This window comes from Pan paniscus, chromosome 1 (genome assembly GCF_029289425.2).
Source record: "Pan paniscus chromosome 1, NHGRI_mPanPan1-v2.0_pri, whole genome shotgun sequence".
NCBI lineage: Eukaryota > Metazoa > Chordata > Mammalia > Primates > Hominidae > Pan > Pan paniscus.
In genome coordinates this window covers 148636961-149635000 of record NC_073249.2, presented here as the reverse complement: position 1 = coordinate 149635000, position 998040 = coordinate 148636961, and the positions used below count along the sequence as shown (strand labels likewise).

General features: G+C 39.2%; 9 protein-coding genes, 2 long non-coding RNA genes, 1 other non-coding gene and 4 pseudogenes across 60 annotated transcripts; 9 read left to right on the top strand and 7 right to left on the bottom strand.

Annotated features, from left to right (window-relative positions):
* The first annotated feature begins 24935 nt into the window (after positions 1–24935).
* Positions 24936–305454, top strand: AK5 (adenylate kinase 5). Of its 3 annotated transcripts, none has more exons than XM_008959931.5 (14): positions 24936–26083; positions 30646–30832; positions 37579–37674; positions 41281–41450; positions 41556–41669; positions 84125–84316; positions 156187–156277; positions 162839–162915; positions 228378–228420; positions 231501–231545; positions 263746–263909; positions 267015–267131; positions 281055–281246; positions 304090–305454. In XM_008959931.5, the coding sequence occupies exons 1-14, from the start codon at positions 26024–26026 to the stop codon at positions 304156–304158; spliced, it is 1617 nt and encodes a 538-aa protein (XP_008958179.1). In that variant the 5' UTR covers positions 24936–26023; the 3' UTR covers positions 304159–305454. The 3 variants fall into 3 exon arrangements, with proteins under 3 accessions (XP_008958179.1, XP_003807833.1, XP_063463281.1); XM_003807785.6 differs by having other exon boundaries at positions 37507–37674; XM_063607211.1 differs by lacking the exon at positions 24936–26083 and adding an exon at positions 26879–26893 and having other exon boundaries at positions 37507–37674.
* On the top strand, positions 165526–165587 carry LOC112438392 (U7 small nuclear RNA). The gene has a single exon (XR_003026820.1). It is a non-coding gene; the product is annotated as a U7 small nuclear RNA (small nuclear RNA).
* LOC129398678 (uncharacterized) lies at positions 222016–228370 on the bottom strand. Its single transcript, XR_008626550.2, has 2 exons — positions 228006–228370; positions 222016–227935 (listed from the first exon to the last, which is right to left on the bottom strand). It is a non-coding gene; the product is annotated as an uncharacterized LOC129398678 (long non-coding RNA).
* A 4532-nt stretch (positions 305455–309986) lies between the features above and the next one.
* Positions 309987–431830, bottom strand: ZZZ3 (zinc finger ZZ-type containing 3). 7 transcript variants are annotated; one of them, XM_003807787.7, is made up of 15 exons: positions 428692–428831; positions 387006–387139; positions 386872–386934; positions 384928–385083; positions 377526–379081; positions 330128–330266; positions 327595–327742; positions 327392–327507; positions 326613–326684; positions 325143–325244; positions 324390–324485; positions 321558–321710; positions 313812–313946; positions 311561–311661; positions 309987–311264 (listed from the first exon to the last, which is right to left on the bottom strand). In XM_003807787.7, the coding sequence occupies exons 5-15, from the start codon at positions 379028–379030 to the stop codon at positions 311120–311122; spliced, it is 2712 nt and encodes a 903-aa protein (XP_003807835.1). In that variant the 5' UTR covers positions 379031–379081; positions 384928–385083; positions 386872–386934; positions 387006–387139; positions 428692–428831; the 3' UTR covers positions 309987–311119. The 7 variants fall into 7 exon arrangements, with proteins under 7 accessions (XP_003807835.1, XP_008958176.1, XP_034823845.1 ...); XM_008959928.5 differs by lacking the exon at positions 386872–386934; XM_034967954.3 differs by lacking the exon at positions 386872–386934 and having other exon boundaries at positions 327392–327504.
* LOC134731076 (uncharacterized) lies at positions 428639–442606 on the top strand. Its single transcript, XR_010113141.1, has 2 exons — positions 428639–428826; positions 432228–442606. It is a non-coding gene; the product is annotated as an uncharacterized LOC134731076 (long non-coding RNA).
* On the bottom strand, positions 441389–507240 carry USP33 (ubiquitin specific peptidase 33). Of its 5 annotated transcripts, none has more exons than XM_055117099.2 (25): positions 506995–507231; positions 490809–490987; positions 487008–487139; positions 486768–486821; positions 486269–486331; positions 484657–484809; positions 481440–481542; positions 479728–479797; positions 476003–476116; positions 475245–475323; positions 473682–474099; positions 471009–471149; positions 468722–468834; positions 467401–467573; positions 467208–467302; positions 466549–466582; positions 463993–464038; positions 463264–463444; positions 461132–461258; positions 459996–460165; positions 458581–458662; positions 457120–457228; positions 446764–446866; positions 443261–443329; positions 441389–442871 (listed from the first exon to the last, which is right to left on the bottom strand). In XM_055117099.2, the coding sequence occupies exons 2-25, from the start codon at positions 490848–490850 to the stop codon at positions 442714–442716; spliced, it is 2829 nt and encodes a 942-aa protein (XP_054973074.1). In that variant the 5' UTR covers positions 490851–490987; positions 506995–507231; the 3' UTR covers positions 441389–442713. The 5 variants fall into 5 exon arrangements, with proteins under 5 accessions (XP_054973074.1, XP_054973075.1, XP_003807831.1 ...); XM_055117100.3 differs by having other exon boundaries at positions 467208–467278; positions 506995–507204; XM_003807783.5 differs by lacking the exon at positions 490809–490987 and having other exon boundaries at positions 506995–507240.
* Positions 507241–519411: 12171 nt separating this feature from the next.
* Positions 519412–522268, bottom strand: LOC100980909 (actin, cytoplasmic 2-like; annotated as a pseudogene).
* Positions 522269–525648: 3380 nt separating this feature from the next.
* Positions 525649–622275, top strand: MIGA1 (mitoguardin 1). 8 transcript variants are annotated; one of them, XM_008959923.4, is made up of 16 exons: positions 525651–527010; positions 530524–530632; positions 548649–548826; positions 550595–550731; positions 554283–554409; positions 558747–558880; positions 560118–560241; positions 588283–588383; positions 603891–604009; positions 604267–604339; positions 604993–605079; positions 606182–606280; positions 608850–608984; positions 611298–611351; positions 615733–615849; positions 617580–622275. In XM_008959923.4, the coding sequence occupies exons 2-16, from the start codon at positions 530534–530536 to the stop codon at positions 617796–617798; spliced, it is 1803 nt and encodes a 600-aa protein (XP_008958171.4). In that variant the 5' UTR covers positions 525651–527010; positions 530524–530533; the 3' UTR covers positions 617799–622275. The 8 variants fall into 8 exon arrangements, with proteins under 8 accessions (XP_054973073.2, XP_008958171.4, XP_008958173.4 ...); XM_008959922.4 differs by having other exon boundaries at positions 525652–527010; positions 530519–530632; XM_008959924.4 differs by lacking the exon at positions 525651–527010 and adding an exon at positions 527032–527241 and having other exon boundaries at positions 530519–530632.
* LOC100980575 (nuclear speckle splicing regulatory protein 1-like) lies at positions 589371–596394 on the top strand (annotated as a pseudogene).
* An 8387-nt stretch (positions 622276–630662) lies between the features above and the next one.
* Positions 630663–648472, bottom strand: LOC106634987 (putative uncharacterized protein NEXN-AS1). The gene is made up of 4 exons (XM_063606007.1): positions 648437–648472; positions 636504–636552; positions 633550–633568; positions 630663–632246 (listed from the first exon to the last, which is right to left on the bottom strand). The coding sequence occupies exons 1-4, from the start codon at positions 648470–648472 to the stop codon at positions 631391–631393; spliced, it is 960 nt and encodes a 319-aa protein (XP_063462077.1). The 3' UTR covers positions 630663–631390.
* NEXN (nexilin F-actin binding protein) lies at positions 631478–689119 on the top strand. Of its 8 annotated transcripts, XM_003807779.7 has the most exons (14): positions 631486–631574; positions 659642–659720; positions 661157–661348; positions 661551–661629; positions 661716–661864; positions 668786–668827; positions 670012–670209; positions 670314–670490; positions 672907–673095; positions 676846–677043; positions 681038–681259; positions 687247–687432; positions 687684–688041; positions 688123–689119. In XM_003807779.7, the coding sequence occupies exons 2-14, from the start codon at positions 659694–659696 to the stop codon at positions 688134–688136; spliced, it is 2031 nt and encodes a 676-aa protein (XP_003807827.1). In that variant the 5' UTR covers positions 631486–631574; positions 659642–659693; the 3' UTR covers positions 688137–689119. The 8 variants fall into 8 exon arrangements, with proteins under 8 accessions (XP_008958162.1, XP_003807827.1, XP_034784817.1 ...); XM_034928926.3 differs by lacking the exon at positions 668786–668827; XM_063607189.1 differs by lacking the exon at positions 681038–681259 and having other exon boundaries at positions 631524–631574.
* Positions 689120–689275: 156 nt separating this feature from the next.
* On the bottom strand, positions 689276–725117 carry FUBP1 (far upstream element binding protein 1). Of its 21 annotated transcripts, none has more exons than XR_010113129.1 (23): positions 724969–725096; positions 724457–724631; positions 715512–715602; positions 713755–713793; positions 712883–712922; positions 712305–712357; positions 712136–712207; positions 711948–712005; positions 710327–710489; positions 710128–710226; positions 709904–710005; positions 709512–709614; positions 709320–709420; positions 708828–708969; positions 708024–708184; positions 705602–705753; positions 705441–705520; positions 701812–701940; positions 700492–700566; positions 694382–694527; positions 691759–691805; positions 690731–690867; positions 689276–689494 (listed from the first exon to the last, which is right to left on the bottom strand). XR_010113129.1 is itself a non-coding variant. In XM_055117070.2 (23 exons), the coding sequence occupies exons 2-23, from the start codon at positions 724574–724576 to the stop codon at positions 690837–690839; spliced, it is 2064 nt and encodes a 687-aa protein (XP_054973045.1). In that variant the 5' UTR covers positions 724577–724631; positions 724969–725113; the 3' UTR covers positions 689276–690836. The 21 variants fall into 21 exon arrangements, 13 of the variants coding, with proteins under 13 accessions (XP_054973045.1, XP_063463250.1, XP_063463253.1 ...); XR_010113130.1 differs by having other exon boundaries at positions 712305–712354; XR_004664318.3 differs by lacking the exon at positions 724969–725096 and adding exons at positions 692682–692781; positions 714609–714671 and having other exon boundaries at positions 689276–690867; positions 724457–724590.
* Positions 724755–767303, top strand: DNAJB4 (DnaJ heat shock protein family (Hsp40) member B4). 3 transcript variants are annotated; one of them, XM_024927056.4, is made up of 3 exons: positions 724755–724865; positions 758689–759257; positions 761655–767303. In XM_024927056.4, the coding sequence occupies exons 2-3, from the start codon at positions 758823–758825 to the stop codon at positions 761886–761888; spliced, it is 669 nt and encodes a 222-aa protein (XP_024782824.1). In that variant the 5' UTR covers positions 724755–724865; positions 758689–758822; the 3' UTR covers positions 761889–767303. The 3 variants fall into 3 exon arrangements, with proteins under 3 accessions (XP_024782824.1, XP_063463265.1, XP_003807829.3); XM_063607195.1 differs by lacking the exon at positions 724755–724865 and adding an exon at positions 725053–725191; XM_003807781.7 differs by lacking the exon at positions 724755–724865 and adding an exon at positions 744026–750962.
* Positions 767304–786764: 19461 nt separating this feature from the next.
* LOC100986479 (omega-amidase NIT2-like) lies at positions 786765–791300 on the bottom strand (annotated as a pseudogene).
* On the top strand, positions 790927–883598 carry GIPC2 (GIPC PDZ domain containing family member 2). Its single transcript, XM_055116977.3, has 6 exons — positions 790927–791931; positions 825963–826148; positions 840284–840464; positions 864515–864621; positions 871006–871087; positions 880740–883598. The coding sequence occupies exons 1-6, from the start codon at positions 791692–791694 to the stop codon at positions 880889–880891; spliced, it is 948 nt and encodes a 315-aa protein (XP_054972952.1). The 5' UTR covers positions 790927–791691; the 3' UTR covers positions 880892–883598.
* On the top strand, positions 836782–837443 carry LOC100980223 (translocon-associated protein subunit gamma-like; annotated as a pseudogene).
* Positions 883599–998040: the final 114442 nt, after the last annotated feature.

Sequence of the window (998040 nt, the reverse complement as noted above, 5' to 3'; positions counted from 1 at the left end):
AGACAATTCTTCTTGCAATGTGGCCCATGGAAGCTAAAATGTTGGACACCCCCAAATGGAATATTATTCAGCCTGTCATTTGCAACAACATGAACGGAACTGGAGGACATTGCGTCAGGCACAGAAAGATAAATTTTGCATCTTCTCACACATATTTGGGAGCTAAAAATTAAAACAATGGAACTCATGGAACTAGAAAGTAGAATGATGCTTACCAGAGGCTGGGAAATGTAGCAGGGAGTAGAAGAAAGACTGGGGATAGTTAATGGGTATAAAAATATAGTTAGAATGAATAAGATCTAGTATTTAATACCACAACTGGGTGACTTTATTTTTTTTTAAGTTCAGAGGTACATGTGCAGGATGTGCAGGTTTGTTACATAGGTAAATGTGTGTCAAGGGGGTTTGTAGTACAGAACATTTCATTAGCCAGGTATTAAGCCTAGTATCCATTATTTAGTTTTCCTGATCCTCTCCCTCCTCCCACCCTCCGAGAGGCCCCAGTATGCATTGTTCACCTGTATGTGTCCATCTGTTCTCATCATTTAGCTCCCACTTCTAAGTGAAGACACATGGTATTTGGTTTTCTGTTCCTACATTAGTTTGCTAAGGATGATGGCCTCCAACTCCATCCATGTTCCTGCAAAGGACATGATCTCATTCCCTTTTATGGCTGCATGATATTCCATGGTGTATATGTACCACATCTTTTTTATCCAGTCTATCGTTGATGGGCATTTAGGTTGATTCCATGTCTTTGCTATTGTGAATAGTGCTGCAGTGAACACACACGTGCATGTGTCTTTATAAAAGAATGATTTCTATTCCATTGGGTATATACCCAGTAATGGGAGTGCTGGATCAAATGGCATTTCTGTCTCTAGGTCTTTGAGGGATTATCACACTATCTTCCACAATGGTTGAACTAATTTACACTCCCACCAACAGTGAAAAGCATTCCTTTTTCTCCACAACCTTGCCAGCATCTATTATTTTTTGACTTTTTAATAATAGCCATTCTGACTGACGTGAGATGATATCTCATTGTGGTTTTGATTTGCCTTTCTCTAATGATGAATGATGCACAACTGGGTGACTTTAGTCAACAATAATTTATTGTATATTTAAAAATAACTAAAATAGTAGAATTGGAATGGCACTAATATAAAGAAATGATGAATGTCTGAGGTGATGGATACTCCAATTACCCTGATGTGATTATTACACTTTGTATGCCTATATCAAAACATCACATGTACCCCATAAATATATATACCTATTATATACCCACAAAAATTAAAAATCGATTTTAAAAAAAAAACTGGTGCAGTGGCTCATTCCTATAATCCTAGCACTTTTGGAGGCCAGGGTGAGAAGATCACTTGAGATCAGGAGTTCAAGACCAGCCTGAGCAACATAGCAAGACTTTGCCTCTAAAAATAAAAATAAAAAATTAACCAGGTATAGTGGTAAGCACCTGCAGTACCAGCTACTTGGGAGGCTGAGGGAGGAGGATCACATGAGTCTAGAAGTTAGAGGTTGCAGTGATCTATGACTGCACCACTGCAATCCAGCCTCAGCAACAGAGTGAGACCCTGTCTCTATGAAATTTTTTTTTAATTTACAGAGGTATCTGCACTTCCATGTTTATTGCAGCATTATTCACAATAGCCAAGATGTAGCAGCAACCTAAGTGTCCATCAATGGATAAATGGATAAAGAAAAAGTGGTATATATACACAATGAAATATTATTCAGCCATAAAAAAGAATGAAATCCTGTTATGTGCAGCAACATAAATGGAAGTGGAGGACATTTTGCTAAGTGAAATAAGCCAGACTCAATAAAATAAATATTGCATGTTCTCATTCATATGTGGAAGCTAAAATGTTGATATCAAGAAGAAATAAGCCAGATTCAATAAGACAAATATTGCATGTTCTTATTCACATGTGGAAGCTAAAATGTTGACATCATGAAGATAGAGAGTAGAATGATGGTTACCAGAGGCTGGGAAGGGTAGGGGCAAAGGGGATATGAAGAGAGGTTGGTTAATGGGTACAAACATACAGTTATATAGAAGGAATAAGTTACGGTGTTTGATAGCACAGCAGAGTGACAAAAGTTAATAATTTATTGCATATTTCTAACTAGAACAGAAGATTTGGAATGTTCCTAACACAAAGAAATGATAAATGTTGGGGGTGATGATTATCCTAATTATCCTGATTTAATCATCATGCATTGTATGCTTGTATCAAAATATTACATATACTCCATAACTATATACAATTATTATGTATCAATAAGATAAATAAACAAATAATAAAATCAAATTGGAAGTAAGTGTATATTTTCCAAAGGGAAATGGGGGAGGGGGTATGGTGGAGGTACTTCAGATATCTGAAAAGACAGATGTCCAAAAGCAAAAAGTAGTGGAGAGGTGGTAATTAGACCAATTTAGTGGACTGGCTAAAGGTTCTTTTATGAATGTTGTTGGCAGTAAAGCTAGAAAGCTCATTAGTGACAGAACACAGAAGAGCTTACATGTAAGACTGAAGATTTTTGTTTATTCTCCTGCAATATACAAACATGTTGTATACTGTATATATACATGTTGTATATACAAACATGAGGGATCCGCACAGACTAGGAAGTAAGGAAGACAAAGAACCAAACTACCATTAATGTGAGGATGGTGTGCAGTAGATTGCGGGCAGCAAGGCAAGTTCGTCTGAAGCCTTTTCCCAGTTAGAGAGAGGTCAGGTGAGAACTAGTCTCTATCAAGTGGAAGTTTCATCAATCAAGTCACATCTAGAGTTGGGACAAGAGACTGAAAAACAAATACTCTGTGAGACACTTAGACCCAGAGCCAGGCTAGAACACCCAAAATCTATTTACCCATCTAAAAAGCAAGTTGAAATGTGGAAACCAAGGTGTAGAGCCAAAACAGGGTAAAAGTAACCGAGAGATCCAGCCAGGTTAGACAGGGCAGAAGGAGGCAACAGTAGGAAATTCCTAAGTCAGAGTGCAACTACTGGGCTAATAGGCTGCCACAGGCCCTTGGGGAGAGTCAGAATGCAGATGGGGTTGCAAATATAAGAGATATTTCAAAATAATAATGCATGAGATTTGATGACTGTTAGAAGCCAAAAGCGAGAATAATTGTCAACACCGTGACCAGAAAAATGGGGAGGAAAGTGAGAGTTAGTTTTGAAAGGTGGGGAGAAGATGAAGAGTATGTTTTTGGACACGTTACTTTGAGGTGATGATAGGTCCTAGTAAAAATGTCTTCATGGTCATTGAAATGTGAGATTGGAGGTCAGGATGGTAACCAGGCATTAGTTTGTATAGATATACCACAGGATCGTATAGAAATGCTTGAAGTTTCAAAAAGACAGAGGGTAAGAAGGGAGAACAATCAAGAGCCAAAATCAGAATCTCACTGTTTGGGACAAAACAGAGAAAAAAAAGTAGAAACAGAGAAAAAAGAAGCGACTGAAGTGACTGAAGAGGTAAGAAAAAACTTAAAGCAGACTGATGAAAAAGGTAGGAAGAAAATTAAAATAGATGAATGTAGTAGAACCTGGAGAGGAATATACAAATGGCAGTGTTCACTAGGTCAGAGTAGATGCCGTGGGATAATAGCTTCAGGTACTCACCAATGTGTCTTCCAGTCCCTTCTACATCCTCATCCTCTGCCCATTCCCCAGCACTTCCTCACATAAGTAGCTCCCACTACTTGGTCAAGACATCATTGCCTCCAGGGGGCAGCAGAAAGAAATGGTCAACACTCATATTTTGAATTTCAAAGTAGGCTCTTGAAGTTAATAGGTTTTTGAGTTTTAAGAGACTGAGCTGTAGAACTGAGGTCTGGGATTTCTTCTTATAAAGAGCCAGAGTAATACGCACTTGCCGTCCTCTCAGAAGTTTCAAGAGCAGAAGGAGAAAGCTTAGTCCCTGACAGGTCCATATGGAAGGTCTTTTTCCAGCCCACTCCAAGAACTGGTCTTCGGGAAGTGTGGTGGATACCAGGCCCACCATAAAACTTTGGGGGATTTCCATAAAGGAATTTGTGTCTGCTTCATATCTGCAACTCTGAAAATGAAACACAGATGACCTCAAAGAAGTGCTTTGAACACAATGAGAAGAAGTAGTGGGACAGATAGCCTGATGGCAGCTCTGGGTTGTTCATAGCCCCAAAGAGGGATGAGGCTGACCAAACCTTCCCTTCACTCCAGAGGATAACTTATACAAAGGAAACAGCGAGAGGCCCAAATATCTTATAGTCCATGAAGACCACATCTGAAGATACCAATGTGGACTGTGCAAATAGGAAACCAGATGCAGACCCAGTGTATGTGAGCATGCACAATTACCAGCCACCTCAGTAAATTCCAGAGCAGAATTCTCTGCTTATCCAATGCCATAATGCCATATGCGATGCCCCCAGTCCCTGCCCCCTCGCTAAAAGAGATGCCATCCTGGGAGAAGGGAAGAAAAGAAAGTGCTCTGAACTGGACTACATTTAAACCTAAATAATTGGGAAATTACTGTGTTCTCCTGAGTTTACCTCAAGTAACAAGATAAAGCTTTCTGCCATCAGGAGGAAACAGGAGCTAGAAGTAGAAATGAAATTTAGTTATGGGAAAATAAAGTGAGTTGCCATTTTTGCACACATGAATTTGTGTCTGTGAAACTTGTATCTGCTACACATACAAGCCTAACAACTATTTTGATCCATGAAAAATCACAATATTCTATTTTTGATACAGACAAAAAAAGGCAAAAAATGCTAAAAAAAATTAAGGACAAAATTGTGCTTAAGCAATATGTAACAGTGCTGCAGCATTATATATAAGGTTACGGGTGTTGGTGAAAAATAAATTTGCATTCTGTTGTATATAATTGATACTTTCACTCAGTTTTTTATTACTGCTCTTCCAGCGATGGCTATAAAGGGTAGCAAATATCATTTGTACAGCTTAAGTATATGAAATACCATTCAATTTCTATTCTATGAATATATAAATGGAATCTCCCAGAAACAAGTCAATAGAATGTTTTTGAAATTACTTGAACAAAAGATCAGTTTTTACCTCAAAATATCATATCGTGGAAGAAGGTGCTTTTAAAAATTTATTCATTATTTCATCTGAGGGATGTAAGTAAAGTGTAGTGTAATTTAGACTAATGAAAAAAGCTTTATAAAGAAAATCTAACTCCATTTACTACTCTGAATTAATGTCATAGAATACTTATTAAGATAAAAGGAGCAGTGTGCTACTTCAGTGTCAAGCAGTGTTAGATTTAATCAATTTCAGATGTATACAACCCTGGCTTTCCCAGGCACCCCAACCAGATAGCAGAGAGGCAAGGGGGTGAGTATAGCAAAACTAGGTAATGAATGTAATCTTTGGTGCTGAACTTTTACCCAGCAGAATTACTGAAATTAATCGGTTTTGCACTGCAAAATTTCTCAGGAACCTCAACTCTCTTCTATTTTAGTGTTAATTCCTTTATCAGACAGGGGACTTACAGAGAGGTTCAGGAAGTCTTTGTTCCCCACCGTTTGCTCAAGAGTTCTAGTCTTACCATGCCATTATCAATCTAGATAGATCCCATCTAAATTTCTGATTAGTCCTTTCAGGTGTCCATTACAGAAAACCCATAATGGGTATGTGGATTAGTTCTACTTCTAGGTGCTTCCTATAGTAGACAAAATGTATTAACCCTAAAATACAAAAGGCATTTCCACTGCAGAAACCCAAAATCCATTCTCTGGCACATGCCATGATTCATGATTTATCAAAGCCTAGAAAGCTCATGCCTGCCAGGGGGCTCTCAGAATAAGACCACCATGCTCTCAGCCTCTACTTATCCAATGGCAAGAGTAAGGAGTGGAGGCAGAAAGACTTATGTCCTCTTGAACTCACAGTCCAACATCAGCAAACTCTTATTTTCTCAGTCTCTTCTGTCAACATTTCTCTCACCTTCTTGCTTTACTGTAAACTTGGCTCTCCCCAGAGCCCTCTCATGTGGTAGCTGTTTTTCTTTCATATTCTGAAAATATTATGCCTGCAGGTAACACAGAAGTAGACGTCCTCCTTTTTTCACTCCAAATAATTCTCTTTTCATCCTCCCTAAAACTCTCTAACTTTGAATCTCATATCACCTGACTAGACAATACCATTGCCTCTTCTTGTTGCAGGCATCCGCCAGATTTCAATTACAGCTCATGGTCACCCTCTTCAACATTATTACTGTCTTAATTCTTAGTGATTTCAAAATCCACATAGATGATCCTTCCAATACTCTAGCCTCTAACTTCCTTTACCTCCCCTTCTCCAGGATCCTGTTTATCACCACCATTGCTCATTCTTATGGTATATCTTAGACTTTAAAATTACCAAAAATTGCAACTGTTCCTTAACCTAAATTTCCACCATCCGTCTTCCCACCGCCATCTATTTACCTTCCCTCCCCTCCTATCCCCTGCCCTCCCCTCCCCTCCCCTCCCTTTCCCTTCCCTTTCCTTCCCTTCCCCTCCCCTCCCCTTCCTTTCCCTTTCCTTCCCTTCCCCTCCCCTCCCCTTCCCTTTCCTTCCCTTCCCCTCCCCTCCCCTCCCCTGCCCTCTCCTCCCCTCCCCTCCCCTTCCCTTCCCTTCCCCTCCCCTCCCCTCCCCTCCCCTTTGCTGACAGTCTCACTCTGCATCCAGGCTGGAGTGCAGTGGCACAATCTCTGCTCACTGCAACCTCCTCCTTGTAGGCTCAAGTGACCCTCCCATCCAGCCTCCCAAGTAGCTGGAACTATGGGTGTATGCCACTACACAAGGCTAATTGTTGTATTTTTTGTAGAGACAGGCTCTCACTTTGTTGCCCAGGCTGGTCTCTAACTCCTGGGCTCAAGTAATCTGCCTGCCTTGGCCTCCCAAAGTGCTGGGATTATAGGCATGAGCCACCACACTGCCACTATTTTTCTTAGAACCCTGTCTCCAAAGGTAAGATTTCTGACCATGTCAAAGCCAACAATCTACTGACTCTGCCACCTTTTCACTTTCCCTCATCTCATCAAGGTCCTCACAGCCCTCTTCCTGTAACTTAACGTCTGTGTTCAATTATTATAATCAGTTCTCTTGTATTCATGCTTACTTCATCATGCTTCAGCATACAGCTTACATGCTTGGCTAAAGCCTAAACCTTGTTAAATCCAACTCTTGATTGATAACATGGTCACATCCCATATCGAATCCATTATCAAATATGTCTTCAGAATATAACCTAAATACAACTGATTTTTATCACCTCCACCATCAACAGCCTGGTTTTTATCACCTCCACCATCAACAGCCTGGTTTTTATCACCTCCACCATCAACACCCTGATCTAAGCCACCATCATCTCTCTCTGGATCATTGTAATAGCTTCCTGGTTTCTCTGCCCTTGCTCCCTAGACTCTGTGCTCCAAACAGTAGCCATAGTCAATCTGTAAGTCAGATCATGTCATTACTCTGCTCAAAACACTCCAATCACTTCCATCTCACCCAGAGTAAAAGCTAAAGTCTTCAGAGTGACCTACAAGGGCATATCAAACAAATATTTGCAGTAAGTAAATATTTGTTGAATGAATGAACATGTATGCATAACGGACCATTCAAAAACTCATCCATAGCATCTGGGGATGCCTTCTCTGTGCTCTCCTCCCTTCAAGGCTAAGAACTGCAGACTCAAAATGCATCTGACAGGCTCAAAATTGACATCTGATATACCCTCCAGACCATTAGTGGAATTTTTTTTTTTAATTCGACTTGAACTCTGTGAGGTCAAGATTCAAATGTTTACTTTTATAGCCCTATCACTTAACATGGTGCCTGGCTCAAAGTAGGCATGCATATATTTGCTGTGTACACTGCACAATAAGATATGTTGGGGAGGAAAGGATCTATATAGAATTGGCAAACCTGCCCAGAGTGGTTGGAGAAATTTAGGAACCAACATTACATAAATAAATCCCTGTTGCTACTCCTCCTAAAGAGTACTGCAAAAAACTCTCACCTGAGAAAGATCTTCATCAGAAATTAGCAACTGCAATTTGAAGGGCCTACCCCTATGAATTTCCCATTGGGATCCACATCTGAAATTCTAGTCTGGTTTCTCTGTCCTTGATCTTTTAATCTGTGTGGAACTTCTTCCAGTTGGCAGTACAAAACAAACTTCCTGCACGTCAGTGTCAGTTGCTTTAGAGGATAACTGCCTACTCTTTTGGAATGACCCATTGGCTTCTCCAAAATGAATTTCATCTCTGTTACACAGTCTGTATTTTAAACCAACCCATCTTAAATGAATTCCTCTCAAGTGTGATGCAATATCGCCTAGGTATTTTTGTATGATATGGTAACAGAGACAAATAGATAGAAACTTCATTCTATTTACATAAAATAAAAGCATATGCTTTTATATTTATAGATACTTTCTGTAAAGAAAAATAAGACCTACTAATAGTAGGTACCCTTTCGCAATGGGATAAAATGTTGGCATAGAAGGTGAAAAAGTAGAATTTTCTTTTTCACTTCTATATCTTTTGAAATTTTAAATCCTTGAGTCTATATTCTTGATTTGTTAATTTTTTATTCAACAAATATTTATCAAGTATATAATGTGGGCAAGGTGCCTACTTGGCTAGACCAAAAGATAACTATCATTCAGCAGAAAATATAATTTCAACAATAAAAATCACTTAGTGTACATGGACACTGGAATGTTTGAGAGGAGAGGAAGAAATCCCAGGATACGAAGAACAAGATTCTAAATTCAGTTTAGCAGAAGTTCCAGAAGCCAATAGATGTTAGTGAATATTTACCTGCTGCCACTGATGTGGGGTAGTAACTTGAATTTCTTCATTCACCCTTCACAGTGACATGGAATGTCAGGCTAGCATCTAGCCTGTGCTAGACCACATGCTGGATTCTTCTTTTGACCTAATAGAGTAAGGGGCCACCTGCTGCTCCAAGGAGGCAGGGGGACTCATGGTTCTCCTGCAACCAAACCCCGCTATTGCGTCCCCTTCAGCTTTACTGGGAGTTTTCACCTCCTGCAGATTCTCAGCACACTGGGCATACATACTATATCAGCTGGATTTACACTTTTCTTTTCCCCTAGACTAACACACAGAGGGGAAGGTCAAACTCTCATTCAATGGTGCCTTCTCCCATTAAATCCTCACAGCAGGTGTGCAGAGGAGCTCAATATCATCCCTCCCAGCCACACTTAGTGGTCACTTCTGCTTCTCAGCCTGCATGTCCTTGCTATCTGAACTCCTCTTCTCCTGCTAAAGCCCCTGCCTAGAGTTCTCTTCAATTTGGGAAGAAAGTTGTATTATTTGTATATTTTGAAAATAGCTTAAATTAAGAAAAATCCTGAATTAATCTTTATAGAAATTCTGCAGATGTACTTTGTTTCTGTGTTGCCTTGTCCACTGGTCTCACTGAAGCCACTTCACAATAATAATAACAGCTAACATTTAATGAACACCAATTCAAGCTTTGCATGTATTAACTCATTGAATACTCACAACAACTCTCTACAGTAGTACTAATTTTATCCGCATTGTTCAGATGAGGAAATTAAGGTATTGAGAGCTTGAGTCACTTGCCAAAGAGCATACGTGACTTGCTATAAAGGGCAGAGCTGGGATTTAGATCCCATCCATCAGACTCTAGAGTCTGCCTTCTTAACTAGTATACACTGCTTCTTCTTATCCAAAAATTAAAAAGAGATTTTTCTAAGAATAAAAAATAATGAAGTGGACTTTAGTTCATTGCAGGTTTTTAAAGTAAAATTTTGGCCAGCTAGTTTCTATTCCACATTGGTTAAAATACAATGACATATATATTACAAAGAAATTAGTAATAAAAGATCCCCAAATCCTGCACAGGGGTGCAGGACAGTTTTCTCGGTGAAACTGCTTTGCGAAATTGGCACAGAGAGAAGGGTCTGGTCTGGCAGAATCATGGCTCTAGGGCAAAGAAAGATGGGCAATACCACCCATACCCAGCCCAGAGGAGAGACACCAACCTGGGGCAACAGGGGCTGTACATGAAGCTGAATGATCTATGGAGAAGAAAGGGTGATGAGTGGGATGTAGAAACAGGATCTTGCTATGTTAACCAGGCTGGTTTCTAACTCCTGGCCTCAAACAATTCTCCTGCCTCAGCCTTCCAGAGTGCTGGGATTACAGGCATGAGCCACCATGCCTGGCCTGGAACTTAGCTTTTTACAGGGAGAAGGCCATCCAATAGAAACTATAAACAACAAATTGTCAAACTGTATAGTTTGTTAGGTAGTGATCAGCAGTATATAGAAAAATAAGACAGGAGAGAGGAATAGGAAGTTCTGGGGCAGTCAGGGAAAGGAGGTTTACAGTTTAAAATAAGGTTGTCAAGGAAGGGAAGGAACCACCGAGAAGAGGACATTAGAGCAAAGGCATGAGGAGGTTAGGGAATAGACCACATGGTAATTTGAGGGAAGAGCAGTCCAGGCAGAAGAAACAGCAAGTGAGAGGCCCTGAGAAAAGAACATACCTGGGGGGACCTGGGAATCACAGGGAAGCAGAATAAAGAAGGCAGAGAAGGATGGGAATAGTAGGAGATAGGTCATGAGGTTAGAACAAAGGAGTGGAGAAGTATAGTTGTGTGTGTGTGTGTGTGTGTGTGTGTGTGTTTAAGGGTGGGTTACATAGGGCACTTTTGGCCACTGTAAAATAATTTTGGGTTTTTCTCTGATGTGTGATGGGTTTTGAGTAAAGAATGACAGGATTGGACTTAATTTTTGACAGCACCACTCTAGTTGCTGAGTTGAGAATAGAGGCAGGCAGCAGAAAGTGAAAGCAGGGAGACCAGCAGGAGGCTACTGCAAAAATGCAGGTGAGAAATGATGGTATTTGGATCGAGGTGGTGGTAATGATGACGGTGAAGAGAAGTTAGATTCTGGATACGTTTTGAAGCTACAGTCAACAGGATGTGAGTGATCAAAGAAAGATTCAAGAATAACCCCAAACTTCTGGCCTAGGCAACTGGCAGAATTCACTTGCCATTAACACAGGTGGAAAAAACTTCATAAGGACTAGGAGAAGAGGGGATGATCAGGAAGTTGATTTAGGAATATTAAATTGGAGGTGCCAATTAGACTTTAGAGTGGAATTATCAAGTAGGCATTGTATACAAGAGTTTCTGTAGTTTGAGTAAATGTCTAGGCTGAGGACATAAATTTCTAAAGACTAAGGGCATATAGATGGCATATAAAGCCATGAGGCTGGATGAGATCACAAAGGGAGTGAGTCCATACAGAGAAAAACAAGGTGTCCAAGGGCTGAGTGCTGGTGCCTTTCACAATTAGCAGTCAGGGAGATGAAGAGGAAGCAATGAAATAACAAAAAAGGAACCATCAGTGAGGTAGAGAAAAATGTGGGATGTATTATTCTGCTGACACTTGAGTTTATTGCTAATTTGAGTATTAGACTTCCACATGATTCATATATTGATAATGTAAATCAACAACTGATTCTGAACTCCATCTGATTTTTTTCATCTGCTTTTAAAAAAGCAAATATGACACAAAGACAAGGTGAGGCAGAGCCTATAGCTAGACAGCACTCAGTGCTCATAGATGAGTGGGGAAGAGGGACTGACAACAGAACATTTGAATTTGCAGGTGTCTCAGAACATCCCGGAGTATGATTGCTATAGTTGTAACATAGAAGAGAGAGTCATTGTAATCACAGGCAGCAGAAACATCGGGGCAGTATTGAAATTGTGAGTACACATGATTAGGAGATCAGATCTGAACTAAGAAAATTCAGACAGAAATATTTTTATTTAAATAATAAACGATAGATATCTAGGTATAGGAAATATCTGGATGCTTTACAGCTTCTCTATTTTCATATCAATGGTGTGGGTTTGCATACATTATGTCATCCTGAATTAGGAAGCTTGAATGATGTTTTTGCTGTTTTTTATTTAATGGATGTTAGTAAACATCTTTTTTGGTGTAGAGAAATGCTATGGATAAATAGGAAAAATAAATTACCAGAACAAAATCTCAGTATCCTTTGTTATTTATGCGATTATAGAATTGGTAAATTATACTATTTTAGGAATACATTCTTGTTATTTGTTATTCTTTTCACAAATAGCCTGTTTTCTCCATAATTTTTCCATCTAGACATGTACCTATTCAGCTCTTTAAAAGGAATTAAAGTAATTTTTTGATGTTTCAGGACAAAATACTCCTACTAGTTTGGAGGAGAACTGGGAGCTAAAAATAATCTAATTGGCAACCTTTTGAGAATTAAATAAAAAATTCTCATCTCTCCATTTCCACTGTCTAAAAAACAAGTGTCAAGGATTTCATTAATGTCTAAAGTTTATTTTCACATTTTATTTTTATTTATTTTCCTATGATTTATTAAGGAAGTATATTTTAGCTTAAAGATTCTACAAAGTAATACCAATAACAAACAGACTTTAACCTCAGTGTGGTTCTTGGCAATGCAGGCTGTCTATAATATATAGTAGGAAAATTGGCTAAGAGATTCATCAAACCTTATTCATACAAAGCAAATAGTAAGCAGGGACCAGAGATTCTGACTTCCCTGTTACAGAAAAAGTAAGACTTGCGGGAAAGGTGGGGGAAAAAAGAAAAAGAAAAGTAACACAGCCACAGCATATAGTAATCATACTAATAGTAATTGCCATTGTTTATGTGTCAGGAACTGTATTTGAACTCTATGCACGTTATTTTTAATCCTTATACAATCCAACAGGGTAGCTATTATTTTATCTTTTCTAAAGATAAAGAAATTGAGGCAGATAGATTAAGCAATGTGCCCAAGACCACATACATAATAGGTGACAGAACTGAGAAATGAAGCTGCTCTACTTCATTTCAAAATAGGCTCTATCATAGATCGTTTTTCTGCATCACACTACTTCTACAATACATTGCTTCTTAAAACAATGTAATTATTCAGACTTTTTGTGATCCAATTTTTTCTTTACTCAATAATAATGTGTAGGGAGTCAGAAATCCAGACTTGAAAACCCAGCTATACAACATCAATATACATACTTTATTTTGTTTATGACCGTTCTAGACTTCCCCTGAACCCCTCATTCATTGTCTTAAAGCTTAGTGTCATATAATCATTTAAATACCCATTTGGGTAGTACTCAGTCTTAGATAAACATATATCAGCTCTTAGGCGGCCTTCCCTTGCCTCCCTTCCTGAAATCATCATCATGTGATGAGGGCAAGATGTGGCCTGGTGAGGATGTGACAGAAAAAACTTCTCAGACACCAGATCCTCTGCCTCCTCTGGTCTGCTGGATGCTGTCCTTTGTTTAGCTGTTGCTTGACCTAGAGCTATTAGAACCCAAGATCTGAAGCTCATACAATTCATGATCTGGAATCTACTGGCTTAGTTAGGGGTCAGTCTCCCCAACTAACTCTGCCTCATCTCAGGGAAGGGAAAGGGATGAATGTATTCTTACTAGACTACCCAGGGTTACTGGATTGATGCAGTCTTTCCTGGATGTAACCACTGTGCTCTTTTATGACTGCTTCCACCAGTGTGGTGGCAGAGTTGTTGTCCCCTTTCTGTGATTTTCACCATTGATCCAGCTTCTGACCTACTGTCTCAGTATGGGATGAGTGGGGACCCAACAGACTCAGATCCCTAAAACTCTCCATGGTCACTGGTGGTACTTTGTGAGACTGGGCCTGCTCAGTTGGAGAATACCTATTTAGCATGAGGCTACATCCTTTTTATGCAGGGCCCCTTCCTTTTATGCTGCAGCAATCCCCAGCAAGCCTGTGCTCCCTCCCATCTCATAGACTCTCTGCTGTATCTCTTGGGAGTAGTGAGCTTGCAGGGAAAGTTCTTCTCTCAGACCACCTGGCTTACTACAGTGATACCATCTCTTGCCAGTGATCTCTCCCTCACTCCAATAGCCCTAGGGCAGAACAGCAAGCCCTGGGTCAGCAGACAACCACCAGGATTTGAGATGTCAGACTTTTCTTTTTTTTTTTTTTTTGAGATGGAGTCTTGCTCTTTCGCCCAGGCCGGACTGCAGTGGCCTATCTCGGCTCACTGCAAGCTCCGCCTCCTGGGTGCACGCCATTCTCCTGCCTCAGCCTCCCGAGTAGCTGGGACTACAGGCGCCCGCCACCACACTCGGCTAATTTTTTGTATTTTTAGTAGAGACGGGGTTTCACCGTGTTAGCCAGGATGGTCTCAATCTACTGACCTCGTGATCCGCCCGCGTTGGCCTCCCAAAGTCCTGGGATTACAGGCGTGAGCCACTGCACCCGGCAGAGATGTCAGACTTTTCTTCTGCCAGCCCCTCCGCAAACTTTAGGAGGGCATCTCTTGGCCTCCCTTCCTTCAGCTTCAAGAAAGGGAAGCATTTGAGTGTTTCCTTCTTTCCTCCATGAAAGAGGAGGAGATAATCCCTAAAACACTCTACTCTCCCAGTCCCCCGGGGCTTCTTATCTTTCTCACTGGTAAAGATCATCAGTTCAGTTTGGCTTCTTTCACCTGGGAATAAACCAGAAGTCTCTTACCAAGAACAGGGCCTCTGTTAAAACTCAGCACTACAAAGTTCAGTAATTTTATTCTCAATCAGGTGTTATCTCTTATAACCCCACACTATTTGTCACCTGGAGCTGGAAAAGGTCTCCCATAATACTTCACACTGTCCTGTTAGTCATCCAAAATGATGTCAAGTCATTTAAGATTCAAGATATTTTATTCATTTTTCTTCAATTCTTAATATAACTGTGTTTTTGTTTGTGTTTTTTTGTTTAACAGATTTCTTTCATTTCCCTTCATGTGGTGGTTTCCATTATGGTCACTGAAAGTTTGAAAATTTATAAAATAACTGCCTTCTGATCGTTACTGGTATTTTTTAAGGAATAATTTTAATCAGATGCCGTTTGTACAAAACAGTTTTTCACAAAGCAAGCACAGATCATAAAACTCAGGTGTAAAAGAGATGTTACACATCAGCTGAACCAAATTTCTTCTTTTACAAATGAGAAAACTAAGACTCAGAGGGTTAAGTAATTTGGCCAGTGCCATATTGCTAGTTAATTAGCAGAGTTTGGTCAGGACTCCCTAGTCCTTCAGAACACATATAAATCTTGTGGCTGGAATTATTTGTGTAATTATGAATGTATAGTCTGACTTACTCCACCCCCAAACACACATACACACACACACTTAAGCTCTTTCCAGGGAGGAATTATCTGTTTTGTTCTCTGCTGAATCCCCAGTGCCTATCACAGGCTCTTGAATATAAATATCTGTAAAATAAAGGAATGAATGAATGAGTGGATATATTCAACAGATATGTGTGCAGATACTACTATTATGTAGACAGCAGTGCTTGGTTTGGGAGATGTAAAGATGAATAAGACAGGGTCCAGAAGAGAGGCAGACACAGAAACCAAGGGCACAGGAGCCCAGGGGAATGATTCATTCTGGGAAATTGTGTTTCTTCTGGTCCTGCGTTGGGAAGACAGCTCTAGGGAATATGTATAGAGAGCTGCAGCCCTGAAGACCTTCATCACCTCCTGCAAGATCCAGCACATAGATCTCCACTCAAGACCTTGCACACTATTTCCTCTTAGACAATTGCATATTGCATTTCTGTTCTGTTTTATTCTAGAAGAGTGGCTCATAGTAAGTTAAAAATATACCAATGTGTCCACAATTTCAGTGGAACAGATGACTCACAGTTCAAATCACATGAAGGGAAATGATTATAAGTCAGCTGTGAACTTATTGGTTCCAGAATAATTTAAGGCACTAGCCTGCCTAGTTCAATGAAGACACTGGTGGAATTTTTTCCATATGTGGTTCATAATCACATGTAGAATTGATTTCCCAGTCTCCTCAGGAGCCTTTTGATGTTGCTATGTGGTGCTATAACATTAGAGAGGCTATGTAATAGGTTCAATATTTTTTCCATCAGTGAGGGCAGTGAAGGAGAGAGATGAGGTTCGTTCTTTTCTGTGTTCACATTCAAACTTCCAGTCATGGGGTCGTGAAGAAGGGAGTGCTCTCAGCTCATAATAGCCACTCAACAAATTATTACCAGATCCTATTTTCCTAACAACTAATGAGAAAGTGGTATGTGCCACTAATAAAGAATGGTGAACACTTCCCCAGGGGCATAAGTTATGCCCATCTATTAGATTTACCTTCTCTCTCCAGGAGGATGCCCAGGTTGGGCACTCCACCCTATGACTGAGGTAAAGGTGAAGGTGCAGCTGCTAGATGTAGAAACGGTTAAAATAGGAAACAAGTTTATATCACCAGTTCCCTCGTGCTAACATGGGTCAAGTATTTCAATGTGAAATGTCTCATATAGAAATTTAGCAGTGGGCAATGGCAATCAGCAGACTGTTTTCCAAGGGTCATTTGGGTAATATAAGCCTTCTGTATAGAGTAAAATAACTAAGAATGCTGGTTAAATGAAGATAACAGATAAATAAAGAAAAAATGCATATCAAATCTTAGAGAATATCGGAAATATGCAGCAGAGATATTCAATAAAAAATCTTTTGTTAATAAAAGATATACAATTCTAGAGAACCTGGAAAGTAAAAAATAAGTTCTTTGGCAGTATTAACAACAACAAAAAGGGGGTATTTATGCTATATAGTGTGTTTTGGCTGGTAGAGAGAGATAAACTGACCAAGATCTTGAAATTGAATGTCTAGAGGTGCTAAATCAACAGTGTTTTAAAACTCCTGCTAATGACCAATGCAGAAACAATACAAGAAAGCAAACAAAAAGACCTTTTGCTTCAGTGCACAGAGTATGAAAGTATATCTGTGAATTGGGATTAATACGGTAGAGTTGTTCACAGAGTTCATTGGAATCATTTGTACATATTCATATGTAAACTCATATTATACATAATTCAGAGTAGAGATGATAGTTTCTCCTGTGAGAGGAGGTAAGATTAGCAGTATCGGTGGACATATAAAACTATCTGCAACTGTCTACTGGTTTGGTTCCAGTACCTGTGCTCCTTGCCTAGTTGTTGATGACTGCCATGAAAGTGGCGATAGTTCACCATAAAATCATATTTACTCCTCAGAGAGCCTAGGCATTTAGTAGAGATCAATGACATTTACTAATATTTGCACAAACACAGAAAGTGAAGTTATTTTCGTAATAAGTAATTTAAATTATTACATATTCTCAGTCCTTGAAATCAAACTTTCTAACAACAATGAGTACCAAATTGCTTCTATAAATAAATTTTTTATGAAGATTCAACATATTTGTTGGATGAGTGGTCTAATGGCATATGAAGCAAATTAGATTACAGCGAAATCCACTCTTTATTCAATAATTAAAACATTCCTAAGCTGTAGATGCTAACATATTTTCAAGCATTCAAGACTTTAGAGATATGGTTCAAACAAAAATAAGCCAACAAACCCATGTTTACTAAGAACCAGGGTAACAAATACAGCTTAAAAACACCCACTTTGAAGTTGCACATAAGGACTTATATCAGCTGGTTTTTATATCTGGTTCATTATCACCATTTCTAATTTGCTTTAGAATCAGCTTCCTGAAGAGAATGAGAAGGTAAATGTGGGGAAGTAGAAGTAGCAAGGGCTGACTGAGGGCTGGCCATGGAGAAAACTGATCATCCCTTTTCCACACTCCCTTAGGTTCTTTTCATTTCAAAGTGAAGATTGCATCAACACATCTTTCTCAAGCTCAAATGACAAACTATTGCTACAGTTATAATGTTTTTGATGCACTGATATTAATTACCATTCTTATTCTAGTACTCCATGTACCTTGCCTCATAAAAGCATATTTTTAAAAAATGCTACAGGATTTTATGGGAAGCAGTTATTTCATGATGCAGAAGCCAAGAAAGCTTTATGAAGAAGATGATATTTCAACAAGATCCTTGAAGCAGGAAGAATTTAGCCACGCAGAACTGGGGAGGTATTCCAGGCAGACAGACTACTCAGAGCATCAGACAAGTGCACCCAATCAATTCAACATGCATTTACAACGAGGGAGAGGGAGTAATGGTTAATGAGGATCAGGGTCTTCCATGATAGATTAAGAAATTCAGTAGGCAATGAATTGGAATTTGGAGGCTGAGAATTAGGTTTAGTTTCAACTCTGCACTTACCAGCTCAATTAACCCTCACAACAATTCAGTGAGCTAGGGATTAATATGCTCATTTTCATAAAGGAGAAAACTGAGGCTTGGACTCGTTAGTAAATTGTGGACATCAGATAGCTGAGTAAGAATGAGACAAGGCTAGAAATTATGACTCCACAGCCTATGCTGTTTCTACTCTGTTTTTATAGTCTCTTTAGTTTAGTAGCCTTTTCCTTTGGGGAGATCATGAGCATTTTGCCACACTGGCTATGACTTTGTTTCCTAAAAACCTAGCACAGTGCTTGGCATATAGTATGTGATCAATAAATGTTAGCTAAATGAAAGTATGGATATCTAGCAACCCATTGTCACGGCAGAACTGGAGCACAGAAAAGCCAAGGCTGAAGATAAACAGGTAAAAACGTTGCCTTCTGAGAGGCCATTGGTGTAACTATAAGATAGATGAGTTGAAAGGTGTTTAGAATACATTTAAAAAGTATTTAACGAATACTTCAGACTGAGCATAAGAATACTTTTTCCTTTTACTCTTATCAAATTGTAGATATGAAATGCCAGGGTGATTGTCCCCATGAAGCCACCAGGGCCATGTTAGGAAACACCTTCTTTTGAAAGTGGGTGCTCAGGATAACAGAGATATACAAAAACTTCTCTTCTGCTTTCATAAAAGTGACAGAGACGGGAGATAACCAAGGATCCCCGGTGAAATCCCACCTTCAAGCCTAAAACAGCCTGAAGGCTGACAGACCAGACTGCCGGTCCCAGATGAAACCCAGACCCAGAGGGAGAACTGCCCCTGTTTACCCACCTTTTCTCAACTAATTCTTTCTGAATAGTGCCCACATGAGCACTGGGGGGATGGGGTGGAGCCACAGGAATCCGTTCCTCGCGCAGCAGGGAGGAGCCTGGCCTCTTCAGCTCATGGGTGGTGGCCTGGCGTTCTGTTCAATCTGTGAGGTGGGAGCCTATTACCAGGACCTCTTCTTTTTTTGCTGAGAGCTTTCTTTTAATAAATTCTGCTCTTCTCACCTTTCAATGTGTCTGCATGCCTAATCTTTCCTGGTTGCAGGACAAGAACCTCGTTTTAGCTGAACTAAGGAGCAAAAATGTCTGCATCAAAAGTAGTTCCAACACTGAGACTTCCAACATTTCATTAGCATGAAATAATCTTAACAAATAGCACCTTCCAATTTCTGAAAATTACAAACAAGGATATTGTGGAAGACAAGAGGAACACAATACAACATTTCCTTAAAAGGAATATGCCATGGGCTTGTGTTATATTTTCTGGAGGTGAGATGATTAATGACCTCTGAGAATCTATTTGGAGCTTGTAATTTGAAAATAGATTAACTGATGAGAAGGTTTGTTTTGATCCAAATAATGGAAGTGTAACAACAGGCTAGTTTTTAGAAACGGCACGAACAAGCTCATAACAATCTTTTTCTGTCCTAATGATTGCGATTCTGTAAAACTGGTGACCAGGGACAGCTGGATGGGAAGGACACCTAGCACCAATTATCAGGGATTAGTAGGCACTCTATTTGTTTGATTTAAATTGCATCCTGTTTGTTAGCTACAGGCATGAGAAATAATCGTGAAGGCAATTCAAATACTCGAGCACAAATTCTAGTCATGAATAGAGAAACTTGGGTCTATAACTTGCTGCAATTAGTCTTCTTTTCCCCAACATCTCAAGATTAGTTAATGTTGATAGAATTTGAAAATGATAACCCTAGAAAATAATGGAGCAAATACATTTACAAATTCAAAGCACATCAAGCAATGGGGCTGCATATGCTCACAAAACAGAAGTAATATTTAAATGTATTATAAATTACTCAAATCATAATTTTAGAGTATTTATTATGTACATGATAAACTGCGTAAGGGTAAACCATGAAGACACATTTTTGGGTCAAGGCAGATGAGAAACACAAAGGTACATAAATAAGGAAGAAGGCAGGATAGAGGTACAAGTAACATTCTAAAGAGGATAAAGGAAGAAATCACTTAAATCCATTAGGGCTAAATAAAGATGGCTTTTAGAGAGAAGGTTGTCTTTAGATGGAGCCTTGGAGGTATGGAAATATTTGACTAAGTACAAAACAGGAAACTAATTGTATTTATCAGGTTGGTGCAAAAGTAAATGTAGTTTTTGCCATTAAAAATAATTGCAAATGGCAAAAACTGCAATTACTTTTGCACCAATCTAATATTTAAGTGTAAATAGCCATGTGACGCTAGTGAGTACCATAATGGATGGTGAAGAAAATGGTGGCCACTCAACATTTTTGCACAAGAGAGGGACATTCTTGGAGAAATGTTTTAGTATTAGTTTTCCTCTGCACAATCTAAAATGTTGATTTATTTGGGGAAGGGACCTCTTTAACTTAATCACCACTCATATATCTCCAATAGATCTTTAATTTTATGATTTCATCTGATTAGAAAAACAGTGTAAATGTTAATTGTATTGCAGAAGGACAATTAATAGAAGAAACGTGGTTAAACAGACTAGCTAAAAACAGGAACAGATGGTAAATTCTGGTAAGTTTTAAAATTTTCCAGCACATCAACATGAATGCCTTGTGACTACTGAGAAAAAACACATTTTATTCCTTGGATGGAAAGATTTTATCTTACTCATCCTAGGCTGATTAGTGTATGCAACACTAATACATTGTTCATGAGACATATAGTAAAGACAAAAATAAGCAATGTAAACAACTCAGAAGGGCATACTGGTCCTGATACATATGTATGACTTAGAAATTTTAGGCCTCTAGGCTCAACAGAATTGCTGCTTGTCAATAATGATAAAAATAATAATATAATAAAAACTTAAATGTGTTATTTGCATTCTGTGAAAACAAATTTTAAAAAATCTGTTTTAAAAAATAATCTGTTAAAAATGATCTGTTCGTTTTTCTCCTCCAAAAGCTTTTAGTTCTAAGCATATGTTAGAATATTTCTTTAAATCAAAACAATAATGTTTCTCTCTGTATTTTACCTGCAGCTTTGAAACTTAGAGGGTCTTTGGAGTTCAAGTTGCTCCCTTATTTATATCTATCATAGCCAAGTTAGGATTACTGGTTGATAGATGAAGACTAGATTTGATGGAATTACAGATTTCGCATGGGCAGGTAAAATATTCGTGCAGAATGGACACTGAAGTTCTAAAACATTTAAGTTGCAAGCATATCCTGAAGCAAGTGTAAATTCCCCTCTTCCACTTGCACAGAGGTTGTACAATGTGTGAGTCAACCTAACATGTAGGTTACCTTTAGAGCTCAAATGGCTGCTATAAGCCAAGGGTTGCAGATGAAAATGAAGAAATACGGTCAGTAAGCAGTAGGGAGAACCTACCATCTGCCAGACTCCCTTCAGAGCCAGTTGTCCTGTTGCTTCTCTGGGTTGCATAGAGTTCTTTACCATCTAACTATTAAATAATTTTGTAAGTTAGTAAGCCTCTTGAGGCCAATTAATTGTCTCCACACTATCCTCAGGCCAAAAACCATGAAGTCATACTTGAGGATTTCTTTTTCTCTCATATACTACATCCAAGCTGTCAAGAAACCCTATTTGTTCTATCTTCAAAATATATCTAGGATTTAACCAGTTCTCATTGTCTCTGCTGCCAATATTTGAGTCCATGCCTTCGTCACCTCACACCTGAGTCACAATAGCCTTCCAAGTGTTCTCCCCACTCCTACCTTTTCTCTCTTACCTATACCTAAACCAGCAGACAGAGAAGCCTTTTAAAATGTAAGTCAGATCATATTAGTCTTGGCTTGAAACGTTTCTCTAACTTCCCATTAGAGAAGAACTGACAATGGTTTACAAGGTCCCAAGTGCTTTGGCCCCATTCCTCTCTGTTCTTCTCCTTCCTCACCCTGTTCCTGCTACACTCGCCTCCTCGCTGTTGCCAGAAAGTGCCAGGAATCTGCCCTTGCTAGGACATTTGAAGTGGTTGCTCTCTCACTTTCTCAAACCTTTGCTGGAATTTCACCTTCTCAATGAGGGCTTCCCTGACCACTCTGTATAAAACTGAAGCCAGCCTTCTAGTTCTCCTTACCCTCCTCTACTTTTTCTTTTCCCATGGTATTTATCACCATCTAACAACAATTTCATATACTTGTTTATTATATCTGTTGCAAATTATCTCCTGCTCCTAGATAAATGCTCCATGCATGTGTTTTATTCACCTACGTGCCTGACAGCACAGCAGTGCCAGCGATGCCTGGCACACAGGAGATGCACAAGAAATATCTGTTGACTGAATGAATTATCATAAAACACTATTTTCATTGTGACTCGTAAATCATGTATTTATACACCATTATATTTCTAGACATTACGAAGACATTGCTTGAGCTAGATTTTCTCAGCACCTAAACATACTCCTACATGGTAAATCAGGAATCTCTATATATGGCATTTACTCTTTCAAGCCATCATGGTGTAATTTTTAAAGACTTCAACATATTTGTTTTTTAAAATAGAAAGTTTACTTTTTCCTGCTAGGGTACCTTTCTAAATTTCTTTGGCTGAGTCCTAAGCATTCTATAGATACAGCTATAGATATTTTATTCCTCCATTCATCTGTACCTATCATGACTCAGGGAAACATTCCCACCAAGAGTCTGAAGGATGCCTAGCCCTTTGGAAGTCCTAGTCATCATCCCAATGGTTATTCCTTTTTCTTTTCTTTTCTTTTCTTTTTTTTTTTTTTTTTTTTTTTTGAGACGGAGTCTTGCTCTGTCGCACAGGCTGGAGTGCAGTGGCGCCATCTCGGCTCACTGCAAGCTCCGCCTCCCGGGTTCACGCCATTCTCCTGCCTCAGCCTCCCGAGTAGCTGGGACTACAGGCGCCCGCTACCACGCCCGGCTAATTTTTTGTATTTTTAGTAGAGACGGGTTTTCACCGTGTTAGCCAGAATGGTCTTGATCTCCTGACCTCGTGATCCTCCCTACTCGGCCTCCCAAAGTGCTGAGATTACAGGCGTAAGCCACCGTGCCCGGCCCCTAATGGTTATTCTTACTCCCATTTCCTCAGCTGCTTCCACAGAACAGACCTGGAGCCTCTGCCCCCTTGTTTCAAATCAACAACTCTGATTTTCGTCATCAATTATCACTAACTGATATGTTCTTGTTTATGTCCTTTTTTGTATTTTTTAATCACTATGTGATGTTGTCTATGCATTTTTATTTGCTTATTGTTCATCTGCACTTCTTACACACACTCTTCATAGAATTTAAGTTCCTTGACAGCAAGGATCATGTCTGTTATTCACTGCTATATCTCAGAACCTAGCACCCTCTCTCAAGGCGTGATGACAAGAGAGTCTATCCGAAGACATCCGACATGCAGTAACCATTTTGATTCATTATAGCTTGCAGGAAAGCGTTCCCAAATAAACAAAGGGCCAAGGGCCATGAGCCTTCTATATACCCACACATAGAATTTCATCACAGGGAATGAGAGGCCAGCTTTCCCACAGCAAGGATGTATTTAGTGTTCCTTGTCCTTTCTCTTTCCTCTCTTTTGAACCATTAGCTTGGCTTTTAAGCATTATATCTCTCTCACGTAGCCCCTCCCTACAAAGCCACAACTTCCTTTGCAAAAGTAATTATGAACATCTTCCTCTTTCACGCATCTCTCTCCACCCTGGCACACACCAAAATACACTAATTGTCTCTGCATAAGGCTACTTGAAAACTTGCCGTATCACCATTTACTACATTTTTCAGGCTATCTACAATTTTTAGTGCAGTGCAGTCTTTCTTATCCATTCTCTTTTGACAAGCAAGTTGCCAACACTTGTCCGGTAACACTAAAGTACACTTAGAATTATGCATTTCTTCAAGGGAAGACAGGTGAGCCATGCTCTGCCAGATTCTTGTCTGCAAAGGATGACCTTGAAAAGTCCTGGAGAAAGTGGCCTTTTCATTCCTGCGTGTTCACCTCCACTGTGCCTGCTCACAAAGGAAGCCTTAATGCCACGGACCATTGTACTTTTCAAGCATCATTGCATAGGGAAGAGACACTGCCTTCACTACTGCCATAGCCAATCTTAAATAAGCTAAAGAAATACTAGAAGTTGGGACTGTAAGTGAAATGGCATATTCTAAGGGCAAAAACCAATTTCCATGGAACTGAATTACCTGCCTCGTTTAAGGCAACCATATGACACACGGGTTCACAAGTGCTAAAACTTCATTTACTCCCTCAGGTAAAACAAAGCTGCAGCTGTAGTTAAGGCTTGAGCTGCAGTTGTTTCCGGAACAAGAAATAGAACCAAGAAAAGATCTGCAAAGATGCACTTGAAATGGACATTCAGACTCTATAGTTTTTTAAAGCAGTGGCAGCGTTGCTTCTTTCTCCAGCCAGACCCCAGATACCAGTGCCTACCAAAGTGTCCTCTCTCACACACCCTCCTACAGTGTTAGGCTTTGTGGGAAGTTAGAGATCATATTCTCCGGGGGCAAGGACTATCTCCCAAATAGGCAATGTGAAGACATCTTAGCAGGGAATTGAGTCATCTTGGGAGCTAGGAGGAAGATGGGTTACACCTTGACAATGGTCTGCAGCAGGAAGATCCATTAACCATTATGCCTTAGCGCACCCACTCATACTCACTCATATTCCCCCAGGGGTGCTCTGATACGACACTGTCCACGGACTGCACACTCTTCAGGTCTAATTAATGATGCCCACCCTCCCCACCTACTAAACACATTTGCAATTTAAGCATCTCTAGCTCTCCACTACCACCCACCTTTCTCCTCCACTGTCCCTTCTTCTCCATGGAGATAATTAACTAGTTGACTACTTATTAGTCCTTCAGTTGATTAGGATTTCAGGCTCACACTAAGGCCTTATCCTAAAGTCTGTAAAGATTTGTGACACCGACAGGGTAAAAATTCGAAACCAGCTAGCAAAACTTTCCTGAAGGATAGAGATACTCAAGATCTAAAAATTATCTGAAGGGTTGGATTCCACACCATGAATCCCCTTTTCCCCCTTCCCCACAGCTCCCTATAGTGAAAGATCGGTAACCTTAGGAATAAATGATAAATCCTGTGACTATTAGGTTTTTCCTGGGAGTTCCTCGGGGACCCGGAGGTAACCGTGTATGTGCGTGCGAGTGTGTCTGTGTGTGTACAAGGTCCGGAGAAGCGAAACCGGTCGCAGGTTCCTACAGACCCCGACCCTGTTCCCTTGGCCACCTGGTCCCCGGTAGCTGCATCCCTGGGCGGCGCACGCAGTGGAGCGTCGCGCTCTGGCGCCGGTGCCGCACCGAGGGGTATGACTACGACCCCTTGCGCGTGCCCGCCCCCACCTCCGCACCTCGCGCCAGCCCGCGCAGCGTGACCGGCAGCCGCCGCAGACCTGGCTCGGGGAGGCGCGGAGCGCGGCGCGCTGAACCGGAGAGGCGGGCCGGCTGCTGCCTTGCGTTCGCCACGCTGTCCTCCCTCCTCCGCTCCCTGCGCCCCACCCCTGGCGGCCGCGCTGCCTGGCAGCCCGGGAAGCCGCGGCACAGCTGCTCGGCGCCTGCAGCTCCTGCTCGGGGGCTGGAACCGAAGCGGGGGCGGCGGGAGCGCGGAGACCACAGCCCCCGGGGAGAGGCGGAGGGGGTCCCTGGCCTGGGCGGAGAGGCTGAGCTGAGTGCGCGTGAGAAAGAGGGCTGCACCGCTGCTCGGCGCGGACTCTGCCAGCCCCAGCTTCAGCCCCGGCTCAGGTCGCCGCAGCCCGGGAGCCTCCCCGCTTGCGCCCCAAGGCACGCGCGGCACAGCCATGAACACCAACGATGCCAAGGAGTATCTGGCCCGGAGGGAAATCCCTCAGCTTTTTGAGGTAGGGCTAGAGCTGGCCGACGGGCGGTAGCATCCGGGGACTGCATCTCAGGGGTTCGGGTTGAGGCAGCCGCGCCCCGTCCCACCTTCCCCACACGGGGCATGTAATGAAGGGGCTTGCAGAAGCGCACTCGCCCGCTCCCCCGAGGGTAGTCGCCTTTCCCGCGGGTTGCCAGGGTCCTTGTCAGATGGCTGGGCTTAGAAGCCTGCATCTCACAGATCAAGTTTCAGTCTTCCAGCAGGGTTCTGAAAGCAGCCTGCTGCCATCGCGCCCCTCGGATGTGGACACCCAGGGTGGGCTGCAGACCGCGGCCGGGCCGCACTCTCTAGGGGCGAGGGCCAGGTCAGGTGGCTGCACTGTCGCCCAGCAGCGAGTAAAGACTCGAAACTGAGGGAGCCAGAGCCCTGGTCACTCTGCTTGTCGAGGGTCGGAATCCCTGGGGGAAAGAGGAAATGTGGACGAAGGCAGCCCTCCCTGGAGACAGCTTGGAAGAGAGGGATGAAGATGCAAAAAGCAAAACCCAACCTATCAAGTGCCACCTCCCCGGTGACAGGCCCCCAGCCTTGCTCTGCGCTTTCGCTGAATGAACTCCTGAGCACGTTTTTTCCGTTGCCTAGGAAGGGTTGGGCCGCAGGTTTCGCCAGTGCTCGACAACCCACCTGGAGATAGCGGGTCGGGGAGGGAGCTGCGAGGGGGGCGGACTCCTGTTGCTCAGTCTTCAGACCGCAGCACAGCATCATCTGCACCGGGACCCGGGAATGGGGGGACACTTGGAGACTGAGAGAGAGGAGGCTCGAGGAATGAACCTTGGTCTGTTCTAAGCCACAACCCCTGTCTCAGGTCGTTTGGCTTCCTTTCCTTCTCTTTGTATTTGAATTTAAAAACATTCCTGAATCTCAAGTGCTTTTGCTTGAAGTAGGGGGGAGGAGGAGAAAAGAATAGAAGCAAGCCAGGCTTCCTAAGCGAGCTCTGAAAGGGGAAATCCATTCACTGCAAACCTCGTTCCCCATTTCTGAAAACGGATAGACTGATATCGTAAACTAAAGGTCATGAGGGTTTTTCCCCCCGGTTTGGGGGATTTGTTCTGTTAAAAGGAATTTTAAAGCACCACTTGAGAAAATAATTTTGCCTCAGTTTCCCTAAACTATCTTTAAAATGGGTTGCCATAATTACAGATCTTCTTTTCTCTCACCTCTATAAGCCACCGTTTTCAGGTCATCTGAAGTCAAGATTTCCAGGTAAACCACTCACTGAACTCAAGCGTGGTATGTGAAGCCCAAATCTAGCAAATGTGTTACTCCTGCGTGAAAATAATTAGGTGGTGTTGCATAAGGACAGGTCTTGAGAATATGTGGGAATCTTAAGAGTTGTTCTTTTTTTGTTTTTATTTTCAAAAAGTAAATATGGAAATTAAGAGGGGAAGGTTTTTCTCACAAAGATTACTACTGAGATATATTTCATTTCTACGCTTCTAAAAGAATCATTAAAAACATCTGTAGGAGGACCACGTGATTGCAAAAATTCCTACATAGTACATCTTTTTTTCTTTGTAAATGTGGGTACTGTTTTTCCTCCTTGGTGGAAGGTAACCACAGAGAAGTTTGATAGTTTATTAAAATCTACACTGTGCATGCAAATAAGTTATGGCAGGCCTTTTTGTTAAGGTTTTATGTTTTTTATTTACTTTTCTGCATATGAATGAGATAAATAATGCACACCTAGAAAAGGAAGTCAACTTGCTTGGGTGAAATACAGTAATGGACTTAGATTCACTTCTGGACAATGAGAAGATGGAAGTAGACTGCTGGTGACCTCCAAAGGCTACATCCTTCAGTAAGACGAATCTGTGCTATGTGCAGCTCAAGAGGGAAGGAAAATCTGGCAGTTCTCCATGTGATTAGTGTAGACTGTAAAACTAAAAACTTTAGGTTTTTAAAATGGATTTTGCCCACCACAATATTCTAGGTGTACAAAGTTTAACAATTAGCTGTCTACTAAACACCAAGACATTGGCCCCAGCTGTGGATTTTAGACGCTATTATAGACAAACTGACTGATTATTGTATTGACGTATTGTCAGACAAGTAAATATATCTAACTGACCTTTTCAGATTTTTTCCTAATTTGAGACATCATGTAAGCTAAATGGAATATGGGATATCTCTGGTACGTTCATGTTTGAAATGTGTTTCCAGTTTTAGACTTTTTTAAACCCACTTTCTTATTATTTTGTCATGAGTTCTTAATTCTGGCTAACCTTATGGTGTGTATATTGATCTTGTAGCTTACAGCAGAGATTTGGCAATCAATTTGAATACTGTGGAAAGTCAAATTAGATTATTCAAGGTCTCAAAGGGTTCACTCAGAGACTGAGCAATAACATGTGCTGGTTGTCTTCAATCCCTGATAGTGGCTGGCTATTAGAAGAAAAGATTTGAATTATCCGTGAAGGAATGGAGCTCATTGTCCCATTTTAAAATCAATGCCCTTTGGTGAACCAGTATTGTTTAAGGACGCTGGAAATGTATATTTTCAGAAAAGAGTCATTGAGAGTGTTCACCCATTTCAGGCAATAGTAGGGATAAAAAGAGGGCATTTTGCAGAGGGCACAGAGAATCTCATGTTTTCTTTTATCTCATATCACGTTTCTGCAACAGGTACAGAGAAGAACATATGGGTTTTGGAATTGGAAACATTGAATTGAAATCCTGGGCCTAGGAGTTTCTAGTTGAGTAAACTAGAGCCATCACTAATATCTCTGAGCCATGATTTCCTAATCTATAAAATGGGGATAATAAAGTCACACAGGGCTGAGAATGCACTGGGTATGCAAATAAATATATGACACAGAGGCTTTTATTTATTAATGAGGCTAATACTGGCTTGGCATATGGGAAGAATGTGAGAAGCTCAACTGCAATGTGTGTGTATATAGGACAGATTTTGACAAACAAACTGAATTGGATGCCTGGGTAATTTTTTCTGCTCCCTCTGCAATTGAACTTGGCTGATGGAGGTGCACACTCTAGCTTACTCTATTTAGGATTTCAGAAAACAAATGTACCTAGTGAGAATTGCCTACCATTCTGAGGAAATTACACAGGAAATAATTGAAAATAAAATACTGTATTTAAACAGATGTCAGCCCTTCAAAGGGTGTTTTGTATACTAACAATGTATATTGGTAAGAATAATCCTTTATGCATTTTCCATGAAATACTCTAAAGGAAAATATTTTGCACATCAGTCCAGCTTCCAGGAATCAGCATTTCCAAACTGGTAGCATTTTTAGAATCTAGTGCCAGTGACACATCAGACACCATGAACCAAAAAAGTAATAGCAGGATCATGCTTTGTTTCTTTTCCCCTCTGGAATCTCAGTGGATATCGTAGTGACTTACTCTATGTCAAATAGTAATTTTTTTTTTTAGTCTCAGACCTAAATTTTTTTGAGTCTCAGTTAGACTTGAGCTTTGAGGGATTTTTTTTTTCCAATTGGAAAACAGTTAAATATGCACCTACCAAATGCCAGGGAAAGCATCAGTATCTGGGAACTGAAAAATGAATTAGACTTACTCTGTGTTGTTGAAGAGCTTATAGTTTAGAAGAAAGGCTATTGCATAACCGAATGGTTTCAGTATAAATGACAAGTATGATGTTTTATGCTGGATACCATGGGAACACAGAAGAAGGGGTTCACAGACAAACCTAGGGATTCAGAGAAGACTTTCTGATAGTAATAATAACTAAAACCAACAAAGTTTATTGGGCACTTACTATGTGCCAAGCACTTAATATGCACTGTACAAATATGAAATTATTTAATTCTTAACTCTATGAGGTATTTATTATTACCCCCATTTTTTAAAAGAAGAAACTGAGGCGTAGAGACATAAAGGGTGGGTAGGAGTGAGATAAATAATGACCAGGGGCATTTTCACATGCTGCATTTTATCTCACTGTGATGAAGTGAATGGCTCTTCCATTTTAAACTATCTAGTTGCCTGAATTGCTTAAGAGGCAGAGAATGCTGAACTGAAAACTAATTAGGCAAGAATTTAAGGGATTATCTTAATGACTCCATCAGATCGTAATTTCAACTCTAATTGTTTATTAAAAGACAAATGCAAAGGACAAAAACAACCAGAATTCAAAGATGAGCCATAATACTATTTTAACAAAGGTGGGTGGGGTCACGTGCAGTGGCTCATGCCTGTAATCCCAACACTTTGGAAGGCGGAGGTAGGTGGATCACTTGAGGTCAGGAGTTCGAAACCAACCTGGCCAACATGGTGAAACCCTGTCTCTACTAAAAATACAAAAAGTAGCTGGGCATAATGGTGTGCACCTGTAATCCCAGCTACTCGGGAGGCTGAGGCAGGAGAATCACTTCAACCAAGGAGGTAGAAGTTGCAGTGAGCCAAGATTGTGCCACTGCACTCCAGCCTGGGCAGCAGAGTGAGACTCTATTTCAAAAAAATAAATTAATTAAATTAAATTAAAGAAAAAACAAAGGTGGGTTTAAAAGATATTTTATTTGTACATATTTTGTTATATTTCAGAGCCTTTTGAATGGACTCATGTGTTCTAAGCCCGAAGATCCAGTAGAATACTTGGAAAGTTGTTTACAAAAAGTAAAGGAACTGGGTGGCTGTGACAAGGTGAAATGGGATACATTTGTAAGCCAGGAAAAGAAGACCTTACCTCCACTAAATGGAGGACAGTCACGGAGATCCTTTCTAAGAAATGGTAATGTATATGGAGAATAATAGACAGTTTTATAGTTATAGCAATTCTCTTTAAAACATGCCATATAGACTATACACAGTGATTTCATTTTTTGAGTTTACAAATGCCTGAAGTCATTGGATCACGATTAATTTTTCTCTGCTACTAATTCTAATCACTTCCATAAAAAGACAAACAAAGTTACCTACCGTTGTCCAACAATTCACTAGAGGCTTAATGAAATTTTTTATTACTGACTTTATTATTTTGCAAAATAAATTACATTAGCAAACCATACATACATTTTCCTTAAAATTGCAGATAAGATTTCTCCAAATAAATGAATAGAATACGGGTATAATTGATAGTTATTACATAGCAGTTCAGCATTTTTTATTAGCTAGAAAGAGATTTGGCTTACTAATATTTCCAAGTTCAGAGTTCATATTAATGCATCTGCATAAATGCATGTAAAGTTTATACTAGTGATAAAAGAAAAACTTCAGCCAAGTTAAATCTAAAGGGGTTTAAGTGAGCAATGAACAATTCACGAATTGGGCAACCCCCAGAAACACAGCAGATTCACAGAGAAGCCAGCGCAGCCACGTGGTGGAAGAAGATTTATAGACAAAAAAAGGGAAATGACGTATAGATATCGGAAGTGAGGTACAGAATGACTGGATTGGTTACGGTTCAGCATTTGCCTTATTGAACACAGTTTGAACACTCAGCAGTGTATGAATGGTTGAAGTACAGCTGCTGGGATCAGCCAAGACTCAGCTATTGTTACAGGCGCATACTCCTAAGTTAGGTTTTCAATCTTGTCTACCTATTAAGCTAGGTTGCAGTTTGTCCACAAGGACTCAAATATAGAGGTACAGAGTCCTTCTCAGGCCATATTTAGTTCACTTTAACACTAGTTAATTCAATAAAAGTGTATTAAGCATCTACTGAATGCAATGTATTAATCTAACACATTAATCTAATCTAGGCATTTGGGTGCTATAAAAGGAGTTGGAGAAGTAAACTTGTTTAAATTTTAGGAGTTGTTTAGAACTAAAAACCGCAGTTCATTAGAGAAGATTTATGGTGTTTTGATCTCTTTCTGAAATATGTGTTTATCAAAATTAGGGGTTCAACATGAGCCAACCAGCCTTTCAGGCTCTAGATGAATTTGAGACGTATAATAGTATGTGCAAATTAGAATCAGTTCAAATCAGGGGGAACTAAATTCTGTTCTAGTGGCCAAAATCATTATATTTTCAAAACTGAAACCATTCTCAAAAATTGTACAACAAAAGGTTTATGCTATACAGACAGAACCTGAAATGGAGACAATTCTATCTGCAATGAATATAAGCAGGAAGCATCTTAGTTGCTTAACCTTATTAGTCATGACCTACATAGATTTTATTTGAATGCAGTGTGGGAAAAAGCCATAGTGTGCTAATTTTCAAGGAACACAAGCAAAAGAAGGCAAACAGAAATAGCTTTTCCTCAGAAACATCTCTAAAGAAAAGAGTCCTTCACCATTCATGCAGAAGTCAATGATATGACTCTGACCAAATTTCCCACTGCTGCTGAGAAGTAATGAGATGTCTGAAACTGCTATTTAAAACTAATTTTAGAAACTTTCAAATGTTATAACGGACCAAAAAACAGAGAAATAGAAAATTTTTGATGGGACTATAAGGTAATAAGATTAGCATTCTGAGTCTTAGAGAGCAATTAATCCCATTAACATACACGGTCTCTCACCACTGTCCATCTTACATAGGCAGGAGGTAAAATAACACTCAGCACAAAATAGCCATGTGGTTACATTCTATGGGAAGTCCTAAGGTAAGGTTGTGTCTTTATATACTTACTAAATCAAATTCGCACCAAATATTTTTATTTGACCCTTAGAAACCTTACAATACCAAAGAGATTTTTCTCTTACCATACAATCTATTCATAGACCCACTTTCTGGTTTGATAACCAAGATGAGTCCCAGGTATAAAGTTCACGCTTTGTAAATCAGCAGGATTTCTGGTTCACTGAGAACAGCCTGGTACACAGAGTAGCAAATGAGCAGAATTGGAGTTTAGGACTCCAAACTGTGCAGACACAGCTTAGATGTGCCCTCTTTGTGGGCACCAGGTACTCATGGTTGTATCTTTAGCCAGTTGCTGTTGCAGCACACCACTTAATACATTACTGCTTTAGTGAATAAATGATATTTTTGTGGGCTTGAACAGTTCATACACATCCCCAGCATATGGGAAGCTTACTTCCCAGGGTGTCGTCATACTTAATGTCTGGCTCCCTGTTAAATACATACCCCATACTTTTGTTACATCAAGGGGGGTAAATATGGGGATCTACTTTCTAAACCTTAAAGTACTAATAAACCTCAGGTATACATTTTAAAAATTAAATCTAAGAAGTTATGACATCTACTTAGTCAGAAAGCTGCTCTGACTGGGTGTAAAAGTGACTGCAACAAAATGAAATCTTGATGCTTCTATTTGATACTATGATTGTACACAGAAGATAGGCATGTGTCAATAGAGAATGGTAAGGACTGTGGTCAAACTAGAGAGAAGAACTAGAGAGAACAGTCATTGTTTAAAAACAGTCAAGTACACCTGTAGTCCCAGCTACTCGGGAGGCTGAGGCAGGAGAATGGGGTGAACCCGGGAGGCGGAGCTTGCAGTGAGCTGAGATCGCGCCAGTGCACTCCAGCCTGGGCGACATAGAGAGACTCCGTCTCAAAAAAAAAAAAAAAAAAAAAAAGTCAAGTACAAATTTTGTAAAAATGTCCAGCTGAACAAAACACATCTGTGGGGCTATATTGGGTACACAAATTGTGAGTTTGGAATTCCTGATCTAGCAGGATAAGCTAAAACAAGAATGGAAAATGTAGGCTTAATTTTCATTAAAATAAGATTGCATGTTAATTTTAGGTTCTCCATACCTACTGATACTTTACCAAAATTCCCACACAGGGATCTTTTAGTTAATCATCAAATACAAACTTTTCGTATACCTATGGTGGTAAGAATGTTGCATCACACGGTCTTGTATCTGAAAGGTATGCTAAAAAACGGAAAATGATTTCTAAACTGGTTGGTCCTGTAATAATACAATTCTGTTTCATGAAATGCTTTCTTCATTTGTGCTTTGAAGGTTTTAGCTATAATGTGTGGAATAGTTTATTACATTCAACAAAATTGCTAACTGCCCAGTATCTTAAAGCATACTGATTATTTCTAGAAATGAGTGATTCATGCATTTTTGAAAAAATATTGCCATAGCTATGTTAATGTGTTATTACTATGAAAAATTATTCTGTGAAATGAAACATTTTCATCATCTAATCAAGTTACTTTCCTAAGTTAAAATATGATAAAGCAAGGATTAAATTATTGGCTGACTGTCTTTAAAGCATTAAATATGAGGTAAGCATCCCTTTCTTTCTGCCACATGCATACAATTGAATAATTATCTGTGAATAAGAGTTCTAATCCCATAACCCCAAACATTCATAGAGCCTGTCTTCCAGAATATCTCATTATCTTATATTCAACATGTCCAAAACAAAACACACTATATTTACTTCAAAACCAGCACTTACTTCTTTTCCTGTTTCCATGAAGTCAGCCAATAAGTCAGTTGGGCAATAAATTAACCATTTATTGAGTACTACTATGTGTCAGACATTCTTTTAGGACTGAAAATACAACCACCAGGAAAGAACAGACATGGCACCTTCCTTTGGGGACCTTACAGTCCAGCAGTGAAATCAAGCAGTAGAAATATAAGCAGGAGCACAATGGCACTATAGGAAAATCATAGGTTAAGGAATTAACCATGTTAACAAAGGGCTGAATCTAACCTAGCTTGGGGTTCAGGGTCGGCTTCCTGGAAGAGGTGATGTGCTTATACTTGGAGCAGAAAGCTAAGTGTGTGTTAGCTAGAGAAGGATGAAAGAGATTGTACCAGGGAACAGAGAAGAGAATTTCCTGAGGCAGACAAAGAGGCTGTAATTTGGTCAGGAATGAGAGAAGTCCAATATTGCTGGAGCAGAAAAGAGAGAGCAGAAAGATACTATATGAAATGCAGTATGGTCCTTATCCTTTTAGACTTGAAACCTGGAAATTGTTTTTGAACTGTCACCTCCTTTCATTTCTCATATTCCAACCCTAATCATATCCTTCAGATGTGGCCATCCATTTCCATTTCCCCTGCTGCCACTCTAGCCTAGCCTTCATTTCTCATCTGTTGATTACTTTAACAGCCACCTAGCTGCTACTTTTTCTGCTCTTAGTCTTTCCCTGCTCCAATTCATTCTAACTAGCAGATTAACCTTCCTAAAACATATATTTCATTTCATTGTTTCCTTTCTCTTACCAACCCTCCCCTGCAAATCCTCCACTGGCTTTCTACTAGATTAAAGCTAAACCCTTTACCATGGTAAAGGATTCAGGGACCTCCACATTGAACCACGCTCTGCCCACCCATTTTATCTTCTGAATTTTCTCTATGGGAAACTATTTCAGTAAGACGTTCTTTTTATTACTAATTCAACAAATATTTATTGGACACTGACCATCTGCCAAGCACAGTTCTAGATCCCAGGGATACAGAGCTCCAGACCGTAGGTAAGGCCCCTGCTCTCATGAAACTTATAATCCAATAGGAGAAGACAAACAATGAATGAATGGATAAATGAAAAAACTCTCAGATGGTGAAGTAGATGCTGTGCAGAGCATTAGAGTGATGTCCCTGAGACTCACTAGGAGGCTGCACTGGATTAGGAAGTCAGCAAAGTCCTCTTGCAGGAGGTGGCCTTTAAGGTAAAGTGTCAATGACAAGAAGCAGTCAGCCATGGGAGCAACAGGGGAAGAACATTTCAGGCAGTTGATTGTGGTGGCAAGCATGGAAGCAGGTAGATCAGTAAATAGTCTATTGTGATATTCCAGGTAAAATATGATAATGGCTTGGGAAGAGTTGTGATAGTAGAGATGGAGAGAAGCATATGCATTTGGTATATGTTTTGCAAATAAAGTCTTGTGAGTAGATGTGCAGAGAGAGGAAAAGAAAGTAATCAAGGATAATGTTTTGAATTTTGTCTAATGTTGGATGAACTGATTAAATTTCAAGGCAGAATAGGATACTGTTGTTGGTGCTTTTCCTGGTGTAGCCCTTCCCAGCTCTTTCTAAAAGAGATCTACTCTCATCTGCAGACTACCCAGTGCTTTTCATGAAGCTAAAATGAATCTAGTGGGTCTGTGGTCAATGGCCTTATTTATTGTATCAACAGAGAATGGAAAGTTCTAACAGATCAACATCCCTGGGAGGAGATGTGAGCCTTATGCCATGCTAAGATACAGTAGTTGTCTTAGCAGAATTCCTCATGGAAGGGCAGGTGGCCTCCTGTTTGCTTTGTGCAAGTGCCTTTTGGGTAGTTAGTGCTTCTCTGTGCCTCCTGGAATACTGACCCCTGAGGTGAAGAAGAGGGAGCCATAAACTATATATCAACAACAGGTCGAGACCATCTCCCTGGTTTGGACTTGCCAGCCCTGTCTTCCGGTCCTTTTGAGTGTCATTTGAATTTCTGACTCAGAGTCTTTGTACTGTTCCCACCAACTGTGTTATATTTCCTGCATTTCATCACCTGTGCTTGTCTTTCAAAGTTCAGGTCCTGCCTCCTTTGCAAGTCCTTTCTTACCACTGCAGCCCAAATGTAATTCATTAAATTACCGTGGTGCTTATCAGAGAGATATTCATTTTAACACTTATCGTGGCTGGTGTTCATACAGCTATAAGATATAAACATATAAGCTCTAGTTTATAAGCACTGAAGGGACAGGACTACATCTTATTCTTACACCAAATTACTCTTAACACACTAACGTATTGGCATGTTATAAACGGCAATAAATAGCAAATATTTGTTGCCATTGTAGATACAAACTTAAACTTTTACATCTTTTAATCAAGTAGATTAAAAATAATAAGTAAATTGATAAAGTAAAATTAGATGATGTTACAAGATATTCCAATTGTAGGAATTGTTTGCACCCTCCTACTGACCGTGACAGTACCTTAATTTTTTATTCATTATGCCACCAAGCCATTCCATTGGACCACAGTAGCATTTCTGGGTCATAGTAAGCAGCTTATCTATATTTGTTGAATGAATGAAATACACAATATATAAGCATTAGCTTTATGGACAGACAGCTGCATATGCTTGTGAAGGTTATGTACTGCATAATTCCAGAGAGCACCATTTGCAGAGGCCACGATGTATACAACCTACCAAACAAGACTAGGCAGTATCTGAGAAGGTTCCTCTTAGGGCAGAGGGCGGCAAAGTTTCATGAGCCAAGTTCATCTCACTGCCTGTTTTTATAAATGAAGTTTTATTGGAACACAGGCACACTCATTTGTTTATTATATTGTTTATGACCGCTTTCATACTACCATGGCCAAGTTGAATAGAAACTGCACGGCTCTCAAAGCCCAAAATATTGACTATCTGACCCTTTACAATAAAGCCTGCTGACCACTTAGGGAGACTTCTTCCAGTTAAGAAAAAAACAAACCCATTTAATTTTAAAATTGCTTTTACTAATTGTTTAAGTGTGAAGAGTGTTTTATTATGGTGTTTTTTCCTTTTCAAAGTTATCTTACTCTTTTGCAGTAATGCCTGAAAACTCAAACTTTCCATATCGGCGGTATGACCGGCTCCCTCCAATCCATCAATTCTCCATAGAAAGTGACACGGATCTCTCTGAGACTGCAGAGTTGATTGAGGAGTATGAGGTTTTTGATCCTACCAGACCTCGACCAAAAATCATTCTTGTTATAGGTATGAGGACAGAAAGCAAAAATTCTCATACCGTTGCTACCTTTGTTTATATATTTACATTTCAAAAAAGTAAATCATATATTATATGTGCAAAGAGTTGGATAATGACAAGCAATAGAAACAAAAGCTCAAGGGACAATAAATGGAAATATTCTTAGTATAAGTTTCAATAAAATAGAAATTGTTATAATTATATAATCTAATGCCTATTGCATTTTCATAGATTCCCAATAAAAGGTCATAGAAATTCTCTATAATGAATCGAAAGTAATACCTTCAAGATTTATTGTCCTGTGGTTTTATTTATTTAATCTTGATCACAGATAACTGAGCCAATTGAAGTTTTCTGAGAGCTGAATGTGGTGGTAGTCCCAGCTAGTAGGCAGGCTGAGCCAGGAGGATCCCTTGAACCCAGGAGTCCAGCCTGGGCAACCTAGTGAGACTCTATTTCTAGAAGAAAAAAAGAAAGTTTTCTAAACATGATGTGATTTTTCCCCCTTTAAATCAACAAATTAAATTTTTACTCACTATTAACTTTAGAGGGAAAAATAAATAATAATATATTGGTAAAGATTCATATAAATGAATCTTCTTTATGGCAAATTGGCACCTATAATAAATCCAAAGTTTCACTGTTAAAAGACAAACAAATCTAATAGAATAGTGTTTTACATAGCACATAACATCTGAGTATTAACCAAAATAACAATGATAATAGTTCATTTTAAAAGTTGCCACTATGAATCTTATGTTAAATATGGAATTATCGGCCCCGTGACATTTCACAAGGAATAGAAAATGAAAATGTTTTAAATATTTTTGAAAAATTCCTTTTTGGTCAAGGAGGGAGGATCACTTGAGCCCAGGAGTTTCAGACCAGCCTGGTCAACATAGTGAGACCCTGTCTCTACAAAAAAATTTTAAAATTAGCTGGGCGTGGTGACACACACCTGTAGTCCCAACTATTTGGGAGGCTGAGGTGGGAAGATAGCTTGAGCCCAGGAGTTCAAGGTTGCAGTGAACTCCACTGCACTCCAGTCTGGGTGACAGAGAGACCTCATCTCAAAAAAAGAAAAAAAAAATTGTGGCTATTTTTGCAAAGTCTTTCTCAAAATCTATAACAATCATGAAGAGACCTGTGAACATGCAACATGTAGTCATTGTTTTCACATTCCAGTTAGAATCACCTTTCACAGAGATGACCAAAAGCAAAACTCTGGCATGAAATATTCAAAGCTGTTCTAGCCGGTTGCATTAACAGAGTGTCAAATTTATGGAGACCCCATGCAAGGAAGTAGTGCTTCAGAGGACATAGCAATGTTGGCAACTAGGACAAAAGCATGCAAATAAACACACCAAGCTATAACAAGAATTTAAGCTCACCAGACTAGAAGGAATGACATTTGTACATTTTAAAGTGAAATGAAAATGAAATTGTAAATATATCTACCTTGAATTGTTAAAAACAAAATTACAGAAACAGAGTTTAAAGTCAGTTTTTGAAGAGTTAAAATATTTTTATGGCTTTATGGTAGCCGCTGTTATGCCATAAACCTCTATTCTTGCAAGTGGAATACATTCTTTTTATGCTTAAAACTTTCAAGTCCTTACATAGAAGACAAGGAAACACTTAAATAAATGATAGAACTACAGATGAAAAATAATCGGGAATTATCTCATCATTTTATGATGAGATTTGTATGTGGACAGAACACATTCTTTCTATTTTGTTGTTCTTGCTGCTAGTAATAAAGTATTGGTCATTATTAACAGGATGAACAAATGGAAGCTCGATTGTTCATGAAAATGGTTTGATAGCAAATTAATCTTGTATAAAAGAGCACAAATATTTTTTGTGTGTACTATGAATTTTATATGAAAATGATTAAAATATTTCAATAAACTAAGATCTTCGGAGAATATGTAAATACTCAAATCTCTCCTACTTCACATTTCTTTCTATTCAGTGAAATCAACTTGTTTCCCAAAGTTATGATTCTTGTTATAGGCTTACATGCTGTGTTGTAACATTTTATATATTACAAGAATGATGAAGAACCAATAAGTGTAAATAATTTCAAGAGGATTGAAACAAGGGAAGAAAGGAGAGGGTGGATCTTAGGTTGTCTGAGAGAATTGGGACAATTTTATGACTTTTATGGAATTATAAAATAATTGTACCTGAACCTTACAAATTTGTATTAGTTCCAACCTAAAAATGTGAGAGTGAGGTATAGATGCCCACGTGGTTTCTCTTCCAGCACTGCAGAATTTTTTTAAAGCTGGCTCTCTTGGAACAGATATGAATCTCTCTTATGTTAACGTAATCATAAAATTTCAGTGAGATGGACCCTAATATTTATAAGTTTTAGAGATAAGTGAACAGAACAAAATTAAGCCCATTCTGGCTTTAGACAGAAGTAAAATTAATTTGATAGAAATATTCAGTAATTAAGCTCATCCAACAAATTAATGGCAGAGAATATCTCTGTCAATTGTGCCAATCATATTTTTTGTTGTCTACTATTGCCTCCATTAGTTGACAAAAATTTTTTTTTCTTGAAAGTACAATAACATTCTCAATGTGTCTGAATTTTTTAAATTAATGGAGTATATAATCTCTTAGTTTGGTGGTTGTGATTAAGTGTGGAAATATAGTTTCTGAAAGATACCTGATTCTTCAAGGAATAAATCAGTTTGAATTTGCCAATGGAATTGGTCAGATAATTTTTTTATTTCAAGCCAATTCATGATTTGCCCATATATTAGTAGGTTAAAGCAGCTATTTAAAACCAAAACTTACTTTTGATTTAAAAAATAATCTCATAGAAGTCTTTAATCCATTTTAATTTTATTTTGCATATGACAAAGAGATAGAGATCTAGTTTCTTTCCTCTGTATATGGATATGTAGTTTTTCCAGCATCATTTATTGAAGAGACTGCTTTTTACACAGTGTGTGTTCTTGGCATCTTTGTGGAAAATGAGTTCACTGTAGGTGTGTGGATTTGTTTCTAAGTTCTCTATTCTGTTCCATTGGTCTATATGTCTATTTTTACATTGCGTAAAACTCTAGAATTCAAAGGATATAAGGCAAGGACAGGCATGAGCAAACTTTTCAAAAAAGATTTAAATAAGCTGTGTAAATACTGGTAGGCCTTTGTCTAAAAATAATGGTTACATTTCACCGAATTACACATTAACTCTGTTGGCATGGAATCTATTATTGTTATTTTGATCATTGTTTTTTATATTCCACAGATTTTTCTTTGATTACAGAGGGAAAAATGTTAGATTTTACATAGAAAAAAGTCAAGATTTCTTTCAACTACACTGTTCAAAAAATTTTTTAATTAGCTATTTGCTCAAATAGGTAGAGGAAAAACCTGTATCTCTTATTTAATACAGTTGGTCAAGACAGTTCTTTCCTTGACGAAGTCTCTACTTGCTTTACATTCAAAGGCAGCACTGAGAATGCCACAAATGGAACTGTTAACCACCCTGTCTTGGTGACACAGAATTTGCATCCCAGATGAAGTAGTAGTTGTATAAAAGGGAGGTCCTTATTGTATCAGAAGATCACAGTTTTGCCTGTTTTAAATACTAGGTGGTCCAGGAAGTGGAAAGGGTACTCAGAGTTTGAAAATTGCAGAACGATATGGATTCCAATACATTTCTGTGGGAGAATTATTAAGAAAGAAGATCCACAGTACCAGCAGCAATAGGAAATGGAGTCTTATTGCCAAGATAATTACAACTGGAGAATTGGCCCCACAGGTACTGCTGTATAATTATCTTTTATTCTGCAAAATGTTTTCATACCGATTGAGTATACTAAGTTTAACTGTGGGTTTTTTTTGTCATCCTTTCTGTTTATAAAAGGAAACAACAATTACAGAGATAAAACAAAAATTGATGCAAATACCTGATGAAGAGGGCATTGTTATTGATGGATTTCCAAGAGATGTTGCCCAGGCTCTATCTTTTGAGGACCAAGTAAGAATGTCTCCTTATATTTTAAATGAACTACTTTTTGCTTAAAATTTTGGGAATAAAAACAAAAAGACTTCTTGGAAGACTTGTGACGCTTTTGAATGAATTCTGGTCTGAAAACAGGCAAATACATCAGTATGGGTTGGCAGAAGGTCATTTCTTTGGCAAACACTTAAAAATTAAAGACAGTCTCTGCCAAAAGGAAAGATAACTAATAATAGAATTCATTTTATTGAAAAATGCAAATCTCTCTAAAATTTATTTCAAAATACTTTTCGTACAATTGTTTTTTATCTTGAATTACTAAGAATAAGCCTTATTCAGTACTGTCCAGGGATGCAAAACATTACCCTGTACTTATATTCATGCCAACTAAGGAAACTTTCTTCAGGTTGTGAAATACTGAACCACCTACGTAGATTAAGATAGGGTTCAGTTGCCAAAATTTGAGTAGGCTATGCCTGCTCAACCCCCAACACATCTGTTTTAAAGGAAAATAAATCAATTAAAATATTTTATATATCTATTTAAGCTTTGAAAAGCTTATGTTAATTGATTTTTCATTAAAAAAAATTAAGGCTGGACTCAGTGGCTCACGCCTGTAATCCCAACACTTTGGGAGGCTGAGGCGGATGGATGGCTTGAGCCCAGGAGTTCCAGACCAGCCTGGGCAATATGACGAAACCCCATCTCTACAAAACACACACACACACACACACACACACAAAATTAACCAGGTATAGTGGCGCACACCTATAGGCCCAGCTACTCAGGAGGCTAAGAGAGACTGAGAGGCAGGAGAATCACCTGAGCCCAGGACGTCAAGGCTGCAGTGAGCCAAGATGGCACCACTGCACTTAAGCCTGGGTGACACAGCAAGACCCTGCTTCAAAAAAATTTTCTTTTAATTACAGAAGTAATATATGCTCATACAAATTTTAAGTCTATCTGTAAAACGTGAAAGTCCATCAATACCCTCCCATTCCGCTGCTCCTCCTTTCCTGAGAAATAGGAGTACTGTTAGGTTTGTTATATATTCTTCCAGACCTTTTTCTATACTTACATGCATACATACATGTATGGACACATGTGCACATGCTCATATACAAATGCATTCTAAATTTTTATAATGACTTTTCCAAGTTATATCAATGTTGAATGAGAGTATCTTTTTCTACAGACCCTTTCCAACCAGATACGATTCATGTTTAAAATTTTTGCAAACCTGATAAGTAAATGGCATTTTGTGTTTTAAATTTGCATTTCATGGGTTACTATTAAGGTTAAGTATATTTTCATACACTCATTGGCCATGTGTATTTCTTCCTTATGTGAATTGCTTGTTCTCCTTTGCCCATTTTTCTACAGACTTTTTAATCTTTTTCTTATTTATTTCAAGGAGCATTTAACATATTACAGATATCGTATTAAACAGTATTAGGTAAAATATGATGTCAGTTTATGCATCACATGAAAGAAGCCTGGAGTTGGGCAGTTCACGGCCAGGGGTAGCTTTACAAAACATTTTTTTGAATGTTCCCATTAACGGTTTTGGATCACCTATTGTGCTAGAATGTCTGCCTCCCCTTCTTAGGTTTCCTCTCCCACCATAAGTCCAGAAACTCTGGTGCTCAGTCAGCTTAAAGGCTTGGTTCTAATTGTTCTGGCTTTGAAGAGAGAAAAACTGGAAAATATCTGATGAAGTTTTGTTATTGCTGTTGCTACCACATTATATTGCTGTTGAAAGCGGGTGCTATGGCAGCCATTCCATGTGATTCTTGATTATTGGTAGAAGTGTGATAGGCAGGGAGGCAGGCATTGCCACCCAAACCTGGTTCTCCCACCCACATATTGAATGTGCTAAACTTGGTAGGTACAAGCAGATGAAGCTACTTGATTTTTTTTAATTGCTTTTTAAACATGCTATGTTGAATATCTTTCTTTTTTGTTGAATCATAACTCAGGAAGAGTCCCTGGCTTTTCTGGTGACTTAAAAAACATTAACAAAATATCTCATTTTCAGCTCTTAAAAAGTCCAGTCCAATCTAAATCAAAACTTTAATTTTTTATTCACTTTATATATCTGCTGTCCCCAGCTTGGACCAGATTCAGACTCAGAAAGCTAAGGTGGTGTATCAGAATCCTGAAATTCCTACTCATGTGACTTGCAGTAGGTGGGAGAGGGAGGGAAGAGAGGATTCCCTCCAAAAAGCATAACCCTCTGGTAACTCTCTGGATACCTGATCAATCTACATCTTCTCTTATATAGCCTAGTCACGGGTAACAGTACCAATTTGGGGTCTGTTAGCAAATTCTATAGGATGGTCTGTTATCTCTATGTAGAATGAGCAGTAACTTACATTTATTGTTTTCAACCACACTTCTGAGGCTGAAAAGTTCCAATTTAACATCTTCTTAGGTTGACATTCCAACAGCCTAGAGGTTCTTTGCCACTGTGGGCAGTACAGAGGTGTCTGAGGTCAATGTCATCTTTGCTCATCCTGCGGGAGTTAAGCGGGTGTGGAGGCAAAGCTGAAATGTTTATGTAAAGCAGTGTCAGGGTCAGCCCTGATTATTCTACACCCTGTGTAGGCTTAAACTTCTGGGGTGTCTTTTTTTCTGCTACCACTTCTGAGACCAAATGTGTGGGGTCTTCCACACCAGTTCTCCAATTCTCCAACACCAACTGGGTGCCTAAGAATTCAGTTCAACTTGGACACTATCCAGAGTTAGTTCAGACCCCACAGGTTAAGAGCTTAGTTCCACAAGTCTGTTCCTGCTTCAGACATCAGTTGCAAGTCCCAGCAACCACCTGTACTTCTGATTGACAGTCTATAAATTCAAGGTTTCCATAACACTCTCCACAGGTTGTATAATTCACTGCAGTGACTCAGAACCCAGAAAAACACATTTAGTGGTTTATCATAAAGGATACAACTATATTTTTTATTATACTGCATCTCCTCAAGGTTTTGCTTTAACTTAGTTTTTGTTTGTTTGTTTGTTAGTGCAAATGTAGGCACATACACACATGCCAACATTTTCCCCAAGATTTCCTTACAGATCTGGGGTGTGAGAAGAGGTGAATTTCTGGTATCAGCCATATATGCGTGATGGTCAGACCACTGTAACAAAAGGGCCTAACACTTAAATGGCTTTTAGGATGAAGAAGTGTATTTTTCTTCTTTTGGAATAGTCTCCATATGAACAGTCCAGCTTGACTGGGCAGCTTTTTCCTTGAGGTCATTTAGGGACCATGGTTCCTCCCAGGTTTTTCTGCCATCTCCTAGGACACTGTCACTGGCCGCGTGGTTGAAAAAGTGTTGTCATCACATATGGGTTCCAGCTGGAATGGAAGGGGAAGAGAATGTGAAGGTCTGAAGTCTCAGATCTGGAAGTGACATCCATCGCTTCTGCTCACAAGGCATTGCTGAGAATTTAGTCCTGTTGGAACTGAGAGGAAGGCCGGGAAGTAGAGCCCAGCTGGGCAGCCAGGTGCCTGGCAGCAATGCTATTACTATGGAAGTCTGGGAGAACTAACTAGCATCTTCTCCCACAGTTTGCCTCTCTGGCCATGCAAATGCTCGCCTGCTCCCTTCTTCCCACACATACAATGTACTCACTCACTCCCCAAGTAAAACAACCAGAGTCCCATCATTTAGTTCAAAAGTGGAGAATCTCTACTCTATATATAGTTTTCTTCATCAGATCTAGCTTTGACTTCTCATACTCAGCCACCTGCAAACTGAACTTCACGTTATCTTCCTTGTCTACCACTAATAAAGAGTGGAGGAGCAAGCCCAGGACAATGAAATAAAGGCTCCTATTCAAAAAAGGAAAGTTTGAGAATATACACAGTACTCACTGAACCATAGTGAATCCTGTTAGGCAGGGATTGCAAAGGTCCTTGCCCTGGCAGTTCCTCTGAGAAGTTCTTCCTTGTCCATTATCTGCATGACACATTGAAGTAGTATATTGGAGACTAATATGCTATCCTCTCCTTTTTTTTTTTTTCCTAAGTGACAAGATCCTTCTCTGTCAGCCAGGGTGGAGTGCAGGGGCACCACTGTAGCTCACTGCAGCCTCGAACTCCTGGACCACACTCAGCTAGTTTTTTAAAAACTTTTTGTGGAGACAGGGGCTCCCTGTGTTACCCAGGCTGGTTTCAAACTCCTGGCCTCAAGTGATCATCCTCTCTCAGCCTCCTAAGTGCTGGGATTACAGGTGTGAGCCACCGCAACTGGCTGAGACCTATTTTAAGTTAAAAAAAAATGCCTTTTTTTGGCTAGAATTATGTTTATTTTGGTAAAAACTGTTTCTTTCCAAATTTGGTAGATTTCCTCTCAAAAAGAGGAAAAAGCAAAAAGCTTCCGGTCCGTGCTAGTAACTATATCATAAGTCCTTTTCCAGAGATAGTTATTAAGCTGCTTTCTTTTTTATCTTCCCGTTTTTCCTTTTTCTGTTCATTTTTATAGATTGAGGGTACAAGTGCAGTTTCATTACGCAGATATATTGCATAGTGGTGATTTCTTTGCTTTCTCATTTTAATGACAATTAGCTTGAGGCCATCTAAAACAGCAGGCTTGGGTAGAAAGGCAGCATCCTTAGTCTAGGTTTTGCTTCAGGGCTAGGTGCCCTTTTTTTTGGTGGTAGTGGTGGGTAAATGGGAATTCTTTCTGCAATAGCCTAATCTCCTGCTGTTTGGAGGTATACAGGCAGTTGGCTTTTTTAACCTTGTGCGGTCTTAAATTAGTGGATACTTTCTTTTTTCTTCTATCTGCTCGCAAAGCAGTCAATTCTTTCTTGAGTTAATCTATTTCTTGTAATATGTTGATAACGCAGCAAAGAGCAGTCAGCGTACACAGACACTCTAGCTCTTTCCAGCCATTTCTTTAGCTATGGGCTCCATTGGAACATGACCTGCTTCCCAAGTTATCACAGTAATAATGATGTTATGCAATGACATAACAGGGGTTATCAACTTTCCATCCTAAAATGTCTGTGCCCTTACTACCCAAGCAAATCAATGTCACATGTTTTAGTTTTTTTGATATAGTAGCATGCCCCCACTTATGTAACTATTGGCTGTATTATTTAGAGTAAATCCCAGGTGCTATAATAGAAAGACACAATGACACAGTAGCATAATACAGAAACTTATTTCCCTTTTATATAATGGATGGCCTCACTGTGAATGAGGGGAGGGCAGTTTCAGTCCTCACATTCATGCAGAGATGCGGGGTTTTTTCCAGCTCATTGTCTTTCCAACTCTAGAGCAACAGCTCTAAAATTTTTGGTCACAGGACCTCTTTACACTTTTTAAAAATTATTAAGGACCTCAAAAAGCTTTCATTTATATGTGCTATATCTATTGACATTCACCATACGAGAAATCAAAACAAATTTTAAAATATTTGTTAAGTCCTTCAAAATAACAATAAATCCATACAAGTTAACCTGAATAACATATTTTCATATTTTTAGAAAAGTAATCATATTTTCTGAAACTTAAAAAGTGTTGAGAGAGATATTGCTTTATATATTTGCAAATCTCTTTAACTTCTAGCTAATAGAAGAGAGTTGTATTCTCATATCTGCTTTTGTATTCAAACTGCTGTGACATCACACTTCCTGTCGCCACTGCGAAACTCCACTGTACCTTTGTGAGAAAGTGGAGTAAAAAAGGCACATAATGTCATAGTGTTAGTAGGAAAATAGTTTTGACCTATGACCTTCTGGAAGGGGTCTTGACGATCCTCAGAGGTTTAAGAGCACAATTTCAGAACAACTGCCCTGGGACATTGTAGACATCTGCATGTTGAAAGCTAGGTCACTGCCATGGCCAGGTTCCAGCTGATTGGAAGGGGAAGAGAGTGCAGAGGATCTATGCTCAAATTCTTTTTTAAACTTTTTTTATTTTAACTTTTGTGGGTACATAGTAGGTATATATATTTAAGGGGCACATGAGATATTTGGATACAGGTGTGCAGTGTGAAATAAGCACATCATGAAGAATGGGATATCCATCCCCTCAAGCATTTATCCATTGAGTTGCAAACAATCCAATTACACTCTTTAAGTTATTTTAAAATGTACAGTTATTATTGACTATAGTCTCCCTGTTTTGCTATCAAATAGTAGGTCTTATTCATTCTTTCTAACATTTTTTGTACCCATTAACCATCTCTGCCTCCACCCCCTGACACATCCGCAACCCCTTATTACCGACCCTTCCTGGCCTCTGATAACCATCCTTTTACTGTCTATCTCCATGACTTCAATTGTTTTGATTTTTAGATCCCACAAATAAGTGAGAACATGTGATGTTTGTCTTTCTATGCCTGTCTTATTTTACTTAACATAATCACCTCCATCCATGTTGTTGCGTATGACAGGATCTCATTCTTTTTTATGGCCAAACGGTACTCCGTTGTATATATGTACCATATTTTCTTTTCTTTTCTTTTCTTTTTTTTGACACGGAGTTTCATTCTTGTTGCCCAGGCTGGAATGCAATGGCACAATCTCGGCTCACCGCAGCCTCTGTCTCCTGGGTTCAAGCGATTCTCCTGCCTCACCCTCCTGAATAGCTCAGTTTACAGGCATGCACCACCACGCCCAACTAATTTTGTATTTTTAGTAGACACGGGGTTTCTCCATGTTGGTCAGGCTGGTCTCGAACTCCAGACCTCGGGTGATCCACCCGCCTCTGCCTCCCAAAGTGCTGGGATTACAGGCATAAGCCACCATGCCCGGCCTTATGTACCACATTTGCTTTATCCATTCATCTGTGGATGAATACTTAGTTTGCTTGCAAATCTTAGCTATTGTAAACAGTCCTGCAACAAACATAGGAATGCAGATATCTCTTTGATATACTGATTTCCTTTCTTTTGGCTATATACCCAGCAGTGGGATTGCAGAATCATATGGGAGCTTCATTTTTAGTTTTTTGAGAAACCTCCAAACTGTTCTTCCTAGTGGTTGGACTATTTACATTCCCATAAACAGTGTACGAGGATTCCCTTTTCTCCACATCCTCGTCAGCATTTGTTGTTGCCTGTCTTTTGTATATAAACCATTTAACTGGGGTGAGATGATATCTTATTGTAGTTTTGATTTGCATTTATTTGATAATCAGTGATGTTGAACACTTTTTCACATGCCTGTTTGCCATTTGTATATTGTCTTTTGAGAATGTCTATTCAAATCTTTTGCCTGTCTTTTGATTAGATTTTTTTCTATAGAGTTGTTTGCACTCCTTGTATATTCTGGTTATTAATCCATTGTCAGAGGGGTAGTTTGCAAATTTTTTTTGCAACCCACCATTCTGTGGGTTGTCTTTTTACTTTGTTGCTTGTATCCTTTGCTGTGCAAAAGCTTTTAAATTTGATGTGATCCCATTTGTCCATCTTTTCTTTGGTTGCCTGTGCTTATGGGATATTGCTCAAGACATTTTTGCCCAGACCAATGTCCTGGAGATTTCCCCCAGTGTTTTCTTTTAGTAGTTTCATAGTTTGAGGTCTTGGATTTAAGTCGTTAATCCATTTTTATTTTATTTTTGTATATGGTGAGAGATAAGGGTCTAGTTTTATTTTTCTGCATATGGACATCCAGTTTTCCCAGAACCATTTATTAAGGCAGAAGAGACTGTCTTTTCCCAATGTATGTTCTTGATACCTTGTTGAAAATGAGTTCACTGTAGATGTGTGGATTTATTTCTGGGTTCTCTATTGTGTTTGATTGGTCCATGTGTCTGTTTTCATGCCAGTACCACGCTGTTTTGGTTACTACAGCTCTGTAGTATAATTTGAAGTCAGGTAATGTGATTCTTCCAGTTTTGTTCTTTTTGCTCAGGATGGCTTTGGCTATTCTGGGTCTTTTGTGGTTCTATATACATTTTAGAGTTGTTTTTTTCTATTTCTGTGAAGAATGTCATTGGTATTTTGTTAGGGATTAGATTGAATCTATAGATTGCTTGGGTAGTATGGATATTTTGACAATATTGATTCTTCCAATCCATGAAAATGGAATTTTTTTTCATTTTTTGGTGTCTTCAGTTTCTTTCATCAGTGTTTTATAGTTTTCATTACAGAGATTGTTTGGTTAATTCCTAGGTATTTAATTTTATGTGTAGCTATTGCTCTAGCTAGGACTTCTAGTACTATGTTGAATAATGATGGTGACAGTAGGCATCCTTGTCATGTTTCCAATCTTGGAGGAAAGGCTTCAGTTTTTCCCCATTCAGTATGATACTAGCTGTGGGTCTGTCCTATATGGCTTTTGTTATGTTGAGGTATCCTCCTTCTGTCTCCATTTTTTTGAGGGTTTTTGTAATGAAGGGATGTTTAATTTTATCAAATGCTTTTCAGCATCCATTGAAATGATCATGTGATTTTTACCCATCATTCTATTGATATGATGTATCATGTTGATTGATTTATGTATGTTGAACCATCTTTGCATCCCAGAGATAAATCTCACTTGGTTATGATGAATGATCTTTCTAATGCATTGTTGAATTCAATTTGCTAGGTTTTTTTGTGTTTTTTTTTTTTGAGGATTTTTGCATCAGCATTCATCAGAGACATTGGCTCTTAGTTTTCTTTTTTTTGATATGTCTTTCTCTGCTTTTGGTATCAGGGTAATACTGGCTTCATAAAATGACTTTGGAATTATTTCCTCCTCCTCTATTTTTTGGAATGGTTTGAATATGATTGGTAGTAGTTCTTCTTTAAATGTTTGGTAGAATTCAACAGTGAAGCCATCTGGTCCCAGGCTTTTTCTTAACTGGGAGATTTTTTATTGCAGTTTTGATCTTGTTACTTGTTACTGGTCTGTTCAGGTTTGGGATTTCTTCTTGATAAGTGGCATGCATCTCGGAATTTGTTCATTTCTTCTAGATTTCCCAATTTATTGGCGTATAGCTGCTCATATCAGCCACTAATGATCCTTGAATTTCTACAGTATCAGTTGTAATGTCTTCATTTTCATTTCCAATTTTATTTATTTGGATCTTGTCTCTTTTTTTTCCTAGCCTGGCTAAAAGCTGCAAATATTTTCTTTGTCAATTTCATTTTACTTTTCAAAAAACCAAATTTTTGTTTCCTTAACCTTTTATTGTTTTTTCATTTCAGTTTCATTTATTTCTGCTCTGATCTTTATTTCTTTTCTTCTACTAATTTTTTTTGTTTGATTTGCTTTTGCTTTTTTAAAATTCAGGATGCATCTTTAGATTATTTATTTGAAGTCTTTCCTGTTTTTTGATGTAGGCACTTATAGCTATAAACTTCCTTCTTAATACTGCTTTTGCTGTATCCCATAGATTTTGGTATGTTTTGTTTTCATTATCATTTGTTTGAAAATTTTTTTGAGTTTCCTTCTTAATTTCTTGATTGACCCACTGGTCAATCAAGAAATTATATTTGTATAATTATATAATATATCACATATATTTGTATTTTTTCCGGAATTCCTCTTATTATTAATTTCTATTTTTATTCCATTTTGGTTAGAGAAGATGCTTGATCTTATTTCAATTTTTTAATGTTTTAAGACTTATTTTGTGACCTAAAATATTGTCTGTCCTTGAGAATGATCCATGTGCTGAGGAAAAGAATGTGTATTCTGCAGCTCTTAGATGAAATGCTCTGTAAATATCTATTAGATACATTTGGTCCATAGGTGCAGATTAAGTATGAAGTTTCTTTGTTGATTTTCTGTCTGGAAGATCTTTCCAATGCTGAAAGTGAGGTGTTGAAGTCTCCAATGCTTCTTCTGTGTTCTCCCTCCCCTGGCACCCAGAGAAGCTCTCAGAACTACACCGCCACTTCCAGGGATGAGGGAGGAGTGGCATCTGCAATTTAGGACTGTTTTTTCTATCTTGTCAGTACTTCTTTCAGCAATATGAAGTTAAACCCAGGTACTGTTAGTGCTCACCTGGTTTTCGGTTTTCATGAAGGTGTTTTTTCTATATAGATAGTCGTCAACTTGGTGTCTTTACAAGAGGGACGATGGTGGAGCTGTCTATTCTGACATCTTGCTCCGCCTCAGGTGATGCTCAGTTTCTTAAGTCCCAGACACATCATTTCTCATGCTCCATTGATGAGAATTTAAGTCACATGGCTTTATCTCGACTGTAAAGGAGGTGGGAAATGTGATCAAGTGGTCAGTCATGGGTCTCTACAGAGCTGTTATCATGGAAGAAAGGAAAACAGGTTTTGATAGACAACTAGGAGTCTACCACAAGCCGCTTGCTGTGCATAGTGCCATTTTTCCTTACTTCTCAGCCCAAGAGCTGGACTCTCCCAGTCCCCAGGCCTGTCATTTTAAAAGAAGAGGAGGAGATAAGACTGTACTTATCTACCATAGTAGCCACCTGGCCCTACTTCTTGGCTTTGTATAGTAGTTTCTCCAGGAGATGGAGCTTGCAGTGAGCTGAGATAGCGCCACTGCACTCCAGCCTGGGCGACAGTGAGACTCTGTCTCAAAAAAAAAAAAAAAAAAAAAAAAATCTTTTTCTCATCTTTTGGCCTGATTGTTTAAAGGTTAGTGAGGGGAAAGGAATCAAGATGGGCAAGCATGGGAAGTCTAAGATCTTTTCACTGCCAACTAAACATGCTGCTAGCCAAGATTTCACTAGATAGCCCAGAGTCCACAGTGACAACCTAAGCGATGTGTTTTTAAAAGGTTATAGAATTTCATATTTCATGGAATGGGAGTGAGGCGAAAAGGTGGATTTCCATAGGGAGGTTTTATTAACCAAGCAGTAAAGCTGAAACTAATAAGAGCTCCATGACGTTATTATTGAAAATGGAGTTCAAGACCAGCCTGGGCAACATGGCAAAACTCCATCTCTGCAAAAAATACAAAAATTAGCTGGGTGTGATGACGTGTGCCTATAGTCCCAGCTACTCGGAAGGCTGAGGTGGGAAAATTGCTTGAGCCTGGGAGGCTGAGGCTGCAGTGAGCTGACATGGTGCCACTGCACTCCAGCCTAGCTGACAGAGTGAGACACTGTCTTGAAAAAAAAAAAGACAACCGAGCACCACATGTTCTCACTTATAAATTGGAGCAGAACAATGAGAACACATAGACACAGGAAGAGGACCAGCATACACTGGGGCCTGCAGGGTGGTGGGGTCGGGGGAGGGAGAACATTAGGAAAAATAGCTAATGCATGTGGGGCTTAATACCTAGGTGATGAGTTGACAGGTGTGCAAAGTACTATGGCACACTTTTACCTATGTACCTGTGTAACAAACCTGCACATCCTGCACGTGTCCTGGAACTTAAAATAAAAATAAAAATTGAAAAAAAGAAAGAAAATGAAGGAGGGAAGTCTATAGCAAATCTATAAACACACACGAACACTCAAATTGATCGTGATTAACAATATATTCAACTCTCTGGTCCCAACTAATTTTCCAGTTTTATATACCTGTCTACACGTTCGACATGCTGTACGACTTCCTGTTTTTCACAGTGATCTGCTCCTGCTCTTTCCTCAGTGCTATTTATATAATTCTATAACTTGCTTTTATCACTGTGCATTCTGTTTTTGAGCTTATCTGTGTTGATACATATAGACCTAGCTCATCCTTATAACGATTTCATGTTACACTCTATAAATACATTATATTTTATTAGTGAACTTTCATGTTGCTTTAAAATTTGTTTTATCATCAGTACTTACCTTTTTATTTTAGGTTATCTGATGGATTAGAAGTGTTTCTGTATCACTATTTTAATTTGCATTCTTCAAATTACTAGTGAACTGAAACATTTAGAAATGTGTTTTTTGGCCACTTGTATTTCATTTTTTGAGAATTTCTAAAACATAACCCTGCCCCCACTCTTTTCTTGTTAGATTGTTTGAGTTTTTAAAATCGATTTGGATGTTCTAGATACTAATCCTTTGCTACATATCTTATAATATTTTCTTTCATTTATATTTTTTCTCAGTCATGTTCGAGATATGTTTTGTCCTGCAGAAATTTTAAATTGGAATTGGTGTATTTTTCATTATTTTCCCTTTGGCTTTTGCATTTGGATCTTAAGAAAGTGTTCCCCATAGTCTCATAAAAATCTTCTATAGTTTTCTAGTTATTTTTAGTTTTGTTTTAAAGGTCCAGGTATTTATTCTATGTGCACTAATTCTTTTGCATAGTGTGAGGTAGCAATATAACTTTATTGCATGTTTTGAATGGAAATGAAAAATGTATTCAGTGGTCCAAAGAACGTTTGTTGACTTGCGCATCTTTTCCTTCATTGAAATGACTTATTCCTGTATAGACACTGGTCTGTATATGGTTTCTCTATTCAGTTCTTTCGTCTGTTTATATATTTCTGCACCAATATCATGGTTCCAGTTGAAGAAATCTAAATTATATCCTGATATCCAAAGAACAATCCCACCCCTTCTGTTTTTTTGTTTTTTATTTTTTTTTTCTTTTGAGACAGAGTCTTACTCAGTCGCCCAGGCTGGAGTGCAGTGATGCGATCTCGGCTCACTGCAAGCTCCGCCTTCCGGGTTCACGCCACTCTCCCGCCTCAGCCTCCCGAGTAGCTGGGACTACAGGCACCCGCAACCACGCCCGGCTAATTTTTTTTGTATTTTTAGTAGAGACGGGTTTCACCGTGTTAGCCAGGATGGTCTCAATCTCCTGACCTGGTGATCCACCCGCCTCGGCCTCCCAAAGTGCTGGGATTACAGGCATGAGCCACCGCACCCGGCCCTGTTCTTTTTTAAGTTAGGTATGCCTATACATTTATTCTTCTTTATAAATTTTAGTATCAGTTTGTCAGATTCTGCTGAGATTTTGATTTGAATTTCAATATAGATTATATTATGTATATAGATTAATTTTAAGAGAACTCACATATTCCCATCCATGAACATTGTCATGTCACTCTGTTTATTCAAGTCTAGCTTTATGTTCTTCATTAAATAAGGTTTTATAATTTTTCATATAAATATCTTGTATGGTTTTGTTAGTTTTGTTCCTAAATATAATCGTTTATAGGTTTGCTACTATTGTGAATGAGCTACTTTTTTCTAACCAATTCTTAACGCTCCATCTTTATAGAATTATTGTTTGTGTTTGTGGGTATGTCTGTTTGTCTCCCTAGACAGCCTTCTCTTCTGTTCTCTTTACGGCACAGCTGACTCATTCATGTTGTAAACTTCCTTCTTTTCTTCTTCCCTTCTTACCACTGCCACCTTCAGGACCCTCACACCTGCCTGCCAACTTAGAACATTCCTTTACTACACTGAGTTCTATTAAATGTATGTTGATTTGAAGTGGCAAATAAATATTTGTGTCATGGGTATTCAGAAAAAGGAAAGATCCAAGTGGCTGCATAAAAAGTGATCTTGAGTTTAATTTCTGAGATTCTTATTTCTCAGCTCCTCATATAAATCAATAGAGTTAATTATAGCATCAGCGAAGTATAGTAGTTTGACTCTCATTCAATGTGTACTACTGGCTAATTTATGGGCCCTCTTGAAGCCTCGGTGTTTGCCTTTCAAGAATGAGAATAATAATGTCTCACAGGATTATTGTGAAGATTAAATTATATAAAATATCTATAGTTCTAGTACAGTTTGTGGCTCATGGTAAACACTCAATAAAAGAAAGTCGTTATTGTCGTTAGACCATATTAAAGATAAACACTCCATAGATTTATAAGGAGAAGAGCCAACTCTTCCCTTTCTTTTGTCAGAGCTTTTTCCCCCTGATACTGAATCCATTACTCATTGTCAGAGGCTTTGAAGGCAGAAGAACCAGGTTCCTTCTAGGGACTGTTTTTCAAATTGGTTGATGAAACCCTTAGAGGCCACTTTGAGGTGTTAAAGGCTGCCCAGAACAGTTCTGATTTTGTTCTGTTCTGAGGTTCCATGTAAGACTTTGAAGAAGGTTTTCAACTGCTAAGAATGGCTGGAAACCACTCTAGTGATCTGTCAGCTGGAGTCCTGGGACATTCACACCGCTGGGCAAGAAGCATTTAGAAGCCCACTAATGAGCACATCCCATTTCCCTCATCCCTTCCTCCCCTACAGCTCCTGAAGCAAAAAAGAAATAATAATTCATTATTTGCGGCCAGAAGGGATGATAATCCAGAGTTCCAAAATAAGTCCATGGTAGCAGAAGTAATATTTAGGAAGTACGTGCCAAGTGCCAGGCACCTAGCTGTGGTTTAAATACATGATTATAATTCACGTCAATTCTGTGAGGAAGTTGTTGACAATCCCGTCTCTAAATCAGCATTGGGTGGTCTCACTTCTTCTAGGTACATGGATATGGGTTGAGTTGTATGGTCGCTGTGCCCTTCGCCATAATCTTCTATCAACTCTGCCTTCTAAGAATTGGTTCCTAAAGCAATCTAAGGCTGGACATGGTGGCTCATGCCTGTTATCCCGGCACTTTGGGAGGCCGAGGCAGGTGGATGACTTGAGGTCAGGAGTTCAAGACCAGGCTGGCCAACATGGCAAAACCCTGTCTCTACTAAAAATACAAAAATCAGCCATGCGTGGTGGCACATGCCTGTAATCCCAACTACTTGAGAGGCTGAGGCAGGAGAATCACTTGAAGCCAGGAGGCGGAGGTTGCAGTGAGGCAAGATTGCATCACCACACTCCAGCCTGGGTGACAAAGCGAGTCTGTCTAAAAAAAAAAAAAAAAAAAAAAAAAGTCCCTTAAGCAATCTGGTTCATTCACATCACCACGGATGCAATCAGCACAGACAACCACAGAGCTGAGGTGTTCTTAAATATGCATCTTGGTTTTATATATTTAGTGTAACCCAAAGTCCCTCCATTACACGTACTGTCTTTTTTTTCCATCCAGTTTTTCTTCCAGTTTTTCCCTCTGAGGGGTTGATCCCACAGTGCTGCCTTCTTCCCTGTCCTAATTAGGCTTGTATATTCACTTCCATGTGATTTTCATGTGAGGAGTGGTTTGGTGTCCCCAGCTGCCTTTTAAGAACCTATGCAGACCTTCCTTCATAATGATGCTGGCTAGTTCTCTTCCAAGTGTGTACCAAAAAAATTATTTCTGTGACCCCAAATGTTGCAAAGATCCAGACTTCTTCTTTCTATTGTATTTATAGACACTGATTGATGTTAAACTGATCTGATTTTTCCACCATTTCTGTATTTTTTTTTCTGTTTTTGGTACAAGCAAAGTATATTGTTTCTACAATAGTATTTATATTTGAATGTATACATTTTATTCCTGATTTTTATCATGTTATCACTTTACTCCCCAAGATTAGCTGTCATTATTCCACTTTACAGGTAAGGAAACCAAGGCTCAGATGATAACTTGCTTAAAGCCACCAGCAGGCAAGAACAGAGCTAGGCTTCCAATCTTGGAGGGCATACAGACTCTAGACCACTAGCTTTCTCTAACCTTGAGGTCACAAACAGGCAGCCCTGAGGCTGAATGTGGGCTGCAGACAATTTTTTAGGTGTGCACCAAATTTTAAAATTGGGAGGTTACCAATTCAAAAGCAGACTTTTGCTTTTCTTGAAAATTTTGGAGATTTGGCAGCTTTGAGTCTACATTCCTACATGTGTGTAGTGTCTGTTGTTAGGCAAGGTAGGTGCTCCCCAGTTCACAGCAGCTTCCCTCCCTCCCTAGCCCGGCCCTCTCTCTCCTTTCCATCACCAACCTGGTCCTTATAAGGCGATGGAGTCCATACTCTACAGCACACCCTGTCCTCCCCTGTCTCAGTTATGGCCCTCTGCTGGCAGAACTGGGTTTGTGGGTTTGCTTTCCGTACCCTGTGGTACCATGGCAGCTGCTGCCGTGATTCTTAGGATCCTGTTACTTCTTTTACTTCTTTTTCAGTACAGCCTACGCCCTCAGACAAAGATGCCTGTGCAGTCAGATCCTCTCCCTTACGCTGCTCCCTGCGGGGTATGTCCAGTCCGTCAAGATTCCCCCTAAAGACACAGCCTGTAAGAAAGCAGAAGTCTTTGCCTCTGCCTGCCACATATCTTCCGTGAGGCAATGAAGTACAGAGCTGGCTATTTGCTTGATGGACAAAGGGGAAGAGGGGGAGAAATAATAAAATAATTGTAGTCATAGTAATGACAATATTGAACATATATTGAGAATTTGCTATGTGCCATTGTTCTGAACCCATATATGTTAATATATTGATGTTAATCCTCAAAACAATCTTATGATATGAATAGAAGAGTTGTTCTAATTTTATATGTGAGGAGATGGAGGCTACGTTTTCAAGGAGGCTGGAGAATCTGCTCCAAGTCACATGTATCAAGAGGCAGAGGTGGTATTTGAACCAGGCTAAGAAGGTCCTGAGGCTTCAGTCTTAACTACCACCTACTTTTTTAGAAACATAGATTAATATGCCGGAATATTCTCTAGCTACAATTGTTGGGCTTTTATAACCTAAAATCAACTCATACTAAATGAATCAAACAAACGACAACCAAAAAAATAAAAAAAAAAAAGACCAGGAGAATGGACCAAGAAATACAGATGATATAAACACAATACATTTAAAGATATTATTTTTTGTACTTTTTAATGTAGCTTAATTTTTTAATTGATACACAATAATCATATATTTATGGAGTACAGAATGATGTTTCAATACATATAGTGCATGGTGATCAGATCAGGGTGATTAGCATATCCATCATCTCAAACATTTATCATTTCTTTATGTTGGGAACATTCAATATCCTCCATCCTCCTTTTAGCTATTTGAAACTATATATTTATTGTTAAGTATAGTCATCCTACAGTGGCATAGAACACTAGAACTTATTTATTCAATCTAGCTATAATTTTGTAAAGGTACTGTTTAATTCTAGCAGTAGAATAAAGTGAATGGGAGAGAGGCGAACACCTGTAAGGTCCATAGTATTCCAGATTATGAAATGACACAGGTATCTCAGGAGAAGATGAGAGCTTTTCACATAATCATTCCAAGAAGTTTCATTTAACAACAGATATTTATTGAGATGCTATCATGTTCTAGGCTATTGTACTTTGTCCTGGAAACACAAAGATGAATGAATAATGTACCCTTACGGTAAAATACGTGTACATATAATCATGCATAATAGAGTATAAATACATACAATGATTAGCATATGGTCTCTCATTTTTTTAAACTTTAATTTCAAATAGACAACACATTTAGGTAGCTGAATATTTTAAGGATATAAAATTACATACACTGGAAACTCTCTCTTATTCTTGTCTCCAGGTACCTTCCCAGAAAGCAGACACCTTATCCTTCCAGAGATATTTTATACAAGGAAGCATGTGTATAGATTCTTGCTCTCACATTTTTGTTTTTTTCACTTAACACATTTGGATATTATTCGCCATACTTTTTTGGTCATGCATACTACCAGTAAGTTATTTGAGCCCTTAGTATACATTAGAAAGTGAATTATAAAACATACACAGAGAATATTTAAGAAGGAGAAATGAAGGTGAAATAACCAATAATTTTAGCAATTTATATTCTATTTTAGTATAAAAATGATTTTATCTCACTAACATTTTAAGCACAATGTGATTTAAAATGAAACTACTTTGAAGAAACTTGGTTAAAACTTTATGAAATAGGATTCAAAGATTTGATTAAAAACTTTATGAGACAGGATTCAAAGGTTTGATTAAAACTAAACTGATTGGATAGTGATACTTGATTTTATTTGTTGTTTTGTCACAAAAAATAAAATGTGTCACAAAATATGTAGATCCTATGTAGGCGACAGGTGACTGATACAGTGGGCGCCACAATGTCAGTCTTTATGCCGAAGACTGGTGAAGCTTAATTTATTCTGCTTGTTAAATTTAAAAAGTCAATTTGAACAGAAGATCTAATATTTCTTTTTGCACCCCAATTTATCATCTCGAGCCATCCTCCTGGATGTGTGCACCCTACTTAAGGAATCCCGGGCTAGGGAATCGAACATGTCTGATACCAAACTCTCAGCAATCTTGTGGGGAATGACTGAAGGAATGGTTTCTTTAACACAAATTCAAACTCCTGTTGAAAGCAGCAGTTCATGGTGGTGCTTTTGTTTTCTAAGGTGTGAAGTATGCTGTTTATAAAAGTACTGATGCTTGGTGCTAGCAGACACAAAGCATTTTTACTACGATCATAGTGGAGTGGTCATGATGGGAAGGGACTTTAAAGCCCCCATGACCTCCTAAATGCCACTCTTACTCAGTTGCATTCCTTCTGGCTTCTTGAGTAAGACAGAAAGGACTCCAGGAATTGTGCTTAGGAAGGTTGTGGCCCTGGAGCAAACACAGCCCTTGTGAACTCCATTTGTCATGCATGCATTGTGGGATGAGAGACTGAGGCCTGCTGAAGCATGTAGAATGACTATCTGTTCATTTTTTTTCTTTTTCTATTTGTGATTTCCTCTAGGATCTGTAATTTAGCCTCAGCATTGCCATTTAAGGAGTCTAAAATAGAGTAAGTTCTGAGTTTGAGTGAGTGAGAGTGGATATATGAAAAATTCTCAACTAGATAAATATGGTTTTTAAAAAACGTTAGAGATAAAAGAAAATTAACCCTCAGAGGGCTATCATCCTACTTGCATAGTGAATTGATTTGACAAACTCATAATTTGATTTGCTGTGCCTAAGGGAGACAAATTTGATTTCCTCCTAAGGGAGAGTGATTTAATTTTAATTATGCAATATGTTTTCTAAGCATTAGCACTTTCATGAAAATATTAAAAGAAAATGTTGATGCTTTCTCCTGGAACTAATGACTTAGCTTGTTTATAATTATTTAATAATTAGGTTTTGAAATTGATAATATGTTAGTAGAAGATGATTATTCATTTATTTTTATTGCAATTTGCTGTGATGCTACAAAAGACCATTAAAGTTAAAAGGCTGATGAGATATTTATAATTGCCTTATGCCAAGCGGAGAGTCAATATCCAAACTTTGTGTAAAGATAAAATTAGAGTCATCTTTGATTTTGCCATGTATATCAAGGCATGGTTGCTGCATAACGAATCAACCCAAAAACTTACTGGCTTAAAACAACAGTATTTATAATTTCACGTGCTTTATATGGGTCAGGAAATCAAGAACTGCTCAGCTGATTGGTTTCAACTCAGCATCGCTTTTGAGGTTGCATTTAAATGGTGATTGGGATTGCAGTAATCTCAAAGTCTTCTCAATCTGTATACCTCATGCTTGGTTTGGGAAGACTCCAGCTGTTGAGTGCTGGAACAGCTGAGGCTCCTCAGGCATCTCTTCTCATCTCTCTGCATGGAAGTCTCAGGGTAGCTGGACTCCATAGCAGCTCAGGGCTCTAAAGGCATTAACTTGAGAGAGCCAGAAGGAAGCCCTATCACCTTTTGTAACCTAGCTTCAGGAGTCATACAGTGTCGCTTCTATCACTTTCTATTTGTTAAGAATGAGCCACTGAGACTGGCCTATATTCAAGGGGAAGGGAATTAGAATCCACTTTTTTTTAAAATAGGAGGAGTGTAAAAAAAACACTTGTTGACATGTTTTAAACCCCCACACCATAAAGCTCAATAAATAATAAATACCTGCCCATTTTTCACTTTGCTTATATGTGTCCCTTCCCTTAATTTTGTTTCTTGCTCATCTTTTCATGCCAGGTGTTCAGTCCCATCTATTTGAACTTTTAGAGTCTTCTCTTAACTACCTTCCCTGTCCTCATTCTTTCCACATCTAGTCTGTCTTGTGTCCTGTGGCCAGACTAATCTTTCTGAAAGACCACTGCCATTAGTTCACCCCTTTGATTGAAAACCTTTCATGACAATTATTGTCCACAAATATGTTTCTCCTTCTATGGTTTGATTCAGAATCAAGTACATGTCTTGTTAAAAAATGTGTATTGTCCAGTCTCCCTGAGAGAATTACTGAATTAGAATTTCTGGTGAGCGGAACCCAAGAATCTGCAAGTTTACAAATCAGCAACTTTTAGTAAAGTTTATTCTTAAACACATTAGCATGCAAACTTTAGTCTATAATGGCACACAGCAAAGATTCTCAGCCATAAGCATGTTGTCATAGTTATGAAACAAGTGGTCTGTTGCGAATAATAGTGAAGCACTGAAATTGGAGCACATCCATCATTATCCCAATTGTATTAGTTCATTCTCACACTGCTATAAAGAAATACCTGAGACTGGGTAATTTATATAGAAAAGAAGTTTAAGTGGCTCACAGTTCCACAGGCTGTACAGGAAGCATGGCAGCATCTGCTTGGTGTCAATCATGGTGGAATCTTAAAGGGGAGGATGGCACTTCACATGGCTGGAGCAGGAGGAAGAAAGAGAGGCGGGGAGATGCTACACACTTGTAAACAACTAGATCTTGTGAGAACTTACTCATTATACAGGAGCAAGGGAGGATGCTGCTAAACCATTCATGAGAACTTTGCCCCCATGATCTAATCGCCTCTCACCAGGCCCCTTCTCCAACACTGGAGATTAAAATTTGACATGAGATTTGGGCGGGGACATGATTCAAATCATAACATCAGTAATGTCACCTTCACTAGTCTTCACACTTTCTGACTGGAAGAGAAATTCCTTAGACTATGAGGAATTTCAAGTAAGATGGGTTCCCAGTATTAATGTCATTAGGTGCATGAGTCTCCATGGAATCACTACCCTAAACAATCTGATTTGAACAATCCGATTTGAGCAGGACCCGGCTTGTTTTACCAGTGTGCCTTCAATACACTTTGTTCTTGCTCCCTCACTGCTTGTCTCTCTTCAGTGGGTCTTTTTTTTTTTCTGCTTGTCCAGTCTCTCCTTCTCTTGGACATCTTCCTTTAGGACCCTAAGCGTTGGAGATTTCTGTCTACTCTCCACTTCTTCAGCAAATTATGTTACAATTTACAATATTTATATGATCCTTATCGTATAATGCTTTATATTGCTAATTATTAGTTCATCATATTGCTGTGTCAGGTTCCAGCAGGAAAGCAATGGCATACTCAAATAGGCTGAACAGAAGAGTGTTTAATAAAGGTGTGCATAGGACATGAGGAAAAAATGGAAAGGTATGCGTGGGACAAACAACAAAAGATAGTTCAATACTACAGGGCTGCTGGAAGTGGGTTCTGTTTCCATCCCAAGGCCTATAGGTTCAAGGAGGAGGAGTAGTTACTTGAACCTAGAAAAAGACAGATGTATGAAGAAAGGTTCCTTATAGGGGCCTTGACCTTTAGTAGAGAGAGGTAGCCAGCTCATGATGATTCCACAGGATGAGAGCCAAGGGAATAAATTTCAAGACTTTCCTTTCCTCCCTTCCTCTGATCTCCTACTGATGCTTACCGTTGGTCAAAAACAGCTGCAAGCCAGAGATCAAGAGAACTGATTTATACATTTCAGAAGAGTCATCAGGGCACAGAATTGGGGAGAGAATGGTAGAGTAGAGCTAGAGGGGCAAAGGGAAAATGGATAACACAATCAGATTTATTAAGGGCTGAAACTCTTTTATCTACTTTTTGTATTTCTCATGGCTCTGCAAGGCACTGCCCACAGCAGTTGTTCAATGACTGTGTCTTCATTCTTTTATGCCAGCACACACTGGTTTGATTCCTCCAGAATGCCTCATAAGGATGAGTGACAAAAGGCTGCCCAGTGGTAACATTTTGTATTTTCTGCACCAAGATTCACTCAAACATAAACTATTGTATTTCCTTAATTTCCAGGCCCAATTTCCTTAATTTCTTTAATAGAAAAGACCAGTTTCTTGAGAAAATGCAGAGACAGTTATAATTTGGATATCTTAAGTAATTGCCAAAAATATAAATTCAAATTAAACTGGCTGTCATATATGTTGGAAGTCCAAGATACTATTCTCAGATCCTACTGATTTAGTCTCACTGACTATAAGCACATTGCATTCTGTGAAGAATGATTATGTGTACAAGTGTGCCCCACGTTATGAGAAAAATGTTAGAGATGCTGAATTTCTAAAATGAACAAACAGGGTAATTGTTTATTCTACAGAAGGTGTATTAGTCCATTCTCATGCTACTGTGCAGTAATACCCAAGACTGGTAATTTACAAAGAAAAGAGGTTTAATTGACTCACAGTTTTGCATGGTTGGGAAAGCCTCAGGAAACTTAAAATCATGGCAGAAGACAAAGGGAAAGAAAGGCACCTTTTTCACAGGGTGTCAGGAAGAAGTGCTGAGCAAAGTGGGGAAAGCCCCTTAGAAAACCATCGGGTCTCATGAGAACTCAGTATCATGAGAACAGCATGGGGGTAAATGCCCCCATGATTCAATTACCTTGCATCTGGTCCCTACCTTGACACGTGGAGATTTTGGGAACTACAATTCAAGATGAGATTTGGGTGGGGACTCAGCCAAACCGTATTGGAAGGATTTCTACCATAACGGAAAGATTAAAATGGGATTTTCATTATGTGGGTAGAAATAAGCATACTTCATTTTTACAAGAGACACTTTTTAAACAATTAAAACGCAGATTGAAAGTAAAGGATTAAAAAGGTATAACCAAGCCAGGTGCGGTGGCTCATGCCTGTAATCTCACCACTTTGGGAGGCCGAGGCAGGTGGGTCACCTGAGGTCAGGAGTTTGGGACCAGCCTGGTCAATATGGTGAAACCCCATCTCTACTAAAAATACAAAAATTAGCCAGGTATGGTGGTGCATGCCTGTAATACCAGCTACTCAGGAAGCTGAGACAGGAGAATTGCTTGAATCCGAGAAGCAGAGATTGCAGTGAGCTGAGATCATGCCATTGCACTCCAGCCTGGGTGTTGACAAGCAAGACTCTGTCTAAAAAAAAGGTATACCATGAAAACACTACACATAAGAAAGCTGGAGTGATGTTACTGACATTAAAGTAGACTTCAGACAGAGTATCACCAGAGACAGAGGAATACTCCATAGTGGTGAATGCATCAATTCATCAGAAAGACATACAATTTATAAATGTGTATATACCTAATAAAAAGTTTCAATATCCGTGACTCAAAAATTGATAGAAATAAAGGAAGAAATAGACAAATGCAAACTCATAATTGGAAATGTTAACAATCTTCTCTCAGTATTTAATATTAACAACTAGGCAAAATACCAGTACAGACATAGAAAATCTAAAGAACAATAGACATGTCTGGAACACTGTATCAAACAACTGAATAATGCACAGTGATTTTGAGTGTGTATGGTACATTCACCAAGATAAACCATTTACTAAGCCATTAATACAAGTCTCGGCTGGGCGTGGTGGCTCACTCCTATAATCCCAGCATTTTGGGAGGCTGAGGTGGGCGGATCACCTGAGGTCAGGAGTTTGACAGCAGTCTGGCCAACACGGTGAAACCCCATCTCTACTAAAAATACAAAACAGCCAGGTGCGGTGGTGCCGCCTGTAGTCCCAGCTACTCAGGAAGCTAAGGCAGGAGAATCACTTGAACCCGAGAGGCGTAGGTTGCAGTGAGCTGAGGTCTCGCCACTGCACTGCAGCATGGGCAATAGATAGAGCGAGACTCCGTCTCAAAAAAAAAAAAAAAAGTCTCAATACATTTTAAAAGCTTGATGTTCTTTTTGATCATAGTAGCAGAAAAAGCATTTGACAACATTGAACATAAGTTCATTAAAAACCCAGCAAATTGGGATTGGAAGGGAATTCTCCTCTAATAGGGAGCATCTACAAAAACCTATATAGCTAACGTCATACTTAATGGTAAAATGTTGAGTGCTGCCCCCTAATATTGGGAATTGTGAGGGTGTCGGCTTTTACCATTTCTATTTAACATTGTTAAATAGAAGTAGTAAAAATTCTAAATAGTGGTCTGAGAAGTTCTAAATAGTGCTCTGAGACAAGAAAAAGAAACAAAAGGCATAATACAGGAAAGGAAGGACTAATATTGTCTATATTGTTGAAATACATGATTGTTTACAAAGAAAATCCTAAGGAATCTACAAAATGTGTACCAAAACTATTAGTTAAATTTAGCAAGGTCATGGAATACAAGGTCAATTTACTAATCAATTGTATTTCTATATATTAGCAGCAAATTTTTATGTACTATGAAAACAGGGTGAGCCGTGTCTAGCTTATTATTTAACTTTCCATGATGATTATTTCCTAAAATATTGACTGAGAAGAATAATATCTTTATTTTTAAAATAGCATTGTTTGAATACATAGTCATGGGTATTTGTCCAAATACGTGGATGGGATAGAGGGTGATATGCTTATGTTTGCATCAGAAGAATGAATAGTGACTAATTTACTAATGTGGTGAGTAGCCCTTGATTATAGGATTTAATCTGTTTGTAGTCCTTGGTTCTTTTTTTCTTCTTTTTTTTTCTGTGAGTCATGGCCTAAAGAAATTCTTTCCCTTCATTCTTTAACTAATGGTTTCCATGAGTACGTTGATTCATAGAAGAGTAACTCAAGCACAAATTTTACCGGCTACTTTATCCGGCTTCAGGTGACTGGTGGTTCCTCCCTCTGGGGGTTGCTGAGTCATTGCAGAGGAAAGCAAACCTAGGCAAACAGAAGCATTTTCTCAATCAACTGATGCCAAAAGTACAGCTTTACCATGTGGAGATTCTTGGGATTTTAAAAAAAGCAAAAACAAAGACAAAAAAACTTTAAAAACGGTCTTTGAACTAAAAAAGATTGGTAGCTACTGATCTCATTTTGTAAATGAGAAAATTGAGTCCCAGAGAGATTAAATGACTGGCTGGAATTCACACATCTAGTTAACGTGAGAGCTAAATTACGCACCTTACTGTCTTTTCTCCAGTGCTCTCTCCACCCAACTATACTATCTCCCTAAGCAATGAAAAAGGTCGGTCTAGTCTCAAAGGACTGCGGTTTAGATTCAAAAGATCCTGTCTGAAGTTAGATCCCAAAATGCTCTGAGCAGTGGACAACATATTAAAGTGAATTTTTAATTTTCCAAATGCCCTATTTTGTAAGAGAGAATGCATTTAGTTTCACAAGTTCTGCGCTGTTTATTTCAAAATCTTTGTTTTTCTTTTCTTTTTTTTTTTCTTTTGAGACAGAGTTTCGCTCTGTCACCCAGGCTGGAGTGCAGTGGCACAATCTCGGCTTATTGCCACCTCCACCTCCCAGGTTCAAGCAGTTCTCCTGCCTCAGCCTCCTCAAGTAGCTGCAACTACAGGCATGCACCACCACGCCCGGCTAATTTTTTTTGTATTTTTAGTAGAGACAGAGTTTCGCCGTGTCGGCCAGACTGGTCTCAAATGCCTGACCTCAGGGGATCTGCCTACCTTGGCCTCCCAAAGTGCTGGGATTATAGGTGTGAACCAACGCACCCAGCCTGTTTTTCTTTATAGTCATCTCCTTATAACTGTTTCCCATGCATGTAAAAGAGTTTTTAAATAGCATATTGTCTGCTTCTTTTCTGCTGAGTAAATAAATTTGCATTTAAGAAAACAATTTTGAATTTATATAGGAGAAACATCTCCTTAAAAGTACCATAAACATTAGAGCAAATTATTAGAGCCAATCATTGATTCTTCTTGTCTGAAAAGTTTTAGGAATTCTTTAATATTATTTTTGTACATATAAACACTCAATATTTACTGAATGAATGATCGAAATGAACGAGCAAATGAATAATTAGAATGAATAATGGTTTAAAATCCCTAGCAGGCCTTTCCATATCTGAACTTCTTTGCTTTCTATTATAATTTAATAATAAGCCTTTTGGAAATTAACTCAAATATATTCCACTTGAACTACCAAATATTCTAATAAATATCATTCTTCAGTCAGTGTGTGTTTATGTATGTGTATGTGTGTGCATACATACACGTGTGTGTAGATAGATATAATACACACACAGAGAAAGAAATAGAGGAGAGAAATATTTGGAAAGGGTTTCCAGTTCAGATTAGTTTCTGTCCAAATCACTCATACATTTCCAAAAATAAGGAAACAATAAAGCACCAAATCAATAATCTAAAAATATCCTGTGAGAATGATTACATTTCAGTGCTCTGGCTCCCTGCTGGAGCAGAAGACCAGGGTGAAAGCAGCTGCTGCTGCTGCTGCAGCCAACAGAGACTCAGAAGTCTGGGTTCAACTCAAGGCACCAGCACAATTTGAAAAGACCCGTTCTTATAATAGCTATTGCCTTGTAGAGCCTTGGCAATCTACCCATTTACTAATGAGAAAGTAGGGTGAAGATTAGCCTGCTGAAAATGCCGAACATTAAGAAATGGCATGAACAATGTTAGGAAATAACTTCTCTGATTTTAATGAAAAATGTCTCTTCTGTCCACCACTGCTTTAAAAATTCAATTAATTAAGTGTGGAACATATTTTTAAAAAGTTCACCACCATTTGCGTGTGTGTGTGTGTGTGTGTCTTACTCATGGCTATAGAATAAGACTAAAACTAATTTTCGTGTATGCCTATAGAGCCACCTCATTTATGTGTATAAACCAATGGTGGCAAAAAGATTTCATCTTGTGTACCACATTCAAATTGCAACGACTGCCTAACCCAGTATGCTGAGAAGGATTCTGAAGCCGTATCTAAAGTGCAGTGATAATTAGTAATGATGATTCTCTGCTCATCCCAGATATAAACCCACCTGAATGGGGCCACACCCCCCAGGATGTAGACCGCAGAGTTAAACCATTTGAATTCTCATCTCAGATGTTCTAGAAACTCTGAATCTACCAAGACATTTATTAGATCTTTATAGGGAAAAAAAAAAACCTCTACCCTCCTCCTGGAAGTAGGGTTGTAGTTAAAGGGGCATGGGGCGAGATGGGGAAATTGTTGAACAGAGACTGTTCCTGATTGTCTGAAGGAGACTTGATTTCATGTATTCTGCAGATCGTTTCATTGGGTAGTCTCTCGGCTTAGCTTCCTCTTCTGGATGTGATGGTGGCTACCAGGCCATCAGCCTCTAACTTGAAGCTTGAATTCATCATTCTCTGTTACATCAGAGCAATTTAGAGCTGGATGCCAGATTACGAGCTACTTTTTTTTTTTTTTTTTTTTTTTTGAGACGGAGGCTTGTTCTGTCATCCAGGCTGGAGTGCAGTGGTGCAATCTCGGCTCAGGACACTGCAACCTCTGCTTCCTGGGTTCAAGCAATTCTCCTGCCTCAACCTCCTGAGTAGCTGGGATTACAGGCACATGCCACCATGCCCGGCTAATTTTTGTAGGTTTTTTTGTAGGTTTTTTTTTTTTTTTTGTATTTTGTATTTTTTGACGGGGTTTCACCACGTTGGTCAGGCTGGTCTCAAGCTCCTGACCTGGTGATCTGCCCACCTCGGCCTCCCAAAGTGTTGGGATTACAGGCATAAGCCAATGCACCTGACCGCCACTTTTTAAATACAAAATGCAACTATTATATTTCTGGTAGTAGTAGAATAAAATCTCACTAATGAGTGATAGAAAGGTAATTTGATTATATCATCAGGGTTTCTCACAGACCCATTTTTGCCTGCCAGGACACAACCTTGGATGTAACTCCTTATTTTCTTCCTCTCCCTACACAATTTTACGGGAAAAGCAGAGTCCTAAAAAGTTGCTGGGGAAAGACAACATGCCATATGATCATGTGCTGCTCACGTCGACCACAAGTTTCCAGACCTCAAGGCCCTCTTCTCTACCTCTGTTACACCCTGTGCTGGTCTCCATTTTGGAACTATATTCCAATATAGTGAAACTTCCATACAATTCCACTGTATTGAAATAACATTTTATGTGTCTGCTTCTACAATGGATTGGGAGAACCTTGTGGGGAGGGACTATATCTTGCCCATTTTGCATCTCTTTCATCTGGTGTGGTAGTTGGCTCATAGCAAATGCTTAGTAAATGTCTGTTGAACTGAAGTGGACACCTATCAGTGCATTTCCAGGTGGTTTTAGAACCATACTTGTCAGAAAATGTTTAAAAAGAAAAAGAAAGGAATGAAGAATAGTGAGCTAGTTTAACCTGTTAAAGGTACATATTAAACAATTAATCAATGTTTATGGATTGGAGTGGAAAAATGAGTGATTCTTCCTTAATGTTTCTTATATGTAGGATGTGCAAGAAAAATTTGAGAACAAGATGCACTAAAGATATATTATCAAATTATGGCTGGACTTTAGGTGTTACTTAATGCCTCAAATATTGGCTGATGATATGTTTAAATTATTTTTTCATTACCAATATGAAAGAGCAGAGTTATTCTGAGATAACTCTCTGAGATAAGCAGAGAGATCTGGTTAAGACCTAATGAATAGAGTGCAATACCATCACTCCTCCATCCATTAATAACTTAATAGCCTTATGAATTTCTTTGGAGACAGTCTTTGTGTTTGAGTGCTAAGAAATAAATGTGGATAAGTGTGAAATAGAACTATATTAAGCATGAATCTTCTTTTGAAATGTTAGCTTCTTTCAGCTACGTAAATCAAAGTGACTTATTCCTAAAAAAAAGATACCAGTTTGCCTTTGGAATAACACCAAAGTTTTTTTTTTAAAGTACTTTCATGTAAGTTTCAAATGGAAATCTTTAATAATGACATTTTGTGTCAAGTTTTTAGTCTATTTTCCATTCAGTAGGTTTGTGCATGAAGTATTAATGGTGCTATCACATAATTTCTCACTCTTTTGTATTCTCCCATTATCAGTTCACATTTAATATACTCTGGAGTTTTATTTTCCTCCAAGAAATGCTTTTAAAAGATTTGAAAATGTGCTTCTTCCTTTAAGAATGTCTAAATCACTTTTCTAATACTTCCTTTGAATGGATGCAATATGTCTGAAAGTATAAAATCCAGTTGTCCAAAGTAGGTAGATCAAGGAGAAATAACACTGTTATTTCTTTTTTAAATGAATACAATGAAACTAAAGATACATATTTTTAGTTAGCTCCAAAATTTTTTTGAAGATTAATTGCTATGCAGATTAAATAGGAATTTGGACCACATGATCTTTAAGGATTCTTCTCAATCTTTGCTTCCATGAATTCATGAACATAGTAGTCAATATAAGTCAGGATTGTGTTCACATACCAATAACAGAATCTCATGGGCAATCATTCCTATAGTCAATATCATGAATTTAAATGTTAAATGTTTGTAAGGAGGCAGGTAGAGAGAGCTGGCTTAGAAGTTTGCTAAATGGGGCAGGGTGCAATGCCTCATGTCTGTAATCCCAGCACTTTGAAAGGCCAAGGTGGCAGGATTGTTTGAGGCCAGGAGTTCAAGACCAGCCTGGGAAAACCAGGAAGACCCTATCTCTACAAATACATAAGTAAATAAATAAACTGGGCATGGTGGCATGCACCAGTAGTCCCAGCTATTCAAGAGCTGAGGTGGGAGAATCACCTGAGCCAAAGAGTTTGAGACTGCAGTGAGCTATGATTGTGCCACTGCATTCCAGCCTGGGCAACAGAGCAAGATCCTGTCTCAAAAAAAAAAAACACACACACACACACAAAGAAATTTGCTAAATGGTGACATTAACAACATGCTGAAGAAAGTCTCTGCAGTGATTTTTCTTGGCTGAGTCTGGCAACATCGGCCAACATTATCGTCCAGTCATTTGACTGCTTCTTAACAGACACTGTTTGCAGTTTATTCAATCATGCATTACATGCACTAGTAATGAGGAATCCATAAACTGATCACCATGAACCAGGCAGGCATAGCTCACCCCACAGGTGTAGAAACAGCTGATGTATTTTTTAACTTTACTCATTTGCCTTCGTTTCTCCCTCCCCTCCAATTTCAGAAAGTTATTTTGTCTTATTGCAGTGCTGTTTGCCTAGTGTTCGCACTTATGGTCATAAAGATCATGTTTTACATTATATATTATTTGCCCTCTATTCATAAAGGGCACATGATTATAGACAGTTCAGGCTCATTAGCTCTTCCAGATGATCTGTTTGCCTCTAGTTTCTCCCCATCCAGTCTGCTGCCTGCACTGCCATTAGCACTCTAAAGCACAAAATAAAATATATTACTCCCATGTATATGAAACAAAACCACAGCTGCTTAGCATGGGAGACAATGCCAGCCCATCTAGTCTCAGTCTACCTTTCCAGAACTTCACTTCTAGCTCATAATAGGATCCTAGTAAATACTAGCTGAATAAATGTATAAATAAATGAAATAGATGCCTGAATAATCAAGTTAGCAGTGAGGAAAAGACATCTTGGGGAAAAGAAATAGCTTTGTAACTTTACATTCATTTCCTTATTGTCAACCTGGTATATACTATTCATTAAAACTTCAGGCCAGGTGCAGTGGCTCACGCCTGTAATTGCAGCACTTTGGGATGCTGAGGTGGGCAGATCACGAGGTCAGGAGTTCAAGACCAGCCTGACCAACATAGTGAAACCCTGTGTCTACTAAAAATACAAAAAATTAGCCGGGCGTGGTGGCGGGAGCCTGTAATCCCAGCTACTCAGGAGGCTGAGGCAGGAGAATTGCCTGAACCCAGGAGGCGGAGGTTGCAGTGAGCCGAGATCGCACCGTTGCACTCCCAGGTGACAGTGTGAGACTCCATCTCAAAAAAAAAGAAAAAAAAAACTTCAACTTTTTCCTCTTTATTAAAGTCCTATATCTTGAGAGCCTAATGTACCCCAATCACTCTTATTGAAATGAAGATTTGAGCCATAAAAATGAAGCCACAGAAATGTATGTTTCATAAACTAATTTTAATGATATATTTTTGAATCCACTAACGATATACTCTGTTCAGCAGATATGATTCATTAGGCTTCTGAAAGGACAGAGTAACTTAGTAACTAACTTATTTACTAAAGTAGTAGAACAATATGCATTTGGGGCTGTAAGAGATTACCACAGGATCATGGAAATTGATAGTGTCTTAGTTCCTTTTATGCTATTATAACAGTACCACAGCCTGGGTAATTTATAAAGAACGGAAGTGAATTTGGCTTATGGTTCTGGAAGCTGGGAAGCCTAAGAGGCTGTTGCCAGCGTCTGGCAAGAGTCATCCCATGGCCGAAGGGTGGATGAGAGAACACAAGACAGCAAAGGGGGCTGAACTCCCACTGTAATGGTATTAACCCAGTTGCCTCCCAAAGGCCCCACCTCTTAATACCAATACAATGGCAACTAAATTGCCAACACGTGAACTTTTGGTGGACATACTCAAACAATAACAGATGGAGCGCAGCTTTTCAACAGGAAATGGCTAAACCACCAAAATAAAGTTTCATATACTAGTTGTCTCCCTCAGTGAAAAAAAAAAAAAAAGCTTTTCTTTTTTCATTTTCATGGTTAATCATATTGATACACTTTGGATTTTTATTGTTGTTATTATTTTACTTTTAAATACCCTACAACTTCACTAAGGTCCCATCTTGACCACTCATTTCTGTGTAGAAAGTTTCTTATAATATAAAGAAGAGGTTAAAACACACTTTCATGGGTCCCATTTCCAGAGATTCTGGTTCAATAAAGCAGAATGGAGCCCATAAATTTGCATTTTTTAAATGGGGTGTTTCTGTGTTGCCCAGGCTGGTCTCAAACTCCTGGGCTGAACTGATCATTCCACCTCATCCTCCTGAGTAGCTGGAATTACAGGTGTGCCACTGTGCCTGGCCATATGAATTTGCATTTCTAACAGGCTTCTAGAGGATGCCTGAACAAGGGCAACTAGTGCAAGGACTACCTTTTCAGAAACAAAACCATTCCTTTGCTGTGAAACTTTGTTATCAAATCCAAGGGGAGTCCCAAAATGCTATCTGAACCACATGAAGAATTCCTTTTATCTGGGCTGGGGATAGCCTGGAGCCTGGGACCAAAGCTGACCAAAGCCTCCTCCAATCCTAATTTCACCCCTAGTCTCAGGTTGCCCTGCTATTGTCACAAAAATGTTGATTCAGGCAATGCTAGTGGAGAAGAAGCCAGGAACTGGAGCCAGAGAACCATGAACTCTGTCAGCGCTTAGCTGCCCAACAGAGGTCTTCTGAGAATTAAGTCAGGCAGATCTCACTAGCTGCATAGAAAAAGCAAGTTCAAAATAGAAAGATGAGCAGCAGACAGAAAGAAAGATGGATATTCTCCAGCCTCTTGGAGATAAAAGAGAGGCAAACCATACCTCTGCTCAGAATTGTAGCAGAGTGAAAAGTCTTTCTGACCAACTGTAGACAACTATTTTCTCCTCAAAAATGAAGAGAGGGAATGAGGTTGGTTATACGTGTGGCAAACATCTCCTGTGCAGCTGACATTTTCTTACTCTTAATGGAGTATTTTAATAATAAGAGTGTTTTTCTCTATTTTAAAGCAATCTATTTTATCAAACTTTTCTTTTATGGTTAGAGTTTTCTAGGTTCTGTTTGACAAATCCTTACCAACCCTAAGATATAGAAACTATTTTCTTATGTATTATCTTCTAGACTATTTATCATTTTGTCTTTCACATTTAGATCTGAAAATCCATCTAGAATGAATTGTTTGCATATCATATAATGTAGGGAGTCCAGAGTCATTGTTTTCCGTATGGACATCCACTTTACCCAGTACCATTTGTTGAAAAGACTGTCCTTTTCCCTACTGCATTGCAGAGCCACCTTTGCCGTAAATCAGACTCCCATATATTTGGGCAGTGAATCTGTCTCTAGGTTCTCTCTTCTGTTCCAGTGTTCTACTAGTTTTCCTTACAGCAATACCACACTATCTATTGCTTTATTCTTTTTCCTCAAGATTGGCTTGAAGATCACCTTGGTTATTCTTGATCTTCTGCATTTCCAAATAAATTTGAATCAGCTTTTCAATTTCTGTATCCCTCCCCAGAAAACCTGTTGGAATTTAGGGATTACATTGAATCTACAGATCAATTTGGGAAAAAATGACATATTTTATGATATTAAGTGTTCCATCCATGAATATGGCACATGCCTCATTTTAAGTCTTCTTTAATGTCTACCAAGATTAGTATAGTGTTTTTGTACCATCCTTCATTAGATTTTCCCCCTAGGTAATTAAATGACTTTTTAAAATTTAATATTTTTATTTCCATTTTAAGTTATTTGTTGCTAGTACATAGAAATAAAGTTGATTTTTGTATATTAGCCTTATGCTAATATACAAAAATATAATATGCTAATATACAAAAATATAATATAATTATGCAGACCATGCTAAATTTGCATATTCTAATAGTTTTAAATTTTTCATTTTTATATATACAATCATATCATATGCAAATAACGGCAATTGTATTTCTTTCTTTCCAAACTTGTGTTTTATTTCTTTTTTGTGTCTTATTGAACTGTCTAAAATCTCTATTACAATGTTAACTAGAAGTGATGATAATGAGCATCTTTGTTTCAGTCCCGATCTTGAAGGGAAAGGTTTCAACATTTCCCAATTAAGTATGATGCTTACTATTCATTTTTTGTATTTGTTCTTTATCAAATGAAAGAAGACCTCTTGAATTCCTAGTTTGATAAGAGTATCATGAATGAATGTTAAATATTACCAAAGCTTTTTCCATATTTATTAATTTATTAAGATTATCAAATGATTTTCCCCTTTATTCTATTCATTTCATAAACTACAGTGCTTGGTTTTTGAAAGGTAAATCAATTTTTCACCCACAGGTTAAATCCAAATTGGTCATGATATGTATAATCCTTTTTACATATTGACAGATTCGTTTGCTATATTATTAGAATTTTTGTGTCTACGTTCATGAGTGAGATCAGCCTAAAATTTTTTTTTCTTCTAATGTTGTTCTCAGGCTTTGGATTATGGTAGCCTCATAAAATGAATTGGAAAATATTCCCTTTTTTTGGTATTTTACAGAAGGCTTTTGTTAGATTGGTTTCTAGTACATTTCACCAGTGAAGCCACCTAGGTCTATGGTTTTGTTTTTGTGAGAGTTTTGAATTATGGATTTAATATCTTTCATAAATATAGAACTATTTAGACTTTCTGTTTATTCTTTTGTCAGTATGGAGAAGTTGAGTTTTTCTAGAAATCTGTTCTTTCTTTTTGAGACAGGGTCTCATTCTGTCACCCAGGCTGGAGTGCAGTGGCACCATCATGGCTCACTGCAGCCTTGACTTCCCCAGGCTCAGGGGACCCTCCCACCTTAGCCTCTTGAGTAGGTAGGACTACAGAGCACTATCATGTCCCACTGAAATCTGTTCATTTTATACAACATTTCCAAATTGTTTTCATAAAGTTATTCTTAATATCCTCTTTTAGCATCTTAAACTTTATAGAATATTTAGAGATTCATTTATTTTCATTTGCAATATTATTTGTGCCTTTTCTCTTTTTCTTCATTAGTTTTACCAGGGATTATCAATTTTATTAGTCTTTTCAAAGAACCAACCCCTTAGCTATAATATGCTTATTTTATATTTTATTAATTTCTACTCTTTATCTTTTCTTCTTTCTACTTTTTAGTAGACCTTAAAAGGTCTAAATTTTTCTTTTTTTTTTTTTTTTACCATTTTGACACAGATCACTGATTTCAACCTTGCAAATGTTTTAGAATGTCACAATTTTGTTATAATTTAATGTAAAATATTATTTTTTGCCATTGTGATTTTTCAACCCAGGAAATATATTATTAGTGTGTCATTTAATTTCTATACATGGGGATTTTCTAGTTATATTTTTATTATTTATTTATTTATTTATTTATTTTTATTATTTATGCAGAGCTTATTTCTACTATAGCCATTGATGATTATATGATTTCAACCATTTCAAACTTGTTGAGGCTTCCTTTATGGCTCAGAATATATTCAACTTTTATGACAACTTCTCTGTGTGTTTTTGAAGACTTTATCCTCAACTGGATGGTTGCAGCGTTATAAATAAATGTTGGTTTGTTAATTGTGTTGAAATATTCTATGCTCTAACTGATTTTTTTGCTACTTATTCTATCAGTTGCTCAGAAAGATATATTAAAATTTGCTACTATGATTGTGGATTTGTGACTTTCTCCTTTTAGTTCTGTTCAAGTTCGGCTTTAAATACTTTGAGCTAGCTTACTAGATCATGCAAATTAAAAGTTATTGTTTCTTCCTGGATAATTAAACCTTTTATCATAATGACATGGCACTCTTTAGCTCTAGGTAATACTTTTCTCCCTACAGTCTACTGCTGTGTTTGATATTTGTATAGTTTTACGAGCTTTCTGTTGTTTACTGTCTTCATGGTATGTTTTCTCATCCTTTTACCTTTAGCTTTTTCGCATCTTTAAAGTGTACTCTGTATCAAACACCTCTGAGGCCCCACCTCATAACCTCTGAGTCCACCTTTTACTTAGCCGTTTTTGCTGTGACTAGCTTTGTGCCGGTGTAATGCGCAGCAACTCATGGTGTATGTTTGGCTTTCTGCCCTGAGGCACACATGCACAGGAGAACTCAGCCTAAGACACTCTTATGAACAGCAAGTAGTTGAGTTTTGTTTTTGTTTTTATCCAGTTCATATTTTTTTAATTAAAATATTTATTCTGTTCAAATCTAATGTAATTACTTATATACTTGGGTTTAAATCCAATATTTTACAATTTACCTTCTATTGGTTCCACTTGTTTTGTGTTTCTTTCCGCCTTTCTTACTTTTTTTGAATTAAGCAATTTATATTTTTAAATCTCCACCCCCCCATGCCAGTTGATTGTATCTTATGTGACAACTTTTTTTGTGATTATTCTAGAGCAGGGGTCAGCAAACTATGGCCCATGTGCCAAGTCCTACTGGCTGCCTATCCTCGTAAATAAGTTTTATTGGAACACAGCCATGCCCATTATTTTGCTTATTGTCTGTGCTACTTGCACGCTACAAGACCATATGGCCGGCAAAGCCTGAAATATTTGCCATCTGGTCCTTTACAGAAAGAGTTTACCCGCTCCTCTTCTAGAAATTATGGCATATTATCATTAACTAACTTATTAATGTCTCATAGAAATCAGTACTTTTACAGTGGTAAAGGTACAATTCCTGAACAAGTAAAAGATTTTAGAACAGTTGAACTTCATTTACTGCCTCATGATTTATGTACTATCTTTATTTGTAAATACTACAAGACACTTTTACTATTCTTTTATATGGTTAATATTTATTTAGGTTTACCTACATATTTACCATTTTCATTGCCCTTCGTTCATTCTTCTGGGCCAACTTTCTATCCTGGATCATTTTTCTTCTACCTAAAGAATACTCTGTGATGTTTTAATTACTATAGAATTTCTGATGACAAATTCTCTCAGTTTTTGTTTGTTTGGAAATGCTGTATTTAGTCTTCAGTTTTGAAAGATTTTTTTGCTGGATATAAAAATGTAGGTTGGCAGTTATTATATATCAACACTTTAAAAAAATAGTGTCATTGTTTTCTGACTTTCATTGTTTCTTTTGAAAATTTAGCTGTCAGTCTAATTGTTGCTTCTCTGAAAGTAATCTCTCATTTCTTTTTTGGCTGCTTTAAAGATATTTTTTGGTCTGTCTAGGTTTTCAATTTTACTATGATGTGCTTAGATCTGAGTTTTCTGTTTATTATTGTTGGTTTTTGTATTGCTTCTTGGATCTGTGACTTGATGGCTTTTGTCAGTTTGGAAAATTCTTAGGTATTATATTTTCAAATATTGCTTCTTCATTTTCTCTCCTTTTCTAGAGCCTTCTAACCATGTCTCAGGTGTCTCTTTTGCTCCTTTCCATATTTTTTCTACCTTTTTCTTCTTTTGCTTCATTCTGGATTATTTTCTTCTGACCTGTCCTTTTTGTTCTCTTTTCATTTGTCTCTGTTAAACACATTCAACCACCTTAACGCAATAAGAGTTTGAGAGTATCCTAAATGAAATTTAGTTATCTAAGGGTGGTTCACACATACTCTGATGGTATACCATTTTGGAGTCCAACAAAAGCCTGGGGGTGGGGTTTGGTGTGGTTACTTTCTAGAGCCTCTTCCCCTGGGTGGGCCCCATATACCACTTTTTGTCCCCTAACCCTGTGGTCTGTTGAAAGCTCTGCCCAGAAATTATCTCCATGTTAAATGATAGCGAAGTCCAGTTGTCTGTCTTTTTTCCTTTTTTTAGAAAGTTTTTGTTTCAACTGTGATTTTCTCTTTTCTTTAGTACTTTACTTTCTGGTTTCTGACAGTTCAGCTTATCTGAATTATGGAGTCTAGACCTTCTAACACTTCTTCATAAAGAATAGGGCAGTCAAAAGTACTGACAGTTAAGAACAAGGAGCATTAAAATGAGCTCACTTTGCAGTCTGACACAATGAATATGTCTTTGCTTATACAAAGGCAGTCACAGGTTCTTTTAACAGAACAGTCATTCAAGTAAAGGCTTTAAAAATGGACAGAGGAAGATTGAGTTGTCTGTGTAATGAAAGAAGAAAAAAAGACTGAATTTGTTGATTCCACAGGAGAAACAATATCAATAATTTGAAAGTTTACTTCCGTGTAGACAAAAGTGATGCCTCAGTTTTTTTGGGGTTTTTTTTTTTGTAACTTATTTATTCACTCATTCAATCAGCACATATTTTTTGAGAACATACGCTAAGGAAAAGGATGCAAAGGATCTTATGACCACTGTTTTGTTTGCTGATACTTCTCAACATTTCACAGTGAATTTCTTAAAAACTTTCTGGGGTCTTCACATCTTTTAAAATAGAATGATGTCTGCTACTAAAGTTTTGGGAAAACATAAACAATTTAAGTATATTTTCCCTTTAAAATGGAGCACTATTGGAGAACATCAGGCCATAATGTATGCAGGGGTTACAAGGAATCCCATGAGCATCCTTATGGCTGGGGTGGAGCAGTCAGCTGATTACGCCTACCCGCTGTGGTGATCTTGGCTATTTTGTATTTTAATTTTTTTTATTCCCAGTCATATGTTAATTATCTATTTATCCAGGCTTAAAAACAGTGGAAATTTACTTCTCACAGTTCTGGAGGCTAGGAAGTGCAAGATCAAGGCACTGGCATATTTGGTGTCTAGTGAGGGCCTGCTTCCTGGTTCATAGCGGTCTTTTCTCTGTGCACTCACATGGTGAAAGGGACAGGGAATCTCTGGTTTCTATCTTATGAGGGCACCAATCTCATTCATGCTTTTTTATTTATTTGTGTATTCATTGTATGTTTTTTGGTTTGAGGTTACCATGAGGCTTGCACATACTATCTTATAACCCTTTTTTTTTTTTTTTTTGAGATGGAGTCTCACTCTGTTGCCAGGCTGGAGTGCAGTGGCGTGATCTCATCTCACTGCAACCTCCGCCTCCCGGGTTCAAGTGATTCTCCTGCCTCGGCCTCCCGAGTAGCTGGGACTACAGGCGTGTGCCACCACGCCCAGCTACTTTTTGTAATTTTAGTGGAGACAGGGTTTCACCATGTTGGTCAGGATGGTCTCGATCTCTTAACCTCATGATCTGCCCACATCAGCCTCCCAAAGTGCTAGGATTACAGGCATGAGCCACTGCACCTGGCCATAACCCATATTTTAATCTGATAACAACACTGTTTGCATAAACAAACAAGCAAGCAAAAAGACAACTAATAAAAACTCTATGCCTTAACTTCATCCCATTTTAAACTTTTTTGTTGTTTTTATTTATATCTTATGTCTTGTAAAGTTATCGTCGTTATTATTTTTGACTGGTGCATCATTTAGTCTTTCTACTTAGGATAAAAGTAGCTTACACACTGCAGCTACAGTATTATAATATTCTGTGGTTTTTTTGTGTGTGTGTACTTACTATTGCCAGTGAGTTTTCTACCTTCATATGATTTCTTATTGCTCATTAACTAACTTTTCTTTCTGGTTGAAGTACTCCCTTTAGCATTTCTTGTAGGACAGGTCTGGTGTTGATGAAATCTCTCAGCTTTTGTTTGTCTGGGAAAGTCTTTATTTCTCCTTCATGTTTGAAGGATATTTTTGCTGGATATGCTATTCCAGGGTAATGGTATTTTTTTCCTTCAGCATTTTAAATATGTCATGCTACTCTCTCCTGGCCTGTAAGGTTTCCACTGAACTAGTCATATGGCATTAATTTATACCAAGGAAAGACAGCAAATTAATCACAGTTATAACATTAAATAGCTTAGCAGATTCATTTCAAGGTCATCTTTTTCAGGCCTGAAGTTGCATTTATTGATCAAAAATCTTATGTATTCCACTCAATTTTTCTGTAAACCTAAAACTGCTTGGAAAAAGTCTAACTAAAAACATACATAAACAAAATGCAATTTTATTCAAAGTATTATAAAACCACATAAATTTCAAGCTGTCGCTAGTGTTTCAAAAGCCAATACCTGTAGTAAAAGACAAAATATAGTGATGATTGTAATTGTTGTAGTAATCCCACATAGGTAGAAGGCTATCCATGGCCTTACTGTGTCAAGGAAAGAGAAGCACTTACATTAACAGACTAAAATAAACACAAAATGTATTAAAGTAAAACATTTCAGTGCAAAATGCAAAAATTTAAAAATGCAAGTTTTTATCTGCATTCAATGCTGAGTTAGAAGTTTTTTCTTATATTTTAATATGCGTTATCACCAAACCAAGCACAATATATCATTTTGTTTGTCAAAAAAATTTCTTATGTAATTTATTTAAAGTAAATTTTAAATTATATGTTTTATTATAGTGGCTGAAGCTGGATGTTACTGATAATTATGTTAACTATGAATTTTATAACATAATATTTGATAAAAATAAAAGCTTTAACTTCAGGTAATCTCTTTATCATATGTCATACAAATACTACAAGTGATTCTCTAATTTTTTAAGGTTTCTCAAAAATGATTTGCATGTTGTTTAAAAATTGGGAAATACTAACTTCTGAGTTGGGAGTTTATTCCTTACTTTGCAGCGGGGAAAACTGAGGTTCAAAGGGATTGAACAATTTGCACAAGGACAAACAACGAATAGAAGGCAGATTCTAGATTCAAACTCAGTATTGTCTGATTCTACAATCCATGCTCCTAATCACCTTTCCTAGCATACGCCTGTGCTTACACAGTGGCAATGAGAATTGAAGACGAGACGCCTGAACAATGTTTTCTTTTTCTTTTTCTTTTTTTTTTTTTTTTGAGACAGAGTCTTGCTCTGGTCACCCAGGCTGGAGTGCAATGGCACGATCTCAGCTCACTGCAACCTCCGCTTCCCGGGTTCAAGTGATTCTCCTGTCTCAGTGTCCTGAGTAGCTGGGACTACAGGCACATGCCACCACACCCGGCTAATTTTTTTATTTTTAGTAGAGACGGGGTTTTGCCATTTTGGCCAGACTGGTCTCGAACTCCTGACCTCATGATCTGCCTGCCTCAGCTTCCCAAAGTGCTGGGATTACAGGCATGAGCCAATGCACCTGGCCATTTGAACAGTGTTTTAAAGACAAAATCAATAGGCAACAGTGATAACTTGGATAGATAGAAGTTTAGATGGGTAAGGGTTAGAATAGATACTAAGTCTTCTAGCTAAGAGATTTAGGAAAGGAGTGTTGCTACAATAAAAATAAATAAGTTGAGGTTTTATTTAGGTGGGAAGTTGCTGAGATTAATTTTTGGTCTTGCTGAGTCACAGGTAACATTCAGATGTAAATAGAGCTGTCACATAGACATTTGAAAACATAGAACTGGGTACTATTGAAAGTCAGTGCTGACAGTGTAGATTTGAACTTTATCAGCAAAAGGTAGTGGTTGAAACCAAAACAGTGGAAGGGCACTGAAAGAGTGAGAACCTGGAGAGGGAAGAGTATGATCTAAGCCTTGGAAAACACCCCCACTTCAGGGATCTGAGGAGGAACAAATGTGAGCAGAGGACAAAACAACAAAATAAAAAATAAGAAGTTAAAGGAGAACCAGGACCACATAGAATCATGAAAACTAAGAGATAGTAAATGTGGCTAAAATGTATTGAGCACCTGCCATGAAACATACATGCTGTGTATTTTATATTATTTAATCTTCATAATAACTCAAGGAGGTAGGTTCCTGTATCTCTATTGACAGATAAGGACATAGAGGTTTAGCAAGATTAAATTATGTGCCTGTCGTTCAGCTAGTAAGTCCTGGGGCAAAAAAACTGGAATCCATGTCTTCCAGCCTCCCAAGTCCATTTTTTAACTAGTGGTCTCCAGAGTGCACAAAGCAAACCACTGTGATATGGGAAAAAAATCATTAAAATTACAATGATAGAATCCCATCCTTTAAAAATTGTATTTTCATATATATATTTTACAATGTGCATTCTGCACTAGTATAGTAATACATGCATATCATATGTACATGCATAATTTGTAAATTAATAGGTAATTGCGGTGTATGCTTAAAACATTTACTAATGTGAAGAGGCAGTAAAACACTTTGGAGATTATTGCTTCAAACCACTATGCAAACTGTCTTTTTGCCTCGTCCCATTCTCAGTTATAAGCTGCATTCACTTCATGTAGTCGTGCTATGTTTTAAATGCAATGCTAGTTCTAATTTAGTTAAATAGAAACTTTTTACTTCATAGGTTCTTTTCATCCTACTTCTTAGTATTTTCTGAAATTTATGAAGACCTTTGGGCCTTTTAGTGCTTTGTGATAGTGAAAGGAACAGAGGCCTTAGACCAGACAGACTTGAGTTCAAACATTAACTTTTACTTTACTGACCATGTGATCTCAGACAAGTACTTAATTTCTCAGAGCCTCAGCTCATCTATGAAATGGAGATAACATTTACCTTGCAGATTGTTGTAAAATTTAGCAATATCTTTTTTTTTTTTTTGAGATGGAGTCTTGCTCTGTCACCCAGGCTGGAGTGCAATGGCACAATCTCAGCTCACTGCAACCTCCACCTCCCAGGTTCAAGCAATTCTCTTGCCTTAGACTCCTGAGTAGCTGGGATTACAGGTGCGTGCCACCACCTGTAGAGACGGTTTCACCATGTTGGTCAGTCTGGTATTGAACTCCTGACCTCATGATTCTCCCGCCTCAGCCTCCCAAAGTGCTGAAATTACAGGTGTGAGCCACCACGCCCAGCCAGCAATATCTTAAGGAAACAGCATTGGGCCTGGCATACAGTAGATAATTTTTAAATGGCACCAAATAGTAATAATAACAATAGTACTTGTTTGCTGCAGAGAACATCTGTGGCCCAGTAGTTCCTCCCATCTAAAATCAAGTTGCATATATAATATTTTTAGCAAAGTTTGGCTGAGACTGTTCTTAATTCAACTTGGAAACTTATTTGAGCATATATAAAAAGTGTTGGCTACTGCATATGGCCACATGAGTTAGAGAATGCTATTTACATGGACTACAGTGGGAATGGCTGCTCCTGGCCTTGGGTAGAGCAGCAGCCCTGGAAATACACTGTCAAAAACATAGAGGGCCAAATATACGGCAGCCTCCACAGAACAAAAGGAAATGAATGCAGCTGCCCACACATGCATTAGTTGGTATGTTGAATGCCTCTCTATTTGTTGATGCTCTCCACAGATCTGTACCCCCGATTTGGTGGTATTCCTGGCTTGTGCTAATCAGAGACTCAAAGAAAGATTACTGAAGCGTGCAGAACAGCAGGGCCGACCAGACGACAATGTAAAAGCTACCCAAAGGAGACTAATGAACTTCAAGCAGAATGCTGCTCCATTGGTTAAATACTTCCAGGAAAAGGGGCTCATCATGACAGTAAGTTAGCTCGACTTTTACAAGTCCAATACAAGAGCGCTCTTTCAGATTTCTCATTAGCCCATGTTCTCATGTAGAAATCCTCTTTACCTTAAAAAGTGGCTTTTGGGGGGTACAGAACCAATGGAAAAAAATGTATCATTTTGACCTGATTTGCCTTTTTAAGCCATCATGTTTTTTAAAAAAACTTTCATTTTAATTTAGTTGATTTTTATGAAAGAAGATAAATTTTAACCTTGGCCAAAATTCTGTAGTCCTCAAGTAAAAAAGTGTTTTAAAGTAACTGTCTGGGTGATTGTAAGCAATATTTGTCCAGTCTCTCCACTCTTCTGTCTGTCTTTGGAAGCCTAACAAGATTGATAGACTTATAACCACACAGTTGATGTGGGGTTATAATAGATTTAAGCGTTGTTTGTCATAATGTACTACATAAAGAAATGAGATTCTGACTTCACAGAAAAAGTTTCCTAAGGGTTTGACTTGTCATAAAGAAGTGATAATGTATCAAAATGGGAGGTAGTCACCCTTCTGCTCCTTTGATACAATGCAAATATTAATGTTTTCCTAAATTTTTAGTTTGTTTTATGGCTAATGATATTCAGTGTGCCAATGAAAGATGACACTGAATCATTAGTTTGTACAGTTTTTAGAATCTAGAACATTAGAGGTGAAGGTTCAGCTAAATTTATGATAATCACAACATCAGATTCCAGCATTAAAGCGTAGAGGAGACAAAGAGGATAATGGGTCATCTGAAGAAAGCACTTTATGCAAGAGGACACTAAAACCACAGCAGCTGCTTGACAGCTAGATGGTGGCAGACCTTGGCAGAATCCTCATCTCAGCCCTCGGGCCCGGGCCAGTGGACCAAAGAGTTTTGTGTAATTGGGTTACAAGCCTCTGTAGAGAATCTAATCAAAGCGATGCATGCCCATCCCAATAAAAAGCACATAAAGACTTTTTTTCACAAATTTTAGGTAAATCAGCTGAAGCCCATCCAGAGAGCTCCTGTGATCTTGACAATTCCTGGGTTAAAACTCTCTTCATTAGACTAGGATGCCCTTAGGCCTGAAAGAGACAGACATGACATTTGAAGAAGAATTTCTTTGCAATCTTTTTAGCACCATAAAGAAATATTTAACGTGATTTGCTCTTTGAGTCAAAGTTGTCATGTCGCAGAGTTGTAAATCTGATCTGGAAATTGTTCACAATGCCAGGGTTCATATTTTGATCTAAAGCAGGCATTGAGTAATTGAAAAGATTTGGGAAAATCAGGTTGGATGCTTCTGTGGCTATGTTTTGTTGGGGTTATTGTTTGGTTTTTGTTTTGTTTTGTTTTTTTGAGTTGGAGTCTTGCTCTGTCGCCTGGGCTGGAGTGCAATGGCGTGATCTCAGCTTACTGCAACCTCCACCTCCCGGGTTCAAGCGATTCCCCTACCTCAGCCTCCCAAGAAGCTGGGATTACAGGTGCACGCCACCACGCCCAGCTAAATTTTTGTATTTTTAGTAGAGATGGGGTTTCACCATGTTGGCCAGGCTGGTCTTGAACTCCTGACCTCATGATCTGCCCACCTTGGCCTCCCAAAGTGCTAGGATTACAGGCTGTTGTTTGTTTTTCTCACCAGTTACCAACACTAACTTCCACATTGTATCATAAAAAAAGAAATTTGCCCTACAAACCAAACCCCAACTGTAAGGTGCAGGGCCAGATTTAATTGATGTTTGTAAGGCTCAAAGGTGTTACCAGAGTGTCTCTGATTACTCCCTGCTTGTCACATTCGTCATCACAAGCAGAGCAGATTTCTCAAATGAATGCGGAGTGGATATTGTTAATTTACTAATATTTTGCATGGAGGTGAAATGCCATTGCCTCTAATTGAGGGAGTCAGTAACAATGTGGATGACAGCCTGTAACCTCACTGCTAAAACCAAATGAGCTTTAAGATAAATGCTTCTAATTACTGACAGAAAACTTGCCTAGTAAAGTCGCCTTTTGGAAAGCAATGAATGCAAACACAGGCTAAGCTCTGGGGAATATAATTTGAAAAAATTTGACAAAGAAGCAAAACATGTGTCCTCTTTTAGAACCTGGATCATAGTTTACTGCTGGAATTAAAATATATTTGGTGACACTTCTGCTTTTAAAGATGAGTTAAATAACAAAAATGATCATTTGTATTAATAATAAGCATGTTAAGATTTTAATAAAAATCTGGGGGTTAATAGATCAAACCCAAATATTTCCTTTTCTCTGTAGTTTTTTTTTTTTTCCTTTTCTCCCACCTGCCCCTCCTGATTCATTCATTACTCATTCAGTAAATATTTACTGAAAACCAGGATACTCTGCTAGGGGACGGGGTGCAGAGCTAAATAAACAAAGGGTAAGGATCTTTATTTTGGCACTGACATATTGCAGACACCTAGAACAGTACCTTCTCACTATATAGTAAGCTCCAGGAAATGAACAGAGCTTGCAGTGTGTGGAGAAAGAGACATTAAGCAATCAGTTATTAAGTGTGATGACTGTTGAGTTATGTGTGATAATTGTGATGGATTATTAAGTGTGAAAATGTGCAGGGTGTCCTCACATATGTCATGCACTGTTTTAGGGATTGGGATTCCCTGTGATGAATAGAATAGACTGTCTCTACACTCCAATAGCATTAATCACTTATCTCTGCACAAAGTTCTTAAGGGCCACAGAGACCATGTCCCTGTTTAGTCCAGTTGAGAAACTTCATGTTGGTACCCCTCTTCTCTGGGGCTTTGGTGTCTGAATCCTGTCACTTGGAATCTCAGTTCCGTTGCCATTTAATAATTTCATGATGCCCTACAAGGTATAGCCTCTAGGACTTGATCTCTCTATCTCTAAATTGGAGACAGTGTTACCTACCTCATAATATTGTTGTGTGGGTGAAATGAGAGAATATGTGTAACATGGTAGATGATGGTAATGCAGAGAGTGTGTTTTAAGATGCTCCATGCAGCCGCTTTGCCTGATTCAGATTCCAGCTGCACCACCTACCACCTGTGTGACTTCCTGCAGGTTACTTATCTGCTCTGCAACTCGTATGCCTTACCTGTAAAATAGGTATAATCATCAATCCTGCCTCAGTGTGATTATGAGGAGTAAATGGATGTCAAGAGCTTAAAACGGTGTCTAGAATGTTGTAAGGGTAAATGACATGATTGATATTATTGTACAGTTTTTATATTTCTTTGTCTTTCTTCCTTCCCCAACAAATGCTCATCTTTTAGAATCTACAGTAACCACTAGCAATTCTGTGCCCTTTGAGGGAACTCTGTTGCCTTTTCTCCAATACATAGGTTATTGAAGAAATCCAAAATGAATAGGTTGTAAAAACTTTAGACATAATTCACCTTTTTCTTTAAAAGTGTCTATTAATGAGTTATAAGTTTGACTCAGTGTCTTCTTTAGATTCTACATTGTCCGTGTAATCAAGCTACATAGTGGCTGTGTCTGAATAGTAACAGACATCATTCCACTCTTTTCTTTTTTACCTCATTGACTATATCTGTTGGCATATTTGACTAGAGAACAAACCCAGTTTGACTGAAAAGAAAGCCTAATCAGATTAGCCAAGAAAAACATGCTGTTGCTTGAATACTGTATCTTACTGACATAGTTCCCATTACATGGACTTCTTCATTTTTGTTCTTGTACTATACATGTCCATATGCAGTCATGTGTGCAAATATGAATGAAAATAATATGAAATCTTAAGGCTAGTATATTAGAAACTTCTTCATAGAACTTTCTCAGACATATTTATATGTTGTCTTTAACTTACCCTGAGGTTGGATGTAATTTCTCAATACATCTTTTACTGCTTTATGCTTGTGATTAAAGATTAGGATGCTGTGAGTTCCCAATGTTTGGCAGAAGATTTTTCTTGTAGTTAGTTTAGATATTGCTGGATCAAGGAAAGCTACTTTTACTATTGCTGAGTAAGCTGTGTCTCTTGACATTTTGGAGCACTTGGACTTGAAACTGTATAACTCTTGAATAATAATTTCCCTTTTATAGATTTTTACAGTTCCAAAAAATGTCTGTTTCATGATAATTTTTAATCTTTCTTGTAAAAGTTTTTTTTCAACTAGTCTTCATTTCAATCAGTCTCACCAAGTTGGAACACTTTTTTTCTTTTTTTTTAATTTATATTTATTGTACATGAATAAGTTCTTTAGTGGTGATTTCTGAGATTTTAGTGTGCCCATCACCTGAGCAGTATTTACTGTACCCAGTGTGTAGTCTTTGATCCCTCATCCCCCTCAGGAACCCTTTTCTAAGAAACAGAATTAATTAAGACAAGTCAAGTTTTTGTAAGTTTGATGAACTTTTTAAAAAATATATGCAATTTTGTTTATTTTTAAAGAAAAAGGTCTTCTTAAATTGTGCGGGAAAAAAAAGCTCAGATGCAATGTATATGTTATTTTTTCCAAAATGCATTCAAAACTTTGTGCCATTAGATGTTCTATTCAGCCAGAAAAACATGGATTTCACCAGGGAAATGGATATACACTTGTGTGCATTGAAAAAATGCTACTGAATATTGGTAATAATCATTAAAATCCATATTTAGCTTTAGACTGTGAAGTAAACAAATAGTCATTTTCCTTCTGGACTTTTTGTAGGAGTATAACTTGAAATCAGAGGTAAGCTGTGGTCACAGGATGTATGAAGAGGCCTACTAATTCATACGCAGGTTTACCAACTAAATCTCTTCAGCTGGGAAAGGCAGAGGCTGAAAAAAGGTTAAAATCAGGATTATTTATTGTTCACCAATACCAGGTTTCCTGGGAAGTGGTCAAGGAATGTGGGAAGGGCTACACTGGTATTTAGCAAGGCTGTATAGACCAATGTTTCCCTAATTTTAGTACTTACTAGACCAGAAAAAATATTTTTTAAGTAGGGGTGAGATTACTTTTTAATTTTACGAAGTGAAGGCATTAGAAAAAAACTCCCAATACTTGCCTTATTTTTCTAATTTTGCTGTGGATTGGGAAACACTCATCACAAACCAGCATCAGTGCTGGGAAACGACTGACATAGAGAGCACAGGCCTGTCAAACTACACCATTGTTTATTACCAGACATTGTCCCCAAGTCCCAGATAACCCCATTCACACTACAATTGCTTCATTTGCCCCATATCACTTCCTTCAAATTTGAGAATCCCCGCATTATGCATTTCAAATTTACCACTGAAACTATGCACAGTTGACCCTTGAATAACGCAAGGATTGGGGTGCCAGCTCCCATGCAACTGAAAATCCATGTATAACTTTGACTCCCCACAAATAGAACTACTACTAATAGCCTACTGTCAACCAGAGCCTTATCAATAACATAAACAGCTGATTAACACATATTTTGTATGTTATACGTATTATATACTGATTCTTACCATTAAGTAAGATAGAGAAAATATTATTAAGAAAGTCACAAGGAAAAGAAAATATATTTATTATTCATTAAGTGGAAATGCATCATCATAAAGTTCTTCATTCTTGTTATCTTCACACTGAGTAGACTGAGGAGGAGGAGGAAGAAGAGGGGTTGGTGCTTCTGTCTCAGAGTGGCAGAGGTGGACCAAAGTGGACCATGCCCTTCAAACCCCTGTCGTGAAGGATCCACTGTAATTCCCATCCCATCAGATACTCCTAGCCAAAGGAAAAATAATAGGAGTAGTAAAAGTTAATTTAGAGAGAACTGCTGAATAATTATTTGTTAACTGACTTCACATTTCATAGGAACCAACACTAACATTTAAAGTATAATAATACATTTATCCCTAAACTCTCGACGTACAGCCATTGGTTAATTATCACCAACTCCACTTAGCATCACTGCACATATGGTGGAAATGGAAAGAAAAATAACCCAAAGGAGAAAAGAATTTTTTTGTGGGGGATAGGGTCTGGCTCTGTTGCCCAGGCTGAAGTGCAGTGGCGTGACCTCAGCTCACTGCAACCTCTGCCTCCCAGGTTTAAGCCATCCTCCCACCTTTGCCTCCCAAGTAGCTGGAACTACAGGTGTATGCCACCATGCCCACCTAATTTTTCATATGTTTTGTAGAGACAGGGTCTCACTTTGTCCCTCAGGCTGGTCTCGGACTCCTGAGCTAAAGCAATCCACCCACCTCAGCCTCCCAAAGTGCTGGGACTACAGGATGAGCCACCACACCCAGCCAGGAGAAAAGAAAACTAAACAGCATAAACACGTATCAGCAACCCACCTAAACATAAGAAAAGCAAACAAACATTTGATAACAACTTGCCCAAACAAACCCATTCTCCTAAAATTACTAGGAAAAAAATTCTGTTACAGCTTCTCAATAGGTAAGGGGTTGATGAGTTTGTAATGTGTGACATAATGAAGCTGTATTTCCTTTGAGTACCATCACTTATATCCTGTTTGAGCATCCATTGTCATGTAACCAAAAGCTCCCACTAATTCCTATTTCTGGATTTAGTGACTAAGAAAATAGTCGAGGAAGGGTTTTTAAAGGTTAATAGGAAAGGCCATGGAAGTATTCTGGAAGATATTTACTTAGGTGACAATGATATCTATATTCACATGGATATATGGTCCCCTAAATTGCTTTTCAGTTGCCAGAGTGTGTTTAAATTAAGTAAACAGTGCCTTCTGGCACAAAACCTGCTGCTGATAGAACCTCAGTGAGAGCCCTGAAGCAACATGAGAAATACCGTATCCATTTTTGACTGGAATAAAGAGCAGCTTAAAAGGAATCACATCCTCTGGGCAACAAGCACTTATCAAATCTTAACTGTGTGTAGAGCTGCCAAGATGGTGCCGCTCTCAGAAAAGTCCTGTTGCTTCCCTAAGGAGCTTGCCATCTCTGGGGATTACCCAGTGTTGCCCACTTAATTTACCTATTTACATACCTATCTGTAATTTTGGTTTTAAAATATCCAGAACTAAATTGAAAAGTGAATCTGATTACTTTCATATACTGTCATTATTGTGGGCTCTAAAACCTAAAATACCGTGATCACAATTTCTCTTTCAATCTTTTGGATAGAAAGGAAAATAAAAGCACAAAGATAAAGCCATTTGCTCACAAAATGGCAACCCGCATATAGCAAAGTATATCATCCACTGTCCTGGGCAGCAAATTCTGCTGGTTCCTGAACAGCATCAAAACAACAGGAAGAACAAGCAGATACCACATTTATAGCTCATCCTGGCAATCTGTCTCTGTCATAAGCAACGCCCTGACTCACAACTTTTCCATCCCCAAAGCTCCCTCACTTCCAGTCGTCTTCACACCCCGTAGACAGAAAGCAAACCAAATGACTCAGCAAATGCATCTCTCTCGAGTTTGGAAACTGCTGCTGATTATATGGCAGTCCTACTGTCAGCATCGGATGAGAAGAGCTCTTGCACCAAAAATGCAATATTTTATTGTGATGTTTTATACAGGTATTAACAGGAAAAATAAGGAAGAACTTTAAAAATGAACAACTTCCTCCCCCAACAGAATGTAAAATATTTTTCTGTTGATTTTATTATTACCGACACTCATAAAACAGGGTCTGAAGAGCCCCATGAACAATTTTTTAATCATCTTAAGTAAAAAGCAAGGCTCTCACATGATAACTATAAAACAAATAATGTGGACAAAATCGAGATAATTCAAGTGAAGACATTTGGAGGTTCACATTAAGAAAATTCTGTGTGTTCTCATTGTTCAATTCCCACCTATGAGTGAGTTTTGTCCTTGCGATAGTTTGCTGAGAATGATGGTTTCCAGCTTCATCCGTGTCCCTACAAAGGACATGAACTCATCATTTTTTATGGTTGCATAGTAACATGGCACATGTATACATATGTAACAAACCTGCACGTTGTGCACATGTACCCTAAAACTTAAAGTATAATAAAAAAAAATTCTGATTCCAAGAACTATTACTGACAGGTCTATCTACAAATACTCTAGTTAAGGTCTGTGCTATTTCTATGGGACTGTCTTCAACAATAGCTTGTCTTTTTAATTTTTTTAAAGCAAAAGAAAACAAATTACTAAATAGTTGGTAGCTGAATGTCATGTCATACTAACAACTTCCTATAAACTGCTGTTTCAACCCTACAGGTTCTATATGTATACACACCCACACACCCACACACCCACACACACACACATATTTTTAGCTGGTTGATTCTCCAGGAGACACTCTGTGATCAGAACAATAATGCTGACAATAATGTCAACAAATATTCCAGACTTCAGAGTTAGGTCTTCATTTACTTTGAAATGTTTTACTAAGACTTACTGAGAACATGTGTAAGAAAATAATACTTTTGGTAATGTCCCTAGACTAAATTTTTTTCATGTTTAAGGCCAAACTAATTGGAATTAATCAATATCTTTTAAAGAGACCTGGCACTATAGTTAAATTAAATGTCCCCCCCCCCCAAAAAAAAGAAGACAAAATAAAAGAAAAAGAATAAGCATTTAAGGCTTGCCCGTCAGGAAAATACAACAAAATATTATGAATAGATGGTGCCTTAGGAAACAATAGCTAACAATTCCTGAATGCTTAATACGTGCCTAGTACTATTCGGAATGTTTCTGTTCTCACTTATAAGTGGGAGCTAAACATTGAGTACAATTACCTATATAACAAACTTGCACATGTACCTCTGAACCTAAAATAAACATGAAAAAAAACTAAAAAACAAACAGAAAGTGTTTCACATACGATAACTCGTTATTTCTCACCTAATCTTGTTGGGGCAGATACTATTATTATCTCCATTTTGTAAATGAGAAAAACGAAAGCACATGAAAGTGTAGCCTACCAGGATCCCACAAGAGCAGTGGAGTCTCAACCCAGATCACACTGCTGGCCCCAAAGGCTGTTTTGTGATCATTCTGTTGTTCGTTCATCAAAATGCTTTCTCCAGGCACTTGTCATTTGACAGGCATCTCTATGCAGCTGTAATCTCTTCATTTCTGTTTTTTAGAAAAGAATAAATGGGAAAATTAATTATATTGGTACATTACATTGAGAAGTTTTTAAAGTAATTTTTGCTAGGTAATAGATGTAAAATAATTAAAATAAATCATAAAATTGATTAAGCACACATTAGAAGTGAAGAAATTATACTACAAATGGCCAATTGTTGGACCTTGTATTTTTGTTTATCTATACTACTATCTCTTTCTTACCTATCTCCTTCTTGCTCAGTCCTACAAATCGAACGTAAAACCAAGGCTTCAGTTCTGGGACAGGCAAAGCACTGTCCTTGTCTCCCTTAAGTCTTACGTTCCATTTCCCCATTATGATAGTCCTTTTATAGTCATTCATTCAAACCATTTTATTGAGGGCCTATGTATTCATGGCGCCCTTTTCATCAGACAACAGTGATCCTCCTTTTACTCAACAGCTATCTGTTGACATGCCTGATCATGACATTTTCCCATATCCAGGGTACCACAGCAGGCACTGCAAGGAATACAGAGATGATGTGGAGCCAGATCCTGTCTTCAGGGAGTTTGTGATGCAGGCACAGAGATGATAGAAAGATAAATAACTTGAACTCAGCTGGAGAAGGGGTACGAGCCACCACACCGAAGTAATAGAACAGGCCAGGAAGAATAAAGGGCAGGGAGTGACTTCTTCCTGGAAAGATTAGGGAAGGCTTTCCTGGAAACCTTGACCCTTGAGAGGCAGGAAAGAGTTGGAACCCAGAAATAGGAAAGAAGGGCATGATAAGCAGACACGTGTAGAACAGAGTAGTGAGAAGTAGAAACCAGGGGACAGAGGTGCTGTCATCAAACTGAGCAAGGCACTGAAGTGCTAGGCTAAGGAGGAAGGGTTTTTCTGTTGGCAAGGGCCACACGGAAAGGCTTGGAGCATGGGAGTGACACAGCTAGAAATATTAAGCTGGTAGCTGTGTGTGAAACAGTGAATGGAGGAAGCATCTGGAAGAGGCGTGACAAGGGCCTGGACTGGAATAGTGACTGACACAAGGTTTTATTTCTCCTTAGGGCAGATTGGCAACCATCTGGCATGGATGGCAAACATGGGAGTAATTGAAAAAGTTCTCTGAGGGAAAATAGCACTCAAAAATCACCTGCATCATAGGCGTAACATACATTTTCCCAGTTTAACCATTTTGGTTTACCCTTTGGATAGTGTTCATGGCAAGGCTGAAAGGAAAGGAGATAGGGAAGGAAAGAGAATGTAATCAGGACTCTGACAAGCTAAAGCATTATCAAGTGACATTAAAATCCAAGCAAAGGGAGAGTAGAGTCAGTTGAATCACCAATTTTTCTTTCCACTAATAACTGTTTCAAAATAGTTCATTAAGTAAATTAATGAATTAATTCAATCATTATACATGGAACCATTTATTTTCATGGCAGACAGCCCTGCACATCTTGCAGCAGTGAGGACATAATTCCATTAAAGCACTGTGCAATAATTGGTCTTCACCAAAAATAAAAGGTTTGTTTCATTACAATAAAAGAATAACTGGGCCGGGCGCAGTGGCTCATGTCTGTAATCCCAACACTTTGGGAGGCTGAAACGGGTGGATTGCTTGAGGACAGGAATTGAAGACCAGCCTGGGCAACATGGCAAAACCCCATCTCTACCAAAAATACAAAAAATTAGTTGGGCGTGTTGGTGCACACCTGCAGTCCCGGCTACTTGGGAAGCTGAGGTGGGAGGATCACTTGAGCCCAGGAGGTGGAGGTTGCAATGAGCCATGATTGCAGCACTGCACTCCAGCCTGGGCAACAGAGCAAGACCCTGTCTAAATAAATAAATAAATATATGAATAGCTATGGCTTAAATAAACAGGTTTATTTGATGTGTGTAAAAATATGTTCAGAGATGGACGATCTAGGAGTGGTACAGTGACTACATGGTGTCATCAAGGACCCAGGCCCCTTCTGTCTTTCTGTTCCAACATCTTTAATGCTTTCTCATAGTGACAAAATCATCCAGTCTACCTTCCACACAGAAAAAAGGTGAGATAGTAAAGGTCTGGGAAGCCACAGCTATTGCCTTTCTTTAGGAAAGCAAAAGCTTTCCCATAAACCCCCTCTCCCTCCCTCATTGACTGGCACCTGTATCTCATTGGTCAGAAGCGGAGCATGTGTTTCCCCTACCTTCAGGGGAAGCTGCAAAATGGAGTTTTTAGCTTTACAACCTCTGATGTAGAAGAAGATAAAGGAGAAAGGAGCTAGAATAAATGAGTGAGCCAACCTACAATAACCACCAAAATGTTAAAAATAATCCTTTTTTCTGTTGGAAAAGATACGTAAAATACATCTGCAAGTAATTCTTTTTTTTTTTTTTTTTTCTTGAGATGGAGTTTCGCTCTTGTTGCCCAGGCTGGAGTGCAGTGGCGCAATCTCGGCTCACTGCAACCTCTGCCTTCTGGTTTCAAGCAATTCTCCTGCCTCAGCCTCCGAAGTAGCTGGGATTACAGGTGCCTACCACCATGCCCGGCTAATTTTTGTATTTTTAGTAGAGACTGGGTTTCACCATGTTGGGCAGGCTGGTCTCGAATTCCTGACCTTGTCATCCGCCCACCTTGGCCTCCCAAAGTGCTGGAATTAAAGGTGTGAGCCACCATGCCCGGCCCATTTGCAAGCAGTTCTATGAAAAACGGTTAAAATAGAAAATGTGCTTAATAATATTAGCTACTTTTCAGTAAGCACTTTCAATATACCAGACTCCTTATTCATCTTATATCTAATTCTTCCAACAGTGTTTTAAAATTAATGAAAGAAACAGAGGCCCAGAGAGGGTCAGGAACATGCCATAAAGCCTGAAGCCAGTAAACAAGGGAGCTGAGGTTTGAAATAGATTCTATGTTAGAGGATCCCTCAGTTAATGATAGGGAATTCAACCAGAACTTATGTCCAAGTAGAGTTAAACACCCCTCTCAAAACAGCCAGAAAATATATTGATAATGCCTGTTAATGTGAACCTGCAGGTTTTTGCTGTTTGAGAAGCAATGATACCTGTTAAAAGGTGAACTGAGGCACAATAAAATTTGAAAGAGTTTATTTGCACAAACAGCGACTGATAAATTGAACAACTCCAAGCTGGAAGTGGTTCAGGAGATCCAACCAGGGAACACCAGGGGAAGGCTTTTCTAGGGCAAACACAGAAGGAAGTAAAGAAAAGAAAATATTTGATTGGTTACTGTTATACAGTTGCCTTATTTGATCTATCTTGCTGGAAAGTCCTTAGTTAGATAAGTTATTTGGCAGCTTCTGATAGGTTAGTCTTAAGTTTCATTTTTTCTTTAATACAGGCATTTACAAGAAGTAGCACAAGTTTGGTTTATGTTTGCAAATTGAGCAAAGTTAAGGTCACTTATGAGACCTAATTGGCTTTATCTGCTCAGAGATTCTTCAAGTCTGGTCTCCATTTTAATTTACCTTTACATACTTAACTATTTTTTTTAAAAAAATAAGAAATTTGTTTCTAAGAGATGTGAAGAACTAACATACTGTATCCAGTGCAGCGCCAACTGATTTACACATTTTTAACTATTTTAATCACTCACCTCTGTCATGTAGGTATTAAAATTATTTAGTGCCAGCCAGGCATGGTGGCTCAAGCCTGTAATCTCAGCACTTTGGGAGGCCAAGGCGGACGGATTGCCTGAGGTCAGGAGTTCAAGACCAGCCCGGCCAACATGGTAAAATCCTGTTTCTACTAAAAATACAAAAATTAGGCAGGCATGGCGTTCCATGCCTGTAATCCCAGCTACTCAGGAGGCTGAGGCAGGAGAATCGCTTGAACCCAGGAGGCTGAGGCGGGAGAATCGCTTGAACCCAGGAGGCGGATGTTGCAGTGAGCCGAAATCGTGCCACTGCACTCCAGCCAGGGCGGTAGAGCGAGACTCTGTCTCAAAAAAAGAAAAAAAATTATTTAGTGCCTTGTGTGTGCCAGGTGTTTCTATTTAGATTATCTCATTTCAGGTAAAGATAGGGACTTGCTACCTTTTCTCAGATAAACTCTAAACTGTGCAGTCTTACTCTTGCCTCACCCAGTCTGCGTCTCACTCTGACATTACTCCTTGATCCCAGTCTGCCCTGCTTCACCCTTCAGACTCAACTGCTGTTGTCTTCCTCACTATAATGGGCTTCCCTTGTCTGTCTTTTTGCCTCCCACTCAGCTGGCCTCTGGAGGGCCCTTCCCCAGGCACAACTGCAGGATGCTTCCATCTAGTTTAACCCAACCTGGCAGGTGGGACACAGGCAGGTACGCAGACACGCGGCGTGTCTGCCGCTGCTCTGAGGGAGCCCATAGAGAAAAGGGAGGAAAGGAGATCAGTGAGTGGCCTCATTGCATCTGACCATTGTAATGATAGGAGGAAGGATGTACAAAAGGCTGCAAGAGGGAGTAAATTGCACCTGCCTTTCCATGATAACTCTGGTGGGACTGGATGAACTTGACACTCTGGAACAGAGATTATTCCATGCATTCAAGAAGAAATGAGGCATCTGAAATTTCTAAGTGGAGTTACAGCCGTTACCAAGTTCAGGATTGGAAATGGGAGTAAGTGGTGGGAAAGACAGAATCAAGAGATAAGCAGCCAGGGAAGGAGTGGGGAATAAAATAAATTTTATCTAAACCATTCTAATTTCTTGTTGCTCTCTCCCTGCTCAACAACCCCACTGAGGAATTTAATTTAGCTCAGTATAAAATAATCTACAAATATATTCATTCATCAATTTCTTTTTAGGCAATTATTCTGAGATTTCTAGCTAATGGGGGGGGTACTGAAAGATGTATGAAAATGTTGATTTTTGGCTTTAAGAGCTCCTATATGAAGTAAGAAAGCCAACTCTGAATTTAAAGGGATGTCTGTGGAAAGGAAGCTTGAATGTGTGTAAGTTGTAATGTGATGCAGGCTATTCTTTTCAGTAGTCCACTTAGTAGGGACTGTGCAGCCAGCGCAGTGCCAGACTGTAGTGGGTGCTTTGAATTATTTGTTAACTTAATGCATACATTAATGAATTGGACTACATCCGTTCATCCTAATAAGCTGAGAGTGAACAAGAACTTGTTTAGACTTCGTTCACTAGGATTGAATAAACAGCTTTTCAGTAATGCTTCAAATTTGAGCTTTCAAAAATTCATGCTTTCCACTGTGGCCTAGTCTCTAACCATTGCCAATTCACAGGTTATTTGAAGGTGTCAGCAACCATGAGAGATTTCTCAGAAAATACCACAGAGTGTTGCTTCAAAGAATTTCCACAATTGCTGTCAAGTTCAAGATCAAGGAGGAAAAATAGAAGTAATAGATTTTTTTGTAAAGAAAAAATCTTGTATCTTACCTGAAAGTTTAATTTCAAAAGATAAATAGTGCTGTGTATTATAAGATATTATTTTTCCTCTATTCTGAAACTTATGCTTAAAATCACTTGATATATACTTGATAATGTTTATTTTTTGTTTTTTTACCAAAGCTTTATTTAGAGTTCATATGTTCATGACAAATGAATTCTAGCAGAAGCCCAAAAAGATGATATGGTCTCATACAACTGAATGATTAATGCAGCAGTAATTTCCAACTAAATTCTGTCTGTCTCAGAAGATTTTGTAAAGCCTTAGGTGAAATCCTTTTGGCTCAGTGAGCAGTTGCTGGATGACTGCAGCGTACTTGTGATTGCTGGCTCATTTCATCGGTTCAATCTGAATTCTTAAAACAATGAAATTTGATATTAAAAATATCAAGTAGTGCATTTTCTAAAATCCCATGAATAGGTAATTCCACAGTTGTACTGCTCCACTTCATATTCTATGAAATGATAGCCCTACTTTAAAATTGTAAGAGAAGAGACAAAACATAGGAAACTTCAGTTATCTCAAATTTTCCTCTCTTACTTGTAGTTGTTCAAAATGGCATTCTCTGCAGCTAAGGACTTTTCCCTCTCCCTGCAGTCCTGATCAACCTCATCACCCTGTCTTGACCTGGATTCTTCTGGGAAGCCACCCTGATGGGGACAGATGCCCCCATTCTGAGGTCCCATAACACCCCATTTTGAGTCCATTCATGGCAATTATGTTATTTTATAATTCTACTTCTTTATGATTCTACCATCTTTCTGCTATAACTTTGTCTTTATAATACCACTGTCTGCTCTCCTTTTTATAATTCTGCTGTCATCATCAATATTTTATTTCCAGCAGCTGGCTTGCAGCCCATAAATTCACCTTCAATATATATTTACTAAATGAATAGACATTACTGGACTGTGAATTTTTTGATGACCCTCATTAAATACACACACACACACACACACACATATATATATACACACACTTAATATATATAGTTAATATATGTGGGGGAAGAAAGAGCAAAAACAAAGCCTGAAAAAATGTTTCCACTTGAAAACCATTTTTCAAATCTTCTCTGCAGTTGATCATAGGTAACACCTTTTAAGATCTCTAGTCTTTAAATTGCTGTAAACATGCTTTGTTTTCATTTTAAGACTTAGATCTCTTGGTTAAACTGCACATCAAATTTTGACATTTTTTGCTTCTACACTCGCATAAAGTAAATTGAGATTCTTCAAATAATGCAAATTTCAGAAATAATGTGTAATGTCACTGAAACAAAAGCTCTATAAGAGAAAGTATTTTGACTGAATTCTTTACTATTGTTTCTCAATCTCCTAGAACACTTGGTACATAGTAAGTGCTAAATAAATATTTGTTGAGCAAAACATAGATTTAAACCAACACCCTAATCACAACCTGGATTTGGAAACATAAAGAGAAGAATCTAGAAAAAATGAACAGGACCAGACAAGTGAAAGCAACTCTTGTCTATCAAAGGACAAAAACAGGGCTGGTGATTAAAAACTCAGAAGTCAGGGGCAAACAGATCACAGTTCTAGGCCATTCACGAGTTCTTGACCTCTTGCACAAGGTTTTGAAACTCTTAGGGCCTCAGTTCTACCATCTGAAAACTGAATCTCATAATGACTGCCTCTTAAGTGGGCTGTGAGGACTGAGTGAGAAAAGGTAATTAAAGAACTAAGCACAGTGCCCAGCACAGAGAAAGCACTAACAAGACACAGATATTCTTATTATTTTGATGAGATTGGCCTTGGTACTGTCCAGAAGAATTATTAGTGCTATGGTAGCCATATGTGCTATGTACTTTCACATACTGATTCTTTCAATGTATTGGATTTCTGACAAGAGAGAAATTCCCATAATCCAGTGGTATTTTTAAAATCTCAGGAAAGTGGCTCCCACAGCGCCTATGAAATCATGAGCTGAGAAAAGTGAACACAGCTTAACAGTCAAAAGAAGTGTTGCCAAGCCTGTCACCAGCTATAAAAGCCCTTCAGAAGCTATTTGATAAGCTCTTGTGTTGATTTTTTCTCTCTTCTGTCTTCTTCCGATTTGGCTTCCACTGTCTATTGATTTTTTTCCCTTCTCTCTCTTTGAGCATGGTCTCAGTAGACACCAAGGACATTGGGTAGGACTGCCAATTTCATATTTTGTTCATGCCTATGTTATTCACAAACCTTCTCAATTTTTATTATATTCAAATAAACCTTATGCTGGTGAAATGTTGCAAGGGACTCAATGATAAATATTACATTAAGCAAAATGTACTTTGGTATGGTGATCCAAGGGCTGACTTTGAAGTCACAAAGACGAGGGTTTGAATTCTGGCAAGTCTCTTAATCTCTCTAAGATGAAATGTCCTCATCTGTAAAATGGGAATGAAGGTAACTGACTTGCAAGATTAATTAAGGATTATAGATAATATATATAAAGCTCTCATATCACATGAGTGGTGAAATAAATTATATCTGTGGTTATTAGTGTAATCTATAATAGCATATACTCCAAAACATAAATGATCTAATCAAAATATGTGCTAAATAATGACAAATAATACCTTACATTCATTGAGCACTTCACTGAGCTGGACAACATCATGCAAATATGTTTTAGGAAGATGATAGGTACCTGGTGATCAATTCTCTTCTACTGCATGCTCAGTTATATCTAAGATATATCTGTTCAAAGTGATGGATTCCATGAGAAACCTGAAATCCAGTTCTGAGAGCTACTCATTACTTTTCAAAATGACTAAATCAGAAGACAACACCAACAGCTACTTATTTTAATGAAGACATTTTTCAGAAGAAATGTCAACCACAAATCTGTCTTGGCAGTTGCACGCCATGTTATTTTCTATCATTTTACTTTTCAACATTGGCAAGCGGGAGCTGCCTGAAGGATGAGCAGCTTTCAAGTTTCTATCAAGAGGAGGAAAATGGAGTCTGTTTACTTCTGTTTTTAGTTCTTTCTATCTAAAAATCTTACAGTTCCTTTTTAAAACATGTAATATTTATGGAGAGTAGTGTGTGTGTGTGTGTGTGTGTGTGTGTGTGAGAGAGAGAGAGACAGAGACAGAGAGATCAAGCGTGTGCTCATCTATGGGTGGGTGCTGCTGAGGGTCAAGAATGCAGAAGAATGTAAGAAGAAAGTAAAAATCACCCATTATTCTGAAGCCCAGAAATAACCATTGTTATCATTTTGAGTCTTTTTCTGTGCAGTGTTTTTCTATGATATTTTGACAGTATGATGGTTGAAATCATATTGTACTCTGCTTTAAAAATTTTTTTTTTAATTTATTTTTTTTTATTATACTTTAAGTTTTAGGGTACATTTTTTAACTTAAAATTATTCACAAGCATGTTTACAAGGCATCAATTGGGCAATTTATTTACCCCCAAAAGCCTCAGTGGTAATGACCCAGTGTTTCTACTTCACAGAGTTGGCATGAGGTTCAAATTAGAAAACACGTGAGAACCCTTTGTAAGTCACTTACAGAACGCACAAATGAAATTATTTGTTCTCATCTCCATGTCTTGAGGAGTCAAAAGGTCCCCATTAATTAAGCAGCTGCAGAACCCTCTGCAGATCACTCTGAGGATCTAGAAAAGACCAAGACAACTATTGGTCTGAGAGTTTACAGAATGATCCCAGAGATAAAGCCAAAACATGAAAACATTAAGGAAAAAAGTAGAGGCTTAAACTCTCCTTTTGACACAAGTAGAATTTTGTCTTAATTACTTAAAAAGATTATCCAATACTGAATTCCTTCTATCCTTAGCTCTTTCAATTTGAAAATGAGTCATGCTTCAAAAAATTATTTTTTCTTACCTCAGACAAAATTATAATTTTACCTGCAATAATGTGATTTGTCAGTTGAATAGTAAGTTTCCTATCCCCTGAAAAAAAAAAAAAAAAAGAGGAAAGAAAAAGCCTATTTTTGTAAATTCAGATTATTTATAAGGATTGGTTTAAATTAAAACCAGTGTTTTTACTGAGGAAAAAAAACTTGAACTAAAAAAAAAAAAAAAAAGAAGAAGAAAAGGAAAAGAATAAAAGAATTACAGGCAGTGCATGGTGGCTCACACCTGTAATCCCAGCACTTTGAGAGGCTGAGGCGGGCGGATCACGAGGTCAGGAGATCGAGACCATCCTGGCTAACGCGGTGAAACCCCGTCTCTATTAAAAATACAAAAACTTAGCTGGGCATAGTGGTGGGTGCCTGTAGTCCCAGCTACTCGGGAGGCTGAGGCAGAAGAATGGCGTGAACCTGGGAGGCGGAGCTTGCAGTGAGCCGAGATTACACCACTGCACTCCAGCCTGGCGACAGAGCGAGACTCTGTCTCAAAAAAAAAAAAGAATTATGAAAGAGAACCCATTAAGATTCTATTAATTTATGTTATAGAAAAAATTAAAACTATTTGTTTTCACCACAAGCATAAAAAGAATATTTTTTCATAATTAACATGTTACTATGGAAAATCCATATGTAGTATGTTAATGCCTGGAAGTTAAAATGGTTTTTATATTTTTTCTTATCCTTTTCTACAAATTTTTTATATGTATTCTGTAAACTTTTTTGTAAAAATTTTTCTGTAAATTTTTAACATGTATACTGTTGATAATCTGAAAAAAATGGATAAAAATGGTTTAAAACAGCATATACTTCAAAGTAAAACATAACAGTAAGCCAGGCAGCTGAAATAAATGAGGAATGGGAGAATTCAGCTCAAACAGACAAAACATAGCAATATGGTGTCTGCAGGAAACCAATCAAATATTTGCCATAAGGGAAAGTGCATACATAACTTATTCAAACTTTTTATAAATCCTCTCCCTATGTAATTCGCTAGCTTTACTTCACATTATTTATTTGGTTTCATAGTATGTCAAACAGCTGTCAAATACAATGGCAGTGTTTTTTCCTGCCTTCATGAAGTCTACCAGGAATATAAAATATCAGAAGTTGTCCAAAGTTAAACAACTTTGTCAGAGCCAGGAATTGAATTAATAGGCCAAGGGACGAACCTTGAGTTAGCTGGAGCTGAGAGATAGATTGGTAAGGGACCAAGTAGAGTTTACCAATACTCAGAAGAAGATGAAGAATAACACAGGAAAAAAGGTCAAATGAAGCAGTCAGCACAAAGAGAGGGAAATGGATTTTCTTAGGGGCCAGCCCATAGAAAGCACTAGGTTGTTTTCCCATTCATTAATTCGATAAGTATGCATTACCATTGGTGAATAGATTAGAGTTGAATAACATTGACTAGAGAGCAACAAAACATCTGAGCCAAAGCAACATCTTAGGACTGATAGAGGAAGAAGAGTCGGGGAGGGGAAGAGAAGGTGGTCAAAGATGTGAGAGAAAATGAGAACTGGGATATCATAGATGCTAATTTTAAAATGTTCCAGGGAGAGAAATGTCAACTGTCCAAAGTTGCTTCTCTGAGAAGTCAAGCAAGATGAGGACAGTAAAAGCCTGTTCATTTCAACAGCTGGCAGGAAGTTTGTGAGTTTTATCATCTATTGCTTGTTTGGTGGATTGACAGAGACAGAAACCAGGATGGAGTAGGCAGAGAAGTTAGGGGGGGTGGATGTCAGAAAATGGAGTTGGATGAGCAGATGCAGAAGACTAAAGACATCTGACTGCAAAGGAAAGAAAAAAACTAAGGCAGCAGTTAGAAGGGGAAAGGAGGAATGGAGAAAAGAGTTTTTGGTGTGTTTGTGTGCTTGTTTTGGTTTTGTATTACATTGGTTTTGTTTTTGGGAAGGAGAGACTTGAGCATGCTTCAGTGCTGGATGAAGGTACACATTTGAGAGGGAGAGACTGACTTTTAATCTGTGACTGTAAGCAGCCTTGTTGAAAAGTCTAGAATAGATCAAAACCAGCAATTCAACTAACTTCAACGAATATGCATTGTTCTTATGGGCCAGGGATCAAACATGAACAAGATAAACTCCCTACCTTTTAGAAGCTATAGTTTGGGGAAAACTTGCTCATAGGAAGGATATTCAGGCAATGGGCAGGAGGCCACATAATTAAAATGTGACAAAATACAGTCCAGAAGAAAATTACCAGAAAAATAAAGACCAATGCAAGCCCACAAGCCACCACAAACTCTCCCTTCTAGCTTGGCCTCCTAATGCTCCCTGTCCAGTTTTCCCATCCAAGCTTTGCTGCTCACTTGAGATGCTCTGGCTCTTCTATTCTACCTTTCAGATCCTATATTTTACCGTCATTCATTATTTCACCTATTTTCCCTGACTACTCAAGCCTCTACCAGTCTCCTCTGTTTCTAAATTCCTTTACTACTTAATGTTCGTACCAGACATTTTGGTTCTTAAGTATTTCCTGAGAGGCAATGTCGTATTAAGGGAAGGAGCTCTAACTTTGGTCTCAAAGTGACCTGGTTCAAATCCAGCTTCTATCACTTACTACCTGTAGGACCTGACAAGTACTGTATTTAGTTTCTCCATCTCTAGAATGGACAGAGAAGTTTACTTCTGACGGTTACTATTAAGACTAAGTGAAATAATATGTATAAAGCAACTATTAAGACTAAATGAAATACTATTAAGACTAAGTGAAATAATATGTATAAAGCAACTTATACAAAGTTTGGGCAACTTATACAAAGTTGTGTGTATCATGAGCCCGGTGTATTAGTCCATTTTCATGCTGCTGTTAGAGACATACTGAGACTGGGCAATTTATAAAAGAAAGAGGTTAATTAGACTCACAGTTCCACGTGGCTGGGAAGGCCTCACAATAATGGCAGAAGGCAAAGAGGAGCAAGTCACATCTTATGTGGATGACAGCAAGCAAAGAGAGCTTGTGCAGGGTAATTTCCATTTTTAAACCCATCAGATCTCATGAGACTCATTCACTATCACAAGAACAGCGCAGGAAAGACACCCCCACCCCCGCCATAATTCAGTCACCTCCTACCGGGTTCTTCCCAGGACATGTGGGAATTGTGGGAGTTACAATTCCAGGAGAGATTTGGGTGGGGACACAGCCAAATCATATCACCCTACTCTACTGTGGCATCTTGGGTAGGTGACTTACCATGACTGTGCCCCAGATTCCTCCTTATAAAAAATGATTCCTAATTGGTATCCATCTCATAGAGTTGTTGAGAAGAATGGGGCAATAAGAAGAATGAGGGAATACACATATGGTGCTTAGAACAGGACCAGGTTCTTAGGAAATAAATGTTTGTTGGATTTTTTTTTTTTTTTTTACTGCCATTATGTTATCACAGTAAAGGATAGTTTACTTAAAATGTTTGCAACTCACCCTCAAGCAATATTGACATTCTTATTTTCAGATCATTTCACTTCAGTGAGCACAATGTTTTAATTTTTAAAAACGTTTTTGCATTCTTTTGATTTTTCTCTTATGTGGTTTAAAAAGTGGGCTTTATTATATATGCTTCATCAATTGTAGTTCAATACTTTAATACTTTAAAACCGCCATTATCTGTCCAAGCATATATTAATTAAATGACCTGGTCATTTAAATATATGTCATTTAATGTCACAACTTATGAGCCACTGGAAGGATCACTATGGTATCAACTAATCTTTCTTCATAGCCTATACTTCCTTATTGTATACCAAAAATCCCAAACGATTATAAATAATTAAGACTCATAAAGTTACACATTATGCAAATCACAATCACTTTTTAAAAGCACCCCAACAGAAAACTTTCTCTAAGCAGGACATGAAGCATCAGTGCACAGAAGAAATAGAAATAATCATCAAACAAATTATAAAAACTTGTTTTACAAGTCATCAGAAAAATCAAATCAGTAGTAAGACTCCATGTTTATATGTGTCAAATTAAAAGAGATTGCTTTAAAGCATAATGTTCAGTGTTGGCTGGTAATATAAATTGTTGCCACTTTGAAAAGTAATTTGGTAATATGAATCAAAATCCTTAGCCATGTGCATACCCTTTGACCCAATAATTTCACTCTTAGAAATCTGTCTTGATGCAATGACCATAGATAAGGATAAGTGTTTATGAAGAAGAATATTCAAACACATAATCACTTCCTTGGTGATCTCATTTACCCTCATGTTTATAGACATCCCTACACAATGCTGACTCTCAAATTTATATTTCCAAGCTTGACCTCTTCCTTGAACTCTGGACTCCTATATGCAACTACCCATTGACATCTCCACTTGGATGTCTAATAGGTGTCTCAGGTGTAACACATACAGACTGACCCCCTGCCTTCTCAGCCCCCAACACATACAACCCTATGCTACTCCCAGTCTTCTCCATTTCTGTTGGTGGCACCTCTATCCTTCTACAGGAGTCTGAGCCAAAAGCTTTGTGATCTTTTTCAATAAATCCTACTGGTTCTTCCTTCAGAACATATCCAGAATTCCACTGCTTCCCACAGCCTCCACCACTACCACTCTTGTCCAAGCCACACCATCTCTCTACTGGATTCTTGCCATGGCCTCTTAACTGGTCTTCCTGCTTTCGACCTTGCCCTCTTGCAGTCTAGTCACATAGCAGCCTAAGGAAACATTTTTTAAAGTTAATAAGATGATGTCACTTTCCTATTTGAACCCTTCAATGACATTCACTCTCACTCAGAATTAAATCCAAAGTCATTCCCATGTCTCAGGAGGCCTTCTGTATGATGTAGTATCCTGTTCTCTCTATGACCTTATCAGCTCCTGCTTTCCTCTTTGTTTATCCCACTTCTTTCAGTGTCCCCCCCGCTGTTGTTAGAGGCCCCATGCACAATTCCACCTCAGGGCCTTTTGCTGTTCCCTCTGCTTCTATGCTGTGCCCTGATAGTCACATGACTTGCTTCTTACTCTCTTCAAGTCTTTGTTCAAATGTTACCTTCTCATTGAGATCTTCCTTGACCCACTATTAAAAATGCAACACCCCTTAACCACACTCCTGATCCTTCCTACCTGCTTTATTTTTCTCCAGGACATTTATTACTTTCTAGTATACCATTTCATTTATATTATTCTTTGTCTACCTCTTCTGGTTAGATTGTAAGCTCCATGAAGGCCAGGAGGGATTTTTTTTGTCTGTTTTATTCATTGCTGTGCAATGCCTAGAGTGGTGCATGGTACGTGGAAAGTGTTCAATAAATATTTGTTGAATGAGTTAATAAATTTACAAGAGCAAAAAAAGGAAATAAAGTCCAACAATAGAATTGTCAATTATATCATGGTACATTCAAACAATGATATGTTAATGGACATTAAGAATTAGTTTTCAGAGACTTTTAATACCATAGAAATGTATGGAACTAAAGATTATCTTAACACATTATACTTTTTAAGTTTTATTTTTTAATTGACATATAATAATTGTACATATTTATGGGGCACATAGTGATATTTCAGTACATGTAAGGTGCAATGATCAGATCAGGGTAATTGGGTTTTCTGTCATTTCAAACATTAATCATTTCTTTGTGTTGGGAACATTAACTATCTTCCTTCTAGCTATTTGAAATTGTATGGTATGCTATTGTTAACTATAGTCATCCTGTAGTAGTATGTAACTCTAGAACTTATTCTTTCTATCTAGCTGTAATTTTGTAGCCCTTAACAAATCTCTGTATCATCCCCTTCCCCCTACTCTTCCTGGCCTCTAGCATCCTTTGTTCTTTTTACTTTTGTGAGATCAACTTTTTCAGCTTCCACCTATGAGTGAGAACATGTAGTGTTTAATTTTCTGTTCCTGGCTTATTTTACTTAACATAACGTCCTTCAGTTCCATCCGTATTGCTGCAAATGACAGGATTTCATTATTTTTTGTGACTGAATAGTATTCTATTGGATGTGTATAGCACATTTAGTTTATCCATTCGTCTGTTGATGAACACAGGTTGATTCCATATCTTGGCTTTTGTGAATAGAGCTTCAATAAACATGGGGGTACAGCTGTCTCTTCAGTATACTGATTTCTTTTCCTTTGGATAAATGCCCAGTAGTGGGACTGCTGGACCATACAGTACTTCTACTTTTAGTGTTTTTGAGGAGCCTCCATACTGTTCTCCATAGTGGCTGTACTAGTTTACATTCCCAACAACAGTGTATGGCCTACCCCTGTTTTTGCACCTTCACCAACATTTGTTGTTTTTTTTATCTTTTGATAACATTCATGCTACCTGGTGAGATGATACTTCATTGTATTTTGTTTTGCATTTCCTTGATGATTAGTGATATTGAACATTTTTTCATATATTTGTTGGCCATTTTTCTTCTTTTAAGAAATGCCTGTTCAGGTCAATGGCTCATTTTTAAATTGGATTGTTTGTGTTTCCGCTGTGGAGATGTTTGAGTTCCTTGTATATTCTGGATCTTAATCTCCTGTTGGATGAATAGTTTGCAAGTATCTTCTCCCATTCTGTAGATTGTCTTTTTACTCTGTTAAAAAAAATTTTCCTGTCACCTGGGCTGAAGTGCAGTGGCACGATCCTAGCTCACTGCAGCCTCAAACTCCTGGGTTTGGGCAATGTTATACTTTGTTTCATCTTGAAGGAAATATAGCAAATTATTAACTCTGGTGTTCTGTAGGTCAGCAGTCCCCAACCTCTTTGGCACAAGGGACCAGTTTTGTGGAAAACAATTTTTCCATGGGGTTGGGGGATTGTTTCAGGATGAAACTGTTCCACCTCAGATGGTCAGGCATTAGTTAGATTCTCATAAGAAGCACACAACCTAGATCCCTTGCATGTGCAGTCCACAATAGGGTTCACGCTTCTATGAGAATCTAATGGCACTGCTGATCTGACAGGAGATGGAGCTCAGGCAGTAATGCTCCCTTGCCCACTGCTCTTCCTGCTGTGCAGCCCAGTTCCAGCAGGCCATGGACAGGACCAGTCTGTGGCCTGGGACTTGGGGACCTCTGCTCTAGGTGATGTTTCCAAGAGGTTTCTTTTATCTCTTTTGTAATTCTCTTTTATTTCTAAATATGCACATTGCTTTTATAATCAGAGTTTTCTTTCAAAAGCTATATAATTCATGTTTCTTTTCAAAAAAACATATAATGGCACTGCTTGGGCGATGGGTGCACCAGAATCTCAGAAATCACCACTAAAGAACTTATCCATGTGACCAAACACCACCTGTTCCCCAAAAACCTATTGAAATAAAAATAAGAAGACTGGAAAAAATGTAATGGAAATTAAATCATAATAATAATTATAGCTACTATTGATAAAGGGTATCAGAGACTTTATGCACAAGGGCTAGGTCTTCTATGCCCATTATGAAAGAGACAGAAAAAAACAAGTTTTATAGTCAGGTCCTACTTAGTTTCTTTAAGCCTCTATTTGCTCATCTGTGAACTAGCCTAACAATACCCCCAGAGAATTTCTCTGCAGATTAAATGAGGTTAGGCATATAAAATATTTGGTCCAGTGCCTAGCACATTATAAGCCCTTGATAATTTGTAGGTGCTATTCCTATTTTTGTTTTGGTTGCCATCATTATCTCCCATATGTTTAACAACCTTTAATTATAATATGGATAAGACTATTATATTTATAGAGATAAAATAATTTGTCCAAGTTCACACAGCAAGTGAGTGATAGATCCAGAATTTGTTTCATCCCTGCCGAGATGCAAAGCCCATGCCTGGTCTCTCTACCACACCATTCTACCTCTACCCCAGGAATAAGGGTTGCAAAGCTTTATTTTCACAGTGAGCACCAAAGTGTATGGTATCAAGTTATTCGTACTCAGCTGCCTTATTTTTGACATTCTCCTCTGGATGAATGTGTGAACATGAACCATATGTCTTAGAGTTAAACTTTCAGGAAAGAACATGTGATTTTCAACTTGTGGACAATTTTTAGTTTATAGTATCTCTACTCTTCAGTAAGGTCAAATCATAATGACAAGAGGTTGTCACTGGGCTAAAATGCTGGTAAATTACTCAGTGACTTAAAATTCGCTTTTAACTTATATATACCTTAAGCAGAAGACTTAGTATTTTTTCCATCTTTAAAATAAAGGTTTTTGACTCATATTAGCCTTCACCCATCATTGTTAAATGTCAACGGTCTACCTGTGAATAGTATCATCTTCACTTCAGAAATGCCAAGGCTCTGAAGCTATTTTCTGTTGGTCTTTGTTTCCGAAATTAATCATTCTCAGGCAAACTTGTGAGGTGTATTAAAGGAGGCTCTTTATTTCTTCCAATTGAATCATGAGTTCATTATTTAATAGTTATACATGCATCCTTAAGGATTAATATAGTATATGGGTTGAGTATCCTTTATACAAAATGCTTGGGACCAGAAGTGTTTCAGATTTGGGGTTTTTTTGGGGGGAGGGTGGGATTTTGGATAATTTGCATATACATAGTGAGATATCTTGGGCATAGGACCCAAGTCTAAACATGAAATTTATTTATGCTTTTTGGATTTCTGGTTTTTGTTTTTTGAGACAGGATCTCACTCTGTCACCCAGGCTGCAGTGCAGTGGAGCAACCATGGCTCACTGAGACCTCCCAGGCTCAAGCCATCCTCCTACCTCAGTTTCCCAAGTAGCTAGGAGCACAGGCATGCACCACCACACCTGGCTAGTTTTTTTGTTTGTTTGTTTTGTTTTTTTGTAGAGACAGGTTTTCCCTATGTTGCCCAGACTCATTTATGTTATATATATATGTTATATATATAATATATATGTTATATATAATATATGTTATATATGTTATATATATGTTATATAATATATGTTATATATGTTATATATATTATATATGTTATATTATATATGTTTTATATATGTTATATATGTTATATATTATATATGTTATATATGTTATATATATGTTATATATAATATATGTGTTATATATGTTATATATAATATATATGTTATATATATGTTATATATATGTTGTATATATATATACACACACACACACACACCTTATACACATAGCCTGAAGGTAATTTTATGCAATATTTTAAATAATGTTGTACATGAAACAAGGTTTGTGTACATTGAGCCATGAGAAAGCAAAGATGTCACTATCTCAGCCACCCATGTGGACAATCTGCGGTTGTTGGCATCACCATCATTCCTGACTCTGAATTCATATGCTAATGATAAGCAATCATTTTCTTACACTTACTCACACATAAGGACTTAATGGTAAAAAATATAGCATATCATTAATACAGTGAAAAAATAATGTGTTCCGTGTAGCTAAGCAGCACAGTAGCATCACCAGAATCCCTGTACGGGTTGAGCCTTCCTAATCTGAGTATCTGAAATCTGAAATGTCAAGTGTGGAATTTTCCACTTGTGGCATCATGGCAGCCCTCAAAAAGTTTCAGATTTTGGTCATTTCAGATTTTCAGATTAGGGATGTTCAACCGGAATATATAATCTTAATTTTATGATCCAGCTCCATTTAACAATTAAAGGTGGTTATGTATCACTCCTTAGTCAACCTATAATATTTGCAGTTTATGTCAAGTCTACCAAATGCTTGATTTATTTAAATGGTGCTCATTCATCCTTATTAAAACCCTTATTCAAAATGTTTGAGATGATGGATATACTGATTACCCTGATCTATTCACCATAAATTATATGTATCAAAACATCACTATGTATGCCATGAATATGTACAATTATTATTTGTCAGTAAAAAATAAAATTATATTTTAAAATGTTTTATTAAAAAATTATATTCAAAGGAGTTTTTGTTATCCACTTTACAGATCAGAAAGCTCAAGTTCAGGGAGGCTAAATAACCTTTCTAAAATCAGACAGTCAGTGATAAAGCCAGGCTTCAAACCAAGATCTGTCTAATTCCAAAGCCTCTGCTCTCCCCAGTCCACAAGCTCAAAATTATTGAGAAGAGTATACATTTTTATCAAGATCCAGTTTTAAAATATAGAGAAATATCAAACATTTTAGAGAAGTGTTGTATTAGAAAATTGTTTTTTCTTATGAAAGCAGATGCTCCTATTATTTTTCCCTAATTTTCTTCTTCAAATAAATAATACATACTACTCTCTTGGAATGTTGTAGGTTTTCCCAAATTATTCATAGTAATACAGTCCTCTGTTGTCATCTTGATCTGCCATCACATGTATTAATCTTTTTGTCTCCTGTATCAACTGATCATGAGAGTTATATTAATTATGGCCTCTTTATATAATCCGAAGATAAAAATGGGACCATACTTCCTTTTGCATTATATACGTTATAGAAAAATGGTAAATGTGAATTCTTTAAAATAAGAATGTACAATATTAGAATTACTTGTATTATAAAGAAATAGTATTTTACTTTAGAGGTAACCATTGCTTTCTAAAGGTAGGAAACATTTGAGTAGTTTCAAAAAGTGTTTTGACAAAAGCATTAAGGATAAATTTGTCATAAATTATTAAAGGAAAACAAACAAGTTTTAGAGTTAAGAGTGGAGTCATGCCCTTCCACAAAACGCACTTTAATGCCGCTGCCAATAAATGGCATTTGCAATATGGCATTTGCTATTAATGTGAGATAGCAGTTATATCTGCTTTGAGAAAGTCATATAATTTCTCCATGTTGCTTTCCTTCCCAAAGCAGCATCCAATGTTGTAGGGAGGAACTTTTCCCCGCAGCTCCTGTTCTGTCCTTGCAGAACAAGTCCAAAGTGGCAGGAGCTGCCTGCTGTGAGCCTGGGAGTAGAGACTAGACAGGTGTCTTCTAGAGGGTTCTGATCCCACCCTGCTGGTCCTCACCTGCTCACTCCTGTCCCAAGCCACGGGTACACAGCTTTTGTTTTCACACTTCACCTCCAGCTCCGTGGAGAACTCCAGCAGTGAGCTTGGCTGCCCTAACACTTTTCCCCGTAAGTCATTGAAAAGCTCAAATCTCAAAGCTGAAAGGAAGCAACTAACAGACAAACTCTGTCTCACAAACTCACACGCAACCTCAAAGCCCTACAGGCTCTCTCAAAGTAAACTTTCACACCATGCAGAAAAAACTACAAACAGACTTGAGGGGACTTGGATCACAATTTATTTTCCAACTTTTTGCATGATTACTAGATAATCCACCACATTTTAATGAAAGGGGTTTAAAAACTTTAAAGATGAAAATAAAAATTAAAATTAAAAAAAACTTTAGAGATGGATCAAGATTCTCAAAGGGGACAATGGATAGAATGGAATGGACATGACATTCTTCCTCTTGGCTGTTCTCCCATTTAGTACAGTCTCTTGTACTGGAAAGTCACAGAGAGTGGAAGGAAAGAAGTCTTTTACCGCACTGTGGGTAAAAAGTGAGTGCCAGACTCCAACCCCAGCCCAGTCCAGCTGGGCAAACCTGCCAAGCAGTGCCAGGCCAGCAGCTTGGGAACCAGATTCTGGGATCCTCCATCCCAGCTGCACATAGCTTCCAGACAGGCCAGGGCCTCCTGAATCATTCAAGTGCTCCTGAAGTTATTCTGGCTGTCCATTGCTATCCTAAGTTGACAATGAGTGCCGTACTTTGTTCTACAGCTTCTTTTGAAGTCTTTCTTACCAGTTATGCTTTCTTCTTTCTAAATCATTTATGTGTGGCTGGATGTCACATTTCATTACCTACTGACTCCATCCCATGCTGACCCAGAGAGGATGTGGGTATGAAAGGAACTATAAATATTTACACTCCCTTTCCATTTGCATGTCTTCACACAGTTAAGGCACATCCCCCTTGCAGTCAGAATTCTGCTTAGGCTCTGATTCATGGTAATGTGCTTTTATTCCTAACCACAGTTCTCACATGACCAGGACCCCTTCTTGGCACCATTTAGAGTCTTCCAAGGATATATTTATATGGGTTATTTAAAGGAGCAGTCCCACGCTGTCCAGGAGCTGGTTATCTAGTCTATCTATTCTGTATGCAAGAGGACAAAGGGGCTCAATATTATAATTTTCCCTGAAGCCAGGAGATCTCCAGGTGGAAGGAGTACTTTACAGCACTGGAGGTGCTATTTGGAAAGGGGGTTTCAACCCAATGACACTATCAGGCCTGCTGGTAAGTCCTTCCCTATCTTGAGTACCTTAATCTGGTTAATTTTTTTTTCTCATGGCCACCCACCTCACAGGCATTTAATCATTCACTTGAGAGTATAGTGCAAAGAATGTAGGCTTCCAGGTTGGGAAGATGTAAGTGCTGACCTCTGACTCAACTGACACTGGAGCAATTTACTGTCCATCTGGGTCAGCCTGCTTCTTTACAGGCAGAAATGAATAACTCCTCCTCTACAGGTTATTAGAAGGACTTAAAAAGATAAAGAGCTTGGCATTTAATAAATGGAAGTCTCTATGATTTCACTATTCCATAGATAGTATGCAGACTAAAGAATAATGGAGGGAAAAGAAATTAATAGTTATTAAGTTCTGATACTTATTAACACTCCTTGGAAAGATCCATCATGGGAGAAGGAAGAGGGAAGGAAGTAACAGAATTAGGTGATTTGATTGGTCAAACTGCTTGACCTCTCAGAAGTGATCTGTAGAAAGACTTGCACTTCCCCATGAAGGTGTGAGTTCATCTGAACTTTGGGGTTTCTTTTATCTGCTTCTGATTTTGTTTATCAATCTTTTTCCCAATTCTTACTAATGCAACATGTGCTGTTAGCATGTCCTTATCTTTGGTAAACCACTTCAAATAATACCACATACTTCTCATACATTTTTAATCACTGTCACTTACCAGACCTTGAATAATAACACTAGATTTAAAACAACAAAAAAATTCCTTGGAAATGTTACAGTGAATTTTAGAAAAGTGCTTAATGAAAATCTAACAACAAAAATTGCACAACAAATAGAAATGGATGCCATTTTCTCTTTCACAGTAAGTTATGAAAATGCAACCATTAACCCAATCATGATAATAATTTTTATGAGCCCTTGAACACCAAAATTTAGACATCCAAAGACTTCCCACACACCACTCTCACCTTTTTAATGGAAAAACAGTTATTACATTTCAACACTCCAGGAAATTAAAAGAAGAGGCATCTTCAACAAACTAGGCTTGTGGTTAAATCTCTATGTTTAATATTCTGAAAAAGAAGTATGACTCTTAGTCATTCTTAATACATTTAACTTACAGTGTCAAAATATCAATGTTTCCTAATGAGCTTCTAAACCTTGTGTTTTCTTTGATCAAGAAGAAGTATCTACCAAATCACTTTGGATATATAAGGACTCAAAATTACTCATGCAAAAAGTAGTATTGGGTAAAAGAGACTGGGAAGTCTTGTAGTCACCTGAATGTCACAATTTTCAAACACTTTGGTGTTCTTTCTAAATAAAATGTGTGTGTGTATGCATGTGTGTGTGTGTGTGTACATGTGAGATGAAAGCATCTTGTATATATGAGTTAGTGCCAAATATTTGTTCTTAGAATTTTAATGTGAGCATTGACCAGTGACAAATCCCACATAAACACCACTTCAGTGGCTGCCTTGTATTCTATTATAGGGATCTATGTCATTTGTTTCACCATTCTTTTATTCTTTGATGTTTAGGTTTCCAAGTTTTTAACCATTATAAAAATGTGACAAGCATCTTTTCTTTCTTTATGTCCACACTTTTAATTATTTTTTTGGAATTGTGTCTAAGAAGGAAATTTCAGATTATTTTTTATCCTCTTGATACATATTGCAAAATTACTTTCCAGAATAAGCTTGTAACCGTTTATACTCCCACCAGTTGTGTAGGAAGTTCCCACTTCATAACATCCTTGCCAGCATGGGCACTCTCATTTAAAAAAAAATATTTTACATTTGAGGCATAGACTTCAAAGATGAGAGTCTTAGATGCCATTTAGTGTAACCTTTTATTCAATAATTTGTCCTCCCAATGCTCTAACCGTAAATTCCTTGAAGAGGATTCCATGTTATCTATTACTATAATCCCCAATTGCTTACATATATTAATAGTAATACAGTAATATTTGCTGAGGTAGTGAGTGAATATGTGAATTAACATATGATTGAGGCCAGCTGCGATTGCTCATGCCTGTAATCCCAGCACTTTGGAAGGCCGAGGCGGGTGGATCACTTGAGGTCAGGAGTCGAGACCAGCCTGGCCAACATGGTGAAACGCTGCCTCTGCTAAAAATACAAAAATTAGCCAGGCATGGTGGCAGGAGCTTGTAATCCCAGCTACTCGGGAGGCTGAGGCAGAACAATCGCCTGAACCTGGGAGGTGGAGGTTGCAGTGAGCCGAGATCGTGCCATTGCACTCCAGCTGGGGAGGCAGAGCAAGACTCCATCTCAAAAAAGAAAAAAACAAAACAAAAAACATATGATTGAATAGATGTCCTTAACAGATAGTCATCTAATTGTGAGATCATTATTCAAAATTTAACTGTGTACTCCCTGAAGTAAATTGTAAATTTACTTTTGCTTTTGAAGTTACCATATTCTTCATTTTTTAAAATTATTGTGAAATCTTAAGCATTACACTGTAATAAGTATATCAGAAAAGCCTACTTAAAATATTATCCTAACATCAAAAATTGCCCAAGAAACTATATGTATGCCTTTCAGCCCATAAAATACATATATGGAGTAAATGTGTCATTTCTGAGATTTTCATTTAGAACACTGTCATTTCCCAACGGAATTAATTCTAGCTCATAGTCTGTAAGAACTCACCTGAAATTAGATTGGTATCTCAGCTTCTTTACTGAGGCATGTACCAAAAACACAGAATTAAGTTTTAGCCTCTTAATTTGCACCATTCTCAGTACTATCTCATAATAATTCAAAGTGGGTTTTTTTGTTCTCTTGGCCAAGCAAAATGCCCTTGGGCTTGCTTTTACTCTTTCTCTTTTACCTTACTTGATAGCAAAGTGTCCAATTAATTCTCCAAGTAGTTATCATGAAATCCTCCCAAATAGAATTTCCTTCAGATTGAAGTTCTCATTGCATTTCAGTTCAGTCCTTTTATGCCAATTGAGGTAATGCTTTTTTTTTTTTTTTTTTTTTAAGAACCAAGAGAAGGAAGCCCAAAGGTCAGGTTTAGTAATACCCCTTCCAAATATGTTTTATATTCCTGGGTCTCTTTTTCTATAAGTACGACTTTGTTTTAAAGAAAGAGTATATAGTAGAAAAACTTAAAAGTTGTCATTGAGGCTGAGGTGGAAAGATCACATCAGGCCAGTAGCGCGAGACCAACCTGAGAAGCACAATGAGACCCTATCTCTACACAAAATGTAAAAATTTAGCCAGATGTGGTGGCACCTATTTGTAGTTCTAGCTACTCAGGAGACCAAGGCAGAATGTTGCTTGAGCCCAGGAGTTCAAGGTTACAGTGAGCTATGATCTCACCACTAATCTCCAGCCTGGGCAACAGAGTGAGACCCTGTCTCAGAAAAAAAAAAAAAAGAAGAAGAAGTTATTGAAAAATCAGTTAAATATTCACTACAGTTATCTGATTTTCTGATTTGTCCATTTTAATTATATTAGTAAATGCATTCTTACCAAGCTCTTAAAATTAATTATTTTCCTTTTGACACGGGCCTATGTACCCTCAGTAACAAGGTCACCATTTATTCTGTGCTTATTACATGCCAGGCAATGAGCTAAGTGACTCATATTTATTATCTCATTTAGTCCTCTCAATAACGCTGTACTATAGGGTATTATTAGTTTCACTTTATAAATGAGGAAACAGGCTAGAGACACTTGAAGATACTTGGCCAAGTCACTGAGCTGAAGAGCAAGAGTGTTTTAATTGAGTCAAGCCAGGTCAGACCTTACGCTCATGATACTTGGAGGTAACACAGAGTAGTGCAGATCGTCAACCTAAAGCAGGAATTACAAAATAATTTTATCTGGCATGCCAAACTTGATCAGTAGCCCATTTACGTGCTGTGTTGAGGCAGGTGAACAATTTGAGTTCTATCAGAAAGAGTGTCACATACTGCAGTAAATGCAGGAAAAGGACATCAGGGCATGCATGCTGGGGATCTGCCATCCCAGGCCTAAAAGAAACAATATCAAGTGGAAATAAGAACAGCCTCAGAGCTGTACTTCCCTAGGTGCTGATGCTCCATGCCCCATCTCCTACCTTCTCCTTGGGCTTTGTTAAATGTGCCAAGAGATTTTCTTTTTACAATCTATAGGTTACAAATGTTTTGATGGACTGGATCTTCAGCTATTCTGCAAGTCTTCCTAGGTCCCTGTCTAGGAGTATTTGCAATATGTCATCTGTAGAGCTGGGAAACTGAATCATCTTAGTGCTGCACTCGGCCCTTTCCTCCTACAGCCACACAATAGAATGCAGCTCTTCAGAGACGCTGTGATAATCAAATAGATTCAAAGCATTGGTTGTGTATGGGAGATAGTGTAGTGCAAAGGATCATGGTTTGGAATTTGGAAGCCTGCGACTGACTCTTCACCCTGCCACTTGCTACATGTGTAACCTAATGACTGAACATCTGAACCCCTGTTTTCTCATCTGTGGGAATAAATAAATCATGTTAATATTTATTTCCCTAGGCCGCTGTGATGCTTAACTGAGAGAATGAAGGTACAAATGTATTGTAAACTATCAAGACCTCGTTATTAGAGATTGGTGTAGTAGCTAATGCTGATATTTTTAAAATGTTTAACAGTTTCTTATGCAAAATACAGCAGTAAAATTTATACTGCAGTGTCGAACACATTCAGCACAGCTTCAGACTCCTGGCTGTGCGTGAAAACTCCAAGAGGATACCACTGGTTTATGTCACTTGAGACTCCAGACATTGAACAGTAATTAGGGAACATGACAGTAATTTGATTTAAAGTCTGCAGCCACAGAGTTCAGGCTCCATCCCTCTCTCCATCATTCTCCCTGAGTGCAAATCCAGAGGGAGGGCAAGTAGGTCGAAGCAGACTCTGATGGTGGTTACTTACTTGCCAGAGATTAGAGAAATTGTGCCCACTAGGTCTACAGTAGTGCAAAACCAAGCCAAAAAGTGAGCACTTCAGTGCACTCAATGCCAAAAAAAAAAAACAAAAACAAAAACATGTCTTACTTTTTTTGTCATTACTGACTTCATGAGTAGTGCATGTAACTATTTCTATGGGTCTTCTCTTTGATTTTTTTTCTCTTTGATTTTCAAAAAGAACCATTAACATTTTAATGTTATATTTACTGAGAGGTTGCACGATATCAGCCAAAGTAAAAGGGATATGGATGAAATAAGAAATACAGAAGTCTGGCCAGGCACAGTGGCTCATGCCTGTCATCCCAACACTTTGGGAAGACGAGGTGAGAGGATCACTTGAGTTCAGGAGTTTGAGACCAGCTGGGCAGCACAGTGAGACCTCCTGTCTACAAAAAGATAAAAAAAATTAGCTGATCATCGTGGCTCCTTGGGAAGCTGAGGTGAGAGGATCACTTGAGTCTGAAGGTTGAGGCTGCAGTGAGCCAAGATGGTGCCACTGCACTCCAGCCTGGGCAACAGAGTGAAACTCTGTCTCAAAGAAAAGAAAGGAAATACAGAAGTCTCACTTTAATCATTAAGTCACACCATTAAATAACACTGGTCCGTACTAAAGCTGAAATAAGCAATTATATGACTCTACTTGAATACTTAAATAAATATGACAATAATTTGCCCCAGAAGGATGAAGCAGCTCCTCTCCCATCTTTTGTGGGCTGTTTCTCCCCTCAGATTCTGTGTTGTCTTTCTTGGTTTCTCTCTTGACTCTCGTCATACTCTTTATGGAAGCTCGAAACACATATACCAGACTCCCTGTCAGTGGGGTCCTCTCTACTTGGGTGTCACACAACCAACTGAGTTTAACACAGTTTATCCAAGACTGAATTTATAGTTTCTTCCCATCCCCAAACATGCTTCTTTCCTATGTCCCTTACCTCAATAAATGTCAACACCATCTCCTAAGATGCTTATGTCAAAAACCTCAGTCATGCTAGACCACCCTCTCTCACTTAGGCCCAAGTTCTCATCACCCCAACCTCTTGATGTCTCTTCAGGTCAGCCCCTCCTCATTAGTCCTGCTGCCACTGTTTTGATTTAGTCTCTTCCTCCCTCCCATGCCATCTTTTCTTGCTGACATTACTACAATAACTCACTGCTTTCCCTTTTTCTAGCCTAGTCCTTTCCAACCAATATCCACATGCTTCATGGGCAATGTGTATGATCATGTCACTCAACTGCTTAAAATCCTTTAGTGCTTTCTTATTGTCTCTTGGGTAAAATGAGGATCTCTTAGCATGACACTTAGGGCTACTCTATATGTTATCTTCTGACTGTATAGAAATACTAATGGTTCCTTAAGCGGGTGATATAGTTCCATACTTCTGTGCTTTAAGAGATGTTCCTTTACATGCCTTGTTTCTTTTTTTATTTAATTTTTCTTGTTATCCTGTTAGCATCCCAGTATACCTTTGCATGCCTTTTCCCCTAGGAGAATGCCCACTGACTCTTTAAGCCTTAACTTGAATATCACAATCTTTACGAAACTTTTCTCCTTTGTGTTCCTATAGCAACCTGTAAATACTTCCTTGATAGCACTTATCATGTTGTTTTATTATGAATGTTTTTTTCTAAACATCATGAGACAATTTTATTCAAATTTCTTATATGCATCTCTAACATCGGGTATATGTCATCATAAAAGCCACTCTTTAAGTTCTCTTAGTTTTCCAGAATGCATGAACCTGACTTCCACGTAAGCTGTTTGAGACACAGTGCTTTAAAAATCCATGTAGGGTGTTATGAAAATTTTATCCCAAGTCTTGAATACCCATTTGAATAACATTTAATTTTTTTCATTCTTCTTATATGTGCATATTGATAATCTCTGCAATGTGATGACTTACATTGTAAGGTCCTTACACTACAGGTGAAGCAGTATAATAGTATTTTTTTTTTAGATGGAGTTTCGCTTTTGTTGCCCAGGCTGTATGCAATGGCACGATATCAGCTCACTGCAACCTCCGCCTCTCGGGTTCAAGTGATTCTCTTGCCTCAGCCTCCCAAGTAGCTGGGATTACAGGCATGCACCACCACGCCCAGCTAATTTGTATTTTTAGAAGAGATAGGGTTTCACCCATGTTGATCAGGCTGGTCTCAAATTCCTGACCTCAAGTGATCCACCCGCCTTGGCCTCCCAAAGTGCTGGGATTACAGGCATAAGCCATCGCACCAGGCCAGTATAATAGTATTTGAAGGCAGACTCTGATTAACTAAAAATTCATATTAAAGCAAGTTTGGATTAATAAAAAACCTGGAGAGAGAATATGTGAAAAAATATGCAGATGGAACTGAGAGAGCTCTCCAGGGAAGATAAAGGAGCTATTAAGGTAACAAGAACTAAGGTTGATGCAATTAAAATGTCAGGAATGCTTACAATCTCTAGGCTGAGGGGAGTTTTAGATAGGCAGGACAGCAAACTGCCGTCAGTCTGAATAGAAAAGAGGTAAAATAAACAGTATTGGAAGTGGGTTATTATTCCAGCTGTTATGTTTGAGATGGGCCTGCTTTCATAATCTTGGAGGTCTGGGCAGAAACACACCACAGCAGGCACAAGAGACAACATGCTGGGTTGCTGCTCTGTAAAAATCATGTTTCCTAATCCTGCTCCCCAGGCCCACAGTTTTGTGGCCAGAACCTGTCATGTGTTCTTTGATCTTTGTGGGTCTGGGGTGATCCAGCATGAGAGGAACCAGCGGTTGAACAGGAAGGAGCACTGTGTGGCAGGGGTCCCTTGCTTTGGGTAAGCCCTGGCAGAAAGCTTCCGATGGCTGTCTTCCCCATAGATAAATACCTCCCTTGCGATGGATGCAGTTGGCATCTTCAGCACCCCTTCTGGAGACTTGCCTACTGTGGTTCACAGAGCACATTAATCATCATCATTATCGCAGATCCCAGAAAGGAAGAGGCTTTAGGTTTCTTGCTTCCTTTCTCTGCTGGTAGCAGGTGACAGCAGAATTATTTATCCTTTGGACTTAGGAGTCCCATAGATTAGCGTCAGAGATTTGGCCTAGGACTCTGCACAGATTTAAAGGGCCACTGGTTGTTGTATTTAGTGTCCTTTGTTCCTAGTAACCCAGGTAACCTTCATGGTGGCAGTATGATCCCCTGATACTGCAGGAAATGTGAGGGTGAAGGAGCATGTTCTGTGTTATAAATTTATGACTTAATTAGTTACTTTCTTAACATCTTAGGTAGGAATTTGGGCTTAAGCAGGGCACATCTATCTTTAAAGAATACACAAGTTTTCCAAGTTGAAATTTGAAAGTAAAATAAATGTAAGGAACAGAAACAAGAGAGATTACATACTTCATTACTGCTGTTTGATCTCCATGCTTTCATTGCTTGGTAATTTTTCTCAGATTTTAACTTGTATATAACATGAATCTAACAAACATAAATAACGTATCTGGGTCAGTATTTAACATATACATTTCGTAAAGGTCTTGAAAGCCAATGGAGTCTAAAACATGTTTGATTATTTATTGTAAGAAGGCTGGATTTTAAATCTGCTTCTGTAGCATCTCAACAGCTTGCAGGGTTCCAAGGAACTCATAATTATTAATGATAAATCCCGAAGTGTCCCACTGAGCCCACAGAGTAAAGAATGCTTGAGTAAAGAATACTATTAAGAAGGCAGACACTGAATGAGCCAGCTGAAATGCAAAGACACGAGAGTGCAATTTCTCTTTGGCATCCTCCTCGGCAAGGTGGGATGCCAGAAACAACTGCTGAGTACACCATCACGCCAGCCCTGGAGGTTGGAAGGATAATGGGGTGACAGGCAAAACCCAAGCCTAGAGCCCCCAGAGCAGTAATAATAGCTCACGTTTATCAAGCACTTGCTGAGTACCAGATTCTGTGCTAAGTACTTTATAGCCAATCCTCTCAAAACACCCCCATTTTTGAGACTAGAAAGGGTAGGTAACCGCCTCAAGTCACACAACTAGTTAAGTGATAGAGCCAGGACTCTAGAGCCTGCATTTCCAACCAGTTGCACTCTACCATTCCCCACATTTCATCTGGAGGAGTCTCACTCAGTTCCTCAAATATTTATTGACATTTACAATGTACAACACATGTGCTATGCCCCAGTGGAAAACTGTGAACATATTTACTGATTTAATCAACAATCATTTATTAAGCATCTTCTCTGTACCAGGCACTGTGCTAAATAAGCACTGGGGAGTGCAAATATGACTAAGACATGATCCCTGACCTCAAGGAAAGTATAGACTAGTGTTGGGCACAGACAAGTCACTCAACAGTCCTGGGTACCATGTGCTGTCAAGATGTGTGCCGCAGAGACAAGGCCATCTAAGAAGGTCAGAGAAAGTCTCCAAAGAAGAGGTGGCCCTGAGCTGAGTCATGAAGGGAAGATAGGAATTAGCTGGGTGAAGTGTGGGGACCAAGGCATCCTAGCCAGAGAGAGCATGGAGGTGAAAGTGTGGCATGGTGAGGAAACTCCATTATGGCTGGAGTTTAGAATGAGGTAGGACTTTGAAGAAGTGACTCTGAAAATCCTAACTCCACTTTTCATTTTAATACTGTTAATGCTTTAAGCTTGAGGGTCTCTCGGAGCATTAATTCTCTCTTTCTTAAGCAAAAGATTCATTTTAGCACATGCTATAGATTGAATGTTTGTGTTCCCCCCCGAATTTGTACATTGGAACCTAGCATGTAATGGAATTAGGAAGTTGCTTCCACATCAACAACCTTTGGAAGGGGCTAGAGAGACCTTTGGGAGGTGATCAGGTAATACCCAGATGGCTCACTTTACCCTTCTACCCTGTGAAGTTATAGCAACAAGAATGTTTATGAACTGGAAAGAGGGCCCTCACCAGACACTGAATCAGTCAGTGCCTTGATTTTGGACTTCTCCTCCACCAGAACTGGGAAAAATAAATTTATGTTGTTTGTAACGGACCTAATCTATGATATTTTGTTATACCCAATGGGCTAAGACAGCCCAGATTCCAGTCACTTATTTATTTCTTCAACAGATATTTAACACAGGCCAGCTATGTACAAGACACATGTACAAGACACCATGCTTGGCACCAAAAGAACAAAACATGGTCCTGCTTTGAAAGACATCGTGTACAGGAGGGCAAGACAGACATGCAAACAAGCAGTAGCAAAATATTACTTTACTAAGTGCTCAATAGTGGGATATCCTTGACTTCACAAGGGTTTGCTTAACAGGTCTGAACAAAGGAAATCTGAACAATTGTCTTCAGCTTATAAATATTTGGGGTTCCCAGGTAACTCTATCTTATCATTACCACTCTTCTCCTACTATTACCCACTAGAGCATTCAGAGTTCTCTATTTTGTATATTCAGCTAAATTATAGAGACACTTATTTAAAAGTAACTAACATCTTACTAGGTGAAATAAATTCCACATTGACATGGAAGCAACCCTAATAAGGACGCTAGATAGCATGAAAATAAACAAAGTAGTAGATTAATGAGAAAAAACTTAAATGCATTATTGCTTGCCAGACCTCCTCCGCCATGCACATGCCACACCCCTCCACCCACCCTCTGCACAGGGAGAGGCTGCACAGGTCAAAGGTGGTTGCTGCATTGCCTGGAGATCTCGGGCAACCATTTTCACCAGTTCCTCCATGAACTTTTATAAAAAAGATTTTCAGACATTCTTTTCATTAAGAAATCTTTTTCTGCATTAAAAATGATATTAAGTCCTTTCAATCTTTTTCCCATAAAAGAACCCAGATCCTTTTACATTTTCTCGTAAGACCCATTTTATAATCCTTTAATTTTTTTTTTTTTTTTTTTTTTGCTTATTTCTGTTTATAAATTATGCTCAAAATGCAAAACTGGAGCAAATGATATACCAGATTTAAATATTGCCATTTCCACTAAAGATGTAAAACACTTTTTTAAATTTTTCATTTGTTTTAGAGACAGGGTCTCACTCTGTCACCTAGGCTGGAATGCAATGGTATAATCACAGCTCACTGCAACCTCAAACTTCCAGGCTCAAATAATCCTCCCATCTCAGCTACCTGAGTAACTAGGAATACAGGCACGCACCATCATGCCTGGCTAATTTTTAATTTTTTATAGAGAGAGGATCTCACTCTGTTGCCCAAGCTGATCTCAAACTCTTGGCCTCAAGTGAGCCACCCGTCTCAGCTTCCCAAAGTGTTGATATTACAGGCATAAGCTACTGCGCCCAGCCTAGAACACATTTTTGTATGTTTTTATTCTATTTTATCCCACCAACCATCTGTGGATTCTTGGGCAAGTCATTAACATCTTGGGGCTTTGGTTTCCTCAACTGCTAATAAAGAGTTAACATGGATACTAAGTACTGTCTAACAGATCTTCTAGCCTTCAAACCCTATAGTGATGGATGTTATTGTTAATAATAATACTCTTTCATCCAGAATCACAGTATTCTTGAGACACCTTTCATCTTGAGCCTAAATACTGCCAAGTTGATTGCTAAAAGTAAAGCTTGTTCAGACAACCCACTTATGGTCCTAAATAAAAGAAATACAAAGAGAACAAATGAATATGTTCACAAATTCATTTGTTATACCTAAATAAAGTGTATCCCTAGAACATAGTTTAGTACCATATTAGAAAAACCATTATTATGATAAATGTCAGCAGAATGGTTCAAAAACATCATAATGAGTATTTGAATAGATTGCTTTAAAAGACATTTGATTAAAGTCGTACATTTTTCTGGAGTTTTTGAAAAGTAAAGTTTAAGCATAAAATTACTCTTAAAGTAATATTTACTGAAAATTAAGAGTCACTATACTTAACAAAAATATATTACACACATTTCCAAACAAAACAAGAGTACATTTTAGTGCACTCAAGTTATCTATATTATTAAGGATTCCTGCCACTGTGAGAAGTCATAAAAAATGGGGGATTAACACAGGAATAAAGAAAGACAAAGATTACCATTTGCAAACCATTTATGGTTAGGAAATCCAGGGTAATAAACTAAAAGCTATGTGTGATGATCTAGAAAATCTAGTAAAATGATCATAAAATGAACAATAATGAAGGAAAAGAGATGCCATTCCCCGTATCAAAAAAATGCTAAATATCTGCTACTTATGCTAATGTGGCATTCTCTAGCACTGAATAAAAAATATTATGAAACCTTCATGGGAAAAGCAAAGGACTATTTGAGTAAAAGCCAATGTACTTCTTGTTTCTGACCCTAATGTTGAAGAACCGTCAAAGTTACTACAATTCCAATTAAAATATCAAAATGTAATATCAACATGTAAAGAACTTTATAAAATATGAAATATAGAGATATGTTAAATCAAGTGTTTTTAAGTGATAATAATGCTCTATGAAATGAGTAGCTATCAACATAAAGAAAAATAAGCCACAATGAACTCTAGTTGAATGAAACAGTTAAATATATGGGGTTTTTCAATTTAAAATGTAATATAATTGCTCCAGTTATTAAGGAAAATGTATTTCCCTTCACTATTGAGCAAATAGAAAAAGGGTGGATGAATTTCATTATTAAAAGATTAAAAATATGTTATATTAGAGATATAATAAAACCACCATGAATATGACAGTTTCTTCATATCTAAATTTCACATTTTTAAAAAAAGCCATAAGCATAATAGCAGGCCCTTATTCTACAGATGGGCACGAACAGACATTATTTAGAAAAAAGTTCATACTTGGCTGTTAATCAGGGAAATATTAAGTAACTCAAACGTGCAGTACCACCTCACAACTACTTAAATTATCAAAAATAAAGAAACTCTACAGCGACAGAGCTGTAGAGTATATTCATACATTGCAGGCAGCAGTGTTTTACACTATGGTTGTAAAAGATAGTTGAAAGAATGTAACAAAATCTTTCAAAATCCTTTTTATGTGCAATATTTCTAGAACTATGTAGTGATGGTGATAATTATATCTACTACACTTACTGGAAAACTAAATTAAGCCCTGCACTGGACACTTCATAGATATTATTTCATATCCTTACTGAAATGCTACAGGTGGACATTACTGACTGTGTTTTAAAGATAAGGAAATTGAGACTCAGAAAGGGACTCAGAAAAGCTACATAAGTCGATCAGATCAGAGAGATTCAAGTCTTGGTTTACCCAAGCTCTTTCTACCACCCCATGCTGCCTCTGAAACAGTGCAAAAGAAAAACAGAAGAGAAAATAAGGAAAAAGAAAGATGAAGGAAAATAAAAGAAATAGGACACCTTTCTGAACTAATCCACATGCCTCATAACAGAAACTAGAAATAATTCAATGCCCAACAGTCACTATGGAAGTGAGTTCAAAGTATATAATAGCATCTATCAAAATGGACACACCCCTCGTATGCAGCAATACTTCTAGGATTCGGTAATGATGACACTACTACTACTACAAATGATAACCAATTAGTGAATAGCAGGACTGAGGGTTGTTTGGTAGTCGTGGAGTGAGAGGCAGAATGGTATAGTGGAAGTACATCGCATGGGTGCAAGTCCTAGCTCTGCCCCTTACTACATGTAGAACAGTAAGTTTAACTCTTAAACTCTATTCATCAACAGCCAAAATTTGTTGATTAATATATTGCTATTAAGTGGGTGAGATGCTCAGGACAGGGCAGTTTTCTTCATGTATCAGTGACATTTTGGGTAGTCTGACTTCATGAAGGTAAATTGAGACTTTACAAAGTGTTTTTTTGTTTTTGTTTTGTTTTGTTTTGTTTTGTTTTTGAGACGGAGTCTCGCTCTGTCGCCCAGGCTGGAGTGCAGTGGCACAATCTCGGCTCACTGCAAGCTCCGCCTCCCGGGTTCACGCCATTCTCCTGCCTCAGCCTCCCGAGTAGCTGGGACTACAGGTGCCTGCCACCACGCCCGGCTAATTTTTTGTATTTTTAGTAGAGAGGGGGTTTCACCGTGCTAGCCAGGATGGTCTCGATCTCCTGATCTCGTGATCCACCCACCTTGGCCTCCCAAAGTGCTGGGATTACAGGCTTGAGCCACTGCGCCCGGCCAGACTTTACAAAGTTTATAAGTGTGTGTTTCTGTTTCTGTCTTCTCCCCCTTCTCTGCACCCCTCTCAAAATAATAAATATTTTGGCTACATTTTACTATTAGGCATCAAATTCCCACTGTTCATAAATATGTGTGGTCAACGAAAAGGCCTTTTGAGGAAAGCTTTCAATATGAATGCAGGTGCAATATACACAACAAAAAGCAATGAACCTGGAAGAAATGGAGGTAACACAGGAAATGCGAGAAAACATTAGCAGCAGTCTAGTTACATCTTCAGAGAAATATGAGAAAGTAGTGTCACCACAGAACAGGAACAGGATTCCATGAGAGAATGAATCATGTAGTAGAAAAGAGTGGCACAATAGTATTTAGAGATCACAACCATAGGAGGTGAAAAGTGGTATAAGAGATAAATCCTAAAACTGAGAAATCAAGAAATAGCAGTCAAATATATTGTTTATAATGGCAATAACTTCCAGCGGAAACAGCTAAAATAAAAATGAGTTTGCCTGCAAGAGAGTAGACTGCTATTTTTCATGAAGCCTTTTGATATCATATTATCTTTCTTTTCAAACTCTGTGTATATATTACTTTGATTTAATTATTTTTAAATTTTTAAGAGGCTTGGAATAGTCATAACCTTGCTTAGTATAATAGTTGTGTTCCTGGCAATCACAGAGTAATTTTTAATAAATCAATATTAGTTTTCTTTGAGCCCTTAGTAAATCAAATACATTATTTTAGGCTGTGTGTGAAATTTAGAGACTTGCAAGAAGTCCATTCCTTCCAAGAGTCTATCATTTATTCAGGATGGCAATATTATAAGGCAACATATTCCAAATATTAAATAAGAGTAACAGACTGACACTGTCTGTCTCTGGACTTAAGGGTGGAGATGATGTAGGCTTCAGTTCATGGAGAAGGGGGCTAGAGCTGAGTGTTTAAAAGAACCTTGTGATTACACAGAGGAGTGTGGAGGACTTTGGGGTGAAAGGGAGCACACAGGAGCAGAGGCAGGCAGCTCATATGACACTGTGAGATGAGTAGTGAGCCAGGTTGGCAGCAGCATAAGATATGTATTGAAAGGGTGGGGGAAAATCATTATGAAAGGGCAGCCTGAAGATACCATGTCAGGGGCGGATTTTATCTCATAGGAAATAATAAGTCCCTGAATGTCTTGTATGTGTCGCAAATTTCTGGAGTGTATGATAAAAGCTGTTACATATGTATAATGTGTAGTGATCAAGTCAGAGGTATTCAGGGCATCCATCACCTGAGTACAATACATTTTTGTTAAGTATAGTCATCCTACTCTGTTATCAACATCATTTAATTTATTCCCTTTATTTTAACCTATTTCTCTTCATCCTCCCCTCTCCCTGCCTGCGCTCACCCTTCCCAGTCTCTATTATCTATTTTTTTCACTTCCTACCTCTATGTGTTCAAATTTTTTCTCTCTCACATGTAAGTGAGAACATGCAATATTTGTCTTTTTGTGTCTGGCTTATTTCACTCAAGATAACGACCTCCAGTTCTACCCATGTTGCTGCAAATGACAGGATTGCATTCCTTTTATGGCTGAATAGAATTCCATTGTGTAAATATGCTACATTTTCTTTGTCCGTTCATCTGTTCATGGATGCACAGGTTGATTTCATTTCTTAGCTATGGTGAATAGTGCTGCACCTGAATGTTTTTGAGCAAGATATAGGCAAGATCAGCCTGCTGGTAATATGTGGCTTGCTGTGACCAGAAGACTAAGCCAGAAGTCAAGAAGGAGTTAAGCAATTATAGCAACCTTTCAGCTAGGACATGAGCATGACTTTAACTTGAACAATGGCATTGGCAATGGAAAGGAGGAATATTAGAATGTTAAAGATACAAAAACTTAGGGATACACAATTTTTTCATCTCTGAGGAACATTAAATATTATTTTACCCCAATTGTCACTGTAAATTTCTAGAATGTCATTATAATCAATCAGAGCTTTGACCAGCATGAGTTAACCACTATTACTACTAAGTTGACAAGGCCAAGCAAAGAAACTCAAGGTTTTAGCTTACATTTAGAGCATCTTCGTGACATAAATACAATTCCCATTAGGCATTCTGAAATGCAAAATATTTTTTAAAGTAACTTATGGATGCTTATCACTGCTTTCCTAAACCCCAATCATACTCCCAGGCTGGAAACCACTGACTGGACCTAGAACGTCTTCATTTATAGGTGAAGAAGCTTAATCACATGTGTCTGAAAACATACTCCAAGTGATGAGCAGCATGGAGTCAAAACAAGCCTCTTGCATCTTGCTTAAAGTTAGCTACATTCTGCTGGGAATTAACAGGACTTGGTATCTGATTAGTAACATTTTTAGGGAACAACTGAATCATTTGAAAAGCAAATAATCATCCTTTCATTTATCTTTTGTTTAAGACTGGCTTTCCATTAGTAAAGGTTTGCTCAGAGCAATGTAAACCATTATTTCTGTGTTAAAATTGGCTGCTAAAACCACCACCTGGATACTTTTGTCTAACATTGATTTCTCAGCTGCTTATTTTCTTATTATCCTGCCATTTTAAATGACAAGCATTACTGTTTCTTGATCCACTATGACATAATGCCATATTAACAATCATATTGTTTGAAAGTTCCATTGTCATGCACATATATAAATGAGGCTTTAAGAGACTCAAGGTTTGAATTCCTCTTATTCTACTCTGTAACATTTTTTCTTCCATAATTCTGCAAATACAATATCACAAGTGTTGGGCATTAATTGCTTATTCAGATCAATCTCACTGGTCTCCGTAGTGACATGCATATTTTATGATACAAGTCAAGCTGCTAGATTAACAGATGTTTGTCTTTAAAGGAAAGGAAAAGTGAAACAGCAGTCACAGCATCTCTGTCCCTGTATGCATTCAATGTTAAATGCTACATTTAGAGAACAAATTAATAGGTGTATTATCTCTGAATTATCATCACCCCAAGCACTGTCCTCTGTCAGTAAGTTATTTTCAGCATTCAGGTAGTCTTTACCACTAAATCTTTAACATCTGAGAAACCCAAAGCCATGTAAAAGAACCTGGTCGTTCTTTTGGTTGTTTTGTTGTTGTTGTTGTTTTTGCATTAAGCGTTCCTCATGTATGGGAAACTATGATAATTCAGAATGAAAAACATGGGAGAAATACCTTTAAAATGTTATCAGCTACATAAAGCCTGACATTTAAGAAAACTATTATGCTCTACTGAAAACAATGTGGGAAGCATAAGCTCTACGGAAAAAAAAAAAAAAGATTAATTACAGCCTCGAACTTTCTCCACTTGGCCAAAAGGAGAATAAGAGAATGTGAAGTGTGAAAGCTCTTTTGACGTGGTGACTGGAAGGGCTGCTGTTGCAATGGACAGTCTGAATCACAGACCGCAAATGAAGGAAGCAAATTCAGAATATCAGAGAAGTGGAGGAAAGTAGAAGAGAAGAACCAGGAGACTGGATGGAAGCAGAGCTAGCTCCGAAATGAGAACTACCCTGTCTGGAAAAAAGAAGGCTTACTGATAGCTTGACGCAGCATAATTAAGGATCAGTGAAGCTTACAACGTTGAGAATAGTAACTGACTTCTTTGACTAGAGAGCAGCCTGAATTGGAGGGGACTGTACTGTGGGACCCTGTGAGGTATGAAAGTGGATATCCCAAGGCTGCCTTTCTGATGTCTCCAGAGAGAGACTGTAGAATTACTTTGATGTGATACACTATTGGTAAAAGCCAAGACCACATCTGCCTGAGAAAAGAAAATGGTGGAAATGAGGGAATAGAAACATTCCATTTTCAAACGTGTAGTTAAGATGTTTGCAAATTCTTGTCCCAAACGCCAGGAAAGAAAGTGGATGAATCAATGGCTACTGCAAGAATAGTTTCTGTGCCTTGCTAATAGGGAAGAAGGAAGTATCATTATCTGGGCCACTGAGGCTGTCTGAAACAGGAGAAATGCTGGATTACATAAGTTAAATACAGAAAAGTGACAGAAGGATGTAGTGAGGAGGAGAAGATGACTGCAGAAAAAAGGAAGATGGAGGAAATGAATACAATTTTAGCTTTTCATAGAAACTGATAGTGTGATTAATAGGAAATTTGTGAAAATTTGGGAGGTTAAATAATTGCAAATTATTTTATGCATAATATGACACCACAGTGTCTCTAAAATTTGTTTTTTAAGGCTGGGCACGGTGGCTCATGCCTGTAATCTCAGTACTTTGGGACGCTGAGACAGACAGATTGCTTGAGCCCAGGAGTTCAAGACCAGTCTGGGCAACATGGTGAAACCCCATCTCTACAAAAAATGCAAGAATCAGCTGGATGTGGTGGTGAATGCCTGTAGTTCCAGATACTTGGGAGGCTAAGGTGGGAGGTTCACTTGAGCCCAAGAGGTGGAGGCTGCAGTGAGCCATGATCTCACCACTGCACTCCAAGTTGGGCAACAGAATGAGACTCTGTCTCAAAAAGAAAAAAAAATCTTTTTTTAAAAAAGAGTATAATTTCATGGCAGGCAGACTTCAAGCCTTTGGTCTGTCCAAATTCAGGAGTGAGAAGAGGGTCTCAGCTGGACATTCAAGGTCTATTTTAACCCTGTAATTCTGTGATTTGGTGAAGAATCACCAGTTATGAAGGATAATTAGCCATTCAGTAAGAGACCTGCAGAATATTAAGAAATTCATTCTGTTCATTTCTGACATTTCTACCCAGGTAAAATCAGTTATGTTTAGTTTCTTTAAAAAGCCACATAAGCACAGTTCTAATGGTGTGAAATCCCTGTACCAGGCATTCATCTATAATTATTTATAATTGCATTATTTGTCATGGTTTACAAAACACAGATGCAAAAGTTTTTACTAGAGCACATATTTCACTATGTGAAAATTATTTCCCTAGACTACTGCATATATGGTGGATGGCCTCATTACTCACTATCAGTAAACAGTTAACTGATAAAAATGTTATTCTGGACACTCAGGTGAGAGGGGAGAAGCCCATTTTAGCTCAAAGTTGATGATGCTTACGACTTACCCTTACACAGAAGGACAAACCCAGACCACTTGTAATGAGTGAATGAAAAAAGGCAATAGGAATAAACATGGAACCAGGGAGATCATCAAAATCACCAATCTGTTTTAAAAAGTAGAAAGGATTTTATTTCAACTTTGGAAGAACATAGGAAATAAAAGCAAACACAAAATGTTTAAAAGTTCTTAAATAATATTTTTGTTCAACTTAATTTACATCTTTTTATGTATATAATACTATATGTAGAATAGCATGATTTTTTATGTTTAAAGATGAAGGAGCTCTAAAAAAGCTAAAGTAACAAAGAAAGGCAGAGGCACCTTAATAAGAATACTTAAAATGTATGTGTACAATCACTTTGGAAGAACAATAGATTATTTGTGTCTATGTATTTTAAGGAAGCTGTAGAAAGATTTGGTTAGCCATTATTTATTTACTTGAAACCTGTATTGCTATCAAAATTATTATCAAAATAATCCATGGACAAACATTGTCTTGGGTTAGATCTCCTGGCAGCAGACCCTCTGACAAGGTCTGTTGAGGGAGTTCTCTCAGAAGACACCTGTCATTGAGCGAAGGGAAAAGCAGAAGGGAGGAAAAGGAGTCAGACACAAATAAATGGGTTCAGGAGAAGTCTAGCCTCAGCCTGGTTGCACGGGCAGGTAGGATGATTATGGAAAGAGCCCCAGGGGTTGAGTCCTGCTCCCAGACAGCACCCATTAGCTAAGAGCAGTCCTCCAGAGAAGGGTGCAGAAGTGAGCTCTTAGCTCTTAGCTGCCAACACTCACAACAGCTGAGGCATAGGCACATCAACCTGGTATACATTTATTTGTCTCTCTCAGTACTTCATGCAAAAAATATATATATATATACATATATATGTGTGTATATATATATACATATATGTGTGTGTGTATGTATGTGTGTGTGTGTGTATATATATATATATCCTCAGGCTGTTGTTGCAGTATCTGTCCATCCCAAGTGTTCAATTAATAGCTAATGGGTGAATGAACAGATGGATAGGTGCTACAAAAAAAAGACACTGAAGAACCAGATTCTAAGAAATAAATCATAATAATAACCAGCATCTAGAAAACATTTCCCATGTTCAGACACACTGCTTGGATTATTTTCATCAGGTAGGAATTGTTATTATCTTGATTTTATGCCTGCAGAAACTGAGATGGATGTTTTCCAGAGCCACATGGCTGGAGTGACATCAGAGCTGACACATTTAACTTCTTCGTTACACCAAATGCTCAGAAATCAGGAAGGTGAAATAAATGGGGTGAAACAAATATTGATAACTACTTATCCTGAGTCATTTATAGCTTCATAGAGTGGCTTTGTTTTCCTTTTAGAAGATAGAATTAACAGCTGCATTTTCCTCGTTCTATAACAAATGGACAGGTATGTAGACTCCAACATACTCCTTGAATAAAAATGAGAAATTCTAGAATCCCTGGATCATGCAGAGTACTTGAAACATCCAGAAGATTCTCAGTATTTTTGTCTCTGCTATATTACAGACTAACCATTGACTGTGAACATATATAATTATACAATCTAAATTGATTATGTTTAGGCCTGCCTGTAGTTTAAAATATACTATGAGTATTATTACAAGGCATGAGATTAAAATGGATGTTAATTTTTCAGTATTCCTCCTAAGCACAAGTTTCCAAGCCCAAATCTCATGAATGGAATGTGAAACAGCCTCTGATGCATTTGAGGCCTTTCTAATGAGTTGCTTAGCTCTTCTTCAGGGTAATTACTGATTTGTTCTGTGCTGTATATGAGATAACTGACTTAAAGTTTAAGCCAAAATCCCTCTGTAATTCACTTGACATATTAGAGAAAGAAATAAAATAACACATTTTAAACAAACACTAATGTTTTCTTAAAGTGAGATAAGTATCTGGCTACTTGCAAATCATTAAAAATTATGTATCTGGATTTTAGAAAGAGAGAACCTATATTGGTTTCTCTTCAGTGTGTGCCCCGGGAGTTGTGTTCAACTCTCTCGGCTGTCATTCAGCTGTGTTAATTGTGACTGGCAAACACAGAATCCAAATCCGCACATTCATAATAATAGTTCTGACTCTTCTGACAAGACAGCTAAGTAGGTCATGATTTTATGCCAAAAGGAAATGGCCTTTTGGTGGCCAAAGGAATGATTGCTGGGTTTTTTTTTTAAATATAATTCTTGGAAATCTATTCTGCAATCTAGTGTTAATGTCATTGTTGTGGTTTCTCATTCCAAATTCATCACTTTGCCCACCATGTCCCATTTTGCCCTTCCAACCAGGACATAGTAGTGGGATTTCCTTTAAAATATTTTATTTATTTATTTATATTTATATTTTTGAGACAGGGTCTTGCTCTGTCACCCAGGCTGGAGTGCGGTGATGTGATCACAGCTCACTGCAGTCTCAACCTTCTGGGCTCAAGCAATCTTCCGACCTCAGCCTTACATTTAGCTGGGACTGCAGGTATGCCCCACCACACGCAGCTACTTATTTTTATTTATTAATTAATTTATTTTTTGTACAGACAGGGCCTCACTATGTTGTCCAGGCTAGTAAAATCTTTTAAAACTGAGGAAAGCATTTTGTGATACTGTAACTATAGTTATTACTACTTCAGAGTAAACACATCAATCTAGCTAGTTGTCAGGGCATAATTTTTGTAATATCTTTTACTTCTTTTGGAGGAAAAGCCATTGAGACAGCAATTCATTTATTCACTTGCAGGGCATCTCCTTTAAGTTAGTGTCTGCTTGATTCAAAAGCGATTATGGAAATGTGAAAGCTAGGCACAGATTGGGACAATTTGTTGCTATTGTGGCTTTTCTTTTATCATTGTTATAATGGTATTTATGAAATAAGTGTAAAACGGGATTTTTAAAAAGTAGTGATCATGAGAGCTAAGAAGTTGTCAGAAAGATATGTAAGTCATTTTGGCCTTAAAAGAATTTATCCCACCTCAAATACTTCCAGAAAACGTGATTCTACATAGACAACCACTTGCCACTTCCCAGTGTGGTAATTGGCAACACTTAGATTTACTACATGCAAAGTTCTGTACTAATAATGGATTTTCTACCTTTCAGCATTCCATACCCACATGATACTATTTTCTAGATGAGGAAAGAAGCTTAGAGAATCAGTAACTCCTCCAGAGTCACATAGCTAGTAAGGTGTGCCTGGGATTTGATCCAGGTGGTCTACCTCTCCACCTCATCACTTCCCTTGAGTGTGACCTGTGGTCAAAGAGAAACAATGCATTATTGTTGATATTATTAAGAAACTGATTTATCAAGCCAGATTTTAAAATAATGTAAATCTTGGCCAGGCACAGTGGCTCATGCCTGTTCATCCCAGCACTTTGGGAGGTTGAGGTGGGCCTATCACTTGAAGTCAGGAGTTCGAGACCAGCCTGGCCAACATGGTGAAACCCTGTCTCTACTAAAAATACAAAAATTAACTGGCTGTGGTGACGTGTACCTGTAGTTCCAGCTACTCGGGAGGCTGAGGCAGGAGAATGGAGTGAACCCGGGAGGCAGAGCTTGCAGTGAGCTGAGATCATGCCACTGCACTCCAACCTGGGTGACAGAGCGAGACTCCGTCTCAAAAAAAAAAAAAAAAAAGAAAAAATCTGGTGAATCTGAATGTGTGCTTTGTGATTCATAAATTCTTGTCAGATAAAGAGTATGTGGTGGGGCAGCCACAAACTCAAACAAGGATCTTCATGGGCCTGGAATATTGTGGGCTCAAATTCTCTCTCTCCTATGACACTTTCTTTAATCCTCATTCCCACTTACTCCACAAAACCTTCTTAATCCTTCTTCCCTCTCTGAGACCAGTTAATCCTTCTTTCTCCTTTGATCTCCTACTGTAGTTCTCTATACAGCTCTGTGACAGCCCTTATTTTGCATTAATGTTAGGGTTAAGTAAAAGTCTCCCTCACTGGATTGTGGACTCTTTAAAGGCAAGAGTCCTATTTTACTGAACAATGAACTCTAGTGCATGGCATATAGTAGGTGCACAACAAGTTTTTGTAATGAATTAATTAATATAAATGGCCACACAGTAATGTCACTTTCTCACTCATCTCTAATGGAAGTTCCTACTTGGACAGGGAGAGGACATTCATAAAAGGTCAAAACATAATCTATATTATATGATACTAGAGAAAAACATCTTTTCATACTATCCGCAACAAATGTATGTACTCAATAAATATTGGTTGAGTCATAATCAACTGTTAAAAACTTCCAATGAGCTTGCGAATTCAAGAATTTACTGGGAAGTTTACCAAAAAATTAATTGTAACTCACATAGCTTTTAAGAGACACAGGATCTAAGAATACTCAGGACAAGAGACCTTTAAATTTGCACTCCCCTCAGTAATTTTAAAAGTGAATATGAGGGCCCTCCTCTCCTTCAGTTGTTCCTGCAGTGAAAGAAGATCACTTTGGGAGAGTTCAAACATGATATTGATCTCCTACACTGCTGGGAGACATAATGGATTCTTTTTTTTTAGGATAAGAATGGAGCTTTGTTTGGAAGAAAATGGGTCCTGCAAAATGTGATAAACTTTCCAAATATCCTACAAAGTCTCTTTGTCATTTTGTAAAAGTGGACATACTGCCTTTGTTTTTGTGTGATCAAGTTTGACTTATTCTGCAAAGCCTGAGGGCTGCATTTAAAATTGGCATTAATTTTGTTTTTCACAGGCTTAGCTTTTTTCCCTGAGGCTTCTAACAAATTCTAGTTGGCTTCTGTCTCTATTATTGACCATGTGTACCAAGTGGAATATTGTCTATAAAAATTTGAAGGCATCTGTTGCTTTGCAAAGACTATGTGCCTTTTATGCCTTAGGTAAGCTTATCAATTCCAGTCCCCTTTAAGAGGAGGCTGACCATGCCCATGGTTGCAGAGGTGAAAATATAAAGAGAAGCAGACGTGGCTTGAGGCAGCAGAAGGCTAAGAGGCTCTTCAGAGCCTGTGCTCACTTTGTCTTTGAGTGAAGCTGCATCTTTGCAGAACAGCATCTCTCATTGCAAATGTCTTTGGAAGGCTCAAGCATATTTGAAAAAAATAAAAGAGGCATAACTAAACAAAACATAACCTCAAACAAAAGTGATAGAGAAGGTCGAGCCAGGACACATATAAACAGGCTTCGATGGGATGAGAAGTTATTCGAAGGCCTCCAAATAACTGTAGGAAGCCAGAAAGAGCATCGTCTATTTCTTCTCAGAAGGATAATCCCAAGATTCTTATCTATATCCCCTGACTCACTCCTCTTCATCCCCTCTATCAGCCCAACTCAACTACTGCCTGAAAGATCTATCAATACCATTCTTACTCAACAGGATCAACAATAGGCTATACATGATTTTGAACTTGCTGAGTTCATAGGTCATTGATATGTGGCTAAAAAATTATTTTTCTCTATGATCCACAATTCAGAAAATAAAATGTAGGTATGGATGGCAGGTAATCTCTTTTTCTACATGTTGCTTCCTGTCAAAGCCAATTCTTCTGCCATTTTAGTGGAAGAATAAGAAGAGTAACTACCCATAGAGTTGAGTCAGCTAAATTCACATAAAGTCTTAGCATCAAAAGCATTTATAAGGATTTTTAAATCTATTTGCATATTTTCTTCCTCTGCCCATGGAGGTAAATGTCAATTCCATTATTATAAATCTGATTTCCAGTCTCATAATTTTCTTTGTCTCTCCTGCTTCATTTATACTTTTCCTAAAACTTGGGGAAAAATTGTTCAATTACACAAAGAGCCCAGTAGCCCAGTGGCTATTAAGTTGTTAAACAAGCCCCCATTCTGTTTTCATTCTGTAATTATTTCTTAAATCAAGCCTGTCATAGCCATCTTGCTAATAAGTTAATTATCCTGAAACAAAGATCAATTTGGTGTTTTGGGAACTTGGCACAAACAATACTAACACAAAGTTATAGACCTGGGAATAGTGAGTAAGGGAAAAAATGAGGATGGTTGTTTAAGTGGCTCTGAATTTGGAAATGACCCTCAAGCTAAAAATAGGAAGGAAAAACAAATGAATGTGGGATAACTAGGAACATAGGATTTGTTCTTGCAGAGCTGAAATAGCTTAATGCTTAAGAGCACAGGCATTGTAGTAAGACAGATTTGAGTTCTTATCCAAGATGTGTTCTTCCCTAATTGTATGACCTTAAGTAAGTACTTAGCCCTTCAAATTCTTTCCTTGGGAAAGTGTTACGTTGTGATTGTTCTGGGATTTAACTGGGATGTTTGCAAGATGCTTTGCCTATTACCTAGCATATATAGTAAATGCTTAATAAATGGTAACTCGTGCCATGCACATGAGCCCACCTGTCACATTCCTGTGTGCACAACACAGCACCCACTCACTACAGACACATGCCCGGGGATTTCTGGTAGAGAATAGTCAGCTACCAGGTGTTAAAATCCCAAGAAAGCCTTCAAATAACTGTAAGAAAAGGACAGCTCCCCTTCTCAGAATAATCCCCAGATTTTAAGGCAGAGGCACCCTCATCTTCTTCAAAGAAGTTACATCTTTCTTACCTTCATTTCTTCTCACGGCACTTCCTCTCCCTGGTATGCCCTTCCTTTCCTTTCTTCACCTGCTTAGTCTCACTTGTTCAGAACCTCCCCGAGCCCCACATTGCCACACGTACCCACCGCCTGGCCCCCAGGACCTCCAAGCACACCTCCATCACAGCCCTTCCCACAATGAAGTAATGATTGTCTTAGCAGTCTCTTAGGGCTTCCTCCGTCATGAGGGCAGAGATGTTGCCGTGTTTGACTGAATTAAATTATTTCCCCCAAGTCATCCTTACTTTGAGTCCACTTCTCCAACAGGGGGAAACATTAGCACAATTTTTCTAGCAGCTACTTTACTATCCAGAATGATTGTCCACTAATCCAATTAAATTTTTTTTATAAACATTAAGCTTCTCACTACTGGCAACATTAAATGTGTGTATTAACTAAAAAGAAATTTGGGCTGGGAGCACTGACTCACATCTGTAATTCTAGTACTTTGGGAAGCCAAAGCAGGAGAATCATTTGAACCCAAGAGTTCGAAACCAGCCTGGGAAACATAGTGAGACCTTGTCTCTACAAAAAATTTAAACATAAAAAATTAGCCAGGTATGGTGCCACGTGCCTGTAGCGCCAGCTACTCAGGAGGCTGAGGCAGGAGCATCACTTGGGCCCAGAAGTTAGAGACTGCAGTAAGCTATAATCATCCCACTGCACTCTAGTCTAGGCAACGGAACAAGACGGTCTCTAAGTAAATAAATAAATAAAATTAAAATCTAAAATCCAAATGCTTTTTCAACTTTATTAGTGGTATCTCTCATCATAATGTCCTGTCTTCCTACTGCAAGATGCATTCCCCTTAGTTTTCCGTCTTCTAAGCTGTTCTTTTTGATTCCACTTGATCTCTATTGAATCTTACAATAATTATGAACTGACCATATTTGGCCATGGTAGTTAACGTCAACATTGCAGGAGATAAATTTTTTTAAAGGATGAATCACATGGACTTAAACAAGTAATAATAAAAGGAAAGAGAAGGAAAAATAATAAAAGAAAATAGAATGAGCCTGATCTTCCCAGGGCCTAAATTAGCCCCTAGTCACACATCTGTTTCTCAGGCAGCACAGCGGTTTTTTTTCAGGCTTTCAGGGTACCACTTAGAGCTCTGTAGCAGGGAGACATTCGAGCATTAAAGAGAATGGAGCCTGTAATTAGGAGAGGTACCAATGTCACATGAGGCTGAAATTTGACTTCTGAGGCTCTAACGAATTTCTTTAGTTTGGAAGCTTTCTTGGCAAAGCTTTAAATCTCAATGCCACTACTTTGTAGTTTTGCAAAGCCTCAAATTGCTGGAATGCTGGGAGGAGAGAAGAGAAAATAGAAAGGGGAAAAGGGTATGTTAATTAATTTAATTTTCTGGTTAATTCAGCTTGACGAGTATTTGTCTAACTGCTGGGCTCAGAATGCTGTAGGTGCAGTAGAGAAAAAATGAGAACTGCACAGTGTAATTCTTGCCTAGAACAAGCATATCATTTTTCTCCATTTTCTCCCTTTAACGCTTTCTTTACCAAGTCATTTCAAAGTATTTTAGTCCTCACTAGTGGTTTAATCAGTACGGAAAAGCCAATATGATTTAATCTTGCTTCCATGCATCTCCAATGATCAGTCTAATACCTAGAACAAAGTAGGTGTTCAATATATCTATATTGAATTGAATTGCATCATGTAGGTGGTATACGAGATTGGGTCCAATCTATATGGATCTCAAGAGATATTCTAAAAGTTTATTTATTTGACGAAATCTATTAATCACCCTATTTTCTGGGCTACAGATCCCTTTCTTAAGCAACTTTTGATTGAGAAGCAATGCATTATCTAGTCAGTATCATCTTAATGAAATCTTAAATCCTCTTGGTATTTACTACATTGGGGTTTATTTCAGCTACCCCCATTAGAAGTAAGTGCTTTCTGCAGCAACTTAATTTTAGAAGTGTTCTGTCATAGTACCCAAAGATTAGCGAGCAGAATATTGGGCACTTGATATCTGCTCATGATCTGGACATTGGTCAAGCTAAGGATGTTTGCTCTGGGGCTGTACCTGAATCTATAAAATTTAGACAATCGGCCACTGCAGCCACCCTCCCTTCAGCTAAAGAATTGTTCCGAACCCCGATTACCACCACTGACTTGGATTCTTTTCTCTTGGGCCCTTTTCTCTCAACCACAACCTCCTGCATGGCCTGAAACCGAGCCTCTCCCTTCTTATTGTTAGTGGTCTGGCTTTGAATCGACTGTCTCCTAATTAGACAACCAGATCAAGGGGCTCTGGGAAAGGAGTCTGGAATGCTTTCTCTCAGTCAAAGGGGATAGGGGGCCAAAGCCCTGGTTGGGCTGTGAGGGAGGGGCAGCTAAGCCGGGCCCATGTATGTGGGTGCTGGTGGCTGGAACTCTGGGACAGAACCAGAGCAGCTTCTTTAGGAAGTGCCAGACCAGACATGGCCCATATCAGAAATCCATTCTCCCATCTCAGAGAGGCTCTTGGAAGGAGGCTAGGCCCACTCTTCCTTTGATTCCTGAGGGAGACCGAATAGTGATGAGAGGAGAAAAACAGAATCCATGCTAGATGACCTCAATCCTCTCAGCAAACTAAAAGGCAGGTTTATTTGCAAAGAGGTTTTAGAAGGCTGCTGTGGGGTGCAACTAGAGTCAACAATAGACAAAGAGGATTGCTGGGCAGTAGCCAGTTTCCCTGTAGCTTTAAGCTACCAACCCACAGAGACCCATAGGAGTTGGGAAGTCATCTGCCTCTTGCAGTCAACTTTGCCTGCCCTTGCTCCTTCTGATTTCCTGGCCAGTCTGCAGGAAGGTTCTTCTGCCAACAACCACAGCCACCCAGCAAGGTACATGCATCATGCAGAGAAACAGAATCACCTACTAAGGTCCCCAAATGGGGAAGAAGATAAAGAATATTTCAGTATATTGCATATGGACCTGGCTTGGCACAGTTTCTGAGGATTCTTGGGGGTCCATCCTAAGACTACTTCCAAAAGCCCTGCTTTGTTCTGCAAGTGCCCAGCTAAGATCTGATCCTGCCAGCCTTGGCATCTGCATCTGTCTGATGCAGACAGATGTGGATTTGGATCCTGGCTCTGCAATGTAGTTACACAACCTGGACAAGTTATTTAATCTCTTTGAGGCTCAGTTTTTGAATCTTTAAAATGGAGATAATGTTTTATAATGTTATTGTAGGAATCGAATAAATCCATATAAAATCCAAGTGATAAATTAAAATTGATAAAAAATATATAAAGAAAACCTCTAATGCAGTGCGTGGCACATAGTAGTTGTTCAATAAATGGCGTTACCTGGTGCTCCTGTTGTTGAGTGCTGATGAAGATTCCAAAAAATATTCTCTGAGCTAATGTCGTAGGAATAATCAAAGTTATCTTAAGTTAACCTTCTCTGCTAGGTTTCTATAGCAGAATAAATCAAAGTCACTATTACATTGTTAAGCTTCAAGTTCAAGGAGTTTTTCATAAAACAGTTCATAAATATCACAACAATTTTCTCTAGTATCTCTTTATTGTGTTGACTTTTTCCCCACAAAGTTCTCTGGGTGCTGCCTATATCCAGTGAAATAAAGATTCTGTACAGAAGGCTTAGAAAATAAGCGTTTTACTCAGATATACACAGCCTTCAAGTGTTCTGTACTCATCCCTTTGCATACCAATCATGTCTGTTTTTAGATCTGTCTTCTTTCATGATTTGTCCTTCTTTCATTCTGTTAAAAAATAAAAATAAAAAAAGTATGTTCCGCCGAGCTTGGTTCAGCAGGGCTGTACCACAGGAATTCTCATCAAAACATGGGACTGACTCGACTTTCTCAGAGAATTGTTCCCACCCATCTCACTCACCACGTCCACTTAGGTGTTTCTCTTTCAAATTTTGTAGTTAATTATGAGGCTTTACAAATATGGTTCTGCAAAGTAGTCTCAATGGTTGTTACTCCATTGCTGATAACTTCACTCCAGGAGCCATGAGTTTTTAAAGTTTATTACTCTTTTAGTGCAATCTTCAATTTTTAGTTGAAGAAAAACAAAGTCACTGCAAAGAGAACACCAATCAATCAATCTTTTGGAGGGACATCTCCAAACATATAAAAGAAATTTTGAAGGGCCAGTTATTTGCATGTTGAAGGAGCTTCAGTAACAAACAAGAAATGCCATTGGTGGAGAGCCTGCTTAATTGAAATCTCTTGCATGAATCAAGGGAGAAGTAAAAATTTCAAGAAGCTCATTTGGTTCTTAGAGAATGACACTTATGGGATATATAACACTGAAACAAAACAGCCAATTTATTTCCCCATCAAGAAGGAGAGGAAAAAAATGGGAGACAGACCTAAGTTTAATCAAAAGCAGAATCTCAGAGGAAAGATTGAACTGGTACCATCCCTTTTCAGTCCATTTAGGGTGTCTCATAGACATAACATTGCTCATTATGTGGCAAGCCCTATCTCCATTGCAGTTTGAAAATCAGAGCCAAAAGAAAATAAAAACAAAAACTCATTTCCGCCATTAAAAATGCAAACCATGATTATAGTTTTCTCCTCAGATGGTGCATAATTCTCCTCCCTCTGCTATAATTCCCTTTCCTAATCTAGATATATTTTGTAGACTTTTGAAAGTTGTTACTGCATTTGTTATTCAAATTAAAACATGTGCTGTGAATGAACTAGGGAATTTGGTGAGCATTTCATTTTGAAATTTCCAATTGACCTCTCTAGCCCTCTTATATTAAATGACATAAAACAGATTATGCAGACCACATCCTCTGCAAATTCTGTCCTTAGGAATAAGAAAAGGATTTTCTTAAGATTCCTAGACATTAAATGACAATTACCTAAAACATAGCATCCATCTAATCACAGAATTTCAGAGCTGTGAACAACTTTAGACATCATCTGGTCTATTGTCCTGCAATTATATCTCCCTGGATCCTTTTCTGACCCATGAAATGTAAATAAATTTTTATTCCTAGAAACTCATCACTCTACCTATGCTACCACTGCAGCACTATCACTCCTGCTACCCTTTGTATTTTGAAGTTAACATCCAAGGTTCTTGTAGCTGAAAACTTTTTCATTATTATTATTATTATTATTATTATTATACTTTAAGTTTTAGGGTACATGTGCACAACCTGCAGGTTTGTTACATATGTATACATGTGCCATGTTGGTGTGCTGCACCCATTAACTCGTCATTTAGCATTAGGTATATCTCCTAAAGCTATCCCTCCCCCCTCGCCCCCACCCCACAACAGTCCCCGGTGTGTGATGTTCCCCTTCCTGTGTCCATGTGTTTTCATTGTTCAATTCCCACCTATGAGTGAGAACATGCGGTGTTTGGTTTTTTGTCCTTGCAACAGTTTGCTGAGAATGATGGTTTCCAGCTTCATCCATGTCCCTACAAAGGACATGAACTCATCATTTTTTATGGCTGCATAGTATTCCATGGTGTATATGTGCCACATTTTCTCAATCCAGTCTATCATTGTTGGACATTTGGCTTGGTTCCAAGTCTTTGCTATTGTGAATAGTGCCACAATAAACATACGTGTGCAGTGTCTTTATAGCAGCATGATTTGTAGTCCTTTGGGTATATACCCAGTAATGGGATGGCTGGGTCAAATGGTATTTCTAGTTCTAGATCCCTGAGGAATCGCCACACTGTCTTCCACAATGGTTGAGCTAGTTTACAGTCCCACCAACACTGTAAAAGTGTTCCTATTTCTCCACATCCTCTCCAGCACCTGTTGTTTCCTGACTTTTTAATGATCACCATTCTAACTGGTGTGAGATGGTATCTCATTGTGGTTTTGATTTGCATTTCTCTGATGGCCAGTGATGATGAGCATTTTTTCATGTGTTTTTTGGCTGCATAAATGTCTTCTTCTGAGAAGTGTCTGTTCATATCCTTCGCCCACTTTTTGATGGGGTTGTTTGTTTTTTTCTTGTAAATTTGTTTGAGTTCATTGTAGATTCTGGATATTAGCCCTTTGTCAGATGAGTAGGCTGCAAAAATTTTCTCCCATTCTGTAGGTTGCCTGTTCACTCTGATAATAGTTTCTTTTGCTGTGCAGAAGCTCTTTAGTTTCATTAGATCCCATTTGTCAATTTTTGCTTTTGTTGCCATTGCTTTTGGTGTTTTAGACATGAAGTCCTTACCCATGCCTATGTCCTGAATCGTATTGCCTAGGTTTTCTTCTAGGGTTTTTATGGTTTTAGGTCTAACATATAAGTCTTTAATCCATCTTGAATTAATTTTTGTATAAGGTGTAAGGAAGGGATCCAGTTTCAGCTTTCTACATATGGCTAGCCAGTCTTCCCAGCACCATTTATTAAATAGGGAATCCTTTCCCCATTGCTTGTTTTTGTCAGGTTTGTCAAAGATCAGATAGTTATAGCCATGCGGCATTATTTCTGAGGGCTCTGTTCTGTTCCACTGGTCTATATCTCTGTTTTGGTACCAGTACCGTGCTGTTTTGGTTACTGTAGCCTTGTAGTATAGTTTGAAGTCAGGTAGCATGATGCCTCCAGCTTTGTTCTTTTGGCTTAGGATTGACTTGGCAATGCAGGCTCTTTTTTGGTTCCATATGAACTTTAAAGTAGTTTTTTCCAATTCTGTGAAGAAAGTCATTGGTAGCTTGATGGGGATGGCATTGAATCTATAAATTACCTTGGGCAGTATGGCCATTTTCACGATATTGATTCTTCCTACCCATGAGCATGGAATGTTCTTCCATTTGTTTGTATCCTCTTTTATTTCGTTGAGCAGTGGTTTGTAGTTCTCCTTGAAGAGGTCCTTCACATCCCTTGTAAGTTGGATTCCTAGGTATTTTATTCTCTTTGAAGCAATTGTGAATGGGAGTTCACTCATGATTTGGCTCTCTGTTTGTCTGTTATTGGTGTATAAGAATGCCTGTGATTTAAAACATCACTATTTCAATTTCAAAACACTATTTAAAAATCCCAAAGCCAAGAAAACCTAATGTATGTAAGGGCTTCACAATTTTTTCACTACTGACATTTTATGAGATGGGATAAATCTTTGTTGTGAGGATGGCTGTCCTGGGTACTGTAGGATATTTAGCAGCATCCCTGGCAAGTAGCCCCCCGACCCCCTGCAAGTGTGACAACCAAAAATGTCTCCTGCCATTGCCACGTTTCCTTGGGGGACTGGGGATCGTTTCTGCTTGTTAAGTATCAACATATGTTGTTTATGAAAAACAAGTGAGAAAAAAAGATTGATGATCTAGAAGCCAGTTCTCCCTTCACCATACACACAACCTCTCCAACACTGAATGTCGTCATTTTGTAAAAATCTTTACCAATTAAGTGGCAATTATGATAATATTCAATCAGAATGCTCTTCAGGGTTCAGTGCCATAATATTTGCTAAAAGAATTAAAAGAAAAGTCCCATGCCACTCTGGAGCTGTAGAAGTGAGATGTTGTAGAAAATGAAATCTGACTTAATTCTGTGGTCCTGATATGAGAGTAAACTGGCTTCAGCAGCATCTGCGCCATCCCATGGCTGAGTTGACTATATGAATGTTATCTTCATTCCTCATGGCTCTACGTTTGTATGTCCAAAGCTTAAGTGGTCAGTTGAAGAATCTACATGTGAATAGCTAGTACATGGTAGTTATTCAACAAATACTTGTTAAATGATTTTATGAATTGTGCTTTATCTTTTCCTCTTGAATTGGACAATCAGCCATTTTAGTCTATGCTGGAAATAAAAATATTCTTGTTCAAATTACTCGGAGGATATAAGACCCCCTAGAACGTCTCAACGTTTCTTATATTCCTCACTCTACATCCCCAGGTTTTAAAAAAAATGTGTATGTGTTTGAGAGAGGGAGAGATCATATGCATGTATGTTACAGAAGCAATAAAAAATATATGGGACATGGTCTCTCAGCCATAGGGTCTCAAAGAGAGAAATGGAAGTGACAATTTGTGTCAGGCTTTATGCTGGGATATTAAATAGACTATCTCTGTAGTCCTCACAACAATCCCTTGAGGTGGATATTATCACCACTATTGTATAGATGCTGAGAAATAAGTTGCTCAAAGTCAGACAGCTGCTACACAGGAGAGCAGAAACTCCAGTTAAGCACTAGCTGTGTTTTCAGCTGTCTGAGCCCGGTTTACAAGCCTCCCATGGCTCACTTGGCCTCATGTGCCCCCCTTGGCCTCGGTTGCTTCTTGAATGGAGAGCTCTGTCTGCTACTGCCCTGACTGTCACCGCATATCCTAACCTTGGTGATGGCCCCAGCCAGCCTCTTCAAGGTTGAGGGCTGGACCTCATCATTCTCACCATTGTGGGATCTCCTGCAGAGCCAGTACCTAGACCCCAGCAGACCAGACTTACAGAGGCGCTGGCTCCTTTCAGCACTTCTAGATTCAGGGGCTGTGCTGCTCCCTGAGCCCTGGCTTCCCAGTGGCTGCTCAGAGAGGCTGGGCAGTGCAACCAAGAAGTGGGGGGACCCAACTCCCCCTAGGAAAACTTGGAGCAATGAAAGACAGGAGACTGGAGGAACCAGCAGCTGAAGTCCCCTCGCTCCCTCCCCCTACCAGACTGGCCTGAGATAGAGTAGCTCCATGTAGCCTTTCTGGAGACCATGTTGCCGGCTGTGTTTATTAATGAAGCTGGGGTGCAGCTCATAACATTGCCCTCCTTCTTTGCCTTACTCCCCTTTTCCACTTCACGCTTAATGCCCACACACTGTTAAAATGTTAACTGGAAGTTTTGCCTTAGTTTCCATTTTCTAGGGAACCCTGGCTAAAACATAAATCTTTAATTTATAAAATGACAGTGCTGCTGCCCATCCCTCAAAAGTTCAAGGAAAAATAGAAACAAAACCCCTGTTAGTAGATATTGCCCCAGACTGATGATAACTAACAGATATCTGAAAAGAAAAACAGCCAGCATATGTAGATGTGAAAAGCAGTGCATTGAGATGGCACTCACTGTACCTTTGTGGCCACCTTGTATCTGCCCTAACACTACCTGCTTTTCTCCCCTTGCTTTTAGACAGGAGGGCAGTGTTAACACATACTGGAGCAGAATGGCTGTATTTGTCTCACTGTAATGACCATATGCCACGTGGTAGGAGGAAGGTGTCAGTCATCCCAAGTTCAAGTCCTAACTCTTCTGCTTATTAGCCGTATGACTTGAGAAGGTCATAAAATCTCTGGGTAAATATTTCCTCTCCTATAAAGTAGAAATAAGGAGGGTCAGAGAGCGGTAGGGGAAAGAGGAGCAATAAAGAAAACTTTGAAGGAGCAGCCATTGACTTAGAAGGAAATCCAGGAAAACATTTCTGTCCAGGAAGCATGAGAAGAAACTTTTTCAAGGCAGAGAGAGCTCCTGATGTTTCAGAAGCCCCTGATAATTCAAGACTTTGCTGAGGTAAAACCATCTGGTGCTGAGAATTTTTTTATTTCTAAATATCAAACAGGCCAGGCATGGTGGCTCACACCTGTAACCCCACACTTCGGAAGGCCAAGGCAGGTGGATCACTTAAGGCCGGAGTTCGAGACCAGCCTGACCAACATGGTGAAACCTCATCTCTACTAAAAATACAAAAATTAGCCAGGCCTGGTGGCATGTGCCTGTAATCCCAGCCACTCGGGAGGCTGAAGCAGGAGAATCACTTGAACCTGGGAGGCGGAGGTTGCGGTGAGCCAAGATGGCACCACTGCACTCCAGTCTGGGCAGTAGAGTGAGTGAGACTCCATCTCAAAAAATAAATGAAAATAAAACAGAGCCTCTAAAAGAGAAGACCCAAAACAAAACAATCATAGGCCTAAATCAGCAAGATGGAAGGTGGTAATGACTTCACATAATTAAAAAGTTGGACTTGATTTTATTCCACAGATCTTGTTATATAGAAACAACCAGCTATGCCTTGGGATCAAAATCCAGAGAGATCAAATAGAGATTACAGTGAAGATGAACGAAAGGGAAAGCAGAAATGGAGAGAAGGAGGAAGAGAAGCAGGTGAAAAGAGAAGACAAAAAGGAGAGGACATGGAAAAGGAGCTGGAAGATGAACAGGAAAAAGAAAGGAAAAGGGAAAATGAGGAACAATAGCTCAAGAAAAGACTAGTCAGCAAATCCCTCATGGACACTCTCCAGGCAAAGTTTAAATTAAACAAGTACCCCACAATACAAGAGAGTCTAGCACTCTCATTTGAATTTGGCGTGACATATAAACAGATAAATCAATGGTTTTGTAAAAAGAGGAAGAAATACAATAAAGAAATGTCCAAGGGAAAGCATAAGAAAAGACATAAGAGATGGGGTCTCGCTCTGTTGCCCAGGCTGGTCTTGAACTCCTGCCCTCAAGCAATCTTCCCACCTTTGCCTCCCAGAGTGCTGGGATTGCGGGCATGAGCCACCATGCCTGGCTGAGATGTTTTATATAACACCATTCTCACCAATAAATCGAGTTCTGAAAGGATAAACAGGAAAATATTAACCATCGTTAATTCCGTGGAGTAGAACTAAATGAGGGAAGTGCAAAGAGTTCCTGAACATTCTATTTTTACCCTACTGTGGATTTAAAGCTTTTATAATGGACATTAATTGATTTTATTTAAGAAAAAAATAAAATTAGCAACCTCTGGGAAAAAAAAATACAGTAGAAATAACACTGTCTGCCTCACCTTTCCCAGGGGTTGATGTGACACAGTGAAAGCACTTTGAAGCATTATACAGATGTGCTTTAACAATACAAAGGGAAGTAGGGAAGTAACTTTCTAACTTAGCTTTTCCCTCACTAGCTTTTCCCAAATAATGAAATAGTTCAGTAGGAAAATATAAAGGAATAAATTACTTAAATATTCTGAAATATCTTCAGGATAATAATAAATAAGAATAAAAGCTAAAAGATTGAGACTTCCACCTCTCACCAAGTTGAAATAGAAAAGACTGGATTTTTCTCTTCCACATGAAACAGTCAAAAAAATAAACAGAAGAAAACCTATTTAAGAAAACAGTTTTCAAGACACTGGACATCAAGCAATGAAGTGGTCCCTGGTAGAAGGGAAACAAATGCAGTGAGCCCTGTGATTGCTTCAGAGCCTGGAGATGTTTCCAGGCCATGGTGCAGGAAAAAGGAAACCCTTTGGAGGCTGGTGGACTCCATGAGTTGAGGAGATGGAACCGAGAGTCCAAGAAATGAAGGTGGCTAGAGTTGCAGGACAAAAGTATCAGAGATGAGAGAGATACACAGATAACTCTGGAAATATGCAGAGGGCCTAATCAGATATTCAGTGGCCACCTTGTATCTGTCCTAATGATTTCCTGTTTTTTCCCCTTGCTTTTAGACAGAAGGGCTGTGTCAACACTTACTGGAGTAGAATGGCTGCCTTTGTCTTACTATAATGATCATATGCCACCTGGTAGGATGGAAAGTGTCAGTCATCCCAAGTTCAAATCTTAGCTCTTCTGCATGCACATAAGGAAATTGCCTGATGCTGAGAAAAAAAAAAAAAAAAACATACAAAAGGATTAGAGAAAACAGTACCTGGTGCTCACACCAGGCTTGGAATAGTGCCAGTGTCCTTCAGGCAGACTGGAAAACTTCATAATTCACAAAACATGGGGAGAGGCTTTGCTCAACAGTGGGGAATAATTAGCCCTAAACACTGCTCTGATCCAACCTAACAAATCTTAAAAGCAAGACCTGAAAGATGAAACTGTTTCCAAGTAACTAAACTGCATTCCAGAACAAAGCTCAAGAATATTTATAGAAATACAAAAATATCCAGCATCCAACAAGGTCAAATTGTCAATGTCTGGCATCCAGTAAAAAATTACCAGGCATGCAAAGAAACAGGAAAATATACCCCATAATGAGGTAAAAAAAAAATCAACTGAAACTGACTCAGAACTGACACAAATGTTACAATTAACAGAGAAAGACATTAAAAGTAACTGTAATTTTATTTCAGATGTTCAAAAGCTTAAATGGAGACATGGAAAAATTTTTTAAAAGGCTCAAATCAGACATTTAGAGTTGAAAACTACAATGTCTGAGATGACAGATATCCAGGATGGGCTTAATATATCCACACGATGGAATACTAATGAATAATGAAAAGGAATGAACTAAGGATATAACAACATTGATGAATCTCAAAATAATAGTACTGAGTGAAAGAACCCAGACAAAAATAGTTGCATACAGTATTATTCATTTTATGTAAAAATCTAGAAAATGTAAAATAATCTGTGGTTACAGAAAGCAGATAAATGGTTACCTGGGGAGAGGAGAAGGAAAAGGAATTCCAAAGGGGCATGAGGAGTCTTTGGGGGGTGATGGGTAAGTTAACTATTTTTATTTTTATGATGGTTTCACGGGTGTAGACATATATCAAAACTTATAATTTGTTTTTTTAAATATAATTTCAACTTTTATTTTGATTTGGGGTACATGTGCAGATTTGCTACCTGGGTATGTTGCATGCTGCTGAGGTTTAGAGTATGATTGACGCCATCACCCAGGTAGTGAACACAGTACCCAATAGATAGTTTTTCAAACTTTGCCCCCCACTTTCCCTCCCCTCTCTAGTAGTCCCCAGAGTCTGTTGTTCCCATCTTTATCTCCCTGCGTAACCAGTGTTTAGCTTCCACTTATAAGTAAGAACATGAGGTATTTGGTTTTCTGTTCCTTTGCTAATTCACTTAGCATAATGGCTTCCAGATGCTTCCATGTTGCTGCAAAGGACATGATTTCATTCTTTTTTATGGCTGTGTCTTATTCCTTGATGTATATGTACCACATTTTCTTTATCCAGTCCACCATTGTTGGGGACCCAGGTTGATCCCATGTCTTTGCTATTGTGAATAGTGCTGTAATGAACATATGAGTGCATTTGTCTTTTTAGTAGAATGATTTATTTTCTTTGGATATATACCCAGTAATGGAATTCCTGGGTCAAATGGTCAAAGAACCTGTTTTAAGTTCTTTGAGAAATCTCCAAACTGCATTCCACAGTGGCTGAACTAATTTGTATTCCCACCAATAGTAAAAACATTTCCTTTTCTCTGCAGCCTCTGCAGCATCCATCTTTTTTTGTCTCTTTAATAATAGCCTTCTGACTGGTGTGAGATAGTATCTCATTGTGGTTTTGATTTGCATTTCTCTGATGATTAATGATGTTGAGCATTTTTTCATGTTTTTTGGCCACTTGTAAGTCTTTTTTTGAGAAGTGTTTATGTCTTTTGCCCACTTTTTAATAGGGTTATTTGTTTTTTGCTTGTTGAATTGTTTAAGTTTCTTATAAATTCTGGATATTAGACCTTTGTTGGATGTGTAGTTTGTGAATATTTTCTCTCATTCTGTAGGTTGTGCGTTTACTCTGTTGGTAGTTTCTTTTGCTGTGCAAAAGCTCTTTGGTTTAATTAGGTCCCACTTGTCAATTTTTAAAACTTATAATCTGCATACTTTAAATATGTGCAGTTCATTGTATACCACTTAGAACTCAGTAAAGTTATTTTTATTTTTGTTTATCATGTTATCTATTTTTTTCTTTTTTAATTTTTATTTTTGGTTTGGGGGCACATGTAAAGGTTTGTTACATAGGTAAACATATGTCATTGGGGTTTGTTATACATATTATTTCATCACCCAGGTATTAAGCCCAGTATCTAATAGTTATATTTTCTGCTTCTCTGCCTCCTCCTACTCTCCCGCTCAAGTAAACCCCAGTGTCTGTTGTTTCCTTCTTTGTGTTCACAAGTTCTTATCGTTTAGCTCCCACTTACAAGTAAGGACATGTGGTATTTGTTTTTCTGTTCCTGCATTAGTTTTCTAAGGACAATGACCTCCAGTTCCATCCGTGTTCCCACAGAAGACATGACTTCATTCTTTTTTATGGCTGCATAGTATTCCATGGTATATATGTACCACATTTCCTTTTTCCAATCTGTCATTGATGGGTATTTAGGTTGATTCCATGTATTTGCTGTTGTGAATAATGCTGCAATGAAGATTCACGTGTATGTGTCTTTATGGGAGAATGGTTTATACTCCGCCAGGTATATACCCAGTAATGGGGTTGCTGGGTCAAATGGTAGTTCCGCTTTTACTCTTCGAGGAATTGCCATACTGCTTTCCACAATGGTCAAACTAATTTACACTCCCACCAACACAACCTCACTACCATCTGTTATTTTTTCACTTTTTAATAATAGTCATTCTGACTGGTATGAGATGGTATCTCACTGGGGCTTTGATTTGCATTTCTCTAATGATCAGTGATATTGAGCTTTTTTTTATATGCTTGATGGCTGCATGTATGTCTTCTTTTGAGACATGTCTGTTCATGTCCTTTGCCCAATTTTTAATGGAGGTATTTGTTTTACTCTTGTAAATTTGTTTAAGTTCTTTGTAAGATGCTGGATAGTAGACCTTTGTCAGATGCATAGTTTGCAAATATTTTCTCCCATTCTGTAGGTTGTCTGTTTACTCAGCTGGTAGTTTCTTTAGCAGTGCAGAAGCTCTCAAGTTTAATTAGATCCCACTTGTCAATTTTTGCTGTTGTTGCTATTGCTTTTCTTATCTTTGTCATGAAATCTTTGCCCATTCCTGTGTCCAGGATGGTATTGCCTAGGTTGTCTTCCAGGAATTTTATAGTTTTGGGTTTTACATCTAAGACTTTAATCTATCTTAAGTTCATTTTCATATATAGTGTAAGGAAGGGGTTCAGCTTCAATCTTCTGCATACGGCTAGCCAGTTATCCCAGCACTATTTATTGAATAGGGAGTCTTTTCTGCATTACTTGTTTTTGTCATAGTAAAGCTATTTTTAAAAACTAAAGAGACAAATATGTGTTAACAAACCACTGAAAAACTCGGAAAATAGAGAATTCATAAATATAACTATGTCATTTTAAAATATTTAAAATTTTGTAAATTTTAGAGAATTATAAAATAAATATTTAAATCTATAATTTTTGTTATATCTAAATCCATAGAATCCACAGACCACATCTATAATATTGTATCTAGTATAGTATCTGAAATTTGGTTTGGAGGTTTTGTTGTTGTTGTTGTTTTTGGAGACAGAGTCTCAGTCTGTCCCCCAGGCTGGAGTACAGCAGCGCCATCTTGGCTCACTACAACCTCTGCCTCCCGGGTTCAAGTGATTCTCGTGCCTCAGCCTCCCTAGTAGCTGGGACTACAGGCACATGCCACCATGCCTGGCTAATATTTTTGTATTTTTAGTAGAGATGGGGTTTTGCCGTGTTGGCCAGGCTGGTCTCAAACTCCTGGCCTCAAGCAACCTGCCCACCTCGGCCTCCCAAAGTGCTAGGATTACAGGAGTGAGCCACTGCACCCAGCCTCTTTGTGTTTTTGTTTTGTTTTTTTTTTAACAATAAGTTTAGAACATCTACTGTTTAGAACTATATATTTTCATGTTTTTCAAATTAGAAAAATGAAGTCAGAAAGCCACAAGATAAATTTCAGTTAGTTTTTCCAAACGTGCTCCATAAATTAAGAAAATATTACACTTTTTTTTAAACCATAAGTGACTGTACATTTATTCCCTAATACTCTTCTCTGTTCGATAGGAGGTCTGGGCTTAAAACCCTCTAAATGTCTGATTAAAGACTCAAATGCTTTAATTCCTGTTGTTCTGCTTCATTAGAGATACAGTTGTGTGATGGATGCTCATTATATTTTTGAATTAACTAATTTGTGTATTCTCACATTCCAAACTTGTCTGTCCTGATTTCCCCCAGTTTGATGCCGACCGCGATGAGGATGAGGTGTTCTATGACATCAGCATGGCAGTTGACAACAAGTTATTTCCAAACAAAGAGGCTGCAGCAGGTAAGTCACTGTGTCCTTTAGACAACGGTACGCCGTGATCACCTGCCAAATGTCTGGGGCTTTGTATTAATGGTTGAAGCTCAACAAACTGCTGCAAGTTTTGAAGGATGACAAAGTCTTATACTTTCTGGTATAAAAATAAAAGTATAAAACAGAGTAGAGAGGAAAGGCTATAAATCTGTTCCTTATAGTTGCTGCTTTTCTTCCAGTCATTGCACATGTAAATTACCAGGTAGTCACAATGTAACATAGGGCCTATGTTACTATAATAGAAAAATATCTAACCTAACCCATACTTTGTACAATTAAAATTTACAATATCTCCAGGACCCCCTAACTCATACGATAGGTTTCTCTCCCTCATTGCCTGGAAAAAAGCATCCCCTCCAATCTGGTAGCCACTCCCATCCCAACCCACAGCTCCTGTGTGACCCTACCTCTTCTCTTCCTAAGTGCTCTTGCCCGGAACTTTGACTTTGGACTCTGATGTAGAGTAATCATACCTCCTAATGTAGGCAGTACTCATGGTTCTGTCCTGACCCCCTTCTCATTCTCTCCATACTCTGACCCTGAGTCAACTCATTGTCACAGGTGGCTTCAACATCAATTCTATGTGGATGACTCTCCAATCTTAGTCTCAGTCCTGACCTTCTTTCTTCTGAGTAATGATCTCAAAGGGTAAAGACCAAAAGCTTGGGGCCACAAAGAAAAAAGGCTAAACACTTAACATTTTAAATCACTATTTGAAGCCACCTAAGAGTAGCTTCAAAGAAAGACAGAATTACAAGGGTAAGGTGGTAGTCTTTCTGGGCAGACCCACAGAACACAGATAACCGATGTAAACTCATCTGCCTAACTTTCTGATGAGATTATAAAAAGTTGGCCTATTGCAAGAAAGATGAAATATTGAGAATCATTTAAGATTATGAAAACATGACTACTGCTGCTCTGAAAAATACTATGACTCTGTGCTTTTCAAGTTAATATTTTATTTAGAAGATGCTTTAGAAGTGACTACCTCTAACGACAAATATCTAACTGCTAGATATCCCCAGTTTGCTAATACAGTGGAATGGAGGGGCTGATTTAAGCCACCCCTTCTTTGGGACACCTAGCACTTCGTGGCTCGCTAGCGGTGTTTCTCCACTAGGGAGCCTTGTGCCCTGCGGTGATGCAACTGTGCTGGTTTCTGTACCAATAGGAAACCGCCTGAGGACACGTGCTGTGTCCTCATTCTCTTAAGGTCCCCTTGGTAAAGTGCATAGTGCCTGAGCCTTAACAGCAGTTTCCAGGTGTCTACTTTCTCCTCTCTATACCTCAGAGCTCATAAACAGAAGACTCTGTGCTTGCAGCCTCAACTCCCGCTAACTCTTCCACTCCTGAGACCCCCTGAAAGCTGGCTTCTGCTTCAGCCTTAGAATAAGTTTGTTTTCTCTAAAACAGCCCTTGGTGAATAAAGTGCAGTAAACTAGAAGTAAATGGTGCCTCCCCTGCAGGAGGCAGATACTGTGTAGCTCCAGGAAACTGTCGCTGTTAAGGAACAATGGTGAAATCTCCTGGCTTATAAATGTTGATGACTCACCCAATAAATAAGTCATATCCATGGCCTCTGCTCTGTGAATTGTCAGCCTCCAGGTTTGGTCCCTCCACTGTTTTTTTCTCTCTCAACTCTCTTTCTGCAGAATCTCAGCTGCCCCACAGCTCCCATATCGCCTCTTATGAATGGCATCCAATTCTCTTTCTCTCACCTTGACCTTTCTCCAGGGAGCCAGGCAGAAATGTTCTTGCCCTCACACTCCACACTGATCATCATTCCACGGGGGCACCTTGGGAGTCCAAACCTTTGTCTCTATTCCCACTGCAGTCACCAAACGCTTTGTCATTCCTCATCCCTGGCCTCTCCTGTCTGTCATGAATGTCCTGCTGCCATGGGGATCTTCACAGAATGCAGCTCTAATCATCCTGCCTTTCTGAAAAAAACAAAACAAAACCTTCAATGACTCCTGCAGGCTGGCCACGAGTACCCTTAGCACAGAAGAAAGCCCCAAATCCTTTGCTTTCCTGCAGTGGTCCTGTTACTGCAATAACATCCCCTCCCCAACGTCACTGGCACCAGCTTCCCCCAGTTCTCTGAATACCTCAAGTTCCTTCCTGCCTTAGGCATTTTCCACCTGCTCTTCTCTCTGCTTAGAAAACGCCTCTCCTCATTTGCATCCCTCTCACTCTCCCAACCCCATAGAGCCCCATCCTGCACCTGGCCAGATTCTACTTTGCGCCTCAGAGTAAACGTGGTGATTTTCTCAAGGATACTTTCTCAGACCCCACCCCAGACTAGATTAGGCCCTTGAATAGCACCCTGTGACCCACAGGTGTACCAGGACTTTTCTTAGAGACTACCATTGCTCTGATCGTCTGCTTCTTCAAGGCCTGTCTACAGTGTCTCCCCCTCAGTGAAGCCCTCCACCCACACTTCTAGCAAAGCCATCTGGCTGCGTCACTCAACTGCTCTGGGCCTCCATCTCCTTATCTATAAAGAGGGGATAATAATAGCAGCTACCCCAGAGGATTGTTCTGAAAAATAAATGGTTTCTGTATGCAAAGTATGTGGTTGTCACATTGAAAAGACTATCTATGGGTTCCTGTCTTTGCAGCAGATTTGAGGGCTCATGGGGAGAAACCACATCTTACACAATACAACTTTCCCCACTTTTCCTGGATCTACTTCTTCTCTCTTCTCCTTCTCTGCCCTCCTCCGTGCCCCAACCCTGTCCTGGAGTAACTGAAAAACTCCCCACTTCCCCTTCTCACCCAGAGCAACCCACTAACACCCAGATCCCTCAAAGAGTTCTAGTCCCAAATACCGTCAGAATATTTTTCCAAGTAAATACAGTGCTCTTCCTACACATTGTAATGAACACTTTCCATGCCTGTGGAATTCGAGCTGGCCTCTCAGTGCTTAATGCAGGTCAGGCACTTATAGGAGACATTTAATGTTTGTAGTGTGGATCAATGAGAGCAAGACCTGTAAAGGTAAAGTGGAAGTGTCCTCTCATTTTTAGTCATTTGGTACATATGCATTGAACACATGTACCTTCTAAGTTTTGTTCTTAGATTCAGAGATGAAACACAACCCTTACAGGTTTAATTTTCGTTAAAATTAAACTGTAACGAAACTGTTAATGAAAATTAAACTGTAAGCTACGCTGTAAGGGACAGGACAAGGGAGAAACTGCTTTCCTCAGAGGGTGCAGTTTAAGGGTTGGAGGAGTTTTATTTACAGACACCCTTCACTGCTTAAGAAGCCCTGCAATTGTAGGAGTGTCTTTATGGGGTACTCAAAGTGGAAGGAGGATTTTCCTAAAACTTTGAGTTAAAGATCCACTAGGAGGAAAAACGTCTGTAACGCTGTCCCAGAAAGTAATATGGTTAGCCTCTGGTACCTCTAAAGCTAATTTGTATCACCTTCCCACTTAAATTTAAGGAGCCAACCTGAAAATAATATTTCTGAAGGCCATTCTAAAACTAGCAGCACTGGGTGCTTCCTCTAGGGTTCTGTATTTCAGCGCATACCTTTCTCTGTCATCTATAGAAATAATATTTTTAAATCTGTAAAGAAATTGAAAAATTCAAAATGGGGGAAATGAAAGCTACACTATCACTTTTTCGTAACATCGTAATTTTCCTGTCTTTTTTGAGTAACAATATCATTGCAGTTGTTTTATGTGTTAAATTATCCAACGAAAGAAGGCAGTAATGTGTACATTTGTCTATATTTTCCCTCTATTTTTTGTGTCAAACCTTAGAGTGTTATTAAAGGTCCCATTTTCAGCAAACCAAGAAACCAATGCTAAAAGAAAATGAAAGCCATTCAATCATTATCCAAGCTGATAATGATATCCTTTGTCTGTTGCCTCCTATGATATATTAATACTGTTGCCAGGAGTAACAATGTTTCAAGAAATTTCATCCCTAATGATACAATATAATTCCTGTTGAAAACATCTTATTGCAACAGAGGGAGACTCCGTCAAAAAAAAAAAAACATATATTTTATTAGGAAATCCAATCTCTTCTTACTTATAAGCATGAAGCTTTCTTTTAAACAAAGGTATTTTCATTCTACCATTGCTGATGATAGTTTTCTAATTATCTTGCTCCGTTTTCAAGTATTAACATGTAATATCCGTTAACTGAGTTGTTTAAGAGCCTTTCACATTGTCGTTTTTGAAAACAACGGAAAGAACACTTTGTAATTAAATAAAATAAGTAGGACATGGGTACTAAAAGCAGCTATATGTTTAAAAAGATTTCGTGTTCAGATCACAGTACTCACTCCACATGAATCACTCTAAGTACAGGTGAAGCAAAGGTATCATTTGAATCCAATAGCTATCACCACTTCCACCAGTCAATAGCAGATAATAATCATATTGTGGAAGTAAAGAAAGCCAGCTAAAATTTGTGTTATCTTTAATGATGCTGTCAATAGCAGCCACCTAGAAGGGAGCATTGATTGTTACCAGCTTGAATGAGACTCCTTAATTCCACTTCTGATTCTTCCATTTCCACAGCCACCCTATGACCTGCGTCATCATCAACCATTCACTGTTCCTCATTTTCTCAGCACATAGACTTGACAGCATGCTCCTCCAGGTCCTTTCCTGCAGAGCACTGTAGCGAAAGAGGGTCTGTATAAACCCATTTCGATTGCCCTTGCTTAGAATTTGGAGTCAGCATGGTGTGTTATAAAGAGAAGTAGGAGCTACTGGCTCTGCCTTTGGTCTCAGGCACTTTCTACATGACCTAGGCCAAGTTTTTTAACTTCTCTGCATCTCATTTTCCTCTTTTCTAAAATGAGAAGTGGGATTCTGTGAAATAGACGTTGAAAGTAATGGCAAAAACCACAATTTCTTTTGCACCAACCTGATAGTTCTAAAATGTCTATTATCTTATAATGGGAAAAATACATATATAGATTTTTTTTATTTCTGATACTTACTGCCTCACAACATAAGTGCAAACTGACCTTCAAACTGGGCTTTAAGACGGCTGAGTATTTTGGCCCCAAGATACACCTTACAAAATTCTTTATTTGAAAAAAATACCAAAAGTACAAAGGTAGAAAAATTATGTATAATCCCACTAAAGTTAAAATACATATGTAAATTAAAGTTTCCCACCTCTACCTTCTAATCTCTGTTAATAGTATGGTGGGTAGTCTTGCCAACTCCATTCTAGCAGCCTTCTTATGAACAGTGGTCTGGCAAGGGCTGTGCTGACAGCGTGACTACCATCACCCAGGGTTGTTCTGAACACACTTATGCAACTGCAACTCTTCATGGCAACGCTATGATTACTTTTCCAAAATGGTTTGATGGTTTAGTATGTCCATTTTGAAAAACTTTATCATCCTGTAAAAAATGTAAAGATATAAACACAGTAAACACTGGCATTACTGCTTAGAATTTAATCAATTTGGTAATGGCTATTACTTTGTCAAGTTGGTAGACAGCAGGGACAATGATAAGAGAAAAGAAGGGGGAAAAAAGAGAAGAGATGAGAAAAGACTGTGTAAGGACATACCCCGACTCATTTTGAAAGAAAATATGAAAGCAACATCGGGGACAGGTCTATATCTGAGAAGTGTATGAGATGCTTAACATTTTTTACAAATTTATATTCATTATGCATTACTCATTGGATATTCTAAGAATTATTTGCCAAGGCCAAGTTTACAGTGAAACAATGTTTTTTCACAGGATATATAATATTTTATGGGCAGCACTGAATTCAGTCTTTCTGGGTAGTTAGATGATATATATTTCCTAGCAGGAAAGAGTTATTAAATGAGAATGATGAATCAGTTGTGCTTCAGAAGTCCCATTGTAAAAATTACCAGTTTAAGTCTGAGCCTTGGGGATTAATGGGTAAGTGATTTAATGAAACCTGTAGTACCTAAGGGAAATAATCTCTCTATTCATACATTAAGTTAACCCGATTTTTCTTACCTTCAGCAACTAAGGTGACCCGAAGGCTTAAGGAAAAACTCGAGTTCTCAGGGAGTATGCAAACTTAGCCCTTCCTATTTCTGGAAACCCCTTACTCTCCTCCCACTCTGTACTTTGCTCATGGTGTTCCTTCTACTTCCATTATTATTGCAAATCCTGAAACTGCTCCCCCTCCTGGACAACCTGTATTCACCCTCAAAATTCAGGATCATAGATTAGTACCTAGTGAAGAATCTTAACTCCACCATCACCTCTACTACTAATCAGAATTAGTATCTCACTCTCTTGGGTTGCTGAACCTTTAATAATAACTCTTGTTGACAAATTATTCTTCCTCACAGTATTTTCTTCTTCTTAAGGATGCAGACAGTGTCCAGAGTCTCTGCATTTTGAATCTCCAGCAAAACATTGTACCTGGCAGATGAGAACAGTCTAGAAATGTTTGTGAATTTAATGTAATATAGGAAAATATGGAAACCTAGTGAGAGACTGTTTGCTTTAGAAACATACATAGACAACCTCCATCCACTTATCTTTTCTTTCCTAATCTTAGGTTCAAGTGACCTTGATCCTTCGATGATATTGGACACTGGAGAGATCATTGATACAGGATCTGATTATGAAGATCAGGTAATTAAAATCTGAAAATAGTTCTCTATTTAAATGTTTTTAAGTTGAACCTTTGTAAATGTTTTATGAAAATTTGAATTATAAAAACTCATTTTGTGAAATATATACAGATAACTAATAACATATTACATGATAAATTACAGTAGTCTACAGCTTTCATTCACTAAGTTTGGCTTTTTTGGCACTCCCTTGTCCAAAGATTCAAAACACAGTGAATTAAAGAAAGGTTTATCATCAAAAGTTAACATGGGATAAAAATGAGGTTCTCTTGCCCGAGAATTTGCCTGTGTCTCTATGCCTTCCCACTAATAAACTAATAATATTTACTGAGCATCAGCTACAGGTTCAGGGCTCTGCTATTTTATCGCTAACTGTATTAGTCCATTTTCAAGCTGCTGATAAAAACATACCCAAGACTGGGCAATTTATAAAAGAAAGAGGTTTAATGGAGAACTCACAGTTCCACATGACTGGGGAGACCTCACAATCATGGCAGAAGACAAGGAGGAGCAAGTCACATCTTACATGGATGGCAGCAGGCAAAGGGAGAACTTGTGCAGGGAAACTCCTGATTTTAAAACCATCGGATCTTGTGAGACCCATTCACTATCACAACAGCACAGAAAACACCCGCCCCCATGATTCAGTCATCTCCCACTGGCTCCCTCCCACAACGTGTGGGAATTATGGGAGCTACAAGATGAGATTTGGGTGGGGACACAGAGCCAAACCATATCACTAGTCTGTGGAAGGGAATGATGAACAAGGAAAGCATAGCCAAGAAGTTAAATACATTTTCTCTTTGAATAAAACTGAAGACATTTATCTGGGTCATTTTCCTCTCAGCAGAAGAACTCTCTCTGCTGCTATATTTTAATGAACCAAAATAGTTGGCAAATGAGCCAACCCCCTAATTAGGCTTTATTTTTAAAAAAGAAAAATGTCCAAAACTTTCTTCCGCCTCTCATCAGTGCTCCTCAGCAATGGCTAAAAGCCAAGTGAACATGTTCTTGGGGGAGGCTTTGTTCCCATCTTTAACTAATATTCATCACAAATAAAGCAAACAGATCTGACCAGTGTCCATGTGTAATGGCTGGCTGTATATTTCATATACGTATTCAGGAGCTATTTTCTTGAGTATAAAGTTCTTTCCTTATAGCACAAAGCAAGGAGATGATGTTGGCAAGTGCTATAATAGCTACACATGTTTATAGTAATTTTTAACATCTATTAAGCACTTATTACATGCAAAACGTTGTGCCAAGTTTCTTATATTAACTCAGCAATTCTTCACAACATCTCTAGGAAGTAGGAATTATTATCTCTATATCACAGACAAAAAAAAAAGGACTAGAAGAGTAATTTACCCAAGGTTACATAAATAGTTTCACAATAGGGATGTGAACTTAGGGCACATTCTCTAGCATACCCAAGACTGGGCAATTTACAAAAGAAAGAGGTTGTACTGCCTCTGCCACAATGTACTGCCTCCCATCCTAGCCTCCAAAGACAGGTCATTCAATGATATGTATTGGGAGCCTTTTCAGTTGCTGACCCGTAAGACTCCAGCAGAGGCTAATGCAAAACAACCACTTACAATCTAAAATTACAGACTGCACAAAGAAATGATTCACAACAAGGAAGCCAGCTAGTTAAAGAAATGGAAGACTCCACACCCCCAAGAACTAGAAAGAACAGAAAAATCTAAAAGAAATCATAATATAAGGATATTCAAAATATTGAAAGGGAAGATTAGAAGCCATGAAACAAATACATGAACAAATGGAAAAGAAGAAAGAAAAAGGGAAGAAACAGGCATTGTAGGCACACACAAAAATATTGTCAATTGAAACAGATATTCAATTAACGGTTGAATAGTAGACTAGATGCAGCTAAAAAGGCACTTAATGATAGAGTAGAGGAAATTGCCATAGAATAAAACACAGAGCTAAATAGTTGTCAAATATGAGAAAGAACTTAGGAGACATTGAGGATAGAATGATTGGTTCAACATATTCTAAAAGGAATTCCAGAAAGAGAGAATGGAGGTGATGGAGCCGAGGTTATTTTTTAACAGATAATAGTTGAGAATTTTACAGTTATTTTTTAACAGATAATAGTTGAGAATTTTACAGAGATGAATAAGACAAGTCCCAGTCCCAAGATGGAAGGAACATATCCAGTCCTGAGCAGGATTTTTTTTTAATCCTCATCTACTCTTTTTTCATTTAATCATTCAACAAGTATTAATTGGACACCGACTGTGTGCCAGTTTCTGTTTAGGCACTTAGAATATAATTACATAAAAGAAGCAAGGGCTCTTGTGGCAAGGAGCTTACATCAGAGTGCAGAAGACAGAAAGTAAACAATAAACATAGTAAATTAGTCAGTTTTCTAGATTGTCAGAGGTGATAAACTCTATGAGAAAAGAAAGTAGAAAAGGTAAGGGGGTTAGGAATGCTGGGGGAGGAACAGATTACCACATTAATCAGGATGGTCCATATTAAATGGTATGCCCTCGTTAAAGAGTGAGATTTGAGTAGTGACTTAAAATATAACGTAAACCAGCAGAAGATGGAAGAGAAAACTAAAATATTAAAAGTGAAAATATAGTGTTACAGCTCTTTTAGAATTTGTCTAGCAGGCTTTCTAGTTTTTGCTGGAAAGCCCAGAAAAAAAAATTCTTTTAAAAAATTAAAAAGTGAAAATGCAGTTACTATAAAGGAATGACAATTTTGTTTGCAGCAGATTAAATGAAACAAGAACTTGCATTTATTTAGCACCTACTCTAAACCAGGAATGTGTTTTATGGTTTACATGCATTATTGCTGATCCTTACAATAACTCAAGAAGTAAGCTCTGTTAATCCCTAATTTGAAGCCAAGGAAATTGAAGCTCACAAAAGTTAACTGACTTCCCAAGACCATAAAGCTAGCAAGTTGTAGAGTCAGGAATCAAACTTTGATTTGCCTGGCACCAAAATCTATTCTCCACTTTCCCCACTCCAATAAAGCCATTAACAAGCTCACTAGTAATCTTTTGCCAATTCCAGTTAACCCTTTTTAGTTATCTTTCTTGACCTTTGCTGCATTTGACACTGTAAACTAGGGATCACCACACTTTTTCTGTAAAGGACCAGGCAGTGTAAATATTTTAGGCTTTGTGGGCCCATATGTTATCTGTTGCAACTACTCAAACTCTGCCATCGTTGAGCAAAACAGCCATAACAATATGTAAACAATGAATGTGGCTTTGTTGCAGTAAAACATCATATGTGGATACTGAAATTCAAATTCCATATAATTTTCATGTCATTTATTTCTACCATTTAAAAATGTAAAATTCATTCTTGCTGAAAGGCCATATAAAAATAGGCAGCAGAGTGGATTTGACCTGCAGGCCATAGTTTGCTGACTCCTGTCGTGAACCATTCCCCCATTCCTGACATTCTTTCCATTAGCTTTCAACATTTCTAGAGCTTTTAATACTTGTCTGTGTGCTTCATATTTATTACCTCATTTTATCCTCAGACAACTATATTATTATTATCCCAATTTTACTGATGAGGGATCTGAGGCACAGAGAAATTAAGAAGTTTACTCAAGGTCACATGGTTGGCAAGAGGTAAAGCCAGGATTCAAAAGGTAGAGCTAGGATTCAAATCCAGCTGTGTGACTCCAGAGCCAGGCACAGGAAAGATAGGCTAGGTTATGCTGGTATAATTAATAAAACTCAAAATCTGAGAGCTTTCCTTCCAGAGTTCCTTTTACATGTGATCTCCAAAGGGATTATGGATGGGAAGGAGAAGAACTTGAGGAAGATGCACCTGCATTTAATTGCACATTACCTCATCTCACATTCAGTAGCAACCCTAGTCACTGGCTCTACCTAGATGCAAGGAGGCTGAGAAATGGAGCTTATTTATATGCCCAGGAAGGGAGAGATGGGTTTGTTGAGCACCAAGCCAGTCTCAGCCACAAAGCTTCTGCTCCTAACCACAGGCTGCAGCACCTGCCTCCATGTGATCCCTCCCTCTTACTTCTCGCTTCACTCGTTCTTGGTTTCCTTGCTGAACTCCTCTCCATCAGTCTATTATTTAACTGTGAACACTCCCCAGCATACTGACCGTGGCCCCTTCTCTCCTAACTGCACATGTTCTCCTGTGAGAGGCTCAGTCACAGCCATGGTTTTGACTTCACTTAGAGCTTCCTGGTGAGCTCCTGTTGCATATGTCTGACTACTAAGTAACACCAGTTGGATTTCCCATGTGCATCTTGAATTCAACATGTCCAAAACCACGCTCACCATCTTCCCCCACAAAATCTGTTCTTCCTTCTGTTCTTCCTATTTCTGTGAATGATACCACCATTCTCCAGCTGCCCAAGCCAGACACAAGGGCGTCTTCCTAGCCTCCTTCCTTTCTCTCTCTTCCTACATCAGTTTGATCAAGAAGCTACTCAGTTCTCCTGTGCAGGAATTGCTTCTCCCACTCCACTGCCCATGCTTTGGTTCACACCCTCAGCCTTCCTCCCTGGGACCATAGGGCCAGCCTCCTAATCAGTCTCCTTCCCTCAGTCTGCTCACCCATCAAATTATCTTCCTGAAAGCACACACAATCACGGCATTCCATGGCTTAAAACTTTTCTTGGCTCTTCATCGATTTCAGAATTAAACTGGAAGCTCTTAGAAGATTCATAGAAACTTTCAAATCTGAATATGACCCCTACATTTTTCTCCGAACTCTTCCATTGCCACTTATCAAAACACACTGACTGCTCCAGCCACACAAAGCCATTCTCAGGTCCCTCAAATGGGTCATGTTTGCACAGTCCCTTTCCTCTATATGGAAGTTTCCTCAACCCTATTGCTTCTGTCCCGTGTGACCTCTACTCATGCACCATCAGGACCAAGCTTCCCCTCTAGGAAACCCTTCTCTTGTCTCAGGTTTGGTTCACCTTCTCAGGGGGCCCGTGATACTCTGTGTTGTAATATTATCTTGCATTTCGGGTACTATGTTCTGCTCTCTGTATCCTCAGTGCCTGCCACGGAGCCTGGCATATGGCATATGCTCAATAAATGCCCAAGAACATGAATTCCAGTTCTTCTACTTAATGTGTGATGTTTTTATGCCTTACTGAGCCCCTTTTGAGCTTCAATTTTCCCTTCGAGAAAATGGTGGTGACAACCCCACTTAGAAGTACTGTTGGCTGGGTGTGGTGGCTCACGCCTGTAATCCCAGCACTTTGGGAGGCCAAGGTGGGTGGATCACGAGGTCAGGAGATTGAGACCATCCTGGCTAACATGGTGAAACCCTGTCTCTACTGAAAATACAAAAACAAAAAATTAGCCGGGCGTGGTGATGGGCACCTGTAGTCCCAGCTACTCGGGAGGCTGAGGCAGGAGAATGGCGTGAACCCGGGAGGTGGAGCTTGCAGTGGGCCAAGATAGCACCACTGCACTCCTGCCTGGGCAACAGAGCAAGACTCCGTCTCAAAAAAAAAAAAAACAGAAGAAGAAGTAGTGTTGTCAGAGGTAGGGAGTGCAGGGTACCTTGTACAGAACAAATGCTGCATAAATGTGAGTTCCCTACCTTCCCTCTTTCAAATATGACTGAACTTTTCAAGATAGCCTTCTATAGCTGACAGAGGCCACCACTTCTTCAACTAAGTGAATGCCAGTTGTCTGAGCACTTCTGATTCCTGGACTGGCATGTGAGGCACTTAGAAGTTGCTGCTCTATCCTAACAACCAGTAAAAAGCTGAACAACTGAAAATAAACAATCACTCTTAGATCTGTCAGAGAAGTGAGGTTACAGGACAAACCGTTACCCCAAAGATTGGAGAGACAATCAGAGAATCACAACTTACCCAAACAGAAACCCTCAAGCAGAAAGGTCTGTAGAAGCCTGTACCAGGGCTGGAAACACTGAACAGTGATAATAGCTGGAGGTTCAGTGTGGACAATATGAGAGTTAAAAATCCCAGAGAGATCCAGTCATGGGACCCCACACTTCTGTAAGTTTTACCTCCAGGAGCTTTGCCAGGTCCTCACAGTGAATATCTGGAAAAATTCCCCTCAGTCTTCTGGCCGTGGGAGGAGAAAAAAAAACACTTTGAAATATGCTAAAGCATTATGCTCCTTAACAAGGCCTGCCCTCAGAAGAAACTACTTTACCAGGGCATAACATTCCTAGAGCAAGAGAAAACCCAACTCTAGCCACCTTTAGCCATCCTGTCCCACCCAAAGGGAGAAAAGTATCGAAAAACACTGGCAGAGTTCACAGTCCAGGGCCACAGGCTCACCAAAAGACTGAGACCTAATTATAGGACTGTAGAACAATTCCCCGGCCCCATACTTTATCACAGCATTACTAAAGGTTATTTACTGTGGTTCCTTTTATTCAGTATATCAGGTCCATCTGTCAAGGAAAAATTACAAGGTATGTCAAAAGGCAAAAAACATGATTTGAATAGACTAAGCATCAGAACCAGTCATATATAGCAGGAACGTGGGTCATCAGACCAGGAACATTTTATTTTATTTTTTAGAGACAGACTTTTGCTGTGTTGCCCAGGTTGAAGTGCAGTGGCATGATCATAGCTCACCGCAGCCTTGAGCTCCTCAGCTCAAGCAATCCTCTTGCCTCAGCCTCTTGAGTAGCTAGGACTACAGATGTACACCACCATGCCTGGCTAATTTTATTTTTTGTGTAGATGAGTCATGCTGTGTTGCCCAGGCTGGGAATTTTTTAAAACTATGATTAATATGCCAAGGACTTTAATGATAATAAGTAGACAACATGCAAGAACAAATGGATAATGTAAGCAGAGAAGGAAATTCTAACACAGAAGCAAAAAGAAATTCTAGGGATCAAAAACACTGTAATAGAGGTGAAGAATGCCTTTGATGGGTACATTTAATAGACTGCACATGGCTGGGGAGAGAATCTCTGAGCTTGAGTATATGACAATAGAAACTTTCAAGGCTGAAAAACAAAGGGAAAGACTGAAAAAACAGAACTGAATATCTGAGAAACATAGGACAGCTACAAAAGATGTAACATATGCATAATGGGAATACCAGAAAGAAAAGAAAGAGAGTAATGAACAGAAGCAATATTTGAAGCAACATTAACTGAGAATTTCCCCTAGATTAATGAACAACACCAAACCACAGATCCAGGAATCTCAGAAAATATCAAGCAAGATAAACGCCCCAAAACAAAAGGCCTTTATATTCAAACTTCAGAAAATCAAAAATAGAGAAACAAATCTTGAAAGAAGCCAGATTTTAAAAATGCCTTACCTGTAGTAGAGCGAAGATCAAAATCATTTTTACTTTCTTTTCAGAAACTTTGCATGCAGGAAGAAAATGGAGTAAAATATTTAAAGTGTTGAAAGGGGAATAAAGCACCAACCTAGAATTCTGTACTCGACAAAATTATCCTTCAAAAATGAAGGAGAAATAGAGACTTTCTGAGATCAACAAAAATTGGGGGAATTTGTTGCCAGCAGACCTGCCTGGCAAGAAATGTTAAAAGAACTTCTTTAAAGAAGAAAAAATGACATAGGGCCAGGCGTGGTGGCTCACGCCTGTAATCCCAGCACTTTGGGAGGCCAAGGCAGGTGGATTGCTTGAGGTCAGGAGTTTGAGACCAGCTTGCCCAACATGGTGAAACCCCATCTCTACTAAAAATCCAAAAAATTGGCCGGGTATGGTGGCACACGCCTGTAGTCCCAGCTACTCAGGAGGCTGAGGCAGGAGAATTGCTTGAAACCAGGAGGCAGAGGTTGCAGTGAGCCAAGATCATGCCACTGCACTCTGGCCTGGGTGATAGAGCAAGACTCTGTCTCAAAAAAAAGAAAAGAAAAGAAAAATGACATAGTTCAGAAACTCAAATCTATGTAAAGAAAGGAAGAGCATGAGAGAATGAATAAATGAAGATAAAATAAAGAAATTTTTCTTCTTCTTAATTGATCTAACAGATGAGTGTGTTCAAAATAATAGCAACAATATATTTAATTATATATACTTATGATTATGTATACATGTTTATGTGTAAGTGAAATAAATGAGAGCAATGATACAAAGAACAGAAAGGAGGAATTAGGAATGTTTTGTTATTACAAGGTACTTGCACTACCCATGAAGCAGTAGAGTGTTATTTGAAAGTGGACTTGAAATAGTTGCAAATGTTTATTGCAAATTTCAGGACAACCAATTTAAAAAGTGAGAAAAGAAGTATATGTGGTATGCTCATAAAGGAGAGAAAAAGACTCATAATGCTCAAATAAAACTACAAAAGGCAGAAAAAGTTTGCAAGACAAAAATAGGAACAAAGAACAAAAGCAACAAATAGGAAACAGTAACAAATATGGTATATATTAATCCAAGTATATCAATAATCACTTTAAATTTCAGTGATCTAAGCACACCTATCAAATGACAGAGATTGTCAGAGTGGATCAAAAATCAAGACCCCACTATATGTTGTCTACAAGAAACCCACTTTTAAGTATAAAGACACATATAGATTAAAAGTAAATAGAGAAAGCTCTACCACGCTAACGCTAATCAAAAGAAAGCAGGAGTTGCTATATTAATTTCAGACAGAGCAGAATTTAGAGGAAGGAAAGTTATCAGAGATTTTTTAAAGCATTACATAATGATAAAGAGGTTAATTCTCCAAGAGGACATAATAATTCTGAATGTGTATGTGCCTAACAACTAAGCATCAAAACACGTAAGGCAAAAACTAGTAGAATAGCAAGGAGAAATAAGTGAATTCACTATTATAGCTGGAGACTTCAACACTCCTCTATCAGAAATGGACAGATCCAACCAGAAGAAAATCAGTAAGGTTGTAGTTGAACTCAATAATACCACCAAACACCACCAGTCAACTGGATATAACTGGCATCTATAGACTGCTTTATCCAACAACAACAGAATACACATTCTTCTCAAGCTCACATGGAGTATTCACCAAGACTACATTCTGGGTCATAAAACATACCTTAACAAGTTTAAAAGAATATAAATCATACAGTGTCTTCTCTCAGAACACAGTCAAATTAAACTAGTATTCAATAACAGAAAGACAGAAAATCCTCAAATACCTGGTGATTAAACAGCACATTTCTAAATAACACTTGGGTCAAATAAAAAACCTCAAGAGAAATGTTAAAATATTTTGAACTAAATGAAAATGAAAATTTAACAAAATTTGTGAGATGCACCAAAAGCAGTGATAATGGGGAAATTTATACAATTGAATGGATATATTTGTATATACATTGAATTCATGTATTAGAACAAAAGAAAAATTAAAAATAAAAGCCTCCACTGTAGAAAACTAGAAAAAGAAGACCAAATTAAGTCCAAAGTAAGCCAAAGAAAAAAACTAATAAAAATTAAAGCAGAAATCAATGAAATTATAAATAGGAAATCAAAACAGAAAACTAACAAAACCAAAAGCTGGATCTTTGAAAAGATCCATAAAATCAATGAGCCTCTAGCCAGGCTAACCAAGGAAAAAATAGAGAAACACAAATTATTATCAGAAATAGAAGATGGGAAATCACTACAGATCTCATGGACATTAAAGGGATAATAAAGAAATATTATTAACAACGCTATGCCCATGAATTTGATATGAAATGGACCAATTCTTTGAAAGACACAGCCAAAACTCACACAAGAAGAAACAAACTATCTGAATAGGTATATATTATTAAATAAATTGAATCAATAACTAATAATCTCCCAAAACAGAAAGCTCTAGGTTCACTGGTGAATTTTACCAAACATTTAAGGAAGAAATCATACCAATTCTCTATCAGAAGATAGAAGCAGAGGGAATATTTTCTAACTCATTCTATGAACCATTCTTTATATACCAACACTAGACAAAGACATTACAAAAAAAGAAAACTGCAGACCAATATCTTTATAAGTGCAGATGTGAAAATCATCAACGACATATGTAAAAAGCCTACAGCTAACGTCATACTTAATGATGAGAAACTTGAAGCTTTCCTGCTTTTCTGCTAAGAAAAGAAATAAGGCAAGGATGTCTCCTTTCACCATTGCTTTTCAGCATTATACATAGAAGCCCAAGCTAATGCAATAAGACAAGAAAATAAAAAGCATATAGATTAAGAAGGAATAAATAAAAGTGTCCTTGTTCACAGATGAACACATAAAATGGGAACTCACTTATTACAACAAGGACAGAACCAAGCCATTCATGAAGGATCTGCCTCCATGACCCAAACACCTCTCATAGGCCACATCTCCAACAGGGGAGGTCACATTTCAACATGAGATGAGATGGGACAGAACCTCCAAATCGTATTAATGACAGTGGCTGTTTAGATATAGCACCAAAGGTATAATCCACAAAAGAAAAAGTGCATAATCTGGACTCCATTAAAATGTAAAACTTCTGCTAATGGTCTGAGCAGAGTGTGTAGAGTTGCTGAACCCACACACTAAATCTGAAAATGACACCAGATTGACAAAGGTCACACCAAGGAAAATGTGTGCTGCTCCTCTTCTCTGTGTACTTTTTTGTTCATTGAAAATACCTGCTCAACACAGAGAAAACTATCACTTAGGTTCTCAAAACCTGAAGCCACACTTCTGCAGCTTCAGCTATCCAGAAGAACAACTGCCCCATCAATAAAAGTACTGACTTTTTCCCATAGGATGAAAAACCAAAACCAAAAACACTGATGAAGGTGATAGCCCAGGCCTTCCACTCCATTATTAGACTTATTTGTACGTTTGTCCATTCAACCAGCTTCAAAGGAGGAGGTGTGCAGCTTGTCTTCAGGTTTATGCTCTATCCAAGTTCTTTTTTTTTTTTTTTATACTTTAAGTTTTAGGGTACATGTGCACAACGTGCAGGTTAGTTACGTATGTATACATGTGCCATGTTGGTGTGCTGTGCCCAGTAACTTGTCATTTAACATTAGGTATATCTCCAAATGCTATCCCTACCCCCTCCCCTCACCCCACAACAGGCCCCGGTGTGTGATGTTCCCCTTCCTGTGTCCATGTGTTCTCATTGTTCAATTCCCACCTATGAGTGAGAACATGCGGTGTTTGGTTTTTTGTCCTTGCGATAGTTTGCTGAGAATGATGGTTTCCAGCTTCATCCATGTCCCTACAAAGGACATGAACTCATCATTTTTATGGCTGCATAGTATTCCACGGTGTATATGTGCCTTTTCTTAATCCAGTCTATCATTGTTGGACATTTGGGTTGGTTCCAAGTCTTTGCTATTGTGAATAGTGCCACAATAAACATATGTGTGTGTGAGTCTTTATAGCTGCATGATTTATAATCCTTTGGGTATATACCCAGTAATGGGATGGCTGGGTCAAATGGTATTTCTAGTTCTAGATCCCTGAGGAATCGCCACACTGACTTCCACAATGGTTGAACTAGTTTACAATCCCACCAACAGTGTAAAAGTGTTCCTATTTCTCCACATCCTCTCCAGCACCTGTTGTTTCCTGACTTTTTAATGATCGCCATTCTAACTGGTGTGAGATGGTATCTCATTGTGGTTTTCATTTGCATTTCTCCAATGGCCAGTGATGATGAGCACTTTTTCATGTGTCTTTTGGCTGCATAAATGTCTTCTTTTGAGAAGTGTCTGTTCATATCCTTTGCCCACTTTTTGATGGGGTTGTTTTTTCTTGTAAATTCAATGTGCCAGACTCTATATGAGGTGCTGGGGATACATTGATGGGCAAAAGATGGCACAATTCCTGCTATCATAGAGCTTATAGTAGAACTAGACAAGAATAGAATAGTCAGAGAAATAAAGTTAAAACTGTGAAGTACTTGGGAGAATAAGTGCATGGTGCTGTGTGTAGATGTGGTCGGTGAGGTGAGGAAAGTCTTCTCCAGGATGGCGTAGATCTCCTGACCTCGTGATCCGCCCGCCTCGGCCTCCAAAAGTGCTGGGATTACAGGCGTGAGCCACTGCACCTGGCCGGCAAGAGATTCTTGAATTGAGATCTGTAAGATTGGTCATAGGTAACCAAGTATGTATGAGAACAGGAAAGAATTGGGGAGAAGAGAAAGGGATGTTCAAAAAGAGGAAATAGCAGGATGAAGCAGGAAGAAGCATGGCATCCAAAAGAAGACCAGGATAGCTGGAGTGCAGATGAGCCTGGAAAGTAGGGCTTTGTAGAGCAGGTTAGGGGTTTTGACTTTATCCTCAGAGCAATGGGGAACCTTGAAGAGTTGGGGTTTTTGAGGAGGGAGGAGAGTGTGTTGACATAATTATATTTGTGTTTATTTTTTAAAACATTTTTCTGGCTGCAATGTGGAAAACACATTGGAGAAAAGCAATCTATGGAGTTCAAAAAAAAAAAAAAAAAAAAACAAGGCATCTATGGAGTCCAGAGTGGGAGGCTGCAGTGGTCCAAACAAGAGTTGATGGTGACACTGGAGTAAAAAAGGGGACAGAGAGAAAGAGGTGTATTTGAGAAGAACTTGTGACGAAAATCAACAGGACTTCATGTTGGAATGGATATGGGAGCCAACAGGGGGTGAGCTGTTGAAGATGACTTCTGGGTTTTCAATTGGTACAGCTGGGTAGACAGTGGTGGCATTCACTGAGAAAAGAAGAGTTCTGTAAAGATAGGGCATGAGTGTAATTTTAGACATGCTGAGTTCAAAGTGCCTTAACATATCCAAGTAGAAAATTTCAGTGAGCAATTAAATATATAGGTCTGGTGTTCAGAGGAAATATCTGAGCTGGAAATACAAATTTATGAGCCTTTTTAATATAGATAGAACTTGAATTTGTGAGTGGAGATGAGATAGAGAAAGAAAACAAAATTGAGAGGAGAAGAGACTCTATAGCTGAACACCAAGGAAATTTAAAGTCTTAGTAGAGAAAGATGAAAGAGCAGAAAGACGTAGAAGAAGCCATTAGAGAGATACGAGGAAAATCAGTAGAATGTGGTGTTCCAAAAGCCAGAGAAAACAGTATTTCAGGAGGCAGGGAGTGCCAAATGTGGCTGAGAAGATAAGGAAGAGAGAGACTGGAAAATAATCATTGAATATAGAAACACGGAGGAAATTGAGAACTTTACAAAGAGCTATAAAGTGAAGACACTTAAGCATGTTTTAACTCACAGGGAAGATCTACTTGTTTGTGAAAAGGAGAATATACAAGTATAAGAGAGAGGAAAGTCTATCTGAATGTGGTAGGACTGGGTTCTCCAGCCCTGGTGGAGAGACTGGCATGAGACCAAAAGAGTCTCGTGTGGGTTAAGACAGAAGGAACGTTGATAGGATAGGAGATGGGTTTGTATATTTAATGGTGGGAAGTCAATGAGTTCCTGTAAGATGACTTCCAGAGGCAAAGCCATCTGTTGAGATTCCAGGGTTTCAAGAGAGTAGAAGCCTGAACTGTTGTGAAATCTAGCAGGCAATGTGCTAAGGAAACACAACAGGATTACCAAGCATTTCTTTGATATTAGTGAATTGAGAGCCCATTTGACATTAGTGACTAGAAATTTATTTCAACGAATCAATCATTTTCATTTTTTTTCATTCCTTTAGCAAATGTTTATTGGGTGGCCTTAGGTGCCAGACACTCTTGTAGGCGCTATACTGAGTGTTGTGGAATTCTAGCAGGACACAGAGAAGGTCAGAAATTTGGTTCACACAGTGATGGAATTTTAGCAAATATGTGGTTCAGAAAGGCAGAGAGCAAAGCATTAGCAGAGTATAAGTGGTAATGAGCTGAGGATTCTAAGCAGTTTAGGAAGGAAGTGGGTAGAGAACAGTTAGGAGCCAATGCCCAAAAGCACTAGAAGCATATTTGACTTCTTTAAAAATATAACCCTATGTCACTCTTTTAAATCAAGAGTGCTATCTCTTGATTTAAAAGAATATTTGATCCTAGCAAATTGTGTCATTCTAAATAACAGAGAGGGAAGTTCTCTAACAGAAAATGATATTTATTCAGAAATGGGCATTGCAATAGGAATATGGGTGCCATTGTAAACTATGTGTGTATTCAGGGAGGTAAAGGAAGAAAAAGGTCTTGTAAGAAAAAAATGAGGAGGATTACATAATAGTTTTGAGATAATTATCCTTGGCTACAAGGATAAGTAACAAAGGTGGTGTCAGTCCAAGTTTGGACAGGCAGTTGCTGGGCAGATGTCCTCAAAGAAGTGTTTTCTGTGTAAGGTTGTGATGGCCTTTGTGTGAAGTTGTAGTTTTTGCAGAATCTTTTGTGGTAGTTTTGTTATCAAGAACTTGTGCGTGAGAATCCTCCCTTTATGGGCTTCCCAAGCACTGTTTTTCAGCTGTTTTTGGTTTTGTTTTTTTCTTGTTAACACAAGTGACTCTATTTTGATTCTGATAACTTTCACATTTCCCGCCTTTTGATCAAGATCTTTTTCTGAAAGTATCACCATTCAATCATCCTGTAGTTAGATTTTCATTGTCCTTTGGTGCCAGGATGTGTCCCAGATTGTTGGTCTGGTCCCATATCAGAAGAAGTGATTGGTGAGTAGGAATCTGTGTCAAAAGCATTCTAGCCACATTTGAGCAACAAGGGAGGCTTGGAGGAAATGGCTCTCAGGCTAAGTCTACCTGGAATTTATCGCTATCTTCAGTTTTGTCTATTCCATAGTATTTTGGCCACAATCTCAAAGCACTGGGCCAGCATTATTCTGTTAGGAGTTGTACTTCTGCAGAAATTTAACAAGCAACAGGTACAAGTTTTAAAAACAAAAATATAAAATAAAATTAATAGTAATATGGTAAATCCAAGTTTGTATAATGGTTTTGAGCCATGAATCCAGTCTTAAAGACAAACAATTGAATAAAGCAAATGACCATTGAGAATTAGATGACATCTGTTGTTACTGTGTGACCCATTTAAAAAATTCTGTGGATATGGGCCTCAACTTCCCCAGAGGAATTTACCCAAGTATAACATGTAGTATTAGTGGAAGTGTAGACTTTTTTTTATTTAAACAATAGATACCTAAGAGGTCATGTTCTTTTAAGTTATGAGCAGAAGCTGCTGTTTGTGAAATCTGAATTACATCATTATCTTGCCAAAGAAAAAGGTAAGCATAAGAAAGGAAAAATTAAGAGGGGCAAGAGTCTCATTTTGATGGAGTGTCTTGGGAAACGCTGCCTATAGCATGAAGCCATCAACTTCTCTTGGCTTGCAGTTTGAATTATCTGCTATGGTATCAGGTGGATTGGTGAACTTTCTGTGTGGCACAAGACTTGTCCTTCTTTTTTCGGGTATGAGACTTGTCTCTTGAAATTTATATCAAGTTGTCTAGCTTCAGCTTCTAAGGCGGCAAGCACAGAGCAGTTTTTGCTCTTAGTTGGAGAGTTGCAGCCAAATATTGAAGAAAATTAGGAGAATTCAGGTTCTGATCAGATCTACAGGTAGAAGAGAAGAACTTGAAAACAATGCACAGGGGCACAGCCTAATAATAGGTGTATTATAGTTTTTTTCTTTAGAAACATAACATTTTCTCTCTATAGTCATCCTTATTTTTACCAAAGATAATCACAGTAAGACTAATTTGTTTGTAAAATATGTTTAGTTTTATCAAATTTTGCCAGCAAGAATAGTGATTTGGCCATACGGTAATCTCAAACTTAAAAACTTCTTGAGGGTAGGAAGCCAAACCAAAGCTGACTTCAGACTTTATCTGTAGTACCTATAAACAATTTAAATATGACAATTTAGTCAAAACTTTGGTGATAAAACCAATGTTTCCACTTGTATCCCATAATAAAGAGAACAGATTCTTATCAAACTTAAGTAAACAATCATATTGTCATGAATAGTTTTCCCATTTTGGAGGGATCAGGTAGGAAGAAAAAGTAAATGCTTTCATTTTTGTTCACAAATGTTTACTTTACCAAGCGGCTGTAAACTATAGATGGCTTAAGACAAAAAGTTTTCTTCAATCTGGAAAACAAAACATTGAGGAAAAGAACCAGCAATGTTTCAAATAAATAGGCTATAAAATTCTTTTTATCAGTTCATTTAATTTCATGTAATTAATTCTTGTCCTGCTTGAGCTTGATTATTAGTTTCATAAATTTATTAGTTTCTTCATTAGAGTTCTGAAAATTTTTATTTAGTACATAATTTTTATTTATTTTATTATCTAATAATTTTGATCTTAAAGTTATTAGAAACTTATATTTAAGACTACTTCTTAGAGTCTTTTCCATGAATCTGATTGAGTATGTCTTTAGAAAAGAACTCAAACCAGTAACCGTGGATGACAAAAAGATAGAAAACAACCATGGCTTAAAATCTGATGAAATCAGAAAAATAGAGTGCAAAGCAAAAATAAATAAATAAATAAATAAAATTTGATGAAAGTTCATGATAACCAGAAATTGACAAGGAAATTTGGTTACTTTGCGGCATACAACATAATAAAAATTCTGACTGATAGATTAGATTTCTAAGAGTTTTATATGATCTTAGAACATTCATATCAATAACATACTCATAAGTGTAACTGAAAAAAGATCTAGCATCACTTATCGTTTGACAATGCTTCCCATACAATTTACTAAATAAACATAATCATTTAATATCTCTATAAGATGAGAGATACAGTCTTTGAGGCTCTCCAGGGCCCAACTGGAAAAATCACAAAATTAGTTTTAGGTCAGAAAGATTAAACTTAGAACTTGATCCTAGGGAAAACTTTCAAAAACTGTCAAGAGGCTGAAAACACTTGATCAAAATTGGATTACAGAAAGACTTCAAAAACAATACAGAAAGTTCCATGGATATAAAACAAACCAACAAAAATCCTTAACCTTTCCAAAGCTCAGTTTTCCTAAATAATCAAAAAACATAATAAAGACAATGTGAAGCACAGGAACTTACAAAAATCTTCATCTTAGGCCAATTACCAAAAGGGGGAAAGAAAGAAAAAGCTTCCTGCAATATAATTGCTTCTTATTGGAAGCCCGTTTAAATAACCTGGAAGTCTAACCTGATGAAAAACTACTTGAATTTAATCAGACACAAGAAGAGTGGGTCCAATGGTATGAGTTTACATCATATCATAGAAGAAGTAAACAAGAAAACTAGTACCTTGAGCAGAGGAATACATGGCTCTTTAAAAAAGTGAAAACGTGAAATTGCCTGGTTAGATGGAACAATTCAAACATATCAAGAAAAACCAAGATTGCAGAATCAAGATATACTGGAGGGGAACATTGCTCTTCTAGGGCTTCAAGACAAACATTTGAGCATCAGGTCATAACAGCAGAGCTTGAAGTAGAGAAAAAAGTTTCAGGAGCTGACGAAAAAGTTGAAGGAGCGAGTTATCAACCTAGCCAAGCAAAAAGATGTATCCTCTCAAGGAGGGACAGGAAGAGCAGAAGGCAGTGTTGTATGACCTCAAATCCTGTGCTGCAAGATACATCAAAAATTGTACTTCTGAGATATGAATCTGAAAAGCTTCAAGAGGAAAACTTTACCTCAAGAAATGAAATTACCATCCTAAATGAAGAACATAGCACTTTTAATTTGAAACTAGGGAAAGTAAATAGACTGTAAAACAGAGGCTGGGCATGGTGGCTAACGCCTGTAATCCCAGCACTTTGGGAGGCCGAAGCCAGGGGATCACAGGGTGAAGAGATCGAGACCATCGTGGCCTACATGGTGAAACCCCATCTCCATTAAAAATATAAAAATTAGCTTGGCATGGTGGCATACACCTGCAGTCCCAGCTACTCAGGAGGCTGAGGCAGGAGAATCATTTGAACCCGGAAGGCAGATGTTGCAGTGAGCCAAGATCGCGCCGGCACTCCAGCCTGGTGACAGAGCAAGACTCTGTCTCAAAAAAAAAAAAAAAAAAAAAAAAGCTGCAGTTTAGAAGATGGCTGAAATTTTACAGAATTAAAAATCAAAGACTTTCACAAATTTTACTAAGAGCAGATTAGTACTTCAAGAAAACTCTGTTGTTCTAATATAAGGAACCAAAATCTTAGTTTTATATCTTAGTTGTAAATTAAGTTTTAACTTATAAACTAAGTTATGTATATAATCAAAACTTAATCCTTAGAAAGATATACATAATTCCCTTTTATTTATAGCAAACTTGATTACACACACAAAACTCCTTTTATAAAATTCATCCCTCAAAAACCTTTCATGATCTGCACAGACCTTTGATGGCATGCTTAAGCCGTTAGTTTTGTCCTATACATTTGCTTTTTAAAATAACAAGTCACCTTAGGATAAAAATTTACTTTCCTTGTTCCCTTATTATTTTGAAAAATTATTCACTTCTAACATTCCATGCCAAAAATACATCTTCACACTTAAAACTTTCTTCACATCTCTGTTTCCTACTTACTGGTTCCTTTCTGTCTTGTTTCTATTTCCTTTCTAAATTCATATTTTGAAACAATCTTTAAATAACCTCTAAATTAGACAAATTTTTCTTTTTCTCAACAAAGAACATATTTTTATCCCTTTCTTATAACTTCTCCTCCCAAAACACATTTTACTTTTATTGGTATGCTTTGTATACAGAATTATATATATTAATTAAAATTCAAACTCTTAGTAACATTAGTTTCTAATGAAAGTGTAGGAAGCAAGAAATTTTGAACTGTTCCATATCAGTATTTTATATATAAGAATGATTTTATAATTTTGGAAACATGTTTCCTCATAATTTTAATGTGTATTAATGAACCCAAATATATTTGTTTTTCTATAAAATTTAAGAAGCCAAGAACAAACTTATATTTGTGTTCAGCAATTTGTTTCAATATTTTATCTTATTTTGAAATGACCTAGATACTTAATGAGTATCTGTTACTTAATTTAACATAACTTTAAAATTTTAAGTTATCAAAAAGATTTTTTGAAACTAAGAAGAATTCATTTATAAATGATTATACCATTTACATTCACCTAATTTGTTTATTTTTAACAATTATAACTATATTACTTATGAAAACTAAGATATTAGACAAGACTAGTAATTATTTCAGGCTAAGTCCTTGTTAGCCGTTTTTACAGGCTGTGACTATTAAGCATTCCTCATCCAACTAAGAACCATAAAGTTAAATACTTCAGTATCTTGCCAATAACTCAGAAAATACAGCTGCTTTCATTAAATCAACAATATTAAATTAGTATTACTTATCAAGGAATTACATAAACAAAGATCATTCTCTTTTTAGGATGGATTCATAGTTCTATGACATTCATGTCAAACACTGACTCCTTAAAATATCTAGCAAAGATAAATATAAAACTGCCTGACCAGTAAACGCAGGCACAAATCTTTGCTGACAATTCTTAAGACATTTCTATTTTTATTTTATCAACAATTTTAAAATCAGTTTACTTATCAAACATTTACCCAAGTCAGGTGAACTTAAAAACTTTGAGGTGGCTATTATGTTTTTGATAACATACTTGATTGAAGTGCTTAATTTTTCCCTTCAAGTCAATTAATTAATTAATTAGCTCTTTGATATATTTTGGTAGAAAAATACATACATGCAACATAAAAACATACAGACAACATGAATACATCGAAGCAGATTCTTTAGCTTTCATTTTGAAATGTTAATCATGAGACAGCAAAACACAGTAATTTAAACTTACCAGTTTATAAAAGGACAGTTGAATCCAAATTATATTTCTGACAAAATGGGACCTGTTCACATGGCTAAATTTTATTTGCCCTGATAGGTGATCTTATGAAGGCTGTGGACCAAAGCTTTGGGTAAAGCAGTTTCCACAGCAGTTTGATTTTTAGAAACCTCTTTTTATCCTTCAAGTTTTAAATTGGTACAGGGGTTAAATATTCAAACATTTGCATTTTAGATAGCACCGACTGAATTGTGTAGAAAAACAAAATATCCCAGTGGCCTTGAATTCCGGCAATAAATTTATCTTTTTATTTGTTTGTCTGATTTACTTGATTAGTCAATGCAGGCAGGAAAGCATTTTAGAAAAAGGTATTTAAAGGGTTTTTTTTTCCCCCTCAGCTTTTCCTGGCTCACATACAGCAGACAAAGCAAAATTTTTATGTCAAAGATACCTTCTATTATTCCCCTGAGCTCAAGATTTCGACCTGTTTGATCTGAGAGCCTAACTTTTGTAAACCTTAATCTAGTTCTTTCCTTCTTAGACTATCTAGCTTTTAATTAACTAAAGCAATTGTTAAATCACCCTAAGCAATTGCTAGTCAATCAAAACTAAATTAACATTTCCAAAAGGGATGACTCTTAGGTATACTGGATAGCTTGTTGGCTGTCATGGAACTACTGTAATTTGAAAGCCCTCTCTTTTTTTGTTATCTTGGCTGAAATGCCCTTTAAAAAACTTGTAAGTAGCTTTGGAAACTAGCAAAATTAGGTTATTTTAATACGAGTGAAAAAGTCAGCAGATTCAGAGAAGCAGAGAGGGGGGAAAAAAATGAGAAAAAGAGAAGTTGAGAGCCTCTACATACCAGCATTTTGTTTAAACCCTATATTTGGTACAAAAAAAAAAAAAAAAAAAACAAGCTTGGGGAGTTCAAATAATGCCTAAGACGGCCATTGGTTTAAAAACATGCATGAGGAAAAACCATGTAGCTGGCTGGAGTCCCAGAAAAACTGGCATGCCTTAATGTTTGAGAATCTCGTTTTGTTTCTTATTAATCTCTTGAGAGAAAAGAAATCTATGCATTCTATCAGGGAATGTCAGGAGTTTGGTATTTTAGATAGTGGCTTTTAATTGGCCATCTCACACCTACCACTTTGTATGTTTATTTTTGCTCTGGGAAGATGTTCAAAAGCAAGCAAGAAGAGAAAAAAAGTACAAGATTCAAATTATTTATAGATGTGCATAACCAGACCAAAATGAAACCAAAATTAGAGTGCTCACAAAAATGTTAAGCCAGGCATGCTAATCAACCAAAATATCAAACTAGGCATGCAGACCAAAAGTGAATTCACCAGAAAAGACATGCATCACAAGCAAAGTACACGTTCTATAAAAACCAGAGTACTCGAACCAGAAGAACATTGTCCTTAAACCAGAAAGGGCTTGCCAGAAAAGACAAAAGTTTTTATCATTCCAGGGGGAATGCAAGGTCCATTATTAAGGTGGCCTTACAATCAAATCAGATCCCAAATAATGTCCAAAAAACTCACCAAAGGGAGAGAGTCAGAAAATCTGAGAAGAAATTCTCCAGGACCAAAAAGGCGACTCGTAGAAACGAAGAGCACAAAGGGCTCAGGTGATACTGCTCTCCATTTCAGGGGCTGATAATCTATCTAAGGTGAGCTGACTTAGATCTCACTTCTGACACCATTTATATAATCCTAAATAAGAGAGAGAGAGACTCTCTGAAAGAAAATAATATTTATTTGGGAATGTACATTGCCATGGGAATACATTTGCTGTAGTAATCTATGTGCATATTTAGGGAGGCAAAGGAAGCGAACATTTTCTAAAGGAAAAATGAGGAAGATTACATAATTTTTATTCATACATATTGTACATATGGGGAACAGGTGATATTTTGGTGCACGCATACAATGTGTAATGATCAGGTAATTAGGATATCTATCACCTCAAATATTTATCATTTCTTTGCATTGGGAACACTACAAATCTAGCCATTTTGAAATACACAATGAATTATTAACTATAGTCACCCTACTTTGCTATCAAAAACTAGAAATTATTATTTTTATCTAACTGCATTTTTATACCCATTAACCAACCTCTCTTCACCTCCTCTCCCTCATCACTCTTCCTAGCCTCTGGTAACCAACATTTAACTCTCTGCCTCCATGAAATTTACTTTTTTAGCCCTTGCATATGAGTCAGAACTGTGATATTTATCTTTTTGTGCCTGGCTTATTTCACTTAACATAATGTCCTCCAGTTCCATCCATATTGCTGCAAATGACAGTATTTATATAAAATTTGGCCATAAAAAAGAATATGTATGTACATACATACATATATGTATGTATGTATGTACATACATACATATATGTATGTATATCTCATTTTCCTTATTCATTCATCCATTGATGGACACTCAGGTTGATTCCATATCTTTGTTATTGTAAACAGTGCTGCAATAAACTTGGAAGTGCTATATCTCTTCAGCATACTGTTTTCTGGGGTTTTGTATATCCTTTGTTCTTGCTTTCTTATTTATTGTTATTGCAGTTATTGGTGGGTTTTTTGTAGTGATAAGCTTTGATTCTTTTCTTTCTCTTTGGTGTATCTATTCCACCAGTGAGTTTTATACTTTCATGTTTTTTCATAATGATGATGATGATCTTTTTGCTTCCAGGTTTAGGGCTCCCTTGAGCATTTCTTGTGAAGCCAGTCTAGTGCTGTTAAATTTTCTCAGTTTTTGGTTGTCTGGGAAAGACTTTATTTCTCCCTCATTTCTGAAGGGTAGTTTTGTTGGATATGCTATACTTGACTGACAATTTTTTGCCATTCTTTGAATATGTCATCTCATTTTCTTCTGGCCTATAAGGTTTCTCCTGAGAAATCTGCTGTTCCTCTAATAGGGATTCCCTTATAAGTAGCTCTATGCTTTTCTCTTACTGTTTTTAAAATTCTCTCTTTGCCTTTGATTTTTGATAATTTGACTATAGTGTACTTTGGAGAGGACTTTTTGGGTTGAATCTGTTTGGGGACTTTTGAGCTTCCTGGATTTGAATGTCCATATATCCCCTCAGACTTGGGAAGTTTCTAGCTATTACATCATTAAATAGGCTTTTTTACACCCTTTACAACATCTTCTCTTTCTGAAACTTCCAGAATAAAAATATTTGTTCACTTAATGGTGTCCCATAAGTCTTGGAGGCTGTCTTCAGTCTTTTATCTTTTTTCATTCTTTTTTTTTCTCTAACTGTATAATTTATAATGGCCTATATTCAAGTTCAGAGGCTCTTTTTTTTGTTTGTTTTTTGTTTTTTGAGACAGTCTCACTCTGTCACCGAGGCTGGAGTGCAATGGCATGCAATCTCAGCTCACTGCAACCTCCACCTCCCAGGTTCAAGCTATTCTTCTGCCTCAGCCTCCCAAGAAGCTGGGATTACAGGAGCCCACCATGCCCAGCTAATTTTTGTATTTTTAGTCAAGAGGGGGTTTCGCCATGTTGGCCAGGCTGGTCTCCAACTCCTGACTTCAGGTAATTCACCTGCCTTGGCCTCCCAAAGTGCTGAGATTACAGGCGTGAGCCACCGTGCTCAGCCAGAGGTTCTTTGTTCTGCTTGATAAAGTCTGCTTTTTAAGCTCTCTATTGCATTTTTTATTTCATTAATTGAATTCTTCAGCTGCAGGATTTCTGTTTGGTTTTTTAAATGATATCTCTGTTGTACTTCTCATTCATATCATGAATTGTTTTCTTGATTTTATTGAATTGTCCATCTGTATTTTCTAGTACATCATTGAGTTTCCTTAAGATAATTATTTTTTAATTCCTTTTCCATCAATTCATTGATTTACTTTTTATTGGGGTCTCTTACTAGAGAGTTATGTTCCTTTAGTGATGTTAAACTTCCATGCTCTTTTATGTTTTATGTGTCCCTGCTTTCATGTCTGTGCATTTAGTGGAACAATCACCTCTTCCAAACTTTCTAGAGTGGCTTTCATAGAAAAAGACTCATCTACAGTTGGGTCCTGGTGTGCTGGTTGGGAAAGATGTGGTGACTCTGTTTCCAAGTAGGTGCCATTTTATAGTCTCTCTGCAGCTTCTCTGGCTGTGTTGAACATCAGTAATAACTGTGGGCACCTCAGTGGTTTAGGCTGTAGGACTTTGTGGTAGCTGTAGTGGCAGTGTTTATTGTTAATATCCTCAGTGGCAAGGGCTTCCGGGGTCTTCCTATTCTTATTTTCCCCACAATGGGGACACTTAGCTGAGAGGATCCTTCTTGATGTCAGGTCTGACACAGCCTAGAAGCAATTGCAGTGGCACTGGTCACAGAGGCAGGTGCCCAGAGTGGCTGTGGGGCCAGAGTTCTGTGCTCAAGATCTCTCAAACCTATTGTGACACTTGGGTATTGGGGTGCAGATTTGCTCTCTGTGGCAGCGTTGGAGGTAGGTTGTTCACAGAGCCAGAATCTGTGACTCTGAGGTACCCCTAGCAGCTTGGGTCCAGGAGGTTGGGTTGTAGCTGTGATTCTGCCCTGGGAGGCAGGGCACAGCCCTGGCCTGACTCCAAGAAATAAAGGATACTCTGGAGGTTTTAGCCCAGGGCACAGGATATGGCTGCAATTTGGAAGCCTGAACCAGTAGGGCTTGGTGGCAACTCGGGTCCCTAGACATGAGGCACTGTGTAGTGGTAACAGATGGGGAAAGGTATGACAGTGGCTCAAAACTCAGCTTAGGGATGTCAAGCCATGGGCAGGGATGATTCAAAAGCAGTTTAGACTCAGGGATGAAGGACTGCCATGGCTACTCGCACCCAGAGCAAGATACACTCCAGCAGTAATTCCATTTCCAAGATGGTGTGTAGGGCAGTAGCCATGTGGGCACAGAGGGTGGGGCTCCTTCTCTAGAGGGAAGAGAGCTATATGGACTCCAGGCAGCTCCTTCAACTGGGCTTAAGTGCTTGTGAGGGCTGCAGAGGACCCCAGTGGTAAGGACTGTAGGTATCCAAGGTGCTGACAGGGGCTGCTGCGATCCTCTTGCTTACTTTTTCCCTATGGAGAGAAGTTCCTCCAGGTTCCCAGCTTATCCTAGCTGGGGGATAGGGTGGTGGAAGTCAGGTGTTTCCTTCTGTTCTCTGTGTGACCATCCTGAGTTTCTGTGCTCCCCAGAGTTTCTGTTATTGTTTGGATGTACTTCAGTGCCCTCCTTCAGTTATTTTTATTAAAATGTAATTATTTCTTCATTGTTTTATCTGTCTTTGTTGAGGGGACAAGCGCTAAGGACTTCTAGACAGCCATCTTGCTGATGTCACCATCTGCATAATTGTTTTGAGATAATTATCCTTGGCTGCAAGGATCAATAACAAGGATGGTGTCAGTCCAAGGTTGGATGGGCAATTGCTTGGCAGATGTCCTCCCAGAAGCATTTTTTGTGTCAAGTAGCAATGGCCTTTGTGTAAAATTGTGGGGTTTGCAGAATTTTTTTATTGTTTTATCAGGCATTTGTGCATGAGAACCCTTCCTTCATGACCTTCTCTGTCTCCATTTTTCAAGGTTGTTTTTAACACAACTTACTCCATTTTGATTCTGACAACTTTCACACCTACCGGGATTTAAAATTAAATTCTGCATCTTCTGACTTGAGATCTTCTGTAATAATTAAACATTAATTTCCTGCCACTGAACTCCTAAAGCATTAGAGGCTCATACCTTAAGTCTTAGCACTTGATTATACATGTTGAGTATCCCTTACTCAAAATTATTGAGACTAGAAGTGTTTGGGATTTCAGATTTTTTCTGGTCTGGGGTGCTCAACTGGTATTTAATTTTATACTTCATTGTGTACTGACTCGTATTACTCCCTAACTGTCTCCTGTATGCTATATGCATCCATTACAAACAAGAGCATGGAGTCTTAACCCAGATAGACCTGAATCAAATTGCAAGGTGCAAGATACTTAACCTCTTCAAGCCTGCATTTGTCTGTAAAACTGACATAACTTGCAGACTATTTTGATTAAAAGAGATAATCTATGTAAAAGCACCTAGCACAGTAGACCATCCAGGAAGTATTTCTTCTTCTCTCTTTCCTTCTTGAGAGGGAGGGCCTATCAGTACTTCTTTTGTGTCCACTGCACTGTGACAGGGACACTGTAGAGATCCAAATAGATTTAATGAATAAAATAATAATGCCTCATTCCATGGCCAGAACAGAGTTTACTGTGGGGAGTCTGTGTGTGTGTGTGTGTGTGTGTGTGTGTGTGTTTGTTCAACTGAATTTCCATAGTGATATTGAGCTTCTAAATCAAGAAAAATATTTTTTTCTAATTTATTTTTTAAATATTTTAAGTAAACTTTATTGTATATGTCTAAGGTATACAACATGATGTTAAGAGATACATCTATATAGTAAAATAAGTATTATAGTGGAACAGATTGACACATATGTCATCTCACATAGTTACCTTTTGTCCTCCCCACCCACCCAAGACATGAGCAGCTATAAGATACTTATTTAGAAAAAATCCTGACTGCAGTACACTATTATTAACTATAGTTCTCATGTTGTACATTAAATCTTTTCACTTATTCATCCTACATATTTGCTACTTTGTATCCTTTGACCTATAGCTACCCATTTCCTGTCCTCTCCCTGCCACTGCCCAACCCTGATCCTAGTAACTGCTATTTTATTCTCTCTCTCTCTCTCTCACTCTCTCTCTAAATATGTCAGATAAGTGGTATATATATATATACCACTTATGTATATATATATATAGTATATATATACACAATATATGTATATATAGTATATATACACAATATATGTATATATAGTATATATACACAATATATGTGTATATATAGTATAAATATATACTATATATAGTATATATAGTATATATATAGTATAAATATTTATATATTGTATAAATTTATACAAATATATGTATATATTTGACTTTTCTGTAGAGATTTGGGGGGGGGGGTCTCACTTTCTTGACCCCAGGGGTCTTGAACTCCTGGACTCAAGCAGTCCTCCCACCTTGGCCTCCCAAAGTGCTGGGATTATTAGGTATAAAACACCATCGCTGGCCAATATCTGATCTTTATTTAAAGATTCCACATATAAGTGAGAGATCATGCAATATTTTTCTGTGTCTGGCTTATTTCACTTAGCAGAATGTCCTCCAGATCCATCCATGTTGTGACAAATGGCAGGATCTCTTTCTCTTTTACAGATGAATAATATTCTATTGGTATATCTGGATTGTTTCCATATCTTGGCTATTGTGAATAATGCTGCAATGAGCATGGCAGTACAGACATCTTTATGCGGTGGCGATTACATTTCCTTTGGGTATGAAAGGAAGAGATTGCTGCATCATATGGTAGTTCTACTTTAAATTTCTTTAGGAACCTCCATATTGTTTTTCATAATGACTACAGTATTATACATTCCCACAAACAGTATACAAAAGTATTCCCTTTTCTTCACACCCTCACCAACACTTGTTATGTTGTCTGATAGTAGCAATCCTAACAAGTGTGAAGTGGTATCTCATGGTGGTTATTATTTGCATTTTCCTCATTATTAGGGATGTTGAGTACCTTTTCATGTACCTGTTGGCCATTTTTAATATCATCTTTGGAGAAATGTCTATTCAAGTCCTTTGCCCATTTTGTAATCAGCTTATATATTTTCCTGCTACCAGAGTATATGAGTTCTTTACAAATCTTGAATATTAACCACTTATCTGACATATGGTTTGCAAATACTTTTTCCTAATCTGTAGGTTAACCTTTCATACTTTATTTTTTTGAGACAGAGTCTCACTTTGTCACCCAGGCTGGAGTGCAGTGGCATGATCTCAGCTCACTGCAGCCTCTGCCTCCCAGGTTCAAGCGATTCTCCTGCCTCAGCCTCCTGAGTAGCTGGGATTACAGGCACCTGCCACCATACCTGGCTAATTTTTGTATTTTTAGTAGAGATGGGGTTTCACCATGTTGGCCAGGCTGGTCTTGAACTCCTGACCTCAAGTGATCCACCTTCCTCGGCCTCCCTAAGTGCTGGGATTGCAGCCCTGAGCCACCACGCCTGGTCAGCCTTTCCTATTTTTTATTGTTTCGTTCACTGTGCCGCTTTTTAGTTTGATGTAGTTCCATGTATTTATTTTTGCTTTTGTAGCCTGAGCTTTTGGTGTAATATACAATAAATCATTGCCAAGGCCAATGTCAAGATCTTTTCTCCTGTGTTTTCTTTTAGGAGTTTTATTATTTCAGTCTTACTTTTGGGTCTCTTATCCATTTTGAGTTGAGTTTTGTATCTGGTGTAAAATAAGAGTCCAATTTCATTCTTTTGCAAGTGGAAATCTAGCTTCCCTAGCACCATTTATTGCAGAGACTATCCTTTCCCCATTGTGTCTTTTTGGTGCCCTTGCTGAAAATTGGTTGACCATATATGTTTGCAATTATTTCTGGACTCTATTCTGTTCCACTGCTCTATATTTCTGTTTTTATGCCAGTATCCTACTGTTTTGATTACTATAGCTTTGTAATATAATTTCAAATCAGGAAGTGTGATGCCTCCAACTTTGTTTTTCCTCTCAGAATTGCTTTGGGTATTCAGGATCTTTTGTGGATAAATACAAATTTTAGAATTGCTTTTTCTATTTCTGAGAAAAATATCTTTGGGATTTTTATAGGGATTGTGTTGAATATATATATTGCTTTAGGTTGTATGGCCATTTTCACAATATTAATTACTCTGATCCATGAGCACTTATTTGTATCCTTTTAATTTCCTTCATCAATATTTTATAGCTTTCAGTATACAGGTCTTTCACTTCCTTCATTAAATTTATTCCTAAATATTTTACTTCTTTGATGCTATCATAAATGGGATTGCTTTCTTGTTTGTTGTTATTGTTGTTGTTGTTGTTATTGTTCAGGTCATTGGTCAATAAATATTACATTTAGATGAAGCATGTGTTAGCTTATATTTGTAAAGCCGATTTAAAATTAAAATAGTGCCATTCCCAAGGCAGTATATTTCAGTAACACAGTGCTGATTATAATTTGAGGACTTAGCAAGTTGTAGCTGACACACTGAGTCCTGTTCCAATAGGTAAGTCGAGGGTTTGGGGCAAGTCCTATGAGGATCAGCTGGAGCCGGGAAGCTGGAATGGCCGGGTTTGCCTCCTGGCTCTGCAGGAAACACTTGTGCTTGATGTTGAAAGTCATTGGTGGTCTACTGCAAAAATAAGAACAGGGATATTGAAGAGGAACAGAGGTCAAAAGGATGTAAGTCCAGCTTTCCCCAAAGACTGAAATAAAAATACTTGCCACAGTTGGTTCAGGCAGCCAGCAATTCCTGGCTATCTCCATTGGCCCTGGGGCCTTAGGGCTAATTGATTCTGTAAGAAGAAAGACAAGTTCCACTTTTAAACCTCATAAATTCATATGGATAAATTTTCATCATTCTTGACTAAAAAGTCAGAAATGTCCTTCATAGCTTCAGTATAAATATTAAACAGTGTCAGTATATCACTTAGGTTGCCAATTCTGAGCAAGGAATTCAATAGATTTCCACTCTGAAGACATAAAAGTGAATGCCTCATCACTATGCATAGCTGGCATGCTCTGTCACAGGAATATAGGAGAAACCTTTGCAGAAGGAAATGAAAACTCATAGAATTATTTATTTCAAAGCAACAGGATATACTCTAGGGTTAGAAAACATATGAAGGACTGATCAGTAGAGACTGTTTTCTTTTTAAAAACCCTGTTATTCTAGTCAGACAGGTATTATAATTAATTTCGTGGCTTCTCTAACATCTTATTAACCAGATGACCTTGAATGCCAAGTAATTCTGAAGGCAAGATGAAATCATGTGTGATAACACAATAGTATCACTGCCTAATAAAGAAAAGGAATTAGAACTCAGGTGTAACCCATCATCTGGTATGTCTTGGAGACTTAAAAGACAGGAAACTGTTGTTAATGAGAAACCAAATAACCTCCTGGGATTATTGTGTATTTACAAAAGGGTTGGGTAGTATGCAAAAACCTGGAAACCCAGTCTAAAAGCAAACATAGGCTTATAGGCTTATGCAAACTTAAATGTGGGTGGTAGGAGAGAGATGTGATGAGGTTGCCCTTTGTTCCTCATAGGTAGTTGCCAAGGAGCAGAAGTTACCATTGTCTAACCATTGTCCATCCAGGCTTAGGGCACCGACGAGCATGGAAGGGAGGCTGACAGGGGGCTTAGGGCTGCTCAGCTGAGGCCTACAGGTCCCCCTCGACATGAACAGCCTGGGCACTGTGGACAGCGGGTTGATGGCAGTAGGAAAAAGACATGCCCTTAGGTGGAAAGGGGCGGGTCCTGGTGAAGCCCCACCTTCACACCAGGGATGGCCTGAAGCATGGGGGCCAGGCTGCCAGTTCACAGACTGGAGTAAGAACTTGTGGTGCTCTTTTCAGGCCCATCCATGGCTTCCCATGGGCCAATCAGCATGCCCTTCTTCCCCTCCAAAGCCCATAAAAATCTCAGACTCTGCCAAACTTGGGCAGACGATAGGACAACCTGCCTGCAGTTAGGAAATACCCACTCTGGGTCTCCTCTCCGCTGAGGGCTGCAGAGACATTGGGATGACCTGCCTGTGGACAGCAGCTACCCACTCCAGTCTCCTCTCCACTGAGGGATACAGAAACATCAGGACAACCTGCCTGTGGATAGGAACTACCCACTTCAGGTCTCCTGAGAGTGGTATTGTTGCTTAATAAAGCACCTCTTTGCCTTGCTCACCCTCCAGTTTTCTGCATACCTCATTCTTCCTGGTTGCAGGACAAGCACTTGGAACCCGTGGCAGGACTGAAAGAGCTATAACACAAACAGGACTGAAACATGCCCTTCACTCACCACATTGCAGACAACAAGAAGGAGGGAAGAAAGAGAGAAGAGCTGTGGCCCTCTGGGGAACCCAGACTTAGGAACTCCCTGAGCCAGGGCTGTAACACCCTCTTTGAGACTCTGTGGTTCCAGTGTCTCCGAGCTTCCAGGTGCCACCATGTTCCCTGGTGCCCACAGTGGAAGCCACTTGCAGTATGCCTGGTCCAGCCACAGCAGAGAGCTGGCAACAAGAATTGAGGTTTGGGAACCTCCGCCTATATTTCAGAGGATATATGGAAATGCCTGGATGTCCAGGGAGAAGTTTGCTGCAGGGGCGGGCTCTCATAGAGAACCTCTGCTAGGGAAGTACGAAAGGGAAATGTGGGGTCAGAGCCCCTACACAGAGTCCCTACTGGGGCACCACCTAATGGAGCTATGAGAAGAGGTCCACTGTCCTCCAGACCCCAGAATTGTAGATCCACAGACAGTTAGCACCATGCACCTGGAAAAGCCACAGACACTCAACACCAGCCCATGAAAGCAGCCAGAAGAGGGGGGTATACCCTGCAAAGCCACAGGGGCAGAGCTGCCCAAGACCATGGGAATCCACTTCTTGCATCAGTGTGGCCTGGATATGAGACACAGAGTCAAAGGAGATCATTCTGGAGCTTTAATATTTGACTACCCTGCTGGATTTCAGAGTTGCATGGAGCCTGTAGCCCCTTCATTTTGGCCAATTTCTCCCATTTGGAATGGCTGTATTCACCTAGTGCCTATACCTCCATTGTATCTAGGAAGTAACTAACTTGCTTTTGATTTTACAGGCTCATAGGCAGAAGGGACTTGCCTTGTCTCAGATGAGACTTTGGACTGTGGACTTTTGAGTTAATGCTGAAATTAGTTAAGACTTTAGGGGACTGTTGGGAAGGCATGATTGGTTTTGAAATGTGAGGACATGAGATTTGGGAGGGGCCAAGAGTGTAATGATAGGGTTTGGCTATGTCCCCACCCAAATCTTATCTTGAATTGTAACTCCCACAATTCCTGCCTTTTATGGGAGGAACCCAGTGGGAGGTAATTGAGTCATGGGAGGGGTTGACATGCCCTGGAGACATTTTCCCCATTGTCTTGGGGATTAACATTCGGCTCCTCATTACTTATGCAAATTTCTGCAGCCAGCTTGAGTTTCTCCTTAGAAAATGGGATTTTCTTTTCTATTGCAATGTCATGCTACAAATTTTCCACACTTTTACGCTGTTTCCCTTTTAAAACTAAATGTCTTTAACAACACCCAAGTCACATCTTGAATGCTTTGCTGCTTAGAAATTTCTTCCACCAGATACCCTAAGTCATCTCTCTCAAGTTCAAAGTTCCACAAATCTCTAGGGCAGGGGCAAAATGCTTCCAGTCTCTGCTAAAACAGCAAGAGTCACCTTTGCTGCAGTTCCCAACAAGTTCCTCATCTCCATCTGAGCCCACCTCAGCCTGCACCTTGTTGTTCGTATCACTATCAGCATTTTTGTTAAAGCCATTCAACAAGTCTCTAGGAAGTTCCAAACTTTCCCACATTTTCCTGTCTTCTTCTGAGCCCTCCAAACTATTCCAACCTCTGCCTGTTACCCAGTTCCAAAGTCGCTTCCATATTTTCAGGTATCTTTTCAGCAATGCCCCACTCTACTGGTACCAAATTACTGTATTAGTCTGTTTTCACACTGCTCATAAAGACAAACCCCTTCTAACCAAATGAGAACACACTTAAAATGTCCAGTTTTTCACTGAATATTCATACTCTTTAAGAAATATCAGATGCAACAGTTTTTATTAAGTGCCTATCCTGTGCCAAGAGTTCTCATGATCTGGTTTAATCTTCACAACAGTAAAAAAAAATTATCATTATCCCCAAGGTCACACAACTAATAACGTCCTCACTCTAAGTTCATCACTTTCCAATAAGGCATGCTGCTGCCCCAGAATCTATAATAACTATCCTCAACAACCTTCTGCTAACCCCCTCAAAAAACTAGCTTGATCTTAACATCATATTTGCAATCATGTAAGTTAATTTCTTCACAGGTTTGTAAAATGAGCAAGTTATATAAACATATGCCTAAGATTGTAAGAAATGTCAAGTTTGTGATTGCTTGTCTTTCAAGCATAATACTCTTTGATTTCCTTATTTTGTTAAATTTAATAACTTTTTTCTTATTTGTAAAAGCAAAACTAAGCTGGTGCAGTGGTTCACACCTGTAATCCCAGCACTTTTGGAGGTCGAAGCAGGAGTATCATTTGAGCCCAGGAGTTCAAGACCAGCCTGGGCAACATAGTGAGCCCTCATCTCTAAAAAACTTTTTTTAATTAGCCAGGCATGATGGTATGTGCCTGTAGCCCTAGCTATTCAGGAAGCTGAGCTGGGAGGATCACTTGAGCCTGGGAGGTTGAGGCTGCAGTGAGCCATGATTCTACCACTGCACTACAGCCTAGGCAACAGAGAGACCCTGTCTCGAAAAAAAATAAATACATAAAGACATAAAAGCAAAAGTACATGCTATGGAAAATTTGAAAAAAAAATACAAAAAGTATAAAGAAGAAAATTAACATTGACATTATGAAGTATTTCCTTGATTGATAGACATTTAATAATGTTATAATCAGATTTTGCATTTAATAATATAGAATTTCCCATGTCATCAAATAATTTTTGTAAACACATTTTAATGGCACTATAAAATATAATTTTATAGGAACACCATATTTATTTTCATCATTCCCTTATTGCAGAACACCTGTTTTTCCTTTCATCTTTTCACTGTTATAAATAATGCTGCCCTGGCACATCATGGCACATAAACTTTTCCTAAATCTCTGAATATTACTCTAGGAGTAAATAAGGACCAAAGCGTATAACAGATAGCATTTTCAAACCCTCTGAATCTCAATTTGCACATGTAAGTACTTGGGTACATAGGAGCTGCTTAATAAATAATCTTGAATGAATAAACATGACAGTAACGTCAGTCTCTCAGGGTTGTACTTGCAGTTTTCCAAATCATTCTCTTTCTCTCAACCATGCTTTTGTATATTCTATATTCTGTTGGCGATTGCCTTTGCACCATTTCACCTGGTTAACTGGTGCCTGTCCAGAGAAATCTCTCCTGACAAGACCCTCCTACCCCAGGGACCTGAAATCTGTAAGGTACCCACTTGAAGCAGTCTGTGCTTACTGAATTAATCATGTGGAACAATCACATGTTTCTACCTATGTCTGCCTGCCAGACTGTGAGTTCCTTGAGGACAAGGACTATGTTTTATTTCTTTATTTATGTACTTTTCTCAGGTGCAGAAGGCCAAGTTAAACATATCTTTCGGTTCAGGGAAAATTGCCATTATTTCTGTGAAAGTCCATTTCGTATTTTCCCCCTTTGATATATTACTTTTTAATTTATTCTTTTTTGTATCCCCATAATCATCTTCCATTTTTCTCTCCTGCACAAGCATCCATTATAATGCAATTATATGTATCTTTTTGTTTGTATGTATTTTCAAAATGAGCTATGTTGTTCCATATATGTGTGTCTTACTTAATTTTAATGAATCGACATACTTCTGTATCAACACTTGTTCATGACTGGCATATCTTTAATTTTCAATAAATGCCTGTGGAATTATGAAGAAAAAAGGATAGCATTGCAATATTCTCCTTCTTTCTTATCAGATATACTTTAATAATAAATCAAGGATTATTGATTGGGTAAAGGACTCCAAAAAGGAAGATTTTAAGATAAGGCTGTTTATTTAAATGTTTGGAATAAGAGCTGTCAGATTGGATCCAATTTAGTCCCACATGACTCATGATGCAGAGTATATTAAATGCTAAAATATCTGCAGTCTGTTGATCAATAAGGTAGTTCTCCAAAATGCCAGTCACCTATGTGGCCAGGCTAGATTAAACGGTACCACAAGAACATGCATTAGAACCTCTCATGCTTTTCCATGGAACAAGTTCACTCCACATTCAGTCCTTCATTCAGCCAAGCATAGATAGAACAAACAAGTTTCACTGGGCCTGGCTGTCTGCTAGTGCTTCCATGAGCTTCTAGAAACAACAATATTATTCAAAACATCCAAGAGTTCTTGTAATTTCCAAGCACACATGCTTTCTTAAATACCTACAGCCAGAGCCCAGAACATATCCATTTATCTTCCTATGTTTCATTTGATCTCATTTTGTCTGTGGAGGCAAATGTGTTTTTATTAAAAAGAAAAGAAATTTGTGGACACTAAACTAGGAAACAAAATTAAATAGATTGTATAAAATATTTCATACAGACTAAAAGCTATAGAGAATGATATAACAAACATCATTTATCCACTGCCCAGCTTAAGAAATAAAACATTGCAAATAACTGAAAACCTCTGTGCATCCCCTCTTTAGTCACATTCCTCTGGCCTGTCCCCAGAGATGTCCCCGTTCTGAATTCAGTGTTTGTCAATCCCATATTTGTCTTTCTATTTCTGCTGCATGTGTAGGTATGTCTCTAGAATGTGAGTTCCCAGAAAGCAAGTACTTTTCTCTGTTCACTGATACATCACCAGCACCTAGAGCAACACATGGCACATGGCAGGTTTTCAAAAAGTATTTATTGACTGTTGAATAAATAATGTATTCGTAATAATGTCAGGATTTTTTCATATTTTAACCCCTTATAAAGTGTTTCATATTGTATATATCCTTCTGCAACTTAATTTGTTTGTTCAATGTATGCTGATAATGTAACTTGGCTCCATTCATTTCACTGCAGTATAGTATTCCAATGTAAGATTAGAAGACAATTTATTTATCTGTTCCAATGATGGGCATCTAGGTTATTTCCAATTTCTAATATTGTAAATTTGTTGCAGTGAATGTCCTGATACTGTTTTTTTGCTCCATTGTGTAAGAGTTTTTCTATATAAACAGCAGGGGAGAAAGTGGGAAGGGACTGACTCTTGCCTGTACTATATTTCTTCCTCTTCTAAATCTCTAGGTGAATGGGAAGTTGGGAAATCAGCTCAGCCCTCTGGGCATCAGCTTCCTCACAAATAAGATGAGGCCAGTTGGTCAGCCAATCTTTTAATGGGTTTATGTATCTTCAACTTTATTATTAGCAACAACGGTATAAGTAGTTAGGAAAGGACTAATTTCCTCCATGTAAACTTTCTGTATTTTTCTGAATCAGTTTCATTCCATAGCCCTATTCTTATTGGTAAAGGAACTTTCATTCTCAGTCATTGTACAGGGAGCCCCTTTTTCCTCTTCTCCAGGGTCTTAATAGGGTCTGGAAAGACTCACCTGGTCCAAAAAGTTTGAGGAAGAAGCTTCTAGTCTTCAGCTCTGTAGGGTCAACATGAGATGCTTATTGTTCAAGCCTGTGTGATCCACCCAAAAGTAGGCTGCTCTACTACAGCATCCATGCTGCTGTGACCGGATGGACCACAGGACAGTTGAGACCCCAGCTAGATATCTGCCAAACCCAGAACTGTCAGCAAGGGAATAGGGTTCAGGTCTTCTCCATTTATAAACTACCAACCCCTCTTTACTCTGGAATATTCTCACTCTCCTGGCTGGGATAGACAGTGTTGGCTCATTCCACTCCCCTCAAATCCTACTCCATCTTGGTCAGTATTACTCCATCCACCCCAGGAGCCCAGAGCCTAGCCATTCTCTCTCTCTCTCTTTCGTGAACCAACAGCAGGAAAAGAAAAAGATATGGTTACTTTCTCATCACATATCTAGCTAGCTTTATTTCTAGATATTTTAATTATTTGTATTTTCATCAGCTTTATTTACTCTGAAAATGATTGCATTCTAACAAAATATATTTAAATTCTGTAGACCAGACCATGGCTATTTTGTTTAATTTATACTTTCCAAAGAGAATTAATAGATTTACCAAAATAGGAAATTAATGTTTATCACCAAAACAAATCATTATCAGGCAAAGTCAAGTTGAATATATAACACTTATACCCGCAGCTCTTCACAATGGAAAAGTTTTAACTGATTTCATCTGGCACACAAATAATTTGATGACATTAGTCTTACACATTTTCTTGAGTGGGTCTAAGTTGCCATTTAAATGTATATGTTCTCTCTCAAGTTTTTTTTCTTTTGCGGAGTTTAGTTCATAAATTACAATCCTTATCAAGAGTTAAAACTTCAAGTGTCATCTTCTCTCTGGACAAAGATGTTGAGCAAGATAGTTAATCATGTTGCCTTTCCTTTTTTGCTCTATGATAAGAAGCTTTTTCCACTATCCAAGCAATGATGATTAACAGCTCACTTTTGCTGAGCACTCAATTTGGGTCAAGTATTAAACTGAGTGTTTCACATACTTCTTTATCCACACCAGAGCCCTATCTAGCGGGCATTAGTAAGCCCGTTTCATAGATGAGAAAACTGAGACTCTGAGTGTGAAATTACTTGGCCAAAAACATCTAGTATATCGCTAACGCAGGAATTGAACCAAATCTCCCTGACTTCAAAACTGCTGTAATCTGAATGATTGTTTTCCCCCAAAATTCACCTGTTGAAACCTAATCACCAATATGACCATGTTGGGAAGTAAGGCCTTTGGGAGGTGATTAGGTCGTGAGGGCAGAGCCATCATGAAGACATGAGTGCCTTATAAAAGAGGCCCCAGCTTGCCCCAGCAAGCTGCCTTGCCCATCCCACCATGAGAAGGAATTCCACCATGGCAGGCAATGTTTGTTGAGAAAATGAAGAGGGGAAGCCCCTAAAACAGCAAGTAATTCCTCAATATAAGTTTTGAGATTTAATAGTGAGGGCACAGCCAGAAGGCATCATCTATGAACAAAAAAACAGGCCCTCACCAGACACTGAATCTGCCAGAGCCTTGAACTTCTACTTCCCAGCATCCAGAACGGTGAAGTATAAATTTCCATTGCTTATAACTCACCTAGTCTATGATGTTTTATTATAGCAGCCCAAACAGATGAAGGCAAAAACTACTGCTCTGTACCCAATAGTCATTACCCTAGCTGCACATTAGAATCACCGGGTGAGCTGTAAAACCTCCCCACGTTCACGCCCCACCCCCAGAGATTCTGAGAATGAAGGCTGAGCAAAGTTAGGTTTTGAAATCTCCCCAGGTGATTGTAATGTGTGTCTGGCATGAGACCCACTGTAACTAGCTAGGAAGGCTGACAGCTGAAAGGGATCAAGTCTTCCAGAATAGAGCAGATCAAAAGCACCAGGAGTGGTGGTCTCCAAAATGTAAGAAAGTATGATTTTTAAAATTCATTTAAATGTGAAGGAAATGTGCTAATTCATGAAAGTAACCCATAAAATCAGAGAAGAGTACCTGAAGTGCCTAGGATTGTGCAGTTTCCATGCAGTTATTCAGCTCGGATTTGTCCACTCTAAGGCAATGTCTGTTTGGAGAAAATGAACAGTGGAAGCCCCTAAAACAGCAAGTAATTCCTCAACACTAAGAGTGAGATTTCATAGAATTTAGAGAACTGTAATGATAAAACTCTACTACCGCAGTTGTTTCCGCAGCTGATTGAGCCCTGTGGCAGATTTTATCTTTGTTTTTCCACCTGCTTAAGGACACTAGTTTCTGATCTCCCAGGAAAGTGGGAGTAAACCCCACCCTGACTGCAGCTCTCACCTCAGCATGGAGAGGTTTCACTTGGCATCTGCCTGAATACAGATGTCTCTGAAGGTTAACAGCCTGTTCTGGTGTTACACCTTGCTAGAGAAGAGAGCCATCTTGACCTGGATACATTTCTCCATCTCCAAGCTTGGGCTGGGGCTCAGGGGGAGAGTAAGAAATGACTGGGCAGAGAGCATGTGCCAGGGAGCAAGAACAGCACCTTCGAAGGCACAGACTTAAAAGAACGAGGATGGGCCTCAGTTCCAAGTATGGAGACCAGCTGTCCCAGCTTACCTGGTAAAATGCCCCATCTTAGGAAACCTCTTCATCCTGAGCAAATGGGATGGTTGGCCACCCTAGTTCCAAAGAACCATGCAGAATGGGGAAGGAGTGACGTGCAGGGCATCACTGAAGCCTAAAGCCTGCTCTTCTCACCTGCCCCATGCAGCCTTTTCTGAAAACCAATTAACTCCTCTGTGTGGGCCTGGTTGAGCCTCATTCTAGTATCTGGGGTCTGTTGTCTTCCTCTCTATGCATCACTTCACTTTTCTGGAGCACATCCTGTAGTAGTTTCCTAAAAAAAAAAGAAAAAGTCAATGGGAGGTACATTTTCTAAAAGTCTTCCATTGCAAATGGCTTTATTCTTTCCTCATAATTCTCTGACAGTTTGCCTGGGTTTTTAATCCTTGTGTTCGCAAATCAGTTTTCCTCCAACATTTTGAGCCACTGTCTTCTGCCTTGCCATATTGTGGTCAGGCGTTGTTCTGATTTTCAGTCCCCTATCCTTGTGACCTGTGCCCTCCTCTCTCCTCACATTCCTGGAAGTTTTAAAGATCCTGTCTGTGTTCCTGGTGTTCTGAAGTATCCCACTGATGTACCTTGGTGCAGATCTTCTTTCATTCACTGGGCTGCACACCTGGTGTGATCTCTCAATGTGGAGATGCAGGTCCCTCGGGCTTGGGACATTTTACAGTTGGTTTTTATTCTTTGCTCATTTTCTACCCTCTGCTCTTTCTGTTCTTGCTTTTTAGAATTGGATATAAGGCTTTCAGAATTGATTCTCTCCTTCTCTACCTAAATTTTCTCTCATTTTCTACCTAAATTTTCTACTACCTTCTGCTTGCTGCAGACTTCCTTAACTTCACCTTCCATCTGTTCTATTGAGTTTATTTCAGCTATCATAGTTTTAATTTTCAAGAGCTCTTTCTTTCTTTAACTGTTCCTTTTTCAAACCATATGTTTTTAGTTTTGTGGGTGTAATATCTTCTTGTATCTTTCTGAGAATAATGTTTAAATTGCTTTCTAAATTTTCTTTGTCTGTTGCATTATTTTTGTTTCCTTTGGATTTTGTTTATTGGGACCTCTTTCCTTTATATTTAAAAGTTTTCTCCTAAGTTTTGAGATTCCTGGCTGCCCATTTGTATTCGTGTGTGCCTGGGGGCCACTGGAGTAGGAGGCTCAGCCAGTGGTGGGCTTTAGTCCAGCATATTTAGGCCGTCTATTAGCTTCCTATTTGCTATAACAAATTACCACAAACTTAGTGACTTAACACAAGTTTATCATCTTATAGTTCTGGAGACTGGAAGTCCTAAAGTCAAGATGTCAACAGAAACCAGGCATGGTGCCCAGCCCCTGTAGTCCCAGCTACTCAAGAGGCTGAGGCAAGAGGATCACTGGAGCCTAGGAGTTAGAGGCTGCAGTGAGGTATGATTGTGCCACTCCACTCCAGCTTGAGAGGCAAGATGAGGCCCCATTTCTTAAAAAAAAAGGGCAAAACAAAACAAATGTCAGGGGTGGTTCCTTCTGGAGGCTCTAGGGGAAAATCCATTTCCTTGCCCTTTTCAGCTTCTAGAGGCTACACACTCCCTACTTTATGGCTCCTTCTGTCATCTTTAAGGCCAGCCTTTTCAAATCTCTCACTCCTCTCTTGTCCCCTCTCTTCCTTGCTTTCTCGCACTGCTTCTTTCATTATGTCTCCTCTCTGACAGTGACCCTCCTGTGCACCAAACCTGAGTAGTCAGTATCATCTCCCCATCTTAAGATCCTTAACTCAATCACCTCTGCAAATTCCCTTTTGTAATGTAAAGTGTATTCGTCCATTTTCATGCTGCTGATAAAGACATACCTGAGACTGATCAATTTACAAAGGAAAGAGGTTTAATGGAGAACTCACAGCTCCACATTACTGGGGAAACTTCACAATCATGACGGAAGGCAAGGAGGAGCAAGTCACGTCTTATGTGGATGGCAGCAGGCAAAGAGAGAGCTTGTGCAGAGAAACTCCTGTTTTTAAAACCATCAGATCTTGTGAGACTCATTCACTATCAGGAGAACAGCATGGCAAGACCCACCCCCAGGATTCAATTATCTCCCACCAGGTCCCACCATATGGGAATTATGGGAGCTACAAGATGAGATTTGAGTGGGGACACAGAGCCAAACCACATCATAAAATAACGTATTCACAGCTTCTGGGGATTAATACGTGAACTTCTCTGGGAAGGGGAGTGGCATTATTTAGCTTACCACAGGCAGGGACCGGTCATTCCTAGTAGACCTCCAAAGCCAGAAGAGAGAGAATTTGCTGTCTTTTTCTAAACAGGGAACTTCTGGTATCTTGCCCAGGGAGCAGGATCCTGGCTGTTGGTTCCTCACTGCACAGGGAGTTGGTGGTCTGGTTGCCACATAAGCACATTTTAATCTCATTTTCAGCCTCTGGATTCCCTCAGAGGTCCTGGGACCTGGGGCCTTTGTCTTCCACATGTATCCTATGTGGAAAATGTCCACATCACACTTCCACACTTTTCTCCGAAGGACTCAGTCATCTTATTTTTAAATAGATCTAAATTTATTGCTGTCTTCCTTAAAACCCTTTTAATGGCTTCTCACTGCCCTTAAGATGAATTTCAAACTCCTTACATGGATTATACTTTTCTAAATGGTTAGGCCCTTGCTCACCTCTCCAGCCTGTAACAGTTTTCCAAGCATTCTTTACGTCCCCTGCTGCAGCCAGTTTTGGGGTTTGTCTTTGCCAATTTATTTCTCTGTGTGCCCCACCACCACCACTACCCCAGTAGACTGGAAGATCCACAAAGGCAGAAACCACTGTCTTCACTCATCTGTTTAACCCAGTGGTTCTCAAGCTTTAAGGAGCATGAGAATCATCTAGAACACTGATTAGAACACAGTCTGCTGGGCCCCATCCCTACAGTTTCTGATTCAATAGGTCTGAGGTAGCCTAAGAATTTGCCTTTGTAATGAGTCCTCAGGTAATGCCGATGGTCCAGGGACCACACTTTGAGAACCACAGATTTAACAAATACTTATTAAGCATTATCTTGTTCACCTCTATACCCCAGCAGCTATCATAGTATCTGGCCCATAGTAGAGCCTCAGTACATGGCGGCTATCATTATTATCATGACCAATAAAAGGAGTTAGAAAAGGAAGTGGGAAGAAGAGCTACTGTGTACATTTTTCTAGAGTTTCTTGAACTAGAAAATAGTTGCTTAACTGTGACTTCTGAATCATTAAAATACATTTTATAATATTTTAAAGAAATGCAATTTATAATCTTTAATCTAGTATAATGCAAGTACCAAGAAGAAACACTGACATTCATTGAAACCTGTCAAGGCTCTAGATCTTATGGTCTTAATGAGCAGAACAATCACTTCAGGCTCAAAGTACATCTGGTATCTCAGAGATATGACACACTTCCTGAACTTGCACAAGAATGCAAATTTCATTAATAAAGGAGTCACTGAGGCATCAAGACAAAAATAAAGAGTATTTTAAAACACAAGACTGTGTCCAATCAGTGCTGATAAAGTGATTCAGACCTCACAGAATGGGTCACCATAGTCACAAATTAAGCAAAGGTGTAGATAAGAGATTATATTATTGCTAGCTTCATTACAAAAGATGAATCAAATGAAGAGCATTTAGAATAGTAGCAAACGTCACAGGAAATACACAAAGCAAGACAAAGAAGGAATGGATATTTGTATATAAACACATTCCTTCCTCATTCAAACAGATCTGCTATTGAATCCAAATTAAAATTAGAACACACATTTGTTTGTTCATAGACTTTGGCTCCAGTAAAAATGAAAGAAATATAATCTCCACTGTCTTTTAGAAGTTAATTTGCCAGTCCTGAGAATGCTCTATATTTCAAATTCGTTTAAAATGATTCAGAAGGACAATCAAAATGTTGTATGCATACACAATGAAATACTATTCAGCCATAAAAAAGAACTAAATCCTGCTATTTGCAACAATATGGCTGAACATGGAGGACATGATCTTAAGTGAAATAAGCCAGGCACAGAAAGACAAACACCGCATGATTTCATTTTATGTGGAATTTTTTTTTTTCTTTTTGAGACAGAGTCTCACCCTGTCACTCAGGCTGGAGTGCAGTGATGCAATCTCGGCTCACTGCAACCTCTGCTTCCTGGGTTCAAGCTATTCTCATGCCTCAGCCTCCCAAGTAGCTAGGATTACAGGCACGTACCACCATGCCTGGCTAATTTTTGTATTTTTAGTAGAGACAGGGTTTCACTGTATTGGCCAGGCTAGTCTTGGGCTTCTGACCTCAAGTGATCCACCTTACTCAGCCTTCCAAAGTGCTGGGATTACAGGCGTGAGCCACCACACCCAGCCTGTATGTGAAATTTTTTTTTTTTTTTTTTTGAGACGGAGTCTGGCTCTTTCGCCCAGGCTGGACTGCAGTGGCGCTATCTCAGCTCACTGCAAGCTCTGCCTCCCAGGTTCACACCATTCTCCTGCCTCAGCCTCCCGAGTAGCTGAGACTACAGGCGCCCACCACCGCGCCTGGCTAATTTTTTGTATTTTTAGTAGAGATGGGGTTTCACCGTGTTAGCCAGGATGATCTCAATCTCCTGACCTCGTGATCCACCCACCTTGACCTCCCAAAGTGCTGGGATTACAGGCGTGAGCCACCGCACCCGGCCCTGTATGTGGAATTTTTAAAAGTTGATCTCATAGAAATAGAAAGTAAAATGTGGTTACCAGAGGCTGGGGTGGTTAGTGGGGAGGGGGGAATGGGGAGATGTCAGTCAAAGCATATATAATGACAGAAAGAATACATTCAAGAAATCTATTGTGGCCGGGCACGGTGGCTTACGCCTGTAATCCCAGCACTTTGGGAGGCCTAGGTGGGCAGATCACGAGGTCAAGAGATCAAGACCACCCTGGCCAACATGGTGAAATCCCGTCTCTACTAAAATTAGAAAAATTAGCGGGGCATGGTGGTGCGCAACTGTAATCCCAGCTACTCAGGAGGCTGAGGCAGGAGAATTGCTTGAACCCGGGAGGCGGAGGTTGCAGTGAGCAGAGATCACGCCATTCCACTCCAACCTGGGCAACAGGGCAAGACTCTGTCTCAAAAAAAAAAAAAAGAAAGAAATCTATTGTACAGCATAGTGACTATAGTTAGCAAAGATATATTGTATTCTTGAAAAATGCAAAGAAAGTGGATGTTAGTGTTCTCACCACAAAAATGATAACTATGTGAGATGATGTATTTGTTAATTAGCTAGGTTTAGCCATTTCACAATGTATATATACTGCAAAACGTGTGTGATGAATACATACAATTTTATCTGTCAATTTAAAGTGTTCTAGGAACATTATTTGAAGAATGAAAAGTTTTCTTTATAGAAAGATAAATAGTAGTCTTTAGAAAAACATTTCTGACTTTATGCTTTCTAAAAAGATTTCCTATTTTTCCACAAGCTCTTATCCTACTCGAAATTCATACACAGGAGAGCCAATGGTGTATATTATACACACCATAAACTTTTAGCATTACAACTTCCACACAAGAAAGTGATCAGGCCAAGGAACCCTCTCACTGCCTTGATCCAGCGAGGCTGGGCCCGGCATGTTGTAGATGCTTAACAAATATTTGTTGGATAGATGGATGGATGGATGGATGGATGGATGGATGGATGGATAGGTGAATAGGCAGATGAATGGATGATTTATATGTGAGTCCTGAATTTTCCATTTAAATTTTTTTACTTGAGCAATACATATTCATTTTATAAATATTATAAAATATAGATATTTAAAAGGAAAAGCATCTATAACCATGCACTCACATTTAAGCTATTTAATATGCTAACATCTTTTTATTATAAATTCTTGTGAATATATACAGTTTTATAAAAATGGGATCACAGTATATCCACTATTTAGTTACCTGTCTATTCACATAATATGTTATGAATCTCTTTCAGTATTAATACATATGCTTTCTCACTATCATTTTTAATAGCTGCATAAAAGTAGGAAAAATAAAATAATTTGGGTATTTTCTGGGCTTCCTAAGCCTCAATTTCAAAATTATAATCAATAAATATGGTGGTACTGTTCCCTATACTTTAAAACAATAAAACCGAGTTTGTTGAAAATACCATTGAGATAGCTAAGAAGACAATTATTACTGATAACTTGAACCCTGCTTTACTGGAGAAAATAATTTGTCTCAATTCTTCATAAAGTGGAAGCTCTGCAATCCTTAAAGTTATCTTAAAATTCATTCTAGCTTATTGTGACTAGCTTGATTATACCCCTGCTGCCTTATTTGCAATTTAGTACCAAATCTTTCTTTTTATGATGTGCAAAGAATCTAGATTCTAATGGGATTCTCATAAACATGGATTACTTGGGTATGGATTAATGAACCATTACAAATAAATTATAGAATTTATAGACGTTGGAGGGGGGAACTTCTTCTCTCCTAATGTTTAAGAAGGGCCCAATAACAAGCACCCCAACTCCTCCCTGACTGACTTCTGAACAACTGAGAAGTCTCCAAATAATCTCTCCTTCTCTGGGGAGGAGTAAGTGAGGGATCAGAGCACAGCACAGTTAGTCTGATCATGATCAGCTTGGTTCACATTGATTTAGAGCTTTATGGTTTTTGTACATCTCACTTAATTCAAGAAAATGTCAACGTGTCAATTCAACAAGCACATACTGAACATCTACTAAATGTCAGGCACTATGCCAGATTCTGGGGTTACAAAACTTAATCAAGATTTACCTAGTCCTTGCTTTCAAAAATCTCAGTCTCTTGGGAAAGACAGGCAATTTTAAAACATTCCTTCACTATGTGAGTGTCTTGGTTAAGATTCTTTAGGTTGTAAGACACAAAAACCTGTTTAGCTTTAAAAAAAAAAAGGTAAATTTATTGTAAACCTATGGAGACCTCTCAAAAATCCAAGAAAGAATGCATCTGAACCCTAGGAACAGTGTGGAACTGGGTGTGGAAAGGTCATTAAGAATTTCCCTCCGTTGTGTGTCTGTTTCCCTCTATTTTTCCCTTATTATAGGCCTGTTTCTTCCCTTAGTTACATAGTAAAAGCATCTACCAACTGGTACAGCCCCCAGCAGGGAGGCCAGTCTCTTTCAGTCTGAATTCCTAGAGAAGGATGCTCATTGTCCAAGCTTGGTTCAGGTACACTCCTCATCCAATCACCTGTGGTCAGGCTCACATGATAGGGGTAGGAGGGGTGCTTAAGCAGAGTCCAATAGGTATCCAGTATATTGAGAATTATAAAAGTGCTATGGGTTAATGAGGAGGGAGCCACTTACTCTGCCTTCTACGTTCAAGGCACTATGAAAGACGAAAAGTTGAATAAAATACACAACTAATTCTGACATAGGACAGAGTATTGTTGTAGCACTTTTGCTTAGTTCAGCTGAAGACAGGGTCCTTTGTCCCACAGCCATGAAAATTCAGGCTTGCAGACAATTTGAATGGTAAGACAGTTTTAATGGGTGAAAAGGAAGAAAAGGGGGAAACAGGGACTCTCTCAAGGCCAGAGTCCCCTGCTAGAACGCTTCCCACCTGGCAGGTTGAATCCCAGGTTCCACACAGGAAGAGGAGGGGCCAGGCTCCTTTCTGCTGCAAAGGGTGCCAACTTCCCCGAGGCTCCACCCCAGTGCGCAGGCCGGTTGGAGTTTTTCCGGAGACCTCCTCCCACCTGGCTGTTTCAGTACGATGTGACGTGCACAGTCACAGAGATGTAACATGCTCAGTGAACACATTGGAGGGGAGATTGGTTCCAGTGGGGGAAGAAGAGTGACTTGAGTTCAGTCTTAAAATGAGTCTTTTAATCAGATGAGTTGGGTAGGTAGCTAGGCAGATCATTCTAGGTGAAGATGATAGGCTGAACAGAAGACAGGGCATATTGAGGGACAGCCGGGAGGATGTCTGGGCTCATCAGTGGCAAAGATAAGCCTACGGGATAGGCCGGCCCAGATCAGAAAGAGTTTTGCATACTACAGTAGTGTAAAGTCCCTGGCAGCCTTGGAGCAGAGCGATAACATGGAAACATGACATTGCCACTCATGTGGAGAATGGACTGAAGTGGAGAGACTGGTTTCAGGGATGCTAGTCAGAGGGCATTTTAATTATTAGGCCAAAAGAGATGATGGAGGTGCAGCCAGGGGAGAAGCAGGGGGAATAATGAGAGAAGAGAGAGATTTAGGAGAACAAGGGAGAGCGAATATCCAGTACCTTTTATCTAATTCCAGAATTAAATTCTGATGGCAGACTTTGGGAACTCTTTGCCAAGAACCAGGGTGCTAACTCTGCGGTTGCTCTTGGAAAGAGGGAGCAGCCTCTTCCCTTTGCTTCTCTGCTTCTCACTGTGCTTGCCCTCCTGCTCTGCACACTGCTTAAATATTGTTAGCTGGTGCAAGGTTTGAATCCTGATGAAATTTCCAAACCCTCTCTTCCTGGGATATAGTTTTCTCATTCATGAAATGGAAGTGCTGCCACTTCAGGGTCCTGTAAAGAGATAATGCTGATGCCAGGCCAGGGAAAAAAGCAGTACTCAAGATCACCTTTTTTTAAAGTTCACTGCAACATTCAGTAGATGAAAAATGTGTAGCTGTAATTCATTGAAGGCAATGAGTAGTCTGTTCTTGAGTTACCATGGCAACTGCTCAATTAAGTGAAAAAAATGAAAAAATAAATATACTACAATTTCTCTTGAGCTTAACATCCTTTAAAAAGAAACAAAAGAAAGTAATATGCTTGGTGAGATATTTTCCCCAAAGCTTTCCTAGGACTTTGCATTTCTTTGCTTTACCTCTTAACCGGGACGTCTTATTCACCTGCTGCATACTGGGCTGAATGCTAGAGTTGTTGTTCATGGTTGGGAACACACACACCTTAAATTTTCCCCTCAGAATGCTCTTTGGTAATGTTTCCTTACACCGATGCTTAAACAGAATTCTGAGGTGGTGGAGTGGAGCCTGTATCAGAAGGGTAAGTGGGAGTAGTGGCTGGGTTCTAGCACTGGATGTGACCCCAAACTTTCTTTGTAACTTTAAACAAGCAATATGACTTCTGAAAATATGAACAATAGCTCCTGCCTTGACCGTACTAAGAAACAAATGATATAATGATAACATCTTACATTTGTACAAGAATTTACAAAATTCTTGCGATCATCTCATTTCCTCTTAGTAGCCACCCTCTGGAGTGAACATTGTTCTTCCCACTTGAGACAGAAGGAAACCTCCAGGCCATGCTTTACACAGAATCTAGAGTGATCTTTTTTAAAAAGCACAAAACTGATCATGCCACTTCCCAGCTTCCAGCCCTCTAATGTCTTACTTCTCGTTGCTCCTGGGATAAAACCCGACTCCCTCACCATGGCCCGTGAGGCTCTGCTGGAGTCCTCTGTGCAGCGTCTTCCCAGCTCTCTGAGCCCCAGCCTCACTGGCTTGCTTTCAGCTTCTCTAAGGCATGTGCTGCTCTTCCTGCAGCCCTTTGCATCCGCTGGTGCTCTTCCTGGGTCATGCTTGTCACTCCCCACCCATTCACCCTTCCTTTTTCTTCCCTTCTCCACTTGCCCAACTCAGAGTCTACTCCTCAGCCCAATCCAGATCAGAGCTCCTGTTTTAATCATCCTAGAACTCTATACTTCATATACACCCATGTTCAACATACATTTACTTATATCGTTACCTAATATCAGTTAGCTAGACACTAGACTTCATGAGGAGAGGGACCATGTTTGTTAATCTGCCATTGCACCCCCAGTCTGGGCACAATACCTGACAGATCAGGACAGATCACACCCTCAAAGCTGAATAAAGACCTCATTGATGTTAACAAGAGTCCACAGCAGAATTTGACCCAAACCTAGTGACTTAGCCCATTTTGTGCTGCTGTAACAAAATACCACAGACTGGGTGATTTATAAAAAACAAAAATTTAATCCTCACACTTCTGGAGTCTGGAAACCAAGATCAAGGTGCCAGCATCTGGTGAGGGCCTGTTTGCTACGTCCTCACATGCTGGAACACAGAAGGGCGGCAGAGAACCCACATCCACAAGCCCTTTTTAAGAGGGCTCTGCCCTCATGATCTAAACACCTCCCAGTGGTCCACACCTTCTAACATGGTTGCGCTGGGGATTAAGTTTTCAACACATGAGTCTTGGAGGGGACCAAAACATTCAAACCATAGCAACCATAGCACCCAGGGTAGGGATCTAGTGCTTTTGCCAACATCCCACACTGCATTGCAGGTAGCAGAAATGAAAATATTTTCCATGTATAAAGCAACATATACATGCAAGACACTGAAATTTAAAGAAAATACAATAGCTTCTATGGGACCACATTAACTTAGATGTGAACATGCATCAAATTGTAACTCTCCCTGAATTGTAACATACTCCTGCACAGAAAGTAATATCAAATTGCCTCTTTTATTCATTCCTGGATAGGGAAAAATGTATGGAGTCTTTGGAGTTCAGTCCCCTGGGTCAAGGTATCAGCTCTCTTACATACCAGGTGTGAGACATTGGTCCTTGTGTCATTCCCTCACCCAAGCCTCACTTTCTTTCCTTGTAAAGTGGAGGCTCCTAATTTCTCCTTCATGGGTTTCTGTGAACAGACTCACACAATGAATGCATTCACAACAATGAGAATTTCTCCTTCCACCCCACAGACTTCTGTTCTGTGCAGAGCCTGCTGCTCAGTAATAAGTAGAAAATGAATAGGAAAAACACTTCGGAAATCCAAGGCTGATGATTTGGAAATGTGCCTTTGTGAAGCTGATGTTCAAAGATAAAAACTGTTTTGAGCATAAAATAGTTATTTTACAGTCCACTTAGTTCTCATATGGTAATTTCATACCTGATTTTTTTTCTAAAATAGATACTAATGTGTCAAATCCATGGCATAATCTTCTTCATATTTACTCCTCTTTAAGGCTTTTAATTCTTCGATTTTAGTACACATAAAGAAAAGCCATGAAGAGGCATTGATGACAAGTATTGATTCCAGCCTATGAAATATTCCCACTGTCCTTTAAAGTTTTAGGTCTTTACAACCTCAGGGGAAGGAGGAGAGGAGGCTGCTCTGAATTCATACGGTATATCTGAGAGGACCAGCCCTGTCCTCTCTCAAGGTGGACTGGTTTCAGAAGCAGTGAGCGTGCCCTGCACTTACATCATCCCTTCCTCATCATCCCTCACCCGGTGCTCACAGCAGTATCATCATGTAAGCACAGGAAAGGAATGGCTGCTCTATTAGGAGTCAGTGAAGGCTGAGACCAGCAGCAGCAGCAGCTCCAGAATGTTTACAGAAGAGGGGCTTAAGTGCTGGGGTAGGGTTAAAGGGGGTCTTAGAGGACTGGCCTGAGGCCACTTTAGTACACCAAGCCTCTTGGCTTATAAATGGAGGCATGTTTATTTGAACTCTTGAGGGGGTGGGAGATGTGGTTGCAGTGTCTGACTGATACCATTGAAGCAGCATTTGCAAAAGCAGTAAAATTCTGCTTTGCTTCTTTTTCCCTGTACTCTCTTTCCTTAACATTTAATATGGAAAAAATTGATAAACCTTCACCTCAAGTCAGGCCACTGCTAGCCCATATGGTACTTTTGTGCAGATTAGAAAAAGATCCCCGTCTTGGCAGACACATCAGTGAGACACACAGGTTGGTAACTGGATTCAGTCCCTACTCAGCTCCTTAGCCAGGAATATTTGTGAAGTGCACAACTATAGAGCTGTACCTGGCAGCCGTGCCTCAGAGGCAGGCCTGTGGCTTCAGGCCCCAGGAAAGGGCTGCCTTCACTCAGTGGCAAGGGTCCAGCCCTGGATTTTGAATTTCCCAGCTTTTAAGAGTTAACTCTCATGCTTGCTTTTCTGACCTGAGCCTCTTTCATTTCTGCTTTTGGCAGTTTTCTTTTTTCTATACCACATTATATATGATGGACTTTCAGAAGTAGAAAAGAGCAGGCCGGTTTCCTTGGCTCTTCCATCTATTTGTGTTTGGTACTTGGTTGAATGTGTGCTTTTCCAGATGATGTCACCATGTCTTTAAATAGTCCTCAAATACTCTTTGCTAAAGGCTTTTCAAAAGACAGTAAAATGTTTCTCTTTACCTGCTTTGGAGCTTAGTACTGTGATTTTAAGACAAACAGGAGCTATAAAGGCTGGCTTTTGAGTTCAACATGTTTCCAGGAGGCACAGAGCTAGGCTAGGTCACTCTAGAAACCAACCTGGTAGCTATCTTCTGCATTGTCTTGGGGAAATTATAGCAGACAGCCAAAATAGAAAGGGTAAAAGTCCTTGGGCTAAAGGATTTTCGAATATTGTTTCAAAGTAAGAAGTGCTGCATATGCAGTTAACTGTTGCTGCGTCACTGCCTAGATCTTAATGGCTTAAAACAACATCCATTTATTATTCCTCTTGGTTACTTTTGGAGGGAGGGAGGGTTGGCTGAGCAGTTCCACTGATCTAGGCTGGGCTCTATTGATCTCAGCTCACTCACACATCTGCAGTGGGATGGACAGTTTTGTGTGTCAACTTTGCTAAGCTATTGTACCCAGTTATTTCATCAAATACTAATCTAAGTGTTGCTGTGAAGGTGTTTTGTAGATTTGATTAACATCTACAATCAGTTGACTTTGAGGAGAGTTCCTCGATAACCTGGGTGAGCCTCATCCAATTCATTGAGAAGCCTTAAGAACAAAAGTGAGGTTTCCCAGAGGAAGAAGGAATTCGGCATATGGCCCGCAGTGAGAGCTCTTGCCCAAGAGTTTCCAGCCTGCCTACCTGCCTTACCTAACCAGCCCCTACAATTGTGTAAGCCAATTTCTTGCAATAAATCTCATAGGCATAGACAGCAACATAAATAAACAACAGGTTCTGTATCTCTGTGGAACCCTAACTAATCCATGTGGTCAGCCGCTGGGTCAGCCAGAGCCTTGCTGATCTGGGATGGCCTCAGCTGGGATGACCCAAACTGTGCTCCATATGGTCCCTCATTTTCATGTCCTCATGACAGTGGCAGGAGCCTAAGGGAGGAAATGGAAGCATGCAGGATACTTGAAGCATAGCCGTGGAACTAGCATACTGTAACCTCTTCCTCATTCTATTGGCTGAACAGCAAGTAACAAGACTGGCACAGGTTAAAGGGTCGGGGGAAAATAATCACCTCTGGATGTGAGGATCTACAAAGTGACACTGTAGGAGGCAAGAATGCAAGGAAAAGTGAACATCTGAGGCTACAGTTGTCATTGATCTGCCATAGACAGTTTGGTACAATGGTGCAGGAAAGGACAAACATCGGAATGTTTTGTAACTTCCAATATGCCTTTTTCCTCTCCTTAAGGGAGTTAAAACTATGAAGTAAAATACTCATAGTCTTAATTTTCTCACTTACAAATAAAGGATAATGAAGCTTACCTTGTGGTGTTAGCATGAGAATAATGAGATAGCTACAAAAGCGTCTGTTGCACTACCTGTCAGGAGCTCAATAAATAATGCATCCCTGGCCGGGCGCAGTGGCTCACACCTGTAGTCCCAGCACTTAGTGAAGCCAAGGCGGGAGGATCACTTGAGCTCAGGAGTTCAAGACCATCCTGGGCAACCTAGCAAAATCCTGTCTCCACAAAAAATACAAAAATTAGCCAGGCATGGTGGTGTGTGCCTGTAATCCCAGCTACTCGGATGGCTGAGGTGGGAAGATCACTTGAGCCTGGGAGGCAGAGGTTGCAGTAAGCTGAGATGATGCCACTGCACTCCAGCCTGGATGACAGAGTGAGACCCTGACTCAAATAATAATAATATTAGTAACAACACATCTCTTTACCAGCAACACTTGAGCATGTACTGCATGTAAGAATAAAGAAGACAAAATCAACTGGAGGCACAGGACTGGAAATTTTATTTAAGTGTCTTTGTAGAATCAATATTCATAGGTAAAAACTCTGTTCAATAGAAAATATTTGTTTGACAAATAGTTTAGTCTTATGTGGTAATTCCAACAAAGTTTTGAATTTATAGGCAAAAAACACCTTATGAGCACAAACACAACCCAGTCCCCATAATTTGTCTTCATGATTTTGAATTTTCTCATTTTAATGGCACATTTAGAATATATATATATATATATATATATTTTTTTTTTTTTGAGACAGAGTCTCATTCTGTGGCCCAGGCTGGAGTGCAGTGATCTTGGCTCACTGCAACCTCTGCCTCCTGGGTTCAAGCAATTCTCCTGCCTCAGCCTCCTGAGTAGCTGGGACTAAAGGCGTGTGCCACCATGCCTGGCTAATTTTTTTTTTATTTTTAGTAGAGACGTGGTTTCACCGTGTTAGCCAAGATGGTATCAATCTCCTGACCTCGTGATCCACCCGCCTCAGCCTCCCAAAGTGCTGGAATTACAGGCGTGAGCCACAGCGTTTGGCCTAGAAGGCATATTTTTTAAAGCTGGTGCCCAGGTTTTGGAATCAAGCAGACCTGAATTCGAACTCTATCTCACACACTTTCTAGCTCTATGATTGAGGCACATCCCCTAAGCCCTAAGACACAGCTTTAGATCTGTCAAATGGGGATAATACCTCCTTCAGTTGGCTGCTGTGGTAAGCAAATTAAATAATACAAAGTAAATGTAGTTATTGTTATTGTAACCATATAGTATGATGACAGAAACATTCATTCAGGGTTTATAGTGCACTGACATGCTTTCTAAATTGTTTCCACTGCCCACTTACTTCACCTGTTCATGCTTTTCCCCACTGCAATAGTACTGACCTTTATTAAACTAGCACTTTGGGGCTGGTTAGAGACCTATCTTCTGCAACTGGAGTAGTATGGAGTTTCATCTAGAAACCATAGAACTTGTGGGTCTTAAAGCCTATCCCCAAAGATATCCAATGCAAAGGAAGTATCTGTCATTGGAGTGCCAAAGGACGTATGGAATGCCACATAAGGTGGCATTAACACCCCACAGCAAATTAAATTGGTAGTAATGAAGATAAAGTCATCATAATTAATAATGAAAAAGCAAGAATAGCAGCAAAATGCATCCTTCCTGAAAACTGTTAAGATTGCCAGTTTCAGTATGTGTACACATTCTGTAGGAGCATTGAACATTGTCGGCCTTGTACAGTGGCCAGATTCTTAAGAGAATGCTGAATTGGAGTTCTCCAAAGCTCTACAAACATGCCGAGTTAAGTTATGGATTCCAAATATTCTTAACCCTTAATAACTTATTTATTAGATTAATGATAAGTGCCTTTTAAATGTAAGCCAAAAATGAAATTGTATATACTCATACCAGTATTCACCCAAGAAAGGATTTTGCAATTGTGCATAAGTTAAGCAGTATTCAGTGAACTTGCTGCCTGCCACCTGCAAGTAACCCAGCTAAAATTGTCATAAACAATTAAAAATGTTATTTTCTTCCTTACCCACATTTTAAAGGTAGGTGATCCCAGAGTTGGTCCAGCAGGGACACAAGGTCACATGGGGCCCAGGCAGTTTCCCTATTTCCATCTGCCCTCCTTAACGCATAGGGGATGCCTCCTTTTGTGGTCGCAGGGTGGCAGTGGTGGATCCAAACGTGGCATCTCACACAACCACTTGTAAAACCAGAATGGGAGAGTGAGGCTGATTCTCCCATATGTGTCTCTCTTTTTTAATAGAGAAAACCTCTTTCTCCCAAAGTCCCCCCAGAAGATTGCTTTTTCACATCCTCTTGGCCCTGATTTGGTCACAGACCCATACCCATAATGCAAGGGAGGATGGAAATGCAAGGATCTGGCATTTTCTGCATCCAAAAAGAGAGGTGGGCTCTACCTGCAAGAAAAGAAGAGGAGGGAGGGAGGGCCGGGCACAGTGGCTCATGCCTGTAATCCCAGGACTTTGGGAGGCCAAGGCAGGTGGATCGCTTGAGCTCAGGAGTTCGAGAACAGCCTGGACAACATGGTAAAACACCATCTCTACTAAAAATGAAATTTTTTTAAAAAGACTGGGCGTGGTGGCACACACCTGTGGTCCCAGCTACTGAGGAGGCTGAGGTGAGAGAATCACTTGACTCTGGGTAGCAGAGGTTGCAGTGAACTGAGATGATGCCACTGCACTCCAGCCTGGGTGACAGAGTTGAGACCCTGTCTCAAAAAAAAAAAAAGGGAGGAAGACTGAGGAAGACTAGGCATCTAGAAGTGTCTGCCAAAGAGGTCACTGAGGGAGGAAGAAGAATGGCCCTTGGCAGGGCTCTGGAGCCACCCATTCCACCTTCACCAATAGTAGCCCCCATTCATATCAGTCTAATATGTTACACTTCCCTGTGAGATTGTGTTTGACCAAAAGCTTCCATGGATAAAATCATTTGCAAATCTTGATTTTGGCACACACTCAAATACCTAATAAACTCAGTGACTCAAAACTGACTGCTCCCCATTCCATTCCCAGCACCTGGAACAGTTCCTAGCATGTAGTAGAAGTTTGTATGGATTTCCTATCATTGCCATAGCAGATTGCCACAAACATGGTGGATAGAAGAGCACACATTTATGATCTTACAGTGCTGGAAGTCAGGAGTCCAAAATAATTTTCACTGGGCTAAAATCAACGTGTCAGCAAGATTGCAATTCTTCTGGAGGCTCTAGGGAGAAATCCATTTCCCTGTCTTTTTCAGATTCTAGTTGCCCACATCCCTTGGCTTGTGGCTCCTTCCATCAGTGGCATCATTCTGACCTCTGCTTCTGTTGCCACCTCTCCTCTGACTCTGACCCTCTTGACTCTTTCTTAGAAGGACCCTTGTGATTGCGTTGAGCCCGCCCAGATAATCCAGGATGATCTTCCCATCTCAGGATCCTTAACTTATCCACATCTGCAAAATCCCTTTGGCCATGTAAGGTAACATATTCACAAGTTCCAAGTATTAGGACATGGACATCTTTGCTGGGGGTGGGAGGATTATTCTACCACAGAACTCAGTAAATATTGGTTGAATTGTTGCATGAGCAGTAGAATCTCAGCATTGGAAGCTTCTTGGGTTTTTTTTTTTTTTTTTTTGGTGTTTTGTTTGTTTTGTTTTGTTTGAGACAGGGTCTCTGTTGCCCAGGCTGGAGTGCAGTGGTACGATCACAACTCACTGCAGCCTCAAACTCCTTGTCTCAAGCTATCCTCCCACCTCAGCCTCTCAAAGTACTGGGATTACAGGCATGAGACACCATGCCCAGCCTCAGAAGCTTCTTTAGACAGCACCTAATCTAACCTCCTACACGGTCTAAGAATCTCTTGACTGCCAGATAGTTACTCTGCCTCCACCTGAATACCTCTGGTGCTGGGATCTTCCAAATCTACCCTTCCAGGATTGGACAGCTACGGACATTAAACATTTAGACCTTTCTAATTGCCTATGCACTGATATTACTTCTGCCCTTCTTCCTTCTGGAGAAATCTACTGATTGTATCTTCTCTATCACTATTTTTACTATATTTTGAAAAAAGAAACTGTCTTCTTATATTCATCATTTACAAATCTTTACTTAGCACGTCTCTGTTAGTCATTTGGGTGCAAAAAGATAAAAGACAGCCCCATCTTTGAGAAGGATTTTGGAAAAACGAATTCTACACATATGTAGTTAAGTAGCAATACAATTAAATGAGATCATCTACGTAAAGAGCTTAGTGCTGTCCCTGGCATACAGCAAATGCTCCAAAAATGCTCTTGTTGCTCTTCTTACCACTCACACATGCTCTGAGCCAAATGGATGATTCATGGGGAGTTTGGTGAGGGTAAAGTGACTGGCAAAGGCTCAGGGAGGAGGGGAGGTGGAAGAAGGGGCAGAATGTAAACAAGCTCAAGGCAAAGGGGAAGGCATTCCAGGCTGGACAAACAATAAGCAGGGGTCCAGAAGGCAGATTAAACGGGTCAAGCTCTGGGGAAATTAATGGACTCATTTGTCTCATGTGGAGTTTATCTTAACTAGCTTGGGCAAACCAGCCAGTACTTTATAAATATTGTCAATAGTAGCTATAGATAGCAACTGCTCAGCAGTCTCTCCCAAATGTCTCCTCCTGAGCCCTTCTCAGGCTGGTAGACTCAGAGTAAAGCCTGTCACCTCAGGCCCCCATATTGTTTCTAATGGGAAGAAGACTTCTTTTGACCTGCCTCTTTGATTCCCAACTCCGACCTGGATATCATCTTTCATTCCTCCCTGGCTCTATGTCCCACTGCCACTAACTAGCTCTGTCTCACTTTCCACTCAGGCTTACCCTCTAGAGCCTTGGGGATTGAACACAGACATTCATGTTGAGGAATAATGAAAGCAGGAGAAGTAGGGCCCAGGTCAGACTGTAGGCTTCGGAGTGGTTGATGGAAAACTGTTGCTTCTATGACAGTGATGATCAAGAAGTGCTTCAGGCTGCAGGGAAAGCATTAATTAGGGTACAATGTGACCAATGGAGGAACTCAGAAGGAAGAGGACTGGAGAAGGAGTTGTCAGTCCCTTAAGCTCTCCACTGGCTCACCTCATCTGGACCCACCTTCCCCCAATCTTACTTCCTTCTTAAAGAAAGGTGATGTGACAAAGGATGATGCCTCTGGGTGATCCTTTTTCTCCCTGAAAACACACAAACACACATATAATGTGTTTTATTCTTTTATTTATTTATTTTTGAGACAGAGTCTCTTTCTTTCACCCAGGCTAGAGCACAGTGGTGCAATCACAGCTCACTGCAGCCTCAAACACTTAAATTCAAGTGATCCTCCCACCTCAGTCTCCTGAGTAGCTGAAACTATAGGTGTGCACCATGTCTAGCTATTTTTTTAACTTCTTTGTACAGACGGGGTCTCACTATGTTTACCAGGCTGATCTTGAAGTCCTGGCTTCAAACAATCCTCCCACCTCAGCCTCCCAAAGTGCTGAGATTACAGGTGTGAGCCACTGTGCTCAACCTAGTGTGTTTTATTCTAATAATAAATCTGATTTTCCATTTTGCTAGGAGTATGTGTGTGTGCATGTATATATATATATATGTGTGTGTGTGTATTCTATATACTCCATATATAGATATATAAAGGCTCCATATATAGATATAGAGAGAAATATATATATTACTCAGGGAGGTGGGGAGGTAGAAGGGGCAGAATGTAAACAAGCTCAGGGCAAATGTATATATATACATATATATTATATATATACAAATATATATTATATATATGTATTACTCTCTCTGTATATCTATATATGGATCCTGTATATATGTATGGCACCTAATAAAAGTTAAGAGACAAGCCAGCGTGCTCTGTAATTCCCAGTGACTGAAGCTCAGCTTTGCCATTTTATTTCTGTTTTACAAGGAATTAGAAAACAAAGAGGTAAAGGTCAAATAATTCCTTGGCAAGACTAGTCAGATGTGACTTTATGGCCAACATTAACTTTACATGAAATTAAAATGGGAACTTTGCCCCTTCCTTTAAACCACCTGACAAAGCTCTTCTTAACAATGGTGCTACATTTGGCATCTGAAGACAAGATCAAAGTGTTTCATAATCTTCTAGCAGAGAGTTGAGTTGAACACGTATTTGAGATGATGAGAAAAGGAACTTAGAGAAAAACAGTGAGAAATTTTTTTTCTTTAAAATTTCTTATTAGAGACACTAATATTGCAATTTATATGTAAGAGAAGAAAAATACCATTTCTCCTAGAGAACTAGGTCTGTTAAAGCAGTTTATATAGAGAAACTGCAATTTAATACCACTGGAAAAAGGTTAGCCTAGCATCCACCACATTTTTTTCAACTCTGTTTACTCAGTTATACAAGTACTTTACAGCAAGCAGACCTCTAATTGTGTAGTTCAGTGAATGAGAAATGGGACTTGCTGCAGAATAAATTCTGGGGTGTAACTAAATTACACACCATTTCCCATACTTTTTTTCTTTCAAATTGCCCATTACTTTAAATGAAAACATGCTTTAGAAAAGAACTGTAACCACTCAAAATTTCTCAAGGACCAGTCTCCCTTCTCCCTGGTGATAAAATATACTTATGTTTGTATTTTTCAACATTCTCCTGCTGAAGTTCCAAGGGATTTCAAAACTTCATTCACAGTTTTCCAGTAAAACCTGTAAAATTCATTTTCAGATCATTGGTTTAGCATGATCCAGCTTCAGCTCCACTTTTAGCAAATGAATCCATCTTCGTTTCTATTCATATGACACCAGGAGCATTTCTAACGATGCCCCTCCCTGCTCACCATACTCCGTCATCCTGCACTTATGTATCATCTCACGCCAGCCGGGTCAGCCGGAGGAAGGCAGAACATGGGCTTGGGGAATTGGGAAGCCCGACCCACCAGGGCATCCTGCACAAGTTGCATAAGCTTTCTGAGCTTCAGTTTCCTCATCTGAAAAATGGGAAACATCAAACTTGCCTATTTCCTAGTTTTTTTCTGAGATCAGATGAGATTGCACATGCTGAAAACACTCTAAGTACTACTGAAATAATAGTTCCAGTAATCATTTTCTAAAATTGTTTAATGTGTGAGGTGTTTTGCTGTTTTTTTTTAAAAAAAAAAAAAAAAAACAGGTATAAGGAAAGTGCAAAAAAATTCATTTTCAGGTAAAAAGATGGGGAAATAGCCTCATCTATTTTTGATTGTTCTTTTTAGTGTGTGTGTGTGTGTGCGTGTGTGCGTTTCTGAGACAGGGTCTCACTCTGTCATCCAGGCTAGAGTGTACTGATGCAGTCATGGCTTACTGCAGCCTCAACCTCCTAGGCCCAAGCCGTCCTCCAGCCTTAGCCTCCTGAGTAGCTGGGACCACAGGTGCACACCACCATGCCCAGCTAATTTTTTAAATTTTTTGTAGAGCAGGGTCTCACTATGTTGCCCAGGCTAGTCTCAAACTCCTGGGCTCAAATGATCCTCCCTCCTTGGCCTTCCAAAGTGCTGGGATTATAGACATGAGCCACCACATCTGGCCTGGTTGTTCTTTTTAAATTATTATTCCATCCTATTAAGATTCTGCCCCTCAATGAAGTGAACCCTTCCAAGAACTTACACGATATTTTTTTGCTCCACCTCTATCCCCACCACCCTGCTATTACTTCCTGTAACCAGAGAGAAGTCACTAGACCAATTTAAATAGAAATCTAGGAAAATCCTCATATGCTAGCATTTCATGGTTCATGATTCTTCCAGAATTTGAGTTATTCTGTTTAGTACTCATTGAGGTAAGAAAAAATTAGAAAAGACTGCTCCTTACATTATCTTAGAGACTAAGGAATCACTTTTAAATCCTTTTTTCTTTTTTTTTTTTTTTTTTGCATTTTGAAGTTATCTATGTTCAGTGTCAGAAAAACAAAGTCTCCTTTTTTTGCAGCATTCATTTGTGAATTTTAGAGCAAGAAATTAATCTTAGCTGTAACATTTTAATGTCAAGTAAGCCCCTTTCTCATAACCCCATTTGAAGTTACACATTTTGCTACCATGAAACACACATGCTGGTTAATACAAACAAGTTACTCTGAACTGGGAATACACCCCCAAAATGACCTATTACTTCTTTCTCCTTCTCAGGAGAACTTTAATTTTGTGGCCTCCAAAAGCATTTTTAAAAACCAAAACGGTTTAAGGAAGGACGGTGGGCATATCTGAATACATGATTGTCATCTCCAAGAGCAGTAAGAGGATGCTGCTGAGGAAGCAGAGGTTAGTGTCAGAGAGCTGACTTCAAAGTTCAGCTCACCTCTTGTGCCATGGGAAGCCCAGGCACATCCCCATCCTGTGCTCCCTCAGAATCTCAACTACAAGTTCCTCATCCATGAGGTTGCAGTGAGGGTCCATTGAGATCATATCTGCAAACAGGCTTGCAAGCTGAATTGTTTAAATGTCAGCTTCTTATGATGAGGTGATCTGTGATATGGTTTGGCTCTGTGTCCCCACCCAAATCTCATCTTGTAGCTCCCATAATTCCCACATGTTGTGGGAGGGATCTGGTGGGAAATGATTGAATCATGGGGGCGGGTCTTTCCTATGCTGTTCTCATGATAGTGAATGGGTCTCAGGAGATCTGATGGTTTTAAAATTTGGAGTTCTCTACACAAGCTCTCCTTGCCTGCTGCCATCCACGTAAGATGTGACTTGCTCCTCCTTCTCTTCCGCCATAATTGTGAAGGTGCTTCAGCCACGTGGGACCATGAGTTCTCCATTAAACCTCTTTCCTTTGGAAATTGCCCAATCTCAGGTATGTCTTTATCAGCTGTGTGAAAACAGACTAACACAATCTACTATGGCAATGCCACAGAAATTGGTTCTGTCACCAGGAGCAGTCACTATGCTGTAATCAAACCCAGTTGAAGAAGATAGTTTCTTAAAATTGGTGAACCCATCTGTGAGACTAAGTTGTTCTATTTTGATCTCCCTCATTTAAAATTCAATAATTCAAGGAAATGGAAATGACTAGACATGAATATCTTAAGGTGGTGATGATAGGCACCCTGATCCTAAAGGAAAGCACATACATACCCCAATTAGCCACTCTTCGTACAAATGATAGTACCAGAACCCAGCCTTGCAAAAGTAGTTTTTTTTTTTTTTGCATATACACCTACACAGGGAAATAAGGTTGAATGTGGGTTCCTTTTGCCCTCCTAATGGGTCTTGATTGACTGGAAGATGAGGGACAGAGACCAAAGCAAGTCTGTAATCCAAATCTGCAGTTTTCCATAGCCACTAATCCCACTTTGAAATTTTAAATGTGTCCCTTCAATAGAATTCTAGATTTCTCCTCATCAATTACCAACATATTACCCAATCTATAGCATCAAAATGAGGTAGCAACCTGAAATTGTCTTTCTTTTTTTTTTTTTTTTTTTTTTTTGAGGCGGAATTTCGCTCTTGTTGCCCAGGCTGGAGTGCAGTGGCATGATCTCAGCTCGCTGCAACCTCCGCCTCCCAGGTTTCAAGGGAGTCTCCTGCCTAAACTTCCTGAGTACCTAGGATTACAGGCATGCGCCACCATGCCCGGCTAATTTTTGTATTTTTAGTAGAGACGGGGTTTCTCCATGTTGATCAGAGTGGTCTCAAACTCCCAACTTCAGGTGATCCGTCTGCCTTGGCCTCCCAAAGTGCTGGGATTACAGGCGTGAGCCACTGTACCCAGCCTGAAATTGTCTTTTGGTGTTAGTGGGTTTGCTGCAGCTTCTCCCACCTTAACAGTATTAATCACAGCATTGCAGGCTGTGCCTTGGCGCCCCATACATGTGAGTCTTAAAGGGCACTTAAATCAAATGTGTGACTATATTTATACTCTCTCTCTCTCTCTTTGTCAGTTCAGAAGATTTAGTATCCCACTTCATGTATCTCAAAACCTAGTTTAATACTATGGAAAGTCACCTATGTCCCGTTGTGCACACAAAGCCTAACTCCATAATTCAGACTTCAGGTGACAAAGGGTGGACTAGATGGAGCCTCAACACAGAAAAAGGCCAGAACACAAAGAGGCACCCACAGACACTCAGAGTGGTGGCTAATGGGTTGAGTCTTCTCAAGTGATGCCTCATTGAAGAGGAAGCTCCAAGGCGACTGAGCATAAACACCTGATCAGACGTCTCCTGAATAAGGCTACAGCCTTTGGTTCCTTGTCCAAGTGACATTCTGAAATTAATGCCTTTCATGCAGAACACACCCAACATTTGAAAAGTAACAAGATTTAGTGCTTACAGGGGCTGTTTGGTATCTTTTTCACCAAAACCAGAAGTGTTTCCCATTCACCCCGAGTGTGTGTGTGTGTGTGTGTATAAGATGCCAGATTAATTTTGTTTACAAAATATTCACATTGGAACCATGAGGTTTATTGAGAGTCCCTGGTTACACCCTCCAATCAAACATCTCATTCACCTGGGCTTTCATGTCAGTGCACCGCATTCCTGGTGAGAGTTGATGACAGTTGCATCTATGTCCCAGCAGCCTGTTCACTATTGATGAATTAATGAAAATAAAGCTGGGGCTCATGTGAAACATTTGAGCAAGTGTAATAGAAGGCTGTGAATAAGAGCTGTGGATACAAATAGGTCAGACTCAGGAAGCCTGGCAGAGGTCAGATGGGCCCTTTTACAGTGGGATGCACTGTTTCAGGAATTCACATTAACCACGATCAGACTCCCCAAACATGATAGCCATGTAGAAGAAAGATCTAATACAGCCTAGCCTATAAGGTGGGTATAAGTCTGATAATCTAACGATAATATTAAAAATTGAGGGAGAGGACTCCATGGTTTCCTCTCAACATTACCTAGATAGATTCAATAGCTGTTTGACAAACAATAAGAAGATTTAGATTAAACAATCCTTTTCCAGGAAATACTCTTGAGCCTGTTCTATGCAGCTGCACCTTAGGCAAACTTATTAATTGCTTCAAATAGGTCCCTGTCTTAAATCCAAAATTCCCTGAGAATTTGGGAACTCCTCAAGGTCCCTGTCTTGAGGAGTAATTGATATTTTTCCCCTAGAAGCAGAGCCTGAGACAAGAATTCTCATGCAAGTGCGTTATTAGGGAGCCCTCTGAGGAGAAGCAGGATAGGGCAGGGGTAAGAGCTAAGAAAAGATGTGGTCCTGGCTCCATCCTAACTTCAGCCTGAGACCACGGTGAGCTCTGGGGCCCGGCTTGCACCATGGATTCATCCCAGCTTGAGGCAGGGAGCCAGACTGTAGTGGGCCCTTAGCAGCAGTTCGGTGGATGGGTGCCTGGCCAGGTGAGCAGAGGAGAGGGGATGCCCCTACACTGATGAGACCAAATGCATAGCAGCCATGCAAAGTGGTAAAAGAAGTGGTTCTCGTCCCATCCTGACATCACTAAGGACATGACGGCATGGCCATGGGCCCTTCACATGACCTCTCTGAACATCAGTTTCCTCATCTGTAAAATGGAAGAGTGGGTGGCAGGATTGGATTAGGTGATCCCTAAACTCCAAGCTCTGAATTGAGGTAATTTCAACAAGGGAAGTGGTGGAGAGGCTTGTTGAGGAATAATTGATGTTTTTTCTATTCACAGAAGAGAATTCATTAATGTAAATGTGTCCCTGAATGACCACTCTGTTAATAGCTCTTCTCTTACCTGGAATAGCACTGAATGCACAGGCAACTCTAAGAAGATGAGCAGTAAAATTTCCCTGAAGGCATATATTCTAAACAGGACGGCAAGAATCTGTCTTTAAATAAAGTGTTCTGAGGGCGGTTTACCTCAAGGGAGTGTTAATACAACCAGACAACCTCATTTAACTGACTCAGGCATCAAAGTGAATTAGAGGCAAGAGGCCAGCATAAAGCACAAGCCAGAGGCTGTCCCTTCAAAATGGTACAACCTCTGTGGGGAGCAGTTTGGCAAAATTTGATCAAAATTATAAATACATTTACTCTTTGACCATGCAGTCCCCTCTCTCGAAATTTAGCCTGCAGTATGAAATGATATTTATGCCAATTTACTCACTGTGCCACTTTTTCCAAAAAAAGTTTGAGACTGGAAACTACTCACTGATCCATCAATAAAGGACTAATTAAACAACAACAATTATGGTACCACACATACAATAGAATGCTGTGCAACTGATGGTATTTGGTACTGAGAACATTCTGTACTTATATGGAAATTTCTCCAGGATACATTGATCAGAGAAAAAGCAAGTGGAGGAGCAATGTATTATAGAATAGTATTATATCGTAAACACATATGCATGTATAATAAAAGTATAATGCTTTTGTATAAGAAATGGAGATCATAATATCTATTTATGTTCACATGTATCCCTGGATATCTAGAAGTCATTTTTGTTTGCCTCAAGAAAAATCTGTATAAGTGGTTACCTATGAGGGGTGACAGAGTGGAGAAATGATACAGGTGAAGACATAGGTGAGAGTGAGAGTTCTCACCTAGTGCCTTTTTATAAAATGTTTTTCTGAATTTTTTTCCAACCACCATGGGCTACTCCATAAGGAATAGAGCATCTGTTTGATTAAATTATTTTTTAATGAAAACTTTAAGGTAGGAATCAATAAAAACTGATCACCCCTACTTCCTTTATTTCATGCTTTGGTTCGGGGATTGGCAAATTATGGCTAAACAGTTGCCCTGTAGGGGCCGGGCACGGTGGCTCATGTCTGTAATCCCAGCACTTTGAAAGGCCGAGGTAGGCAGATCACTTGAGGTCAGGAGTTTGAGACCAGCCTGGCCAACATGGTGAAACTCTGTCTCTACTAAAAATACAAAAATTAGCACAGCACGGTGGCACATGCCTGTACTGCCAGGTACTGGGGAGGCTGAGGCCCAAATTGCTTGAACCCGGGAGGTGGAGGTTGCAGTGAGCCGAGACTGCACCACTGCGCTCCAGCCTGGGCAACAGGGCGAGACTATGTCTCAAAAAAAAAAAAAAAAAATGGTAGTTGCTACAGGGGACATGTTGCTCACAATGATGAAAATAGTTACTATCTGGCCCTTTACAGAAAACTGTTTCCAACCCCAGCTTTAAAATTTGGAGTTACTCATAAAACCGCTGTGATCACACCTACCACTAAGCTTCTGATACCAAAGGATTTTGTCTTCTTGAAGTCAGCCTTCCTGTCCACAGATAGTTTTTGCACTTAAAAAAAAAAAAAAAAAAGAGGTGAGATACTGTACTGGTTAAGAAGAGAGCATGTACTTGGGACAGATGACCCAGGTTTAATTCTGAGCTCTGTCCCTCACTACCCTGTCACCTTTGGAAAGTTAACTTTTAGAATTCTCAGTGTCTTTGTCTGTAAAATGTTGTCCCTCATAAAATTGTTTGGAAGTGCCTCCCTCTTACAGTTGTTTGGAAGTTCAAGTAGGCCAGTGTTGCCAAGGAGTTCAGCAAAATACCTGCTGTTATTATTGTCTAATATTGTGATTTTTTTAACAGGGTGATGACCAGTTAAATGTATTTGGAGAGGACACTATGGGAGGTGAGTTTTCCTTACTGATCAGATCAAAGTTGTCATTTTAGTAACTTTGACCATGCCTTTTTAATTAAACATCAACTTAAGAGATAAAATATTAACAGCATCACTTTTTCCTTGGCCAGGGAGCATGATTAAGAGTAGAACTCTTTGGGTCTTTCCTGCCTCCATCCATGTAAAGAACCAAAGGGGTGCATTACTAAGTGATGCATTTCTTAACTGCCCAGAGAACATGATTCCCGAGAGGCTCAGCGAAAAGAGGATGCTCTACTCAAATATCTTTGAAACATGCTTAACACCAACTCCCCACTGGAAGATCCAAGTATATAATAGCATCCAAAGCTCCCACAAGTCCTGCAGTAAAGAGTTGTTAAACTTTAATTCAACATTCATTAAACATAATTGAAACACAAAAATATTTTTCCTGCCTGGTAGTTACTATTCCACGTGTACCTTTGGAACTCAACCTACCCTACACCAGGATTATACTGCTTTGTAATTTTTGTCATATTAAAAGTTTTGCAAATGGCCAGGTGCGGTGGCTCACGCCTGTAATCCCAGCACTTTGGGAGGCCAAGGCGGCCGGATCACTTGAGGTCAGGAATTAAAGACCAGCCTGGCCAATATGGTGAAACCCTGTCTCTACTAAAAATACAAAAAAATGTAGAAAGGCATGGTGGTGCACACCTGTAATCCCAGCTACTCAGGAGGCTGAGGCAGGAGAATTGCTTGAACCCAGGACGATGAGGTTTCAGTGAGCCAAGTTTGCATCATTGCACTCTTGGCGACAGAGTGAGACTACGTCTCAAAAAAAAAAAAAAAAGTCTTGCAAAAAGTAAAAATTCCACCCATAACTAGCTATGCATGTAACTGAAAATAGATATGATTATGTGAATTTGGGACTATCCAAAAAAGAAAAGGTTCATAATTGTCCTAAGTAAAAATACCTTCTAACATATCTACCCTGTAATAAAAGTTATAATATAAGTCATGGAAATATGTTTATAGTATTGATTCTAAACACATATAAGTAAGTGATTTAGCTTTTTAAATAACCCCAGCTCTAATCCTGCACAGATCCATGAGCACAAGGTGGTGGGTAAAGTGTCATTTGATGATAATGGCAAGAGCAGTATGTGAAAATCACAGTCACCAAATGACATCTTGGTGATTCATGAGGAGAGGTACAAATATATGAGCCATAACTTAGCTGTCACTTAGCTAAGTGCAAATAATCAACTTGGTCTCAACTGGATAGGGGATGATTGATTGCCTAATAAATTTTCTCTTTTATTCTAGTGATAAAATTAACACATACTATAGAAATTTTTTAAGGTATAAAATAAGAGCCATTTAAAACCTTATGACTTATAAATTATCATGGTTAACATTCTGGTACATTTCATTCCAATGCATTGCCTATATATCTATTTTTACATAGTTGAGAATGCATATGTATATATAAGTATCTCCAAGTGTTTTGTATATATCACAACATAAACATGTTCCCATGTCATTAAAAACTATATACTTAATTTATAATGACTACATTAGATGAATGTCATGTACCATCATTAATTTTAAAACAACTATTTTTAAAAACTGAAATAGGATACAATCATACCAAAAAAAAATCACAATAATAACCAGGACCATTTTCCTAGATTGCAGATAGGCTCAGAGTTCCTCAGCTTCGTAAATGTAAACTCACAGGCTGGAGAACCTGAGATGACCATCTGGTCCCACATGTTAGGAACACCAGTGTATCTGCCTTTAATAGAAAACTCCAAACAATGTAAGGTGTTTCCTGTCACCATGGGTTATTCTGTAAAGAGACTGGATTTGATTTAAAAATTCTCTTTGTTTGTTTGTTTTTTGTTGTGGAAACCATATGGTTTCAACGATCCCAAACTTACTTCTATCCTCTGTTTCCAGCTCTTTCTCCTCTCTTTGTCCCCAACCCAATTCATCATGCCCCATGCTCTCTCTTTCTCTGGTAGAGTTGGGGCTTCACTCAGCTGATTGTGAATTCCTACAAAATGTGGTATCGTGCATATAAATGAACTACCCCAATTTCACTAAAAAATGTTTCCTGTCAGAATAATGATCTAACTTTCAAAAGTAGTTATCTACAGAAAATATGAACTGCTGTTACTCAGATACATTTATTTTAAAGGAAATTTTATATCACTACCTTAAATGTAAAATAACATTATTTGCTCTAAGTGAAACTATTTTTTAAAATATTATTTTCCAGATACTCTACTTGTGTTTTAACCATCTGTATATAAAGGAAGCTTAGCAAATGTTTTAAATGTGAAATAACACCAAACTGAGATAGTTAGGATGATTTAAAAGTAATTTTTAAAAATAGCTTTCTTTGTGATTCATGCTATTAAATGACGTAAATTTTTGCCACCAAAAGTTGATCGTGCATGTTAAAATAAAAATACATTACCAGGGTGGGGGAATAAGACTGAAATGAGCAGGGCACGGTGGCTCACACCTGTAATCCCAGGACTTTGGGAGGCCAAGGCAGGTGGATCACTTGAGGCCAGGAGTTCAAGACCAGCCTGGCCAACATGGTGAAACAACCTCTTTAATAAAAATACAAAAAGTAGCCAGGTGTGGTGGCATGCATATAATCCCAGGACTTTCGGAAGCCAAGGCAGGTGGATCACTTGAGGCCAGGAGTTCAAGACCAGCCTGGCCAACATGGTGAAACCCCCTCTTTAATAAAAATACAAAAAGTAGCCAGGTGTGGTGGCATGCCTATAATCCCAGCTATCCAGGAGGCTGAGACAGGAGAATGGCTTGAACCTGAGAGGTGGAGGTTGCAGTGAGCCAAGATCGAGCCACTGCACTCCAGCCTGAGCAACAGGGTGAGACCATCTCAAAAAACAAACAAACAGAAACACTGAAATGGTCATTGGTGCCTACTAATTGTAGCCTATTCACACATTTATTCAACTTCAAGCTTTTTATCAAATAAAACTACAAGGTTTGGGTTTTTATATAATATGAGTAAAACCAGGGCTTCGGTACAGTTTTTCTTGCCAATAACTTAAGTTATTCTTATTTTAAAGGTTTCATGGAAGATTTGAGAAAGTGTAAAATTATTTTCATAATTGGTGAGTAACAGCCCTTGCATTTTCTAACAATACAATTGCTAATAATAAGAATTTGGTAGTGGGCCAGGTGCGGTGGCTTACACCTGTAATCCCAGCACTGTGGGAGGCCAAGGCGGGCAGATCACGAGGTCAGGAGATCGAGACCATCCTGGCTAACACAGTGAAACCCCATCTCTAGTAAAAATACAAAAAAAAATTAGCCGGGCATGGTGGCGGGCGCCTGTAGTCCCAGCTACTCGGGAGGCTGAGGCAGGAGAATGGTGTGAACCCGGGAGGCGGAGCTTGCAGTGAGCCGAGATCGCGCCACTGCACTCCACCTGGGTGACAGAGCGAGACTGTCAAAAAAAAAAAGGAATTTGGTAGTGAAAGAGACTATTTATTTCTCATCTTGTTTTGAAGTCTTTTTGGTCAAAATAGTACCCCAAGTTTTCCGGTTATTTCTTTCACGTATGCAGTTTTATATTGCTTTGGGATTTGTATCTTTTCAGCATGGAAAAAGTAGGGCTTGAAAGAATGTCAAACTTCTGAGTTTAGCTCTACAATAACAAAGTGCATTAAAAAAGTAAGAGGTTGTCATGTATTAAAATCTAACACACATCTTTTCAGTTTAAACACTGACCCCCTCCTTCCTAAACTGAATGCATCAATTGCCTCATGTTCAAATATACCTCAATAGCCAGATCCTGATTCTATACAGCAAACAGTAAAAACTATCTAATTTGCTCTTTGCTCTAGTACAGTGAAACTTATTGATGGATTAATTGTGGGAGAAAATGTGTTCGAGGTTTACCAACATTTTCTGAGCACCCACTATGCTCCAGGTTATCTCAATTAATCCTTATACAATCCCATTACCTAGTCTATTCCTATTACATATCTATTACATAGACAAGAAAAATGAGACTCACAAAGGTTAAGGAATTTGTCCAAGATTATGAAGCTAATGAGTGTGTGAGAGCCAGATTTCCAGTTTTCCTCATGGAAATAAAGGGAACTAGTTGTGCAGTAGTTTAAAATGCACAAAAAAAGGACAAATATTATCCTTTCAAAACTTAGTACTTTTTCCTCTAATCATTCAAGTGCCTCAGAAAATTAGTACACCTACCTGTACATTTTCCAGAAAATGTCTATTTATATTCAGAAATAATGAAAAGGTCCACACCTCCTCAATGAGTGGGAAAAGAATGGTTGTCAACACTACGGAAATATAATCAGATAAACTTAAGACTCTTGCAAGTTAAGATCAGAGTGCCTCCTTGGAAATCTCTGGGTAAAGTTCCCTCATTGTTAGATGAGGAAACTGAGGCCCAGAGAAGTTAAGGGGTCTGATCACAGTCATTCAATTAACTGGTATCAGGGAGGGGACCAGGGTCTCTGACTGTAGTTCCTCACTCCAGGCTTCTCCCTCCTCCGCCACTCAGTTGTGTTGGTTGTTAACCTGAACGCAAGCTGTCTCACACATTCAGCCATCTGACACATGCTTATTGACTGTTGGACCCCTGCTGGGCAGTGAGGAGTCACAGAGCTGCCATCTTAGATGAAGAGAATAATGGATATATCATTAAGATTGAAAAGTATTAGGAAGGAACCAAAGAGCTGAAATAGGGAACAACCTGGGTCAAGTGTTTGGAGTAAAATTAGGTGATTACTTTAGAGAGGGTGACCAGGGAAGGCTTCCCTAAGAATGTAACATTTAAGCAGAGAGATAAAAGGAGAGATGGGCCCCGTGAAAGGATGAATGGGAGGTGAGAGGAGGCAAAGAGAACAGTATGTGTCAAGCAGTAGGAATTCTTGAGACCTACCTTAGGTCCAGTTGTCATCTGCTTACCTCTAGCTGACCTTAACTGTGGAAACTGGGTGGACTCTTCCCACACTTATTTTACGTTTTTTTCAGAAAGTAAAACTATATATTGCTTATATCTCTTATTGAAGAGTAACCCAATGTCATAATTGCAAAGGAAAATTAGTTGTGCTATAGATTACTAAAATTCCCTTTTCCACGTAAGTTTTAATAATCAATTTTCCTGGCATCCAGACCATACACAGAGTCTTATATTTTCTATTCAATCTTTATATTAGGAGCCAAGTTAGGAAAAGGGGAGACCCTTTAAACTTGACAGCTAGGAATTCACAGTAGGAGCCTGTATTAGTCAGCGTTCTCTAGAGGGACAGAACTAATAGAATACATATATACATATAGGAATTTATTAAGTATTAACTTACGTGATCACAAGGTCCCACAACAGGCTGTCTGCAAGCTTAGGAGCAAGGAGAGCCAGTCCGAGTCGCAAAACTGAAGAACTTGGAGTTTGAGGGTAGGAAGCATCCAGCACGGGGGAAACATGCAGGCTGAAAGGGTAGGCCAGTCTCTCCTTTTCACATGTTTCTGCCTGCTTTGTATTTGCTGGCAGCTGATTAGATTGTGCCCACCAGATTAAGAGTGGATCTGCCTTCCTCAGACCACTGACTCAAATGTTAATCCCTTTTGGCAACAGCCTCACAGACACACCCAGGATCAATACTTTGTATCCTTCAATCCAATCAAGTCCACACTCAGTATTAACCATCACAGAGCCCTTTATTATCACATAGAAATCTGTGTTTTTAATAATGTGGTCCAAAGAAGCTTCCAAAAATAATACAGTATGTTTTGTGGTGGTTGTTACTGTCTTGGCAGTAATATTACTTCAGATTTATCCATTGTTTAACACTCACAGTTGAACTGTGAAATGCGTTGTCAAATGCCACTTCCTTCTCTCTAGGCATAACTAAAGACCTCACCTGTTACTAAGTCCTGTGCCCTTCAAAATGTCAAACAGCACAGTAGAAGATCTTTGGAATTAGACAAAGCTCGAGACCTCCAAGGGTCCACAGACCACCCTCTAAGAATTGCTGCACTGAGCAAAAGATTTTTCTTCTATCTAACAAAACTCTCCTGTATTTCAATTTACTGATCAGTCACTCTTCTAGTAAAAGAGATTTCAGCTTGCTGTTTGGGCCATAGAAGGTACAAAGCCACTGTGATACAAGGGAAAATGACTGCTCTTCTTCTACTGTACATACTGGACTCTGAGAATTAAGGCCTTAGTTCTAAATATGTCCTTGACAGGTGGCAGAATGGTATTTTGGGACTGCTTTATTGTAAGTTAATTTAACCTTATAAAAATATTCCAGATGTCATAGACACACCCATAGCTGTTTTGATGAGTTCACTTTCAGTGAAACAGAGTGGTTTTGTCTATTTGAGAAGATGACTGGATTGTCACTTTTCAAATTATTGTCTTGGCATATACCCGAAAAACACTGGGGCTGCAGTATTAGCCAGAGTCTAGGTTGACATCTTCACTATTCGCCTTAAGACAAAATTAATATGCCTAAAGCATTCTTCCCCTGTTTTAACATATCCATTAGATCCTTTTTGTCCACAGAAAGGTCCAGACTTCTTAGACTGGCCTTCTGGTCTTTCCCATTTCCCACCACACTCCCATGTCAATCTTTGGCTCCAGCCACACCTGCATCCTTATTATTGCTTGAGCTTGTCGCACTTTGCCAGCCCTTTCACTTGAAATGTCTTCTCCCCTATTAATCATGCCCCAAGGTCAGGGTTAAGTTCTAGCTCCCCGAGAACTCCGCTGTAATCACCATCCTTCCTCCTCTGTGCTCCTCCTCCCTTGTGTCTACATCATTCATTTGGGTACTACTTAATGACTAGAACAACAAATATTTGTTGGAATAATGAATTCTTTAAGAAGCAGTGTGGTCTGTTTCCATAACAACCAAAATTGCAATTGGAATTCCTGGCCTAGAACTGACAAGCAGCTTGTTGCTGCTGTGGCTGTTTCTTGCAGGATGGTTTTCATGTTAATTAGGAGCCTAATCAGATGCTCCTTTCTCCATGAAGCTGCTACCCTCTCACTGAGAGCAAGCAAAAGCAACTTTTCCCCTGAGCTGGTGCTGTTTCTTGCTCATTTGCAGGGCAGTAGTCACAGGTGGGAGCAAGTGATAGCCCTGATGGTCATCTGAGTGGAAAAAATGTTCAGGGCAAGTGTACCATCTGCACCAAAGGGGAAGGTGGCAAGGACGGACCCAGTCCACCCTTTGAATAATGTGTGACTATACATTCTTGTTCCCGAAGAAAGCAGCTCAGTAGCTGTTTATAAAGAAATACTTTTCAAAAAACAAAGAAGGGATTCCCACAGGGTAGGACCAGATGATCGAAAGGATTGAAAAAGATTCTATGGACTTCGGTTGTTCACATACAAGATATAAGAACCTGCACTGATATACAAGACAGGAGCTCAATCACTTCTGAAAACTGAAAATTATTTGGAAAATGGAAAAATATCCTTTAAAGGGCCTCATTATGTCCCACTAACAGGTTCCTACAGTTTTTCACAACCTTTCCTGGTACATTTCTTTCCTTTTCTCTTTTTTTTTTTTTAATCTCTTGATCATTATTTTGCTATGAGCCCATTTATTCTGGCGTCTTTTTCCCTTCTCCATTTTTCATTGCCTGCCTATGCCCAAAATGTGACATAATCTAAATTCCTACTAATTTATATCCAAAGCTTGGGTAGAAGTGCTCCAATTTGGGAAACACATCTGACTTTTCAGGTGAGGTATGGTATTAACAACATAATGATCAAGACATCATTCAAAGGCCATAGCTTTCAATGTGTCAGGGACACACGTGGCCTGGTGTACATTGGCATTGATGCTGTGATAAACTGTTTTTAAGTAGTGAACTTTGGGAGGTATTTTAGCAATATTTTATGTTAATTTGTGCATTTTTAACCACTACAAAAATAGTCCTATCTATTTTCCTAAGGAAAACTGGAGAAATAAGAATTTTTGCTTGAAACTCAATATTGCAATGCCTGGCACTATTTCATTATAGCCATGTTGCCATTTCATTATTGCCTTATTATTAAAAAAACATGAATTGAATTTTTTTTTTTTTTTTTTTTTGAGATGGAGTTTTGCTCTTTCTCCCAGGCTGGAGTGCAGTGGTGCTATCTCGGCTCACTGCAACCTCCGCCTTCTGTTTTCAAGTGATTCTCCTGCCTCAGCCTCCCGAGTAGGTGGGATTACAGGCGCCTGCCATGGCGCCCGGCTAATTATTGTGTTTTTAGTAGAGACGGGGTTTCACCATGTTGGCCAGGCTGGTCTCGAACTCCTGACCTCGTGATCCACCGGCCTAGGCCTCCCAAAGTGCTGGGATTACAGGCATGAGTCACCGTGCTCAGCCATGAATTGATTATTTAAAGTATCTACCTGCTGCTTAACATGAGCACTTTTGATGGAATTGACCCACGTATTTGGTTAAATTAAATATGAAAGAACTCGGATTATTTTAACTCAGTGTAGCTGTAATAGCAGTCAACATTTATTGAGCAGTTAACACGTACCAGACACTACATAAAGCACTTTATAATGTTATCTTATTGAATGCTCCTATCCATCCTCTGGAGTAAGCACTATTACTCTCCTGATTTTTCAAGTAAGACATTAGGGAGTTCAGTTATTAGATACTAAGTGGTGGATCTGGAGGTTGAAAGCATGGATTTTTGCAAAAAACACTGCCTGTTGTTTTTGTTTTTTCTTGAAGTGACAGGCTTTATTTATTTTCAAGAAAATTTCTGCCAGATTCTCAAGTCTGAAAAAAACCACAGTTTGTTTGTTAGATGCTCTTTCAGAAAGTAGATACAGTGTTCACTTTTAAAAGCAACTGATTCAGCTACTTAAATAATCACACAAGTGCTTTTCCCAAAACAAAAGCAAAAACCATAGGTGTGCTAAAGGGCCTTATGCGTATTTCCCATTTTGTCACACAAAATATTAAAATGATGTGTGCTTAAGGGTAAAAATTAAATAAAATGTGTCTTTTTTACTGCTTCATCAAGGGCATTCTTATGTAACATTGGCATTTTCTTTCTTTTCTCTGTTTTTTACTGTGAGTACATGGTAATGAAGCACACAACTAGTACAGCAGGACTAATAACACTGCTGCCGTGCACCACAGGTTTACAACCATTGCTTCTGCACCACCTCCGAAATGCTAATAACCTCTTAGTGTTATAATGAATATAGGGGACCTCTAATGTCTGTGGACCACACTTTGAGAACCACCACCGTGGGGTTACTTGGGGGTTGGGGTGGGTGTGTTGAGCACATACGTAGGACAGAGAGAAACCCCAGATTTAGCACTTAGGGATCTCAAAGGGAAAAAGTTCCTTGTGCCTTTCCAAGCAAATAACCTCAAAAATGTGAGGAAGATGTCAGGGGGAAAATAGTGCATCTGCTGAAAGCCCTGTTTCTCTGGGCTCCTGTAGGCCCGGAAAAAGTTCTGAGTGTTTCTCTGTGCCCAGTAGTGCAAGGGATAACTAAAAGGAAAGTCTGTGCACTTGTCAGAAGAAGACAAAGAGGACTGTAGCAGGAGGTCCCAAAGCAGGGGGCTGGATGGAAGGTGGAGGGGGTACAGCCTAGGGGAGCAACAGCACCAGGAAGAACGAGAACTGAAGGGAGGGCAAAGAAAACCTGCAAGGTGGGAGAATGGCCCTGACATGGAGACTGAACTTTGAACTGGACTATCAAGGTTATCAGAAATCACTGGATTGGACTAAGAAAACCCAGACTGGATTTGATTGTGTTTCCACTCTGAAGTGAAATCGGGCAGCTCATGAGCTAGGGGCAGGTGTGATGGTTAATTTTAGGTGTCAACTTGACTGGGTTAAGGGATACACAGCTAGCTGGTAGAGCATTATTTCTGTCTGTGTCTGTGAAAGTATTTCCAGAAGAGATTGGCATTTGAATCAGTGGACTGAGTAAGGAAGATCCACCCTCACCAGTGTGGGTGGGCACCATCCAATCTGTTCTGGCTCAGCTAGAACAAAAAGGCCGAGGAAAGATGAATTTGCTCTCTCTCTTCTGGAGCTGGGTCATCCATTTTCTCCTGCCCTTGGACACCAGCAGCCCCCCCCCCCCCAGGTTCTCAGGCCTTTGGACTCAGACTGAACTATACCCCCCCACCTTCCCTGTTCCTCTGCTTATAGAAGGCCTATTATGGAACTCCTTGGCCTCTATAATGGAGTGAACCAATTATCATAATGAGCCCATATGTATATATGGGCTTATAATGGGAATAATAAGCAACAGGATATATACATCCAGTCGCTTCTGTTTCTCTGGAGAACCCTGACACATACAGCTGGGATCACCTACAAAATAAGTTGCCATCTGACTCTCCAGCCTTTGGCCTGGCCCAACTGGAGCACTGTTCCAGCTCCAAACACAGGCACCAGATCTCCACAGTTCTTTCTCTCCTGAAGGGATGCAGACACAAGGGCCTCTTTCACACTCTTCCAGGCCCGACACCTGTATTTTCAAAGTCCAGGCCATTCAGGATGGTAGAGTAAAGAAAAAGAGACATTGGACTACTTTCCAAGAGAGCCTCAAATGCATTTACCAACTAATGAGATATCTTCCTAATGTTGGAGAAATGTGGGCATTTTGTGGTGACAATGAACCTACTTAATGATACAAACCTTTTCACTGCAAAAGGGCTCCAAGTAATGTTGAACTAGAATGCAATGCATTCTTCATTTAATCAAAGCAAATTAATAAGCCTTTATCAAGGGCTTATTATGCTCAAAGAACCGTGAAATTCAAAAAGACATAAAACAGCCCTTGCAACACTGCATGACATGGCAGGAATTTAGGACTCATCTAGAAGGGCAAATTACTGCTAAACAGAAAAGAGCCCAAGTACATGAGGTTACCAGTAAAGGGAATGGAGGCCTCATACTCATTGTGTCTCTACCCATTGGTTGAAATCTTTGGAAGCACTATTAATTCACCAGCTGAGTCACCTGATGAAGTTTTAGGTATCTGGCCTGTTCACTAAAGGCTAAGTGTATTCAAGGAAATGGCCAATGTTCCTTGTCTGTGTTATCCTGGTTACTGATTAGCAATTGAGTTAAGGGACTTCTCCAGGCTGACTCACTGAGAGCCTCTTTTGCTTGTTTAGAGAGCCACTCTGAATGATCAGGGGGCAGTAGCAGATGCTGCAGGATCTAGCAGGCCCCAGCACTGGAGAGGAGAGAATACCCAAAGTCTTGTGTTTGTATCCAAGTTCTGTGTACCCTTGGGCCAACCCCTTATCTCCTCTGGATTTCTTTTAAAATAATAAAATCTCTGTCAACTCCAAATTTGAGCGACTAACAAGTTAACACATTGTTAACTGTTCTCTTAATTGGAAACTTGTACAACAGAGACATAGCCCAAGGAAGTGAAGCATGAAGGCAATTAAATAAGTCAAAAACCCCATCCTCTAGCCTAAAATATTCATTTTTATTACCTAATAGCAAGATTAAAACTAACATATACTGGTGACTTACTGTGTTCCAGATACTGTGCTGTCTTCCTATGCATTATCTTTTTTTTTTCTTTTTGAGACGGAGTCTTGCTCTGTTGCCCAGGCTGGAGTGCAGTGGCTCTATCTGAACTCACTACAAGCTCCGCCTTCCAGGTTCACGCCATTCTCCTGCCTCAGCCTCCCGGGTAGCTGGGACTACAGGTGCCCGTCACCATGCTCGGCTAATTTTTTTGTATTTTTAATAGAGACGGGGTTTCACCGTGTTAGCCAGGATGGTCTCAATATCCTGACCTCGTGATCTGCCTGCCTCGGCCTCCTGAAATGCTGGGATTACAGGTGTGAGCCACCACACCCGGCCCCCATATGCAGTATCTTATTTAATCCTCACACCAGTCATCAGCACTCATATTCTTCCCCATTTTACAGGGAAGAAATGGAAGAAATCAAGGCTCAAAAAGGTTAAATAACTTTCCCAAGGTTACACAGTTAATAAGTGACAGAATTGAGACTCAGACCCAAGTTTCTCAGACATCAAAGCCCATGCTCTAAAAGTGTCTGTAAAAGCAAGGAAACCAAAATGTAGGTGAAGTTGTGGGAATATAGTGGGTGAGAGATGTTTGCCATAATTATTTGAATAAGTACTGCAATTTTCTGTTTTACTTTGCTCCTATGTATCTAGCCATTGGTGTCTGAAAACAAAGGTCAAATACGATAGCAAGTGAATATTAATGACAAAGACCTCTGTCTACCCCAGCCATGTTTCTCTCAAGTATGTAAAATTCCATTTTAACTTCAAAACAGGAAACAATTTGAACCCATAAAAGTACCCTAAACCATCACTGAAAGTACAGTGATTTTAGAATTTATGCTATGTCTTTTACCGTAAAGAAATAGCATAGGCACTTGTTTTGTGAGCACTGCCAAAACTACTTCTGAGGGCCATTGGCAGCAATCAGCAAGTGTTTGAGCGTGTGATGCTGGGTGGGTCTGAGGGAACCTGGTCATGCTGAGATTTTCTCTGTGGGTGGGATGGAGAAGCTCCCCTGTATACTGATCTCAAACAGTGGCCTAGTATGGAGGTGGAGGGGAAAAATCCTACACAAGCAGATATATAGACTTAAAGGGGGGTGCTTAAACTCCCCACATGATAAAGATATTCTCTCTCTGCTATAGTACATTCATCCATTAGGTATATATGGCTTTGGGTGAATTTTGTTAGTTCATTTGACACATTTATTGAGTTTCTACTATATATCAGCAAAATGGCAGCCTAAGGATACAAAGATGAAAGGCAAGGCTTCCCAGTCTAAAGGAGCTCATGTTGTAGGGAGGAAGCCAACAAATAGCACAGCTTGGCACACGCAATGGCAGAGGCACAGGCAATGGGGAGCAAGACTGAAGTAGGGATCAGAGTTGAGAGAGGAAGTCGGAGCTGAGTCCAAAAGAAGAAAAGGAATTGGCCAAGTGCTAAGTGGGAAGAAAGTGGGGGTGAGTCTAAGGCAAGGACTGAGGGAATGGTGTGTGCAGGAGGCAGCCTCAGAGATGAGATGGATGGGAAGTGGTAAGAGCAGAGCTGAAGACAAGGCAAAATCTGGATCATGAGAGACTGTGATCCCAGGAGAGATAGTATGAACTTCATCCTGTGGCAGTGAGGTGCCATGAAGGCTTTTACTCAGTGACACATCATCAGCTTCCAACTTCAGATGGAGCACTCTGCCAACCAGGACAGGAAGCCTAGGCTTCAGCAGGAGGTCAGCCAAGGTCATCAGAATGGTCATTCAGGTAAGGAAAAAGGAGACAGTTGAGGTCAAAAAAGAAAAGCAGATCCAAGAGATTTAGGAGGCAGAATCAATGGACCATAAAGATCCATTATGGGAACAGGTGAATGAAAGGACATGAGCATGTCTCAGAAGCAGCTGGTTTAGACAGCCACATGGATGGAAGTGAGAGGTGAAGCCAGCTGGGCTTCTGGGTTGGGTGGGGACTTGGAGAACTTTTGTGTCTAGCTAAAGGATTGTAAATGCACCAATCAGCACTCTGTGTCTAGCTAAAGGATTGTAAACGCACCAATCAGCACTCTGTAAAAATGCACCAATCGGCATTCTGTAAAATGGACCAATCAGCACTCTGTAAAATGGGCCAATCAGCACTCTGTAAAATGGACTAATCGGCACGCTGTAAAATGGACCAATCGGCACTCTGTAAAATGGACCAATCAACAGGATATGGGCAGGGACAAATAAGGGAATAAAAGCTGGCCACCCCAGCCAGCAGCAGCAACCCACTGGGGTCCCATTCCATTCTGCGGAAGCATTGTTCTTTCGCTTTTCACAATAAATCTTGCTGCTGCTGATCACTTTTTGGGTCTGCACTACCTTTATGAGCTGTAACACTCACTGGTGGCTTCACTCCTGAAGGCAGCAAGACCACGAACCCACTGGGAGGAACAAACAACTCCGGACGTGCCACCTTTAAGAGCTGTAACGCTCACTGCGAAGGTCTGCGGCTTCACTCCTGAAGTCCCCGAGACCATGAACCCACCAGGAGGAACAAACAACTCCGGACGTGCCACCTTTAAGAGCTGTAACACTCACTGCAAAGGTCTGCGGCTTCACTCCTGAAGTCAAGCAACACCACAAACCCACCGGAAGGAAGAAACTCAGGACACATCCGAACATGTGAAGGAACAAACTCCGGACACACCATCTTCATGAACTGTAACAGTCACCACGAGGGTCCGTGGCTTCATTCTTGAAGTGAGTGAGACCAAGAACCCACTGGAAGGAACCAATTCCAGAGACAGAAGTGCCATGAAAAGAGAAGGAATTTGCAGAAGAAATAGAGTTTGAGAGACAGATGAGTTTAGTTTTAAACTTTTTTGTTTGCTGTTGTCAGCCTTTCTCACCCAGGCTGAAGTGCAGTGGTGCAATCATGGCTCACTGCAACCCCGACTTCCCAAGTTCAGGTGATCCTCCCACCTCAGCCCCCGGAGTAGCTGAGACTACAGACATGCACCACCACGCCCGGCTTATTTGGTAGAGTATTTTGTATTTTCACCATGTTGCCCAGGCTGGTTTTGAACTCTTGGGCTCAAGCCATCCACCTGCCTTGGCCTCCCAAAGCACTGGGATTACAGGCATGAGCCACTGCACCTGGCCAGTTTTAAACATCTTAAGATTGAGATGCTTATGGGATATCCAAGCAGTGATGTACATTAAACGAGATTTTTCACAGCTGACACCAAAAATACAAGTTCTGGCTATAGACACAGATGTGAAGCCATGTGTGTGCAAGAAGTCACCCAGTGAACTTAGGGAGGGTGAGGCTGGAAGAGAGCTAAGACCTGAAACCTTCCCAAGAGCCCTGCCAGAGCCAGAGGAGAAGAGCACAGGGAGGAAAGGGGGATATCTAGAGCAAATGGCATCACAGCAGGCAAGGGAGGAAAATTTTCTTCTGGGAAAGGTTCACTAAAGTATAATGAAAATTGTCTGTGGGGTTTGGCAACAGGTGAGTTATTGGTGACTGGTGACAGCCGTTCCAGAGGAATAGGAAGGGGTAAAGCCAGACGGTTACGGGTGACTAGGAAGTAAGTAAATGGGGATCTGTACAGACAACACTTTCAAGAAAGTTGACTCTGAAAGAGTCTGAAAGAGACTGTTTAAAGCAAAGTGAATATTCAGGGTGGAATATTTTTAAAACGAGAGACTCAAGGTCATTTTTATAAAGAGGGAGGCATTACAGGCTCTAGTCAAAAGCAACACTACATGAGTTCGAATGTCGGCTCCTACATGTACAGCTGTGTGACCTTGGGCATCATCCTTCCACTCACTGTTCCTCAGTTTCTTCACCTGTCATGTGGAAGTATTGATTGCATCTAGGTCATGGGGTTGATGGGAGAGTGAAATGAGTTAGCACATGCAGCAGGGCTCCTAGTGAATACAAACATTACCTGTCACTGTAGGTACTCTATGCAGAGTGAAGGGAGACATCCAATGAGAGGGAGAGAGTCTTGAGAAAAGGAGGATGAGGATGGGTTCAGAAGTGAATTGGAACAAGGAAAGGAACAAGATGAGGAAACCGTAACAGAAGTTTAGAGGTTAAATTCCTGTTTGTTTCCTCAATGTTTCTTCCTCAACATTCCTTGTTAAAATTAAACACTCCCTAAGGGACTGAGCTGTTAAGTGGTGTTTCACCTACAACCAGCTGTAGTTGGCTGAGATCAATCAGTTGAAATGAGAATGTGTCTCTGAAGCCCTGGGCTTAAACTTGCCTATATGCTGCCATTTCCTCTAGCTGACACATTCTTGCAGTTGTTTACAACAACCCAGCCCTGTAGGAGACCATTTTACCATAGGAGATCATTTTTTGCCTTGAAGAATGAAGCAGAGTAACAAGCCAGTGATTAAGGAGTCAGTGACTATTTTGGCCCTCCAAATGTAACACTCACAAAGTATTTCCTTTCCAACTTGCTCCAGGCTCCTCTGAACCAGGAGTCTGAGTGTTTTCTTAGCTGCAAATGAAAACATATTTAAACCAACCATCAGGTGGTTAAGGCAAAAAAGGACTCTTTCCTCTTGTAACAGAGTGTAGCTGTTTTGCTTTACTGTGACATGTTACTGCGACTCAGGTGATATTTTTTCTCATATTTGTCTGGGGCACTGACTCTGAAGATGTTCCTCCTGGTTCTGCCAGGCTGCAGGGAATCCCTTCAACTAGGAAGTGGATCACGCGTTACTGCCACGCATCCACCCATCACCACCGGCCCAGCGACCTTGGTGTAAAGTGCATTGAACCTATTTGGGCCAGTTGCGTATGACCCTGTTTGGACTATTGTAGTCAATGCAGGGAAAGCTGGTGGGGAAGAGCCACAAGCAGAACACCCTGGTTTTTTTGGAAGTCCTCAGCATGGTCTGGGTGGAGCCGTTGAGGCGAGCACTGAGACTGCCTCTCATTCCAACATCTGCTGTTGAGAAAGGAAGAGAATGTTCAGCAGTGAGAAACCTGGCCGAGGCCAGCCATCAGACTCCTAGAGAGACCCCCTTGGGAACCTCTTCAGAGGACGATTTGCTAGAAGGCAGTGATAGCCAGTTGATTGGAGGGTGACCTTTACTAAATCTCCTAGATGACAGAGACCATGCCCTTTTTCCTTTTTCTTTCTTTTTTTTTTTTTTTTTTTTTTTGGTTTGCTTCTGCAGCACCTATCAGGATGCCTGGTATTTAGTAGGCATTCAGTATATGTCTTTAGAATGAATGAATGGAAAATGATGAAAGCTCAGATTAAGTTACTTCCCCCCAAGTTCCTCAAACTCAGGTGTGACTAATACAGACCCATTATCAGAAGCAAATGTACTAATCTGTTTTCCAGTAATAACCATCTCAGAGCCATAATGATAAGAGCAGAGGTTTGAGGTAAAACAATGAGGCATGGCTATTTTTAAGAACCAACCGTAACTAAGAAACTCTTCCTCTGGTCCTGAAGGATCAATGCGGAGTCTTTATAAAGTCCTTATGACCCCTTCCCACAAAATAAATAAAACCAAAAAAAGAGATACAGCTTTTGGTAAATTTGGCTTAGTAAAGTAGCACACGGTTTCCGTATTAGACTCAGGTTTTAGTCCACCATTAGGTAGCTGGCACCATGAGGAAGCAAAGTCAAAATACGAAACAGATAACAGTTACATTGAGGATACAGGTCCCAAATGTCACCATCCTTCAAAGAATGGAGTGTGTACTGGAGTTGATGTGTTGATAAAGTGTCCATTAAAGACAAAAGAAGGCAAGGCACGGTGGCTCACTCCTGTAATCCCAGCACTTTAGGAGGCCGAGGCAGGCAGATCACCTGAGGTCAGGAGTTCGAGATCAGCCTGAGTGAGCAACATGGTGAAACCCCGTCTCTACTAAAAATATTTAAAAATTAGCCAGATGTGGTGGGTGCCTATAATCCCAGCTACTCGGGAGGCTGAGGCAGGAGAAACTCTTGAACCTAGGCGGCAGAGGTTGCAGTGAGCCGAGATTGCACCACTGCACTCCAGCCTGGGCAACAGAGCGAGACTCCATCTCACAAACAAAAAAAAATAAAATAAAATAAGCAAAGGCTGAATTATCCATTGTTGTGATAAGTACAGTGAAGTTCGTTTTTTGTTTTGTTTTGTTTTGTTTATGTTCCTACCCATCCCAGAACCTATAATCTGTTCAGTGAAGCCAGAATTCATGCTTATGAAAACTTCAGAGCCCATACAGCGCAGTGTAGAATTAACTGAAAAAGAGCCACTTGGTGAAGGTTACCAGAGGTGAGAGGACAAAGAAACCACAATGGTTGGAGTCTCTTCCTAGAAAAGCTGAGAACCGAGGGGAGTCTCAAAGAATGGATGGGATTCCCTAAGTTTGAGAGAGGGCTGAGGAGAGAGGGATTGCAAGCAGGGAGATTCCAAGTTAGGAGCAAATCACAGCAGTAGGGCTATGCCCCTCATAGCCCAGGAACGGGAAGGAGATGGGCCAAACCTTGAAAGGCCTGGATGCATGAATGTGATGTTGACTGAAGACCAGTCCAGAGCTGGTGAGCAGGGCAGGCAAGGAAACACCAGGAGGACAACTGCCCTCCACGAATTCTCCCATATACAGTCATGCATCACTTAACAACAGGGGTGCATTCTGAGGAATGCCTCGTCAGGCAATTTCCTTGTTATGAGAGCATCCTAGTGTGTACTCACACAAACCTAGACAGTGTAGCCTATTATGCGCCTAGGCTATATGGTATAGCCTATTGCTCCCAGGCTACAAACCCATACAGCATGTTACCATAACAAATAGTATAAATACATAGTAACACCATGGGTAAGTATTTGTGTATTTCAACATAGAAAAGACACAGTAAAAATACAGTGTATTATAATATCACGGGACCATCCTTTATGCAGTTCATCATTGAGCGAAATGTTGTTATGCAGCCCTTCTCCTTTTACTTTTTTCTTTTAATACTGCCCATGAATGTAAGGGTGGAAGGATGCAAATATAGAAAAAGGTTTACATTTAAAGTAGTGGCTGAGGTCAAACAAAATTAGAGCCCTTGTCTTCTAGTCTTCTCCAAAGAAGAAAGAATCCTGAACTAAAATATTAGCCCCAGCACTGCACAACATCACTAGATAGTGTAAAATCAGAGACTGTGCCTATTTCACTCACTCCTGTTTGGCAGGAGGAGCACAGAACTCAAAGAGAGGTTAGTCTAGCTTAATTCCCTAATCAAGTCAAGAAGTGAGTCTTGAACATCACTGACAGATAACTATCTAGTCTTGACTTCAGTACTTTGAGTGTCAGGATATTCACTATCCTATTAATAATAGATGACTAATAACAATTGCCCCACTTGGAACTCTGAATCAGTTAGGATTTTGTTTGGCTGAAAGTTTTTAAAAAAATAACTGCAGTTAAACAAGGTAGAAATTTATTTTATGTAAATTTTAGGTACAAGCAGTCATAGCAGTGGTATGACATGCTATGGCCTCAGAGACTCAGGTTCCCTATATTTTTCTGCTCCTTTGTGTGGCTTCTCCAGAGTTATCTCATGTCCCAAATGGTTGCTGAAGCTCCAGCCCTTATGTCCTAAGCCCATTAAAAAGGAAAGAGGAAATGGGGCAGAAGAACTTGCTTCTTCCCTTTAAGGACCTGCCTGGAAGTTGCATTCACCAGTTCCACTAACATCTCATTGGTCAGGAGGACACTTTTACCTGCAAGGGAGGCTAATAAATGTAGTCCGTATTTCAGAGAGCCTTGTGCCCACAATAAAAATCATGAGGTTTAATTTTTTACAAAGAAGGAGAAAATAGATATCATGTTTCTATGACAGAGTCTAATGTAGGCCTCCTCCTGGAAAATCCAGGAAAAGTGGATTTGGCTTTAAAAAAAAAAGTTTTGGTTTTTAATCTTCCCTGGTAGGACCATGCTCACCAAAACAATAGGAAGAAGATGCTCATCTGTGGAGTGGCTGTTACCAACAATGTCCATGGCGGCAGCAGAATTTAGCTGCACCTCCCAGAGGCCTACAGTTTACTCTCAAAGTGAGAACATAGCAAGTAGGCAGAAGCTGCACCCCTGCTTTTGAAGTCCTTATTTTGGAGCTGCCCAACAATCCCTCTTGGACTACTCACCAAAGCCCCAGGAATGCCACCCCCTCTCACACCCTGCTGTGGTATAGGTGAACTCAGGTGGCACTGTCCTAGCCTTGAGCCCTAGTAGAAGACGCTGGCTGCATCCACTTGGTCTCCCCAGCAGAGGAGATGGTGTGTTTCTATTGGGCATCTGTTGTCCACAGGAAAGTCTTCCTAAGACTGAGTCAAAACCTGCTCTGTCAGAAATTCCAATATTTAGGCATTTCTGTCTGGTGTCCTAGGCTCTATATCTAGTACATAATTAAAATCACCTATCAGGTTTTTCACCAAAGATAAAAATTGCTGAGAGTTAACATTGTAACATGTAATTAAGACTACTAAAAACCGTCAGTTTCACATGCCAGGCCTGTGAGGAAGTGAAATGTGCTTTTAGTAAAAGATTATAAGAAGATACGGGAATGTACATTTTTGCCTAGTTTAGAGGGCTAAAGGATTGTTTTAAATTAGATATGATAAACCTAAATGTTTGAGCAAGTTTTGGAAGGTTTGTGAAAAATTAATTGTAAAAGAGATTCTGTGTATGAACATATTGGCTAAATTTAAAGGGGTATTATTCAGTTTTTTCCATGCTTTTGGAATAAAGCACAACATGGTTTTCTTAGAGCATGGATCTGCTCTTTAACAAGAATTTGTAAAGGGTTATAAAAGGTTTATGAGAAGCTCACCTTATGGTTAAACTGATTAAGACTGGATAGATTTGTTTATAAGGTTTTATTAAAAATTGGGGTGGAGGCCGGGCACAGTGGCTCAAACCTATAATCCCAGCACTTTGGGAGGCCGAGGCGGACGGATCACCTGAGGTCAGGAGTTCGAGACCAGCCTAGCCAACATGGTGAAACCCTGTCTCTACTAAATATACCAAAAAAATGAGCCAGGTGTGGTGGCGGGCGCCTGTAATCCCAGCTACTCAGAAGGCTGAGGCAGGAGAATTGCTTGAACCCAGGAGGTGGAGGTTGCAGTGAGCCGAGATTGTGCCACTGTACTCCAGCCTGGGTGACAAGAGACTGTCTCAAAAAAAAAGAAAAAAAAATGGGGTTGAAAAAAAATTTTCACTGTTTAGTCTAGTCCTGCCATACAGAGAAAATTAGCTTTCTCTCCACCCTGCCAATTCAAACATTTGAAGACATATACACTTTTCTTGTGATTTATGTCTTCATCCAATTAAAAACATGCAGCTTTTTCTGTTGTAAATTGCAGGTTCCTCAAGAGCAGAGTGCTATCTTCTTGTCTCTGTGTCCCCAGTCCTTACACTGCCTAGCGCATTTGGATTCCTCACATTTTCTTGTGGAATGAATGAATAAATTCTACTTTTATTATTTCCCCCTAAGTCATGTCTCTTTAGACACATGCAGCCCAAATCTCTCCTAAAACAGATTGGCGAGAACATTTTTAAATTTAAGGATTTCTTTTCTTTTTACAAAAAATAATACATCTTCATTCTAGAAAACGTGTATCAACAATAACAAAATCACAAACAGCCCAATACCTGGGAATGAATACTATTAGTATTTTGATTTATATTCCTCTTAGTTTTTTTCTGTGTATATATATATATTTTTTAATATACATTTTTCATCAGAATGAGATCATATAATTTAAAAACCTACTTTTTATACTTAACAAAACCTCATGGGCATCTTTCCAAGATAGTATTCCTGAATATGCCATGTCATTTTTTAAAGTTCTTTTGTAATTCAACCGAAATACAAAAACAGAAAAGTGCACAAGTCTTAAGTATTCTGTTTGATGAAATTTCACTAATTGGACGCATGTGTCTTACCAAGATGAAGATCAGAAAATTGAACGTGACCAGAACCTCAGAAATCTCCCTTGTGTCTCCTCCTCATCACTGCTCCCTGCAAGGACTACCATAGACATTTTTTAACTTCCATAGATGGAATCACACTATATAACTGTATATATTATTTTCTAGCTGTCTTCTTTCAGCTCATCATTTTAATGACTGCATCCTATTCCTTTATTTTGCTGTAATAGAATTTATTCAGTTTATACCTATGATTGTGTTGTCATAATACATTATTTTTTCAACTTTTGCTTTTATTAAAAATTCTGTGATGAATATCTGTGTCCTAAAACAGTGATTTTTTTCTCTTACGGTAAAATTCACAGATATGAATTAAACTTTTAAGATTTGTTTACTTATATTGCCAAATTGCCCTTCAAAACAGTTGTGCCCGTTTTATGTTCCCATCACAATGTGTAAGACTTCCAGTTTCCGTGATGTGGTCTAGAATTGAACATAAAACCTCAGATGTAATCCAGCTAACATTTGCCCTGAATGTCTCACTTCCCTTTACTGTGCACAAATAGACTGCAAGCACAGATAATCTCGAAGTTCTCTGACAAAGACAAAAGTTAGGGTGATAGTGCTGGAAATGACCTTGGAACAACAAGGTACTTATTTTCCATCAACAAGCTTATTTTCAGATGAGAATCCAGAAGCCCAAAGAGGTGAGATATCAGAGCAGACAGATTCCCAAAGAAAACCAAACTAGAAAACCACATGTGGGAAAAAAGCAGCAGAGAAACAAAACAAAATGTGTCTTTAGCAGTTACCTATGGGGAGCGAAACTATCTTTCTTCTTCTTTTTACTTTTCTGAATTATCTAAATCTTCAGTAAGGAGCATATATTTCTTTCCCAGTGGAGAAAAAAGTATTTCTTTAAAACAAGAGGGCAGACATGGTGGTGCACACCTGTAATCCCGGCACTTTGGGAGACCGAGGCAAGTGGATAGCTGTAGGCCAGGAGTTCAAGACTAGCCTGGCCAACATGGTGAAACCCTGTCTCTACTAAAAATAAAATAAAGTAAAAAAAAAACACAAAAATTAGCTGAGCATGGTCTTGCATGCTGCATACCTGTAATCTCAGCTACTCAGGAGGCTGAGGCACAAGAATCACTTGAACCTGGGAGGTGGAGGTGGAGATGGCAGTGAGCCAAGATCAGCAGCCTGGGCAACAGAGCAAGACTCCATCTCAAAAAATAAAATAAATAAATAGAAGGAAAAATAGAAAGGAGGAGGTAAATTTGTAATTTCCTATTCTATACACTTAATATATGCCTAAGACCTAGTACAAAGTAGGCTACAAAGTAGGAAAAACGGTGTGTTTAAAAATCTGGAAGAGGCAGGGCACTCTAGAACAATGAATTCCAAGAATTCAGAAACCCAGGCAAGCAGAACCTGAGTGAAGTGACTTTTGAAAAGCAGCTCTGGTCTGTCAATTTGGAAAAATAAATGTGCTTGATGAGCTGGGTCTGGAACAGGCCCTGGAGACCTCTGGGTGAAGAAACAAAGGATCGGTGTTTGGTTGGTTGGTTGGTTGGTTGGTTTTTTTCATTTTTGGGGGGTTTTTAAATTTTTCTGTAGATTCATATTCAGCTGAAAGGACAAGCGATTTAATGGTGTTTTCTTATGAGCAGTTTGGAAATCTTGTCTGTGTCTCTGTTCAGAGATGGGGGTAGGGTGAAGATGGGGTTAGGGTGCTGTGAGCTGTAGGAGGTCACCAGCTTCATGGGGTAAAAACATTTCAGAACCACCACCAACAGGAACCAGGAAAGGTATCTGCCCTTTCCTGTCACCTGAGACCTGAACCTTCCTCATTTTCTGTCCGTGTAAGAGCTGGAGTCATGGCATTTGGTTTCAGAGTCTTAATTAATGAGGGATTTCACATCTCGCTGTGGCTATGGTTGGTGTTGGCTGAATGAATTGTAAAATCATAGAGTGTTAGTTAGAACATAGATGAAATCACATCCCTAAAGTCTACTATTCATTGTTAATAAGTGGGCCGGGCACGGTGGCTCACACCTGTAATCCTAGCATTCTGGGAGGCCGAAGCGGGCAGATCACCTGGGGCCAGGAGTTCGAGACCAGCCTGGCCAAGATGGCGAAACCCCATCCCTACTAAAAATACAAAAATTAGTTGGGCTTGGTGGCACAAGCCTGTAATCCCAGCTATTCTGGATGCTGAGTCAGGAGGATCGCTTGAAGCCAGAAGGCAGAGGCTGCAGTGAGCCAAGATCACACCACTGCACTCCAGCCTGGGTAAGAGGTTGAGACTCAGTCTCAAAAAAAAAAAAAAACAACCAGTTAATAAATAATGGGGCCTGATAAGGTTGCCAGATTTAACAAATAAAAATACAAGACCCATAGTTAGATGTGAATTTTAGATGAACAGTGACATGGCCTTTAGTCTAAGTCTCATGCAGGATTTGACTGGGTGTCCTGTATTTTATCTGGCCACCTGATGGGGCCATGATGAAAGCCCAGCTCCCAGTGACCATTCCAGTCAACTGCAGGCTGTGCAGTGCATTTCCCAAAGGAGGTCTGTCTGATTTCCAGAAAGACAGGCCAGAAGTGCCCCACATATGAGAGGCTGTAGAGTTTAATGGTACCAGGACACAGTTGGCCCTTGGCATGGTTTCTTCATCTTGTTATAGGATTACAAACAGCACCTGTTTCAAATAGCTGTTGTAAGAATTAAATAATTACAAATAGAACACATAAAACAGGTATTTATTAGATAAAATATCAAGCCAAAAGTATTGTGACTTTTATCTGAGTAGTCTGCAATGACTTCTCAAACATATTTGGTCTCTCAACTATACCACTGGTGCAAAATAGGCCACAGTTCCCCTACTATTCTCTCCAGCTTTATGCTGAGAAAACCAAAAATTCCCCTCATCTGCAAGAGAGAGGTATGGCCCTGATTTTGATAAGGCAATAAGGATTTTTATTAACCATCATAATAATTATTCATTCATGATAGAACCATTATCTTAGCATTATTACATTGTAAATATAAAAAGAAAAATCAACAAAGACTTCCTGCAGTGACATTGGAGAGTTCACAGCAAATTGCCTTCCTTAAATTATCTAATCTAGAAGTTCCAAATCAGGCTAATCATCAGAATCACCTGGGGAATTATCCTTTTTTATTATGAAAATATTTCAAACATACAGCAAAGCTGAAAGAATATTACAGTGAACACTTGTATACCCACCACCTAGTCTTCAATTAACATCTTACTACAAGCTGAGTATCCCTACTCCAAAAATCCAAAATCCAAAATGTTCCAAAATCCTAATCTTTTTGCATGCCAACGTAATGCTCAAAGCAACTGCTCATTGGAGCATTTGGGATTTTGAATTTTAGGATTTGGGATGCTCAACTAGTAAGTATAATGCAAGTATCCCAAAATAAAAAAAAATTAAAATATAAAACACTTCTGATCCCAAGCATTTCAGATAAGGAGTGCTCCAACCTGTATATCTTGTCTTATTATTTATCTGTCCCTCTATTCATCCATCAGTACATCTCTTTTTCCTGTACACTTCCAAGTAAATTGCAGATGTCTGTACACTTTCCCTGGGGAATTTTCTAAAACTATAAGTTCCCAAGCCTCAGCCCAGAGATGTACAGATCTGCTAATTCAGGAATTTTTCCAAACAACTCCCCAGCTTCACTCTGGTAACCATGCTGATGGAGCCCTTATTAGCCGAAACATTATCAGTCTCATGGCAAAGGGAAAAGACCTGGCACACCATGTGCGGGGCGTAAAAACCTCTGCTCCAAACCAGTACACATCCGCCTCTGCCCAGATTTCATTGACCAAAGCAAGTCCCTTGGAACTCTTAACTTCAAGAAGTTTGGGGCAGGCTGGGCACGGTGGCTCTCGCCTGTAATACCAGCACTTTGGGAGGCTGAGGTGGGTGGATCACCTGAGGTCAGGAGTTCGAAACCAGCCTGGCCAACGTGGCAAAACCCCGTCTCTACTAAAAATACAAAAAACAGCCAGGCCTGGTGGTGGGTGCCTGTAATCCCAGCTACCCGAGAGGCTGAGGCAGGAGAATCACTTGAACCCTTGTGGCGGAGGTTGCAGTGAACCAAGATCATGCCATTGCACTCCAGCCTGGGCGACAGAGCGAGACTCCATCTCAAAAAAAAAAAAAAAAAGAAGAAGGTGGGGATGAGTAACCCTTCCACAGGCACAGGGAGAAGCACTATGGAAGGAAAGCTGGAATATTTAAGAAAGTAATACAATCTAACACAGGAAGCCACTCATTTAATTCAGCTTCTTCACTTTACAGACAGAGAAGCTAGCACCCAAAGAGGCAAAGTGACTCTCCCAGAATCACTCGACTAGTTCAAAGCAGGAGTGGTCAAGAGCCAAGGTCCCCTAATTGACTTTCTTGTCATGTACAGGGTTGCCTCTGTGAAGCTCACAGATGGTCCATCATTCATTCATTGATATACTATACACAGGCACTGATAAATAAGGCACGGTTTCTGCTATCAAGACATTCCCAGTCCCATTTAAAGTTTTTCCATATAACCTTCAGCTGACCCTGGCATATTTCCACATATTCACCAAATAACCTGAAGCAGTCAGTGCATTTCAGAACTAATAAAGATGTTGTCTTTGAGGATAAAGATCTATTTATCTCAATTGTTTTCGGTCCAAGAGTGTCAGTTCCCAGCAACAGCCTGCTGAAGCTTGGCACAGTGATGCAGCTGTTCCCAGATGGAGAAGGTTTCAACTGACCCATGGGCCCAGAATGGTTGAGGATCATTCTTAGGGCACAGTCAGTTCATGATCTGATGGATAATAGTTTTTCTCAGAAAAGAGTCATTCGGTCACAAAAACCTTAACCCAACATAGGGACCTATTTTCATTTAGGGAGAAAGAAATATTTCAACAGGCAGAAATATGATAGATTTCTAAAATATGAAGATTAGAAATAAGATAGTTTGATTTGCAAAAGATATTTGATCCTCTCACAAGCTGTAACTGGGAAGACTATGCACCTTTAAAGGTGTTAAAACAGTACCACGATATAAAACTGCTGTGTCCAACCTTTGTAAGCTCATGGAATTTTACTGGGAGTAAGTTAGAAAGAGTTAGAAAGACTTTTAAACATCACCAACAGTAGCTGCCTCGTTTTGCAGATAATAATTATGATGTTTATTGTGTGTTTCACTTTGCCGGCTACCAATCCAAGAGATTCACATGCATTATTTTGTCCTCACAACCAACAGGTATTGTGACCACCCCCATTTTGTAACTGAAGAGGTTGAAGCTCAGAGCAGATATGTGACTTGATCAAAGTCATCTAACCAGATGGAGAATGGCCTGAGGTGTGAACCTGGAACTCAAGCCCTTGGGTCCAGTGATCCTTTTATGTAAAAGGAACAGAGCTGTCATTTTTGTGGGGCCACAGGCTCCTGGACACTGGCTCTTGTTAACAATTGTCTGTGACACTGGGCCAGGTTCTGTGGGGATGCCAGCCTAAGTGAAGTGGTTTCTGCCCTCTGCGAGCTTCGACCTGGCAAAGAAAGGAAGAGAGCATGAGCAAACTGTGTGTGCTAGAGGCCAGAGAAAGAGAGAATTTTGAGATGTTGGTCGTTGGTGTTACAGAGTCAAAGGTATCAAAGACTAGAAGCAAGCCAAAAAGTAATATGACAAATATGCAATCGCTGTTGAACTATAAAAGAGCAATTTCAGAGTGTGATGAGGTATGAGATAGTTTCCAAGAGGATAGGGAGTCAATAAATGAAGAGGAAATGGAAACAGGCAGTTTTCCCTGCTAAAAAAAAGAAAAAGAAAGAAAGAAAAAGAATACAAAGATAACTCAGAGGACACACGCAATGGTAGAAATATTTTCATTTGGACTAGGGAGAACCGAGCTGATGTTATACAGAAGAAAAGATGCCAACTGAGAGAAATATATTTCATATGGACAAAAAAGAGAGCGTCAAGTTCTTGGAACAGGCAGGAGAGGATCCATTTATCATTAAATTTTTTAGTCTTTCAGCTGCTATTATAAAGTGTCTATTATATTTCAGGCACTGTGTTTGTGCACCATGACGAGCAAAGCAGACCCAGATCCTATACTCAGATACCATAGAGCCTAATAAGGAAGACAAAATTTTAAGTAAATAATATATATCATACATATAAACTAGATACATGTATCTGTACATACATATGCTTTATCTATTAATATATTTTATATGTATATAATTTCCCTGCTTTGTCTCCTGTAAAATATAATATATATATTTACATTATATATATTTCTATTTTATTTATATTCATATTTATATTTTACAGGAGCCAAAGCAGGGAAATCATATATATAGTACCACAATAGCTGGTAAAATAGTACCACAGTATAAAAAAAGCTGCGTCCAACCTTTGTAAGATTATGGAATTTTACTAGGAATAAGCTAGAAAGGTTTCTAACCATCACCAACAGTAACTGCCTCATTTTACAGATAATAATTCTGATCCTTATTGTGTGGACTGGGGAAAACTGAGCATGACGTTACACAGAAAAGAAGCTGCCAACCAAGAGAAATAAATTTCATCTGGACGAAAAAGAGGGTATCAAGTTATCTGTAATATATGTATGTATTTTACGGGAGCCAAAGCAGAGAAATTAGCCTTAAGCTAAATGGCATAAAGTTTCCAAACAGGATAAAGAAGGATGGAGGGAAAAGGATAGAAACATCAATGTTTTGAAAATGCTGAGGAAATGAGACAGTCTTCATCTTAGTGAGTAAGAGGGTTAAAAATGTTAAGAGTGAGAGGAATGAGGATGTGTTGAAGGACAGTGGGAAATGTTAGCATCCATTCATGGACATCCAATTGATGTCCAACTTGATACCAGGAAAAAAGAAGGATATTTGCCAAGAAGCATTAAAAACTATTATGAAGTTAGATAGCATGACTCAGTTGGCTCAGTTTTTGGACTCTCTCAAGGGAACTCTTAGCAGCCCAGAGTAGATGCAAATAAAGCCTATGGTGGCCTGGGCAGGGAGAGCAGGCTGATGGTGACACGGCAGGTTCCATAGAACTGAAGTAGGGCAAAGGATTCAAAGTTGCTAGAAAGGGGCTGGCGTCCAGCTAGCTAGGGAGGTAAGTGGAGCTCAAAGGGAATGGGCCAACCCTGTGAGGTCATAATGACAGCAAGGAACAAGTTGAGAAGTGAGGTCAAGGGAAAAGTGAAAGGGAGAGAAAGATGCTATCAGAGTGGGAGAATAGATCCAAATAATGAACGCTCAGTTTCAGCTAGAGCCGCAGGGGGCTGAAATTGGGTTAGTGATGAAGGTCATTGGTGCTGAGGAGGCTTAAATACCTCTCAGACTGGGGTGGAATAGGAATTAAAGCCTGGAAAGCTTTGCTGATAGCAATTAAACCCAGACAATACTGTTCTCTCTGCTTTGAAACTTAGAGAAAATAAACGTTGAGTTCTAAACTAGATACGTATATCTTCACATACGCTGTCACATATATACGTGTGTGTGAGAGAGAGAGAGAGAGAGACAGAGAGAGAGAGAGAGATCGTGCACACATGGGTATATCTTAAGTACCTGCAAGTGGCCTGGAAGTCTGGAAGTAATGGCTAGTTCCCAAATTCATTACTGACTTTGGATTATGTTTAATTTAAACCTTGATGTGCCAGACAACGTAACTCAGGAAGAGCTATAGAGGTGTATAACCCCCCTTCATTGTAAATAGCTTTTGCCAAGCACCAATATTTTAACAGAGAGATGGGAATAGGAACATTTTTGTTGACATTTGGGGGAATGGGACAAATTTCAGAGACTTTTTTTTTATTATACTTTAAGTTTTAGGGTACATGTGCTAGTTCAACCATTGTGGAAGTCAGTGTGGTGATTCCTCAGGGATCTAGAACTAGAAATACCATTTGACCCAGCCATCCCATTACTGGGTATATACCCAAAGGACTATAAATCATGCTGCTATAAAGACACATGCACACGTATGTTTACTGCGGCACTATTCACAATAGCAAAGACTTGGAACCAAGCCAAATGTCCAACAATGATAGACTGGATTAAGAAAATGTGGCACATATACACCATGGAATACTATGCAGCCATAAAAAATGATGAGTTCATGTCCTTTGTAGGGATATGGATGAAGCTGGAGACTTTTCAAATGTAGACTTGACAGAGCTTGGCAACTGATCAGGTATGGGAGATGAGGAGGGAGACCCTAAAGTGGAATGAGGCAGAAAGTTGGTGATTATTTCCCCCCATTTTACAGATAAGAAACTAAGATTCAGAGAAATTAAAAGATTGCTCTATAACCACGTGACTAGTAAGTGGTGGAACCAGTGTTGATTGTCAGATCACCCATCCTGTGCCCTTCATGATACTTCATACTCCTCCACTTCCACCCCTGTGCAGATGCAGAGCCCTTTCATGCTCCAAGTTCCATTACTGAAGACACCAGGCTCAGCCTTATGCCATCTTTCCCACACTTTCCTTGTGCTGGCAAAGGTGATTAATTACCCTTCCCCTTCCTAAGGAGTCCCAGCCAGTGCTTCTGCGATGGTGTTTACAGGCCCCACTCATAGAACCTATCACACTGCTGTGATGATGGTTCCCCTGTCCATCCTCCCCACTAGATTGTGACCTCTCTGATGGAAAAGACCCAGTTCTGGGTCTTTTTATTTCTAGTGCTTAGCAGTGTCAAACCCATTCTAGCTGTCCAATAGATGTTTCTTTAAAAAGAGCTGTGTTAATTAACTTCATGCTTAATTCCAGGTAACATCCTGGAGTTAGTAAGATGCAATAAAATGTCAACAAAAGTCATTTTAGGCCAGGCCCAGTGGCTCACACCTGTAATTCCAGCACTTTGGGAGGCCGAGGTGGGCGGATCACTTGAGGTCAGGAGTTCGAGACCAGCCTGGTCAACGTGGTGAAACCTTGCCCCTACTAAAAATACAAAAATTAGCCAGGAGTGGTGGCACTCGCCTGTAGTCCCAGCTACTCGGGAGGCTGAGGCAGGAGAATCGCTTGAACCTGGGAGGCGGAGGCTGGTCCTTATCTTAAGGAGTCCAGCTCAGGATGCTGAATCCAGGAGCTATCTCACAGGAGAGGATTGCTCCTGTCAGTACAAAGCAAACTGGAAAAGGTGACCCACGTGGGCATGCCGAGGTGATGCAGATGGTTTCAGTTCTACTTCTCAAAGAACACCAGGTACCGAAGAGAAGGCAGACTTAGACTCCCTGGGCTGGCAATTCCCATGCAGTCTCTCCCCTCCCTTCCTTCTGTGGCAATGCTGTCGAGACCTGTAGGGAAATGACTTACTCAGATGCAAATTGGGCGTTCACAGTACATGCACTTTTCACAATATATAGCACCTTTGGCCTCACAGGGAACGCTTTTTACATTTTTCCACCTTTTTTTGAGGTATTCACAGACAACTTCAAAATAGAATCTCATATTCCACAATCTCTTTGTGAATCATATCACGTGGTATGGTGTATGGGCTTGTTCAGGGGTTCGAGCCTTGGGTAATGGTACACTAAAAATGAGTGAGATGACAGTAAATGTGACAGCTCCTGTCTGTCATCAGTCATCTTGCCACCAGAGGACACGGCCCACTCATTCTGAGATGTGGTTCCTCAAAATATCTTTTGCCGGGTAACAAATTATCCTGGAGGGATATCAAGGCCCCATTGTTTTTTATTTAAAAGTCATAAGTTAAGACCTCAAAGATATGTCGGTGGCAGTATATGAAAATTTATGTTTCTACCAGCAGTTTTTGTGCTTTCACTGCAGTGATAAAATCACTTTGTTCTTCAGTTTGGAGCCAAGGGAAGAATCAAGCTATTGTGTAGATTACTTAAAATTCCACAGTGCCTGCGCCATTTGGCCAAAGAATGCTAAAAATTTGCAGCTGTTGCTCCCACGAAAGTTTCTAACTGTGGCAGCGGCTGCTGTTCAACACACAGCTGTTGTTAATTTGAGCTGAAGATTTTTAATTGCCTTTGTGTCGAGATTTATTAAATAACATTTTAGAGGAACAAAAACTGTAATAGTCATATTAGCAGGATGCTAAAGGAAGAAAATAATTGGAACATGGCATTTTTGCCTTGTAAGCCAAGTCTGAAAATATCTTTTCCACATGGAGGGCTCCCAACCATCCCAGGAAAAGCATTTCCAGGTAAATCCAGCCACAGAAGCCCTGATGGCCTTTTCAGGAGCTCAGCCACTTGCACCCCTTAGTCATTTACCTGGAAGCACCACTTCTCCAGAGTGGCCACCTTGTTCCCACACTCTCCATTCCTATTATACTGAGAGACGGGAGGCATAGTGCTTACAGTAAACATAGCATTAGCTGGCAGTTGGCTGCTTCTTTAAGTGGTCTGCATTATTTTGGGGAGCCTCCATAATTGCTGTTTTCCTATTACATCCAGCCCATCCCTGACTCCCTGACAATACTATGAGGGGTCTGACCTCCTCCCCATTTGGCTTAGAGCAGCTGTATAGATGAGCAGAAGATAGAAAACTCAGACCTTTCCTGGATTTTCTGGCAAGGCAAAGAAGGGGGAAGGAGGGGCCCTTCTATTACAAAGGGTCAACAACTAATGTTGTCCCTTAAGAGGGAAGTTGCCAACCGCACAAAGAAAGGAGTTTTAAGTATGAAAAAAGGCAAACCAGGAAAACCGCAGAATGAGTTGTAAATCCTCATTACCATACTAAAATTTCAATCATGTTTTGCATGCTGATGGTAAATGTTTCCTTTTAGCAAGAAAACTTTGTCAGGCATTTATGGTGCACTTACGATGTGCAAAGTGCTGTGTGATGTGCTCAGGGCACCCAGAGAAGCTTGCAGGGCCGGCGACCAGTGAGGGAGCTGCAGCCCAAGAGTAAGACAGGCAGGGAGCACCCGGCGCTGTTTACAGCATTGGCTCCAACAGAGCTGAGGGTGAGAGGTCTGGCTCCTGCCAGAAGGGGGAAACATGTAATCTGGACCTAAGGGCTGAGGAAGACCTTGATCATTAGAAAAAAGGATGAATGTGACCGGGCACAGTGGCTCAGGCCTGTAATCCCAGAAGTTTGGCAGGCTGAGGTGAGAGGATCACTTGAGGCCAGGAGTTCAAGACCAGCCTGGGCAACATAGCAAGAGACCCTGTCTCTACAAAAAATCTGAAAATTAGCTGGGTGTGGTGATGTGCACCTGTGGGATCCGTAGTCCCAGCTAACTCAAGAGGCCAAGGCAAGAGGATTGCTTCAGCCCAGGAGTTTTGAGTTCAAGGATGCAGTGAGCTGTGATTGTGCCACTGTGCTCCAGCATGGGGACAGAGCAAGACCCTATCTCAAAGAAAAAAAAGAAAGAAAGAAAAGATGAATGGGTAAAAAAATGTGCTAGAATATAGAATATTATTCAGCCATAAAAAGACAGAAATCCTGCCATTTGTGACAACATATTGGAAGACATTATGCTAAGTGAAATAAGCCTGGCACAGAAAGACAAATACTGCATGATCTCACGTGTATGTGGAATCATAAAAAGTCAAATTCATAGAAGCAGATTGTAAGAATGGTGGTTGCCAGGGGCTAGGGAAGTGAGGAGATGTGGTTCTGGAGACCTCATGTACAGCATGATGGCTACAGTTAACAACACTGTATTGTATACTTGAAATTAGCTAGAATAGATGTGAAATGTCTTCAGCACCAGAAAAAAAAAAAAAGATTATGTGAGGTGGAGGTTTATTAACTTGATCGTGGTAATTATTTCACAATATATATGTATATCGAATCATCACATTGTACATCTTAAATTTATAGTTTTATCAATGATACCTCAATAAAGCTGGGGGAGAAAACAAAGAGAAGAGGAGGAAGGAAGGGCCTTTCAAGCTGAGGACCAAGAAGAACAAAAGCGTGGTAGCCTGGAAAAGTCTGTGTGGGCATAGGAGGCCATTGAATGCTATGGAGGTGGGAGTGCCCTCCTTTCCAGGCACATGGAAAGCATTGAAAGTCCAAGAATTGTGTTAGTTGGACATGACAGTGCTGGAGGAGGGTAAGAAATGGGGAGAAGGGCCCGGCACAGTGGCTCATGCCTGTAATCCCAGCATTTCAGGAGGCTGAGGCGGGTGCATCACTTGAAGCCAGGAGTTCGACACCAGCCTGGCCAATGTAGTGAAACCCTGTCTGTATCAAAAAATACAAAAATTAGCCAGGCATGGTGGTGCGTACCTGTAATCCCAGCTAATTGGGAGGCTGAGGCAGGAGAATCACTTGAACCTGGGGGGTGGAGGTTGCAGTGAGCTGAGATCACACCACTGCACTCCAGCCTGGTCGATAAAGCAAGACCATCTCAAAAAAAAAAAAAGAAGAAGAAGAAGAAATAGCGGGGAAAGATGCTGGAGTGGTAAAGTCGGACTAGATTCTGGAGAGTTGGGGTGCTGCTGTAGGGAATTTGAATTTTACTCTGGGAGCATAGGAGGCCATTGAGTGCTATGGAGGTGGGAGTGCCCTGCTTTCCAGGCACATCATCCTGCTAGCAAGTCTGTGGGGCTCCAAAGTCCCTCCGATTCTGACATGCGGAGGTGGAGTGATTGCCATACGCCAGGCGGAGAAGATGAGGACCTGAAGTGTGGCCAGGTCAATGTGGCCACAGTGGGGAGGAGAGAAGGGAACACCTCTGAGAGTCAGAGCCCAGGCTTCAAATCCTAGGCTTGCTACTCACTAGCAGTGCAGCCTAGGCAATGGATTTAACTTCTCTGTGCCTCTGCTTCCTCATCTGTAAAATGGGAATAATAACAGTGCATGCCTCTTAAGGTTATTTTATATAACCTTGTACATAATACCTAAAATGTTTAGAATAATGGCTGGTACAGTAAGCGCTTGATAAAGGTCAGCTATTATTATTATTTTCAGATGTAAAATCCTATGACATACTATTATGAAAGGGATATGGCAGATACTCAGAATTGATAATAGCTAAGGAAAAAAATAAGATAATAAAACATATTGAGGGACATTCTACAAAATAACTATTCATAATCTTCAAATGTGTCAAGGAAACCCACAGAAACTGTTCTATACTGAAGGAGAGCAGAAGGACATGGCAACTAAAGGCAATGTGTGATCCTGAACTTGACCCATTGACTTCAGAGGACATTATTGAGTCAATTGGGACAATTCAGTTGAAATTTGGAGGGGTCCAAGGATATCATTATGATGGAGGATATGCTTGTTTCCTTGTTTGTAGGAAATGACACTAAAAGGTTCTGGAGTAAAGAGGCATCCAATTAGCAACTTATTCCCAAGTGTTTCTGAAAGTTCTTTGTCCTCACAACCCTTCTGTAAGTTGGTGATTGCTGAAAATAAAAACACTTATTTTTTTAAATTAAAAGCTAGCATTTGTTGAGCATTCACTAAGTATCAGGAATTGTGGCCAGTGCTTTGCACATGAGTGGGTTCGGTTCTCCAAGGAAACTTTTCTGACTTTGCATCTCTACCAAAACGGAGCCAAGTACCCCTCCTCTGTGCCCCGATAGTAGGCTGTACTCATCTTCACTAACTGCCTGTGACCATGGGTTACAAGTGGTCTATGAAAAGTAACTGCTTGTTTTTCTGTAACACCTGCCCCCTCCCACTTCATGGATAATCTAAGCTCTTTAAAGGCAAGGGCTGCATCCCATTCTCCACTTGCATCCACCACTCTCAGCACAGCTCCTGGTATAGCAAATCTCAAGTTCCCAATACATGCTTAGTGACTGGAACACTGAGGCTTGCTCACCATGGTGACTACCATTAAAAATGAGGCACCAGACTTGGAATGCATGTCTGACACACGACTTCTTTTCAAGGTGGTCCTGGCTCTGGCAAAGGCACACAGTGTGAAAAGCTGGTGGAAAAATATGGATTTACACATCTCTCAACTGGCGAGCTCCTGCGTGAGGAACTGGCATCAGAATCTGAAAGAAGCAAATTGATCAGAGACATTATGGAACGTGGAGACCTGGTGCCCTCAGTAAGCAACATGGCCTGACCCACATTACTGCCTTTCCTGTCTGGGGAGACCTTTGGGGTTTTTGTAATGAATCTGAGCTGCTGGAACTAAGAAACCCAAAGAAACAATAGCTGTATATTATTTCCCTCCTTTGCAGCAATCCAGATGCAGGCAGGTCTACAGCAGACAGACCTTCTACCCAACCAGGTCGAGCTGGCCCAGGCTCCTTCCATCTTGTTGCTCTACCAGGCCCTCAAATGTTGGCCTAATTTCACATTTTTCCCCTAAATTCATCCCACTTTAGAATTGGAAAGGCTTCAAGATACAAGTGAGTGTGGTGCAGCAGAGCCTAGAATTAGAAACCCCCAGAAAATATAAAATAATCCTTTGGTTTAGTTCTGGGAGGTATGATTATCTTGAAATTTGGTATCTTCTTGTGTAATTTAAGAATATCCCCTTTTCTATCTTTTTTCTTCTTAAGTCACCATCCATCTCTAAGAAGCTGAATGGTAGGGATATCAAGAAATATTCATCCCTGCCACACTGGGTCCCATGATAGGCTCTGTAATGAGGGCCGTATGATACAGTCTCTGTTAGCAACAGAGCTGTCTGATTCCTCTATAACCAGCTGCACTCTGTTTCCCACCTGGAAGCCAGAATGGTCCTCATGAAAGGAAAACAGACCATTACAGCTGCCACTTAGCTGGCCTCCTGGAGCCCACTCTTTTCCCTAAAGTCTCCTCTTTTCACAGCAGCTGTTACCAGAAAGGGGTCCCAATCCAGACCCCAAGAGAGGGTTCTTGGATCTTGTGCAAGAAAGAATTCAGGGCAAGTTGTAAAGTGAAAGGAAGTTCATTAAGAAAGTAGAGGAATAAAAGAATGGCTACTCCATGGACAAAGCAGCCCCAAGGGCTACTGGTTACCCATTTTATGTGTTATTTCTTGATGATATGCTAAACAAGGGACGGATTATTCATGCCTCCCCTTTTTTACCATATAGGGTAACTTCCTGACATTGCTGTGGCATTTGTAAACTGTCATGGCGCTGATGGGAGTGTAGCAGTGACGACAACCAGAGGTCACCCTTGTTGCCATCTTGGTTTTGGTGGGTTTTACCCAGTTTCTCTACTGCAACCTGCTTTATCAGCAAGGTCTTTATGACCTGTGTCTTGTACTGACCTCCTATCTCATCCTGTGACTTAGAATGCTTAACCTGGCAGGGCGCAGTGGCTCATGCCTGTAATCCCAGCACTTTGGGAGGCCGAGGCAGGTGAATCACGAGGTCAGGAGTTTGAGACCAGCCTGGCCAACATGGTGAAACCCCATCTCTACTAAAAATACAAAAAATTAGCTAGGCACGGTGGCGGGCACCTGTAATCCCAGCTACCTGGAAGACTGAGGCGGGGGAATTGCTTGAACCTGGGAGGCAGAGGTTGCAGTGAACCAAGATCACGCCTCTGCACTCCAGCCCAGGCAACAGCGTGAAACTCCATCTCAAAAAAAAAAAAAAAAAAAAAAGAGAATACCTTAACCTTCTGGGAATGCAGCCCAGTAGGTCTCAGCCTTATTTTATCCAGCCTTTATTCAAGATGGAGTTGCTCTGGTTCAAACACTTCTGACACAGCCAGAATGATTTCTTTGAAACATTTATCAAAGTGTGTTATTCCCTTCCTCAAAACCTTCCAATGGCTGCCCGCCGCACTTAGGATGAAATCAGAGTCCTTTCTGTAGCTCTGGCCTCCAGCTCCCTCTCCAGTGTTATTTCCCACCACTCTCACCTTGCTCACTCCCACCCACCACTAGCCTCCTTGTTCCTCCCACAAGTCAGCCTGTTCCTGCCTCAGGGCCTTTGCATTTGCTGTGTCTGCAGCCTGATGCTCTCCCTTCATACAGTCACATAGTTTGGTCCTTGACTTCATCCAGATCTCCACTTCAGTGTTACACTTTATCAGATGCCTTCCCTGACCACCCTATAGAAAGTAACACCTCTAGCATTCTGTACCTCTTTGTCCTGCTTTAATTTTATACCTATCAGTTATCTTCGCTGACTCTTCATTATATATTTATTTGTTCATCTATTGTCTGTCTTCTTTATTAGAATATAAACTTCATGAGGACTTCATTCACAATTATCTAGGGATAGATTCTAACCACACTCGCAATGGCCGCATTCCCCAACCCCCTGCCAAAAGCCAGAGAGCCCACGAAAAGGGAATTCCTCCACTGGCAGCTGATTGCGTTTTTCCTTTACCAATTTCCAGACTCTGGTGTATTTCTCCTACTTCATTTACCATAGCACTTGCTAAATACAAATTTTCAACAAAGAAAGTGATGTTACTTGAAAATGCTACTTTACATCTACCTAAAGTCTTTTAAGTCAGCAGATGTCAAATTTTATAAAATATTTACTGGAAAAAAAGTTAACAGTAAGATACCTTTTTTTTTTTTTTTTGAGACACAGTCTCGCTCGTCACCCAGGCTGGAGGGCTGTGGCAGGATCTTGACTTGCTGCAGTTTCCACCTCCCGAGTTCAAGCGATTCTCCTGCCTCAACCTTCTGAGTAGCTGGGATTACAGGTGCCCACGGCAATGCCCGGCGAATTTTTGTATTTTTAATAGAGATGGGGTTTCGCCATGGTGGCCAGGCTGGTCTTGAACTCCTGACCTCAGGTGATCCACGCACCTCGGCCTCTCAACATGCTAGGATTACAGGCATGAGCCACCGCACCCGGCCAGTAAAATACTTTTTATACCATGTTTTGTCTAGTTTTAAATTGCCATTATGCCTAATTCATGGAGTGCTACCATATGAAATACAGCTACCTTACCTCATCTAATCTAAGATGCCAATATTTTAAGACAGATAACTGGTAAGAATATACCAGTAAGAAAAAAACACTAACAATTAAACTATGACTCAGAACTGATTATAAATACCTGCCAATTTCATAGATATTAAAATATGGGGTGGAGGTGGAAGAGTGAAATGAAATATGGTCAATTGCTGTCTGCTGTTAACCTTACCTGAACCTTCCTCCCTCCCTCAGTGGATGACTGAAGGAGACTTGGGGTACTTCTAGTGTTCTGTGAAAGAGCTCAGGTCCTGACCACTCTCGCTTTGCTCCAGGGCATCGTTTTGGAGCTCCTGAAGGAGGCCATGGTGGCCAGCCTCGGGGACACCAGGGGCTTCCTGATTGACGGCTATCCTCGGGAGGTGAAGCAAGGGGAAGAGTTCGGACGCAGGGTGAGTGGTTGTTACGGGCATCCTTCCAGAAGAAAAATAGGGGACATCATTGAGGTTGGGTGATAATTCAAAGTCTATTTCTTTCCCAATTACATTAATGAAAACTTTAAGGGGCAGAAACTTGACTCAAACTAGAAATTTAAAAAAAGGAGTAGATTTATTGACTTAAGTAACTAAAACACCCAGCAGTGGTTTAGATTTGGTTGACTCCAGATATCCAAATGTGTTCATCAATTGTCTGACTCTCTCTCTCTCTCTCTAATTCTCTTTCCTTTGTGTTGGTCTCATTTTCTTCCTGATCAAGGCTTACCTTCTACCATCTAAGTGGCTTCATAGAAAAGTGTTTCTGTTTCCCAGTGGGTCCAGCAAAAGACCCAGAGTTGTGTTTCCTTATCCTGGATTTGGTCACAGTCCCATCATCACTGAACCAATTACTGAGGCCGAGAGGGAAGAAGAGGGAATATGCTGGCTGGCCCAGCCTGGAGGACCAAGGAAGGATGGGAAGGGAGGAGGGAGCAAGGGCACCACACCTGAACCACACAGGGAAGGAAAATTACCCCCAGGAAAAGTAGGGCTGCCCTTACAAGAAGACGGGGGAATGGGTGCTGGACAGGCAGAATCAGAACTACACACCACCCTCCCACTATCCTCCCACCATCCCACCTCCCTGCCCACCCTCTCCTAGTGAGGAGGGTGGGTCAGGGATACTCACAGGGGAGCAGCACTAAGTAAAAACCATTGTGGCTGCCACGTATTGAACCCACTCTGGGCCAGATCCTGTGCCCACACTTTACAGAGAGTACCTGTAATCTTACAAGTCCAGGCAAGAAGGGTACAACTGGCCTCATTGTTAAACAAATACTGACTTGAGAACTTAAAAGAAATTCATATTTATAGAGATATCTCTTCAGACTAGTTTTGAAACATTTTTCATATACAGTTTTCTCGTTTTTTTTTAATAACCTTTTTAGATAGATAGGGGAAGTATTGTCCTCATGTTAAAGGTGATGAGTGAAGCCCAGAAAGGGTTAATGACTTCCCCATGGCCACACAGCTGGTGACAACTTACTGGTAAGTGCCAACTGCTAGCAGGACTAAGATTTTGCGGGACCCATCGCCATCCACTTCTAGTAACATTGATTGAGGTGAATTATACTTGTGTGTCTCTGGGGGTTTACTTTGACCTCCTTCTGAGCCTGTTTCATTTAATTTCCTTAGTGTCAAAATACTTCAAGCTAAATTGCTCATCTTCCCCTACACTTCCTACATGAAACTAGAGTCAAAGAAAACATGTCTAGGTCTAGTTGGCATGGGTGGACCCTGGACCCATTCTGGCTGTCCCTCGACTCCAGAGCTTCCATCAGCAAGATGGGGGTGGGCAGGGAGAAGTGGATTTGCAGAGCAGAGCCCCATTACTGTGGAAGTTTTAGGCAGTTCTTGATGGGGGACACTCACATGCCCAAGTTCTAATGAGCTTTTTCCCATGAAAAAAATCACTTCAAGAGCACAAACCTCAATATAAATTAACTAGTTTTTTACAAGATGGAATTGGGAGCATTGTTCTACTTTTTAAATAATTGTGGTAAAATAGACATAACAAAATTTGTCATCTTAACCATTTTTAAGTGTACAGTTCAAGGATGTTAAGTACATTCATATTGTTATGAAACCATCACCACCATCTTGAGAACTCTTTTTATCTGCTAAACTGAAACTCTACCTACTATTTATTTTATTTATTTTTATTTTTGGAGACAAGGTTTTGCCCTGTTGCCCCGGCTGGAGTGCAGTGATGCAATCATTGCTCACTGCATCCTCAACCTCAAGGCCCAAGCAATCCTCTCACCTCAGCCTCCTGAGCAACTGGGACTGCACCACCACACCCAGCTAAACTTTTTGATTTTTTGTAGAGATGGGGATCTCACTCTGTTACAAGGGCTGGACTTGAACTCCTGGGGTCAGGTGATCCTCTCACCTCAGCCTCCCAAAGTGCTGGGATTACAGGTGTGAGCCACCGCACCTGCCTGAAACTCTACCCTCTCCCTCCTTTCCCCAGCTCCTGACAACCACCATTTTTCTTTCTGTCTCTGTGAATTTCACTATTCTAGGTACCTCTTATTTCACTTAACAAAATGTCCACAAGGTTCATTAATGTTGTAGCATGTGTCAGAATTTCCTTCCTTTTCTGGGTCAAATAACATTCCATTGTATGTATATGCCACATTATTTTTATTCATTCACCTATCAATAGAGACTGGGGTTGCTTTCACTTTCTGGCTATTGTGAATAATGTTGCCATGACTACGTGTGTACAATATCTGTTCAAGTTCCTGCATTCGTTCTTTTGGGTATATACCCACAAGTGGAATCGCTAGATCATATGGTAATTCTATTTTTAATTTTTTGAGGAGCCACCATACTACACATATACATACATACTGCCAGCCATAGTGGCCACACCACTTTACATTCCTACCGACAATGCGTGAGAATTTCAATTTCTTCTCACCAACACTTGTTATTTTATGGGTTTTTTTGATAGTGGCCATCCTAATGGGTGTGAGGTGGTATCTTATTGTGGTTTTGATTTGCAGTTCTCTAATGATTAGTGACATTGAGCATCTTTTCATGTGCTTTAAATGAAGTTGTTTTCTTTTTGTTGTTGTCTAGTTGTAGGAGTTCTTTATATATTTTGGATAGTAACTCCTTATCAGATATATGACTTACAGATATTTTCTTTCATTTGATAGGCTGTCTTTTCACTCTTTCGATTGTGTCCTTTGATGCACAAAAGCTTTTCATTTTGGTGTAGTCCAATTTATCTATTTTTACTTCTGTTGCCTGTGCTTTTTGTCCTGTACAAGAAGTTATTACCTAATCCCCATGAAGCCTTCCCTCCGTATTTTCTTCTAAAAGCTTTGTAGTTTTAGCGCTTATATATTTAGGTATTTTGATCCAGTTTGTTTGTTTGTTTCTTTGTTTGTTTGTGACGGAGTTTCAGTCTGTCGCCCAGGCTGGAGTACAGTGGTGAATCTTGGCTCACTGCAACCTCTGCCTACCAGGTTCAAGCAATTCTCGTGCCTCAGCCTCCCAAGTAGCTGGGACTACAGGCACATGCCACCACGCCTGGCTAATTTTTTTGTACTTTTAGTAGAGACGGAGTTTCACCATGTTGCCCAGGCTTGTGTTGAACTCCTGGCCTCACGTGATCCGCCTGCCTTGGCCTCCCAAAGTGCTGGGATTACAGGCGTGAGCTACCATGCCCAGCCTTGATCCATTTTGAGTTAATTTTTTATATATGGTGTCAGATTATTTTGCATATGGATATCTAGTTTTCCCAATGCCATTTGTTGAAAGAATATTTTCTCCTACAGAATGATCTTGACATTTATGTTAGTCCGTTTGCATTGCTATGAGGAATACCTGAGGCTGGGTAATTTATAAAGAAAAGAGGTTATTTTGGCTCATGGTTCTGCAGCCTGTACAGGAAGCATGGCATTGACATCTGCTCCTGGTGAGGCCTCAGGAAGCTTCCACTCACAGCGGAAGGTGAGGGAGAAGCCAGTGCATCACAAGTTGAGAGAGAGATGGCAGAGGCCCCTGATGCTTTTCTATAATCACATCTTCCATGAACTTAGAAAATGAGAACTTAGTCATTACCACGAGGATAGCACCAAGCTGTTCATGAGCAATCTGCCCCCATGACCCAAACACCTCCAACTGGCCCCACTTCCAACACTGGCGGTCACATTTCAACATGGGATTTGGAGGGAACAAATTCCAAACCATATTAGCATCCTCGTGAAAAATCATTTGACCATATATATGTGAGAGTTTATTTTTGGACTGTCTATTCTATTGGTCTATATATCTGTCTTTATGCCTGTACCACATTCTTTTGATTACTGTAGCTTAGTAATAAGTTTTGAAATCAGGAAGTGTGAGACCTCCAGCTTTGTTGTTCTTTTTGGTGATTGTTTTGGCAATTCAGGGCCTCTTGAGATTCTATATGGTTTTAAAATGATGTTTCTATTCCTGGAAAAAAAATTAGGATTTTGATAGGGATTACATTAAATCTGTAGATCACTTTGGGTAATATCGACATCTTAGCAATATTAAGCCTTCCATGGATTGTTTTAGATTTTGTTTATTCTAATCTTCTAGCCAACGTCTAGGCTGTGGATAAGTCCCTAGGGATACATTCTAAGTAATTGAGGAACAGGAGTATTTTTCTTACACCACCTTAGAATCAAGGCCTGTGCAGGGCTGGGGGGTTGGAGGGGAAAGGAAGAGGAAGGTGTGGTACAACCGTTGAGAAGCTTCCTGTCTATGAGGATTGGCAGTTGTGTAAACACGACACTAACATACAATTGTAGATGTGTAATAACTGCTGCAGGGTCAACAGTGTTTCAGGCTTTTCCCACTTACCTTGCCCTTGAACTTAAGGTTAGAAGAGCTCTGAGAGACCCTCCAGGAAAGTCAGGACAGGTCCTGCGCGTGTTTGGAAGTGATGGGAATAAAAGTCTTTTTTTTTTTTTTTTTTTTGATACGGAGTCTCGCTCTGTCGCCCAGGCTGGAGTGCCGTGGTGCGATCTTGGCTCACTGCAAGCTCTGCCTCCTGGGTTCACGCCATTCTCCTGCCTCAGCCTCCCAAGTAGCTGGGACTACAGGCGCCCGCCACCACACCTGGCTAATTTTTTGTATTTTTAGTAGAGATGGGGTTTCACCGTGTTAGCCAGGATGGTCTTGATCTCCTGACCTTGTGATCTGCCCTCCTCAGCCTCCCAAAGTGCTGGGATTACAGGCTTGAGCCACCTCGCCCGGCCAAGTCTTTTTTTTTTTTTTTTTTAATTGCTCTGAGAGGTGGTAGAACATTCTTTTGAAACCCTCAAATGATCGAGGACAAGATGTATAGTAAATAAATAAGGTCTCTCTCTCTCTCTCGGTCAACAACAAAATTAAATTATAATCCTTATTCTTCTTTGGGGAATTTTAAAATTGAGTCTGAAGGCAAACCCCAGAACTTAGGCCTATGGGGTTCCACACCATTTTGAGCAATGACAGCCCTGGAGCTTCCCAAGGTGGAATCATTAAAGCATGTCACTCATGTACTCTGGAGTCAGAAAATCTAGGTTTTCACCTGTCATTTATTATGGAGATAATAATACCTGTTAACACCTATTTAAAAGGTTTTGTAAACATCAGATCATATAACATGCATAAATGTCTTCTAAGCTATAAAAGTTTATAAACTATTATCTAGTTTAGCATCACTCATTTGTTGATCACACCTCATACAAGCCTCTAAAATTCCTGCTCCATCACCACTTCCTCCTTTGCTTAAAACCCAATTAGGGTGAGCTCAGAGCTCTACGCAGCCCATTGGTCTGTCCTCTGGCGTAAGTATGAATTCAAATGGTCCATGTGATCTTCCCTAAAGTAAAGCAAAAAACTTCCTCTCCCACTGTGGTCCCCGTTCAGACCGGTTTTAGAATGTGGCAGAGAAGAAGCCTAACTAGAACTAAGGAACAAGAAAGTCATCAACATGGTGACTGGACAGTTACACTCAATGCTAAAATTCATGATTCCATTTCAAACAACACACAGGTGACACATTTCATTACTGAGCATATAACCCTTAAGTGAGATTTTAGACATCTACAAAGATGATTTGTTACATACTGCTAGGAGGAACTTACAGAGACCAAGAGTGACATTGATTTGTCCCTGGGTACAGTAACTTTAGAAGATTCTAGTATCAATTAAGCAGGTGTGCAAGAGAACACATCCAGCCCTCCAGAATGAGCTCCTGCTTTAAACCTGACCCGATGGCCGGGCACGGTGGCTCACGCCTGTAATCCCAGCACTTGGGGAGGCCGAGGCGGGCAGATCACCTGAGGTCAGGAGTTTGAGACCAGCCAGACTAACATGGCGAAACCCCATCTCTACTAAAAATACAAAATTAGCTGGGTGTGGTGGCACATGCCTGTAATCCCAGCTACTTGGGAGGCTGAGGCAGGAGAATGGCTTGAACCCAGGAGGCAGAGGTTGCAGTGAGCCAAGATCGCACCACTGCATTCCAGCCTGGGCAACAGAGTGAAACTCCATCTCAAATAATAATGATAATACTAAAACCTGACCAGATGAACAAAGATGCTACAAACGCAGAATGAGCTACTGTTGACTCCTTAATGCCCTGCAGGGCCCTTCATTTGTAGCTCCCCTCCAAATTACAAGCAAGAAATTCATTTGAAATTTGACAAAGACAAATGCAGACATCTGATTTTCCCCAGAGATTCAAAGTAATCAGCTTGGTTGAAAGCATAGTATTTCCCCTAGTGCATCAGGCCTGCAACTATGTTTGAGGTCCATTCAAGCCTGGAGAGGTTTTAACCAGCCCGCAAAAATCTCACCAGCCTTTCTGTGTCACCGAGATTGATGCGTCCGATGCATTGGACCATCAGTTCCTTTAAAAATTCAGTTAGTTAGGCTGACACTTGCATACCTGTAGCTGAGTTCTCCGAGATACAAGGTCCTTTGAGGATTTCCTTGGACACTGCATATGACATCGCTAAAAATCAAATGCAAACTAATGTCCACAGCTTAAGGGTAAGTCTATGTGTGGTTTCTGTTACCTTCCTATCTTCTATTCCCCAAGCTGGTTTTATTCCTGTTGAATTACAACCTACACCTTCAGTTTACAGAATGATTACTGGGGGAGGGGCTGTGTATATGTACATGTATGTAATGCATGTATGCATGTAGATGTGTGTAACGAGGCAGAAGGAATATTAGGGAGGAGGAGTCAGGGTTTCTGATCACCATCCTCATTCCCCACTCCAGCTGAGAACCCCTGGTTATAGTGACTCTGGTGTGAACAGGCCTGTATTTGGAGCCTGGCTTTGTAATTCATTGGCTGGTAAGCAAGTCAGCTAACTTTGTAGATCTCCGTCTCCTCTTCTATATAATGTTGGTTGGAAATACATACCTCAGTGATTGTTGGGAAGATTGGATGGGATCCTTGACAAGTGCCTTTACACATTTATAAGCCTACATATGGTGTTCAATAAATCTTTACAGTTTTTTTTAATAATGTGTATTTTTTCTGACTATAAAAATTATATGGTATGAAACAATACACAAAAATATAAAACAAAGAATAACTAACCACCCAGTGATAATACCTATTAACATTTGATGTATGTTCTCCCCAAGCTTTGTTCTGCCTGTTTTTGCTTAGTTAAAATCATACAGAACATAGGAATAGTAATTATTTTTTGAGTAATTACAATGTGCCAGAAACTGAACTTGATGCTTTACACATTTCATTTGATTAATTTTTACAGTACTACTTAATAGGTGTTAGGAACCCCATTTTATAGGTTCTTTTTTTTTTTTTTTTTTTTTTTTTTTGAGACGGAGTGTTGCTCTGTCCCCCAGGCTGGAGTGCAATGGCGTGATCTCAGCTCACTGCAACCTCCGCCTCCTGGGCTCGAGTGATTCTCCTGCCTCAGCAGCTGGGATTACAGGCGCCCACCACCACGCCCAGCTAATTTTTGTATTTTTAGTAGAGATGGGGTTTCACCATGTTGGTCAGGCTAGTCTTGAACTCCTGACCTCGTGATCTGCCCACCTCGGCCTCCCAAAGTGCTGGGACTATAGGCGTGAGCCATTTTATAGATTCTTACCGTCTTGAGAAGGGCTCTGTGCTTAGCCTGACTCCCTGGTGTGAAATCGAAATGCTTTCCAGTATTAAGCCAATCTCATACTCAACACTAGCCAAATTAACCACATATTAACAGAAGTCATATTAACAAAAGTCATATTAATGGAAGTCATATTAACAGAAGTCATATTAACGGAAGTCATATTAACAGAAGTCATATTAATGGAAGTCATATTAACAGAAGTCATATTAATAGAAGTAGAATGCATGGGTTTGCTCTTGGCTTTTCCCTCCCAAAAGACTCTTAGCTGAAATTCTGCCTTTAGCCAGAATATGTACATAACTCTTGTGGAGGTGGGAATGATGGCTTCACAGTGATCCCTCTGCCTTACTACTCTCAACTATCTCATGACACTTCATTGACAGAACCAGTGTTTCTGTTTATAAGTGTATTCTAATCTTCAGAATGAGCTCTTAACGCACACACACGTGCACATACGCACACACACACAAAGTTTGAGTCTGGCCAAGGGAATGTCCAGTTGGTGTGTTCTAGTTGTTTAGAATTGTGGGGAGCCCTGGAGGCCACATAGGATTTTTCACTTGAGATGTTTCTGCTCTCTTCTGATTCCCGGTTCACTGCAGAACTTAGAGCTGCGTAATGGTGTGTGGGGGGAGAAGGTATATATCAATTGAGTAGTATTACTACCATTAGGGTTGTGTATTCAGGAATACTGGAATGACCCAGATATTCCTCCTCTAGTGAGGTTCCCCCAAGGGGACATACCTCAAGGTGAGAGCAAATGAGAAATAGGCATGCCACTTTCTTTTCAGCCAGGGCCCTTTCCTGCCAGCGCAGGGAGACTCTGGTAAACATGCTGCAGCATGCGACTTAGGCTAAAAGCCTGAGTGAGGCCGCTGACTCTTTCTAGACCTAAATCTGACCAGTGGGATACTTTACAGGTCAAAAGGATGACTATGTTGCCAAGCCCACCTTAAATAACATTAGCTCCCATTTATGTAGTGTTTGAAGTGAGTCAGGCGCTTTACATGTACAAACTCATTTAACCCTCACAATAGTCCCATGAGTCAAACACTGTTATTATCCTCATTTTTAAATGAGGAAACTGAGGCATACACCAAGAATAAGATAGTTGTTATTCTCAACAAAGAGAGTTCCTGGATGGCATGGAGAGCTCCTGCCCACTGGTAAACGTGGCCTAACCCCCATTCTGACTTAATCAGAAGAAAACTAAGGTGGAGGTGGAGTCAGAGGGCAGGAGGGCAAACTTCTCCTCCCGCTCCACTTGCTGGAAGGACCAAAGCAAAACCATGATCACAGTCCACAATGCTCATGTCCTTGTGCTGGTGGGCTGCCCTCATGCCCTGAGGGGTGCAAGGATGAGTGTGGTCCTGTGTCCGGAAATGGTGGGTTCTTGGTCTCACTGACTTAAAGAATGAAGCTGTGGACCCTCGCGGTGAGTGTTACCGTTCTTAAAGGCAGCGTGTCCGGAGTTTGTTCCTTCTGATGTTCGGATGTGTTCGGAGTTTCTTCCTTCTGGTGGGTTCGTGGTCTCGCTGGCTCAGGAGTGAAGCTGCAGACCTTCGCGGTGAGTGTTACAGCTCATAAAGGCGGTGTGGACCCAAAGAGTGAGCAGTAGCAAGATTTACTGCAAAGAGCGAAAGAACAAAGCTTCCACAGTGTGGAAGGGGACCCCAGCGGGTTGCCACTGCAGGCTCGGATCTGGCCCCACCCACATCCTGCTGATTGGTCCATTTTAGAGAGCTGATTGGTCTGTTTTGACAGGGTGCTGATTGGTGTGTTTACAATCCCTGAGCTAGACACAAAAGTTTTCCAAGTCCCCACCAGAGTAGCTAGATACAGAGTGTGGACACAAAGGTTCTCCAAGTCCCCACCAGAGTAGCTAGATACAGAGTGTCGATTGGTGCATTCACAAACCCTGAGCTAGACACAGGGTGCTGATTGGTGTGTTTACAAACCTTGAGCTAGATACAGAGTGCCGATTGGTGTATTTACAATCCCTTAGCTAGACATAAAGGTTCTCCAAGTCCCCACCAGACTCAGGAGCCCAGCTGGCTTCACCCAGTGGATCCTGCACTGGGCCACAGGTGGAGCTGCCTGCCAGTCCCGCGCCCTGCGCCCGCACTCCTCAGCCCTTGGGTGGTGGATGGGACTGGGCGCCGTGGAGCAGGGGGCTGCGCTCCTCGGGGAGGCTCGCGCGGCGCAGGAGACCAGGGGGAGGTGGGGGGGAAGGCTCAGGCATGGCGGGGGCTGCAGGTCCCGAGCCCTGCCCCGCGGGGAGGCAGCTAAGGCCCGGCAAGAAATCGAGCACAGCAGCTGCTGGCCCAGGTGCTAAGCCCCTCACTGACCGCGGCCGCCGGGCGGGCCGGCCGCTCCGAGTGCGCGGCTCGCGGAATCCACGCCCACCCGGAACTCTGCGCACGCGCCTGCAAGCGCTGCGCACAGTCCCGGTTCCCGCCTGCGCCTCTCCCTCCACACCTCCCTGCAAGCTAAGGGAGCCAGCTCCGGCCTTGGGCAGCCCAGAAAGGGGCTCCCACAGTGCAGCGGCAGGCTGAAGGGCTCCTCAAGCGCGGCCAGAGTGGGCGCCAAGGCGGAGGAGGCGCCGACATCGAGCGGGGGCTGTGAGGGCTGCCAGCATGCTGTCACCTCTCAGTCCCACTAGATCCCAAGAGACAGCAGAGGCGGCTTCTGAAAAATAAAATAAGTGAGTAGGCACCCCACCCCACTCGCTCCCTTTCCCACGGCCCCACCCTCCTCTCCTGGTTCCATTTGGCCCACTCAGCTTCTTGCCCAAACCTCATTCTGAAGGTGCTGGCTCTCTCCATCAGGGTGAGGTCACCAAGCTTTGGGGTTACATATATCTGCTTCAGGCCTGTCACTCACTAGTCCCTAGTGACCTTGGGAAGGTTAACCTCTGAGGGCCTCCATTTCCTCATCCTTAAAGTGGGAATAATCATACTTCCCGGCAAGGGCGCCAGAGGGCTTATGGGATGGCTGTTTGTAAAGCCCTTAGCACAGTGAAGCATAGCCAGCTGCTGAAATGTTGCTGATGGCATCTCAGCAGTCCTTCCAAGGGCGCTTGTGCTCTAACTAAGGTCCCCTGAAAACCAAAGGCCATGGAGAATCCAGTGATGCTGGTGCCAGAGCCCCAGGGTGCCAGCAGGGTGACGTTGGGGGCAGGCCAATGTCCCCAAGTCTCTGATTCATTCAGCCAAGGGCAGAGTTCTCTGCTCGCCTGCTTACTTGATGTTGAAGACTAACCACAGTCTGGTGAAAACAGAGCAGAGCTAGGAGCCAGACAGCTACTCCAAGGGACTTTCTAATGATACATAGCGAAGCATTTTGAAAAAAATTAAATAGTATCTCATTGAAACATTTCAAAAAATTTTAGGTATTAAAAACAAATGGTTCAGGTCACTTCCAAATAGAATAACTGATCGATAGCTTTTTATATAGGAAGAGAGTGCTGATTCCAGGAGAGAGAGGTTAGGTCAAACCCCCTAGTTTTGGCACAGGAAAATGGCTTGTCAGAGTAGCTTCTCAAACTATGATGCTGTGAAGACTCACTTAGGGATCTGGTTAAGATGCAGACTCTAGGCTGGGTGCGGTGGCTCACACCTGTAATCCCAGTACTTTGGGAGGCTGAGGTGGGTGGATCACTTGAGGTCAGGAGTTCATGACCGGCCTGGCCACCATGGTGAAACCCCATCTCTACTAAAAATACAAAAATTAGCCGGGTGTGGTGGTGCACACCTGTAATCCCATACTTAGGAGGCTAAGACAGGAGGATTGCTTGAACCTGGGAGGCAGAGGTTGCAGTGATCACATCACTGCACTCCAGCCTGGGCTGCAGAGCGAGACTCTGTCACCAAACAAAACAAAACAAAACAAAACAAACAGATTCTGCTTCAGCAGGTCGCATGTTGTGCCTGAGAGTCTATATTTCTAACAAGCTTCCAAATGACATGCTGCTGGTCCGCGGGCCACACTTTGGGAATCAGTGTGGAAGAAAAAGCTACCTCTCTGCCCCGTGCTTATTTTGGTCTAAAAGGTCATTTGCTGCCGGCTCCTGCTCAGTGACATATAATCTCTGTTTGTACCTGTGTCCCTGAACTATCTTTCCTGTCCCCACGAGTGGCCTGAAAATGACCCAACAATTGGAAAAATCGCCTGGCTGCCTCATGCAACCCTAACCCAAAGTTGTTTCAGGGAGAACATTAAGCCGCCTCCCAAGCTCGCCCTCTGCTGGTAAACAAGGGTCATTTTTTTCCTAAACCCTCACCCAGCCTTTCTTGCTGCACAAATGCTCTTTTTTTTTTTTCCTTCCAATTAATACAGACAGAAAAGTCGCATGACCTATTCCAGAGGTTTATTGCACTGTTGTCGATTTTGGAGAATGTTTCCACTCTGTTCCTTAAAGTACACCCCTCAGAGGAGGTAGATAAATGTTTGACCAACACTGTCTGGCAACTCACGATATTGTGAGTTCTCCATATTGCCTAAACATCCTCTTCTTGACTGAACTTTGTTCTCATCCCACCCCACACACTTTCTACGGTGGTGGCAAGCCTTCATTTACTCACAGCTCGAATGTGGCAAGGTCAGGGGGAGTAATGGTTTCCTTTGATCCAGGGTTGGAGGAGGATGCAAAGTAAGCATGTCCCAGAGACAAAAGAACATTTAAGAGAAGGATATGGAGATGGGGAGACTCATACCACAGATCATACCACCATCACTCATTCATTAAAACATTTCTTCATCACCTACTGTGTGCAAGACTTGGGACTAGGAGCAGAGAATTCTTAATCCCTGCACACAGGGAACCTAAGCCTCATAGAGGAAATAAGCCTAACAGTGAATCGTTAGTGAGTGTCTGCCGTATGCCAAGGAGCATACGTACGTTACCTTATTTAATTTTATTTCATCCTCACAGCAATCCTATGATCATCCTCATTGTATGAATGAGAAGACTCAGATGCAGAGAAGTTGAGTCAGACTTCTAGTTAATGAGGAAGTCAGTTTAAATGAACAATATGTAAGTCTGGCACAGTGGCGTGTGTGTGTAGCCCCAGCTACTCCGGAAGCTGAGGCAAGAGGATCACTTGAGTCCAGGAGTTCAAGACTGTATAGTGCCCTATAATTGTGCCATGAATAGCCATTGCACTCCAGCCTGGGCATCAGAGCGAGACCCCATCACTTACAAAAGAAAAGAAAATAAAAACTTTAAAGAACAATTTGTTATTATCTCTCGTGGTTCTGGAAGTTATGGGGCTCAGCGGGCTGGTCCTCACTTGGGGTTCCTTATGCAATTGCACTCAGACAGTGGCTGGGGCTGAGATCCATGTCTGGAGCCAGGGCTGGGATATCTAAAACAGCTGGGGGCTGGTAGGGCATCTCCGTCCACATGGCCTCTCCACATGGCTAACTTGGGCTTCCTCTCAGCCTGGCAGTCTCAGGATAGTTGGACATCTTAGATGGCAGCGGACTCCCCACTGCAGCAAGTGTTCCACAAAACCAGACAGAAACTGCAAACTTTCTTGTGACCTAGACTCTAAAAGCATGGACATTATTTCCGCTACAGTCTGTTGGTCAAAATAGTTACAGGTCAGATTCAAGGTGTTTCTGTGTCTCAGTGGGAGAGTAGCTTACAAGTAAAGTGAGATAACGAATTGATGAAGCCCATCCTGGAGACAAGTCATGACACCAGGGTTTGACCCTAAGCAGCCTGATTCCAGCCCCTGTGTGCTCAAGCATTATGCCCCACTCACCTGACACAGTACAGGCACAGCCACAGAATGCCACCTGTGGCTGTTATAAGATATCACAGTGGCTTGAAGGAGAAGTGATTAGCTGTGCCTCAGGTGGTCAGGAAAGGCTTCACATTAGAGGAAACACCCCCTCACACATACATACTCCTTTCTTCTCAGTGCAGAAGAAGACAGACAGTGGCTGCAGTGGGTGGCATATACGCGTCTGCATCACGTGAGGTGGCCTAAAAGCTGAGGGAAAGAGACAGCTCTGAGGCAGTGTGTGGAAGGGAACTGACCTGGAAAGGGGGAGCTATGGAGTCCAGTCCCAGCTGCACCACAGTGTAATGCTGGGACCTTGAAGGGAACCAGAAGGCCAAGAAAGGAAAAACCAGAGGCCCTGGGCCTTTCCAGAACATCAGCAGGGTGAGGTTTCTGACTGTGTTGTGCTCCACTCCCATCTCCAGATTGGAGACCCACAGTTGGTGATCTGTATGGACTGCTCGGCAGACACCATGACCAACCGCCTTCTCCAAAGGAGCCGGAGCAGCCTGCCTGTGGACGACACCACCAAGACCATCGCCAAGCGCCTAGAAGCCTACTACCGAGCGTCCATCCCCGTGATCGCCTACTACGAGACAAAAACACAGTTACACAAGGCGAGTCACTTCACTTTCTCCTCTGAAATGAGCTGCTTACCTTTTTTTTTTTTTTTTTTCCAAGAAAAGAGAAAAAGCTGAGAACATTTTATTTAAGGGATCTGGGAATTAGAACTCTGTGCAGCTGCAGCACTGGGGCCAAAAGGCCCAGCACAGTGGCTCATGCCTGTAATCCCAACACTGTGGGAAGTCAAGGCGGGTGTATTGCTTGAGCTCAGGAGTTCAAGACCAGCCTAAGCAACATAGTGAGACCCCTGCCTCTGCAAAAAATTAGCTGGGTATGGTGGCACATGCCTATAATCCCAGCTACTCAAGAGGCTGAGGTGGGAGGATTGCTTGAGCCCCAGAGGTGGAGGCTGTAGTGAGCTGAGATTGTGCCACTACACTCCAACCTGGGCAACAGAGCAAGACCCTGTCTCAAAGAAAACAACAAGAATTTGGACCAAATTATGAATCCCTTACTCTTCACTTCTATTTCAATCAAAATTAAATATCTGTCATATAGACCATAAAAAGGTGGTCATATAATTTTCACAGATCCCCTTATAGTTGCTGAAAACAACTCCTTTTTCCCAAAAAAGAGAGAGAGGGAGAGAGGAAGGGAAGAAGGCAGGGAGGGAGGGAGGCATGGATGAGACATAGGCTCTGCCACTGACTCTGGACTGTGAGATTATTCACTAGAGCTAAGATTCAATGACTTTGAATTTCTATAATTTTACATCATTCACATTGGTTCTTGGCTCCTTTGCCTCAATTTCTTGTGATAACCAACATTTTTAGAAGAAGCTGCTTATGGGGCCAGGAGAGCAGGTAATTAAGTAAAACAATGAAGATAGTGTGAGGAAATGAGTGTATCAACCTAGTGATCATGAGCTCTCTGCTGAGTCACCATCCGTTTTATGAATTTGGGAAAACTGCCCAGTCCTCATCCTTCCACTCATCCCATAACTATGTATCAGGCACCCATAGTCCATCAATTGCACTAGTGGTTTGGATGCAAATAAATAAGATTCTTGAATCCTTGCAAAGCTTAGGGTTTCAGTAGGAGAGAGAGACAAATGTGTGATCACACAATGAGATCAAAGCAAGCACAGAATGTGTGGCAAGGGCCCTTTCCTCCAGTGTAAGGGGAAAGGAAAGGATCCAGGAAGGTGGCCTGAGGAGGACTCGGCTGAGTCTCTGAAGTGGGGGTGCACACCACTCCAGAGAAGCCCCAAGTGGAGAAGGTCAGGAAAACCAAGTAACTCCACGAGGCTGTGACATAAAGTGCCAAGGCAAAGAGGGATAAGAGATGGAGATGGAGAGGCAAGCAAGGACTAGATCAAGATGGATCATATGTAGGAGCAAATAATTGTCCTGTGAGTGATGGGAACTACCAAAGGGGCAGGAATAATCAGGATTTCAATCTAGAAAGCTCAATTCATCATCCTTATGCGGAATGGATGCAAGAAGGTAAGGCTAGGAGACCACTGAGAGACTAGAACAGTATCCAGGAACAAATCCATAAGGATGACAGAGTGAGCTTTTGTCCAGGAACAAAATCCTGAGGACTCGAACCGGAGAAGGGAGAGTGGGATCTCTTGCTGTTCACAGGATAAGAGACATCATCAATAAATAACAAACCTGTCTCTGAGGAAGCTACATTACTGATTCCTTGGGGGGAAAACCATTGATAATGAATTCTTATCTTCTAACTCTGTTAATGGTCCGCTTTCCAGAATCCTAAGAAACACTGGGTATAGAAGTCTGAAAGATGCCTCTGCATTTAACTGAGTGTCAAATATGTGGCATGAGAGACATCATCCCCTACTTCCGCATCCATGGCCATTGCTAGTTGATCCCAGCACTGTTTCTCAGTAAGCAGGTGTGGCCTGAGAATGTTTGTCAACACAGCACTCCGGGCAGCTACTGCCAATTAATAGGACTTGATGTGCAACATGAGACTTATTTGTTGTGCTTTGTATAACCTCTGGCTGCCACATTTTTAAAATAAAGACTTCGATCTTTAATAACAGGGCCAAGTGCAATGGCTCACACCCGTTATCCCAGTTCTTTGGGAAGCCAAGACAGGAGGATTACTTGAGTCCAGGAGTTTGAAGACCAGCCTATGCAACATTTCGAGACCCTGTCTCTCCAAAAAATGCAAAAATTAACTGTACTTGGTGGTATATGCCTGCGGTCCCAGCTACTTGGGAGACTGAAATGGGAGGATCACTTGAGCCTGGGAGGTCAAGGCTGCAGTTTGCCATGATCGCACCACTGCACTCCAGCCTGGGCAACAGAGCAAGACTGTCTCTCAAAAAAAAAAAAAAAAAAAAAAAACAACAACAACAAAAAACATAAAACAAGCAAAAGTGTTTTTGTTATATAAGAGCAATGTCTTAAGAATTCAGGGCTGCAAAGGCCTTTCCAAAATTAGATTGTCTAGTGATTTCCACCTTTTGAGCAGCCTGGAACATACACAGAAGTTATCCAGGTAGAAAGATTTCTTCCATCTGGGCACGGTGGCTCATGCCTGTAATCCCAGCAGTTTGAGAGGCCAAGGCAGGCTGATCTACTGAGGCCAGTAGTTCAAGACTAATTTGGCCAATACGGTGAAACCCCATCTTTACTAAAAATACAAAAATTAGCCGGGCATGGTGGTGCACGCCTGTAATCCCAGCTACTCGGGAGGCTGAGGCAGGAGAATCACTTGAATCCAGGAGGCGGAGGTTGCAGTGAGCCGAGATCGTGCCACTGCACTCCAGCCTGGGTGACACAGGGAGATTCCATCTCAAAAAAAAAAAAAAAAATTCCTGGTGTGGTGGCGCGTGCCTGTAATCCCAGCTACTCAGGATGCTAAGGCAGAAGAATTGCTTGAACCCAGGAGACAGAGGTTGCAGTGAGCTGAAATCGCGCCACTGCATTCCAGCCTGGGTGACAGAGAGAGTCCCTGTCTCAAAAAATCAAAAAAAAAAACAAAAAAAAAAAAAAAGAAAGAAAGGTATTTCTTCCACTTTTAAGATTTGTAAAGGTGGGAAAATTCCTAAGTAATTCAGGATTTAACCACTTTTAGAGTTGGAAAATCCCTCTTAGCTCTCTGTTGTATTATTCCAACCTGAATTCTACAAACTCACAAATGACTGCTCATGAGTACAGGATTGAGTTCTCAGACAAATCTGATTTCTGGAATCTTCCTTAGAGCTTTCTAAGTTAGTGGTGTCCAAAAGACCAGATTACAACACATTTAGAGATCTTCATTGGCTTTTATTCATGATTCTAGAATTGGGCAGACCTCAGGACCAGAAAAATGTTTGAAGAATAAGCCACATGGTCAAGCAATATTTATGTTTAGAAAACAGAAGTGAGGAACTGAGGTTAATTAGTTACAGCCTTATGTGAATCAGCTGGCTACCTACTATTGACTTAAGCTCAGCTGCTGGAACTACCAAAACTCAGCCATCTGTTACAGTGTGTACATCCAAGTTGTTTGTTTCATTTAGCACGGATGACTCCACGTTGGTTCGGTCTGTTGGGCCCAGAACGGGAGCCTAGTCCAAACCAATGGCCTCCTACAAATTTTATTTAATGGTGGAAAAGAGGTTTGCAGTCCCCTGGCTCATCTCTTCAACTTCCCCTGCATTTTGGAGATGCTGGCTGCTGGGTGCATGGTGAGGTAACATTATGATCCACTGCACAAATATGTAAAACCTCTCCAGCCCGGACTGCAGAGCAGCGTGAGCTTCAGCCTTCAGGACTCCCAGAGAGCCTCAGGGAGGCTGCTTCATCCCACTGCCCCTGCCCAGGGCCATCCCCTACCCACACAGCTGCAAAGATGAACAGTCCCCCCTACACATCTAGCACAGAAACAGTGTGTGCTGGGCCCAGGAAGCTGAGATTTGTCTGCAGGTACCTGTGGGGTTTGCCAGTAGCTAGGGTGACAAGAGCGGGGACTGCAGGAGAAGCAGGGGAGGGGACAGGATTGTTTGCCGCTGGAGAGGGAGAAAGCCGCTGGCCCACTCTGTTGTCTGGCCTCTGGGTTTTTGCCCAGTCCTCCTGCATCAGCTTAATCTCCCTTGGTTTCTAAGTAACAGCTTGTGGCCTGTTCCTGTGATGCTGTTTGGATTGTTTGCCCCTCCTCCCTGTTGTTTTACTGGACCCAAGACAGGGCTGCTCACCCAAGAGGACCTCTGGGTCACTTAAGGAGCTTTCTTAAAACTAGGTGGGGCTGGTGAATGCACTTCAAGAAAGCAAGTGAGATGAATCAGCAGTTCTGTGAGATTTATTTAGGAATTAAAGCCACAGTGGGGGCCAACCCATGCAGCCCACAAATAGGCCACAAGCACCGCCCTCAGGCCTCTACCCAGCAATGCTGACATTGAACCCATCAGCTGACGCCCTCCATCCCCCACTCCATGACAGTCAGCCCTTTGGCCACCAGCTAGCTAAGGAAAGTGCAGCAAAATTTCAAACAAAGATAATTTTTAAAGCAAAGCAGAATTTATACAGCCACTCCCTTATTCTTTATGTCATCATAATGCCATCCTTGTACAATAAAGTTAGAACTTCTTGTAACGTGCACACCAGAGATGGAAGTATACGTGATACAGGTGTATCCCTTTCTGCCTGTTTTCCTCCCTCTCATAAAGCAGAGGTTTGCCCTGCATCTGAGAAAGAATTAGAACAGAACTTTCCTCCATTTCATCCCCCACCTCCCTACACTTGGGCCAGGCAGCATTCACCAGTCATGGCACTTCCTACCAAGTCTGAATGCTGCCTCAGAAACTTGCTCAACACAGCAGTATGGACCATCACCCCCAACTGACTAGAATTAGCCTACAAGAAGAAGTTTTCTTTCACCTTAGTGAGATAATTTATTATGGCATAAGTAACAGAAATGTAGCATTTGGGGATGAAAAGCACAGCTACCAGCCAAAGACTCCCTGGGGGATGGCGGGGGGAATATGGGCCTGTGCATCAGAAAGCCCCAGGCACACTTTCATCAACTTCGGTGAGTCATTTTACTGCTTCACCTCTCAGTTCTTCTTCCTAAAGTGGATAGAACACGATCTACTAGAATTGACCAAGTCTATTATTATAAAAGTAACACATACTTGCTTTATAAAATATAGAAAACTGGTCAGGTGTGGTGGCACATGTCTATAATCACAGCAGTTTGGGAAGCCAAGGAGAGTGTGGGTCACTGGAGCTTAGGAGTTTTTTTTTGTTTGTTTCTTTTTTTTTTTTTTGAGATGGAGTCTCGCTCTGTCGCCCAGGCTGGAATACAATGGTGCGATCTTGGCTCACTGCAACCTCCACCTCCTGGGTTCAAGCCATTCTCCTGCCTCAGCCTCATGAGTAGCTGGGATTACAGGCACCCACCACCACACCCAGCTAATTTTTTGTATTTTTATTAGAGACGGGGTTTCTCTTATGTTGGCCAGGCTGGTCTCGAACTCCTGACCTTGTGATCTGCCTGCCTTGGCCTCCCAAGGTGCTGGGATTACAGGCGTGAGCTACCACGCCCAGCCAGGAGCCTAGGAGTTCTTGACTATCTTGGGCAACATGGCAAAACCCATCTCTACAAAAAATACAAAAGTTAGCCAGGCGTGGTGGAACACATCTGTGGTCACAGCCACTCAGGGGACTAAGGTGGGAGGATTATTTGAGCCCAGGAGGTTGAGGCTGCAGTGAACCAAGATAGTGCCACTGCACTCAACGGGCGAGATCCTGTTTCCAAAAAAAGAAAAAAGAAACAAAGAAAATATAGAAAACTAGGTAGTCCCACCACTCAGAGGCAAACACTGTGGAGCGTTTTCACCACATCTTTTTGCTGTGAATTTTAAAAACATGATTGTGATTGTAGGTAATACTGAGCCAGACTCTGGTTGTAGGTAGCAGGTGCCAACTCCCGCTGGCCTAACCTGAAACACAAAACTTCATTATAAGGTTAGAAGACTCAAGGCTGAGGCACAGCAGGCCCTAGAAGGCGTGTGGGATCAGGCCTAAAAGGCTCACAGTGCTCCCCACTGCTTCACAAACACTGTTTCCTTCTCTCTAAGCTGGGTTTTTTTTCTTTCTCTGGCTTACAAGCCAGAATATGCCCACCTGACAGCTTTCGCATTTGCACATTACCACGGCACTCTGATTCCCAGCTCCAGATTCCTGAGAGAAATGAGGTGGTTGGCCTTGCTTTGCTCATGGTCTCCTTGGCCCTCTTAGCTATGGACAGGCAGCTGGGGTCACAGGGAGCTTTTTTGTTTTTTTCTGTACTTTATTGAGTGCATATGGTATGTGTGGGACACGACACTTGGTGCTGGGGACACAGCAGTCAACGTGACAAAGCCCCTCACTGAAAAGAGAAAAACAGGCCAGGCACGGTGGCTCACACCTGTAATCCCAGCCCTTTGGGAGGCCAAAGCAGGCAGATCACAAGGTCAGCAGTTCGAGACCAGCCTGGCCAACATGGCAAATGTCTCTACTAAAAATATAAAAATTCGCTAGACGTGGTGGTGCGCATATGTAGTCCCAGCTACTGGGGAGGCTGAGGCACGAGAATTACTTGAACCCGGGAGGCGGAGGTTGCAGTAAGCCAAGATCACGCCACTGCACTCTGGCCTGGATGACAAAACGAGGCTCGGTCTCAAAAAAAAAGAGCAAAACAGTATACAAGAAAATAAAGCAACCGCTAACAAGTTCTGTGGATAAAACAAAACAGAATGCATTGTTGGGAGTGAGCACCGTGGGCAGCTGTTTGGAAAGTCTGAGGAGGTAGCATTTGAATTAGGACCTGACTGATATAAACATGGTTACCTGGGACTCTTCCCTGTGAAGCAGATGGAGGACAAGGAATACCCAGAGAGAAGGGCTCGTTGTGAGCTGAGAGAAACCACAGAAATAGCTATCTCAAGTGGCATAGGCAGAATTGTATCAAATGATATTTAAAGCCTCTTTTTTTCCTAAGTATAAGTAACAACTACACATTGTTTAAAAAAGAAACAAACTAGAAAATTTAAGACTACAAAGGTAAACATTAAAATTATTGAGAATTATTCCACCCAAAGATAATCACCAATGAACATTATGATATATTTCCGTACATTTTGGGGTTTTTTTTTCCGTTTTTTATGTACATTTTGTTCATGGCATAATTAGCCCAGAAACACCCCAGGCCATAGATGAAGAGGGCCTGGTAACAGATTATTTCTGTCCCTGCGTTATTTGCTACTCTTAACTGATTAAAAAAATAAAAAGAGAGCCCAGTGACTCATTAAACATGAGTTTTGCAGACACAGAAAATCAAGTTCCTTGGCAACTCTGCTTTTGTAGAGGAGATAATAAGCTTTTTTCCTCAGCGATTCTGCTGCTGCAATGTCTCAACTTTGTAAATAGTTTGACCGTTTCCATTAGGTCCTGAAATGCAATGGTCCTCATTGTTCAGGTCACCATGCTGTCAGGAGAAGCCCTATGAATTGAGGCAAGAAGAGTGAGAAGTTTCTGCAGTTTCTGGTATTACTGAGGAAAGTGGAAGCAGAAGGTACCATAAGGTCACATTTCACCGCTTGGTTGCAAAATCTACTGGGTAATTCATAACTGACTGGATCCCCAAGTTTGGAGTCTAACACAAGTAAAGGAAAACCCAAAATTACTTTTATACCTTGAATTCTCTGTACTAAATTCTTAATTTTGATTCTTCTTTCAGTTGGCTAAAGTAACTCAACTAATTTTTAGTTCAATTTCTCAGTGAATATCTGAGAATGCCATTATAGTGGCTTCACACACAAATGACAGTTTCACTGGAGATAATTTAAGTCATAATAATTATTTTTCTACCAAAAGTCAGTAAACATTGCTCTGTTTTTTTTTATTGTTTGTTTTGAGACAGGGTCTCTCTGTGTTGCCTAGTCGGGTTTGCAGTGGTGCAATTACGGCTCATTGCAGCCTCAACTTCCCTGGGCCCAAGTAATACTCCCACTTCAGCCTCTCAAGTAGCTGGGACCATAGACATGAACCACTGGCGATAGGGAGCAGTCCAAGTTTTCAGAATTCTTGTGACTATTCTCATTTATGGGGGTCTTTAGGAGTATTTTAGTAGGAAGCTGGGAAGCTGTATTGGGATGCTGGCCAGATTCCATGCGAGGTAAGAGCAGGGACAATGGAGGGAATATTTTCCATCTCTGGTTAGTTGAATCTGCAGGTGCAGAACTTTGGATACAGAGAGTAGACTGTATATATTTATGTGTGTATGTGAGAGTACATACACACACACACACACACACACACACACACACAGTCATGCATCATTTAACAGTAAGGATACGATCTGAGAAATGCATCATTAGGCAATTTTGTCATTGTGCAAACATCAGAGTGTACTAACACAAACCTAGATGGTATAGCCTACTACACACGACAGCCTGTCACTGTATTGAATACTGTGGGAATTGTAAGACAATGGTAACCATTTGTGTATCTAAACATATCAAAATATGGCAAAGATACAGTAAAAATACAGAATAAAAAATTTCAGTGGTAAACTTGCTGTATAGAGTGTTTACCATGAATCCAGCTTTCAGGACTGGAAGGTGCTCTGGATGAGTCACTGAGTGAATGTGAAGGCCTAGGATGTTACTGTATACTACTGTAGGCTTTATAAACACTGTACAGTTAGGCTATGCTACATTTGTAAAATATTTTTCTTTCTTCAATAATAACTTTGGCTTACTATAACCTTTTTACTTTATAAGCTTGTAAAATTTTTTCACTTTTGACCGTTTCATAGAACTTAGCTTAAAACACAAACACATTGTACAGACATACATAAATATTTTTTCTTTATATCCTTATTCTATAAGGTTTTTTCTATTTTAAAAAAAATCTTTTTTTTTTTTGCTTTTTAAGCTTTTATTCTTAAAAACTGAGATGGAGACACACACATTCGCCTAGGCCTGCCTACACAGGGTTAGAATCATCATGCCACTGTCTTTACCTCCGTATCTTGCCCACTGGAAGGTCTTCAGGGGCAGTAACATGCATGGAGCTGTCGTCTCCTTTGATAACAAGGCCTTTTTCTGGAACATTCCTGAAGGACCTGCCTGAGACTGTTTGACAGTTAGCTCTTTTTTAACAAGTAGAAAAAATGCACTCTGAAATAATAATTGAAAGTATAATACAGGAAATACATAAACCAGAAACATAGTCATTTATTGTCATTATCAAGCATTGCGTACTTTACGTGATTGTACGTGCTATACTTTTCCAACACCGGCAGCACAGTGGATTTCTTTACACCAGCATCACCACAAACACGTGAGTAATCCATTGCGCTGTGACATTGTGATGGCTACCACATCACAAGGCGCTGGAAAATTTTCAGCTTCATTATAATCTTATGAGACTGCCATTGTATAAGCAGTCTGTCATTGACCAAAACATTGTTATCAGTGCATGACTATATATACCCACACGCCCGCAATTAACAATGCCCCTCACAACCTTGCCTCCCTCAAGTAACCAATGTGAACAGCTTATTGTGTATCCTTCCACCTCTCCTCACTTCCTCCTTTTCCTCCTCCTTCTGTTCTCTTTCTCTCTTTCTTTTCTTCTTTCCTCCAGCCCCTCATTCTTTCTCTCTGAAATCAAACTTTTTACTACGGACACACACACACAACCATGGTGGGGGAGGGCTGATTTCATGCAAATACTCCCAAACTGTACGCATTTCTGTGAAACACCTCCAGGTTAACACATCACAATATTGTTTTCTTTTTAATAGCTATATAATATGCCACAATATAGATATTCTATAGTTTATTCAACTAGGTTGTTTCTAGTTTAGTTTGGTTGTTTTTACCTACTACTAACAACGATGCAGTGGAAAGACATGCTTAATTAGATTTTTTGCTAGTAGGAGCGACTGCTGAGCTATTTTAAGCAAAGGCTGATTTTTTTTAACTCATTCATTTCTACTCCCCTGGCTCTCCATGTTGCCCTGGGAAGAGTTCTTTGAAGTATAACAAGTAAAACAAGGAGCTTTGGAATTTCCCAGCTCCTTGATGCTTAGCCTCTTTTAGCAGTGCCCCACCTTCACTGGGGGTGCCTATCGGTTTCAAGTCTGAAGCGTCCCTGCATTTCATCTGGGCCTGCCTTGGTTGACAACTAGAAACCTAGATTTAGATACAGCCCTCCCTCCTGCTGGTGCAGTGAAGAGAAAGGTGTGCCTGAAGGAGAGAGTGACTTAGAGGAACCCTAAGGTTCTATCCTCTCACTTGACAAATGAAGCATAAATCTTCCATCTGGCTCTGAGAGACTTAAGAGACTTTTTCTTTATGACTCTGCTTAAAATAGTCTTCTCTCCACCCCCTTTCCTTCCTGATTGTCAGACCTTTACCAGATTCCCGCAAAGACGTTTTGATTCAATGCAATACTGTTTGCACCCCTGCGGTCCTGCTGAAATGAGTTGTGCTTGCTGCGTGTGTGTCTCCTCCCCAAACAGCAAGCAGAAGAGAATTCCAGGCCCTTTTGACTCATCTGTACACACTCTTGATTTCTTCCTCTGTGGTTGCTATAATCACATAGCAGATTTTGCCTTTGCCCATGTTAGGTCACCCCCTTCACTGAGGTCCACTTTAACTCAGAACCCCTCCCAGAGTCTCTGACATGAATTCTACCTGCAAAGAATTGGCGCCATTCTATGTAAGGTCTTTGACATGCTCAGCAGACATTTACTGGGCATCTCTAAGGTCCAAGGCATGCCACTTAATGTTGGGAATTCATAGGAAAAAGACATGTGCTTGTAATCCCAGCACTTTGAGAGGCCGAGGAGGGCAGATCTCTTGAGGTCAGGAGTTTGAGACCAGTGTGGCCAACATGGTGAAACTCCATCTCTACTAACATTACAAAAATTAGATGGGTGTGGTGGTGTGCGTCTGTAATCCCAGCTACTCGGGAGGCTGAGGCACAAGAATTGTTTGAACCCATGAGGCAGAGGCTGCAGTGAGCTGAGATCGCGCCACTGCACTCCAGCCTGAGCGACAGTGTGAGACTCTGTCTCTACACAAAACAAAACAAAAAAGACTTGTGAAACTCTGTGACACATGAAACCCCAGAGAATTAGTAGGCGCCATAATAGGATCTACAGAATGCTCCAGGCCTTTGGGAGCACAGAGCTCGGGCCTGGGAAGGCAAGTAAATGCTTCAGAGAAAAGAGGACATTTGAGCTGGGTCCTAAAGGATGAAGAGAAACTCAAGCCAGATGAAGGAGAAGGAACAAAGCCACTGACACATGAAAGCACCAGGAATGCTGGCCCAGATGAAGTGCCAAATAGATGAATTAAAGTCGTGGCAGATGAGACTAAAGAGCAAGATTGAAGCAAGTGGTGAAGGGCTTTGAATCCATTCATTTATTCATTCTTCCTGCATTCAGTAAATTTGCTAGATCAGCACTGTCAAAAGAAATAGAATGTGGGCCACATGTATAATTTAAACTTTTATAGTAGTCACATAAACAAAGAAAAGTAAAAAGAAACAGGTGAAATTAATTTAACAATATATTTTATTTAACCTAATGTATCCTAAGTATCATTTCAACATGTAATCAATATAAAGTTCTCTTTTTTTTTTTTTTTTTTTTGAGACGGAGTCTCACTCTGTCGCCAGGCTGGAGTGCAGTGGCATGATCTCAGCTCACTGCAACCTCCGCCTCCTGGGTTCAAGTGATTCTCCTGCCTCAGCCTCCCGGGTAGCTGGAAGTACAGGTGTGTGCCACCACGCGTGGCTAATTTTTGTATTTTAGTAGAGACGGGGTTTCGCCATGTTGGCCATGATGGTCTCAATCTCTTAACCTCTTGATCTGCCCGCCTCGGCCTCTCAAAGTGCTGGGATCACAGACATGAGCCACTGTACCCAGCCATAAAATTCTTAATGAAATATTTTTACATTTTTTTATGAACTATGTATTCAAAATCTGGTACTTAGGGCTTTACCTCAAATTTAGTTGCTAAGTTTCCATAAAAAATACTGGAACTATATTTATATTTCATAAAATTTACAGTTGAAAAGTAGATTTCACATACCCAAGTCATTCCAAATATAGTTCTTAATTTTCCAAAAATTGGGTCAAATGCCAGGTTTAAATTTTAGATTAATTTTAATTAAACAGTATTAAAAATCAGTTCCTTTCTTGTGCTAGTCAGATTTCAAGTGCCCAGAAACCACGTGTGGCTAGGGGCTACCATATTGCATAGTTCTAGACTACCCAAGGATGTTTGGACTGAATACTGAAAGTACTCAGTTCTAGGAGGGAAGCACTGAGTAACTTTAAACAGGAAAATGATTGAGCAGGTGTTTTAGAGAGGTCATTTTTAGAAAGGATGTTTTTTTTCATATCTGCTAAAAGATGTTATTCAAAACTTTAGGCAGAACGGAGAGGAAGAGAAAAGGAAAAACAGTTACTTAAAACGTTTAAGTGGACAGACTGCACATACTATGGGAAGTCCTAATTATAGACAGGCCATTAATGTGCTGATTATAAGTCATCCTTATATTTTTGCTGAAGTTTGTCCTTAAATCTCTCTAAAGTCAATGTATATATAGTCCTCCTTCTTTCTATGGCTTTGATAACGAGGAGAACTGTGTGGCCTGACTGGATATGTGAACTGGATGACCCCCGTGAGCAGTCTTTTACATAACCCCGACTTTTGAAAACTGCATTTGATTGTTTTCCCCAGATCATGCCCAGGTTCTGCACACTGAGGTCTACCTTGCTGAGCCGCTGCCGTTATCCTCTGGCAGTGAGGGATCCCTGTGGTGTGAGGCTGTGTCTTGTTTAACAGGGGACATTGTCCCAGAGGTTCCATGGTGCCAATACATGAAAAATAAAATGAAACTCAAGCAATGGTTTCAACAGTGGGGGAAAATTCAGGAAAAACACAACTAGACATAGGCAATGTTTGGACCAGCCAACCGTTTTATGATTTACAAATCCATGGAACTAAAGAGGAAGAGTAAACAAAATGTGTAATTCCCAAAGCAGTGTAATTGCTTTCCTCATTTAGTCATATGTTCTGTTGACTGCTGGGTAGAAATATTATCACTGACTGCTCTACTTTTCCTTCAAGAAGTCAGGTAAAAAAACTCAGAAATTTACTATTTCCTGTTCACTTGCTTTTAGCTTTTTTTTTTTTTTTTTTTTTTTTGAGACTGAGTTTCATTCTGTCACTCTGCTCACTGCAACCTCCGCCTCTCGGGGTCAAGCGATTCTCCTGCCTCAGCCTCCCGAGTAGCAGGAATTACAGGTACCTGCCACCACACCCATCTACTCTTTGTATTTTTAGTAGAGACTGGGTTTCACCATGTTGGCCAGGCTAGTCTTGAACTCCTGACCTCAGGTGATCCGCCCTCCTCGGCCTCCCAAAGTCCTGGGATTACAGGCATGAGCCACCGTGCCTGGCCTGCTTTTAGCTTTTTAATAAAATATTTTGCTACACTGGTCAGAACATCACTTACTGTGGGATTTTTATATTATGTCTCAGACCAAAAATGGTAAATTCTTTTTTTTATGCTTATTTCTTCCTTAAAATTTTTAACTTTTGTGGGTACATATTGGGTGTATATATTTATGGGGTACGTAAGCTACTTTGATACAGGCATGCAGTGTGTTAGGATCACGTCAGGGTAAATGAGGTATCTATCACCTCAAGCGTTTGTCCTTTCTTTGTGTTATAGATAATCCAATTATAGTCTTTTAGTTATTTTTAAGTGTACAATAAGTTATTGTTGACTAGAGTTACCCTCTTGTGCTATCAAATACTAGATCACATTCATTCTATCTACCTAAATTTTTGTATCCATTAGCCATTCCCACTTCCCCCTCTCCCTTCCCAGACACTGGTAACTATCAATCTACTGTCTGTCTCCATGAGTTCAATTGCTTTAATATTTAGCTCTCAGAAATAAGTGAGAACATTCGAAGTCTGTCTTTCTGTGCCTGGCTTATTTCACTTAACATGACCTCCAGTTCCATACATGTTGTTGCAAATGACAGGATCTCATTCTTTCTTATAGCTGAATAGTACTCCATCATGTATGTGTACCACATTTTCTTTTTTCTTTTTTTGAGACAGGATCTCACTCTGTCACCCAGGCTGGAGTATAGTGGCACAATCATGGCTCACTGCAGCCTCAACCTCCTAGGCTCAAGTGATCCTTCCACCTCAGCCTCTTTTATTTATTTATTTTTTTTTTTTTTAAGGGACAAGGTCTTACCCTGTTGCCCAGGCTGGAGTGAGTGCAGTAGCTCCATCACAGCTCATTTTAGCCTTGAACTCCTGGCCTCAAGCCATCGTTCACCTCAGCCTCTCCAGTAGCTAGGACTACTGGCATGTGCCTAGCTAATTTTTTTCTTTTTGTAGAGACACTGTATTTCCCAAGCTGGTCTCGAGCTCCTGGGCTGAAGCAATCCTCCTACCTCAGCCTCCTAAAGCATGGGCAGTTTACAGGCGTGAGCCATTCCATCGAGCTGGTAAATTCTTGAAGTCAGAAGCAAATCTACTTACCTAGTTTCTAACTAAATTAAATACATTAAGACCTCATACATTCTGATTTTGCTGACTCAGAATTGCAGATCTTTCGGAGAAAGGTCACGATGAAACTTACTTTTGACTGTTCATGATAAAAGAGGGTTACTATAAATTTAATATTATAATAATTGATTATAGAGGAAACACACCCTATGTTGCAGGACGTATTACTTTTAAGTTTACACAATTACTGAGGAAGTCTCATTCACAGAAAACAGTCAGTAAGCTGATTGTGCAGGATTGTTCTCTGTTTGCTAAGGACATTAAACACCAGCACCTTTATAAGCTAACTGGTTTAAATTTGCTAAAGCTCTAAGCACGAAGAAAAGTTCCTGTAACTTTGAAAGCATTTAGTAAATTGGTTCTTTTCCACTTCTTTTGAGTTGCAGTTATATACAAAAAGATAAATGCCACTTATTCTCGTAAAATACTCTACACATGGGAATTAGATGAGCAAAGAGAATCTACTTTGAGACTTAGGAAGAGTCGAGCTAACCTGTAGAACGAAAGGAGAAATTTGGAGAGTAGACAAAAGGCTTTGTTCCCACCCAATTCAACTGGGCTCTCTTTTCCTCCTTAAAAATATACTTCAGGCCTGGGGCAGTGGCTCCCACCTGTAATTCCAGCACTTTGGGAGGCCAAGGCAGGCAGATCACCTGAGGTCAGGAGTTTGAGACCAGCCTGGCCAACATGGTGAAACCTCGTCTCTACTAAAAATACAAAAATTAGCTGGGCGTGGTGGCGCATGCCTGTAATCCCAGCTACTCGGGAGGCTGAGGCAGAATAATTGCTTGAACCCGGGAGGTGGGGGTTGCAGTGAACTTAGATCATACCATTGCACTCCAGCCTGGGCGACAAGAGCAAAACTCCATCTCAAAACAAAACAAAACAAAATTGCACTTCAGGAATCCAGGCCTTTCCCAACACACACACACACACACACACACACACGCCTTCTATAAGACAACAGAAATTGCCTCACTGACTTTATTCTCAAAACTTGGCATCTTGGTCCTAAGGAGGATCTCAGATAACTTCACAGAGTTTTCTAGTCACCCAAGTAAAAGACTGCTTTTCCCATCTAGAAAGCCTTATCATTTGATTTTGTCTTTAAACCTGCCCATATCTTTGGGCTCCACAGGGGCAAGCACTACAGTATATGACTCTGACTGGTTGGCAATAAGCAGGTTTTTAATTTCATTAATAAACCCCCATATTTAAGCCACACAACAAAATGAGGAGGGGGATTGGGGTTGGAAATAGAGGTGGGCAATGGTCCACTGAGAGTTCTGGGACCCTTCCGAGCTCTCCCCAAAACATTAGCTCTGGCCTGATTGACAGAAAATAACTAGCACTGCCCTTGAGGTGCTGTGTGCTGAGTCCTCTGTGCTGAAACCAAGTCGCCTTGTTTTTAGAAGGCAGAATCCCTTCTCCTTCCATAAAGCCCAGACTACAGAAAATGGGCTCTAAGAACATGTTTCTTCCCCCACAACAGTTCATTTCTATGAGGAAAGGAAGAGCAAATGTGGGAATAGAGGATACATTCTTTTGTTTACCTTTTTTGTTTTTTGCCTTTCTACCTAGAGCCAGGCACGGGGGGATACTACGCTGAGTAATGACCTCGTGCTCATGGAGCTTACTGTCTAGCTGGATGTTGACAAAGGTTCTCTGCTGACCAAACTTTAGTCAAACTCTTAAACCTTCTCCTAGGCCCATCTGTGCACTTCCTCGTAAAACCCAGTTTTAGCAAAGAACTCTGCTAAATCCCTTTAGCAAGATCCCCTACCCTGAATATCTGATTGGGGTGCTCATCCTCCATCATCCCCAGGTGCTGTCTGATCATATTGGTCTGTCTTCAGCAAGAGTCCTGTTAGGTCGGTGTAGCCAGAACTTTCCTTACTCCTGATGTTATTACCTCTTAGTAATTTTCCATCCACTGACTCCCAGCCTGCTCTTTGACTATAAATTCCCACTTGCCCACGCTGTATTCAGAGTTGAATCCCATCCTCTCCCCCACTGCAAAATTCTGTTGCCATAGTCCCTATACCCATCGTAATGGTCCCCAATAAAGCCTCCCTTACCGTGCTTTAACAAGAATCATTGAACATTTTTTTTCTTTAACAATATACAAATACTTGGGTTAAGACTGGGTTTTATCTGGCCAAGAAGTGAAAAGTTAAATGTTGCAGTGAATTGCAACGAGTTAATGGCCACTGTGATAGTCAGTGGGGAAGATAATACAGAAAGAGCCTTTAGTTCACTGTGATAGTAAAAGGCAGAAGGTAATAGAGTGCATTCAAAGGTTGTTGTAATGAGCAAATGTGTTTTTGTCAGAGTCTAAAAGAAATCCTGGACAAGGATCAACCCAATTTATGTGAGTGTAACACTGGCATTATGTTGAATGACCAAGTTATCAATTATGAAACACAGAGGAAATAGAACATAATACATGTGTTCTTGGCCAGGCACAGTGGCTCACACCTAAAATTTCAGCACTTTGGGAGGTTGAGGTGGGAGGATTGCTTGAGGTCAGGACTTCAAGCCCAGCCTGGGCAACATAGCAAGACCCCATCTCTACAAAAACATACAAAAAATTAGCTGGGCATGGGGGCACACGCCTGTAGTCTCAGCTAATCAGGAGGCTGAGGCAGGAGGATTGCTTGAGCCCAGGAGTTAGAGGTTACAGTGAGCTATGATCTCACTACTGCACTCCAGCCTGGGTGAGAGAGCAAAACCTTACCTCTTAAAAAAAAAAAGGGTTCTTTAAAAAAATTTGTATATTAACAGTGTTAAAAGGCACATTACGAGTATGAGAAACATAGGTATGGTTTTCTTTTGAAAAGAAGATAAATTTGAAAAATCATATATAAAGTTGGGAATGTTAAGTAGTATTGGTTGCAGAAGACAGATTGGAGGAGAGAAACGTTTCAGGGCCAAGGAGCAGAAACAGACCATGCTAAGTCAGTTAAATGCAAGGGACTGGTGGAATTCAGCAAGAGGCTGGAGAACAGATAAATAATGAGGAAGATGCTGCAAAATATCAACCACTTGGTGAGGACAAGAACGGGCCCTAGAACACAGTTGGGTTCGTACAGATGAAGCAGAGGGCGTAACTGAGGCTGAAAAGTCCCACTACACATGTGCCTCAATTAGGTAGTGATATTGTAGTGAGAAAATTCACATGCATTTGAAGTAGATGGTCACTTGGGATCATTCCGTAGGCTAATTATATTCCTCTTCTGGGGAAGATATGGAGCTGATTTGGGGCAGTTTGTGCCAAAGACGAAAAATTGGATCACTAGGGTGAAGAACTTACATTATGCACAGAAGAGTTGTATTTGAGTCTGTCCTCATGGAACTTCTTGGGGACCCGTGACAGACCTGATGCATTTTCCACTGATATGATCATGGACAGTGTAAATAATAAATCACGTGTTTGTGGATTTACACCTTCTTACCCATCCCTGCTACAGGGGAGGAAACTTGAGAAGGGGCGGGAATGTGAGTTAGCAACCCCTTCCTTTCCTCCCTCCTCCCAGCGTTTGATAAGGTGAGGTCAGGTGACTGTACAGTGGGCTGTGGGCAGAAACAGATTTGCTGAAAAGAGATGAGGAAGGCAGATATCCCAAGGCATGTTTGGAACATTCGGGTTAAATGCAGCATAGCATTATTCAGCAATAAAAAGGAACGAAGTATTGATATCCACTACAACATAAACGAACCTTGAAAACATTATGCCAAGAAACCAGTCACAAAAGACCATATATTGTGTGATTCCATTGATATAAAATGTCCTGAGTAGGCAAATCTATGGCGACACCTCATTCCAACCTATTTTTCCAGCTTCCTCTTTTTCTCTGCCTGCCCCCATCACCCCATGCAGCATTTGCTCTGTCCTCAACAAATGACCCACTGTTCACTGAAAAATCTATGTGCTTTCAGATCTCTACACCTTTGCCACCTTTATTATCTTCCAGTACATGTCTATTCTTCTAGGCCCAGCTTAACTGGCAACACCAAACTAAACAGAACAATCCTGACACCTGCTGAGAGGAGCTCATCCCCACTAAAAAGTGAGCTCAGATTTGGAATAGCGTAGAACATCCAGGCTGGAACCAGACCTGGAGGTTATCTAGTCCTAGTTCAGTCCCTTCATATGATAGAGGAGGAAACTGAGGCCCCAAGAGGATGAATGGCCTGTCAAGTCCTGAAGCACACTGAGGGCAATCCCAGGCACGCCTCATACAGGGCTCTTTGCCTTGCACTTCAGCCTTTCTGCAGTTTTTTTGTTTTGTTTGGGTTTTGTTTTTGTTTTTGTTTTTTGAGACGGAGTCTCACTCTGTTGCCCAGGCTGGAGTGCAGTGGCGCGATCTCGGCTCACTGTCAGCTCCACCTCCCGGGTTCACGCCATTCTCCTGCCTGAGCCTCCCGAGTAGCTGGGACTACAGGCGCCTGCCACCATGCCCGGCTATTTTTTCTTTTTTTTTTGTATTTTTAGTAGAGACGGGGTTTCGCCATGTTAGCCAGGATGGTCTCCTGACCTCGTGATCCACCCGCCTCGGCCTCCCAAAGTGCTGGGATTACAGGCGTGAGCCACCATGCCCAGCCTCTGCAGTTATTTTTGATGGAACAAATATTTATCAAATATTTGCTGTGTACCCATATTTTATGATGTCAGCCCATTCCTTAAAAACTCTTACATGGGCTGGGCACCTGTAATCCCAGCACTTTGGGAGGCTGAGGTAGGCAGATAACTTGAGGCCAGGAGTTCAAGATCAGCCTGGCCAACATGGTGAAACCCCATCTCTACTAAAAAGACAAGTGGCCAGGCATGGTGGCGCACACCTATAATCCCAGCTACTCGGGAGACTGAGGCAGGAGAATCGCCTGAACTTGGGAGGCAGAGGTTGCAGTGAGCTGAGATCGTGCCACTGCACTCCAGCCTGGGTGACAGAGCAAGACCCTGTTTTAAAAAACAAAAAACAAACAAAAAACAATTCTTACGTGGTTCCTCATTATCGTCATGCAATAGGGTACATAAGCCTCTTCATAGCCCAGCCTGTCCCTACAATTCCAGCTTCACTCCTTGCTACTCCCCCTCATATCTGGCCATCCACCATTTTGAACTGGTCAGCATAGTGTAATGTAGTCAACACGTGCAAAGACTTCAGAATCAAAGGCCTGGGTGTGAACCAGTTCTCTCCACTTACTTAACCACATTATCTTGAAAAAATTTAATTCATCTTTCAGAGCCCCTGTTTCATCATCTGTAAAACTGGGATAACAATACTTCTAAGATCATTGATAGGATTACTTTGGTTATTTAAAAAGCATTTCTGTGCCATTACTAGTAATACTTATCATTTTAAATGATGACAATTATTACTTTCCTCAGAAAGCTTCTCTGCCCTCCCCACATTATGGAAGGTGCCCTTATAGCTCCTGTGTTTATCTCCTAACAGTGTAAATTCCTGTTGAATGTTCATCTCTACCACTGAGCGTGAGCTCTTAGAAAACAGGACCATTGTTTCTCGTTCAACTTGGTTAACTGCAAAACATTGATGATAACCAGGAAATGCTTGTTGGTTGAAAGGAAAAGAAGAAAGAAGTAAAGCAATAAGCAAGGTGCTGTGGGGGCCATGAACGTGGCAAAGGCAAAGCCCCTACCATCCAGATGTAGAACATCTAGCTGGACAGACAAATTGCAGATTGCTGTCTTTGAGTCTCCTGTAAGGATAAAGTATATTTATGAGAGGGGAAAAAGAACTTTAAAAAAACTTATTTTTTCCTTATTGTGGGCTATATCATACATACAGGAATGCATAAAAGTAGTATGTAGAGTTTGAGGAATAAAATGAACACTCAGGTTAGCACCATGCAGGAAAAGAAATAGAAGAGAGTTGCAGAAGCTCCACCCTCCCCATATGTCTCCCCTGTCACAGCTTCCTTCCTCTCCCCAAGAAGTAACTCATGTCCTGGATTTCATGATAATCATTTCCTTGCTTCTCTTTATGACTTTATTGCCTATGTATGGATCCCTAACCAATATAGCTTTGTTTTTGAACCTTATATAAACTGAACCATACTGTATTCATATTCTTGAGACTGGCTTGTGTCTCTCAAGTTTGTGAAATTAATCCATGTTGAAGATAGCTGTGGTTCTTTTTCTTTTAATTACTATAGTATTCCATTATATGACTATGTCACAATTTATCCATCTATTGCTAATGGACATACAGGATTTTTCCAGTTGGGGAATGACAAACAGTGCTTCCGTTAATATTGTTGTATCCATTTTCTCCAGTATCTGAACATGCAGCATTCTTTTTGTTGATATTGTTGAGAATTCATTCTACCTCTGGAAGCAGTGAAAGCCCTAGGGGAAGAAAAATTCAAACTAGTTTGCACAAAGAAGATTTAAATAGGTAGACAAGAGTCTCAAAGTGTGCTTGAAAATGTGTGTTTTAAAACTTTGTGTTTCTCAAAGTGTGCTCCAAGATGGCCCACAACAAAATCATGTGGAGAATTTGTTAAATATACAGATTAAAGACCCAGCCCAAACCCACCAACCAAGACCCTCTGCAGTTATGGCCTGGAAAGCTGTGTTTTAGCAAGCTTACCACCCCCCGCCCCCCACATGACTCATGTAGATCACCAACCCTCTACCTTTTTTTTTCCTTTTTTCGTTTGTTAGCATTTAGTTAAGCTCCCTCCTTGTGGCTTCAAGCCACCAGAACACAGCCTCCCTACCTCCCCCCACATATACACCCTTAATCTTCTCCCAGCTCTCCTGCCGAAGAACTTGGCCTTCGTGACAGCAGGCTACTTTGGGAGTTTCCCTTCCTCAGAATTCTGCAGTAGCCCATCGCACTCCATCAATGATGGGAGCAGCTCCAGCCTGTTTTATTTATTATTATTATTTTTTTGTCAGCGTGTGATTACTCATGTCTCCTGACTGACCAAGGTCCACATTTGTCAAGGTCAAGAGTTGGGCAGAAGCTCTGGTTTCTCTTTAAGAGGTAATGCCTCATAACCAACTTTACCAAAGTAACCTGGGTGACACTCGTGGAAGTTGATGCACACCACCAGCATTTCCCTGGCCTCCCAGGTGCTTCCCGTGCTTGGCCAGGCCTTTACTTTCTGTAGATGATACAGGTGTAATGGAACAAATCTCAGCGGTGGGTGCAACGTTAGGAGAGGAGAAGGGGCAGTACTTTCGTGCCCAGAAAATCAGCTTCCCTTCATATGTCCTCCTTGGGCTAGCATGCCAACAGTCTCCAAGCGGACTCTACCTTAGCACACCTACACACTGCGGTCCTAGCCTTTTGCTTTCTTCTCCACATCTCTCTCCCTCATCCCTCAATCTCTCCCCATTCCCAAATGCTGCAGAACACTCAGAAGTCTCATTTTAAGTAACTCCGAAGTCTTTCCATGACCCCTAGCAATGTTTTACCTTAATAGGCACTTATTGTTTTAAATAGACTTTCGTTTTTAGAGAAGTCTTAGCTTCACTGCAGAATTGGGCATAGAGTTCCCATATACTAGTTACACTGCTCTAAAAATCCTGTACTCTACCTACTCATCCCCCCCCCCCCGCCCTCTGTTCATCGATCATTGATCTTTTTAAACCTGCCTCCAGTTTTGACTTTTCCAGAATGTCATATAATTGGAACCATACAATATGTACCCTCTTCAGAGGAGCTTGTATCACTGAGTAATATATATTTAAGTTTAGCGCTGAATATTCCCCTGTCCATCTGGATATATCAGTTTATCCATCCATTAAAATACTGAAGATCATCCTGGGTGCTTCCAAGTTTTGTCAATTATGCATGAAGTTGCTGTCAACATCCATATGCAGGTTTTTGGGTAGATGTTCAGGTTTCAGCTCATTTGGGTAAACACCAAGAAGTGCAATTGCTAAAAAGTATGGTAAGAGTATGTTCAGTTTAAGAAACTGCAGTGTCTTCTGAAGTGGGTGTACCATTTTGTGTTCCCACAAGCAATGAGTGAGAGTTCCTATTGCTCCATGTCCTCGCCAGCATTTGGCGGTGTCAGTGCTTTGGATTTTGGCTAATAGATGTGTAGTGTTCCTTCATTGTTGTTTTAATTGAGACACCTAGTTTTAAAACTACTCTTCACTTTTTTCTCTGTGTTTTGGGGGGGGGGTCTTGTGTTTTAAAATTTTGCAGAGCAAATTATGAGCAAGTGATAGTGATCTTTCATTATTAAACATGATTTACAAATATTTCAGACTAACTCTCTTTTTTTCCTTTTAAATACAGATAAATGCAGAGGGAACACCAGAGGACGTTTTTCTTCAACTCTGCACAGCTATTGACTCTATTTTCTGAAGGCAAAAATGCATGTTAGAATGGAAACAGAAAAACATTAAAAAGTTCATTCCTTAACACAATGTTTCAAGTTAGTTAAACCTTTTGTGTCACCCCCCCTCCCCACCAACCACCACCCCCTAAATCCTGACAGCACTGTTTGCTTCCCAGCTAGACCTGTGTGAGAGGTGTCTGGAAATCATGCATGGTGTATTTGGGACTATCAACCTATTCTCCACACTTCAGACAACTGTCTGCACTCACAGCACGCACACTTTGTATCATGCAGGCCACACTCAGAGCTAGTCAGTACATGAACAGTGGTGCAGTGCCAGTCTGTGTCCGTTGTGATCACAGGCCTTGCTAGACCCTGATCATCTGGTTCTCCTCTCATTAAGCATCCCTAACTCCCAGTCACACCTTCCTCTCCCCAAGATTTACATACTGTTCCCCAATGGAGGCCCCTGGCATAGGGGACAGCCCTGGGCATCTTCCTTTGGTGTCTGGTTGTTTTGTCAACTCTCATCCACTGGTGGCTCAGAGCCATAAGGTGGGTTATTACACAATGCCTTGTACATGATATAGAGGCATCAAGCAAGTAAAACTTGACAGAAATTTTAAAATATGAAGATGTATAGCTTTTCCAAGATGGTAAAACCCAGGTTAGTCATCAGTAACATTCTCTATTATTATTTTTTAGAAACTTGGAATACTGTCATTATGGCTAAGAGAACAAATCTGATAAATTGTGTAACCTAGTCTCTTCTCTACATGGTGATGCATTTCAGCAATTATAAATTAATATAAATGACCAAAAGTAACTTAAAAGCATGAGATATTTGCTATTTCATTCATTGGGCACATATCAAATTATAATTTTGATTTTAAATGGTCACCCATGTATTTGTTGCCAAGCAAGTAAAAAAATACCATAACAAACCTGATGTGGGTGGGAGGGGCATGTCAGTAAGTGGTGTGTTCAATGTGTTTGTTTCATATGGGCCCTTTCCAGGAGTTTGCAAACCTTGTCATACCCATATGCAAAATTGTGTTTCCTTGCATTAAACTAGTGAAGTTTGGGTTCTCTTTTGTGCTATCAGTTGTAAAATCAGAGCTTCTTATATATTCTACTGGAATAACTGCATCTTCCACTCAGTCACTACAAAAAAGCATAGTTTCAGTTTGCATGAATTTTTTTTTTTTTCTTCAATGGTTGTGCAGATAAGGATCCATTTCTGGGATAGAATTGTATTTTTTAAGTCTTTTTTTTTTCTTGAAATGGATATGTACAAATAAAATAAATGGAAGACAGGATAACTCTTTTTCTATTTATTTGTAACTCACATCATTCTGGAAAGCATTTGAAGCCTTATTCCAAACAATTAGAAGCGAACACAGAAATAGTCAAGATTTACGATACGCTTATATGGTTTTAATTTTAGCTATAGATCAGTTTTGAGTTATTACAGAGAGAACTCAATGTATTCATGATACATGGTAACTGTCATATTTCCTCTTTCTCTAGCACTCATTCTGAAACAGAAATGTTAGTGTTTGCTAAAGAAGAAATTAAATTTCTTTGGTTACAATTATGCCTCTATTAACAAAAAGGGGCATGTTCCCACAACTCCCAACAGTTGTCAAATACTTTAATACTACCCCAAGTTGTCACACTCTCTATCGGGGGAGCATAATAAGTACTTGAGCAAACTGGAAAAAAAAAGGTTACAGGATGAAAATCATCAGTTGTGCCAGAAAACATAAAATGACTCTTTGTAGGGATTGACATTCTTGAAACACATACCATATACTGGCAGACACAGTCCATGCCTAGCACAGCTCTGACTGCACAGGTAAGGAAAATGAGACAGCAGAGGGGCAGAAAGGTCCAGCCATCTTTTACAGGCTTCTACGGCTGTAGCTGACAGCCACCTTGAAAAATTTAGCAAGGGTAAATGGCTTTGCCCCTGAAGAGTATCTAGAAGTGCAAATCAACTCTTCTCTAGAACACATTACTGATTTGAATGGCTTGAAATGATATCACTACTTTAAAGTCATAAGATTTTAATACTGGAAAAGACCTTAGAGGTCTCTGTCTAGCAAAAGACCTGTGTGTATGTAGAAGACATCAGAACACAATCTAAACTCCTTTACAATGATGTGTATTCAAGGCCACATCTGAGCTGGCTTGTGCCCTCTTCGATGCCATCAACTACTACTCTCCTCTTGCTCATTTGGCTTAAGCTACTCTGGCCATCTTAATGTTGCCAGAACAAGCCACGGTCTACTGGCTCAGGGCCCGTGTGCTACTGCTATCCTTCTGCCCCTTCCTACAGATTATTCATGCAGCAAATTCCCTTGCTCTATTCTGGTTTCTATTTGAATTTACCCTGGCCAATAGAGGATTTCTTTGCTTATTCCATCTAAAATGGCAGACTATTCCCCATTCTCCCATTATTATTTTTCTCTGAGCGTTACTTATCTTCAAAGCATTTATCCCTGCCTGAATTGAAGTAATAGTTTTTATTTACTTACTTATTGCTGGTCTTCTGCATTAGATTATAACCTCCATAAGGACACGGCTTGGTATCTCCAGTCCCACACACAGTAATTATTATTGAGAGCTAACATATTTAACATACTCTCTGCACCTCCAGTTTTCTCATGTATACAATGGAGAACATAATAGTAATGAACCTCATAAGAGGAATTGAGGATTAAACAAAAGTTAGTAAGACACACGAATCATTTACTAGCTCCTAATGTGCAATGAAAGGTAATTCTTTGTCAACACTTACTGAGTGCTTCACTTCCACAACTGGGACTAAGACCCAGAATTTTCACTCCAGTGTCCTTTCCATTACCTTGCTTTTTTTTTTTTTTTGAGACAGCGTTCTCCCCCAGGCTATTATGCCATGGCACCATCTCGGCTTACTGCAGCCTCAACTTCCCAAGTTCAGGTGATTCCCCCAAACTCAGCCTCCTGAGTAGCTGAGACTACAGCCACGTGCCACCATGCCCAGCTAATTTGTATTTTAAGTAAAGACAGGGTTTTGCCATGTTGCCCAGGCTGGTCTCAAACTCCTGGGCTCAAGCAATCTACCTGCCTCGGCTTCCCAAAGTGTTGGGATTACAGACGTGAGCCACCATGCCCAGCCCCATTACACTACTCTTAAAAACATGGAAGAGAATCAAGATACACAGCCTATCTAGGGTCCCACAGAGAACCAAAACCACCTCTGCCACCCAGGGTTGAATCACAGCCTTCGGGTAAGATAGAGTCCAATTCCCCTGTCCTCTCACAGAACTGTCAAGATGACCTTCTGATGCAAGGCCTCTAAGGATCTCACAGACACACTCAATCATAGGTGGTGTCTCTTAAGTTCCTGGAGGAAAAAAATGTAAACTCACCAAAATGTTGGTCATAACAACCAACACATATTTATTGAGAATCTATTAAATGCCAGGCCCTAGAGATACAGACAGACATGGATCGTCTCTGTTCTCATGGAGCTAAATGTATTATAACTCTGAAAAGTCTAGTTAACTAGCTACATTAACTGTAGAAAAAAAAAGTTGTATCTTTTTTCTGGGATCATATAAATAGAAGAACATTTTTCATCAAGAAATAAAAACAGTTTACAGCCTAAATAGGACAATGTCTTCATAAGCTTGTAGAAAACCCTACTGAAATCTGAAGACTTCCAATCCCATCCAGTGCATCTATAGATGAACAACAGGCTTCAAACTTCAATATCCACAATAAGAAATAGTTTTATATAGCACACAACACTTATATTTATGATTGAAAAAGACATTTCACAAAACAATATTTATCTTTATTACATGTGATGTACCATTTTCTCTATTTCATTTTTTCAAATGTTCATACCTAGTAAATTTTTGTGTTCTGTGAATCAATTTAAACAAAAAGGGGAAGGGGGGAAAACAGACAAGGCATACTATTAGGTTAAGTGAGAAGCACCCAACATGCATAGAAGAAAATCCTACCCAAGGCAGGAAACACAAGCCTTAGTCCCAGCTTTGCCTGAGACTTTGCAAGCCTGGACATATGCTCAGGTTTTTACTCTTAGGAAGCACACCACGTCAGGAAAACAGAATGTAAGGCAACACCTGCACACCTCCACTCCTAACACCTAGTGTTGCCTGACACAAGGGGAAATTCCTGCTCAGGAAACAGGATAGTAAGGCAGACGCTGACTCTGAAGTAATCTGCCTAGGTTAAAATCCAAACATCACCGCTTTACTAACTATATGACCTTGGGCAGGTTAATTAACTTCTCTCTGGCGAGATTTCCTCATATGACAACAGGATAATAAATGACCCTGCCTCATAGAGTTGTTAAGAATTAGTTATCATAGCTTGCTTGGCACATAGTAAACACTGTATCAGTGTTTTCTATTATTATGCATCACACAAAAGGAAACCTCCTCTACCTAAATCTTACAGCAATGGTTTTAGATATTAAAAGTTTCTTAAGATGTGCAAATAACTTGAGCACAATGTATCAGGAAATAGATCTTATCTACTGAATACCACTGAATAAGCAATGCTTTAGCAAGTAGGTCTTTTACAGTCTGTTTTAGCTTACAGTCCAATAATTCTATGTAGGCAGATAGTAGCCTACTGGCAAATGACAGCTCTGCCCATTATTCCTGCAACTCTCAAATTAAAACAATAACAAAACACTACCTACTACTATCTGAACTTCAGGGCCTTTTAAAGCCATGGGAGCTATTTGCCTGGAGCTGAAAAATGCAAAACAAACACATCTTCTGCTCAAGCCGAAAAATCTTCTTAACTCAAAAATCTCAAAAAAATGTTTGCCCTTGAAAAATGCATTCAAATGGTTTGTCTATTCCATTTATATAACAATTGTATCACTCATATCCCTCTTCCAAAGCATACATCATACTTTATGGAATTTTTGAATGGATCTGAATGGCTTTCCAAAACTAACTGGTATTATTTCTACACAAACATAGAAGTTACCATCAAGCGTTACTATCTTGCCTAATTACAAGTTGAAGGCAGATCTTCTGGCATATTCACAAAACATTTAATATAAAAATGCCCAGAATGCTAATGATTCCCCTCTTCACCCACTAATAATTCCAGGGTGAGAAGTTAAGCTCAAGTCCATTTACTTTTCCTTCCGTTATGATATATTATATCTATATCATCAGTGATCTTTAATCAATATATTACTTTAAAATTCTCATATTTCTATATTTAAAATTCTATTACTTTTCTCAATTAAAAAAAAATCAGGGTATGATTTTGGTACCCTGCTATGTACTGAAGAGAACTAGTAAATAATGTTCCCTTGATTTAAAATAGGAAAAAACAGGTGATTCTAAAAATTGGGTCAAAAATAACAATCAATCTTAGAATATTTATACTATCTTTTCCTATAGTTAACAGTAATTTCCAGGAAACAAGGTGATTTTTCAAAAGCCATCTGTTTAAATACATGGGGGCTTATCTTCATGAGACACAACTAGAAAAAAAATTTTCAACTTTAGTTTTCACACCTGAGCATTAATAATTGCCTTTTTCTTTAACCATGGTCCGTGTTTCCTTTTTGTAAGCTAGTTTAATTTAGTGTTTCAGCACACACTGAGTAAAAAACTTTACCATTTTTTACAGGGTTGCTTAAGATCACCCTCTATTCCATAATATATTCCTTATTCTTCATAAACGACAGAAAGAAAACTCTTAAATATGTGAAGCAAACCATTTTAAAAAATACCAATTTCTGGTTTTAACACTGGTAAAAAAAAAAAATCCAAAATCTAACCAAAAGGAAGTCACAACAAGCATTCTATAATATAAACAGACAGTATCCACATAGTTTATTTCTCACAGTTCTCCTGACAAATGAACATCATTCAAGAACATACTGTATACACAGATAAGAAGAAACATACAAAATGTTTTAAATGATGCACAACAAAATCCAGCAGTATAAAAGAATGCATGTGAACCCTTGCTCACTGTGCAGACTAAATTTAATCACTTGTTTAAATAGTAATAAAAATACAATCTTTTATGGATCTTGTGCAGACTACAAAAGAGGGAAATTATTACCATATATATGATTTTTATATTAGGCAGTTTTCTTTGATGAGTTGTACTGACAACTCCAAATACAGAGGCAGAAGGCTGTGTATTTTAAAGGAATTAATGTTGTGAATTAGAAACTTTACACAGTTACTACCACTGGCACTTTTCACCATAGTTTGTACACATCACATGATCATCTTATATAACATTACATTTAAAAAATATATCTGAGTGACAATTTTATAACATTCACACACCATGAGCTGGTTAAGGAAGCAATGCCACAGTTGCCTCCTGTAGTGCTTCACTGTTGGTAATTAAGGACAATTCATTGTGGTTAAGAAATTAGATATCAATATGATTAAGCAGCTCCAATTTACTAAAGGCCATCAATGACCACCACTGGGACAGTGAGTTCTTTTAAAGTGTATATCCTAGAAGCAAACACCATCATTGGTTAAAACTTTGTCTAAAGAAGTCAGTTTCTGTGCTGAAAACTATTTTCACAAAACTGAAGGCTACTAAACTGTTTTAATATAAATACTTTGTCTTCTCATTATCATATTTATGACCAAGTTCTTTGAAACCTTTGGAATTTACTCTCTCTTTAATGTGTGCTCTCATTCCATCTCACCCATTTAAGATCACCACCTAAAACGCAGTGGTGAAAAATTCACCAGGGAAACCTTTGCTCACCAGGAATGTTCAGCTGCTGAACAGTGATCTAGAGCCACAACGGTGCAGAGCTGTACTTGACGAGAACACTCAGGAAGCTCTCATGCTGTGAGTGTCATTTCTGGGAAAGCAGAGAATCTTTCCAAACTGTGCACATAATTAACAATGATACCATTGCTATGTGTTGAAGAGGACTAGTAAATGATGTTCTCTTCCATGTCATCTGTTTGCTGGAAAGTAGTTTGGGTCAAGGTAATTGTAACTGGTGCCCTGAGACACACAGTAGTCTCTGTCTAAGAATGTCTCTGACCTATAAATAGGTTCTAATTGGTGATCTTCCTTGTGAATATCTGTTTCATGTAGACTGTAAAGAAAAAAAGACACACATCATTACATGGTAGTGGATGCATTTTAGTCTGTGTATTACAAAGCTTCCTCACAGCTCTCCCTGTTTAAATCCATTAATCTATCAAAATCTCTAACGGAAAGTTACTTGACATGTGGTATGATTACAGAAAAAAATTAATTGCCTAGAACAACAAAATTTAATTCACTAAGTGTGGGTATTAATATTTTCTATGTTTGGAAATCAAATTCACTAATGGCTGAGAAGCTCTTTTCTTGTCTAAGTTGAAGACTGACAATGAAGAAAACACTTACCAGTCTGAACAAGAATCACAGAAATCCAAAGACATTTCTGGAGGACAATCCTGGCAATGCCACCGAACACCCTGGATGGGTTCTATGCCACAGTTATCACACTATAACAGATTCAGAGAGAAAATGTATTAAGTTATACTGTTCCACGATCTTTTTTATTTTCCACAAGGAAACACATGATGTGCACACAGACATCTTCTCTTCTCTCTCCATGCACAGGACAGTAATATAACACACAAATGGTTATCTGTTAGAGACAATTTCTAGCAAACTAGGTAAAATTCCATCCACTCAATATCAAGATATGGGTGAGTGAGAGGAACATTAGAAGGGATAATCTTCAATCAGCTTAAATTTATTTAAAAATTTTTAAAAGTAAATCATCTCCAACTTGGGTGTTTTGTTATTTGTAATCATCTACTTGAAAGGTACCTCAGACCACTGTATGATGACTATGGTTGAGAAACAGAGAGTTAATACCATAGTTAAAACTATCCAAATACTGGTTAAGGAAGCAATGCCACAGTTGCCTCCTGTAGTGCTTCACTGTTGGTAATTGATACAGAATTGTTTTAGCAGGTTCTCTTGGCTAACATAAACCCAGGCAACAATGAAATTCTGTCTAAACTTTTATCTTATTGAATCGCTCTCCCAAAGCCTAAAGACTCCTAATAACCAATGCCCATCATGTCAAAAAGGCAGATCTAGCTCTTTCTCAGCGTGGTGGCATTGTGACAGTCCTCAGTGTGTTCTGTGCACTTTTGGAAATCAAAGGATCTATCATTTCTAGTTTCTTTGATCATCTGGTCAACTATAGTGGCTAATAGAATGGCAAACAAGCCATGGCTGGGTTTTGCAGCAAAATTAGGAGAAGTGAAGCAAGTTTTTCTGAAAGGCCAGAGCTGCCAGTTAGGAAAATCTCTATTGGAGAAGCATGGTCACTGAAAGATCAAGAGGGAAAATCATTTAATATAGTATGGTTACTGGCTACTCTAGAGGATCAAAGGTATAACTTTGTTTTTAATTTGGTTTACCAGTCACAGCACACATCAGTACTTTCATGTGCACCCACCAACACCACCAAGTTTATGGTCTCATTATTACTTCCTCCAGTCCAACCAAGTCAATTCTAATGCCTAAAGGCTTCTCAAACTTGCCAATCTTTATTTCCATGGCCACCAGTCAAGTTCAGGACACCCTCCTCTTTTGTCTAAATTATCAAAAGAATCTCTAACCAGTTTCCTTGACTCTAGTCTTGCCTTCCTCTAATTAAGTTTCCATACTATGGCCAAAATGATGAGGGGAAAAGCTGGTCAGTTCCAAACCCACTGCTTTCCTAAAGATCATCACCCCCAATAGTTTAAGTAACTAGAATGATTCTTTCCAAAACGTAAATGTCATGTTACTTTCTGCTTAAAATCATTCAATGGTTCCCCCCACCAACCTCTCAGGATAGTGTGAGCTCCTTGGCAAAATTTATAAGGCGGTGCAAGCAGCCTCTAACTACTCTCTAGTATGTACTCTAGCCACGCTCAACTATTTTGTTTAACTTCTCTAAATTCCTTATGAGAATGAAAACAGAGTAAGGGCAAGAACTGAGTCTGTCTTGTTTACTGCTGAATCTCTAGCACTTAGAAAAGTGACTGGAACATAATGTGTATTACAAAATTCTGCAGAATGAGTATATGCATTTCTATTAGCCTCTCAATCAGGAAGGGAAAAAGACCCATTTCTGACCCATGAACAACAGCAACAAAAAGAGAAACGGCTAAACAAAAGCCCCTCACATTTTACCTCAATTGATAGCTACCTGTATGTCTGTCTTCACTCTACTAAATAATAAACTCTTCACATCAGGAACGATGGCACCACTGCTTTGCATAAATGAATGGGATAAAAGATAACTTTTTCCTACATGCTTAGCAATTCTGGAGTTTAACACTACAGAAACCACTTTAAAGTATCTCTTATCACCCTTTTAAAATTAAATGAATACTGCAGCCTGGCCAACATGGTGAAACCCCCATCTCTATTAAAAATACAAAAATTAGCTAGGCATAGTGGCACACACCTGTAATCCCAGCTACTTGGGTGGCTGAGACACGAGAATCGCTTGAACCCGGGAGGCAGAGGTTGCAGTAAGCTGAGATCACGCCACTGCACTCCAGCCTGGGCAACAGTGAGACTCTGTCTCTAAATAAATAAATAAATAAATAAAATGAAATGAATCCTAAAATTAAATAGAACTTACCTTAAAGCCCACATGTTGCACAAATCCACTTTCAGCTTGCATTTGCTGAAGTTTCTGCTTCTTTAACTTTTTAAACTGTAATAGTTCTTTATATTCAGGTAAATTCCTATACATGATAGGAATACTTTCGTCATCCTATCAAAAAAAAAAAAAAAAACAAAACAAAAATGTTGGTTTGGTAATTAAAATGAATTAAGTGTAAGTAATACTGATACAGAATATTTTTCTACTGATATTTTTCATTTTTAAAATATCTCTTAGTACTCATAGAAAATTAGTGCTGTTATTAGCAGTATTTTCCACTAATGCTTTTGGACGGTTTTTTTTTTTTTTTTTTTTTTTTAACACAACAGTAATTCTGAATTGTAGCAGACTACTTCAATGCAGGTAAAAGGGAAGCATGGCCATGATTACCACCTCTGTCACACACTATTGCAAACCCAATCCCATCTTTATATTTTCACGGTTACTTGAGTGACTTGTAATCTACTTCTCCCTCATTTAAGGAAGTTCCTCTTCTCCAATCTAACAGATTTTTACATTTGCTCCTGTAAACATGACACTTTCTTAATAACAAGCAAACCAACCTCTGCTCTTGTTTTTTGCTCTGTACTCCCAATGATCAAAGTAGAACATTTCTCTCCTACCCAACAAGATGAACTGAGTTACAAAGATGACTATTTAGAATGGACTGTAAGAGACATAAACAATAAAAATTATATAAATGTATTAAGTAGGCTAGGTGCAATGGCTTATACCTGTAATCCCAGCACTTTGGGAGGCCGAGGTGGACGGATCACTTTAGGTCAGGAGTTCAAGAGCAGCCTAGCCAACATGGCAAAAGCCTGTCTCTACTAAAAATACAAAAATTAGTTGGGCATGGTGGCATGCACCTGTAATCCCAGCTACTCGGGAAGCTGAGGCAGGAGAATTGCTTGCACCTGGGAGGCGGAGGTTGCAGTGAGCCAAGACTGTGCCACTGCACTCCAGCCTGGGAGACAGAGTGAGACTCCGTCTCAAAATTAAAAAATAAAATAAATGTATTAACTTGAAGTATCCCTTAATAAACTGGCCTTCAAGGTATAAAGTCTATTTATGATTCCGAACTTTTAGATACATATGTTCGGGACCATCCCCCACCTCCCAAATTGACAAGTAGTTTTCTACTCAAAGTATTAACATGCAAAATTTGTCTATTTAAAATTGCTGACAACACTGTGGTTCATCATCCTAGACAACTTCAAGATTATCACAGATGCCCAACTCGCTATTTCTGGCCTCTAATCTTACACTGATTCTACTGAAATGATCTTCATCTTCATTCCTTCTCAGAGTCTCCCACTCCAACAGCCATACCTTGGACCTTGCCTTCAACTATAAGTGTTTTACATCCCAAATATTAAGCTTAGATTTCCTACCTCCACTGTTATTCCTACTTCTCTCATGTTCTCACCCCAAATAATCAGCTTATTTTTTTAACCTCATTGAAATTTCTAATCACTATTCTGCTTCCTATTCTCCCAATTCATTTGTGCTCTGCCACCCAGGTTCCATTTCTTTTCTTTGCTACCTCATGACTGATCCCATGCTCACTTATTTCCTAAAAGCATCCCCAATTCTCTGATCCATGTTCTGTAAATTCCCAATCCCGGACCAGACAAGCCCTACCCCACCCACTCCTCCTGCTACATTAGGTATTAAGTGCTATGTTTATTTTATATCAAGTAAACAAAAGCTTACACAAAGCAGCCCAAGTCAGAAATCTAAGTGTTATCCTCAGTTTTTCTTTTTTTTCTTTTTTTGAGACAGAGTTTCACTCTGTCACCCAGGCTGGAGTGCAGTGGCGCGATATCGGCTCACTGCAAACTCCGCCTTCTGGGTTCACGCCATTCTCCTGCCCCAGCCTCCCAAGTAGCTGGGACTACAGGTGCCTGTCACCACACCCAGCTAATTTTTTTGTATTTTTAGTACAGACGGGGTTTCACCGTGTTAGCCAGGATGGTCTCGATCTCCTGACCTCGTGATCTGCCCGCCTCAGCCTCCCAAAGTGCTGGGATTACAGGCACACCACACCTGGCCTATCCTCAGTTTTTCACTCTGTCCTATATCGAATGTAACAAATCCTGTCATTTCTTAATACTTTCTACAATCGCTTTCAAATTGGTCCTCTAGTATCCACCCCCTCCTTTGCCCCTACCATTACTTAAAAGTTCCCAATGGTTTCCTGACTATCTACAGCATCAAGTCCAAAGTCTTTGGCTGAATAAAAGATTCTTTACAATTTCACACTTCATCTATCTTATCTCCCACTTTTTCCTGTTATTTTATTTTTATTATTTTATTTTATTTTTTTTTTTTTGAGAGAGGGTTTCACTCTGTCACCCAGGCTGGAGTGCAATGGTGGGGCTCTCTGCAGACTTGACCTCCCAAGCTCAAGTGATTCTCCCACCTCAGCCTCCTCAGTAGCTGAGATGACAGGCGCACACCACCAAGCCTGGCTAATTTTTTTTTTTTTTTTTTTTTTTGTAGAGACGGGGTTTCGTCATGTTGCTCAGGCTGGTCTCGAACTTCTGGGCTCGAGTGATTTGCTCATCTAGGCCTCACTTATTGCTGGGATTACAGCATGAGCCACTGCGCCTGGCCCCACTATCCATTTCAAATTCTTGTCAACTAAAGATGTTTGATGATTGTTATTACCATACTATGTCACCACTGAGAAAGACAACATTAAGTAATGCTATACACTAATAAATAAGTGACCCGAATAATTAGATAATATAGTAAGAAACGTCTTAATGAAATTTACTTAATTCAGGTATTTTGCGAATGCAAAGAGTGTAAACACTTTTAAATTTTTAGATTTGCATTTAAATGCTAAGGATATTATTAAATGTGATCAGCAAGGCTAAGATTAAGAAAAGTTAAATCACCTCACACCCAGTAGGTGGCTACTACTGAAAATAAATAAATAAATAAATAACCAGTGTTGGTAAGGATGTAAATAAATTGGAATCCTTATGCACTGTTGGTGAGAATGTAAATGGTACAGCTCCTATGGAAAACAGTATGGTGGTTCCTCAAAAAATTTAGCATAAAATTACCATACAATCTAGCAATTCTACTTCCCAAAAGAACTGAAAGCAGGATATTTGTATACCCATGTTCACAGTAGCATTATTCACAATAGCCAAAAGGTGGAAGCAACCCAAGTATCCATCAACAAATGAATGGATAAACAAAATGTGGCATACAATATTGGGAATATAATGCAGCCTTAAAAAGGAAAGAAATTGTGATACATGCTACAAAATGGATGAACCTTGAAGACCATACGCTGGGTGAAACAAGCCAGTCACAAAAGGACAAATACTGTATGCTTCCACTTATTTGAGGTATGCAGAGTAGTCAAATTTATAGATACGGAAAGCAGAATAATGACTGCCAGAGGCTAGAAAAAGGGGTGCTGGGGAGATGTTTAATAGGTACAGAGTTTCAGTCATGTAAGCTGAGAGCTCTGGAAACCGGTTGCACAATAATGTGACTGTACATAGCATTGCTGAACTGTATACTATAAAAATGGTGAGGATGGTAAATTTCATGTTATGTGTATTTCATCAAAATTAAAAGAAAAAATTTTTAAAGCCTCATAGATTTCCTAATCATAATCACTTTAAACTTACTTAAAGGGGACTAATATCAAATGGAGCTAAAACTGTATACAGATTTCGAAGCCACGGGTAAATAACATGTAAGTAAGTGTTCTATCTATTGCTTTTTGAAAAGAGAAACTAAAATCTATAAACTTTTCCACCAGATGCTTCATAAATATACATCTTGAGTAGCTATTTTAAAGTGATCAGAATAATTTGAACTGGCACTCATTTTTAAATAAATAAACTCAACAACAACAAAAATTACATCAAATCTAATCCACTCTACTATATTTTGCCAATTTGTCAAACTGTACCTTTGGGTTTTGTTTTTTTGTGGGTTTTTCTGAGGGTTTTGGGTTTTTTTGTTTTGTTTTGTTTTTTGAGATGGAGTCTCACTCTGTCTTCCAGGCTAGAGTGCAGTGGCACGATCTCGGCTCACTGCAAACCTCTGCCTCCTAGGTTCAAGTGATCCTCCTGCCTCAGCCTCCCGAGTAGCTGGGACTACAAGCATGCACCACCATACCTGGCTAATTTTTGTATTTTTAGTAGAGACGGGGTTTCACCATATTGGCCAGGCTGGTCTCCAACACCTGACCTCATGATTCATCTGCCTCAGCCTCCCAAAATGCTGGGATTACAGGTGTGAGACACTGTGCCCGGCCTTTTTGTTTGTTTTTTTAAGACAGAGTCTCCCTCTGTCGCCCAGGCTGGAATGCAGTGGCGTCATCCAGGTTCACTGCAGGCCCAATTTCCCAGGCTCAAGTGATCCTCCCATCTCAGCCTCTTGAGCAGATGGGACTTCAGGAATGCACCACCATGACAGGCTGATAATTTTTTCTTTTTTCTTTTTTGTAGAGATGGGGTCTCACTATGTTGCCCAAGCTGGTCTTGAACTCCCAGGCTCAAGCGATCCTCCTGCCTCAGCTTCCAACGGTACTAGGATTACAGTTGTGAGCCACCACGCTTAGCCAAATTGTACTTTTTTTAAGTACTCCACCACCACTCTTCATCTGGCCAATTTTTATCCATACTTCAAGTACCATCTTCACTGTCACCCTCTCAGGTCTTCCCCTGAAACTCTCAATCTAAATTAAGTACCTCTTAAATAATTATGTTAGCATCTCTTTTTCCTTTGAAGCATTTTTTAATTTATTTTTTTGGAGATGGAGTTTTGCCCTTGTTGCCCAGGCTGGAGTGCAGTGGCACAATCCCAGCTCCTGGCAACCTCCGCCTCCCGGGTTCAGGCAATTATCCTGCCTCAGCCTCCTGAGTAGCTGAGATTACAGGCATGCACCACCATGCCCAGCTAATTTTTTTTTTTTTTTAAGTAGAGATGAGGTTTTACCATGTTGGCCAGGCTGGTCTTGAACTCCTGACCTCAGGTGATCTGCCCACCTCAGCCTCCCAAAGTGCTGGGATTACAGGTGTGAGCCACAGTGCCCGGTCTGAAGTACTTTTTTAAATGTGTGATTTACTGATGTGATTACACATTTATCTCCTCCCATAGACTAAAATTTATGAGCACAAAGATCAGACATATTTTGTTCATAACTATGTATCTAATCCCTAGCAAAGCCTGATAAATAGTAAGTTTAAATAAATATTTCTCAGATGTACAATTCTAATAATCACAAAGTATGAAATTATACACAAATGCTGTTTAAAACACAGCAATGATAGTAGTCATTTTTCAAAAGACAAGTTTAAAAGGAAATTTAAAAATTTTTATGAATAGTTATTAAGGTAGTTTGATGCCAAAGTATACAATCAGTATTTGATTAATCTAGCTATAGAACAAAGGAGCTTACTTTTATTTGATAACTTTTCATTAAAATATCCTTTTCCAATTCTATACAATCAGAGTATTAAGGAAGATATAGGGTGATCTTTATGTCCTTTTAAGCAAGGAATCAGAATCAGGTTAAGTATTGAGAAAATAATTTCAGGAATAGTAAATAATAAAAAATATTAACAGCAACAAAAAGAAATCCCTATATATGTAAAGTAAAATAAAGTGAATTAACCTAAATTAATATCCAACCATGGCAACAGTGAGAGGGATTATTTATTCCAAGATAATTTAAAAACCAATTTGACTTTACTTCTGTAGTGGGATATATATCTATAGATATAGATATAGATATATAGATTTATATATAGATATATATAGATTTATATATAGATATATATAGATTTATATAGATATATCTATATATATGGCAAAATAAAGAACTGAAAAACAAACTGTTTTCAGGAACCATATTAATAGTAGTGTTGGTTATTAATATATTCTGAGATTGTTCTGGGCAGTGTGAGACAAAGGAAGTTAAGTATTACATTGATGTCATTGAGAACTATGATTTTTAACCCGCAGAAAGGAGATACATATTTAAGATCGATTAGGGTAGATAAAAGTCCTAGAGTTCTTAAGTTGAATTTGCAATTAAAATATGAACTTAATGATGTCTTTCATCCTTAAATAAAATAAAAATGTATCATATTTCCCAGCTCTGTCCATTAACAGGCCTACAAACAATGATGAACCCAGCAGCAAGTAACATTCCTACAGTCAGGATATAGTCTCTAAATACCATTTCCCAGTAAAAAGAAGGACTGACTCTGGGTCTGAGGCAGGAAATATACAAGATGAGCCTGGACTTTCCTTGTTAAAAATGGGTATTAAGCTATTAAACACTATTAGAGTCTTATCAAAAGAACTTATAAGCCAACTTAAATAGGCTACAACAAACCAAAGATGGGCCACTTTGAACACTAACAAAGGCAGTAACATCAATGAATTGAAATACATTAAATACATTTAGGGCCAATAGTTCATAAGAATACAAAAAATTTTTAAACCTCATTGGTCATCTTTGAAGGATATGAGAAAATGAACTCATTATTTTAAAAACCAGAAAACAGGCCAGGCGTGGTGGCTCACGCCTATAATCTCAGCACTTTGGGAGGCCGAGGCAGGCAGATCACGAGGTCAGGACATCCAGAATATCCTGGCCAACATGGTGAACCCCCGCCTCTACTGAAAATACAAAAACTAGCAGGGCATGGTGGCACACGCCTGTAGTCTCAGCTACTCAGGTGCCTGAGGCAGGAGAATCACTTGAACCTGGGAGGCAGAGGCTGCAGTGAGCCGAGATTGCACCACTGCACTCCTGCCTGGGCGACAGAGCGAGACTCTGCCTAAAAAAGAAAGAAAAAGAAAAAAAAGGGAGAATTGAGCAATTATCTCACCTTTTCTGTATGTACCTCAGAGTAACCAAATAGTTGACTAGGGGGCAGGGGGATTACTTTTAGAATAGTCCATCAAGTAAATGAAGAAATGATAGCATAATCACTATTCTGTAACATCTAATGAATTAATCAATTTAGGCAATGATCAGTGGCTGTTATGCCAAAAAAAGAGACAACCAGGCTGATGAAAGTAAACGTGAAGCAGTCCTGCCTACCCTAACAAACAAATACATCTGAATCTCATCAATGCTCTTGACCTACTATGAATTTACAGGAAGTTCAGAAAACAGAGGAACAGATTAAATGACAAGAAGATGTAATCAATAAAATCCATACTGCAAAATTCTATAAGACAAATGAACCAGTTCTTCAACAAAAACATTGGGAGAGGGAAAAAAGGAAAGTGAAAGAGGGAGAATGAACCTATTGTGATTTATGGGCTTTATTTGGATCCAAACCCAAATGAAGAAATTAGAAAAAAAATCATTAACAGTGACTATATATTTCACTGTATAACAAATTACCTTTTATAAACATGATAATTATATTGTGTAATATCTGGGACTTGCTCCAAAATAATGCAGAGCAGAGTTGAGGTGGGTAGGGAGGGAGTAGAGATTAAAATAAGGTAGCTTCATGTTGATAATTGTTAAGGTTCATTATACTATTCTCTCTATTTTTGTATATGTTTGAAATTTTCCTCACAAAAGTACATTACTTAAAAACTATACATTTGACTTGTTCATTAAAAGAAACCAACATTCTCTGAAGAGTGGAAATAATTAGAAAATCCTACTCTCTTCTATACCTTGATGTGTATAACAACTTGATGTGTATAACTTACTGATGCATCTTCAACAGCAGTGTTCATGTGGCTATGAAAACAAGATCGGTCATCATCTTCATCCATATACACTGGCGGTTCATGTGAAGTCATGAAAGTGGAAGGCTTAAAGAGATGCTTATTAAGAGGGTGCTGTCGTCTGCTTGTTGAAGACTAAGTAAGAAAACAAATTTTTAATTGGGACAGTGAAAAATCATTACAAGAAACAAAAATATAAAAATACAAATGTTACTTCCAACAAGTCTATCAGAAGAATTTCACTCTATCCTTTAGCATACTCTTACGTTGTTGCTTTTTCTGTTTTCTGTGTTTTTAAAGCATAACTAGCTTTAAAAAAATCTTTTTAAATGTAGGGGAAATACCCCAACAACGGTAAAATGGACCACATGTTTAATATCTAGCTTATATTTGTATCCTCAGCATTTATCATACTCTTGGCAGTCAAATGCTGGCTGCACGGAATTCTTATGATCATCTTATAGAAGATCAGACAGGATGAAGTGGCCTATGCCAGACATAAAACTATCCAGTAAAAAGTAAAAGGAAAATTTCTATAACATTATGAATATCTGAAAATACTTATCTAACATTGATTGACTGCTTATTCTATGCCAGGGGTGTCCAATCTTTGGCTTCCCCGGGCTACACTGGAAGAATTGTCTTGGTCCACACATAAAATACACTAACACTAAAAAAAAAAAAAAAAAAAAAAAAAAAAATTTCTTGTAATGTTTTAAGAAAGTTTACCAATTTGTGTTGGGCCACATTCAAAGCTGTCGTGGGCCACATGTGGTATGTGGGTCATGGGTTGGACAAGCTTGCTCTATGCCAATGTCATTTAATCCTTACAACATTCCTATAACGTAGTTATCATCACCTCTAATTTAAAAATGAGAAAACTGAGGACAGGGAGGTTAAGTTTCTTGTTCAGTGTGTTGCAGCTAGATAGTGGTAGAACCAGGATTATAAACTAGGCCTATGTGGTGCCCAAATTCTCACTTTCCACCACTATGCAGCCTGCCTGTCTTGATCAATAGCACAGTCACAAAGAACACCCTCAGCTACATGAAGAACCATCATTTCACCTGTTTCCAAATTTAAACTCTAACAATGGCAAGCAATCATTGTAAATATAGCTGTACTAGATCTTCACAGTCAAAATACAGTACACCTAAGGGAAAAAAACACATGTAGGTTCTCCAGTATTCCTTTTGTTATCATTATCCAGTGTTAATGATGAAAACATATGGTTACATCTATAAAATTAGCTTAGAAATTAACCATGAAAATAAGAGCTCTTACATTAAACACAGGTTAATGTAAGGTTCCAATATTCCACAGTTATAGGATGAACTCTACAAATCTACACAGCTTGTGCTATATTTGGTGGGAAACCCAAAATATTTAAAACAATTGGCAAATTAAAACAAGCTTCCAAAGCTTGGTTAAAAAAAAATTTTTGTTAATGTGTAAAACATGAACAATATTCTTAATGTAAAATTACATGAAATAGCTTCAGTATGGAAGGGTAACAGCACTAGATATACTCTTAGCTTCTCTTTATGAGAAAGATGTCAGTGGTGGGGAGGGAAAAGTAACAGGATAACTTATTAAGAAAATTTAAAACAGCCAATTAGGTGTCTTTATTTTTTGCGATTACAAGAAATTGGCTACTTTTTTTTTTTTTTTTTTTTTTTTTTTGAGACGGAATCTGCCTCTGTCGCCCAGGCTGGAGTGCAGTGATGTAATCTCGGCTCACTGCAACCTCTGCCTCCCAGGTTCAAGCGATTCTTCTGCCTCAGCCTCCCGAACAGCTGGGACTGCAGGTGCGTGCCACCACACCCGGCTAATTTTTGTATTCTTAGTAGAGACGGGGTTTCACCATATTGGCCAGGCTGGTCTTGAACTCCTGACCTCGTGATCCACCCGCCTCGGCCTCCCAAAGTGCTGGGATTACAGGCGTGAGCCACCGTGCCCGGCCGAAACTGGCTACATTTTAATGTAGTGTCCTGTTTGGGAAAGAAACAGTAGCTTCTCCACTGTAGAAAGCAACAGAGAAAAGTGGAAAAAGTGTGGCATCAGAATGAGAGAGAATCAGTGGTTCCCAGACTTAGCAGCTAAGCACTAGATAATTCACTCAACATACCTGAGGGCCCAGTTTCCTTACCAAATAAAAGGTTATAGAACAGTAGAGTCTGGCTCAGAGCCAATATAACAGCTAGCTATTAATATTATGTCAGTAAAGTGAAGATGATAAGACTATTTATATTTCAAGAATTGTAGAAAGGATTAAATACAATATTTTATTTTTTTAAAGATATGGGACTTCACTATGTTGCCTAAGGTGGACTCAAACTCCTGGCCTCAATTGTTCCTCGTGCCTCAGCCTCCCAAGTAGCTGGGACAACAGGTGCACACCACTGTGCCTGGCTTTAGAATATCATAATAAACCTTTCTATTCTTGGATTTATGTAGCATTATCTACAAAACAGAAATTGATTTATTAAATTTATTAAATGATTGATTTATTAAATAATCAAATATCCTAAAAACTTTACCCTCACAAAGGCCTTTCTAACATATTTTGAATCTAAAATCTTTCAAGTAGCAGTCATTCACATTACTCCAAAGAAAATAATGAAGAATCATGAATTTCACTGAGCAGCAATAATGGAGTCCTTACCCTCCACTTTTGCACAATATAAGGAAATGCTTAGAATGAACAGAAGTTTTAAAATACAACACTATTCTGTCAAATGTGTAGATTTTTACATAGCAATTCTTACTTTAATAAATTTAATCTACAGTTTACTTTCATGTATTTTCTTTTACCTTTTTGGAGTATATATATAAGTTTGGTGTTCTGCCTGGTACTGGAATGCCAGCTTTAGTTAGCTTTATGAAATACTTCTGTACTCGGCTGGCAACCTAAGGAAACATGACAAGTCTTTTAACACAATGAGATGACATACAATACCTGAGTCGTTTTTAAAAATTAAAACGTACATGAGTATCTAATGAATGCTAAGAATTCAATACTCATCATGAATCTAGAATTAACAATAAACTGCCACCAAATACACATATATTTTAAAATCTAGGCCAAACAAAAATTATTCAAGTAAATTTAAATTTGATTCTAAAGCTAAACACATATTTCAACTTGTGAACACTTACATTTGTAGTATAAAAACACATCTATTAATATAGATGGGAATATGAAGGAGTAAACTGCAAGATACATTTTTAGAAAGACAACCAGGAAACACTAAGGCAATGAAACAAATCTGTTTGCTCAGTATAACCAAAAAGTATACAATTAGTATATTTAGTAAGCATTCAAGAGAAACTAAGTCCATTATATGTTCATTTTTTAATATTTCGTAACGATCCAAAGCAGAAGTATCTCAAGTTGTTTCTGAAATCAACGAAAATATATACAATTTTTTTAAAAAAACACCACATACTACAGCACTCTGTAGCTGAAAGTGTTATGGCAGATCGCCCAATGTCAGCTGCATTATTCTCCTTTATTAAAAAACTACCAAAAGCATACCAGCAATCTGCAGTCATCTCCTCAATTACCTGTTTTGCTGTCCTGTTGCCCAATTCATCTGCTATCTTCTGCCAGCGTCGAGATTCTACTTCTTCAGGAGGGTATTTGATGAGTAGCTGTTCCAGCTTTTTCTAAGCCATACCCAAGACCAAATTTAAGAAAATATGTATTTAATTTTAAATATTGAATTTCTAAATAAATACATTCACATTTCATTTCAAAGTGTAATACTCTCTCCCACCTTTGGGGGTTACATAATTAGAAATCCTCATGGTAGGAAAAATTTCTAGTTAGAAACTTAAGACTTCACAGGGAACAATGAAATTAGAGAATAAACTTATGAAAGAGCTTAGAAAAGTTTTCTATTCATGTAAGTAAAAATATCTCATAAGAAAACAGAAAATAAGTAAACAAATTGGTAGATTACACATTTTAGTGATTTCCACTGAAATCACTAAATCCACTGAAATCCAAGAAAAGATGGACAATCTTTTCTTACTTTTCTTTCCCCTACAGTTTTAACAAAAACGTGTAAATTCACTTAAATTTTGACTATTAAAAGAGGCTTTTCCTTCTTTTGTATGGTCCTTTATTCAAATATTTGATTTTAATATTCCTTCTTGTCTCCTATATCTTCTCATAGTCCTAAAGATGCAGAAAAATCTGGATGCTTGAAATAAATAGATTTCCCAAAGCTTTTTATAAACTGTTAAACGTATATCTGTGGGGTTAATAGCCATATGAGACAAAGATGTGCCTCAAACTTCACCCACTAACAACCCTAGCCATTAGCCAAAAAACAATTCTAACTGTATGCCAAAACTGACTTGACTTCCTCACCTCCCTTCGACAACAAAAATAAGAATGCACTTTAAAGCTCAGCTTTACTGGCCTCAGGTTTTTCTCTCTCCCAAAGCTACATTACAAAAACATCTATTTTATTCTATCCACTTCTACTCCCCTCTCAAAACCCAGGTTCCTTCTTTTAAAATTATCCCCAAACAAAAGTTTACACATTCTCAAAATCCAAAATTCTTGACGTATGCAAAAAGGTATACAAAAATAAGCCTAAATATTTAAAACTCATGGCTAACAGGCATCACATACAACAATATACACCTGACTCAAAATACAGGCTCTTTTCTTTTTGAGATGGAGTCTCACTCTGTTGCCCAGCCTGGAGTGCAGTGGCATGATCCTGGCTCAATGCAACCTCTGCCTCCTGGGTTCAAGCAATTCTCCTGCCTCAGCCTCCCGAGTAGCTGGGATTATATATGCACACGCCATCACACCCGGCTAATTTTTGTATTTTTAGTAGGGTTTCACCATGTTGGCCAGGTTGGTCTTGAACTCCTGACTTCAAGTGATCCACCCATATCAGCCTCCCAAAGTGCTGGGATTACAGGCGTGAGCCACTGGACCTGGCCTCATAATACTGACTCTGATGTTAACTGTTTACTTGTTTTTTTAAGCCTACACGATTTTGAAATATCTATTACCTGTTCTTCAACAGTCCACAATTGGTTAAATGTTTCAGGTTTGGTATCATCACACAAGCGTCCTCTTATCATCTGCACATAAGACAAGGCTTTTGTCAGAGAGAAAATAACAACATCTATCCTTTGATATAGCCAAATAACACGCAAATTGTGGAATTTTTAAATTAATTTCAAAATATTTGAGTAAATTTGTTTTTTAATGTATATGCTTTTTTTTTTAACTGTTTACAAAATGCCTTCACATTATTTTATTTTGTTTGGTTTTATACTCTCAGCAATCCTGTGAAATACATAATAGTACTGTAACTTCATTTTTTAAAAAAGGGAAAGGAAATGTGGGCTCAGAATTGAAAAGTAACATGTCCACTGAGGTTCATCTAACTAAGAGTGGCAAGGCCAGGACTCAAATCCTGGTCACATTTCACTACACACAAAGGAACTACTATTTTTAGAGTAAATACTATGTGTCGGATACTGTACTAGGCACATTGCATATACTACCTATTTAACCCTCACCAACAACCCTACAAGATAGGTAATATCAACTACATTTTATACAAAAGGAAACTGCATCTTAGAGACTTCAACGTAAATGATGTCTGAAGGTTCACGGCTAGTAAGTTAGGACTCCAACCTAAGTTTTTCTTAATTTCAAAGTTCTTATCTCCTTTATCTTCCAGTGAAAGACTGCTTTAATTTTAAGAACACAAACCAGCAAAATGTTAAATTGTTTTGTCTAAAATTCAAATTCTCCTACTCCAGTATTTCACACTGCTTACCTGAGGACGACTGCTTGAGCCTTCTGGACCATCACTCAAAGGCAACATAGAATATGAAAGGGACTCTCCATCCTTCTTAGGATCTAAAGGACTTTTTGGTCTAGCAGGTAAACCTACTAAAAAATAAGACCACATACAGAACTGTTAAAGCAAAACATTGCCAGATATTTTTCTACTTAAATTCTTATCATATGATTTCTTACCTTTATCAAAAACTAGCTTAACTCTTCTAGTATGTCTTTTACGATTTTTAAATTCTCTTTCAAAATTCCCAAGGCTATGGGTATATTGGTCCCATACGATCTCAGGCAATTGAACAACTCTCTGTGGATATGGAAGCCCAATATCAGCCTGGAGGCAGGGGAGAAAAAACAAAATAAAGTAAAAGTCTAAATTTAATTAAAGAAATAATCCACCACAGTCAAATTTTCAGATGACTCCAAATCCAAATAATCAATGGGGCATTTCTATTCATGTTTAAATCCAAGAGACAATAAAGTTAATTAATATAGTCTAAATATTAAATGCTAAAGATGATAAGTAAAGAAATGAATTTAGCAAAACCTAAGTACGACTTCTAGTTGGAGGGTAGTGTCTTTTAAAATAATGATAGTAATATAAAATAAAACTAACAACCCATAAATGTTCTCTGCATTCCATATACCAATATATATCACCAGTTTCATTAATATGAACTAGGAGGAATTTTTTATATGTCCACTAAAACAAACATGTTACCAGTCAACAACATAACTAATATGATAAACCTAAATAAAATAGGCAAATTGAGTTGGCATGAGCAAACCCAGAAAAATAGAAGAATCAATCTTTTAAATTAAACCTAGTAGGAAAATTTTTTTCCAAAGAACACAGGACTTTCATGGTAATTTTTTTCTTTTTTTTTTTAAGTCCCAGACACTGATAACCTCATGGTTATTAAAATATCTTAATTTAATATATTTCTGTGTAATTGTATAAAAAATTATTAAGATGGTCAACATCACATCTTTATTTCTGAAATAAAGTGAAAAGAAATTCCATTCTAGGCTGAGCGCAGTGGCTCATGCCTGTAATCTCAGCACTTTGGGAAGCCGAGGCTGGTAGATCACTTCGGGTCAGGAGTTCAGACCAACCTGGCCAACATGGTGAAACCCAGTCTCTACTAAAAATAAAAAAATTAGCCAGGTGTGGTACAGTGCATTTGCAGTCCCAGATACTCAGGAGGCTGAGGCAGGAGAATCTGTTGAACCTGGGAGGCAGAGGTTACAGTGAACTGAGATCAGACCCCACTGCACTCCAGCCTGGGTGACCTAGTGAGATTCCATCTCAAAAAAAAAGAAAAAAGAAAGAAATGAAAGTCCGTTCTAAACTAAACCTGAAAGTGAAGAATCAGGAAATAATCAACTGCATGCAAATCTAGTAAATATGCCTAATTGCATTTTTTGCCTACCCGGGAAAGTAAATGAAATGAAATTAAGGTTAACAAATTTTTCATTAGTAAAGTAAAAATTTCGTTTCAAATTTTTACTTTACTAACACCATCTGTTTTAGTTGAATCCATTGTAAATAACCATTATAAGTCTTATATCTTTTTGTACCAGTAAATTATTTAATAACAGCAACGCAGAATCAATAAACACTTAAAGGGGCCTCATTTTAACACAGAAGGTACACCAAAATTCTAAAAACCTTAGAAGTTTTAACAAATCAACATATAGGCTCTATATCTATTACGATATTCAATGTTTTCTAAAAGCATGAAGAGAGAGAAATGTTTACCAACTAAATAATATACCTAGGAAAATTCAAATAATAAATTAACACAACTAGTGAAATAAAGTCCCCAGGGCTGCTCTCCTAACACCTGGTAGACCACTTTTGTAACTCACTAAAAACAGGTAACTCATAAAGATACTAAAGTTGTCATACAAGATAAGGTTTCGTTTCTTTTTTAAGAAGAGGATTCTTTTTCATCATTTTTCAGTTTTAATCTTTTCATACAATGCTGATTAATATTATAACTCTCAAATTTAATGAACAATTAGTGGGTCCCTATTACAGCACAAATGCACATCAAGATCATCTCCATATTTACACACCAAGAAACTCATTATAAAAACCTGTATCGCTTTTAAGTGGTTAAGTGTTAAACACGAAAGTTCTGTTTTCAGAAAAACAAAATTATGGAGAATTTTCCCACTTAAAAAAAGCATTTTAAAATTAAGTAAAATTTATACTTCTTCCTCATGGACTTGGCTATCGTAACTCTAAAGATATTTAAAACAGATTTTGTTTTGATCACCATTGTTTTCTCTCTCAATATGCACAAAGGTACTAGTGTGCAAAAGTAGCCCAGAAACAGAAGTAGTTAATCAATTCTGAAGTACTTTTTTCTTTTAGCTTTATTAATCCCTAAGTCCTGAAACAGAGGAGGAAAAATACTCAAAGAAGGGGAAGATAACAGGAAAAGCTAGAAAAAAAATGGCTAAGGAATAGGACAAGTTCCCATACAAATATCCAATAAAAGCTTCTAGCTATTTTCATTTGGATATATTTTATTGTGTGCCTGGTGGAGGTGGAAGAAGTTGGTATCTTGCCTTAAGTAGTACGGCTAATTATAGACGAAAAAAATTAAACATTTTAAAAAGTATATACCCATAAAAAAGAATTAACCAAATTCTCTTAAGCTATTCCCAAATAGATCTTAGTAAATCTTAAAAACAGTTCAATGTATACCTTCTTCTGGAGTTTTTCCACAAATCCAATGGGATTTTTCAGTGCTTCTCTCTGGTGCCTGCCTAAACTTTCAAGGTCTTGGACTGCTTGAGAACGCTGAGCCTCGAGTACAGCAATCGTCTGTAATAGTCTCTGATAACTACAGAGACAAAGAAAAATATTTCACAAAAATTTTCTAGTAACAACAATAAATAAAAACTGAGTTCAAGCCATGATCTACTATTAAGTCACACAGTCTTTTAAGAGTTACCTGAAAGAGTTTAGTAAAACATATTACTGGGAATAAATGAGGTCTTCCTGAGTTACGAAGTACCTACAGAAAATAAGAGTTAGAGAAAGCAAAGCCTTCTTCCCCCATCTTAAGTTTTTAATTCTTGAACCTGAACAAGTACCAAAATAAAAGAGCATTTTGATCTTCCAACAATCAAAGTCGTTAAGAAACTGCTAGATAAAAAAAAAATAATTAAAATGATAAAATCTTAATACTAGGAGGAATCACTCAATTCAAGCACTTGGTTGTACTCTGTTGAAATAGGGAAATCTGAGGTATGTTTTCTCGCCCAGAGACACATGACACTGTCACATAATTCCAATGTGATTTTAGTCTCATGATTTCCATTTGCTCTATTATACCCTCCTTCCTATTTTAAAGATTTACTTTTCCATCAACAAATCTGTTGTTTTTTTCCTCTGCATGAAAGATAAAGACAAATGTTCAATTCTTAAGTATTAATCATTTAAAGAGAAGAAAGGCCATAAAGATATTTATACTTTCCTGCTTGCAAAGGTCCATTTGGCACAACAAACATATAGTTTTACCCACACAAATATATTACATGTCATTATCCTGAAATCTCACTACAATACATCTATTCTAATATTCTCCCTGTTTAAATTGTCCTGCCTCTCTAATATTTAACTTCACATTATCAATATACATAGAGAAATACATTAAACCCAAAGCTCCGAATGCTCAAATACATTTTGCAAAACAACTCAAGGAAAAGTCACTCCAAGTTCACTTTAAAATAACTGGTTAAATCCTTAAAGTATAAGCAAAGCACAATTTTTCTATATGGCTTCAGATAACTTTAATTTTGTTTCCTACTAGACTAAACTCCATAATGGCAAGTTCATCTGTTTTGTTCATTGTTTTGTTTAGCTAGTATGCAACATACTTCCCAGCACATAGATGTTCAATAAATATTTTCTAAATGAATAGATATTCTGCGAATCTTTTAAGTTCAGAAGTAAGCAAACAGCAGAAGTATCAAAGGTGAAATACTGCAGTTTTGAAGTTCTCAGGCCATCATGGCAACATGATGTTCTCTATCAGAATACTTTTCACAGCCTCCTCTCTAAAACAAATCTTATTCTTGTTTTCAAGTCCTTGTTAACTAATCCTTGATGAAATTTTTAATAATTAAGGTAAAACTGCTAACATTGAAGGGCAAGACTCCTCTCCAGCTAGAGATATTTCATTTAAAACTAGAACTATGAGTGGGAAAGGTAGAGCTATACTGAGTCACTACTGGATAAATTACAGAGGGTAAATCTAAATTCACTTTCACTAAGCCTTCTTTTGCTTTGAGGTGTATGCAGTGTACAAATACTGTCTCAGCTGGCTGTTTCTACTAAGCAGGCTCACACAGGCTCAATCTTAGGGTGATGGTAGTGATCTGAATGCTAGAAGCTGTCCTCTCTATACAATACTCTTAACTGTCATATTTCACCTTCAGAATTCCTATCCCACCAGCTGAATACAACCAAAGACTTATATTGCCTCTATCCCTGTTTTAAGCAGGAGTTACACACTTCGGTATCACTTTAAAAACAACTGTGAATCTATTAAAACTTCAGTAAATGCTGTAGGTACAGTAACAACTAATAAGGCACAAGTAAAAATAGGGTTACAAAAAAACAAGCTTGAAAAAGGTGCTACAGTCAATTACACTGGCAGCCGTCTTTTTGTTAGTTTTGGAGCAAACAGACACTGGGAAGAAGGGCCTCTAATTTGAAGCCAACGAATTACCACAATTTTACAGTATGTAAATTTTTCCACAATAAATCTGACTTAAAAAATAATTCCAACAAAGATGGCAAATAAAGTACAGTTCTTCAATTCTGCTTCCATTTAGTTAAGAAAAAATGATTATCAGATTGGAAGGCCTATGATAAACATTGGTAAAGTCTTCAAGCTCAAAATAATGAAGACTCTAAGAAAATAGTAAATTCAAGTCTTCTATCCCAGATAATTGGAATTATTTCCCAGCATACTCAGACACTGCACCAGTAAGATTACCATATATATCCATGAGCAGATATGGAAGAAATTATTTAAACAAAACTGGGGTGACATCTAAAAAACAGTAAATATAGACAAATCTATTTTCAATCCTGCTCACCCACCTACACAAGCAAACTACAGAAGCTGATCCAGGCATAAATCCAAGGCAAGATTCAATTTTTCATTAATTCAACAATTATCTACTTAGAAAACAAAGCATTATCCTAAAAGCATTAGTAATTATCAAGATAAACCAGGCATGGAGTCTAAGTGTAATAGAGGAGCTACAATTATACCACGGAGGAACTAGATGAAGTACAAATAGGGCTGGATGGTTGTGTTGCTGGGGATGGAGGATGGGTGTATGAGGGTCCATCATACTAGTCCATCTAGTTTTTTTTATGTTTTAAATTCTCCACAATGAATGTTTAAAAATCAACTCCAACTTTGACCCTTTTTTTTTTTTTTTTTTTTGAGACGGAGTCTCGCTCTGTCGCCCAGACTGGAGTGGGCAGTGGTGTGATCTCGGCTCCCTGCAAGCTCTGCCTCCCGGGTTCAGGCAATTCTCCTGCCTCAGCCTCCTGAGTAGCTGGGACTACAGGCACCCGCCACCACACCCGGCTAATTTTTTGTATTTTTAGTAGAGATGGGGTTTCACCACGTTAGCCAGGATGTTCTCGATCTCATGACCTCGTGATCCGCCCGCCTCGGCCTCCCAAAGTGCTGGGATTACAGGCGTGAGCCACCGCACCCAGCCCTTTGACCCATATTAATGGGGGAGGTGCCGACTGTACTACTCCTTCTGGGCTGATCAGATCGCAGCTGTCACTGCATTCAGCTACGCTTTAAGAAAGACAAACAGGTTCATAAATAGACAAGATGGATGAGAAACAATGTAAGATGAAATAACAATACAGTTGGCCCTTGAACAACACAACACAGTTTGAACTGCGTGGATCCACTTATACACAAATTTTCTTCTACCTCTGACATCCCTGAGACAGCAATACCAACCCCACCTCTTCCTCCTCTACCTCAGCCTACTCAATGTGAGGACAATGAGGGTGAATACTTTAAGGTTGGTCCACTTTCACTTAATGAATAGTAAATGTATTTTCTCTTTATTTTGATTTTCTTAATAACATCTTCTGTTTTCTAGCTTACTTTGTTGAAGGAATACAGTATAAAGTACATGTAACAGACAACATTTGTGTTAATCAACTGTTTATGTTATATAGTAAAGCTTCTGGGTCAACAGTAGGCTATTAGTAGTTAAGTTTTAGGGGAGTCAAAAGTTATACGTGGATTTTCAACTACACAGGAGGTCTATGCCCAATCCCTGTGTTGTTCAAGGGTCAACTGTGGTGTCTAACATTTACTGAATGCGTACTACATGCCAGACAAATGTTGTATTTTAAATGTAATAACTCAATCCTCACAATAAATTTATGAGCCCAGTACCAACATTCTTAATTTTAAAGATAAGGAAACCAAGCACAGATTAAGTAACTCCCCAAGATCATACAAGGTATTTATGGTGGAGCTGCAATGTGAGGAATGGTTAAAGACCCTGAGAATATTTAGTCAAGAAATGAAAACCTCCACTAGAATACCATTTCCATTTTTACTTAACAAACAGCTATGCAGGAAAAAAAAATAGACTTGTTTTATAGAGTATAAAGGGTCAAACCAGGAGCAAATTGTGATAAAGACACAATATGAAGAAAAACCTTGTCTCAGTCAAAACTAATAAAAGATGGTAGGATAGCACCCAATCACCATAGATGTTCAGACAGATATTTAAAAGAAATTCAAGCACTAAAAACCTGAAACTCTTTAATTCCAATAAATATCCTACTTTTACTTTTGCTACTCACTGAACCAAGCAAGAGAATAGAATAACTCAAAAAAAAAAAATTACACATATTTTTGCCTGGATAAAATCATAGTGATACCTTTTCCGTAAGGATAGCTTTGTATTAAATCTATTAAAATTATTTGTTATTTATGTCTAAATCTAAATCTTACACAATGCTAACAACAGTGAACTTACTTGTGTCAAAGAATTAGGGTTTTCTTATTTTCGCCTTTTGAGACAGGGAGTCGCTGTGTTACCCTGGCAGGTGGGCAATGTCAGATCATGGCTCAATGCAGCCTCTACCTCTCGAGCTCAAGCAATCCTCTCACTTCAGCCTCCCACGTAGCTGGGACAGGTGTGTACCACCATGCCCAGCTACTTTTTAAATTTTTTGTAGAGAAAGGGTCTTGCTGTGTCGCCCAGGCTGATCTCAAACTCCTGGCCTCAAGCTTTCCTCCCACCTTGGCCTCCCAAAGTGTTGGGATTATAGGCGTGAGCCCCCACACCCAACCAGAACTGTTTTTACTTTTACATCTCAAACAGAAAGACATTTTAGCTTTATATATTTGGCCAAAGTATAAATGCCCCTTCAAGTCCTTATCTAAGTTATTTTTACTACTTTTCAATATCCAAGTCCTCTTGAATTATTTACATTCATGAATATAAAAACATTTATATGAAAGAGTATACAGGTAAAAATCCTGACATCTGAAGAGAACATCAAGGAATTAGCAATCTGGAGGTTGATTTTATTTATTTATTTATTTATTTATTTATTTATTTATTTATTTGATGGAGTCTCACGCTCACCCAGGTTGAAGGGCAGTGGTGCAATCATAGCTCACTGCGGCCTCAAACTCCTGGGCTAAAGTGATCCTCTCGCCTCAGCCTCCCGAGTAGCTAGGGCCACAGGTATGCCACCATTCCCAGCGAATTTTGTTCTCTGGGGTTTGGTTTGGTTTTGTTTTTTTTGTAGGGACAGGGTCTCGCTTTGTTGCCCAGGCTCGTCTCAAACTCCTGGCTTCAAACACTCCTCCTGCCACAGCCTCCGAAAGTGCTAGGATTATAGGCATGAACCACTGTGCTCGGCCTATAAGTTAATTTTACTGTCCAATTTCTAGGCAGTAATATTACATACACAATAATCAGGGAGGGATGGAAGGAAGGCATGCAGGAGGGAGGCACAGACAGGCAGACAGAAACAGAAGGAAAGATTTTATATTCAACTGCATCAGAATCTTTTTTAAAAAACTAGATTTCCATTTCTACTGTGGTAATAACCCTTAAGATTCCATGGGCATTTGTAATCTAAAAAAACTAATGGAGAAACATTTTTAAAAATCCGTATCAAGGACACTCTGCCAAAATATCAGCCTGATTCTTCAAAACTCATTAAATAGTGTCATTAAAAACAAAAAAGAGGGCCAGGTGCAGTGGCTCACGCCTGTAATCCCAGCACTTTGGGAGGCCAAGGCAGGCGGATCACCAGAGGTCAAGGGTTCGAGACCAGCCTGGCCAACATGGTGAAGCCCCTGTCTCTACTAAAAATACAAAAATTAGCTGGACATGGTGGTGCATGCCTGTAATCTCAGCTACCTGGGAGGCTGAGGCAGGAGAACTGCTTGAACCCGGGAGGTAGAGGTTGTTGTGAGCTGAGATCATGCCATTGCTTACTCCAGCCTGGGTGACAGAGCAAGACTCCGTTTCAAAAAAACAAAAAGAGGGACAGCTATTTTACAATAGGAGTCTAACTAAAGTTTTATTGGAACATAGCCACACTCATTTGTTTACATAATTTCTATGGCTGCTTTCTAGCTATAATGACAAACAGGAGGAGCTGCAATAGAACCACATTATCCACCAAGCCTAAAATATTTACTATCTGGTCCTTTAAGAAAGTTTGCCAAGCCATGCTCTAGATTAAAGGACACAAGGACATGACAAGCAAATGTAATGCATAATCTTGGGCTAGATCCCCCCAGGGGGTTAAACAGCTATAAAGGATATTTTTGCAGATAAATGGAAAAATTTAAATATAGATTGTGCAGTATATAATTTTATTGTACCAATGTTAAATTGCTGGAGTATAATAATGGTATTTAAAGTTATACAGGGAAATGCCCTTCTTTTTAGGAGATATTTGCGGAAGTATGAGTGATGAGTCTACAACCTACTTTTAAATGACTCAGCAATTTTAAAAGTACATTGTACCAGATGGGAAGGAGAATAAGGGTAAAAGGAGAGAAAATGCATTAGAAAATGTTAAATTGTTAACAACTGGTGAATTTAGGTGAAGGTTATGCAGATTCTTATCATATTACTGTTTTAGTTTTTCTAAGTTTTATACTTTTCCTAAATAAAAACCAAGGAACAAAAAGTCTTCATTATACTTTGCTACTCAAAAAGAGCAGCTTGATTTCCCTACGAACACTGAGCCTCATTAAACATACTGAAAACAACCAGAGGACATAAGGTGACGTAACAATAAATATATGTATGCAGCACGCAAAATTTTAAAAATTATTTAGTGAAATAAGAGCTGTATAATAAGATGCTTTCTCTTCCTTAATGAAGGGCTCAAAGAGTTTACAGGAAGTGCAAATTCAGTAACTCACAAATAATCTCCCACTTTCTTTCTCTTTCTTTTCTTTTCCTCCCTCCCTCTCTCCTTCTCCCTCTTCGTTCTTTTCTTTCATTAGAGATGGTGTCTCACTCTGTTGCCCAGGCTGGAGTACACAATCATAGGTCACTGCAGCCTCAAACTCAGGGCTCAAGTTGTCCTCCCACCCCAGCCTCCCAAGTAGCTGGGACTACAGGCGCATAGCACCATGCCTGGCTAATTTTAAAAACATTTTTGTAGAGACAGGTTCTTGCTATGTGGCTCAGGTTGGTCTTGAACTCCTGGCCTCAAGGGATCCTCCCAGGTCAGCCTACCGAAGTGCTGGGATTACAAGGCATAAGCCAGGCCCATTCACTTTCAATAAAACTCCAGAAGTCAATGGTGATCAAAAGCCTTTTATGATATTCTGTGTTAAGACATAAACTAATACCTCAGCTCCCAATAATATGTCTTCCAGGTATAAAGATCAACTCTGTATTGAAAATAAGTAAAACCCTGAATTTAAAATGAGCAAAGAAAAAAACAGGTACTTGTTTATTTCAGAAGTCTGGACAAATCAGCAAGATACTAAGCCCAAAATCTAAGTGAAAGAATAAACTGACAGGGGCAAAAGGAGAACTAAAATTGCTTTTGGCTTGAGGACAGGTACTGAACCATGCAAGCTTGAGCTCAATTTTCTAGACTTCACTTGGCCAAGGAACGTAAGACAAAGCCACCAAGATAGATAGTCTCTCCCCATTAAGCTGGGACACTATCCCTCACTCCAACCCCCAAGGAGAGTTGCCTTGGGACTGAGGAAAGAATACATATTTACTGCCCCAAATTATATTAGCTGGGTGGTCCCCAAAACCTCAACCCATGACTACAGTTTAAGTCAATGGCCCTGGACTGGGACACAACTCCCTCCCACCTCCAACCCTGAATCAAGATACCCACAGAAGCAAATGCAATCCTGTCTAGAGAAATGTGTTTTCATCCTGGGCCTCAAAGATAATCCATAAGTAATTTTCCAATGAAAGTGAATAGCTCACATTAAAAAAGTTTCGCTCTGTCCCCCAGGATAGAGTGCAGTGGCGTGATCTCAGCTCACTGCAACCTCCGCCTCCCGGGTTCAAGTGATTCTCCTGCCTCAGCCTCTGAGTAGCTGGGATTACAGGTGCACACCACCACGCCTGGCGATTTTTTGTATTTTTAGTAGAGACGGGGTTTCACCATGTTGGTGAGGCTGGTTTCAAAATCCTGACCTCAAGTGACCTGCCCACCCCGGCCTCCCAAAGTGTTGGGATTACAGGCGTGAACAACCGTGCCCAGCCTGCTCACATTAAAAAATTATCAAGCATGCAAGAAAGCAAGACACAAAGAATAAGAATAAAAGCTGAGCTCAAAAATATTTATGAGGTATAGGAAACTACAAAAATTGAGCATGTAGCTTCTAAAAGGAAGCAAATAAAATATTTAAAAATACAGTAACTAAAACTAAAAGCTCAGTCGGTTCAAATTTTCACTTCTGGAAAACACAGACGAGGCAAATTCAGAACAAACTCTTCCCTGAAGACAACCAATATAAAGCTGGAGAAAATATTTGAAAGTTCTTAAAAGCATCAAAGAGCTAACAAAATTGTGAGTTATTACGAGGTAAAGATCCACAAGAAGATGGAAACCAGAAAGATAAAACATGTTTTTGGGGCACTTTTGCCTGGAGCAATTTATTGATCCAGAAGAGAGGACTGAGAGGCTGAGCAGTCCTTTTGACAGCTTAAAACAGTAGAAGATCAGAGTTGGAGTCTAGGGCCTATCAAGAGAGAACTTTGAAACCAGCCCAGCCCTTGGGTTGGGATCCTGAAAGGCTATACCTTAGAACTAAGGGTGAACAGGAAACAAACAGCTTTCTCAGAACAGACTAGAATATCTCAGTTTGGAATTAATTAGTAAAGTTGAAGATGTACATATCCTAACATCCAGACATCCCATACCTAGGTACGACCTCAAGAAACTCTTGAATATACACAGTATAAGACATATGTTCATAGCAGCCTTATTAATAACCCCAAAGTCCATCTAATACGAATGCTTAATATAGCAATGAAAATGGACATCTATTTATATAAACACATACAAATATCACAAACATAATGTATCACAAATGAACAGATACAGTACGGTTCAAAAGCATGAAAAACTAAACTTTATTGTTAAAAGGATACACATATAGGTGGTTAAAAGTTTTTAAAACAGCAAAGAATTATTTTCTCAAAAGTAAGACCATATTTACCTCTGGGAAGAGGAAAGGGGCAAGGTATAACTGAAGAACTATTCCTAGGAGACTTGTGAAGTGCTATCAATATTTTATTTCTTAACCTGGATAGTGATTAAACAACTATAGGCTATTTGATTTCATAATTACTCTATAACTGTGCATAAATACTTCATTAGTCTTATATGCATAAGATATTGCACAATTTTTTTTAAGGGAAAATAACTTTTCTAGGAAGAAAATGTTACAAAGAGATCACCTGCACTCTTTAGAACTAAGATTCACTTAAGAGTCCTAGTTCAAGTCCCAGCTCTACCAGCAACTAACCATGGAACTTCATTCAAGTCATTAAACCTTGGGTCTTGCTTCTTTGTCTTTAAAATGAAAATGGACAAAATGGATAATTGCAAAAGCTTTTTTTCTAAGCAAAACATTCAAGGATCCTAAGATACTTGTACCACTCAGGTCACTCATTACTATATATTCTTTCTGAGTTGTAAATGGATTCCATTTATGTTGTATACACAAATACAGCATTAAGTCTCCACTTTCTTCATACAGAATCGTATCTGACAACTGGGCTTATTGGCTCTGCCCACAGCTAGAAGTATGCAAAGTTACTGCCTTCAAAGAGGAGAATATTTAAAAAGACCTATGTGATAAGTTTCTCCTACTTTATAGTGTCTACTCATGAGGCATAATAACTTTTCTCTCACAAAAGTCACTTCTAAAAGGAAATTATCAGGAACATTATGGCTGGTTTATGAAGAGACTGGCTGTTCCCTAGGTCACTAAACAGTATACTGCCTGAAGGCAAAAATTTTTAGGTACACCCATCCCTTTAGTTCTTAAAATGAATGTCTTATTTTATTATATTGTGTGATTTTTTAAGAGGAAAGCCATTTTTCTACATCTTTAATACTGTCCCATAGCATAGTAAGGTTCAAGAAACAGAAAGTGCTCATAAAAATGAAAACAGAAACTACAAAAGAAAATAAGAGCTGAGTAGTTATACAGATGGATGACTCTTCAATGACGACAGTTCAGATATAGTTCTAGACTATATTTAGAACACTGTTTTAATATTCTGTTTATGACATCTTGGGAGTTCTTTAAGTATGCTAAAGGAACATACAAGCCTCAATTCTTTTCAACACTTAACACTTAAATGAACACATAAAAAACAAACTTGCCAAATTTATGAACATGAAGCTGAGAAGGATAGCAAATACTATAGATTAAAAAAATCAGGATTAAGAAATAACAGGCAAGCTAGAAAACTAGACCAACAACAAGATAACATTTAACTACATAAACAAAAAATATGGCATTGAATTACAAAACAACCAGATAAGTATAGGATGGTATGAACTTGCCTTGACAGGCCCAAAAAAAAAAAAAAAAAAAAAAAAATTGTGGTCCTCTCAGCTGGATCATTAGCTTACTATGAGGCAAAGTATAAAGTGCTGCTCAACAAACATTATTTGTAATATTATCTTGAACGTGCATCAACCCATTCAAACACTTACCATGCACATTCACTGTATGTTCTGTTACATCAACCATTCTAAAGGAGGCACATATAACCAACATGCAGCACTACCTTCAAGATCATTACAATTTAGGGAAGAAGATGTGACTGTGTGAACAGTAGTTGTTTATTTAAATACTGAAAAATAAGAAAGCTTATAAAATTCTTAGTGAATTCCTAGAATTTGCCAGAGTTTTAATGATTAATGTACTCTAAGAGAAATACACATATGCAAAATTTAACTAGCCATGATGAATGCATAAGCATGTTATGAACAAAATGATCATTTCAGGGAGATACAAACAATGCATCATATAAGAAGTAAAAAGCAAGTTGAATTCTGAAAAATAGATGGGATTTCAAAAGGAAAGGCAAAAAGAGGTTAAGACATTCTAGACAGAATATCAAATATTACACCTTATCAGGCTTTTAGTTTCCTCTTCTACAAAATAGGAGACTCTCTAAAATCTCTGTCCAATTCCAGAATCCCCAGGAAGTAGAGCATCTATATATTTTTTAAAACTCCACAGATTATTGTGAAGCATGCCCTTCACAAATTATTGTAAAGTGTACCATTCTAATGCAATACGGAGTAAATGCAAGTTTTAAACAATTAAACGATGATACAAGCAAACATTTGCATTTGGAAGGCTAATATGATCACAATGTATAAGATAAACTGGAGAGAGATGAAAATGGCAAAGGAAACTTCAAAGAAAACTATGTAGCTGACGTATAAAATTACACTCTGAGCATCCTATTTAGCACCGAAGTTGTTAACTAACTGAAAAGCAGAAAACTTAAAGAAGAGGGTATACTGAAAAGCAAAAGAGGGTATACTGAAACTGCATTCAAGATACGAATACTTGCTACGTAGAAAAGAGAACAGACCTATTTCAAGTCATCCCACAGTCAAATCCAAATCACTGGGTAGAATTTCTGGGGAGGAATTTGAGGCTGAATACCAAGTAAAGAATTTCTGTTATAACAAACAATGGTATGTGCTACTTCATAAGCTAGTGAATTCCCTAGAACTAGATAAACTGAAACAGATATTGAATGATTGACCATCAAAGGATGCTGCAGAGAGGTGGTATATGAGATGAAAGTTTGGATTAGACTTTAATCAAAGTTATTCTAAATCAATGTTTCTAAAGATACTAGGAAAGAACATTAAAAAAATTTTCTTCAGTCTAAAAGGCTGCATATACTTTATGATTCTCATTATATGACAATTCATAAAAGGCAAAACTACAGAGACAATAAAAACATCAGTAGTTCCTAGAAGTTCAATGGGGTTGGAGGAGGATTGCATACATGAAGCAAAGGGAATTTTTTTTCAGACTGGTGAGGTGAAACTATTTCATATAACACTGCAATGTTGGGTATATAATACCATGCATTTATCAAAACCCATAAACCTTTTAAGCACAAAGAATTAACCTTAATGTATACAAATTTTTTAAAAGTCATTTACAAGTTCAGGAATAAAAGAATCTGACTATATTACGAATGTCTCAAACAACCTCACTGAGGGGCAGGAAGAAAAGGCGCTGACCTATGTAATTGGAAATGAGTGGCATCTGTAAGACCAAAGGCAAGAGGAACTGTACATAGCACTGTATTCTAGTTGATAGAGTTTTTCACAATTCACAATTAACAATTCTGATACTGATGTCCATATATAATGAAATTAAATAATTAAATAGTTGACAGGTGGCCACGATTGCCACTTCTGGAGTGGAAATGTACAGATAAACAAGGGAAGGAGGCTAGAATGATCCATGTGGTGATGGATTAGAGTTGGGAGTCATTACATGAACTCAGGTTTAGATATGTGCATATACATGGGTTCATATACACAATTTTCTTGCTCTATCAGCTGAGACAGCTAAATAAAAGCAACAATGCCCCAGCAGCAATAAGCACATTTGGCACTCAAATTTTGGTTTTCTAATACCATTCTCCAATAGGAACTAGGGTTCCCTGGACAGATGGCCGATTCTAGAACTAAGGGAGGAAATATACAAAATGAGCGTCAAGTATTTTATAGTGTCAAAAAGTAAGAAGCACTCAAAAAACAACAAAAAAAGACATCACCTTGATGGGGTTATATCACAGGGACACAAAAGCCAATAGAAAGGTTCCCAACAACCAAAAGCTGGAACAATTTGAGCAACAATAAAGCAGTACCACATTATAATCCAAAGTATAAAACAACTGTCAGTCCACACTGATATAAATAAATGAGTAAATAAATACATGAGGAAAAAGAGAAAAAGTCTCCCTTGAAGAATTCCAAATAACTTATGCAGACACTCTGCCCTCAAGAATAGGGAACGCAGCTCCCCATTCCTTCAGTGTGGCCTGTGCATAGTGACTTCCTTCCAAAGAATACAGTATGAAAAGGGGAGGAAAAAAGAATAACCACAGTAGAGAAACCTGACCAACACTACCCTCAGCTGGGTGATTAAAGTCACATCAATAGCAATAAATCTTATTGCTAGTATGCACCCTGGTAGCATGTGATAGAAATGGCATTTTACTTCTATTGTTTTCCTTTCAAAAACCCATAACCCCAGTCTAATCATGAGAAAAATATCAGACAAATTCAAATAGAGAGGCATCTGTAATACCTGACTAGTACCCCTCAGAACTGTTCAGATCAACAACAAGGCAAGTCTGAAAAACTGCTCCAGCCAAGCGAAGACTCAGGAGACATGAAAACTAAATGTAATGTGGTATCCTACATGGGATTCTGGAACACAAAAAGGACATTAGGTAAAAACTAAGGAACTCAATAATGTATAAAGTTGAGTTAATAACAATGTTGATTCATTAATTGTAACAAATGAACCATACCATACTACTGTAAGATAGTAATAATACAGGAAATTGGGTACAGAGTATACAGTAACCCTGTAATATGTTCTAGATATTTCTGTAAATCTAAAACCACGCTTTTTTAAAAGTCTATTTTTAAAAATAAATAAATACAGTTGACCCTTGAGCAACAACAGGGGTTAGGAGCACAGATGCTCCCACTGCAGTCTAAAATACTTTTGACTCCCAAAAACTTAACTACTAAGACTACTGTTGACCCAGAAGCCTTACCATATAACATAAACAGTCGATTAACAGATATTTTGTATGATACCTATAATACATACTATATTCTTAAAATAAAGTAAGCTAGAGAACAGAAAATGTTATTCAGAAAATCATAAGGAAGAGAAAATATATTTACTACTCATTAAGTAGAAGTGAACCATCCTAAAGGTCTTCATCTTCATTATCCTCACGTTGAATAGGCTGAGGAGAAGGAAGAGGAGGGGTTGGTCTTGCTGTTCCAGGGGTGTCAGATGCAGGAGAAAATTTGCACATAAGTGGACCTGCGCAGTTTGAACCCATGTACTGTAAATATAAATTTATCAACCTTCCTTGTAGCCACTATTGCTTTATCTTGGAACAGCAAATGAGAAAGTATTTAGTTAAGGTACATATTTAAGATTGCACCAGTTGAAATATCACAATTTAAGAGATCCCATCTGATTAATTTAAAATTTACCTTTTTATGTTAGCAAATTTATTGCCATTTATTTCTGGTTAAACATTAAGACATAGTGCAATCACGCCACCAGTTCCGGAACTCACCAATTTGTAAATAATTCTCAGCTGCTATCTAGACTCAATGGAGAGATTTATTTGAAATACCTTTTTAGATATTATCTCTATTTTACTTAAGAGTGACAGTTGCTAAAGCATTTCCCATGTTGTAAAACCTTTCTCAAACAAATCTAATCTTTAGACCTACTGTAGTTATATAACTTTAGCTATTAAGTAAGTACACTTCTACTGTTTCAATTTTAGTGCTTTAGCACAGTAGTTAAACAGGCCCCGTTATATCTGGCACAGCTACTATATATTCTTAATACATTCTGATGAGGAGGCTGGAGAGACGACAAATTCAAGGACAACAGTTCCTTCAATTTAGTAATGGTAGTCCTTTTATAGAATCATATTAGACCAACTTAAGCATTTACATGACAGTGGTTTTTAAAGAGTATTTAAATAAATAAATAAATAGTAAAAGTAGTATTTAGGTATATGAGCATCTGGTAAAGGCTCAGTTTATATAAATTTTAAAATCACAAGACAAAATTAAAACTTGTAAAGAAAGTATTATATAGCTATTTGCTACCTTATAATATTATTCATTATACTTTTACAATTCTATTAATTTTATTCTTTATACTGGTATTACCTAACTTATACGCTCATTCCACAAATATTTATTGAATATACATTAGTTATGATTACATATGTAATCATACTTATACTTGATGAAAAACCCTTTGAAATAGGTATTATTACCACTTTACAGATGACATAAACAAAATTCAGAAAAGTTAAGTATGGGTGGAAGATTCTTGCCATACAATTCTTTTCATAATATAATTATTTACAAATACTAATTTATCTGTAATACTGAGCTCAGATTTTATACATTGGGACAGTTAACCTACATCTAAAACTCAGAAATGATCCAAAACCTAAATGAGACCTTAATTTCTTGCCTTACTTTTAAATACAGCAGAACAAGTAAAAAAATTAGTCTGTTTAACAACTCTTCCTGCTCTTATTCATCTGCTAGTACAAATACTAATTCAGTAACAGAATACAAAGGCAGAGAAAGAAGAGTACTAGATTTTTTAAAAAATTAAATGTATATATATCAGAGTAGACAATCTTCTAACAAAACATGTCATCATAATTTAAAAGTTTTTATAACCTCAAACAATTGTACAAAAACACTTGCCTCTTTCCAAAAAGTCTTCATTATATATGTTATCTATGTTAGCCCTCAGAAAGAAGTATATTTTCTAATGTGTTTCAGATGTTATTTTCTTTTGCATGAAAGGTTTCATCAACAATCCTGAAAATATAGCCATTCTTTCAATGGCCTCTATTACAATGGTTACCAGGTTTCTCTTCCCAGAATCTATCCTAATTTGGAAGGTAGACTACATCCACATTAGAGTGCACAATATGTATATGTCCCTACAAGACTTAAAAAAAAAAAAATCATGTTTGACAGCTAAGCTGTATTTTCCTTGTTTTGTTTATTTGGCTTAAAACTGTAAGAAAAGATTAGCCACTTGGTGTGGTTTACATAGAAGGCTTAAATAAGCCAAACATATACTCAGGCTAAAGTAAAGATGTTTAATATCTTTTTTCTTAGTTCCAAATACCTGAAGAACCAGCAAGATTTCACCCATTTATTCATTAATTCATTTTTACCTATTAAGCTAAGGTACGGTACTAAGCACTGGAGATATTAACAGTGAACAAATAGACAAAGAACTTTTCCTAACAGGGGATATCAGTCAAAGGAGAAAGCTGAGAAAATTATATTTATTTGCACAGTTAAGTAAATAAAATACGAGGTGTTAAGTGCTAAAAAGAGAGAAGCACATAATTTAGGAGGGCATCAAACAAAAATCTCTAAGGGTCAGGGGTGGCTTCCCAAAAGAAGTTCAACAGAGATCAGGCAGAAGAAAGAGAATTAGCTAAGAAAAGGTAGTAAAAGGGAAAGGGTTCCCGGGGTTGTTCCAAACAGAAGAGATAACATGCAGAAACGTTTTTAGGCAAAGCACAGGACTTTAGGACCACAAACAGGTTTGGCGTGACTTGGAGTGAAGAAAGAGTTGAGGCTCAAGAGGAAGAAAGGAATCAATTACACAGTGCTCTATAAAACCAAAACTGTACTCAGACTACACTAACTAGGACGGAGTTTTAAAGACAGGAATCAATTACACAGTGCTCTATAAAACCAAGACTGGACTCAGAATAGACTGAGTTTTAACCTGAGTTTTCAGTCAGACTAGGATGGAGTTTTAACCTGGAGAATCACAATAGTTTTGCATTTTACAAAGATCATTCACATCAGAACAAGAAGAATGGATTAGAATGGAACAAGACTCTAGAGGAAGACCAATTAAGGAGCTGTTGTGATAATCCAAGAGAAAGTGGACTGTATTAAGGTAGTGGGGATGGAGACAGAAAAGGTAAGTAGGGTGAATTTGAGAGCTTTGTAAGATAGGCCCTATAGAACTTGGTGACTGTCTAGACAAAAATAATACCACAGAAACTGGAAAAATGTTTCAAGAAGCAGGGTATGACCTACCAAACTGACTACTAATGAAGAATCTAAGGTAAAACAATGAGATGTCTCCACTGGACTTCACACAAGGAAATCACTAGTAAGTCATTTCAGCGGAGTGATGAGGGTCAAACCTAGATTTCAATGGTAAGAGTAAGTGAAAGATGAACAAAACAGAAATAGAAAATAGAATCAAGTTATTCAAGAAATTGCGATGGAAAGAAAGTAAATAGAACAGTAGTTGCAAAAGTATATAGGATATAAAAAAGAGGATTTTTTAAATAAGAAAAAATTGTATCATGTTTAAATGCTGATAGGAACAGGGCCAATAGAAAGGTTGATTTTGAAAAATCAGTGAAGAGTAAGAATACAGCAAGGTCCCAAAAGGGATAGGACCCAATTCTCTGGCAGTAGGCTTAGCTTAGAGTAAAAGAGAGAAAGAGATCCCTTCATTTCCCTGTTTAAAAGACGGTTTACATTATCATCATCATTTTGCATTGAAAATTTAGTACTTATAAGATACTATGCTAAGCCCTTTACAACCTCTAGGAGTCCTATAAGTATTACTGCCCTCACTTTATAGATTAGGAAACCAAACTTCAAGAAGGTTAACTAACCTTGCCTAAGGTTTCAAGGGTGGATTTGAACCCACCTAAGCCTGACTGCCAAGAGCATAATCAATAGGCTATATACTCTCAGGAAGGATGGGGACAGATACAGACAAATTAGGTTTGGTGGCAAGATGCTGGCTGAGGAAGTTCCGCTCTGCTAATCTGCTGAATGAGGATATGGCAGCTTTATGAAAGTGAAAAAGATTTTAAATAAACATAAAGAAAAAGCTGGTTAGAGAAACATGGAAGGTACAGGGCACCTGAGAGGCTCCCAACTATAATTGGAAACCATGCATTTAGAGTTGTAGCAATATGCAGAAATATGTGATTTTTCCTCAACAGGAGCAAAGACAATGGGAGAAAGGAAGAAAAACTGTTGGCAAGAAAGCTATGCACTTAAAGAACAGACAATCTAAGCCACATAAGTAAAGGAAGCAAGTATAGGTAAGGGGAAATACAGAAAAGGTGCAGCTGTAACAAAATAAATAACTTCATGTATTCTCCTATGTATTTATCTCTCAATTATTACTTGTCCACCTATTCAGAGTAAACCAACAGCAGTACAGAGTGCATATTTGTTTGATTGATAAAATTAAAGAATCTATAATCTAAACCATTGGCGTTGACCAAAGGTAATTACTCTAGCACTGAAATATTATACTTGGAACCCTAAATCATAATGCCAGTGACCAACCAGAATTTCATTTATCATTAAGAACACTAAATAAGAGAAAACAGATGCAGGTCCAGACACGACCATTATTTTTATGGATTTTTTTTTTTTTTTTTTTTTTTTGAGACTGAGTCTTGCTCAGCTGCTCAGGCTGAAGTGCAATGGCGTGATCAGGGCTCACTGCAACATCTGCCTCCTGGGTTCAGGCAATTCTCCTGCCTCAGCCTCCCCAGTAGCTGGGATTACAGATGTGCATCACCACATCTGGCTAATTTTTGTATTTTTAGTAGAGACGGGGTTTCACCATGTTGGCCAGGCTGGTATTGAACTCCTGACCTCGTGATCTGCCCACCTCGGCCTCCCAAAGTGCTGGGATTACAAAATGAGTCACCACGCTCGGCTACATGAGTTATGAGTATGATGAACAGGGTACTGCAATTTTTTTCACTCTATCTTCAAGGCAGTTTTAAATTAATTAGTCAGACCTAGGACTCTGAACTTAAATAAAAATTGCCATATCTAGCAGTGAAAAAAAAAAAACTTCTGAAAACCAGAACATACCTATTTCTTTAAGAACCTGTCAACTTTTTTTTTTTAAACAGAGTCTTGCTCTGTTGCCCAGGCTGGAGTGCAGTAGGATACGATCATGGCTCACTGCAGCCTTGATCTCCTGGGCTGAATCAATCCTCCCACCTCAACCTCCCAAGTAGCTGGGACTACAGGCGCAAGCCACAATGCCCAGCTATTTTTTGGATTTTCTGTAGAGTCAGGGTTTTACCATGTTGCCCAGACTGGTCTTAAACTCCTGGGCTCAAGTGATCCTCCTAACCTTGGACTCCCAAGTGCTACGATTATAGGAATGAGCCACCATGCCTGGCCCCAACTATTAATACAATAGAAATCATACCACAAAAAACCATACCTGTGTTTTCTTTGCCTCAATAATTTTCTTCCAAGCAAAGTGAAGATTGTATTTCTCTTCCACCTGCAAAAGTAGGGTCATGGGAATCTCTTAAGAATAAAAGAAAAAGCTTCTAAGGGTCAGGTTTCCCAAAGCGGTGTAAGGACTAGATTACGTGCATGAATATCCCCAAGATGCAAAGTTAAACATCCGGGTGCCCATTTCCTGTCCCTAATCTACTAAAACAATCTCTAAATGCAGACCTAGGAATCTACATTTTTAACAGGACAAGGCAAAATTTTTTTATACTCAAGGTCTAATACATAAGGTAAGTTTTATATAAAGATTATGAGCCACTGATTCGAAGAGCTTCTTAAAAAAAAAAGAGGAATATTTCAGATCTCAGATCTTATTTCTGACATAAAACTTTTAACAACAAAATTATTATTTCCGACAACAAAATTAAACTAAAATATCAAGCAGGCTGGGTGGAGCAGCTCATGCCTATAATCCTAGCACTTTGGGAGGCTGATGCAGGAGGATTACTTGATGCTTGGATTTTGAGACTAGCCCAGGCAACATAGTGAGAACCCATCTCTACAAAAAAAAAAAATTTAAAAATTACTGGGTATGGTGGTCCACACCTGTAGTCCTAGCTACTCAGGAGGCTGAAGTGGGAGGATCGCTTGAGCCCAGGATTCAAAGCTGCAGGCTGCTATGTCTCCAATTATAAGTAGCCACTGCACTCTAGCCTAGGCTAGAGATATTGTAGTGGGACGCCATTTTAAAAAAATTGGTAATAGAGATGACTGAGGCTTCACAGATTAATTAAATTAGATTCTCTAAGGCAGGGCTAGGCATTCATATATTTTTATAACATCCCAAGTGATTCTAATGTGCAGCTAGATTTGAAAACCACTACACTATATCATTCTTAAAAAGAAATAGATTCATTAAGAATTACTAGTAATAGAGAACAAACTGCTATTCATAAGTAAAATGAAAGAATGAAATAACTCTAAACATTAAGGTACAAAGATAATATATAATTGCAACACAATTTTTTAAAAGTATTTGCAGGCTAGATTTCTAAAATCTTCGTAAATCAAGAAAGTAAGAATTACCAGCATCATCTACTAGAAGTAATATTTCTAGTAAACTACGTGAGAACAGGCAACTCAAGCATCCCCTATGTTCTAAATCCATTCCCTTAGATCGATAACCTTGTTGAATGGCTGTATACTTTTGAATGTAAACATGTTTAAATTAAGGCTTACCACACCTCAAAATATTTCAATAAGCATTTGATAGTATCAGTTTACACTTAACCTATTCTTTTTCCTTTTTTTCTCTGCCACTGTAGTGCAAAATACACTTAACCACATTCCAAAGTTTCCTATGTTGTATCTGATTAAATTTTCTAAAAGAATGCTTGTCATTGTTTATAGACCAGCTCCATTATCCATTTATACACGTATCCCCGCCAACACACAAATTTTTTTTAACTGCAAAGTGTAGGAGAAAATTTTTCACTTAGAAGATTTTGACTGAAAAAAATCCTAAAGAGGGGCAGAGCAAGATAGCCGAGTATAAGGCTCCACCGATGGTCCCCCCAAAAAGGAACACTAAATCTAACAACTATCTACCCAAAAAAACAGAACCTTCATGAGATCCAAAAATCAGGTGAACACTCACAGTACTTGGTTTTAACTTCATGTTGCTGAAAGAGGCACTGAAGAGGGTAGGAAAGACAGTCTTGAGTTGCAGATGCCACCCCTTCCCTATCCCCCAGCAGTGACCACAAGGCACAGAGAGAAAATCTATGATTAATGAGAGAGAGGGCACTCATCATGAGACTACATCAAATTCCGTACTGCCATCACAGTAGAAAGCAAAACCAGGCAGCTAACGCCCGCTCACACCAGCCCTAGCCAGAGGGCAATTGTTCATTCAGTTCCAGCAACCCTGGCCACCTGGACTAAAGTGCTCTGGAGCATTAAATAAACTTGAAAAGCAGCCTAGGCCACAACTGCAGTTCCTAGGCAAGTTCTAGTTGTCAGCTGGGCTCAAAGCCAGGAGACATGGGGGGCATGTGACCTACTGAGACTCCAGCCAGAGCAATTAAGGGAGTGCTTGCACCACCCTTCCCCTAACCACAGGCAACACAGCTCGTGACCCCTTTCTTTCACTTGAGGAAAGGAGAGAAGAGTAATGAGGACTTTGTCTTGCATCTTGGTTATAAGCTCAGCCACAGTAGGATAGGGAAACAGACAAGGTCATGAGGCCCCCATTCCAGGCCATAGCTCCCAAATAACATTTCTAGACACACCCTGGGCCAGAAAGGAACCCACTGCCTTGAAGGGAAGGAACCAGTCCTGGCAGCATCCATCACTTGCTGACTAAAGAGCCTGTGGGCCTTGAATAACCAGCAGTGACACGCAGGTAATACATCATGGGCCTTGGGTGAGACTCTGAAACGTGCTGGCTTCAGGTGAGACCTAGCACATTCCCAGCTATGATGGCTATGGTGAGAAACTCCTTCTGCTTAAGAAGAGCAGAGGGAAAAGCAAAGTGGACTTTGTCTTGTACCTTAAGTATCAGCTCAGCCACAGTGGGATAGAGCACCAAGCAGGCTCTTGGGGTCCCCAGTTCCAGGCCTTAGCTCTTAGATGGCATTTCTGGACTTGCCCTGAGCCAGAAGGGGGTCCACTACCCTGAAGTGTTACTCCCCAACCTGGCAGCATTGACTACAAGTTGACTGAAGAGGCCTTGGGTCTTCAGTGAAAATTAGTGGCAGCCTGACAGTACTCCCCACGGGCCTGTGGTGATGGTGGCCATGGGGTGAGGCTCCTCTGCCTATGGCATGCAGGGAAAGGTGGGAAGCACCATGTCTCGTGGTTTGAGTGCTAGCTCGGCTGCAAGAGAATAGAACACCAGGTAGATATCTAAAGTTTTTTACTTCAGTCCCTGGCTCCGGGATGGCATCTCTAGACCTCCCCAGAGTCTCAGGGAACTCACCGCCCTGAAGGGAAGGACACAAGCCTGGCTGGGGTTGCTACATGAATATAAAGCCCTAGAGCCTTGAGCAAACATAGGCTGTAGCCAGGTAGTGGATATAGCGGGCCTTGGGTGAGACTCAGTGCTGTGCTGCCTTCAAGTCTAACCAAGCCCAGTCCCAGTGGTGGTGGCCACAGGGGTGCTTGTCACCCCATGCCCAGCCCCAAGCAGCTCAGCACAGAGAAAGACACTCTATTTGAGAGAAAGTAAGGGAAGAGAAAAAGAATCTTTGCCTGGTAATCCAGAGAATTCTTTCAGATCTTATCCAAGACCACCAAGGTAGTATGTCTGTAAGAACTACAATGTTACTGGGCTTGGGGTGCCCTCTAATACAGATATAGCTTAGATCACAACACTCAAGTCTTTTCAAATACCTGGAAAGCCTTCCCAAGAAGGACAGCTACAAACAAGCCCAGACTGAGAAGACTAAATACCTAACTCCTCAATGTCCAGACACTGTAGTAGATGTCCAAGCATCTACTACAAGCATCAAGCCAACACAGGAAAACAGAACCTCACCAAATGAACTAAACAAGGCACCAGGGACCAATCTTGGAGAAACAGAGATATGTGACCTTTCAGACAGAGAATTCAAAATAGCTGTGTGTCTGTTCTCATGCTACTAATAAAGACATACTCGAGACTGGGTAATTCAGACAGGAAAGCGGTTTAATTGACTCACAATTCCACATGGCTGGGGAGGCCTCACAATCATGGCTGAAGGCAAATGAGGAACAAAGTCACGTCTTACATGGGGGCATGCAAAAGGACTTGTGCAGGGGAATGTCCATTTATAAAACCATCAGATCTTGGGAGACTTACTCACTACTACAAGAATAGTATGCAGGAAACCATCCCCATGATTTAATTATCTCCACCTGGCCCTGCCCTTGACACATGGGGATTATTACAATTCAAGGTGAGACTTGGGTGGGAACACAGCCAAACCATATCAAACTGTTTTGAGGAAACTCAGAGAAATTCAAGATATCATTGAGAAAGAATTCAAAACTCTATCAGATAAATTTAACAAAGAGATTGAAAGAAAAAGAAACAGAAATTCTGCAGCTGAAAAATGCAACTGATATACTGAAGAATGAATCAGAGTCTGTTAATAGAAAAACTGATCACACAGAAGAAAGAATTAGTGAGCTTTAAGACAGGCTATTTGAAAATACAGAGAGGAGGCCGGGCACGGTGGCTCATCTGTAATCCCAGCACTTTGGGAGGCTGAGGCAGGCAGATCACGAGGTCAGGAGTTCGAGACCAGCCTGGCGAACATGGTGAAACCTTATCTCTCCTAAAAATACAAAAATTAGCTGGGTGTGGTGGCACGTGCCTGTAGTCCCAGCTGTGGGAGGCTGAGGCAGGAGAATTGCTTGAATCTGGGAGGCAGAGGTTGCAGTGAGTTGAGATCATGCCACTGCACTCCAGCCTGGGTGACAGAACAAGACTCTGTCTCAAAAAAAAAAAAAAAAAAAAGGAAGGAGGGAAGGGAAAATACACAGAGGAAACAACAACAAAAGAATACAAAACAATGAAGCATGACTACAGGATCTGGAAAATAGCCTCACAAGGGCAAATCTAAGAGTTATTAGCCTTAAAGAGGAGGCAAAGAAAGAGATAGGGGTAGAAAGTTTATTCAAAGGGATAAGAACAGAGAACTTCCCAAACCCACAGAAAGGTATCCAAGTACAAGAAGGTTCTAGAAAACCAAGGAGATTTAGCCCAAAGAAAACTACCTCAAGTCATTTAATAATCAAACTCCCAAAGGTCAAGGATAAAGAGAGGATCCCAAAAGCAGCAAATGAAAAGAAACAAATTACAACATAGCTCCAATATGTCTGGCAGCAGACTTTTCAGTGGAAAGCTCACAGGCCCAAAAAGAGTGGCATGACAAACTTAAAGTGCTGAAGGAAAAAAATTTGACCCTAGAATAGTATATGCAGTGAAAATATGCTTTAAACATGAAGGAGAAATAATGACTTTCCCAAACAAAATCTGAAGGATTTCATCAACATCAGACCTGTCCTACAAGAAATGCTAAAGGAAGTACTTCAATCAGAAAGAAAAGGACATTAGTGAGCAATAAGAAATCATCTGAAGGTACAAAACTCACTGGCAATAGTAAGTACCCAGGAAAACACAGAATAATATAACACTGTAACTGTGGTGTGTAAGCTACTCTTAAGTAGAAAGACTAAAAGATGAACCAGTCAAAAATGACTATAACTTTTCAAGACATAGACAGCACAAAAAGATATGAAACAATAAAAAGTTAAAAAGCAGAGGGACAAGGTTAAAGTGTAGAGTTTTTTTAAGTCTTGTTTTTGTTTATTTGTTTATGCAGGCAGTGTGAAGTTGTTATCAGGTTAAAATAATGGGTTAAAGATAGTCTCTGCAAGCCTCATGGTAACCTTACCTCAAATGAAAAAACATATAACACATACACAAAAAATAAAATGGTAGAAATTAAATCACAACACCAGAGAAAATCACCTTCACTAAAAAAAGACAGGAAGAGAGGACCACAAAACAACCAGAAAATAAATAACAAAATGGCAGGAGTAAGTCTTTACTTATCAGTAATAACATTAAATGTAAATGGACTAAATTCTCCAATCAAAAGACACAGACTGGCTGAATGGATGAAAAATAAACAAGACCCATGGATCTGCTGCCTACAAGAAACACACTTCACCTATAAAGACAGACATACACTGAAAATAAAGGGATGAAAAAAGATATTTCCTGCCAATGGAAACCAAAAAAGAGCAGGAATAGCTATACTTTTATCAAACAAAATAGATTTTAAGACAAAATCTATAAAAAGAGACAAAGAAGGTCACTATGTAATGATAAAGGGGTCAATTCAGCAAGAGGATATATCAATTAGAAATATATATGCACTCAACACTGAAGCACTCAGATATATAAAGCAAATATTGTTAGAGCTAAAGAGAGAGATAGACTCCAATACAGTAACAGCTGGAGATTTCAACACCCCACTTTCAGCATTGGACTGATCTTCCAGACAGAAAAATAAACAAAGAAACAGCAGACTTAATCTGCACTATAGACTGACCAAATGGACCTAACAGATACAGAACATTTCATCCAATGTCTGCAGAATACACATCCTTTTCCTCAGCAAAAAGGTCATTTTTGAGGACAGAATATGTTAGGTCACAAAACAAGTCTTAAAACATTCAAAAAAACTAAAAATAATATCAAGCATCTTCTCTGATCACAATGGAATAAAACTAGAAATCAGTAAAAAGAGGATTTTGGAAACAATACCAACACATGCAAATTAAACAATATGCTCCTGAATGACCCGTGGGTCAATGAAGAAATTTAAAAGGAAATTGAAAAACTTTTTGAAACAAATGATAATGAAAACACAACATACCATAACCTATAGGATACAGCAAAAGCCATGCTAAAAGGGAAGTTTATAGGTATCAGTGCCAACATAAAAAACAAAAAACTTCAAATAGATAACCTAAAATGCATCTTAAAGCAAGAGCAAACCAAACCCAAAATTAGAAGAAATCATATAGATCAGAAGTAAATGAAATTGAAACAAAGAAAATAATACAAATGATCAATTTGAAAAGACAAACAAAATTGACAAACCTTTGGCCAGACTTAAAAAAAAAGAGCACTCCAAATAAAATCAGAGATTTAAAAAAAAAAAGCAGATATTACAATCAACACCACAGAAAGTCAAAGGATCATTAGAGCAACTAATTGCTCTAATTTGAAAATCTGGAATAGATAAATTGCTAGATATAATCTGCCAAGACTAAGCCATGAAAAAATCCAAAACCTGAACAGACCAATAACAAGTAACAAGATCAAAGCCATAATAAAAAGTCTCCCAGTAAAGAAAACCCTGGGACCCAATGGCTTCATTGCTGAATTCTACCAAACATTTAAAGATGAACTAATACCAATCCTACTCAAACTATACCAAAAAATAGAGGAGGAGGGAATACTTCTAAATTCATTATATGAAGTATTACCCTGATACTCAAACCAGACAAAGACACGTTAAAAAAAGAAAACTACAGGCCAATATCTCTGATGACTGTTGATACAAAAACCCTCAACAAAATACAAGCAAACAAAATTCAACAATACATTAAAAAAAAAATTCATCATGGCCAATTAGGATTTATCCCTGGGATGAAAGGATGGTTCAACATATGCAAATCAATGTGATACATCATATCAATAGAATGAAGGACAAAAACTATGATCATTTCAATTGGTGCAGAAAAAGCACTGGCAAAGTTTGACATCCCTTCATGATAAAAAAAAAAAAAAACTCTCAACAAATTAAATACAGAAGGAATGTACCTCAACACCCTCAATACAATAAAGGCCATATACGACAAGCCCACAGCTAACATCATACTCAAGGGTGAAAAGTTGAATGTTTTTCCTCTAAGATCTGAAAAAAGACAAGGATCCCCAAACCACTTCCATTCAACCCAGTAATAGAAGTCCTAGACACAGCAATTAGTCAAGAGAAAGAAATAAATAGCATCTAAATTGGAAAGGAAAAAATTAAGTCGTCACCATTTGCAGATGACATGATCTTATACATAGAAAACCCTAAAGACTCTACCCAAAACACTTTTAGAATAAACAAATTTAGTATTAGTAAAGTTGCAGGATACAAAAATCAACATACAATAATCAGTAGCATTTCTATACACTAACAATGAATTATCCAAAAAAGAAACCAGGAAAACAATCCCATTTAAAAATACCTACCAAAAAAAAAAAAAACCCACACGCAAAAAAACACAAAAACTCTTAGGAATAACTTTAACCAAGAAGGTAAAAGAACTCTACGCTGAAAACTATAAAATACTGATGAAAGCAACTCAGGAAGATAGAAATACATGGGAAGAATTAATACTATTAAAATGTCCATACTACTCGAAGCAACCTACAGATTTAATGCAATCCCTATCAAAATTCCAATGTCATTTTTCATAGATATAGAAAAAACAATCCTAAAATTTGTATGGAAGCACAAAAGACTCCAAATAGCCAAAGCAATCTTGAGCAAAAAACAAAAACAAAACCCAAAGCTGGAAGCATCACACTCAATGATTTCAAAATATACTACACAAAGCTCTTACAATCAAAATAGGATGGTACTGACATAAAAAACAGAAAATGAAATAAAACAGTGCAGAAATAAACCCACGTGTTTGCAGTCAATTGGTCTTTGACAAAGGTGGCGAAAACACACAATAAGGGACAGTCAGTTCAATAAACGATGCTGGGGAAACTGGATATCCACAAGCATAAGGACAAAATTAGACCTTTATCCCATACCATATACAAAAATCAAATGAAAATGAGTGAAAGACCTAAATATAAGACCCAAAACCATAAACTAGAAGAGAACATAGGGGGAAAGTTCCTCAACACTGGTGTTGGCAATGATTTTTTGGGTAATACACAAAAAGCTTAGCTACAAAGGTAAAAATAAATGAGACTAGCTGAAATTAGAAAGCTTCAGCGCGGCAAAGGAAACAAACAACAAAATAAAAAGGCAACCTACAAAGAAGGAAAAATGTTTGCAAATCAAATATCTGATAAGGGATTAGTATCTAAAATTTAAAGACAAATAATCTAATTTAAAAATGAGCAAAGGAGTTGAACAGATATTTCTCCAAAGACATAAAAATGGTCAATGGGTATATGAAAAGGTACTCAACATCACTAATCATCAGGGAAATGCAAATTAAGCCCACTATATGATATAACCTCACACCCATAAGGATGGCTGTTAGCAAAAAGACAGATGATAATAAATACTGGTTGAGGGTATGGAGAAAGGAAACCCTAGCACACTGTTGGTGGAAATGTAGATTGATACAATCATTATACCAAACAGTATGGAAGTTCCTAAAGACATTTTTAAAAGAACTACCATATGACATAGCAATCCCTCCTCTGGGCATTTACCCAAAGGAGATGCCCAGAGGCATAAAGATATCTGCACTCCCATGTTCACTGAAGCATTATTCACAATAGCTAAGATATGGAAACAACCTAAATGTCCACTGACAGACAACGGACAAAGAAATGTGGTACATATATACACAATGAAATACTATTCAATTTTTTAAAAGGAGATACTGCCATTTGCCACAACACCAACAGACCTAGAGGGCATTATGCTACATGAAATAAGCCAGACACAGAAAGACAAATATTGCGTGATCTCATCTATATGTGGAATATTAGAAAAGAAAAAGAGCTCTAATACGCAGAGATAATGAAACAGTGGATACCACTGGCAGGGGGGTGGGGAAAGAGAATATGAGGAGACATAGGTCAAAGCATACAAAATTGTAGATACCTAGGATGATCAAGTTTAGAGAGCTAATATACAGCATGAAAACTAAAGTTAATAAATTATATTAGAGATTTTTATTAAGTAAGCAGATTTCAGTTGCTCTTGTCACCAAAAAGGTAACTATATGAGATGATAGATATGTTAATGTGCTTCACTATAGTAACCACTTACTACCTATATGTATCCTATAGCATATTACTAACTTCAAATCTACACAATAAAATTTATTATTTTGTAAATAAAGTGTCTGATAGTCTTTACTTCCACCAATTCTTTAGGTTGTAGTTGACACATTTTGCCTTCAGTAAATCATTTAAGACATCATATAGATGTTGGTAACTTCTTCATGGATTATTAGTCTTTAGTATGAACCACAGAAACACTAACAACATACAATACAGGGATTACTCTTCCATTTGCAGAAAAAATGTAATCATAATTGAGATTTCTCTGAAAGAGAAATTTGTTTTCATTTGCATTTAGTTGAGTTACACTTTCAAATCCTAACCACACAATTAACCTGTGAAGACTAGGTCTTAAAAAGCAAGATATTTACTACATTATTTATTAGAACCAAGATAAATAAAACTCATTATTCTTCACTGCTATTCCACGCCTTTAAAAAAAAAAAAAGCATCTATTTTTAAACCCTGCTTCTCAGGTATCTATAATTAAAGAGTTTCTTGGTATATGTTTATATGGTAGGTAGAGACTGAGGAACCAAAATGTCTCATCTCTAGTGTTGCTATGCAATTGTAAGGAAGAGAGAGTAAGTAAAGAGACTTTTTTAAAGGAGGAAATAAATTAAATTATCCATTTATTAGAATAAAATAAAGACATCCAGCCAAGGACCTTTCTCTTTTCTCCTGACCTTCTCCATTCCTTGCCACACACATACCAAGAGTGCTATTCCTACCTGATAAACTAAACAAGTTATATCCTACATATTGACTTTTCCCCTAGGTCGAATATATATTAAAATTTGAAAATCTAGGATCTCTTTAAGCATAGTCTATAATACATTTTTAATATATCAAAAATTTCAAAGGGCCCTTAGACTGAATGCCACAATAACTTAATAACAAATACAAAACAGTTAAAGCTCTGCAGTGCTACCTCTGATGCAGACTGCAAGACATCTTTTTAAAAACATAGCAAGCCCTACAAAACATAGCTATAAACAATAAATAGAAAATTATTTTAAATGCATCTCTCAACTAAGGTCTTCCAGTAATACATACAGATTAATGACATGACACTAATATAAAATATTTTTTAAATATGCTTTTTAAACATATGCAGATTGCTATCAAGACTTAAACACAACCCTTAAATTACTTTAGCCACAGAATGTTTCTGACAGTAGCTTATCAAGACACATCCAATGCTGTAAAACCCGATGCCTCTCCTAAGCCGACTCTAGTGGAACAGCAACTACAATGCCACGTAATCATAGAGTAACAAGGCTAGAAGTTACCACCTCAAGGATAAACACAACCTCTTCATCTCACAATTGAAAAAATGAAGTTCAAAGAGATTGACTCCTTCATGATTACCCAGCTAAGGGCTAAGACCCCCATTAACGTCTCTTGATTCTGTAGCTTAGTTCTGTTTCCTCATCAGCACAAGAAAACTAAAGTTGGTTTCTTTTTAAATCCCCTATAATATCTTTATGAGACTAAATTTTGTTTTTCATTATGTAAATATTTTCTAATTATATTACAAGACAAACTCAGTGCAAAAATGTAAAACATGAAAAGAAATAAAGTTCCAATAATCCTAACACTATATATCACTTTTTTAAGCTTTGAGAAAAAATAAATTTTAATAAGTTTAATATACTGTAAATCAATATACAGGGGAATATGTTACTAGATAAATTTCTTGTTCTAAAGGTTCCAAATCCCACACAGTATTTATCTACTTTCAAATCAAAACAGGACTTCAGGTTCTAACCATGGTCATGAAACCAGATGTTAAAATCTATTTCTAATATTAATGAAGAAAATATAAATAGAACATTCATGTTTATGGCCATACCAACCCGAATGTGCCCAATCTCATCTGATCTCAGAAGCAAAGCAGGGTCAGGAGTGGTAGGCTTTAAAAAAAAAATAAAAATTCATTCTTCAGAGAAGCATTAACTGAATGGGGTAGCAGGAGTGCAGATGACACAGTGGTGGCAGCAAGAGTGGAGGAATCCAGAGCAATCACTGCCTCCACACTGGTACAACTGCTCACTCTTTTCTCTATGCTTTTACAATGGATGATCAATAGACCAAATAATTCAAGGAAGCTTTCTTCCTACCTAACAACAAAAATGGTGACATCACAGTAAATGAATTTTGGATAGCCAAGGGTCATTCAAATTTCAACAGATGCAGAATTACAAAATATAATCAAAGAAGGTTATCAATAACTGTATGAATTCCCAGAATGCTTTTTACCAATATGTTTAGAAAAAGACACACAGAGGGGAAAAAATATCCACAAAATATTCTGAATCTTTAAACAAGTATGACAACGGTTAAAATCAACATGGAGAAAGTACATCATAGAAACAAACTTGGCATCTAGCTTCAAAAATCTCACAATCTAGGAAAAAAGATGGTTAAATTAACAGTCCACTAAGTGTTACATGCTATATGGTGCGTATGCACAATGCCTATGGAGTTGCTCTGCTAGAATTCTTTAGAGCCAAATTTATGAGTCACATTTAGTTCAGGTTAGTGAGGCATGAAAGGACATAAGTTTCACTACTTATAATTTCATTTTTGACAAAAAATATATTTCTCCATGTTACATATTTCTGCATAATTAAAAATTCTAGTAAAAATTAAATATTCTTTAAAAGGAATTGCCACCACTGAGGATATTCTGCAAACTGTTCCAAAAGTTGAGTTCCAAATATATTTTGAACAACAAGGATTGAGTCCAGTAAAGTGAGGCACTGATTCTTATAAAGAGGAAAACATTCTATTTGGTTTTATTTTTTAGATAAAGCTTGGTAATTCAGTAGTGCTACCTTACAGGCATATGCTACCTAATGTAACCACTACATAATTCCTGTGTGTCAAAGGGCCCCCCCACCACACACACACACACACACACACACAAAATTAACTAGTTTTTCTTTTTAATCACAATTTTAAAAGGAAATAACCACAATGACATGGAACACACTGTGTATAATGTTTATACACATTATACACTCTGAGTTATTTTTATCTAATAATTTGTCTCTTAAAGAATTCTCATTAATTAGTCAGACACGCTTCTTACCCCTGCTCTTGAGGAAATCATGACTCTTTCCCCCCTCAATCGTTGATTTTTCTTTAAATGCCAAATGTTCATACTTACTATCATTAGTGTTATTGGCTTCATAGTTTCTGAGTATAAAGAACATTAACAAGTTTCTAATGCCCAAGAACACTCTAGTGCTCTTCTTAGGAACACCTGCCACATTTAAAATGTCAGTGCAGTTTTAATAGATGACACCATTTGCTTAAAAGCAACCCAAGTTATTTTCAAGACTGTTAAGTAAATGTCCATTGAACCCTGTAGTTTCTCTAAATGTGTTACTAGGATTCTGTAACCTATATACTTGAAGAGAATCTGGCACTGTGTTTAAAAACTTCCCCTAAATGCTGAAGTAAAAAATTATTGAGCAATAGGTGGCTTTTCCTTATTAAAAACAACAATTTTCACACTTTTTGCTCTATGCATCTCTACTGGTAAAAAATTAAAATTGTCAGCCGGGCGCGGAGGCTCACGCCTGTAATCCCAGTACTTTGGGAGGTCGAGGCGGGTGGATCACGAGGTCAGGAGTTCAAGACCAGTCTGGCCAATATGGTGAAACCCCATCTCTACTAAAAAAAAATACAAAAATTAGCCGGGGGTGGTGGCACCCACCTGTAGTCCCAGCCCAGGAGGGAGACTGAAGCAGGAGAATCGCTGGAACCCAGGAGGCGGAGGTTGCAGTGAGCCGAGATGGCGCCACTGCACTCCAGCCTGGGAAACAGAGTGAGACTTCGTCTCTAAAATAAATAAATAAATAAAATAAAAATAAAAATAAAAATTGTCAGGCATGTTCCCAATATAGGTATACTTACTTATAAACTATATGTTCTACTATACTTAAATGCATTACAAATATATGTTATAATGTATTTCAAAAAACCCAGACATTCTTAAAATGAGCAAAAAACCTCTAAATAGTATTTTCTTCTGTCTCCCAATGGATGATCTTGTGCATACCCTGGTATGCACATAATCCCCCCACGCTTTAGTTTCGTCTGTCTGTGGTAAAAATCACATAAAATTTACCTTTTTAACCATTTTAAAGTATATAATCCAGTGGCACTTAGTACATTCACAATGTTGTGCAACCATCACCATTATCCAGTTCCAAAACATTTTCATCACCCCAAAAGGAAATCCTATACACATTATGCAGTCAGTCCTCATTCTACCCTTCCCCGACCCCCTGGGTAACCATTCATCTGCTTTCAGTCTCTATAAATTTGCCTCTTCTGGATTATTTCATATAAATAGAAACATATATGACCTATTGTGTCTGGTTTCTTTCATTAGTACAATGGTTTCAAGATTCATTCATATTGTAGCTTCATTCCTTTTTACAGTTGAATACCATTCCATTGTATTGATATACCTTGTTTTGTGTATCCATTCATCAGCTGATGGACACTTGAACTGTTTCTACCTTTTGGCTATTGTGAATTGTGCTGCTGTGAACATGTGTGTACAAGTTCATGTTTAAACACCTATCTTTCATGATTTGGAGTATACATCTAAAAGTGGAATTGCTGAGCCAGGCGTGGTGGCTCATGCCTGTAATCCCAGCACTTTGGGAGGCCCAGGTGGGTGAATCATTTGAGGTCAGGCATTGGAGACCAGCCAAGCCAACATGTGAAACCCTGCCTCTACTGGAAAAAAAAAAAAAAAAAAAAATTAGCCAGGCGTGGTGACAAGCACCTGTAGTCTCAGCTACTTGGGAGGCTGAGGCAAGAGAATCACTTGAACCCAGAAGGCGGAGGTTGCAGTGAAACAAGATTGCACCACTGCACTCCAGCCTAGGTGACAGAGCAAAACTCCATCTCAAAAAATAAATAAATAAATGTGGAATTGCTAAATCATATGGTAATTCTATGTTTAACTTATTGAGGAACCACCAAACTGTTATCCACAGTGGCTGCACCATTTTACCCTGCAACCAGCAATGTATTAGTGTTTCCATATCTCATTTTATAAACAATTAATTGACCAAGAGTACAATTTTACCCAAAAAGCTAAATGGTCTATAATGGGCATGTTTTGGCAGCCTACCAACCTGCCCACATACCTTTTTGCTGGAAGATATACCCTTGCTCTAGAAGAGTAGATCAATGCAGCCTTTTTTTTTTTTTTTTTTGTCCAATAATCCCACCCCTGACAATTGATAATTCAGCCAGGGACGGACTGACGAAGGAAGCCAATCTATTGGATAGTCAAGAACCAGGTTCTCTTTAGAGACTGTGATGAGGCTCTGGGAATAAAATGTCATATAAAGTTGGGATCATGACAAGCACAGTAGGAAGCCAATGCCATCTGCAAAATGAAATTTCAGGGGAAAGGAAGAAAGTGTGCAAAAAACATTAATAAAATAAGAAAAACTAGCCTGTACTGTACAAAGACAAGCAGTGGTGAGAGAGTATATATAATCTTGAATACTGACAGGTTATAATTTCATGAGGTCTGCCTCGAATTTGTTTTCTGATCATGAGTATTCACAAGATTGTTTGCTATCATTTATTTAAAATAAACCCCTTTGTTGTTTGAGATACTCCGAGTGAACTTCTGATTCCTGCAACAAGCTGCAAACAAGTTCTGATTACCTTAACTTTATTGTCCTTGTTAGTTTTAAATAGCTTAAAGAAGTTATTTACTAGTCACTGAATTTAAGTAACTTGTATAGGAAATTTTAGAACAATCTGTCAGTGTTTTTTAATCACATTATTATAGCCTTCAAAAAACGGTCTTTTTCCCCTGAAGACTCAAAGATTCTTATGGGAACAGACCTTAAAAGATGACCTTTTCAATTTATCCCTAGGTTCTGCTTTTCTAAATATATGCCACAGAATTCTTGAGTTTTCTCTCTTAAAATAGAAAGCTAAATGCAACTATATTATAGCTAACAGAATAAAAATTTCACAATCATCTAGAAGAAAACCCCTGACAACCAGTCAGATCAAGATTCCCTTGATATTTCCCTACTCCAGAATTTTAGATTACCTATTCTATGAAACAATCCACTGTAAAATCTAAAATGTTTACCTCTTATTCTAGTATTACAAATACATAAAAGTTTCATATAACAGAGACAAGTTAGTATAACTTCTAGTTAAAAACTAATACTGTAACAAACAACATACCTCAAATATAGCCCAAACTACATGTATGTTAAACTATATGTAGGCTATAATTTCATAGTAACTCCAAAGACACAGCACATGTCATTTTAAATTAATTGTAGCATCTACTCAAAATTATGAGTTTTTACCAAGAAAGTTGAGTACTATCCTCTACTGAAAATCTTTAATAGAACAGACACACATAAAAAGGCAAGGACACATATTTTCTTTCAAGTCCTTCAATTCAGTAAAGACAACCACAATCAAATTCTTAACCACTCTGTAGGCTTCTAATGCCTACTGGCAAAACTCTAGATTGTAAAATTGTATTTACAATCATATAAAACATTCTGATAATACCAAACATAAATTTATTTTATAACACAATGACTTCTCTTTGGGAGTCTGGTATTATTAAAAACTGAACCTACATTTCTTATATGACCATGTAAAAACATGATTTTGCCACTAGGTAACAAACTCGGACAACTCATCTGTAAACATGAGACTCCTCTTATATGTCTCCACATAGCTGAGTTAAATTAACCATATGAATGATGATATCGCATATTTATCTTTTCTTTCGAAAATTTAAATGTTAAAAAAATCACTAACACTATATAAAATTCAGAATCTTGAAAGTCAAATAATGGTATTTAAATTTTTCTACTATGAAAAGCATGCTAAATTTTTCTCTGACATTTTCAAAGCAGTATAATGCTTGAAATTTCACCACCGATACATCAACCAACCAGACAGACATGATTCTCTCAAAGAGCTTATGGTCTCTTGTACACATTTACAGGCAATTATAACTACAACATAGCACACAAGGAGCAACTAATAATCAGTCCTGAAGATAAGAAAGATTTATCAGAGAATATGATGTCTAAATTCAGAAAGGCTTTGTAGAAGTAGCACAATAACCAAGAAAACAGGGAAAAGGTAGAGCAGGCAGTTAGGCATATGAGGAGGGCCTAGAATGAGAGAACATAATTAAGGAACTAAGGAAATCAAGATTCAATTGGAATAGAATGTAGAGTGAGAGGCAGACAGTAAAAGACATGTTTAAAAATCATGCAATGATTCATTTTAAAGAGTCGATTTTATTCTAAGACATTTACTCCAGCTACAGTATAAGAGTTCATTGGCAAAGTAAACTAGCACCACAGAAAGCAAATAAGGAAGTATGTTAAGTAATCCAGAAAAGAGATGACAGTGGCCTACATTAGAAAGAAAGAAAGAATGAAAGAATGGAAGGAAGAAAGGAAGGAAACTGAGCTAAATCAGTAAGAACAGTAGGAGAGGAAGGTGTAGTAAACAAGTAGTTGAAGAATACTTTGCTTTTTCTGGATTGGGCAAGTAAAAGACTCCACCAAATTAAGGAAAAAACATGAATATTCAATGTGAGTATGAAAGAAGCAGTAAGTTCAGTTTCAGACATGTTCCATTGGGTATACTATGGGACATGGAAATGCAGCTATCTACTAAATGGTCTGATACTCAAGAATAATTTAAGCTGGTGATAGGCATTTCAAAATTCATCAGTATATAGATAGTAATTTAAGCCACAGCAGTGAGTGGGAACACCCAGAGAGAGGATGCAAAGGAAGAACAAAGCCAGTAACTAAAGCCTAAGCAGTGCCAAAAATAAGGGCAAGAACACAGAAAGAAGTGAGTCCAAAACCATGTATATAATACACTAATTATAACTACAGAAATCAAAATAAAGTTTTTTTGTAGAAACAAAAGCTTAGCATCATACTGCCAGCGAAAAATAATTGGAAGGCAGTTGTAGAGTTCCTCAAATCTAGCCCAATCACCTTGATTTGGTAAATAATTTAAAAATAAAGTTTAACAATATAGTGAGATTCTAGATCTAAATAATATAAGCATCTTGAAAATAAAAACATTATCTAGTTATAATTAGTGTCTCAAAAAAACACTACTGGCCAGGCACAGTGGCTCGTAACTGTAATCCCAAGACTTTGGGAGGATCACTTGACACCCAAAGCTCGTGACCAGCCTGGGCAACACAGAAGGAGCCTGTCTCTACAAAAAAATTAAATAAAATTAGAAGGCTGAGGCGGGAGGATCACTTGAGCCCGGGAGGATCACTTGAGCCCAGGAGTTCAAGGCTGCAGTGAGCCATGATTGTGTCACTGCACTTGAGCCTGGGTGACAGAGTGAGACCCTCCCTTTAAAAAAAAAATCCAGTGAAGAAAGAGTTTGGGAAAAAATTTAATAAAAATTTAAATTTAAATTTAAGTTAAAAAAAAAAAAAAAAAAAAAGTCCAGGCATGGTGCTTCACACCTGCAATCCCAGCACTTTGGGAGGAAAAGGTGGGCAGATGGCTTGAGCCCAGGAGTTTGAGACCAGCCTGGGCAACATGACAAAACCCCATCTCTACAAGAAAATATAAAAATTAGCCACATGTGGTGGTACGCACCTGTAGTCCCAGCTACTTGGGAAGCCAAGGCAGGAGGATTTCCTGTGCCCAGGAAATCGAGGCTGCGGTAAGGCATGATCACACCAGTATACTCCAGCCTGGGGAACAGAGCAAGACCCTGTCTCGAAAAAATATAAATAACGATAAAATAAAAGAAAAAAGAATATACTTCCAGTTTTTATTGTAATCTTATCTGACATCTTACACTTTTTCAATCTCACATCTCACATGTTAAGACAGTAACATGATCCTTCCCTCCAACTAAAAGTTTAAGCATAATCGTAATTATGTTTTGAGAACCTTTAGTTAAAATATATGAATGCGTTAATAACTGAAGGGTCGGGTGTGCTGGCTTATGCCTGTAATCCCAACACTTTGGGAGGCCAAGGAAAGAGGCCAGGAGTTCAAAACTAGCCTGGGCAACATAGTGAGGCCTTGTCTCCACAAAAAAAAAAAAAAAAAAAAATTAGCCAGGTGTGGTGGCACACACCTGTAGTCCCAGCTACTCAGGCAGCTGAGGTGGGAGGATTGCTTGAGCTGGAAGGGCTGAGGCTGCAGTGAGCCTAGACTGTGCCACTGCACTACAACCTGGGTGACAGAGTGAGAACCTGTCTCAAAAGAAACAAAACAAACAAAATAAACTAAAAGGAATGATAATGTAAAACAAGTGAAAAATAGCAAAAAAAAAAAACCCTAATCAAATTTTTCCAACACAAATGGTAAAAATTAAAGTACAAGGAAAAATAGATTTCTCCAAAATACTTTACATTTAAATTTATTTAAAAAGAAAACCATCTACTAGAAACTGGATTGCAAAAGAACATATTCACCATGGCTTTATTAAAATATTATACAGCAAATCTGGTACAACAAAAATCCTTGAAATATCTATGAAAAATAGCTAACAAATACGTAATTTCTTAGACTCTTAGAATTACCATTTGAAACCTAGTAAAAAAGTTTCATATCTTTTTGTATGTCACCTTCTCTCTTTTACCCATCCTCAAGAACTTTATCTCACCAGTAACCTAATTTTTATTTCTGTTCCAACCTCAGCAATACCTAATCATAACTAAAACAAGTAGGTAGAAGTTACCGTCATTCTTCAATTAAAATTCCTACTGTTACAATTTCTGACTTCAACTTCTTTAAAAAAAGAAGTTGCTGAAACTATTTTTTAAGGTATAAGTAAAAGCTCGCCCACAGTAATCCCCGGATAATCAAACTGCAGGCTTGGGTTTGAGTATTATAGGAAGAAAACATACCCAGTGCATACTAAAATTACATCAGAGACATCCACTTACAGTCATAACAGAGTAACTGACACAGAATGGCCATCCTGCCATCCACAACTACAAAACTGGAGAAAATATACAAATAATAACTATTTCCAAACATTAGACAACAGACAGCATGTAACTGTGATCTGTGAGAGAAGGCAAACAGATGAAATATGCCCTATTATCACCCTCTCTTTCTACTTAGAAGTACTGTCAGTACTATAGAACAGGGAGGTGTGTTGCTGAGCAGAGAGACAGAAAACAGTTTGGGGAAGCTGAAGCGGCTAGAATTTGTGGGACGGAGTATCAAAAAGGAAGAAGCAACACAGAAAGACAAACAATGCTATCTGCATAGAGGTCCTCTTGAGTCTGGCTGAATATAATGCTGCACACACATAAGATGAGACTCCACAAACCAAGCAAAGAACAACTACCAAGGAGCTATATAAAGAACAACTAACAGTGTCCTCATAAGGCTAGAAACATTCATGATTCTATCAACCATAGTAAATTACCTCTTTAAACAAGATATCACTAAGACCATACTATAGAAGGCTAACCGAGATCTAGAGAACAGGCTACTCTGTACTTCCCCTAACAAAGGTAAGCATAAGCCTTAACAGGACCAAGTTTATCCCCAAATTAACTGCCTGTCAGAACAAATGTCAACATTTTTTAAGGAAAGAAAACAAAATCCTGACCCTCAGCAACATATACACAATGTCTATAATCCAATTCCCAAGATTAGTAGACATGTGAAAATTCAATCACAGCACACCACAGAAAATCTTGCCTGAGAGGGTCCTGCACAAATTATTAGTCTCTGGCCACATTCAGATTTTCCCTATGTTAAAATCAGAGAATAAAGAGACAAACAAAAGCAGCTTTCCACAGTAAAAGAAATAAAAGTTAAACAAACAAAAAGATTCCACTGAAAAGTAAGACCAAAAAAAAAAGAGAGAAGTAGATCACAACACAGATCTTCCCATTTATTACTATACATTACAATATCTGATAACATGAAACAACAGAAAAAATAGCATATATGGCATACTCTTCTTACTAATATGTAAAAATACAACATTCCTAAGCCTACTTGTGAAATAATAAAAAGTAAATATATTGGTCTCTACTCCCAATTCTGGGCATAGAGCTCCTAAAACTCTTGTAAATAGGGATGCTAGAAAAATCTTTGTTCCTAATAGTTGGTCTTTGATCCCAGTTCCTGACACAGAGCTCCTATGACCTCTACAATTTCCTGAGTGACAGGAGTGCCTGACACAGAGTTCCTGAATCCCTTAGAATTTCCTGGATGATAGGAGACCCTTTTGTTCTAATAAAGTCACTCTGGGTGGAGTCCTGGGTGGAGGATGGTCATTACAAAGAGCAAGCCATCATTACAACTTACAAGCCCCAACCCTTGTGTGCTCTGGGGAGGTTAGAAGAGCTGGAGATTGAGTTAATAATCATGCATGCCTGAGAAATGAAGCTCCATTTTGAAAAACCCCTAAAAGACAAAGTTTAGAGAGCTACTAGAATGGTGAACACATCTACGAGCTATGAGGGTTGCTGACCCAAACTCCACAGGAAAAAAAGCTTCTGTGCCTGGGACCCTTCCAGACCTTGCCGTACATATCTCTTCATCTGACTCTTCATTTGGATCCTTCGAAATATCCTTTGTAATTAATCAGCCGTAATAAGTAAATTGTTTTCCTGAGGTCTGTGAGCCACTCTAGCAAATTATCAAATCTGAGGAGGGGGTGGTGGGACCCTCCAATTTGTAGCCAAGTCAGACCGAAACTGTGGGTAACCTGAGGACCTACCATTTGTGATTGGCTTCTGAAGTGGGAGGCAGTCTTGTAGGATGGAGAGCTTAACCTGTGGGGTCTGCACTAACTCCAGTTAGTGTCAGAATATTGAATGGAATCATAGGACATTCAACTGAGTCAGAGAATTGGTCAGTGGGAAAAACCACCACAAATCTGGTCACAGAAGTGTTGAGTGTGAGTAGAGAGAAAAACAGTTGAGGTTTCCTATAGATCTGGTGTCAGAAGTGAAGTACTGAGACAGAGTGAGTATAGAAGGAAAAAAGTTGGGTTTTCTGTACACTTCCATAAAAAATTACCAAAATTAAGTTTCTGCAACTAAAAGCTAAGCTTCAATTAGTGTCAAAATTGTAGATAAGTAATTGTTTTAGATGGGGTTTATTGCTAAGTGAGTCTTTCTTACCATATATGAGGAAATAATTATTGTTTCTCTGTTCAGAATTTAGATCTGGTAACTTACATGAAACACAGCCCCTAAACCGGAAAGCATACAAACAAGAAAACACAATCAAACATCCCACACACTAACACATATTCATTCAAAGATAAACTCCTCAATGTATCAATCACTAAAGAATCATGAGACATAATTCTGACAAGTGTTATTCTGATATCCAATTTCAGAGAAAACTAAAAGCAGTCAATTAGAAGGAAAGTCTTAGTTACTAAAGGAAGGTGACTCATGAAAGCCAACAAAAATGAAGAAAACAATAAAAAAGTCACAGAACTTAGAACACAGAAAAGAAACAGATTATAAGAACATAAAAAACCAAGTAGCCCAAAATCATTTACCACAGGAAAAAAACAGACCTATTCTGGCAATGATGCCAGAAAAGTATTACTTCATAACCTCTGTCAAAAAGATGAACCTAAATCAAAAAGAAAAGGTTAAGCCAGGCATGGTGGCTCACACCTGTAATCCCAGCACTTTGGGAGGCTGAGGGGGGCGGATCACTTGAGGTCAGGAGTTCGAGACCAGCCTGGTCAACATGGTGAAACTCTGTCTCTACTAAAAAAAAAAAAATACAAAAACTAGCCGGGTGTGGTGGCACGTCTGTAATCCCAGCTACTCAGGAGGCTGAGGCAGGAGAATCACTTGAACCTGGGAGGCAGAGGTTGCAGTGAGCTGAGATGGCACCACTGCACTCCAGCCTGGGTGACAGAGGGAGACCCTGTCTCAAAAAAAAAAAAGAAAAAAAAGAAAAGGTTAAATTATACTTGGGTACAAATATACTTGGATTACAGCAGAGAATCACTTTTAGATACCATCTACAGTAGTTGAAACAAAACAAGTTGGTATTCAAAGGAAAAAGCGAAAAATTCACGTAATGTTTTGGTTAGTCAACAGCTTACTCTACTTACAAGCAAAAATTACATATTTTAGAGCAGCAGTCCCCAACCTTTTTGGCACTGGGAACTGGTTTCATGAAGGACAATTTTTTCCACAGACTGGGTGATGGGGTTGTTTCAGGATGATTCAAGCACATTACATTTACTGTGCACTTTATTTCTATTATTCTTATTATTCCATTGTAATATCTAATGAAATAATTATACAACTCACCATAATGTAGAATCAGTGGGAGCCCTAAGCTTGTTTTCCTGCAACTAGACGATCTCATCTGGGGGTGACAGGAGACAGTGACAGATCATCAGGCATTAGATTCTCATAAGGAGCGTGCAACCTAGATCCCTCACATGCATGGTTCACAATAGAGTTCGTGCTCCTATGAGAATCTAATTTCACTGTTGATCTGACAGGAGGTGCACCTCAGGGAGGAGCAGCTGTAAATACAGATGCAGCTTTGCTTGCTTGTCCGCTGTTCACCTCCTGGTGTGCAGCCCAGTTCCTAACAGGCCATGGACTGGTTGGGGACCCCTGTTTTAGAAAGCTACCTCTCTCTTCCCATTAATCTTTGTGCCAGACCAGAGGGGTAAATCCGGCTATTATTCTACAGCCTTTTCTGGTGAGTTGACAAGGTACACCAAGCATGAGTTTTCCTTAGTAATCTTTGACTTTAATACACCTACCGCATTCTAAAATACCCCAGAGTATTCTTTTCAAATTATTCAAATCCTCTATTTGAAATCAAGCTACAGCCATAGTTTTATTTTACCAGTTTATTCTTCACAAATAAGACGTTCTTTAAAATAATGAACATGAAAGTATTTCATTCAATAAATAAAGCAAAGTACTTACCTATAATGCTGATTCTGTAACAAATAAAAATCAGATAATCATGACTACAATTACAGAACTTAACCTCAGGGTAAAGAATTCCTGACAACTGAGTCCCCAAGATCTGCTCCATGAGGGTTCTCAACATAGAAACCCAAAAGTCCATGAAGTAAGTCCTCACTGGATGAGATAACCAAGTACAGTTCAAACTAGTAATTAAAAGATAGAAGTTTGATCCTATTTAGTAATTCATTATATTACTTAAAATTAATAATCTAAAATTCTTAATTACGAGTTAGGAAATGGGGACTGTATAACGGTGCCTATCCTGTCTACTTTCAAACTGTCATGATAGTCAAATGAGAAACTAATGAAATTGCTTTGTAAATTACGAAGCACAATACAGATGTAAAATTATCTTATTCAGGGCAGGATGACTCCTCTAGTGATTTTTAAGCAAGATCCTGGAGTTTTTCTGGCCCCTTGAAAGAAATTACTTTGACCGACAGTAAAAGTAGACTCTCAATAAGTAAATCTCCAAGAACTGATTAAGATTTTCTCTATGCAGCTTCCAAAATTGATGAAAATATCAAATGTTTGTTTAATCAACTATGAAATAAGCATGGTGCAATAGGACATATTATAATTATTTACTATCATTAACGTTTTCCAAAAACCAAGTTTAACACAATTCTTAGAAACTCTTAAACGTGACTTGAAAATAATATTCTCACCTGCAGAGTACCTGAGCAACACTCTTAGATGAGCAATAACTATCTTACAGGTTCATTATCTAGAAACTTAAGAACTGATATAAATGTTAGCAATCTGTTATCAATGAGTTAATCTTTGTAAGATCTCAAGAATCTAGAATCCCTAAATTTGACTTTTCACCCCCTTATCTGTTCATGAAATGTTATAATACCGAAGATCCTCAAATGAAGATACCCAAGGTCTTTTAAACACAAATTTATTTAAGTAATGTTGCACAATGATAATTCAGAGGCAGCTGACCAAAGCACATTTTCATTTAGAAGTTTATTTTCCAGTGATTACGTTTTGAATTGGAAGAAAAGCTCTGAACATTAAAACCTAAGACCTAAAATCTTCCACACTTGTGCTTCCTAGAGCCAGACCTTCAAAATTTAGAGATCTGTTTCAGTGCTCCTGATTCAAAAATTAGCAAGAGCTCAATTCCGAAACAGAAAAGGCAATCACAGTTAAGTAAATAATCTCATTCAGTGAGGCTATTTAAGCCTAAAAAGAAATCATTAGGTACTGTATTATCTAACACTTTAACAGATTCTATCAACCCTGAAGATCAAAGAGCCTTCAGATAAAGAATATTTATTTTGATCCTCCACCCCTAATCTTTCAGAAGGCATGTCTAATAAAATAATCCACAGATGGAATCTTGCCAGAGAAAAAGATATTCTCTGGTCCCTTTCTCACAGTGGGGTTCTCCATTTGGAAAAATAAATATATAAAAGCACACTGTGGATTTATGCGCTAGAGAAGAGGGACGGCATCTAGAGAGGCATCAAGCTAGTACCCAGAACATCCACAGATTTGTTTCCCTGGTCTAATGCCTAATTTACTATAAATCACATCTAAGACTAGGATTCTACACAATACTTTCGCAAACATTTACAAGTGATCAGATGACCTTATATGGGATATCTTTGCACACAAGACAGATAAACTATAAGCTGAACACTAGGATAGAAGGCTGTTGATCACTGTTAGGTTAGAGGAAAAGTTTCAACTAGAATAACACAGAGTTATGTCCTCCTGGCTCTAGACAAAGAATTATGCCATGCTCAGTATCTTCTATTAACAACTTACTTTTAAAACTGGCTATCAAGAAGTATTCATTCCCTACTGGTAGACATATTCATATTTAGGCTGGGCAATGCTCAACCTCGGTTTCAAAAAGCAATTACCTGGAGAACGTTTCTAGCACAGGGAGAATAAGGAAGAGAAGTAACATTTGACAAGGTATGTACATATGTGTGTACAGGAGGAGAATAAACCATCTCCTTCAAGTGCCTTTTCTTAAAACCCAAGTGCTTTTTAACATCATTTTTCAAACTGCCAGAAATTTACTTGAGACTTGAAAGCACTAGACAGGTGTCATGATGCTACTTTTAGCAATGGCAACTTGGATTAAAAAGAGCCAACATTATATCCAACCATCTCTTGGCTCTAGACAATGAAGGTATGGGGGAGGAAAGAGACTACTGAAAGAGATTAGATCTGACATGATCAAACACCCTCTCCCAATTTTCCTTAAATTAGCTCTGAGATGCTAATCATGATACTCCATCTCATTTCTGATTTGCTTCCTTTGAAAAAAAAGAAAAAAGAGAAAAGTCTCAAAAGTGCGATCCTAGCCAGGTACAGTGGTTCATGCCTGTAATCCCAGCACTTTGGGAGGCCAAGGCGGGCAGATCGCTTGAGCCCAGGAGTTCAAGATCAGCCTGGACAACATGGCGAACCCCTGTCTCAACTAAAATTACAAAAAATTAGACAGGTGTGATGGCGTGCACCTGTAGTCCCAGCAGCAACTTGGGAGGCTGAGGTGGGAGGATAACCTAAGCCTGGGAGGTAGGTCAAAGCTGCGGTGAGCCATGACTGTGCCACTGCACTCCAGCCCGGGTGGCAGAGTGAGACTCTGTCTCCAAAACAAAAAACAAAGAAAAAAAAAAAGTGCTGTCCTTCAAAAGATCTGGAGCAAGGCAAAAAGGCAAGAATCAGTAATTTTTTCCCCAATGTCACCCAATGAGGCATTAATTTGAAAACACTGTTCTAACAAAGCAACTAGCATCCAAATTCCAAAGGAGTCTCTATATCTTAAGGAACGCATGAAAAATAAACATATAAAAGCACACTATATAAAATGTATAAAAGCACCAATTAAGCTGTATTGTTCTCATCCTCAAAGGGTTATGAATGTGGAATATCAATGTTATGACTGTATCTTTAGATAACTGTTTTATGTGAACATCATCCTTCAGAATTATTATCAGGCAATCTCTTACAAAAAGTAATACTGTAGTGAATTACTAGAAAAAAAATTTCCACAATCAATAACGAGTCAAGACTAAAACAATAAAAAGCAAAGAACAGAACTAACATATATCATTTTATAAAAATTCACATTTCTTTAGTTTTTGGCATTTTCCTAAGACATATGCTCTCCTTCCCTGCACTGCAGATAAACAGGTCTACTTTTAAAAGCTGATACTAGGCCAGGTGCAGTGGCTCATGCCTATACTCAATACTTTGGGAGGCTGAGGTGGGAGGATCAATCGAGCCCAGGAGATTAAGACGAGCCTGGGCACCATGGTGAAAACCTGCCTCTACAAAATACAAAAAAATATTAGCCAGGAGTGGTGGCATGTGCCTGTAGTCCCAGCTACTTGGGAGGCTGAGATGGGAGGATTGCTTGAGCCCAGGGAAGTCAAGGTTGCAGTGAGCCATGATTGCACCTGTGTACTCAAGCCTGGGCAACAGAGTGAGATGCTGTCTCAAAAAACGAAAAACAAAAACAAACAAACAAACAAAAAAACTGACAGTATATATGAACAGCAGAACTCAACTTATTTCTAATACAAAAAAAACTTCATTTATGAGTTGTTTTGCTATCTAAAACTGGACTTCAAATATTCCAAATACTCGAGACTCCTAACATTTTCACAAAATTGTAAAATGCTCAGATGACATGAACTATCAAATACAATATTAAGATAGTGTTTCAAAAGAAAGCAGAAGAAAACTTTTCAGAAGAGAGGCCTATGCTGAAAGACCACTGTATTACCATATACAAATCTACACTATCTACAATGCATGGCAAAAAAAATATTATGTCCCACAACCAGGATTTGATACTTTGATCTGACACATACCAGGGTCTGGCAATTGTCACAACAAAACCACTAGAAATGTTCCTCAAATCAAAGTATTTAGGTACAGTCTATATAATCTGATTGTGATGTTAATTCAAAAGCCTACCCTGTAGCAATAAAGGTAATTAACTTATTACATAAGTCTGTCTTTTATTGTTGCTAATCATGATATTTATGATGAGCACTGTGTGTTCTAGTTCCTTTCAGGATTATCTAGACATAGTAAGCTCCAAATCTTTTGTGTTATGGCCCTGAATACTTTATAGGAAATCTAAGCAAGTAATATTGTGAAAAATTTGGATACAGAATTCTTTATTTACAACAGTGACTTAGCAAAGGTTGAGAGCTGATAATATTTTAAGATACAGTCTTCCTTTATATCTAGTATCAGGAAAAGCTATGTCAAATGTTTTATGTAAACTATCCAGTAGACTAACCCTTGCTAATATGCTAATTACAATATACTGTCATAGTGTTAATAGTAATATCCACTTCTCTAAGTCAAAGTCAAAGATGATGCATAAAGCACATTTTTTAATAAAAGATTTTAATTGGGAATTAAATGTAAGTAAGATAAAAGTAGATGTCAAGCCTGCCAGACTTCACATATCTGGATGATGTCTAAGCACTCATTAATTGTCCTGTGCTATCTAGAACTATAAATCAAAGCATACTGTGGTAACTCAATGTGTTTCCATTGTATAAATTAACTAAAAATGATATAAAACATATTAAAAAAACAAAAACACTACCAACCATGTCTTTTCTAATTGAGACATGAAATATCAGAACTGGAAAGACCATGTTGTCATAGAACACACGTGGAAAGTTGAGTTTAAGTCTTTTTTTGGAGTTTTTCTAAGAGTTGAGAAAATCATATTGAACCTAAAATTTTAGTGAAAACATTAATTTTGGCTGTAATAAAAACACTATGAATAGATACTGAAAAACTTGGGGAATAATAAACAAAGCAGAATTCATGGTTACCATATTTACACATACTCTTTGTTGTGTTTCAGTGCCACATGATCTGATTCAAAGTAATAAACATCAGGATCATCATCTTCCTCTTCTGTAATGTGCTGACTGGCACTCTCTTTGGCAGATGGCAAATGTCCAATATTGAGTCTTGCCTCTGAGGGTGGTTTACTTACTCCTTCACTTCCATTATTTTGAGAGTCACAACATATCCCTTTTTCATTTTGAGAAATTTCACCAGGATTTGTAGGAGATTGACTTACATTATCACTAACAGTTGCATTTGTTTCATTAGGACTAAGATTATTCTCCTCAAATTGTCCATTTTCTCTGTAAGGAGAACTGTTTTTAGTGGGACTACCTCTGGTAGGGGCTGCCCTTCGTGGTGAGGTTCTCAGAGTATAACGATGTTCTTGAGGTTCTGATAAAGACATCATTTGAGCTGAAACACAGTCTAGAACAGGAGATGGTTCAGGTTCTCCAGAGGCTGGCATACTCTCAAGACTTGTGTCCAGGTCGTTATTGGTGTTTTCTTTACACTGCTCTTTTGAGGCACTGCTATCTCCCACCACATCTACTTCCTCCTCAGAATCCCTTAAAGATGACTGAGTTTCAGAAAAGGGCCCTGTAGCTGGCTCAGTAGTCAGCTGATTAACATGTTCCACAGGCAAGCAGGCAGTTACTATTTTGTGGTCCTCCAACTTGACCTGCACTTGTGAATTTGTGCAAGGCACGTTATGGTCTATATAACTGTCCTCCTTCCTACTATCAAGGAACATTGAAGTTTGGGTATCCGTATCCCCATTTTCAGCTACTGATTTTTCCTGTAACACATAGGAACCAATGCTATTTTGTTTAGTGTTCCCATCAGGCTGACAGTCATCACAGTTTATAACAGCTGAATCACTGTCATCAACACCATTGACAGCCAAATAGCCTGTGATTTCTTCAACTACTGCAGAATTAAGTGGCCCTTCCTCACTGACATTCACCTTTTTAATTTCCCTTTTCTCACAATCATCCAGTATAAGACATCGACAAGCTCGTTTAGTCCCTTGAAAATCTGCATCATTGTCCACTACTGTACTCCTCTGTTCTACTGACTCCTTGTCTGATTTTATAGGAGAATCTTCTTCTGAACTGTTTGGTGCTTCAGATCTAAGACAACGCTTAATTCTTTTTAAAACTGGTGAAACAGGTTCTGTTTGCCTTCTCTCACAATTTTCTATAGCCTGCCTTTCTATGTTATCCTTTTCTGAAGAAGAAAGTCCTCTTTTCCTAGGGCTTACCCATGATTCTCGGGTACTCTGCTGTTTTAAATCAGTGGTTCTCCCATTATTATTTCCTTTCTGAATTGGCACAGGCTCTGGTCTCTTCTTTGGTGATCTTGATCGTACTTGAGAATTAGAAGAGATTTCTTCAGGATGCGCAATGCTACGATTCCTTAAAGTTCTACCACAAAAAGATTCATCCAAGCCGTTTAACCCCACTGTTGATCTTGTAACACGAGTAGATCGGGAAGCAGCCATACTATGGCAAGTCCCTACAATACGGTCATCATGATCCACTCATTGGGAAACCTTCAAAAATGTAAACAAAATAATGAGAAAAAGGTAATAGTTAATATACCTAGAACGAAAGTATAAAGCTATAACTTTTTAATCCAAGTATACTTGGACATTATAGTCTATAACTATCTATATAACTGCCAATATTAAATTATGTGATAAAAATTCTTTAACGTTTCCAATAATGATATAAATTATAGCTAACAAGCATACAGTACTTAATATGTTCCATGAGTCTTTCTATATGCCTTACATACATTAACTCACTTAAGTCTCACAACAACTCAGATAGGTGCTACTATCATCCCTACTTCACGAATGAGATTAAAGCACACTCTGAATATTCTATCCAAGGTCACAACTCTAGTAAGTAGCAAGGCAGGGCTCTAGAGACCATAACTGCCTCACTGTGTATCTGCCTCTCAGGCATAAAACACCCAGAAGAGATCTATCCTAAAGATGTGATTTCATTTTGGTCATTAAAATAATAATCTTCGGCCGGGCGCAGTGGCTCACACCTGTAATCTTAGCACTTTGGGAGGCTGAGGCGGGAGGATCATGAGGTCAGGAGTTCAAGACCAGCCTGACCAACATGGTGAAACGTTGTCTCTACTAAAAATACAAAAATTAGCCAGGTGTGGTGGCACAAGCCTGTAATCCCAGATACTCAGGAGGCTGAGGCAGGAAAATTACTTGAACCAGGGAGGCAGAGGTTGCAGTGAGCCGAGATCATGCCACTGCACTCCAGCTTGGGCGACAGAGTGAGACTCTGTCTCAAAAAAATCAATCAATCAATAAATAAAATAATAATCTTGAACTTATATAGCAGCTATCTTTCAAAAAACTATTCCAATCATTTCTCCTGTTCTTTCAAAATGTTTCTGGTATACAGAAAGGCAGGCTCTTTTCTTTTTAATTTACTTTTGCTAAAATGAGTTTCAGATCAAATCCCTTAATAACTAATAATCTGGCATCCAAAAATTTTTTATTGCAGTATAATTTTTCATAACTAAATAGACAAAAATCACAATGCTAGCTTGCATTGGCTAAGAACAAAACAAAGCAAACCCAAGACTTCCTAGTCTCTAGAAATAAAGCCATAAATTAGCAAGTGAAAGGGAGTGTTCCAAAGACCAGAAAAGAAAATGGGGAAGAAGCCTCTGAAGCAAATACTTACATTTAAGAAATCAAGACTACTCCTATAATCCCAGCCTTTCCTTCTTTGAACTCCTGTGTATAGCATATGCCAGTGCCAGTGTTAATGTGTGGTTTGGGAGATGAACAGGTATTCTGGTGTGGATGCTTGAGGTTTATATGACAGAAATGTAAGGGATATAGAAAAATGCCTTGATTGATCCATTTGGGTAAACTAGTGATTTGGTGATATTTTCCAGAGGCTCTCCCATCAAGCAGAATAAAGGAGCTGTTAATATTTGAAGTCTCTATTCCCCCACTCCTCTTCTGTTTAGTTTTCACAAGGTACCCTGTCATTTTATTTCCTAACTTTGAATGAGATGCAGGATGATTAGTTAGAGAAAGAGGCCAGTGGTGGCAATAGTGCAAAGTTTCACAGTCCCTTCCTCCTGCCTTTGGTCATCAACAGTCTCCCTTCTCATGTAAACCTCCAAATGCCATTCTGACTCCTACCCCTAAAAATCAAACACAATTTCTCCTTGCTTCAACTAGAACTATCTAACAGTGGAAAGTTTGGAAGAATTATAGAAGACACAGCAACATGCTACCACATATAAAAAAGAAACACTACAGGAAATAATCTCCCTGTTCCTGCCCGCTGACAAGTGAATTAAGTGAGAAAGTACCCTGTAAAATATTTAAGTTGGCTGAGTTTAGTGTTGTCTCAAAGTATGGCATACTTTTAAATTTTTAATTAACAATTTTTTAAAATCTTATAAGAATCACAAAACTAGCCCTGGAATTAAAGCATGGTTATTTGTTCTACAGAATTTCATAGCAACCAAGTGAACAATAAGTACAAGACACTAATCAGAACTTAGAAACACATTTCTTACAGTAGTAAACTTTCATTGTTTGGGGGATTCATTAAAAGAACAGCTGACATTTAATTCTCGTTTGCTAATATATTATCATGAAGATTACAATCTGTTTCTTTCATGGGTAACAAACACTGAGTGTCCCATAATTTTCCACTTTTAATTGTAAAACATTTAAGTTAAACTTCAAATGATGTTTTAAAAGAACACAAACTGGCCAGGGGCAATGGCTCATGCCTGTAATCCCGGTACTTTGGGAGGCCAAGGCAGACGGATTACTTGAGGTCAGGAGTTCGTGACCAGCCTGGCCAACATGGTGAAACCCCGTCTCTACTAAAAATACAAAAACTAGTAGGGCATGGTGGCACATGCCTGTAATCCCAGCTACTTGGGAGGCTGAGGCAGGAGAATCGCTTGAACCCAGGAGGCAAAGGTTGCAGTGAGCCGAGATCGCGCCACTGCACTCTAGCCTGGGCAACAGAGCGAGACTCTGTCTCAAAAAAAAATAAAAAGAAAAGAACATAAACTGAAATGCATGAAAAGCAACTTATTTGTTTCATGTATCCAAATCTGGCACTCTAAAGGGTTAAGATTACTTATTTTTAAATATTAAATATGTATGTAAATGCACAAAAAAAGCATAAGGCTAAGTTAAATTTAATAACTAAAATGCCTACAAAATCTAATACATATTATCTTTAATGTAAATTCAACTATACTCATAATTTATGGTTCAAAAATAATACTGACAATAGAAATACTTTATAAACACACAAAAGAATCTGTTAGTCTTTACTTTTTAAAATGCAATCCCAATTAAGGGCATACAAACCTCTTAAATTATTCCAATAATAAGACTTCCTTAACCTTTTCTTTCCACACCAATCTGAATGGGAGCAAAATTTGCCAGGCAGTACAAACTTCTCAAAGAGAGACTATTTTGGATGAAATGAACCTATTATTAGTAGTACTAAAAACCTTTTTTTTATACATATATTCTTTACTATAAAATATCACCTATAAGCTGATCATGGTGGCTCAGGCCTGTAATCCCAGGACTTTGGGAAACCGAGGTAGGTGGATCACTTGAGCCCAGGAATTCGAGACCAAACTGGGCAACATGGCGAAACCCTGTCTCTACTAAAAATACAAAAAATTTATCCAGGTGTAGTGACGCCTGCCTGTAGTCCCAGGTACTAGGGAGGCTGAGTGGGAGGATCACTTGAGCCTGGGAAGTCAAGGGTGTAGTGACTTCTGTACCCTAAAAATGCTTTTATTTCACTCAATAACTAGAACAAAACCCTAGTTCTAGGATTGTCAAATTCTGTGCTATTGGGCTGTATTGAAAGAGAACTTGTTTTATAACAAGGATCCTTGTGGTACCTCAGGCTCTTGCAACTCAATCACGGGCATCTCCTGGAAGCTTGTTAGAAATGCAGAATACGAGGCTCCGCCCCAGACCTACCAGCGAATTAGGCTCCTAGGTGATTCATGTATGTATTAGGGTTTGAGAAGCACTGCCTTAGGCTAGTGAACCCAGACAGAATTCTAATAAGATAATAGTCATCAAGTTTCAAACTAAATTAGAACTATTTATAAAATACCCTTTAATTTCTTACTGGATCCTAATAATAAAAAAAATGTATAAATAAGACCAAGGAAGCACCAAATGGAAGACTATAAAAAAATCTTACCTGAAATTAACGTGATGTGCACTTGAGGTAATAAACTGGTTAAAATTATTAAGATCAGAGTTAAACAAAATTTTGCTAATCTTCCCTCTGATCATTTTTTTCTGTTCTAACCTTTTTCTTCATATCTTTTCTATTTTGGATAGGCATATATAAAGGTACACACTTTCTATAATTATCTAATAAACTGAGTGCAAAATTCAGTTAATAAAAAGGGACCAAAAATGTCTAGATTAGCCAGGTGCAGGGGCAGGGAAGTGGGGGCACCTACAGTCACAGATACTCAGGAGGCTGAGGCAAGAGGATCACTTGAGCCCAGGAGTTTGAGAACTGCCTGGACAATGGTGAGACCCTTTCTGTTAGAAAATAAAAAATAAAAAGTCTGTAGTATCTCAACCAAGTCTCAACATTGTTTTGCCAAGCTTAGCAAAATATTATAGACTAAAGCAGTTGTTTTCCTCATTTTAGCTGCATCGCAAAATGTTTCTTAAGAATACAATAAAGAAGCTTAGAGTACAAAATTATATTTCTGCCAAATATTGTTAAGGAATAAAAATGAATTTATTTACAAATTATCTCAGGAAATAACCCTGTTGGCTAACAAAATAAGAGGTATATGGTAAAAACCTTAGCCAGCATCCATCTGAAATTAGAAATGCAATCAATCTAGTTTTAGAAATAAGGGAAGCCATTAATTAACATATTCATATGGGCAAAACGCAATCTAACTAACAACTACACTGGAGTTTTTCCTATATGTTATCTACCAAATAATGAATGGTCGCACTTTCTAGAATTCAGAGAAAAAAGAGTGTGGTCAGTAACTAGAATTAACCAGACTCCCTCCCTCTCTTCCCCACCTTCATAAATTCTCATCCTCTTGGAGGCCATATCTGAGAAGGACTAGTCAACCGAATTTCAACTTGTCCATTCATATTAAGCCCTCAATCCTACCTATAATTTCACATATCCTACCCACATATTTGCTGCTGAATTGCCCTCTCATAAATTTGAATCTACTGTTACCCAAATATAACTACAGGATTCTGAAAAACACTCTTTGAAGCATTATCAGCTACATTTCAGGTCATAAATTTCCAGCTCCTATGATCATACCTGTAGAACTGTATGAATAAGAACTAAAACAGATAATAATTATAAACAAAAAAGGCCCACCTAATGACACACTTCTCCAGCTATTTACTTAAGAGAAAGAAATTTCAAAAAGATATTTCAAAGACCTTGCCTATAAGCTTTTGTTCCTACTATAATCACCAAAGTGGTACAGTTTATTTTGGGAATTGAGCAGCTGGCAATCTTCCATCACACCAATGGTCCAGCTGATATTTATTATCATAATATTTAGTTTTATTAAGTGAAAAATTTTTAGTAAACTGGTCATGGTACCAGAATATATTCACATAGACAAACCAAAGTAAAAGGAAAAAAGAGCAAATGCAACTGGAAAGTGTAACCAATATGATTCTTTTTCTAGTTGTCTAAACATAAACTATTTAATAACGTTGAGGCCATGTTTGTCATATAATTATTTTAAGACAATACCTCAGCAGTGCAATTACCACCATATCTATAATGTTAAAAGTAGAAGAGTAAAACCTGGCTGGTAACCCACCCATGCAATTCAACTTAAGGTTCTTAAATAGTCACCTCTTTGAAGTCTGGGAACTCTATTATGCATTGTTTTACATAAAGAGACTTCTTATTTCTTTCCCATTAAGAGAAACTGATATATGACAGATGGTCAGTAGGTAGGTAGGTAGGTAGGTAGGTAGGTAGGCAGGCAGGCAGATAAGCGGACAGTCAGACAGACAGACAGACAGATAGACAAAAGTAAATGAAAACACACTTTAAAAGACAATCAGGAAAAGGAAGTCAAGGAATTTCACAATGCCTCCTGAGTAAAAAATTCCAACATAATCAGTCACTTCATTTATACCTCATTGAAAAAAAAAGGGAGGGAAATATTTCATTCCTAACCCATTCCCTGCAGCTCCATACTCCTATAAATAGCCAGCCAAACTACAAGTTGCCACCCAGAGGATGTATGGAAAAATAACAAGTCTCCCCATCTCAAAAAAAAAAAAAAGAAGTCAAACTATAGTTGTCTTCACTACTGCAAAACTAAATAACTTACCTGTACAACCAAAGATCTATCATTGTGGAAATATAATCTCTTTTCCTTATATCCTGAAGGAGTTGGAGCTATGATCTAGAATGGAGCTTAAGCATCAGGGTTTCAGACTCTCTCAGCTTCAGCCATGAAGAATACTAGAACCTCCTAAATTTCTTTCTTTAAAATAAAATAATGAAAAAGAAGGATTAAAGAAGACGATGAACTTATGCTAATAGATTTACTCCTTCTATAATAAGAAGAAATACAGGTACAGAAACTGTTCATAGTGACATCTTTCATGCTTCTCGGTAACTCTGTAGCCTCAAGAATACTAAGAAACTGAAATAGGATTTTTAGAAATCAACAAAAGCAAACCAAAAAGATACTAAAATATACCAAATCCTTACAACTCAATATTAGTTTGAACTGAGTCAAAATGTGACTTGCTCTTTTCTAGACATTGCTCTAAGGCAGTATTTTTTTTTTTTTTTTTTTTTTTTTGCGGTGATAAAGGTTGCCCTTGATAGCATTTCTCATAACAGAATTTATAATATCATCTCGTACTCTTGTCCTAGAGGACTTCCCAAATTCTCAACATCAAGTATACATAACCATTTAGGTTATGCATAAAAGAATCACACAAATAATCAACCAAATCTTCTATACCTATAGGAAAACCTTGATGCTTATTCAAGTGCTACAAAATTCAATTACAAAAGGACATTTCTATTATTTTTGGCATATGTATTTTTAACAAGAACAAGAACAACAAGGATTTTCCAGTTTTAGTACCCAATTAGCCAGACAATTTAATTAATCTAATTACATTCCATTTCTTAGAACAGTCTGGTTAATTTTTACTATATAATAATTTATTATGATATCCTTTTCAAAGAATGTACAGGCCAGGCGCAGTGGCTCGCACCTGTAATCCCAGCACTTTGGGAGGCCAAGACAGGTGGATCACAAGGTCAGGAGTTCGAGACCAGCCTGGCCAACATGGTGAAACCCCATCTCTACTAAAAATACAAAAAATTAGCTGGGCATGGTGGTGTGCGCCTGTAATCCTAGCTACTCAGGAGGCTGAGGCAGGAGAATCACTTGAACCTGGGAGGCAGAGGTTGCAGTGAGCCAAGATCACCCCATTGCACTCCAGCCTGGGCAACAAGAGCGAAACTCAGTCTCAAAAAAAAAAGAGAGAGAGAATGTACAATCTGCTAAATGGGTTACTATGAGTGCCCATCTGAAAACAAGGAAGAGGACTAAGAAAACGACCAGCAGATGTTTATGACAGAAACTGTCACTTTATTATAAGCATAAAACTAGATATTATAGTAGTGATACATTTTGGGGAAAGCATTACAACTTAAAGACTGATATAATTACAAAATCTTGTAATTACTAGGCAGACTTACTGCGTAATAAAAATAGGTTACTGTTCTAGTCAGCTAGAAAGGGAATAGGGATAATAATATCTAATATCTATAGATGCCACCTCTCCCAAACATGCCCTGGAAATGCTTTAAAAAGCACAAGGTAGGAAAATTGTCTAATAACCATTTAATACTACAGTACATTAAGAAATGTTCTAAGTTAACATGGGGAGAAGCTCAGTGAAAACATGATCCTACATAAAGTAACCCTTGACTTGAAAACCCACTCTTCTTATAACAGACTCCAAGTGACAACTCCTTTGTACCAAACACTGAAGCCTTTCACAAACATGGCAAAACATTACGTTTTACAGTGTGTGATGGTAGTAGCAATCATCAAAAGCAAAGAACATCTACAACTTAAAGTATATCTCTGAGCATACTGGAATGTGCCCTAGTAGCACTCTATCAAGTTCTAATCAACCACATAACTACTCTATTTGAATAGAGTTCACTATAGGAAGATTATCCACTACGATATTTAGCAGGCAAGAACATCTGCAACTGTTATTTTCACAGAACTGATACTTACAGCTGAGCTCTATCAGCATTAAGATAGACAGGATCCTGCAGTGTTTCTTAAAAGCCTGATACACTGAAAAAGAAACTTCAATTACTTCTAACTAAACCCCACATGGCCTTAATTAAGATTACATTATTTCTTACCTTTTAAAAAGCGTTTCGCCTAGTATTTGATCCCCATGCGTCTGTATTTATCTGTCATCACTGTTAATTGTCCATGTTACACTGAGACTTCAGGTATTATTTATTTATATGGTTGTACTAGAATAACTTGATATCTGTGAAGAGAAACCATAATATAGTCACTATAGATGTGTTACCGTTTACAAATTTGTGAATAAAATTGGTAACATTTCCAAACACTTATATAGCACACTTCATTTTCTACTAAACTTCACAAGTAATTCCTTACATTTAGCTGTGAAATATGTGTCTTCAACAAACTAAGATGATTGGCTAACACTTCCAAGTTCTTCTCAGAGAGTACCCACATACAAATATTCTAAATTTAATTCTAAACTTAAACCCTTACAAATTGAAGAGCTCCTCAGGTTCCTTTTCTTACTACCAATATAGACATATGTCATTTTCCTTAAGTCTATAATTACTCTCCATTAATAGAAAAGTACTTTTTTTGTGTGTTTTATATTTTAGGGAATAAATCTATAATGCTTAAAAATGAAGTAAAAAAAAGATAATGACTGTCCTTTAAATGTCACTTTAAACATCTGATATCTTTCTTAAGTAATTTTGGAAGTAAACAGAAAATAAATGTTATTTAAAATAAACTGACATGTAGGTATACAAACATTCCTTAAAGGTAAGCTTCTTAAAAACAGACTTGGTTGATGGTTACAAGTCGGAGAAATAGATCTACACACTTACATTGATAACCAAAAGCACTGTACAGAATTTTAAGTCATTTTAACCAGCTTATCAGTGAAAAAAGAGCTACAAAAGAATGTTCATTCATACATATCAAAGAAAGCAGCGTATGAATGGCATTCCAAAATGTTTCATCATGCTGTACCACTCCACTACACAGTAAAAAGAGTACAAATCTACGTGGAAAATACAGATAACCTAGCGAGGCATGGTGGCTCATGCCTGTAATCTCAGCACTTTGGGAGGCCAAGACAGGAGGATCCCTTGAGCTCAGGCATTCGAGACCAGCCTGGGCAACATAGTGAGCCCTCTTCTCTAAACAAAACAAAACAAAAAAAAAGAAAATTAGCCAGACGTGGTTGTGTGTGTCTGTAGTCCCAAATACTTGGTAGGCTGAGGTGGGAGGATCATCTGAGCCCAGGAAATTGAGGCTGCAGTGAGCCATGATCGTGCCACTGCACTACAGCCCAGGCAACAGAGTAAACCCTATCTCAAAAACAAAATTTTTTTTAATGAAAATGCAGATAACCTTACACATGCTTTCTGGATAAAACTTGTTATTAGGGGTGTCAACCATTCAGATATTCTCAGTGAGAAGTTTCATTAACAATAGAGCGATTAAGAAACATCTATCCTCAAACACAATTCCTTATTCACTTGTTTTCAAACATTAAAACTATATAAGTAACACCATAAAAAAATTAACACTTTGGGATGCCAAGGCAGAAGGATCGCTTGAGCCTAGGAGTTTGAAACCACCCTGGGCAACAAAGTGAGGCCTCATCTGTACAAAAAAATAGAAAAAGGTAGCCACATGTGGTGGTGTGCGCCTGTAATCCCAGCTGCTAGGGAGGATCCTTAGAGGGGCAGTGAGACCTGATTGCATCACTGCGTTCCAGCCTGGGTAACAAAGAAAAAAAAAAAAAAAAACTGATCTAAGTATTTTTTAAGTTTAAAAATTGTCATGACCTCTCTTGTAACAAAAAAGCAAGGAAATTAAACTAGCCAAAACTCTTGTAGCCCCTGTATTGTGTTCTTCACCTCATTCAATATACATTTCAAACTTAAGCATTCTGCAAAACTGTTATATGCTTTTTGCAGCAGAAACACTGTTTTGAATTATGACAATACACAGTAATTTTTTCATTTGAATTATTTAACTACAGTTACTTACTTCTAGAAGTTTAAAAAACAGCATTTTGTCTTTTAAAAAGCATACAAAATAGAAAACAAACTATCTAAGTCCTATTCCTAAAGCCATCTTATTTATTCCCTTGGAACAGAGCTTTGCTTGTTTTCATGTACTAATAAAATTCATTCACTATTCAAGCATTCCAAAGCAAACCCAAAACCAATCTTCACTGAAAAGAATTACTTTTCCTACTTCTTGCAGTCTTAACACTGGTACTACTGTGTTAAATAGATCACGTGATCTCAGATTCACAGCACACATGTAATCACTTCAAAAGACTACGTAAATCTCACTAGAAGATACAGCCCTAGTGATATAACCAGGGTATAAGCCACACAACTTACTATTAAAATAAAACAATGAAGTTCAAAGTTAAGCACAATCCCTAAATTCTCAGGCAAATTATTTTTTAGTTTTATAAGAGCTTGGAAAAAATTCAAAAGGAAGGTCATAGAACAGAGTCATATTTATTACCTGATTCTTCACTTGTTGTAAGTGAAAGTATCACATATAGGCACTATACTATGATTTTAAATGATCTTATAAGAAAGAGACATTCAACATCAGTTGTAAAAAGCATAAAGATATGGTCAAAGACAGAAATAACTTTCTTTTTTTTTTTGAGACGGCGTTTTGCTCTTGTTGCCCAGGCTGGAGTGCAACGGTGCAATCTCGACTCAATGCAACCTCTGCCTCCTGGATTCAAGTGATTCTCCTGCCTCAGCCTCCTGAGTAGCTGGGATTACAGGCGCCTGCCACCACGCCCATTTAATTTTTGTACTTTTAGTAGAGATGGGGTTTTGCCATGTTGGCCAGGCTGGTCTCAAATCCTGACCTCAGGTGATCCACCCACCTTGGCCTCCCAAAGTGCTGGGATTACAGGCATGAGCCACCACGCCCAGCCCAGAAACACCTTTCCTAGACAATTAAGCTTTCACAGCTACTTGTTATAAAGAGCTGAACCAAATTTTCATTTGGTACAATAATCAAAGAAGAGTACATTTTCTGCTCAGAACCACATGTTCAGTGTCTTGGATGCCTTCTATAGATTTTCAAAGATAAGCCTATTTCACAGCCAATAGAAAGACAATAGGAAGAATACAGGATTTGGTGGAAGGAGACAGAAATGTGATTCTCTGTCATCAATAATTATTTCACCATGAGCAAGTCACTTTGCCTATCTGTACTTTATCTATAAAATGAAACACATAATACCTGCCTACTACCTCTCAGGGTTATTGTGAAGTTCGAAAGAGATCACATCTGTGAAGTACTTCAGGTTACTGACTCCCAAATTTTAGTGTGTCTAAGAAATCCCTGGACCCAATCACCTCATAAATTCAGATTCAGACGGCCTGAAGACAAATGCATAAATTTTCATTTTCAATTAAGCACTTCAGGTCATTCCAATGTATGGGCTCCCAGTGATGATCATACTTTGAAAAAACTACATCAGTTTCTTCTAAAACTTTAGTGTTCGGGCTGGGCACAATGGCTCACGCTGGTCATCTCAGCTCTTTAAGAGACCGAGGCAGAAGGATCACTTTGAGGCCAGGAGTTCGAGACCAGCTTGGGTAACTTGGCAAGACCCTGTCTCTACAGAAAAAAAAAATGCACACAATAAATTAGTGGGGCATGGTGGTGTGCACCTGTTGTAGTCCTAGCTACTCAGGAAGCAAGAGGCCTGGAGTTCAAGGCTACAAGCTACAGTAAGTTATGATCACACCAATGCACTCCAGCCTGGGCAACCAAGTGAAGCCCTGTCTCTAAAAAATTAACTAATTAATAAGTTAATTAAAAGAAATAAAACTTTAGTGTTCATAAGCATTAAATCTAGGTACATGTTTAAAATACAAATTTCTAGCTGGGCGCAGTCACACATGCCTATAATCCCAGCTACTTGGGAGGCTGAGGGAGGAGGATCGCTTGAGTCCAGGAGTTCTAAGTTGTAGTGCACTATGTCAATCAGGTGTCTGCATTAAGTTCGGCATCAATATGGTGACCTCCGGGGAGCAGGGGATGACCAGGTCGCCTAAGGACGGCAGAATGGGCCAAGGTCGGAAACAGAGCAGGTCTAAACTTCCATGCTGATCAGTAGTGGGACTGCACCTATGAACAGCCACTGCACTCCAATTTGAGTAAAACAGACCCTGTCTCTTAAAAACAAAATGAGAAGAAAATGAAATAAAATACAAATTTCTAAACCTCATTCTTAAAAATTCAGATTCAGGCGAGGCGCAGTGGCTCACGCCTGTAATGCAGCACTTTGGGAGACTGAGGTGGGCAAATTACCTGAGGTCAGGAGTTCAAGACCAGCCTGGCAAACGTGATGAAACCCTGTCTCTACTAAAAATACAAAATTAGCCAGGTGTGGTGGTGTGTGCCTGTAATTCCCAGCTACTCGGGAGGCTGAGGCAGAAGAATTGCTTGAACCTGGGAGGTGGTGGTTGCAGTGAGCCGAGATCACACCACTGCACTTCAGCCTGGGCAACAGAGCGAGACTCCATCTCAAAAAAAAAAAAAAAAAAAATTCAGATTCAATAAACTTGGAATGGAGTATACAATCTTCATTTATCATCATTTAGGAGATTCAGATGTAAATGAGTTATGATACACCCTTTTAGAAATCCTAAACTAGATTCTTCCTCCTAAATATTTCTCAAATTGTTCCTACCTCTGTAGTATCATCACCCATGACCAACCTTAGGCTCTCATTTGAACTAACCCAAATGCCTTCTAATTAGTCTAAGTTTTTTGTTTTTTGTTTTTTTTTTTTTTTGAGACAGGGTCTCACTCTGTTGCCCAGGCTGGAGTGTAGTGGCTCAATCACCGCTCACTGCAGCCTTCGACCTCCCAGGCTCAAATGATCCTCCCGCCTCAGCCTCCCAAGTAGTTGAGACTACTGGTGCATGCCACTATGCCCAGCTAATTTTTGTATTTTTTGTAGAGACAGGGTTTCACACCATGTTGCCCAGGCTAGTCCTGAACTCCTGGGCTCAAGTGATCCTCCCACCTCAGCCTCACAAAGTGCTGGGCTTACAGACATGAGTTATGTCGCCCAGCTCTGCTTTCGTTAAGTCTTATCCTTTAAAAATGCATGCTCTACAGAATGATATGTCATTCTCCTACCTAAAATTCTTCCAAGAGACTTATGCTTCTTGCCAAGATAGAGTAACAGGGATGAAACTTATGCTCCCACCTGAAACAACTAAAAATCTGGACCAAAAAAAGTATGAAAATTATTTCTGACAAAAGAAACAAGACAACACAGGACAGTGATCAATGAAAGAGAAAAAATAAATGAAGTAAAGCCTACAATTGTCCCCAGTTTACTTACTGGAGAATTTCTAAGCTGCAGAGAAAGGAAGGTGTCCCAAGCAAGCTCAGTGGTTTTCTGGAGTTAAGATAATGAAGTGAGGAGTTTAGGGGAGGCCAAGGTAGCTACAGTTTCCCAGAACATAGTACCACAGAGGAGAGAGTAGAAAGGAGAGGCAAGATCTCAGATAATCTGCAGGGGACCTCCTTAAATCTTGAGCTGAGTATTGATCAGTAAAACAGGGAAAGACATCCATAGGCAAGGGTATGCCAGAAAACATGTAATAACTGAAGGGTAAGTGGTATGTAGTTCCTAGTTTATAGGGTTACTAATGTTTGTGGTATATATACTTCCACCATAGCCACTTTCAAGCTACCGACATATCAGTGAATAAGAATCTGAAAAAAATACATGGCAACACATTATACATCACATAGTGTTTCTACCATAAGGACATAATAAGGCTGGCTGCAGCAGCTCACATCTATACTCCCAGCACTTTGGGAGGCCAAGGCAGGCAGATCACTTGAGGCCAGGGGTTCAAGACCGGCCTAGCCAACATGGCGAAAACCCATCCCTACTAAAAATACAAAAATTAGCAGGGCTTGGTGGTGCACACCTGTGGTGCCAGCTACTCAGGAGGCTGAGGCATGAGAATCGCTTAAACCCGGGAGGTAGAGGTTGCAGTGAGCTGAGATTGCACCACTGCACTCCAGCCAGGCCAACCTAGTGAGACTCTGTCTCAGGAAGGAAAAAAAAAAAAAAACAAAAAACAATACCCAATAGATATAAATTACCATGAATGCACAAAAACAGTAATATAAAATAATATAATTATATCAGGTAATGAGTTTTGAGCATTTACTACCTTTGTTCGTAATAAGTGATTTAATTATGCTTATATAACTTAATTATCTTAAGAATTAAGCCAGCTCACAAACTTCCTGATATTTTAACAATCGGCTCTCATGAGCCAGCTCGAGCATAACACCACACGTGGCTCACATATAGTCAGGAATAACTGGTTAACCTACTAGCCACAGTAGACAACCTCATAATTCGTGGGACATGAAGTACAATGCTCAGTACCACACTGCATCAGTAGTGGTGCAAACTGAGCTCTAGACTAAAGACTATTCTGGTCTCACCTAACAAAGATGAAAAGCAAGCCTCAAAAGGATAAAGCCATTTCCAGTGAACTCCACTGTGTCCCAGAACACAGGTCAAGAATATTTATGGGAATTAAAAAAAATCCAGCTCCAAACAAGGTAAAATTGAGAATGCCTGGAATCCAATCAGAAATTACCAAACAGGCCAAGTGTGGTGGTTCACACCTGTAATCCCAACACTTTGGGAGGCCAAGGTGGGCGATTGCTTGAGCCCAGGAGTTTGAGACCAGCCTGAGCAACATGGCAAGACCCCATTTCTACAAAAATTAGCCAGATGTTGTGGCACATGCCTGTAGTCCCAGGTTCTTGGGAGGCCGAGGTGGGAGTTTTGCTTGAACCCAGGAGGTTGAGGCTGCAATGAGCCACGATCATGCCCCTGTACTCCAGCCTGGGTGACAGAGTGAAATCTTGCCTCAAAAAAAAAAAATCATATAAAGAAGCAGGAAAATATCACTTAAAATGAGAAAAAGCAATTGACAGAAAAAGAACTGTACATGACAGTCACTAGACAAGAATACTAAATCAGTTATAACTGTAGTTCTTATGTTCAAAGCAGTAGATGGATATATTAAGCAAGCTAAGTAGAGATACGTAAGTCTTTTTAATGTGAATTGATTCTTCTACTTAAAAAAACACAGAGTTTGGAATGAAAAATATGCTGGGATTAGACACTGAAAGAAAAGGTCAATCAATCTGATGCCATAGCAATAGAAACCTAACAGAGAGAAACAAGAGTGGAAACAAAACCATGAATGAGATATAGAATATCATCAAGACGCCTAAAACATGGGTAACTGAAGTCCCCAAAAGACTGAAAGAGAAGCAGAAAAAATACTGGAAGAAATGATCCCAAACTTTCTAAATATGATGGAAATGACGAATTCACAGATCAAAGAAGCTCAATAAGCTAGGCATGGTGGCTCAGTGCTGTAATCCCAGCACTTTGTGAGGCCAAGGAAGGTGGATCACTTGAGGTCAGGAGATTGGGTGGGGTTCAACATAGTGAAATCCCATATCTACTAAAAATACAAAAATTAGCCAAGAGTGGTGGTGTGTGCCTGTGGTCCCAGCTACTTGGGAGGCTGAGGCACAAGAATCACTTGAAGATGGGAGGCAGAGGCTGTAATGAGCCGAGATTGCACCACTTCACTCCAGCCTGGGTGACAGAGTGAGACTCCATCTCAAAAAAATAAAATACAAAGAAGCTCAATAAACCCAAACAAAAGAAACATGAATAAAACTACAGTAAGCCAGCTCATAACCAAACTGCTTAAAAATCAATAATATAAAGAATATCTTAAAAGCAGAGAAAAACAACACATTACAGGCACAGAGAGAAAAATAAGAATGACAGCAGACTTCTCGGTGGAAGCACATGCCAGAAAACAGTGAGGTATATCTTTGACGTACTGAAAAAAGTTGTCGACCAAAAATTCTATACTCAAAAAAATGTGTTTCAAAAAGTAAGGTGACATAAAAATTATTTCAAACTTAAAATAGTAAAAAAACTATCATAGACAGACATGCATTATAGGAAATGTTAAAAGAAGTTCTTTAGGCAGAAGGAAAAGACACTAGAATGAAGTCTAGATACATCCAAAGGAATATAGAGCACCAGAAATGGTAAATATGAAGATAACTATAAAAAACTTTTCCTGGCTGGGCGTGGTGGCTCATGCCTGTAATCCCAACACTTTGGGAGGCCAAGGTGGGTGGATCACCTGAGGTCGGGAGCTTGAGACCAGCCTGACCAACATGGAGAAACCCCATCTCTACTAAAAATACAAAATTAGCCGGGTATGGTGGCGCATGTCTGTAATACCAGCTACTCGGGAGGCTGAGGCAGGAGAATCACTTGAACCCAGGAGGCAGTGAGCCGAGATTGCGCCATGGCACTCCAGCCTGGGCAACGAGAACAAAACTCCATCTCAAAAAAAAAAAAAAAGCTTTTCCCCTTAGTTTTTAAACATAAATAACTGATGAGCAAAAAAATACCAATATACTGTACAGTTTATAACATAAATGGGAGTAAATGTAATAGCACAAATGTGGGAAAGGGGACATACAATGTAAGATTCTTATACTACATGTAAAGCGGTATGTAACAGCACTTCAAGGTATGCTAAGATAAATTAAGATGTATATTATAAATCTTAAAACCACCACTAAAAAGCAGATGAACAGAGAAAAAGTAATAGTAAAAAAGCTAACAAAAGAAACAAAATAAAAACATGTTTAAAACACTCAATCCAAAGGACAGCAACATAAGAGAAGAAAGGGAACAAAAAGCATATAGAAAAAATAAAAAGCCAATAGCAAGGTGACAGATTTAAACTTTATCAAAAATCACTTTCATACAGCCATTTCAACTATAAATAGTCTAAAAATAGTTTCAAGCAGTTTAGTTATTTGGAAGCAGTTACTTGGAAGGAATAACAACAAATGAACATTAAAAGATTCAAGTCATTTAAACTGTGACCACGATGAAATTAAATCAGAAATCAGTGATAAAAAATACAACTCAAAAATCCTCAAATACCTGGAAATAAATAACATGCTTCTAAATGACCCATAAGTCAAAGAAGAAATCAAAGGGAATTAATGCAGCATATCAAAATCTCTGGGGAGCAGCAAAAGCAGTATTTACAGAGAAATCCAAAGCAGTAAACATGTGTTAGAAAAAAAGGAAGGTCTCAATGATGTCAGCTTCTACCTTAAGAAACTAGAAAAAAAAAAAAGGATACTATAATCCACAGAAAAAGAAGAAAAAATAACAATGAGCAGAAATCAATGAAATAGAAAACAAAAAAGCAATAAGAGAAAAATCAATGAACCAAAAGCTGATTCCTTAAGAAAAATCAATAAAATTGACAAATCTTTAGACAGACTCATGAGGAACAAAATTATCAATATTAAAGAAAAAAGAGATGTTGCTACAGATTCTATAGATGTTTTAAAAAGATGGTTCTATAGATATTTTCACAACAAGGGTACCAAAACAATTCATTGAGGACATAATAATCTTTCCAACAAATGCTGCTAGGACAACTGGATATCCACCTACAAAAGAATGACATTGAACCCCTACCTCACACCATATACAAAAATTAACTTAGGATGAACCAAAGACCTAAATGTAAGCACTAAAATGATAATGTTCTTGCTGAGCATGGTGGCTCACCCCTGTAAACCCAGCACTTTAGGAGGCTGTGGGAGGAGGATAGCTTGGGCCCAGGAGTTCACGACCAGCCTGGGCAACAAAGAGAGACCCCATCTCTACAAAAAATAAACAACATTAGTTGGGCGTAGTGGTGTGTGCCTGTGATCCCAGCTACTTGGGAGGCTGAGGTGGGAGGATCACTTGAGCCCAGGAGGTTGCACTGAACCAAGATCACGCCACTGCACCCCAGCGTGGGTGACAGAGAGAGAGAGAATCTGTCTTTAAAAATAAAAAAACACTAACAAATCTTTGTGCAAATAGGTGCAAATCTTTGTGACCTTGGATTAAACAAGTTTCTTACATATGATGCTAAAAGCATAACCAACAAGGACAAATGTGTGATTCCAATTACTATGTGAGTTTATCTAAAATTGTCAAATAAATAAAAACAAAAAATAGAATGGTGGTTGCCAGGGACTAAGGGAGGGGGAAATGTCGCGTCATTGCTTAATGGGTACAGAGTTACAGTTATGCAAAATGAAAAACATTCTGGAGATGGACCACAGTGATGGTTACACACAATGTGAGACTATATTTAATGCCACTAAACTGTAACCTTTAAAAATGGTTAAAATGGGGCTGGGCACAGTGGCTCAGGCCTATAATCCCAGCACTTTGGGAGGCCAAGGCAGGCGGATCACAAGGTCAGGAGACAGAGAACATCTTGGCCAACATGGTGAAACCCCGTCTCTACTAAAAATAGAAAAAATTAGCTGGGCATGGTGGCGTGCATCTGTAGTCCCAGCTACTCTGGGGCTGAGGCAGGAGAATCACTTGAACCTGGGAGGCAGAGACTGCAGTGAGCCAAGATTACACCACTGCACTCCAGTCTGGGCGACAAGAGCAAAACTCCATCTCCAAAAAAAAAATAGGTTAAAATGGTAACTTTTACGTTACATATATTCTGCCACAATTAAAAAATAAAAATTCAAAAAGCACAAGCAACCAAAGAAAAATACAGATAAATGGGGATCATCAAAATTAAAAGCTTTTGTGCTTCCAAGAACTCAAGAGAATAAAAAGATAACCCATAGAATGGGAGAAAATATTTGTAATCATCTCTCTATCTATAAAAACCCTTACAACTTAATAAAAAGATAAACCTAATCTAAAAATGGGTAAAAGACTTAAACAGATATTTCTGCAAATAAAATATACAAATAGCCAATAAGCACATGAAAAAATGCTCAATATCATTAGCCCTCAGGGATATGCAAATCAAAACCACAGTGAGATACTTCACACCCACTAGTATTGCTATAATAAAAAAGACAACAAAAACATGTGTTGGCAAAGATGTAGAGTTATTTGCACCCTCATACATTGCTGGTAGGAATGCAAAATGGTGCAGCTGCTTTGGAAAATAGTTTGGCAGTTCCTCAACAAGTTAGACATAGAATTACCATATGACCCAGAAATTCCATTCTTAGGTATACACCCAAAAATAAAGGAAAACATATGTCCACACAAAAACTTGTACAAAAATGTTCATAGCAGCATTATTCATAATAGTTATAAAGTGGAAGCAACTTAAAGGTCCATCAACTGCTGAGTGAATAAACAAAACAAGGAATATCATATCAACACAATGAAATACAATTAAGCCATAAAAAACAGTGAGGTATTGACAAATGCTGTAACATGGATGAACCTTAAAAACATTATGCTAACTGAAAGAGGTCAGTCACAAATGGTTACATACTGTAAAATTCCCATTTATATAAAATACCCTGAATAGGCCAGGTGCAGTGGTTCACACCTGTAATCCCAGCACTTTGAGGGGCCTAGACAGACAGTAGGATCACTTGAACTGCAGGAGTTCGAGACCATCTTGGGCAACATGGTAAGACCTTGTTTCTACAAAAAATTAAAAAATTAGCCAGGTATAGTTGCACATGCCTGTAGTTCCAGCTACTCAGAAGATTGAGGCAAGAGGACTGCTTGAGCCTGGGAGTTTGAGGCTGCAGTGAGCCACGATTGTGCCACTGCACTCCAGCCTGAGCAAAAGGGCAAGATTCTGAAAGAAAAAAAAGGCAGGCAGGCAGGCAGGAAGGATCCAGAATAGGCAAATCCATAGAGACAAAAAGGAGATAAGTGATTGCAGAGACTGTGGGAGGGAGGAAATGGTAGAAAGTGAGTGCTATAGGTATGGGGTTTCTTTTTAGAGTGATGCAAGTATTCTGCAATTAGGTACTACTGATGGCTGTCCTATTTTGTAAATATACTAAAAATCACCAAATTGTATACTTTAAAAGGGTGATTTTTATGGTTAAGTGTATATCTCAATGTTTTTAAAAGATAAGAGAATCTGCCAGGCACGATGGCTCACGCCTGTAATCCCAACACTTTGTGAGGCTGAGGTGGGTGGATCACCTGAGGTCGGGAGTTCAAGACCAGCCTGACCGACATGGAGAAATCCTGTATCTACTAAAAATACAAAATTAGCCAGGCGTGGTGGCGCATGCCTGTAATCCCAGCTACTCGGGAAGCTGAGGCAGGAGAATCACTTGAACCTGGGAGGCGGAGGTTGCGGTGAGCCTAGATCGTGCCATTGCACTCCAGCCTGGGGAACAAGATTGAAACTCTGTCTCAAAAAAAAATTAAAAAAGATAATATTACAAATAACTTCATGTCAATAAACCCAACTATTTAGATGAAATGGACACATTCCATGAAAAACTGCAAATTCCCCAAAACTCACTCAAAAAATTATTTCTTAAATATCCTTAAAGAAAGTGAAGCTAGGCTCACGCCTGTAATCCCAGCACTTTGGGAGGCCAAGGCAGGCGGATCAAGAGGTCAGGAGGTCAAGACCATCCTGGCTAACACGGTGAAACCCCGTCTCTACTAAAAATACAAAAAATTAGCCAGGTGTGGTAGCAGGCGCCTGTAGTCCCAGCTACTTGGGAGGCTGAGGCAGGGGAATGGCGTGAACCCAGGAGGCGGAGATTGCAGTGAGCTGAGATGGCGCCACTGCACTCCAGCCTGGGCGACAGCGAGACTCCATCTCAAAAAAAAAAAAAAAAGTGAAGTTATAGTTAAAAACTTGGCAAAAAATAAATTCCAGGCCAAGGTGAGTTCACTGGTAAATTTTAACTATGCCACTTGATATACATTTAAGGAAAAAAATAATCCTAATTCTACCCAAACTCTTCTAGAAAACTGAAGAGGAAGATTTCCCAACTCATTCCATGAGGCCAGCATAGTCTGATTTCAAAACCAGACAAAAACATTACAAGAAATTTGAACTACAAACCTATATTCCTCATAAACATAGATGTAAAACTCCAAACAACTTTTTAACAAACCAAATCTAATAATATTTTTAAAATAATACACCATGACCAAATGATGTTTATCCCCAAAATGTAAGACTGGCTTACATGTACATAAGGTTGGTTCAATGCAATTCACTCTATATTAACAGACTGAAAAAACAAAACCGAAAAGAAAAAATAGGAAATAAACATAACTGGCCCTTTTGACATCAGGCCTTACATATTGCCTTATGTTCGGTACCCACGCCTCTCCATAGATAGATGGATATCTTTTCCATCTCTATGAAGCTTACTCCTTTTTCTATGCTTATAACAGAATACCAGAAATTGGGTAATTTGTGGAAAATAAATTTCTTCCTTTCTTTCTTTTTAAATAGAGACAAGTTCTATGTTGCCCAAGCTGGTCTCGAACTCCTGTACTCAAGCAATCCTCCCACCTTTGCCTCCCAAAGTGCTGGGATTACAGGTATAAGCCACCACACCCAGCCAAGAAATTTATTTCTTACTGTTACAGGGGCTGAGAAGTCCAAAGTCAAGGAATTGTCTCTGGTGAGAGCCTTCTTGCTCATGAGGATTCTCTGAAGAGATTTGAGGTAGCACAGAGCATCACAAGGTGAGAAGGCTGAGCAAGCTAATGTGCTAGCTCAGGTCTCTCTTCTTCTTCTTATAAAGCCACCAGTTCCCCTCCCATGATAACCCATTAATCTATTAATCAATTAACCCATTAATCCATTCATGAGGGCAGAGACTTCATGATCCAATCACGTCTCAAAGGCCCCACCTCTCAATAGTGCCACACTGGGGATTAAGTTTCAACATGAGTTTTGGATGGGACATTCAAACCATAGCATATGATAAGCCAATAAAAGAGTTAATATTTATATAATGTGATCAAGTAAAGGGTTTTTAAGATCAAAATTAATTTTCTTCTAGAATTACCTTTACTTTGATTGGGTTTAGTCAAGTTTAAGCCCCTTCAGCCATGTGAAGACACAGTGAGAAGATGGCCACTTATAAACCAGGAACTGGGCCGTTGCCAACACTTAATCTGCCCTTGGACTTTTCAACCTTCAGAACCATGAGAAATAAATGGCTGTTGTTTATTTGCTACCCAGTCTATGGTTTTCTGTTACAGCTGCCCAAACAGACTAAGACAATAGCTAATGAGACAGACAAACAGACAAGGCAGATAGATAAAACTCTCCTTCAGGTAGCAACAAATAAAGCTGAATTTGTCAGCAGTAGAGCAACAGAAGCAGAGCACTAATATGACATCATTTAAATGTACTGACTTAGCTCAGCCTGAACCAGACAAACACCCTGGACTTTTCAGTTCCATAAAATCCCTTTTTGATCTATGACTTAGAAGAAGAAATGAGATGAGAAGGCACCATATATCATTCTTAGGTCCAAACCAGCTTGTTAAATCCTGGAACAGACTAACTTGAAAATGATTATTGGACTAGCAAGACTGATTCATTTCAAGATACATTAGTTTAGCACACACAGTGTACTATGTACTTATCATTAAGACATAATCTCAGCTCTGGACAGCCATTCATCTTCAATGGACATTCATAAATGAAGCATAAATAATTCAGCAAGGCCTAGGTGAAATGCCTGATGTAAAGATCCATCTATATATTTAATTTTTACAAATGTTTCCCTTTCATCAACTTACAGTTTTCCTCACAACGATATATTTTATAGCTGCCTAACCATATACTGCATTTTGAAAATGCTTACAAAAAAATTTAATTCTTGGCTTGCTTTAAATATTTTTTAAATTTGTCAATTAGTTAAATTTAGGAAAAAAGTCAAAATTTCCATTAATTTTATTTAGTGACATTTATCCTTAAGGATGTTATTTAATGTCAATTTTTTTTAAGGCCAGTGACAGGTAATAAATAAATGACTACTTAATCCTCTCTAAAAGCCATGTTCCATCTGTCTTAAGAATGCTCAATGGTTTCTGTCAACACAACAATCAAAAAGACTAGGAAAAGTCTTAAAAGCAAATAAAATAATCTAAAGGAGACGAATCAAGGTAAAGATTCATAATGAGTTAGGATATTTTACCATTTCTCATGGGACAGAGTCCTCCCTGAAATATCTTTTGATATCAAAGTCAAGGTCTGAATATCAAAATATTGAGAACTTGAATCTTATCAGATATGCACCATTGCTCTAAATTCTTGCATTTGTACTGTCTTCAGAGGGCACAAAAATTTTTACCAGCGTATTAACCAACCTCTAAGCTGGATTCTCCGTCACCTCTAAGAATCTACAGGACAGGTAAAGCAGTTCCCAAGCTAGTTTCAGTATTTCAAAATCCCTAAGTGCCATAACAGATCATATATAGTTGATTCTCATAAAGTTGCCATGAGCACTGAATTATCAAATACTCAATACAAGGGAAATTCAGAGTGAAGTTCCTGCTAGCCTCTGACTAAAACACTTTCAACAGCCTAACAACACATATCCTTGTTTTATCTGTACTTTTATTTAAAAACACTTTTATTTCTTTATTTATTTACTTACTTTTCGAGACAGTCTCACTTTGTCGTCCAGTGGTATGATCTCGGCTCACTGAAACCTCCACCTCCCGGGTTCAAGCGATTCTCATGCCTCAGCCTCCTAAGTAGCTGGGATTACAGGTGTGCACCACCACGCCCAGCTAATTTTTTCTATTTTTAGTAGAGATGGGATTTCACTGTGTTGGCCAGACTGGTCTCTAACTCCTGGCATCAAGTGATCCACCCACCTCGGCCTCCCAAAGTGCTAGGATTACAGGCATGAGCCACCGCACCCAGCCTAAAAACACTTTTATACTGCTGATTCATAAACACGGAACTCACAGTCAACAGCACTACAACTTTCATCACAGCCTTCTTGCACTTAGGAACACTATAGACAGCACTTTAGCACTACACTTAGGGGCAATTTTAAACAGTGAAACCACCTCTAAAAACAAAAGTGGGAAAGATGTAGCACTAAGTAAATAGACAAGAGAGCTAGAACAAGGCAGCAGAGAGTCATTTTGTTTAACCTCATTTGGAAATGTGTACATCAAGCAACTCAAATTTCACCACTCTGAACATGTCCGCAAATGACTGCGAAAGTGCCAGACATATTGATTTGGGGGTTACAAACAAATTTTAGCCAGTAAATGAGTTCACAAACGTGGAATCCAAGAATAATGAGAACAGACTACAGTCATCCCTCAGTATACGTGGGGATTGGTTCTAGGACCCCAAGTATAGGTATCCAATAAATAATTGTTAAATTATTTAACAAGCATATAGTATCCAATAAATGTCAAATGAATGAATAATTATACAAAATACAATAATTTAGACACATCCACAATATAAAGTACAAATATAGCTTACCCCATTTCAACAACCACTTAACATACTAGTGTAGGTCTGGGCGCTGTGGCTCATGCCTGTAATCCCAGCACTTTAGGAGGTCAAGGTGAGTGGATCACCTGAGGTCAGGAGTTTGAGACCAGTCTGGCCAACATGGCAAAACCCTGTCTCTACTAAAAATACAAAAATTAGCCAGGCTCAGTGGCACACACCTGTAATCCCAGCTATTAGGGAGGCTGAGGCAGGAGAATCGCTTGAATGCAGGAGGCAGAGGTTGCGGCGAGCTGAGACTGCGCCACTGCATTCCAGCCTGGGCAACAGAGCGAGACTTTGTCTCAAAAAAAAAAAAAAAAAATACACAACATACTAGTGTATTCTCTTCCATTCTTATTTCAACGTGCATTTTTAAAATCAGAATTCACACAACACACACTTAATTTGGCATCCTGGCATTTATTCCCCACTTAAGCCACATAATTAAGGGCTAAATTGTCTGGGATTTTTTTATTTTTTAGAGATAGGGTCTCACTCTGTCACCCAGGCTGGAATGCAATGGCGAGATCACTGTTCACTGCAGCCTTGATCCCCCCGGGCTCAAACGAACCTCCCAGCTTAGCCTCCCAAGTAGCTGGGACCTATAGTCCTAGGTGTGTACACTACCACGTCTTGGCTTTTTTTTTTTTTTTTTTTTTTTCTTCTTTTTAGTAGAGACAAGGTCTCCCTATGTTGCCCAGGCTGATCTCCAACTCCTGGGCTCAAGCGATCCTCCCGCCTTGGCTTCCCAAAATGTTGGGATTACAGGCGTGAGCCACACCGCCCAGCCTAAAATTGTTAATGGCCATATAAAAACTGTATAAATAGTTTATAATTTGACCATTTCCATTCTGTTAGGACATTTAAGCTGCTTCTGATATTTTACTATTTATTATTTAAAATGCTGTGATTAACATTCTTGTATACTCTATGTCTGCATTTGATTATTACCTTAAAACAGACTTATTGGGTCACAGCATACAAATGTTTCCATCCTTGAAGGACACTGTCAGGTGGCTTTTAAGATAAAGCTTCATTTGTTAAAAATTCTAAATGCATTTTTAAATGACTATGCAAGAAAGTTCATTAAAATATACTTCTTTGGGAGGCCGAGGCGGGCAGATCACCTGAGGTCAGGAGTTCGAGACCAGCCTGAACAACATGGAGAAACCCCATCTCTACTAAAAATACAAAATTAGCCGGGCGTGGTGGCATATACCTGTAATCCCAGCTACTAGGGAGGCTGAGTCAGGAGAACTGCTTGAACCTGGGAGGCGGAGGTTGCGGTGAGCCGAGATCATGCATATATATATAAAATATATATTTCTGAATCATACTTTACATAGAAGACTTAATAGGCTTTACTAATTTGCTATCACTCAATGTAGCTTTAAGTGTTTTAATATTACTAATGAAAGAAAAATGTTTTAGTTTAACTAATTCGATTTATTATCTCATTGAATTTTTCTAATATACTTAATCAATTTTTAAATTTAAAAAACCAGTTGATCCAGGTGTGGTAGCTCACTCCTGTAATCTCAGCACTTTGGGAGGCCAAGATGGGTGAATCACCTGAGGTCAGGAGCTTGAGACCAGCCTGGCCAACATGGTGAAACCCGCCTGGCCAACATGGTGAAACCCCATCTCTATTAAAAATACAAAAATTAGCCAGGCATGGGGGCACGTGCCTGTAATCCTACTCAGGAGGCTGAAGCAGGAGAATCACTTGAATCTGGGAGGTGGAGGTTGCAGTGAGCCGAGATCACGCCACGGCACTCCAGCAGCCTGGGTGACAAAGCAAGACTCCATCTCAAAAAAAAAAAAAAAGAAAGAAAGACACCAGTTGAATCCTATGTTTTGATTACCCAAAAAAAAAAAAAAAAAAGTTCCTTTTAAAGTATTACTAGAGGAGTGAGGATTGGGGGAAGGCAGAGCTCAGCTGTTGTGGGTTTGTTTGTTGTTGTTTTTTTTTTTTGAGACAGGATCTCACTCTTGTCACCCAGGCTAGAGGGCAGTGGCAGGACAATAGCTCACTGCCACCTCAAATTCCTGGGCTCAAGCGATACTCCTGCTTTAGCCTCCCAAGTAGCTAGGACTACAGGGGCTTGCCACCACACCCAGCTACTTTTTAAATTTTTATAGAAACAGGGTCTCACTATGTTGCCCAGGCTGAAGTGGTACTCCTGGCCTCAAGTGATCCTCCAATCTCAACCTCCCAAAGAGCTGGGATTACAGGCATGAGCCACTGTGCCTGGCTGACATTTCATTTTCTAGCAGGTAAAGAAGAGTATGCCTCGTTAGTGAGAGGTAAGTTACTTCTCCCCTCCCCAATATTTTTTTTATTGTGGTAAAATACACATAACATAAAATTTGTCATCTTAATCATTTTTCAGTGTATGGTTCAGTGTAATTCAATACATTCATAATGCAATTATCACTACCATCCATCTCCAAAACTCCATTTTGTAAAACTGAAACTCTACGCTCCTTAAACATTAACTCCGCATATCCCCCACCTCTAGCCTCTGGCAACTACCTTTCTACTTTTTGTTTCTATGATTTTAACTACTCTAAATACCTCATATATGTGGAAACATACAGTATCTTTTTGTGACTGGCTCATGTCACTTAACATAATGTCCTCAAGGTTCATCCATGTGGCAACATGTCAGAATCTCCTTCCTTTTTAGAGGTAAATAATATTCCCTATGCATATACCACATTTTGCTCATCCATTAATGGACACTTGGGTTGCTTTCACATTTTAACTATTGTGAACAGTGTGGCTACGAACACAGGTGTACAAATCTCTCTTCAAGACCCGGCCTTCAATCCTTTCAGGAATAACCCAGATATGGAATTGCAGAAGGCCACATTACTTCTATCCTATTATTTTAGGCCCCAACTCTCAGACTGCTTCTCTCTACACTTCATACTACCATCATGACCAAATTCAAGCTTTCTACCATTCTGGACTAATTTCTATTTCTTCCAATTATATACAGAAATAGTTTATCTAAAAAGAATCACACATTTATGAACACACAATCAACACAAACATGTATTTTTCATTTATAAATATTTTTCTAGGAAACTTCAAACCCAAATTCCTAATTTACTCTAAGTGCATTTGTTACCCTAATTTGCCATCATTAAATTGAGCTTTAATTGCTTTAACGCAAAAAAAAAAAAAAAAAAAAATCACTGAATGCCCTTTATGAAAATCACTCAGAACACCATACAGTTAACAATGGTACAGAGGCCAGGCGCAGTGGCTCATGCCTGTAATCCCAGCACTATGGGAGGCTGAGGTGGGCAGATCACGAGGTCAGACCTCGAGACCAGTCTAGCCAACATAGTGAAACCCCGTCTCTACTAAAAAAACAAAAATTAGCCAGGCAGAGTGTCGGGTAACTGTAATACCTGCTACTTGGAAGGCTGAGGCAGGAGAATCGCTTGAGCCCAGGAGTCGGAGGCTGCAGTGAGCCAAGATCACGCCATTACACTCCAGCCTGGGCAACAAGAGCAAAACTCCAACCAAAACCAAAACAAAAACAAAAACAAAAACAATGGTACAGAAAAACCAAGTAAATTTCCAATGCAATGACTAAAAGGGCCCTCAGAAGTTATTTAGCCTAGAAAACATACCATACTGGCTTTTCTGACACTTAGCTGCCCTGTCACAGAGGAATGATTAAGGGCATTGCAGTTAGATACCTGGTAAAAAATTACAACCTCTCTGAGGAGAGATTAACTACTTTTCTCTTCCATGAAAGAAAAAGGCACACCAATCTTGAATAATTATCATTCCATATCAGATTATGGAATGTCTGGCATAAAGTGGGCACTCAAAATTGCTTTCTTTTTCCAAGTTAGAGGAGTCTCTTAAATCACAAGACACCCCCTTTTCATTTCTTGATTATAGTTTCAAATTGCCAACAAGGAATTTGTTTTGTTTTCCAGACAAGGTATTGCTCTGTTGCCCAGGCTAGAGTGCAGTGACACGATCATAGCTCACTGCAACCTTGAACTCTTGGGCTCAAGCAATCCTCCCACCTAAATCTCCTGAGTAGCTAGGACTACAGGCACAGCCATGATGCCTGGCTTTTTTTTTTTTTTTTTTTACTTGGTTTTTCTGTACCATTGTTTTTGTTTCTGTTTTGGATGGAGTTTTGCTCTGTCGCCCAGGCTGGTACAGTGGCGTGATCTAGGCTCACTGCAACCTCTGCCTCCCAGGTTCAAGCGATTCTTATGCCTCAGCCTCCTGAGTAGCTGCGACTACAGGCACACGCCACCACACCCGGCTAATTTTTGTACTGTTAGTAGAGACGGGGTCTCACCATATTGGCCAAGCTGGTCTCAAACTCCTGACCTCATGATCTGCCCACCTCAGCCTCTCAAAGTGCTGGGACTACAGGCATGAGCCACCGTACCCAGCCTGGCTTTTTTTTTGTAGAGACAAGTTCTCGCTATGTTGCCCAGACTGGTCTCAAACTCCTGGGCTCAAGGGATCCTCCTCCCCTGGCCTCACAAAGTGCTGGGATTACAGGCATAAACCAATGCGCCTCACCCAACAAGGTATTTTTAAACATGAAGCAAAAAAACTTAAGATATCACAAATATGGAAGGGTGGGAAATTTGAACATACCCTGTAGTGACTAGTATTGGAAGTATCAGTGTACTCACCCTGAATCTAACCACAAGAAATTCAAACTGAGGGACACTAAATACCTGGCCTAATCTCTTAAAAAATGTCAAGAAATTTGAGGCCAGGCCGGATATGGTGGCTCAGGCCTGTAATCCCAGCTACTTGGGAGGCTAAAGCAGGAGGATCACTTGAGTCCAGGAGGTCAAAGCTACAGTGAGCCAAATTCATGCCACTACACTCCAGCCTGGGTGACAAAGTGAGACCCTGTCTCAAAAAACAAATACATAAAATAAAGAAATGTGAGGCCAGGTGCTGTGGCTCACGCCTGTAATCTCAACACTTTGGGAGGCCAAGGCAGGAGGATCCCTTGATCTCAGGAGTTGGAGACCAGCCTGGATAATACAGTGACGCTCCGTCTCTACAAAAAAACAAAACATTAGCCAGGCATGGTAGCATGCACCTGTAGTCCCACCTATTCGGGAGGCTGACGTGAAAAGATTGCCTGGGGCTGGCAGGTGGAAGTTGCAGTGAACCATGATCACGCTACTGCACTCCAGGCTGGGTAACACAGTGAGACCCGGTCTCAAAAAAAAAATTAATAAAAAAAAAAAAATTTGACTAACTGTTCCAGATTAAAGGAGACTGGAGAGACATGAAATCAAATGCAATGTATGATCTTCGATTTTAAAAAGCTATAAAAATAATTATTAGGATAATTGACAAAATTTGATTGTGGACTGTAAATTAGATAATGGTATTAATGTTAAGTTTCCTAATTTTGATCACTGTAACTGCAGTTAAGAGAATATCTTAGTTCTCAGAAAAAAAAAGTCTGGTGGTATCCTGGATCTAATTCTACTCTGTGGAACAACTCATTATAGCCCTGCATTACCTGAAAACAACTGTCCCCTTCCCTCCTTCACTCATTCCTGTCAAGTCTTCCTTCTCCACAATAAGCACTCTCAATTCCTTCAAAGGTTCTCATGGGTTACCCTCCTCTTGACATATCTATCTTTTCATTTACTTTTCTTAAAGTGTAGCTTTCAGAAATAAGGCCAACATTGTAAATGTGTCCTAACCAACATGGAATGAATATCATATCCCTTATTATGGACAAAATCCTATTACTGCAGCCTGGTAGTTCATTTGTTTTTTCTTTTTTAAGCAACTCACCAGTTGGATGTCTGAGACTATATAAAACTAAACTCCTAATAATATACAATCAATAAACCCTATTTTTTTTTTTTTTTGAGACAGAGTTTCGCTTTTGTTGCCCAGGCTGGAGTGCAATGGCGCGATCTTGGCTCACCGCAACCCTCCACCTCCCGGGTTCAAGCGATTCTCCTGCCTCAGCCTCCTGAGTAGCTGGGATTACAGGTGCGTGCCACCACGCCTGGCTAATTTTTGCATTTTTAGTAGAGACGGGGTTTCATCATATTGGTCAGGCTGGTCTCGAATTCCTGACCTCAGGTGATCCACCCGCCTCAGCCTCCCAAAATGTTGGGATTACAGGTGTGAGCCATGGCACCCGGCTAATAAATCCTACTTATTCTATCACCAAAATGTCTTGGGAAAAAAAAAAAAAAAACTATCTACTCTTTCTGTTCTAGTGTTATTGCTCCAGCTCAGGCCATCATCATTCTATTTAAACAACTGTAGTAGCCTAATTAATCTCTCATTCCAATCTACTCTTTATTTGCCCACAAATATATCTGTCTTAATAAACACTGTCCTGAATCTGATTTTTCAGTACCTTAAAGAAGAATGGGGAGGGAAAGAAAGGAGATGACTTTCTCCCCTCTTCAATTCCTAGAAAACTCTTATTCCTCAAAGGTTGATTCAATGATCCATCAGAATTAACTACTCTCTCCTTTGCTCCCATAATGCTTAATAATCCTATCATAAAATTACAATGTATAGTTTGATATATCTATATTCCCCATTCAATTATAGGCTCCTTGAAGGAATAGAGCAATACATTTTTTATTCTCTTAGTACATACAGTGCCTTAACATTAATTGAACAAAATTTTACTCATATAACTTTTTCTATCTGAATTCCATATTTTTTTAATTCCACACTTTTAAGCAGCTCACACTATAGGTTTCTGCCTGTAGTTTCAGACAGAACTTACAAGTTGTTTTAGTTATCCTTGCCAGCTAAATTGTTCTGACATTTTATAAGCACAACTGTACATTTATTCAAAACATTAATGAAAATATTAAAAATGGACAACAAAAAGTACCTTTTTAGATACTTCTCTCAAAGTCTGACATTAATTCCTTCTAACAGTATTTAAGAAAGTTTATTTTACACTATTAATGAAATGTTCTTAATGCTGATGAGCTAAGCCTGTACTTCTCTGCCTCTTCTCCAAGGCATACCTAGGAAAACAATCTCCAAAACTACTGCTTTCCTTTTTAAAAATAAGACCTTATGCTGTTTCTAGTCTTCTGGCATACTTTTTGTTACAACAAATTAACAAAAGCTATCAATACCTCTCAGTTCCTTAATGTCTTTAAATGATCTAAAACCTGTGCCATCGGCCAGACAGAAAATGGATTCCTGGAATCCAATCAAGTGGTGAAATAATCTGGGTGAGGTTTACAAAACTTGATCTGGCAATAGAGTTAAAAAGCAATTACAAAACAATTACAAAAGGTCTTAAACTTCAATTCAGAAGAAACCAACATCAACTTAGAGTTCCACTGTTACCATACAGACAATTTTTACTAACAGTTCATTATGTCCATCTGTGCCATGAGAAAAACCACCTAGACAAAGACAGCTTCCAAGGCCAATGTCAAGCTGATAAACAGCCTGTCAAGAGATGGTAACTGAACTGTGGACATAAAGTATGTCACAGGAATCTCAACTTGCTGAAGACAGCAAAACTGTTCCCGAAGGTAAGTGACTGCCCAACGTCCATGATTAATTAGAATACTGAAATTACGTATATCAAACTCATGATACTAATACTGTGTGGTTTAAAACTATCCTAAATATTTTTAAGTTCCTATAGACAATGATAGTTTCTAAATTTAAAATAGTAACTGACTTCACACTTATGATTTTAAGTTTAAAAGTGTATGAATATTTAGCTTGGTTAATAAGAATATTGGAATGTTTAAGAAAATTTGTGATTCACTGTAAGTCTTATTCATTAAATTTAAAATTTTTATATTTACCAATTATAACTCAATAAAGCTAGAGAAAATATAAAATTTTAAAGTTTTAAAGTATTTGGGAAGCCAGGTGTGGTGGCTCATACCTGTAATCCCAGCACTTTGGGAGGCCGAGGCGGGCGGATCACCTGACGTCAGAGTTCAAGACCAGCCTGGCCAACATGGCAAAACCCAGTCTCCATTAAGATAAAAAAATCAGCCGGGCGTGGTGGCACACGCCTGTAATCTCCACTACTCAAGAGGCTGAGGCAGGAGAATCGCTTGAACCCAGAAGGCGGAGGGTGCCGTGAGCCGAGATTGCGCCAGTACACTCCAGCCTGGGAGAGACAGCGAGACTCCATCTCAAAAATAAATAAAGTATTTGGGAAAATCCTACTTGTTGAAATTTACTCCACAAGGAATAGTGCTTAAAAATAAAACAGTGTATCAAACGTATATACGGAATGTAATTAAGTTAAGCAGCAGTAGCAGTGGTAATAGCTAATATTCACACTGCAATGTTCCTAGGGCTCACAACCTTGTTCCAACACTTTACAGTATAAATTCATGCATTCTGGCACGTTGGCTTATGCCTGTAATCCCAGCACTTTGGGAGGCCAAGGCAGACAGATCACTTGAAGTCAGGAGTTTTAAGACTAGCCTGTTCACCAACACAGTGAAACCCTGCCTCTACTAATAATACAAAAATTAGCCAGGTGTGGTGGTGCACACTTGTAATTCCAGCTACTTGGGAAGCAGAGGTGGGAAGATCGCTTAAACCCAGGAGGTAGAGGTTGCAGTGAGCCAAGATCGTGCCACTGCACTCCAGCCTGGGCGACACAGAGCCAGACTCCATCTCAAAGAATAATAATAATATAAATACTTATATGGACTAAACGTGTGTGTCCCCATTCATGTGTTGAAATCTCGCTAAATAAATAAATAAATAAATAAATTCAGCAAGTATTCACTGACCATCTCCCATGAACTAGGCTTCATTCCAGGCTCTAACAACTGCAGCAAAAAAAACATAATCCCATCCTTCATGGATATTATATTCTTAGAAGAGACAATAAATATCAGGTATGATCATTACTATTAAGAAAAACCAGGGAAAGTGAAGGAAGAAGATACTATTTTAGGTAGTAAAATGAGGTTCACACCAAAGAGCACCATTCACATTGAAGTCTATGTAAATGATGTCCCTTAAAAACTCCCTCAGGGAAAACCTTTCTAGCTGAGGTAACATTTGAACCACAGAAGTGAGGGAACAGGCCATGAAAATATTTGAGAAGAGTATTCTAGGAAAATAAAACAAGTATAAATGCCATTTTACTCAAGGATATTTTAAGGGAGACTTACTGTTCAATTATAATTACTAGGCTATTAATCAAAGTCCTCTCTCACTCAGAAAAAGCATTCTTAGTTTATAATGTGCTAGTTAATAGAATAAGAAAATATATAAGTTGAACCTGAAGACAAGTTTTTACATTGATGATTTTAATTACTCAATATTATTTTAGAAAAGCAAACATTGTAAACAGCTCTACAACCAAAAGCAGCCACTGACATCAATAAACTCAAACTGACACTTCACTGCTCTAAGTATTTTACTGGAATTGGAGCTCTAAATTTCTTTAATGAAAGTAGATGCTTTTTATCATGTAACATACCAAGGAATAAAACTTTGTCTTTAGACAGCTTTTTTTTAACCGTCTCCCTTCCAGTATGAAAACCCTTCTCCTACACTTAAAGTAAAACAGAATTTGGGTATTTCTCATTATTTAATGTTATCTCCCTAATCAAAAGGCTTCTTTCTTCTTTATTGACTAGCCCTTTTTATTGTCCTTAAGCATTTTTACAACCCTTACCTCATTCCAGCTCTATCTAGCCTACCTACATTCCTAATTATCTTCTTTTTTTCCTCCCCATTTCCTCTTCATACATTACATAGATTGTGAATGGTCTATTAAGTGAATGAAAGAATGTTTCCTAGCCCTAAACACTACTGTTCACATCACTTTAAATCCTATCAATAAGTCAAATGATTTTTTAAATTAATCTTATATACCATTAGTTAAATGGGTATTCTTTTTTTTTTTTTTTTTGAGAGAGAGTCTCGCTCTGTTGCCCAGACTGGAGTGTAGTGGCATGACATTGGTTCACTGCAATCTCCACCTACTGGGTTCAAGTGATTCTCCTGCCTCAGCCTCCAAGTAGCTGGGATTACATGCACCTGCCACCACGCCCAGCTAATTTTTGTATTTTTAGTAGAGACACAGGGTTTCGCCATGTTGGTCAGGCTGGTCTTGAACTCCTGACCTCAGGGGATCTGCCGACCTCAGCCTCCCAAAGTGCTGGGATTACAGGTGTGAGCCGCTACACCTGGCTAATGGGTATCCTTGATATGTTTTTCTTTTGAAAAAATTTACTTATGAGGAAGTCATATTAATTTCTTTAGATTAGTCATGTTTTTCTTCCCCAATGGAATTTTTTTTGTAATTTAAATAACAGGTTTCATTTTTAAGAGCCTATCAATATTGATTGCTTAAACTATCTGTGGTCATTACCAGTTTCTTTTCTGAACTTTCTGAAACCTGCTTTTCTGGGAATTGCTACCTAAGGTAAACTCCAAGACAGCATAGAATGATCACTGTCTTTTGATTCCCATCATTTCAATTTCTAGCTGGGAGGCATGGAAAACCATGGGCTTTGGAGTCAGATATTTGTCAGTTACTAGCTGTGTGACAAACTTCTCTGAGCCTCTGTTTCCACATCAATAACAAAGAGCACTTACTGAGCATCTATTTTATATCAAGTACATTATATACTCTCTATATAAGTAGAAAGTACCGTATCTATTTACAATAAGGAAAACAAAGCTTAGAAATAAGTAACTTGCTTAAAATTACAGAGCTCATATGATCGCACCACTGCATTCCAGCCTGCGTGACAGAGCAAGACCCTGTCTCAAAAAAAAAAAAAAAAGTTACAGTGCTCTCAGTGCTAGAGCCAGGATTTAAATCAAAGTCTATCTGATTCCAAGTCCATGTTCTTTTTACCACACCACAAAAAAATGACTATAAGAACAGTCCATTTGCCCAAAACAGATGTTCGATAATGGTTAATTCTATATCTAAGTGTTCTTCCTTGTTGGTAAGAATCAATTTCATATCAGCAATTCTCTTCAACTTTTAGGAGATTAAACTACCAGCAAAAACAAGAATTTATCAGAAGCTCTGATCTTTATTATTAGTGAATTATTTAATTAATCAAAACCAAAAACTGTATCAAACTATGCCAAACATATTCTTCAGATATTTTTGTGTTACAAAAAAAAAAACAGCCTTATGCACAATGATATCCTAAGTCAGCACACTGTGTGATTATTCATCCCCAGAGTTCTTAAAACACATAGCTTGTAGAGATAAAGCTCTTAAAAGAAAGTGTCATTCTTGAGAGGCATTCAGATCAAGACAACAGAAACACACAGTAGTTTTCCAGAATCCAAATAACCACCACAGACAAGAATTCTGAGGTTGTCAGTATCATCATGGAACTATAGATATTAAGTTTCTCTTAATTATCTTCTCTTTCTCTTCTCCCCATTTCCTCTTCATACATTACATAGATTGTGAATGGTCCATTAAGTGAATGAAAGAACATTTCCTAGCCCTAAACACTACTGTTCACATCACTTTAAATCCTATCAACAAATTAAACTGATGTTAAGTGAACAGAAATTAAGAGCTAGAATACCATTAAACTTTCTTTCTCAGTTTTTTTTTTTTTTTTGAAATGGCGTCTCGCTCTGTTGCCCAGGCTGGAGTGAACAGGCGCAATCTCGGCTCACTGCAACCTCCGCCCCTCTGGGTTCAAGCGATTCTCCTGCCTCAGCCTCCAGGGTAGCTGGAATTACAGGCACCCACCACCATACCTGGCTAATGTTTGTATTTTTAGTAGAGAGGGGGTTTGTCCATGTTGGCCAGGCTGGTCTTGAACTCCCGACCTCAGGCGATGCACCCACTTCAGCCTCCCAAAGAGCTACTATTAAAGGCGTGAGCCACTGCGCCCCGGCCTCTCCATTTCTTAAAAGTTTAAAAAGGTTTATAGATTAAAGTCTATAGGTTGGTTTTATTACTAAGAACTTCTAAAATGCACCAGCTGATTTAAAAAAAAAAAGAAAAGAAAACGGTAATAGGCTGAAGGTGGGAATGACTTAAAACAGGTAAAAGAGATCATTTTGGTGTGACAGAAATGTTCTAAAACAGGATTGAGGTAATAGTTGCATGGCACTGTAATTTTACTAAAAAGCACTGAATTGTGCACTTAAAAAGAATTAATATGACTAAGAAATTCCCCCAAAAAACCTATTAATATAATAAATATTGTGACCCTCCCCCCATATTACTCCCTTGAAATTAACACCAGCATTTAGGTCTATTATCAAGCAAATCTCCATGTTTTACTTGAATTAAACTCCAAAGCATAATTTTAGTACATGGGAGCCTCCAGATACTGAATTGCATTGTTGTCCTCTTTAATAAACCAATACAGTCCTTGAACGTACAACATGCAATTTTTTTTTTGGGGGGGGGGGCAGAGTCTCGCTCTGTCACCCAGGCTGGAGTGCAATGGCATGATCTCGGTTCACTGCAACTTCCGCCTCCTGGGTTCAAGCGATTCTCCTGCCTCAGCCTTACCGAGTAGCTGGGACTACAGGCACACTCCAGCATGCCTGGCTAATTTTTTGTTTTAGTAGAGACGGGGTTTCGCCATGTTGACTGGGCTGGTCTCGAACTCCTGACCTCAGATGATCCGCCCACCTCGGCCTCTCAAAGTGCTGGGATTACAGGCATGATGAGCCACTGCACCTGGCCTAGCATGCAAATTTTTACCAGAAACATTAACCAGTAAGAGCTGCCTTACTGAAATTACACACAAAAACAAAATCTATTAAGGCAACAAAGAGTTTGGATGGATAACAACACCTTGATGAACAGACTTATATGAAAGTTATCAGAATCAAACTGGAGTAGTAGTAGTGTTTGTTCTGTTTTTTTTTAAACAAAACAAAACACCCTGACAAACAGCCAGGGAAGGCTATGAAGGAAGGGCTGTCATGCGGGTATGCGTGATAAAAACTATCACAAAAGACTCTGCAAAAACTACAACCTTATACAAAACGTGAAACAAAAACAAGCCAGGTGCATGGTACATACACACCTATAATCCCAGCTACCCAAGAAGCAGGAAGATTGCTTGAACCCAGGAGTTTACATCTAGCCTGGGCAACACAGTAACACTGTTTTTTTTGGGGGGTGGCGGGGGTTGTTTTCTTTAAAAAAAAAAAAAACTTCTGTGAGGACATCTGCCAGCAACTGCCGGTCCAACCTCAGAATGGAGGCACTTTATTGACCCTTGTAGCCAAGAATAATTATCTCAAAATAATTATGAAATCCTCCTCATTTTTCCTTTAAAAACTTTGGTCTTCTTTTACCTCCCTGTATATGCACATGGTTTACTGTAACAACAGAATTCCTACTGCAAAGCCCTATTCCCAAATAAACATTATTTTCTTTTAGAAAGCCTCTGTTATTTAGGTTGACAAGATCAAAGTATTCAAACCACAGCTATTTCCACTTCTGATTGTTCTGATGAATATAAGACTTGAAAGAAAATTCAAATGTCACTGTAAAATGTGATACCAAAAAAATTCATTAGAATATAATCTATGGCACTGGAACAAGGAAGGACATACATGCACACAAACAGTACTGAAGATACATATGAAGATAGCACCTCAAACTCCAAAACTCCACAGTTTGAGTGCTTAGGTTCAAATCCCAAACCCTCCATTTAGCACCTGTGCGACACCGAGCAAGATATGAAACCCCTCTGCTTTGATTTGCTTATTTATAGAATGAGGGTTACAGTAACCCTCTGTATAAGGTTGTAGGGAGTACTAATAATGAATAGAGTATCTAGCATGTATCTGGCCCACAGCAAATGTCCAATAAATTTTAGTTATTAGTATTACTTCTATAAGAGTTTTTAAAATCACCTAAAGCAGCTCTTTTCAATCTTCAATATACATACAAACCACCTATGAATCTAGTTACAGTAGTTCCCTCCCCACATCCACAAGCGATACATTCCAAGATCCCCAGTAGATACCTGAATATGAGGATAGTACCAAACCAGATATATACTATGTTTTTTCAATCTGATAACTGAGATGGCTATTAAGTGATTAACCAGTGGGAAGCATACAAAGTATGGACACACTGGACAAAGGGATGATTCACATACCAGGCACGACCAGAGGGACAATAAGAGATTTCATCAGGATACTCAAAAGGGCACACAATTTAAAACATGAATTGTTTATTTCTTGAATCTCCCATTTAATATGTTCAGCCGAAGGAAAGCGAAACTGAAGAGTGCAGTAGAGACTACTGTAAAATGAGATTCTGATATTCAGAATCTGTTATATGAGAGCTCCGAGTGCAGTGTGAAATTTGAATTTCTAGTAAATTCCCTGATAGGTGCTAGGGAACTATAAAGTTACAAGGATGGTTGTCAAACTTTAGCACACACCAGAATCCTCTAGTGGTTTAGTTTAAAACACATATTTCTGGGTTCCATCTCCAGAGTTGGAGAAAATCTGCATTTGTAAAATTCCCAAGTGATGCTCTGCTGCTATGCCCAGAACCATATACTGTATTGAGAACTATTGATCAAAGGTTCTCTCATCTAGGATATGTAACAGAATCACTTGTAGGGTTTTTGTCTGTTCATTTTGTTTTTTAATGCAGAAGTCCTGACTATACCCAAGTAGTGCTACTCAAAGTGTGGTCTCCTGACGTACTGAATCTGAAACTCTAAGGGCAGAGCCCAGCAATCTATTATTTAAAACAAACAACTTTCAGGCGATTATGATGAATGATAAATACTGAGAACCACTGCCATATAGCTACAAATAAATCAAAATATCCTTGGTGAAATTCTCTTAACTACAGAAAGAGAAGTAGCTACCCATGTGCTTGGCTTAGGTCAAAGTGGAAAATGCTCTGACTAGTTCACTAGGTAGAACAGCATTTATTCAAATTTAGAAGTAACTCTATAACCATTACAAAAGTTAGTTCATCTCTCCCCCATTCTTCAGGAGATAATGTTCCCCTATTGCATGATGTTTCCCCAAAGTCAGACATTTAAACTCTCCAGATTAAAAAACAAGTGTTTTTTTTTTAGAAAGTAGGCTAAAACTTTACAATCATTTAATTTCCACAAAAGCTCAGCAAATAAAAGATGACTGAAGTACAGGACTGCTAAGTATACACGTTACTCTTAATCATGACCAAAATACCTAATTTCAACAACTATTGGCCATTTATAATATTCTGGCCCTAACACTTACTGACTGAAATAACTAAAATTCACTTAAAAAAGAAATTAAGCATATCATCCAGGCATATCATAACCATAGGACTTATATGAAAGAAAAATTATGTGCAGGAATACAGTCATAAATCTTTCACTATGACTTTCCTTAAAATTAAGAAAGTGAAATGAGAGGAAAATACAAAAGGAGAACTCCTGAGAAGAAAGTTGCACTTTACGGCCAGGCAGGGTGGCTCACGCCTGTGATCCCTGCACTTTGGGAGGCTGAGGAGGGCAGATCACCTGAGGTCAGGGGTTCGAAACCAGCCTGGACAACGTGGAGAAACCCCCGCCTCTACTAAAAATACAAAAATTAGCCAGGCATGGTGGCAGGCGGCTGTAATTCCAGCTACTCGGGAGGCTGAGGCATGAAAATTGCTTGAACTCAGGAGCTGGAGGTTGCAGTGAGCTGAGATCGCGCCAGTGCACTCCATCCTGGGTGACAGAGTGAGACTGTGTCACACACACACAAATAAAAGTTGCACTTTACACTTGAAGCTAGCTTGAAAGGGGTTAATAAGCAGGTAAGTCTCTTAGCTGATTCCCAATTTTTTACCAGCCTATTTGATTTTATAATCTACACACCACAATGTTGTACTGTTCATAAATATAAAAGTTGTACTGTTCATAAATTTAAGTATTTTGAAAGTAAAGTGGCTTAAACTTAAATTGGGATCTTTTTCTTGGTGGGGAGGCTCACAACATGCTTTGAAATAACTGAAGATACTACATGGTATCATAAAAATTAGAATGGGAATCACTGCTTGAGGAATTCAAAGAATGAAAAGAAAGCTACCAAGTCATAAGATAAAAGTCCAAAATGCCATTAGCTGGCCAGGAATCCTGTACCATAGTTTTTAAAACAAAATTTTTAAGTAGGAAAAAAAAAAAAAGCAGCTGAGGTACTGCATAAGCCATCAGTGACATAAATTTTAAAATATACTGTTTACCCAAATAGCAATAAAACACAAAAAAGGTCATTAAAACACAAAAAAAGGTCTACCACAGAGTTTAAAACAAAGAAGGCTTTTATTTGATGTCCCCTCCTAGGAGTTCTTGAAAACCATGAATGCCATGAGAAAAATGTCTAAGTGTTGAGATCTCAAGGTACAAATCAGGTTGAGTTATAGGATTTCTCAGGTTACTCGTATCAGAACAGGATGAAGACACAATAAAACAGCTGAATCTCACAAACATTGAGCAAAAAAGGCCAAACACAAAAACAATACATACTGTATAAATCCTAGGCTCAAAAGCAAATAAAATAATTCTGTGGTACTAGACATCAAAAGAGTGATTTCTCTTGGTGAGGGGTGGCACCTAGGGACCATTAATGACCGGAATAAACACACAAGTTTCTGGAGTTCTGACAGTGTTCTTCTTAGTGACGATTACACCAGTGTGCTCACACTGTGAAAATTCACTGAGGTGTACATTTATGAGAACTTTCTGTGTGTATTATACTTTAATTGTATTTATCTTTACTTAAAAAGAAGGAAAAAGAGGAGATTTCTCCTTAGGAAAAGACACATTGGCCGGGTGCAGTGGCTCACACCTGTAATCTCAGCGCTTTCGGAGGCCGAGGTGGGCAGATCACTTGAGGTCAGGAGTTCAAAACCAGTCTCCCCAACATGGCAAAACCCCGTCTCTACTAAAAATACAAAAATGAGCTGCACATAGTGGCATGTGCCTGTAGTCCCAGCTACTCAGGAGGCTAAGTCAGGAGAATTGCTTGAACCCAGGAGGCAGAGGTTGCAGTGAGCCGAGATCACGCCACTGCACTCCAGCCTGGGCAACAGAGTAAGACTCGGTCTCAAAAAAAAAAAAAAAAGAAACATTACTGCAAAAACACCATAAAAATCTACATATAGTGAAGACAGTTCAGGTAAGAATTATAGGTTTGGGGTGGAGAGTGGAGAGTTAATATAGAGAAGTATTACATCCCCAATAATCTATGGAAATAAAAAAAATGTAAATAAAAAAAAGAGAGAAGTATTACAAAGTTCTTCAAGGGCTATTAGTGTATAAATCTCACACACACCCCTTTGCCAGGAGAAATAATCTTGGTAGTTCCCTCTATAATACAGCCAAGCCACCTAAAAGCATTATTTCATTTTATTTATGAAACACATCAATCTGCTTTCCAACGGGAAAGTGTGTAACAACGGCAGGATCTATTTTCCTTTAACTTCTGACCAATTAAAAAAAAACTTTAAAAACTAGTAAGGAGGGTAAATAGTGCCAGAATATAATTAGCAACGCTATTTCCTGGACAATTTCAGTGACATTTTGAAAAAGCAACTCATCTCTCATGCGGCAGCAGAATTCCAGTAGGAAAAAAAGGTGTTATGTTCCAATCCCTTTAAATCTCACCATAACCCAAGATAGAAGGAAATTACATCACATCGAATTGTTCATCTTCAGTTCTCTGTAGGTGTTCTTCAAGCACAGGACACACTTTTTTTTTTTCAAATATTTATTATTTTTTCACACTCAAAGTTACTTAAATCTGGCTTTTCTTACTAGCATTATTGTAACCAGAAAAATCTGTAAACAGAAAACATTAAAGCCATTTAATAAAATTAACAGCTTTGTAGCCAACACAATTTCAAAATGTAAACAAACATAAATACCTTTTTTCAATTATTTTGAGATCACAAATTATTTCATAACAGAAAAAAAGGCATCATAGTAAACAGTAAGCACTCTCAGTATTAAAAATGCTCTTTGACACAGATACCTTCCTAAAGCTTACCTGAATGTCTTATGCTATTAAATTTCAGTAAATGTATTATATTGCTATCTCAACATTTGAAGAAGAAAGGTATTGTGATTCTGTAACCTGAGTCTTACAGCTGTTAAATGAAACTTTTTCATTAAATATATTAGAGGTATATGATATCAAGTTGTATACTGCTGTTTAACACTTTAAGCATACATCCTAAACTGTTAATCTTAGGAGTTAATTTCTCTAATTCCCCAAAATCTGCCAAAGTAGTTTTACTCCTTACAGTCTCTAGTACTATACTTGTTGGTTGGGGGTTTTTTGACAAGGGTCTCACTGTGTCACCCAGGCTGGAGTGTAGGGGCGCAATCTGGGCTCATTGTAGCCTCAACCTTTTGGGGTCAAGTGATCCTTCCACCTCATCCTCCACAGTAGCTGAAAGTACAGGCGCACGCCACCACACCAGGCTAATTTTGTGTATCTTTTGTAGAGACGAGGTCACACTATGTTGCCCAGACTGGTGTCCAACTCCTGGGCTGAAGCGATCCTTCCACCTCAGCTTCCCAAAGTGTTGGGATTACAGGCATGAGCCACTGTGGCCAGCATAGTACTTTTAAGTAGTTTCACATTTTATCTCTGTTCAAGAAGGGGGAAATTTTCATTTAATGCAACTAAATTATGTGGTATGGAAAAATCTTATTTCAAATTCTGGCTGACAAGAAAAGGAATTATAAAACATTGTTTTGTTAAAAAATAAACTTTATTATCCTCAACTTACAGTAATCTTAAAAATAAATAAGGAAACAAACACCACAATAAGAAAGCCAAGGCAAAAGATATTAAACATATCACAGAATCATCTAAAAACAATATGAATGTTCTTAAGGCTTGGGGTAAAAATAAACAATTTAAAATAAAAATGATTAAAATGTAAAAATGAAGCATAACAAAAAAATGAGAAAAATTTAAAAATTAAATAAAGCATTATTTAACAGAGTTGAGAAAATTACCAATTTGGAGGAAAACATTTAGATTCTCATTTCACACCAATGCCAGATGAGGTAAAAACTTAAATTTATTTAAATCCAACTTAGAAAAACTAAACAAACAGAATTAAACCAATATTGTTTATTACAGTTCTGAAAAGGGAGGAATTTCATAAAATCAGCAGAACAAAATTATATCAAGATGTTTGGGCCAGGCACGGTGGCTCACCCCTGTAATCCAGCACTTTGGGAGGCCGAGGTAAGTGGATCACCTCAGGTCAGGAGTTCCAGACCAGCCTGCCTAACATGGTGAAACCCCATCTCTACAAAAATACAAAAATTAGCCGGGCGTGGTGGTGTGCATCTGTAGTCCCAGCTACTCAGGAGGCTGAGGCAGGAGAATTGCTTGAACCCGGGGGGTAGAGGCTGCAGTGAGCCGAGATGGTGCCACTGCACTCCAGCCTGTGCAATAGAGCAAGATTCTGTCTCAAAACAAACAAAAAGATGTTTGACTGCAATAATGTTAAAATCTATTTATCTTCAAAGTTCACAAGATAAATACATCTATAAACATGCTTCACCTCAGTAATTAAATAAATAAAGCACAATATGTCATACACCCCCATTAAACCTTTATAAAAAATGTTAAATGTTGATGAGTATAGGGTAACAATCACTTGAAAGGAATACAAATTTATCCCTTTTGATTAATATTGTTCAGTATGTTTTAAGAGCCTTCAAAATGTACCTAAAAAATCAATTCTGGCAATATATACAAGAGAGAGATAATACTACATACAAGAAACATGTATAAATATGTTCTTCACATAGGGGAATAACATATGTTCACTGCACAGAACATTTTACAATCATTTATAATGATAGTTATTAAGATGCATTGTGAGAATGGGAAAGTGGTACCTAACAGTAGGTTAAAAAGCAGGACATGAAATTAAATGTTTTTACCCACAAATACATTAAAAATATACATTAAAATAATGGAAGAAATATATCAAAATGCTAATAATTGTTATATTAATTCCCAAGATCTAATTCCTCAAACCAGCTTTCAAAATCATTAAAATACATATACACCCCTTATACACAAGTCAAAGACTATCTACTTTACCACTAATGGAAGCATAAGGTTTAAATTAACATAGTAAATGAGACAGAGGCCAGCAATGCAACGAAAAAAACTCACTACAAAAACCTGGCACCTTAGGACACTTGAGCTAATAGACTCAATACCAGGATTCAAAACTATACAACTGAATCATATGCATAGGTCATTTACTAATTCTAATTATCTGCCTTACTATCTTCTCCATTAGCAAATGTGCTAATCTTTAGGCAATTGGTTGTTCATTACTGATATCAAATATTAAATGTAATAGAGCCTTGTTTGGGAGTAATTCCTTGAAATATTAAGTAGAAAGATAAATAGGTTAAAATAATAAAATAAAACAAAGGAAGTTCCATACACGATAGCACCATTTTTATTTGGTGTCATCTGATAAGGAGAGATCTACAAGTAAATTTTCCAGAAAACTGAAACTTAACATTTAATTAACAGAGTTTTGAAAATGGTTACTTTTATAGCAATCTCAAAAGACACCAATTTCTTACTTCCTTAAACATAGTACACAGAATAAAAGTTCATTATTAAAGTTATCATTGTGATGCATCAACTTACTAGGCTGCTCTATGATACTGTCATTCCTTCAGAAGTTAATGATTATAGGAGTGTATGTCTTTATGTAATGGCCTTAAAACACTATTCTACTATAGTTCCACCTACTTTTTAATAGTTCTTCCTTTTCCCCTGTAGATGACATTTCAGCTGCCAATGTCCCTAACTCCAATGGCCAACACTGAAGATTTTTATCTGTGGACTAATTCCAATTAGTAGTTTCCTAATAAAGGCTAATGGCTTATTATACTTGGTTGCAGTCATTTTGAAGGCTTAGAGATTTTTTTATGTCCAGGATTGCTGTTATGTTTCAAATGGCTGAGGTCATTAGCAATAAATGTCAGCTGAATTACTGACTCTAACTTACAGATATACTGAAGTTCCAAAACAACAGTAATAATAATATCTGAATAGTTTGATTAATCACAAAGTGATATTCTCCTCAGGGCAAGTTACTCAACTCACTCCTCTCTAATAAGACAAAAATTACCTACATAAATGATAAAAATCAGCTGAAAAGAAAAACTGAAAGGTGAGAACGAAAGGGTCAAACAAAATAATCAAGACTTTGGACTTTGGGAAATATTTACTGAGAGTGGTTTTCAGAGTACAATTACAGTGGTTATCAGAGCATTAACTACAGAAATTTGCACCAGAGTATATACCAAATCTCTAGTAAATACTAGTATAAAAATGAAACTCTTCTAGCAACTATTTCTTGTAGGTAACTCCAAACTGAATTTTCATATGAAATTTAGGTGTTTTTATTTTATTTTTGACACAGGGTCTCACTCACTCTGTTGCCCAGGCTGGAGTGCAATGGTGCAATCACAGCTCACTGCAGTCTCAACCTTCTGGGTTCAAGCAATCCTCCCTTCTCAGCCTCCCAAGTAGCTGGTACTACAGGCGTGCACTACCAGGCTAATTTTTTTTTCTTTTTTGGTAGAAACGTGGTCTGACTATGTTGTTGCTGGTCTCAAGCAATCCTCCCACCTCGGCCTCCCAAAGTGCTGGTATTACAGGCGTGAGCCACCAGGCCCAGCTTAAGGTAACTTAAAGTTACAGGTCTGTGGAAATTGGCATGGTGTCAGACCTTAAGGAAAAAATTCAAGTGAGAATAAATCAGTATTATTATCACTGTTACTAGTTTCCTCTGATCACTGAAGTTCATTAGCTCTCATCATTTATATGACCGTAATAATTGAGAAAAGTGAAAATTAAATTTCTTGGTTATTTAAATTTTACTCAACCAAACACAAACCATGTAAAAATACATTTTTCTTCTTCCTTGGATTTTTCTCAGTATATTTCTACCAAGTACCTCAAATAATTTCGTGTCTGTAAAAGGCTGGTATTTCCCAAGACCCATTATTGAAAAGTTTATAAAACAAAAGTTCTAAGAACAAGGAACATATATTATTTCATAGATCAGATACACGTGGACTATTAAAGGCCCAGTTACCAAGCTAAACTTATGTAGATACCTTTGCAAAGGCCATTGTAGAACTGTGACCTTCAAACTCATTGTCATTTTCACAATTTCCCACTTCTAAAAATAATAATAAAACGTACTTAACAAATGTTATTTAACAGAATAGCTTTATCTAAAGTAAAGAATTCACAAGGTTTCAATTAAGTATAACCTTAAGCTGCTGACTTTTATGACAGGAAATATCTAGCAATTCTGTGAATAGACCCAGAACTATCTAAAAAAAAAAGAGGAGGAGAAAGTTGCCTCAAATACTGACTCGGGCTGTCCTCCAACTATTATGAGCCTGACTATTCTTGCACCATGGCTCTTGCCTCACTGTCAACCTTCTACATTCCTCTTTTCTCCCCAACTTGTCCAATTCCATTTCAGTATCAACCTCTACACTCCCAATGTCCCCTTTTCCTCTTTCCAACATCATACCTCTCAACACTCACTTCTATTCCTCAACATTTCTACTTGCACTGTTACAACAAAAAACCACATTGCCCAAAGAGTGGACAATTCTCTTATGTGACTGGTCTGATAAATATTATTACTGGTAGGTTTGGCGGGGGGAAATTACAAAAACAACACTTACAAAATGATAGCCGCTTAGCAACTTCAAGTATATATACCTTTGTTTGTACTAACTACTAATGTCTACCACTCTCCAATTGAGATCACTAAGTTGCATGGTCAAACTATCATTTTAATCACACTGATAAACTTTTAAAACGTCTGAAAAACTCCTATATAGTTAGGTTACAGTTTAGAATATATAATATATAAAGTTAAATACATAACACACATTAAAGATAAAAATATAAAACTCAAGTGATAAAACATTAATTTATTTAAATCTTGTTTTACATGTACTTTCTTTCTGTGCAAAGCTACCAAGCACAATAAATCAACTTTACTGCAAAAATAACACTGTTACTTGTGATATTTTCACAAGATTATACTACCAAAAAAATCAGTACAAACAAAAAAAAATCTGTGTAAGTATGCATACGTAAGTCTTGACAAACAGGCATATATCACTAAATAAAAATTTAATTTAGTTAAAAATGTTTACTGATTGCCAATATTGTGTTGGTACCCCATTAAAACAACACTTTCTCCCCTTCATTTAACAAACAAAAACTAAACCAAAATATGGAAATATCTGGAATGATACACAGCAACCACAAAGGCTGGTTACAGAGATTTAAGACTGAGGAATGGAACTTTGCGGTACCGTGAAACAAGCACTGTGTTACTCTATACTATATACCTCTCTGTATTATGTATAGGAAAAAAAAAAAACACTTTTGTAGTTTTAAAAAACAAACTATGAATGAATTAACTAGTCACCTGATTCGTTTTGTAATTAACTCCCCACTCCTTATTTAGTACTGCAACTACTAAATAAAATCCAAATACTACTTAAGAATACGAAAACACAAAGGTATACTGTAAATTCATTTCTGAGACATTAGGGAATTGGAGAGAAATATTAAATTGATTTCAAACTCATTTAAGAAAAATAAAGCTCAAACTCTGATGCCAAAATTTATGACTTTGCTCTTTACTAAAAAGTTCACCTGAGGCCGGGCGCGGTGGCTCACGCCTGTACAGTGCTGAAATCCCAGCACTTTGGGAGGCCGAGGCAGGTGGATCACTTGAGGTCAGGAGTTTGAGACCAGCCTGGCCAACATGGTGAAACCCCGTCTCTACTAAAAATACAAAAATTAGCCGGGCGTGGTGAAGCGCGACTGTAATCCCAGCTACTCGCTACTCGAGAGGCTGAGGCAGGAGAATCGCTTGAACCCGGGAGGCGGAGGTTGCAATGAGCCGAGATCGCCCCACTACACTCCAGCCTAGGCGACAAGAGCGAGACTCCGTCTCAAAAAAAAAAAAATCACATGAAACAGTCTGTTACCTTAAATAAATAACCTAAAACAACCATCCCTAAACTTCAAAGATGGCAACCTCAGTAGCACAGTAGTAATTAAAACCCTACCGATAACTGAGTTAATAGGCACGTACAAAATGATGAAAAGCAGGATTTTATTCTGACCACAGGTGTTGTCAGAGACATAATGGGCCCTCCAAATACTGCCAAAAGTTACTGAAAATACGAAGTCAGGGTGATGAGTAAATGACACCCAGAGAAAATAGATGGGAGGAGTTCTGTTTCAGGAGACTGGAGTCAGGTACTGCAGCAGAAAACGCGACACAATAGTTAACCGGTCTGGAATACTTTAGAAAATGGCAAGAAGGGAAAAACTGACAGGAACATCTTAAAGTAACAGGAACGGTATCCAATGGAATCATCAGGTCTGCGCGAGCACGGCTCCCGGACTTCCAGTGAGTGGGACAGGGTGGAACTATCACTGCGTGGGGAGAAGGACCTGGCTGAGGGGTGCATATGCTTTTGCAGGTGGTGGAGCGCCCGCAGGGGGATGGGGAGGGCAGTGTTGCCTCAATGGGGTTACTGTATTCCCTTCAAGACTATGGGAAGCTGATGCAGCACGTATCCCGGCACCAAGAGGCACTCGCCCCGGGCCCCTCCCTAACGACTTGCCTTGTAGAAAGAGTTGCAGGTCCCAGGCCCCCGGAACCCAAGGCTCCGCCATCCAGGACAACTGCTCTGCCAACGAGGTCCCGCGAGAATCGAGAGATCTCGCGATACAAACCCACTCGCATCTCGCGAGCTTCCTCTAGACCCAACATGGCGGTACAGAAAAAAATCAGTATTTCGGAACTTAAAAAGCACTTCACTAACGGAGTAGTGAACATTTAAAACAATGAGACAGTAGGAAGTCTTTCCGCTTTATACGTCTCCTCCTTTCCCCTTGTACAGAAAAGCAGAAATCTTAAAAACCTCCCATTACCACGGTTATACTACATAAACAGAGCGCAGTGCGCTGCCCCAGGCAGCCTCCCTGTCACGTGGAAACATTTTCGGCGTGCCCGTCACGTGGGCCGCTACTGAGCGAGCGCGCTCCCGACGCCCTCCCAAAAGCCCTCCCCGCCCCCCTTTCGCCCGCGCACACGTGCGCGCGCACCCCCGCCCCACGTGGGGGCTTCGCCGTCGCAGCCGTCGCAGTCGTCGCCTCCAGCCCACCCCCGCCCGGTACTTGGCTCTAAATCCGGGTCCCAAGCCGATCGTTTGCCACCCCCATTCCCTCCCCCTTCATTCTCCCTCCCCCGTGTCTGGCCCTCACCACGTGTCCCGAGCTCTTGCTCACCTTTCACGCGGGGTCGGACGCAACGGGCCACCTGGGGAGGCGCCGCCGCCGTGGCCGCTCTCCGCCCCCGCCACGGCACTTGCTCGGGTGGCCACCGCTGCAGGAAGCTCGATAGCGGCGCCGCGGCGCTTCCAGGTGGGTCCCCGCCTCCCGCTCCTGCCACTTCCCGCAGCACCAGCGGCTCCTTCCGGTCCCCTCCTTTCTCCTCGTTGGGACTGGCGGGCGGCGGCGGCGGCGACCGCTGCTGCTGCTGTTGCTGCTGCTGCAGGCGCGCTCACTACACCGCCTGCTGGTAACCGCGGCCCGTGCAGCGCCCGCGGGTCGGGCGCCGCCGAGGCCCTCCCCGGCCAGTCCCTGCCCCTGGGCGAAGTTTGGTCTTCCGAGGGCGGGTTGCAGTCCATCCCTTGCAACCGTCCAACCTGGCCCTAGCAGAGGAAAGGCGTCCTCGTAGCTCCGCCATTGGAAATCGGCTTCATCCTGCCCTTTGTGGCCTCCTGAGAGATTTGTAAACCCCACCTCCCTTAGCACTGTGGTCTCAAGCCAGGAGAACATCCATACATGTATTTATGATCATTCTTCTGCCTCGCCTCGTTCACCTCTGGCTTTCTGGCTGGTACCACAGCACGCAGGCTCGAACCACTTCGGGCCTTTGCGCTTGCCGATTTCTCTGGCAGAACATTTCCTCCAGATTTTTTTTAACTCCTCGATGTTCGATGCATATTTCAGGTCCCTTCTCAGAGGGCTGCCCAGACCACTGTATCCAAAAAAAGTACACCTGCACCATTGCTTTAACTCTTCACCTGCTTTTATTTCTTCATAACAGTTACAACTTCCAGACCTTATTTATTTGTCAGTATCCTCACCACCAGGAATGTAAAATTTTTAAAAGCAGGGACTTAGTAAACTGTTTTGCTCATTGCTGTATCCCCAGAATTGTGTCTGGCACAAAGCAGTGCTCAGTAATATCAAAACAGATCTACCAACTATATTGAGCATGTAGGAAAATAAAGCCCAACACACATTAATGAAGATAAATAACTTCATCATTTATGAGCTGTGGAAAAACAGCTAAACCTCCTTCCGTGGCTATAAAGATTATGTTCCAAAAATATAAAATCCAGTGGTAGAAGCCATTAACTGGGGCTCTTCTTTGACAATTGTCCAGTGCTGTTTCATTACTTTTGTTTTCCTTTGCAACACTATTTTTTTTCGGGTAAGTGGATACGTGTTGTGCCTTCTTTTATGTTGCTAATAAAAGTTATTAAATGTTTTAAACGGTGTTTTGTATTTTAGCTTTGAGTTCAACTCAAAGTAACATCTACTTCAAGAAAAAGGGTTACATGTTTTTAACACATCAAGTATTTATTGAACATACTAGTGTTTTTGGGTGGCAGTATGTCAAAAAAAACGGGGGTGGGGGAGGCCGGGCGCGGTGTCTCAAGCCTGTAATCCCACCACTTTGGGAGGCCTTGACAGGCAGATCACCTGAGGTGTCAGGAGTTAAAGACCAGTCTGGCCAACATGGCGAAACTTCGTCTCTACTAAAAATAGAAAAATTAGCCAGGTGTGGTGGCACACGCCTGTTATCCCATGTAATCCCAGCTACTTGGGAGGCTGAGGCAGGAGAATTGCTTGAACCCGGGAGGTGGAGGTTGCAGTGAGCCGAGATCGTGCCACTGCACTCCAGCCTGGGCGACAGAGCAAGACTGTCTCAAAAATAAAAAAGGAAAGATAAAACATACTTAGTGCCCTATACTAAGACTAGAGATACAAAAATAAACACGTTTCCCTACCTTGCTCTTTCTACTTATAGAGCCAAATTCTATTATAATAACCATACTTAGCATGCTTTTGATCCCTATGTGCCAGGCCAAATGCTGTGTACTTTTCTGTGTTACCCTATTTTAGGCTTCTGACAATCCTATGAGATATATACTATTTGTGGTAGGCCTTGAGATGTACTTTTCAGACCCCACTTCAGGAATAAAGAACTGAGCTGCTGCTGCCAAGAGTCATACCCACAGCCAGCCATCGGTTGTCAGCCCCTTTCAGGCACGCCAGTGTCACAGAGTCATAATGTTCTCAGAGAGGCCACATCCAGTGACTGATCAATGCAGGGATAAAAGGCTCAGCCCTCTCACCTCCATTTGGTACAATTCTGATGGATTTTCTCCTCCTGCAGAACAACTTGCAGGATCAGCTAAGGCATTCCATTGAGACTTCACTAAAGTCCAACTTCTGCCCAGTTCAGCTTTTCTTCCCTCCCACAAGTGATGATCCCAAGAGCATTCCCTAATAAATCTCCTGCACACTAGTCATGTAAGAGTGTGCTTCCTGGGAACCCAGCCTGTAATATTATTTGTATTTTTCTATTGATAAAGCAAGTAACTTGCCCGTTTGAACTGCAGAAGTTTCTACGTAGATACATAAAGTACTGTGGGAGGGGAGGAGGGCTTCTGGGAAGGGCTTCTTACAAGGATTGGCATTTAAGTTACAGGATGACTTTGCTAAGAAGAAAAAAATAATTCTTGGCTGAGGGAACTGCATGAATGAGTATGTGAATGGGAGAAAACTACAAGTAACCCCAAATGGCTGGACTGTAGGGTCTTCGGGGTAATCCCTACAGGATAAGGAGAAAGCAGTTCATGGATGGTAAAGAGGGTAGCCAAGAAAAAACTCTAGGCCTGAGAATAACTCTTAGCCAAGTGGAAAGGGATGGGAGCCCCTGAGATCCTCAATTAAGAGTAGGAAAGAGAAGCTTCATTGCTCCTGGAAAAGGGAACCACTGCCAACCTTGCTGGCAAATACCACTCCCTAATTACGACATATATATTCCTACATGGCCTTTGTTATTTTTTTTTTTCTTTTGGAGACAGGATCTCGCTCTGTCGCCCAAGCTGGTGTGCACTGGCACAGTCTAGGCTCACTGCAGCCTCCTGTGTCCCTTGTAGCTGAGATACGCACCACTGTGCCCAGTTAATTTTTGTATTTTTTATAGAGATGAGGTTTTGCCATGTTGCCCAGGCTGGTCTCAAAACTCCTGGCCCCAAGCTTCCACCCACCTCAGCCTCCCAAGGTACTAGGATTACAGGCATGAGCCACCACGCCTGGCCCCCTTTGTTATTTTGACCTAGGATCACATTATATTGAAGATGGAAGATACATTAACATCAACTAATTCAGCAGTTTGTACAATATTTTCTGAAGCACTGGAAATTTCTTGTATACTCATATTCTTATGCCAGGATCCAATATTTGAGCCAAATAAAACAGGACCTGGGAGGAGGCAACCAGCTGACATTTTCCTCAGTCCCTTACCACGACACATAAGATGCTACCTCAGAACACACTTTGAAAATCATTGATGTAGTTCATTCTTTCAACAAATATGCCAGGTGCCATACAAGGTGCTAGAGATACAGTGGTGAACAAAGCAAGCACAGGCCCTACTCTGACAGAGCCCACAGTCTAGGGAGGGAGGCTGACATTTAAAATATTATCACATAAATTCAAACGTTAGTACCATTCATGAAAAGTGCAGGTCACTCGTCTGGGAAGTGAGGAGCGCCTCTGCCCAGCTGCCGCCCTGTCTGTAAAGTGATGAGTGCTCCTGCCTGGCCGCCCAACTGTCTGGGAAGTGAGGAGCGCCACTGCCCGGCCACTGCACCATCTGGGATGTCAGGAGCCCATCTGCCCGGCCCGCACCGTCTGGGAAGTGAGGAGCACCTCTGCCCCGCCGCCTCACCTTCTGGGAAGTGAGGAGCCCCTCTGCCCCGCCCCCATCCCGTCTGGGAAGTGAGGAGCACCTCTGCCCCGCTGCTCCACCATCTGGGAAGTGAGAGCACCTCTGCCCCGCTGCTCCACCGTCTGGGAAGTGAGGAGCGCCTCTGCCCTGCCCTCCCCCCGCCACCCCACCGTCTGGGAAGTGAGAAGCACCTCTGCCTGACTGCCCCACTGTCTGGCAAGTGAGGAGCGCCTCTGCCCAGCTGCCGCCCCGTCTGGAAAGTGAGGAGCGCCTCTGCCTGGCCACCCAACTGTCTGGGAAGTTCGGAGCGCCACTGCCCGGCCACTGACATCTGGGATGTCAGGAGCCCATCTGCCTGGCCTGCACCGTCTGGGAAGTGAGGAGCGCTTCTGCCTGGCCCCCACCCCCTCTAGGAAGTGAGGAGCGCCTCTGTCCAGTCCCCCCATTGTCTGGGAAGTGAGGAGCGCTTCTGCCTGGCCCCCACCCCGTCTAGGAAGTGAGGAGCGCCTCTGCTCGGCCCCCACCCCATCTGGGAAGTGAGGAGCGTCTCTGACCGGCCCCCACCCCGTCTAGGAAGTGAGGAGCACATCTGCCCGGACCCCACCCCGTCTGCGAAGTGAGGAGGGCCTCTGCCCGGCCACCACACCGTCTGGAATGTGAGGAGCCAGTCGGGGAAGTGAGGAGGGCCTCTGCCCGGCCGCCCCGCCCCCACCCCTCCTTCCATCTGGGAAGTGAGCGCCTCTGCTGGCCGCTGTGCAACCCTCCAAGTGTGAAGTGACAGCCTTGTGTGTGCTCTTTCTGCCCTCCCCAAGTTTGCATTTTCGACATTAAAGTTTACTCTTTTTTTTGAGACGGATCGCTCTGTCGCCCAGGCTGGAATGCAGTGGCGCGATCTCGGCTCACTGCAAGCTCCGCCCCCCAGGTTCACGCCATTCTCCTGCCTCAGCCTCCCGAGTAGCTGGGACTACAGCCGCCCGCCACCACGCCTGGCTAATTTTTTGTATTTTTAGCAGAGGCGGGGTTTCGCCGTGTTAGCCAGGATGGTCTCGATCTCCTGACCTTGTGATCCGCCCACCTCGGCCTCCCAAAGTGCTGAGATTACAGGCGTGAGCCACCGCCCCCGGCCTTAAAGTTTACTTTTTAATTAAAAGTTTTAAATTGGAGAATATACAAAAAAAAAAAGCACAGGTCACTATGAGAATATGTCCATATGCCCAAAAGTACATACATGTTCTAAAGTACTTCTGAGGAAGCAACATCCAATCTGAGATGAAGTATGCATTCACTACTTCTAAAGTGTGAATGCATTTAGGAGTTGGGCAAAGGTGGGAAAAACACTCCAGAGAAAGAGAACAGTTGATGCAAAGCCCCCTACATGGGATGGAAGTTATTATTTATTTACTACTACTACTTACTATTGCCTGAAAGAAACCACTGTTTTTTTTCCCACGTATATAAAATCTAAGATGAAGTCATATATCCTAATTTCTTTCATTGGATCATAAGCTTTTTTCTATGTCATTAAATATTCTTCAAAAACCCCAAGAACTGGGCCAAGCATGGTGGCTTACACCTGTAATCCCAGCACTTTGGGAGGCCAATGTGGGAGAATCACTTGAAGTCAGGAGTTCAGGCCTAGCTTGGGCAACATAGCAACATCCCATCTCTACAAAAAATATTTTAAAATTAGCCAGGCTTGGTGGTACACACCTGTACTCCCAGCTACTCTGGAGGCTAAGGCAGAAGGATTACCTGAGCCAAGGAGTTTCAGGCTGCAGTGAGCTATGATCATGCCACTGCAGCCCAGCCTGAGCAACACAGTGGGACCCCATCTCTAAAAAATAAAAATAAACCCTGATAAATGATTGCATAATTTATTTAACCACTTTTCTGTTTGGGGGCACTATCATGGCATTATGATTGGTTTAATAAGTGCCCTCATGTCCAAACGCAGTATATGTCCAGATCTTTTGGGGGCTGAATCTCTTAAGATTTGGGTGGTTGAATTAGTGGGAAGTGAAAGGAGAGTCTAGGATTGGGTGACCACGGAGATGGAGGTGTTATTGATGACCACAGAAAATACTAAAGTAGGAGCAAGTTTAGATGGGGTAATGATGTGTTTCATTAGAGTATACTGAGTTTCAGGCAACCCCAGTACATGAAGAACTAACTAACTAAATGAAGAACCCAAGAGTCAGTTAGATACATGTCAAGGATGCTGGCTTCAGGTCTGAGCTGGAAGTACAGGTTTGTGAGTCTTTAGCTTAGAAATAGTAACTGGAACCTGAGGTTTAGATTTGGTTACCCAGGGAGAGCAGAGTGAGAAAAACAAAATCAAGAACAAAACCCTGGGAAGCACTGACATTGTTGAGGTCAAGGAAGAAAGTAAAAACTACAAAGGAGAAATGAGGGACCAGAACTGTAAAGGAAAACTGAACAGTGGTAAACAAAAACCAGTGAGGAAGAAATTTGAAAATGGAGTCCTAAATGTGAACTTATTCGACAAATTTACCAGGAACCTATTTTGTCTCATACATTATGTTAAACACAAGGGGGTGAACAAGACAAAACCTTTTGGTGCCTACTGTCTGGTGGGGAAGACATTGCTGTACATCACCAAAAAGGCCATATTTTTAATAATTATACCTTGCTTCTTTCTAAAAAGACATTTAGCTTACCCAAAAAAATCAGTATAATAGGTAAAATACAGTTCAAAATAATTAAAATGGGAAATTTAGGGCAAAAAGAAAATAGAAACAAAAATGATGCACAAAAATACATGCTTGGTTGGATGCACTGGCTCACACCTCTGTAGTCCCAGCACTTTGGGAGGCCAGGCTAGAAGGATTGCTTGAGCACAGGAGTTCAAGGTCAACCTGGGCAACATAGTGAGACCCCATCTCTACAAAAAATAAAAATAAATTAGCCAGGTGTGGTGGCGCATGCCTGTGGTCCCAGCTGAGCCTGAGGTGGAAGGACTGCTTGAGCATGGGAGGTTGAGGCTGCAGTGAGCCATGACCATGCCACTGCACTCCAGCCTAGGCAACACTGCACAACTGTCTCAAAATAAATAATTTAAAAAAAAAAAAAAAACAAAAACCATGCTCTAAGGTCCTGAACACTTGCTTTAAGCTTTGTAGCAGATGTTGTAACAAGGAAAAACAAAATCAGTTATAACAGGTTCAGTATGCCTAGGGTAACAAATATTTTGCCCACAGGAGGCATTACTACTCCAGGACTAAGACTAAAGATGAATTTCTCTCAGTTTCTCACAACGACAACATCATGTGAAGAGTATCCTTAACAGCATCTTTCTAGTAAATCCAACAGTTAATTTTATAGGACTCCTTATTACAACATCTCTCAGTCTAGGCTGAAAGCAATTCTGTGGGCTTGGAAGAGGTAAACAGCATATCCTAGGTAGGAAACTCGTATAGTCTGTGTGTGTGTGTGTATGTGTGTGTGTGTGTATGTGTGTGTTTCAAATTAGCATGACTTCAACCCTAAAAACCAGCATTTCTGCGTACATTTCCTAACAAGGTTGTTCTCCTATGTTACTGGTTATCATACTCAAGAAACTTAACATTGATATATTACCTAATATCTAATACATATTCTATATTCAAATTCCCTAAACTGTTCCAATATTGTTCCTTAGATCTTATCTTTCCCAATCCAGGGCCCAACCTAGGATCACACATTGCATTTAGTAGTCATGTTCTCTTAATCTTCATCTAGCCTTTTTCTGTCTATCGTAACACTAATTTTTTAGAATCCAGGCAAGCTGTGTTTATAAAATATGCCTTTAAAAAAATTATCCTGGCTGGGCGCGGTGGCTCACGCCTGTAATCCCAGCACTTCGGGAGGCTGAGGTGGACGGATCACCTGAGGTCAGGAGTTCGAGAGCAGCCTCACCAACATGGCGAAACCCCGTCTCTACTAAAAATACAAAGAAAAAATTAGCTTGGCATGGTGGCAGGTGCCTGTAATCCCAGCTACAGGAGGCTGAGGCAGGAGAATCGCTTGAACCCGGGAGGCGGAGGTTGCAGTCAGCCGAGATCGTGCCATTGCACTCCAACCTGGGTGACAAGAGCAAAACTCCATCTAAAAAAAAAAAAAAAAAAATCCTGAGGGCTGGGCACAGTGACTCACGCCTGTAAGCCCAGCACTTTGGGAGGCAGAGGCAGGTGGATCACTTGAGGTCAAGAGTTTGAGACCAGCCTGACCAACACGGTCAAACCCAGTCTCTACAAAAATACAAAAATTAGCTAGGTGGGGTGGCGTGCGCCTATAGTCCCAGCTACTCAGGAGGCTGAGGCAGGAGAATCACTTGAACTGAGCCAAGATCATACCACTGCACTCCAGCCTGGGCAACAGAGTGAGACTCTGTCTCGAAAAAAAAAAAAATTATCTTGAGTAAACAGACAACCCATAGAGTGGGAGAAAATATTCGCAAACTACGCATCTGACAAAGAACTAATATCCAGAATCTACAAGGAACTCAAACAAATCAGCATGAAAAAAAAATAATCCCAGCAATAAGTGGGCAAAGGACATGAAGAGACAATTCTCAAAAGAAGATATACAAACAGCTAACAAACATATGAAAAAATGCTCAACATCACTAATTAGCAGGGAAATGCAAATTAAAACTGCAATGACATACCACCTTACTCCTGCAAGAATGGCCATAATTAAAAAGTCAAAAAACAATAGATGTTGGCATGGATGTGGTGAAAAGGGAACACTTTTACATTGCTGGTGGAAATGTAAACTAGTACAACCACTGTGGAAAACAGTATGGAGATTCCTTAAAGAACTAAAAGTAGAACTACCATTTGATCCAGCAATCCCACTACTGGGTATCTACCCAAAGGAAAAGAGGTCATATGAGAAAGACACATGCACATGCATGTTTACAGCAGCACAATTCGCAGGTGCAAAGATATGGGACCAACCTAAGTACCTGTCAACTAACAAATGGATAAGGAAAATGTGGTATATGGGCACTATGGCTCACACCTGTAATCCCAGCACTTTGGGAGGCTGAGCCAGGCAGATCACCTGAGGTCAGGAGTTCTAGACCAGCCTGGCCAATATGGTGAAACCCCGTCTCTACTAAAAATACAGAAATTAGCTGGACGTGGTGGCAGGCACCTGTAATCCCAGCTACTCGGGAGGCTGAAGCAAGAGAATTGCCTGAACCCAGGAAGTGGAGGTTGCAGTGAGCCGAGGTTGCGCCATTGCACCCCAGCCTGGGCGACAAGAGTGAAACTCTGTCTCAAGAAAAAAAAAAAAGGAAAATGTGGTATATATACACCATGGAATATTACTCAGCCATAAAAAGGAATGAAATAATGTCTTTTGCAGCAACCTGGATGGAACTGGTATTCTAAGTGAAGTAACTCAGGAATGGAAAACCAAATGTCATATGTTCCCACTTATAAGTGGAAGCTAAGCTATAAGGATGCAATGGCATAAGAATGATATGGACTTTCAGAACTGGGATGTAAGTTTGGGAGGGACTGACGGATACAAGACTACATTTAGGTAAAATGTACACCGCTCGAGTGACTAGTGCACCAAAATCTCAGAAATCACTGCTAAAGAACTTATCCATGTACCCCAAAACTATTGAAATTTAAATATAAAAAGTTATCTTGCTTCTCTTCTCTTCATAGATTCAGATTCGACATTTTTGACAGGACTCTTACATAGATAATGTTGCATCCTTAGAAATTACACATTTTGGGCCTAGCACGTGGTGGCTCACGCCTGTAATCTCAGCACTTTGGGAGGCTGAGGCGGGTGGATCACTTGAGGTCAGGAGTTTGAGACGAGCCTAACCAACATGGTGAAACCCCGTCTCTACTAAAAATACAAAAATTAGCCAGGCATGGTGGCATGCACCTGTAGTCCCAGCTACTCGGGAAGCTGAGGCAGGAGAATTGCCTGAACCTGAGAAGCAGAGGTTGCAGTTAGCAGAGATCACGCCACTGCACTCCAGCATGGGCGACAGAGAGACTCCATCTCAAAAAAAAAAAAAGAAATTACACATTTTGAAAAGGAGAAAGAGAATGATGAATTACATCACCGAGTGCCAATTATGTTGTATATATTATATATAATACACATAATTATCATAATCCTATGATTAAGTGTGGCAGCCATGAAGATTGCTGTTCAGACCTCTCTTCCAGAAAGCACTTGCTGCGCAACTGAGAGGAAGAGGGTTGGGTAACAACCTCTGTTAGCTCCATCAGGGTCAAGCTGAGTGTATTCTCCTTTCCAGGTAGCCACTAGTCAGTGACAGAACAAGGCCTAGTGACAGTACAAGGACCTAGTCATTTCTGCCCAATGCAGGGCTCCTCCAATGGGTAATCTTAGCTCCATATTGCCTTATGGAGACCTGGCAGAGAATTTGTCAGGTCTGCATCATTCTGGTTACTCCTCCTGCTCAGTCCTGTTTCTCTCATTTCTTTCATCTGTGTTATTCCCCAACAAATCACATGCATGCATTAACACTATCTCAGTGTCTGCTTCCTGGAAAGCCCAAACTACAACATTCTCATTTAGCAAATGAAGAAAACTGGAAATCAGAGAACTTTAAATATTGTTCCAAATCATAGTTAATATAGCTACTAGGACTTGAATTTAAACAAATGGACTTCAGGGCCTCAAAAGTAATCACCTTCATATTATAAATCAAGACTCTTTTTTCTTTCTTTTTTTTTAGATGGAGTTTTGCTCTTGTTGCCCAGGCTGGAGTGCAGTGGCACAATCTTGGCTCACTGCAACCTCTGCCTCCCGGGTTCAAGCAATTCTCCTGCCTCAGCCTCCCGAGTAGCTGGGATTACAGGCGCATGCCACCACGCCAGCTAATTTTGTATTTTTAGTAGAGATGGGGTTTCACCATGTTGGTCAGGCTGGTCTCAAACTCCTGACCTCAAGTGATCCACCCACCTTGGCCTCCCAAACTGCTGGGATTACAGGCATGAGCCACCACGCCCGGCCTATAAATCAATAGACTCTTAACACATATAGGCTCTCACTAGCCTTTGATTGCAATTTTCCTAATTCTCAGCTTATTTCCAGGAAAATCATCCTTAGAGAAACTATTTATTTTATCCCACATCTGTCAACACATAGATCAATTTTTAGCTATGAGTCTATGGTATTGCTAGACCTTTACTTAACATATTGTGTATTTTGGCAATTATAATGTAAAAAAAATTGGCCGGTCATGGTGGTTCACGCCTGTAATCCCAACACTTTGGGAGGCCAAGGCGGGTGGATTGCTTGAGTTCAGGAGATCGAAACCAGCCTGGGTGACATGGCAAAATGCTGTCTCTACAAAAAATACAAGAATTAGCTGGGTGTGGTGGCATATTCTTGTAGTTCCAGCTACTCAGGATGCTGAGGTGGGAGAATTGCTTGAGCCCAGGAGGTCGAGGTCGCATGTGAGCTGAGATTGCGCCACTGCACTCCAGCCTGAGCGACAGAGTGAGACCCTGTCTCGAAAAAACTATTAAAAAAAAAAAAAAATCTATATATATATATATATATATATAAGCTCTTAGGGACCAGTATCTTTATCTTTTTATATATCCCAATAACAGACACTACTGATATGACTGATACCACAACCAGTTTCAAAGGAATTCATTGGGGATTACATTATGGTAAATAATTTTCTGACTACTAGTCTCAATTTAAAATAGGCTCTTTATTATATGAAGCCATGAGTTGGAGTCCTGTATCTGCCACTTCTTTGCTGTATGACTTTGGGCAAACCATTTAACCTATATCATAGAGTTGTTAGCAGGATTAAATATAAGGAAATAACTTTAGTAAAATGACTGAAACATTCTAAGTTTCAATAAATAACAATCATTAAAATCAAATCTTTTTTGATTAACCACTAAATACTAGACAATACACTAAATTCTGGTGATTCACAAAAAATCAGTAACATTCAGACCTTGAGGAAGATCATAGTAGAATCATATTTTACTATATATTTTTTAAAACTTCAAATAGATCTTAAATGGCTGCTTATTAAAATTCATTTCATTAGACATCAAAATTTTACTACACTGACTACCAGCCCAAGCAATAAAGTCAGACTTTACAAAAAATAAAACAAATTATCCAGGTGTGGTGGTGCACACCTGTGGTCTCAGGTACTCAGGAGGCTGAGGTGGGAGGATCGCTTGATCCCAGGAGATGGAGACTGCAGTGAGCTGTATTCAACGCCAGGCACTCCAGTCTGGGTCAAGAGACCCTGTCTAAAAAAAAAATAAAATAATAAATAAAAACCAACTTTACTACACTGAATGACTTGTTTGCATACTTCTGATTAAGAAATAACAAGAGGCCGGGTGCAGTGATTCACACCTATAACCCCAGCTTTTTGGGAGGCCGAGGTGGCTGGATCACTTCAGCCCAGGAGTTTGAAACCAGCCTGAGCAAAATAGCAAAACCCCATCTCTACCAAAAAAAGAGATAAAAATTAGCCAGTCTCATAACCCAGTCTCAAAATAAATAAAAATTTTAAAATAAACTGGCTGGGCACAGTGGCTCACACCTGTAATCTCAACATTTTTGGAAGCCAAGGCAGGTGGATCACCTGAGGTCAGGAGTTTGAAACTAGCCCAGCCAACATGGTGAAACCCCATCTCTACTAAAAATACAAAAATTAGCTAGGTGTGGTGGCTCATACCTGTAATCCCAGCTACTTGGGAGGCTGAAGCAGGAGAATCACTTGAACCTGGGAGGCGGAGGTTGCAGTGAGCCAAGACTGTGACACTGCATTCCAGCCTGGGAAAGGGTGAGACTCTGTCTCAAAAGAATAGATAAATAAAATAAAATAGGAACAGCAAGAAGGTATTAATATTAACCAACTTTGCACCTTTTACCTTTAACATCTATCAAATAAATTCAACATTCAAGTTTTACATTTTAAAGACATTTTTATTGAGCTAATTTTAACAACATTGCTTTAGCTGGTGACAGCTGCCCCAAACCAAAACAAAGCCATCATGAATGCTATTCAACATCCTCAATGTAATCCAGTATGTTTTTGTACTTGGAATATAGTTAAACTTTTGACATTACATAATCAAGCAAATAGCAGTGCATACTATATTATTCAAAAAGACTTTATCTATTTCATTTAAAAAATCAAGTTGCAAGTGGCCTCAGCTTTATCAACAATCGTAGTGACACATTCCACACTTCATGCTCTCAAAATAAAAAGTGCCCTAAAACTAACTCTAAGTTTTTTAGTCACTGACATTAATACTAACCAGGTTACAGGAATTGAAGTTTAACATTGTACAATATAAGCGGCAATAAGTTACTGATATCTGCTGACAAATTCCACTCAAACTAAATATATCCTTGATACATTCAAAAAGACATTTTGTAAATTTTAATAAGCTAGTGTATATGCTGCAGTGCAAAAAAAGTGACACCCTAGTTTCCTGAGCTTTAGGAAATTAACAATTTTCTGACTACTACTTTCAACTTAAAATAGGCTCTTTGTTATATGAAGCCATGACAAAACTATACAATTAAATTGGGCTTTTGGAGAACTGAAAGACTGGTCAGAGTTAGGGTGATTTAGGACAATGAAAAAGTTTTCAAAGCAAAAGTATTTACAACACTACAAAGGATACTATGGATCTGCATGTAGTACAAAGATTAAAGATAACCTACTGATTTCACAATTGTCCCTCCTCTTTCAAAAATATTACACTGGGCCAGGCGCTGTGGCTCACACCTGTAATCCCAGCACTTTGGGAGGCCGAGGTGGGTGGATCACCTGAGGTCAGGAGTTTGAGACTAGCCTGGCCAACATGGTGAAACCCCATCTCTACTAAAATACAAAAATTAGCCGAGCATGGTGGCAGGCGCCTGTAATCCCAGCTACTCGAGAGGCTGAGGCAGGAGAATCGCTTGAACCCAGGAGGTGGAGGTTGCAGTAAGCTGTGGTCATACCACAGCACTCCGGCCTGGGTGACAAAGCAAGACTCTGTCTCAAAAAAAATTACACTGAAAGACTTTATGGTAAGTATTTAAAACTAAATATACCAACCTGTGGTATATTACACATTTTAATATATTCTTCCATAATGCCCACTAAGAAGAAATAAATGGGATAAATGATGAAAAAAAATAAAGCAAATAAACACGCTTTTAGGAATGTTTTCGCATGTGTACATGTCAGGGCACATGAAAATGATTCCTCATTAGAACTCTCTACATCCTAAAAATTACAAAGACCGAGTTTCTACTTCAATTTTTTCTTCTGCTTGAAGTATATCTGGATCAACATGAACAACCGGAGGTCGTAGGATAACTTCAGGCCCTCCACCATAAATAGACTGCAGAAAATTCCATGTTTCTTCAGAAATCTGGCCAGAATCTGCTCCTTAAAATTACGTAGAAGAAATAATGTTTACAAACCTATATATTCATATTGCAAAAGCTTTCATAATGTACCCCCCAGCATGAATCTTCTCGGGATAATTGAGAACTTCTGGAACATGAATCTGCAGACTACCAGCCCATATTGTTATAAGCTGAAACATATGGCTTGTCTTAAAAAGTCAGAGATGCTTTTGCTTTGCTCTTAACAACAGCCTTAAGACCTTTCCTCAGATAAAAAAAAAAGTGGCTGCTTTTCATTACTTGCCCTAGTTAATGTATGGATTACATTCTTCAGTTGAATAAAAAAGTACCATAGATGACTAATGATAACATATTTCTAACAGTGACAAATCACTCACAAGTAAAAGCTCAAATACGAGTCAAACTTACCTTGCCTAAGCATCACATTACCACATTTAGTGACTGCAATCTTAGTATTGTCAATAGGACCTGGAGGATCTAAAGGAAAAAATATCAAAATGTATTTTTCAAAGAAATGTAACAAAAAATTGCATAATTTTATGCTTGACAAAATTGTGACCTATAACTACATTATCAGACTGGTTATTTCTCAGGCAAATTATTATAGTTAATTCTTTTTTTTTTTTTGAGATGGAGTCTTGCTCTGTTGCCCAGGCTGGAGTGCAGTGGCACCATCACAGCTCACTGCAACCTCCGCCTCGGGTTCAAGTGATTCTCCTGCCTCAGCCTCCTGAGTAGCTGGGAATACAGGCACACGCCACCATGCCCGGCTAATTTTTGCTTTTTTTTTTTTTTTTTTTTTTAGTAGAGATGGGGGTTTCACCATGTTGGTCAGGCTGGTCTCGAACTCCTGACCTCACGATCTACCCACCTCAGCCTACCAAAGTGCTGGGATTACAGGCGTGAGCCACTGCACCTGGCCTATGGTTAATTCTTAATGTCTTCTCCTGAGCTTCTTCGTTTTTAGTTCTTAGTTCCCCCAAAACAGAACCAGGAAAGAAGGTAAGAGAGGCTCGTTCACAACCATCACAGTTTAACAGAAATGTTTTGTTTTTTTTGTTTTTTTTTGAGACGGAGTCTCGCTCTGTCGCCAAGGGCTGGAGTGCAGTGGCATGATCTCGGCTCACTGCAAGCTCCACCTCCCAGGTTCACGCCATTCTCCTGCCTCAGCCTCCCGAGTAGCTGGGACTACAGGCGCCCACCACCACGCCCAGCTAATTTTTTGTATTTTTAGTAGAGATGGGGTTTCACCGTGTTAGCCAGGATGGTCTTGATCTCCTGACCTCGTGATCCACCCCCCTCGGCCTCCCAAAGTGCTGGGATGACAGGCATGAGCCACCACGCCCGGCCCAGAAATTATTTTTTAACTCTCCATTTGGGGATTACAAGTCAAAATGTACCACTAATGCTATAAAATAGCAATTCCTTTGTAATTTGAAAGAAATTATACAATTAATTTGCTTCAGATTATCAAAGTAACATTAAAAACAATAAAAGCATTATAAAAGAAACCGTTTAAATACATTCTTTTTAAAATTTAAGGCAAAAGTGAACTGCATGGTCATCATCAAAAGTTGTAAAAGCAACTTAAACAAATTTACAATTAAAAAAACCCAATTAGAAAGCGGACAAAGAACATGAACGCTTCTCAAAAGAAGACATTTATGTGGCCAAAAAAACATGAAAAGAAGATCAACATCACTGATCATTAGAGAAACACAAATCAAAACCACAATGAGATACCATGTCACGTCAGTCAGAATGCCAATTATTAAAAAGTCAAGAAACAGGCTGGGCCCAGTGGCTTATGCCTGTAATCCCACCACTTTGGGAGGCCGAGGCAGGTGGCTCACTTGAGATCAGGAGTTTGAGACCAACCTGGCTAACATGGTGAAACCCCATCTCTACTAAAAATAGAAAAATTAGCCAGGCATGACAGCGGCACCTGTAATCCCAGCTACTCAGGACGCTGAGGCAGGACAATCGCCTGAACCCAGGAGGAGGTTGCAATGAGCTGAGATCACGCCACTCCACTCCAGCCTGAGTGACAAAGTGAGACTCTTTTTCAAAAAAAAGAGAGTCAAGAAACAAGAGATGCTGGCGAGGCTGTGGAGAAATGGGAACACTTTTACACTGTTGGTGGGAATGTAAATTAGTTCAACCATTGTGGAAGACAGTGTGGCAATTCCTCAAAGACCTAGAACCAGAAATACCATTTGACCCAGCAATCCCATTACTGGGTATATATCCAAAAGAATACAATTCATTCTATTATAAAGACACATGCACACATATGTTCACGGCAGCACTATTCACAATAGCAAAGATAAGGAATCAACCCAAATGCCCATCTATGATAGACTGGATAAAGAAAATGTGGTAAATATACACTATGGAATACTACGCAGCCATAAAAAGGAAAGAGATCATGTCCTGTGCAGGGACATGGATGGAGCTGGAAGCCATTATCCTCAGCAAACTAATGCAAGAACAGAAAACCAAACACTGCATGTTCTCACTTATAAGTGGGGGCTGAACAACAAGAACACAAGGACACAGGGAGGAGAACACACACTGGGGCCTGTTGGTGGGGGTTGAGGGATGAGGGGTGGGAGAACAACAGGAAAAACAGCTAATGCATGCTGGGCTTGATACCTAGGTAATGGGTTGATAGGTGGAGCAAATCGCCATGGCACATGTTTACCTATGTAACAAACCTGCACATCCTGCACATGTATGCTGGAACTTACAAAATAAAAATAAATTTTTTTAAAGGTGTAGAAAAGCCAGATACAGTGGTGTGCACCTATAGTCCCAGCTACTCAGGAGGCTGAAGCAAGAGGATCGCTGGAGCCCAGGAGTTTGAGGCCAGCCTGGACAATATAGAGAGAACTCAGTAATTCAGCACTTTGGGAGGCCAAGGTTGGTGCACTGCTTGAGCCCAGGAGTTCCTGGGCAACACTGTGAGACCATGTCTCTACAAATAATTGTAAAAAATAATTTTTAAATTAGCCAAGTGTGGTAGTAGATGCCTGTAGTCCCAACTACTCAGGAGATGGAGGTAGGAGGATTGCATGGGCTGAGAGTTCAGGGCTGCAGTGAGCGATAATCATGCTGCTGTACTTAAACCTGAGCAACAGGGTTAAGACCTTGTCTCTATTAATTTAAAATTTTAAAAAGTAAATACATAAATACAAAAAGCTTTAACTAGGCATATTGTTGCAGCCTTTTTCACATATCAGAATCTTTTTTTTTTTTTAAAAGACAAAGTCTTGCTCTGTCACCCAGGCTGGAGTACAGTGGCATGATCTCAGTTCACTGCAGCCTCCGCCTCGTGGATTCAAGCAATTCTCCTGCCTCAGCCTCCTGAGTAGCTGGGATTACAGGTGACTGCCACCACACCCAGCTAATTTTTGTATTTTTAGTAGAGACAGGGTTTCACTATGTTTCAGGCTGGTCTTGAATTCCTGACGTCAGGTGATCCACCCACGTTAGCCTCCCAAACTGTTGGGATTATGGGCGTGAGCCATCGTGCCTGGCACATATCAGAATATCTTATTTTCATATTATTAAATATTGTCATACAATTTTACTTTAAAAGTCCACTGTATTGAATAAACCATACTTTAAGCAACCTCTTATTCCTTATAAAGATTTCTAAAATTTTTTCAACATTAAGATCACAGATTTACTTTGTTCAGTTCTCTTATTCCTGCTATAATTCATAAAATAAGTTTAACAAAATTTACAACCAACAGAATATAAACTAGAACGTAAGATCCCTGAGGACAGGATCTTTTTCTCTTCTGTTCAATAGTGTAATCCCAAGTGCACACAGATATTCAAGAAATATTTGTCAAACAAAAAAACAAATAATTTACCAAAAAAAAATTTTTCAGTCAACCACTTACCTCCATCTTTACCCTTCACAAAACTTTCCCATTCTCTAAACCACTGCATACTGATGCAATAAAAAGTAGCTGGAGAGTCCTCTTTTTGGAACGCTCTGTTAAGCTGCAAGGGGGAAAAAAAACAGTCATCTAATATCTAAAACTTGCTTTATGGCAAAACAATACCATCATTCCACTTCAGTGTTTGATAACTCAGCACTTTGGGAGGCTGAGGCAGGAGGAGTCCTTGAACCCAGGAGTTCCAAACCAGTCTGGGCAACATCGTGAGAACATCTCTACAAAAAAAAAATTATTATTTTTATTTATTTATTTATTTTTGAGATAGAGTTTTGCTGTTGTTGCCCAGGCTGGAGTACAATGGCATGATCTGGGCTCACTGTAACCTCCGCCTCCCAAGTTCAAGTGATTCTCCAGCCTCAGCCTCCCGGGTAGCTAGGATTACAGGTGCCTGCCACCGCACCTGGCTAATTTTTGTATTTTTAGTAGAGATGAGGTTTTGCCATGTTGGCCAGGCTGGTCTTGAACTCCTGACCTCAAGTGATACCTGCCTTGCGCTCCCAAAGTGCTGGGATTACAGATGTGAGCCACCACACTCGGCCTACACACAAAAAAAATTTTTTTAATTAGCTGTGTGAGGTGATTTGCACCTGTAGTCCCAGCTACTAGGGGAAGCTGAGGTAGGAGGATTACTTGAGCCCAGAAGGTTGAGACTACAGTGAGCCGTGATTGTGCCACTGTACTCCAGCCTGGGTGACAGAACAAGACCCTGTCTCAAAAAAAAAAAAAAAAAAAAAAAAACCAGTGGTACAGTAAGATGTATGCTAACTTAGTACTAGAATACGTGGTAGCATCTATGAATAAACAATTCTAGGTTCTGTCTCAAAATTTAACAAGTATACATAAAAGGGGCATAAAGACTGGGTAAATGAAGATGGTCAAGACAAAGTCTTCAAAACAATAAATACGCCACATATTTATTAAAAATCTAATGTGTAAACTTTATGTACACATACTATATCCACAGTCTATACTTTTTGTTTACTTAAGATACTGGTAGACAACTTGCTATTACCATGCTGCAATGAATGAACGATCTTGTACATGTCATTTCACAAGCAATATACATAAATGTATAGGTAAATTCTAATAAGTGATGGGACAGTCCCTGAAGACCAATTCCCTCTTCCAGCCCTCAGGCCTAAGGAATGGGTATATGACTCAAACTATACACAACTCTGTCAGAAATAAAAATCTTCAGAGAAGTGACCTAATGGTTAGAATGGAATCATTCCAATGTCAATTCAGGTAGATACTCAGGGCTACCTTAGTTCTCAAACTTTTGGAGGTCTGGTTTTTCAATTTTTATTCTTAGTAAATTTCTTTTTTGCCAGGTTAGCCAGTCTGGCTTCTACCACTTGCAATTAAAAAAAAACCCAAGTGAGAGAAAAACTGATATAGAAAGAGAAGCACAAGCAAAAGAGGCTTGGGAAAATTAAGAGTATTTGGAATTAATCTAATTGTAGTAGTGCGTAAGTAGTGTGTAAGTAGTGTGTAGTAGTGTGTAAGTAATTGCCCATCTCATGATGGGCAATTCAATCCATGGAACACACTACCTGTGGACAAAGACAACCAAGTTCAGATTATATAATTCCTCTAATCAAATTAATCAAAACCCTGTAATTATTCACAGATACCCTTATAAAAATAGCCCAGAAGTACCTCCATGATCTCACCCCATAATCTGACCTCATCCTTCTTCCTCATTTTTCACTGATGATCATACTGGCCACTTTGTTATTCCCAGAACCAAACAAATACACCTCTGCCTCACAAGCCTTTTGCACTAACCCTTCTTTTTGCAGGTATCTGAATGACTATCTCCCTTACCTCCTTTAAGTCTTTGCTTAAATGTCATCTTCTCAATGAGGCCTATCTTGACCACCCTGTTTAAAACTCCAACCTGGGCCGGGCGCAGTGGCTCATGCCTGTAATCCCAGCACTTCGGAAGGCCAAGGCAGACCACTTGAGGTCAGGAGTTCGAGACCAGTCTGGCCAACATGGTGAAACCTCATCTCTACTAATAATACAAAAATTAGCTAGGCATGGTGGTGGGTGCCTGTAATCCCAGCTACTTGGGAGGCTGAGGCAGGAGAATCACTTGAACTCGGGAGGAGGAGGTTGCAGTGGGCCGATATTGTGCCACCGCACTCTAGCCTGGACAAAAAAGCAAGACTCCATCTCAAAAGTAAAATAAAATATAAAACTCCAACCTGACTCCTCCCCCTCACCAGTGTAATCTTGGTGCCTCTAATTCTGTTCAATGTTTCCCTTTTCCATTGTACCTATCACCTTTTAATATAACATATAACATATTTATTAAATATAAGCTCTGGCATCGCACAGTGGCTCACTTGAGACCAGAAAATTCAAGACCAGCCTGGGCAACATGGTAAAACCCCATCTCTACTAAAAATACACAAAAAATTAGCTGGGTGTGGTGGCACATCCCTATAGTCCCAGCTATTCATCAGGAGGCTGATGTGGGGGATCTCTTGAGCCTGGGAGATCAAGGCTGCAAAATTAACTGGGTGTGGTGGCACATGCCTATAGTCTCAGCTATTCATCAGGAGGCTGATGTGGAGGATCTCTTGAGCGTGGGAGATCGAGGCTACAGAAAGCTGTGATCATGCCACCGTGCTCCAGCCCGGGCAAAAGAGCAACAACTTGTCTCAAAAAAAAAAAAAAAAGAAAAGTATATATGTGTGTGTGTATGCATATATAAGCTCTCTGAAGGCAAAGATCTTTCTGGGACACAAGGTAGCTGCTTCAATGGAACAATGAAATGGAAAATGCTGTGGCAGTCTCTGATGGTTAACAAAGAAATTAAGGCATATTTGTCTCAAGGCATGGAATTAAAGTTCGGGCTTTCTGTGATGTGCAACTTATCCCTAGAGAACTGAGAGTTCTAAAATGTCATATCAGACTGAATCTGCCAGATGCTGGATTCTAACAACCATTAAATTCATACCACTACCATGTTTGAAAACTTTCAGGACTTACTTTATCTTTGGTATTGAGAAGTTACTTCCTATGTGTTTAGGTAGACGCTTTTTAAAATTTAGTTAAGCACAGTTACCTCATTAATTTAAGGATGTGTTTCTCTCTAGTTCTGGAAAATTTATCTAAATGGTTACTCTAAATGTAGTTCTCACTCTGTTCTCTTTTAAAAAATACATAATAGAAAAACAATGGATCCTATAGCTATCCAACATGTCAAAACTTTTCTTCCTTCTGTTTATCTTTTTGTGCTTCACCTTAGGAGAAATCTTTCCGCTATATCTTTCAGCATACTCATTTCCTCTCCAGTAGTATTTATTTTGCCATTCAATCAACCCATCTATTGAGGTTTTGTTTTGTTATTTAGGATACAATATCCTTATGTATCTCCCTGAATATCAATCATACTTCACATGGTCTACACTCACTGCTCTACCCAGGCAGATACCTTTATGCTTGCTGCCTGGTACAGTGCAACAGGCAGAATGCTAAGGTCATCATCCATATCTGTCACTTCCAAAATTAAAGCCCACACAGTCATTTCCTGTGGCCCTTGGCTTGCTTCTTTGATCTGATCCTATCTGCTTTTTCAGTTTTTCAGAAACTTCACTTAGCTTCCAATCCACTAAGGGCACCTATTTTTATATTCCAGTGTTATTTCTGTTAACACAAATGCTTTGTTTAAAAAAAAGGGGGGGGGGCTGAATAAAACAAAAAAAAAACCCTAATATTATAGAATAATAATAGGTTTGCACTTTTTAATTTTTTTTTTTTTTTTTTTTTGGGACAGAATCTCACTCTTTCATCCAGGCTGGAGTGCACTGGTACGATCTTGGCTCACTGCAATCTCCACCTCCCCAATTCAAGCGATTCTCCTGCCTCGGCCTCCCTAGTAGCTGGGATTACAGGCGCCCGCCACCATGCCTGGCTAATTTTTGTATTTTTAGTAGAGATGGGGTTTCACCATGTTGGCCAGGCTGGTCTTGAACTCCTGACCTCAAGTGATCCGCCTGCCTCAGCCTCCCAAGGTGCTGGGATTACAGGCGTGAGCCACTGAGCCCAGCCAATTTTATTTATTTTTAAAGACAGGGTCTTGCTCTGTTGCCTAGGCTGGAGTGCAGGGTCATGGTCATAGCTCACTGTAATCTCCAATTCCTAGGCTCAAGCAATCCCCTCTTCTCAGCCTCCCAAAGTGCTAGCAAGGCATAAGCCACCTTGCCCAGCCCCAGATTTGCTTTAAAAAAAAAAAACAAAAACAATTTTATTAAGGTGTAATCCTCCCACTCTTCGTATGGACTTTAATGGTTTTCTGTAAATGTATAGTTGTGCAACTGTCACCACAATCCAGCTTAGAGCCCTCCAACACCCACAAAAGCTGTCCTGCACCAGTTTGCAATCAATTCCCCTTCTCAGCCCTTGAAATCACTAACTGTTTGTCTCCACACTTTTTCCCTTTTTAGAAATTTCATATAAATGAAATTAGACATTATATAATCTTTTGTATGTCTTACACTTGGCATAATGTTTCTAATATTCATCCATGTTGCTTCATGGATCAGTACGCCATGATCTTTTTACTGCTGAGTAGCATTTTATTATACAACTATAACACATTTTGTTTATCCATTTGTCAGATGATAGACATTTCAATTGTTTCCAGTTTTGGGCAATTATGAACAATACTGCCATAAACATTTGTTTACATGTTTTATGTTAACATAAATTTTCATTTCTCTGGAATGAATACCTAAGAGTGGGATTGCTGGGTCATGTACTAGGTGTTGAACCTACAAGAAATTACCAAACTGTTTATCATTTGGCAAACAGCATTTTGCATGCTCATCATTGATATTCATAGGAATTCCCTAATGACTGACACTGTGTACTTTTTATGTGCTTATTAGACCTATTTTCTTAACGGTAATTCCTATCCAAATTTTTTGCCTATCTTCCAATTGGAGTATTTGTTTACTTATTGAGTTGTATGTTCTTTTTATATATAGTCTGGATATGAGTCCTTTGATGACACGTGATTTGTAAACACCTATAACTTACACTGGATTTAGGTCTACCTTCCTAACCCAGTGTTTTACCACGTACCACTATTCTTGGACTTTGTGAATGACTCATTCGTAACCATAATATCCTACATTGGCTCTGACCATGGAAGTCATTTTACACAAAAGAAATGAAGAAACAGGCTTACTTCCATAAAATTCGCTGATCTTACCATGCGCTATCATGCAAAAGATGTTGGCCTACTGGACTTAGTTTTTTGTGTGGGTGGCAACACTTTGTGGGTTTGGTACTATCTTACACGATGTAGTATATGCTCCAAATTAGAAACCAATATATGGTGGTTTTTCCCATAACTGGAATACATAAACCTAGGAGTCAGGTAAAGGAAATAAGAGAGCTCATCTACTACTACCTACTGACATATTCACTAAAGTTTTGCTTCCCATACTCACAACTTCGGCCTCTACTAAATGTGGAAGATTTATATCCCAAGGGAACACAACAACAATTTGACTGGACTAAAAGTTGAGACAGCCCCCTGGCCATTTTGAGTTTCTCATGTCACTGAATCAGCAAGCAAAGAGGAGGTTACAGTACTGGCTGCAATGACTGACCCCAGTTATAAAGGGTAAATAAAATGAATACTACATTACTACATAATAGGAACGAAGAGGATTATGTTGGGAAACCAGATTATACCCACTGTGTTAGTTTCAGAGGGATGCTATAACAAAATGCCACAAATTTGGTAAATGAAAAGGTATTTATTCTCTCAGTTTTAGAGAACAGAACTCCAAAATCAAAGTGTCAGGAGAACCATTCACCCTGCAGAGGCTCTAGGGGAAGACTCCATTCCTTGCCTGTCATGCTTCTAAAGCTTCTACCTTGCAGCTGTATCATTCCAATCTCTGCCTCCATCTTCATGATTTTCACCTCTTCTCTGCGTATCTCTCTGCTGTGTATCTCTGTGAAAGGTCACTTACTGGATTTAGGGCCCATTCAGACAACTGAGGATGATCTCATCTCACAAATCCTTACATATGCAAATACTCTTTTTTCAAGTAAGGTCACATTCACCAATAAGGTTAATTTACAGAGATTAGAGTATGGAAATATCTTTTTGGGAACCACCATTCAACCCACTATAGGCACCATTTAGTATTTCCATACTCAGAGAGAGAAATTTAATACAGACAAGACTACTAAAGGTTCAAACCCTTCAGAAATGAAGGTCTGGGTTATTTTATGAGGTAAATACATTCACAACCAGCCAGGGTATTGGCTGAGAACAGAGGAAATAAGAAATGGGTAGTGATTAGCTATAGATACATATTTCTTCCTTGCTCCACGTACATATTTATAAATATTTACCAGATGTTGAAATAACTACCAATTTATTTTTTTCCTTTCATTTGACTACTATAACGTTACTGTTCATTCTTTAGATTACAGACCATAACAGGGAAAAGTGTGACTATACTCTCTGAACTAAAAGATTTATGAACATCATTTAGAAATAGGTATAGTGACTGGTGGGACTTTGGGTCTCCCAAATATGGGGAAAGGGCAAATGCAACACATACTGGTGCAGGAGCTAGTTGTATTACATCAGGCAGAAGCATGATATTGTTGCTACTGTTGTTTGGTTGTGTAAGTGCATATGGGTGCTGAGTTGACAAAGGGGTAGGCTGTGCTGTATTATCTGTTAATGAACATCATTTTCATGTATTCATATACTTCCTTCTGTGAAGACAAGCCTACATTTTGCAGGATCCATTGCCAGTAGTACGCCAGACTATATATAACCATGATATATGAAATATATGAAAGGTATAAGAGAAAGAAAAATGATTTTCCCCTCTGGTGGCAGCTTTGGGCAGGCTTGAGGCATCCACAGATAGCATAAGTAGGGTTTTGCCACCACTTCTAAGCATCTTCCAAAGAATCCAATCTCACTTAGTATTGTACACAGCTAACATCTTTAACAGCAGCATCCTGTGTCTTCTGGGCATCCTCTTGAATAATTCACTTGGGTCCTGATAGTAGCAGTAGCTTCTCAGGTTTCTGAGCACTGCCATAGGCAGACAGCTGAAATCGTTTCCAAGGGCTTTATGCAGTTTTGAATTTTTTAAAACTCTGAAGCAATCTGAAACTTATAGGAAAACTCCAAGTATACAAAGAAATTTTCTTTACCTAGTTTGATTTCAGAATAAGTTGCTGAACAGATGTTCCTTTCCTCCAAATAGTTTGTTGTTTTACAAAATGTCCCTCAATTAGGGTTTGTGACTTTCCTCATTTGAGATTCAGGTTATCCACCTGTGTACCAAAGAAGTGGTGCCATGTTCTTCTAATTGTATACTATTCTGGCACATAATTTTGATTTTGTTTCATTTCTTTCTTTTTTTTAAGATATAAAGTCTCACTATGTTGTCCAGGCTGGTCTTAAACTCCTGGGCTCAAGTGATCCTCTTGCCTCCGCCTCCTGAATATCTGGAACTTACACACCAGCACACCCAACTAATTGATTTGTTTCATTTCTAATGATGCTCATTTTATCTTCATCGAGATGGTGTCAGGATTCTCTGCTGAAAGTTAGTCTTTTCCCTTTGTAATTAATAAGTGTTTAATGAGGGAGTTAAGTTGAAATGATATAAGCATTCCAATCCTCATCCTTTCCATTTATTCATTCATTTATTTATACCAATATGGATGCAATATCTCCTATTTTATTTAATGAGGTTATATGTTACTGTAATTTATTTTGAGGCTAGGCACAGTAGTTTATGCTTGTAATCCCAGAGCTTTGGGAGGCAGAGGCAGGAAAATCACTTGAGGCCAGGAATTAGAGACCAGCCTGAGCAAGACAGCAAGACACTGTCTCTACAAAAAAATTTATTTTTTAAATTAGCCACACATGGTGGTGTGCATCTGTAGTCCTAGCTACTCGGGATGCTGAGGCAGGAGGATCCCTTTAGCCTAGGAGTTCAAGGTTACAGTGAACTATGACCAGCCACTGCATTCCAGCCTGGTGACAGAATGAGACCCTGTCTTTTAGAATAAAATTTAGAAATATATAGATATATATAGATACATATCTATATATCTATATTTTATATACATGTTTAACATATTCTGTATATATAGAACATATTCTCTCTATATATAAAGCTACATATAGATCTATCTAGATAGATCTATATATATATGTCTCTGACAGCTAGGTATGATCAATCCTACTGGAGTAATCAATAGATTGGAGTAATCAATCTATATATAGATATAGATATCTATATAAACATATAGACATATATATATCTGAGAGCTAGGTATGATCAATCCTACTGGAGTAATCATTGATCCAAGGCACTTTCAGTGAGAGTTAAGAAATATCAAGTTTCTATACATGCATACACATACACACACACACACACACACACACATGTCCATATTTACTCAGCTATTATCATGAGTTCACAAAGATACCCATAACTCCAATCCAATAACAACACAAGGTAAAGTTTAGTTTTCTCCTTTTCCATATTTGAAACTTCCTCATCTGACAATGAGAAACTTGGTACTCATTACACTTATGTCCTGATCATTTTCCCATATGGAACCAATCACTCACTGCCACTACCACCACTATGCTGTACCCTTGCAGCCACCAATGTCAGGCCAACATGGGCATCCCTTCTTATCCTGCCTGGGCTCTAACACCCTTGATTGGGCTCATGCCACTCACTATACAGAAATTCTCTTTACCCTCTGTGGTTATAAACACCATTCTTGGCCACTGCTTCTCTTCCATCCACAATGTGGTACCCTATTCCACTTTTAGATTTCCTGAAAGTCAGCAGTGGTCTTCTTGACCTTCACTGCCCAGTCCTTTCAATAGTAATGTACATCTCTCATTCCCTATATTCTGATTCTATTCAAAATACTTAGAATAGCTTCTATTAATCAAATCCTGACAGACACAGTCATTAGCCATTATTTAAGCATTGATGGAAAAAACTATTTTTAATATTCAACTAAAGTTTGCTTCCTTAGATTCAAGAAGCAAATGAAGCCCATGTAAAATAAATAAATCTATACCTGCATCTTTTTTATGTAAAATTTACTTTACTTTAGGCAAGGGCACAAAAAAAGCCCTGAATCAATGAGGAAAAGCAGGAGTGTGTGTGTGTCTACACATGTACAGGAAATGAATAATACAAAACATACTGGACATCTTATTTTGATCTGCTCAATATCTTCTCCACTGCTTTTACTAAAAGAATCCCAATTTTTTTCTTGCAGTATTACTCCTCCCCGTAATAGTGTCTCAGTAGATTTATGAATAAACGTGTCTCTCAAGTGATCCAAATTTTCAATTGTCTTAAATAGTTGGAGTTATGTTACTGACAACAGTACTGCAGAGACTTCTTGCTACGTCAATAATTGGAAGGGTACTAGTCCTTGCCCATAAAACCTGGTTGTTCATGCTTTTGATTTTATGACCACACTTTCTGTTGCTTACAATTAAGGGACACCTCATAATATGCTCAGTTTGTGAAAAATGAGTATATTTATAAGCCCAGGAGTCCCTCAAAAAAACAAAAGAATATTATATCTCACAAAAGAATCAAAGTAGTACATGCAGTCTGGATAGACTACAGACAACACTAACTTAAGGAAACCTGTAATTTTCCATTTCAATAAGATTTCTGCCAGTGCCAATACATTAAAAAAAAAAAAAAAAAAAAGTATTGTCAATCCATAAAAGCAAAAACCCACAAAGGGGCCAGGAGCAGTGGCTCATGCCTATAATCCCAGTACTGTGTGGGGCCAAGACAGAAAATCACGTGAGGTCAGGAGTTCGGGACCAGCATGGCCAACATGGCAAAACCCTGTCTCTACTAAAAATACAAAAATTAGCCTAGCGTGGTGGGGCATGCCTGTAGTTCCAGCTACTTGGGAAGCTGAGGCAGGAGAATTGCTTGAACCTAGGAGGCAGAGGTTGCTGTGAGCCAAGATTGCACCACTGCACTCCAGCCTGGGCGACAGAGCAAGATTTTGTCTCATAAACACATACACAAAAAAAAAAAAACACACAAAGGGAGAACATAACTCAACAGAACTGTAGTGAACTGCCTGAGGTCATTCACCATTATGCACCTAGAACACTTGAAATCTATTACAACTCTTTCATCCAATCATTTTATTAATATCATATAACTCTGATAATTGTCAGGTCTTCATCTTTATCCTAGATCAATTTGAAAAGCATCACTTTTTTACCCGAATAAAAATTTCCAATTCAGTTTTTCTTCTTTTTTCAATTTTTTCCGCCTCAATTTGGCAAGTATGACAAATGTACAGATGGTTGACAGCTGGTCCTCCACCATACCTAAAGCATGAAAAATTTAAGAATTAAAACTATGGCAATCTTAAGAAAGCTTATGTTCTAGGAAGTTTGTTTCTAACATTTAAGTCAGTGGCCAAATACCCAGTAAAAATAAATCTTCTTAATAAAATTCTCAAAGTAATATAAAAATCAAAAATCATATAAGGACTTGTTATTATGTTTATTAAGGTCAGTGACTTTATCAGTTTATTGCTTAACCTGCTTTATCTATATTTCAACTTTCCCTTATTTCTGCTCCAAAATGTTAGCGCCAACAACAAACTAAAAGAAGTGGTTTCAAAAAGTATCATACAACATATAAATCTTAGTTACACATCACAGTCACAGTCAAGTTTTCATCAGATGAAGGCCTCCCCTGGCCTCTCAAGTAAGAAGCATTCAATGTATGAATTATTTTTAATATTTAATTAAAGAAAACATAATTAGTAGGAAAATTGTGGTGGAAAATGTTTTAAAATAAAGGTCAGGAGTTGCGAGACCAACCTGGCCAATGTGGTGAAACCCCGTCTCTATTAAAAATATAAACATTAGCCAGGCATGGTGATGTGTGCCTGTAATCTCAGGTACTTGGGAGGGTGAGGCACAAAATCGCTTGAAACTGGGAGGCAGAGGTTGCAGTGAGCTGAGATTGCACCACTGCACTCCAGACTGGGCGACAGAGCGAGACTCCATCTTAAAATTTTAAAGTTTATGATGTTAAGGCCAGGCCCAGTGATGCATGCCTGTAATCCCAATACTTTGGACTTTGGGAGGCCAAAGCAGCCACATGGCTTGAGCCCAGGAGTTCAAGATCAGCCCAGGCAACATGGCAAAACCCCATCTCTACAAAAAACACCCCAAAATTAGCCAGACATGGTGATGCATGCCTGTGATCCCAGCAACTCGGCAGGCTGAAGTGAGAGGACCACTGGAGCCTAGGAGGTTGACGCTGCAGTGAGCCAAGATCGTGCCACTGCACTCCAGCCTGGTTGACGGAGCAAGACCTTGTCTCAAAAAAAAAAGAAAAAAAAATTTACAATTTAAGAGTAAGATACTCAATTGTGGGAGTATATACATATGTAAAATTTTAGTGTGGGGATATGCAAAATATTTTAAACAAGGTACTTAAATTACCATAGCATACCTTCACAGATAGATAATTAGAAAAAATTAAAATTAATTATCTAGACTATGCCACAGTAGCTACAAAGTCTTCCTACTCACACTTTAGAATGAATAAGTGAGGGAAAAGAATAAACACATAGCACAAGGAGCATCTCTGAAATAATCCAATCCCCTTTTAACCAGTTTAACCGACTTTCACAACACTGTATGGTCTGATTTAAAAAACAAACCTGCTATATAGGTTATCCCAAATGTTCTGAGGCAGCATCAAAACCAGGTCTTCAATATAACCAGCTTTTCTTGGAGGAACACCTAAAAAAATATATAAACATATCTGTTTCATGCTTTTAATTATATTCCTTTCAAACATTAAACTCATTTTTTTTAACAGTAACTAAATGACAGATCAATCATCATTTTTTTTTAAGTGGAAGGGTCTTGTTCTGTCACCCAGTCCAGAGAGTGCAGTGGCATGATCGTGGCTCACAGCAGCCTCAAAATTCCTGGGCTCAAGGGATCCTCCCACCCCAGCCTCCTGAGTAGCTGGGACTACAGGCATGCTTCAACACACCCAGCTAACTTTTCTTTTCTTTTCTTTTTTTTTTTTCTGAAGAAACAGGCTCTCATTATGTTGCCCAGGCTGGTCTCGAACTCATGACTTCAAGTGATCCTCCTGCTTTGGCCTCCCAAAGTGCTGAGATTAGAGGCATAAGCCACTGTGTCTGGCCATTTTTTTGAGTCAAGGTCTCACTCTGTCACCCAGGCTGGAGTGCAGCAGCATGACCATGGCTCACTGCAACCTCAAACTCTAGGGCTCAAGGAGTCCTCCTGCCTCAGCCTCCTGAGACAATGGGATTACAGGTGTGAGCCACTGCACCCAGCTCAATCATTATTCTTACACTCTCTCTCCCAAGAAAGGTAATTATAAAGCATTTTTGGTGATTGTGTTTCCTCAAGATGAACATACACCTTAAAATTTCTATGTCCAATACAGGTATCCCTATCCCTTCTGGTTTCACTACAAACATAATTACCATGAATATCCCATCTTCAACCTTGAAGTTTAATTGGCGTCACACAAAGGTCCTATTTATTGTAGAAATAAACATTAACACAGCCAATCTCACAAGGGCCAAAGTTATATTTAATTATGAGGCTTTTTTTTCTTAAATCCCAGATACATTTCCATACTTGGGAAAAAAGCCAGCTATTCATTTAGACAATGGGGTTAAGAACCACCAATATAGTCGACAGATAAAATCACCAGCACAGGAATGTCTCAGGTAGGAAAAATGATGTATAATAGAGGAGCTCACTGTAATGTAAACAGCTGTTTATGTATCTTACTCTACTATGAAATTAGAGCTTTCACAGAAGAAAAAGGATTTTTAGTGTCCTTAGGCACTAGTAAAAAGTTTAGAAAGCATGTACTCAGTAAATATATGTTCAATAAAGAAGCTAGAGATTACCTACAATTAAAAAGGAAGGGTGAATTTCTGAAACCATATGGAATTAAAACACATTAAGTTTGAATGCAGGTGGGGAAATGGGAAATAAGTGGGAGAGGAAAATTCTTGGCTCTCCTAATTTGCAAATTATTTTACAGCAAACTTCTACCACCGGTTTGCATTACAGGATTTCTTACCTCCATGAATACAAAGAAAGTCATTATTTGAAATAGGGCCAGGTTCGGCAAAGGTCTTAAATTTATTAAGCCACTGTCGAGAAATATAAAACTGAAGGAGGCTTGGTTCCATTATGTTCAATAAATTTGATATCCTTCTCCTCTCTTTCTGTGCCTCTTCGCTGCTCTTCCTATTAAGGACAATGATTAGTTAAATTCAATATGCATTTTACTACATTACCAGTAGATGGATTTTTCTTCTTATTAGACTTAACACACATATTAACACTATCTTTATTAGGTCTTGGGAATTTCAAGAGAAATATACTTTGTATTATCCACCAAATACATTATATACTCTTAGGGATGAAACTGTATCTTACCTACAGGTATCCACATAACTACTGGAACACAGTAAGCATTCAAATGTTTGTTAATAAGATCAAGCTAAATAATTAATCTGCTTCTGTTTCAGAAGCTAGCATCTTCTTTTATAAGATGCTAAAAAAAACCAAGTATTTTTATAGTAATACTTTCATTATTAGCTACTTTAGGAGAAAATTTGGTACTTAATTCAGACCATCAATGCCTAATTTTTAAATTAAACCTAATCTTTCTTTTTCTTTTTTTTTCTTTTTTTTTCAGATGGCGTCTCACTCTGTTGCCGAGGCTGGAGTGCAGTGGCGCAATCTAGGCTCACTGCAACCCCCACCCGCCGGGTTCAAGCGATTCTCCTGCCTCAGCCTCCCCAGTAGCTGGGATTACAGGCGCCTGCCACAACACCTGACTAATTTTTGTATTTTTAGTAGAGACAGGGTTTCACCATCTTGGCCAGGCTGGTCTTGAACTCCTGACCTCGTGATCCACCCGCCTCGGCCTCCCAAAGTGCTGGGATTACAGGCCTGAGCCACTGTGCCCGGCACTAAAATTAATCTTACTAAAACAAAATATATCCCTTTGCTCTTCAAGTAAATGATTTAGCATTTTCTGAACAAAGAATCATTCTACATATACAGCCTTTCACTGTATTTTACTGTAATGAAATAGGAGGAAAACAATTCCTAATCTTGACTCAGCAATCCATTAGAATGTCTTAGAAGTCACTGATAAGCCCAAAATGGGAGATGTCCTTTCGCATCTACAGTTATTTCCATTACCTATAGAAAAGAACGTAAGCTTCTGCATTTTGTACAGTAGATTCTGAAACTTCAGTGACACTCTGATCATCAAATTCATACCAGAGATTATTTAGATTGTTTCGGCAGTAGGCTATATAGTGTCCACCTGAATTTGAGGGAAAAGAAGTCATTACAGTAATACAAAAACAACAGAAGAAATGAAGATAAACTTTTTATATTTCCAGTGCCTAGCACAGTAGCTGGAATATAGGAAGAATTATGCTTGTATTTTTTTTTTCAATTTGCACGCTTGCCACCATTCCTTCATCACCTGATGAAAGAACATGTAATTTTTAAAATTTTTTTATTTTTTAATAGACACAGTCTTGCTCTGTTGCCCAAGCTGGAGTTCAGTGAAGGGATCACAGCTCACTGCAGCCTCAAATTTCTGGGCTCAAGCTATCCTCTTGCCTCAGCCTCCTGAGTAATTGGAACTACAGGTGCACATCACCACACCCAGCTAATTTATTTTTGTTTTTTTACAGATGGGGTCTTGCTATGTTGTCCAGGCTGTTCTCAAATTCCGAGCCTCAAGTGATCCTTCTGCCTCAGCCTCCAAAGGTGCTGGGATTACAGGCATGAGTCATTAACACCTGCGGGGGTCTGTCCCACAGACCCTGACCCAATGACGGATGAATAAAGTACACTGACACAGATATTCTGCTTTGCCAGTCTGGCTAAGCATCTGGGCCACTTACAGACTCCAAGAACAGTGCTGTAAACAGTTGCAGACAGCAGCCTCGACGAGCCAGTGAGACTCACATTTATTCAGTACAGATTAATTGACAAAGCCTTGAGTCAACACCACTAGACGGTAATTGATATTGCAAACCTCCCCAGTAGAAAGCAATTAAGAACCCGGTAAATCAAAGGTTAGTCTTAGGACCACATGGGTAAACAAGCTAGTGAGATAAACTCCCCACATTCCTTTTCTACTCTAATTTACTTAACTAAGGGGACAAGGCTGCCTTCAGCCAAGTACTATATGTAAAAACTCCCAGCCCTCCAGAAGGGTTTGTGTATATTTTCTAAAACTAAAATTTTTCCCACCAGCCTGACTGCGCCCCCACAAACACCCAGCTATTAGAAAACATATTATTTTTTTTATTTCTATTTTTGAGATGGAGTTTTGCTCTTGTTGCCCAGGCTGGAGTGCAATGGTGCAATCTCAGCTCACTGAAACCTCCACCTTCCAGGTTCAAGCGATTCTCCTGTCTCAGCCTCCCGAGTAGCTGGGATTACAGGCGCCTGCCATCATGCTTGGCTAATTTTTTGTATTTTTAGTAGAGACGGGGTTTCACAATGTCGGCCAGACTGGTCACGAACTCCTGACTTCAGATGATCCACCTGCCTTGGCCTCCCAGTGCTGGGATTACAGGTATGAGCCACCACACCCGGCTAGAACACATAATCTTAAAAAATCCAGTATAAAAATCATGTTAGGGCCAGGCATGGTGGCTCACGCCTGTAATCCCAGCACTTTGGGAGGCCGAGGCAGGCGGATCACGAGGTCAGGAGATCGAGACCATCCTGGCTAACATGGTGAAACCCCGTCTCCACTAAAAATACAAAAAAATTAGCTGGGCGTGGTGGCAGGCGCCTGTAGTCCCAGCTACTTGGGAGGCTGAGGCAGGAGAATGGCGTGAACCTGGGAGGCAGTGGTTGCAGTGAGCCAAGATCGTGCCACTGCACTCCAGCCTGGGCAACAGAGTGAGACTCTGTCTCCAAAAAAAAAAAAAAAAAAAAAAAAATCATGTTAATGCCTTATTAACTGTATACAATTTTCAATATTGGAAACATCATAGTAAAAATATTTAATTGCATAAAATTATCTGACATGTTTTTAATAATTAGCAGTAACATCTGTTTTTAACGTTTTTTCTTTTATTCAGATATTATTTAAAAGATTAATTAGGATGTTTATTTATTTATTTTGTAGAGATGGGGTTTCACTGTGCTGCCCAGGCTGGTCTCAAACTCCTGGCTTTAATTAAGTGATTCTCCCACCTCATTCTCCCAAAAGGCTGGTATTACAGGTATGAGCCACCACGCCCAGGCTTATTTTAATTTTTTTTTTAATCTAGGAACAATTGTTAAACCTATATACTTACTACTTGCAGTTCCATGATGGCAAATGACTGACAGAAGATCATATGTCACAATTTGAGCTGGACTATCCTTAGCAAGAAATGGCTGAAGATCCAAGCCTTCTAGCGGAAATGAAACATGGGTACTGATTTTGGTGGAAAACATTAGTTCATGTCTGAATCTTTTAAGGTGGATGCATAAAATCTAAAAGAGAATAAAATTCAAAACTAATTTGTCAATACAGAAAACAAAAAGCATTATAACAGGTAAAACTTAGTGACATTTTTATTCAACAAGCAAGAAACCGAGGTGTTCAATCAAAATACAATTATAAAGTTATTTAGATTTTCATTTAGTTTTAAATGCTAGATAAAGCAGTCTATTCAATATATACTGAAGTGTCAAGGTTAAGTATTGATCTGCAATTATAACCTGCTTCCAGAGATGTTAAAAATATGGAAATGGTGAAACATGGTACTTTCTAAGTTCACTGCTATTTGTTTTTCTAATTTTACACTTTAGACCTGGCAAGATCCTGCAAGTATGATTAAACTTTGTTCAACACAGCACATTGTTAAAGGGCACTTACGGTATTTAACTCAATATTTTAAAACTGAATAATCTTAAAAAGGCATGCATAGCAATCATTCAATTCTTCAACCAAGCAAAGAGAATTTATTACTACATTTTGTTACATTAATACTTTATGTTCCTACCACACAATATAAGTTGAATTAAAATAATGCCCATACCTCAGGAAACTTTTGTACTTTACAAAACTTCACTCCATTTCTCAACCTAAGGGGAGAAAAGAGAAAATCAATTAGTCTACAAAAAAACTTAGTATATTTAAATTTGCAACAAAAATCTTTTAGAAAATGCAGAGATCCAGCCTGGCAAACATGGTGAAATCCCGTCTCTACTAAAAATACAAAATTAGCCAGGCATGGTGGCACATGCCTGTAGTCCCAGATACTCAGGAGGCTGAGGCAGGAGAATCACGAATCCGGGACACAGAGTTTGCAGAGAGCCAAGATCGCACCATTGTACTCCAGCCTGGGCTAGAGTGAGACCCTGTCTCAAAAAAAAAAAAAAAAGAAAGAAAGAAAGAAAATGCAGAGACAAAAGATATCAGACTAGAAATACTTGCCACTGAATTATGTTACACGTATACATTAAATATCTTAATCAAAACACTGGAGTCCCTTATTGTAAAAAATAATTTAAACTGGCCAGGCGCAGTGGCTCACGCCTGTCATCTCAGCACTTTGGGAGGCCAAGGCGGGCCGATCATAAGGTCAGGAGATGGAGACCATCCTGGCCAACATGGTGAAACCCCATGTCTACTAAAATACAAAAAATTAGCCGGGCACGGTGGTGCACGCCTGTAGTCCCAGCTATTCATGAGGCTGAGGCAGAGTAATCACTTGAACCCAGGAGGCGGAGGCTGCAGTGAGTCAATATCATGCCACTGCACTCCAGCCTGGGGACAGAGCAAGACTCCATCTCAAAAAATAACAATAGTAATTTAAACCAAGATATCAGTAATCAAAAATTTAGAGAGCTGTATAACTCTTTGATGAAAATTGTTTTAACAAATGTGCTACTGTCTGTGGTGTGGCTATGCCTTTAAAACATCTAGATATTAAGTAAAACCAGATAAAGCAAAACCTCAGTTTTATAAAATTTGTAGTTCAAGTCAACATATCAAACTCTTGGCCAGGCACCGTGGCTCACGCCTATAATCCCAGCATTTTGGGAGGCCAAGGTGGGCAGATCACCTGAGGTCAGGAGTTTAAGACCAGCCTGACCAATATGGCAAAACCCCATCTCAACTAAAAATACAAAAATTAGCTGGGTGTGGTGGCGGGCGCCTGTAATCCCAGCTACTCAAGAGGCTGAGGCAGGGAAAATTGCTTGAACCCAGAAGGCAGAGGTTGCAGTGAGCCGAGATCACACCACTGCACTCCAGCCTGGGCGACAGAGCAAGGCTCCCTCTCAAGAAGAAAAAAAAAAAAAAAAGTCTTGGCCGGACACAGTGGCTCACGCTTGTAATCTCAGCATTTTGGGAGGCCAATGTTGGCAAATCATGTGAGCCAAGGAGTTCACAAACAGCCTGGGCAACATGACAAAACCCCATTTCTACAAAAAATACAAATTAGCCAGGCATGGTGGCATGCATCTGTAGTCCCAGCTACTTGAGAGGCTGAGGCAGGAGGATCGCTTGTGCCCAGGAAGCTGAGCCTGCAAAGAGCTGTAATCATGCTACTGAATCTTCAGCCTTGGCGACAGAATGAGACTATGTCTCAAATGAAAAAACAAAAAACAAAAAACCTTTATTCTTACATGTGGAAAAAACGATAAAGGATGGTTATTATTATATAATCAAAATTAATATACATTTGACAGATCTCTACTTTGAATCTGGAGGTAGATGCAAGGTTCTTTTCCATCTTCACTGTTATCTTTTTCTTAGTATGCTTTGCTTTACAAGGAACAATCCCTTTCCAAGCCAACTTCCTTTTCAGCAGTCAGCTAGGGCTTCAAGAACAAAGTGATACTTTCTCCAAAAGTAGAAGTCAGCTTTTTCATCTTTATCAACCAAATAGTATACCATTCCTTTCTGTCATGTCATGATCAGTTGCAGATCAATGTTTCCTTGAGGTTACTGCCAAGAACTAGAAGTCTGTATTATCCCAGATCTTATTAGCAAGCCGTTGCATTCCTATTACAGAGATTGAGAAGAAATTTCCAGTTCACTTTGCCTCACAAATAGCTGCTTTTCACCAAGTCTTCCAACACTTTTTTCTGACTTACCACTAAGAAGCATTAAAAGTCTAAATTGATTACAAGACAGAAAAAGGCAGCTGGTAGTAGATGTAAACAAAATCAGACTTTAGCTGTCTTTCTCGTATGCCATCGTTAACAGCAGATAACATCGAAGTTGGTATAACCTTTAGGAATTTTATGTGGATATGAAACTTTGTACCTTTCACTTCCTGAATCTAGCCTGTTAAAATGGTAATTCAGAAGAAAATATTGCCTTATTTAGGAATACGTTTTATGCAAAATCACATACAGATTTCATCCCTCAAAATATACTCTCACATCTTAATAAGCCTATTAAATTTGTCAAATTTTTACCTCACATTTGTTTCACAAAACAGCTAATCTCTATTATTACTAGGATAAACCTTTCTGGCCTATATTTTTCTAAATACAGTGGCAAATTTAACTCCACATACCCAATTCTAAAAACCAAGAAAAATACACAACATGCAATTAAAAGCACTGTCAATGTCACTTACTTTTTGCATTTTTCACAACTGTACATATTGTCACCTGCAAATAAAACAGATCTGGCATTGGTTTCAAATTAACAGCAAATTGCTTATTATGGTCCTGTAATTATTTGATTTTGCCCCATGCTGACCTCCCAGCACAGAAAAACAAGGTTCCATTTTTTTAATCTATGCTCATGAATCAGGTTACTGTTTACCTTCCCCTCCCTTAAGTCCTGCCAACATTGAAGACCTACCTCAAATAATATCTTTTCCATTTATTCATTGAACAAAACTTACTGACTGCCTGTCATATGTCCAAGCAAGGTGCTAGACACACAAAAATAGTGAATGACCTTAAACGATACGGAGTAGTTCACAATTACAGACACACAAATAAGTCCATTATTTTGGTTGAGTTTGCCCTTCTATGGATCTCAGAACAGCTTTAAAACATTTCACTTATCATTTGTCTTATACTACAGGAATTCACATGAATTCCTTCAGGATGTGATTTTTCTTGTTATATTTATATTATCAAGGTAGACACTAACCGAATGCCAATATGTGAAAGTACTATTAAGCTGTCTTAAAACTTAGCTTTTATGAATACATTTTATTATTTAGTCCCACTAGTATTTTAGATTTACCTACAAAAATTTAGCCATAGATATTATATTTCTTACCTTTTAGTTCATCTCTGGCAAAGAAGGCAGCAAGACAATCTTGCAAGGTTACTACTGGACCCCAAAACCAGCTAGGGACACATGAGACAACAAACCTGAAACATCATTGATAGAAAAAAAAGGAAGTGTTCTGCCAGTACAGCAGAAACAGCAGTTTTAACAATCATGTAATACAAAGAAAATAAATACATACCTCTTCACATATTCCATGAAAAAAGCTATCCACCCTTGTGGAGCATATGCTTCGCCACATGATCCTGCTTTGACTATAGAAGTTGGATGACTTGATGAATGCAGCTTAGCAAGGTCTTCCTTGCCAGGAATTGGCAAGGACAGATCTTGAAAGGTCTCGAGGGTTACAGACACCTAAAATTGTTTTGTGTTTTAAAAATGGGATGAACATAATGCAGCAAAACATTTCCAAGGTTAGATTTTAGACTCTAAAGATCAAAGCATGTTTAAATAAGCAAAAAAACAAAAAACAAAAAACAAAAAAAAACACGCAAATTGAACTGCTTTCATAGTCATAATAGCAAAAAAAAAAAAAAACAAAAAAACAAAAACAAAACACACTTGTTCTGTACCAGGTATCTTCACATAAGTCCTGTGCAATAGTATTAGCATCCCCATTACAATCACAGACACTGCAGCATTAAACACCCCAAATCCAGCCACTGCATCTTGAGGTCCAAACTCTTAAGCACTATTGTATTTATTTCTGAAAATTGACCTTTGATGGTAGTTTTAAAATGTTTTTTAAAAAGGGTGAGACAAAATCTGGCATCTAATTTTAAATAGCTAAAAACATGCCTGATAATTCCACTTAAATATTTAGTACCAAAATAACCTACATTAAAACAACCCGATTGAAAGTTCTTAGATTTGACTTGAGATTCTAACACAATTGAAATCTTCTTTTTGTTTTTCAGATGTTATTTCATATTCATCATTGCACTAAAGTAAAACTGTACTTAAGAAAAGCTCAAAGAAACTTTGAAGGATTGAAGTGTTATTAAAAAATTCATGATGATTTTAATGTATGCCTTTGTTATTGTCTATGAATTTGATACTACCTTTAGTATCTGAGTCCCATCCTAAACATGGAAAAATATTTACAAACCATATATGACCAAATGTAAGAGATACATTCACAGCTTTGTACCTGTGAATAAACAGATTCCCAGTATACAAATTTCATCAGCCTGGGAGAATATGCAGGTGTTACCAATTCTTGTTGCTGAGCAACTTCTCACCTTTATATGTAACCAAAATAGATGACGAAGGATAATATGTGCCTGTCCAATGATGGGTCACCATCCTTTAAACAGGATGCTGCTACTTCCAAAAAAGTAAATTCTACACCTAGAATCAATTTGTGTTGATGTAAACACAATAAATGCATGTATGATCATCAATAGCAAAGAGAAGGAATTAAACTTTTCACATCATCTTGTCACATTTTTAAAAATCATTTGACACGAATTTTCTGTGTATTCTAATACCCTCATACTCACCCTGTCACAAGTCAGACACTGCACTGAACTAATGATTGTTCCATCAAATATGTCTGAAATAACACTTCTGTATTTCTTGTGCTGTTTTTTTCTCTTTGGAGATGCAGACTGAGCTAGGATTGAAAAACATTTAAAAAAAATCAAAGCAGCTCCTTTAACATTTTTCTCTGGAATCTTTTTTTGTCTTGTCAATCTTACTTGTATATCATCTCTAGAATCCTTAAACTGTAAAAATTACTGTGTTGAAAATTTTCAAAATACTCTTCAAAAGAGCATAAGTATTAAAAAAATAAAAGAAACTAAGCAGACAAGGCTTAAGATATTTGTTGTTGTTTTTGTTTTTTTGTTTTGAGGTGGAGTCTCGCACTGTTGCCCACACTGGAGTGCAGTGGCGCGATCTCGGCTCACTGCCAAGTTCTGCCTCCCGGGTTCATGCCATTCTCCTACCTTAGCCTCCCAAGTAGCTGGGACTATAGGCGCCCACCACCACGCCCAGCTATTTTTTTGTATTTTTAGTAGAGACGGGGTTTCACCATATTAGCCAGGATGGTCTCGATCTCCTGACCTCATGATCCACCCACCTCAGCCTCCCAAAGTACTGAGATTACAGGCGTGAGCCACCGCACCCAGCCTGTTTTTTTTTTTAAAGTATAAATGATCCTTGGCCACCATAAATGTACATATGAGAAAATGAACAAAATTCTAAATTAGCACAAAACCACAAATGCTTCATCACTGGGATGTTTACTTAAATGTTTTACAAGTCAAAAGAAGAGGGGAAGAGGTTAGAAAGTGAGGGAAAGATGATGAAAGTCATCATCAAGCTAAAGATGAAATAGAAGGGGTTCGGTCTCCCTATCCTGACTTGAGAGCAATTCTGTTTTCACTTATTTGTTTTTGTCTCCAAGTAAGGCTTTATTTGAAGAAAAGATTCTATTATTTAAAGTTTTTAAGAGTTCTTTATATATTTCTGGATACATGTCCTTTGCTAGCTATATGATTTATAAATACATCCAACCTTATCTTTCCATTCTCTGAATGTCCTTTGTCAACAAAAATCTTTAATTTTTTTCTTTAATGGATCATGCTTTTAATGTCTTTAAGAACTCTTTGTCTAACCCAAGGCCATGAAGACTTTCTCCTATGTTTTCTTCTAAGAAAACATAATACTGGAACTCCCATATATACCTGGAAGGAATACTAAATGGTAGACACTCTGGTAAAAAGTCTGGCAGTTTAATACAACTATAAGCATTAAACAAACATAAAACCCAGTAACCCCACTTCTAGGTATTTGTCCTAGACAAATGAAAAAATGTTCTTACAAAAACCTATACATAAATTTTAGAGCAACATTATTCATAATTGCCAAAAATTGGAAACAATTCGAAAGTCCACCAGTAGGTAAATAAACAGTGGTATACCCATAAAAAATGAGATATTAGGCCGGGCATGGTGGCTCATGCCTGTAATTCTAACACTTTGGGAGGCAGAGGCGGGCAGATCACGAGGTCAGGAGTTCGAGACCAGCATGGCCCATCTCTACTAAAAATACAAAAAATTAGCCAGGCATGGTGGCATGCACCTGTAGTCTCAGCTACTCGGGAGGCTGAGGCAGGAGAACTGCTTGAACCTGGCAGGCAGAGGTTGCAGTGGGCCAAGACTGCACCACTGTACTCCAGCCTGGGCGACAGTGAGACTCCATCTCAAAACAAAACAAAAAAAAAGAAACATTACTTGGTAGTAAAAGGAACAAACTATTCAGACACGCAGTAACATATCTGAATTTCAAATGCATTATCCTGAGAGGCAAACCTGTTTCAAAAGACTACATATGAAAAGATTTTTAAAAATCAAAAGACTACATACTATATGATTCCATTTATATGACATTCTAGGAAAAGGCAAAACAATAAGAAAAGAGGATCAAGGGTGCCAGAACATAGGAATAGAGAAATGATCTGATTACAAAGTAGTACTATGCAGGAATTCTTTGGGGTGTTAGAGCTGTTCTGTATTCTGTTTGTGGTGGTAACAAGAATCTATGCTGCAAGTGTTAAAATTCATAAAGCTCTATACAAGAAAAAGTGAATTCAACTGTATGTAAAATTTTAAAAGCAGAGTACCAACACACAAAATTTTTAATCATGTCTATGTAAAATTACGCTATCAATTTTAAAAGATCAAATCATATTTCATAATTAACACTTTAAATTATCAAGTACCAAAACCATCATTTTAAACTAAGACCCAAAGCAAAAGAGACTGAATAAGAGAAACGTTTTACCTTTTTTGTGTGGTGGTGCCAATCCTGGCCACAAATTGCCTGATTTAGGAGGGCTTGCCGATAAACGTGGATTAACACCTTCATTTGATGGAAGGATCTGTGGTGTAGACAGGTCATTCGAATGGACATCAGTGATATATTCTGTAAGATTTAAAATTTGCATTATTACCTTAAATAGTAAAATTATTCTAACTGTCCAATAATGTTAAAGGTTTCTTAATTTGATATTTTGAACACAATCATATTAACAAATGTCAAGTTAAATACTTAACAAAGTGCTTACTAAGCAAAATAACAGTAATCTTCTACCCAGAAATCCAACTAATTTTTGTTCGTTTGTTTTTTTGAGACAGAGTCTCCCTCTGTCCCCCAGGCTGCAGTGCAGAGGTGCGATCTCAGCTCACTGCAACCTCCGCATCCCGGATTCAAGCGATTCTTCTGCCTCAGCCTCCCAAGTAGCTGAGATTACAGGCATGTGCCACCAGGCCCACCTCATTTTTGTATTTTTAGTAGAGATGGGGTTTCACCATTTTGGCCAGGCTGGTCTCAAACTCCTGGCCTCAAGTGATCCACCCACTTTGGCCTCTCAAAGTGTTGGGATTATAGGCATGAACCACCGTGCCCAATCCCAACTAATGTTTATAACACATGACTATTACAGGCAGTTTAGGAAGTGAGCAGTGGAAATACAAAGCCAAAGAGGATCTTGTTTGTCCAAATATAGCATTAAAAAAAAAAAAAAGAGGCTAGGCTGGGTGGCTAACGCCTACAATCCCAACACTGGGAGGCCAAGGTGGGAAGACTGCTTGAGCCCAGGAGTTCAAGACCAACTGCGCAACATCATGAGACCCCCATCTCTACAAAAAAATCTAAAAATTAGCTGGGCATGGTGGTGTACGCCTGTAGTGCTGGCTACTCAAGAGGCTGAGGTGGGAGGATCACTTGAGCCCAGGAGGTTGAGGCTGTGGTGAGATGTGATCATGCCACTGCACTCCAGCCTGGGTGACAGAATGAGACCCTGTTTCAGGAAAAAAAAAAAAAGATATTCAGGACAGGTTTTTAGAAGTTCTAAAACCATGTGAAAGAAAAATCGATTATTCTCCCAAACTAACATAATAATCAAAATCAAGAAATGTAGGTATAAAGTAATCATAAGTTATTTTATCTTACTATAATAAAAAACACACCACTTCATCAGGAAAGAATCTTTTTTTAGAATTAAATTATAAGATGAATCAAGAAAATATAAGAGCTACCTTGATTGTTTGCTTTGGATTCCTAGTGCCTAACATATTCCAGGGCAAGGGAATGGGCTCAGTAACTATTTGAGTGAAGAAAAGAGAATTGTTCATAAGAGATCTGGAAAGGGGATGTACTCAGAAATTTTTCCAGATAATGCAAAATCATTTTTCACACAGGCATTTCTCAATATTTCAACCATGACTAAATCAGACTGCATAATATTGGGAGTGAAAAAACAACTCACTCTAGGACTTTCTGAAGGGAATAAAGTTAATGAGATTTAGATCGGGAGTTGGCAATTTTTTCCTCTAATGGACCAGAGATTAAGTATTTTAGGTTTGTGTGCCTTACAGACTTCGCCAGATTTTTTTCATCAAGCCCTTAAAACACCTAAAAGCTCAGACTCCTGATTTAGGTCATCCCCTTGTTACTATGTATAAGAACAAACCTGTTACAGAGCAATAAAAGATGAGTATGTCCCTAATCAGGCTTAACTGGGCTTTTGACAAGAAAAGCCTGGACAGCAGTCAAAGCTAAGTCTTTCAATACTGATACCTGACATATTTATTCACTAACAACTTCTACACAAGATCAGTATAATTAAGGAGCCTAACACTCCTAGTCTTCCCGATTAGAAAGCATCTGTGCACTTTACCCAAGTGAACCACAAGTCTTCCTATAGTTAAGAATATTTCTCAAGAAGAAATTTTGGATTCATTCAAATACCTAAATAAATTGCTTAGTTACTCTCACTCTTCAGTAATTACAGAAAATAAACTTTTTTACATTACATGTCTGCCACTTATTTTAAGATCACATAATTTGAACCTCTAATGGCCCAATTTTGTGTGCTTTGGAAAACTACATACCACATTTTAAGCCAAGGTAAGTTAACTCTTGAAGAGATAAATTACAAAGCAATTCAACTTTCATTTGGCCACATGCTCTTTCTCAAAGGAACACTGACTAGTATCATGGCATAATCTATCACAGCAGGGCTCACTATAGTTAATTCAATTTCTACACTAAAACACATCTGATGTGACTCCAATGACAACAATCTAAATCTACTAGTGTATATAATTAGAAAATTGCAATTTGGGTTATTTGCTTTTTTCCAGGATCGCAACATAATTTGCTTAAAATAAAAGAGAAAATTCTGGGGAGCCCAATTTTTTAGATTACTGCATGACTACACAAAAGACATCTGATGAAATGTTTACTTCAAAAGGAGGATTAATTTCTTATATAATTAAATGACCCAAAAAATTCCTTTTATCCTCGGGTTCTATAATTTTATGACTAATACTCACATGCAAATACTGCTAAACTATAATTCTAATTAGAAATACCCAAAGTAACAATTATTTAAACACCCATGTCTACAAATGAAATACTATCATTTTCATGAACAAACTACTAAATTGTCACCTGAAGCTCTGCTGTGTATTTGCACTTTGACAGTTTCCTGGTTGTTTAAGTCGACTGTTTGAGATATAGAGTCTCTATCTTTATCAAATTCGCCTTCAGAATTTACTTTATTAATCTTATTGCACATCTTCTCTTTTTGCCAATCTTTTGACATTTCTGAATTGTTTTCATCATCCTGAATTAACATTGTTGTTTCATTATTATCTTCAGAAAAGCATCTAGAGCCATTTTCATTTTCTGCTCTATCACTGTTGCTACAAGATTCACAAGACTGAAAATCTACATCCGACTGGCTCTTGTCTTCTTCCATTGTCTCCTCAGTGGTTATGGTTTGCGGATCTTCTTCTACTTCCATGACTTGCTCTTTCAATTCTTCATGAAGCAGATCCATTAAACATCGAAGGAATTCTTGAGCATCCTAATATATCAGCAACATAATGTTAACCACTTCATTACATGTGTATATAGAAACATAAGGGAAAATATACAAAATGTCATTACAAACTTATATATGAAGGTACAGCACTATATTGAGCAAATACCAGTTTGGAGAGCATAAGGCACTAGATAAATGAGATGCATTAACTTCCAAAAAGTTATGTAAATAAAAGTTTTCTTTTTTTGAGATGGGGTCTCATTCTGTTGTCCAAGCTGGAGTGTTGTGGCATGACCACAGCTCACTGTAGCCTCGATCCCCCAGGCTCAAGCAATTCTCCCACCTCAGTCTCCTAAGTAGCTGGGACCAGATGCACGTGCCACCACACCTGGTTGATACATATTTCTAAATTATTTTTAGAAATGAGGTCTCCCTATGTTACCCAGGCTGGTCTCAAGCTCCTGGGCTTATGCAATCCGCCTACCTCGGCCTTCTGAAGTGCTGGGATTACAGGCATGAGCCATCACGCCCAGCCAGATAAAAATTTTAAAAAACTAAAGATGATCTGAAGATCAACTTCCGCTGGATGCAGGGGCTCATGCTTGTAATCCTAACACTTCGGGAGATCAAGGAGGGAGGATCGTTTGAGTCAGGAGTTCAAGACCAGCCAGGGCAACATAATGAGACATTATCTCTCTTAAAAAAAAAAAAAAAAAAGGCTGGGTACAGTGCCTCACGCCTGTAATCCAACACTTTGGGAGGCCGAGGAGGGTGGATTACCTGAGGTCAGGAGTTCAAGTCTGGCTTGGCCAACATGACGAAACCCTATCTCTACTGAAAACACAAAAATTAGCTGGGCATGGTGGCACACATCTGCAATCCCAGTTACTCAGAAGGCTGAGGCAGGAGAATCGCTTGAATTCGGGAGGTGGAGGTTGCAGTGAGCCAAGATTGCACCACTGCACTCCAGCCTGGGCGATAGAGCGAGACTCTGCCTCAAAAAAAAGATAAAGATAAAGGAAAGTTGAAAAAATATAAACAATAAACATGAAAAAGGGTTACTATTCTTGGCAAAAGAAAGACACAAGGAGTGATGACCCCAAAAGATAAGTAAACCCAAAAGAAACATAATGGCATTTTCCAAATTTATTTAGATTAAAATTACAAATGAAAAGCAATAAACTAACCTGCTGAGAATACCCCCGAAATGTTGGATTTACAGTTTTAATTCCTTGAAACAGAGTAGTAGGCACAACAGATCCTGGCCTGAGCAAGAAAACATTTTTAAAGAGCAATTTTTGTTATTTTTAATTTTCATTTTAAAAATTAACAACCAATAATGCAAAGTGTTAAATAAATTGAAAATTATGTTTCAAAAAAATCATTCAAAACTGCCTAATATTATGTTTCACAGGCACATCAGAACACCTTATCCTTGATATTTTAAGTGATATTTTACTGCTATCCTCCCTCAATTAAATGATTATGCTTCACCCCATGACTTTTCAAAAATGCGAATTTCCTGAATAGTTCTAAAACAAAATTATTAACATATTACAGCAAACTATGATCCTAATGCTAAACTTTAGAACAAATAAACATAAGCAGGAAAATATTCATATAGTATTTAGGGTCTGATTTTATCATTGTGAGAATGCCTGCTCCTGAATACAAAACTCTAAAGTTCCAGTAATAGCAGCTTTAACATTCCAACACTATATACTATATCCAAATACTTGTAGACTTCTAGGACACCTTCATCTGCTTCTAAACTTCTATGACACCTTACATTCAGCTTCAAATGTAACATGCCTCAAACAAAGCTGTCTCTAATCTATCTCTCTTCTACTTTTTTCCGGCTCCATAAATGGACCTGCATCCTTTAAATATTTATAATATTCATTTAAAAGTTTAATAAAGAAGAAGAGTATATTAAGTTACATACCTGCTTTTATGCCACAGCTCTGTCATTAGTTTGAGATAACTTTTACAAATGGCAGGTTTCTTATCTGTTCGAGCTAGTCCTCCACAATCAAGAAAAAACTGTGTCAAAGGTGGGCTAATTTTAAAAAGAGAAAAATGTTAGAGTGGAGTCAAAGCTAATACTGATTATTTCTAGTCATTCAATTAACTGACAACACATATATTCCTTTAGCCGTTATTTCTCTCTTTGATCCCTCTTACAGCTTCACTTTCATTCCTTCATAAAGAGCTCAATCCATTCAAATCAGATTTGGCCCCAGCATATCAAGAGTCCTCCATGCTGCCAGATACACTTTTCAGTCCCCACTCAGTAACATTTGCCACAGACAACCATGCCCTCACTCTTGAACAAACATTCTCAGGACTATTGTAATGCATTTTCCTACTTTTCCTCTTTAGCTCTTGAAACTCCTTTTCCCTCTCTATTGCTCTTTTTGGCCTCAGACATGTAAACGTAAGGATTCCTCAGGACTTGATCCTATGACATTTCCCTATATACTTTTTTCCCCTGTGCGATCTAAAATTTTCAACCATGTTCCAATGATGGTCAAATTTATATAAAGTCAACCATGTCATCTAAATTTCAGATTTATATGAAATGCCCAAACTAAACAGGATAAAAATTTAACTTTCAAGTGAACCTGCACTTCCTCCAGCCTTCTACATTCCATTATTTCGTATTAATATTTGTTGGTGGCTCAAGTTAGCAATTTATAAGGAAGTATAGTCTGTCTGTCGTGAGTGTGATTAGCTTGAGGGAAACTCCATAAATCTATTTATAGGAAACTGATTAGGCAAAGGACCAAATCCTGACCTACATAAACCAAACCTCCTATGAAGGCAGTTAGATAACTACTAAGCCATCTCTTTGCCAAGTGTAATCTTTTTTTTTTTTTTTTTGGTAGAGACAGGGTCTTGTTATGTTGCCCATGCTGGTTCCAGAACTCCTGGGCTCCTCAAGCAATCCTCCCACCTTAGCCTCCCAAAGTGCTACAGGCATGAGCCACCACACCCAGCCACCAACAGTGTAATCGTATCAGTCACATCTTTTTCAATGAAATCAGAGGAATTACAAAGTAAATCGGTGGAAGCAGTATTGTGCAGTAATAAACAAAACATCTACAAAAACAAACATACACGTAAAAATCTCAGACTCAGAATTTTGTCCCTGCCAGGCATGGTTGGTCACGCCTGTAATTCCAATACTTTGGGAGGCCAAGGCAGGACATGACTCAAGGACAGGAGTTCAAGACCAGCCTGGGCAACATAGCGAAAACCCATCTCTACAAAAATTTTAAAACATTATCTGGGAGCACTGGCAAGCACCTGTGGTCCTAGCTACTTGGCAGGCTGAGGCAGGAAGAACCCTTGAACCCAGGAGTTCAAGGCTTCAGTGAGCCATGATCGCTCCACTACACTCCAGCCTGGGTGACAGAGTAAGACCCTGTCTCTAACTTAAAAAAAAAAAAAAACCAGAATTCTGCTAGTACTTACTAGCTGGTTATATCGGCAAAGTTATTTAAACTTCTGTGTCTGGTTTTCTTATCTGTATAAAAATAACAATAGTATCAACCTACAGTTCTCTTATCACAGGATTGTACTGTTAAACTTTGAATCTCCTCTCCCTTTCTCTAGTTACTCTACCCACATCCTATCAATCAATCATCCTCCTAAAAGTGTTTATCTCCAATTCCTTCACTCTTTTCCTACCACCCTAGATGATGTAAACTACCACTACTTCTTGCCTAAATCATTATCATAGTCTCCCAGCTGGTCTTTCAAATTCCACTCTCTTCTCCCTCCAATTCACTGTCCACATAGCAACCACAGTAATATTTTAAAAATATAAGATAGATTATTAGCTACCCTACTACACAAACACTTCAATGGTATCGTACTACTATGAGAATAAAGACCTACATCTTTAATGTGGTCTACATAACCTAGACCCATGTCATTCAGCCCTATGATTACTGTACCCCATCACACAGATTTTCTTCCAGTTCCTCAAATGTGTCAAGCTCTTTCCCATCCCAAGGCTGCTTACAAGGAGCATTCTGCTAGGAATGCTCTCCCCATCCTTTCAAACAACCAACCGATACTCATTCCTCAAGTTTCAGAGTAAATGTCTCTTCTTTTTTTTTTTTTCGACGGAGTCTCACACTGTCACCTGGGCTAGAGTGCAATGGCATGACCTAGGCTCATTGCAACCTCCACCTCCAGGGTTTACACAATTCTCCTGCCTCAGCCTCTCGAGTAGCTGGGATTACAGGCACACACCACCACACCCGGCTAATTTTTTGTATTTTGAGTAGAGACAGGGTTTCACTATGTTGGCCAGGCTGGTCTCGAACTCCTGACCTCATGATCCACCCGCCTCAGCCTCCCAAAGTGCTGGGATTACAGGCATGAACCACCACGCCTGGCCTAAATGTCTCTTCTTTAACGTCCGAGCACAGTGGCCCATGCCTATAATCCCAGCACTTTGGGAGGCTGAGGCATGCGAATCACTTGAACCCAGGAGTTGGAAACCAGCCTAGGCAACAAGGCGAAACCCCATCTCTACAAAAAATTTAAAAATTAGTCAGGTTTGGTGGCATGTGCCTGTAGTCTCAGCTACTCAGGAGGCTGAAGCAGGAGGATCACACAAACCTGGGAGGCAGAGCTGCAGTGAGCCAAAATCGTGCCACTGCACTCTAACCTGGGCAACAGAGTGAGACGCAGCCTAAAAAAAAAAAAAGAAAGAAAGAGAAAGTCTCTTCTTCAAAGATGTGTTCTCTGATCACTTAATAAAAATTAGGTTAACTTTATTTCACAAGGTTATGAAACATAAGAAAACTGAAGGCAAAATATTTATGGAGGTTTATGTCTAAATAAAAATTAGATTATTTGGGGAAGAAGTACAGCTTTAATATACCTAATACAAAATACAAAATTCAAAATGCTCCAAAATCCAAAACTTTTTGAATGCCAACATGATATTCAAAGGAAATGCTCATTGGAGCATTTCAAATATTGGATTTTTGGATAAGGAAAGCTCAACCAGTAAGTATAATGCAAATAAATACTCCAAAATCCAAAAAAATCTGAAACACTTCTGATTCCCAGCATTTCATATGAGGGATACTCAACCTGTAGACATACGTTCAATCTCCAATCACTGCTCTATAATTTAATCCAGGGGAAAGGGTAATGTCAAAGTCATTGATTTCTGAATTTTGGTCCAGACTCAATGCATCTAATTTCAAGGGTAATATCACCTGACTCAATGCATCCAAACTTGAGTAAAACCACCTGACATATCTATTTTGTAAGACTAAGATTAAAAAAAAAAATCTAACTCCTTTATTAAAGGCTTTCCATCTACAGAAAAATATAAAATATTTTCATAAGATCTCTGAATTACAAGTGATCTGAATAATTAGCTGACACTCATTTTCTAGATGTAAGAAACAGTAACTTGCTCAAAGACACACAACTACCCAGGGTTTACACAAGGACCAGCAGCCTCAAGAAACTATGGGTATACATAGAGTAACATCGTTGGGACAAGAATGGGTTATGTCCCAAACCAGATTCTTGCCTGTTCTACCTTGAGTTAGTCAACTACTATAGTTGCATGGTTTTCTGCTCAAAAAATAACTTTAAAAATTATACAAACAAAACAAAATTAATTTCTCTATTTACCAATTAGAAAGAGCCTGCAAAGCTGCATTCATGTAACAAGTATTTCCAATATTTTTCAAACCTGTAAGACCTATTAAGAAAAAATATACATGAAGTCATCATTCAATAATGCAAAACGACTCAATTTTAGGGGTCATTAATATGGTTCCCAAATTATATTAAGGACCATGGAAATACACTATAGCAACTTGAACAATTCAGAGAGGTCACACTTTGGGAAGCCTTACAATCACCAAAATTTTGAGTTTTACATAAATTCAAGGATTAAACAGTTCAAACTTTGAAATTTGCACAGGAAGAACAGTCTTTCCTATTAACATTTAAGACTATGTGTTTTTAAAAAGCATTAATTGAGACTTTTACATTTCTTATTATAACTAAAGTTTAATTATTTTGAGAAAATTAATGACAATGCAAAAAAACTCACGTCATGATAAATGATAAGCAAACACCCTTTTCCTTTCCATTTCAATGTATTGCATTGAAAGTAGTACTTATGCCGGGCGCAGTGGCTCACGCCCGTAATCCCAGCACTTTGGGAGGCTGAGGTGGGTGGATCACGAGGTCAGGAGATCGAGACCATCCTGGCTAACATGGCGAAACCCCGTCTCTACTAAAAATACAAAAAATTTGCCAGGCATGGTGGCGGGTGCCTGTAGTCCCAGCTACTCGGGAGGCTGAAGCAGGAGAATGGTGTGAACCCAGGAGGTGGAGCTTGCAGTGAGCCGAGATTGCACCACTGCACTCCAGCCTGGACAACAGAGCGAGACTCCATCTCAAAAACAAAAAGAAAAAAAGAAAGTAGTATTTATTAGGTTGAACCATAGGAAACTGCTGACAATCTACAAAAATGGCAATTTCATATGGTTCAAGCTAATATTAAAACAAGCCATTGAATGACTGTTATCTCTTCCATATATAGTCAAGTTCACTTTCATCAGTTTACTTTCATTATTAAAAGATGAAACAAATACTACAAAAAATTATAAATGCTATTTGGATTTGGAGCAAAATGAAGAAAATTTAAAATTCTAAAAATCTCTAAAACAAGACTGAATTACCACTTATTGATAAGTATCCAGTAAAATTAATAGTGTGAGCTAAATTAATGGGTTAAAACTGGGAAATACATAAAATATTTATAACTTATCTCTAGTCATGTTAAGCTTAAACCAAAGTGTTAATTTCCAGATAATTATCTAAATATACATTCAATATACCACTAGTATCAATTATAAAACAGAAAATTTTAAGCTTATACTAAGAACAGTGGGCCTAAAAGAATATGAAAAATCCAAATAGACTGGTTCTCAATTTAGGGGAAGAAGGGAGAAGTGTATCACCTGATTCTTTTTCCAAATGTTTTCCCCGGAACTTCTGCTAAGGGAATACCTTTATACCTAATACCTCCCCATTACTGACAATAGAAAAATGAGAAACACTGTTCAAACAGACCTCAAAAGGCAAGTTAAACAAAAAGATCATAAGGCTCAACTGCAAAAGAGTAAGTAGGATCCTACCTTTGGTAAACTGACACCAGAGAAACCAAAAGTTTGTTTTGCAAATAAAATTTTACTAGGCCAAATTTCAGAGTCCTTTTGTTTTAATTATCAAGCCCATTTTACCTCCACATTTTGAAACTTTTACATTATATGGTTTTCTCAAGAAATGGGCAGTGCCATACAAAGAAGCGTTACACAGGATTAATTTACCTCTTGCCCTAAGTTCATCTTCTTCATCCGCTTCTATATCCAGATCATCAAATACGGCAACCAGAGGAGTTTTTAATGTTGTATTACTGGGTATTTTAAAATCCTTGATAACAAAAAAAGATAGCACACTTGAACAAATCCTTAAGTTAAAAAAAAGTTTTAATTGTAACTTATATAACATCTATACCATAAAAATTATTGAGATGTTATTTTAATAGTGGAACCATAAGAATTTGTGGTATTAGCAATTAAACTTATATTTATATTTTGAAGGAAATAAAACCCTAGGGTAATAGCATGTCAGTCCCGCTTTATTAACATATATATTTGAGTTAAAAAGGCACTTTTTACAACTGAATTTTCTGAATTAAAACTCCACAATAACTGCAATTATGTGACAGTAAACCATAGCTAAAAAGATCTCCGAAGGATACTATCCTACACTGTCTTCTCAGATCTAATTTTCAATAGGGAAAAAGGCAAAAGTTTTTCATCATAACACATTATCTATAGACTTCTACAATCTCTCCTGATACTTATTACTGTATTTACTTTGCACACTTTTTTTTTTCCGAAACAGAGTCTCACTCTGTTGCCAGGCTGGAGTGCAGTGGCACGATCTCAGCTCACTGCAACCTCCACCTCCTGGGTTCAAACGCTTCTCCTGCCTCAGACTCCCAAGCAGCTGGGACTATAGGTGCATGCCGCAACACCCAGCTAATTTTTGTATTTTTAGTAGAGAAGGGGTTTCACCATGTTGGCCTGAATGGTCTTGATCTCTTGACCTCATGATCCGCCCACCTTGGCCTCCCAAAATGCTGGGATTACAGGTGTGAGACACCACACCCGGCCTGCACACTTTTATGTATATTAAATAGTTCAAGCACTTACTTTAAATAATAATATTCTAATATTAATTTCTAACAATTGGCTTGACTCAGAGGTTGCAACTGATAACCTGTTAGCCAAACGCTAGTAAACACTTTTAAAAAAAAAACGAAAAAAACTTTGAGCTAAAGTTTAAAAAATTCGGAGATGACAAATAAAAATCAAAATTTGAAAGTTCTCTTGTAATATCAGAAGATTGAACTACAATGAACCAACATTCAGCAACACCCAAACAGAGAAGGAAACTGAATAGCAGAAAGAATTTAGCATGTACTCTGGTTCTCCAAGTTATTATAGCCTTACTTTACCTCTAAAATGCAGGCATATGCACTAATTCCCAACCATTTTACTTTCCTGACATCTGTAGAGACTGGACATTTGAGTAGACTTCATACTCTCATTTTGTTTTTATAAAGTAATTGCTTTTAAAAAGATACATGCTCACTACAAAATATCTAAATACACAGAAGTACAGAGGCTTAAAAGACATCACCTGAAATTTTACTATCTAGAAAAAATGTCTATTTGAAAAATCTTATTAATATTTGCATGGCTTCCAATATTTTACTATTTTGCAAATATCCTGTGGTAAACTGGATTTAAACAGCATATAAGTTTTGGACCACTAAAGAAATCTATCTGAACCACTGTTTCCTTCTGAATAATTTCTTCAACAATGGGATCATAAGGAAGTTGCATGAAATTAAGTTTATGCCTTTTATGTGTTCACATATTTACAAGTCATCAGAAAATTATTAACAAGCCATCAGGAAAGTATCAGTATACTTATTCTATCAGATTCAACATTTATTAAAGTTTGTAATCTTGATCTTTTCTGGCAGAAATGGCAACAGATAGCTTATTTAACTTACTTCTCTAGTAAGTGATGCTGATAATTTTGCCTTTATATATTATTAGTTCCTTGTGTGATTAAACTTTAGTCATAACATTACACTTTTTTCTTTTTTAAAACTTTTTCTACTTATTACCATTCAGCTATCTTCAGTGGGACAAACTTTTGTTAATAATGTAAGAGGATTCAACGAAACGGCCATTTTCATACTATCTGGACTTTTGAAAAAGACTAAACATGTTTGTGAATGATAAATAGGTATAAGTGGGAGAAACAGTAATGGTTATAATTAACTAGAGCCATTCAACTCAGAAACTGAAAATGCAAGAAATTATTCTTTGACTAAAATCTAGCCATCTTTCATGTGTAAGGCAAGCAAATTTATTATCACAAATATCTACCATAAGAATGTGATACAAACATACAACAGAAAAACCTGACAGTTGGTATCAATGAACAAGTACAGAAATATGTGATTTCTATAATACACATGGGGAAAAAAACTTGCTGTTAATCAAATCTGATCAAATTCTGATCAATTGATGATCTGATTAAGAAGCCAACTATTCTAAGTTAATTTCCTTTTTCCTATTTTTCTATGACTTTAAGAATTCTGAAAATTAAGTGATAAATTCTGCAAGCAAACCCATGTGTTTTCTAAGTCTCTTGATCCAAAAGGAGAAAAATCTTTTTTTCTTTTTTTTTTTTAGATGGAGTCTTGCTCTGTCACCTAGGCTGGAGCGCAGTGGCAAGGTCTCAGCTCACTGCCAGCTCTGCCTCCCAGGTTCACGCCATTCTCCTGCCTCAGCCTCCAAAGTAGCTGGGACTACAGGTGCCTGCCACCACACCCGGCTAATGTTTTGTATTTTTAGTAGAGACGGGGTTTCACCATGTTAGCCAGGATGGTCTCGATCTCCTGACCTCGTGATCCAGCCGCCTTGGCCTCCCAAAGCACTGGGATTACAGGCGTGAGCCACCGCACCCAGCCCAAAGGGAGAAAAATCTTTAACCAAAGACTGATGCTAAGCTTTATTATATTCTACTTTGTTTTCAATAATAAGTAAAATGTTCACAGTAATACAAAGGGGATGGAGGGGAGGAGAGAACGGGGAACAGAGCTGAATTAGTAACTGCCATATGCTATCAAAGAAGGCCCACCACCTTTCTTGAAATCAGACTTACCAGAAAAAGATAAAGACTACTTGAGTCATTTAAAAAAAAAAAAAACTTTAAAAATTCATTAGGGCCTTTTCCATCTTCAAACAGGTGGGCTTCAATCTCACCCTAATCTAGCACTCTAAGCAACACAAGAAAGGGGAGGCTGAGTGCTTTATTTGAGAGAAAAAAAGGCACATTACAGAAATTTTCAAAGTACGGGTTAGGCAGTATTCCTTTTGAAAATTTCAGCTACATGACAAATTCTGAAATTATTACCGGAATGTTTTACAGCTTAACTAAGTGGATCTAGATTATTACCTGGACACTGTTTTCTTGTATTTGGTGAGGTTGTCTTACATGAGGCAATGAAGGCTGAGTTCCTAATTTCCTATCCAAAAATACTTCTTTGCTGCAAGCATAACACCATACTCGAAGAGTGGTAAGGTTCACAGTTAGATAATGCTTTGTCTCCTATATAATTTCACAGTAGAGGGAAAAGAGGAACCAAAATTACATATACTTGAAAATACTTCTTCAAAAGATAACAGAAAATAAACTGCTGGCCTTTGATGAGTAACAATATACTCAAAAGCTAATTTAGAACACGAAAAAAATTCTTTAGATAAACTTCTAAGGTATAATAAACAGTAACAACATCTAAGCCTACTCTAGAAATTACTCTGCCATTCTCCCCTCACTATTCATCATACAAAAAGATAAACGCAAGAGTGTTAAGACCTTGCTTTGCAGTCTACAAATAAATATAACACAAGAAAATAATTAACAATAGCAAGTAACTATTCTAAGAAATCAGAATGGCAAAAGAACACAAATGACATGAGTCAAGGCATAAAACAGCTCTAGCAATACAGAATATATAATCTTGGAAAGATAAAAGTCTAGCCTTTCTCAACCAGAGTTCTGCTACAGAATTAAGCCCTACAAAAAATGATCTGAGTGACAAATTTATCAATTCTCCCAAGGGTGGTACACAGCAAGTACCATCTTAGATGCACAGAAAGAGGCAAATAATATACAATGATGACTCAGAGCTTGGGTATTCAGGCTTAATTAATTCTATAGAGGAATCCTGGTTGAGAACAGTTGATGCTGTAGAGGTATCAATGCGCATCTTAAAACAAAGTCATTCGAGAAACTTTCCATTTAGAATGGGAGCTCTACATAACACTATAGAAGAGGCATGCCAGAGTTACATGGGAAGTACCAAACAACCAGAGCAAAGTAGAAAGGTGAGTCCAGTTAGGACTATGTGCAGGAAAAGGCAATATGACATGAGCTGAGACTTAAAGAAGTTAGCCAGGCCATGTCATAAACCTAAGCACCCACTCTCTCTTGGGCTTCAACCTCCTAATATGCCAGCTATCACCTGCAAATATCTGGATATACACTTTTTTTTTTTTTTTTGAGATGGAGTTTCGCTCTTGTTGCCCAGGCTGGAGTGCAATGGCACGATCTCGGCTCACTGCAACCTCCGCCTCCCAAGTTCAAACAATTCTCCTGCCTCAGCCTCCCGAGTAGCTGGGATTACAGGTGCCCACCACCACACCTAGCTAATTTTTTTGTACTTTTAATAGAGACAGGGTTTCGCCATGTTGGCCAGGCTGGTCTCGAACTCCTGACCTCAGGTGATCCACCTGCCTTGGCCTTCCAAAGTGCTGGGATTCAGGCGTGAGCCACCACGCCTGGCCGGATGTACACTTTTGAAATCAGTGCTTTCTTAATCACAACCTCATTCTAATGTTCATCCTCCTAGCAATTCCCTTCCCCATCCTTCACAGAGAATGTAAGTGAAGTTTTAACTTAGAGTGCAAATTTGAATTACAACTTGAATTAATAATGTTATACTGGCTTTCCCTTTCCTTCAGGCACTTTTTTAACAAGTCTTCCATTAAATTTTTTATATACATACCTGAGAATGTATGGTGCTGTGATCTACTTGTGATTCACCACAGCCAACATATGAACATCTATTCTATAAATAATTATATAGGAAGAAAAATAAGGTACTTTATAATATACATGTAAATTTATAACAGCATTACAATTACATTTACAATTAAGTTTGGATTACCTGTTTTAAATTCAATGAGTAAATGACTTTCCAGTCATTAAATTTAACCAAATGTTTCCAGGCACAAAATAAAACCAGGATATATTTCTAAGCTAAAAGCTATGTCATTTCTAATAAAAGGCAAGCATAAAATAGCTGAGTGATTTACTAAAAACTGCAAAAGCACTACAGATTAAGATCTTTCCAAAGTTTAATTTTTGTTATCAATAATGACCTTTTAAAAGCAAGTTTAATTTACAAAAATCACTTTAGGTATCAAAAATTTTCTGGTTATGATTATTCAGATCCGAATTTATTATTATTATAGCAATCTTTTCAGGAAAAAACATATACACACCTCCAGACATGCCCAAAGATTTGGTCCTTGGACTTTACAATCCTGACAAGTACCCTATAAAAAGAAATTAAAAAGACAACATTGGTTATACTGACACAAACACATACAATTCACTAATGCACTATGACATCATACATATTTTTAAAATACTGCTCATAGAGTATTACAGTAATTTATGAAAATTACACATTCAAGAGAAAAGTGAATAGTTTTTCAAGGAAGAAAAAACCTGTTTCTTACATGGGATTTTTGTATCAAATCTTCTTTTGTTATTTCACCAACTGAATCCAAATGTGGACAATGATTTCGAAAAGCTGACATTTTGTTAGGAATTTTTTCCTGTTTCCCAAGACTTTCAAAATGAGGTAACACCTATAAGAAAAGTAACACACACAAAAAAATTAACAAATGCTTACAATGCCTGCAAAGATTCCAAAAAATAAAAAAATTAAAATGTTAACATATTAAAAATGATTAAAAGATAACATAAGAATGATATAAGTTTGCCCTATAAAAAGAGTGTATTCTCAAACATAGATGAGTTTTCAGAATTGAAGTTAATCTGAACACTGGAAATTTCTCTACTACATAAACATTTTATTAAAATTGACATCTATAAACAAATGTAAGTTTGTTTCTCCATGACTTTTGCTGTTTTTCCCCTCTCATTTCACTTTTTATAGATAAATAAAAGGGGGGAATATTCAAGTTATTCAACTGTGAAGCACTTTTATCCTTTAAAAAAAAAAATTAATCCTTAGGCTGGACTAGGAGTTGAAAAAAAAAAACTTCAAGTAGAAAGCTTCATTTTTCTACTAATAGGACCCCCTACTGATGGCATAAATTAAATCATCTGGTATCCTGGCCTTATACCAGGATAGGCACTTTATATCAGGGTTTCCCGATCCCGGCACTATTGACACTTAGGGCCAGATAATTCTTCGCCGTGAGGGATTGTCCTGTGCACTGCAGGTTATTTGGCAACATTCCCACTTCTATCCACAAGAGACAGACAGACCATCCCTGCCACCACTCTGAACTCTGATGACCAGTGTCTCTAGACTGTTTTAAATTATACCCTCTGGGGGACAAAATCTCTCCAGGTTTGAGAACCCCATTTTCATGATCTTTACAACCCCTGAAATAGGCACCATTATTAGCTTCATTTGCACATAAGGCTAAGTAGATGCAAACTTTACTGATTCCACAGTGTTTGGTTCAAGTAAAGCGAGTGATTTCCAAAGGTCTCAAGTCTAATTTGGTATTCCTAGATCTTTTGGTTGTACCTTTTTAATAACAGGGCTTTTCATGCTCTTAATTCAACTTTGAGGTTTGAGAACACTTTCCCAAAAAAAGTTTAGAACTTGCTAGGATAGAATGAAACAGTTTAAAAGTTTGAACTTCAGAAACACTGTAAATTTAATTTCTTTTGTGGTTTATAAGTTATTCAATAAACCATGCAGGTCTATGTAATAGTTTATAACTATATAGAACCCCTTTGTTACCCTGTAGCTTATATAAGAGTGTCTGTCTGCCTTTTATTATTTATTTATTTATTTATTTATTTATTTATTTTTGAGACAGAGTTTCACTCTTGCTGCCCAGGCTGGAGTGCAATGGCGTGATCTCAGCTCACCGCAAACTTCACCTCCCAGGTTCAAGTGATTCTCCTGCCTCAGCCTCCCGAGTAGCTGGGATTACAGGCATGCGCCACCACACCCGACCACTTTTTTTGTATTTTTAGTAGAGATGGGGTTTCTCCATGTTGGTCAGGCTGATCTCGAACTCCCGACCTCAGGTGATCCACCTGCCTCAGTCTCCCAAAGTCCTGGGATTACAGGTGTGAGCCACTGCGCCTGGCCTCTGTCTGCCTTTTAAACCCATTGCAATAAATTTGCTGAAATATTAACACATTAGTAAATACTTTTTTTATTATACTTTAAGTTCTAGGGTACATGTGCACAACGTGCAGGTTTGTGTAAATACATTTTTTTAAGTTAAAAAAAGTTGAACAAAATCAAATCAAATAATCAATTCACTATTACGCTGCAACACACAAAATTCACCAGGAACCACTCTAGGGTTAATAGTGCAAACATTTCTTTTTTCTTTTGAGACAGGGCCTCATTCTGTCACTCACACTGGAGTACAACGGGGCGAACACAACTCACTGCAGCCTCAACCTCCTGGTCTCAAACCGTCCTCCTGTCTCAGCCTCCCATGTAGCTACAACTACAGGTGCACGCCATGTGATTAGACTACCCCAAGCCAGAGAAAAAAAACCACGGGAAAGGATTAGGTAAAACAATTCTCAAAGCCTTTAAGGGTTGTTTGTATTCTCATCAGCCACAGTTGAAAGACACCATAATAGAGGAAATAATGCACTCAGAATGGCATTGCCTCAATAATCGGAAGAAATTATCCTTAATCTAAAGGCTACTTTGGTTCTGTCTTTAAAAAGTTCAAAAAGGGCCGGGCGCAGTGGCTCACCCCTGTAATCCCAACACTTTGGGAGGCCAAGATGGACGGATCACGAGGTCAGGAGATCGAGAACATCCTGGCCAAGGAAACCCCATCTCTACTAAGAATACAAACATTAGCTGGGCGTGGTGGTGTGCGCCTGTAGTCCCAGCTACTCAGGAGGCTGAGACAGGAGAATTGCTTGAACCCAGGAGGCAGAGGTTGCAGTGAGCTGAGATCGCGCCACTGCAATCCAACCTGAGGACAGAGCAAGACTCTGTCTCAAAAAAAGAAAAAAGTTCAAAAAGAAGTCTTAGAAGGATCAAACTGTTCCAAAGGAATTGTGTTCAGAACAAAGCTTAAGGACATTTAAAGGAATGAAAAAATTGAGTACCCATCAAGGTAAAAATCACAATAACTGGCATCTAATAAAAAATGACAGGCATTCTAAGAAGGAAATTCTGACCCACAGTGAAGAGAAAAAGAAGAAACCAAGAAATAGCACAGATGACAGAACAAAGATAGACTAAATCTTAATCTTAAAAATTAAATCAGAACATCAGTGATATAGGGGAAAATGTTCAAATTCGATGAAAACTAGAGCCCTATAGATCCACAAGCAATTTAAACTCAGCACAAAACACACAAACTACATCATGTACATCAAAAACAAATTGCTTAAAACTAGTAATAAAAAGAAAATCTTAAAAAATAGCCAACAGGCTGGGTACAGTAGCTAATGCCTATAATCCCAGCACTTCGGGAGGCCAAGGCAGGAGGATTCCTTGAGCTCAGGAGTTAGAGACCAGCCTGAGCAACATAGCAAGACCTCGTCTCTATTAAAAATTTAAAAAATCATCCAGGCATGGTGGCACGTGCCTATAGTCCCACCTACTCACGAGGCTGAGGTGAGAGGATCACCTGAGCCCAGGAGATGGCAGCTACAGTGTGCTGTGATCACACCACTGCATTCCAGTCTGAATGACACAGCAAGATCCTGTGCCAAAAACAAAAACAAATTTGGAATAAGTGCGACACGGTGCTAAGAATGTATATTCTGTTGATATGGTGTGGAAAGTTCCGTAGATGTCTATTAGGTCCGCTTGGTGCAGAGCTGAGTTCAATTCCTGGACATCCCTGTTAACTTTCTGTCTCGTTGATCTGTCTAATGTTGACAGTGGGTGTTAAAGTCTCCCATTATTATTGTGTGGGAGTCTAAGTCTCTTGTAGGTCTCTAAGGACTTGCTTTATGAATGTGGGTGCTCCTGTATTGGGTGCATATATATATTTAGGATAGTTAGCTCTTCTTGTTGAATTGATCCCTTTACCATTATGTAATGGCCTTCTTCGTCTCTTTTGATCTTTGATGGTTTAAAGCCTGTTTTATCAGAGACTAGGATTGCAACCCCTGCTTTTTTGTTTTCCGTTTGCTTGGTAGATCTTCCTCCATCCCTTTATTTTGAGCCTATGTGTGTGTCTGCACATGAGATGGGACTCCTGAATACAGCACACTGATGGGTCCTGACTTTTTATCCAATTTGCCAGTCTGGGTCTTTTAATTGGGGCATTTAGCCCACTTACCTTTAAGGTTAATATCGTTATGTGTGAATTTGATCCTGTCATTACGATGTTAGCTGGTTATTTTGCTCATTAGTTGAGGCAGTTTCTTCCTAACATCGATGGTCTTTACAATTTGGCATGTTTTTGCAGTGGCTGGTACCGGTTGTTCCTGTCCATGTTTAGTGCTTCCTTCAGGAGCTCTTGTAAACAAAATTGACCACATAGTTGGAAGTAAAGCTCTCCTCAGCAAATGTAAAAGAACAGAAATTATAAGAAACTGTCTCTCAGACCACAGTGCAATCAAATTAGAACTCAGGATTAAGAAACTCACTCAAAACCACACAACTACATGGAAACTGAACAACCTGCTCCTGAATGACTACTGGGTAAATAATGAAATGAAGGCACAAATAAAGATGTTCTTTGAAACCAATGAGAACAAAGACACAACATACCAGAATCTCTGGGACACATTTAAAGCAGTGTGTAGAGGGAAATTTATAGCACTAAATGCCCACAGGAGAAAGCAGGAAAGATCTAAAATCGACACCCTAACATCACAATTAAAAGAACTAGAGAAGAAAGAGCAAACACAGTCAAAAGCTAGCAGAAGGCAAGAAATAACTAAGATCAGAGCAGAACTGAATGAGATAGAGACACAAAAAACCCTTCAAAAAATTAATGAATCCAGGAGCTGGTTTTTTGAAAAGATCAACAAAATTGATAGACTGCTAGCAAGACTAATAAAGAAGAAAAGAGAGAAGAATCAAACAGATGCAATAAAAAATGATAAAGGGGTTATCACCACCAATCCCACAGAAATACAGACTACCATCAGAGAATACTATAAACACCTCTACGCAAATAAACTAGAAAATCTAGACGAAATGGATAAATTCCTGGACACATACACCCTCCCAAGACTAAACCAGGAAGAAGCTGAATCCCTGAATAGACCAATAACAGGCTCTGAAATTGAGGCAATAATAGCCTACCACCCAAAAAAAGTCCAGGACCAGACGGATTCACAGCCGAATTCTACCAGAGGTACAAAGAGGAGCTGGTACCATTCCTTCTGAAACTATTCCAATCAATATAAAAAGAGGGAATCCTCTGTAACTCATTTTATGAAGCCAGCATCATCCTGACACCAAAGCCTGGTATAGACACAACAAAAAAAGAGAATTTTAGACCAATACCCCTGATGAACATCGATGCAAAAATCCTCAATAAAATACTGGCAAACTGAATCCAGCAATACATCAAAAAGCTTATCCACCATGATCAAGTTGGCTTCATCCCTGGGATGCAAGGCTGGTTCAACATACGCAAATCAATAAACATAATCCATCATATAAACAGAACCAAAGACAAAAACCACATGATTATCTCAATAGATGCAGAAAAGGCCTTCAACAAAATTCAACAGCCCTTCATGCTAAAAACTCTCAATAAACTAGGTATTGATGGGACATATCTCAAAATAATAAGAGCTATGTTATAATACTTCACTAGTACTTTAATTTACGTTATCCTGACAACCAGTAAGTTTGAATGTCTTTTCATAAATGTTACAGCTTTCTGGATTTGTTCTTTTATTAATTGCTTCTTTAAATCTTTTGCCCTTTTTACTATTGGATCCATAACCTCTTCTTTTAAAATTAATCCTCTATCCTATATATTGCAAAATATTTTTTCAAACTTACCTACCTTTTTAATTGTGGTAAACACCATGCTGAAAAGATTGCCCTCTCCCCACTGAATGGTCTTGGCATCACTGTCAAAAATCATTTGATCATATATAGTACATAAGGATTTATTTCTGGGCTTCTGGGCTTTTTTTTTTTTTTTTTTTTTTAAAGAGATGGTGTCTTGTTCCATTACTTTAATTACTCAGGGGAGTGCAGTGGCATGATCATAGCTCACTGCAACCTCCAACTCATAGACCCAAACAATTCCACTGCCGCAGCCTTCCAAGCAGCTAGGACTACAGGTGTGAGCCACCCCACCTGGCTAATTTTTAACTTTTTTTGTGGAGACAAAGTCTTGCTATGTTGACCAGGCTGGTCTCAAACTCCTAGCCTCAAGCAATCCTCCTAACCTTGGACTCCCAAAGCGCTGGGATTATAAGCATGAGCCACTGCACCAAGCCTATTCCTAATCTATTCCATTGGTCAATATGTCTGTCTTAATGCCAATACTGTTATTAACTTTCTTATGGTATCCTTTACCATTAAAAGGTCTTAATTTTTATAAAATTAAATATGCCTCTTGTAATAGCTTCTGAGTTTCTTATCTTCACATTTCCTTTACCCTAGCTTGTATAACTAAACCTGGAGAATATCCTTAAGTATTTCTATAAGGCTTTGATCCATCTGGAATTTATCTTAAGATAGGAACCCAATTTTATTTTCTTCCAGATGGGCAGACAGTTGTACCAGCACCACTTATTAAATAATCTCCCCATTTCCCATTGAACTGTAACACTACCTTTATCTTTTATTAAATCTGCACATATACTGGATTTCTGGATTCTCTATTTTATTCCACCAATCTATGACAATACCATATTAATCTGATTACAGAGGCTAGATACAATATTTTGGTAACAAAAGATACACCTCCTCACTAATCCTTTTCATGGTTTCCCTGGCTACACTGTGGCTGTAATGGAAAACATAAGTTTTCCATTTTTATTTTGTTTCAACCTTTCAAAAAGTTTTACTTCTTTTCAAGGGGAGGAGTTTTAGTTCTTATTTCAAGGGGAGGAGTTTTAGTTCTTATTTTCTGATATTAACACCATTATTCACTTTTACTGTTTTAATGCATTTACCAGAACCTCTTAAGACGATACTGAATACAAATGTGATCATGGGCATCCCCAAGTCCCCATCAAGTTTCTAATTTTAATGCTCTTGACATTTAGGATATTTGCTGTAACTTCCCTCTATTCTTACTTTACTTATTTTATTAGAAATGGTCTTGATGGGCTGGGCATGGTAGCTCACATCTGTAATCCCAGCAATTTGGGAGGCTGAGGCGGGTGGATCACAAGATCAGGAGTTCAAGACTAGCCTGGTCAATATGGTGAAACCCCATCTCTACTAAAAATACAAAAATTAGCCAGGCATGGTGGCAGGCGCCTGTAGTCCCAGCTACTCAGGAGACTGAGGCAGGAGAATCACTTTAACCCGGGAGGCAGAGGCTGTTGTGAGCCAAGATTGCGTCACTGCACTCCATCCTGGCGACACAGCGAGACTCCGTCTCAAAAAAAAAAAAAAAAAAAAAAAGAAATGGTCTTGATGAACTCTGGCTAATATTGTATTTAGAAATTTTGCATTTCTAGGCATAAGTGAGACTGTTCTTTTTTGGCGCATTCCTTCCCACCCCCCGCCCCGGTGCTTGAATCAGGATTGGCAGCATTTTTATCAGAGATAAAATATGTGTGCTTCACAGAATGCATTGACTAGCTTTGCATTCTTCATCATGGAAAAGAGAGTTCCTTTTTATTATAATGATGTGTTGTTCTTCATAAATGAAACTCAGCTGTGAAATTATATGCTATGCTGCCTCTGTCAAGAACCAATCTTCCATCATTTTTTCAAATCTTTCATGGGGATTGGGCAATTAACATTTTTACTTCTTGGGTCAATTTTACTCATTGACATTTTGCTATAACAACATCCATTTTCTCTTGAAATAACTTTGACAGTATAGCATTACATGTACATTCTCAAGAAAATCTGCAAAAGATTCCATTAATGTCTCCTGTATTTGGGGTCTATGGTGTTTACTCATTCCCAATCTTGTACATTTTTATTCCATATTTTTTTCTTCTACAAGATGTTTATCTAGATCATTGGTATTTGCAAAGACCCAGATTTGGGATTTATTTATCTTCTCCACTATTTTTGTTCTGATCTGTTTTCAATTCCATTAATATCCATATCCTACTTGCCTTTGGTTGTATTTTTTTATGTTTTTTGTTTTTTTTTTTTTTTTTTTTTTTTTGGAGACGGAGTCTCGCTCTGCTGCCCAGGCTGGAGTGCAGTGGTATAATCTTGGCTCACTGCAACCTCCACCTCCCAGGTTCATGCGATTCTCTTGTCTCAGCCTCCCAAATAGCTGGGACTACAGGCGTGTGCCACCACGACTGGCTAATTTTTGTATTATTAGTAGAGATGGGATTTCACCATGTTGGCCAGGCTGATCTCAAACTCCTGACCTCAGGTGATCCACTCTCCTCAGCCTCCCAAAGTGCCGGAATTACAGGCATGAATCACTGCACCCGGCCTGGTTTTATTTTCTTAATCCCTAAAGATGAGTACTGAGCGCTTTGTTTACTGAAAGTATTTAAGCTATGTATTTTCCTCTTAAGTAAAAATTCTGCATTTGCCAATGAAATGTAGATGTTCTTCTCACTGCTTTTTAGGCAATACTATGTTGCCTCAGAGGAAAGAAATGGGATCAGAGGATTGAAAAGAAACTTCCAAGATAAATATTTTTTTCTAAAATCTCAAGCAAAAAATAAGATTAAAATAAATTATCTCTGCTGATAGCTGAGATGAAAAAAAGAATAAAACATAAATACATTCTCTCTGCTCTGCTATTAATTTTGCAGTATCTAAACAATTTAATAAGAATTGGCTGGGCAGGGCCAGGTGCGATGACTGTAATTCCAGAATTTTGGGAGGCCGAAGTAGGTGGATCACCTGAGTTCAGGAGTCTGAGACCAGCCTGGCCAACATGGCAAAACCCCTTCTTTACTAAAAATACAAAAATTAGCCGTGCATAGTGGTGGGTGCCTGTAATGCCAGCTACTCGGGAGGCTGAAGCAGGAGAATCACTTGAACCCAGGAGGCAGAGGTTGCAGTGAGCCGTGATCACGCCACTGCACACCAGCCTGGGCAACAGAGCAAGGCTCCATCTCCAAAAAAAGAAAGAAAGAAAGAATTGGCTGGGCAGCCACGCATGACGGCTCAGGTCTGTAATCCCAGCACTTTGGGAGGCCAAGGCGGGAAGATCATTTGAGCTGACGAGTTCAAGACCAGCCTGGGCAACATGGTGAAACCCCATCTCTCTACAGAAAATAGAAAAATCAGCCCAGCGTGGTGGTGCACACCTGTAGTTCCACTGAGGCAGGAGAATTCCTTGAGCCCAGGAGGCAAAGGTTGCAGTGAGCCAAGATTGCGCCCCTGCACTCCAGCCTGTGCAACACAGCAAGACCCCGACTTGAAAGAAAGAAAGAAAGAAAGAAAGAAAGAAAGAAAGAAAGAAAGAAAGAAAGAAAGAAAGAGGAAAAGAATTAGTGCATGTAAACAAAGGCTAACAATTTGTCCCAAGGATATTTAGTATCCCGTATAATACAATGCTATCAAAATAGAAAACCCTTAGTATTTTCTTTGCCTAGTTTTACTCAGTTTATTTACTAAGGTAATAAAATCATTCTTTTATTCCTTTATTTGACAAATGTTTATTGAGGGTAGGGCATTCAGATATAGTAGGGTAAGACAATGGGAGTTCTTAGCTACTTCAATTTCTTCTCAAATTGTACACCAAAGAAAGAAGGCGCTCTCCCTCTCCCCCCTCCCCCTCCCCCTCCCCCCCTCCCTTTTCCACGGTCTCCCTCTCATGCCGAACCCTCTCCCTCTCTTTCCACGGTCTCCCTCTCATGCCGAACCGAAGCTGGACTGTGCTGCTGCCATCTCGGCTCACTGCAACCTCCCTGCCTGATTCTCCTGCCTCAGCCTGCCGAGTGCCTGCGATCGCAGGCGCCCGCCGCCACGCCTGACTAGTTTTCGTATTTTTTTGGTGGAGACGGGGTTTCGCTGTGTTGGCCGGGCTGGTCTCCAGCTCCTAACTGCAAGTGATCCACCAGCCTCGGCCTCCCGAGGTGCCGGGATTGCAGATGGAGTCTCATTAACTCAGTGCTCAATGGTGCCCAGGCTGGAGTGCAGTGGCGTGATCTCGGCTTGCTACAACCTCCACCTCCCAGCCGCCTGCCTTGGCCCCCCAAAGTGCCGAGATTGCAGCCTCTGCCCGGCCACCACCCCGTCTGGGAAGTGAGGAGCGTCTCTGCCTGGCCGCCCATCGTCTGGGATGTGAGGAGCCCCTCTGCCTGGCTGCCCAGTCTGGAAAGAGGAGCGTCTCTGCCCGGCCGCCATCCCACCTAGGAAGTGGGGAGCGCCTCTTCCCGGCCGCCATCCCATCTAGGAAGTGAGGAGCGTCTCTGCCCGGCCACCCATCATCTGAGATGTGGGGAGCGCCTCTGCCCCGCCGCCCTGTCTGGGATGTGAGGAGCGCCTCGGCCCGGCCGCAACCCCGTCTGGGAGGTGAGGAGCATCTCTGCCCGGCCACACGGTCTGAGAAGTGAGGAGGCCCTCCGCCCGGCAGCCGCCCCGTCTGAGAAGTGAGGAGCCCCTCCACCCGGCTGCCACCCCGTCTGGGAAGTGAGGAGCGTCTCCGCCCAGCAGCCATCCCGTCCAGGAGGGAGGTGGGGGGTCAGCCCCCCGCCCGGCCAGCTGTCCCGTCCAGGAGGTGAGGGGCGCCTCTGCCCGGCCGCCCCTACTGGGAAGTGAGGAGCCCCTCTGCCCGGCCAGCCACCCCGTCCGGGAGGGAGATGGGGGAGTCAGCCCCCCGCCCGGCCAGCCGCCCCGTCCGGGAGGGAGGTGGGGGGTTCAGCCCCCCACCCGGCCAGCCGCCCCGTCCGGGAGGTGATGGGCGCCTCTGCCCGGCCGCCCCTACTGGGAAGTGAGGAGCCCCTCTGCCCGGCCAGCCACCCCGTCCGGGAGGGAGGTGGGGGGGGTCAGCCCCCTGCCCAGCCAGCCGCCCCGTCCGGGAGGGAGGTGGGGGGGTCAGCCCCCCACCCGGCCAGCCGCCCCATCCGGGAGGGAGGTGGGGGGGTCAGCCCCCCGCCCGGCCAGCCGCCCCATCCAGGAGGTGAGGGGCGCCTCTGCCCGGCCGCCCCTACTGGGAAGTGAGGAGCCCCTCTGCCCGGCCACCACCCTGTCTGGGAGGTGTACCCAACAGCTCATTGAGAACGGGCCATGATGACAATGGCGGTTTTGTGGAATAGAAAGGGGAGAAAGGTGGGGAAAAGACTGAGAAATCGGATGGTTGCTGTGTCTGTGTAGAGGGAGGTAGACATGGGAGACTTTTCATTTTGTTCTGTACTAAGAAAAATTCTTCTGCCTTGGGATCCTGTTGATCTATGACCTTACCCCCAACCCTGTGCTCTCTGAAACATGTGCTGTGTCCACTCAGGGTTAAATGGATTAAGGGCGGTGCAAGATGTGCTTTGTTAAACAGATGCTTGAAGGCAGCATGCTCTTTAAGAGTCATCACCACTCCCTAATCTCAAGTACCCAGGGACACAAACACTCTGCCTAGGAAAACCAGAGACCTTTGTTCACTTGTTTATCTGCTGACCTTCCTTCCACTATTGTCCTATGACCCCGCCAAATCCCCCTCTGCGAGAAACACCCAAGAATGGTCAATAAAAAATAAAAGAAAAGAAAAGAAAAGAAAGAAGGCATGTATGCTTCCATTCTTGTCTGATAATCACAGGAGATGAGTATTAGACATTAGAAAAAAACAGAAAATGGTTGTATATGGAAATGCTATTGTCCAATCCACAGAAGTAGATTTTGCAAAACTAAGACTCCTGTAGAAGCCTGTGACTTACAAGTTGGAAATCACAAAGAGTGCACAAGATTTTATCTGTTTGTCCTTATCTTTGTAATCTTGTATCTGGCAGCTTTTTCCTCTATCTGCCACACTAACTGGACTACTGGAAGTTTTCTCACCAATAATGATGGCAGTAACACCAACTGAAAATTTTTCCAGATGAAAACGACTGCACTCACGCTCTATGATGTACAGCTCCGGTGGCTAAATTGCTTATCTGCATTAAAGTAAATGCAAAACTGCTTCTGGGCTGGGCATGGTGGCTCGCACCTGTAATCCCAGCACTTTAGGAGACTGAGGCGGGAGGACTGCTTGAGACCAGCCTGGGCAACACGGCAATACCCTGTCTCTACCCCAAAAAAATACAAAAATTACCCAGGCCTGGTGGCATGCCCCTGCAGTCCCAGCTATTCAGGAGGCTGAGGTGGGAGGATCACCTGAGCCCAGGAGGCAGAAGTTGCATGCAGTGAGCTGTGATTGCACCACTGCACTCCAGCCTGAGTGACAGAGCTAGGCCTTGTCTCAAAAACAAAACAAAACTGCTTCTGAAGATATTACCTTTTTTTTTTTTTTTTTTTTTTTTTGAGACGGAGTCTTGCTCTGTCGCCCAGGCTTGAGTGCAGTGGCGCGATCTCAGCTCACTGCAAGCTCCACCTCCCGGGTTCACGCCATTCTCCTGCCTCAGCCTCCTGAGTAGCTGGGACTACAGGCGCCCGCCATCACACCCAGCTAATTTTTTGTATTTCCAGTAGAGATGGGGTTTCACCGTGTTAGCCAGGATGGTCTCGATCTCTTGACCTCGTGATCCGCCCACCTCGGCCTCCCAAAGTGCTGGGATTACAGGCTTGAGCCACCGCGCCCCGCCCGAAGATATTACTTTTAAGGGGAGAATATTTTAGTAGTACAATCTCCAAATTCCAGGTTGAAATTCTGACCCCTTATCCTAATAGAAGATAATCAATCAGCTATTCAAATTTTAATATTAGGAAAAGCATAGGGAACCATGTTATTAGTACAATTTTTTTTTTTGAGACAGAATTTCACTCTGTCGCCCAGGCTGGAGTGCAGTGGCACAATCTCGGCTCACTTGCAACTTTTCCCTCCCAGGTTCAAGCAATTCTCATGCCTCAGCCACCTGAGTAGCTGGGATTACAAGCATGTGTCACCACATCCAGCTAAATTTTTGTATTTTTAGTAGAGACGGAGTTTCACCGTGTTACCCAGACTGGTCTCAAACTTCTGGCCTCAAGTGATCCACCCACCTCGGCCTCCCAAAGTGCTGGGATTACAGGAGTGAGCCACTGCGCCTGGCCTTAATATAATAATTACACATCAGGACATAGTTGGTAACCTAAGGAGCTTTTAATATTGAGAAACTGCCTGAATTCCATTGCCTAGTCTATTCCAAAAAGTAAAGCTCTTCATAAAAAGTCAGATTCACATTACAGAGAAAAAAAATTATGTCAGAAGGATTGGTAGCTATTTAATAGTTACATATAAGATTAATATGAATGCAGGAAGTCTTCACTAGCAGGTGTCAGAACTGCTCAATATTTTTGACAATAACCTGGATAAAGCTACAGAAGGCAGGCTAGTAAAATATAAACTTAAAATTATAAAAATAAGTTTTTAAAGAAAAATTAAACTATTTTTTAAAATAAGCTAAAATTGGCTGGGCGTGGTGGCTCACACCTGTAATCCCAGCACTTTGCGAGGCCGAGGCCGGTGGATCACCTGAGGTCAGGAGTTCATTACCAGCCTAGCCAACATGGTGAAACCCCGTCTCTACTAAAAACACAAAAAATTAGCAGGGCGTGGTGGTGTGCGTCTGTAGTCCTAGCTAGCTGGGAGGCTGAGGCATGGGAATTGCTGGAACCCAAGAGGAGGAGGTCGAAGTGAGCCAAGATCATGCCACTGCACTCCAGTCTGGGTGACAAGAGCAAAACTCCATCTCAAAAAATAAAAAATAAAAAAATTAGCTAAAATTAACAGGACGAAATTTAATAATGATGGATGTGATATTCGACATTGGGATTCAAAGAATCAACCATATAAACTGAGACCAAAAAAGGGGGTCAGGTATTTGGATTCTAGACCCTTGAAGAAGTAGCAATTCCTACTCAATTAATCAACAGAACACTAGGTTTCAAGGTTTCAGAATAAAAAGAGTAACCAGTCTTGCTGAGTATGGTGGCTCACACCTGTAATCCCAGCACTCTGGGAGGCAGGGGCATGAGGATCGCTTGAGGCCAAGAGTTCAAGACCAGCCTAGGCAACAGAGTGATACCCACCCCCCATCTTTACAAAAAAAAAAATAATAATTTTTTAATTGAATAGAGTGGTGAAAAGGGGAAAAAATAATAATTTTTTTAAAAAGAAGAGTAGCCAATCTTAATGTTCTCATAAACTAAGTAGATTATATCTGGAATACAGTATTTTATTTAAGAAGAATACTAAAAGCTACATAATAAGAGTGCCTCTCATAGAAAACCTTAAAAGAAATAATTTGAAAACTGTATCTTATAAGATAGCACTGTACTAAGAGTAAAGTTTCTGGGGCAAGGCTCCACTATCTCCTAGATTTGGGACCAGTGATAAGTTTCTTCTCTTTGCCTTAGCTCCCTCATCTAAAACACTGATCTAATTACAAATATCTACTTTCTAGAGTTTTGGAGAAGATTAATATATAATATTTTAAACTAATTATATAATTACACATAATACGTTAATATATAATTACATATTATATATTAGTATATATAAAATACTTAGAAGAGGGTGATATAGTAAGTACTCAGTAAATGTCAACCATTACGAACTGAAAGCATGGATGTTTAAACAGCAGAAGGCAAAAGATGCCAGGACTTGATACACATGTTCCAATTGAACACGATGACCAAAGGGATCCTTTCTTTTCTGTGCAACTTGAGAAAGTCAGAACAGCATATTCAATCAACGGTGAAGACTTCGGTTCAAATACAGATGAACTTTCATGGAAGGAGCATGTTCCCCATAATTGTTACACAGAGGTTGGGTAACTGTCAGAGGTGCTTCAAAGGACAGCAAGCACTTTGCACTAAAAACTCAGAATTGAATTAAGATTCTGTGATTATAAAAAAATTGATTTGTCTTTCAACAGTTTCAATCTAGACTATGGTTCCACGAGTACTAGTCCAGCAGTACCATATGAAATATTACACTTTAGCAAAAATACAATGAAGTAATAAGCTTATGGCTTATCTTTCCATATTTATCATGGAAGAAAATTGCTACCCAATAAAAGCAAGCCAAAAAAACTGATGAATGGAAGGAAGTTATCAATGAAGAGTGCAACAACAAGCAGAAAAGTTTATTTTATTCTCAATCCATAGTAAGTGTTCAGGGAGACTTTTCACGAAAGAAATCAGCTGACAAGCATTTTAAATAACTGTTTCTTTCCCTTTAAACAAATATTCTGAGAATAAAATCATTCAAACCTCTGTGAGGATTTGAAGATCTCACAAAGTCCTATAATACTTACCTAATCATTCTTAATTTTCATTCAAAACCACAACACAGAAAAAGAAATGTAGTGCTAATCTTTTTATTTCTCTTTTACTAGAAAATCTGTCTCATTGATCCTTAAGAGTCTAATTAATGAGAGCCTTAAGGCTATTAAAAGAAATACGCAGTCTCCTAACTGAGTTCTCTGGCTACAACCTATGTGTTCTAGAATCTATTCTTAACATTACCACTATTAATAATACCAAAGTATAGCTCCAATCTGGCAATCTTCATTCCAAATAACATCCTCTAAATGAGATTTGTAAATATTAATTAGCATTTCCTATAAAGATTTTTAAAAATCTGTCCAATAATGAATGGCAAAATATGGTCAATTCTAGCCTTATCTCGTTGAAATAATTTTGAGAAATATTGGAAGAGAGAGGAAATAGAAATGAATTAATGAATATGACAGAGTTCTAACAGAGTCTCAAATAAGCTGATGATAATTTTCACTCTAAGTCTCACTTTTGAGCAAGATGAAGAGTTAATATACTGGCATTATGGAACAGTCATTAAAAATATTCATGTAAACCACATAGAAACATGGAAAAACCTAAATCTTCAGTTCAGCTTGTTAGCAAAAAGAAATAAAGAATATGAGAAAACAAATGCTATCACCATATTCAAATGAGAACCACCATAAGAAAAATTATCAATTCTTTTATTGTTTACCAGACTATAATATTGATTTTAAAACTAATCAAAACTGATTCATCTAAACACAATAATGCTTCCATAAAAAATATAAGAAATTCCGGCCAGACATGGCAGCTCATGCCTGTAATCCCAGCACTTTGGGAATCCAAGGTGGGAGGGTCACTTGAGGTCAGGAGTTTGAGACCAGCCTGGCCAACATGGTGAAACCCCCATCTCTACCAAAAAATACAAAAATTAGCTGGGTATGGTGGCATGCGCCTGTAATCTCAGCTACTCCAGAGGCTGAGTGGTGAGAACTGCTTGAACACAGGAGGTGGAGGTTGCAGTGAGCCAAGATCGCACCACTGCACGCCAGGCTGGGCAAGAGTGAGACCCTTTCTCAAAAAAGTAAAATATATAAGAAATTCCTCTTCTAGGATTTTATAAAAGTTAAAACCTGTGGGAAATGGTCTTATTTTAGGTCACATCCAGCCCTATAGTTTCACCACATTACTGTATTTCAGGACTGTGATAAGCCCTGGGGAATAGAAATTAATTTAACAAATGCTTATAATCCAGCATGGGCCAGACATTATAAGTTTGTGGGGATGGCAGCATTGTTCAAGTCTCCACCCTGCTTTCCTTTTGAATGACTGGTCATCAACACTCTTATCTTCACTCTCCTGAATACTATGCAATTCTTTCACTTTCCTTAAAAAACTAATTTGAAAGTCAGTGTCCTTCTGTCAACCCTTCTTTTTCACAAGTTAACTAACTTTTAAACCTCAGTACCATCTTAGATCCCTCCTTACTTTTTTCATTTACTTTTTTTGAAATGGGAGGCTCGCTATATTGCCCAGGTTGGACTTGAAGTTCCGGGCTCAAGCAAATCTCCTGTTTCAGCCTCCCAAGTGACTGAGACTACAGGCTCAAGCCACAGCACCTGGCTCCCCTCCTTACTTTCTATCAGTTTCTAAATTCGGCATTTTTTTTTTTTAACCACATTTCATCTCACATTTCTTCTAGGTCTCTATCTAAATTGAGGCTTTTATTTCACATCTGGATTATTCAATGAGAATGCCTGTTAAGACACAGAGTTGATACCTGGACCATCTCCTTTCAGCTCACTTCAATGTTTACTTGTAGCTGGTATGGACAGTTAACACACTGACAACTTCCCATCTCAACTACTTCTCTCCTCAGCTCTCCAGCACCTCAGGAGCTTGCCAAGCCCTACCTAACCAGTGTACCTGGGAAGTTCTGGGAGCCTTTTAGATAAAGGCAATCTTTATCAGTGAAGATTGACTGTAGATGGAAAACCACCCAGCTCCCCTTCATTTGGGGCAGTTATACAAAACTCTGAAGCAGTTATACAAAAATCTCCAAAGGCTTAAGCAGCCTCCAGTTGGCCTTCCACTATTAACCTTTTTTCCTCCTTCTCTGATTCTACCTGCTTCCTCACTTGTGCTTTACAGCATCTCACCTGCACCCATGTCATCTCAGGTCCAAGTTCAAGATGCACTTCAGAGAAACCATAAGGGCTACAAAAATAATGGTCACAATCTAGCTTAACATAAAGCCACCCCAGCAGTCTTCCAGTCTCAATCTTCTAACAATTACAGCTCATTTTCCTTTCATGTGGATCACATACCTCTTCTGATCAAACACCTTCAGTGAAGTCTTTCATAATTTGTCTTCCTTATTATTAACTTACATAAACTATGAATATCAGCCAAATTGTTCTACCGATGTTTTCTCAAATATAAGTTGTACACTTCAAGGAGCTCATTAATCTGTTCACATTACAAATATCCTCCAATATTTACCTTTCAAAGCTCACTCATCTCAAATACTACCTTCACCAAGCCCCATCACAAGTAATGTCTACCTCACCTAAATTCCTAAAGAACTTTTATAAAAACTCATAAGGCATTTACTGTTGTGTAAAAAATTGCCTCACTTGACTACAAGTTCTTTGAAGGCAGAAACCACGTTTCATTCTTTTTGTTTTCCAAAGGGCCTTGTCCTGGTAGACTCAAAATATTGACCTAACTTAACCTTCTGAACATTTGACAGCATGATTTATTTTGATATACCTATTGTTTCTTAAAGACTAGTTCTCAGTATACAATATAGCACATAATTCACGTGCCTTTTTATAGATAGTTAAAAGCAACTGTACTCATCTCACACTCTTTGGAGTTTTCCCACTTATCAAAATGTTCCTGCAGACACATGTACACTTTTAAAGTTTAAAAACTACACTAAATAGAGCTGTTACTTATTCCCTTCCTTTTTAGAAATGGTTACATTTCACATTTCTCACCAAAAATCTTTCAGCATTTTATGTACTTCATTTTCTTGTGAAGAGTCCACAGTCTTGTCATATGTTATAGTTCACAGTGCTCCAATCTTAATCTATCTGAATTCCCAATCTGTATCAAAAGCTGCTTTGGCAATATTATTTCAGGCTTTACGAAATTCTGATCCTTACACAATCTTGAAATGTTTCTGTCATGGGGAAAGACTTTATTTCTTGGCATTCGGAGCTCAGAGGACTGGCATGAGGATCAAGTAAGACTGAGTAAGTGAAAGGTCACTGAAAATTCTAATAGTACTACATAAATGTAAGAATTATCATCTCAATTCTGAATTTCAAATATTTAAAATCACCTATTTACTACAATCTAATGTCATTAAACTGCAGTTATATAAAAAGACTTGCTTACTGTTAAGTTATAAAAAGTTCAGAAAAGACAGAAAAAAAGTGAAAGCTGGCCATAAACCAGATCATAAATAGGAAGCAATCTTAAGTAGACTATCCCTCTTGCACATATCAGGTCAAATATTTTATTCCAATAATATTTTTTGTACTGTCTTTTTTTTTTTTTTTTTTGAGACAGAGTCTCGCTCTGCTGCCCAGGCTGGAGTGCAGTGGCATGATCTCGGCTCACTGCAAGCTCTGCCTCCCGGATTCACGCCATTCTCCTGCCTCAGCCTCCCAAGTAGCTGGGACTACAGGCACCTGCCACCATGCCCGGCTAATTTTTTGTAATTTTTAGTACAGACGGGGTTTCACCGTATTACCCAGGATGGTCTCGATCTCCTGACCTCGTGATCCTCGGCCTCCCAGAGTGCTGGGATTACAGGCGTGAGCCACCGCGCCCAGCCCTGACCTTTCTTTCAATCCTGCCAAAGTAATGAAATAATACAAAGCTCCTAACATTGTGTAACTATTTCTATTATTTTTTCATAAAACTAGCATTGTCTTTAAGATTCCTATTTTCTCCCTTATTTATAATAGTACGAATTCACTAACAATATTTGTATTATGCTCAAATCAAATAGCCTATGACGATAATGTGACTTGGTCAGACCTTTCCAAATAAGACAGTATGAAAAACGGAACTAGGACGGCCTCGTTACTTTTTGTAACACGTTTTTCTTAAAGGAAAAATAATCTGATTAAACTTAAAAATTCTCTACATCCACATAGTTATTAAGCAAAAGGCCTAGAGATCGTTACGGTAAAATTCACCCTCAATTTAAGTCTATGCTCCTGCCAGAATTTCACCCTCCGGCTCAATTTTCCAGGCCTAATACTGATTCTATGAGAATGTAAACTCCAACGGTACTTAAGTGCAAAACACCCAGGAAAATCTCATCGTCCTAGAGCTCAACGTAAAACCCTGTAAATATTCAAATGAAGAGCGTTTTGTATACGAGAAATATAAGTAAAGGTCTGGGAAACCACACACTATGGATCTTTCATCCAAACAAAGGTTGCAGATGGATAGAAGGTAAGGGGTAACCTCTCAGTCAAGATCAAACATTGGTCGAAGAAAAATTCCAGGGACGATGACACCTCGGTTTTTCCGTTCACAACAACAAATAACGGGGCCGGCCCCCTCAACAGCGCCGCAAAGCGAAACCAGAACCCAGGAGCCGGCGCGCTGCAGGGCTTTCAGTCACCCACTGAGAGGGACTGGCAAGCCTGAGTGGGGAGACCGAGGAAGGGAGCAGAGCGCCCCCCCCTCGGGCTCACCTGCACCTCCCGCTTCCAGGAAAGAACCCCTGAGGACCCTTCCTCAAATCAACGACCAGTTCCCATCCTCCACCGACCGTTGACAGGGCGACCACTAGATTATCTCTGCAACGCAGAGCACCAGGGGCCAAGGCCTTCTTCCCGCCCGCGAACCCGCCGCCACCCAGGACCAAGAAAAAGAGGCTGCTGCAGCGGCCGCAGCCCCAGCAGGCGGAAGCGAGAACAGAGACCGGACCCCGGACGCGAGCGAAACGCCCTTGGGCCCCGCGCCCCTCCCAGCAGCGCCGCGCTCACCTCCACGGCCTGGCCCGCGGGAACCGCCAGCTCGACCAACAACGGCCTGCAGCCGCACCTCCGCAAGCTCCTCTTTTCCTTCTCAGCTCTCAGAGAGGGGCAGTGTCGCGACAGGAGGGCCGGAAAACGGCCCCGCAGCGCTGCCCTCGGGGTGTCCGCCTCCTGAACCGGCCACTTCCCGCAGCAGCCGCGGCTCCTTCCGGTGTCTCCGGGGCCGCCGCAGGCGTCTCCGGCGTCAGGGGAGGTGGGGGCGGAGCCTCGATGGGAGCCCGCCCCAGGGGCGGGGCCACGGGAGCCAGGCCCAGGTGCGGGGACCCAGGCCGGCTCCCTGCTCTGACTGCAAACTAACTGTACAGGGTATGTGCAGCAGTTTGAGTCTGTGTGCTTTTTTTTTTCGTTTTTCACATGTTTTCTCCTTCTCTTTCACAGTCACACACTACGACCATTATAAGGTCTTGTCTCGATGCATTACAAAAACTGCATTAAGGCTGGCCACTGAAGGGCCTCAGGTTTCCAAACTTGAGCAAAGAAATATTAGACTTAACTTATCCCAATTCAACATTGTATTTCCTCCTTTCATCTTTCTTCCCCCAACTTCTTAGGACCTAGATTCTCTGAAAGCAATTATGTTTCCCTTTTCCACCTATGCAAAGAAGAAATTTATCTCACCATTTTCTCCTTAGGCTAAAATCAAGAGGATCAAATAAATATTTATTGAAACCTTAGTATCTGCTTAATGCCTGGAGCATTGAAGGAGTCTTGCCTTCTAATTATGTAACTGTTAAAATGCACTCGATTGAGGTTCAAATCTATGAATAAAAAAGTTTATATTAATAAAAAATTGTTAAAATTGCCAGTTTCAATCTGTCTCATGACATCTGACTTTTTGGTCTCCAAAATGGGAGCATGTACCCAAGTATCATGCAAGATGCTCAGTCTCCATTGGAATAGGTAGAAAATATAAAAGCTTCTACTTATTTTTATGGTAAAAATGAAATAAATTAACCATGATACAAAATTCTATGTAGGGATTGACACTCAGGCCTCAATTTGCACCACAAATGATCGCCTATCCTCGGTTCACTGAGGAGAATAGAAATTTCACAGAATAGAAGTTTCACGGGCAGGCGCCATGGTTCATGCCTGTAATCCCAGCACTTTGGGAGGCCGAGGCAGGTGAATCACTTAAGTTCGAGACTAGCCTGGGCAACATGGCGAAACCCCATTTCTACTAAAAATACAAAAATTTGCCAGGCATGGTGACGGGCACCTGTAGTCCCAGCTACTCAAGAGGCTAAGAGTGGAGGATCACTTGAGCCCAGGAGTTTGAGGTTGCAGTGAGCCATGATTGTGCCACTGCACTTCAGCCTGGGTGACAAAGTGAGATATTCTCTGGGAGAAAAAAAAAAGATACCGTTAGGAGATGAAAAGTTGTCTCCAGCCGGGCACAGAGCCTCACACCTGTAATCCCAGCATTTTGGGAGGCCAAGGCGGGTGTATTACCTGAGGTCAGGAGTTCAAGACCAGCCTAACAAACATGGTGAAACCCCCATCTCTACGAAAAATACAAAAATTAGCCAGGTGTGGTGGCGCCTGCCTGTAATCCCAGCCACTCAGGAGGCTGAGGCAGGAGAATTACTTGAACCCAGGAGGCAGAGGTTGCAGTGAGCCAAGATAGAGCCACTGAACTCCAGCCTGGGCAACAGAGCAGGACCCTGTCTCAAAAAAAAAAAAAAAAAAAAAAAGCTGTCCACAGAGGAGATCTACAGAAGAAAAAAAAAGAAGAGAGACAGAGAGAGAAGAAAAGTTAGGCCAGCAAATAGAATTTATTTGAAATACATATAATTGAAAAGGGGCTCAACTCCATATGTATTTCCAGAAATCAATTTTTAAAAAAACAGGCGACCAAATAGAAAAATAGACAAAAGTCACTTCCCCAGAAATTCTTCTATTGAAAATGTATCAGGGGTATTCTGTTCTTACAGTGTCCTAGCAAATTCAATTCAGCCTCCAAGTCCCACCACCATCCTGCTTAGTAACCAAGGTTCTCTCTGGGCTTACCTGTCCTGGAGGAGTTCTAGGGCAGTGTCAATGCAAGGAAGACAACTGACAAGGCTGTTCAAGATCACCAGGTGCGGTGGCTCATGCCTGTAATCCCAGCACTTTGGGAGGCCCAGCAGGGCAGATCACCTGAGATCGGGAGTTTGAGACTAGTGCGTAGATAATAGTAGGCAAGTACTTCTCAGGTGGACACCAAGTGAAGTCCTTGCAGTGGACAAGTTCTCACAAAACAAACTCACTCTGATAGAATATAATGCAATACCTCTCCCACTTTTAACTTCCGTGAATTCCTGCCTCCCACCCTTGGGTGTTTATCCTTTCATCCCACAGTCCAGATTGCTTATCTTTTACTTTTCTTCAAACAATATCTCCTGATGGCTTATAATGGCTTATAAGGAAAAACACTATCATTAGGAAATAAATCAATCAACTTCCCCCTGAGAGAATAGATTATACATTCCAAAGTGTGGACACCCAGCTGAGTCACTGATTCTGGAGTAGAATTCTAGAGGGTGTGTGGACACCCAGCTGAGTCACACTGATTCTGGAACAGAATTCTAGAGGTGCCGTTCATGGAGAATATAATGTAAATAGTATGACTTAGAGTTGTGCATCAGGCCAGGTACTGAAGTCTCTTCTAATGAAAGGGAGAAAAAAGAAGAAATGAAGAGTAGGAAGAAAAAGAAGAAAAGAAGGAGAGATACAAACAGGGAGGGAGGAAGACAATTGAATGGTCATATCAAAAACATATACCTTCTCATTTTTGTAACTGAGTAATGGCAAGTAAAAAATAGCAATGTAGAAAATATACATTTTGGTGCTTATGTACCTGAGACTAAATAAAGCTTTGTAAATGCTGTTTCCTTAGAGACAATTTTACAGATACTCCCAACCTCTATCCTTCCTTCACCTGGCTAACTCCTACCTAGATATTCTCTGTTTAACATAGAACTCTTTACCCCATTATTTCCCGTTTCAGCATCCTGCTTGCTTCCTTTAGAGAATATATTATAATTTGTAATTATCTTAAATTTTTTGGTATACTTAATTTTTTGCCTGTCTCTCCTGAACTCCTCAATGGGAGCAGTGAGTATTTATCTTATTCACAATATTCCCAGAGCCTAGCATTGAAGGACTCAAAAACTTGTTGGCACTCAACTGGGGGTGGTTTTGTCCCCTGAGTGGATAGTTGGCAATATTTCTGAAGAGGATTAGTGGGAGAAAGAATTAGTAACATTCCTTTGCATTGATATTACAAGAGAGTCCCAGACATCATTAATGCCACTATTGAGAAACTCTGATTTAAGCTGGGGCTTTAAAATATGTTTTTGGGCCGGGCCCAGTGGCTCACGTCTGTAATCCCAGCACTTTGGAAGGCCAAGTTGGGCGGATCACCTGAGATCAGGAGTTCAAGACCAGCCTGGCCAACATGATGAAACCCCATCTCTATCAAAAATACAAAAATTAGCTGGGTGTGGTGCAGGTACCTATAATCCCAGCTACTCGGGATGCTGAGGCAGGAGAATCGCTTGAACCCGGGAGGCGGAGGTTGCAGTGAGCTGAGATGGCACCACTGCATTCCAGCCTGGGCAACAAGAGCAAAACTCTGTCTCAAAATAAAATAAAATATGTTTCTGGGCCGGGCGCAGTAGCTCATGCCTGTAATCCCAACACTTTGGAAAGCTGCGGCTGCTTGAGACCAGAGTTCAAGACCAGCCTGGGCAACATGGCGAAACCCTGTCTCTACAAAAAATTGCAACAATTAGCCGGGCATGGTGGATCATGCCTGTAGTCCCAGCTACTATGGAGGGTGAGGTGAGAGAATCACTTGAGCCCAGGAAATTAAGACTGTCATGAGCCATGACTGTGCCACCCCACTCCAGCCTGGGCAATAGGAGCGAGACCCTGTCTCTCAAAAAACAAAAACAAGAACAAAAAAAAGAAAGAAAGAAAAGAAAAATATATTTTAAAACAAATCTTAGGCAAAGTATTTTTGCTTTTCCGCTCACTGTCACATAATTTAAAAGTGCACCAGGTCAGGTGTGTTGGCTCATGCCTATAATTCAGCACTTTTCAAAGCCAAGGTGGGAGGATCAGTTGAGCCCAGGAGTTCGAGACCAGCCTGGTTAACAAAGTGAAATTCTGCCTCTACAAAAAATTTTAAAAAATAATACCAGGATATGACGGCACATGCCTGTAGTACAGCTACTCCAGAGGCTGAGGCAGGAGGATCCCTTGAGCCCAGGAGTTTGAGACTGCAGTGAGTGAGCTATAATCGTGCCACTGTACTCCAGCTTGGTGACAGAGCAAGAGCCTCTCTGTCAGAAAAAAAAAAAAAAAAAAGTCCTCCAGTAATTTTCTAGTAATAAAAAAAAAATGGCCTTTTGCCCCTAGTATGAGAAAAAAATCCTGTCCAGTGCAATATCAAAAATTCTCTGCCATTTCCTCTACCTTGTTCTCCCTTCTCCCTGGCTTATTGGCTTTTTGTTTTGTGCCCCTCCACAGTTGAAGAAGACAAGAACAGAAAGGATCTTTCTGGACTGACACAGTTTTAGCAGTCAGTGACTTTTGGGAGTGGCTGAGATCTGAAGCTGACTCCTTCTCTCATGGAGTCCATCACTGGAACCCTCACCTACAGTCTCTTGGCTCAGCAATGTATCTTCTGGATGGCCACCTATGACCTAGTCCTTAGTCCCCTGATTTCCAGGGATCCTCTCACCCAAACTGACAGTCCTTTTGGACAGCCATTTTCAAGGTGACCCAGTCCAAATCTCTTACATGAGGTTCTCACTTAGTCCACAAAAAGCATACAAGTATCTTGCACAGAAGTGTGAACTGTTCCCAATCAGCCCTATATGCATTTTGTGTGTGTGTGAAAGTCTCGCTGCAGTGCAGTGGCACAATCCTGGCTCACTGCAACCTCTGCCTCCTGGGTTCAAGTGATTCTCCTGCCTCAGCCTCCCGAGTAGCTGGGACTACAAGCAGGCACTACCATGCCCGGCTAATTTTTGTATTATTTTTTTTTTTTTTAGCAGAGACGGGGTTTCATCATTGTTGGCCACGCTGGTCTTGAATTCCTGACCTCAAGTGATCTGCCTGCCTCAGCCTCCCAAAGTGCTGGGATTACCGGCATGAGCCTCCACACCCAGCCCCTATATGCATCTTCTGCTCAGAGGCAGCCTCAGTCTCTTGATTTAGAACTTTTCAAATGTACATCAGTTACCAGATATCATCTCTGTAAGATTCAAGGGGCACATCTCATCTTTTCCAAATGGTTCTCTTGAAGCCCCTCAGACTTGGCTTGAAATGAGACAGAAGCACCTATTTCCCCACCCATCATGGAGGTATCTTAACTTAAGATGTGTAATTTGGCACTGACATTTGAAGTCTCTGCCAAGAATCTGTTATCATCTATTCACTCTTAGAGTAACGATTCAGGTTACCCTAGCTCAAAGTTTCTAAAAAATGACGTGACACGGACATTTTGGATTAAATAATTCTTTGTTGTGGAGGGTGGTTCCTGTGCACTGAAGGATATTTAGCAGCATCTTTAGTCTTTACCTACTAGATCCCAGTAGCACCTCCTCCAGTGATAACAAACAAAAATGTCTCCAAACATTGCCAAAAGTCACCCAAGGGGCAAAATCACCCCCAGTTGAGAATCGGTGCTCTAGTTTAGGCTAGTGCTTCTCAGAGTTTTCTTAGATTATCAGATCAGGTCATTTAGAAAATTATAATACACTGGGATCAATAGACAAGGATGTTTGCTGTTAGAGGTTTCCAGCAGGGATCACTGCCTTGGCATACCTGTAAGCCACTTGAAGCCCATAGGTGAACTGGGATACAGAATTTGGATGCCCTAACTTTGGCAAAAAGGAGGTTTACTGGCTTATAGAATCCAAGGAATGATAGCTAGAACCAGGGACTCAAACATTGCAAGGGCTTTCTAATCTCTTTACCACTCCCTTTTTTTTTTTTTTTTTTTTTTTGAGGTAGGGTATCGCTGTGTCACCCAAACTGAAGTGCAGTGGCACAATCATGGCTTACTGTAGCCTTGACCTCCTGGGTTCAAGCAATCTTCTCGTCTCAGCCCCCCAAGAAGCTTGGACTACAAGTGCACTCCACCACGCCTGGCTAATTTTTGTATTTTTTATAGAGATGGGTTTTCGCCATGTTGCGCAGGTTGGTTTCATACTCCTGGGCTCAGGTGGTCTGCCTGCCATGGCGTCCCAAAGTGCTGGGATTACAGGTGTGAGCCACAGTACCTGGCCCATCACTCACTTTCTAATTTGCCATCTTATAGTTTTCTCCAAAAGCAGAGTTCCCGGTTTAAAAAAAAATCCCAAAGAAGGGATTTACTATCTTCACCTGGGTCCAGTGCCTGTCCAAGAGCATTCAGCCAGAGGGTCAGTGTCATGGAAGAACAGGGCACCTTCCATGACAATCAAGTAGATGAATGGAAGACACAATATCATAGATAGCCAATACTGGCTTACAGGCCAAGAAAAATTTCTTACTTGGCCCACCTCGCACTCCCGAAGTGCTAGGATTATAGATGTAAGTCACTGTGCCTCGCTGAACACAGGTCTTTTTTGGAGTAGCACAGCATTCTCATAACTACTGAGGCAATGCAGTGAAAATATGCTCTAGGTCATTTTCCAGCTTCAGATCTCCAGATTTTACCATTTTCACAATCTTTTCAAGCCTCAATTTCTTGATCTTAAAAATGGCAATAATTTTTTTAATAACAGCTTTATTGAGATATATACACATACCATACAATTCATCCATTTAAAGTCTACACCTCAATGGTTTTCAAGTGTACACTTCCAGAGGAGGAGAGACATTTTTGGCAGAGGGAGGAGAATAGGCAAAGGCACATCAGCAAGAAAGAATATACTGCAATTGGGAACTTACAAGGGGTCAGTATTGCTAAGTAAAGATTGAGAGCAGGGGATAGGGGAAAAGACTAGACAAGAGAGGCAGATCATAAGTGGCCTTGTCTGCTAAGTAGTTTTTCTTCTAAGGATACAAATAACTTTGGGAAAGAAAGCAACACAATGAGATTTACGTATTGGATTAGTTGGATGGTAATGACTGAAATAGAGTAGAGACAGGCTACTTATTGTAGAATCCAGACAAGGGAAGATAAGGGCCTAGCAGTGGAGATGGTAATGAGAGTTACTTAGGAGTCTAAAATAACAGACTTTTAATTGACTGCATGGGAGATGGAGCCTAGGAGGGCTCCTCTGTACAGATCCTCTAAATTCTTACCTGGGTTATTTTAATAGCTTCCTCACATGTCTTTCCGACTCTATTCTCAGTCTCCTTTAGTCCAATGCCATACTTCTAAACATAACTTTCTAAAACCTATATCTAGTCATGTAAGTCTTCAATGACTCTTCCCTGCTCCCAAAGAGTTTTTTTCTCACCAAGGTCCTAGGATGAGGCAAATAAGTTGGCCAGAATGCAATATCTAAGAACCCTATATTTGCAGGAACCAGCAAATACTTCTAACTGTATGCCCTAGGCACCTTGCTTGCTTCCATGGCCTTAGTTTGACCCAAATTTACTCCACCTACCTAGTATTTTGCTATGCCCAATCAAACACCCTGTCCTCAAGCTACTCTAACTTACATTTCGTTTTTCTGAAAGGCAAAACATTTGCTTGTGCCTCTCCTACTTAGTGCAACTTTACTTATACAGGGAATGCCTTTTCTCTCAAAAGTGAACTCCATTCCATTCATCCTTTAAGGGGACACCTTCTGGGGCAGCCATGTTCAACCCTTTGAATGCAACAACTTTTTTGCTGATCCATAGTGGTGGATATCATGAAAATTATGCACGGAACTTTTTTTTTTTTTTTTTTTGAGACAGAGTTTCACTCTTGTTGCCCAGGCTGGACTGCAATGGTGAGATCTCGGCTCACTATAACCTCTGCCTCCCGGGTTCAAGCGATTCTCCTGCCTCAGCCTCCCGAGTAACTGTGATTACAGGCACCCACCACCACACCCAGCTAATTTTTTTTATATTTTAGTAGAGACGGGATTTTACCATATTGGCCAGGCTGGTCTCTAACTCCTGACCTCAGGTGATCCACCCGCCTCAGCCTCCCAAAGTGCTGGGATTACAAGCGTGAGCCACTGCATCTGGCCTTCACGGAACTTTTTTTTTTTTTTTTTTTTTTTTTTTTTTTTTTAGCTCATCAGCTATCGTTAGTGTTAGTATATTTTATGTATGGCCCAAGGCCATTCTTCTTCCAGTGTGGCCCAGGGAAGCCAAAAGGATGGACACCCGTGTCCTAGGGCAAGCCTCTTCTGACTTTTCTGTGCTGTGTGGGCCTTTCCTTGCATTCTGTACCATGTTCCTTAGTGATTATTACTGCTGCTTGATATACCATATACACTGTAATGTCATTATTACACATAGCAGTGATTTGTTCACTTTTCCATTTCCTGAACCAAGCTGTGGGCAGGAATTTTTCTTACTCATTCTAGTATTTCCAGCTTTCAGCACACCACAAGGCACAATGTAAGAAATGAACAAATCAATAAACCTATTACTGAAAAAGACGAATGAATGGGAAAATATGAAAGAATTACAAGATGCATTTTTTAACTTAGAGAAGCAGTAATTTTCTTGTACTTCTCAAAATTTCCATCATTTAAATGTATACACAGCAGATGCAGCTCTTTTAAAAAATAAGTTTAGAAATGACACACGGTTTTCTAGGGTTTTGAAGTCGTAAGATTTTTTAGAAATGCAAAATATGAACTCTTGTTTCTCGGTAGTTTAATTTAAATTTTATGTTCTTTATGTTAAAGTAACTTTAGAAGAAACTTATTTGCCTAAACTCTTACTTGAAAAATCTCTGTGGTGTCTATTAGTTATTTTACATTTTGATGTAAATACCTTCCAATAGAACACAGGTGTCTCTCTCTCTCTCTCTCTCTCTTTGAAAAAGGGTCAGACCGGGAGGATAACTTGAGGTCAGGAGTTCGAGACCAGCCTGGCCAACATGGAGAAACCCTGTCTGTACAAAAAATACAAAAATTAGCCAGGCATGGTGGCATGTACCTGTAGTCCCAGCTACTCAAGAGGCTCAGGCGGGAGGATTGCTTGAGCCCAGGAGGCAGAGGTTGCAGAGAGCTGAGATCACATCACTGCACTACAGTCTAGGTGACAGAAGGAAACTCCGTCTCAAAAATAAGTAAGTAAATAAATAAAAATAAACAATAAAAATAAAAAATAAATAAATAAATTTAGAACGTTTTCACCATTCCCGAAAGAAACCCTGTATCCTTCTGCAGTCACTTTAATTTCCCCTCAACTCTCCCAGCTCTAGGCAATCACTATGCTGCTTCCTCTTTGTATAGATTTGCCTATTCTGGACGTTGCATATAATGAGAACCATATACAATATATGGTCTTTGTAACAGGCTTTTTTTTTGTTTGTTTTTTGAGACAGAGTCTCCCTCTGTCGTCCAGGCTGGAGTGCAGTGGTGCAATCTTGGCCACTGCAACCTCCACCTCCTGAGTTCAAGCCATTCTCCTGCCTCAGCCTCCCAAGTAGCTGGGACTACAGGTGCACAACACCACGCCCGACTAATTTTTATATTTTTAGTAGAGATGGGGTTTCACCATGTTGACCAGGCTGGTCTCGAACTTCTAACCTCAAATGATCTGCCCACCTCCACCTCCCAAAGTGGCGTGAGCCACCGTGCCCCACCTGACAGGCTTCTTTACTTAACATGTTTTAAAGATTCGTCCATGTTATAACATTTATCAGTTCATCATTCCTTTTTATGACCAAATAATATTACATGAATATATCACATTTTATTTATTCATTCATCAGTTGATGGACATTTGAGTTGTTTCTATGTTTTGGCCATTAAGAATACTGCTGAGGCCAGGCGTGGTGGCTCACATCTGTAATCCCAGCACTTTGGGAGGCCGAGGCGGGTGGATCATGAGGTCAGGAGATAGAGACCATCCTGGCTAACACGGTGAAAATCTGTCTCTACTAAAAATACAAAAACAAAATTGGCCAGGCATGGTGGTAGGCGCCTGTAGTCCCAGCTACTCGGAAGGCTGACGCGGGAGAATGGCGTGAACCCGGGAGGCAGAGCTTGCAGTGAGCCGAGATTGCACCACTGCTCTCCAGCCTGGGCAACAGAGTGAGACTCCATCTCAAAAAAAAAAAAAGAAAAAGAAAAATGCTGCTAGGCAAGGCATGGTGTCTCACGCCTGTAATCCCAGCACTTTGGGAGGCCCAGGCTGGAGGATCACTTGAGGCGAGGAGTTTGAGACCAGCCTGGCCAACATGGTGAAACCCACTCTCTACTAAAAATTCAAAAATTAGCTGGCATGATGGCGGGTGCCTGTAATCCCAGCTACTCGTGAGGCTGAGATGGGAGAATCACTTGGGCCTGGGAAACAGAGGTTGCAGTGAGCCGAGATCGTGCCACTGCACTCCAGCCTGGGTGACAGAGTGAGACTATGTCTCAAAAAAAAAAAAAAAAAGAATAATGCTGCTATGTATATTCATGTACAAGTTTTGGTATGAATGTATGTTTCATTTCTCTTGGATATTACCTGGGAGTAGAACTGCTGGACCACATGATAACTCTGTATTTAACGTTTTGAGGAACTGAATCTGTAGTATTTGGATATGTACATACCACTATACTCTGAATAGATGTTCTAAATTAGCATCTAAAACCATACTTTGAGTTCTAGATGCCTTGGTTAGCTTAGTTCTGACTCATAGAAGGGTCCTGTAAAATACTTTCAGAGGGTAATGAGACTAAAGCTATAATGGCCAATATGTGACCTATAGCATTGTATATATTTGAAAGGAGGCCCTGAGGTATTTCTGGGGACTGCCAAGTTTTTGCAGTTAGTAGAAAAAGTAATTGGAGCTACAAATTACCTAAAAGTGTTCATCTACTTAGGTGATATAATTGCTTTTACAACCTCAATGTGCTAGACTTCTTTCTTCAGGCTTAATGTCGTCACTTGATAAATGTTGTTTCCACTAATCAATCATTCATGAAGTACATTGGCCACATATTGTTTCAGATGGAATGAGCAGTGACCCTAACTATTCTTAGTTTGTTTTTTTTTTCGAGACGGAGTCTCGCTCTGTTGCCCAGGCTGGAATGCAGTGGCGCGATCTCAGCTCACTGCAAGCCCCGCGACCCGGGTTCACGCCATTCTCCTGCCTCAGCCTCCCGAGTAGCTGGGACTACAGGCGCCCGTCAACACGCCTGACTAATTTTTTGTATTTTTAGTAGAGACGGGGTTTCACGGTGTTAGCCAGGATGGTCTGGCTCTCCTGACCTCGTGATCCGCCCGTCCTCGGCCTCCCAAAGTGCTGGGATTACAGGTGTGAACCACCGCGCCCGGCCGACCCTAACTATTCTAAATAAAATATCAGATATACCCAACGAGTGCAATTAAATCTGACTTTGGTGCTGGGCATGGTGGCTCACGACTGTAATCCCAGCACTTTGGGAGGCCGAGGTGGGCAGATCACTTGAGGTCAGGAGTTTGAGATCAGCCTGGCCAACATAGTGAAACCCATCTCTACTAAAAATACAAAAATTAGGGCCAGATGCGGTGGCTCATGCCTGTAATCCCAGCACTTTGGGAGGCCAAGGGGGGGCAGATCACGAGATCAGGAGATCAAGACCATCCTGGCTAACATGGTGAAACCCCGTCTCTACTAAAAATACAAAAAATTAGCTGGGCATGGTGGCGGACGCCTGTAGTCCCAGCTACTCGGGAGGCTGAGGCAGGAGAATGGCCTGAACCCGGGAGGAGGAGCTTGCAGTGAGCCGAGACCACGCCACTGCACTCCAGCCTGGGCGACAGAGAGAGACTCCGTCTCAAAAAAAAGAAAAAGAAAGAAAGAAAAATTAGCTGGATGTGGTGGCATGAGCCTGTAGTCCCAGCTACTTGGGAGGCTGAGGAAGGAGAATCACTCAAACCCAGGGGGTGGAGGTTACAGTGAGCCAAGATTGTGCCACTGCACTCCAGCCTGGGTGACAGAGCGAGCGAGATTCTATCTAAATAAATAAATAAAAACAAGTCTGACTTTGGTACCTTCTGCATGTGGCTCACTCCTAAATGCTGGCTCTTTTCTTGTCCCTTTTGTATGTTCCTCAATGACTGTCTCCTTTGCTAGGGACCTCTTACTGTTTCATTTCCCAATCCTGGACAAAAAAAACCTGTGGCTGAACATTTAGATGGTCAATTTAAACCTGGTTTGAAGATACAACCTTCTAATGTAATTCAAGCCTGGCTACATTCTGTGACAGTCACATGGTCCACAGGAAAATTTTTCTTGCAAAGTTGCAAGTACAGGCCCCTTCTGTTGTAGGCCTCTCTCTCTCTGTTCTGCCATCAAAGGCTTCTCTAGATAGCCTATTGCTTTTAGACTTTTCCAGGTAACATAAATTCCAGGGCACAGAGTCAACCTGTCTGAATTTCTTAAAGTTCCTTTACTTGGCTTGAGGTGGAGATAGTGTGGGATAAGCACTCTCTTCTTCCCACTCCTGGGGAAGGGGAACAAAAATGCACAGCACTCCAGAAAACTGTCTCCTAGGCTTTTTTTTTTTTTTTTTTTTTTTTTTGAGACAGGGTCTGGCTCTGTCACCCAGGCTGGAGTACAGTAGCACGATCTTGGATCACTGCAACCTCCATCTCCTGGGCTCATGCCATCACCCTCCCATGTCATCCTCCCACCGCAACCTCCCGAGTAGCTGACACTACAGGTGTGCCCAACCACACCCAGCTAGTTTTTGCATTTTTACAGAGACTGGTTTTCATCATGTTGCCCAAGCTGGTCTTGAACTCCTGGGCTCAAAGTGATCCACCTGCCTCAGCCTCCCAAAGTGCTGGGACTACAGGCATGAGCCACCAAGCCTGGCCCTTCCAGGCATGTTTATTCTACAATCTTCTTTCATCAATCCTGACATATCATTCCTGGGAGGTGTGTGAGAACTGAGGATTGCTAAACTGGCTTCACAGTCTTCCAGCATGTCCTATGGAGATGGTCTGGCATCCTCTTTTAGAATGCTCAGGGTACTTCACATTTATTTTTCTCAGCTTTGGAGCCTCTGTTAAAAGACGCACTGAAGGGTCTCATTTAATATGCCATATATCTTAGAAATATGTGCCAGGATTGTTCTATGTTCTTTTTTTTTTTTTTGTAAGGTGTGCTCTTTTATTCAACTGGTCTCAAGTCAGTATACAGGTAAGCCCTGGCTGCCTCCACTCACTCCCAGGGAAACCAAAAGCCTTCATACATCTCAAGTTGGGGGACACAAAAGGGGGCCACAAAGGCTGATCATTGAAAATAAAACAAAATAAAAAAGTATTAAGGCAAAGATTAAAAAAATTTTGCGGCAGGGCACGGTGGCTCACACCTGTAATCCCAGCACTTTGGGAGGCTGAGGTGGGCAGATCACAAGGTCAGGAGATCAAGACCATCCTGGCTAACACAGTGAAACCCCGTCTCTACTAAAAATACAAAAAATTAGCCGGGCGTGGTGGCAGGCGCCTGTAGTCCCAGCTACTCGGGAGGCTGAGGCAGGAGAAGGGCGTGAACCCAAGAGACAGAGCTTGCAGTGCACCGAGATTGCACCACTGCACTCCAGTATTGGCCACAGAGCGAGACTCCATTTCAAAAAAAAAATTTGCATTACATAATTTACATGATAGCAATGCTGTCACCTCCCCTGTGTGGACTCAGGAGAGGACTGGGCCGTTCTCCTTAGAGAGAAGTGGGGTGACTTTTAGTAGGGCAAGGGACTTCCTGTAACAATGCATCTCACGATATTTGGAATGACTATTAAAAAAAAGAACAATGTACAATCAAAGTCCTGGGCCACACTGTAGAACTTTGGGGGATGCTCACTCCAACTGACTACTCTCACCTTCACCGTTCCAGTTTTAAAATCCTGAGTCAAGACACCCCCTCAAAAAAAAAATAAAAATAAAAAAAGTCATGCCAATCTCATCTTGTTTTCCATGCAAGTTAGCTTTTGTCAAGAAAGGGTGTAATGCAACTAAGTAAAAGTCTGCCTAGAAGCATTTGCGGTGGACAATGGAGGGGCTGGAGGGGCTGGACTAATCGTATTCCTGCTTGCTGATCCACATCTGCTGGAAGGTGGACAGTGAGGCCAGGATGGAGCCACTGATCCACATGGAGTATCTACTCTCAGGAGGAGTAATGATCTTGATCTCCATCATGCTGGGCACCAGGGTGGTGATCGCCTTCTGCATCCTGTCAGTGATGCCAGGGTACATGGTAGTGCCGCCAAACAGCACTGTGTTGGCGTAGAGGTCTTTGCAGATGTGCACGTCACACTTCATGATGGAGTTGAAGATAGTTTCTTGGATGCCACAGGATTCCATGCCCAGGAAGGAAGACTGGAAGAGCACCTTGGGGCAGTGGAACCGCTCCTTGCCGATAGTGATGACCTGGCTGTTGGGCAGCTAGTAGCTCTTCTCCAGGGAGGGAGCTGGAGGCCGCCGTGGCCATCTCCTGATCCAAGTCCAGGGTGACGTAGCACAGCTTCTCCTTGATGCCATGCACGATTTCCCACTGGGCGGTGGTGGTGAAGCTGTAGCAGCGCTCCATGAGGATCTTCATGAGGTAATCAGTCAGGTCCTGGTCAGCCAGGTCCAGAAACACGGTGGCCTGGAGGAGGGCCTACCCCTCGTAGATGGACACAGTGTGGGTGACCCTGTGGCTGGAGTCCATCACGATGTGGCCAGAGGCGTACAGGGACAGCATGGCCTGGATGGCCATGTACATGGCTGGGGTGTTGAAGGTCTCAAACATGATCTGGGTCATCTTCTCGTGATTGGCCTTGGAGTTCAGGGGGGCCTCAGTCAGCACTACGGGTGCTCCTTGGAGCCACACGCGGCTCGTTGTAGAAGTTGTGGTGCCAGATCTTCTCCATGTCATCCCAGTTGGTGATGATGCTGTGCTCTATGGGGTACTTCAGGGTCAGGATACCTCTCTTGCTCTGGGCCTCATCACCCTCGTAGGAGTCCTTTTGACCCCTGCCCACCATCACACAGATGTGGAAGGGCAGCGGAGCTCTGTGCTCGCGGGGTGGACGCGGTCTTAGCAGTCTGTTCTACATTCTTAACCTTTTTTTTTTATGGACCTCTTGGCTTTCTGGTAGAGTCTGGGACCCCCTTTTCAAAGTAATGCTTCTATGTGCATAAAACAAATACATGGGATTACAAGGCAAACCAACTATATTGAAATACCGTTGCCTCCTTGGATCCTATGGAGGTCCAAGTACTCAAGCTAAAAATTTCCATAAGAGCCGGGTGCGTTGGCTCACACCTGTAATCCTAGCACTTTGGGAGGCCAAGGCAGGCGTACTGCCTGAGTTCAGCAGTCTGAGAACAGCTCAGGCAACACAGTGAAACCCTGTCTCTATTAAAATACAAAAAATTACCTTGGCATGGCAGCATGCGCCTGTAGTCTCAGCTACTTGGGAGGCTGAGGCAGGAGAATTGCTTGAACCCGAGAGGTGGAGGTTGCAGTGAGCCGAGATCGTGCCACTGCATTCCACCCTGGGCAACAGAGCGAGACATCGTCTCCAAAAAAAAAAAAATTTCCATAAGATTCTTAGTTCTTTCTAAGCATTACTATATTTGTCTTTCTTTTTCTTTTTATTTTTTGAGACAGAGTCCTGCTCTGTCGCCTAGGCTGGAGAGCAGTGGCGTGATCTTGGCTCACTGCAACCTCTGCCTCCTGGATTCAAATGATTCTCCTACCTCAGCCTCCCGAGTAGCTGGAATTACAGGCACGCACCACCACATCTGGCTAATTTTGTATTTTTAGTACAGATGGGGTTTCACCATGTTGACCAGACTGGTCTCGAGCTCCTAACCTCAAATGATCTGCTCACCTCGGCCTCCAGGTGTGAGCCACAGTGCCAGGCCTATATTTGTCTTTCTAACATGCCAGGAGGAAATTGAGACATGAAAAGGGTAAGTACCTTGCTGAAGACCACTGTGACATAAAAAATACATATTTGGGCCAGGCACAGTGTCTCACACCTATAATCCCAAGATTTTGGGAGGCTGAGGTGGGAGGATCACTTGAGCCCAGGAGTTTGAGACCAGGCCCTGGCAACATAGGGAGACATTGTTTCTACTAAAATTTTAAAAATTAACTGGGCGTGGTGGCAAGTGCCTGTAGTCCCGGCCACTCAGAAGACTGAAGCAGGAAGATCACTTGAGCCCAGGAGTTCTAGGCTGCAGTGAGCTATGATCATACTACTTCAGTGCAGCCTGGGCAATAAAGTGAGATCCTGTATCAAAGAAAGAAAGAAAGAGAGAAAGAGAGAAAGAAAGAAGGAAGGAAGGAAGGCAGGCAGGCAGGCAGGCAGGCAGGCGGGTGGGCAGGCAGGCAGGCAGGCAAACGAGACAGACAGAAGGAAAAGAAACAAAGAAAGAAAAGATATATATTTGGTCTCTGTCCCCAGTCCTGACACAGAGCTCCTAAATCTCTTGGAATTTCCTGGTTGATAGGAGTGTCTTTTTTTCTAATATTCTTGTTGGGCTCCTGGATAGCTTCAGGATAGGGGCTGGTCACCAGCAAATTCAAGCTATGATTAGAAGCTTAAAAATGTTGGCCCCATACCTACCCTATCCTCTGTGGAGGAGAGAGGAGTTGAAGATTGAGTTAATAATCAATTATGGTTACATTGTCAGAGGGTTCGAACCAGAGCGACTCCATTTTGAGTGAGGGCTAGGAAAATGAGGCTGGGACTTGCTGGGCTGCATTCCCAGAAAGTTAGGCATTTCTAGCTTCTAAACATTTACAGTTAAGGGAACAGATTGATAATGTTTACTAAACAGACCCAGACTTGGGAGTGTCCTGATGTCCCTGATACCTTGAGAGCAAAAGCATTCCTAATTTTGCTTTAAAGATAATAATATTAATTCTTGCAATATGGTAATTAAGAAAATTAATCTTTTACCACAAACCCTCGTAGCAGTGCACATCTTCCCATGATCTTTTTTTTTAACTCCTCTATAAATGAATATTGTACCTAGAGTGGATGCGTTCCTCTTCTTCCTTTTGGGAACGCCCTACTCTGTCTATAGAGTAAGTGGACATTCACCACTTCACTGTCTTAAACTTGCTTTTGCTTTGGACTGTGGACTTGCCCTGAATTCTTTCTTGTGCGAAATCCAAGCACCCTCTCTTGGGATCTGGATTGGGACCCCTTTCTGGTAACAACATTATGAAGCCTCCATAGAAATCCCTGAAGTACGGGGTTCTAAGAGCTTCTGAGTTGGTGAACACATCCATATCCCAAAAAGGTTGTACATCCTGATTCCATGGGGACAGAAGTTCCCACGCTTAGGATCCTTCCAGATCTTGTTTTAGGTACCTCTTCATCTGGTTGTTCATCTGTATCCTTTGTAATATCTTCTGTTATAAATCAATAAACTGGTTTGGGATGGGAGGAGAAGATTGTGGGAATTCCTGATTTATAGCTGGTTGGTCAGAAGTACAAGTGACAACCTGGGATTTGCAATTGGTATCTGAAGTGGGGGCAGTCTTGTAGGACTGAGCCCTTAAGGGTTTGGTGCATAGTATTGAATTAAATTTAACTGTACAACACCCAGTTGGTAGACACTAAATTAAAGAGTGGAGTTTATAATAAGAAATAATTGGAGACTTGTTTGGTGGGGAAAAACCTCCACACATTTGGAGTCAGAAGTGTTGAAACTACAGAAAAATAGCTTTGTGTTTCTTTTCCTTTAACAATGCATCTAGTAAGCGGCCAAGAAAGGATTCAAACCCAGGCAGTCTGACTTCACAGTTTTGTTTTGATATTATGCAGATAGGATCCCCTAAATTCATTAATGGTTGCTGTAGCATGTATTGCAGTACTTGTACAGAAGAAACAACTGGTAGTACTCCATGAACTCCATTCTCTGGTTTAGTGAGCATTACACGATGGCTTGGTTATCTGGGGGAGGTACTGGCCTTCAGAATTAATCCAGGCTCCAATTTTTTTTTCCTTGTCCCCGATATCAGAAGACATTGAGTCCCCTGTCCTTCTGGTTTAAACCACTACTTGTTTGGTTTTCTTTTACTTGTAGCGAATATGTTAACTAATATATCCAATAATGGCTAAGATTGAGTGCAGTACTCTGCCAAACCAGAAGAAGGGAGGCTTACAGCAAATTACATTTGGTTTATAAACATAAATTAAATGTGATATTTCTATTTTATATATTTTATTTTATTATTATTTTGTAGAAATGAGGGTCTTGCTATTGCCCAGGCTAATCTCGATCTTCTTACCTCAAGGGATCCTCCCTCATCGGCCCCACAAAGTGTTGGGATTACAGATGTGAGCCACCTCACTTGGCCTAAATGTGACATATCTTATTCTCATGCTAAAGAATAAACTCTGTACCCACCGTGTATACTATTTTTCTCATAATGTTTATCGTGGAATTAAGGAGATAATATGGTCTCAGGAAAGTTGTGTTGAGTGGTAGTCATCATCATTACTGCTATTCTCATTATGCTGAATGTTTGGAAGCTGTGGGAAATGGGAAAGAGGAGGAAATTGGGAAAATAAATGAAAATAGCCTTACAAATTTCAGGTTCTTCAAGTCTCAAGAGCTCCATTTACCCTATAAGTGCAAAATATTTTCACATAAAACCCAGTCTGTGAATCGTTAGTTATTATTAATCTAATAATATCATAAATTGGTACTACTATTCTATTTTCCATTTGGTTAAATGGGAATTTTGAAAACAGAATTATTTTGGCTTTTCACCACAAATATGCTCAGCAACTGGAATTCTTAAATCTGCAGTTTTTTTTTTTGTTTGTTTTGTTTTGTTTTTTGTTTTGAGACAGAATCTCACTCTAGTCACCCAGGTTGGGGTGCAGTAGCACTATCTGGGCTCACACAACCTCCGCCTCCCGGGTTCAAGCGATTTTCCTGCCTCAGCCTCCCGAGTAGCTGGGATTACAGGCAGGTGCCTGGCTAATTTTTGTGCTTTTAGTAGAGATGGGGTTTCGCCATGTTGGCCAGGCTGGTCTTGAACTCCTGACCTCAAGTGATCTGCCCGCCTTGGCCCGCCAAAGTGCTGGGATTACAGGCTTCAGCCACCGTGCCCCGCCTAAATCTGCAGTTCTGATGGAATGTTTTGACTGAAGACTGAACGTAGAAACAGTACCTTGGGTTTTGTTGTTGTTATTTTTTCCTAACCCGGCCCCCTATTAGTTTACTATGTATTAGAACCGGAGAGCGGTGACTACTCTGCCAATAAATTGCCACATTCAATATTCTTCGGTTGCCTAATTCAGGGGGAAACACAGAAAAAAAGGTAAAGAGGACATGAAATCAATAATAAATGCATCATCTATACCGGATTAGAATGCCTCTTAACACTCATTCATCTGAGGGCTGAGGGCCTGTGGTAGAAGTTCTTAATCTTGTTTTCAGGGTTTTGAAATTGCGTAACTTTTTTTTCTTTAATGTAATGAGCATGTGTATACACATTTTTTTTTTCCAGGGGAAAGCCTCCATAATTTTTACCAGATTGACAACCGTTCTAGATCCCCCGACAGGTTACGAACTACAATACTAGTTTTTTTTTTTTTTTTTTACCGGTTTGTAAAAGGATGCAATTCTTCGAATATAGTTTTTGCATCCACCTGACGAGGAAGGACCCTCTACCCTAAACAAAAATGGCGGGAGCTGCTTCACACGTAGCCCCTCACGCAGAAAGCCTGGAAGGCCCCCTCCACTTTCTCTCCACCTTCGCACTCCTGACCCCGGAAGGACTCCGCCTTCTCCCTGTCAGACTGCTGCTCAGCGCCAGGCATCAGCTGGGAAGCTGGCGTGGGCAGGCCGGCTGTACCTGGCCTGGAGCTCCAGGTACAGGGCCAGGGGCGGGGTGGGGTGGAGAGGCGGGCGGGAGGAAGCGGAGAGTTGAGCGGCCACGCAGTTGGGGCAGTGGCCTCGGGGCAGGGGTGGCAAGGACTCCATCGCTGGCGTTAGCTCTCGGAGTGCCAGGTGGAGCGGCGGAAAGCCAGAGGGTCTACGGCCGTGCCACCCTGAACACCCCCGACCTCGTCTCATCTCAGAAGCTAAGCAGGGTCGGGCCTGGTTAGTACTTGCATAGGAAAGCAGGAGGGTCCCCACGCCAGAGGGAGGCCTGCAAAGGAAGCGCGGAATTGGGATGGGCTCGCCACTGCTCTGAGCCAGAGGAAGGGTCTGGACGGCCGAGCTGGAGGGACCCCCTTTTCTGGTGTTCTTGGCAAAGAAAAAGGAAGACAGCAGAGGAGAGCTCCGCGAGGGGCTGCTGTGGGGTCGGGGGAGAGCGCGCTGGAGGTAGGGCAGCTGGTGAGGTCTCAGGTTCGGCTTGGATCCGGGTGGTTTTGAGCAGGGAGTGGCTTTTGGATGTGAAAGATTACTCTGCTTTGCAGGTGCTTTCAGAGAATAATTTAGCACGGGAGTATTGTGGTGTCAGGTCCTTCTGTAAAGTTGCTAAATTATCTGTTTTCCAGAGGGAAGACTCAGCTTGTTTTTGCACAGGACTTTGAAACCTTTATTATTGTTGTTTTATTGTTGTTGTTATTGCAGCTAAACATGTTTGCTCTGTTGAAAGTGTCTTCTCAGTTAGGTTATATAGATTTGTGCTTCACGTCAATTTTCTTTTTGATATTTCAGACTTTCCTTCCTGTTGGATTATAAAGTCAAAGTTGCAGGATAGAATTTTAAGAAGTGTAAGAAACAAACTGTTTATGACACTTATTTTTAATTCCCCAGTAGTTGGAATGTAGAGGAGCAAGTAATATCACACAGGACAATATTTTTGGTTATGTTTTATAGATTCCGTCTATAAATTTGAATAATCATGAAACCCCCTTCATGTTTATTTTTATTATACTTCTGAAAGCAACTGAAATGACTAGTTTTTTGGGTTTTTTTTCTTTAGTTTTTCAATGAATAATGATTAGGTTTGGAATCAACTTAATCAGTAATATTAAATGAAAAAGAATGAGGTAGTTAGAATGCAAAAACAGAGGTTTGTCATAATCTTTTTTCTTTTTTTTTTTTTTTTTGAGGCGGAGTCTGGCTCTGTCGCCCAGGCTGGAGTGCAATGGCGCGATCTCTGCTCACTGCAACCTCCGCCCCTAGGGTTCTAGAAGTTCTCCTACCTCAGCCTTCCGAGTAGCTGGGGTTACAGGCGCCCGACATCACGCCTGGCTAATTTTTTTGTATTTGTAGTAGAGATGGGGTTTCGCTATATTGGCCAGGCTGGTCTCGAACTCTTGACCTCAACTGATCCACCCACCTCGGCCTCCCAAAATGCTGGGATTACAGGCGTGAGCCACCACGCCCGGCCGAGGTTTGTCATAATCTTTTAAGAATATCTCTGCAGCCAATTAAAGTGTTTGCTTTATTTTCTTTCTATTCTGCTTAAAAATTTGGAATGCTCCATTATAGGGAAAATTACTTTGGGTGAATTACTCAATACGTTTTCTAAATGCAGTAGCATAGATTGCTTAATGATCCAGAATCTAATTAGTAAAAATGTTTCTCAAAATAAAATGTGTTAATATTTAGGGAGGGAGAAGAATAAATGAGCTTCCCCCCACTTCCTTTTTACTGTAGTAATATTAAAAAAGTAATACATGTAGGCACGTTTTTAAAAATCAAGTATTACAAACAGACTTATAAGGAAAAGCAGTCATTCTTTGCCCAGCTTCTCTATATCCCTTGTCTTATTCTCCAGAGGACCATTTTTCACTTTCTTAACTGTTCATGGTTTCCTCTGTACTTTTTAATCATATGTCTCTATCACAGGTTGTTGACTGAAATAAATGTATGTCAATTAGAACTAACTATACTGAGTCTAAAAGTTGTACTTAGAACACTGGTAGGGGGGATTAAGTTTATACTGCTGTATCCCTAGTAAGGATTAAGGGAAGCATCAATAGTAGTAACCCACCCTAAGAGGTATCGCTGTGTTTGATTTTAAAGGAAACCACTACTTAATCAGTGGTTTTGACACTTGTCTGAAAAGAGGTGGGTATTAACAGAAGGGGATAGTCTATTGGAGTATAGAAAAAGAGAACATAGAGATGTATGCAGAAATGAAGGGCCTAAAAAAGTGTAGCAAATAATTTTTTTTTTTTTTTTGGTGTAGGCAGGGTTTCACCATGTTTCCCAGGCTGGTCTCGAACTCCTGGGCTCATGGACTCAAGCAATCCACCCATCTCGGCCTCCCAAAGTCACTCCCAAAGTGCTCAGGCATGAGCCACTCACTGTGCCCAGCCGCAAATAAACTTTTATAGAGGGATTGCTGGTAATTTTTATATTCTGTTATGTAATATACAGCACTACCCAAATAAAAGAAATAATAAATTTGGTAGACATAAACATTGTGGTTATTAGAGAAGCCCATTCTCTTGTGCATTAGAGATAGTGCTTAGGCGTTTTCTTGGCCTGAATGAAATATTCCTCAGGACTCTTGATTTTTGCACTCATCAGGCAACATTTTTGACTTCTTAGTTCAGCTTCCTATGGTCTTTTATTTCAGGGATGGTATGTTTTGATAGAATATGTACACTAGATCGTTTATTTCTTTATTATAAATAGATAAACTTGTAAACTGATTTATGCATCAATACCATGTAAATTTGTTTAACATGTGTTCAACTGGGTACAGTGGTAAAATTACGTTTCTGGCTCTATAAAGCAGAGACCCAGACCCTGAACCACTGCCTTAATGACCTCTCTTTGTGTGTCAACTGCTTCTCCGTACTCATCTGACTTTTCTTTTTTTGTTTAAGAGAAATAATACGCATTAAAACTATACCAAAATCATATAGCATATATGTGGCATTTCTTTGAAGATCTTTAAAATGAGACAATAGGAGAATAAATGCGTGAGTTCTGGAGTTCAGTCAGTGAACTCTGAGGTTCTAGCCCCAAGAGTCTGTTCCAGATTCCATTCAGCAACCTGCCTGCCACCTACTCTCACCCCCCCGCAGTTATATGAAGGAAACCAAATGAATGAGAAGTAAATTTTAAATTACTCTCTAAAAAGTGTTAAATTTTTATGTAACCAGAAAAGAGAGAATCTAGAACTCGCAATTTCCTAAGGAAAATTTGCTACCCGGACTCAAAGTTTAAATCTAGCTTTTTTTTTTTTTTTAACTTCTTATTTTTTATGCTGTCTCCTACAGGAAGGATAGCTTATTGTTTCTTTTACGCGTTTGGTGATTAATAAATATAATTTTAGCTCAAGTGTAATGTCATCAATAATTGACTGCAAAAATAAGCTGATAGAATTAAATTTTCAGTTTGTACCTTTCATTGGTAAAGTAACCAGAAATCTTTGTGGCTAATTTTTTTTATGTTTCATTTAATGAAGATTAGAAGAGGAGCCATGTCAGAAGAAACAGTAAGTGAATCACAGTTTTCCTTGAAGACAGCCGCGCTAAGAGTGTTTGATCTTCCTCTGACTTGGTACTATTCTCTCTCCCAGGTAAATAAAAGAAGCAAACAGGAAGTTGAATATTAAGCTTATTGCTCAGAGCATATTTTGTTTACATTATTTCAGTTTTATTTGAGGTTTCTGTATAGTACAGTCAAAATATTTATTGCAGTAGTTAAAAAACCTACTTGGTTATTTCACGGGTTTTTGTTTTTGGTTTTGGTTATTGTAACTCTTAAAAAAAGGTTATGTTACTTAAAAATTTTTTTCTGTCTTAAGCAAACTTACATAGTCCATTATTATTACTTTCAGTGAATTATGTTATTCCAGTAGGCCTGTTCTCACTATTAACAATCCTTTAAGTTTTATTGTGGTAAGGTACAAATAACATAAAATTGACCATTTTGATCATTTTTAAGTGTATAGTTCATTAGCCTTAAGTACATTCACATTGTTGTACAAACAATATCCAGAATTTTTTTCATCTTGCAAAACTCAAACTCTACAACTGTTTATCAACATCTTACTGTACCTCCTTCCCATCATTCCCCACCACCATTCTGTTTTCTGTCTGTATGAATTCGACCAGGTACCTCACAAGTAGAACCCTACAGAATTTTTTTGTGACTAGCTCCCTTTACTTAGCATAATGTCCTCAGGGTTCATCCATGTTGTAGCATATGTCAGCATTTCCTTTCTTTTTAAGGTAGAATAATATTTTGTTGTGTGGATATACTACATTTTGCTTATGTGTGTGTTTGTTGATGGACATTGGATTGCGTCCATGTTTTTGCTATTGTGAATAATGCTGCTATAAACATGGATATACAAATATCTCTTTGAGAACCTGCTTTTAATTATTTTGTGTCAAGTGAAATTGCTGGATCATACAGTAATTCTACTTTTAATTAAATTTATTTATTTATGTATGTATTTATTTATTATTATTTTTTTAGAGGCAGGGTCTTGCTTTGGAGTACAGTGGTAAGATCATAGCTCACTGCAGCCTCAAACTCCTGGGGTCAAGCAATCCTCCCACCTCAGCCTCTCAAGTAGCTGGGACTACAGGCATGTGCCACCATCTCTCCACCAGTTTTTAAATTTTTTGAAGAGACAGAGTCTCAGCATGTTGACCAGGCTGGTCTTGAACTCCTGGCCTCAAATCATCCTCTCACTTTGACCTCCTAAAGTACTGGGATTATAGGTGTCAGCTGGTTCACCCAGCCCTATTTTTAATTTTTTGAGGAACTGCCATACTGTTTTTCACAGTAGCTATACCACTTTACGTTTCTACCAATAGTGCACAGTTTTTCCACATAGTGCACAGTTTTTCCACATCCTCATCAATGCTTGTTATTTTCTATTTCATTGATAGTAGCCATCCTAATAGGTATGAGGTTATATTAGTCCGTTTTCATGCTGCTGATAAAGATATACCCAAGACTGGGCAATTTACAAAAGAAAGACGTTTATTGGACTCACAGTTCCACATGGCTGGGGAGGTCTCACAATCATGGTGGAAGGTGAAAATCACATCTCATATGGCGGCAGACAAGAGCTTGTGCAAAAAAACTCCCATTTTTGAAACTGTCAGATATTGTGACACTTACTCATTATCATGAGAACAGCAAGGGAAGGACTTGTCCCCATGATTCAGTTACCTACCACTGGGTCCCTCCCACAACATGTGGGAATTCAAGATGAGATTTGGGTGGGGACACAGCCAAACCATATCATTCTGCTCCTGGCCCCTCCCAAATCTCATGTCCTCACATTTCAGAAGCAATCATGCCTTCCCAACAGTCCCTCAAAGTCTTGACTCATTTCAGCATTAACTCAAAAGTCCACAGTCCAAAGTCTCATCTGAGACCAGGCAAGTCCCTTCCACCTATAAGCCTGTAAAATCAAAAGCAAATTAGTTACTTCCTAGATAGAATGGGGGTGTGGGCATTGGGTAAATATGGCTATTCCGAATGGGAAAAATTGGCCAAAACAAAGGAGCTACAGGCCCCATGCAAGTTTGAAATCCAGCAGGGCAGTCAAAAATTTTTTTTTTTTTGAGATGGAGTTTGGCTCTTGTTGCCCAGGCTGAAGTGCAATGGTACAATCTTGGCTCACTGCAACCTCCGCCTCCTGAGTTCAAGCGATTCTCCTGCCTCAGCCTCCTGAGTAGCTGGGATTACAGACATGTGCCACCACGCCTGGCTAGTTTTGTATTTTTAGTAGAGATGGGGTTTCTTCATGTTGGTCAGGCTGGTCTTGAACTCCTGACATCAGGTGATCTGCCTGCCTCGGCCTCCCAAAGTACTGGGATTACAGGTGTGAGCCACTGCGCCTGGCCAGGGCAGTCAAATATTAAAGTTCCAAAATGATCTCTTTTGACTCCATGTCTCACATCCAGGTCATGCTGATGCAAGAGGTGGGTTCCCATGGTCGTAGGTAGCTCTGCCCTTGTGGCTTTGCAGGGTACAGCCTCCCTCCCGGCTGCTTTTATGGGCTGGCGTTGAATGTCTGTGGCTTTCCCAGGTGTACGGTGCAAGCTGTTGGTGGATCTATCATTCTGGGGTCTGTAGGACGGTGGCCCTCTTCTCACAGCTGCACTAGGCGGTGCCCCAGTAGGGACTCTGTGTGGGGCCTCTGACCCCATGTTTCCCTTCTGTACTGCCCTAGCAGAGGTTCTCCATGAGGGCCCACCCCTGCAGCAAACTTCTGCCTGGGCATCCAGGCATTTCCATACATCTTCTGAAATCTAGGTGGAGGTTCCCAAACTCCAATTCTTGATTTCTGTGCACTGGCAGCCTCAACACCATGTGGAAGTTGCTAAGGCTTGTGGCTTGCACCCTCTGAAGCCACAGCCCAAGCTCTATGGTGGCCCCTTTCAACCATGGCTAGAGTGGCTGGGATGCAGGGCACCAAGTCCCTAGGCTGCACACAGCACGGGGACACTGGGCCTGGCCCCTGAAACCACTTTTTCCTCCTAGGCCTCCTGGCTGGTGATGGGAGGGGCTGCCGTGAAGACCTCTGACATGCCCTGGAGACATTTTCCCCATTATCTTGGGGATTAACATTTGGCTTCTCTTTACTTATGCAAATTTCTGCAGCCTGCTTGAACTTCTCAGAAAATGGAATTTTCTTTTCTATGGCATTGTCAGGTTGCAAATTTTCCAAACTTTTGTGCTCTGCATCCCTTATAAAACTGAATGCCTTTAACAGCACCCAAGTCACCTCTTAAATGCTTTGCTGCTTAGAGATTTCTTCTGCTAGATACCCTAAATCATCTCTCTCAAGTTCAATGTTTCACAAATTTCTAGGTCAGGGGCAAAATGCCACCAGTCTCTTTGCTAAAATATAGTAAGAGTCACCTTTGTGCCAGTTCCCAATGAGTTCCTCATCTTCATCTGAGACCACCTCAGCCTCACTTTATTATTCATATCACTATCAGCATTTTGGGCAAAGCCATTCAACAAGACTCTAGGAAGTTCCAAACTTTCCCACATTTTCCTCTCTTCTTCTGAGCCCTCCAAACTGTTTGAACCTCTGCCTGTTATCCCATTCCAAAGTCACATCCACATTTTTGGGTATCTTTTCAGCAGCACCCCACTCTACTGGTACCAATTTACTGTATTAGTCCATTTTCATGCTGCTGATAAAGACATACCTGAGACTGGGCAATTTACAAAAGAAAGCTTTATTGGACTTACAGTTCCATGTGGCTGGGGAGGCCTCACAATCATGGCAGAAGGTGAAAGGCACGTCTCACATGGCAGCCGCAAGAGAGAGTGAGAGCCAAATGAAATGGGTTTCCCCTTATCAAACCATCAGATCTCGTGAGACTTATGCGCTGTCATGAGAACAGCAAGGGAAGGACTTGTCCCCATGATTCAATTACCTGCCACCGGGTCCCTCTCACAACACATGGGAATTCAAGATGAGATTTGGGTGGGGACACAGCCAAACCATATCAAAGGTAGTATATCCTTCTTGTTTTGATTTGTATTTCCCTGATGATGTTGAGCATCTTCTCATGTGCTTATTGACCATTTGTATGTATCCTTTGAAGAAATGTATATTTTAGTCCTTTGCCCTTTTTTTTTTTTTGTAAGACAGAATCTCACTCTGTTGCATGGGCTGGAATGCAGTGGTGCAATCTCACTGCTCACTGCAGCCTCGGCCTCCTGGGTTCAAGCAATTCTCCCTGCCTTAGCCTCCTGAGTAGCTGAGATTACAGGTGCCTGCCACCATGCCTGGCTAATTTTTGTATTTTTAATAGAGTCAGGGTTTTGCCATGCTGGCCAGGCTCGTCTGGAACTCCTGACCTCAGGTGATCTGCCCGCCTCCGCCTCCCAAAGTGTTGGGATTACAGGTGTGAGCCACTTGTGCCTGGCCCCTTTGCCCATTTTTGAAATTGTTTTGTCTTGTGGAGTTTTCGTTCTCTGTATAGTCTGGGTATTAATTCCTTGTTAGTTATATGATTTCCATATATTTCTCCAATTCTGTGAATTACTTTTCTTTTCTTTTTTTTTTTTTTTTGAGATGGAGTCTCACTCTGTCACCCAAGCTGGAGTGTAGTGGTGCAGTCTTGGCTCACTGCAACCTCTGCCTCCTGGGTTCAAGCAGTTCTCCTGCCTCAGCCTCCCGAGTAGCTGGTATTACAGCTGCCTGCCACCACGCCTGGCTAATTTTTATATTTTTTCTTTTTTTTTTTTTTAGAGTCTCGCTTCTTCACCCAGGTTAGAGTGCAATGGCACAATCTCGGCTCACTGCAACCTCCGCCTCCTGGGTTCAAGCAATTCTTCTGCCTCAGCTTCCCAAGTAGCTGGGATTATAGGCATGTGCCAGCATGCCTGGCTAATTTTTGTATTTTTAATAGAGATGGGGTTTCACCATGTTGGCCAGGCTGGTCTTGAACTCCTGACGTCAAGTGATCCGCCTGCCTTGGCCTCCCAAAGTGCTGGGATTATAGGCATGAGCCAGTGTACCTGGCCTAATTTTTGTATTTTTAGTAGAGACGGGGTTTCACTATGTTGGCTAGGCTGGTCTCGAACTCCTGACCTTAAGCGATCCACCCGCCTTGGCCTGCAAAGTGCTGGGATTACAGGCATGAACCACCGTGCCCGACCCTGTGAATTACTTTTTTATTCTGTTGATGGTGTCTTTTGATGCACAAAATTTTAAAATTTTCATCAAGTCTTGTTTGTATCTTTTTTTTGTTGCCTGTGTCTTCATTGTCATATTTAAGAAGTCATTGCCAAATCCGATGTTGTGAAGCTTCTTAGGGTTTTAGGACTTATATTTAGGTCTTTGATCCATTTTGAGTTAATTTTTGTGTGTATTATTAGGTAAGGGTCCAGTTTTCCCTATACCATTTGTTGAAAAAACTGTCCATTTCCTACTGAATGGTCTTGCACCCCTGTGGAAAATCATTTGACGATATATGTGAGGTTTTATTTCTGTGCCCTTGATGCCAGTACCATACTGTTTTGATTACTGTCGCTTTATAGTGAGTTTTGAAATTAGGAAGTGTGAGTCCTCCAGCTTTGTTCTTCTTTTTCAAGTTTATTTTGGCTATTCTAAGTCCCTTGAGATTCCGTATGACATTTAGGATGGGTTTTTCTATTTCCGCCAAAAAATCATTGGGATTTTGATAGAGACTGCATTGAATCTGTAGATTGCTTTGGGTAGTATTGACATCTTAACAATGTTAAGTCTTCTAATCTATGAACATGGGATGTGTTTCTGTTTATTCATGTTTTCTTTAATTTCTTTCAGCAACGTGTATATATATATATTTTTAAATTGTAGAAGTCTTTCACATCTTTGGTTAATTCCTAAGTATTGTATTCTTTTTGATAATAATCTAAATGGAATTGTGGGGGGCGGTTGCTTTTTTTTTTTTTTTTTTTTTCTTTGAGACGAGGTCTTGCTTTGTTGCCCGGGCTGCAAATCCCGGCAGTGAGTCATGGCTCACTGCAGCTGAAACGTCCCAGGCTCAGGTGATCCTTGCACCTTAGCCTCCCAAGTAGCTTGTACTACAGGAGTGTACCAACACACCCAGCTAATTTTTTTTATTTTTTGTAGAGACAGGGTTTTACCATCTTGCCCAGGCTGGTCTCAAACTCCTGGATTCAAGCAATCCTCCCGTATTGGCCTCCCAAAGTGCTAGGATAACGGGTGTGAGCCAACGTGTTTGGCTTTCTCTCTCTCTCTCTTTTTTTAACCAGATTTTAAAATAACAAGATGGTTCTGTAGTATCCTTCACAGCCAATCAATGAAAGTTTTTTAAAAATCGTTTTGATCTTATGGATTTAATTGTATTTGATGTTTTAAACCATTGCATTTATTTATTCTTATTTATGCTCAAATGATCTCGTATTTGGCCAGTGAGAGTCTATTCAGGTTGGTTCCTGAGTGCTCTTGATAAAACCCTCATAATCCTTGCTATCTAGTATAAAATGGCACAGGCTCATCTTGTAATTTTCCTGCTCCATACCTAGAATCAACCACTTCTTCAAGGACCCCTTTAGTGTAAAATGATAAAGACAACAAACTAGGTACCATGAGTCAATTCAGATTACAGTGAATAGTTGTGAGAAGGAAAACAATCCAATTATAAAACTCTCCCAAAAGTTCTTTGGTTTGAATTATTCTGGATTAGAAACTAGGTTGGTACAGCTTATTTTTAAAAACTTTATTTTGAAATAATTATAGATTCATAGGAAGTTGCAAAAATTATACAGCAAGGCCCAGTGTACCTTTTATCCCATTTCCCCCAATGGTTACATTTTATATGACTATAGTACAATATCACAATCAAGAAATTGACAGTGACAATGTATGTATATAATTCTATGCCAAGCCATTTTATCATATGCATAGATTTATGTAACCACAGCCTCTATCAAGATCCAGAACTCTTCTATCACCTTAAAGATTTACCTCTTGCATCCTCTTTATAATCACACTCACACCTTTCTTTTTTTGTCTCACTCTGTCCTCCAGCCTGGAGCGCAGTGACGCAGTCTCGGCTCACTGCAAGCTCCGCCTCCCGGGTTCAAGTGATTCTCCTGCCTCAGTCTCCTGAGTAGCTGGGACTACAGGCTCCCACCACCACACCCGGCTAATTTTTTGTGTTTTTAGTAGAGACGGGGTTTCACCATGTTAGCCAGGATGGTCTTGATCTCCTCACCTCGTGATCTGCCCGCCTCGGCCTCCCTAAGTGCTGGGATTATAGGCATGAACCACTGCGCCCGGCCGCCCGGCCCCCACCTTTCTTTGCACCATTCCTTTTTTTTTTTTTTTGAGACAGAGTTTTGCTCCTGTTGCCCAGGCAGGAGTGCAGTGGTGCGATCTTGGCTCACTTGCAACCTCCACCTCCCAGGTTCAAGCGATTCTCCTGCCTCAGCCCCCTGAGTAGCTGAGATTACAGGTGCCCACCATCATGCCCGGCTAATCTTTTGTATTTTTAGTAGAGATGGGGTTTCACCATGTTGGCCAGGTTCGTCCCAAACTCCTGACCTCAAGTTATCCACCCGCCTCAGCCTCCCAAAGTGCTGGGATTACAGGTGTGAGCCACTGTGCCTGGCCCCTCGAACCATTCCTAATCCCTGGTGAACCCTAATCTGTTTTCCATCTATAGTTTTGTCATTTCAAGACTGCTATATAAGGCTGAGAACAGTGGTTTATTCCTGTAATCCCAGCACTTTGGCTGGCAGGAGGATTGCTTGAGACCAGGAGTTTGAGACCAGCCTAGGCAATATAGTGAGACCTTGTCACTACAAAAATAAAAATAAATATAAGCTGGGCGTGGTGGTAGGTGCCTATAGTTCTAGCTGAGGAGGCTGAGAAGAGAGGATCACTTGAGCCCAGAATTTCAAGGATGTATTAAGCTCTGATTGCATTATTGCACTCCAGCCTGGGCAACAGAGCAAGACCCTGTCTCTTAAAAAAAAAACAAAAAAAACCAAAAAACTGCTATATAAATGGAGTCACACAGGCTGTTACCTTTTGAAATTGGCCTTTTTTCACTCAGCATAATGCCCTTGAGATCCAGCAAAGCTGTTGAATGTATTACCAGTTTGTTCCTTTTTATTTTGTACTCCATGGTATGTATGGATGTACCACAATTTGTTAACCATTCATTTACTGAGGGTCATTTAATATTACAAAATAAACCTGCTTTAAACATTTGCTTGTAGGTGTTTGTGTGGACATGTTTTTATTTTTCTGGGGTAAATGCTCAGAAGTATATATTTAAGTTTTTTTTTTTTTTTTTTTTTTTAAAACAGAGTGTTGCTCTGTCACCCAGACTGGAGTGCAGTGGTGTGATCTTGGCTCATTGCAACCTCAGTCTCCTGGGTTCAAGTGGTTCTTGTGCCTCAGCCTCCTGATTTGGTGGGATTACAGGCGCACACCACCACGCCTGGCTAATTTTTGTATTTTTAGTAGAGACAGGGTTTCACCATCTTGGCCAGGCTGGTCTTGAACTCCTGACCTCAAGTGATCTACCTGCCTCAGCCTCCCAAAGTGGTGGGATTACAGGCATGAGCCACTGCGCCTGGCCCAATACTTAGTTTTTAAAGAAATTACAAAATTAATTATTGGCTGTATCATTTTACATTACTACCATCAAAGTATGAGAAGTCTAGTTTTCCCATATTCTCACCAGCATTTGGTATTGTCACTTCAAAATAATTATTTTAGATGTTCTAATATAACTGAACAAAAGTCTGGCTGCTCACTGCTTGAGGACCAAAACATGAGAAAGAAAGAGTGGTGAAAGGAAAGCAACTTTATTGAAATGCTAGCAGTTGGGATAGGCTAGGCTTATGTCTCCAAAAGACCATTTCAAGTGTTAGGCTGAGGGAAGGGGTTTAAAAAGAGGAGACTTGGTATGGGAAACATAAGAGTAACACAGGATGCAGGTTCCTATGTGTTGTTCCAAGGACTATCTCGAATTATTGTCTGCCTGGAGTACAGGCTGGTGCCATTTTATTTGCTGCTGAGTTACAGATGATCAGTTTTGAGGTAATCTCCCTGTAGAGGAGAATTCATTCCACAGCTGGGTCTTTTTGCCTGGGTTGTTGTAGCCCCTGGAATTTCTTAACAAGCATGCAGTTAGGTAAGTGTGCATGGTGCAAGGGAGTGTCTGGTGGGAAAGAGAGGGGAGCAGAGTTCAAAGAAGATTTCAAGGCCATATTTTAAGACTTAGGACACAAAGTTTCTACAGTTTGTTTCAAAGTTACATCTTAAGCTAGAGAAAAAGGAGAAAAAAAGTTTTAAAATGCATTTCAAAGCTGAAATACTCAGTTACACTAATAGTTTTGTACTGGTATCTCACTGTGGTCTTAATTTGCATTTCCCAATTGGCTAATGATGTTGAACATCTTCTTGGGTTTGTGTGTGTTTGCCATCTGTATATCATCTTCAATGAAATGAAATGTCTCTTCATGTCCTTTGCCCATTTTCTAAATTGGATTGTTTGCTTTTTTTTTTTTTTTTTTTTTGAGACGGAGTCTCACCCTTGTAGCCCAGGCTGGAGTGCAGTGGCGCGATCTCAGCTGACTGCAACCTCTGCCTCCCGGGTTCAAGTGATTCTCCTGTCTCAGCCTCCTGAATAGCTGAGATTACAGGCATGCAGCACTATGCCCGGCTAATTTTTTTGTATTTTTAGTAGAGACGGGGTTTTACCACGTTGGCCAGCCTGGTCTTGAACTCCTGACCTTAGGTGATCTGCCCGCCTCAGCCTCCCAAAGTACTGGGATTACAGGCATGAGCCACAGCACCCGGCCTGTTTTTTTTGTTTGTATGTTTTTTGTTTTTTAAAGAGAGGGTCTCTCTGTTGCCCAGGCTGGAGTGCAGTGGTGTGATATCGGCTCATTGTAGCCTCAATCTTCTGGGCTCAAGCAATTCTCTCACTTTAGTCTCCTCATTAGCTGTGACGCAGGCATGCACCACCATGCCTGGCTAATTTTTGTATTTTTTGTAGAGACGGGGTCTCACCATGTTGCCCAGGCTGGTCTGGAACTCCTGAGCTCAAGCAATCTGTCCGCTTTGGCCTCACAAAGTGCTGGGATTATAGGCATGAGCCATGGTGCCTAGCCTATTTGCTTTTTTTACTGTTGAATCCTGAGAGGTTTTTTTGTTTGTTTGTTTGCTTGTTTGTTTTGTTCTGTTTTGAGAAAGGATTCCCTCTATCATCCAGACTGGAATGCAGTGGCACAATCTTGGCTCGCTGCAACCTCTGCCTCCCAGGCTCAAGTGATTCTCATGCCTCAGCCTCCTGAGTAGCTGGGACTACAGGCATGCGCCACCATGCCCAGCTAATTTTTTTTTTTTTTTTGTATTTTTAATAGAGATGGGGTTTCACCACATTGCCCAGGCTGGTCTACCTGACTTCAAGTGATCTGCCCACCTCAGCCTCCCAAAGTGCTGGGATTACAGGCGTGAACCACTGTGCCTGGCTGCTTTACTAAAATTTTATCTTTTTTTTTTTTTTTTTTTTTTTTTTGAGACAGGGTCTCACTCTGTCGCCCAGGCTGGAGTGCAGTGGCGCGATCTCAGCTCACTGCAACCTCTACCTCCTGGGTTCAAGCAATTCTCGTGCTTCAGCCTCCCAAGTGGTTGGTATTACAGGTGAGCGCCACCACACCTGGCTAATTTTTTATTATTTTTTGTAGAGATGGGGTTTCGCCATGTTGGCCAGGCTGGTCTCGAACTCCTGACCTCAAGTGATCTGCCCGCCTCAGCCTCCCAAAGTGTTGGGATTACAGCCATGAGCCACCGCGCCTGGCCTTAAACTTTTATTTTGAAAGAATTTTATTTACCAAAGAGTTGCAAAGATTGTACATAGAATTCTCGTGTATGCTTTGTATTAACATCTTAATATTAATGTCTGTTATAACTCTAATACAACTATCAAAACTAAGATTAACATTGTAATCTTAATTTTGTAAGTAATATTCTTAACTACACTATAGACTTTATTTAGGTTTTATTACTTTTTTCCACCTTATATCCTTCAGGATCTTATCTAGGTTCCCACATTGCATTTAGTTGTCAGGTTTCCTTAGTCTTCTCCAATCTGTGACAGTTCTTTCAGTTTTCCTTGGTTTATATGACCTGCTGCTTTTGAAATATATAGGATAGGTATTTTGCAGAATGTCCCTCAGTTGAGTGTGTCTTATGTTTTCTCAGGGTTGGATTCAAGTTATGCATTTTTGGCAAGATGTCACAATATCAGGGGATACATGATGATGTCTGTGTGCCTTGTTACTGGTGATAGTAGCTTTGATCACTGGTCAGGCATGGTGTCTCATTCCTATAATCCCAGCACTTTGGCATGACAAGGTGGGAGGATTACTTGAACACAGTGATGCATGTCTGTAGTCCCAGCTACTCTGGAGGCTAAAGTGGGAGGATCGCTTGAGCCCTGGAGTTTTAAGGCTCTGGTGAGCTGTGATTGCACACTGCACGCTAGCCTGGGCAACAGAGCGAGACCCTGTCTTTTGAAAAAAGGCACACACACACACCCCTTGATCATTTAGTTAAGGATGTGTCTGCCACACTTTTCCACTTTTTCTCCTTTGTAAATAAGAAGTTTGGAGGTAGAGACTTTGACACTGTAAGATATCTTACTTTAGTACTTATTTCTTGATGCTGCCTTCAGGAGTTTTTTTTTTTTTTTTTTTTTTTTTTAAGATGCACTCTTGCTCTGTTGCCCAGGCTGGAGTGCAGTGGCGTGATCTCGGCTCACTGCAATCTCCACCTCCCGGGTTCAAGCAATTCTGCTGTCTCAGCCACCCGAGTAGCTGGGACTACAGGCGCATGCCACCATGCCCAGCTAATTTTTGTATTTTTAGTAAAGATGGGGTTTCACCATATTGGTCAGGCTGGTCTTAAACGGCTGACCTCAGATGATCCACCTGCCTCGGCCTCCCAAAGTGCTGGGATTTACAGGTGTGAGCCACTGCACCCAGCCAGCAGTTCTTACTGAAGTGTTTATTGGTGATTTTCTATTTCCTTCATTACTTCTACATTTATTATTTGGAATATTTTTCTTTTTTTTTCTTTTTCTTTTTTTTTTTTTGAGATAGTTTCTTGCTCTGTTGCCCAGGCAGGAGTGCAGTGGCACAATCATGGCTTACTGCAGTCTCAAACCCCTCGGCTCAAGCGATCCCCCTACCTCAGCCTCCAAGTAGCTGGGACTATGGGTGCCCACTGCCATACCCTGCCAATTTTTGGATTTTTGTTAGAGATGGAGCTTCACCATGTTGCCCAGGCTGGTCTCAAACTCCGGCTCAAGTGATCTCTCCACCTTGTCCTCCCAGAGGTGTGAGCCACCATGCCGGGCCTGGTATATTACTTTCTTTTTTTTTTTTTTTGGAGAGAGTCTCACTCTGTCGTTCAGGCTGGAGTGTAGTGGCACGATCTCGGCTCACTGCAACCTCTGCCTCCTGGGTTCAAGCGATTCTCCTGCCTCAGCCTCCTGAGTAGCTGGGATTACAGGTGTGCGCCACCATGCCTGGCTAATTTTTTTTTTTGTATTTTTAGTAGAGACGGGGTTTCACCATGTTGGCCAGGCTAGTCTGGAACTCCTGACCTCAAGCTATCCACCCGCCTCAGCCTCCCAAAGTGCTGGTCATATTGATACTTCTGACTTCAATCCAACAACAGATATTTCATTTTAGCATTCCTAGTTGGATCATTTGTGACGTGTTTATTCAGCAGTGAGACACCTGGCTCTCATTAACTATAGTGTATTACTCATAATATATTTACTTATTATAATATCTAGTGTACACATAAAGAAATTTCAGAATTTGCACCCCAATACTCCTCTTTTTAAAATTCAACTTAATTTTTTTTTTTTTTTGAGATGGAGTCTCTCTCTGTCGCCCAGGTTGGAGCACAGTGGCATGATCTCGGCTCACTGCAAGCTCTGCCTCCTGGGTTCACGCCATTCTCCTGCCTCAGCCTCCCAAGTAGCTGGGACTACAGGCACCCGCCACCATGCCGGCTAATTTTTTTATATTTTTAGTAGAGACGGGGTTTCACCATATTAGCCAGGATGGTCTCGATCTCCTGACCTCGTGATCCACCCGCCTTGGCCTCCCAAAGTACTGGGATTACAGGCATGAGCCACCGTGCCTGGTCTTAATTTTTTTTTTTTTTTTAAGAGATGGAGTCTCACTTTGTCACCCAGGCTGGAGTGCAGTGGTGCAATAGTAGTTCACTGCAACCTCGAACCCCTGGGCTCAAGTTATTCTCCTGCCTCAGTTTTCCAAATAGCTGAGACTACAGGCAGGTAACACTGCAGTTGGCCCCAGTACTACTTTGAGAAACAAATTTACCAACAGGTTACAGTATTTATGTCTAACGCTTTTTGTCTGTAGTCTTACAATATCCAGGCAAAACACTGTCACTTAGGTCAGCGCCTTTCTTCCTCACACCCTTCAGTGTGCTTCATTTGGAACAAAGTTTGATTTACTTTTCACAGCCTGCGATTTATCTTTGGATCCATCTGTGATCCCATATCCTGGTTGATTTTTTTTCAATTGACATGGAGCACAATTTGTTCTTTGTTGTGCCCAGTTCTGTGTGTTTTTACAGCTATGCAATCATGTGTCCATCACCACAGCACCAAACAGAACAGTTCTTCATCCCCAGAGTTCCTGTGTGCTGCCCCTTTGTGGTCACCTCTGACCGCTAGCTGCCATTGATGTTTTCTGTCCCTGTAGTTTTATCTTTACCCACAAATGTCACATAAATGGAATTAAACAACGTATAATCTTTTAAAATTGGCTTCTTCCTTTTACCATAATGCATTTGAAATTCATCCACATTGTTGTTTGTCTGAATAGTTTGTCCTTTTTTGTTGATGAGTAACGTTCCATTGTATGAATGTACTACAGTTTATCTGTTCACCTGTTGAAGGGCATCCAGGTTGTTTCTGATTTTAGGTGATTATGAGGTCATACATATTTTCTCCTGTGTTTTCTTCTAGAAATTTCTTCTTTGGATTTTCTTTCTACCTTTGACAAAAATAGATTGACTATATGTTTGTGTGTGTTTCTTGCAGGCTGTCTATTCTACTGTATTGATCTATACGTCCACACTGTATTGCCTGTTGCTTTACAGTTAAGTCTTGAATTCAGCTATTTTGAGTTCTGCAACTTTGTTCTTTTTAAAATTGTTTTGGTTCCTCTAGTTCTTTTGCCTTTTCTTAATTTTTTAAAAATAAGCTTATCAGTAACTACAAAAATTTTTCTGGGTTTTTTATTTGGATTATGTTGTTTATGTAGATCAAATTGGAGAGAAAAATTTCTATAATCCATGAATATGATGTCTCTCTCCTTTTATTTTCTTTGATATCTTTTGTGTTTCATTGTTACCTAGCACAGATTTTATTAGATTTAGCTCTAGTATTTTCCTTTTCTTTTTCTTGGTGCTATTATAAATAGTATTACTTTTTGAAATTCAAATTCCGGTTGCTTATTGCTTTTATACAGAAATACAGTTGATATTGTATATTGACTTTGTATTCTGTTATCTTGTGAAACTTACCTACTAGTTATAGGAGCTTTTTTGTAGATTCTTTGTAACTTTATAGACAGCTGTATCATATGTGAATAGTTTTACTTCTTCCTTTCTAATATGTATTTCTTTTATTCCTGTTTCTTAATTTTTTGTACTGGCTAGTACTTCTAATACGACATTGGTGAAATGACATCCTTGCCTTGTTCATGATCTTATGGGGAAAGCATTTAGTTTTTCACCATTAAGCATGATCTTAGCTACAGGTTTTTAAAATAAATACCCTTTATCAGATGGAGGAATTTCCCTTTTGTGTTAGTTCCCCAGAGTTACCATAACAAATTACTACAAACTTGGTGACTTAAAACAATAGAAATTTAATTTTTTAATTATGGAGGCTGAAATCACAGTGTAGCAGAGCCACACTTCCTCTGAAGGTTCTAGGGGAGAATCCTTCCTTGCCTTTTCCAGCTTCTGGTGACTCCAGACATTCTTGGCTGTAGCAGCATGGATTAGTCAGTTCTCACTCTGCTGATAAAGACATACCTGAGACTGGATAATTTATAAAGAAAAAGAGGTTTAATGGACTCACAGTTCCACATGGCTGGTGAGGCCTCACAATTATGGTAGAAGGCAAAAGGCGCGTCTTCCATGGCGGCAGACAAGAGAGAAGTGAGAGCCAAGCGAAAGGAGTTTCCCCTTATAAAAGCATCAGCTCTTGTGAGACATATTCTCTACCACGAGGACAGTAGGAAACTGCCCCTATGATTCAATTATCTCCCACGGGGGCCAACTCACAACACGTGGGAATTATGGGCGCTACAATTCAAGACGAGATTTGGGTGGGGATATAGCCAAACCATATCACAGCATAGCTTCAGTCTCTTTACATGGCCTTCCCCTTTGTGTATTTATGGCTTACAAAGATACTCTCATTGGATTGAGGGCACACCCTAATCCAGTATGGTCTCATCTGAATTCTTACTTTAATTATATCAGCAAAGACCCTATTTTCAAATATGATCACATTCTGATGTTCCAGGTGGACATGAATCATTCTGGGACACTATTCAACCTACTACACCTTCTATTCCTAATTTGCTGGGAGTTTTTAAGTAGTCATAAATGGATGTTGAATGTTTTAAAGTATTCTTTTCACATCTGTTGAGATAATATTATGGCTTTCTTTAGTTGATATTATGGTAAGTTACATTGATTTTTAAATGTTGAACCAGATTTGCATTCCTAGGATGTATACCACTTGGTTATTTATATATTTTTTAATATATTGATGGATTTTATTTGTTAATATTTTGTGGAAGATTTTTTGCATCTATCAATGAGGGATATTAACCTATAGTTTTATTTTTTGTGATGTCTTTGTGTGGCTTTGATATTAACTGTCCCCCACTTAACAATTTTTTGACTTCAAGATGATGCACAACCATTGCAAATTTGACATAATGTACGGTATTCAATAAATTACTTGAGATATCTAAGACTTTCTCATAAAAGAGGCTTTGTGTTACATGATTTTGCCCAAATGTAGACTAATGTATTAATAAGTGTTCTGAGCATGTTTAAGATAGGCTAGTTTAAGCCATGATGTTTGGTAGTTTGGGTTTATTAAATCAATTTCTGACTTATGTTTTTAAACTTAGGATGGGTTTATTGGCTATAACCCCATTATAAGTCAAACAGCATCTGGACTAGACCGATAACATGATTAGGACGTATCCTCATTGTGTGAAATTGATACTGTTTCTTCTTTAACTACTTGGTGTAATTTGGCCTTCAGTTTTCTTTGTTGGAAGGTTTTTAACTACCTATTCAATTTCTTTAATAGATATTTAACTGCTCGTGTTACCTGTTTTTTTTTCCGAGTGAGTTTTGATTTTGTCCTTTGTGGTCATAGAATTGTTTATAGGATCCTTTTTACAGACCTTCGTGAGGTCTGCAGTAATGACTCCTCCTCTTTTTTTTCTGGTTTTGGTAATTTGTGTCATTCTTGCTTTTTTTTCTTAATGAGACTGGCTAGAGGTTTTATTAGTTTTCCTTCCAAAAAAAAAACCAGCTGTTGGTCTTATTGATTTCTGCTTTAATCTTTATAATGCTTCCTATATCCTGCTTGTTTTAGGTTGAATTTGTACTTCTTTTTCTAGATTCTTAAGTCGAAAGCTTAGATTACTGATTTGATATCTTTCCTTTTTTAATATAAGCATTTAATGGCATAAATTTCTCTCTAAAGTTAAAGATGCATCCACAGTTTAAGGCTTTTGTTCTTTAATGGGGATAGAGGAGAAAGGTTATGGTGCTGGTTCATGCCCTCCACAGAAGCTGCTGTTTCCCTCTCTCTGTACCATTAGGGAGACTTTTGTAGGACTCTTTCAGTATTTTCTACGAGTGCCTGGTGATTCTTGATGATAAGATATGCAAGAAAGGTGTGGATTTCACCTACATTTGCAGCACCTCTCTCCCGCCTCTCAACAGTGTATTCTTTCTCCACCAGTTTTGAAACGATGCTTGCTGACCTCTTCTTGCTAACGTCATGCTGTGTCTTGTCCGTGTAAGCCAATGCTAATGTCTTACCTCTCTGCAAATGCCTGTCTTATTAGTTTAGGGGGCAATTGGTTGCCCTCTGATCTCCGTATTCTGATGGAGTCAGAATACTTTATTTTGTTGTTGGAGGGTTGAAAGTGACATTCTTTCCAGCTCTCAACATTCCAAGCCTTTAGCTTTATTTTAGAGTTCCTTTGCTTTTAGGTATTTAATAGTGTTTGTCTCCCAAGAGAAAGTTAATCGCTTCTTGCTCTGATGTTAGTACTTATATAACTTAGTACTTGTATAACTGTATTTATCACATTATGCTGTAATTATTTGCCAATATATCTGTCTCCACTCTTAGCACACTGCTTGAGGGAAATAGAAGAGTATATGCAAAATGCAAGATCTGTGACCTCCGTATACCTAGTGCTTCCTGATTGGTTGTAGGCACTTATTATGTGCTCATAGAATAGAATTACAGTAAGATTTTAATTTATAACACAGTCCTGGTACTTTAAGATTCTGAAGAAATATTTGTTAAATAATTTGTGAATAAAATGGCTTATTTAGAAAGTATTTAGAAATGGATTTAGCTTCTATTTCCTCATATTTCCAGATAGTTTTTTTTTAAAGCTCAGTTTAATCATCCCTGTAAAAAATCTTGCTGTGATTCAGACAGAAGATTCAGTTGCGTGAATTAATCCTTAATTGCTCAAAAAATATTAACGGGGTTGAATTATTTTCTGCTCCTATTGACTTTGGGGTAATATTGTTTACCTGAGATCTTCAGAGTAGTGAGTAATAAATTACAACATTTAAGATATTTTTTAAAAAATCAAATTGGGCTAGCTTGTCATTGAAAGAGTGAAATGATATTCTCTTGATAGTATTTAGAAATAGGTTAGATTAAGAGTAAGTTTAGTTATTAGGTCCTTCTTTTAAGTGAACAAATTAAAGAGATTTTTTTCAATTTTAACTGAATCTTTTCCAGATCAAATTTTCTCCGGTGGCTAAAAAGTTGTTTGTGGTAACTGCAGTGAGTGCTATATCTGTAATTTTTCTGGCCCATCACTTTAAAAGAAAACGTGGAAAGAAGAAAGGAAAAATATTACCATGGGAACCAGAGCACCTCATACTTGAATACACTAAAAGAGCAGCATCAGACAAAGGTATGTGGAAATAGTTGAAGTAAGTGTACAAAAGAAATTTTATGTGTAAATCATAACTGGAATACAGTGATTTTGGTCTTTTAGTCTCCAGAATTTTCTTCCTAATATATTATTTAACTCAAAAGTAGTACAGATTTATTTTAGAAAGATTAGAAAATGTAGATAAGCAAACAAAAAATTAAAATTACTTGACATTCTGGTACCCAGAAATAACTACTGATAATACTTTCATGTATATCAGTCCACTTATATTTGTATTTAAATGTCATATTGAGACATAAAATGTTATATACAAGTAAATTATTTATGTATTTTAAGTAAAATTGTAATCAGACATTTTGTAACCTGCTTTTAAGATATTTGACAGTGTGGAAGAATGTCTTTCCAGGTCAATAAATATCCCTCTGTGCTATCATTTTTAATATATAACTAGTGTTAATTTGTATGAATGTACCCCAATTTATTTAATCATTTCCCCATTGTTCCCTTTAGGATGTTTGTGTTTTTCTTATTTTGTGTATCCTTGTCTATTTTCCTTAGTATGTAGAGTTCAAGAAGTAAGTTGCTGTCTTTTAAAGGATCTTTAATTTTTGGTAAAGATATCGTATGAATAAAAATAATTCCTTAAACATGCTGAGTTTCTTAGTTTTTTATTATTTAGTGAGTGTGTGATATGCTTTTGTGAGTCATCTGTCCAGCATACAATTAATGAGTGACTATTTCGTACTGAGTGCAGTGAACATTGCAACAGTAATGATTGCTGTCACTTGCTGAGATTTTATTATGTCTCAGGTAAGTGCCATATATTCAGTGCTTTATTTAACCTTACAGCAATCCTGTGAATTAGGACTATAGTCTTGTTATTGTTTCTATATTCTACATAAAGAAAACTGAGATATGCAAAAGCTAAGTGACTTGCCCAAGGTCATATAATTTATAAGTGCCGGGATTTGAATCCAGGAACATCTTAACTGCTGCATTAAGAAAAACTTATGCAGCATGGTGACTCGTTACTATAATTCCAGCACTTTGGGAGGCCAAAGCAGGAGGATGGCTTGAGCCCAGGAGTTTAAACCAGCCTGGACAACATAGTGGGACCACATCTTTACCAAAATAACAATAAAAAAATTGTTTTTTTTGGTGTGGTGGCACAGCTAGCTAGTCCCAGCTACTCGGGAGGCTGAAGTGGGAGGATCACCTGACCCAGGAGGTCAGTGCTGCAGTGAGACATGATTGCACCACTGCACTCCAGCCAGGGTGACAGAGTGAGATCTTTTCTCAAAAAAAGGAAAAAAAACCCCAAAAAACTAATGTCAGTCTTAGAAGAATGGATAGATGAGTAGAAGAGGCAGAAGTATAACTAATTTCAATGCAATGAGATTTGGGTAAGGTTTAGATGTAATTCAGAAAAGGAAATGCCTGTATTTTGTTAAATTTACAGTTTAACAAAATTGTAAATTTAACATAGTCACCAGTATTTTTATACTGGTTACAATAGACCATTCAAATACCATCCTAATTTATTAGGTGAATATTCTATTCTTCATTTCAGAAGCAGATTTTAGCAGTGTTGAAAAAAGATTATATAAGATTATATAAAGATTTAGATTTTAATAATGATGTACATGTAATAATTTACACAAGTGAGTGATGCATGTTTTAAAATTAGAAGCTTTCTGGATGAATATATTATAAACTCTGAAATTTTTACCTGAAATTTATCATTGGCATTATTGATACTTTTAATATTAGTATGTTTATTTGATAGGTTCAAGTTGTTCCAGTAGCAGACAGAATTTGACATTATCTTTAAGTTCTACCAAAGACAAAGGATCTCAAGTTTGTAACTATGCTAATGGAGGACTTTTCAGTAAATATTCAGGTTCTGCACAGAGTTTGGCCTCTGTAAGTACAGAAAAAATATCAATTTTTAAAATTTTTGTTTATATGTCTTCTGTGATCTATTAGTTTAAGTGTCATATACTTATAGTTCTTAGTATGGAAATACTCTTAAGAAATCGTCTGAATGTGCTTTCTTTAGGCAAGTAAAATACCTTTTTGCTGACTATTAGTCAATTTGGTTCTAGGTTTCTTTGAATAAGTGATGTGGTCTCATGGGGTCCTGTGAAAATAGTGTTGACGTAGAAGTATTGCTTCAAAATTAGATGTTCTTGTTTTCACTTATTTGTGGGAGCTAAAAATTAAAACAATTGAACTCATGGAGATAGAGAGTAGAATGATGGTTACCAGAGGCTGGGAAAGGTAATGGGGGGTGGAGGGGAAGTGGAATGGTTAATGGGTAAAAAAATATAGGCAGATAGAATAAATAAGATCTAGTGTTTGATAGCACAATAGGGTGACTGCAGTCAACACAAAGTATTATACATTAAAAAGTAACTAAAAGAGTATAATTAGATTGTTTATAACACAAAGAAGGGATAAATGCTTAAAGATAAAGGTGATGGATACCCCATTTACCCTGATGTGATCACTACATGTTGTATATATCAAAATGTCTTATGTACTCCATAAATATTTACACCTACTATATATCCACAAAAATCAAAAATTAAAATTAAAAAGAGTTATTAATTTAAAAGAATTAGCTGTTCTGCAAGAAGCTGGACAATGCAGCCAGACTTTGTGCTGGGTCACAGTAATCACTTGATGAGCCTACTTAGGTGAAAGTATTTGGTTTGCTGAAGCCAAGTGTGAGGTTCTTCACCTCCTTCTTTGAATCATTAATACAGTATTGACTGACAAGCAGGAGGCTGCCCATCTTTATTTGGAGCATTACTATTAATGCTGATTGACAAGTGAGGAATGAAGTTAGTATTTGTTTAAATCTAATGTGATTTAAACATTAATTTAAAAAACAGGTAGAATATGTACCTGCTATTAAATACAGAACAGGCAAAAGAATATACAATGAGAGCTGGGTGCTGTGGTGGTGCCTATAGTCTCAGCTATTCAGAAGACTGAGGCAAAATTGCTTCAGTCCAGGAGTTTGAAGACAGCCTGGGCAACATAGAGAAACTTTGTCTCTAAAAAAAATAATAATAAAATAAATGTGTTCCTGATCCACTCAATTCCCCGCCATGGAGATAAACAACATTAACAATTTTTTTTTTTTTTTTGAGATGAATTCTTGCTCTGTTGCCCAGGCCGGAGCGCAGTGGCGTGATGAGCTGGAACTCAGCTCATTGCAACCTCCACCTCCTGGGTTCAAGCGATTGTCCTGCCTCAACCTCCCAAGTAGCTGGGATTACAGGCATGTGCCACCACACCCGGGTAGTTTTTGTATTTTTAGTAGAGATGGAGTTTACCATGTTGGCTATGCTGGTCTCGAACTCCTGACCTGGTGATCTGCCTACCTCAGCCTCCCAAACTGCTAGGATTACAGGCATGAGCCACCATGCCTGGCCTGTATTCATTTTTTCTTCATAGTTTATAGAACACCATATTCTGTTCTGTACCTTGCTTCCATATTTCTTTTTTTTTTTCTGAGACGGAGTCTTACTCTGTCGCCCAGGCTGGAGTGCAGTGGCACAATCTACGCTCACTGCAAGCTCTGCCTCCTGGGTTCATGCCATTCTCCTGGCTCAGCCTCCCGAGTAGCTGGGACTACAGGCACCCGCCACCATGCCCGGCTAATTTTTTGTATTTTTTAGTAGAGACGGGGTTTCACCGTGTTAGCCAGGATGGTCTTGATCTCCCGACCTCATGATTCACCTGCCTCGGCCTCCCAAAGTGCTGGGATTACAGGCGTGAGCCACCACACCCGGCCCCTTGCTTCCGTATTTCACTGGAATATATAGCTGCCCTATTCTGTAATGCCTAAAAATGTACTAAATTTTTAAAGGCTCTTCTAGGATAGGAACAGCTAGATCAAAGGCCTACAGACTTTCAGTTTCTCTGTGAAACCGAGCAGCATAATGAAGAATATGCCTATTCTTTTTTTTTTTTTGTCTTTTTGGCAGTGTATTGATGGAATATACCTATTCTTTTTTCTTTTTTTCTTTTCTTTTTTTTTTGAGATGGAGTCTCACTCTGTTGCCCAGGCTGGAGGGCAGTGGTGTGATCTTGGCTCACTGCAACCTCCATCTCCTGGGTTCCAGTGATTCTCCTGCCTCAGCCTCCCGAGTAGCTGGGATTACAGGCGTGCACCACCACACCTGGCTAACTTTTGTATTTTTGCATGGTTTCACCATGTTGGCTTGGCTGGTCTCGAACTCCTGACCTCAAGTGATCTGCCCGTTTCGGCCTCCAAAGTGCTGGGATTACAGGCGTGAGCCTCTGCGCCTGGCCAGAATATGCCTGTTCTATAATGTGAACTTCCTCAGTGTCTGAGAAGTGCCTCTTCTGAATTTCCTCAATTGAAAGTTGAAGCCCTTGTTGACTAGAAGTAGATAAGGTGAATTTCATAATAATAGTGTAACAAGTCTTTAGAATCACTGTACTGTACTTGCCTAACTGAACTAGTCATTCCTCTTTTGTTAAATCTTACAATTTAACAAAAATATAAATTTAACATAGTTGCCAGTATTTTTATACTGATTACAGTAGACCATTCAAATACCACCCTAATTAATTAGGTGAATATTTTACTCTTCATTTCAGAAGCAGCATAATCTGTAGGCTATATGTTGTAACTTGTTGCTCCTAGGCTACAAACCTGTACCACATGCTACTGAACTGAATAATGTAGGCAATTGAAACACAATGGTATTTGTGTATCTAAACATATCTGAACATAGAAAAAGTACAGTAAAAATACAATTTTGTAATCTTACGGTAGGGTTGACTGTTGTATATGTGGTCCGTCATTGACCCAGATGTTGTTATGTCAAAAGTGTCTGTAGTTAGTTTGAGATGCCAGCAGAAGAGCCAAATGGAGTCACCTAAAAGGCAAATGAAAATGTGGGCTTAGATTTCTCAAAACTGAACTGGAATTAGGACAGAACTGGAGTTAGGAATTTGAGAATCGTCTGCATAGAGGTGATTGAAATGATTTGCTCAGTGGACCTTGCTAGGAGAGGGCATTTACAAAGATGATAGTGGCTTTTTTATTTTAGGTATCATTTAGCAGAGAGTCAGCATTGTAAAACATTCTAAAAGAAAAATAAGCTAGCTAGCTTAAATCACAGTAGGTATAGATTTATAAGTGAATGCTTAAAAGAATAAATGATATAAACATAACTGCCTGATTTCTGATGGAAATAAGTGATTTACATTCAAAATACTACTCTTCTTGTGTATTTTTGAGCAAACAGGCTTAGAATAGAGTCGTGATTTCTAAGTTTGATTGATTATCATCAGAATTATTTCTTCATGTGGAAATTACATGGATTGTCTTACCACTAATAGGATTTATAAAAATAATTTGTAAATATGAAAGATCACAACATACTATCATGAAAGAGATTTGAAGTAACTTCTGTCCATCTTAATTTTAGGTCCAGAGTGTCAATTCTTGTCATAGCTGCGCTTGTGGCAATTCTAATTCCTGGGACAAAGCAGATGAAGATGATATTAAACTTGTTAATATTCCTGTGACTACTCCAGAGAACTTATACTTAATGGGTAGGAATGAGATGATAACATTTTAAGATATTGTGCTCATATTTAATTTGTTTTGTTCTTGTTTTTTGTTTATTGAGACAGACAGGGTCTCACTCTGTCACCCAGGCTGGAGTACAGTGGCGCGATTACTGCTCATTGCAGCCTCAACTTCCTGGGCTCAAGTGCTCCTCCCACCTCAGCCTCCTGAGTAGCTGGGACCACAGGCGCATATCACCATGCCCAGCTAATTTTTAAAAAAAATTTTGTAGAGATGGGGTTTTGTCATGTTGCCAGGTTGGTCTTGAACTCCTGAGCTCAAGCAATCTGCCCGCCTCAGCCTCCCAAAGTACTGGGATTACATGCGTGAGCCACCACGGTTGGTGGTAAGTTGAAATTAAAAAACTGAATTGTTCTAAGAGAAGCAACTATAATTTTAAATGTTCTTATATCTGTCGTATCTAGTCTTCATAACGTCATACATTGTGTTAGTTTAAACTAATACAACAAAATTAAAACAGCAGAAAGAGTTTTGGAGGCTAGAATTTCATTATCACTGGGCTGAAATCAATATGTCAGTAGAGCCATGCTCTCTCTGGAGGCTTAGGGGAGAATCTTTTCCTGGCCTCTTCCAGCTTTTGGTGGCTTCCAACATTGTTTGGCTCGTGACCACATCATTCCAGTCTTTACCTTTGTCTTCGTGTCACATTCTCCTCTGTGTGTATCAAATCTCCCTATCTCTCCCTCTCTCTCTTTTTTTTGAGACAGAGTCTCACTCTCGCCCAGGCTAGATAGAGTGCAGTGGTGCAACATCGGCTCGCCGCAACCTCCACCTCCCGGGTTCAAGTGATTCTCATGCCTCAGCCTCCCAAGTAGTTGGGCTTACAGGTGTGCGGCTAATTTTTTGTATTTTTAGTAGAGATGGGGTTTCACCATGTTAGCCAGGCTGGTCTTGAACTCCTGAGCTCAGTTGATTTACCCGCCTCGGCCTCCTAAAGTGCTGGGATTATAGGCGTGAGCCACCTCACCCAGCCACCTTTCTCTTATAAGGACACTTTTGATTAGATTTAGGGCCCACCAGATAAAGTAGGATAATCTCCCTGTGTTGGGATTCTTAATTACATCTAGAAAGATGTAAGATGTTACCTTTATTTATAAGGTAACATTTACATGTTCTAGGAATTAGGACCTGATATCTTTGGGTGACCATTATTCAGCCTACTACACTATCTTAACCTAATCTGTTGACTGTTATATAATGAATCTATCAGAACTCACTTTACTAAATATGTTTTATCTAGCTATCATTTGTATTATATCCAGAAAAAAATTTTAAATAGAAAGAGGCTTTCTGTGTTTCACATCTCAGTATTTCTTGACTTGACCATGAACATGTCTATGGAGCCTCACTGGAGCCCTGAAGAAGAACCAAATGAACCTGTTGTTGAATCAGAAGATTCAAATGCTTTTCCCTGTTCTCTATTCTGTTTCAGGCTATCCTCCTTTTAGTGGAAATGCATACTAAATAAAAAACAAAACCAGTAAACTTGATGTGGCCCTGGCCAGTGAGCAATAAAGGGTTGATGGCTCTGTGTAGAAGGACTGAGTGCCTCAGAATGCATTCCTACTCTCTAGAATAGTTAGACTATCTCATCTCCAGTGCCATCACAGTGGGTATTCCTATGGGGAAAGAAGGTCTCCAGAGAGTTAAATTCACATATTTCTAGATTACTCTGTGTCTAGGAAACTTAACATTCACAGCTTCTGTTAATATTACAAGTTTATGGCTGGATATGGTGGCATGTACCTGTAGTCTTACCTACTTGGGAGGCTGAGGCAGGAGGATCACTTGAACCTAGGAGTTCAAGGTTACAGTGAGCTAATTGTGTCACTGCACTACAGCCTGGGTGACAGAGCCCGTTTTCTTAAAACAACAACAACAACAACAAAAACCTCAGAATATTAAAAATTCAAATTGAAGAAATGTAGAGTAAAACTGGAGACGCCACAGGGGGGTCTTTGTGTTACAGGATTAAGATTGCAAGGAGCCCTGTGGACCACCTGGTATCATCACCCATCTGTTTCAATTCTCTTTATAAAATTGAAGACCTTAAAAAAAGATTGGTGACATATGTTTGACTTGCTGTTACAAAACTGATGATATTTGGTAGTCTGGACTATATTCTATAGTGAGGTAGACATAGTACTTCTTGAGGAGACAGGTTTTATCTTTGTGTTATACAACTCTGCTGTAAAATAATTCTTCCTGAAGCCAAGTGTGGTGGCACATGCTTGTAGTCCCAGCTACTTGAGAGGCTGAAGTGGGAGGATCCCTTGAGCCCAGAAGTACAAGACCAACCTGGGGAACATTGTAAGACCCCATCTGTAAAAAAAGAGACCAAAAAAAACTAAAACAAAAAAAATAATAATTATTCCTGTGTTCATATGTTCAGCCAAAATAATAAGTGTATAGAAGGGATAGTGTGAGAAAAGGATGAAGAAATTAGAGTTGCATAACTTGGAGAAAGGAGAATAGATAGTGATATAATTGGTTTTTATGTGCATAAATGTTTTATGAGGAAGATTCAAAAGCTATTTTTTGCTACAGAAAATCAAACAAGAAGGAAAGGCCTGCATTTCATTTTAAGAAATTTTAGGCCAGGTGCGGTGGCTCACACCTGTAATCCCATAACTTAGGGAGGCTGTGGTGGGAGGATTGCTTGAGCCCAGGAGTTTGAGACCAGCCTAGGTAACATAGTGAAACCTCATCTCTACAAATAAATAAATAAATACATTTAAAAAAATGAAAGAGGCTGGGTGTGGTGGCTCACGCCTGTAATCCCAGCACTTTGGAAGCCTGAGGCTGGTGGATCACCTGAGGTCAGGAGTTCGAGACCAGTGTGGCCAGCATGGTGAAACCCCATCTCTACTAAAAATACAAAAATTAGCTGGGCATGGTGGTACATGTCTGTAATCCCAGTTACTTGGGAGGCTGAGGTAGGAGGTTGCAGTGAGCCGAGATGGTGCCACTGCTCTCCAGCCTGGGCAACAGAGTGAGACTCTGTCTCAATAAATAAATAAATAAATAAATAAATGAATAACAAATAAATACGAAATTGTATTCATTTAGGATTGTAGGTTCTATAGGTAATTGAAGAAATGACTTGAGAGGAGAGGTATTTTTTAGCTACCATATCTTAAAAACATCAAGAGAATGACTTGCCCAGATTCTTAAACAGCTTTTAAAGATCTTTTTCTTTAATATTTAACATCTTAAAAATACTTTAAAAGTTGAAGTTTTAAACTATTTTTGTTTTGTTTGAAGTGCATAATTATTTTTGTAAGCCTTGTTTTTTAATTTGGAGAAAAGGAATCACATGTTCATTTTTTTTCACACAAAGCTTTCTCTCAGCAAGGAAATGAAATTCCTACTTGGACTATAACTAACTTTTGATGGGTTCATTCAGTATCTTGCAGATTTTTAACTCTGGCCCACCAATTTATCCAAATCCGCCTGTTGGGATCATAGTGGTTCAGGACACCCTTTAAGGGACAAAAGGTGGAAAAGGCTTTTATTTTAGACTTCTATATTATTATCTTTTCTTCAGCTTTACTTTCTTTTTTTTGAGACAGAGTCTTGCTCTGTCACCTAGGCTGGAGTACAGTGGTGCAATCTCGGCTCACTGCAACCTCTGCCTCCCAGGTTCAAGCCGATTCTCCCGCATCAGCCTCCTGAGTAGCCATGATTACAGGCACATATCACCACACCTGGCTGCTTTTTGTATTTTTAGTAGAGATGGGGTTTTACCATGTTGGCCAGGCTGGTCTCGAACTCCTGACCTCAGGTGATCCACCCACCTCGGGCTCCCAAAGTGCTGGGATTACAGTCATGAGCCACTGCGCCGGGCCATCTTCAGCTTTACTTTGTTCTTCTGAGAACTTATAAACCCGGTAGCTTTTTGTAAACTGGTTTCTTCTATCTTTCCATTAGTTTTCCTTTTAATTTACAGGGATATTTTGAAACATAGTTGTGTGGCTATAAAAAATAGCTATTACTGTGGAACTTCTGATGAATTCATTATATTCTTTTAGAAAAATTCTGAGCACCATATACATTTGTGTTATATTTTTAAAGAAATGAAAACATATTGGCCATTTTGTCTCTGATTTTTGGTTAACTGGAACCATAGGCTGAGAATGTATTGGGAAACTAAGATTCTGTCATGAAATGATGTATGATTCTTTAGTGTCAAAATTAGACTGTGACATCAGTGATAATGTATGAAAACATTTCAGGCCCCAATAATTTTATTTTGGCATTGATTTTGCTCAGTTAAAATTGTTCTGTTCTTAATTTTTAGGTATGGAATTGTTTGAAGAGGCATTGCGTCGATGGGAACAAGCTCTGACCTTTCGCAATAGACAGGCTGAAGATGAAGCCTGTGGTTCCATTAAACTGGGTGCAGGAGATGCCATTGCTGAAGAAAATGTAGATGTAAGGGTGATTGATTTGAGTGGTCTTCATAATATTAGAAGAATCAAATTTTTTTTTGTTTTTTTGGTAGAGTTAGGGTCTCACTATTGTTACCCAGGCTGAGTCTTGAACTCCTGGGCTCAAGCGATCTTCCCGCCTTGTCCTCTGAGTAGTTAGGACTATAGGGATGCACCACCATGCCAGGCTAATTTTAAATTTTTTGTAAAGATGGTGTCTCACTATGTTGCCCAGGCTGGTCTCGAACTCCTGGCCTCAGGCAGCACTTTCACTTTGGCCTCCCAGAGTGCTGGGGATTATAGGCATGAGCCAAGGTGCTGACCCAAAGTATTTTTTAATGTTGATTCAGTGTATTTGCTTTATGTGCATTTAATAGAACTGTTTTTTTCTTCTTCCTTGGGACAATGTGGGGTATTTCTTATTGGTCTTTTTCTATCCAGGTAGTTGTTAAATGCCAGATTTACCATTCATCAAGTTTATTGACTTTCCCAGGATATGCAAAATAAGCAGATTGATTTCTAAAGGATTTTTTTTAAAGAAATGGGGTCTTGCTATGTTGCCCAGGTTGGAGTACAGTGGTTGTTCATAGGAACAATCATAGTACACTATACCCCAGAACTCCTGGGCTCAATCAATTCTTCTGCCTCAGTCTCCCAAGCAGCTGGGACTGCAGGCACATTCTACCTTGTCTGGCTTGGAATTTTTTAAAGTTTGATTTGTGCTTTGGGATTAATTAAGTGCCATTATGTTCATTAAAATCACATAAAGGTGTAGAGCTAGACTAGTCCTTATTGATTATTTAGTTAAGCTAGTGGTTCTCAAACTTGAGAATGCATAAGAATCACCTAGAGGACTTGTTAAAACACAGATTTGGAGGCCCTACCCCATGGGTTTCTCACTGACTAGGACTGGGATGGATCCTAAGAATTTGCATTTCTACCAAGTTCTTGGGTGATAATGAAGCTGCTGGCTCAGGGACCTTACTTTGAGAACTGCCAATCTAGTCTAACTCCTTAATTTTATAGGTAAAGAAATGGAATCACTAAGAACTAAGGTAATTTTGCCAAAGACACAGCTAGAACCCAGGCCTCTTGACTTCTGCTGCTGTACTCTTTCCACCATCTCTCAGTTGTTTTTTATATTACTCACTTTCTTTGCCTTTTATTTAAAAGTGGGAAAAATATTTAGAATTTTAACATTAGAATTTAATTTGTTCTGTGTACTTTTTCTCTCCTTGTAGGATATTATTAGTACTGAATTTATCCATAAACTCGAAGCTCTGCTGCAAAGAGCCTATCGTCTCCAAGAGGAGTTTGAAGCTACCCTTGGGGCATCTGATCCTAATTCCCTTGCTGATGATATTGGTAAGATGGATATTTCATATGGCTTTTATGAAATGTTTACTTTTCTTTTATATCCTTGGAATCATCTGCATAAGTGTCTGTCTTACGTAATAATAGGTTACTTAAAAAAAAATAAACTAGCCAAGAGAAAAAATTTTTATCATATTTCTTTTTTCTTTCAGTTTTAATTTTCAAATGAACTAATGCCCTTAAGATACAAATTCAAGTACTTATCATAGGCAGGCTGTGACATTATTTTAAAATACATTGTGGGTGAAAAAATCTAGTTAAGAGTGTTGGAGGGAGAAAAGAATAAAAATACACAAATGGGACAGTCCGACTCAGCACTTCAGAAATATGCATATAATATTACTTAAAATACTTTAAAGAATTATGTATGTTGGGACCCACTTTAATCGCAGGATAGCTGTTGATGTAAATAGTACATACATCATTATGGGTCATTACCTTTGTTTCCTACTTTAAAGAGAAAAGAGTTTTAAAGATACTTTTTAAAAAGTTTTTTATTTTTTATTTTTTTGAGACAGGATATCTGTTGCCCAGGTGGGAGTGCAGTGACACGATCACAGCTCACTGCAGCCTTGACCTATTGGGCTCAAGTGATCCACCTGCCTCAGCCTCCCAAGTAGCTGGGACTATAGGCACATGCCACCATGCCTTGCTAATTAAAAAAATTTTTTTTGTGGAGACAAGGTGAGGTTTTTTTCTTTTTTTCTTTTTTTCTTTTTGAGGCAGAGTTTCACTCACTCTGTCACCCAGGCTGGAGTGCAGTGGCATGATCTTGGCTCAACTCAAACTCCGCCTCCCAAGTTCATGCAATTCTCTTGCCTCAGCTTCCTGAGTAGCTGGGATTGCAGGCATGTGCCACCATACCCAGCTAATTTTTGTATTTTTATTAGAGGCGGGGTTTCACCATGTTGGCCAGGCCGATCTCCACTCTTGACCTCAAGTGATCCTCCCACCTCAGCCTCCCAAAGTGCTGGGATTACAGGCGTGGACCACCATGCCTGGCCAAGGTGAGGTTCTTGAATGAAGTCTTGGAAGAAAGGAATGATTAAAGTTGCTTCTTCAACTTCTATAAATGCCCCCAAAGAAAGAAAGAAGACAAAATTACATGGTTTTTTTGGTCAAAAATAATTTAAGTCTTTTTTAATATGAAGAGGATTATTATTTTCCAATTAAAATAAAAGCTAAGGAGTTTTAACTTTTTCCACATTAGTACTGAAAGCAGCTGAACTTTGAGATATTTATATCTATGCATTTTGAGTTTAGGTAAAAGATTTTGTTTGTATTAGAATTATGAATTACTGTGTATATGTCATAAGGTTATATGAAATCTCTTTGGTCTCTGCTTTGTCGTACTATTATTGTCACCAAACATTATTTATTAGACTTGAGTGTTTTTTAATAGCTTCTCTGCTATTAGCATAGGCATAATGTTTTGACATAGCTAGGAGATTACAGTCTAGAAAAAAAGTAGGCAGTATTCGTATCAACAAATATAATTTGTCAAAGCTTTATATTAATTTTTTCTACAGTTTCTTTTGTAACTTTAATTAGAACGTCATTTGTGATACTAAGTAGGAGAAAGAACCGAGAAAAGAAATTTTTTAAAACCTCAAATGTAGAATAAGAATGGAACAACTAGAAAAGTTAGAAAAATGGTGAAGTGGCACGGAATGCCACAGAGAAAAGTAAGTAGGAAAAAATTATAAGGAGGAAAGAGGAAGAGGATCCTGGGACTTTTAATGTTTTACTCTAGGAATGGAGGCTTTGTCTACACTGTCTAATCTTTGGCAGTTTCTTTTAGCCTCATTATAAGGATCTTGTGGATGTGTAGTTCTTGTTCCTTTAGTCTTGTAATATTCATCGCAGATTTGGTTCTGTTTGGCATGCCTGGGCACATTTTTTCTATATCCTTCTATAGAGGTTGACTGGGTCCATCTCTTATTTCTTCAGGTTAAAAGGATTCCTTGGGTACAGTCTCAGAGGTCTGCTTTAGATTCTTGTTGCTTTTAGGCAAGAATACCTCTGGGCATGTGGCTTAGTTTTTGGGGTCTTAGTTTTGGGGTCTTAGTTTTGGGGGCTTAGTTTTGGGGTCTTCAAGTTGTTTCTGAGGCAACTATTGTTAATCTGGAGCTCTAAATAGATAGGGTGGGACCCACAATCAGTCCGTGCATTTAGTTAGCTTAGGTTTGGAATAAGTTCCTGACCCCACTCATGTTTTAACCTGTGCTGTCACTGCCTACTAGACTGATGTGCTTTTCTCTGTAGCCGTCCAGTTCGTTGGCCTCCTGTTGCCCTGGAGATTCCATTTAATGTGAAGCTGTTATATTTTGTTCATTTTGGGGAATTGTTTGGATATTGCAAGTTTGCATTTTTGAACTTCTGGATCAAAAGAGCTGAATTTATGGCTAAGACTCTGGGAGCAGCTCTTTTACAACTGTTACTTGACATTGATCAAAATTGCCTAGAAGTCAGTTAACTCTCCTCATTCTTTAAATCCAAAATCATTGTATACATTTAACTTACTGAGAGGCAACTTAAAGTTAGTAGTCATAAATTAAGATAGTGTAACAAATGCCTTCAGAGGCTCGGGGTGAATGTAAACCAAGTATCTATCTGATGTCAGTGAACACTTCATTGTTTTGGAATCTGCTTTGTCTAATTTGATGAACTTCATTTTTTTCCCTTAAGAATCTGGTAGGATTTCAAGATTGGAAGATTTTTTTTTTTGCAACAGTCTTTCTCTGTCACCCAGGCTGGAGTGCAGTGGTGTGATCTCAGCTCACTACAACCTCTGCCTCCTGGACTCAAGCCATCCTCTCACCCCACCCTCCTGAGTAGCTAGGACTACAGGTGTGTGCCACCATGTCCTGCTAATTTTTTTTTTTTTTTGAGACAGAGTTTTGCTCTTGTTGCCCAGGCTGGAGAGCAATGGCATGATCTCGGCTCACCGCAACCTCCGCCTCCCGGGTTCAAGCGATTCTCCTGCCTCAGCCTCCTGAGTAGCTGGGATTATAGGCATGCACCACCATGCCTGGCTAATTTTGTATTTTTAGTAGAAATGGGGATTCTCCATGTTGGTCAGGCTGGTCTCAAACTCCTGACCTCAGGCGATCCACCTGCTTTGGCCTCCCAAAGTGCTGGGATTACAGGTGTGAGCCACTGTGTCCTGCTGAGGTAATTTTCATTCAGAATATAACAGTACCTGACCCAGAGAAGACACAAGGATGTACGTGAAGTGCTTAACAAAGGGCCCACCTAGTACATGGTAACAAACGATAGTGGCTACTAGTTGTTAGTAGCTACTATTAACTAGCTTCCCCTAGCTATTACACACAGGGGGAAAGATGAAATTAGATGATGGCTAAGAAGTCTTTCCTGGCTCGACATGGTGGCTCACGACTGCAAACCCAGCATTTTGGGAGACAGATGTGGGAGGATTGCTTGAGCCCAAGAGTTCAAGACCAGCCTGTATAGTTCGAGACCAGCCTTGTATAGCGAGACCTCATCTCTAGAGGAAACTCTAGATAAAAAATTAGCAGGGCGTTGGCTGGGCGTTGTGGCTCACTCCTGTAATTCCAGCACTTTGGGAGGCTGAGGCGGGTGAATCACCTGAGGTCGGGAGTTCGAGACCAGCCTGGCCAACATGGTGAAACCCTGTCTCTTGTAAAAATACAAAAATTAGCTGGGCATGGTGGTGGGTGCCTGTAATCCCAGCTACTCGGGAGGCTGAGGGAAGAGAATCGCTTGAACCCAGGAGACGGAGGTTGCGGTGAGCTGAGATGGTGTCACTGCACTCTAGTCTGGGCGATAAGAGCAAAACTCTTTCCCAAAAAAAAAAAAAAAAAAAAAGAAAAAATTATCTTAATCCCTACAACAACTTTTAGGATATAAATATACCTATCATCCCTATTTTTCAGATGGGGAAAGTGAGGTACAGAGGCATTAATAACTTCCCCAGGGTTACACAGCTATTAAGTGGAGGAACCCGGATTTGGACCCAGTCAAGCTAGCTTTAGAGTCCTTCCTTTCCTTTTCTCTTCCCTTTTCCCTTTTTCCTTTTCACTCCTGTCACCCAGGCTGGAGTGCAGTGGCGTGATCTTGGCTCACTGCAGCCTCCACCTCCTGGGTTCAAGCAGTTCTCCTGCCTCAGCCTCCTGAGTAGCTGGTATTACAGGCACGTGCCACCATGCCCAGCTAGTTTTTGTATTTTTAGCAGAGATGGAGTTTCACCATGTTGGCCAGGCTGGTCATGAACTCCTGACCTCAGGTGATCCACCCACCTTGGCCTCCCAAAGTGCTGGGATTACAGGGGTGAACCACTGCGCCTGGCCTATTCTTTATTTTTTTGAGAGAGAGGGTCTGGCTGTGTGGCCCAGGCTGGAGTGCAGTGGCTCGATCTTGACTCAGTACAACCTCCGCCTCCTGGGCTCAAGCGATCCTCTCACCTTAGCCTCCCAAGTAGCTGGGACTACAGGCACTTGCCACCATACCTGGCTAATTTTTATTTTGGGTAGAGGTGAGGTTTTGCCGTGTTACCCAGGCTGGTCTCAAACTCCTTGGCTCAAATGATCCACCCAACTCGGCCTTCCATACTGCTTGGATTACAGGTATGAGCCACTGTGCCCAGTCGCAGAGTCCATTCTCTTAATCACCATGCTGTATTGACTTACCACTTATAGGACAGACGTCTTCCTTGAATGGGAGGATTAACTGTGAACTTTTTGTGGACAGAGTATGCCTATACCCAAAATTCCCTGTAGGAAAGGTCAGCTTAGAGCAGGCAGCCTGGAAATTCCACAGCTGACAGAGTAAGGAGACTTTTATTTCTGGTGGTGGTATGCTTTTGTGTAGATCTTTTTTTCTTTTTTTTTTAAATTTTTCTTCCTCTATACTCATGTGGTGATCTGTAGTTAACTCATGTGTCTTTCTTCCTTTCTCAGGCTTTCTAGGCAGATTTCACACATTTTGTAGAAAGAAATTGTCAAGGTTTAATCCAAGAACAAAAGAGGCAAGCTATGTGAGACAGAGGGCCTGACTGTGACCCTGAACTTAGTGTAGTGCTAATGAGTTACTCTGACGGATTATCCTACATCTGTATAATAACTAAAAGTACGGACTGTGGATGCAGACTAACTGGGTTCAACTCCTGACATTTCCATTTATCTGTGTGATTATAAAACCTGTCTAAGCCTTGGGTTCCTCTTCTGAAAAATTAACATATAGAGTACCAATTTTATAAACTGAGGATTAAATGAAAATTCTAGGAACAGGGTAACAATGTGTATTGGCTCGGAATTTGGAACTTCTCTAGGACACTCAGGAAGACCATCATTTTACCTCTAGAATCTTAGGCTGTCGTTTTTGTTGTTGTTGTTGTTCTTGTTCTACCTTTCTGATCCTGTATTTGCCAATTTCAAGACGTTCTTTAAAATTTCTGGTCCACTGATATCCTATTCATGTTTTCCAGAGATGCTATACTTTACTCCATTAAAAAAAATTTCTTCTGTCCTTTTCAATGGGCCTTTGGGAGGAAAGAGAAGTACCTTCTTGAACTAGAAGGTAATTTGCCTACCATGTTGAACTATAAATTCTGGACATTAGGCCAGGCATGGTGGCTCATGCCTGTAATCCCAGCACTTTGGGAGGCTGAGGCAGGTGGCTCACCTGAGGTCAGGAGTTCGAGACCAGCCTGGCCAACCTGGTGAAACCTCGTCTCTACTAAAAATACAAAAATTAGCTGGGTGTGGTGGCGGATGCCTGTAATCCCAGCTACTTGGGAGGCTGAGGCAGGAGAATCAGCTGAAGCTGGGAGGTGGAGGTTGCAGGGAGCCAAGATTGTGCCATTGTACTCCAGACTGGGCGACAGAGTGAGACTCCGTCTTAAAAAAAAAAAAAAGATAATAAATTCTGGACATTATAATAGAGTCTAAGGTTTACATTGGCTTTTGGTGAACTTATGGTTAACTAAAATTTCTAAGTTCTTTGTTATTGTTAGTTTCTTACCATTAAGCCACATCTTCCCTCATTTATTCCTGTGCAGTTGTTCTTTTGGACCAAGGGTATAGGTACTGTATTTATTATTCTTACTAAATTGTTAGTTCTGAGTCATCATTCTGAATTGTTAAATAGTTTTAGATTTTTTTTTTTTTTTGAGATGGAATTTCGCTCTTGTTGCGCAGGCTGGAGAACAATGGTACGATCTCATCTCAGCTCACCGCAATCTCTGCCTCCTGGGTTCAAGCGATTCTCCTGCCTCAGCCTCCTGAGTAGTTGGGATTGCAGGCATGCACCACCATGCCTGGCTAATTTTGTATTTTTAGTAGAGACAGGGTTTCTCCATGTTGGTCAGGTTGCTCTTGAGCTCCCACCTCAGGTGATCCGCCCGCCTCCGCCCCCCAAAGTGCTGGGATTACAGTTGTGAGCCACCGCGCCTGGCCAAATAGTTTTAGATTTTGATTTGACATCTAACGTATTAATTATTCTTCTCAACTTTGTATCATTCTCTAATTTGGTTAGTTTTGTATAGTTGGTAATCAGTGCTGTCATTGAAATCATTAATAAAAATTGCTAAAATGGATAGTGTCAGAGTCAGAGACCTGAGGCATGACACTGTCAAATTTCCTTAGGTCACAAATAATTATTAAGATACTTTGTAAGTTTCAGTTATTCAAGATGAATAAATTCTGGAGATCTAATGTATAGCATGGTGACAGTAGTTAATAATACTGTGTTGCATATTTGAAGTTTGCTAAAAGGCTAGAACTTAAATCTTACCTTACACACCACACACACACATACACACACAATCACTCTGTAGAGGTGGTAGATGCATTAATTAGCTTGATTATGGTGGTCATTTCACATTGTATACATATAAAAAAACATACACCTTAAATATATACAGTTTTGTATGTCAGTAATAGCTCATAAAGCTGTTAAAAAAACACTTTGTTCAACCAGCTATGAATTCAGCTTATTCTGTTTTTACGTTTTTCATCTTGATTATAAAGAGACCATGGGGCCGGGCACAGTAACTCACACCTGTAGCCCTAGTTCCTCAGGAGGCTGAGGCAGGAGCTTCACTTGAGCTCAGAAGTTCGAGGCTGTAGTGAGCTATGTTGGTACCTATGCACTCTAGCCTGGGTGGCAGAGTGAGATCCTGTCTCTAGAGAAAAAAAGAGTGAGAGAGATCATGGGATACTTTTTTGTATATCATAACAAAATGTTAACTGGGAATTTAGGAAAATACAGAATGTTTTTGAAAAAGAGGCTGATATTAATTAACATTATTTGGAAATATTGCTGAGGCTGAGTTTTTTGCAGCTAGGGATTTGCCATCAAATGTTCATAGCTGGTTCTATACTCACTTGCAAATCATTTTAGTATTGGAAGGCTAATGTGTCAGATTTTATTTACTTTAGAAGAGCCTTAGCAAAATTTATTTTACTAATTTGGAATTCAAAATTTAAATAAGGATTCTACTTATTATACATTTGTACTATTTATAGAAGAGTAGTTTGCCAACTTAACATTATGGATAAGATTATAGGCGGACTGTTTAAATCCTTTCAGCATGTTTTTTATTTTTTTATTTTTTTCCGAGACAGAGTCTTGATCTGTCGCCCAGGCTGGGGTACAGTGGCACAGTCTTGGCTCACTGCCACCTCCACCTCTTGGGTTCAAGCAATTCTCCTGCCTCAACCTCCCGAATAGCTGGTATTATAGGCGTGTGCCACCACGCCAGGCTAATTTTTGTATTTTTAGTAGAGACGGGGTTTCACCACGTTGACCAGGCTGGTCTCAAACTCCTGACCTCGTGATCCTCCCGCCTCGGCCTCCCAAAGTGCTGGAATTACAGGCGTGAGCCGCCACGCCCGGCCCAGCATGATTCTTTCAGCATTTTTCTTTGTAGATAACAATGAATTTATTGAAAATAAATGATGTCTATTCTCCTTTTTTTTTTAAATAGCAGATCCAAAAAACTTCTGAGTTATCAGTATTGTGAATTATTTGGGGTTACTTTTGGTAGATGAAGTTAATAACATAGATTTTGAAAAACATATAGTATGGTTCTAACACTGGATATGGTAACCATTGCACAGCTCTATACATTTAAAACTAAAACACATTGCACACTTAAAGGGGGAGAATTTTGTGGTATGTAAATTATACTTCAATAAAGGAGTTAAAAATACACTGTGGATGGTGTTAAGCTAAGCTTAAGTAAGTAGATTTTCATGAATTTGAAATAGTGCAGAATAGCATTTCATGTTAAATTGAATGCAAATCCCAAATTTTTGTTTTGGGTTTTTTGGTTTTTAGAGACAGGGTCTTGCTTTGTCTCCTAGGCTTCAATGCATTGCCACAGTCATAGGTCACTGCAGGCTCAAACTCCTGGGCTCAAGCAATCCCCCTGCCTCAGCCTCCTGAGTAGCTAGGACTGCAGATGCATGCCACTGTGCCTGGCTAATTTTTTAATTCTTTTGTAGAGATGGGGTCTCACTTTGTTGTCTAGGCTGGACAAAATTTTTAAAAAGTTCTTTAAAGAATCACTTAGTTTCAAAGCTGGTGGGCCTGTTGAATTCTAAACTCTGTTTCTCTGTTGCCACATAGGTCGTGACACCTCAGCTGGTAACCAGAAATATTAACTATCCTTTGTGAATAGCCTATAAACCATACTGTTGTTTATACGCATGGGAACTTCTGCAAGTGATTTGGTTGTGTTGTTGTTTTTACTTTGGTTAAATTTTAAATCTATTTTCTATTCCGTAACATTGCCATCCAAGAAGCCATTAAATATGATAAATACTGAAAAGAAGATCTGACATTTCTGTTAATTTAGCAGCAAACATGCTGGAAATATTAGAACTAATGCTGAGAAAATAAAAGAGCAGTATTAAAATAGGAGGACTTTTATTTTTAAAATGAAAAACTTCCGACAACCTGGCTCTAAAATTGCAAACATTCAAATGCATTCCTAAGCTGTGCTGTCATCTGTGTTAAAATAGAAAACAGGCTGGGTGTGGTAGCTCATGCCTGTCTGTAATCCCAGCACTTGGGAGGCTGAGGCAGGAGGGTTGCTTGAGACCAGGAGTTCAAGACCCAGTCTGGACAACATAGCGAGATCCCCGTCTCTATAAAAAAATTTAAGCCAGGAATGGTGGTGTGTGCATGTAGTTCTAGCTAGTCAGGAGGCTGAGGCAGGAGAATCCCTTGAGCCTAGGCATTCGAGGCTGCAGTGAGTTACGATTGGGCCATTGTACTTCAGCCTGAGAAACAGTGAGACTCAGTCTCTAAAAATAATTAAAATAGGAAATATTTTTGATATTTTGGAAGGAGGTAATACTGATACAAAATGGTTTACTAGTAATATTTTGTGTTTTAAAAGCATAAACACAGATTTTATTATAATTATTGTGGTTTAAAAGTATGCCTGCAAAAAGAAATATAGCACAGTAGTTGTATTTCAAGCCATCTTTACAATGTTTCCTATGATAAGAAAATAGCTTTGCATTAGGCAGGGTTTGAATTATGTTTTAAGGAATGAATTCCACCCATAAAATATAACCCACTCCATATTCTATAATTTATTGTTTGCCATGTTCCATGCTGCATTTCCTTAACCATCCTGAATTAATGAATCATTATTGCATGCATTTCTAAGTGCTAGTGCACCAAGAGTTTAATACAGCAGGCTTAAACAATAGTTATTTGTTCTATTCCTCTTTTTTTTTTTTTTTGAGATAGGGCCTTGCTCTGATGCCCAGCCTGGAGTGCAGTGGCATGATCTTGGCTCACTGCAACCTCCGCCTCCAGGGTTCAAGTGATTCTCTTGCCTCAGCCTCCCAAGTAGCTGAGACTGCAGGTGCGCTGGGGACTACAGTCGTGCCCCACCACACCTGGCTAATTTCTGTATTTTTAGTTGAGGCGGGGTTTCACCATGTTGGCAGGCTGGTCTCGAACTTCTGGCCTCAAGTGATCTGCCTGCCTCAGCCTCCCAAAGTGCTGAGATTACAGCATGAGCCACGATGCCTGGCCCTGTTCTGTTTCTCTTATAGGAATATAGGAGTTGTGCAATCACAAACAAATGAAATGAAGATTTGAGTTAGTTCTCTAAAAATGAAAACGTTTTCCTTATTCACTTATAAGACCATTTAGTGCTGAATGTGAGATGTTGAAATCACTAGAGGGCAGCACGTTTTATCTACATGTTGGATGCCTGTGACTCAGGTGCCATTCTGTGTTGCTACTTGCAGCACTGGGAGTTAAATATAAGTCAACACTTGCTGGCAGGCTTTGTATGCACCTGGTACTGTAACTCAGAATGAGAAAGAACGTGGAAGTTATGCGGAGAAGACATGAAATAACATTACTGTAAATTTCCATTATTGTGCAAGTTCTTCTAGCTAAAAGTATCTGGAAGTGTTATGTTTATGTTTATTTGTAGCTTCTATTTTCAGAGATTGTTAAATTATAATTGATAAACTATTTTTTTGTAACTTCTGAAGGCTTAACGAAAACCTCCAATATGATTTCAATTATACATAATATAACTTAGTAATTAAGAATATGGGCTTTGGAGTCAAACAAGCATGGGTTCAAATCCTGGCTCTACCCCTCTTGCTAGCCGAGACATTAAGCAAGCCTTGACTTTGCTTAGACTCAGCTTTTTCATCTGTAATGTGTAGGAGTATATTAGGATCAACTTCATAGAACTGTGAGGATTAAGTGAGATTACATAACATATTTAGCATAGGCACATGGTAAACACTTATCTATTCATTATTATAATTATAGTCTAGCAGTTTAAAGAGGCCTGTTCTAAGCTGGTTTTAAAATTTCATAGTTATAGATAGGAGGATGTCACATGTTCATAAGTTGTTTTACAATGATATTGTTAGTCAATTCTGCAGACAACATTCTTTTTTTCTGGGAATTAATTTGATTTTTCTCATAGTAATATAAATTTGTATTTAATGAAACAAGGTAAGCCATGTTTAAACTCATTTTTTGGTAAAGTAAAAAAAGGTGCTCTTTATAAATCTACCTTTTTCCGGGTTAGAAATTATCTGAAGGGCTTGAAAAAATAATTATTCTAGATGTAGCTAAGATTACTGATTTTCCCTCATCTCTGACCTTGTCATGCATAGGAGGAAAATAAAAAATGATAATGGATATACTGCCTCTTGCTGGCATATCCTATTATTATTTATTATTATTATTATTTGAGACAGGGTCTTGCTCTGTTGCTTGGGCTAGAATTCAATGGTGCGATCATGGCTCACCACAGCCTCAACTTCCTGGGTCCAAGTGATTCTCCCATTTCAGCTTCCTGAGTACCTGGGACTACAGGCGTGAACTACCATGACTAGCTAATTTTCTAATTTTTTGTAGAGACAGGATCTCACTATGTTGCCAGGCTGGTCTCGAGCTCCTGGGCTCAGGCAATCCTTCTTCCTTGGCATCCCAAAGTGCTGGGATTACAGACATGAGCCACCATGCCAGGTCTGGATTCTGAATAAATTAAGAACACAAAAAGAGCCTTTTTTTTTTTTTCTGAGATGGAGTCTTGTTCTGTTGCCCAGGCTGGAGTGCAGTGGCACATTCTTGGCTCACTGCAACCTCTGCCTCCTGGGTTCAAGTGATTCTTCTGCCTCAGCCTCCCGAGTAACTGGGATTAAAAGCGCCTGCCAGCACGCCCAGCTAATTTTTTTGTATATTTAGCTGAAATGGGATTTCACCATGTTGGCCAGGCTGGTCTCAAGCTCCTGACCTCAGATGATCCACTCAGCTGGGCCTCCCAAAGTGCTGGAATTACAGGCATGAGCCACTGCACCTGGCCAAAAAGAGCCTTTTTTTTTTTGAGATGGTGTTTTGCTCTGTGGCCCAGCTGGAGTGCAGTGGCACGATCTCAGCTCACTGCCTCCTGAGTTCAAGTGATTGTCCTGTCTTAGCCTCCCGGCTACCACGCCTGACCTAAACTTTTTTTCTTAATAGCCAGATTAGACAATGTGTTAAGGATTTTTACAACTTCTTCCTTTCCCCTCAAAAAAATTCTCTGGAAGCTGGGTGTGTTGACTCACGCCTGTAGTCTCAGCTACTTGGGAGGCTGAGTGGGGAGGGTTGCTTGAGTCTTGGAGATCGAGGCCGCAGTGAGCTATGATCACACCACCGCACTCCAGCTTGGGTGACAGAGTGAGACCCTGTCTCAAAAAATAAAATAAAATAAAATAAAAAATTATCTGGAGAAGAGAATACAGAGCAAATTAACAACATACTTACCCAGCCAGCTGTGTAGAGATTCCCTGCCTGCCTTACGATTTCTGCCAACACTTTGTCCAGCTCAGAAGGAGTGAGATCCAGAGCAAAAGTGAGGATGGGTTTGCAGACCCTGACCTTTCTCTAGAAAGTCTGTGAAGGAGAGTGAACTAGTACACACCAAGAACTAGTGAGCATTAATTTTATCTTATTTTCCTCTACCTGGTTAATTGCATGCAGGTTCTCAGCATTAGCCAAGTTACTCTTCCCATGGGGAGGAGCAATTGAAGAGGTGAAGGGAGCAACTTAAAATGTAAAACCAGAATAGCTGCTTCTTGGAGATTGGAGTAGAAGTCCTATATGAAATATGAAGGTGGGATACAAAAATTAGCTGGGTGTGGTGGTGCGCATCTGTGGTCCCAGCTACTTGGGAGGCTGAGGTAGGAGTATAGCTTGAACCCAGGAGGAGGAGGCTGCAGTGAACCAAGATTGGGCCACTGCACTCCAGCCTGGGCAACAGAGTGAGACTTTGTCTTATAAATAAATAAATAAATAAATAAATAAATAAAATAAAGGTGGGTGGGGAGGTTTAATGGTTTCCTTTGTGACATTGATTACTCTTGACAATACATTATAATTATTTATGTACATATCCAGTGTGTTATGCTAAACCTTAAACTCCTTGTGGGCAGAAGACATACTTAATTCTATTCAGTGTCTGAAACTGGTTTGAATGTAGTATAGATAGTAGTAGGTCTGTGGGTCTTCTATGATGTTTATCAGAATCACCTTCATAGGTTTTGCTCTAGACCTACTGAAATTGAAACTTTGGGGTTGGGACATGAAGCTTTGGGTTTGTATTTCCTAGTTCAGCAGGTGATTCTCATGTGCATTTCTGCTTACGAGGCCCTGCAGGTAATATCTGAATGATAGATATTTGGATGGATAGACAAGATGGGTAACATTAATGTTTTTTGCAATAAATTTAAGTAAATGTTATAATTTCAGCTTATTAAATACAGAACTTTATTTTTAGTGAAGTAGAAATTTAAAACTAATTTTTTAAGTACATGAGGAAAATATAATGTATGGTTCATGTGTATTTTATTTTAAGCCTCAAATATATAAAGTACTACTGCCAGTAAGTCTGTTTGTCTTTTTGTTTTTTCTTTTTAAAAATTTGAGACAGGGTCTCACTCTGTCACCCAGGCTGGAGTGCAGTGGTGTGAGCATAGCTTACTATAGCCTTGAACTACTGGGCTCAAGGGATCCTCCCACCTCAGCCTTCCAAGTAGCTTGGACTACAGGCATGTTCCACCCCACCCAGCTAATTTTTTTTGTATTTTTTGTAGACATGGGAGTCTTCCTGTATTTCACAGGCTGGGCTCGAACTCCTGGGCTCAAGTGGTCCTCCTGCCTCAGCCTCCCAAAGTGCTGGGATTACAGGCATGAGCCATTGTACCTGGTCCCAGATATTTAATTTTAATGTCATCACATTTTTCATTCTTTCTTATATGGTTTGTGCTTTCTATGTATTGTTTAGAGGGACAAAGATAATTCTTTTGTATTTTCCTTGGAAAGTGTTTAAGCTTTGTTTTTCATATTTAGGTCTTTATTCTTCTAGAATTTGGTCAGGTATGGTGGCTCATGCATGTAATCCCAGCACTTTGGGAGGCCAAGGTGGGAGGATTGCTTGAGGCCAAGAGTTTGAGACCAGCCTGGGCAATGTAGTAAGACCCTGTCTCTACAAAAAAATAAGTAGAATAATTAATTTTATAAAAGTAATTAGCTGGGTGTGGTGGCATGCGTGTATATGCCTGTTGTCTCAGCTACTTGGGAGGCTGAGATAGCAGGATCTTTTGAGCCTGGGAGTTTGAAGCTGTAGTGAGCTAGGATGGCACCACTGCACTTCAGCCTTGGTAACAGAGTGAGACCCTGTCCCTTAAAAAATCTTCTAGAAGTTTTGTTTGTTTGTTTTGAGACAGAGTCTCGTTCTGTCACCTAGGCTGGAGTGCCGCAGCGCGATCTCAGCTCACTGCAACCTTCACCTCCTAGGTTCAAGTGATTCTCGTGCCTCAGCCTTCCTAGTAGCTGGGACTACAGGCACCTGCCACCACGCCCAGCTAATTTTTTCGTATTTTTAGTAGAGACGGGGTTTCACCATGTTGGCCAGGCTGATCTTGAACTCCTGATCTCAAGTGATCCTCCCATCTCGGCCTCCCAAAGTCCTGAGATTACAGGCGTGACCCACTGCGCCCGGCCATAGAAGTTTTTTAAAATGTATTTTATTGTTTTGTTTTTAATGTTTGGATAGGTAATTGCCTCAGCACCTCTCTTTGAATAATATATTCTTTTCTGACTGATTTGCAAAGCCCCCCCACCCCCCCACCGTCATATGTCAGGTCTCTTTCTGTGTGTCTTTTCTGGGCTCTCTATTTTGTTCTGTTAATCTGTTTCCTGCATTGGTTTCACAGTGTCTTAATTACTGTAGCTTTATATAGCTTTATAATAAATCTTGACACTTGGCAGGGTGAGTCCATTCACTGTGGGGCTTTTTGAGACTTGTCATGACTATTCTTAGCCCTTTGCTTTTCCATGTGAAGTTTAGGACAGCTTGTCAAGTTTCATGAAAAACCCTCTTGGGATTTTGATTATTATATTGTATTTATAGGTCAGCTGTAGGCAAATTTACATTTTCATAATAGTAACCTTTATATCTGTGAACATGGTATGGTTCTTAGGTCTTCATTTATATCTTTCATAATGTTTTATAATCTTCTTCATAAATGTCTTATATGTCTTTTTTCCTAAGTCCCTTACAGTTTCATTGTCATTATAAGTGGTTATCTTTTTAGTTTACATTTTCTAATTTGTCATTGCTGGGATCTTAAATGTAGGTTTTTGCATTTGAATATTAACAACTCTTGTGAACTCTTATTAGTTGTAATACCAGTAATTTGACATAGGTTCTTTTGGAGTTTTTATTTAGACCACATATTATCTGGGAATGATAACACGTTTATTTTTATTTCATCTTTTCACCACGTATTCTTTCATCCCTCTTCCGCACCCCCTTCCCCGCACCCCTGCCCTATCTCACCGCTTTGGGTAGAGTGTTATAATCTTTTTATGTCTGAAGAGAGCTGTGTCAGAAAGAGGACCATAAGTCAGCTGGCCCACTATACAGAATCAAAGACTATATTTCCCTGTGGCTATAGCCTCTCATTAAGGTAAAGGAGCATTAATGGCAGAGATACACATGGAGACTTTAAAGCAGATATAGGTTAAAAATCAGTTTTTAAGTATTTATTTATTTGCTGTGTACCTTACACAGCAAACAAATACTTAAACACAACTCTGAAGCATGTGATGAAATTCAGATGAAATAAGGGCTAATGTGCCTATTTTCAGGTTGCTTGTAGTCTGATGGGGTAACGAACACTTACACTTATGGAGCAGTTAAAAAGCAATATAAGTTAGTATATTCTTCAATACCGAGCAATTAGACTCAGAGCCTAACCTCCATCCACAAAGTAGAAGATCCTTCTTTAACTTTTCCTCTCCACTTCCATTTCTTCCCATACCTCACAATTGATGTGCCCTCAGCCTGTTTAAGAGCCTAAGATAAGAACTTGAAAGTAAACAGATCTTGTTTGGGACATATGGGTTAATTCTTTAGTTATCTGCAGCTGTTTTTTGCTGCAATATCTGAATATCTATGAAATTTATTTGGGAACTCGAGTTTCACTTAAGAAGATATGTACAGTGTATTTCTGCATGATAGTGTTACTTTCCTTAATAAACAAGTAATTTTGTAAGCTTTGAAAAGTGGCTATAAATGGGTGGCAAATGCAAAAATGTTTGTTTTATTATTTTGAGTCCAGAAACATGTCTATGCTATGTAGGTAATTTTTATACATTTCAAATATCACACAATAAAAATATATATTTATTTTATAATAAACAGAAATTTTATTATCTGAATTATTTTGGTAAAAATTAGGCTTCAGTTGGCCACAACAACTGAGAGATACTCTACCAATCTCTCATTCATCTTCCACCAAAATGTGGGATCCTACCAATCTCTAAAACCAGGAATAACTTATACTTTAGGAGACTTCTGTTACTGTCATATCATGACGAATGTTTGTGATTACATGCTTTGGAAGTTTATTTTTGTAACAGTAGATTCAGGAATTAACATTATTCTTTACACACTTTGGTTAGACTATTTGGGCAGGAATAAATTGCTGGATTTAATGCCAGTTTAGAAATAAACTGGGTGTGAGGTGGGAGGATCGCTTAAGCCCAGGAAGTTTAGGCTGCAAGACCTTGTCTCAAAACAAAACAACACCAAAAAAGTAAACCCGATTAACAACAGATGTATCTTGTCCACAGTTTCTTGGGGACATTATATAGTTGGTATGGTTTAAATGAATAAAGTTCCAACTTATTAATCTCTAATTCCATTTCCTTCTAAAATTAATTGGGCATCATATTTTGTGTAGTTACACTTCCTGTGAAGAGTAGTATATATGTACAGTAGTAGTATTAGCAGGCAACACTGAAGCCTGTGTGATAAATGTTATTTTTGTGGCTGAAACAGAGGGCTTTGAGATTCTTTTATATTGATGTGTAGGAACAGATTTAGATCTTAAACCAGGAATTTTTGTGGCTTTATTGAAAGCATTGCTTCACATATTTCAGATAAGTGTTTAGGCATCTTCCTAATCTATGTTTTTACAGAATGAGCTCACAGAATCTTGGGTCTGTAATATTTATTTAGCAAACATTTAATTTCCTAGTATATGTCAAACATGGTATAAGACACTGGAGAAATAAAGATGAAGATTTCATCTCTGCCTTTAGGCAATGCAGAGTCTAGTTTTGGAAACAGGCATTAAAAAATACACAGACAGTGGAGTAAGTACATAATAACATGTTTATAAAGTGCTATGGGAACACCAAGGAAAAGCATGTGATTATTCATGGAGCGGGGCTCATGGGAACGTTTCACAGGAGGAGTGACACTTAAAGAAAGATGGTCTGCTAGGGAGACAGTTGAGAAAAGAGCATTCCTAGCAGAGGGAAGAACATGGATCAAGGTGCAGAGTGGAGCCTGTTTAGGGAACTACAAGTTCTTTGATATGTTTTGGAAACACAATATAGGTGGGGAGTGGTAGGAGATGAACCTAGAAAGCTGGGCAGGACATAAATTATGAAGGTCCTTGCTTTGTACCTTTAGACGAAAGGGAGCCATTGAGGATTATAAGAAGTCATAATCAAATTTATGAGTTTGAAGAAGTCTGGAAGTATGGCTGGCACAGTTTAAATATTTTATCCATTTTTGTTGCTGCTCATTTATAAGATTTTATTGAGTCAGTGAGACATCCTTTAAGGGAAAATTAGAGATTTTGCCAGCTTATTACTGACTGCACAAATTCTCTGGCAGAGCATAGGAAAAGCTGTCAAGTAGAACCTCTTGACCACTAGAGAGATGTTATTCTTCTTTTTTGGTAAGCAGCCAGATAGAACATTTAGAAATACTGAATGAACTTGGCAACAAGAGGAAATACCTCAGCCTAACATCTTACATCAAATGTCAGCCCCAAGTTGAAGCTCTGAGACCTTGTCCTCTCCCATTCCTGCAGAATCATTGTGGTTGGAGGATAAACTCCCTGAGGGTTTATTTTTAGGGAATGATATGAATTGCCAGCTTAAGTTGTATACTCAGACGTCTAAATATACAGAGTACACATTGTACAACATATGAGAAATTTGGCTTAGTAATTTCCTCCCATGTGTAAGGCTCATAATCTTATTTTTAAAGGGTTTAGTAATAACACAAAATGAAATCTAACTGGTATTATACAAGTTAAAGTAGGTTCAGAGAAGAAAGCAATATAATGAAAATTGTTGGGGTCCCAGAAACATGAGAAATTTCTGGTGCTTGCCTTTGCCTGTTTTGTATTGAAGTTATGTCTTAACAGCTTGGATTTCTATGTCCAGGACCATCACTGCCCATATAAGGCCTTTATGTGATTTAGACAAAGGGCCATCCATGTAAGCCCCTTGGGAGGGGACCTTTGTGCCAAGAAGAAGGTCCACTTTCCTTCAGGAAGATGCAGGTCTAGCATTTGGGCTGGATTTCTGCCCCGACTTATTCCTGTGGCAGGGGACCTTTGTGTAACATACAGAATGACCAGTTGTACCTCGTGGCCCTGCTCAAGTCTCTGTAACTGCAGACCTAATCTTAAATGACTTCTTGCTCCAGTTTGGGTTAATCTAGTCACTTCTTTCTTCTTTAAACAAAAGAGGGGAGGGTGTAGAAAATGCTGTTACTCTTCTACAGTGTTTGAATGGTTCCCATTCCCTTTCCTTGTGTTACTCACTTTGCATTGGCAGCTGTACTTCCCAGTTAGGAATCACAGTTGTTGTGTTGGTCAATCATAGTATATAAAAATTTTGATAAATAGGGAATGCCAGAGACAACTATTGTGGAAATCTTCTTTTGGGTAATATCAGGCCGTTTTGTACATATATTATTTCACATGGGTGAAACTTTATACGTCATCACAAATCAAGAACTTTGACAAGTTCTCCTTTTTTCTTTTTTTTATTATTCCCACCACCTCATCATATATAACTTTTTTTTTCTTTTTTAGAGGAACAGGGTCTCACTCTGTTGTCCAGGCTGGAGCGCAGTGGCGTGATCCTAACTCACTGCAGCCTCAAACTCCTAGGCTCAAGTGATCCTCCTGCCTCAGTCTCCTGAATAGCTGGACTACACTGTGCACACAACCATGCCTGGCTAATGTTTTTATTTTATATAGAGATGGGATTTCGGTATGTTGCTTGGGCTGATCTTGAACTCTTGGGGTCAAGTGGTCCTCCCGCCTCAGCCTCCCAAAGCACCAGAATTGCAGGCATGAGCCACTGCACCTGCCCCAAGTTCTCTTTTCTTTTGTTTCAGTGGATTTTATTGTTTCTTTTTTCAATATTGAGGCACATTGAGGTTAAAAATCAAGAAAATATCATTACTCTCTTAGTTTTTCACTTTCTGAAATTATGTTGTTTCTGATTTTTATATTCAACTTTGTTCTTTCTCTCAAATTATACTGTAGCATTTTAAAACAAATCAGAAAATAAAAATTATCCACAGTATGTATGGGCAGATAGTCATACAGAATAAACAAAGAGCAGCAGTGATTTCCTAGACTTGATTATTTAAACAAATTATAACAGACTCTGTTTGGAAAATAGCTCATCTTGTCGACAGCAGAAGCTTTTCCGTTGTTAATAAAAGCATAGAAAGGACAAGGTTCCAAGTCATATTTTAACTGCTGAATATCACCTGGAGAAAAGCTGTTGACATAGAAGTCAGATGACATTCAGACAATTGGCAGGCTTCCTCTTGTTGCTCCTGTTATAAAATCTGCAGTGGACAGCCTGGATTTTAAAAGAAGAGTGGCATCTTTGGAATCTCTACTAGAATCTGCTGAGGTTAAAATAGACCCAGTGTTTTCTAAGTGACAGAAAATAGAATGTGCCTAGGGATGGCAAAAGTGAAATGTAGAAAACCCACTTGGATTGGTCTAAGGAAATAGATCCAGGCCTGAAATTCCAAGTTCCAGGACTTCTAGTTTTCTTTAAAACTTTTAAAGCAAATCCTGCTTTGGAAAAAAACTCAAGTAATATGTGAATTATGAGATTGTGAAAGAAGGGTAAGGCTTGAATCCAGTCAGATTTTTGGCCTAGAATATGTGACAATTGAGTTAAGAGTAAACATTATGGTTTTAATGTACTTCCAAAGAATATCATCGTTGATATCTGTGTACAGTGAATGCTTTAAAAGTTCTGGGTGATTGAGACAGTTTAAATTTTTTTTAATTTTAGATTTACTTATTTTAAAATGTTACCAAAAATAAAAAAGAGCTACTTCACTGAGAGCCAGTGTGGTAATTTACAGAGTATTTTAAATTTAATGTACAATCAACCAGTTTGGGGAAAGCCTTTTAAAATGAACTTCTGATGTTCATTATCATTCATTAAGGAGTGTAAGCTGCATATTTCAGGTTTACAAGATAGTAGTATAAGTTTAGTTAATTTAGGGCTGACTATTAGAAACATAAGAAATAAGCCAGGTGTGGTGGCTCACAGCTGTAATCCCAGCACTTTGGGAGGTCAAGCCGGGTGGATCACTTGAGGTCAGGAGATTGAGACCAGCCTGGTCAACATGGTGAAACCCCATCTCTACTGAAAATACAGAAATTAGCCAGGCGTGGTGGTGCACACCTCTAATTCCGGCTACTTGGGAGGCGGAGGCACAAGAATGGCTTCAACCTGGGAGGTGGAGGTTGCAGTGAACCAAGATCGCTCCACTGCACTCCAGCCTGGGCAACAGAGCGAGACTCAGTTTCAGAAAAAAGAAAAAAAAAAAAAAAGGAAAGAAACGTAAGAAATTTAACAGGGCTCTGAAAACAAGTTAAAGTCATAGGCAAGATGACCCAGAGTAAGTATATGATAGGCTCTCTAGAGATTTTCATGTCCTGGGGACGGTCCATTTATAATAGTAAGTGTTAGTTTACATGAACAAATATGTAAGTGTTTGTTATGTGTTCAATAATCTCCCGAGAACTGTACGAACCACCAGGAAAAACAAAAAGGGAAAAGAAAGAAAGTAAAGTCTCTCCACTCAAGTTATATTACAAATGGGAATATTGAGGAACAGAGAAGATAAGAAACTTACTCAAGGTTACACAGCTAATAAGTAACAGAGTCAGTATTGGAATTCAGCTCTAGAACCCATGGTTTTAACGCTTTTGCTATACTGCCTTACATAGGAGCAAAAAATCAGATAAATTTTGGAGGATGTTTACAGGGGATAATACTTGAACTGAGTATTAAAAAAAATGTGCTTATGGGTAGCATGGGGCAAGGGAGCAGAAGGAGAGTAGGATATATGTAGAGTAGAAACAGGAGGAACCAGAGGCTTGAATAAAAATGCGTTTGGTAATGATAGTAATAGAAAAAATTATTTTATACTCACGATGGACCAAGTACTGTGCCTCCACAAATCTCATTTAACTTTTGCAACAACTCTAGGAAATGAATATTGCTATCCTCAGTTTACGTAGGTGGTAAGTAGCAAATCTTAGGATCAGGATCCAGGTGCTGGCTGGCTGAATCAGAAACCACGCTTTTACCCATTACATTACTGAATGACAAGTGGGGATGTGGTCAACATACCCTCAGATAAAGCAGTAAGTTTTTTTCTTTTTTTTAAAGTAATTAATAGAAAAGAACATTGGATAGGTAGGATAATCAGAGATAATGGAAAGCTTTGGAAACCAATAGAGGAGCCATTTGATTAGAAAATGGCTTTTTTTCCCAAGTTACAAAAACTCAGTATACATAATTAGGCTATTCTTCTCTAATGATTACATATGTCAAGTAAAATAGTCTGTGAAAGCACTTAGTATTACTTGGACACATAATAGTGACTCAAAAACTATAAGCTGAATCTGAGTCTTCTAAAGAACTTGTAAGCTCTTTGCACTGTAGTGAAAATATGAACAACAAATGCTCTAACAGCAATGTCCAATAGAAATATAATGTGAGCCACAAATGTAATTTTAAAATTTCTAATAGCCACATTAAAGGCTCGAAAGAAACAGATAAAATTAATTTTAATAATATATTTTCTTAAACCCAGTATGTTTTAATAAGATGTTTTCTCTTTTTTGTTGTTAAGTCTTCAGAATCTATTATGTATTTTATACTTACTGCACATCTCATTTCATGTGTTTAATAGACACGTGTAACTAGGAGCTACTGTATTGGACACCAGGGCTCCATAGTTTTATAGCATAGCATCTGGTATCAGATGACCTGAGTTTGAATACTACCATTCTCTTTCTTAGATGTGTAAGTATGTAGCAGCTACTTGGCCTCTCTGTGCCTTAGATTCCTGATACATAAAATGAGAAAACTAATAGTATCTACCTCATCAAAGGGTTATTGTGGGGATTGAAAATAAGGTAATATATGTAAAGCATGTAACTTGGTATCTGGCAAGTACTGAGTGAAAAATAAATGTTTATTTTGATTAATTGCATCACGCTTCTATTGTTATGATTAAATAGCAGACATTCCTTAGTTTCCATGTCTTCTCCTTCTTGAAAGTGTTTGGTTATCCCCACTTAAACATTCCCACTTAAAATTCTAAACCAATCACTAAATAGCAAAGTAAGGTTGCAGAGCTGGAGCAAAAAGGTTATGAGTGGTATATACTTGGCATTATACACTACTACTATTGTTGGTATTCACTACAGGGTACAAATAAATTATTTTCAATTTGCTGTTATATTTAACACTCATCAAGTCTTTTGACTTTTGAATCTAGCATCATTATATATGCTTTCTCAATCAGGTTATAAAATTCGTGTCTGGTAATGATTTACAGCATCATTGGCAACACTGAAATATAGAAAGCATTCATTGTCTTACCCTCCTTCCTCCTGCCTTTGAAGCTCTGATTGAGCCTTTTCTGCTCTCAGCTATTTGGGACCAAGACATATAGTTGATATTGCTTTCTTTTCTTTCCTTCTATTTAAATCCTTAGAGGAAAGTGCACAAAACAAAAAAGTACAATTATTTATCACACATTCTTATGTAACTATCATGTACAGCAAAATGTAAAACATTGCCAACTTTCCAGATGGGTCTTCTTGTAATCCCTTCCAGTCATCTGCAGAATGAGCAACTGTCCTGATGCTCAGGCTAATTACCTTTTAGCTTATTTATTTATTTATTTATTTATTTTGAGACAGAGTCTCACTCTGTCACCCAGGCTGGAGTGCAGCTGTCCTGATGCTCAGGCTAATTACCTTCTATCTTATTTATTTATTTATTTTTTATTTAGAGACAGCGTCTCACTCTGTCACCCAGGCTGGAGTATAGTGGTGCGATCTCAGCTCACTGCAGCCTCCACCTCCTGGGTTCAAGCAATTCTCGCGCCTCAGACTCCTAAGTGGCTGGGGTTACAGGTGCCTGCCACCACACCTGGCTAATTTTTGTATTTTTTGTAGAGGCATGGTTTCGGCATGTTGGCCAGGCTGATCTCGAACTCCTGACCTCAGGTGATCCACCCACCTTGGCCTCCCAAAGTGCTGGGATTACAGGCATCCGCCACTGCGCCCGGTCACCTTCTAGCTTTTAAAAATAATTTTATCACTAAGTGTGTTTAGTTTTGTCTGTTTTTGAATTTTGCATGAGTGAATTTAATAATAGTTTTTCATTATGAATGAATTCTGCATGTAATTCTTCACTCAGCATATTGTTAGATTGATCCATGTTACTGCATGTAGCTGCAATTCATTTATTTTCATTGTTGTGTAGTATTTCATTGTATGAATATACTACGGTTTGTTTATTCTATATTTGGACATTTGGTTTCTTTTCCAGTTTGGGGCTATTATAAACAGTATTATTATGAACACTCTTATGCATATAAGCATGCATTTCTGTAAAACACACCCAAGGGTAGAATTGCTAGGTCATAGAGAAAGCCATCTTGAACTTTCATAGGTAATGCCAAACTTTTCAAGGTGGTTCTGCCAGTTGTTTCCACCAGTGGTGTGTGAGAGTTTCCACTGACCGTACATCCTCGACCAAAATAATAATAATAATAATAATAATAACCATTTTCCACCAATTTTAGTGATTCTGGTAGATGTGTAATGATATTTCCCTGTGGTTTTAGGATTTTTTTTTTTTTGGCTGAGAAAAATTCAGAAGTTTCTGAAAATATTGACTAAGATGAAGCCTTTGGTTTTTTTCTTTTTTTTTTTAGAGACAGAGTATCATTCTGTCACCCAGGATGGAGTGTAGTGACACGATCATGGCTCACTGCAGCCTTGAACTTACGGGCTCAAGCGATTCTCCCGCATCAGCCTCCCGAGAAGCTGGAACTTTAGGTGTGCACCACCACGCCCTGCTAACTTTTTAAATTTTTTGTAGAGCTGGAGTCTCTCTCTATTGCCCAGGCTGATCTTGAACTCCTGGGGCTCAAGTGATCCTCCCGCCTCAGCCTCCCAAAGTGTTGAGATTACAGACGTGAGCCATTGCACCCAGCTGCCTTTGGTTTTCAGTTTTCCATGCTGTCACTGTCTTTCAGTACCACAGTCGAGTTGATAAAACTTTTTATTAGTTTTGTTTTGTTTTGAGACAGACCCTTGCTCTGTCACCCAGGCTGGAATACAGTGGTGCAATCTTGGCTCACTGCAGCCTCTGCCTCCCAGACTCAAGTGATCCTCCCACTTAGCCTCCCAAGTAGCTGAGACTACAGGTGTGTGCCACTGCACCAGCTAATTTTTTGTAAAGACAGGGTTTTGTCATATTGCCCAGGCTGGCTTTGAACTCCTGGGCTTAAGAGATTTGCCTGCTTCAGCCTCCCAAAGTGCTGGAATTACAGGCGTGAACCACTGTGCCTGGCCAAGAGTTTATGACACTTTTAAGAAAGAGTATTTTAAAATTTAATTGGATGCATGAAAGCAGTTAGTTTGGGATATTGCCCAAGATTCTTTCTTTGTACTTTTTATTGTCGTATCTAAAAAACAGATGTATTATTTCTCTTCGTAATCATTTAGCTGCCATTCCAGGAATCATAACAATTACTGAAATAAGAGGTATAGTCTATGGTTTATGGACTTGGATTTAATGAGTAAATCCTTCTAATTCCTCTGGAAGTGAGCCATTTTTCTTTGTTAGATTTTTTAAAAAATAAAGTACAAGTATGGTAACTGATCTGGATGACATTGAATAGCTGGTTATTGTTGACTAAAGTAAAACAGACTTTTAACATCAGACATGGGTAATGTCTGAGAGGTAAAGTGACACTAGATAAATGTCTGTATTCTACTCTGAAAATAGCAAAAGCCATATGGAAACAAGAGTTAATTGACTTGTAAATTTAATCCCACTCTCGGCCGGGTGCAGTGGCTCTCACACCTGTAATCCCAGTACTTTAGGAGGCGGAGGCGGAGGCGGAGGCGGGCGGGTCACCTGAGTTTGGGAGTTGGAGACCAGCCTGACCAACATGGAGAAACCCCGTCTCTACTAAAAATACAAAATTAGCCGGGCGTGGTGGCACATGCCTGTAATCTCAGCTACTCGGGAGGCTGAGGCAGGAGAATCGCTTGAATCTGGGAGGTGGAGGTTGTGGTGAGCCAAGGTCGCGCCATTGCACTCCAGCCTAGGCAACGAGCAAAATTCTGTCTCAAAATAAATAAATAATAAAATAAAATAAAATTTAATCCCACTCTGATAATGCCATGACGTAATGAAAATTGTAAAACTGTGATTTCTTTTTGTGAAATACTGAGAAAGGAAAATAATTAAAATAACGCTTTGAAGGTTGTACACGAGGATTAAGTTTTGTATAAAAGCTCAGTTTGTGTGTATTTGTGTTTAAAAAGCCTTAATATGCACTGAAAAGAGAATTATGGGAGTTTTTCTAATTGAGTGTCCCAAAATACCAGTTTGATAGCTATTTATAAGTGTGAAACAATTATGTTGTTTTATTCTCTAGTTTAATGGAAAAATGTAAATTTCTAAAATATTTTTATAATGGAATAATTTAACCTCAGATTTTATCCCATTAATAGTCATTTAGTAGTAGAAAGATTTTTAAGATGAAAAGTTTTAGGTACTTTAAAAGGATTGATGTAAACGTCATCTGAAAACAATTATAATTTAAACTTGGAAGGTAAATACTTAAAATGTAAGGTCTGATCTCACCAAACATAAAGTAGGAAAAAAATATGTTACATGTATGGTTATTTTTGGTGCTTAATGGGAATGAACCTTGTACCAATTGTGGCTTATTCTGTCTTCTGCTTGTGGTAGAAGCAGAATATATTCTCTTCTATACTAGGAATTCTATACTAGGAATTATATTCCAAGTAGAGCTTGGAATATAATTGATTGTACAACTTTTGATTTAAACATTTAATTGAAGCCAGATTGATGCTTTGAATAAAAAAAAAACCCATACTTCCTGGGTAGAGTCAGAAGTTGTGTTTTTTGGTACTTAGGGTTTTAAACAGAATTTGACAGATTTCTAGTAGAGGTAATAAATTTTAATTTTGGGAAAATTGTGAAATGAAAATTTGGATGAATCAAAGCCAAGGAGACTTCTGCTTTCTTTCTTTTCTTTTCTTTCTTTGTTCCTTTCTCTCCCTCTCTCTCTCTTTCTTCCTTTTCTTTTTTCTTTCTTTTTTTTTTTTTTTGACAAGGTCTCACTCTGACATCCAGGCTGGAGTACAGTGGTGCAGTCATAGCTCACTGCAGCCTCAAACTCCTGGAATCAAGCAGTTTTCCTGCCTCAGCCTCCTGAGCATGTGCCACAACACCTGGCTATTTTTTTTTTTCTTTTTTTTGGACAAGGTCTCACTGTGTTTCCCAGGCTGGTCTCAAAACTCCTGGACTCAAGTGATCCTCCTGCCTCAGCCTTCCAAAGCACGGGGATGATTACAGGCATGAGCTACCTCAGCCAGCTGGTTTCATTTTAAAGAAGATAGTGTCTGACAAATTTGGCAGATTCAGAATCAAAATAAGAAAAATCTATATATGTTTTATTCTTTGCTCTTTCATACTTATGATACATTTTGAAGTTTATCACTTGTTTTCTCCATTATAGTCACATATGTAAGAAGGAAAGTATTTGTTTGAAAATTTAATGTTAACAATTAGATTCCTGATAACAGTACATGAGGATATTCATACCCACATTCCGAATGACAAGTATTGCTAACAGCCTGTCTTGATAGGGCGAGATTAACCATTCCAAAGAATTTGAACTTTTTCAACCTTTTAAAATTTTGGGGGCATTTATATTTGACCCTCAGGTAAGCAGAGTAAACATCAAGGACCTAGGTCTGATTGTTTTTGACCATTCAGTTTTTAAAGTAGGTCTCATTAAAGCCTGAAAAAGTCACAAATATCTTCTTGAATTGTTTGTTGTTGTTGTTGTTGTTGTTTTGAGACGGAGTCTTGATCTGTCTCCCTGGCTGGAGTGCAGTGGTGTGATCTTGCCTTACTGCAACCTCCACCTCCCGGGTTCAAGCAATTCTCATGCCTCAGCCTCCCAAGTAGCTAGGACTACAGGTGCGCACCTGGCTAATTTTTGTATTTTTTTAGTAGAGACGGGGTTTCACCATGTTGGCCAGGCTGGTCTCGAACTCCTGATCTCAGGTGATCTGCCTGCCTCAGCCTCCCAGAGTGCTGGGATTACAGGTGTGAGCCACTGCACCCGGCTGTGAATTGTTTTAATTGATCAGCTTATCACAAGTGACAGGCTGGATATTTTATGTTAATAATATAGTTGATTTGAATGAACCTACAAGTTCTTCTAATTTGGGCAAGACCACTTGCAAATAAATTGCTCTGTTTCAAACTAGCTGTGATATATGCTGACTTCACCATGTATAGTAGATAATCCAACTCTGGTTATAATGTACTAAAAAGCCCTTTTAATAAAAAATTAAGCTTAATTCCTTTTTAAATTAACAATGAATATTTGCTTTGTAACATTGTCTCCCCTACTTGTCAGAGTTTCAGATTCAGTTAAACAGTGGATACTTACTGTTTTCTTTTTGACACTAGTAGTCTAAATAAAGACTGGGGGAAAAAATCAAAATCAAACTATGGAATGTGAAATACCACAATGATGTGGAACATCACTTTCTGAACTTTTCACCTTTTACTTTTAAGATAAAGATACAGATATCACCATGAAGGGTAATGTGGAAGACTTTGGCCTGCGAGACACCTTGAGCATCGCATCCACGGATTCCTTTGCTTCCGCAGCAGAGGTAGGACATATGTGTTCCTAATGAGGATTTCTGTTTCTCTTTTGGTGGAAACAACAGTCTTGTCATTATACTGTAATTCAGTTTGGTCACTATTTATTTAGCATGTACCATGTGGTAGGTGCCAGGATACAAAAATGAATAAATCTAACATGAAAATAAGCTCCTACAGGAGCTTACACTCTCTTTAAGGAGATGGACCTGTAAACACATGGTTTAGATGGGCACTTTCATATACTGTAGATTATGGGTGAGGCATATAAATTAGTATGTTAATGGAAAGCAATTTTTCAACTTATATCAAGAGTCTTAAAGATGTTCAATTTCTTTAGTTGAGAAATCATACTTCTAGATTTTTGTTCTAAGAAGGTGATCAGATTCAAAGATTATATATATATAAATATTCACTGTTGGCCAGGTGCAGTGGCTTACAACTGTATTCCCAGTACTTTAGGAGGCTGAGGTGGAAGGATTGCTTAAGCTCTGGAGTTTGAGACCAGCTTGAGCAACATAGTGAGACCTTGTCCCTACAAAAAATTTAAAAAATTAACCAGATGTGGTAGTGAGTAGCCTATAGTTCTGGTTATTCAGGAGGCTGAGGTGGGAGGATCCCTTAAGCCCAAGAGGTCAAGACTGCAGTGGGCCATGATTGTGGCACTGCATTCCAGCCTGGGTGACAGAACAAGACCCTGTCTTAAAAAAAAATATATATATATATAGATAGATAGATAGATAGATAGATAGATAGATAGATAGATATAGATATATATGTATATACACACACACATACACACATTCACTGTGGCATTTTAGTAACAATGAAAAACTAAAAACAATCTAATGCCAAATTATGACACATCTGTAATTAGAAATGTTATAGAGCTATAAACATGTTTCCAATAATTTTAATGACATGGGAACATGTTAAGTGAAGATTAGTATGTAAAGTTTTATATAGATTGTATGATTATAATTTTGTAAAAAGGAAACAAACGTGCGTGATATATAAGTATATAGGCAGAGGAAAAAAGGCTAACCATAAATAAACAGTAGTGATTACTGAATTATAAATCTTTGGATAATTTATTTTTCACTGAGATTTAAATTTTTTACCAAAAGAGACTGCTTGCAAAGAGGTCATCTTTTTGTTTTAATTTTTGTACTTAAAACAGCTTTAAAAATTACATGTGGCCAATTTTATCTCAGAATATTTGCATTTTTTACAGTAGATTTTGGATATAATAATTTTAGGTGCTCTTTTTTCATAGAAATAGTATTATGCATCTGGCCAGGCACAGTGGCTTATTCCTGTTATCCCAGAACTTTGGGAGGCCAAGGCGGGCAGATCACCTGAGGTCAGGAGGTTGAGACCAGCCTGGTCAATATGGTGAAACCCCATCCCTACAAAAAATTAAAAAATTAGCCGGGCATCGTGGTGCATGCCTGTAATCACAGCTACTGAGGAGGCTGAGGCACAAGAATCGCTTGAACCTGGGAGATGGAGGTTGCAGTGTGCCAAGATCGCACCACTGCACTGCAGCCTGGTCAACAGAGTGAGACTCTGTCTCACACACACATGCACAGAAGTAGTATTACACATCTATAACTGATGTGTGAATTTTATCTCTAGTTTGGAAGCTTTAGATATTCCAATACCCGTACCTTAAACTTTGGATCTGCCTTTTTAAAAGCAGTACTGATTCATAATATCTTTTATCCTCTCAAGGTTTTTCTATACGTGTATATTTCAGCCATCACTTACAGTATCATCTCCTAATTGTTTACATTAAAAAAATTTTTCCACTTATAAGTTTGCAGTAGACAGAATATATTTACTTGTTCTATGGGAAAGCTGTTTCCTCTTCCTTTTACTGTTCATTATATACATATTTGTCTTTCTATTCTGTAGATACTATGTCCTAGGTCGTTTGTAAGGAGAAAAATTGCTATTCACTTTGCACTTTTTTCCATTGTGAGGAACAATATACCTAATTGCTCTAAAGTTTTTTTCTAATATGCAACTTTAAAAAATATTTTGCTAAGTGTTCATTGTACTCACTTTAAATTTATTGTTTAATAAAGTTTAATAAAAATTATTAAATACTTGTGGAAAACAAAATGCATGAATATACACGAAAAGGACTTACCATTCAAGAAATACCCTAAGAATGCTTCCATGGTATAAATGTATGGTCTCAGAATGTGAATGTTCCAAGATAAATTATTTTATAAGAAATGTTTGTTAAATTATTTTTAACTATATGCCAAGCACTTAAGGTTAAATTAGGGAAAATTGTTTTAATGAAGAAAATTACTAAGTTAATAGAATCAGAACGCTTTGGGAAGTTAAACAAGGTTTTGATCATTCGAAAACCTTTTCAGGATTACCAGAAAGATTTCTTGCCTAGTTAGATTAAAACAATTTCTGGTATCGGTTTTTCTATAAGCTAGATCAATCATTTGTGAAAGTGATTAACAAGATTTTCCTGTATAAGCTTTGCCAAACATTGGTTTGGAACCACGGATGAAAAGCTTTTTTTTTTTTTTTAAATATAGCTTTCTTGACAGTAATTCACATGCCATAAAATTCACCCTTTTAAAATATAGAGTTCAGTGGTTTATAGTATGTTTATATAGTTGTGCAGCCAGCACTACTTTCTAATTTCAGAACATTTTTATCACCCTAAACACAAACCCCTGCCCAATAGCAGTCACTCTCCGACTCCCTTTACCCCCCAGCCCTTGGCACCCAATACCTTCTGACTCTATGAATTTGCCTTATTGTGGACATTTCTTATAAGTGGAATCATACCATGCGATATGTTGTATTTGGCTTTCTTTCACTTAGCATAATGTTTTCTTTCAAGTTCTGAAAAGTCTTTTTGATGTTGGGATACCTTCCCATTTTACTCCTAATTCTTCCATCTGTTAAAGATATTGTCATTTAATAGGTAGAAACTAATATTGCAGAGAGCAGTTTTTAGCTGTAGATTCCATTTTTTATAGAATTACCACTCTGCAATTGTGTATATGTATTTAATAGAGAAATCATAGGCTTCTCTTTAAAAAGAAAATTTTATTTAAAAAAATTTTTTTAAATAGAGGTGGGGTCTTGTCAGGTTGCCCAGGCTGGTCTCAAACTCCTGAGCTCAAGCAGTCTTCCCTCGTTGGCCTCCCAAAGTGCTGGGATTATAGGTGTGAGCCACTGTGTCCGGCTGAAAATTTTATTTTTTATAATTCAGATACCTCGGCCGGGGCTGCTGGCTCACACCTGTAATCCCAGCACTTTGGGAGGCCAAGGCAGGCGGATCACAAGGTCAGGAGATCGAGACCATCCTGGCTAACATGGTGAAACCCCTCCTCTACTAAAAATATAAAAAATTAGCCAGGCATGGTGGCGGGCGCCTGTAGTCCCTGCTACTCAGGAGGCTGAGGCAGGAGAATGGCATGAACCTGGGAGGTGGAGCTTGCAATGAACTGAGATTGCGCCACTGCACTCCAGCCTGGGCAACAGCGAGACTGTCTCAAAAAATAAAATAAAATAATTTAGATACCTCTACTTGTACTCTAACTGGAACCTTGGAAAGCTTTTGCTATATCCACCTCTCTGATTTGACGACACTTATTTATAGCAATCCAGAAACTACACCAATAGTAGGGCCATGTTCAGTAGATATGGGAGCAAGATGGTGATTCTGGGCAGGCAGTATGGGTTTATTTTGCCAAAGAAAACACAGCAGTTGCATCCTGTTTTGCAAAAACCGTCAGTGTTTGGGAATGATTCTGATGATGATGATGAGACCTCCATGAGTGAAAGCCTTCAGAGGGAAGCTGCTAAGAAGCAGGCCATGAAACAGACCAAACTGGAATCCAGAAGGCCCTTGCAGAAAATGCTACTGTGTATGAATATGACAGTATTTATGATGAAATGCAGAAAAAAAAGGAGGAAAACAATACTAAATTGCTTTTGGGGAAAGACTGAAAGCCCAAGTGTATTCACAACTTGCTAAAAGCAGTTGAGATCAGAAAAAAGGAACAGGAAAAAAGAATGGAAAAGAAAATACAGAGAGAACGAGAAATGGAAAAGGAAATACAGAGAGAAAGAGAAATGGAAAAGGGAGAGTTTGATGATAAAGAGGCATTTGTGACATCTGCATATAAGAAAAAACTGCAAGAGAGAGCTGAAGAAGAAAGAAAAAAGAGGGCTGCTGCGCTGGAAGCGTGTTTGGATGTAACCAAGCAGAAAGATCTCAGTGGATTTTATAGACACTTACTAAATCAAGCAGTTGGTGAAGAGGAAGTACCTAAATGCAGCTTTCGTGAAGCCAGATCTGGTATAAAGGAAGAGAAATCAAGGGGCTACTCTGATGAAGTAAGTTCAAAAAACAGAATACCACAATAGAAATGCATTCTTCAAACTGATGTGAAAGTAGAGGAAAACCCAGATGCAGACAGTGACTTTGATGCTAAGAGCAGCAAGGATGATGAAATAAAGAAACTAGAGTGAACTGCAGAAGGGAAAAGGTCATAGAGACCCCTGAGAATCACCCCGAAGCACCACAGGAATCAAAACCACTCTCAGTCACCTAGTGAAGAAAGAGGGCACAGTGCCAGACACCACACGAAAGGATCACGAACATCGAGAGGACACGAGAAAAGGGAAGATCAGCACCAACAGAAGCAATCCAGAGACGAGGAGAACCATTACACTGACCGTGATTACCAGAAAGAAAGGGATTCTCATAGGCACAGGAGACCAGTCATAGAGATTCCCATTGGAAGAGGCATGAACAGGAAGATAAACTAAGGGCGAGGGACCAAAGAGAAAGAAGTGACAGAGTGTGGAAAAGGGAGAAAGATGGGGAGAAATATTCCCAAAGAGAACAAGAAAGAGAGACAACAAAATGATCAGAACCGACACAGTGAGAAAGGAGAGAAGGAAGAGAAAAGCAAAGCAAAGGAAGAGCGTATGAAAGTAAGGAAAGAAAGATATGAAAATAATGATAAATACAGAGATAGAGAAAAACAAGAAGTAAGTGTTTGATCTTCAGAAAGAAATCTTCAGAAAGGAAAGCAGCCCAAGTTCTAGGGCAAAGGATAAATTTCTTGACCAAGAAAGATCCAACAAAATGAGAAACATGACAAAAGACAAAGAAAGAAACCAGGAGAAACCCTCTAATTCTGAATCATCACTGGGAGCAAAACACAGACTCACAGAAAGGCAAGAGAAGGGTAAAGAACAAGAGAGACCACCTGAGGCAGTGAGCAAGTTTGCAAAGAGGAACAACGAAGAAACTGTAATGTCAGCTAGAGACAGGTACTTGGCCAGGCAGATGGTGCAGGTTAATGCAAAGAGCTATATTGAGAAACAAGATGATTGATGGCTACCCCAAGAGAAAGATTTAAGGAAGCACAGAAAACTAATTCCTGGAACCTGCTGCATAAAACCATAAAGGAGTGTGTTACCAGTAGTTTGGAGGGCATTTTAAAATTTATTTTCAAAATTTTAGGTTAAAATCAAAAGTCAGTCTTACATCTTGGATGTCTGGATGTGGATGTTTGGCTGAATTTATATAGAGTATGTACTTATCAATACCACATTCTTTGTTGTATTCCAGAACCATAAGAGTGTGCTAATTCCCTGTAGGTACATAATGAGGAAAATTGGCTCCACTACAACCATTAAAAAATAATTTTGGCCAGATGTGGTAGCTCGTGCCTGTAATACCAACATTTTGGGAGGCCGAGGCAGAAGGATCACTTGAGGCCAGGCATTCAAGACCAGCCTATGCAAGATAATGAGACCTTGTCTCTATTTAAAAAACAAAAAGCCTGGTGTGGTGGTGCATGCCTGTAGTCCCAGCTGTTCGAGAGGCTGAGGCAGGAAGATCACCTGAGCCTAGGAATTTGATGTTACAGTGAGCTATGATCATACCACTGTACTCCAACCTGGGTAACAGCGGGACCCTGTCTCTAAAAAAAACCTTTTTTTAAATAAATAATTTAACTCTTCTAATAATGTTGGTTTTGTTGCATGAGCTGTTTGTTTTATAAATATTGTATTTCAGATAAAATATGGATTTGAACAATAGAAAATATACTTTACGTTCTGAAATTTGTATTAAAGTGTAAAATGTGAATCATACATCTTGTCTAAATAGCTTACAGCATAGTTGGCTTAAATGAAAATAAAAAATAGTGATATGCTTAAAAAATACACCAATAATAATGTACAAAGTGACAAAGATGAATATTTAGGATAATTATAACCTGAAAAGGGAGAGAGGGCTACATCTATCATTTAAAATTTTTCTTCTATGAAAGTATGAAGGCATGGCCGTCCGTGGTGCTCACGCCTGTAATCCCAGCACTTTGGGAGACCGAGATGGGTGATCACCTGAGGTCAGGAGTTCTAGACCAGCCTGGCCAACATGGTGAAACCCAGTCTCTACTAAAAATACAAAAATTAGCCAGTGTGGTGGCACACGCCTGTAATCCCAGCTACTTAGTAGGCTGAGGCAGGAGAATCGCTTGAACCTGGGAAGCAGAGGTTTCAGTGAGCCAAGATTGTGCCACTGTACTCCAGGCTGGGCAACAGAGTGAGACTCTCTCTCAAAAAAAAAAAAGTATGAAGGCTTGACTGGGGCTGAAAGATCTGTTCCCAAGATAACTCACTCCTATGAATGGAAAGTTGGTGCTATCCATTAACAGAAGACCTAAGTTTCTTACCACATAGACTTTTCTATAGGACTATTTGAGTATCTTTACAGCATGGCACCTGGCTTCCCGCAGAGGGAGTGACCCAAGAGAGGGCAAGGTGGAAGTGATGACTGTTTCGACCTATCCTCAGAAATCTCATTCTGTCATTTCCACAATGTGCTGTTGGTTACACAGGTTAGCCCTATTCAATGTGGGTTGGGATGTGAGTAACCAGGGTGAGAGAATCATTGAAGACCCAATTTGGAGGGTGGCTATTTTAAGTTCCTATTGTCTATTAAGGGATACAGATTGGTAACAGCCTGCTTTCTTTAACTGTAAGTCTTATTTATAATTTTAGGTGATTGATTTGAAAGGAAAATGTAAACATGTATAAAATGGTCCACATTAAAATAGAACTTAGCCTATTTCATGTCCCTACTTGTAATAATCTTGAAACTTCAGACATTTCATTCATGGTCATTCAGAGGACCTGGTCTGGATTAAGGCTTTTAAAAAATATTACTTCAAATTTAGCAAAGTCATTACATGCCAAGGAGGATAAGGCTCAGTCCATCCTGTACCTCGTGGGGCCCAAGAGAAGTAATTTAGGATGTTTGAAATCTTTAGCTAATCCCCAAACAGAGTTTTCACTGGTTGCTTCATATGTGGGAATTATCTATTTTTCTGTTTTTATTGTTGCTGTTGTTGACTTGTTTGATTTCTTTCTTTCTTTCTTTTTTTTTTTTTTTTTTTTTTGTGAGATGGAGTTTTGCTCTTGTCACCCAGGCTGGAGTGCAATGGCACGATCTTGCCTCACTGCAACCTCTACCTCCCGTGTTCAAGTGATTCACCTGCCTCAGCCTCCCAAGTAGCTGGGATTGCAGGCACCTGCCACCACACCCAGCTAATTTCTGTATTTTTAGTAGAGATGGGGTTTTGCCATATTGGCCAGGCTGGTCTTGAACTCCTGACCCTCAGATGATCCACCCACCTCCGCCTCCCAAAGTGCTAGGATTACAGGCATGAGCCACCGTGCCGGGTCTTGTTTGATTTCTTTTATGGTCATATTTATGGTACTTCTGAAATATGGGAAATAACAAAAGGTAGGATGATGATTTGGTGTAAACAAATATAGTATTACTTTTCTTTTTGAAAATATTAAAATGAGTTTTTTAAATGTAGCCTTTTGGGAGAAGAACAATTTCAAAATACATAGGAAATTTCAGCTAGTAAAAAAAAGACCCCCTTTTAATAGTAAATTGCATGTTCCATAGCTGAAATTAACTGCCTTATTGACCGCTGCTTCTGAAATAACTTCTCAGCTCTATTTAAATGTTAATTTTTTTCTAAAACCTTTTAAAACATGTTTGGGAATTTTGTTGAGAAATTCTTCCTATGTGATGTATTCTGAAATAAGAATTTCAACCAATGTTTTAATGAGTTTCTTTTTGTTTAAAAAAGTTTAAGATTAATGATTTAAATAAATGTTTCTGAGCTGGCATTGTCTCTGAAGAGTCAATAATGTTAGCTAGTATCAAATCTTCAACATGATATATTCTCACAGCTGCAGTCTTATTTTAAGAGGCTTCTTTAAACGATTACTTAAACCAAACCAACAAATAAGCAAGGTAGATCAATAATTCAAGACTCAACTCTGGAATCTCCCATTGTTGGATTATCTTCTTATTATTGTTAGAAATTATTTCATGTAGAGGGTTTAATTGGAGCCCAGTTTAGTTTTCTTTCTTTCTTTCTTTTTTTTTTTTTTGAGTCAGAGTCTTACTCTGTCACTCAGGTTGGAGTGTAGTGGTGTGATCTCAGCTCACTGCAACCTTGCAACCTCTACCTCCCAGGTTCAAGCAATTCTTCTGCCTCAGCCTCCCAAGTAGATGGGATTACAGGCATGTGCCACCATACCCGGCTAATTTTTGTATTTTTAGTAGAGATGGGGTTTCGCCATCATAGCCAGGCTGGTCTCGAGCTTCTGACCTCAAGTGATCTGCCCACATCAACCTCCCAAAGTTCTGGGATTACAGGTGTGAGCCACCGCACCTGGCCCCCAGTTTACTTCTTAGGATTTTTCTCTAATAGAGAATAGAGAATACTAATAGTACATGTGTGTGGGTCCTATTTGTTTTGACAGTGGTACAAAAATTTAAAACTGTTTAATATCTAAAGAATTTTCATTCTAAGTTATTTTTAAAAAGCTGTTTAGTTTTGTTAGCCTCAAGAAGACTTTGCCCTTTAGCATAACATATATTCCTTAAAATATGAGGGGAAATATTACTTAAAGTAGAGAATATATACTGTGAGATACTGTCATCTCTTCATACCTTTTTTTTTGCATCTGGCCTAATAGACATATTTATATATCATAAATATTGCTGATGCTGAAACTTCTTATCCCTTGGCTGTTTGGATAAGGCTGATAGGAAGGGTATAATTTGGTGCTTAAGTTCTGGAATAATGTGCCTGGGTTTAAATTTTATCATTTAGTTGTGGGATTCTGGGTAAGTTCCTGCTAATTTAATCTCTGTTTCTTCATCTGTAAAATGTGGATTATTTATTTATTTGTTTATTTGAGAGAGAGAATCTCACTCTGTCTCCCAAGCTGGAGTGCAGTGGTACGATCTTGGCTCACTGCAACCTCCACCTCCTAGGTTCAAGTGATTCTCCTGCCTCAGCCTCCCAAGTAGCTGGTATTATAGGCATGTGCCACCACACCTGGCTAATTTTTGAATTTTTAGTAGAGGCGGGGCTTCCCCATGTTGGCCAGGCTGGTCTCCAACTCTTGACCTCAAGTGATCCGCCTGCCTCGGCCTCCCAAAGTGCTGGGATTACAGGAATGAGCCACTGCACCCAGCAAAATGTGAATAATAGTACTTACTTTATGAGCTTTTGTAAGGGTTAAATAAATCAACTGAAAGCATTAGCACAGCACTGACTGCATGTGAAATACCAAAACCAAAGCCTTGAGAGTTACTTCTAGAATCATAGCGTAGACATTCAAAAGTCTCCTCCACAAAGCAAAAAATGTCAAAAACAAAATTTTCAGAATTCTGAAAATGGATAAAAGACTTGCAAAAATTCAGAGAACATTGAATCAAGTAAAATGGCTGAATCTCCATAAGAGCAGTGAGCTTTGTGGATTTTTAATTTGCTCTCTTCCTTTTTAATAAAAAAATGTTTTGGTTGTGAGAGCAGAGTACAAGCTGTAGTGTCAGGAGTCATGGCAGGACAAGCATTTGGAAGTTTCTTCCACCCTGACCAAGTATTGGTTGAAAGATGTGCTGCAGAAACTACAACCAAAGGAGGCATTACGGCTGGGCACTGTGGCTCATGACTGTAATCCCAGCACTTTGGGAGGCTGAGGCAGGAGGATCACTTAAGTCCAGGAGTTAGATACCAGCCTGGCCAACATAATGAACGCTCGTCTCTATGAAAAATTTAAAAATGAGTGGGAGGATCACTTGAGCCTGGGAAGTTGAGGCTGCAGTGAGCCATGATTGTGCCACTGCACTACTGCCTGGCTGACCTGACAAAAACAAACAAAAACAAACAAAAACCCAAAAACAAACAAACAACACACACACACAAAGGAGGCATCATGCTTCCAGAAAAATCTCAAGGAAAAGTATTGCAAGCAACAGTAATAGCTGTTGCTGTTGGATCAGGCTCTAAAGGAAAGAGTGGAGAGATTCAACCAGTTAGCATGAAAGTTGGAGATAAAGTTATTTTCCCAGAATATGGAGGCACCAGGATTATCTCTTATTTTATTTTTCCATTAAGTTATTGGGGTACAGGTAGTATTTGGTTACATAAGTTCTTTAGTGGTGATTTGTGAGACTTTGGTGCACCTATCACCTGAGCAGTATATACTGCACCATATTTGTAGTCTTTTATCCCTCACCCGCTCCCACTCTTCCCCTCAAGTCCCCAAAGTCCATTGTATCATTCTTATGCCTTTGCGTCCTCATAGTTTAGCTCCCACTTATCAGTGAGAACATATGATGTTTGGTTTTCCATTCCTGAGTTACTTCACTTAGAATAATAGTCTCCAGTCTCATCCAGGTTACTGCAGATGCTGTTAATTCATACTTTTTATGGCTGCACAGTATTCCTTCATCTATACATACCACAGTTTCTTTATCCACTTGTCGATTGATGGGCATTTGGGTTGGTTCTACAATTTTGATTCACAATTTTGCTATTGTGAACTGTGTTGCTATAAACATGCATGTGCAAGTATCTTTTTCGAATGATGACTTCTTTTCCTCTGGGTAGATACCCAGTCGTGGGCTTGCCGGATCAAATGGTAGTTCTACTTTTAGTTCTTTAAGGAATCTTCACACTTTTTTCCATAGTGGCTGTACTAGTTTACATTCCCACCAGCAGTGTAGAAGTGTTCCCTGATCACTGCATCCACACCAACATCTACTGTGTTTTGATTTTTTGATTATGGCCATTCTTGCAGGAGTAAAGTAGGTATTACACTGTGGTTTTGATTTGCATTTCCCTGATCATAGTGATGTTGAGCATTTTTTTCATGTGTTTGTTGGCCATTTGTATATCTTCTTTTGAGAATTGTCTATTCATGTCCTTAGCCTACTTTTTGATGGGACTTTTTTTTTCTGATTTGTTTGAGTTCATTGTAGATTCTGGATGTTAGTCCTTTATCAGATGTAGAGATTGTGAAAATTTTCTCCCACTCTGTGGGTTGTCTACTTACTCTGTCAACTGGTCCTTTTGCCATGCAAAAGCTCTTTCGTTTAATTAGGTCCTAGCTATTTCTTTGTTTTTATTGCATTTGCTTTTGGGTTCTTAGTCATGAAATCCTTGCCTAAGCCAATGTCTAGAAGGGTTTTTCCAATGTTATCTTCTAGAGTTTTTGTAGTTTCAGGTCTTAGGTTTAAGTCCTTAATCCATCCTGAGTTGATTTTTGTATAAGGTGAGAGATAAGGATCCAGTTTCATTCTCCTACATGTGGCTAGCCAATTATCCCAGCACCATTTGTTGTAAAGGGTGTCTTTTCCCCATTTTATGTTTTTGTTTGTTTTGTCAAAGATCAGTTGGCTGAACTATTTGGGTTTATTTATGCGTTCTCTCTTCTGTTCCATTGGTCTGTGTGCCCATTTTTATACCAGTACCATGCTGTTTTGATGATTGTGGCCTTATAGTATAGTTTGAAATCAGGTCATGTGATGCCTCCAGAATTCTTTCGCTTAGTCTTTCTTTGGCTATGCAGGCTCTTTTTTGGTTGCATATGAATTTTAGAATTGTTGTTTCTAATTCTGTGAAGAATGATGGTGGTATTCTGATGGGGATTGCATTGAATTTGTAGATTGCTTTTGGCAGTATGGTCATTTTCACAATATAGATTCTACCCATCCATGAGCATGGGATCTGTTGCCATTTGTTTGGGTCGTCTCTGATTTTTTTCAGCAGTGTTTTGTAGTTTTCCTTGTAGAGGTCTTTGGACTCCTTGGTTAGGTATATTCCTAAGTATTTTATTTTATTTTTTTGTAGCTGTTGTAAAAGGGGTTGAGTTCTTGATTTGAGTCTCTGCTTGGTCGCTGTTGGTATATAGAAGAGCTACTGATTTGTGTACATTAATCTAGTATCTGGAAACTGCTGATTCTTTTATCAGTTCTAGGAGCTTTCTAGACAACTTCTTAGGGTTTTCAAGGTAAACGATCATATTGACAGCAAACAGTGACAGTTTGACTTCCTCTTTACTGACGTGGATGCCCTTTATTTCTTTCTCCTGTCTGATTGCCCTGGCTAGGTCTTCCAGTACTATGTTGAAGAGGAGTGGTGAGAGTGGGCATCCTTGTCTTGTTCCCATTCTCAGAGGGAATGCTTTCAACTTTTCCCCATTCAGTATTATGTTGGCTGTGGGTTTGTCTTAGATGGCTTTCATTATGCTAAGGTATGTCCCTTGTATGCCGATTTTTCTGAGAGTTCTAATCGTAAAGGGATGCTGGATTTTGTCAAATGCTTTTTCTGCATCTATTGAGGTGATCGTGTGATTTTTGTTTTTAATTCTGTTTATGTGGTGTGTCACATTCATTGACTCGCATATGTTAAACCGTCCCTGCATCCCTGGTATGAAACCCAGTTGATCGTGGTGGATTATCTTTTTGATATGTTGTTGGATTCAATTAGCTAGTGTTTTGTTAAGGATTTTAGCATCTATGTTCATCAAGGATATCGGTCTGTAGTTTTGTTTTTTGGTTACATCCTTTCCTGGTTTTGGTATTAGGGTGATGCTGAATTAGGGAGGGTTCCTTCTATCTTGTGGAATAGTGTCAAAAGGATTAGTACCAATTCTTCTTTGAATGTCTGATAGAATTCTCTTGTGAATCCATCTGGTCCTGCACTTTTTTTTAATCGGTAATTTTTTAATTACCATTTCAGTCTTGCTGCTTGTTATTGGTCTGATCAAGGTATCTAATTCTTCCTGATTTAAGATAGGAAGGTTGTATTTTTCCAGGAATTTATCCATATCTTCTAGGTTTTCTAGTTTATGTGCGTAAAGGTGTTCATAGTAACCTTGAATGATCTTTTGTATTTCAGTGGTATCAGTTGTAATATTTCCTGTTTCTTTTCTTAGTGAGGTTATTGGGATTTTCTCTCATCTTTTCTTGGTTAATCTTGCTAAAGGTCTATCAATTTTATTTATCTTTTCAAAGAGCCAGCTTTTTGTTTCATTCATCTTTTGTATTTTTTTTTGTTTCAATTTCATTTAGTTCTGCTCTGATCTTGGTTATTTCCTTTCTTCTTCTGGGTTTGGGTTTGGTTTATTCTTGTTTGTCTAGTTGCTTGAGGTATGACGTTAGATTGTCTGTTGTGCTCTTTCAGACTTTTTGATGTAGGCGTTTAGGGCTATGAACTTTCCTCTTAGTACCACCTTAGCTGTATCCCAGAGGTTTTGATAGGTTGTGTCATTTTTGTCATTCAGTCCGAAGAATTTTTAAATTTCCATCGTGCTTTTGTTTTTGACGTAGTGCTCATTCAGGAGCAGGTTATTTGATTTCCATGTATTTGCATGGTTTTGAAGGTCCTTTTTGGAGTTGATTTCCAGTTTTATTCCATAGTGGTCTAAGAGAGTGCTTGACATAATTTCAGTTTTTAGTATTGAAATGCGAGGTACCATTACATTCACTGTGCTCTTTGTTGCCTGTGTACTTTGGTTTTTTTTTTGTTTTTGCTTTGTAACTTGTATTGTATTGTATTGTATTTATGTATTTATTTTGTGATGGAGTTTCACTCTTGTTGCCCAGGCTGGTCTTGAACTCCTGACCTCAGGTGATCCGCCTGCCTCAGCCTCCCAAAGTGCTGGAAGGTGCTGGGATTGCGGGCATGAGCCACTGCACCTGGCCCCCCCTAATTTTTTTAATTAGAGGATGTGGTGGCGCGTACCTGTAGCCCCAGCTACTCGGGAGGCTGAGGCAGGAGGATCACTTGAGCCCAGGAGTTTGAGGCTGCAGAGTTATGATTGTGCCACTGCACTACAGCTTGGGTGACAGAGCGAGATCCTGTTTCTTCCAAACAAAACACTCTAGAAGTTTTCTGGAAGTTTTCTGGGTTGTTTTTTTTGTTTGTTTGTTTGTTTTTGCTTAGCTGGCTACTCTACAGTGTTTGCAATTGTTTTTTAATGAACTGTCAGAAGATTGGAATTTCATATGTAGAGTTGTTATGCTAGCCAAAAGCACGACTGTCTTTCAGTTATACAAAAGTTAATCAAAGCTACATATAAGGAAATATGTCTTAGAATAGCAACACTGAGCTTATTTTGTTGTTTTTGTACTAAGTTTTGCTTCATTATAATCATAGGTTATAATACTTGTAAGTAATCTATGGATGATAAAATTCTCCTCCTCTTTTTAAAAAATGCTTCCTCAGTTGTTCTTTTTGGTGAACTATAAGATACAGTATTGCTGGCCAGACGCGGTGGCTGACGCCTGAATGCCAGTACTTTGGGAGGCTGAGGCAGGCGGATCACTTGAGGCCAGTTCGAGACCAGCCTGGCCAACATGGCAAAACCCCATCTCTACTAAAAATACAAAAATTAGCTGGGTGTGGTGGTGCATGCCTCTAATCCCAACTACTCTGGAGGCTGAGGCAGGAGAATCGCTTTAACCTGGGCGATGGAGGCTGCATTGAGCCAAGATCCTGCCACTGTACTCCAGCCTGGGTGACAGTGAGACCCTGTCTCAAAAAAAAAAAAAGATACAATATTGGTTTTCTGTACGTTCTGTGGATTTAAATAATTGGATTCAGAAAGAACTAAGCTTGTTAAAAGTTTTACTCTTTTTAACAACTCTATTGAAGTAAAATCAATTCAGATTTTATTAGCTATAAAATCTTATTGAATGGTTTTTATGGTTTAATCAAATTTATTGTATTTTGATGTTAGCAAAATCCTATTTTCTTTCTTTTATAGTTTATCTTCTCATATCAGTGTATTCTGCTTTTTGGTTTTCTGGGTTTTTGTTTTGTTTTGTTTTTGAGGCAGGTCTGGCTTTGCCAGCTAGGCTGGAGTGCAGTGATACAATCACAGCTCACTACAACTTCAACCTCCTGTGCTCAAGTGATCTTCCCACCTCAACCTCCTGGGTAGCTAGGACCACAGGTGCATGCCTCCACACCTGACTAATTTTTTTAGATTTTTGTAGAGACAGGGTCTTACCATGTTACCCAGGCTGGTTTCAAACTTCTGGGTTCAAATGATCCTCCCAAAGTGTTGCAATTACAGGCATGAGCCACTGCACCTAGCCTGTATTCTGTTCTAACCCACCGTGCTCTTAGCTTGCAGAACACAGAGAAGTACGGCATACCTACAGCCTGGAGTCCCTTTGTCACTGCCCATTTTACGAGGAAGCCATGCATTTAGTTGAAGAAGGAAAAATTTACTCCAGAGTACTGAGGTACCATTTCAGTTTTGTTTATGTTTATGAAGGATATTAAGGTGTTTGTGTGGTACTTACTAAAAATGTTTATGAGAATAGGAGAAAATATGTTTTTAGGTCCAAGTAAAGAAAAAATTATTTTTACATATTCTGTCAGTATTGAAAAAACATGTTTTATGTTAAGGTCCTGAGGTTAAGCCTTGTTTGAATCCAAATTTATAGTAGGCTTGATCTTGAATGTAGTTTAACAATTGTCTCCCCTGTTTATTACATAGAACTGAAATGTTGGAGTGCCTAGGAGACAGTGATTTTCTTGCCAAACTTCACTGTATTCGACAGGCTTTTCAGGTATTTTTTTAACATTAAGTGACTTCACCCAGCCACTCATCCCCACCCTCATGCTGTAGAGTCCAGTGCAAATAAACAGGACAGCTCTGTGCTCTTGATTATCCCTATTCCTAATGACAAATATAAAGTCCACTAAACTTATTTTTCCTCCCTGCTACTTGCCTTCATTTGTTTCCATATTTCATTATCCTCTCCCACGGCTTCCCAGGCCCATGACACTTTGTCAAAACAGGATATTTTGATACTTCAGGAGTGTAAAAATGGCTGCTTAAAATAAAAACACTTTTTCTTATTAATTAGTGTGTATTTGAGATTTAATTTCAGTCAATTATAAAATTGATTTTCTAAAAAGAAAATAACAAGAATATATTTGTTTTCTTATGTTTTGGGGCTATAGGAAATTTATTTGAGACTGTAATATGATTTTGAACAGAATTTAAATTCAAATTTAACTCCCTTTAATCTTTTTTTGACTATAGGTTTCAAGAGTTCTTTTTATTTTAGTAAATTAGGACTTTCTCTGTGAGCTGCCTGTTGAAATAGCACCACATGCAATGCATTAACTGTTTTAGGATTATTTGTGCTATTAAGTTGAATGTCCATTCACATTCATTATAGGTCTCTTTTTTCTTTGGGGATGAATATTTTTTCAGATAATTCTTTCAGAATCAGCTAACAGGATATTCCTCGCTGAGAGTGGAAGGAAAATTTTATCAGCTTTAATTGTGAAAGCACGAAAGGTAAACTTGTTCTGTTGGCAAGATTTTTACCATTTACAAAAGTAGTTTTTACCCTTTGAACTGAAGATTAAGACATTAAATTTTTGATAGAAGAAAAATTTTTGTGGATAGTTGAAAAGGGCATTAAGTTATGCTCGGGTTGAACTATGTATAAAGTCCACACTATTTCAACCAAGTTGTTTCTCATAAATTATTTCCAGTTTGCCATAAACTCTGTAAATGTCATGGTGAGAATTATCATTAGATCTGCTGCTATAACCATCACTATTATTATTACTATTGCCTCCTCTTTTATTACCTCAATCCTGTTCAGGAAGAGGGTTACAGGAAATAGCGTAGGTCTCAGAAATCTGGAATACAAATTGAACTGCCTCATCTTCATGTAGTTGAATGAGGCAGAAGCAATGACAAGAACTTCATTCAGACTGTAAGGAACCACCTTACTTTATGCAAGGTTTGTCCAGATGATGAGAAAACAAAACAAGCCTTCCTTGAGCCATTTGCACACCTAGTTTTCAGACTCAATCCCTTTGAACTTTAATTCTTTCATTTATATAATAGAATTATATTTATATTACCTCATTTCACAGGGTTTTTAGGATGATTAAATAAATGATAAATGGGAAAGAAACTTAAAGAATAAAGTGTTAAGTAGTGTAAAGCTAAGTATATGTAAGGTGATACTAACTATTAATACATGCAATTCCCAATGTAAGTCTTGTGTTGCTTTCTTGGCCTTCTCATGACAGATAAACTCAGTGATTTGAACTAGGGTTCCTCCAAAAGAAGCAGAACTGCAACAAAAGCCTCACATAATGTCTGCTATAACCAAATTTTCATTTTAAGGACTGACCAAAATAGGCATACATATTTGAGTAATAAATAGTTTGCTTGTGACATTTTACTGACATTCTTTATCTTGGCTTCTGCAAAATGTTGCAATAGCAAAGTAGTAAACCAGATAAATTTGGCATACCTTTAAAATGTATTTTAGTTCAGTTACCTAGTAGAATTAAGATCTACCAGACTTATTTGAAGAGTAACTTTCTTTGTAGCTTGTTATAAAGTTGAGTTTAGGGTTAAAATGTGTTTTCTTCTTCAGAATCCAAAGAAGTTTGAAGATGTTTTTGATGAAATGATCTATTTTTTAGAGCAGACCGATCACTGGGGTAGTACTGAAATGGAACTTGCTGCTAGAGGGGTAAATTCAAATTTTTTGTGATATTTATTTTTCTTAGTTATTTGCATGTAATTTTATATGAGTTGAGACTACTGTTTCATTGTCCTTGTTAAATAAAGCCAATTGTATGGTTGTGGGACATCTTTTTTTTCTGACGAAGTCATAAACCACACTCCTTGTACATTGGGGCAGTAGTTGTAAATTGTTTTCTAAGAAGCCTTTTTTGCTGTTGTTGGCTCCTTGCTTCCTTCCCTCCTGTCCTCCTTCCCTTGTTCCCTCTCTTCCTTCTCTCCAAAAGTCATTGGCAGGCCCCTAGCCGGGCAGGAATGGTGGCCCATGCAAGGACAGCTTTGGGTAGTACAACAGCAGCAGCTCAGTAGGGCTGGGGAATTGGCTGTATACACAAGACTGAACAAATAAGTATACTGAGAAAAATCAGAGCCAGCTTTTCCCTGTGAGAGAAGGGAGGTATAAAATGCTGGGATTGGAATTGGAGCTGTCAGTGTGAGTTCACAGTTTATAATATATATGTAGATACAGATATAGAAATAAATATCGGTCCAGGCATGGTGGCTCACGCCTGTAATCCCAGCACTTTGGGAGGCTGAGGCGGGCGGATCACCTGAGGTCAGGAGTTTGAGACCAACCTAGCCAACATGGAAAAACCTTGTCTCTACTGAAAATACAAAAATTAGCTGGGTATAGTGGCTCACGCCTGTAATCCCAACTACTCGGGAGGCCAAGGAACGAGAATTGCTTGAACCTGGGAGGTGGAGGCGGCAGTGAGCCAAGATCGTGCCACTGTACTCCAGCCTGGGTGACAGAACGAGACTCTGTCTCAAAAAATATATAGATATAGATATTGGTCAGGCATGGTGGCTCACGCCTGTAATCCCAGCACTTTGGGAGGCTGAGGCAGGCAGATCACCTGAGGTCAGGAGTTCGAGACCAACCTAGCCAACATGGCAAAACCTCGTCTCTACTGAAAATACAAAAATTAGCCAGGTGTAGTGGCTCACGCCTGTAATCCCAACTACTCGGGAGGCCAAGGAATGAGAATTGCTTGAACCTGGGAGGTGGAGGTGGCAGTGAGCCAAGATCGCGCCACTGTACTCCAGCCTGGGTGACAGAACGAGACTCTGTCTCAAAAAATATATAGATATAGATATCGGTCCGGCATGGTGGCTCACACCTGTAATCCCAGCACTTTGGGAGGCTGAGACGGGCAGATCGTGAGGTCAGGAGTTTAAGACCAGCCTGACCAACATGGTGAAACCTGTCTCTATAAAAATTAGCCAGGCATGGAGCGCATGCCTGTAATCCCAGCCTGGGTGACAGAGCGAGACTCCGTCACACACACACAAAAAAAGAATGAAATCCCAGCACTTTGGGAGGCCGAGGCGGGCAGATCACTTGAGGCCAGGAGTTTGAGATCAGCCAGGCCAACATGGTGAAGCCCTGTCTCCACTAAAAATACAAAAATTAGCCAGGCATGGTGGTGCATGCCTGTAATCCCAGCTACTCAGGAGGGTGAGGCAAGAGAATCACTTGAACCCAGGAGGTGGAGGCTGCAGTAAGCCGAGATCGTGCCAGTGCACTCCAGCCTGGGTGACAGAGCAAGACTCTGTCTCAGAAGCAAAAAAAAAAAAAAAAAAAAAAGAGTGAGTTTACAAGCAGCTGAAAGGCCTTCTAGGCAGAGAAAACAGTGGATACAACAAATACATGAAGACTTAATTTTTCCTTTTCTAGTGTTCCCTTATTCAGGAAATGGAATCAGTATCCATTTACTTCTGCAGGCCAGCAACCTGAGACTCATCCTTCACCTCTCCCTGATCCTCACCCATTTTATCATATTCATCTCTAATTTTGTCAGTTTTAACTCCTAAATATCTTTCAGTTTCTTCGACTTTTCTCTCTTTCTGTCACCCCTCTTGGCCTAAGTGCCTGTTGTCTTTTCTCTGGGCTACATCAGTAGTCTTTATATTTCCTGATTCCCTGCTCACTCCTTTCCTCCCTGCATTCATTCTTTCCCCTGTTTCATTCTCCACATTTCTGCCAAAATGATACAGCACACTATACTTTTTCCTTGATTGTGCTTCACACAGTTCATAATTGGATATTTGCAGGATTATTTTGTTGCTGTTTTCCCCACTATACTCTAGGCGTCTAATTTGCTTACTCTAGAAGTTTGAGCACTTGGTACAGCATGTAGTATGTAGAGTGTGTATGTATGAATGAATGAAAGAGCAAGATGTTCATGATCTGGTGGGGAAGACAGGCACATATACCAGTAACTAAATAACAAGGCAGAATGAGCATCCTGGATGTTATAATAGAAGCGTGAACAAAGGACTCCTAGAATAGAGAGGAGGAGAGATTATTTTCACTTGAGATCTAGGAAGGAGCAGCGATAATGTGAATTCGTAATTTCTAGTGGCGAGCTTTCATATTTATCTCTCCTTTTATTTTTTATTTTTGAATAAGCTGATTAAAAAAACCCCTGCTGTTATAAAACCATAAAGCCCTGGCTCAGATTTTATTTCAGCTCTATGTAATAATAATTTCTGTTTCAACTCATAATTTAATGCAGGTGAAAAATCTAAATTTTTATGATGTTGTTCTGGATTTTATATTAATGGATTCCTTTGAAGATTTGGAAAACCCACCCACATCCATACAGAATGTAGTAAATAATCGATGGCTAAACTCATCCTTCAAAGAAACAGTAAGTGGTGGTTAACCTTTCTCAGCCTTTTAAGTTTGATTAAAAAGTGAGGCTGGGCGCAGTAGCTCACGCCTGTAATCCCAGCACTTTGGGAGGCCAAGGCAGGCGGATCACCTGAGGTCAGGAGTTTGAGACCAACCTGGCCAACATGGTGAAACCCCATCTCTACTAAAAATACAAAAAAAAAAATTTAGCTGGGCATGGTAGCGGGCACCTGTAATCCCAGCTACTCGGGAGGCTGAGGCAGGAGAATTGCTTGAACCTGGGAGGTGCTGTGAGCTGAGATTGAGCCATTGCATTCCAGCCTGGGCAACAAAAGCAAAACTCCGTCTCATAAACAAACAAACAAACAAACAAACAAAAAAGTGGTTGGCCAGGCGCGGTCGCTCACACCTGTAATCTCAGCACTTTGGGAGGCTGAGGCAGGTGGATCATTTGAGGTCAGGAGTTCGAGACCAGCCTGGCCAACATGGTGAAAGGCTGTCTCTTTTAAAAATACAAAAATTAGCTGGGTATGGTGGTGGGCACCTGTAATCCCAGCTACTCGGGAGGCTGAGGTGTAATAATCGCTTGAACCCAGGAGGCAGAGGTTGCAGTAAGCCGAGATCATGCCGCTGCACTCCAGCCTGGACAACAAGAGTGCAACTCTATCTCAAAAAAATGTCAAAACTGGGTAGATTGTTAAGATTTACATATACATCTGTCTGTGAAATAATGTATGGAAACTGAGCTCATCCTTTGATATTCAGCTCAGGCATATACGGCATAACATCTTCAGATGAAATTCTCTTTTCAGCTTCTGTTCTTTTCTGTTCTCAAACCTGTTTGACATTGGTTTTTGTTGGGCTTTAAGTGTGCACCTGGAAGCAAAGTAGGGTGGATATATTTTATGATGCAGTTTGGATACCTTTAAAAAAATGTTCCAGTTGGCAATTTCACAATTATTTTGGAACTTACTGATATTAAACTTAAAAGCATTTTAAATAAATTCATTTTGCCTCAATTAAGTATGTTTTAATAATAAAAGGTACATGTTCTCCATTTCTGTAACTGATTTGGTAAAGTGACCTTGATCAAAGCTGGGTCATGCCAGAGTAGGGTCAGATTTTTCTTTCTTTCTTTTTTTTTTTCCTGACTGGAATCACCTCCAAGGGTCAGATTTCTTCAGGATCCACTGGGTGCTTTTGTCCTGTCATGGTTGTATTTCCTAGTTCTTTATTTGGATCAAACTGTTAGCTCTATTCACAAATATTCCAATAATACTATTCTTGAAAAAAAATTACTTTAGGCCAGGTGCAGTGGCTCATGCCTGTAATCCCAGCACTTTGGAAGGCCGAAGCAGGCCGATTACTTGAGCTCAGGAGTTTGAGACCAGCCTGGGCAACATAGTGACACCTCGTCTCTATAAAAAAAATACAAAAATTTGCCAGGTGCAGTGGTGTGTGCCTGTGGTTTCAGTTACTCAGGAGGCTGAGGTGGGAGGTTCACTTGAGCCTTGGAGGCGGAGGTTGCAGTGAACGGAGATCACTCCTTTGCACTTCAGCCTAGGCAATGGGAGTGAAACCCTGTCTCAAAAAAAAAGAAGAAGAAAAATTACTTTATTATTACACATAGAATATTTATTTGTGTATGTGAATTCTATATACACATATTTTCACTTTTTTCCCTTAAGGAACAGAACTTTAAAACTCTGAAAATTGAATCTCCTTTGTTCCAGAGTGCAGTCTTTTTCCTTTAGTGGCTTTGTGTTTAATTTTTTAAATATTATTTTACTTTTTTTTTTCCCTTGCAACATACAACTTTGCTCATGATTTAAAAATTTATAAAAATGAAATACCTTTTCATTAATATTTTCAAACAGTGTGAGGACCCTGACTAGTTTTGTTTTTTGTTTGTTTGTTTGTTTTGAGACAAAGTCTTGCTCTGTCGCTAGGCTGGAGTGCAGTGGCGCGATCTCTGTTTACTGCAGCCTCCGCCTCCCGGGTTCAAGCAATTCTCCTGCCTTAGCCTCCCGAGTGTCTGGGTCTACAGGCATGCGCCACCATGCCCAGCTAATTTTGTTTTGCATTTTTAGTAGAGATGGGGTTTCACCATCTTGGCCAGGATGGTCTCCATCTCTTGACCTCATGATCCACCCGCCTCGGCTTCCCAAAGTGCTGGGATTACACATGTGAGCCACTGTGCCCGGCCGACTAGTTCTTATTAGTAATGAATGTATCGAACGTTTTAGACCCATAAACTTTGAATTTCTAATAAAAATGGAAATGTTTATATAGCTATATATAAATCTTTCTTTTCTCTGCATGTATTTAGGCTGTGGCTTCAAGTTGTTGGTCGGTGCTGAAACAGAAAAGACAACAGATGAAGGTAAAATTCGTTATGTCCTGAATTCCTTTGTTAAATCATTTAAGGATTCTGTCAAAGCAGCTTCTGAGTCACTTCTCCGGTGGGAATTGGCAGCTGTAGGAGGGGTAGGAGGGACTGTCCCTCAGGCTAGATGAGTGACTTACTGGTAGTGGGTTGGCTTCTTTTTTGAAGGCCTTCTTTCTCATCCTTAGTATTGAGGCATGCATGGTATTTCAGCTAACTGGGAGAGGGGTTTCAAGTTGGAAACAGCTCTGATAAGTTTTAGGTTTTTGTTTTTTCTCTTAATGATATTAATTTTTTTTTTTTTTTTGAGACAGTCTGTCTCTGTTGTCCAGGCTGGAGTGTGGTGGCGCGATCCTGGCTCACTGCAATCTTTGCTTCCCGGGTTCAAGCGATTCTTCTGCCTCAGCTTCCCGAGTAGCTGGGACTGTAGGTGCCACCACACCCGGCTAATTTTTGTATTTTTAGTAGAGACGGGGTTTCACCATGTTGGCCAGGCTGGTCTCAAACTCCTGACCTCAGGTTATCCGCCCGCCTCGGCCTCCCAAAGTGCTGGGATTACAGGTGTGAGCCACTGCACCTGGCCAGTATTTTTTTACAGTTCTTTAATATAGTGGATTCCCTTCGTTTAATCCAATTAAGAAATAAAGATTTGATTCTAATAGCTGCTTTATTCAGTTTGGAGCCCCTACAAATAAAAAGTCTCAGAGTTTATATCCTGCCTTCACGCCTCACACCCTGTAACCCGTCTTACCTGCTAAGCATTGTTTTTCTCATACACTCCTAGTAGTAAAGGGCAAGGACTCTGGAGTGAGACTACTGGGTTCAAATGCCACATACTAGCTATGTGACCTTAGGCAAGTTGCTTACCCTCTCTATGCCTCAGTTTCCTTATCTCTAAAAATAGAATAGTAATAGTATCTACCTCATAGTGTTTTGTTTTGTTTTAGAGATAGGGTCTTGCTCTGTCATTCAGGCTGGAGTGCCGTGGCATGATCATAGCTCACTGCAGCCTCTATAACTCCTGGGCTAAAGCAATCTTTCTACCTCATCCTCCCTGAGTTGCAAGGACTACAGGTGCACACCACCATGCCTGGCTGATTTTTTATTTTTTTGTACAGATGAGGTCTTGCTGTGTTGCCCAGGCTGGCCTCAAACTCCTGGCCTCAAGTGATCTTCCAGTCTCGGCCTCCCAAAGTGTTGGGATTACAGGCGTGAGCCACTGTGCCTAGCCCTCATAGGGTTTCTTGAAGATTCAATGTGAAGTGCTTAGAACAGTGCTTGGCATAGTGCATTAAGCAAGTATTGACTGTTACAACATTATTATTTACCCAAGGACCTGTAGTATTTTATCATATCCATATTTTTCAATCTTATAACTTTGAGACAGTATTGCCAGTTGCAGTGATTTTAAAGTATAGTCCTCACAGCATCTTTAGAATGTGCTGGTAGAAATAATTCTGGAGCCCCTGTATTTGAATAATTCTTATTTAAAATGATTCCAGAGACCCATATTTTAAGCAGATTTCCTTAATGATGATGATGAACTCTAACGTTAGGACTAGGAACAGACTTGTATACATGGGTTTGATTCTCACACTAGCTAGCATGATTACAGTAAGTTACTGACCATCAGCTTACCCTCAGTTTTCCCATTTGCAAAATGGTGTTAATGCCTACTTAATAGGACTGTGGTAAGGATGAAAGCGATGATATCAACAAGCTTAATTTAAACATTAAACATTTAAAGAGTTTAGTAAGTGGTAGTTATAATAATAATGATATATTATTAACATGTCTAACTTTATTTTTCTACTTCTTAGAATAAATATTGTACTTTTTTTTCTTTTTGAGACGGAGTCTCACTCTGTCGCCCAGGCTGGAGTGCAATGGCATGATCTCAGCTCACTACAACCTCTGCCTCCCAGGTTCAAGCGATTCTTCTGCCTCAGCCTTTCAAGTAGCTGGGATTACAGGCGCTTGCCACCATGTCCGGCTAATTTGTATATTTTTGGCAAAGATGGGGTTTCATCATGTTGGCCAGGCTAATCTCAAACTCCCAGCTTCAAGTCATCCACCTGCCTTGGCCTCCCAAAGTGCTGGGATTTCAGGCCTGAGCCACTGCGCCCAACCTGTAACTTTCTATATCCATAGATACCTATATGTCTCACCTCTTGGGAACTATTTCCTATACCTGAAATGCCAAATTCCCTCTGTACTTAAATAAATCTTACCCATCATTGAGCTCAGCTCACATTATTCCTTGCTGAAGTTTATCTAGTCTGCTTCAGCCCACACCAAGTTCCCACTTCTCTGAACTCATAATACACTTCAAGTCTGTATGGTATTTAGAACTTTACTATATGTAGAACATACTTTTTGGCCCTCACTAACTAGCTGTGTGTGAATTAGGGCAGTTTATTTAACCCCTCTCCAATATCACTTTTCACATGTTTAAAATGATGTTAACATGACATACTTTTGAAGGAATGTTATAGTAAATTAAATAGAAACTAGCACATTTTCTAGAATATAACGGGTACTCATTAAATGGTAACTGCTGCTATCTTATATTTTAAAAATGAGGCTTAGGCCCGGCACAGTGGCTCTTGCATGTAATCCTAGCACTTTGGGAGGCCAAAGAGGGTGGATCACCTGAGGTCAGGAGTTCGAGACCAGCCTGGCTAACATGGCGAAACCCCGTCTCTACTAAAAACTCAAAAATTAGCTGGGCATGGTGGTGCACGCTTGTAATCCCAGCTACTCGGGAGGCTGAGGCAGGAGAATTGCTTGAACCCGGGAGGCAGAGGTTGCAGTGAGCCAAGATGGTGCCACTGCACTCCAGCCTGGGCGACAGAGTGAGACTCCGTCTCAGAAAAAAAAAAGAAAAGAAAATGAGGTTTAGAAGATTGTCTTGGAGACTGTAAAATAGAAAATAACCCCCGCCCCCCAGGAGACAGAATCTTAAGGTGTAGTTTTCTGTAGTCAGTGCTGTATAACAAATCCCACAGTGTGTTATTTAACAAGGGAAATTCAAAGAGTTATTATAAATATAAACTTAGAGTTTCCTAAAACACAGCTATATTGACTAATACTTCACAGGAAGAGGCAATTACACAATTAAATGCTTAAATAATATAGGGTTCCTTAATTAAAAGTTAGGATTCTAGTAAGAGTAATTTAGCTTAATCATTTTACTAGTTTTTTTTTTGTCAGTTAATATAATTAAGTGATTTGAGTTGGGCTTTTAAATAGCTAAAACTATGATAGTCTTAATAATCATAAAACTTATACAACTAAGGAACACTGTAGCATTCTTTTTGTTGCTTCGTTGCAAAGCTAATATGATTGCCCTTTTTTTTTGAGACAGAGTCTTACTTTGTCACCCAGGCTGGAGTACAGTGGCATTATCTTGGCTCACTGCACCATCCAACTCCTGGGCTCAAATGATCCTCCCACCTCAGCCTCCTGAGTAGCTGGGACTATAGGTACACACCACCACGCCTGGCTAACTTTTGTATTTTTTGTAGAGACAAGGTTTCACCATGTTGCCCAGGCTGGTCTCGAACTCCTAAGGGTCAAGTGATCCACCTGCCTTGGCCTCCCAAAAGTGTTGGGATTATAGGCATGAGCCACCATGCCTGGCTGGATTGCTTTTTTATGAAGCATTTTTATGAGGTAAAAACAACTTTTAAGGGCGGGGTGTGGCAGCTCACGCCTGTAATCCCAGCACTTTGGGAGGCAAAGTAGGGAGGATTGCTTGAGCCCAGGAGTTTAAGACCAGCCTGAGCAACATAGTGAGACCTGTTTCTACTAAAAATAGAAAAAATTAGCCAGGAGGGGTGGCGTGCACCTGTGGTTCCAGCTACCTGGAATTTTGAGGTGGGAGGATCACTCAAGCTTGGGAAGTTGAGGCTGCAGTGAGCCATGACTGCACCAGTGCACTTCACCCTGGGCTACAGAGTGAGACCCTGTCTCAAAAAAACAAACAACAAATATAGAAATGTGTCTCAGCACATATGAAACTGTTGGCTAGGATATGAAATCTACATAAAACATTCTGTGACTCTAAAGGTTACTTGTAACCTTATTAACTTTCTTAATAGCATGGCTCATGACTGACTCTTGGTTTGCCCTCAAAAAGAGCTAGTCATGAGCCCTGCACTATAGTGCCTGCCTGTAGTCCCCATTGCTCAGGATGCTAAAGCCGGGGGATTGCTTGAGGCCAGGAGTTTGAGGTGTTGCTAGACTCTGGTTCTAAAAAACAAATTTTCTTAAACTCCCACTGGTCATATAATGAATAGCAACTTCAGTTTCTGTACTAGAGAAAACAAATAACAAGAAGGTAGAAGTAACTTGATTCTCCTTTACTTCCCAACAGATCCCAGATGGATTTTTTGCCCATTTTTATGCCATTTGTGAACACATCAGTCCTGTCCTAGCCTGGGGCTTTTTGGGTCCTAGAAATTCTCTGTATGATTTATGTTGCTTTTTAAAGGTATGTTCAGTCATTGAATCATTTCTCTTTTTTTTTCTAAATCAAAAAGGAGATATGGTTTTATTCTGTTTTGTTTTGCTTTTGTAGAAGAACAAATGTTATTTAAAAGTAAAGTTATAAAAGTCACCTAAATTCAGCATTTAAATGTCAGTGTTAAATATTTTTGGCATTTTATAATACCACTATTATTATAATGGACCAGTATTTTATAGATTTGGTGCTTTATTCTGGAGTAGACTCAGCATATCCATTCACCTTATCAATTCCCTAATGCAAGGGATACATGGTCTTGCATGGTGTTGCCATGTGACAGTCAAATCAATGTAGATAGTTGGTTTTTCATACCTGGGCACTTTTGAAACTTACAAACAATATCCACCTTTATTGCACATGTGGTAATATAGAATAAGTTGTGGTTAAAGTTGAGATGAATGATAAAATCCAAGTTGTGAGAAATAAAATGGGGGTTTAATGTTATCTCCCAATGTCAGCAGTTTTAGTTTGCCAAAATACAAGTTATAGCTCCTTATAGAATTTTCTGGCTGGCAAAGTGACAAGGAAAGTCTCGCTATGTAATAGTCTTGAGTTTAGGCTGCATTTCAAGGAGCAAATAAAAGTAAACATAATTGAGTATGAATTTGAAAGTTTGGATGTTTTACTATACCATTCATTTTTTAAAATTATGTTTATGTGCTGTCAAGGTAATATTTTTATAAATGGTTTAGAAAATGTGTATTTTACTGTCATTCAGAACACGTTGATTTTTGTAGTTTACTTGACCACCCAAATGTAAGGTATGTGTTTTAGGGGTTGGGAATTAAGTCTGTCATCAGTGAGCATTCTGACTTGGGGCAAATCATTCTTTGATGTTCCTTTTCTTTATCTATAAAACGAGGGAGCCTAACAGGTTGATTGCTAATGACCCTTTCAGATATAAAATCCAGTGAATCAATGAAGTGTGTCTTCTTAGTACTTCTTAATAACGTTTGGAAGATACGTTATTAAGAAAGAAGATAGAAATTAAATATTCCTGTTTTTCGCTCTTTGAAATTACTTTTTTTCTATTATGGTGACATAACAGCTGAGACTTAATACTTATTCGTATACAGTTTGCTTACAGTAAGTTCCAGTGTATATAATAACTTACTGAAATGAAATATCCTTCAGGATCTACCACTGATTTGAGACCTGAAATGTTCTTTATTTTTCATGTGCCTTAAGGGTTTTTCTTGTACAAAAAAAAAAAGCACATTTAAAATTATAACGTATTATTTTATTATTATTTATTTAAAACTATTACTGGAAATAGTTTATTCTTCTGTCTTAGAGTAGAGGCAATGCTCAAAGGTCACATCGAAGGGAAAGGACTATAACCCCTTACATTTAAACAGTGCTTTAGAGTTTACAGGCACTTCTTATAGATTATCTTTTTTTAAATGTTTCCCCACCTTTTCATGGTATCACATAGGTTATCTTTTTTGATCATCATGTCATCCCTGAGTAGTAAGTAGGATGGGTGGTATTAGCCCTATTTCACAGAAAAAGAAAATGAGCCCCCAAAAAGGAAAGGTTAAATCACTTGTGCAAGGTCCCTTTTCTAATGAGATATGAAACTAGCACTGGAAGTCAGGTCTTCTGAGTCCTGATTCAGTGCTCATTATAATATTAGAAGCTTTTTCAATGTAACATAATTTTGGTCTAATAAATGCCAATTTATGTTCATTTTCCAGAATCAAGTTCTTTTATTTCTCAAAGACATTTTTGACTTTGAGAAGGTGCGCTATTCAAGTACAGAGACTTTAGCTGAAGACCTCATGCAGTTACTCATTCGCCGCACTGAGCTTTTAATGGCCTATCTTGAAGCAGATGCCCTGAGGCATACAAGTAGTTGTCTAAGCAGTCATGGTCATGTTATGTCCACTGGGCTACTGGAAGCCAAAGTACAATAAGTACCATAAGAATCATACAATTTGAGTGTGCTATGAAATATTTTAAGGTAACTATTGATTTTGTAACATATATTACAAAGTTAACAGAATTGGTGCATGTGGATTCAGGGAGGAAAAAAAATCTACTAAAAAATGAGCAACTGTACTGTATTTATACAGAAGTTCTGTCATTGAATTCCTGTGTAGTGTAGTCATAGTGGCTTTTTGCATTCATTAGGTAATAATTGAAGTCATGAAATGTATATTTTACAGAAATATTGCTTGAATTGAAGCCAATATTTAGGAGTTAATTGGTTTGTCTTCTTGAAGCTGTCATTCTCAAAAGCTCTGTTTTTATGCTTTGCACCTTTAAAATGTACACTTTAGCCAAGGTCTTTGTGGCCCATACATGCAAGAATATATTACTTCTAATGTCAATATATTTAACTTTGCCTAGAAACATATTTTTAATTATAAAGTTATTCATTTGTTTAATCAAGTTTAGGCAGTAATGATGTTTAATATGTACTGCATACATTATTGCTTGTGCATTTGCTTATGTATTTGAATCAAAGAAATTGTAATCACTGAATATTGTTATAGAACATTTAAATGGGCCACTTGCAGTGGCTCATGCCTGTAATACATTGGGAGGCTAAGGCAGGAGGACAGTTTGAGGCCAGGAGGTTGAGACTAGCCTGGACAACATAAGGAGATGCCTGTCTCTACAAAAACATAAAAATAAATTAGCTGGTATCAAGCAGAGTTCCATGGAAATATTAAAATTTTTTTAAAAAATAAAAATAGGCTGGGTGTGGTGGTTCATGCCTGTAATCCTAGCACTTTGGGAGGCCAAGGTGGGCGGATCACCTGAGGTCAGGTGTTCGAGACCAGCCTCACCAATATGGTGAAACCCCGTCTCTACTAAAAATACAAAAATTAGCCAGGTGTGGTGGCGGGTGCCTGTAGTCCCAGCTACTCGGGAGGCTGAGACAGGAGTATTGCTTGAACCCAGGAAGTGGAGGTTGCAGTGAGCCGAGATCGCACCACTGCACTCCAGCCTGGGCAACAAAGTGAGACTCTGTCTCAAAAAATAAATTAATTAAATTAAATTAATTAGTTGGGTGTGGTGGCATGTGTCTGTGGTCCCAGCTACTTGGGAGGCTGAGGTGGGAGGATCACTTGAGTCCAGAAGGTCAAGGCTGTCATGAGCCGTGATTGCATCACTGCACTCCAGCCTGGGCGACAGAGCAAGACCCTATCTCAGAAGTGAATAAATAAAACAAATACAGCATTTAAATGAATTGACATTGAGAAATTTACAATTTACAAATTTATATTAACTGTAGTTTCCAAAATATGTTACTGTTGGTCCTGTAAGTTACAAAGAGACTGAAGAACTTTCTTTTTATACATTAGAGCATTTTCCCCTGGAATGAATATTGATTAAAAGATAACATTTATTAATTAATAAAGGCAATTTAAAATTTAGTGTTATTTGAAGACTGTCAACATCTGAAGGTATGAAACTTGGTACAGTGAAATAATTTCTCCTTTCTCCTTCCTTTTAGTTATTCCCACAGAAAACTCAGCCCAGTGGGAATTTGTCATATTATGCCCATGTTTTTAAAGTATTCATAGTTTGAATCTTATTGACATTTTAAAGAAGGGTTTTTTCCTCCCTGGAATGTAAAACAAAAATATTTTTTAATGACGTGGAAGTATATATTTCATGTTCATTATGATAAATCTACAAACAAATGAATTGTTTTTATGGGTGGAGTTCTTCTATAAGAGTATATTAAATGCTTTCAGAGTTGTATTAATTTTGTTTCTAAATAATATACCACTTATTTGGAGTGGCTAACTCAGTATGTAAGTAGATGAGATTTGTTGATTTTGCCCCTAAAACGGGCTTTAGTCATTTTAGGAGTGAGTTGCACAAAAGGACCTAAAATGCATTGTTTTTTGCCTTCTTTTAAGAGATGGGGTCTCGCTCTATTGCCCAGGCTGGAGTGCAGTGTGCTATCATACATAGCTCACTGCAGTCTCCAACTCCTCATACCAGAGGCATGTGTCACCATGTCTTACTCCTAAAATGCATTTTTAAAAAGCAAATTTTTAGATTAAAGTGCCTAGTTTCTGATTAATAAATAGAAGATGAAAAAAGTGGGCGGGAAAAGCATAATCTTTTAAGATTTGTAATTTTCTGTATGTGCCACATTTATGTAAATTAACTATAAAATATGGAATTCAGGATCATGCTGTTTTGCATGTACTTTATAGGTTATATAGCATGAAACATACAAATTATCACTGTTCTTTAGTATATAGCTCCTTGCCTTTTCTTACATAGATGCTGAATTTAACAATTACCTATTTATAATTCTTATTATTGACGGGAATATGATTAGAAGTACCAAAACTAAAAATTCCATTATGTACTGTTTACTTTTTATTTAATATTACATGTTTTTACCTTGTTGCGGTATCTTTGGTCTTCACACACATATGTGTGCGTGCACATGCATTTCATTACCATGTAGACAAGACAGTTATTGCTTATAGTAATTTACCGATTTGAGGGCTAAGTGTTTTAAGCTGTGGTTTTATAAGCAAAGCTGTAAGTAAATGTAATTTATTTTAGAAAGATATTATTTGAAATCAATTTTGAAGAATTGCACTATTTGATAATGCTGCTACTACATGAGATAACTCTGGGGAATTAATTTTATGAGATAAGATGAATGGCTTTCTAGAAGGTGTTGCTTTTTGTTTTTTCTTTTTCTTTTTTACATTTCATCTTAGAAAAAGTTGCTTATATTCAGCAGGTTGGTTTGTCAAATTCAGTGTTTGAGTTTGTTTCTGGTCAGTTCAGTAGCTGCTACTTTAGCAAGATGTGGCCTTTCACAAAAGAGGTAAGAGTGACCAAATAGAATTTTAGGACAATAAGTATAGGAAAAATCTCTTTATCGTAAGAGAAGAAACTTGAACTTTTTAAAGGAAATGTCCTCTTGAAAAGAACATTTCTGACTGCATGCAGAAGGGTACTTAAGACATATATAACAGGCCAGGAGCAGTGGCTCACGCCTGTAATCCCAGCACTTTGGGAGGCCCAGGTGGGCAGATAACCTGAGGTCAGGAGTTTGAGACCAGCCTGACTAACATGGTGAAACCCCGTCTCTACTAAAAATACAAAAATTAGCCAGGCACAGTGGCGCATGCCTGTAATCCCAGCTACTCGAGAGGCTGAGGCAGGAGAATCACTTGAACCCGGGAGGCGGAGGTTGCAGTTAGCCGAGATCGTGCCATTGCACTCCAGCCTGGGCAACAAGAGTGAAACTCTGTCTCAAAAAAAAAAAAAAAAAAAAAAGACATATGTAACGGTTTCCATTTGCCTTAAAATTGGGTTAAATAGCAAAAGCAATGTTTTTAAAAATGATTAGTTTAGAGCCTTTTAGGGTAAACCCTGTTTAAACACTTAATCATGGAATTGCCCTTGCCACCATGAGCTCTACCATCCACTTCCATATGTAAATTATAAGAGGGACTTCAATTAAGTCACTCCTGAGAAAATATCCTTTTTTCTAGAAGAAAGAAGATAAATTTTGAGGCAATTTACATTTGGTATTTCTTTTAATTTCATTTTTTGTATTTTAATTTCTCTACATTTTTGTTCAACTAAGAATGCTTATTTCTTCTTGAAGGTTAACATTATGTTTATTAAGTATCAAAATGGAATTATCTTTTAAAAAAGAAGACAAGTTTTCCATACTGTCACAGTAAGCTCCAAAGAACTTTGTCTTTCTCATAAAGTAATATTCTTTATTTGCATCCATTTACTATGATTCCGTTAATTTGTTGAATTAAATGCCTTTATAAAAATATTTACAAATGTTTTCTTGCCTTAAAATGTAACATTTTCTACTTAAATTTAATTTCCAAGAGAGTGATTATTTGCATTACAAAGGAATTCTTAATAATTCCTGTAAGCCTAGGAAATAGGAATGCCAAAGTAACATTTAATGTACTTCTCTATAACTTTTCATAATCAGAAATTTTAAATTATGTTTATGTAACCCATTTACTTTTATTTTAATGTGAATATATATTCAGAAATTATTTGATGTAAATTTCAAAATGATTATAGGAATTAAGCTGAATTCTAATTTTTTTTGCTTAGATTAAGAAATATGTATGTGAAATTTAAGAATTTATATAATCTGTGATTAGTGGAAATAAGAACATCCCTACTTTGTTCCTAATGAGTATATTACGTTATTGTTTTGTTTAGTTTGTGAACAACCATGTATTAGCTTTACTTAGCTGATATCAGTAAATGTTTCTGTCTCCTAAATGTAAGGACTGTACTCATTAATTTGTGTAAAAGTAAAACACTACAGTAGCAGAAAAAATTGCACTGGCTCTTTAGCCAAAATAAGCACTGTAACATGGATGTATTACTATTACTGCCAAATAAAAAAGTGATGGTACGTCTTGCTGATGTATTGAATATTTTAAACAATGTTAATATATAATTATGAAGTCACGCTTGTCTCATCAGATCCTGTATGAGAATATTCAGTCTCCATAAGACCCATATATATGGCATAGAGAACAGGACAACTGCAGAAGCATTATAATCAAATATAAAACTTTATCATTAAAATAAAAAATAAAAGGCCGGGTGCGGTGGCTCATGCCTGTAATCCCAGCACTTTAGGAGGCCGAGGCGGGTGGATCATCTGAGGTCAGGAGTTCGAGACCAGCCTGGCCAACATGGTGAAACCCCGTCTCTACTAAAAATACAAAAATTATCTGGGCATGGTGGTGGGCACCTGTAATCCCAGCTACTCGGGAGGCTGAGGCAGGAGAATCGCTTGAACCTGGGAGGCAGAGGTCGCAGTGAGCCAAGAGCGCACCATTGCACTCCAGCCTGGGCAACAAGAGCGAAACTCTGTCTCAAAAAAATAAAAAATGAAAACAAAGATTAAAAATTTATTGTTTCTCCATGTACTGATATGGGGAAAAAGACAGTTTTGTGATGAATAAAGTGAAAATACTTGTATTTTAATTAAAGTGTTTGGATGATAATGCCATCAAGCATAATATAAACATATTGATGTATATGCATCATTACTATTCATATATGACCTGAACCTCTCTTCTCATCAATTCTTCAAAAGTCTTCAGATATATGGCCGGGTGCAGTGGCTCATGCCTGTAATCCCAGCATGTTGGGAGGCCGAGCAAGGCAGATCACTTGAGATCAGGAGTTTGAGACCAGCCTGGCCAACATGGCAAAACCCTGTCCCTATTAAAAATACAAAAATTAGCCAGGCATGGTGGCACACACCTGTAATCCCAGGTTCTTGGAAGGCTGAGGCAGGAGAATTGCTTGAACCCAGGAGGTGGAGGTTGTAGTGAGCTGAGATCACGCCACTGCACTCCAGCCTGGGCAACAGAGTGAGACTCAGTCTCAAAACCAAAAAACAAAAGGGTTCAGATATATTTAGTCAAGGAGAGGGATGCCACCTGGATACCACCATAGTCACCAGATGGAAGTCACCTGGATATGAAAACAGATTCTTAGTTTGAGACTTTTAACAAATGGGTTTATTTTAGAATAATTATATATGATATAGATAAATCTATATAGTTACATTTTTAGAATTATTAAACATATAAAGTGAAATATATTGATAAGAAAACCATATAAACATGAGTAGAATCTTTCCTTAGCTAGGATACAGGGTTGGAGTGCAATGGGAAACTAGAGCAGCATCTCATTCTCATTTTCTGTTTTGTCATTATCTGCCATACTCTGTTGTCTCATGCATCTTCTTTGATCCTGAACTTAATGTTCAGGATCTGAACTTAATGTTTTGCACTTTAAACATCTGTCTCTGAATTCTTATGTATATTTAAAATGCTTCTCTGCAAACATCTTAGTGCCCTATTGTTAGACTTTATAGGGCTTTGCTGGAAATCTTTATAAATCACTTTGTTAATCTTTCTAAACTAACTGTTCTTATGCTGCTTTTGACTTCTGGTTTTTTCTGCAGTGTTTCTTCCTATGCCCTGTATTCTCTGATACTTTATCCTGCCACTTCTCCCTTGATCTCTTTCTCTTCTTACGCTACTGACATCTTTGATCAGGCTACACAAACTCTTCTGTCTGCTAAGGTTCTTTCTTTGGCTTTTTCTATATCTGAACAGTGAAAACTCTACAGTAACCATCATCTGGGCAGGGAAGGACTGTATTCTACTACAGAGAAGAAAAACAGCCTTCCTTCTATGACACTTTTTATTCTTTACTTAAAAGCCACAGCAAAGCAACTGGTACATCAAATATGTCTTTTATGTGTGTCACAGAAGCCTTTCACAAAGTACATTTATATTTAGGAAATTACAGAACTTTTATAATTTGCTATGTTTGAAATGATACCATAGTACTTGAATATAGAGAAGCACTTTGAATTAGAAAGCACTTGAAATATATGACTTCCTGAACTTTGCTAATTCTTATTTAATAATAACTCTGTGTGAGAATGGTCCTAGGGGCCAGGTGCGGTGGCTCACGGCGTGTAATCCCAGCACTTTGGGAGGCTGAGGCGGGTGGATTGCCTGAGCTCAGAAGTTCGCGACCAGCCTGGGCAACACAGTGAAACCCCATCTCCACTAAAATACAAAAAATGAGCCGGGCGTGGCATTGCGTGCCTGTAGTCCCAGCTACTCGGGAGGCTGAGGCAGGAGAATTGCTTGAACCTGGGAGGCAGAGGTTGCAGTGAGCTGAGATCACACCATTGCACTCCAGCCTGGGCAACAGAGCGAGAATCCATCTTTAAAAAAAAAAAAGAAAGAAAAAGAATGGCCCCAGGAATTTTACAAAGGACCAATAAAACAATGTGGTAGAAGATGAAGATGGATAATAAATGTTAAAGCAATTATATTCACAATCTGTTACAATACAACAAATTATCCTAAAATTTTAGCAGCTCGAAACAACAAACATGATCTTACACAGTTTCTGAGGGCTGGGAATTCAGGAATGGCTTAGTCTGGTGGTTCTCTCCTGAAGTTGCAGTCATCTGAAGGCCTGATTGGGGCTGGAAGACTCACTTCTAAGGTTTTCTCATTCACATGTCTGTTTTCAGGAGGCCTCAGTCCCTTGCCATTAGCAAGAGACCTTAGTTCCTACCAACTAGACCTCTCAGCTGCCTGAGTGTCTTTTAAGACATGACAGCTGGCCAGGCATGGTGGCTCATGCCTGTAATCCCAGCGCTTTGGGAGGCTGAGGCAGGAGGAATGTTTGTTTGAGCCTATAAGTGTGAAACCAGCCTGGCCACAAAATGAGACCCTGTCTCTACAGAAAAAAAAAAAAAAAAGACGTGGCAGCTGGCTTCCTCCCAGATAAATAATCCAAGAAACAGCAAGGTAAAAGACACAATGTCTTTTATAACCTAGATGTGGAAGTGTTGCCACTTCTGCCATTGGTAACACAGACCAACGCTGACACAATGTGGGAGGGGATTACACAGGATGCGAGTACCAAGAGGTGGAACATTTGGGGTTGTCTTGGTGGCTGGATACCATGGCAGGGAATCATAATAGATTATACATAATGATGTAGACAAATTACTTTTTTTTTTTTAAGAGATAAGGTTTTTCTCTCTCTCTTACCCAGGCTGGAGTGCAGTGGTTCTCACTGCAACTTCTAACTCCTGGGCTCAAGTGATTCTCCTGCCTCAGCCTCCTGAGTAGCTGGGGCTACAGCCACATGCCACCACACCTGGCTTATTTTTATTGTTTAGTAGAGAGGAGGTCTTGGTATGTTTCCCAGGCTGGTCTTGAACTCCTGTCCTCAAGTGATCCTCCCACCTCAGCCTCCCAAAGTTCTGGGATTACAGGCTTCAGCTACCATGCCTGGTTGACATTTTAATGTTAAATGAATGAATACACTTTCTTTGGCCAATCTTTTGATATAGTATCAAGGCCTTTAGTTGGGAGTATGGATTCACTCGATATTTCAAGATATCTTTGTTACATAAACTAAACCGCTAAATCAGTGGTCTCCAACCTTTTTGGCACCAGGGGCCAGTTATGGGGAAGACAATTTTTCCATGGACGGTTTGGGGGTGGCTGTGGTGGATAGTTTTGGGATGAAACTGGTCCATCACAGATAATCAGGGATTAGATTCTCCTAAGGAGTGCACAACCTAGGTCCCTTACATGCACAGTTCATAATAGGGTTTGCTCTCCTATGAGAATCTAATGCCATCGTTGATCTGACAGGAGGCAGAGCTCAGGTGGTAATGCTCACTCGCCAGCCCTCACCTCCTGCTGTGCAGCCTGGGGTTTGGGGGCCCCTGCCCTAAATCATCATCTGGAATTTCGAGTTTTCCTTACTTTTAAAGGAGAGAAAAGGTACATTAAAAAGCACTGACTGCAGAATCTCCCTAGATTTGTACAATTTTGTACCCAATCTTTTACATTTGTCTTCTCCACACCTAGCTTGGTGGTAATTTTTGTAAGCTATTTGCCTTTATCAAGTCTTTTCAAAGCATTCAACTCAGCTTTTATAAAAAACTATAACTTTATTTTTGCTTTTATAATTTCTTTATTTTTTTTTTTGGGGCACGATCTGGGCTCACTGTAGCCTCCGCCTCCTGGGTTCAAGCGATTCTCCTGCCTCAGCCTCCCGAGTAGCTGGGATTACAGGCACGTACCACCATGCCCGGCTAATTTTTGTATTTTTAGTAGACGGGATTTTGCCATCATGGCCAGGCTGGTCTCGAACTCCTGACCTCAGGTGATCTGCCTACCTTGGCCTCCCACAGCGCTGGGCTTACAGGTGTGAGCCACCATGCCTGGCCTATAATTTCATTTTTTAAATGTTTACTTTGTATAATTTCAAAACCGTGCAACTGACATAGAACAAACCTAATCACTCGTGATAAGTATACAAGTAATGCTTATACAAATTGGCAGATCTTGGATTTTTAGTAATCTCAAACTTAGCATGTCAAAACTGAGCTCCTTACCACCCCTGCCTAAACCTCCTCTTCCCACAACCTTCCCTATCTGAGTAAATTACAACTCCATTCTTCCAGATCAAAGGCCCAAAACCTCCTTTCCTCACACCTCACATTCAGTTACCAAAAAAAAAAAAAAAAAAAAAAATCCTACCATTTCTACCTAAAAAGGCAACAAGGAAACAAAAATATGCCAGATATTTCTCACTACCTTCACAACTATCACTTTGGCCCAAATCCCCATTCCTCATTCCGATTATTGTGGAAGCCTCCTAATTAATTGATCTCCCTGCTTCTTCTCTTGCCTCATTTAGTGTATGTGCAGCACTTAAGCTAGAGAGAGTAAACATGTCAGATCATGTCACTATGTTGTTCAAAACCTACCAGAGACCACCCATGTTAGAGTAAAAACCAAAATCTTTACAATGCTGTACAAAAAGAGGCTGGGCACAATGGCTCATGCCTATAATCCCTACTCTCTGGGAGGCCGAAGTGGGAGGATGCTTAAGCCCAGGAGTTTGAGACCAACCCAGGCAACACAATAAGACCCCATTTCTACAAAAACTAAAAAATTAGCCAGGTGTGTTGTTGCATGCCTGTAGTCCCAGCTACTCAGAGAAGCTGAGGCAGGAGGATCGCTTGAGCCCAGAAGTTAGAGGCTGCGGTGAGCTGTGATTCCACCACTGCACTCCAGCCTGGGTCTCTAAAAAAAAAAAAAGGCCAGGCATGGTGGCTTATGCCTGTAATCCCAACACTTTAGGAGGCCGAGGTAGACGGATCACCTGAGGTCAGGAGTTTGAGACCAGCCTGGCCAATATGGTGAAACCCCATCTCTACTAAAAATACAGAAATTAGCCGGGCATGGTGACAGGCGCCTGTAATCCCAGCTACTCGGGAGTCTGAGGGAAGAGAATCGCTTGAACCCAGGAGGCGGAGGTTGCAGTGAGCAGAGTTTATGCTACTGCACTCCAGCCTGGGCGACAGAGCGAGACTTATTCTCAAACAAACAAAATCCTAGGTAGTCTTGTCTCCTGCTCCCCACTGCACCTCCTATTACCTCACCCTTCACCTACTCAGCTTCAGTCGCACAAGCCTCCTGGTTCTTCCTAGAACATGTCAGATAGAATCCTTCTCTGGGCCTTTGTATCTATCCCTGGACCACTCTTCCTCCAAATATTTGCTTCTCCAGATATTTACATAGCCTACTGCTTCACTCTCCTCAAGGCTTTTACTCATATGAGGCTTTCCTTAGCCACTCTTATCTAAAATTACAACATCTACTCAGCCTGCCTCCAGCATTCTCTACTTCCCTGCTCTGGTATTATCCATATTGCCATATTACATGTCACTAAATACTACATAGTTCACTTATTTGCTTATTGTCTGCCTTCTTTCACTAGAATGTATGTTCCATAATGGCAGGGATTTTTCTTTTATCACTGCTGTATCCTTAGCATATAGAACTGAATATCTGTTGAATGAATGAATGATGAATTGGTGGGAAAATAAGCAGGCCTTGCATGCTGTGAGTAGCTATCAGTGTTCTACAGAGAGAATGGAGAGCTTTGTTTAATCTGGTGAATCTATTGGGTGGATATAAAAATAAAAAATTGTTAAGTTTCTAGTTATTTATTTATTTATTATTTTTCGAGACAGAGTCTCACTCTGTCGCCCAGACTGGAGTGCAGTGGCATGATCTCGGCTCACTGCAACCTCCGCCTCCTGGTTTCAAGCAATTCTCCTGCCTCAGCCTCCCGAGTAGCTGGGACTACAGGCGCACGCTACCACACTCAGCTAATTTTTATATTTTTAGTAGAGACAGGATTTCGCCATGTTGGCCAGGCTGGTCTCGAACTCCTGACCTCAAGTGATCCACCCGCTTCAGCCTCCCAAAGTGCTGGGATTACAGGCGTGAGACGCCATGCTCAGCCAACTCACTTCTTTAAATCACAGAAATAAATATGTAATTATAAATTGATATGTATAGGGGCAGGGCACAGTGGCTCACACCTGTAATCCCAGCACTTTGCGAGGCCGAGGTGGGTGGATCACTTGAGGGCAGGAGTTCAAGACCAGCCTGGCCAACATGGTGAAACCCCATCTCTACTAAAAATACAAAAATTAGCCAGGTGTGGTGGCACGCGCCTGTAATCCCAGCTACTTTTGAGTCAGGAGAATCGATTGAACTGGGGAAGCGGAGGTTGCAGTGAGCTGAGATCGTGCCACTGCACTCCAGCCTGGGCGACAGAGCGAGACTACATCTCCAAATAAATAAATAAATAAATAAGCAAATAAGTAGGAATATATATATATAGGGAAGAGAAAGGTGGGATGAAAGGTGAGGTGCAAGGTGGGGAGAAAGGTGGGATGCAAGGAAGCCTTCTCCGAGGAAGCAGCATTTAATAAGAGATCGGGAGGATATGTTGAAGTTAGGTGAAGGGGAAAGTGGGAGAAAGGATTTCATGCAGGGAACAACTTATACAAAGGCCCTGCAGCCAGACTGCCCATAGAAAGTTTCATGAACTGAAGAAGGCCAAGGTGATGGTATCAAAGAGAGCAAGGGCACAAGCAAGACTACCAAGACCGCCTATCACTATCCGTAGTTTGGTACATTTAAATAATTTTAATTACCAATTTTGAACTTTTCTGTAATCGAGGAATGAATGGCTTACCCTCCTTAGAAGAGTTTCCCTCCTGAGTAAATACTGTGGGGATGGGACTGGGGAACAGAGTTATATTTGAGTAGAAGGCCTTTTGTGTGTACGGGTGTGAGAGAGAGAGAAACGGAGAGAGAGAGGGAGTTTCACTCTTGTTGCTCACGCTGGAGTGCAATGGTGCCATCTCAGCTCACAGCAACCTCAGCCTCCCGGGTTCAAGCGAAGTGGGTTCTTCAACCTCAGCCTCCCAGGTAGCTGGGATCACAGGCGCACGTCACCACGCCCGGCTAATTTTTTGTATTTTTAGTAGAGATAGAGTTTCACCATGTTGGTCAGGCTGGTCGCAAACTCCTGACCTCAGGTGATCCACCCGCCTTGGCCTCCCAAAGTGCTGGGATTACAGGCAGGAGCCACCGCGCCCGGCCTTTTTTTTTTTTTGGAGACAGAGTCTCATTTTGTCACCCAGACTGGAGTGCAGTGGGATGATCTCTGCTCACTGCAACCTCCGCCTCCTGGCTTCAAGTGATTCTCCTGCCTCAGCCTCCTGAGTAACTCAGATTACAGGTGTGTGCCTCCACACTAGGCTAATTTTTTGTATTTTTAGTAAAGACGGCCTTTTGCCATGTTGGTCAGGCTGGTCTTGAATTCCTGACCTCAAGTGATCCACCCGCCTCGGCCTCCCAAAGTGCGGGGATCACAGGCATGAGCCACCGCGCCCAGCCCAGAAGGCCTTTTCAACATCCCTGAAATATAACCTGAGCACCGCTGTCTGCTTAGGGCCTGAAGGTGGAAGGGGTTACCTTTATTCTTTATCTGGATGTCATTTCGATTTTTTTTTCAAGTGCAGTGAAGAATTAAAGATCTCGTCCACCAAAAATACTCCGAGTGTGCATTTCGGGTTTTAATATGGTATTGTCTGATGGGTTTGACAGGCTGGCGGTCCAAGTTGAAAAAGGTCTGTGGGTGTCTAATAGTCAAAGATGCCTTTATGAAGCTTTAGAAAGACCAGATATGGTTTGCCTTCAATTAAGAAAAAGGTGGAATATAAAGATATTTGTACTTATATAAATATATTCCTTTTTTTCTTCTCCTCCTCTGCCTTCAATCTTCTTCTTCTTCTTCTTCTTCTTCTTCTTCTTCTTCTTCTTCTTCTTCTTCTTCTTCTCTTCTTCTTCTTCTTCTTCTTCTTCTTCTTCTTCTTCTTCTTCTTCTTCTTCTTCTTCTTCTTCTTCTTCTTCTTCTTCTTCTTCTTCTTCTTCTTCTTCTTCTTCTTCTTCTTCTTCTTCTTCTTCTTCTTCTTCTTCTTCTTCTTCTTCTTCTTCTTCTTCTTCTTCTTCTTCTTCTTCTTCTTCTTCTTCTTCTTCTTCAACTCTCCTTTTAAAGACTGGAGCTAAGAAAAGGGGAGCAATAGACAGATGAAGTGTTCCCGGATTGCTGCCCCACGCTCTTTGTAATAAAGGAAAACTTGGCCAAAGGTCAATGCTTAGGGTAGTAGAAGATATGTAGTGGCTTGGCTTCTTGACTGGAAACTAGGACGGGTAGAGTAGCTGAGAGAAGTGGGCCCCAGAGCAAACTGGTTGCGGGTAGGGGGAGCCAGCTTCAGCCCGGTAATGAAGCCCATTTCGGCCTCATTCCTTTCCCATGGCGGAGGCAGCCTTCCTTCCCCAGGCCTGGCTGGAGGTGGAGGCAGGCCCAAAGTTAGGGGGTCAGCTCGCGCACCTAGGGCCGGGAGACAGACAAATTCTGGCGTAAAGTTGGCAGCCACGGTCCCCCTCCCCTGCTTTTCTCCTCAACTCTCCACCCCCACTCCGGGTGATACGGCGGAGGTGGGGGGTTGGGGGAACTGGCCTTGTGTTTTGGAACAGCTGCAGCCGGCGCTGGGCCCGCCTGGAATGCGGGAACAGGCTGCGCACCAGGACTTTTATGGAAACTTGCTGCTGGAGGCGGCGGCGGCGGCGGCGGCGGCGGCAGCCAGAGGACTCCCAGCGGCTGGAGCAGAAGTGTTAGCGGCCAGAGCTCCCAGACCCCTACCCACAGCCAGGCGGGACGCGCACAGTCCCTCCACGCGGAAAGAAGGACCTTCGCCGGTCACCGGCTCCTGGAGGGTGAGAAGAGTTGGGGGAACGTGGGCTGGGTGGAGTGGAGACGGAGGTGTCGGGTCCCCTGGTGGGGGCGGGGGCGGGAGCGGCGGCTGCAGAGAGGCACTCGGGGTCTGCGGCTTCTGGCCGTGCTCCGCTGCAGCTCCGGAGGGCGCCGGGCGCCATACAGCTGTGGTCCGCGCTGGCCCCGGCCCGGGCGAACCCTGCCTTGGAGCCGCGTCCTGCGGGCTCGGCGGGGTGCCTACCAGGGGCTGCCCCAGGGTCTGAAAGTGTCGGCCGGCCTTGGGCTTCTGGTTGCAATGTCTTTGCCCTGCTCCCCTGCGCCTTGTCGGCTGAGTTTCGGGTGCGTTCCCTACTGTAGGGAGGGAGCCCTCTGTGAGCGGAGTGGGTGCCGGTCCCTCGGCTGAACCCTTGGGGTCCTTAGGGAAGTTCAGTGCCGTCCCCCACCACTTGCCCCAGCCGCGGTCTCCGTCTCTGCCAGCAGTGCCAGTTAAGAAATCCTTTCTGATCGGTCTCTGTGGAAGATAGGGAGAAATATGATTTAACAGCCTGTTACTCCCCCCCACACACACCCCCGCATATCCCCCCACTCCTGTCTCCAACCCTTTTTTTTTTTTTTTTTTTTTTTTTTTTCGTGATTCTGCCCGAGGTGGGATGCTGGGGGTTGAGCAACTAGGGCTGGAAGTTTACGAAGTTTACGTAGTTTAAGTGAGTGAAAAATGTAGTCACTTCTTGAGAACTCCCTTTGCCTATATGCTTTTGAAAACGCCAAACCATTCCAGCTGTTTGTAAACTGTGAAACGTTCTACAAATGCATTAGCATTGGGATTTATAAAGAAAATGACGAAGTTGAGAGATGATAGTTGGTTACTGCAGTGACTTAGAGATGCTCATTTTATAGTTATTAAAGCACAACGTGAACAAAGTTGGCAGAGAGATAACAAGGTAAAAATAGCATAAGGATATGTCCTAACAAAATGTCCTTGGTGAAGACACAGGTAGAGAGAAGAAGCCATAATAAAGAAATTAGTTCCCTGACCAAAACAACGGGAATATCATTCATCGTTAAATTTTGTTAATGAATTCATGTAGCAGCGGCCCATTGGCCTTCGAGTCACAACATAACTATGTCTTAGGTAATGTGATTAAATAAACTTAAGTATTTATACTTAAGTTTATATCTTAGTCACACGTTATTTATATCTTAGTCACACGTTATTGAGTGGACCACATAATTCCCCCCGCTAAACATTATCCTTTACAGGTTAAACTGCTGCAGTTAGAAAACTTTGTCTCAAATTCTTTTGAGTTTGGGGTATTGTTAAGAAAAAATGCATAATTAATCAAATGAGAGAAAGGTTTTTTGGGGGGAGGTATAATTTGTATAAGTAAACTTTGATTAACCAATGTAGCTGTTTAAGTTTCTTCTTCCTTACAATTAACACCGTATTTTTGCAGATATTTTATATTTTGACTAATGCTTCTGAGGAACAATTTAAAGAAAAATGCATGCAATTATGTAGTTTATCTGCAATTCCCTTAAAGAATTCTAAGCTAAAACCACAACAAAATTATTTTAAATCCAGTTTTCCTCATCATAGTTACAATGTAATCCAGTTTTAATAGAAGATTCATATTTTAAAATCCATTTTCAATTGAAATGTAATGAATAGCAATTGTTCCTGCTCACCTTAAAATGGAATTTGTGCTATTTTTGAAAATTTGACATGTAAGGCTGATCATTGTCAAAATGTATGTCATCTTGAGATGACTATATTTAGCATCAACAAAGGAATGCATTATCTAGGTTTTTGAACAGTATTTTTCCCCTGAAATTTCACTTGAAGTATTTAGGTTAGGGTTTCATTTTTGAGCAGAATAAAAACTAAATATGCATATTTGGAAGACATTAATTGGGGATTCAGATTGCTTAGAATCTGAGCGGCCTATAATGACATACTTCATTTATTAAAAAAAATACCTGTTATCTTTGAAATACCCTAAAAGACAAAAAAAAGGGGGATTATTTAAATATGAGAGTTGTGCACACCTAAAAGAAAGAAAATAATGCAGTGAATGTGGAAAAGTATGTAACAGACAGGTAAAAGTCTAAACGTTTTTATAGAAGAGAGGACTGTTATTTTATAGTTATGTAGGCCACACACACACAGAACATCTTGGTAGTTTATAATTTGGAGAGAAAATGATTTATAACATTCTTAACAATTTCACATATTTCTGTTCTTATTTAATCAATCTGTGGTCCATATCACCTGTGTAGTTTCTTTCATGTTCTCTTTCTGGGTTTATAATTGCATAGTTACATATTATATACATTTGAAATGGCTACATTTTCCTTTATTATTTAAATATTCAGTGTATAGTTTGGCTTAATTTATAGTAGTTTACTTTATATACTCCAGGGTGGGTGGATTTGTACCCAGAAATCCACCTTAAATTTTAGTTTAATTTGTATTATAATGTTAATACACCATATTATATTTATGGTTAAAAATTATGGAGAATGGAAAAAGGGGCTCTTGTAATCTGACACTCTTACTGTTAGGATTTTGATGTATTTCCTTTAAGTCTTTTTCCCATGCATAGAACTGTTTCTTTTTGCATTGACATATCTCAATAAAACAACATGTGAAAGCATCCCATGCAGTGTCTGCCATCCAGTAAGTGCTCAACAGGTGATTCTTTTTCTTCCTCCTTTATTTCCTTCTTGACATCTCTTCCTTTTTACTCTTAGATTAGAAGACAAGCAGATTGGGGCTCCCTATATGAGGTTTCGAGGTTGGTGAAATTCACTTCTCACCATCCATCCTGGGCCTCTTCCCTGTCTTTTCTTCCCCTTCTCTTTCTGGCCAAAATAGGCCTCCCCTTTGACCCTTTCCATTTTGTCAGTGTTGTCTATTCATTTAGACTAAGGCTATGGCAGTCAAAAAGTCGACAGTCAAAAAGACACCTTTTACTTCCTGATTACCAAGTGTGGAAAAAAAGTAAAAAAAAAAAAATCAAAAACAAAAAAGACACTTTTGGGGCTGGGTGTGGTGGCTCATGCCTGTAATCCAAGCACTTTGGGAGGCTGAGGCGAGAGGATCCCTTGAGCCCAGGAGTTCAGGACCAGGCCTGGCAACATAGTGAGACCCACCCCCATCTCTACAAAAAATTTAAAAATTAGCCAGATGTGGTGGTGCATGCCTGTAGTCCCAACTACCTGGGAGGCCGAGGCAGGAGGATTGCTTGAGCTCAGGAGGCTGAGGCTGCAGTGCACCGTGCTTGTACCACTGCACTCCAGCCTAAGTGACAGAGTGAGGCTCTGTGTCAAAAAAAAAAAAGACACTTTTAGCCACAGACATACTTAAAAATTGGTACATTTTACATTAAAATATCGATTTACATCCTCTCTTGAAAACTGGAAAATCTGGGCAAAATCTGGGTTCACTTTTTTAAAGAAATTATTTTTATTTCAGTAGCTTTAGGGGTACCAAGTGGTTTTTGGTTACATGGATGAATTGTAAAATGGTGAAGTCTGTCTGGGTTTTTAGTGTACCTGTCACCCAAATAGTGTACATTGTACCCAAAGGTTCACATTTTTGCACAGGAACAATACACTGGAACTAAATAGTGGCTGCCCCACAGACAGGCAGGTCACATGCTCTGCATTTGACATAGTCTCTGAGATTCCCTATTGTTTTAAACAAGTCATACACTCATTTACATTACCTGTCAATTATATTACATAACATTACCTTACATTACATTTACATTACCTGACCCTGAATACTTGAGTATGCAGTCCCCGATCTAAGTATTAGGGCAAGTATATCTGATGCATCATATGATGGAAAGTCTGCTGTACTTAGCAACAGGAACTGGGACTTTAAACATTGTAGATACATTTTGGTTAGCAAACCTCTTAAATAATGTGATCATGGGAGTGGGAGAAGAGATTAGCATTCATTGACACTAATTGTTAGTGTCGATTAGAGCTGGAAGGGACCATATATTGCTAACCAAAACAAATAAAATACTTGGATTTTAGAAAGCATGGGGAAGATATTTCTGCTAAGGAAGTATTTCCTAGGATCTTGTAAATAATCTTTTTTTTTTTTTTTGAGACGGAGTCTTGCTCTGTCACCCAGGCTAGAGTGCAGTGGCATGATCTTGGCTCACTGCAGCCTCTATCTCCTGGGCTCAAGTGATCCTCCTACCTCAGCCTCCTGAGTAGCTAGGACTACAGACATGTACCACCATGCCTGGCTGATTTTTTAATTTTTTGTAGAGATAGAGCCTCACTATGTTGCCTAGGCTTGTCTCAAACTCATGGTCTCAAGCAATCCTCTTGCCTCGGCCTCCCAAAGTGCTGGGATTACAGGTGTGAGCCACTATGCCTGGCCTCCTTAAAAATTCTACTCCCTGTCCATTTGAGAAGTGTTTAGGAGGGTTTTTGTGACTCCTACAGCTTGGCTATAAAGAGGAGTTTACTGTTTTTCTTTTGCCTCCCCATTCCACTTACATGTTTGGAGCCAGAGATCCAGGCCTTCCTATTCCCAGCTGTGTCCTTCAATGAAAGACCATCTTCCACTTGCAGAGATGGTGAGGAGGCCCAGACTCCAGTGATTACCACATCAATTTGCTTGGGAACAGAACTCCTGAAGCCTCAGGTTTCTGGTTGTTCATGGTATTTAGTTTAGCATAAATTCACCCCATTTTATTTTTTGTTATTTTAGTTAGTGCATCTAGATCATCAGTCTTCCTTTTGTAGATAAGAATCATGTGTCTTATTTGGGGTGATTTTGGATCAGACAGTTTTCCTGTTATCTCTTTGTCATTCATTCACTAGCTCAAATACGAATAGAGCTTGTACTATGTCCTAGGTGTTGTGCGAAACACTAAAACTATAGAGAGGAATAGAGCAGTTCTTACCTTTCAGGGGCTCATAGTTTGATGGATATACTTCAAAAAGTATCACATACTGTCATATAAGGGCAAAGTGTTATTTATACTTATTGCGGAAGGATATCAAGGCAGGTTGAAAGATTCGAAAGATTCTTGATTTTCTTTCTTTCTTTTTTTTTTTTAGACAGAATTTTGCTCTTTTGCCCAGGCTGAAGTGGCACCATCTCGTCTTAGTGCAATCTCCACCCCCTGGGTTCAAGTGATTCTCTTGCCTCAGCCTCCCGAGTAGCTGGGATTATAGCCACTCGCCACCACGCCTGGCTAATTTTTGTATTTTTAGTAGAGATGGGGTTTCACCATGATGGCCAGGCTGGTCTCGAACTCCTGACCTCGTGATCTGCCCACGTTGGCCTCCCAAAGTGCTAGGGTTACAAGCATGCGCCACCGCACCTGGCCTTTTTGTATTTTTAGTAGAGACGAGATTTCACCATGTTGGCCAGGCTGGTCTCGAACTCCTGACCTCAGGTGATCCACCTGCCTCGGCCTCCCAAAGTGCTAGGATTACAGGTGTGAGCCACTGCACCTGGCATAAGATTCTTGGTTTTCGGTGAGGAATTGTGTATTGGTAGGAGGGAAATAGATCACTACTTCATATAGGTGAAATAGGATCTAATTTCATATTTTTGAATTGCAATGAGGTTTATGACAGGTTTTATAGTATCATTTTTACTTCATTATTATTATTTTTTGGAGACAGGGTCTCGATCTTTCACCCAGGCTAGAGTGCAGTGGCGTGATCAGGGTTCACTGCAGTCTCTATGTCCCAGCTTCAAGCAGTCCTCCCGCCTCAGCTTCCCGAGTAGCTGGGACTACATGTGTGCACCACCACACCTGGCTAATTTTTCTGTTTTTTGTAGAGATGGGGTTTTAGCATGTTGCCCAGGCCTCACCCTCCTAAAGTGCTGGGATTACAGGCATGAACCACTGCACCCAGCCTACAGTATACTTTTTTTCCCTTTTTTTTAGAGATGGAGTCTTGCTCTGTAGCCCAGGCTGGAGTGCAGTGGCCTGATCCTGGCTAACTGCAACCTCCACCTCCCGGGTTCTAGCAATTCTCCTGCCTCAGCCTACCAAGTAGCTGGGACTACAGGCGCACACCACCATGCCTGGCTAATTTTTTGTATTTTAGTAGAGACGGAGTTTCACCATGTTGGCCAGGCTGGTCTCGAACTCCTTAGCTTGGGCAATCCACCTGCCTCAGCCTCCCAAAGTGCTAGGATTACAGGCGTGAGCCACCATCCATGGCCAGCCTATAGTGTAATTTTGTTGTTGTTGTTTTTTTTTTTTGAGATGGAGTCTCGTTCTGTTGCCTAGGCTGGAGTGCAGTGGCACAATCTCAGCTCACTGCAAACTCCGCCTCCCAGATTCACACCATTCTCCTGCCTCAGCCTCCCGAGTAGCTGGGACTACAGGCACCCGCCACCATGATTGGCTAATTTTTTTGTATTTTTAGTAGAGATGGGGTTTCGCCGTGTTAGCCAGGATGGTCTCGATCTCCTGACCTCTTGATCCGCCCGCCTTGGCCTCTGAAAGTGCTGGGATTACAGGCGTGAGCCACCGCGCCCGGTCGCCTATAGTGTAATTTTTAAAGTATAAGGTTGCAACCTTCATTAATTAAATGTAATAAAGTTACATTATACCTAAGTTTATGTTTCCTGTACAAGTGAAAAATGATAAAAATTTAGGCTCATATTTTATGAAGCTCAAAACAATTTTGTTGCTTGTTCCAAAGACTGTAAGAATTAGGTTTTAACATTTACTTGTAGCATATAGTTAAGTATTACGTTTAAAATCTTCTTAAAAGTTGGCTGGGCACTGTGGCTCACGCCTGTAATTCCAGCACTTTGGGGGTGCAAGGCAGGCAGATCTCTTGAGGCCAGGAGTTAGAGATCAGTCTGGTCAACATGGTGAAACCCCATCTCTGCTAAAAAATACAAAAATTAGCCGGGTGTGGTAGTGCACACCTGTAATCCCAGCTACTTAGGAGGCTGAGGCATGAGAATCACTTGAACCTGGGAGGTGGAGGTTGCAGTGAGCTGAGATAGTGCCATTACACTCCAGCCTGGGCGACAGAGCAAGACTCCATCTCAAAAAAGAAATCTTAAAAGTTGACAGCCTGGTTGGGCACAATGGCTCACATCTGTAATCCCAGCACTTTGGTAGGCTTAGGTGGGCAGATCACTTGAGGTCAGGAGTTGGAGACCAGCTTGGCCAACATGGTGAAACCCTGTCTGTACTAAAAAAATTTAGCCAGGTGTGGTGGCATGTGCCTGTAATCCCAGCTATTCGGGAGGCTGAGGCAGGAGAATTGCTTGAACCCAGGAGGCAAAGGTTGCAGTGAGCAGAAATGACACCACTGCTCTCCAGCTTGGGTGACACAGTGAGACTTTGTCTCAATAAATAAATAAATAAATAAATAAATAAATAAATAAATAAGTTGTCGGCCAAGCACAGTGACTCAGAAACTGAGCTCATTTTCTGACTTAAACATGCCTTTTAATTTAATCTCCAGTTAATGGTAACCCTGTTCACCCATTTGCTCAAACTAGAAACCTTGGGTTCATCCTTTTTTATTTACTTGTTTGTTTGTTTATTTCTCATCCTCTGACTCTTGCTTGGGTTCATTCTTGACAATATTCCTCTCCTCACCTCTACCCCTCCAAATCAAATTGGCCAAACCTCTTGCAATTGTGCCCCACTACAGTGTAAGTTCCATCAAGAAGGCTGGGCATGGTGGCTCACACCTGTAATCCCAGCACTTTGGGAGCCCGAGGCGGGTGGAGCTCAGGAGTTCAAGGCCAGCCTGGCCAATATGGTGAAACCCCATCCCTACTAAAAATACAAAAATTAGCTGAGTGTGGTGGCAGACACTTGTAATCCCAGCTACTCGGGAGGCTGAGGCACAGAACTGCTTGAACCTGGAAGGCAGAGGTTGCAGTGAGCTGAGATTGCACCACTGCACTCCAGCCTGGGTGACAGAGCAAGACTCTGTCTAATTAAAAAAAAAATTTAGAAAAGAGAGAAGAATCAAATAGACGCAATAAAAAATGATAAAGGGGATATCACCACCGATCCCACAGAAATACAAACTACCATCAGAGAATACTACAAACACCTCTACGCAAATAAACTAGAAAATCTGGAAGAAATGGATAAATTCCTCAACACATACACCCTCCCAAGACTAAACCAGGAAGAAGTTGAATCTCTGAATAGACCAATAACAGGCTCTGAAGTTGTGGCAATAATCAATAGCTTACCAACCAAAAAAAGTCCAGGACCAGATGGATTCACAGCCGAATTCTACCGAGGTACAAAGAGGAGCTGGTATCATTCCTTCTGAAACTATTCCAATCAATAGAAAAAGAGGGACTCCTCTCTAACTCATTTTATGAGGCCAGCATCATCCTGATACCAAAGGCTGGCAGAGACACAACCAAAAAAGAGAATTTTAGACCAATATCCTTGATGAACATTGATGCAAAAATCCACAATAAAATACTGGCAAACTGAATCCAGCAGCACATCAAAAAGCTTATCCACCATGATCAAGTGGGCTTCATCCCTGGGATGCGAGGCTGGTTCAATATACGCAAATCAATAAACGTAATCCAGCATATAAACAGAACCAAAGACAAAAACCACCTGATTATTTCAATAGATGCAGAAAAGGCCTTTGGCAAAATTCAACAATGCTTCATGCTAAAAACTCTCAATAAATTAGGTATTGATGGGACGTATCTCAAAATAATAAGAGCTATCTATGACAAACCCACAGCCAATATCATACTGAATGGACAAAAACTGGAAGCATTCCCTTTGAAAACTGGCACAAGACAGGGATGCCCTCTCTCACCACTCCTATTCAACATAGTGTTGGAAGTTCTGGCCAGGGCAATTAATTAGGCAGGAGAAGGAAATAAAGGGTATTCAATTAGGAAAAGAGAAAGTCAAATTGTCCCTGTTTGCAGATGACATGATTGTATATGTAGAAAACCCCACTGTCTCAGCCCAAAATCTCCTTAAGCTGATAAGCAACTTCAGCAAAGTCTCAGGATACAAAATCAATGTGCAAAAATCACAAGCATTCTTATACACCAATAACAGACAAACAGAGAGCCAAATCATGAGTGAACTCCCATTCACAATTGCTTCAAACAGAATAAAATACCTAGGAATCCAACTTACAAGGGATGTGAAGGACCTCTTCAAGGAGAACTACAAACCACTGCTCAATGAAATAAAAGAGGATACAAACAAATGGAGGAACATTCCATGCTCATGCATAGGAAGAATCAATATCATGAAAATGGCCATACTGCCCAAGGTAATTTATAGATTCAATGCTATCCCCATCAAGCTACCAATGACTTTCTTCACGGAATTGGAAAAAACTACTTTAAAGTTCATATGGAACCAAAAAAGAACCCGCATCGCCAAGTCAATCCTAAGCCAAAAGAACAAAGCTGGAGGCATCACACTACCTGACTTCAAACTATACTACAAGGCTACGGTAACCAAAACAGCATGGTACTGGTACCAAAACAGAGATATAGATCAATGGAACAGGACAGAGCCCTCAGAAATAATGCCACATATCTACAACTATCTGATCTTTGACAAACCTGAGAAAAACAAGCAATGGGGAAAGGATTCCCTATTTAATAAATGGTGCTGGGAAAACTGGCTAGCCATATGTAGAAAGCTGAAACTGGATCCCTGCCTTACACCTTGTACAAAAATTAATTCAAGATGGATTAAATACTTAAATGTTAGACCTAAAACCATAAAAACCCTAGAAGAAAACCTAGGCAATACCATTCAGGACACAGGCATGGGCAAGGACTTCATGTCTAAAACACCAAAAGCAATGGCAACAAAAGCCAAAATTGACAAATGGGATCTAATTAAACTAAAGAGCTTCTGCACAGAAAAAGAAACTACCATCAGAGTGAATAGGCAACCTACAAAATGGGAGAAAATTTTCGCAACCTACTCATCTGACAAAGGGCTAATATCCAGAATCTACAATGAACTCAAACAAATTTACAAGAAAAAAACAACCCCATCAAAAAGTGGGCAAAGGATATGAACAGACACTTCTCAAAAGAAGACATTTATGCAGCCAAAAAACACATGAAAAAATGCTCATCATCACTGGCCATCAGAGAAATGAAAATCAAAACCACAATGAGATACCATCTCACACCAGTTAGAATGGCGATCATTAATAAGTCAGGAAATAACAGGTGCTGGAGATGGAGGTGGAGAAATAGGAACACTTTTACACTGTTGGTGGGACTGTAAACTAGTTCAACTATTGTGGAAGTCAGTGTGGCGATTCCTCAGGGATCTAGAACTAGAAATACCATTTGACCCAGCCATCCCATTACTGGGTATATACCCAAAGGAATATAAATCATGCTGCTATAAAGACACATGCACACGTATGTTTATTGCGACACTATTCACAATAGCAAAGACTTGGAACCAACCCAAATGTCCAACAACAATAGACTGGATTAAGAAAATGTGGCACATATACACTATGGAATACTATGCAGCCATAAAAAATGAAGAGTTCATGTCCTTTGTAGGGACATGGATGAAACTGGAAACCATCATTCTCAGCAAACTATCGCAAGGACAAAAAACCAAACACCGCATGTTCTCACTCATAGGTGGGAATTGAACAATGAGAACACATGGACACAGAAAGGGGAACATCACACTCTGGGGACGGTTGTGGGATGGGGGGAGAGGGGAGGGATAGCATTTGGAGATATACCTAATGCTAAATGACGAGTTAATGGGTGCAGCACACCAACATGGCACATGTATACATATGTAACAAACTTGCACATTGTGCACATTAAAATATAATAATAAATAAAAAAATAAAAAATAAAAAAACAAAAAACAAACAAAAAAATTTAATCAAGACAGGGACTTTGACTTTTTGTTCCCTTTCATCTCCCCAAGCTTAGGATAGCGCCTGACACAAAGTAGGAGCGTAAGAAATATTTGTTAAATAAATAATGAGTCACCATGTCCTGTCAATTCCACTTCCAAAATGTCTCTTCCAGCTTTTCATTCCTGATGCCAATGTCCTAATTCAGGCCCTTATCTTCTCTTACCAAGGTCATTGTACTTGTCCTCCTTCCACTAGTCTTTCCCCATTAAACTCCATTCTCTACATTGCTATAAGAGTTTCTTTTTCTTTTCTTTCTAGGATACATCTTTAAGTCATGCTCGTTTGCTGGCTCTCTATTGCCTATAGTATTATTAGGTAATATCTGAACTTTTTATTAATATGGTGCACAGTATTCATTCTAGTCTGTGCCCAGCCTGTCTTTCTAGTTTTGCCATAGATTGACTGGACAATTTTATAGCTCCCCAGATTTGCAATGGGTCACCAGGCATTGGTATTTTTGTTCATTCTGGTTCTTTTTCCTGGATGCCTTTACAATCTTTTCCACTTTGTGAAATTCTACTTATCTGTCAAGGTCTAACTCAAATGTCATTGTCTCCGTGAAACCTTCTTTAACCCAGCCTCTTCCTTAACCATACCATAGTCTTTTCCATGTTTCTGTAGCCTGGTTATAATACTGGTATTATAGCATTTACTACATCATATAATAATTAGTACATCTATTTCTGTCACCAAAGCTATTTGATTCACAAGGGCTAGCTCTTATTTGTTTCGTATCCCATTGCCAGGCATACTTTTTGGCATACAGCAGATTCTCCTTTTCACAAAAATAATGTATTGTAAATACAGACCTCATCTGTCAAATTTGAAAAAATGCAGCTTTTTTGATAAATTGTGTATGGGTTATACTAATATTGCAATATTACCTCTGAAACCTGCGGTGGATACATATTTGTCTTCATTTAACATGAATGCTTAATGTGTTAGAATGCCATTACTAAATCTCTTTATCATCCCAGCCTTCTCTATTATGACCAAACTCTTAGAACCACGTGTTCCATCTTATCTTTTGATCACTGGTTTCTTTCTAATCGTATTCTTGATAACGATTCAATTGACTTGCCTGGGATTTTAGATACATAGGTGTAATGGAGCTGAATTGTTGGGTTGCTGCTGCCCCTTTAAGGTGGCCAAGGACATTGCATCTGCCTACTCAAACAAGAAAAATCACTTAACGCTAGAAGAAGAAAAGCCTGTTAAGATTCCAGATACAAAGTCTCTTGGCATTCAGGTCACTGAGTATAGGAATTAAGTTGTTAAGCCAATCTCCATTTAGCATTCTAAAATACATTTCTAGAATGAGAACTTGATATGACTCAATTAGGATGTTTTTCCTGTAACTCAGCAAATCTCAAAATGTGTCTTAGAACCCCTGGGAGTCCTCAGTACCATTTAGGGGTCCATAAAGTCCTTCCTTTTCCAACTACATATTAGTATAAGGTCATGTTTTCTTAGAGACTTCAATCAAAACAACATCACCGTAGTTTGAATGCAGAAGCAGATATGAGAATGTATTTTTCCTCTATTAAGCCAGATATCAGAGATTAGCAAAAATGTAAAATTATTTTCCTCTTCTTACTAATTATTTTTATGTTTATAAATAATGGTTTGTTATTGTTACTTTAAATGACTTTATAAGTACATATTAGAATATTTTGTTTTAATTTCTAATATATTAAAGACCTATTGTTATTATCCATATAAACAAAACCTCTATTATAACCAAACTCTTAGAACCACATGTTCAACCTTATCTTTTGGTCACTGTTTTCTCTCTCATCTTATTCTTCATAAGAATTCAATGGACTTGCCTGGGATCTTAGATACTTACAAGGTGCAATGGAGCCGAATTGTTGTGTTGTGGCTGCCCCTTTAAGGTGGCCAAGAACCACCTTAGGATCCTCAATAATGGGCCCAGACTTTAGGTCCTGAGCCCCAAAAGTTTGAGACCCACTTTGTAATACATAGCCTTTCTTTTTGTGGGGGGATTTTCTTTAACATCACAGATCTTATTATTTTATTTAGAGATGGTGTCTCACTATGTTGCCCAAACCAGATTCAAACTCCTGGGATCAAACGATCTTTCTACCTCAGTCCTCGCTAACTAAGCTGGGACTACAGGAATGCACCCAGCTGAAGCTAATTTTTATGTGTGTTTACACACTTTCAGATGTTACCTAAATAAAGCCTTTTCTAATCTAAAAATGTAAGCCTTATTATATTTTTGATAGTTATATTTTATCTCATCTAGACCATAAACTCCATAACAGATATTTTATCCTATTCGTTATTATTTATGTAGTAGCCTATATACTGTACCTAGCACATTATAGAAAAATGTTCAATAAATGTTTCTTGAACAAATATCAATGTTCACTAATTTATCTTTTTCTGTTTATTCTTAGTTCTGTCATACTCATCACTCTAAATTTATAAAGCATATGAAAATCACCTAGTTTATGGTACACAATAGGTATTCAATTGTTATTTTCTCCTCCTTTATTTGGTTTAGAGGTTTCAGAACTTTCCTTTAACGTATTGCAGTTTTTAAAAAATCCTTAAATTTTATTTGTACATGTAACTTTTCATTACTTTATTAATGACTTCATCAAATGAAAGTTTACCAATTTTCTTTGAGTGGTTAAAGTTTTCCCAAAAGAGAATAAAAGGCAAGAATTATAGGTTTTGATTCTGTTCATATTCTGAGAGGATAGGAGGATGTACTACATAGAGCCTAGGATATGGTGAGTACAGGTAGAATATTATTTAAAACATCTATAAAGATGTGTTATGCTGAAATAGGTGTTGCACAAAATAAATGAAACAGACTTTGTATTGCCTAATACAGTGGAAAAAGCTGATAATTGTTGAAGCTTGATATGGGTGTATGGGGGTTCATTGTATTAGTCTCTTTCAGTTTGTATGCCTGAAATTTTCCATAATAAAAAAGTAAACAAAAAAGATAGATTAGACTGATATGTCTGAGATGTTTACCAATATAAAAATGTTTAAAGTTTATGCCAGATACACCTAGAAATCTAAGCATATTTAGAGGTCTCAGAGACTGAAGGAGAAAAAACAACCATGTTTAAGATGAAGTGGAGAAAAATCACCATTTCCATTATAATTAGTTTGGGAAAATACCTCCTTGGTAAAGAAGTGACTTAAGAAAGGTCTTGGAGGTAGAAAAAGGCTACTAAATAGATTTGTCTAGCTGGAAGGTTGAAAAAATGGAGAGAAGACAAAGGAAACTGAAGAGTCTGAGGGTCTGCAGAAGGCCTGTCAAGCCCAGGTGAGAATTTTAGTTCTGACCCATGATGCACTACACAGTTAACATCCTCAGAGTTAGAGTGATACACTAGAGCACAGAGAAGAGCACAGAGAGGTAGAGATGGCAGTAGTTGAGTAGAGAACCTAGTGGGCCTGGTTGAGGGCAGAAAGAATGGTGGGCTGTTATCCTATCATAAGAAATGAAAAAAAAAAGAGAGAAATCAGAACAATCATGGCTAGAAGTTCTTCTGGAACTTTTAAAACCTATTTTTTTTTTTTTACCAATAATGTATACTTAAATTATTATTCTATTCTAATACAATATGTATCAGTTAAGAGTTCTGAAGAAACTACATTAAAGTAGCTGCCCTATAGCAACTGAAGTTAACTATGTCATTACACTTGGATTCCGGCACCTATTGAAAAGATTGAATAATTTGAAAATGTTTATCAGGATTCCGAAGAAAAGAAAACCAGTAAAGTGAATACTTTGAATTTTATAGCTTCTCATTTTGTAAGTTTATTAATGAAAATTATAGTGATACATATGAAGACTAAATAGAAATAATTTCTGGCAAGCATAATTATATGAAATTGAAGGAGCAGCTGGGGACTTTTGCTAAATAAAGCAGCAAAATTAAGTTTATAGACTGGTAACTGAAATGTTGACTATTAATATATATAAGCACGAAACTGGGAAGACTGACAAGCCATGGGCAATATGATGAAACCCTGTTTCTACAAAAAATACAGAAATTAGCTGTGTGTGATGGTGTGTGCCTGTAGTTTCAGCTACTCAGGAGGCTGAGGTGGGAGGATTGCTTGAGCCCAGGAGGTCGAAGCTACTGTGAGCTGTGATTGCACCACTTCTCTCCAGCCTGGGCGACAGAGTGAGATCCTGTCAAGAAAGAAAGGAAGTGGGAGGAGATGATAAAATAAGTCAAAGATTAAATTGATATTTGAAATTTTTAGTTTTTATTTTTTTTTTTTTGTGACAGAGTCTTACTCTGTCACCCAAGCTGGAATGCAGTGGTGCAATCCTGGCTCACTGCGACCTCTGCCTCCCAGGTTCAAGGGATTCTCCTGCCTCAGCCTTCCTAGTAGCTGACATAACAGGTATCTGGCACCACACCCAGCTAATTTTTGTATTTTTAGTAGGGGTGGGGATTCACCATGTTGGCCAGGCTGGTCTCAAACTCCTGACCTCAAGTGATCCGCCCGCCTTAGCCTCCCAGAATGCTGGGATTACAGGCATGAGCCACTGTTCCTGGTGATATTTGGAATTTTTTTAAAAACCACCTTATTAACATATGATTGACATACCAAAAGCTGTATATATTTAATGTATGATATTTGGCATTTGAGAATATGTTTCTAAAAGACTAATAATCTCCTATAAATGTTCAACAGAAGACTTCTTTAAAATATAGTATAGACAGTTTGTTAAGAGAATAAAAAGTTGAATCAAAGGAACAGAGGATCTTTCAAACTTGCTAGTTTTTGGTGAATATTTAAAAGCTTTATGTGATAGCTTTTGGGGGTTATTTTAAATTATAATTTAATTGAACAAGATACTGGAAAGCAACTGATCCCCTGCAATCTGGGAAGGGAGCGTAGAGTCTACCACGCGTACAGAGGAAAATCAGGGAGTAAGAGAAGTAAGTGCAAAATATGGACTGAGAATGGAAATCATTGATCTTAGTCATCTAACTGAAAGTTGGGGAATAGTGTATACTGCCTTTCAATTCTATAGTAGGCATGGTTGATGTTAGAACCTTACCTGTGTTTGCAAATAGCAAATCAGACTGGACCACTTAAAAATCCGGTTCCAAGGCTTTTGTTGAGAGTTGTTGCAAAGAGACTGTTAATAGCATGAGAATAGAGACCATGTCTGTGTGTTCAGTGTTATATTTCTCAGTGCCCAGTAGAGTGCCTGGCATAGTAGATGCTTAATAAATACTTATGGGCCAGGCATGGTGGCTCACGCCTTTAATCCTAACACTTTGGGAGGCCGAGGTGGGCGGATCACGAGGTCAAGAGATAGAGACCATCCTTGCCAACATGGTGAAACCCTGTCTCTACTAAAAATACAAAAATCAGCTGGGTGTGGTGGTGCGTGCTTGTAGTCCTAGCTACTCAGGACGCTGAGGCAGGAGAATCGCTTGAACCCGGGAGGCAGAGGTTGCAGTGAGCAGAGATTGCGCCATTGCCCAGCCTGGGCAGTGGAGTGAGACTCCGTCTCAAAAAAAAAAATATATATATATGTGGCATGTTGTATTTATATGATATCCCTGCATAATGATAATCATAATGATAGTCATGCCTTATATCCAGATAATCTTTATCTGTTCATAAAGTGATTCACCTTGAAGCTGGCAAGATTTACTTGTTCAGGGCTGGGCATGGTGGCTCATGCTTGTAATCCCAGCACTTTGGGAGGCTAAGGTGGGAGGATCACTTGGGCCCTGAAGTTAAAGACTAGCCTGGGCAACATAGCGAGACCCTGTCTCGACAAAAAAATTCAAAACTTAGCTGGGTATGGTGGTGCAAGCCTGTAGTACCACTCAGGACGCTGAGGCAGGAGGTACTATGGATATAATGGTGTACAAAACACAGTCACTACTCTCAAAGACCTCACCTTCTGGTCGAGGAGGTTTTCAGGAAGGTGGGTCATTACTGTACATTGCGGTCAGTGCTACAATTAGGGTAACCATGGGATGCTGTGTAAGCAAACAGGAGAAGCACTTAACCTAGTCTTGTGGAATCAAGGAAGGCTTCCTGGAGAAAGTGACAATTCAAGAATTAAAGGATGAGTAGGAGTTAGCTGAGTGATAAGGGAATGAGAATAGCATAAAGCTGAGGGAGCCAGCTCTGCAAAGGCTTGAGTTGTGCCAGTATTACAGTATGGGTGATAGAGTGGGAGGGAGGGGTAAAAAGAGATGAGGCTACAGAAGTAATTTAATCTACTAAAGTGTATTAAATCACAGAAGAAAAAGTGGACAATGAGAAGAAAAGGGCAAAGATTGAAAGCTGGGGGCAAACAACATCTAAGAGGTAGAGAGAGGTATAGAAGCCCTCAAAGGACATAGAGAAGGAATGCTCAGAGACATGAAAAAACAGAGGGAGAATAGTATTATGAAACCAAGCAAGGAGGATTTCAGGAAGAAAGGAGTGACTGAGAGTATCAAGTGTAGCAGTGAAGTTCAGAAAAAGGGAACTGTTCATTTTATTTGGCAATATAATGAGAAAAGCATTATTAGGCCCATTTTACATATAAAACTGAAGTTCACAGAAGTTAACGGGCTCATCCAAAATCACATATCTAATAATTAACCTAAACAGAAACTCTAATCCAAGTTTTCTGGCTCTAACTCCAGTGCTTCTTCCACCGTCAATGTTTTCTTAATGTGCATGAAAAAACCAACAGTTAACTATATAATTATCATGAAGATATAATTGAATACAAAGGTTATTAAGCGCAAAAAGTTCTAGTAGAATATTTTGGGAGATTTCAAATTATTTTTGTATTAATATTAAAATTTAAAATATATATGGGTTTGGAATTTTTATGAGGGGGTTTATGAAAAGTTATGATAACATTGAGCCTGTATATGTCATTTGTTCTAAAGTTGTTTTTTGTTTGTTTGATTTCTGTTTTGAGACAGGGTCTTGCTCTGTTGCCCAGGGTGTAGTGCAGTGGTTCAATCATAGCTCACTGCAACCTTGAACTCATGGGCTCAAGTGATCCTCTTGCCTCAGCCTCCCAAGTAGCTGGGACTACAGGGACATGCCACCACACCCAGATTAATTTTTTTTTAAATTGTAGAGATGGGGTCTTGCTATGTTGCCCAGGCTGGTCCCCAACTCCTGCCTCAAGTGATTCCCCTGCCTCAACTCAGCCTGGATAACAAGTGTGAGCCATAACACCTGGCTGGGAAATGATTTGGAGAGAAGGTTTGATAATAGTATTTACCTTGAAGCGTTGTTGTAGGAAATAAATGACAATGCTTGTTAACTACTTGGCACATTACCAGGCACACGGTAAAGACTTAACAAATGTTAACTTGGATTATCTTCATCATTAATTTTATTCATGTTTTGTGACTAAAGGATGTATTAGTGAAATAGTGGGTTTAGATAGGATAATACAATTAATGACTAGGGAACAGAGTTTTCCTGTGAAGTTAATAGGCCAAACAGAGTCAAATTCATACCTTTATCCTTGTGTTAACACAGATAGGTAAATGAGTTAGCAACTGAAATGCACTGTTGTTTCTACCAAGGCAGTGTCATACTTCCCTTTTAATTAACAATAAAGGAATCTTATATGTATTTACAGTGTCTACGTAATTGTGAAGTTTTTTCTCCAACATAAAAATATTTAAGAGATGTGAGTTCTATTGGTTTGTAATTTGCACCTTAAGTGCAATTGCATAACACAAAAAGGTCATGAACTTATTTTGCTACAACTTTTTATCCTCAAAAGGCAGAACAGAGCAAACTTTGAGTAAAGGATCACTTGCTTATATTTTAACCAAGAAAGTTAAGGCTAGTGCTGTTCAAATTTTCACTGAGTTTAAAAATGAGAGCTCAGAATACTAAAATGACATTTTAAAAAACGATTTTAAGTGGTTTTATTCATAGTAAATTTTTAAAATCAATTTTATTTTATTCTAAATCTATAATTAAGTCAAGATATAATTTGAGGATTTTTTACAAATTAAATGAAGAGGTCTAGCTGATTCATTTATTTTCTAGGACTATTCTTGACAGATTAATTCTTCACTGTCAGTAAGCCACCCAATTTTCTTTCATTTCACACACACAAAAAAAGGCTTTTGAAGTCCCTTCTGGCCAATTAATTGACCTAAAATTATCAGTTCTTATGATCCCATGATTCCAAGTTTTCCTCATACCCTTTAGTATTACTCTAAAAAACTGCACGAGAGGCTCGGGCATGGTTACTCATGCCTGTAATCCCAGCACTTTGGGAAGCTGAGGTGGGAGGATCACTTGAGGCCAGGAGTTCGAGACCAGCCTGGGCAACAGAGTGAGACCCCTGTCTCTATTTTTATTTTTAAGACAGTCTCATGCTTTGTTGCCCAGTCTGAAGTGCAGTAGCATGATCACAGCTCACTGCAACCTTGAACTCCTGGGCTCAAGCGATCTTCCTGCTTCAGTGTCCCAAATAGCTGGGACTACAAGCATGTGCTACGACACTTGCAAATTTTTAAATTTTCAGTAGAAATGAGTCTCGCTATGTTGCCCAAGCTGGTCTCAAACTCTGGGCTCAAGCGATTCTCCCACCTCAGCCTCCCAAAGTGTTGGGATTACAGGTGTGAGCCACTGCACCCACCCCCACCCCTCCCCTACCTCTATTTTTTTTTTTTTTTTGAGACAGAGTTTTGCTCTTGTTGCCCAGGCTGGAGTGCAATGGTGCGATCTCAGCTTACAGCAACCTCTGCCTCCCGGGTTCAAGCAATTCTCCTGCCTCAGCCTCCCGAGTAGCTGGGATTACAGGCATGTGCCACCACTCCTAGCTAATTTTGTATTTTTAGTAGAGATGGGCTTTCTTCATGTTGGTCAGGCTGGTCTCGAACACCTGAACTCAGGTGATCTGCCCGCCTCAGCCTCCCAAAGTGCTGGGATTACAGGCATGAGCCACCACAATTGTGTAAGTAATACATTATATATGCTCACTGGCAGGGGAAGATAGGTTTTTTTCCTAAATAGAGTAAATTCTAGTAGGGGAGATGAATAGTAATAAAATTAGTCAAAGTTATTGATATCTACTAATGTTAGTTATTATTCCAGGGTTCTTCATATAATGCTCTCAGCTAATCCTAACTAAGCAGTTAACGGATTTGAAATTTGGATTTAGGTCTGATTACCAAATTTTGGTAATCTAAATGTGAGGTGATTGAAGGTCTGTATTAGTATGGAGGCCGTGGAAATATGAAGTAATATGTAAGAGAAGTTTGAAAGCAACATTCATAAATCTTGACAATCTATTAAAATCTAGGAGATATAGAAGAATGAATCAAAAATAACTGCAAGGTTTGAGAAGCCATGAGAATGAAGGGTAGGTTTTGTTGGTTATATAAGAAGAAATATCAGGCCAGGCATGGTGGCTCATGCCTGTAATCCCAAAACTTTGGGAGGCAAAGGCGGGTGGATCACTTGAAGTCAGGAGTTCAAGACCAGCCTAATCAACATGGTGAAACCCTGTCTCTACTAAAAATACAAAATTAGCCGGGCGTAGTGGGGCATGCCTGTAATCCCAGCTACTTGGGAGGCTGAGGCAGAAGAATCGCTTGAACCCGGGAGACAGAAGTTGCAATGAGCCAAGATCACACCATTGCACTCCAGCCTGGGCAACAAGGGCAAAACTTCATCTCAATAAATAAATAAATAAATTAATTAATTAATAAAATATCTAACAGGTAACTTTAGATATGATATAATGGCTCAAGTAAGACAACAGGACTAGTGCTATTTATTATTTTTATCTCAGGCACATAAAATTAAGTTACTCATAAACCTTAGTTCATGACACACTCATGTATAGATGGATTCCTTTAATTTACTCCTTTATTTTTAATAATGTCATAAGCACCAACAGACCCACTAAACAAGAAAAGTTAGGATCTTATTAATAATTACAGGGAATCATGTCCCATCCTCTCCCCCATTATATTGTCTCCTTCCCATAAAGAAAACTTCAGTCCCACATGGCTTCACTGGGGAGTTCTTGCAAATATTTAGGGAAAAAATAAAACTAAATCCTACATGAACTCTTCCAGAAAACTAAAGAAATAATTCCCAACTCATTCTATAAAGACAATATTACTCTGTTAATAAAAGCGGACATCACAAGAAAAGATAACTTACACAACCAATAATTTATCATAAATACAGATACAAAACTTAACAAAATTTTATCAAATTGATTCCAGCAATATATTAAGAGGATAATGCATTATAACCAATTGGGAATTATCCTAGGAATGTTAAGGTTGATTTAACACTTGAAAATCAGTTAGTGTAACTCACAATATTAATAAATTAAAAATGAAAGCCATATGATTATCTCAATAGACACAGAAAAAGCATTAGATAAAATCCAACATCTGTTACTGATAATTACTCCAGCAAACTTAGTCTGATAAACGGCATCTAAGAAAAGCCTACAGCTAACATCTTACTTAACAGTGAAAGACTGGACATATTTCTCCTAAGATCAGGAACAAGACAAAGATATCTGCTCTTACCACTTCTATCTAACATTGTACTGGAGGTTCTAGCTAGTACAGTCAAGCCAGAAAAAGAAATGAAAGGCATCCAGACTGGAAAGGAAAAAGTAGAACTGTGCTCACCGATGATGTGATCATCTATGTATGTAGAAAATCTGATGGAATCTATGAAAAAGCCAATAGAACTAATAAGTTATTAGGCTGGGCTCGGTGGCTAACGCCTGTAATCCCAGCATTTTGGGAGGCCAAGGCAGGCGGATCACGAGGTCAGGACTTCGAGACTAGCCTGGCCAACATAGTGAAACCCCGTCTCTACTAAAAATACAAAAATTAGCTGGGTGTCGTGGGTCGCGCCTGTAGTCCCAGCTACTCGGGAGGCTAAGGTAGTAGAATCACTTGAACCCGAGAGGTGGAGGTTGCAGTGAGCTGAGACTGTGCCATTGCACTCCAGCCTGGGTGACAGAGTGAGACTGTCTCAAAAACAAAAACAAACAACAACAAAAAAAACTAATAAGTTATTTTAGCAGGGTTGCAAGATATAAAACCAGAATATAAAAATTGTATTTTTTAATTTTAATTTTTTTTCTTTTAGAAATAGGGACTCACTCTGTCACCCAGGCTGGAGTACAGTGATATGATCATAGCTTACAGTAACTTTGAGTTCCTGGGCTCAAGAGATCCTCCTGCCTCTGTTTCCCAAGTGGCCAAAACTACAGACACACACCACCAGGCCTGGCTAATTTTTAAATTTTTTGTAGAGATGGGGTCTACTACGTTGCCCAGGTTGTTCTTGAACTCCTGGCCTCAAGCAACCCCCCTGCCTCAGCCTTCCAAAGTGTTGGTTGGGATTAAAGGAATGAGATACAGCGCCTGGCCCCAAAATTATACTTCTGTATGCAGGTTGAATATCCCTAATCTGAAAATCTAAAATCCAAATGCTCCAAAATCTGAAACCTTTGGAGTACTGACATGACGCCCCAAGTGGAAAATTCCACACTTGGCCTCATGTGACAGATCAGTCAAAACATAGTCAAAACTTTGCTTTGGCCGAGCAAAATGGCTCACGCCTGTAATCCCAACACTTTCAGAGGCCAAGACAGGTGGATTACCTGAGGTCAGGAGTTCGAGACCAGCCTGGCCAACATGGTGAAACCCTGTCTCTACTAAAAATACAAAAATTAGCCAGGCATAGTGGTGGACACCTGTAATCCCAGCTACTTGGGAGGCTGAGGCAGGAGAATCGCTTGAACCCAGGAGGTGGAGGTTGCAGTGAGCCGAGATTGCGCCATTGCACTCCAGCCTGGGCGACAAGAGCAAGACTCCATCTCAAAAACAAAACAAAACAACTTTGCTTCATGCAAAAGTTATTTAAAATATTCTATAAAACTACCTTCAGGCTATATGTATAAGGTGTATATGGAACATAAATGAATTTCATGTTTAGACTTGGGTCCTATCCCCAAGATAGCCTGTTTTTTTATATATATATATATATTCCAAAATCCAAAAAAGATCTGAAATCTGAGGCCAGGCACGGTGGCTCATGCCTGTAATCCCAGCACTTTGGGAGGCTGAGGCAGGCGGATCACGAGGCAGGAGTTGAGACCAGCCTGACCAACATGGTGAAACCCTGTCTCTACTAAAAATACAAAAATTAGCTGGATGTGGTGGCACGCACCTGTAGTCCCAGCTACTCAGGAGGCTGAGGCAGGAGAATTGCTTGAACCCGGGAGGCAGAGGTTGCAGTGAGCCGAGATTGCACCATTGCACTCCAGTCTGGGTGACAGAGTGAGACTCTGTCTGAAAAAAAAAAAAAAAAAAAAAAATCTGAAATCTGAAACATTTCTAGTCCCAAGCATTTCAGATAAGGGATACTAAACATGTACTAGCAACAATCATTAATTTAAATCTAAAAAACAACACCATTTACAGTAGTATAAACAACTATGAAATTATTTAGGGATAACTGACAAAAGATGTGGAAGATCTGCACATTGAAAACTACAAAACATTTCTGAGAAATTATAGAATATGTATATAATGGGGGGGACATACTGTGTTCATGGATCAGAAGACTTAACATTATTAAGATATTAATTCTCCCTAGATCCATCTACAGATTCAATGCAATCCCAATCAAAATCCCAGCATATTATTTTGTGGATATTGACAAACTGATTCTAAAGTTTATATGAAAAGGGAAAAGACTTGGAATAGCCAACACAGTGTTGAAGGAGAAGAACAAAGCTGGAGGACTAACACTACTCAACTTTAAGACATACTATAAACCTACAGTAATTGATACAGTGCGGTGTTGGTGAAATAATAAACAAAAAGATCAACGAAACTGAATAGAGAGCCCAGAAATAGATCCACGTAAGTATAATCAACTGATCTTTGACAAAGGAGCAAAGGCAGTAAAATAGAGAAAAGATTATTTTCAACAAATGGTGCTGGAACAACTGGACATCCACTTGCAAAAAACTGAATCTAGAAACAGACCTTACATTCTTCACAAAAATTAACTCAAAATGAATCACAGACTTAGAGCACAGAACTATAAAACTCCTAGAAGAAAACATAGACAGAAATCTGGATGACCTCAGATTTAGAGTTCACTTTTTAGCTATGATACCAAAGTCACAATTCATGAAAGAAAGAATTGATAAGCTGGACTTCATTAAAATTAAAAAATTCTGTTCTGCAAAAGACACTGTGAAAAGAATTAAAAGATAAGCCATAGACTTGGAGAAAATATTTGCAAGAGACATATCAGATAAAGGACTGTTATCCAAAATACACAAAGAACTCTTACAACTCTGTAATAAGAATACAAACAACCCAATTAAAAAATGGACCAAAGGGCTGGGGACAGTGGCTCACGCCTGCAATCCCAGCACTTTGGGAGGCCGAGGTGGGCGGATCACCTGAGGTCAGGAGTTTGAGACCAGCCTGACCAATATAGCGAAACCCCATCTCTACTACAAATACAAAAATTAGCCGGGTGTGGTGGCAGGTGCCTGTAGTCCCAGCTACTCGGGAGACTGAGACAGGAGAATTGCTTGAACCCGGGAGGCGGAGGTTGCAGTGAGCTGAGATCATGCCACTGCACTCTAGCCTGGGTGACAGTGCAAGACTCCATCTCAAAAAAAAAAAAAATGGACCAAACAAAGATCTTAGGAGACATCTCACTGAAGAAGATACAGATGGCAAATAAACATATGAAAAGGTGCTTTAATATATTATTTAATATAATTCTAATTTAATATTTATTCATTTAATATATATTCAAGGAAATGCAAATAAAAATGACAATGAAATACCACTCCACATCTATTAGAATGGCCAAAATTCAGAACACTGACAATATCAAATGCTGGTGAGGATGTGGAGCAATATGAACTCTCATTCATTGCTGGTGGGAATGCCAAGTGGTAAGCTACATGGTGGTTTCTTATAATACTAAATATGCTCTTACCATATAATCCAGTAATCATGGTCCACAAGAACCTGCATACAGATATTTATGTCAACTTTATTCATAAACACCAAAACTTGGAAACAACCAAGATGTCATTTGGTAGGTGAATGGATAAACTGTGGTACATGCAGGTAATAGAATATTATTCAGTGCTAAAAAGAAATGAGCTATCAAGCCATGAAAAACATAGAGGAAACTGAAATGCACATAACTATGTGAAAAAAGTCAATATGAAAAGGCTACATACTGTGTGGTTCCAACTGTATGACATTCTGGAAAAGTCAAAACTATGAAGACAGTAAAAAGATCATGGTTACCAGGAATTATGGGGGAGAAAAGCATAAGTAAGTGGAGTAAAGAGGACTTTTAGGTCAGTGAAACTGCTCTGTGCAATACTGTAATGATGGACACATGTCATTGTACATTTACCCAAAACCCACAGAATGTACAACTCAGGAGTAAACCCTAATGTAAACTATGGACTCTGGGTGATAATGATGTGTCAGTATAGGTTCATCATTTATAACAAATGTACCACTCCAATAGGTGGTAATAATGGGGTTATCCAGTGTTGATAATGGGGGTGACTAAGCATGTGCAGGGACAGAACATATACAGGAAATCTCTATCTTCTACTCAATTTTGCTGTGAACCTAAAATAAACTCTATTAAAAAAAAGTTGGCTAGAAAATTCCAAAAGAAAAAAACAAAACAAGATAAAACAAACCTAAAATAAATATTTAAATGATAGGCCTAAACTCATTGATATTAATAATTACATTAAATGTTAATGGACTAAATGCTGCAATTAAAAAAACAGATTTTAGACCTGGCACGGTGGCTCACGCCTGTAATCCCAGCGCTTTGGGAGGCCTAGGTGGGTGGATCACAAGGTCAGGAGTTCGAGACCAGCCTAGCCAACATGGTGAAACCCCATCTCTACTAAAAATAGAAAAATTAGCTGGGTGTGGTGGTGGGAGCCTGTAATCCCACCTACTCAGGAGGCTGAGGCAGGAGAATCGCTTGAAACTGGAAGGCAGAGGTTGCAGTGAGCCGAGATCGTGCCACTGCACTCCAGCCTGGGCAACAAGAGCGAAACTACGTCTCAAAAAAAAAAAAAAGAAAACCCAGATTTTATCAGAATTGATTTTTGTAAAAAGCAAGGTCCAAACATATGCTGTGTCCAAGACATATACTTTACATATAAAAACATAGATAGAGTGAAAGTAAATAGCTAGAAAATTATATACCATGCAAACTGTAAACCTAAGAAAGTTGGGGGCCAGATGCAGTGGCTCACGGATGCAATCCTAGCACTTCTGGAGGCCAAGGTGGGAGAGTTGCTTGAGCCCAGGGTTTCAAAACCAGTCTAAACAACACAGTGAAACCCCATTTCTATAGAGAAAAAAAAAAGAGCTGGGCATAGTGCTGCATGCCTGTAGTCCCAGCTACTTGGGAGGCTGAGGAAGGAGGATCGCTTGAGCCCAGGAGTTCAAGGGTACAGTGAACTGTCATTGTGCCACTGTACTTCAGCCTGGGTGACACAGCGAGATGCTGTCTCTAAAAAATAAATGAATAAATAAAAAGAAAGCTGGTGGCCGGGCATGGTGGCTCACGCCTGTAATCCCAGCACTTTGGGAGGCCGAGGCAGGCGGATCACGAGGTCAGGAGATTGAGACCATCCTGGCTAACACGGTGAAACCCTGTCTCTACTAAAAATACAAAAAATTAGCCGGACGTGGCGGCACACGCCTGTAGTCCCAGCTACTCGGGAGGCTGAAGTGGGAGAATGGTGTGAACCCGGGAGGCAGAGCTTGCAGTGAGCGAGATGGCGCCACTGCACTCCAGCCTGGGTGACAGAGCGAGACTCCATCCCCGCTGCCAAAAAAAAAAGAAAAGAAGAAAGAAAGTTGGTGTGACTATTTTAATGTAAGATAAGTTTAAGACAATGAGGTAAGAAGAAAGACATTTCTTACTGATAGGCTGGGCACAGTGGCTCACACCTGTAATCCCAGCACTTTGGGAGGCCAAGGCAGGCGGATCACTTGAGGTCAGGAGTTCCAGACCATCCTGGCCAACATGGGGAAACCCCGTCTGTACTAAAAACACACACAAAATTAGCTGGGTGTGATGGTGTGCTGCCTGTAATCCCAAATATTCAAGAGGCTGAGGCAGGAGAATTGCTTAAACCTGGGAGGCAGAGATTGCGAGCTGAGATTGTGCCACTGCACTTCACCCTGGGGCGATAGAGTGAGACTCTGCCTCCAAAACAAAAAACATACTGCTGAAAGGGTCAATTCAAAAAGAAGATATCTTATAATCATAATGTGTGTGCAATTAAACCTGAAATTACATGAAACAAAAACAACAGAATTAAAGGGAGAAAAAAAAATTCTGGCTGGGCGTGGTGGCTCACACCTGTAATCCCAGCATTTTGGGAAGCCGAGCTGGGTGTATCACTTCAGGTCAGGAGTTCAAGACCAGCCTGGCCAACATGGTGCAACCCTATCTCTACTAAAAATAAAACATTAGCCAGGCATGGTGGCGCGGGCCTGTAATCCCAGCTACTTGGGAGGCTGAGGCAGGAGAATTACTTGAACCTGGCATGCAGATGTTGCAGTGAGCCGAGATTGTGTCACTGCACTCCAGCCTGGGTGACAGAGTGAGATTTCATCTCAAAACAAAAACAAAAACAAAACAAAACAAAACAAAACAAGCAAACAAAAAACTACATAGTTGAAGATTGATAGAAATAGCCGAAAATTAGTAAAAATACAGATCTAAAACATGATCAACTACCTTCAGCTAGTTAATATTTATAGAGTAATACACTCAGTAATTGCTGAATACACATTCTTTTCAAGTGAACTTAGTATGTTCATCAAGCTATTCTGGGTCAAAAACTTTCAGGGATCTTTTACCATCATGCACCTTATATTTTCTATACCATGAATCTTGGGAAAAAGAGCTAAAGGTTATCACAATTTATTACTTGCTTGAATCATGTCAGTATTTTTTGAGGGGCAATTAACTGCTATTTCTATTTATAAAAATACATAATATATTACAAATAAATTAAAATTTATTATACAATATAATTTTTTTTCAGGTGCAAATATATACAGAGCTTCATAATCAGCCCAAGACCACATAGAGCAAACATGAATGATATTTCCCAAAAGGCTGAGGTAAGTCTCAAAAGTAAAAATAAAAATAAAAGAGGGAAATGTAGAGTTGACTGTAGAATTGCTGAAAGGACAGTCATTTGGTGGAAAGGTCATATTTAGGAGTTCATAATTAATAACATAATGGCAAGATGTAAAACAAGAAGAGATACAATTCACCAGCTGGTCTTGGGCTAGTATTTTCATTTGGGTTCTAGGAAATTCTACAAAGCATGAGTAGTAAATTTGTGAATGATAGTGAAGTGGATGTGATAGCTAGCATTCTGAGTAGAATTTTAAATATTTTGTTCTTGATAACTCTTAGAAATTATTATTTTAGTATTAAAACAAAGTTTGACCTATACTCATAGGAGAAAACATAATTCCCTCTTAGGTAAGGAACCTTTTTAAGTGCCTTATATATATATTTTAATTTTTAGCTTTCTTCTGGTTCTTGACTGTAGATACTGAGAGTTGTTGTAAGAAGAGCTCAGTTGCTGACACCTCAGAATTATAAAGTTAACCCTTAAATGGCCAATGACACATAATAGATTATAAAATACAAGTTGGATGTGCCACAGATTAATTAAGTAATTGTCATTATCACTAGGAAAAAGGATTTGGTGTTCTGAGGCACACATTTTATTTACTGAAATTTCATTTAGAAATCAGCTTAATTTTCAAAGTGGTAAAAATAATTTGCTCTTCTGGTTTTAGAGTGGAGGAAAATCATTTCTTCAGTCTTCTACCAGATTCCCATTCTTTGTGAAGCTGTTGCCATATGGAATTCCTCTTACAGCCCGCCCCCATATAGAATGATATAGCCTTCTTACACATTTTTAATGTGGCTTAAAGAAGTTATAGATGGGAAGTAATAGTAACAACATAAATCACAGCTTGTGCACACAGACCATGGTGTACCTCAGCCACAAATAAGGACTAAAGGACTGGCCTTTGGTTTTGCTTATATTGGATATAGAAACCAGGAAGGGTGTAAAATGTGAATTAGGCTCAAACTTTAAAGCCTAAACTTTTGCTTTGTTTTCAACTTCACCAAATTTACTGAAATTAGTTTGGGTACCTTTTTAGCAAGTGATATCAAATCTGAATCTTTAATAATGGAGTTAGACAATAAAAGACAGTTGTTTTTAATTAGAATTCAGAATTTGATTTTTATATTTTACTGGCTTTCAGCTTCAGTGGAATGCTACCCACAAAATGAGATTTCATTACTATATAACAGTGGAATTTCTACTCTCATATTTTCTGTAATGTCATTTTTCATAGTTAGGTTTTAGAAAGTATCTAATCAGGTTGTGATGGTCAAATAAAGGGTTCAAACACATTTCTATTTTCTGTTTCAATAAATATTTTTTATATTGCTTATTCTTATCTATCTTTACCTAATTTCTTCCTATCTTTTTCGTTAACTTTCTTTTCTTTATTTTCTTCTAATGAAGATTCTGCTTTCTTCATCTAAACCTGTCCCAAAAACCTATGTACCAAAACTTGGCAAGGGTGATGTAAAGGATAAGTTTGAAGCCATGCAGAGAGCCAGGGAAGAAAGAAATCAAAGGAGATCTAGAGACGAAAAACAAAGAAGAAAAGAACAATATATTAGAGAGAGAGAATGGAACAGGAGAAAGCAGGAGGTTATTTTATTTTACTTTATTCTCGTGAAAATATTTGTTTGCATTTTTTCATTTAAATTGTATTTATTCACATTAACCACATTTCATATTAACTATAACTAAAATACTTTTCTGTATTTGTAACCTAATTTAAACTCTGCATATAATGTGATTTAGTCTAATTTTTGGACATGTGCTCACATTAATTTATTTAACCATCTAGATTAAAGAAATGCTTGCTTCTGATGATGAGGAAGATGTATCTTCTAAAGTAGAAAAGGCTTATGTTCCAAAATTAACAGGTAAGAAGCTTGAGGGGTAAATAGTAAATTAAATTGCAAAATAGAAACATAACCAAGTATCAAACATTTTTTTCATATATTTTTAGGAACTGTGAAGGGTAGATTTGCTGAAATGGAGAAACAAAGACAAGAGGAACAAAGGAAGAGAACGGAGGAGGAACGAAAACGCAGAATTGAGCAGGATATGTTAGAAAAGAGGAAAATACAGCGTGAATTAGCAAAAAGGGCTGAACAGGTATCACTGAAGATTAAGTTTGTATTTGTTTCTGAAACTAACTGTGCAAAGTAAAACTAATCAGTATGTTGCCTAATTAAAATATTTTAATGTAACATAAACCTATTAAAAAGCAGCTAACCGTCTGGGGATGGTGGCTCACATCTGTAATCTCAGCACTTTGGGAGGCCAAGCTGGGTGGATCGCTTCGACATCAGCCCGGGCAACATGGCAAAATCCTGTCTCTACAAAAAAATACAAAAATTAGCTGGGCATGGTGGCAAGTGCCTGTAGTCCCAGCTATTCAGAAGGCTGAGGTAGGAGGTTCGCTTGAGCCTGAAAGGTGGAAGTTGCAGTGAGCCAAGATCATGCCACTGGACTCCAGCCTGGGTGACAGGGCAAGACCTATCTCAAAGAAAAAAAAAAAAAAAAAGGCAGCTAACCTGAAAAGATCTGAAGGAAAAATATTTAACATCAGATGCCTAGAAGGACATGGGCAGAATATGCCTATTTTAAGGTAGAATAGTGAGATGATTTGTATCATATACAATCTTACCGCTCTATCCACATTCCTCACCCCATCTACATTCCTTATTTTTCTTTACAAGTTAGAGAATTTTACAAAGATGTAAGGCAATTTCACATATAAACTATCCATGAGTACCTAACAAAGTGCTGGTCTTCTAATAACAATACTTTTAAATGCTGGTATATTAGTCTGTTTTCATGCTGCTGATAAAGACATACACAAGACTGGGAAAGAAAAGAGGTTTAATTGGACTTATAGTTCCACTTGGCTGAGGAGTCCTCAGAATCATGGCGGGAGGTGAAAGGTACTTCTTACGTAGCGGTGGCAAGAGAAAATGAGGAAGATGAAAAAGCGGAAACCTCTGATAAAACCATCAGATCTCATGAGACTTATTCACTACCACGAGAACAGGATGGGGGAAACCACCCCCATCCCCATGATTCAAATTATCTCCCACCAGGTCCCTCCCACAACACGTGGGAATTATGGGAGTACAATTCAAGATGAGATTTGGGTGGGGACACAGAGCCAAACCATATCAGCTGGTCTTTTAAGGCATACATTAAGTGCTTTCAGTCTTTTTGCTATGCTGCCTTCAGTTTCCATTACCTTTCTGAAAAGAAAAGTGACGATGAAAGCAAAGCATATGCTATACTTGCATACCAAAGAAATGTATTTACCCTGGATTTGCAAAGCGGGGTACAGGTATTGGGTAAATACAGCAGTTCCAAATGGGAGAAATCATCCAAAACAAAGGGGTTGCATGGCCCATGCAAGTCTGAAATCCAGCAGGGCAGTCTTTTTTTTTTTTTTTTTTGAGACGGAGTTTTGCTCTTGTTGCCCAGGCTGGAGTGCAATGGCGCAGTCCTGGCTCGGTGCAATCTTGGCTCACTGCAACCTCCACCACCCAGGTTGAAGTGATTCTCCTGTCTCAACCTCCTGAGTAGCAGGGATTACAGGTGCCTGCCACCACATCTGGCTAATTTTTGTATTTTTAGTGGAGACGGGGTTTCGCCATGTTGGCCAGGTTGGTCTTGAATTCCTGACCTCAGGTGATCTACCTGCCTTGGCATCCCAAAGTGCTGGGATTACAGGCGTGAGTCACCGCACTGGCCTCTTTTTTTTTTTTTTTTAATTGAGACGGAGTCTCGCTCTGTCACCCAGGCTGGAGTGCAGTGGCAAAATCTCGGTTCACTGCAACCTCTGCCTCCCGGATTCAAGCGATTATCCTGCTTCAGTCTCCTGAGTAGCTAGGACTAAGGCACATGCCACCACTCCCAGCTAATTTTTTTGTATTTTTAGTAGAGATAGGGTTTTACCATGTTGGCCAGGCTGGTCTTGAACTCCTGATCTCAGATGATCTGCCCACCTCGGCCTCCCAAAATGATTACAGGCATGAGCCACCGCACCCGGCCTAGTAATTTTATCTTGTAAATATGTAAAGTTTAATTTTCAAATCTAATTAAGTACATTTTCCACTCTACTCCAATATAATTTAATGTATCTTTGAATATAAGGAGTAAAGTATGGTATAGGTAGTCAAGAAGAGTTTTAATGTTTGCTTGTAAAATTTATTTGTATAAATCCATATGCAAGAATGCCATAAAGGATTCCTGAGTCAGAGGGTAGCTGAATGACTTGGTGACCTACAAGATTTGGAGATTCTAGGATCTTATAATGAATTAAAAATGAGAGCTGGACATGGTGACTCATGCCTGTAATCCCAGCTCTTTGGGAGGCTGAGGCAGGAGGACTGCTTGAGCCCAGGAGTTTCAGGATGCAGTGAGCTATGATAATTTCACTGCACTTCCAGCCAGCAACAGAGAGACCCTGTCTCTTAAAAAAAAAAAAAAAAAAAAGATGGTTGGGGGTGGGTGGGGATTAATAGTAGATATAGTGGATGTTAGAATCAATTTGGGGAAGAAGCTTGATTTGATATTATCTGTTTATCTTTGAGGATACCCTGATGAGCAAAGTTAAAGTCCATCAGCTTAGAAAAAAGAGGAGTTACTGGTGAGGGAAGAGAAGGAGATGTTGAAAAGAAAAGGGAGAGAAGGAAGTTGATTTGGGAAGAAGCAAAAGGAGTTTCATTTTTTATAAAGCAAAAGAAATAGGAAGTGGCTCTTCAATATTGTCTTCTGAAAGTCAACACTATACCTGAACTTCTGAATATCTGGTCTCTGTGAATATACTGACACCATGGCTACTTAGACAGATTTATCTTTTTCCTAGTTTGTTGGAAAAAAAGTATTCTCCAATGTTTTCTTGTTTTGGTAATGGTTTAAAGTGAGCAAAGAAGAAAGCAAAAAAAATCTTCAAACATACTTTATTATTTTACCATAAGCTAATAAAGATCTGGAAGCAGGCTGGGTAACAACATAGTGAGACCTCAGCTCTTAAAAACAGACAGACAAACAATTTAGCCAGGAGGTGGTGGTGGGTGCCTACAGTCCCAGCTACTTGGGAGGCTAAAGTGGGAGGATTGCTTGAACCCAGGAGGTTCATGATCAGGCCACTGCACCAAAGCAAACAAACGAACAAACAAAAAACCTGGGTTTGGGAAGGTTGTAGCAGCAGCAGTAAAAGAAAGTTGAGTTAATAAATTTAGTATTTCTCTTTTCTATATTCTTAATGTCTGGCTTCTCACCGTATCTCCTGGATCTTTTTATTTTTTATTTTTTAAAGACAGAGTCTTGCTCTGTTGCCCAGGCTGGAGTGCAGTGGTGCAATCACAGCTCATTGCAGCCTCAAACTTCTGGGCTCAAGCAATCCTCCTACCTCAGCCTCCTAAGTAGCTGGGACTACAGATGCATGCCACCATGCTTGGCTAATTTTTAAAAAATTTTTGGCAAGGTGTGGTGGCTCACACCTGTAATACCAGCACTTTGGGAGACCGAGGCAGGTGGACTGCTTGAGCTCAGGAGCTCAAGGCCAGCTTGGGCAATACACTAAAACCCTGTCACTACAAAAATTAAAAAAAATTAGCTGAGCATGGTGGCGCATGTCTGCAGTCCCAGCTACTTGGGAGGCTGCGGTGGGAGGATGATCGCCTCAGCTCAGGAGGCAAAGGTTGCAGTGAGCCAAGACTGCACCACTGTACTCAAGCCTGGGCAACACAGCAAGACCCTGCTGTCTCTACAAAAAAATCTACCAAAAAAGTCTTTTTTTGTAGAGATGGGGTCTCACTTTGTTGCCCAGGCTCGTCTCAAAATCCTGGGCTCAAGAGATCCTCCCACCTCGGCCTCCCAAAGTTGGGGGAATACAGGCATGAACCACCATGTCCAGCCTCCTGGACCTTTTTATTGAGAGATTAACATGATTTATACAGGAGTTGTCAGTATTCTTTTAAAAAGAGAAGTCTTTTTTTTTTTTTTTTTTTTGAGATGGAGTCTCGCTCTGTCACCCAGGCTGGAGTGCAGTGGCGCGATTTCAGCTCACTGCAAGCTCCACTTCCCAGGTTCATGCCATTCTCCTGCCTCAGCCTCCCAAGTAGCTGGGACTACAGGCGCCCGCCACCATGCCTGGCTAATTTTTGTAGAGAGGAGGTTTCACTGTGTTAGCCAGGATGGTCTCAATCTCCTGACCTCATGATCCGCCTGCCTCGGCCTCCCAAAGTGCTAGGATTACAGGCGTGAGCCACCGCGCCTGGCCTAAAAAGAGAAGTCTTTTATAATTATTTTATTATAGATCCATTAAAGATTTTTAGTATAATATATAATTCAACAAAGCCTTCACCATTTACCTAGCATGTCAGTGTTAACAAGTAATTCTATAACAAAGCAAATTATTCTAAATAAAATATTTTATAGTATACAAAATTATTCTTTTTTTTTTTTTTTTGAGACGGAGTCTCGCTCTGTCGCCCAGGCTGGAGTGCAGTGGCGCGATCTCAGCTCACTGCTAGCTGCGCCTCCTGGGTTCATGCCATTCTCCTGCCTCAGCCTCCCGTAGCTGGGATTACAGGCACCTGCCACCACACCCGGCTAATTTTTTGTATTTTTAGCAGAGACGGGGTTTCACCATGTTAGCCAGGACGGTCTCGATCTCCTGATCTCGTGATCCGCCCGCCTCGGCCTCCCAAAGTGCTGGGATTACAGGCGTGAGCCACAGCGCCTGGCCACAAAATTATTCTTAATAAAACTATGAAAATAAACTATTAAAGTATAAAATAGATTTATTTTTAACAAACTTTGCTCAGAATAATTTATTTTTCAAGAAATTGGGTGTCTTTTTTTTTTTTTTTTTGAGACAGGGTCTTGCTCTGTCTCCCAGGCACACTCATGGCTCACTGCAGCCTCCACCTCCCAGGCTCAAGTGATCCTCCCACCTCAGCCTCCATAGTAGCTGGGACTACAGGTGTGTGCCATGACACCCAGCTAATTTTTTTTTTTTTTTTTTTTTGTAGAGAGAGGGTCTCGCCATGTTGCCCAGGTTGGTCTTGAACTCCTGGGCTCAGTCGGCCTGCCTCAGCCTCCCAAAATGCTGGGTTTACAGGCATGAGCCACCATGCCTGGCCAGGTATCTTAATAAAATGTATTATTTCTTTCTTGAGAGAAAATATAGAAAAGTGTGATGATGAGAGAACAGGGACTTAGCCTAGTTCCTAGTATGAAGCAGGGTACAACAAAATTCCCTTACACTGCATGAGGAGTTAATGAACTCTTTAACCACTCTTTCATTGGTTTTAAAAGTCAAATTAAAACAATAAACAATCTGAATTCTTACTTTTTTAATGGTTCCATTTTCCCATTGCTTTTGTTTTCTTTTCCTGAGATCTTAAACACTGCATTATTTAAATCACCTATCTTCTCTCAATTATGTTTGCTAAGAAGAGTACATTAGTCTTCCTCTAAAGCTAAACTAACGGTATTTCTTATGAGTAATGGGTAAATTGAGCTCTCTCTCTTTTTTTTTTTTTTTTTGAGAGGGACTCTTGCTCTGTCAGGCTGGAGTGCAGTGGTGTGATCTCAGCTCAATGCAACCTCCGCCTCCCAGGTTCACACGATTCTCCTGCACCAGCCTCCCGAGTAGCTGGGACTACAGGCGTGTGCCACCACACCCAGCTAATTTTTGTATTTTTAGTAGAGACGGGGTTTCACCATGTTGGGCAGGATGGTCTTGATCTCTTGACCTTGTGATCCGCCCGCCTCAGCCTCTCAAAGTGCTGGGATTATAGGCGTGAGCCATTGTGCCTGGCCAAGCTCTCACTTTTTAAATGAGGAGCTTTCCTACTTAGACCTCGTCAAAATATAGAGAAAACATGACTATCAGAATTATTTTCCCTTCTAAACTATTCTATCCCAGCTGGGCACGGTGGCTCACGCCTGTAATCCCAGCACTTTGGGAGGCCAAGGCACGCAGATCACTTGGGGTCAGGAGTTGGAGACCAGCCTGGCCAACATGGTGAAACCCCATCTCTACTAAAAATACAGAAATTAGCCAGGCGTGATGGTGCACACCTGTAGTACCAGCTACTCAGGAGGCTGAGGCAGGAGAATTGCTTGAACCCAGCATGCAGAAGTTGCAGTGACCTGAGACTACGACACTACACTCCAGCCTGGGTGACAGCGCGAGACTCCATCTCAAAAAAATAAATAAACTAGCCTACATCTTTCACTGCACTGTTATTGTATCAGTTTTATTTTTGCCCTGTATTTATGTTGTAAAATATAATCATGACAAGTATTAGATTGCTAATGGATAGGTTTTCCTTTGATGGGGCAGTGACAAAGAATGGAGAAGTGTTTCTATGTGTCTTGGTTTAAATTGCTAATTAAATTAATAATTGCTGCTTGTAAGCTCAACAGCCTGGTCATAAGAGTTTGGTCTGTTATTCAGTTTCTGGGTTACAGAGGGTAGGCTTTATCTTAATTTTTTCTGTTTTTTTTTTTCTTTTTTTTCTTGAAACAGGGTCTCACTCTGTCACCCACACTGGAGTGCAGTGGCATGAACATGGCTCACTGCAGCCTTAACCTCCTGGGCTCAAGTGATCCTCCTGCCTCAGCCTCCAGAGTAGCTGGGACCACAGGTGCGTGCCACCATGCCCAGCTAATTTTTGTACTTTTTGTAGAGAAGGGATCTCGCCATGTTGCCCAAGCTGGTCTTGAACTCCTGGGCTCAAATGATCTGTCCACCTCGGCTTCCCAAAGTGCTGGGATTACAGGCATGAGCCACCTCGTCCAGCCTGATTGTTTTCTTAATATGTTGTTTTCTGGATATTGATATTGATATCAATATGCAACAATAAATATAAAGGATATATTTGGCTAATTTGGAACAACATAAACATATTTCAAAAATTATAAATTTGAAAATTTACTATAAGTCACAACTAAATTACTTTCCAGTTGTTGTTTAAAAGCAAAAAGTAGAAATCTGATGTAATGTAATGATATGAAATTCTCATTCAATAGATTGAGGACATAAACAATACGGGAACTGAATCAGCATCAGAGGTAAACAGACATTTCCTTTAATGAAACATTCACCTAAAATTATCTGATTCACAAATTATCTTTTAGTATAAGAAAAAACTAAAAGAGCTTTTATTATTTTTATTATAAATGTAGAAATAACAAAAAAGTATGTTTTGCAAAGCAAGAGCATACTTTTGCACTTTCAAACACTATAGCTTAGTGTTTTTAAAGAAAAGTATGTTTTGCTTTCATAGGTTAGAAAGACAAGCCTTATTAGTCTCAGTTTGAGATACTCTGCCAAGACAACGTATTTTTTGAACTGTTACTAACAGCTGAGATTGTTGAACGCTAACATTTATAAAAAGGCAATTTTATTTTCATCATTTGTCTTCTTTCCTCAGAGTTCCTGAGAGTTTATGTTTTGGTTTTTATATAATAGTACAGAGTGCAGTATCTGTTACCAAGAAGAAATGTTCAACAACCACAAAAATTTTAGTCATCCCTTTTATCTAACAGAATAAGTTAAAAATCTTTCAATTTGATGGTGTGCCCAAAACTACAGCCCATAAATTGGGAGCAATTTTATCTCAGGGCCATGTGTTTCATTTCATAACTCTTCTTAGTTTTTAAAAAAGTCAGAGGCAACAACAGATTATATAATTAAAATGAATTAAATAATAATTTTAAAATATTTTAATACAATCAAATACCAGAGAGTTTTATCTATAATATATATAAATGTTTAATAAATCACTTGGAAATACTGTGTTTTTTTCTCACTAAATACTGGTTTCATTAAGTATTTAAAAGCTTGCATAGAGAGAAAAATCATATGAGGAAACTTTTTTTTGTTTAAACTGAATCTATCCACCATCAAATTGATTTAGAGTATATTCACATGCACATTTTGTGGATTAGTGCACAAATAGCTTAATTCAGGCAATGTCACTGCAGTTTTGTTATCCAAACAGCTGTATTAACTCCATCTTCTAGGAAATAGAATGCTTCTTGAACCTCGTCAGCAATGGATTTCAGTAAGATTAACTCATAATGCACAAAGAATTTAGAGTAGGAGATATTTAATAATAATCTGTAAAAAAAAATTGTTCTTCATAATAACATTGATGACAGTGTAATGAAATTCACCTATGATGGAGGTAAAGTCCCATGAAACCCAATTTTGATTAAGAAGAAATATGCTAATTATCTATTTTATAAAATAGGAAGGAGATGATTCACTACTTATAACTGTGGTACCTGTCAAATCATATAAAACATCTGGAAAAATGAAAAAGAATTTTGAGGATCTAGAAAAAGAACGTGAAGAGAAAGAAAGGATCAAGTACGAGGAAGATAAAAGAATAAGATATGAAGAACAACGACCATCTCTCAAGGAAGCAAAGTGTCTTTCATTAGTTATGGTAAATTTTTGTTTGTTTGTTTTCTAAGAAACAAATCAAGGCAGTTTAAGTTAGCAGCATTTTCCTTTATGACTAAAAGGTGGGTTTTCATAACGTTTTCTTAGGATGATGAAATAGAAAGTGAAGCAAAAAAAGAATCACTTTCTCCTGGAAAATTGAAACTAACTTTTGAAGAACTGGAGCGACAAAGACAAGAAAACCGAAAGAAGCAAGCTGAAGAGGAAGCAAGAAAACGTTTAGAAGAAGAGAAGCGTGCTTTTGAAGAAGCAAGGCGGCAAATGGTAAATCTACATATTTAAAACTTACAATTAATATTAATAAAGTTAGCCGACTTTAGATAAGGTTTACTACTACAAATTCAAAGAGATTTTACATATAGAAGGGCTGATTTTCTAATTGTATTCATATTTCATATATAAAATACATCTAGGCTAGGCACGGTGGCTCATGCCTGTAATCCCAGCACTTTGGGAGGCCAAGGTGGGTAGATCACCTGAGGTCAGGAGTTTGAAACCAGCCTGGCCAACACTGTGAAATCCCTGTAATCCCAGCTGCTTGGGAGGCTAAGGCACGAGAATCACTTGAACTTAGGCGATGGAGGTTGCAGTGAGCTGAGATCACGCCATTGCACTCCAGCCTGGGTAACAGAATGAGACTGTCTGAAAAAAAAAAAATCCATACTGTTTTCCAGTTTTCACTCTGGGGCATTTTACCCAATATGCTTTAAATTTTTATTTTTATACATTGTTATTAATGTATAAATATGCAAAATAATTACTCAATGAACCTGGTTTCCTTCATCTGTTAGTTCAATCTGCAAAGTACTTAATGACATGGGTGCGGGACTGATTGTAAGTGTAAACTTGTCCTCAGCAGTCCAGTTTTTCAACTGTTTGAACATATCAAAATAACAGTTTACAGTGGAATAAGCAGTTTGTCCTATTAAGTGTATGTGTGTGCATATTTGTGTGCATGCCTCTGTGTGTGTGTGTGTGTGTGTGTGTGTGTGTAGTGTGGTTAAGAGCATGGATTGTGGAGCCAGATTGTCTAGATTCAGATATCAGCCATTTACTAACTGTGTAACCATGGACAACTGTTTTAATCTCTCGCTGTGTTAATTAATTAAATCTCTCTTAGTTTCTTTATTTTTAAAATGGTAAAAATGAAAGCGCCTACTTCTTTTTTTTTTTAACTTCCACAATGACTTGGATTTTTTTTCAATGCCTATTTCTTAAATGGTTAAACGAGTTAATATCTAGGAAGCACTTAAAATGGTGTTTGTTACATATACTAAGTTCTTTGAAAATGTTAATTATTACTATGGTATTAATAGATTTATCAACAGAAAGTAAAACTGAAATAAGAAAACACTGATTCCAAACCTCGTTTTAAGATTTAAAAATGCGCCAGGCATGGTGGCTCATGCCTGTAATCTCAGCACTTTGGGAGGCTGAGGCAGGCAGATGCCTTGAGCCCAGGAGTTTGAGACCAGCCTGAGCAACATGTGGAAACCATGTCTCTACAAAAACAAATACAAAAATTAGCCAGGTGTGGTGGCACAGACCTGTAGTCCAAGCTCCCCGGGTGCTGAGGCGAGAGGATTGCTTGAGCCCGGGAAATCAAGGCTACGGTGAATTATGAATGAGCCACTGGACTCCAGCCTGGGTGACAGAGTGAGACCCTGTCTCAAAAAAAAAAAAAAAAAGGATCTAAAAATGGAATATTTGTAATTTTAAAGTTACAGAACTTTCTTGATCAGCTTTCTTGGATGATGTTCTAAGAATTATATATATAAAAATTTAATTTTCTAGACATTTATTTGAAAATGTTATTACTCGGGTATAGCTGCATAATATCTGCACATTTTAGATATTTCTGGTGGTCAACTTAATAAAGAAATAGTATTGTTAAATAATACATTTCAATTGATATTATAGTAAATTTAATAATAAATGAAACCTTTAATGATAAAATTATAAAGCTGGAATTTTACATAAAATAGTTCTAGATAATAATCTTTTATCTGATTAGTATAAGGTACCATAGTTCACAGTAAAAAAAAAAACTACAAAAATTACAAAATGAGAACCTTATTTTACTACCAAAGAGATTCTGTGTAGATATACTTGAACCCCAATTATAGTACACACATACGCATTTTATATTTGTTCTGGGAAAGTTAATACTCAACAGTAACCCCTCACTGCAGCCTCAACCTACTGGGCTCAAGGGATCCTCCCACCTCAGCTTCTCGAGTAGCTGGGACTACAGGCACACACCACCACACTGGCTATAATGTGTTTTTTGGTTTTTAGTAGAGACGAAGTCTTGCTATGTTGCCCAGGCTGGTCTTGAACTCCTGGGTTCAAGTGATCCTCCTGACTCCTAAAGTTCTGGAATTACAGGCGTGAGCCGCCACAACACCTGGCTAAAAATGTTTTAATATTCAATTTTATCTATAGAAATTTGGCTTACTTGAGAAGTTTTATTTAACCTGAGTACATCTTTATATGGAATTTCTCCAAATTTGAATATTTTATCATAGAAGACATTAAAAAGGAAGGGGATTTAGGTCAAGTATATTAAGGGCATTGAAACTCCTGTGTGATAGTGGCTAATTCTGTGCCTTTTGATTGATAATTCATTCCTTTTTCTGATGAACCTCAATTCTTAGTAATGAATTGTTTATTTGGTTAGGTAAATGAAGATGAGGAAAACCAAGACACAGCAAAAATTTTTAAAGGGTACCGCCCTGGTAAACTCAAACTCAGTTTTGAAGAAATGGAAAGGCAAAGAAGAGAAGATGAAAAAAGGAAAGCAGAAGAAGAAGCCAGAAAGAGAATAGAGGAAGAAAAGAAGGCGTTTGCTGAAGCAAGGAGAAATATGGTAAGACAGAAGCTAACTGGAGAATGCTATTAGAATTCACCTTTGAGAATATGTTAATAGAATCATTAGACTTTAGAGAATACCCTATTATTTCTGGAAACTGTGCCAAGAGTAGAAATGGCAAATATGTTTTAAAGTCTCCCATGGAATAACACCAGTTGGTTGAAGGTATTTGCTTCAATTTAGTGTTCCGAAGATTCTGCTTTAAATTGCCATGCTTGGCAGAAAGGATGGAATATTATCTCCCTTCTCTGGGAAGGCATGTTTTCCAGAACTAAGTATCCAAGGAAGAAGAAGAAGTAGGGAGTTTCCTCCCTCAACTTTTCTTTCTTCCTCTCCATTCTTTCGCCACCTCCCTTCCCACACTCCCTTTTTCCCTCCTTCATTCCTTTATTTCCTTCCTTTCCTTCTTTCAGTTTTCATCCCACCTACTATATATTAAATGACCTGAGTCATTTAATCAGAATTATTTCTCTCTCCAAAATGCTCACTCATCACTCCTGGAAATTGATACCTAACTTAACTGTCACAAGGTTATGACTGTACTTCCTATACCAGTTTTATGTTTGTACAATGTACAGTTATCTGACAAACAATTTTGAAGCAATTTGAGACTAGAGCACTGCATCTCCTTCTTGAAACACTGTAATTAGCTTTGGTGATATCGTAACCTGGTTTTCTTCCTCTGTATGGGTGAGCATCACACACATATGTCCAAGTGTTTATTTGGCTTTACTGCCCACACAGATACTCAAATCAGAAACGTGGAAGCCTGAAACACTTCCATCTTCTTATTCAAGCCTGATGTCCAACCAGTCACTAAGTCTCATTTATTCTACCTCCTAAATCACTATGAAATCTGTCAGTTTCCCCCCCATTTTCACCACCACTACTATAATCCAAGTTACTGTTACAACTTGCCTGGGGCCAACTCCTCATTAACTTGCTTTCTTACCTGTAACCTATTCTTTCCTGTAAGGCCAGGAGTGATCTTTAAAAAGAAAGAAATTTTGATTGTGTTTTGTTACTGTTTTGCTTAATATTTCCCCACTTTTCTTAAGCAAAAATCCAAAAACTTCTAAAACAAATTTCTTTATAGTCTTGCTCTTGTATATTGCTCTCGTTTCATTTCTTGATTCTTCCTGAATCTGCTCTGTTCCAAATAGGCTGAATTTGTTTGTATTTCTTCAAAGTGAGACTCAGCCTTCACACTGTCTGAAAGATGTCCCTCACTCCTTTCCCTATGCTCTGCTAACTCCAATTCATAACTTTCCATTTCCTCTGGAAAGCCTTTCCTGATAATAAACACCTTCCATGAATTCTTACAGCATTTAGTACTCTTCTATCATAGCGCTAATCCTGTATTGTTACCACTTATGGCTGTCTTTTCCACTCCATGAGGCCAAGACTGTTCATCAAACATGTGGCACAATGCCTAGCGTAGCAGACCTCCAATAAATGTTGATGGAACAAGTGATATTGAAATCTTACGTGCAGTAGGTAATCCCTGATTCATAAATGGTTTCTACATAGAAGTCCTACAGACGTTGTGAATGCACTTAATTTTTGGAGAATAAGCAGGTTTAGAAGCGGTAGAAGAAGCCAGGCGCGGTGGCTCACGCCTGTAATCCCAGCACTTTGGGAGGCCGAGGCGGGCGGATCACGAGGTCAGGAGATCGAGACCATCCTGGCTAACATGTTGAAACCCCGTCTCTACTAAAAATACAATTAAAAAAAAAAAATTAGCCGGGCGTGTTGGCGGGCACCTGTAGTCCCAGCTACTCAGAGGCTGAGGCAGGAGAATCGCATGAACCTGGGAGGCGGAGCTTGCAGTGAGCCAAGATCTCGCCACTGCACTCCAGCCTGGGGGACAGAGTGAGACTCCGTCTCAAAAAAAAAAAAAAAAAAAAAAAGAAGCGGTAGAAGAGAAGTAACTGTGAAGATTACTAGACCTAGTCCTTGGGGCAGATTTGCAGGCCAATACTGCCTTTTTACCATGATTCACTAGCGGAAAAAATGCAGGCGAGAAAACTGCATTAAAACAAAACCAAGTTTCCTAAAGACATTTCTAAAGAGAAGAGAGAAAACCTTCCTCTTACATTTATATTGTTTTCTTATCCACAAATAAGTATTGTAATTTATCCAGGAATAAGTACTGTAATTTCATACCATAGCTTAGTTCATGCATATATAAAATTTAAAAATTTCAGGCAATCTTTGAATTGTAAACCACTTAAACATTGTTTCTGAGTTGAAATAGTTCTGTGGTAAAGCCTGGATTACCTTGATAAAACTTGGAGCAAATGAATAATACCCCTTGCCTCTCTCATTCCCCTGTGTGTATTTCAACCACAGAGTCACAGTTCAGGCCAGAGGGTTATGTTATACCGCGCCCGGCCTACAATCTTTTGTTTTTTTTGAGATGGAGTCTCGCTGTCACCCAGGCTGGAGTACAATGGTGCGATCTCGGCTCACTGCAACTTCCACCTCCTGGGTTCAAGTGATTCTCCTGCCTCAGCCTCCCCAGTAGCTGGGATTACAGGCGCCCACCACCACACCTGGCTAATTTTTGTATTTTTATTAGAGACGGGGTTTCACCATGTTAGTCAGGCTGGTCTCGAACTCCTGACCTCATGATCCACCTGCCTTGGCCTCCCAAAGTGCTGGGATTACAGGCATGAGCCACTGTGCCCGGCCTATAATTTTATTAGAAATATTTTGAAGTTTGAATCCCAGCTTTGCCACATAGTATTTGTGTTGACTTTAGACAATTACTTTTCAGTGCCTCAGTTTCTTTCTCTGTAAAATGAGGATATTAGTAACTACTTCATAGGGTCATAGGATTAAATAAATTAATACATTTTACATGTATTAATACACTTTACGTGCTTATAACTGTACTTGGCAGCTCCAAGTATTAACTATTATTATTTCTTTAAAATTAGCCAGACAGCAAATAAACAATAAACTCATAGCACTAAGAATGATTTTTGCCTGATTATGAAGAGATCATGATGGGTTATCTAATTCATTCAGACAAAATCATGATTAACTTAAATGCTTTAATTACCAACCTGGAGAGTCGTTTCAATCCAATTAAAAAATGTTCTCAAATTAGGAAATCCTAATGTCTAATTTAAAGTACTCATGGTATGAATGAATTATTTCTTTGTCTTCACTGTAATGGAGAATAGATGGTTACCATTTCCTTCATAACCACAAAATACCTCGGTCTTACATTTTCTAATAATTCTTCCCTTTTATTTATTTTTGAACACTGTGTTGAGACTTCCTTGTTTACTGTTAAGTCCCCTTGTTTTTTGTTCAATGTGAAACCTATTTAAGAAATCTGGCCGGGTGCATGGCTCACGCCTGTAATCCCAGCACTTTGGGAGGCCAAGGCAGACGGATCACCTGTCGGGAGTTCGAGACCAGCCTGACCAACATGGAGAAACCCCGTCTCTACTAAAAATACAAAATTAGCCGGGCGTGGTGGCGCATGCCTGTAATCCCAGCTACTTGGGAGGCTGAGGCAGGAGAATTGCTTGAATCTGGGAGGCAGAGGTTGTAGTGAGCTGAGATCACATCATTGCACTCCAGCCTGGGCAATAAGAGTGAAACTCCATCTCAAAAAACAAAAACAAAAACTAAAAACAAACAAACAAAAAGAAATCCCAGTTTCTTCAAGAAATAGTCCCTTTTTAGTATGTATAATTCTGGCCAGAGTGATAAAATAATTATTTTAAATAGGTAGTAGATGATGACTCCCCAGAGATGTATAAGACAATCTCTCAAGAATTTCTTACACCGGGAAAACTGGAAATTAATTTTGAAGAATTATTAAAACAAAAAATGGAAGAAGAAAAACGACGAACAGAGGAGGAACGGAAGCATAAGCTAGAAATGGAGAAACAAGAATTTGAACAACTGAGACAGGAAATGGGAGAGGTAAGATTTTAAGAAATATCTATATTCCCCATATTTATTAAGCTAAATATTTTACTTATATCACCTTATAATAACTTTGTATTATTATTCACCTTTAGGATAGTTGACATAGTATTATGAGGTGCTTACATGGTACAGGCGTCTGCACAATTATGTGTACTTTCTAGTCTGCTTTAACTACTCCTTCCTTGCTAGTTTAATAAAAAAGTATCTAGGCTTGCAAGTGACTGAGCTATTACTATTTATTTATATTTGTAGTTCATAAATATGCATATATTCAATACATATATTATATATAGACTATACAGTGCCAGCTTCATGGGCATGCACCTTGTGCACTCACAAGACGCCATGTTCAGAAGGCCCTGCATTTGGGGTTTAATGCTGAGGTTACTGTCTTCAAATTCTTTTTGTGGTGTGAACATGGCTCACTGCAGCCTGAACCTCCCGTGCTCAAGTGATCCTCATGTCTCAGCCTTCTGTGTAGCTGGGACTTGAGGTGCACGCAGCACCATGTCTGGCTAATTTTTAATTTTTTTTTTTTTTTTTTTGAGATGGAGTCTTGCTCTGTCGCCCAGGCTGGAGTGCAATGGCACAATCTTGGTTCATTGCAACCTCCACCTCCCAGGTTCAAGCAATTCTCCTGCCTCAGCCTCCCGAGTAACTGGGATTACAGGCATGTGCCACGATGCCCGGCTAATTTTTGTATTTTTGGTAGAGATGGGGTTTCACCATGTCGGCCAGGCTGATCTCGAACTCCTGACTTCAGGTGATCCGCCCACCTCGGCCTCCCAAAGTGCTGGTTATTACAGGCATGAGCCACCGCACCCGGCCTTTTTGTTTTCTTTTCTAAAGATGGGGTGATCGCACTTTATTGCCCAGGCTGGTCTCGAACTTCTGGCAAGCGATCCTCTGACCTGAGCCTTCCAGTTCTGGGATTACAGGCATTAGCCATCATGCCCAGCCACTGTCTTGAAATTCTTAATTTTACCTTTGAATTTGTGTGTTGTATATAAGTGAAAGCTGATTGGACGATGAAGCATGCCCTATATAGGAGCTTTTGCTCACTAGAGCTTTACTGCCTCCCTGGCAGTCTTCCTGCCTCCCTGGAATGGGTTTTCATCAGCCCCCTTCCCAGGGCCCTGCCTAACCTTCTTCCCTCTTCGGACTCTGCTGCCATCCCTCTGGATGGCCCAGGTTGCGTGGGCAGCAGAAGAGAAAGGTAGAATGGGGGCGTGTATTCGCCATCAGCCTTGGCCCCTGCCAGGGGCCAGGCCACACACATGAACAGGGTCAGGGTCTAAGATGTAGCCTCATGACTTGGACTGGCAATGCTATGGCACGTTTGGCAGGCAACTTGGAGGGGTCCTCTCACCAACTTATGACCTAGGAACCAAGTGAGTTCCTACACAGAGGTTGCAATCCCTTGGAAGGTGCCTGTTTTTTATGGGTTGGGGCAGTAGGCACGTGGGAAGGGAAGTTTTACTTCTCTGCCCCAGGTGTGGCTGGCAAATTATCTAGTGGACCCTGAGAATATAAATATAAATGTATAAATAAATACCAGGAATGTGCTGTGGGAAAATATTCCAAGGTCTAGGTTTCTTATGAGTTGTGTATTTTCACCCCACATAGTCCAAAAAGTGGAAATAGTATAAAGGAATGTTTTCTCTTACCCCTTGGTTGAGTCAAGAAATTAACCTTCATGTCATATCATCCCAGACTGTGACACCCTCTGCCTCCACCTTTTAAAACTCTGTGTAGAACTTTAAGTCTTCTCCAGGAAAAGTATACCAGGAATACCTGTAGTAGTTTACCATTCCATTATGGTGGTATTAGGGTTTGGTAAATATTACAAAGGACTAGTAATAATAGATTGTGAAAAGTCAGGGGAAAAGAATCTGAATAAAAGAACAAGATGGGCCGGCTGCGGTGGCTCACGCCTGTAATCCCAGCATGTTGGGAGGCTGAGGAGGGCAGATCACGAGGTCAGGAGATCAAGACCATCCTGGCTAACATGGTGAAACCCCGTTTCAACTAAAAAAAAATACAAAAAATTAGCCGGGCATGGTGGCAGGCGCCTGTGGTCCCAGCTATTTGGGAGGCTGAGGCAGGAGAATGGCGTGAACCTGGGAGGCAGAGCTTGTGGTGAGCCGAGATTGCACCACTGCACTCCAGCCTGGGATACAGAGCGAGACTCAAAAAACAAACAAACAAACAAAAAAGACAAAATGGTATAAAGAACTGGAGCCAGCCAGGCGCAGTGGCTCATGCCTGTAGCCCCAGCACTTTGGGAGACCAAGGCGGGGCAGATCACTTGAGGTCAGGAATTTGAGACCAGCCTGGCCAACATGGCAAAACCCCGTCTCTACTAAAAAAAAAAAAAAAAAAAAAAAAAAAGGAAAAAAAAAATCAGCTGGGTAGGTGTGGTGTCACACACCTGTAATTCCAGCTACCAGGGAGGCCGAGGCAGGAGAATCGCTTGAACCTGGGAAGGGGAGGTTGTAGCGAGCTGAGATAGTGCCGTTGCCCTCCAGCCTGGGTGACAGAGTGAGACTGTGTCTCAAACAAACAAAGAACTGGAGCCCAATTATGATTGACTCTTTTTCTTCTTAAAACGCAGCCCACTCTATCAGGCTGGAGTGCAGTGGTGCACTCATAGCTCACTGTAATCTCGAACTCCTAGGCTCAAGTGATCTTCCTGCCTCAGCCTCCCAAGTAGCTGGGACTACAGGCACACACCACCACACCCAGTGAATTTTTTCCAAGATCAGACACAATCAGCACATTCAGGGTGGAATGGCTGTAGACCTGGTGAATTGTTTGTAGAGATGATATCTCGCTCTGTTGCCCAGGCTGGCCTTGAACTCCTGGGCTCAAGTGATCCTCTCACCTTGGCTTCCCAAAGTGTTGGGAGTACAGGTGTGAACCACTGTGCCTGGCCAGTTGACTCCTTTTCTGTCTTTGCTGGTGGAATATATAATTGAGGATACAAGTTATATGTAGAGAAATGTAGATATTTTACCAGACTATATCTCCAGAAATGCTTAATTATTAACTTGAGTATTAAGAGTGATGTTTAACTTTATAAGACTACCATAAAATCAAAAGTAGGAAAAATTTTAGATACTCTGGCTCTATTTAGAGATGAAGAAAATCATACAGCGGGTAAGTAACTGGGCAAAAGCCTGCACAGTATCAGAGCCAGGACTAGAACTCATATGACTCCTAGTCCAGTGTTCTTTTTTGTTTGTTTGAGACAAAGTCTTGCTGTGTCACCCAGCCTGGAGTGCAGTGGCACAATCTCGGCTCACTACAACCTCCGCCTCAGCCTCCCAAGTAGCTGGGATTACAGGCACAAGCCACCATGCCCAGCTAATTTTTGTATTTTTATTAGAAAGGGGGTTTCACCATGTTGTCCAGGCTGGTCTTGAACTCCCGACCTCAGGTGATCTGCCTACCTCGGCCTCCCTAAGTGCTGGGATTACAGGCGTGAGCCACTGCACCCAGCCTAGTGTTCTTTCAATTATTTTTTGCCTTCCCCTAACAAAGATCTTCCTACAACTCCTAGAAAAAGCTAATCTTGTCATGAATATTTTAGTTTTAGCAAGTTATCAAGGAATGTCAGAGGATTTTAGCCATATTTCCTAATGAGAATAGTATTTTAAGTAGAATGTTTTCAATAATGCCTTAAATTTGTAGCACCATTTTGAGTTAGTAAATTTGGACCCTGCATTTAGAGAAGAGGTTAAACTGTATTTTTGGTTTCAAATAAGAAATAGTGCACATCTTTTGGATGGTTTCTTGTACAAACTAATATGCTGATATTCAATCTTTTTTTTTTGAGTCAACCATGGTGGCACGTGCCTGTAGTCCCAGCTCCTTGGGAAGCTGAGGCAGGAGGATTGCTTAAACACAGGAATTCAAGGCCAGCCTTGGCAACATAGTGAGACTCTCTCAAAAACAGCAGCAACAAACTTATTAATTTTTTTTGAAGGAAGAGGAAGAAAATGAAACCTTTGGATTGAGCAGAGAATATGAAGAACTGATCAAATTAAAAAGGAGTGGCTCTATTCAAGCTAAAAACCTAAAAAGCAAGTTTGAAAAAATTGGACAGTTGTCTGAAAAAGAAATACAGAAAAAAATAGAAGAAGAGCGAGCAAGAAGGAGAGCAATTGACCTTGAAATTAAAGAGCGAGAAGCTGAAAATTTTCATGAGGTATATTACCTTTATATTTAACATAGTTATGGTACAGTAATGATAATAAATTTAACAGAAGTAACATTGGCTTTGAAATGTTTTAGTACTTAAAATTAATCATTGGTATATACAGTAATCTGGGAAGTAAATAGCAAAACACATGTAGATCTTAGACTTTGAAAGACTAGCATTGTTTCAAAATCACCTTTATCAGTGTTAAAACCTATAGTGAATGTCAAATGGTTCACTCTAGCAAAAATGTTCAAAAATATTTTTTGGCTGGGCGTGGTGGCTCACGCCTATAATCCCAGCACTTTGGGAGGCCAAGGAGGGAGGATCACATGATCCAGGAGTTCTAGGCTAGCCTGGGTAACATAGTGAAACCCCATCTCTACAAAAAAAGATACAACTAAAATAATATATTTTTTGGCATATGTTTTAGTTGAGTCAGTAGAACCAGTGTATATTCAAGTTAAACTCCAGATTATTCATAATTTTTTAGATGAAACCCATAAAGCCTCTAGTATTTGCTCAAAGTTACAGTAGTAATTCAGTGTGGAAGAGCCTAAATGAGAATTCTGATGACATGAATTTGAATTATCTTCAAACATAAAATAAAGAGGCAATCACTGACCTGCAATATCCCTTCTAGCTTAAGGACTATTTCTGTGATTATGAATACTAGTTTAAATGATATCTAGAAATTTTTTTTCTGCCAGAATTGCCATCCTATAATATTTAACAGAACTTAACCTATATTCTATTTTGATCAAATATTCAGCTAGCAAAACACGTATGGGAATTTGGGAGGGCCTTCAGAGGAGACTGAATAAAAGGACAGAATGAAGAAACTGTGTGCCAATTATTGGGACTATAGGCAATTCATTATTATTGAGGCATGCACGAGTGCAAAGGACAGCAAAATGAAGATGCAAGCATAATTGAGATGATCATGGAGTCTTAGATGCCATGTGAAGGGATTTTTAAAACATGGATATTGTCTGGGCACAGTGGCTCACACCTGTAGTCTCAGCACTTTGGGAGGCCGAGGTGGGTGGGTCACTTGAGCCATTTCAAGACCAGCCTGGGCAACATGGCAAAACCATATCTGTACAAAAAATACAAATTATCCGAGCACAGTGGTGCATGTCTGTAGTCCCAGTTACTTGGGAGGCTGAGGTGGGAGGACTGATTGAGCCTGGGTGGTTGAGGCTGCGGTGAACTGTGATTGCACCACTGCACTCCAGCCTGGGGGTCAGAGCAAGACCCTGTCTCTAACACAATAAAGCATGGATATTGTCAGACAGATATTGTCTATATAGCTGGATCATGCTGAAGCTATATGGTCTTAGATACATGCATTAAAAAAATTATTTGAGGCCAGGCGCGGTGGCTCACGCCTGTAATCCCAAGCACTTTGGGAGGCCGAGGTGGGTGGATCACCTGAGGTCAGGAGTTCAAGACCAGTTTGGCCAACATAGTGAAACCCTGTCTCTACAAAAATACAAAAATTAGCCGGGCATAATGGCGGGTGCCTATAATCCCAGCTACTAGGGAGGCTGAGGCAGGAGTATTGCTTGAACCCGGGAGGTGGAGACTGCAGTGAGCTGAGATCGCACCACTGCACTCTAGCCTTGGCGACAGAGCGAGTCTCCGTCTCAAAAAAATAAAAAAAATAAAAATAAAAAAAATTATTTGAATGACTACTATGTTCCAGGGACTGCTTTGGACACAAGACATCAGTAACTAAACTTACAGTCCCTGTTCATATAGTGTTTAGAATCTAATGGATGGGTTGGGGATTGGGAGGGATGGAAAACAATTATCAGGTGGTTAACAAACAAAAGCTATTAAGATTAATAAAGCAGAGTAAGGGAAATAAGAGTATGTGTTACTGTTTTGTACAGCGTGGTCAGAGGCGGCCTGAGGATTTGACCTAGGGCTGGTATGGAAAGGACAGATAAGTATGCAGGAGTCAAAACTGGCAGGACTTGGGGATGGTGATGGAGAGGAAGAAAGAGGAAGGAATCATAGCGACAGGGTATACAGTAACAATACGGGAAACCAGACTAGAGTTTGGAAGGAAAAGAGGTTCCATAAGCTATTTGACACAAATGGAGATGCTGTGAAACATCAACCAATCAATCTGATTTGCATCTAAGCTTGTGTGACATACAAGCCTAAGGCCTGGGTTAGTTGTAGATAAACCTTTTCATCATTGCCAAAAGCAAACACCATTTCTATTTTTTAACATCTACAAAATGTTGAACATTTTTAACATGTTGGATCTGTTGTTTTGGGGATATATATGTGGATATAATATGCATTTAAGAAGTTTAGTCTACAGCCGGGTGCGGTGGCTCACACCTGTAATCCCGGCACTTTGGGAGGCCGAGGCGGGTGGATCACCAGGTCAAGAGATCGAGACCATCCTGGCCAACATGGTGAAACCCCGTCTCTACTAAAAATACAAAAATTAGCTGGGCGTGGTGGCACGGGTCTGTAGTCCCAGCTACTCAGGAGGCTGAGACTGCACTCCAGCCTGGCGACAGAGCAAGACTGTCTCAAAAAAAAAAAAAAAAAAAAAAAAATTCAGTCTAATGACGTATGATGAAGAAAATTCTAATTATTCTAAGTACTATAATAGAAGTTATTACAGAATCAAATTGGGTGGTCAATATACCTAGGATATGTTTAACAGGGCCAAGAAGGTGACATTTAAGGTGAGTGTGAAGGCTGAATAAAAGTTGCAGGTAAAGAGGAGAGACATTCCAGATAGAGGAGAAGCCTTCCAGATTAACTCAGAGGTTGTAAAAATGTATCTGGGGAATGGAAAACAGGTTCAAAGGACAAGGCAAGGTTCACAGAATAAGTGATAGGATACAAAGTTGTAAAAATAGGTTGTGGCTAGTTAATGAAGGTCTTTTTAAACCTTGCAGGCTCTATGATCTGGGCAACAATGTTAGTAACTTTTTAGGTCAGAGTAATAAAATATTTATGTTTATGCAAGAATTCTGGGACCATGGAGGATGAACTGGAAGACAGGCATGAAGTTGGGGCCAAGGGAGAAAAACAGACCTAAATAACAAAACTAGGTTAGACTCTGGTATGGATAGGAGTTGAACAAACAAAAAAGAGTTATAGGTTGCTTTTTGGGCAGTTGGTTGCAGAGGGGGCTACCATTACTTCAGGATATCTAGATGATGCTATAGAGAAATCAGGTCTGGGGAGTTGGGGTGAATAGTTTTGGCATGTAAAGTTTGAGTGATATTTGGATAAGGTAAAGGCAGTCTAACAAAGGTCCTGAAATAAGGTGAGAAGCAAGCAGATACTAACTTTTACAGACAGCACTGGAAAGTACAAGTAGATAAAGCTGCTTATAAAGTTAATTGTTGAAAGTGAATTAAACCCTGGAGAACACCAATATTTAGTGGATGACTGGCCAAACATCAGTCTTTATAGGTGTAACATGGAAGGTAAAGAAAAGTTCAATCAGCATGCACTTGCTTCCTTTTGTTAATGGTAGTGAAACCTTAGCAGTCATACCTATACCTACAAAATATGTAGGTAATAATAACAAAAATAAGATAGGTGACTTCTTGTTTTTGCTATTACTGGCTCTCTAGTACACATGGATGTGGTATTAGGACATGGCTGAACTTTTATACCCTATCAGAATATCCTGAATGGAGTTTCCTCTGGAGGACAATGAAGTCCCTCCTATCGTATCTTTCTGGCTTAAAGATGATTGAAATCGTATTTAAAAACTTGTTAGCGGCTAAGCGCGGTGGTTTACACCTGTAATTCCCAGCACTTTGGGAGGCGGAGGCAGGCGGATCACCTGAGGTCAGGAGTTCGAGACCAGCCTGGCCAACATGGCGAAACCCTGTCTCTACTAAAAATACAAAAATTAGCCGGGCGTGGTGGCAGACGCCTATAATCCCAGCTACACAGGAGGTTGAGGCAGGAGAACGGCTTGAACCCGGGAGGCAGAGGTTGCAGTGAGCCGAGATCACGCCACTGCACTCCAGCCTGGGTGACACAGCGAGAAATATCAATGTTCAATGTGTCTTAAAAATGTTTATATTCTTTCAAGGCTCATTTACATAACCTTACCTAATCAAAGAATTCCATCCCAGCTCCTGTAGCACTTAAACATGTACCCCTCATTTGGTACTTAAATGCCTTATATAACATTTGAGTTTCTAGTTAGATTTTCCAATAAAGTCTACTCCAAAACTACCTTATGCCCCATTGTATCTCAAGGAAAATACACTGCCTAACTGCTGACTTTAATATTCATGGGCTGAGAGTACCAATGCCCTATAAAGAATGTACCTACAGAATACCATTTATATTACTATCTTAGATTTCTTTCCCAGAAACATGTTTTAACCTGGCTTTTTAGGAGCTCAAGAAAAGTTGACAATTGTACTTGACTGCAGAACTGTGCATAAATTTTCAGCTCGAGAAATTATTTCACTTACTCAAATTTATTTTCTAAATGCAGGTTTGAGGCAGCTAAATGAATAGTTATGAATTTGCATAAACAGGCTAAAATCTGAAAGGCAAGTTATTAACTGGGAGGGACTCAGAATAGCAATTATTGTACCTGCTGAAATATTCCATCTTAAAGGTTCATTTGGTAAACAACAAAAAAAGTGTATACTGTGAACAAAGAGGTCCTTTTTAAATTTAAGTCTCAGAAGTCTGTTGAGATAAAACTACAGGAAGCAAATCATGGTTTAACATGTATTTTTCTTAGTCTTTTATGTATAATAATTTTTTAAAAAACGCTATTCATTCATTCATTAGCAACAACCATAGTCAGGCATTATATTTATCAACTGAAGGTAAATAATGGCACAAAATAGAATTTACGCACCAGGTAGCAGGTTGTCTGATGTCCCATGATTTTCCAACATCAAATAAAAAATCTAATGCAGAACCAGAAAAACCATGCAACTACTTTAACCACCTTCTACTCCTTTCATCGGAAATGAGGTAGGTACAAGGTACGAGGTGTGAGGTGCAACACCTCAAACTGAAGTGAAACACCCGAACCAAGACTTTTCTTACATAGGCAATTAAACTGCTTGTTTCAAATTTCCCTTTAGTTGGATGTGGCAATCTGGAGCAATTTCCTCATAGTACTATGAAATATAAATGGTGAGATTTCCAACTAGATCCACAAATGCCTAGGTAGTTAGAAACCAAAAGTCAAGAAACCAAGTCAACAACAACTGAAGTACTTTAGAAACCATGAATTAACTACCCACATTAACCCCACTCCACCAAAACTGCTCTAGAAGACCTTATCATTACCAAATTATTATTTTCCTAGACACACTATTTGACAGTTGAGACTCTGCTCTTAAATCACTCCCTTATTAGTATTTCGCCCTTCCAATTCACCCCTCAGATGACTCAAACATATTTTACTTAGTGATTTCCCCATGTTTCAGCCATTGCCTCTTTCAACAGTTGTCTCTACCTGTTTTTCTACTTGTAAACACCCTTCCCCTGCCATTTCACCATCAATACATTATTTGGATGGAATTCATTAGGGACATAGTTCTAAGAAGGGTAAAGAAGGAAAATCATTAAGTGAGAAAGAACAGATTATGCAGTAGGGAATGGTATGGACTTACAGGAATCAAGGGAGTACTTTTAACAATTATTTAGAATGTATAGTATTCTGACCTTTTTCAGTTAAGTGCTATCAAAACCAAGCAGAGTTGGTAGGACAAACAGGCTAGGATCCCAGTGATATTGTGATCTTTACATTTGGAGAAAAAGCCTATAACTAAGAGAATGCTTCATAAATGTATCTATCACTTTTCCTGAACTGGGGAGTTAGAAAAAATCTGAGTGTCTGCAGTGTAGCAAAAATATGCATTATAAACATGTTAATCATTTTGTGCTTCTAAACACCTTTAGAACTAGTAACGCTTCTTTGTTTTTAGAAGGCAAGCAATTGTTAATCTTGGCCCACTTTCTTGCAGGAAGATGATGTTGATGTTAGGCCTGCAAGAAAAAGCGAGGCTCCATTTACTCACAAAGTGAATATGAAAGCTAGATTTGAACAAATGGCTAAGGCAAGAGAAGAAGAAGAACAAAGAAGAATTGAAGAACAAAAGTTACTACGCATGCAGTTTGAACAAAGGGAAATTGATGCAGCACTACAAAAGGTACCAGGCTTATGTATCCTTTATTTTCCAAAGATGCCCTCTTAAAACCCATAGTTTTATAATTAGGTAGGTTAAAAAAATGTTTTAATGGTTTTCTTTCAAGTCACTGGAATGTACTGTTAAGTACACTTTGTAGTAGGCACACTTGTATGTTCTTTACTTAAAAAAAAAATTTCATTTCAAAATTGTTACTAAATCGCTGCCCTGAAAATACTATAAATGCCAACCTGAATGCATTTATTTTAATATAGAAAAGAGAAGAGGAGGAGGAGGAAGAAGGTAGCATCATGAATGGCTCCACTACTGAAGATGAAGAGCAAACCAGATCAGGAGCTCCATGGTTCAAGAAGCCTCTTAAAAACACATCAGTTGTAGACAGTGAGCCAGTCAGATTTACGGTTAAAGTAACAGGAGAACCCAAACCAGAAATTACATGGTGGTTTGAAGGAGAAATACTGCAGGATGGAGAAGACTATCAATATATTGAAAGGGGAGAAACTTACTGCCTTTACTTACCAGAAACTTTCCCAGAAGATGGAGGAGAGTATATGTGTAAAGCAGTCAACAATAAAGGATCTGCAGCTAGTACCTGTATTCTTACCATTGAAAGTAAGAATTAATCACTCTTTTTATCTTTTATTCTATTAATTTTTTTTTCCTTAAAATCACTTTTCTTCTTCTCTTTTTTAGCTGATGACTACTAGCTCCCCTCCCCTCTCCCTGGAACTTTCTCTTTCACTCCAACTTTCTTACTACATCCATCTTTTCTGTGGCGGGGCCAAAAAAGGAAACCAGGAGTGCCACTATGCTGACTTCTTATTCCTTTTCATAACAGTCTTCAAAGCACAGCTCATCTAAAGAATGCCTACTTCTTTTCCAAATAAGCATCAGATTTATCGCCTATTATGCAGTAACAGTCAATAAAATGTACTTATGGGGGGGAATTACTCAATTATTCTATCAGAACCTATTATAAAGACTGTATTTCCCATAGACGTTTACAGCAACTATGTTTGAAAAACAAAAACAAAACAAAACAGACACACAAACCTAAGTAGAATACATTATTTTGCATGAAGGAATGTCATTTCTAAGCTTTTTACACCTAAAATTAGGCTGAAATAGCTGAGATAATTAATTTGGAACCTATCAATTTGAGTGGACTTTTTCTTTAGTAGTACACCATTTTGGTTGTTGTAGTTTCAAAGTCTTTCTGAAGCAGACATATTGGGATTGGAGCGGGGTGGGGAAAACTGTCACTCCTTTCAGAGGAAAAGGGGAGGAGCATGGAGAAAAACAAAAATTAAAGGACTTAAAGAATGGCTATACAGTGTTGAGTGTTGAGGATATTAAACATGTTATTTTTCAAACGTATGTAACATATATTAAATTTATAAAGCAAATTTGTTGTGTTCTTGCCTGAACAAATTATATTTTAATGAAAAAACTTTGTATTAATAGTTCACGCAAGAGAAAACACTTTCAACATAGTCGAAGGCTTCAAGATCTAAGTGTATCAGACTTAGGGAAAAAGTGGCACAACCTTCGATTTAAAATTCTAGTCTTTAAAATGAGTTTGTAAATAATTAGCTATTACGTTCTATTAAGTTGTTTTATATTTTAATTTTCTGGAAGACAATTTTATTTTACAACGTGAACCCAAATAAAGTAACTTCTGTATTTAAAAGTCTTTCTGTATTTTAAGACTTGTGCAACCAGATGTTACCCTTTTATCATTAAAACTTTTTAAAATCATCTTTTCTCACAGTAAACATAAAAAAAAAACCCAGTCAAGTAGAAAATTTTACCATGTAATATATGTATAAAAAACACAAAGCACTCCTTTATAATATTCATCAATGTACATTTATTGAGGAAACCATAATGAATACAAAATTACAGCAATCATGTGACCTTTTACATACAATGTCATTAAAGCAAACTCTAAACCACAGTTGTAAAGTATTCAATTTACCTCAAGTCCAAGCTGCATCTCCCTAAGACACTGTTCCCATCACAGTAGCCATTTTAAGCCAATCTTCTTTTTACACACGGGTAGTTTCTGTAGAGAACATTTTTCTCAGGACGAAAATGCATCGAGCATGCATAAGAAAAAATATATATATATGCGCAAATACATTTAAGAGTTTCTATAGGGGTATCACTGAAGAAAATAAAACCCTGGGATTTATTTGCTTATTAAAAGCACCAATTTTTAAAAAATCCCTCAAAAGCTTATATTGTGGCAAGAAAAATGAAGTCACTAACTCAACAAAAAATAAGGTAACTTTCAGAGCCAAAATTATCTTTAATTAGGTATTGTTATAATGCATTTTAAAGTGAGGCAGAGTTTGCAGAAAATAAAAACAAGACATCCTCACCGATCAGTAAACTCTACATCATTATTCTACACAACAGATAACTTTCTAAGTACAGCTGATTTTACTGGCAGAGTATTCAAACAAATAAAATGCTATCACTTCTGAATGACTCCCCTTTCCCTCTGAAAGTACTCTGCTATTCCTACCCAAACCCACCCTTATGAATTAACTACCAAGATAATTTGTTTAAAAGATATATTTTACAATGTTTATAAACAACTAGTATCAAATTACTAGTTTTAGTATTAAAACCATTTTTATATTAAAAAATAAAACTATACTTCTCATTTCTAAAAGAAACATCAAACCACAGAATTCTAAGTATCACCACACTAAGCTGTCTTAAAAAAAACTAAAAACATTGTCAAATTTTTGTTTAAGTGCTAAATAAGTCAGTTCAGTTTCAATCTAAACTATACATTGTTTCTAACACTAATATCCAATGCATTCAAATCAACTGGCTCACCTTTTCTGCTTTCCATTTATTTCAGACTTAAGATCAGCGTCATTTAAAATAATGCTTATAGTATCAGTGAAGGCTTATGGTAATGAATAAAAGAATTCTCATGAGACAGAAACAATGCCCCAATATCTATTATCATCAATCTATCTGTATTTTTTTTTTAATAAAAATGCAATCTACAACTAACCAAAACTTGACAGGCTCTCAAGTTTCAATGAGACCCTTTATATTATCAATTGTACATATCTATCATTGACTATTAAAACATAACATACACATAAATGTGGTGTAGTAACTATGTAACTTAAGAAATTTAACAGTTCATGGAACATTTAAGATCAAGTGAATAGCACTTTAAAATGAAAAGTGATCAAAAGCAGGTACATTACACCCTATACCATATTATGTATGGGAATACATTTCATATTTCTCAATTATGATTTGCCAATTTTACCTTCTACATTGAGCCCTTCTATGGTCCATGCTCATCGGCTCACCAATGGCATACACTCAAAGGATTCCTCTTTATGGGTAACTATCTCAGGACCTGATTTTATGAGCTATGATTTGGTGCTTGCAGCATCTTCAGCACTGTGTGTGAAAATGAAGGCAGTATTTTTTAATATTTTTCTTTGTTGCAGAGATAAGCAGGAGTTTTAAAAGGATCAGCACATTTTAGAAATCGAATAAACAAAACTGATAAGATGCTGCTTTCATACATTCATCTTAACTCAAAATATGTACCAGTTAAAATCATCTATAAAAACACACAAACATTTTAAACTGGCAAAAAAATTAAATAAATGCAGTGTCAGTTATTAAAATATTATTAAATCAGAAAAATACTGATTGCTACAGATTATGAAAGGTTATTTGCTATACAGTTAACATTTCACTGATGCACATGCCTTTTATCAAAACATACTGCCTTATAACTTTTTCCTTCTTCAGCATATAACTTTTGTCTAAGAAAAAAATCATAATAAAATTCTAACCCATAATATCCTTACTGAATTATTATAGTTTAAGAATAAGAAAAAAATAAAGAAATTATAATTTTGGAGGGCAAAGAAATTTTCTGTCCATCATATAAAACAGATTGTGAAGGCTGTTGAAGTTTCTAAACAAGTGATTTCCTAAATCTTGAAAACTGTGTAATTGTCCTTTCTTAATATTAACATTTCTATATTTGGGGAAAAAATACAAAAAGATTTGGATGTAGTTCAATTACTGCAGCAATCTACTCATCATTTTCTTGTCTTAATAAAAAAAAAAAAGTAAAATAAAAAACATTACCCAGAAATGTAAACAGTTGCTTTAACAACTTACAGACTTTCCACTAAGATGGTAGCATAAAATAACAAAATACATTTTGGGGAAGCAGTAGCAGATTGCCTTTGAATACACAACCACAAAAACCTCACAGGGACAACATTAATGTACTGAAATATTTATTTATATATGTCCTTAGGTTGTGCTTACCTGGTGCTTTTTGCAGCAGAACCTAAGGTGGAAGGTCTGGGAAGGCACTGTGAAGTATAAATAATTGCACTGTTTGCAATTAATAAAGATTTTAAACCTTAAATGAATCAAAATCAACAGCCTCCAATTTGTGAGTTATGATACTGAATTCAACTGAACTACTTCTTCAGTTCAATTAATAAATGCACCACTTTCCTAAAAGGTCATCTATAAAACAGTATCATGCAAAATACTGCAATTGTTCACGTCAATACCCTACTCTTAAAGATAACAAATAGCTAACTCCTTAACTATTAAACTTCATACTAGAACTATATATGCAGATCTAAATAAGGGTAAGGGAAGTCACTCTAGGTTATATAAAACAATCAAAAACATTTCAAAATATCTACAATGAACTGTACTGCTATTTCCATCCTGTAGGTAATCTCAACATTTATGTCCTTGTACCTCTTCCTTTAAAGTATATTCAAAACAACAAATGGTGCTCTCCACCAATGACAAAATATATAGTTATGAAATGTGTTAAAATTGCTACATTGCTCATTATTTGCAAACTGAAATCCCCTTCTGTCTGATACATTTCAAGACTTTCATATTAAATATAGAAGATATGCATATTTTACACTGAAAAACAATATTTTAGGAGCACCAGTGAATAATACTATTCAACTTTGTTAAGTATCAGTTTTCTTTAGCTATAGCTAAAGCATATAAAAAATACTTACCCATTAAGCTCACTTTAAAAAAAATACAGAACTATGTATTATTCTATGTTAAATTAAGAGGCAGTTATGGTTTTCCAAGATATCAGCACTGTATTCCAACATAATATTCACACAACGTATGGCATTTGCATTATGTGGAACATTGACAAAAAGATACTGTTGCAGTTCATCAATTTGTCATTCTGATGTACTTACAGTGCAATGCTCCTTGAAGGAACACAATCAAGGATGATACACAGCACAGTCCTCCTCACCCCTACAGAGCTAGTTCTATACTGGCTGGATCAAACCTGCACTTCAACAGACAATGGCAAGACAGACTGTATTTGCATGTAGTCTAATATATTAATATGCAAAGAGCCAACAAATATGCAAAGAGTAAAACAATGGATTTCAACAAAATATCAGAACTTCAGCATGAGTGTTAAAGAGTAATAAAATGACTTCAAGTACATAAAAAAATTAAGTTGATTCAATGATTGGACTTGTGCATTTACAAAACAAAGCTTATCTATACTGCATAAAGAAAAAAAAAAAGCTTGAACGTTTCCATACCCCATTTATGTTTCAATGGCAGATGCAATGTAGCTATACTTTTTGCACACTATTCACTTTTCTATCCTAAATTTAGAAAGAAACACACTAACATTATACATTGAAAGAGTTGCTTCACATGGAAAAAAAACTGTTCTTATTAGACTACTCATATTCACTATCTGAAAACTGTTTAAAATTAGTTATGCCGAAACAGTCTTGGAAATCAAGTATTATCAAATTAAGAACAGAAAGGTTAACTGTTATAGCAGCAGTACAGGTCTGAAACAGTGGTCATGTATAAAAGGAAATTTCACTGTTAATGCAATGGAAGTATGCCAAAAGATCATTGTACACACATGCAGTTTTTAATCAAACAGAAGGAAAAAAAATGAAGATATCAGGATTACTTGTGCTGAAAGAGCCAAATACAATAAATGGAAAAGATCCTCCAATCTACCACTATACTGCAAGGGGGGAAAAACATGCCAGTGTTTAAAAACTCAATATTTCATGGGGAAAGCTTATATATTTGTGTATATGTATCTTAATTTATCATTGCTAAGAAATTATGAATCCTTTAAATACCCACATATCCAACTTACCGACACAGGAGGTTTCATATCATTTATTGTAAAGCACAAAACAGGCATTTTAAAAGTGAAAGTATACATTGAAAAAGTACATTTATATCACAAAGCATCAACCACATAATTGCAAATACATTTGCTGGAATGTGTACATCTACACTAAATACTAAAAACAAACCAATTTTCATTTCTACACAGAAATATTAACCTCCTATCAGTAGTGATAGATATTTTGTACATTTTCAAAAAAAAAAAAAAAAGGAAACACTATTTTAAACCAAAAACAAAATTAAGATCTTCATCAAGTCGTCTGCATCCATATATTTAACAAAGGTTTTTTTCCCCCACACAATGAAGCAAATACTGTATTGTCCACTTCTTATTATTGGCCCTGTGCAGAAGAGATACATAAGAAATACACAAAAAGTTAAAGAAAATCCTTGAAATGGAGCTAATTCAGGAGTGAATCCTTTAAGAAAGAAAAAGTGGTTAATATAAATGGTGGTGGCTTCTTGCATGATTTGCAAATCCCTGGGGGAAGAAAATTTATTTTTAAAATCAAAGGCATTGCAGAAATATTCACCACTCAGATGCTGGAAAGCATTATAAAAAACAAAAAAACCCAAACAATACACCGTAGTACTTCATTTAAATAGTTATTATACTTTGCCAGATAAAAATTTAAAAGGCAAACACTCCCAAACAGACAAACAGTAAACATGCAGAAAACAGACTGGAGTAGAAATCAACAAATTAGCAATTACATTATACCTGAGGTGCTGGAGGATGCTGTGGCATTCCCTGGGGACTTGTCTGGGCATAATAGGCTGCTTGTTGTCTATAATACTCAGCCCAGGCTGCACTATAATCTGGCTGACCACCTGGAGGAGCCCCAGTCGGAGCAGGAACTGCCTGACCTTTGAAAAAAAAGAACTTTGTTGCTGTAACCACAATTATAAGCCCAACATCTCATTTCTAATAAAAACAATACCTTGCTTCTTGTAGTATTTCTCCCAAGCCTTTGAATAATCTTGTGTCTGCCCCTTGTTGACCAAAAAAAACCCCCTAAATTTTAATATAAAATTACATCCACTGTAAGTACAGGTTATAAGACAAAAGCCCAGAGGGTCAGAATTACTCCTGTTTTATTTAAAATATTCATTTAGTAGTGTCAGGAAACCACTGCAATTAGAAAAAAAAAAAGAACGCTCTTTTCTTTTTGCCTTATAATTAATCGTTAACTTTTAGTTCTAGACGTCATTATTAGTAAAAAAAACAGAATCAACTCCAAATCCACACTGCTTTAGCTAAGGAAGGTAAAGATTTAGGCATAATCTTAATTCGATTCCAGAATTACAAAAAGAACATTTTTGAAAAACTTTAAGCCCACTTAAAGGCAATGATTTAAAGACTGTATTAAGACCTAGCCAAGACTTTTTCCTGATTAGTAACCTATAAACTGTACGTACACACACACATAAGATGTTAAAAGTATTAATAATTTATTCCAATTACAACACAATGTTATTAAAAGTAACCTGACAAGGAATAAAGAACAAGATCAATGAAAACACATAAAACTCAGCTTTCACAATCAGGTCTTTTTCCAAATAAGGTGACTTTGCTGAATTAAGAGACTAAAGAAATATAGCAATGAAATGCAACGCATGAATCTTGAATGTACTCTGAATTAAACAAAACACACAGACGACAAAAGACATATTCCTGACAACTATGGAAATTTAAATATAGTCTGTATGTTTGTGATAATATTGAGGGTATTTATTTTCAGACAGGGTCTCACTCTGCCACCCAGGCTGGAGTGCAGCGGTGCAATCATGGCTCACTGCAGCCTCAACCTCCCAGGGCTCAGGTGATCCTCCCACCTCAGCCTCTAGAGTAGCTGGGACTACAGGCCCACCATGCCTAGCTGACATTTTTCTCTTTTTTTGTAGAGATGGGGTTTTGCCATGTTGTCCAGGCTGGTCCTGAACTCCTGGACTCAAGTGATCCACCTGCCTTGGCCTCCCAAAGTCCTGGGATTACAGGCGTCAACCACTGTGCCCAGACATTGAGTTTATTTAGAGCAAACTGTCTTGTCTGCAACTTACTTTGAAATGGTTCATACACAAAAAACATACATATAAAGCACATACAGCAAACTTTTAAAAAATGATGAAGCTGAGTGTCTGATGCCTTATTTCCCCAATTTCTGAAGGTATGTAATTTTCTAAATAAAAAATTGAGAAGAGAGAGTATGTGTTCTCCTATTCAGTTTCTTTACTTAAGCACTATTTTATTTCGTTTGTAACTCACTTGGCTTTGTGAAATAATTACCATAGACAAAAATACTGGAGCATGGACATACAGGAAGCTCTTTTTATGTTTGTAGGATGCTGCCAACAAGACCAATTTCATAGTTTCAGAAAGCAGTCTATCACCATTGTAAAACAGGTCACAGACTCAAAGCAACTGAGTGAAAGAATTTAAGATTTATGATTCTTTAAAAATGCCTGAAAAAAACCCTCTTTTCTTGGGTAACAGAGAACTCTCATATACTATTAAAAACTCATATTTTCCTGTCTTCTATAAATAACTGTTCTCAAAGAGGAAGTAAGTTTAACATTTTCCTCTTACAAGACAATTCAAGCAAATCTGAAACAGGTTTCAATATCTAAAAAACTGGTGTGACAATAGCAATAAAACCACACATTGTCTCTTACAGGGTGCACATTTGAAACCAAACCTGATCAAGGTAGCAATCAACAGTCTTCAGGTTTTAAACCCCATTGTAAGAGTTACTCATTTTAGAGGCAAATTAACAATGTAAAATGGTAGAAACAGGCATATGCATCAAGAAAATTCATCGATGTTCCCTTAAAAAACTACAACCTCTGCAAACTCCTATATCCCTGTGGAAAGCTAATAGTAAACACTTTAGACTTTAAGAAAAACCAAATTCTTGGTAAATAAGTTGGTAATATTTGACACTCCAATCTTAAAAGATGTTCAAGAAAAGCTTATTTCACTCTTGCAATCTAAAGGGCAAATGTGATTTATTTTGCCCAGTTGGAAGTAGAGAAAGAACTCTTTCCCTGCCCCTTCAGACATGTACTGCCTTACCTTGCACTCCCCTTATTCCTCTCTTTAGTTACTGGATTTTGTTTGTTTTGAGACAGGGTCTTGCTCTGTCACCTAGGCCAGAACACAGTGGCAGTGGTGTGATCATGGCTTAGTTACTGTTTGATGCCAGATAGTTGAGTTTATACTTCAGTAGAACATTATCTAATATTTATTATAGTTTTATAATAATGTATAAAGTTTAGCCTTAAATTTCTTTCATCCCAAAGATAAAAGACTTGCTCTAGAGTTAGCTTGTAAGATTCTATTAGAGCCTAAGAGCCAGCCTTGCATGAATAGATTTTCACACTCAGTTGTCTTCCCGTATAACTGTACCTTTCCCACAAGTCCTCACTCTACCCTCCTTTAGGCTTAAGGTACCAGATTCTTCAGGGTTCAGAGTCTACCACATCAGTCCTTATCATAATGGCCTTCCTCAAGTCAAACTTTTCCCAAATGTCTTCACTTCTCCAAACAAGAATTACTCCTTTCTATTTTGAAACCCTGTTTGTTCTCTTAAGGGTCTTAAAAAAATCCCTCTATTCTAGCTTTAAAAACACCCATCTTTACTGCCATTCCTTATAAGCCTCTGAAATCTTATCAAGATTTTCTCTACTTGGGAGGCTGAGGCAGAAGAATTGCTTCAACCTGGGAGGTGGATGCTGCAAGTGAGCTGAGATCATGCCACTGCACTTCAGCCTGGGCGACAGGGAAAGGCTCCATCTCAAAAAAAAAAATAAAATAAAAAAATAAAATAAAATAAAATAAAAATTTCTCCTCTTAGTTTGGTGTTATCCTTGGGAACTTAGAATTGTTTTAAAATATAAACCTAATTTTGGGAAACTTAACCCACATCTGTTTTCAATAGTTTTTTTTTTTTCCAGTAAATAAGCAAATAATGACAAATTAAAATCTATGAATGGAGTTTTCTGTTCTTAACAAGAAAAACTTAAATTAGGCTCCAAAAGCTGTGAAACCCTGCCTAGTTTGGCAAAAGGGGCACTAGGATGGGGAATCAGGAAATCTGAAGTCCTAGCATCATACCCCTGCCACTGGAAAAGTCAACAAGTTGGCTTTGAGATAAAGATGTCTATCTCCCTATTATTCCCTTTCTCCTTCCATTTAAGAAATGTGAAGACTGAACCAAGTTTTATGCTTTAAGGTTTCTTATTTGTGGTAAAAAGATCCTGATGACAGGTAAGGTACCTAGAAGAAATTAAAGCAGTTAAGCAACTAATCATTTACAAAAAGAACTTTTATAGAAAAAGACAAATTGACTCCGTATGATGATGACAAATGCTCATCAAGCACCTGACTAAATTACCTAGCATTATTTCCTTTAAGATATACACATGTGGCCAGGCGCAGTGGCTCACGCCTGTAATCCCAACACTTTGCGAGGCTGAGGCGGGTGGATCACCTGAGGTCAGGAGTTCGAGACCAGCCTGGCCAACATGGTGAAACTCTGTCTCTACTAAAAATACAAAAATTAGCTGGGTGTGGTTGGGCGCCTGTAATCCCAGCTACTTGGGAAGTTGAGGCAGGAGAATAGCTTGAACCCAGGAAGCAGAGGTTGCACTGAGACGAAATCGCACCATTGCTTGGGGAGTAAGACCAAGACTCCGTCTTAAAAAAAAAAAACAAAACAACAAGATATGCATGTGAAGGACTTGCCCAACTAATCTATTTTGCTCATAAAATTAACAGGTGAGGCTGGGTGCGGTGGCTCACATCCGTAATCCCAACACTTTGGAAGGCTGAGGCAGGTGGATCACCTGAGGTCAGGAGTTTGAGACCAGCTTGGCCAACATGATGAAAGCCCGTATCTACTAAATATACAAAAAATCAGCCGGACGTGGTAGCAGGCGCCTGTAATCCCAGCTATTTGGGAGGCTGAGGCAGGAGAATCGCTTGAACCTGGGAGGCGGAGGTTGCAGTGAGCTGAGATTGCACCACCGCACTCCAGCCTGGGCGAGAGTGAGACTCCCTCTCAAATAAATAAATAAATAAAATTAACAGGTGATTATTGTGGTACTACAGAACAACAACAGAAAAGGCGGGGTAAGGAGGTTCTTTAGTCATACAGCATTATTATTTAACATCTAATTATTATTTAATTATTTCTATGCCATGTTTTCCTACAGAGGATTCAAGACAGTATAGTATAGTATCTCTAACTGGCAGGGAAATGGTAAAAAAAAAAATAAAAAATTAAAGACAAGGTAAAATTTCTTCCCTTAACAATAAAAATTAGAATTCAACCCACCCACTCATTTTGAGTAAAACATAAAAAGTAAAACAAAAAAGACTAAACAGTAAATGTATTAATGGCCATATTACAAATAATCAATATGGTAAAATAATGCACAGAAGCCAAACTCATTCCTCCGTAATTACCTAAATCCATTAACAAGCCTTTATTTTTACCTACTTAATAATAACTAGGGACCCTATCTAGGGGACATTACCCATTGAGAAAACAGAAGTTGAAGTTAGTGATTTTTAACCCAAACAGGTGACCAGGTCTCACTATGATGCCAAGGCTGGCCTCAATCTCCTGTGTTCAAGGAATCCTTCCACCTTAGCCTCCCAAGCAGCTGGGACTACAAGTGTGTGCCACCGCACGTGGCTCATGCTCAAGTCTTTTAAAATGGTGATGCTATTTAATTAAAGTTAAGTTGATTACAGGTCCTGACCACAATGCTGTCAGGGCATGATTATTAATAGCAACCCTATTCATTCTAAAAAGGATCCCAGTTCAGAAAATAAATTATGTAACCAACCTTAATCAGAGTATGCTGTTTTTAAGTTAAAAGTTTCTTTTTGCCGAATTGTAGCTACTGTAGATCTGCCTAAGCTAGGTCACAAAAACATAATCTGTTAAAGCCTCAGAAAGAGACGGAACATGACTCTCCTAGGAAGCCATTCTAAGAGGAAAAACAATTTTTCTTTAAAAAGAAACCAGTTGTGCAAAACAACTTTATCATCAGGTATATGTAATTTTACATCTAGAAGATTAAAATCATCACCTTTCTGGAAATTTTTCTTTCTGTGGAGAATGAGAAACATTCTTTGGCAAAGAAAACATTGAAAATCCCAAGTAGACCGTTCTCTTATGACAAAACTCTACCACCTATAGATTCTTTTTCTGCTAGTGAAGGATAACCAAGCTTACCAATTTAGCTTTCATTTGTGACATCTAGCTGTGGTATGTAATAATTTTAAATGACTAAGAGCAAAAGCAGCTGAAACATAGTGATTTGTCCAGAAGTATAGTATCGGGTTCCAAATGGTTCCTAAAGAGACAAATTTGGGAGACAAGCTTGGGACTCAGACCCTCTTGGAAGCCAGATTCTGGTTCCATCACTTGGTTACTTTCCGTCACTGCAGATTACTTCTTACCTGCTTATCTTGCAGCAAAAATAATGGTATCACACACAATTTTCGCCTGACACATTAAAATTTAACCTTATGTCATTTAGACTGATAATATATATAACTGTCATTGTCAAAAGTATAGTAATGTTAATATTGTATGTACCAGTAAGGACATTTCTAGTTTCAATTAATAACTGGTTGACAAATGCAATTAGAAAAAAAAATTTCCTTGCCATATAACCACAAATTTAAAAACTATAATTTACAACTGTCTTGATTATGTTTACAAGTCCAGTGATTTTATTCAATTATTCTCTTCCTGAAGAGAATAATTTGTTTCAATTTAATTAAGTATGCATTTTCAAGAAATGTATAAAACATACCCATTTTCTTGTAGTACTCTTCCCAAGCCTTGGTATAATCAACCTGTCCAGCTGGGGCTGGATTCTGCTGATCTCCTTGTTCAAGCAAAACAAAACAAAAAACAGAATTAAAGTTTTTAAAAGGCAATTTTGGCCGTTTCCTTGGGTGCAGGAGCTGGCAGGGGCCTGCAATGTGACAGTGAGGGTAAGAGGGAGGTACTATGTGGTGGTGGCATCCCTAACAGTGCCAAAGATAGAAGGTACTGGGGGTACAGAGGTGGTGGACAGAAAAGAAAACCAACCTGTTTGAAGACTGGTTATGTTGAACATATAAGTAAATGCATGTCAAATAAGGAAATACACTGAGGACACCAGGTTTCTCACCGTTTGTAAACAAGTACAAAAAAGGAAAAGGCTTGAAAACCCCAAAATGCTGAAATGGATGTGGTGATATGAACATAGTTTTTAAAAAATATACATATATCGATGTTTATGTGTTTTTTGGTGTGTGTATGTAGGTATGCATGTATGTAAATATATTTCCTAGTTCTGCCTGTTAAAAGAAGCTAGAAGCAATTACACCTCAGTAGCAACAAGCATACTCAAGTCTCGTTTCTAACTACCATACTCTACTAAAAGGAATCAGAGCTCCTTGAAGAAATAGCTGACTCAAGGGCTGGAACCCAGAAAGCACAAAATAACAATCTTACTGTGCCAGACAGTATGGAAGTGCTTAAAAGAATGACAGGTATTTCAAAAGGATATAGGCACCACCCTGAATATACTCCCTGACTGGCCAAATCCAGGATAATCTGATTATCAAAATTATAAAAATACTTTAAAAAATAACCTATTGCAAAAATCAGAAATCCATAATGATATAAAGAACTTAATATATCAATGTTGACTTACTGATTTGGAGGGCTGTATGATGGTTATGTATTTTTGAAGAAGTACCCAACAGGACATCATGTCTACAGTTTAGTCTTCAGTGATTTCTTTCAGAACTAATTATGCTGGATATAATTAGCTTCCTTCAGAACTAATTATAATGGATATTTAAAATAAATATACACAGATACACATGTATGATATAGATGGTAACAGAGTAAACAAGGGAATAAAACATTAACAGCTGGGCTATCTGGGTGCTCCTGGTATTCTTCTTACAACTTTTATGAAAGTTTGAAACTATTTCAAAGTAACAATTTAAAAAAGGAAAAGTCTGCTTAAATTATAATTAAATAATGTCAGAAATTTTAGGTATTATACAGTGATGTACTTCATATATAATTCCAAGCACAAGTTTTGGCTTTCACATACAATAAGTTCTGTAGTTACCTTGTCCATTAGTTTGAGTTGTAGTTGGTGCACCTGCAGGGGCTGCTGGTGGTGGCTGTGCTTGCTGTTGATAATAGTGAGCGTAATAAGCAGCCCAAGCTGCTGAATTTGGATCCGTTCCTGCCTTAGCTAAAATAAATGAAAGTTCAAGGTTTGCATGTGAAGTCTGTAATTCTCTCTCTCACACACACACACCACCCCCCCAGCTCTCTGGCAAATATACAGCCCCCAAAATTAACTAGAACATTAAAAAAAGTATATGAAAACTTAAATTTTCTATTATTTTTGTTGTCACCATCAGCTTTTATTAAAGAAAACCAAGTATCAGAGACCAAGTGACTTTCCTAGGTTAAAAACTACTGAGTGGCATAACTGGGATATGAATAAAGGTCTTTTGGCTCCAAATCCAATGCTCTGTCTCAAACCATCCTGTGCCCTTGTTTTTTTCTAAATTGGTTTCACCTCAAGCACAAACAGCTCTATCTAGAAGATGACTAAAGAAAAACATTTCTAGGGACTAACCTGTATAAGAAAGAAAATTATTTTAGAACAATGAACTTTGTCCTTATTTTCAATGAAGAGAAAATATAAAAATCTTAAAAAAGATTAGCCACATTTCATCCTATTTCACATTGAATGTTATAAACTTGATGTCATCCTACTTGAAATTCTTCATTCTCTGCAATCTTCAGGATGTTCAAAGCTTAAGTACAGCCTATCATTCAACATCTTTAACAGCCTGAAGCCCCTGGCTTATCCTTTCCATTTCAGCCTCATCTCTCCCTTTGGTTGTATCTCTTCAACACCCAAGCTCCAGCCACAACACAGTGCTTGTACTTCTCAGAAATCACTATGCCCGTGTCTCGGCTTTTAGCTATGTTGTCTCCTCTACACTTGACTGACCCTCACTCATCTCCCACATCAACTGAAGTGCGAACAGTTTGAGACCTTTCAATCTTCTAGAAACCAGAAAAAACTTGATTGTCTTTTATACTAGGAATACCATACAATCAAAACTTTTAAATTTTCTATTATACCTTCATTCTGAACAGTAGCAATTCTCAGCTGCTTAATAAAGGTTAGTCAAGTTTGAGAAAAATGAGCAAGAATTTCTAGAAAAAGAAAATTGCAAGGTAATATAATTGTAAGGTGTTATTAGGACACCTTCCAAACTTTTCTCAATTGCCCAATGTACTGCTTTTGTATGTTGGATGTTTACATATCTCAATAGTGTCATTATCTGTATTTTTTTTTTTTTTTGAGATGAAGTGTCTCACTCTGTTGCCCAGGCTGGAGGGCAGTGGAGCAATTCTCAAGGAGTTCTCCTGTCTCAGCCTCCTAAGTAGCTGGGATTACAGACACCCGCCACCACATCCAGCTAATTTTTGTATTTTTAGTAGAGACAGGGTTTCGCCATGTTTGCCAGGCTGGTCTCCAACTCCTGACCTCAAGTGATCCGCCCGCCTCAGCCTTCTGAAGTGCTAGCGTCACAGGTTTTAGCCATGGCGTCTGGCCATTATCTGTATATTAATCAAGAAATCTAGGTATTTCACTTTACACTATGCCTGGATAGAGAATTTGAGATAAAACAGACTTTAGGAAGTGGTATTTCTACTCCCAAATGTGAAAACCATACCAAAAAACCAGTCTCACAGTTACAAATAACTAGTATGTACTAAGAATTTACTAAATATTCACTCAACCCAAGATTCATTCATTTATTAATTTATAGATAAGAAAACAGAGGCTTAGAGGAGTTCAAAAACTTGCTTGACATCTCACAATTAGTAAACTGTAGGACTAGGACTGATATAGGTTTATTTGACTCTGAAGTCTAAATTCTTGACCACTACATAAATCCATTAACAGACCACTCTTTTTTTAAAGAAACATTTTAGTTCATATAATATTAAAACAGTATGCTATTCTAAGTCTAATATAAGCAATATCCACCCCCAGGGACCCAGTAACCCTTTGATAAATCTGAGTGGGGCCAACCAGCTGGTTTTAGTTAAATGGGTTACTTCTTGCCCAAAGGCCATGCTGCAACCACATTCACTGACCAGCTCTTACAGTAGTGACTTCACTACTACTCCAAGTGAGAAATTCAACTTGTGATACAAAGACCACTTCCACTTCTTATTCCCATCATTTTTCCTCAATCATGCTAACCACCCAGTAGTGCTCAAAAATACAATCCTGGCAGATCCAAGTTACCCAATATGAATCTGCCTTTTAACCTACTCAAACTCTTCAATCCCATTAATTATACCATCCCAATCAGCCAACAAGAGGGAAAGAAAAGCCCTTTCATTCTCCAAAAAGTAGTGGTTAGAGTATTATACCCTGTACCCTGTGAGCCCCTTCCATCAGTGTTGCTTATGCTGGGAGTGCATTCTTTTGCTATAGAACACAACCCCAACTTTGCACACCTATATCCTAGCACAACTCGAGTCATGCTTGGTAACTGTCATGCTGTGTCATCATATTCCAAACAGCACACTTCCTATGAAGTTAATCAAGCAATTTCATTTACATAAATTACTTCAAGTTTTTTTGGGATAAATGTATTATGTGTAGAAAGTATTCCATAATTGAGTATATTTTCCTTGAAACTACACGAGTGAAAGAGGCCTAAAAGGTAGGTAGCAGGTGAGAAAAAAGGATCATAAATAAATGTTAATTGGTTTCAAAGAATGACTCTTTGACCAAGATGGAAAGCAAACTACAGGGTATGGAAAGATGCCAGAATATAATAGGATATAATAAATAAATCTGAATATAGAAAATAATTAAACGTATTTGGGCTTTAGCATGCAGTTATTAAATACAGGCCTGATTTTTACTCACATGAAGTTGTCATATGAGGAGTACTAGAACAGATATCTTATTTGACAATTTGGAAGTTTAATGCCCCAATACTTAACACTCTGTTAGACTGTTATATATATATATATATATTTATATAGACTGTTACATATATACATAATTTTTTAAGAGATGGGATCCCATTCTGTTGCCCAGGGGAGTGCAATGGTGTGCCCACAGCTCAATACAATCTAGAACTTCTAGGCTCAAGCAATCCTCCCACCTCAGCCTTCTGAGCAGCTAGAAGTACAGGCACATACCACCCTGCCCGGCTAATTTAAAACAAATTTTTTTAGAGATGGGTCTTGCCATATTGCCCAGGCTGGTCTCAAGCCTCAGCCTCAGACTTCTGAATAGGTGGTATTACAGACGTGAGCCTCAGTGCCCAGCCCCTATCACATACTTTTCTAAATAAGTAAAAACTATTTTTCCACAGATAATGTCACAATGAACATACTACACATTTGACAGCACTGGTATCCAAAACCTATGACACTGTGCTCTTTCCTGCAACTTTTAGCTTTTATCATTCTACTGTATCAACTCATAAGCCAAAGGCAAGTAGAAAGAAATTCCATAAAAGCAGAGCTCATATTCATGTCAGTCCTATACACTGGGGTAGAGGCAGTGCCTAACACTGTTGAAAGAGTAAAGTGAGTGAAGGTGATGCATACAAATGTAGAATCAACACTAGAAAATTTAATAATGTAACAGGAGTGGAAAATAATACAGATAACACACAAATAATAAGCATCTTCTACCTGGATCAGGAGGAGCCTGCTGCTGCCAGTGTGGATATGCATTTCCCCATCCCTGGGGAGCATATGGGGCTGGAGGACCACTGAAAAGAAAAATCAGTATAAAAATACAGTCCCAAAACTAGAATCTTTGGGGAAAGCCCAGAACTAAACCCAATACTTACTGAGGAGCCGGGCCTGGTGGTCCAGGATTATAAGGTGCAGGGTTGTATGGTCCCATTGGAGTTCCAGGCCCTGGAGGCCCAGGAGGTCCATGGGGGCCTGGGACACCATGGGGCCCATGGGGTACAGGTGGCCCTAAAGGATTTACTGGGCCCTACAAAAAAAAGGATGACATAGAAAAATCAGAAAAACACAGTAATGGTTAAACAACTCTATGGCCAAATAATCATCCATTTCTACCCTCTTATAGTCACAAACAACAAATTTTAGGTTTTCCTTCCTTTCCTCATTCATTTTGCAAAAACTATTTCATCTGCCATAATAATGAGACATGTAAAATTCACTAAAATCAATAGCAGTAGCAATTAAATGCAATTTAAATTAAATTAAATTTAAATTAGCAATTAAATTTCCTTTAGCTTGTTTGCGGACAGCAGTAGTTCCCTTTCCTTTTATAATTCTTACTTTTACTATCTTTTTCCATCTTAATCACAGAAATCAGGTCCTTATCTTCAGCTCTTCTCTCTATATCTACTTGCCTAACATGAGACAACCATCTTGACAATATATTCCCAAACTGCTTGGTCCTGTATCATCGTCTTCTGAACATTTCACTGATAACGTTAGTAGCTAGTTGTTTCACTATGAGACTAAAATCCACCTCACAACCTATTTCTGTCACTAAAATCCCATTCAGATCAATAATTTATATCCTTTTTGGCCTTTCATGTATCATGATGTTTAATAGCACAAAAATTCCCTTTTTAATTCCTTCAATAAATCAGGATATTTTATATCCTTATCATGCATGCATGCCACACCATTAGTAACGCTTAACTGATTTCTGTTTTGTTAAGCCAACAAAGACATTACACTTAACTGTCCTAAAATGCTCCTTCTGAGTAGTTAACACAACCAGGCGACATGCTGGACAAAATGCTAACACTACATTTTGTTGTAAATTTCTCACTGCAAAATAGGGAAACTAAACTTCATGACCTTTAAAGTTCTTTTTATTAACTTGTCTCTTTAAATCTCCAATTGCTGTCATCTCTCACTTACTATCCATGACCTATTCTTTCCAAGTAGTAAAAATAATACTGAAAAAGTAGCAACATTTTTTAGGGTTTGTGGCAGGCATTCTTTTAAGTGACACACACATGAACATTCATTTAATCCCTACAACTCTATGAAGTAGATACCATTATCCTCATTTTACAGGAGGAAACCAAGGCACAGAAAAGCCTGAGTAACTTCTCCAAGGTCACAGAACCAGTAAATGATTCACAGAATTCTGAACTCAGGCAACCCGACTACAGAGTCCATGCTCTTAATCACCACACCAAATTGCTTCTCCAAAACAATCTATCTTGTTTTTCCATGAATCCAACAGAAATCCTGACCCATGCATGTTAGGCTAATACTGTAAAATAAAAAACCAAGATGTGCTATTCATTTTTTTGCCATGGCATCAACCTCTATCATTACTCTACAAACATCCTCTTCATTTTTTGAACCATTAAACTATCCATACAACAGAACTCACAATGTTTGTGTACATTCTGTAAGACGTTCCTTAAGCGTCTTTTGTACATCTATTTTTGTCTTCCCAAGTTGACAGAAACAGTGTCAACCTTGTTTTGCACGCACCCCATTCACAGCATGGCAAACACCAAAAATAATTTTTCCTAGGCAATTCTAATAATTTAAGATGCTCCCTGCACACTTTGTGTTAAAAACTCCAGTAAGACACTGTCTGCCTCACTTACAAAAAAGCAGTCAAAGCGTTTCATACTTTTTTGTTCTAACAGAAAACTTTCCTGGAGAAAAAATTTCCAAATTTGTCTGTGCACCAGAATCACCCAAACATCTATGTAAAATTAGATGCTGGGCCCTATCCCAGACATTTTGAGTCAGGTCTGTCTCTGTATATTATGTGTAGGAGTGGGAAGCACCCAAATAGTCTACATTTTAATACCCCCAGATGATCTGTGAGCCAGTCCAAAACCTAGGATTTATGAATTTCTACTGTAGAGCGGCAGATGTACCTGATTTATCTTGTTTGCCTCGCTGGGGTTCAGTAGAGTAAAATCTTAACAAGTAATGAATTCCCGTTAACTATGTCCTTCAAGTATGTTCCACAATCCTACACCAACACTAATATCATGCCTGCAGGTAACACTACCCTCCTCTTATCTAGCCACACCCAAATGTAAGGTTGTTCTCAAAACCTGTAACTACACATTTAATTAGGTTATTTTCATTGCTGGAAAATCTTCACGTTGTATCTATTATACATATCATGAAATCTATAAATGCTGACTAGTAATGATACATTTTCCTTTGATGTATTTGAATAAATGTCTTAATTTAACTACAGTCTAAGGGTCTACACTAAAAATTAAAAGTTTAAAGTATACTCACACCAATCTTTTCTTCTATGAGTTGCCGAGCATAGTCTATCTGTTGTGGGGTGCCACGAATTGTAAATAACTTCATATTAGGATCTGCATTTGGTGGAGGATTTCTCTGAAGTTCTATTCTTGCACCAGACTGCTGGCTTATGCTTTTTATGGTTTCACCTCCTAAAATCAAAAGACAGTAATTTCTCTAAAGGTTTCAAAGGTGTACTAGGAGCTATTTAGAAGAAAATGATCACAATTAAATGGGCCATTAAAAATATGGTTTGGTCAGTATCCTAATTGACAATATTGTATTAAGATTTTTCATTTAATATTCTACACTGAAAATCAAATTTTAGGAAGCATTTCATGCTTCTCTTAAAATACATTTACATTTACTTGGTATGTTTAAACATAACCTTAATGTGATTATAATAAAATATTTGAATTAACTGCTTTTAAAAGCAGTGTAAATATAAACTAATACACTTATAAACATTCAAATTTTTAAAATATGAGTCGGGAAAAAACAAAATGCACAAACAAAAACACTCAAACCACTTTTTCGGTCAAAAGACATTTCTTATGCTAATAATTATCTCTTAGTTCGCTTTCTCTAGAAGCTAGTAAGATTAAAATCCTGCTCTTTCTATAAATATACATGAGATCCCTCATTTATGTTTTACTTGTTACATATTAACATAAGAATGCTTTTCTACTAAAATACGGTCAGAGAAAAAGCATTGCCACTTGTTTACGACAGCAACAGAAAGTGTCCAGAAAAATGAATAATGTGTTAAAACATTAAGAGTTTAAAATACATTGCCTTTTCCTATTATTAATCCAGTTTTCCCAGTTGGCACAATAAAATTAAATTCCTGTAGTCCACCAGGTGGTCCCATGTTCCAGTTGCCTTGACCTCTACCTCTTCCTCGACCACCAGGTCCAGGTCCACCAGGATTACCAGCCTATAGAGAGGGAAAGACAAGAACGAAGAGTCAGCACAGAAATACTTTTGTTTCATGATAAAATTATTAAGTTTATTTTTCCCAGCTCTCATATACCTGAATCAGAAATGTAGAGATGAACTGGCCCTAATAATAAGTAATAACATTTTTTAAAATACAAGAGTAAATAAGGTAGCACTTTAAGGTAGTAGTTCTTCCTGCTCCAAGATCTTTACCTTAAAGCAATTTAAACTTTCTCCATTAATAAAGTATCATCAAGCAGACTCTGATATAGAGGTAACTTCAGATTTCATGAAGGAAAATACTTTTCCATAAAAACAAAAAATGAAAATGTTAACTTTCTATCAAACCTGAACACTTCGAAGAAGGTCTGTAATAATTTCTGCAGCATGTTGACATCGGTCTGGAGGTCCTGTTATTTGTGCTATCCTCTCGGGTGTTGTCCCATCATCTTCGAAACAAAGAAACAAAATTAATTAAACAATAAATGTATGTCAAAACTCATTGCTGCCAACACTTACAAGATTATTATATATACTCACCTGGCTTAAACTGAATGCGAACACCAGCATCATTTTGTATTTTTTTGATCATCTCTCCATTTCTTCCTATTACAATGCCAACAGCAAATCTTGGAATGGGGACCTTATGTAAAAAAGACTAAGTATTAAGAAAGCTAGCTTCTCAGGGTTTAAAGTAAAAAAAAGTATTTTAAAAAAGCGCTGTTTCCTGAAAATCTGCCTCAAATCATAAAAGTACATATAATTCTATATTTATAGTAAATAGGGTAACAAGATATATAGAATTCTGTATTCTAAAGTATAAAGGTGAAATAAAAGGATAACAATGTTAGAGCTACTTAACACAAAACAGAAAACACTATTATATTTATGAATTAGCATACAACCATTTCTGAATGGGTATTTTTACTTACATCTATCCCTTCATTTCCTCCTATTCTTGACCCATACTCATTCCGAACTTCTCTGAAACCGCCTTGATCACGAATTAACTCTAACACCATTTCCTTGGCTTGCTAAAGCAGAAAAAGTTAGCTAATTTAGAAAGCATGTCTCAAAACATTTTAATTATTCATGCATATTTTGCCCAACCCCATTCAACCCACTCTTTCTTTATAAAGTATAAAGTTAAGTTTACTTGAACTTTATATGGGTCTCCTGTAATCCTAAGAGGTTTGTCAGCACCAGTGTTCTGTGGCCCGTCTTGAATCATAACCATTTTAACTCCAGCCCGTTCCTGTTATAATCATAGAAATAATATATATTAACAAAAGGAAGTGGACAAAAATGGGCATCAAAACAGATCAAAAGTAGCCATTTCACAAAAATAACAATACCTGAAGCTGTTTAATAGTTTCTCCCCCTTTTCCAATGACTAATCCTGCCTTGCTAGCTGGAATCATGATTTCTTGAACTGCATTTCCCGGTCCATCGCCATGATGGAAGCCAGGAGCTGGTCTTCCTTTTTCAACAATCTGGTCCAGTAACCGTTTTGCTGACCTGTTAACAAATTAATATTTAAATAGTAAGCTGTAGCATACCCAAGCTTATTCAAATAGAGAAATATAAAACAATATAACCAAGTACTCCTCCTATCCCAGTTCAGGATTAGGTGCCTTGATGCTAACTTTAACAATGTTTTTACTTTTAACTGAAAGAAAATGCCATCAAGGGTCAAAGATTGAGAGATTATGCAAAAAAATTTTCTAGATATACAATTTTTAAAGAATAGTCCAAAATTTCCAAGAAAGAACTCTAATGCTAAAGTTATCTTAGAATTAAACTGATTCTTCCAAGAACTAAATGATTTATTTACATTTTTAAACTACCATTTTGCTTACTCATATGCTACAATTATTCATTCAACAAATATTTAAATATCAACTATGTGCAGGTGCTATTCTAGGTAATGGGGTAATAGCACTCAAAGAAACAGGGTTCCTGCTAGAGTGGCTTCATTTCATTAAATAAGTAAAAATAACATGTCAAATGAATAACACATTATTTGGCAAGTGCCATAAAGAAAATCAGGCTGGGGGGAAGTGGCTCACGCCTGTAATCCCAGGACTTTGGGAGGCCGAGGTGGGTGGATCATGAGGTCAAGAGATCGAGACCATCCCGGCCAACATGGTGAAACCCTGTCTCTACTAAAAAAATACAAAAATTAGCTGGGTATGGTGGCATGCACCTGTAGTCCCAGCTACTCGGGAGGCGGAGGTTGCAGTGAGCCGAGATCGTGCCCCTGCACTCCAGCCTGGCAACAGAGCGAGACTTCGTCTCAAAAAAAAGAAAAGAAAAAACCTAGTAATGAGGGAGAACTAATAATGCAGAAGAAAGTACAACTGCAGGCTGAACCTTCAGTAGGAAGAAAGGGCTGGCTTTAGGCACACGAACACAAAAGGAAAGCAATTACCTGAGTACTATGTGAACAGAGGAAAAATGAAGGCTGGTAGGTTTAGTGGTAGGGAAAAAGAAAAGCTTCTTATCATTTGCTTCCATTTTCTCAGTAAATAAGCTTAAGTGGGAGAGGGTGGGGTTAGATGCTGAAGATTTGGAGGTGGGGAAATACAGTATTAAAGAGCCTGGGAGAGGAGTGGAAAAGTGAATGGAACTAGGGAAATACAGGCAACACAACAGTCCACTTGAGCTTAATGTCTGAGTTTTAGGTGTCACCAGTCAACCTGACTGTGCATTCTTCTCCAGGCTACACGTGGCTTTACAAGTAGAGACTGGAGTAGATATGGAGTTGTTTTAACCATTTTCTGTGTTTAATGATTCAGATGATGAACCCTACCTGAGAAAGGCATGAGGCATAAACTTCAAAGGAGTTGGAGGACTTTGAGGGAAGGTGGCAGCGAAACCATAGTGTAAAATAAAGCAGTAACAAAGAGAAGAGACGAAATTCAAAGAGTTCTGCTGTTGTTACCTAAGTAGATTTTTAAGATTTTTCAAACTTACTGGACAGATTCAGGTGTTCCAGTTAACATACAGGACCTTTCTGGAAGGCCACCACTGTCTACAATTTAAAACAAACAGAAAACTTCAGGTCAAAAGATTAAAAGTAGCATTAATGTTACTAGAAGCCTTAAAAAAAAAAAAGCTAGTTTTCTAGTCACACTGAAAATACCATGAGAATGTAACATTACCAGGAGCTATCTGTATTTTGCATCCAGATTCCTGTTGTATGCGTGAGATCTGTTCACCTCCTCTGCCAATTACTAGTTAGAAAAAAAAAAAAATTTTTTTTTTTTGGTTGAAAGATTCTAAAGTATGTTTTGATCATGTTTTCAAAACTTTAAAAATCAAGTTACTTACTGAATCCAACCATTCCATCTGGAACTTTGTATTCTTCTGTCATTACAGATCTGCTAAGAAATAACAGAAAGCACCATTTTCCTTCAATGAAAGATACTTTGTTTACAAATAAAAGCTAATCTATTAATAAAAATGGAAGTCTAATGTCTCCCAATGGCTTAAACTAAGTATCTAGGCTCAGACTCACGTCAAAAAATATGGTCTTATTACTTGAGTAGTTAAATTAAGAATTTTAAGATGACACATCAAGTGAAGAAGGGATGATGAATGGAACAGTCTGAAGGCATTAACTGTAAAGAAGTTGAAGTGGAGTTTAGAGAATGTCATCTTAACAGTTACTCCAATTCACCCCTGTTCCTCTAAAATGTGGTTAATTCCACCTATCTCTCCAAATCACAAATTTTTCTCACTCAAAAGAAAAATCATCACTTTATGGTACCTTCCCAAGGGGAGTGATATGAACTAGGTACACCAAAAAATACACAGACACATATTCAATATACACCAATGTGGTTGTGCTTTTACATACAGCTTAACCAAAACTTGCAGAGTAGTTTTTGAAAATCTTGTGACTGTACCTTTGCTGCTGATGCATCGGTGGTAACTGTGTTCCAAAAGCTATCAAAAAATTAAATAAAAATAAAACAAAAATTCAAAATTTAAATTTACTTATATATTTAACAACACAATCACATCAAACATTCAAAAATCTCTCCCTAATGCACAGACAACACCTTGAAGAGAGTCAAATTTTTTACACAATATTTATATTGGCATTGACAGGGGCAAGAGAGCCAATGAAAGGGAAGACATTATATTAGCAATGGCACAGAACAAAATAATTTCCTTTTTCAAGTTGTACAAGTATAGATCAAGAATTGGAGTTGTTAAATATGTAAAATAATTCAGCAACCAATCCTTACATATACCCGGCCACAATTAATGGGACAGATTGTAAAATAGGAGAAAAAGGTATATATTTACAAAGAAATTCAGGCTAGCTGATCCAAAATACTCATAAACCAACTAACTTCAAAGATACCCAATAATATGAACAAAATCTTTGTTTTTTTGTTTTGTTTTGTTTTGCTTTTATTATTATACTTTAAGTTTTAGGGTACATGTGCACATTGTGCAGGTCAGTTACATATGTATACATGTGCCATGCTGGTGTGCTGCACCCACTAACTCGTCATCTAGCCTTAGGTATATCTCCCAATGCTATCCCTCCCCCCTCCCCCCACCCCACCACAGTCCCCAGAGTGTGATATTCCCCTTCATGTGTCCATGTGATCTCATTGTTCAATTCCCACCTATGAGTGAGAATATGCGGTGTTTGGTTTTTTGTTCTTGCGATAGTTTACTGAGAACGATGATTTCCAATATGAACAAAATCTTAACATTGAAATTGTTACTTTAGCTTTTGACCCAGTTTAAAAGGAATACTTACAGTCATTTTGAGGAGCAACTTTCTTAGCATCTGGTTGATCTGCAAAATTAAGTGTCTTTTAATTTGTTGCCAATTAAGTACAAAGCTTCTCCCTTCCCAAACAAGAATAAATAACAATATAAACATTTATTGAAATATCTGAAGGTATGGTTTATCATTTGAACCAAAACTGCCAAAATTCAACCCAAACTCAGTAATCTAAAAAAGAAACGATACTTCATTCTCTCCACGTTCAAAAGATGCACAGACATTAAAATAGTTATCTGATTTTTAAGAAATCACTGACCTTAATGTATGTTAAGCACATTAGAATGATACAAGACAACGTACTTTAGGTCCATTACTAGCAAAATATCACATGCTAAAGGCTAATGATGCTTCCACCTCAGGAACTGAAGACTGGGGGGAGAAAAGCCTATCAAACTACAAAAATCTGACATTAAAGTGTATCTGACAGTGACCACAAAGCTATGCCCCAAAAAATAAAACAAAAAACCCCCCCACAACATTACAAGGCAATCTCAACCTAAACTGTTCTATTATTTATAAACAAACATTTCACTGCATAAAACTTTAGCAAAAAAATAAAATCTCAAAGCAACTACATGACTACCTTCATCTAAATCCATTGCACAGATGAATACAATGCATACCTTGGAACAGACAACCTATAGCTCAAAGTACTACATTCTCCTCCCCCCTTCAAACTTAAATGATTAAACATCAGAATGTTGTGCAGCAAAAATAAAATATGTGCAGACACATAATCCAAGAAATATTTGTGTCCATTTAAGAATCCACTGGTTTATTTCACGTTTACATACTGAACACAGGTAATAAATAAAAATTCCTGCCTTTAAAAGGAGAGGGCATTCCCTCCCAGTGTGTTGTACTGCTCGGACTTGTCCAAGAGCCATCTACACATAAAATAAAAAGAATACATTACATACAACATCTGAAGCATCATTAGCTCATTTTTTTTCTACATTAAAAACCTCACTATAAATATGAAAGACACTTAAATAAAAGGAAACCAAGTTCTCCTGGTCAAAAGCTACAAATACATTCTATAGCCTCAGTGAGAATCCTCCCTTTAAAAAAAAGGGTAAAAAGAAAATGTATCAAAACTCATATATCAAACCTAAAACAAAAAATACATGCAGACTTCTAAGTTCAGAAGCTTCAACGATTACGATTTTTAAAAATACAAAGCACTGTAAATCCACTGTTTTAATCCACAGGTTTAAAGCTAAACGTGAAACACAAAAGTACTGAAAGTAAAGAACATTAAAAAAAAATGGTATAACCTGCAACACACTAGAGTAGCAAACTATAGGAATTTCAACCTTTAAGGTGCAATTGGAAATAGAAAAATGACGAAAATACGGCATATTAAAATCCATTCACGTATGAGTAAAACCAGTGAAGTGTCTTCTAAGCAATTTATATGTTTTTTAATACTATTAACAAGACGTCTGTGCAAACTTTCAATCTGGCACAATCCTAAAAGAGGGAAAATAAATTGTTTTCTATTAAGACAAAACTTCCTTTTTTAAAAAAATTTTTAAAAAATTTCTTTTAAATTTTACTTACCTTGTCTAGTTTTCTTTCCCCCCTTTTAGGCCAATATACAGCTTACAATTTTAACAACCTTATAATAAAAGTTAATATCTCAATAAAATAACAGAAAAATACCGAGAATCACTTCAACTAAACACTCTGAAAAACAATTTAAAATACTTAAGAGTATAACTTACCTCCATCTTCTAAAGGTCTTTTTTGTCCCCCATAACCATAGTCATTTGAATTCAGTGATGTCCCTGCATCACCTCCAATTTTTGCTGCAATCTAAAAAAAAAAAAAAGAAAAATACCATCATAAACTATTATATACTATTCATTACTAAATTACCCCCATTTACTTCCTGATACATGTATATGTGAAATATTTAGTATCACATAAGAAAATTTACTTGAAAAATTAAAATTATAGTTCAATTTATTGCTACCATTAATACTTCAGGCAGTTAACATAATAATCATGAGATTATTAAACTTCTGATACATCCATATAAGAAGCAACAAAGAAGTAATCAACTAGGAATCCGGAAGAGAGACCAGATTTAAAGAAAATCTGGATCCTATCTGGCTGTCATGACACTTCAAAAGATGTGTGTAAACACATAGAATGTGAACACTTTGTGGGACTCAAAGGCTATGCTATCTAGTAAGGTAGCCACTAGCCATATGTGGTTATTGAGTACTCGAAATGTGACTAGTCTGAAATGATACTTGCTCTAAGTGTAAAATTACTCACTGAATATTGAAAACCTGGAATATAAATCATCTTAAATTTTTATATTAAGCACATGCAAAGGGGGTAATATTTTGGATATGCTGGGTTAAACAAAACATGTGGCTCACATTGTACTTCTACTGGACAATGTTGTTCTAAGGATATATGTAGGAGTCCAGGGAGCTCAAGTCTTAAAAAAACCTCAGCTGCAAAACCATAATTCTCTTAGAAGATTTTTAAATTTTAGAGTAGGGCAAATAATTTATTGCACCTGACTGAACCAATTTAAGAAATACCCAGCTTTGCTGTCATGGTGGCTCATGCCTGTAATCTTAGCACTTTGGGAGGTGGAGGTGGGTAGATTGCTTGAGCTCAGGAGTTCAAGAGCAGCCTGGGCAACATGATGAAACTCCATCTCTACTAAATACAAAAATTAGCCAGGTGTGGTGGTGCACGCCCATAGTCCCAGCTACTCGGGAGGCTGAGGCACGAGAATCACTTGAACCCAGGAGGTGGAGGTTGCAGTGCACCAATATCATGCCCCTCTTGGATGACAGAGCAAGACTGTTAAAAACAAAACAAAACAAAACAAAAAAAAACCTGGCTTCAAGTCACAAGTAGGGCACAATCAGCAGATACTTACTGAATTTTTCTATAAAAGGACAACTGAAGTAGTTCCCATTTCCATGGGGAATCATGGAGTGGTTCTGCCACATTGCTGAGTGATCAGCAATAGGCCAAGCTCCACACTGCAATACTGTACATTCATTATTGATGTGTGATGGGCTCATAAGAATTTATTATATAATTATTTCAATTTTGAGTATATTTGAAATCTTCCATGAAAAAATATTAAAGAAAACCTAACTTTTGGTGACTGGGATTCCCCAAAGAGATCCCCATATGGATAACTGCTTCAAGTTTTTATCATCATCAGACAACTGGAGAGGGTAAAATTATACTTAAGTGCTGAAGTCATAAATTCAACATGGATCACTTAAGTCTATGTATCAGTTCCCATATACTAACTTCATCAGACAACTGGAGAGGTTAAGATTATAGTTAAGTGCTTAAGTCATAAATTCAACATGGATCACTTAAGTCTAATTACACATCAGTTCCCATATACCAACTGTATTTCCTAGGACTCCTAGATTTCCCTTTTCCTAATCTAAAAATGCAAACACCTACCACAAAGAATATTAGGATCAAGTACTAGATTGCTTGATAAAAAAAAAAAAAAGGTACACTCTCAGCCGGACACAGTGGCTCATGCCTGTAATCCCAGCATTTTGGGAGGCCAAGGCGGGTAGATCACTGAGGTCAGGAGTTCGAGACCAGCCTGACCAACATGGAGAAACCCAGTCTCTACTAAAAATACAAAGAAATTAGCTGAGCGTGGTGGCGCATGTCACCCAGCTACTCGGGAGGCTCAGGTGGGAGAACTGCTTGAACCCAGGAAGTGGAGGTTACGGTGAGCCAAGATCACGCCACTGCACTCCAGCCTGGGCAACGGCATGAGACTCTGTCTCAAAAAAAAAAAAAAAAGGTAAATTCTCGCTTTGGTCAATCTAACCTTCTTTAACCATCTTTCACTTTACCAATTACAAACCTGTTTTTGTTTCTGGGTGTCTAATTTAAATCTTATTTTCCTAATAATGCCTGAAAACACTGCTTTTCCACCCTTAGGTCTTAAAGCACTTAGCATTTGAATTTTTCCTCAGGAAAGTAAATACACTGCTGGGTATCGACAGGCACTAGAAGGAAAGTATTTCAGGCCAGAGAAAATGGTGCTACCAAGAATAGGAAACGGTTTAGCCTATGAATACCTTCTGCAGTTAGCTTTTATAAATACTCTATGAGTTTGCAAAGCAGCACTCCTTGAACTCCAAGAAACTTCTATACAGAGAAAAGACACTTATTTATACAACTTTACCCACTGAATAGTTCAAAAACTAACCAAATGAAAATGAAAGCTGAGGCCAGGCGTGGTGGCTCATGCCTGTAATCCCAGCACTTTGGGAGGCCAAGGCAGGGCGAGGGGGATCATGAGTTCAGGAGTTCGAGACCAGCCTGACATGGTGAAACACCACCTCTACTAAAAATACAAAAAAAAAAAAAAAATTAGCCAGGCACAGTGGTGCGCACCTGTAATCCCAGCTACTCGGGAGGCTCAGGCAGGAGAATCACTTGAACCCGGGAGGCAGAGGTCGCAGTGAGCCAAGATCGCACCACTGCACTCCAGTCTGGGTGACAGAGCGAGACTGTCTCAAAAAAGAAAAAAAGAAAAGAAAAGTAAAGAAAAGAAAAAATGAAAGTTGACAGTTCACACTAAAGAACCAGTAACAGCATTTCAAAAACTGAGAACTGTTACAAAGACATTAGAGAAAAGCGTTTAATAAAAATACCAATAAAGAAGCCAAGCTCAGTGGCACCTGCAGCCCTAGCTACTTCAGAAGCTGAGATGGGAGAACTGGTTGAGGCCAGGAGTTCAACGTTAATACAGCAAGACTCCATCTCTTAAAAAAAAAAAATTGAAAAAACAAAATGAACTGTAGATTTGATAATTTTCTAAGATCTATAGAAAATACACAATTCCTAGGTGACTACAAGGATAGTTAATTTAAGAAAAATAGTAATTCCTAAAAACCAACCTCCAACTATATTCAACTCCTTTTTCAGAGTACTTGAACTCAACATATTCAATTTTTATTAGACATTTATCAAGTGTGGGAAACTTTTTACTTTATTTAATTATTATTATTATTTGAGATGGAGTCTCACGATGTTGCCCAGACTAGAGTGCAGTGGCGTGATCTGGGCTCACTGCAACATCCGCCCCCCAAGTTCAAGCGATTCTCCTGCCTCAGCCTCTCGAGTAGCTGGGATTACAGGCGCCCGCCACCATGCTTGGCTAATTTTTGTATTTTTAGTATAGACAGGGTTTCACCTTGTTGGCCAGGCTGGTCTTGAACTCCTGACCGCAAGTGATCCACCCGCCTCAGCCTCCCAAAGTGCTGGAATTACAGGCGTAAGCCACCATGCCTGGCTACTTTATTTAATTTTAGTTTTACAAAAATAATTCAAGCTTTCCATCTGGACCATTATCTACTTCTTGAATGAGTAAGTTATTTTTCCTGTTTTCACTACTTTAGCATTTCTCACCTCTATTGAGGAAGCCAAGAGATGAGAAATCCAAGAATTTGGGAGTTGAAAAGAAACTTAAAAGACATAGTAGTCTCTCTTTATCTTCAGTTTTTGCTCTTCACGGTTTCAGTTACCTATGATATAGTACAATCAGATATTCTGGGGTAGGGGAGGGTCCCCTCATTCATATAACTTATTACAGCATATTGGTTTAATTTTTTTAAAATTTGCCCTTCTTGTCCAGTAATACAGTGTATTGTTGTAATTGTTCTATTTTATTTTTTTAATTAAATTAAATTTTTGAGACAGGGTCAGGCTGTTGCCCAAGGATGTAGTGCACTGGCACGATCATGGCTCACTTATGCAACTACATAAAGGACCCAACATTGTCAACATTCTAGACTTGACCTCCCAAGTTCAAGCAATCCTCCCACCTCAGCTTTCTGGATAGCTGGTACTACAGGCAAGCACCACCATGTCTGGCTAAGTTTTTGGTTTTTTTTTTTTTTGAGATGGAGTCTCACTCTGTTGCCCAGGCTGGCATGCAGTGGCACGATCTCGGTTCACTCCAAGCTCCACCTCCCGGGTTCACGCCATTCTCCTGCCTCAGTCTCCTGAGTAGCTGGGACTACAGGCGCCCACCACTCCCGGCTAATTTTTTGTATTTTTAGTAGAGACGGGGTTTCACTGTGTTAGCCAGGACGGTCTCAATCTCCTGACCTCGTGATCCACCCGCCTCAGCCTCCCAAAGTGCTGAGATTACAGGCGTGAGCCACCGCGCCCAGCCTATTTTTTGGTATTTTTTATAGAAACAGGGTTTCACCATGTTGCCTAGGGTGGTCTCAGACTCTTGGGCTCAAGCAATCTTCCTGACTCAGCTTCTCAAAACACTAGGATTACAGCCATGAGCCACCTTGGCTAGCTGATTTCTTTTCAAAGACAACGTCATAGTTAAAGTGTTAAGATTATAGGTGTGAACCACTATGCCCAGTCTTGCACTAATTTATTATTATCGTTAATACTGTGTCTGATTTAGAATTTAAACTTTATAGATACATATGTATAGGAAAAAATATTACCATGTATATATTGGATTCAATACTATCTGTGGTTTCAGATATTCACTGAGGTTCTTGGAATGTATCCTCCGAGGTTAAGAACAGACTATTGTAGTTTACTTAATTAACTTCTGAGACTCAGAAAATCTCTAAAATCAGGTGGTATGATCAACTATAGTCCCTCAGTATCCCTCGGGGATTGGTTCCAGGAACCATGCAAATACCAAAATCCACAGATGCTCAAGTTCCTTATATAAAATGGTACAGTATCTGCATATAACCTACGCAAATCCTTCAGTATAAAGCATCTCTAAATTACTTATAATACCTGATACAATGTACATAGTTGTTGTATTGTTTTTATTCATATTACTTGTATTGCTGGACTGTTCTTCCATTTTTCTAATATTTCTGATCCATGGTTGGCTGAATTTGCAGATGCAGAGCCCACAGATACAGAGGTCTGACTTGTACTTTAATTCATTAAAAATGTTTATTGATTTAATTCAGTAAATGTTGAGTACCTACTATAGGCAAGGTCCTGATGGAGTTAGTAGTTCCCATACACCAGACATGTGAAGAAACGTGGACACTAGAAATATTACCATACCATAACTTGCTTATCACAAGCCTTGCTAAACTGTCACAAAATGATTTAAAAAAAGAATCATGCTCAAATGTTAGTTTTCACTGAAGAGACTGATGGAAATAAAAAAAAACAACAGCTCTAGTCTATATTTTCATTTCATTCAAACAACATTATGCAGCCTAAATCACTTTTATAATTGTCAGAGAAGAGACTGCAAGAAGGATCGAATACATAATGACTAATTTCATAGTTGTCTAGAGGGGAAGGGATGAGGGTTAATAGTCTTGCTTAGCTAATCATCTAGTCTGATTCATTTCTACCTTCATATAACCTCGAGGAAAAAAACGGTAGATAAACACATTTTAATTTTCCAATGTTCTAGAGACAGAAGTTGCTATTAGTACCACTGCTAAAGACCCAATCAAACAATCCCAATCTCTGGAGTTACAGCTTGATATACACAAAAATAAATTTCTTAAGTGCACAGGCTGGAAACCCTGAACTAAAGCAGCAATCTGGTGTCCCTGTGTTGAATTTAGCTCAGAATATTATAAAAATCTAAAAATTTCACATAAAAGCCAGAAAAAAAAAAAAAAAAAAAAAAGACTGGCAACTAAATGACCAGATGTCAACAACCAGCTAGAGTTAACATTACTGGCATTACCAGGTACAGACCAGGAATCATAATTACTTGTCCTGCTTTTCTGAATAACAACTATCCAACTAAAAATACCAATGGCATCCCCACTGGTACAGCCTTTGAAGCTCCTTGAGAGCAGGAAACTATGCCTATATCTCTTCCTTCCAAAAACAAAAACAGCATAGTATTCTAGACAAAGAAAATAAACTTAGGATTAGTTGAGGATTCTAGAAACTTAAGTCAATATTCTCTTAAATACACAAGGAGGAAGTAGTTCAGATATTAACCTAACTTTTGTCTAAGTACGCTTCTGTATATTCCACTTATATCATCAGAGTAACAGCTACAACTGACATTTAGAGATATCATCAAATGTAATGGGTAATTCCAGGCAAAAACTAAAGTTAGGGAGCTCAGATTTAAGATCATTTTTATAAAGAAATCATTACAGCAAAGACATCAGGACAACTGATCTATTAGCATACACAACAATAAATTTCACAATTTGCCAACAATTTCTATATTTTAAGAAGTATAAAGAAAGTATGGCTTAGCCTAATAATAAAATCCAATTTTTTTTTTTTTGAGACAGGGTCTCGCTCTATGCCCAGGCTGGAGTGCAGCAGCGTGATCTCCACTCACTGCAATCTCCACTTCCCAGGTTGAAGCGGTTCTTGTGCCTCAGCCTCCCAAGTAGCTAGGACTACAGGCACAGGCCACCAAGCCCGGCTACTTTTTGCATTTTTTGTAAAGATGGGGTTTCACCATGTTGGCCAGGCTGGTCTTAAACTCCGACTTCAAGTGATCTGCCTGCCTCAGCCTCCCAAAGTGCTGGGACTACAGGCGTGAGCCACCGTATCCGGCCTGAAATCCAATTTTTAATTAAAGCATTGCAACACAAGGTCTTCCAGTATCTGGATCCGCTTGTACCTTTCCTTGCCTCGTTTCACGTCCTCCCACCCCCATCTTCTAGCGACTTCACTTCTGGGTCCTTGCCATTCCCTCAAGTCCCCATACCTCTGCGCATGCTGCTTCTTTTCTTTACTGGCCAAACTCTCTTTCATTTTATAATGTCTTGCTCAAATATCACCTTTACTTAGGAAATTGGGCATCCCCTCCTAACTTGTGTCCCGTACAAGGTGCCTGACTTATAGAAACTCTATAAACACTTATAAAGCAAGTGGATGAATTAAATATCCATATTTTGTCTGCTCTCGTTAAAGTATTAATCAGATAATCCTGTTCATTTGCATTTGGTCAAGGAACTATATCATAGCTTCTTAGTAGGAAAGAATTCATGCATTAAAACAAACGAAAAAAAACAAGGCCGGGCGCAGTGGCTCACGCCTGTAATCCCAGCTTTGGGAGGCCAAGACGGGCGGATCACGAGGTCAGGAGTTCGAGACCAGCCTGGCCAGCATGGTGAAACCCTGTCTCTACTGAAAAAAAAACAAAAAACAAGAAATTAGCCAGGCATGGTGGCGGGCGCCTGTAATCCCAGCTACTCGGGAGGCTGAGGCAGGAGAATTGCTTGAAGCCGGGAGGCAGAGGTTGCAGTGGGACGAGATCGCACCACTGCACTCCAGTCTGGACGACAGAGGGAGACTCCGTCTCAAACAAAACAAAACAAAACTCCAGTATCTACCTACAGTGTGCGATACCAATTAATCTAATGTGCTGGTTCTGATAAAATAAAATAGTTGGTTCCAGTAAATAAAATAGTTCCCTTAAGTTTTACAAATCAATCTAATAAAACACGCTAAGAGTGTTTGTCATAGTTATATGCTTGTTGCTAAACATGTTCAGAATTTCTTAAATTACGTGGAAAAAACCGCAGAACTAATATTAATGATGACCTTTTGTTGACTACTCCTAGTATTTCTGGTTATAAAGAAGTACAGGTACATGTTTATAATGCGTTCACATTAGATGTGTTACAACGGATTTTATGAATTCTAATTTTGACTCAATGTTCCCTCAACTGTACCGGTAAAAAGTTAACTAAGTGAACTCCTAATGCAACGAAAACACAGCACAACACTGGTTTCTAATTATCATTAGCTTAAAACTAGTAAAAAATGCCCAGCACCTAGTACAATATGCATAGTGTCATAGAGAATAGGATTCTTTTGCTTACATGCAAATCTATACCAACATCATACATTTTGAAATGTTAAATATATTAGGGGACTATCTAAAAATGTAAAGTTCAAATTAAGGTATCTTTTATTTTCCTGGAATACACGCACTATTTTAACAGCTTACGTCTGGGAAAGTGGTGCCTTCAGGGCAAATGCACGCACTACGTAATACAAAGAGGTCTGGTCAGTTTACGACTCTGAACTGAGAGGCAGATTCAAATTGAAACCTCTGGTATAATGGGCCTGAGGCCATTTTGAGAAATAAGGGGGGCGGACTGGTGGAACAGACTGACACGTAAATCCCGCCCAGAAAAAGGCTGCTTTCAAGTCCCTTCCTTGTAGAGGTGTGACGGTGAATGGTACTGAAAGCGGTTTTAATTGCGAGAGAGAACGGAAATGAGCTGTAAAGCCTACTTTAATGACAAATCCCTTCCCTTGCTATGGCTCCAGGACAGACCCTAGTTCTTTCCCAAACTCATTACCAGAACCTTCCATTAAATTGTGTGAAACTAACTGCGCTTTATCCCCTGGAAGAGGATCTTTATCTAAACTAGCTCACTGGAGACACGCGAGTGCCGCAGAAGCGGCAGAAAGACTTCAGGCCTTCTTTGCGCAGCACGCGTCGGGGTTCTAAGTGGATTAGGCACCAAGAACACAAAACTGGGTTCTGGTCTCTAATCATTATTACCAACATGGGGAAACGTGTCTCTTCACATTTCAGGCCGGAAGAACACCTCTTTCCTCTTCCTCATGCGCTTAAGGGTAGCGGCCTACTCAGTCAGCGGCCAATTACCGTAAGCTTTCGGGATTCCGCCGCGCGGTCCACACTTACCTGCCGGGCTCTCTGCAGTGCATCTTTGAAAGCGTCGTTAACTCCTCCACCACCACCGCCGCCACCACCGCCACCAGCTGAGCCAGAAGAGGGGGGAGGCACTGTTGAATAGTCTGCCATGGTTGCACTATAAGAGCCGCTGCCGCCTGTCCAGAGACTTCCTCTCAGCTAACAGCTAAGAAAGAAAGAAAATGGCGGCCGTCGAAGCTCTATTACATTCTTGCGCGACCATCGTGCCGTAAAGGGGCGGAGACTGAAGGAACAAAATCTCGCGATGTTTCCGAGGCAACGCGCCAGTGTGGGTTAGGGCTGAGAAAGAACGACAGGAACAGAGACGTCGCGAGAATTAAGTTTAAGACTTCGCGAGAGCAGGGTTTCTTTTGGCGCCTCCTCTCCGCGCGTTCTTGGGGTGAGGCTGGGTAATTGTTCCTGCAGGGTGGTGGGTGATAGTGGCCAGTGGACTGCCACTGTGTTTGGGTGGTGGGAAGCCTGAAGAAAAGGTTGTTTCTTACCGGTCGCTGCCTCAGGGAGGTAGTGCGGTAGAATTTTCCACTATGAGTCATTCTCGGTGTCCGCGGGGAAGGGCGTGACAACGACGGGCGTGACGGCGACGCAACAGTGTCTCGAGAGCGCTGCCGCCCGGAGGGCGCCAGGAGAAGTGCGTCCGAGACGCCGCGCGGTGATGCTCCGGAAAACGTCTGCCCGGCCTAGCGGGAACCCAGCATGATTTTCAGGGTAGTAAAGTGTCCCTGTATTTTACTTACAGACTGTCAGATTTTTTAGTTTTATCACGAGGGTGGGTGTTGAATTCAGGCTGGAAGCCTGTTAGTTCTCGAACATATTTTAAGTTTTTTGTTTAAAATAATGTGGATGAGGCTCTAAAAGTATGACTGCCCTTTTCTTTATCCAAAAACGTGATTGTTCTTAAAGTTCAGTGTTAGCCAGATTTAGTAACCTAGTATATGTATGTGTCCATGGCCATTTTTATTAAGGGTTTTTTTTGTTTTGTTTTGTTTTTTTGAGAGTCTCGCTCTGTTACCCAGGCTGGAGTGCAGTGGCGCGGTCTCGGCTCACTGCATCCTCCGCCTCCTGGGTTCAAGCGATTCTGCTGCCTCAGCCTCCCGAGTAGCTGGGACAACAGGCGCCTGCCACCACGTCTGGCTAATTTTTTTGCGTTTGTAGTAGAGACGGGGTTTCACCGTGTTAGCCAGGATGGTCTCGATCTCGTGACCTCGTGATCCACACGCCTCGGCCTCCCAGAATGCTAGGATTATAGGCGCGAGGCACTGCGCCCGGCCTGTTAAAGTCTCTTAAGTTAAGAACAGCATTGTTTCTTGACCAAAATAGATTTTGTAGCTTCTTAGGCGTAGTTTCTCCCACCCCATCCTGTGGGTACTCAAATGTAAGATCATATTCTGAATTGTCATCACAGGACTAGGTGTATATATATGTGTGTGTGTGTGTGTGTGTATATATATATAAATTGGTATTTTATGTTATGTACTTCAGTTACCAAGTAATGCCAGACATTTCTTCAGACCTTCTCCAACATATCGTGGCATGTAATTTACTGTGTTAATAGTAGTAAGCTCCAGGAATCGTGAGGATACTTTAGAAGTCTTACTCTTTATTATTGAGTATATCACAATGACTTTTTTTTTCCAAAATTATTTCTGTTTAAATAACAAACAATGAGGTAAAATGAACTTTCTCGACTTTGTGGCATTTTGTCTTACTTGGTTAGGTCTAAAAAAATACTTTTTCCGCAGCTCTTAAGAGTAATTGTGAGAAATATATATATGCTGCATTCTTTCTGAAAACCTAAAAGTAATGTGTTCATTTGCTTAACCACCAAAATAGCAGTTAATATGAATGTAGATACAGGTGAGCCATCATTTCCCTTTAATCAGCTTTTAAGGCAGTAGTATCCATTTATAGCTCTGATGATCTTTTTCAGTGTTCGTGGCCATCCCTATAAATTTTGGTGGAATTTGCATTTGAAAAATCAGTGCACGTATGGGACTACAGATTTAATCATAATGTATAGAAAAACAGTAAAAGCAGTGTTGGGTGTGCGGCTAGGTAGAAATTTTCCAGTTGTATTTTGAAAATGTCTTGATTTTTTCGTATTTTATTAATTAGGCAATGCAATCAGACCTTTTGATCAATGTAATTTACCACAGTGCTATAATTTACCCTCAAAACAAATTTATGTATATCTCAATTTATTTTAGTTATCACTGAATATTGAAAATACGTAAGGACCTCAATTTTTTTTTTTTTTTTTTTTTTTTACATACTCGCTCTGTTGCCCAGGCTGGAGTGCAGTGGCACGATCTTGGCTCACTGAAACCTCAGCCTCCCGGGTTCAAGAGATTCTCCCACCTCAGCCTCTGGAGTAGCTGGGATCACAGGTGTGCACCACCATGCCTAATTTTTTTTTTTTTTTTTGAGACGGACTCTCACCCTGTCACCCAGACTGGAGTGCAGTGGCATGATCTCGGCTCACTGTAACCTCTGCCTACTGGCTTCAAGCAGTTCTGCCTCAGCCTCCCGAGTAGCTGGGATGACAGGCACCCACCACTACGCCCAGCTGATTTTTGTATTTTTAGTAGAGACAGTGTTTCACCATGTTGGCCAGGCTGGTCTCGAACTCCTGACCTCATGATCCACCCTCTTTGGCCTCCCAAAGTGCTGGGATTACAGGCGTGAGCCACCGCGCCCAGCCAGAATAAAATTCTTGATAGCTTAATCTTTTGGAAAAATTAATGCTTGAGACAAAGGTTCTGGGATTACAGGCGTGAGCCACCGCGCCCAGCCAGAATAAAATTCTTGATAGCTTAATCTTTTGGAAAAATTAATGCTTGAGACAAAGGTTCTTTGTGAAAATATAAATAAACTGCTTTTTAGGACCTCTTCAGTGAAGCTGGGAGGAATATTTGGGGGGTTGCTAAGGTGTCATTCCAAACTTTTCAGTGTTCTTCAAATCTAATAAAAGAACAAACATCTTTAGTGTATTATACAAAAGGCCTCTTTGAATATTAATGGAGTATTTGGTTACTCCACACATTCATTGCCAGGATCTGTCCTTTGATTATGATCATGGGAGATATAACAGGGCATCATAGGATATATAGGAAATAGATTATTAATTTTTAGAGAAAAATTTGGAGCTCTCCACCTCTTCTTGTAAGACAACACTCCCAGCTTTCTATTACTTTAGGTAATAATGTTAGATTGAAAGTTTGGGACTCCTGAAAGCATCTATCTTAAATAACTGGCCTTATCCGGTTCTTAAGTGAGTTTAGCTTATTCCATAGCATACATTACAATAATTTATAATAAAGCTGCTATATACAAATATGCACTAATATACTTGTAATTTCTTGTAAATTGATCCTATATTTGTTTCCTAGATGTTCCCAAACAGCTACCTACAAAACTTTGGTTTTACATGTTGCCTCAAAAACAAAATGTCTAAAATTCATATATTTACTGTTCTTATTCTCCCTTTTTTTGTGGTCAAAACATTTATTGTTTCTTTTCCTATTGGATCATATATTTAGATAATCAGTTCTTCTATTACATTTATCTTTTTCATTAACCTTTAGCTAAATAAAAAAATCCAGATGAAAAAGTCTTTTCTCATGAAACTTAACCTGACTAACCAATTGCAATGACCTTTTATTTATTCAGTGGTTACCCACATTGGCTACAGGGAGCTTTTAAAAAATATGAAAGGTAGGCTGGGCGAGGTGCCTCACGCCTGTAATCCTAGCACTTTGGGAGGCCGAGGCGGGTGGATCACCTAAGGTCAGAAGTTCAAGACCAGCCTGGCCAACATGGTGAAACCCCAGCTCTACTAAAAATACAAAAATTAGCTGGGCATGGTAGCGGACGCCTGTAGAATTGCCTGAACCCGGGATGGGGAGGTTGCAGTGAGCTGAGATCGCACCACTGCACTCCATCCTGGGTGACAGAGCGAGATTCTGTCTCAAAAACGAAAGAAAGAAAGAAAGGTTAGCCCTAACTCCTACTCCCAGAAACTGATTTAATTGGACTATATGTGAATCCGTAAAAGCTTCCTGGGTTAATGTAGGGGTGGGTTGCCCCTCCACACCTGTGGGTGTTTCTCGTAAGGTGGAACGAGAGACTTAGGAAAGAGAAAGACACAGAGACAAAGTATAGAGAAAGAAATAAGGGGACCCGGGGAACCAGCGTTCAGCATATGGAGGATCCCGCCAGCCTCTGAGTTCCCTTAGTATTTATTGATCATTCGTGGGTGTTTCTCGAAGAGGGGGATGTGTCAGGGTCACAAGACAATAGTGGGGAGAGGGTCAGCAGACAAACACGTGAACAAAGGTCTTTGCATCATAGACAAGGTAAAGGATTAAGTGCTGTGCATTTAGATATGCATTCACATAAACATCTCAATGCCTTACAGAGCAGTATTGCTGCCCGCAGGTCCCACCTCCAGCCCTAAGGCGGTTTCCCCCTATCTCAGTAGATGGAACATACAATCGGGTTTTATACCGAGACATTCCATTGCCCAGGGACGGGCAGGAGACAGATGCCTTCCTCTTGTCTCAACTGCAAGAGGCATGCCTTCCTCTTATACTAATCCTCCTCAGCACAGACCCTTTACGGGTGTCGGGCTGGGGGACGGTCAGGTCTTTCCCTTCCCACGAGGCCATATTTCAGACTATCACATGGGGAGAAGCCTTGGACAATACCTGGCTTTCCTAGGCAGAGGTCCCTGCGGCCTTCCGCAGTTTTTGTGTCCCTGGGTACTTGAGATTAGGGAGTGGTGATGACTTAAGGAGCGTGCTGCCTTCAAGCATCTGTTTAACAAAGCACATCTTGCACCGCCCTTAATCCATTAAACTCTGAGTTGACACAGCACATGTTTCAGAGAGCACGGGGTTGGGGGTAAGGTTATAGATTAACAGAATCTCAAGGCAGAAGAATTTTTCTTAGTACAGAACAAGATGGAGTCTCCTATGTCTACTTCTTTCTACACAGACACAGTAACAATCTGATCTCTCTTGCTTTTCCCCACAGGTTAATCCTAAAGTGCAAGACACACTTGAGAACCACTGAAATACACACGTGTACAAGCTCTGGCTGACTTTTGCTTATTTTTAATGGCTTGCAGTTTGTTTCTAGTTATGGGTATATAGTCTTGAGATGAATTCAGGGTCTAGAAACAGCTTTTTTTAAACTGTTAAAATAATTAAATGGGAAGTGATTAGACTGGGGTACCTCCAGTGCCCTGTGTTCCTACATAAGCAAACTGAAACCTAATTCAATGTAAACTGTCTTAACCAATCAGAAACTGCCAATTAACTTTTAACTAGGGACTTTTCACTGGAATGGTCCAAATCAGGCTGTTGCTCCACTTTAATCAAATGTTTTCTTTGCCTTGTTTCTGCATTCATCCTGTGAAAGTCCTCCTTATCCCTTCAGCCCTAAGTCATTGAACTACTTTCAATTGGGATCTGTCCTATTCATGAATCAATTGAAAGTTTTTCTTTTAACTGGACTAACTCAAACTTTTTGTTAGCTAGACTAAGGCAGAGTTTCTTAACAAAAGGTCACCAGCATCATCAAGAGTGCTTTTTAGCCGTACGTGGACCTACTGAATCATGTTTTGGGGAATCTATATTTCTTTCTTTCTTTCTTTTTTTTTTTTTTTTTTTTCCAGAAAGTAAGCATCATAGTTGATTCTACTCATCAAGATTTGAAAACTACCCTTTTACACAAAACATATTTAATATTTGAGGAATTAAAGTGAATTAAATTTTGTTTCCCTGGCTAGATTGTAGTAAATGTTATGAATACAGAAATTTTGTCTTCTCCCTTTTCCCCTCCTCTGTATAAAAGAGGGCTGGTCAAGGACCGGGTCTTATTCTTTGGTTTGCCCAGTATGCTTTTATGTTGGTAAAAGTTTAATAAATATCAAGTTGAATTCTTTATTCCACTTATCATTTTCCTACAAAGCTACATATGATTATGAATGTGGAGGGCCTTTGAGGCCAGATGGCACTGAAGGGTAGTTTCACACAAACTTTTCTTAGAATATCAGTCTTGGAAAGACCTTGAAGGTAATCTCGCCCATTTGTTTCATTTTATATTGGAGGAAACCATAACACAGATTGCTGAGTGCCTTCTACAAAGTGCCAAGATTAATTGCAGAGCTAAGACTAGATTTCTAATCCAGTGCTCTTTATTTTGTGAACTGTCTTCTATATGAAGCATCGGTGTTTGGGTTGGAGGTTTTCTGCTTCTTAGGTACAAGAGGAAGAAGAATCTGTACAGAACCAAAAACATCTTAATTTTTGTAATCAGGATGTCTACCTTTACTGACAACATTTACTGACAACATTTCCTTCTGAAAATAGGTTATTGAAAGATCAAGGATCTTTGCCAGTGAAATCCTTAACTGGAAGTGGGTGGGTACAAGATATAAAACTCATTTGGTATAACAATTTTGTTGTTTTTTAGTGGAACTTTGCTTCTCTGTTCTGACATTTCCATGTCTCTATTTATAGTAGTGATCTCTTTGGAATTTGCCTTCTTATTCCATTTGTTCCTTTATGTTGCTTCATATTAACTGATATTCTCACTTCATTTAAAAAAAAATTGAAGGGACATGTACTTAAGAAAAAGGAATTAATTTTTTTAATAAGAAATATCTGGAGGTACTATTTTTCTATGGTTTATCATAATCATTGTTTATGCCAGGTTATCTAATTGTAGCAATAATATAAATACTATTTTTTCAAGCAAGAATGGTAGTTTTAAAAAATTTAAGCGCATATTAAGCTTTAGACGCCTTTTATCCAGGACAGATATTACCTTTAACCTTGCTCCTTAACTATGCACTTTGATATAAATGAAGATTGAGAGGTTTTAGTTAGAGCTTTTTTTTTTTTTTTTTTTTTTTTGTTGTTTTTTTCTTGAGACGTAGTCTGGCTCTGTTGCCCAGGCTGGAGTGCAGTGGCGCGATCTCGGCTCACTGCAAGCTCCGCTTCCCGGGTTCACGCCGTTCTCCTGCCTCAGCCTCCCGCGTAGCTGGGACTACAGGCGCCTGCCACCACGCCTGGCTAAATTTTTTTGTATTTTTAGTAGGGACGGGGTTTCACTGTGTTAGCCAGGATGGTCTCGATCTCCTGACCTCGTGATCCAGCCGCCTCGGCCTCCCAAAGTGCTGGGATTACAGGCATGAGCCACCGCGCCCGGCCTAGTTAGAGCTTTTAAGTGGTAAACGGTCAAGGGCAGGAGCTATCTTATTTACCTTTGAGATGAAAATAATGCCTGGCATCTAGTAGGTCCTAATTAATCTATTCATTTATTCAATTCAACAAAAATTCTGGGCATTGTTCTAAGTGCTAGAGATACAGTAGTAAACAAAATAGACATATATCTCACCGTCTTGTCTTGAGCATGCTAGTGAGTGAAGGTGGATTGAAACCATGGATCACTTTGCAGAGACTCCCTATTGTTTTCAGACAATTATTTGTATCAGTCTAACCAATAATATTCTGTAGCTAATTAAGCAATGGTTTGAAGAGTCAGAATGGGAGAAGCTGAATGATCAGATAGATCATTCATTCATTAAACATTTAATTTCCTAGTGTATGTTAAATTATTTGAAACAAGCTAGTGAATGTGAGTCATTGTCATCCCAATTGTCAGCCTGATTCTTGTGCTCTGTTTATATCTTGGGGTAAAGACTTCAAGCTTCTGGCCAGGTTACAGCCCGGGAACTTCATCTCAGATCACATACCACTGAATCCCAAGTGCATAAAATAATGTGTGCCATGTAGTAAATATTACTACATTAATCCTTAACTACTCGAAATGCTATTTCCTCACTACTTATGGCCACAGCCTGCATCTAGTCTTCATCCAGACAACTCAAACAATAAAAATCTTCAAGTCTGATATTCTCCTCAAGATGACCTCTTGTCAGTTTGTTTCCTAATGTACTTCTTCCGTTCCTCTAGTCTTTTGACCCTTCTCTTTTCTTTCCATCTCTTACTTGCTGGCTTTCCTTCTTTGCCAGTCACTTCAGTAATTCTCAACTCCCACTCCCCTTTGTCTTTCAGTTGTGTCCATTCTTTAAATCAACAACTCTTAATCAGTTCAAATTGACTTTGGAGTCGGATGAACTTCAAATCACCATTTGCTACTTCAGTGACCTTGCCAAATTCTTTAACCTTTTTTGAGTTTGTTTACTCCTTGTCACCCTAAGCATTGTTTTGAAAATTAAATGAGATTATTGTATCCAGATACTTTTGACCACAAGTAATGAAAACCCTTATTAAATGGCTTAAATAATAAAAAATCCAGGGGTAGAGTGGCTCTAAGGCTGGTTGATGAGCAGCTCAACAATTTATGAGGTACCCATGTTTTCATCTTTGCCTTCTACCACCCTCAGCTTCTTGACTTTACTCCCCTAATGATTGCATAATGGTTGCCACAGTTCCAGGTGTCATGCAGTCATGATTGTTAAATGGAAGGGGAAAGTTTCTGCTACCAATGTCCCTACCCTCCACCCCTGCCCACAACTGCCAATCTTATTAACCTTGTCCTGACCAGAGTTGAGTCACAGGCTTACTCTATAAGTGTCATACTGGCTTAGAATAATTAGGATTCATCTCAGGGGTGAGGGAGAGGCCCCACTTTCCTAGTAATAGTTATTCTTACTACTGCATTTGTGAGTGCTAGGACTCAATCCTTGTGCCCTTTTATACCCCATCTATGATTCTAGTAATTTCCTCTAGTCTCATGGTTTCAAATATCACCTACACTCTTCCCAAATTTTTCTCTTTTAAGAGACAGGATCTCTGTCGCCCAAAGTGAAGTGCAGTGGTGCAATCTTAGCTCACTGCAGCCTTGAGCTCCTGGGCTCAAGTGATCCCCCTGCCTCAGCCTCCTGAGTAGCTAGGACTACAGGCATGCATCAGCACACCTGGCTAATTTTTAAATTTTTTGTAGAGATGGGGGTCTCGCTATGTTGCCTAGGCTGGTCTCAAACTCCTGGCCTCAAGCAGTCCTTCTGCCTTGGCCTCCCAAAGTGCTGAGTTTGAGCCACTGTGCCTGGCCCCATGCATCTTTATTTTATATGTCCAATATTGAACTCCTCAGTTTCTCCCTTCTCCCCTCTCTATTTTAGTAAGTAGCAAGTCTGTTCTGTGGTTGCTGAAGTTGAAAAACCTTGGTGTCCTTATTGGTTTTTCCTCACATTCCCTGTCTGATTCACCAGGAAATCCTGTTGACTCTACCTTTAAGATATATCCAGAAGTTCACCACTTGTCATCACCTCCACTGCTACATCATGGTCCAAACCACCTGAATATATATGTATATTGCTACTTAAGTGACCTTGCCAAATTCTTTAACCTTTTTTGAGTTTGTTTAGTCTTTGGCACCCTAAGCCATATGTATATATGTATATATATTTTATATATGTACATATATATGCATAAATATTTTATATATATACATAATATATATGCATACATTATATATATATGTGTGTGTGTGTATTTTTCCCCCCCAGACAGTGTCTCACTTTGTCACTCAGGCTTGAGTGCAGTGTATAATCAGAGCTCACTGTAACCTCAAACTCCTGTGCTCAAGCAATCTTGCCTCGGCCTTCTGAGTAGCTAGGGTTACAGGCATGTGCCACCATATCTGGCTGACATTTTTTATCTTTTGTAGAGGCAGAGTATCGTTATATTGTCCAGGCTAGTCTGAAACTCGTGGCCTCAAGCTATCCTCCTGCCTCAGCATTCCAAAGTGCTGGGATTACAGGTCTGAGCCACTGTGCCCATCAGTTCTTATTGGTCTTTCACCCTTGCCCACCGTCTTTCCCACGCTGTTAAGAATGAAAGTGACCTATCATTCGCGTAAAACTCTCCAATGGCATTGTATCTTCCCTCAGAATGCAAGTCAAAGTCTTTAGTGGCCTACAAGCCTCTGTATTGCACCTGTTATTTCTCTGACCATCTTTCAACCCCTTCACCATCTCTATCATTCTGACTCAGCCACCTTGCAGTTCCTCAAAGATGCCTTGCATTCCCTCACTTCTAGGCTTTGGTGTTTGATATTTCCCTCTATCCAATAAGTTCTACCATATGGATGCATAGCTTTCCTCCTTTACTTTCAGATTGTAGTGCTAATATCATTTTCTCTGAAATCATTTCTGGCTACCCTATCTAAATTTTGAATCTCCTTATTTACATTTTCTGCTTTATTTTTCTTAGCTTTTATCACCATCTAACACAACTTACAGTATTTAAAAATTTTTATTGTATCTCCCCCCACTAGAATGTACAGAGAATGAGGCAGGGATTTTTGTTCATACTGTATCCCTAGCACCTAGAAAGGTGCCTTGGCATATGAAAGGTCCTTAATAAAAATTTGTGAGTAAATGAATGTTCATTCATTCTGGTTTCAGCTGGGTCCTTAGTGGGATTTAGTAATTGTTTGTTTCTGATCAGCTGCTTCCCTATTTTCCATAATTGACATACTGAACTACCACCATTCTTATCAAACACCCTACTTTACTCTGAATCCTTAGTAGTGGATGTCCCCCCACTCCTCTCTTTTTAAACAGAGTATTGATACTATGTATGAACTTATTGGTCTTCCTAGTCCTTTTACTTTCAAATTTATAAATTGTCGTCGTCTACTTCCTTTTGCTCTCAGAGCCCACCTCTAATTTTATTCACGTCTCATCTACTGGTACTCTTGGTATCAAATCATATCAAATTTTATCTTCTTTGAGATGTCATTTAAGCAATTATTTCTTTTATTATATGTCTTACATGTTTTTAAATATCCTCCTCTATATTGTTTTCTTCTTCTCTGGACTATCTTAAAACCTCTTTTATCCTTTCCTTATTACAGGTCTATCTCCTTCAGACAACTTGTTAGAAATATTTACATTTACCATTTCATTTTCATTTCCCTCTTAATGTTCAATTTACCACATTCTAGCTTTTATTGGTCACAATTCTATCTACCTCATAGAATTCTGAGAGATTAAATGAGGATACATGTGTTTTTAGGTTAATATTTTTTTGAGGGCTCACCAGGATTAACTATTACTACTGAAGCCAAAATCATTCTCACTCTTACAGATACTTTTCTATCATCTTTATTTACTTTTCTATATCCCTCATGAAATAGTTTCTGTCTTTTGGTTTTTGGACACTGGTGGTGTCAGGATGCCTTCAGCTCCAAGTAAGAGAATCTCTTAAGTCCAATGATAGGTAGTTCCAAGATTGATTTAGAGATGCAACACTGTCAAGTTAGGCTCTTACTGTCTTTGTATTCTGCCGTTTTCACTGTGTCATAGATGTCTACCTTTAGGATTGTAAGAATTTCATTATTCAAAAACAGGATGCAGTGCTGGGGTTTCTCTTTGGTGGATATCTCCTTATAGGGAGGAAAATCCCCAGAACATCTCTCTTACATCTCATTGGCTAGAACCATGTCACATGTCTGCCCTTAAACAATCACTGGCAAAGGAAATACTACTGTGATTGATTTAAATCAACCCTGAGCCATCCCCAAGAGACTGGGGGATGCTCTCACCTTCCTTGAGTTCATTACTCTATTTCTGGGAGAAGATATCTGTTAGCTAGAAAGAAGATATGAATGGTTCTTTGGTATGTAACCAGCAGTGTCTGCCGTAGCATTCTCACCTGGTTGATCTCTGATGGTTCCTTCTGTCTTTTTTATTGTCTCCTATTGATTGATGTGCCCCTTAAATGCTGGTCATCCCAAAGTTCTGTCTTTGATTCTTTCCAAAAATTGTTCCTCCTTCACACTATAAAATATCACTTGCATTAGGATCCTTTCTAAATATTTGTCTCCAACTAATATTTCTAAGCTCCAGTTCAGAATATCTCCTGGATGTCTTCATCCACGTTCAATTCAAATGAATATTGTTGAGTTGGTTTTTGGAGAGTCAAAAATTAAATAAACTTTACCTTATATTATCTTACATTTTAATGAGGTAGTTAGCCAGAGAAATAGATAACTAGGAATGCAGTCTTATGCAGCAAAACTTACCAACTATTGAAGTAGCATAGATGAAGGGGTTATTAATAAGGTTACAGGAATGTTCACAGTAGAACTTGTCTTTACACTTAAAAAGTACTCTTCTTATATTCTATACTTTCATTAGTAGCACAACTGTGCACACCTTTGTCAATCCAGAAATGGGCAGTCTGAAATCCTTCCTCTTCCCTACATCCAGCTGATGGGCAAATTATACAGATGCTGTTTCTTACTACTTAATCCTACCTGTTGGTCTGTTTATATCATAGTCATCCTACTTTAGGTTCTTGTTATTTCTCATCTCTTTGTGATTCATTCATTCAGTAAAAGTTTATTGAACAGCAATATATTGTAAACACCTTGTTCTAGAAATAAAACAGGACCCCACTGGTTACAATCCAGTGGATAAGGCATAAACACACAGATGGTTATGTAAGGTGATGTGTAATACAGTGGAGATATGGGGGGAAGTGTAGGAGCTCAAGGTCCGGGGAATCTAACCCAAGTTTGGGCTTCACAGAAGCCCAACTACAGGGTGAGTCTCAAAGCAGAAGTAAGCTAGGTGAAGGGCTCCTGGAATAGGGAAGAGGGAAATACACCTACACACATGCCCTATTTGCTTTATATATAACAAATATCCCTTCAAAGGTATTAACTTTGGTGCCTGTGTACTCCATTAATGTTACCGTTGTTCAAAGACAATTTTTTAACTGATTATGGTTAATGCAGAAGATTCTCAGTAATGATATTATTATACAGTTGATTCTCATTATTTGTCAGTTCTGTATTTATGAATTTGCCTACTCACCGAAATGTATTTGTAACCCCAAAAGCAATACTTGAAATGCTTTCAAGGTCATTTTTAGACATATGCATGTTCAGAGTGGCAAAATATTTAAGAACTAGCTGAGCTTTGCACAGAGGCTCACATCTGTAATCCCACCACCTTGGGAGGCTGAGGCAGAAGGATTGCTTGAGGCCAGGAGTTCAAGACCAGCCTGGGCAACATAGTGCAACCCCTCCCACCATCTCCACACACACAAAAAATGAACTAGCTGAGGTTAAACAAGTCAGTGGTCTGCCCTCATGTTTCAGCTCTCATACTTTTAAACAAGTCTCCTTTTCATGGTCCATTTAGTGCCACATTTTTGTATTTTTGTGCTTTCTTTTTTTTTTATTGGTGACTTTACTATTTAAAATGGCCTCTAAGCATAGTGCTAAAGTGCTGTCTAGTGTTGCTAAGCACAAGAAGGCTGTGATGTGCCTTACAGAGAAAATTCAGGTGTTAGGTAAGCTTCATTCAGGCATGAGTCATAGTTCTGTTGGCTATCAGTTCAATGTCAGTGAATCAACAATATATATTATTAAGGTATCTTTAACAGAAATACACATAGAAGAGGTTATGTATTGACCAGTTGATGAAAATATGACCAGAGCCTGGCAGGAACCTAACACTGTATTTTCCTTAGGGGCAGTGACTCACTATTCTCTAATTTAGCATTTGGGATGATTTTATAGAACATAACCATGGCAAATGTTTTATAGAACATAACTATGGGTTTTATAGAACATAACAAATGAGAATCAACTACTTCAGGGTAAATTTCATTTTGGGAAATAGCCATTATCATTTATGACCAGGACCGATGAATTAGATGGGAATGGTCAAGGGGAACAATACAGAGGTATGATTATTAAACAGTCTTTCTCTGCCTTTTAAAACACATGCCACCCTTTTTGATAAGCATCTCACCTCACACTTTAAATATTCTAATATATTCCCTTTAGCAGTCATGTCCAGGTTGAGAATCAGCGTATAAGTTTTATTTTACCATCAGACAAGCAAAAACAGGTTGACCTTTATTCTTTTTTTTTGAGACAGAGTCTCTGTTGCCCAGGCTGGAATGCAATGGTGCGATCTCAGTCACTACAACCTCTGCCTCCCGGGTTCAAGTGATTATCCTGCTTCAGCCTCCCAAGTAGCTGGAATTACAGGCATGTGCTACCACACCTGGCTAATTTTTGTATTTTTAGTAGAGATAGGGTTTCACCATGTTGGCCAGGGTGGTCTCGAACTCCTGACCTCAGGTGATCTGTCCGCCTCAGCCTCCCAAAGTGCTAGGATTATAGGCTTGAGCCACCGCGCCCGGCCTATTTCTGAGTGTTTATTGTAAAAACTATAGTTTTTAAAGTTTGCCAGATGCAATAAAATTTTATCATGTTTAGTGCTTTATTTAGACTTTGCTCTCCCTCCAGCAAAGAATAATTTGTATAAAGCAGAAGTTGGCAAACATTTCCTGGTAAGGGCCAGACGGTAACTATTTTAGGCCTTGTGGGCCATACAGTCTCTGCTGCAGCTACTCAACTCTACCGCTGTCTGGCAAAAGCAACAATAGACAGTAGGTATTACTTTATATAGTTATAGTATAAACTCCTTTTTCTTTTATTTTTTTTCTTTTTTGAGATCGAGTCTCGCTCTGTCACCCAGGCTGGAGTGCAGTGGAACAACCTTGACTCACTGAACCTCCACCTCCCGGGTTTAAACAATTCTCCTGCCTCAGCCTCCCAAGTAGCTGGGACTACAAGTGTGTGCCACCACATCTGGCTAATTTTTTTGTATTTTTAGTAGAGATAGGGTTTCACCACGTTGGCCAGGCTGGTCTCGAACTCCTGACCTCAATTGATCCGCCCTCCTTGGCCTTCTAAGGTGCTGGGATATAGGCATGAGCCACCATGCCTGACCTATTTATAGTATAAACTCCTTAAGGGTAGGGACTATGTATTATACTGTTTTATCCTTCATGTTACATGTAACAGTATAGCACAGTGGGGTCTCAGTAATGGTTGGCTTGATATGCTGATTTGACCTAGATAACAAAAACTTTATATTTTTGAAATATTAATAACTTGAACATTAAAACCCATCCATTTACAGTTAATTTATTTTAGAGATCTATTTTTTCTCTAAATATCCTTCTTTAGACAATTATAATAGTTCAAGCTTATGCATTTGGAATTAGGTAGTCAATGGCTGAATTTTATAGTAGTTGGTAAATACTATAGGACATACGGGCTTATTTATATAAATGTTCTAATACTTATATTTGGTAGCCATTATTAAAGTCTTCGAATCATAGTTAAGTCTCCATGGTAGCAGTGGTTTCATGATTATGTTTTAATGGATGCAGTATACGATAAAGTTAATTCATAGTTAAAGTTTGGTACTGATTTAAATTAAATCATTTGAGAGGCCAGGCACAATGGCTCACACCTGTAATCCTAACACTTTGGGAGGCGGAGGTGGGAAGATAGCTTGAGCCCAGGAGTTCAAGACTAGCCTGAGCAAAATAGGGAGACCCTATCTCTACAAAAGAAAAAATAGCTAGACATGGTAGCACATGCCTGTAGTCCCAGCTATTTGGGAGGCTGAGTTGGGAGGACTACTTGAGCCCTGGAGGCTGAGACTGCAGTGAGCCATAATGAAACCACTGCACTCTAGCCTGGGTGACAGAGCAAGACTGTCTCAAAAAAAAAAAAAAAGAAAAAGAAAAAAATTATTTGAGAATTGTAAACAATTAGCTAAGCAAACTTGCTAAATAATCAGTTTGTTGCAGTCTTGGCTAAGAGCCTAATAATTCAATGAAACAGCTACATATCCTCTCCTCCTCTTGGGCTACAGACATTTTTTTTCTGTGTACTCCTTAAACTACTCTCTCTCTTTTTTTTTTTTTAACTACTCTCATTTTTCTAATGAGCCAATTAAGATGACATCTCAGGCCACATATAAGAAAAGAGTATGAGAAGAGACATTTTAGAAAAGATAAAAGTGAAAATCACGTAGATTCCTCATTTCCAAGTGTTGCTTTTACAATTAAACATTGTGAAAGTGTATGTCAACTGAGCATGTGTAAATACATTCCTACTACCTTAAGTGTAAAGTATTATTTTGAAAAAAATTATCATATCGTTTATATAGATGAACAATGTAGTACTATTTTATAAGTAAAATAGAGTCCACCTGTTAAGACTTTATTTACCCTAAATGTGCATGTGAGAGGTATGTATGTGTGGTATACTTGGGCTGAGATTCACAGGCTGAGATTTCTGAAAAATTGGATTATAGTACTGCTGACTAGAAGGAACCACTAGATCTGCACTGTCCAACACAGTAGCCACTAGCCACATGAGGCTCTTAAGCTACTGAAATGTACCTATCTGAATTGAGGTCAAAGTGTAAAATACATGCTGTATTTCAAATATTTAGTACAAAAAATAGAGAATGTAAAGTATTTCATTGATAATTTGTATTTTGATTATATGCTGCAATGATAATATTTTGGATTTACTAGGTTAAATAAAATACATTATTAAAATTAATTTCACGTTTCTTTTTACTTTAAAAAATATGGTTTCTGGAAATGTGGCTTGCATTTGTAGCTTGCTTTATATTTCTGTTGGACAGCACTGGTCTAAATAGTGTGATCTTTCAACACAGGCAAAGTGTTATAATGAAATATTAGTTTATCAAGACCCATTTAAAATGATGTAGAAACTCTAGCTCTTTTTAAAATTTTTTGGCTAATACAGTGTTTTTGGTTTTGAGACAGTCTTGCTCTGTTGCCCAGGCTTGAAGTGCAGTGGTGTCGTGATCATGGCTTATTGCAGCCTCATCTCCCTGGGCTCAAGTGATCCTCCTGCCTCAGCCTCCCAAGTAGCTAGGACTACAGGTGCATGCCACTACATCTGGCTAATCTGTTTTATTTTTTGTAGATACGAGGTCTCACTATGTTGCTCAGCTGGTCTTGAACTCCTAGACTCAAGTGATCCTTTTGCCTTGGCTTCCTAAAATACTGGGATTACAAGTGTGAGCTATCACCCTGGGCCTAACTCAGTGTTTAAAATCAGTGTAAAGAACACTTTATTTTAAATTAGCTGGGTGTGGTGGCACATGCCTGTAGTCCCAGCTACTTGGGAGGCTGAAATAGGAGAATCACTTGAACCCGGGAGGCGGAGGTTACAGTGAGCCCAGACTGTGCCATTGCACTCCACCCTGGGCAACAGAGTGAGATTCTGTCTCAAAAAACAAAACAAAACAAAAAAAAGAACTCTTTAAATTATTTCAAAAGGCCAGAAAAGTATATTAGCTCGCTGTACATTCACTAGTCATTAGCAAGCTTTCAAGGACTTATTGTAAAAGAGGGTAACAAAGAAGGGCTAGTTGTTGCTTGAATATTTTATTCATCCCAGTTAGAATAAGTTAGTTCTATACTCCCCCAAAAAGGAAATGATATATATATTTTTTGGATACAGGGTCTTATTGTGTCACTCAGGTTTGAATACAGTGGCATGATCACGGCTCACCTGCAGCCTTGACCTCCTGGACCCAAGCCATCCCCCTGCCTGAGCCTCCTGAGTAGCTGGGACTACAGGCACATGCCACCATGCCTGGCTGATTTGTAAATTTTTTGTAGGGGTGGAATTCTCACTTCGTTACCCAGGCTAGTCTCAAACTCCTGGGCTCAAGTGATCCTCTCACCTCGTGCTTCTAAAGTGCTGGGATTATAGGTGTGAGCTACTGCACCTGGCTGATTTATTTTTTTAAGTATAAAATATGTCTGATCCCCTGGGTGTCTCCAAATCTAGTAATTTCTATACATTTAAAGCAATTTTATTTTCTTGTTTTTTGAAAGGTATGTACTTTTTAATTTTTTAAACAATTTAAAATCTTGTTTTAAAGACCACTAGACAAAAAAATTAAATGTATATATTATAGTGCTTCAGGGAAAGTATTATAAAACCAAGCCATGACACAGTATCAACATTTGAAAACTTGGGGAATTACTAATATTACTGTAGCGATAAAATGGAAATTTTGATGATACTGACAATAGTCCACAGAGAATTATGACTAAAATTATTCTTCCTACCAACCATTTTAAGTTAGTTTGCCATCTTATGTTGGTGCTCTTGGAGGCTTACAAATTATTATTATTTGAGACAGGATCTCCCTCTGTCACCCGGGTGGACTGCGATCACGGCTCACTGCAACCTTGATCTCCTGGTCTCAAGTGATCCTCTAGAGTAGCCGGAACCACAGGCGTGAACCACAGCGCCTGGCCAGGAAGCTTACAGATTATTAATGAAACTTTGTTAAACCTTTACCTTACTGACAACCAGAAAAGTAATTTCACTGGTTTGGGAATAAATGGACACTTAAGAAATGAAGCAACCTCTTCAAGTAATTTTTTTTCAAAGACCAAACTATTGAATTAGTGCTTTTTGAAGAGCATGAAAGAGCAGTCATCAAGTGTGACATTAAAAACTTCCAGCTGGGTGCAGTTGCTCACGCCTGTAATCCCAACACTGGGAGGTTGAGACGGGAGGATTGTTTGAGACCAGCCTGGGAGACATAGTGAGAACCTGTCTCTACAAAAAAAAAAAAATATATATATATATATATATATATATATATATATATATATATATATATATATTAGCAAGATGTGGTGGTGGTGTGAGCCTGTAATACCAGTTACTTGGGAGGCTGAGCCCAGGAGAGATCATGGCTGCAGCGATCTGTGACAATGCCACTGCACTCCAGCCTCAGTGACAGTAAAACCCTGTCTCCATAAAAAAAACTTCGAACAATCTGACGGTAACTTATTTTCTGCCAGCTTCCCAGGGCAAGCCTTCCTAATTTGCATGCATTAATCTCACCAGTATTTTTGCTGTATCAAATACATTTTATGCTCTTTTGCTTCTTGACTTAGTGTTCCTGATCCAAATTGCAAATTCTCCCTTTCTCTTTCAAAATCTATCAGTCTTTCATGACTTTGCTCACATTTTTCTGTTCTGAAGTCTTTCCTATCCCCACCACTCCAGCCTAAGTTGAGGATAATAATTAACTTTTTTTTTCTTCTTTTCTTTTTGAGACAGTCTCCCTCTGTCACCCAGTTTGGAGTATAGTGGCATGATCTTGGCCCACTGCAACCTCCACCTCCCAGGCCCAAATGGTCCTTTCATCTCAGCCTCCTGAGTAGCTGAGACCACAGGTGCACGCCACCATGCCCAGCTAATTTTGTATTTTCACGGGGTTTTACCGTGTTGGCTGGTCTTGAACTCCTGGCCTCAAGTGATCTGCAGTCCTTAGCTTCCCAAAGTGCTGGGATTACAGGTGTGAGCCACCACACCGGCCTCTGTTTGACTATCTTTAAAGCTCTTAAAACGATCTCATTTCGTTATTAACTTTTTATTGTTTGTCTTCCCCCTCTAGAATGAGTTGAATGAGAGCAAGGATAATGTCTATCTAGTTAACAGCACCTAAAATAGTGTGTGACACAAAATAAACACTCCATAAATATTTGCTGAGTGATTGAAATACTTTATTTGTGGAAAATGTGCACTATGATAACCACCTTTTTAAACAGTTTGTGTACCCATCAAATACTGTAAAATGGACAGTCAGATACTATTGACAAATTCCAAATATAATGAATCCAAACTACTGTCATTGCCTAAAAAAGGACATTTACAGGTAAGGGGCGTGGGGGAGTAGGATTTCTAAAACAATTTAAGCTTAAATGGATAGGGCTTAATGTCTTAAAGACACTTGCCTTAAGTTTATGTCTTTCAGCTTGTAACGTAGATAAGGTAAGAAGTGAATCTCTTTAAAATTTCTCAGCTGAGTGCGGTGGCTCAGACCTGTAATCTCAGCACTTTGGGAGACCAAAATGGGTGGATTGCTTAAGCCCAGGAGTTCTAGACCAGCCTGGGCAACATGGCGAAACCTCATCTGTACTAAAAATAGAAAAATTAGCCAGGCATGGTGGCATGCCTGTGGTCCTAGCTACTCTGGGGGCTGAGGTGGGAAAATGGCTTGAGCTCAGGAGGTCGAGGCTGCAGTGAGCTGAGATTGTGAGATCAGGAACACAATCAGCCTGGGCAACAGAGTGAGACCCTGTCTCTAAATAAATAAATAAATATATTTTATGGGTCTGTATCTTGGCAACACATACACAATAAATAAAAATTTCCCTATTTTTCCCCTAAAGACAAAGTTGCATTTGTAGCCATCACAAAATTAAAAGGTACTGTAAGTATTATGCTCTGGAACCTTTTCACAGGAATGAGAATTGAGGGTCTGAGTTCCAAACTTACATCAAGCATTTGCTCTATAGCAATCTATGGTAATGATACCTCTTAGTGCTTACTGTTTTTTTAGGAAATTATAATATGTAGAGGTAAGATATAGTCCATTATTAAATGGCCAATAATTTGATTTTATATAACTATTTAGATATTATCTTAAAAACAGGTGAAACATTAGGATAGACACAGCCTAGTACCCTCTAGTTTTATGTAAATATTGGAACAGTGTATGTTTAAGTATTGTCAAGAATATCTTAGCTCATTATTAGACTGTAGCTATAGAAAAGCTCTTTGAAATCTTATCACTTGAGTATCAGATGTATGTGAGAAAGCATATGGAAGTATTTTATAAACTGTAAAGTATTATATAAATGTTATTATGGGGAAGGCATAGAACAGGTTTTTTTTTTTTTTTAACACTGAGAAGATAGTAAAATTCAGAGATAAAGGTCTGAAAAGGGAACTTGGCAAGAGGCAAGATCTTGGGGGATGCCAGACTCCTTTGGGGGTGAATCTGGTAGTTACTTTAATGCTTTATGCCAAGTAAAACTTCCTGAGTCAAAGGAGACTATTTGTCAATAGACATCCAAGTGGTAGCAAAATAGTTTATATAGCTTAAAATACTGAAAATAATGTATATGTAGATGTCATATAAATTGTAGTGCTGACACATGTACTATCTCATCTGACTCTCACAATAATCTTTGTGAGTTAGGTATTCAGATAATTTAAATGATTTATCTAAGTTACTCACCTGTTAAGTGGGAGAACTGAGATTAGAAACCAAGTATTCAGATTTTTAAGTCTTTATTCTTTTGTGCTAGCCCTCTAAGAGGAATTGATAAATAATGGTTTCCCCTAGATAATTTTCAAGTAATTTGGTATGACTGAGATATGTGAGGCATCGACAGATATTAAGGCTGGACAGATCTTCTGATTCCAAAATCAAAGATATATACTTTAAGAATATAAATATTGGAACTGAAATACAATGAATGCTACCTATGGGAAGTTTTAATGATTTTAAATTTTAACAAAATCAACATGAATGAGTAGCAAATATTAACTGGAATATTTAGAAATACCAGTTGGACAGCTGTGTGTGTATGTGTGAGTGTGTGTGCATGTATGCTTATAAATAAGAACATTTTGTTATGCATATGGTATAGTAATTTTCCTGGAAAACAATTTTCAAGTTCATATGAGATCATCATCATGATAAGAGTAGCTAACACTTTGGTATTCCTCACTACGTGCCAATCACATTTAAGTATCACATTGATTGCATTTAATCCTCACAACAATCCTAAATTGGTATTAATGTTACCAGCTTAACAGTTAACAGAGTTAACTCTGTTTGACAGATGAGGAAGCTGAGGTCAGAGAGATTTAAGTCCAAGGTCTTACAGCTATAAGTAGTATTACCAGGATTCTAACCCAGGCACTCCAGCTCCAAAATCTGTGCTTTTAACCACTATATTATGAATATTCCCTGGGTGTCACCTCGGCAAATATAATCACTTTTACATACTCTGAGGTTATATATTCAAATATCTAAAGCACTGTTAACAGAGTTTAAAAGAGCCTCAGTTTATTTGCTTATTCTTGGACAGGAATTATTGGGGAATGGAGGTCATAATTTTCTAATATGAATCACTAAGAAATTTCATGGCCGGGCGTGGTGGCTCATGCCTGTAATCCCAGCACTTTGGGAGGCCAAGGCGGGTGAATCATGAGGTCAAGAGTTCAAGACCAGCCTGGCCAAGGTGGCAAAACCTCGTCTCTACTAAAAATACAAAAAAATTAGCTGGGCGTGGTGGCACGCACCTGTAATCCCAGCTATTCGGGAGGCTGAAGCAGAGATTTCTTAAAACCCGGGAGGCGGAGGTTGCAGTGAGCCAAGATTGTGCCACTGCACTCTATTCTGGTCCAGCCTGGGCGACAGAGCGAGACCCTGTCTCAAAAAAAAAAGAAATTTCAGGGTCCAAGCACCCTGGTTTATGCCTGTAATTCCAGGATCGAAATTTCAAGGACCAAGCACCCTGGTTTATGCCTGTAATCCCAGGATCTTGGGAGGTCAAGGAAGGAGGATTGTTTGAGCTCAGGAGTTGGAGACTAGCCTGGGCAACATAGTGAGACCTGGTCTCTATAAGAAATTAAAATAAGCCAGATGTTGCATTGGCCTGTAGTCCCAGCTACTCGAGAGGCTGAGGCAGCAGGATCACTTGAGCCTAGGAGTTCAAGGGTGCAGTGAGCTATGATTGTGCCACTTCACTGCAGCCTGGGTGACAGAGCAAGCCCCATCTCAAAAAAGAAAAAAAAAAAAAAATTTTAGGACTAAATATGACCCATTTAAGAATTAAATATTGCCAGGAAAAGTTATTCACAGGTGCGATGGTAAAATATGAGAAGTCATTTGTCCTCCAGCATTTAAGTGATGATCTGAATTTTGATTTAAGTGATGATCTGAATTTTGATGTAATTTCTTCTGAGACTCATGGCATTTTATCTTCTTCTGTACTATTTTATTATAAACTGAGAAATGATTTGTGAGTTGGAAAAAGAAAACTTGTTTTTTATTATATATGAATAAAGTCAAAGTAGAAGATGAAGATGACATCAACTGAATAACAAATTATACTTTTAGTTTTTTGTGGTTAAAATGCTATCTTAATTTCCATTTTTTAAAAAAATTAGTTTTTAGTAGAGATAAGGTCTCATTATGTTGCCCAGGCTGGTCTTGAACTCCTGAGCTCAAGTGATCCTCCTGCCTTGGCCTACCAAAGTGCTGGGATTACAGGCATGAGCCACCTCACCTGACTGTACTTTTCTTATTGTGTTTTCATGGAATAATCTTACCAATGTTTGAGTAGTAAAGTAAAAATTTTAAAATGCAAGTGCTAATTTTTATATCTTTGTTAAAAATGCAGCATTCTTTAGTTTTAAGGGAAAAAATGTATGTCAGTTACTAACTCAAGCTAGTTTTTGTTCTCTTCAAACTTTCCATCACACATACATGTAAGCTATAACATCAAATAAGCAGCATTTATGTGATATCTAAATATTCCATATAGACTATTTCTATGTATTTTTTTGGTTTTATTTTAACCTTTAAAATAAATAAGCTTTTATTTATTTTACTTTTATTAAATAAGCTTTGATCTCAGCTCTTCTCTGTTCCATTTCCCCTACAGGCTACCACTACTCTCCCTTTCACATACTCTTCCTGTTTTTGTCAATTATTTGCAGGAATGACAATCCCAACCCCTCCCCCAAATTGCCGCATTCATATCATACAAACTTGGATGACCAAGATTTAATGTAAAGTGATCGTATTGTATAATGGATTTTCAACTCCTAGGTAGTAGAGAAGACATCTCAGTCTGAAAAAGTGAATGTAAGGGTAAAATATCTCCAAAATGCTATGTACTTTTAAAGATGATCATCTTGATGCTTTACCCTATTTCATCTATTTGCAATGGGTATATTTGTAAATATAATTATTGTCTTTAAATTATTTTCTAAGGATAAATTCCAGGTGTGGTATTTATAGAGCTATTAAAATAATATTTAGTGGCTTTTACTATTGCCAAATGTTTGAATTATTTACAAAGCTTTACAAAGCTATAAGTGTGCAAGTATCTGCTCATTTTACCAAAAGCTAGCCAGATTGTTGTATTAATAGTCGTAAATCACGATTATATTTGCTTTCTTATTAACTTGAAATGTCAAAGTTGAGGTGAATTCTTGCTTTTCAACTTTACAATTACGATTCTTATGTGTGTGTGATATTTAAAGAAATGTGAAAATCCCTTTTCACCCTTTTCAATGTCTAGGGAGCCAGATTTCTTTCCGTCTGTTAATATATAATACAATTTCTCACAAATATGAAAGACCCGGTCTTCAGGTTCTCTAAAATAATTTACTGTGTCAAGTTTTGATAATATTCCTAGCTCTCTGAAAATGATTGAATCAAATAAGTATCTATTTTTTTTTCTGCAAACACTACCCACCAGAACAATTTCCGGTTGTTAAATAGTAAAGTCACCATTCCTTTGGTAATGAATATTTAAAGGAACTCCCTTGGAAATGAATTTTGTAATAGGTGATTTTTTATTCTGTTTTTACTCTATGTGATACTGATCCTTGCACTGGATTTCAGTTTGGCAATATGCTTTTTAAAACTGGGAGTCTTAAGGTGACTGGATGTTAGCATTTTTCACTAAGTTTTTTGGATTTGAAAGTACCTTTTGATATTATTTCTTGGTGAGGCTAAAAAAATTGATAAATAGCTGACAAACCTCTGTAACCTACAGGTAGGCTAGATCAATGTTATACATTTCTAATGTCATAGTGTTGTTAAAGTAGAGAATTTTGAAGAGTAGAAAATCATAGCTGTCAAAATGCACAAAGATGAACATTCAGAAAGAATTGCTGAATCATCATTGCTTGGCATATAGAGTAGGCGTTCTCATTTCTTTAAAGGTTAACACATGATTATTACCCTTTATTATATTCTAAACATATATGTACATTTTCTTTTCCTCATAAAGGTTTTCTAACACTTTATTTGGACCGTGTGCAATTCTTCTGACTTTTCTTATTTATCTCTCTAATAGAAATGGGAACATTTTTGAAAAGATGAGAAAACCATACAGGAGATAAAAGATGAGTTATATACATAGAAAATGTCTCATAAATACCTGAAATATGTTATACTTTCAAAAGCAGGCATCAAAAGGGTATATAAATGCTATGATCTAACTTTGTTAACAAAAAATTATAAAACTACAGCAAATAACCATGAAGATTTATAGAAAACAGGATTATAAGTAAATACAGTAATATTTAACAGGGATTACCTAAAATGATATTATAGGGAGATTTTTAAAAACTTTTTTCTGCGTTTTCCAAAATCTCCAACAATGAATATATATTTATAATTAGGGAAATGTGTTTTTGAAAGAAAAAATATTTCTCATATTACTGCCCCTTAAGTGGCATATCCAAATTTTACATTGATGCAGTTGCAGTTAAGTCTTGTAAGGAACATGAGTATGTACTGTCTGTAACCTGATACTTTGTTCTAGCTTTCCTGCAGCACCACAATTCTTTAAATAGGGATCCTGTGGGGCGGCTGCGGGGGACGGGGGTTGAGGGGTGGCAGGGACCTCATTCAGTTTTAGTTTAGTTGAAGTAACTAAGTTCAGATACTAAAATTTCAAAAATAAGTATTTGTTTGCCAGAACTATGAACTCATGTATACTAGAAATAACTAGTTAGCTAAAATCATGTTGAAGTCCTTTACTTATTTTAAAATAATGCATTTGAATTTTATTATAGATACTCCCTTAACAATGTGAAACTAGTACACAAACTTTCTGGCGTTTCTGATTGATAGACCCCAGGAATTTTGAAGACAACGTAAATTACTTGGAAATCTTAATTTAAACAACCTGCATTTTAGTATTGATATAATTAACAGACAAATAGCTTAAAATTAAAAAATACCTAAAATAGAATTGTCGTTCCTTTTATCTGTATATTAACTTTAACTTCTTTTAACATAGGGTGTTTAATGACTGTGATGATTTTCACCTAGTATGGAGTACATAAATATATAGTTGTGACATTCTGTGTTGAAATATTGGCATGTTAACCCATTTGTCCTGTTTAATTAGGAAATAAAGATGGTAGAGCCAGTCGGAAAATGAATAGTTAATCGTGGAGGAGGAGAAAACATAGCTCAGTACTTTGACTAGAGGCAGCTGGGAAAGTGACGTCCTGTAGCATTTGCTGTTCTAGAAAGTACAGAGACACGTAGTGAAAATGGGAGGATCTAGAAGGAGGCTGTCTCCTGTGTAGTGTATATTTATCTGTAAGTGAGCCGTTGGGGAAGGATTGAATACAGAGACGCTGTCTGCTTGCTGCCTTGAGACAGCTAGCTGAATTGCTGATTAACTTTTAAAATACCCAGCTTGGTTTATTTTTCTTAGAATCTGTTGCTAAGACTGGGGACGCTGTTTTCTTTTACAAAGGGAAATCTAAGTTAATTTCAAGGCATTCGAAATGGGGAAAGACTATTATTGCATTTTGGGAATTGAGAAAGGAGCTTCAGATGAAGATATTAAAAAGGCTTACCGAAAACAAGCCCTCAAATTTCATCCGGACAAGAACAAATCTCCTCAGGCAGAGGAAAAATTTAAAGAGGTCGCAGAAGCTTATGAAGTATTGAGTGATCCTAAAAAGAGAGAAATATATGATCAGTTTGGGGAGGAAGGTAAGTATTCTCTGTATATCTTTCTGTCTCTTCAGCTCTGTCTCTTTTTTTTTTTTCTCTCTCTCTCTCCCAGCCTTTTTCCCCTCTCTCTCAGCTTGTTAAGGTTATCCTTAAATTGGATTCTCAGTCATATCAAAAGTAGAAGGACAAATGTATAATAACAAGGTTTCATCTCTGATCATATGAATGAGTATTGCAGAGCTATGAATGAAATGTCCTTGTTTGCCTTTTTATTTTAGCATTTTGTATTATACATATTTTATCATTAGACTTACAATGTTAACAATGTATATTTTAAAATAAACCTTGAATTCCCATACCTATTAGTAAATTGTGTCAAAAGTCTTATGAAACCTGTTTCGTTTTCTAATGAATTTTCTGCCAGAACCAGTAAAGAGTCTTTAGTCATTTAAAACCTTAAGATTGGCATTTCAGATTCTGAGTAGTTTATACCTTATTCACAAAAACAAAAAGTAGTTTTTTGCCTTTCTTATAGCAAGGCTAGTTTAGACTGAACAAGACAGAGTTGTGACTCTCAGAAGCAGAAGGCGCAGGCATTTAGCTTCTAGTTTTTGGCATTCTGCCTGGAGAGGAAAGAATTTTCCTGATGTCATAAAATACCAGAACAAGTTTTTAGCTTAATTGTAAACAATAATTTTGTGCCAAGAAAATGAAATCTCAGAAATACAATTTTTGACCTAAAATGGCCACCTAGTTAGAATAATTACTGATTTACTTTTAGATAACATTATTTATTTAGAAATTTTCCTATCTAGGTATAGAGAAAAACATAACAACTTCCCTTTCCTCTCCCTGCCATACTTTTGTTTTTTGCATTGTGAGATCAAAAACTAGTGAGCACAGTAAAGGAGGACAATTTCAGATTATCCTTTTCTCATTCTGCATTTTAAATCAGGTTTGTCCATCACTTCCATATAAACGGGGCTATGAAGCAAGACTATTTTAAATTGCTAATTGATAACACAAAAAACTTTAACTTGTACTGGTTTGGGGATTTTCAACTTTTAACATCAGGACTAAGTTATTTTATTATTAGTTTTTCTCCCAAAATACTGGCTTTCAAATCACTGTAGCTATGAAAACTTGTTATCCCTTTGATTCCTTTATTACATTTAACATCAAATTTTCCTAATTAGAAATATATCCTTAAAATATAGTCAAGCAGTGACTGCTTATTTTGAATGAAACAAATTAAATGTAGACAAGCAGGGTGATTGTATATAGAGGGTTTTTTCCTTTTTGTTTTGTTTAGCTTTTTTGGTCTATGAGTTGCCCAAAATTGAAGTTTATGTTGCAGGTTTTGGTGTGGTGAGGACCTACAGTGTCAGGTTCTTACAAAGTAAATATTGAAAAAGGCAAATACTGGGCAGTTCAATCTTGCATGATACCTATGGCCATATTACCCAAAATATCATGACTTGGTTTATCTCAAAAGCTAAGCAGGATTCTGAGATACTACCAATAATGTACTACTATTTCTAAAGGAGTAATTTTGTAATTTTGTAAAGAAATTCACAAACATGGAATGACACTGTGAATTCCTGTGAAAAAGCAGATATCCACTGCTTTGTATTTAAAATATTTTGCAACAATTCACTGATAGCTCAAGTTTGTGGCTAAGCCATTGGATTCAGGGTTTAGTAAGGATATTTGTCTTCAGAATTTTCAAGTCACCAAATGATACATTTTTCTTGATTTAACATTATCTCTTAATAGTGCTTTTCTAGAGTGATTTTTCTCATTTAATTTTTATTGGTCATTACACAGTGAGTGAATTTTTTAAAAACTAAATCACCCTGAATCTGTATACCCTGGGTTTTTTTTTTTTTTTTACTTACATAATTGATATAAGTGATAGAAGGAAAGAGTGAGGAGAGAATACCTTTTTTAAAACATAGAAATATATTATGCAGAAATACCATTCTCTAGTTATAGGTTACTTGAAAATACAATTGAATGGGCCAGGCGCCGTGGCTCACGCCTATAATTCCAACACTTTGGGAGGCCAAGACAGGCGATCACCTGAGGTCAGGAGTTCGAGACCAGCCTGGCCAACATGGTGAAACCCTGTCTCTACTAAAAATACAAAAATTAGCTAGGTGTGGTGGCAGACACCTCTAATCCCAGCTACTTGGGAGGGTGAGGTAGGAGAATCACTTGAACCCAAGAGGCAGAGGTTGCAGTGAGCCGAGATCGAGCCACTGCACTTCAGCCTGGGCAACAGAGCGAGACCTCATCTCAAAAAAAGAAAAGGAAAAAAAGAAAATACAATTGAATGAAAGTTATTTGAATTATTTTTTAGAATTATTCTTCCTTCACAGGAAAGTATTATATTTATTTGCCGTTTATTCAGAATATCTCATTTATTCTATTAAAAAATCCCATTTAGATACACTGTGAAAGTAGGGGAAAACATTTTTTCTCTTTGCCTTTTATTTATCTCCAGACGTGGTTCCATAGGTGTCTCCAGTAGTAACAAAACACTGAACTTTAGGACTATGGAAACACTATTAATTTACCTGGTATCCTTCTTCCCGCTCCCCCCAAGTTATTACAGTCTTGGGACTTAGAGCTGGGATGGTGGGAATAAGGAACCATAAACTGAAAAGTATATAAGTTGCATATGCTAAATTTATGTATTTAGGAGTGAAAGAACCAGTAATCCAGAACACAGTATATTTGTGTTCTGAATATTCACAATTTAAAATGCTTTGTTTTAAAAACAGTTGGCTAGCTGGGTGAGGTGGCATATGCCTGTAGTCTCAGCTAATAGGGAGGCTGAGGCTGAAGGATTGCTTGAGCCCAAGAGTTTGAGTCCAGCCTTTGCAACATAGCAAGACCCTACCTCTAGAAAAAACAAAGGAAAGAAAAAAAATACGGATAACTCAAATTTACTTTTAGGAATCTATAAAAGGGAAACAAAAACATGTCCACACAAAGACATGTACCTGAATGCTTATAGCAGCATTATTTATAATAGCCCCAAACTGGAAACAATCTGAAAGCACCATAAATTGGTGAATTAAACAAAATGTGCTATATACATTCAATGAGGAACTATTTAGCAATAAAAGGACCAATTTGTGAAACATGCTACACCATTGATGAACCTCAGAAACTATGCTAAATTAAAGAAGCCAGATGTAAAAGACTATATATTGTATGATTTTATTTATGTGAAATGTCTGGAAAAGGCCAGTATGTAGAAAAAGAAAGCAGATCTTTCTTGCCTAGGACTTGAGGTGGGAGCGGGGATTAGCTACAAATAAGAACTAGAGAATTCTTTGGAATGATGGAAATGTTCTATAACTGGATTGTGATGATGGTTATACAACTCTATCAATTTACTATAATCAATTGAATTGTATTTGTACAATAGGTTAATTTTATATATGTAATAAATCTTTTTAAAAATAAAATTTCTCTATAGTTGAATCATTTGAAAACAAAAACCACAGAACTACAGAAATTTAAAATTGGATTCTGAACCACTCTCTAAAGTTTTAGGTTTAGTCTTGAATAGTTTAGTGGATGTCAACAAAAATTTGTGTTAAGAGATCTAAAAGAAAAGATTTTCAATAACACATCCTCATTTATTCTAGTTTTCTAATTTTTCTTTTTTTATGCTTTCCTTAGTTATTGCATATGATTTATTCAGTAACTTCAAATATTAAAAGGTAGTGTTTAAATGATAAAACTTGTATTTATTAATCTTTATACTAGTTCTCTTCTGTTCTTTAACTTATATATTTAGCTAGCTGGATTTTTTAAAATTCACTGTGTGTTCTAAAAACATGTAAGTAAATTTGATTTTTGTGAATTAAAACTGTTTAAAAAATCTCAGAATCTCATTATTTGATAACTGAAGTCTTGCTGTAAATCTGGATTTTTACATATTAGATCTCCTTGGATGGAGTAAGAGTTATTAAAGTATTATCATGTTTTTTTCTTTGCAATCTGAATTTTTCTCCAGTGTTTCTTCTTTTGGAAACTTTTAGTCAACCTTAACTAATTAGTGGGAATCATTGTTATAGATAGTATTCCAAACACATATTTGGTTTGGGACTGCAAACTGGTTGACTGGTTAGTTGTAAAATAATAGCAGTCTTGCTAAATCATAGGCAAATGTTGCTTCTCTAGTGCATTTTTTGATCACACAAAGTGATGACGGTGTCTAGAAAACATTTTGAATAGCAGAGGGAATCCAATTGGATATTAAACATTTCCATTAGCGTTCAAAATGTACATGATTAAGAACTGACCATATAGTTAATGTGACATTACTTATAATTTTATGTGCTAGACAATGCAAGTGATACTTGCATAATAATGTATATTATAGTGGCATGAATTTTGGTAGGATTTTTTTCTTTTTTTTGTTGTTTTTGAGACAGAATCAGTCTCCTGAGTAGCTGGGGTTACAGGTGTGCACCACCACGCCTGGCTAATTTTTGTATTTTTAGTAGAGACGAGGTTTCACCATGTTGGTCAGGCTGATCTCGAACTCCTGACCTCATGCTCCACCCACCTTGGCCTCCCAAAGTTCTGGGATTATAGGTGTGAGCCACTGTGCCCAGCCTAGGATTTTTTTCATTCATTAGAGTAGCTTCGTTCTTTGTCTGAGCTGCATAGTTGGCTGTTTAATAGTGTCTAGGAAAACCTCAAAGCTGCATTGGAGTCTTTTTATCAGCTTTGATAAGTTACTTCAGACTTTGTATGAATCTTCTCAGAGACTTTGTAATTATGACTGAATTGCCCTTTTTGGCAGAGGAGGAAGAGGTTTTCCAGAAAGCCAAACCCATGATGTAATAAATCAAAACATTATTCTTTCTTTTCATGAATTCATTATGGGTGCAAGTATTTAAATTTTGTCTTATAAGAGGCTAGATTGGGCAGGCTGATTTACCCAGTTTACTTAACTCAGTTAAATAATTATACTCCCTTAAGTCTATGGGATGAAGGATAAAATTATTTAAATAATTTAAGCATTGGTTGAGTCACTTTGGTGATGACCTTGAGCTACATATTATTCTATCATTAAAAAAAAATCTGCCATTACCTTTTTAACATTTGGAGTTATAATTATACTACTAAAATTTATAAAAGGGAAATTTGGATGAGCTGCTTATGAAAAGATCTTGTCCTGCTTATACTTGTCATTCTACAAGGAATTTCCCTAACTGCTATTTGGATATATTGTTCAATACATATTTTGGCAATTTTCAGATTATTAGGTCTCTCTTGATCTCTCCAGATTTCTATTCATGGATGAAGGTAAAAATTTTAGATATCACTTGAGACCCTGTTAGATGAAATAGAGTAGATATATACCTTTTAATGGAAGAAGCCAAATGCAGAATAAGACGTAAGCAAAACTAAGTTTCTTTAAAGTATGCTGTGTGTTAGTGGCATTTTAAATTGTTAAATCTCTCATATATGTATATGTGTGATTATATTTTACATTGTTTTTGCTTCTGCCTTTTTCTCTGTACCGATACTCAAGACACCTTTTTTAGTTTTGATTTAGAAGGACTTTAGGAATTAGTTCATTCCCTTCATTCACTAAGCATGAATACCTACCATTTTCAGCCCTGTATGCATGAGCAGTGCAAAATAAATATATTTCCTGCCTTCAAATCACTCACTGTTTGGAGATATTAGAATCTCCTAGCTTAATCTGTTGGATTTTTCATAGTTTTATGATTTTTAGATTCTTTTCCTGCTTGTTTCTTGATCTGTATTGACCCCTTAAAAGATCACCATACTGTTGTTTTTTGAGTTTTAGTAGAACATTTCTTTCATAGTGGAAAATGTTGTTTCAAATATAATCTTTTGTGGGTTAAATATTACTTAGTGGAACCCTTAAGCAAAGGGTCAAAAAGTCACTGTATTGTTGCCTGAGGTGGACTGTTCACAAGAGACAGAAATAACCCATATAGAGGCCTTACGTGTCAAAGTTTACAGCTCTTGATTTCAGTCTTCTTACAAGCATTGAAATTAATGCTAAGATGTGATATGCCTAAAAAATTTGGTATCTAGAGTAGGAATGACAATCGTAGTGTCTAAAAAACCATTTTTCATAGAATGTCCTCATTATTAGAATTTTTTTCACTCTCTGACACAGAGTTCTATTTTAATTCTTTTTTTTTTTTTTTTTTGAGATGGAGTTTTGCTCCTGTTGCCCAGGCCGGAGTGCAATGGTGCAGTCTTGGCTCACTGTAACCTCTGCCTCCCAGGTTCAAGCGATTCTCCTGCCTCAGCCTCCCAAGTAGCTGGGATTATAGGCATGTGCCACCATGCCCAGCTAATTTTGTATTTATAGTAGAGACGGGGTTTCACCATGTAGACCAGGCTGGTCTCGGACTCCTGATCTCAAGTGATCCACCCGACTCAGCCTCCCAAAGTGCTGGGATTACAGGTGTGAGCCACTGCACCTGGCCCTATTTTAATTCTTAAACAGTAAAAGATGATCTGAAATAAAGCTAGTTAGAATGAATATGGTATTTTTATTACATTATATTTTTACATATTTCTATTTTATTTATATATAAACAGTATGAATATGGTATTTTATATTTTGCTATATATTTTATTAATATGTTTATATTTTTAAATGTTATATATATTGTTTGATTGTAATAAAAATTAAAGATTTAAGTTCTGCACTTTGTGTTGATTGCTGAAGACCTTCCAACTGACATCTTTTAAAAACTTATATATTTATAAGTAGATATTTATATAATTTATATACTTCAGCATGCCAGATCAGTAGTTTATAAGACAAGGAGTTCCCAGTTTTATTTTCTTTTTCTTTTTTTTTTTTTTTTTTTTGAGACAGAGTCTCACACTGTTGCCCGGGCTGGTGTGCAGTGGTGCGATCTCAGCTCGCTGCAACTTCTGCCTCCCAGGTTCAAGTGATTTTCCTGCCTCAGCCTCCTGAGTAGCTAGTATTACAGGCACCTGCCACCACACCTGGCTTTTTTTTTTGTATTTTTAGTGGAGGCGGGGTTTCACTATGTTGGCCAGGCTGGTCTCAAAGTCCTGACCTCATGATCTGCCTGCCTCGGTCTCCCAAAGTGTTGGGATTACAGGCATGAGCCTCTGCGCCCGGCCTTATTTTATTTTTCTTACTTACCCGTGGAACAAAGAATCAGGAATAAATATTAGAGATGCTGATTTGGCCGGAAGCAGTGGCTCACACTTGTAATTTCAGCACTTTGGGAGGCCAAGGCAGGCAGATCACCTGAGGTTGGGAGTTCGAGACCAGCCTGACCAACATGAAGAAACCTCGTCTCTACTAAAAATACAAAATTAGCCGGGTGTGGTGGCGCATGCCTGTAATCCCAGCTACTCGGGAGGCTGAGGCAGGAGAATTGTTTGAACCTGGGAGGCGGAGGTTGCGGTGAGCCAAGATTGCGCCATTGCACTCCAGCCTGGGCAAACAAGAGCGAAACTCTGTCTCAAAAACACAAACAAACAAACAAAAATGCTGATTTGGAGGAAGAATTTGAAAACTTAACAATTTAACTTAGGATGTAATCATCAAGAGTTTTATAGCTGTTCTGTATTTAGTAAAGTGGCATTTCTGGCCAATATTAATACATTTTATTGTAAGTTAGCCAAAATTTATTAGCAATACAGTTTTTGAAAGTTTAACTTTTAAGAGTTGCAAGCTTTTTCTAATCATGCTTATCTCTTCAATTAGGGTTGAAAGGAGGAGCAGAAGGTACTGATGGACAAGGAGGTACCTTCCGGTACACCTTTCATGGCGATCCTCATGCTACATTTGCTGCATTTTTCGGAGGGTCCAACCCCTTTGAAATTTTCTTTGGAAGACGAATGGGTGGTGGTAGAGATTCTGAAGAAATGGAAATAGATGGTGATCCTTTTAGTGCCTTTGGTTTCAGCATGAATGGATATCCAAGAGACAGGAATTCTGTGGGGCCATCCCGCCTCAAACAAGATCCTCCAGTTATTCATGAACTTAGAGTATCACTTGAAGAGATATATAGTGGTTGTACCAAACGGATGAAGATTTCTCGAAAAAGGCTAAACGCTGATGGAAGGAGTTACAGATCTGAGGACAAAATTCTTACCATTGAGATTAAAAAAGGGTGGAAAGAAGGCACCAAAATTACTTTTCCAAGAGAAGGAGATGAAACACCAAATAGTATTCCAGCAGACATTGTTTTTATCATTAAAGACAAAGATCATCCAAAATTTAAAAGGGATGGATCAAATATAATTTATACTGCTAAAATTAGTTTACGAGAGGTAAGTTGGTAGGACCTAAAATCCTAAGACCAAATAATTATGTAGTTGATCATAGGGAGTGTATCTAGATAATAGCTAACATTTATTTAATGCCTATTATACGTTAAAAATAATTACTATAAAAATCCTCTAAGATAGTACTAGTATTATACCTCTTTTATGGATGTGATTATATTTTCTAACTTTAGTTACTTATAATTAAAGTGTCAAGTGTTAACTGGATTATGTACTAGGAGGCTGCTTTTACAAATGTGGTTTATGAGATCTGCATTGGTAATCTCAACACATTAGTCTTTGTATATAGGGTTTGTTCTAAATTTGTTAATATGGAGTAATAATTGCATAACAAAAAAGATTAGAAGAAAATAATTTATAATTCACTATAAATAAATTTGTATACATTTATATTAATAAAAAATACATTTATAAGTGCATATAAATATATACATTTATAAATTATAATGGTACTACCTTAATACAATTATTATTTGAGTTCTTATTTGCACTATTTCTTTTTTTTTTTTTTTGAGACAGAGTCTTGTTCTGTCACCCACAGCGCAATCTCGGCTCACTGCAACCTCTGCCTCCGGGTTCAAGTGATTCTCTTGCCTCGGCCTCCTAAGTAGCTGGGATTACAGGCGCCCCCCCCCACCACACCTGGCTAATTTTTGTATTTTTAGTAGACACGGGGTTTTACCATGTTGGCCAGGCTGGTCTTGAATTCCTGACCTCAGGTGATCCACTTGCCTTGGCCTCCCAAAGTGCTAGGATTACAGGCATGAGCCACCGCGCCTGGCCTATTTGTACTATTTCTCAAATTGGATTGTAACTTTGCAAATATGGTCATAGCAGTTCCCTGCTTCAAATTCTTAAATTGCTCTATATAACCTCTACCATAAAGTCCAAACTCTTTAGCTTAAAATAAGTCATTTTAAATCTGATGTCTACCCATAAAATGTATATGCACTTCCCCAAGTTTGCTCTATTATTATTATTTTTTTTTTGAGATGGAGTCTCGCTCTGTCACCCATGCTGGAGTGCAGTGGCACAATCTCAGCTAGTACTGCAGCCTCCACCTCCCAGGTTCAAGTAATTCTCCTGCCTCAGGTTCCTGAGTAGCTGGGATTACAGGCGCCCGCCACCATGCCCAGCTGATTTTCATATTTTTAGTAGCGATAGGTTTTCACCATGTTGGCCAGGCTCGTCTTGAACTCTTGACCTCAAGTAATCCGCCCAACTCGGCCTCCCAAAGTGCTGGGACTATAGGCGTGAGCCACCGCACCTGGCCCAGTTTGCTCTATTATTATCTTGTATACTTGAGCTGTACTCTCTGGAACACTATTGTTTCTTACCCTGCTCTAATACCTACCTGCTACTGCCCAATGCTTAGTTCAAGCATCCTCTACTCCCGGAATCTAAGGGGTTAAGTTGGGTGCTCTTTCTCTTACAAAAGACCTCCATGCTTACCTCTGTTCTTACACTATACAGTATTATAATGGCTAGTTTGCTTCTATGTTTCTGTGAGTTCCTTGTGCATTCCTTGAGCTGGGGTCTGTGTTCATGGTCCCTATAAGGCTCACCATCTAGCCAGAATGTGTGGCATATAGTAAATGCTCAGTAAACATTTGTTATCTAAAACAAATATATTTCTTGTCCTAATACTTTCCAGAGAAATAGTTGCTCCTATCCAGTTCTTTCTAGTCCTGAATTTCTCCCTCTTCTCCCATTCCAATCCCTGCATCTTGAATGTATTAATAGCAGCTTCAAAATAACCATGTCATTCCAGGGCAATGTGGAATATATCCTTTACTTCTCTTTTACCTTTTCTTTTCTTCTTTTTTTTTTTTTTGGTAACATATCTAATAATGCATGTCGTGAAGGAATTTTCCTTTTTTTCTTTTCTTTTTCTTTTTCTTTCTTTCTTTCTTTCTTTCTTTCTTTTTTTTTTTTTTGAGATAGTTTTGCTCTTGTTGCCCAGGCTGGAGTGCAATGGCACGATCTCGGCTCACTGCAACCTCCGCCTGCTGGGTTCAAGTGATTCTCCTGCCTCAGCTTCCCGAGTAGCTGGGATTACAGGCATGTGCCACCACGCTCGCCTAATTTTGTATTTTTAGTAGAGACGAGTTTTCTCCATGTTGGTGAGGCTGGTCTTGAACTCCTGACCTCAGGTGATCTGCCCGCCTTGGCCTCCCAAAATGTTGGGATTACAGGTGTGAGCCACCGTGCCTGACCTCTGAAGGAATTTTCTAATGAGGAAAAAAAATTTATAACTATTGTTATTCTTTTGGAGGTTAAAGTTTTACCTTAGTGGTATTATCCTTTACCATCTGGTAATATTTGTGCTTAGATTTTTGAGTTTTGAAGTGTTTTCATTTTATTTTATTTGGTCCATTTTAGGCATTGTGTGGCTGCTCAATTAATGTACCAACACTGGATGGAAGAAACATACCTATGTCAGTAAATGATATTGTGAAACCCGGAATGAGGAGAAGAATTATTGGATATGGGCTGCCATTTCCAAAAAATCCTGACCAACGTGGTGACCTTCTAATAGAATTTGAGGTGTCCTTCCCAGATACTATATCTTCTTCATCCAAAGAAGTACTTAGGAAACATCTTCCTGCCTCATAGAATGAAGAACTTTGTTACACATATTTTGATAAGGCACTGAAAATATAAAAGGACTGGCAGTTTACTGATGTAGATGTGAATTCTGTATAAAGATATGTAAATTCTTTTGAGGGTTCATTAAATTGCATGAATAGAGACGGGTCAAATAAATAGGCAAAAGGGATTTTTACAGTTAGAGATAAAAGAGAAAACCATTCACTGTATTTTATTTCATTTCTCCTGATTCAGATATTTTTAGTAATTTGCTTATATGTAAAAGTTGTTTTTGTGGAGTCAGTGGATATATTTCTAATAAAGTGCTAGACTATCCAATTACTTAATTTCTTATACCTTTAGATAATCAGTATGAAAAGTTCCCATTTATAATGGAAATGAAAATTCTTAACTAAACTATACATGTAATATGTATTTCTAGAGGAGAATAAAAACCCAAGTCAGTTATTAGATTTAAATCACCTTCTGAAATGCTGCTATAGGGCTGGTATCTGTAAAAGAATATCCTGATGCATCTGTTTCACCATTTTGATTTTTAAAGTATGCTGTAGCATTTCTTAATAACATCGTTGTGATGTTCTTAAGGCAGATCTTTCTTCATAAAAAGGAAAGTAATGGCAATTTCTCTCCTGTGGAAATCCCAATTGCTTGAATTACTGATATTTTAGAATAGACTTTTTAAAATGCCATATGTAATTTTATGCAAGTTGACTATATATCTTGTACTTAATAAATTATAGGCTCATTTTGTTCTCTGCTAGTTTAAAGTAATTCGTTTAATAATAGATGTGTTTTTAGAGGAAATGCTGTTACTTGGAATTAATTTTCCAGTTATACAGTCTTCTATAACTTACTAATAATATTCTATATGTACTTTATGTAATTTCCCTAAAAAGAATGAACTACCACTACACACTATGGTGTTAAACCAAAATATAGGGAAAATAAACACTAACTGCTGCTTATGGATAATGTTGCAACTACTTGTTATGCATATAAATATTTTACTTTTTCACATGTATAGATTGCATTTCTTAGGTGTTTTAATTTTTTAAATATATTTATGTTTTTAAAATTTAGTTTTGTTTTCTGTTTTATAACTATAGTGAGAATGATGTTTTGAAACAAAATTTTTGGTTACAAAATAGTTTTCAGGATTATATATATATATATATATATATATATACTGGATCCTGTCACCTTTTAGTAGAATATGAAATATTCTTTTAGAAATCCAATATAAATAGGTTATAATAGCCATATTCTTTATTACTTTATTGAGATATAATTTACATGCCATAAAGTTTACCCTTAAAATATATAATTCAGTGGTTTTTAGTGATATATACAAAGTGGTACAATCATCATCACTTTCTAATTCCAGAATATTTTCATCACCCCAAAAAGAAATCCTAAATCCATTAGCAGTTACTTCCCATTCTTCCCTTCCTCCAGCCCCTGAAAACACTACCATCTACTTTTCATCTGTATGGATTTGTCTGTTCTGGACATTTCACATAAATAGACTCAAACAATATATGGCTTTTTTTTTTTTTTTTGGTCTGGCCTCTTTCATTTAGCTTAATGTTTTCAAGGTTCATCTATGTTGTATCACGTATCAGTACTTTATTTTTTATGTGGCACATCATATGGATATACCACAATTTGTTTATCTTTTCATTAATTATGGGCATTTGGCTTATTTCTACTTTTTTGGCTATTATAAATAATGCTGCTGTGAACATTTGTGTGCAAGTTTTTGTGTTTCAATTCTCATGGGTATATACCTAAAAGTGGAATTTCTGGGAGTAACCATATATTTGAGTTGCAAATGGAAAATGCTTGAAAAAAATGCCACAGAATTCAGCTAATCATATTTATTACTCTAATTCATAAATGATTCCTCTATAACTGTCTCTCTGAATGACAGTTAAAACTCCCTACAGAAGTGTGAACATTACAGAAATTTTCTCACAAGTCTAAAGATCTAGATCTGAAAAGCATCAGTCAACGTGGTGACTGATAGTGGTTTCTGTTTTAAACCCATCATTATTTATTGCAATTTTCTTGATTAAGCATTTTCTCCTAGGTAAAATAAATGATTTATAGATAGATATATAATAATCTTTGGATTAAAAAGTTTTTTTAAGCAGAGAATTATTATTCTAGTAGTAAATAAATTTACATAACTACACATAACCAGTATACCAGTATCTCTCTTATCTTAAAGGATATTGACAATGCTTTAGCATGTAGTAAGTGCTCAGTTTTTATGTGTTGAATGTTGAATTAAAAGTAGTAATGAGTAGAGTTTTAAAGTTTTTTAATTTATTTTTTCAAATTATGAGAGTACTTTTTATTTTAAAATGTTTTCTTTAAATTCAACCAGGTTCTTGGATAGCCGGAATAGTTTTGAAGTACTATAGATCCCATAAAGAAGATGTTTATCTTCCCTAAAAGAAAAACCACAAATTGCTTATGTTACAAAAAAAAAAAGAAGAAGACTACGAAGGCCAGGCACTGTGGCTTATGCCTGTAATCCCAGCACTTGGGGAGGCTGAGGCAGGGGAAAATCAAAACTTGAGTCCAGGAGTTTGAAACCAGCCTGGGCAACATAGTAAGACTCCATCTCTACAAAAAATTTAAAAATTAGCTGAGCCTGGTAGCATGTGCTGTAGTCCCAACTACTTGGGAGGCTGAGGTGGGAGGATTACTTGAGCCCAGGAGGTAGAGGCTGTAGTGAGCCCTGATTGCATCACTGCACTCAGCCTGGGTGACAGAGTGAGACCCTCTCTCAAAAACAAAAACAAAAAACAAGTATAAGCCAAGGTGATTAATGGCCTGCTAATAGAGGTATTTTGTTTGGCCAGCTCAGTGGTTTAAAAACTATTTTTTAATTAGAATGCTTTTAGGCAAGACATGGACTCTTCTGTTGCCACTGACCTACCATTATCTATTGCGTTACATAAAGCTGCTTCACATGTTGAGTTATATTGCCTGGGCCTCTGAAAGCATCTGAGTTAGTCACATCTACTGTAGCTCATCACTCCTGCCTATTGTTAGCCTTCCTTGGAGACAAGGAGTTGAAAATACTCTTGTTTGTTTATTTTTGGGAAACTGTCATTCAAATAGTTATGATGGATAAAGGAAATTAATATATGTGATTAGACTCAGTAAATGGCTCAGAAGGGACTATCTTCATATTCCAAGGACTATTTACATAACCTCAAAGAGTTAAGACTAAATATCATTCTTAATCTAAAAATACTTTTTATCTACTAACGTGTAATGTAGTATACTGCCTATATGTCTGACTTCATGTATACATGGTTTATTTTTTACCCTTTATGGAGAAGTATAGAAAAAAATGTGGTATGTTACTTTTAAATAATAGCTTAATCAAAATGTGAGTAAATAGATGAAGTTTTATAGAGTAAATATTTCAACGTTTTAAATTTTTTTTGTGATACTTCATAAAATTCATAAAACATTTGGAGCTGGAAATAATTTTTAAAATCCCATTTTCTAGATAAAGAAGTAAACCCAGAGAGGCTAAGTGGCTTGTCTGCAGTTAAAGAGCAGGTTTGATGTATTCAAAACTCTTCTGGTCATTAAAAAAAAAAAAAAAAAAAAAAAAGGCGAGCAGGCTGGGTGCAGTGGTTCATGCCTGTAATCCCAGCACTTTGGGAGGCCGAGGCAGATGGATCACTTGAGGCTAGGAGTTCGAGACCAGCCTGGTCTACATAGTGAAACCCCCTCTTTACTAAAAATACAAAAATTAGCCGGGCATGGTGGCAAGCACCTGTAATCGCAGCTACTTGGGAGGCTAAGGCAGGAGAATCGCTTGAACCTGGGAGGTGGAGGTTGCAATGAGCTGACATCATGCCACTGCACTCCAGCCTGGGCAACGTGGCAGAGGGAGACTGTCTCAAAAAAAGGAAGCTGGAAAGGGAATTCTTATTCTCAGTGCCATTTTTCTCCAGTATGCCATTGATATCCCCTGTTTCTCAATTTCCAAGACTAGATTAAATTCTTTTACAGCTCATTTGCTGGCCAAGTGTGGTGGCTCACACCTATAATACTAGCACTTTGGGAGGCTAAGGCAGAAGGATTGCTTGAGCCTAGGTATTCAAGACCAGCCTGGGCAACATAGCAAGACTCCATTTAAATATTAAAAAGAAAAGTTCATTTGCCTATTTATTTGTGTAGTCTGTGTAATTTAGCATATACATTTGAAATATATTCGGTCATTTAGGAACATACAAAGTTATAATTTGGTGCTCACTAGAAAGCTTTTGAAACATTAATTACAAAAACAGGCTTTTTCTTTTTAAGGATATTAATAGCAGTAATAGTCCATAATTGGGCTGTGTCCTTCATTAGTTTACAAATATATATGCCAATGTTATTGTCAAAATAGTGTAAGGCCACATCTGAGCAAAAAACAAGCATATTATTTTAATTTACATAAATAACAAATGAAGATTTTTACAAGTAAAATACTATTCAAATATTAAATTGTATCATTGTAAAAAGAAAGGGAGAGAGAGGAAAGAAAAAAGGCGAGAGAAAAAGAAGGGGGGAAGAAAGGAAGAAAAAAACCCTGCAGATTTTATTGAGAAGAAAAGTTTGTAATGACAAATAACATACGGAATCTCTACAAACATTTGCAAATATTATAACTCCTCCCAAACTAAAAATTTGTTAGTACATCTTCTCTCCAGCTGTTAGAATTTTGGTTTGTATAAACTTAGTTCTTGAGGTTTTTTTTTATACTTTAAGTTCTAGGGTACATGTGCACAATGTGCAGGTTTGTTACATATGTATACATGTGCCATGTTGGTGTGCTGCACCCATTAACTCGTCATTTACATTAGGTATATCTCCCAATGCTATCCCTCCCCCCTCCCCCCACCCCACAACAGGCCCTGGTGTGTGATGTTCCCCTTCCTGTGTCCAGGTGTTCTCATTGTTCAATTCCCACCTATGAGTGAGAACATGCGGTGTTTGGTTTTTTGTCCTAGTTTGCTGAGAATGATGGTTTCCAGCTTCATCCATGTCCCTACAAAGGACATGAACTCATCCTTTTTTATGGCTGCATAGTATTCCATGGTATATATGTGCCACATTTTCTTAATCTAGTGAGTTTTTTTTTTTTTTTTTTAAGGCATGGTGTTGTTGTGGCCAGAGCGCAGTAGTGCAATCTGGGCTCACTGCAGCCTCGACCTCCCAGGCTCAAGCCAATCCTCTCACTTCAGCCTCCCCTGAGTGACTGGGATTACAGGCGTGCCCCTCCATGCCTGGCTAATTTTTGTATTTTTTGTAGAGATGGAGTTTCACCATGTTGCCCAGGCTGAGCCATTATTAATTGAGATAATTTTAAGAAGAGGAAACCAGAGGTTGGAAAAAAGGAAATGAGAGTAAAGCGAATGGTTCAGGAAGATGAGAAATTTTTGATGCAGACTTACACATAAGAAATAAAGCCAAGGCCGGTTGTGGTGGCTCATGCCAGCACTTTGGGAGGCTGATGCAGACAGATCTCTTAAGCCCACGAGTTCGAGAACAGTCAGGGCAAAATAGCACAACTCCATCTCTACAAAAAATACAAAAATTAGTCCAGTGTGGTGGGGCACTCCTGTAGTCCCAGCTACTTGGGAGGCTTAGGTGGGAGGCTGATTTGAGCCCAGGAGGCAGAGATTATAGTAAGATCACGCCATTGCTCTCCAGCCTGGCAACATAGCCAGACTGTGTCTCAATCAATCAATATAGCCAGAGGTAAAAACCACTGCTGCTGTTTTTGCTAAAGGGATGCCATTGAAATGGATACAAAAAGCCTGGATGGGAAGTAGTTTTGTAAGATGAATTTAAAATTTATATAATAATATAATTTCTATATAATAATATAATATAAATTATATTTTATTATATAACTATTTCTCGAGCTCAAGAAATATTTATTTTATTTATTTATTTATTTATTATTTTTGTTGTTGTTGTTGAGACGGAGTCTTGCTCTTTCGCCCAGGCCAGACCTGCAGTGGCGCTATCTTGGCTCACTGCAAGCTCCACCTCACGGGTTCACGCCATTCTCCTGCCTCAGCCTCCTGAGTAGCTGGGATTACAGGCGCCCGCCACAGCGCCTGGCTAAATTTTTGTATTTTTAGTAGAGACGGGGTTTCACCGTGTTAGCCAAGATGGTCTCCATCTCCTGACCTCGTGACCCGCCCGCCTCGGCCTCCCAAAGTGCTGGGATTACAGGCGTGAGCCACCGCTCTCGGCTTAGTTATGTTTATCTGAGTCAGTTAAGTAAAAGTTGCGTAATTGTTTTTTATCTTAAGTATACATTTTGCATCTCTGTGACTGGGGATGAAGAGGTTCAAGAAATGAGATTGGCCGGATCAATGGCTCACGCCTGTAATCCCAGCACTTTGGGAGCCCGAGGTGGGCAGATCACTTGAGGTCAGGCCTTCGAGATCAGCCTGGCTAACATTGCAAAACCCCGTCTCTACTAAAAATACAAAAATTAGCCAGGCATGGTGGCAGGTGCCTGTAATCCCTGCTACTTGGGAGGCTGAGGAAGGAGAATCACATGAACCTGGGAAGTGGAGGTAGCAGTGAGCTGAGATGGAGCCACTGCACTCCAGCCTGGGTGACAGAGTGAGACTCCATCTCAAAAAAAAAAAAAAAAAAAAGAGAGAGATGAGGTTAACTGAAAATCATAAGATCTGAAAAGTTTAAACATTAGGAATGAGGTTAGACTTTTTAAAAATCGCCTTCTTGATGTGCCTATTATGTTTAACAAACCAAAAATGAATTTGCAAGCATTTTATTGAAGCTATGAAAATGGGAGATCCTGAAAATTTTCTAGTGATCAAGGAATTGTAAATCATATAGTATTTATTATTACTAATTAAATGCACTCTTATCCTCTTTATTTAATACAATCTTCATTTTAGTGAATCTAAAAACTGTCTTCTTAGGGTTCTGCCTAAAACTATTTTTTTTCCCTTCACAACTTAAATCCTAATCGTTTTCTTATCTCAGTGCTTTCAGAAACATATCTGCTTCAGACTGGGAAATTATATTTTACTATGGCTTTTATACATTACACTCCCTTACTTATGAAGGAAACCTTGAAAATTGGCACAGCTGACTTCAGAGTAGTAATTACACAATAGGAATAGTTAGACATTTTATACTTTTTTCCCAGAATATTTTATGTATAAATTTTGGAAGAAATTAATCAGATGTTAAAATTGGAAACCAGGCTTAAGATGGGGCTTAGTATTATTTAAAATTAGTTGCTAGGTTATATAGGCTTATTCTCATTAAGTTTGAAGATGGTATATAAAGTTAAAGCACCTCTGTTTTGGCACCAAAAAAAGGTAGACTTATATATCACAAAATTTATACAATATAAACTGTATTATTTAACCAAAATAATGTAACTTAAAATAAGTCAAACATTTAAAAATGAAATTGATATCTTATTTTGATTTACAGTTAGAATCTTGAGGTGTTGCATATGAGAAATGAATTTATTTTACTTATTTATAGAAATGAGGTCTTGCTCAGTCAACCAGGCTGGAGTGCTGTGGCACCATCTTAGCTCATTGCCACCTAGAATTCCTGGCCTCAAACAATCCTCCTGCCTCAACCTCCCAAGTAGCTGGGATTACAGGTGTGAGCCACCACGCCTGACTGAGAAACTTATTTATTTTCTTTCAGTTTTCAAATTTTAAACAATGACTTACTTAATATTATGAATAGATACCAGTCATCTCATTTAATAATTTGTCTTAATAAATGTGATGGGTTTGAATATTAAGAAGATGAACCATTAGCCAGGAATTCTAATTTTATGTTGCTAAGAGATTTTAAAACTTTACCAATCTTTTAATTAATATAAAAATATTTTATTTTTTACTTGTATTTTCGATAATTGTAATGGATGTGAATTATTTCAAGACCTATATGTAGCTTTAAAAAAAGAATATAGACCATATATACTATGTAAATATCAATAATTTCTTTACATAGGTATTTGATTTAAAAATGTGTTTTTTGTTCTTATGAAATAACATTTTATTAATTTTTTTCTCTTTAGTAAGGGTCTCACTCTGTCACCTAGGCTGGAGTGCAGTGGCATGATTATGACTCACTGCAGCCTCGAACTTCTGGGCTCAAGTGATCCTCTGGCCTCAGACTCCCATGTAGTTGGGACGACAGGCAAACACCACCATTCCCCTATACTTTTTGTATTTTTTGTATAAACCATGCCCCAATAATTTTTGTATTTTTTGTATAGATGAAGTCTTGCCATGTTGGCCAGGCTGGTCTTGAACTCCAGGGCTCAAGTGATCTGCCTGTGCCCATGGGCATATCCCAGCATGAGCCCACGCCTATAATCCCAGTACTTTGGGAGGCCAAGGCAGGTGGATTGCTTGAGCCTTGGAGTTCAAGATCAGCTTGGCCACATGGCAAGACTCTGCCTCTACAAAAAATATGAAAATTAACCAGGCATGGTGGTCCACATCTTTGGTCCCAGCAACACAGGAGGCTGGCACCAGATAATTGCTTAAGCCTGGGAAAGTGAGGCTGCAGTGAGTTATGATTGTGCCACTGCACTCCAGCCTGGGTGACAAAGCAAGACCCTGTTTCAAAAAAAAAAAGAAAAAATTTTTTTTTCAGAAAAGGCACTAAATCAAAGAGCAACATATAATTCTAACTAGTAAATGTAGTTAGACTTAAATACTTTAATATTAAATATATCTAATGTTAAAACATTTTATCGTATCTAGAGGCACATGAAAGAAAAAATATTTCAAAATTACTGTGAATGTGTGACTATTCTGAAAAGATTGAACTAAGTATCTTATGCCTACCTATATATTGCTGTAAGTACTTTTTTCTTTACATTGACAAATAAAATTGTATGTATTTACTCTGTAAAACATGGTGGTTTGAAGTATTTATACATTGTGGGATTTGTAAGTATTTTTAAAATTCGAAATAAAGGCCGGGCATGGTGGCTTACACCTGTAATCCCAGCACTTTGAGAGGCCGAGGCAGGCGGATCACCTGAGGTCGGGAGTTCAAGACCAGCCTGACCAACATAGAGAAACCTCATGCCTACTGGAAAAAAAAAAAAATTAGCCAGGCGTGGTGGCTAATGCCTATAATCCCAGCTACTCGGGAGGCTAAGGCAGGAGAATCACTTGAACTCGGGAGGCAGAGGTTGTGTTGAGCCAAGATTGTGCCATTGCATTCTAGCCTGGGCAACAAGAGTGAAACTCCGTCTCAAAAAAAAAAAAAATCAAAATAAAAACCCTGCCTGCTTTTGATTTTAGTTTATGAAATACTAACTTCATGAGGGCATAGAGTGCAAACACATAGTTCATAATCAACATTTTCAAATACGTGGCCCAATATTTTTGTATAGTAATTGATAATTTTGTGAAGTAGTTATTTGTTATTACTACTTCATGTGGCAGATGAGGAAACAGAGATTCAGGCATTCTTAAGTCCTTTATCCCAGATCACACAGATAGAGATGCAACTGAGATTCACGCCCAGATTGTGATTTTCGACCTGCTATTTCTACTGTTCATGGCTACATGGTTGTGAAGATGGTAGTTGTCTTCATTTGTTCTACCTGAACAACCTGAACCAATCCTTCCATATCCACTGAATTATTTAGGATAATAATTTTAGGAGATTGACAGAAGCCACCAATTTCTTTCAATGAATAGTGACAAATTCATTATGATGCCTTGCTGTTGTCAGTGTCAGAATTTTTTTTTGCATAGGGCACCAGGCTATGCTGGGGTCACAGATAAGAATGATCTTTATAAAGGCCTTCATAAACTTGAGAATTGAGGACATAATACATAAAATGCATGACAGTGGAAATGCACCATATGCCCTCCTCCTATGAGAAATGTGTTTTCTACCACTAGTAGTTGTTTCTGCCTAGGTATCATTTAGGGGCAGAACCAAGAATATGAGGTTATTTTTTCCTTTTGTCTAAATTGTATTAGTTTTATGATACCCAAATACACCTCTTTTCTCCTGCTTTGCACAAATTAAGGAAAGATGGGGAAATTTATTATTTTATATTAATTTGATAGACATAAAATAAAAATTCATTTCTCCTCTGTGCCAAGATCTGTGTTAGATGTAATGGTGAATTTAACCAACCTGTTCCTTACCCTCATAGAACTTATTATTATTTTTTATATTTTTGAGATGGAGTTTCATTCTGCCCCCATGCTGGAGTAAAATGGCATGATCTCGGCTCACTGCAACCTCCGCCTCCTTTCAATACAGTATGTTTTAAAATTTTTTTCTTTTGAGATTCAGGGGATACATGTGTGGGTTTGTTACATGGATATTTTGCATGATGGTGAAGTTTGGGCTTCTAGTGTACCCATCACCCAAAGAGTGAACATTGTACCCAATAGGTAATTTTTCTACTCTTACCCCATTCCCACCTTTCCTCCATTTGGAGTCCCCAGTGTCTATTATCTGTAGGTCCACATGTACCCATTATTTAGCTCTCAAGTATTTTATTTTCTGTTTCTGAATGATTTCACTTCAAATAATGGCTTTCAGCTCCATCCATGTGGCTGTAAAGGACATGATTTCATTCTTTTTATGGCTGTATATATATATGTGTATATATACCACATTTTCTTTGTCCAATCAACCATTGATGGACACACTTAGGTTGATTCCATGACTTTGCTATTGTGAATAGTACTGTGATAAACAAACAAGCACCAGTGTCTTTTTTAATATAATAATTTATTTTCCTTTGGGTAGATACCCAGTAGTGGGATTGCTAGGTTTAATGGTAGTTCTATTTTTAGCTCATTGAGAAATCTTCACACTGTTTTTCATAAACGTATCAACATTTATCAGTTATCAAATCACCTTTAGTTAGTTGTTAAACAAGTATTTACTGAGCACACTGAGGCTATAACATTGTAGGTGCTAAAGATACAGTCCTACCCTTAAAGACCTTACATTCTAATCATAGAAGATAAACACTAAGAAACATTACTTGCATTAAAAAACAAGTAAGTCATTTTTTTGAATAATGATAAGCATTAAGAAAAGAATGATAACGGCATAGAAACTGACTGGAGGGAGAAGAAGTGTGTTACTTTTTAGCTAGAGTCATCAAAGACAGCCTCTCTGGGGAGAGAGACATTTGCATTCAGCCCTTAATGATTCAAAGCGGGCAGCTGTTGGAAGAACATTTAAGGAAAAAGGAACAGCAATGACAAAAGTCCTGAGATGGGAACCTTTATTGAAAAGCAGAAAAATATATAATTTACTTCCTAATTTTCAAATCCTGTTGATGTTATGTTTCCTAATACATATCAAAGAGGCAGAAGTAGTTGTCAGATAAAGAAAATGGGACTAGAAAATGTCTTTTTTTTTTTTTTTTTTTTTTTTGAGATGGACTCTGTCACCCAGGCTGGAGTGCAGTGGTGTGATCTCAACTCACTGAAACCTCCACCTCCGGGTTCAAGATATTCTCATGCGCCATCATGCTGGCTAATTTTTTGTATTTTTAGTAGATACGGGGTTTCCAGGTTGCCCAGGCTGGTCTTTTAATCTTACCCCATTCCCACCTCTCCTCCATTTGGAGTCCCCAGTGTCTATTATTTCCATCTGTAGGTCCACATGTAACCATTATTTAGCTCTCAAGTATTTTTATTTTCCGTTTCTGAATTATTTCACTTTGAATAATGGCTTTCAGCTCCATCCATGTGGCTGTAAAGGACATGATTTCATTCTTTTTATGGCTGTATAGTATTCCATGATACTTGGCCTCCCAAACTGCTGGGATTACAGGTGTGAGCCATTGCACCTAGCCAAAGATATGACTAGAAAATGTCAAGTGTTGGCGCCTGATCCTGGCTCTTGCTGTCTATAGAGGCCATTACTTTTCAGGCTTGTGTTTCCTATTTGTAAATGGAGAATACTTATCATATGTACCTCTTAATAGAATACAGTTCTCTATAAACAATACTGGGTATGGATGAGATAATGTTGAAAGAGAAGTTTACTCAGACATTTTAAATTATGTTACATTAAAATGTTATCTTCAAATTTTTTCAAATGAAGATTTTAAAAGATATATGATTCTATATTTCTCAGGCTGCTGATTCATATATTGATAGTCTCCCTCATACTCTTGAATTTTGAAATGCTTTACCTCTTGAAAATGAAAATAAAAATTAAATTACAGATAAGATTCATAATAAAAATTTTAAAGATCATGGGTATACTACATTAAAAATTTATTTCATAGCATTGGTTCTAACCTTTTTACCCCAAATAGGCCTTTTATTACATTCTTACCCCCACCCATATTAAATTAAACTTTTTTTTGTGATGAACAGGCTGTATTTATTAATAATTATTATATTTATATTTGGGGATGGCTGTTAGAATTATTATATTTAGGCCAGGCACAGTGGCTCATGCCTGTAATCCCAGTGCTTTGGGAGGCTGAGGCAGGAGGATTGCCTGAAGTCAGGAGTTCAAGATCAGCCTGGGCAACATAGTGAGACCCCATTTCTACAAAAAATAAAAATAATTATCCGGGCATGGTGGCACATGGCTGTGGTCCCAGCGACTTCAGAGGCTGAGACAGGAGGATCACTTGAGCCCTAGAATTTGAGGATGCAGTGACCTATGATCATGCCACTATACTCCAACCTGGGTGACAGAGTGAGGCCCTGCCTCTGAGAAAAACAGAACTATTATTTTAATATATCCAACATAATATGACAGCTAGTCAACTACTGATAAACAGGAAGTGAACAGCTAGAAACAAAAAATGTGATTTTATTTTTTTTTGTACAGACAAGGTCCTTGCTATGTCGCCCAGGCTGATCTTGAATTCCTGGCCTCAAGCAATCCTCCTGCCTCAGCTTCTCAAAGCGCTGGCATTACAGTCATAAGCTATAGCACCTGGCTAAGAATGCTATTTAAAAAAATTCACTCTATAATCTGTTAGGTGTGTGATTCCCATTAGGTGATTTCTGATACTGAAAGTAGCATCACTTATCTATATTACCTACCTCCTTTGTAGTCTCCTTGGGATGTGGAGACATCAGATTAGGAGCTACTAGCCTTGGCTTTGATTATAATTTTGGCGACGGCCGTTAAAAGGAGATGACATTAGATGAGGTCTGTCCTTCTGTAGACGAAACTGCCTTTAGAGATCATACCAGAGTTCACCCTGGAAAATAGACTAGAGTAAAATTTAATTTGTTAGTGTGTATTTTTTAAAAATCATGGACTAGAAGTTTGTGTTGTTAAGAAATTTGGAAGTGTCGGCAAGTATCCTAACAAAAATAAAAAAATAATAATGTTAGGGTAGAAAAAAAACTTCATGTTCTTTTTAATGTTAAGAAATCACAGTAAATGATGCATGGTATTAAAGTTAGGTAGTTGACTATTTTACAATGCTTTGTTTAAAAAAGCTTGTTACAAAGCTTGTTTACAATAAATTTTTAAATATCCATCCACTTTATAACATAGTATAAAATTTAATAATCACAAACATTTAATAAATAAGTAAAACTACTCTGAAATTCAACAGAAATAAAAACTCTTTAGGCTATTTTCTAGAACTATGTAATATAGAGAGCATTCTTGGGTGTGTGGGGGGGTTGTTTTTGTTGTTACTCTTTGCCAGTAAGAATACATTTTACGGGCAACCCGCTCGGGGCCCCTTCCACACCGTGGAAGCTTTGTTCTTTTGCTCTTCACAATAAATCTTGCTACTGCTCACTCTTTGGTTCTGCACTATCTTTAAAAAAAAAAAAGAATACATTTTACAGTATTATCTACTAGTTTACATTGTGTGTGAATGTATGTGTATATTAGTTTAAGCCATATGAAATCACAGATACTCAACTTTTTTGATCTATAAAAGTGGCAATATGAAATTACCTATCTTTTACCTATGAAAATAATAATTTCATTTACATATATGTATATAAAATGGAAGTTTAATAAACCATTACTTACCATTCCTAGATAGAATAACTCTGATGTTTTAAAATTTTACTCTAGTTTATTAATTTTTTTCTAATTGCATCCCACGGCATTTATTTCATGATCTACATTTGTGAAACAGCTCCACAGTTTGAAAAACACTCCTAGAATTCTCATAAGGATATAAATGTAGTAATTGTTAAATTTTAAAACTTAAATGTCAATTTGTTTAAATTCATTTAAAAACTACTGACTGGAAAATTTTTACTCATTATTTGATTGTTGGAACAGCAGTAGATATAGCTATTTTTGGGTCATAAGACAAATTCTAATAAACGACCATTATTTCGATTAGTTTATAGATGAGTTTATTTCCCCCTTCAACTTAAGATAATTATAGATAGGAAAAGTAAATTTCTGTTGAATTTGCCCTATTAAATTCTCATGTCAGTGGTGACAATAACATTCAGATTTCCTTCAAATTCTGTCTATATAGTATTTTAGCAAACCTACGCTAGTAACATTAGAAAAAAAATAAATTTACTAACCAAAGACTTTATGAAGGTCATACATGAAGAAATGGGTGTTTTAGTAAGAAACAGAAATTTCTTAAGCTTCTCATTAGATTTCTTTAGATTTTAGTTCAAAATAGATTTGAGTGAGTTTATTTCTGATGTGTTGCTTTACCCTGATTACAGAAAAGAGAACTTCTAAATAAATCACATTTAAAAATTTTTAAAAATTTACTGGGGCTGGGTGCGGTGGTTCATGCCTGTAATCCCAGCACTTTGGGAGGGTGAGGTGGGAGGATTGCTTGAGCCCAGGAGTTCAAGACCAGTCTGGGCAATTTGATGAAACCCCATCTCTTCAAAACACAAAAATTGGTTGGGTGTGGTGGTGCGCACCTGAGGTCCCAGCTACTGGGAGGCTGAGGTGGGAGGATTACTTGAGCCCTGGAGGTTGAGGTTGCAGCCAGCCATAACCACACCACTGCACTCCAGCCTCGGTGACAGAGTGAGACTCTGTCTCAAAATAAAAAAGAAAAATAAAAAAGAAAAAATTTACTTTAAATTTTAAAATAAGCTTAAAATTTACTTTAAAAAATTTCTGCTCAGTTTGCCAGCATCACAACCATTCCTCTAAGGATTATATATGAGAAAACAAAACACCATTAAAAGTATCTGACTAGGCTGGGTGTGGTGGCTCACACCTGTAATCCCAGCACTTTGGGAGACTGAGGCGGGCAGATCACCTGAGGTCAGGAGTTCGAGACCAGCCTGGCCAACATATAGTGAAACCCCGTCTCTACTAAAAAAATACAAAAATTAGCTGGGCGTGGTGGTGCATGCCTATAGTCCTAGCTACTTGGGAAGCCGAGGCAAGAGAATTGCTTGAACCTGGGAGGCGGAGGTTGTAGTGAGCTGAGATCATGTCTCTGCACTCCAGCCTGAGAGACAGAGCAAGACTCTGTCTCTCAAAAAAAAAAGTATCTGACTAAATTTTATTTTCATATTGTTTCTTAATTTTATGGTTATCATCAGTGACCACAAATATAATGTAGAGGAGAGTTATTCAATGGTTTTCATTTCTAAGCATTCAGTGTAATCTTAATGTTTTAGGAGACTGTACATAGTATCTATGTGTAGCCTGTTAGAATCCATAGACCTTTAGGTAAGTATCCTCTTTATTATTGCTATTTCAGTCCAAAGTGTGCTTCTGGGATAGAAATAAATGGGCCACTTAAATACATCTCTGAGGCAACAGCCAAGAATTGTCTAATAATTGTTTTTATAAGTAAGTTAGAAATTAGAAAATTAATTTGCATTAAGTGGTGTATGTGCATACATGTATATTTTTCAAAGCCATCAAAATATATTTTCTTTTCTTTTTTTTAAATATATTTTTAGGGGCTGGGCACAGTGGCTCATGCCTGTAATTCCAGCACTTTGGGAGGCCAAGGCAGGCACATCACCTGAGGTCGGGAGTTCGAGATCAGCCTGATCAACATGGATAAACCCTGTCTCTACTAAAAATAGAAAATTAGCCAGGTATGGAGGCACATGCCTGTAATCCCAGGTACTCGGGAGGCTGAGGCAGGAGAATTGCTTGAAGCAGGGAGGCGGAGGTTGTGGTGAGCTGAGATCGCACCATTGCACTCCAGCCTGGGCAATTAGAGCAAAACTCTGTCTCAAAAAAAAAATATATATATATATACGTATATGTGTGTGTGTGTGTGTGTGTATATATATATATATATATAGAGAGAGAGAGAGAGAGAGAGAGAGACAGGGTCTCACTATATTGCCCAGGCTGCCCTCAAATTCCTGGCCTCAAGCAATCCTCCTGCCTTGGGCCTACCAAAGTTCTCAGATTACAGGCGTGAGCCACCACACCTGGCCATGAGAATGTATTTTAAGAAAAACTAAAAGCTTCTTTTTAGAAGAAAAATATCAGAGTATTAGTTGACTGAATATATTTGGAAGATATTAGACCTATTAGGTAAATCGTTATACATATTAAGCACCTCAATGTATGTGGTTATTATAAAGAAGTATGTTTATTTTTCTTATTTCTTACAGAACACGGAAGGAAGTCATAGTTGTTTCATTTATTACATGTATTACCTCTTTTAAAGAAATAAGCACCTATAATAGTGTTTGGCTCAATAATAAACATTAGCTATTATTAGTCACAGCATCTCTTCATTTGAAAGTGGACTTAGATTTCTGGTTTCAGAATTCAGTTGCCAGAATTTATTCATTCAATATTAATTAAAAATTTAAGAACAAACCATATGCTAAGTATGTTTCATGAGAATTTGAGGGTTTCTGGTTTCTGGCCAAGATAGGAAAGCAGCGGGAGTGGCAAGCTCCCTGTTGCATAATCAGCCCTGTAGAAACTATAGAGCTAGATGGAAGCTAGGAATCCTTGTAGAGATTTAAGGCTGTTTTGAACCATTTTGAGTGTTAGGGTAGGCTGGTGAGAGGGTTAGTCAGAGGAAAGCTTTTTAAGTCTGCCCTTGACTTTTTCCAGAATTACCTTGTAACAGATATTGCCTGCAGCTTCACTGCCAAAATTGGAGACAAAAGCTCAGGGTGTGCATGCTGATACTGCAGAGTATTATCAGGGCAGTGCAAAAGCCTTGGTAGCAAGAAGTGTTGATGGAAACAAATGTAGACTGACTTGTAGTCCTTGGATATTCATTTCTCCTCCTCTTTCCTGTCCAAAACCCTTGGGCTGGTGTATTTCTTTCCCAAGGAGGCTTCGCACTAAGGATTTAAAGTAAAAACTCTGACACAGGAGTTGCCTAATGTATAAGCAGCAAACCAGAATGATCAGTAGTATTTACGTGGTGCCTGGGGTTCTGTGGCTTTGGGCTCATCTCCCACGCCCTTCAACTCACTGATTCGGCCAGGGTCCTTGTTGCAGCCCCTTCCTCAATTCACCTTATCAGCTAGAGGATCAAGGGGAAGTGGCCAAGGTAAATAGATATCAGACCATTTTTCTTTCATTCAAAGTGGACAAGTGAACGGCCATAAGTTCTACAGCCTAGGGGGAATTTCCTGTTACCATGCCTTTCAGGGCCACCCATGAGTGTAGTAGCTGTCTACTTCTGGCTGTTCCAGTGTAATGTGCAGAGCAGGCCTGAACTTTTTCTCTTTTATTAACTAGTCATTACGTAGGTCCAGTCTTGCATATATCATTCATATTAAATAATGGAATGCATGTCTCAACTTGAAGATTTGGTTGAGGAGTAGCTCCAGTCACATCATCACTTGGTAGTCTATCATAAAGTTGTCAGTCTCTCCCAGAACTCACCAGCAAGTCAGGAGCTGCTTTTCAATGGGAAAAAGCCTGTTGGCAGCAGAGGACATGGCTTACTCCAAAACCCTAGGACTCTGCACCCGGATTCTCCTATTGGGATTTGTTAGAAGCTCCATATAGCTATATCTGCCACAACACTTCAGATACTCTTGAGTGAATTTTGAATGAGCAGGGAACTCTCAGGCTGCCATGTTGGGAAAGGGCTTTCTAGGAGTTCCATGAGCAAAGGGCACAGTGGTGTTTAGGAACTTCTAGCACTGTAACAGAGCTAAAGTATATCATTTGATTTGGGAGAGAGGTAGAGAAATATGTGGGGAACCAGTGCTGAATGTATGCTATCCTAGGTATTTATATTTTATCCTGTAAGCCAGTAGTTTCCAAACTGTAGGGTGCATCAGAGTGCTGGGAGACTTGGTAAAACGTGGATTGTGGGTTTGGGGTGGGATCAGAGATTTTGTATTTACAAAATTCCTGGGTGATGCTGATAGTGCTGATTTGGGAACTACACTTTGAGCACTACAGAAAACAAGTAGTTTTAAACAGGAGACTAACACAATCAGATTTAAGTTAACCAAGATCACTCACAGGCAGACGTATGGCAGATTGATAGGAAAGATACAGCACAGGAGAAATAAGGCTAGTTGGAAAACAATCAAAATGATTGTGTTAAGAAAGTAAAGGGCTTGAGTTAAAGTCAGCAATAGAATTGAGAAATAGGGAAAAAACCTCATTTCAATGAGTATTCAGCACTTAGTAAATGCCAGGTACTCCACTTTGAATTTTGATGTCTCTCTGGATTTTTTCAAAGCATCTGAAATCTTGGCAGAGAAGGAAGTACTATAATGGCAGAGAACAAAGTGCTATAATGGCAGAGAATGGGATAAACTTTCTTTGGGGGAACACAAATGTGATTTAATCCCTAGAAAGAAAATGTTTGTAACAAACTTAGAACCAGGTATCAGCAAAACTAAATCATATTTTAACCACCACAGGATAGAAAAATTTTAGATTTTCTATTTAAGAAGGAAGAATCCATTTTCACCTTCTAAATGATGCTGAATGACAAAAAGTTATGGTTCTATAGTTTTATATTGAATTATAGAATTATATTACTCTTGTATATAAAAGAATCACATCATTCAGTCGAACACTTAGCTTTTGGTAATATATTTTTTTAAACAAGTGAGGAAAACATTGCGTAATGCTGGTAAATGACTTCCCACAAGCTAATGGGTAGTAGAGCTTGAACTGGGTTTACTCAGTGCTGGTCTGGTGTTCTGCAGTAACCACATAATTGGTTATTGTCAATGGCTAAAAATAAAATTCAAACTTCTTCCTAGTATTTATGACTGTTTGCAATCTGATATCAACTTACCTTTTCCGTTTTACATATTGAAACTCCAACTCTAGGCTTGTTTGTAAGATAAGCCATACATAAACCATCTACTTATGTTTAGTCTCTGCAAGAAAGAATGCCCAACAATTTTTCTCTTCATGGGGTTCCCATTCTACTCCCATCTTCTATTTGTCAAAATCAAGGTCCAGCTCATGTGTGAGACATTTCTGATGTTTTTGAGAACCAGTCATTTTCTTATTCTGCTCATCTCCTTGTAGAGCTTATTACAATCTGCCTTGCATAATAATAATTATGTTAATCTTCCTCATTAGATTGAGCCTCCTTGAAAATGGACTTTTCTTCCCCCACATTTAGGTCAGTCCTTATAGAAAACAATTTTTCAACAAATGTTTCTCTAATTCATGCTGAATAATTGAAATAGTAAACATTTTGTGAAATTAATTTGTTGATATTTTTATTTAAGAAAGACATCCAAGGAGGCAGATTATATAAAATGTTTTTGAAACACAATGAATTGGAATAATTTTAGAAAACTAGACTATTCTGAATTAAATATTAAATACAGTTTATCACAGAGTGATAGTTTAGTTGATAACTTGAAATATTCATTTGTCAAGTAAATGTACTTCAGGACTGGAATAAACAGATTAAAAATGTGATTAGCATGCCAATTGTTGAAATTTCCAACTAAACTGCAAAATGATTGCAAGTGTTTTTAACATTTCTCTTATAACTTATATTCACTATTTAAATAAACTTTTCTTAGTCCAAAATGCTTGAATTAGAATATTGTCATTCATTATTTTTGAACAACTTAAATATATGCCATGTTCTGATAGCCTACTTTCAATGCTTAAGAGTACAATGAAATATGCCATATGAAAATTATGATAAAAAACAGAGCATGTACTTGATTTAGAAGATACTACATCCAGCCTGGGCAACAGAGTGAGTCCCCCCATCTCTACAAAAAAATTAAATATAAAAAATTGGCCAGGCATGGTGGCACATAACTGTGGTCCCATGTACTCAGGAGGCTGGGGCGGGAGGATCACTTGAGCCCAGGAGCTCATGGCTGCAGTGACCCATGTTTGTGCTACTGCACTCCAGCCTGGATGACATAAAGCGAGACTCAACCTCAAAAAAAAAGAAGATACTACAGGATCTTAGAGTATGCCATTCATTTTCATTATGAACATCTATTGTGCAATAATAATATTTTAAATCATTTATTATGTGGTAGGTACTGTCACCTGATACACAAGTATATTTACAGTATGTTTTATGCAATATTTATTTTAGCTATAAGAACTAAATATCTTTAAGTGTGAAAAATTAACCGAGAGATGAAAAGATTCGCCCAAGATTGTAATCGATTACCACTGTACAAACAGCACAATGACTTGAACCAGGTCTCTTGGTTCAATCTAAAACTCGTGCTCTTAATTGGCATACTGAACAGCTTCCTTCAATTATAATAGTTGTGGAAATGATAGAAAAGTGACACATCTCATCATTTCAATTTGTTAACTTGAATTCTGAAGGAAAAGTAGAACGCAGAAGGCCCACCAAAAAATTTTACTTGGATTTTCACGTTATCTCTAGTCCATATAAATCAACATTCTCTGCATTTTTGATTGGCAGATATAAACTTCAGCCCTGCTTCTGCTAAAATTACAACAAAACCTTAATTATGTTATATTGAACTATTAGGGTTATATTTTAATGATGGTTTTCAGGTCAAATTCTTAATTTAAAAAAATGTACTGGGTAAGTTCAGTGTTGTAAAATTAATCACCAAATGTGGCAAAATATTTTTGGATAACATTTACTAGCATTCCTTTTCCAGTATAACTGAGGAACAAAATGAAAAATATTTGGCGGTTTTTGGGAACCTACACTTTGCATTTATTTCAAGTTTAAAATGGAGAAAATTATCTCATTACCAGCTAATGACTTTCAGGGGTTGACAATCTTTTACCTCCCCCCTACCCCAGCAAATGGAAGGAAGATTGACTCCAGGTTTCATGTTTTTGGTCTACAATAGAATTACTCAAAAATTTCTACTCTTATATCAAATGTTTTTTTCTTAAAGACATTATATATTTCTTTTTGTCATTGCTGTATCTTGGCCTTAAAATTACTGTAATGATTATCTTCAATAGCTTTAAGTTATTCTTTTCATTGAAAATATTTGGACTGGGTGCAGTGGCTCATGCCTGTAATCCCAGCACTTTGGGAGACCAAGGCAGGTGGATCACGAGGTCAGGAGTTCAAGACCAGCCTGGCCAACATGGTGAAACCCCGTCTCTACTAAAAATACAAAAATTAGCCGGGTGCGGTAGCAGGTGCCTGTTATCCCAGCTACTTGGGAGGCTGAGGCAGGAGAATTGGTTGAACCTGGGTGGCAGAGGTTGCAGTGAGCCAAGATCGTGCCACTGCACTCCAGCCTGGGTGATAGAGTGAGACTCTGTCTCATAAAAATAAAATAAAATAAAATTGTTTAACTCTATCCAGTATTTTGGGTCTGTATAACAGAAATTATTTGTTCAACTCTGAGTCATCAAAGGCTTGTATGTCAACCAATTACTATTACTATTTTTCAGTTTTGCATACAGTGCTTGAAGATTAAAATGTGTGACTTTGAATGTGGCTGTGCGTTAAACCTCGTGCAGTTTTTCCATATGTATGTTATTGTAGAACTAGTGTTAAATTAGCTTACTGTCCACATTTGTTCTTGTCTTTTCAATGTTTATTCACCATAACCTTGGAGATGTGGAGTAATCTGGAGTCCATGCCAGAGGGTTTCCTCTAAGTATACGCAGATGAGATAATGCATGTAAAATATTGAGGACTAAGCCAGACACACAGTAGTTGCTTGCTCACGGAGCACCTACGTATTCTTATTATTAAATTTATTCTTCCCCCTCTATCACCCCACCTCCTTTTCCTCTTTCCATTTTCCATTTCTGTATTTCCAATTACTCATAATAAAATTTATTTGAATTTCAGCTAAGAGTTATTTCCTCCCCCATTTGCCACCTTCAGTTGTTCATTGTTGCCATGCAACTATAAAACATGCTATCTTTAGTCCCTGGGAAAACTGCATATGGTTTAACAAATCCTGTGTTTATTTTCTCCCAAGTATTTGCTTACTGGATACATACATAATGGAGAGTGGGGCATAGAGGGAGGTGATCAGTGTGTGTTTCTTCAGAACTCCTAATGTTACATGTTGTAATTAGAGGCTATATTTGCTGGGAAAAACAAGTTAGTAAATTTATCTTATGATTCATTTATAGCTTCTCATAAACAAGACAATTTCTTATAAACAAGACAATGTCTTATAAATAATATTGCTTTTGGCAGACATTAATCATAGAATTTTTAATGACTCATGCTTGACTTTATAGTTGATACTTTAAGGTTGTTGGGAACACCAAATGCTGAGTGGAAATATTGTAGATTGATAATGTGGGTTGAACTCTAAGCCTAGATATAAATTGAAGACCTAATACTTTTAATTAATTGTTTTTAATTTATCTTAAGTAGTAACAAAGGTTAATCGATGTTATCCAATTATATTTACTGATATCTATTATATATATAATACTATGGGAGAATCTGGACAGGATACCAAAGAGGAATATGGAACATGGTTTCTATCATCAAGGACTTATCTTGCTGGATTTCATAATTTACCCTATGTGAAAAAAGTCAGTATATATACAAACAAAACTTTGTTGTAAATAAAGTTTTTTACAATAGATGTGTATTAGGAACTCAGAAAAATGAGAGGTGGGCTGATATGCCACCGTTTCTATTTACATCTCTAGATCCAACCTCCAACCCTCTCCTCTCTCCTGGAGGCATCTGCAGCCTGGGCCATATCAGCAGAGACTCCATTCCCTCTGGCCTTGGGCTTAATTCAATGTTGAGTCTAGGTAGGCAATCCGAGGGTGGGACTGGAATGAGGTCGGTAGGCACATTTGTGGAACCTGGGACAAGAATACAAATAGAGACCCAGATACCATAAGCCTAACTATTTAAAACTGCTTGATAATCAACTGTCAAATAATATATGTTTTATACTTCTATTTTGGCCAATATATCTTCATAGTGATCGGAATGGATAAGTCCAAATTTAGAGTTCTCCAATTCAATAGTTCCACACTGGAATATAGGGATGTGGGAGAAACAGGTCTCTGCCTGAAGCGTACCCCATTCTTTTTCTATCCAGCTCTGTTCTGTCCTTCCCTAATCCCCACTTTACCCTGGCCAAAAGCTGCTCCTTAGCCATCTCTCAGACATAGGGATGCTGGCTACCTGGACCCTGGTGAAGCCTATGCACATTCTGGAGGCAGGCCGGGGGCCACTTGGGCAGGGAAATCAGGGATCCTGGGTGTGTAGAACGTGGTCTAGAAAGGAGGGCATGAATTCTGGGTGGCCATTCCCCCTTGCCCTTGTGGACTCCCTACCTTGGGTGGTATGCAGCTAAAGGAATGCCAGAGCAGAACTTCTGCCCAGCTCTAAGGGTAATATTGGGTCAAGGTATTAATTTCCCCAAGTGCTTTCCTTCTAGATTGCCTTGGCCTACATGTTTCCTTCAAGCAAATGTCATAGCTCCTCTTAAAATGAACTCTCTCTACAGAACTTTTTAATTCCTCATGTCTTTGGATTTGGGGATAAAAACAGCCCTGGGGGCCGGGCGTGGTGGCTCATGCCTGTAATCCCAGCACTTTGGGAATGCAAGGAGGGTTGATCACGAGGTCAGGAGCTCGAGACCAGACTGACCAACATGGTGAAGCCCTGTCTCTACTAAAAATACAAAAATTAGCTGGGCATGGTGGCGCATGCCTGTAATCCCAACTACTTGGGAGGCTGAGGCAGGAGAATCGCTTGAACCTGGGAGGCGGAGGTTGCAGTGAGCTGAGATCACGCCACTGCACTCCAGCCTGGGCAACAAGAGTAAAACTCTGTCTCAAAAAAAAGAAAAAAAAGAAAAGAAAAGAAAAGAAAAAAAGAAACAGCCCCGGAGTACTAATATTATGCTTACTCTCTGACTACCACCTGCCCAGTCTCTTTATTAAACCTTCACCAAATACCTTAACTTGGATGTACCATTTGTTTCCTGTGTGAGCATGCCCAATACAGCTGGTTCCTTAAGTGAGATTTTACAGCAAAAGTGAATTCGACATAGCCTTGAGGGGAACTTTCACTTTCTAAGTAAGAAAAAACAGAATTTAGAAATTGAAAGGGCACAAAAGATTATAGAATCCAACCTTTCCACCCTATGTCAATACACTGGCTTCTTCCTTTGATATTTTGACATGGCTGAAAGATATTCTTCTCTTTGAAGTTTTTCTTAGTTTCACACCTTCTGGTGTTCTGTCACATGCTCGCAGATATTGATAATGAATCTGCCATGTACCTTATGATGATTCACTTCTCTTCCTACTTTTCTTTAGTCAAATTTCTGTGAGCTCTTTATTCATACAATGCATTGTGAAGTCATTGTGCTTTCACTTGATGGGAATGCATCATTTGCTTAGTATTATAGGTTTTCTCTTCTCTTTTCTCATTAGTCCAAGACAAAGTAATACTATTTAGTGCTATAGCAATCATAACCATGAAGGCAAATTTGAGCCCTGAAACTCTGTGGTAGTATCCTGTTTTCAAAGAGTTATTCAGATGAACCAGAATATATTACATTACTTTTTGGGGAGGAGGTGGTAAAATATGTACATTATCTTCATTGAAGTGGTTTATCACTCTCTCTCTCTCTCTCTATATATATATATGTCAGATTTTACCAAACTGTACACCTAATTTTTTAAAAAAAGTCAGTACAGGCCAGGTGCAGTGGCTCACACCTGTAATCCCAGTACTTTGGGAGGCTGAAGTGGGAGGATTGCTTGAGCCCAGGAGTTTGAGACCAGCCTGGGCAACATAGGGAAATCCCATCTCCACAAAAAATCAAAAGAAAAAGAAAAGTCCATACAATTATGTGTCAATTACAAATTTAAAAATATTTAAAAAGTCGTTTGTCTTTTTCATTCTTGTTCCAAGTAACCAGTGCTGTTTTCCAATGGTTAAATGACACAATGTCTTTATTACACCAGCTCCTGAGAGCTGATTGTGTACAACATTCCCAACTCTGTTTAGAGGTGTCATGTAGATAGCTGGAACTCAGCCATGGTGAAGTATTTACACAATGAAAATTAGCAAAATCGAGGCTTTTTCATGAATAGCTGGTTAAACGATTACCAGCCCATCACTAGCTGTTAACATAAATAAAGACTCATTGCAGTCCTATAATACATATATATTTTTGACATGGGGTCTCAGGTTGAACTCAAGGTTCTGGACTCAAGGGGATCCTCTGGCCTCAGCCTCTCAGGTAGCTAGGACTACAGATGCCTGCTACCACGCCTGACAGTCCTTAATTTTGTGTGTGTGTGCATGTGTGTGTCTCACTCTGTCACCCAGGCTGGAGTGCAGTGGCATGATCTCAGCTCACTGCAACCTCTGCCTCCCAAGCTCAGGCGATCCTCCCACCTCAGCCTCCTGAATAGCTGGGATTACAGGCATGCACCACCACACCTAGCTGATTTTTTTTTTTTTTTTTTTTTTTTGGTATTCTTTTGTAGAGACAGGGTTTCACCACTTTGCCCAGGCTGCTCTCGAACTCCTGGACTCAGGCTATCCTCCCGCCTTGGTCTCCCAAAGTGCTGGGATTACAGGCGTGAGCCACTATGCTGGGCCTCAGTCCTTAGTTTATATTTGAAATTTTTATTTTATTTTTTATTTTTTTGAGACAGTCTCGCTCCGTTGCCTAGGCTGGAATGCAGTGGTGAGATCTCGGCTCACTGCAACCTCCACCTCCCGTGTTCAAGCGATTCTCATGCCTCATCCTCCAGAGTAGCTGGGACTACAGGCGTGTGCCACCACGCAAGGCTAATTTTTGTATTTTTAGTAGAGACAGGGTTTCGCTATGTTGGTCAGGTCCTGGCCTGCCTCTGCCTCTCAAAGTGCTGGGATTACAGGTGTAAGCCACCACGCCAGGCTTCAGTCCTTAATTTTTAACTGTGTAAAAGAATTCTGAGACCAAAAAGTCTAAGAATCACTTGGTAGTGATTGCTTATCTATGGAGCGAGAAAGTCTTACTAAGGGAAAAATTAAAAAAAAAAAAAAAAAAAAGGGACTTTGGACTTCCAGACACTCGACCCTATCAAATCTTTTGCAGATTCATACTGTTGCCTTCACCAAATGCCACCACTGCCATTCTCCCATGGGGGTCATTGTTGACCCAGTCTTTCCCCCAAAGACCAAGAGGGTCTGGGGTTGAATGATGAGCTTCTTCTTAAATTTGAAGAGCCCAAAGGCTGCTAGGAAGGAAGGGGCTGCAACCTCCTCTAGCAAACACCAAAGATCTATCACCTTACGTTCTATAGCTACTTGTGGACAAAAAATGGAACTTTAAGGTACTGCTAGGAAAAGAATGGCATCAGATCAAGTTTTCCAGATAATGGATTCCAACTCCAGCAAGTGGGATAAGAGGTTCATGACACAAATATGTTTGTATTAGGTGAATCAATCACCAGGATACCAAGATCGGTTACTTTCACAAACTGCTCTGAGGCAACTTAAATACGGAAGGAACTTCAGAGCCAGCTCTTCGGCTCCAGGCTCCTTTTTAACTACTTATTGTGGTGTGGAAAATATCAGCTTGCTGAGGATTTATCATCTTAATAGAGAGCTCCTTGGGAAGGAAAAGGGTGAAATTAAAAAAAAGGATCTTCATTAAAGAATAGGGAGTTGATTATGTTGCAGAATCGTATCTTCTTGTTTTGTGACATGTTGGAAACATAAACTTTAGAGCTTTTTCGTTTCCACTGCACAGAGGTCTGATTGCTTCTGTTTAAAAATGGGGATCTGCTGATAGATTTCAGCCAGCTTCTTCAGGTCTATGTCTGAATACATGATTGTTTCTTCCTTGAGAGCCCTAGCAGCAAAGGTTCACTACAGTGCTGTGTCCCCAGGCAACATAGGAGGCTTTGTCATCTTGGGCAGGAGAATGTGGCCACATACACCTGATTATCAAGAGCCTGAAGCAATTCCCAGTGGGCTGGTCCAGTGGTCAAACTGAAAGCCCCTGGATAAACCAACAGCTGGCAGCCTTTCCGTGTGTAGATTTGTGCAAGCTCTGCAAACCAGTGTCATAGCAGATGCCCCGACTCATTCTGCAGTAAGGAGTATCAAATGTGGAGAAACTGTTGCCCGGACTCAACATTGTGGATTCTTGAAACGTCATTTTTCCAGGAACACCAGTGTTAAGCAGATGGACCTTTCTGTGCTTTACTAGTAAAGTTCCATGAGGTGCAAACACAGCACAGGTGTTATCTAATTTCTCAGCATCCTCTTCAGGGATGGAACCTCTAGTGAGGCTGTATTCCTTTACTACTTCAGAAAGCTTCTGTGTGGATTTACCAGGAATTTTCGCTGCATATTCAGGAAAATATTTTGTGCCATATGGAGAATTAAAGCATTCCAACAAAGAAACCATTTTGGCTCCTTGCGTTGCTGTCTCCCGGACAAGGCTACAAGCTCGAGTGTTGTTATCTGATTTGATGAAGAAACTTGAAGCTGGATGAGGGCCAAGTGGAAAGTTGCCCTGGCTCTCCTGGGAAGCAACAGCAGCAGCACTGGCTGAGTGCCGGTGTCCCTGTATTACTTTTCTAAGTCACAGAAACATAAAACAAAAATGTTAAAGTTATCCTAAAGCTTTTTTTTTTTTTTTTTTTTTTCATCTCGCTCTGTTGCCCAGGCTGGAGTGCAGTGGCACAATCTCGGCTCACTGCAACCTCCGCCTCCCGGGTTCAAGCGATTCTCCTGCCTCAGCCTCCCGAGTAGCTGGAACTACCGGCATGCGCCACCACGCCCGGGTAATTTTTGTATTTTCAGTAGAGACGGGGTTTCACCATGTTGGCCAGGCTAATCTCGAACTCCTGACCTCAGGTGATCCGCCCGCCTCCACCTCCCAAAGTGCTGGGATTACAGGCGTGAGCCACCGCGCCGGCCTCCTAAAGAATTCTTAAGACTCTCCTCCCCCAGTACATCTGCTAACCTTAAGTTGAGAAACATGGATTTTCGGGACTGAATTGATGTGAGAGGCGAGGGAAGAGGAAAAATCCTGGTACGACGACTCCACAATGTCTGGTCTGGGAGTGCTTGGTGATCCTATTAACTGAAATCAGGAGTAAAAAAAAAGAAAAGATAGATGCAGGAGAAATGATGAGGTCAGTTTTGTTCAGTCTCAATTTGGGTTTCCTACAGTACATTCCCTTTCTGGTAGAATAAGCTGGAGTTGGAGACATTTGGTAGACAACAACGTCTGTGAAACCGAGAATGTTGATGTGACCACACAGGAAGAACATGCAAAGCTAAGTAAGAAGGGAAGTTTGTCGAGGAAAAACTGTCGGTGAATGCAACTCCTGGAGACTAGCAGTTAGCAAGGAGCAGGGTGGGGGACGGGGAGAGGAGAGGTAAGGAAGCCAAAAGAGGACAAAACTTAGGAAGAATGAAATGGGCAACGCAGACCAAGTAAGATAAAAACCTAAAAGAATTATTTGTATTTGGTAATTAAGATATGATAGTGATTTCACTCCACTGAAATTGCATAGTAAGTGAAATTTCAGTAGAGTGTGGGGGCAAAGTCTGATCACAGTGCTTCTAAGAGCAGAGAAGTGAGGAAATTTCGTAGCTAATAATTCAAGACTGTTTTGCTTTGTTGTAAAAAACGTAGTTGGAGGGGACTGGACTTGAAAACAATGCAATAAACGCGAGGTAGGGAATTGAGGGAACTCACACTTCACACCGAATGGCCTCAATTTTCTTTGTACTATATGAGGCAAGGTCCTCTGTAGAGACTAAGAAGGGCAGAGCTGGGGCAAATAGCTTTGGAGGCGTGCTGAATGTTGGGAGAGGAAGCGGCCCAGGAAATAGGCAAAAGGGAAACTCAGAGGTGCCGAGGACCCGGCTGAGGGGGTTTATGAATACAACGTAGCACCAAGCTCAAGGTTATGTGACTTTCTCTTCCAATTCTGCCCTGCAGAGCGTAAGACGCAGAAAATGCAGACGAAGGTTGACTTCTACTTAAATCCCTATCCCCGAAAGTCCAGACGTACGGACTCGAAGGCCTGTGGCCAAATCATGCGTGGGTGCCTACTACAGATTTATGAAAAGCAGAGAAGGGCCAGCGTGTTTGCCTTCTAAGGCGTATTGTTCTGTGGCGTCGGCATCCTCAGGCGTTCACGTAAATAGAGCCATTTTTTACAAGGAGTAGGGATAAACCTGGTGATAGGATGAGGGACTACGTAACTTTCTTTCTCTCCAGATCCATCCCGGGGGAGGCTGGGCGGGCGGGCGGCTGCTCCGGTCCAGGGGTGGAGGTCGGGGCCCTGACCCGACGCAGCCAGGCGGAAGCGCGGCTGCCATTGGAGGCTGCTTTTACCTGCGCGGGGCCCGGGGCGCAAAGTCCGAGGCGCCAGGGGGAGGAGGCGGCGGACGGCAGCGCAGGTGGGCCCGCGCTCTCGGCCCTGCAAGATGCCCCTGAGGCTGCGGGGGAAGAAGAAGGCCAAGTCCAAGGAGACCGCCGGGCTGGTGGAGGGCGAGCCGACGGGCGCGGGCGGCGGGAGCCTCTCAGCGTCCCAGGCTCCCGCACGCAGGCTGGTCTTCCACGCGCAGCTGGCGCACGGTAGTGCCACGGGCCGAGTGGAGGGCTTCTCCAGCATCCAGGAGCTCTACGCCCAGATCGCGGGCGCGTTTGAAATCTCGCCGTCGGAGGTAAGGCGCCAGGTGCTCAGGCTGTCCCGCCTCTCCGCCGCGCCGCGCCGCGCGTATTTCTGTGGGCCCAGGAGGGTTGAGCGGCGTTTCCCGGAGCGCGAAATCCGATGCCGTGTTGAGTCCACCGGGGGCGTCCCGGGGGGAAGTGAGTGTGCCTTCCCTGGAAGGGAAAATTTAACTTGGCAGGACCGGAGAAAGTCACATTCCCCCTTGCTCCGAGATCTGGCCTTTGGGAAGCGGGTTGAGGGAGGCAACCTTTCTTCCGCTTGCAAATGTGTTTGCTCCAGACGTCCCGGATTCCGCCGGCCGTTCACAGACTCGAGATCTGGCGGGGTAGATTAATACCCTCCACTTCATCTGGACTTTACTCTCCTGTTTCCTCCGCAGGCGTGAGAGTCACGCAGGTCATCTCCCTAGATTAACGGGAAAAAAAAAAAAAATAGAAGTGCCTTGCAGGTGATACCCAGATTAAGTGGGGGGAAAAAATTGAAGAGCCTTCCAGGTAATACCAAACGGAGGCCCACTTTCCCCCAATCTGTCATTTCTAACATCAGCACCAGAAACCCTTTGGTGGTATTTCCAAGCAGTTTAAAAAGCTGGGCTGTTATTCCAAGAGTGGATAACCTAGAGATTCATACTTAATCACGTGGGACTAGTTAACAAAATTTTCATGAGGAAGATCAGCTCTTTTACATCATATCCTTAAAAAGGGACTGAAATTTGCTTTAATTAGATTGCATGGGGGCCTGGAACTAAGTTTGACACAGGCATGACCTAAAGCACTAGTTTATGTGAACGTTTATGTGACCACTTTATTTGTGCTAACCCAAGTGAACTGCAAAGGTAGGTGTGAGAAGTTAGCTCAACAAAATATTTTGTCCACATTTCTAGGAAAAGCATATAATTTTGTTGCCCTGGACTCAGAGGAGTGCAGAGAGCTGTCTTTGAGGCCTACAGCGGCACCTGGAGTTCTTTAATTAGTTGTTTATCAGGTCTGTTCAAGGGAAATTGAGGTCAAGGCAAAATTCCAAGAGGAGACGAAAGAGAGCTTAAAGTGTAACCCTTTGTTCTTTCGAAGTTCCCAGGCACTAAGGGGCAAATCGCAAACCCATCTGTGAATTATTTGTATTGATATAGGATACTAATAATACTTCACATTTATATAGGATTTTTTTTTTCAAAAAACACTTTCACAGGACACTTTCCTTTGATCTCTAGGGGAGGCAGGTGGCAGGTTAAATACGATAACTTGGACATGGAGCCAGGTTCTACCCTTTACTAGCTGTGTGGACTTGAATGAGTTTAACTTCTCTCAGTTTTCGCCATCTATAAAATAGAGATTAGAATATTTGTCTTGAAGAGTATTGTGAAGAGTGGAGTCCGTATGTAAACGTATCAGATTGCATAGTTTATGGTTAGGGCTTAATACATGGTAACTAATATGATTAATACCTAACAGTTAAATGAAAGACTGAAGTACAAAGTGATTGGCCCTTAGCCAAGGTCACATACCTAGCAAAAAAAAAACTTGACTGTAATTTAAACTTGGATCTTCTGATTCCTAAGCTAGTGAGCTTGTTAGCATACTTAACCGACAACTTTAAATGTCTTTGCTGTAACCAGGGACTTCAGTTTTAGTTACAGATGGTCCTGGGTTTATGATAATTAGACTTAAGATTTTTGACTTCGCCATGGATTTGTTAGGATGTAACTTCCTGGACTTAAGATTTTTCCACTTTATGGGTTTATTGGGATAGTAAATGCATTTTTGACTTATGATATTTTTGACTCACAATGGATTTATTGGGACATAACACCTTGGTAAGTAGAGAAGCATGTGTATTTTGCATTAACACTTCTCATCATTATATATGACATTCTGAGCTCAAGGTACATGATTTTATTCAATCTACTTAATCCCTAAGAAGTAAGTATTATTATTAATATCCCCACTTCACAGAGAGGAAACAGACTTTGAGGTTCAGAATTTTTCCAGAATTACACATAGCAAGTGGCAGAGCCTGGATTTGAATTCAGTGTATTCTTTTTTTTTGTTTTCTGCTTTTCTTTTCTTTTTTTTTTAATGAGATGGGGTCTCACTCTGTTGCCCAGGCTGGACTGCAGTGGTGCGATTATAGCTCACTATAGCTTCAAACTCCTAGGCTCAAGCAATCCTCCTGCTTCAGCCTCCCAAGTAGCTGGGACTACAGGCATGTGCCACCACATCTGGCTAATTAAAAAAACTTTTTTTTAGAGATGTGGTTTTTCTGTGTTGCTCAGCGTGGTTTGAAACTCCTACTCTCAAGTGATCCTCCTACCTCAGTCTCTTGAATAACACAGACACGGAGCCATTGTGCCCATCTTTTTTTTTTCCTCCCATGAAGCTATATTGTTTCCCAAGTTTTCCAGAGTCTCAGCAATAGCTTGGTAGCCACGTTCAACATTTTCAGTGCACTGACTTGCAAGGTCAGTTTCCAAGATAATATACACGAGTTGTTTTCATGTGTTAGATCAAAGTTTATAACATTTTATAACCCAAGTATATGGGGTATATGGGTAAAACCCCAGTTTTACCATGTTTATGCATATAACCAACATTAATGCAAGTTTTCCATCTGGATTAGAAAAAGTTAATTATATGCAGAATAAAGTATTGGTCATCATAGCATAGTACACATAATATTTCAGTGGTTCACTCTGAAACAGAAGTAACTCACTAAAATGAAATGCACACCAAGGGGATTCCATTTGCATAGCCCATTTCCCCAGCAAGCAATTACCTCAGCAATAATGATGTAAACAACTTTTTTTTTGGTTGGTTTTTGTTTTTTGAGATGGAGTCTTGTTCTGTCGCCCAGGCTGGAGTGCAGTGGCACGATCTTGGCTGACTGAAACCTCCACCTCCTGGGTTCAAGTGATTGTCCTGCCTCAGCCTGCCTAATAGCTGGGATTATGCACCACCATGCCTGGCTAATTTTTGTGTTTTTAGTAGAGACGGGGTTTCACCATGTTGGCCAGGCTGGTCTTGAATTGATATCCTGACCTCAGGTGATCTGCCCGCCTCGGCCTCCCAAAGTGCGTGAACCACCACGCCCAGCCCTGTGATGTAAATAACTTTTGAGATGTCAGTGGGGACAAAAACATTTGCCCCCCTTAATGGGATTGAATAGATAGTTAACTCAGAAGTCCTGCCTTTTTTCTAGAGTGGTGGCTGTAAGGATATAAATAGCACTACATGAAGAGCTAGCCACTCTTTATTGAGGAGAAAGGGAAAAGACTTGATGTCAAGTGGAGCAGATAATCAGGGCCCATAATGTGCCCACAGCTGTGCTAGGCCTGTAAGCCTACAGTGTGTTCACTCCATCCTCACCAGAATGTTTTCATTTTACAATTGAGTGAAATGAGACTCTGAGAAGTTAAATAGGCTGGTATGTGGCTGAGCCAGGATTTGAATTCTGGTTTCCTGGTTCTAAGTCTATTACATGGCAGCTGTGAGATTCTTGGTAGCTGCATTCAAATTCCAAATACGAACCCAGAAAAACCTCCTTTTTTTTTTTTTTTTTTTTTCTTGAGATGGAGTCTAGCTCTGTCGCCCAGGTTGAAGTGCAATGGTGTGATCGTGGCTCACTGCAACCTCCGCCTTCTGGGTTCAAGTGATTCTCCTGCCTCAGCCTCCTGAATAGCTGGGATTACAGGCACGCGCCATCATGCCTGGATAATTTTTGTGTTTTTGTAGAGATGGGGTTTCACCATGTTGGCCAGGCTGGTCTCAAACTCCTGACCTCAGGTGATCCACCCACCTCGGCCTCCCAAAGTGAGCTGGGATTACCGACGTGAGCTACTGCACCTGGCCGATTCCAAGTCTATTACATAGCAGCTGTGAGATTCTTGGTAGCTGCATTCAAATTCTAAACACAAACCTGCAAAAACGTCTTTTGTAAACAAATTTTTTTTTTTCAATAAAAGCCTCAGACTTAACCACAAAAATATTTATTGCCTCAAAAAGATGTTGATGTGAGACTGACAGTTGTGGACTTCAGCTAGTGTTTTGTGGTCCCTGAAGGAATAAGCTAATGAAGGCTGTGAATCAGTTAAGATTTGTTATTAAGTTGAGACAGATGGCCAGTTATGCAAAAATCCCTCATATCTGATGCCTTTTTTCAAAACAATTAAATGAACTATTCAGTAAAAAGAAAAAAAACCCTGTAAATTAATCTCATCTAAAGAACAATTAACTCCTACATAAATGCAAAGACTCTTCTTGAGAAAGTTTAATACATACCATCTTTTTTTTTTTTTTTTTTTTTTTTTGAGACGGAGTCTCGCTCTGTCGCCCAGGCTGGAGTGCAGTGGTGCTATCTCAGCTCACTACAAGCTCCGCCTCCTGGGTTCATGCCATTGTCCTGCCTCAACCTCCTGAGTAGCTGGGACTACAGGTGCCTGCCACCATGCCCGGCTAATTTTTTGTATTTTTAGTAGAGGCAGGGTTTCACCGTGTTAGCCAGGATTGTCTCGATCTCCTGACCTTGTGATCTGCTCGCCTCAGCCTCCCAAAGTGCTGGGATTACAGGCGTGAGCCACCGTGTCCGGCCAATACATACCATCTTTTAAAATATCCAGGTTACATGAAACTCTCGAGCTATGGTCATAAATTTTGTTGAAGGGGCATTTTGAATATTTGACTACTGTAATTGTTTGGCAAGTAGTTTTTACCATGATATATTTTCCTAATTCTCTATTATACGGAAAGATTGTAGGAAAAAATAATGAATGTGAAAACTTAAGAAAAGACGTATAATAAAAAAAAGAACCCCACTTTGCTCAATACATTCATTTTGTAAAATGTAAAAAAAAAAAGAAATGATGTCATCATTATTGATCCTTGAACATTAAAAGAATAACAAAGAAATATTATTAACAAAAAAAAGATAAGTTTTATAGTTAGAAATTTTACATGTCCAGAAACTGGAGATTCAGATGCAGTTTCTCTGCAGAATTCAGAAATTACTTCCTTTTACTTGTTTAGATTAGTTTGTGTGTGATATTAGATACCAAATAGTTCATTGAATAATAAATGAGTAATTCAGTGACTTATTCTCTCCCCATACATAAAGCAGTCAAAGAAAGCAGAGTACTTGAGAAGCAGAAAAGGCAAGAAGTGTTATTCTTTTTTTTTTGAAGTGGAGTCTCACTCTGTCGCCAGGCTGGAGTGCAGTGGTGTGATCTCGGCTCACTGCAACCTCTGCCTCCCGGGTTCAAGTGATTCTCCTGCCTCAGCCTCCTGAGTAGCTGGGACTACAGGTGCATGCCACCATGCCCAGCTAATTTTTGTATTTTTAGTAGAGACGGGGTTTTGCCATGTTGGCCAGGCCTGTCTTGAACTCCTGACCTCAGGTGATCTGCCTGCCTCGGCCTCCCAAAGTGCTAGGATTACAGGCATGAGCCACCGCACCTGGTGTAGAATTGTGATTTTTTAAGGTGAGATTTTATCCTCACAAGCATGCTGTTATTTCTCTTAAACAGACAAACCTTTTGACACCTGTTCCCATCCCCTATATTACCACCTCATTTCTCCTTTTTAGCAAAACTCTTCAAAAGTTGCTGTCTCTGAGATACAATTTGTATCTCATTTTCTGCTCTAAACCTTTCATGGCTTCCCCTCTCACTTGGAACAAACCAAAATACTATGATGGGCTACGGGCTCTGTTACCTCTTCAGAATCGTTGTTCCTTCTGCTCCAGCCAGACTGGTCTCCTTGAATGCTGGAGCCTTAAGACTTTTGCATTGGTTTTTGCCTCCGCCAGAACCTCTTCCTACAGAATGCCCTTCCTTAAGTCTGTTCAAATGTCATCTTCTTGGTGAGGCTAGCACTGATCATCTCTAGGTGCAACACTCCCTGTTCCCTTCTCTGCTTAATTTTTCTCCGTAGCATACTATCCTATGTATATTTAACTTATTTTGTTTATGGTCTGCCCCCTTGCCCCAATAGAAGCTCCACAAAGGCAAGGATTTTTGTCTTTGTTTACTGATGTGGCCCTCAAGGGCCTAGACTTTGCCTGAAACATATTATAGTTGGAGTTTAAAAAATAGTTGTTGAATAAAAGGATCCTCACCAATTCAGTAGTTAAAACCTAGTGTCTTTAGCATAAAGCTTTAGTATTGGTTACAATACTAATATCTTATGTAGGTGTTAATTTTTTTTATGTTCTGCTATGAGGAAAGAGACTAGCCTTTAGGTGGGGGTAGTGAGGAACATCACTCATATCTTTAAAATTTTTTGAAAATAAATGTATATATTTAAGGTATACAACACGATGTTTTGATATAAATAGTGAAATAATTATTACAGTCAAGCTAATTAATATATCCATCTTAGAAACTATGAAATTTGAGGCTCTGTTTGCAAGCAAAGTCACTTCCTAAATGAGTTACAGCATATGAGGAGCTGCTTCCTGAGGCTTCCCAGAAGCTGCTTCCTTTTCTCAATTTGCTGACACTAGCACTGAGCTCTTTTGAAAGTCAATATTCTGTATTTATGTGGTACTTCTAGAAGACATGAAATGTTCTGCAGACTTGATCATTTCCCAGCAGTGCAAATAACTGGCAAGTGGAACTGTTATCTTTCTGGTTCACAAATGGGAAACTGGGACGAATAGAGAAAATAGGGTTTTACTGATTTGCATATAGCACCCCCTGCCCTGGAAAAACAAGTTACAAAAATCTACAAAAAATGAAAGAATTGGGAATTGGGTGTGAATATTACTATTGAGGTCTGAGGAATATGAAGTAAGCCCGTCAAAATTGAGTAGAAAAAGTGTGAGAAGCAGTCCCTGACATCTGGTAGGGGCCTTGGCACTTGCAGGAAGGCCTTGGCATTCTGTTGCACATAAACAATTGCACAGCATGTCAACAGCAGATAAGACTGCCCTGACTGTGGTAATTTCTCCTACCTTACAGATAGGTTCACTAAGATTCCTGGTCATAGAATTGCACCCATTTCCTGACAGCACCCTATCCAGAACAAACCCATGCTTTGGACCCTCTCCCAAATCACCTAACACAAGCCCAAATCCTTTGTAATGTCTCTTTCTGAAACCCCCAGGATTTCCCATAGAGTGCTGTCACCCTCCTCACAAGGAGCAATAAACTGCAGGTGAGAATCCCTGGTGGTCTTTGCCTGGAAGGTATTGGCAGTTGTCACTTGTCACTGTTGGGTTATTACAATGCAGATTCTAAAGAGGCAGCCTGAATTTGGTTTCCCTGACTCCACTCATCCTCTTTTAGTATTTTAATGCTGTGATCATACCAGTCTAATCTTAGCACTTTGGAAGGCTGAGAAGGGAGAATCCTTGAAGCCAGGAGTTTGATTGACAACAGCCTGGGCAACGTAGTGATACCCTGCCTCTTAAAAAAAAAAAAAAATAGCCAAAAATAAAAAAAATTAGCCAGAGGTGGTGGTACGTACCTGTAGTCCCAGCTATTCAGGAGGCTGAGGTGGGAGGATCACTCAAGCCGGAGTTTGAGGCTGCAGTGAGCTATGATTGTGCTGCTACACTCCAGCCTGGGCAACAGAGCAAGACTGTCTAAACAAACAAAAACCTGCAAGGGGCTACTCATTACTTACAAACCAATTACTACCAGCCAAACAATGTCTCATATTCCTGTCTGCCTCTTGAGTCCTCTCCTATGCCCACTGTTCCAATCTCACTTCTTAATAATCCCCTTTACATTCAACAATATTTAACTGTTTCATTCCATTGTGCTTTTTCTCATGCTGTTCTTTGTTCCAGTAACTCCTACTCACTTTTCTAGTCCTGTAATTTCCTCCAAGAAGCCTACCCTGTGAATCCACAAATCTGGATACCCGCTATTGCATGATTTTTAACATAGCATTTGCACATAAAATTGAATTTAGTTACTCCTCTATTTCTTCCTGAGGGCTGGGACTTTTTTCCTTTTTAAATCTTGTTCTTAGATGGTTAGCTAGATGGTTTAGCTGCTCCTTAAAAGTTTACTAAATAAAAGTAGATAATGGATATAGTAGGAGAGAAAGCTGAGGATATAGATAGTAGTAAGACTACAAATGTCCTTGAAGTTGTATGGATTTTATTCTGTAGGCAATGAGAATAACTCAGATCTTTTTCGGAAGAAGCAAGGATCCCTGACACATGTTTTACAAAGTAGAAGCACACTCAACCATTCATTCTCTGTATTTTCTTTCTAAATAATATTCAGTTTAAATGGAATATAATGGTATTTTCTGGATTTACATCATACCATCTGAGAAGTTATAAATATATCACAGTCATTATGTAGGCTTGATATCCCCTCCTGAGCACCAGCCTCATTTTTATATGAAAAATTCAGGCAAGAAAAACATGACTCATTTTGAGAAGTGGGAGGAGAATCCAACCAGCTGCCTTATAGACCTCATTGCTGTCAGGAGGGTATGAAATGGATAAGACTGCTGTTGTGCTAGAAGTACCCTGAAGAAGATATCTGAACAACCCTAAAACAAAGTTTACACCCTTGGGCAGGGGTAGACTCCTCTTCAACCCCTGGCTACCTGTAGGTTAATAGCCAGCCCCTTCACATTCTCTCACCTGCAATCACCAACCCAGCTACCCTGAGTGGAGTGGAAGGCTCTTGCAGGTTATCTTGGGCAATTTGTATGTATGTATATGTCTGTCTGGCTGCTGTAACAGACTATCAAAAACTGAGTTGCCTCTAAACAACAAAAATTTATTGACTGGGAAGTCCTAGATTGATGTGCCGGCCATGTGGTATCTTGTGGGAGCCCACTTCCTGGTTCATAGACAGCCATCTTGTTGCATCCTCATGTAACAGAAGGGGAAAGGGAGCTCTCTCTAGGGCCTCTTCTATGCAGGCACTAATCCTATTCCTGAAGGCTCGACCCTCATGACCCAGTCACCTCCCAAAGACCCCACCTCCAAATACCATCACCTGGTAGGAGGTGGGGGATTAGGCTTGGGGACACACACATGTTCAATCCATATAAATATTTATATTAAAATGTATAGGGAGGTAAGGAAGCTTAGGACAGCTTCTGCAGCTGCACAGTCAGGTTCCATGGACAGTTGGAACGTTGCTCATTCTGTTCAGGTTAAAGCAGTAGCTTTATACTGTAGAGAACTGAGAGCAAGTCTAGTTGTCCTTAACCTTCCATCTCAGCCTCTCTCTCTCCCTGCTTATTCTACTTTTGACTGATTCTTTCTTCTCATCCTCTTGACTTTGCTCCTCCCATTATTACCTCACCCCACTGTGTCTTTGTGTTTTTTTACCTCTCTACTTTCTGTGCCCTGCCTGTGTGTCTTATTAAACTTCCTAAGAAAGAGTCTTTGTTGTGTCAGGGTACAGCACAGGTGGGACAGGACCCTTGGGCCTGTGGGTCAGGTTCATCTCTGCTCCAGCCTACAGGGTCATGTGGTACAGAGGTAGGTGAGCAGTGGATAAGGAGTCCTGCAGGAGAGAGCTATGCACATGGTAGATATTCTGAGACATCTTGATTTAGGGGAACGTAAATGGCAGACACCTTCCATGGCCTGTTTAGAAAATGAAAGTATTTTCCGTTCTCTATGACCTTTATGCATTGTTCTCTTTATCTGGAAATCTCTCCCCTACTCTTTCCCTGTTAACTCCTACTTGTGCTGCAGGACTTGCAGGTCATTACCTGAAGCCTCCCCACTACCTCAGGACTGGGTTCTGTGCCTATCCTCTAAACTTCCATAACTCTTATCAGACTTTATGGTCGTCATTGCTTTAATGTCTGTCTCTTCCATAAGATTGAGAGCCACTCTGGACAAAGACTGGCAGTTAGTATGCAGTAAAACTTATGGCTGGGCATGGTGGCTCACGCCTGTAATCCCAGAAGTTTGGGAGGCTGAGGCAGGAGGATCACTTGAGCTCAGGAGTTCTTGACCACCTGGGCAACATGGTGAAACCCCGTCTCCACAAAAAATACAAACAAATTAGCTGGGAATGGTGGTGTGAGCCTGTAGTCCCACCTACTCGGGAGGCTGAGGTGGGAGTATGGCTTGAGTCTGGGAGGTGGAGGTTGCAGTGAGCTGAGATTGCACCAGTGTACTCCAGCCTGGGCGACAAAAGCCCTGTCTCAAAAAAACAAAAGAAAAAATTATTACAGAAATTTTAAATACATGCAAAATCAAGGAAATAGTGTAATTAACTCCATGTGCCCAGCTTCGACAATTGTCAACATTTGCCAACATTTCTTTTCTTCCCTCATTAACAAAATTTTTATTAAATATAACACAAGTAGAGAAAAGCACATAAATGTGTAAATTAATGGATAAATTGAACACCTTTGTAACCACACCTATGTCAGGAGATAGACTTTATCAGCCACCTGAGAACCTTCCATGTGCCCCTTCCCACTTGCACCCAAGAGTAACAACCATCCTGACTTTCATGGTAATGAATCCCATTATATAGTTTTTTCATTTATGTGCTTTCCTAAACACCATAATTTGGATTTCTTTTAAATATGTTTTTGAGTCTTTTTTAATCTATAGATTCCCCTTCGTCTTGTTCTCTTTCCAGTGTATTTGTTGAAGAAGCCAGATCTTTTACCCTGTGTGTTTCACAGTTTGTTTTTTGCTGATTGCATTCCTGTAGTCTAGTTTGGCATCCCCAGTCACTGTATTTCCTATAAATTAATAGTTGTAGTCTAGGTTTAATCAGTTGGGGTTTGATTTTTTTCCCGATGAGACAATATCAAAAGTGTAGTTAAAATTTTATATTGAATGAATAAAATCAACAGATAAAATAGGGGTCTTACCTTTTAAAATGTCATCAGTTCTATTCTACTGGAATAGACTCCATCCCATTTTGAAAAGTCTCTCCTATGTTTTTTGTTTCAGTTGTCTGTACGGTGAAGCAACTGTGTTTTTCTATAACCCTCTGAATGTATGGCTGGGACTATCTGTGAGCCCTTCATCCCTAAGAAACCCTCTCAGCTATACCCTCAGCAGAGCCAGATGTGCTTTTCCTATATCTGAATGCTGGCAGAATTTTTCTGATGCATTATAATTGTACATATTTATGGGATATGTGTGAGATTTTGATACAGGCATGCAATATGTAATGATCAAGTCAGGGAATTTAGAATTACTGGTGGAATTTTAATTTTTCAAAAGAAATCACGTGGAGATATTTCTTCCTGTTATGTGTATAAAGAACCAAATACAGGGAAGAAAGAACTAAAAACCCTGTAATAAAAGGTGTGTACCACGTCAAAAAAGTTTACTTTGATCATTTGTACATGTTATGAATTTATAGCTGGAAAGAGTGACTATAATACAGTTTTAAAATGGAAGGTAGATAATTTAGGCATGTTCAATCTTATTCTTCATTAGAAAACTTATTGGTTATTGGCTTTGTGCCAGTCACTGCCCCAAATGTTGGGATACATCAATGAATAAAACAGACAATAATCCTTGGCCACATGGAGCTTACATTCTAGTCCTCCATCCTATGAGATGGGTACTTCTTGAGTCAATGAGACTGAATGCAATAGACATTGTTGGGTTATTCTCTGAACTCTTATAAATTATAGGTTTTCTTTTTATACCCACATTTCTTGCCTTAAGGACCTAGAAAAAAGGACCTAGAAGCTTTTGCTAAGCAAGAGGAAAACATAAGTATGTTTATACTTTTTGCGGGAAAATGTTCCATCATTTATATGGCCACTCTTAATACCTCCTCTGTGCCATATACTCTTAAACCTCCCTTCTGTTTGGAAGCATGGAATTATAGTATAGCTTAGTGGTTAGGAGTGCCGCTTACTATCTCTGAGACCTTGGGCAAGTTATTGGCTGCTCTTTGTTTCTGTTCCTCATCTGTAAAGTGGGGTTAATGATACTTGTCATCACAAAAGGTTGTCGTGAGGGGTACATGAAAAATCATGTATGTAAGATCTGTGCCTGGCACATAGTAGGTATTTTTTAAATGGTAGTTATAATTCTAGAGTTGGAAGAGTCTTTATTGTATTCTGACTTTTGAACTTGTTTACCAAATAGACAACCATCTTTAGTTACTTTTAACTGATTTTTTTTTTAATTGAAGGATTCACTCAGAGCGCTTATTAGGAGTTCAGCATTGTGCTTGATGCTGGGAACTTAAAGGTGAAGATGACATAGCCCCATCCTCCAGTGGAGTGCGGTTCAGTGACAAACAATTTGACAAGCTAGTGCAGGTTTCCTAAAATGTGTTCCAAGCAACATGAATCCCTTGACATATTATAGAAAAAATGCCTCCAGTTGTCAAATAACTTTGGGAACTGTATTTTGTAAATTCATGATACATATTAATGGCTTTGAGAAGTCCACTAAAAATTTAAATATCCAAGAATCTTGGTGTTTATTATTCCCTTCACTTATTTGAGTATGGTGCTCTCCCTTTTTTCCTGCATAACAAACACTCCGTGGACCAATATTCCAAGATATATACTTCAAAAAAATGCTGGTATGTTTTTTCAAAAATGATTCATCAGTTATTCTGTGATAAAAAGGGACTCTATGGTAACTCATAACGTTCTGTTATAGTGAATGCCCATTTAGCACCAAAGAACTCTGCCAAATAGCTTCCATTTCATCCTTGTCCTTTGCTGATCGTTTTGCTGCCCTGTCCTCCTCACTATCCAACTTTGGGCAAGTCTTCCCTCTTGTTGGGGTGGGTGAACTACACCAGTGGTTCCCAAAGCCAGTTGCCTCTTAGAATCACCTTGGTGACCTTTTTAAAGAACACAGGCTTCTGGGCTTCACCCCTACAGATTTTGACTAGGGCCTGAGAATGTTGTCATTTTAAAAAAGCTTCCCTGATATACTTAGGTGGCTGGCCTGTCATCCATTGGTAGATTGTGTGTTTGGGAGCCACTGAATTAAATGAAGAGATCCAAGGTCTTTCTTAGCTTGAATGTTCCTCCAGAGCTTGTGCATTCAATTAAAAATATTCCAGTGTCATCTTTATGTACAAAGTATTGAGGGACATACAATGATGACTATGACAGTGTTTTGCAAGTGGCTTGACTATAGAAATCCTTGAAATGGTAGAGACCCTGGTGTATCTAAAGTCATTTAGGCTGGGTGCAGTGGCACATACATGCCTGTAATCCAAGTACTTTGGGAGGCCAAGGTCAGCGGATCACTTGAGTTCAGCGATTCAAGACCAGCCTGGGCAACATGGTGAAATCCCCTCTCTACAAAAAATACAAAAATGAGTAAGGCATGGTGATGTGTGCCTCTAGTTCCAGCTGTAGTCCCAAGTTGAAGCTTGGACAGGACTCGGGAGGCAGAGGCAAGAGGATTGCTTGAGCCCAGGGAGGTTGAGGCTGCAGTGAGCCATGATCGTGCCACTGCCCTCCAGCCTGGGTAACAAGAGTGAGAAAAAACAAAAAACAATAACAAAAAGAAAAAAAGAAAAAATAAATAAAGTCATTCAGAGATCACTTCTTGTTAGAGACGTGCTAGACAGAGAATTTAAAACTGAAGTGCCAATAGCACTCTGTGAATTAGAGATTAAAAAATAAAGATGTAGTATTTTTGAACTTAATGAGGACTTTTGGAAAATAGAATTCTATGAATATAATTCAGTAAGGCATAGTAGTATAAACTTGAAATAAGGATTTTTTTAGAAGCTGAAACATATTTTCTGCTTTTCTGACATCAAATGTAATGTTTGGAAATTTGGGATGGTGATATCACACAAATTCTTTTATAGTTGTTTCAAAGCTTTATAGGTAAAGGATATAGGTGGGCTGTAATCAATTCATAAGATCTATTCCTAATCTAACCTGTTTCATCTCTTTTTTTTTTTTGAGACCCACAGTGATCATCACTTACTGAAGCCTCAACCTCCTAGGCTCAAGTGATCCTCCCACCTCAGCCTCCCAAGTAACTAGGATTATAGGTGCGCACCACCATGTGTGGCTAGTTTTTGTATTTTTAGTAGAGATGGGGTTTTGCCATGTTGCCTACGCTGGTCTCAAACTCCTGAGCTCAAGCAATTCTCCCACCTCAGCCTCCCAAAGTACTGGGATTATAGGTGTGTACCACTGCAGCCGACCGACCCTCTTTCATCTCTTGATTTTATCTCAGTGTTAACTGCAACCTACCTCTCAAGTCCTCCTCTTCCCATTAACCTGTTGGCTCTCAGTTAATGAGGGCATCCATAATGTTTGACCAGAGGCTGCCAAAGGAAAGTGATCTCTTGCTTTTGTGCTGCATTCATTTACTGAAGTTACTAGCAGAAATTACTCTCTATAAAGCTGAAGTCCACTGTGGAGCTACACAGTAAATGATTATTTTAGTTGAAAAAGTAAGGTATATAAATTGAATTTTTACATGGTAAACATCCAAAAGATGTGGGCCACCCAGAACCATCTATTGTAACCACTTTCTTTACTGTCCTTCCAGAAAAATACTCTATAAATGTGTGTGTGTGTATATAGATAGATAGATAGATAGGTAGATAGATAAACATTCATATCTGTGTGGGTATATCCCCCCACTTTATCTTCTTTTTTTTTTTTTTTAACTCAATTAAGAGCATATTGTATTCTGTTCTGTATGGTTGGTAGTGGGAGAAGAACAGGAGTAGCCCTAAGAAAGAAATGCTGAGGCCTGGGAATGGCAGTCACTGTATCCTTGCAGTGTCTCATAGGGCCACCAGGGAGTCCTTGTGCAAGGAGAGCTGCCACTGTGTCTTTAATGGTGATTAGACAAATTTTAATAATTTCTAAGAAGTCTACCTGTTTCCTGAAAGGGTTTCCTGTGCTGCCTTTGTTTCCCTGTGTCTTCTTAGTGTAAACCCCCATCACCTGATATAACCAAACTGTTCCTTGACACTGCTTATTCAGAGAGAAGTAACTAACAAACACCTTTGGGCTAGTTGCTCACTTAGACAAAGAAAAGAGGAAGCCAATTGAAGGTGGACGGCTCTGTCACTGCTTGTCTGAATTGGGATCCAAGAAACTGGCCTTCATTACTCATCTCAGAAACTTTAGCCCTGCTGTTTGGGGTGTGTGGAGTATTCTGAGGTTTGGGTGATTAAAATGTGGAGTGGGAAGTTGAAGGGACTTAGAGCTTTGTCAGTGGTAGAATGTTTTTTTTTTTTTTTTTTTTTTTTTGCGATGGAGTTTCCCTCTGTCGCCCAGGCTGGGGTGCAGTGGTGCGATCTGGGCTCACTGCAACCTCTGCTTCCAGGGTTCAAGTGATTCTCCTGTTTCAGCCTCCTGAGTAGCTGGGACTACAGGCGTGAGCCACCAAGCCCAGCTAATTTATAATAAAGTGTTCTTTACACTAATTTTAAACAGGCCCCAGTTTCAAGCGATTTTCCTGCCTCAGCCTCCTGAGGAGCTGGGATTATAGGCGCACACCACCATGCCCGGCTAATTTTTGTATTTTTAGTAGAGATAGGGTTTCGCCATGTTGGCCAGGCTGGTCTTGAACTCCTGACCTCAGGTTATCTGCCTGCCTCGGCCTCCCAAAGTGCTGAGATTACAGGCATGAGCCACTGTGCCCAGCCTGAATGTTTGCTTTTTAGAAACATATTTGACCCTCTGTAGGTGGTGTGGCTAAGAGGCTTAAGAACTCAAGCATTCAGAATGTGTATTTGCTATGTGTATAAAAATCTCCCTGGAGATAAATCAAAGCACATGGAGAGGGATGACTAAAATCCAGGCTCTACATCTCAGTCTATAAAAGTCACAGGTTCTTAAGTTACAGTGTTAAAGTAGCCTTAAAGGGATACACGGTAACAAAGTTGAGGAAATGATAATTGTGTATCTATTCTTAAAACAGTTTACATATCCATATATTTCATTAATGTAGTAGTGGTTGTATAATTGGCGTTAACACTATGTCCCTCATGATCCAGGGCCAGAACCTTAATTTAACCACCTGAAGCTTCTCACATTTGATACTAGCAGTGTGTTCTGGGTGTGGTTGGGTATTAGGTGCTGGTCATGATTCCTGTTATTTCCTTCCTTCTTCTGTGTTCTCTGTGCTTTCCCCTTCCTTTCTCCATTTTCCTGCCTGTATGTAAAAGTGGGTGGAGGAAGGGAAGCATTTCTTAAGAATTGAGGAGAAGGGAATTACTGTGTTTTTTCTTTTCTTTTCTTTTTCCTTTTTTTTTTTAATTTGAGAGGGGGTCTCAGTCTGTCACCCAGACTGGAGTGCAGTGGCACGATCTTGGCCCACTGTAACCTCCACCTCCCAGGCTTAAGTGATCCTGTCACCTCAGCCTCCTAAGTAGCCGGGACCACAGGCGCGCCACAGTGCCCAGCTATTTTTTTTTTTTTTTTTGTATTTTTGGTAGAGATGGGGTTTCATCATGTGGCCCAGGCTGGTCTCGAACTCCTGAGCTCAGGTGGTCCACCCACCCAAAGTGCTGGGATTACATTCATGAGCCATCGTGCCTGGCCAAGGAATTATTGTTGAACACCTATTACCACTTAACCTATGCTATCTTAACGGAAATGGTAATTCTTGCCAGAACGACCAGAAATTATTACAATCTATAGAAGAGGCAACTGGAGCTTAGAGTAAAAGTAAATTACTCAAGTTTCACAGCCCAGATGGATATCTTTGACTTGAGGTCTATCTGACGTCAAAGTCTGTATTCTTTCCTTTACATAAGTGATTCTTAACCTTAGCAGACCCAAAGGCTTCCTCTAATAACAAATATTTTGTGATACCGTCTTTACTTTCCTGAAATAGGATTTTAAACAATGTTTTCTACCTATACGCATAATTGATTCCTTAACTCTAATATTAGAAACAAACTTGGATTTTAATATCCAAGTATTTGGAAAAGTTATCTTAAAAGGCATCAAGCGGCTGGGTGCAGTGGCTCATGCCTGTAATCCCAGCACTTTGGGAGGCCGAGACGGGCAGATCACCTGAGGTCAGGAGTTCGCGACCAGCCTGGTCAACATGGTGAAACCCCGTCTCTACAAAAAATACAAAAATTAGCTAGGTGTGGTGGCATGCATCTGTAATCCTAGCTACTCGGGAGGCTGAGGCAAGAGAATTGCTTGAACCTGGGAAATGGAGGTTGCAGTGAGCCTAGATTGTGCCATTACACTCCAGCCTGGGCCACAAGAGCTAAACTCCATCTCAAAAAAACAAACAAACAAAAAAAACCAAAACAAAAAACATGAAGCAGTTGCTTGTATCTACTTGTAGTGAATACGTTTGGATTTGAAAAGAGTAAGAATAAGATGAGATTCAGGTTGGGTGCAGTGGCTCATGCCTGTAATCCCAGCACTTTGGGAGGCTGAGGCGGGCAGATCACTTGAGGTCAGGGGTTCGAAACCAGCCTGGCCAAAACATGGTGAAACCCATCTCTACTAAAAATACAAAAATTTGCCAGGTGTGGTGGTGCATGCCTGTATTTCCAGCTACTCAGCTACTCAGGAGGCTGAGACAGGAGAATCGCTTGAACCTGGGAGGTGGAGGTTGCAGTGAGCTGAGATTGTGCCGCTGCACTCCAGCCTGGGTGACAGAGCAAGACTCTGTCTCAAAAAGACAAAAAAAAAAAAAAAAAAAAAAAAAAAAGATGGGATTCAATTGATTGTTTTTGTCTCTTTTTCCTCATATTCAACATTTTAAAATAAGAGATATTAATGTTTGTAAATGCTCATAGAATTGCCATAGTGCAACGACAGGAGCAGACTGATATAAATGTTTTATGTTACAAATCCAAATAACATGGGCAGCATTGCTGTCAATGACTTGATTTTCTGAAACGATAAATAACTCTTGGTAAGGCACTGCATAAAAAAGTACAGTCTTCCCTTGATTTACATGGTAATTGCAGCCCATAGAAATTCAGAATAAAAAATATGCTGTGTGTAACACAGAATTAGGGGCTAGGCTTAAATAGTTGATAGTTTCCCCCCATCCTTCCAGCATGAATGTCTAATAGGACATTTGAGCATCATGTGGAATACAAAGCAGTTCTTCATCAAGCTGGGCTTCTCAAGCATTGCAATTCAAACAGAATCCTTAACCCATGCCCTGCTTCCCTCAAATGCCAGTGGTGCCATACAATCATTTTAACAATCAAAGAGACCCCTTGATATTTCCACCTGTTTCCTTAGAGGCCAGTATTGGCTGTCACCTCCAGCAATACTGTTTTATACCTGGTTGCTAGAGGTTAAGTAATTGTCCTACACTGTGAAGTTAGAAGATGATAAAAAGGGAGGTGCGGGAGTGAGTGGGGATGGGAAACAATAAGAGGGCGAACAAGGAGAAAGACCTCCTGTTGGTTTTGTACTTTTAGTTTTAGGATCCATCTTTTTAAAAATGTTTTTTAGAGAGAGGGTCTTGTTCTGTCACCCAGGTTGGAGTGCAGTGGTACAATCATAACTCAATGCAACCTTTTTTTTTTTTTTTTGAGATGGAGTCTCACTTTGTTGCCCAAGCTGGAGTGCAGTGGCACAATCTCGGCTCACTGCAATCTCTGCCTCCCTGGTTAAAGCGATTCTCTTGCCTCAGCCTCCCAAGCAGCTGGGATTACCGGCACATGCCAGTACGCTTGGCTAACTTTTTTGTATTTTTGTAGAGACGGGGTTTTACTATGTTGGCCAGGCTGGTCTCAAACTCCTGACCTCAAGTAATCTGCCTGCCTTGGCCTCCCAAAGTGCTGGGATTATAGGTGTGAGCCACTGTGCCCGGCCCTCACTGAAACTTTGAACTCCTAAACTCATGTGATCCTCTCGCCTCAGCCCCTGAGTAGCTAGGACTATAGACAAAAGCCACCACACCCAGCTAATTTAAAAAATTTTTTGTAGAGGTAGGATCTCACTATGTTGCCGAGGGTTAGTCTTACAGGACTGTAATTAAAAGAGTAGAACATGTGTTTGGCTTGTTAAATTTGTGATATTCTTCCTATGCACTGACAATGGTCAAGCTGAGAACCAAATCAGGAATGCAATTTCATTCACAATTACCACATGAAAAAAAAAATACCCAGGAATACGGCTAACCAGGGAGGTGAAAGATCTCTACAAGGAGAACTATGGAACACTGCCCAAAGAAATCAGAGATATCACTAACAAATGGAAATAGGAAGAGTCAATATCATTAAAATGGCCATATTGCCCAAAGCATTTTATAGATTCAGTGCTATCCCTATTAAACTACCAAGGACATTCTTCACAGAATTAAAAAAAAAAAACTTTTAAAATTCATATGGAAACACAAAAGAGCCTGAATAGCCAAGGCAATTCTAAGCGAAAAGAACAAAGTTGGAGACATCATGTTATCTGAGTTCAAAATATACTATAGGGCTATAGTAACCAAAATAACTTGGTACTGGTACAACAATAGATATATAGACCAATGGAACAAAAAAGAGAACCCAGAAGTAAGGCTGCATGCCTACAATTATCTGGTCCTTGACATACCTGACAAAAGCAATAGGGAAAGGATTCCCTATTCAATAAATGGTGCTGGGATGACTGGCTAGCCATATGCAGAAGATTAAAGCTGGACCTTTTCCTTACACCATATACAAAAATTAAATCAAGATGGATTAAAGACTTTAACAAAATCCAAAATTATAAAAGCCCTGGAAGACAACCTAGGCAGTACCATTCTGGACGTAGGAATGGGCAAAGATTTCATGATGAAGACATCAAAAGCAATTGCAAGAAAAAGCAAAAATTGACAAATGGGATCTAATTAAGCTAAAAAGCTTCTGCACAGCAAAGAAAACTATCAGCAGAGTAAACAGACAACCTAGAGAATTGGAGAAAATATTTGCAAACTAGGCATCTGAAAAAGGTCTAATATACAGCATCTATAAGGAAAGTTACAAGAAAAAAAACCCAACTCCATTAAAAAGTGGGCAAAGAACATGAACAGACACTTTTCAAAAGCAGACATACATGTGACCAACAGTCATATTAAAAAAAGCTTAACATCACTGATCATTAGAAAATGCAAGTCAAAACCACAGTGATATACCATCTCATACAAGTCAGAATGGTTATTATTAAAAAGTCAAAAAATAACAGATGCTGGTAAGATTGCAGAGAAAAAGGAACATTTAAACACTGTTGGTGGGAGTGTAAATTAGTTCAACCATTGTGGAAGACAGGGTGGTGATTCCTCAAAGACCTAAAAATAGACATACCATTTGACCCAGCAATCCCATTACTGGATATATACCCAAAGGAATATAGATCATTTTACTGTAGAGACCCGTGCACATGTATGTTCATTGCAGCACTATTCACAATAGCAAAGACATGGATTCAACCTAAATGACTATCAGTAGTAGACTGGAAAAGAAAATGTGGTCCATATACACCATGGAATGCTATGCAGCCATAAAAAGAACAAAATCATGCCCTTTGCAGGAATGTGGATGGAGCTGGAGGTTATTATCCTTAGCAAACTAATGCAGAAACAGAAAACCACATACTGCGTATTAGCACTTATAAGTGGAATTGAAATGGTGAGAATGCATGGACACATAGAAAGAAGCAACAGACACTGGGGCCTAGTGGAGGGTGGAGGATGGGAGGAGGGAGAAGATCAGGGAGAATAACTAATGGGTACTAGGCTTAATACCTGGGTGATGAAATAATCTGTACAACAAACTCCCATGACACAAGTTTATCTGTACAACCTGCACATGTACCCCGAACTTTAAATGAAAAAAATCATGTAAAATTGAGTAGCGATTTTAGAAAAATTTATGATGTCTCAATCTTTTGTAATATCTTGAAGTGTCACCTGTTGCTGTGGCTATTTGACAGGTTTATAGAGTCCTATAGCAGGTGCAAAAGTTAGGGTGGAATGATAGGGAAGCATAGGGTTTGAGATCAGATGGGGAGGAGGGTTTCAGGGTAGGGTGGCCTGTCCTGGGTTTGATTCCTGTAGATGACACCTTCTAGCCATTTTCTCACTAATAAAATGTACAATGAATTACCTTATAGGACTGTTGTGAGAATTAAATGAAATAGCATGTTAGGTGTCCAGAACAATGGTACAATGGTTCAATAAATGTTACTCCTCTTTTCCTCAAAAAAGATGCTGGATGACACTTATTTTTGCAAATTTTTCTTTTCTTTCTTTTTTTTGAGACGGAATCTTGCTCTGTTACCCAGGCTGAAGTGTAGTGTCGTGGTCTCAGCTCAATGCAACCTCCGCCTCCCTAGTTCAAGCGATTCTCCCACCTCAGCCCCTGCGACTAGCTGGGATTACAGGTGCCCACCACCATGCCCGGCTAATTTTTGTATTATTAGTAGAGACAGGGTTTCACCATGTTGGCAATGGTGGTCTTGATCTCCTGACCTTGTGATCCATCTGCCTTAGCCTCCCAAAGTGCTGGGATTATAGGCGTGAGCCACTGCACCTCGCCTCAAATTTTTCTTATAATTTTTCTATTCTAGACCAGGTACAGTTTTCATTCTCCCACCCTTTGCCTACATCCAGAAAATAAGAACAAATTTAATGTCTATCTCTGTAGATGGTCCTCAGTCTAAACTACCTGTTTGGATTCTGTTATAGTAACTAACCCGGACTCTCTATGGATGGTCCTTAGTCTAAACTACCTGCATGGATTCTTTTATAGTAACTAGCCTGGACTCTTCTGATGAGGGCTCTTTCAATCAAATTTAGTATAAACCTAATAAGCAATTTCAGTCAACTAAGTTGAACATTTCAGTTAAACTTGGGCAATAATACAATTTATTCAGAATTGTTTTGTATTGCATTTGTCAATGCTTATTCTTCTAAGCCAAAAAAAAAAAACCTTTTAGTAGTACATGTAGTTCTTCATGTCGTATTTCTAGGCATAGAGAGTACCTGTGACAGAATTTGTTTCAGCATATAATTCTGTTATTCTACTTCTTTCCCCCACTGAACATTTAGAGTTAATATCCAACTCTCCCCATACTCTTTAAGTCTCCTAGAATCTTGGTCATTATGCTCAAGTTGTGGGGACTTGTATTTTCTCCCAAGAAGCCCAGGATTGGGGCATGTGGGGAAGATTACTTCAATACCAAGGGATAGAAGAACTCTACCACTGCCTTTCCTCAACATCCAAATCACATGACTTTCCTTTTATCCCATGCTGTCTTAGTCTCAGCATCTTGAAGTGGGAGCATTCTTATTTGATCAGCTTAATATAAACAGGTTAGTGTAAAATTGATATTTCAAACCAACCCAGATGCTTCAGAGAGTGAAAGAGATAGTATTTATAATTACTCTGGAACAACAGGGATAAACTGGGACCTAGAGTTATCCCAGTTATAACCAAACTGCTTGCTAGAAAAGGAGAGAGAAGAAAAATATGATGTGAGAAAGTTTATCATATAATTATTAATTGCCAACAATATATAAGCCATTTTCCTGGGGAATAAGGAAGGTTTTGCATTATAGGCATTTTTTGGAAGGCTAGGGAGAGGGAGTATGTGTGCTCATAAAAATAGAAGCAGGTAGCAAGGGCTCAGTGTCAGCACCCAGACTGGAGCCAGGAGACTGGTACTCCTCGTCCTGGCTCTGGCTTGGTGACACATTCCTGGGAGTTGAGGATGGAGTCCCGTGGTAGCCTGTCAGCTTCTTCAGCTCCTGCCCCTGCTTGGTCTTCTCCCTCTCTTTTCTAAGTGCTCTGCCTCCCCTAGCACCGGGAGTCTTGCAGGCAGGAATGGCGGTAATGTTGGCAAGCAGAGAGTTGGAAGAAACTGCTTGGTAAGAGTAGGGAACAGGTTGCTGATAATCAACAACTCCGAGCAAAGGTCAGTCAGCCAGGGCAGTGCCTGGGTATCTCCAAGTCTGTGACAGAATTCTGTTCTTGGCTGCTCTTCACCCTTTCCCATTCTCAGTTTCCTGGGCTTATTCTATCCCTGGGGCAGGAGATGGTTCAAAATTGAAAAGTCTGAACCTAGAAGAATCCTCACATACACTCCAGATTGAGGGCTAACCTCACTTGTGGATTCAGTCCTGTCAGGCCCACCCATAGGTGAATTTTCTTATGCTCTCAAACTTCCTGATGAAAAATATAAGTGTGTGAGGTGGTCAGTGAATTTGCCTTCACCCTTTTCTCCCAGATCATTTGTCTCCCTCATCTAGGGAACCCTGTAGTACTTTTTTTTTTTTTCTTTTTTGAGACAGAGTCTCTATCTCCCAGGCTGGAGTGCAGTGGTACAATCTTGGCTCACTGCAACCTCTGCCTCCCAGGTTCAAGTGATTCTCATACGTCAGCCTCCTGAGTAGCTGGGATTACAGGCACCTGCCACCACACCTGGCTAATTTTTGTATTTTTAGTAGACACGGGCTTTCACCACGTTGGCCAGGCTGGTCTTGAACTCCTGATCTCAGGTCATCTGCCTGCCTCAGCCTCCCAAAATGCTGGGATTACAGGCATGAGCCACCGCACCTGACCCCTGTAGTACATTTTTATGATGACTTTTAGGTGTTTTAGTTTAGAAGAAACATCTTTCTCTCTCAAGATGTTTGATATTTTCTCAGGTGGCCCATATTTTCCCCATAGAGTGCTCATCTCTTTCTGTCAGAATTCCTGTTGTAGGGTGTAGTAAGGAATAGACTGTCTTCCCCCATCACTCCCTCTGACACCTGAATGGCTCACCATGCTTACTTTCCAATTTTCCATGATTCATTTGGGTGGTTTTTAAATATCACACTCTCTTCAGACATTTCATTGTAGGGGTTAGAATTCAGCCTCGTGGGCCAAAATGAACACAGTGCTCTATGAACTTCTGCCAAACAAATTTTAAAGTTTTGTTTAAGGATCCTTTTGAGGTCTAATGGCAATCTTTTACAAGTTATATTTGTATATTTGTTTGGTAATTTGGAATGTTAAATCCACAAATCTCTTTACTAATAATTATAATGTATAATTATGATGTTTTATAAACCATCCTATTCGAGCATATAAAATGTCCCCTGTTATAGTCTCTCTTTGCCTGTTTAGAATCTCTTCCATCTTTAATGTTAAACAAGAGGAGGCTTTTAAGAAGATAAGTGGTTCAGAAAGCATGGAAAATTTAACAGCACCTGACGGGGGAAATAGCAGTGATTTATGATGTCTTTCAAATTGGCATGCAATGTTGCAGCGTTATTAGACTAGGATAAGCTCAGGTATCTCCTCTGAGTGTAAAAAGATTGTGGGAGAGGATGATATATGTATATATGGCTATATGCATTTGATTTATTTTATTCGTTGGTTTAGTATTTGTGTAATGTCCACAAAGGCAAGACTTACACCTATTCCAATTCTTTATCCTTCTCTTATGTCTCAAGGATTGCTTTGGGATTTTGATTTTCTTGGATACACAGTTCCCTTTATTATATTTCATTAGTAAAGAAAATGTTCTTTTGGTTATGCTGGGAAGTCATTTGGTAGATTCAAAATATGAATCTGACTGTTTTTCTTTTTTTGGATAGAATTCTTATTTGTCATATTATTTTACTCATTAGTAATACTGAAAAAAGTAGTTCTACTGGAGAAGAGCACAAAGAGTGATGATTCACCTTTTATTTAAGGCTTGCCACTGCTGACCCAGGGCAGCTAATTTAGAAGTGAATCATTTATAGAAAGTTCTACACAGTTCAGGACAGAGCTTTATACAATATACTCATGAAGGTCTAAATAGAGCATACGGTATCATGTTTCTAAATATCTGTCTTGTCGCCAATTTTATATCTTTTCCAGCCTGTGAAACTTGTTTCTAGATGACTGTAGCTATTGACAAGATGAAGTCAAAGGCACTGTATATATAAAATGATGCATATTTTAAAACTAATCCTAGAAATTTAGTACATGCATTATACTGGGAAAATAATAGGCTGAGATTTTAAATTACTGTGTTTATAATACAAAGAAACAAATGTAACTAGTCATTTTTAAAACTAGTGGGAATAAATTTTAAAATCATTTATAATAATTTAAATTAAATAATGTTATTGCTATTTTGATATTTATGTTTGGCTTTTAAAGTCTAATTATAAATAGTTATATTATGCAAACTGTCTTACTCCTTTTAGAAAGTGAGGGGTTTATTAAATGAACACAATATATTTGGTTCCATATAGAGTATAAAACTGTATAGTCTCTTCTAGAAGGTTTTTTTTTGCTCCTCCTCTTCTTCCTCTTCCTCTCCTTCTTTCTCCTCCTCCTCCTTCCTTCTCCTTCTTCTTCTTCTTTCTTCGTCTTCTTCTTTCTTCTTCTTTTGTTTCTTCTTCTTCTTTTGTTTCTTCTTCTTCTTTTTTTTTTCTTTAAGAAAAGAAGAGGTCCCACTGAGTTGCCCAGGCTGTCTCGAACTCCTGAGCGCAAGTGATCCTCCTACCTTGGCTGGGACTATAGGTGTGTGCTGTCATGCCTGTCTTCTAAAAGTTTTAAATTCAAAGCTGTGTTTATATTTACATCACAGCTACAGTATCATGGGTTAGAAAAAGCCCGAATTCTAGTTCTGACTTTGTCATTCGCTAGCTGTGTGACCCTACACAAATCACTTAACATGTCTGAGCTGGTTTTCTTTTCTGCACAGGGCATATTGATACTTGTCTTCATGACCTGACTCACAAGGATTTAGTTCAGCTAACGCATTAGGAAGTGACCAGTAACTTAGATGTCCCCACACAGATAATAGTTGTCAGAGAGGCATTGCCGGGAAAACACCCTGGAGTTGGACAACCAGGGTTGGAGTTCCAACTGCACCAATTACTGTATATGTGACCCTACACAAGCCATTTTCTCCTCTAAACCTTTGTTTTCTAATCTATAAAAAAATGGTATTATGATACATCTCACATAAAATTGTTGTTGATAATTAATTGAGGTAACATATGAAAGTAGCTGGTACATTAATCAGTGTTTCTTGGACCTTAATGTTGATTTTGAAAAAAGTCCTTGCTGACCTTCCTCTCCCCAGCTCATTTACTTTCACGATACAGCATTTCACTGGAAGTGGGAGCCAGTATCCAAACTCTGTACAAATAAGAGAGATGAGCAGTTTCCCAGTCTATGCATATAATTGAAGACTAGTTTGAGTTCTAGAAGTTCCTTGATATGACACATTTACCAAATATTTTGGGGGCGATTATGTAGCATAAGACACTCAGAGCTTTTTGGAAGAGTTTTGAGCAATGTGATTCTGTCCCTGTGGCTTAGGTAGAGCTGATCCTTTCTTTTCAAGCACTTAGGGTACATGACTATTTTTTTTTCTCCCCCATAATTATTTTATTCTTAGTTTCAGGTTGTTTTTAATTCCTATAACTTTAAGGACAGTAATTTAGATGGAGGTCAAATAATTATTATTTTTTCTCTTTGAAGAAAAGTCTTTGAGACTTAGATAATAGGAACAACCCAGATAAAACCTTAGTCACTAACAAAGGAACCATAATCCAGGTGGTTTTCTTATGTATAAATATGTGGTACTAACTCCTGAGGAAAGTATGGTTTCTTTTCTCTCTTATTATTATTATTATTTTTGAGACAGAGCCTTGCTCTGTCGCCCAGGCTGGAATGCAGTGGCATGATCTTGGCTCACTGCAAGCTCCGCCTCCCGGGTTCATGTCATTCTCCTGTCTCAGCCTCCCGAGTAGCTGGGACTACAGGCGCCCACCACCACGCCCAGCTAAATTTTTTTTGCATTTTTAATAGAGATGGGGTTTCACTGTATTAGCCAGGATGGTCTCGATCTCCTGACCTTGTGATCTGCCTGCCTTGGCCTCCCAAAGTGTTAGGATCACAGGCATGAGCCACCATGCCCGGCCTTTTTTTTTTTTTGAGACGGAGTATCACTCTGTTGCCCAGGCTGGAGTACAGTGGCCCGATCTCAGCTCACTGCAACCTCCACCTCCTGGGTTCAAGCAGTTCTCCTGCTTCAGCCTCCTGAGTAGCTGGGACTACAGGTGCATGCCACCACACCTGCCTAATTTTTTAATTTTTAGTAGAGACGGGGTTTCACCATGTTGGCCAGGCTGGTCTCGAACTCCTGACCTCAAATGATCCACCCATCTCAGCCTCCCAAAGTGCTGGGATTTCAGGTGTGAGCCATTGCACCCAGACTTTCTCTTTATTTTCTATAATGACATTGGCTGATATTTCTGTAATGTTTATTTGAGATACAGTATAAAAAAGTAAGCAAAATTTTGGGGGTAGATTGAGATGTAGGAGGGTAGTCATATAAAAATAATAATACTGCTTATGTTTAAAATCACATATACAAATAATGTAACTCTAGCTGCATAAGCCCATAATTTGTTCCAGAGATCTTTGGAACATGTAGAATCTTTGGCCAGCTCAGTTCCTGTTTAAGGAAGGCATTCAACAAAAGAAAGTTGGAAGTGGACTTCCTGGCGTTTTAAACATGAATTTGATGTGTTTTGGGAGAGATTTGTTAACCTGTTTGTGGACCAGAATATCTTTTGAAACACTAATGACAAATAATTTATTTAATGCTATTCACAAAGCACATTGTGGAGTATATAATGGTGCCACCAGAGAAAAAGCAATATTAATTGATATTAATGGCTCTGTGCGATAGTTCAAACTTTTATCTTCCTAGCCATATTGAGTTTCAATGATGAATAATCATAACCATGTGGTAAGAATTTGAAAATACTGAGGAAAGTAGCAATTTAATATAAATGCACAGCAAGAAAACTGTCTGCAAGTTATTCTTCAACAACAACAAAAGTTGAAGGATAGTTTTTTTATGAGGAGAAATGCAATCTATCCTGGTTATGATATTAAAAAGGAGCAAAATCTGATACTTCAGGAAAGTTCATGCACTTTAAGAAGCTTTCAAGCATAAGTATAAATATCATTGTTCATGAAGCCCTGTATTCCAGTAATAATAATAAAAACCTTTAAATTGAGCCTTTTTATTTATTTACTTATTTTTTAGAGATAGGATCTTGCTTTGTCACCCAGGCTAGAGTGTAGTAGCACATAGCACATAGCTCACTGCAGTCTTGAACTCTTGGGTTCAAGCAATATTCCTGCCTCAGTCCTAAGTAGTTGAGACTACAGGCATGTGTCAGATAATTATTTTTTTATTTTATTTTAAGAGATGTAGTCTCGCTGAGGCAACTAGGCTGGTCTTGAACTCCTGACCTTAAGCGATCCTCCCACTTCAGCCTCCTGAGAGCTTTTTAGTTTAAAAAGTATATTTATACACTTACTGAATTTTTGTAATGACCATTTGATGTAGACCAAACTTTAATAATGCCACAATTTACGTGAGGATCAAGGAGGCCAAATGACTCAACTAAACCCCCTGAGACTGAAGGGTACATAATTGAAACTAGATCCAGAACTCTTAACTCTTCATCCATTATTTTCATCTCTTACGTTTCTTTTTCTCTTCTTTCTATTTAACACATTACAAGAATGAGACTATTCCAGTCTATCGATTTATTTATTTTACTGATATTGGAAGTAAGGAGGAGAGATTGTCTGAAATTTTTGTTAGGGGTGATAGAATATGAAATTAGGATGCCATAATACCTCAGCGTATTAAAAGAAACACAATTCACCATGTACTTTAGATATTTTTTAAAGGATAAAATGAGATGGTAGGCAGAAAGAACTTTTAAACGCTGAAGAATTATAAAGATACAAGGCATAATGATTCTATCAGTTAGGAGCCTTTTAGTTGAAAGTAACAGAAAATCCAACCCAGGATGGCTTGGTGAAATTTATTGACTCACGTAACTAAACATTCTGGGATAGGACTGTGTATCAGACAGTGTGTTTTCAGCTGCAAGTAACAGAAAACTACTTACTCAAACTGGCTAAACCAAGATAACTTAACTTATTATTTTACATAAAAGAGAGCTGTGTGTGGTGGCTTGTGCCTGTAATCCCAGCACTTTTGGAGGCCAAGCAGGAGGATCGCTTAGGCCCACAAGTTTGAGACTAGCCTGGGCAACATGGTGAGACCATGTCTCTACGAAAAATAAAAAAATTAGCTGTGTTTGGTAGTATGTGCCTGTGGTCCCAGCTACTAGGGAGGCTGAGGCAGGAGGATCACTTGAGCCTGGGGGGTTGAGGCTGCAGTAAACCATGATCACACTACTGTGTTCCAACCTTGATGACAGAGTGAGACCCTGTCTCAAAATAAATAAGAGGTAGAGTGGGCTCCAAAATGGTTAACTGAGCAACTCACCGATGTCACCAAGGACTTAGGTTTATTTCTTCTTTTTGCTTTGCCATTCTTGGCATTGGTGTCTTTCTCAGCTGGCAGGAAGATGGTGGTAGAAATTCCTAGACCACACACAGATAAGGCAAAATACAGAGGAAGAAAGGGACTGTCTCTTTCTGTGTTTCTTTATTAGGCGTGAAAAAATATTTTCCAGAGCTTCCTGGACATCTTCCTCCTATGTCTTATAAGCTGGCATTGGGCCACATGCTTACACCTAAACCATCACTTAGGCTAGTTCACTTTTATGCCTGGAATAGGGGATGTGAGTCATTTTCCTCCAAAGTGCTTGCAATCTGTACACATCTGGGAATTGTGTTAGGAGGGGAAAAGAGTGGACAATCTCCAGTGCCCACCCCTGACTGTCTCGAAGTAAGACTGGAGCCAGAGGCTCTGCTTTCCTCATGTCAGCGTTGTTGCCAGGCCCACTCTTCTAATGTTTGCAGTGATAACTGCAGTCATTTTAGACCTCATATAATTTAGAAGAAGTGAGGGACACAGAACCACCGTTTGGTAGCTTCTATGGAAAAGAGAAGAGGATTCTTTCCCCAAACCCCCAATAAGTTCATTCTTGGATTTTCTTGGCCTAAATTGGTAGTCAATAAGCAATTTAAACCTGAGGATGTGGTCACTCCCACCCAAGCTACCATATGGCTTAAAATGGGGAAGAGAAGTTTCCAAAGGAAAATTAGGGGGAAAGGGAATAGATACCGAAGATGTTGATGTCTAGCACAATAATAACAATTCAAGGCCCTCCATCTTCTGGCCCCAAAGGGCAATAGCTTTCTCCTACAATTAGTCTGTCTTCCATATAGATGAGGCAGAGTAATAAGCATGCAGTCCCCCATCTTTATGGCACCAGGGACTGGTTTCATGGAAGACAGTTTTTCCATGTATTGGAACAAGTGGGATGGTCTCTGGATGAAACTGTTCCACCTCAGATCATCAGGCATTAGATTATCATAGGGTGCAGGCAATCTAGATCCCTTGCATGTGCAGCTCACATTAGGGTTCATGCTCCTATGAGAGTGTAATGCCGCTGCTGATCTGACAGAAGGCTGAACTCAGTCAGTAATGCTTGCCTGCCTGCTACTCACCTCCTGCTGTGTGGCCTGGTTCCTAACAGGCCAAGGGCTGGTACCAGTCTGCAGCCTAGGGGTTGGGGACCCCTGCAATAAGACAAATAAGGCTAGTAAGATAAAATCCCTACCTACTAAAAGGTTTTATTTTAATTTTTTTTTTTTGAGATAGAGTCTCGCTCTGTCACCCAGGCTGAGGTGCAGTGGTGCAATCTCGGCTCACTGTAACCTCTGCCTCCTGGGTTCAAGCGATTCTCCTGCCTCAGCCTCCTGAGTAGCTGGGATTACAGGCACCTGCCACCATGCCTGGCTATTTTTTTTTTTTATTTTTAGAGATGGGTTTTCACCATGTTGGCCAGGCTAGTCTCGAACTCCTGACCTTAGGAGATCTGCCCGCCTCAGCCTCCCAAAGTAATCCCAAAGCCTGGGATTACAGGTGTGAGTCACTGCGCCCAGCCTAAAGACATGAGATTCTAAAGCTGAACTACCCAATGTTGTAACCACTAGCCGAATTTGGATACTGAGCACTTTAAATGTAGCTGGTTCTTCCAAATTGAGACAAGACGTAAGGGTAAATACATGCTGGATCTTAAAAACTTAATTTAAAAAATGAAAACCATCTTAATAATTTTTACATTGATTATAGGCTGAAATGACAATATTTTGGATATACTGGGTTATATAGTTTTAAATTAAATTAATTCAGCTATTTCTTCTTACTTTTGTTACTGTGACTATTAGAAAATTTAAAATTATTTAGCTTACATTGTATTTCTATTGGGCAGTGATGCTCTAGAAAATGAAATAGTCATGGGTACTCCATCAGTTATGGAAATAGGCAATGATGGCAGTAAAGCAACAAATACAGATTACCCCAGAAGGTGTTAAGGATTTCATTTTACAATGAAAAACATCATTAAGATTATATCTACTGAATCAGTCATTTTCCTTACGTTGTGTGATACCTTGTTACGAGTTTACTTTCCAAATCTTTTTTGATTTAGTTTAGTTTGTCCGTCAGAGAGTGTTATATTTAAAAAAAAAGTTAAATGCTGCCTTTCACTGCCTGTTGTGTAGCGTACTTAGATTCTGGAAGCAAATATTTCTTAGAGGAGCATTGATAATATGGCCACTTCACTGTTAGTTTTATTGTTTTCATATGAGTATGAGTGAGGGTATGAAAGCTCACAGTAGCTTCTTAAGGTTCCTTCTGACTTAAATGTTCATTATCTTTTGATGAGTGAATGAGCAGGAACTTTGCATTCTTTAGAAACTAGTGTATCACTTTCTTATTTTGCAGTTCAAAATATAAAATCTTTGAGGATGCTTGAATTTCTAGACCTTTATCATATACTTAGAGGTATATTTGCTGACAGTTGTGCATTGATACTGTGATAGCTTCTTATTCTCCCGTGAAGAACTGATCTGAAGTCATGGAGCTTTAGTTACCTGCTGCTCTTATTCCACCTTGCAGTGGCTATCACATTCCTACAGGTTTTCAACACAGCTTCCCATGAAGTTCCATTCACTGAAAGATATAGCTGGCTCCATTCCTTACAGAAAAAAGAAACTAATGCCCTGCTTGCCAACTTTTGGCTGTCTAGAATGGAATGTTATTCTGCACGGGAGGAAGCACGATGGAAAAGGGTTCTTCTACCTGCAGGAAATCTAATGTTTGCTCTGTAGTGAAGCATGCGAAAAGTTGAAAGAAAGGAAGCAAAGGAAGAGGCTTGGTCATTAGAAGTTCAGTTTGTGTGAGATTTCCTTTTTTTCCTTTTTGTTTTTCTCTATCCTGTTATACCATCATGGTATTTTAATTTTTTTTTTCCTAGCTAATGGGTAAATTGCTTTTATATTGGTGTTTGGGACCCACTGTGAATACCATGGACAGATTCACCGGAAAAAAAAAAAAAAAAAAAAAAACCAAGGAGGAGAAAAATGTTGTTTCTTCTACTTACTTCCCATCATTTTGTGAAGGAGAGTCAGAAAAGCTGTTTTCTACACATACTCCCTTCTCCCTCAACCCATTCACAGTGATTTTTGTCAGCAAACTAATATGCCATTGATTTTACAGTTAGGATCAGAAATATGCACCATTCTTGACTTAACCGATTTTTTTCCCCCTGAGAACAATATCATTTTTACACTAGAGAATATGTGCAAAAACTTATTATCTACAAAGCTGAATGTGTTTTGCCCTTGCCGGGAACATAAAGGGTTAAATTGAAGGCTCAACAAAGACTGGGATGAAAAGAGGACAAGTTGGGGGGCCATAGTTGTTTCCTGTAGGCATTCACTGTTTTGTAGCCAGTGGCCTTTTTTTCTGTCCTCATCACTAGCTCCTTTAACATACCTCTGGGATTTGCTCTGAGCTTGGCTGAACACTCTTGACCTTTGATTGTATAGCAGGGACAGCTTTATTTTATGAAGCTATTCTGATTCAGACACATTTTGACATGGCCTAAAAAGCCATTCAGTAAGTAGTAAATGCACCCTATTTCTGAGTGGGATGCAGGTTATGGATGTGTTAAGGCTCAATCAAGGTTCTGTTAGGAATTAGGACTGGTGTGAAACTCCAGGATACTGGGAGAGGGTTGAGAGTGAGGCCTGAGGTAAGGATCCGGGATGGAGGAAGAGGCTTGCAATGCCTGTGGTGGACATTATCTGATAAATTTCATTTAGTGATTTTGGCATGAAACAGCCATATTAAAATGCCCTTTTTGGCTTATTAAATAGAAGCTACTCAATACATGTTTGTTGAACTTAGCTTCTTAACCGATGATACCTTTTCAACCCTGCTTCTCTTCTATAATTTGGGCCCCACAAGTTACCCAGATTATGGTTGACAAACTTGAGTAGCACTGCACATTTTAGTCAAATGAGTCATATTTTTGAAGGAAAATGAGGTCAAATAAAGACTTGGTAAACATAAAAAGCCCCTTTGAAATCTCCACACAACTTTTCACCATTTGGTTTCTTTTTTGCTCTCTTTTTACTGTCACATGAATTGGTACAAGTTGTTTTAAAATCTCCAGACCCCAATTCCATGGCCCCCCTCCCCCTTTTTTAAATTGGGTTAATAGTCTTTAAAGTCCATTTTAGTTCTAAAACATACTGATTTTAACACCTCATTCACTAAATAAATTGCTTTTTTTCAGGCACTATAATGCAAGATAAATAAAATTGTCTATATTTAAAAATGTATTTACCAACTTTCAAATATAGGCTTGCCTATATTTTAATTGTAGTGTATGCATGATGCAGACCTTTGGGACTATAACCTTTGATTTCAGCATTATAAAATGTCAGGTCCCTTGGCATAAACCACTTTAAAATTGGTGAGACCTGAACTCAAATCCTTGGCTCTGACAAGTACTGGCTGTGTGACCTTAGGCAAATTACTTATTTTTACCAGGCTTCAGTTTCCTCATTTGTAATATGGTGATACCAATGTCCTTTATAAAGTTACTGTAAAGATGAAGTGAGATAATGGGATGTAAATTGTCTAGCATGAAGCCTGGCCTACAGGAAACCCTCAATACATGTTATCTAATGCTACTGTCTGAAAATGTGTCCCAGAATCTCTCTAGCCAACATAAAAACACATTTTATGATGTAACTCTTTACATCATAAATTGAGGAATATTTCAGTCAATAAATGTTTATAAATAAATTAACGGTCAGATGTATTCCAAGTGGAAATGGACCTGACATTTTATTTTTCTTTGCAGATCTTATATTGCACTTTAAACACACCTAAAATTGACATGGAAAGACTCTTAGGAGGACAACTAGGACTAGAAGATTTCATATTTGCCCATGTGAAAGGAATCAAAAAAGAAGTGAATGTGTATAAATCTGAGGATTCACTTGGTCTCACCATTACAGATAATGGTGTTGGCTATGCTTTTATAAAGGTAAGTTTTAAAAAATAACAGTGTAACCTAATTGAGGATAACATTTAAGAAAATCTACCAGGCCAAAGAAAGTTAGAAATGATCTTCAGAGTGAGAGCCTGCTCAGCAAGGATGCATGAATTGGTAATGTTTCACTTTCATTTTAAAAATGTTCAGATATCAGTTTGTGTTTACTATTTTCTTAATTTCTTCCCTTTAGTTTAAACTTCCCCTAGAATTTAGAACTAACTGAAAGGAAAGTCTAACCCTGGTGCCTACTCATTATCCATATAAGCTTTTCCATGTCTGTAGGTTTTAACATCTGATGAATTTCTGGCTTATTTCCATTGAATTAGTGTTATTTCCAACTGTTCATAGTTTTGACTGCCTTATTTACTTCTTTAAAAATGCCCTTCAAAATTTTAGGAAGTATATAAAGTTGGATCTCTGTATCTGTAGGTTCTGTATTAGTGGATTCAACCAACCACAGATTAAAGATAGTTGAAAAAATGGCATCTGTATTGAACATGTATGGCCTTTTTACTTGTCATTATTTCCTAAACAATACAGTACAACTGCTTACGTAGCATTGCCATTGTGTTAGGTATTATAATCTAGAGATGATTTAAAGTATATAGAAGGATGTGGATAGGTTATATGCAAATACTACACCATTTTATACCAGGGACTTGAACATCAGTGGAATTTTAGTATTGATGGCGTGTCCTGGAACCAATCCCCCATGGATACCCAGGGCCAACTGTAATTCCTTTATTCAAATACAAAGAGAGCGATATAGAGCTTCAAAGGCAAGATAAAAGTTTGAAATGGTGTGAAATTAAGAACTGAGGAGAAAGGTAGTCTCATCTCTTAAAAATAACAACTCTATTATTGTAATAGTTATAATAGTAACAGACTTATATTGAATGCATGTACTAGGCACTTTGCATACAATTTCTCACTTAATTCTCACAATTCTATTTGGTTGGTATTATGTTTTTTCTTTGTATTTTTTTTTGTTGCAGTATAAGACATTTTTAATGTACAGCTTAATGAATGTTTACATACTTATCCCTGTTTAACCATCACCCAGATCAGGATAAATTGCATTTCTGCCACTCAGAAGGCTCATTTGTGCCCCTTCCCAGTCAATAATCTTTTCCCGCAAAGTAGCCATTATTCTGGCATCTATTGCCATGAACTTCATATAATCATATATTATATACTCCACTATTTTCGGCTTCTTTTGCTCAAAAAGATGCCTATGAGATCCATGGATAGGTACTATTTCCAACCCTATTTTACAGATGTGGAAACAGGCTCAGGAAGGTTAAGTAGCTTGCCCAAAGTTATACAGCTGGACACATTCAGGATTTGGATCTATGAGGTCTGACTTCAGAGCTGGCACTTCTATTCACTCGATTAAGAATTAATGATAGATTTCATGCAACAGGGAATATTTTGTGCCTTTATTTTGTCCAAATCTTGATTTGCTGATGCATTGTCACCATTAAATAATCTTAGGGAAGTTATCTTCTTAACTGTAAATGGGACTTTCTCTACCCACTTGATAGAATGGCTATTTTTAGCTCTGCAAAAGATATGACTGTGCTGAAGGTTGAGTGAGTGACCAAATGGAAAATCTGTGACTGGGAAAGTCATATGGGATTATCCAAGGGAAGCTCAGGACATGAGGCACAGGCAGCAGAGAAGGGCTTGGAAGTTTCACAAACATGTGGATTTTAAAAATCTTAGACTCTGACATTCAGAGCTTGTCTTTCTATTTTTTAAAAAATGCTTTGTCAAACATGTGCCTGCCTCAGAGTACTAGTCACTAGCCCTGTGGAGATATAGGGCATGTTAGCAAAGGAGAAAGCAAGGCGTAATCTAAACTGCCAACATATAGTTCAACTTAGAAGAGAGATGCACATTATACTGTATACATGGTTGATGAAATTTTTTAAAAATTGGGAGAGGATAATTTCAAACTTACATAAAGATTGCAATAATAATACAAAGAACTCCTATAAATCATTTATCCAAATCTCCAATTTTTACCATTTGCCATGTTTGAGTTTTTGTTCTGTCTCATACACACATATATATATATATACTCTTTACCCCTTAGTACTTCAGAGTGTAATTACTAAGAACAAGGATATTCTCTTACATATAACTACAGTACAATTATGAAATTCATAGTCTAATATTGATATAATACTTTTAAACTAATCTATAGTTCACATTGTAGTCTTATCAGCTGTCCTAATTGTGTTCATTATTTTCCCCTCATACAGGTCCAATTTAGGATCCTGTATTTCATTTATGTCTTTTTAGTCTTCTTTATAATCTAGAATAGTTGTCATGTCTTTTTAGTCTTCCTTAATCTAGAATAGTTCCTCAGCCTTTTATAGGATGTCCTTGAATTTGGGTTTTTCTGATGTTTCCTCATGTTGATAAATAGATTGTGCATTTTTGGTAGGAAAATTACATAAGTGATGCTGTGTCCTTCTCAGTGCACCACATCAGAAGGTACATGAAACTGGTTTGTCTCATTGTTTGTGAGATTAATTTTTGTCACTTGTCTGAGGTAGTGTCCACTAGTCTTTTTCACTACAAAATTATTTCCCTTTGTGATACGTAATTGTGGAGAGATGCTTTGATATCATGAAAATACCCTGTTTTCTTACTTGCATGGCACAAATTTAGTATCTGTTGATGAGTCTTACCTGAATTAATTTTTCCTATAATGGTTGAAAAAATGATGATTTTTCTAATTCCATCACTCCTTATATGTTTCTCTGAAAGCATTTTATGGTAGGGAAAAAGCTGCCCTTATTTATTGTCAACATGGGTACATGACTTCGTGTTTTACTGAATGGTTTATAGTCTGTTACTATGAATTATATTGATGCTCAAATTTCCTGAGACTTGGCCTGCAGGAACTCCTGTAAGTGGGCCCCCATGTCCTTTTGACATGGCTCCTATCATTTTATTGAGTAGGTTCTTACTTTCTAGAACACAACAAGATATTCTAGACCCATCTTGTATCTCCTTTTCCTCTGACCTAGAATCAACTATTTCTCTCAGAAGCTCTGATTTTTACTAGAGATTGATAGTCAAGTTCTGGTGTTAGCTGTGCTCATACACTGAAGTCAAGTTCTGGTGTTAGCTGTGCTCATACACTGAAGTCAAGATTGATAGTCAAGTTCTGGTGTTAGCTGTGCTCATACATTGAAGTCAAGTTCTGGTGTTAGCTGTGCTCATACATTGCTATTGGAGTGCATTATTTCTAGATCCTTTCAGTGGTAGAATTAGAGAACATGTTTATTAGAAGTTATGAATTGGGCCAGGCATGGTGGCTCACACCTGTTATCCCAGCACTTTGGGAGGCTGAGGTAGGTGGATAACTTGAGGCCAGGAGTTCGAGACCAACCTGGCCAACATGGTGAAACTCCATCTCTACTAAAAATGCAAAAATTAGCTGGGTGTGGTGCACACCTGTAATTCCAGCTACTTGGGAGGCCAAGACAGGAGAATCACTTGAGCCTGGGAGGTGGAGGTTGCAATGAGCCGAGATCATGTCACTGCACTCCAGCCTGGGCGACAGAGGGAGACTCTGTCTCAAAAAAAAAAAAAAAAAAAAAAAAAAAAAAAAAAAAAAATTACGAACTTGTAACGATGCTTCTAATTGTCATCCTGCCCCACAGGGTTATTTCTTGGCTTCCCCATCAAAATTTTTACTTTCAAAGTCATTAAAATATTTACTCATTGTAGAGATCTTTCACCTTCCTGGTTAGCTGTATTCCTAGGTATTTTATTCTTTTTGTGACAATTGTGAATGAGATTGTCTTTCTGATTTGGTGCTTGGTTTGGCTGTTGGTGTATAGGAATGTTAGTTAGGGATTTTTGTACATTGATTTTGTATCTTGAAACTTTGCTGAAGTTGTTTATCAGCTGAAGGAGCTTTTGGGTCAAGACTATTGGGTTTTCCAGATATAGAATCATGTCATCTGCAAACAGAGATAGTTTGACTTCCTCTTTCCCTATTTGGATGCCCTTTATTGCTTTTTTCTGCCTGATTGCTCTGGCTAGGACTTCCAATACTATGTTAAGTAGGAGTGGTGAGAGAGAGCATATTTGTCTTGTGCTGGTTTTCAAGGGGAATGCTTCTGGCTTTTTTCCATTCAGTATAATGTTGGCTGTGGGTTTGTCATAGATTGGTCTTATTATTTTGATGTATGTATACCTAGTTTGATGACAGCTTTAACATGAAGGGTGTTGAATTTTATCAAAAGCCTTTTCTGCATCTATTGAGATAATCATGTTGTTTTTGTCTTTAGTTCTGTTTATGTGATGAAGCACATTTATTGATATGCTTATGTTGAACCAATCTTGCATCCTGGGGATGAAGCCTACTTGCTCATGCTGGATTAGGTTTTTGATGTGCTGCTGGATTTGATTTGCAAGTATTTTGTTGAGGATTTTTGCATCAGTGTTCAGCAAGGATATTGGCCTGAAGTTTTCTTTTTTTGTTGTGTCTCTGCCAGGTTTTGGTATCAGGATGATGTGGCCTCATAGAATGAATTGGGGAGGAGTCCCTCCTCCTCAGTAGTTTCTATAGGAATGGCACCAGCTTTTCTTTGTATATTTGATAGAATTCAGTTGTGAATCCATCAGGTTCTAGGCTTTTTTTTTTTTTTGGTTGATAGGTTATTTATTACTGCTTCAATTTCATTATTGGTCTGTTCAGGAAATCAGTTTCTTCCTGGTTCAGTCTTGGGAGAGTGTATGTGTCCAGGAATTTATTCATCTCTTCTAGTTTTCTAGTTAGTGTGCATAGAGGTGTTTATAGTAGTTTCTGATGGTTATTTTTATTTCTGTGGGGTCAGTGGTTACATTGTCTTCATCATTTCTAATTGTGTTTATTTAGATCTTCTCTCTTTTCTTCTTTATTAGTCTAGCTAGTGGCCTATCTATCTAACTAATTTTTTTCATAAAACCAACTCCTGGATCTATTGATCTTTTGAATGTTTTTTTTTTGTCTTGTTCAGTTCAGCTCTGGTTTTGGTTATTTCTTGTCTTCTGCTAACTTTGGGGTTGATTTATTTTTGCGTCTCTAGTTCTCTTAGTTGTGATGTTAGGTAGTTAAGGTTTGAGATCTTTCTAACTTTTTTAATGTGGGCATTATAGTGCTGTAAGTTTCCCTCTTAAAACTGCCTTATCAGTGTCCCAGAGATTCTGGTATGTTGTATCTTTGTTCTCATTAGTTTCAAATAATTTCTTGATTTCTGCCTTAATTTCACTATTTACCCAAAAGTCATTCAGGAGCATGTTGTTTAATTTCCATGTAATTGCATGGGTTTTAGCAATTTTCTTGACTTCTATTTTTATTGCACTGTGGTCCAAGAGTATGTTTGGTATGATTTCAGTTCTTTTGCATTTGCTGAGGAGTGTTTTATGTCCAGTTATAATATGTGGTCAATTTTAGAGTATATACCATGTGGTGATGACAAGAATGTATATTCTGTTGTTTTTGGGTGGAGAGTTTTGGGTGTTGTTTTGGGTGTTGTTTTTGGGTGGATCTTTCAGATCCATTTGGTCCAATGTTGAGTTCAGGTCCTGAATATCTTTGTTAATTTTCTACCTCAATGATCTGTCTACTACTGTCAGTAGAGTGTTGAAGTCTCCCACTATTGTTCTGTGGGAGTCTGTGTCTCTTTGTAGGTCTTTAAGAACTTGCTTTATGAATCTGGGTACTCCTGTGTTGGGTGCATATATATTTAGGATAGTTAGGTTGTCTTGTCAGATTGAACCCTTTTACCATTATATAATTCCCTTCTCTGTCTTTTTTGATCTTTGTTGGTTTGAAGTCTGTTTTGTCTGAAACAAAACAGGGTCAGGATTGCAGCCCCTGCTTTTTTTTGTTTTCCATTTGCTTGGTAGATTTTTTTCTCTATCCCTTTATTTTGAATCTTGGGTGTTATTTTGTGTGAGATGGGTCTCTTGAAGACAGCATACCATTGGGTCTTGGTTCTTTATCCAGCTTGCCACTCTGTGCATTTTAAATGGGACATTTAGCCTGTTTACATTCAAAGTTAGTATTGATATGTGTGGATTTGATCCTATCTTTGTGTTATTAGCTGGTTATTATATTGGCTTGTTTGTGTGATTGCTTTATAGTAACACTGGTCTATGTGTAAGTATGTTTTATATTAGCTGGTACAGTGCTCAGAGAAATTAGAGAAGAGACAAACACATGGAAAAATATCCCATGCTTGTGGATAGGAAGAGTCAATATCATTAAAATGGCCATACTACCTAAATCAATTTACAGATTCAATGCTATTCCTATCAAATTACCAATGACATTCTTCACAGAACTATAAAAAATTATTTTAAAATTCATATGGAACAACAGTGACAAAAAAGCCTGAATAGCCAAGATAATCCTAAGCAAAAAGAACAAAGCTGGAGGCATCATATTACCCGACTTCAAACTGTACTACAGGGCTACAGTAACCAAACAGCATGGTACTTGTACAAAAACAGGCACATAGACCAATGGAACAGAATAGAGAGCCCAGAAATAAGGCTGCACAGCTACAACCACCTGATATTTAACAAAGCTGACAAAAACAAGCAATGGGGAAGACTCCCTATTTAATAAATGATGCTGGGATAGCCATATGCAGCTAAGAAATGATGCTGGCTAGCCATATGCAGAAGACTGAAGCTGGACCCCTCCTTACACCATATACAATAATTAAGATGAATTAAAGACTTAAATGTAAAATTCAAAACTATAAAAACTCTGGAAGACAATGTAGGCAATATCATTCTGAACATTGCAATGGGCAAAGATTTCATGACAAAGACACCAAAGCAATCAGAATAGAAGCAAATATTGACAAGTGGGATCTAATTAAACTTAGGAGCTTCTGCACAGCAAGAGAAACTATCAACAGAGTAAACAGACAACCTACAGAATAGGAGAAAAATATTTGCAAACTATATATCTGATAAAGGTCTAATATCCAGCATCTTTAAGGAAAGTTACCAGAAAAAAAAGACAACTCCATTAAAAAGTGGACAAAGGACATGAACAGACACTTTTCAAAAGCAGACACACATGTGGCCAACAATAATATTAAAAAAAAAGCTGAACCTCACTGATCATTAGAGAAATGCAAATCAAAACCACAGTGAGATACCATCTCACACCAGTCAGAATGGCTATTATTAAAAAATAAAAAAATAAGTTGCTGGTGAGGTTGCAGAGAAAAGGGAACCCTCATACACTGTTGGTGTGAGTGTAAATTAGTTCAGCCATTGTGGAAAACAGTATGGCAATTCGTCAGCTAAAAGCAGAACTACCATTTGACTCAGCAATCCCATTACTGGGTGTATACCCAGAGGATTAGAAAGCATTCTACCATAAAGACACATGCATGTATATGTTTACTGCAGCACTGTTCACAGTAGTAATGACATGGAATCAACCTAAATGCCAATCAGCAGCAGACTGGATAAAGAAATGTGGTACATATACACCATGGAATACTATGCAGCATTAAAAAGAATGAGATCATGTCTTTTGTGGCAACATGGATGTAGCTGGAGACTATTATCCTCAGCAAACTAATGCAGGAAGGAAGAGAAAACCAAGTACTGCATGTTCTCACTTATAAGTGGGAGCTAAATGATGAGAACTTATGAACACAGAGGAGGAAACAACAGACACTGGGGTCTACTTGACCCCAGTCATAGTGAGACTCTGTCTCTACAACAAATAGAAAATCCCTTGACCCCAAAATAGTGAGACTCTGTCTCTACAGCAAATAGAAAAAATTAGCTGGGTATAGTGGCATGCACCTATAGTACCAGCTACTCATGAGGCTGAGGTGGGAGAATTGCTTGAGCCTGGGGAACTCAAGGTTGCAGTGAGCCATGATCATGCCACCACTCTCAGCAAGACACTGTCTCTTAAAAAAAAAAAAAAAAGTCAAACTATATTAAAAAATACATTCAGAGATGTGTCATTCCTTCTCCTAACTCTTCTATCCCATTACTTTTCCACACTCCTTAGAGATAACCAATTTTATTAATTTCTGTTTTATCCTTCCTGTGTTTCTTTTTGCCAAGATAAGCAAAATGGAATGTTTCATGAGTTTGCATATCACCATGTGCAGAGACCATGCTGTGTGATTATAATTTTAATGTATGTGCTGCTGAAGTGAGCACTTGGTATGTTTTTAACTTGGCTGGAAATAAGAGTAGGTTAAAGTCACAGTAGGACAGTGTGGTAGGTGTTCAAATGAGGGTGAGCATTCCATGGTGAGAGAGGCATTACAGTGCGGTGCATAGGGGCATGGACTTTAGAATCAGATAGGCCTGCTTTCAGTCTTAGCCAGATCACTTATTTACTGGCTGTGTAACATTGGCCAAGGCATTAAACTTTTCTGAGCCTTCTCTCAAGTGGGAATGTTAGCACCTACGTTATAGTATTATTTGGGGTATAAATATAATGACATGCTTAAAATGTCTGCAGTACTCACAATTAATAGCTAATATTTTAATAATAGTTCTAACAATAAACTATTACATAATTAGGAGAGATCAATGGCAGAGAAATGCATTTTATAGTTTTGTATGGTTCACACAGATGAAACTGGTTTTTTTGTTTGTTTTTGTAGAGACAAGGTTTTGCCATGCTGCTCAGTTGAGCAGGGCTCAAGTGATCCCTCTCTCTAGGCCTCCCAAAATGCTGGGATTACAGGGATGAGCCACCATACATGGCCCAGATGAAACTTTTTAGGTGAAAAAACAACCTACTTAAATGTTCATGATTTTATTATCTAAGTCTCAACATTTCCAAGAACAAAAAGTATATAAATAACTTAATCAGAAAATTAAGAGCATACTTATAACAAAACCTGTATATAGTTAAGGCAGCAGCTGGAAAATGTTTTCTGTAAAGGGCAGATGGTAAATATTTTGTGCTTTGTGGGTTATATGGTCTTTGCTGCAACTACTTAACTAAGCCCATGTAGCACAAAAACAGTTACAGATAATACTTAGATGAATGAGCATGCATGTTTCCCAGTGGGAACTTACTCATAGACACTGTAATTTGAATTTATTATAATTTTCACATCATAAATCTTCTTTTGATTTTTTTCCGAACCATTCAAAAAGGTAAAAACCATTCATAACTCATGGGCCATATAAAAACAGGTGGTGGCCCATGGTGGAGGGTACACATCACCCTGGAGTTCTGCTGTGAGCCATAGTTTGATGACACCTGGTTTAAGAGAATAGACTTGTACTTTAATTAATTAGTTAATTTACTTGCTTACTTATTTATTGAGACGGAGTCTCACTCTGTCACCCAGGCTGGAGTGCAGTGGTGTGGTCTTGGCTCACTGCAACCTCTGCCTCCTGGGTTCAAGCGATTCTCCTGCCTCAGCCTCCCGAGTAGCTGGGGTTATAGGAATGTGCCACCATGCCTGGGTAATTTTTGCATTTTTAGTAGAGACAGGGTTTCACCATGTTGGCCAGGCTGGTCTTGAACTCCTGACTTCAGGTGATCTGCCCGCCTCACCCTCCCAAAGTGCTAGGATTACAGGCATGAGCCACCACACCAAGCTGAGACTTGTACTTTCAAATTTAAAATAAAAATAAGGATTTATAACATGCAATTAAGAAATGAGGCTAAACTGATTTTTAAAAACCCACCTGACTTTGTTTTAAATTGAAATAGTTTGACTAACCACAAAACTGTCATTCTCAGAATATCTCCTGCAGATCTTTATGATTTACCATACTTTTGCTTTAGTAGAACCACATTTTAGAGTGATCATTTCGAGAAATATGATACTTACATATTTCTAACATTTTACTTGTTCATTTGCCCAAACTAAGAATCAGCAAGACTGGAAATGTGGGAAGTCAAGGGGGCAGAGGATTACAGGATGGAAGCTAGGATCTGAGCAGAGGTCTGTGAAGCCAGAATAGACATGATGATTTGTGAAAACAGGTACTGTTTGAGATCTGGAGACCATGATGAGGTGTTGATGAGAAACAGCTTTAGTAGGATTAAGGAAACGGAAAATGGAAAAATAAGGCTGTCAAAAAAAAATTTCAGAGTTCAAAGGTGATAGATTATTTTGGACATTTATAACCCAAAACTTTGTACTTTAGGTCAGAAGACCTTGGGTTCTATACCTTTTTAAAAAACATTTTTAATTTTAAAAATTATGTCACCTCTGTTTGAGACCTAATTCTGTTGTTTATTAGCTGTGTTATCTTGGGCAAGCCATGTAATTATTGTGGCTTAAATTCCTCATTCATTAAATGGAATGATAAATATCCTTTTCCTAGGCTTATTGTGAAGACTAAATGAGATAACTATTTACAACTGTATGACTGTTAGCTTATTATTATGGGCGAGGTTTGAGGACAGTGTTGGAAGGATCAGCAACACAAATCTCAAAGTTGCTGATCATGGCGACTGGACATGTAGCTCAGAGTCTGGTGCTTAAGATTTTAGGGAGAGTGGAGCTGATAAGGCAGCCGCAGGGGCGGAGCCAGGGGCCTTTGCCTGGCTTGGTGGCTGGCTCTACCTTCCCTGTTTTCACCTCCCGCTGCGCTAATGGCTCCCAAAGGCAGCTCCAAACAGCCGTCCGAGGAGGACCTGCTCCTGCAGGATTTCAGCGGCAACCTCTCGGCCAAGTCCTTCGCGATCTTCTTCGGGAATGCGTTCGTCGTGTCTGCCATCCCCATCTGGTTATACTGGAGAATATGGCATATGGATCTTATTCAGTCTGCTGTTTTCTATAGTGTGATGACCCTAGAAAGCACATATTTGGTAGCCTTTGCATACAAGAATGTTAAATTTGTTCTCAAGCACAAAGTAGCACAGAAGAGGGAGGATACTGTTTCCAAAGAAGTGACTAGAAAACTTTCTGAAGCTGATAATAGAAAGATGTCTCGGAAGGAGAAAGATGTAAGAATCTTGTGGAAGAAGAATGAAGTTGCTGATTCTGAAGCTACAACATTTTCCATTTTCTATTAACAACACTCTGTTCCTGGTCTTGGTCATTTTTGCTTCTTCTTCGTTTTGAAGAACTGCAACCCCACAGTGAACTACATTTTGTCCATAAGTGCTTCATCAGGACTCATCGCCCTCCTGTCTACTGGCTCCAAGTAGACCATGTCAGCTTCACCCCCCGGCTTTGTGTCTGTGGGTGGCCTGTGGTATATGGAAAAGTAGCAGGGTGTTCAGGATGGGAGACACACAAGATGTTTTTATAGTCTAGAGCCTTTAAAAAACCCAAGGGAATGTAATTCAGTATTTGTTTATTGGCTGTTTTTGACAGATTTTTGAAATTAAATGAATTGAAAGGGGAAAAAAAAAGATTTTAGGGAGAGTGTATGCTGCCCTAGACTTCTGCTGACATCTGTGATGAGAAGGCAGAATTCTCTAAATATATGGGATGAACATAATGGAAGATATTATAATAATGATCTGAAATGGTTGGAAACCTCTATGTTTAATAATGTAAATCCTATCTTCCAATAAATAAATAAATCTTCTCTACCTTTTGCACCATCAAGCTTCAAAGACAGGTGAAAGTTCCTGAGTGTTATAGAGAATAGTATAAGTAACTCAGTAAATAAAGTATAGCATTAATGCCTCTCTTTTTTCCTTCTTATTCCTTTGCATCTGATTAGTGCCTTTGGCAATATTATTAATCTCTGTCAAGTTATTTTATGATTATCAAAGCACATTAGGTTTCAGAAACTTGTCTCCATTGCTCCCGTATTGTTTATTCTGCCCATTTTGGAGGCTAAGGCTCAGGTAACCCATAAAATATATAATCCATGTCTCCAACTTTGCTTCTTTATCTGGTTCATCTTCTCCAAGTTTCCTATATTGATTTTCCTGTGTCTTCATTCCAGATTCTTATCTGCTGCCTCTGATAGTGAAATGTGCTGTGACTTTTCTCTTGCTACCTGGATTCTCACCCTGCTGTCTGCTCTGACTTCCGGTGACTGCCTTTCTTCCCTCTGGGCACTCTTCTGGTTGCTGAGGCATCTCTAGGATTACTGAAGTGACTCATGGGCCTCTGCAACCCTAGATTTCTGTTACTCTGACCTTTAATTCCCTGGTGAGATTCAGGTGTGTCTTCAAAGTCTTTAACTTTTATATAATGCTTATTTTAAATAAAATTGTAACTCTAAATCTTAAGCAAAAAATACTGTGTGGTGAGACTCTGAAATTTGTATGGTGTAGTTGACCAAATAAAAAAATAAATTCAAGATGTATCAAGAGATAAATTAGAATAAAAACTAAGAAAAAAAATCAAAGTATAGATTATTGAATTCTTTGATGAATTATGAATTGTGTAAAATATTTAATAGTTTTTTCTTCTTTAGACTCTAGTCTTTTCTTTAATCTTGTTTATTTTTCTATGACAGTTGAGAAACTCTAGTTGTACTGAGTGATTCCCATTGTTTCTGTTAGCGATATAAGTTTAATATGGGTTTCTAATAAAATAATGTCGGTAGATTATGAAACTTCTGGTATCTTTGCTTAACTGTTTCTAATGACAGTGAGCTCTGTTTAAATTGGCATTGTGACATTTGCATATAGCATGTTAACAGTCACTATTAGAATGAATGAACATAGCAATATTCTTAAAATTTGGGATAAAAGAGAAATCTATTTTGAGTTTTGATTTATAATAATGCAATTTAAACATTAAAAATGCTTAACCTTCCTAAGTTATTCTTGTTCCTGATGACAATATGACGGAGATGCTGGAGGTAGTTGAGATCAGTTTTCTCCTAGCTCTTGGACACAATGATCAATCACCCTGCTGATTCAGAAGATGTTATACTTCCACCTAGCAAGGGTAAAGAATACACAACCTTTATTACACAATAGCAGCCACTCCTGATATTGCTATCATTCCTATGAAGGATTTGGGACTTCTGAGACAGATTATGGCCTTCATTTTGCCTCATTCCTCATCACTGTGGAAGAACTTGTACATCTTCTGCAGGGCTGTTTTCTGCAATTCTGGAAGATTTTTCTGGAGCTCCTGCCCCTAAAATCCTTTCAGAAATTCTTGGTGCCATCTTGGGAATACTAGATACCATTTTGATACTTTACCCTACAGATGTATTGTAGAGAAGTAAGATAGATTTAAGAAAGACCAACTTGAAGTTTCTCCTTGGGGTCCTACATTCTGTTCATCTAAAATACATAAATGAAAAACAATAGCATCAAATCACCCTTACTGGCTCCCAAAATGATAACCATACTTATCTTTTATTGGGTATCAGGCATCTTAGCTAAGATGGTATTATTCTTTGTGTCTTTGCATCTGTAACTAAATGCAGCCAATTGAAAAAGCTCAAGCTCTATTCTTATGTGATGGGCCTCAATTGAAATGATTCAGTAATCACTAATGAAGGGACTTTGCAGGTATTGTGCTAGGCACAGACATGCAGTAGTGAATAAGACCATCTCTGTCCTCAAGGATATTAGTTTAGTAATGGAGACTGAGAAGTAAATGAACAATCGCACTGTGGTGTGTTGAATCTGGCAAATTACTTGATCTTCTGAAGCTTTAATCTTCCTGACCTGTGACATGAGAATCTCATAAAGGTTGTTAGAATTAAATGAAATAACAAATGTAAAGTGCTTAGTTTAGAATTCAGCATATACAGCAAAACGTAGTGTAGAAGCATGAGAGTGGCACCTTACCCATTCTTGGTGGAGTGGGTTGGGAATGTCAGGAAAAGCTTCCCAGAGGAGGTGGTGTATGAGTGAGCTGAATTCTGAATGATAAGGAAGACGAAGAATGGTTGGAGGTAAGATAGTGGTTCTTGGTTGCTCAGTCTTCCATCTCTAACTGAGCATCAGACTGCATTGTTATGTCAATACATTGTATTTAATGTCTCAAAAGCATAAAAAGTACTGTTACACAGTTTTTTTTTAAACCTGTAGCATCTGATATTCCCAGGCAGTCTCCCATCCAAGTACTAACCAGGCCCAAACCTGCTTAGCTTCCAAGATCAGATGAGATTGGTGCATTCATTACACAGTTCTATTTTATATTATGTTATCATCAATTTTCTTTCAGAGAATTAAAGATGGTGGTGTTATTGACTCAGTTAAAACAATCTGTGTTGGGGATCATATTGAATCCATAAATGGAGAAAATATTGTTGGGTGGCGTCACTATGATGTTGCTAAGAAGTTAAAGGAATTAAAAAAGGAGGAACTCTTTACTATGAAGTTAATAGAACCTAAGAAGGCATTTGGTAAGTCAGGGGTTGGTGGGCGGGTGTGTGAAATGTTTGCTTTCCCTGGTTTATCTTTCTAAGGGAAATGAGTACTGTGATATGGTGCTATGTGCTTTTAGTGTCTTCTTATCTAACATATCAGTTAAAAACATAGAAAATGGTAGCACTACTTATAAGAAAGACAACTATTGAAGGAAGAAAAAAGAGAAAATTATTGCCTTGTAAAAGGACATTTTCCAAACATTTGAAATTACAAAGTCTAATGTCTAGTGACTGAATTTGATGTGGCTGTTCCTATCTCTGAGAACAGCACATTGTATTGTTTTCATTTTGCTGAGCAGTAAGATTTTTGACTGAGCTCTTTAAACCATAATAACTGTTGCTCACGCATCTCAGCAGCAAAAATTATAGTTATATACAGAATGGTATTTAAAATGGTTATCTAGTCCATTTTAAAGACCCCCTTCCCCAATACCTTTCCTCCATTGGCATTTTGAATTTGGCAGCATGGGATGGTATGAAATTATTTCCACTTTGGGGTGACATCTGTACTTGCTTGGTTTTAGCCATGGCAGCTGTACTCCAACTGTTGTTCAATCACCCAGGGCTATCTCATCTACAGAAAAATGTGCCAGCTTCTCTCTTACCACCCAGAACTATTTTAATAAGCCAAACCAAGGCCTAGCATTCATCAGCGTTAAAATATCTTTAGCAGAATCATCTCAGGCTTGCTGTTACTCATCATGACCCCATGCACCCTATGTTCTTTCCTTTGTTCACAGAACATAAATATTCCATTTAGTTTGTCTCTAATGCCATTTTCTCAGGGCAGTTATTGGAAATAATGGAAGAATGCAGTGGATCTGGGGAATTATGTTTTCTGTGTCTTAGCAAGTAAGTGACAGGTCCTAGGCATGTGGAATTAGAATTTTTTCTCTGCTTCTACATGCTTCTGCACCATTTAACAGAAATACAAGTGTAGGTTATATTACCTGTGGGAGGCAGTTTTCCAGAAGGTGTAAGAAAAAGATGCCTTATACCAGTACTTCCTGGAGGGAGCACTCTAGGAACTACCTCTGTAGATGCTGTGATTCTGCCTGGTGCCTTGCAGCATCTGAGCTCACTTCTCACAGAGGAAGGAAAGCAGCACTCAGGTTTCTAACCAGTAACTCCTTTCAAGATGGCTTCATTTGGTAACCTAACTCCCCAGATGGCATGGTGAAATAAATTGACAGGGTGTAGATGGTTTGAGATAAATATTCTTATTTGATTTAGACTCTTTGTAAATCAAAGCCATTCTATTAGCACAACTCAAGAAATCTATTTTTTTCTGTATTGATCTCCACTACATAATCTGTTTCCAGAGTAAATTTTTCTGTTTTTTTTTTTTTCCCATTGTCTGCATCTAGATCTTTTGGTCCTCATGTCTTTGTAGAAACTTATTGATATACCTTAACTTGGATGCTAGGTTGGTGATAGTCTTAAATGTTGCAAAGGTCATTGTATTTAGCTATTACTGTTCCATGATTAGATTTTCCCTTCAGTGTTGTAGACATGAGTAGAGTCAGTATACTTCACTGCCTTATGTACCTAACTACTATTGAACCGGCTTTCTGTTGCCTCATGAAATCAATGGACACATTTGCAAAGTACCCTGAGTAGGATTTTCCTAATAGAGGTATATTATTTGAGCATCCTGAATTCTGATAGGGCTGTTGGTTAGAACATCCAGAGATTGACTTTGGAGGAATAAGTTTTTATTTTCCAAGGTTTCTATGGAAGTTTAACTCAAGCTGCTGGTCTTTATGCATTTTCTGTGCTGTGGATTGATTCTTGACTCTGGGCCCTAGTGTGAGGGGTTTCTTTCTTAAAAGTAAGCCTGGCTGCTCTGCCTATCCTCCAGCCCTGAATTTTTCTGCTTATTGTTTTGCCTCTGGGATAAAGACAAAGCTACTTTGTTTTTCATCCTTTGGCTTCGTCCCAGTGCTTAGCTCTTTGCCAGAGAGGGGAGCATATATCAGGGGGTACTTGGGGAATCAGGCTTCCCCCAATTCTCTTGGTCCTAATCTTATCTTTTGCTATATTTTCTTCCTTTTTTTCCTGTATTTTCTGGCATTATTATTGACTCAGGGCCAAGAATTCAAATTTCATAGTCCTTCATGATTGTCTGATTCTCTGTCCTCTTGGATTTCTACCAGGAGAAGGGCCAGTCTTAGTGAGGCAGAGTTTTCTCTGCATTCAGATAGGCCACCTTGGCTGTAGCTAAGTCACTTATAGGATTTTAACAAAAGCTGTCAGAAATGGCTATATGCACCAATATTTTGACATTTTCCTACCAACTTCCCTAAAGACTTAGCCTGGAGAGGCATGTGGACTATATCCCAAAACACAAGAGGAAGGAGCATAGTTGGCTGCTTTGCAATGGCGTAACTAGGACTGCAAGCACCACTTCTTTGTAGTGGGTAGGGAAATCCTTACTGCCTGCCTTCATTTCCATATTTTAGGTCCACCACTAGCTACACTCCACTTCCAGGGGCCATTATATGTGTTAATATTCTTTGATGGAGAGCTACGTAATAAACACTGTCTAATTTCAGGAAAAGGCATTTATTGGAGACTACCATGTAGGTCCCAGAAACAGTCAATTGAGCCTTGTCAAGGTCAGGAACCAAGCCTGTTTCAGGGGTGTGTGTACCAGGAACCATTCATGGTACTGGCTGAATTGACTCTTGGCAATTATTTTCTATTTTCATATCACTTCACTCAGGATTCAAATTCCTGGGAGAGGTGGAGCAAGTAAGTAGGTCTTGTACCCATCTTGATAATGGGGAAGGCAGGCTATATGATACACCTACCAAAATCACACATAACATGAAGGGATAAATTTCCTTATAGGTAGGAAAAAAGTAGCAGATGCCCATTTTGCTATTTCTTCTAAGCTGTTATATCTTGTTCTGCAGCCACAGCAGTATTGATTTTCTCTTGATTTTGAATCTGACAGTAGCCATGTATGATATCTGTCAGTCTGGGAGTATTGGAATGGATTTGGAGGGAGAAGCGTATTGTCAATTGTTGTGGGTGTTTGACCTTAAGGATTTTATTTTTCTGCTATGAGTTGGGTGCCACATACATAGCTGTTTGGCAGTGGACTATCTAGAGATGATGACAGCATCCAACTTTCTTTCAGAGAAAGAGTAAAGTCACATTTTCCTTGGTGCTGGCCATCAGATTTGGAGGGGACCATAATTACCAATTTTTACTATACTTCTAGGAAGATTTTTAATTTATCTATCTCACAAGTTATTGAGACTCTTCTGTGTTTCAGGTACTCTGTGTGGCATAGAAAATACTAAGGAGGAAGACTAAGTTATGGCTTCTGCCTTTCGAGGAGCTCATGGTCTAGCAGGAGGCTGTTATGGGCTGAATTGTGTCCTTCAAAATTCACATGTTGAAGTCCTAATCTCAGAATGCAACTGGATTTGTAGATAGGGGCTTTAAAGATGTAACTAGGTTAAAATGACATCATTTGGGTGGGCCCTAATCCAGTGTGACTGGTGTACTTATTAGAAGAGGAAATTTAGACACAGACACAGGGAGGATGCCATTTGAACATGAAGATAACTATCTGTAAGTCAAGGAGAGAGGCCTCAAAAGAAACCAACCCTAGAGAAACCTTGATCCTGAACTTCTGGCCTCTAGAACTCTGAGAAAATAAATTTCTATTGTTTAAGCCACCTAGTCTATGGTACTTTGTTATGGCAGCACTAGGAAATTATAGAGGATAATAGGAAAAAAATTACAGTACCAGTTCTTTGACTATGGAAGTAGACCTTGGGCTTCCTAATAATCTAGAAGGTACAGGTATTTTAGCATTCCTCTGGCCTTGGGAAGATAGCAAGAGCATACTAATATGTTTCCATTCAGACATTTGTTGAGCAATTAGTATATGCTTGTCTTAGGGTATTAGTTGCCCTAGACAATAATAGTCACCATTTATTGAAAGCCTACTGTATACCATCACCATACCACCTGCTTGGTACATGCATGAATAAGATCCAGATCTAGGAACTCTTGTCTAGTGAGAAGAGATGGATATGAAAAAATAAATAAATTTAATAAAGGCGATTAGAGGTGCTAAAATGTACTGGATGTGTAAAGGTGGGAGACATCAAGTGTACTTAAGAAGTTCAGGAAAAGCTTTCTTTTCTTTTCTTTTCTCTTTCTTTGTATTTTTTTTTTTTTTTTGAGACGGAGTTTTGCTCTGTTGCCCAGGATGAAGTACAGTGGCACGATCTCAGCTCACTGCAACTTCCGCCTCCCAGGTTCAAGCGATTCTCCTGCCTCAGCCTCCCGAGTAGCTGGGACTACAGGCGCGTGCCACCATGCTCGGCTAATTTTTTGTATTTTTAGTAGAGACAGGGTTTCATTGTGTTAGCCAGGATGGTCTCAATCTCCTGACCTCGTGATCCGCCCACCTCGGCCTCCCAAAGTGCTAGGATTACAGGCGTGAGTCACTGCGCCCAGCCCGGAAAAGCTTTCTAAGGAAAGAGATTTGAGTTGAATCTGAAGGTATGAATGGTGCTTACTTAGTGGATGAATTGGGGAAGGTTGTCCTAGGAAGTGGGAACAGAATAAGCAAAGTTACAGAGGTACAGAATAGCATCATGTATTTGGGAACACCTTGTTTGCCAGTGTTTTTGGTTAGAGGTTATAGGTGGTGGCGTCACAGGAAATGAAGCTCAAGAGTCAGTAGAGAACAAATATATCAAGGGCCTTATATATGAAGACAAAGACTGGGCAATGAAGAGGCAGAGGGGTAACATGTTGAGTCTTTAATTTTACAAAGATATTTTGGAGACTGTTAGATAAAGGGATATAAGATAGAGTTTAGGAGATCATAAAGGTTCTATTAACAATAATAGCTATAATTTGTTCAGTGCGAGAGACATGAATTAAGGCAGTGCCTGTAGGCATGAAGAGAAGAGAAATGGTTTGGAGGAATAGATGGTGGTGTGCTGGAGCCATTTGTACACATCTCTTCCCAACTCCTCCTTCATTGACATCAGGTTAATTGTTTTAAATGAGCTATAATGGGATATTTATAAAAGAGAAATAGGTAAGTCCTGTAAGTCAGGGCTCTTTATTTTAATTTTTTTAGTGCAGAGAGCTGATTGTTAAATGTTTACCTGCACACCACTGAATAATAAGATTGAATTGGTAACCTGTTGGACATAGAAGTAAAGGAAGGAGAGACTGCAAATGATGACCTCAGATTTGTGGCTTCAGGGAGGGAGTATGCTGTCATTCTTTGAGATGAGGAAAGCTGGCAAAGAAATAGATATGGGCGAGGAGATAGGATAGGAAAGAAATTATAAATACAATTTTGGACTAAATGAATTTGAAATCTGTGGAACGATTCAGTTAGACTTGTACAAAAGGGCTGGGTGCGGTGGTTCACTCCTATAATCCCAGCCCTTTGGGAGGTTGAGGAGGGAGGGTCACTTGAGGTCAGGAGTTTGAGACCAGCCTGGCCAATGTGGTGAAACCCTGTCTCTACTAAAAATACAAGAATTAGCTGGAAATGGTGGCAAGCACCTCTAGTCTCAGTTGCTCGGGAGGCTGAGGCAGGAGAATCACTTGAATCTGGGAAGTGGGGGTTGCAGTGAGCTGAGATCACGCCACTGCACTCCAGCCTGGGCAACAGAGTGAGACCCTGTCAAAACACACACACACACACACACACACACACACACACACACACACACACACACACACACGAGGTAGATGAGCATTGATAATTGGGGCCTAGAGAATGAGATTTATGAGTAATTTTCTGTGATTGGTCGCAGAAGCTATGGAAATAGATTCAATCACTGAGAGTGATAAAAGGACCAAAAACAGAGCAGTGAGGGGAACATCAGCATTTAAGGGGCAGAAAGAGAAGGAGGAGCCAGCACTGAGGAATGGCCAGACATGGAGGACCTGGCCTTCTGGGTAGCCTTTATTCAAGTACTCAAGATCAAGTCACTTGTCCCACGAGCAGATGTTCCATTGCACTTTCCCAAGTTGGCTGTGGGGCTCTGAGGGAGGAATAAAGGCCATTAGAAAATGTACCCTCAGAATCTTCTGTGCTGGTCAGAATTTAAATTACTGTTTTTCAACCAGTAGGTTTCAACCAGTGTGTTTAGAACACAAAGTAGAATAGAGTTGAAAATATTGTGCTTTGTACATTGCAAATATTGTTTCAGTTACAAATAAATATGTGTATTTCAGTTTTATTATCTTTGTGTATATTTATGGGTCATGATATAAGGTATGTATTTTTTACTGTGGGTCACAGAAAAAAACATTTGAAAGCCACTGGCTTAAATGACTCCCTTGTTGAAAGTTTGTAGTTGAATGGGAAATCTTTCCCATACTTAACATGGTTCCCCCTGGTCAGCTGGTTACTGATTCAAATTTTCCTTCTTCTAGCCATGAGCTGATGGCAGCATTCCCAGTCCTTATCAAGTATCGGCTGGAATGTCTGTAGTGGTATTTTTTAGGGCATGGCTCACTTCCTTTCTCCTTTTGCCAATGAAAAGGAGCATGGCTTTACAATGAGCTCAACCTTGCAGAGTTTGCCCTGTAAACCTAGATTTTCCCAAGGCCATGAAAATCCCTCTTCCATTTAAATGACTCTAAGACCAGACAAGACCAACTCATTTGTTTTCCTATAAGGTCTTTTACATGCAGAAAAAGAACAAATCCATAAAGCTTTGATTTGGTTTTACTTAAATGAGTCTCGACTTCATTTATCCTGCAAATTTCCAATTTGTGATTCTTGCGTGCCCTTTATGGAAAGAGGTTTGAGGAAGGAGGCCTGAAATATTTCTGTAAGAGTTTTCAAAAGCATGAAGAAAATTGGAAGAAGAAACTTACCTCCTAAAGCATTTATGGTCTTTATTTTAGGGTTAGATTTTGTAACAGATCATTGGGTTATATCTTCTTTTAGAAGGTTCATTTCTGTGTGGTGTATCCATCAGAATAGGATGTTAAGTATGTGAAGTGCATCTTAGTCTTTTGAGTCATTCACAGCTGGAAAACTCGGACCTCATCTTCGTGATTCAGCTTAACTGATGTACTCACTTCAAAGGCTAAGCCTATTTGATATTAAGAGATAAACTGTGGCTTTTAAGTTTTATATGACTTTTTAGATAGACATTTCAAACATTTAAAAATTACTTTTTATTATTCATGCTGTATCTAGGGAAAAAATTTCAATCAATCAATACTTTTGGTACCTTTTCATATATACTGAATTCTACAAAATATATTTGGGAATATGAAAAAAGTTACAAAAGAGATGATAAATTTCAGTAGTTAAGTGTGTAGGCTCTGCCAGGGACTGGCTTGTGATATGTGACATTGGGTAAGTTATTTAACCTTTCTGTGCCTTGGTCTCCTCATACAAAATGTGAAGATGTGTCTACCACATTGAGCTGTTGTGAGGATTAAATGATTAAACATGAAAGAATCATAGAGCAGTCCCTGGTATATAGTAAGTCTTCAATAAGTTATCTGTTATTATTACTATTATTATAAAGGTGTATCCTTTTCTTTAAGGAATAATTTTAGAAACAAGATAAACCCACTGAAACAGGAAAAGCAATGTGGATGAATTGGTGATCAACAAGTATTTGTTGAGAACTCTGGCACTGTTTGGATTCTGGAAAGACAGATGGCAGTATCACATCTCATATCAACTAATGAAATATGTCAGCACATCATAATAGTAGCTGCCATTCGCTTTTCCTAGGACTTTCTAAGTAGGAAATCATTTAGTCCTTACAACCAACCTAAAAGGTGAAGCAGTTTGCCCAAGGTTACAGCTAGTGAGCGAGGGAGGCACACTTCTAAACCAAGCAGTCAGCCTCCAGAGCCAGCTCTCTAACAGCTGTTACAGTGAGTCAACATGCTTGCTGTCCTCAGGGAACTTACAGTTTACATAAAGAGGCAGATACATTAAGAATCAAGTAATTCTACTAACAATAATAGCTACCATTTGTTGAATGAAATATAGTATAGCAGCGAAGAGCGTAGACTGTGAGCTCAGTTACTTAGGTTTGATTCCTATCTTTGCTGCTTTTAAACTGTGTGATTTGGGGTGTTATTTAACCCCTCTATAAGCCTGTTTACTTACCCATAAAGTATTTTGAGGATGAAATGAGTTAATGTATGTATGTGCTTAGAACAGTGTTATGTAATTGCAACCCATTGTGACTAGGACTACTGCTATTATGGCCTGACTTAATAATCCTCATGCCATTCTTATGAGGGTTTTTCAGCTAGATAAACTGAGGCTTGGGCAGTTAATTCATTAAGACTGCCCAGTGGCAGGCGTAAGTGTGGGCATAGCACTCCAGTCCTGTTTGCTCTCAAGGTTTGTGCTCTGAACATTATGTGTTACTGCTTCTTCAGAACATATTGCAGACCATGATGCATGCTATAGTGCAGATTTAAACAGTGAAGTTTATCTGAGAGCTGATTTGTCCATGATTGGGAGGGGTTCTAAGGCTTAGAGAGTGATAGGGATTGAGAGGTAGTAAGATTGGAAAGAAACTCCCTCAACAAAGAAAGCTATGAGACAGGTGATTTATGGCAGGTCCCACCAGTAACAGGAATCAATGTCCTGTTCTCATGAAAGGCGACAGGACATCTGATAGAATGGCATAAGGATATTAGAGCTTTTAAGTGCTATGGCTTTGCAATCCCAGGTGAAAGGCCCTTGTACACACTGGGTGTGGGTGTGGGGGTGGCCTGTGAGTGCACACACTGACTTGGATGTAGAGCTTCATGGTCTGGTCTATGACGGACAGAGTGCAGCATCAGCCTTTTGAAGCCTGGGAGATGGGGAGAGGCCTTCAAAGCAAAACCAAGAGTAAATTTCTCACCAAACCTGTGCCATGCCGGTGGTGTGTAGAGGGGGGAGGGGGGGCCGGGGGTGGTGCTCAAAGTCAGATTCAATTAGGCATTTCTTACGTTCAGAATTGTGGAGTAAAATTTAAAAGCCACTACAGAAATCTGTAGCAAATCAGGCTGCAAAAGCCGCTTAGGACCCTATTAATAAGAGCTCTGAAAACTCTTATTTTTCAGAGCTCTTATTAATAGCTCTGGGTTCTGGTGGGGAACCCAGGCTTGTTTTACAGAGTAATAGGGAATCATTTAGATGATATTAGAACTGAAGAATGACATGATGAAGCAGATATTTGGGAATTAAGCCCAGGAGACAAATGTGGCTATATATGACTAGAGGACAAACCATGTAAGAGGCTGTTGGAACAGTTCAGGAGGAAATGATCAGGACTGGGATTAGGGGCAGCAGTGGGAATTCAAAGGAAATAAAAAGTGTGAGTAATATTGTAAGGGTAAAAATGGGGTAGGAGGTGGATTGATGACACTTAGCTAAAGGGGAGAAGGGAGAAGGTTCAGAAGCAAATGTCACTCCCAAGATTTCTATCCTAGGAGCCTGTGATAACAATGATGCTATAATTGGAAATGAGGCAGTTGGGATGTAGAAATGGTTTGGGGGACAGTCAGGGATAAAAGTTCAGTTTCAGGTGTATTGCATTTTATCTGACAGTGGTACTCTCATGTATTTTTTGGCAAAGTAAGTGTACACAGTGACAGATTTTGAGGGGCAGAGCATACTGTCGATCATCTTATTATGTAGTAGAGTTTTTCCTGGCCTCTTCGTATCTAGCTACACTTTGGCTTAGCATTTGTCACAAAGATACTATGGGAGAAGATGAATAAAAAAATCCAAGTTCCCTTTTGTGGAGTGTCACAGATGTGTTAGACAAGTGCTGAGTGTAATTGATAAATTGGTTTTCAAGGTAGAGACCCAGCTGGATACCTAAATATAGATCCTTTCTACTCTAGTTGTAAACTTGCATTAAAATTTTTTTTATTGAATGCTCAGTTTTTAATCTGAGAAAAATGAAATTATTATAATCTATAATACTAAAAACTTTGTAAGCTATATTTTTCAAGACATTTACCCTAAACAGTGATTGATGTCTTGTAACTGTAATTTTTTTTTTTTTTTTTTTTGAGATGGAGTCTCGCTGTGTCACCAGGCTGGAGTGCAGTGGTGCGATCTCAGCTCACTGCAACCTCCGCCTCCTGGGTTCAAGCCATTCTCCTGCCTCAGCCTCCTGAGTAGCTGGGACTACAGACACGCACCACCACGTCCAGCGAATTTTTTGTATTTTTAGTAGAGACGGGGTTTCACCATGTTGGCCAAGATGGTCTCAATCTTTTGACCTCGTGATCCGCCCACCTCGGCCTCCCAAAGTGCTGGGATTACAGGCATGAGCCACCTTGCCCGACCAGAACCGTAATGTTTTTTAAGGACCATTTAGAGTTAATAACAACCATGAATAGGAGGTACATAATAGTTTTCAACTGTTTTTAAGCTTATTAATTAAAACAGCAATGTGAGATGAAGGGGTAAAAAATGATGCTTAAATGTAAGTGGCTTTTCTAATCTGAATAGTATGACTATAATGTTATTTATTGGAAAACAGCAATTATATAAATAATACATATTCTCCCCAAGAGTATTTTTACAACAGGAATTGTCATTTAATTATAGGAAAATGGATCTAATAAATTATGTTAAAAATCGTAGTCAGAGTATGTTTTCAGATAAGTTAGGCAGATAAGCAATTTGATTTATGTGTGGAAAAATGTTTGTGAGGCCAGGCGCAGCGGCTCATGCTTGTAATCCCAGCACTTTGGAGGCTGAGGCGGGGGATCACCTGAGGTCAGGAGTTTGAGACAGCCTGGCTATTATGGTGAAATCCCATCTCTACTAAAAATGCAAAAAATTAGCCGGGCATAGTGGCAGTCTCCTGTAATTCCAGCTACTTGGGAGGCTGAGGCAGGAGAATCGCTTGAACCTGGGAGGCGGAGGTTGCAATGAGCTGAGATCGCGCCACTGCATTCCAGCCTGGGTGACAGAGTAAGACTCTGTCTCAAAAAAAAAAAAAGAAAAAAAAGAAAAGAAAAATGAAAAGGCAGATTACGGCAGGGTGTGGTGGCTCACGCCTGTAATCCCCGCACTTTGGGAGGCCGAGATGGGCAGATCACGAGGTCAGGAGATTGAGACCATCCTGGCGAACACTGTTAAACACCATCTCTACTAAAAATACAAAAAAATTAGCCGGGCATGGTGGCGGGCGCCTGTAGTCCCAGCTACTTGGAAGGATGAGGCAGGAGAATGGCATGAACCCAGGGGGCGGGGCTTGCAGTGAGCAGAGATCGCACCACTGCACTCCAGCCTGGGCAACAGAGCAAGACTCCATCTCAAAAACAAAACAAAACAAAACAAAAAAGACAGATTACAACACAACGTGCTGTAATATCCCAGTTTTGCAAAAACTTTTTAAGTGTAGAAGAAAAATACCTTACAGTGGATTTTTAATTTTATTTATTTATTTATTTGAGACAGAGTTTCATTCTTGTTGCCCAGGGTGGAGTGCGATGGTGCTATCTCGGCTCTCTGCAACCTCTGTTGCCCAGGTTCAAGTGATTCTCCTGCTTCAGCCTCCCAAGTAACTGGGATTACAGGCATGTGCCACCATGACTAATTTTGTATTTTTAGTAGAGACAGGGTTTCTCCATGTTGGTCAGGCTGGTCTCGAACTCACAACCTCAGGTGATCCACCTGCCTCGGCCTCCCAAGGTGCTGGGATTACAGGCGTGAGCCACTGTGCCCGGCCTAGGTGGCGAGTTTATGGATGGCTTTTCTTTCTCTTTCCTTTTAATTTCTTCTCCCTCCCTCCTTCCCTTCCCTTCCTTCCTTCCTTACTCTCCCTCCCTCTCTTTCTCCCTCCCTCTTTCCCTCCCTTTCTTTCCCTACCTTTTTCCTTTTCTTTCCCTCCTTCCCTCTCTCCCTCGCTCTCCCCCTTGCTCCCTCCCTCCCTCCTTCCAGGGTCTCACTCTCTGAGGGTGGAGTGCAGTAGTGCAGTCACAGTTCACTGCAGGGCTCAAAAGATCCTCCCACTTCAGCCTCCCAAGTAGCTGAGACCACAGGTGCAGGCCACCAACCTAGCGAATTTTTCAGTGTTTTGTAGAGATGGGATCTCACTTTTTTGCCCAGGCTGGTCTTGAACTCCTGGGCTCAAGCAGTATGCCAGCCTTGGCCTCCCAAAGTGTTAGGATTACAGGCATGACCTACCATGCCCGGCTGACTTTTTTTCTTTAGGCTTGTATTTTCCACACTTTGAATATAAAACAAACACATTAACTTTCATAACCAGAAAACAATTATTTTAAAAAGGAAGGCTGGCCAAGTGTGGTGGCTCATGCCTGTAATTTCAGCACTTTGGGAGGCTGGGGCAAGCAGATAACTTGAGGTCAGGAGTTCGAGACCAGCCTGGCTAACAGGATGAAACCCCATCTCTTCTAAAAATATAAAAATTAGCCGAGCATGGTGGCACGCACCTGTAATTCCAGCTACTGGGGAGGCTGAGGCATGAGAATCACTTGAACCTGGGAGGTGGAGGTTGCAGTGAGCTGAGATGGTGCCAATGCACTTCAGCCTGGGCAACAGAGTGAAACTCTGTCTCAAAAAAAAAAAAAAAAGAGCTAGCATTCTAGGAAGTAGAAGAAACTTATTCTACGTATTGTAGCTTTACAGTTTTCAACTATATGATGCTCCTCATTAAACAATTTTATTATAAATAGTTCCATGTGAGACATGTGGTAGAATATGTTATCAACTCTTTACATTTGCAGGATCTGTTTTGGTAACTATTTTTCTTAACTTTGTAAAGTCTAGGGGGAAGGTCCAGGCTGTGTAATAAACCAGTAATAAAGGTGAACAATAATTTTTATTTCTTGAATTCCCATGATAAAATCATATTATAGGGTAAAATAAGTGAAAGGATAAAACGAAATATTTTAGCTATCATTCTTTGTTAAAAGAACGACCTTTTACCTTTCCAAATTAGAGTCTAGAGGTTTGTAATCTTTTTTTGTAACACAGTCTCCTCTGGATTAAAGGTATGAACTTTTCCCCCAGAGATGCACATTAACTTGTGCCTGCAATTTCAGGGAGTTATGAAAACAGCGTTGGGGCTTTCTTAAATGACACCTTAACTAAAGAGCAAGAAGTTTTCTGGCACAGTTATTGCACTTCTGATATGCATCACACCCTGTTCTGTCTTATCAACGGAATGGTTGAGCCACCTTTGTGTGCTTGTGGGGTTCATTCATATGTGGGCAGCTCTTTTGATCCAATAGACAACAACTGACACCTTCATGCAGGTGGCATCAGTATATGCCTCCTTTTCCTTGCCTTTGGTCTGTCTCAGCACCCTACTAATTGTATTTTTTTAAAGCCTATTCTAAAGAAGCTTCAGAAATATTGGAGAGAGGAAGGATGCAGGGAGAAAGGGAGTGTCGTTAAAATCTTAAATTCTGAGACACAAGCTAGGTTTTATGTCAGCTATCCTGAGGAGTGTGTACATAGGTTGTGGGTGAATGTGGGGTAGGGAGCATGTGTTTATGGACAATGCTGTTGGTATGTATCTAAGCATTGGAAGGTCTTTTCAGATGGGTTGCCTCATTACTTGGACAGAATTCTGTATCTGTGAGGTTTCTTTCATTTGGAGACCATGGTAAACCCTACTAAACTGGCTTAAGCAGAAACGGGAATCATACAAACCAGCAGTCCATGAGTGATGCTGGCATTAGCAAAGCTCTGTGTGGGGCCCATACAATGTGACTAGGACCCAGTTCCTTGCCTTTTCTCTCTGTTCTGATGTCCTGTCTGATGTACCTGCTTCATCATTTAGGTATCATCATATTAAGGTTAGCTCCACACTGTGTCCCAAGATGGTGGTCAGCAACTGCTGGGACCATCTGCTTTCTTATTCATGCAGAGCAGAAAAGGAGAGAGACTTTGGCTCAGAATTTCTAGCAAAAGTCCTGAGATTTATTCTGACCTTGCGGCCTTTAGTCACATGCTTGCCTCTGAAACAATCACTGTGATGAAGGGTATCAGTTTGGCTTGGCCCATTCTCGTGTCCCATATCTGAAGCTAGGAGCAGTCAGCTTCCCCTGATCCACAGTGATCCTTAAATGACCAATGGGTACTAAAACAACCAATGAAAGTTATTTACCAATGGCAACTCATAACTTTTAATAGAATGCAAAATGAGGTAGTGTTTCTAGGGTGGACCTGCCTGGCCTTTTGTTCCAGCTCTGCCCACTTACCTGGTTGTCTGTGATCCTGGTGAAATCATTTCACTTTTCCAAGCCTTGGTTTCCTGAATCATGAAATTAGGATAATAATCATACCTATCTCATAATAGTTTTATGAGTATTAAAAGCATGTAGATAATTTTATATGCTGTTACCTGGGATATAGTCAATGCTTGGTTAATAAAGAGGCATTACCTTTGACTTACCCCAAATAATTTACCTTGACTATCCCTAGATGAATATAGTGTGTTTTTTTTTCTTTTGAAATAAAATTGGTCTTGAAGAATAATGCTAGTTTAGAACCAACTCAAATGTCCAACAATGATAGACTGGATTAAGAAAATGTGGCACATATACACCATGGAATACTATGCAGCCATAAAAAATGATGAGTTCATGTCCTTTGTAGGGACATGGATGAAGCTAGAAACCATCATTCTCAGCAAACTATCGCAAGGACAAAACACCAAACACTGCATGTTCTCACTCGTAGGTGGGAATTGAACAATGAGAACCCATGGACACAGGAAGGGGAACTTCACACACGGGGGCCTGTTGTGGGGTGGGGGAAGGGGGAGGGATAGCATTAGGAGATATACCTAATGTAAATGACGAGTTAATGGGTGCAGCACACCAACATGGCACATGTATACATATGTAACTAACCTGCACGTTGTGCACATGTACCCTAAAACTTAAAGTATTAAAAAAAAAAAAAAAGAAACAGCCTATAATGCTTGATAGGTAGCCATCTGTAGAGGGAACCTCTACACCTTGAGAGATACCTGAAAATGGGGGCAGAAAGCCACAAAGCCCAGGTAGAGCTGTTGACTCTAATTATTATTGCTTTGTAGAAATGTGTCATTCTCCAAGAGAAACCTAAAATTTGAATTTTTATGAGAAATCACCCAATATTTAAAAGGTTGCAACTAATTAAAAAATCTGAAAACACTGCACATCCAACAAATATGTCTGTATACTATATGTAACTGTGATCTCCCTGTTTGTAGTCTTGTCCTGAGAGAATTGTCCTTAATGCCAAAGTCCTTTGCTCTGGTGACATGCACACTAAACCTCTCAGGTAACCCTGTGAGTAGAAAACTTCAAAGGAATCATTTCTGGAAGGGATAGAGAACGAATGAACTGAGAGTAGCCTAGGTGGGAGGGACTTGGAAATGTAACCTCTCCATTCATCGCTTTTGGAATCTTTGAACTTGCTGAACTATATAGCCTGGAACACTTTCCTCTCTCTACTCCTCCCCTTTACCCATCTAGCCTTGCTGTCTTTACCTGTGATGGTTGAGTCTCTGCTTATGAATCAGTTTCTCCAGGAAGTCTCAGGCGTGTGAGAATGAAGCATGGGAGCCCACTTGGGCCTTTGATAACATCTCTCCCTATGGATTAATAAACTGATTTGGTGAGATCTGTTCTTTGTGAATTTGGTTAGTGTGAATCAATCCCTAAGATTCAGATCAGCTCTGGGAACACTGAAAAAAATAAGCATTCCTGGGTCTGCAATAGTGAGGATTGTTGGTGCGCACATCCTGCCGAGTGCTGCTGAGTTGCCACCTGGCCCACCCTTTGATATTTCTCTTGGTGCTCTGTAACTTCAGAGATGGAAAGTACAGAAACTGTTGGTTGAATTTGATGAGATAGCTGAGTTCACCCTGCATAGGTGGTTAGGGAAGGGAGCTGCATGTTTACTTTTCTGGGATGGAGTGGTGATATGGATGGTAACTTGCCCACATGGTGTGATAAAACTCTAATAGGGGATTTGGGGCGGCGGGGGGTACTGGACAGAGACCACAGAGTCCAAGGATTTTACTCTTTTCTCTGGGCCCCTCAGTGGGCTCTTCTTCCCCTTCCTCACTAGAAGGAGCCCATTACTAAGTGCCCTGTGAGGGGCTGGGCTTACACTCATCCACTTTAGAGGACCTCAGATGGAGCAATGGGAGGGGCCATCTGTTGTTTCCACCCTCCTCTAAATTTTAGGGAGAAATCATACTGTTTTAAAGAAGAAATAAAATAGAATAAAGAAGAGACCTTTGCCCCTGGCCTTTCAAGTGACAGCTTTCTGAACATTTTACGAGGAGCCTTTGCATGTTTCATTTTTTAGAGAGAAAACCTATATAAGTTGTTTTGTTAGGAGACAGTGGAAGGGCACATTTCCCTCTCTCCAGGTTGAAACACACCAGCAGAAGCAAATTATAAACTCTAGCAGCAGCGTTCTATTAACGTGAGCCAGGCCACTGGGCAAAGCATCTTTCATACAGTGGTCATTTGAGTGCTTAAAACTATGCTGTAAATAGGTGTAAATATTTTGTAAATAAGAACTTATTCCTCAAGTTCACACAACTTGCAAGGTGAGGAACTGGGGTTTTAACTAAGGTGCTCTGATTCCAAAGTCCATGTTCTTAACCACAACACTGTGGATAACAGTACAGATTGAACCAAAATACTAATTTTCTTATAAGTAATCCCAGTAGATATCAGTGATCAGAATGCAATTGAGAGCATTACTTACGAGCATCGTGATACCACATTTGAAAACAGAGTGATGGTAGAGATAATCAGACCTCAGTACTAAAGTCCTTGTAAGATGTTTTAAGAGAGCCAGATAATATGCTTTTGAGAAGTCAGGAAAATTTTATCAGGGTCTCACTTTCAGCAGAGATCTAATCAGAAATATTAGAACAACTTTCATTTCACAGTTTGGAACTGAAAGTAATTGGTTTGTTTCCTTTTTGTCACCAAAATGCCACTCATTATTTTTTTCTCCTACTTCATTTTCACACAGGCCCTCAGCCCACTACAGTGTTCCCCCTTTACAACTATTTCCAGATGTTCTCAAGGGTTTCACATGTGCTCCAAGGAAGTGTGATCCTGTTAGGCAACCTTGTTGACCTTCTCTGTGTCCGTAGCATCCCATTCTTCCCTCTGGGCATCTTTGGGCTATTTCTTGTTCACTGAGCAACTTGGATACAGCAGTGTCCATCTGTGCCCACTTCATGTTGAAATCATGGTCTCTGCCCAGGCCCCATAGGCGCTGCTCCATACTCCAGGCCAACCAGGGCTCTCATGGGACCAGAACAAGGCCTCGTTCTGTGCGGAAGTGGGGAGAATATACAGCCTCCCCACTGCTTGGTCCTTCCGACAGTTGAGGATCTAAGCCGTGTTGCATGTGCTACTCCTGAAAACAGTGCTTTTGTCTTCTGTCAGCACTTCTTTCCCTAGGGCCGAGGCACAGGCTGTTGGGAGGAAGACAGATCCTTTCTGCCTTTTCCATTTCCCTATCTCTCTACCTGAGCTTCATCAAATAGCAAAAACTAGGCGTTTGCTTGTTTATTGAAAATGTCAGTTAAAATAGGCTCTTGTAAAGAATGATACATGTGTATATAAACATTTTATTTTAATTTAAAACATAGATGTGAATAGTGAACAGCATTCGTTATTAGGGTGATGGGTACACGAAAAGCCCAGACTTCACCACTAGCAGCATATGCATGTAAGAAACCTGCACTCGTGCTCCCGACATAAAAACTAAAAATCAATGTTTAGGTTCATAGCAAAACTGAACAGAAAGTACAGAAAGTTCCCATTTCTATGTTTTAAAACATAGAAGTATACATTCTCTTATCACTCTTAATGTAAAAGACCTTTTCTTTGAGTAGAGGACACAAATTGGAATTCTAAGATGTCTGTCTTATGTAATCACAACCTTAATGCATATGTGTGGGTTCTATTTCATTTAAAAAGAACAGATATGTGAAATGATGGCTGTTTAAAAATATTTTTTCTTTTCAATCATGGTTCACTGCAGTCTCAAACTCCCAGGCTTAGATGATCTTCACACCATAGTCTCCTGAGTAGCTTGGACTACAGGCATGTCCCATCATGCCTGGCTGATGAAATATTTTGTTTTTCTTTTCTTTTTTTGAGACAAGGTCTTGTTCTGTCACCCAGGCTGAAGTACAGTGGCGTGATCACAGCTTACTTCAGCCTTGATGTCCTGGGCTCAAGCAGTCCTCCTGCTTCAGCCTCCTGAGTAGCTGGGACTGCAGGTGCATGCTACCCTGTCTGGCTAATTTTTGTATTTTTTTGTAGAGATGGGGTTTCACCATATTGCCTAGGCTGGTCTCGAATTCCTGGGCTCAAGTGATCCGCCACCCTTGGCCTCTCAAAACGCTGGGATTAGAGGCGTGAGCCACGGCACCCAGCCTAAAATTTCTAATAGAGACAAGGTCTTGCTCTGTTGCCCAGGCTGGTCCTGAACTTCTGAGGTCAAGTGATCCTCCCGCCTTGGTCTGCTGATGTGTTGAGATTACAGGCGTGAGCCACTGAACCCAGCCAAAAATATTTTTTCTAATCTCCTAGAGTCATCTTGCCCACACCTATTTTTTTTTTTTTTTTTTTTGCAACTCACTCTTATGGAGTCTATCCAAGGCAGTCAACCATCAACCTAGTTTTCATAGCATTAATAACTCCTTGTTTTACACTCATTTCATCAGCTCATGTACTTTTAAATCAAAGCACGTAATTAGAGTAACAGATACAATTGCCACAAAAAGGTCTGGGAACAAACCTGATTGCTTCTAGGCTATGTGCAACTCCACTGTGGGAGCGGTTAGGCACCCACAAGCCGTGCATTCCTGTGCCCTAAGTGACGTATGGCAGGCGGACGGCCAGTACCCTCAACTGGGAGCCCTGGTGCATCTAGTGAGTCAGCTAGCTAGCTGCAGGTGCAGGCTGGTTACCAGTGCCTACTGTATCCACTGCATCCCTGTCATAGCTCAGCCCCAAGAGAAGCCTTGTGCAGATCCGTTAATGTGAAGTGACTGATTTAGGGCTTGGCCTGGTTGGCCAGACGTGCTTAGACAGGCCAGCACCCCAAAAGTAGGCCAGGCTATAAATATTTGTGGTCTCCAAAACATTTCAAAAACACAAAACCTGTTTTTTCCCCTGTGGATGAACAGGACCATCCTGCTTGTTTTTGTGTATAAACAGATTGATTTATGTACCTGGATCACAGGCTGATAGACAAACACGGCTTCTGTTTCCTTAGAGGTGAAAACCGCCTTTCTGGAGGCTGGTTCAAGCCAGAATTTAAAATTTAACTTTTGCTTTGGTGCCACCAAGTGGTTAGCTTTGAGATGGCTCGGCAAATACATAATGATAAAAAAAAAAAAAAAAATCTGGGATGTATAGGAGGAGCTCAGAGGATTTTTAGGGCAGTAACACCATTTTGTATAATACTACAATGGTGGATATATATTATAATATACATTTATTCAAATTCATAGAATGTGTAACACCAAGAGTGAACTCTAAACTGTGGACATTGGGTGATTATGATGTGTCAATGTAGGTTCATCAGTTGTAGCAAAAGTCTTACTCTGGTGTTGGAGGTTGATAATGGGAGAGGCTGTGCCTGTGTGGTGGGGATAGGGAGCATATGGAAACCTTCTGTACTTTCTGCTCAGTTTTGCTCTGAACCTAAAACTGCTCTATCAAAAAAGATTTATTAATGAAAAGTCTTCTATGCTACATACATTTTCCCTTCTGGCTACCAGTGTTGCAGGTAAGAGCAAGATAAGATAGAAACGTCATGTAGAGAGGCCAGCTGACTTCTTGGGCAGGGATGATACAACCTTTATGAAGCCCCACACTCCAGAGGCTGGGTCCTTAGCTTTGTAAGTCCCAGAAACCTTTTTATTTTTATTTTTTTTTCAATGTATGTAGAGTTGTTCAGTTTTTCAGGGCTATATCATGCTCACCAAACTTACAAGAGACACTTTTTGAAAAGTCAGATTGGCAATATATTATTTTACAATTAGAAATGTGTAATCAGTGGTAAACCAAAGCACATGTGGTAGATGAGAAGTTCATTTTTCACCCTGCAGGAAATTTATATGGGCAGACAAACTATACCAAGTAGGTTGCTTGGTGAAATTGCAGTAGGGTCGGGGAAGGAGGTTGCATGTCTTAAGGTTACTACCATTAAGACGAAGCTATCTTCACCACTTTAGGGATATACATGACTCTGGGCTGGGGATACTTACATTGCTAGGCAGTACGGAATCCTGGACAATGCTGATGACAGGTCAACTTAATCTTTTTCTTTGGATACTCTTTTTGAAACTCTATGCTGAGTGCATCACACAGGACATACTGTAACTGGCAAGGCCAATACTGTAGGCTTGCTGATACAGCTCTGGTCTCCTGTGAATGTTGGGTCACCTGGATTAGCATTTGGATGTTTCCCAAATCATCAGCCACCATTTATAGGTTTTTGGTTAGGCGGGGCTAGTGTACTAATTACATGCTAATTTTTAATAATTGTATTCTCAGAGGAAGACTTATGTTTTATGTTTTGGTGATTCTGTTCCTGAATATAGGTCAAAATTAATATGCAAAATTAATATGCAAACTCCTTAATCACTTTGGCATAGATTCCTAATAGCAAAACAGTACTTGGCTGAAGATGGGAATTATCCTGGTTTATTAGTCTGTTCTCACACTGCTATAAAGACATACCTGAGACTGGGTAATTTATAAAGAAAAGAGGTTTAATTGATTCATAGTTCCACATGGCTGGGGAGGCCTCAGGAAACTTAAAATCATGGCGGAAGGGAAAGCAGGCATGTCTCATATGGCAACAGACGAAAGAGAGCATGCAAGAGCAGGGAAAACTGCTTTACAAAACCATCAGATTTCATGAGAACTGATTCACTATCATGAGAACAGCATGGGAGAAACCACCCCTCTGATCCAATCACCTCCCACCTGGCCTCTCCCTCCACATGTGGGGATTATGGGGATAACCATTCAAGATGAGATTTGGGTGGGAACACAGAGCCAAACCATATCACCTAGGTTCTTTTTAAAAATTATTATTATACTTTAAGTTCTAGGGTACATGTGCACAACGTGCAGGTTTGTTACATATGTATACATGTGCCATGTTGGTGTGCTGCACCCATTAACTCGTCATTTACATTAGGTATATCTCCTAATGCTATCCCTCCCGCCTCCCCCCACCCCACAACAGGCCCCGGTATGTGATGTTCCCCTTCCTGTGTCCAAGTGTTCTCATTGTTCAATTCCCACCTATGAATGAGAACATGCAGTGTTTGGTTTTCTGTCCTTACGCTAGTTTGCTGAGAATGATGGTTTCCAGCTTCATCCATGTCCCTACAAAGGACATGAACTCATCATTTTTTATGGCTGCATAGTATTCCATGGTGTATATGTGCCACATTTTCTTAACCCAGTCTATCATTGATGGACATTTGGGTTGGTTCCAAGTCTTTGCTATTGTGAATAGTGCTGCAGTAAACATACGTGTACATGTGTCTTTATAGCAGCATGATTTATAATCCTTTGGGTATATACCCAGTAATGGGATGGCTGGGTCAAATGGTATTTCTAGTTCTAGATCCTTGAGGAATCGCCACACTGTCTTCCACAATGATTGAACTAGTTTACAGTCCCACCAACAGTGTAAAAGTGTTCCTATTTCTCCACATCCTCTCTAGCACCTGTTGTTTCCTGACTTTTTAATGATTGCCATTCTAACTGGTGTGAGATGGTATCTCATGGTGAGAAAGTTTTTGCAATCTGCTCATCTGACAAAGGGCTAATATGCAGAATCTACAAATAAACAAATTTACAAGAAAAAAACAACCTCATGAAAAAGTGGGCAAAGGATATGAACAGACACTTCTCAAAAGAAGACATATTGCCTAGGTTCTAAGTAAGAATGCAGGCCACTTCATGTCTGTGTCATGAGAGCTTTGCACAGACCTCACTGCCTACTGGTACTCACCAGCCTGTCCTGTGATGCCTCTCTGGAGTGCTCAGTTGTCTCCGGTTCTTTAGTGCAGGGGTCCCCAACCTTTTTGGCACCAGGTACTGGTTTCATGGAAGACAATTTTTTTCCACAGATGGGGCAGGCAGGAGAGAATGGTTTTGGGATAAAACTGTTCCACCTCAGATTGTCAGGCATTAGTTAGATTCATAAGGAATGTACAACCTAGATCCCTCACATGCACAATTCACAGTAGGGTTCATTTTCTGTGAGAATCTCATGCCACTGCTGAACTGAAGGGAGGCAGAGCTCAGGCTGTAAGGTAATGCTGTGTGGCCCAGTTTCTAACAGGCCATGGGCTGGTACCAGTCTGCGGCCCTGGAGGTTGGAGACCCCTACTTCAGTGCAGCATCCCCTCCCCACCTGCCTCTTCCCCTGAACTGCTGCCATGTGGAGTCCTCAGTCAAGGAAGCGCACGGTATTTGCAGAGGTTATAAATTAGTATCCTGTGGTTGGAATCTGACCCATAGATCTCTTTTGTTTTTGCCAATATGTTGTTTTTAAAAGTTTGATTTAATTGTCCAAACTTAAAAAATTTAAAAATCCGGAGATGTACACAAAACTCTGAGTATCCTCTTTCTTTCCTTCTTTCCCTCTCTCTCTTTTCTTTTCTTTTCTTTCTTTCACAGGGTCTCACTGTGTTGCAGTCATGGCTCACTGCAGCCTTGACCACCTGAGCTCAAGCTATCCTCCCACCTCAACCTCCTGAGTAGCTGAGACTACAGGTGCGTGCCACCATGCCTGGTTAATTTTTGTATTTTTAGCAGAGACGGAATTTCACCCTGTTGCCCAGGCTGGTCTTGAACTCTTGGGCTCAAGCGATCTGCCTGCTTTGGTCTCTCAAAGTGCTGAGATTCAGGCATGAGATTACTGTAATCGCTCTGGCCTGAGTCTCCAGTTTCATTGCAGAAAAAAAAAGTGGATGATCTGGCTATGCAGGGCTTATATTCCCACAGCACAATAAGTTATTGGAGTGGGGCCTACGTAGGGCACATTTCTTCCAATTATCCTCTTTCTTCGCCCTTCCCTTTCACTCATTTATGTTACTGCTTGGTAACATATTTGGTGGTGACGCTTAGTTTGTTGCAAATGCAGGATAAGACACAACAGAAAAAACAAGCATAAGGAAAGTAGTGGCTCCCTGTGAACTCTTGCTCCCTGCTCTTGTCCTTGCTGTCTGCAGGGAATTCCTTCCTTGGAACCTGCTTTCAGGCTCTTTTTCTTTTGGACCCTATTTCTGTTAGTATGTCAACTCTGATTTTATCCCTTGTGCTTTCAAGAGGTGTGGGCTGGAGCGTTGTTCAGGAAAGCATATGAACTTTGAAATCTGGTCTGTATCTGCAAGACCTGGTTTTGAATCCCAGCCCCATTTCTTACTGCCTTCAGTTCCCTTATCAGTAAAATGAGGGCAATCACCGGTCTCATAGGTTGGTATGAGTATTAAATGGGATTTTTTAATGTAAAGCATCACACAGAGGGTAGATCCTCAAATAATAGTGCTCTTGTCCCTCTCTTTTCTCTTTTTTTTCCTTTAAATTTTTTTTTGTTTCTTCTTTTTCTGTTGGTCCATTGGGAGAAGAAACCTCTCTTCTTTCAAGACATGATTCTTTCCCTTTTTTTGTGACTTTGATGAAACCACTTACTCCTCTTTACTCTTTTTGTAGAGCCTACTGTTTTTTCTTCCTTGTAACTTTGTCTTTCCCATCTGTACATTTCACATATTCCCTTTTCTTGGAGTTAGAACTCTCTCATAAAGACTCTTTTATAAGAATAATGGATGACAAGCACATTTATTTTGCTTCGGGAAATTCTATAAGAAGGCCTATGTTTTATCAAATTTCTATAACAATTGTATATAGTTTTGTGATAGAAACTACATTAGCCTTCACAGTAATCTGTTGGGATGCTTTCTGTGTATATGCATGTTTCCCTGTTCATTGTATTGTAGAAATAGAGCCGAGGTCAAAGGCTGGAAAGTCATCAGGAGAAAAAATTGGTTGTGGAAGGGCAACACTTCGCCTGAGATCAAAAGGTCCTGCCACCGTGGAAGAAATGGTATGTTATGTTCATTTACTTCCTGTTCTGCTTAGAAATGTTGAGTTAGATAAAATTCCATTCATTCTAACCAAAACTTGGACTTTTAATTCATTGTCTATTTAAACAATCTGGAAATTACTGAAGGTATTTAAAAAGGAAATATAGAAATTAAGGACATGAGAAGAGATTGTGATCTATAGAAATTCTCAGTTACCTGTAGGTGACGTTTCTAGACTCTATAGACAGCTAGACTGTCTCAAAAACTTAAGTCAACCAAAGCTCTCTGAGAACCAAGAAAATGTTTCAGAGCCACCTGTAGGAGTAAACAAAAGAAGATATTGATAATGAATGATTATATTCGTAAACTCCTCTTCTCACATAAAACACCTGTAGTCATCTTTGACTCTTTTCGTTCATGTCCCACATCGCTTCCATCAGCAGATCCTAGTGGATCTACCTCTATAAGATACTGGAGTCCAATGACTTCTTACCACCCCTGCCCACCACTGTGCCCCAAGGCACCATCATCTTATCCTGGATTTTGCAATCACCTTCTGTTTAGTCCACCTGTGTTCACCCTTGCCTTCTTTCCACCTGTGCTCAGCACAACCCTCAGAATGATCCTTAAAATATGCAAGAGAAATTATGTCACTTTTCTGTTCACAACCCTCCAGTGGCTTCCCATGACACTCAAAATAAAACCTAAAGTCCTCAGAATGACCAACATGACCGAACTCCGTATTTCTTCTCTGTTCTCATTTCCCATCCCTCTGCCGTGGCTTCCTCTGCTTCAGTCATGCTGGTCTCCTTGCTGTTCCCAAACACTCCAGGTGTATCCCCATCTCAGGCTCTCAGTACTGCTGTTGTCTCTGCCTGAATGTTTTGCCCATTTATCTGCATAGCTTGCTCCCTTGCCATCATTAGGTTTCTGCCCACACATTATCTATCTCAAAGGCCTTTCCCGAGCATCCTGTATGAACAGCAACTCCCTCCACCCCTCCCACTGCCCACTCTTCCATGTCCTTAATTTTTGTCAAAGCAATTGTATTAGTCTGTTTTCACACTGCTAATAAAGGCATACTTGAGACTGGGTAATTTATAAAGAAAAAGGTTTAACGGACTCACAGTTCCACATGGCTGGGGAGGCCTCACAATCATGGTGGAAGGTGAAGGAGGAGCAAAGGCACGTCTTACATGGCAGCAGGCAAGAAAGCATGTACAGGGGAACTGCCCTTTATAAAACCGTCAGATCTTGTGAGACTTATTCACTATCATGAGAACAACGGCATGGGAAAAACCTGCCGCCATGATTCAGTTACCTCCCACCAGGTCCCTCCCACAACATGTGGGGATTATGTGAGCTACAATTCAAGATGAGATTTGGGTGGGGACACAGCCAAACCATATCAGCACTAAACACACTAGGACTCTATATCTTTGATTAATTTTGTCTACTGTCTAGCTCCTTTGCTCACATGTCTTGTTCACTGCTGCATCCCCAGCACCTAGAATAGGACCTGATATACCAAAGGAATGGAAATCTTTGGTGCATTAATGAATTAATAAACGATTCCTTTTAGTTTGAGAAAAGCAAGGGTTTTTCCCTTTGAATGACTTTGTCTATATATAGGTCAGTGTTTGAGTGAAAAACACCAGAAGGAGAAGTGACAACTAGAGGCAAGAAAGGTGGAGGAAGAAAACTGCAAGGTTGAGGTGGCGATGGTGAGGATTCCAAGTGGCAAGCAGCAGGCCCACAACAGCAGCAAAGGCATGGGGGTCAAAGCCCTCCCATGGGCAGACGGGATGTCGAGCAGGTGACTGATGCCTGTGAGCTCCGGGGGGCAGGGGCACGGCTCTGGGCCCTTCTAGGGTCTCTCTGTATGTGAATGCTGTCTGGGTTCCTATGTGTTTGAAGGGAAAAACAGACAGGTGAACAGTTTTGAGGCTGTTTCACAGAGTGGGATCTCAGAACTTGTTGGGTGACAAGGTCCAGGGTTGGTCATGGGGGTGGTTTGTTGAAGCAGACACTTAAGGAACACATGAGGCCAAGGCTGTCCTTAGGAAAGTCGAGTCACCCAGGGTGTTGTCAGTTTTGGGGGGATCTAGAGGAAGATCCTGAGTCAAATGCGTGGGTTCTGGGAGAATGAAAGGACCGATCAGAGGCAAATGGCAATGAAGAGATCTGATAGAGCAAAAAGTGTTTTGAAAAGGAGATATGATGAGGTATGTGAAGGAAACCCAGGGCAGTGACTTCTGGGCATTTGGAGCCTTTATTTTCCCTCTGTGGCCCAGCACACTGCCTGGTATATTGCTGAAGGCCAGTAAATGTTTATTGAATGAATAAGCAAATCTCAGTGGAAGAAAGGAATTTATCAGAGAAGGGAAGAACAGAGGGAAGTTGCTGGCTGTGAGGAGCCAGGAGAATGTCAGCTCTGCCTTTTGCTGGAGGCTGTGAGGAAAAATGAGCAGACCTTTAAACAGCTCACAAAGGAAGCAGGTCAGCAGGAAAAATGCCATGTCCCTTCAGGAGGAGGAGCATCTTCTAAGGGTTAAATCATTCGTCACTCTTTGTTAAGCACCTGCTGTGGCAAAGGTGCCTGAATGGAAAAAGAGCAGCTTAAGATCTACCTGGGGAGGTAGGAAAGATTCATTCAAAGATAAACATCTAAAAATCTATTCCTATTTTCATAGTCTGTTTAGTAAAATAGGGCAATTAAAAATAGCTCATAATGAAAGGAAAAAGCTGTTTGGTGCTAATATTAAATTTGATACAAATGACATAAAATCTAATTTCAAACACTTTAAGGATTTAAAGGATTTATGGGATTTAAAGCAAATCACTCCTTTAATCACCTAGCACAAATTCTGAAAATGGTGTAAGATTCTCTGTATTAGTCCGTTTTCACACTGCTGTAAAGAATACCTGAGACTGGGTAATTTATAAAGTAAAGAGGTTTAATTGACTCACATTTCCGCATGGCTGGGAGGCCTCAAGAAACTTACAGTCATGGCAGAAGGTGAAGGGGAAGCAAGGCACGTCTTACATGGTGGCAGGAGAGAGTGAGTGTGCAGGAGAAACTGTCACTTTTGAAACCATCAGATCTTGTGAGAACTCCCTCACTATCACGAGAACAGCATGGGGGAAACCACCTCATGATGCAATCACCTCCCACCAGGTCCCTCCCTTGACACGTGGGGATTGCAATTCAAGATGGGATTTGGGTGGGCACACAGAGCCAAACCATATCAATTCTCCACTTGCATAACCTCATACTTTATTCAATATGTGCTTGCTGAGACAGGCACAGTCTAAGTGCTGGTGATACAAAGAAGAATAAAAACCCTGTTTCTCTTCTAAAAGGAGAGAAGCATGAAAAGAAGCTATTACAACCCAGTGGGATAGGGTTAATGGAAGCAGGTGCAGGATACACAGTGTCACAAAGAAGGGGCTGATCAGCCATTGACAGGGATTGGGGAAAGAAAGGAGGTCAGAAGGCTGGGTGCAGTAGCTCGCACCTGTAATCCCAGAACTTTGGAAGACTGATGTGGGTGGGTTACCTGAGGTCAGGAGTTCGAGACTAGCCTGGCCAACGTGATGAAACCCCATCTCTACTAAAAACATAAAAATTAGCTGGGCATGGTGGTGGGCACCTGTAATTCCAGCTACTTGGGAGGCTGAGGCAGGAGAATCACTTGAGCCCAGGAGGCGGAGGTTGCAGCGAGCCGAGATTATGCCATTGCACTCCAGCCTGGGTGACAGAGTGAGACTCCATCTCAAAAAAAAAAAAAAAAAAAAAGGTCAGGAAGTGTTTCTCTCCAGAAGAAATTAGTGAGTGAGTTCAAAATGGGGAAGAAGAGTGTTCTAGGCATGGAACAATAATGGGTTTTGGGGACCTGTAAGCTGTTCATGAGATTGGAGTGTGAGGTGCTGGAAGTACTGGTTAGGTAGGGGTGATGAGGCTAGAGGCATAGGCTGGGGTTAGGATGTGAAGGGCCTTGTGGATAATGAGGGAGCCATTTAAGAATTATGAGGGGAGTAACACAATCAGTTTTGTGTTTTAGAAAAATCCCTTGGTTCCAGGGTATGGGTTGTTGAGCAGCTTGGATTTGAGAGGGTGAAGACCAAAGGCAGGGAGACAAAATAGGAAACCTCTGCAAATCAGAAAAGATGAGGACTAAACACTGGCAAACAGAATGTGGATGGAGAAGAGGTGATAGATCCAGATCTGTTCCGTAGCAAATAGGAAATATTAGAATGGTAAAATATTGGTGGCCATTTGGGTATGAGGAATACTGACACTTGTCACCGTAACTTAAAACATGCCTGGATAGATATAAAGGTTAATACCTGTTAGTTTGCATAGCCTGTTGCTTTATACAGACAATTCAAGATACATTGTAATGAAGGCAAGAGCAATATATTGTCTGTTATTGTTTTTAAGGTTTAGTTCTTGTAAATAAAAATATGAGAAAGTTGTATTAATATCTTCCAGGAAATAGATTTTTATTTGCTATAAAATGCATGATTTTAATAAAATTTGAGACTACAAAACAACATATATTTATAACAGTATTGAAAGTAACATGAAATTCTTATAATCTAAATAATGAATTCTACATTTGCATGTATAGTTGAGTAGTTAACATCTTTGGGCAATTCCGTTTTCGGCTATGATGCCATTTAAAGCCAAGTATTGAAATAAACTGAGCAGAATTTACCAAATATTAAACCAAAAAGTTAAAATAATATTTTTACTGAAATGTTTAGTAATCATTTCGGGAAGAACAAAAATGTTTTGGTACCATTAATACATAACACAAAAATGATTTAAAAAGTATTATTTTATCATCTCATTCTTATAAAATTTCCTTTTTTGGTGTATTTTTATAATCTATACAATATATTAATATGGTAATACATGTGTAATTGATAAGCAATACATACAATAAAGTTAAAAATACACAATAAGGGTATTTGTTCAGAAAAGTTTTACTATTGGGATGAGCCATCAAAAGTTTGGAGACCCTGGCCTGCACAATAAAGACCAAAGTCCTTTTCATGGTACACAGGACTCCTCAAGATCTAGTCATATTTGTCACTGTGTTCTCCAGCTACATGGGACTTCTGGCATCCCTCTAACATGACTCTGTGACCTTACTTAGACTTTGCCTATCTATTGCATCCTACTTGAAGTGTCCTCTCCTGCTTATCTCCTCTTCATCATTGAAAACACAGTTCTTGGCTGGGCGTGATGGCTCATGCCTGTAATTCCAGCACTTTAGGAGGCCGAGGTGGGCGGATCACTTGAGTCCAGGAATTGGAGACCAGCCTGGCCAACATGGTGAAACCCCGTCTCTACTAAAAAAATACAAAAAATTAGCTGGGCATGGTGGCGCACGCCTGTAATCCCAGCTACTTGGGAGGCAGAGGTTGCAGTGAGCTGAGATCACACCACTGCAGTTCAGCCTGGGCAACAGAATGAGATTCTGTCTCAAACAAAACAAAACAAGACAAAAAAACCCCACCACAGTTCTTAAGACATCCTTCTTTTTCTCTGAGACAGGGTCTTGTCCTGTTGCCAGGCTGGAGGGCAGTGGCAGAATTATGGCTCACTACAGCCTCGTCATCCTGGGCTCAAGTGATCTTCCCACTTTAGCCTCCTGAGTGGCTGGGACTAAAGGTGCATACCACCATACCTGGTTACTTTTAAATTAAATTAATTAATTAGTAGAGATAGAATCTTGCCATGTTGCCCAGGCTTGTCTAGACCTCTCAGGTTCAAGTGATCCTCCTGTTTCAGCCTCCCAAGTGTCTGGGATTACAAGCATGTGCTACCACACCCAGCTAATTATTTTAATTAATTAATTAATTTTTTTTGTAGAGATGGAGTCTCACCATGTTGCCTGGGCTGGTCTCCTGGGCTGGTCTCGAACTCCTAGGCTGAAGCAACTCTCCCACCGTGGCCTTCCAAAGTGCTGGGATTACAGGTGTGAGCCACTGTGCTCAGCCAAGTCACCTTCTTTCTAAAGTCTTCCATGACCGTTAGAGATATAAATTTGCTTCCTCCCCTGTGATGCTTCTGTGCCTTTTATATCCTTTAAAAACTGTTACATGTTATTTATTTTCACATCTGTTTCCTCTTCTAGATTGTTAGCTACTTGGGGATTGTGTTCCTGGCTTTTCTTTTTTGAATCAGTAACACTTAGTGCTGACACTAGAAATAAGTATTTACTGTATTGATTTGTATTTAGTTACAGAGCACATTCTAGATCTATTTCCATTAAAATTAGCTGAAATACACAATTATGAACCGGCTCCACATCAGGCTTTCTCTTGTGTATGCCCTGACAATCAAGAGATTTTGTTGTATAATATCTTATTTCTCTCTTTTTTTGATAAAGCCTTCTGAAACCAAAGCAAAGGCAATTGAAAAGATTGATGATGTTCTTGAGTTGTACATGGGAATTCGAGATATTGATTTAGGTAAGATTATACTATTTAAAAAAGTCTTATATCTCTTAATCTGCTTAATGTTTATGTCTTGTTTGTACATACAGCCAATTATACTTTTGAAGATAAAAATATTTGTGGTATGATGAAAAGAATAACAGACATAAAGATAAGAATAATGAATACCTGTTCCTTACCGCTTTCTAGCTATGAGGTCTTAGTGCCAAGTAAACTTTAAAACATTTTAGTTAGTTCTTAGTCATTAAACTGTGACTACTATCTCCTTTAGTGTTGTTTGTTTGGATTTAAAAAATATACATAAAATGAATTTTGTAGATGATACATATAAAAGGCATTATTATTTGATATATCAGAAGTGCATTGATTGAATTGCACCCTTTAACAGGGTTACTGAAGCCCTATGAACAAGGAATTAGAAATATGAAGAAAGGGGACACACTTGGCATATGACTGAGAAGGGCAGTTGAGCAGTTGAATTTCTGCGTATTTCTTATGTCATCATTAGGCTGTCAGGGTCTTGTTTATCAGTTAAGATTCTACCAGTTGCAAATGACTAAAACAAAAACCAAACAAAAAACCCTAATTCCAGCTGGCTTAAGGAAAAAAAAAAAGGAGAAACTTATTGGTTCTTATAATTGAAAAGTCTAGCGCTAGACCTTGGCTTCAAGAATGGCTGGATCCCAAGTTCTCATGCTGTCATCAGGATATGATTTCTCTTCTCTCAGTCTTGGCTTCATTTCAGGCCCCTGTGGTATCCCCTGGCAGCTTCAGTCTCTCCCTCATGGGGCCAAAATGACTGCTATTGCTCCACCCTCTGCATCCTCGTGGCATCAAGCACAATGAGAAAGAGGGAGGACCTCTTCCAAATCATTCAAACAAAATGCCCAATATTGTTGCTGGTTGGTCTGATTGGCTCAAGTGAGCCAGTCACTGAGGCCAAGAGGATGGTAGGTCTGGGTCGAACGCTCTGGAACTGACAGTGACCCTGAAATACAAGGGTCAAGAGTGTGAAAAAGGCCTGACCCTTTCCATGCAGAAGCAAGATAAATGTTCCACTAAGTAGGGCAGTTGCATGCTGGGTAGAGAAAAGAGAGTAAATGTACACTCCAGTGTGGGGGTTTATGTCTGCATGCATCCACAGGTATGCATTTGAATCAGGTACTTTCTACATTTTTTAAAGGTGAGAACTTGACTATTTTGTTTATCTGCTACCAGGTAGAGTATTTGAAGCTCGTTTATCCTTTTCTACTTCCACTCATATTCCATTTTCCTTATAGAATTACCAAAAGACAAAACAAATTTACCTTAAAAATCTCAACTGGCTTTTATTTGCAACTCTAGTATCAGGCAACACCTCAAAATGAGTGCTCTGATGAGCTGAGCAGAGGAGGTTGACTTTAGAGTCAGAAAATGGCTGAAGAAATCAGAAACATAACAAAAAGTGGGTTCCTGTTGCAAGGTTACTTTCTTCGTAAAGGTGAAAACAGAGGGAATTTCCTTATCATGCCAGCTAAAACTGGCCCATTTGGGGATTTGGCTATTACCTGTCTTTCTCCTGATTTCGTGGAAGGTCAGATAAACAACTTAGTTTGGCTTAGTGAGTGGAACTTCAGCATGAGTAACTCCATTTTGGTTTGGTCTGTTAGGCCTAGTACAGGAGCTCAGTCCAAACCAATCACCTCCTATAAATTTTATTTAACAATCTATTCTTATTTTCTTTCTTGCCTGTGTGAACTTTTATTTATCTTCTAATTTTTGAGACAGGATCTCACTCTGTCACCCAGGCTGGAGTGCAGTGGCACAATCATAGCTCACTGCAGCCTTGATCTCCTGGGCCCAAGCACTTCCCCTACCTCAGCCTCCCACGTAGCTAGGACCACAGGTGTGTGCCTCCATACCTGGCTATTTATTTTATTTTACTTTAACAAATTTTTTTTGGTAGAGTTGGGGTCTTGCTATGTTGCTCAGGCTCAAGTGATCCTCCTGTCTCGTCTGTCAAAGTGCAGGGAGAGATTACAGGTGTGAGCCATCATTGCCAGCCCTGAGTGAACTTTTAAAATAAAATTTCTGTACTGGATATACAGATGCTGTCTGCAACTTAAAAACATTGGTAGTTTGTTCCTTGCTCCTTGGAGAAAAATACAAAATTTTCCTGTGGATGCTTTTATCCTCTGTGCAGACAAGAAGTTAAAGCTGAAAACCAATGTCTGAGAACTTCTCTTTCCAATCCTTTTGCCTGGCTAATTTTTTTAATTTTAATTTTTGTAGAGATGGGGTCTACTTGTGTTACCTAAGCTGGTCCTGAACTCCTGGGCTCAAGCCATCCTCTTGCCTCGGCCTCCCAAAGTGTTGGAATTACAGGCATTGAGCCGCTAAGCCCAGCCTCAGTCTCCTGTTTTGAAATTGCAGATCTCAAGGAACAATAGAATCCATGCTATGGTCTGGAGTGAATCACAGACACAGGGCCTAGGAAAAGATCTAACTAGGAATAAAGACAAACATACACATAAACATGAATACTTTTAGACATATAAGGAAATATGTAACATATAAATAGAGGCATCAACGTGTACATAAATCAAATTTAGAATAGAAATGTTTATTCGTACAACAGTCTAGACTGTGGGCCATTCTTTAGTGGTATTTTTCCATATAGGAGGGAAGCAAATGTATATATGTGTACATGAATTTTTACATATACATACACACATATGCATAGATGTATTTATGCTCACATACAGTAAAAGAGATATGATGTAGTATTGCTTACAGGCATATATATTTGGCTTGAGGCCCTAACCCTAACCCTAACCCTAACCCTAACCCTAACCCTAACCCTAACCCTAAAAGAGACCAGCCTGGGCAACATAGTGAGATGAGACCTGTCTCTACTAAAAAAACAAAAACAAAACAAAACAAAAAAATTAGCCAGGCATGGTGGCATGCACCTGAAGTCCTAGCCACTTGAGAGTCTGAGGCAGGAGGATCGCTTGAGTCCAAGAGTTTGAAGCTGCAGTGAGCTAGGATGGCGCCACTGCACTTTAGACTGGACAATAGAGTTAGACCCTGTCTCTAAAAATAAATAAATAAATAAATAAATAAATAAATAAATAAAAAAAGAAAAAAGAAAATGCAGCTTAAAAAAAGGAAATTCAGGGCACTAAACATTCCTTACAAATTCTTCGTAAATTAACCAGAAATTTATTTGTAAGGTGAATTAGTTATCTGTAACAAATTCCTCTAATTGACATGAAAAGCCATTATCATTACACATGATTAGCAATGTAATCAGTTACCTAGAGAGGTAAAGTGTAAGGAAAGTAATTATTTGAAGAATGTAAGCCATTGTTAAATTAGGAATTTCTTTCATTATTCAGATCTGATTAGCATGAAATATAAATCACAAGTGTGATACTGATTTAACAGACAAATATATTTACTTGTATAAATATTCTCAGTATTTCTTAGCTTTCAGAAATGTTAATTCTTAATGCAAATTACACTGACATCACATTTTTCTGTATTTGTTAACGTAAGTATGTATCTTAAAAATTTAAAAAGTAATATGGCAACAACGTGACTTAAAACACTATCCTCAAAAAAAGATTAAGAGGTGTTTATTATTTGAAAATGGAAAATAATTTAAATGAATTTTTGTAGAGAGTAATCCTGAAGATGAAAGTGCTTCATTTGATTGTAAAGTTAAGTTGTGAACTTTTCTACCATCCAGTGTCAACATGGGTCACCTTGGGATGTTATCCATGAAAAAAAGTAAGCGTTCTAAAAGATGCTGAGTCCTATAAGACCTCACATGGTCTTGACCTAACTCAGTGGAAAGTTGTGTCATACAAGTTTCTTCTTGAATGTTTAAAGAAACTGTGTAAGTTGTGTATAGAACTATAATGTTTTCTGATGATACCAATTTAGGAGTTTGGAGATCATCCAAGCAACTTCAGAATTTTAGGGTTTCAAATTTATTGAGATCCTGAGATGTGTGGAAAGAAGATTTGAATGATTGTTTCAAAGTCATTTATTCTATAAAATCTTTTCTTTTTTTTTTTCTTTTTAAAAATTTTACTACTTTGCTTTTGGAGCAGATATGAAGTCTGTTATAGCTCTTGAAAAAGTATGCAGTAATGGTGTTTTAATAGTGAGAATTACATTTCTTCCTTTCTTCCTAGGATCACTTTTTTTTTTTTTTTCAGACAGAGTCTTGCTCTGTCACCCAGGCTGGAGTGCAGTGGCACAATCTCGCTCACTGCAACCCCCGCCTCTCGGGTTCAAGCAATTCTCCTGCCTCAGCCTCCTGAGTAGCTGGGATTATAGGCACCCGCCACCATTGCCAGCTAATTTTTTGTATTTTTAGTAGAGATGGGGTTTCACCATGTTGACCAGGCTGGTCCCGAACTCCTGACCTTGTGATCCACCTGCCTTGGCCTCCCAAAGTGCTAGGATTACAGGCATGAGCTACCATGCCGGGCCAGATCACTTTCTTTTTATAGTGAATTCAAAACAATGAACACTATAGAAAGTCATCCTTTTCAGATAAAGCCAATGAAGTTTTAGAACTTTTCATTAAAAATCATTCTACATTGACTGCATTTTTGATGTTTGACTTGTGAATTGTTTGAAAAGCATTGATATTTATAAAAAGTCTTAGGAAAAGTAAGGCCTGAAGACCTTCCATAGAATGAGATGTAGTTGCATATTTTATGATTAAACTAACAATAATGATGACTAATCTTTAAACCCTGCTATTTGCCATTTTATAGATTTGAAAACTGAAATTCAGAGAAGTTTGATAACTTGCCCAAAGTTACCTAAGAAGTTAAAAACTAAGATTTAATTCTGAAACTTTGATACCAAGATTTTTAACCGTAAAGATTTTTAACCGTAAATATTTTATATTTAAAAGTTCTGTTTAAGTGTTTAAAAAGTTAATGGAAATTATATGTTGATCTGTATCACCAAAACAAGTTTGTCATTAATAATAATGTAAATGTAGTCCAGTGGCAGTGATAAAAATGGCCACTAGAGGTCAGCACTTAGCTGCTATATGTGGTAAAAAAAAATTCTCTTTACAGTTAAGAAAATTCTTTTTGAGATGGGGTCTCACTATGTTGCCCAGGCTGATCTCAAAATCCTGGACTCAAGCAGTCTCCCTACATCACCCTCCCAAGTAGCAGGGATTACAGGTTAAACATTTACTATTTTTTAAATCTATTTTTTTCTTTTTTTCTCATGTGTTTCTAAACATTATACTGTAAGAAAATTCTACTTTTTTTTTTTTTTTTTTTGAGACGGAGTCTTGCTCTGTCGCCCAGGCTGGAGTGCAGTGTGGCGCGATCTCGGCTCACTGCAAGCTCCGCCTCCTGGGTTCACGCCATTCTCCTGCCTCAGCCTCCCGAGTAGCTGGGACCACAGGCGCTTGTCACCACGACCAGCTAATTTTTTGTATTTTTAGTAGAGATGGGGTTTCACCGTGTTAGCCAGGATGGTCTCGATCTCCTGATCTCGTGATCCACCCGCCTCGGCCTCCCAAAGAAAATTCTACTCTTCTAATGGAATATTTTTTGCCAGATTGCATTCAGGTTTATTATTGCAGTATATTGTAATTTTATTATAATCAACAGATGAAAATAATCTTAGTGGCTATCTTATGTTAATATGCTGTACCTTTATAAAAAGTGTTTTATTTTGCTAAATTTTCTTTTGCTTTTCTCTTAAATCAGAGCTATAATATTTTATCAAAAAGGATGAATTTTACCATTTACTTATCCTGTAAAGATGTCTTAAAAGCTATGTTCACCAAACCCAGCTGAGGATGAGAAATAAAATAAAAAAGCGATGTTTGTACTTTATGTATTAGGAAAAATATATAACATATTTAGCTGCATGCTCCATTTTTGAATTCATATAGCAAATTACTGGTTTTTAAAAGATGTATAGAGCACTGTATTACATGCAGTATTTCCAGCACAATTATGTAGCTGTGTAATTGGCATTTTTTGTTGTTTCTACAAGATCAGGTATTTTTTGAAGGCAGATACCATATCTTGCTCAGTTTTAATCCCAGTCTTACCACAGTACCTCTCCAAGAGTAAGTACTTGATAAATGTCTGCTGAGAGTCACAAAAGTAGTGAATTCACAGGGAGCATGAGTCCTAATTTTATTAGTTTGGAGCTTTGGCCCTTGGGCAAATTATTAAACTTAGAATCCTAATTTTCACATCTATAAAAGGGGCATAATAAAAATAATCTTATAGGGTTGCCAAGGAATCAAATTAAATAATCTGTATAAAGTCCTGTCACATCATAAATAATAATGGGTGTAGGTATTATCATTCTTAGTGATGATCACTAATGATGATTACTATTAGTAGTTGTAATGGCAGTGGTAATAGAGGGAGAACATGTAGAGCTGTATAACTAGACTGTATCAGCAGCTCTGGGCAGTACTGAGTGTGGGGGTTTTTCTTCACTTTTCTGCTGTGCCAGAATGAGTGCATGAGCGAGATTATGCATTTTGGACTGTGAGGTTAGACTATGGGCATCTTGAAGCAGCATTTTCTTTCATTTTTGTGACTAGAAACCCAAAGCAGACATTGCAAGTCAGTGCAGGTGAGATCTACAACATGGAGTTGCCGGGCTTAGTGCACTAGACAATGCTGCTGAGCTTCCTGAGGTATAAAAAAAAAATCATGTACCAAGTTGTTTCTTTTTCCCTCTTATAGCCAAGGGTGTGTGTGTGTGTGTGTGCGTGTGTGTGTGTGTGTGTGTAGAGAGAGAAATTGATTCAGTGTCCATCAGTGAACATCTGCATCCTTGTCATTGTCTCCCCCAGCATTTAAGAGTGTCATCTATACTGTTAGTTTCTGTTTCTGAATGGTCCGTACATTTTCTTATGTCTTTTATCTGTATGCATCTTATTTCTTCCTCAGCTAGCTTTCTTAACATGTGTTACCCATATGTCATTATAATCTTTAGGTAGTTGTCTTAATAAATGCTACCTGTAAAGCCTATGAGAAAGAGTTAAAATGGTAGAGTAAGCAAAATTCTGAACTGGAGTTCTACTTCAGCAATACTTCACCTTAACATTCTGGCTACTCTTCTTTTACATCCTGGCTATGAGACCAGAGTTCTGGACTTCACTTTCCCCAGTGCATGCTAACTGTGCCTGTGCAAAAAGTATGTAAGTGTAATTACACACCCTCCTCTTGCACCGCCCATTCACTAGCATTTATTATGCATGAGACACTGAATTAGTTACTATGGGCATAAAAGACTGAGTAAGCTACTCAAGATCTGTTGGGAGTTTATTCTTTTAGTAGGAGAGAAAAAATACACAGAAAAATAAATGTCAGTGCAGAGCAATGTTGAATTTGCAGTCTAAGACCTTTTTATTGAAAGTGTTGCCTGAGGACCAGCATCACCTGGGAGTTGAAAATGCAGAATCTCAGGGCTGCAGAAGTACTGAACCAAAATCTCCATTTTGCCAAGATCCTAGGTGATTTGTTTGTGCATTTAAGCATGAAAAACACTGGCAGAAGGGTTTAGAGAATGGGGATATCTCTTCCAGCTGTGGACAAAGGATTTCATGGAGGAGAGAGCCTTGAAGGAGAGAAGGATTTTGATGGTGGTGCTGGTGGCTAGGAGGAGGTTATCCTGGGCAAAGGCAGAAAGCAGCGAAGATAGCATTTTGAGTGGTCAGATTTGTGAGGGTACAGCATTAATGTAGTGTAGTGTAGTGAGAACCAAGGGTTCTTTAGATTACACTGCCACTAGGGTTTAGTTTTAAAGATAAACATTGGTTACACAAGGAAAAAAAAATTGTGTGTGTGTGTGTGTGTGTGTGTATGTATGTGTGTATTATGGATTCATGGCTTCCTGTTTTATTCACTGGAGTTATAATATATTACCATCATTACTTATTTGGATATTTAAATTATCCCTCATTTGGTCAGTGTGAACTCTTGCACTCTGACATCTATATCCTTTTCACATGTTCCCATCATTTTGTGACACTTTCTTACTTTCTGGTACAAGATAGTCTTGGTTCATATTGCACTTTGCCTGCTCTAGCCCTGGAATCTGCCATTTTTCTGAGGAAGTCTTAGTCTTTCTAATGGAGAATGGTATTTAAGAACCAAGATTTCGGTGTTTTGTGTACTCATTGTAGTTGGGATGTCATGCTTCCAGGACTGAGGAATGTGTATACACATGCATGTATGCATTTATGTCTGTATTTTTATAACACCTCAATTGGAGATATATATATATTTCCAGTGATATCTACAATTCTAATTCCATAGGGTTCATTCTTATTTTCTCCCTTTCCCTATTTATCCTTTTCCGGCAGTGACAAACTTGATTCCTGTTGTTCTGTATGTATGTGTCTGTGTATGTGTGTATGTATGTGTGTGTGTGTGTGTGTGTATGTATGTGTGTGTGTATGTATGTGATCCTTCTCCATATGTGTAACTAATCTCTTATCACCGTGGCTGCTGTCCTCCCTCCCCATTCCCATGCCATCCTCACCACATCTGTACTCTCCCACCCCATGCCAGGCTGCCTGGCCATATAGAAGCCCTCCTTACCTTACTAGAGGTTTGATCCCTCTACTAGTTCACTGCACCCCCACCCTACTTCTGCTCTGATCCTGGTGCTCTTCTGTAGGCCACATCTCTCCCTTTTCTTCCTAGCCTGCCTTGTGTTAGGACTGAACTGATGGGAAGAGGCATAGCTTTTATCTCTCTAGACCTTGTGGCTCGTTCAGAGAAGTCATACAAACTTGGATTAGTTCATCCTTAACCTGGAAGGAAAGGAGATGCTGGAGCTTTTCCCTGGGGCTTTGGCGTTTCCCTTTCACATGGAGGTTTTTCACCCAAGTCCCACATCACATATACACCATCTCTTTCTGGTTGCTGGTGCTTCTAGGGTGCTGAGTGGAAATCCACCGAGCCTCTTGGGCTCCCAGACAGCTGGGGCAAGTCCTAAGTACTCCTGAAGATGCTGGTTCCAAGACATAGAATATGGAACCCAGGCAACTTAGTAGAAAAACTGAACAAGGCCGCCACTTTCATGTTCTATCCCAAACTGGAGAGGGGCTCAGAAAAGGTACCTTGATTCCACAGGTAGACAGATGTCTTCCTCTGCTTCTCCCCAGCTTGACTGCTCCAGTGCAAGCTGTCATCCTTTGTCTTTTTGTCTTTGGGCAGGGAGGACTGGACTCCATCTCAGTTGGCAGTGGGGGACTGGTGGAGGAGGGAGGGAGAGTAGTGACTATTAGGAGGTTGGGGAAGGGGTGTTCTTTAAGTTTCCTGCTAGGGTTAGTCACAGCCACAGGGTTTCTTTCAGGGGATCTTGTTCTACCCATGGGAATGCCAGAGGTTCCCAACTGATGGGCTCCAAGGTTGGGTAGGGGGCAAGGGTGGCAGCTGCAAACCTGGGTTCAGTGGACACATTGTTGAAAAGTATCTTTGCCACCTTGATGTGTGTGTGTGAGAGAGGGTATCTTACTCTTTTAATTTGCATTTAATTTTGCATTTAATTTGAAATATATTTATGCATGTTACTTTTAGCAAGTAATTTTCCTGTTGCCATTTTTCTCAGTCCTTTGATGCTATTTCATTTATTGTTAATTTTTTAATATTATTTTTGATAGCCACCACAATGTTTGAAGCTGGAAAGGACAAAGTAAATCCAGATGAATTTGCTGTGGCACTTGACGAAACTCTTGGAGACTTTGCGTTCCCAGACGAATTTGTCTTTGATGTTTGGGGAGTCATTGGTGATGCCAAACGAAGAGGATTATGATGTGTACACTCCATCTCTGAAGAAACAACCCATCGTTCTTTTTTTTCTCTTTTTTTAAAAGTCCTATAAGATCTGTTTTTGGACACCTTTACTAACTCTGGTTTAATTTCATGTGTATGGAATATATTCTTTGAAATATAATTTTGGTAATTTTGATTTCTGGGCACTTTTTAACATTGCTAATGTGGTATGCTTAAGAGAAATGACCTAAATAAGGATCAATTGTAATATTCATTTAAAAGGTTTTTAAAAGTAAGTTTTAAGGAGTATTTCTCGACAGATGATTTTCTTCTCCATTAATACCCATGCTTTGTTTTTCACATATAAATAGATGATTTCAATAGCTTTGTAGTTTTTTTTTTCAAAATCTTAATGTAAACTAGGATTGCAGTATGATTTACCTCATAGTATCTTCACTGTGTTATCCTAGTTTGAACAGGATATGTTCAGGAAATGAAAGGTGAATTATGCCCCTTATTGGTCTAGAAGCATTGTTTTTTTTTTTGATCCTCTGAGTAAGGGAAGGAAGATTCCTGTGGCATGTTGATTTCTATGGCCAACTTTCTCTCTTTGTAAAACAAAGATTGATTGATTTTCTTGTATGCTTCTTTATACATGCTCTTAAAACTTGTGGTTGAAATCTGTGCTCTGTGTGTGTGTCTCTGCATGTGTAAAAGAAGGGTAAAAAAGAGATGGGTAGGGTAGAACTACTTGCATTTGATTTTTTTTTTCAGTCCTTAAAACATTATTCCTTTTTTTCACTCATAGCCACTTTTATGTTACCTTTTATAAGCACTCCAGGGAAGATTTTATATTTTTTTGTAGAGTTTTTGGAAAGATATTTACTCAAAATAACTATGCTTTAGAACCTTTTTTTTTTTTTTGGTTAAACAGCAGCACTTTTTAGTTCCCTAAACTTTAGAAGAGATGCTATCAGAAATAGATTTCCTTCCAGTGGAAAGAAAGGAGGAAGGGAGAATTGAGAAAATATATTAGTCTATTATTTTAGAGTTCTAATACACTCCTCTAAACCTTACATTATAGAGAAAATTGAGAGTAAATGACTGTCTTATCACTCTTATTTGACATTTCGTAGGTGTAAGAGAAATGGAAATGAATGGTTTCAACAAAGATCATTTAATACAGCAGAGCATGGCGTGACCAAGCATCTTTGTAAAGTGTTAGATGGAAAATGCTGTGTGCTGCCATGGTAATCAGAAATAATAACCTGTTAGAGATGTATTCTAGGAAATCAGAAGTAGTTCTCTTTTCTTGCTGGATTATTGCTTAGATAACTCTTGTTTTCTGGTAAAACTTTAGTTTTATTGCCATCCACTCCTTTTTCAAATGAGTTTAATGCCATAAAGCTGATATTCTTTGTCCGATTAATTTGAAATCTACACAGAAGCTGTTTTAGTCATTAATGTGTAACAAAAGTAGCTTATAGAATATGGACTGCCTTATTGCTGTTGCTTATCATTTGAAAATAAAATCCAGCTCAGGTTGTAACTTGTTGGTACTTGTTTAGTGAGTTCGTTTTGGAGGTTCTGAAATACCTATTAATTCTTAATATTACCTCTCTCTGAAAGACACAAAAAAAGAGCTGTTATTTTTAGGCATAAGATGACTTAGGAGGCCCATAGAAACATTCTAGTTTAAACAACAACAACAAAATAAATTTATCAGCACTAGATATTAGATTTGAAATAAGTCATTGTTCATTATTGATGGTTGTCAGTTTCTCCTTCCTTTTTGGGCATGCATAAAGACACACTTGGTGCTGATTCCGTGTGATTTATGGAATGTCATTTTCACAATGATCTTTCTAGAATTTGTGTGTAAGGTTGTGATATCCATGTACAGCTGTAACTATATATACTTGTCTGTTAGCATTCAGTGGACCATTATCATTACTATCATCACATTACCTGGGCTTCAACTGGGCCCAAGTACTCTATATACTACCTGTAATAGGTTTTTCCTTGAAATATCCTTATCTTTCACCTCTACAGCTAAACTGATAACAAGGTCAGTTTCTTTATGTCATTTTATTCCCATACCTAAAATTGCATCTATTTGTGAGCTTTCTGCCTTTTTGTAATGCTCAGTGCACAAAAAGGGTCTGTTTTTAGTGCAGTCACATAATATATAAGTGTGGGATACCCTTCTGCAGCTTCAGTGAGACAAATCACTTTTTAAAAAACATTCCATTTTATTGGCATCACTAGATGTTTTTAGGACCCTGTCCTTTTCACTTTTCTGTAGGCTTTTTTTTTAAATGGAAGATGATTATTTTGTTTGTTCTTGATTTCCTGTTATTGAAAACAGCATCTTCCTTCTTGCAATGGCCACTAATAGCACACAATGTGTTTTCTTTGATTGTAGCAGAAAATGCAAATGATAATTTTATGTTGGGCTCGATGAGGCCTTGAACATAGCTGAGTCCTAATCAGATGTATATACTCTGATGATTACAAATAGGTACATGTTGGGTTTCTGTGATGTTTCAAAAATACAATTATATAATTATGATGTAAACTCTTTAAGAATTCAATTATAAAAGCAATAATCAGGTAACCTCTATTTGGAGCTGCTACATCCAATATTGTGACTGAAAATTAACTAAAGAGAGATAATTTTTCAAATGGTGTATAATTTGCAATATTTTCCCTTGTAACTTTAGCAAATACACATATTCCAAGTAAAACTTTATTTAGTCCCATGTTATTTATTTGTTTATTATTGACAGGGTCTCACTCTGTTGCCCAGGTGGGAGTGCAGGGGTTTGATCATGGCTCACTGCAGCCTTGACCTACCCAGGCTCATGTGATCCTCCCACCTCAGCCTCTCAAGAGCTGGGACTATAGACGTGCACCACCATGTCCAGCTAATTTTTGTACTTTTGTAGAGATGGGGTTTTGCCATGTTGCCCAGGCTGGTTTCAAACTCTTGGGCTCAAGAAGTCTTCCCGCCTTGGCCTCCCAAAGGGATTACAAGCATGAGCCACTGCACCGGGCCAGTCCCATGTTATTTATTGCTAGACCTTCATCACTTCTAGAGACTCCCTGGTCTCCTTCAATTATTGCCTGTCTAACATAGTAGCAAAATGGAGTTTTCAACGTAATGGTTCTTCTAAAAAGAGTACAGTTATCAAGCAAAGATGTAAAAGATTGATCATATAATGGCCCTTTTGCTCTGTGATACATCTAAATATATATGGATACCAATAACATTGCCATTACTCTGGTGGAGATACTAGGTTAGAAGGACAGTTAAGTGTTTTACCCAAGCTATTAGTGAATAGAGACACAAGAGATGCTATTCAACTCACAGTTCCAAGTATTAGTGCCCTGTATAAAATGCACATTTATTATCTTCTTGACACAGATTGAAGGAGATAAAGTAATTACAAGTTCTTACACATGTCATGGTGATAAAATATTTCTAAAATTGTGAAGTGTACAAAATGGTACAGCCTGTCCCTACCCTATTACCTGAAAACCTAGTTCTAAGAAATGACTCATGGTTATTATCTGCTAGGAGTGTGAAAATTGAATGTGACATCTTTAATTCAGTTGGATACAGTCTTCATAAGACTTAAGTATAACCATAGATATTTTTCAAGCAGTAACAGAAAGGAGAAATTTGAAAAAACTTCTTAAAGGTAATTTTGAGTCAATATTTAATGTTTTGAACTGTTTGTGCCATGCAATAGTATTGACTATATGCAGATAAAACATTCTATTTTTGTGGGAAAAAAAGGTTTTTCTTTTTTTGATGAAAATCATTACTTAAACTTTAAAAACTTTTGAGATTGAAATCTGAGGTCTCTTAATATATGAAAGTGTAAATTATATTTTGGAACCATTCTAAAATGTATTGTTTACTATATTTATATTGATAGATGTACAGATTTAGTCATATGTTGATCAAAATGAATTATTTGTAAAGCTATTATATCTATATATCTATATATAGATATAGATATATAGATATAGTTTTTTTTTTTTTTTTTTTTGAGATGGAGTTTCACTCTTGTTGCCCAGGCTGGAGTGCAGTGGTGCCTTCTTGGCTCACTGCAACCTCCGCCTCCAGGGTTCAAGCAGTTCTCCTGCCTCAGCCTCCCGAGCAGCTGGGATTACAGGCACCTCCCACCATATATTTAAAATATGACTCCTTAAAATAAGAACTTTTTCATGAAAAAACTGATGACTATTTTCATCATAAATAGAGTTAGAGTTTTAATAATTTTAGACTCTTTAATATTGTTTAAATAAATGATAAGGATAACACATGTGATTGTTCAGGCCTTTATGGTTTTAACATATCTTTGGTATATTTTTTCTTAACATATTTTATAGAAGGTATAACCTCTAAGTTCTATTTAAAATCCCCAAATTATTTGCCGTGATTCAGTAAAGATGCATAGATAAGCACTGCCATAATATTGTTAATATAAAATAGTCATAAGCTGTTTCTATTATAAGATGGAGGTTTACCCAGGGTGACACTTTATCCTTTGTTCCTTCATTCAACAAGTATTGTGGGAGTAGTTTCCGAACAATAGTGTAAGTCGATAAGTAGAAGAAATGTCAACCTATAGTTGTTAGGCAGTATGCCTTTGGGATTTATTATCTTCATTGATACAGTTTGAAAGCCCTATTAGAGCTGTTGGAAATCCTTGCAAATACTATGCTAATTCCATATGTTAAGGGGGGGCCCAGCAATCTGCATTTTGACATGTCCTCCAGGTGATCCTAATGGAGGTGAATCCTAGACCTTTACTTTGAGGTCTCTGAAGGCCCTGACGTAGCACTACAGTGAGAAGATAGACATGACTTCAAGAACTTATGATCTATCAAGGTAAGCAGAGACATGAAGAGATTTCTAATACAATCAGATAAGTGCTAACATGGACTATAAGGTAGTATGACAAAACGCTGCCTATGACAGTAGGATAGCTCTTAATTTTACAAAGTAGCCAATTTTCTAAATATAACTTGGTATGCTGGAATAATTGGTTACCTTAGTGAAATAGACTTCTTGATTGACACACTATGGATTAATCCATATGATGGTTTTGCCTCAGTTTACATGCAGTGTTTGATGCTTACCAACGATACAAATAAATATTAGCTATTTACTTATCCTTGTAAGGTATTTTATCCTCTTCTAGTTTTGCAGACGAGGATCTTCTGAAACAATGGTTTTCAAAGAACATTTCTGCTTTTCGTGGAATGGAATTGCTATGCACGATAAGAAGACTGGCCTCTCTCAAAGACAGTAAGTGCTATGGTTTTGATTATGCAAAAGCTAAGCTTATAAAAATGCTACTCTAATTCTCCTTGTCTAGATTTTCTTTTAGCCAGCATCCCTTCATGTATGAGGTAGGGTACTGAACACAATTTATGCTTTATCTTATATGTCATCTGAAAAATAATGTTTCTGATTTTTAAAAATTACAGATTCAGTGAATTAATTTAGCCTTGGAAAGTGGTTTCCCTAAAAGTTAGAATTTCTACCCCCTTGTGGTTCAGATAGGTTATTATATACATAGTTTGATTAGTTTTAATTCTTAACAACTATTCAGTGAAAAGTAAACGGAAATATAAAAATGAAATAAACCAAATACTTTCTTTCCCATAAAGCAAAACATGACCTCTTCTGCAGTAGCACTGGAGAAAAATGCGGAAATAAAATTCTGCAAATTCGGGGAATGGTGGAAGAATGCTGTGATATTTGAGAGAAGGTCCATGGGCACCTCGTAGCCATCTTCTGGCAACATCCCTCCTTTCTTACTCTTTTCTTTGCTGGCTCTCTTCTTCTTTATTCAGCCTCCCTCCATGGAGGCTCCTCAGGTCTCTGACCTGGGTTCCTTTCCCCCACCCCACCCTCTTTTCTTAGGTGACTCATTTATTCCCATGGCTTTTAACATCTTTATGTTTATGACTCCAAAGTACATATCCACAGTCCAGACCTCTCCTTTGAGCTCGGAACTCAATTCCACTTCTTCCTTGACATCTCCACTTGGTGTCTTGAAACTTTAGCATGTCCAGGATAACACTTTAGATTTTTCTTAAAAGTTTTGTTTCTTTCAGTTTTCTCTGACAGGAAATGGCATCAGAATTCCCCTCACTGCTCCTTCACCTGCTGCACCAAATGCATCAGCAAGTTCTTTTCATTGTATCTCCAAACTATTTCCCCAATATGGCCCTTCTTCTCGGTTTCACTGTCACATCTTCACATCTCTGGGCTGCTGCTCCTTCTTCAGCTCCTGCCCTCCTCCACTTTGGACTGTGAAAATGCTATGGCAGGACATGAGGGTGAAGCTTTTTTTTTCCCTAAGTGAGAATGTAAATGTCTCATTTCTTTCTTCTCTGGACGGGCTTGATATTAAGCCCCTCTGTCTCTGAGGGAAGAGACACTTGTTTTTGGATGATTCATCTTCTGCCACTGTAGGGCCCACAGAGTCTACTGTGAGAAAGCTGGAAGGACAGAGGAGGCAAAAGGAAGAACTTTCACAGGTGTAGACTAAAGGCTATAAAGAAGTGTGTGTGTGTGTGTGTGTGTGTGTGTGTTTAGGATGGGGAGAGTGATGCCTTTAGACATTCAAATAGAAGAAGACTGTTTCTTGTTTTTTCATAGGCATATTGTGGCCACATGGAGCGTTTAGACAGGAACAAAAGTCTTCAGAAGATTCCTGATCTCTCAGCATGGCACAGAACAGGAGTAAGACCCATAGTGACCACAGTGAGGGGTGGTATTGGAACACTGTTAGGGTTCTTGGAAACAGAAACAATAGGATGGAGATATACATACAGCTCCAAACAGAAACAGTAGGATGGAGATACACACACACACACACACACACACACGTGTATATATATATAGATGTACATATAGATGTACACACACATCTCCACATATATACCTACACAAAGACAAATATATAGATATGAACATTATAGGAATTGGTTCACATGGTTATAGAGGCTAAGTCCCCGAAAGTCTGTTATCGACAGCCCCGAGAACCAGGAAAGCTGGTGGTGTAATTCAATGTGAGTCCTAAAGCCTGAGAACAAAGGTGAGGATTTTGCTTGTCAGCAGCCTTGCCTGTTACTGTCCAGCAGGAGTGTCACCCCATCAGCCTAGACTTTTTTGGCTTATATCTGTGGATGCCCCACTCCCAGCCTCTTTATTTGTGATAACATGACCTAACACACGTAAGACTTAGAAAAAGAGAGGTGGTTCCCTGGACACCTGGTGGAATGGTGGGGAAGCCTTTGTGCCTGCACTTGGGAGGCTGACCTAAACTAGCATGAGAACCCTGTCTAGGATATGAGAGAATGATCCTTTCTGCTACATGTTAATGGGATCACATCCCTCCTCTTCAGGCTTCTTTAGTGGCCTCTACGGCCCTGTCCACCCCATTGCCATGCTCCCCCTAGCTCTGTGCCCTGGTCACATTGAACTTCCTTTCACTTTCAATATCTTACCTTTCTCATAGCTTTTTTACTTGCTGTTTTCTCTGCCTTGAACACCCTTCCTCTTTTGCATGGCCAGGTCCTTGTCTTCCTTTGGCTATTAGCTTAAATGCCACTTCTTTGGAGAAGGCTTTCTTGATCTTCTTCCTTCCCTTGTTCTCTGTGTTCTCGATTTCAGCCCTTGTTTGTTTCCATCATAACACATCGCTGTTTGTAATTATTGTATTAGTAGGCTTTCTATGCTATTCTCTACTTGAATATCATTCAGGATGGGATCGTTTCTGTCTTTCTCACTGTCGTAGCTGCAGCAATTAGCATGGAGCCTGGTGTATATTGAAAATTAAAAAAAAATTGTTGATGAGGAACTTCAAATATTTGTTGAATGCTTACTGAGTGCCCAGCACAGGAAACGGATCACCTCACCTCATCTTTACCAACCCTTGAAGTAGGTAATGATTACCCCCACTTTAAAAATGAAAAAACAGGCCCAGAGAAATTAAATTATTTGCTCTAGGGCACATATTTGGTTAGTGGCAAAGACAGGATTTGAACCTGGTTTTAAGTCCTGGATTCTCTCCAAAGTTGATTCTGTTAATATTTTACCAGAACAATGTAAATTGTACTAGTCACTTGACTAAGAAAGTTGAGTAGGGGATTAAAGCCTGGAGACCAAAGTTATAGATTCAATTAACTGCTCTCTACAGCCTGAGTAAGGGAATAGCTTCACAGCGGTCAGGCCAACACGAAGTAGATTTAAATGGTTATGTGATGGATTTTAGGTTGGAAATCATATGCTCAAGGACTTTAGTGATTCTTTAGGTTTGAAAATATTAATATTAGTAATTATTGTCTGGAACTTTTAAAAATCCTGTGATCACTGGCATAATAAATTCTTACTAGTATGACTTAAGGAAAAAGATTAAGACAAGAAAGGTTCTGACCATTTCTTGGAGAATGAGGATGAGGGCTGGCCTTAGAATCCTTCCAAGCTTCTTCTGGTTAAGGTGATTTCATGGTTTAATTGATTTGACTTGGACAGTGGGTATTTTGCTTTCTGGAGTCATTATTGTTTATGTTTCAGAAAAGGATGATTTCTGTGTTCTTTAGGCTTTTTTATGACAGTATGAAAGAAAATTTTAAGAAGTAGCAGCTTGTTATCAAATACTTTGTGTGCCATTTACCATTTGAAAATGGCATTAGCATTTGAGGTGTCATGGACCATGGAAAGTTATTAACTTCTTATAAAATTCTGAGATATTTAAGTTCTGAGAAATGAACTGGGAAGTTATATTGCTTCAGAAGCCCACTTCTGGACTAAAACTCTAATTTGTATGCCGAAGGAGTGAGTTTGTAGAGATGATTCTAAATTCCCTTAATATATTTGCTACTCAATGCTTTCCTATACATAAAGTCAGTCAATTTCAACATATTAACTTGTGAGTTAATAAATAAGGAATACTCATGAGGCTTCCCTCAATATTGAACTCAGACTATAACTGTGTTGATTTAAAAAATGAAATCAATCATGTTCCTTTCCAGAGAATCAAATATTCATTTGTAATGGGGACATCTTTATTGAATTCCAATTTGAATGAGGTCCAGGGAAATTCTGAAATAGGAAGATAGACTGAAATAGAGACAGTGGCATTTTAAAGAGGGCTCATTCTGAAATCCTATGGAATGTGTCTGTGGTTCTCCTTTTCGACTTTTTTGATAAACATAATCACTTTGGTTTATTCTTTTAAAATTAAGTAGCTATATTCCAGAAAGGTTATTGCAGATGATCTGATGTTTATTTCACTAATTAGAAGGAGATTTCCCACTGTGTCACAACACCAAATGGCCTAGTGTGGCAGAAGTTAATTCACTAGGCTATTTCTTTTTTCTACCTTGGCTGACCAGTAGGTGGCATTGCCTGCCCTGGCTGCCACTTCAAGTCTTCTGTCCGCTTGGGAACCTGAATAGCCAGTCAAGCATTTGTTATCTTCTTGTATCCATTCTGATTTGTCCAGTCTGATTTTTGAGTTCATTTGTGATCCTGCTAAGGATCGCCCCTTGACAACTAAAGTGTCTTTGACACCTAGATAGCTTCTTTTCCAAATCTTGGGGATTATAATCATGTAGTCCCAGAGGGTATTCAGAGTGAATGACTAATTCTACCTAACCAACCAAGGTTCCTCTAGACCTGAGAGATGAAGAAATGACTGAGTGCTGCAGTGCTTCAGAGGTGATTATGGTTAATATTCTGTGAAAGTTACAGATGACTTCATACCAAGCATAAAATTAAATAGGTACATTAATAACTTTAAAACCTTATTCATGACTTTAAAACTTTTAAATGAGATTCAAGCAAACAGTTGTGAATTAAATTGTCCTTTGCTTGAATAAATAAAGTTGAACTTCTTTGCATTTAGTAATCAATATTAGATGATAAATCATATCACAAAAGCCTTTATTTTGTTGAGATAAAATTATGGCCAGACATCGACTCATAAGATGACTATTTTGGCAGCTCTCAGTTGAACTAACTTTTTCTTCTTTCTGATGTTTTTCAGATTCAAGTAAATTACTAACACTTTTGAGCTATAACACTGTGTATCCCTTTACTTATTGTATATTAGCTCTATTATCATCTGCTCTTACTTGGGAGACTCATTAGCTATAGTTAAATGACATTTGTTAGAAACAAGAATTTTTTAAGTTAGAACCTTAGTGGTGTCTAAAAATCATAAAAATATAAAACTTCTTCCTAATTGACCATATTTACCAGTTCTTGATCTAGGGACTGTATGAATGACTTCGTGCTGCTGTATGAGGTAGAGTTGCCTGTAAGAGAAGAAACTGAATCACTGATCAGTACCCTCAAGTTAGAATGTTTTCTCTGAGCTTTATAACTGGATGTGGCATATTAGAGGATTACAGGGAATAGCAGAGACATAAAAGCAAAGGAGAAGTTGAAAGGAATCAGTGGCTTCTAGAGCGTTTCCCTTCACTACACCTACTGAAAAGCCCTGTTGTAACCATTGATCTTACTTTAAATGTCTGAATTCTTCATATTACTTTGATAATAAGGATTTCATAATTTCTGGAGCTTAGTAATTGGTTCCAGGAGTAGCACAGACAATTAGGTGGTGAATGTCAGACACTAAATTTTTGTTAGATTTATTAACATAGCAGATTTCTGGCTCATTTTTACACTACTGTTTGTTTTCTCTGTCCACAGTGTTTTATTAGGTATGGCATGTTCCTCCTAATTGGAACCAAATATCCCAACCAAACATCAGAAATGGATTTTAGTAGCCTGTGAGAAATCATCTTTTCCTAATGGACAATCACAGGGGGTTATCTATGTGCCTCATTTTCTATGGATCTGGAGAATTATGACTCATCTCTTTGAAGCCACAAAAAATCTCCACTTTGGGCATCAGTCTCATTGCCGTTGAGAGAGTATGCTTCTTTTGATGATCTTGGGACCTCTTATTGTTTCTGGGCCCGATATATGGAATTGTATAAAAACCATCCTATTAGTCAGGATTCAATGGCAGAGAACAGAATCTGCCCTGTTTTAAGCAGGAAGGGATTTAGTATAGTTTATATTAAACAAACCCCCGTAATTATTAGTGGGACTCAAGAGAAGACGCTAAGCTGAGAAGACAGACACTAGGATGAATTCCCAAAGCCTTACTCCCCAGGTGGGCTACTGAAGGAGCTGCTGCTCTGATCAGGAAGCTTCTCCTGCTGAAGTGGTACCAACTCTGGGACCACCACCAGTTCTGCCCTGTCTGCACGAGCACAGGCAATGCCTCATACCTGATCTTTCTCACAATTAACTCACTTCTGAAGTCAAGTCTTGAGTGCATGTGACTGACAGAACTTTAATCCTATCCAGAACCCATGGCTGCAAGGAAATCTGGGAAAGGTAAGCTTTAGGTTTTTGGCCATGATCGTATAAGGCTAACACGAGGAGACTGGATTAGATGGTGAGCACGCCAATCCACATTTTTTTTTTTTTTTTTTTTTGCCATTACCAGTAGTCTGTATTTAAGTCAGACCAACTCAAACTTACTTTCCAAATTGGTAAAAATCTATTCATCCAGACTTTCTTTTTTGGCATGATGGATAGTAACCAGATAGCCAGAACATATTTATATATGTTGGTAAACTATTTGTTCTTTAAATGCTGCTATGCTTCTCCTTTTAAATAAAATCAGTACTTTAGTGAATAAGAAATAGCTAACATCTCTTGTTGAGGCATATGTGAAAGTGGTGAAGGTAACTATTGGACACAGGATAAAACAGTACCACCCAAGCAGACACCATTGCCTTAAGACAACGTCATCTATATTAGAGGATTTTATTCTTGAAGACATGAAGTAAACGTGAACATCAAAGATTAATTGTTTTGGTGACTATAGCCTTAAGTATAGTTTGAAATCAGGTAGTGTGATGCCTCCAGATTTGTTCTTTTTGCTTAGTCTATCTTTGGCTATGTGGGCTCTTTTTTGGTTCCATATGAATTTTAGAATTGTTTTTTCTAATTCTGTGAAAAATGATGGTGGTATTTTGATGGGGGTTGTGTTGAATTTATAGATTGCTTTTGGCAGTATGGTCATTTTTCACAATATTGATTCTACCCATCCATGAGCATGGAATGTGTTTCCATTTGTTTGTGTCATCTTTGATTTGTTTCAGCAGTGTTTTGTTGTTTTCCTTGTAGAGAGGTCTTTCACCTCCTTGGTTAGGTATATTCCTAAGTATTTTATTTTTATTTTTTTTGCATCTATTTTGTAAAAGGGGATTAGTTCTTGATTTGATTCTCTGCTTGGTTGCTGTTGTTGTATAGAAGCATGGTACTGATATAAAAATAGGCACATAGACTGATGGAACAGAAGAGAGAACCTAGAAATAAACCCAAGTACTTACAGCCAACTGATCTTTGACAAAGCAAACAAAAACATAAAAGTGGGGAAAGGACACTCTTTTCAACAAATGGTGCTGGGATAATTGGCTAGCCACATGTAGGAGAATGAAACTGGATCCTTATCTCTCACCATAATCAACTCAAGATGGATTAAGGACTTAAATCTAAGACCTAAAACTATAAAAATTATAGAAGATAACATCGGAAAAACCCTTCTAGATATTGGCTTAGGCAAGGATTTCATGCCCAAGAACCCAAGAACAAATGCAGTAAAAACAAAGATAAATAGTTGGGACTTAATTAAAAGAAAGAGCTTTTGCATGGCAAAAAGAACAGTCAGCAGAGTAAACAGACAACCTACAGAGTGGGAGAAAATCTTCACAATCTATGTATCTGACAAAGGACTAATATCCAGAATCTACAACAAACTCAAATCAGTAAGAAAAAAACAATCCCATCAAAAAGTGGGCTGAGGACATGAATAGACAGTTCTCAAAAGAAGATATACAAATGGCCAACAAACATATGAAAAAATGCTCAACATCACTAATGATCAGGGAAATACAAATCAAAACCACAATGTGATACCACCTTACTCCTGCAAGAATGGCCATAATCAAAAAATAAATAAAAACGGTAGACGTTGGTGTGGATGTGGTGATCAGGGAACACTTCTACACTGCTGGTGGGAATATAAACTAGTACAGCCACTATGGAAAACAGTGTGGAGATTCCTTAAAGAACTAAAAGTAGAACTACCATTCAATCCAGCAATCCCACTACTGGGTATCTACCTAGAGGCAAGGAAGTCGTTATACGAAAAAGATACTTGTACACATATGTTTATAGCAACACAGTTCGTAATTGCAAAATCATGGAACCAACCCAAATGCCCATCAATCAATGAGTGGATAAAGAAACTGTGGTATATACATACAATGGAATACTACTCAGCCATAAAAAGGAATTAATTAATGGCATTTGCACTGACCTGGATGAGATTGGAGACTATTATTCTAAATGAAGTAACTCAGGAATGGAAAACGAAACATCGTATGTTCTCATTGATATGTGGGAGCTAAGGTATGAGGACGCAAAGCCATAAGAATGCTACAGTGGACTTTGGGGACTGTGGGGGGAAGAGTGGGAGAGGGATAGGGATAAAAGACTACAAATAGGATACAGTGTATACTGCTTGGGTGATGGGTGCACCAAAATCTTGTAAATCACCACTAAAGAACTTACGTAACCAGATACCACCTGTACCCCAATAACCTATGGAACACACACACACACACACGCACACACACACAAAGATTGTTGAGTTGTGTGGCATGTGGCTTCTTGTTGGTAGACACCTTTCTCTGCATTTCTCTTTGGTGATATGGCACATATCAGGGCTACTTTTAGTTTGGAACTCAGTGGGAAACCATCCGCTGTGTTTTTGTTTTGTTTCAGTTGTATTTTAGTTGCCTTATAGGGTGATTGAAGTGTTCCAGTTTTCTTTTCTTTAAAAAAATCCTTTGTTCTGATACAAAGTCTTTTACTTGAAAGAATTTTATTAGGCTGACTTCGTTATTACAGAGTATCTCAATGCAAAGGATATAGAAAAATCATATTAAAGAACTAATAGGCTTTTAACTGATTTAAATGAACAAAGGCCTTTTTTTGCTTCCTTCTTGTCCATGCTCAAGCATCTTCCCAATCCCAATAAATTACGTATTTACTTTACAAATTGGATTTCACAGGCAATGGTAAATATTAATGATATTTTCCATTATTTACTGTAAGAACTGATCCAATTGAACGCTTTTTCTTCTTCAGTTATTCTAGACACTGTTAATTAGTGAAATTCTATCCCTGATTATTTGATTGTCAAGGCACTAGTTCAGCCATTCTCATAATAGACATTTTCACTTTTGTTTTAAAATCCGTAGATAATGTAATGTTTTAAATGTCCTATACACTGAGAAATTCATAGTGCTGTAAATCTCTTGGCTCTAAGATATAAAAGCAGCAGTGTAAGTGAAAATATCATTGCTGTATCATTTAACGTACTACAGAACAAGCCCTGCACTTAGAATTTCATTTTGGCAAGAAAATGTTGTATAACATTTTAAAACTGAAAATGTACAACATTTTCAGTTTTAGGAAAAGTCTGGGATTTCCTAAGCCTATGCCTCTTGACACATTGTGGTGAAGGTTTTGGTATCTTTTTTTTTTTTTGAGGTGGAGTCTCACTGTCACCCAGGCTGGAGTGCAGTGTTGCTATCTTGGCTCACTGCAACCTCAGCCTCGTGGGTTCAAGCTATTTTCCTGCCTCAGCCTCCCAGGTAGCTGGGATTACAGGTGTGTGTCACCACGCCTGGCTAATTTTTCTATTTTTAGCAGAGATGGGGTTTTACCATGTTGGCCAGGCTGGTCTTGAACTCGTGACCTCAGGTGATCCACCCGCCTCGGCCTCCCAAAATGCTGGGATTACAGGTGTGAGCCACCACGCTTGACCTGGTTTTTGTATCTTATAGATTCCTCTTTTGGTAGGATCTGTAAGATCCTGTAGATCTTATAGATTCCTTTTTCTTCTTTTTCAATTCAGACTCTTTCACCATCTGTTACAGGTGAGAGAAATATTTGTAAACATATCCAATTAAATAATACAGTGAAGAATGGCAGAGAGAGAAATGGCTCATAATGGGAGACAACATTGCATCACAGTTAAGGAAATGGGTTGAATAAATTACTTAACTTCTCCAATATTCCATTTACTCAACTCTTAAATGGGACTAATACCACCTGCTTGTTATGAGGTTGTTGTAAGGATTACATTAGGTAATATACCTAAAGCTCTTAGCACAGTATCTGGAACATACTAAATATTCAATATGTTTATTTATTACTGCTTTTGATACTCTCTGGGCAGACACTGAGTTTTCAAAAGCTGGTGGAGAGATTTCTGAATATGATGGCAGCTACCTAGAAGTGCCTGATTTGTCTTCTCCACCTTCTCATTTAAATAATCTTGAAATACATTGAAAACTAGAATATTCAGCAACAGTCTGCCTTACTTGAGAAGAAATTTTGACCAATAAATGACAGAAAAAAGCTATAATTTTCTGAAAAAATCCTCAAATTGATTCACTGTGAGTAGAAAACCTGAATTATTCAATGACCCTGGGGGAATTCCCCCCCACCTTCCTAATGATGCTGTGTGCAAATAGTTAGAAAAATGGAAATTTTTAAGTTTTGGAAAAAGATAATCTTGTTTTATAGAAGCTGTTGCAGAGCACAGATACATCATGCTGACATTTTATCAATTAATTTACAAATGTAGTGTGATGCTGACACAAAACTTGATAAAAAGGGGTTTAGAATACTTGAGCAGAAATTTGGGTCAAAGATGATCACTGGGTTAGAATATCATTAAAATAATATGTTTGCAAGACATCTAATGTCATGAGAAAATGTATTATGTTTAGTGAAAAGGGATGGCACACATCCTTATATTCAACAGGATCCTTTTTGTTAGTAAAAAAAAAAAATGTAAATATTAGGTTGGTGCAAAAGTAATGGCAGCTTCTGCCATTACTTTTGCACCAACCTAATATTAACCACAGTAAAACCTGGGTAGTACAATTGTGAGTGACTTTTGTGTTTTTCCTTGTGCCTTTGTCTATTTTTGAAATTCTCTACAATGATTATGCATTATTTCTATAATTAGAAAAGGAATATTATTTAAAAAGAAGACTCCGGCCATATCAAAATGGAGGCAAGAATATTGCAAAATTGAATTGTTTATGAAAAAAGATTGGTTAGACAATTTCCCATGACTAACTTTGTCCTTAGTAAGCTTTGGGAGGTTTCACTTTTATTTCTTTTCTTCATTTTCGATTTAGTCCCTTAAGACATTTTTTTTTTAATGGGTGAGTTCTATCTACTCAAGTTGTGAAGGACACCTAATTAGAATATAGCAGGTAGAATATTCCTAATTGGAATATTCCCTAGGTGATGTTTTAGTGATGAGCTTTCTGTTTGAATTTTTTTGTCTGCTTCCTGTAATGGATCAAAAACGGAAGAAGGCTAGTTTAGTGAACATTCAACAGCAAGTAATTTATAACAAAAGTTTAAGGTATATAAACAGAAATTCAATAAATTAATTAGAAAACACTGTTGGACTTTAAAAATAGGAAAACTTACATGCTAACTTGTATTTACATTAATATCAAACTAACAAATTGAGTTTAGAACTATAGAGGTCTCTCCCTGCATACAACAGATAATAGTACATGAAAAAATGAATTTGTTTTTAAAACTTTATTAATTTGTACTCCACTTACCTCTCATGCCCCAAAGAGATTTCATCAAGGATTCTATAGTATTCCTTCTCCCTTTTGTTCTTAGTCTTAACAGGTAGTATTCTTACTGTGTAAGATCATTGTACCATTCTCCAATGTTCTACATCTTCAAAAAATCCACTTGTATCACCTGAATTTCAAAATAATATAGTATTTTAAGGATTACTTAAAATTCTACTCGGAATTTGTGAATAATGTTGGTCACATATATTAATTAAATATCAGTAATACATATATTTTAGATAATGCTTTGTTGAGAGGAGAGAAAAATTTAATGTATTAATTAATAAAGTATTCAAATTCTGAAAGTATTGTGAAGAGGAAGAAAAATCACTTGAGATTTTTAATACCCAATGATAAATGCTGTTAATATTTTGGTGTGCATACTTCTGGTATTATTCTTATCTGTTTGCTTATATATTTTAACATATTGGGATCACATTATACGTATCATTTTAGATCCTGATTTTTTTCATTTAACCATATAGAAGGCATTTCTAATATAATAAATATTCTTCTACAGCATGATTTTAATGATTGAATATTATCCCATCTGATGACTGTATCATGATTTACAGTCTTCATTGTCTGGGCTTATTTGTAGCCATCCTTCTTGGGAAGGATTTCCACATATTTGAAAGAACTTGAGTGTTGTGATCTAAGCTGTTTCTCCTTTAGGGGCTACCCCAAGCCCAGTAATGCTGTGGTTCTTGCAGACTCGTAGAGGTCTGCCTTGATGCTCTTGGACAAGATCCGGAAGAATTCTCTGTATTACCAGGCAAAGACTCTTTTTCTCTTCCCTTTCTCCCAAACATACAGAGTCTTTCTAAAGCTGGGGGTGAAGTGACACAAGCACCCCTGTGGCCACCACTGCTTTGACTGTGCTGGGTCAGACCCGAAGCCAGCATAGCACTGGGTCTTGTCCAAGGCCTGCTGAAACCACTGCCTGGCTACTGTCTATGTTTGCTCAAGGCCCGGGGCTCTACAATCAGCATGTGGCAAAGCCAGCCAGGTCAGTGTCCCCTTCTGGGTGACGAGGTCCCCTAAACCCTGGGTGGGTCCAGAAGTGCCATACAGGAGTCAGGGACTACAGTTAAAAACCTTAGAAGTCTACCTGGTGCTCTATTGTATTGTGGCTGAGCTGGCAGTCAAACAAGACACAGTCCTTCGCACTCTTCCCTCCGCTTTTCCAAAGGCAGAGGAGCCTCACTCCATAGCCACCACTACCCCTGGCCATGAGGAGTACTGTCAGATTATCATTAATGTTCCCTTACGGCCCAAGGTCTCTTAAGTCAGCTTGTCCTGAATCCTGCTGACCCTTGGAGTCACCCTTCAGGGCAGTGGGCCCTGCTCTGGTGCAGGGCAGGTCTAGAAATTCCATCCAAGAGCCAAGTCCTGGAATCAGAGACCCCAAGAGCCTTCTTGGTGCTCTACCCGCTGTGGCTGTGCTGGTACCTGAAGCCAGCAAGACTGAGAGGCTCACCTAAGGTCCTTAATGTAGTATGATGCCTCACAATTGCTGTGTTCTCTCTGCCCCTCCTCCTGCACCTTGGAGGGAGTGGTGGCCTGAGTGACTCAGGGTTATTTTTTCTATCTCTTTAGTGCCTCTTTCAGCAAGATGAGGTTAAAACCAGGTACTATGAGTGCTCACCTGATTTTTGGTACTTATGCAGGTGTTTCTTTTTCTTTTTTTTTTTTTTTTGAGACAGAGTCTCGTTCTGTTGCCCAGGCTGGAGTGAAGTGGTGTAATCTCATCTCACTGCAACCTCTGTCCCCGGGTTCAAGCAATTCTCCTGCCTCAGCCTCCCAAGTAGCTGGGATTACAGGCACCTGACACCACACCTGGCTAATTTTTGTATTTTTAGTAGAGACAGAGTTTCACCATGTTGGCCAGACTCATCTTGAACTCCTGACCTGAAGTGATTCGCCCGCCTCAGCCTCCCAAAGTGCTGGGATTACAGGCGTGAACCACTGCACTCAGCCAACAGGTGTTTCCTCTGTGTAGACAGTTGTTAACTTGGTGTCCTTGTGGGTGGTGGGGGGCATAATCGGTGGAGCCTTCTACTCTGCCATTGTGTCTGCCTCTGTGTCATGATTTATGTACACTGAAAAGTTAGGTTTGTAAAAATAGCTTGTTGGTATTACAAACGACATGGAAGTTTTTCCTTTTCCCACTAAAGGGATATAAGATTCCCCAGACATATACAACCCCCCAAATCCATCAATTTATCATCATAAAAAGACAATTCTTGAATGATTTATTTTATCCCAAACTTTAAAGTGTAAAGCAGAACACTTGATTTTTATTGTAGTATTTTTATAAATGTATAGACTATGAAGGAAGGGAAATTGCAGGCTATAAAAGAGGAGGACTGATTGTAAGGTATATCAGAGAAGTGGAAAAAAAGGCTAATTGAAAAGCATGATGTGGTAGGCAGACTTCAAAGATGGTCCCTATCTTCTGCTATTCATGCCCTTGTGTGATCTTCTATCCTTGATTGCAAGCTGGACTTAATGACTTGTGTCTAGCCAAAAGAATATGGCGAAGGTGGTGGAATGCTGCTTCTGTGATTAGATTATAAAATATAATGCCTTCTGTCTTGCTAGCAGATCCTCCCTGTGGTTTTCTCAGCTTGCATGCTTTGATGAATTGAAGTAAGCTGCCATGTGGAAGAGGTGCATTGTTAAGGAAATGAGGGCAACCTCTGGCCACTAGCTAGCAAGGAAGTGAGGTCCTTTGCCCAACAGCCTGTGAAGAACTGACTGCTATGGACAATCACTGCGTGAGCTTGGGAAGTTGCTCCTTCATCAGTCAGAGCTTCAGATGAGACTGCAGACCCACATCAACACCTTGACAGAGACTGCAACCCAGAGGACCCAGATAAGCCGTGCCCAGACTCATTTCCCATAGAAACTGAGATAGAAAATGTGTGTTGTTTTAAGTTGCTAAGTTTTGGGGGTAAATTGTTATGCAGCAATACACAATAATACAGATTTGACTAGAAAAAGGAGGCAAGAGCAAATTCAAAGGCCATGAAAAAGATGCATATACTGAAGATTGTAGAAAATATTGAACTTTTACTTTTTCAGGATATCTTTTGCTGACTGGATGATAGTAGCTATTTTCTTTATACAATTATTTTAAATCTAATAAAATAACGTTCTTATAAAACTAAAAATATGGAAAAGTTCAAAGTAAAAGTAAAAATTACATAATCTCATCACCAAATATAATTATAATTATTAATTATTATTTTGGTTTATCTTTGTCTTCTCTCTGCCTTTTTTTCCTACAAAATCAGGATTGTACTCTAATAGTGTTTTGTATCTTGTCTTCTAATCTACCACATATTACAGACAGTTTCAATGTCATATTCTTCCACAACATCTTTTACATGGCTGCATGGTTGCCCGCTGTCTGATGTTTTATGGTTTATTTAATCACACTTCTATTATTAGACACAATACTATATTTAAATACACAAAATTGGACTACCCCAGAAAATCAAGGTTACATGGATGACAGTTGTGTTTTGTTTCAGGCTTTGCTTTATCTCAGAGACATGATATATTTTCAGAGCTGAAGGAAGACATAATTTTTAAAGCCAGTTCTCCCAGGTAGACTGCACATTACTCTCTAGAAAGTCTCATCAGGGCCATTTCTGTCTCATGTTAGATGAAAGGACTCGATAATTGAACCAAATGACTGACTAGTGGTAACAAGTTTGGGAAAATATTTAGCAGCTATGACCTCATTATTTAAAAAGTCTTAGACTTTGGGGGAAAAGATGTCACATTGTGAAATCTAGCTGTTGTAAAGCCATAGAGAAATGTCAGAATAAAATACCTGCCTCTTGTCTGCTTTAGTTGAACTTTAAGACTCAAGCAGTTGACCAGGCCAGTGGGACAGAGATCCCACTAGAACCAGGAGGGACATGTGCTTGTGACCATGATTTTCACCCTTTGACACAAGTAATATACGTGTGATATTTTTCTGTTTTTTCTGATTTTTATTTTTGTCTTTTTCAGTGTTATCTGAAATCAGTTTCAAAACAGATGTTTAAAAATTTAAAAAACATATATCAGAATTTCCCAAATAACTATTTTCCTAAATATCATACTGTACCTCCTTGGTTTTTGGCAAGTAATTTTTAAATTGAAGTTGGATGTAAAATTACCAGCAACTTAACAAATGCTAAATTCAGACTTTCTTTGCTTATCTCCAGATACGTTTCATTAAACATAAAAAATTAACAAAACATGGATAGTCAGGCACCTGATGCAGTGTTTTGCTCTAGAATCTAGCTGATATGTTAATGCCTGTCCAATTCTAAATTTCTGTGATTTTATAACTTCATCAGTAAGAGTGGTTAGAAATATTACTGTGTGACTCCTAAGGTGGGGTTCAGTTTTCATTCATCTCTGACCACACCTCAGTCCTAATGAAGTCTCCTTTTTTATATCTGCTCCTAGTGAGTTGACTTTGTGTCCACACAATTTGACTTTGATGATTCTTTCAAAAAAGTGGGATTTGAAGAATCTCAAGGCACTTTTTCCAGATGCAAAGTTCTGGACCCTGTGTCCTGGGCTAGCAATTGTGCTCTTGTTCTGAAAGCTTTGAGATGAAGAATTTATTTAATTGAGGCTGTACATGTGTTGATTGTGAAATTTTTGGATTTCTTCCCAGAAAATGTACTATATGAAATGGAAAGATTTTTATATTGCCATAAATATATCTACATGGGAATTCTTGTGGCTTTGAAGAGTGTCCAACCTCTGATTGCATCAGAATTCCCATAATGCTATACATAGAGTAAAGCTGACCTTGCATTTCTAATTAGAACTGAGAGGAACAGAAATCCTAGTGTGTGTGTTTTAAAAAAATATTTTTCAAGTTGAAGACAAAGCCCAAATATTTGAAGGTGGTAGAAAGAAATATCAGAAAAGGACAATTTGAAATGAATATTATTTTCCCCTAATTAACCTAGAAAGGTTACACAACTTTTTAGGGGAAAAAAAAATGCCAGGTGAATGGGGAATGTATGTAGTAGGGGTTCTTAAATATTCAATTTTTGATATATTCTATTGCCATAGGGAAGAATTTAAGTATTTCTTGAACTAAAGAAACATCAGGCTTTGATCCAAGATAAAATTTTGGAGTCTCAGCTTCTGTGCCTACTAAGCCTGTAACCAAGCCACATGACATGCCTGGACATCACATGCCTTTCTTTTACCTTCTATTCCCTTCTGCTAAATTACCTTTCTAAAAGTATCCATTTTTTTTTCAGCTTCAAAACAATTTAATGAGCACTTATTATGTAGGTTTGCATTATACCTCATGCTGGGATCATAGATGTGTGATCCCTGCTCTCAGGGGAAGCCTAACTCAGACGTAGACTTAACTCTGACTGTTAGCTCTGAATGTAGGATATGGTCGTTTGTTTTAGGCATCACTTTTACAAACCTGAAGTTTAATTTCTTTTTTTAACCAGGCATTTTATTTGCTGCTGCTTGTAATTTTGTCAATAATCATCACTACCTGATTTAAGTTGTCCTTTCTGCCTCCTCAGTACTCATTTCTCTCACTCAGGCATTTTTCCCTTGTCTTTGTCAATATGGTGAATGTGAAAAACAATAAACTTAAGTAAGATATTTTATCAGAAAGATTAACTCTGAAAGAATTAATGTCAAATTTATGTCTTAGTAAGTTAGAGCATTCCCTGAGGACATAGTAATTGAAAGTCTACATTTAAATTAGACTTTAAATGTTGACTTTCAATTACTAACTTTGAAAATAAGAGATACAAATGTAAATGACATCCCTAATTGCTATAAAGGGAATTGTAGGTTCTTAAGAATTTGGGACTATGAAGTACTATTATTAAATTCCAGACTAGTAAAGTTACTATAAGAAAAAGAGTTGAGAGAAAAGTTTGTTTTAAAATGTTATGTATGGTGATCTTGGCTCACTGCTACCTCCGACTCCCGGGTTCAAGCAATTATCCTGCCTCAGCCTCCCGAGCAGCTGGGATTACAGGCACATGCCACCATGCCCAGCTAATTTTTGTATTTTTGGTACAGATGGGGTTTCACCAAGGATCCGTTCCAAGATGGCCGAATAGGAACAGCTCCGGTCTGCAGTTCCCAGCATGATCAACACAGAAGATGGGTGATTTCTGCATTTCCAACTGAGGTACCTGGTTCATCTCATTGGGACTGGTTGGACAGTGGGTACAGCCCATGGAGGGCAAGCTGAAGCAGGGTGGGGCATCACCTCACCCGAGAAGTGCAAGGGGTAAGGGGATTTCCCTTTCATAGCCAAAGGGAAGCCATGACAGACTGTACCTGGAAAAAACGGGACACTGCCACCCAAATATTGCACTTCTCCCAAGGTCTTAGCAACCAGGAGACAAGGAGATTCTCTCCCATGCCTGGCTCAGTGGGTCCCACACCCATGGAGCCTTGCCCACTGCTAGCGCAGCAGTCTGAGATTGAACTGTGAGGCGGCAGCCTGGCTGGGGGAGGGGCATCTGCCATTGCTGAGGCTTGAGTAGGTAAACAAAGCAGCTGGGAAGCTCGAACTGGGCAGAGCCCACCACAGCTCAACAAGGCCTACCGCCTCTGGACTCCATCCTCTGTGGGCAGGGCTTAGCTGAACAAAAGGCAGCAAATAACTTCTGCAGACTTAAACCTCCCTGTCTGACAGCTGAAGAGGGCAGTGGTTCTCCCAACATGGCGTTTGAGCTCTGAGAACGGGCAGACAGCCTCCTCAAGTGGGCCTGACCACTGTGTAGCCTAACTGGGAGACACTCCCCAGTAGGGGCCAACTGACACCTCATAAAGCCGGGTGCCCCTCTGGGACAAAGCTTCCAGAGGAAGGATCAGGCAGCAATATTTGCTGTTCTGCAGCCTCCGCTAGTGATACCCAGACAAACAGGGTCTGGAGTGGACCTCCAGCAAACTCCAACAGACCTGCAGGTGAGGGACCTGTTAGAAGGAAAACTAACTGACAGAAAGGAATAGCATCAACATCAGCAAAAAGGTCATCTACACCAAAACCCCATCTGTAGGTCACCAACATCAAAGACCACAGGTAGATAAAACCACAAAGATGGTGAGAAACCAGAGCAGAAAATCTGAAAATTCTAAAAATCAGAGCACCTCTTCTCCTCCAAAGGATTGCAGCTCCTTGCCAGCAACGGGACAAAGCTGGATGAAGAATGACTTTGATGAGTTGACAGAAGTAGGGTTTAGAAGGTCGGTAATAACAAACTTCACTGAGCTAAAGGAGCTTGTTTGAACCCATCACAAGGAAGCTAAAAACCTTGAAAAAAGGTTAGATGAGTGGCTAACTAGAATAAACAGTGTAGTGGAGACCTTAAATGACCTGATAGAGCTGGAACCATGGCACGAGAACTTTGTGATGCATGCACAAGCTTCAATAGCCAATTTGATCAAGTGGAAGAAGGGGTATCAGTGATTGAAGATCAAATTAATGAAATAAAGTGAGAAGAGAAGTTTAGAGAAAAAAGAGTAAAAATAAATGAACAAACACTCCAAGAAATATGGGACTATGTGAAAAGACCAAATCTACGTTTGAAAGTGATGGGGAGAGTGGAACCAAGTTGGAAAACACTCTTCAGGATATTATCCACGAGAACTTCCCCAACACAGCGAGGCAGGCCAACATTCAAATTCAGGAAATACAGAGAACACCACAAAGATACTCCTTGAGAAGAGCAAGCCCAAGACACATAATTGTCAGATTCACCAAGGTTGACATGAAGGAAAAAATGTTAAGGGCAGACAGAAAGGTCGAGTTACCCACAAACGGAAGCCCATCAGACTAACAGCGGATCTCTCAGCGGAAACTCTACAAGCCAGAAGAGACTGGGGGCCAATATTCAACATTCTTAAAGAAAAGAATTTTCAACCCAGAATTTGATATCCAGCCAAATTAAGCTTCATAAGTGAAGGAAAGATAAAATCCTTTACAGACAAGCAAATGCTGAGAGATTTTGTTACCACCAGGCCTGCCTTCCAAGAGCTCCTGAAGGAAGCACTAAACATGGAAAGGAACAACTGGTAACAGCCACTGCAAAAACATGCCAAATTGTAAAGACTGTCGACGCTAGGAAGAAACTGCATCAATTAATGAGCACAATAACCAGCTAACATCATAATGACAGGATCAAATTCGCACATAACAATATTAACCTTAAATGTAAATGGGCTAAATGCCCCAATTAAAAGACGCAGACTGGCAAATTGGATAAAGAGTCAAGACCCATCAGTGTGCTATATTCAGGAGACCCATCTCATGTGCAAAGACACAAATAGACTCAAAATAAAGGGATGGAGGAAGATCTACCAAGCGAATGGGTAGCAAAAAAAAAAAAAAAAAAAAAAAAAAGCAGGGGTTGCAATCCTAGTCTCTGATAAAAACAGACTTTAAACCAACAAAGATCAAAAGAGACAAAGAAGGCCATTACATAATGGTAAAGGGATCAATTCAACAGGAAGAGCTAACTATCCTAAACATATATGCACCCAATACAAGAGCACCCAGATTCATAAAGCAAGTCCTTAGATACCTCCAAAGAGACTTAGACTTCCACACAATAATAATGGGAGAGTTTAACACCCCACTGTCAATATTAGACAGATCAATGAGACAGAAGGTTAACAAGGATATCCAGGACTTGAACTCAGCTCTGCACCAAGCAGACCTAATAGACATCTACAGAACTCTCCACCCCAAATCAACAGAATATACATTCTTCTCAGCACCACATCACATTTATTCTAAAATTGACCACATAATTGGAGGTAAAGCACTCTTCAGCAATGTAAAAAAACAGAAATCACAACAAACTGTCTCTCAGACCACAGTCCAGGACTAGACATATTCACAGCTGAATTCTATCAGAGGTACAAAGAGGAGCTGGTACCATTCCTTCTGAAACTATTCCAATCAATAGAAAAAGAGGAAATCCTCTCTAACTCATTTTATGAGGCCAGCATCATCCTGATACCAAAGCCTGGCAGAGACACGACAAAAAAAGCGAATTTTAGACCAGTATCCCTGATGAACATCGATGCAAAAATCCTCAATAAAATATTGGCAAACCTAATCCAGCAGCACATCAAAAAGCTTCTCCACCACGATCAGGTCGGTTTCATCCCTGGGATGCAAGGCTGGTTCAAAATACGCAAATCAATAAACATAATCCATCACATAAACAGAACCAACAACAAAAACCACACGATTATCTCAATAGATGCAGAAAAGGCCTTCAACAAAATTCAACAGCCCTTCATGCTAAAAACTCTCAATAAACTAGGTATTTATGGAACATATCTCGAAATAAAAAGAGCTATTTGTGACAAACCCACAGCCATTATCATACTGAATGGGCAAAAACTGGAAACATTCCCTTTGAAAACTGGCACAAGACAAGGATGCCCTCTCTCACCACTCCTATTCAATATAGTGTTGGAAGTTATGGCCAGAGCAATCAGGCAAGAGAAAGAAATAAAGTGTATTCAATTAGGAATTGAGGAAGTCAAATTGTCACTGTTTGCAGATGACATGATCGTATATTTAGAAAACCCCATCGTCTCAGCCCAAAATCTCCTTAAGCTGATAAGCAACTTCAGCAAAGTCTCAGAATACAAAATCAATGTGCAAAAATCACAAGCATTCCTATACACCAATAACAGACAAACAGAGAGCCAAATCATGAGTGAACTCCCATTCACAATTGCTACAAAGAGAATAAAATACCTAGGAATACAACTTACAAGGTATGTGAAGGACCTCTTCAAGGAGAACTACAAATGAACTAAGAGGACACAAACAAATGGAAGAACATTCCATGCTCATGGATAGGAAGAATCAATATCTTGAAAATGGCCATACTGCCCAAGGAAATTTATAGATTCAATGCCATCCCCATCAAGCTACCAATGACTTTCTTCAAAGAATTGGAAAAAACTACTTTAAGTTCATATGGAACCAAAAAAGAGCCCACATTGCCAAGACAATCCTAAGCCAAAAGAACAAAGCTGGAGGCATCATGCTACCTGACTTCAAATTATACTACAAGGTTACAGTAACCAAAACAGTGTGGTACTGATACAAAAACAGATCTATAGACCAATGGAACAGAAGAGAGCCCTCAGAAATAACGGCACACATCTGCAACCATCTGATCTTTGACAAACCTGACAAAAACAAGAAATGGGGAAAGGATTCCCTATTTAATAAATGGTGCTGGGAAAACTGGCTTAGCCATATGTAGAAAACTGAAACTGGATCCCTTCCTTACACCTTATACAAAAATTAACTCAAGATGGATTAAAGACTTAAATGTTAGACCTAAAACCATTAAAACCCTAGAAGAAAACCTAGGCAATACCATTCACGACATAGGCATGGGTAAGGACTTCATAACTAAAACACCAAAAGCAATGGCAACAAAAGCCAAAATTGACAAATGGGATCTAATTAAACTAAAGAGCTTCTGCACAGCAAAAGAAACTACCATCAGAGTGAACAGGTAACCTATAGAATGGAAGAAAATTTTTGCAATGTAGCCATCTGACAAAGGGCTAATATCCAGAATCTATAAAGAACTCAAAAAAATTTACAAGAAAAAAAAATCCCATCAAGAAGTGGGCAAAGGAAATGAACAGACACTTCTCAAAAGAAGAATCTATGCAGCCAACAGAAACATGAAAAAATGCTCATCATCACTGGCCATCAGAGAAATGCAAATCTAAACCACAATGAGATACCATGTCACACCAGTTAGAATGGCAATCATTAAAAAGTCAGGAAACAACAGGTGCTGGAGAGGATGTGGAGAAATAGGAACACTTTTACACTGTTGGTGGGAGTGTAAATTAATTCAACCATTGTGGAAGACAGTGTGGCAATCCCTCAAGGATCCAGAACTAGAAATACCATTTGATCCAGCAATCCCATTACTGGGTATATACCCAAATGATTATAAATCATGCTACCATAAAGACGCATGTACACGTATGTTTATTGCAGCACTGTTCACAATTGCAAAGACTTGGAACCAACCCAAATGTCCATCAATGATAGACTGGATTAAGAAAATGTGGCACATATACACCATGGAATACTATGCAGCCATAAAAAATGATGAGTTCATGTCCTTTGTGGGGACATGGATGAAGCTGGAAACCATCATTCTGAGCAAACTATCACAAGGACAGAAAACCAAACACCACATGTTCTCACTCATAGGTGGAAATTGAACAGTGAGATCACTTGGACACAAGGTGGGGAACATCATACACTGGGGCCTGTTGGGGGGTGGGGGCTAGGGGAGGGATAGCATTAGGAGAAATACCTAATGGAAATGACGAGTTGATGGGTGCAGCAAACCAACATGGCACATGTATACCTATGTGTCAAACCTGCACGTTGTGCACATGTACCCTAGAACTTTAATAATAAAAAAATAAAATGTTATGTGTGTAACATTTTCATTTCTTAATTTAATTTAGTCTCTAATGTGTGACATTAGTCAGTTCTGTGCCTCAGTTTCTTCATCTTAATTATTGAGATACTAGGGTTGTTGGGGGATTAAATTAGGTACAGCAAGGAAAGGAAAGCATTAATTTTGATGAAAGCTGTGACCATTTACACCCATTCTGGGCCTTCCTTGTTGTCAGCATTCTATTCACTCAATAGCACGTGGGGTCGGGATGTAGTAGATGGATGCTCTCCTTAAAGACCATGGCCTGCAGGGGACTCAGCTCAGCCTTCCCTGATGAGGCTAACAATTTTGTATTCTTGACATCAACCATAATATGCTAATACTCTCAAAATAATGGCTAACTTTTTTTTTTTTTTTTTTTTCAGATTCTCGCTCTGTCACCCAGGCTGGAGTGCAATGGCGTGATCTTGGCTCAATGCAACCTCTGCCTCCCAGGCTCAAGCAATTCTCCTGTCTCACCCTCCCAAGTAGCTGGGATTACAGGCACCTGCCACCACACCCAGCTAATTTTTTGTATTTTTAGTAGAGAAGGGGATTTGCTATGTTGGCCAGGCTGATCTCAAACTCCTGACCTCAGGTGATCCACCCGCCTTGGCTTCCCAAAGTGCTGGGATTACAGGTGTGAGTCAGTGTGCCCGGCTGGTTCTTAATGCTTATAATATGAAAATGTTTTAAAATGTAAACCATTAAAAATTATTCCATCAACTGAAATGGAATCAACTGAAAAATTATTCCATCAACTGAAAACAAATAGTGGAAAAAAGCTTCCAAGATTTCAGGAACATTTTAAAGTGAATTTATTTAAGAAACTAAGGCTGAGTGCTGTGGTTCATGCCTGTAATCCCAGCCACTAGGTGGGCTGAGGTGGGAGGATTGCTTGAGGCCAGGAGCTTAAGACCAGCCTGGGCAACATAGCAAGACCCTATCTCTACAAAAATTAAAAAAATAATTAGCCAGGTGTGGTGGCATGCGTCTGTAGTCCCAGCGACTCAAGAGGCTGAGGCAGAAGGATCTCCACAGAGTGAGATCATGTCTCTTAAACAACAGCTGGGCTTGGTAGCTCACACCTATAATCCCAGCACTTTGGGAGGCTGAGGTGGGGGGACCCCTTGGGTCCAGGAGTTTGACACCAGCCTAGGCAATATAGTGAGACCCCATCTCTACAAAAAATACAAAAATTAGCCAGTTGTGACACATGCCAGTAGTCTTATCTACTTGAGAGGCTGAGAGGCTGGAGGATTGCTTGACCCTGGGAGGTTGAGGCTGCAGTGAACTGAGATTACATCACTGCACTCCAGCCTTGGTGACAGAGGGAGACCCTGTCTCAAAAACAAAAGCAACAACAACAGAGAAACTAAAGTATTACTCAAGGTCCCCATTCACCTCAGGTGAAATTTGGCTGGAACTCCATTTCCAGAGCCTTATAATGCTGTAGCATGCAAAGTGCTGTTTGTTTTTCTTTGAGTTTCCCCCTCTAATTCCTTATATTTTGCTTTAGTCCCACTTTTTTTTTTTTCTGTCTGGGAGGAGCCCTGTGTCAAATCCAGAAGCCCAGCCTTTTAACCATTTTCCACAAAAAATTTAACCATATACAGAATTTTATGATTGTGGAAATTTTCCTGAAGCCCTGAGAGGTTCCATTGCTTTCCATACAGCCTTAGGCTGTCTTACTGGCTCTACCCCTCTCTTTTCTACTCAGGGCCTTTCAAAGCCCATGCTCCTACCGTGACCCCTGCCATTGATTATGTGCCCCCCCCGGAAAGTAAGGCCTCCCTCCCTCTGACAGCTTCTACCACAGAGTGTGTCCCTGGGAGATTAGCCTGCCTGGCTTCCCTAACCTGCTGACATTCTGTTACTCATCAATAAAGTATCTACGTGTTCATGTCAACTGGTAGAACATATGAGTTAGGCATATCATGTGTACAATCCATAGACAAGGCTAGATGTGAGTATGTATTTCCAGGTCTTGTAATAATTGCAGTGGCCTCTAGGCCCTAGAACCTAACTGATTCAGGATCACTCCCCCAAAAGTCTACTTTCAATAAATTTTTATGGAGACATGGATTTATTTATCTTTTCATTCTGGTTTGCTCTTGTCTTAGTTAACTAAAACCTAAAGTTTACCCAAATGAGACAAAATTTGTACGTATTTTTATTTTCCCTAAATTTGTCCTCATTTAAATGTCAAATGTATTTCTCCTTCTTTATTATATTCCAGATCTTAGTAAACAAATTTGGTTTACTTCAATATTTTATAAACATTGATCTTTTCTACTTTTGGCTTTGGCCCTTCTCTACTGAGTAATGCTGATTTGTCTATGTTTTAGCTTCCAGAACTCTTAAAGCACCAATGTGGGAACATTACAGATAGTCAATATTTCTTCCCCATTCAGCTGCCCGAATGTTAATACTGTTTATTAATGGTGTTGATATTAGAAAGGGAGGCAACTCCCCATTTTCCCCTTGCTGGATTTTGTAAGAGAATGCTGACATGATGTTAATAGAGATTCTCTTATAAAAGATTGTTTTGCAATAAAGAAGACTTGGAGCTTTCAATCTCTTTTAATCAATAAGCTAAGATATTGGCTTATTGGACAGTTTTAATTTTTGTTATACAACTACACACTATTTGGAACCAGGAATGTAGCACTATTTTTACTTTCCTTGTGCACCCTCACTTAATTCTCTTACAAAATTGCCCTCCTTCCTTTCCCAGGAAAACATCATATATCACCCAACAATGAAGCTCTTGGCCAAGGAGAGGGTTGCAGTGTTGTGTGTAGATTCAGTGTCTCCAGTGGCTTTTGAGTTTTACATTCCGACATTCAGAAAATACTTACTGAACATCCACCATGTACCTACCAATTGCTATACTTGATACCAGAAGTATAAGAAAGGAATAGAAACACTCCTGGTCTTCAGGGAGCTTATGGTTTAGTGTAGAGATCAGACAAGACCAGCAAGTCAGAAAATAACTATGATGCAAAGCAGAAAGTGGTAACTTCCTCAGAGACACAGAGAAAAGAAGAGACTCTAAAGAAGGGAAAAGATACATCCCACTGGAACCAGGGAAGATTTCCTGAGTGGAATCTTAGTGGCACTGTAAACAGGGGTTAGTGATAGGTCAGGGAGAGAATTCGAGGCAGAGGACAAAGCATGGAAGTGCAAAAGTGCAGGATAGGTCTAAGAGCAAGAAATCGTGTGAAGAAAAGTAATGGAATTTCAGCCCGCAAAGGTAGGTTGGATCCGATCAAGAATGATCTTCAGGATCAGGTTAAGAAAGTTCAGTTACCTTGGATTCTCTCCTAACCTCCATAGATCTAGTGAGTCCTATTTTTATAGTAGCATGTGCCCTTATGGTTAACCTGTTTATGTGCCTACCTCTTGCATTAATCTGGGAGTGATTTGAAGTCCTGGTTGATCATTTATTTTTCTATCATAGGCACCTATCAGAACACCTGTCACACAGAACAAGTTTGGTAAATGTGGCCTTAATTGAAGCCCCATTTCAGATTTTGTTTTGTTGCATGAGTACCATTTATTACCTGAAAAAATATATATCTCTCTGATATACACATGCACGCACACACACACACACACACACACGCACACAGTTTCATGAAGAGGCAGATATTACATGTTGGGAGTTTTTCTCTGATAGTTACTGATTTCTCAATGAATTTGGCAGGACTCATTTGATACGAGTTGCAGCTTTAACAGACTGCAAAAGCTGTTGTCAGCCTGGTGATTACATTTTTCACATTTTCAATTTTGTGGGGGCAATAATGTGTGAAAGTTTGGATTTTTAATTACTTTAGAAGAGCAGATTACTGGCAGCATTTACTATAGCAGTTTTAAATTGAAGAAAAAACACTTTTTTTAAGTGGTCCCCATTTTCTGTAGAATAAAGTCCAAATCTTTGCATGGCATTCACGACCTGCAGGAATTTTCCCAAAGGAATCCTTCAAGCTCATCTTCTGTCACTCTGTCCCTCATGTCTAGAGAAGTCCTCACTCTCGTCAGGCTATGTCATGAATTCCAATCTTCCTGTCTTTGCCCGTGCTTTTCATTCTGCTTGTATATAGATTAGGGTAACCTAGCAATAAACTCCCAAATCTCAGGGGTTTAATATGGTTAAAGCTGATTTATTTTTTGCTCAGTTAGTAGTCAAATGCAGTTGCTTCTAGAGGGTGGCCTTTCTCCACCCTCAGGGACTCAGGTTTTCAGGGACCCAGATTTCTCCATCTTTGGATCAACCATCTTCACACTGACTCCTAAGATTGTCCTAGTCATCTCCAGTGTAGCCATTGGAAGAGAGGGCACAGAAGGTCATGAGTCAGAGGCTTAATGTACCAGGCCTGGTGCCCACATTTCATTGGTCAGAGCAGAGACACATATTATGGCAGCTGTAAAGAAGCCTGGGAAGCATAGTGTAGCAGTGGGCCTGGGAGAAAAAGGAAGTGGTTTTTGGAGACTAGCTAACCAGTGTCCTCCACAGTCTTTCCTTCCGGTCACAAATGATCTGTTCTTCCTCTCTTACACAGAACACACTTACACTTTCCCCAGGGAGGCAAACCCAAGACCCGGACAGGCAACCCCAAAACTCATGAGGTCAATGCAGCTGCAGCAGCAGCAGCAGCAGCAGCAGCAGCACAAAGTTCAGGGTCTGCATATGATGCTCTGTCTTCTCCATGGTGTCTGGATGGGGCTTCTGGTGGCAACCTGTGAATAAAGACAGGCTATTCATCCCTTCCTCTCTCAATACACAGTGGTGGAGTAGGGGCAGGAGGACTATTGTAAAAACTATCTTTTATTTTTATTTTTAAGACAGGGTCTTGTTCTGTAGCCCAGGCTGCAGTGTAGTGGCAAAATCGTGGCTCATTGCAGCCTCGCCCTCCTGGGCTCAAGCCATCCTCCCACTTCAGCCTCCCTAGTAGCTGGGACTACAGGCATGCACCACCACGCTGGCTAAATGTTTTTCTATTTTTTGTAGAGATAGGGTCTCACTATGTTGCTAGGTTGGTCTTGAATTCCTGGGCTCAAGCGGTCCTCCTGCCTTGGCCTCCCAAAGTGCTGGGACTCTAGGTGTGAACCACCATGCCCAGCCAAAACTGTCTTTTAGAAAAGAGAACGAAAGACACTTAGCAATTACTGGTTGCTGGAACATATGGAATCCTATCAAGCAGGCATTATGAAGGCAGTCTATCCTGTGGGTGGGGAAGTTCCTTGATTAGATTCTGATTCTGCTTTCTGGGATGGACTCCCTAGCCCACGGCCCTTGGTCCATCCCCTGGGAGGGTCTTCATGTCTTGTCCTCCATGGCCACATCTGAAGAGGCCCTTTGAGAGTGTATTCTTGAGAGCCTTCCTGTTTATGTAAGTGTGGGGTTCTGAGGATTGCTTTAATGCTCAAATAGTCAAAGACTTTTTCAGGTTGGGATCATATTTATTTGGTGTACAATTTACTCAGAAACTTGGGAAGTTTCTGACCTGTTGGCTTCCAGTCAGTTCCCCGTGCTGGTAAATATATCCAAAGTTTGGCTAGATGTCCTTCTCAAGTCCCATTTATTTATTTGCTTCCTTACCCCCATGCCCTTCTTTCTCAATTTAATAGTAGTTACCTTGAGGCCAGTAGGTTTGGGTGGAAAGGCCACATCTTTAATGTAATATTTGCAACAATGCTGAGGTTTTTAAAAAATTTAAATTATTCTTATTTATTGCTAATTTTATTACAGAAAGTAATGCAATATTAAAATATGTCATCAGTAAATTAGTATTTACTTAAAAATCTGTTACAGGTAAAATGTAGCATATAGAACGTTCATTAAACATAAATTTTAGGAAATTTTTAAGAGTTTTTGAGAATGGAAATTATAAGTTTACGCTAAAGAGAATTCTACTTTTTGATAAGATGTGTCTTAAAATATTTTGAAAAATATTTTTATCCTGAAAACTGCATCATGGAAGACTACCCAGATTCCTCTAAAACCATGGTTTCTAGTCATCCAATTGCTGTTTTGGTAACATTAAGAAGAAAATGCATTTACAATTTTATACTGCAATCATCTGTTGAGAAATTAGGATAGAATAAATGTTGAAATATACATCAGGCTTACCATTACTTATAATTTTAAAAAAAGAGAATGCGTTTTCATTCATTTAATCTTTAAAAATGCACAATTGAAATGTACACTTAAATCTTATTCTAATATTCCAAAATGCTTGGAAACATTTTCTTGTAGCACTGAAAATCCAGCCTAATGCTTTTAGTAATAGTCATTGTAACCAAATGAAGTTAGTATTTTGTGGGGTTAATAGTTTACAGGACTTAATTTCTTTGAAAGTGTGATGAAGTGGCCCATCTTTCCATTTGTGTATATAGTCTGAAAATATGGTTCTGCACAATGGACATATTTTCTGTTAAACCATAGGGCACTGGACTATTTATAAAATGTTTGTGAACTGATGGGAAGAATAAGCTTCTGAAATTCCACCTGATGTATTGAACACATCTGAACAAGCTGCTCAGTAACTTTGTTGCATAAAAAATATTCACAAAAACCTATTTGAAAGTTCCAGATAGCCAAAAAATCCAAAAACTTTAAAATGAGGTAGAATAAAGCTGGGCATATCCTGAAAATCTATCTGGTTATATTACCAAACTCTGCATAGTCAGTAAGGTAACAAGACCACACTGGTGTGGGAACAAAATTCAGTAATACTGACATAATTTTTCTAATAGGCATATACCAGTAAACCCTCGGATTTAAAAAGGTATGATGAAATAAGGCATCAATATTACTCTCTGTAATATGATTAGCAATACATAAAAAGAGCTTATAAAAAGAAATTTTAGAATGAAGTCTGTAATTCCAGTAATCCAAAGTACTTCCTAGAAGCTCAAGCGATCCAAAGCAAGATTTAGAAAGATTAAGCTGTCAGAAAGTGACTGGGAATGAAAGAGAACAGAAGGTCCTGCTAAGAATACCAGTAACCAAGCATGCTGACTTTGAGCACCTCTCTTTTAGAAAAGCCTGATTTACAATGCTTTTGTTTGCATGCATAAATGTTGTTAGAAGCCAGTTCCAAGAGAAATTCCTTATATTTCTGGAGCTTGGATTCTCAGTACATTATTTAGGTGTGGAGTTTAGCCAGATACAAACGTCTCCAAAACTAAGGCAACAGTTTTACCAAATGTTTCGCCTGTGTTTAATGTGGGCGTTCATCTTTATAGCTCTGTTATAGTAGCCTCTGTAAGTCTTGAAATCAAATGGTGAAAAGTCCCTCAACTTTGTTCTTTTTCAGTTGTTTTGACCATCATAGGCCCTTTGCAGTTCTACAAGGATTTTATTTTTCTTATTTTTTGAGATGGAGTCTCGCTCTGTCACCCAGGCTGTTGTGCAGTGGCACGATCTCTGCTCACTGCAACCTCCACCTCCCAGGCTCAAGCGATTCTTCTGCCTCAGCCTCCTCAGCTGGGATTACAGGCACCCACCGCCACACCTGGCTAATTTTTGTATTTTTAGTAGAGATGGAGTTTCACACATGTTGCCCAGGCTGGTCTTGAATTTCTGACCTCAAATGATCTGCTTACCTCAGCCTCCCAAAATGCTGAGATTACAGGCTACATGGATTTTAGAATAATAATTTCAATTGCTCAAAAAAAAAAAAAAACTCTGCTGGGATCAGGAAATGAAGCTGGGAAAGTAGGGGCTCAGAAAGTAGAGTTGGTGAATCAAGAAAGAGTGACTAATAGCCCTCTTGAAATACGGGCCTGGTGCACTAGTCAGAGCTCCATGGAATCTGCTGGGGAGGGACTGCAAAGGGGGCTAGTGTAGATGTCTACAGAAGCTTGTGGCCTGTCCTAGCTGTTGCCTCTGTGGGTTTGCAGTAGGCATCTGGTCATGGGTTCTGTTGGTCAGCAGGGTTGGCTGATGGGAAGAACAGCTGGGTGCAGAGGCAGAAGAGGATGTAGAATTGAGAGGAAGACCAAGGACAGGTTGATACCTGCTGGCACCTGTGTCTGTCTTTTATCGCCTTTAACAGTGATGACCTTAAGAGTATAATGGCTACTGTTTCACATCACCTTACAAATCTTGTACAATTTTCTCTTTTGGCCCAACCTAACCCAGATTCAAATAGGGAAAGAGATTCTAAAATGTAGTTCCAACTTAGCCAGACTGTTACAAAATGAAACTACCTTATCTTTTACTGCTGTCTTTGCCTTACTATCTTCACTTAGTCATCAATTCCTGTTGATTCACATCCTTAATATCTCTGGATTATGACTCTTTCTCTTCTTTGCCATCGCCCTCCCTTAGTTCAAACATTCATGCATTTTATGCTTGAATTACTGTATGCTGTGGTTTGGATTTGGTTTCTTTGTCCTTACTGAAACTCATGTTTTAATTTGGTTCCCAATGTGGCAGTGTTGGGAGGTGGGGCCTAGTGGGATGCATTGGTTATGAGGACAGATCCCTCGTTAATGGCGTGGTACCGTTCTTTCAGTAGCGAGATCTTACTCTTAAGAGACCAGATTAGTTCTTGAGGGAAGGATTAGTTCCCCAGAAAGTGGGTTGTTATAAAGCCAGGAGCCCCCTCAGGTCTTCTGCTCTTTGCATGTGTCAGCTTTCTGTTTGACCTTCAATGACATGTTGTGAGGGAGCACAAAAGCCATTTTCAGAAGCAAGTGCCATGCCCTTGAACTTCTCAGCCTACAGTACCATGAGCTAAATAATCCTCTTTTCTTTATAAATTACCCAGTCTCAGGCATTTTGTTATAGCAACATAAAATGGACTAAGTCACTGTAATAGCGTCCTAACTGGCAGGTTCATGAAGTATGGCTATGTAGGTTGTGCATTGCACAGCACCAGGAGTTGCCATTCACAGACCACAATTTAATGGCTCTTCCCAGAGTTGTACAGAATACAACATGCAGATGCATAAATAGTGGTCCTGTCTAAGGTCTGTCCCCTCCCCTCATCTCCAGTAGTTTGGACAATCCTTTAAAAAATAAAATTCACCATGTCATTCTCCTACCTAAAATCCTTCTTGTTCTCTCGCGGCCTTCAAGGTAAAGTTCAAATTCCTTAGTGTAGCATAAAATCCGTTCATGATTAGCAGATGAGCCTAGGCTCTGGAATCAGAATTTCTAAGTTGTGGTACTATCTTATCCACTTGCAAAATATATGACCTTGGATAAGTCACTTAGTCTCACTGGGCTTTTTTTTCTTTAGCTGTAAAATGGGGAAAGGGAGGATAAGAATAATGCTTTTTCATCATTTTTTGTCAGGATTCAATAAGATATAATGCACTTAGTAAAGTGGCTGGTACATGCTAAGTTTTCAATAATATATGTTGAAATAGTATTATTCTTTCTATAGTGCAATCTCTCACCACTGTCCATCCCCAGCCCAACTTTCAGCTAAACCAAACTTCTTGTAATAGTTCTCCATATTGTGACCCATTCTGCCTCTGTGCCTTCTACCTGAAATACCCTTTTTTTTCTTCTCCTGTATAGAATCTGCTCATTCTCTAGGACCCAGGAACTCATTGTCACTTCCTTCTGGAAGACTCCTTTGATGTTTGGTTTGTCAGCCTCATTTAGTGGCTGCTACCTTGGACTGTCAGTCAGTGTTTGATGACATTACAATAAATTATATTTTTCTGTTACCTTCTTAATTCCCCCCACTATATAAATGTATTAGTCAGGATTCTCCATAGAAACAGAACCAATAGGATATAGATGTATAAAGGGAGATTTATTGTGGGGATTGGCTCATGCACTTATGGAGTCTGAGAAGTTCCATGATATGCCATCTGCAAGCTAAAGAACTGGGACAGTTATAATTTAGTCTGAGGCCAAAGGCCTGAGAACTGGTAGGCTGCTGATGTAAGTTCCAGAGTCCAAAGGCATGAGAACCAGGAGCTCTAATGTCTAAGGGCAGGAGAAGATGGAGGTACCAGCTCAAACAGAGAAAATTTGCCCTTCCTCTACTTTTTTATTTTAATCACCCATCAGTGTATTGGGTGATGGCTTGCCAACGGTGGTGGGAGCATCTTCTTTATTCAGCCTACTGATTCAAATGCTAATCTCCTTCAAAAACACCTGCAGACACACCCACAAATACTATTTTGCCAGCTATCTGGGGATACCTTAACCCAGTCAACTCAGTCCCACAAAGTTAACCATTACAATAAACTATAGACTGTCTCTTCTACTAGACTATGAACTCTAGACAATGTTTTCCTTGAGGGTTAGAACTCTTTTTGTCTTTGTATCTTTAGCTCCAAAAGTATACCACAAAGTTCTCCTAAATGTTTGCTAGCAAGTTCTTAAAAATGTTTATTGAATTAATGAATGGTGATAAATGATGAAGAATCTAACAGGCATTGATATACTTGTTGAGAAATATGAAGACAATGCATAATAGCAGGAATTTTTAGAATTCTGAAATGTGATGATTTAGTAGATTTTGAAATATAATTGTTCTTATTAAGAATGGAAGTTCTCTTAATAGAAAGAATTATTAAGGAGTTTTTTTTGTCAAGGTATTGTTTATAGAATTTGTTCAATATCCATTACTTTAAGGCCTCTTACAAAAATATTGGATAATCCATAAAAATTTCTCTAAGAATATTGTGTTTGTTAGTGGTCAATTTTAATACTTAAAAATATAAAGTTGCTATCCTTGGCAATCTGGATCAACATCTTGGCAGCTATCTGTTAATTATATAATATCTGTATGAGCTCAATATTTTGACAAGTTACCTTACCTCAGTCAGTAGTTTATTCTTGAAGTTTCTGATGATAGTCTTTTAATAAAAAAAAAAGTAATTACTTTCTGAGGTATTTTTTCCCTCTCAAATGTCAGATTTCCATGTACTGAATATGCTTGAAATAAAGTACATATGTACGATTTTTTATATTAAAAATGTCTGAAGCAAAAATCAGTAACTTAAAATTTGAAATAAAAATGCAAGTGTATAACTTGATATCAGAAGATATTAAGTCTAAGCACTTTTGTGGGCTGTAAATCTTGACCTCTTCTAATAACCTGTCTTTTCTTCAAATAGGTTCTTGCATTGGTAAAAGTTTAAAGAAATATGAATATATATGACTGTGACAATAAGAAAATTAAAAAAATGAAAATAATCACTCTCAACAGCAGTATTGTTTTTTGTTAGGCTCAGTGATTCTAACTGCCACCTAATGCATCAGAATTCTAAGATTAAGAAGAGTAAATTGCGCCCGGCGCGGTGGCTCACGCCTGTAATCCCAGCACTTTGGGAGGCCAAGGTGAGCGGATCACGAGGTCAGGAGATCGAGACCACGGTGAAACCCCGTCTCTACTAAAAAAATACAAAAAATTAGCCGGGCGTGGTGGTGGGCGCCTGTAGTCCCAGCTACTCGGGAGGCTGAGGCAGGAGAATGGCGTGAACCCGGGAGGCAGAGCTTGCAGTGAGCCGAGATCGCACCACTGCACTCCAGCCTGGGTGACAGAGCGAGACTCTGTCTCAAAAAAAAAGAGTGAGTTGCTTTAAATATTTTTGCGTCTTACAAATGAATAAGAATAAATGAAAATCTCATTAGAGAAATGGGCAAGGGCATATCAAAGGAGTCAGAAAAGAAGAATAAAAATGGCCCATAAATATATGAAAATATTTTATTTTATTTCTATTTTTATTTTTTAAAATTAATTTATTTTTATTTGAGACGGAGTCTCGCTCTGTCGCCTAGGGTGGAGTACAGTGGTGCAATCTCAGCTCACTGCAACCTCCGCCTCCAGAGTTCAAGCAATTCTCTTGCCTCAGACTTCCGAGTAGCTGGGATTACACACGTGAGCCACCACGCCTGGCTAATTTTTGTATATTTTTAGTAGAGATGGGTTTTCACCATACTGGCCAGGCTGGTCTCGAACTCCCAACCTCAGATGATCCGCCCGCCTTGGCCTCCCAAAGTGCTGGGATTACAGGCGAGAGGCACCGTGTACAGCCAGTATATGAAAATATTTTAATCTTACTAGTAAAGAAATGGAAGCTAGAACAATGTGAGATAACATTTTTAACCGATTGCAATAGCAAAGTGTTAGAAGACATGGACATTTGCATCCATTGCTTTTGGGAGTGTAAATCTGTAGTCTTTCTCTGCAAGTTGATAGTATATGTGAAAAGGTTTAGAAATGCTGTTAGCTTTGCCTCTGGAATCTTCTAGAAATTTATTCTAAAAAAATAATAGGACAAATGCACACATGTATACATTATAGGATATTCACTGCAACATTGTTTATGGAATGATATTGGGTAAGTGACCTCCTTTTGTCTGGCACCCTGTTTCTGTGTGGAAGAATAGCCACTTCTGTAATGCTTCTGAGCCCACTTCCACCACACAATTCTCTCCAGGGGAAAAGAAGTGACTTGTTTCGTTGATGAGTCAGGGCTCTGCTCTCTCCATTCTTCCACTTTGGGATCTGTCTGCTTGCAGACAGCTGTGCTCTCATGGACTCCCTGCCAAGTGAAGCTTTTATAGGGAAGGCCTCCTTTTATGGGAGAGGCTGGCAGTTTTCCAATTCTGCCTGTGCCTGTGTGGAAAACCCTGTTTCGTTGCAGGTACCGTGTTTGGGCTGCACACCTGAGACATGTCATCCATCCAACTTTAATTTTAAAAAAAGGCTGATGTTTTGATTTCCATTCGTCTGACTCCCCTCTATTGCTTAGTTGGTATTGAACCAGGGCTTCTTGACACCCCAAGAAGTAACCATAATAACAGCAAAACAAAAACTGGATATCCCAAAATATGGGATTGATTAAAATGGTATGTGTGTAAAATTGAATAGGATGCAGTTATTCAAAATGATCCTGTTGAGGCATATACTGGTAAATAAGGAAAAATGAATTCTAGCAGAGCATTTTGCATATGAACACACCTATCCATGTATATAGTCTGCTTTTTCCTCTCTTTTTCTCCCTTCTTTCTTCACCTATATTTTCTGAAGCTTCTGTAACTACTTTTGTTAAAAGTAAAGTAAAAATGGGTTAATGACATTCTTACCTCTGGTTGATGGGGGCTGGCACATGCTTTACTTTATTCTTTTGTCTCTCAGGCAGTTTCCTTGGTGGGGTAAGCAGGGTCTTGGTCACAGGCAGGTCTAGAATTGATTCAGCTTTCCCTAGCTGGTCACCTCCTTTACATGGCCACCTCTCACAGGACAAGAACGCCTGGTGATTTGTGGCTACTGACTCCAGCCCCTTACCTTCTCTGCAGATTCTCACCTGGTCAGAAAGAAGTTCACCTGTGGGCCCAAAGGAGGTAATAGTCATCTCACTCCTCCACTGCCCTGTTTCATCTCCTTCCCAGGAGGCTGAAGCTTCTGCCTGAGGAGAAAGCCTCAGCCGCCCTGGAGCTGTGGAGGAATGAGAAAATACTCCCACTCAGGAGAATAAACCTGTAGATAATAACAAGATCAGGGTGGGGAGCTGGTGCACGGAGTAACCTCTAATTCATGGAGATGCCTAAATCATCATCATTTGCAATGGCTCCTGGGAAATGGAATTTTCCACATAACTGAATTCTCTAGATAGCTAGCGTTTACTATTTTAAGATCCTATATTACTTTTCTTAATCATTTTTAATGGAAATCTTATGGAAGCATTTTCAATTTAGTTCAATAAACATTTAACATGTTCTTGATGACTCAGTGTCATCCTTGTAAAGAGTATTTTATTGTGCTCTACAAGGGTGATGTTCTTTGAGCTCATTAAACCATGGAATCCTGAAGCGCCAGTGCTGGTTATTGTTCTTTCAAGGTCACACCTGTGTTTTTTAGACCGTTGGCCTACTTGCCTTGCTGAGAACTGTTCCATCTGAGAACCTGTGTATTCTAGTTCTTTTGAGACCCTGCTATATTGTGTAAGCATTTGATTGGGAAGGGCTCTGATTGACATCAAGATTCAGCAGCTCTTGGCAGATATATCTCTGCTGATGTGAGGCTGTTTTCATTTGTTTATGAGTTTGCTGCTGGGTTTTGGCTACTGTGGTTATGGTGGTCAGCAATCTGATCTCTGATTGAATAGGTCATTCTTACAAGATTCCTATTCATCTTTTTCACAACCAAATTAAAACACATTTTCCTTTACAAACAGGCTTCCTTATAGATTAATGATCATTTACATTATAATTTTAGAAAGTGTGTTTCAAACAAATGCAGTAAAATTTCTAATCTCATTCAAAATAAAACATTAATGAAGTTCAGAGTCTGTTCCTGAAGCTATATGACTAGAAATCACAAGCTATTTCTAAGAGAATTCCATGGAAACAATTGAATGATCATGCATTCATTAATTATAACTATTCAACTTAACTAAATGGATTCTTTATTGGTTTTCCATTGCTTTAAGTATAAAGCTCAATGTCTTTAACATTGTATCAGTTAGTTTTGCTGTCTAAAACCACCCAAAACATAGGAGTTTAAAATAAAAGTGTTTTATTACATTTCATGATTATATGGACCAGTGAGCAGTTCTTTTGGTCTGGGTTGGCTTGGCTGGAATTGGATGGTCTAAGTTGGCCTCACTAACATGCCTGGGGTCTCACCTGAGATGACTGGGATGACTGAGGTCTCTCTCCACAAAGTCTCATGCTCCAGGAGGCTTGCTTGAATATGTCACATGGCAGCAGGAGGGTTTCCAGCAGCAAGAGAGGGCAAACTCCAATACACATGTACCTCTCAAGTCGCTACTTGTGTCACATTTGCTAATGTTCCATTGGCCAAAGCAAGTTACAATGGCTTGTATTTGTGGGGATGGGACTAGGCATGTGCATGGATATGGGAAGGCATGGTTTGCAGGGGCCATTACTGCAACCACGGACCACAGCATGTTCCAAACTATTACTCTAGCCCTGCAGTTCCCAGACTGGCTGAGGGGCCCAAGGGATGCCACAGTGAATTCACAGGGGTGTTGTGGGATATTTTAAAGTTTCTAGGGACACATAGTTATACTCAGTGACTACTGGACATCTAACAATCTACTGGCTTTATGTAGTTTGCAATGTCAACATCATTATATTCCTTTTGGAGTGAGCTGTCATGTCTTTGCAAAGCTGGATTTTTGTGGTTGCTGTGATAAAAAGCAAGTACTGCATAAAAATCAATGTGGAACAGCAGATAACGGTCATGGTGTCCAATATGATCCCAAGATATCAGAAGTTATGCAGTGCCTAATGCCTAACAGGTTCTTATATCCCATTATTGTGGTTAAGAGTGAAACAAAATATTATCTTAAAAAATTTGTGTATTTTTTTTTTTTTTGAGACGGAGTCTCACTGTGTCACACAGGCTGGAGTGCAGTGGTGCAATCTCAGCTCAATGCAACCTTTGCCTCCTGGGTTCAAGTGATTATCATGCCTCAGCTTCCTAAGTAGCTGGGATTACAGGCATGCGCCATCACACCTGGCTAATTTTTATATTTTCAGTAGAGACGCGGTTTTGCCATGTTGGCCAGGCTGGTCTTAAACACCTGACCTCAAGTGATCCACCCGCCTCGGCCTCCCTAAGTGCTGGGATTACAGGCATGAGCCACCACACCTGGCCATGTATTATGTTTTAAGTGTTTAAATGTATTATGTCTAAGTTGTTAGAACATACATACTTACTAAGTTTTCTGTATCGAAGCACTTATGGAGCTATTAGGTATTTCTTTTGGTCTGGGGTATTGTGAAAAAATCAAGACACATGCCATGAACCAAGAAAAGTTGGTAACTTCTATTCTAACCAAATTTTCTACTGTTCACGAAAGAAGAAAGTTAGGAAATAAAGCAAATTTTATGAACAGGTGAATGGATTCAGTTTTGGATATATTGAGTCTGAGAATCTTGTGAGCCATTCAGGAAAAGGTACAGGAGTGAGTGAGATTCAACAGAGTGTTTGGAGTGGAGTGAATTTCATCCTTGAATAATCATGTGTATGCACTCTTATTGATTGCTCTGAGTCTTGTACATACTCAAGAATTAATTAGAAATGAAAAAGTCAATTTATTTTCCATATAATCAGTGCTCAATCCCAGAGAGGGATTAATAATATCTAAATAAAATTTATAATATCATTTGCTAGACAGGATAAATATTAGGGAAGGAACCTAATATTGATCGTTATCTACTGTGTACCAAATGATGCTAGTTGCTTTACATATGTTAATTTGTGAAATTCTCAAAACAAATTTGCAAAAAGGACATTCTTGGTTTACTTTTTCATTGTGGTAAAATATTTACAACATAAAATTGACCATTTTTGCAACTTTTTAATGCATACTTTAATAGCATTAAGTATATTCACATTATTGTGCAACCATCACCAGTACCCATCTCCAGGCCTTTTTTCTCATCCCAAATTGAAACTCTGTACCCATTAAACAGTAACTCCCATTTTCCACGTTTTGCTTCTATGAATTTGACTTTTTGGGTACTTTATGTAAGTGCAATCATAAAATATTTGTCCTTTTATGTCTGACTTGTTTAACTTAGCACAGTATCTTCAAGGTTTATCCATGTTGTAGCATGTATCAGAATTTCATTCCTTTTGAAAGCTCAATAATATTCCATTGTATGTATACCACCATGTTATGCTCATCCATTCATCTGTCGGTGGACATTTGGGATGTGTCTGCCTTTTGGCTTTTGTGAATAATGCTACCATGAACATTGGTGTACAAACATCTCTTCAAGTCCCTGCTTTCAATTCTTTGGGGTATATACATAGAAGTGGAATTGCTGGATCTTGTGATAGTTCTACGTTTAATTTTGTGAAGAAATGTCGTACTGTTTTCCACAGTGTCTGCGCCATTTTGCATTTCCTGCAGTCATGTGCAAGTGTTCCAATTTCTCCACATTTTTGCCAACACTTGTTATTTTCTGTGTTTTTCATGATAGCCGTCTGAGTGGGTATGAAGTGATAGCTCATTGTAGTTTTGATTTTCGTTTCTGTAATGATTGCTGATGCGTCTTTTCATGTAGTTACTGGACATTTGTATTTCTATTTTGGAGAGATGTCCATTAAAGCCCTTTGCCCACTTTTTAGTTGGATTGTTTGTTTTCTGTTGTTGAGTTTGGCTTAAAATTTTTGCAAATGTTAAATAGATGCATTTTAATTTTCCTCTTAAGTCTTTTTTTTGTGTGTGTGTGTGCGTGTGCAAACAGCAGGCCTCTAAGGGGGCAGCATGAGGTTCATTGTCCTGGGGAGAAAGAAGATGAGCTCTTGTCTCTTGACCTCTTAGGTGTTGGAGAGAGAGAGAGAGAGAGAGAAAGAGAGTTTGCTAAATTACCTTATTTACTATTTCACACATTGCTAGCTGAGCCCAGAAAACTCTTACCATAGAAGTTCTCCTCCTATGTAGAGAAGACACCCCTGTGCATAGTAAGGCTTAACTCCCAGATTAGCATCAGGTAGTAGGAGGCTATGGCATAGAGAAAGTAAAGAAAAGCCTCACCCATCCCCTGCCTTTTTGGCTAAGAAGGTTGTGGAATGGAATAGAGAGAAAAGTAATTTTTTGTAATTAATTTCTATAATTTTTTCCCACTTGGCTTGGAAAAAGGGAGCTGTGTTACAAAAGTGAGAGGAATAGCAAGGGCAAAGAGGCGAGCTATTGCTCATTTCCAAATTGAGTGTCCTAGAAAGTACATCTCTTGTCCTGCCCACCTGTACCAACTTAGGGTATGACTACAACATCTTGGCCATGCAGCACGATCAGACAGAAGGAGAAATTGTGGCTTTGTTTTCCTACGTTGCTCCCAGTTTCCATGTTTTATGGACACTCTGACAAGAACCAGTAGGGTTTCCAGGTATCCTCTGCCTATCCTGCCTCAACAAGTCAGGGTGGACTACCAGACCAGTGGACTGGGTGAGAGAGAGAGCAGACACTCCTCAGTCTGTAGCCAACATAGCAGGAATGAGACTGATTCATGTATAGGTGCTATTAAGTCCTGACCAAGCAAGAAGCCCCAGTGAATAATTGTCATTGTCCTGGTGACCGGTAGTAACTTCCTGATGCATGTCAATGGCCAGTATGGGGAGAGGAGGCTCTTACTCCAGTGCCATGATGACCCATCAACACTCCCTCTCCTCAGATATCCAGATGCCATCTTAAGGAAAGGAGCAGGGGAAGGAGGCAACCGTCTGAAGGCCAGGATTGGCTGGTCCCAGTGCAAAATGAAAATGCAAGTTCCTTGTTCTAAAATTTAAAATTTCAATACTGTGTCAGCAGAGCATTGAACCAGGTGTGGGGTCCTTCTGAGTATAGGTCCCTGTGCAACTCCACAGGTCGCATGCCCATGAAGCCAGTTCAGCTGAGCTAAATATTCTTTTTTTCCCTAGAGATTGAGATTGTCAGCATTACCCAAAAGGATTATTTTAATGATCAGATTGGATTAAATTTAAACTGCATCGGACATATAGTTAATTCTTTTTCCATTAACCAGTGAGTGAGTTTTTGGGAGAAATGCCAGATTAGATTATGGATTATCAAGACATTAGTGAGTTGAATGTGAGTTGAATATGAGTTAAATTTGTGGTCCTGTGGTAAAGACCTAATTTTCTCACTTTTATAGGAGAAGAACTGGTGATCAGAGAGGTTAAGGGATTGTTCAACGTTGCTCAGGTGAAACTGAGTACATTGAAGTGAAATTGAAATTTAAATCAAAATGTGATTCCAAAACTTTGACTTGTTTCCCCTCTTCTGATGCAGATGATACTAAAATCAAAGCTAAGCCTAAAACTTGAACTTTGAAGTGAGATTTTTTTTAAAAAATATGTTTGTTTTCTGAAGCACAGATAAAAGTAAACCTTGGCCAGATGTGGTGGCTCACACCTGTAATCCAAGCACTTTGGGAGGCTGAGGTGGGCAGATCACGAGGTCAGGAGATTGAGATTATCCTGGCTAAACGGTGAAACCCTGTCTCTACTAAAAATACAAAAAATTAGCTGGGAGTGGTGGCATGTGCCTGTAGTCCCAGCTACTTGGGAGGCTGAGGCAGGAGAATTGCTTGAACCCTGGAGGTGGAGGTTGCAGTGAGCCCAGATCACGTCACTGCACTAGGGGACAGAGAGAGACTCCATCTCAAAAAAACAAAAACAAAAACAAAACAAAAAACAAAAATTAGCTGGGCATGGTGGTGCATGCCTGTAGTCCCAGCTACTTGGGAGGCTGAGGCAGGAGAATGGCTTGAACCTGGGAGGCAGATGTTGCAGTGAGCCGAGATCGCACCATTGCACTCCAGCCTGGGGGATAAAGCAAGAATCCGTCTTAAAAAAAAAAAAAGTATACCTTATCTTGAATAGAAATGATACTAGAGGGCATTTTGGACAATTGGGGAAATGTTTTTGGCTGTTTGAGGGAATGCTTGAGACATTTAGTGGGCAAAGGCTAGGGCTGCTAGAATGTTGCAATTTGCAGGGCAGTCCTACACCAGGAAGAGTTATTTAATGTTCTGCATAACTTGAATGCATAGCTAGTGGCTCAGGTAAGTGAAAACTTGTTTATAAATATGAATCTGGAATCTAATTACATTTTACAAATACATCCACAGTATTTTTTGCATGCTTTAAAAATAGGCTGAATTTTCCGTGACTACTACTATGTAAATTGATGAAAGTATACATTTGACTTGTTTGTAAGTTTTCCAAGAGTTGTTCCCTATTTTGGCAAACCATATTACCCAAAGACCATGCTGCTTTTGGCATTCCAATCACCAGCGCAACACGCCTAAATCAGTATGCATTTGTGGATGACAAATTCCCACTGATTCCATGTGTAGATGCATTGGCTACTTCATTGTGTCTTCTGGAATAGCTGTGCCTGAGCCTCTTGGCATACGTATTATTTTATCATAAATTCCATTCTTTTCATTTCTCATTTGTAGTATAGTCAGGGCATTACACCGTTTTGTTAAATTATTTGTATATGCAGGTTACAGTTTTTTTTTGGATTCCCATTTTAGGACAGTAAAGGGAGCATTAAAAAAATTTGCTACAGAAGGGGATGGGGCCTCATTGACTGAGAACCAATGAGGTCAGAGACATAAACATTTGGAATCAGTGAAGAGCAGATTTCTTTTTGCAAGAAAACCTGAATTATTGAACTTTCCCCATAGGGCTTATTGGCTATGAGGGCAATATTCTTGGGCTTGATGTGAAAGGGTTACTAGATAGATCTTTCAAGAGACTATATTCTGTGAGTTAGGAGTCAAGATGCCTGACACAATTTACTCAAGGAATTGGACTTTTCAGGTGACCTCCTTTTTTTAATATAAGTTAATTTTTGGTCTCGGCTGGACAAAAGAACTGTATTTTTTGGTTGAGGGAATAACCTTGGCAGAAAAAAAGAAAAAACCTCTTCTGAATTAGTTTCTTGAGAAAAATATCCCTTGAGAGGTAAAATAACAGCTGTGTGAAACATTCATATTGAAACCCGAAGGGTCCCTGTTACTAATTGTTGTGAGGAGGCTGAAATCAAAGAGCTTGGGGTAAGATGTCTCAATCTGCTGAGTTTCCTGCAGGACCACTTTCCTTATGTAACCTCAGGATTCTGTCCTTTTTGTATAGGGGAGTGTGTTATTGCCTATTATTAACAATGCTACTTTTGCCAGTCAATCATGTAAAAAATTGCTGAAAAGAAGGTTAAGAAAACCCACAGTACTTTACTTTGGGTTTTAGTCACATCTTCCAATCAGGGGGTTAGTCCAACTCTAGAATGACTGCTCTGCTTGATTTGACTTAGCCACCTGCTTAAAGACAGTGAGTGTTACGTTCTAGAAACTTGGGGTCATTCTGGATAGTGACCTCTGTTATGGTCATTAAGGAAAACTCTTCCTCTCCCTCCTTCATCCCCTCTCTGTTAGATCTCCCCCTTCCCCACTTGCTGCAATGTCTCTTTGGGCCCTTGAATGCTTCCTTCCCCAGACACTTGTCTGTTAGTCATCTCAGTCTCTGGTCTGGGTGATTGGTCAATCTGGTTGGAGAAAAAGGTGGGATGGGAAAATGCCTGTGGATTTTTCAGGGAGAGTTTTTATGCCGTAGAGTAGGCAGTTTAGTGTCATGTTTAAGAGCCCAGTCTCTAGAACCAGACAGCCTGGATTTCAATTAATCTGGCTCAACAATGAATAGTTGTGTGACTTAAACTCTCTGTGCTGCAGTTTCCTCATCTATAAAATATAAATTCAAATAATACCTAATCCTAGGGGTTGTTATAATGATTAAATGTGTTTATATATAGTAACTAGGAAGCAAGAAGAAAACAATTTTTCTACGACACTTAGACATTTAAACAGAAGAATGTTTTGTTTGCCTGTTTCCTAGTTGGTGTTTTATGGAAGATTTTTTAAACTTAATTGATTTGTTTACTCTTTTGGATGATGGGACTAGGAGAACAACGTGATAATGCAAAGTAGAAAGAGTAATCAGATTGGGCTTTAGATTTACGAGTTGGGCTTGTGAAGTCTGCACCCCAGGTGGACCCATCTTAGCCCACATGAACTAATGACTACAGAAAATGACTGAGCTAGTGAAGTATCATTCATTTTACTTATTCAAAAATATTTATTGAGCATCGGCAACATTTCAAGCATTGTGCTAAGTAAGTCCTGTGGCTACACTGATGAATAAGGCAAAGGGAGTAAACAGACCATAAATAAATACATAAAAAACTAAACAAGATAATTTCATGAGGTATGAATACTTTGAAGACTGTAAAACCAACTTTATGTGATATCTAGTGACTGGGGATAGGTGGCTACTTTAATTATAGGGTTTAGAGAAGGTCTAATCATCCTTTTATTGTTATTATTATTATTATACTTTAAGTTTTAGGGTACATGTGCACAATGTGCAGGTTAGTTACATATGTATACATGTGCCATGCTGGTGTGCTGCACCCGTTAACTCGTCATTTAGCATTAGGTATATCTCCTAATGCTATCCCTCCCCCCTCCCCCCACCCCACAACAGTCCCCAGAGTGTGATGTTCCCCTTCCTGTGTCCATGTGTTCTCATTGTTCAATTCCCATCTATGAGTGAGAACATGTGGTGTTTGGTTTTTTGTCCTTGCGATAGTTTACTGAGAATGATGATTTCCAGTTTCATCCATGTCCCTACAAAGGACACGAACTCATCATTTTTTATGGCTGCATAGTATTCCATGGTGTATATGTGCCACATTTTCTTAATCCAGTCTATCATTGTTGGACATTTGGGTTGGTTCCAAGTCTTTGCTATTGTGAATAGTGCCGCAATAAACATACGTGGGCATGTGTCTTTATAGCAGCATGATTTATATTCCTTTGGGTATATACCCAGTAATGGGATGGCTGGGTCAAATGGTATTTCTAGTTCTAGATCCCTGAGGAATCGCCACACTGACTTCCACAATGGTTGAACTAGTTTACAGTCCCACCAACAGTGTAAAAGTGTTCCTATTTCTCCACATCCTCTCCAGCACCTGTTGTTTCCTGACTTTTTAATGATTGCCATTCTAACTGGTGTGAGATGGTATCTCATTGTGGTTTTGATTTTCATTTCTCTGATGGCCAGTGATGATCATGTGTCTTTTGGCTGCATAAATGTCTTCTTTTGAGAAGTGTCTGTTCATATCCTTTGCCCACTTTTTGATGGGGTTGTTTGTTTTTTTTCTTGTAAATTTGTTTGAGTTCATTGTAGATTCTGGATATTAGCCTTTTGTCAGATGAGTAGGTTGCAAAAATTTTCTCGCATTTTGTAGGTTGCCTGTTCACTCTGATGGTAGTTTCTTTTTCTGTGCAGAAGCTCTTTAGTTTAATTAGATCCCATTTGTCAATTTTGGCTTTTGTTGCCATTGCTTTTGGTGTTTTAGACATGGAGTCCTTGCCCATGCCTATGTCCTGAATGGTAATGCCTAGGTTTTCTTCTAGGGTTTTTATGGTTTTAGGTCTAATGTTTAAGTCTTTAATCCATCTTGAATTAATTTTTGTATAAGGTGTAAGGAAGGGATCCAGTTTCAGCTTTCTACTTATGGCTAGCCAATTTTCCCAGCACCATTTATTAAATAGGGAATGCTTTCCCCATTGCTTGTTTTTCTCAGGTTTGTCAAAGATCAGATAGTTGTAGATATGCGGCGTTATTTCTGAGGGCTCTGTTCTGTTCCATTGATCTATATCTCTGTTTTGGTACCAGTACCATGCTGTTTTGGTTACTGTAGCCTTGTAGTATAGTTTGAAGTCAGGTAGCATGATGCCTCTGGCTTTGTTCTTTTGGCTTAGGATTGACTTGGCGATGCGGGCTCTTTTTTGCTTCCATATGAACTTTAAAGTAGTTTTTTCCAATTCTGTGAAGAAAGTCATTGGTAGCTTGATGGGGATGGCATTGAATCTATAAATTACCTTGGGCAGTATGGCCATTTTCACGATATTGATTCTTCCTACCCATGAGCATGGAATGTTCTTCCATTTGTTTGTATCCTCTTTTATTTCATTGAGCAGTGGTTTGTAGTTCTTCTTGAAGAGGTCCTTCACATCCCTTGTAAGTTGGATTCCTAAGTCTTTTATTCTCTTTGAAGCAATTGTGAATGGGAGTTCACTTATGATTTGGCTCTCTGTTTGTCTGTTGTTGGCGTATAAGAATGCTTGTGATTTTTGTACATTGATTTTGTATCCTGAGACTTTGCTGAAGTTGCTTATCAGCTTAAGGAGATTTTGGGCTGAGACAATAGGGTTTTCTAGATATACAATCATGTCGTCTGCAAACAGGGACAATTTGACTTCCTCTTTTCCTAATTGAATACCCTTTATTTCCTTCTCTTGCCTAATTGCCCTTGCCAGCACTTCCAACACCATGTTGAATAGGAGTGGTGAGAGAGGGCATCCCTGTCTTGTGCCAGTTTTCAAAGGGAATGCTTCCAGTTTTTGTCCATTCAGTATGATATTGGCTGTGGGTTTGTCATAGATAGCCCTTATTATTTTGAGATACGTCCCATCAATACCTAATTTATTGAGAGTTTTTAGCATGAAGCATTGTTGAATTTTGTCAAAGGCCTTTTCTGCATCTATTGAGATAATCATGTGGTTTTTGTCTTTGGTTCTGTTTATATGCTGGATTACATTTATTGATTTGCATATATTGAACCAGCCTTGCATCCCAGGGATGAAGCCCACTTGATCATGGTGGATAAGCTTTTTGATGTGCTGCTGGATTCGGTTTGCCAGTATTTTATTGAGGATTTTTGCATCAATGTTCATCAAGGATATTGGTCTAAAATTCTCTTTTTTGGTTGTGTCTCTGCCTGGCTTTGGTATCAGGATGATGCTGGCCTCCTGAAATGAGTTAGGGAGGATTCCCTCTTTTTCTATTGATTGGAATAGTTTCAGAAGGAATGGTACCAGTTCCTCCTTGTACCTCTGGTAGAATTCGGCTGTGAATCCATCTGGTCCTGGACTCTTTGGTTGGTAAGCTATTGATTATCGCCACAATTTCAGATCCTGTTATTGGTCTATTCAGAGATTCAACTTCTTCCTGGTTTAGTCTTGGGAGAGTGTATGTGTCGAGGAATTTATCCATTTCTTCTAGATTTTCTAGTTTATTTGCGTAGAGGTGTTTGTAGTATTCTCTGATGGTAGTTTGTATTTCTGTGGGGTCAGTGGTGATATCCCCTTTATCATTTTTTATTGCATCTATTTGATTCTTCTCTCTTTTTCTTTATTAGTCTTGCTAGTGGTCTATCAATTTTGTTGCTCCTTTAAAAAAAACAGCTCCTGGATTCATTAATTTTTTGAAGAGTTTTTTTTTTGTCTCTATTTCCTTCAGTTCTGCTCTGATTTTAGTTATTTCTTGACTTCTGCTAGTTTTTGAATATGTTTGCTCTTGCTTTTCTAGTTCTTTTAATTGTGATGTTAGGGTGTCCATTTTGGATCTTTCCTGCTTTCTCTTGTGGGCATTTAGTGCTATAAATTTCCCTCTACACACTGCTTTGAATGTGTCCCAGAGATTCTGGTATGTTGTGTCTTTGTTCTCGTTGGTTTCAAAGAACATATTTATTTCTGCCTTCATTTCGTTATGTACCCAGTAGTCATTCAGGAGCAGGTTGTTCAGTTTCCATGTAGTTGAGCGGTTTTGAGTGAGATTCTTAATCCTGAGTTCTAGTTTGATTGCACTGTGGTCTGAGAGACAGTTTGTTATAATTTCTGTTCTTTTACATTTGCTGAGGAGAGCTTTACTTCCAGCTATGTGGTCAATTTTGGAATAGGTGTGGTGTGGTGCTGAAAAAAATGTATATTCTGTTGATTTGGGGTGGAGAGTTCTGTAGATGTCTATTAGGTCTGCTTGGTGCAGAGCTGAGTTGAATTCCTGGGTATCCTTGTTAACTTTCTGTCTTGTTGATCTGTCTAACGTTGACAGTGGGGTGTTAAAGTCTCCCATTATTATTGTGTGGGAGTCTAAGTCTCTTTGTAGGTCACTCAGGACTTGCTTTATGAATCTGGGTGCTCCTGTATTGGGCGCATATATATTTAGGATAGTTAGCTCTTTTTGAATTGATCCCTTTACCATTATGTAATGGCTTTCTTTGTCTCTTTTGATCTTTGTTGGTTTAAAGTCTGTTTTATCAGAGACTAGGATTGCAACCCCTGCCTTTTTTTTGTTTTCCATTTGCTTGGTTGATCTTCCTCCATGCTTTTATTTTGAGCCTATGTGTGTCTCTGCACGTGAGATGGGTTTCCTGAATACAGCACACTGATGGGTCTTGACTCTTTATCCAATTTGCCAGTCTGTGTCTTTTAATTGGAGCATTTAGTCCATTTATATTTAAAGTTAATATTGTTATGTGTGAATTTGATCCTGTCATTATCATGTTAGCTGGTTATTTTGCTCGTTAGTTGATGCAGTTTCTTCCTAGTCTCAATGGTCTTTACATTTTGGCATGATTTTGCAGCGGTAGGTACCGGTTGTGCCTTTCCATGTTTAGTGCTTCCTTCAGGAGCTCTTTTAGGGCAGGCCTGGTGGTGACAAAATCTCTCAGCATTTGCTTGTCTGTAAAGTATTTTATTTCTCCTTATGAAGCTTAAGAGAAGGTCTAATCATTCTTGAACTGATTGGTAAATATAAAGATCTGGGAGGAAAACATTGCAGGTAGAATGAATACCAAGTGTAGACAAAGTCCAGTAGATGTGGGACTAGTCAGATTATCATTACTATTATTTTTATTTCCAACTTTTAGGTTTGGGAGTACATGTGCAGGATGTGCAGTTTTGTTACATAGGTAAATGTGTGCCATGGTGGTTTGCTGCACAGATTGTCCCATCACCTAGGTATTAAGCCCAGCATCCATTAGCTGTTCTTCCTGCTGCTGTCTTTCCTCCCACCCCCACCCTCTGACAGGCCCCTGTGTGTGTTGTTTGCCCAGTGTGTCCATGTGTTCTCATTGTTCAATTCCCACTTATAAATGAGAGCATTCGGTATTTGGTTTTCTGTTCCTGTGTTTATTTGCTGAGGATAATGGCTTCCAGCTCCATCCATGTCACTGCAAAGAACATGATCTCGTTCCTTTTTATGGCTGCATAGTATTCCATGATGTATATTTGCCACATTTTCTTTATCCAGTTTATCATTGATGGGCATTTGGGTTGATTCCGTATCTTTGCTATTGTGAATACTGCTGAAATGAACATATACATGCATGTATCTTTATAGTAGAATGATTTATATTCCTTTGGGTATATACCCAGTAATGGGCTTGCTGGGTCAAATGGTATTTCTGGTTCTAGATCTTTGAGGAATTGCCACACCATCTTCCAGAATGGTTAAACTAATTTATATTCTCACTAACAGTGTGAAAGCATTCCTATTTTTCTGCAACCTTTCCCGCATCTGTTTCTTGACTTTTTAATGACTGCCATTCTGACTGGCATAAGATGGTATTTCGTTGTGGTCTTGCTTTGTATTTCTCTACTGATCAGTGATGTTGAGCTTTTTTTCATGTTTGTTGGGCACATATATGTCTTCTTCTGAGAAGTGTCTGTTCATGTCCTTTGCCCACTTTTTAATGGGGTTGTTTTTTTCTTGTAAATTTGTTTAAGTTCCTTGTAGTTGCTGGATATTAGACCTTTGTCAGATGGATAGATTGCAAAAATGTTCTCCCATTCTGTAGGTTGTCTCTTTACTCTTTTTTTTTTTTTTGAGATGGAGTTTCACTCTTGTTGCCCAGCCTGAAGTACAATGGCGCGATCTCAGCTCGCTGCAACCTCTGCCTCCTAGGTTCAAGCAATTCTCCTGCCTCAGCCTCCTAAGTAGCTGGCATTACAGGCGTGTACCAAAATGCCCAGTTAATTTTTGTATTTTTAGTAGAGACAGGGTTTCAACATGTTGGCCAGGCTGGTCTCGAACTCCTGACCTCAGGTGATCCATCCGTCTTGGCCTCCCAAAGTGTTGGGATTACAGGATGAGCCACTGTGCCTGGCCAGTTGTCTGTTTACTCTGATGATAGTTTCTTTTGCTGTGCAGAAGCTCTTTAGTTTAATTAGATCCCATTTGTCAATTTTGGCTCTTGTTGTCTTCATTATGAAATCTTTGCCTGTGCCTATGTCCTGAATGGTTGCCTAGGTTTTCTTCTAGGGTTTTTCTAGTTTTGGGTTTTACATTTAAGTCTTCAATCCATTTTGAATTGATTTCTGTATATGGTTTAAGGAAGGCGTCCAGTTAAATTTTCTGCATATGACTAGCCAGTTCTCCCAGCATTGGGAGAATAAAGAATCCTTTCCCCACTGCTTGTTTTTATCCTGATACATAAATAGTTGTACACAAGCATTTATAGTACCTTTATTTGTTAATGGCCAAAATCTGAAATAACTCAAATGTTCATCCACAGGTGAATGGATAAACACGATGTGAAATAACCTTTGTCAAGGATCAAATGGTTGTAGGTGTGTGGTCTTATTTCTGGGTTCTCTATTCTGTTCCGTTGGTTTATGTGTCTGTTTTAGTACCAGTACCATGCTATTTTGGTTACTGTAGCCTTGAAGGATAGTTTGAAGTTGGGTAGCGTGATGCCTCCAGCTTTGTTCTTTTTGCTTAGGATTGTCTTGGCTATGCAAACTCTTATTCAGTTCCACATGAATTTTAAAATAGTTTCTTCTAATTCTGTAAAGAATGTCAGTGATAGTTTGATGGGAATAGCATTGAATCTATAAGTTACTTTGGGCTGTTTGGCCATTTCCACGATATTGATTCTTCCTATCCATGAGTGTGGAATGTTTTTCCATTTGTTTGTGTCATTTCTGATTTCTTTGAGCAGTGGTTTGTAGTTCTCCTTGAAGAGGTCCTTCACTTTACTTGTTAGCTGTATTCCTAGGTATTTTATTCTTTTTGTGGCAATTGTGAATGTGAGTTCATTCATGATTTCACTCTTGAGGTTATTTTTTTTTAAGTGAGCTTGGACAGTGTGACTTTCAAGAAATTTTTCCATTTCATCTAGGTGGTTGTATTTAAAGTCATGGAGTTTTTCATACAATTTTCTTATGCTTGTATTCTCTGTAGGGTCTATTGTAATGTCTTCTTTTTCATTTCTGATATTTTGTAATTTTGTATTTTCCCTCCTTTTCTTGATCAGACTGGCTAGGAGCTTACCAGTTTTTTCCTAAGAATCAGCTATTTGATTTTTGATTTTTAACCCATTTGTCATTTTCCTCAATAATACTCTTCTCTCTAATCCTAATGTAATATCATGCATATTTCTGTTACATTAGGTTTAGAGACAAGTTCAGTTTAGAGATAACTTCAAGAACAGTTTTTATATTTTATTTTCACATTGAAATTCAGTCAGATTCGCCTCAGCCTCAAATAGCATGTTTATGTAAAATTAAATGAGTGCTGGCAGTGAGTGGCACTTTTTTTTCTAAACAGGAAATGGGTTAAATAAATTTTCTACTTGATTTTATTGATTTTTTGCTGTTTTCCTTATTCTTTCCTTCTTTCTACTTGCTTTGAGTTTACTTTGCTCATTATTTTTTCTACTTTCTTAAGGTAGAGATATTGATCATTAATTTGAGAATTTTCTTATTTTCTAACAAAAGCTTTTAATGCTCCAAATTTCTTTTTAAGTACTGTTTTTGCTGCATATCACAAATTTTGATATCTGTGCTTTCATTTGCATTCAATTCAAAATTTTTGATTGAAAGGCAGACTTCTGGAAATGGTCATACTTAACTGTTTTGCTAGGCCTTTATTGTGGGGTCTAGCAAACCCGTGGAAGTTTATTGACTTAGTCTGTTTGAGCTACTAAAACAGGATACCACAGACTGAGTAATTTATAAAAAAACAGAAATTTATTCCCACAGTTCTGGAGGCCGGGAAGTCCAAGATCAAGGCTCTGGCATCTGGTGAAGGACTTCTTGCCTCATCCTCACAGGGCAGAAAGTTGAAGGGCAAGTGGGGAGTGAATGCTGTGTCCCCACATGCTAGAAGAGCAGAATAGAGAGAACCCACTCCTGCTAGGCCTTTTACAGCCACATTAATTCATTCATGAGGATGGAGACCACATGACCTAAAAACCACCCATTAGTCTCCACCTCCCAATACTGTTGCATTGGGGATTAACTTTCTAAAACATGAACTTTGGGAGACACATTTAGACCATAGCATTCTGCCCCTGGTCCCCCAAATTCATGTCCTCACATGCAAAATACATTCATTCCATCCCAATATTCTTAAAAGATCTTAATTTTCTCCAACATCAACTCAAAAGTCCAGCGTCTCATCTAAATCAGATACGGGCAAGACTCAAAGTTTGATTTGTCATGAGGCAAACTGCTCTTCAGTTGTGAGCTTGTGAACTCAAGCAAGTTATGAACTTTCAAAATACAGTGGTGGGACTGGCATAGGATAGACATTCCCATTCCAAAAGAGAACAATAGGAAAGAAGAAAGAAGTAACAGTTCCCAAGGAAGTCCAAAACCCAACAGGGCAAACAGCATTACATCTTAAGGTTTGAGTATAATATTTGACTGCATGTCCTGTCTTCCATACACACTGTGGCAGGAGGTTGGGCCCCAAGGCCTTGGGAAGTCCCACTTTCATGATTTTGCTGGGTGCAGCCCATGCTTCAGTTTTCATGCACTGAAGTTGCATGGCTATGGCTTTCCCAGGCTGGTGTTGTATGCTGGTGGCACTACAGGTCTGACTGAGAAGTCATTTGGGTCTTTTCCCAAATTTGGTATGTTTATATCCTATAATTATTTTCCTTTTAACAAGAAGAAAAAGTTTCTTCATGCCCTTTTGTAATCACTGCCTCCTACTTCTCTTTTTCTACTCCCTTTCTTTGTCCCCAGGAGTTACTGAACTGTGTCTGTCAGTGTAGATTCGTTTGCATTTTCTAGACTTTTGTATAAATGGAATCATGTGGATTGTACTTTTTTTGACTTTCACTCTCGATTATTATTTCAAGATTCATCATGTTATTGTGTGTATCAATAGTTTATTTTTATTGCTGAATAGTATTTCACTTAAGTTATTTCACATCGTGTTTATCCATTCACTTGTGGATGAACATTTGAGTTATTTCAGATTTTGGCCATTAACAAATAAAGGTACTATAAATGCTTGTGTACAACTATTTATATATCAGGACATAGGCTTTCATTTACCTTGGGTAAATAACTTGGAGTGGAACGGCTTGATCGTATGGTAGGTGTATACTTAACTTTTTGAGAAAATGCCAAACTGTTTTCCAAAGCTGTTGTATCATTTACAACCAGCAGTGTATGAATTCCAGTTATTTTGTATTCTTATCATCTCCTGGTGTGGTCAGTTTTTTAATTTTTAGATATTCTAGTGTAGTCATATTTAATTGTCATTTTAACTTGCATTTCTGTAATGACTAATAATGTTGAGTTTTATTTTTATATGTAGAGACAGGATCTCGCTCTGTCACCCAGGCTGGAGTGCAGTGGTTCAGTCGTAGTTCACTGCAACCTCTAACACATGGGCTCAAGCTATCCTCCTGCCTCAGACTCCCAAGTAGCAAGGACTATATGTGTGCACCACCATGCCCAGATAATTAAAAAAATTTTTTTTTGTAGAGATAGGGTCTCACTATATTGCCCAGGCTGGTCTTGAACTCCTGGTGTCAAGTGATACTTCTGCCTTAACCTCCGAAAGTACTGGGATTACAGACATAAGCCACCATGCCTGGCAATTGAGTATCTTTTCATGTACTTATTTTCCATTTGTGTATCTATTTACTTTGGTGAAGTGTCTATTAAAATCTTGCCTATATTTTCATAGACTGTTTATGTTCTTATTAATGAGTTTTGAGGGTCTTTCTATATTCCAGATATAAGACCTTCATCAGATATGTGATTTCCAATGATCGTCTCTCAGTCTCTTTGATTTGTTGATTATTTGAAAGTGTGTTAGTTTCCAAATATTTGGGGATTTTCCAGCTATCTTTCTGTTCTTCATTTATAACTGAATTCCTTTGTGGTTAGAAAACACACTTTATATGACTTGAATCCTTTTAAGTTTATTGAAGCTTGTTTTTTTATGGTCCAGAATGTAGGTCATATCTTGATACCTTGCACTTAAAAAAAAGTGTTTTCTGCTGTTGCTGGGTAGGGTATTCCATAAATGTCAATTGGGACAAATTGGCTGAGAGTTGTATTAATTCCTAGAGATACCATTACAAAGTGCCACCAACTGAGTGGCTTAAAAGAACAGAAATTTATTCTCCTACAGGTCTGGAGGCTAGAAATAAAAAATTAACACATTGGCAGGACCGTGTTCTCTCTGAAGGCTCTAGGGGAGGATCTTTCTTTGCCTCATCCTAGTTTCTGGTGGTTGTTGGCAATACTTGGCTTGAAGGTGTATCACTCCAACCTCTGCCTCTGTTGTCACATGACATTCTTCCTATCCATGTCTAAATTTCCCTGTTCTTATGAGGATACCAATCGCTGTATTAGGAACCTTCTCCTTAATCCAGTATGACTTCATTTTCACTTGGTTACATCTGCAAAGACCATATTTCCAAATAAGCTCACATTTGCAGGTACTGGGAATTAGGACTTGAACATATCTTTTTGGAGGATACAATTCAACACACAATAGTGTTCTTTAAGTCTTCCATATTGTTACTGATTTTTCTGTGTACTTGTTTTATCAATTATTGAGAGAGGGATATTGAAATCTGACTACAATTTGTGGATTTTTAAATTTCTCCTTGTAGTTCTCTCAGTTTTGTTTCATGAACTGTGTTCTGTTATTAGGTGCACAAACTTTGATGATTATTATGTACTTTGAGGAAATGACCCATTTATTGTGATGAAATGATCTTCTTTGTCCTTGGTAACATTATTTGCTCTGAATTCTACTTTGATGTTAATACAGACACTGAAGATTTTTTGGATTAGTGTTAATGTTAGATAGTTTCTCCTGTTCTTTTACTTTCAATTTATTTATGTCTTTATATTTAAAGTGAGTTTCTAGTAGGCAATATATAATTGGATCTTGCCTTTTAATTCAATCTTCAAGTTTATTTATCTTTTCTTCTGGGATGTCTAATTTATCATTAATCTCATCCAGTGTATTTTTTTCCTCAGACACCATAGTTTTTCTTAAAAAAAATCTTTCATGTCTCCACTTAATATGTTCAGTCTTTCCTCTACTTTTCTGGCATATGGAATATGGTTATAAAACTTTAAAAATGCACTTATTTATTACTATTTTTTAAATAAATATTTTATAATTTAATTTTTATCTGAAACAATTTTGATTATTGGTTTTTCCTCCTTCTAGGTTATATTTTCTAATTAATTTGCATGCTGGGTAATTTTTGGTTAAATGCCAGACATTGTGAATTTGAGCTTTTTGGGTGCTATTTTTGTATTCCTATAAATATTCTCAAACTTTGTTCTGGGATGTAGTTGAGTTACTTGGAAACATTTTGATCCTGTGGGTCTTGCTTTTCAACTTTGTTAGGTAGGACCATAGTAGAGTTCATTTTAGGGCTAAATTTTTCCCCTTCCTGAGGCAAGAACCTTCTGACTACTCTACCTGATGCCCTATGAATTGTGAGATTGTTTTCCAGCCTGGCTGGTGGAGACAAACACTATTCCTGGACCTGCGTAAGCACCAGGTATTGTTATGTAATGGTTAATTTTACGTGTCAAATTGGCTGGGCCATGGTGCCCAGATATTTGGCCAAACATTATTCTGGATGTTTTTGTGAAGGTGTTTTTTGGATGAGGTTAAAATTTAAATGGGTAGAATTTGAGTAAAGCAGATTACCTTCCATAATGTGGACAGTGCTATGCCAGTCAGTGAAAGTCCTTAATAGAATAAAGACTGACCTCCCCTGAGCAAGAAAGAATTCTGCCAGCAGACAACAAGGGGACTCAAATTGCAACTCTTCCCTGGGTCTCCAGTCTGTTGACCTACCCTGCAGATTTTGGGTTTACCAAGCCTCCACAATCACAGGAGTCAATTCTTTAATAAATCTCTCATGCTGTATGTACACAGGTTATATTGGTTCTGTTTCTCTGGAGAACTCTGACTAACATGGTTACCTCTAACAATTTCTGGTGACTCCTTTCTTAGCTTCAGAGGCTGAGGGGCAATTTTTGGGCTCACCTTGTTTGTTTTTCATCTTTCAGGGACCATGGTCACTCATTGCCTAGCATCTAGTATCTTGAAAACCATTGTTTAATATATTTGTCTGTTTTTTTTTTTTCAGTTGTTTCAGGTAAGAGGGTAACTGGTCCTTATCACTCCATCTTGACCAGATGTTAAAGTTCTTAGGTGTGTCTTCTTGCTTTTTCTCCTCTTACCCAATCTGGCTTGTTCTCTTTGTATGCTAGATTTATATCCACTCATAGCTTTTACTTACTCATTGTTTCAGTTTCCTTAAAACCGTGACTTTCTTATTGCTCTTTTCACCTTTCAAAAATGTTTTATTTTTAATTGATACATAATTATAGATATTTATGGGGTACAATGTGATATTTTTATGTGTACATTGTTTAATGATCCAATCAGGGTAATTAGCCAATTCATTACTTCAAACTCATCTTCTTTGTATGCATCTCTTTAGCTTCAGTTCTTGGAGTCAGTCTACAGATGAGCTGCCCTTGTGTTAAATTCCCTTCTCTGACTGGAGCTGCCTGGATGTGGGGAACAGGCTCATGTGAAATAAAACAAGGCTGAATTTGTTCCGTCTATAACATGATGCTGGACAGTCTTGCTTAGAAGAACTATTGGACATGACAAGTCCTATGGAGAACAAAGCCCATTTTTATTTTATTTTATTTTATTTTATTTTATTTTATTTTATTTTATTTTTTGGAGACAGGGTCTGGCTCTGTCATCCAGGGTAGAGTGCAGTGATGTTATCTTGGCTCACTGCAACCCTCACCTCCCGGGCTCAAGCCGTCCTCCCACGTCCGCCTCCTCAGTAGCTGGGACTACAGGCATGTGCCACAATGCCTGGCTAACTTTTGTAATTTTTGTAGAGATGGGGTTTTGCCATGTTGCCTAGGCTGATCTCAAACTCCTGAGCTCAAGCAATCTGCCTGCCTTGGCCTCCCAAAGTGTTGGGATTACAGGCATGAGCCACCATGCCCAGCCCCTATTTTTATTTTATAGAAGCAAAATAATAGATTAATACTTCAATTTACCTTTGTCACATCTTATGCCCCTCTACCACACTAGAGTGTAAGCTCCTTGAGAGCAGAGACAGTGTCTAATATATCACTGCATTCTCATTATCTTGTAATGCCTAACCTGGTTTTTACTAAATCTGTTTTTAGACTCTCCCTTTTCCTTTAATCACCTAGCCTTGTTTCCACAAGCTCCTTTAAAACTGCACCTAAGTCAGGCGAAGCCATTAGATTAATTCTTTTTATCTACCTCACTTGTTTGTTTTTGCCTGTTATGTCCTGTGTGCCTTCCTACTCCTTTCTCCTCACCTCTTTCGCAACAAGACGTGTATTTGCAAACACCACTTAGAAGGCCAGTACCTCCAAAGCAGTCTCCTTTGCAGTTAATTTATGTGTACTGTTCCTAAAGCCAGCCCGTACCCATGAAGAGCAACACAATCTGCTAGTCCCAAAAGCAAGAAGTGTCGACCTTGCAGCAAGATTTAGACGCTGCAGAAGCCAAACTAGATGTAGAAGCTCCAAAGGTGCAGAAAAAGAACTCCAAAATGTTGACTTTTACCTCTGTCCTAAGAATCACCCTGATGCTAGCTGTCAAGATACTTATCAGTTTTTCTGCCCTGATTAGACATGTGTAACTTTAGCCACCTACTCTAAAAGGTCAACCAGATCTTCATTCCATAACTCGTGCTTCTCGTCCTAAATTATGTACTAGAAAAAATTGTAATCCTCTTACTATAACTGCCCATGACCCTAATTCAACTCAATAATATTATGGCATGTCATAAAGATTAAGATTTTATATCCCAAGATTTGATATTAAGACTATGTTCACCATCCAAAAAAAATCCTAGTCTCATAGAGCCCACCCAAGCCAATCAAGCCTTTAACTGCTCTAAGTGACCCTATGTTCCAGGATCCCCCTGACAAAGTTGATTTAACTGTTCCTCCACCATTCTTAGTCATAAAAGATACACTCCAAAAGTTCAAAAAAATCTAAATAAGCACCAACAGAAATGAGAAAATAACATCCCCTAGTATCAAAACATGTTCAACTAGAAACCCTGGCTAACTACTTTAATCACTAAGCTAGCTAGACCTCTTCTCATCATACTATTAAGTTTAATTTTTAAGCCTTATATATTAAATTAATTTCTTAATTTTATAAAACAATGCATAGCTTCTGTCAAACTTATGTATCTTAAGACTCAATATAACCCCCTTGTTATAACTAAGGAATCAATGTTTTGATTCCCCAAAAACACAAGTGAGGAATGTAATGCCCAACCTGGTTTTTACTAACTCTGTTTTTAGACTCTCCCTTTTCCTTTAATCACCTAGCCTTGTCTCCACCTGAATTGACTCTCCCTTAGCTAAAAGAGCCAGACAGACTCCATCTTGGCTCTTTCACTGGCAGCCCCTTCCTCAAGGACTTAACTTGTGCAAGCTGACTCCCAGCACATCCAAGAATGCAATTAACTGATAAGATACTGTGGCAAACTATATCCGCAGTTCCCAAGAATTCGTCCGATTGATAACGCCCAAAGCCCCAGGTCTATCACCTTGTAATAGTCTTAAAGCCCCTGCACCTGGAACTGTTTACTTTCCTGTAACCATTTATCCTTTTAACTTTTTGACTACTTTACTTCTGTAAAATTGTTTTAACTAGACACACCCCCCCCCCCCCCGCTTCCTAAACCAAAGTATAAAAGTTAATCAAGCCCTTTCCTTGAAGCTGAGAAAATTTTAAGCGTTAGCCGTCTTCCAGTCACTGGCTAATGAAAGACTCTTAATTTGTCTCAAAGTGTTGTGTTTTCTCTAACTCGCTCAAGTACAACAATCTCCTGTAGTGCTTGGCACTTAGTATCTATTCTGTTACCTATGGAATGGATGAATGGATATATTATACCCTCTGCCTCCAAGTTGTCTTATCATTTATGTTTCTCTGTCATAAACATAATTCAACATAGTCCTTTTGGTTGTTCTCAGACTTTCTTAGCTTTCTTATAATTATATGCCATTCTTGTTTTTCATGACTTTTTACATCGTGAATTTCACTTAGAAGATGATTATTTTGGGACGATTCCTTCACCTAAAAGAAGCTGAGGGTAAGTGCATTTAGAGAGAGATTGTTGAGAACCCTTTAGCCCTAATGCATTTATTCAGAGTGCACTGGACTATGTCTTTGCAGAACTTGTCAAATTGTTGTGGTCCTAATGTCCTTTTAGAGTGTTGTTCTTTGCTGATTTGTAGTTTCTAAGCAACATTGTTAGGATTATGGATTTCCAACTCCACTTAACAACTGGTAAAAATGATACGTGGGATAAACTCTAGTCTAAATTTGTTCTTAGTAGACATGAGTAGCCTCTGGTTCTGCACACTCAGGCTTAGCCTAAAAGAGGGTTAAAATAACACTTTGACAACAAGAGCTGTGGGCATGGAGGAATGTTATCCATTGAAATGTTTCCTTGATTTTAATAATCTTGACTCAAATGAGCTCATGTTATTTTTATTTTTAAAGAGCTTAGCACACAATCTGGCACAGAATGAATGTTCGATAAGTGTTAGCTATTATTATTGTTGTTACTGTTAACAAAGCATTTTCCTTTGCATCTTCTTCCTTAGGTCTTTCTTTCTTATGATTCTTTGATATCCCATTACATGCAAATACATCTTACTGAAAAGATCTGTGAACAAATGGTTGACTCATGCTTTTTATTTTGTGCACTGTTACCCTTTGGTCTTTTTGCCTGCATGAAGGCTGTTGTCACTCACTATTGCTATGGGTTGTGTTGCAGCACTTTCCCATTACACTATTTGTACCATCTTCATCCCAAATCAGCCCTGTCTCTTGTTTATCTTAATATGGTCAATCAGTTGCTACAGCTTCCTCACACACTCATAGCCAAAGTCTCCCTGTTTGACTAGGGGATTACAAAAAACAACAATCACCACAATAATAACAGCTAATATTTGTTGACTGCTTTCTCTAGGCTAGGCTGTGTGGCACTTAACATCTGTTATGTCATTTAATTAACACAGTAAATTGATGAGGTAGAAATCAGTTTGTAAGTTACAGTGTTCTGCTAAGGTAATGCTACTGTCATCCCCCAAATTTTGGTCAAGTCTTGTTTCAGTGCTCTAGCCATGTCATAGCTTTGTTACTGGGTATCAGTGCATAGATATATTGATACTAGGTCTGGGGTTGAAAGAGGGAGCTATCAGCTCTTAGAGGCCAGAGGGGACATGACATGATAATGAACAAGAAACACAAGGGAAAGTGTATTAGTTTTCTGTTGCTGTTATAACAAATCACAAATTTAGCTATTTAAAACAACATAAATGTGTTACAGTTCTGTAGGTCAGAGTCTGGTGTGGTGTAGGTCAGAGTCTGGTGTTAAAATAAACTAAAACTTTATTTTAGTTTGACTTAAAATAAAGGTCAGACTTTATTTTATTTGGGCCAAAATAAAGATGTCAGCAGGGATGCATTAATTTCTGGAAGCTCTGGAAGGGAATCAATTTCCTTACCTTTTCCAGCTTTCTGGGGCTGCTGGCATTCCTTGGCTTGTTTCCCCTCCTATCTTCAAAGCCAGGAACATTTGAGTGGGTCATTCTCATGCTACCATCACTGTCACTTGCATGCTCTTTTACTTCTCATTTCCACTTATAAAAGCCCTTGTGGTTGCATTGGAGTCACCCAGGTTATCTAGGATGATCTCCCTATATCATACTCAGCTGATTAGCAACCTTAATTCCATTTACAACCTTAACTTCCCTTTACCATGTAACCTAATACATTCACAGCTTCCAAGGATTAGGACATTTCTGGGAGGTCATTACTTTGCCACAAGAAGTTGAATCCTTAGAAACAGAGTTGGGACACTATGGAATAACCACTTCTGTCCCATCCCAGGAGATTATCCTTATAGTGTCAACATTGGTGACCTTTGCTATTCTTTCTTTTTTTAAATTTTAAATTAAAAAAAATTTTTTTTGAGACAGGGTTTTGCTTTGTCATGTCTGGAGTGCCATGGCACGATCATGGCTCATGGTGGTCTTAAACTCCTGGGCTCAAGCAATCCTCCTACCTCAGCCTTTTAAGTAGCTAGCACTCAGGTGCATGCCACCCACCACACCTGGCTAATTTTAAAAAACTTTTTTTGTAGAGATGGGGTCTGGCTATGTTGCTGGTCTGTAACACCTGGCCTCAAGTGATCCTTCCTCCTCGGCCTCCCAAAGTCTTGGAATTACAGGTGTGAACCATTGTGCCCAGTTAACTATTCTCATATTAAAGAATACAGACTTGGGAGACCTGGCAAGATGGCAGAATAGGAACAGCTCCAGTCTGCAGCTCCCAGTAAGATCAATGCAGAAGGCAGGTGATATCTGCATTTCCAACTGAGGTACCCAGCTGATCTCACTGGGACTGGTTAGACAGTGGGTGCAGCCCACAGAGGGCAAGGCAAAGCAGGGTGGGGTGTTGCCTCACCTGGGAAGTGCAAGGGTTCAGGGAACTTCCTCCCCTAGCCAGGGGAGGCCGTGAGGACTGTACTGTGAGGAATGTTTCACCCCAGCCCAGATGCTCACTTTTCCTGTGGTCTTCACAACCCACAGACCAGGAGATTCTCTCGGGTGCCCATGCCACCAGGGACCTGGGTTTCAAGCACAAAACTGGGCAGCCGTTTGGGCAGACACTGAGCTTAGCTGCAAGAGTTTTTTTTCATACCCCAGTGGCGCCTGGAATGCCAGTGAGACAGAACCATTCACTGCCCTGGAAAGGGGTGCTGAAGCCAGGGAGCTGAGTGGTCTAGCTCAGCAGATCCCACCCCCACGGAGCCCAGCAAGCTAAGATCCACTGGCTTGAAATTCTCGCTGACAGCATAGCAGTCTGAAGTCGACTTGGGATGCTCGAACTTGGTGGAGGGAGGGGCGTCCACCATTACTAAGGCTTGAGTAGGCAGTTTTCCCCTCACAGTGTAAACAAAGCAGCCAGGAAGTTCGAACTGAAAGGAGCACACCACAGCACCACAAAACCGCTGTAGCCAGACTGCCTCTCTAGATTCCTTCTCTCTGGGCAGGTCATCCCTGAAAGAAAGACAGCAGCTCCAGTCACAGGCTTATAGATAAAACTCCCATCTCCCTGGGACAGAGCACCTGCAGGAAGAGGCAACTGTTGGCGCAGCTTCAGCAGACTTAAATGTTCCTGCCTGCCAGCTCTGTGCAGTGGATCTCCCAGCACAGCACTCGAGCTCTGCTACGGGTCAGACTGCCTCCTTAAGTGGGTCCCTGACCCCCCGTGTCTCCTGACTGGGAGACACCTTCTAGCAGAGGCTGACAGACACATCATACAGGTGAGCTCCAGCTGGCATCTGGTGGGTGCCCCTCTGGGATGAAGCTTCTAGAGGAAAAAACAGGCAGCAATCTTTGCTATTCTGCAGCCTCTGCTGCTGATACCCAGGCAAATAGGGTTTGGAGTGGACCTCCAGCAAACTCCAGCAGACCTGCAGCAGATGGGCCTGACTGTTAGAAGAACTAACAAACAGAAAGGAATAGCATCAACATCAATAAAAAAAAGTCCACTCAGAAACCCCATCCGAAGGTCACCAACATCAAACACCAAAGGTAGATAAATCCATGAAGACGGGTTCAGCACAAAAAGGCTGAAAATTCCAAAAATGAAATGCCTCTTCTCCTCCAAAGGATCACAACTCCTGTCCAGCAAGGAAACAAAACTGGATGGAGAATGAGTTTGATGGATTGACAGAAATAGGCTTCAGAAGGTGGGTAATAACAAACTCCTCTGAGCTAAAGAAGCATGTTCTAACCCAAAGCAAGGAAGCTAAGAACGTGGAAAAATGTTTAGAAAAATTGCTAACTAGAATAACCAGCTTAGAGAAGAAAATAAATGATCTGATGGAGCTGAAAACCATAGCATGAGAACTTCATGAAGCATACACAAGTATCAATGGCTGAATTGATCAAGCAGAAGAAAGGATATCAGAGATTGAAGATCAACTTAATGAAATAAAGAGTGAAGACAAGATTAGAGAAAAAAGAATGAAAAGGAACAAACAAAGCTTTCAAGAAATATGGAACTATGTGAAAAGACCAAACCTACATTTGATTGGTGTACATGAAAGTGATGGGGAGAATGGAAACAAATTGGAAAACACTCTTCAGGATATTATCCAGGAGAACCTCCCCAACCTAGAAAGACAGGGCAACGTTCAAATTCAGGAAATACAGAGAACACCACAAAGATGCTCCTTGAGAAGAGCAAGCCCAAGACACATAATTGTCAGATTCACCAAGGTTGAAATGAAGGAAAAAATGTTAAGAGCAGACAGAAAGGTTGGGTTACCCACAAAGGTAAGCCCATCAGACTAATAATAGATCTCTCTGCAGAAACCCTACAAGCCAAAAGAGAGTGGGGGCCAATATTCAACATTCTTAAAGAAAAGAATTTTCAATCCAGAATTTCATATCCAGCCAAACTAAGCTTCATAAGTGAAGGAGAAATAAAATCCTTTACAGACAAGTAAATGCTGAGAGATTTTGTCACCTCCAGGCCTGCCTTCCAAGAGCTCCTGAAGGAAGCACTAAACATGGAAGGGAACAAATGGTACCAACAACTGCAAAGACACACCAAATGGTAAAGACCATTGACACTATGAAGAAACTAAATCAACTAATGGACAAAGTAACCAGCTAGCATCATAATGACAGGATCAAATTCACACATAACAATATTAACCTTAAATGTAAATGGGCTAAATGCCCCAATTAAAAGACGCAGACTGGCAAATTGGATAAAGAGTCAAGACCCATCCGTGTGCTGTATTCAGGAGACCCATCTTATGTTCAAAGATGCACATAGGCTCAAAATAAAGGGATGCAGGAAGATCTACCAAGCAAATGGAAAGCAAAAAAAAAAAAAAAAAAAAAAAAAAGCAGAGGTTGCAATCCTAGCTCTGATTTAAACCAACAAAGATTAAAAGAGACAAAGAAGGCCATCACGTAATGGTAAAGGGATCAATTCAACAAGAAGAGCTAACTATCCTAAATATATATGCACCCAATACAGGAGCACCCAGATTCATAAAGCAAGTTCTTAGAGACCTCCAAAGAGACTTAGACTCCCACACAATAATCCTGGGAGAATTTAACACCCCACTGTCAATATTAGACAGATCAACGAGACAGAAAATTAACAAGGAAATTCAGGACTTGAACTCAGCTCTGGACCGAGCAGACCTAATAGACATCCACAGAATTCTCCACCCCAAATCAACAGAATATACATTCTTCTCAGCACCACATCACACTTATTCTAAAATTGACCACATAATTGGAAGTAAAACACTCCTCAGCAAATGCAAAAGAATGGAAATCATAACAAACTGTCTCTCAGACCACAGTGCAATAAAATTAGAACTCAGGATTAAGAAACTCACTCAAAACCACACAACTACATGGAAACTGAAAAACCTGCTCCTGAATGACTACTGGGTAAATAACAAAATTAAGGCAGAAATAGAGATCTTCTTTGAAACCAATGAGAACAAAGACACAACATACCAGAATCTCTGGGACACAGATAAAGCAGTGTGTAGAGGGAAATTTATAGCACTAAATGCCCACAAGAGAAAGCAGGAAAGATCTAAAATTGACACCCTAACATCACAATTAAAAGAACAAGAGAAGCAAGAGCAAACAAATTCAAAAGCTAGCAGAAGACAATAAATAACTAAGATCAGAGCAGAACTGAAGGAGACAGACATACAAAAAAATGCTTCAAAAAGCAATGAATCCAGGAGATGGTTTTTTAACAAGACCAACAAAATAGATAGACCACTAGCCAGACTAATAAAAAAGAAGAGAGAAGAATCAAATAGATGCAATAAAAAATGATAAAGGGGATATCACCACTGATCCCACTGAAATACAAACAACCATCAGAGAATACTATGAACACCTCTACACAAATAAACTAGAAAACCTAGAAGAAATGGATGAATTCCTAGACACATACACCCTCCCAAGTCTAAACCAGGAAGAAGTCAAACCCCTGAATAGACCAATAACAAGTTCTGAAATGGAGGCAGTAATTAATAGCTTACCAACCAAAAAAAGTTCAGGACCAGACAGATTCACAGCCAAATTCACCAGAGGTACAAAGAGGAGATGGTACCATTCCTTCTGAAACTATTCCAAACAATAGAAAAGGAGGGACTCCTCCTTAACTCATTTTGTGAGGCCAGCATCATCCTGATACCAAAAGTTGGCAGAGACACAACAAAAAAAGAAAATTTCAGGCCAATGTCCCTGATGAACATTGATGTGAAAATCCTCAATAAAATACTGGCAAACCAAATCCAGCAGCACATCAAAAAGCTTATCCACCATGATCAAGTTGGCTTCATCCCTGGGATGCAAGGCTGGTTCAACATACGCAAATCAATAAACATAATCCATCACATAAACAGAACTAATGACAAAAACCACACGATTATCTCAATAGATGCAGAAAAAAGCCTTTGATAAAATTCAACACTCCTTCATGCTAGAAACTCTCAATAAACTAGGTATTGATGGAATGTATCTCAAAATAATAAGAGCTCTTTATGACAAACCCACAGTCAATATCACAGTGAATGGGCAAAAACTGGAAGCATTCCCTTTGAAAACTGGCACAGCACAAGGATGCCATCTCTCACCACTCCTATTCAACATAGTATGGGAAGTTCTGGCTGGGGCAATCAGGCAGGAGAAAGAAATAAAGGGTATTCACATAGGAAGAGAGGAAGTCAACTTGTCTCTCTTTGCAGATGACATGATTGTATATTTAGAAAACCCCATTGTCTTAGACCCAAATCTCCTTAAGCTGATAAGCAACTTCAGCAAAGTCTCAGGATACAAAATGAATGTGCAAAAATCACAAGCATTCCTATATACCAATAATAGAGAGCCAAATCATGAGTGAATTCCCATTCACAATTGCTACAAAGAGAATAAAGTACCTAGGAATACAATGCACAGGGATGTGCAGGACCTCTTCAAGGAGAACTACAAACCACACTGCTCAAGGAAATAAGAGGGCACACAAATGGAAAAACATCCCATCCTCATAGGTAGAAATAATCAATATTGTGAATATGGCCATACTGCCTAAAGTAATTTATAGATTCAATGCTATGCCCATCAAGCTACCATTGACTTTCTTCACAGAATTAGAAAAAACTACTTTAAAGTTCATATGGAACCCAAAAAGAGCCCGCATAGCCAAGACACTCCTAAGCAAAAAGAACAAAGCTGGCGGCATCACGCTACCTAACTTCAAACTATACTACAAGGCTACAGTAACCAAACAGCATGGTACTGGTACCAAAACAGATATATAGACCAATGGAACCGAACAGAGGCCTCAGAAATAACTCCACACATCTACAACCATCTGATCTTTGACAAACCTGACAAAAACAAGAAATGGGGAAAGGATTCCCTATTTAATAAATGGTGTTGGGAAAACTGGCTAGCCATACGCAGAAAACTGAAACTGGATCCCTTCCTTACACCTTATACAAAAATTAACTCAAGATGGATTAAAGACTTAAACATAAGACCTAAAACTGTAAAAACCCTAGAAGAAAATCTAGGCAATTCCATTAAGGACATAGGCATGGGGAAAGACTTCATGACTAAGTCATGAAAGCAATGGCAACAAAAGCCAACATTGACAAATTGGATCTAATTTAACTAAAGAGCTTCCACACAGCAAAAGAAACTGTCATCAGAGTGAACAGGCAACCTACAGAATGGGAGAAAATTTTTGCAATCTATCCATCTGACAAAGGTCTAATATCCAGAATCTACAAAGAACTTAAACAAATTTACAAGAAAAAAACAAACAACTCCATCAAAAAGTGGGAAAAGGATATGAATAAACACTTCTCAAAAGAAGACATTTATGCTACCAATAAACATGAAAAAAAGCTCATCATCACTGGTCATTAGAGGAATGCAAATCAAAACCACAATAAGATACCATCTCATGCCTGTTAAAATGGCGATCATTAAAAAGTCAGGAAGCGACAGATGCTGGAGAGGATGTGGAGAAATAGGAATGCTTTTACACTGTTGGTGGGAGTGTAAATTAGTTCAACCATTGTGGAAGACAGTGTGGTGATTCCTCAAGGATCTAGAACCAGAAATCCCATGTGACCCAGCAATTGCATTACTGGGTATATACCCAAAGGATTATAAATCATTCTACTATAAAGACACATGTACACATGTGTTTATTGCAGCACTGTTCACAATAGCAAAGAGTTGGAACCAACCCAAATGCCCATCCATGATAGACTAGATAAAGAAAATGTGGCACATATACACCATGGAATACTATGGAGCCATAAAAATGATGAGTTCCTGTCCTTTGCAGGGACATGGATGAAGCTGGAAACTATCATTCTTAGCAAACTAACACAGGAACAGAAAACCAAACACCGCATGTTCTCACTCATGAGTGGGAGTTGAACAATGAGAACACATGGACATAGGGAGGGGTACATCACATGCTGGGTCTTGTCAGGGTTTCGGGGGCTAGGGGAGGGATAGCATTAGGAGAAATACCTAATGTAGATGATGGGTTGATGGGTGCAGCAAACCACCATGGCACGTGTATACCTATGTAGCAAACCTGCACGTTCTGCACATGTACCGCAGAACTTAAAGTATAATAAAAAAGTACATATAGTTAGCAACTTATCTAAATAATAAAAAATATTAAAAAACAGAATATAGACTTTATTTAGTGTCTATATGCAACATGCCACAGCAGCCATAGCATATGTTTTACTTACATTACCTCTTTTAGCCTCCATCACAATCTTGCAATGTGGCTACTATGACCATTTTACATATGAAGGCATATAAGCTTTGAGAGGTTAAGGAGTGGCTTCAAGTTCACTCAGCTATTGTATATTAATTTTATTTGTTGCATAATGTGTTCCTACAAACTTAGCAGCTGAAAATAACACCCATTTATTAGCTAACAGTTCTGTAAATTAGAGGCTTAGTCATGGTAAGGGTGGTTTTTCTGTTCACATTCTTGAAAGTCTGAAATCTAGATGTTGCCCAGGCTGCCATTTCTTTTCTGGAGTCTCTGAAAAAGAATCTGGTCCCAATATCCTTCTTGTTGTTGGATGAATTAAATTCTTCGTGGTTGTAGCTTGCTGTCAGCTGGGGCGACTCTCAAGTCCTATCTTCTGTATTCCTTGCCACATGGCTTCCTCCATTTTCAAAGCTATTAAGAGAGACTCTCCCTTGTGTTGAATCCCTCTCATGCTTCAAATCTCTTGCCAGGGAAAGCTTCACCTTTTTAAGGTTTACCTGATTAGGTTGGGACCACTGAGGATAATTTCTCTTTTTGAAGGTCAAATGTGGTATATAATATACACCAATTAAAGAGAGTTTATCCTATCACATCCCTAAGTCCCTCCTACACTCAAGGGGACAGGACTATACAAGGATGTGAGTCACTAGAGGATCATGTTAGAATTCCACCCACCACAAAGAGGTAGAGTCAGTCTTAAATTTACATATATTGGATTCCAAGGCCCATGCTGTTTCACTAGGATAGCCTGCATGCAAAGACAAAGACCTTTATTTTTTCTCAAAATAATAGTGATATAGTCACAAACATGTCTATATCATTTTGCTATTTTAAAACCTCTGAGGGATGTCTTCTTATCTTATTAATGTCTATTTAACATTGAATTCCTGGAGGCATTCGTATTAAAATAATAAATAAAGCAAAGATGCCTACTAATTACCATTTTAAAATTTAACATTGTTTTGGAAGTTATGGTGAATTTAGTAAGACCTGAAACAGAAATTAGGGATGTATATACTGAAATGGATAATATTATTATATTCAGAGGATGTTATTGTGCACCCAGAAATTCCAAGAGAAACAAGATTGTAAATAATTGGGATTAGAAAGTAAATGTTTAGTACAGTAGCTAGACATATCTATCAATAGGTAAAAAATCCAACAGGAAAAAGCATCCCAACTGAAATAATTTTAGAAGACATAAAAATATCTTGATGAATAAATAGAACTTGCATGAAATATATTGAAAACTCTTCTGAGAAAAATAAAAGACAAATAATTAAGAGATATACATTGTTTCTTGACTGGAGTACCAAAAACTTTGAAGATATAAATTACTTCAAATTGAAAATTTATAGGTTTATTATAATTTAAATCAAATATCACAATTGAAATTTTTAAGGAACCTTAAAAAAACTGATTTGTGGCAAGATGGCTGACTAGATGCAGCTAGGAGGAACATCTGCCACCAAGGCCAGGACACAGGGAAGACTGGTGCAGTCCAAGCAGATCTTCAGAAGGGTGGCATTGAGAGTGGATGGAGGCAGGACACAGACACTGGGCTAAAGGGGGAAGAAGGTGTAACCCTGCATGGGGCTACTGTAAACCAGGACTCATTCCTGGCCCCGAGCGACTCCTAGGGTAGGGGTGAGTTGAGCAGACAAAAAGTGACCCACCCTCCCCATGGACCTCTGAAATCTGGGCAGCAGGTGAGCCCCATGACTCACATGGAACACATGAGCTAGCAAGGAGAGCTGCTTAGAGAGGTGGTAGGGGCAGGGCTCCAGTCTGTTTGGAGTCCAGAGGGTTTGGTGTGGGAACTTCTGCAGGGAAGTATGGCCAGGGACGCTCATCCCCCAAGGCTTGCTTTGCTCACCTACAAGACTCTAGCCTTAGGAGAACTGTTGGGACTGAACAGAACAGGATGATCTCGCCTGTGAGACAGGGCCAGTCTGACCTGAATGCCTTTCTGTCTCCTGGCCTCTCCTGGGGCCCCAGCCTGGCTGTACCTGCTTTCAGTGCATCCTGGGGTGCCTCTCAGAGGCCACATCATAGCTCCTGTGCTGGTAGAACATGCCTGACGGTCAGAGAGCTCCAGCAGAGTGGACTTTCCTGACATGCACCAGCCCGCTTGTACCCTCCCCCTACTGCAGCCTTCCCTGTGCCACAGCCACCCCGTCATAGCTTTACCAGTGCATGTGTGCATGGGTGGACCTCACCTCCCTTTCTCTGCTGGTGCGTGGGTGTGCATGCACCCCACTGTGTCATTGCCGCTGGTATGAATGCACCCACCACCCTCCACCACTATGCTGCAGGATTGCCGTTGCCCTGCCCCATGATGACACTGCTGCAGGTGCTGATGTGCACACAGACCCCAGCAGTTCCCGCCCTTCAACTCCCACCTGTGCCAACACTGCCACAGCTGCTAATGTCCATACAGAGGTTGGCAGCCCCAAGCCCATCAGTGCCCCACCCCAGCTGACAAGCATGCACCCTGTTTCATTGCTATTGCTGCTAGCATGAGCTGCCACCACTCAAAAAAGTGCTTGGAGTGTTGTGACCAGCAGTCCAGGAACACCTCAGCCCCTCCAGTGAAACAGGTTCCCAGCCTTGAGGGGGCAGAGAACAATGCCAGGGGCCTGATACCAGCTCCCCGAGGTTAGAGCATGCAGCCCAGGAGTGCTGAGCTATGCCTTCAAATATCTGCTAGAAACAAATATCTGCTAGAAATGAAGAAGATAAAAGCAAAAACCCCACAAACCTATCCAAAGGATGGCAACTTCAAAGATGGAAGAAACATCAGCCCACACAGATGAGAAAGAACCAGTGCAAGAACTCTGGCAACTCAAAAAGCCAGAGTGTCTTCTTACTCCAAACAACCACACTAGTTCCCCAACAATGGTTCATAATCAGGCTGAAATGGCTGAAATGACAGAAATATAATTCAGAATATGGATAGGAATGAAGATCATCAACATGCAGGAGAAAGTCAAAACCCAATCCAAGGATTCTTAAGAGACGCAATAAAATGATACAGGAGATGAAAGATGAAATGGCTGTTTTAAGAAAGAACAAAACTGAGCTGATAGAACTGAGAAACTCAATTCAAGAATTTCAGAATACAATTGCAACTATTAATAAAATTGGCCAAGCTGAGGAAAGAATCTCAGAGCTTAAAGACCTGCTCTCTGACATAACTCAGTCAGACAAAAAAAAAAAAAACAAAAAACAAAAAACACACATAAATAAGAATGAACAAAATCTCTGAGAAATTTGGGATTATCTAAAGAATCCACATCTATGAATCACTGGTGTGTCTGAAAGACAGGGAGAGAAAGCAAGCAACTTGGAAACCATATTTCAGGGTATCATCCATGAAAACTTCCCCAACCTTGCTAGAGAGGCCAACATTCAAATTCAGGAAATGCAGAGAACTCTGGTGAAGTACTTCACAAGAAGACCATCCCCAAGAAACATAGCCATCAGATCCTTCAATGTTGAAATGAAAGAAAAATGTTAAACGGAAAATGTTAAAAATGTTAAGGGAGCCCCATCAGGCTAATAGTGGACCTTTCAGCAGAAACACTGCAAGCCAGAAGAGAAGAGGGGCCTATATTTGGCATTCTTAAAGAAAAGAATTTCCAGCCCAGAATTTTATATCCAGCCAAACTAAGCTTCATAAGTGAAGGAGAAATAAGATCCTTTTCAGACAAGCAAAGGCTAACGGATTTTGTTACCACCAGACCTGCCTTATATGAGGTTCTGAAGTGAGTGTTAAACATGGAAAGGAAAGACCATTACTGGCCACTACAAAAACACGCTTAAATACATAGACCAGTGACACTATAATGCAATCACACAAACAAGTCTGCATAACAACCAGCTAACAACCTGATGACAGAAACAAATCCAGACATATCAATATTAACTTTGAATGTAACTGGGTAAAGTGCCCCAATTAAAAGGCATACAGTGGGCAAGTTGCATAAAGATGCAAGACGGAAGATCATGGCAGATGGGAGGCAGGACTAGATTGCCGCTCTGGACAGAGCAGTGGGAGGTGGCCCACACTGTGAAGTTTAGCTCCAGATTGACTGCAAGAAGAAACCAGCAATCCTGAGAGGATCCACAGACCCTCTGTAGGAAGTGGACTGATCCTGCAGGACCCCGGACACCCCTCAAAACTATGAGTGCCCAACTGTGGATGTGGGAAAGGGAGACTCTCCTCTCCCGAACACACACCCCCACTAGAGAAGCTGAAGGTCTGTTTGTGGGAGAAGTCTCCGACTTTACCTGGAGCTGAGTCAATTCGGAGAGCTGAGTGAAATACAGGGGTAGAGGAAGCAGCAGAAAGGCTCTGGGAGCTGGCTGGGTCTCCTAGCAGGCCATTCTTGTCTGGCACCACAGGGATCCAACCAGAGAGGAGCAGGGGGTAAAACTACACAGGAAGAAGCAAATCTCTAGCTGAACTTTCTAACAATTTGAATGGGGTGAGAAGCCTCCTGGCCAGAACTTGGGGGAGGGTGCATCTGGTGTGCAGACTGCACAGGTGGGGAAGAACCAAGCCCTTTTCTTTCATATCTGGGAGGCGGATAGCCTGAGGCAGGTTTTCAAGCCCATATTGCTCTCCACCTGGAAATGGTCTGGAGGCTGTTGGGGGAGGGGGCATGGTGGGAGTGAGACCCAGCCCTCTGGTTTGCATGGGAGCTGGGTGAGGCCTGTGACTGCCGGCTTTCCCCTACTTCCCTGACAACCTGCCTGACTCAGCAGAGACAACCATAATCCTCCTAGGTACACAACTCCATTGACCTGGGAATCTCACCCCCATCCCCCACAGCAGCCGCAGCAAGACCCGCCCAAGGAGAGTCTGTGCTCAGACACACCTAGTTCTGCCACCACCTGATGGTCCTTCCCTACCCACCCTGATAGCAGAAGACAAAGGGCATATAATCTTGGGAGTTCTAAGGCCACACCCACTGCCAGTTCCTCCCCATAATACCACAGCTGATGCTCTCTGTAAAGTGCCACCTCCTGGAAGGAGGCTAACCAGCACAAAAATAGAACATTAAACCGCCAAAGCTAAGAACCTTCAAGGAGTCCATTGGACCCCCCTGCCACCTTCACTGGAACAGGCACTGGTATCCATGGCTGAGAGACCCATAGATGGCTCACATCACAGGAATCTCTGCAGACAACCTTCAGTACCAGCCTGGAGCCGGGCAGACCTGTTGGGTGGCAGGACCCAGAAAGAGACAACAATCACTGCAGTTCAGCTCACAGGAAGCCACATCCATAGGAAAAAGGGGAGAGTACTACATCAAGGGAACACTCCGTGGGACAAAATAATCTGAACAACAGCCTTGAGCCCTAGACCTGACAGGTCTGACAGAGCCTACCTGTTAGATATGAGTTCTAAATTTCTCTTCAAAGAATCAATATGTCAGTTTGTTCAATTCTTTGCCTTCTACTTTTAAACTTAACTTCCCCATAAAGCAACCTTTTTTGATTACCTGCTCCATCTGACTCATTCTGATTACCTGCTGATTCTCCACCCTGACTCATTCCGATTTCCTGTTCTGCCATAACCATTTTTCCCACCAAACCACTCACCCCATCACTCTCTTTAAATTAGCCAATCAGAATTAGTTTAGCCTGTGCGGTCTAACCCTAGCCAATAGGGGAACAACACAGCAGCAGGTGCCACGTACATCAGGGATAAGGACCCCTTCCCTTCCCTTGTCCAAGTGTGCACTCACCAATTGCTCCATCTGTAAGGGTGCACCCTTCTATAGAAGTACATTGTTTTGCTGAGAATTAAAAAGAAAATTTTATATTCAAGGGCTATTTCTTTTGTGGCATCAAAACTTTATTTATAACATACCCAATTGAGAAGGAACTGGAATACCAACCCTGGTAATATGACAAAGCAAGCCTTTTCCATACACCCCCAAAATCACACTAGTTCACCAGCAATGGATCCAAACCAAGAAGAAATGCCTGATTTACCTGAAAAAGAATTCAAGAGGTTAGTTATTAAGCTAATCAGGGAGGAACCAGAGAAAGGCAGGGCCCAATGCAAGGAAATCCAAAATGTGATGCAAGAAGTAAAGGGAGAAATATTCAAGGAAATAGATAGTTCAAAAAAAAAAATTCAGGCAACTCTGAACACACTTTTAGAAATGCACAATGCTCTGGAAAGTCTCAGCAATAGAATTGAACAAGTAGAAGAAAGAAATTCAGAGCTTGAAGACAAAGTCCTCAAATTAACCCAATCCAACAAAGACAAAGAAAAAAGAATAAGAAAATATGAACAAAACCTCCAAGAAGTCTGGGATTATGTTAAATGACCAAACCTAAGAATAATTTGTGTTCCTGAGGCAGAAGAGAATTCTAAAAGCTTGGAAAACATATTTGGGGGAATAATTGAGGAAAAATTCCCCAGCCTTGCTAGAAACCTAGACATCCAAATACAAGAAGCACAAAGAAAACCTGGGAAATTCATCACAAAAGGATCTTCACCTAGGCACATTGTGATCAGGTTATCTAAAGATAAGCCAAAGGAAAGAATCTTAAGAGCTGTGAGACAGAAGCACCAGGTAACCTATAAAGGAAAACCTATCAGATTAACAACAGATTTCTCAGCAGAAACCCTACAAGCTAGAAGGGATTGGGGCCCTATCTTCAGCCTCCTCAAACAAAACAATTATCAGCCAAGAATTTTGTATCCAGTGAAACTAAGCATCATATATGAAGGAAAGATACAGTCTTTTTCAACAAACAAATGCTGAGAGAATTCACAATTACAAAGCCACCACTATAAGAACTGCTTAAAGGAGCTCTAAATTCTGAAACAAATCCTGAAAACACATCAAAACAGAACCTCTTTAAAACAGAAATCACACAGGACCTATAAAACAAAAATACAAGTTAAAAAGCAAAAACCAAAAATCCAAAGTACACAGGCAACAAAGAGCATGATGAATGAAATGGTACCTCACATTTCAATACTAACATTGGTTGTAAATGGAAAAAATGCTCCACTTAAAAGATACAGAATCACAGAATGGATAAGAACTCACCAACCAACTATCTGCTGCCTTCAGTAGACTCACCTAGCAGAAAAGTACTTACATAAACTTAAAGTAATGGGGTGAAAAAAGGCATTTCATGCAAATGGACATCAAAAGCGAGCAGGGTTAGCTATTCTTATATCAGACAAAACAAACTTTAAAGCAACACAGTTAAAACAGGTAAAGCGGGACATTATATAATTATATTATATAATGGCCTTGTCCAACAGGAAAATATCACAATTCTAAACATATATGCACCTAACACTGGAGCTCCCAAATTTATAAAACAATTACCAATAGACCTAAGAATGAGATGGACATCAACACAATAATAGTGGGGGACTTCAATACTCCACTGACAGCACTAGACAGGTCATCAAGACAGAAAGTCAACAAAGAAACAATGGACTTAAAGTATACCTTGGAAGAAATGGACTTAACAGATATATACGGAACATTTCATCCAACAACTGCAGAATACACATTGTATTCAACAACGCATAGAACTTTCTCCAAGATAGACCATATGATAGGTCACAAAATGAGCCTCAATAAATTTAAGAAAATTGAAATTATATCAAGCACCCTCTCAGACCACAGTGGAAGACAACTGGAAATCAACTCCAAAAGGTATCTTCAAAACGATGCAAATAAGTGGAAATTAAGTAACCTGCTCCTGAATAAGCATTGGGTCAAAAACAAAATCAAGATGGAAATTAAAAAATTATTCAAACTGAATGACAATAATGACACAACTTATCAAAACCTCTGGGATATAGCAAAGGCAGTGCTAAGAGGAAAGTTCATAGCTCTAAATGCCTACATCAAAAAGACTAAAAGAGCACAAACTGACATTCTAAGGTTACACCTCAAGGAACTAGAGAAACAAGAACAAACCAAACCCAAACCCAGCAGAAGATAGAAAATAACCAAGATCAGAGCAAAACTAAATGAAATTGAAACAACAACAACAAAAAATGAAACACAAAGCTGATTCTTTGAAAAAAATAAATAAAATTGATAGACTATTGGCAAGATTAACCAAGAAAAGAAGAGAGAAAATCCAAATAACCTCACTAAGAAATGAAACAGGAGATATTACAACTGACACCACAGAAATATAAAAGATCAATCAAGGCCACTATGAACACCTTTATGCACATAAACTAGAAAACCTAGAAGAGATGGATAAATTCCTGGAAAAATACAATCCTCCTATGTTAAATCAGGAAGAATCAGATACCCTGAACAAACCAATAACAAGCAGTGAGATTGAAATGATAATTAAAAAGTTACCAACAAAAAAAATCCAGGACTAGATGGATTCACAGCAGAATTCTACCAGACATTCAAAAAAGAATTGGTACCAATCCTTTTGACGCTATTTTACAAGATAGGGAAAGAAGGAACCCTCCTTAATTTATTCTATGAAGCCAGCATCACCCTAATACCAAAACCAGGAAAGGGCATAACCAAAAAAGAAAGTTACAGACCAATATCCTTGATGAACATAGATGCTAAAAATCCTTAAAATACTTGCTAACCAAATCCAACAACATATTAAAAAGATAATCCACTGTGTTCAAGTGGGTTTCATACCAGGGATGCAGGGATGGTTTAACATACACAAGTCAATAAATGTGGTACACTACATAAACAGAATTAAAAACAAAAATCACATGGTCATCTCAATAGATGCAGAAAAAGCATTTGACAAAATCCAGCATGACTTTATGATGAAAACTCTCAGCAAAATCAGCATACAAGGTACATACTTTAATGTAATAAAAGTCATCTATGACAAACCCGCAGGCAACATAATACCGAGTGGGGAAAAGTTGAAAGCATTGCTTCTGAGAATTAGAACAAGACAAGGATGCCCACCCTCACCACTCCTCTTCAATGTAGTACTGGAAGTACTAGCCAGAGCAATCAGACAAAAGAAAGAATTATGGGCCATCCAAATGGGTAAAGAGGAAGTCAAACTGTCACTGTTTGCTGATGATATGATTGTTTACCTTGAAAACCCTAAGGATTCCTCCAGAAAGCTCCTAGAACTGATAAAAGAATTCAGCAAAGTTTCCAGACACAAGATTAATGTACACAAATCAGTAGCTCTTCTTTTTTTTTTTTTTTTTTTGTGAGATAGAGTCTCACCCTGTCACCCAGGCTGGAGTACAGTGGTGCACTCTCAGCTCACTACAACCTCTGCCTTCCAAGTTCAAGCAATTCTCCTGCCTTAGCCTCCTGAGTAGCTGGGATCACAGGCATGCGCCACCACGCCCAGCTAATTTTATTTTTTTTAAGTAGAGATGGGGTTTCACCGTGTTGGTCAGCCTGGTCTTGAACTCCTGACCTAGTGATTCACCCACCTCAGCCTCCCAAAGTGCTGAGATTACAGGCATGAGCTACCACGCCCAGCCACAAATCAGTAGCTCTTCTATACACCAACAGCGACCAAGTGGAGAATCAAATCAAGAACTCAACCCCTTTTACAATAGCTGCAAAATAAAAAATAAAAATAAAATACTTAGGAATATACCTAACCAAGGAGGTGAAAGACTTCTACAAGGAAAACTACAAAACACTACTGAAAGAAATCATAGATGACATGAACAAATGGAAACACATCCCATGCTCATGGATGGGTAGAATCAATATTGTGAAAATGACCATACTGCCAAAAGCAATCTACAAATTCAATCCAATCCCTATCAAAATACCACCATCATTCTTCACAAAATTAGAAAAAACAATTCTAAAATTCATATGGAACCAAAAAAGAGCCCACATAGCCAAAGCAAGACTAAGCAAAAAGAACAAATCTGGAGGCATCACGGTATCTGATTTCAAACTATACTATAAGGCCATAGTCACCAAAGCAGCATGGTACTGGTACAAAAATAGGCACATAGACCAATCGCACAGAATAGAGAACCCAGAAATAAACCCAAACACTCACAGTCAACTGATCTTTGACAAAGCAAACAAAAACATAAAGTGGGGAAAGGACACCCTTTTCAACAAATGGTGCTGGGATAATTGGCTAGCCACATGTAGGAGAGTGAAACTGGATCCTCATCTCTTACCTCAAGATGAATTAAGGACTTAAACCTAAGACCTGAAATATAAAAATTCTAGAAGATAACATTGGATAAACCCTTCTAGACGTTGGCTTAGGCAAGGATTTCATGACCAAGAACCCAAAAGCAAATGCAATAAAAACAAAGATAAATAGCTGGGACCTAATTAAATTAAAGAGCTTTGGCACAGCAAAAAGAACGGTCAGCAGAGTAAACAGACAACCCACAGAGTGGGAGAAAATCTTCACAATCTATACATCAGGAAATACAGTCTTTTCGTGTTTTCAAGAAGAGGTGATGAGACTCGTGAGCATCTAGCTGGTCTGCCACAGTGCTTTATTACTACTCAGCCATAACTATTAAAACCCTTTTGGAACAAATAGGGATCTTAGAATTTGGATCTTACCAACCTTCTTTATAGGTTAATTTTCCTCCTCTTCTATCTTCTCCCAACTTACTCCTCTCGTTCCAACAAAAGGAGCTATGTGCTCTTCCCTGAACAATCTTCCAAGTATGTAGGTTTTATACTATGCCAATTTAGCTGAACTATAACTATGAATCTCAGAATTAACGTCTGTATGGTTCTGCATTAGAGTTGGTTCCAAGAGACATTTGTGCAGGATTTGGGAGGTGGAAGCAAAGCAGCAGGCATCATGCTCAGCAGGGCAATGCAAGGCCCAGAGCCGGCTCACCTGGAAGGTGTGGGACAACTGCTGGACCCACAGCTCCTCCAGCTCTTGCCACTCTTTCAACTTCTTTGAGCCCTGGGCCAGGAATAAGTGTGTTTTGTGGTGAAGAATACCAGCTTCTTCCACACAGCACCTGCACTATTAGTTAGAGACAGATGCTGGTTGCACTTTGTCTTTGTATGTTCCAACTTGTTTTTAAAGGTCTTCTTTGTCTTGTACCTTAAGGTTTGTCCTTGCTGTCTCATGATTTGTGTCCTGATTTTTTTTTAAATCTTCCACACCTGATGACCCACAGCGACTTTAGACCAACCACTAGACACAGAGACAACCACCTTCCATTGCTTTTTCCACCAGTTTCCATTTTTGTTGTCTCTGATCAGTGACGTTTTCCTGATCCTCCATTCTTCCCCTTCCAGGCTTTTACATTCCTAGCTTCTCCAACAACTCCGTTAGGTTTAATTTCTACAATAAATCTCTTATTCCATACCTGTCATACTGATTGTGCTTCCCTGATGGAGCCCTATATGAGGGAATGTCTCTGAGTCTTTGCATGTACTGCCTCCTCTATCTGGAATGTCTTTTTTCTTTTCTCTGTTGTGTTGTAATTCATACTTCAAGGTTGAGCACAGATATCACCTCTTTTATTAGTGTGATACTGTTCCTCTTAAGGGACACTGTTACTTCTTCCTCTGAAGTTCTACAAGGCTCTGAACATACTTATGTTAGAAACTTCTGCTGTCTTATAATATCTTTATTAGTCCAATTGTATTTTTAAAAGAACTCTTTAAAAAATTCTTAAATGTCTATCCTTGAGAAAAAGCAGGTTTAAATAGAGAAAATAAAGAAGTAGCATTGTACCCAGGGTTGTAGAGTGGCTCTCACACAGCTCTAGTGACTTCCTGGGGTTTGCCTATTTTGTTGTTGCAGACGTCCCTGGAATCCTTGCATTTGGAGTTGTCCAGAAGTGGCATTCCTGACCTTTGATCCCCAGCCTTCCAACAGTGGTGTACATCTTCATTTCTCTATGTTAAAGATTTTCTTATTAAAAAATTGAGTGTGGTAGAGGACTGACTTGGTAAAGGATGGGGGGACATTATGTATTTTGGTTCATTTAGCAGATATTTTTGAGCTCCTACTAACTGCTAGACATGGTGCTAGATCTTGCATAAACATGACGAACAAAGTAGCAAGGTACTTACTAGCCTCATGGGGCTAGTGTGGAAGTGAGTTAAGCAAATAAACTCATATGGGATATATCTTTGTAAAGAGTGGCCAATGCTTTGAAGGCAAAGAAGAGGGTGCAGTAGGAGAGCATAGTGTGGGAGATGGGCTTGACATTAGTGGTCAAGGAAGGCCTCTCCAAGAAGTAACACTCTTAGGCTGGGACCGGCTGGATGAGGAGACAGCTGAGCAGGGGATGTGCTGGGGAGACTGAGGCAGATGGAGTGAAGGGTTTAACCTGAGAAAAAACTGGCACATTTGAGGAACCAAAATAAGGTCACTGCAGCTGGAATGTTGGAGTGAGTGGACTTTTTTCTTTTTTCTTTTCTTTTTTTTTTTTTAGTGGCTTGCAATAAATCAAGGTAGTCAGGTGGTTGGGGAGGGGAGTTGGGGAGAAGAGGCAAGTCATAGGTAGCTCGAAGCTAGATTAAGAAGCACAGATTTATATATTAAAAATCCGACTCTTTCTCGAACATAATTTTCCCCCTCATGTAAATTTTGTTTGTGTTACTATCTGTCATTTGATCAAGGAAAATAGTTAAATACTTTCTGTAGGTAAGTATTCAAAGATTATCTGAAGTCAAAATGCTTTCTCTGATTAATCTTGTTCTGTTATCTGATTGTAGCAGAACATTTTGTGTTGCACAGTTATTTGCATGCTAGTCACCTTTGGACTGGGTTATTTAATATTCACAGAAACGAATGCAGGACAGTTTGTGTGCTTGAAAAAAGTAAGTGGGAAAAAATGTTACAATTTTATAATTAACTCTTGGTTGTTGTGTAGCATTCTTGAATGAACTATAGAAATGATCCCTGAAAGTATAGTCTTTGTGTAGGATTCTCTTTGATTAAATAATATTATACATAATTTAAAAATATTCCAGAGATTTTTATTTATGAAGGCTGTCTGATGTTCCTAATTATTTTGAATTTATGATTCATTAAAAACTTACACCATCATTCAACCAGAGTTACAACATTTTGCGTTGCTATGTCTATCTTAACTGTCATCAAATTCCTTTGGTCAAAGGATTTTTTTTCCCCTCATTTTCCAAGGCTTACCTTTTTCTTAGTCTTGCTGTCTTGTATTTTGAAGATATGTTTTTCATTCTTTCAAGTGTGTTCGTTAGGTATATGTGGTAGAGCCTAATTTGAGGACCATGTAGTATGGTTAATGGTATAGTGGAAACAGCATTGGCATTGGAGTTAGGCAGACCTGGGTATGAATTCCAACTCCTCTATTTACTTAGCTATATCATATTTGTTTAGTTATGTATATTTTGAATCTTAATTTTTTTTGTCTGTAAAATGGAGACAGTAATCTCTTTCTCCTAGGGTTGGCAGGACCAAGAGAGACAATGTGCATAAAACACAGCACAGTGCCTACCACTTGGCAGGTGCTAGACTGTGTATGCAGTCTTTGGCAGATCAGATAGCATTTCTTAGAATTATATTTCTAATAGAAGAAATAGATCGGCACTGATTCTTCTGTGTTCTTTTACCTTTACCTTTATGTCCAAGGACACATACTTATTTCTCACTTGGGAAAAAGGAGAGGGTTACTGCATGGAATACAAGGCTGGCTGTGGCCAGGAGGGACAACAGAATGTCACACTACCTTATTTCAGAAGACTTTACAGCTGGGGTGGGCTGCTACGGGAAGCCCAGGCCAGTGTTTAAGCAAAAGTGTGCCCCAATCTTAGGAGAAGAAAGCGTGGTTAGAAGCTGACTTAAAAAGCAAAATCCAGGGCTATAGCCAAGAAGCCAGGTTATTCATTAAAAAAACATTGATTGGGAAACTTCCATGTGTCAGGCACTATGCTAAACACTGGGTTTACTAAGTGGGGCACAGTGTGCCAAAGAGTTTATGATGTAGAGAGGAGTCCAGTAATTACAACACAGGGTGGTAAGTGCTATCATAGTTATGCGAAGCAGGGAAACGGCAGGGATCTGAGAATTTGAAGGTGAGATGGCCATTTTATATTGCTAGGAGGGGGCTGAGAGAAACGGCTCAAGAAAGCCACACCTAGGCCAAGAATAAAATGAAAAGTTGAACAATAAGAAGATAAATTGTGGGTCACTTGGTGAAGAATGGGTTCTGAGCCACTGTGGTTTCTGGTCCTTAAAGGGGGCAAGGAGTAAAGCAAGCAAGGTAATGAGATTGATTCCGATAGCACCTATGGGATGCTCTCTGGAGGGCCAGACATTACTCAAAGAACAGAGAGATGCTACCTGGGCCACAGGAAACCGAAACCTTGACCTTGCTTTCATTGACTTGAAGTAGAGATTATTTAAACAGTGCCAGTGACCTGAAATAGTTTGTATGTAAGTTCTGTTGGATGTAGCTGAAAAACAGGATAATATTTACTTACAGGGTAATAAAAGTTGATATTGATTTTACAGGATGGGAAAAATGGCAGTGAACTACTTCTTATTCTGGAAATTATAGTGCACCAGTGTATTTGGGAACATTTTTGAATCTTGGTTAAGTATTCTAAATCCTAACTGGAATCTCCTCATTAAGGATTTTTTTCATGGTTGTGGGAGACTAAGAGATGGATTAAATTAGTTTATTTCTGTTCACCTTGCCTGGCAATGTCTGGCTGCACAGATGTAGTGTGAATGTGTCCTCCAGATGTTGATGTACAAGAGAACACATAGCTCCTCTGTGGGAATGGAAGATCAGTCATTAGTTCAGCACTGGTTATTGTAATTCTATTTTTCTTTAAAATGCACTCTCAGGAGACCTATCTCTGTGATTGCCTGAGGAAAGATGCAGCTGAGAGAGTAATGGTATTTATCAGAAACTAGAGACATTTGGCATCTTTCTCTGCAGACAAAGTTTGTCAGGTTGATTTCCTAGTAAAGATTCACTTGAGAATAAGCAGGAATACTAACTTGTGTTTACATTATGAATTTCAGAATAACTGCATTCCAAAATGTTCTCAGTATCATAATTCTGGGAAAGTGAGGATTTATATAGAAAATGCTTGATCTACTTTTTACTACAGTCTATTCCTGTAATTCCTATGGTTCTCCATTCTTACATTTTATAGACACAACTATTTAAGGCAGTAAATATCTGGAAATTATCTGAGAGGTGAAGCACAGGTACTCACTAGTTGAATTATTAAAATCTGTAAATGTAATTTAAAAACCATTAGGGGATCTAAAAGTCACCATTTCAGCACATCACTCCTTTCTGATTATTACATAGAGAACTCTGTTATCTGGCTTGTTGTTTTAAGCCACCAAGTTTTGGGGTAATTTGTCATGCAACAATAAATAACAGAAACTGTGGATCAAATAGCACCTGGTTTATGATGGGTAGCTGGAGTCTCATTCAAGCATTTTATTTCAACTATGCCCAGTAGCAAGCAGGGAGCTATTTCTTAAAAGGTAAAACTGAAGTTATCAGCAGAGGAGAACCCCAGGGGTGTTTGCTGTGATTCCTTTATTAGGGATTGCCAGAGACTCCCTGCCATGTCTTTCTTTACCACAGGCACATGGAGTTCCCCTGGATTTCCTGGTCATGAGGAGTGGGTAGCAGGATGAAGCACCTCCAAGCTTGGACCTCCTGCAGAGACTTCTTTAGTTCTGGCCCCACTCAAAACTAGCAGCCTTAGGGCTATTCGGTAAGTGAGTCAGAGCACCATGTCAACATGCGAGATCAGTTGTCTCCTATACCCAAAACAAGGCTGAATTGCTTTCCAGGGGTTATAATTTATTCTCCCACTGGCAGTTTATGAGAACCCCCAGCCCTTCACATCCTTACACATGCTGGTTATTGAGCTATCTTTTAATGTTTGCCAATCTCTTGGGTGTCAAATAAAATCTCATTGTGTTGTTGATGCATTTTGCTGGTTACTAATGAGGTTGAACCTCTTTTTTACATTTTTTATTTGCAGTTTTATTTCTTCTTGTTGGAAACATCTGTTTATGAATTTTACCCCCTCTTTCTATTGGATTGTTCATCTTTCTTATAGCTTTTTTGATGTCATTTATATATTTTGGGTAGAATCCGCATTTGCTTACTTTCTCTTGGCTAGAAAAAATAAATGGTGAGCTACAGTGAAGAAGATTCCCTTGTCAAGGGATCTACCGTATTTTCCTGGCTGCTACTTCCCTTTTCCATCTACTTATTGCTTCATTGAGGAGATTAGTGAATTTTCCCAGGACTTTGTCACCTTACCTTTTGCCCCACGTATTGCTTGAGAATGGGTTTGGTGGATTGGCGAGGTTAGGAGGAGAGTGTAGTGGGAGGAAACATAGCTTGATTTCTGGAATCTTTCTATTTCTCTTTGACTAGTCATTGTTTTAAATGTTGACTTGAATTGTGTCCCTTGTTTTGAGTGTGCCTGGTTTTTAACATGTATTTGGTATTCATTTTGTTAGGTTTGACTGGGCAATGGCCTGTATTCTGGCTTTATTCTTCCATTTGACCCTGGAAGTCTCTGGGACTACTTTTGAGGCTGCTCTTGATGTTAATTTTAAATGGACGCTCTCAGGGTAACAATGTTGGAGAGAAGAGATTACTTTTACCCTTGGCTCTGTGTTTCTATAGTATGGCCCTGACAGTGGATGCAAGACTCAGCTAGAAGATGTTGGGGTGGAGACGGATTTCACATACCATAAACTTGACAGTGTAAAAATGAAACCTCTCCTTCCCTCTCTAACTAAAAATGTCTAGCCTGAACCCCTATTCTATCTGAGGCAGAAATCTTAATCCAACAACTTAGCAATAGTGTCAAGCACTTTTGACATTTTTTCTCACATATTTCAGGTTTAAACTTAGTTAACTTTAAGATTTTTAACACTGCTGTCTTCAATTTTCTTGCTTCTGGGGTTGATGCTAAGCTTGGCTTGGGGAGGGGTGCAAATGCCATCTCAAATAGGTGGGAGATTCCCATATCTCCTTCAAAAGCATCTTGGTCTCTGTTGCTGTCTTCTGGGAATGTGCTGTCTTGCTGAGCCTTGAGTGTCTCACTCAAGCTACCCATTTCCCATCCAGTGCTTAGTCCCATGACCCCATCTCTGCATTCTCATTCCTAGATGTGTTTATTAGTTTTCTGTTACTACGTAAGTGACTGCAAACCTAGTGGTTTAAAGCAACACCCCAATATTATTTCACAATTTCTATGGGTAGGAATTCTGGGCACTGTTGAGCTGAGCCCTCTGCTTAATGTCTCACAAGGCTGAAATCAAGGGGTCAGCCAGGCTGTGTTCTCACTCAGAAGCTCTGGGGAAGAATCTGCTTCTACGCTCATTCAGGCTGTTGGCAGAATTTATTCCCTTGTGGTTGTGTGACTGGGCTTTTTGTCTTCTTGCTAGGAGCCAGTTGGGAACATCTCTCAGCTTTAGGACGGCCTTCAGAGCCTTTCCTGTGGCCCTCACAGGCTTCCTCACATACCACCTTTGGCTTGTTCCAGGCCAGCAGAATAATCTCTCTTACCTTCAATCTCAGGGCGCATCTGATTACATCACACCTCCCAAGATAATCTCCCTTTTTATTAACTCAAAGTCAACTGATTAGGCACCTTAATTACATCTTCAAATTCCTTTCACTTTTGCCATGTAAGATAAGCTAATCATACTTGTAAAATCTTGTCACATTCACAAGTTCTACCCACACTCAAAGGCTGACACCAGGGGCTGGGAATCTTGGGACTGTTTCAGAAGTCTGCCGACCCCACTGTTGGACCCTTGAAGTTATAGTTTTTCTGCTAGCTTTTATATCTCCCTTGGCTCTGGGGCATGGGAATTTCAGACATTGTGCTGTGCCACTCAGGGACTTGGAGGAAACTCAGGGCTCTTTACACTCCTGTTCTGTAGTCTACCTTTCTTGTCTGTAGCTGACAGAACTGCAGGGCTGAAGGCCCTCTCACTGAGGTCCATCTCGTATCCTCAGGCTTACAGGAGAACCACATCCTTTTAATCCCACAAGTCTGTGGGTGGGGTGGGCAAAGAATAGGACTCATCTTTTGCTTTATCTCCAAACTCTTGCTACCTCCTCTAATTCATAAAGGTTTTATTTACTCTTCCCACTGGGGGATGGGGAGGGACAGAAGGCATGGCTAGTTAAATAGTCTTTGAAATGTATTGCTTATGCCAAGTCTTCATGTCTGAAAGCTTAAAAGCTAAAAATTAACTTCTTTTGCCTCAATTTGCATTTCAACTATGGTCTAGGTTTTCTGGGGGCAGGAGAGGCCAGGATTAGTTTAAAGTGGGGGTGGGAGCTACAGGGTAAACAAAGGGATTGCAAGGCTATCTCATGTCTCTCTCTCCCCTGTTGTTTGTGGGTTAATACTTCATAAACAACCTGCCACAATAGTTTCGAAAACAGTCTAGGTTTTCTAAATCATTTTGAGAATTGGATTAGTTCCATGTAAATATTTATGCCTCATCTACTATGTTCTTTATCTATGAACATTTTTTCCCTTTCTCAGAGCGAGTGGAAACCCCAGAGAAGGGCAAATTGAAACAATTCTAGAAATTAACAAAATGTTAATTAAGTTTTCCCTTGCTGAGGGGAGAGTAAACTTTGGCAGTGTTTCAGAGACGATAAAGGACTTGTGCTTGTACTAATTAAGAATATTACTCAAGTGAAATAATTGGAAGTCAATAGAAACTCCAAAGCTTAGTAAATGTGGAGAACAGTGTTGGGTTGGAATCAAAAGGGTAAAAGGATATGTCCAAAAAGCAGTTGGTATTTTTCACCGGAATAGTTATGTTAGGGCAATTTTGCACTTAGCTACTAACCAGTACTTCTCTCCATCCCTACCCTCATTATCCAGGCTTGATTGTCACATAAACAACCTGCTAATCTATAGCCATGATGGAAGTCATGGAAAAATCTCAAAGGAGCACACTTTAAACTCAGTTGGCTTGTTTTCTCAAAGCCACATAGGAACATTTTCAGGCTGTTAATTCACCAGGCAGAGCTTCCACGGCATTTCTCTTTTTCCTTTCCCATTTTTCTGCCCTCCTGACTACCTTCTTCATGTTCTTTCATCCAATTTCTAAAAGTATAGGTTTATCCTGGGAAAAGTCTATCTCATTTCTACATGGCTCATTTTAGAACCCTCATAGCTTTCTGATTTTTAAACTATATATTTTTTTCCCTTCTGAATTTTTCTTTGCTTTACCTGGATAGTATTACCTTACTGTTGAGGAGTAAATTTTTATCTTTGTATCTCCAACATTGATATGAACATCTGGAAAATAGTAGTTGCTAAAATATTTGTTTAATATGAACTCATCAATGAAAGACATACCTACTTACTTGTCTGACTGTCTCCCCACTAAACATAACCACTTTGAAGGTAAGGACCTGTTTTATTCATTTTTGGATCCCTAGTGCCTAACATAATGCTTGGTATATCATAGATTCTCAAGCAAAGTTTACTGAAAAGATGAGTAATAATCAGGAGTTTATACATGTATCTCAGTATACTATAAAACAATAATTAGCTCTGATGTTATAATTTCAGAATATACTACTGTAGAAGTAGGTAAGGAAAGGTGACTGCATTGGTCTTCAAACAGTTGCTGTGAAGTTAGGCAGAAAAGGGATGCAAAGAGAAATAATTTTAAAGAGATTACAAGTAAGTGTTCTCTCTCTATGCAATCTTTACAAAATCAAGCACATTTCCGATCCAAGGCAGAGAACGAATATTTCCTTTACTTTCCTTGAGATGAAATACAAACTTTAAATGCTTCCTTGAAAATTATGAAATCCTTTCAACCAAATGGCTGCAGGGAGTTGAAATCTGAGCTGACGTCTGAGTCAGACAGTTGGAATAATTTTCATGAGTAGTACTACTTGTGCCATTGCTGATTTGGTAACCACCTCAGAGCCTATCCTATTTATTCCCAGCATGGACCTAAATCCACTTCAGCCAAAAATGAACAAAGAAATGATGAAGAACAGAGCCTGTTTCTTTCTCAGTGGTGTACTCAGGTTTGAAAATAAGATGAAATGATTGTCTGCTTGTTTTCTGTTTCCCTCAAGTTTCTGAAAGGTCTTAACTCTTTCCTTCACCTTTTCCCGTAGTTTCCTATACATTTTAATTATCTGGATATAGCCATTGTCCTGCCATGTTGAACCTTGTAGAGTTGGCTTTTCTGTGATATTTCTAGATAATTAAGGTGGTAATCAGTTTGATTCCAAATGTGCTACATTTTATGCTTATCAATCAAGATGTCCAAATTAATAACAACATATCCAAATTTGAATGGTTTCTCAATTTCTTTGGAGTAGTGTTACAGGAAGACTATATGTTTTAGAATCATACATATCTTTTTGAATTCTGTTTTTGTTACTACAAGGTATGAAGTCTTGAGTACATATCTTAATATTTCCGAATCGGAAAATGTGGAAAATAACTCTATCATAGGAATTGCTTGAGATTTAAGTAAGTTAAAAGGCCTTAATAAATGATACATGGTTTTCTCCTAAGCAAACACTTCAACTAATATTGAAGTTTAATACTGATTCTCTAATCTTACTTTTAAAAAGCATGGTTAATAACCAATATTAGCATAAGTAAATGCAGGAAAAGTTAGCAATAAGAAATTAAGATTTTGTGACATTTAAAATTAATATTTTAGTGATATAACTATTATCTGCAAATTACTTTGAGTAGTTGCAGAGAAAGTGACAATCCATGTTTAATATAATATTTTATTTTACTAATGAAGAAAGTGTATTGAACAAGGAGTTGATTGACTTGCTCAAGATCACACAGTTAAAGGCAAGCCTAGATAGATTAATGGATTTCTAGTTGAGGGCTAATACAGTGTATCCAGTAATTTCTCACTTCTGTCCTCCTCTTTCAGTTTGCACAGTCTTCATCCCACTTCAGAACCTTGCTGTTACTCACTTGGACTACATCAAAAGCATCCTAATTGGCACCTCTGATCCAAGTTGTTCTTCTCTCCAGCTCGTCCTCCTTGGTGTGGTCAGATTAATCAGACTGTTACATTTACTTGCTCAGAAACCTCTACTGGTTGCCTAGTGTCTACTAAGTGAATTCCAAACTTACTAGCCTGGCACTCAATATCTTTCACACTATAACCTCAGGTTCATACATTTAACTAATGAGTACTTATTGAGTGCCTACTATGTGCCAGACTGGTCTAGGTGCTGGGATATAAGAGATATATAGTCTCTGCCCTTACTGAGCTTATATTCTAGTTCAGCAGTTCTCAAAGTGTAATCGGGGGACCCTGAGGGTCTCTGAGACCCTGTTAGGTGTCTGCCAAGTCAAAATGATTTGTTATGATGTTGTCATTTTCTCATTAAAAAAAGTATGTACAGTGAAGTTTTCCAGAGGCTACCTGACATGTGATATCACAAACAGACTGAATATAGAAGCAGACATAGGAAACCAGTTGTCTTCTATGAAGCCAGACATTAAGGAGCATCACAAAAATGCAAAGCAGTGCCACTCTTGTAATTTTTTTTTGTTTGAAAGATAGTTTTTTCCATGAATATATGTGTAATGGTTAATGTTAGGTGTCAGTTTGACTGGGTTAAGGGATATCCAAATAGCTGGTAAAGCATTATTTCTGGGCATGTCTGTGAGGTTGTTTCTGGAAGTGATTGGCATTTGAATCAGTGAGCTGAGTAAGGAAGATCTGCCCTCACCAAATGTGGGCAGGTATCATCCAATCCATTGAGGGCTCAGATAGAACAAAAGAGCAGAGGAAAGGCAAATTTACCTTCTGGAGCTGGGGCATCCATTTTCTCCTGCCCTTGGACATCAGAACTCCAGACGTCTGGGCCTTGGGACTTTGGGACTTACACCCTCCGCTCCCTTGGTTCTTGGGCCGTGTACTTAGAATGAATCATACCACCAGCTTCCCTTGTTTTCCAGCTTGCAGATGGCATAAGATGGGACTTGTTGGGCTCCATAATCACGTGAGCCAATTCCCATAATAAATCACCTCTTATACACACACACACACCCCCACACACCCACACACTATAAGTTCTGTTTCTCCAGAGAACTCTGACCCATACAATATGTTAAACATGTAATGGATTTATTGTAAAAATGAATAAATATTTAGCTATTTAAAATTTTCTCAATTTAACTGTCTGGTACAGTAAGTATTTATAGATATAACTCACATAAACAAAAGCTCTTTGGGGCTTTTAATAATTTTTGATAATGACCAAAAAGTTTGAGAACTTTTAGTAATTCTAGAAAATAAACAGACAATATAAAGTCAATATAATAATATACTGTCAGCTAGTGACAAAGGTCATGAAATACAATGCAGCAGGATAAACAAATAGGTCCACTGGGTGTCAGTAACAATCACTGTCTACAACCTGTGCTCCTATTAAACTCAATCATCTAACATTCCCAGAACACAATTCATGCTTTTCCACTTCCATGTCTTTGTAATGCTGTTCCTTCTGCCTAGCTTGCCTTTCATCTCCTATTTCAATGCCTCCTCACTTTCATCTGTCACAATTCTATTCTTCTTTGAAGACCTGTCTCAAATATCACCTGAACGATGATTCCTTCTCTTATGTTCTTCTAACAGAAGTGATTTGTTTCCCTTTTATTTTTTCCATCTTCAATGATATTTTGTTCAATCTCTCTTGTGAAACTCATAATTTTCTGCTTTGTAAAAAGTATACTACTCATATCCTTCTCAAGTTTATGATATTTCTTAAAGTTGAGTACTATTTCCTATTTCCTCTGAATATGGTGTCTTTTCTGTATCAATGAACCTTAGGTTCAGCAGTAACAGAAAACCTCCAAAAATAATAGTGGTTTCACCTAGATAGAAGTGTGTTGTTTCTCATATAAAAGTTGGAAGGTAGGCAGGACAGGCTGATAATGACTCTTGCTCTAAAAGTCCTTGGGGCTGCAGGCTCCTTCAATCTCACTGCTCCTCCATCCTAAGAGTGTGGTTGTCCTTAGCTTCAAGATGGCAGCGTCTTTGTTTCAGGAAGAAGAAAGGAGGGAGAGACAAGGGAGCTAACCATATGGACCAGCTCTCTCCAAAGGAAAGTTTGTGGAAGTTGCTGATATGACACTTCTGTTGATATCCTGTTGATAGAACTTAGTCACATGTGCATACCTAGCTTCAGGGGAGGTTGGGAAATGCAGTCTTTATTTGTAGTGGTCTTGTGCTCAGCTGTGGAAAAAGGGGAGAATAGATATTGGGGGACAAGTTTCAGGCTCTGTTATACTCCCCAAAGTGTCTATCATGGGCACTTATCCCAGGTAAATGCTTAAAATTAACTTTCAGCAAATAAGTAATACTGAGCTTCATTCTCACAATTATTTGTTGATAATAAATAAATACACTGGAAATTTTATTCATCATATATTTGCTTGTTGTCTTTAATGAGGTGTTAGAAATGATTAAGGAATTCTAAAATCTCTCTTTCAGACTTAACTACTGCAGGGTTCAATAGCTGATCAATTCCTTCTACCATATCAAAAAGAGAAGGCTTTTCTATTAGACCAACCAGCTTGCTGTTTTCATCATTTCACCTTCTCCTGTTCACCCTTCTCCATAGCGGTAAAGACATCACTCAACTCTTCCTTGCTAGAAGTGTTCCCAAGCTTCCCTGTGTTACGTGACGTCTTTGTTCTTAGCTCCCCTGTAGACCCAGAGAAAAATATCCCTTGAAAGAAACCCTTGGTGGCTTGCTCAAGCTATTAGGTTAGTTTGCATATTTGTTCCACCTAAGAGCAGATAAAAGAACATTTGTAATTTTAAAGTACTAAAAATATTGGGGCATTGAACTTCTGCTGTGTGTTTGCTTTCCAATTCTTCTCATTGCATGAAAATCTTAGTAAATGATAGAGCCTACCTTTAAGTTTGAGTCTGACTCTTTATTTCCACAAAATGTTTCACTGGAATCTATAGAAGCAACCTCAACACCCCCCACCCCCACACTTCCGGTCTCGACATACTGTCTAATTACCTCACATATTGTCTACTTCTGGTTCTCAGAGCTTTGAGGAAGTCATTCCTCCACAAAGAAAACTCTGGAATTCCTACATGATTGAATTTATATTTAAAATAGTCTACCTGGTTATACTAGGTCCATGGCCTATAAATATGGAAACTTACAGTTTTAGGATGTTGGCAATTACCCCAGAAATTGTCTTTGAAAAAAGTTGAAATAAAAAGAGGAATCTGTTAGAAATGGCATTTACTCTGTTTGCTACTATTTCATTTTTTATTTGTACATGACTTATTCCCTGTGGATTATATACTTCTTGAGTACCACAGCTGTGTCTGATGAATGGCTTTAGTTATAAAGTGAAATAAAGTTGGAAGTAACTGAGATAAATTAAGACAGTGATAATGACATGGGGTTTGTTCTTACCATGACATGAGATTTTCACAAAAGAAATGAATATTGTAGAGGACTACATTCATTCATCCATTCATTAATCTTGCAAATATTTACTGAGCATCAACCAAGTGCCCAGTACTCTCGTAGATACTGGGAGACAGTGGTGAGAAATATTGATCTAGTCTCTGTCTTTATGGTATGTATAGCCTAGAAGATAAAGACAGACAAAAAAGTAATAACTGTAAAATATGATAAATGCTTGTTAGGGAAGCAGAGATTGCTATAGGAGCCGTCAAGGGAACATTTATAGTCTTTATAGAGCTTTCACATACAAATACCTCATTTGAGCCTCATTAAGCCATGTTCAGTGAGTAGTGCAGGGATTATTCTTCTCATTTACAGATAAGGAATTAGACTCAGAAAGGTTAGCAAGATGCAAAGTCCCCATAGACCCAGACTTGAGCTTTTGACTCCAAACCCAATGCACTCACCAATACTCCAGACAGCAGCTGGAGTGCCAGGGAGTGTGAGGTCTGTGGCTCTGCTGCATCTGCTTCCTGTCTTTATGATGCTCTAGTCCCAAGCCTGTATAATAACCCCATTGGCATCAATTAATTAATTCTTGGCATCCAATGAAGCTGCCTGGAAGCCATGAGGGTGTTCTGCCTAGCATGGCTCCAAGCCATGGGCAGCTTATCCAGTGTTCATGCTGGGAGCAGCCTCTTCAATTAGGAGAGGGGCCAAGGGATCTTTTAGGCTGATACAGAACCTACAGAAGCTCAGCTCAGCCATAAAGTCTTATTAGAAGGAGCCCCCATGCTTCAGTCTGCTCAGTGGTCTGTTTTCCTGTCCTATGAAGTAGAAGTCAGATTCTCCAATAAGAAAACAACATTAAAATGTCCAGAGTTTGTTTTGCTTTGTGTTTAGTACCACAAAGTTGAGCAGAGGAATAAACACTGTTGTTGGGCAGAAAAACTTCCCTTCTTGCTTTGTACACCTAACTGCATGTTATTCCCTAATTATTCTGGGAAAATGCTTTTTCTTTCTTATACATTTTTGAACTTGTTGGAAACTTCCAAGTGACATGAGAGCTTTTTAGGGATGAGGAAGCTCTGGCAAAATTGAGGAGCTGGTGATACTTGTTTCCTTGATTTGTAGTGTAGTGGAAAGACCATGGTACTTTGGACCATGCAGTAAGAACATGGGCTGAGTTATTATCTCAGCACTTTCATTTTTTGGCTGTATCAACTTCGGAAATATGAGGACTTCCTTGAACCTCAGTTTCTTCAAAGGATGGTTATGAGTATTAGAGGAAAGACAGGTAATATAGCAGGCATAGCCTGGCCAATAATTGGCCCTCGATAAATGGGAAATATTATCATGATGGTTAAAATACCCTTTCTTCTGAGGACTCAATACAAACTCTAGTATCTCCTCTAAGCCTGACCTTTCTGGCAACACTAGTTCCTCTAGACCTTTACCGTTATCATAAATTTCTTGTTTTTTTTTTTTTTTTTTTTATCCTCCCAGCTAGGGAATTTATGATTATTTAATCTACAAATACTAATTTACAGTCTAGCTGGAGAGATAGGATATAGGTAACAGGACAAAGTATAACAAGTGTCAATGAGTGACATAGTATTGGTGCTGTAGTATTTCAGATGAATAAAATATGACCATGGGCTGGGATTTTTGAGGATTTGAGCAGACACGGTTGATAATTTACACTTGAATGGGTAGTTGGGAAGGGCTGGAACAGGAACAAAACCTATCTAGGTAGGGACGGTGGACAGGGGGATGAAAGAATAACAGAATTTTAGATATTAGTTTGCAAAACATGGTGTCTCAGTGGTAATGGAAATAGATCAGAGCCCTAGCAAGTAACTGGCAAAAAGGTCAAGATAAAGCACCAGGACAGTGACCAATGGTGGGGAGTTTGGGAATGGTAATATTCAAAAGTTGAGGCAGTCATGCACAGTAGGTCCTCACTGTCTAAATTACACTTCCTTTGGCAGGAGACTTGGAGGATTAGCCCAGCCATTGAAGGTTTTTAGGGTCCAAGTCTATGGTGGTAGTGGTGGGGAAGGGTAAGATACAGTGTAGATTTTTCCAAGACTCAGTGCACCTGTGGATCTTAAGATGGTGTTTTGCAAACTTCCTGGACCACATGCTTCAAAATCACCTGGAAGGCTTGTAATAAATACAGATTACTAGAATATCTGGGAATAGACTCTGAGGACATCCATTTTAAATAGGATTTTAGAGAATCTTATGTATGTTAAAGTTAAAGAACACTGGGTAATTCATATTAGATTCCAGACTTCAGAGACATGCTGGAGAGTCCTGAAATAAAAAATCCTGTGAAGAAATTGGCTTTTCCTTACTCCATAAAGAGTAGTTTGTAGGAAGTCTGGTTGTACTGAAGAAAAATCTGGAGACAGGTCTTTTGTCCTGGTAGTGAGATTGCAAGATTTGTCTGAAAAGAAAGTTGGAGTTTCTGAAACAGGAATCAAGGCAAAAAGAATCCCAAGAACAAGAAATGGAGCAGAGAGACTGCGAATTAAACAAGATATGATAAAGGATTTGCAACAGAGTTGTTGTTTACCTCTTACCTTCCTCAACTAGACTGTGGGCTCCCTGAGGGCAGGGCTCTTAACTTCCTTATCCTTATTTCTTTTGTGCCTGATATAGGGTCTGGTGCAAAGTAGGCTTTCAGATGTTTTTTAAATAAGTTAATAAGTAAATGTGAGATTGGCAAGGGTGACTTGATGCTGAGCTCTGGAATGTGGGCTGGAATTACTTGGTCTGGGTGACTCAGTTCATACTGGGTCCTGGGATTTGGATCTGGAGCTGCACTTGTAGATTTGGAGTTAAGAGAGGGAGGAATCAGACTGATTGAAGACATTGGCTGAGGCTAGTTAGGATAGTTTAGGGTGACTTCTGAAAGAAGGTGTGATTTGAATCTGGCTTGAAGCAAGACAGATATTAAATAATTCAATCCAACTCAATGGACATTAGTTGGGCATCTGGTCTGCACAATGGCTTGCAACCCAATGGTGGGTAAAATACAGTTCTTGCCTTGTAGGAAACCAAAAGGAAAGAAATGACTGAAACATAATGTTATATTTGGATGGGGAGGTATGGGATGTGAAAAGGAAAACTATGGAGGAAAATTGAGAGGAGGGATAATGTTTACCTGGGCCTTAAAAATTGGTCAAGCTTTGTTCTACAGTTAAGGCAGGGAAGGACTCTCAGTGGAGAAAACAGCCAGAATAAGAGTAGGTAGGCGTGAAAGTAAAGGTGACCTGGGAGGTAGCCTCTGTGGTTTGGTGGATGAGAGCACAGGATGAATTATGGGTAGGGGATCTGGACCTCAAACAAAGGTTAATGGGTTAACAAGGGGGGGGGTTTATTGGGTGTTAATGGGTGTTAACAAGGGGGGATTTATTCTACAAACATTTACATTTGTCAAAGTGTTTGTTTTAAGCAGAAGAATCACACAATTCAACTTATATTAGGAAGAGAATTTGGGCCAGAGGGTAAAAGAAGGCCTGCAGGAGAGGAAGGCCAGAGGGAGGAATCTGGGCAGGGCAGCAAGGCGAGCCACACTTCACCTAAACTAATTCCTGCTGAGATACTAAAGTAAATAACGGCTTAAGACAAACTCCCTCTGAGTGAGCTGTTTGCCTTTGAACTGGCCCCTCCTCACCTGGAGGAGGTGTGACTTCTAGTGGATAGATTTGCCAGGCCACTGGGAAGATTTGCCAATTTTTGATTCATTCTTCCCACGCCCATAACTGGCTCTTACTAGCTGTTCGGCCCTGAATATGAAATGCAGTTTTGTGACCTGGCTGAGAGTTCACAGGCCCTAGAGCCCATGTTGCTTTATGATTTACCAAAAAAAAAAAAAAAAAAAAAAAAAAAAGTTATGATAGGAACACTTAACATGAGATCTGTCCTCGGAACACATTTTAAAGTGTGTAATACAGGACCGTTAACCATAGGCACAATGTTGTACTGTGGATCTCTAGAGCTTCTTCATGCTGCACAGCTGAAACTTCATGCCTGTTGACTAGCAACTCCCCATTTCCCCTTCTCCCCAATCTCTGATAACCACCATTCTATTCTCTGCTTCTGAGTTTGACTATTTTAGATACCTCATATGAGTGGAATCATGCCGCATTTGTCCTTTAATAGAACTGCTATATGATTCAGCATTCCTACTTCTGAGTATTTATCCAAAAGAGTTGAAATCAGGATCTCAGAGAGATATTTGCACTCTCGTATTTGTTGCAGCACTATTCACAACAGCTAAAAGGTGGAAACAAACTAACTGCCCATCAATGAATGAATGGATAAAGAAAATGTGGTATATACAGCTAGCTCTCTGTATCCACAGGTTCAAGCAATCACAGATGAAAAATGTAGTATATAAAAAATTCCCCCAAAATAAAAATAATACAAATAAAAAATAATACAGTATAACAACTATTTACCTAGCATTTACCTTGTGTTAGCTATTAAAAGTAATCTAGAGATGATTTAAAGTATACCAGAAGATGTATTTAGGTTATATGCAAATACTATGCCATTTTATATAAGGGTCTTGTACAACCTTGGATTTTGGCATCCTCGGGGCTCTCAGAACCAATCTGGGGTAGATACCAAGTGACAACCGTAAATACAATATTACTCAGCATTGAAAAAAGAAGGAAATACTGCCATATATGACCACATAGATGAAGACATTATGCTCTGTGATTTAAAAAAATTGACCAACATATGGTGGGAATGTAAATTAGTTCAACCATTGAGGATGATAGTGTGGTGATTCCTCAAGGGTCTAGAATCAGAAATACCATTTGACCCGGTAATCCCATTACTGGGTATATACCCAAAGGAATATAAATCATTCTACTATAAAGACACGTGCATATGTATGTTTATTGCTGCACTATTTACAGTAGTAAAGACATGGAACCAACCCAAATGCCCATCAATGATAGACTGGATAAAGAAAATGTGGTACATATACACCATGGAATACTACGCAGCCATAAAAAAGAATGAGATCATGTCCTTTGCAGGGACATGGATGAAGCTGGAAGCCATCATCCTCAGCAAACTAATACAGGAAAAGAAAACCAAACACCGCATGTTCTTACTCATAAGTGGGAGTTCAGCAATGAGAACACATGGACATAGGGAGGGGAATAACACACACTGGGGCCAGTTGGGGGGTCGGGGGCGAGGGGAGGGAGAGCATTAGGATAAATAGCCAATGCATGTGGGGGCTTAAAATCTAGATGATGGGTTGATAGGTGTATAAAACCACCGTGGCACACGTATACCTATGTAACAAATCTACACATTCTGCACTTGTATCCTGGAACTTAAAGTAAAATTAAAAAAAAAAAAGATTGAAGAAAATTGACCAACATGAGTGTTTACTGTCTGTACCCTGAAGAGTGCTTCCTCAAAGCCATTCCAAATGAGGATCCCCTAGAAGATCCCAAGCACACCAGTGCTGAGGGCAGAGTCAACAACTTCTCTTTTCCCCAAATGGTCTTCAGCCCAGGAACCAGGACTTACAAGCCCAATTATTGTTACTATATGGATTCTTATTATCAAAGTTCTGGATGTCACATTTTCTCAACTGTAAGAAAAGCTGTTGCTTTTAGTGTTAGTAAATGCATTAGAAAGTTCTGTGAATTTACAATAGCACAGAAATGGACTCCACCTAGGTGCCCAATCAATGGTGGATTGGATAAAGAAAATGTGGTCCATATACACCATGGAATACTATGCAGCCATAAAAAAGTATGAAATCATGTCTTTTGCAGCAACATGGATGCAACTGGAGGCCATTATCCTAAGTGAATTAACAGGAACAGAAAACCAAATACTGAGAGAGGGAGGAGGCTAAGGGTTGAAAAATTACCTATCAGGTACTATGTTCACTATTTGGGTGACAGATTCAATTGAAACACAAATCTCAGTATTACATAATATATGCATGTAACCTGCAGCTCTAACTCCTGAATCTAAAATAAACATATAAAATAAAATACAAAAAGGAAAGTTTATGAATTAAAACAAAGTTAAAATGATATTAAAACTGCTCTTTTTTTCCATTCTTTCATTCTTTTCTACCTACTCCCTTCCTTACAAACCCAACAAACATACTCTGTCTGCCAATAAACTGTATGTTTTAGAATAACAATAGATGAATCCTATGGTTTGATTCTGTCCTGGTTGTGTAGTAATGACATACTAGAAGGAGCGTGTTAGCTCAGAAATAAAAACAATTGGGTATTATTCTTTTCAAGGGCACTAACTGATATGTATCCTGGGGTGATTACTTCACTTTTCTATGCCTTAATTGCTGTAACAAGAGGGAGTTAGACTCGGCTCTATCTCCACAGTTCTGTCTGAGTCTAAGAATCACAGCTTCTCTAAGCAATGCAGGAGTGATGGAATACTTTTTTACATAGTGGAAAAACTTGAACACTGCTTTGGAAAGTTGATTTACCTTTAAAATGGGTATTTGTTGATTGCTTCCTTGGTGTCTATTTCTTAATTTCTTTAACAGACTTGAGTTTTTGTCTTTAAGGTTGGGTTCTGCTTTGCTCAGCTATGCATCTGGCATGGACTGGATACCACGTCTGGCTCCAGCGGTGGATCCTGCCTGGCTTAAACCAACCAGTATATCCCTTTCTGGCAAACGGTGAGATACAGCCAGGCAAGGAACCAGATTCTGCCTGTCTTTGTGGACCACGTGAAGGAATTTGGGCTTTATTTAAAGCAGAGTGGGTGGCCTCTGCAGGGTTTTAAACAGAGGAGCAGCATGATCAGATCTGCATTCCATTTGGACCACGTCTGGCTCAGGATCATGAGGCCCCCCCTCCAGTTTTGTTCCTCTGTGTGTTTGCACTGTTCCCTCAGCTTCCTCTCTATCTGCTGCCTCTTTGCTTTTAAAACACCCTTAAACTGACCGGAGAAAAGAATGAAATGGGCACTGTGTGTTCCTAGTACTTGTTCCAGCACTCCCTCTGTGGCAATTTGTTTTTCCCGGTAAATATAATTTTCCCTTTCTTAATTATGATTTGAGTTTTCGGTAGCTCTGACCTGTAAATTGGCACTAATTTTCTCTTTTTTCAATCTTAAAAATGGGATCCAGCAGTGGAGGTGTGGGCTTTAATAACCTTGTCTGTGACTGGCTTCCCTGTGGCAAGCAGCTGCCAGTGGGGCTCATACTGTGGCCCTTCTTTGGGGTCTTGTTTTGTGCCGCCAGAGCACAGTCTCACCCAGAACTTATCCCAGCAGCGAGGAGCTGCACAGACTGACTCGCAGATATCTCTGTCCTCACTCCTTCCAAAGGGCCTTCATAATGAAAATAAAATTTAGCTCCAAACAGGATCACTTGAAGCCCTTAGTCCCCTCTTGCACTTGTTGGTTACACCCCAGAGCAAGCTCATTCCTTTGCTTGCTTTCACTCTAAAGGGTTGAACCTTCTTTCTGGGTCTGCCTGTAAACTCCTGGAGGGGCCGGGGTCCTTCCAGTTGCTTCTTCCACAGAGACCTCTGGGCACAGTGAGTGCTGGATAACACCAGTAGAATGACTGAAAAGGCAGAGAAATTAAAAAGTTCTGAGTCTGGGTGTCTTTTTTTTTGTTTTGTTTTTGTTTTTTTGAGACAGGATCTGGCTCTGTCACGGAGGCTGGAGTGCAGGGGTGCGATCTTGGCTCACTGCAACCACTGCCTTCCAGGCTCAAGCAATCCTCCCACCTTAGCCTCCAGAGTAGCTGGGACTACAGGCATATGCCACCACACCCGGCTAATTTTTGTATTTTTTGTAGAGATGGGGTTTCACCATGTTGTCTAGGCTGGTCTCAAACTTCTGAGCTCAAGCGGTTCTCCTGCTTCGGCCTCCCAAAGCGTTGGGATTACAGGAGTAAGCCACTATGCCTGACCACTCTATGTGTCTTTTGTTTGCTAATGAGGTAGCTGGGGGCCCCTGGGTAGCCTCAGGATGGGGCTGGTCACCCAGAAAGACCAAAGCATGATTAGAGGGTTGGGACTTTCAACCCTTACTCTCAACCCCCTGGTATGGTAGAGGGGCTAAAGGTTGAACTGATCACCAATAGCCAATGATTTAACCAGTCATGCCTATGTAATGAAGCCTCCATAAAAGCCCAAAGGACTGGGTTTGGGGAGCTTCCTAATAGATCAACTTGTGGGGGTTCCTGGAGGGTGGTATGCCACTTGATCCATACCTTGCCCTGTGCATCTTTACAATAAATGGGCAAATAAAGTGTTTTCCTGAGTTATGTGAGCCACTCTAGCAAATCAATTGCACCCAAGGAACGGGTTGTGGGAACCCTGGTTTATACCCAGTCAGTCAGACATAGTGACAATCTACTACTTACCACTGGTATCTGAAGTGAGGGGCTGTCTTGTGGTACTGAGCCTTCAACCTGTAGGATCTGACGCTATCTATAGGTGGACAGTGTCAGGATTGAATTGAATTAGAGGATACTCAGCTGGTGTCTGCTATAGAATTGCTTGCTTGTCATGTGTGGAAAACCCCCACAAATCTGATGTCTGAAGTGCTGTATTGAGTGGATGACAGAGATTAGGGAAAAGCAATTCCTCCTCCCTTATCTTTTGTAATAGATTTTTCTGCTTTATCTTGATGATTATTCACCCTGGCTCTCTTTTTCCCCCAACCTTGTTTTCTATTTCTCTATAGCACATTTCACCATCAGACAATATTGTATATTTTATATTTTGCTAATTTACTTGTTTATTATCTGCTTCCCTGCACTGGGGTATAAGCTCCACAAGGGAACAGAGTCTGTTCTGAGCTGCATTCCCAGCACCACATAGTGCTTGGTACAGGTGCTCTGTGAATATCTATTGAGTGAATCTGTCCCACCTTTGAAGATGGTTTATTCTTTGGATTTTGCCCTCCTTTTCTTGACTCTTCTCTAGGGCTGGAGTTGTCTGGTAGAATGCTGTTTGGACTCATGTTGCTTTGCTCTGTCGTGATTTGAAGATCACACTATCAAGGTATCCAGGTACTTGGAAAGACGGCAAAGTGGCATCAGGCCAGCAGCTCACTAACAGTCTTGAAGATTTTATTTAGATGAGAGCTGTTTGGTTTATTTGGAACCCACTGGGGGTACTTTTTATCAGAAATAATGACTTACTGGGCTTACTGTGTACTGTACTGAATACCTTGCCTACATTTGCTTGATTCATTCCTACAATAAATCTATGATGTTTTCTATTAGTACCTAAATCTTACAGGTAAGAAAAATGAGGCACAGACTTGTTAAGAAAATTGAAGGTCACACAAGGAGTTACTGGCCATACTGGGAACTGAATCCAGGTCTTGCTGACTGCAATGCTCATGTACTTAACTAAGAGGCTGTTTGGACTTGCTATTAGGGGCTTCAATTGTATATTTGTACCAATTCTTTGACTTGTTCTCATTGGTTCCAGAGACCAGAGGTTTTCCTGCCTTGCAGACATTCTTCACCTTAGTGATGGAGCATATTTTAAATAATAAAGGATGGCATACAGGATTTTATGTTCAATATCACTGTAATTGCTTCCAATAATTTAAGTGATCAGATAGACACATAATGCTTGTTAATGCAGTTAATGTTTGTTTCAAAACAATATATATTTCAAAATGATGTAGAACAGTAGTTTTCAAACTTCAGAGTATATTAAGGTAGATCTTATAAAAATTGAAAATGTTGACTGTTATGCCCAGGGATTCTTTTCTGTTTTGTTTTTTAAAAAATATTTATTTAATTTTTTAAAAAATTGATAAATAATATTTGTACATATTCATGGGGTACGTAGCAATGTTTTGATACATATAATGTACAGTGGTCACATCAGGGTACTTAGCATATCCATCATTTTAAACATTTATCATTTCTTTGTGTTGGGAGTGTTCAATATCCTTCTTCTAGCTATTTGAAACTACATAACATATTATTGTTAACTATTGTCATCCTAGTGGTGTAGAACACTAGAATGTACTTCTTTCTAGCTGAAGTTTTGTATACTTTAACAAATTTCTCCCTATTCCCCCCTTCCCCCTACCCTTCCCAGCCTCTAGTATCCTGTTTTTCTTCTTACTTCTATGAGATCAACTTTTTCTTTGTTTCTACAGATGAGTGAGAACATGTGATGTTTAACTTTCTGTTCCTGGCTTATTTTGCTTAACATAATGTCCTCCAGTTCCATCCATGTTATTGTGAGTGACAGGATTTCATCCTTTTTTATGGCTGAATAGTATTCCATTGTGTATATATACACACATGGATATATACACAATGGATACATTTTCTTTATCCATTCATCTGTTGTTGGACACCTAGGTTGATTCTACATCTTAGTTATTATGAATAGTACTGCAATAAACATGGGAGTACAAATGTCTCTGTAATATACTGATTTCCTTTCCTTTGGATAAGTTCCCAGTGGAGGGGTTGCTACATCATATGGTAGTTCTGTGTAGGTTTTTGAGGAACCTCTGTACTATTTTCCTAATCAGCTGTATTAGTTTACATTTCCAACAGTGTAGAAGAGTTCCCTTTTGTCTGCATCCCTGCCAGCATTTGTTATTTTTTGACTTTTTCATAATAGCCATCCTAATTAGGGTCTCAGAGATTCTGACCCAGCTGATATAAATGTTTAACAAGACTGCTCAGGTGATTTTGATGTCAATGTTTCCTGATCACCATTTAAGAAATGCTAACAGGTAAACATCAGGAAAAACACAGGATTAAGGAAGTCTTATATGTAGTCCCAGACAGGGGCTAACAGACTTCAGAGCTCTTTTTGCATGAGAATTTGATAGGTGTCCTGAAAATATGGTAAAGAAAATTTGGAATTTTTGATTGATCCTCAAGATAAGGAGACTAAAATTCTCCAGTAAGGTGTTATGCAAGGCTATGTGTGTGTGTGTGCATGTGTATGCTTGTGTGTGTTGATGTGAGGTATGTGTGGGGATATAAAATAGTCTCTCTTTATCTTTGGGGATCCACTTCCAAGACCCTCACCAGATGTCTAAAACTAAGGATGGTACTGAGTTCTATATATACTATTTTCTTCTATACATACATACCTATGATAAAGTTTAACATGTAAATTAGGTACATCAAGAGACTAACAACAATAACTAATACTAGAATAGAACAATTATAACAACATACTATATTAAGAGTTATGTGAATGTGATCTCTGTCTTTTAAAATCTTATTTTCTGTACAGGCATATTTGGAGATATTATAGGTTTGGTTCTAGACAATTATAATAAAGCAAATATCTCAGTAAAGTGAGTTACACTTTTTTTTTTTTTTGGTTTCCCAGTGCATACAAAAGTTATGTTTACACGACACTGTAGCTTATTGTCTAGAAAAACAACATACATATCTTAAATAATAAATAGCTTATTCTTGGCTGGGCGTGGTAGCTCATGCCTATAATCCTAGCACTTTGGGAGGCTGAGACGGGTGGATCACCTGAGGTCAGGAGTTCAAGACCAGCCTGGCCAACATGGTGAAACCCTGGCTGTACTAAAAATATGAAAATTAGCCAGGTGTGGTGGTGCACACCTGTAATCCCAGCTACTTGGGAGGCTGAGGTGAGAGAATCACTTGAACCTGGGAGGCAGAGGTTGCGGTGAGCCCAGATCACACCACTGCATTCCAGCCTGGAAGACAAGAGTGAGACTCCATCGCAAAAAAAAAAAAAAAAAAAAAAAAGCTTATTCTTAAAAAGTGCTGACAGACATGAAGTGAGCACATGCTGTTGGAAAATTGGTGCCGATAGACTGCTCAACACAGGGTTGCTGCAAACCTTCAATTTGTAAAAAAAAAATGCAGTATCTATGAAGCAAAATAAAGTGAGGTTTGCCTATAGCCATCTATCTTTGGATCACAGGTAACTGGAAGGTGAAACTACAGATAAGAGGGTACTACTGTACAAAAAGTATAATGATACTCACGTATAGGGCGAGATCAAGATGCCTAACTACCTCGGTGGAACAGTAGCATAATCAGTGGGAAGAGACTTGTTGAGCAGGTTATTTAAGCTGCCATTCAAATATTTTCTGACTTTGCTGAGGGAGTTGCTTTTCTTGAGTTATTTGGAAGATAGTTCTGAAGGAAACTAAAAGAGTAAGCTACCCTTTATGGGAGATTTATTAAAAAATGGAGAGATCACGGTCACACTTAAAGGTCTGGTAAAAAGTTACAACAATGATGGAAAGAGAATCCTCCCTTCTATTTGAGAGAGCCACAGGATCAACTCAGGAGACTGAGAGGGCAACATTGAGAGGCTGGAGAAGGCAGTGGTGAAGGCATTCATGTTATTAGGGTGGCATCACTAGCAAGACAGGCAGCGTCAGCAGGGCTGGTGGGGAGTGGAGGGAATGACTCTTCAGTAGGAGGAAGGCTAGGCCTTGGGTTCTCAGTGATTTCTCTGGGTGGTGGCTTAGAGCCCCGTTAAACCAGGCTCTTAATAATAACTAACACTTAGTAGAGTACCTTACTATGTGCTGAGTCCTTATCTAAATTGTTTGTATTATTACTTGAATGAGAAATTGTTTTTCTAATTGATCTAGCAAGTGGCAGAGGTGGGAACTGAACCCAGACAGCTAGCTTCAGAGTCAGTGTGTGTAAGTGCTGTGCTATATGTTTTCTCCTATGTACATTAATGCCAGTTAGTGCTCCCCGTTCTGAATGTGCAGATCACGTAGGTGAGATCCTGGACAGCTGCTTTTCAAGCACGTGCCATTACTAATTGGTGAGGTAAAAGTAGGGGTTCATTATAAACTTCTACCTGGAAAATGATTCTCAAAGAATATCCCTTGCCCATACCAGACCCATAGAAGCTAGTTGATACATGTTTACTTGAATGAAGAATGAAAAAATCCTGCTTATAATGGTTTGAGAATATTGTCTTTGAGTACTGTACACTAAACAACTCATTCTAATGACAACACCAGAGGCCATCCACATTCATAAGCTGAACTGCTTAATGTAGGCTGAAAAAAATAGACCTTTTTTATTTCACAGTCAGAAAAATGACATTTTTGACAAAAATAAAAAACCCAAAACAATATTTTCTTGAAAAAACAAAAAAGTCCAGACCCTGGTATTCTCCTCCTCCCCAGTTCCGGGAGAGTTTGATTTAAAAAGAAGCCCTTTACGCCCCTAACTGGGTGATTTTAATATTATATCAATAGTTTACAACGAACCATCTATACTATGCTTCTGCCCATGAAGAACTTATGTTCCATTCAGAGGAAAAAATAAGTTTGTTTACTCACTTTTCCCTGTTCTCAGAGCTTTCTAATACTGATTCATTTCTTTTTTTGCTCAAGAAAATAGGATTCAAGAGTAGAAGCTGATCCTCGAGGCTTGCAAAAGTGGGGTTCTTTCTGAAAGTGAAGCCCCCAGCCAAGAGCCAGCCTTCAGAAGATAGAAGGAAGAGCAGCTGCATGAGCGATGGCCACAGCAATGCATGGGTCCTGTCTGTCCACGTAGTCCTCTCCATCTGCCCGTAGCTTGCCAGGTCTCCTACCCACACTGGGGAAATTCCAGCTGCCAGCCCTCTTTGGGTTGCACCTCCCCTTTTTGCACAGGGCTCTATTGGGAAAGCAGCTGTCATGTGTCTATTTGAAAGACAAGAAACCAGTCTAGTTATAGAAAAGAGATTTAGATTACATCAGAATAACAATGCAAATCATTTGTGCAGTTCTTAGTACAGAAAACAGATTTAGGAACAAAAATTGGGAGGGTTAAAGAAAGTGGTTTTTTATTCTGTCATCAAAATTGTTTTTTAAAAACACGTCACAAAAAAACACATCTGTAGTAAGATAAATAATTGTGTGCCGACTTCATAAACAGAATGAATGACTGAATTCACACAATGTTATTTACTGTTTCAGGGCACACACACATGGTTTCCAAGTGGTTTCTTGCCACTTTGGCCTTCAACTGGCCTTGCTATTTTCCATTGAGGGGTGTCTGATTGTCTCCACCACAGCCCTGAGTCTAAGCAAAAGCCCATGGGTTGGTTGACTGGTGTTCTTGTTGTCCTTGGAAGTGGACAGACTGGCAGATGTGGGGCTAGTGGGGAAGATTCTCGTAAACACTTTATTTGTTGTAAGAACTCCAGTTGGAATGTGGCTTCCAATCATGGGAGGAGGACTGCTTTAGAACAGGTTAGAGGGAGAGAGAGAGAGGGAGGGGGAGAGAGAGAGAGAGTGTGTGTGTGTGTGTTTGTGTGTGTGTGACATGCTTGGTGTTGCTGTTTTGTATCATTTCACCCTTTAATCTGAAATAGAAACTTATTTATCGAGATTTGTTGATTCATGTTGCTGATGATAAATGGTAATGCCACAAGTATGGGAAGAACTTCTAAGTGTGTGGTAATTCAGCCTTTTGCTTTTTTTGGACGCTCTTTCCCTCTGCACCTTGATCTTGAAAAGCCTGGCAAGGAGTTTGTTCAGAGACAAATCTTTAAAGTCTCTCCAGGCCTCAGCAATATCATGTTGTAAATAATCCTCTTACTGGTGCTAAGCTTTTCATGAAGCAGTGAAGAAAATAAGATGTAAATCCCAATCAAATGAGGCCTTGTTGCATAGTGTATCAGAAAACAGCTGAGAACTCAAACAGCAACTGCTTTTTCTTTTTCAGGAAACTTTCAATAATAATACCAATACAACCAAAGACTATTATTCTGAACAGAAAACAAGAAATACAGCTGGAGCTATTTCCTATCTACCTGATGAAGGGCACTACCAGGCAGTCACTCTGGCTCTGTCCACCGATGCCTGTGCCCACTTTGTGCGATGTAGCTTCCATGGAGACAAGAGCAATGGTAATGGAAGAAGAAAGTCTGGATGTACTCGTGCAGAAGCAGAAAGCTTCACGGAACAATATTAATCTTCTGGTCATCTCTGTGCTGGTCTAGTTGCCCATAAAGTTGTCAGATTGCCTTTGGATTTAAAGCCTGAAAATGAGTCCCAAGGAAATCCGTTGACATGAGGCCCAAGGAAGACAGTTTTTGGAAGGGGCAACGTAGGAAGGATGGTTTGGTCACTGTGAGGAAGAGGAGGGTAGAAAAGCATCAGGACATCAGAATCTTTAGGAAGTGGCTACTGATAATCAAGCAGAGCTTTCTCCCTGTGGGTCTCTATCCGTTTAGCGGCTTCTTGTGCTAAGCAACTCAGTGACTGCCCTCTGCTCCAGATGTGACCTTCAGCCTCCGCTGCTCCTTTCTGCTGGCAATGCTCAGTGTAATTTCAGCCACAGAGGAAAGGAGGTGAAGTGAACATCAGTGGGAGCCTAAAAAGTTAAACAACAGACGTGTTTTCCCGGTGTAGAGAAAAGCTTGCTTCTCCACCCCCAGGACTTTGTGCCCTGCTCACCTGGAAGGTAAGCAACAAGCTGCTGGGGCAGGAGGAGCCTGTGAGTGGCTGAGAGCAATGACGAGCTCATCCCTTCCTTTAGGCACCTCACCTTCCGCGTCAACCATTTTGGTGGTTTCTTTGATTGTTTCCCTGCCTTCTATTGTCTCTTCTCATTCAGAGTTCATTCTGATGACAGCCACTAAATTAGTCATCCTCAGGAAGGGCCTGGGTCATGCCTCAAACTCTGCAGAGGCTACTGAGGGCTCACTGAATGGTGCTCAAGCCCCTCACCTGCCCCTCGAGACCTGGTATAGTCGGGCTCTGCTTCCCTTTCCCCATCTGTGCTGCTTACACTCTGTTGGACCCTTCAGGTGCATTCTCTGCCCTGCTGTGGGATTTGGGGGCCTGGCTTCTACATGCCTCACTGGGGCTTCCTCACTCTCTGGCTCTTCACTGGGTTTGGCCACTGACAGAGGGAGGTGGATGTCTGGATACTTATTCCTCCCCTCTCTTCCTGGCAGTCCTTGATTCTGGCAGTAACCAAGTCTTGTTTCTCTACCCAGGCCATGACTCACATCAAGCAACCCCTCTTTCACAGGGTTCTGGTAACTCCACTTCTTTTGCCCCTTCAGATCCATAGGTGGAAATAGCCACATGCTGTTGCTCATCTCTGTTGGCTTTGGCATCCCAGGGTGGATACTTTACTTTGCCCATTCCTCTTAAAGAACAGATTTATTCAATAATTTCCCTTTACTTTCTTGGGTGTGTCACCTCTTTCTTGCTGGAATCCTATCTCCATCCTGTCCTCTCTTGTCCAAGCAAAAGAGCCACTTGCTATTCCTCGAACATAGCACTTTCTCTTCTCTGTGACTTTTCATTTCCCAACTTTCTTCATCTAGTCCCAAGGAAACTCAGGTTTGGAGGATCCTACTCAGTAATCAGGTCCAGTAATCAGATGCTTCAATTCTCTCTGCATCTCCCGCTAAATGATTGTCTAGTCTTTGTTTAAATATTTGTAAGGCAGGAATTCATTGCCTCTTAAGGCATCAGTATTTATTCATTCAGTTCGTTCAGTGAATATTGTTGTTGCCTCCTACCATGTGCCAAGTGCATGCATGGTGTCTCTCCTCAAGAAGCTCAAAACAGTGAGGAGATGAATGTATGAATAAGCAATTTTGGGACAATGTGATATGGATTACTTTGGTGTTATTCAGAAGTGCTTTGAGAGCATAGACAGCTGAGATGGGATGGAGTGGAGTCTTGCTGTGTTGCCCAGGCTCATCTGAGATGAAATGGAGTCTCACTCTGTCCCCCAGGCTGGAGTGCAGGGGCACGATCTCAGCTCACTGCAACCTCCGCCTCCCGGGTTCAAGAGATTCTCCTGCCTCAGCCTCCCAAGTATCTGGGATTACAGATGCACACCACCACACCTGGCTATTCCTTGATAGGTTTTTAAGCTCCATGAGGACAGAGTCCTTGTCTTGATTATCATGGAATCCCCTTTATTTAGCATTTTATGAGGCTGAAATCAAGGTGTCAGCCTGGCTGAATTTTTCCCTGAAGGAAAGTTTTTTTTTCTGAAGGAAAAGTCCAGTTCCAAGCTCATTTTTGTTATTGGCAGAATTCAATCCTTTGCATTTGTAGTACTGAGGTCCCCATTTTTTTAGTAGTTACTGCCAGCCAGAGAAGACTCTGCCTTTAAAAGGGTCATGCAATTAGGTCAGGACCACCTGGATAATCTCCCTTTCTAAAGTTAACTCTGCCATATAACGTGACCTAATCCTGGGGGGCAAATCCATCAAACTCCCAATCTGGGGGATTAGGTGGAGCATGTACACCAGAGGAAGAAGAGGGAAATCTTGGGGATAATCCTAGAATTCTGGTAGAAAGTGACATAAATTGAAAATAGTATACATGATATGTTGAATCAAAATAGTCACGCTTAATCAATGGTTTCAGAAATCAAGGCAGTAATGATCCTTAGGGTCAAGGAGGGAGAGAAACAATAGCATACATGAAAAGTAAGTATTCAGTCAGTGGGTACACACTTATTGCCTTCCAGATGCTAAAGAGAACCTAGCCATGTCATGCTGGACTTATGGCCTACAAAACTATGCACTAATAAGTGGGATTTTTAAAAAATGTTACTTTAAGTTCTGGGATACATGTGCAGAACGTGCAGGTTTGTTACATAGGTATATATTGCCATGGTGGTTTGCTGTACTTATCATCTAGGTTTTAAGCCCCACATGCATTAGGTATTTGTCCTAATGCTCTCCCTCCCCTTGACCCCCATCCCCGACAGGCCCCGGTGTCTGATGTTCCCCTCCCTGTGTCCACATGTTCTCATTGTTCAACTCCCATAAGTTGGATTTTTTAAAGCTGCTAAATTTGTGGTAATTGTTACTCATCATAGAAAAGTAATACAAGACCTCAACTCCTGACCAGTCTGTGGGTAGTAATCTCATAAAACAAGTTGCCTCATTATATAAACATTTTGCAGCTACTTTATTACAGAGGACTCATCAGGAAGTTACGTTGCTTAAAACTAGGCATTTTGTAGACACTTTCATAAGATTGATTTATGGCCAAGATGACCTTTAGTCTATACCAGTTTTATCAGATTTCAAGAATAAAATGATTCTATCATAGTAGTTTTTTTTTTTTCTCTAAGCTTGACTATTAGCTCAAATGATTGTCAAGAGCTCTGCATTTACCTGGAAATATAGAAATACTGAATTCTAGGTATTTGTCAGCCAGTGAGTTTGAAACCTGGCTTTGCTTATTAGTATATGTATGCCATGGACAAGTTACCCCCTTAAAAACCTTAAGCTTTTCATTTGTAAAATGGGCATAGTAGCTCCTACCTTGCAAGCTGTCTGTAAGGCTTGAAGATGGGGTATATAAAATGCTACTCTACTTCTTCATATCCTCTCCTTCATCTTTCCTTGATCCTTTATCCCTTTCTTTTTTTAAGATGTGATTTTACAGAAAGATACTAAAAATAAACAAAGGAAAGCAAATGTTAGGAAAAGCCTTTTAGGTTTTATCATTAATTTCTTTTGTGAGTTCACTTGTCTATAAAGTTATACTTGGTACCATAACGAACACTGAGGAGAAATGTTTCCTGCCCGAAGGGGACAGATATTCTGAAGGAGACGGGATGGCTTCACATAAGCTATCTTTTTATTTTTGTGTTGGCTCAGTATTCTCTTTTTCTGATTATAAGGGTGTGGTTCCTTTAGGAAGTGGGATTGCTCTAGTGTATTTTATAAGACCAGTGAAGTAATCTTTCCACTGTGACCTATCCTTGGATGGGAGAATGGGAATGGGAGGAAGAAATGTGGATTTTTTCAAAGTAGTGGCACATGAGCGACAGCCTTTGCTGCTTCTGGTGTACGGGATGTTTCTGTAACAGAGCATATAAACACAACATTCATGACTAAGTGTTTTGTAGAATGGAAAA

What these genes read in the sequence shown, in the direction of transcription:
- FUBP1 (XM_063607180.1), bottom strand. Translation starts at nt 724,576, where the DNA reads ATGGCAGACTATTCAACAGTGCCTCCCCCCTCTTCTGGCTCAGCTGGT. An exon ending in CCGATGCATCAGCAGCAAAG is followed by an intron (nt 712,358 to 712,882) that starts GTACAGTCACAA and finishes GTTATTTCTTAG; the next exon opens with CAGATCTGTAATGACAGAAG. An exon ending in GGAACACCTGAATCTGTCCA is followed by an intron (nt 710,490 to 711,947) that starts GTAAGTTTGAAA and finishes ATTTGTTAACAG; the next exon opens with GTCAGCAAAACGGTTACTGG.
- NEXN (XM_003807779.7), top strand. Translation starts at nt 659,694, where the DNA reads ATGAATGATATTTCCCAAAAGGCTGAG. An exon ending in AGTGTCTTTCATTAGTTATG is followed by an intron (nt 670,210 to 670,313) that starts GTAAATTTTTGT and finishes ACGTTTTCTTAG; the next exon opens with GATGATGAAATAGAAAGTGA. An exon ending in TTGATGCAGCACTACAAAAG is followed by an intron (nt 687,433 to 687,683) that starts GTACCAGGCTTA and finishes ATTTTAATATAG; the next exon opens with AAAAGAGAAGAGGAGGAGGA.
- DNAJB4 (XM_003807781.7), top strand. Translation starts at nt 750,752, where the DNA reads ATGGGGAAAGACTATTATTGCATTTTGGGAATTGAGAAAGGAGCTTCA. An exon ending in TGATCAGTTTGGGGAGGAAG is followed by an intron (nt 750,963 to 758,688) that starts GTAAGTATTCTC and finishes CTCTTCAATTAG; the next exon opens with GGTTGAAAGGAGGAGCAGAA. An exon ending in CTAAAATTAGTTTACGAGAG is followed by an intron (nt 759,258 to 761,654) that starts GTAAGTTGGTAG and finishes GGTCCATTTTAG; the next exon opens with GCATTGTGTGGCTGCTCAAT.
- USP33 (XM_055117099.2), bottom strand. Translation starts at nt 490,850, where the DNA reads ATGACAGGATCAAATTCACACATAACGATATTAACCTTAAAG. An exon ending in GGCACCACCACACAAAAAAG is followed by an intron (nt 468,835 to 471,008) that starts GTAAAACGTTTC and finishes TTTCAATCCTAG; the next exon opens with CTCAGTCTGCATCTCCAAAG. An exon ending in TTCATGGAATATGTGAAGAG is followed by an intron (nt 467,303 to 467,400) that starts GTATGTATTTAT and finishes ATGATGTTTCAG; the next exon opens with GTTTGTTGTCTCATGTGTCC.
- GIPC2 (XM_055116977.3), top strand. Translation starts at nt 791,692, where the DNA reads ATGCCCCTGAGGCTGCGGGGGAAGAAGAAGGCCAAGTCCAAGGAGACC. An exon ending in TTGGCTATGCTTTTATAAAG is followed by an intron (nt 826,149 to 840,283) that starts GTAAGTTTTAAA and finishes ATTTTCTTTCAG; the next exon opens with AGAATTAAAGATGGTGGTGT. An exon ending in AGAACCTAAGAAGGCATTTG is followed by an intron (nt 840,465 to 864,514) that starts GTAAGTCAGGGG and finishes ATTGTATTGTAG; the next exon opens with AAATAGAGCCGAGGTCAAAG.
- AK5 (XM_003807785.6), top strand. Translation starts at nt 26,024, where the DNA reads ATGAACACCAACGATGCCAAGGAGTATCTGGCCCGGAGGGAAATCCCT. An exon ending in AAACAAAGAGGCTGCAGCAG is followed by an intron (nt 156,278 to 162,838) that starts GTAAGTCACTGT and finishes TCCTAATCTTAG; the next exon opens with GTTCAAGTGACCTTGATCCT. An exon ending in CAAAAACACAGTTACACAAG is followed by an intron (nt 281,247 to 304,089) that starts GCGAGTCACTTC and finishes TTTTAAATACAG; the next exon opens with ATAAATGCAGAGGGAACACC.
- LOC106634987 (XM_063606007.1), bottom strand. Translation starts at nt 648,472, where the DNA reads ATGACCCACCTTCCTGAAAACCTCCTCGACCAGAAG. An exon ending in AAAACCTCCTCGACCAGAAG is followed by an intron (nt 636,553 to 648,436) that starts GTGAGGTCTTTG and finishes CTTATATGACAG; the next exon opens with TATGTGATACTTTTTGAAGT.
- MIGA1 (XM_008959923.4), top strand. Translation starts at nt 530,534, where the DNA reads ATGTCAGAAGAAACAGTAAGTGAATCACAGTTTTCCTTGAAGACAGCC. An exon ending in ACTCATCCTTCAAAGAAACA is followed by an intron (nt 608,985 to 611,297) that starts GTAAGTGGTGGT and finishes GCATGTATTTAG; the next exon opens with GCTGTGGCTTCAAGTTGTTG. An exon ending in ATTTATGTTGCTTTTTAAAG is followed by an intron (nt 615,850 to 617,579) that starts GTATGTTCAGTC and finishes TTCATTTTCCAG; the next exon opens with AATCAAGTTCTTTTATTTCT.
- ZZZ3 (XM_003807787.7), bottom strand. Translation starts at nt 379,030, where the DNA reads ATGGCTGCTTCCCGATCTACTCGTGTTACAAGATCAACAGTGGGGTTA. An exon ending in GCACTGAAACACAACAAAGA is followed by an intron (nt 330,267 to 377,525) that starts GTATGTGTAAAT and finishes TTGTCTCTGTAG; the next exon opens with TTATCAGAGACTATTACAGA. An exon ending in TATATATATACTCCAAAAAG is followed by an intron (nt 321,711 to 324,389) that starts GTAAAAGAAAAT and finishes TTTCTTACTTAG; the next exon opens with TCTTCAACAAGCAGACGACA.